The sequence below is a fragment of the Phyllostomus hastatus genome, unplaced genomic scaffold (genome assembly GCF_019186645.2).
Source record: "Phyllostomus hastatus isolate PE091 unplaced genomic scaffold, TTU_PhHast_1.1 phas_contig_41, whole genome shotgun sequence".
NCBI lineage: Eukaryota > Metazoa > Chordata > Mammalia > Chiroptera > Phyllostomidae > Phyllostomus > Phyllostomus hastatus.
The window spans coordinates 224422-1290955 of record NW_025333876.1 but is presented as its reverse complement, the minus strand read 5'-3'; the positions used below and the strand labels follow the sequence as shown (position 1 = coordinate 1290955).

The following is a 1066534-nucleotide window of genomic DNA, read 5'->3' as shown; positions in this document are numbered from 1 at the left end:
CTCATTCAATGCTGGCAGAAATGCAAAATGGTATAGCTACTTTGGGAAACAGTGACAGTCTTTCACAAAGCTAAGCAAAGTCTTACCATATGATCTAGTCATCACACTCCCTGTTATTTACCAAAATGAGGTGAGAACTTATGTCCAAACAAAAACCTGCATCCAAATGTTTATTTATAATCACCAAACACTGGAAGCATCCCTGACTGGTGTGGCTCAGTTGGTTTGCATCCTGCAAAGGTCTCAGGTTTGATTCCCACAGGGGCACATGCCTAGGTTTCAGGTTTGGTGTTCCCCGATTCGTGGTCCCTGGTTGGGGCTCATATGAGAGGCAGCTGATGGATGTTTCTTTCACACATCGATGTTTCTCTCCCTCTCTTTCTCCCTCTCTTACCCTCTCTCTAAAAATAAATAAATAAAATTTTTTAAAAAAATACACTGGAAGCAACCAAAATGTCCTTTAGTAGGTTAATAGATAAACTGTGATATATCCAGACAATGGGATTTCATTCAATGATACAAAGAAATGAGCTAGCAAGCCAGGAAAAGACATGGAAGAACTTGAGATCTGCATCATGCTAAGTGACAGAAGCCAGTCTGAAAAGGTTCCATACTGTGTGTTTCCAAGTATATGACATTCTGAAAAAGACAGAAGTTTGGAGATAGTAAAAAAGACCAGTGGTTGCTAGGGGTTAAGGGAAGGGTGGGGTGAGTAGGCAGAGCACAGAAGGGTTTTTAGGGCAATAAAACTATGCTATAGGACAGTGTAATGGTGGACACATGTCATTACATAGTTGTCAAAATCAATAACACAAAAGTGAACCTTAATGGAAACTGTGGGCTTCAGTTAATAAAATATGTCAGTATTGGTTTATTAACTCTAACCACGGTAATGGAAGATGCTAAGATAGGAGAAACTGTGAGGGGTAGAGGGGTGGCGTGGGGGAGTGTATTATACTCTATGTACTATCTGCTCAATTTTTCTGTAAGTCAAAAACTATATTACAAAATAAAACCTGTTAATCATTAAAAACAGTAGAAACCATAGTTAAGGTAACAAAGTTAACAAAGAGAAAAATATTTGGAGGGGTCGACTTTATGGACCTTTAATGCATTCACGGACAAGTTCTATTCCCTTCCATTATTGCTAAATCTTAAAAAATTCTTCATTACGTGTATATTTGTTTTATTTTGAGGGGAGTTCCTCTAACTTTTATATTGTAAGTTTTCAAATGTGAAGAAAAATGGTACGACGAGCACCTACATGCCTTCTGCCCAGACTGCCCAGTCATCGGTGCACTGCAACATTTGTCTGCCCCCCTCCCCCGCTCTTCATCACAGCCTCCCCACCCCTCAGCACAGAGAACAGGTACCTCTGACTTGTCAAGACTTCAGTATTCATTTTGTTTTTCCCTTTCCTGTAAATATGTGTCCAACCTTGTATATAATGCCCTTGTCCCCATGAACTGCTGTCATGCTGAAGTAGAAAAATTAAATTTGAGAACAAGGGAGGTGGTGATCTGGCATCATGCTAAAGAGAATTTTGATGACACAAGACAATCCATCATTTGTGTTCCATGAAACGATGTGTTTCACGGAAACACAATCATTTGAAGCACAATCAATGAAGCACATGGTCCTAGACCCACCGTCAAGCTGAGTGTGTGCTGTCTGCTGTCATTACTGTATAACTGAAAAAGCTGTCAAGCATATTCCTAATAAGATCTTCCCTTTAAATGTGCCATTTTTATTTCTCTTTACTCTTGCCTGGTCAAAATCTTGGGTAAATTCCCAAAATTAAAATGTAGGCAGTTTTAGTGTCATCTTTACTTTGAGTTGAATAAATATAATAGTGATGACACAGTGACTTTTTCAACACACTTTATAAATTAGATACTTGCTCGATGATTTGCCTAAGTTCTATCATTACTAAGTCATTAGTGGAAAAACAATTGTCATTCTCTTTACTTAATAGCCTGTCATCTTACATAAAAATTACAAACTGTTTTGCATTAGGAAGTGATTCAGTCTCACTTTGGGGAAGCTAAAGAACAAGAGTGTTTGCTAATTAAATGAAGATTTCTTATATATTCTAATATGTAAGAAATCAAATTATAAAGCATAATAATTGTCATCATTTTTGACATATTCCCTTGTACTAGTTCTTACAATGCAGTGAAATAATGACTACAAATACCAATGCTCAAGAATTAATTTAGCTTCATGCATAAATCTTTATAAACAAGCTTTACCAACTAGAGCTTCTTTTGAAGGATAGTATCTATTTTTATCTTGACACTAAAGTGAAATAACACATCGATATACCCAAATCTCACAACAGTTAGATCTTCCCAGAAAAATAAGAAACTTTATCTTAAAATGGAATCTGAACCCAATTGTTTCATGAGATTAGGGCAGCATATTGTTGTTAAGTGAGGACAATGATGGGAAGATGAAAATAACATGTATTGAGAATTCACTATGCAGTATGGTGACTTTATTTAATGTTCATAATATCTATAGATAAACAGTATTATGTCCATTTTACAGATAAGGCACAGAGAAATTACATTATCCACCCAGGGTTCCCCAGACTATGTGATATTTTCATGGGAAAGCTGTATTTCCAACGAACCTGGGTAGTAGTGAAAGCCACACAGCAGCCAGATGTTGACACCATAACCAGTACTTTCTCGAGTCTATTCCTACTCCCTGCCACCACCTTTCCTATCACCTCTCCCCAAGTTGAAGTCACTGTCATCACCTTCTGTGCTGTGACAATATTTTTAGCACATTTCCCTTGGCTTCACTCCCCTTTAACCCATCTTCACACTATTTTATGGGTGACTTTTAAAACATACTTCTGCTTGTACCTCTCTGCTGCTCAAAACCATTTACAGGTACCCCATTGTCTACAAGATAAGTCAAATAAAGCCTTTCGTTATTATCTGTCTCCAGCCATTTTTCCTAAAGCATCCTGCCCCATTCACATTCTCCCTATGTGCCTGAGCATTTTCTGTCTGAATACCCTGCCCTCCTTCACCTGGGAGGTTCCCCTTCCTCAACACTGCCTCTTGAGCCTTCCTGCACAGTTCTTTGCGCCCACCTCTGTGCTCTCATAGCACTTCTTCACCAGCCTTACCTACAACAGTTATGTCATTGTCCCTCACCACATGGGAAATCCTAGAAGGCAGGGACTGTTGTGTATTCATCTGGAATCCCTGACTCCTAACACATCCTAGGCACACAGTTAATATTTTGTGAATGGATTTTCAAGACATTATAGGAATAACTAATACCCAAGTGCTCCAAAAAGCACTTGAAGACAGAGGTCTCCAAGCCATCAGACTTGGAAATTTCCATGGGGATCATGTGGGAAACAGGTTTCCATCCCCACAGAGGCCATGAGGCTGAGGGCAATAGCATCAGGAAGATGGCAGGTGTCCCAGTGGCTGTTACCTGGCACTGTGTGTGTGCTGACTATCCCCACACTGCCCCGGCCCCACAATGCGCTTGTTAGCTCCTGGCTTCACCTCGACACACAGTCCTGACCTTGCTAGTGGGAGAGCACTTGCATCTGAATTTCATTGGCTGATGAATATGTTAAACAAGATAAGCACAGGCCAGAATTAGACACCATCCATCGTCTGCTTACTCTGGGACCCCAGAACCTTGGGAGGTTGATGGGATGGGATGCAGAGAGCACGGGCCCTTGAATTAACCAACTCAGGCTTTGCACTCCACACCCACTGTTTACTTATAAAAATAACATCTCTGAACTCCAATTTCCTTCATATATAATGAGCATAAAAGTAGTTGTACAATTACCAGTATTCAGAATATATTATTCATCCTCCCCTCTCTCCCTCCAGACTGCTCTTGCTGATATATTAGATCCATTCCCTTCACCACCTGAAGGAACTCTGTTTTAAGTCAGTATTTTACAAACAATGCAGAAGTGTTACCTGCAAATGACTGAACCAAAGCTTATGAAGTGAACTAAATTTCACTTACACATTTAAACAAATGATAAATAGGGTACGAGATGGCTCTATGTACAATAAATTTTTTTTCATTTAAAAAAATATCCTCACCTGAGGATATGTTGATTGATGGGAGAGAGAGAGAGAAACACTGATATGAGAAATATTGATCAGGTGTCTCCAGTAGGTGAGCTGACTGGGGAGTGCCCTGACCAAGGATCAAAACTCAGTCCTTTGTCATATGGAATGATGCTCCAACTAACTGAACTGCCCAGCTAGGCAATGAGAATTTTTTTAAAAGTCAAAGCCTGTAGCCTGGTGTTACTGAGAGTGACTACCCCTTGCTGGTCCCATACAGACAGACCCTCCTCTACTTTGTCCATCCCTGTCTGGGGCCAAGGCTGTTTGTAGCCCTGCACATACCCTGTTTTTATATTATTACAAGACGTAAGTGACTGCTCCAAATTTTGTTATTAAACTACAGTGTCTTCATTTTGTTGCTTGAGTTATTATTGTTCCTAATTGGCTCCCAAGACAAATGTGCACGACTTTTGCAATGTGTAGTCAGCAAAGTGACCTGCTACTGTCGCCCACGACAGCTCTTATCTCTGTGCTGTGGTTAGGCAGAGTTATATAAACCACCTGGGATTTGACAGGAGGGAGAAGACTCCAGACTGAGGCAGGGCCTGGGGATTTTGCTAATTAACCATTCCAAACCCATTCGTATGTAGATTATTTGTGCAATGGCTTTTCCTATAAAATCTAAAAATCTTACTGGATTTGGGAGTTTTAAAATTTTCATTTTCCTTAGAAAAGTCCTTGAAGATGGGATATTTGACAGATAAGTCATCTAAGACAAAAAGACATTAAATGACTTGCCTGGAGTCATGGAAGATTTTTATTTAATAAATCCTACAAGATTGCCTGATATCTTAGTTTTTAGTCAGTGTCATTCTTGGTAGAAAGGGTTGTGTTTCATTCATCTTTGTGATCCCACCTCGCATCCACTAGCCCTCACTACCTATAAGAGACGCTCAAGTTTTCTCAGTTACTGCAAAGTTCTTATTATACTCAATAAGCATTTCTGAAAGGAGACATAGGTTATAAGGAGCTCTAGAGGATGTTGAGACAAGTATAACGTTCCTTCCTGCCGTCAAGGAGAACCCCTACAGCATGGGAGGGAAAATTCAAGCACATTTTCAAATGTAAAGATTGTGAGTCAAGAAAAAAAATGTAGTAGTTTTTAGGAGAGAAGTAAATTATAAATTAAAAGTCACTAGGGTATCATGGAGCTGGAAAATATATCCATCCAAATAGAAGGATGGAAGAGGTAACATTTAAGTTGGACCTTGAAGAGCAGATGCCATTTGACAAGCAGAGGTAACTGGAGTAGGTTACTCCAGTGCATGAAATGGCACAGTTGAGGAGAAGCTGGAAGAAAAGATTGAGATTTAGCTATGTAGGGTAAGCAATGTCTTTCTAAAAAAATCCAGATATTATTGCATATAGGAGCCACTGAAGGCAGTCTATCCATTCAACAGTGTATTCTCCCTTAGGCTGTACCCTGCACCGTGGAGAAGTTAGTACCACACATCTGGTGAAAAACACTCTCATTCAGTTGGAGTGGGTTGGAGAAGAGAGAAGGCAGGGAGATGAGTTATAAAGTTCTCGCAATAAGTGAAAGTTAACTGATAAGTGGCAAAGAGAGCAGAAAGAAATAAGCAATGTGGGACATGTTGCAATGGAAAAGATGGGGCAGGGGCGTTAGGAGTGGGCAAGAATAAGTGAGATTAATAGGTGACCTCCTCTGTGCCAGGGGCTTTCACAACAATCCCATGAAGATATTTATTATTTTCATTTTTAAAAAATAGAGAAACTGCAACTAAGAAAAATGCTATGATTACAGTGAAGAAACACTGAAACTAGGGAAGTTGAGGGGAGATTTAAAATGACAAAGCAAGAAGTAGAATGCAAATAAACCCAGGGTGAGGAGGTGTCCTGAGTGCATGGGTTCTCTGCAGAGGATCCACTGAAAGATGAACAGCCATGTTCCCCAAGCTCACCCGTGCTTGTCATGCTCCACTCCCTCCTTTGTCTGCTCCCTGCCCTTCCTTGCCCTGCATCATCTCTCAGGTCAGGTGATGGGAGGCACTGGCAGATGTTAAGAGGGCAGGAAGAAAGGGGGCAACTTATTTGTCCCCACCAACCCCTGTCACTCTATAGCTACTCTTTCTGTTCAACCACCTCTCTTTTACAGCCACAACTATCCAGGGGCTCCAGCAACGCTGTTCCTTTCCCTTGTCCCTCAGGGCCAGGTCTGCTAACAACCTCCCATGGCTGCTAGTCCCTGGGTTTGCACCATCTCTCCTCAGTCCCCACACCTCTGCAACTCGTCCCTTTGTTAAACTCCTCAGCAACACCCTTGGAACGTACCACCTGTTTCCCACAGGACAGTGTCTGAAACTCTTCCTGATCGGTTCCCCTCCAAAATAACTGCCATGAAATTATGTCTTTTTGGTGCTTAGTTATAAACATGTTCAGAAGTGATTTGGCCTCTCTATTAGTTTGCTTGGGCTGCCATAACAAAGTCCCACAGGCTGGGAAGCTTAAGCAATAGAAATTGATTTTCTCACAGGTGAGGAGACTAGAAGTCCAAGATCAAGGTATTGGCAGGATTGGTTTCTCCCGAGGCCCCTCTCCTTGGTTCATAGGTGGGCACCCTCTCGCTGTGTCCTGACATGGCCCACGAGGTCCCATTTTGACTTAATCACATCTTTAAAGACCTTATCTTTGATTATAGAGACATTTTGAGGTACTGGGGTTTGGGACTTGAACATATGATTTTTGGGGGGACACAATTCAACACATAACAGCATCATTAATAATGTCTAACTAAAAACATTGGCTTCAATTTATACTATATTTCTTCGGTGGTTTCTAATCCTGTGTATGTATGCCCCAGTACATATGAAAGATGTATCACAGCCCTGTTTTTCAGGCCCTCCAATGGCAGGTGTTCTTAAGAAGAATGTGACGGAGGAGGCCATCCCAGCCCCAGGGAACAAATCAGAATGGAGGGTGGAGGAAGTGCAAATTCCCACACCCAGATCTAGAAGCATTGTTTTTTAAGAATTTTTTGAGGAACTGGCCTCTTTGTCGATAAGAAGTGCTGGAATCTTAGAGACTGATTCTTGTAGGTTTAAATATAGCTAGAGTTAATGATTTATGGATTAGTGCAGTGAGGCCCCGCTAAAAGCAGTTTCCCACTCGATTGTTAGTGGAAACCAAGAGAAGTAGTCAAGCTCAGCCAGACTGGGAAAACTAACAGTGCCCTACAATCTTTCTATAATTCTGTTTTTTTAAAGATAGAGAACCACCCTGCAGGCACCATAAAATTTATGGTGACAGATATCCAGAAGTGAGAACAGATCTGTTCTCTACATACTGGGGAGGCAGCGAGGGCTCTGGGCACTGGAGTTAGACTTGTTTGGCTCCGCTCCATCTTCCCACCATGAGTCTGCACTTCCTTTCCCTACAACTTAGCCTTTAGAGCTGAAATTTAGGAGAGCGCCAATCTATTATTACTGCCCCTCTTCATCCCCGCTTGCAATAGTAATAGTAATACTTCTCTTTAAATGATTTCAAATGAAGTCATTTTCTCTTTGAAAAATGACCCCTATTATGTTTTTTAAATTATAAAGGAAAGCAAAAGGCTTTCTGAATCAATAAATAATATATTTTTGTTCCCAGTAACTTTTCCCATTTTGACCCCATTATTTTAAAAAATTGTTTTGAACTTGGTAGACATCCATTCATCCATCTATGCTTAACTCCTTCCCACTTCCTTCCCTGGCAGAGGAAATCCAAGAGCCAAGGAGAAAAGTGGGGACGCTTCCAAATAAACAAAGACCCCAAGGTTAAAGTCAGGGCAGACATGGTCCTACTTCCTCCACATCACCCCAATACCCTTCTGCTCTAAAATGCCTTAAAGAAGTAGGACTCAATTTCCCCACACAAAACATGGATAGGACATGCTATCCAGCACTGTGCACTACCCTCCATCATGTTTTCATTTTCTTCACCTACTTGGCATTTCCCCACCTCTTTAACCCAAGGCATAAATGCTTTGTCCCATTAAACTTGGGCTCCTTATATGCAGACACTATTCTTCTTTGCCCCACTATTGCCTCTCAAAGAGTGACATTAAATATATGCCTTAAGACAATCCAATCCAGTAAGCATTTATTGAGCATCTATACTTTATACTCAGAGCAACGATAGCACATATTAAACAATTTTCAGTGGACTTGGGGCAGGAGGTGGTAAGGAGTGTTATCCAACCCAGATAAAATGTGTTAGGTGTGTGACATTGAACTCTCAGTTTCAGATTTAACACTTCAGTATATGTCATTAACATACAACTTTGTGCAAATAGGCGCTCAACATTAACACTTCCCTAGCCACAGGTTTTCATATGGTACTGCAATTAAGATTCTGTGGCTCTCTGGCAAATGTAACAACAAAAACACTTGAAAAGGAAGTATGGTCTAGATGGAGAATAGCAAACAATTCCTAGTTTTTTGCCAAGACGTGTGGGAGGCAAACATAAAACACAACTCTAGCAAGTTTAGCATTTCCTGTCTCCAAATATAATGCTGCTGAATACAGGCCCACAGTACAGCCTTGCACAGTTTCTCACACTAGAACTGGCCAGAACGAGTTGCCATCACTGTTCAGCATGTAGATGCCACCACTCACAATGCAAGTTTGTGGCCAGAATCTGGTTTACTCAAACAACCGGCAATCTTATTTATAACCTACTTTGGAAATAACAAAGATGATAATAGTGGTATTCTTTGACATGTTTAGCTTTTATATGTAACCAAAGGCCATAATCTTGAGTGTGCCAGTAATCTTTCCTAGATGTGTGAAGCAACAGGTTGTGGATAGTTCCCATCAAGCAGTAAACCTCAGCGCTTCCAAGGTGCCTAAGAGGGAGATTTCATGTGGCATTTTCGAGGGCAAAGGATCATCTTCAGACCACACAAGTCAACTCAGATAGTTAATGTACACTTCAGAGTGGAAGGCATGACACAGCTTCCCAGTGTATGGGGCCAAAGAAGGAATAACACAAAGCACAAATAACTGGCAGGAAGTCAGGGTGCATTTAGGGCTGGGTACCTGGTGCAGAATGACAGATGATTGAGGGGAAATGGAGGCCACTCCTGAGTGGAGGCTTAGACTAGACAGGCTTGAATGTAGGGTGTGGCATTTGAGTCAGAGTTTAAAGAATGGGTGGGATTTCCGAGAGATAAAGAGGAAAACCACAAAGGCTGTTAGAGGGCCAGGTAGGTTCTCCACCCAGCCCTGCCTGCCTTGTCTTCCATAATATCTAATATATACTTTTAAAGATTTTATTTATTTTTTTTTAGAAAGAGGGGAATGGAGGGAAGGAAGGAGAGAAACATCAATGTGCTGTTGCCTCTTGCACACCTCTTGGGGACCTGGCATGCAACCCAGGCATGTGCCCTGACTGCAAATCGAACTGGTGACCCTTCAGTTTGCAGGCCAGCACTTAGTCTACTGAACCACACCAGCTAGGGCAGGAATAGCTAATATTGATTGCATACTTACTGTGTACCAGGCACCATTTGAAATAAATGTTGCATAATAGGATCCATTTAATCCTCAAAATATTCCTATGAGACTATCCATATGACAATCTTATCCCATTTTTCATATCAGAAAAAATGCACAGAGAGGTTAAGCAAGTTGCCCAGGGTTGCACAGCTATCAAGTGGTGAGTTGGAATTCAAACCCAGGCAAGCATCTAATAGTTACAGCCATAAGCACTCCTCACACTGTTGCCCTTGGGATCTTGGGCCTCAAACTTTGGGCTCTACTGAAATCTCTAGCTTTTCATTTGACTCTGCTTTGTGGCCAGTGTTGTCAGTTGGACCTCTGCCTTGCTTCTGAGAACAAGTTCCCCGGAGTAACCTTATATGGTTTCTTTATAAAAATAACATCTTTTTATTGTTTTCCTTATTAAAAAGCAATACATATATACTGCAGAGTAATTAGATGATAGAGATTTTTTAAAAAAGAAAATGTAAGACTTCCATAATTTCACACACCTCCTCCACCCCAGAGAGCCATCCTTCATACATTGCTGGTGTCCTTGCAGACCCCCCTGTGTATGTATCACATAGCTGGGTGAACACATGCAAATACAAACTGTCTTGCAATCTGCTTTTTTCAGTCAGCACCCACACAAACATCTGTCCATGTCATTAAGTATTTATCTATAGTCTGATTTTAAATTGTTCTGCCTAAGAGGAAGTTAGACGAGACCAGAGGCAAAGCATGCAGGTGTGGGGAGGGCAGTGGTTCTTTCAGTGTCTGGACCAGGAAGAAGTCCCTGGAATGGACCACATGTGGGAGGAAGTAGGAGCAGAGCCAATAACTTGGAAAGGGACTTACAGTTATAAATCTAGTCCAAATGGGCAAATGCGGCATGGCAGGCCAACCAATGAAAAGCTGGCACAGGTGCCCAAAGGGGCTGTGTCAGGACTTGACACTGATGAGGCCAGGGCAGAAAGAACCAGGTCAGCCAAGGGAGTCAAAACCGTGAGAAAGTGAGGTCCCACAGGGTGGCAGGAAGGCCAGGGCCCCAAATGAGGGCAGGAGAGCAAGCATGGACAGGTAGCCCAGCTCACCCACTGGGCCTGCAGGACTTCGGCCCCAGGATCAGGCAGCCAAGGACTGGGCGAGCTCTGCTGAGAGCACAGGGCCAGGGCTGTGGCAGTACTCCCTGGGCAGAGGCAATCGCCTTAGGAGAAGGGTGCAGACAGCAGATTTCTGGGCCCTTATTATTGAAAATTGGAGGGAGTCAGGCTGGGGCAAGGAGTGACATTCTACCTGGTTCTCATTGCCCAACAAGACTTGATAATCAGTCCATTTAGGGCTCTGGGAACACAAATCCATAGCTGGGAGCCTGCTCCGGTCTATGATCTTTCTGTCTGCTTGTACCTCTGACTGTAACTCTGACTGTAACTACCCTCACCTCATGGGGCTCCTCCAGTCCCTGCTTTGGGCTCCACTCACGCATTGCCTCCTGTCCCTCAGATGCCAAGCTCTGCCTGCCAGGTGGGACTCCTCCTATGCTTGCACCTGGGCCAGTTCCTCCCGGGGCGTCTGTACTGCAGGAATGAGCCAGGCTACACCCTGTCACGCCCAATGACATGGCACTAAAAGCAGCAAGGGAGGCAGGAAGAGGAAAGAGGCAAGCCAGAGGTACCGAGGTTGAGATGGGCTAGGCCATGGCTCCAAGTGTCACGGTCAAATTCAGAAGTAAATATGGAGCCTCTGAAAGGTTCTAAAGAATGAGCCTGAAAGGTTTCTCTGGAGGAAGTATGAGTGGGAACGTCCAGGTGGAGTAGCTGAAACAGTGGTCAGTCCTGGTGACTTTAAAATCATCTGGAAAGTTGTTTTTTTCTTTTAATGCCTAGGTACCTTTGGAGACTCATATTTAACCAGTCTTGGAAAGATTATTTTTAAAATATCATGACAGTCTTACCTGAGAATGGAAAGTCTTACAGAAAGGAAATATTCTCAAAATATAGCGGAGCAATATGTTCCTTCTTTTAAAGCAGTCAGTGAAAAGTTATTTACGGGATTAAATTCCCTTATCCACTTCCTCCTTGGGTCTCTGGTTCCTGCTCTTCCATTTTTGCATTGTTACCTGAATTTGGGTTCACTCTTCCAGCACCCATCCCTCTCCTGTTCCCCCTTCTCCCCTTCTTACCAGTCCCCACCTTCACTCAGTAGTTAGCCATGCGACACTCAGTAGTTAACCCTGACTGGGGTTCCAAATTCTCCTTTTGCCTTCCCGACTTCATTTGCTATGGCCCATTGTTTTTCAGGTTAGCCGACACCCCCAGTCTGTGTAGAGCAGATGAGTGGGGGGATCTGAAGGCAACGCAAAAAGAATCACATAGGTCTCGACAACGGATTGAATGTGACAGACTGTGACTGCAGATGCCAATGACAGACTGCCATTGCCACTGAAGAAAGAAGAGCAAGATTCCATTGAGCAACTGAGAATATGTGCAGCTTATTAGCCTTTTCTGAACATACAAGGCGTATAGTCTGTAGGAAGAAAAATATTTCCTAGGCTGCACATCTTTAGCTGGAGGAGGATTTGTGTTTCAGGCAACAATGTGATCGTGATGGTTAAGTAGAGGAGGAGAATGAATTGACAGGTGTGCAAAGCAGAGCAGGAGCCTGTCATAAGGACAAGATAATAGCGATGAGTAAACCCCAGAGGAAGGGGGGAGGATTAGAGCTATGTGATATGCCAGGGGGAGGGAAAGACTCAATGTGAAGGAATGTTCTGGGGTTTGACTTGAGCCATAATAAAGCAAATGAGCTTTCCCTAGTGTATTATAAGGATTTTCCCTCCCAGTATAAAATTAAATAATTACAAAATGAGTGTACACATAGTTTTTATATTCTCTCCTTCTGTGAGTTTAATGGTTAAAATGGGCTCAATTGGGGACTGGCACATAAGACAAGGAAGTTCTGGCCTAATGGGAACAGACTCCCACTTTCATTGCTAGGGAAGTCCCAGTCAGCTCTGATGTGTCCTGTTAGGCACTCACCCAGGGGCCTCAGCCTGAAACTCCACAATTTGATATGTATTTTCTTATGTTATTTTCCCTTTGGTCCTCTTTCTAAAATTCAGACTGTCATTTAGTAATAACACATTTGCACCAAGGTGTTAATGATTCCTCAGATCTTCTTTCCTGATGACAAAATGCTGAGCAAGGGTGAAAACACAGGAAACTTGGATTATGAAACAGAGAGAATCACTTGCACACCCATGTTTATTAGCAGCATTATTTGCTGTAGCCAAAAGGTAGAAGCAACCTAAGTGTCCGTTGATGAATGAATGGGTAAGCAAAATGTGGTATATACCCACAATTGAGTATTATTTAGGCTTAAAAAGGAAGGAAACTCTGACACATACTGTAGTATGGACGAATCTTGATGCCATGATGCTATGTGAAATGAGCCAGTCATAAAAGACAAATATGATGTGATTCGATTTATGTGAGGCACAGAGAGCAGTCAGTCATAGAGACAGAAAGTACAGTGGTGGTTTCCGGGGACTTGGGGAGGGGGAGGGAGAGGGGGAGGGAAAGTAAGTATTTAATGGATACACAGTTGCAGTTGTGCAAGATGAAAAAGCTCTGGGGACTGGTTGCACAGCAATGTGAATATACTTAACACTACTACTAAATTATGCACTTAAAAATGGTTAACAACCTGGTTGGTGTGGCCCAGTGGTTGAGTGCCAGCCTGCAAACCAAAAGGTTGCTGGTTGAATTCCCAGTCAGGGCACATCCCTGGGTTTTGCGCCAGGTCCCCAGTAGGGAGCGTGCAAGAGGCAACAACACATTGCTGTTTCTCTCCCTCTCTTTCTCCCTCCTTTCCCCTCTCTCTAAAAATAAATAAAATCTTTAAAAATGGTTAATGAGGTAATTTTAATTATATATATTTTATCACAATTAAAAAAAAGAAAAGTTAAGGGTAGCAAAAACCAAAATAAATTTTCCAATTTTGAAATTTTGCACAGAGCAGACCCCAAATAAAATAAAAAAAAAAATGTTTGTATGTGTGTGTTGAGAGACAGAAGGGAGAGACGTGTTGTGGTTATTGCTTTTCTATTCTGGAGTTCTGATCTCTGAATCCTCCTTGGTAGGCATTAGTGTTTCTCTCACTGGCGTCATCATTGAAGGCCTCCCCTAGTGTCAGGCACTCAGGCAATTTCTCTTTTGTGTCCTCACAACAGCCCTAATGAGGTAGGTACTAAGACTCCTATTTTTACAGGTGGAGAAACAGAGGCCTGCTAACTCCTTGAGGACCAAATAGCTGGTAAATAGTGAACTCTTTCTTCAGAAAGTTCTTTTTTTTTGTTTATTTACTAGTATGTATGTATGCATGTATGTACTAATTTATTTTTTGCCCTAAGATTGGTATCTGTGTCCCTACATCTTCATTCACCTTGGAAGACTGCAGAAAATTCGAAAGTTAGAAAATGAGTGTCTTCTTAGGACTTCTTAATAGCAAGTGGGAGAACCGGAGTGAGTAGAAGAGTCCAGCCTAACGCCAGCCCATGGTGTGTGCAGGTCCAGCACAACTTCCTGCGTGCTTAATCTTTATGCATTTAATCTAAATTCAACTCAACGTAAGAAAATACTTCTTATTGTTAAGATGTTTATATGTGAAGTTAACAAACGTATGGAAGATCTTGGGACACGAGCAAAGGCTGGAAAGCAAAAATTTCTGAGCTTGTTTTCTCTCTTTCAATCAGGTAAGGAGTCTACAGGAAATAACTGTGTTTCTATCGTGTTCACACTTCAACGTGCATGGGTAGAGGTGACCTTCCCCCTTGTTCCCTTCTTCATTGTACTGTCCACTGAATGGGATGTCATCCCAGCCCTCACTCCTGTCCCAGTTCAACCTTTCACTGGCTCTCTCTGGACCTAGGTCAGAACTCGCACTCTGATCTACAAGGCTCTTACAAGGTGACACTGTCCCTCCGGCCTCCTCTCTTGGCTGACACACATGTAGCCAGTTCGAGCCTTATTAAGTTACTTGTTCCCTGAACACACCATTTTTTAAAATTTCTTTCACATACTAGTAATTTCCCCTGTTTATCGAGTGGGCCAGGCACAGTGTTAAAGGCTTAATGTATGGAATCTCCTTTCATTTGTAGAGCTATCCTGCAAGGAAGGTATTCTTACATTCCATTTTATAGATGAGGAAACTGAGATTCAGAAAAACTCAGGAATTTTCCCACAGTCACATAGGTAGTAAGTGGAAGTCAGGATCTAAACCAGGCCTACCTGACTCCAAAGCCAGTGCTCTCAACCCAGTTTGTCCACATGACGAAATCATGTGTCTCAAAGCACTACTCATATTCTATCACTATCAATCCTTCTTTAAACCCTCCTTGACTCCTCCACCTCTGCCCTTCACACTCATGCACACTGTTTCTCCTTCCTGCCTCCATCAACCTGGCCATACTTACTACGTGTGTTAACACATCAGATTGAACACCTGCTATGGGCCAGGCCTGTGTGGTGTGCTTCTGACAGCAATGTGAACAGACCATCACCATCTGTTTAGGGCATAACTGTGGCTCCCTCGACGGCAGGGCCTGGGTTGCACTTTCATTGAGGTCCCTCATCCTGTACAGCTACCTGGTTGTTGACAAGAGAGACCTGATCCTCATTCTCAGCCTGGAGGCTTGGTAGTTAGGAGCAGGTTTGAGGGACCTTCTCCCCAGCTTTGTAGGTTTCCCAAGGGGGATTTCCTCATCTCTCTAAATCCTTTATCATGCCCACATGCAACAGGGCAATCCAAAATTGAGGGTCAGGGCAGCAGGCCACAGACCCATTCATTTCTCCTCAAGGTGTGTCCTCATCATAATGCCCAACTAATTGTTACTTTTAACAAATTCTTCCCAAAATAATCAGGCCATGAAAGTTCCATTTACAAGATCACTATTTCAGAGCAGTCAGAGCACCTGACTCATTAAATGGCTCCACCCAAACACTGCAGAAGGAATTAACAAGCAAACAGAGGACTTGACTACTGATTCTGTGCCTCAGGGATCTATCTGCTTTGTGAAACAATTCAAACCAGGGAATTTTATCATACTTTATAGAAATCTTCAAATATCAGTCTCCTGATAAACTGCTAATAGACCACCCAGCATTTTAACTTGTAGTTATCTTAAATCATCAACAGAGAAGACTAAAACAGCTTCTGGAAAAGGTGATCAGACATTAATTAACAGCAGAGGCTTGCCTCATTATGTAGATACAAGCTCAGATGTGATTTTTCTTTCTTTATGCTACTTAGGCCCAAACCTTTCCCTCCATTTCTCTTTCACTGAGAAATGCTCTACTTATGAGGCTGGGCTTACACAGGTAAATGTTCTAAAGATCTCATCTGAAGCTATTTTTTCTGTGTGTGCACCTGTTTTAAATTGCCTATGTTTCAGGTGTTTCTTTTTAAAAAGGCAATATTAAAACTTGTATTTGCATTGTCTTCCTTTCAATAATTTCTCTTCTGGAAAAATGTTCCTTAATATAGCAGGACTAGACTGTGGTTATTCTGCAGAAAGGGAGAGGGAACCAGGTTTGGGGGTGATACAAATGGGAGTTTGGTCTTTCTCTCTTGTTGACTATTTCCTTAAAAAACATATATCCATACATTATGCATGTAATTGAAAATTAAATTTTAAAGAAGTATAAACAGTAATGAGACAAAAATATGTTGCAACTGATTTGGAGGTTGGTATTGTTTTTCCCCAATACAGCTAAATGTATTCATTGCTTGGGTCCATGCCAACTTCTGAGGAATTTATTCAGTCTGTACAAGCTGCTCATTGCTGCTGCTTGGCCAGGCCTATGGGCATCCCTCCTGAGTGCTGGGCACCCACATTTGCTGCCCATCATTTCTGCCACTGCCTCCTGGGGTGATGCTGCACCTGCTTCCAACATTCCCAAAGTTGCAAACTCTCTAGGAGCCCAAATAACCTTCTGTTTCCTTCCGACCTCCCAGCTCTAGAGACTGCCTATTTGTGTATGAACTGGGGGGAATGTTCCTCTCTCCCACAGGTTGATTTCTGTCTTTGGAGTTGGCATGAGCACCAGATACTAGGCTTTCTACTTCTCTTTTCCTTTCCTTGACTTACACATTCACCTCCTTCATTGCTTTCTCCTAGGACCTTCAAAATGTTTCCTTTGAAGACCCTCTTTCCCCTTGCAAATCACTCAGGAAGATCATTTGGAGGGAAAAATGAGTCTTCTGTGGCCTGCATGTATGCAAATAGCTTAGATCCAGTCATACATATTTACTTACATACGCATACGTAAGAATATGTGCACATATACTTGAAAGGATAAAGCCACATCTATGTGTGCATGGACAGACAATTCAAATAGGGACTCAAGCAAATGCTAAGAGCAGTGCTCATTTCATAATTTTACTACTTGTTGCTTTTGAAATTTTACTTTCACTGTAGTCTAGTACATCCTTATTAACAGTTTCAGCTTATAATTAGTTATCAATGTGATACACTATTTCAATATGTTTGGAATGATCTTATGCTTTTAAACATTTCTATTTTTTCAACTTTGTAAAGACCATCACAGAGTAAAAAGATTTCAAAATACCAGAGGTTTATTACTAATGCTATTTTTACAAGTTAAGTTAATGATAAGAAATGATGGTACAAATTTCAGTAACTAGCCATGATCCTCAGAGAAAAGTATGGTGGTTGCTTTTCTTGATATGTTTTCACATCTCTGTATCCACTGCATCTTTTTTAAGTGAAATTGATATCACTGCTTATACAGTTAATATGTGCCTCATGAGTGTGATACATACACATGCATGAGGTATACGTCCCTATGAGTAAATGGAAGAGACAATGAAAATATTCTAAAACAAAGGAATTTATTTGGTTTTCTTAGAGAACTCTTTACATTAACTAGCTGGTTCTTAGCTTTTAAGGTGGCTACGCCTGGAAAACCAGACTCACAAACATCTGTGACCTAGAAAAATAACCTTTAATCCAAGACAAAGGAATAAAAAGAAAGTAAAAATGTACTACTGCTTATCTGGCTGTGACACATGGGCTATTTCAGGTGAGGGAGAAAAAGAGAAGGTGTGCAAGTTTACCTGCATCTTTAATTTACAGTGTCTTGGTTGTGACATAATCCATGCACTCAGCAGCATGAGATAGCTTGCTTAATTACTTAAGAGACCCAGAGAATAACAGCAAGATCTTTATTAATGGAGGCATGTCTGGCCTCTTGTGCTTCTTTCTTTGATAAGCTGGTTATTGCTTTATTGGCGCCAGTCTTGTCAGGACCATGGACAGCTCCACCACCACAGCAGGGAGTGTGTTCCCTGCATCTGCTCTTCTCCTTGTGGATCTGAAAAATTAACTATGTTCACATCTCTACTCTACAGAGGAGGAAATAGGTGCTTATAATTTAAATCATATGTCCAATTCACAGGCTTAACTCCAAAAAGCAGTGTCTCCCCAACTTAGCAGAGTGAGTTAGTTTAAACCCATAGTCTGCCTTTAGTAGCTGTGTGGAATTTAAACTTCAGTCTTCTCATTCTGTAAAAGAGGTGTAAGAATGTCTTATAGACATGGTAGTGAGAATGAAAGATAAAGCAAGTACAATTACAAACTCAGCATGACAAAGTAAGGGCTCCATAAAGCATAGCCAGTGACAGTATCAACACTCAACCCACACACCATACTGAGAAATCACTAAGTGCAAAAGTACACCCTCTAAAGTGCTGTTTGCACCCAAAATGAGTGAGTTTCAATTTCAGAGAACTCTACCTGACACCTCATAAGACATTCTTGTTCTTTAGGGTAAGAAGTTTCAAAAATAACTGGTATCCTCCTTTTCTTTTATCATAAGGTTTAAGAATTAGCAAAACCATGTGTACGTAGTTGGATAGTTTGATCCCAGATTTATCAACCTTAGCAAAATGGAACCTTCTGTTTAATCTCAAAATCTTGTTCTACAGCCTTCTAGACTTTGTGCTGTCTATCAGTCCTTCCTACTCTCTCTCAGATACTATTAATATCACTAATGTCCATTCTCCCTTTCTCTACTCCTACCACCTCCACTTTGCTTATGATGTTCACTGAGTACATTCTGTGTACCAAATACTGAGTGAGAAGGCAGGCATACTTTCTGGCTTTGTGAAGCTACCATACAAGGGAAGAAGACATTAAATAAGCAATTACCATAAAGTAGCTGTTATCACCTGTAGCAGCTACTTTTTTCACTCCCTGTTTTAGAGAAGTGAAAAGTAGCTCTTTCTTCTAAAAAGCATTAGGACTTTCATCTAAACTGAAGAAAAGTAACAGAAGAAATTATTTTCATAATAGCCTAGTTGTTACGTCAACAATGGAGGCAAAGCCCAGCATCTCAAAGCTCGTAAAATGAAATATATGAATTTCCTTAGTGCTGTCAACTTTTTCCTTTTCTAGGAAAAAAACACCTCAGAATGGGGTCTTTTAAGTGTCTCTAACACACATACAAAGGAAATCTTCTAGAAGTACATTAAATAGGCATCCCAAAACTGTACAGTGTGCCAATAATCACACTGGGATGCACACAAAGGATCAGAATTCAGATTATTGATAGTTCAGTCTGGAATGAGCATTTGGGAATTGCTGATTATACAATTCATGTGCATGCTGAACAAGTACATCATTTGTGCTTTTTTTACTTTTGAGCCATGTTACTTGACTTATGGCATAAATTTCACATCTAAGGTTTATTACACAGAACATATCTAGTACTAATAAGAATTTGTGTGAAAATGCTTATCCTCAAAAAACTTTGAGAGCATTAATCAATATGTGCATCCCCATACTGAAGGTGATATGTCTTGCATCCCTATCTTTCAGAGACTTGGGACATCTCAGTGATGAAACTTGGCCATCTAAGCATGTACAATCCTCATCTTCAATTTTTTGGGGTGTGAAGTTTCCTAAGTATGTCCTTCCCCATGATCTTCAACTTCCATCTCTTTTCTTTTTCTTATTTTTTTTCTTACCAATATTAAGGATCAGTAAGTTTGTGAAACAAGTTATACTGGGGACCAATCAGCAGAAGAAAAGAAATGAAATTGATAAGAAAACAGTATTTAGTTTATAAACAATCCATACTAAATTACATGACATCTAACTTTCCTTCCCATGACTTATTATTACTGCTTTGGTAAAATGAAAATACCAGCTATCCTGTGTTTAGTAACATATGCCAGGCATTGTGTCAGACAGCAAGGATAAAGACTTTATTAATTAACTTATTTTAATTATCATTAGATTCTTCACATTTAATACTGTTTTGTCTTAGTTTGAGGTGCACAGCATAGTGGTTAGATAATCATATATTTTACAGTGATCCTCCCAATATTTCCAATACCCATACCCATCTGGCACCATGTATCGTTATTACCACATTATTGACTATACTTCCTATGCTGTACTTTACATCCCCATGACTGTTTTGTAACTACCAATTTGTATTTCCCAAGCCCTTCACCTTTTCCACCCAGTCTCCCAACCCCACACCCCTTTGGCAACCATCAGTCTGTTCTCTGTGTCAATGAGTCTGTTTCCATTTTGTTTGTTCATTTATTTTATTCTTTAGATTCTACACATAAGTGAAATCATATGGTATTTGTCTTTCTCTGACTAACTTATGTCACTTAGGGTGATACCCTCTCGGTCCACCCATGCTGTCACAAATGGTTAGATTTTATTCATTTCTATGACTGAGTAATGTTCCATTGCATATATGTACCACAACTTTTTATCCACTCATCTACTGATGGGCACTTGGGTTTCTTCCATATCTTGGCTACTGTAAATAATGCTAAAATGAACATAGGGGCTCATGCATTCTTTTGAATTTGGAGGGGGTGATTTCTTCATATATATGCCCAGAAGTGGAATTGCTGGGTCATAAAGTAGTTCCACTTTTTAATATTTGAGGACCCTCCATACTGCTTTTCACAGTGGCTGCACCAATCTGTATTCTCACCAACAGTGCAAAAGTGTTCTCCTTTCTCCACATCCTCACCAGCACTGTTGTTTGTTGATTTATTGATGATGGCCATTCTGACAGGGGTGAGATGATATATCAATGTGGTTTTAATTTGCATTTCTTTGATGATTAGTGACATTGACCTTTTTTTCAAATTGGTCATCTGTATATCTTATTTGGAGAAGTGTCTATTCAGGTCCTCTGCTTATTATCTAGTTGGATTTCTTTGGGTTTTGAGTTGTATGAGTTCTTCACAAATTTTTTATATTAACCCCTTATCAGATGTATCACTGTTCTAGTTATTCTGAAGCCCAAAGTTGCCCTATAACCTAAAGCAATCCAAGTCCACTTAGCAGGCGTCCTCCCATCTCCACACTCTTAAGTCCTTCTCTGACTGCCTAACACCCACTTATCTTCCCAAATTCACCTTAGGAAAAAACTCACCCTCTCTTCTTGGAAGCCCTTCCTGATCCTTTCCGACCCCAGTCCTAATTTATTATATACACCCATTCAGTAGGTTGTCAGATAAAGATCTCTTTTTTTAATGGAAAGGACAAGATCGTTGCCTTCAAGAAATTTCTGGTTTATTTGGTAGACAACATTGAAATCAGATAACTTTGATGTACTTAATAGATGATATGAAAGTTTTATACACAGACTGTGTAGTCAGCCTATAGAAGAAGTACTTGATCTAGTTTGAATCAGTTACAGGAGAATTCTTAGAGGAGATGAAACCTGGGCAAAATCCTTTGGGGTAAATAAGATTTATCAGGGTGAAGTGGGGAAATGTATTCCAGGTGGGCAATGTGAGCACCACTGAGGAGGTCTGACACAGCAGGTGTGGTGAGCAAGGGTGGTTGAGGAGAAAGGCATGAAAGGAAGCAGCAAAATTCTCTTCTTTGTTACAGCCAAATGATCAAGGTAAAGAGTAATAGCAGTTAAATTTGGAACATAGATAGAAACAAACCTCATAACTAATGGAAAGCCATAATTTTTCCCTGGTGGCACTGTGTTCTCTACATTGTACACATTGTATGGGATTAAATTTCATTCCTGAATATATTTTTCATAAAATTTCTTTCTCTACTTTGGGCCTGTAACGCAGGAGGTAGAGCTCGGGGTTCTTGACTGCTCATTTCAGATAAGCCCAAAAACCCACAAGGTGGACTGGATGGAGGAGGCATGGCCTCTATTACACCACACAGAGCCTGATGGCAGCAGACCAAACCTCCCTGAGTCTGAGACTCATTTTAAGGAGTCCAGGCAAAGGGAGCATGTGTCTTGCATGTGACTCTAAACTACATTACCTCAGTGTATATGCAGAGGGAAAAGGTCAAGAAGCAGTCACACGAGTTAAGAAGCTGCTCCCAAAAGGACATAAGGAGGGAATTATAATCCATTTCCAAGATAATACACATTCCTTCTGGCCAGGTGCCCTCCAGCCAGCCTTCCCTTATGGGGCTTGGAAGAGCCACATCCAGCCTGACCCCACAGGACCCCCAGAGGCACCAACAGCTACAGTTTCTCAGGATGCCCAATGAGGTAAGAATTTTTCTTCCTAGCCATTCATTCTACAAGTATTGACACCAAGCAGTGCACTAGGTGGCAAGCAGTAAATTCTAACAAGATCACACTGCCCTCGAGGAGCTCATGATCCATTGTGGGGAGGAAGCACAAACCCCAATGATTCTCCAGTGCTAGAGCACAAACAAACACAAGTATACTCCAGTTTCATCAATGCTATTAACTGAATTGTATGCCCTCCCAAAAGGGTATTAGTCAGCTCTACTGCCATAACAAAATACCACAAACAGAGTAACTTAAATAGCATAAATCTATTTTCTCATAGTTCTGGAGTCTGGAAGCCCGAGATCAAGGTGTCAGCAGGGTTGGTTTCTGCTGAGCTCCTCTCCTTGGCTTGTAGATCTTCTTCCTGTGTCCTCACATAGGCTTTCCTCTCTGCACAGCAATGTCTGGTGCCCCTCCTCTTCTCACAGGGATACAAGTCATACTGGATTAGGGCTCATCCTAATGACCTCATTTAAATTTAACCCTTTCTAGAGAGACCCTATCTCCAAATACAGTCCCATTTTGAGGTACTGAGGGTTAGAGCTTCAGCACATGCATTTGTTGGGGACACAATTCAACCCATAAAAAGGGATATTTAACAACTTGGGGCTAGGGTAGAAAAGGAGCAGGACAGCCTTCCCAGAAGAGAGGGTGAGTTTTTTCCTAAGGTGAATTTGGGAAGATGAGTGGGTAGTGGCAGTCAGAGAGGGACTTAAGAGTGTGGAGATGGGAGGACGCCTGCTGAGTGCACTTGGATTGCTTTAGGCTATAGCACACCTTTGTGCTTCAGAATAAGTACAAGAGGCTCATATGGTGGCTCTGCTACATTTTTTTGAGGCTGAATTAGTTGTGTTGATGTACAACACAGCACAAATGAGGAAATAAAATTCTGTTCATGCTATTAACTGAATTTTATCCCTCCCATTCCTATATTGAAACGCTAACCTCCACTATCTCAGAATGTGACTCTATTTGGAGATACGGTCTTTAAAGAAGTGATTAAAGTTAGATGAAATCGTTAGGGTAGATCTCCATTCAATGCGACTGGTGTCTTTGTAAGAAGAGACACCAGAGGTGTCTGAGCACAGGAAAGAAGCCATATGAGGACACTGGGAGGCGGTGGCCACCCACAAGCAAGGCTTCAGGAGAAACCAACCTTGTCGGCGCCTAGATCTTTAACTTCCAGCCTAGTGCTGTGAGAAACAATCTGTAAGCCACCCAACAGTGCTGTGAGAAATAGTGCTGTAAGCCACCCAATCTGCGGTGTTTTGTTATGGCAGCCCTAGAAGACTAAGGTCGTTAGGTAACACATATTTAGATAGCTTAAATCTTCTTTAAATGTAAAAACTTTAATGTCTAATCATGTTTGAAGAGATCTATTTTTAAGCTGTAGCTATAAATTACAACATAATTAGCATATTCTGACCCATTGTTGGTGCCATCAGGCCCCATCTATCCTTAATTTATTTCAGATCATAATGTAGCCCCGCCGTGCCCTCAGGTACTTGAGAATACGGACCTATCTGCCTCCTCTCCAACCATCCCAGGCCACTGTGTTTGTTGAGGGTCTGTTTTTGTTTGGTATTGGTCACCTCCCACCCTGTCAGACTGTGATCTCCACCAGCTTTTCATGTTCTTGTTTCCAAAAGCCTTCTGCATTTTTCCAAAAGGTGGTTCTTAATGGCTGTGGGTTGGATACCAGACAACCAAGTTTTTTAGAATTCTATGTAAAAATCCATGGATTTTTGTGTATAAATTTTGTGATGTCTCTCATAACTCCTCAGAGACACTGTGACTTGCCTCCTCAATTTTTGGCAGCATCAGATAGTTGAGATGACCACCTAAATGACTGCCACATAAGTGAGGCATTGTTTTTTTGGCCAAAATGATGGAGAGTTGTTCATAGGTGTGAACAGTTTCCCAGGCACCAGGAATGTGAGAGTCATTCCCATCTTCCACCTGTGTCCTTTGTGCCCCCTCAGAGGGTCTGTGGTCCTCCAGCACAGGCTGGCCACCCCATGGTGCTGCCCCCGGGAATGCATCCCTTCTCACCCTCCCCACCTGACATTCTGCTGAATTGGTAAGTTTCGTGGAAGACAGATGCAGTTTATCTCCCTACATCTTTGTCAAGATCTAGAAAGACACACTCATTTGTTAGGCTTCATTCAGAGCCATCACACAAATCAGAGCCCACAGACTGGCAAGGCAATTTTTAAAATGTCAAAACAAAAATCTGGAGGGCCAGAATTGAAGGTGAGCAAATGGGCTCTGAGAGAGAAGCCCCCCAGCATGGGTTCTGATTTGGCTCTGTCTCCCACAGGGGCTGGGGACAGGCTGCTATATGAGGGAAAATGTTCAATCCTTCCCTATGCTTTCATGCAAAGGAAGTCAGTCATCTCTCCTGTTCAACTCTGAGCAGAGCTGCGTTAGAGACCCTGTGGACTTGACCTCTGTCCTGTTCACTGCCCAAGCTTGTTTTATGGGTTCCTGAGCACAGCTGAAGTGGACTGGGGGAGGATAAGTGGGAAGGTCATCCTCTCAGCCACCTCCACTGCTACTTCCGGAACCACAAATTCTTTTGCCCTTCATGTCCTTCCCATGGGATTTTACATCAGACATCCTTATTGCCAGCAGGTATAGTATTAAAGAAAAGACATGTTACAAGTTTATTTTATGGATGTGTTTTAAGCCAATGAACCATTCAAGATAGGATATTTACTTAAAAATGCAGGCACCAAATGACAGAAAAAGCCCACAATCCCTCCCTTACCACATCCCCACCATCCTCTACAGCCCACCTTCAGCCCAGATCACCCTGCTTACTGGAACGCTGGTTCACAGGATTGTCATTGGAACTAGCAAGGTGAGGCTTACTGACCTTGAGACTATCAAAGAGCTTTCTTAGAGCTTCAGTGTCCTCAGAAACAATGTGAGGAGGTAGGACTGTTGACGAGTCTGTTTTTAATCCATATTTATTCCGTAAATATTAAGGATCTACTGTATGCAAGCTACTGAGCTGAGTCCCATGGGAAAGATAACTGAGGTGAGTCAATCAGACATGAGCCCTGCCTCCAAAAGCTTGCTGCTTAGGGTTTTTGGAAGGGGACAGACAGCCAATCATACACAAATGCCTAGATCTCAAGGTAGAAAATGGTGAGTGTTGTGGTGGATTCAAGAGGCTGACAGTTCTTTCCCACTAGAGACAGGGTTGCATTCTCCTTTCTGTCCTTAAATCTATCTGGTCCCATGTCTTGTCTAGACCAACAGAAAGTGACAGTGAAGCCCGAAGACTTCTGAGCTGGCTCTAAAGAGATTCGCACCTTCTGCCTTTGCTACTTGGAATGCTACCTCTTAAAGCTATGACAGTAGTTCAACTTGCCTGAGACCACCATGCGAGGAAGCCCAAATTAGCCACACGGAGGAGGGGCCCCATGGACGTGGCCAATCGGGATGTTGGCTCTAGCCTCTTTCAGAGGAAATACACACCGAAGTATTGAGATGTTAAGGGATCGAACATATGTAACTGACTCTCAGATACCTCAGGAAAAGTCTGTCACTCATTTAAAATATTATAATATAATATAATATAAATAGTAATGTACTGTAAAAAGGAGCAAATAATAACAACAGGTGAATCTAAGAGATATATGTGTTCTGTATATTATCCTTGCAACTTTTCTGTATATTTGAAATTACCTATTTTCAAATTTAAAGTCCCTAAAAAATCCTGATGTAGACATATTTATCCTTGTGGATAAATAGCTATATTTACCTCATGTTGACCTATGGATCACAGTAGCTCAGAGAAGCCACCAGCCTTGCTGGTTCTCTGGGTCTTCACTAATAAAAAGGAAGCTGCCACATTTGCTCAAGGCCTCCCGGTAACCCGGTATAAAAGCTGACACTGCAGGGTCCCCATTGGTTAACTCGAGTTAGGAAGCAGCACCAAAGAGACACAGCTATGAGCCTTGTGTTTCATGTGTGTTTGCCATGGCTCCTCTATTAGAAGTTAAGCTCTAACCGGGCAGGGACCAGGCCACTGGTAGTAGGGCACTCATTCATTTAAGCAATCATGCAGTCACATATTCATTTAATGTCATCCAGTATTTAGTGGATGACTCAGGCTTTGTCACTCTGCCTTGTCTTTCTCATATTGACCAGAATAACTTCAGACATAAAGTGCATACTCAAGAGGCTAGATGGCATGGCCCTAACTCTGGCCAGCAGCGTGTCCACTGGGGAGAAGGGGTGAGGGTATGCAGAGGGCCATCAGACTCTGCCTGTCCCCACACACGGAAAAGCACAGCCCAGCTCCCACCCTTTAGGTGGAGGAGCACTAGCCTCAGTTTCCTGTGTACCCTCATATGGCAGAACCATTCCATGCTGCTGGTTTAAGAGAAAAGCCTGCACATTCGTGGATCCCACCCTCATCTTCATGACCCACAGTGCGTCTACATCAAGTGTTTAGCAGACAGAGTTCTGACATTGAGAGGCCACCATTTGCCCTGTGCTGTATCTTAATTCATGGTTTAGCAAGGGGTAGTTTTATTGAATATTTTAATTTTATGACTTCAATAGCTCCATTTCATATAATAGTCACAGGAAGAGGGTTTTTGGGAGCCCCTTGGTCCTGATCTGAGCTATCCTCTGCAACCTTCTCAATTTGAGATTTTCAGCCTGGTTTTCAAAGAGCAGGGACTTGTCGAGTGCAATCAGAGGTGACCTTAATTAGAGTCTAGATATTCTAACATCTCCCTGCTGGTTAGTGCTACTTTCAGAAAAAGACTGCTCTGAGGGAGGCTGCAGGCTACTGTGTGTGTGTGTGTGTGTGTGTGTGTGTGTGCACGCATGCGCGCGTCTGTGTGTGAAGTAGAGTGAGAACAGATGACATTCCTGTGACTGATAGAGGCTTGGATCTGGGATTTCCTTTACTTTCCAGTGTTCCCGGTGTTTAAGCACCTTTGGTCCAGGCAGGAGAGACTTCACTAGTAACCTCCACTCCAGTTGTTTCCCATTTCCCTGCCCCCTCCTCCGCACTCCCACCTCCCACCCTGATAGCTGTGGTCCAGGGAAGAAGGAGAGGCTGCGACACAGAGAAGGAAAAGCAGACTGGGGATAGGATGAATGCAGAAAAGACAAAGCTGATTAGCTCTCCCTCCCCCATTCCACCTCCAAGCTGAAAAACAGCTACTGTTCCTTTAACTTAACCCTAAACTCCCTGGCACTGCTGGGAAAGCGGTCCACTTAGCAAAGCTGCTTTTAGCTTTTGCCCTTTAAAGCAGAGATGGAAAAACAAGGGAATTCTGTAGGACAATCACTCTTTTTAATTTTTTTCCTCCATTCCTGAAAGAGAGAACTCGTGTATATCAACAAGAAATTTTTAAAAATACAAAGAAAACCTTCCCTATACTACTACTGTTACAGAACAAATGGGGGGCCTGGGACGATATACTATTATTGAAAAAAAAGCCCCCAGGTCCGCCATGTCCACCGCCCAAGGAAAGACATCTCTCAATGCCAGAGATTTGTGAAAAGGAAAGGAAATGTTTATTTAATGCTATACAAACTTAAAGTAGTGACCGGATGTCTCTATCAAAAATCCTAAAGTCCCTTTTAAAACACCCACAAACAGACAGTCTGTCCCCCTTTGCCCAGTCCATAGTACCATATCTCAGGAAAGGAAATAGAAGTCCATGGCTCAGGCAGTCCTCTGGTTATTCCCAGTTAGTACTCCATCTCGACTGGGAGACCTCCCTAGGTTCCCGGCACCCTCCGCTGAGTCGCCAGGATCTCTGCTAAAACCAGGTCGTGGTTCCCCCTTCTAAAGCTGTGGGGGTCCCCACTCTGGCAAAGGCACGTGGTCCTCTCTCCCAGGGCCACGGGAGTCCCCACTCTGTCCAGGCCACGTGGTTCTCTCTCTCAGGGCTGCAGGAGTCTCCACTCTGTCAAGGCCGCGTGGTTCTCTCTTCAATGGCTGCCATGTCTGGGTTTAAATCCCCGCACCAATCTTCCTCTACAGGCCCATTTCCAATTCCTCCTACACTCGGGCACACTCGCCCTCAATCTACTGTCTTCTCCAGCTTTTCTGGTCGCCATTGTGGGTCTGGGCAGGTGTGACCCTCATGTCCTGGAGCCAATCTTCTCTGAACTCCCACGCAGGCGCTGTAACTCGGGGGACCTGTCCCCCAGTCCCATCTTCAGGGGGAGGTCCCTTTCCATCCCCCTGGCCTTGAGCATGGCCATAGCTATTTAGCATATCTAAGTAACCAGCCAAAGGCTATAGGTATGTTAAATGACCATGCCATGGATTAGCTGCAAAGCTGCCCTGCATGTTCTTGCTCTTTGTGCCCCTTCCCCCAACTCACACCTGTGGGGGAAGGGGTGGAGACATCTTAAAATCTCCTGGACACCTTGAGTTCTGGACCCCATTTCAAATGCCTATTTGGGGTCCCCCCTCTTGGCTGCACCCTGTAACACTACTAGATTCATGCCCTTAAAAAATTCTGTAAAATAAAGCTGATCTGAAGGAGTATACAACAGGTCAGAAATACTGTCCCAAAAATGGACAGAATAGAATAATGAAAATATTACCTGTTTAAAATCTCTGCTCATGCAGCACGTCACCTACGATATGCCATCTGGTGAGCTACGGAGTCAGTTTTAAGCAAGTACACCTATTATCATTTTAATTATTATATTTTATGTGAGTCTTAAATTTTATTGAGATACACATTTGTTTACCCAAATTTCTCTTTGTTATATGGCTTGATAACTGGGCCTGTCTCATAAGCTTTATGGGGTCAGGATGAAGAATAATGATGCTCCAGCCACAACCCATAGTTGAGGTCCAGCCCAGCCTTGGGAGCTGACCTTGAAGACTTAAAATGTCCTCCACTACTGCTCTCAAATCACGTGTGACATATTTGCATTGGTTGGACAGAACATATCTCAAAATCACGCCTCGTGCCTACAGTGAAAGAGCTATCTCTGAGTTTACCCATTCCTGAAAAAGAAATATTTTGTCATAAAAGTAATTTTTTTAAAGTTAGCTTCTTCTGAAATGGCATATTTCACAATGAGATAGAAGGCTTTTTCTACCCTGCTAGGAAGAGGAAGCTTTTAAGTAAATCTAGTGTTCTGTCTTTCCACTTAGAAATTCTCTCCTGGTGAGCCTCCGAATTAGTCTGAAGACTGGGGTTGGGGGAGGGGGGTCGTAGAAGTTACCAGCCCCAGGGGTTCTCCACTACTTTCTTATTTCATCTGTCCCAATCTGGTCTTGCCTGAGAGTGGAGAACGGAAAAGAGACATTAGCATTTTCACAGGGAAGACAATTGTTTGTTCCCTGTGTTTGATCAGGACTCAAAGCCATGTTCAGAACAAGTGGCAAAGGCCTTCCCCTGACTTCTTCCCAGGAAAAGGCTGGGCCCTTCAGTAAGCCAGGGACCAAGAGCCAAAGTGGGTGGTGGGTTGAACGAGAGCCATCGCTGGCTGAGGGTTAAGGAGTCGGAAGGCAGCAAGGCTCAGCCACGCCAGTTTGAGTTCTGGCTGTGTGGAGGTGGCTCTGCTGTGCAGACCTGGGCAGGACATGTCTGTGCCTCAGGAGCAGCCAGACAGGTGCTACAGGGATGCTCAGGACTGCCTGGCCAGACAGGAATGCCAAGGGTCCACCTGTTGTTCTCTGCCTTTTTTATAGTGCTTCTAGGGGTAGTCATCACAGCGATGGTGATGGTGCTGTGATGACAATGACGACAAAGGCATCTCTGTTATTCTGTCAACTATTCAGTCACTTGGTGCATGTCACCTCATCGTGAGGTAGGCAGGTTGAGTGATTATGCCTATGTCAGAGATAAAGAATCAAAGCTCGGATAGTTTAAATGACTTTTCCCAGTCTTATAGTCAGAATTCAAATTATTCAGAGTATGTAACTCCAAATCCTGTGTTCTTAACAGCACCTAATCTGAGAAAAGAGGGCTGGCCTCTAAGGTGTGTCTAGTCATAACGCTGAATTTTGTGTTTGGCCTGCCTATGGCAAAATTTTTAAGTAAGGTCATGTATCCAGTCTTCTGTTTAAACTTTTTATTTGACAAATTCAAGGTTGCCTGGAAACAGCTACCAGAAGAAATGAAAAACCAACAGCACATTTTTTTCAAACCCAAAAATTTAATTGAATTTAATACTCAGATGAGAATTCTGAATTTTAAAGTCTACTTTTATATAGCCCTTGGAAAGGTGGCTTCCTTTTGCTTTAATTATTTGGAATGACTTTGTCAATTTACAAATGCCTTGGAAATCTCATTTCTCAATGCCAATAAAGCTTCCTATTAACTACACAGTGCTTGGCACTGCGGGGAAGGGAGTATAAAATGTACTCCTTACCCTCACAGTGCTTATTATCTAGTTGGGATTGGTTGTATAATCACCGAAGGAAAGGTGACTGGATGAATGAAGTCCAGAAAGGAAGGGAGGATGTAAATGGGGATAAGCAGGGACACACTGATCAGCACCTGAAGGCTGGTAGGGAACTTTAAAAGTGGAGTTGGTGGGTGGTGGATGGTGGAGAGTGGACCAAGGACTTTGTAGGCAGGGGAAATGCACAAGCACACCAGCAAGGGTGAGTCAGGGGCAGAGGGAGTGTAAAAACAGAGCTTTGGGGTGCAGGGTTCCTGGAGGAAAGCAGAAGACAAACACAGCTGTGTTCAGACGAATATGAAGCATCAAACAAGGCAACTTGGATTTTGAATTATACACAAAGCAGAGCCTTGAAAACTTCTGGGCAGGAACACTGAATGATCTAATGGCTTATATTGGAGTGATGTGGATGCAGAGACCTATCAGGAGGCTGCTGGACCACAAGTCAGAGATTGAGAGCCTGACTAGAGAGACAGGAATGAAAATAACAAGAGAAGGGGAGATTGAAATAAGCATCATGACTATTGTTACTAAATGTTAAAGGCTTCCTCTGCAAGATCCTAGTCAGGGAATCTCTGGGCTTTAGCCAGGTTTGGTGACACCTGAGACAGTCCTCAGGCAGCCAAAGAGATAAGGAACCCAAAACTAACCAGAGCAGAAAGATACAATGGACCTTTTTCAGATATGGCTTCTGCCATTTGTGATGCTCCCCAGCCCTTTCCTCCTTCTGTACCCTGAATTTCAAGGCTACCCTCAACTATCCAGTTAGACTGCCAACAAATAAATACTTACTAAGTGTCTAAAACTGAGCCCGGAGATTTTCAACCTTTTTCATCTCGTGACACACAAAGTAATGACTAAAATTCTGTGGCACACCAACAAATATATTTTTTGCCAATCTGACAAAAATAGGTATAATTTTGATTTATTCACACTGGACAGCTATTGTTGTATCAGCTATTGTCATTTTTTAATTTAATAATCCCAAAGAAAGGAGGTCAGTGCCCCTGACTAAATAGTCAGATATTGCATGTTTTAAATTTTTTTGTGGTACCCCAGTGTGCCACAGTGCACTAGTTGGAAATTGCTGTCCCAGCCTGTTTGAGACCACCTTACTGATTTATGTTTCCTCTGCAGCTCCCCCCACCCCACCTTTCACTTTCATTGGGGCTGGCTCCCAAGGCTCCATTCCCAGGACTTCCCAAATTGATCCTGGCTTCCTTGGTGTGGATGTTTGCATGATTTTTATTACTATCAATCTGAAGGGACTTCCTAGGGTTAGTTCTCAGAGCCACATCATCCAAGTATAAACCAGCTCGGAGGCCTGTGCCACTTCTGTCCATTTGGTCCCCCCCTCAAGTAGTGAGTCCTAGAGTATCTTTGCAGATCCCTAGAGAGTTCACCATTGCTCCTTTTTTAGTAAAAGCTTCTTCAGCAAATTTCCCTCTTATGTATTCTTTTTCTGTATGTGAACCCTGCCTGCTTTAATGAACAGCCAACTTTTAATTTCACTCATAGCTTCCATTTACAAAGTCCCCAACACTATACTAGGTGTTTCATATTAGGTATTGGTGCAGCTAAGGAAATGGCAGGGCAAGAACTTTAATCCATCCTTCTAAGGGTGTTCTGTTCTCAGTTATCTCTAAGGCATCTGTTATACTGGTTTCTAGCCTGGAATACCCCTGGAACTCATGGACTAAATTTTTGTGGCACTGCTCAAATTTTATTTTCTTCCCTGAAGACTTCCTATAAGCATCCAATGTCATCCCATACATCAGAAAATGGCCTAGTATCAGAACTTTTTTTGAACTAGAAAGAATCTTGAAGATAACCTTTTTTAACCCCCTCTTTTTACAGATGAAGAAACTGAAGCCTCTGAGATTTTGATGCTTTTTCCCCAAGCCACTAGCTGTTGGTAACAGCAGTGGCACTGGCACTCCCATGCTACCACTTCTACTCCCAGCACAGAACAGTTGCTCCCTGGGCACCACCAGCAGTCAGGGTCTGAGGCATGCAGCACGAGGGGTCTATGTGTCCTTCTTATCTCCCTAATTGCTTGGCCTTATATACGTCTGATTTCTAAAGAGTGTAGTTGGTTGTGATAATATATTCTAAATAAAATTTTCTGCCCCACTGCAATCTGGCTGACTTTAATGCTATTTGCCTTTGCCAGGTCCTGAGAAATATCTGAAGGCAAATTAACAACTAAGTTGATTTTTTAGAAGGTTATGACTTTGATTTTAGTTTCCAGAACACTGCCATTTTATCTCAACTTTGGAATTTTCTGAGATTTTTCTTATTTGTGAATATGCTACTTTCAAAACTGTACAAGCAACCAGGAGTTGGGTGTTAGAATCAATTTGTATAGGAACTAATTGAAAGATTATGCTCTGCTCACTACAAGATATCCGTGACTTCCAGTCAAGATGTAGGCATAGCTAAATATGATTTGCTTCCTCACACAACCACAGCAAAAATTACAACTAGACCACAAAACAAATATCACCTAGAATTCTTAAAAAATCAACCTGTATGAAAGTCTGACAAGAAAGGAGTTAAAGAATCCACATTCATCCAGGTGAGTAGGAGGAACAGAAGTGCAGAGACACATGGAGAGGCGTGGAGATGCAGAGAGGTATAGAGTAGTCCCACACACATGTGTGGTGGATAAAAATCAGGAGGGATACCTCAGGAGCAAGGGATTCCAGGCCCATACCAGACTACCCAGCTCAGGGTTCCAACACCAGGAAGATAGTCCCCAAAACTTCTGGCTGTAAAAACCAATGGGGATTGAGGCAGCTTAAGCAACTGCAGGATTCTCAGGAGTCTCCTCTTAAAGGGCTCACAACAGACTTAGGACTTAGACAGATGCACTCCCTCTGGGCTTCAGCACCAGGGCAACAGCTGTGAGGACACCAGTGGCATAGGGGGGGAAATTAAAGTGACTGGCATCAGGGTAAGTTCCAGGAGACAGCTTTCTCCTGGACAAAACCTCAGAGGCCAGGCAGCAGCACTGTCCCCTCTCTGAGCCCAACCCCACACAGAGCCACAGTGTGGTGACACAGGTTGCCCCACCCTAGTGACTACCTAAGGCTCCTCCCCACCCAGTTTACTAGTGTGCTTTTCTACAGTAGCCCACACTATTAAGACAGGGAGTCAAAGCAGTTCTACCTAATACTCAGAAACAAATATGGAGGCTGCGAAAATGAGGAGACAAAGAAATATGGCCCAGATGAAAGAACAGAGCAAAACTCCAGAAAAAGAACTAAAGGAAATGGAGATAAGCAACCTATCAGATGCAGAGTCCAAAATACTGGTTATTAGGGTGCTCAAGTAACTCATTGGGTACTTCAACAGCATAAAAAAGACCCAGGAAGAAATGAAGTTTACACTAAGTAAAATAAAGAAATATATACAGGGATCCAACAGTGGAGGGGATGAAGCTGAGAATAAAATCAATGATTTGGAACATAAGGAAGAAAAAAATTCAATCAGAATATCAAGAAAAAAAGGATTAAAAAAAGGATAGTATAAGCAGCCTCTGGAACACCTTCAAATGTACCAATATCAGAGTCATAGGGGTACTGGAAGGAGAAGAGAAAGAGCAAGAAATTGTAAAACTTATTTGAAAAAATAACGAAAGAAAACTTCTCTAATTTGGTAAAGGAAATAGACATACAAGTCCAGGAAGCACAGAGAGTCCCCAAGAAATGAACCCAAAGAGGACCACCCCAAGACACATCCTAATTAAAGTGCCAAAGATAAAGTGAGAATCTTAAAAGCAGCATGAGAAAAGCAGTTAGTTACCTACAAAGGAGTTCCCATATAACTGTCAGCCAATTTCTCAAAAGAAACTTTGCAAGCTAGAAAGGACTGGCAAGAAATATTCAAAATGATGAAAAATAAGGATCTACAACATAGATTACTCTAGCAAAGCAATCATTTAGAATGGAAGATCAGGTAAAGCACTTCCCGGACAAGTAAAGCTAAAGGAGTTCATCATCACCAAGCCACTATTATATGAAGTGTTAAAGGGACTTATTTTTTTTAAAAAGGTCAAAACTATGAACATTAGAATGACAATAAATTCACAACTATCAATAACTGAATCTAAAAAACTAACAAAGCAAACAAGGAGAACAAAAACAGAATCATGGATATGGAGATCATTTGGAGGGTTATCATTTGGGAGGGGTAAGGGAGAGAATAGGGGAAAAGGTGCAGGGATTAAGAAGTACAAACTGGTAAGTACAGAATAGACAGGGAGATGTTAAGAACAGTATAGAAAATGGAAAAGCCAAAGGACTTACACACATGACCCATGGACATGAACTAAGGAAGGGGGGACTTGGTGGAGGGAATGGGGGTACTAGGTGGAGTTGGGCAAAGGGGGGAAATTGGGACAACTGTAATAGCATAACCAATAAAATATATTTTTAAAAAGCTAACTGCAAAGATGAATCCCTATTCCCTGAACAGGGATTTCCCCCTATTTTCTCTGTAATTTAAGGTTGCATGGTTAAATAGTAAACAACTAACAGCTGTAAAAAAGAAACTGAAGACAGACTATAATTTCACACCAAAGAGGAATGTAATTTGTGAGAACAGTATTGTCAGTCTGATTCTTTCCTTATACATTGCCTTCCCTTTAACACAAACTTTATAAAGGATCCCACATTCTGAAGTGTTAACACCTCCAGTGAAAGAACCAAAGAAGAACTTGAAATTTGCCGGCAGGCCTTCAGTCTTGCTGTTTTAGCTGGGGTCTACTTCCACAGAGAGCTGCCATTACCAGAAGCTTCAGGAACAGTCTTAAATTAGTAGAAAAATGTGCTTTATTATCTTTCATTTAAATATGGCATATTAAACATCAACGTAATCACATTATTCTCCCAAACTCTGTTAAGATGACAGCAAAGAAATAAAACATTACATTTAAAATATTAATCATGATTTCAATGATATGACATTCTGAAAAGAGCAAAGCTGCAGACAGTAAAAGGATCAATGGTTGCCGGGGAGTGGGGGAGGGAGAGGTGAATGGCAAGAACAAAGGACTTTTAGGGCAGTGAAAATACCCTGTAGGATACCACAGTGACAGATGTTTGCCCATTCCCATAGAATGTACACCACCAAGAACGAGCCCTGATGTGCATTATGGGCTTTGGGTGATGATGATGGGTGGATGCAGGCTCGCCAATGGCAACAAACGTGCTACTGAGGTGGGGGTGTTGGTGATGGAGGAGGCTGTGCATGTGTGGGGGCAGGGGGCATATGGAAAATTCCTGTGCCTTCTGTTCAGTCTTGCTGTGAATTTAAAACTGCTCTAAAAATAGCTTACCAATTCAAAAAATACGAATTAATCCCAAAGACAAGGAGCATAAAGAGGAGGGACACTGGAAATGCTATGTCGAAGGCTCAAAGCAGATGGAAGAGTGGAAAATGTGACAGACACAGGAAGTCACACCTAAATGCTGGCGGGAAGGGGGCGGAAGGATCCTGACACGAAGTCTGCTTTCCTTGTCCAAACCAGGAATGAGGAGGGTGTCCAGGCCTAGGAGGACAGAAGGAGCTGTAGCTCTCCTGCAGGGCAGCTGTTTCACCTGAGCTGGGACTTTCTGTCCATCTCTAGAGGTCTGTTCTCCTGGACAGAAATCCTTTGATATGCTCTGGGGCTAGGAGCCTGGTTTCCCAGAGTCCTGAGAGCCCAGGTGGAGAAGGAGTCTGAGAAGAAGTCTCATCACTCAGTCAGCTGACACATGGTCCCTCAGCTTGTGTTGCGCGTGGGTCACCGGCCAGCAGTGACCACGGAATGCTGTGGATGGCTCGACGATAAACACGCGAGAAAAAACACCACATGCACAGAGACAGACTAGTTTCTGTGGGGAAGTAGGGACGAAATGGCCACCCCTTCTAGTGAGGAGCGCACTGATTTACCGTCCATACCTGCTTTTATTGGGCTCATTTTGCATAATAATTCAGGTAAAGTACAGTACTCATTAGGGGGAAGTAAGGAACTATAGAAAAACAAAGAACTCTGCCGGTCTATTGAGTCGGGGTCAAAGAGCTGTAAGATTGAGGAACAAAATAACTTCCTCCTAAGACCCTTCTCATTCAACTGAGAGCATTCTAAACAAAGAAGGTTTCACAGTAATTTACATATTCTTTCTTAGGCCTGATCACCCCGGGAATCCGCACTTCTCAGTACAGAGCTGCACCACCCTGTCATTGTTTCAGGCTTAGGTGGAGCAAGGGAACTAAGGCAACCGAGAGATAAGGAGATTTTTTCCCAGACGCTGAGAACTCAGGCTATGTCAAAGCCGAGGAGCGAGGGTCCATCACCCCCTTTTGCTGCAGCCCCCCAAGTCCTTCTTTTGGGGGGGGGGCCTCCCAAAGTGATCGTGCCTGTCTTAGGTTGTTCCCCCCGTGGGGAATCTTACCCGTCTTTGGCTAACCGACCAAGATTTTGGGGGTTCAGTTATGAATAAAGCAGCAGAAGCAGCATTCCTGCCAGGAAGATAAGCTTTTGTCTCCTTGCTGGCTTACAGTTCCAAGGGTGTTCCCTTAGCCTTAGCTAGGCGGGGGTTTCAGCCTCTGATGCCAGTCAGGGCGGTTCCCAACAAGCTTGCAGTCACCTCACTCCACCTTAGGTGACCTCAGGCTCTCCAGAAGGTGAGGAAGGAGGGCAGCTAAGGCCTAACTCTCTTGATCTGACCTTCTTACCAAGCCCTGCTCCGAGTCCCCACCTCAACACACCTCTCCTTCCAGGGACCTGGAGAGGCTCTTCCAATCCTGAACCTTCCTGGCCCATAAGGGAAGCATCTTGCTCCTCCTCCACCTCCTCCTCCCCCCTTGTGGTTCCCCATTTTGTTAATAGATCACCACTGACATATATCACAATCCGAACACTGGAAGAAGGTGTTTCCTTTGAAAAGTCTTATTTTTTACATAGTGGTTATTATCACCTCACATTATAGCATACACTTATTTGTATCCTTTTTTTTTGCCCTTACCTGAGGGTATGCTTTTTTGATTTTTTTAGAGAGAGAGAAACATCAATGTGAGAAAAATTAGTTGGTTGCCTCCTGTACGCATCCTGACCGGGGGTGGAACCTGCAATACTTTGGTGTACGGAACAATGCTCCAACCAACTAAGACACCTGACAAGGGCTGTATTCTTTTCTTGGTCATCTTCCCTACCTGAAAAAAAAAACAAGAAAAAAAAAAAAGAAACTCCATGAGGGGTTTTGACTGCCTTATATATCTCCGATTCCTTGTGCCCAGAACAATACCTGACATACAATCGGCATTCAAGAAATATTAGGTTCATGAAATAACAAGTAAACTTAATTTTAAAAACAAATGAATATATGTAATCTTTAAGGAAAAATCAGCTCTATAGAAATACCCTAAATAGGATACCTTCTCATCTAAGTTGACACCAGAGGCTAAGGAAAAATTTGTTTTCCTCATTAAGAACCCTTTCCAAAATCTTAGACTGTGTATCACAAAACCATAAAAATGCTTGCGGGAAACATAATATTGTATTAACAAGGCATCTAGCATTTCTTATTAGATTGACCTTAGAAACTTAGCAGTTGAACTAGTAAGTTTAATGGTCATCATGAAAGTTACACTGTCACTAAAGAGCCAGCCTGTCGGAACCCTCTTGGTCCCAGAGCACAGCTGTCCTGAGCCCTCAGTCACAACAGGAGGCACTTTTACCATGGTGGTGATTCTCCACTTGTATTTAGCCATTACCCCAATTGGTTAGGACAGTATTTCCCAAAGTGTGGTATACGTAAGAAAATAGTTTACTTGAAAAGAAATCTTTTATTTTGGTGTACTCTAAAAAACGTAACTGATACTATCATGAGATGGCCCAAGGAGTCCGAGGCTGTTACACTGAGTTTCTATGATGATGCAATATAGCAAGTCACCTAGATTTTTCAAGTAGCACTCAGCTTGGAAGTCATTCTTTTTTTTTAATTTATTTTTTATTGAACTTATTGTGGTGACATTGGTTAACAAAATTATATAGGTTTCAGGTGTAAATTCTATAGTACATCATTTGTACATTGTATTGAGTGTTTACCACCTCAAGTCAAGTCTCCTTCCTTCACCATATGCACCCCCTTTACCCTCTTACCTTCTCTACCCAGCCCCCCCGCCCCGGCCCCTCCGCTCTACAGCTGTCAGGCTGTTCTGTCTCTATGTGGAAGTCATTCTTTTCACACCCCAATCCTTCTGACACCTCCCTCCTCACTGCGATTGAGAGAAGTAATTTCTAGATAGCAGACAGTTGCAGCTGAGTCACAGAAGGATGTGTGTGCCACAGAGAAGCAAATCCAGCCCACGGGGAAGAATGAGGACCCTTAGCTCTGTCTCTTTGAATGAGTTGCTTAACATCTTCGTGTTTCCATTTCCTCATCTGTAAAATGGAGATGAGAACAGTACTTATCCAATAGGGTTGGAATAAGTATTAAATAAGTCAATACACACAAATACCCAGTGATCACTAACTCTTCCTGTCTCACTAGAATTTAAGCTTGCTGAGGGCAAAGACTTTGTCTGTTTGAGATACTGTAGTACCCAGTGCTTAGCTCAGGGCTGCCACATGGTGACTGCTCATGAAAATATTTGTGGCATGAACAAAGGACAAATTCGAGTATAGCATGGATCTACCCAGCAGCAAAGTAGGAAGATTTCGAACTATATCCATAGAATTGATAATGAGGAATTCATAGTTAATATCTGAATATAAGCAACTACAATGGAAGAATTCCATCATTGCAAATCAACCCTGACATAAGAGGAGAAGATTCCATCACCAACTGGCACTGGATATGAAACAGTGAGAATCTCACAGAGAATCCAGGGCCAGGCAATGAAGAAAGAAGAGTAACTTTTTCCTTGGTCACTCCTGGATAAAGGCATCGACTTCCTGAGGAGGGATTAGCTGTTAAGACAAAACATGATCTCAGTTTCCCAAATATTTGAGGCCACCAGCAGGCCCTTGCTACATCTCTTTCTCCCAATCCATGTGCCCATCTTGAGACTTCAGCGGCCGCACCAGCAATTCTCAGTCTTCGTTGTCCTGACCTCTCACCCCTAGTACTTTCTGGTCCTCTTAACACACATTTCTGCATGGGGAACTCTGCGTGCTTCCTGGCCAGCACTGAGAACAGCAGGCGTTCTAGGAACCACACTGTTACTACCACCAGCTAGCAAGCAGTAGGTGTCGTGGCAACTGCTACATTCAGTTGACTCAGGGATGACACAGGCCGAGTCACTAAACTACCAAATCCTCTGCACACGGATTTCTTTCAAATCACGCAATTGTCTGCGAGGTCCAGGAGGACTGGATGTCTTACTGGGTCAATGGACTATCTTTACCTTGGAAAGTTATATTTACATTTTTCTGCGATATAAATATAATCATGAAACTAAAAAATTTTTAAATAATGGAAATAATCACCCTTCTGCAATCACTGTTAATATGTCAGGAAATTTTATGGCAGGTTTTTCTACATGACTCTACAGAGGTGCATGATAATCATTTAATTTTATATCCTGATTTTTTTCAGTGAACTTAACAATTTTTTCATCACTTGTAATGGCTGAATAATATTCCTTACAGGGCATTCCCCACAGTTTACTTAACCACTACCCTATCACTAAATATTTAAAGTGTTTATTGTTCTTTTATGTTACTAAGTAGTGCCAAAATAAGCATAGTCATGAATGTGGATTTTCCCTGAATTTAGGATTATTCATTTTGGTAAATTCTCAGAGGCAAACTTACTTACACAGTGGAGTAAGGAAGAGATTGGTCATTTTACCAGGGACCTGGTAGCAGGCTTAGCTATTTGCAAGAAAATCAAATCCAGAAAGATCTAAAATAATTTTTATTTAAAATTTTTTAAAACTGCTTCTTGACTTTTTAGCTAAAATCAAGTGTAAATGTTTTTTTAAAAAGCAAATTCTCTTTGGGAAGCCCATGATGGGGCAAAATTCAGTAAATATGAAAGCCAAGCTTGTTGGCTCCTCATTGGAACACATTAATGTTTCCATTCCTGGCCCGACCAGTAAATGGAATAAGGGAATGAACCATTTTCTCCTTAATGCTCTGGAATCTATCATCTGTATTTCGTGTCAGTTGCAGAGGAAGTAGAATTGATAGATTCTACTTAGCCCTCCCCCACTTTATTATCAAAACCCATTTTAATGACTGTCAGCGTAATTGGCGGAGGACAGAAGTGCTATGGGCACTGGACACAGGAAGCCCTGGGGATCCGACCGTGCGTCACCTGTGGGCACATCCCTCCCAGCTCTGCGGCGAGGCCCAGGAGAGGAAGCTCCGCTGAAGCACCAGGTGGAGAAGCTGGGCGCAGGAGGAGCTCATCCCCCAGATGCACCATGGGATGGTGTGTAATTTCTTGAGAGTCCCTTTGCTAACCAGCCGTGGAAATAAACACAAAGATCGATGCTGGGGATGAGCTGTCACGCATTTGTTCCTCTGAGAATGTCCACCTCTCAATTCTGTTCTTCCTGCCTAGTCTGCCTTTTGTCTTGGGGTGCCTGACACTCCACCAAAAAACCCTCTTAGGCCCTTGACACTGTTCCCTTTGCAGGTATTTATTTTTGGCAAGAGGAAATGGCTGAACTTCCCCGTCAGCATGGGTCCCACTATCTGAAAGAGGGGGTGAGGGGTGGGATGTGGGGGGGGGTGTGGCCTGGAGGGGGAACCACAAGACTTCAAACTTCCTGGTGACTTACAGGCCCATTGCAGTGTGGTTTGGGATCTTGGAGACCTTCCTTTGCTTTTCTGTCTTTGATTCAGGAGAAAAGAAATGCAGCCACAAGGTAGGAAAGAGGCCTGGGAGTCAGTGCAGGAAGAGGCCTAATTGCTCCCTGCAGAGCACCTGTGTGGGCCTAGGTACTTCCTGGACTCGTGTTGTAGACAGTTGTATCCTCCCAAAACTCACAAGCTGAATCCTAATCCCTGAGGTGATGGCATTAGCAGGTGGAGCTCCCATGAAGGGAATCGGTGCTCTTATAAAAGAAGCCCAGGAGCTCCCTTGCTATTTCCATCGTGTGAGGACACAGGGAGAAGAAGTCACGTATAAACCAGGCAGGCGGCCCTCACCCAAAAATGTTGGGACCTTGATCTTGAACTTCCCAGCCTCCAGAACTGTAAGAAATAAATGTTTGTTGTTTAAGTCATTCAAGCTATATTTTTGTTATAGCAGCCCAAGCTGATGAAGACAGGCACTTAAACCCAGTGCTGTTGCCAGAGCCCCAACTGTGCAGGTCTGTGTCCCCAGGGCAGTGTTGGGAGGTGGTGTGGTAAGGAGGGTTACAGGTTGGAGTAGGAAACTTAGCCCCCTCTCTGCTACTAACAGCCCTAGTGACCTCGGGGCCATCACACAGGGCCTCTGGGGTGCTTCAGTGCCTAGTCCTCGACACATGTTTCATAAAGTGGATCACGTGGCCTCAAAGTTCCTTTGAGCTGTGACAGCCTGTGACTGTGTTGTTAATTGCACATGGATTCAATTGTTCAACCCAGCAGCTCATACAATTTTCCACCGAAAGAAAGATAAACATCTCAGCTGCTGCTTCTTGCTCCTGACAATGAGTCACATTTAATCTCATTGTAATAACAGAGCAGTCATTTCTGCACCTCTTTGTGGACTGTCCCATCCTCTTGTCTGGGTGCTGAAGGATTCTGGTGTCACGTAGTTGCTCCAGGGGGCAGGGGCGGGAGGTCCTTCCCCAGAGAACACCCACCAACAAAAACACAGCTTTTTATTGGGCTGCTATTTGCAGCTTGAGGCCTGTTTTCCCTGAATGCTCCATGCTTTTGAGATTCTGCCTGCATTCAACAGCCATTACATGAAATCCCCACAGAGAGGAAATACAAGGTACCCGCTGCACGCATTACAGTGAGACCAAGTTGGGCAAGCAGATGGGTTCTGTCACCTCCTGAGGACCTGCGGTCAGCCCCAAGTGAGCGCCTGAGTTAGCTGCTACACAACCCTCCCCATACCGCAACCCCCCCCACTCCTTCCACCCACCTCAGTCCCATAGCCCCTCTCCCCTGAGTTGCTGAGGTCAGGTCTAGAAATGGCATCTGCCTTCTAGTTGAAGAGAGCAAATGTGTTCTAGCATTTCCCCCTCTCACTTTAGGGTACATATTCAAGTCTTCTGGAAAAATAATATTCCATCTGAGCACAGGGCAAATGAACATGTGCAATTTTGATTCCAAGAGTAGCTCCTTTGGGACATTCATTCCTCACTCAGCCCTTGCCACCAGGAGAGAAAGGCTTAGACTTCAAAGTTCAACAAATTCACTGCCTGTTAAAGTTACTCACAAATTACTGGGCTGTCAAGGGAGGGTTGGGGTTTAAAGCATCTTTTATTGGCTGCCAGCCACAGTCTCACATACTATTGGAATTCAATATTAGCAATGACTTCGTGGAGACAGGAAGTGTCTGAAATTGCTCTGTCTAGAAAAATGAGGGCAGATGGATTTCTTAATAAATATGTAGAATGAGGACTTCTCTGCATCCATGCTGACTAACGCTGAATAGTAATTACATAGAACGTGTTCCTGGTTTTCCAAAGCCAAGCAAGAACAACCAATAAACCAAATGTTTTCTCAGTAGAGGTGGGATTGCTAGGGCTCGCCAGTCAGTTCCTGCTGGGAAGTGAACTAGTGAAGCTTTCAAAGTCATTTGCTTTCTGCCAGGAGCCACTTGATTCATACTGGTTATCTTGGAGATGAAACTAAAGCTGCTGACAGGACTTTGATTTCTTTCAGACTGTTAGAGATTATGGTGTGGCCATGTATTCATCCAATTGTGTTGAGTGGCTTTCATGTATAGGTACTGTGGGCACAAGAGGCAAGGCAGCCCTGGTCCCTGCCCTTTTTGATTTTGTAGAGAGATCATAATAGAGTGTGGTCATTACTAGCCTGGGAATGCCATAGCAGCCAGGGGAGACAGGGCTCCTGGAAGGAAGTGAAGTGATATCTAAGGTAATACCTGATATACCTAAGGTAGGCTGTCCCTAGGCAGGTGAAGGCACTGTTATGTTCCAGGCACAGCACATGCAAAGGCCCAAACATAGGAAAGAGAGTCAAGGGAGTGGGCAACAGAGTGTGGAGTGAGAGTGGGGGTGGGTGGCTGGTGAGGGAGGAGCTGGGTGATGCAAGCAAGAGAAGGCAATGGAGATCTTGTTCACTCCCAAATAAACCCACAAAAATGAACTTTATTCTAGAGCAGTGTTTCTCAGCTTTGGCACTCCTGACATGTGAGATGGGAGAATTCTTCATCATGGGGTGGGGCAGGAGGCTGCCCTGTATATTGTGGGATGGTCAACAGTATCTCTGACTCACGGCCACAAGTAGCCGGTAGCATCTCTCCAGTCACGAAACTACGAATGTCTCTGGATATTTCCAAATACACTCTGGAAAGCAAAAGGTCCTCTGTTTGGCAACCCTTGTTGCGGGGGCAGTAGGGAGTCACTGAGGGATTCTGAGCAGAACCAAGGCCCGGATGGCAGGAAAGTCTGCAATCAGAGTTGCTACAGCCATTGCTATTGCTCCAGTCTTCCTCCCTTCCTTGGGCTGAGCTTCTTATGAGCATAAAAAACTATGGGAGAAGAAGGGGTTGTTGTGGCTTTCCTCTGTGGGTATCTTCTCACAACCAGAACTACAAAAACCTTCTTCTCCTGATGAATTCATAGTTACTTTTATAATGCAAAGACCTCCCCATCTACAGTTTCCCTCATTGATGTGTCAGAAGGCTTAGAATTCATCTTTCTGCAAAGTTGCATAAGCCTCTCTTAGTTGGTATAAATCAGAGTTGCCCACTGGGACCATTAGGTTAGTTGACATCAGTAACTGGGGAGGTTGGGGACCTCTAGAAACTGGAGGCTGCATGTCTCCATCTTTCCTCCAGGGGGCAGCAGCCCCACAGCTCCAGCTGTGGTGCCATTGTGTAAGATCTTTGGATTGTTCAAGAAAAATAGGAAATACAGATTTCTGTGTCAAGCCTTCAAATATTTAAATAATTACAATAAGTTCAGATGTGTGTAAAACATGTACCAGGCACCATCAAATAGTCTCTGGGCTATTTTCTGCTCAAGAACCTCTTTGTGACTTCTCAATGGATATTTTTTTGTTCTGATTTTTAATAAATATCACTTTATTAGTTGACTTTTTTCCTTTTTGCTCTTGTTTCAATTTAATTTTTTGTGGGAGGTGGAGTATAAGACTGTCCTAGGTATGCTCTATTAACTTCACCCAAATAATCCTTTTTATCCTTCTCCACCTTGTTCTGTGTCCTGGGAGTGGTAACAGGCTCTCTTGTCAGTGACTTCTGCTGAGAGGAACTGTAATGGGGTGCAGTCAGGGCTGCCCAAAGGGGGGACCTGTAATGGGGTCCAGGATGTGGGGTGTCCCAGAATATAGGGTGTCCCCACCCCCACGAGTCTGGCTGGGGGATGGGATCCACAGAGCAGGGACATTGAGAGTTATTGTGCATATCAATGGCAGAGGGATAGCTTCATACATGATATGCAAAAACAGTTATTTTGCATATCAACAAGTCTAGCTAGGGAAATGGGTGTGACTTTGACCCACAACGTAACTGGGGGGCAACTCCCCCTGGTTACAGCACCTGCACGAGAGCTTGGATATGGTTTGCCCACGCCACAGGGCCACGCCTGCCTGGACTTACTACGACAACCCAGAAATGCAGAAAAGGTGGGAGTGCTGGCAGAGGTGGTCGATTGTGGGAGGAGCCAGAAATGAGTTTAGGAGGAAAATCCATGCTGGTTTAAACCTGGGTGTGGCAGCCATCTGGGATCTTAAGCACCTGGTGTTGGGCTCCCTTGACTAGGTGGCTTAGGAAGCAGGACAGCAAGATGTAGCAGGCAGTAGAGCTCTCTCTATCTTAGTGGTTTGAAAGAATGCAGGAGAAACAATGCAGGACTGTGGGGGAGGACAATGTGAGACCAGGTGGGAAGGAAAGGGGTGAAAGGACTGTTGCCTGGTGGGCCAAGAGAAGGTGCCCCGTGGTTTTGGATTAAGAACTGGAGACCCTGGCGACGACACAGGTGATGGTGCTGGGAACCTCGGGAGGCCTGCAAGCCGAGCATGGATTACTGGGAAGAACCGGGAGTCTAACCGAGCTACAGACTTCTATTTCTTTTCCTGAGATACAGTACCCCTGACTGGCCTGACTGGGCGAAGTGGGGAAGGGAGGACTGTTTGTGTGTTGATGGGTATTTTAAAGGAACTTTGGAATTTTTAACGGTGACATTCCACTATTACTCTAAATCTGCATAACTTTTGAATAAATAGTTCCTTTTCTTTTCACCAAACTCTAGCATTGAGAGCCACAGTTCCTAACACAGTGGTGGACAAAGAATGCACAATGACAGAAAGACCCCGGGAGAGGGGGTTTGTTTCAGTAACAGCATTTTGGTCTCCGCCCCCACGGGTCTGTTCAGTAACAACTGGCAGGTTCAGGTTGAGAAGGAAGTGAGGTTGGACTCTGTATGCCCCCCAGGCCTCCCCTGCCCAGCCTCCTCTGCAGATCCTTATACAGGCCCCTGCCCAGGTCCCACAGCCTTGCCCGTAGCCACCTCAACCTTCCCCAAATCTTCGTGAATAACCCCTTTATTAAACTCTCCTCAAGCATCTAGTTTGAGAATTCTACTTGCTTCCTGCCAGTGCCTATGACTAATAAAGTATAAGTAATTCAAAGTAGAACATAGAAACATTGGGGGAATGTTTCTGTGAACAGAATATAGATAAGATGTTGGTCTCAGAGGGTGGGTATTGGAAGTACAGGTGGGAAACCATACCTGTGACTCACACAGGGCGACTTTCTAGATCCCGTTTGATCACATCAAGTCCACTTCCTGTGGCAGGATTTTGCACCCTTGGTTTAAAGCAGCTCATGGCATTTTCATGTAGAACATATATCCAATATGAATATTGTTTCCAGCATGGAAAACCCACCCTCGTGGGTGAAGGAAGTAAGGCATTTCACAGAAGCCTCATGGGGCTGTTCTCATGATGCTGTTTTCTCCTGGGTTGATTTTTCTTCAGCCTTTCATTCATTAAAACACAGTCTGGGTTTTTCTGGGCAGTATAGAGCAGTGGTTAAAAGCGATTGCTTTTAAATTAGATACATGGTGTGGGAGTCTCAGCTCTTGTCATTTTCCTTGCATAGCTGTGCACAAGCTCTTTCATCTCTCTAAGCTTCAATTTACTCAGAATGCAAAACTCACAGGGTGGCAGAAAGAATTCAATAAGAAAATGAAAGGCAAGTACTTAGCATTGCTCCTGGCACAAACGATGCCCAATAAATGGAAGAGATTATTAACAAATCAACCCCCGTTGCTCTGGAAGCTGTTAGCAGTTAATATGTTAATGTGAACTTCTGTCTATTACACAGTAAGTTTCAGCTGTGCAATGACCCGGAGTGATGATGCTTCAAAAGCACCCTGAGTCCTGGCCAGTGTGGCTCAGTTGGTTGGAGTATCATCCTGTAAAAAAAAGCTCATAGGTTCGATTCCTGGTGAGGGGACACATGTGAGTTTTGGTCCCCAGTTGGTGGGTTTCTCTCCCACAAAAATGTTTCTCTCCCTCTCTCCCTTGCTTCCCCTCTCTCTAAAATCAATAAGCATATCCTCAGGTGAGGATTAAAATTAATAAATACAAAAAAATAAATAAATCACCCTCTGAGTCATCAAAGAAAAGATCAAGTTATGTTCTGTTTAGTGTTCAATATATTCTTACTGTTTTTACATTTTGAAAACTCTTACATTCTCTATTTGGAGTCCCTCGGTGCTCCTCCCATTTTCTGTTCCTTGAAATGCAGATAGTGGTTCTGAGAGGACATCCCTTTAGCTGTCTGCAGTTACACACCTCTATGCCTAGACACCCCGACTCATGAAAGCAGGTGTGGCTTCCCTCAGCCTTTTCATTGACTCAGGGCTCCAGTTCCTATTTATGAGAAGCACATTCTGCCAACATAGTCTTAACTTGCCTAGATTCCAAATTTCACCTTAAAGTCAGCATGCCACTTGGTGGGACCGTAGGTCAGACATGCTGAGTTGAGAGAAAGGAAGACTAGAAGGCAGTGATGATTCGAACCCAGAAAATCTGAGACACAGTAAAGGAGAAAATGCTGAGCGTACTCACGGTAGCCATTGCTAACTCATGTTGTATTTAACATGAGTCTTCGTTCTCTCTTAAAAAACAGATTATGTACCCTCTCCCCCAAAATAACTCCATCCCTTAGCCTCTCTTTCAGTGGTGAATTGGTACCACTAATGACAACCTGGATTGTAGGCTGCACTGTGCTGTTACATGGCTCTCAGACCATTATCTATAAGTTTGACTAATCAATAATGTCTTAGCTGGCATATGTTGAGTATTTACTATTGTAATGAGGTACAGGCAGGATTGGGGGCAGAGAAGAGTGTAAGGTACAGCATTTAGGCACATTATATAACAAAGGCAAGTTAACAGCCTGTGCCTTCCTGAAGGGAAGATCTCAGAGCTGCAGAATTGTGTAGTGACTTGTGACAGTCAGCGGTGGGGGTTGGGGCGGTGGTGGGTGTTTGCCCAGGCATCAATGGAAACTCTTGTCCTGACTAAAGATGGTAGCCAAAAAAGGGCCAAAGACACTGGGCAGCAGACAGAAACAGTGGGCACTAACGCACCATAGGAAGAGCCAGGTGTTAGATCATGCAGGAAGTTCTGCGCCAAGCATTTCAACTAGAGCGGGCTGCCACGAGGTCGGGCGGTCTGCCTGGAAGTCCGCCTGGGACATCTGCCTGGAGAAGGCGGCAGGAGAGCTGGAGGTGCTGCTGTGGGGCCTGCCTGGCCACCCAGACTCAGGACAGATGCTGGAAGCTGAACTGTGACCAGGAAAGCTGAGCTGCAGACTTCTGCTTTTCTGAAAGATGGTACCTCTGAGTGGCGTATTCTGAAACTGGCCTGGTTTGGCAGAGGAGGGCAAGACTATTTGTTCTGGGGTATTTTTAAAGAAAGCAGGACTGTTATTATAAATCTGTTGTTATTCTAAATCTGTATAACCTTTAAATAAATAACCCTTTTCCTTTTTCACCAAGAAGCTTTGGAAGTCACGCTTCTTGGCAGCGGGCAATGCTGTTCCAGAACAGCATTGGCTGGTTCTGTAACACTGTGTGCTAGCACTTTCACAAGGATTATCACTTTAATGCTTCCAAACAAACCTACAAAATGAAGACGTTTGTTATTGTAGTCACTGATGAAAGACTGGCCCTGAGAGAGCTTGAGTGTGGCCTAGAGTTGGAGCCCAGAAGTCCCATCAGCACTTGGTGAATGAGACCACCTCTTGGTCTTTCCCTTAAACAGACAGAAGGGTTCCCACAGCCAAATCAGCCCCTGATGATGTGCAGATAAGCCGTGTGACTCAAGGGAGGTGGCCCTTGGCAGCAGGTGGACCTGGCAGGATGCCCTAGCACTGGGGGAAGAGAGTGAAGGAGTACAAGACCAGGGAAGTAAGTGCTCCTGTCATGGGTGGATGAGCCTGCACCCTTGGCCCACCTCTTCTCAGTGAGCTGAGGTGCCCGATGATTGGCAGACTGTGAAGGGCTACAGGGAGGAGGGAATGCCTCTCTGCTGGTAGGTTAAGGAGCCCAGAGGCTCGGCTGATTGTGGCCATGCTTTACCATGCAACTGCCCAGCCCAAAGGTGGCAGGAATCCTGGCAGGCACCTTGAGCAGCAGGGTGCTGCCTCCCCCAGTGGGAGCAGTTTTTGGGTCCAGCTGCCGTGGAGTTTGCCCAGAGATGGCCCAGCCACCACAGCCCCTGCAATGTGGCCCCAGGCCTAGAGAGCAGGGAAGCTAGGCAGCACTGGGTTGTGGTGGAGTCGGGGGAGTCTCCCCTACCCAGTGGATGGCAGCAGGAGAGGTTCTGATGCTGAGGAGCTAAGAGCTAGAGGGATGAAAGGGTAGGGCCGGAGTGCATGGAAAACTGGAAAGATGAGTGGATAGGGCCCCAGCATGCCAAAAGCTAGGAAGATAATTGGATAAGGGGGGAAGCCCTTGCCAACACACTTTAAGTACCAAATTGGGGGTAGGACCAGGGCAAGGCAGGCACATCTCCATAGAAGTCAGAATGGTGGCAGGGGGAGGTACTGGACCACAGAGGCCTGTCAGCCTAGCCTGGGGAAAGAAGGGATTGGTTGGGATGTGAACCCACCCATAGCAGGTGAAAGTTTAGGAAGTTCATTGTTCTTTCTGAGAAAACACCTGGCCCATCCCACACCCAAAGTGGACATAGTCCCAGGGGAACAAAAAAACTCTCTCTCACTCTTTGCTCACCACTTGGGACCTGAACTCCTCTTGCTCATCACTCACTGCTTGGAACCTGCACTGGGATGGTGCACTGGCCTGTCCTCTCCATGGGCCATGTGACTGCTAAGGTCACGTGGCCCATGGCCTCCTGGAACGAGTCTCTCTTGTTGATCTGGTGAAGCATTCACCAGTGTGTTTGCACGCTCTCCTGGCAAGGAGCATGTGACCTTGTAGACCTAGCAGCCACATAGCCAGAGACACACTGGCTCTACATGCAGCCTCCAGGAGGGACCCTGAAGCCACAGCAGCTGGGAACAAGCTGAGCTACCTGGATGACCTTTTAGCAGTCATTTCAGCCTCCAAAAGACAGTAATTTAAAATGGAACAGGGACTCTGGGCACAGCCTTTTGTTCTCGTCTTGCTGAAGATGATAGTGTTTTGCCTGGGTTTCGTGGAGGAGATGAGGTGTGAGCAATAGGGAGCGCCCCATTTTTCAAGATGGCAGGACATCCAAATAAACCCCTTTTCCTTTCGCATCAGCACCTGCCTCACAAGCTCACAAGTTTGGCTTTTTGTGGCTACTGGCAGCCACACCCCTGTTTTGTTTTTATTTGTTTGTCTGTCAACAGTCCCAGTAAATGGGCTGCATGGGCAATGGCCCTGAGACAGGAGTGCCCTTGACATATCTGAGAAACTGGAAGAAGGCCAGTTTAGCTGAGGCCAAGTAGCCTAATAGGCACCTTTCATGTGCTCCGTAGCTGGATGTGGCTGGTTGCAACCAAAACGGACAGCACAGTATTAGAAGGTATGGAAATCTCGGGTTGGCAGGACCACTTGAGATGCCCTGGGTACAGATGCTAGCATGAGGATACAGTGCTGGGAAGTCGAGACTGTGCTCCCTGGGGGGAAGCCTGTTTGGAAGGGGAATAGAGGGGAGAAAAGGGTGTGATACAATCTTCCAGAGAGTGCCGAAGCTATCTGACAGGTGAAATAGTTCTGAAACTCAGACACACTTTAGAATTGCCAGGGAGTTTCTCCAATATACCAGCACCTAAGCTCTACCACAGACCAATGGAATCTGATTCTCTAGTTAAGGTGTGAGAATCAGCCTTTAAAATAGCTTGTCAGATGATTCTCACGGCATCCGCACTGGACAGGGAAATGCAGCCGGATGGTGGGCCATGCCATTTAAACATTAACCCTGAGTTAACAAGGGGTTTTGTATTTAAATCAGCATAATCTTGCCCTGGCTGGTGTGGTTCAATTGGTTGGAGCGCTGTCTTGTAACTAAAAAGTCGTGGGTTTGATTCCTACTCAAGGCACATACCTAGATTGCAAGTTTGATCCTTGATCCCGAATCTCTGGACCAGGTGCATATGCGCCCCATGTGATCCCCAGTCCGGGCACATTCGAGAGGCAGACAAGCAAGGCTTCTCTCTCTCATTGATGTTCCTCTCTCTCCCTTTCTCTCTCTCTAGAAAAAGCAATGAAAAATGTTCTCAGATGAGGTTAAATGTAAATAAATAAATAGATAAATGAACATAATCTCTAGAATAGAAAGTTGGGGTCTTGGAGTGCAGGGAGGGCAGTATGGGGAATTCATGATGGTCCTGCAGCCCTCTCAGCATTCGGATTCACAGAGGTCGGAGTCTTCACCTGGGATGATGTAACAGAGCAGGAACTTCGCCACTGTTGCAGCCTCTTCTAAGTGTTACCAGTCACCCTGCTGGGAGGATCCCAATCAGGAGAGGACTGGATGAGCTCAGAGGGAACAATTCAGACATTGTGCTGCGGGCACTCAGCTGAAGATTGTGACTGCAGAGACTGGGCTGCCTATTAGAAGGAACTTGAGACTTGTAGGAGTTTAAGGAGTTTACTCAGTAGATTAGAAAGAGAGGTGGATGCATTCATCTGTTCATTCATTCCCTCAACATTCAGCATGCACTTTATTGAGCATTTACTACGTGCCAGGCTGCAGACCCTTACGAATGCTAAGAGTTTCCAGGGTGTGTCACTGTTTAGTTTTCACCAACAGGAGATGGTCCCTCCAATGAAGTATTAGAAGTAACAGTGGCTGCACACAGCATAGACTGAAGCTGCACCACTTTCACCCAAATCTGAAGTACAACCAAAGCATCCTTTGAGCAAGACCACCCAGGAACCTGACCTTGGCAGCCCTCTGGCTTCTCGGTTCATTCATGGCCCCATGGCTTGCCCTTCCAGGAGCTCACAGCCTAGTGGAGAAGAGAGGAACTGAGCAGAATTGCATCTCAGCAGTCATTAGGTACATTCTCAAGTCAACATCCAGGAGGAAATAAAGCACAATACAACCAAAATTACCCTTGGAAGGAAAGTCCCACAGGGAGGTGGTGCATTGCCATCTGAGAGACAGCATCTCAGTGAATACTGCACAGCCTGTTTCCCTGCAGCTTTGAACAGATGGCTGCTTCGGTGGCTGCACACCAGAGGAAACACTTGGCTTGGCTTGTGTTTTGAGGTCATGTTGTATGAAAAACATGTGTTGCGGTTTTAAACACTGATGTGTGAGATGCTCTCAGTGTGAGAGGATCAGAACTGGATGCAAATGTTCGCATATTCAGACTCCAGGGCAGATACTTATTGTGGGGGTGGCTGTCAGAATCCCACTAGTTATCTACATTGTTTTTTATTTAAAGTTGCCTTCAAGCATCTACAGTTGAATCACTTGTGCTAAATGTACAAGAGACTGGACTCAACTGCAAAAGGACAATGAAGATGCCATGTGGCAACAGGGATGCTCTTTCATAGAGTCCGGAACTTCGTCAGGGGATGCAGCAGAAAGCCCTTCGCACGAGGCTCTAGCATTGCAAAGAGGCCGGTGCCCTCTGTACACCCTCCTGCCATGGACTCCTCTCAGAAGACGTCACCAGGCTTCTTCCTCAAGTCTCAGCGGCACTGCACCCTAGTCCCAGGTGGAGCCTCCCCCATCCTGGTCCCTGCAGAGGGTTGGATCTGCCCATGCAGTTCACTGCTGGCTGCCATTATGGGTGTTTATTGGGTCTTTCTAACCCATTCCCCTGCTTACCTTCTGGCCTCCCCATTGGATCTCTCTGACAAGCCCATTGTGCCCAGCCCTATCACCAGAAGCAAGCAGACTTCATAGGCTCAGCTCCCTAGAGTTCACTTGGTATTTACCTGCAGCCTCTATGCACTGCTGGCTGAGAGTGACTGACAGGCCACCTTTCACTCCAGCTTTGCCAGACACCATTGCCCCGGCCAGTCTTGTTGAACTTTCTTGCCAGAGAAAGAGATGAGGCAGGGTTGCAAAGATTGTTTGCCCCCCTGGGGCCCCTGTCACAACTCTTGGGTGGGTTTGTAGCCCCTAGAATGGATCTGAAGGCAGACTTTAGACACCTCATCCCAGCCCAGTTCAGGTGTCCCGAGATGCATGGTCAGTGAAGATGCCCGAGGTTGCTCACTGTTTATGGAGTTTGCAGAATAATCCTGACACTGCCCTGGTTTGCTCCTCTACCCTGGCCACCCCATGTAAACTAGCCTGGGAAATGAAAGGGCTTTTCCTGCCTCATCACTCCTGTGAACCTCGTATGGACTTGCATCAGCCCGTTTCCACAGGCAGCTCAGCCTGTCCGCCTCATGAGAGGAGAGGGCAGAACGTGCCTGCCCCTCTGCTGGGAGCTTGTCATCCTCGTGGCTTGCCCAAGGCCCATCCATTACGGGTTGCAGAGACCATCCCTTTTGCTTGTTTGTATGTGATTTTAGTTTTTTTTGCACCTTACACAAAGGCGTGGTTAGTGCTCAAATGGTACACCAATACTGTTCAGGCAATTCTTTCTGAATGGAATTTTCCAACAATTTCTGTCTCCAGAAGTCCCAGATACCCCAAACTAATAAACAAACAACAGAGAAAGAGCAAATGGATGGAAATGGTTATGGTAGTCAATCGTACAAGCCCAGAGTGGAGTCCCTGAAAAGGCCTCCCGGCCTCCCGCCTCAGACCTGCCCTGTCTCCCTGCACCCCGTCACAGCCACCTGCCCAGAAAGAGACTCGACCTGGTCCTCAGAAACAAAACGTCGGCAGCAGGGTTCTTCACCTTTTCTGCTAAGTCCTCCAGCCCTCCGTCTCCTCGCTCTGTCAATCTTCAGCCTGTACCTTTCATTGTTTGTTAAATTCTCTCTCTGTTTTGTATTACTCCCGGACACCTGCTGTTGTCTGCCCACCGGCGGAAGCTCCAGGAGGATGGGTGTCCCGTCCGGCTTTCACCAGAGTGGCCCCAGGTAGGACTTATGGCATTTGTTAAATAATGAACTCAGGTTGCTGCCCGCATGGGTAAATCACCATCCTTCTGGGAAGGAATACAGCTTGTGTGCTTCTGACACTGCGAGCTGTGGTCTGCGAACAGGGCGGGGCGGGAGCTGCAAGGAGGCGCAGTCTGCAGCCAGGCCAGGGATGGCCGTGGCCAGGCACCCAGCCCTAGCCCCGCGCTCAGTCTGCACACACACGTCTTGCCCGCCACTGATAAACCAGAGTTCAAAAATAAAACAGACATCACCCAGCACTAAGAAATTAAGAGAAACAACAACAACGAAAGATTAAGATGGACAAAATATAAGAAGGGGACTTAAAAAGATAAATTGTTTTTATAAAAAAATTAAGACAGATAAAAAATGAAAGGGTGTTAGCTTAGAGAAATTAAAATGACTTGCAAGCCACAATAAAAGGAATAAGAATTTTGGAAAGACAAAAGTTAAGACAAAGATAAATAGAAGAGAAAAATTCTGAATGGGTTAAGGAGGAAATTAAGGTCATTGAAAATGCATCAAGATAGAAAACGACCAAAAATCTTAGTGAATTAGATAAGTAAAATAAGCAACAATTTATTTCAAAACATATAGTACAAAACCAAGATAATTGAAAAATAAGATGCCAGTTAGATGAAAGCCAGCATGGAAGCTCCTGGAGCCCCTCTGACTGTGGGGCCTGCGGTGAAGGGGCCCCCAGGCCCTGGCCGGGCCTGTCTGGCCCTGGGGTCCAGGACTCTCCACACGCCTCCAGCAGCCTGTCCCTGTTCTCTCTGCTTCTCCACAGTGCAGTGAGCTCCAGGAGACCCTGCCTTCCAAAAGGGCTGCCCGCCACCAGTCAACCCCGGTCTGGCTCCAGCCCCAGAGCCCAAGAGACGCCACACTGTGGGTAAGAGCCTCTCTCCATGACACCCTCTCCTGCCTCTTCCCCCTGCAATGTGATGCATTACACCTCGTGGATTTCTATGTGCTACTCCTTCCAAGCCACAAAATAAGAAAGCCTGTCTAAACTGAAGAGAAGAACAAGAGACACAAGATGGCACAAAGAGGGGAAGAGAAATCGTGTTGGGTACGTTACTGAACACCAGGCACTGTGCTGTTAACTTAGCCTTCTCTTAGCGACACCTCAGAGCTGACCTGCCAGGTTGGCAGCAGTAGGATGCCCATCGTGCAGATGGAAACCCTGAGCCAAGGATCCTTTTCCACCTTTTCTTTAGCCTTTGCAGTCCCAATGTGCTGTGCTGGCCTCACAGCTTTCCTAAGTGATTCTGGCTCCCATCCCTGCCCCCACCAGTGAGTCCCTGTTAGTTCTCTTTTCTGCCCATGGATTTCTGGTTGCAGTCAATTGCTACAGGTGCTCAGCTTCACTCGCTCTATATTTGTGTCACGCAGACTTTGTGCATCCCAAATACAAAAGATGAAATCTCTGGCATAAGATTTTGAATGCCACCTCCATTTGCGCAGTAAACACTAAGAAAGCCAGGGGTGACCCCATGTAGCTGTGTTCCTCAAGGGTGAAGGCATGCACACTTCCCCAAGACACAGGCCGTCTCTGCAAATGTAACTGAATGATTCTGACATTAATGACAACTCTTTCTAGGAGAGGGAGCAACACAGATAAAGATCCACAGAGAGATTAATTCCTGAATTCACTCATGATGTTCAAAAAGTAAAAGCACATGGAGAGAAGGTGCTCAGTCAACCCATGAACAACACTTATCAAGCCCCAGCACATGGGCAGGTGCATGCAGTCTGTGAGAACACGGTCCGTGAGAGCCTGTCATTGGATTAAGCAGGCTATGCAAGGAGGGTGACAAGGTAGGTGTCATCAGCTGCCAGTGGAGGTAGAGAGGCTGAAAACAATGCATCCAGAAGCAGATGTGGACTCACCTATGGTCTTGCACACAGGGCTCTGAACTCAGGGTCCTCACTTGTACATCAGAATTCATAATGCGTCCACCTCCGAGGGCTTGTCAGTGTTCGCTGAGCTCACGCCTAGGAAGCATTCCTGGTACACGCAGTCATCGGGGGCAGGGGAGCTGTGGTGCTGAGTAGTTGGATATGACAGTGTGAACAGTGTGGACTGGATGGCAAGGGCTGGACAGGGGTGCTGCATGCAGCCAGGACCTGGGCCAGGTGCTGTCTCCGCTTGATGACAGTGTGACCGATTCAATTTTTTCTAGCTCAGCGGTCTTCTACCAGGGGCAATTTTGACCCGTAGGGACCTTTGGTGATATCTGGAGACATTTGTGTTGTTGTCACATCCAAGGAGGCAGGAGATATGATCCTGGCAGCTGATAGCGCCCAGCTCATGCCTTGCACACAGTAACACGTCTGTTGACCGGCTGAGTGAGCAAACAGACAAGTGAATTCAAGTCCTCTGACTGCAGAATTCCCTTTGAGAAATCTTGCATAATAACTCTTTATCTCATAAGGTGTTCAGAACATGAGATGATGAAACTAAAATTATAGGAGTTATAATGAAATGTAATATGAGCAAAGAATTACTTTTTTGAACAACTGATTTTGAAATCAAAACATCCACACCCAGTAGTGGAAAATTATCTTAGTCTATGATTCTGAACTTCCAAAAAAAGGGAAGAATGGGCTGCTGAGATTTGTTGAGACAAATGTTATCTGTTTCTAACTTTTTTTTTTAATTTAAGAGAAACTATTTAGGCTATAAAGGGTTAAAAATAAAGGCTACCATTTTAAAATAAGCATCTTAAAAGTTTGCCCTCTAGTGGAGAGAGGTAAAAAATGCAGATACAATGTCAAGAAAACCGTGATGTGTCCTTCAGCACTTCTCATGCTTGCCTCAGCTTGGTTTCCACTCAGAAAACAGGAGAGTGGCTGCTGCAGGCTGATCTGGGTCCCCCTCAGAGTCATCTGTTCAAGCCTACCCCTAGAACCTCAGAATGTTTGGAGAGAGGGCCTTTAAAGAGGAGATTCAGTTAAAAAGAGTGGTGGTCCCTAAGTGGTCTCTGGGGTGGTCCCTAAGTCAATAAGACTGAGACTGGCATCCCTGTAACGAGAGGAAGTGTGGACACACGGGAGACAGCAGGACCCTGATGCACAGAGGAAGCGTCGTGTGAGGACACAGGAAGAAGCTGTCCATCTGCCAGCCAGGGAGGGAGGCCTCAGGAGAAACCAACCCTGCCCACACCTTGCTCTTGGACTTCCCACCTCCAGGACTGTGAGAAGTAAATGTCTCTCATTTAAGACCCCAGTCTGGGGTATTTGTCATGGTGGCCCTAGCAGACCACTCACTCAGGAACAAGCTTCCCTACCAACGAAAGGAAAATGTTCAGTGTATCACTGAGCATCTCCCCCTTAAACGTGTGCCCGCCCTTTCAAGGGGCCTCTTCAGGGATGACTGCCATCTACCTCAGGTAAAGCCCCCCCAGGCACCTGGGAAGGGGTCAGGCAGGGTCCCCTCATGCTGCCCGGGCCCTCTCTCCTCCTGAGCCTTTGCTTCCCTGTCTGCTTCTCTCTGGTCCTATGTAAGACTGTTTCCATGCATCAAAAATTCAAATGAAAAAATTAAAACTGTCATCATTTCAAAATTATTTGTGGATTTTTAAGAAAATATAGATAAGTAAAATTAAGGAAATAAAACCCAAGCATGATTCTCTAGCATCCAGAGCTGATCCCATTAACATTTGTTATTTCTTATTCACTTTGGGGTTTTTCTTTCTATGACTAGAGGTGAGTAGTTTTGGTTCATTTGCAAAGATGGGATCATCCTCTACATACTGATTTTAACCTTTTTTTTTACCAAAAATATATTATAAACAACTTACCACATCATCAAATATTATATTTATGTGACTTTTTTATTACTCTAGTATAAGAACTCGATTTAATTAAGCCTCTATGGGTGTATTTTAACTTTTCTTCTCATTGTTTTTCTATTCTAGACAATGTTGTGATGGACAACCGGGTAATTTTTGCATATAGTCATGTTCATTTTCTTAGAACACTAAATTTTAATTTTAAAATTTAACTTTCCCCTAACGAGCATGGTTCAGTTGGTTGAGCATGGTTCTGCAAAGCAAAAGGTCAGTTCCCAAGCAAGGCACATGCCTGGGCTGCTGGCTGGTCCTGTTTGTGGCGAGTGTGAGAGGCAACCAATCGATGTTTCTCACATTGATGCTTCTCTCCCTCTTTCTTTTTCTCTTCCCCTTTGTCTAAAAATAAATAAAAATAAAATTGAACTTTAGTTTCTGGTGAATGGGGAAAACATTTCCTACACTCTGAAGTAATGATCTAAACCAGACAAGTAGCAGGAACACAGTGATCACTGGTTTTAGACTGGGTTTCGAGGCCGGCAGTTTCATGCAGGACTGGTGGAAAGGTAACCAGGGGCAAGGAATGAGGGGGAAGAAAGGAGGATGTCCACACCTTCTGACAGCTGGGCTGAAAATGAAACCACTAAAAAACAAGTGAGAAAATTAAAAGGGAGGTAAAGAGAGTTAAGGAATGAAGAGTGTGATTGCTGAAAAAGAGGGGAGGGAGAAGGTCAGTTTTTGGGTCTGATACGACCGGCAGACAAGACGTTCATACTCCCCGTGCCACCAGCTGGCACGTCTACTGCACACCGTGCGCTGCTGAGTGACAAAGCATCGAGCTGGTTTCCCTGCATTGCCCAGAGCCCCTGTCACTGATGTGTGCTCACAAAATGCAAAAAAGGAAAACACGCAACTTGGTAAAACAAAAAAAGAGACAGATCTACTGAGGGTAGAAAATTCACTTAATGCAGTTCAAAGTAATACCTAAATACATGTCAATATGCTGTCATATACCTCTTATACATGCCCACCAGTATGGGAGATCTAAGATTATCTGCAAAAGGCATGTATTCAGGATACCCATTTTAGGCCTCTTCCTCAGTTACCACTTTGTCAAGGAAGAGAGATGTGACTGCGATTTAAGGAACTCTAGCCCTTGGGAGAGTGATGCTTACTGTCAGAAACGGACCAAGATCCTGCTGGGTGAAGACCCACAATTGACACTACAGAGTGTCCTAGACATACAGAGCACATCCTAAGATATTTCTTCAAGCCATGTGTGCAGGGCCTGACTTGATGGTTCCTGGCCCCACCCCTTTCCATGGTTATGTCTTTCATGTCTTCCTTGCTGGCCTTGGTGTCTACCCTTGAACTCTTCTTGGCCACTTGTTGTGAGCTCATGGTTAGCAACAGTTCACACTCCCCCCAAACACAAACATGCTGAACCCACTTGCTCACAGAAGCCCATGTGGGTTCTGCTCACTCTGGGCTTGCTCACACTTCCCTGGCCTGGTGGGCTGGAGAGGCACGTTTAAGTGTGGTAAATATAACTGCAGATTTGAATTTGACACTAATCCAACTTTAAGAGATTGATGTCCATTCTAAAATTCAGTCATGGCATTTGGGATTTTGAACGTCGAGGCAGGGAAAGTAATGAATATTAGTCGACAGCAGATGCAGAAATGTCTCCCTGAAAGGAAGGACTCTTGCCTGAGAAGGAGACCATGTGACCATGTCTGACTCAGGTATTTAGGCCAATGAGTCATCTCGGATGGTGCTGTGGTCCAGTGGGCCTCGAGGACTCGGTCACTGCCATGGTCATCATAGGGTACATTCGTGAATTGAAGCCCAAGTACATAGCCCAAGAGAGAATCATCATGAACTGCAGAGACCTGAGGGGAGGGAGGCTGCCAGCTGGACAGGGTGTGTTTTTGCAGGAGCTGCACGTGCCGCGTGAAGAGCCAGTGGTAAGAGGAGCAGAGGGAGAGGAGCAGGGTAGGAGCAGAGAAGGTGTGGATGGAACACAGACAGTTAAACGGGGACCATGTGTGATGAGAAGAAAGTCCACACGCCGTGGTGGACAGCTCTGGTCACACTGGGGTCAGGTCCTGAATGTGCATCCATCATGCATGAGTTGTAAACTTTTCTGTTTGTAAATTCGGAATAATCTTTCAATAAAAGCTTTTCAGTCAGAGGTTTAAATACATATTCATTGGAATGATCCCCTTACTTCAGTGATGAAATAATGACTTGAATGTATTGGCAGACTTTGAATATAATTGCTTTCAGGCCTTGGGCCTTTTCAGATTTTTAAAAATGGGTTCAGAAAGTAGCAAAAAACATTCAGAATCAAATCTGTTAATATATGAAATCAAAGTGGGTAACACCATTGTTTTGGTTCCCAAAAATGAGATGGGATTTCCTACACGCTTTAAATGGACTCTGAAGGCCACTGCCGAGGGGAGTGAGTCCCAGACGTGCCCTGAGCACAGGGAGATCTTCTGAACAGGGTGACTTCTCAGGGGCTACTTTGAGCAGCGCCTCCCTGCAGCCTGTGATTTCTGGCACAGGTGCTGACAGTTCAGTCATGTTGCTTTTAAAAGCCCACCTGTTTTTGTTTTTTTTTAAAGAGTCTCCATCCAGTCACCTGCTTTCTAGGAAAGTGGTGGTTTTGTCTGACTCAATATTCCTATCTTAACTGTATGCCTCTGTGAGCTCAGAGTGCGCCTCAACCCACCATCATGTTGAATGCAGAGGGGAAATGCCCCCCCCCCGCCGGCCCCAACTGGCTGTGCTTCCTGCAGCTGGGCTGGAGTTAGTGACAAGCCATGAAGGAGGCCAGACGCTGAGAAAATCAAAAGCATTCTGTTTAGATTGTGAAGAAAATATGCAAAAGTAATTCTAATATCTCCCAGCTGGATGCTGGGATGAAGGTGATGGATAAGGTGAGGGATCTGCTAGCCAGGAGCCCCACCGACTCCTGACACGTGGACCTTGGGCCAGGCAGCACTTTCGCATAGAAGACGTTGCCTCAGAGAGGCATAGAAGGACAAGTGGCTCCTTCAACAGCAGTCTTTCTGCAGCAAAGCCCTGGGACATCCTGTCAGCGAAGGTGTATGGGAGTCAAAGGGGATCCACTGGACCTGATACTGCACCCGCTGTGGACGCTGACCTGCTCTTCGGACAGACCCCGCTTCTAAACCCAGACTCCAAACTGGGAAACACAATGACACAGCCAGCCTGGTGCAGGGACCCTCCAAGTGGTGAGGAGCCAACGGAGAATGACTCTGGGTCTGTTTCAGGATTACTTCACCGTCTACGCATGCTGGAATTTTATTGAATATGTAAGTATTTCAGCAATGTGTTTTCCTACTCGCCTTCAAAGGTACACTGAAGAGCCAACTCTCACTTAGCTCGGCATCCAGGTGCTTAGGTAAGGGATCATTTTTGAGATCTCTCTGTCTAGAATTCAGATGCCTTCCCCACCCCCAGTGCCTCCATCTCTACCTAAGCCTCATCCTCTTGCTGGAGCGTTGCAGCAGCCCCCTAGCTGTCCTGGTTTCTACCCTTGCCCCCTTTCATCTCCCCTCAAACAGGGCTGCCGGCTCACGCCCCTTTTAGGCTCCGGCCCTGCAGCTCCTATGTCCCTCTACGTTAACCTTGTCTTTCTGATGCATTCATATCTTGGGGACTTGATGACTCCAGAGAGACTGTCTTTCCTAGGGTGTCTTGTGAGGTGCCTTTCATACCCAAATCAACCAGTCTAGGGTCGGCATCCCCAAACCTCCTCTGTGGACCTCTTACACTCAAGGCCACTACCTGTCTGCCCTAATCAGCCCAAGGCCAGGCCAGACAACCAGAGGCAGCCCAAGGCCCCAGAGTCCACTGATGGTCTCCAGATTACCCCAGCCTGTGTGCCTGCTTGCCCACACTCTGATTCCTTTCCATGGAAACCACAACAAAGTCTCGTGCTCAGTTTCCCCCTTCCCTTCCACCTCCTGACTGACCCTGGCGCGTCCTTGTGTGGCCCTTTTGGTGTGGTGTGCCCTCTTCTCTGGGGACTGTGAATGTGACAACTAGCTTTGCAGTAGCAGTCATCTCCTGATCCGTGGGCCTTGCTGTACTTGAATGATAACAAAACCTGCATTTTAACATACTGCAGAGGAAAAGTCAAGGTCTTCACATGTCCTAGACTCTGCTGCCCATGGCAATGGCCACTAATTACAGGCAGCTACTGAGCACCTAAAATGTGCCTAGTCAAAATTGAGATGTGTAATCAGTGTGAAATGTACAATGGACTTCAGAAACAATACCAAAAAAGTAAAATATCTCATCAATAATTTTTATATATCAACCACATGTGGAAATAATATTTTAGATACATTGGGTTATATAAAATATATAAAAGTTAACAATTTGCCCTGGCTGGGTGGCTCAATTGGGTGGAGCATCATCCCATACACTAAAAGACTGCAGGTTCAATTCCCAGTCAGGGCACACACCTAGGATGCAGGTTTGGTCCTTGGTCTAGGCAAGTACAGGAGGCAACTGATCGAAGTTTCTCTTTCACGTTGATGTTTCTCTCTCTCTTTCTCTTTTGCCCTCTCTCTCTAAAAATTAAATGTATGCTCAGGAGGATTAAAAAATTAATGATTTGACTTTGGGTGGTGGGCATATAATGCAACACAGATCATGTATCATAAAAATGTACACCTGAAACCTGTATGACCCTATTAACCAATGTCACCTCGATACATTTAATTAAAAGTAAAATTAAATTAAATTCACTTGTTTCTTTTTACTTTCTTAGGATTGTTACTAGAAAACTGAAAAGTACACGCATAGCTATAATATTTCCACTGGGCAATACTAGAGCCTCCAGGACCTAACCTGCTACCCTTCTGGCTTCATCTTCTTCCCTCCTCTGCCTCACTCACACTGTCCCCTCACACTGGCCGCCTAGGATGCACTCGGCAGGCTCCTGCCTCAAGACCTTTGTATTTGCTCTTCTCTCCACCCAGAACGAGCCTCTCAGATACCCGAACGGCTGGCTCCCTCACTTCCCTCACATCTTTCTACCCACTGTCACCTCCTAGTGAAGACTGCTCCGGCCTTCCTCCATAAAATGTCAACATCACTCCCTAAATTCCTATCTCTCTCCTCTGCATTATTTGTCATGCTTAATGTGAATCCCTAGCCAATGTTTTGCTTGTTTAGCTTGTTTATTATCTGTGTCTCCAACAGCACAAATGCTAAGGCAGGGATTCAGGTCTTTTTTGTTCTCTGCTGTACCCTCCTCCCCACCTAGAAAGATCAGTGCTTTGCACAGGGTAACACTCAATAAATATTTGTCGAATGAATGAATACAGACTACAGGCTTTTAGCCTCAGGATCCTTGTTCCAATTGAGAGAAGTCAAATACACAGATAAAAACGGGATTTGGTCGTTGAAGCAGGTGAGAAGCCTGCTGGGAGCTGGGCACAGGGCCAGCTGAGGCCTGGCCGTGGCAGAGAGGCACTCAGACCCACTCAGACCTGCTGGGCCCTGTCAGATGGTAGTGATGGGCGGAGGGTGGAACAGACTGGAAAGGGAAGAATGGATAATTTGCATTTTTAAAAAGCTTTCTGTAAAATATGTGGGACCTACTCGCTGAGATCAGCCCTTGGTGCTATGACTTTTCCCAAGAGAATGAAGAATTAATTGGCCTGGCTTGTAGGGCAGGTGGTCCAGAAGCTTGCTGCAGAGTCTTGAATCTCTTTCCAGAAATATTCATTGAATTCTGCGTTTAACCACTTCCCAAGTGAGTGTTGTGCATATTGCTCCTCAAAATGTAGTCAGCTCCATTAACAGAAGGAAGGACAAAATGGGATATATAGGCAGCCGCTGCGGGAGCAGGAGCCAGAGGTGCTGCCAGCCCTCCTCTCCCTCAGCTGCTGTCCTGCACCAAGCAGCCAGGTGCTGGAGCAGCAGAGAGGCCCAGGCCCAGGAGGCCGCACTCGCAGCGGTAGCGCCTCCCGCACCGTCCGCGTTTGCTCTTAGGCCGCGGGAGCCGGAGGCCAGTCCCAGGAGGGGGTGAGGGCGGCGTGCAGGCGCCCGCTGCCTGGAAAGCAGGGTGAGCATCAAGATTTCGGAGGGGCCGGCGGAGCTGCTGCAGGGTTTCCTCGTGGAGGTGCTGAGGCACCAGCCGGAGGACCAGCTGGAGTTCGCGCTGCAGCACTTCACGTGCCTGCAGCAGGAGAACGAGCGCAAAGGCACCCAGTGTTATGGCCCTGAGGGCAGGACCTGGACGCTGGCGCCACCGCTGGGGGAGGCTCCAGCAACAAGGAGGTCAACTTCGCTGGGAAGAAGCCCTTGCACACGGACTCCAAGAACCAGGAGCAGGAAGGGGGGAGGAGGCAGTGGTTACAGGGGTGTTCAACGCTCCAGTAATAAACCGATTCATGAGGCGTGCCTCTGCATGTGCAGAAGTTTATAGTCCTGATGAAGGAAATGGTGCAGAGTCCAGGATTATACATCCAAAATCCGATGATCAAAAAAAAAAAAAAATCAATTGCAAGAGGTTTGCAAAGACATCCTGCTGTTTAAGAACCTGGATCAGGAGCAAATGTCTCAAGTACTAGATGCCAGTTTTGAAAAATGAGTCAAAGAAAGGGATTGAGGTTAGGATGGTCACAGCCTGTATGTAATCAATAGAGGGACGTTTGATGTTTATGTACAATGTGATGGTGTTGGAAGATGTGTTGGTAACTAGGACAGCTGTGGGTGCTGTGGGCCTCAATGTACAGTTACTCCAGAGCAACTGTGGTCACTGCTGCTGTCTTGGTGCTCTGTGGGGGTTTGGAGAGGGTAGCCTTCAGGAGAATAATTGTAAAAAAATAATACCAAAAAGAGAAAAATGTATGAAAGTTTCATTGACTCACTGCCATTCCTTAAATCTTTGGAAGTTTCTGAACACCTAAACGTGGTAGGTGTGATAGGCACCAAAGTACACAGCGATGGAGAACAAGTTATTGCTCAGGAAGACTTGGCTGAGTCTTTTTCACTGTACAATCTGGAGAAGTAAAAATGAGGATGAAAACCAAGCCATGGATGTGCAAGCATCTGAGAGGTTTTAAGGGCCTTCCGTGGAAATTGTGAAAAGGAGCATCACCACCTGTGGAGAACAGTCAGTTTCCCTGTTGGAACAAGTATGTTTACTGTTGAACCCACTGCATGAAGGTATGGAGCAAGAAGACCTCTAGTAACAAAAAACACAGTGCTGACTTGTTTACTGAGAATGTGTTTGTACAGATGCCAAGCATTTTCTGTGATCCTCATATTTTTCCTTTTTTTAACATTTACAATGTATCAGTACACAATAATGGTTTAATAAGCAATAGGCCTTAACATCACTTTCTAAAGAAGAAATCGTAAAAATATTGATATACTGATAAAATAATCTTCTTTTGGAGAGGTTTTAGCTATTTATTTTTTAAGTATATTTAATTGACCATGCTATTACAGTTGTCTCACTTTTCTTCCCTTTTGCTCCCCTCCACCTGGTAACCCCTTCCTTCCAGCAACCGCTACCCCCTCAGTTCATGTCCATAAGTCATGCCTGTAAGTTTTTTGGCTTTTCCATTTCCTATACTATCCTTCACCTTCCCCTGTCTATTTTGTACCTACCAATTATGCTTCTTAATCCTTGTACCATTTTGCCCATGCTCCCCCTTCCCACTCTCACCTGATAAATCTCCAAATGGTCTCCATACCTATGATTTTATTCCTGTTGTTGGTTGTTTGCTTAGTTTTTGTTTGTTTGTTTGTTTTTTACATTCAGTTGTTGATATTTGTGAATTTGTTATTTTTTTTAATGTTCATGATTTTGATCTTCTTTTTCTTAATAAGTTCCTTTAACATACCATGTAATAATGGCTTGATGATGATGAACTCCTTTAACTTTACCTGGTCCAGGAAGCACTTTATCTGCCCTTCTCTTCTGAATGACAGCTTTGCTGGATAGAGTAACCTAGGTTGTAGGTCCTTGATTTTCATGACTTTGAATACTTCTTTCCAATCTGTTCTAGCCTGCAAAGTTTCTTTTGAGAAATCAGCTGATAGTCTCATGGGAACTCCTTTGTAGGTAACTCTGATTTTCTCTTGTTGATTTTAAGATTTTTCTATTTATCTTTAACCTTTGGCATTTTAATTATGCTGTGTCTTGGTGTGGCCCTGTTTAGGGCCAAATTGTTTGGGACTCTGTGTGCTTCCTGGACTTGTATGTCTATTTCCTTTGCCAAAGTAGGGAAGTTTTCTTTCATTATTATTTTCAAATAAGTTTTCAATTTCTTGCTCTTCCTCTTCTCCTGGCAACCCTACGATTCCGATGTTGGGACTTCTGGAGATGTCCCAGAGTCTTCTCATTTTTTTTTGAATTCTTGTTTCTTCATTCAATTCTGGCTGACTGTTTATTTCTTCCCTATATTCCAAATAGTTGATTTGAATCCTAGCTTCCTTTTCTTCACTGTTGGCTCCCTGTGGATTTTTCTTTATCTCACTTAGTGTGACCTTCATTTTTTTTCCTTTAGATTGTAGCCACACTCTGAGTTATCTGAGCATCCTGATCACCAGTGTTTTGAACTCTGCATCTAATAGGTTGGATATCTCTGTTTCATTTAGTTCTTTTTCTTGGATTTTGTTTTATTCTTTTATTTGGCCATATTTCCTTGTCCCTCAATCTGGCAGCATTCCTGTATCTGTTTCTATGTATTAGATAGAGCTTCTTTCACCTCCTGTCTTAGTAGCATGGCCTATGTAGAAAAGGCACCTGTATATTGTATGGGGTAGAGCCTTAAGTGATTGCCAGGATGGGGCGACCCACTTAACCACTTTTTGGCTCTGTGTGGGGGGAGGGCTTAGAGAGGGGACAAGTGCTGGAGGTTTTACCGTCACTTGCCCCATTTCCAGTTACTTTACCCACTTCCTGTATGTGACTGGTACCTTTATAGCTGCTGCCCTGGTAGTGAAACCCAGAGTGTGTGGGTTTGTGTACATTCTAAGTCTGTGCAGGCACTTTAAGTGGCAAAAATCTGGCAGTTTCTTCTGCCACCCCAAACCCCACTGGTTTTTACAGACACAGGTAATGGGATTTATCTTTGTGGTGCTGGAACCCTAGGCTGTGTGGTCTGTCCTGGGGCTGGGATTACTTGCTCCCAAGTTATTCCTCCCGATTTTTATTCTCCGCACGTGAATGTGGGACCATCCATTCCACTGCCACTGCCTTTCAACACCACACCACCTCTCTGCTGGTCTCTGCCACTTGGTCCCTCCTACGCATTTGGATGAATATGTCATCTTTAAATCTTTGGTTGTCAGACTTCCATACAGCTCAATTTTTCTGATGGTCCTGGGTGTTGTTTGTTTTAAGATCTGGTTGTAATTCTTTCTATGGTTGTGTGAGGAGGAAAAGTGTGTCTACCTATGCCTCCATCTTGACCAGAAGTCCTTAATGAAATGATTTTCTACTCCCCAAAATTGACCGAAAGTTTTATTCAAATGCTTATAATATACTGAAAGTATCTGTGCTTACAAAGATAATTAAGGGATGTTATCATAGGCAATTTGTGTTTGTTTTGACTTAGATGGATATGTTAGTGACTATGCCCATGTAAGAGGGAACTTGGCAATGAATCACTTTATACAGCATGATTTTGTTCTTTTTATAGTTCATTTTATATATATAGTAAGTACAATTTTAATCATTTTTGTTTTAAAGTTTTTCTGGCTTGATAAGTTATGTGCTAGCCTTGGTCTATTGGTGAAATGGTATAAAACATCATATACAATTTAAGAACCTTTTATATTTTTGCAATAAAGTGCATTTTGACTTCATTGGCATAATGTCAGTAACCAGTAGTTTTATGAACAGGCAATTTACTCATTGTAATGAGAAGAGTCTTTTTTAGGTGACAGATCATTAACACTTTTTCCTCATAAGGCACAGCGGCAAACATGAGGGCCTCAGACCGAATCCAGCCCTCCACCTTGTTTTATCTGGCCCAGCACCTTGTTTCTACCCGGCAGCAGCGCTGATCTGCTTGCCCCTCATTAAGGAGTCGTTACGTTTGTACAGTCCTAAAATTATTTCGGCTCTTTGAAGGCAACCTTGAGGCTGATGCGGACCCCAGTGAAAATGAGTTGGACGCCCCTGTACAAAGTACATAGGTCTGCTTCCTTTTTCATTTATAATTCTCTGTGTTCTTTATCTTTAAAAATTTGAGTTTCACATTTAATGTCACAAAGTTTTTTAAAAAGCTATTTAAATTTACTTATTGTCTTCTAAAAGTCTAAGATTGTATATACCATACACTACAAAAACTCTTACCAAAAATAATTTGGGGTCCTATCAACATGCCCACAGGATAGTTCTTCGTTCTTCACTTGGCATTTGTAACACAGTTCTCTCAGCCATATGCTCCCGTGGGCTTCCTTCAAGGTGGTAGAAATACATTTTTATAAGCAAAATCATATGCAAAGATAAAAGGAATCTCTTCCATTCCAAATGTACCATTAGGCCTTTCCATTTGCTTTAATGTAGATTCATACAGTGAAGAACAACCTCAACCAGAATAGATTTTCATTGATAACTGATGCACATATTATTGGGTCAATGAGATGAATTATATTCAACCAAAGCAATATAGCCTTATATTTCTAGCCTGCCTGACCTCAAAGTCTAGAACAATGAATTCTAATCAGTTCACTTTTAAATGAGCAATTCCATTTTGGGAAACATTTTAAAGAAATATATACATAGGTAAAATTACTCTGTGGTTAGTGTGGTCTTATTAGAGAATGTTTATGGTCTTACTTGTACAGTGAGAATGTGGTTAAAACACATTAACCAAGTAATGTATATATAAGAAGCTAAAGTATGTAAAGTATAACTTCAGCCACATTTTAGATCACTGTCTAACAATTTTGCAAACTCTCTTGTAGGAAGAGAGCTTACTATATGAGGATGAATTGTTTTCTATTTAATATTATTTTTAAAGCCATGCTAATAAAAACCACACAGAGCCCTAGATTTTTGGTTCATCATTCTGTATTTATTCACTTTTTCAGGTTACCTATTTTGTTGCATAAGCTGATTGTTACTATTTATGGAACAGCAAAAAAAAAATAAAAAGCTTATTTAATAAAGAACTCTGAGGCCGTAAATGCCAGTTACATTAGTTTCAGTGTTGTTGGTTATATTTAAAATTTCCTTATAATAAAGCACACTTTTATAATAAACTAAAAAAGTGATATACACACACACACTCAGTAGAATACTATTTGGCCTTAAAAAGGAAGGAGATCCTGTCACAGGCTACAACATGGATGAAACTTGAAGGCATTATGCTCAATGAAATAAGCCAGACATGAAAGGACAAGTACTGGACGATTCCACTTCCATGAGGTACCAGAGTAGTCAGATTCATAAAGACAGAAATTAGAATGGTGGTTGCAAGGGGCTGGGGGGCAGGGAGAAATGGTGAGATGCTATTTAATAGGTACAGAGTTTCAGTTTGGGATGATGCGAAAGTCCTGTTGTTGTATAACAACATGAATGCACTTAATGCCACTGAATTGTACACCTTAAAACTATTAAAATGGTAAATTTTATGTCTATATATTTACCGGTGCTTCTGAGTCTCCTGGACTGGGGCCTAAGCATCGCTAAAGAGGCTTCTGAGAGACACTGACATCGCCTGTCTGAGGACCAGAGGGGTGGCTGATGCGAGGAAGTACAGCACCATCCAGTCCAGCCCCCGCTTCACAGCGTCTGGATCAGGTGTCCCGCCACGGCCGAACCTGGAGCCTGCTGCCCCTCAGTCTCAGTCCTCTTTGTGAGTGCCATTTTGGACAATAAACACAAGGCCCCCCAAAGTCCACAGGGAGCAACCTCTCTCCTTTAAAGGCCTCCTGGAGGGAGCCTCACCTCACAGCACTTCCACCAGAGAGTTCACGAGTAATTCCTCCCCCCACTAAGGCGAATATTCTGTGTATAACAGTGTAGGTAGAAAGCTGGTGTAAGTCAACAAAGAATGAGAAACACTGTTGTGGGAAAATGGCTAAGAATAGTAATGAAGAAGCATTTAATAAAATAAGAAAAACAGGTGGCCAATAAGTGCAAAGTGATAAATTTCATTTGTGATCACAAGAATGGAAGAAAACATGACAAGAATGCATTTTTCATATATTGGATTGGAAAAATTTTGAAACACTAATAACCAGTGTTGGCAGGAGTGTGAGGAAAATGACCCGCATTCTCAGACTGGAGGGACTGCAAGTACATACATTTGCGAAGGAACTCAGCAATATGCGACAAAGGCCTTCAAAAGATACATACCCTTTGTACCATACTGCTTCCAGGGGTTCAGTCTTAAGAAACAAGTGGATAAATGCACAAAGACACATGTACAAGATTACTTACCACAGTGTTGTTTATAGCAGAAAACCTATCCAAACCTCCCAAATAATGGCAAAACACATTCTATATAAGAGCACTATATAGCTGTTTTAAATGGTGCTGTGGATTATAGTTTTATCTTTAGGTATTTGGAAGGCTGTTCAGCATATACAAGTTGGAAAAGCAATTGAAAGAACAAGGGCCTACACTTACAAGGGAAAAACTTGGAGTCAATGTTACGGCAGTTGTCTCTGGGTGGAAAACTTGGAATATTTTGATTATGATTCTGGTTGTTGCTTATCTGTATTATCTAATTTTTCTACAATGATAATGTATGGCTGGAGTTCATTTTGTATCTCCCATCTTGGCATGTGAAGAGGAGTACACAAGAGAAATCATAGTTAGGAATACTAAAGGTGTTCACAGGCCGCGCCTTTGTGGGAGTGTGGCAGGCGAACTTAAGGCAATAATGAGAAGGGACGTCAAGGCACAAGCTGTTCAGGGGAGCGCAGTCCCTTTGGAAGAAGCAGTCTCCAATGTCTACCAAGCACCCAGCACGGAATGCCATCGAGGACACTGTGAATCTGCAAACGACACCAGGGTATGGGTGGAAAGGTAGGTTACCTTCTGCCCTCACCAGCTGCCATTTAAGAGGCACAGGAGTCAGGTGTCGGGCCCAGCACTTGCCCATATTCTCTCATCCAAGCCCAAAGACAACCATGGCAGGGGTTTGGGGACCATCCCTGTTTGAAAAGGGGTGGCTAGTGGGTGCAGAAGACCTGATGTGAACAGTCTTCTTGATCTCTCCTCCCCCCACGCCCCTTCACTGCTTTCCTAGCTCCCACTAAGTGAGTCTGGTGTGTGAGCACAGCTTCCTTGACGGAGGGACAGGCACTGTCTCCCAGCAACAGGCCTGGGGCTAGTGTCTCTCCCAGCCCTTTCCTGTGAGCTGTGTAAGCTGCAGAAACAGGCACTTGGCCCTGTTGGTCCTGTTTATTTTGCAGCATGTCTGAGGCATCTTGGATTTGACAGTAGAGCCCCCACATGTTTCCACAGCAACCTGGACACATCCCAGCAATGTTGTGAAAGAGCCACAGTCCAGCTGGGGGACAAGGTCATGGGCACACATTGCATACCATGGGAGAGAGCCAGGAGCCTCCCTCCTGCAGGGCACTTGGGACTTTGTAACCCGTGTTTGGTGCTGGGTGGTTTCACAGGACAAGAAGTCTGGGGGGCTCCGTGCCCAGCAGCCCCTTCCCACTACCCTGCCAGCTCCTCTTTAGCCAGAAACAGTGCCAGTGCCAGGAGCTAACAGAGGGTGGCGTTTCTGTGCATTGCCCGAGGGGCAATTCAGAACACCCCTGGGCCCATGGGCAGGGCTGTGCAGGTTGCACCACTGCCTGAGCTCCTAAGGGCACTGTTTGCACAGACTGAGACGAGGGTCCTCCTGCAGTTACACTAGCACAGCCCATTCGGGATCCAAACAACTCACATATCTGGAACTCACTTTCTCAGGGACCTCAACTATACTGAACACAGACAAAACTGGATGGGAAGCAGAAGAATCTTCAGAAGTAGAAATACAGATTTCTAAACCCAGAGTTGTGAAATCACGCACTAGCAAATGAAGCAGACCCCCAGTCAGAGCAATTTGCCTTCGCTGGTGTGTCTCCTGTCTGTTGTAACAAAGTAAGACCCTGGGTGGCCTATAAACAATGCCAACTTATTTCTCCCGGGCCTGGAGACTGGAGGTGCTGGCCTGGTTGGTTTCTGGTGAGTGCCCTCTTCTGGTCACAGTCCCATGTCCCCTCATGGTGGGGGCAGGGAGCTCTTTGCAGTGCCTCTTGTAAGGGGACTCATCCTATTCATGAGGTCTCCACCCTCGTGCCCTAATTACTTCCCAAAGGCCCCACCTCCTAATACCAACACCTTAGGGATCAAAATTTCAACATATAGTTTGCAGGGGACAAAAACATTGAAACCACAACATCCCCCAAGTCAGTCTGGTTACCTGGTTTCCCAGTTAACAGAAGATGGGAAGAGCCTGGGGGTAGAGTGGTTGCCCTGTCATATCCCTTTCATTTGGCCTGTGCACCTGTCCCCCTGTCCCCTAGCACCTGAGAATATTGGCCGGGATGGATTCATAGATGTCCCTTCTTGGGAGAACTGTCTTTGGCATGAGCAGGGGGTGGTTTAGAAGCATCCCCCCATCCCCGCCCTGGACAACCCACAGCCAAGGACAGACTGACATGGGGCACAAAGAGTCACTGCCTTGTCTCAAGGTGTAACCCACCTGGGTGCAGCTCATACTCCAGAGCTTCCCAAGCAGTTGGTCTCCAGCTGAGACCACGCCCTTGCTTAGCTTGCCCCGCCTTGTCCTTCTCCCTTCACCACCCCCTCCCAAAAGCACTCCCCCAGAAATCCAGAGCAGCAAACCCACTGCCCCAAAACCCTGCCTTGAGGAAGACTGAACCAGAACTGAGAGTTCAGGAGAGAGCAGCTGCTGGTGTGTGGCCACCACCACTGTTTTCAAGCCAGACACTTGGGTGTATCCTTTAACTCCTCCCTCTCCCTCACACCAGATAACACATGAACACTGCACCCCACAGGCCTGGTGCCTGAGCTTGAGTCTGTCCACTAGTCTCTGAGCCTGTGACACCACCCAAGCACAGGACACCACCATGTCCTACGGATTGTGTTGCTACCTGTTGAGCTTCTGTCCAATCTATTCACCTTATGTCACCATGTCACCAGAGAGAGCCAACCAGACTGTGTCACTCCCCTGGCCAAACTGCTCAACGACTCCCACTGCATTCAGAATGCAGTCTTGCTGGACGAGACCAGACTGGACCAGGGCTGTGCTGACCACCACTCTCACCTCTTCCACCCCCATCACCCTCAGAAACCCTTCAGCCTCAACCCCTCAGGACACCAGAACTGCCCCAAGTATCCTGGCTGTGTGCAGACACCTGTGGTGCCGTGGGCATGCTGTGCAGATCGCTCTCTCCACCTCTCTGCCCCATCCACTTGCTCCTGTCCATTCTTCAGGATGGGGCTTGGATGTCATTTCCCACCATAAACTGCCCAGATCTCTCTGTGCTCCCCCTTCCTGCTTATGTTCTTTATCGGAACAGTTGCTTGAATTCTTGGCCTCCTCATGCCCATGAGGTCAGGACAGGAAATGTTTTATGTGGCCGTGCAATGGGCCATAACTAAGTAGCTATGTCTGTAATAAATGAATGCAATGATAGTGGTGGCCTGATTTTAAGCATTTGGAAAGCATAGCCATCTGGGGCTACCTCATGTGGGACAAAGAGGCCTTCCCACTTTCGTGGCCCCTAAAGCGTTCCTGCATCAGAGTCCAAGGGTAGTCTACTCTGGCACAGAGAAGGAGAAACCAGCGGGTTCTCTGGGAAACTCTGATGTTAGTAGGACAAGTTCCAGTTCTCGGCTCTTGTCACTCTGACCTTGAACAAGCAAGTACATTGTAGCTCTGACCTGCAGTTCTGTCCACCTGGAACATCACTCCCTGGGCACCTGTGTGGCCTGCTCCCCGCCTCCTGCACATTCGAGGGGACTCACACCTTTCTGCAGCACACTATTTCACACCTCAACTCCCCTGTCCCTCGAGTGCCAGCACCAACTCCCTTCTCCATTTGCTCTCCGCAGCAGGCACCGCCCTCTAGCGTACCAATTATCTTACATGCTTGTCTTGTTTCGTGTCTGTCTCCTGGCAGACTGTGAGCCACGAGGGCCAGGTGGATGGGTGTTCCCTGTTGTGTTGGGTGCTGTAGCCGCAGTTAACCAGTGTCTGGCATGCAGCGGGCCCCAGGAACTCTCTGTTGAATGAATGTGTAAGATCAAAGCATATAGCTGAGAATGGGCACACAGGACAGAGTACCACAAATTCTAAGATGAGATTCCGGAAGCATAAAGCTCAGAAGCTTTGAAGCTTGGCTTGGCAGGTGGCCTGATGGCAAAAGGCAGCTTGGTGAAGACAGAGGTACTGAGTCCTGGATCTTTCCCTTTGTTTTCTCCAGCAGTGAAAATGACTTTTAAACCAGAAGAGAAGAAAGATTATATAACATATTTTAGCTCTAAGATACTCATGAGGGAAGACAAGCCGCTTTCTTCTCTATTACATCAAGCTGCACCCTACTCTGCTTCCAGGGTTAGCAGGAAATCCAGTCCCCATGCTTTTTTGGAGGTCCCTTTCCTGCAGAGTTGTTTGAGAGTCCCTGTGGGTGGAGGCAGTGCTTCAAAGTGCCTGCCTGCCACTTGGCCAGGCCTCCTGGCCTTGACCCAGACCATGCATGAGAGGGCACGAGACCCCAGATGACATTCTCACCCTCTAATCTAGACCTGGCCACTGACCCATGTCGAGGTCTGGTTAACAGCGAAGTGCGGCTCAGCTGGATGAGTGTTGTTCTGGAAAGCGAAAGGTCACTGGTTCAATTCCCAGTCAGAGCACATGCGTAGGTTGTGGGTTCCATCCCAGGTCACAGGGTATGTACAAGAGGCAACCAGTTGATGTTTCTCTCTCACACTGGCATTTCTGTTCCTCACTTTCTCTCTCCCTTCCCCTCTCTCTAAAAGAAAGGAGGGTAGGGAAATGGGCAACTGGCATTGAAGATTTTCCATCTATTCAGATAAGGCAGGTCCAAGCAAGGACCCCCCAGGGAGGTGGGGGAGGTGCACCAGAGGCATAAAGACAGTCAGGAATCTTTGAGAAATCATAGGAAATGATGATGAGAGGGAAAGGGACTATGGATATGCCAAGTTGGGGGGCACATAATAGGGTGGACACCAAAAATTATATACCGATGAATGTGACCTTGAGTCCCAACAAATGTCTAGGTTGGATTACCAGACCTGTGGCATGTTATCAAGCTAATGTTTCATGTGCATTAAGGAGAAGAATAAATGATTCTGGGGAGTTAACTTCTGTCCGGTTAACCTCACCCCTTGGTAAGTTTCTTGATAGATCGAAACGCATGATAAAAGAGAGCTTTCATTTTGGCAAGATGATTTAGGAGCCTCCTTGATACTGGTCCCTGCAGACCAGCTGGGGAAATGTTGGCCAGATGAGTCAGCCCTGCCATGTACAATGTGCACTCACTGTGCTGCGCTAGACCCTGGAATCACAGAAATGAATAAAACATGGCCCTCATCTCTGAGAAACTCTGTCCTGTGAGTGAGACAGCTATGTAAAGAAGTCATTATGATACACTTTGATAAGTGCCGTGATGGAGTCATTTACAAAGTGCTGTGTGCGACAGTACAAGTGTGACTTTGCAGCTGGTTGAAGAACATTCAATGTCATATTCAATGTCATTCAATGTCAGAGTGGAGGGAGGGCTCTCCTACTGCACCACAGAGATTGGTACAAATTCTGTGTTGTCCAAGCTCTTTGTTTAAAACTTACTTGAAGACATCACAGTTATGTTGATTAGATTTGCCAATGACATCAACTTGTGGAGGACAGTTAACGCCTTGGTTGTGGATCAGGCTTCACAACCTAGAAAATGTATGTCAAAACCTAGGAAAGGCATATCAAAATGAAAAGATACAATTGAATAAGGAAACATGTACAGTCTTCACTTGTTTTCTGATCTGATTTTAAGAGAAGTTATTGGAAAAGGTTCCTGAGGGTTTGGATGTCTGCAGGGTCAATAAAAACCAGCCTCAGTAAAGGCCTGCTGCAGGCTGAATGAGCAGTTTCGGGGCTGCAGGAACAGCACTGCAATACCAGAACAACGGTGTCAGTGCCACCCTACACTGCACTGTTTAGACTGGGTCTGGGGAGCTGTACTTTATTAACTGAAGGTGCTCCCCCAGGGGGCAGAGCCCTGGAAACTGAGAGGTGGCTAGAGATCCAAGGATTTGGGCCTGCTGCATCCTGGCAGTCTAGGAGAAGCCCAGTGAGACCCGACTCCCCACCCCCGCTCCTGCCCGCAGAATGAAAGGGTCCATTCTGGGGAGAGCCCTCACTCCATGAATTAATAGGCTCTAGAAATCACTTTATCACTCTGTGCTAAAGGGGTCCTGCTCTATTCTGACACTGTAAGCCAGCCGCTCCTTTTCTTCCCCCTACAATGAGGGATGACTGACTTCCTTTCGCTTGGGTCCTTGGAGGATTCTCTTTACCCATTTCCCTAACTTCAGCTGGTGGCCCCTCTCTTTCAGTCTGCCTTTCTGACAGCCCGACACTGTTCCTCCTCTACCAGTCACATCCCAGACGGCCCCTCCAACAAGCCAGTCTCGTGCTGGCACCCCTCCACATCTGCCCAGATGTCCTTTCCATCCTGCCCCATCTCTGCTTCCTTGGATCTTGATGGCTACTGGACCTGCATGTTCTGATCCTCAAACTATTTTCTAAAAGTTAGCTTTCCTTCTGCCTCATGCCTGCTCCAACCAGTCCCCTGACACACACACAAGCACGCACTCGTGGGCGTGCATGCGAGGGCACGCGCACACACACACACACACACACACACACACTCCTATTCACGACTCTCCAATTCCCCTGTCTGGCTGTTCACCCAACCCCTCAGATCCAGAGGGCTTTGATCTGTTGTGCCAAGGGGTAAACCAGCAGATGCGTGAACATTTCTCTGTGGCAGAGCTCAGCTCAGTAAGAGAAACAATGCAGTGAAGATTCTTTGGCTCAGGAGCATTGTGGAAGGGATTTCTATGCTTGTGGGGACTTATACTGGACCAGTGATCCCAGAGGTGGCAATGCACCAGCTTGTTTAACGGCAGATTCCAGAGCCCACCCCAAACCTACATTAGAAATCAGAGTGGGAAGGAGGGGTCTGTATTCTCAGCAAGTTGACCCCTGGTCCTGAAACTGCCATCTGGATCAATTGACTGCCTCTAAAGTAAAAATCACATTTGTGCTTTTTCATAATAATGAATCTGAGAGGTCAAGAAATTGTTTAAACTGTTAAAGAGTTTAAAAGGTTAAGTTTCAGCCCAGGCTGGTGTCACCGAGTTGGTTGGAGAGTTGTCCTGCAACTGAGAGGTTGTGGGTTCGATTGCTGGTCAGGGCACATGCTTAGGTTGTGGGTTTGTCCACCAGTGCAGGTGGTTATGGGAAGCAACCAGTTGATGCCTTTCTCTCACAGTGATGTTTCTCTCTCTGCCTTCCTCTCTCTAAAGAGCAATTAAAGAAAAAGTACTCAGGTGAGGATTAAAAAAAGGTTAAGTTTCAGAGCTCCTTATTCCTTAACACTGCCTGCAAAGTCAAGATTGCCATTCTTCATGTTCAAGGGTGCTCTTGCTGTTGGGGATTACTTCTCACTTGGGCAATCAGAAGGTCAAATGCACAAACGCCAGAGCTTTCCAAAGGCTGCGCTCCTGGAGTATTTAAGGGGGGATTCCCTGGGGCACTGGCATGGCCTTGCCTGGTGAGCACACCTTTAGCCTTGATCTGTCTCTGCAGACCCTGGGAACAGCCCCAAGCATCTGCTTTGCTACTGAGCTTGGGAGCCCTTTAGGTGAGTCCACAGTGTCAGGGCTGGGAGCCAGCACATGACAAACAACCGTTCCAGTTAAAGGTGCAGGAGCTCAGACCCCTGTGTGCATTGGCAGATCAACCCCTTCTCCTCTGTCTCACAGCCTGGCCTGGGCTTCCCTTCTCCCTAAAGAAAAGGAATTTTGAACTCTTATCATTTAGTAGCTGAGATTAGCATCCCTCTACAATTATATATATTTGTATACATATATAAATATAAAAATATTAAAAATATATATATGTATATTACCTGCCATTTATCTGACCAATTCCTAACCCTTCTATCAGGGCTGTACGCTCTCTCTTTTTACATGTATCATCTTTCCACAGATGAAATTTTTCCCATATCCAAAAAGAGGTAAATGATAACATTATCCATAGTCATAATAGAATGATTTTACTTCTTGATGTTACATTTCTTCCCACCATACACTGAGATTCAGATAAATGTATACAAATAAACTAAAACACATTTCATTAATGTTGGATTAAAAAGGACAACTTTTTTTTTTTTTTTTACTGAATGACCCCAGAACAGTTGCAGAAATAGCCACAATGACCTCCATGTTGGGACAGAGAGCGGACAGGCAGAGGAGGGCGCATGCAAAGGCTTAGATGTCCCGGGAGATCTTCCCAGGAAAGACTGTGCGTCGTTCAAAAGCCAGAAATCCCATGACAGCTGCTCAGAGCCACTGATGCCCATGAAATCCACCCGCCATAAATCCTGGGCCTGGGTGAGATTTATTCATGAATTTGGAGGCAAAACAAGGATTTTCTAGTATCAAAGTAAGACGCCAAGGGAGTCAGAGACATTCTACTGCTTTTGGAAAGGCAAGAGCGCGTGCAGGGTCCTGCTCATCCCACTGTCTGCAGGACAGGGGAGGAGTGGTGCCCTCCCTCTGGTCACTGCCACTCTAAGGTCTCAGTCTCAGTGCGGGAGAGGTGTGCCACACGGGACAAGGTCTATCACATCCTGTCAGAGGCGTCACTGATCTATAAGGTGAGAAAAGCAGAAGAAACATTGTACCCGCTGGTCTCGGAGGTCCCTTGGCTGCCTTTGACCACTGCTCCCTCAGGCAGGAGAGAGAAGCCCTGCGGGGCCGTGCAGCGCTCTCGCCCTTGGGGAACCGCTTTCATGTTTCTCACCAGTGTTAGCAGCCTGGTCTCTGAGTCCTGCGGAATGGCAAAGAGATGGCAAGCAGTGAGGGCAGCCTGGCTCACCATCGCTTTCTGGCTGCAAAGCAAGTCCGTTGCTTTGAGATGGGACCAGGGTGATGGTGTGTGAAGGGGTCATCCATACAGGTAGCTGGTGTGATGGGAAGATCCTTAGGACAGTCTCTTGACGTAAAATATCTTTGTAAAGAGGACATCGTGGTGCCTGAGCTCCCACCATTACAGTTACTTTTTCAACTAAATGACTTCATAAAGCCTCTACTCAAATAGAAGGAGTAAGGAATTGGTGCAGTGATTCCATGTGTACTTGTCTAGTCCCAGTTTATAAGACTAAGTAAGTAGACGTAGCCGAGGCCAAGGGCAGGTGTGCTTTGGTGTGAGGGAGTCAGGACCTTGGGCGTGGCTTCGCACCTGCGCATGCGCAGACACAGGGAGAATGAGGACTGTGGGCGACCAGTGGGGGAGGGGGCAGAGTGGGGGGAGAGAAGGGGTGCAGGTGAGGGTGCGGAAGGAGTAGAATAGGTCACAAGAGCCGAGGGTCTGGAGAATAAATAGTTTTCACAGCGGAGGTGATGTCACAGTGGACTTCACATGCAACTTCTATTAAAACTAGGTGGAGAAAATGCAACCAGAATTGGTCTAAAAAGCAGCACAAAATTACCTTAAAAAACAACTTGTTTTCATCACCAGAAATCATTTGTTGATTGTTACACTCAGGATCTGAACAAAAGAGTGCTGCAGATTCAATCTGTGCCTCCTTCAAAGCTCGCCCATCAAAGAGAGACACATAAGTGGGGCCCGGGGAGCAGGAAAAAAACCATCTGAACACGGTGAGACGTTTATGGCACGTGTAACTCGGGAATGCACAGCTGCGGCGGCAGCACAGCTGGGAACCAGCAGGGGCAGCCGGATCAGCAGCAGTCCGCCCTTCATCCTCAGCATTTAGCGTCCCCGCCCCGTGTCAGGCCTGCCACTGGGAACCTTGAGGTTTATAAAGATGAAAAAAATTCGGTCCTTGCTGTCAGGGAGGTTACCAGTAAACCATACACACGACCCAGCGGGAAAAGCACAGATGTGAAGTCAGACAAGCTGACACCAGAATTCAATTTCATGGTGCCGCGCTGAGCAACAGTTTCCTCTTCTGTAACAAGGGGTGAAAGTATCCCCCCCCAGGGCTGTGGAAATACTGAAGGAGCTAATAAAAAGTCCTAACGCAATGACTAACTTAATAAATGTTAGTTTCCCTCCTTCCTTCCACAAATTACTCTACTGTGAGGCAGAAAGTGATGTGTCACAAGAGAGGAAAAGTGTTGAGAGTTCAGAGAACGGAGGAACAATTATTTACAGCTAGGGGAGCTCAGAAGAGGTGTCATTGCACTTGGCTTTGAAGACTTAAATATGCAGGAACAGGAGGAGGGTACAACATGGGCAAAGTGCAGGGGCAGGTGAATAGCTAGAATTGTAGAGAATGTTGGAGGATAACCAGGGACCGTGTCATGGAGGGCCCGGATGCTGCTGAGATTCAACCTCAGCTATAATCAAAGGTGTTTGAGGAGGAAAGGTGAGATTAGTCGAGCTTTGCATTATAAATATAAATCTTATAGCTGGGCTTATATCAATTGGAGAGGAATTCTTATCAATTCTAGAGACAAAAAGTTATGACAAAAAGTAATGATAGCCCAAACTAGATGGGAGAGTTGGTAAGTAGAGTCCATGGGGGAAAAGCATGGAAGGACCCTTATGTATATTTGTAGCCTCAGTGACAGAAAGGATGGATGCCTCTTTAACAGAAACAGGAGAAATACAGAAGATGTGAATGCCAAACTGCTGAAGTCTGTTTTGAACTATTCAGACTTTCTGGAAGAAAGAAATTTCAGGCAACTTAGACAATGAACTAGAGCTCAGAAGAGAGGTCCCACGTAGAGGATCTGTTTGTGAGTCAGCAACATCAAGAACGTCGGAGATGATGGTGCAGAGAAAAGACGAGGGCTGGGGTCAGAGCTCTGGGACATGGGCATGGGGGAGTGGGGGATAAAGAGGTGGGAAGGGAGGAAGGGGCAGCAGAGGGACTGAAGGACGGACAGTGAGTGCAGCCGCATGGAAGCCCAAGAAGGGAAGATCCTGGCGGAGGGGTTGGTTGCTAGCGACACTAGTGACTGGTGGTGCAGAGAGGCTGAAGAAAACAAGGAGTAAGACTGCAGGCTTATAATTCAAAGCTCATTGACAGTATCTCTTTTTTACCCTTGCTCGTTTTTGTTGATGGAAATTTTTTTTTTGGCTTTTGGATTTCACGAGGATAGTTTTTGTAACAACACCAAAAATTACTAATGATCTTGACGAGGTAAACCCCAGATTGCCAAGGCCAAAGGGAGAGTCCAAAGCAAGGGAGCACAGTGATGACTGCAGATGGATTGATCTTTGAGAAGTTTCACAACGAGAGGAGAGGGATACAGCTCAAGTAAGCACAGAGCCAAGGGGAGGCTGCGGTGACATGCTAGGACTCGCCTCCCTTGGGAGAGCTGGCTATTAAATTCCAAGGAATTCTGTGAGCTTCTTGTTAAATTGGCTTGAAATACTCCCTCAGTGCGAGTGTTTACACAAATGCTACAAACCAGCCACCTCCCCTCACCCCCAGCCAGCTGTAAACACTTCACTGTTAAGGTGGAGGAGGGTGTGTGGCTAGCACAACAGAGGGGGAGAGATTGAAGAGTGGGCTAAGGTAGAGGGATGGGAGGTTGGCAGAAGGGTGGGGACACAGTGCCACGATTTCACAAGGACCAGGGTATTACCACGCCTGGCAGGGGCGCTGAGGTTACGGGGGATGCGGGATCTTGAGGACAAGATGCTGGAAGGGCTGTCATTGCATGGGTTCAGATGAAAGAGCTAATGAACCTTCTATCCTGCTGACTTAACTGAGCTAATAAGCTTCAACTCCATATCTTAGCAACCAAAAGAAATTAAGTCAAACTAATAAAAATACGCAAGGGGAAAAATTAATTTCTTTCTTTTAATCTTCACCCAAAGATATGTTTATTGATTTCTTTTTTTTCCTAGAGAGAGAGAGAGACATTGATTGAGAGAGAAACATCAATAGGTTGCCTCCCATGTATGCCCAACCGGTGATCAAACCCGCAACCTAGCCGTGTGCGCAGGCTGGGAATTAAACCTGCAACCTTTTGGTGTACGGGACAATGCTCCAACCAACTGAGCCACCCAGCCAGGATCGGGGTAAAATAATTTTAAATGAAGCCAGAAAGTTAAGCCTTCCCTTCGTTACAGTATGTCTTTGGGTGCTGTGCTTGATGCCTTAGAAGTTTCATCATTGCCACCATTGAGACTTATGGTGGTAATCCTTGAGTTTTATAAAATCACTCAAACCCATTACCCAGGAGAGTAGCTCAGCCATCCCAAACTAGAAGAACTGGACAAGAAAGCACATGTAGGTCTGAGTGAATGGGACCCTCAAACATAACACTCTGCACTTTCTTGCCTAGGAGAAAATAAACAGTCCAGCTTGACCAGAATGCTAGACTAAAACTTGAAACATGGTTCTGTGGAGACTGTAACCCTAGAGACATATTTGAAGTTTCTTCTTTCAAATGAGATGTGTGAGATCTGCTCTTTTCCGATACTCCTATAATATACTCCTTCACCTTTCAGAATTTTTATTTATTTTTAAAAGGTTTTATAATAAAAAGGACATTTTATCCTAAACACATCTAACCTTCATTATAGGTTTTATTAGTGTTCTGTGCAGGCTCACACACACATGCACACAAGAAAAGAAAGTACAAGGAAGGGTGGGAGAGAGGAAAAAAGATGGAAAGGCAGAGATAAGGACGGGAAAGGATGTCCTGATCAGCCGCAGGGCCAGGAACCAGGTGTGATTTAAGAACATTATACAATACCACTCACATCTCTAAGGTTCCCTTCACGGGCTCCAGAAAACAAAGGAATTTCACAATGTTTCAGGGCCGATTGGAGGAGAGAGCTACCAGCTGTTTCCTTACTTAAGACACCAGTCCCACAGGCTCCCTTGCAAATGCCAGAAATGTCAGGCCCACTCCCAGGCACATATCTCAGGGACGACATTCTCAGGGCAGCTGAGGACACTTGGTTCTGTTCCCTGGCATCAACAGCATCTTTGACTAACCCGCTTGGCCCTCTACCACTGAGATCTCTAGCAGGAAATTCTTTGCAACTCTATAAGATATATCATCTGGCCCATAAATAAAACCCTGCTTTTCTTTCCTTTGAGGATTAACAGTGTCCTCAGTAGACAGAGAGGGATGTCAGTTCTCAAAGTCAGATGGAGTCCAAGATCTCGGACCCAAAGGTCAGGGAAGAGTCAGCCTCTTTGATTGAAAATTTAAATTAAGAAGACTTTCCCTATCATAGCTCAATGGCAATTACTTGAAAAGTGACATGCTATGAAAAGAAGTGAAAATGACATTGCAAAGAGAGGACTAGTAGTCATAACAGAATCTTAAAAAATGGGAAGGGGGGTGGTAATCAGAACTTCTCAGTATGTCCTTGGGACTTGCCCCAGGCAGGAAGGGAGCATGGTGTCTGATCTGTTTGGTCTTCTTATCGTGAACTAATCTCTGGCATCCTGGTTTATAAAGTAGTGTGAATCTGTGTTCAGGATTTCAACAGATCTAGTTGTAAGATAGTTTCTGAATCCTAAAAAAGAAAAAGCACTACCAGTGGTAGGTAATATGTGCTGAGACTTCACCACCTGCCAGGCCCTGTGCGAAGAGCATTGCATGCATGGTCTGGTTTAAATTTCAGAACAACGGGATCACTTACACCACCACCCTGTCATCAGCCCGACTTCATAGATAACAAGATTGAGGCTTTAAGAGGTTGAGTAGCCTGTTCTCTATTTCAGTGTCTTTGGCTATATTTTGCTTGTTTGTTTGTTTTGTTGTTTAGGTTCCTGTTGAAGGTGAGATCATGTGGTATTTGTCTTTCACCGCCTGGCTTACTTCACTTAGCATAATGCTCTCCAGTTCCATCCATGCTGTCGCAAAGGGTAGGAGCTCCTTCTTTCTTTGTGCTGCATAGAATTCCATTGTGTGAGGGGAGGGAATTTCAGGGGAATTTCAGGGGAGAATGGGGAGGGTTTACAGGAACAAATATAAAGGACACATGAACAAAAACTAGGGGGTGTGGAAATGGGAGGGAGGTGGGGAGGGATGGGTGGGTGGGCTGGGATGGGAGTAAAGGACAGAAAACTGTACTTGAACAATGGTAAAAATAATTTTTTTTAAAAAGAAATTGAGTAGCTTGCCTTAAGGTACCTGAGAGGAGAGTAGCTAGTAAATAACAGACCTGGAATTTGAGTCTGGCTCCAAACTCCACCCATTCAGTTACTTACCAAGACCTTGAAACTCAAAAAAGTGGAGTGTAAAGACACAAACCAGACAGAAATCTTTGCAGACCCGAAATCAAAGCCCCTGTTCTGTACGTGAGATTCTGTGTAACCATCACTTATTTTTTTTCTAAACCTTGGTTTCCTTACCTGCATAAGAAACTAGGAATATCTGCATCGGACTTACTATGAGGATTAAGCCAAACACCACCCAGGGAGTGCCTGCCTGCTCATGTGATGTGGGGCACTCATTACCCTGCTGGTACAGAGACCCCAAGTCCCTCTCTCTGCTTCTCATTCTCTTGCTCAATTGTTCATTCATTCACTCTTTCATTCATTGACAAGGGTTTGAGAACCTGTGATGCTCCAGTCACTGTTCTAGGTGCTGGGGAGACAACATGGAAAGACAGTCCTTACCTTCAAAGAGTTTACAGTTAAGTTAAGAGACAGTCAAGCAATGGGGTCCTGGACCTGATTCCAGCACGTATGTGTGGAGGCTTCCACACCACCAGCAATCCCCTAACACCAGCAGGACATCCAGAACTCAACTCAATTCTGACACTATCTACCTGGAGTCAGATTCCACAAGTAAAGGACTCCATTCCAGAAAAATGCTGCCAATTCAGACGCCAATCACAAGCCCAGGTTGTCACCTGTGCTCCAGACCAATGGGCAATAAATTACGGGTTCCCACAACCCCCTTATTGGGTTTGATGAATTTGCTACAACAATTAATTTTATCTTTATGGTTCTGAAGCAACTTCAGGTACTGGAGAATAACCAAATACTATAACAAAAGATGATCCCATAGTTGTTATCACCCAGGAAATTCCAAGGGTCTTGGGAACCAAGAGCCAGGAATCATGGACCAAGAGCAAGCACATATCAGAATATATTCTGGTCATCTGAATGACCAAATATGTATTTTTTATAAATCACAGTATCATAGCAAGAAATTCTACTGTGATGAGACCAGTGCTTTATGGGAAGTACAAGAGAGTATGGGAATGCAGCAGAAGGAGCCCCTAAGTCTGCCTGGGAGAGCCAGACAGAGCTTAACACAGGAGATTTTGGCTTTGCCCTGAGGTCTCAAGAATGAGGAAGAGTGAGCCAGACAAGTGGGAAGATTCCTTCCAAGAAGAGAGAAGCACATGTGTGGGGAGCCCTGAGAGAGCCAGACAAGTCTGAGGCAGCCCCACCATCAGAGGCTGCTGAGGGCGCACCCAGTGTGGTGGAGGCACCAGGCTGGAGCAGGGGACAGGACCAGAGCGCGGAGGTGATGGAAACACATTTGACTCTCTCCTGTGGGACCTTACAGCGCTGAAGGTCTATATTCCACAAGTAGCAGATGAACTCAACTCTTCATTTTGGTTTAAACAAGTACCTACTGAGGCATAATCTTTGCCCTTTAAAGAGTTTACAGGTAAAATCTTTTTCCTACAAGTAACCATACGTAATGTTATTACAAGCAAGTTGTCAGCGTCCTAGAAGCTCTGCCACTTCCTGGGCAGAAATGTTTTTCTGGGCATGATCCTTGCAATCTCCTGTTCTTTCCCCTGCAGAGCATCAGCAAAACTCATCACACTCAGCTTGGATCTGGGACCCCTGAAGGTCTCTGCATTTGGTTGTCCATGCTGCTGAGGCCAACACACCCGGCCTGTGCCTCATCCTGCCATCCTCAGTCACTGGCCATGACGTGGGCCTCCTGGTGTCCTCACTGCCTCCATCACACTGTGTCTTCTTTTCCCTAGTTTCCCAGCGGCTCCCCTCCCTCCTACCCCATGCCCTATCACCTGGAACAGCCATACTATTATCTTCCAACTCTCCCACCTTTTGGACTTATAGAACCCTGTCTAAGCCCCCAAACACCCCCAGACTCTCTCTGAAGCAGAGACCCCATTTTCAATGCCTGAGAGCTTCAGGTGGCAGCAGCACCCTCACTCCTTATTGCTGCTCCCCGACCATTACTCCTCCACTTTTTTGTACAGACTTCTCCTCTGAGGTCCAGGTCACACTCACCATATACATAGCTGATGCCTCCTGACCTTATCCTCCCTTGCCCCATCCATGGAAGCCGTTGACACCTTGACTATGATACTCCTCTGTACTCATGTCATCATGAAACATCGCCGTCTGGGTGCTAGTGGCCTTCCCACTACTTCACTTGGGGCTCCCCAACCCATGACCATAGTTTGGACCTTGGCATCACCCAGAGCTGTCTTCCCTCTGAATCTTATACTTGAGTACCCTACTCTTGACCAGAATCTACTATCACCGTGTTTTATAAATTTATCCATTTGCCTTCCCACCAAGACCCCTAAACTCTGGTCTCTCTGTATTTCTCCTGTCAATTCTACCATGATGGCCCCACTTTTTCTCTACCTAGCTTCATTCCTGGAGTTCATCATTTTCTTCCCTTTGCTAATAAATCTCTAAGTGCCCTGGCTGGTGTGGCTCAGTTGGTTGGAGCATCGTCTAGCAAACCAAAAGTTCATGGGTTTGATTTCTGGTCAGGGCACATGCTTAGGTTGCGGGTTTGGTCCCCAGTTGGGGTGTATAGGAAAGGCACAACCAATCGATGTTTCTCTCTCACATCAATGATTCTCTTCTCTTTCTCCCTCCCTTCCCCTTTCTATACCCTCTTTCCTATCCTCTCTCTCTAAAAACAATGCAAAAAAAAATGTCCTTGGGTGAGTATATAAATAAATTAATTAATCTCTAAGTGTCCCCACCATATTGCCTTTCTACCACCTCCTCCTCGTTACATCTAAATCTTGGATGAACCCAATAATCTGTTTTTCTGATTGCGACAGGTAGTCGGTTCAATGGTTATGCAGAAAAATCAAAACCACTATGGACAGACATAGAGTTCAATCTTCAGTGCCTTTGTCAATTCACAGATCAGCTCCCTCTCCAAAACCTTGTGACAGCCATTCCAGCTTTCACATTTTCCTCAAATCCATTGAGAGATGAGTCTGCAGTCATGCATTTCCTCAACTTGTTGCCCAGAAGCCTTCTAAATTATCTGCATCTGTACCTACCCTCTACTTTCTCCCTGCATTCCCAGAGGAAAAGATGTGTTCTTCCACCCTGGCTGGTGTGGCTCAGTGAATTGAGCGCCAGCCTGTGAACCAAAGGGTCACCAGTTTGATTCCCAGTCAGCACATATGCCTGGGTTGCAGGCCAGGTCCCCGGTAGGGGGCCCGCACAAGAGGCAACTACACATTCACGTTTCTCTCCCTCTCTTGCTCCCTCCCTCCCCCTGTCTCTAAAAGTAAATAAAATCTCAAAAAAAAGTACTCTTCCTATTTCTGTCCTTTCTGTCTCCTTCCTGACTAAGAGCTTTCTTCACTGGGCCACTCTTTTACATTTTCAACTTCTCCACTGGCTTTTCCTCGATAGCCTGTAAAATTTATCAATTCTCTTCAATACTGTAAACAGCCTTTTTTTTCCATATGCACTAATTTTCTCTTCCATTTCATTGCCAAGCTGCCTTCTCACTGTCTCCCTTTCCTTCCACTTTGTGTGTTGCTTAGCCCCCTGCCATCAGGCTCTGCCACCACAACTGCAGAGCAAATACTTTGGAATCTAACAACCACCTCCCATTTGGCCATTTCAATGAACTTGCCTTCGTTATGTCTGACTGTGTGTGCATTTGATGGTGTTGACCACATCTTTCTCTACAAACTGCCTTGTTCCTTCATTTCTCTACTCTCCTGGTTCATCTCCGCCTCTTTGGCCGTTACTTCTCAGCTTCTGGTAAGGCTTCATGTTCTCTGCTCAGCCCTTTTGTAACTATATGCCCTCCTTGTCGCTCTGTGTGGTCACCCTCATCTACTCTTTGGCTTCATCTGCCATCTCTCTGTGGGTGACTTTGAACTACACATCTTGTCTGGAACTCTCTTCTGAAGTTTACTCTCGGGTATTCGATGGCCTTTAGACACTCCACTAGAACGGACAATATAAAACTCAACTTGCCCTAAGTCAGCTCAGCTTTCCCTCCCAAGCTTGCTCTTCTTTGCATTCACAATCTTGACAAATGTCACCATGGGCCATCCAGTCACTCAAGCCAGAATCCAAGAGTCATCTTTGATTCTTTATCATTCTCTTGGGCAGCACCCTTGGACACCTTCTGTTCAGTTTTACTCCCTCAATGCCTGTCATAACTCCTCCCTCTGCATCACTTTACTCCATGGAACACAGCTCATTTCTTACCTTATTTGAATGACTGTAAGTCTTTTCATTGGTTTCTCAGCCTTCAATCCAGCTACTACCACCCTTCAAGCTGTCTTCCTCTCTGCTTCCAGAGTAATATTCACAAGACACAAGACTGAATATGTTTATTACAGTGTACAACTATTCAGTAGTTTCTCTTTGTTTGTAGGATAAAACCCGAGTGCTTTAGTATGTTGTATGAGATCCTTCAAGCTCAGCTACCATTCATCCACATTTTCTTCTCCAGACAGGCTTTTTGCTGGAACCTTATATTTCAGCCAACCACATGCATTTCCTGCAACATGTCTGGCTATTTCCAGCCTGTGAGGTTTTGTTCTGCTCCCGCTGCCTAGAATTGCTTGTCTCTTCTTTAGTACTTGGCAAATAGCTACCTATCTTTCAAGACCTGGTTCAAATACCATCTAGTCTGCTTTCTCTCCTTAGTGTGAATCAATATCTCTCTATTCTGCAGACAGGTCTCTATCATGGCACCTTCAATGCAATGTTGCACCTTGTTTTACTTGCGAGCACGTGCAGACAAGGGCCGTGTCTGATCCATCCTGGTATTGCGGGCACTGTTCCTGGCTGCGAGAAGACACCAGTGATTTTCTTTTCTTTGTCAGCTTTCTTGAAATATAATTTACATACAATGAAAATCACCATTTTTAATTGAACAACTCAGTGAGTTTTGACAAATGTATACAGTTGAGTACCATTGCCACAGTCATAACATAGAATATTTCTATCTCTCCAAAACTTCCCTCAGGACCCTCTGGAATCAGTCCTCTCCTCCCACCCCTGGACCCTGGGCAACCTCGGATTCACTTTCTATCACCATAGATTTGCCTTTTGTAGAATTTCATGTAAGTGAAATCATATAAGTATATAACCTTTGCGTCTGGCTTCTTTCACTTAGTATTACAAGTGGGGGGGGGGCAGAAAACCCCAGAATTTATTTATAAAAATTGTGTACTTATTATTATTACATGTTTAAACTTCAATCACTTTCAAAGTACTCTCCATTTGATGCAATGCACCTATTGAGACTTTTTTCCACTGCTCAAAATGGTTTTTGAACTTGTTTTTGATGCCTGTTAATGCTTCTGCCATTTTTTCTTTCACCTCTCCCACATTAGCAAAATGTTCCCCTTTGAGGACTTTTTTCAGGGAAACAAAGAAACAAATAAAAAAAGTGACTTGGGGTGAGATTGGGTGAATAGGGAGGGTAGGGCATGGGGGTCATGCTGTTTTTGGTCACAAACTGAACACTCAGTGTGGTGAGGGCAGGTGCGCTTGTAAATCCCCCACCATGAAATGGGCAAACGTGTTGAGTTTCCAAAAAAATTCACTGAAGCCAAATGCAGCCTCTCACAACAATGCCAGCTGGTGCACTGATACAGATGAGCTCCTAGAACACTCACCCAGCAGTGGAACCCTGTAGTACAAGGGGCCTGTCCTCCAGAAGATAATTCTGTTTTGGGGGGTCCCCCAATGTATACTATTTTAGTGATTTAGCCATGCTTTTGCATGTCTCTAGTTCAATCCTTTTCTTCCCATGTAGTATTCCATTCTATGACTGTACCACAATTTGTTTATCCGTTCAGAGCTCGATGAGCATTTCCAGCATTTCCAGTTTGGGGCTGTTGTGAATAAAGCTAATAAGAACTTCTGAGTGCAAGTTGTGTGGACATATTGTAAGAGTAGCATTCCTAGATGATACGGCGAGTGTATATTTAACTTTATAAGAAACTGCCAAACTACTTTCCCAAGTGATCACAACATTTTTCACTCTGACCATCCATGCACAGGAGTTCCAGTCATTCTGCATCCTTGCTACAGCCCTTGTAATGTTACCTACTCCAGTGGGAGTGCCATGGTGCCTCATCGATGAATGATGTTAGCATCTTTTCATGTATTCACTTGCCATATATGTATCTTCACTGGTAAAGGTATTAAATCTTTTGCCCAATGTTTTTAGAAGTTGTTTTCTTTTTATTCAATTGCATGTATTGTTCATGTATTGTGGACATAAGTCCTCTGTCATACATATGGTTTGCAAATACTTCCTCCCAGTCTATGGCTTACTAATTTTTTTCAGCATTTTTTTTAAGAGAGCAGGGAAGGGAGGGAGAGAGAGAGAAACATCAATGTGTGGTTGCTTCTCACGTGTTCCCCAACTGGGGATCTGGCCTACAACTCAGGCATGTGCCCTGACTGGGAATTGAACTGGTGGCCCTTTGGTTGGCAGGCTGGCACTCAATCCACTGAGCCACACCAGCAGGGCTACTTTGTAATTCTTTTAGCATTATCTTTGGAAGAGCAGAAGTTTTAAATTTTAATGAAATATGATTTATCAATGTTTTGCTTTTTGTGTCTTATAAATCATTGACTAGCTTAAGATCACTAAGATTTTTCCCTGTGTTTTCATGTAGTTATTTTTTATAGTTTCAACTCTTTTATTTATATCTTATGTTTCATTTCAAGTTAATTTTTGTAAATGGCTTGAGGTAAAATTACATACACATACACATATACCTGTATCTATATCAACTATGGCTACATAGGTGTTCCAGTATCACTTCTTGAAAGATTGTCTTTTCTCCACTAAATTGCCCTGGCAATTTGTTAAATATCAAATGGCCATATAGATGGGGGTCTGTCTACTTGGAGATCGGCTTGCCTATGCTGACGCTGACAGTACGTTATACTGATGACTGTTGCCTCGTGACTGGGGGATATGAGTCCTCCCAGTTTATTTTTTTTAACTTGCATTTATTGATTTTAGAGAGGAAGAAAGGGGGAGAAAGAGAATGAGAAAGAAAGAGAGAGAGAAACATTGAATTGTTCCACTTATTTATGCTTTCATTGTTTGATCCTTGTTTGTGCTCTGACCGGGGATCGAACCCAGAACCTTGGTTATAGGAACAACTCTCCAACCAACAGAGCTAGCCTGCCAGGGCTGTCCTCCAAGTTTGTACATCTTTTTCAGAACTGTTTTGACTATTCAAGGTTCTTTGCATTTCCATGCAAATTGGAGAATCAGCTTTTGATTTCTACAAAAAGCTGGCAAGGATTTTGATTGGGACTGGTATTGCACTGAATGCATATGTTAATCTGGGGACAAACTGACATCGTTTCTCTTGAAAACATGAGCTCTTACATGCAAAGTGCTTACAGCATTCAATCTGTACAGTACTTTATAGTTTACAAAGCCCGTTCACATACGGATCCCATTTGATCCACCTCACTCTACAAATGAGACTGAATCTCAGGAAACATGATTCAGGTCAACCAGTGGGTGTGTGGTGGTGCCTGTTGGCCTGCCTTTTTCATCTCCCTTCTGCTTGGTCTGTGCTTGTTGCTCTGGGGCATCGAAAGTGCTGGCATGTAAGTGCCTCGGCAGGGAAGACCTGGCAACATAGCAGAGTCAATCCTACACTCTGTTCCCTTTGCCTGGGCAAAGAGGTACCTAGAGATTCAGTCACTCCTGTTTTCAGACCAGCTCTGGGGAGCTGGCTCCAACCTTCTTGTGCCTCCCAATCACCCAGGGAGCATTAAAAGTGCAGGCACCTAAGCCTCCTCCAAGATTTCCATTCAATTGTCTGGGGATGGGGTCCGAGTGCCTGTATGTTACAAATGCTTCTGTGTGATCCAGTCAGGTTTCGAAACTGTGATTCTGGGGTGTCCAGGGAAAGGACAGGCAGGAGAGTCAGAGCAGAGATTTCTGGGAGCTGGGCAAAGAGTGAAAGGCCCGCGGGCCAGTGGTTGCTGTCACACAGGTCCCTCTGGTGGGAAGGGAAGGACAACGAGATGAGAGAGCTGGTATGTGTCCACAGATTCCTTAGCAGAATCTGGAAGAGGTGCTAAAACCAGGGCAGCTCCCCTCTGGGGTGTTATCTCCATTCCTTTAGAAATAGCTTTATCCTCACTAAATAATAAGGAATCTCATTCTCACAGATTCAGATAAATTCATAAAAAGAAAGGGTTGGAGGTTACTCGGTCCAAATTTTTATTTCACACACAAGAAGTGCTGGGGTGCTAGGGACTACGTCAGCAGCCCCTGCAGTTGGGGCAGAGCCAGGGCTGGAGTTTGGCACCTGCTTTCCTATGGGGAAGTAAAGCCAACCAAGGGCCTCACTTCCACTTAATGGGCCATTTGGGCCAGGGGGTCCTAAGCCCTGGCGTGTCAGAATTACCAGGGAATTTCAAATCTAGATTTCTAAGGTGCAGCCTGCAATCCAGATCCTTGGGGTGGGGACAAGGAATTAGATTCAAACTATTCCCTTCTCTCCTCTGGAGTCCTCAGCAATTCCCAGGTTTGGCGGTTCCCTGATGCAGCTTCCTTATTGGAAAGTCTACAGCCCGTGCATACATAATTTGGAGTGAACAACACTAGATTTATTAAGTCAGGCAACCAAGATTTTTTCTCACTTCCACAAGCTAAAATACAGACTTGAGCCTTACAACCATTTTAAGGCCACAGAAACGTGGATGCCAAGCCCAGTGTGGTGGCAGCCACAGCCGGCAGGATCTGTTCAGCCAGGCGGGCAGGTAGCTACTTTACAAGATGCTGTGAAGCCTCAACAAGTCAGCACTTGAGGCCCCTGGAGCAGTGCTGGGCGAAGGACTCGTGCTCAGACATATCAGCAGTTACTAGTATTTGGGAGTGCCCAAGACTCCTGGTCTCTACGTGTCCCCAGAAGGTCCAGCTCTCTGCCTCCCTGACCTCTAGGCTGAGCGTCCCTGCTTTCCAGCCCCATTCGGGGGCCTCACTGGAGGCTCTCCTTTCCCTCCTGATTCTCTCCCATGGACCAGCAGTCCTCACCCCTTCTGCACATTTTTAAAATGCACCAAGGCCTGCACCCACCATCACATGGGTCACACGGGTAAAGCCAGGATCCGAGGAGGCAAGGGGTGCCCGGCAGTGGGCTTTAAAATTTGTCTCCTGGGCGATTATAAAGTGCACCTGGGGTGATACTCATTGCTTTAGAACAACAATTTCTGGAAATTAGGGGAGCAGGGGGGACCCATGTGCCCATGGGCCTCTACCTCTGAGCCCTGCTTCCAGGTCCAGAAGTGAAACTCTGCTCTTGCCTTCTTAAACACACACACACACACACACACACACACACACACACACACACGGCACCGGGGGCATGGGAACGCAGAGGGTTGGATTACATCAATGCAGTTACAACCGTAAATATCTTAGTTCTTAACTGGCTCTGCCCTCCCAGTCACAGGGGCCCTTCTAGTTGCTACCTACTCAGTTTCCTATTAGCTGGCCTACTGGCCTGCCTCCCCCTCCTCTCTCTCTTCACCCTTCATTCCACCCCCTTGAAATAAGTCTCCTTCTTGAGACTCTGCCATCTGCTTTGTGGCCTAAGCCATTGCTGGCCCCTCTGCCTCCTTCCACCCAAGGGCCTTAGCTGGCATTTTCCCAAAGGCAACTCCCTCCCTAAGATGCCAGCTCTTAAAAGGAAAGACCCACCTCTGTCCTCTCCTGCACACTCAGGCTCCTCCCCCTGCTGCTCTGGGAGCTCCTGCGGCCCTGGACTGCCCAGCAGGCTGGGAAGCTCCCTCCTTCTGCAGCCATCTCAGTGTCCTTGACTCCTGCCCTTGAGAATGCCTACTGAGGGCCACAGGGTTTTCATGTCCTGGAAGCAACAAATGATACCCTTTCAACACCACACTTGACCCCCACCTCCACCCCAAGAAGGTCTGACTCCCGGGGCACAGCCCACAGTTTGGTGGAGACAGGCAGGTGTGTAACCTAGCGTAGTGGTGTGCGGCTGACAGGCTGCTGGCCTGGAAGCCAGGGCTGGGCATATCGCTTGTGTCAGGGAATAGAAGCCCCTGGAAGTGTCATAAAACTCGACCAGGAGTTTTTAAGGCAAAGAAAAAGGACTGAAGGGTCTGCACGCTCGGCACATGGGCTCTGTGGGAGGACAGGTCCCCGAGTGAGTCTGGTGTCCTGGAGATCGGCAGACCCTGGCTCAGCGGGACTCAGGGCTGCGGTCTGGCCTGGCCACAGCAGTCCTCCATCTGTTGGGCTCCCTTTGAACCACAAGAGCTGCTGAAAGTGGATTACATTCAAGAAAATTTCCATCTCTTATTTTCTTAGAAAACCAGGCAAATAAGGGTTTAATGATGGCCCATCCCACACAGGAAATATTGGGAGGGAGAAGGCTGAGAGCTCAGATTAACCAGGGCTGAGAGCCTGGGACATGAGAACAAATATGACTGTGTTTCATTTTTTCATTTTTGGAATGGGATCTTGCCCCCTGACCCCAACGGTGACATGAAGGGGTTGTCTCCAAGTTAGCCTTCAGAGGAGGCTATCTGGATACCTGAGCAGCAGAGTCCCCAAATTCTTAGCCTAAGGGTGCCCTGCCTCTTTTCCCCACCTCATGTTCAAAAAGAATCACAGTATCACTCACAGAGCATTTTCCACACATCGTTTGTTTGCCCCCCTCAGAAACTCTGGAAGGCAGTACTAGTTACCAATGGGAGCCAGAGGTCAGTAACCTTGGTCCCGGACCCATCCTTCTCCTGTGCTTACCCCGCCCCCACCCCAGGGCCCGGCCCCAGCCCTGCCTCCCAGGCCTCAAAACCACTTCCCTATCCTTGCAGTGACCAGTGACCAAAGGCCTCCCCTTTCCTCTGGCTCCCATTTCAGAGTGGCTTTTGTTAACAAATGGCTTTGGAGGGAGGTGTGGAACGAGAGACTCTGAGCACAAAGGCAGGAAATGGGACACCTGGAGCCCTGGCCTTGGGATTGGTGAGCTCCTCCCTACAGCCCTGACTCCAGAGCCCCGGCACCCGCTAGCGAGGCCTCCTCTGGCTTGAATCGGGTCCACCTGTCCCGTCCTGCCCTCCTTGACCCTGGCAGCTGGCAGTGCACTTCAGAGGCGTGGAGGTGCCCTTAGTGTGGCTTTGCCTCATGGCCTTGTCCCCGAAGGAAGGGCTATGTTGGTCCTTGATCTCACCCCACAAGTGGCCTGGTAGCCCCTGCCCTTCAGCCTTCTCCTCACCCCCTCCCCCTGCCCTTTGTCACCCACAGAGAAGCTCCCGCCGTTTGGGAGCAGTAGGCTTAGCTGTGCCTGGCCTGAAGGCTGGTCCCAAGGGCCGAGGGCTGCCTCCAGCCTCCTTGTTGGGCACTGCCCTCTCCCACCTCCTGAGACCTGAAGCATTTTCTTTTTAAAGATTTCATTTATTTGTTTTTAGAGAGAGAGGGAAGGGAGGGAGAAAGACATGGAGAGAAACATCAGGGTGAGAGAGAAACAAGGTTCAGATGCCTGTTTGTATGTGCTTCCTGACTGGGGACCAAACCTGCAACCCACACATGTGCCCTGACCTGGAATCGAACTGGTGACCTCTCACTTTACAGGACAATACCCAACCCACCTAGCCACACTGATCAGGGTGCACCACGCTCTTGAAGGGGGCTGCACCTACTCGAAGTCTCAGATGGCAGAGGGCATGTGACTGCTCTGGGGCATGGCCTGGCCCCGAGCAGCCCTGACCTAGTGCCCAGAGAGGTGTCACTCTCCCATCACTGTCCCAGGGGCACTTACCACTTTCCTGGGGAGGCGGAACTTCTGCTGGTGGTGAGTCTGCTAGCAGGTGGAGCCTCTGTCTGGGCACTGGCAGTCCACCTTTGGGAGAAGGTAAAGGGTCGTGCTGGACTCCAGATGGACCGAGGTGTGGACAGGGCCCCTGGAGCTTGGCCGAGCAGCAGCAGCCCTCTCTGTCCTGACCCCCACTCATGTGTCCAAGCCATGGAGCCCCATTGATTGTACCTCCTTAATGTTCCTTTTTATTGTGGTAAAATACACGTCACAAAGCTTGCCATCTTAAGCGGTGGCACCGCTGAACTGCACCATTTCCAAGTGTGCAGTTCAGCGGTGCCACCCGCACGTTGCTGTGCCGCCATCGCCACCACCAGCGCCAGGGCTCCTCCACCTTGTAGACCTGAATGTCTGCCCCATCAGCGACAGCTGGATCTCCCCCTCCCCCTTCCCCCGCCTCCCCACCACTAGCCTTCTACTTTCTATCTCTATGAAATGAACTTATAAAACAGACAAAAAATAAATTTCCTTAACATTTATTAGTGACAAATTTTAAATGTGATGGTGATGAGTGAGCACTTTTTTTTCTTTTCGGAAATGAGACGAGGAGTGGCTAAATGTGGGAGCCTAGCGCTCCTTGACTTTCTCCTTCCTCTTGGGAAGCCGGGCTGCAGCTGCAGAGGGGCGGGGCGTGCAGGCCGAGCTGCGCTGATGCAGGGCGCTGGCTCGCCGGGAGCTGGGGGCAGAGCGGAGGGCTGCAGTCACGCCTCGTCGTCCTCCGGCTGGCTCCTCTTCTGCTCCCTGGAGCTGAGCTTGTGGGATTCAGAGTGTGCTTAGAAAACCCCTGGCGGTCCTGTCGGAAGGTCGATCCTGCTTTTTGGACCAGTACCAGGGCATTCAGAGGTGCTGACCCAAGGACCACGCTCAGAAAAGCCAGGCCCCTCCACCCGGGGAGCCCCGAGGTCCAGACGGGGCAGGGCCTCTCTGAGGCTGAAAAAGGCCAGGGCTAAGTCCTTTTTTTTTTTTTTAATCACCCCGGATCCTCGAAAATGAAGAAAAATGCACAGCCCTTACAAAAATATTGCCATGTTTTAAATGTTCACAGTGTAGCAAGTTAACAAATTTATCACACCTTCATGGATACAAAACAGTGTAATTGTTACTGCCACAAAATAATTACTGCATTTAAACAACATGCTCATTTCTAGAGCACCAAAGACAGGTGGTCTGGGAAGGGGCATGACTTTAAGGTTGTGGGATGAGCACCCTGCACTTCCGCCGGTTTTCTCTGGGCCTGAATGTGTGGCTTTAGGCAGGGGTAACGAAGGAGGGAGGGTCTGAAATGAGGGTCCTGGAGCAGGACTCGGAGGTGGTCCTATGGGCTCAGGTTCACAGGCCCGAGTGAGTGGAGCTTGGAGACCAGCCTTGCCAGCAGTGCCCACTGTCCATCCTGGTTTGGGGACTGCCCCTTTCCTGATGATTGTCGCAAGGAATGTTTACTTTCTCCAGGAAGTCCCTACCCTCTTTCACCCAGAGTTGTGGCCTCAACTGGACTTTGCCAGGCGTGTCACAATGAGTAGGAGCGTTTTACAGAACCAATGGGGAGGGCGAGTTAGAGCCGAGGGACACCAAGGTGCGGTCTGCGGCCCCATCCCTCTTCAGGGACTGGGGGTATCTGGTCCCACACCTGTGGAACTCCTTCAGGCATCTTGGAAGTGGAACGGAGCTCCTCTAGGGCTGCCCAGGCCCTCGCAAGGCCCTAATACTTGAATCCCCAGCATTTACACATGGAATGACTTTGAATTATAAAAATTCTAATTTTAGGAAATTATAAAAACATTACTTTGAATAAGAAGCTGGTTTATAAAAATGGAACTGCCTTTTGATCCAGCGATTCCACTGCTGGGATTATACCCTAAGAACCCTGAAACACCAATCCAAAAGAACCTATGCACCCCATTGTTCATAGCAGCACAATTCACATTAGCTAAGTACTGGAAGCAACCTAGGTTCCCATCAGTAAATGAGTGAATCAAAAAACCGTGGTACATTTACACAATGGAATTCTATGCAGCAGAGAGAAAGAAGGAGCTCCTACCCTTTGTGACAGCATGGCTGAATCTGGAGAGCATTATGCTAAGTGAAATAAGCCAGGCAGTGAAAGACAAATACCAAAAAACAAGTGGAACCTGATCAACAAAACAAATAAGCAAGCAAAATACAACCAGAGACATTGAAATAAAGAACAAGCTGACAGTAACGGGGAGCGGGGGCGGTCAGGGGAAAGAAGGGGAAGAGTCAAGGAACATGAATAGAGGACTCATGGGCACGGACAACCGGGTGGGGGTTGACTGTGGGAGTGGGCGGGGGGAGGGGGTAGGAGGGCAGGGGAGAACAGTGAGGAGGGGAATTGAAACAACAGTAACTAAACAATTAAAAGTAATGAAATTAAAAAATGTATATATTTCACACTGTAAATCAAGTCAATGTCATACCATGATTCCAACCCTCTCCTCATTCTTGGGAAAATTATTGTGAATTACTTATGTGCAGGTACATAAAAGTCTCAAGCTGGAGAAAATCTAATAAATTAGACTGAGAATACAAAAAAAGGAAGCTAGTTTAGAATACTTAAAATATTATTAAATTTGTAACACAGGCTGCCTTCCCCAACCACCCAACAAACACACTATTCTTACTAACCCTGGGAGACCAAGGCCGTGGCTGGCGCGGAGTGGGTCTCGGTGAGGAGTGAAGGCAGCTTTCAGCTCAGTCCCATCAGACTCGAACACCATGAATTCCTGGACTTGTCTATGAGCGCACCCGCTGACCTTCAGGGCCTTCCTAAACCCACACAGCAGGGCAGGCCTGTCAAGACTACTTGGGCCAGGGTCACCTCTGCTAGTCACGACTCCATCAGGTGTCCGTTCTCCCCAAAATGCATGGTGCTGTCACTGTTCATTGGCTGTCCCCGTCTGTCAAGCAAGTCATCTAAGCTGCAGGCTCTCCACTTCAAGTGTCAGGGTTGCTGTGAAGGTCTGCACTCACACTGGTCTGTCTTCTCCAAGTCATGTGCACCATGGGCACTGTCCCCTCATGACTGTCCCCGTCTTGGGACAATTGCAGCTAGGTTGTGTCCTCATTCGGGAATGACAGGAGTCCTTTCTTGCCCACCATCTGTATCCCTGGACACAGCCCAGTGCATTCCTTAGTAAACAGGTTTGCCCAATACCAAACCTGGCTTGCATTTTCTCCCAGGCCACAACTCGGTGGCAGCTCACCTGGCCATGTGATTACCCTTTAGACCACTGCTTCCTCCCATCCCTGGGGCTGATAAACACATTGAGGGCTTCCTGGCAGACTGAGAAAGTGGGTTCTGTTTGAGGATAAGACCACCATTTAGACATAATCAAAGATGCCAAAGAGGCTTCGGCATGGACAAACACAGACCATTTCTAAACTCATCACTGCTATGGGAATGTGGGGGCTCTCTCTGCACAAGGCTGGGATTGTGCAGCTCTCAAAGAAATGAATTAGCTTGGAAGGGAGTGTAAAAGGTCTTTGTGAACAGAGAGTATGCTTGCAGTGCATCACCAGGAAATAACTGTTACCTCTTTCTCAACACAGAGCCAGGCAGCTTCATAAACTCAGAGTGGCATGACATAAACACAGAAGTTGAAATATTTTTAATACTCATATTCATGAAAACAAAAGTATAAGAACACATTTTTAATCATCTGTTGACATAGTAAGATTTCCAACTGGTACATGACAAATGTCAATTAAAGTCTCACTAAAGAATCGTTCTTGCGTGGTACATCTGTAAACAATCAGTGAGCAGAAGAGGCAATGTGGATGAAAGATCCCAGACCCAGCTTGCTCCGTGTATTAGTAAGAGTGCTTTCCATTTCAAGTAGCAAAAAATCAACTCAACATGACTTAAAGAGTCAAAATTCTTATTTGTTATGTAACTTGAAAGTCCTGAGGGGGCAGGCTTCCAGGGAGGCAGGCCCACCTCGAGACCCTGGTTTTTGTGGTCTCCCTGCTCCACAATCTGTAGGGTCAGCTTCATCCCAGGATGGCTGCCTTCCCTGCCCCCTCCCGATCTAATAGAACAATGTGACTTCACTAATTCACTGTGGAGGGAAAGATGCAGACTATGTGAACAATGGGCCTAATTTGGGTCCTGGCTCTGCTGAGAGCTGTGTCTCTTGGACAAGATGTGAACCTTTTAAGAGCCAGCTTCCTCATCTGGAAAATGGGAAGAATACAGTGTCTATGTCCCAGGGTCATCGTGAGAATTAAAGGAGATGATGAGATGGTGGCTGACGTACAGCAGGCACTTGTGCATGTAAGAGCGTGCTCTCTGTCTTTACAGAACTTAAAGAATGCTTGCAAAGTGTCAGGCGCCTTGCTAGTTTACAGAGAGAGACAAGGGCAAGTGCCTAGGCTGTTAGGGTGCACTGAGGGAGGTGTCCTACCCTCGATGTCCTTACCTGGAGGGTAAGGACAGGCTGGGCTGGCGCCTGGCAAACAATGCAGAGATCAGCAGGAGAAATGGGGAGGAAGGTGACAGTGACCTCCAGTGCCACTTCAAAATCTTTAGGCTCCTTTATGTAAGCACAGATGTGGTCTCATGTTTAATTTCCATCCAAACCAAGTACACTATTAAAAAAACAGTATTGACTCAATGGCAGCAAAGTACATTTTTTAAAAATAAAAAAATGCAAAGAAACCTGACATTTTCTACAATTAGGAGACCAAAAGGACCACACCCTACTTAAGCGCAGAGAGCCTCAAGGGGACAGGATTGGGGGCATTATGTTCCTAGTTATTTATTTTTGGACGATGTTAGGGTAAGTACTTCACTGTGCTCAGAAATGTTTGCAGCCTGGCCAGTGTGGCTCAAATGGTTGGAGTGTCACCCCATAAACAAAAAGTTGCTGGTTCGATTCCTAGTCAATGCACAGGCAGGCCTAGGTTGCAGGTTTGATCCCTAGTCAGAGCATCTGTGGGAAGCAACTGATCAATATTTCTCACACTGATGTTTCTCTTTCTCTCTCCCTTCCCCACTCTCTCAAATGAGAATAAAATAAACCTTTTTAAAAAAGAGAAATGTTTAATACTTTTAGTGTTAGCAAACAAAAAAGCAGAGGTTTGGCTGCCTGCCACCACAAAAACCAAACTCTTGAGGCAGGTGCTGGTGTAAAAGGAAAGAAGTTTTATTCAGGGGCTGCACCATCTGGGAGAAGAGCAGGTTCCCATCTCAAAGCTCATCTCCTCCACAAAACCAAGACAAAAGGCGGTGTCCAGAGTCCGTGCTCCACTTTAAAGTACAGTCTTCTGAAGCCCGTAGGCAGCTGTTAAGTGGTCATCCGGGTAGCATAGCCTGTTCCTGGCTGCTGTCTCAGGCTCCCTCCTGCAGCCTGAAAGTGCAGCCCAAGTGACCATGGGCCATGTGGCTGCTGGGGCTGCAAGGCTGTGTGCTCTTGGGAGAGGGCATGCAAATGCACCAGCAAAGGCATCACCAGGTGCAAGAGAATGAGAGACACTTCTTCCTGGAGACCATAGGCCATGTAGCCCATGGAGAGAACATGCCAGTGCAGGTCAGAAGCCCGTAAGCCAGAGAGAGCGACCTCTTTGTTCCCCTGGGATTATATTAGCTTGGGTGCTGGACGGGCCACGTGCTTTCTCAAAATGACCTATCAACTTCCCAAACTTTCACTTGCTTCAGGTGAGTCTACCTCCCAACCAATCCCTTCTTTCCCCAGGCAAGACTGACAGGCCGCTTCGGTCCAGGACCTCCCCCTGTGCCATTTTGACTTCTATGGCACAGGTACCTGCCTTCCCTGGGCCCCAATTCAATGCAGTGCAGGAAAGGGGGAGAAGAGCTTTTTCCTCCATCCAATCACCTTTCTAGCCTTTTGGGCACTTGGTGTAAGAACCTCTGCTACCACCATCTTGGCCAACGGGTGGAGACTCCCTGGTCCTCTGGACAGACTGTCTAACAGTGATATTAAGTAAATATCAAAATCTGAAATGGCTGCCCCAACCCACATGGCTCTGCTGGCTGGGTGTCATGCCTCGAAGCAAAAAGTTATTGGTTTGATTCCCAGGCATGTGCCTGGGGGGTGGGTTCAGTCCCTGGTTAGGGTGCGTAGGTGAGACGACGGGTCGATGTTCTTCTCTCACATGGATGTTTCTCTCTCTCTACACTCCCTTTCTTCCCTTCTCTCTAAAAATATATACACAAAATCTCTAAAAAATTTTAAATGGCTAAGCAACTTTTTCGAGAAAAAAAAGCAACCAAAATCTATTTTAAACCATACAAATTAAGACATTTCACTTTTTAGAATTTTTAGTTGCTTTTCTAAAAGCAATTACTCCCTTCTCCCATTGCCTGTCACTCCCCCTCCTGGGTTCTGCTCACTGGAACTGTCACCTTCCCAGATGAATGTGTCACGGATTAGCTGTTGGAGCCCATACTCTTGCCGACCCCCCCACCCCCTGCAACTGCAGAGCCTCAAAGGTAAGGAACTCTCTGGTTCTCACCATCAAATGACCCCTCTCTGCCAGCCCCCAGGGCCGCTGGGGAATGTACGTAAGGTGGAGTGCCTTGTTCCTAGGAAGTTCACAGAGGGTGGCTGGGGAACTGTCAGCAGAAAGGGGGGGCACTGTGAACCCAGGTGAGCCCTGTCCAGACCTTCTAGAAGCCTCTACTGGCCCACAAAGATGGGCACTAGGACTGTGAAGATGCCAGCTAGCCTTAGTGTGGAATTTACCCAGCAGCCCCAAGCCTGCCTGTTCGGATGTTACTTGCCCTCTCCCTACTTCACGAGGGAATGCCTGAGCCACAGACAGCTAGACTGATTAGCTTCAACACTGTCCCAAGAGACCAGCTTGGGTCAGAATCGAGGTTCTCTGAACATACCATTTCCTCAGGCCTGTTTTTAGTATGACTCGAAATCACACATCGCCATTCAGTAGAAAACGCTGTGAAAGAAATAAAGTAATAAGGGAAAGACTGTCCGGCACCTTTTCAAGTTGGCTTGCTATAGACTGGATGAGAGGATGCTATGAATACCACGGCTCCAAAAACACTTGCCCTGAATAATGGAGAAAGAAAAGCCCTAAGGGAATGGTTAAAGTAATGTTTCAAAAACTCTGTAAGAATGCTACACAGGCACATGAACTCTTCTCTGCTGTAAAAATTAGTAACTGGTGTGGGAGAGGCACTGGATTACAGAGCTGCTCAAGTTCTGGTTCATATCAGCTGTCTGGCTGGTAGAGAAAGAACTGTGCTGGAAAGGGAAGTAGGGGTGTTCTTTGGGGATAGGAATGCGCTGGGAGAAATTCCTTTTAAGCCCAGGCCTAAAGAAGCTGCTGGAGCTGGCACTCCGGCCCTCCCCACTGCATCAGCCCCAATGGCAGGGAGCTCTCTCACTTTCCTCCGAACCAAGCAGTGTCATCTGCCGACGAGAGTGGCAGCTGTTTTTCTATGTCAAGAAAAAGAAGCAATCACGTGTCAGCACGTGTGGGCAAGACCTTAACCTACCAACTGCTTAATCTAAGTAAGATTCTCATGCTTCGCAGGGATGTTTTATTGTGATACTTCCAAGTTTTATCAGTTTATTCCCAATTTGTATCCTTAGGAACAGAACAAAAATGATTTTCTGAATCATAGGAAATGATTCCAGTTGGGTACAGTTTGATTCTAACTGAGGATATTCAGGAGTCACGAAGGAACTTAGCACTTTTTCATAGGTTCTATAATGGGATCCAAAGTGGCAAATGTTATCCCCCCCCCCCAATTTAATCAAGTGACAGAACGAGTTAAGTTATTAAAGATATGACACCCCACCAGGATTCTGCAGTACTGGGGTAAACTGAATTACTCTTTCTCAATAATACAGCAGGGGGAAATGAAAACATTCTTGTTACTATGCCTCTGAATAAATGAAGAAAACAAGTTTAGTGTTATAAAGAAATTCAGTCCTCAAGACATCTATTTTTTTTAAATCAACCTGATTAAAGAGATTCTGTGAACCTAGAATCCTCCCTAGATACGATGGTTGCTATTTGAATTGCCTCACAGACCCACGTGCCTCAGGGAATGCCTGCGGCCTGTGCAGTCACAATGGTGGATGAGAAAGATAAAAATTTTCTTTGAAAAGTGTTAATATGACCAAGAATCAGGAAAATAAATCTGAAACTAAAAATGAACGTCCAAACATCTAGTCCAAACCCATGTGAATGAGTATCACAATATTGTAATTAGTAATTTCCTATAATGTGAATACTTGGGGCCTGGGTAAAACTCCCAGTGAGAGCAACGTACACAAAAAGTCAAAAAGTGCTATCAACTTTGATGACTTAAAAATGATGTTTTCGCTAACTCAGAGATTATAGTGATGATAAAATTACTAAAGTCAAAGATATATATAAGAGATTGAATAAAAGTTATTTCATGTTAGGAAGGGTGGAAAAGGCAATATGCTAAACTAACGGAGCATCACAAAGACGAGGACGTGGAGAAAAGGGAGTCCTCGTGCTCGGCTGGTGGGGCTGTAAATTGAGGCGGCCACTGTAGGGAACAGTATGGAGGTTCTTTGAAAAATTAAAAATACAATTACTACATGATTTAGCAATTCCACTTCTGGATACATATCTCGAGGAAATGAAATTACTATTTCAAAGAGATATCCACACCCCCGTGCTCACTGCAGCATTATTCACAATGACCAAGGCACAGAAATACCCTAAGTGTTCCTCAATGAATCAATGAAAAAAGATTAATGTATAATATTTCATTACATGTTCATCCATGAAAAAGAAGAAAATCCTGCTATTTTGACAAGGACAGAACTTGAGGGCAATGCATCAAGTGAAATACGCCAGAGAGAGAAAGACAAATGCTGCCTGCATGGTATTACTTATTTGTGGAAACTTAAAAAAAAAAAAAGGCAAACTCATAGGAATAGAGAGTAGAAAAGGGGTTGCCAGGGGATGGGGAAGATAGGAAGAGGTTGGTAAAAGGATACAAACTTTCAGCTACAAATGAACATGGTTTAAAGATCTAATGTATAACATGGGGACTGCAGTTGACAGTACTGTACTGTATAATTGAAACTGCTAGGAGGGGAGAACTTAAATGTTCTTACCACCCTCCCCACCCTGCAAAGAAGATAAATATTTCAGATGTGGGTGTGGTTATTAACGAGATGAGAGAGATCTTTTCACAATGTGTAGGTATATAAAATCACCACTCTGTACACTTTAAATATCTTACAATTTGATTAGTCAATTATATATCAATAAAGCTGAAAAAAATTACCACTTATACAAGAAGCAGGAAAATATAAGCCATAGTGGGAAAAAATCAACCAACAGACACAGACCTAAAAATGACAGAGATAACGTAGAGGGCGAACAAGAGTGTTAAAACAGCAATTGTAAATATGCTCCCTACCTATATCCAGGAAGGCAGAGATCATAAGAGCATGATGAGAGAGGAGAGAGCCCACATCCCACATGAATTTTTATATTTGATAGACACAACAGCTGAAATGAAAAAACTAGGTTAGATGAGATTAGTAACCAATTAGACAATGCAGAAGATTGACTTCTTACAAATGTTATCTTCCTCTCTATGAACCCGATGTCTTTCCATTTGAATTGGTTATCTTTAATTTCTTTCAGCATTTTTTTTTGTCATTTTCAGTGTACAAGCCTTTTATCTTCCTGGCTAGATTTATTCCTAAGTATTTACTTCTTTTAGGTGATATTATTTGTAACTGTAATAACTTTCCTAATTCTTTTTTTGGATTGTATAAAACAGAACTGATTTTTGTGTTTATCTTGTACTTTGCATCTTGCTGAATTAGCTCTAGTAGCTTTATTGTGGATTCTTCGGGTTTTCTATATATAACTTCAGGTCATGTATGATTACAGATAGCTTTACCTCTTTTCAATTTGGATGCTTTTCTTTTGGATTAATAACGGGCTGGAACTTACAGTGCTGTGCTGAGTAGCAATGGTGAAAGCAGGCATCCTTGTCTTGTTCCTGATCTTAGGAAAGTTTTCACTTTTTCATCACTGATTATGTTAGCTGTGGGTTTTTCATAAATACCCTTTATCATGTTGAAGAATATTCCTTCTATTCCTACTATGCTAAGAATTTGTATCATGAAAGAGCATTGTATTTTGTCAAATGCCTTTTCTGCATCAATTGAAATGATTATTCTTCCCTTTCATAATATTAATATATTATATTGATTGGTTTTCTTCTGTGGAACCAACCACCCCCTGCACTCCTAGAATAAATCCCATTTGGTCATGATAATAGCCCAATATGCTATTAGATTTAGTTTGCTCATGTTTTGCTGAGGATGTCTGCATCTATATCCATAAGGAATACTGGTCTGTAATTGTCTTGTTAAGTCCTTAACTGGAATTGGTATCAGAGTAATATTGGGCTCATGGAATGACTCTGGAAGTGTTCTTTCCTCTTAAGTTTGTTTTGGAAGAGTTTGAGAAAGATGGGTGTTAATTCTTCCTCAAATGTTTGATGGAATTTCCTGGGAAGGCCATCTATCTGGTCCAGGATATTAATTTGTTGGGAGGTTTTGATTATTGATTCAGTCTCTTCCCTTGTAGGTCTGTTAAGACTTAAAAATTTATTTATTTCTAGAGAGAGGGGAAGGTGAAAGAGAGGGAGAGAAACATCGGTGTCAGTCGGTTGCCTCTCATACAGGCCCCGATTGGGACTGAACCTGCAACCCAGGATGTGCCCTGACCAGGAATCCACTGGTGACCTTTTATTTTGTGCCATGATGCCCAACCAACTGAGCCATACCGGTCAAGGCGAGATTTCTTCTTGATTCAGTTTAACTAACTTGTGTGTCAAGAAATTTGTCTATTTCTTTTAGGTTCTCTAATTCATCATTGTACAATTACAGTATTCTCTTGTAATCGTTTTTATCTCTTTCAGGTCAGTAGTAATACCACTTTCAATTCTGATTTCAGTTATTGCATCTTCTCTTTTTTAAGTCTAGCTGAAGTTTGTCAATTTTGTTGATCTTTTCTAAGAACCAACTTTGGCGTTCATCAATTTTACCTATGGTTTTTCCGTTCTCTATTTTGTTTTTCTATGGTCTAATTCTTTATGATTTCCTTTTGCTATCTTTGGGCTATTTTTTCCCTTCTTCTTCTAGCTCTTAAAGGCATACATTTGGTAAGTTTTCAGCTATTTATTTGTCCAAATAATCTCTCTGCTCCATCATCTTCCCTCCTCCTGGATTCCCACAAAGCACGTGCATTTTCCCACCCATCCTTTAGATGCTGCTTACTTTTCTCCATTTTCCCTTTCTGTTCTCCAGACTGGTCATCTTCATTGTCCTGTCTTCAAGGTCACGGATTCCTTCTGCTGCTTGATCAAATCTAATTTTGAACCCTCCTAGTATATTTTAAAATTTCAGTTATTGTACTTTCAGCTTCAGAAGTTTTGGTTTCTCTTTATAATTTCTATCTCTTTGATAGTCTCATTTTGTTTATACATTGTTGTCTGTTTTTTTTTTTTATGTCTTTCTTTAGCTCCTTGAGCATCCTTAAGCAGTTCTTTTAAGGTATTAGTCTTGTAAGTCCAATGTCTGGGCTTCTTCATTTACATTTTTGTTAATTTATCTTGTTTCTCTGACTGGGCCATACTTTCCTGTTTCTTTGTATGCCTTGTGATTTTTTTGTTGTTGCTGAAAATTGGATTTTACACGGAAACTCTGGAAACTCTTGCCCAGGGTTTACGTACTCTTTAAAAATGGTTATAGGGTATCTGTGCCAGGGATTGGCCTGCAGTGAAAGCTTAAGGTCTTCTCAGGCTTCATCTGAGCCAGTGTCTTTCCCTGAGCATGTGTGGTGGCTTTCTAAATTCTCCCATGTACATGGTTGTTTTTTAATGCCCACCCCCCCAACACACAGGCAAAAAAAGCCCAAAACAAAACAAAAAACAGGTACAGCTTCAGCTCCCTTAAACATCCTGGAAGCTGCTTCAGTTGGTAGAGGTTGGTACAAAGGTATCTGGACTCCCTGTCCACCCCTCAGTGATCCAAGCAGCACCCACAGAGAAAACATGGAACCTCAATATTCGAAAGCTCCTTACTGTCCATTTTGGCTCTAGTAAGTTGTGCCAGAAATGTCTGCCACAGAAAGAGAGGTGGGTAGGGACCAACGCACTGACTGCTGAAATAAACTGCAAATTACCAGTCAAGCTGTTCCCCAGAAGCTACAAGTGTCCAAACAAACTCTAGAGTTTCAAAATCGTCACTTCAGGCTGTTTCTGCCAGGATAATTGTTGTCCAGGTGGAGGTGGATTCTGGCAGCTTCCAGCTCCACCATTTTCCCTGACATAACCTTCCTGCAGACTATGTTATCACGAAGAGCGTTACTGTGGCCCCGAGGCAAGAGAAAGATTGTACTACTGTCTTTCTCAGGTAAACATCAAGTGTTTTTGATCTTTATTGATGGGGATTGATAATAATGTGTTTGCCAAATCAAAAGCCACGTGCAAAGCGCCAGAGGCTGCTGCCAGGGGCTATGCTGATCTGTTCTAGTAAAGCAGCTGTCGTTAGGTTAGGGCTGTCACTCGTTCTGTTTTCATCCAGTTTGCATTAGTTCAACGTTCACTCTGATGTCTGACTTCGACAGCTCGTCTCGGATTGCTGATTGGCGACCATGAGCATGTCATTTTATTTTTTTTTAAGCTTTCCAAAGCAGTTCACAATAGTGAGCCAATCCCACAATCTTTTAAATATCATCGTTTCACTACTGTTCAAGTGTACCTGGCTTTTTCAAAATCCAATGATCCACCTTCCACCTGTAATTCATCCCAAAGTACCACAGGGAAAACCTTAGTAATTCTGACGTTACCGCCAAACAGATGTTAGTACCATACACTCGCTACCGGCAATGGGTACCTGACTGCCATCTGATTTTGAAGATCCATTTAAACACAAACTTTTTTAAAGCCTGGATTCCATGTTCCTCCAAAGCAGAAACTGAGACAAAGAATCGTGTACAGGGGATTTACTTGTAAGTAAATCCCCTGTATTTATCTCAGGTAGCAGCAATGCGAGTTAAGGGAGAGAACGAGAAAGGAAGGAAGGAAAACCAATACAAGGACACACTGTCCAGTTGGCTGACACTGGGCAACTAGTACTCAATTCTGTCAAGACCTTCTAAAAAGCCTTATGAAATGCATCTCCAAATGGTTCTGCTTTGGAAATCGAAGGAGGAAGCATCTACTGATTGACTCCTTTAATCCATGGGTCAAGGATAACCCCTATGCCTATGGGCCTTAGCGTCACCTCACACCTGGTTGTGAATTCCTGAATTCAGAGTGGATCCAACGGGCATTCTGCACTGAAGGACCAGAGCTCTGCGTCAGGAAGGGACACGTACTCGCCGAGGGCCCCGGGCGAAGCACCTCCCCGAACATGGTCACAGTCTGTGCGGAACTCATCACTCTAGCAGTGGCTGGAAGAAGAAGGGGCACAGGATATTTTCAGGATACACAAGAAGAGCCTACTATTACTTGGCATAGTAAAGGCTTCTGGTCACATCAGAAAGCACTGCTAGTTGTCTCCTTGTTCCTATGGATAGCCTTTTTCCACCAATGAAGCAACTCAACTGGAGAAGCAATTATACATGTTAATCAAGCTGATTTTAGGGCCTATAAATAAACACCAATTTTTAAAATAATTAGTTCTGTTCAGTATGCTTTCAACAGACATCATCAGTAACTAGCAAAATACAAATTCTTTTTGTAGTTCGTAATATAAATAGGAAAACACACCTAAAAAAAATAACTTCACTTGTAAATAGAACAGCCCTCGCTGGCAGCCCACAAGCTTACCGAGTTTATGTTTGGCCGTTGTTGCCCACAACACGTTTTGTGCCCTGGACAGAGTGGCCACTTCACCACGAATGACTGCTGGAGGCTTCTTTTTCTGGGCCCTGGAAGCCGAGGTAAAACAAATTTGGCTTTATCGCATAGCTGACTGAGCTTGAGCACGGCGTGATCTCTCTGGACTCCATCTCTCTCACTTGTAAAATGGGACAAGTACTACTTAAATCATAAGGGTTTTGTGAGAAATAATAATGTGTAAAATGCTTTACATAGTGCCTGGTACATGCTAGGTATTCAGTGTTACTTTAGGGTCCAGCTGAGATAATAGTTAATTATGCAACTTTGAATAGTTTTTTTTTTAATAGCTTGCTTTACAGTGCCTTTCTGCATTTCTGTGAGTCAGTGAGAGCATCAGAGTTATTACTACAACTATTATTTACAGGGGCCTGAAAGCTGAATGACTTGACCAAGGCCTTACATGAAATAACTGGTGGGGCCATGACTCAGGTGTTCGGACCCAAAGCCCATGTTCTTTCTCATGCTCCATACCAGCCCCCGGCTCCCCGCCCCTTTCCCATCATACTGTTTCCTCTGCTCGGAAGAGAAACAGTTATGGTTCTCAACCTCCCACCTAGTGCCTGACCCAGTAAGGGCCTCCACTGTCTCTGTGTGTGCTTCCTGACTCCTCAACTGAACGCAGCTCCTTTGAGTATCTGAGGAAAGGGACTGTGGTTTGTGTCGGCTCAGTTTGACCACAGGTCTGAAATGACTTTTAACACACACCAAGTGCTTAGTAAATATCTAACACCAAGTGCTTAGTAAACATCTAGTAAGTTCAGTTCTCTTGCTCCTTCAAAGAAGTCTCAGGTTATGACAAACTTCACAGCTGTCCCTAGGTGAGATGAACATTGTGAAAGGTATTAACTGTTCAGTAACATTTTTTGAGAAAAAGGAGCCCCTAACTTTTGTAGAATTTAAAAAGAAAAAAAAAACTTAATAAAAATTACTAAACTTAGAAGCACTTTTAAATATTTTAGCCCTGGAATTATCGGCACTCCAGCACTCCACTGCTGCTCATGTAAACGTCTGAAGTTGAGTCGTGAGACACTAGGAAATATTTGGCCATGAAATGACCTGGAAAGACGAACTTACTGCTAGAACAAGGTCATATTTTAAGTCTTAAGAAAAAATTACATTTCCATATAGAGAGAACACCAATAATAGCTAAGACTGAACAAATGCTTTTATGCTTTAGATGTGCTATGTGCTTTACACCTATCAGATTTTAAACAAATCAACTTTAAGGCATAATTTACATACAATACAAATCACCAATCTAAAGTGTATAGTTTGATGAATTTTGTTATGGTCAGGCTTATCAGCATTGGTATTCCTCAGTTCTTAAATTGTTTTAGAATGCTTTGATATGAATGAATTGAAATTAAAAAAATTGTTTGTGGTTTTATCTTCTGTATTTTGTGCAGAAGGAGGAAGGAAAGATATTATCTGGGATAAAACAGTCAAATTGGTTGCAGCATAACGCAGAATTAGCCATTACTCTAGAAACAGAAGGTTCATCATAACTTCTCTCCATTAGAAAGCTGTCTATTTCATATCTTACAGGAGTAAGTATGTACTACTTACATAGTAGTACAGTGCTAACTGTAACAGAGAGGGATCCACATTGATAGCACTATGGAGGCAGATAGCACAGAAATTAGTGAAAACTGGAGATTGATTTAGAGGGTACTTGTTAAGGCACATTTTAAAATAAAATAAAACACCTTTGTTATATAAAAATACAGCTGATTCTGTCTTTTGATTTATGAAAAATAAATTTATTACATAACACCTTGTTTTTAACAATGTTCAATTTTCTTTTAAATTCAGAATACTTGTGTCATTCAGTAAAATAGTTTGATACAGTACATTGTATGTTATAGGTTTTTTTTCCTCAAAAATTCTAAGGCTCTCCTACTCCTTCTCCTTTGCTGAAGTAAGGGCACCCTAAACAACGTGCGAACAAGTTTTTAAAAAGAAAATTAACTGAACAAAATTTTAATAGCACTACTTCAACCAGCTTTAAAATCAGGACAAAATATCTGAATTGGATGCCGCACCTTTTTAAGGAAGTTACCATTCATGCTTTTTCCATCTTAAAGCATGCTCACAAATCAGCAACACCAACAGGAAAAAAACAAAAAAAACACTGTCTATGACAATCGTCTCAGTTTGTTTCCTGAACCAAACAGGTTTATATCAATGACAATGTATTTAATTATTATCAAATAGCAGCTTTAATACCAGTCAAGTCATAGATTGAAAATAAAACAAACTTATAAGTTGGAAATTAATCTTTGGGAATTTTGAAACCTTTCTGGAAAAACTATGTGGCTTTTTGTACTTTCAAAAAAACCCAAGCAATAGTCTTGGTCAAAAACACTGATTAATGTGGAAAATGAATCAACCCACTGATAAGACACTAAGATGAAAGGTGTACCAAAATAATCTCATTTTGAGTCTTGGTGACTTTGTTAACATATACTGTATGTTTCAAGTACCAGTTAAACTTTTCTTGTGTGTACTATTGGTCAGATGATGTTGGTACACTGAAAGGGTTCACCACGTACAACGACAAATGCTTGCCCCTAGCACACTTCACAGCTTCAACTGCTACAGACTGTCACTGAAAAAATGCATTGGTCAGTCTGAACCATGTCAAGTAAACTATGGAAGTAGCAAATCCACAACACAAACTGTGCTAGCACTTTCTGTTCAAGTCTAACTCCAAAATAGATACAATTTGGAAGCCACTACCCCAATCTGTGAAAAGTGGTGGAACTTGGCTACTGGACATTTTGAATATGTGGTTGCACAGTACATTCTCATGGCCCATACCAGGTTCCCGCAGACAGCTGCAGTCATCCTGCAGCGTTAGCAACAGTGCATTGACAATATTCCAACGCAGCTCAGTACCGGTGTGTCTGATGTGAGTACTGTGGAGGCTGCTGGGAGGTAGCTGAGTAGCCCATGCTGCTCTGTGGCTGTGATGTGCTTGGTCCAGGATTGGGGTAGGCAGCATGTGGATTGGAACGCTAGAAAAGGAGAATGAGGGAGAGATGTGATCCACGTGTTTCTGAGTTGGCTACATCCCAAGCCAGCAGGGCTGATCATGTGTGCTTGAAATGCCACTTATTTCAAGGCATTAAGAATTTAAAAGTCTTGAACTATGTACTAGCTTTACAATTAAAACCCCAGATCTTTAAAGATCAGTTTTACTTTATGAAGGTCAAAAGTACTGCTGGTAAAGAATACTAAGCTGAGCCTCGTCTATGCTGGAGAGTTCTTTTTTTCCTACAACAGTAACACTCTTTCTATGCTGCTTGGAATATACTTGCTATGTAATAACAAATTTGCTTGAGAGGTTTACACATGAATTTGTTGTATACATTAAGTAATCCAAAGGAAACTTACACACTACTCTCTTGGTGAGAGAGAAATTCTTCAACAGAAATCTTCCAACACACACAGCTAAAGAAAAAAATGAGTATGACAAGAAAAGGAACCACAGAATCATTTTCTTTGGCATTAAATATTTTTATGTCCTTTAAATTAATGAATCTTATTTTCTATTACAAGGTATATACAAAAATAAAATTACTGAAATGTAAGACTGGTATTCTCAGTTCTAAAAATAGCACAAAGGGAAAAAACAGGGATAGAGTTCAGACTTCTCTAATTTTGATGTTGTATTATAATTCCTATTCCTGCACCTCTCTCATGCTATAGGTTCCCAAGATACACTGTAAAAGATTAACCATAATTTATTACTTTCCTCTTTTAAAGCCTGTTTAATAAGTCATAACAATCCTCAATTCTGCCAAACCTGGCAAAAATGACATTTTAAGAAGAGTGGACAGAGATACTGTTTTTGAAATCACCCATTGAAATCAACCACAAGAACAACATTAACAGAGGAACACCGCAACACCTTCTTAGTTTCAGTAGCAAAGGTCAAAGCCATCACCTCGGTGTGCAAACATGTTCTGGAGCCAAGAGAGGGGCACTCTTCCCACCCAGACAGAAAGGAAAAGACGGTGGGACGAACACCAACCCCCACAGACATCCGGCCCCGTCTTCCTGGTTTGGCTTACTGGAAGAGCACTACTGCTATTCAGGCAATGATTCCCACGGTCTGGTGGGCCGGACCTCTCTTTTCACCCAAAGCAAAGAGTTGGCATCTAATTCTAGAAGTGTAGTAGTGGGCTCTGGGAAACTTGTAAGTTTAATAAGACCTCTTTTTCTCTTTTAGTAGGTACATAACTCTAATTGGTCAAGTCTTTAGTATCCTTCCCACACTGAAACCCAGGTTAATTGGGAATATGATTAGAATAAGCAGAGAAGTGGTATACAATTTTCAAAACAGGTCTTTTGGCAAAGGAACTGACAATGTCACTTGATAGGATGCACAAGTAGGCAATTCAGGACCTTTGCAGTCAGATCTGAGTTGAGCCTTACATCTACTACCAGGTTGCTGGATGAACACATGAAAGTTATTTAGCCTCTACAAGCCTCAGTTTTCTGAAATGACAGAAAATAATGCATTCTTCATCCTTGTACAGCAGCTGGCACATAGTAAGTACTCAACAAGCTCTTGTAATTATATTCACCAATAGCACCAGCACAACTCTGAAGTGCCGTACTTCCTGGGCACTATAGATGCTACTAAGAATTTTAATGATAATAAAAATGATGTGAATGATTTGTATCATCTTGTAAGTGCTATGTCAGTCTAGCCTTACATGCATCTGGTGCCTCAGTACAGATTCTCTCATTCCATCCTTACTGCAGCCTCACACTTACCACCATCCCTACCACACACACGCGGGCACGGGGAATGTCTGAGTCACTCAAGGTTACCTAGGAGTCCATGGCCGGGCTAGAATATGAGAGCCTATGTTCTTCTTAATCACTATAGTACATTATTGTTCCAAAACAATGGATATCATTTATTGAGCCCCTACTACAAGGTGGTAAGACTGGCCACTTCTCCTCCTACAACGGCAAGTTGGGCTTTGCCTGTCTTGTTTTACAGATGAAAAGCTAAAGCCAGGAAATGGTGTTAACACTTGCCCAAGGTCACACAGCTAACAAATGGCTGAATTTAAATTTGATTATTCTAAGTCTGCTAGCTCAGAAGTCTAAGCTCCCTCCACTGTACCCCTGCCAGCACTCTTCCATGCCGAAAGCACTTCTTGTCGATGTGTTTCACACATTGCAGGCACAGAAAACTCTTTTCTGAATTACATCCCATTTCCCAGTGGTCACAAACCCGTGCAAACACTGACATGCAGATCAGTACAAAATGACCTTGAGATACCTGATAGTCTGAGGTCATGATCAGTCCACCTGAGGTAGTGGTAGGAGGAGCGACTCTCACTTTCTTCAGCGGGGGTCCCTGTGCATGGCTGCTGTCTTGGTTCCCTGGGTGACCAGTGCCGTTAGTGTGGTTATTGCCCTGCTGCTGCTGCTGGTTCTTCTCAATTGGTTGAACAGAAAAATAAAGTTCAACTCAGAAGGAGAACAAAATACACCCAACCTGAAAATATTATGGTAGCAGACTACAGCAAGAAGCTGTCAACTATATTTTAATACTTACTTTGTCTCCTTTGTCATCAGGTTCTTCTTCCGTTAAAAATTCTCGTTTTGGGTAAGGGATTTGACAACCGGCAAAAACACTAATCACAAGAAAAAAAAAGACTTCTGATATACTAATCAATATTTCAAATGCTTCACTTAAATGGTTTTCATTTTAATCTTTTAAGATGGACTTTGTCTCCATATTTATAACATAAAAAGCTTTCATATGACTGGGACAAAATGAATCTTCTTCTCAGTGACATTATAGCAGGTAGTTTAAGGGTTTATCATTGTATAAAATTAATCAATAATCATGTAATATGAGTCAACTTTTTCTTTTATTCCAGCATTAGTCTTTTATTATTACAACCAAAATACAGATTCCAGCCAAAATGTCAATATTCAAACACATCTTTTTTTACTCTCCCTACCATATTTAAAATAAAAAGATGGTATAGGAAACAGATTTATGTGGGAATGGGATTTGTAGCTGGAACATAAACTGTAACTGAAAGCAGAGCAATCTCAGCATGTCTGAACGAGCTACACAGGCACAGCCGCCCTTCGCGAGCGGCCAGACTGCTGCTGAAGTGAACACCAGAATGCCTCGTGAAGTACGCGAGGGACAGGGACAGCTCTCAACTATCAAACCTTTAAGTGACACTTCAACCATCAGAGCTCATTTTTGCTTCCCATAAAGATTTCCTTGGGTCCTCATATAATGACTGGCAACTTGTAGTGGACAACTAAAAGAAAGTAGGTTCCCCCAATTTTATCATGCCGGTGAGTTAATAAATTGATCACTTACTCTGATGTAGGAAGTGGGTCTTCTAAGAAATAGGGATCCTGCATAGCCTGTTCTGAGGTAATTCGCTTTATTGGGTCCATGGTAAGCAACTTCTGAAGCTGAAACCGTAAGTCATAAAAACATTACTGCATTATTTCTCATAGTTACACCCCTTGGCATATAATGTGGGAGGTATGGTGTACATTGTTTGATGAGTAACACAATTTGGATAGCACTTATTCCCTCAACTTAAGAAAAAACTGATTATTAAATTTAATGTAGTAATTCACGTTTTAGTCATTTTAATATTCACTATCTTATATGTTTCTCCTGTAAGAAGTAACACAACTTCTATCTTCTTACTCTAAACCATTGAGCTTTCCCCCATGTTATCTAAATTGCTTTATCCAGTTTAGAAGAGGACTAAAATTCTTCTATTTTTTAAGAGAAAAAGAATGTTATAACACAAATAACATACACTAGCCACATGCAGCTATTTAAAAATCAATTTCTCGGTCATATCAGATACATTTCTTAAGCTCAACAGCTACATGTTGCTTGGGGCCACCCCATTAGACAGCACAGCTCATCAGAGAGAGCTCTGGACAGTGCTGTCCTGGTCTAAACAAATACAGTAACTGACAGAGAGAACTTGGAAAGTACAGAGGTATAGTTAGGTAAGAGGAGATTCTGGAAAAGAGGCTGCTTGGGTTAAAATCCTGACTTGACATTTATTAGTTCAGTGACTTTGGACAAGTTAGTTAACCTCTTTGTAACCTCCTTCATCAACAGGAGACTAAAAATATATCTGTTACCACAGGTTTGTTTTCAGATTAAATGAGTTAATATATAGAAAGCAATTTTAACGGTGCCTGGCATAAAGAGAGCAACTAATTTATGTGTTATTATTATTATTACTACACATAGAAATGTCACATTAATGTGAAAGTTCAGCATTTTTTTGGTTAAAACATAGTTTACCAAAGGCTCTTATTTTAGTACGCGATTTAAGAGATTACCCAGATAGTGGTGTCTTAGCTTACAGTCTCTGATGACGTATGATGCAGTGTTTTTCAGACTTTAGAGTATAACAGAACCACCCTGGGGAGGGCTTCTTAAAATAGACTGCTAGACCTACTCCCAGAGCTCCTGCTGGTCTACCTGTACAGGGCCCCCAATATCTGCATTTCCAACAAGTTCCCAGATTATTTCAATACTGCTTGACTAGGCCTTACTTTGAAAACCAAGGAACTAACAGACACATTGAGCCTTAATGGGAGATAACACAATTAGAAGACAGAAAACAAAACATATTTAAAAAATGCATCTGAAATGCTTGGGATAATAGGATTTAAATTTAATTTTAATGATCTGATATTTTAATGAAAGCACTATTTTATTTTTAGAGTTGAAAGGGAAAGCATGGATTTACTATTTAAAATACTCAACAGTTTTGATGGAGTTATAGTTGAGCTTTCCGATGGGACTACCCAAGATGGGTCATTCCAGTAAAGTCATGCAAACAAGTGGCAAAGGAAGTACTTCCTAGAATTTCAGCAGTGATGGCGCTGAGAGTCACCTCAGGCTACACTGAGCAGCAGTGAATTGAGGGGAAGAGAGTTTCCCCTAAATAGTAACTTCTGACCCATTGCTATTACCATTATTTTGAAGAATAAATAAGTCCATACTTTTGAAGGATCTAACCTTCTAATTTGGGTCCTGGTATGAGTACATTATAATAAACATTATTTGGATAATAATACATCATATGGTAATATAATATGTTAAGCACTGTTTTTAAAATTGCTGATAAGATATGAAATATGCGTGACAATACAAAAATAAGTAGAACATGCAGAAGCAGAAACAGGAGAAGAAAAGCAGAAACAGAACAAATGTTTGCCTAGTGGCCTGGACTATTATAAAGAAAGGTTTAATCCTTTCAAAGTAAAAGAAAAATGCCCATTTAATGAATTCATTTAAAAATACTGGGAATAAAGGAGTAAGAGGATTTTAAGCCAAGCAAAATATAATCTGCTTTTTCAGATTCCCCTTTTATGTAACCTAACTTCTTTGGAAAACATAAAAATGAAAAACATTTTTATTTTTTATGATATAAAAATGGAAATATTACAAATTTAAGTTGGTAATAGTTGAATATGACCTCATCATAAATTACCTTGATAGTACCTGGATTAATTTAGATCCTAGGTTATCATTTTTCCATTATACACTGGTAAACACTGCAACTCTTATACTCTTCCAAAAAAGCAAGTAATACATGCCATCACTGAAGGACTTCCAATACCCAAATGTGTAAGAGGTATGTTGGGAGTTTTGTAAATAGTCTTTCAAACAGCTGAAATACAAAATAATCTGTAGAAAATAGTTCTAAATGGTGTGGTTATTTTCTTCTTGATTCTTCTTGGAAATTGGAAATTTAAAAAAAATAACTGATGAAACTGAGTAACTTAAAAAAATGCTCTCAACAAATTTGGTACACTGACTATCTTTAGAAAATCTAATCTAACAATGTCAAATCATGTTACAGGTTTAGAAAAACAAATATTTTGATGTCTTTACTAGTATTTACCAGCAAGATCTCCATATTTACCATTAAAGTACTCTAAATATGCAGAGTAACCATATAAATTGACCCCAAAAAGCCTCATGATGAACTAATCAGTTGGAGGGGAAATGCATTTCATTAGTATTGTTCTCTAATGCTTACCAAGTGGAATGCTTTACTATCTGGTTTAACTTTATGTTTTTCCATATACTTGATAAGGCTGCAGTTGGTATACCTGAAAGAGAAATACTATGAAATATCTACATTAGATTTGAGGTAAATTTTACATTGGCTTAAGTTTTTCCAAACAGAATTCTTTTTATCATAATCAATATAGAATATATACTAAAAACACTATGATCAGCAAAAAAAGAGTGGCTTTAAATCAATTTTATACTTCACTATTTCCACTAGTCACTTCTGAATGCATACCACTGATTACATGCAAGAGAATTTTATTAACAATACATACTGAATAGCTTTTCTCACATGAATGTTATCTCAAGAATTATCTTAAATAATGTGTGGATCAAAAGTATAACTCAGCCTTAAATAAATAAAAAAGAAAAAAATTTGTCATAGGTCTATAAATTGCCCTCTCCCACTCCTTTGATCTTGCATTGTATCTAAATGAAACATTCCTTCTTTTCTATTAAAACTTGCTAAAAACTGCCTAACCTAGGTGGGTATGCAAATGGCTATTTGCAAGGTTTTTAAAAAAAAATCAGTGTCTTCCTGCCTCAGCTATGACACTTTCCAAAGATGCTTCCAAAAAGTAACAAATATGGAAATAAATAAATTTTTTTCTCATATCCAAATCAGGAACTAGTATTAGATATTTACCTTCCTTATACCATTTAAACATCTTAAAAAATGAAGACTGTCATAATGTAAAATACTTATTAGCATATATATGTAAAATTACTTATAGGAATAATCTTATGTTGCATATTCTATTATGGTGAGTATTCAATCTTCTACTGAGGATTCTGGAAAAGCAAAAATCAACAAAGGGTCTATTTTCTTTCCAACTTACGTATTTCTTCTGAAATCTTTCATTAACGTTGAATGTTCAGGCATCTTTTTTATATCTTCCCAATCTTTATCTGTGAAATACATTGATAAAATTTTATGTTGTCTAGGTTCCTATTCTCAAGAACTTTAACAAAGGTTATCTCAACTTTCATTACTTTTCTCTACTTTTAGGGAAGCAGGGACTTCAAATACATGTCAGCTATCGTGCACATCTTATCCTGAACTGTAAATACACTTCTTCCTTGGGTAGCGTTAGATCTCCATCTTTCTAATGCCTACTTTCTATGTGTTTTATGTTTCTGTATGTTTATGTTACCTCAATTTCTGTAATTAGAGGGTAATAAGTTTTAGATAAACATTTCTATTATTAAATAGTTCTATTTCTATTTGTAAGACCAATTTTTCCCTTTTCCCACAAAATTTCTTGGTTAGATCTGTAACCAATCTTTTTAATAATAAATGTAATGTTTCCCCTCAGTAGCTTTAAGGTACACTTCTTTTTATATGGCCCTCCTTATTTTCACCTTATTAAATACATTGCTTTATATCAGTGATCTATGTACACAGTAAAAATTATCTGAAATAGAATAGAGTAGGATGTAACTCGTATATTAATCTGCCAGCTGTTGCCCTGGCCAGCTTCAGTAATCTTAACAAAAAAAAACCCCAGTACTAATATATTAGTAGAAAACCTTTTCAATTAGTTTTGTTGGCATTTGAGTTGTTCAAACAAAACATGCTGGATAGCTTGTTTTCTCCATCATTCTTGATGGACTTTTACTTGATAAAGTAAAAGAGGGTGCACAGCACTGCGACAGGTCATTTAACAACACCTTTAGCTTTTAAATGGTCTTTAGAGGTTTGACTTTCTTTCAATTTACTTGTAAAAATATTTGCTATCTTCCTCTCCAGGTATCACATATTATAAAGTAAACTAAATATTTACTTTCAGCTCATAAGTGGAATTTTCTCCTTAACTATTTTCTTCATTTTCTCAATTTCTCAAGCTAAAAATCTTAAGATAATCTTTTAACTTTTCCCTCAATTACACACTCCCTATAAAAAAGTATATATTCGTCCTTTATTCTCCATCCTTATTATCATTTTACTCCTGTAGTACTGATATAGGCATGTAGTTGGTTTCCATGACTAAAGTTACTTGTCTTTCCTTGATTTTTATGTACAACTGTCATTCTAATCTTTTAAAAATGTAACATATGTCATGCTACTAGTTCTCAAAAATTTACCAGGGATTCTCATTCTTTAGCATATCAAATCTATATTCTGCTGCCTGCTCTTTAAGTTTCTTGTAAGATGAACCTACCCTAACTGTTGAATCACACATTAAGAATCGTCTCCTAAATAGGCCTCCCCCTCTAAAGCCATGTTCCTTTCTCTGGGACCTTGGAAGTGGCTGACTCATTCAGAAGTGGGAAATAAAGGCTGCTCTTCTCCATCTACTGAAACCATGCCTCTTCTTTAAATGGTCTACTTAGAATACTACAGTGTAAACTCCAAGAGGGCAAGAATCATTTCTAAGTCAATAATATTTTATATTTAATACAGTGTCTGCCACATGGCAGGCACTCAATAAATATTCATTAAATAAATGAAGTTCCCATCACAACAGCACAGTCTTTGCATAATTGTTAACCAATTTTGGAGAAAGGTAATATCTGTGTAGTTATTCTGCATTTACTAATAATTAGCACCCTTATAAGGAAATGTGAAACTATAACTACCAGTTATTTCTCTATTAGTCTTGAGTTATATTGACCTGAGAAAAATTCCTAATAAACAATTTCTAGTAAGTATTTGACTACCCAGAATTATGTAGGTAATTTTAAACAAATTTTCATTATCCTGGACCACTGGGCAGAGTTTCCGGTAACTGATGAACTATAACTCTGTGGTATAACAAAGGAATACGATCTAGGTTGAAAGATCGAACACCTGTGCCGAGACACCTAAATAACGTCCTTCCTGCCACAGATCAGTGCAGGCCAGGCTGTGTGGAATGCTAGACTTTCGCCTACATTCTGAATGTTCTAGCAGAATACTTAAGGAATGTTCTTATTGACAAAGGTTATAGAGCAAACAATGCTATTATTCAATATGAGATCTGTATAGTGCCCTACATAAAAATCATGTTCAAAATTTATATTCGTATTCGAAGTAATGGCAGTATTATATGTGCTGCCAGACAAAAATGCATGCTACTGAATTTTATTTATAGTTCCTATTGGTAAGAACTAAAGGCACCTTTTTAATACAGATATTGCAAATATTTTACCATTTCAAATATTAAACAACAAAACAAAACAGAACAAAAACCAAAATGAAACAAAAATACACCCTCAAATTCAGGAAACCTCTAAATATTTTTATGCTAATATGTAAACTCTACAAATTTTGCTATTTCTATGGATCTTTGATAAAGGCAAGTCATAAACATAAAGAATTGAGTAAGAATAGCTTTTAACAGCTAAAAATATACACCTTTCCGAAGAAGATATCTAAGTTCAAACAACAGTGATTTAAAAACAAAAACAAAAGCATAATGTGTACCTGCAGGAAATCCCATTACATTGAATATTCTGTCCAGCTGGTCATGGTGATAAGGATTACTAGTTTTGATGTCCTCTTGTCGACAGTGAAATATTGGTTCTGACGTTAGTAGTTCTGCAAATATACACCCTATAGCCCAAATATCTTTAAAATAAAAAGACAAAAAGAAAAGAAAAGAAAAAAAACGGAAAGGAAAAAAGAAAAAGAAGGGAGGAAAATAAAGTGGTTCTTTCCAAAACAAAATGCATTTTTATCTTGGTGGGGTGTGTTTTTCTTTCCTTTCTTTCCCTAATAAGTCATAATAATTCCTAAGCAATTATAAATATCACAGAATATGATTTATAAATATAGATTCCCATTCCATCCCCCACCCCCAATTCTTCATGCCCTGCTATACCTCCACCCCACCCAGTGGCTTCATTTCATGTTTAAATCAATTGATTAGCTACATTTTTGGTGAGATTTAAATGCCTCAAACATTACCTTGTCCATGAAATATATACAAAGCTATATATGGAACATGCAAACCACAAACAGAACTAAACAAAAAAAAATAAACAAGCCCAAAACCCAACAGCTTGTTGCCAAAAAATATCAGCACAATTTTTTCTGGTAAAAATATTTTTTCCTTTATCTTGTTTACGTACTTGCTAATTGTAAAGTCTCAATAATTATGGTCCCAGGCTAGCACTATTTGCAAGGTGCCATTATAAGAAAAAGCCAGTGACTGACCTCAAATATCCTAAGGAAACAACATTTCTATTTGAGGTTTTTGTTCAAAGTGTTTCTTTATAGCATACAAAGTGTCAGATGATTTTGCAAAGTGAAGTATTTAATAAGGACCAAAAGGGGGGTAAAACACTACCTTTAAAATGGGTACAAAGGTTATAACTTCATAAAAACTACTTATAAAAGCAAGTGAAATGGATCTCTGTATACAACAAATTCCTTTCATTTGCATTAAGATACAGGTTAACTTAAATTCATATTATGTTTTTACTCAGTAGAAAGATCGATCTACCAATTCAGATTTTAAAGCTGAAAGTATTCCAGTTCTACTTTTAACAATCCCCAAAGTGACAATGTTAACTCCTTTATATTAAATACAACGGTGTGCACAGAGCAGACACTCAATGGTTTTTGACTGATCTAACCAATATGACTGTAGTGGGACCAATAAAAATCACTTTTATTAAAGCTGATTGTTCATCTATGTTATTAGTTGGCACTTAAATAGAACATGAGAAAAAAATGTTAATTTAAAAATAAGAGAATTCTTTAACTCCAAAACTGGAATACAGGTATTTAATTTAAAATAAAATGATCACATTTACATTTCAGAGTAACAAGTTAATCATCTATTTACTTAAAGACTATACACCCTCACTGACAGCAAGTGCTTTTAAAAAATTACACTGATTACATTATCAGTTTTATCCCAGGTAAGAACCAAGTCCAGCCAATACCATAAAATGGAAAAGACTCATTAGGAAATGTAAGCCAAGCTCTTTTGTTTTTAACGTCAAAAAGTAAATGGGGAAATTAGGGAGTTTGTGAGTTTGGGAGTTTATTCTCTTTACATGGGTACCCCATCTGAACCTGACCTTTGATCATCGTAATCCAATGAAAGACAGGTTAGCTAAGCAGGACAACAGAAAGTGACAGCTGTGTGCTTAAAACTCTACTCATTGCACTGAAAAGACACTGTAACAAGTCCTGCTGGTTAGCCAGGCAAAATTCTAAAGAAGAAGATAAAATATCTAAAGAAAGATGAGAAATGAGTGTATGATCAAAAGTCAGGAAGGTAAGAAAAAATAGTTTACTAAAACCTTGCTTAATCTCACCCTAATAATCTCCTTCTTTATATCTTTTCTATTATTTTTCACTTTTGTCAATTTCACCAACCTTTCTTCAGAATCCTGACCCAAACATTAATCATGAATTTGAGTTAGCCAACCAGGCTATTATTTCAGGCAAATTTCTAATCTTTATAAATCATTTTTCCTTCCTATCATGCCTATTTTTGTCAGATTGTACCAAGTTCATGGGAAAGTGCTTTCTCGCTCACCTACCTACTTAACTCTTTTTAGATTTTCCAAGTTAAAAACATGTAAGTTTCACTTACTTCTCAAAATCTGTGATGCTCCTGTGTAACTACTGAACTAACCAGGTAAAGCAGATAGCAATTGGCATGCCACATAAACCCAAACAGGGGAAAAAAGATTTGCTAAATAATGTTTTAATCAACAGGTGTACTAATAGCAAGCTTCTAGCTTAATAAAAAATTCTCATTCTCCCTATTTTATTGTATATTTCCCATTTAATAGAATGCTACATAATCAGTGAGCATTCAGTTATTTGAGGACAAAATCTGAGCTTGAAAGTCCATACTTAAAACTTAAGACTCTTTTACTATTAATTAATTAAAAGTTAACAACTTTCTTTCAGCCTTCTCCACAAAGTCAATCAAACAAATTAAACCCCAAATACTCAAGACTGAATTAAACTTTGTCCCTGGAAGTACAATGTTTACTAACCTATTATTTCCTCTCTTTGGTTTAGTGATTTAGCTTGCAGTTCTGAACAACAGAATAATGACCACAGCACTAAAATCTGTTTGTAATAGAAAGTGGGGCAGTGTTAGCTGGACACATTCAGATTTTCCCGTACACTCTTCTGCTGCTTCTCAGTAGCCTTTGGTTTAACATAATCCACCAAACTCCACTTGCTGATTTAACCCTCCTAAATGATGTCAAAGGTTAATTTAGCAAATTGTGTATAAATTCAACCACATAGGTTCTTCTATCGGCTGCTCCCATTACAACTATATGACAGGGAAGTCGAACTGCTTGGGAAGTTCTCGGTGGACAGCTTTCATTATGGTGTGAGGAATCTGTTGGGCACTTTAATGGACTTGTAGGCTACCTGCATAGGTAATGAGAAGAATGGGTTTTCAGGGAGAGACTGAAATCAAGAAAGAAATTTCATTTTTGACTCCTTTATCTATTTTTTAAAACAAAAATGGTTTATGTATAACTTCTCTCTCTCAAACAAAAATGCTATTTGTAAGATACCAACATAACTTTTTTGGAGCTAATGTTCTGATGGCAGATTGTTCTTGGCCTGCTCAGGTGGACACAGGGTGGGGAGCGCCATTGTAGAGGGACTGTCACTGACCTGAGTTCAATCACTGACACTCAAGTCAGTAACTTCTGTGATCTCTCTGTCTCAGATGGCAGTTGTTTTTACCTAAGGTCAGAGAACTTTCAGAGTTGATGGGAATCTAAGAGAAGAGTTAGGCTAAATTCTCATTTTTAAAAAATGAGGCTAGCCCTGGCTGGGTGGCTCGGCTGGTTAGAGCATTGCCCCTGTACACCAAAAGGCTGCAGGTTCAATTTCTGGTCAGGGCACATGCTCTACACTGTGGGTTCAACCCCCAGTCGAGGTGTGTACGGGAGGCAACTGATGGATGCTTCTCTCTTTCTAAAATTAGCTAAAAACAAAAGCATATATGTGGGTGAGGATTAAAAAAGATGAGGCTAAAGGACTAAATGCCTTGCTTAAACACACACATGCACATGCACCTTGCAGAGTGACAGAGCAAAGGCTACAAGTCAGATTGCTAGTCTTTGTTACTTTCTATTGTTTAAAGATGACAAAATTATTTTATGCATATATTTATACTGTTTTCTCAACTGCACTGGACATACCTTAAACTACATAATTTGCATTTATTTTGGTTTCTCTTAAGTTTTAAAATGTTTACCTAGGAGTTATCCAATAAATTTTAATGTTGATGAGAAGAAGGAAGAGGGGAAAAATATGAAGAAAGGCATGCTCTATCCCAAATTATAAAGTCATTTGAGTATGAGAATCTGCCTCACTGTTGGTAGTTCAGCTTCGTGACAAACAGCCCTGATTAAAACTGTCGGATTATAGAATTAGGGAATGACAGGTTATATAAATCTTAATGTTCACAGTAAAATTCAGAGTCTCAAGTTTTCAATTAATACCAGCTAAGGTTATTTGTATGGTCTATTAATATGTCTTACCAAAAGTAACACTGCTTTTAAATGTTCACTTTCTAGGTGAAAAAAATAGCTGTGTTTCATATTAGTTTATATGTTTTTAAGTGCACTTAGAATGTACTTTTAAAAAAAGATAACAAAATGTGTGTAGATAATAATATGTAACTCAAAAACAGAATTACCTTCAATAATTTTTACTTTTCCCTCTGACTTTTTAAAATATATATTTTTTATTTTGAAATTATTTTAAATTTATAGTAAAGTCACAAAGATACTTGAGAAATCTCTTATCTAACTGACTTAAGTTTACATACCTTTATTTTTCTATAAAATAAAATGTGATCTCAAAGCTGGTATGAAGATTACTTAACATAAAGAGTTTTGAAAAAAAGAAATGTTGGATTCAAGATTGATATGGGGAAGTGACCACAAGTCTTCTCCTTTTGCCTTGTGTATGCACTGAAATGGCAACATAGTAATAAAGGTACAAACCCACAGAAATGACAAGGAGGACCCTCAGGGCCAAGATTCATTCAGTCACTGAAAAGCGCACTAAATTCCCACCATGCACCATGTCGGCACTGGCCTACAATGGGAACAGCTAGGCTGGGCTGATCTGTTTCAGTGGACTTTAGGCACTAGTTGGTGCTATCAAGACAGTAAGTGTGATGGGGAAGACAGACTGGTTACTTTAGATTATGTGATCAAGGAAGTTCTCTGTTAACAGGTAGTATTTTGAAGGTCTGAATGAAGAGAAGAGACTGGCCATGTCGAGACCTGATCTAGGCAGACATATAAAGATATTTCTAGAATACGAAAGGCAGATGTAATAGTTCAGAGAAGGCCCCGGGCCACAGTATTATTGTTAAGTGGAAAGCAGCATTGCCCTGCACAACTCTGGGAATATTTTGTACTTCGAAATATCAACTACAAAGTCTGTATATACTTGCAATTCACAGTTGGGAATCCAAGTGTGAGGAGGCCAACAAGTTATATGCTGATTTTTGACAGTTTGAGTGATTGTTGCCCCAACTGCTGCTTTGTGCAAGGGTCGACTGTATTTGAAGAGTTGATCCTCTTCTCACCAGGCTCCTCCACTGCCCTGGGGCTACAGTATGCATAGATTAGGCCAAAAGTTGGAGAACTGTTCCTTTAAAGAATCTGAATGGTCTCAAAGATTTGCTGTGCACACCGGCCCTTAGGGTTTCCCCAGTGAATGGCAAGTCTCTTCTGGATCACCCTGAAGTGAAGTCCTATGATCTGTGTACACGAAGTTCCCAAGCAGCTTTTTGTAATCAGGTTCTTAAATACAGACAGATAATCAAGGATCAACAAACAGCTGAAGAATACTTGCCATGTGGAAGGAAGTGACCCAGACATATCAATAAAGAAGTGCCTATAGAAAAAACAGATAACTACTTGAGGAACATAGCAAATTACAAACAATTAAAAGGCATGGTTATCACTGCCTAATAGATATTTGAGAAACTTCTCTTTCCATAAAACATTACAAGGTGTGATGAAATATTAATAATCAGAGAATAAGAAGAACTTCTTGGAAATAAAAAAGACAAAGGCAGAAAAACATGAGAAGAAAAGTGGTATAAAGGTTCAATCCAAGAAGTTCAACATCTGTCTACACTCAGTTTAGGAGACAAAGAGATAGGGATATAGGAAATGAACTACAGATTGAATATGTCTACCGAGTGGCCAGCACTTCACTGTGGGATATAAGGATGAGAAACCCTATTTTGTTTTCAGAAAGACAAAACCTCAGGTAACCTACCAGTGAATGAGAATAAGGTTGGTATGAGACATTTCATTAGCAACACTGATGCTAAAAGACTACGGAGTGTCATCAAATTCTGAAGGCAAATTATTTTGTACCTAGAATTTTAAATCCTGCTTAAACTGTCAAGTATGATAAAGGCATTTTTCAGAAATACAAGACCTAGAAAATGTACCTATAAGACATCTTTCCAAAGGTAGTTTCTTGAGAATGTGCTATAGCAAAATAAGGAACAAGATCATGAAATACAGTAGATTCAACCCCCCCCCCAAAAAAAGGAAAAGCCAGGATGAAACCCAATCCAGAATAGAGCAAACATGGACTTTAGAATGGAGTTATCCAAAAAAGAAAGGTGGGTATAATGCCATCCTGGAGAACACAGAACAAGTGAAGTAAGCAATAAAGACATACAATGAAGGCACGAAGAGGGAAAGCATGTTAGAAACCTGTAGTAAAAGGACTGTGGTAGCTGAATATTGGATCTGTTAGCTGAACATTGGACTTGCAAACAAAATAAATGCTGTAATCATCAACAAAGTAGTAATACTAATGATGATAATAATATTACTAATATAGCTTACAAATTAAGAGGTAGGTGGAAGAAAAAGTACAGCTGCACTAATTTCCTAATACTTCATAACAGGGAATCAATCAGTATTATCAACAATTTAAAAGTGAATTAAAATGTGCTCAACTACAACCTTTTCCCCTTAACTTTAACAGGATTTTTTAGGAGCTAATATTTAAAAGAATCATTTGTCTGAAATTCAATGAGTTAAAAATTTTACTGTGCTTATTTCTCCTTTCAAGTAAAATTAAATTTAAGATACTTTTACTTAGAATGCATAGTATAAGCCCATATATTTAAAATATTTTTAATATCTATTTATCTATCAGAGAGACATGTCTAGAATGATAAATCCCTAATGCTAATGATAACATTTCTAGGCAGAATTTTAGGTTAGTGTTCGCTCTTACTTTTATAATTTTCTGTTGCTTGACTTAAAAATATATAGAAATTTACATATTTTACAACAACAAAGCCACTTTTAAAATGTCATGGAATCTTAATTAGTTCTACTCACCGATAGCTTTGGTATAATGCCTTGCTCCAAGAAGCAATTCTGGGGCTCGGTACCAGAACGTTACAACTACTGGATCCAAATCTGCTAAAGGCTTCAAAGGTGAATTAAATAATCGGGCAAAGCCCATATCAGCTGTAAAAAACAAACAAACAAACAACAACATAAAAGACTGTTAACTAGATTTTAACAAGTTTAATTGATTTCTCTATTTTTACCATTGGTTTTTAGTAAGATATTAAAAATGTGCTGAATTCTGGGAGAAAAACCCACAAAACTTAAAGACTGAGATCTTCATTCTCTGCCAACCATTGTCAGTCACTCTTCAGCTGGGTTAGAGACAGGCTGTGCTGCCAGAGGTCAAGGGTGACCCTACTCCTCTGGGCAGATTTCTTTCCATCTGTCATACCACCAAAAGGGCAGGAATGTTAAGCTGCATTTCCAATCTTTTCATTGGTCATAAGCACTGAGAAGTTAGATCAGGGTAAGGCTTTCCATTATTGCATCAATAAGCCTATTCACTGGGGTGATCAAAAATTGACTATACAACCACTCTTTCCCTCCACTTATTTGGGTTGAGTTTTACTAACTTAAGAATTGTAGTACTTTTTTTTAAGCTGGAAAATACTTTACAGGTCATATAATTTAATCAGTTACTTCCTTTTCCAAATGAGGAAACTGAGGTTAGAAGAAATTAAGTGATCTGACAAATGCCATCACTCATATCTCAGAGCTGGAGCTGTGGTGAGATAGAGTTCATGGCGTTTAACATGGCTCGGCATGCAACTGCTTAGACATGGCTGATCGGCCTACTAAACTGTGATCTTGGGCAAAACTTGTTTCTCTTGCATCTCTCTGCCCTTGCGAGTATCGAGTGAGGTGTTATTATGCATAGCTTTTGGCAAATATACGAATGAAAAATCACTACCATGCCACCAATTAAAAAATGTCAGGATTCTTCCACCATTTGTTTATTTTTGCTTTTCTAATATACAGTTTTAATTAAGCAGACTCTAGTATAATGTACTTAATTATGGAGGTTTAGAAGAAAACACAGAAATTTGGTAAAGAATTAAAACCATGAGTCAGATTGCTAAGTACTGGTTATAGAAGACTAATATTTCTTCTTAAATGTGAATGCTTTTTAAGCCATTAGTGCCCCCGTAACCTGCCAACATTATACAGAAATAACAGAAATGTATAATGTATAATGTATCTGTATAATGTATATACAGAAATGTATATACATTATACAGAAATAAAATTCCCAAAGAGATTATCTTAATATATAAGTTTTCCCCAAATTTTGTGGTAAAGTACACATGCATAACTACTGTTTGGTTGGTCTTTGATATTTTGCACGCTTTCAATTTACATTTGAATTTGATGCCACCAAACTGGACGGGACAAAATCCTTTAAAAGCACAGGTAAGGACTTAACAGTCATTTGACGAGAGTACGAACAGGGCCTGGTTCTCCAGGGAAGTCAAGGGCTAGGAGTACTCGGAGGTACATCAGATGTTACCACCACTAAAAAATTTGCAGAGTTTATAGCATAAAAGAGTATTTTGAGTCCAATTAAAAGTGAAAGTGAAATCTGGGGAATTTATAGAAGATAGGGAAGAAGAATTAAGAACTGCTGTGTTTTTCTTTGTTGAAAAGTGGTACAGATCAACTTTAATCCTCATTCATATGAAATCATGCAACCAGAAATTACTATTTACTTTGTTAAATACTCCCATAATCCTGCTGCCTTTAAATTAATACAATTCAATGACAACATTTCTTCTACTCACACACAGAAGAAACTAAATAAATGTGACAAATATAACTTGGAAATGACAATAACCAGTTAGGATAAATTAATTTAGTTCTATTGTTATAGGTTATCAGACCAATAATGGGTAAGATTTTGATATTTAAAAAACAGAGCTATTAAGAAACATGCCAAGGTACATAATACTCATCAATTTTTTTTCCCATCAGGCAAAAGCCTGCTGCAAGCCAGGCCCGTCAGAACCCATGGCTCTACACCCGCCTGGCCTCAGTGTTCTTCCTAGTTTGTCATTCCTATTCTAGATGAGGTCAACAGAGGCATGTGTTCAGATCTGATCTGGCTCAAGTGAACAACACACTGATGGTTTCATTACTTATTTTGCTGTATGCCCTTAGGTGAGCTCGCTAGAAGCCACTCATCTCTACAGGCTATTTTTAATGAAGGTAGACTTTTCTGAAAAACTTGCATGGCTTATTTTATAATTAGAACACTTCAGTATCTAAAGATTGTCTGACACCTTTAAGAGTATGAAACACTTTTCACTTTTAATGTATACTCTTTAAAAATGGCTTTGATCATATGGAGGTACATGAATATATGCATATTATTAAAGCAAAAATTAGAAGTGATAGAGCTGCCTGCAAAAGTCTTAAAAGAGTGCTACACTGTGACTTATCAAAGATGTAACATACCAATTTTTACTCTTCCTCGCTCAGGACCTTCACCCATAACTAAAATATTAGCAGGTTTCTGTGGAAACAAAATAGTGTTTTTTTTCAGTAGACAATACTGGTTTCTTTCAGATAGACAATATGCCAATATAACATAAATCCACCTTTAAAAAAACCTCATTTACTCAAAAATTATAATCAAATACAGAAAGTCACCCAAGAGACTTTATGTGCGTGTGCAAAGCAGTACGCAACCCTCAGGAAGGCCCACATGGCAGTGCCTCTCTCCATGCAAAGCTGAGGCTTCCCTTGGCCCTTTTATCAGCTGTCTCACAAGTGTGGATCATCTGACACAAGTTAGTATGCTGTGGTTCCTTTTAACTCTTCTAATTATATAAAATGTCCTGCAACTTTAAGGAATAATACATTTTCAAAGATGATTTAATACTAAGTAGCAAATTAATTATAGGGAAGGAGCCACTTGATACCCTTTTTTGGAAATAGCAAAGTATGCACCTATGTTTAAACCAAAAAAAATTACAGTGAGATCAATTTAATAAAGTCTTTTCTGAATGAGTTAGTAAAATAATAGAAATTTTCCATGATCTGAATGGTTTTGAGATTTTTATTTTTAAATAAAAAAGGAAGCTAAATTTTCAAGTGAGATTTTACAAAAGTAACATTTCAAAGCTTTAAAATCTCTAAAAATACACGAATTAACTGTCACCTAAAATCTACTCTGATGGTGTCGACTGCACTAACATCGAAGGTGGTGCCTCTCTAAAGCGAGGAGGAAGAGGGGAAGGAGGAAAAATGGAAGGGGGAGAAGGAGGGGGAGGGGAAGAAAGAAGCAATCCTCACACCTCACTCATCCTGCTAACCTAATTCGATCAGTCTGCTAAGTATAAAAGTGAAACTAGATGAGAATGCCTTTTGATTATTGATCAAAGCAACCTTAAAATCAAACTGAAGATTTTAATGAAGGCTCTTTCTAGTGGTATCTAATTCATAGGCATCCTTTACACACTTTAGTGATAGTCCCTATGTTAGACCGACAAAATGTAACTTAGAGTATATTATTCTATCAACTACTAAAGATCAAAATTACTTTTTATACCCAGAAAAAAGAAAAGATATTGCAGAAGTGGTCGCCTATACATTTCAGAAGTTAACAATTCCTACATTTTTTAAGATGAGGAGGCTAGGCACGGGGGAGATTAATGACTTGCCCTAAATATAATCAACAAGACTGAGGGAGCGGCAGAGTCTACCCCATCGATGAGTATCTAGTGGTCCCCTCCTAATACAACTAAGTAACTTTATGCAGTGAGTTTTTAAATTAATATGTATTACTGCAAAAATAATAATGATGATTCAATAAGAAGTTTTCAGAACCTCTGCCATCACCACACTGATGCTGAGGTAACTGGCTAAGTACCAAAAGGGAGTATAACGTGCCCTGTGAGCCCCATGCTTCCAGGCACTGTGTTAACTGACCAGTACTGGGTTAGTGATTGCAGAGACTCTTAGAGCTCAGCCTTCTTTAAAATGAAACCAGATTTCTGAGACAAGTATAACATGTGAAGGCAGAGGGGAGCTTTCCAAGAGGAATAAGGTAGCTTTTCTATTTGGCTGAGGGGAAAGGCTTGCTTTCAACTCACAATGTGGGCTCAGGAGGGTACTTCCATGTCTGTGCTACAAATCTCTTCTCATCCTCTTCCTCAGGGCAGGATTCCCTAAACATCTCTTAAACACATTCCCTCCTCTTTAACCCCATTTTGATTCTCTTCCCATCAAGTCTATATTCCCTACTGCTGCCAGGGTTATCTTTCTACAAGACAAAGCCAATCATGTCACTCCTTTGCCTAAACTTCCATAGTAACAAAAAATTATTATGAGAAGATTAGGGGAAAAGAGCAGAACACAAAATAAAACATAAACTATGATTATAATTAGGTTTTTAAAAAGTGCTCAGTAAGACCAGAACAAAAAAAGAGACAGAGGTATGGATGAAACTTCTCAAAAATGTCTTTGAATGCTTTTGCCATGTTTTGTTATTATTAAAATACTATCTCAACTCCATTGGTCCCTCAACAACTGTGGGCAGAATCCTAAGTCCTTATATGGGATGCAAGGCCCCTCTAAGCTCGTTCCCACCCATCTCTCCAGCCGCGTTTCCCACCACTTCACACTGCTCCTGTCGCACGTATGTTTTCAGTGTTCTGTGACTGGACTTCTCGAAGCTCTATCATTGCTATCCCATTATTTCTGCCCCAAAAGACCTTTCTTTTGTGCTACTTGGAAAAGTCTGATTTTTTCCCTTAGTGACATAAGTAATACATGAATACATTCTGATTATAAACAATTCAAACTATAAAGTTCCATATAGTTAAAAGTTAAAGACCCTTTCACATCCCAAATCCCACTCCCTCCTCCAGAGGTACAAGTTAACTGATTTGCTGTGATGGATTTTTCTAGCACTGGAGTACTCAATCCTAAAAGACTATCTCCATATCTGGCAAAAGCACAAGTATAAACGAGCATCCCTCCTACTTCCAATTGGATGGAATAAAAAAAAATCTCTTTTTTGTTTTCTTATTCAGCAGCTGGGCCCAGATCTGACAAGCCCTGGGATGGTAGTTATCAGTCAGCCTGCTATTGCGTAAAAAAGAAAAAACCCTTCTTGTTCTTCATTCCATTCTAGACTGGTCCAATTCCAAACCTGGATTTGAGTATTGGTGGGGGGTAGTTTCTTGCTTGAGGTCTGGCCTAGTTATTAGGGTTTGGAGTTCCAGTTAATTAAAAATTAATTTGCTGGGCAACTCACTGCCGATGGTATGAAATGAAGCAGGTGTTAGGCAATGCTAAAAGTATTTCTGCCTAGAAATGCAAGTTAAAATCGCAATGAGAAATCACCTCACACATGTCAGAATGGCTGTCATCAATAAATTCACAAACAAGTGCTGGCAATGATGTGGAGAAAAGGGAACTCTGGTGCGCCCTTGGTGGGAGTGCAGATTGGTGCAACCACTATAGAAAACAGTATGAAGGACCCTCGAAATTTTAAAAATGGAACTGCTTTATATGACAGAGCAAATCCACTTCTGTGTATATGTCTTAGGAAACCAAAAGCACTAATTCAAAAGAAGATATGCACTCCTACCTATGTTTACTGCACCATTATTTACTATAGTCAAGATACGGAAGCAACCCAAGTATCCACTGATAAGTGAGGAGACAAAAAAGTTGTGGTACATACATACAATGGAATATGAAATCTTACTGCTTGCAACAGCATGGATGGATCTTGAGGGGTTACACTAAGTGAAATAAGTCAGTCAGAGAAAGATAACTACCATATAATTTCACTTATACATGGAATCTAAAGAACAAAATAAAAGAAGAAACAAAACTGAAACAGACTAGTAAGACACAGATAACAGACTGACAGTTACCAGAGGGGAGGAGAGTTGGGGGACTAGGTGAAAGAGGTGAAGGAATTTAAAAGGTAAATATTGGTAGTTACAAAATAATCATGGGAACCTAAAGTACAGCTTATGGAATAGCATAATCAATAGTATTGTAATTACTATGTATGGTGCTAGGTAGGTACTTGAAATATTGGGGGAAATACTTTGTAAAGTATATGATTGTCTAACCACTATGCTGTATACCTGAAACTAGTACAAAATAATACTGAATGTAAACTGTAACTGAAAAATAAAATTTAAAGTTCTTTCTTTAAAAAATGTACCTCTGCCTGTAAGTGAATTTAAATTTATTTTGGACATACCATATAGTCATAAAGAGAATGGTTTTAAGTGTTTTAATAACTATTTAATAAACAATGGCTCCCTTTCTCTCCTTGTGCTATTTTCCATGGCAGCATTCCATGAGCCCCTGGGTATGCTATTTAGATTAGTAGACACTTCCAAGACTAAATTTCTTTTGTAAATGTAACCTAATGGAAATCTCACTAGAAAAAGGCAAAATGGCCGAAATGAGCATGAATACTCTTATCTGCATTTGTTTCATTGCTTAATCAATAATAAAGAAAGCTTCAAAAGACTTGATGGATAATTTTTGTTTTAGTACTTAATGCCACATTGAAATAATATTCTCCAAAAAGCACATTTCTTTCTTTTTCTCTTTATCTGTCAGTAGGAGAATGTGGTAGCAGTTTTAGCTACAGAGCTAAAACTTCCAAGGAGTCAGTGACAACAGTACCTGAAACAGTGCTATCAAACATAATCACCCTGGAGAACAAACACAACTCTGCTGGTTGATATCTGATGAGGCGTTTACTGCATCCAACTGTGTATGTTGCTGTGGAGAGCAGAAGTTCAACATGGCTTAGAAGTATTGTAATACAATGGCAACACCTTCCAGTATAGCTATGCTAGGCACAAAAACGGCTATAGAATGTCCTTTTTTTGCTGGCTGAATGATGAAATAAATCCATGAGATACTTATTTGAGGTATACTCGTTTCCTTGAAACTATGATATCCTTATCTTATTATTTATTCCAGAAAAAACTATGCTTTTCTTCTTGTTTTCTGTTGTTACATTCCAAAAAAACAAAACCAATGTGTTGGTATTTCTTGAAGCAAGATCTTTGTATTCTAGAGACAGCCAGTCTATTTTTTTTTTTAATCTCACCTGAGAACATATTTATTGATTTTAGAGAGAGAAACAGGGATGTGAGAAAGAAACACTGATTGGTTGCCTCTCACACCCGGAACCGAATCTGCATGTGCCCTGACTGGGAATCAAATCCACAACCCTCCTACAATCAGCTGAGCCACACTGGCCAGGGCGAAACAACAATTCTTACAGAGGCCTTCTGTTCTCTAGAATTTGACATGGTGAGTAATAGTACACTGATTATTTTGGCATACAGCAGGAATAGCAAACCGGTTTCATTTAAGGAGCGAACTCTGATAAAAGTAAGGATTACAAGGAATTCTTTCTTGAGAAAGAACAGAAGTTGGGCTGATCTGGAAACTTGTCAATCAGAGGTATCTGACCTATGTGCGTAAGTAGAGAATGGTGGCTTGTCCATAAGGTTAACTGCACTGACTCTTTATTCTATGGGTGCAAATGGGGTCCTCACATGTTCACTAACGTATTGAGGCAAAATGGAGACATCGAATCAGTAGGAAAACCTGATTTTTGATTTGTCTATAAAAAAGAGATAGCAATCCGTAAGTAACCACAGTGTTTTTATCCAAGATGTGTTCAGAATTAAACTTTCACAAATATCAAACACCTTAAATAACACAACCTGGTGGCAAACTTTCTAGATACTCAAAGATTTTGACTATCGATGTTAATCATTTTGTACTACAACACATACCGCAAAGATTAACTAGCATATATATGAGATTCAAATTCAGGAAGCAAAGGCTTAGATAGACATATATTCAGTAATTTTAAAATTATATTTAATTGATTATGTTTTGAGGACCACTTTGTGTAGTACCAGAGACTGTAGCCCCACATGAGCAAGGCCTTGAAAGAGGCCTGTAAGTCTGGACCAGAACACTGGGAATGTTGGAGACAGGCATGACCTGATGCTAGCACAGAGGGTTCCTGTGGGAGATCAGGCCTAAAGAATGCATTGTATACATTGAGGCTTGCTTTGCTTTGTATAGCCCTGTTGCCATGAATCAGATATATAAGTCCAAAAGCAGAAGAAGTGAACTCCTTATCTCATGAAACATGTCTTAACCATCTGGCATCAGCATGTCTGACAGACCCTGACCTGAGGCCGGTCTCTGTGTTCCTTCAACTGTTACCTACAAACTATGTTTTCTGTAACTATGGCATTTAGACATTGATTGATGAGCTTTGCAGGCATATTGTATACTCCTGTGCATACTGGTCCCAATAAATGCCATTTCAGAGAAGAGCTCCGGGCATTTTCCACTAGAGGGAATCGCCACCCCCTTTCCCACAGGAACAACAGATTGTGTCTAGGACGACTTACTCCCATCTGTGGCAGCTGTGAAAGCTCTGTGGAACAGGTCATACCACAGTTACGCTATTACAGTTGTCCCAATTTTTCCCCTTCTCCACCCAGCAACCACCACTCCCTCAGGCAATCCCAGACATTGTTCACGTCCATGGGGCATATGTATAAATTCTTTGGCAACTCCATTTTCTACGTTGTATTTTACATCTCCACGGCTATTCTGTAACTACCTATTTGTACTTCTTAATCCCCTCAACTCTTCACCAATTTTTTCTCTGCCCCCTCCCAGCTGTCAATCTTCCGGTAACTAACTTATTTTCCCTTGCTTTTAAGAGTCTCTCTTTATATTTAAAGATATGTTTTGGAGTGAGCCTCTTTGCATCCCTCATAATTGGGACTGTATGTACTTCCTGGACTTGCATGTGTATTTCCTTCAACAAATTAGGGAAGTTTTCTTTCATTATTTTTTCCAGATACATTTCCAATTTCTTGCTCTTTCTCTTCTCCTTCTGGCACCCCTTTGAGGTGAATGTCGGACTTCTTAAAGTTGTCCCAGAAGCTGTTTATACTATCCTCACTTTTTTGGAATTCTTTTTTATCTTGTTCTGCATGGTTGTTTCTTATTTCCTTGTGTTTCAAATCATTGATTTGATTCTTGGCTTTATTCATTCTACTGTTGTTTCCCTGTAAATTGTTTTTTATTTCAATTAGTGTATCCTTCATTTCTAATTGGATCTTTTTTATGCTGTTGAGGTCCTCACTAAGTTCCTTGAGCATCCTTAAAAGCAGTATTTTGAACTCTGCATCTGATAGATTGCTTATCTCTATTTTGTTTAGCTCTTTTTCTGGAGTTTTGATCTGTTCTTTCATTTGGGCCATGTTTCCTGGTCTCTTAATTTTGGCAGCCTCCCTGTGTTTGTTTCTATGTATTAGGTAGAGCTGCTTTGACTTGGTGTCTTGGTAGTGTAGCCTAATGTAGTAGGTGTCCCGTAGGGTCCAGTGGCACAACTTCCCTCTATCACCCAAGTTGGGTACTAGAGGTGCGCCTTTTTTGGTGGGCTGAGTACTGCCTCCTCTTGAGCCTTGGTTTCTGTTGCCAGACCAACAGGAGGGATTTATCCAGGCTAGTCAGCTGCAAGGGCTGACTGTGACCATTGACTACCAACTTCCGCACTGCGAGGAGGATCAGCTGTGTAGGGCCACGGTGGTAGTGCTCCAACGTGGTCTGTAGCTGTCCACTGGGTGTGTTGGCCCTGGGGTTACCTGGGTGGTACAGCCCAAGGTCAACTACCACCTGTGTTTTGCCTGGATCACCCTGCCTGAGTTGTAAAGAAATCTGAGATGGTTGCTACTTGTGCTGGGCTTGGAGATTCCCAGGTGAAGCCAAGCTGTGATCTGATCTGGCTGCTGCTAAGGTTCACTGAAGCCAGCTGTTGCTTGTTTAATAGGATTTAGGAGCAAGACACGCCATTCTTATGAAAGAGCAGCTTGGGTGGGCCTGTAAATTGGGTAGGGTAGAGCCTCAGTGGATCTCAAGGGTGGGTCACACAGCATTAGCCAGGTTGATGGAGTCTAAGATATGGTACCAGGCTACTGGCTCTGTGGGGCAGAGGGCTCAGCAAAGGGAAAATAGCCTCTGTTCGTCCTGATGTAAGACACTTCAGTCTCTCCTTGTATACCACTGGTACCCTTTAAGCCATCACTTTGGTGCTGGAGCTCAGAGAGAGTCTGAGTAGGTGATTCTGTGTGTGGGTTTCCCTAGATGAACTACTTAGGGCTCCAGAAGCATCCTCCACGGACTCAATCCCTGCTGGTTATTGCAGCCCGAAGTTGTGGGGACTTATACTGGCAGTAGAATCCTGGGCTGTGGGACCTGGTGTGAATCTAAGAACTCCTTGCTCCTGAGACGTCCCTCTCAATTTTTATCCACATGGGTGTGGAGCCTGCCTGTTCTGCACATGTGCCCCTGCTACCAGTCTTGATGGATGTGATTTCTTCAATTCCGTAGTTGTCAGACTTCTATTCAACTCAATTTCGTAATGGTCACACTTCCATTCTACTCGATTTCTAACATTTCCGAGTGATGGTTGTTCTATATTTTAGTTGTAATTTTGATGTGGTTGTGCAAAGAGGTGAGCCATGCCTGCCTAAGTCGCCATCTTGACCAGAAGCCCCTGGATCTTTTTTATGCTGTTTAGGTCCTAAGTTTCCTGAGCATCCTTAAAAGCAGTATTTTGAACTCTGCATCTGATAGATTGCTTATCTCCATTCAGTTTAGTTATTTTCCTGGAGTTATTTGATCTGTTCTTTCATTTGGGCCATGTTTCCTGGTTTCTTAATTTTGGCAGCCTCCCTGTGTTTGTTTCTATGTATTAGGTAGAGCTGCTATGACCCCGTCTTGGCAGTGTGGCCAAATGTAGTAGGTGTCCTGTTGGGTCCAGTGGCACAGACTGTCCTATCAGCCAAGCTGGGAACTTGAGGTGTGCCCTGTGTGTGGGCTGAGTATACCCTCCTCTTGTAGTTTAGCCTTGGTGCTGTTGGCAGGTCAATGGGAGGGATTTACCCAGGTCAATCAGCTGCAAGGACTGGCTGTGACCACTGACCACCATCCTCCACTTTCCACGGAACATCAGCTGTGCAGGAGCAGGGAGGTGGTGCTCCACAGTGATCTGTACTTGTCCACTGGGTGCACAGGTCCTGACATTCCCTGGGTGGTGTAGGCCAAAAATCAGCCTCCACCTGTGTTTTATCCAGGTCCACCCTGCCTGAGCTATAGAGCAATCTCAGATGGCTGCTCAGATGGTGCTGGGCTTGGGAAGATTCCCTGGCAAAGCAAGCTGTGAATCTAGGCTGGCTGCTGCTAGTGCCACGGCTGGGGCCACTTAGCAAGAGGTGCTGAGCCAGTTGTTGCTTGTCTGAAGGGATTTATGCAGTAGTTAAGCTTGAACCAAGACCATTCATATGGAAAAGCTACTATTAACAGCTGTAAGTTGGGTCTGACAGAGCCTCAGGGGACCTCCAGGGCAGGGCAAACAGTGTTAGCTGGGTTGATGGAGTCTCAGATGTGGCACCAGCCTGATGGCTCTGTGGCTCCCACCTTTCTGTCTGGGAGACACCTGTACCCCAGTTCTTGCCTTGATGCCAGACACTTCAGTTCCTCCCTGTATGCCACTGGTGCCTTACAATCTGCTACTCAGTCCTGGAGCTCAGAGGGAGGGAGTCTGAGTAAGTTTGTGGGTTCTTTAAAAGAAACTGCATGGGACTCCAGAATTTTCTTCCACTGACCCAATCCCCGCTGGTTTTTGCAGCGAGAAGTTATGGGGACTTATGTTCCTGACACTGGTACTCTGTGCTAGAGGGCCTGGTGTGGGGCTGGGATTCCTTGCTCCTGGAATAGCCCTCTTTAATTTTTATCCGCCGCATGTGGATGTGGGACCAGCCTATTCTGAGCCTGCCCCTCCTACCAGTCTGGATGGATGTGGTTTTTAATTCTGTAGTTCCATTCAGCTTGATTTCTGCCAGTTCTGAGTGATGGGTGTTCTATAATTTAATTGTACTTTTGAGGTGGTTGTGCAAGGAGATGAGCTGTGTTTACCAATACTGCCATCTTGAATGGTAGGCTTCAGTAATTTTTTAAAAACTGTTTTAATAAAATATTCTAAGGAGTTAAGTTACAGACAGAAATTTAGAATTCCAGTGAAAGAAGTTTGAAAGGAACCTTTTAATCATTTTCATTTTTTCTTCAGAGCTATGAATTTGTAGTTTTTTAAACCTCTAATACTAAATTTTACTCCAGTATTTCTGCTTAATAAAAACTGTAATTAGAGAAATTATTGCTTAAGTAGTTTCTTCTCTTTTGTATAAATATTAACATACTGTGAAGTACTCACAGAATTTTTATTAATTCTTTTGATACTTTAAAAATATAACACATTTTTTTTAATCTAGAATAGAATACATGGTCTTAGAAAAGTTATTTTTTTTCAAGTATGATTAATACAATTCACTATACAGCTTTGACCACAATTTTCTTGGTATACCTTCATTTGCTGATTTTTTTTTACAGTTTCTTACTTGTACTATTTTGTGTCTGCTTTTTCTCTAACATTATAACATTATTTAAACTTAACAACAGTTTTATGTGACTACACAATAACTTTTTTGCTCAGTTATTTTCTAGTTGTTACATATAATACTTTTTTTTTTCAATTTATCAATATTATCAGTAATGCTGTGATGGCCTTTTCACAATTTTTCATGATATCCTACATGAATTTACTAAAGGTAGGATTGATGGGTTAAAAGGAATGAATACTTTTAAGTTGTTTATAGTTCTTACTTTCCAGGTTGTAGTTTATATCACAGTAGCTAGCCTTCATTCATTCAACATAATGAAGGCACATCATGTACCATCCTTGGTATGTGATATAGTGGGTAAAAAGTAGACATGGCCCCTGTCACACAGAAAAGCCAGACACTAGAAAATAAATACATAAAAAATTATAAAGGATAACAAATACTATAAAAGAGAAACTACAGGGGACCCTACTTTGAATCCCAGGGTGAGGGAAGGAAAAATGACAGCACCACTTTGTATAGAACGGTGAGAGAAGGTCTCTGAGGTGACATTTAAATGAGGACCTGAAGGAGAAGAAAGAACAACCCAGAGGAAAGGATTACTTATATATGTGTTATGTAAGCAGGGGGTTCAGAGTACCTTTCTAGACAGAAGGAAAAAGAAGGCGGCTCTGAAGTGGAAAACAGCTTGATTTATTCAAAAAGGCATTTGTAGGTAGAGCATGGTATGCAGAGGTACACTGGGGGCCAGATAACGCAGTGTCTACTTTGCAAATACAATGTCCTTTTATGTCTAAAATGAAATTTCAGCAAAAACTTCTAAGCAGGGCAGTGACAATTGAAAACAGCAACATGAATGCTAGTTATGTACCAGGTCTACCACATAATTCATTTCATCCTTACAATAACTCTAAATGAGTAAGTATTATTAGCCCAATTTATAGATAAGATGCCCAAAGCCAGAAAGAACTAAGTGAGTTAGTGTACATTAATCCTTCATACTGATTCATCATTATTAAAACTAGGGTGCAAATGCAAGCAGAGTCCACCCTCTTAACTACCGCACTGCACTGCCAGTGCACAATTGAGTGCCATCATTTAACTGGAAGAAATGGCATATCCTCAATATTACTGTATTACTTGGCTAATAAAACTGGAGTTGCAAAAAATGTTTATATACACAATGTATGTCTATTTATATGTATGTTGTGTAAATTTATTGCTTATAGCACTTCTGGTCTTCCTTTTGGATAGCATTAATGTTTCTCTTTCCTTTTTTAAAAAATAAATTAACTAGTGAGGATGTGGAGAAAAGGGAACCCCAGTGCACTGTTGATGGGACTGCAGACTGGTGCAGCCACTGTGGAAAACAGCATGGAGTTTCCTTAGAAAACTAAAGATGGGAACTGCCTTTTGACCAAGCGATTCCACTGCTGGGACCATACCTTAAGAATCCTGAAACACCAATTCAAAAGAACCTATGCACCTCAATGTTCATAGCAGCACAATTTACAATAGCCAAGTGCTGGAGGCAACCTAAGTGCCCATCAGTAAATCAGTGAATCAAAAAACCGTGGTACATTTACACAATGGAATTCTATGCAGCAGAGATAAAGAAGGAGCTCCTACCCTTTGCGACAGCATGGATGGAACTGGAGAGTTTTATGCTAAGTGAAATAAGCCAGGTGGTGAAAGACAAATACCATAAGATTTCCACCTATGAGAGGAACCTAATGAACAAAATAAACAAGTGAGCAAAATAGAACCAGAGGCATGGAAAGAAGGAGCCAACTGACAGTGACCAGAGGGGAGGCAGGAGGGGGATAAGTGTGGAAAGAAGGGGAGGGGACTACTAGTCAAAGAACATGTATGATTGACTCATGGACATGGACAACAGGGTGGGGACTATTTGAGTGGGGGGTGGGCTGGGCAGAAGAGAGCAAAGGGGGAGAAATTGGGACAATAGTAATACAATAAAATATTTAATAATAAAAAAAGTATTGAAACCATAAAAAAAGAAAATAAACTGTTTTTTTTTATTGTTGTTCAAGTACAGCTGTCTCCTTTTCCACTCTACCAAACTCCCCAGCCCCACTCATTCCCCCACTTTCGAACCTACCCCCCTTTGGCTTTGTCCATGTGTCCTTTATACATGTTCCTTAATGGCCCTTCCCCTATTATCCCCCCACCACCCTCCTCTCTGGTTACTGTCAGTTTGTTCTTTATTTCAATGTCTCTGGCTGTATTTTGCTTGCTTGTTTGTTCTGTTGATTAGGTTCCACTGTATCATGCTCCACTGTGGAAAACAGTATGAAATTCCCTCAAAGAACAAAAATGGAATGGCCTTTTGACACAGCAACCCAACTGCTGGGATCATACCCTACGAATCCTGAAACATAAGTTCCAAAGAACCTATGCACCCCCATGTTCATAGAAGCACAATTTACAATAGCCAAGTGCTGGAAGCAACCTAAGTGCCCATCAGCAAATGGGTGGATCAAAAAACTGTGGTACATTTACACAATGGAACACTACGCAGCAGAAAGAAAGATGGAGCTCCTACCCTTCGAGACAGCATGAATGGAACTGGAAAGCAATATACGAAGTGATATAAGCCAGGTGGCGAAAGAGAAAAATCAACTATTTTTATTCAGAGCAGGCATCTATTCATATGTTGTGCATATATTTTACAAATGTGAAAATATACATTGGAGAATCAGTTGACCTAGGATCACAGGTGCATTAAATTTGAAACTCAAAGATAAAGGCTTCCCTGTGAACAGATTTTTTTTTACTTTATTTTTATTATTTACACTATTACAGATGCTCCCATTTCTCCCCTTCTTTTGCCCACCTCCTCACTCCCTGCCCTTGCCCCTCTTCCCTCTGGCCACCACCACACTGTTGGCTGTGTCCATCAGTTGTGCATATATGTTCCTCAGTTAATCCCTTTACCTTTTTTCATCTAGTACCCACCCCTGGCTTTTTATTTCCTTTTTAAAGCTGCAATTTTTGCCCACTGGTATGATTTCAAAAAATTCTACCACTGGGATGTGTCTTGCCATATGCAGTGAATATATACATTTAACTTGAGTATTTTTGTACTTTCAAACTCTGTATCTTAAATGGCAAAATTTCAATTGATGGTGTGTAACAGTCAAGAAGAAAATATAACTGCTTTTATTTCGAATTTAATTTATTGTGTATATGCATTACCTTTACCAGGTTTGTGTCCATGTTATGCTTTCTTCCTACAAAGTTATTAAGGAGACTTTATTTTGCACTAACCATTCTAGAACAGTTTATGTAATGTAGGATTATCTGCTGCTTGAGGGTTGAAGCAACTGTGAAACTGTCTGCATACCTTTATTTTTCAGACAAATGTCTTTATTTCTTCTATAGTTACTGGTCCACTTAGTTTTTCTACCTATTCTAGGGCCAATTATAGTAATCTGTATTTTATTTCTAAATGCTTATTTAATCCAGGATTTTTCAGAACACCAGAATAGTTCCATAACTACTAAAGAAATTTAAATCATCCATCCCCACTTCAATGCACCAGAATCAGGGTTGTACAGATGAGTTTTACCAAGCTTTCAAGAATACTCCTATATCATACAAATTATTCCAGAAACTAAACTCAATTTTCTAAAGCTAATATAATTGTAATGGAGCAGAACAAGGACAGTATACAAACATAAGATTACTGATCAATCTCACTTGTGAATATAGCTGAAATAAAATGGTAGCAAAGGGAATTCAATAGTAACTTAAAAAAACCCCCACCAAAAACAAACCCCAAGACCAAGTAGTGCTGATCCCATTAATGCAAGATGGTTCAACACTAAAAACAAAGTAAGTCCTGGCTAGTGTGGCTCAATGTATTGAGCACTGGCCTGCAAACTAAAGGGTCACTGGCTCAGTTCCCAATCAGGAAACATGCCTGGGTTGCAGGCCAGGTCCCTCCTGGAGGGTGTGGGAGAGGCAACCACACACTGATGTTTCTCTCTCTCTTTCTCCCTCCCTCCCCTCTCTCTAAAAGTAAATAAATAAAATTAAAAAAAAATAAAACCATATACATATAAATTACCACATTAACAGATTAAATAATCATATGACCATCTCAAAAGACATGGAAAAAGCATTCAATAAAGTTCATTCTTGATTTAGAAACAATTATATATAAAAGGAACATCTTTAACCTGATAAAAGGTACCCACCAAACCCCCACAAGAAATATCACATATAATGGTGAAACTTAAGAATTCTCATTATAGACAGAAATGATAGTCTCCTCAATTATTTGCCAATGTACTAGTAAATATGCACTAGCATTTTTCTATTATGAGATGACAAGAAAACTGCATTTCATGGACTCAGATTTTCACTTTCCTTTTAAAATTTAATATTTCCGTAACTGGGTTATGTCTTATAACTTCTGTGATGTGACGGTAGAGTTGGCAGCATATTTTCTTTCTCAGTGATATATAAAACAATGCTGCAGTTTTCAGCTTTCCAATCTTTGCAGTAAAAAGACGTAATATGATACATTTGGGATAGATTTTGAGTGTGTCTCACAGGTGGGAAGTTATTGAGAAATTTTAGGTAGGAGAATAATATGATTGATTTACTTTGTAGAAGAATCATTCTGATAGCTACATAGATCATAAAAATATAAGACTACAAGTCAAGAAGGTCACTTGGGAGTTTCTGCACTAAGCCTGATGGCCTAGATTAAAATAATAGTGATAGAAATGATGAGAAGCAAAGCCTCAAGGTAATAAATGAAGTCCCAAAATTTCAACTGTGTAAATGGGGATGGGGGTCAGGTTATTGTAGGGTAAATAGAAGTTAATGAAATGAACAAGGTGAACCTATACAACTAGCAGTCCTGGAAGTCCATCTGGAAGATCGAAATCCATGTCCTAGCTGCAAGGAATTTTAGAATCTGGTTGTCAATTGGCACCTGATTTATGGGACTGATCCAGGGATACCGAGCTAGAACTGCAGAATCTCTGCAAATTTGCCCCTTCCCTTCCTGGTTTACACTCCTGGAGCTTCTCCTCCCTGAAAACAAGCGCTCCAGTCTACTCTTCTTTTAGAAGAGACACTGGTGAGGTAAATGGGATCAAATGGACAATAGGGCTACATTCAAAATTGAGTTACAGGAGAGTGTTAGTTACTGTAATTTGATCTGAGAGCTGTGTTGAAGGTATACATGACCAGAATCCATTTATTCATTCAATACATTTTATTATACATACAATTTTCTTCTGGGTAGTGATGATATAGCAGTAAATAAAATAAAGTTTCTTCCCTGACAGCACTTACATTCCTATGGAAATTGATGATGGAAGTAAAGTTCACTTAGGGAACACTTATTGGGTGCCAGACATTTACTGCATGTCCTAATACTTCAGATTAATCTCTGATAGAAAGACAACAATATAGGTATGGTCCATCTTGTAAATGAGGAAAGTAACACGGAGAGATAATCCTTCCAAAGGTTACATAATTAACTGGTGAAGCTTAGGTTCAAACAAATCTCAGGCCCATTATAATAGGGGCTTAATTTTTCAGCTTTAACTCCTGATGGTAGAAAATGACTCTTCAGGGATAGAAAACATAAGATCCTTAACTGCTTCCTACTGTATTCAATCCATCTTATTTTTGTTCTTAATTTTTCCTTTTGTTATTCTTTGTTTCTTCCTACCTTTCTTTTTTTAAACTTCAGATTCCCATCTCCCTCTTCAGCATGAAGCCCCAGACAACATTTGATTTTACCACGTTGTGTCAGTCAAAGAAAAGACGATAAAAGAGAAGATCAATCAAAAGAAAGAGGCCAAAGAATGAATGTCATGAACTCCAAATCTGTGCCTCAGCCTTGTAAAGGTTACAGCTGTGTAACAAGTCTATCTTAGCAAGACAGGACAGGACACTAGCTACTGCTGGAAGTGTTGAGCACTAACAGGATGATTATCTGCGGCAGATATTACCAAGAATTGATTACCACATCACGCAAGGGACGAGAATGGTTGCGTCATTTCTAAAATGACTTCCAATTTTATTATCTATTAGCTTATGAAATTAGGAAAAACAAAATATTATCTTCATTTGAAATGGTATAAGATACTTATGTAAACAGACTTTTAGAGTTAAAAAAACTGGCAGCCTATGTTCCCATTTTTTATTTTGTTAAATAGGCATCTTAAACTTTACTAACCTGAATTATAAGCCTGTTATTTGAAAAGACTACAAATTCAGAGAGTTGAAACTGATGTTAGATTCAGACATCTATTCTAAAACGGAGAGGCAGGAATCCTCAGATTATGTACTACTTACATTATTGTATCTATGGCATGACATAAATCTGAAGGCAAAAAAAATTATATATAAATTAAATAGTTAAACATGGACATAGGTAATTATAATAAAGCACAGTATTGCATAAAGGAAAAGTGAAATCCAGCTGTCCTGAGGGTAGAAAGCTTTAATAAATATATTTCTTCAACATTTAATTCAGTAACTATGTAACAGTTCATTGTTCCTGAGAAAACTTAGCTTTACAAAATCTAAATAAAAACTTCTGTGTTGATTAGAAAAACATCGATAAAAATCTAAACAAAATCTTGGACTTTTATGTTTAACTCACTTTAAAATATGGCTAGCTGCTTGTGCTTATTTCTGTAAGAAGATTTACTTTTACCCCCTTATTTCATCATTTCTCATTTGCTGGTATCCAATAAAGTGATACAGTTGCCAAACTGAAAAAGAATCAATGAAAGATACACATGGTCATGGGCACCAGTGACTTAAAACAGGTTTAGATACCAACTTTAGCTGAGATAATAGAAAACCTAACCTAATAATTCTATCTTTAAAGATCAAATTACTTTGGCAAATCTTCAGAAATCTGGAATATTATATAATACTCTCAGGCCTGAGTTTATCACTAAAAAGTTAGATTGAAATACTAATTCTATATGCTTTTTCATAGTATAATTCAGAGAATTCTGGAATCTTTTTTGGAAAAACCAATTTTTTGGTATTCTGACTACAGTGTATGTTTCTTTTGCTAATGTAAAAATTTAAAGTCCCCCCCACAAGTGTTGGGGGTCCACCATTAACATCATATTAAATAAGGTAACAACTTGCATCAGATGCATGCAGAGACTGGTGAATTCTTGTCTCCAATAATATGATTCAAAAGTCCTTTAAACAAAACCACCCCAAGTCTGTCCATTTTTGGAAACATGCTGCTCTGGATGATAGTAAATTTTGTTTACACAAACGGTAGCAGTTACGTAAATTATATAATGAAGTATCACATCAATTATGTTGGAAATACAGAAAAGATATATCTAACTTACAACCACTCAGACAATCATCTACTTCTAGTTAATTTTCAGGATCACCCAAAAATATTATCTTAAACTCTATTTTTCCTGATGAGATTATTTAAACAACCATTCTTGATTGGTGAAATTTGGCTAAAAAGACTCTAGCATTGTGCAGATTGAGTTTGAAAGACTCATTCAGAATCTAAGGAAAAGCAGACTAGAAGCAATATGAAAACCAAATAACATAATATTTTTATTATCTACTTGTAATCTTTCCATATAAACATGTATGGTATTTGCAATTGTGCCAATAAGTAAAATTAAGTGGGTCATTTTCTGTTACATACAAATAACAGAATGCAGTCCCTTGTGTATGCTCAATACACTATCAAAATTTAGCAAATGTATCATTTATCAAGAAACTAAATGGACTGTTTACAATTCAGTACTTTCAAGAAAGGAAAACTACCCTATTGGTCATTTAAGTAAACATACTCTAGAATAAGTACAATTCCATGCTAACAAAATTAATGCAAACCTCATTTAAGTTTGTTTTAATTAGTTGTTATCAATAAAACCTAAAGTCTAAATTTCATGGATGCAATCTTATGTTTTACTAAATACACAATTAAACAAGAAAATTAGACTTAATCCCAGGAGTTCCCAATAAATGAAGCAAATCACATGTAATAAGCAATGATTAAAATTGATAATTAAAAAGTATTTTTCTTACAGGAAGATATGTTTTAAAGAAACATGTTTAGTATATTCCCAACACTCACTTCAAAGAAGCTAAAGCACAGAGAGAAGGGGCAAGACACAGAACAGAGGCTGAGAATGCAGGTTCCTTTCTTTCCAACTGTTGAATTTCTTTGTTGCTTTGTCTCTTGCAGCACACTGATAATCTTAGGTCCTTTCTGCTTCAGGTAACACCCCACCCAAAGAATTTAATGGCCCATTTTTAGGCAGAAATAAAGTGTATGCATGGCCTTTTATTTTTAATAGTAATCGCCCTTTAACATAAAATATACTAAACCACACTGAGTATTATGTGTAAACTTCAATAATAGGCTAAATAGGCATTTTTATCAGTTTTATGGTCCATATGAAACTTTTCTTTTATGCTTATAACAATAACACTCGTATGTTAATGGCAAACTATCCATTTTGAAAAGGTAGTAAAGGAAGAAAATAGAACTTGCCTGAAATTCTCCATTCATATAAAACCTTCTTAGAAAAATATATTCCATAGTTTTATACAAAATGATTTTATAAATGTCAAGAAGTTTGCAAAAAACAATAGCTACTTATAATACTAAGTCTTTTCTAAAGCTACGACTGAGTTTTTTTCCTTGATGTTCTCTTTTCCTAACAATATCAAATACCTTTTGGGAAAGTGTCTAGTGCAGCGGTTTTCAAACCTTTTGGAACACAACCCACATGAAGAAAATCATTTAATATTACATGACCATATCCACACATGAACATATGTAATTAAACAGAAGCTTCATGAAACAATAATTTTCCTTAATGCATACAATAAACTCTGATACTTTCTCTATAAATAAATAAATTAAAAGGTTGGCTGTGTTGTTTGATTTCCTGGCTCACTTATGGCTTACAATCTGCAATTTAAAAATCACTGACCTAGTTGAAAAAAACCCCTAAATTTGGCAGTCCAGCTTTGTTACAGCTATTGAAGTAACTCGAACTGATTCATGAATTAACCTCTGTGTTGCTCAGTTTTTCCACTTACCAGCTGTACCATTCATGCATACAAAAAGGAAATGCACCACAAACAAAAAAACATATAATCATGAGGAAACATTGGTATTAGTAAACAAAACTAATAAACAAATAGGGCAATCTTTAACTCAAACATAAAAACATCAGTTCCAAAATACTGCAGTAATTCATAATGCTACCATCAATACACAGTAACATGCCTTAATAAAATAGGCCCTATGAAATTAAGTTTTAGTCAATGGCTCACTTCTGAGAGTTTGATGTTATTTAATTTAATGGTTGCTAAGACACCAGAATATCCTTCACCAAGGACAGTTAAAGCCCCATCAGGTGATTCCAAGTTACCCACTATAATTAAAATAAACTGCAGGGCAGTAGCACTATCAGATTGTTAAGAAAGTAAGTCAGATTAAAGCTTTGAAATAGCTCCAGCATCTTTTGAAGATGTTTAGCAGTGGCCCCTGGGGTATTTCGTATTTCACATCATGTACTACACACAGCAGCACATCTCCACTGGGATACTCCCAAGGGAAATCTCTGAAGAGATTTATTTTCTAGGAAATTTTACTATGGCATAAAAAACTACTTTGAACTGGTTTAGGGCAAGGGTGACCAACTAGCAAATAGTTGCAACACTACAAAACACTCCAAATTTCATATTCAACCTTGTAATTAATCTTCAATAAAAAAAACCATGATGCAGTGTTATATTATAGTATACCACACTTAATATTAAACTCAACTTAGTGCAATAAGGCAAAAATACAACTCTATGTGCCTGGCAGTTCCAAGTTAACTATCACTATGACAAAATCATTAAAGTAATAATTAAAATGAAATTTTGGGCATCAGGTATTGAAAAAAGTAGAACACATTAATAACCATATGAGGGCTTGATACATATAATAACAAAAATTAATGGCAAACAGGCAGTCACATTAAATACTACTTTATTTTCTATTAAGTTCCTTAGAAAACAGGTCAAAAGCCCCAGTCTCTGATACTTAGAGTCTGATTTAAGTGTAATCCATTTCTACGGTCTGTCTGATATGGTGGCATCACTATTTTCAACAAAAAGCATAAAATTCAGCCAACATTGATTGCACTAATAAGTTAAAAATGAACAACTACTTGCTAGAAATTATTTCCATCTATTATTGTGAAATTATTGTGACTAGAGATGAACTGGTCAGTTGCTATATAAAAGTGAAATATAAGAGTTGAAATTCAGAACAGCTGGTATGTTAAGGAAAAGGTAAGTAATGCCCTCTTATCTACAATTAAAGAATAATTTACACAGGAGAGAGTTTAAGGTGTTTTTGAAAAAAAAAAGTGAGGGCTGTAAATGAACAATGATGGAGATTTTCTAACTTTAAGGTTAAATAGTTGAAAAATTAATGACATGAAGAACATCAGAATAAATAAGCAAAGGGTGAGGAAAGAGGTTTCACTGGGAAGAACAAAAATATTGGGTAGAGGAAGAGTTTGGTAAGAGAATAACAGATCAATAGCATTAGCTGAATGGTCTCTGAACCAATTGGTAACAGCAGTGTCCTTTTTGGTAGAAAGAGGGAGGCTGAAAGGATTAAATTGTAGTATGAAGAGAAGTTTTCTGTACGGTTCCACTATAGTAAACCATGGCAGAGATAAGATAGTAAAAAAAGAGAAATATGCAACAGAGTATATACACATATGAGTCTGCAGATTTGGTGAAGCATCAGGTAATATCAAAAACAACCTATAGACAATAACTGTGGAAGGCACTTTGTTTTGGTTATAAATTAACTAGTTCATTCATTCAACAACATAAGCAATATTGTATATACACATTATGTATATGGCTAGACATTGGAGAGATACAATTATTAAGCCACACTCCTTGCCCTCAACAGCTAATAATCAAATAGAGAACATATTAACAAAACTACTAAGTGCCCGATGGGCAGTTCAAAGGATTTTAGAAGTAAAAAATTCTTATTTCTAGGTATGGTAAGGGGAGGCTCTGCAGGAGTGGAGTTTAAAAGGAAGAAGAGAATTTCAATGCTGGAGATGAAGGTAGGAGGGGTAAGCTCTAAGCTGGCTGAAAACTAAATAGAAGAAGACAGAAGAAAAGAAGATTGGAGCCAGACTCTAATGCCAGTTTTCACTTCAATTCCCAAATATCAGCATGCATATCTATTTGACAGTGTTTACAAATTTTTAATTTATCACAGAATGGAGGACTTCTGGTCAAGAAGGAAGCATAGGAAAACATGGCTCACCTCCTCACACAACCACAGAGAAAATACGACCAGACTACAAAACAATTATCACCCAGAGTCATCAGAAAACTGAGCTGTGCAGAAGTCCAACAACCAAGGAATTAAAGAAGTCACATTCATGGGACCCATAGGAGGGGTGGAGATGAGGAGATGTGAGGAGAGAGGTGTGGAGGAGCAATGAGCAATGGTCCCATACCCACCTGTGGTGGATAAAAGTCAGGAGGGACACCTCAGGAGCGAGAGATCCCAACCTCACACCAGACCACCCAGCCCAGGGTTCCAGCACTAGGAAGACAAGTCCCCACAATTTCTGGCTCTAAGAACCAGCGGGGGTTGGGGAGGTGGAAGAAACTGAAGGATTCTCATGAGTCTCCTCTTAAAGGGCCTGCAACAGAGTTAGGACTTACACAGATTCACTCCCTCTTGGCTCCAGAGCCAAGGCAGCAGCTGAAAGGGCACCAGAAGCATACAGGGAAAAAATGAAATGTCTGGCATGAGGGCGAATGTAGGGAAACAGTTTCCTCCAGGACGAAACTCCAGAAGCCAGGTAGCAGCACTGCCTCCTTTCTGAGACTTTGCCCACACAGAGCCACAGAGTGGCCACACTATATTGGAGACTCCATCAACCTGGTTCACGTGCTTCCGCACCTCGGCAATTACCTAAGGCTTTGCCCCATCCAATTTACTGTGTGCTTGTCAACAATAGGGGGTCACTACTAAGACAGGGGGTCAAAGCAGCTCTAGTTAATAGAAACAAACATGGAGAGGCTGCCAAAATGAGGAGACAAAGAAATATGGCCCAATAGAGAGAACAGATCAAAACTCCAGAAAAAACTAAACAAGATGGAGGTAAGCAATCTATCAGATGCAGAGTTCAAAACACTGGTTATTAGGATGCTCAAGGAACTCACTCACAGAAAAGACACAGGCAGAAATGAAAGTGACACTAAGTGAAACACAGAAATATTTATAGGGAATCGACAGTGGAGTGGATGAAGCTGAGAATCAAATCAATGCTTTGGAACCTAAGGAAGGAAAAAACAATCAGAACAGCAAGAAGAAAAAAAGAGTTAAAAAAATGAGGATAGGCTAAGGAGTCTCTCGGACAACTTCAAATGTACCAACATTCACATCATAGGGATGCCAGAAGGAGAAGAGAAAGAGCGAGATATTGGAAATATATTTGAAAAAATAATGAAAGAAAACTTCCCTAATTTGGCAAAGGAAACAGACATACAAGTCCAGTAAGTACAGAGTCCCAAAGAAGGATGCAAAGAGGACCACACCAAGACACATCATAATTAAAATTCCAAAGGTTAAAGGTACAGAGAGAATCTTAAAAGCAGAAAGAGAAAAGCAGATAGTTACCTACAAAGGTATTTTCATATGAATGTCAGCTGATTTCTCAAAAAAAAAAAACTTTGCAGGCTAGAATGGACTAGAAAGAAGTATTCAAAGTGATAAAAAACAAGGATCTATAACCAAGACTACTGTATCCAGAAAAGCTATCATTTAGAATGGAAGGGTAGATAAAGAGCTTCCCAGACAAGGTGAAGCTAAAGGAGTTCATCATCACCGAACCTTTTATTTTATTAAATGTTAAAGGGATTTATTTAAGAAAAAGATGAAGAAAACGATGAACATTAAAATGGCAATAAATTCACAACTATTAACAATTGAATGTAAAAAACAAACTAAGCAAACAAGCAGAACAGAAACAGAATCATAGATATGGAGATCATTTGGAGAATTATCAGTTGGGAGGGGGAAGGGGTAGATTGGGGGAAAAGGTGCAGAGATTAAGAAGTACAAATTGATACGTACAGAATAGACAGTGGGATGTTAAGAACATATAGGAAATGGAAATAGTAAAAATAAAAACTTATACACATGACCCATGGAGAAGAACTAAGGTGGGGTGACTGCCAGAGCAAATGGGGGTACTGGGTGGAGGGGGCAAAGGGGGAAAATGGGATAACTATAACAGCATAACAAATAAAATACAGTTAAAAAGTTTATCACAGAATGTTTCCTAGTAAAAAAAAATTAACTGACCTTGAATTTATTTTAGAAACTGCACCAGAAATAAAACCCATTACTAAATTTAGAGAGTTTTACAGAAAATAGCCAGTTCTACTGAAAGACGCCACATAAGTAGTGAATTGACTGGATGTCCTCAAAATGGTCACAACAGAGCCACTGGTAGAGCAAACTTTTCATCATGCCCTTACCAAATTGCTTTTTAATTATTTTGATATTGAATTTACTGGGCTGACATTAGTTAATAAAATTATATAGATTTAATGTGTACAGTTGTGTAATACATCATGTGTGTTTACCACCCCAACTCAAGTTTCCTTCCATCACCTTTTATCCCCACTATACCCTTTTCCACCTACCCCTACCACCACCTCCCCACAGTAATCACCAGCTTGCTCTCTACAAGTATGTCTCTATTTTGCTTGTTAGTTTCTTTTACTCATTAAATCCCACATATGAGTGAAATCATATGGTAATTGTTTTTCCTGACTGGCTTATTTCACTTACCATGATGCTCTCCAGGTTCATCCGTGCTCTCACAAAGGGTAAGATTTCCTTTTTTTTTTTTTTTCTTATGGTGAATAGTATGACATTGTGTAAATTACTACAGAATTTTTATTCACTCATCCAGTGATGGGCACGTTGGCTGCTTCCAAATTTTGGCTATAGTAAATAATGACGCAATGAACTTAAGGGTATATATATACTTTTGAATTAGTGTTTTGGGTTTCTTTGGATAATTCCCAGAAATGAAATTGCTGGGTATCAAGGCAGTTCCAGTTTTAATTTTGAGGTAACTCTACTCAGCTTTCTACAATGGCTGCACCACTTTACATTCTCACCAAGAGTGTCTGAGGGTTCCTTTTTTGCCACATCCTTGCGAACACATGCTGTTTATTGATTTATGACAGTCATTCTTACAGGTATGGGGTGATAGCTCACTGTGGTTTCAATTTGCTTTTTTCTGATGATTAGTGACATTGAGCATCTTTTCATATGTCTATTGGACATCTGTATGTCCTCTTTGGAGAAGTGTCTATTCAGGTCATTTGCTCATTAATTGGATTGTTTGCGGGGTTTTGGTTTTGAACTTTATCAGTTCTTTATAAATTTTGAACATTAACCACTTATCAGATGTATCACTGGTGAATATGTACTGCCATTCAGTGGGTTTTCTTTTCACTTTGTTGATGGTTGCTTTTGCTGTGCATAAACATTTTAGTTTAATGTAGTCCCATTTTCTTTTGTTTCCCTTGCCAAAGGAGATGTATCAGGAAAAATATTAATACAAGAAATGTCTGAGATTTAACTGCCTGTGTTTTTTCTAGGGTTTTTATATTTTTCAATGTCTTAACTCCATTTTGAATTTATTCTTGTGTATACTTTAAGAAGGTGGTCTAGTTTCATTTTTTTTCACTTAGCTGTCCAGTTTTCCCAACACCATTTATGGAATAGACAATCTATGCCCCATTGTGTGTTTTGCCTCCTTTGTCAAGTATTTTTTTATCCTCACCTGAGAACATTTTTTAAATTGCTTTTTAGAGAGAGAGGAAGGGAGAGAAACATAGATGTGAGAGAAAAACATTGACTGCTTGTCTCCTGTATGCACCTGGATTGGGGACTGGACCTACAACTGAGGTATGTGCCCTCCTGACTAGGTAACAAACCTGCAACTTTTCAGGTCCACGACAATGCTCTAACCAGCTGAGCCACACCAGCCAGGGCTTCTTTGTCAAATATTTATTGACAAAAACAGTGTGGGAATGTTTTTGTCTTCTCTATTTTGTTCCATGTATCTATAAGTCTGTTTTTATGCCAGTACCATGCTGTTTTGATTACTATAGCTTTGTAGTAGAGTTTGATCAGGTAGCATGATTCCTCCAATTTTGTTCTTCTTTCTGAAGATTTCTGTAGCTATCTGGGGTCTTCTATGGTTCCACATATATTTTTGGAATACTTTTTCTAGTTCTGTGAAATACATCATTGGTGTCTTGATAGAAAGTGGGTTGAAACTATAGATTGCTTTGGGTATGCACATTCTAATGATGTTAATTCTTCCTATCCATGCACATGGTACATACTTCCATTTATTTGTATGTATTCGCTTCATTGTCTTTCTTCAGTGTCTTGTAATTTTCTGAGTACAGGCCTTTTATATCCTTGGTTAGATTTATTCATAGGTACAAGTATTTTATTCTTTTTGAAGCCATTGTGAACAGGGTTACTTTCTTAGTTTCCTTTTCTGATAGTTCATTATTGGTATAAAAATGCAACCAATTTCTGGATATTTATTTTGTATCCTGTTACTTTGCTAAATTCATTTACCAGTTATAGCAGTTTCTTCTGTAAAATCTTTAGGGTTTTCTATATACAGTCTCATGTTTTCTGCAAATGATGAGTTTTATTTCCTCCTTTCCAATTTGGATGCCTTCTAGTTCTTCTTATCTGATTAGTGTGGCTAGGACTTACAGTACTATAGTGAGTAAGAGTTGTGAAAGTGGACTTTCCTGTCTTCTTCCTTATGTTAAGGGAAATATGTATAGTTTTTGCCCAATAATATGATGTTGGCAGTGGGTTTGTCATATATGGCCTTCATTATGTAGAGGTATGTTCCCTCTATATCCACTTCGTTAAGAGTTTTTATAAATGGGTGCCAGATTTTATCAAAAGCTTTTTCTGCATCTATTGATATAATCACATGGTTCTTATTTTTCATTTTCTTTATGTGGTACAACACATTTATTGATTTGCAGATACTGTACCAACCTTGCATCCCTGAAATAAATCACACTGGATCATGGGTTATGATCTTTTTAATGTATTGTTGGATCTGGTTTTCTAATACTTTGTTGAGAATTTTAACATCCATGTTCATCAGGAATATTAGCCTATAACTTTCTTTCAATTTAGTGTCTTTATCAAGTTTTGGAATTAGGATAATGCTGGCCTCATAAAATGGCTTGGGAGTCATCCCTCCTTTTAAACTTTTTTGGAATAGTTTAAGATAAACAGGTGTTAGCTCTTCTTTGAATGTATGATAAAATTGAAGCCATTGGTCCAAGTCTTTTGTTTGTTAGGAGTATTTTGATTACTGCTTCAATTTCACTAGTTGTGACTGGCCCATTCAGGTTCTATGTTTCTTCCTGATTCAGTTTTAGAAGACTGTATCTTTCTAGGAATTTACCCATTTTGTGCATGTTGTCCATTTTGTTGTCATATAGTTGTTCATAGTATTTTCTTACAATCCTTTATATCTCTTTGTTGTCAGTTGTTACTTCTCTTTAATTTCTGATTATATTTATTTGTGTCCCTTTCTTGATGAGTCTGGTTAAAGGTCAATCTGTTCTATCTTTTCAAAGACAACTCTGTTCCACTGATCTTTTGTATTGTTCTCTTAGACTCGATTTCATTTATTTCTGCTCTGATCTTTATTATCTCCTTCATTCTACTCACTTTAGGCTTTTTGGGGAGGGTCTGTTTCAAGTTCCTTTATATATAAAGTTATATTATTTGAGAATTTTCTTGTTTCTTGAGATAGACCTTTAATGCTATGAATTTCCCTCGTAAGTCTGTTTTTCCTTTTGTCCCATGGATTTTGAGTTGTGTTCTCCTTTTCACTTGTTTCAAGGTATTTTATTTTAATGCTCACCCAAGGACATGCTTATTGATTTTAGAGAGAGGTTAAGGAAGGGAGAGGAGAGAAACATTGATGGGAGAGAGAAAAACAGATCGATTGCCTCTCATACATACCCCAACCAGAGACTGAACCCACAATCTACATATGTTCCCTGACCAAGAATCAAACCTGTGATCTTTCACTTTATGGGACAACACTCCAACCAACTGGTCCACACTGGTCAGGGCTCAAGCTATCTTTTGATTTTTTCCTTAACCTTATTGTTTAGTAACATGTCATTTAGCTTCCATGTATTTTTGTTTTTGAGGTTTTTTTTTTCTTGTGATTGATTTCAAATTTCATACCATTATGGTAAGAGAAGTTGCCTGAAATGATTTCAGTCTTCTTAAATTTATTGAGAATTGTTTGTGTCCTAATATGTAGTCTATCCCAGTAAGTGTTTTATGTGCACTTGAAAAGAATGGATATTCTGCTAGTTTGAGTTGAAATATATTTTGAAGATATCCATTAAATCCATCTGATCTACTGTGTCATTTAAGGTCACTGTTTCCTTATAAATTTTCTATCTGGAAGATCTATCCATTGATGTCAATGGGGTGTTAAAATCCCCAGCTATGGCAGTATTAGTGTTAATCTCTCCCTTTTTGTCCACTAAGATTTGGTTTAAATATGTAGGCACTCCTATGATGAGTGTGTAAGTGTTCACAAGTGTCATATCCTCTTGTTGGATTGCTATCATTAAGTAGTGTCCTTCTTTGCATTTTACTATAGCCTTTGTTTTAAAGTCTATTTTGTCAGATGTAATTACTGACACCCTAGCTTTTATTTCCATTTGCATGATGGAAATTTTCATCCCTTTCCATTTTACATCCCTTTACTTTTAGTCTGTGTGTATCTTTAATTCTGAAGTTGGTATCTAGCAGACAGCATATCTGTGGGAGTATTTCCTTATCCATTCAGCTACCCTAAGTCTTCTGACTGGAACATTTAAGACATTTACATTTAGAGTGATTACTGGTAGGTATATATTTATGGCCATTTTATTCCTTTAACTATCTACCTCTGTTTCTTCTTCTCCTTATTCTTCAGGTGGGTCCTTAACCATTTCTTGTAATGCTGGTTAGGTGGCAAAAATAAATAAATAAATAAATAAATAAACAGACCCAACAAAGTCCTTTAGCTTTTTGTGTTTGGGAAGCTCTTTATTTCTCCTTCAATTTTAAACAATAGCCTTGCTGGGTAGTGTTGGTTACAGGTCTTTGCTTTTCATCACTTTAAGTATTTCATGCCAATCCTTTCTGGCCTGAAATGTTTCTGTTAAGAAATCAGCTGACAGTCTTATAGCAGTGCTCTTGTGGGTAACTGCCTTTGTCTTGTGGCTTTTAAGATTCTGTCTTTAACCTTTGCCATTTTAATTATGATGTGTCTTGGTGTGGGCCTCTTTGGGTTCACCTTGTTTGGGCCTCTCTGTACTTCCTGGACTTGTGTGTCTCTTTCCTTCACCAGGTTAGGGAAGTTTTCTGTCATTATTTCTTCAACAGAATCTCAATCCCTTGCTCTCTCATCTCCTTCTGGTACCCACTATGATGTGGATATTGTTATACTTCATGTTGTCCCAAAGGTCCCTTAAAACTATCCTCGTTTAAAAAATTCTTTTCTTTTTGCTGTTCTGATTGGGTGTTTTTTCTATCTTGTATTTCAAATTGCTGATTCAGTCCTCTGCTGCATCCAACCTACTGTTTATTCCTTACAATGCATTCATTCTTCATTTCAAATGTTGTATTCTTCATTTCTGACTAGTCCTTTTTTTAGGGTATCTATGTCCTTTTTCACACTGTTGAGCATCCTTATAACCATTACTTCGAACTCTATATCTGATAAATTGCTTGCCTCCATTTCATTTAGCTCTTTTTCTGAAGATTTCTTGTCCTTCCATTTGGGGCCTGTTTCTTTGTCTTCCCATTTTGCCAGCCTCATTGTGCATGCTTCTAGTATTAGATAGATCTTCTGTGACTCCCAGTCCTCTTTGGGTGGCCTTATGTTGTAGGGGCCAGTAGTGCAATCTTGTTCAACTGAGCTGGTGCTCTGAGAATGTCCTTTGTGTGGGTTATAAGGGCCCTACTGTTATAGTTGAGCCTCAATTGCTATTGGCTGGGTCATGCCTGGGACTGACCGACAGGCTCAATCCTGACCACAGTGTAAGAGCTGCTGTGTAGGTATTGAGCATATGAAGCAGAATCCAAGCAGAATCCACCTCAGCAGGGTTTGGTGCCTCCCAAGATCTCTCATTGGACATGCTGCTTTTGAAGCTTATTGGATCCTGCTTCTGATGTTATCCGAAGCAGGCCACATGTGGTTCTGGGTCTCTTGTAAGGCACTGTGGTGTAGGCAGAAGCTGCTTATGACTGGCCCCAGGCACCCTGTTTTGAGCTATCTCAATGTGGCTTTTCTGTAAATTCTTAGTTATAAGACTTCTCTTCACTAGTCTTCAGTTGGTTATTCAGGATGATTGTTCTATAACTTAGTTGTAATTCCAGTTTGTACCTGGCAGGACGTGAGTGTAACTGCTATCCATGCCACTGCCACGTTGGATCTTGCCAATGTGCTTTTAATTCAATACAGGAAGACTACATTTTTAGACGTGTTCAGACACTACTGTCAAACAAACCTTGGTTTCTTACACCAAAAGTATCAAATATAATTTGGATGCTTCATGTCTTTTTATTTCACTGGACTCAGAAAACCACCAAACTCAATCCAATCAGCCTAACAGACTTCAAACCTTTCCTTATTTTGAGTCACTGAAACATATCTTTATTTGAAGTTTTCATTATGATTTCACACTTAGTTCCTCTTTATAACACCAGGTAAAAATTCTTCATAGTCCTTAACCCAACAATCCTATTTTATATAAGCAAGTAACTTGTAGGGGAAAAAACCTGTAATAACTTGTCCCATATGGCTTTCACTGGTGCCTCTGTTTACTCATTTACATAGGAAGGTAATTTTATGTATCTATTCCTTGTGTCAAGGTGTCCAGATATTTGCTCAAGCATTATTGTGGATGTTTCTGTAAGAGTTTTGGGTAAGATTAACATTTAAATTGGACTTTGAGTAAAGCAGAGTACCTTCCATAATGTGGGTAGGCCTCATCCAATGGTTGGAGAGCTTAACAGAAAAAGACTGACCTACATGAAAAAGAAGGAAGTCTGCCAGCAGACTGCCCTTGAAGTCACCTGCAACTCTTCCCTTGGATCTCCAGCCTATTGGCCCATCTAACTTATACATAGATAGATACTTGTTCTAAAAGTAAAAAGTTCAGTTTGGATTCTTAGCTTACAAATTTTTGTGAGATAATTTTGTTTGTTTCCTCTCCAGCTCATTTTCCTTAAAACATCCATACATATACACTTATTACCACCTTCAGTCCAACAAGGGTTCCAGAATTTAAAATCTGTATTTCCCATCAAGGATGACAGACCCCAATTACTAATCTGTTACTGTGTAATGATCAATAGTGATAAAATCTTCATTTACTAAATACAGTTATAAATTGTTAAAGTTCAAATTCGCATATCAAACAAAAGAACTTCAATAACTCTACCATCTCAAACTAGTATTTTTATACAATAATAAAGTCAATTTTATTAAACAAAGTCTTCATTAACATTTTAGGATATTACTGAAATGGTGTTTTCAGGGAGTCTGTGTCAATGATCCAAATTAGTATGAAGTTTCTTGTGGCAAGCCAGCAACTCAACAACTGGTTAAATTCATAACACTAGAAATATTGGTCAGTATTGCTACATTTCATCTGAAATGTAATTTAAATTACATCTAAAACAGTCTGAAAAGGAGCAAAAATATAATTATTAATTACATTTGTTCTTATAGGGTAAATATTTCATCTGCAAATAACAAATATTTGAGAGGGGTATAAAAAGTCATGTTTTACATCTTCTGAAGAGTATCCTTCAGCATAAATGCTTTATTAATACATAGATTAATAGTTCATGTAGCTATAGCTGAAAAATTGTACAATATCTAAAGACTGAAATTTAATTTTCAGTTGGCAGGAAGATTGGCACATTTTCATAAAAACATGAAAATGAATCTTTCCTTTAGAAACCGAAGAATAATTCACAAGTTAGGCACCTGAACCAGTAAGATGCAGATTAGGGGCAGAGGTTATCACTTAAATGACACAATGTTTCAGTGGGCTTTGTGTGTCTGGGAGGCATAGAAGGGTCAGATGTCTAGGAACAGCACTAAGAAATCACACACAGACAGTACAAGAAATCTCACTTCAAATAGGAAAATCAAAGGAGGTAGCAGTACACAAACAATATGCTGCAGTTTGGAAAATATTTTGGACAAAAAGACTACTAAACAGCAGTGGCATATCAAGAAGGGTAGAGCAGTGGGAGTGGTTTGCCTCAGCTGAATAGAAATATTTTATCACTGATATTGTTCAGAACTTCTGGCATATAGTGACAATAAAAACTACTGTTAGTCTGTTTCATTATTATCTTAAAATTATCTACAGATAGTGCCTTTATCGCTTGCACCCTGGGTATAATATTCCCAGGACCCCCAACTCTTAGTATAGCACTAACAACAGAGGCGACTGAAATGACCTGTTTTACACTATCCCTATGTCAAAGAGTACTTGTTTAAGCCACATCAACAGAAAGTTTTCCCAAAGGAGAGGTAAAAGAAATTAGAGTTTATAATTATTTTTACTACTGTAGTTAATACTACTTACTGTAAGTGGTTCAAGTATATTATACATTAACATAAAAACTTAAATACCGGTTTAAAAATCAGTTTGTATTCATCTTACTCATTTAATAAACATGTATTTTGATGGAAAAAAATAATTTACAATAAAATGTAACATTATCTTAACATAATTAACTGTACATGGAAAATAAAAGTCCTTTAGCCCAGATTTTATTCCTTTGGAGATCATAAGAGAGGTCAGTAGCTCAAAAGTAGTAATAGTTTCCCCTATGTTGATTTTAGTGCCTAAAAGCTGAAATTTTCAGCTATGAAAGCCTAAAAAATTTCTCATTTCTGTTCTGTAAATTCACTATTCGTAAATAAAATACTCTAATTCTAATACAAAATTTGCATAAGGAAAAAAGTTCTTTCAAACAAATTTCTGATGTGCTATCAGTCTTAGTCTAAATGCTTTTGAGGTATGAGAAGTGGAGATGAAATAACTCTCATTAAATGTATTTCAGTCAGATTTACTGAAGATAGATGGAATATGATACTGCAACACCTGATCTGAAGGCCGAAGATTGAATGCATTAAATATAAAGCAGCTTGGAAAGAATATCTGCATGAGGGGCAGATCAGCTTCACCTCAAAGTCTACAGGGTTTTTTCCTATACACATGAGTAGAGACCAAATAATTTCCAGCACTGAGTTTTTAACTGTTTGAAATGAAGGCACTGCTATAAACCTTACTATAGTTACTACCTTGACTACCTATCAAAAGCACAACAATGTAATTATTCAATAAGGAAGGGGAATCTGAGGTTTAAATAATTTAAATTTATTAAGATTTAATGAACAATGCACAATTTAATGAACAATTTCATATTAGATGGGTAAAAGGAAGGCATAGACTCTTCTGCCGTGGAAGATAAAAATAAAAAAGCCAATTTCTGAAGTTTCTAAATTGTTAAAATTTAATGCAATTTAACATGGCAAGGCTTCTCAATGATGTACTCAGTTTTGATTAATAAAGGCTTAGTGGCCATAAGACTGCTACCAATACAGTAAATTTACATCTCCTCCAAAAGTTTTATTTTCAGGTTATTCATAAATATGTCAATTTCTAGGATGTCCCTGGCATCTACTAATTACATAAAGCAAGCCAATACTTTACTTACAGACTTAAGAAAAAACGAAAGCTTAGGAAAAAAAGTGTGCCCTCTCTGACCTCTTCACTTCAGTAGACAATAGCCAGTATGCATCAGAGAAGCAGGACACTTTATATAAAGAGCTAAGACAGGCTATGTTTTCAAACTGCACCACTCCCACTCCCTTTGTAAGGTTTACAAGCCTGTTTAGCATCCATATCTAGACACGACTAGAAAATAATCCAAATAAAATGCATCTTCATAGCTTAAACCTAACTACATATCAACTTACCAAATCCCTGTGCAACACCCAGTTAGCATGCAGGTAGTGAATCCCATCTAGGATCTGATACAGTAACGACTTCACCATTCCTCGAGGTAACTGAACTGGCTTCTTGTTTGCTTTAGAAGCTCTGTGAAACTTGATTATATGCTGAAAAAAAGAAAAATATCACAAGACGCTTAAAAAAGAAAAGATAATTTGATGTACACAGGGTCTGGCAGAAGTAACACCTTTGAGTGTGGTGGGAAGGGTACATGAATGTCTTGCATGAGACTGACAGCAATTTGAACATTTCACCTAAATGTCATATGGTGTGCTTGAGTGTGATATTGTCATGTTACAGAATTACATGCTTGTGATTTTGTAATAAAAGACTTTTATGTAATATAAAAGGGGAGTTATTTGTGCCAGACTTTGTATAATATTTTCCTAACAGAAGAAGAAACGCTTAGGGATGCCCAAAGATATTGAAAATACAATTTCACATTCTGCTGAATAACAGATAACTTACAAACTTCCTAATAACTAGAGTTAAAATTTCATTTCCTAAGCACATGACAGTGCCTCAAAAAAAAAATAAATGATTACCACAGATAAGTCGGAAATAAAGTGATTTTGTTTTTAAAGTATAATTAAAAATTTACCTTTTAGCATACTTAACACTTGTTTATCTGGTAGAAAGTTCTCTAAAACAATCACTGTTTTTCTGTAGTGATTAAATGAAAAGAAAAATACAGGCAAGTTTCAAGAGATACTGCTGGCTGGCTGACATAGTATAGATGCAGTGCCTATTTGTGATATATGGGTTATAATGAAAGCAAATGGGAAAATATTTCAATAAAATCTATGGAAGCACAAAGAAATAACATGTAAATGACCCATTCTCACTGGAAATATTTAGAAATATGAGATTCATATTTTTTTAAAAAACCTGTACCATCCATCAAAGCTTCTGAAGTATAGTGTTAGTGGACATCCAGGAAAATACCACTTTATTAAAAAAAAACAACTCACTTTATAAATAAGTGTACCTTGACAGAGATAAGATCCAATGTTTCAAACTCTCTTGATGGGTTCTTTTCATTTTAATTAAAGCACTCTCAAACTGCAAGAAAATCTGGAAGTCAGGTGCAGTCAACTGTGCTATGTGCACCACTGGGCGTATGCCTGGCATCAAATATGCACAAGAGCAAACTCTTGACCAGTATTGTATTTGTGAATGAAAATTAAGCATGCTCTTGAAATTAGTAAACATAAAATAGGAGTGAGATATTTAATATTATACGTTAAAATGTTTACTTACTATTTTCTTATGACATAGAAAACAGAACATGGATAAAGAATAACTAATGATTAATGACTGAGAGCATTTTACTTTCCAAAGAAAAAATATCCTGCAAAGACTACGTGGTAGGAAGGTCAAGTATACCTGTCAGTACATATGTAGTCTAATGATTAATCTATATTTTATTAGCAACATTGTATTCTTTTAATTTTTTTCTCAGTCACTTTTTTAAAAAGTTTTTAAGAACAGGGAAACAAAATAATAATTACCAAAGAAATGATGTGATCTGGTCTGAGTAGCTCTCAGAGCTTAATACCAATAAATTAAAATATATCATCTTTTAAAACACTGTAAAAATGAAAGAAACACATATAGAAGGGAGGTGAGATAATCAATTGGCATTATATATACTTCTTCAGTTAATGCTTTCATTAGGGTATCACAAATTACTTTTTTTAATTTACAAATATTTATTGAACAACAATGGATTTTAACACTATACAAATGATAAAAGCAAGGACAGAGAAGCTATTTCTTTTCTTTTTTATTCTTGTTTATTCTATTACAGTTGTCCCAAATTTCCCCCTTTGCCCTCCTCTATCCTGCCCCACAGTCCATCCCCACACCGTTGTCCATGACCATGGGTCATTCACACATGTTCCTTGACTAGTCTCTTCCCCTTCTCTCCACCATGCCCCCTTCCCCTCTTTCCTTTGGTAGCTGTCAGTCTGTTCCATTTCCATGTCTCTAGTTCTGTTTTGCTCATTAATTTATTTTGTTCATTAGACTCCTCTTATAAGTGATGCCATATGGTATTTGTCTTTCAGTGACGAGCTTATTTCACTTAGCATAACAGTCTCCAGTTCCATACATGCTGCCACAAAGGGTAGGAATTCCTTCTTCTTTCTGATGCATAGTATTCCATTGTGTAAATGAACCAGTTTTTTAATCCATTCATCTACGGATGGACACTTAGGCTGTTTCCAACATTTAGCTATTGTAAACAGCACAGCAATGAACATCGGGGAGCATAGGCTCTTTTGAATTGGTATTTTGGGATTCTGGGGATATATTCTCAGCTGTGGAACTGCTGGGTCATAAGGTAATTCTATTTTTAATTTTTTGAGGAAGTTACAAGTCACTTTTTTTTTACCAACAATTTATAACTACAAAAAGTTACAGTGGGGACATTTCTTGTATTTTATTTTTATTACAGGGCTATATAACAAATAAGGGATATGCATGTCATGGAATTTCACCAATGCCTAACTAATTTTTTAAAAGACTCTTTTTACTACAACTGTTTTTTGGTTACCCTCTGCTGCCTTATACTCTAGCTCATTCATTTCAATATTCCAATTACATTAAGAAAATAAAGCAGTAGGTTTTCACAAACCCAATTATCATTGGATTTTTACTAAAATGGACATTAAAAGTACTTATTTGCCTTAAATGAGTATTACTAAAATGATGACAAAGCCAGTGTTGTCTATACACATCTGGCAATATTATATGCAGTAAAATTTCAAAAGTATAATTATTATACCTTCATGTAAAATGAAATATTATGTACTAGCATTCCAGTACATCATGTTGAATTCTATTATCTTCTATGCTCAACTATGTTTTACTACAAATTGTGTTTATAAACCAGCCTGGAAATTTCCTCATAAATAGGAATTATATTATTTGATTTCATGTTAGGTCGCATGGGTTAGGTGTTCAATTCAATGTTAGCATCTGATTTAATAAATGTTTACTGAAAGAATCCTCATTGGATTTGATTTTTTAAAAAATATATTTTATTGATTATACTATTAGAGTTGTTCCATTTTTTTCTCCCCTTTATTCTGCTCTGCCCTGTACCCTCTCTCCCACTGTCATTCCCCCACCTTAGTTCATGTCCATGGGTCATACATATGAAGTTCTCTGGCTTCTTCATTTCCCATACTATTCTTAATCTCTCCCATCTATTTTGTACCTACAATTTATGCTTTTTATTCCTTGTATCTTTTTCTGCATTCTTCCCCTTCCCCCTCCCCACTGATAGCCCTCTATGTGAACTCTATTTCTGTGAATCTGTTCCTGTTCTAGTTGGTTGCTTAGTTTATTTTTGTTTGCTTTTTCAGGTTCAGTTGTTGATAGTTCTTGAGTTTGTTGTCATTTTACTGTTCATATTTTTGGTCTTTTTTCTTAGATAAGTCCCTTTAACATTTCATATAATAAGAGCTTGGTGATGATGAACTCCTTTAACTTGACCTTATCTGGGAAGCACTTTATCTGCCCTTCCATTTTATTTATTTTTATTTTTTAAAATATATTTTGATTATGCTATTGCAGTTGTCCCATTTCCCCCCTTCACTCCCCTCCACCCTGTACACCCTCTCCCACCCACTTCCCTCCCTTTAGTTCATGTCCATGTGTCATATTTATAAGTTCTTTAGCTTCTACATTTCTCATACTATTCTTACCCTCTCCCTGTCTATTTCCTACCTAAAATCTATGCTACTTATTCTCTGTACCTTTTCCCCCTCTCTCCTCCTCCTACTCCCCTGTTGTTAACCGTCCATGTGATCTCCATTTCTGAGGTTCTGTTCCTATTCTAGTTGTTTGCTTAGTTTCTTTTGGTTTTGTTTTAGGTGTGGTTGTTAATAATTGTGAGTTTGCTGTCCTTTTACTATACATGTTTTTTATCTTCTTTTTCTTAGATAAATCCCTTTAACATTTCATAAAATAAGGGCTTGGTGATGATGAACTCCTTTAACTTGATCTTATCTGAGAAGCACTTTATCTGTCCTTCCATTCTAAATGAAAGCTTTGCTGGCTAGAGTCATCTTGGATGTAGGTCTTTGCCTTTCGTGACTTGGAATACTTCTTTCCAGCCCCTTCTTGCCTATAAGGTCTCTTTTGAGAAATCAGCTGACAGTCTGATGGGAACTCCTTTGTAGGTTACTGTCTCCTTATCTCTTGCTGCTTCTAGGATTCTCTCCTTATTTTTACTTTGGCTAATGTAATTATGCTGTGCCTTGGTATGTTTTTTCTTGGGTCCAACTTCTTTGGGGCTCTCTGAGCTTCCTGGATTTCCTGGAAGTCTATTTCCTTTGCCAGAATGGGGCAGTTCTCCTTTATTATTTGTTCAAATACGTCAATCTGTTGCTCTACCTCTTCCCCTTCTGGTACCCTTATAATTTGGATGTTGGAACGTTTAAAGATGTCCTGGAGGTTCCTAAGCTTCTCCTCATTTTTTTTGAATTCTTATTTCTCCATTCTTTTCTGTTTGGTTGTTTCTTTCTTTCTTCTATTGTTTTGAGTCCCAGTTTCCTTCCCATCACTATTAGTTCCCTGTGCATTTTCCTTCATTTCTTTTATGGTAACCTGCATTTTTTAATCTAATTTCTGACCAAAATCAACCAATTCTGTAAGCATCCTCATCACCAGTGTTTTGAATTGTGCATCTGATAGGTTAGCTATCTCTTGGTCGCTCAAAAGGATGAGTTCTAGGGCACAGATTTGTTCTTCTATTTGAGCCATCTCTCTCTCTCTCTCTTTTTTTTTTTGGTCTCGTCGCTCCTGTTACAGTGGGTGGGGGGGAGCCTTAGGTGTTTATCAGGAGCATCCCAGTCACTAGATTGTGACGTTGTTTATGAGTGGGCGGGGTCATGGGGGAACAATGGCGGTAGCTCTGTTCTCCGTGGGACCTCAGTCCCTTCTCTGGGATCCTGGGTTGTGCGCTCTGCCCTGCTCCATAATCGCCACCTCACTGGGTCTGCCAGCTGCCGCTTGCGTACTCAGGGTCCACCCACTGCTATCTTGTGCGCCTGCACCCCAGACACCTTACGTGCTCCTGGTTGCTTTATGCACCCAATTCTCCCTGTTCTCCGTGCCGAGACCCGAGCCCAGCTGCTCGTCTCCACCCCTCCTACCGGTCTTGAGGATCGGATCTATTTCAACTTCTTGGCTGTCCGACTTCCATTCAAATAAATTTTCTGTCAGTTTTGGGTGTTATTCTGCCTCTAAATTGTTGTTGTTCCAATCTTGGTTGTGCGTGAAGGTGTGATGTGTCCACCTATGCCTCCATCTTGGCCAAAGGTCCTGCCCTTCCATTTTAAATGAAAGCTTTGCTGGATAGAGTCATCTTGGATGTAGGTCCTTGCCTTTCATGACTTCAAATACTTCTTTCCAGCCCCTTCTTGCCTGTAAAATTTCTTTTGAGAAATCAGCTGACAGTCTTATGGGAACTCCTTTGTAGGTAACTCTCTCCTTTTCTCTTGCTGCTTTTAAGATTCTCTCCTTATCTTTCATCGTGGGTAATGTAATTATGATGTGCCTTGGTGTGTGCTTTCTTGGGTCCAACTCTTTTGGGGATTCTCTGAGCTTCCTGGACTTCCTGGAAGTCTATTTCCTTTGCCAGATTAGGGAAATTCTCCTTCATTATGTTTTCAAATAAGTTTCATATTTTTGCTCTTCCTCTTCTCCTCTTGGCACCCCTATGATTCGGATGTTAGAGCACTTAAAGTTGTCCCATAGGTTCCTGAGCCTCTTCTTGTTTTTTTGAATTCTTGTTTCTTCACTCTGTACTGGTTGAATGTTTATTTCTTCCTTCTGCTTCAAACCACTGATTTGAGTCCTGGTTTCCTTCCCTTCACTGCTGGCTCCTTGTACAATTTCTTTTATGTCACTTTTCACATACTTCACTTTTTCCTCTATTTTGTGACCATACTCAACCATTTCTGTGAGCATCCTGATTACCAGTGTTTTGAACCCTGCATCTGATAGGTTGGCTATCTCTTCATAGCTTAGTTGTATTTTTTTCTGGAGCTTTGGGTCATATTTTTTTTTGTCTCAGCGTGCCTGTTATGTAGTAAGGGGTGGAGCCTTAGGTATTTGCTAGGGTGGGGCAACCCACTTCACTGCTTTGTGATGCTGTATGTTGGGGAGGGGTCCAAGAGGGAACAATGCCGCTTGCTCAGCTCTTGGTAAGCTTTTAGTCACTTCCTCTGCTACCCACAAATTAGGCCCTTCTGGCGCTGATTCCCTGGTGAGTGGTTTTGTGTACGTTCTAGGATCCTGTGGGTCTCTCCAATGAACTCTCCTGTGAGACTGGGAGTTTCTCCTGCCGCCTCAAGCCCCACAGATTTTTTTCAGTCAAAGGTTTTGAGGCTTTATTTCTCTGCACTGGAACCCGGGGTTGCACGGTCTGTGTCGCTCCCCGTTTTTCCTCCCGATTTATCCACATGCAAATGTGGCACTGCCTGCTCCATCAGCCAGATGCCTTGCCTGCTGCAGTCCTCCAGCTGCTGCCTTGCTGCCAGTCGTCTCCACCCTGGCTGCCCATCTCCGCCCCTCCCACGGGTCTGGATGAGTGTTTCTTCTTTAACTTCTTGGTTGTCGGACTTCCATACATTTTGATTTTCTGGCAGTTCTGGTTATCTTTGTTTTTAAATTTGTTTTTGTCCTTCTTTTGTTTGTGAGAGGAAGCAAAGTATATCTACCTATGCCTCTATCTTGCCTGGAAGTCTGATTTGATTTCTTTTAAAAGAAGAAAAGCTAACAATGAAATAAAAAATATTTACAACCAGCATAAACCTTGAATCATAATTTCATAAAACAGAAAATTTCATGTGTGCATTTTGTTTGAAATAATTCTTTCCAAATAACATAAAAACAATTTGGAGTTCTGGCCCAGATAGAGGCGTAGGTAGTAACCCTTCACTTCCTCACAAAACCAAAAGGAGAAAAACAACCAATCTAAAATCAATAAATAACCAAAAGCATCAGGAAATCAAACTGCATGGAACTCCAACAACCAAGGGATTAAAGAAAAAATCAACCAGAACCATACCAGTAAGGCAGTGGACCACAGGGCTGACTCAGTAAATCGCAGCGAAGCGTTGGATCTTGGGGGCAGAGCTGGCTGCTGGAGTCAATGGGCTATGTGGGAGGGGCTGACATAAGGGGAAAACTGAGACTCAGAGCTGACTGTGGACTACAGTGGGGTTGCCATGGTGGGAGTTTCTCCCAGTCTTACATAAGAGTTTGTTGAAAAGTGCGCTAGAGACAAGCAGGCGGGCCACACTGTTCCTTCGCTGGCCCTTCCCCCACAGGCAGTGCTGCAGTGCAGCAAGGAGGGTTGCCCTGTCCTGGTGAACACCCAAGGCCCTGCCCCCTTACAACCTAGCAGCTATGCCAAGACAAAAAGAAATATGGCCCAGATGAAAGAACAGAGCAAAACCTCAGAACTAAGCAATGAGGAGACTGCCAACCTATCTGATGGAGAATTTAAAGCCCTGGTAATCAAAATGCTCACAGATCTGATTGAGCTTGATCAAAAAATGAAGAAACAAATTGAAAGATACCCAAAGTGAAATAAAGCAAAATATTCAAGGAACCAACAGTGACAGGAAGGAAACCAGGACTCAAAGCAACAATTTGGAACAAAAGAAAGAAATAAACATCCATCCAGATGAAAAGGAAGAAACAAAAATTCAAAAAAATGAAGCAAGGCTTAGGAACCTCTGGGACAACTTGAAATGTTCCAATATCCAAACCACAGGGGTGCCAGAAGGCAAAGAACAACAGCAAGAAAGTGAAAACGTATCTGAACAAACAATGAAGGAAAATTTCCCCAATCTCACAAAGGAAATAGACTTCCAGAAGTCCAGGAAGCCCAGAGAGTCCCAAAAAAGTTGGACCCAAGAGGAACATACCAAGGCACATCATCATTAAGGTACCCAAGATAAAGATAAGAAGAGAATCCTAAAAGAAGCCAGAGAAAAGGAGACAGTTACCTATAAAGGAGTTCCCATTAGACTATCAGCTGATTTCTCAAAAGAAATCTTACAGACAAGAAGGGGCTGGTAAGAAGTATTTGAAGTCATGAAAGGCAAGGACCTACATCCAAGATGACTCTATCCAGCAAAGCTTTCATTTAAAATGGAGGGGCAGATAAAGTGCTTCTCAGATAAGGTCAAGTTAAAGGAGTTCATCATCACTAAGCCATTATGATATGAAACATTAAAGGGACTTATCTAAGAAAAAGAAGATCGAAAACCATGAACAGTAAAATGACAACAAATTCACAACTATCAACAAATGAACCTGAAAGAAAAGAAAAAGAATGAAAAGAAAAACTAAGCGAACAACCAGAACAGGAACAGAATCAGAGAAATGGACATCACATGGAGGGATTTCAGCGGCGAGGGGGAAGGGAGGAATAGGGAGGAAAAGGTACAGGGAAGAAGCAGCGTAATTAGTAGGCATAAAATAGATGGGGAGAGAGAAAAAATGGTGTAGGAAACCGATGACTCAAAGAATTTATATGTACAACCCATGGACATGAACTAAGGGGGGGGGGATGTCTGAGGGTTGGGGAGCCAGGGTGGAGTGGGGAGAAACAGGGAAAAATTAGAAAAACTGTAATAGCATAATCAATAACAAATACTTAAAAAAAACAATTTGAATCACATTACATTTAGTCATGGAAAACTGAAATCTACAAATAGAGTGAAAGTATTTCTTACAAATCTGAAAGCATATGAAACCCGGCTATGTTTCAATTTCTAAAATCTACTAAAGTTACAATTACATAAATAAGACTAACTCAGAAAATTAGCAAAAGAGTTTAAAACTATTTTACTATTTTTTTGAAGGTGAATTTACTGTAAACAATTTTACTGGAATGTGTGCTGGTTTTAGTTTAAAGTTTTGTATTTACAATTACAAACTGCATCTGAATAAAAGAGAAACTACTTTGAAGATTTTTGAAACTGAGTCAGGATATTACAATCCCTTACATATCGGTATATATATAGGATAGGGAAAATGCAGGTTTACAGATGTAAGTATGTGTAAAACAGAGTTTATTCTTATATTATTATTTTTTAATTATTGTATTATTTTCCATACAAACAACCGTAAACCTACTTTTACTACATCCTGTATTTTCTTTTGTCTCAATAAATGCACAGGCATAATAAATTTAGCAAATACAGACCAGTATGCAAAACACAGTGCAGTATTTAAAGACCTTATTACTTTTTTTTTTATCCTCATGCAAGGACATTTTTTCATTCCTTTTTAGAGACAGAGGAAGGGAGAAAGAGAAATATCAATGAGAGAGAGAGAAACATTGATCGGTTGCCTCCTGAATGTGCCTGTACTGGTGAGAGCAGGCACCCATAGCAGAATCATAGCAGGTATCACATGCACCTGTACTGGAATCATACCAGAATCAAACCAGGGGTCACATGTGTCCAGACCAGGGATCACACCCACAACCCGGCATGTGCCCTGACAGGGAATCAAAATGCTCCTTTTGGTTACAGGACCATGCTCCAACCAACTGAGCCACACAGGCCAGGGCAAGATTTTATTACTTTTAAATGTCAGAAAACATACAGTTCACAGTATTGAAGTAGTTGTTAATAAATTAATATAGTATTGGGTCTTGTTCACTTGTTTTTTAGATTGTAATCTGTGTTAACCTGTTTTTTACACATAACTGATCAGGATGTAAGTTTTGTGAGTGTTTCAAAATTATTTTGGCTATTCTGTTATAGATTTTTATTATATACATATCAAAGTCTTACTCCAAATATGGCATTATAGATTTTTTTTAAAAATCTAACTGTTATATTTAACAAAGGAGTTAATTTTGAGTTATTCAAGACTTTCATAAATAACAATTTTAAAAACAATCTTCTAGTAAATGCAAAATACTCAGGTGGTTGTTTTTATTCTTAGCTATTTAGACAAAATAGTTAAAATCTTAGTTTATAATGATTTTTATCAACATAGCATCCTTTTTTTTTCATTATATTTGTTAAATTGATAAACTCTAATTACTTGACTTCAAGACCTTCAAATATTTGAGTCTGGATACCTAAAAATATTCTCTTTATAGGTCACACAAACACAAAATAACTCAAAGCCACAAGAGACTCTACTTTTATGACAATCTAATTTTGTAGTAAGTTCTCTGCCAAGAATTCTTCATATACAAGAATATGCCCAATTCAAGTAGTGTAATACTGAATTTCTGCTGATAAAAAAGGAAATACATTAGAATACTGAATATCAATTGTGAATAATATTAAAAAATGATTAATACCTTTCCTACATTTGTATAGTATATTTAGTTTATAAAGCATTTTAGACACAAAATTACTCTTCAGTAAAATACTATTAAAAAGGGCAAGAAAAGCATTACATTTTATAAATGGGGTAACTATAGCTTCACAGAGATTAAGAAATTTGGTTAATGTCACATGACAAATAACAGAACCACTAGATCTCAGTCTAGTCTTCCAAATATAACATATTTGTTTCCCTACAAGGAGACCACCTTCTCATTTTATATTCCTTCACACTACAGAATAAAAGGAAATATGCTGCTTTTAAACTCATAGCAAACATTAACACAGTTAATTTCTTATTTTATCAAAAATGAATAACTAGGCAACAATATTGAGTAGCTGCTTATACTCCTCACTGCTTTCTGTAATGTGTTACTGGTTTGACTAAAAAGTTTGTTGTTTTTTTTCAGTAAGATGGGCCTAGCAATGCTTAGTTGTCTCTACCTTCATTTGAAACAATTTTGTTAGATTGTATTGTGACAGCTGTAATATCAGCATGCATTGAAAAAAACTTATCAAAACTGGTGAATTTTTGTGTAGCCACTTTAATATGATGATGGAAGAAAATATGCAACATTTTTGGCATTCTTATGCTTTATTATTTCAAGGAAGGTAAAAATGCAAATGAAATGAAAAAGAAAAGATTTGTGCAGTGTATAGAGAAGGTGCTGTGACTGATCGAATGTGTCAAAAGGGGTTCCTGAAGTTTTGTATTGGAGATTTCTCACTGGATGATGCTCTATGGTCAGGTAGACCAGTTGATGTTGATAGTGATCAAATCGAGATATTAATTGAGAGTAATCATTATACCATGTGGGAGATAGCCAACATTCTCAAAATATCCAAATCATAAAGTTATTGGTGAAAATGAAAAACGTGTCTTTTAGTTCATGGGAAAAAAAAATATGGATTTTTTGGCCATCCCAATACAAAGGTCCAACTAGTAAGATAAAAAAAATAATACAAAGCAAAATACTTTAGCCTTGGTAATATGTAAACCACATTCTGTCATGTTACTTTTATTTTAGAATATAAATCTCAGAGTAAGATTAGCTCCTAAAATTGTTTTTGGTTACTCTTACTACCCCTGACTAAAACTCATGGTTCCATGTCTACCAGCAATTCACCTTACCCAGAGGTCATGTTCAGCGTAGTCAAACAGAAGCCATACTTTCCTATCAGCATGAGACAGAAACACCTTCTGAAGAGAGATGACATTTGGATGCTTAAGTTCTCGAAGTAACTGCAAAACAAAGGAAATCCATTAAAAATCTTTGCCATAAAAATGTTTGAAAAAACCTACACCATTTGTAATTCAAAGGCAATGTAAAACCAATCCTAAAATCCTAAAATCTAATAATTTTCAATCCTAAAAATCTGGTTTAAGTCCCCACACAATTTTGAGATGTCCACACAGGTGCTTCAGTGATAAATGAGAAAAAAGCCTGGGGGGAAGAAAAAAATACTGAAAAGGTAATAGGGAAATAAATCTATTTTGATTGTTATTGTTTATTGCAGTAAACTATACAAAACACAAAATTCCCATTTTCATAATTTTTAAGTGTACAATTCATTAGTATTGCATACACTTACAATGTTGTACAACCATCCCCACTATCCATTTTAGAATTTTTTCATTATCCTAAGCAGAAACTTGCTACCCATTAAGCAATAACTTCCCATTTTCTTGCCCCTTGGCTATTGGTAATCTCTATTCTACTTTCTATTTCCCTACTTGCCTATTTTAGGTACCTCATATAAGTGGAATTACTAGTATACAATAATCTGTCTTTTTGTGCCTGGAATACTACTCAGCACAATGCTTGAAGGTTTATCTATGTTGTAGCATGAGTCAGAATTTTATTCCTTTTTATTGTCTAATGCATTCCTATATATGTATACACCACATTTTCTTTATCCATTCATCTGCTGATGAACATGCATTGTTTCCATGTTTTGGCTATTATTGGGAATACTGCTGCTATGAACAGGTTGGTGTACAGGTTTCTGAGTCTGCTGTTTTCAATTCTTTAAATATATGAAGGTCTGTCCAGAAGGTATCCACCCATGTAATATGAAAACTAGAGACATTTATTAAAAAAGATACAAGATACAAGAAGTTTGTACACAGGACAATGATGCCTCAGTTCCCTTCAAAAGAGGCACCTTGGGACCTCACACAGTTCTCCAAATCACCATCAGCTGCCCCATTCTATTTTCCTGAATCTCATCAATGGTCTGAAATCTCTTCCCTTTCAAAGGTGATTTTAGTTTTGGGAAAAGCCAGAAGTCACAGGGTGCCCAATCTGGGCAGGGGGACAAGTCACCTGGGTGATTTGATGTTTCACCAAAAATCCCTGCACAAGACGTGATGCATGAGCAGGCACATCGTGGTGATAAAGCTTCCAATCACCAGCAGTCCATAGCTGCAGCCTTCTTAAGCATCCATAAAGTTTCCACAGAGGAATGTTCAAGCATAATGCAAAATCTCTCCCATTCTGCTAGTTGTCATTGCTTTACTCACTCATTTTGAATGTGACGGCCACACTCAACAGCTCTATAGTTCACTCAACAGCTCTACCGCTCCCACTGACTAGTACAGTGTAGTTGTCATTGTTCACACATGTGTGCTCCAGTCCACTCTCCTTGGCTGCCAGTTTACACTGATGTTGTAAAAACTGTTCTTGATATATTAACAATGGCTGGGATTTTTCTGGACAGACCTTGTATACCTAGAAGTGAAATTCCTGCATCATATGATAGTTCTATGTTTAACTTTTGGAGAAACCACCACAATGGTTTTCACAGAGGCTGAACCATTTTATATTCCCATCAGCAATCTATGAGGGTTCCAACTTCTCTACATTCTCACCACACTTCATCTTTTTTAACAGCCAAATCCTAATTGGTATAAAGTAGTGTTTCATTATGGTTTTGATTTGCATTTCTCTAGTAGCTAATGATGTTGAACATCTTTTCATGTGCTTATTGATCATTTGTATGCCTTCTTTGGAGAAATGTTTCTTAAAGTTCTTTTGGTTTTTGTTATTGTTGAGCTGTAATTCTTTATACAGTCTAGGTATTAATCCCTTAGCAGATACACGATTTACAAATACTCTCTCCCATTCTGCTAGTTGTCTATGTTTTGACATCACAAAGCAACTGAACTTCAAACAAATCTTCAGCTTGTTATTCTTTTAAAAACATACTAATTGCAACATTAGAAAACACTACACTTATTAATACCAAATATCACATGAGAATAAGCTCTGTAACTTCGTGAGACATAGTACCTATTTTTTCAGCCATTTCAATTATATAGTAAGTTGATTAAAATTTTGTAACCTTTTCCATATAGTAATACAGAATTTATATAGACAGAAGCATCTAAGGAGAACACATTTTCTTGGCTTTAACCTTTCTTATCTCCTAATAGAAGATAAGAAAGGTTAAATGTCCTAAATAGAAGGACATTCTTCTATTTAAAGTCTTCTATTTCCTTATTTTATCCCCATTTAATAACCAAAGTGGCCCTAATAATCCATCAGGTAAAAAGTACTTCCATCCCACCAGGCAAAAACACAAATAATACCAATAATGACAAGGGAAAAACTTCTCACAAAGCTTGATATATTTTTATGTTAAAACTAACCTACACAGTACCTTCCAAATGTGTTCCAAAACAACCATGTGAGAATAATGTCTTAGAACCTAAGACTTCAGTAACTTCTATAAGAACATTACTACCAGAAAAAGAATATAAATGTGAAGTTAAAATATCAGAAACTCTAAAATAAATTCAGCACAAAAAAGGACTATGAATAGACTGTATATTGTCGCTTACAGTAACAATTATTCTCCAGAAAGTGATAATTATTTTATCCAGAAGCAAGATTAAGTTGAATTTATATATTTCTGCTTTTAAAATATAATTCCAAACTTATGAGACTTTAGAGATTATGTACAAATCCTCAGAAACCTAAAGACCAGTATCTAATAGTAACCATATCCTATTTAATATGCAAGGGAAAGAATCTGATAAGGAAAGCCTAGACTTCAGAGTACCCAGGTCATGCAGCTGGCTGACAGAGCTAAACCTAGTGCTAAATTCATCTCAGTTCTGGGTCAGTGTTTTCTCCATTACCTCACAACTGGAACACATTTCTTGGCTAGGCAGCTGTTTCAAGTCCTTTCTGGAAACTGGCAGGGTAGAAACGAACATAAACAAAACCCAAAGCTTTGGCAAACATTCTCTCCAATTATTAGAAACCTACATATAAAGCTACTCTTTGATGTCTCCTCAATTTCACCTCTAAGATGAATTTTAGCTCTTATATTAGAAAAAATTAAAAAGCGGCAACTATTTTATTAAGCTCTTCCTAGCTGCCACATATAGTGCTAAACATATGACATATATTATCTCAATCATGAATTACCCTATGAAATTTGTATTTATATGTCAGTAGTCCTATCTTATCTGCAGTTTCACTTTCTGTGGTTTAAGTTGCCCATGGTCAACCAAGGTCTGAAAATATTAAATGGAAAAAGCCAGAAATAAACAATTCATACGTTTAAATTGCATGCCATTCTAAGTAGCATGATGAAATTTTGCACTGTCCAGGCTGGGATGTGAATCATACCCCTTGTTCAACATATTCACACTGCATCCACTCCCCACCCATTAGTCACTTAGTAACTGTCAGTTATCAGACCCACTGTCATGGTGTCACCATGCCTATGTTCAGGTAACCTTTATTTCACTAAATAATGGCCCCAAAGCCATTTACACTGCTTTTGTTACAGTATATTATCATAACTGTTCTATTTTGCTATTAGTTGTTGTTAATCTCTTACTGTGCCTAATTTGTAAATTAAATGTTAGCATATGTTATGTATATATAGAAAAAAGCAGTATAAGTGACACTTGAACAACACAAGTTTGAACTACAATGGGTTCACTTACATGTGGATTTTTAAAATAAATGCTGTAAATGTATTCTGTCTTCATTATGATTTTCTTAATAACATTTTGTTTTCTCTAGCTTATTTTATTGTAATTATACAGTATATAATACATATAACACATAAAGTATGCATTAAACGATTATTTATGTTATTGTTAAGGCTTCTGGTCAACAGCAGACTGTTAACTAAGTTTTTAGAGAGTCAAAAGTTATGCTTGAATTTTCAACTGTGCAGGAAGGAGGAAGGATTTTGGTGTCCCAACCTCCATATTGTTCAAGGGTCAACTGCACAGCATGTAGGCCTCAGTACCATCGGTGTTTTCAGGCAGCCAGTGGGGGAACATATCCTCTGTGGATAAAGGGGGATTACTGTACTTCTATTTTACGGATGAGGAAATAGTGGTAAAAGGGGATTAAAAAATTTACCGAAGATCACATTTCTAGGTAATGGTTAGAATCAGGATTTAAATGCTTTAAAAATAAACTTTTTAAAATACAAAACCAGTACTCTATGGCTAATACCAATACCTCCTAAAACCTAATACCCTGGGGGACTAGCTCTCTTTACAATCCACACACAGATGTTTTAAACACATACTAGGCTGTCAACTGAACCACGGCAGGTGCTGTGTCTTGCTTGCCAGTGCCCTGCTAGCTTCTAGTGTACTGCCTGGCACCTGGTAAAGGTGTGTATTAAGTACTTGGCAAATATATGAATGAATGACATCTGATGAAATGTTCTAAGCTTCTTTCTCACCATAACTCTATGAGATATTATAATTATTCTTATTTTCAATGAAGAAACTAAAACACAGAAATTAAGTAACTTGCTTTGGGTCTTTCAAGATAGTTAACAGGTAAAGCCAGAATAAAACCTCAGGTAATCTAGCTTGGGTTTTAACCACAAGCAATACTTGCAGTACTGTGAACTTGGGACTCAAACATTGTTAGGAGTATTCCACAGTTTTCATATTCGATGAATAGAACTTTAGCATTTCATCACCCATACAGAGCCCACAGTATATAAATGCCTATTTCTTAACATTTTGTAAGTTATCTTTTGCCCTTTAGAAGATTTTGTGTTAAAAATACTCAAAGAAAAGGTTTAAATAAATTTATACAATGGTTTCCATCACAGAAACTAAGTTTTTCTAATTCTACTGGGAATAAAATCTGATAATTCTCTGAGTTCTAAGATCACTGCTAAAAGTATAAATATTTTAATACATCATTTATAATAAACTTAATTCATTCTAGTTGTGCCAAAATACCAATCTGAACTTTTAAAGTATTAATAAATATTTAATAATATTTAAAATTATATCTTATCAATAAATACCACTGATAGTAGAGAATTAGAAAATAGTTTAAGAAAACCTGTAAGATTCTCAAAATGGCATTGATTTCTAATATTAAAAATTTTTGAACAAAACAAAAATAATTAATTCTAAATTTATGCTGTAAGTATAATAGTTGAATTAAAATTACTATAAAAGTAGCCCTGGCCAGGTAGCTCAGTTGATTAGGGTATTGTCTCAATATACTAAGTTTGTGGGTTCAATCTCTGGTCAGGGCACACACAAAAAGCAACCAATGAATGCATAAATAAGTGGAACAACAAATCGATGTTTTTATCTCTTTCTCTCCCCTCCCCCTTCTTGTCTCTCAAATCAAGAAATAAAAACTTTTAAATTACTCCAAAAGCTAAAGGAGAATTATTCCAAAATTTATTTCAATTTTGAAAAAAGCTGTGAAAACTTTTCTTCAATAGAATTCTGCCAAATTGATTTTTTAAAATGAGATGCACCCTAGCCGGTGTGGCTCAGTTGTTGGAGCATCATCCCACAGACCAAAAGTAGCTGGTTCAATTCCCAGCCAGGACATCTACCCAGGTTGCAGGTTCCATCCCTGTTTGGGGCGAGTACAAGAAGGCAACCAATTGATATTTCTCTTTCTATCTCTCTCCTTTCCTCTCTCTCTATAAGCAATGGGAAAAAAAGTATCCTGGGCTGAGGATTTAAAACAAAAACAAAATCAAAAACAAAAACCTGAGGTGCTCAGGTTAAAGTAGACCTGAGCTTCAGAAACTAGATCCTGGAACTCTACCTCTGCTCCCACAGGTTCCCTATCTCAACTACAAGGCTGCGTCTTGGAATATGGAGGGTCCACTACAGCACAGTTTTGAAAAGCAGTATGATAAATAATTCCAGTTCACAGGAAATTCTGGAAATACAAAAACAAACCACTTACAATACAGAGAGGATGAAATGCTCTTAACTTTGGTAGACATCCTCGGAGTTCTATTCTTCCTCCCTTCCTTTTACACTTACTTACAAAGACTGCCAATTTAGTTTACACTGGTGAAGAAATGTCACCGTGTAGTGGGGCTAGAACAACAAATAGAAGGTAAACAAATAAATAAGAAGAAACACCTTACAATTTGTAATATGTGCTATGAAAAAAATTAGGTATGGATCCTTAGAGAATAATGGAAGTGAGTGGTGGGAAAAGAGGACTTCTCAGAGGAAGATTTCATAAATAAAAGAGAGAAAGGTCTGATAAGACTTGGCATAGGAGATGATTTTTTTTTCTTTTTATTATGGAAATTGTTTATAAAGTAAAATAATATAGTAAAACAAATCCCCATATACTATAATCCACTCACAGCCTGTATCATTTTATCTATCTTCACACCCTCTCTTCCTGCCTTACCTGTAATTATTTTGAAGTTAATTCCTGATAGCGCATGATTTCATCTATAAATATTTCAGTATGTATCTCTAAAACATAATCAGGGTATCTTTTCTCTGACCACAAAATAAATTAGTGATCAACAACAATAAATTATCTAGAAAGACTCACATATTTAAAAAGTAAACATACATTTCTAAATAACTCATGAGTAAAAGATAAAGCACAAAGAAAATTTGAAATATTTTGTACTAAATAATAATTAAAACACAATAAAATTTTTTTGGAATGTAAGTAAAACATATTCCAAAATTTATAGAAAAATTTACAGTTTTCATTGTTTATATTAGAAAAGAATAGTGTAAAAATAAATGACTGAAGGTTACAGGTTAAGAAAATAAAAAGGAAATGTAAGCCAAAAATAAACAAAAGAAAATAATAAAGGTAAGAGCAGAAATCTGTGATATAGACAGAAAACACAAATTAGCAAATCTGCAATGAAACAGGGATATCACTGAAGAAGCTACAGGTGTGAAAAGACAATAAGTGACTACTATGCACAAGTTTACGCTAATGAATTCAACAACTTAAATAAAATGTAGAAATTATGTAAAAATACAACTTATCAAACACAAGATGAAATGTAAAATCTGAAGAGCTCCATGTCTACTAAGAACATAACACTAGCTGGTGAACAATAATCACATTATTTACCATCATGTAGAAACTCTGTCAGAAAATAAAGAATGGAAAAATGCTCCCTAACTTGTTTCATGAGGACACTATGATCTTCCTACCAAAGACAAAGACATTACAAGAAAGATAATTAGATAATCGCTCAAACTCATAGACTTAGAACTCCTTAACACCACAAAAAAAATCTGATAAAACTCAGTACCATTTATGAAAAAATAGAAGCAACATCCTAAGCCTGATTAACGGCATCTATAAAAAGCCTGTAGTTAGAATTTTATATGATGGTGAAACACTAGAAAACACTTGCCCCCAAAATGGAAACAAGTCACAGCAGTCTATTCTTACTGCTATTCAACATTGTATGAAAGGCCCTAGGCCAGTGCAATAAAAAGAAAAAAATTAAAAGCCTAAAGATGGAAAGAAGTAAAACTATTTTTATTCACAGATAACATAATAACTTATGTAGAAAATCCTAAGATATCACCAAAACCTACCAGTGAATTTAGATTTATAATATACAGAGATGAGCAAAAGTAGGTTATAGCTGTGATTATGCAAAAGTTTATTCTTGTATCATTATTGATTATTGTATTATTTTCCATATAAACTGTATACATACTTCTGCCCACCCTGTATATAAATAAATATCTAGTAATATTAAAAATCAATTCTATTAACTGAACACAGAAACAAACAAATGGAAAATGAAAATTTTAAAATAATTCCACATAATAATGTAGTGTCAAAAAACATGAAGTGCCTAGGAATGAATTTAACAAAACTAAAAAACACTGAGAAAAATTTAAAAAATCTTAAAAAATGGAAAGTGTGTTTTTTTAGATTCGTGACTAGCAAGTTTCAATATTATTAAGATATCAATTCTTTGAACTGATCCAAATCATAATTCTAGCAAGGATATTGTAGAATTAGAAATGGACTGATTAAAAATTTAATGTAATAATGCAAAGGTTGAACAATCATGAAACAAGAGTAAAGCTGTTGCCTTTATATGGCCTTATTTTAAGTCTTGCTATAATACTAGAGCAATACGGTATTGGCATAAGGACAAAGAGATATATGGAACAACACAGAGCCTAGAATTGGTCCCATACTTACAAAGCCATTTAGTTTTCTATAAAGGTACCAAAGGAATTCAACAGGAATAATCTTTTCAAAAAACAATTGTACATTCATATGGAATGACAGAAAGAGAACCTCAAGCCCTACATCATACCACAAACTAAATTTAATCGTAGACTAGAAAATAAAGTTAAAACTATACAAGCTTTTAGAAGAAAACAGAAATACCTTCACAATCAGAGGATCAATAAAGATTTATTCAGCCAGACACACAAAAAATAATAGTTATAAAAGTAAAAATTTGTAAATTAGACTTCACCAAAATTAAAAATTTCTGTTCATCTTAGGTTGAACAACTACAATCAAATACATTAAAATAAGCTTTTGACCCTGGCTGGTGTGGCTCAGCGGACTGAGCAACTGCCCAGGAACCAAAGGGTTACTGGTTCTCTTCCCAGTCAGGGCACATGCCCGGTTTCGGGCCATGTCCCCACTAGGGGGCGCACAAGAGGCTACCACACACTGAGATTTCTCTCCATCTCTTTCTCCCTCCCTCACCCTCTCTTTAAAAACATAAAAATCTTTTTAAAAAGTATTAAAAAATAAGTTTTCGTAGCCCTTTCTGTGCTTAGACTGAATTTACACTTATCAATATAAACATGAAGATAAGAGTGTCTGTTCCTGAAATCAATGGAATTTTGTTTGTTTTTAAAACTTTTGGTTGAAATATAATAAACACAGAGAAAAGCACTGAACCATAGATGCACAGCTCAGTGAGTTTTCACATATTCAACTCACATAACCAAACTCTGAGTAAGATCAAGAAAACATAACATTACCAGCATTCTGAAAACTACCTTGTCTCCACTTCTTGCCACTCCCTGTCACCTCCAAAAGTAATTACTATCATGACTTCTAATATCACTATCATAGTTCAATGAATTTTAGTTCTTTAAAACTGACTAGAATATATAGACTAATAGCTGTTAAAGAAGTGACAATGTACAGATATTTTGCCTCAAGATTCAAAAGTTTAAAAAATTCATCAATTAAGTAAAACACAATTTTCAACCTGGCATACCTTTGGTTAAGAATGCCTTCCATCCCACCTCAGTCTTCCTTCATGTTTGTAATTCTTACATGTCCTCCAAAACTAGAACCTTCCTTGGCTCTGTAATTTAGAGGTATACTCTTCTGCCATTCTTTACATACTTCTGTCATAATTTTTGGCACATTGTTCTTATTATAAGATCAATTAGTCTCTTTCCTCATCAGCATGTAATTACTTATGGCCGGGGACCCTGACTTGTTCTGTTTCTTTACTTCCACATACTCTAGATTCTGTCAACATGATATACAATAAATGACTGCTAAGTAAAACCCCTATGGTAGAGAATCTGTTAAAGGGGCAAAATTATGTGAATTAATATTAAGTCATAAAATTATTTAAATTAAAGCCAGAAAGACAATTTTGGCCCCATAGTTTTACAATACTAAAAGCAGAAGTAAAATCTCATGGGAGTAATACTCAGTGTAATTGTACAAATAATTTGGTAATGGATTAAACATAAAGAATATTTCCCTTGGAAATTAAAATGAGATTGTAATACCATATGGAAAGCTGTGCTTCCAAAGGAAAAAGGCATATATTTTTACATACTCAAATAAATAGACAGATATAGTAAAAATCAAATAACACAACTTCATTTTAAGTTCATATAAGTAGCAATCTCGTAAAAATAGAAATATTAATTTTATATGAATATACCACTTGTATTACATTAGATGAAATAATAAGAACTGAACCCTTAACTATTTAGGGACATTTATTGAGAAAATATATATTTATATAAATTGCTGAGATTGATTTAATCCCAGTAAAATGAAGTTATATAGAAATTTTTATTAGATATTTAGTTCTCTTTTATAAAGTAAGTATATTTTTTATAGATAGTTGATATGAAAATACTGATTTTCAATTAAAGTGCATATGTGAAAAACACAATTCAGAGACCTAAATAACTTACTATGTAAGTCAGTTGGTAATAATGATGATAAAAAGAGCTTCACTTACTGCTATTTCTCTACATGCCGACATAGAGATCCCGGTTCCTTCTATTTGTTTTAAAGCATAGTCTTTATCATCTTTCCTGTAAAAAACAAAGTTATTTTAATATATAGATGAATCTAAAACGTATGTACATTTTTAATAAAATAAAATATAAATAAATATAAACCCCATATTTAATATGTATTTGACACCTCTCACATATATTCAAAATGTCACACAGGAAAAGCTTTTTAGACAGTCTAATCCAACCTCATTATTTGATGAGATTCAAAGGAATAATATTTGTCCAAGGCCCCACAGTTACTTGGGGAAGACAATGGAGTTTCTGACTTTCCAGCAATAGGTTCTTGCCACTCTAGTATGCACAATACACACATATGTAATATAAAACTTGCTTTCTAAAACCCATTCACATATTAGTGGATCAAAAAAAGAAAGAAATTCATCACTAAAGTACAAAATGGTTATAATTTAAACCATGACATGGTCTTCACTTCCCCAGATACCTTCAAATAGATTCACTCAACATGTGTATATTAAGCACTTACTATGTAATCCAGAACTGACTAGATACCAGGATACAATAGAGTTCCTTCTTTTAAGCTTTCTGTATCTACTGGACTAGATAAATAACTAACCCACCAAAATTTTTAAAAAATGGAAAGTATATTCCAATAGGGCAAGCACAAACCACAGAGAGTGTGTGTGTAAGTTAAGAGGGGAAACAGTATGATGGCATATGAGATGAAAGAAAACCATTTGAGGAAAAAAACAGATACAGTGAACAACTGAAGATGAAAGCAGGGGATATAATGAGGAATCAGAACCTAAAAGCCTTTTTACTCTAAGAACAACAGGAAGTACTCCATTAAAGATTTTTTAACAGATGAATATTAATTATATTTTATTTTGGGGAAAATATCTGCAACTGTCTTTTGAATGCTTATGGAGAGTAAATAAGAATAGGAGGCAGAGACACCAGTTAAAGATAAACAGTATTAAGATTTCTCAGGTGAGAGATGGTGGCTACTACAGAATGGTGGTTGCTATACACAGTAGACAGGATAGATGTAAAGTAAAACCAATTGCACTTGGTGATTAAATACTGGAGATAAGGAAGAGTCAAGGAAAATGAAATCTGCCTTGGTTAACAGACAACACTCTGCACTGGAGTAAGAAACACAGCAGGAGGAGACAGGGGATAATTGTTCCATTTTGTGTAGGTTGAGTTTGGGTACCTGTAAGATACCTAAGTGCAGATGGCAACATGAATAAACACATCTAAAGCTCAAGAGAAAGCTGAGGACACCAATTTACTGTAATTAGCATATACATAGTAATCCAAGGCATGAGCGTAGATGAGATGAAACCAAAGAGAAGAACCAGCAAGAAAAAGATTTTCAGAAGGAGCAAAAAGAAGCCCTGGCAAGGTGGCTCAGTTGGTTGGAATGTCATCTTGCACAACAAAAGATTGTGGGTTCAGTCCCCGGTAGGGGTGCATACGGGAGGCAACTGATCAATATTTCTCTCTCTTTGCTCCTACCCCTTTCTTCTTACTCTAAAAAAAATCAATAAACATATCTTCAGGTAAGGATTTAAAAAAGAGGTACAGAAAGAAAGTAGTATCAAAACCTGCAGAGAAGTCTAGTAAAAGGTGGACTAAGAAGAGCCCACTAAATTTAGCAATGAAGTCATGACTGGATAGTGGATTAGGCTAAAATAGTTGCAGTGATATAGTGGCAGAGCCTATAGTGCAGAAGACTAAGGAATGAATGGGGCGTAAGTAAATTGAGACAATAAATGTAGTTAATTCTTTGAAGGGAGAAAATAAGGCAACACATGGAATAATGTAAAAGGTTAAAGAATTACTTTTTTTTTGATGGAAGAAACTTGAATATGTTAAGTGCTGAAAGGAAGGAAACAAAGGGAAAAAAGCTGCTGATGCAGGAGAGAAAAAAATTAAGAAAACAAAGAATGAAACACTGAGGAGAAATTAGATTCAGAGAAACAGAAATACTCCCATTGTAATGGGAAGAAAGATGACAGAGGAAAGGACAGATGCATGTGTACAAAAGTCTGCTCAGAAGCAAAAAACTGGAGGAGTTCTCATTTTAATGGCTTTCATGTTTTTTGATGTTGAAAATGAGGTCACAGACTAAAAGAAGGGCAGAGATAGTAGATCTGAATAGAGCAAATATTTGAGCAAATAAATGACTCCTTATAAAATCAGTTCATTTAAGTTCGTCTTATACTTTATTATTTTAAGAGTCTCATGCTCTACCGACTGACCTAGCTGGGCAGGCCTTTTACTTTATTATTTTAAATGATTATTAAAACCAACACAGCTTTATCTTTGTTTTTACAACATACTGTACTCTCAAACCTTACTTGCGAAAACAAATAACAACTACATTATTTTTCTGGAAAAACATTTTTTTCAGGACAATGACTTTTTAATATACATTCTAATAAAGCACCATGGGCACTCATATTAAAAATACAGTAAGAATATCGGTATTTGATGTTCACTAAGTCTGAATGACTTTTGAAAGACTTAAAGAAGTTAAAGAGAGTGATACAAAAATAAAATGAACTTGGGGTCAAACTAAAAGTCTATTAGACACTTTCACAGATGTGGTATTAATTTTAACCAGATTGTTAACCCAGGGATAAAACAGAATCTTGTTTTATCTGTTTAGAGTCCTCTATAGAGAAAGACAGGGGCAGATAAGGAAATAAATTAAGCCAAAGATTTACTCATTCTCTTCCTTAATAAGGAAGATTCCCCAACTTTCTCTCATTTAAAAATGGCCAAGGTGCTACAAGAAAATTTCTTCTCAATGAACTAAAAAAGTCTAATCTGCAATCAGTCCTCTCCCCATCCCAAGTAATTACATGTTTTATATTTTTTAAAAAGTTACCAGAGAGTTAACAGAATGTTATTTTTTATATTTTATTTTTAATATATTTTATTGATTATGCTATTAGCGTCCCATTTCCCCCCTTCATTCCCCTCCACCCTGCACATCCCACCCCTTTAGTTCATGTCCAGGTGTCATAAGTTCTTTAGCTTCTACATTTCCCATACTATTCTTGCCGTCCCCCTGTCTATTTTCTACCTACCACTTATGCTACTTATTCACTGTACCTTTTCCCCCTCTCTCCTCCTCCCACTCTCCTGTTGCTAACCCTCCATGTGATCTCCATTTCTGTGACTCTCTGTTCCTGTTCTAGTTGTTTGTTTAGTTTGCTTTTGCTTTTGTTCTGGTTTTGGTTGTTAATAACTCTGAGTTTGCTGTCATTTCATTGTTCATATTTTTTATCTTCTTTTTCTTAGATAAGTCCCTTTAACATTTCATATAATAAGGGCTTGAAGATGATGAACTCCTTTAACTTGTCCTTATCTGAGAAGCACTTTATCTGCCCTTCCATTCTAAATGACAGCTTTGCTGGATAGAGCAATCTTGGATGTAGGTGGTTGCCCTTCATGACTTGGAATACTTCTTCCCAGCCCCGTCTTGCCTGTAAGGTTTCTTTTGCAGAATCAGCTGACAGTCTGATGGGAACTCCTTTGTAGGTAACTGTTTCTTTATCTCTTGCTGCTTCTAGGATTCTTTCCTTCATTTTAATCTTGGGTAATGTAATTCTGGTGTGCCTTGGGTCCAACTTCTTTGGGACTCTCTGAGCTTCTTGCACTTCCTGGAAGTCTATTTCCTTTGTCAGATTGGGGAAGTTCTCCTTTATTATTTGTTCAAATAACTTTTCCACTTGTTGCTCTTCCTCTTCCCTTTCTGGTATCCCTATAATTTGGAGGCTGGAATGTTTAAAGATGTCCTGGAGGTTCCTAAGCCTCTCCTCATTTTTTTTGAATTCTTGTTTCTTCCTTTTCTGTGTGGTTGTTTCTTCCTTCTGGTCTACTCCTGTGATTTGAGTCCCAGTTTTCTTCCCATCACTACTGGTTCCCTGTACATTTTCCTTTATTTCACTTAGCATAGCCTTCATTTTTTCATCTAATTTGTGACCAAATTCAACCAATTCTGTGAGCATCCTGATCACCAGTGCTTTGAACTGTGCATCTGATAGGCTGTCTATCTCTTCGTCGCTTAGTTGTATTTTTTTCTGGGGCTTTGATCTGTTCTTCCATTTGGGCCTTTTTTTTTTTTTTGTCTTGTCACACCTGTTATATATGCGGAGGCTTAGGAGGCTTAGGTGAGGGTGGGACAACCCAGTGACTGGGTTTTGACACTGTATGTTGGGGAGGGGTCCGAGAGGGAGCACTTGCTCCACTTTCTGTCGAATTTCAGTCTCTTTGGCTGCTTCCCCCAAGCAAACTGGGCCCTTCTGGTGCTGATTCCCGTGGGGGTGGGCTTGTGTACGTTCTAGGACCCTGTGGGTCTCTCCAACGAAGTCTCCTGTGAGGGTGGGAGTCTCTCCCACTGCCTCAACCCCCACAGGTGTTTTCTATCAGTGTTTTGAGGCTTTAATTCCCCGAGCTGGGCCCCTGGGTTGCACGGTCTGTCTCACTCCCCAGTTTCACCTGGTTTATCTGTGCGTGAATGTGCGACCACCAGGCCATCGAGCCACCTTGCGCGCCTCGCTGGGTCTGCCTGCTGCCATCCCGCATGACCAGGGTCCACAAGTCACTGCTGCTTTTTTTTCTTTTGCCGAGACCCCTCTCTGCCTGGCCGCCTGACTGCGCCCCTCCTACCTGTCTGGATGAATGTGTCTATTTTAATTCCTTGGTTGTCAGACTTTTGTCCAGTTCAATTTTCTGTCAGTTCTGGTTGTTTCTTTTTGTTTGTTTCTAAATTGTTGTTGTCCTTATTTTGGTTGTGCAAGGAGGCACAGTGTATCTACCTACGCCTCCATCTTGGCTGGAAGACCCTAATTTATTTCTAGTTGGCCCCAAACATTTTTTTCTTAAAAGTATATTCACACCGGGAATATGAATATACCTGAATATTCATTAAATGTTCATGTGTTATATACAAGGGTCATCAAAAGTAGAATAATAATAATAAATAATACACTAAATAAAACAGAAATGTTTCACATATTCACAACTGTAAACCTACTTTTGCCCATCCCTTTATACTCCAAGTGTTATTGTGAATAAGTACTAAGGCCGATGTGCTATTAAAATACTGTGAAACTGTCTTTCCCCCTTAATCTACCTCCTAAATTCTCTATCAAGATAGCCAACACAAGCCTGTGTTAGTGTGGCTCAGTGAATGGAGTGCCAGCCTGCAAACTGAAGGGTCACCAGTTCAATCCCTGGTCAGGGCACATGCCTGGGTTGCAGCTCAGGCCCCCACATGGGGCATACAAAAGGCAACCAACCAATGTTTCTCTCACACATCAATGTTTCTCCCTGTCTTCCCTTCTCTCTAAAAATAAATAAAATTTTAAAGAAAAAGAACATTTCTGATTCATGGGAAGATGTCAAGATATCAACATTAGCAGGAGTTTGGAAGAAGTTGATTCCAATACTCAAGAATGACTTTGAGAGTCAAAGACTTCAGTGTAGGAGTAACTGCTAATGTGGTGGAGATAGCAAAAGAAACAGAATTAGAAGCAGAGCCTGAATATGTGATTGAGGTGCTGCTATTTTAAGATAAAACTTGAGCAGAGGAGTAGTTGCTTCTTACACATAAGTAAAGAAAGTGGGTTTCTTGAGATAGCATCTACTCCTGGTGAAGATGCTGTGCAGACTATTGAAATGACAACAAAGGATTTAGGATACTACCTCAACTTAGCTGATAAAGCAGTAGCAGGTTTTGAGAGGACTGATTCCAATTTTGAAAGTTCTACTGTGGGTAAAACAGCATCGCATGCCACAGAGAAATCATTCATGAAGGAAAGATTCTACTGATGCAGCAAACTTCACTGTTGTCTTATTTTAAGAAATTCCCTTTGTAACCACCACCCTGGGCAGTCAGATACCTATTTACAGAAGCAAACATGGAGGGAGATAGAGAGGGAGAGAAACATCAATATGTGGTTGCCACCTGCGTGCCCCCTACCAGGGACCTGGCCTGCAACCCAGGCGTGTGCCCTAGACTGGAAATCGAACCATCAATGTCTTTGGTTCACAGGCCAACACTCAATCCACTGAGCCACGCCAGCCAGGGCGGAATCAGAAATGTTCTTAATGGCATCTAGAATGGTGAATCCTTCCCAGAAGGTTTTTAATTTACTTTGCCCACATCCATCAAAGGAAAACCTATCTATGGCAACAAGAGTATTATGAAATACATTTCTTAAATAATAAGACTTGAAAGTCAAAATTACTCCTTGATCCAGGGGCTGCAGAATGTTATGTTAGCAGGCATGAAAATAACATTACTCTCATACATCTCCATCAGACCTCTTGGGTGACCAGGTGTATTGTCAACGAGCAGTAATATTTTTTAAAGGATTTTTTTTTTTCTGAGCAGCAGGTCTCAACAGTGGACTTAAAATATGCAGTAAACCATGTTGTAAACACATGTTCTCTCATCCAGCCTTTGTTGTTCTACTTCTAGAGCACAGGCAGAGTAGATACAGTAAAATTCTTACAAACCATAGGACTTTTGGAATGGCAAATGAGCATAGGCTTCAACTTGTCACCAGCTGCAACAGCCCCTAATAATAGAGGTAGCCTGTCCTTTGAAACTCTAAAGCCAGGCACTGACTTCTTCTCTCTAGCTATGAAAGTCCTAGATGGCACCTTCTTCCATATAAGGCTATTCTGTCAATACTGAAAATCTAGCTAATTATCTCAGTTGGATCTTCTGGGTCACTTGCTGAAGTTTCTACATCAGCACATGCACTTTTATGTTATAAAGATGACTCCTTTCCTCAAACCTCACAAACCAACTTCTGCTAGTTTCTAACTTTTATTCCGTAGCTTCCTCACCTTTCTCAGCCTTCACAGAATTTAAGACAGTTAGGGCCTTACTCTGGTTTAGGCTTTGCTTTAAGAGAATATTGTGGCTGGCTGGATGTATCCAGACCATTAAAACTTTTTCCATATCAGCAATAAGACTGTTTCACTTTCTTATCATTGGTGTGTTCACTGGAGTAGAACTTTTAATTTCCTTCAAGAACTCTTCCTTTGTGTTCATAGCTTGGCTAACTGCTGCTTTCAGCCCACCTCAGCTTTTGAAATGCTTTCTTCATTAAGCTTAATCATTTCTAGCTTTTGATTTAAAATGAGAGACAAGATACATGATTCTTTCTTTCACTTAAACACTTAAAGGCCATTACAGGGTTGTTAATTAGCCTAATTTTAATATTGCTGTGTCTCAGGGAATAGGATGGCTTTAAGGAGAGGGAGAGAGATGGAACATCCAATCAGTGGAACAGTAAGAACACACACAACATCTATTAAGTGTGTCATCTTCTATCAGAGTGGTTCACGGTGCTCCAAAAGAATTATAATAGTAACATCAAAGATCACTGATTATAGAACAACATAACAAATACAATAATTTTTAAAAGTTCAAAATATTGCAAGAAATACCAAAGCATGTCAGAGACAAAAGAGCAAATACTGTTGAAACAATGGCGTCAATAGACATGCTCAAGTTAGGGTTACCACAAACCTTCAATTTGTAAAAAACAAAAACAAATAGGAAAACTACCCCACAGTCTCTGTGAAAGACAATAAAGCAAAGTGCCATAAAAACAAGCATGCCTGTATTCTAAGAACAAAGAAAGGGGACCAAGAGACCCTAAAACAAAAGACAACCTGAAGTTTTATTTGCAGCATTCAGAGACCTGTAACATTTTAATTATATAAAAATAAAAAAACAGCAAAGTGAAAAAATTTAAATTATGTATAAAATTTATGATTCAAAGCCAACAGAAAAAGCACAATGATTATTTGAACTAGACTACTCCCAAATATGAATATATTGGAAAAATGTCTAAACAGATCACAAATTTAGATTATCTTTAACAAGCCCTTAATATTCCCAACATATTACATAAGCTTTGCTAGCAGTAGTACTAAATTGATCTTTTATACCATTAAATAATTAAATTCTCCTCAATGGAAGTTGTCTTACAAAACAATAGGTTATGTTTAGTAAAACAATCTGTATCATGTAACATGTCAGCTGCTACAATTTTTGTAATTAAATACCTGTACAACTGTTCTTGAAGCAACATTTGAAAAAAAAATTGTGAGAAGCAGTTATAGCGAAAAGTGAATATATTTTTATGACTACAGATCAGGTACTGCAATGCCAAAATTTCCCATAGTACACATCACTTCACTTACAAGAGTAGCTTCATGGCTCTATGTATAACTTCTGTCTTTACTCCTACTATTACAAGGTATCTCAAGATGAAAGCATACATATACCTTATAAATCTGACATCTAAGAACTAGAAAGACTATGTGAAAATCAATTCCGTAGTTCTGAATTGAAAACAGTGATCTAAATATAAAACACGCCTACAAAGAACTACAAAACATGTAAGTTATCACATTCCAGTCACCCAATTCTCTAAAACATATTAGCCACAAGTACAGAGTTAGCTTGTATTCTAGTATTTGGTTTCTTTCAGTTGAATTGAAAGCAATGTACCATATTTTTAGGACTATAAGACGCACAGGATCATAAGATGTGCCTGGGTTTTATAAGAGGAAAACAGGAAAACAAATTTTGAAGCAAAAAATGTGGTAAAATATTTAATAACCTGTGACCCCACTCCACCGCCCCCCACAACAGTGAGCCAGGTAAGCTACATTTGGACTATAAGACGCACCCCATTTCCTCCCAAATTTGGTGGGAGTGCACCTTATAGTTTGAAAATACAGTATTTAAATTGATGTTTAAAGAAACTTGGAAATGGTCTTTGGCTTGTATTTCCTAATCATTAATATTTTTCAGAAAAAAGCTATACTAAAAATATATGTAGGAAGCCTTAGACAAAATTACTTCATAAGAGAGCTCCAAAACGAAATGTGAAAGAAAAAATAAATAAATAGAAAGCCATCTGGTGAATAAGAGGTTAAAATGATGGACACCTGTGATGGATTAGAAAATTAACACCTGCAAAAGCTCTCAGACATCTCTTCCCTAGCCTTCAAACTCTAGACTACCAATGAGATTGAAGTAAAAGAACAGAAGAGTCCAGAGGGATCTACTTCCATGCTTAGATATTCTGAATCTTTGTCCTATACCCACTTGCACCCTTGGCCCAGGTCATCAGACCCTCACAACTTGTGGTTGACCATTTACCAACCTGGAAATTAGTTTATTTTTCTCCTTTATTTCATCTACCTTGTCAGTTATCAAAAACTGTTCTCCAACCTAACTGCACCATCTGTCTATGCATTTATTTTTATGCCAGTACTATATGTTCAGATTACTAGAAATTTGTAGTATTGTTTGAAATCAGAAAGCATGCTTCCAGTTTTGTTATTCTCAGAGGTGTGTTGCTATTTGGGGTCTTCTGAGATTCCATATGAATTTCAGGATTGTTTATTCTATTTATGTGAAAAATGCCATTATATTTTTGATAGAAATTGTATTGAACCTATAAATGGCTTTGGGAAGTAGGAAACTTTAACAATATTCTTCAATTCTTAAGAAATATGTATTTGTGGCCCTGGCTGGCGTAGCTCAGTGGATTGAGCGCGGGCTGGGAACCAAAGTGTCCCAGGTTCAATTCCCAGCCAGGGTACATTCCTGGGTTGCAGGCCATAACCCCCAACAACCGCACATTGATGTTTCTCTCTTTCTCTCTCTCTCTCTCAATCTCTCTCTCTCTCCCCTCTCCCTCCCTCCCTTCCCTCTCTAGAAATAAATAAATAAAAATCTTTAAAAAAAAAAAAGAAATATGTATTTGTGTCTTTAATTTCTTTTTATTAAAGTTTTAGTTTTAAGGGTACAGATCTTTCATCTCTTTGGTTAAATTTATTCCTAAGTATTTTATTGTTTTAGATATCTAGTTTAAATGAAATTGCTTTATATTTTTTCAGATACTTTGTAGTTATTGTATAAAAATGCAATTAATTCCTGTGTGTTGATTTTATATCCTGCAACTTTACTGAATTTGTTGATTAATTCTAAGTTTTTTGTTAGTCTTTAAGACTTTACATGTATATATATAAAGTCATGTCATCTGCAAACAAAAACAATGTTACTTCTTCCTGAACTGGATGCCTTTTATTTATTTTTCTTTCCTAATTGCTATGGCTAGGACTTCCAGTACTGTGTTGAATAGGACTAATGAGAGTGGACACTCTAATCATAAGAGCAAAAGCTTATACCTTTTCACCACTTAGTATGATATTATATAAGGGAGATCTAAAACACCCGGAATTTATTTCTTAAAAAAATGTGTATTTACTCTTCATGTTTAACCTTTAGTCACCTTCAAAGTACTCTCCATTTGATGCACTAAATACTTATCGAGATTTTTTCCCGCTTCTCAAAACAGTTTTTAACTCATCAATTTTGATGCTTTTTAGTGTGTCTGCCTTTTTTGTCTGCTTCACCTCTTCCACATTGGCAAAACATTTCCCTTTGAGGACTTTTTACATCCAGAGAAACAATAATAACAACAAAAAATCACTTGGGGGGAAATCAAATGAGTAGGGTGGGGGTGGGGGTAATGCCGTTTTTGATCAAAAACTGCTCAACACTCAGCATTGTGTGAGCAGGCACACTTGTAAGCCACCATCATGAAATGGCCGAATACGTTAAAGAATCTTCAAAAAAAATTCACTGAGGCTGAACACTGTCTCTCACAACAAGGCCAGCCAGTACAGTAATACAGATGGGTTCCTACAACACTCACCGAGCAGGGGGAAGCCTGTATTACAAAAGGACCACCCTCCAGAAGACAATTCTGTTTTTTCAGGGGTCTCCCCTCATATACAGCCTTTATTATTTTTATGTTCCTCCATATGTGATTTTTAAGTTATCACGAAAGGAAGTTGAATTTTGTCATATGCTTTTTCTGCATCTACTGAGATGATATGATTTTTACATTTCATTCTGTTAATGTGGTATATCACATTTATTGATACCCATATATTGACACATATACTCAATCCCAGGGATAAATCCTACTCTATTATGGTGTACAATCATTTTAATGTCTACTAAATTCAGTTGGCTAATATTTTGGTGAAAATTTTTGTATCTATATTCACCAGGGACACTGGCCTTTTCTTGCAGTGTCCATCTGGCTTAGTATCAGGGTAATGCTGTCCTCGGAAAATGAGTTTAGGAGTGTTACCTCCTCTTTAATTCTTTTGAAAGAACTTGAGGATTGGTGTTAACTCTTTAAATTCACCAGGAAAGCATCTAGTCCTAGGCTTTTCTTTGTTGGGAGGCTTTTGATTACTTAATAAATCTCCATACTTGCTCTGGTCTGTTCAGATTTTCTATTTCTTCATGACTCAAACTTGAAGGATTTTTAGGAATTTATCCATTTCTTCCAAGTTTCCAATTTGTTGGCATGTAACTGTTGATAAGTTTCCTAAGACACTATGTATTTCTCTGGTATCAGTTGTAATGTCTCCTTCTGATAATGGGTCAAGTGTTTCTCATATCATATTACTATAACCTTGCTTCTGATGTCACGCATCCTTCTCTGTCACTTCTAACTCCCTCTTCCACTTTTAAGGATCTTTGTGATTACATTGGGCCCACCCAGACAATCCAGAATAATGATATTTTAAGGCCAACTGATTAGAAACCTTTCATCAGCAACTTCAATTCCCCTTTGCCACGTAACAACATATTCACAGGTTCCAGGTGTTAGGTAGGGCACTGATGTCTTTCAAAGACCATTATTATCTCCCCCACAGGAGGGTACACAAGGAGTTTTAATTTTGTAATGTTTTATTCCTTAAGTGGAGGATAAAAGTATTCATTATGTTTTTTTCATTAAGTCTCTTTACATGCCTTAAATATGTTTAAAAGCACTTGATGGGACATTTTCTTCCAAAGTAAGTTTTTCAAACTTTCATAGAACGCTAAAATTTAATGAGATCACTCCGGAACAGAAAGGAGTAAAGGGAGGGAAGTCTAGAAAAATCAAAGACTTGCTTCAGCCTAAACAGGTCCTCCTTTTAGTGCCTTTTAATATTTGACAAAACATTTCATTGGAAAAGAAAAAAAAAAGATTCCCATTACTCAAACCAAAAAAAAAAAAAAAAAAGGAAAATATCACTGAATGCGACTATAAGAAAAATTATGATAAAATAAAATTAATTTATATGGTACAAACAGTAGATAATTAACAAGTTCATGCAGGATTTAATGCTAGTCAAAGAGTTATGTTTAGTTCTACAAAGAAGCTGAATGATGCCTTTGATAACTTTGAGGGGCTAAGGAGATAAAATTTAATAGTCCAAGGACCACTTAGTCCAGTCAGGGAGGAAGAAAAAAAGGGTGCTAGGAAATACCCATGCACTTTTGGTTGAGACTTTAAAGAAAACTACTCTAAAAATAACATGAATGAGAAGCACACTAATTCTCAGGGATACTAAAATTCAGTTTCAAATATCAAAGCCTAAAAGCAGATTAATGTAATCCCAGACTGGTAGCTCGTTCAGGCACCAATAAAGTGCTAATTGTTGGAAGAGAAAATGTCCTAGGTATAGTTACTTCTAAAGCAAAATCTCAAACACAATGTCCAAAACATAATAAAAAATAACCAGGTACATGAGGAGATAAGAGATAAGGCAATGAACAGAAACTACAAACAACAGAAAATAAACTCATAAAGATTACAGATAGCCTATACAGTCTTTAATATGTAATTTTCAAGATGATAAAAGACTGAAAATTCTGACAGCCTCAAAAGCCCAAGAATAGGATACAACAAATTTTTCAGGAGAAAAATATTCTAAAACTGAAAAGATAGCTGTATTTAATAACACATGGATGGGTTTAGAAGCAGAGGTATACAGCAGAAGTGATTATTAATGAACTAGAAGCAATCAGAGGAATACATTAAAAATAAAGAATGAAACGCCAAAATGATAAAAACCATGAAGGAGAGTACAAGAGGCCTAGATAAGACCGATGAGAAAGACTAATATACATATAACTGAATCCCATAAAAAGGAGAAAAAAGACAGATAAGAAAGATTCAGGAACTACTATAAAGGATACAAGGACAAAACCAAGGGGGAGGGTGGGAGCAAGGGAAGGAGATGGGTTTGGAGGTGGGGAGGGCGAAGGGTGGGGAAAAATACAAACAACTGTAATCGAACAACAATAAAATAATTTAAATTTTTAAAAAAGTCTGAGAACAGAAAATCATAAAATAGAGTATATTTCCCTTCCAAAAAAAAAAAAAAGAGATAAGAGAGCACAACCAATATTTAAAGACACAATGGCTGAGAATTTTCTAAAACTAATGACAGCAAATTACAAATGCAAAAAGCATTATGAATCATAGCTGCATACGGAACAAGGGTGTTTTTTAGGTGGAAAAGAAAATGATCAAAAAAGGTAGCACAATAATGCAGACACATTACCTGCAAAGGAACAGTTAACTGAACTAACAGCTATTAGCAGCTTAACAGAATCAACAGAAAACAGAAGAATAAGGGAGTCTTTTGTCTTTTCTGAATCTTAGTAGTGTTTCAGGGTGGGAGTGGGGGAATATTTATGAGGCTCTTTCACTGCAGTGGCCTGACTGGGATAAGGCAAAGACAATGGCAATTGTCAAGAGTTTCAAATCGAGACTTAAAGAGTAGAGTTTCTGATAAGCTTAAGTTGAGGGGCATACTATCCTGGGAAAGGGGTAGTTTGTTTTTTGGATAAATGTAATTTTTGGCCATTCCTGAAACAAACAAGACCATTTGTTGTTGGGAACTGCCCTGCCTGGTTTCAGAAGCTGCAATTCCCTGTGACTAAGGCTGAGTGAAGGACCTTGGAACCATAAGCCACTTAGGAGACAAAGCTTACCTTCCTTGTAGGGGCACCACCTCTGCCACCTTTCTCTTCACCCTGCTTGTTCCTGGGCAGATGACTGGTTAGCCAATGATGGGTAAGATTCCTCAAAGGAGGGATGACCTAAGACAGGCACGGTCACAAAGGGGCCCTCAGGGAAGGACTTGGGGGGCTATAGAAAAAGGGGGTGATGGACGCTCGTCCCTCAGCTTTGACATAGCTTGAGTCCCCATTCTGTCTGCAAGAAGTGTCCTAGAGGCTGGCTGCCTTACTTCCCCTATCTGAGTTAAGCCCAAAACAATGCTATAGGTGGGTACGGCCCTGTGCTGGCAAGGGCGGGTTCCCTAGGGTGATCAGGCCTAAGAAAGAATGCATAAAGTCCTATGAAACCTGCTTATGTCCTCAATTTAAATGATAAGGGTCTAAGCATGAAATGAGTTTGTTCCCCAAAGTTTTATGGCCCTTTAACTATCTGACCCTGACTCAGAATAAGCCCTCAGAGTTCTTTGAATGTTATCTATTGTTTAATCATTTCTGCCTGACAATGACTGATGAGCTTTAGGTATATACCCTGTATTCCTGTGCAAACTGAACCCAGTAAAAGCCTGTCAAGGCAAGGGTCCAGGTGCTCTCCTCTTGAGAAAGTGGCCAAGGTGCTTCAAGGCTTTTCCCCTCTTGAGAGAGAGGCCACACCGACCCTTTTCCTCCACAGGACTCAGTAGTCCATGTGAATTTGTCTCATCTCATCCATAATGCTGCAGACCCCAGGAGCCGGGATCCATGTTAATTTGTAACTTCATCTTGCTGGGCAAGAATTCCTGGAGTAGTAAAACCATATTAAGTCAAGTCAAATAGTAAACCAATGTTAATGTAGTCAATATGTGGTTTCAGGTGGTTTTGGTTTGGCTCTCAGTCTCTTTCCTGCCCCCGACCCCAGACCCTGCCCCACATTCCCATCTAGGAACATGATTAGTTCAGATCCTTATCACTATATGAGGTTTCATGATGAAATCTAGGGGAGAGTACAAGGGTCATGTCAAACTGTAAGAATCCGAGTTTTCTTACAAAGAAACTGTGCAGCAGCATTTAGTACTCTGGAGTTCACACACCTGAAGCACTACAAAATGAATACTAAGAGAAGGATTATGATTGGAGTCTGCAGTACACTTAAAAAGTTTTAAAATTTTAAAATTATACTTGACATACAATATTATATTGCTCGCAGGTGTACAACACAGTGATTCAACATTTATATACTTTTGAAGCAATAACCATAGCAAATCTAGTAATCATCTGTTATAGTACATAGTTATTATGATATTAATGACTATATTTCCTATGCTGTACATTACATCCCCATGACTTATTCTATAACTGGAAGTTTGTACTGCTTAATCTTCTTCTCTTCTGCCCATCCCCTACATCACTGACCCTGGCAACCATCAGTTTGTTCTCTGTATCTATCTATGAGTTTGTTTCATTTTCTTTGTTCATTTGTTTTGTTGGTTTTTTGTTTTGTTTTTTTACATTCTGCATATAAGTGAACTCATAGTTTTTGGCTTACTTACTCTGTCTGACTTATTTGGCTTAGCATAATATTCTCTAGGTCTATTCTTCTGCCTACATCTAAGCCAGAACCCAGGAGTGCCAAAATTAAGCTAAGTAAATAGATCCCGGTTTATCTAAAGAGCCCACAAAACCAAATGTTGGGCTATTGGCAAAATTATCAATTCTGTTCTTATTTTCTTCGCTTCTCCAGTCTTTTTAGTAATAATAATGATCCCAGGAAGGATTGGCAAGTTGTAAGCATGACATTTCCGCCAGACAGACCAATATTATATCTAAAGTGTCTCTTTTCTGAACTACTACCTGTTCACAAAGCCTCCTGGACAAAGAGTTCTTTCGGTCTTGTTTGCATTGTCTAGTTCCACTGCTATTCTCTGAACCTTAGTATGTAGAATTCTTCTTACTTAATGGGCCTCTTGTAAAGCTGGAAGTGAGGAAGCTTGGTATGAGAGTGAAACAATTCAGAATTCCTTTCAGTGGTTAGGGAGTTAGAGTCTCAGTTCCCAAGTGAGGAAACTGCTGGGCCAAAATGAGTTCTGGGAGACATCAGTTTACCGAGGTTACAAATCCCTGACTAGTTAGCAGGTAGTAGCCAATAGACTTCTATGGCACAAATTTAGTATCAGTCTTTAGGAGCCACCTGATTATCTGTTGGGGTGAAATACCCCTGATGGAGCTGACTACGAGAATTGTAACATTTTGATGAAGAATGATCCAGCGCCAGGTAATGAAATTTGTAATGTCAATATCGTAAGGTAGCTCTAAGGCAGAAGAGCTTGGGGTTGGATTTAAGTAACCTGTCTTCATTGTGAGGTCTGTGAAAGTGAGACAACCTTCACATATATTATCTATTCTCTAGTCCAAGGCCTATTTCTGTGAAAATTAACTTACAAAATCTACCTCCTATAAAAGATCCCTGTGTATTGCTTTGGTAGGGATAGCAATCTTCTTTCTTATGAACTATATGATAGATGGCCTTTTGTGGTACTTGCTATTTAGAAAGTTATTTAACATTTGAGTCCAGTTACCCAGAAAAGAAAATGATTCATTACAAGGAATTGGTACCAAGGAGACAAGTTCTTTCCCGCAGATTCAAGGACTGTCTTTCTCTGTGTCTTTCAAAAGTCCATGTCTCCAGGTTTTAGGTTACACAGGAGTTGTTTATGAAGATGCTGAGGAAAGGTTGTTTATACCTGTTGATGGTAAAACTGAGTATATGGCATGGGTTTCTGGCAGACAGTATAGCCATGTCTGGTTGTAGTAGCTTGGAATATAGTATCAAAGATAATTCCTAAACATATAGGCTAGTTTGTATTAACTAGTAACTGAAGACTAGTTGAGCCCCAAGAGGAGATGATTTCGTTGTCATTAAAGACAATGGCAGTATCTTAGGTCATAGAAATTCTAAGGCCTTTGGTAACATTAGTTTCAGAATTCCCCTTGTTCTTTCTACCTTTCTTGAAGGTTAGAGGTGATATGTACAGTGAAGTTTCTGAGTGAGTGGAAGGGCTTTGGAAAGCTCAGTAATAATTGTTTCAGCAAAATGGATGACTCCTTTCAGAAAGGTTGGCATTCCTCAGGTTGGGAACACAAAAATGAGTAAGTTTTTTGTGTGGCTGTTTGAGCTGTTGATTTCCAACAAGGAAAGGCTTTAAGTCTGCCCCAAGAATAAGCAAACAATGACAAGAACATATTCAAAACCCTTGTATGAAAACCATTTGGAGGTGTTCAAAGGTACTGTGAGGTTGCAACTCTTGTCCATGACCCACTTTTACTGTTTTAACCAAGGATGATGCTGGTGATAGATGAGACATAGATCACAACATGCTCAGGAATTTCAGTAGTTTCCCATTAGCTGAGTTTACCAACTAATTCTCCTTACGAGGGCACATAATTTTATGTGAAAAATCCCCCAGATTCCATTTGAGGACCTCTGATGCCATAAAGAAATTGTCCTGGGAGCACCAGAGGTCCACTTTAGTAGTCTGAACACCTCCCTTTCTCAACTCTAGAGGTACTCAGTCACTGCATTCTGTGATAGCCTATTTGGACCTCTTTCAAGATTTGGTCTTTCCTTATCTTGAGCGCTGCAATCTTAGTGACGGGTGCCTGTCTGCCATAAGGATCAGCCAGGGCATTTTCTTTAACCATCATGTTACCTTTTTTTTTTTTAAAAAAGGGCTTTTATCTTTGTAACAGTTATGTCCTTAGGACACACTGATGTTGAAGTCAATAACCCTCATTGTTTCCAGAGCATTCCAAAATTATGGACCACCCCCAAAGCAGATTTACTGTGTTTGTATACATTAACTCTTTTATCTCTGGCTAACTAGCTAGCTAACTAGCTAGCTATCTAGCAAACTGTGGTGAATTCACCGAGTTCTGTTATCTGGGCATGTCTTGCCGCTAGTAAGGAGTCACATTCAATGGGTAAGTTGAGATCTGTTCCAGTGTATCCTGCTTCATATTTGTTTGTTTTGTTCTTAAGATAGGATCCATTAATAACAGTTAAGTCTGAATTTTCTAGAGTAGTTTATGATAAGTCTATTCAGGCACAACATGCCAGCAAAGACTAGTTTCCCTTTTTAGGGGGGAAATAGAGGAGTAGTAGCAGGGATCGGCAAACTATCTTGTAAAGGGCCAGCTATAAATGTTTTAGGCTTTGTGGGCCATATAACAGTCTGTTGTGCATTTTTTTTTAATGCAATCCTTTAAACATGTAAAAACTATCTGTAGCTAACTGACAGTGATAAAAACATAATGTGGGCTGAATTTGGCCAGAGGCCATTGTTTGCTGACCCTTGGAGTATTATAACAATGAATGGCAATGTGTGAGGGATAAAGTTAATAGGATTTTCTATGAGCTAAGTCTCCTTGCTGAGACACGTTCTGTCTTTTCAGTGAGCAACAAAGACTGTACAGCATGAAGGACCTTGGAGTTCAAAGAAGCTTTTGCTTTATTAATAAGATATCTTGGTCATCTTTTGGGGAATTCCAAAAGAAAAGATCTACAGATACTGAGATCTAGGGAGTCCGCAAAAAAATGGCTTGTTCCCTACCCGATCTCCTTATAAGCAAGGATAGCAGATCCTTCAATGTTTTGGTGCGTCATGCTCAATTATTAATAAATTGCTGAGAATCACCATATTTAAGGAAAGTCTCTAATAAGAAGAGACCAAAATAGCTTAAACAGGGACAATGCACAAAAGAGAAAAGAACACTTAAAACAACCATATCTTCACAAGAGATAAGTTATTGCATCCATAAAATATAGACAAAGTTATAAAAAAGAATATTCAGATAACAAAAAATAGATATGAAAGCAGAAATAAAAAAATCAACTATAAAGGCTGAAAGAAAGGTTAAAAAATACAAGTAAGTAAAAAGATTTTTAAAATGCAAAGAGAGAGTTCTGGCCAAGAAGGAGGCATAGGTAGAAACCCTTTGCTTCTTAACACAACCAAAATGAAGATAACAACCAATCTAAAATCATAAAACAACCACAAGTGCCAGAAAATCAAACTGCATGGAACTTGGCCAACCAAGGAATTAAAGAAACAGTCAACAAGACAAAACAAACCAGTAAGATGGTGGACAGAGAAAACTGGCCGCAAGGCAGTGGACCCTGCAGGTGGGGCTGGCTGAGGAAACAGGGGAGGCCTACGACCATGTAGGTGGGGCTCGCTGAATGGGAAACTTGGACTCAGAGTTGACTGTGGATTATGGCAGGGGTTGCCACAGTGGGAGAAACTCTGAGTCCCACACAAGAGTTCCTTGGAAAGTGCGCTAGAGTAGAGCAGGGGAGGTGCATGGTTTCCTCTCTAGCCCCTCCCCCAAAGGCAGTGCTGCAGTGCAGCAAGGAGGGTTGCCCTGTCCTGGTAAATACCTAAGGCACTGCCCCCTTACAACTTTTCAAGTGTGCCAAGACAAAGAAATATGGCCCAAATGAAAGAACAGAGCAAAACCTCAGAACTAAGTGATGAGGAGATTGCCAGCCTACCTGATGGAGAATTTAAAGCCCTGGTAATCAAAATGCTTACAGAACTGATTGAGTTTGGTTGAAAAATGAAACAACAAATGAAAGATACCAAAAATGAAATCAAGCAAAATATTCAGGGAACTAACAGTGACAGGAAGGAAACCAGGACTCAAATCAAAGGTATGGAACAAAAGGAAGAAAAAAAACATTCAACCAGAAAAGAATGAAGCAACAAGAATTCAAAAAAATGAGGAGAAGCTTAGGAACCTCTGGGACAACTTGACACATTCCAATATCCGAATTACAGGAGTGCCAGAAGGCGAAGAATAGCAGCAAGAAATTGAAAACTTATCTGAACAAATAAGGAAGGAAAACTTCCTCAATCTGGTGAAGGAAATAGACTTTCAGGAAATCCAGGAAGCTCAGAGTCCCAAAGAAATTGGACCCAAAGATGAACACACCAAGGCACATTATCATTAAGTTACCCAAGATTAAAGATAAAGAGAGAATCTTAAAAGCAGCAACAGAAAAGGAGAGAGTTACCTACAAAGGAGTGCCCACAAGGCTATGAGCTGATTTCTCAAAAGAAACCTTCCAGGCAGGAAGGGGCTGGAAAGAAGTATTCGAAGTCATGAAAGGCAAGGACCTACATCTAAGATTACTGTATCCAGCAAAGCTACCATTTAGAATGGAAGGGCAGACAAAGTGCTTCACAGATAAGGTCAAGTTAAAGGAGTTCATCATCACCAACCCCTTATTATATGAAATGTTAAAGGGACTTATCTAAGAAAAAGAAGATCAAAACTATGAACAGTAAAATGACAACTATCAACAGTAAAACTCACAACTGTCAACAAATTAACCTAAAAAAAAGAAAGAAAGAACAGGAACAGAATCAGAGAAATGGATATTACATGGAGTGTTTTCAGTGGGGAGAGGCAAAGGAGGAATAGTGAGGAAAAGGTACAGAGAAGCAGCAGCATAATTGGTAGGCATAAAATAGACAGGGAGAGGTCAAAAATGGTATTGGAAACAGAACTCAAAGAATTTATACGTACAACCCATGGACATGAACTAAGGGGTGGGGGGGGGGGGGGACAACACACTGGAGGGTTGGAGGATGCTGGGCTGAGGAGAAATAACGGGGGAAAAATTGGGAAAACTGTAATAACATAATCAATAAAATATACTTAAAAATGCAAAGAGAGAAAATATCAAATAAGAGCATTTGATAGAACTTAAGGATAAATCTTTTCTATAACTGAAAACCCCCTGCCCTACATCTCAGTACTCAGCACAATAAATTAAATAAGATCCACAAGTGTGCATAATCATGATGGTTATAGGAAATGGAAATGTTAAAAGAAGAAAAGATCTTAAAAGCTTTAGGGAATAAAAACAAGTTATATAGAGAGATCAGGAATCTGAATGGCATTGAAGTTTTCAACAATAGGGAAGTTAGAAAGACAGCGTAATAATATATTCAAAATTCTGGGGTTTTAAACAGGACTTCCAACCTAGAATTCCATATCCAGCCAAAGTCTCGCTGCTAGTTTCCTCCCATATTCATTCTTCTCTTCTTCCTTTTAGTAACAGAGCCTGCCAAGCACACCTCAGCACATATCTACACAGCTAAATGTTTCCTACTTCTCTTTTAACTACTAATAGTTGTAGCTATATGACAAACTTCTGATCAATGAGATCTGATTGAAAGTGATATGGGCAGCTACCAGTTCATGCCCTAAAAATAAATCTGCATACCCATTCTCTTTTTCCCATCTCCCTGGCTGGAGCAAGATGACAGTGTGATAAGCTATTTTTGAGCTGACAGATACAGGTAAACCACCAAGTAGTTTTTAATGTGCACATAAATCACCTTGGAGTCTTGTAAAAATTCAGGTTCTGGTTTCTTAGGTCTGGTTTTGGCCTGAGATTCTGCATTTTTAAGAAGCTCCCACATGATATGGCTGCTGTTTCTGGGAATCATAATTTGAGCTACAAGGTCCAAGAGTAGAGAATGGTGTAACGACAAGAGAGAAGGCACCTGAGTCCCTGGAAAATCCACTCTACCTTCCCTCAACCACTTACCAGCTGACTGGGTGAGGGAGAGGGACAGAGATGCATATTAGTGTCTGATACGTGCACATACATGCGCACAATTTTCCTTCCAAATTAAATTTATTAAAAAATACATGAATAACTGTCTTTCCCTAAAACTTTTCCAAATGCCCAAAATTTGGGAGGCATTTCTATTAATATGAACTGTATGAGCCTAACATAATGATTTTGAAGTGTAAACCTAACTAATACAAAGATGAATGAAGGCATTTTTAGACATGCAACATCCAAAATAAAAATGTATTTCATTCACCTTCTGTCAGAAAGTTCTCAAGAAAGTGCTTCAGCAAATAAGCAAATAAACCCAAAAGATGATGGGGTTCCCGAAATCAGGATCCAACACAGGAGACAGTGTATGGAAGTACGCAGGGTAACAGTATGTTCCATATTCCTAATACATCCTATGAAGATGGGGAGGAAAGTCTATAATTATATATGGGGATAAGGGAAGTGAATAAAAGAACGAAATTCTTCACATTCCATTTTAGGAAACCAAAAGCTAAGTCTAAAATTTAAAAATAAAGAAATAGGAGGAATAATACAACATTATGCTGAAATTATAGAAAAGAGCCAAGACTAGAAAGAATCACAACTTATCAATAGATACGGTGAGAACCAAAGATGCAATTTTTTCTTATATACGCTATAAGAATTTTCTTTTTAAAATATTAACACATATTATTTTGATTTTTAAAATTTTTGAGCAGTTACCATTTCATTGTTGCTATTCTAATCCATTCATATGATTCCCAATTTCAGAATTCTACTAAAAGATCAGATTAATAATTTTTTACATATGTGCATATGAAAATGTTATATATGTATACACCATATTTTATATATATCAAACATTATTGATCATTGTCACTTTTAATAGGGCTTTTAACTTAAGTGTAACTGAATAAAGTATTTTCCCCATCTCTTAGGGCTTCTAAGCACTGAAAATTGGAAAGGGTCTCTTTGTTTTACCATGCATTGTAGAGTTCAGATTTGCAAATTTGGAAGCAGAGAGGAGTTTGAAGAAGGAGGCAAGCACATCAAGAGTGAACTGGAGGTCAGTGATTCTGGATGCTGCATGGAGGCAGAATTGAAAAGAAACGAGATTGGAAAACAGAAGTGTTTATTAGGAACTTCTGAAGCATATGAAACTCTTCTATTTCTTTTACAAACACTTTGGTAAATCTACATTGCTCAGTGTGTGCATGCTGGAACTGAGGGGGAGTAGAGAAGGGAGAGTGCAGAGTGGGGAAGTAGGAGGTTAGACTAGCTGAGTTAAGAATTTAGAATGCCAGGGGTTGAAAACAATGGAAGATAAGATCTGAAGCAGTGGAAGGCAAGAGAACTGCTGGGTGAAGTGACCGCTGCTCATAGCTGAATTACATACTCAATTTAAAGAACATAAAACTATGCTGAAATCTTTAGTAGACCACCAAAGTACAATCATGTACTTACACTAAGCATAAGCATGAAAATTGATACAGATCCTAATTTTTTATCACACATTATTGGACTCTATGATATTCTGTTTAGATATAGCTCTGTATTTTGTAGTCTGGGTTTCATATGTAAAGCAATAACTTTCCTATTTAAATATAATAAACCCTACTGCTTCTCTCTACCTAACACAGGTAAGATGTTTACAAAGGAAACCTAATAAGAATTTTTTTACTTTTATACTTTTTATTTGGGCTTCCAAAAAAGATGACCAAAATATCTCTTTAATAATTAAGCCATAGTACTCAAGAAAATAATTTTCTTGCTATCTATATCACAAATTCAAGAGAAGAATAAATGGAAATGATACCTAAGTGAGATAAAAAATTTACCTAAATTTTATAGCTGCTTTCAGTTCCTATTTCATTAAAAACAAAACAAGATAAAACAAAACCTGATGATGGTATACTTACTTGTCTAATAATATTTCTGCCAAAAAATTACAGTGATTAAAAATTTGCATTAAAATAAACACATGAAATCTTGTCCAAGGAATAATCTTAAATCAAGTCTAAGATTAGATTGTGTCACAATTTAAATATTCTAATACAAGAAATCTGTTAAATACATTAGTTATATCCCTATGACCAAACAGTAGGAAATAATACAGCTTTACTGTATTTATTTTCAGGAATTTTAGAGCATAGGTCATTTATTTATCTACCACTCTAAAAAGAACTACTCAATACCTTATGTTTTCTTCAGTCTGAATTTCTGTTTGTCTTTCTATATTTGAGTTATTTTAACATTTTATATGTGATTTTTTTTTATTTTCCAAAATTTTAACAAACATATATTACATAAAACACAAATGTTTTCTTTAAAAACTCAAATACTTATATGATGAATGTACTGAAATACATACATCTCAATATAATGAGATATCAACTCATGTCAATGTCAACTAATCAGTGAAAATAAAGCAAAAAAGGTAATTTAAAGAACTTCCAAGATACTTGTTTACAGGGACCTGGGAACAGAAAAAAAGGTTTACATAGAGTATATATAAGGTATTCAACAATCATTTGCAATTGCTCTTTTAATATTTAGCATAGGGTCTTCTTCCACTATGGGTTAGATGGCCCTTTTCTCTGCTCCTATAACATCCAGAGCATACTACAATGAGATTAGTATCACACTACTACAATTATTTATCTGCTTCCAAGCCCCTACTCCTACTTTTGTTGAACTCTTAAGCTCTCTGATTCATTAAGTACCGGACACAACAGGCACTTTATAAATGTCTGATGAGCAAATAAAAATGAAAGAAAAACAAGAACTAATTCTGAAAAGTATGAATTAGCACAACTTTCATAAATCAGACTGCAGTTTTTAAAGCTGCTTTAATTCACATATTTTAATACACAGTTATGTTAAAGTTATTTCTAAAAGAAGCTTATGGTAAGAACTACCATCTTCCTGGGTCTGGTTTCTCTAATATATGTGTGTGTATCTATATAATAATATACTATATATATTATAGATACTATATATTATTATAATATGATAGTATATTATAGCATATAGTATACTGTATACTATATTATCTACAATAGAATATATTATATATTATATACATGTGTGTATATTATATATGCATGTGCATATATGTAATATATATACATGAGTGTATATATAATATGCTATATATTATTATATGTTATAATATATAATATACACACAGCTATATACACAAATGTATATATGAAATTATGTTTCATAAAATATTTGAACTACAACTAGTTGATAATAAAGACAATCTTTACAACACATTACTTCTCAAATATTTATGACTTCTGATCTAAATGCAATATAGCATTCAAGAAAAAATTGAATAGGTTTTACAAAAAGTAGTGTTGGTGTATTAGATTGTGGTAGGGCAGTCTTAGGGATAAAACCACTAATTAGAAAAATTTTTAACAAATTATTAACATTTACAAGCAAATTTAAAGGTTGCTGGATACAATGTCCACATAACAAGAACCAACTACATTCCTACATACTAACAGCATGACATAAAATGAAATTAATAATTTACAATAAGAAAAATTAGATACTTATTTATAAACATATCAAAAATGTGTAAGGACTTCACTGATAGCTACGAGGACTGGGAGAAATTAAAGTTCTAAATAAATGGTGAACAGGTTCATAGACTGGAAGGTTCAGTATCATAAAAATGTTAAGTACCCCCCAAATTGATCTATAGATTCAGAGCAATCACAATCAAAACCCCAGTAGGGTTTGTGTGTGAGTGTGCACATATGTGTTTGGTAGAAGTTGATAAGCTAATTCTAAAATGTGTATGGAAATAAAAAGGAGTTAGGTTAGCCATGATCATCTTAAAGAACTAATTGGAAGACATATCTGACCTCTTATACTTATTATACAGCCTTATAATAAAGTTATAGTAATCACAAGTTTATAAAATAAATCTTGACCCTAACACAATATATAAAAACCAACCCCAAGTGGATTGAAATCTAAATATTGAAAAAGAAACCTTGAGGCAACAATTTCTAAAATAGGACACAAGAACTGCTGCTCACAAAATAAAAACGATTAAAATATGCTATAATGAAGAACTTGTTAAAAGACACTGTTACAAAGGTAAATATGCAAGGCACAGAATGAAAGAAAAATTTTGCAACACATATATATTCAATGAAGAATAGGAATTCCTACAAATCAATTTTTTAAAGACAACCCAGTAGAAAAATAAGCAAAAGAATTGAACAATATTTCATAAAAGAAGATATTCAAGTGGCCATTAATCATAAGAAAAGGTGCTCACATTCATTATTTATCAGTGAAGGAAAATTAAAATCACATTGAGGTACCACAACATATCACCAGTGGCTTACTGGCTTCACTTATAGACAGATAACCAAGTTACTATAGTAGTCACCTTTGAGCTACTTACTCTTAGGGAACTATGGGATCTGTATAGTTGCCACTGTCTCTATCTCACTATTCCCATATCCTTATCAATTCAGTCTTCTTGGAGGCTCAAGTGAAATTTTCACAAAATTAGAGTCACTCAAGGTTACATTATAGGTTTAAATGAATATTTGACAGTTTATTTAAAGCCCTAAACCACCACTTATAAAATAATCCCTAAGTAATCTCATTGAAAGATTTACATTTAATTACTTAACAGACTGTCATATACAGCTATAGGAGTATAATAGCCATTAAAAATCATGCTTTGAAAAAAATTACCATTTAAAATTTTTAAAGACAATGAAAAACTGAAGGAATATATAGTAAACACCTATAGACTTAAACATTTTAGGCAAAAATACTTTATAAGTGATTTTTTCCCCACTTCTTGCATTACAACAAAAGGTATATATAGTGATGGGTAGCTCTCCTACTATTCATGATGCTAAGATTGGTAACTTTTTTAAGCTGGTGACTAACAGATGCAATTACTATATAATCTGTTAGGTGATACTTGGAGGAAAAAAAATTTTTATTTCCCAACAAACTTTCATCAAATGGCTTTAGCATCCACAGATGATTCCTGTCTGACTCAACTGTTACACCAGGAATTACAAAAACGTTTTTCTTTTTGATGTACGTATCTTATTGATTATGCTGTTACAATTGTCCTGATTTTTGCCCTTTTGCCCACCTTCACACAGCACCACCCATTCCCTCAGGCAATCCCCACATCATTGTTCATGGCCACGGGTCAGGTGCATAGGTTCTTTGACTACTCCATTTCTTATGCTGTATCCTGTAACTATTTGTACTTCTTAATCCCCTCACCTCTTCACTCATTCCCCTCTACCCCACCCCTCCATTTGGCAACCCTCAATATACTCTCCATATCCATGATTCTGCCTCTGTTCTTCTTACTTGCTTAGTTTGTTTTTAGATTCAATTGTTGACAGGAATGTGCTTATTGCCATTTTATTGTTCATAGTTTTGATATTCTTTTCTTAAATAAGTCCCTTAACATTTCATATAATAATGGTTTGATGATGATGAACTCCTTTAGTTTCTTGTTGTCTGGGAAGCTCTTTATCTGTTCTTCAATTCTAAATGATAGTTTTGCTGGGTTGAGCAATCTTAGCTCTAGGTCCCTGTTTTACATGACTTTGAGTATTTCTTGCCAGTCCCTTCTAGCCTGTAAAGTTTCTTTTGAGGAGTCAGCTTACAGTCTTATGGGGACTCCCTTGCAGGTAATTAACTGCTTTTCTCTTGCTGCTTTTAAGATTCTCTTTTTATCTTTAACCTTTGGCATTTTAATTATGATGTGTCTTGGAATGGGCCTCTTTGCATCCATCTTGTTTGGGACTCTCTGTGCTTCCTGGATTTGCATGTGTATTTCCTTCACCAAATTAGGTAGGTTTTCTTTCATTATTTTTTTCAAATAGATTTCAATTTCTTGCTCTTCCTCTTCTCCTTCTGGCACCCCTATGTTGAGAAGGCTAGAACACCTGAAGTTGTCCTAAAGGCTGCTTATACTAGCCGTGTTTTTTTGGATTCTTTTTTCTCCTTGTTGTTCTGATTGGTTGTTTTTTGCTTCCTTATGTACCAAATCAACGATATGATTCTCAACTTTATTCACTCTACTGTTGTTTCCCTATGAATTTTTCTTTGTTTCAATTAGTGTATCCTTTGTTTCTCACTGGATTTTTTTTCTTATGCTTTTGAGGTCCTCATTAAGTTTCTAGAGCATCCTTATAAGCAGTATGTTGAATTCTCCATCTTATATATCGCTGATCTCCATTTTTAGTTATTTTTCTGCAGTTTTGATCTGTTCTTTCATTTGGGCCATGTTTTTTTGTCTGTTCATTTTGGCACTCTCCCAGTGTTTGTTCCTGTGTAGTAGGTAGAGCTGCCATGACTCCCTGTCTTGGTAGTGTGGCCCAATGCAATATGCGTCCTACAGGGTCCAGTGGCACAGCCTCCTCTATCACCCAAGCTGGGTAAAAGAGGTGTGCCCTTCATGTGGGCTGAGTACAGCCTCCTCTTCTAGTTGATCCTTGGTTGCCGTTGGCAGGTGAATGGGAGGTATTTACCCAGGCCTGTCAGTTGCAAGGACTGGCTGTGACCACTGACCACCAACATCCATCTGTGCAGGATCAGCTAGCTGTGCAGAGACAGGGTGGTAGTGCTCTGATGTGATCTGTAGCTGCCCACTGTATGCAGAGGCCCTGGGGTTTACTGGGTGGTAAAGGCCGAGGTCAGCCGCATTTGTGTTTTGCCTGGGCTACCCTGCCCGAGCTACAGAGCAATCTGAGATGGCTGCTCCTTGTGCTGGGCTTGGAGTTTCCCAGGCAAAGCCAAACTTGAATCTAAACTTCTGCTGCTAGTTCCAGGCCTGGGGCCAGTTGGCAAGAGGTATGGGGGCTGGGGATTCAGTTTAGCTATTGCTTGACAGGATTTAGGAAGTTGTGAAGCTTGAGCCAAGACCAGTAACTCATATGGAAAAGCTACTGTTAACAGCTATAAGTTGGGTGGGACAGAGCCTCAGGGGACCTCCAGGGCAGGGCAAACTGTGTTAGCCAGGTTGATACAGCCTCAGATATGGCACCTGCCTGCTGGCTCTGTGGCTCTGCCCACCTTTCTCTCTGGGAGAACACTGTCCCCCAACTCTAACCTTGATGTTAGCCACTTGGCAGCGTGCGGAAACACTGCTCATCTCCTCGCACAACCGTGTAAAAATTACAACTAAATTATAGAACCACCATCAGTCAGAACCAGCAATGGAAGTCTGACAACTACAGAATTAAAGAAACCACATCCATCCAGAATGGTAAGAGGGGCAGACGTGGAATGGGTTGGTCCTACATACATATGTGTGGATAAAAATTCAAGAGGTATATCTCAAGAGCAAGGAGTCCCAGCCTCACACCAGGCCCCTAACACAGTGTACCAGTGCCAGGAAAACATGTTCCCATAACTTCTGGCTGCAAAACCCAGCAGGGACTGAGTTAGTGAAAGAAACTTCTGGAATCCCAAGCAATTCCTCTTAAAGAACTCTTAAAGAACTCCCACACAGACTTACTCAGACTCACTCCCTCTGAGCTACAGCACCTTGGTAGCAGCTTGAAAGGCACCAGTGGCATACAAAAATGTTTTTCTGATTCTATCATTCCTTCCATATTTATCAACTGGCATTTTTCTGTGAAGAGCTCTCTCTTTCTCCCCCGCCTTTTTAATATTAGTAATTCATGGGTTTTTATATGGGCATATCATAATCTATTATTCTTTTTGATGCTGAAATTACCCTAAATTTGTGCTGTAAAAACCCGTTTAAGTCATCTCCTATTCCTTTTGAAATAATGTGACATTTGAAAACACAAGATGCCACTAGACAGCAAACAGAATTCAAGACCTAAAGAATTAAATCACACAATGAAAGGCAACTCAGTAAGACTGTCCCACACAGCTTCTTGTTCTTCCAGGTCTTACTCAATCTCTCTGGAATGTGGTATCACTACCATCAACTTAATTATTCAAGTCAGAAACCTCAGAATAATTCTCAACCCTCCCTTTCTCTCACTACTAGTTTGAGAAGGGTGGTCAGAGGACTGGAGCACAAAAGGCCCTGCTATGGAGTATGTATTTACTATTTATACTTCTTTTTGTGACCATTTTATTACTTTTAAAACTTTAAAGTATTGTTTAAAATACATAAAAATAAGGAGATTGGATTCATCAACTTTCAAAGGCAAACCAATCATTTATCTCCAGATTTCAACATAACTTACTGTACTTTTTCTAGATTGGCCATTTGTTCTAATGCTGTAACTGATAATGGTTCCTGGTATTTTGTTTTAAAATCTCAGAGCTGGTGGGACCATAAAAGTGACTTAATGCAAACATCCATCCAATATTTGAGTTTCCTCTAGAACTCCATCAACTTTTAATTCAGGATATACTGAAACCATCTGTAGAAAGAAAAAAATTCCCTAACCTACCAGTTTGCATTTATACAACTTTGTTACAAAACTGCTCCTTATGTTATAGTGCCAAAGTGTATCTTGTCTGTGTTCAGTCATTAGTCACAATTCTACATTTTGTGTCACAAAGAAATGATAAATTATGTTCCTCTTCCGTATGTGTAAAATAGGACCCACATGGGAAAGTATGCTTACACCCTACAGTTAAATCTCAGAAAACTGAAGGTTAATCTTAAAATAGCTTAATTCCACTTAGTAACTAATGATAGATCTGTCATTTATGAATACCTAAATTTTCAAAGATATTCATTTTATTTTCAGTAGCAAACTAAAGTATTGTAGAGATTGGGGAAGGAAGAAACAGCTCATCGGCCTCAGATTTAGAAACAAGTCCATATTCAATTTATCTGTATAGTCAGTTTTCTATACTCCAAATCCATTTCTTTTTTTAGTTTGTATACTACAGTATCCTTTCCCCAATCATTTTATTTGCCTTGCTCCAAACCTATTCTACTTCTTCTCTTCCTACAATGTGACATTTGTCAAAAGCAAAGAGGTACTATATAACTTCATACAATAGTAGGATCACATTTTCTACTTTGTTTTAAACACATGGTCTAAATGATACAGAGAATACGTGTTTCATCTGCCCTAGTCCTACCCCTGAACATGTGTTTTTCAAGATATGCCTACAAGTTTCTGGAACCCATTCAAGTTTCTGGAACCCATTCAAATGCTGATAACAAAAACAACCATATTTACACAACCACATCCTATTCAATAAACACAGTTCACGGTACCAAACTTGAAATAATATATGAAATGGGCCACTTGCAATCAACAAGTATTTACAGTACTTAACTATTTATCCTGTACTAGCAAAAATATAGGCAAATCTCTTATAGCATGAGTTTTTAAAACATAATGCGGCTATAACATCATCGACTAATTGGAGGGAAAAATCACCACACAAAGGCATTATTACAATGCAAACTGGAATGAGCATGGGATAAATAAGAAAAATAGTAATTGCATAGAAAGAACAGGCACACAAGATTAAGTGTCTGGGTGTTCTTCTGGAACAGAACTGTTTTGTTTACCTAAGCATACTTTTATGCTTTTGTTCACCACCAGCAGTGGTGACAAACAGTACTGCAAGCAAAATTGCTTGGTCAAGCACAAAGGTGACAGGGGAATCTAAGAACTTTCTGAGTGGACTAAATGGAAAAGAGGGAACATTTGGTTTGTTTCTGTTAATTTTAGTCAATAGATTTATTACTTTTAGATTACAGCTATAAAAATACTTATATCAAGTCCTACAGAAACCTTCTTGCCCCCTTCCCCCAATGAAATAGCTGTTTTTATAAGGGATTTTTTCATAATAGATTTCTCAGAAATACACCAAGACACTATAACAAACAGACATACCTGGTGGGGCAAAAGTAGGTTACAATAGTTGGTATGGAAAAATAATATGATAATTAATAAATAATAATACAAAAATAAACTGTGTTTTATGTACTCACAACTGTAAACCTACCTTTGCCTCACCCTGTATTTAAGAAAAGTATCTGTTAACAATTCAAATTCTTTTTAAAAATGTGAATTAGCACAACTGGGCACTATAGAAATAGGAAATCATTAATGACTGAACAAGTGAGATTAACTTAATAAATATATTAAAGTACATGTAACTTATATGGGCTTGTGAGAACTTGAAAACTTCCTTTACATGTTTTATCTTATAGTATTCAGAAAGAACTGTGTGAAATGAGTTCATTTTACAAATGAGAAATTTGAAGTGTTCAGAGAGATTACATAAATTGCTAAAGCTCATAAGGCTAATATACTGCATATAAGATATCAATCTCATACCTAATAATGTTATTACAATAAAAATTAGTAAGAAAACATAACAGAGAAATGCTAGATGCATTCACATTTAAAATTAAAAGGCAAAAATACCTCAACACTGTCATTATTAAAAAATTAGTTGTAGCCCTGGCTGCGTGGCTCAGTTGGTTGAAGCATTGTCCCACACACCAAAAACGTTGCTGGTTTGATTTCCAGTTAGGGCACATATTGGGTTTCAATCCCACAAAGGGGTACATAGAGAAGGCAGCTGATCAATGTTTCTCATCAAAGTCTGTCTGTCTCACTCTTACAAATCAATAGACATATTCTCGGGTGAGGATTAACCAAAAAAAGAGTTGTAAAGTTATAATCAATTCAGTAACATCATATTTTCTAAAGTTGAAGTATTAGAGAGGAATTAATAATAAAAATATTAGTATTTGCAGATTATATAAATATCTAACTAGAAAATACAAGACAGTGAACTGAAAGTATTTAGAACCAATGAATATAAATGTGAAATTGCATACTAGAAATAAGTATTTAAAAATATATTAAGATTCACAAATGCAATGAAAAATTGTTAACAAGACAGAAACAGTGGAAAGTTTATAGCTATTTGTGCACTACAGTACATTAATCAGGACTCTTTAAACTATCTTTATTTCGGAGTATATTTTTAAAATTCCATAACAAATAGTTAACAAATAATATTTTAGTATAAGTATGTGACAAATATTTCATAAGACCAATTTATATACAAACCTGTGCATATCACTATTAAAATAGATAAAATACCTTGTAATAAATATGTGATCTATATGAAGAAAGCTATAAAACTTTAAAGACTCATAAGATAAAATTCAAAGTGAGAAAAATATAACCATATTGCTGAATATGGAGTATAATTCATCTATATATTTAATATAATTTAAACCCAAGTCAAAAAATATTTTTAGCCCTAACTGGTGTGGCTCAGTTGGTAAGGTGTCATCCCACAAAGCAAAAGGTCACCAGTTGTATTCATGGTCAGGGCACATGCCTGGGTTGCAGGTTTGGTCCCCAGTCAAGGTAACCGATCAATACTTCTCTCTCACATCAATGTTTTTATCCTTCTCTTTTTCCCTCACTTCCCCTCTCTCTAAAATAAATAAATAAAATCTTTTAAAAAATATTTTTTAGACCATGAATTGTTGGTTTTTAAGTTTACCTGTAATAAATGGACAAGAAAAAGTATAATCTATTTAAAAAGAAAAATAATGAAAGGATATGATCTTACCAGGTATTATAAATGTGTCAGACTTCACAGGGGAGTAACATAGGACTATACAACTGATCTATGGACTTGCAAAGAAAGTCCAGGGTTAAACACCAGGTATACATGAGAACTTAGGGTAATGATGATAAAAGTGGTATTTCAACTCAACTGTTAAAGAATTACTCAACAGTATGAAAAAAACTAGAAAAATACAGTTACATAATCCATTGTGTTTCACTGAGTCACCGCTGACTCTGGGTGACCCTGTGAGTGAGGTCCAGCATGTCCTGTCTTCCACAGTCCTATTCAGCTCCTACAGATTCATGCCTATGGCTTCTTCCATGGAGTCAATCCAACTCATATTTGGTCTTCCTCTTTTCTTGCTCCCTTCTACTTTTTCCAGCATGGTTGTGTTTTCCAAAGAACCATGCCTTCTCATGATGTACTTGAGGTAGGGCCTTCAGCTTTGTCATTTTTGCCTCTAGCAATGTTTCATGCTTAACATGCTCTAGGACTTTTTTGTCTTTCTGGTGGTCCAGAGTATCCAGACAGCTGTCCTCCAGCACCAGATTTCAAATGAATAGATTTTTTTTTCTTATCAGCCTTCTTTATTATCCAATTTTCACATCTGTACACAGCAACTGGTAATACAAGGGTGTGTGTGAATGACCTTAGCCTTGGTCTCTATTGCCACATCTTTACTCTTAATGATCATTCTTAATTTTTCCACTGTGGCCCTTCCAAGTCTCAGCCTTCTCTATATTTCTTGGCTCACTTGATACCAAATAAATTTAAGATAAATAAAAATGGAACCACAAAAAAATTTTAAACCTATAAAAATGTTAGAATGTAAGAAATTTATATCATGGAGGAAAGTCAGAAGCAATAAAAGAATAATAGATTTGGTTACCATTAACATATCATAAATGTAAAAACAGACAAATAAAACATGAATAAAAAGTTAATATCCCAATAAACAAAGCACTTTACCAAAAACTTTTTAAAGAGTCTGATAGGAAAATGGGCAAAGTATGATCAGGCAAAACAAAAGAAATTAAATAATGAATAAATGAGAAAATGTAAATTTAAAAGTTAATGAAACAAGTGTAAATAAAACCATGATTCCATCAAATTTCTTATCAAATTTGCAAAGATTAAAGAAAACAATAATAAACATACTGATCAAATAAGTGACAAACTTTACCTCTGTTCATTATGAATGAGATTATAAATTAGTTCAAACTTTCTAGGAAAAAACCTAGCCTTTATATATCAAAAATCTTAAAAACTGATCCAGCAAATCCACTTCTAGAATTTTTTCCTAAGGATGTCATGGGACAAGTTGTAGTAACAAAATTTTAATTGCAATGAAAAACTAGAATGTAAAAGTACAATGCAAGTTATAAAAAAAGATGACACCCCACAATACAATAAATATACACATCAAAACTTAATGCAAAGATTGGAAAGATGGCTAATGACATGGGATATACATAATCTACCATAGAGGGAATGAAGTAGGTTTCAAAACAATAGGTACAATCTAATCTGATTTAAAGCATGCCTATAAAAATAACCTGGTGGCCAAAATAAAGTGAATATTATTTTCTTTTTAGAATTTTTTATGTTTTCTGTAATTGATAATTTACTATTTCTATAACTTAAAAAAGATTGTTTCTTTTTTATTTTTATTTATTGGTTTTTAGAGAAAGGAAGAGAGAGAGAAGATAGAGAGAGGGAGGGGGAGAGAGAGAAACATCAATTTGTTGTTTCACTTATTTATGCATTCATTGGTTGATTCTTGCATGTGCCCTGACCAGGGGTTGAATCCACAACCTTGGCATAGTGGGACAATACTCTATCCAACTGAGCTACCCTGCCACAGCCTTAAGTTTATTTTTTAAGTAACAGTGGACAATAAAGGAAGAGCGAAGGAAAATAACATAGGCAGATAAACTCTAAAAACATACCGTAGCTATTTAGTCCAGGAGCCAATACATACATACATTATATATAAATTAGGTAATATATTTTAGAATGATTTTCACCCATAATAATTAAAATGAAGGTTTGATGGAAAACAGTGAACTAGTTACCTAGAAAACTTAGTAACCTGGAATCATACACATATATTTCAATCACACATATATTTCTAAGACAATCCAATCCATTATAAAAGTGAAAGATAGTATCAGATGCACTCAAGAGTTTAAATTTCATAAACCACAGGACAGTGAAAACAATCTTGAAAAGAATAAAGCTAGAGGATGCACAATTCCTAATTTCAAAACTTACTATAAACCCAGAGTAATCAAAACAGTGTGGTAATGACATGAAAACAGCCATACAGACCAATAAAATAAGATAACAAGTCCAGAGATAAACCTTCACATATATGGTTAAATGATTTTGACAAGGATGCCAAGGCCATCAAATGGAGAAAAACCATCTTTTCAACAAGTGTTTGAAAAGCGAATATCCACATGCAAAAAAATGAAACTGGATCATTACCTAACACCACATACAAAAATTAACTCAAAATGGAGCCATGACCAAAATGTACATAGGACAAAGGCTTCATGATATTGGATTTGGCTATGATTTCTTGAACATAACAAAGGCATAGGAAACAAAAGAAAAGAACAGACAGATTAGAATTCATGAAATTTTTTAAATTTTGTGTATCAAAAGACAGTACCCACAGTATGGGTGAAAATATTTGCAAATCATATGTCTTATAAGGGATTAATATCCAGAATATATAGAGAACTCCAAAAACTCAACAACATAAAACTAAACAACCATTTTCAAAAATGGGCAAAGGACCTCAGTAGACATTTCTCTAAAGAACATATACAACTGGCCAAAATAAGCACATGAAAAGATGCTCAACATCAGAGAAATGAAAATCAAAACTATGAGATACCACCTCACACCAGTTAAGATGGGTAGTTTAAAAGACACACAGAAGACAGTTAATAATATTCTAATAACTATGTAGGTGTCAGAGGGGTACAAGATTTATCATGATGATCACTTAGTAAGTTAGATAACGTCTAATTACTGGGCTGTACATCTGAAACTAATGTAATATTGTATGTCAACTGCAATTGAAAAATAAAAAATGATTTAATTTTTTTTAAAAAGAAAGAAGCCAGACACCAGTTAAAAAAAATAACAAAAAACACAAGGCTTGGCAAATCTTTGTGACCTTAGGTTAAATAATGGTTTTGGATATGACACCAAAAGCACAAGCAACGAAAGCAAAAATAGATACACTAGACTACATCAAAAGTTAAACTTCTGTGATACAAACAATACCAACAAGAAAGTAAAATAACAACCCTAAGGGTCAGAAAAATACTTGCAAATCATCTTTCTGATAAGGGTCTAGTATTCAAAATACATGAAGAGCCCTGGCTGGTGTGGTTCAGTGGATAGAGCGTTGGCCTCGGAACCAAAGGGCTGCCTGTTCAATTCCCAGTCAAGGCACATGCCTGGGTTGCAGGCCAGGTTCCCAGTAGGGGGCACAGAGAGGCAACTATACACTGATCTTTCTCTCCCTCTCTTTTTCCTTCCTTTCCCCTCTTTAAAAATAAATAAAGAAAATCTTTTTTTTCTCTTTTTCTTTTTTTAATTTTAATCATTGTTCAAGTACAGTTTTCTCCCTTTTACTCCCAAATAAATAAAATCTTTTAAAAAAGCCAAAATATGTAGAAGTCCTACGACTCAATACAAAAAGATAAATAACCCAATTTAAAACAAGCAAAAATTTGAATATATTTCTCCAAGTAGATACACAAATGGTCAATAAGCACATGAAAATATGGTCAACATCTTTAACTATTAAGGAAATGCAAATCAAAAGTATAATGAGTTGCCACATATTATTCATAAGAATGGCTATATTTAAAAAGAAAGAAAGAAAGATAAGTGTTAGCAAGGTTGTGGACAAACTAGAACCCTCATGCACTGCTAGTGGGAATGTGAGATGGTTCTGCTGCTATGGAAACAGTTTGGTGGTTAGTCAAAAGTTAAGCAGAGTTACCATATGATCTAGCAATTCCACTACCAGGTATATACCCAAAGAATTAAAAGCAGGGGCTCAGATACTCGCACACCAATGTTCACAGCAGCAGTATTCATAATAACCAAGAAGTGCAAACAACCCAAATATCCCTCAACTGATGAATAAGTAAACAAAATGTGATACATGTTAAATCATGGATGAGACTTGAAAACATACTGAGAAAGAAGCCAGCCCCAAAAGAACCCACATTGTATGGTTTCTTTTTCTTTTTTAATTGATTTTGAGACAGAGAGAGAAATACTGACGTGTTGTCCCACGTATTCATGCATTCAATGACTGCCTCTTGCATGTGTCCTAATCAGAGATAAAACCCACAACCTTGGTGTATCAGAGCAATGCTCTAACGAACTGTGCTACCCGGCCAGGGCCATGATTTCATTTAAATGAAATGTCCAGAGCAGGCGAATCCAGAGGCAGAAAACAGATTAATGGTTGCTTAGGGCTGGAGAGAAAGAAGAATGACTACTAATGGGTGCAGGGTTTCTTTTAGGGGGTGCAAAAATATTCTAAATAAGGTTGTGGTGATGGCTGTACAACTAAAAAAGAGTGAACTGTAAACTTTAGGTGGGTAAATCATTCTTGCAAGATATTACTAATATTTTCTCCATAAAAACAGCAGATCCAATTTCTCTACTTAGTATACCACAACTAAAAATCAGAACTACTTTTTAAACACTTAAAAATAAATAACTAGTGGCAGATGTTATCTTACATTCCAAAACATTTCAGGGATAATTATAGTACAGAATTTCACTATGGAAAAATGTAACTGTACTGTATTCTAACTTGAGAACCAACATCATACTTAAACTCAGTGAGTCCAGTTACATGAAGTATAACAGTAATACAGCCAAGACATTAGATGATCAGAGTCAAAATGAGGTTAGAAAGTAGTATAGTTGATTAGTATTTTTGGCTTACACTGAAAATAAGTACTTAGAGAACATCTGAATCACCTTTTATGTCCTATCTCTCCCCCCAAAAAAATTCAGAAGAAAAATAAAATCCAGAAGTATGTGCTACTTTGACAGATTTCCTTATGTTTTTCACTTATGCACTTCCAAGTCTAGTTCATGTCACAAGCCTAAAGAGGATCTGCAGAGGTCAACTAGTCTTGGCTAAAACAGGAAAATAGTAACTTTCAGCTCCAGGGTATCTAGTTTAAATTCAAAGCAGAGCTAAACTCAGTTGTACTAAAATATATTTTCAGACAAAAATATTTGTGTACTTCTTCAGCTTCCCATCTATAAGGAGTAAATACTTTAAAACTCCTATTGAGCAGAAAGTATGTTCATGAAGAAAAGACTTATGTTTAGCAGTACTTAAAACTTTTTTAAGTCTCTTCAAAATCAGCAAAATACATCAGAATTGTCTTGTAGATAATGATCTGCCTGCTTGCCTACCATGAATGATTACCCTTGTTGAACACACAAAGTTATGCAATTCCACTAGCTGTAGAAGGGGCTCCAGCTAGTCTATGAAGGTAATCCCAAAGATGAATGCAACTGAGAAAGGTGACAAAGAACCACACCAGCCAAAAGCAGTGCAAAATGGAAAAAGCAAGACAAAAGTGGGAAGAAAGGAAAAGACTGAGTGGAAGGCCGTCAGTGCTACACAGGGAATGAGAGGAAGACAAAAGCCAAGTGACAGGAAATGGAAAGTAAAAATAAAGGAGAACTAAGAGAGAGCTAAACCATTGGTTCAAGGCACGATATATTAAGAGCATCAATCATTTGTGATAGGGGTAAAGTGTAGCAGCAGTATTAAATGGGCATAAAGCAATCTGATAAAAGGAGACATAAGGATATAAAATATAAAGACTGTAATTTTAAACATCCACATGGTGCTTAAAATTTTTTATCCCAATCAGGAATCTAAAATAGATAAGACTATATGGGGAATGAAGACCCAAAGCAAAGTCTGTAAAATAATCGAACACTTCCAACTTTACAATGTATTTAACCCCTGTGACTTAAATATGTCATCATTGTATCTATTCCTATTTCTTCCTTACAGATAAGTTTTGTTTTTCAAGTTTCTCTGTGAGTGCAGCATTTTTAGAAGATACAAGATTGGACCTCAGAAGACCTGACACCCAGGCCTGTTAAGAGATATTTCTGGGAAACTGACCTGCACTTTACCAGTCTTGAAATGATACACTGGGATTTTTACCAGTAACTTCTGCATGGACATGATAATCAATCTCTAGAAAGAAGCAAGAAGGAATACAAATCCCTGCTGATATAGCAAGGGAGGTTCCCTTACTTCATGAAGACTTTGTTCCTTGCCAGTGGTATCATCCACATCAAATATCCTGTGAGGAACTTTGGGGACCTGGGAAGTTCTACCTGTATCTCAGAAGTTGTGTGCACACACAGATGTAAAGAACACTTATTGCAGTACTTTTTAATAATGTAAAAAAGAAAAACCTTAGTGTTCTTCAGTTAGATCAGTATATTACACTATACTATTAAACAGAAGATGAACTGATGAAATGAATTACATTATATGTGTTGACACTGATCTCCAAAGCATAGAAACTGAAAAAAGCAAAGTACAGAATAATATATATATATAATGCAATTTGTGTTTAAAGATGATGACATATAGACCTTTCTTTTTTTAAATATATTTTATTGATTATGCTATTACAGTTGTCCCATTTTTCCCCCTTTATTCCCCTCCACCCTGCACACCCCCTCCCACCTGCATCCCCCCCCCCTCACCTTCAGTTCATGTCCATGGGTCACACATATAAGTTCTTTGGCTTCTACATTTCCTATACTATTCTTAACCTCCCCCTGTCTATTTTCTACCTACCATTTATGCTTCTTATTCTCTGTACCTTTTCCTCCATTCTCCCCCACCCATTCCTCTACTGATAACCTTCCAGGTGATCTCCATTTCTGTGATTGTTCCTGTTCTAGTTATTTGCTTAGTTTGTGTATTTTTTTTAGGTTTGGTTGTTAATAGCTGTGAGTTTGTTGTCATTTACTGTTCATATTTTTTATCTTCTTTTTCTTAGATAAGTCCCTTTAATGTTTCATATAATAAGAACTTGGTGATGATGAACTCCTTTAACTTGACCTTATCTGGGAAGCACTTTATCTGCCCTTCCATTCTAAATGATAGCTTTGCTGGATAGAGTAATCTGGGATGTAGGTCCTTGCCTTTCATGACTTGGAATACTTCTTTCCATCCCCTTCTTGCCTGCAGGGTTTCTTTTGAGAAACCAGCTGATAGTTTAATGGGAACCCCTTTGTAGGTAACTCTCTCCTTTCCTCTTGCTGCTTTTGAGATTCTCTCCTTATCTTTAATTTTGGACAATGTAATCTTGGTGTGTTCCTCCTTGGGTCCAACATCTTTGGGACTCTGAGCTTTCTGGACTGCCTGAAAGTCTATTTCCTTTGCCAGATTGGGGAAGTTCTCCTTCATGATTTTTTCAAGTAAGTTTTCAATTTCTTGGTGGTCGTCTTCTCCTTCTGGCACCCCTATGATTCAGATGTTGGAATGTTTAAAGATGTCCCGGAGGTTCCTAAGCCTCTCCTCATTTTTTTGAATTCTTGTTTCTTCATTCTGTTCTGGTTCAATGTTTCTTTCCTCCTTTTGCTCCAAACCATTGGTTTGAGTTCCGATTTCCTTCCCATCACTCTTGGTTCCCTGCAGATTTTCCTTTACTTCACATAATGCAATTTTCATTGCTGCCTGGGTCTTTTTTATGCTGTTGAAGTACACAGTGAGTTCCTGGAGCATCCTGATAACCAGTGTTTTAAACTGTGCATGTGATAGGCTGGCTATCTCTTTGTAGCTTAGTTGTATATTTCCTGGAGGTTTGAACTGTTCTTTCATTTGGACCATTGTTTTTGGTCTGGGCCTGCCTGTTATGCAGTAAGGGGTGGAGCCTTAGGTGTTCACCAGGGCGGGGTAACCCACATCGCTGCATTGTGACACTGTATGTGCAGGAGGGGTCTGAGAGGGAATAGTGCTGCTCGTTCCACTGTCTGCCGGCTTTCAGTCACTTCCCCTGCCACCCACAAGCAAAGTGGGCCCTTCTGGTGCTGATTCTCTGGTGGGTGGGCTTGTGTACATTTTAGAACCCAGTGGGTCTCTCCAATGAACTCTCCTGTGAGGCTGGGAGTTTCTCCTGCCTCCTCACCCCCCACAGGTGTTTTCAGTCAGAGGCTTGAGGCTTTATTTACCCGAGCTGGAACCCTGGGTTGCTCAGTCTGTCTCACTCCCCAGTTGTTCCTCCTGGTTTATCTGCACACAAATGTGGGACTGCCTGGTCCACAATCTGCCACCTTGCTGGGTCCTCCAGCCACCCTACCTCCTTGCTGCGAGTCTTCTCTGCCCAGCTGCCCATCTCCGCCCCTCCTACCGATCTGGATGAATGTTTCTTTAACTCCTTGATTGTCGGACTTCCGTACAGTTCAATTTTCTGTCAGTTCTGATTGTTTTTTGTTTTTAAATTTGTTGTTGTCCTTCTTTTGGTTATGTGAGAAGGCACAGTGTGTCTGTCTACATCTCCATCTTGGCCAAAGTCCTGACTCTTCCATATAGACCTTTCAAACGAATTATGACATATTACCCAGCAGCCATTAAAGAAATGATTGCTAAATGTGACTTCATAAAAATCAGAGTTGCACATGAAAAATAATACCATAATATCATGTTAATCATTATAAAAATTGATTTTTAAAAAGAAAATAATACCATAAACAAAGCCAAAAGAATGATTGTTTGCACAAACTAGAAAACATACACACACACAAAAATTGGTGGACAGACAGAAGAAGAAATAAAGACAGGAGTGATGAGACCTAGGTTTTCACTTCCTCAGCATATTTACATTTTTTCCATATGCATGTATTATCTGCTCAAAATGAATGAAATATTAAAATAAATTTTAAAATCTACCCATACATATATATGTTTTTATATACATATATATAATTATCTAACAAATGATTATCCCTAAAGAGGGAGACATATTTTCCTGGGTATCCTTATATACTGTTTGAATTTTTTATCATGAGAATATATTAACCTTATAACTCAATCTTATTTTATAATAAAAATATACTTGCTGAAATATACAACTTTTGACTCTAAAATTCCACTTCAAGGACTTGATACTACATTGGAAAACTACAGAAATATTTCTAGGAGGTCCTTTGCTAACTGTAATAGTTAAAATGTGGAGACTACTTAAGTGCTTTCTGTCACTGAAGAACTGGTTCATTAGATATCTACTTACATGCATGTATAATGTGATTTCTACAATAATTAAAACTGACACTCTGAGCTACATATAATGACACAGAAATATGCATAATATCCTTGAATAAAAAAATGTAAGATCATTGTAGATTTCATTAATTTATACTTATATCCACAGATTTATCTGGAAAGACAATGAAGAAAATAACTGTGGCCTAGGAGTACAGTTAGGGCTTCTTGTTTCTGTATACCTTTCTGGACTATGAATTTTCTACAATGAACATGGATCATCATTTTCATAATCAGAAAAAAAAAGTTTTTTCTTTAAAAAAATTAGAAGTGTCTTGAATAGCACTGAATCAAGAAATAAATAAATGGCATCTACAGATTAAGCTTCAGTAATAGAACCAATGTGGAACGAAAGATGGAAGTGAAGTTTTTCATTACTTGGCTCTGAATGCTAAGACTAACCATGAAAGTACTAAAACATTTTGGATAAAATCTACAAAATGTGTTATAATATAAGCTCTGGTGTCAAAAACATCTTTAGCTGAATTTTTCTTTTGTTTAAATGCTTAACTCAAATACCTCACCATCTCCCTTGCCCTCTGTGTGGCATCTGGTACTGTGTATCACTCTTTATGGAAATACTCTCTCCATGGTGGTTAGGATTGTATCTACAAGGTTCTAGTTTTTCTCCATGCTGCTAGGTACAGCCAGTGAGCTGCACACTGCACAATTCCTGATGCACAGTATGGTGACGGTGGGTTTCTCCTCCTCAGGACTCAATTTCTGGGCCTCAGGGATAGACATCTCTTTCTCTACATTTACCCTAGGCCCTCTTCTCACTCTACACATTATCCTTTAGGCAATTTCAAAACCACTTGAAGCCACTACTTCATGTACTTAATAACACCCAAGTCTATGTCTATGCAGCTCTTTCTCTCTTTAACAGTAGATTCAATTCATATATTTGCCTAATAATGGACATTTCTTCTTAGATGTTTAACAGGCACCTAAAATTCAGTATATCAAAACTCAATTTATCATCTTCCACCTCAAATTTGTTCCTCTTCCTGTTTTGGCTATTGATGTGAAGGACAATAAATATCCTGCTTCTGAAGCCAGAAACCTGGGCATTATTCTTGGTTCTTTTCACTTCTTCCTCTCTCACATCCAATAATTCAACAAGTCCTATATCATTCTCTCTGTCACTTCCCTAATTCCAGCCACCAGCATCTCTCACCTGAATTAACTATTACACTCTTCTAACCCCAGTTCCCTACAGCCATTCTAATTGTACTGCCAAGTAATGTTTTTAAGTGATAAATCAACTTGTTACTACCTATTTAAAATCCTACAAATAGCACCCACTGTCTTCAGAATAAAGTACAAAGTCCAAAGAGCATGATTTACAAGACCCCACTTACTTTTCCAACTTTAATTTTTACACTGTTCACACCACCCACCCATTACTCCTCTCTAAGATCTGGCACTGAAATTCTTTCAATTCCCTTACCATATTAACTTTTCTTCACATCTTTTACAATGCTACTCAGTGGTGGTTCCAAAGGGTACTGGAGAGAAATTTAACTTCCCCTATACCAACCAAAATAACCTCAAATAAACAGTTTAAGTTGACATTTGTTTATTACCCATCATCCAACCCCCTTACATACTCCCTTTTCAACCAGACTGTACCCCTTCCTATACTATATGAAGAAATTCTGAAACCAGATGCTACCCTTCCAGCCTGTACTGTAACTCCTGCACTATAACCTCACTCACTCTTATTTACTGCCCATTCATTTGGGTAGCTTCTAATTACCTTTCAAGTCATAACTGAAATATCATCCTTGAGCCCACAAGAGTAGATTAGGTACCCACAGCAACCCATCATTTTCCCTATAACAGCTCTATCGCACTATATTATAACTTGTTTACTTGCCTGTGCTCCTCAAAAGTCCTAAGTTCCCTAAGGACTCAGACTATGGGCTATTCACTGCTGAATTGCTCATATCTGGCATAAAACCTGGCATATTACAGACATTTGGTAAACAGCTACCATATGAATTACGAATATACAAATTTACTCCCCAAAAGTAAAAACTACAGCTGAAAAGAAACTATAATGAAATGTAAATATTCAAATGATTTAATTTTATTTTTAAAAGTATCTTCAATGTTAAGGCAGTATTAGGAAACAAATTACATATATGCCTTACTTTGTGCTTGACATTTTCTTGGAAATTATGTATAAACAGAATTTTTTGCAAAGTCACATGACAAATACACCAGGAAAAATCATGAACTTCAAGAGATTTTTTCATAGAGCAAAAAAACTGGAAACAAATGTATGAATTCTATATGAATTTAAAGTTTCACATGATATATTGGCCTTTCTTAAAGCAAAAGCCTTATCAAAATAATTTTTAATGCCTACCTCTTCATTCTCCCAAAATATGACTTGATTAATATAAGCCATAATACCAATGATGGACAAGTTTGGGGGTTTTTGGTGCCTTTAATTCTCTAGACAATGTATAACTCGGGTACACAGAAGTATCCAGAGTAGGCTCTGCATTGTGATATAAAGAATTCCTCCCTTAGGATGATTATTTGTTTGAATTCATGGACTATAATAAAGTTACAGATTTTAAAGAGCCTGCCTAGAGAGATGAGTAACTGAGTTACCGTGAGTAATAGTTAACCTAAGTAATTTTTTATTCACATTAAGAAAGTAAACTTTAAATATGAAATAATCATGGATTTAAAGAAAATTAAATGCCAACTCTGGTTAAGAAACTAATTATATTTTATTTAAGTTTAGAAATACAGGTTTGATTTCCATTTAAACTGATTAATTTACACAAAATACTTCAAAAATATTTTGTAGTGGCTCATTTTTTCAAATACGCAATTCTTTTTTTAAAAATATATATATTTTTAAAGATTGTATTTATTTACTTTTAGAGAGGGGAAGGGAAGGAGAAAGAGAGAGAAATATCAATGTGTGGTTGCCTTTCACATGGCCCCCACTGGGGATCTGGCCCACAACCCACACATGTGCCCTGACTGGGAATCGAACTGGTGACCATTTGGTTTGCAGCCTACGCTCAATCCACTGAGCAACGCCAGCCAGGGCCACAATTCTTTTTTAAAAAATATTATTGATCATGCTATTATAGTTGTCTCAATATTTCCCCATTTGCTGCCTTCAGCCAGCACCCCCAACTCCCTCAGGCAATCCCCACATCATTGTTCATGGCCATGGGTCATGTTTATAAGTTCTTTGGCTTCTCCATTTCCTATGCTGTACTTTACATCCTCTATCCTGTAACTATCTATTTGTACTTCTTAATCACCTCACTTCTTTACCTGTTACCCTATATCACCCTCCCATGTAGCAACCATCAAAATGCTCTCCATATCCATGATCTGTTTCTGTTCTTCTTGTTTGCTTAGTTTGTTTTTATATTCAATTGTTGAGAAATATGTATTTATTGTCATTTTATTGTTCATAGTTTTGATCTTCTTTTCCTTAAATAAGTCCCTGTAACATTTCATATAATAAATAGTTCGGTGATGATGAACTCCCTTAGTTTTTTTCTTGTCTGGGAAGCTCTTTATCTGCCCTTCAATTGTAAATGATAGCTTTGCTGGGTAGAGCAATCTTGGCTGTAAGTCCCTGCTTTTTACAACTTTGAATATTTCTTGCCAGTCCTTCTGGCCTGCAAAGTTTCTTTGGAGAAATCAGCTGACAGTCTTATGGGGACAACCATGCAGGTAACTAGCTGCTTTTCTCTTGCTGCTTTTAAGATTCCCCCTTTATCTTTAAACTTTGGCATTTTAATTATGATGTGTCTCGGAGTGGGCCTCTTTGTATCCATCTTGTCTAGGACTCTCTTTGCTTCCTAGATTTGCATGTGTATTTCCTTCACCAACTTAGGGAAATTTCCTTCATTATTTTTTCAGATAGTTTTCCAATTTCTTGCTCTTTCTCTTCTCCTTTTGATACCCCTAAGATGCCAATGTTTGAATGCTTGAAGTTATCCCACAGGCTGCTTATACTATCCTTGTTTTTTTGGATTCTTTTTTCTTTTTGTTCTAATTGGTTGTTTTTTGCTTCCTTGTGTTCCAAATCAGTGATTTGATTCGCTGCTTCATCCACTCTCCTATAGTTTCCCTGTAAACTGTCCTTTATTTCAATTAGTGTATCCTTCACTTTTGACTGGATCTTTTTAATGCCACTGAGGTCCTCACTAAGTTCTATGAGCATCCTTATAATCAGTGTTTTGAACTCAGCATCTAGTAGATTGACTCTCTGCCTTGGTAGCTTGGCCTAATGTAGTAGGTGTCCTATAGGGTCACCTACTACAGAGGCACAGCCTCCTCTATCCCCCATGCTGGGTACTCAAGGTGTTCCCATTGTGTAGGCTGAGAACACCCTCCTCTTATAGTTGAGCCTTGATTGCTGCTGGCAGGTCAATGGGAGGGATTTACCTAGGTCAGTCAGCTGCAAGGACTGGCTGTGACCACTGACTACAGTCTCCACCCACCATGGAGGATCAGCTCAGCTACGCAAGGACAGGGTGATGGTGCTCCAAAGTGGTCTATAGCTGTCCACAAGGTATACAGGCTCTGGGTTTTCCCAGGTGGTGCAGGCCAAAGCCTGCCCACCTTTGTGTTTTGCTCCAGCTACTCTAAGCTATAAACCAATCTGTGATGACTGCTACTTGTGCCAGGCTTGGCGATTCCCAGGTGAAGCCAAGCTGTGTATATAAACTGTCTGCTGCTAGTACCAGGCCTGGGGCTACTTAGCAAGAGGTACAGGGGCTGAGAACTCACTAAGGCTGGCTGTTGCTTGTTGGAGAGGATTTAAGAAGTTGTGAAGCATGAGCCAACACTGGCCATTCATATGGAAAAGCAGCCTGGTTGGGCCTGTAAGTTGGGTGGGACATAGTCTCTGGGGATCTCCAGTGTAGGGCAAACAGTGTTGGTCAGGTTGATGGAGTCTCAGATATAGTAAAAGCCTGCAGACTCTGTGGCTCTTTGTGAGGAGAGTTCACAATAGGGACATTGGCCTTTGAACACCTTTCTGTCTGAGAGGAAGCTGTTCCCTTGCTCTTGCCTTGATACCAGACACTTCAATCCCTACTTGTATGCCACTGGTGCCTTTCAAGCTGCTACCCTAGTGCTGGAGCTTAGAGGGAAAGAGTCTGAGTAAGGCTATATAAGGTTCCTTAAGAGGAACTGTGTGGGGCTTCAGAATTTTCTTCCACCTACTCAATCCTTGCTTGTTTTTTGAAGTCAGAAGTTATGGTGACTTGTCTTCCTGGAAGACAAGACCTTCCTGGTTAAGGGGCCTGGTGTGGGACTGGGACTCCTCATTCCCAAGATATCCCTCCTGAATTTTTATCCACCATACATGGATGTGGAACCAGCCCATTCAGTGTCTCCAACCCTCCCACCTTTCTGGACAGACGTGGTTTCTTTAATTCCATAGCTCTCAGACTTCCAATCAACTTGATTTCTGATGGTTCTAAGTGATGATTGTTCTATATTTTAGTTGTAATTTTGCTGTAGTTATATGAGGAGGTGAGCCATTTTTACCTATGCTACCATCTTGACCAGAAGTTCTCCCAGGTCTTCTTTTGTTCAGCCAATTAACAAAGTTTGCCTCTGCCTTTGGCTTTGGTTTTGTTCAGTTCTGATCCTGGTATCAATACAGCTAGCCAATCAAACTTTGCTTTTTTTTGGTATTTTCACAAGGTACTACTTTTCTATTCTACTATTATATGTTTAAGTTTTTAATTTTAGCAAGTTTAAATGGAAGACTTTCAAATATGAACTTCAGGTACACCTCAAATAAAAAAGTATTAAAAACCTGTCAACATTTGGCAATGTGCCAGGAACTCAGGGGCATGCAATTACTGCTCTAAAGGAAATCTACAATATCTAACTCATAAACATTCACCAGAAACACCCAAAGGACATATAAACATTACCGCATATATACTGAAGTAGTTATATAATACATCTATGAAGGACTATGTTTTGTGGGGTGATGAGTGAAGACAGAATTATCCAAGTTGTATGTTAATATAATGTAGTTAGGATTTCTAAGGCTAAATGTTAGAACCTATTTCAGGTGAGGGGAAACATTTTCTAGCACAAGATGCTGCCTGAGAAAAAGTTTAGAATGGTGGTCTGACTCGATGGAGGAAGAGTTGTATTATTCTATATTTCAGAATAGGATAAAACAGAGTGGGAACATTGTCCTAGGAATAAAAAAGGCCAGTTAGGTCTTGTACACAAAGGACAAAGAACTTGGTACTTAACCAAAGTCAAGGTAAAGGCACTCAAAAGTGGTTCTCAGATGCCTTGAAAAAGTTTGATAATTTCTCAAAAATCTAAACATAGAATGAACATATGACCCAGTAATTCCATACCTGTGTATATGCCCAAGAGAAATGAAAACATATATCCACATAACAACTAGCACATGAAGGTTCACAGCAGCATTATTCATAATGGCCAAAAACTGGAAAACAGCTCCTCTTGTGCTCTCATTAATGGCAGGCTGCAGCTGCTAAGTGGGAAGCAGATAACCATTGCCACACTGAGACAATCTGCCTGCCTCTCCCTCTACCTGCTCCCCGCCAGTACTCCACAGCATGCCCAGCGTGCCCATGGTGCCGCCCAATAGCTCGCAGACCACAGATCACCAGCTGGCCCCAAGGACCCAACACATCTGGAAGCAAGAAGTATATCCAGCACACCAAGCCCCTTCCTCAGCTTCGAGTGTCCGATCACCCTGTGCCCTCTTACCAATTACACCGTTAGTACAAAAGAGCCCCTCTGTGAACAAGAGAACTCTGCTGCAGCCAGATTTCAACACGAGGGAGGAATTTGATAAAACTGGAATGAGGAGAACTACAGAAGGGGTTGTGATTGGACATGAGCACCAGCTACCTCATGTGTTACTGCTACAGCTGGGACCAACTTTTTTCAAACTACCTGGTGGTGAACTTAACCCAGAGAAATGAAGCTGAAGGACTAAAACCCTTAATGACAGAGATACTAGGTCATCAAGATGCAGCCCTGCAAGACTGGGTCATGATGACTGCCTTAGTAACTAGCAGAGGCAAATTCTAAACCTCCTCAGTACCCATGTATTCCTGCACATACTACAAAACTGAAGGAACATTAAGAAGTTGTTTTTGTTCAACTTCAAGAGAAAACCTTGCTTGCAGTCGCTAACAATTAAAACCTGGGCCGCACCATTGTTTGAATCCTGTGGCAACATACCAGGATATGGACCCATCGTTTCCAGCCTCCCTCAGCTTTTTGAGCAGGTTCAATTGTATATAATGTACAAGTGAATTCCTACACATTGGAGAAGTGAAGGAAGCCATCTACACAGTATAGAATGAACATGACAGAAAAGGGTTTTTTTGTTTTGTTTTGTTTTATCTCTCTCCCATCCCCTAAGTTTCCACCTGCTTTCTATTGCTTGAATAGTAAAGTTGATATGAAGAACTAGATAGTGGTGTACTCAAATAATGTTTAATTTGTTTTTGTTTCTACTCATACATTTTTGCACATTAAAGAAAGTGCAAAAAATATATAGCAGAAAAAATAAAGTAGAAACAACTCAAATGCCTATCAACTGATGATGGATTTAAAAAATGAGGTATATTCATACATGACATTATTCAACCATAAAAAAGAATGAAATACTGATACATGCACAACACAGATGAACCCTGAAAACATTATGCTAAGTAAAGGACACAAAAGGCCACACACATAGTATATGATTCCATTTATATGAAATGTCCAGATAGACAAATCCACTGACAGAAAATAGATTAATAGTTGCCAGGAGCTGGGAAGAGGAGGATTCAGAGTAACTGCTAATGAGCATAAAGTTTCTTTGGGGGGTGGAGGGGATAAAAATGTTCTAGAATTAGATAGCGCTGATCACTGCACAGCCTTGTGAATATATGAAAAACCGGTGGTATACACGCTTTAAAAAGGTGAACTGCCCTGACCAGTATAGCTAAGTTGGCTGGGCATTGTTCTGCAAAGAGAAATGATGCAGGTTCGATTCTCAGTCAAGGCACATGCCTGAGGTTGCGGGTTCGGTCCCAGGGTGGGGCACGTGTGAGAGGCAACCAGTTCACGTTTCTCTCTCACAGCAATATTTTTCTCTCTCCCTTTCTCCTTCCCTCCCTCTCTCTAAAAATAAATAAATAAAATCTTTCAAAGAGTAAATTTTATGGTATGTAACATATCTCAGTTTTAAAAGGGGAGTTTGCAGCATTCTCTCTGCCATACCACATCTGAAAGACGTAACATAATTCCACTAGTAAAGGCAGCTTGCTACAGCAGGGACTGGGTTTGTGACTTTGATAATAACCATACTAAAGAATCTTAAGAATCGGCCTGGCTGGCGTAGCTCAGTGGATTGAGCGCAGGCTGTGAACCAAAGCATTGCAGGTTCGATTCCCAGTCAGGGCACATGCCTGGGTTGCAGGCCATGGCCCCCAGCAACCGCACATTGATGTTTCTCTCTCTCTTTCTCCCTCCCTTCCCTCTCTAAAAATAACTAAATAAAATCTTGAACAAATAAATAAATAAAACCCACTTAAAAAAAGAATCTTAAGAATCATTGCCCTAAAGGGCCTTCAAGTCTCAAGATCAAAGTAACAGGTGAAAGTCACCTTTTAGTGACAACATCAAGAACTACCTTGAGGTAACAAGAGATATCTAAAGATAAAAAAAAAATCACAGCAGTTTCTAGGTAACAAAGAGATGACCAAGGCCTATCTAAGGTGGTAGGAGGGTAAGGGTTTACAAACGGTTCTGAAGGAGGAAAAGACAATAGGATTTTCATTCCCTACCAGAAGCTAAGCACAGAAAAAGAATAAGAAAAGAATAAAGAGACAATGAGGACTGGATTCAACAATAAAAGGCACTCTCAAAAAGATGACACCAGCCACAGGGCATAATATATAGTTATCAACACTGACTGGAATATACAGTTCCCAGCTTACATATGGATAACATTTCAAATGTCTCTAAATCATAATTCTGAACACATTTTCCCAGAGAATTTGTGAAAAAGTAGTTAAGTTTGCAAAGGGCCTAAAATAATTTATAATAATGTTATTATTTCTATTTTTCTAGTTGAAATTCAGTATGCCAGAAGCCATTTCCCAACCTCCCATCTCTTCACACATCCGAGTCCCACCAAGAGACATTACCCCTCCAATCTGCTGCTACCATCATCCCAGCAACACAGAAGATACAGGCTCCCCAAGCCTCATGTAGGTGAGGCCAAAGAAGAACTGTCTACATTCCAGAGCTGAAATCAAACTGGAGTTCTGTAATGGCAGTTTTACACATTAGCATCTTAAGTCAGACTGTTGATGGAAAACTGCCACACAAGAATCAAAGGTGTTCAATGCATGCTGATAAATTTATCCACGTTATTACATAACAGAGACATCATTGTGTCCAGTGGGCACAATGGAACACCTGCAGTGCGTATGCTACACGTACAACAGGAGCTCAACAATGCTGGCGAGGAAAAAGGAGTGGGGAGGAAAGGCATGAGATGAAAAAAATTCAATCACAAAATTTGCTGGGGGACAATCAAAAGCACCACTCTTTGTCCCATTTCTGTAAGGGTGCAATAGAAACCACCTACTTTGCCCAATTCCTCTTAAAATACCCTTTCCAATGAGATCCTCCCATCTGCTAAGATTCAAACAAAATGTTGTCATCTTTGAAAAGCTCTTCCTAAAAACCTTAAGCAGTTGGGAGCTTCCATCTCTGTGTTCCAACAGCAACTTGTATTTAATTATTATAGTGCTTATCGAATTGCTACACTTTGTTTATGTTTGTTTCCCTAGTAGATATCCCCTCAAATAATGGAATAGAATATTTCAATAATGGAATTATTCATCTTTGCAGTTCCAGTTCCAATACCTTGGACAGTGCTTGACACATAGAAGAGTCCAATAAACACTGAGTTGGCCAAAAAGTCCATTTAGTTTCTTCCATAAAATGAAAGACATATTTTTCATTTTCACGAATAACTTTACTGACTTGGATATTCTGAGTATGTCAGCTACTTCCTGCTATGGCTTCTAGTGGGTAGAGGCCAGGGGTGCTGCTAAACATTTTCCAATGCATAAGACAACCCCACAGCAAAGAATTATTTGGCCAGAATGTCAACAGTACCAAGAAACTTTGCAAACCACTTCTGACATGTTTGATCAGTCACAACACCTTCTCCAAACACTGCACAAATCTTCTCTTGTGTTTCAATTGTGTTTTAACCTTTCTTGAAATAATAAAGCACAATACACCAAAAATGTTGCATATATTCTTCCATTTTCAATATTAAAATGGTTTTACAAAAACTCAAGTTTCAATAACTATTTTTTAAATACATATTGACATGACAGCGGTCACAACACAATCTAACAAAATTGTTTCAAATGAAGTTAAAGACAACTAAGAACTGCTAGAGCCATCGTACGAAAAAAACTAAATGAACTTTTTGGCCAACCCAATATTTGTTGGATGGATTTCTTCAAATGTTGAAAGAAACAGTAAAAGTAATAATCAAATAAATCCCAACCGAATTCATTTAATTTTCCAGTCTTGCAAGAAAATGGGATCTAAGCAAGTGGCCTCCACAGTGGACCTGAATGCACTGATATCTAAGGCAGATAAATTCAACTGGCAGTTGGTAAGAAGTACAAGGTAAATGCTCTGCTTTTCCCTTTCATCATATTTCTTAAAGGTTGTAAGGAATATTCCTTGTTGGGCATACAAAATCCACAGTGATGGGGACTATTACATGTTTTTTTGACATTGTGACATTTAAAGAAATATTTCAACCAAACTGAACCTATCTACAGGGTTGTATAATATTCAAAAGAAAAACTATTAGATTCCTTTGGGGGAATTATAGAGTTCCAACCAAGTTCTGGTAACAGTTATGGACCTAAAACTGAATGAAAGCTCCAAGATACATTGAGCCCTGGCCAGGTAGCTCAGTTGGTTGGAACATCATCCCACACACCAAAAGGCTGTGGGTTTGATTCCCGGTCAGGGCACATACCTAGGTAGGGGGTTCGATTTCTAGCTGGGGCATGTACAGGAGGCAACCAATCAATGTCTCTCTCACGTCAATGTTTCTCTCTCTCTCTCTCCCTTCCTTTCTCTCTAAAAGCAATGAACACATCCTCAGGTAACAATTAAAAAATAAAAATAATAAAAAATAAAAGCTGAATGAAAACTCCAATGCAGATTGGTTCAGAAGAGTTCCTTGTGCTAGCCACCAAATGAATGGTTTGCAAAAGGAGGAACAGGCACTATCCCATAACTCCAACATTTTAAAAGGTAAATATGAAGAAATGTTAAAGCAGTAGAAGACAAGTTAGGTAAAGTAGCTGATATGTCTTTGTGAGTTACCTAACCTCTTTCAGGCAGTTGATGAGAATCCATACTAAAGCACAGGCTAAGAAATATAAAAGTGTAGCATGGTCTGAAGTGAAGTTTTTGTTTTAGTCATCTTTACATAGTCATGCAAAAGTATTATAATTTATAGTCATATTTTTATTTCATTAAATAATATTAGAAAAGACCCTAAAAATTATCAACTCAAACCCCCTATTCTTACAAATGAGGAAAGCATGGTCTACAAAAGCAAATGACTTGCCTAAGGTCATACTGGTAACCAGAGGCAGAGTATGAACTTAAACTCAGGTCTCCAGTCTTTCCAATTTAGAGTTCTTTTCACTAGATGAAGAACTTTCATATCTTAACATGCCTTATAGGAGTTCGGTCGTAAACACATACATCTGCAGACATACACATATATGGGTGTGTATGTATCCACACTCCCATATCTACCTACATACATACTTTTGTAGCACAGGAAAAACCATGCTTTTCAGAAATATACTAAAACAAGTATACCAGTTAATTGAAAAGACTAGACCTTTGAGAAGGCATTCATGTTTTCTAAATGACCCACTAAAAACCAAATCTTGATGTCTGTGTTTGTATTTATTTATATGTATTAATTATATGAAGGGTAATGTTTAATGTCCTGGGCTCTACAGTAATAGACTGGCTTGTAATCCTGTAATTCCAGCTCTGACATTTAAGTAGTCAGGTAACTCTGAACAAATTTACTTATCCTTTCTAAGGATAAGTAAACTGTTAGGGAAAAAGAGAACTGATTTGTGAACTGATTTGATCACTGATTTGTGATCAAATAGAAGATGAATGTAAAGGACTTTGCCCAGGACCCAGTACTTACACAATAATTTAGCTATTATTATCATTATCACTACCTACTAATCTCTTGGTTTTCTACAAAAGTGCCCCAACCATAGTTTCCTATATATTTAGAACACACATGAACACAATCCCAATTATATATTATATGCTCTTTTGAATGTAGAGTATAGCAGTCTAAGCACCCTTTTTAAGAAAACTTTTGCTTTTCTTTTTTGGAAATCAAAGTCTTATTCCAAATTGATTTTTAAACTCTAAAAATGTCCAGTGCCTAATGAGAGTTCAAAATTAAAAACACAAATTGTTTTCTGCCTTCTCACAGTTTGGTTGCCTAAACTCTGCAAAGAGGAAATACAACTGATTCAGAAAGAAAATGAATCCCCCTGCTTCTCACTGAAGTGCCCTTTCGGTGTTCAGACACTAACACCACCTTCCATCTCATGATGGCAGTGAGAGCAAATCGTTTCCAGGATTTATTGTGCATTTATTTTTTAACTCTGTTAGAATCCAAAATTAACACAATTTTAAAAAGCCCTTTTTCCACGTATGTAATCATGCCTCAATTAAAGTATTCCCCCCCTCTACCACATTTCTAAAATGCTGTTTATTGCAAGTACAGTATGCTAGCAGGATAGTACTATCAACTCTTTAACTCAAAAAATGACCCTTTGAGATGTTTATTTCTTAACATTTAATAATTTAAGAAGCTAACTCCTCTGGTCTAATTTTTTTAGTAATCACTCATGTTCTGTAATGCTCGCTGGATGACCAAAAGGGTACATTTACATACATTCATTTCAATAGTCAAATTTGTCTAAACAAAACTTATTTTACTGTAAATCTCAAGACTCTTTCTGCATATTCTATAGTTTGAGTTCCTAGATTACTCTGAAATTTCAGTTACAGAATATATAATTTAATTTGAAAGTAAATCAATACTAAAAAATTATATGATCATCTTTTTATAAAAAATTAAACAGCTACAAATTATAGTTTACCAGGACTAAAATGCATTAAATTACATTTCACTGACATAAGATCAAAAGAACCTCATAAATACAATGCAGTATTTTTTTTTTACCAGAATGAGGTTATAAAAAAGAAGCTAAACCAAAAAGTATTCCCTCTAGAAAACAAACATTGTTTCAAGAATGTTTAAAACTCTCTTGACATTTGATCCATTATTTTTAAAGTTCATTTTATAAACAAAATCATTAAAGGTTGCTGGAAAACAACCCCAAAGAATTACAAATAAAAAGTTATTTTTTCCCAAAATGCAATGCTAACTTTTCAGCTATCACAAATGACTAAGAAATGTTCATACAGTACATATTTAGCTATTTTTAAGTATATAATTCTTCTAAAATTATTCTTAGCCTAAATTAAAACCTAACCTTCAGATATAAAATGTGGTTATATTATAAACATTATGGTTTTTAAATATAAAATCAAAGTTAATAAAATCTGCAGATTTTATTAACTTAACTTAAATCGGTAATTTATAAAAACAGAACTGGCTTCTCTCAGAGAGATTAAAATAATTTAAAGTCACCAGAAATGTATAAAACAAATGGCAGGGTGGTGAAATGTACAACAATGTCTAATCTCATGGGGTTGGGGATTTTGTGAATATGCTCAAAATCACAAAATATTGGGGGATGGAAAGAAAAACGGTTTCATGCTTTTGAAAAATATTGTATGGGAAGTTAACAAGGATAGTTTTTTTAAATATATGTATTATTACAGAGTAATACTTCAAAGAGAAATATAATTAAACAACAGTCTACATATTTCCTGACACTAATTTTTCAAATGTCACCAAACTATCTATTCCGCTAAAAAGTACTTTTTAATACATGCAGCACCCAGGGTCTCAAGTTTTCAAATCCCCACTTTTTGCAGATATCTGTACTGCTTTACTGCTGCATATAAGAACTGAAATGCACACTCTAAATTAACTAGAATTGCTATATTACCCTTAAGGTACATTTTAAGTTTTTTAGAAAGATATCTCAGTAAATCGAAGAAAACATGTTGAATAAATATATACTTCCTTTTTCAACATCCAGAATACTGAAGTAGTTACAAATATGGCTTCCCTCTCACACACCCCCAGATAACTTCAGCATTATGAATGACTTCATTTTTTAGTGCTAATGTAGTTCTGAATATACCTTACCTAATTTGAAAACACACACACACACACACACTTATATTAACTGTTAAACAGTTGCTAACCAAACTAACAGATGGTCAGAAAAGCTACTTTGTTTATAATAAAATCAAAAGATTATATAATAAGCTTTGATATTACCTTTCCAGCAATTTTCTATAATGTCAAGGGCAACAGAGACAATATCCAGCTTTACATTTGGAAAACCAGGAGTTAATTACATACATTTTCTCCTCAACTGAGAATTGTCTTCTCTTTTGTCAATATTACAAGACATTCTTCTAGTGACAAAGAAAATATGAACACTTGCCTGTTTAAGAAACTAAACTGGGAGCATTACCATAGACTTAATTCTTTCTAGGAAAGAATATTTAAAGCAAAGAGACTATTTAAAGTTCATTGCTGGCTGCTAATTTGAGGGGGAATGTTTGAACAAGGTAATCCCTATTTGTCACTGGCCTCTTCCCCCACCACACACCCCACACCAAACCCCCATTGTTCTATGTGTAATTCACAGCTGACACTATCTAAATAGCAATTGCTACATTTATGTTGCAGATGATCACTACGAAGAATTCTTCAGACTAGACTTACCTGCTGCTATCTTTCCCCCAAATAAAATCCAAATTTGATAAATCAATCACAGACTGGTGGAGAAAAGGATTACAGCTTCCCTTCCAGGCTGGTGGATGTCACTCCAGACGCAGGTGTGGAAATCCCCAGAAGTTTAGCATAATAAATCTACCCCCCCAAAAAATGACTGAAACTGACGTTTCATACGAATTTCTTTTTAAAAATCTGGAAAGTGTACAGCCTATGGGGTAGAGACTCCTTTTCCCTATGAGCCACCAAAGTAGAACACAGAGGCGGCAGCACGCACCACTTAATGTGGGTTTGGATCCTTCGTACACCACTTCCTCCCCAAACCTGGCTGGCAGCGACGGATGCGGGTGTCGAGGAAGTGGGAGATCGGCACTCCAGCGCCCCGCTCTCCCTCCCGGCTACCTGTCTGGGCCCGCGGGAGCGCCGCCCAGCGCGGACACCCGCACTGACACACTCACCCATCTTTCCTCTTGGCTTTGTAGACGTGACCATAAGTGCCTCGGCCAACTTTGCAGCCCTCGTATTCAAACAGGTCCTCGACCCGCTCCCGCTCGCTGCTCAGCTTCACTTTAAAGTCATAGTCCATTGTCACAGCCTCCAAGGCCGGAGAGCTGGGGTCGGGGGACCAAGGGACAGGGTTGGGGACCGGGTAAGCACCGGCAGCCGCAGCTCCCGGGAACCTGCCCGCTCTACAAGCAGCGGCCGCAGCACCAGCCCGACTGATGCGGCAGTAGCAGCAGGAGGCCCCGCGAGATCGCTGGGGACATCCAGGGAGGCAGCAGGGCAGAGTCCGGACGAGGGGTAGGGTGGGACGGAGAGGTTCCCCTGGACGAAGGAGAGCAGACGGACGAGGGCTGGGGGTGGGGAGCGGGTGTCTCTGCCCTTGTCCCCGCTGGCTCCCGGGGCGCCGGTTCTGTCTCTGGCCGCGCGTTCTGCTCCCACTGCGGGGAGCGGCAGGGTGGCCACGGCGGGTTCTCCACCTCTCAAACGCGCACTCACGCCTCACCCTCTCTCACACGCACGCTCACACTCACTCATTCACTCACTCATTCTCCCATACACTCAAACAGAAAGGGAGCTCCGCACAACAGCCGGTACCTCCTCAGAGAGAGGAGGAGGGAGGGGACTCGTGGAACACGGCCGTGGCTGTCGCAAAAACGTCGCGACGGCTTGAGCCGCCACCGACCCTTCTTCCAGCCGGCTCCGCGGTGGCTGTCTGCTCCTGCCGCAGCTGGCACCCAGAGGACCATGTGGAGGGAGCAGGGTGGCCACTGCCCACAGCTGCCGCCAAAGGCACCACGTGGACTGTCCCGCCGGTGGCCAGAGCCCCAGACTACAATGCCCAGAATCCAGGAGCGGCCGCTGTTCTCACCCCTCCTACTACTCCACCCCACACGGTGAGAATATGGGGAGCATTGCATGATGGGATTAGTAGTCCAAGGTTAGATAAGTTTCAATCACTTGGGGAATTTTTTTTTTCTTTTTAACGTTGATATCCTTAGTGCCTATTTTGGGCCATAAACTCAACCAAAGAAAGTCACGTGTGAGGCAGGCTAGTTTGTATTAGAGTCACATTTTATGCCACTTCTTTTTTTTTCAACTTCCAGTATCATTTACTTTTCTTAGAATCTAGATACAGTTAACTGTAGCAAGACAGTGCTCGATACTATTTAAGCCTCATTTTAAGTTCTTTAAACTAGCTCATCATTTGTAAACGGGAATTCACATTTCAGTAAAAATGGAAACTATATTTGACATTAACAAAATTTACTCAATATTGATGTTAACTACAAAATTTTTATATGAAACACGAGTACTTAATATACCAGAATTTGGCCTTTATAAACTAGCTTACACATGAACAGTTACTGCATAAGTAACTGTTTATGCCACTTCTGAACTCCAGATTTTAAGGGGCATTATCATTATAAAAAAAAAGTCTATATATTTGTGAACATCCCGTGGACTTTCACTGGGTGTATTCTTGAGTTTCACTGATAAGAGCTGCACAATGATATCAACATTCTGATAGATGTTACAAACATCAATAAAGGTGAATCAATGACCAGTGTCCATGCTAACCCTAAATAGTGTAACTTATGATAGATGACCTTCCAAATGCTTCCTATTCATTCCGAGAGTACATTATTTTATGATCTTCTGCACCTCTTCCTGTAAGAACAGCAATTTTTAGAAGTGATTATGGGAGTGGATCTAAATCCATGGAAGCTAATGTATTAATTATTTTATGGTAGGGAAAGTGTCACCTGGAGGAGTCCCAATATCTTGACATTAATCCCTCATTTTGTCTTAGCTGTTAATTAGATGTCTATTTTATATTTTTCAACTTTACATTAATTTTGTTTGTATTTATTTTACAGCTACTATGTTTCAATAGATCTCCCCACTCCCGAAGCACATATAATCTCTCCCATTTTTAAACCCCATAACACTTTTTTTACCTTTCTTGTGGTATTCATCAAAATCTGTTTGTCTTTTATTTCCTCTTTATTAGTAGATTATAAATCCATACAGGAAGTCATATTTGCATCTTCCATAATACCTAATATAATGCCTGGATTGTGGTGCACAGGAAATATTGATGAATAAATAAGTACCCATGTTTATTTCAAAAATATCCGTGTACAGATGATGAAAATGATACCCTTTTATGAAAAATCTTTATAAGTGTTATTCTGTTATATAAATTTCCTGGAAGATAGTGAGTTCACCACTGGTTAAAATGAAGTTGTTTTTAACTAGTGTGTTAAATCTTACTTAGTATTTAAGTACACTGACTTGTTAGGTGGGCCATGCTGTGAATCCTGCTTTGCCAATTATAAGTAATGTGTCTCTGGACCCTCAGCTCCTTTCTTTGCAAAATGGAAATATAAAATCCCCTAGCTTATAGTAAGTGCACAACAAAGTTAAGCTTTCATTAATAAGTTTTTATACTTTCTATTCAGTGATATAAATTAGGTAATTCTCTAGCAGGACTGTTCCCTTAGCATTAAGAATCACACTACAGGGTCCAGCACAAATAACACTTTTTAATTACAAAATCATAAGCATGTAATTCTGTGACATAACAACATCACACTCAAGCACACCATATGACATTTTAAGTGAAACGTTCAAATTAAAACTATAAATGATCACACCCATATCATTATCCTCCCAACCACACTGCCGGCCCCAGTATTTCCTAAACACGAACTTAGAATAGACCCTTCCTGAAAAATACATTTTGTGTTTGTTGAGGGATGTGTCCTTTTGTCCAGGTATTTACTCATAGGTTGTGAGAAATCAAACCACCACACTGGAGGAAACGCTGTGAAGAAGCATGGAACGGGGCTTGGCCCAGCACTTCGCACCCCCAACCTGTCACCCACCTTCGGCACCACCTGCATGGAATGTTCCTGGGCATCCCAGACTTCTTCAAATATACTTTTGACTACTGTTTTGACTCAGTGCACTCTGTGCATTTAAGTAAGAGTTCTCCCTGAGGAAAATCAATTTTTTAAAAAGATAAAAATTGTATAAATTTAAGATGTACAACATGATGTTTTGATATACATGTACACAGAGAAATTCCTATAGTCAAACTAACTAACAGCATTCTTACTGTCAGTAATGCTGGGGCAGGAAAGGGAGCTGGCCTTGGATCAGGGAAGAGAAAAGCCTGTCTTCCTCTCTGAAGCTAGGTGAGAGTTAGAGGTTTGGACTCTAGGTTGGGGAAATATGGTATTATGATATCTGGCTCCTTAATACAGCATTAGGATGGAGAGCTAAAGAAGACGTAGTCACTAGGGCCCCTTAGAGGGGAGTTTGGCTAATGTTAGGATCAGTAGTATCTAATATCCAGTTTTAGGTTTTTCTTTTCTGTGGTAATTCCTCCTGTTATCCCCAAACTATTACCCTAATCTCACCTGTGGATCCTGTAGCCATGCTTCCATGAGAAAAGAGCAGCAGCCAGAGATTTAATTATGAAAGGTGAGAAGTGGCCTGTGGAGCCAAAGCAATGTGCTAGGAAGGACTCATTAGATAGGTTAGTATTCCAAAAACTTGAGGAATGGAAACTGTTTTTAGAATAGACTTCTCTTAAATCAAAAAATGGTGGTTGAGACTTGTTATTTGAATGAACTGAATATATCAGGGACATGGACCTATTATTTCCATTTCATTTTCAACCTCAGATCATAATGATAACACATATCTCTTTGCTCCATGATGACCACCAGTGACATTATAGAGTCTATGACCTTCATGGTCCATGTTCTAAATAATGCACAGTGTTCATGTGTCTTTTCATAAAATGTGCTTTTATTTGCATTCTAAATAAGATCTCCAATCTTAACATGCTCCCAAACACCAGCCCCACATTCAACTGCCACCTCGTCGGACTAAGGGGATAGTCTACTGTCATGTCAAACTGAAAATTCTGAAACTGAGTATACCACACTGTGCAATTCCTGTGAATAGCAAAGCCAGTAGACAGTCATTCTGTTGTTTCACTGCTAACCCCACAAGTTCAGGCCTTCACTAGCTGCTCACTGTCTTTCATACTCATAGCCAAATATGCCTTTGGCCTATTCTTAAGGGCTGGATGTTTCTTCATACCATCTCTGACCTTTACATTCCCACCCATCATCTAAGGTACAGCTCAAATGCCTAACTTAGCCATGAAGCCTTTCCTGGTTCTTAAAACTAAATATGACCTTTCTTTACTATGAACTCTACCTCATTCCTGGCACCCTTGCACTTTATTTGTAACTTACATAAAAACATCACAACTACCTCATATTTTAGTGATTTATTTTATGTACTTTAAAAAAATCTGTCCTTTAATAAATGCTTTAATGACTGAGTCTCTGCTTACTCATCTCTGTGTCTCCTAGAGTGCCCAACACAGAGTTTGCATAATTATATTTAATTAGAATGTGTTTAACCAGGTTAAGTTTTGTAAAGGTTGAACTGGACCTTAATAATAATAATGGGGGAGGTGGTCATTTTAGAACATTTAACATCTTGCCTCTGAATGTGGACTTTTTGTAGCATGCAGGAAGATTTAGTGCTGATATATTAATGCAAAAGTCCAAGTGTGTCTTCTCAGAGTTGATCACATCCTGTCTCTACAACTTTTAATTCTATGATCTCAGAATCCTTAAAGTGCGCTTTGAATGGGAATTATCTAACCTCCCGTTCTGAAGGTGGAATGTTCATTATCTTTATCATTAAAAGCGTATATTAAACATCTACATATGAGTGCAGTGTTAGACACAGCAAAGAACAAATTAGACCAATCAACACCCTAGCCTTTTTTAATTTTTCAAGGAAAAACTTTCTCAACTAACTCTATAAGCATATAGAATATAATTTAGACCTTAGAAACAACCAAAATGAAAAAATGCTTCCAAAACTACCTTTTTTCCTCCCCTAATCATGTGAGTGTCGTTTGTTCTTAGAGATTCATTTCCTCCACATGACTGGAAACACAGCCACTAGCAGTTGCTGTTTTTGATATCAGTCAACGCCTGTCATTAGAGAAGAATGGACTCTGTTTCTCAATTCCAGTTCTAAAAATTCTAGGAAGAGCTTTGATCCAGCCAGGTCAGGGGCCCATCCTGGGCCAGTGCAATATAGTCATGGAAACAGTCAGATGAGAGAGCACCTGCATTCACAGGGATGACAAAGATGGGAGCAGGGAGCTCACAGAAGAAGGCAGAGTACTGTGAAAGAAGGAAAACAGGTCAATGTTATAGAAGGTGGGACAGGGAAAAGATTACTTTAGATCGGGTAGATGGCCAAAGACTGTCTGAGGTGATGATGCTTAAACTGAGACCTGAATGATGAGCAAAACCTGCCAAGATCAGGGAGCCAGAGTAATCCAGATGGATCAGATGGACTGTAAGTGCAAAGGCCTTAAGCTGGGAACAAAGGAACGAAAAAAAGGCAAATGTGATAGGAGAGTCATGAGTAAGAGAGGAAGTTGTGAGTCATGAAAACAAAGAGGTCATGAGGAAGCAGATTATATAGGGCCTTTTAGTTCATAGTAAGGAGTGTGGATTTTATTTTTAGGACAATAAAATGCCATTGAAAGATTGTGAGGAGGAGAGGAGTGGCCAGATATGATTTATACTTTAAAAACATCAAGGCAGCAATGTTAAGAATGGACTGTAGAAAGCAACATTGAAAGTACATACATCTTACATGCATACATACAAACATACATACGGGACTTGCTGATAGTCAGATGGGAAGTAAAGAAAAGGAAGGAGTCAAAAGGACTTTTGAGGATGTTGCCGCTTCTTGAGATGGGGACGACTTTGAGAGGACCAAGTTTAGGAGAAAAAAAGAAAGAGCTCCGCTTTGTACATGTCAAGCATCGGATGTCTCAGACATCTAAGTCAGCATGACTAGCAGGCAGGTGGATATGGGAGTCCAAAGCTGAAAATCAAGATCATGGCTGGAGATAAAAATTTGGAAATCGCCAGCCATGAGACTTGATTATATCACCTGCCAAGTGTGTTAGAGTGGGGAAAAGAACAGATTCCTGAGCACCTCTAACAATAACAGGCTGAGTAAAAGAGGAACCAGAAAGAGAGCCTGAGAGGAGGTGGTCAGAGTTTATTTGGGAAATTAGGGAGTGTGATATCACAAAGCCATTTTGCAAAAGCGCGGAATGGTCAATAGTATTGAGTGCTGCCAAGAAGTCAAGCAAGATAAAGATTGAGGTGTTTTACTTACCACAGTGTTTCTCAACCTCTTTAAAACTATTACCCACCCACCCCCAACCAAGATCTAAAGATCTTTGGCCCTAACTGTCCACCCCTATAAAATGTAATACCACAGGTATACTGTATATTTATTTATGTACTGTGGCACTTTGGAGGGGCAAAAGCCTCAGTAATACCTAAGTATTTTTGACCCCTTAAGAAACAGCTTTTGAACTCTTGTGGGTGATATCACTCCATTGAGAATGCATGATTTATCAATATACAGGTCATTTTTGACACTAAAAGTAGTTTTACTGGTGAGGTAGGGGTTGAAATCAGTCTGCATTAGCTTTAAAGGTAAGTTTGAATTAAGGAAATGGAACAATGAGTGTTAGATAAATTTATAGCAGAAGGGGGCTTCTGGTCAAGATGGAGGCATAGGTAGACACACTTTGCCTCATTGCACAACCATAAGAAGGAACACAACTAACTTAAAAATGAAAAACACCCAGAACTGCCAGAAAATTATCCAGAAAAATACCCAAAACTGTATGGAAGTTCAACAACCAAGGTTTTAAAGAAGCTATATTCATCCAGATGGGTAGGAGGGGTGGAGATGAGGAATCGGGTTAGAGAGGTCACAACATGGTGGCAGCCAGCAAGGGGTGACCAGTCAGCAAGGCTGCAGCAGCCAGCAGAATGGGGGTGCCACATTCACATGTGGTGGATAAAAATCAGGGGGACACCTTGTGAGCGAGCAATCCCAGCCCCAGGCCAGACCACGCAGCCCAGGGTTCCAGCACTTGGAAAAATAAAGCCCCATAACTTCTAGCTATAAACCCAGCGGGGGCTGTGGTGGTGGAAGAAACTGACAGTTTCTCAGGAGATTCCAGAACATATGCAAACCCACCCACTCTGGGAACCACAACTAGGACAGCTGCTGGAGGGCTGCCAGTCACATATGAGAAGTGGGTGAAGTGATTGGAAATGAAGTGAGTTCCAGGCAAGCCCTCAGAAGCCAGCCAGCAGCAGTATTGTACCCTTTTTGATCCCTAACCCACACATGGAGCCACAAAGCTGCAATGCACGTTGTCCCACACTAGCAAATACCCAAGGCTCTGCCCCATAAAACTTAACAGGTGCAGTAAGATAGGGAATCAAAGCAGCTCTACCTAGTACACAGACACAGGGAGCCTGCCAAAATGAGGAGACAGGAAAAGAAATATGGCCCAAATGAAGGAACAGAATGGAACCCCAGAAAAAGAACTAAGTGATGCTGATATAGCCAACCTATCAGACATAGGTTTCAAAACACTGGTGGTCAGAATGCTCAAAGATCTCATTGAATGTGGAAAAAGCATAAGAGAAGAAATAAAGTCTATACTAAGGGAAGTAGATAAAAGGAAACCAATAATGACGGGAAGAAAGACACGATTCAAATCAACAATTTGGAACATAAGGAAGAAATAAACATTCAATTACAACAAAATGAAGAAACAAAAAATGAGGAGAATTTAAGAACACTCTGGGACATCTCCAGAAGGGCCAAGATCCGAATCATAGGGATGCCAGAAGGAGAAGAGGAAGAGCAAGAAATTAAAAACTTATTTGAAAAAATAATAGAGAACTTCCCTAATATGGTGAAGGAAATAGACATGCAAGTCCAGGAAGCCCAGAAAGTCTCAAACAAGTTGGACCCAAAGAGGTCCACACCAAGATACATCATAATTAAAATGCCAAAGGTTAAAGACAAAGAGAATTCAAAAGTTGCAAGAGAAAGGCAGAGAGTTACCTACAAGAAAGTTCTCATAAGATTATCAGCTGATTTCCCAAAAGGAACTTTGCAGCCAAGAAGAGACTAGAAAGAAGTATTCAAATTGATGAAAAGCTAGGACCTATAACCGAGATTACTGTATCCAGCAAAGCTACCATTTAGAATTCAAGGACAGATAAAGTGTTTCCCACACAAGGTAAAGCTAAAGGAGTTCATCATCACCAAGCCCTTATTATAAGAAATGTTAAAGAAATGTGGTATTTAAGAAAAAGGAGATCAAAACCATGAACATTAAAATGACAACAAACTCACAACTATCAACAACTGAATCTAAAAGACAAAAACAAACTAAGTAAACAGTTAAAACAGGAAGAGAATCATAGATATGGAGAACATTTGGAGGGTTCTCAGCTGGGAGCGGGAAGGGGAGAATGGGGAAAAAGGTATAGAGATTTAGAAGCATAATTGGTAGCTCCAAAATAGACAGGGGGTGTTAAGAACAGTACAGGCAATGGAGAAGCCAAATAACTTATATGCTCAACCCATGGACATGAACTGAGGGAGGGGATCACTGGATGGAAAGTGGTACCAGGTGGAGCAGGGCAAAGGGGAAAAATAGGGACAACAGTAATAGCATAATAAATAAAATATACTTACAAATTATATAGCAGAATGTTTAAAAGAACTGATGCTGTAGCCATGCAATGTGGCTTCTGTACCCAAACCTGCAATGGGATCAGCTGCTTTACTTTCTTGTGCCTCAGTTTTCTCATCTGTAAAATTGAGATAGTAGGAATAACTATCTCATAGGGTGGTTGTGATGGTTAAGGGCATTAATGATATATTAAAGTATTTAGAATGGTGTCTAGCATATAATAAGTATCCTGTACATGTTAGCTATTATTCTCATTCATGATGTTAGTTGTGAAGGAGAGATGAAGAATAGGGCCTTCAGGATCAGGGCTATCGCTGACGGAAGCTTTATGAGTCAGAGGAGACTGGAGATATTTCATTACTGATTAGATGGAACCAGTAGAAAGGAGATATTGATGATAATATGTAGTTCTGTATCCCTAAAACAGCAAGAGAGAATGGGCCAGAGCATAGATGGAAGGCTTGTGCTTGAGCATCTCTTTTGTGGTTAACAGGGGGGAAGGAGAAAAGGGTAAGTATTGTTATCACATATATCTATTGCTGCCTTACAATCAACTCCAAAACATAGGGCATAAAACAATGATTTACTATTTATCACAATTTCATGGGTTGTCTGGACTCAAATGAATAGTTCTCACCTGAAGTAACTCATGTGGCTGCAGGCAGTTGCAAGACTGGAGTTGGGGGCAGGGGGGGCGGTGGTCTATGAATGACCTTATTTCCATGTCCATCGCCTTGGTGCTGGTTCTTGGCTGGGCCTTTCCACATGGTCTTTCCCACTCAGCAGTAAAGCTCAAACTTCCTTACATCATGTGGATGTACTCTAAAAGGGAAAAGGGAAAACTTGAAGTCTCTTGAGGCCTGGACTCTAGACCTCACACAATATCACTTCCACCATATTCTATTGGTTAAAGCAAGACAGAAGAGCAGCCTAAATTTAAAGAGGGCAAACAGACTCCACCTCTTGATAATAGGAAGTGTAAAATATTGTGGTCATTTTTTTTCTTTTTAAATCCTCACCCAAGTATATGTTCACTGATTTTTGAGAGAGGTATGGTAGGGCAGAGAGGAGAGGGAGAGAGAGAAAGTATCCATGTGAGAGAGAAATGTTGATCATCTTCCTCTCTTATGTACCCTGACTGACCAGGGATCAAAACTGCAACCTTTTGTTACAAGGGATGACACTTCAACCAACTGAACCATCTGGCCAGGGCTTGTGTCCAATGTATTTTAATCTACCCAAATATGGATACATATGAATCTGTAGATTTGGTAAAAGTTGAAGAGCTTTGGTTTTCTCTGTAAGGTAAAGAAAAAATACACCTGCTGTGATGAGGAGGCTGAGGTGAAGAGAAAAAGCAATGACTGCATATCTGAGAGACTGCAGGCTGTAACAGTCTCAGCGGAATGAGAATGAGAGCTGGCAGGATATCATGGTAGGACTTCTAGCGAATGTCCAGGGCCCATTTGCAGGTGCGCTCATGCATTTACATCAATATTCATCTGCCCTATTGTGAGATTTTCATCACCAACACTCAACAGCCCAGGTGGAGGCCAAGGCAAAGACAGATGTTGGATTTATCCAAGGTTAGGGCCTCGTCAGGCGTGTATGATGAAAAGAAGATGAGGTGGGGGCAGGGGCAGGATTACTGGAAGTAAAGTAGTTAAAATGACAGAGAGTATAACATGTAAGCTGGGTAAGGAAGGAAAGGAGGACAGTTTTTCTCCTTTTATGTCGTAACACTAGCTTCAATTTTTAAAATATAATTTTGTGAGGTAATTTAAAAAAAATAAATACCTACCTTCATTCCTTGCTTTCTTAATATCTGCATATGGAAGCAAGACCTTTCCATCAAGTATATACAAAGTGAAACAAACAGATGAAAATTTCTATAAGTAGCAGGTTAAAAATGATCTCTCCCTTTCTTAGCTAGTAGATTTCCATTACTGTGACTGATAAGATCATCCCCAACTGAAAACCTCTCACATTAGTTGCTGATGAATTCTGCTCTCATGTTCTAAAGGATTAAGAATTTACCTCTTTAAATTAATACATAGTGCTATATAATCTTGTCCTTTTTCTCTTTCATTGGACATCTTTTTTCTTGCATAAGCATCTTACTTTCTATTTTTCAGTTCAAATGTTTTGCTACACAAGAGTGTAGCAAGTAATCTATATGAACAGAGTTTAGTTTCATGTTTACTTTTTCAAGGCTTCATATATTACTCTGACTTCTTGTTATATTTCCCCTTCCAGCTAGCTGGACTCTGTTGCTCAGGCCCAATCACCAGTCTTTGCTGGCTGGTTCCTGTACAAACATGGATCTCCTATGAGCCACATAGCTCTCTATTGCACATAAACATGGTTAGGTCACCTGTGTTGCAGCCTTTCAAGGCTGGACAGGTTCACATGGGATTTGGTCAGACAGAAGAAAGTTCACAAAGCCTTGAGTATGTCTGGCATACCGTTATTCAAGGGTGGGGTGATCCCCACTGTGCAAGCCACATGTTGCACCATGGGAAGTCCCAAGTCCCTTATATGCTAAATGCTCACAAAGCCTTCAGGGTGCCAAGATATTATATAACAAAGCATAATTCTGCACATGCGAGCCCACTCTCAAGGCTATGGGATTGCTGCTTATCTCAGTTGCCCAGACATCTGGGTGAGGGAGCCTGGCTGACTCCATTTACGCATCACTTCTACAACTACCTAATACTTGATACCCAAGGCTATTTTTTCCATGCAGCTCCGTGCCCATAACCTCTGGAATTTTTTCTCCCTTAGTAGCCCTTCTCTCCTACTGGCCAAGGTCAAGTTCCAGAAGATATTGCTCTTTCTACTCTGAAACCCTACATCCTGTTTAAATTTTAAAATGTTTTATTTACATCATTCATCTGCTCAAAAGTCCTCAAGGACCCTATGTGACCTTTCATTGATGACAGCATACAGTTCAAACTACTTCATCTAATATTCCAAGCTCTGTATTTACTTTAGACTGACTTATGAAAATATGTTAAGGCAGCTTGCAATAGGAACATTAGAATTAAATTAAAATAATTAGCTTCACCAAGCTAAGTTTCCTACAATCTGAACTCTTTTGTGTCTCTAATATTCTAACCAATTTCTCATAAACTGCTTCCTCGCTGGCAAAGTGGTGGTCCTCAACCTTGGGTGTCCATTGTAAATATCTGGGGCTCACCCTAGCAATTCCGATGTAATTGATCTGGACTACAGTCAGGCATTGGGATTTTTAAAGCTCCCTGGTGATTCTAATGAACATTTAAGGTTGAAAACCACTACATTAGAACAGGTTTATTGATTCACCCTAAAACATTCATCATTTCACTCCTTTTCCCATCAACACTCCCTTTTCTTCTTTACTTATCTAAATCCTACCCACTCTGAGATCCAACTCAGGTACTTCTGGGGTCTTCCCTCATCACCCAGCGCAGATACAATCCCGTAGCAATGTTTTGTTTACACTTATTTGACCATTAGCATATACTTCTTTTACCTTTGTGTGTCTTTTCTGTCTCGTCAACAGGATTCTAAGATGTAGAAGGACAGGGACTGTTTTTTATAGCTTAAACATTTTTTTGGATGTTTTATTTTGAAAAGTTAATTATCCCTAAGCTAGTGTTCTGAAAAATTTGACCAGTGCATTAAGTTCACCCCAATGGTGTCCTATAATCCCTGTTTGTTGAACTGTATTCTGGCTGGGTTTTTTTTGAAATGATTTTTTTCGATTATTTACATTCAGCATTATTTTTTACAGCTCTTTTAATCCTCAGAAGCTAACACAAAGCCTTTCATACTCTGAAATATTATGTGTTTTATGGGAGGAGGTGATGGTGACGGTGATGATGTAGACAAAAGATGCCAAGTCAATGCACCAACTGTCCCTTCAGGGTTCTTTACCTCTTTGCAGGACTACCACTCTCAGGATCCTGGAACTGCTTTTTATGTAGAAAGCCGAAGTACTTGAGAATTAGGCTGCCCCCATCTTAACTTAATGACTATGGTTACAAGCATCAATACTCCTGCTCTTATGGACTCTGACTGGTCCAGCACTGGGGTGACCTACACTGTCTCCTGTGTCCCTTCTGAATTTTGGTCAAAGTGGATATTGTGCCCTTACTTGGGATTCTTTCCTTCCCTCACACCTCCTTACTGCCTTTTCCTGGGAGCACTTCCTAAAGAAATCATTGTCACATGTCTCCTTGTGTAAGACTCTGCCTTTGAGTGGGTGGGGAAGAGCCAATGTAAGACACATAATAATAATGTGATAATAGGAATAACAATAATCCACATCATTTATTGAATGTTTTCTATGTGCAAGATATTAACTCATTTAATCCTCAAAATTAGGTAGGCATTATGGTTACATCCTAATTTTACAGATTAGGAAACTGAGGTATGTAGAGATTTAAGTGATTTGCTAAAGGTCCCACAGACAAAGAAGAAACTGAAAAAAGAAAAGGATAAGCCTACAGGGCAAAGACAGTAGGGAATCAAATTAAATAAAAATAAATTAATTTCAACCAAATTATTAGCTCTGGAGACTAGTTAGAAACTAAACCAACATGTATAAGTTTTGATGAAATGAGTTCTGGTAAGCACTTTACAAACTTTTAAACACAATCAATTTGTAGATTAGAAACTTCATTTCTAAGTGACTCAGAAAAGCTCTTCTTCTGCTCCCCCCACCTCCTCATTCCTCCCCACAACCTTTCTAGTAGGACACGAGATCCCAGAAAGTAAAACCCCTAGTTGGACCTAATAATTTAGATCCACTACAGATACATGTGTGTGTTCGGACTAGCCAGGGAACTACCATGCATGCTTCCTCCCCCAAAATATACATGCTAAATTATAAACAATGCTTATTGAAATTAGTTTCTAGCACTTCCATTATGATGTTCCTGTCTCCTATCCTACCCACTCCCAGCCCAGTCTATTGCAGTCTCTTCCAGGTATAACACCTTCCATATTTTAAAAAAGACAGCTTTCAGCAGGACATTTCTTTCGTGGGAGTTGCTCCCCCTCTCACCTGCCCTCTGCTTCATTCCTGCTTTGTTATTCATACAATAACACTTACTGAGCCCCTACTGGATGCTGTGCCCTCTGGTTGCTAGGAAAACAGCTGGTATGGTATCTGGAACATGGTGAGTATTCATTAATATTTGCTTCTTTTTCCACCGATATTGACCTTCATATGGACCTGTCCTTCCCTGTTCTGATGGTTCTTCTAGGAAAACAGCAAAGAAGAGGTGGGGCTGCTATGTAATAGAAGCAGAGAGGTATATGCTTGGCACGTGAAAGGTCCACCATAGGCATTTCTTGGTATTTCCATGACTGATTGTAGCTATAAATTAGCAAATACAGCAACTATGGCCTGATAAGAGTGTGATAACTAGGGTCTCAAACCCCTCGGTGATGAGTTCCTGGGTTGATCCATCAGTCAAGCCATCTACAGCAGCAGTAGTGATAGCTCAAGTGAAGGGCAATCCAGAAGGGGTGGTGGAAGAGGGAGATAATGAGTATCAGTCATGGCCCCAGGACCAGCTGTAGTGGTAGGGACTGCAATTTATCTCATGACCCTACTCTTATGAAATTTCTCAGAAATCTTGACTAGTACTAATTCTGGAGAAAGTGCTTGGATGGAGTAACTTAAGGTAAAAAGTAAGTGATCTAAGCAAAGGGTGTAGACTAGAGTGAATTCTGTTTGTGTCCTGACCAAATCCACTTTCTAAGCTAGTGCATCTATGTCCAGCTTCTGTGAGTGTTAAATAACAATTACAGATGCTGCCTTCTCTAGAGAATTACCCTTGGCCAAAACAGGAGCCATCTCACTGATGAGGCTCTGCTGCCCTTCTACCCCTTAGACCTCATCCAATGGCATACGAGTACAAAAAACTGCCTTTTTGGTTAACACTTGCTGGTGCATTTTATGGCATCCGCTGAGGCTCATTCTTGTTTCTTTGTCTTCCTAGCCCATCCTACTTCCTTCACTCCCTCTCTTCAGAGAACACTCCCCTACTAAATCAAGAACCCTTGCCTCAGACTCTGTTTTTGTAGAATCTGACCCAATACAATCTCTGCCTAATTGGATATGTGAGAATAATGTTGGGTACTTTGGATTTTCTTGCTCAACCTCCATTCTTCCCTTCTTCTACTGTGCTATCTTGTACAAAGTCTGGAAAACTAAAAGTGATGTTAACCAGATGTTCTAGCAACCAGAGTTCTGGATGCACATTGTATTCTGCCAGTTAAATGTATTCCCAAATGTGGAAAACTGAACCAAAACAGAAGCCACATTTCTACCCACTTAGGGCTACTGTTCTGATGGTTTGGGGAAAGTGAGTATTTTCTGCAGTAGTGCTTCAGCTCCAGATTACTATCTCTGATGGCGTTGAGGTAATTAATGGTTTTGGTGCAGAGGTTTTCTGATGTTGGCTTCCAGGATCACTGTATTGCAGAGCTGAGGCAGCACTTGCTTGAAATCCTGCTTTCAGGACTTCTGGTGGCAACCTCAGAGATGGTACCTCTCCTCTTAGGTTGGTCCCATAAGGCTGTGGGAGTCAGTTTGAAGCTCAGCTTAGAGCCCACTACTCTATCCACTACCAAGATTTTGTAGGTGCCCAATTCCCTGTAATAAATACCTTTCCGTTCTAAAAAGGTAGAGTGATTTTTGTATCCTGCCTTGAACCCTGGCTGATCAAAGGAAGATTCTTTAGGTGCAAGAACCTCAGGAAAAGAACCCAATTAAAGAGAGAGAATGATGTAAAGTCGCAGGAGAATCAGCCCTGACCAGTGTGGCTCAGTTGGTTGGGCATAGCACTGCAAAGCAAAATGTCACTGATTTGATTCCTGGTCAGGGCACATGCCTGAGTTGCAGGGTCTGTCCCCAGTCAGGGTATGTCAAGAGGCAATCAATAAGTGTTTCTCTCTCTTTCTCTATCCCTTCCTCTAAAAATAAATAATAAAATCTTTAAAAGAAACACAGGAGAATCTCACAAACTCATTTGTTGGCAAAATTACTTAGCCCCTTGGGAACTAGAATGCTCTTCATTTCTTTTCTAATTATTTATCTACTTGCCTATAGCTTCTATCTGAAAAATCTTAGCCTTTCAGTCTGTATGACCCTTCAGTTCTTTTATTCACAGCTAAACAAAACTCTTGATGACATAATTCCAAATTGACAGAAATCTTGGGCATGGTTTTGTTTTATTATATTTTATTGTTCATGCTATTACAGTTGTCCTAAATTTCCCCTCTTTGTTCCGCTCCACTCAACACCCTGCCCCCGAACTCCCTTAGGCAATCCACATGTTATTTTCTATTTCCAAGCATCATGCATGTAGGTTCTTTGATTACTATATTCTCTATGCTATACTTTACATCCCCATCACTATTCTCTAACTACCCATTCATACTTCTTAATCCCTTCACATTTTTTACCCATCTCCCTAACCCCCTGCCCATCTGACAATCATCAAAATGTTCTTTGTATCTATGATTCCATTTCTGTTCTGCTTGTGTGTTCTTTTGTTTTGTAGATTCAGTTGCTGATATGTATTTATTGCCATTTTTATTGTTCATATTTTTTATCTTCCTTCTTCCTTCTTCTCCTTCTCCTTCTTCTGGAAGACCCTATAACATTTCCTATAATAGTGGCTAGGTGATAATGAACTCCTTTAGCTTTTTCTTGTTTGGGGAGCTCTTTATCTGTTCTTCAATTCTAAATGATATCTTTGCTGGGTAGGGCAATCTTGGCTGTAGGTCCTTGTTTTCTATCACTTTGAATGTTTCTTGCCAATCCCTTTTAGCCTGCAAAGTTTCTTTTGAGAAATCAGCCAACAGTCTTACCTGGGTTCACTTGTAGGTAATTAACTGCTTTTCTCTTGCTGCTTTTAAGATTCTCTCTTTGTATTTAACCTTTGGCATTTTAATTATGATGTGTCTTGGAGTGGGCCTCTTTGCATCCATCTTGTTTGGGACTCTCTGTGCTTCCTGGATTTGCATGTGTATTTCCTTCACCAAATTAGGTAGGTTTTCTTTCATTATTTTTTTCAAATAGATTTCAATTTCTTGCTCTTCCTCTTCTCCTTCTGGCACCCCTATGATGAGAATGTTGGAACACCTGAAGTTGTCCCAAAGGCTGCTTATACTAGCCTTGTTTTTTTGGATTCTTTTTTCTCCTTGTTGTTCTGATTAGTTGATGTTGTTGTTGTTGTTGTTTTTTGCTTCCTTATGTTCCAAATAACTAATTTGATTGTCTGCTTTCATCCACTCTACTGTTGTTTCCCTGTAAATTGTTCTTTATTTTAATTAGTGCATTCTTCTTTTCTGACTACATATTTATTATGCAACTGAGGTCCTCACTAAGTTCATTTAGCATCCAGTATTTTGAACTCTGCATCTAGTAGATCACTTGTCTCCATTTTATTTATTTTTTTTTCTGGAGTTTTGTTATGTTCTTTCATTTGGGCCATGTTTCTTTGTCTCCTCATTTTGGCAGCCTTCTTGTATTTGATTTATGTATTAGGTAGAGCCACTATGTCTCCCAGGTTTTGTAAAATGGCCTAATGTGGTAGGTGTCCTGTACAGTTCAGTGGCACAGCCTCCCCTATTACCCAACCTGGGTACTCAAGGTGCACCCACTGTGTGAGCTGTGTACACCCTCCTCTTGCAGTGGATTGCTGTTGGCACATCCAAGGTCAACCACTGCTTGTGTTTTGTCTGGGGTCACGTGGGATTAGCTACAAAACAACCTGCAGGTGGCTGCTACTTGTGCTGGGTTTGGAGGTGCCAGTGGAGACCAAACTGTGAACCATGGCCCGATGCTGCTAGTGCCAGGCCTGGGGCAATTTAGCAAGAGGTACAGGGCTTGCTGAAGCCAGATGCTGTTGTTCGAGAGGATTTAGGAAAATCTGAAACATGGGCCAACACAAGCCATTCATATGGAAAAGCCACTGGAACAGCCTGCGTGGGCCTGAAAGTTGGGTTGGGCAGGGCCTCAGGGAATCACCAGGATGGGGTAAATAGTGTGAGGCAGGTTGATGGAGTCACAGATATGGCAGCCACCGGCTGGCTCTATGAGGGGAGAGCTCAGAAAAGGAACAACCTCAGCTAGCACTTCTGTCTGGGAGAAAGGTGCCCACAACTCTCAGCCTAATGCTGGACAATTCAGTTCCTCCCTCCCCTTCTTTCTCTGATGCCATTCAATCTGCTGCCCTTCTGCTGGAGCTCAGAGGGAGTGAGTCCAAGTACATCTGTGCATGGGCCCTTTAAGAGTAACTGCCAGGGAGTCCAGCAGTCACTATCTTCCACAGCCTCAATCCCCTTTTTAAAGCCAGAAGTTATGGAGACTTATCTTCCTGGCACTGGAACCCTGTGCTGGCAGGCCTGGTGTAGGACTGGGACCCCTTGCTCTTGAGATATTCCTCCTGACTTTAACTGCCACACATGGTTGTGGAACTAGCCCATTCCATGTCTTAGCGCATCCTACCAGACTCGATGTGGTTTCTTCTTTAGTTCATAGTTGTAGGACTTGCATTCAGCTCAGTTTCCAAGAGTTCCAAATGATGGTTTGTTCAATAGTTCAGTTGTAATTGTGATGTGGTTGTGCAAGGAGGCAAGCCATGTTTACCTATGCTGCCATCTTGAGTGGAAGTCTGCAGATCTTAATTTAAATAGCTGTAGCCAGAGAGGTAGGGTCACATGGTTAGAACTACTCCTTCAAAGAAGTGGGAAGTTCTCTGAAAGAAAATGATGGACATCTCTAGAACACAGATTTAGAAGGTTGAGTCCTCCATTTCTAGGCTCATGCTTCTATCTGGAGGAGTTTCCGGTAAAGTAAAACTCTTGAACTCTTGACAAAGGGGCATGTTAGTTTCTAGGGCTGCCATAACAAAATATCACAGATTGGGTGGCTTAAACAACAAAAATTTATTTCTCACAGTACTGAAGGCTGGAAGTCCAAGATCAAGGTGCTGGTAGGTTTGGTTTCTTCTGAAGCCTCTCTCCTTGGCATACAGATAGCTGCCTTCCCTTCTTGCTACTCTCTTACATAGCCTAGTGTCTATGTGTACAAATTTCCTCTTCTTATAAGGACACAGGACAGATTGGATTAGGACTCACCCTAATACCCTCATTTTAACTTAACCCACTAAAAACTCTATATTGAAATCAAGTCACATTCTGAGATACTAGGTGTTAGGGTTTCAAAACATGAGTTTTCTGGGTGGGGGGGAACATTTTAGCCATCAGGGGGTGTCTTTGAGTGTGGTTTCTATATGCCAGGAAAAAAGCTATTCAGAAGTTTCTCTTTAAGAATGAAGTACTGACACATGGTACAACATGGATGACCCTTGTAAACAGTGTGCAAAATGAAAGAAGCCCAACACAAAAGACAAGCATTGTATGATTCCATTTATATGACATATCCAGAATAGGCAAATCATAAAGAAAGTAGACCAGTGATTACCTGGGGGTGGGATGGGAAGGAATCAGTGAGTGTTTCTGAATGTGGGGTTTCTTTTCAGGGAGATGAAAGTGTTCCTAAATTATTGTGGTGATGGCTGTACATCTCTGTGAAAATACTAAAACTCACTCAATTGTATATTTTAAATAGAGAAACTTTATGGTATGTGAATTGCAGCTCAATAAAGCTGTTTAAAAAGATATTTTAAGAGGAAATAAAGAAAACATTCATTTTTAGAAACATTTTTACTTTAAACAATTAATATGCAACTTATCAGGTTCCAAATTCAATGTCTTAGTTAAACCTTAGGCTTTTAATTGAGATTACAGCTCTTATTAATCTAGCGGTAAGTATAGTAAACTAATAATCATTTGGAACTAGCTTTTGACTAACTTTAGATCTCATTCACATAGTTATTTAATTAATCATCTTTAAATATCTAAAACTATATTTACAAATTATACTTATAAATTTAATATTTTATTTCATTTGTAAGTAATTTAAATGTTGGATTTAATGTCTTCCTAAATCCTCAAATAATAATTTTTAAGTTAATCATAAAACATATTATGATGAGCCTAAATTTCTTTTAGCTGTTCTGATGGTGTCCATGAACTAGTAAGAATTTAACTTCAACTTAGCAGTCTAAATCATGAAGGGATGAAGCAACACCCGCTCCCCAAATACAAACCTCATTCACACAGACAACAACCTAGTGATTACCCTAGTGGGGTGGGGAGAGGTAGAAGAGGATATAGACAGGATATATGGGGATGAAAACAAGGCCTGACTTTGGGTGGTGAACATACAATACAATATGTAAATGATTATATTATAGAATTGTATGCCTGAAACCTCTATAATTTTATTAACCAATTCACCTCAATAAATTCAATTAAAAAAGAAGTCTAAATCAATTATTCAGTTTTGCATTTAAAATTTTAATTGAGGTTGTCATTCTAAGATACCAAAAATTAATTAAACATTATAAGTACACAAAATACCAATTACACACAGAATCCATTTAATGTTATAGTTTTAATTCTTTTACATTTTTAAATTCTTAAATGTAAAAAGTCCTGTAGTTAAAAGATGCACACACACTAAAAAAGGCCAGGCACCATTTCAGTAAACAGAGATCAGTTAAAGCAGAGATTTGGGCAGGTCCTGAGACCTGGAAAGATAGATATCTGGAATAATTCAACTCTTTGTCTCAATTATCACATCTAGTCTTATTTTCTAGTCACTTTTTGGGGGGCTACAAAAACTGAAGTGAGGTGTTGGATTCAAGTTACATATATTACCTATCTACTCACAAAAGCCTGTGGCTTCTTCTGGTAAAATCAATTAATTGGATTTTTCATTTTTTGACTCTTAGGATATATATTTTTTGCAGTTTAATATTTAAAACATACTTGCACTTGGTGGAATATTATACTCTTTAAAACATGTATAGATATATAAAATGATTTCTCCTTGGATACCCTACATGTGGTTTTCTCTGACTTGTACTCACAATTCCTATGGTCATTTTACGAATATGCATTTATCTTGTTTGCAAAAACTTTGCATTTTTCTCTACTCAACCATGCAGTAGGCTGAGGAGGATGTTGTGCCAGGTGCTTTGCTAAGTTCTTGAACTATAAGAATGAATAAAATTATTTGTTCAAACTAAAGGAGTTAGTTCTTAGATGGGGAGATATAAATTAAGAAAAAATCACTGTAAGTACTTTCTCAGTGGCTGTTTCCATTGAAAAGGAGGGCAAAGAACTTTATTGTCTTATTCTCTGCTGTTATCACTAGCACCTAATACATAAGGACACTCAGTACATAAGTAAGTGAATGTGCTAAAATAGAGTTATATGGAAGGAGCTATAGGAGCCCCCAAAGGGACATCTTCCTAATTTTATGTGTGGAGTTTTGACTGGCAGGTAGAGTGAGGGTGTCACTTCAGAAGTGTCATAAAAAAATCTTTGAAAATGAGATATGGGCTGACTCCTGGGTGAAAATTAGGTACAACCGGACATGGGCATTGCTTAGGAATTCTGGTAGTTCCTGATGCCAAGAAGAGATCAGTCTGTAGAAATATGCAACAAAAATACTTGAAGGGCCTTGTAGACTGCAGTATTTATTTTCATTTTAGTATCTATAAGAATATGCTGATTTTTTCAGTTGTCCATCTACAGCTACTACACTGGTAGTTCATGGGTGCTAAAGACATCTGTTATCCAGGCACTTAGGATAATAGTGGGAATAGAGTGCCTCTTCATTCCATGCAAAGAAAAGAAAAGAAAGAGAGAAGGAAGAAAGGAAGGAAGGAAGGAAGGAAGGAAGGAAGGAAGGAAGGGAGGGAGGGAAGGAGGGAGGGAGGGAGGGAGGGAGGAGGAGAAAGAAAAAGAAAGGGGGAGGGGAGGGAGGGGAGGGGAGGGGAGGGGAGGGGGGAGGGAGGGGGAGGGGAGGGGGGTAGAATAACAGCAGGGCAATGATTAATTCTGATGAAGTCTTCTGGATGGTAGGATGTCAGGAATGTAGTCAATCTATATAACCAGGCTGGTCAAAGTCCTAGTCAAGGGCTTAACTAATGGTGAGTTTGATAACGGTTTCAACTCAGAAGTAACACCAGAGGTGTGAATGTGGGGGGTTTCCAAGTGCCTTCCTAGCGGGAAAGTGAAGAAACAAATATAAGCGGGCGGCTGTCCTTTCCAGATTTGTAATTTCCAGGTCCCAATGAGCAAGAAGAGAAAGAGCCTGGCTGGTTAACTTCGGGATACTTGGGCATTGAGATAGGTAGGTACAAGACTGTCGGGTCTCAAACAAGCGGCACCAAAAAGCAGAGTCGGTGTCGATACTCGAGAGTGGAAAGCAGGCTGTGTCCCTGGGACTAGCGGCTGCTGCGAGTGCTGCACCACGGGGTACACAGCACTCCTGGAGGTCCAGTGATTCCCAGCCCTGGGCTCGAGTGCGGAGACCACTGCGCGGAGGGCGGAAAGCGGTAGGCGGGACTCACGGGTTCCACCCGACGCAGTTCTCAGTAGCACCCGCGAGCACAGGGCCAGCGGTGGAGCCTCTCCTCTCCACCGAGCGCGTCGACCTACCGGTGGCGAAGAAGGAATGGGGTTTGCCATTCCCCCTTCATAACCTCCCTCCCGCTGAACGATCCCAAGGCGCAGCCTCTTTCTTCAGTAGAGATTAGAGGTCGCAGCGGGCCTCCGGCGGAAGCCTCTCTCGCCTCCTTGTCACAGCCTCCGAGACCTGAAAGGACAGCCACCTGCCACAGACTTTTCTCTGGCCTGCAGGAGGATAACCCAGGTCCACGGAAGGTGAGCTTCGGAGATCCCTCTGGGCTCCACCTCTAGAGGACGTTGAAAAATGGGCGGTCCTTGAGGGCCATCTCTTCTCCGATTGGTCTACTTCTCTGAGGGAGCTTTCTTCATTGGTGATTGGTTCAGAGGCACCGCCTGTCACCTGCTTCTCTGCGGGAATCTAGGTCGCTAAGGGAAGCGTTGGGAAGAGGTTGGCTGGCCGTTCCAGCCCAGTTTGTTTATTGTAGTGGGGACCGTAACCCGCGCGAGCCTCGGTCGCAACGGCCAGAAAAGGAACCAGTAGCTGGAGGAGGGCTGGGGTGGCAAGAAAGTACAGATTTAGAAGTAAACAGGAGACACTTAACCCTGGCCACATCCGAATGGGAACGCCGTAGGAAGGAAGGCCTTTCAGAGAGGAGGTATAATCCCGGGAGCCGTCCTGTGTAGGAGGCAAGGGTTAGTTTCTGTGGTGAGAGAAATGGCCTTGAGGGAGCTGTTCATAATCTGTTTTGAAGTCTAATTTTCTAGGTGACCATCTTAACAAAATTCACTGGGCATTTTGCTTTGACTTTAGCATAGTTGGGGGACTACCGGCCTTCTAGCGTAGTCCCCCAACTACTCAATAAATTGAGTAATTTATTCAGTAATTGAGTAATTTATTGAGTAATTTAACTTCCTTTTATTGCTTCAGATGGGCAGCTCTCAAAAAAAGCACAAAAGCCATTGAAGAATGGATACCATTGCATATATTAAAAAGCATGTTAAAAGGCAAATAAGGTATCCACTTTGATTTAATTGTGGTTAATTATACAAAAAAATACCTTCGAGAAGAAGCTCTTAAGTTTTTAATACTATTAGGGTAGCCTGACTTTATTATAGGATTCAATTTCTTTAATTGTCTGATAAAAAAATCATATTACTGCTTTACCTACCAAATATGCTCTTTACTAATGGTTATCTAGTCCTATCATTCTGAAAATAGAAATGTGTTGAGGCTTTAGTACTATGTTAATTTCCATTTGATTGAATAGTACTACTAGATCTTTCCTTTAAAAATGACATGATAATCACTGTAAAAAATCCTTGAATTTATAATTGAATGTTAAAATATGTATGAAATTGGATTGTTGCTTACTCATACAATAGTTTAGACTTGCAGGCTCATTTCACTTTATATTTAAAATAGTTTGCACTGAGTCAGAGTTGCAACAGTTGCTTCACTGACAAACTAGTCATTTGATTGTCCAGTTTCTATTAAGTCATGTGCTATATTACTTACTGGAAATGTTTAAGGAATAGTTTATATCATCCACAGAAACACCCAATTTAGCTGGTAAAGACTGACTTGGCCTTACTCTGGAAAATTCTGACCAAGGACTGGGAATGAGATCTGGGCACCTGTATTTCTCAAATTTTTTTTCTAGTGAGTTTGATGTGCACTCCCAGCCGAGAACAGTTGCTTTAATGGCCTTTTAAATAGATGTGTTTAAGAAGCCCTGGTAGGGCAACTCAGTTGGTTAGCGTTGTCCCAATATGCCAAGGTTGCCAAGTTCCATCCCTGGTCAGGGCACAGACAAGAATCAAGCAATGAATGCATAAATAAGGGGAACAACAAATTGATCTCTCTCTCTCTCTCTCTCTCTCTCTCTCTCTCTCTCTCTCTCACTCATCAATAAAGGAAAATTAAAAAAAGAAATTCTAAAATATTTATGAAACATAATTTCCTTCCTTGATTTCCTTATAGGTTAAAAGTAAGCTTCTCAGGGATGACATTTAAGTATAATCCCAAACAGTGTTTGCTTAGACAATGTCAGGACATTGCACTGGCACTGAGAGACCTTTGAAACTGACAATTCCAGGTTTAGGGATGAGGTTTCAGATGTTGAGATGCCAAGTACTCTGATGAACTCTAACAAACCTCAGAGCCATGCATGAGGTATTTTTTTCCTGTTAGATTTAAGGAGACATCAATGTCAAGTCTATTCAGTAAGTGAAATTATTTTTACCTTGACAAAGTACATTTGGGTTGGGGGGACATAATATTACATTTATGAGCTTTATTTTGGGAAGAATATCCTTGCTGAAAATAAATGTAAACAATAACCTCCCAATAGCCATTTTTTATTAAATAAAGACAGTGTGTGATTCAAGCTTAGAATTTGTACGCTAACATGAAGTACCCGTATATTTGAAACATTAACGAGGGCTTTCAGACCAACTGTACTGGACAGTCAAAGAGTACAAAACGAGATAATCACTTTGCCATTCAGGTATGAGAAATGTGTGGTGAAACCAAATCCAGTTTGACTTAAATGAAGGCTTTAGGCAAAGAAGTAGGTCCAATGTATTCTACCTCCCAGAAGCTATTTTACATTTTATATAAAAGTTCTCATTGTAAGATTTGGCGCATGATTGGGAACAAAATTTTATAAATAAAAATATTGCCCTGACTGGTGTCCCTCAGTCAAAATTTACAAATAAAAATATTGCCCTCAGTGGGTTGGGTGGCATCCTGCAAACCAAAAGGTCATAGGTTAGATTCCTAGTCAGGGCACATACCTGGGTTGTAGGATGGGTCTCCAATGGGGGGCATGTGACAGGCAACTGATCAGGGTTTCTCACATCAGTGTTTCTCTCCCTCTCTTTCTCCTTCCCTTCTCCCTCACTAAAAAGTAAATTAAAAATCTTAAAAATATAAACATTAAAATATATATAAAAGTTAATTACACGAAGCCATGTATATATAGTCCATGACTAACACCTTGCATTATATGTATATATGTTGTTTTTTTTAATCATTGTTCAAGTACAGTTTTCTCCCTTTTACTCCCAATATATATGTTGTTTAAACAGAAAGCCAGGAATCTCAGTATGAATCAGTCTAACTCTAGATCAGATGATGATGGGGAAGAAACCTCATTTCAAGACCATGATCATCATGAAAATGAGAGAAGATGGCAGCAAGAGCGTCTCCACAGAGAAGAAGCTTATTATCAGTTTATTAATGAACTCAGTGATGAAGATTACCGGCTAATGAGAGACCATAGTCTTTTAGGCACCCCTGGTAAGAGATGGGTAAAAGAGGAGACAAAATAAGGATAGTTTTTTTTTCCTTCTCTTCTATCTCTCAATATATGGTGTACTGTTTCTGTGAATTTAAGAACTTTTTAATATAACAAAATAGAAAAATGCTGCATTTTGTATTTTATAGCTAGGTTAAGAATATTATACATGGAGCACTGTTATACAAATGCCAAACTAACAGACAGGTTAATGTATGTAATAGTGTCAAATATTTACATAGATGGCCCTATTTCTCTTAAGTAATATTTCTACAAATAAAATTATGATAATTGTGTGTTTGCTCTCCCCCCACCACCTCCCTGCTTATCTTATCCATGGTTTCTCTTTCTGAGGTTTCAGTTACCCAAGGCATTAATAAACATCATGCAATTCTGAATACCATGATGAAATCTTGTGCTGTCCTGCCCTGAACTTGAATGATCCCTTTTCTCCATCCTATCACATTACTTACACTACATACCCATTAGTCACGCAATAGCAGTTTCAGTTATCAGATTAACTGTGGTGGTATGTGGTAGTGTTTGTCTTTAAGTAACCCTTATTTTACTTAATAATGGCCCCAAAGTCATGTACATACATTTAATTACAGTATATTATTATAATTGTTTTGTGTTATTGTCATCGTTAATCTTTTACTGTGCCTAATTTAAAAATTAAGCTTTATCATAGCTGTATATGTATAGGAAAAAACAGTATATATGGTTTGATACTATTCACAGTTTCGGGCATCCACTGGGGTTCTTGGAGTATGTCTCCCACAGATAAGAGGGGACTATTGTATTTAAAACTCAGTTGTTACATTTGAGGTAATGTAATTAATTTAGCTGAATTAATAGCTGCCAAAAAGTCCAATGTGCTGTATGTTACAAATTTATTTTATAGACGAACTCATTGAAACTTGTATGTTTGTGTATTATATACTTCTATAGTGCATACTTACATATTATATATTGATGACCCATACCAATGAACTGTTGAGGTAAAATTCAAGTAAATAAAGATTTGAAGTTTTCTCTAGAAATACTCCCTTCTTAATTTCTTCTTAACTCTGACAAAAATCAATGGAGTTATAGCTTATGGGTTCCTGAGTGTATTGACTGAGAGCACTTTATCAATTATTCAAATTAAATCTTAATTTAAATAAAATGTTAATAAATGAAGCAACCAAAATGATGTATATTTGCATCATTTAAATATTTTAACTGTCTTTAATTTACAGAATGAACACAACAAAATTTCTTCTACAGCTGAAGATTAGTCTTATCCTTCATGAGTTATAATAAAACTTAAAGTCCTTAATTTCAGTGAGCAATTTTTCATTGTTTTAGGAGAAATAACATCAGAAGAACTACAACAGCGGTTACATGGAGTCAAGGAACAATTAGCATCTCAGCCTGACTTGAGAAATGGGACAAATACCAGAGGTATTGTGGACTCCTTTCCATAAGGAACAAGTTTTATTAGAGCCATTGCAGAAATGAATTTACTGGCTCTTGTACAATATGTTTGCTTTTAGTGTTTTCCAGTTTTGGTGTGCTACTCAGTATTTATGTATTATATGCAAAGCAGTATAATTCGGCAATATGGGACAGGGTCTGAATACAGAGATGGCTAACACAATTGCCTTCAGGGAGCTCATGCATATGAAAAAGTGTACAGTTAGGTTATTTACTACCATAGTTCCTTTTCATCTTAGAATGTATACAATATCTTTTTTAAAGTAATATAACTAAACCTCACTTCTAAAAATTTATGCAGAACAATACAGGAAGACTGAGTCAGGAAACCTGTTTTGCTTGTTTTGCTTTTGTGTTTGCTTTGTCATTTTATTGAAAAAACACTAAGTTGTAATACAAGAAGTTCTGATAAAAAAACAAAGTGTTTGTAAAAAGAATTCAAACTGAATAAAAAGCATATAAAGTTAAAAGTGAAGCCACCTTAATGTTCCTTTTCCTAGTTCCACTTCCATCCCCAGAGGTATTTATTACTAGTAGTTTCACATACAATATTAAGAACATTATACTAGTTATGGCAAAGACTATTAATAACCAAATAATACAATGGCTCAATAAGATAGAACTTCTATGTTAAATAAACTTCTAAACTTCTATCTTCCCTTCATGTTAACAGGCCAGGGGAGACAGGCAAATTTTGCTCCATAAAGCCTCCTGGGACCCATCTAGCTGGCAGAGTTTCTACAACTGTGCCATTCACATGTGACTATTTAAATTCAAGTGAAATAAAATAAAAAAATACAGTGCCTCAGTCATGTTAGCCATATTCAAATGCTTAACAGTCACATGGCTAGTGGCTTCTGCATTGGACAGGGTAGATATAGGACATCTCCACTGTGCCACAAAGTTTTATTCGACCCAACTGTGCTAGGGTATATTTGTCTGATGGAGCTAAGTCACAAACATATTTAGGTTCCAGCTGGCATGAAGGATACAGGCACAAGCCTGAAAGTGAGGTATATCACTTCCACTCCCATTCCATTGATGAGGACTTAGTGACAGGGCCACACCTAACTGCCAGCCTGTCCACATGACCATTTCTCTGCATTCACAATGAAGAAGGGTAGGAAAGATTTTGTTAGATAAATAGTGAACTCTTGGACACACACTGTTATCACTACATTCTTGTAATTAAAGAAGGAAGTTGCATTTAGAATGATTAATGTTTACCTGGCTCAGGTCTTTTTCCAAATTAAAATGGAAATTGGGTATTAATCCTTTTTTTACTTTATGTTTAGATATGTAAATTGTACTAACATATTGAAAATATACTTACCACATGTAAAATAGCTTATATCTTTAGAATATGGCTAAAGCTGTTATTTATTTTATGACACCAGAGGCTGATTAACAGCTTTGAGTCAACGCTTTAAAAAGTTTTTTATGAGAGATTGTGCTAATGAAATAAAACGAAAGCAACCTCATTTAATAGTTGTTTTTGAGTAGAACAAACTTTAAGGTTAAAGTCTGTATAGTTAATGTTAATTAGAATGCTTTTTATTCAGTTTTTGTTAATTTTTAAAATATTTTTGTTGTATTTTTTCATTACCATTTAGTTCTCTTATATCCTCCTCTCCCCCTGCAATCACCACACTGTTGTCCATATCAGTCCTTTTCCTTTTTGCTCAGTTTTTTGCTTTGTATAATCCACTGGCAAAATTGGAAAACTTAAGCTTACCATAACAGCAAAGTCAGAGTCAAAGTGTTTCAGGGACACATTTATATCTATCTGAACTGATTCATTAAGCAATATTAATTAATAGTCTGGTTTGTACCAGATACTGTTGTAGAGGCTGGGGATTTAATGCAAATAAACCTTAGTCTTCATGGAGCATATGTTCTAAAGGAAAAGAAAATGTATTTTATTACATTATGTATAATAGCTACCATTGAGTTTTTCCTGTGTGCCAAGTATTGTACTATTCATTTTATATACAATAGCTTATTTTATCCTCATAACTCTATGAATTTATACTACTATCTCCAATTTACAGACAAGGATACAGCTATAGAGAACTTAAATTACCTGCCTAAAGTTTCTGAGTTTTACATAAATACAGATAATGTAGTTCTAACAATGTTTCAGAAAGCCACATTTCTTTAGCTGTAAATTTTTGGCAGTTCCCAAGAAATAGAATAAAATTCCCAAGGTTACAAAAATACCTATTTGCAAAAATGTTGAGTGAGTTACCTTTACTAGAAGGATTCCATAAATTTGAGATGAATTATATATAAATTTTGCCACTGTATTTTATTGACATTGCCATATGAATAAAGCAATCTAAATGTATAATTCTGGTATGGGAAATATTTCTTATTTGCCTTAATATTTTGCCAGTAATAGGCATATAGAAAGCAGGTGTGTGGATTTTTTTCACAGTTTTGCATAAATAGTAAATTTGTATAATACATAGGTATGTATTATAATATGCTTATAATATACACCTTTCTTTGAAAAAGTTGGGTTTTTTTTTTGCCATTTGCACTTATTAAAGTGCACAGATGTTCTTAAATGTAATTTAATTTAATAAAAACTTTTTCATGCAAGCTTTCAATAAAAATCTAAGGACAGATTTTGAAAATTGGTCTTAAGTTGATTTGGTTTGCTTCCCAGACTCAGAAGTCCCTAGAGAAAGTTCAAATGAAGATGCTCTGCTAGAATGGCTGAATACCTTTCGTCGTACAGGCCATGCAATTCGAAGTGGACAAAATGGGAACCAAACTTGGAGAGTTGTGAGTCGAACAAACCCTAATAGTGGAGACTTTCGGTTTAGTATGGAAATCCACATCAATCATGAGAACAGAGGATTTGAAACTCATGATGAAGATTATGCAGGCATTCCCCTTTCAGATATTAGCAGTGATCATACCACAAATAGACAGCAAAGATCAATGAGTCCTGTGGCTAGGCGAACAAGAAGCCAAACCTCAGTGAATTTCAGTGGTGGTAGTTCCAACATTCTAGGAGCTAGACTTGGCTCCAGGGGGCAGAATTCAGTAGAAGGATCTTTCTCAACATCAGGAAGATTAAGAAATGGAACCAGGGGAGCAGTTGGCATTCCTAGAACTAGGGTTCCACATGCTAATTTCAGTAGTCATACAAACCAGTCAGGTGGTAGTGAACTCAGGCAAAGGGAGGGCCAACGATTTGGAGCAGCACATGTGTGGGAAAATGGAGCTAGAGGTAATGTTACAGCGAGGAATACAAACCAAGGATTAGAGCCAATAAGATTACAGTCTACTTTGAATAGTCGAAGCCGTTCACCAATTCAAAGACAAAGGGGCACTGTTTATCACAACTCACAGAGGGAAGATAGACCTGTACAGCAAACCATTAGAAGTGCTGTTAGGAGGAGAGGTATAACTCGTGTCTTTTTAGAACAAGATAGAGCACGAAGAGGTAGAGGATATACCCCATTCTCTAACTCAAGGCTTGTGTCAAGAATAACAGTAGAAGAAGGAGAAGAGTCTAGCAGATCCTCAACTGCTGCACGGCATCCAACAATCACACTGGACCTTCAAGTGAGAAGGATTCATCCTGGAGAGAACAGAGATCAGGATAGTATTGCAAACAGAACTCGATCTAGAGTAGGGCTCACAGAAAATACAGTCACCGTCGAAAACAATAGCAGAGGCTTTCAACGAACTATTTCTCGTTTAGAGCAGTCAGGTATTCGAACCTATGTTAGTACCATAACAGTTCCTGTTCGGAGAATATCTGAGAATGAACTTGTTGAACCATCCTCAGTGGCTCTTCAGTCAATTTTAAGACAGATCATGACTGGATTTGGAGAACTGAGTTCTGTAATGGAGGCCGAATCTGAGTCAGAGATTCAGAGAAATGGTCAGCATTTACCAGAGATACACTCAGAACTAAGTAACCCGGGTCCAGTGAATGACAGCAGCCAGCACCATGAAGGTTCGTCTCAGGCCAGGCAGGCCCAAGAAGACAACACTGGAATGAGTGATGAGAATGAGACCACCCAGCCCCATGCCCAAAACAGTGACAGAAGCGGTAGGCAGTTAGGAAATTCAAATAACTTGGTGGAAACTGGAGCACTACCTATTCTTCGCCTTGCTCACTTCTTTTTACTACATGAAGGTGATGGTGACGATCACATATGTGGTTTAACCAAAGAGCAGATCGATAATCTTTCTACCCGGAATTATGAGCCTAAAAGTATTGACGATGAACTAGGTAAAATCTGCAGTGTGTGTATCAGTGACTATGTAACTGGAAACAAGCTCAGGCAGTTACCTTGCATGCACGAATTTCACATCCATTGTATTGACCGATGGCTCTCAGAGAATTGCACTTGTCCTGTCTGCCGGCAGCCTGTCTTAGGGTCTAGTGTACCACACAATGGATGATGTAATGGATCTATTCAAATGCTGAATTTTAGTAGAGCTGAGTATTCAAACATTCTTTTGTTGAGTTATTTGTGATGAGCTAACCAGGATGAAAAATAACAGATTATTATAGTTTAAAGTATTTTTGTGTGCTTTTTAAACTTGTTTAAAAAACATGTATATAAAATTTAAAAGGCAAATGCTAAATTATTCAAAAGTACAGAATACTTAATATTTCTAGAACCAAATAACCTTTAAAATGTTTTTATTTTGGTAAATTTTGTCATGCTAAGCACTTCTGTATGTGCTGCACAGTTCAGTAGGCTAAAAACCAATCTTGTTTTTCTTACTAGTACAACAGACTTTACTTGGAATTTCAAATTCCATAGGCCTAGTACTATGTCCAGACATTGGTGTCTAAATAAGCTTTTCATGACCTTTTTATTCTAAGGTCAATATCTTTTCATGAAAAGAGTATTTGGCCAAATGTTTGCTAAATGCATTTAAGTTACTTGAAATGTTAAATTTATATAGAGTATACCGTATGTGTATATATAGCTCTATAATTTTAAGGTTAAAATATTCACTCTACAAACTATCCATTTGGTTTTTATTTATGCTTTTCAGCTAATACTGCATATGGCACAATGTTTAATATTTACAAGATCATCTCTAGGAGGGAGTGGATTAAGATATTTAAAAATAGATAATTTAATGAAGCATCTCTGACAATCTGACTTATTAGACAGCAAGCAATATATAATGCTGAAGAAGTATTTCTTTATTCAGAAATGGGGCATGAACATTTTAGAACATATAGGTTATTTAACTTGAATTCAGCCTTTTTGTGACTTTTTTTGAAAGTGCAGACAATTCTTTGAATTAAAGTCAGTAAGGTACACAATGTGCATGGATTCTCAGATTTCATTTTGGAGTCTAAGAAACATCTGTAAAGAATCAAATGCATAGATAATATGTTAAATTCATTTGGAGGCCCCCAAACTCCAAATAAAACAAAACAAAACACCCTTAAAAGAATGTAGAATTTATATATACACAAAGTATGCATTAAAGATCTATTTCTACCAATAAATTTTAAAACAAAGCTGTGTGTGATCTGTTCTGTTGTTCCACTGTGGTTCATTCACTTAAAAAACATTCATTTTGTATGTACTAGGTGCCAGGGAATGTGGCAGGTGTTGAGAATTCAGCAGAGGCCTAAAAGACAAAGTCTGTATCATCATGGGAAGGACATATTTGCTTTTAGGAATCAAAAATCAATTGACAAGATGGATTACTGTTCTGACTTTTATGACATTGTGTTCCAGTAGTGATCCTGCTTGGGTAAAATCATGAGAATATGTACCTGAAGGCCAGATTCTGTGAGATTTTGATACATCTCAAGATTTAGTTTCTTGTTATTATTAGTGAGTATACAGGTGGGCAAAAATAGGTCTACAGTTGTGAATACATGAAACGGTTTATTCTTATATTACTTATTTATTATTTTATTATTTATTTTTAATAACTGTAAACCTACTTTTGCTCACCATGTATTAAATTCAAAAGGTAATGTGTCTGCATAGGAATTATTGGGGAGTACATTTAATACCTGGAGTGAAAGGCTTTAATAAAGGTCACGACTTTCTTTGGAGTAAATGATTTATGTAGGTAAGTTATGGGATGTAGGACTGGGGAGTTTGATTTGAAAGCTTTGAATACCAGACTAAGGAATTTTTCCTTTACCTTACAGAATTTAGATGTCTCGATGAATTTTTGTGGTGAATGGTAAGATTATTTTTCATGTTTCAGGAAGATGAGTGTGTTCAGAACACGATGAACTAGAGAGAGATGGGAAGCCAAAAAAAACAATAAAAGAACTATTGTGATAATTATTATCAGATAATCATTATTGTCATCATCAATTGCTAATTAACCTAAAGCGATGGCAATAAAACTGCAAAGTGAAAAGCGTGTAAAAATGTTGGACAAGAAAAGACATTTGGTTTCTAGTTCAATATGAAGAGGTGGGAGAGCCATTTATTCACAGATGGAGAATCACCTGAGTGAAGGAGGGTCAAAGTTATGTCAGTTTAGATATGTATTTTAAACATAACCTTATTCATATATCTCACTCATTTCAGTGTTACCATTTGCCAAGAGACTTGCATTTATTGCTCATATGGAATATTCCTCAGGAAGTTCGACCTCCCCTGACTTGATCAGTTAGGACAACAAAGAAAGGGGGAGATGAAAAAAGTAGGGATAGAAAAAAAAATAAAAGCATATTGATTCTTTATTTGACTCAGTTCTTTGTAAAACATAGTAGGACAAGCATGTGACAAGATCTCAAATAGACATTTGAAATAGAAGTAGACATGGACTATATGGAAAATTTCCTGAAAGCAGCAGGATAGCTTAATAGATTTTGTAAATTGGTACCCTAGTTGGGAACAAAGAAGTGTTTTCTTTAATATTTTGATTTCTCAGTAAACATGGCTGATGACAATACAAAGGCTCATCATTATCTATTTATAGCTTCTATTGAGGATGATTATACCATTTGTGGTTCCAACATGGAAAGGAACAAATACTGCAGTTTAATATTTTTCGTTTGAATATTATGTTCCATGTCATGGGCTTATAACTTTCCTTTATATTGTGGCTGTTTTACAAATGTCTACTTCTAAACTGTCATCTTTCTAATTGTTTTCCCGTGTATTTTACCCTTTCACCCTGTTTCCTAGATTTTATAGTTTCAACTAGCATTCTTATGACCCATACTTGATTAACTTTTATTTATTCTTAGGAGGTTATTTTCAATGTTTAATATGAATTCATAATTTAAACTTCCCCAAGATCTCCTTGAAGTATTATTGCTACTCAACACAGTCAGTGGCAGAGTTTAGAGTCAGTCACAGGACCATTTGCTTCCCACGCCTGTGCTCCTCCCACTGTGCTGCATTCTGGAGAAGCAGGGTGCCTTGGGAAGTTTTCAGTCTAATTTACTCCTTCCTAAAGTTATTTTTTTTAATTTTATAACTCTATTACATCATGTCTTTGTGATTGCCCTAATTTCCAAATGCAAATACACTCTCTCTGTATCATGAAGAGAGGAGGACTGTTCCTAAAAGATGTAGAACAAACTGTTTTATAAGGAGGAATCCAGAAAAGAGATGAGTGAGGGATCTGATGATGCTGTCTTAAGGACCAGGGTTAATAAGCTGACTCCGGGGCATTTTCATGAATCCTATTCCCAGACAAGAAATTATAATGAACTTCTAATCTTCTGTACCTCTCCATTTGAATAATCTCTGGCCAGAGGAAGAATTGTGTAGAAATAGCATTCTATGTAAATGGGGTAGTTACTGTTCCCTTGGCATTGGGAGCAGGCTCATTTGGGATCTCTCCGTCACTCTGTGTAACATTGGAAATGAGAGAGCTGGGATATTTGTTAACATAGATAAAGGAGATGATATCCTAGGAAGCCAGACCCATCTACTCATAGAGGAGGCCAATGTTCTATGTTCCAAAGCACATGAGTGTCAGTGGTGATCATCTCTTCAATCTTCAGAGACAGATTGTGAGATCTTTTCAGGGGTGATGAGTGTATTAGGTCCTGGATATATTTGCACTATGATAACTGGGGATCCATAATTACTTTCAGCAAGTTTTTTGTTTGTTTGTTTTATTTCAAGCATTAAATCTCTGAAGACTCTGAGTTGGCCCCCATATTTTTTCTTTGTTTTCTAAACACATTTTTTTTCCTGGAAAATAAAACACTTTTAGATGTATTTTTCCTCTACTGTATTAGTGTCTTGTTTTTTCAAAGATTTTATTTATTTATTTTTTTAGAGAGGGAAGGGAGGGAGAGAGAGAGAGAGAAACATCAATGTGAGGTTGCTGGGGGCCGTGGCCTGCAACCCCGGCATGTGCTATGACTGGGAATCGAACCTGCGATGCTTTGGTTCACAGTCCATGCTCAATCCACTGTGCTACTCCAGCCAGGGCTTAGTGTCTTGTTTGAAGATGGAGTTACCACCTGGTGTCCTAGTACACACGCACCCCTCCTCACACCTTTAATTGCAAAAATGCTCCTGTTTAATCATGATCCAACTGTCTTTGGAACAATTCCAAACATTTTCATGTTCTCCCCATGGGAGATGATCTAAATTTACTTATAGTTTCTGTATTGTGAAGTGAAATGATAAAGTCACTCTTTTGAGTTTAGGTTTTCTGGATAGTGTCTATTCCTTCATTAGCTTGGATTTCATCAGATTGAATCGTGACTCCTCACCATCCTGTTTATAGGATAAATGATAAATGTAGCTTCTATCTACCAGATAAGGTAAAGTAGGATAAAGATCAAACTAAAAAGGGGGAAAGAAGTGTCATCAATGACATTGATTACTGGTACAAAATATATATATCACATCTTGCTGAGTAAGCTTAGTAGGATGAATGATAGGAATAGTGAGTCTCATAAGCATCTCTTTGTTGACTCACTTATCTGGATGTAGAGTAAGTTGTTTGGCCAAACAATTTTTCTGGTCCAGATCCTAAGTTAGGGCCACCTTCAGAAAGGCACTGAGGGAAGATTCCCCAGTTGGTGGTGGTGGTGGTGGGTAAGGACAGGGGTGGAAGTGGGAAGGTCTGAGGGGATACTTGTGACCTTAGCACTTCGATGTGAATGCTTGGTTCAGGGATAGTCATAGGTCTCTGTATAGCAGGTTAGTGGGCTTTTTTTGACAATACAACTTCTGAAAACTTAGCCTCTTAATTTCATTTGGGGTCTTGTATCCATTTTCAGAGATATTGTAAAGTATTATTCTTGATTTGATATAAAGAATAATCATGTCCCTTACAATACCTTTAGGTTTGTTTTTTTTAGCACTTTGTTAGAAGGATTTTTCCATTGTTCTCATTCTTAGCTAAATAGATTTTGCTTCTGGCATAGCCGAGAATCTTTGGGGTCATCCCTTGAGTGTCACCCTTGTCCCTTTGCTACATTTCAGACAAGTGTGCCTTACAATAGGAAAGAGGCATCCTCATGTGTGTCTGCAGGATGAAGCAGAATGACCAATCAGGGTCAGGTCACATGACCAGTCCACTGCAACCATTTAGATTGGGACGGGTTCTTTTACATTTTTATTCCCAGCACCGAACTACCAGGTGTTCCAGGTAGCTCCTGGTGTCACAGTTCCCCAAAATCATCCTCAGGGTAGTGGATTGGCTAAGACTCACAGGACTCAGCATATAGTTGTGCCCAAGCTAAGATTTATCACAGGGAAAGGAGGCAAAGCACAATCTATGAGAGAAAAGGCACAGCAGATGAAGTCTGGGGGAAGCCAGGCAAGCTTCTAAGAGTTCTGTCCCAGGAGAGTCACAGGGTACACGCTTAATTCTTCCAGCATCAAGTGTGATGGAATGAGACCAATGTTGTCTACTGGGGAAGCTCATTACAGACTTAGTGCCTAGTCACATAGGCACCTTCTGCCTAGCACATACCTAGGTTCCAGACTCCCAGAGGAAAGCAGGTATTCAGCATTAACCATATTATTTACACAACTATTCTAGGCACAGCAGGCCACCCTTATCACTTAGGGAATGGTGGAAACACTCCTCAATCAAGTTCCTAGATGCCAGCCAACAGTCAACCTGACTGACATGCAGGTCTTTCTGAGGATAGTCTGAGGTCTGTTATGTTAGTTCTTTTTTGCACATACATTTCCAGCTCCAGTTCAGAACATTATCCCAAATGCTAGGACCACAGTTGAGATTGCCTTGGTTGAGGTCTACTAGCCCGTCCCTTTGGAACCTCAGAGTTGAATATATCCAGAGCTGAAGTATTCAGTTTCCCCCAATCTGTTCTTCACTCTCTTCTCCTGAGCTCAGTCGATATCTCTGCCATTCACCAGTTCTACCAAGGCAGAAAATTCTGATCCCCTTCCCCTATGTGGAGGTCAGGTGGAATAGACTTGGCTAGGATGGGTCAGTCCAAGGGGTCAGAAGGAACAGCAGAAGTACAAAGAGTCAAAGGTCAAGTATAAAATGACCAATACACTGATCCGCCTCAGAGGTAGAGAACTGGGTTTAAATAGAGTGTCAAAACAGCAGGGATTTGAATGAGTCCAGATTAGTCCAATCAGACCAACAGCAGAATGATCAGGAAAAATACTACAGACAGTGACCATTTCTGATAGCTGAGTTGGTTGATTGGTTCGATTTGGTCTGTTTGATTGATAGTCAAGCAGTACTTAAAGGGCTTAGAGGGGAACAAATTAGGATCCAGACTTCTGCCTCTTTCCTCATATCCTTTTAACCAACCTGTGTCCTTGGGAATCCTCATCATTTTTATTCTTCTAGGGCAGGTTATCATCCTTTCTCACAGAGATGCTTAGGGTTGTCTTTCAGGTGGTCTCACATCCTCCTTCCAATCACTCCACTGCAATCTTTCCACAAAGCACATTTGGACATCTAATTCCCAAGCTGCCCCCATTACTTTCTCGCTGTTTTTAGAATAACATGAAAGATTCTTCATATTTTGGCCCACCTTTTCCAACCTCATTTCCTACAATTTAGGGTTCCTCTTGGGGATCTATCACGTTGCCTTCACACTTCTAAGGTTTTGCCACACTGTTCTTTTTTCCCATGATGTCCTTTCTCCTCTTGACTTTCTGGTTAATTCCATTTTATCCTAGTTAATCCTGTCTCACCTCAAATGTCATTTCTGCAAATCCTCACCTTGTCCTCATCTCCAGGGCTGACTTCTCCATTAATCATGGCAGACATGATGCCTAGGACCTGTGATAAATTTCATTTGTTTTAAAGTCAGCAATAGCAGAGAGAAAGTGAGAGACAGACATGTGTGTGTGTGTGTGTGTGTGTGTGTGTGTGTGTATATATATACACACGTGGGTGTGTGAGAATATATATATTCTCTCTCTCTCTCTCTCTCTCTCTCTCTATATATATATATATATAAAGGGTCTGGCACAAATAACGCCTTTTTTATTATGAACTCTTTTTAAAAGTATCTTTTAAAGATTTTATTTATTTATTTTTAGAGAGGGAATGGAGGAAGAAAGAGAGAGAGAGAGAAACATCAATGTGTGGTTGCTGGGGGCCGTGGCCTGCAACCCAGGCATGTGCCCTGACTGGGAATTGAACCTGCGATGCTTTAGTTCACATCCTGCTCTCAATCCACTGAGCTATGCCAGCCAGGGCCTATTATGAACTCTTTTTATTACAAAATCATAAGCATGACATTCTGTAACATAACAATATCACACTCAAGCACACCATGTAACATTTAGGTGAAATGTTCAAATTAAAATGATAAATTATTACATGTGCATTATTACACTACCAACCACATTCAAATAGGCCTTACTTCTGCCAGACCCTGTATAATCTACATAATCCACCTATATTATGTTTCTATTTATACCACCAACATGATTGTAGAAGATAATCTATATATAGTTATGGAGAAAGGGGCCTAGCAAGACAAAAGTGCCAAGAACCCATGAAGGTCAAATGTGGCCCTGCTCATCTCTCCATTTATGCACTTCAGCTGTACACTGTGTTCTCCACAGAACTGTGAGCTTCTTAAAGTTATCCTCAGCACCTAGCATGATGCCTGGTATGTAGTAGGTCATTCTATATATCTAATAAGCAAATTCATAGAAGTTCAGTATATATGTAGACACTGGCTTACAAATAGCTTATACATTAAAAGCTTGTTTGTAAGATTTTTTAAAAGATCAGAATACATTTACCATAGAAAGAATACCATAATTATTGTGGTTTGTGATTGTGGTTTGAGGTGAGCAGGAAAAGGCTCCCAGGCCAACACAGAAAAATTTACATTACACACAATGTTTCTGAACACTATTTAAGTGCAATGAAAAGCAAAAAAACTCCCAATACCCCTGAAAGTTACCGCCCCCCCGCAAAAAAAAAAAAAAAGAAATGAAATTGGAAAAATATTCTTAAAAACTTGTCTCTTCTGAAGACTGGCTTTCTCAAATTTCAAGTTGCCCTTCCTCCCGGCCTGTCGCAGACATTGTGAGTACTTACTGCAGTGTCCACACCCACCAAACCTCTGCCTCAGGCTGCCCCCCATGGCACATGGTGGCAAATGTTGTGTGTGCTGTGCTTTTCTTGCCTCTCATTGCTTCCATCTATTCTCTCTGACTCCCACCCAACCACCAGTGAGGGGAAAGGGGTTCTCCAGCCCAAGAGCAGGCTGACAGGCTGGCTGTTCTGACTGGGAGAACCACACAGCCAAGTGACAGAGGACCTTAGTGGTTTCTGCTGGTCTTAGAAGAGCAGGTCAACCCTATCATAGCTTAATTCTGAGTATGTTTCACCATTAATTGTATTCAACTTTTTTTGCAAAGAAAAAAACTTAGGTTTAGTCTTAAAAAGTGTTTATTCCGTGTGATTGTTTGATAGTAGAGTTGTTTGCATCTTGGGATCTGATGTTAAACAGCTTATTTAATATAACATCACCATGACATTCTTTAAACAAGTTGTTCAGGTGAGAAAGAGGCTTTAACTATTCTGACTGAGTATACAAAAGGGGACAATTACCACATCCACCTGGGAAAATTGTATGATATCCCTATGAAAAGGCATTTTCTGAAACAGTCTAGTACTCATAAGAAACAAAGAATAGCCTTTATTCATTAATACAAGGTAAGAATTACAACTTCAATGATTTTATTTTACATATATATTTTTTTCTCCACTAGATATTTTTATTGATATATAATTGACATATAAAATTATATTAGTTTTAGGTGTACAACATAATGACTCAGTATTTGTGTATACTGAGAACTGACCACCACAATAAATCTAGTTAACATCCACCATCATACATAGTTACAATTTTTTTTGTGATGAGAAATTTTAAGATCTACTCATTTAGCAACTTTCAAATATACAAAACAGTATTATTAACTAGAGTCACCACACTGTGCCTTACATTCCCAGGGCTTATTTATTTTATAACTGGAAGTTTGTACCTTTAAAACTGTTTTTAAATTACAGTTTACTTTGAGCATTATTTTGTATTGGTTTAAGGTATACAGCATAGTGACAAGACCAGATTCACCCAGAAATTTTTGGTGATCTGGAGAGCTTAAATAATTTACCCAAGATCACATGGCTTATTAGAAGCAAGGAAAAACAGCCTTGTAATTTTTAAAATACCTTACTTTAATAATTATAAAGAACTTTTAAGGCTCTGACCCTCTGTGTTCTTGTTAAAAGACATCTAAATATTAGTCTTATGAAGCTAATGTGAGTCAAGCTCTGCATAGGGAAAGACCTCTTTTAACATATTCAGCTCGAATGTCTGAGCCATGGACTACTTGATTCTTTAGGACTTTGGGAAATTTTGAGTTGATTCGTCATGTTGCTTCAGGGACTCCATACAGTTCCAAAAGTGGTTTGGGGGATGGTGCAGGCCTTGATCTGCAGCTTTCTCTTACTAATGAATATTGGTCTATATTCACTTTTGCAATACTTTTAATAGCATCAATGCAGGGTTCAGATCAGAGAGGATAACAGTAACAATGAAGATGGCATTTCAGGCATTTATCATTATCTTTCATATAGATATCTATGCTTATGATTTTTACTCCCATATTATAGTGAGCACCTTAAAAAAATAAACCAAAAACATTAAATCTGTTATATTTAAATCCCAAATATAGACTCATAGAACTTCAGGCCTAGAAGATGGATGATCTTCTAAGCACTTTCTCTTTGGGTCCCCAAGAGCCCGCACGTAAAATTCTTATTCAGTTCATTAATAAGCTTGGTATTAAAGACAAAATTATTATTTCACTTTTACTACACACTCAGTATTGTGGCAGTTTGGGTCTCTGAGAAGTGAACATCAAGACAGGATTATACATGCAAGAGATTTATTGGGGAAATGTGTGTGAAGGAGAAAGGGGGAAGAACCTCCAGTCTGTGACATAGGTCTGATACCTAGGAGAAGAGGGGAGAAAGGAGGAGGCTGCAGTAGGAGAAACTTCGGACAGCAGTGTAGTTCTGAGAGAATTTCAGGTGGGGAGTCCCGCAATGGATAGGAATGGCCCAGCTCTTTTACCTCCTCAGCTGTCACTGACTAGGGCCAGCTAGGGGCAGCCAGGGGCAGCATGGCCTGGGCCTGAGTGTGGAGGCTGTCTCTCCATTATGTCGCACAGCAAGTATCTTGGAGTGGTGCACCTCCATGACCATCACAAAGTTTTAGCATCCTTCACTTCTAGAAACAGTCACAATTTGATCCCAGCTTATGCTGAATCCTCCATTGCTCTCCAAAACCACCTGCATCTTGATTCCAGTTGCCATCAGATATGTTAACATTGCCATGAATCATATCTCAGCTTTTATTCCTCTAGTGTAAATAATCTTATTCCTTTCACTGCTATCCTTTGAATCCTCTTAAGGTTGGCCAAGCCCCTTTGCCAAAGCTCAGAACTGCATCCTGTGTTCTACATGAATGGGACGCTCTCAGAGTCAATATACAATGGTGACAGATATCAGCTCTAGTCCCAAATTTGCCCCATAATGGGTAGGAGGACTATAACTTTCTGTTTATTGTTTTTCTTACTTGTGAAATATGAGTAACAACCCAATCTACCTAGTAGGATTAAATGAGATAATGCAAGTGTACATTAAAAGTAAGTGCTTCATAACCTGCATAAAATTGTATTAATGAGGTATCCAGTCCTAAATTTAATGAACAAGAGGAGAGGACTCTTGTTGCTGACTCATATCCAATTTGTGATCCATTTGGATGAGTATCACTGAGGTCCTTTTGCTCATTATTTGTTCTCAGTAAGTATCTGCCAGTGTGATACTGATGTCTCTATTCTTTCTTCTTGAATATATCATACTATTTTCATTCTTGCTCATTGACCCTTTCTCTCTGCCAGCTTTCCTGCAAAAATATGTGCTTCTAGGAAGTTAAAGCTCGCTCTCTCTCCTCTCTCCCCTCCTTTTCCTCCCTCCCTCCATTTCTTTTTGTGCTGTGAGGCAAGAGATAAGAAGCTGCCTTGTATCATTGTAAAATATTAAATATTCCATCTCTGACAAAACAGCTAATGCCTCTTCTGGATTCATAATGATTCCTAGGTTCTCAGGAAGCTGGCATAGCCACGGAAGTCTTTGATGTTTCATGAATAGCAATATATTAAAATGTAATTACTCCAAACCTGATTATGGTCCTAATTTGATCCTCTCCCATTACCAATAATCTGGAAGGGAAGGGGAGGGTTCAGGCCCTGCTCTGGAATGTTAATAAGAAAAACCAGCACATCATCTTAATTTTTTATGATATTTCATTTGCCCAAAGAGAATTCATGTTTATTGTCTTATTTGATATTCAAACCAACTCTACAGTAGGTTGAGTAAGAATTACTTATGCTTTTTTTTTTGGAAAAAATGAAAGTACAGAGAAGTGAATAATTTGCCCAAGTCAACCAAAAGGCCAGTGGCATTGCTAAAAACAGACTTTGGTTCTCCATATTTACAATGAGAGACTCTTTAGTTGGCCAGATTACAAACACGGAAAGACAAGGCTACACTATCAGTGTAGGGGTAGAATGGCACTCTTTCTCCTGCAATCCTGAGGTCTAGGGCCGCATATCTACATAGGCAGCATCTCTTTGTGTTCCCAGTAGTGAATAAGCAGTCAGTCCCTGAAGCTTCCAGATAGGTCCACAGCTGAAACACTTAGTGGCAGCCTTTTGGCTTTCAAGTGATCAAGCCAAACTTTTGGGTAGGAACATAAAATCTCCAGCACTTTATGGATCTCATATTAATTATGAATTATTATTTTAGGAATCCGAGCCCAAGTCTGCCTTTTAGTTATGCCAGTCTTAAGCAACATCATGAATAACTCTGTTACTCCTAGGGAAAAGAGACTCATATATGGTTGAATATGTTTAACTCATATTTAGTTGCCTCTCATATAATTTACAAGCAATTCTTTGCAGAAACAAGCCATTTTTCTAGATAGGGTCTTAATGTAAACTAAGGTTGACAGGAGTCTTAATTCTCAGTTCTGCCATCTGCAACAGAATTCTCTCATCTTTCTTATTTCCCTCCCCCTCTCTTCATTCATCTCCTGCTTTGGTTATTTTGGCATGCTCAGCAACCCATTCTCCATTCATATGAAGAATCATTCTTCTTTCATTCCATGTGGTCCTGGTGGGGCTGCCAATCATACAGTATGATCTCTTTAACTTTCTTCAGTAAGGTGTAAATGTGACCAAGTTAGCGCACACAGGCTGTGTGGTAAGTACATGGATGACTTTACAAGAAATCACCAAATTGTTTTCCAAATGGTCATACCCTAAACAGATGGCCAATTATTCCAATACCTTGTATTTAATAATCTATCCAACACCCCCCCACACACACACAACTTGAAATACAGTCTAAATACAGGGCTGGTTTCATAGGACATTATATGTGAGGTCTGTTCAGAAATTATCCAGCCATGTTATATGAAAAATAGAGACATCTATTGAAGAAGATATGAAATACAAGAAACAAGAAACATTGTACACAGGACAATGACATTTCAGTCCCCTTCAAAGTAGTCAGGCATCTTGGGACCTCACTCAGTTCTCCCATTCTCCATCAACTGCTGTATCATATTTTCCTGAATTTCATCCATGGTCTAAAATCTCTTCCCTTTCAAAGATGACTTTACTTTTGGGAAAAGCCAGAAGTCACACAGCACCAAATCTGACCTGTAGGGAGTGCTGAGTCACCTGGGTGATTTGATGTTTCACCAAAAACTGCACAAGATGTGATGCATGAGCAGGCCTGTTGTTGTGATGAAGCTGCCAGTCACCAGTTGCCCATAGCTGTAGCCTTCTGAATCACCCAGACAGTTTCTGCCAAGTAATGTTCAAGCTTAATACAAAGTTTGATGCAGATTTGTTGCTTGACTCATTCAGTCATTTTGAATGTGACAACCACACAGTACACATGCTCACTCAACATTTACAGCCCTCACTGACTAGTACAGTGAAGTCATCTTTGTTCACATATGTGCATTCCAGTCCACTCTCCTTGGCTGCCAGGTTACACTGATGTTGTGCAAGCCATTCTCATTGTATTAACAGTGGCTGGATTTTTTCTGGACAAACCTCATTTTTTTTTTTTTAAATTTTAATCATTGTTCAAGTACTTTTTTCTGTCGTTTACTCCAATTCCAGCGCACCCATCCCTCCCTCCCCACCTCTCTCCATTTCCACCCCCCCTAGTTTTTGTTCATGTGTCCTTTATACTTGTTCCTGTAAACCCTTCCCATTCTCCCCTGAAATTCCCTCTTCTCTCCCCTCTGGTCACTGTCAGCCTGTCCTCTATTTCAGTGTCATTGGTTGTATTTTGCTTGTTTCTTTGTTTTGTTGTTTAGGTTCCTGTTAAAGGTGAGATCATATGGTATTTGTCTTTCCCTGCCTGGCTTATTTCACTTAGTACAATGCTTTCCAGCTGCATCTATGCTGTTGCAAAGGGTAGGAGCTCCTTCTTTCTTTCTGCTGCATAGAATTCCATTGTGGAAATGTACCATAGTTTTTTGATCCATTCATTTACTGGTGGACACCTAGGTTGCTTCCAGCACTTAGCTATTGTAAATTGTGCTGCTATGAACATTGGGATGCATAGGTTCTTTTGGATTGGTGTTTCAGGGTTCTTAGGATATAGTCCCAGAAGTGGAATTACTGGGTCAAAAGGCAGATCCATTTTTAGTTTTCTGAGGAAGTTCCATACTGTTTTCCATAGTGGTTGTACCAGTCTGCAGCCTCACCAACAGTGCACTAGGGTCCCCTTTTGTCCACAACCTCTCCAACACTTGTTGTTTGTTGCTTTGTTTATGATGGCCATTCTGACTGGTGTGAAGTGGTATCTCATTGTGGTTTTAATTTGCATCTCTGATAGCTAGCGATATTAAACATCTTTTCATGTGTCTCTGGATCCTCTGTATGTCCTCCTTGGAAGTGTTTGTTTGAGTCCTTTGCCCATTTTTTAATTGGGTTGCTTGTCTTCTTAGAGTGGAGTCATGTAAGTTCTTCATATATTTTGGAGATTAAACCCTTGTCTGAGGTATCATTGGCAAATATGTTTTCCCATAGAGTTGGTTCTCTTTTTATTTTAATACTGTTTTCTTTAGCCGTAAAGAAGCTTTTCATTTTGATGAGATCCCATTTGTTTATTCTTTCCTTTATGTCCCTTGCTCTAGGGGACATGTAAGTGAAAATGTTTCTGTGTGAAATATCTGAGATTTTTCTGCCTATGTTCTCCTCTAGGACTTTAATGGTGTCACGGTTTAAATTTAAGTCTTTTATCCACCTTGAATTTATTTTTGTGTAAAGTGTAAGTTGGTGCTCAAGTTTCATTTTTTTTGCACGTAGCTGTCCAGTTCTCCCAACACCATTTGTTGAAGAGGCTATTTTTACTCCATTGTATGTTGCTGCCCCCTTTGTCAAATATTAATTGACCAGAGAGGCTTGGGTTTATTTCTGGGTTCTCTGTTTTGTTCCATTGGTCCATGTGCCTATTTTATGCCAGGTTGTTTTGATTACAGTGGCTTTGTAATATAGCTTAGTATCAGATATTGTGATCCCTCCTACTTTACTTTTCTTTCTCAAAATTGCAGCAGCTTTTTGGGTCTTTTATGGTTCCATATAAATTTTTGAAGTGTTTGTTCTATGTCTGTGAAATATGCCATTGGTAATTTAATAGGTATTGCATTGAATCTGTAAATTGCTTTGGGTAGTATGGACATTTTGATGATGTTAATTCTTCCAATCCTTGAACACAGTATATGTTTCCATTTTTGTGTGTCTTCCTTGATTTCTTTCTTCAGTGTTATGTAGTTTTCTGAATACAGGTCTTTTACTGCTTTGGTTAGGTTTATTCCTAAAACTTCATATTTTTATCAGTTTTTTAATATTTTAGCTTTATGGAATCATTTAATGAGGAATGTCTTCATGAGTACTGAAGTGGATATAGTGATTCTCTATTCTAAGAAGGAATCTGTAGAATTTCACCCTAGTTCTCTGTCATTTCATATGACTCCTTCCCCCTCTGGACTTCTGAAAGTTTTTTTTCCATGTTAAATGAACAAAAGAATCAGAATGTTGATGATGATGAGGAGGAACCCATTAATCTACTAACCTTATCCTTTGGAAAGAGAGGTGGTTAACAAGTCAGGTAAAATTAACAGCAGACAGTCATTTTTATGGCCCTTTCAGCAGCTAATGCATGATCCCCAGCTCCTCTCAAAGTCTTCCTGCTTCTTTCTGTCAGTCTCCTGGGAGTGTCTCACATGCTTGCAAACAAGTACTGTCAGCTCCCACTCACACTCTTAAGTCCTCAATGTCTGCAAGGATCTGATAATGTAGTGGTCGTATCTTAAATCTGTCAACACTTGAGTTGTCCCCCAAAACAAATTTCTTGTATGAGTAGACTTTAGGGACTGAATCATTGTCCACAGTATTTGTGGACATTAAATGAGTAGGGTTTGGTTTGCTCAAATTGCCGCAGTCATGTTATATCTTTAAACATCTAAACCTAGGTACAAGTAAGGAAAGAAACCAAGTGGTAGTTACCTGCCCCAGCAAGATTATATATTTCCCTGAGGGAATGGGAACTACTGATCTCTGCTACTAACTGTGCCCAAGTTCCCTGAATTGATACAGATAGTAAAAGAAGAGGGTAGTAGAGTTCTCCAGAAACTTGTAAATAACTAAAAAAGGAAAAGATATCAATGACATGCCTCTGTTTACTAGACATGCCAACATTATAATAACCTCTTGTTCTTATCTTGGACCCTGCCCACTTATATTAGAGTTTCAAGTTTCAATTCCACATACCCCATTAGTGACTCAACACAATTTAAAAATAAGAATCACTGACAATGAGATTATCATCACAGGCTACAAATTGGTTCCCAACTAAAACAATGTCAGAAACACTTCCAGCAATCATTAAGACAGCCTTTGGAAATATGAGTAAAGTTTATGTGATGCTAAATACAAGTTAGAAATCTAAGTGTCAAAGGCAAACATGCCTAAAATAAACATGCAACCTGAAACCATAATTTTGCAGCAAAACATTCTATTAAAAAAAGGTGAATCAAAGGAGGGACCTCAAATTTTAATCACGAAATGCATCACTTGTCCAACAGTGGAGAGGTTGTGTCATCGGATCCTTCAGTCCACCAATGAACTTTTAACATTATAGTATAAGCAGCAGAACCTTTAGGTTTGCAGGCAGGCACTCAGTCCACTGAGCCACACCAGCCAGAGCACAACAGAACCTTTAGGAAATCTGAAATGGGTGAAAAAACTTTTTTTTTCCATTTTCTATGTCAGAAAATTGAAATGAAAATTGGTTAGGTTTATTCACAGTATTTCAGTTATATCTACATTTTGGAAACAGCAGCACAGAATGTGAATGGAAATTACACTTTCCTACTAGCAGCTCCCAAAATGCATACGGAGAGGCTGAATTTAGACCAAGAGAACAAGCAATGGTGAACACTGCATGAAGTGCCTCCTATGTGTCAAACACCTTCACATTATTTCTGAAGGGACCATCTTTTATTTTATTTTATTTTTAATCCTCACTGGAGGACATGCTTATTGATTTTTAGAGAGAGGGGAAATGAAGAAGGAGAGATGGAGAGAAACATTGATGTGAGTGAGAAACATCATCTGATGCCTCTCGCAGGTACCTGGAGACTAAATCACAAGCCAGGCATGTTCCCTGACCAGGAACCAAACCCACAACCTTTCAGTTTATAGGAGGATGCTCCAACCAACTGAGCCCATGAGCCAGGGCATGAAGAAGCCATTTTTTTGAACATTGCAGGATCAGATTTCTCTGTTCCTAGTTACTCTATTGTTCATGTGAGGAACTAGTCTTGGACTGGGGAGTTAAAGTTTCTGGTGCCTTCCTCATCCTCATATGTCTGCCTTTTGGTTCTTTTGGCTTCTCAGGACCTTTGCAGACAGTGTGGGGAGATACTGGAGCTGTGCTACCCAATTGACACTGAGTTTCTAGTCATCTCTGACTTGGAGAAAACTCCTAACAACTGGAATGAAACACTCAGATTACTCTCTACTCACAGCCAAACACCCAAACTAAAAGGCTTACGGGCCCAGTTCTCACTCTCATACAGCTGCCATGATGTCAGTAGAAATCTATAGAATGTTCCCCCTCTAGCCTTCATTTATCTAATCTAAACTACTAATCTTGGAAGTCTCTACTTTTTTCAGGAAGCTATTTTTGCTTATTCCAAAAGAAACTGTTGTCTCTCACAATTCCATCTCCATCAGGGCTACAATAAGATCTTCAGAGGACTGTGGCTTTGAAAGGTTTTGGTCCTCCTCCATTATAATTCAAAATAAAAACAATTCTAAAATATAAAATATGTGTACAGGGGATCTAACCAATTCTCCTCCACCCCAAATAATTGCTATTTAGATTTTTTAAAGTATCAAATTCTTTCAAAAACTATTTTGGTGCCCCTGATGTGATGGTACTCCACACAATGCTGAGGCTCTATGTTGGATTACCCACCTGTGTCCTTCACTAGAAGAAATGAATTGAAATTAGAGACTTTGGCTGATTAATCACTTATATCTCTGAAGCCTAGAATAACATCCACATATAATAGGTGCTGAATTTGTTTACTTAATGAATAAAAGTGAAATCTTGTAGCTCTTTTCAAGTATTTTAAGAACTTCATGTGGTGGGGACACCAGGCTGGATTTTTTCCTGTGCTTAAGAACTTATGTATGAGAATTATTGGAACTAAACATAAGAGTTTTCTCACATTTAGAGTTGGTCAACATTGCCTTTGGCAGCCTTATGCCAAATGACTTCTCCATCAGTACAAGTACTCAGAGTTAGAGGAACATGTCAGGAGTTTCCTTTTTATAGAAAGGAGTTGGAAGAGATGACTGTGGTAAAACAAAATAATCCCCACCCCCTCCTGCCCCATCCAAATATATCTATGTCTTAATCCCTAGAATTTGTGAATACTATCTTACATAGCAAAGGGACCTTGCAGATGTGATTGAGAACCTTAAAATGGGGAGATTATCCTGGATTGATTGGGTTGGGTGGGCAGGCAGTCTAATCAGGTGTCCTTTAAATCAGAGGACCTTTCCCAGCCGGTCAGAGTCAGATGCTGTTGTGAAGAGTCAGAGATGCAACTATGCTGACTTTGAAGGGGAAGGGGCCCACAAACTGAGGAATAAGATTAGCCTATAAAAGAAAAAGCAAGAAAAGATCCTCCCCATTGCCTCCAGAAAGGAAAGCACTTTAACCATCACTTTCTTGTGTGTTAAAATTTTGACTTGTTTTGGAATTTTAATGCACAAAACTGTAAGATAATTAATTTATTTTAACCCATCAAATTTGTTTTTTTGATATATTTTATTGATTATGCTATTACAGTTGTCCCATTTTCCCCCTTCACTCCCCTCCACCCTGCACACCCCCTCCCAGCCACATTCCCCTCCTTTAGTTCATGTCCATGTGTCATGCTTATAAGTTCTTTGGCTTCTATGTTTCCCTTACTATTCTTACCCTCCCCCTGTCTATTTTCTACCTATCATCTGTGCTACTTATAGTCCGTACCTTTTCCCCCTTCCTCCCTGTCCCACTCCCCTGTTGACATCAAATTTGCTTAAAAAACTAATACAATAGCCTTTAACTTTATTTGCCATATCTAAGATTACATAGTATTAAATTGTTGGAGGGATCGGATCAGGAAAACAATCCCAGTGGTGAGGGTTATTAAACATGGGAATGGTTTATCAAGCAGATTGTGAAGTCCCTATCTCCAAGGAGCTTAAATATGGGAATGGATGTGGCTTGTCTAAATGAAGTCTGACTCCTTGGAATCTATAAAAGGAGCCCAGAAGCAAAAGAGTCAGGGTTTCATAAGAACTGGGCACTACATTTATTTGTTTGTTCATTCATTCATTCAAATGACCTTTAAATGAAAACAATTTTTCCTTCTGCATTTGTCTATTTTTTTATTTATTCAAATTACTTTCAGTGGAAATAATTTCCCTTCTGAATGCTTTGAGGTTTTAGGTGAAAATGTCTAAATTGAAGCAATTTAAAACCTCTGTTTCCTATTTGGCATTAAATATGAAATTTCACAGAACATATATGTAAACAACATAGTCATTGATATATAAACAATGTAGTCAGCCCACACTAACCCTGTCATGTACATCCATCCTTGGATCTATTACAATAAAAACCATTTGATTATGTATTAAAGAAAACTCCCTTACCTCAACAATGCAGGCCTTTGAGTCTGCTAGTCAGCTTTCACACAACCAGAACCCTCTTTTAGAACCTATTCTGCTTGCACAACTAAGGCCTCCACCAAGAGGGAGAGAAGAGCTGCAAATTTCACTTAAAACATGCACCCCAGTCTGCCATCTGTGTCACCTCTGGTTACAAGGAAGTCAGCAAGCATGCCTTAAGCAGTGATTGGAAGGTTCTGCTCTTTTGGGGGGGTTACATTTGTTTTGAAAAGTAAAATGTAAATTCACAGCTGGACTCTTGATAATTCCAAGAGTAGCTCCTCAGCCATATGTGATGTGAGAGGTCTCTCTGAAACTGATCAGTAGCATTTTGACTACAGACTCCCACATCTCAAGAGTCAGCTTCCTGAGGAAGTCATGGAGGGGTGACCTGAGGGGAGAGGAGGGTGGAGGGGGGAAAAAAAGAGTCAGCTTTCCTGCCCCAGTGAACAGACAGTTAAGTTCCTTTCTGTGTCTGTTCGAAAGGAGGTGGAGAGGGAGTGAATGTAAGGGTAGATAATGTCATCGGTGCCTCTCTCACACCATCAGCCTTTTTCATCTGTCATTTCATCTGTGCACCAACCAATGTACATTTGTAAAGCCTAGTTGCAGATGGTGATGATGAGGGAACGTCTCCTTGGAGTGGCTGCCCTGTGCATGAAAGTCTCCGCCACCCAGGAGGCACCAATATGATAGGCTGGATGGTGGCCTGCAACTGACCAGTTACAGTCCCTAGAACTCCTAGACCTTGGACATTGACCCCCTTTCATCTGGAGGAGACTTAAGTTCAAAGACTGAGAGAGTCATGTTTTAGGTCACCTCTTGACTTCTAGTCCTGCTTTTTGACTCCTAGTCCAGGGTGCTTCATACTTCAGGGCACCGTGGGGTACAAACAGGGCTGAAGCCAAACATTTCAGAGACCAAGATCTAGCATCTTGGTCAACAGCCTTCGGAGTCCAAGAATTCTGGGTTTAAAGCCTGACTGCCTTGTATTTGGCAATGTGACCTTGGGTAAATTACTTAACCATGAATCCACCCACTGAGTCACTAAATTTCCAGAATCTGGTCTAGCCCAAGGAGGTCTGGGCTAATTTTTATTTTTTAAGCAGTGCATCAGTGGTGGAAGGGAAGGGTGGGTTGTAAGCGGCTTAGAGAATCAGAAATTAACTGAGATCTACCAAAGTAAAAGGTGTGCTGTTTTTTTGCACACCAGAGCTCACGGGAAGACATTTTTACCAGGAACGCCAGCCACTCCAAGAACTTTAGTACTTCGAGACCCTGCCTGAGGCTACAAGCCCTGACTGACCCCCAAACATCCCCCCCCCCGCCCCCTTCTTGGTTCTGTTTAAGTTTCCAGGCCGTTTCCCTTCCTATTCGTTTCCTGGCAGGTTCCCAGTTCGAAGGCCGGTATCCCTCACGTTGCAGCCAGGGCCAGAGGCGCCCACGGTGGCGGGACAAGCAGTCCTCATGTCTGTGGCTCGGTGGACCACTCAGACAAAGGGCGCAGGGACGGCCCTGGCCCCTAACCTCAGACCAGGCAAGGATCTCGGAGAAGTCTCTGTGCGAATGTCGCAGTTGTGCCCACGGGTGGGTGAGAGCCTGACGCTACATCCCCGTGGTGGGCACGCTACCGACTGTCAGCATCGCAAAGACACGGCCTAAGTCTGAGGAATGAGGTGCCGATACCCACGCGAGAGACGAGCGTGCCACACCAGGGAGGAGGCCCACACAGACTGCTGTGCGCGTGGGCGAGTCTGTGCAGATGCATGCAACTCCATGCGTTTAGGGATGCGTTCCCTGAAAGACTTGGATCAAAATCCCCAGAGCAGTCCGCAGGGAGGTGGCCCAGGTGGTGAGAATATGTGAGGAGTCAGGGGTAGGGTGCAGTGCAGTACAATGCCGGGCTGCGGGTCCGAGGTCGCTTCAGCACACTTGGCTCTCTAGCCTTGCACCCCAAGTGGCGTTCCTCAGCCAGCTCAGCCTTCCTACAGAAAAATGCGGAGGCATGCAAAGCCGCTCACAGTCTGGATTAGTAATTGTTCAAAGCTGCACATGCTCTGTGTTTCAAACCGAGCACTCCAGACGTGTCAGATTTCCATAAATGTCTTCTTTCTTTCCTTTTTTTTTTGTTCTGTTTTGAAGTGGTCCAATACAGGATGGATGTCATGACTCTGACACATTTCAGGCCACCCAGAGCAAAGAAACAGTGAAATGTGAAGCTAAGACTTTTGCACTGTCTCCTCTGACTGAAAGATACCTCCTCTTCTCTCTGCCTACTTCATTTTCATCTTTTAGATTTCAACTTAAATGTGGAATGTCAACCAATGGTCATTGGCACCACTTCAATGCCAATAGGAATCACAACTTGTGGTATAAGAAAATATACCCCATGAATAAAAAACTTTATTCAGTGTAAACCAGCTCAATGGTGACATAGCACAGCTCTGAAAACAGCAAGACTATGAGGTGCCCCAAAAGGAGCCAGCCAAGCTCCTCTTCAGCTAAGCACCTTAGCTTCAGTCTGCTCCAGTGTGTTTCAGTCTGCTCTTGCAAGCCATCTTTTGGTATTTCAGCTCTAGCCAAGAAAGGCAGCCTTCAGTGGAAAACAAAAGCCTACTTGAGGGACGCTGGCTTATATAGGCAGAAGTCCTTGCCCCTGGTCCATGATTGGTCCATCTTTATACAAATGAGGACTCCAAATTGTCTTAGTTTGATTGGTTCATAAGGACTGTTCCGACAGTTTAAAACAGAGCCACTCTGGATCTGTACAATGCCATTTGATAGGGAAAGCTTCAGTCCTATATAAGTTGAAATAAAAGTCCAAGAACTCCTTTGTAAGGGCTGGCTTAAATGGCAGAAACACAATATGCGCAGAGGCAGGAAGAGCATTCCCTATACTACAGTGAAAGCTTTTCTCTGTAGTGCAATTTGCATGATAGGCCACTGTGTAGCAATGGTTGCTAAGTTCTATTTTTTTTTTAAGAGTTTGTGCCCAGTTAACTACTGAGAACCCTTCTTAGTAGGCATCTGCTTTCTCAGAGTCCACAAAGATCCCTTCCCGGGAAGGGCCTTCACTGATCTCTTAGAACTTTATTCAATGGCATGTCCTCACTGGGTGGCTCATTTGGGTGGAGCATCATCCCGCATACCAAAATGCTGTGGTTCTGATCCCGGGCACATACTTGGTTGCAGGTTCGATCTCCAGTCAGTGCACATAAGGGAGGTGACTGATCAATGTTTTCTTCTCACACTGATGTTTCTCTTTTGGTCTCTAAAAATCAATAAAAAAAAATCCTTGGGCCAGGATTTAAAAAATCTTTATTCCTTGGAACTTAGCATGATTTTTCATTTTAAAAAGTGTCTTGTGTTTATTCGGTCTATGCCTATGTTTACTAGACTAAATTTCACACTAGCAGGATTGTTACCATGTTGGGGTTCTTGGATTCCCCAAGACAGAAGTTGAGAGAGGAAACCTGAGAAAAATTTCTGGACAGATGTTTTTAAAGTCATGAGCACAAGGGAGTTTTTTAAACTTCCTTGAGCACAAGGGAGGCAGCACAAAAGAAAGGAATGTCTTCTGAACTGGCTTGGGGACTGGCTATGCTTGGCTACTTTTACAAGCTGGGGACAGCGTGGGCTTGTGTGAAAGGCAGGCTCTTTGAAACCTTATTTTTTTTCCATGGTCTCATAACCATGTCACTTCTGCCTATTACTGAATTTTCTGAACCTAGCAGAACCTGGGACATAGTGGGTATCCCCTACATATGTATTGAACGTAGGAAGAACTTTCCAAAGATGTGATATCAGACCTTGGATTTCAGGAAGGCTCAAGTTTCAAAGTTTGTTGTAGAGGAGACAAGTTTAGAATCATGGTCTCTGTGGTGGATCCTGGCCTGCAGGATCCGTGTATGTTGTGGCTGCTAGAGAACAAATACACACGGACTACGGAAGTCCTGTGGAGAAAAAGGGATGGCATGGCCACTCTTTAAGAGAGAGAGGGGGCGAAAGGGCCACAGCGCGCCCAGTCCCTGCCTGGACAGGTTTTTATTGTTTCTCTGGGTACATTACATGGAGGGTAGTCCTCATTTACTATGCAGAGGTTCACTGCAGGGGACTACCTTTTACAGATAACAAGGGAAAGAATGCTGCTAATTACTTCAAAGAGAAGGACGTTGCGGATCAGGGGGGAAAGTGGTTGAACTGGTCACACTCCATACTTGGGATGTTTAGCTCAGACTTTAGGAAGCTGCAGTAAGCCCTTACTGCCTCAATTCAGGGTGAGGGAGTTTTAGCAAAAGCAAGTCTCATAGCAGGCTAGGTACAATGCAGGCCTGATTCCCCACAGGAGAACCTCTCTGTGGGTGTGGTCCTGTGTGTCACTCACTCACCACTGGTTTTCCACGTGGAGGCTGAGCTACAATTCCATGTGAAGCACTTCCCTACAGGTCTCTAAACATTCTGAGGGTATATTACTTTCAGCAACAACTCTATGTGTGCATTCCAAATGCATGTATTTTTTCTACAAATTATAAAAATGTAACATGCGCTCATGTAAATTTATATATTATTATAGAGCACATATCAAATAGAAGCTTTAAATAGCTAACATAAAAATAATTCCTTTATATAAATGAAAGTTCTAAAAACAGCCCCCCCCCACACACACACTTTGGAGCCCACTGTGTAGATCATTTGTGAGAAGAGAGCTGCCCTCTCCTGGTAAAGAGTGGCTGAAGACATTGGCAGAGATACATTGTGCAGTTGTAATGAATCAGGAAACATCGAAACATCCACATCTACAAATGTTTCAAAATTCAGTGTCCATCTTCTTAACAGCGTGGTCAGAACTCGATAAACCAAAAATAGTTCATTTGTTTTCATATTTCAAGTCTTACAAGTTTCAGCCTGTTATGCATATAAGAGAGACAAATGATCATAAGTAAGTGAGAGTCCTGACCTCTCATACTGTCTCCCAAAGAACACACTCAAAGACACACAGATGTCCAAAAATGCCTAGGCAGTGTGGGGAAAGGAAGAGAGAAAGGCAAAGTAGAACTGCTTTTCTTGTTTGTTTGTTTGTTTTCCTTTATTTTATATTTTATTTTATTTTATTTTATTTTATTTTATTTTATTTTATTTTATTTTATTTTATTTTATTTTATTTTTATTGTATGTTTTTTCCATTACCAGTTAGTTTCCTAATTCCCCCGCCCCCCCAGCAATCACCACAGTGTTGTCCATTCCCATGAGTCCTTTTTCCTTTTTTCTCAATTCCTCCACCCTCTAACCTCTCCCCACCCTGCCTTACCTGTCATCCTGCTCTCTATGAGTCTGTCTCTATTTTCCTTGTTAGTTCAGTTTGTTCATTGGATTCCACATGTGAGTTAAATCATATGGTATTTGTCTTTCTCTAACTGGCTTATTTCACTTGGCATAATGTTCTCCAGGTCCATCCATGCTCTCACAAAATGTAAAATTTTCTTCTTTTTTACGCCGACTAGTATTCCATTGTGTAAATGTCCCATAGTTGTTATCCACTCATCTACTGATGGACACTTGGGCTGCTTCCATATCCTGGCAATTAAATAGCACTGCAATAAATATAGGCGTGCTTATGTTCTTTCAAATTAGTGTTTTAGAGTTCTTTGAAATAGTTCCCAGAAATAGGATTGCTGGGTCAAAAGGCAGATCCACTTTTAATTTTTTGAGGTGTCTCCATATTGCTTTCCACAGAGGTTGCACTAGTCTGCCTTCCTACCTACAGTGCAACAGGATTCCCCTTTCTCCACATCCTCACCAGCACTTGTTATTTTATTGATGATGGCCATCCTGACAGGTGTGAGATGATATCTAATTGTGGTTTTAATTTTCATTTTTCTGAGGATTAGTGACATTGAGTATCTCTTCATATGTCTATTCGCCACCTGTATGTCCTCTTTGAAGAAGTGTCTATATAGGTCCTTTGCACCATTTTAAAATTTGGTTGCTTGTTTTTTTGGCGTTGAATTTGTAAGTTCTTCATAAATTTTGGATATTAACCCCTTATCAGATGTATCAGTGAATATGTTCTCCCATTGTGTGGATTGTCTTTCTATTTTGTTGATATTATCTTTTTCTGTACAAAATCATTTTAGTTTGATGTAGTCCCATTTGCTTATTTTTTCTTTTATTTCCCTGGCCTAGGGAGATATACTCAATAACATATTGCTCTGAGTAATGCCCGAGATTTTGCTGCCTGTTTTCTTCTACCATTTTTATGGTTTCGGTCTAACATGTATGTCTTTAATCCATTTTGAATTTATTCTTGTGTGTGGTGTAAGAAGGTGATCTAGTTTCATTTTTTTTTCACGTATCTGTCCAATTATCCCAACACCATTCATTGAATAAGCTGTCTTTAGCACATTGTATATACTTGCTTCCTCTGTCAAATGTTAATTGACTACAAAGGTGTGGGTTTATTTCTGGGCTCTTTATTTTGTTCCATTGATCTATGTGCCCATTTTTATGCCAGTTCCATGCTGTTTTGATTACTATGGCCTCATAGTACAGTTTGATATTAGATAGTGAGATTCTTCCAACTTTGTTCTTTCTTGGATTGCTGTTACTACGCAGGGCTTTTTGCGGTTTCATATAAATTTTTGAAATATTTGTTCTAGTTCTGTGAAATATGTCACTGGAATCTTGATAGGAATTGCATTGCATCTATAGGTTGCTTTGGGTACTATGGGCATTTTAATAATGTTAATTCTTCTTACCTGTGAACATAGTATGTGCTTCTACTTATTTGTACCTTTTTTAATTTCTTTCTTCAGTGTCTTATAATTTTCTGAGTACAGGTATTTTACATCCTTGGTTAGGTTCATTTAGGTATTTTATTCTTTTTTTTTGCTTTTATCACTTCTTTAAAAAAATTTTTTTTAATTGTTGTTCAAGTACAGTTTTCTGCCTTTTACCCCACCCCAGCCCACCCTCCCCCATCCCTGCCCACCTCCCTCCTGTTTCCACCCCCCACCTTGTTTTTGTCCATGTGTCCTTTATACTTGTTCCTGTAACCCCTTTCCCCTCTTCCCTGAAATTCCCTCCCCTCTCCCCTCTGGTCATTGTCAGCCTGTTGTCTATTTCAGTGTCTTTGGTTATATTTTGCTTGTTTCTTTGTTTTGTTGTTAGGTATTTTATTCTTTTTGAAACACTTATGAATGGGATTTCTTTTTAAATTTCCCTTTCTGTTAGTTTGTTATTGGCATATAAAAACACAAATGATTTCTGGATATTAGTTTTGTGTCTTGCTACTTTGCTGAATTCATTCATCAGTTCTAGTATTTACTTGGAAGAATCTTTGGAGTTCTCTACCTACAGTATCGTATCACCTGCAATAAAGACAGTTTTACTTGTTCCTTTCCAATTTGGATGCCTTTTATTTCTTCTTCTTGTCTGATTGCTGGGGCTAGGACTTCCAGTACTATGTTGAATAAGAGAGGTGAAAGTAGAAATCCCTGTCTTGTTCCTAATCTTAAAAGAAACACTTTTAATTTTTGCCCATTGAATATGATGCTGGCAGTGAGTTTGTCATATATGGCCTTTATTATGTTTAGGTATGTTCCCTCTATTTCCACTTTGTGAGAGGTTTTTTTTTTTTTCATCATAAATGGGTGTTGGATTTATTCAAATGTTTTTCTTCATCTATTGATATGATCATGTGATTTTTATCTTTCATTTTGTTTATGTGGTGAATCACATTTATTGATTTGTGAATGTTGTACCAACCTTGTATTCCTGGAGTAAATCCCACTTGATCATGGTGTATGATCTTTTCAATGCATTGCTATATTCAATTTGCTAATATTTTGTTGAGAATTTTAGCATCTATGTTCACCAAAGATTTTGGACTATAATTTTTTTCTGTGTAGTTTCTTTATCTGGTTTTGGAATTAGGACAATGTTGACCTTGTAAAATGAGTTTGGGAGGCTTTCCTCTTGAAACTTTTGAAATATTTTGAGGAGAGGTGTTAGTTCTTCTCAGAATGTTTGGTAAAATTCACCTGTGGATCTGTCTGGTCCAAGACTTTTGTTTGTTGGGAGTTTGTTAATTACTGCTTCAATTTCATGAGGTGTAAAATGTCTACTCAGATTCTCTGATTCTTTCTGATTTAGTTTGGGAAGATTGTATGTTTCTAGGAATCTGTCCATTTTGTCCAGATTGTCCAGTTTGTTGGCATGGAATTGTTCATAATATTTTCTTATAGTCCTTTGCATTTTTTTGGTATCAGGTGTTATTTGTGCTCTTTCATTTCTCATTTTATTTTTTGAGATCCTTTCTCCTTTTTTCTTGATGACTCTGGTTAAAGGTCTGTCAATCTTGTTTATTTTGTTTATTCTTTCTAGAACCAGCTCTGTGATTCATTGATATTTTGTATCATTTTTTAGACTCTATTTCATTTATTCCTTCTCCAATATTTATTATTTCCTTCCTTCTACTCTCTTTGGGCTTTGTTTGTTGTTCTTTTTCAAGTTCTTTTAAGTGTAAAGTCAGATTGCTTATTTGAGCTTTTACTTTTTTTTTTTTGAGATAGGCCTATAGCGCTATGAGTTTCCTTTTTAGGATTACTTTCCCAGTGTCACAAAGATTTTGGATTGTTGTATATTCATTTTCACTTGTTTCAAGGTATCTTTTGAGTTCCTCCTTGATCTCATTGTTGACCCATTTTTTTGTTTAATAGCATGTTATTTAGCTTCCCTGTCTTTGTGTGTTTTTCAGTGTTGTTCTTGTGACTGATTTCTAGTTTCATAGCATTGGGGTTAGAGAAGATGTTTGATATGATTTCAATCTTTTTAAATTTATTGAGACTTGTTTTGTGTCCTAACATGTGGTCTAACCTAGAAAACATTCCATGTGCACTTGAAAAGTATGTGTATTCTGCTGCTTTGTGGTGAAATGCTCTGAAGGTATTAATTAAGTCCACTTATCTAGTGTGTTATTTAAGGTCACTGTCTCCTTGTTGATTTTCTGTCTGGGCAATCTATCCATCCCCTAATGTGACTGTATTTCTGTCAGTCTCTCCCTTTATGTCTGTCAAGATTTGCTTTACATATTTAAATACTCGGTTGGGCATGTACATTTTACTAGGGTTATAACCTCTTTTCGGATGTTCCCTTTATCATTATGTTGTGTCCTTCTTTGTCTCTTACACAGGTTTTACAAAAACCAAGGTTTTGCCTTGGTTTTAAAGTCCATTTTGTTAGATATAAGTACTACTACTCCAGCTTTTTCTCCTTTGCATTTGCAAGAAATATCTTTTTCCATCCCTTTACTTTTAGTCTATGTGTATCTTTCGATCTGAGATGGGTCTGATGGAGACAACATGTACATGGGTCTTGTTTTCTTATTCATTCAGCCACCCCATGTCTCTTGGTTGGAGCATTTAAGCCAACAACATTTTAAGGTGATTATTGATAGATACATATTTAGTGCCATTTTATTGTTAGATGACTTTTCTCTGTGATTTTTTTCTTTTTATTTTTCTTCTTAAAGCAAGCCCTTTAACATTTGTTGCAGTACTGGTTTGATGTTAACAAACTCCTTCCTTGTCTGGGAAGCTCCTATTTCTCCTTTGATTTTGAATGATATCCTTGCTGGGTAAGATGGCCTTGGTTGTAGGTCCTTGCTTTTCATCACCTTGAATATTTCACACCACTCCCTTCTGGCCTAAGATGTTTCTGTTGAGAAATCAGATGACAGTCTAATTGTTGCTCCCTTGCATGTGATTACCTTCTTTTCTCTTGAGGCTTTTAGGATTGTCTCATTGTCTTTAAGCCTTGCCATTTTAATTATAATGTGTCTGTGTGTGCCTCTTTGGGTCCAACTTGTTGTTGGGGACTCTCTGAGCTTCCTGGACTTGTCTGCCTTTTTCCTTCACCAGATTAGGGAAACTTTTGGTCATTATTTCTTCAAATAGGTTCTCAGTCCCTTGCTTACTCTCTTCTCTTTCTGATATTCCCATGATGCGGATGTTTTTATGCTTCATGTTGTCCAGAATGTTTCTTAAATTCTCCTCATTTTAAAAAAATTCTCTTTCCTTTTTGGTGCCCTGCCTGGGTGTTTTATTCTACCTTGTTTTCCAAATCACTGATTAGATCCTCTGGTTTATCTAACCTACAGTTTATTCCTTCCAGTGTATTATTTACTTCAGATATTGCATTATTTATTTCTAACTGGTCCTTTTATATAGTTTCTATGTATTTTTATATGATTGAATACCCTTATAATCATTACTCTAAACTCTCTATCTGATAAACTGTTTGCCTCCATTTTATCTAGTTCTTCTCCTGGAAAATTTTCCAGTTCTTTCATTTGGGGTCTGTTTCTGTGTCTTTCCATTTTGGCTGCTTCTTTTTTATTTGTTTCTATGTATTAGGTACATCTGCAAAGACTCTGGTGCAGACCTTTGCCAGATACTGCTTGTGACTGGCCCTGGAACACCTGTTTGGAGCTATCAGCAATGCACAGAGTGTGGCACCCTCTGCTGGACCTGGGTATGTGCAGAAAGAATCAGGCTGAGCACCAAGGCCAGCTTTTATTAGCACCAGGCCTGGGGGAGGGTCTGCTGAAGTCTCAGACCTCTGAGAGATCTGCCTTAGTTGTTATACTAATCAATGATATATCCTCCAACTGAATAAGTAGACTGACCTCAGCTCCACAGGGCAAGGAAGAGTAATTCCTGTGGGCAGGGCTATTACTTCCCCTCAGGCTAATGCCACTTGGAGGGAGTGCTCTGCCTGAGAGAGATGGCTTCCGAAGTATGGGGAATGACTCAGCACAAGGATCCTGTTGACTGTTCCTTCATTTCTTTCCCCAGAGCCATCATCTCCAGACTTTTCTCAAGCATCTCTAGTCCACTCTGCCCTCCCTCTGCCAGAGCCCAGGATAAGTGGCTGCAAGTGAAATTTTATGTATTGGCCCTTTAAGAGGCTCTGGTGGACAGAAGTCCTGCCACTTTTCACAGCTGGATGTTATCTGGGTTCCTTTTTAAGCTCCATTGCTATAGGCTGGGGAGCCCAACTTGGGATTTAGACCCTATACTTCTCAGGGGAAACACCCAAGCCACTGAAATATCCCACTGGCACTTGAATTGCAGCCCATGGGAGCCAGCCCTCTCACACCTCCTCCACACTCCTTCCCAGCCACATTGTGGTGACCTGGCTTCTTCTGTCTGTCCTTGGTGATAAGGCCAAAGTGAAACTGCTTTAGATGTACCACTGATTTTGAGCTTTTTACATCTGACAGAAGATTCCTTCATAATTCGTTGTATTTCTCTACTTTATTTCCATGACAAATGTCAGGTAAGAATTTGATGCCTGCAGCACACAATTCAACCACAGTACCCAAAGGTACAGATCTCCAAGAGTTCAAAAGCTCACACCCTAATCCACCACTCCCATACCCTTTTCTAGTCAAAGTCACCAAAGGAATTCTTTCTTTGATCTGTACTTTGGTTCTGTGGGATACCAAATTGTATATGCCAATCGAAGTTTCTGAGAAAAACAGATTATTTACTAATTATAAATAGAAAAATGTGCCATTGCAATGGAGAAATCTGGAAGACACTACTTTAATTAGATAATCAATTTATCATTGTCAACAATAGGATACACTGATATTTTATGCCCTGATGTTATGCAAGGAAGACACAATCCATCCTATATAGTATTTTTGCCAAAAATGTTTAATTTGAATTTAATTTGAGGAACCAAAAAGACAAAACCAAATTAAGGGACACTTTTCAAAACAAAGGTTCTAAACTCTTAAAAAATGTCAATGGTTCTAAACTCTTAAAAAATAAATGGTGGAGGAACTGCTGTAGATTAAAGGAGACTAAGTCACTGTTTGGTGTTTGATTGGATGCTGGGTCGGGGATAGAAAAACCCAACAGCTACAAGAGACATTATTGAGACAATTTGGAAATTTGGATATGAACTGCATATCATATCAAATTATTCTATCACACTGAATAATTTGAGAGTGGTAATGGAATTGTGCTTATGTTAAAGAGTGTCCCTGTTCTCCAGGGACACATGCTGAAATATTTATGAGTGAAGTGTTATGTCTATAACTTCAAGTGGTTTAGCATTTGCCCCTTCTCTTTTTAACTATATGTAGATACAGATATAGCAAATTGGGCAAATATTTAACAATTGATGAATCTGAGTGAAAGGAAGATAGGTATTTGTTGTACTATTCTCTCAACTTTTCTGTAGATTTAAAAATTTTTTAAATAAAATGTTCAGGAAAAAATAAACGCAGAATTTCACCATTTATCTCCTCCTCCATAAGCTATCAATCTAACCACTATCACCTCTCATCTGGGTAACTGCAATAGAACAGCTTCCTAACTGGTATCCTTCCTTCTACCCTGTGCCTTGCACTCTGTTCTGAACCCAGAGGCTGGAGTGATGTTATAAAGTGTAAATCATCTGTCCTCTGCTCAAAACCTCACAGCAGCATCTATATTTGCTGAGAGTACAAACCAAAGTCCTTCCATGTGCTGCCTTGCTCTCTGTCTCCATTTCTTCTCTGCCTTTCTTCCCACTGTGCCTGGCTTCCTGCCTCAGCCTCTTGTTCCTGGGTTCCCCATGCTCTTACCACAGGTCTTTGCTTTTGCTCTTCCTTGCATCTGGAAAGTCCCCCCCCCCCCACAGATTTCTTCATGGCTTTCTTACCCCTCCAACTTGTATCTAATTATATCTTCTAAGAGGGAGTGTTCCTTGACCATTCCTTACCTCTGCACTTTCCTCCATAGCACTGATCTCTTTCTAACATACCATTTTTCTCTTTTGACTTGTATTTTCTGAATGCACCCTTTCCCCCACCAACAGAATGTAAGCTCCACTAGGTCAAGGACATTTGTCTGTTTTGTTTAAAGCATTTTGAATTATGCCTACAACCACACTTAGTAGTTATATAAAAACATGTGCTGGAATAAATTAATGCAAATAGCTTTTATCTTCTGGTTATAGAGCCTCTCTTACTAAAGAAGCTAAGCCAATCAAATGAGCTGGTAGTTCTGACCCTTTCCCTTTACTCTCCATCTGTCAAAACATACAGATAAATAAAGCTCTCCACCAGCCCTCGTTCTTCTAACAAAAAAAGCTCCTTCCCCGGCAATCATATCAAATCATATAAATCAATTTATGTTTGGGAAATAGATTATCCACCTTTTGATTCTTCTGGTAATAATATTCTGACTTCAAGCTGGATTTAATGGGTTATGCCAATTCTCCTGCTTGCAGAGACTTGGATAAGATCTACCATGACAGTAAAACCTGTGTTCACAATATTTCAGGAACTTTTCACTTGCACATTGTCATTCAGACATTCTCTTTAAATGTTCATCTCTCTTAATAGAAATGTCATTATTATTTTTTCTCCCTTTAAAGTAAAAATCCAGGTCTTTAATAGAAGGTTAGAGTTCCTATTTCCTAATGCAGTATTTAAATATCACTGTATTCTCATATATTTAAATATCACTGTATTCTCATCGCTCAGGAGTATTTATGTATACACAGGTCTACAGGCCTCACCACAGATCACACTGGTTATAGAGTGAGTTTGTTCACCTGAAGATTATCAGCTTCTGTAAGCAACTCAGCCAAAGGGTGAATCTCCTTTTATCCTGTAAGTACTTGAAAGTCATCTGATCTAATGGCTTCTCTTGATTAATTATAGATTGATTTTGCATTAATGATGCGTGTTTTATCTAAAACCATCTTCTGGAGGTAATGGAAGTGAAAATTATTTTTTAACATGCTTCCAATTACTGAAAGATAAAGGTATGGAGCCTTCAAAGCTGGGTTTTTCCCATCGCTTCTTTGATTTTTATGCTTACTAAAAATAAGCCTTGGTAATTACCACAATAGATACAAGTTACTATTTACATCCATTTGGGATAGTACAAAGCTCAAAAGAATGAATGCTAACCAACACTAACAAGGTTAGAATAAGTGTTCCCACTACCTGAGAGGTTTTTTTTTCAAAACCATGAAACATATCAAACAGAAACAGGACAAAAGCCACAAAATATACAGGAGTGGCCACTTGCCAGATGACAGCCAAACCTGAAAAGGGTTCTTTCAAATCTAGGTGGTCTCCTATGTCCAGAGAGAGCAAAGAGGGGATTTATTTCCCCCTGAAATAAACACTAATGTCTAAATCCAGGCACTTGAAGAGCAGAAATCTGGTCTCTTCTGGAGCTACCCTGCACAGATGGTTTCTCCACGGGTCTGAGCCAGCGGCAGACCACTGCTGTTGCTGCCCAACACCCCTTCCCCACCAGCCCAGGGTGCCTGCCAGGTGGGCTCAGTACTGCTTAGCCTAGGGCTCCCAGAGCACAGGCACACCCCATAGGCCTATCACAGCTTGAACACAGGTCAGCCTGAGGGACAGGTAGTGGCACAGTGGCCATGTTACCCAGCTCAAGGAGTTCCTGGCTTGGGATGTTCTATTTCAGACTCAGAGTGGTTGTCACAAGGTAGTTTTATGTACTTGCAGCAAGTAAAGGAGAGGGATTCATAGCCAAAGCTCTGCCTCCCCAAGGAAGGCTTAGCTAGTACACTATTTGATCAATTACACATTGATTTGTTCTGAACAGTTGGTTACATTTGTCCCAGTGCATTCCTGCCAAGCTCACCCTGTTTATAGCTGGCCTGAAAAATATGGTGCTACGTTTTAACACTTAGGAAGAATAGCATTTCATAAGAATGGCTCAGACCTCGAGACCCTTGTTCTATCTAACAGCCAGGCCCTTTGGGGACAGAGCGGCAGGCTTGGAGCCCTGGCTACACCACTTCAGGACTTACGACTGGCTAGAGGCTTGGCGTGTCTGAGCCTCACTTCCACTGTAAGTGGGACACGGTGACAGCGCTTCGCCCACGGCTCTGACCAAGGCAGAATTAAGCAACCACTAAAGTGCCTACTTAGGATACCGCCTGGCCTATAGTCATGAGTGCATAGCTATTGTGGCTGTAATCGGATCGGTGGGCACCCTTGTCCTCCCTGAAAGCTCCCTGACAGCCTGGAAGTTCCAGTCTTTGCAGAGCAGCCAGACACCAGCACCACTAGAGGGTGCTACGGAGGCGGCTCAGTGCGGACCACGTGGATGCTGGCTAGGGACTAAGCGCCGCCTCTTACGGAGCTGTGGATGACTGCTCCGGGTCCACTGCAGAGCCTGGGAAGCCGACTAGAGCCGGTACAGAAGAACCGGGAGGAGAAAAGCAGAACAGGAGACGGGGGCGGGAGGCAGCACGAACCCGCTCAGACTTGGGAAAAAGCAGTGCTGGGTTCTAGTATGTCTCTGCCCGTGCTGTCACCGTCGGGTAGCCTGACCCAGAGCCCCGCCTTCACCTCGATTTCGTGTCCTCCTTTGCTGAGGCCTTCGTCTTAGGGATGAGGAGGAAATGGTGTCTGGCACAGGGCAAGTGCGTCTGAAACAACCAGCTCAATGAAAAAGGAGAGACGGATGGTGCCTTTCTGCATCACCTGCCCCCGGGGAAAGTTGTCCTGTATTCGTGTGGCAGCACGTGTCGTAGTGCCTGTGCTCCCGCTTTATCTCCCCTGTTGGAGGGTCAGCCTTGCAGGCTGTGTTGGGGACAGTTTCGCTTTCTGTCAGGAGAGCTCTGGGGGCAGATTTTGCATAGACATTTGACAACAGTCTTCAGAAGTCAACGTAGGAATTGATTTCAAGATGCTCTAGTCCAAATAGCCATGGAATGAATACTCAAAAACTGTAAAAAGTGTAAGTACTTAGGAGCCCCTGGCATGCAGTGTTACATTTCTGAATCACTACCCTAACTTCTCACAGCCTTACCCTCCTTATCTAAAAAGGTGCTATTGGAAAGGAGGCATTCTGCCTCCAGACTCTGTGCTAAGTCACTACACTGCTAGTAACAACCAAGAAGCACATTTTTAGATGCTTTCTCCAGGTTCTTTTTGTGCTCCTTTGTTCTTCTGTTATATTAGGAAATAAACCACCAAGATACCATCTAAGATACACCAGTCCTTCATGAATCTTAAAAGTGCAGTGGCATTTTGGGATTCCTGTGCATGTTTTCCAAGTAGACCTGCAGCAGAATCCATTTGCCTGAACTTTGTACATATTAAAATATCAGCAGTCAAAATATACATGGGGTAGCAGAAGGCAGCTACACAACTCATGCTTTTTCTATGACTGACTGGGTCACCGCTAGTAGGAAGGAGAGTGTTCCTGGTGAAATTGAGGAGCCCAGATATTATCTTCATTACAAAACTGGCTGGGTATCTCATAGGGGCTTTACTTTCCCAGAGGCCAGTCATTTATGACATTGCTTTATTCTTTCAGGCTATGTGTTTCAAACTACCTGTTTTAAGGCTGTCTACTCCCTACAATGACTTATTTTCACTAATTGCTGTGCTAGAGGAGGTGAAGGTAATCAGTGCAGGGAAATGTTAAATGGTCGACCAGAGGGCAACTCACCAAACAACTGGCATTGCTGCTTGAAGAACCGTGGGTGCAAACATTAGGCTCTTAGAGGTAATGGTTTCCATGCGTTAGTTTACATATTAGAAACAAGACAGATGGAGGACCAACTTTTTATGCTTTAGGAAATGTGAATTCATAGTGATAGACTGAAAGGTGACCCCCTCCCCTTTCTAAGATATCTATACCCTAATGCCTGGAACCTGTGAATGCTACCTTCTTTTAAAATATTTTTTTATTATTGACACTATTACAGGAGTCCCCCACTTCCCCAACTCTTTTCACCCTTCTACTAAGCCCCCACCTTACCCCATGGCCTTCACCACATCGTCTGTATCCATGGGCTATGCCTATTTGCATATATGTTCTTTGGTTAATCTCTTCCAGTCCCCCCGCCCCTCTCCCCTCTGAGATCTGTCAGTCTGTTCCATGTATGCCTGCCCCTGGTTGTATTTGTCAGTTTATTTTGTGCATTAGATTCCACATATGATCATGTGGTAATTGTCTTTCTTTGATTGTCTAATTTTGCTTAGCATGATATCCTCCAGGACCATCCATGCTATTGCAAAGTATAAGAGTTCCTTCTTTTTTACAGAAGCATAGTATTGCATTGTGTAAATGTGCCACAGCTTTTTTATCCATTCATCTACTATGGGCATTTGGGCTGTTTCCAGACCTTGGCTATTGTAAATGATGCTGCTGTGAACATAGGGGTGCATATATTAGGTCTGTCCAGGAGGTATCCAGCCATGTAATATGAAAAATTAGAGACATTTATTGAAGAAGATACAAAATAGAAGAAAACTTATACATAGGACACTGGCACCTTGGTCCCTTTAAAGTAAGCACTTTGGGACCTCACACATTTCTCCCAATTGCCAAATACAATTGCCCACCTGTATTTTCCTGAATCTTATCGATGGTCTGAAATTTCTTCCCTTTTAAAGGTGATCTTAGCTTTGGGAAAGGCCAGAAGTCACAAGACACCAAATCTGGGCTGTATGGGGGCTAAGGCACCTGGGCAATTTGATGTTTTGCCAAAAAACTCTGCACAAGACATGCTGCATGAGTTGGCACATAGTTGTGACGAATCTGCCAGTCACCAGTTGCCCATCACTGTGGCCTTCTGAAACATCTGAATAGTTTCCACAGAGGAATGTTCAAGCTTAATGCAAAATTGGATGCAGATTTGTTGTTCTTCTCCCTCAGTCAATTTGAATGTGATGGTCATACAGTACACATGCTCACTCAATGGCATCTACCCCACTCCCCCACTGACTAGGACAGTGAAGTTGTCATTGTTCACACATTCCAGTCCACTCTTCTTGGCTGCCAGGTTACATTGATGTCATGCAAACTATTCTTGTTATATTAACAATGGCTAGACTTATTCTGGACAGACCTCATATTCTTTCTGATTAGTGTTTCAGAATTCTTAGGATATATTCCAAGAAATGGGATTGCAGGGTTGAAGGTCAGTTCCATTTTTAATTTTTTGAGGAAACTCCATACTCTTTTTGACAGTGGCTTCACAAGTCTGCATTCCCACCAACAGTGCTCTAGGGTGCCCTTTTCTCCACAACCTGACCAGTACTTGCTGTTTGTTGATTTATTGATGATACCTATCTGACAGGTGGGAAGTTATATCTCACTATAGTCTTAATTTGCATCTTTCTGATGATCAGTAACAATGAGCATTTTTTCATATGTCTATTGGCCATCTATATGTCCTTTTTGGAGAAGTGTCTATTCAGGTCTTTCTCCATTTTTTAATTGGATTGTTTGTTTTCCTGGTGTTGAATTGTATCAGTTCTTTATGTAACTTGGAAATTAACCCCTTATTAGACATTTTATAGACAAATATGTTCACCCATACAATAGGTTCCCTTTTTATTTTGTTGATGGTTTCTTTAGCTGTGCAGAAGCTTTTTAGTTTGATACAGTCCCATTTGTTTACTTTCTCCTTTGTTTCTCTTGCCCTGGGAGACATATTAGCAAAGATACTGGTGGTGTAAGAGATGCCTGAGATTTTACTGCCTATGTTTTTTCTAGGATTTTTATGGTTTTGCAACTTATATTTATGTCTTTTATCCATTTTGAGTTCTTTGTGTATGGTGTAAATTGATTGTCTAGTTTCACATTTTTGCATATGTTCAATTTTCTGGACACCATTTATTGAAAAGACTGTCTTTACTCCATTGCATGCTCTTGCCTCCTTTGTCAGATATTAATCGACCATAAAGATGTGGGTTGATTTCTGTGCTCTCTATTCTGTCGCATTGCTCTATATGTCTGTCCTTATCCCAGTACCAGGCTGTTTTGATTATAGTAGCCTTACAGTATACTTCAATATCAAGTATTGTGATACCTCAAAGTTTGTTCTTCTCTCTCAAGATTGCTGATGCTATTTGGGGTCCTTTTGGTTCCATATAAATTTTGGGAATATTTTTCTAGATGTATGAAATATGTCATTGGTATTTGAATAGGATTTACATTGACTCTACAGATGGCTTAGAGTAGTATGAACATTTTAATGATGTTAATTCTTGCAATCCATGAACATGGTATATGCTTATACTTATTAGTATCATTCTCAGTTTTTTTCTTCAGTGTATTATAGTTTTCCTAGTACAGGTCTTCTACCTCCTTAGGTACCTTATTTTTGTTGTTGTTGCAATAGCAAATGGGATTGTTTTCTTAGTGTCTCTTTCTGATAGATCATTATTGGTGTATTAAAATGCCACTGATTTCTGAGTATTAATTTTGTATCCTCATAGTTTGCTGAATTGATTGATTAAATCTATAAGTTTTTTTGGTGGAGTTTTTAGGGTTCTCTATGTACACTATTAGGTCATCGGCAAATAATGACAGTTTTACTTCTTCTTTTCCAATTTGGATGCCTTTATTTTTTATTCTCTGATCTCTGAGGCTAGGACTTCCTGTACTATGTTGAATAAGAGTGGTGAAAGTGGACATCCCTGTCTTGTACCTGATCTTATGGGAAATGCTTTACTTTTTTACCCATTGAATATGATGTTGACTGTGGGTTTTTCATATATGGCCTTTATTATGTTGAGATATAATCTCTCTTTTCCCATTTTGCTGAGAGTTTTTAATCATAAATGGGTGTTAGATTTTATTGAATGCTTTTTCTGCATCTATTGATATGATCATGTGATTTTTAGCTTTCACCTTGTTTATGTGACATAGCACATTTCAAACACATGGAGGCTAAATAGCATGTTATTAAACAGTGAATGGGTTAACAGTGGGATCAAAGAAAAAATCATAAATTACCTGGAAACAAATGAATATGAACACATGATAACACAAAATTTATGGGACATAATGAAAGCAGTTCTGAGAGGGAACACAATAGTATTATAGGCCTACCTCAAGAAGCCAGAACAATCTCAAATAAACAATCTAGCTGTACACCTAAAAGAACTAGAAAAAGAATAAACAAAGCCCACAGTAAGTAGAAGGAAGGGAATAATAAAGATCAGAGCAGAAATAAATGACACAGAGACTACAAAAATACAAAAGATCAATGAAGCTAACAGTTGGTTCTTTGAAAAGATAAACAAGATTGATGCACATTTAACTAGACTCATCAAGAAAAAAGAGAGAAAAACTTCTGGCCAAGATGGTGGCATAGATAGATAGACTGTGCCTCCTTGCACAACCAAAAGAAGACAACAACACATTTAAAAACAAAAAATCACCCAGAACTGCCAGAAAATTGAACTGTATAGAAGTCCAACAACCAAGGAGTTAAAGAAGAAATATTCACCCAGGCTGGTAGGAGGTGCGGAGATGGGTAGCCGGGGTAGAGAGAACTTGTGGCAAGGTGGCAGCTGACAGACCAGGTGAGGCGGTGGCTGGCGGAGCAGGCAGTCCCACATTTGGATGCAGGTAAACCATGAGAAAAAACTGGGGAGCAAGACAGACTGAGCAACCCAGGGTTCTAGTGCAGGGAAATAAAGCCTCAAAACCTATGCAAAAACCTGTGGGGTTTGAGGTGGCAGGAGAAGCCCCAGCTTCATGGGAGGGTTCATCTGAGAGACCTGCAGGGTCCTAGAATTTACACAAAACCATCCACCAGAGAATCAGCACCAAAAGAGCCCAATTTGCTTGTGGGTAGCAGAGAAAGTGATTGAAATCTGGCTAAGAGCCGAGCAAGCATCATTGTTCCCTCTTAGACACTTCCCCCACATACACCGTCACAACACAGCGATGTGGGTTGCCCCCCCCCCCCACGGCTGGCAAATACCTAAGGCTCTTCCCCTTACTATGAAACAGGCATGCCAACACACACACACACACACACACACACACACACACACACACACACACACAAAGGCCCAAATGAAAGAACAGATCAAAGCTCCACAGAAAAATACAACTAAGTGTTGAAGAGATAGCCAGCCTATCAGATGCACAGTTCAAGACACTGGTAACAGGATGCTCACAGAAATGGTTGAATATGGTCACAAAATTGAGGGAAAAGTGAAGGCTATGCAAAGTGAAATAAAAGAAAAGGTACAGGGAACCAACAGTGAAGGGAACAAAACTGGGACTCAAATCAATGGTTTGGAACAGAAGGAAGAAATAAACATTCAACCAGAACAGAATGAAGAAACAAGAATTCAAAAAAGTGAGGAGAGGCTGAGGAACCTCTGGAACAACTTTAAACATTCCAACATCTGAATCGTAGGGATGCCAGAAGGAGAAGAGGAACAGCAAGAAATTGAGAATTTATTTGAAAAAATAATGAAGGAGAGCTTTCCTAATCTGGCAAAGGAAATAGACTTTCAGGAAGTTCAGGAAGCTCAGAGAGTCCCAAAGAAGTTGGACTCAAGGAAGCACACACCAACGCACATCATAATTACATTATCCAAGATTAAAGATAAGGAGAGAATCTTAAAAGCAGCAAGAGAAAAGGAGACAGTTACCTACCAAGAGTTCTCATAAGATCATCAGCTGATTTCTCAAAAGAAACCTTCCAGGTGAGAAGGGGCTAGAGAGAAGTATTCAAAGTCATGAAAAGTAAGGGCATACATACATCCAAGATTACTCTATCCAGAAAAGTTCTCATTTAGAATGGAAGGGCACATAAAGTGCTTCCCAGATAAGGTCAAGTTAAAGGAGTTCATCATCATCAAGCCCTTATTATATAAAATGTTAAAGGGACTTATCTAAGAAAAAGAAGATGATTAAACATGTACAGTAAAATGACAGCAAACTTACAACTATCAACAACTCAGCCTAAAAAAACAAACTAAGCAAACAACTAGAGGAGAACAGAATCACAGAAATGGAGATCACATGGAGGGTTATCAGCAGGGAAGGGAATGGGGAAGAATGGGGGAAAAGGTACAGAGAATAAGAAGCATAAATTATAGGTAGAAAATAGAGAGGGGAAGGTTAAGACTAGTATAGGAAATGTAGAAGCCAAAGAACTTATATGTATGACCCATGGACATGAACTAAGTGGGTGGAATGCTGGTGGGAGGGTAGATGCAGGGCAGAGAGGAATAAAGGGGGGAAATGGGGCAACTGTAATAGCATAATTAATAAAGTATATTTTAAAAAAGAAAAGAGATAACCCAAATAAATAAAATCAGAAATGAAAGAGAAGAAACAAACATCACAGAAATACAAAGGATTGTAAGAAAACTATGAGCAATTACATGCCAAGAAATTGAAAAACCTGAGTGATATGGATAAAGTCCCAGAAACATATTGTACAATCTTCCAAAACTGAAGCAGGAAGAATCAGAAAACCTGAATAGACCAATTACAAGTAATGAAACTGAAGTAGTAATCAAAAAACTCCCAGCAAACAAAAGTCCTGGACTGGATGGTTTCACAGGTGAATTTTACCAAACATCCAAAGAAGAACACACTTATCCTTCTCAAACTATTCCCAACAATTCAAGAGGAGAGAATACTTCTAAGCTTTTTTTTTTTTAACAAGGCCATAATTATCCTAATTCTAAAACCAGATAAAGACATTACAAAGAAAGAAAACTATAGGTCAATATTTCTGATGAAGATAGATGTTAAAATCTTCAACTAAATATTAGCACAGCAGATACAGCAATACATGAGAAAGATCTTACACCATGATCAAGTGGGATTTATTCTGGGGATGTAAAGTTGGTACTATATTTAAACTATAAATCTTTAAGTGTGGATTTAACAACAACTCATGATTATGTATCCTAACCTGTATTGGATACATAGCATGATAAAGAAATAAACATTTATTAAGTAACTTAACTTTTGTTTGTTGTTACCGCAGTAGAACCTTGACTCAGAATTTTGAGTGATTCTTTATGTTTTTGTATCTTCTTGTATGTTTCAAGTTCACTTGAGTGTAGTTTGATTTTTAAAGGCTACTCTACATTCTATACTTTGAGTAAATACCTTTATGTTATTTCAGAAATTGTAGGCTTTCATTTCTTCCTCTGAGGTAGGTAGATCATGTAAATTAGTTGAGCAGGCCAGTGTCAGACACCAGGGAGTAGCAGGGAAAATGGAAAGTTGAAGAGTTTATCTCCATGTAAAGTGAGCAACGAATATTATGTGTTTGAAGGGTGTTAAAGAAGCTGTTGTGTGGGGGTTTCCTTGTCTTTGTTTTCAGTGGGAATGGATAGAATTTTTTATGTACGTAAAAAGCTTAATAAGCTGGGAAATTTACTAGCAACTGCCATTTAAATGTAGCTATGTGTAGATTATTGGTGACTCCTTTATATTGGCTTTTAGAACAGTGTGAAGTAAAATGAACCAACCAAAACACTATAATGTGGTCATTTCTCTCTTGTTTTTCAGGTTATCTCCCCTGCAGAAGGCCGATGTAGTGGATTTGGTTAAAAGACACACAGGGGCCATCACTCTTGCCATCATGGATGGTGCCAGTGATGTTGGGATGATCGAGATGGTCCATGTGGGTGTGGGAATCAGTGGGAATGAGGGCGTGCTGGCCACCAACAACTCGGTTTATGCCATTGCACAGGTCAGCTACATGGTGATCAGCAGGGCATGGAAGGTGCTGAAGACCTTTAGTGCCCTACCTTTTAAGTTGCTTTCCATGTGAAACCGCAGCACAACTGGGGCTCTTTAGTTTTGTCTTATTGCACTTTGCAGCAGTAAAGTCTTCCCTTGACCAGCTATGAAGTTGGTTGAACTCATGCCACCAAGAATCTGTAACTCTGCTGTTACAATCTCCAAATCCCAAACCTCTCCAAACTGTGTTTGCTTGGCTTTGTGGTGTCTCTTGAGGGAGATTTGCTAAAGACTTATAATCTCCCTATTTTTTTAAAGGAGGCACTGCCTTTTGGCAGGCATTTAAAAAAATAAACTTAATTTTTTTAGAGCAGTTGTAGTTTCACAGCAAAATTGAGCAGAAAATACGAGTTCCCATATCCTCCCTCTCCTCACATATGTACAGCCTCCCCCACTGTCAACATTCCCACCAGAGGGTACATCTGTCATAATTTAACCTATGTTGACATGTCTTTAATCACTCGAAGTCCATAGTTTACTCTGAGATTCACTCTTGGAGTTGTACATCCTGTGGTTTGGACAAATGCATAATGACATGTATCCACGTTATACAGAGTAGTCTACTCCACCCTAAAAGTCCTCTGTGCTCCACCTATTTATAACCCAAACCCATGGCAACCACTAATCTTTTTACTATCTCCATAGTTTTGCCTTTTCCAGAGTGTTACATGGTTGGAATCATACAGTCTGTGATCTTTTCAATTGGCTTCTTTCACTTAGTAAGGTGCATTTAAGTTCCTCCATGCCTCTTATGGCTCAATAGCTCACTTCTTTTTAGTGCTGAATAATATTTCATTATCTGGATATACCACAGTTTATTTACCTGTTCACCAAACTTAAAGACACCTTGGTAATATCCAAGTTCTGGCAATAATGTATCAAGTTGCTATGAACATCTACATTTTTGTGTGGATATTGTTTTCAAACCCTTTGGGTAAATACCAGGAGTGTAATTGCTGAATCACATGATAAAAATAGGCTTCGTTGTGTAAGAAACCACCACAATGTCTTCCACAGTGGCCACTGCCATTCTTGGGAAGGCCTTGAAGAAGAATGTGTGGTCTTATAACTGGGTGGCCCAGGGTCTGGCCGCTTGTCTCTGCTGTGTACAAACAGTACACAAAAATTTGTGGGGAAATAGGTTTATGTTAACAGGGTACCTGTTTTGAGGGGGCTGGGAGTATTCTTGCTCTAAACTGACCTCATCTGCAGAGCACAGAAAACCAGCCACCCTCAGGAAGATTAAAGTCCAAATCCATCCTCAGAAGTTCCCCAATATTGCTTTTCTGTAGCTCTCTCTCTCTCTCTCTCTCTCTCTCTCTCTCTCTCTCTCTCTCTCTCTCTCTCTCTCTCTCGTTTTGCATGCCACTCCTTGCTTCAGGGTGCTGGAGTAACTAAAACTCAGGCTGCCCAGCCCCCCTCACCCACGCCCACCCCCTACACTTGTTCCGCACCTCCCCAAACATCCCATGTAGAGGTGGTACTAGTCTTCAGGGTTCGAGGCCTCTCTGCCTCTCAAGCCCGTTGAGCCCTGGCTGGAAGCAGGAACAGCAGTAGTGGCAACAGCTCCTGAAGGAGCACACATGGGCAGCGAGCGTAGCTTCCGGAGTGGGCAGGGCGTGGGGCTTGCCTCCTGGATGCAAAGCACTCAGGGTTCACAACCAGGTCTCCTCCCTTTTTCGGTTCCAGCTGGGCTCCACTCTGCTCCAGGCAGACCGTGGAGCACTGGGAAAGGGACACAGGGAACCTCCCCAGACCACTCAGTCTCCCGCTGGATTGTGAACCTGAACCTCTGCACGCCCACCCAACAGCGAGGGGTAGGGCGCTGCAAAGTGTTTCTGTGCTCTGCTTTAAGACCGCCCCTAGAATCCCCTGTGTGGCATACCTTACAGTCCTGTAATTACAATCCCTGGATGTTTAATAGTATTTGCTGCTTATCAAGAACACCTCCTATTTCTACATTTTTAATATTTTAACTTTTGAAGGATATAATATCTTAATGATTTAATACTGGCTTTTAAAGGATATAATGTTTTCATCACATTTAAGCAATTAAAATAACACTTTTCATTCTTGCTGAACTCAGGAGCCACATATAGCTCCTGGGGAGCAACTGCAGGGTCCTGGGTCGGTCACCCCTGTTGGGGACGTTCTTACAGTGGCTGTCTCTAAGAGGCTAGGTGATTCAACAATGTGTCCACGGGAAGTGGATGCCTAAAACTATGGTGGTAACAACATGGAGTTTTAGGGTTTTGCAGCAGAAATGAGAAACTATTGCCCCAGTCTTTGATTCAAATCTGTCCCGAGAGTCTCTGTACTCATGGATTAAGTGTCCTGGTTTTATAGAAGGGAAAACGGGGGCTGCTGTGTACTAAGAGTCCGAGTTAAGGACAGTGTTGGTAGATTATGATCAAGGCACCCATGGTGAACTCATGTGTGTCCTTTCCTTAACTGCTGTTGGGATACGTGCTTGCTATGGTCTCAGCAAGGCTCAGGTGACATGAGCCTTGAACTACTAAATGCCTTTGTAGGGTAAGTGGAGGCAGTCTGGCTTCCTCACCCAGATGTGTGGGTAACTAAGGGGAGCAGTGTTCCCATAGGCTGGGAGGGGCCTGATAACTAGTGCTCTCATAGCCTTGAGACTGGGTCCGATAAACTGTGCCCATAGCATGAAGTGGGCTGGCATGCACAGAATTGTGTTATTTATATAATTTCTGGCATCTTGCCGGCTTTGTTCCTCTCTAGCACTTAAATAGGTAGGAACTCTCTGCTGGGGGTGATGATGATGAGAGACATGCAAGAGGACAGGTGCCACGATGGGTGCCACGCTGGGGAGCAGGGGCCATGACAGGAGACAGGCAGACAGACACACAGCTTGCAGTGTGCGTGGCTGGCCCACCTGTGAATAAAGACATGCCAGACATCCCAACGGCTCCACGAATATTTTTCTGTCTGCACAAATACCATGGACCTGCCTGGTCTTGAAGGGTCCTGACACAGCTATAGACACAGAAATGGCAGAAATCAGATGTCTTCAGGTCCCAGGGAAATGTTCACCATCTTCTCAAGTATGTCTAGGAAAGGTGATTCCAGTCTTTTCTTTTAAAACCGACTATTAAAGGGGTTTAGAATCCTTAGGTTGTTTCTTTCAAAGTTAAAGTTTGAGAGAAATAGACAGAGGCAGGGTTTTCTGAGTCTGCCCTGAGCCCCACACCGCCATCTGTCCACGTCAGCAGAACACAGCGCACTGCTGCCTTCGTGTCTGAATCTTCCTTGACCTTGGTTATTGGCTCTCTTCTCATTGCTACATTTGTGACTGGGCAGACAGCCTTTGATTTCTGGCTTTCTTTTTTTTCTTTTCTCCCACCCCTGTAGTAACACTTTAAGCCACATCAATTTTATTCCATCTTTCAGCTGAGAGCCGCTTTGACTAGAGGTAGGGAGAGGGTATTCAGCCACGGTGTGGGGATTTTATTATTTTCCCACAATAAGTCTCATCCTCAGTACCATAGCCGACATTTTCCCATTTCTGCCCCGTCTGCTTCCCAGCCTTGGGTCGCAGGCCAAAGCGGCGGCCCGGCCGCCCATCTTTTACTTTGCTGCCTCTCGAACACATACCTTTCACTCCCTCAGAGCATATCAGTGTAATGCACTGCTGATAACCTGGATTACTTATTTTCTGAAAAGGGTAAATTATTCCCTTCTCCCTTCCAAACTTCTGAATGTTTTAAAAATATTCCAAGAAATAGAACAGTGACTTAAAATTTCTCCCCCGCCCCCCGCAAATAAATTATTGCAAAGCTAAAAATTGTGGCAATAGGAATGATTGTACAAACTTGTGGCAAGTTTTAGGTAAAAACAAAGAAATACCTTCCTTCTTTAATTCACATATGTTCAGTTGAGCTGTTTATTTCATGGTTCAGCATCTCCCTCCACCTGCCCCCTCATGTTCCAAACTCTTAGTCTTTTCTGAAAGGTTAATTTTTTCCCACGTGCACCATCTACCACTTCGAAATCATCATCTAATTTTTGTAGTCACTAAATTACTGAATTACCTCATTTTATGGAATAACTTCTGAATATTCATTCACTCAAAAACAATGTTTATTGAGTGCCTGCCACATTTTAGGCATGCTTCTGGGTGCTCAGGACTCATCAGTGAACAAAGCAGACAATGAAGTCTGCTCTACAGAGCTTCCATGCTAGGAGAGACATGAAAATAAACAGTAATTAGAATGAACGAAGTGGTAAGTGCCATGGAAAAGGAAAAGGCAGATGAGAGTAAGACAGTTCAGGAGTGCTACAGAAGTTACATTAACCTGCCTTTTTCATTTAAATTTTTATTTAGTATAGGAAATGGAGAACTGATTCCTATAAACCTTTGTAGCTGTACATTATTCCCAAGGTTTAGAAGTAGGGGGAACCTTAAAGCTGACTAAAGCATGTAACCCATGAACCCCAATAGCCAGGGCACCCAGATTAGCTGAGCACCCACTGTGGCCTTGGCTCAGGTGTATAGGACACACTTACTAACAAACTTACTAACAACTTTGTTTCCTGCATACGTGGGACATTCAGCCCAGCAAGGTACCTGCTTGCAGCTCTGTGCTCCTGTGTGTTTCATGAATAAACCTGCCATCACATTTCCACTATACGTGTTTGTCTCTTGCTTGAATTTGTGTCTTGTGAGAGTGGCATGAACTGAGAAATAAGCTTGGGGATGGGGGTGGGCTCTGATGTAGGTCTTTCCCTGAGAACCCATGTACCTGATCAGACAAAAAAAAATGGGGACTGAGCCTAAGGTTCTTGTTTCCAATATGATATCCTTTCATTAAATAAATCTCACCCCTTCTTATGATTAAGATCCTAGATGTTTCTCAGATTAACTTCAAAACTTCGTACATGGCAAGTGAAAATCCAGAAAGCATTTGCTGTGCAAAAAAGTAATATATAACTTTTCTAATGACAAAAAAGTTCATTTTACAAAGCTTAAATAATGCCTTCATAACAAACTGCCAGGTCAGATCATGGAATTTCATTCTCCTTACCTTCTGTGTTGCATTCCCTACAGCAGAACTGCTGAGCTGTGACTCACTGGGGAAGTGACATTTTGTGGGTCTTATCTCTAAATGGTAGGTTTGCTTGAAGCTGTCTTTTCATTTAGCTACTTGGAGAAGCTTCTGTTGGTGCATGGAGCTTGGAATCATTTTCGAGTGACCAAAGGTATACTGTGCTGTTTCTAGAAGAATGTTGTGTTATACGTTACTGAGCTAAAAATGAGACATTTTTTTTTTAAAAGTATTTATTGTTAGAGAGCAAAGAAGGGAGGGAGAAAGAGAGGGAGAGAAACATTAATATGTGGTTGCCTCTCGTGTGCCCCCTACTGGGGGCCTGGCCCCACAACCCAGGAATGTGCCCTGACTAGGAATGGAACCAGCGACCCTTTGGTTTGCAGGGTGTCACTCAGTCCACTGAGCCACACAAGCCAGGGCTAGATACATTTTTTAATTGAGGAGTTATGTCTTTTCTTTGACATACTTGATAGTTATTGTTACATAATCCTGCTTTAAGATTTTGCTCACATAAAATTCATTAGTACAAAATGTTACGTCAAGCAAAGTATGTTAAGACATCATGATGACTTATTGACATAATCTGCGATTAAAAAATAACCTATTTGGAACCATTGTGCATCTCTGCTAGCTCTAGATCCTTCCAGTGATTAAAGGCACAAGAAATATCTGGGTTTTTTGTTGTTCTCCTGACATGGCAAGTCTTTGTCACAAAGCCACTGTTGCCTTCCCAGCACCCTTCCATAGGATAGGGGAGGGCCTTGTTTTTTCCAGATGTCCTCTCTTTCCTTTTGTGTTACTGCTACAATTTAGCATTGGTGTTTTTAAAAAAGTGGGAAAAGATGAACTTGCATTGTTTCCACACCAAACATAAACAAGTAAATAAACCTGTGCCTGTCCACCTTTTCTGTCTGGGCAGCTGGGCTGTGGCTTCCAACACTGCAGCCAACAACGCTCTGCTCACACCTGCCTCTGGTCCCTGCTGTGCACACTGATGGAACCCTAGGCAGCGAGTTTTTCTCTTTTTTCCTGAAAATGAATGACATAAGTATTCTGTAACTGGAGTCTGAGTGTTTTCCATGTGTTTGTTGCTTCTGAAAAGCATGTTTTTTATAGTGTGTAGCGTATATGGATGATGGTACACAGTGAATCCTCTAACCACCATGCTGACTTAAAAATTATCTGTATAAGCCTCAAATTTTGCTGTGGAAATATATTTTTAAATATTTTATTTTGAAATAATAATAGATTCGCAGGAAGTTACAAAACATATTTACAGGAGGTCCTGCGAGCCCTTCACCCACGTGCCTTCAAACTTAGTGTGCAGCTGCTGGACAATGTGAAAACCAGGAAACTGGTATGGTTCAACCCACAGAGCTTATTCAGATTTCACCAGTTGTATGTACACTAGTGTGTGTGCATGTCTCTGTGAGTGTCACTCTACACACTTTCACCCCCGCGTTGATTTGCGTAACCACCACAGTGATTAGTACAGACTCGTTGCATTACCACAAGGGTGTCCTTCATGCTACACCTTTATATTCACACACAGCCCTAATCCCTGGCAGGGATTAATCTGTTCTCTGTCCTTATAATTTTGTTCTTTCAAGAATGTTGTAAAGGTGGAATCATATAGTAGGTAACCTTTTGAGATTGGATTTTCTTTTGCTCGGTATAATTCCCTTTGGATCCACTCCAGTTGCTGTGCGTGTCAGTCGTTTGCTCTTATTATTGCTGTGCAGTGCTCCATGGCATGACAGGCCACGACTTGCCACCCACTTGTCGAAGGACGCGTGTGTTGGTTCCAGTCTGGAGGTGTTACGAATGCAGTTACTACGGGCGTTGTGTGTAGGTTTGTGTGTAAATACAAATTTTTACTTATTTAGGATAAATATCCATGAGTACAATTCCTGGGTCATATGGTGAGTACATCTTTAGTTTCAAAAGAACCTGTCAAATTATTTTCCAGAGTGACTTCACCATTTTTATTTTCTACCAGCAAAGTATGTGTTATCTTGTTTCTCTGGATCTTTGCCAGCATTTGGTGTTACCACTGTTTATTATTTTAACCATTCTGATAGGTAGGCACTGGTATCTCATTGTGGGTTTTAAGTACATTGCCCTAGTGGCTCATGATATTGAACATCTTTTTATGTACTTATTTGCTAAATGCATATCTTCTTCAGGGAAATGTCTCTTCATATCTTTTGTCCATTTTCTAACTGGATTGTTAGTTTTTTTCACTGTTAAGTTTTGAGAGCTTTTCACATATGCTACATATTAATCCTTTGTCAGAAATGGAGCTTGCAAATATTTTCTCCCAGTCTGTATCTTATCCTTTCATTGTTCTAATGGAGTCTTTCAGAGAACAAAAGGTTTTTATTTTGATGTGATCCAAACTACAAATTTTTCATTTTATAAATCATGCTTTTGGTGCCATGCCAAAAAACTTTTTGCTTAGCTCTAGATTCCAAATATCTCCCTATATGTATTTTTTAAAGTCTTATGTTTTACATTTAATTTCATTATCCATTTTTAGTTAATTCTTGTGTACAGTGGAAGGTTTATATTGTCTTTAACTACAGGGTGGTGCAAAAGTAGGTTTATACCACCCTATAGTTAAAAGTTGTACATATAGAAAGTAATACAATACTTAATAAAAATAAATGCTGCGTTTTGTGTGCTCACAACTGTAAACCTACTTTTGCTCCACCCTGTATTTTGCCTTTGGATATCCAATTACTTCAGTACAATTTGATAAAAAGGCTACCTTTCTTCCATTGAATTGCTTTTGTACCTTTGTAAAAATATCAGTTGGACAAGTAATAAAGAGAAAATACAAACTGACTTATAACGAGGAAAGAGATTTGATCAGTAATCAAAAACTTTCCAATAAAGAAAAGCTCAGGACTAGAAGGCTTCACTAGTAAATTCTGCCAATAATTTAAAGAAAAATTAACACCAGTCCTTTTCAGTCTCTACCAAAAAAAAATTGAAGAGAAGCAAATACTCCCCAAGTCATCTTATGAAACCAGCATTATCCTTAAACCAAAGTCACCACAATAGAAGAAAACACCTGACCAACATCCCTGATAAATGTTGATACAAAAATCTTAAAAAAATGCTAGCAACTTGAATGCAACAGCACATTAAAGGGAATATACACTATGGCCAAGTACAAATAATTCCTGGAATACAAACATGGTTCAATACATTTAAATCAGTAAGTGATGGAAAATAAAACATGCAATCCTCTCAACTGATGCATAAAAAGCATTTGACAAAATTTAACACTCTTATGTGATAAAAGCAGTAAACAAACAAGGAAGAGAGGAAACTACCTCAAAATAATAAAGGTCATATGTGAAAAGCCAAAAGCTATCATCATACCCAATGATGAAAGACTGGATGCCTTTCCTTTAAGATCAGGAACAAGACAAGGATGCATGCCTCACCAACTCCTATTCAACCTAGTACTGAAAGTTCTCACCAAAGCAATTAAGCAAGACAAAGAAGTAAAAGGCATTCAAAATCAGAAAGGAATAAATACAATTATCTCTATTCAGAGATGACATCTGCTAGGTAGAAGACCCAAAAGACTCCACAAAAAACCTCTCAGAACTAATAAATGAGTTCAATAAATCTGCAGTATACAAAATCAACATATAAAAATCTATACATTGAGAATGAACTATCTGAAAAAGAAATTAAGAAAAAAATCCCAGAGACAAGACCATACAACAGAGTAAAAATAGCCTTTACAAGGAATGGTGTTGGGAAAACTGGACTGATACAGGAAAAAAATGAAACTAGGCCACCAACTTACAACACACAAGAATAAAGTAAAAATAAATAAAATATTTAAATATAAGTCACAGAATCATAAAAGTCCTAGAAGAAAACATATTTTCACAGATACATCTCCCAGGGCAAGGGAAACAAAGGAAAAAATAAACAAATGGGACTACCTCAAACTAAAAAGCTTCTGCACAGCAAAAGAGCCATCAAAAACATAAAAAGGGAGTCCACTGTATGGAAGAGCATATTTGCCAGTGAAACATCTGGATAAGGGTTTAATTTCTAAAATATATAAACAACTTATACAATTCAACACCAGGAAGACAAACAATCCAATTTAAAAGTGAGCAAAAGACCTGAATAGACACTTCTCTAAAGAGGACATACAGATGGCCATTAGACATATGAAAAAATACTCAACATCACTAATCATCAAAGAAATGCAAATTAAAACTACAGTGAGGTATCACCTCATACCCGCCAGAATGGCTACCATAAAAAAATCAACAAACAGCAAGTGCTGGTGAGGATGAAGAGGGAACCCTCTCGCACTGTTGGTGGGAATGCAGACTTGTGCAGCCACTGTGGAAAACAGTATGGAGTTTCCTCAAAATATTACAAATAGAACTGTCTTTTGACCACCCAGTGACTCTACTTCTGGGAATATACCTTAAGAATACCAAAACACTGATCAGAAAGAATAAAGCACCTCTATGTTAATAGCAGGTTATTTACAGTAGCAAGATCTGGAAACAGCCTAAGCTCATCAGTAGGTGAGTAAATAAAAAAGATGTAATATATTTACACAGTGGAATACTATGTGGCCATGAAAAAGAAGGAAATCTTACTTTTTGTGACAGCACAGATGGACCTGGAGATTATTATGCTAAGTGAAACAGGCCAGTCAAGGAAAGACAAGTACTGGCCCTGACTGGTGCGGCTCAGTGGACTGGGTGTACTTCTGTGAACCGGAAGGTCACTGTTTCCATTCCCAGTAGGGGCACATGCCTGGGTTTCAGGCCAGGTCCCCAGTTGGGGGTGTGTGAGAGGCAACTGATGGATGTTTCTCTTCCTCTCTTTCTCCTTCCCCTTCCCTCTCTCTAGAAATTAATAAATAAAAATCTTTCAAAAAAGAAAGACAAGTACCATATGATGTTGCTTGTACATGGAATCTAATGAACAAAATAAACTGACAAAACAGGAACAGAGGCATGAGACGTGGGAGAGACGGACAGCTGTCAGATGGAGGAAAAGCGGGGACTAGGTGAAAGAAGGTGAAGGGATCAGCCAAAGAACAGAGATGCACAACCCGTAGACACAGATGACAGTGTGGTGACGGCCAGAGGGAAGGGGGCCGGGGCTGGGTGGAGGTGGGCAAAGTGGAGGGGAATGGGCACACCTGTAATAGTGTCAACAATAAAAATAGAGTTAAAAGAAGAAACAATGGGAGAGGTGCAACAACACTGGTTGCTTACTTCTTCGTTTGCACCCTCTATGACCAGATACAGCAGAGTGAGCTGAGATCCCCAATATATTGGGAACTGGGTCCTTTTGCCTGCCCTGCTCCCACACGCTGTGTGCACACTGCTCCAGGAACACAGGCACAGCCTTCTGTGACATGACTGGGGGTGGTGGATGAGCAGCTGCTGCTGTGATAAGAGCTGCAATTGTTCAAAATTTACTTCAATTTACTATCCAAGTTACCCCCTGGAAGTTGCAAGCCTTCAACAGACTCCAAAGTTGCCAAATAGTTATATCTGACAGATTTGGCCAATGCAGTGGTTTTCTAGGTGGGGACACAGATTCCTGGTGCTTCCTACTCTGCCGTCTTCCCAGAATCCTCTCTGTTGATTTTATGTATTTCTGATCAAATCTTTATTATTTTCCTTCCTTCTGCTAACTGTGGGCTAAGTTGTTCACTTTCTAATTTCTTGCAATGTAAAGGTAGGTTGTTTCTCTGTGATTTTTCTTTTTCTAATGTGAGCATTTAGTGTTATAAACTTTTGTCTGAGAGCTGCTTTTGCTGCACCCCATAAATTTTTATGTGTTGTGTTTTCATTCCTGTTTGCCGAATTTCTGATTTTCCTTTTGATTTCTTCTTTTGCCTGTTGTGTTTATTCAAGAGTATTGTTTAATTTCCACATATTTGTGATATTGCCAGTTTTCCTTCTATTACTGATTTTGAATTTGATACCACTATGGTCAGAAAATATATTTTATATGATTTCAATGTTCTGAAATTTATCAAGGCTTTCTTAGTGGCCCAACTTATGATCTATCCTGGAGAATGTTCCATGTGGGCTTGAGAAGAATATGTACTCTGGTGCTGTTGGATATCATGTTCTTCGTACATCTGTAAGGTTCCATTGGTCTATAGTGTTATTCACCTCAGCTGTTTCCTTACTGATTTTCTGTCAGGATGATCCATCCATTGTTGAAAGGGGAATATTGAAGTCCCCTATTATTACTGTATTGCTGTGAATTTCAACGTTCGGTTTTGTTAATATTTGGTTTAAACATTTAGATGCTCCAATGTTGGGTGCAAATAAATTTATAGTTCTTATATTCTCTTAATGAATTGACCCCCTCTAATAGTAACCTTCTTTGTCTTTTATGACCAATACTGACTTACTGTCTATTTTACCTGATGTAAGGATAGCCATTCCTGCTCTCCCTTGGTTACCATTTGCATGTAATATCTTCTGTCATCCCTTTACTTTGAGTCTGTGTGTGTCATTAAAGCTACAGTGAGTCTCTTACAGGCCCCATACTGTTGGATCTTGTTTTTCTATTCATTCGGTCAGGTTGTGTCATTTGACTGGAAAAATTGATCCATTTATATTTAAAGTAATAAGTGATAGGTAAAGACTTACTATGGCCTATTAAACAAAATTTGTAATACTCACAGGTCCTAGAGATTGGGGACACAGTGTGTCACACAGGGCCACATGGGAAAGATAGCAGGGTGGTGAGGAGACAGAAGACAGGAGCAGGGGCAGCATTTCATCCGTGGGAAAGCAAGCCTGGGCAGGGCAAACAGCCTAGGATTGGCTAATTCAAATACTTTGTGGCATGCTTTGGGCTATAGGGGTGGTTTCCAGTTGGTTGGTGCCTTGCTGTGGGGTGATTAAGCCAGAGGAATAGTGCCTGCTGGGGTGTATGGGCCAGAGAGAAGAGATATGGGTGTGGATTGGTTAGTTTGCATAGCAAAGCACTATCCCAGCAGAGATCTTGCTACCTCTAAGAATTGGCTAGCCCTGTGAAGGGCAGAGGGAAAGTTTTTTTTAACAGGCCAAAGTATCATCATATACATAAAATCAAAAATATATACAATAGAGAGCTTTACCCAGTCTCAAATTAATACAGTCCTTGTTGAATTAAAGTGATTAAACAACCAGCACTTTAATCTGCTAAGCAGAGAGAAGAGTGAATTCTCCCAGGAGAGTATAATGACGTGATGCCTTACACACAATACCTGGCAGTAAAACAGCTGCATTGCCAGGCCATGTGATGTTGAACCATCTATATGTTCCTGGGATAAAACCTATTTGATCAAAATTTTTATTTTGTTGTTTGTGGACTATACTATTAAAATCAGTTAGCGAACACTATATTTAGGTTTCATGTACTATGTTGATTTTGTAGTTCTGGATTCATAGGACTACATTCATAGTTCTGGCATCTCCAGATCTTTGTGGAAGAGAAAACTAAAAGCTCCATTTGGTACCCAATATTGACAAACTAAAGGATTCCTATTTAAATACTCTCAATTTCTGTTTATTTTCAGGTCAATGTGGTCCTGGTTTGCCCACACCAGGATTTGGGTGGGTTTTCTCCTAGTCCCAACTGTATGCCTGATTGAAAGCATAATTTGGAAATTGTAAGTTGAAAAAAGGGCATGGTAACCAAAAATATATTGTAGTAGTTAATTACCCTTTCCCCAAGATACGGCTTTCAAATTAAACTAAGTGCCACTTTAAGAATATTAAATGTCATGGAGCTTTTAAAGGAGGTAAATGCCCTCTGCATTTTGCCAGAGGAGACTTACTAGCAATATATTTAGAAAAAAAAGATGGAATCAAATGCATGAGAGGGAAATTTGGTAGTGATATTATCTAGTTCATATGTTTTTCTGAAAAGAGTTTCATTCTTTACTCTTTGCAAGTGTGGTGTGACATATAAAACTTTTATTTATATTACAGGAGCCAAAACCTGAAACCAGAGGGTTACAAATTAAAAAACTCTAATAAAACAAAAAATAGGAGGAGGATGTTTAAATTAGCCAGGGATTGTTCACTTTAAAAAATTTTGAAGTAATAATCTTTCAAATATAGTTCTCCCAGCATATTTAAATGTTAGATTAAGGATCCTGGTGTGTGTGTGTGTGTGTGTGTGTGTGTGTGTGTTGTGTGTGCGCGTGTGTGCGCGTTTTAATCAAGTCTAACAAAAAGAGAAAAAAAAGCTTTAAGCTGTTAGAAAGTCCTGAAATCTATAGTGTTAAAAGTATTGTTAAAGGTAAAGAAACGACTTCTGGCAAGATGGAGGCATAGGTGGACGCACCGTACCTCCACGCACAACCAAGATTGGAACAACAACAATTTAGAGGCAGAATAACACTCAGAACTGACAGAAAATTTATCTGAATGGAAGTTGGACAGCCAAGAAGTTGAAATAGCCCCCTTTATCCAGACCTGTAGGAGGGGCAGAGACAAGCAGCCGGGTGGGGTTCGTGGCGTGGAGCAGAGGGAGAATTGGGCGCACAAGATAACCGGGAGCGCGTAAGGCATCTGGGGTGCGCAAGATCACAGCGGGTGGATCCTGAGTACGCAAGCAGCAGCTGGCAGACCCAGTGAGGCAGCAATTGTGGAGCAGGGCAGAGCGTGCAACCAAGGATCCCAGGGAAGGGACTGAGGTCCCACAGAGAACGGAGCTACTGCCATTGTTCCCTTTGGACCCCACCCTCATATACAACATCACAATCTAGTGACTGGGGTGCCCAGCCCTGATGAACACCTAAGGCTCTGCCCCTCACCGTAACAGGAGCGACCAGACCCGCCCCCCCCCCCAAAAAGAGAGAGAGATGGCTCCAACAGAAGAACAAATCAGTGCCCCAGAACTCATCCTTTTGAGTGACTAAGAGATAGCTAACCTATCAGATGCACAGTTCAAAACGCTGGTGATCAGGAAGCTCACAGAACTGGTTGATTTTGGTCACAAATTAGATGAACAAATGCAGGTTACCATAAAATAAATGAAGGAAAATGCACAGGGAATCAATAGTGATGGGAAGAAAACTGGGACTCAAAACAATAGAGTGGACCAGAAGGAAGAAAGAGACAACCAAACAGGAAAGAATGGAGAAATAAGAATTCAAAAAAATGAGGAGAAGCTTAGGAACCTCCAGGACATCTTTAAACGTTCCAACATCTGAATTATAGGAGTGCCAGAAGGGGAAGAGGTAGAGCAACAGATTGAAAACATATGTGAACAAATAATAAAGGAGAACTTCCCCATTCTGGCAAAGGAAATAGACTTCCAGGAAGTCCAGGAAGCTCAGAGAGCCTCAAAGAAGTTGGACCCAAGAAGAAACACACCAAGGCACATCATAATTACACTAGCCAATGTAAAAATGAAGGAGAGAATCCTAGAAGCAGCAAGAGATAAGGGGTCAGTAACCTACAAAGGAGTTCCCATCAGACTGTCAGCTGATTTCTCAACAGAGACCTTACAGGCAAGAAGGGGCTGGAAAGAAGTATTCCAAGTCATGAAAGACAAGGACCTATATCCCAGATTACTCTATCCAGCAAAGCTTTCATTTAGAATGGAAGGGCAGATAAAGTGCTTCTCAGATAAGGTCAAGTTAAAGGAGTTCATCATCACCAAGCCCTTATTTTATGAAATGTTAAAGGGACTTATCTGAGAAAAGAAGATTAAAAAAAAAACATGTATAGTAAAAGGATAGCAAACTCACAATTATTAACAACCACACCTAAAGCAAAACCAAAAGAAACTAAGCAAACAACTAGAACAGGAACAGAACCACAGAAATGGAGATCACATGGAAGGTTAGCAACAGGGGAGTGGGAGGAGGAAAGAGGGGGAAAAGGTACAGAGAATAAGTAGCATAGATTGTAGGTAGGGAATAGACAGGGAGAGGGTAAGCATAGTATGAGGAATGTAGAAGCTGAAGAACTTATAAGTATGACACATGGACATGAACTAAAGCGGGGGGAAGTGGGTGGGAGAGGGTGTACAGGGTGGAGGGGAGTGAAGAAGGGAAATGGGACAACTGTTAATAGCATAATCAAAAAAATATATTTAAAAAACAGATTGGACATTCAAAAGCCTTATGCTAAGTGAAATAAGCCAGACAGTGAAAGACAAAAACCATATGATCTCACCTATAAGTGGAACCCAATGAATAAAACAAACAAGCAAGCAAAATATAACCAGAGACATTGAAACAAAGAGCAAACTGATAGTAACCAGAGGACAATGGGGAGGGGATAATGGGAAAAAGGGGAAGGTTTGTCAAGGAATATGTATAAAGGACCCATGGACAAAGACAAAGGGGAGGAGGATCAAGGGTGGGAGGTGGGAATGGATGGGAGAGAGGGGAGTATGTGTGAGGGAAATGGAAACAACTGGACTAGAACAATAAAAAAATATATTTAAAAAAAAGGTAAAGAATCCACCAAGTATAAAGTTTCAAAATTAGAAAGAATGTATATATAGTATTAGTTATTGCACATAATCTGTAACATAAAAAGCAGAGCTCTAAAACATTGTACATTTGAAACTAATTGCTAAACCATAAAAGGCATATTCTAAAAGGTATATTATTAATTTTGCTTTTCAATGTCCAGTTTTTCTTTGACTCCTCTATGTGTTAGGGTAAACATAATTATTTGTAGATCCCAAAGTAGAAGATTGAATCTTTCTTAAAAACTTCCCAAAACATACCAAGTTTTTTTCTCTCTCTGTCTGGGTGTGTTGTGTGTGTGTGTCTTTCTTTTCATTCATTTTGCTTCAACAAGAATGGTCTTGCCCGAGAGTTTAAGAAAACTTTTGAAGAGCCATTCTAATCTGTATTAATTCATCAACCAAAGTTAGCAATAGGAAGTGGAGAGAAAGTACTGATAAGTTTGTAATGTCTATATTTATTCATATTGTCTTAAAAGTAGAGATTTCAGAGGAGAGAAAGGCTGTTATTACTTCCCTAATGCAGGAGCCACACTGTTCCCCTTGCTCCAATTGTTCTCCTTTCTGGAATCAAGCAATGTGAGCCAGATAGACAGACCTGCAAGTATGACATTTGGACATAGAAGGGGATCTCCAAAAATTTGAACCTGGGATTTATGTAGGAAAGCAGCAGTTATTAGCTCTTCTTTCATGAGAGAGGAGAGAGTTTTTGATTCCTAATGTAAACAAATTTCCGTGAGAGGAGAGGGATCTTGGGTTCTTACCCTTTGAAGGGTAAATAAAATTCTCCAGGCAAAACATTAAACAGATATCTTATTTTTTAACTCCAAGGATTTTTATTTTATTTTTAAGTATATTTTATTGATTATGCTATTACAGTTGTCCCACTTTTTCCTCCCTTTATTCCCCTCCACCCAGTACCTCCTTTACACTGGCATTTCCCCACCCCTTAGTTCATGTCCATGGATCGAACATGTAAGTTCTTTGGCTTCTACATTTCCCATACTATTCTTAACCTCTCCCTGTCTATTTTGTGCTTACCATTTATACTTCTTATTCCCTGTATCTTATCCCCCATTCTCCCCTACCCCCTCCAATAACCCTCCATGTGATCTCCATTTCTGTGATTCTGTTCCAGTTCTAGTTGTTTGCTTAGCTGTGTTTTTTTTTTTGTTCAGTTGTTGATAGTTGTGAGTTTGTTGTCATTTTACTGTTCATAGTTTTTGATCATCTCTTTTTCTTGGACAAGGCCCTTTAACATTTCCAATAATAAGTGCTTGGTGATGATGAACCTCTTTAACTTGACCTTATCTGAAGAGCATTTTATCTAAATGATAACTTTGCTGGATAGAGTGACCTCGGATGTAGGTCCTTGCCTTTCAGGACTTGGAATACTTCTTTCCAGCCCCTTCTCCCCTGTAAGGTTTCTTTTGAGAAGTCAGCTGATAGTCTATGGGAACTCCTTTGTAAGTAACTCTCTCCTTTTCGATTGATGCTTTTAGGATTATCTTCTATTTTTAATCTTGGATAACTTAATTGTGAATGCCTTGGTGTGTTTCTTCTTGAATCCAATTTCTTTGGGACTCTCTGAGCTTCCTGCACTTCCTGGAAGTCTATTTCCTTTCCCAGACTGAGGACGTTCTCCTTTATTATTTGTTCAGATAAGTTTTCAATTTCTTGCTCTTCCTCTTCTCCTTCTGCATTGCTATGATTCAGATGTTGAAACAGTTAAGGTTGTCCTGGAGGTTTCTCAGCCTCTCCTCATTTTTTGCATTCTTGTTTCTTCATTCTGTTCTGGTTGAATGTTTATTTCTTCCTTCTGCTCCAAATTGTTGATGTGAATCCCAGTTTCCTTCCTGTCACTGTTGGTTCCCTGTTCATTTTCCTTTATTTTACTTTTCATAGCCTTCACTTTTTCCTCTATTTTGCAACCTCAACTATTTCTGTGAGCATCCTGATTACCAGTGTTTTGAACTGTGCATCTGATAGGTTGGCTGTCTCTTCATTGCTTAGTTGTATTTTCTGTGGAGCTTTGACCTGTTCTTTCATTTGGACCATGTATTTTTTTTTGTCTCTGGGTGCCTGTTATGTTGTAAGGGACAGAGTCTTAGGTATTCACCAGGGAGGGGCTACACAGTTCCCTGTGTTGTGGCTCTGTATGTGGGAGTGGGGTCTGAGAGAGAACAAAGCCACTTGCTCCGCTCTCAGGACTGGCTTTCTGTAACTTCCTCTGCTACCCACAAGCAAATTGGGCCCTTCTGGTGCTGCTTCCTGAGTGGGTGGGTTTTTGTATGTTCTAAGACCCTGTGTGTCTCTCCAATGAACTGTCCTGTGAGGCTGAGAGTTTCTCCTCCTGCCACAACCCCCACAGGTCTTTATAGCTAAAGGTTTTGAAGTTTTCTTTTTTTGCACTGGAACCCTGGGTTGTGTGGTCTGTCTCTCTCCCCAGTTGTTCCCCCCGGTTTATCTGCATGCAAATGTGAGATTGCCTGGTCTGCCAGCCACCACCTTGCCTGCCTAGGTCCACCAGCCGCCTCTTCCTCAGCCCAGTCCTTCAGCCGCAGTGTTGCTGTGTGTCCTCTACACCCCTCCTGCCTGTCTGAATGAAGATTTCTTCTTTAACTCCTTGATTGTCAGACTTCCATACAGTTCAATATTCTGGCAGTTCTGGTTATTTTTTGTTTTTAAATTTGTTGTTGTCCTTCTTTTGGTTGTGCGAGGAGGCACAGTGTATCTACCTATGCCTCCATCTTCAAAACAGATGTCTTCTGAGTTTATGTCATAAAATGTTTTCTCTATAGTCCCACAAGTACACTCTATCTTCCATCTGATGACTTTTGCCATTTGGGAAAGAAGTCACTCTAATTTAATGAAGGGTTACAGAGCCAGCTTTGTGTTACACTTGTAATTTTGTTCATTATAAACAATCACAACAAAAGATATGTTGGGCATATTTTCCATTTTGGAGGTATCTTGGATCTGAGTGCTAAAGAATGTTCTGCCCCAAAGTCATTAACTTTGCACCAAGGTGTTCCTAGTAGCAGAGCTAGAGCTTTTATAAGAAGCAGAAACTTGAATTGAATGTGGATACATAGAAAACTCCCAATTTAAAATAAGCATTTCATATCTAAACCAGAGCATAGATTTCCCTGATAAGATATGTACTGGTTCTGTTTCAATCTATATTTTCTTTTGCTTACAGAATGCAATATTCATCATATTGCTTATATTCCATCTGAGTATAAAATATTTCTATTATTAGATGAAACTGAAGTGTCTTCTTCTGGGAAGAGACAGCTTTCTATTAAGTACATAGCCCAGGGGAATTTTAATTATTACATTTTAACTTTGGGAAACATGCAGTATTTTCCTCCTAAGTATTCCTGACTGTATATTAATCTGCATCCTATCCACAAGCTTTTCCATTTAATTTCTGAAATAATTATTGAAAAAACAAAGTATTGATTAAGCACCAGATTTTGTCACTTAGAAGACAAACAAGGATGAATCAAATGTTGATAATCTACAAGTGTGAGTCCATGTACTTTTAAATATTGTATCACTGATGATCTTAAAACTTAAATTTTTGAATCCTGGCACAGTTTGACATCATGTTTAACTTTTTTAAAGCTACTAAACTCTAGCATTTATGAATGTAACCATTAAAAAGATATTACCACGAGCTCTTAAGAAAGTTAACTGCTATTTTTTCCCCGCTCTTTCTCCATCCACTTTTTATTTCTCCATCTCAAAATTGAAACAGTTAGGAGTAAAAAGAGTTAGAATGGAGTAGTTGAGTCATTTTGTTTCTGTGGTATTTGAAAACTTCTTGGCTAATCATCTACTATTAGGCAATAAGGGATATATTTGGATCCTTAAACTCTCACTGCGTTTTTATCCTCTTAACCACCAGAACTTTCACCTGGTATCAAACTTTGCTTGAAATATTTGGTTGGATACATGTGATATCTGGATAATATGCCCTTCTTAAAAAGCATAAATCTTGATTTTTTTATGGAAGAATAATTAGTTTGTTCTTCCAAATTATTGATTTGAGATGACATTTTTAAATAAGCTGCCATATACTTATTCACAGCACAACAAAGTTCACTTATTAAAGTTGCTATAAAATGCTGATCGCAAAGCCACTGAGGTTTTAGGGGCTGTGCTTTTTGTTCTGTTTTGTTTTTAACTTCAGTGTATCTATTTCCTTACTAACCTACTTATTTTTTTCCTGCTTACAAAGTATTGCATAATTCAGAATGATGTAATTTATTAGTTTTTTTTCTGAGAGAGAGAGACATCAACTTGTTGTTCCACTTATGGTATTTATGCATCCATTGGTTGATTCTTGTATGTGCCCTGACCTGGGATCAAACCCACAACCTTGGAATAGTGGGACGATGGTCTAACCAATTGAGCTGCCCAGCAAGGGCCCAGAATGATTTGAAATCTTTGATAAATCTCAGGAAACACTTAAATAAAAATTAAGTAGCAATTAATTAATGCAAAAAAATTACAATATACAAGTGACTTGGATTTCAAAAATTGTAGTACTAGACCAATTTCTTTTGCTACCTAGTACTTACACTAAAACGAAACTTTTAAAGATTTCACCTTCCCCTTTGAATTGCGAATTCTAATACCTGTATTCATCATATCACAAAACAAAACAAAAATGAAAAATTTGGCATGCTAAATTTTCATTACAGGGAAAAGAGGGCCTCAAGTAATAACAAGACAATGAAAAGTTTAGGAGTACTAATATCTGCCTTTGAAACGCAGTTGGAAGCCTGTGGAAACCTTAGCCATACTTAGTTATATAGAAGATGCTAACATGCTCATATAATGATTCTGATTTGATCCTCTCAGCACCCAAGTGCACCCTTAGCTCTTTTTGGAAATCTAGAATCTGGGGAATTATTTCACAGGAGCCACAAGTTTTAAAAGAGACCAAGCTATGACCTAAATTTAATGCCACTGATCACATCCAGAATAATTTTAAGAGCTATTAGTATTAAATTTCAGTCATCTCACAGTTATACAATATCAAGGAAAAAATTGGTGTTCTTTACATTACTATGGAATTTACTAGTTCAGGTTTCCTGGGAAACACTAGTGGCAGATACATCACTACCCCTACTTCCAGAAAATTCCATTTAAATGCATGTAGGTTGTTTCCAACTTCCAAACAAATTATGTTCCAAATACCCACTGGCTCCGGAGATCCTTCCTTGCAAGACACTGACAACTTCTCTTGCCCATGTTGCTGTCTCCCGGACCTGTCGACTGAGACTCTGGGACTCCACGCCTTCAGCCTTGCCCCTCCTCACCAATCCAACTGGCACCTCATCATCTCCCAATTGACTGAAGTGTGTGTATGCTCTATTCCTCTTAGATTGTTAGAGTGTGAGTAGGATGGTAATGTATGTTGATGCTCTACTTTGAGTGAACCTGCATTCAATAAAAGCTGAGTTAATAGCATAGTGACTGTGTGTGAGTCCTGTCTTTTCCTTGGTGCTGGCAGGCAACTAGCCCAGCAGTTGCCCTGCTGACTTATAGGAAACACTACACCACGAACAGATGCTCCTGACAAAAGGAACTTATTAAAAACAAAGGCATCTGCAGTCTAGCACCAGCCTGCATTTCTGAAGGCTGGTTGCTCAGACATGGTTGTTATTTGTCGGTTGGTGGGTTCTTTAAGAAATAGAACACTAGATGGAACCCGTGGTCTGTCCATTTCCTCTCAGTGCAGGCCAGCCACAGCCACAAGCAGCTTTGAGTGTTACCATCCATCTGCTGACGTAAACACCTAGCTAGAATGAAATACAATTTCCAGAGGAATATCCCCCTGGAAATATATACAATCACGTACAAACTAGAAGACCAGGTTTTACTTGAATTCGGTTTTTTTTTTTTAACCCAAGTCGGCATTTTGTCCAGTTCTCTTAAAGTCCTTACATTTATGGAACTGTACCCACAGAAACCAGCAACATTTAATGCATTGAAAGCTAAAAACAAAATTAATTAACATACCCTTAGACAAGTCATATCTCTAGAATTTTACCCCCTGCGGAACAAGGAGGCTGTCCCAAGGGTTTTCTGGAGTCTTGGCATCTAGAACCCTCATTTCTATGCAGGTAGGTGGGTAATCTGGAGAGACCTGGGACTACTGAACCCCAGACTACAGGAAACTCCGGGAATACAGGCTGCAACCGAGAGCCGGTGCAGCTCCTAGGAGGGTGTGTGCGGAGGGTTGGGCCGAGGGAGGAGGAAGGTGGGTACCAGCGTAGTGTTGGGCTTGAGCTGTTTCCTTTGTGCCAAAGCTTCCTTTCACGCTCACCCGAAAGCCTCCACTTGGCCAAATGTCCAACAGCCAGAGAAGCTGAATACCGCATCCAGAGGGAGGGAAGCCCAAAACTGCGCCCAGCCGTACCTTGCCCCAGCCCCTGCCAGGCCGCCCATATTCGAGGTCCCCAGTCCACGTTTTACTAAATTCTCGTTTAACTCCCCTACCGGGAGTGCTACAGCGTGTAGCCGATGTGCCCCAGGGGGTTCCCGCGAGGCGTTCAAGGGGTGGGGCGCAGCAGCGGTGGGGACCCGCGGGGGGGGCGGGGACGGGACGCGGGAGCGGTGGGGACCCGCGGGGCTGCGACCTAGAGAGGAACGGAGGGGAGGGGCAGCGCGCGGCAGGAGAAGCCTTTTGGGCACCGTTCGTGCCCGGCGGACTGGGGAGAATGGGTCAATCCTGTGCGCGCGTTCGCTGCCGAGCTCGAAGGAAGAGGAAGCACCCGGGCACTGTCCTCCACGCCTTCAGCCTTGCCCCTTCCCACCAATCCAACCGGCGCCTGGAAGGCTGCACCCTCCGACCGCTGCGGGTCTCAGTGTGGGCTAGCCGCCGGCGTTTCCGGGGAACCAATTAGGAACACGAGTTTTCGGATCTACCTCCCAACCACAGAATCAAAACTGGCGGTTTTGTGCTGCCCCTTCCGATCTGTGCTTATTAATGCGTTACTTCCCCAGGTGATTCCGACGCACACTCGGAGTGCGTACCTGAGCCCGTAGGAGGAACTCTGCCTGAGCACGCGTACACCCACCTGTCAGTATTAATCGCTGTGAGCTGAGAGCACACGCGGGGGTTTCAAACACAGATGCACAAACTCACACCTTCGTGTGTTCCGCTTGTTAAACTTTACCTGCTATTCAGAAGTCAAGGTCTTGTTAAGCTGTGTGTGGAGACAGCCATGACCTGGAAGCCCGTTTCCGGAAGCTTGGCTAATAAAAAACTCGAAAAGAGCTTTCTTTATGTTTCGAATTACACAGCCTAGGGTTGCCCTGCAGTCTGGGCCAGGAGTTAGCGCTTGATTTCGCGAAGCCACTGGGTAAGGCTTCAGGAACTTTCTTCAGGAAACTCAAATGGAAACGAGCTTATGGATGCAGTGAGGGGGGTGCATGCTGCCCTCCACTGACGCTACGATAGAAACAACGAGTTACCTCCAGTTCCTACAACTATATTCCTTCGTTCGTTTCATGTGCATAGCTGAAGATTCTACGAGGCATTACTGTTCACCTTTGAATTCTTGGTAAAAAGTAAGGCGTGGCTATTGTTTTCACCTCATGTCAAGGGGGCAGTTTGGGTCGTGAACATATTCCCAGCGACCAAGAAAACATCAAACACAAGTCGTGGACTTCTAGTTTCAGTGGAAACAAATCCTCCCAATTCTTTGGATTTACCTAAGTCAAACCAGGGCATTATTCAGTAAAGGGAAACTGTTACTATTCTTCTTCCTTTCAATAGATTCCTTTTGAAGACAACTTTTGTTAGCTGTTAAACCTTATGAAGTTTTTGAGCAGCTACACAAATTGTGTGACTGCAAAGCAGTGAGTGGCCTTGGTGACTAACAATTGGGTGTATGAAAGAGTGAACAGGTGACCTGGAAATGTCTTAGACTGTGGGGAGGAGGGAGCACGTGGAGACGGACAACAAGGGACTCTTGTAGATATATGATGGGGGAAGGTAAATATCAGCAGAATCTACTCCAGCACTGGAGAAGTAGTGGGCTTCTCAAAAATATCCAACCTGCTGTTAAGTGACTTGTTGATTATTCAGTGATAACTGAGTGATCATTATTTGTGTCTATGAGAACCCTTTGACACCTGAATCATTTGGCTTTGGTCAACCCACATTGTGCCAAAACAAACCTTTCCTGGGATCTGGTGTGCACCGGGGGCAGTGCTGGGGGCTCAGGCCTCTTGCTTAAGATGATGGTGATTTGGCTCTCCAGGCAACAGGTGAGTAAACAGAGTCTTTGAGCCATGTGTGTTTCCTCCTCCCACCACAAATCACACGCATGAAAAATACTTTCCTAAAGTTCATCGTCTGGTTTTTAATTTCATCATGTTCTTCAGATATTTAAATATCAAATTTCTGTAACTTCTAGTACAACTGGTAAGAACAAATATATATACAGGCCACTCTTTTCACTTCTTTACATAGTTTTGTATATTTGTCTGATATGGGATTTCTTTTCTTATTTGCCTGTTTGTTGGTTTTGATAGATGCTTATTTCATTGTCTATCTTAGATCTAAACCAGAGTGACATTCAAAATTCCCAAGCCATTCAGTTTTTCTTCTTCCCATGGTCTAGTCTGAATTTGTGCTTCTCATAATATTCCTACCTCTAATTCTCCTCTTGTGCTCTTTTGTTTTGTTTTTTTAAGAGGGAGAGAGAAAGGGAGAGGAATACTGATTTGTTTTTTCCACATTTTTATGCATTTGTTGATTGATTCTTGTTCGTGCCCTGACCAGGGATCTGAACCTGCAACCTTGATATATTGGTACGACACTCTAACCAAGTGAGCTACTCAGCTGGGGTTCCTCCTGTGCTCTTGATTTTCTCCTTGCCAGTGGTCTCTTCGCTAACAAACTCGACTGCTTTCCACAGCATTCAGTCCCTCTCCCTGTCTCTCCTAGTAATTACTTGGGACGTTCTCCTCACAAGTGCATTCACTGATGGCTGCCTTCTGGTCATGATTTCAAGCTCTTCTTAGCATCATTGATTAACCCCATTTTACAGCTGGAATAAACTCAGCGACCCAGCGATCAGCAAAGATCAGGCCTCCTTGTCTCTCATATGTAGATAGGTATTTAAATTATTATTATAATACTGAAGTATCTCATAAGTAAAGATGGGGAATTAAAATTTATTTGAATTGCTCTGAGGGGAAAATCTACAGGAATCTTTTCTCCTGAAATAATGATTTAAAAAATTAGAATAGTGCAATTCAGATCAAAAGATACCAGGGTGCATGAAAGGCATTTCCCCTATGATCTGCCCTATTGCCAAGTTTATGAGGAAAGAACGCACTTCCAATATTATGTTTGTAGCTTTCCCCCATGCAACCTGTATTTATCTTCCATAGTTAATATATCTTCCTATTATGAATCTTGCTTTCCACCTGCACTGTGTAAGAATCTGATTCGCTGTGTATTAACTGAAAAGAAAACATTGGGGCCAGCAGATCAGTATTTGTCTATTTCACACAACCTGCTCCCAGGTCAGGAGCCGGGGCCTGCGTGTGCGTTGCCTCCTGCACCAGGCAGCAGCCTTCCGCTTCAGAACCTTAGGATGTGTTTAAAAGGTGCCTTAGAAAAAATACGTGGCACACTGTGCACACAGTTGGATTTTCTAGAAAACACTAACAGGGACAACAATCCCACTGGTAAACCAAAACAGAGTAAAAGCAATAGTCATATTGTGCTCAATACATGTTAGTTATCTGGATGAATTTATAAAAGGTGCTTTAGGAACTGTAGTATTAAACATTTTTAATCCCCTATACCCAGTGATTAAAAGTCTTTTTTTCTGTCCTTTCTTGAATGATGTTGGGAAATTTCAAAAGAAGTGAATCGTTTGCTTCATTTACTAATAGTCAGCGATCTTATAACAATGAATTTTATGCTGGCCCCCTCCAGAGACTCTGACGTGTCTGCTTGCTGTGGTTGGGAATGTCTCAGCTTTGGTTGTGGAAGCAACTGGGACATGCCATGTAACTAAGAGGAGACAAGTGACAAATATTCAGTTTGCTTCTCTTGTCGTCTCAGATCAAACTCCCTGTCCTCTTTATCTCACCCGTACAGGCCATCTCCAGACTCCTGGAAGAGCCATCTAGCTACGTGACCTTGGCAAGCCTGGCTACAGACAGCTGAACAACCCTGCCCTTCACTTGCCAGCACCTCTCCACATGCTCCTGCATTGGAGGACTTCTCATAGTCCATTTTTGGGCTGCCTTCCCTTCAGAGGTTCCTCCTGCTGCCTGCAATGCCTTCTCCCCCTCTTCACTGGGCAAAGGAGTCTCCTTCCCAGGCTCTTCATCAGTTCTGTGCTCTGGTTGAACTAGATTTGTTTTAGCACTCACTATATCTTGTTTCCCTCCTATAGACCAAGCGCCTTTTACTCATATTTCCAGTGCTGAGCGCATGCTCCATGTAGTAGATGCTCAATAAATGCTTGCTGGGTAAAGTTATGGCTAGATTAGAATAGAATAACTTAGATCTGGCTGCATTTTTCTGTAGGTTTAGTGTCCTCACATCTTCTGGCAACGAATAACTCATAGGTTTTGACTGGACCATAGGTTCTGAGTTATAAATAACTCATTCGTATAGAAAGCAATGAACTTAAAGGGGGAAAAATTCAGGCCTGAGTAATCCCTTGAACTTCTCATGTTGGAGGCACTTTTGATTTCTGTCCTGTATTTCAGACAGTGTTCCTGGATGCATGCGTGCAGTTCGTCCCGGCCAGGCATTTCACTAGAAGCACACCTTCTCCAGAAGTGGCAATGGCTTGTTTTCAGCTTCATTCCACAATCAATCTTAAGTCCCTACAAGCTAAATTTCTTGATACTGATTTCAGAAATAGCTTTGTAACCATTAACTAAAAGTTAGGCTATTCCAACAACAACCAAAAAAAGCTCTAACAGAAGAAGTAAAAGCTTGTCACATTTCTTCTTCTGGCTGTGCCATTACCTAACATTGAAAAAGAAAAAAATTAAACTTTCCCTGTTACGTAATATACCATGCCTTCGCCTCTCACACTCTTCATTGCTGCAGCTCTAAAATAGCAACTACAGCTGGCAGCAGAGTCTCTTTGGGGACTTTAAGACCACTAATCAATTTCACAGCTGGAGGCCAAGTACTTGGCTAGGAAATACTTTTTCCATGACATACAAGGTGCTGTGACCTTGTCAGGGAAGCCAGAGGGTTCAGCTGAAGGAGTAGGGAGAACTGGAGCAAAGTGAGGGGCCACAGGCAGGCTGAGCAACTTCTTGAGTTAGCTGTGCCCTGCCTGCTTCCATGGTTCACCCACTGAGCCAGGGAACAAGGTGACTCCAACTCTCCAGGAGCCTCTGGGAGCAGAGATGCCCGGTTCCACCTCTCTGAGCCTAACCTAAGGCCCGAACTTAGGTGTATAAAGAGGAGAAGTCCTCCTATGAACAATACCCTTCCCTGAGCCTGTGGCTCCTCACCTTCAACGGCCACTGAGGTCACATGATGGGATTATTGAAACCCACCCCCGAGTCCTGATTCTGTGTGTATGGGGTAAGGCCTGAGGCTCTGCATTTCTAACACGTTCCTGAAACTGCCTTAAGACCCACTGCTCTTCTCTGTCCAGTTACTGTACCTTTTTTGCTGGAATATTTACTTATAACATAATTTATTTCCTTTGCATTTCTCTGAAACGTGGTGATTCATTCACTTACCAGCACCTTCCCTTCAAATGTCAATTTAGTCTAATTTGAGGACGGTGCTAGGCTAAGAAGCATCTGGTCAAATAATTGCTCTTGTTTAATTTTAGGGTAAACGTGTCAGGAGAGTCACAGAAAGGACTGTATTATAGAACCATAATTTTAACAGATCTCCTTTCGTTAAGCTGCTAAACATATTTCAGTGACATGTAAGTTTCATTAACTCAGTACACCGTTGCTGAGCATCTGGGCCAGCATGTGATGGGATTATAACTCTGCCTGCTATCCAGGCCGTTTTCTTCCCAGAAAACCAAGTTAGTTTTAATACATAGATATCAGGTTTCACATGGAAGCAGCCTTCTTCATTTCCTCCCCAGAATAAATCGTCCATCAAGCTATAGGGTTACTTCTTGTAAAGTGAAACTCTGGTCTTGCTGGAGCTCAGACCTGAGACTGTGGGAGAAAGAGAATGTAGCTCAGCAGTTAAAACACAGTCTGGAGTCACAGGAAGCTGATTTGGACCTGAGAAACATCCAGACCCTCAGGGGCCTCTGCTGTGTGTTTGTGTTTTAAATTATAAGTTACAGATAATACTTCTTACCTCATAGATATGCTATGGATTTCAGGAATAATACAAATCTGATATTGTAAAGAAGTTATCATGGACTCCATCGGTTATCTATTGCCACAATAATGCTGTGCAACCACAAACTTGAATGGCATGCAATAACTGCAAGACTTTAGTAGCAGGGTTAGGGCTAGGGTAGAAAAAAATAACTTTAGTGGCAAGTGGTGTACTAATCTGGGTCAGACCCAGAGGATCTCAGCTGAGTTCATATGTGCTCACTCACATGGCTACAGACACCCGATGGGTCAGTGGGTGGTGGTGGTGGGGTGTGTGGCCAATCTAGGATGTCCTCAGCCTGGATGGCTGTTCTCTGCTCCAGGTGGTGTCTTATCCTCCAGCTTGTTCTCAGAGCATGACAGCATGAGGGGGTGTGAGCAGAAGCTTGGAGGCATGCAAGGCTTCTGGAGATCGGGCTCAGAACTGGCACAGCAGGCACTTTGGCTGCATTCTGTTGATGACAGTAAATCACAAAGCTGTGCAGATATACAGTTGGAGAATGGATCCCGCCTCTATAAGGGATGGGCTTCCAAGTCACATTGTAAAGGCCATACAGCAGTAGAGAATTAGAGTCGTTTGTTTTGGTCAACCTATTACTTTAACGTGTTTTTATTATTAATTTTTTTAGTCAGTCAATTGTTATAAATTTGACATGATGGAGAACAAATAATAATTTCTTTTTTAAAAGATTTTATTTATTTATTTTTAGAGAGGGAATGGAGGGAGAAAGAAAGAGAGAGAGACAAACATCAATGTGCCGTTGCTGGGGGCCATGGGCTGCAACCCAGGCATGTAACCTGACTGGGAATCGAACCTGCGACACTTTGGTCCGCAGCCCGCGCTCAACCCACTGAGCTACACCAGCCAGGGCACAAACAATAATTTCTTCACTGTCAGCAGCTAGATTTCCCCACTGCTCACCCCTGCATGCTTATGGTACTGAGAAGAAGGCACTTTCACCAGTGACTGGGGGAGAAGCAGGTATTTGAGTAGTTCATTTTAAAATAAATATATTGCTTGTGTTCCTGCAATCTTTATCATGTCTGGGTCAGAGATGGTTTATCAAGGGTGCTATTGTGGAGTAATTTGGGAGGCTTTCCTTGTGAAATTCTTAGTATCAAGGTTAACATGCTGATTTTAAAGCCTCCACTCCAAACTGAAAAATTTCCAAACGGTATTTTCCCTTAAAAGGATCATGGTTTACATAGTATTAAAGAAAAAAACATAAAATGCAGTTCTTAAATGTCACTTTTTGTAATAATAAAGATACTAGCTTACCAAAACAACCCTTACAAAGTTTAGAATTATGGTATAATCTGTTAATCCATATTATCCTGCCACATATTATTTAAATTTGCATAAATATTTATTGATTCAAAAAGGGATGTCTCCTGAAGCTAACATGCATTACTTTTTAATAATCTTTACAGCTTTCACACTCATCATAGTCTTTTTTCTTTACAAAAGATCATTTAATGAAGTTTATTCATTGTAAGATAGATAAGAAGGAAAACCAAAATTATCTTTCTGAAACCAGATGACCCAAAATTGGCTGAGCCAGCCCTGCATACCCTGGCCTTCGGCCTGTGATTCTGTGAAACGGTGTTAACAGGTATTTTCTAGCCTTGTAGGAAATGCTTGCTATTTCCTGGTGGCATCTCACTTGAAGGCAAGATAAAGGGAGGTCGCTGCTGCTGGGACAGGGGAAAGAGGTGGTGAAGACCGCAGGTACTCTGGGCTGAGTTCTACCAGCTCTGAAAAGCATGACATTGTCTGGGACCCTCAGCAGCAGGCCAGGGCAGGGCTCCGAAGAGGCTCTGGCCCAGTACCAGCCGCCCTCCCTCCACGGCCCTGGGGCAGCCAGAAGCTCTCCCAGACATCCTATGATCTTGCCTCTTATTCTTTTCCGTCTGAAAACTGAACCATGTCCTTCTGGGTGGGAAGAAATAAAGCCTCTGCGTACAGTCATGTGTTTACGGGAACCTGGACTCCAGCTGCATTTCTTCCAGGTCTGGGTCACCCAGCCCCATGTCTGTAGGAGGGCCTGGTCTTTCTGAAGAGCTCTTTAAATGTTGCCCCCAGGTAGTCCTGGGAAAGGAAAGTCAGCTATGACATGGCTCTCACCTCCCCAACTGTGGGTCAGATGCATCTCTTAAGAGGGCAAGTTGGCAAGATGGAGAGCAAGGGCACTGGCCAACCGTGAACCCTTCCCACAAGCTTCTTCCCCAGATCTCTCCATTGCCTCGCAGCCCTTGGGCCTGGGCTGAGCCTCTGAGAACCCAGTCTTGGCTTTGCCCCAGGAGCAGGCGGGAAGGGAACCTAGGAACTCTAGGGGGACTGAGCTCCCCTCGGCTGCAAATGCAATGCATCTTGGAGAAGGAGCACCAGCCACAGTGTGTGTCTTCAATGCTGGATTTCACCCGCAGGAAGGAGGTTATCAAGGCTGAGAAGGCTTCCGAAGGGGAGGTGCTGCCGATTTTCAGCCATCCAATCTCGAGCTGTCTGGCCCAGCTGAGCAGACACAAGAGTTTAAATGTGGGTTTCTCCATTTCTGGCCAGTCAGGCCTTTCCTTGCTTCTGTCAAGGTCGGGAACCAGGAATGGTCAGGGTTGCCCTGGGGCCTGCAGAGAAGGAAGGGAAGTAGAGCGTGGAGGCCCAGAGATCTCAGCAAAGCCCCTCCAGACAGCCTTCACCTCCAGCTGCAACTTCCTCCCACACCCCAGAAGCCTACGGCTGCCTCCAGGGAGGCTGTAGCAACGTGGTCCTGACCCAGCTGGACAGTGATGTCAGCCACAACCTCCGAGCTCAGCAACTGTCCTTTGAGTGGCCAGGACTGCAGTGAACATGGACTGCTTTGCCCCAGGAGTGTCCCTGACCTCCCCAGATTCCAGGCGCCAGCACCTTACTGCGGGGCTTCATCTCTCCTCCCACTTCCCCTGTCTGCTGTGCAGACAGTCTCCGCTTTGCCAGACGGAACCCAGTCACTGTCTCCTAGGGAGGCTGGTTTGGGGAGTGGGGTATGTATCAGGTACAGGCCACAGTCACTGCTTCTGAATGAGGGGACTGTACCTGGCTCTGTGGAGAGGAAGTGGCAGCAGGGAACAATGCTGAGTCCACCAAGCCCAGCCACCCCCTTCTGACAGCAGCTCAGAGAGGTCCCTGGAGGGGTCCCAGTGTGGACACAGAGGAGCATGTTATATTTTTATTTGGCGGGTGGACCAGCCCCTAGGAGGGACATCCACACAGGGACATGACCCTGACCCCCAGATGGCTGAGACCTCACTGTGGAGAAGGGGGTTTCCTGGAGCACGAGAGGGCCCACCAGGACTACCTGTAGCTGCTGTCTGCCATGGTCTGCTTCCAGCAGGCGCCTGACTCAAGAAGCCTTGAAAGGTCTGGGTCCCCTCTGGCAGGGACTCCAGGTCCCAGGGACAGTTTACAGAATGGTCCAAGAGAGGGCAGATGGTGACTGAGCAGGAGGGCAGTAGTGGCAAGTCAGCCATCTTCCCAGGTAGCCGGAGGCCAGAGAAGGGCCAGAAGGGGCCACAGGGCAAAGGAAGAGTTGAGATCAGAGAGGGAGGCCAGGCAGGGTGGAGGGAAAGTTGGGAAGGGGTCTGGCAGGGCAGGGGGAATTGGGGTCCCCAGGAGACATGTGGAGGCTGTAAGCCTTGGGGACTTCCCAGTGAGGATGGGGCCTGCTGGCGAGAGATGGGAACTTGGTTTGGCAAGTTTTGGAGCAGGAGGAGGGCCAGGCCAAGGACCCAGAGTGGGGGCCTGCCAAAGGCAGTGGGGAAACCAGGTGAGAAGGAGGAGGCAGGGGAATTGGGAGGGGGAGAGGGTGGCCTGGGGACAGCAGAAAAACAGGACTTTTTCCTCATTGCTGCCAAAGCACAGGCTGAGAGCTGGCTCTAGTCTTGGGGTTCTGATACTGCCTGCGTCCTTGTGGCCTCCTAAGTGGAGAATTCTGGGCAGAGACCGGGAAGCCCTACCTCAGGCACCGCTGTGTGCACTGTGGGGATGAGCAAACCAAGGTCCTTCTTTTTCAAAACAGTTTATATTCAATATTATTTTGTGTTAGTTTCAGGTATACAGCAGTTGTTAGACAATTATATATACTCCTTGCAAAGCATTCCCCAGATATTTCCAGTACACACCGAGCTACATGCATAGTTATTACAATATTATTGACTATTCCCTATGCTGTATTTTACATCCCTGTGACTATTTTGTAACAACCAATCTGTAATTCTGAATCCCTTCACTTTTATACCCAGTTCCCCAAACCTCTTGCCCTCTGGTAACCATCAGTCTATTCTCTGTATCCATGAGTCTGATTCTGTTTTGTTTGTTTGTTTATATTGTTCTTTAGATTCCACATATAAATGAATTCATGTGGTATAGCAGATTTCTTTCTCTGCCTGACTTATTTCACTTCACATAAAACCCCCAATGTATATCCAATCTGTCACAAACAGTAAGATTTCATCATTTTCATGGCCAAGTAATATTCCATTGCATATATGGACCACTCCTGTTTTATCCACTCATATATTGATGGGCACTTGGGTTGCTTCCATATCTTGGCCTTTGTAAATATGTCTGAAATGTACACAGTGGTGCATATATTGTTTCGGATTAGTGTTTTCAGTTTCTTCAGATATATACTCAGAAGTAGAATCACTGAGTCATAAGGCCGTTTCGTTTTTATTTTTATTTTTTGAGAACCTATCATGCTGTTCTCCACAGTGGCTGCACCAGTCTGCATTCCCACCAACAGTGCACTAGGGTGCCCTTTTCTCCACACCCCCCTACACTTGTTGTCTGTTGATTTATTGATAATAGCCGTTCTGAGGTTGAAGTGATATCTCATTGTGGTTTTAATTTGCATTTTCCTGATGATTAATGACATTAAGCATCTTCCAAATGTCTGTTGGCCATCTGTATGTCCTCTTTAGAAAAGTGTCTATTCAAGTCCTTGGTCCATTTTTAAATAGGATTGTTCTTTACACATTTTGGATATTACTTCCTTATCAAAAGTATCATTGGCAAATATTTCCTCCCATTCAGTGGGTTGTTTCCTCATTCTGTTGATGATTTTCTTTGTTGTCCAAAAACTTTTTAGTTTGCTGTAGTCCCATTTGTTTACTTTTTTATTTTTGTCTGAAGTGATGTATCAGAAAAAAATATTACTAAGGGAAATGTCCAAGGATTGCTTACCTTTTCTTCTAAGAGTTTTAAGGTTTCAAGTCTTACATTTAAGTTTTTAATTCATTTTGAGTTTATTTTTGTGTATGTTGTGACAAAGTAGTGCAGTTTTAATTTTTTTTGCATGTATCTATCCTATTTTCTCAAAACCATTTACTGAAAAGACTGTTTACCCCATTGTTTTTCTTGCCTCTTTTGTCAAATATTAGTGGACCATAAAGGCATGGGTTTATTTCTGTTCCCATTGTTCGGTATGTCTGTTTTTATTTCAATAGCATGCTGTTTTGATGACTGTAGTCAAGTAGTCTAGTTTGATATCAGGTAGTGTGATATCTCCAACTTTGTTCTTATTTTTTTCCTTTTATAAAATTTTATTGTATTTTGTCCATTACCATTTATCCTTTCTATACCCTTTTCCACCTCCACCCACACCCCTCGCCTCTGAAATCACCACACTGTTGTCCACGTCCATGAGTTCTTTCTCTTTTCTCTTTTTTTGCTCAGTCTCTCCGCTGCTCCAACTTCCCACCCCCAGGGCTGTCAGCCTGCTCTCTGTCTATGAGTCTGTCTCTATTTTGCTTATTAGTTCAATTTGTTCATTAGATTCCACATATGAGTGAAATCATATGGTACTTGTCTTTCTCTGACTGGCTTATTTCACTTAACATAATGTTCTCCAGGTCCGTCCATGATGTCATAAATGGTAAAATTTTCTTCTTTTTTCACAGTGAGTAATATTTCAATGTGTAAATGTACCATAGCTGTTATATCCACTCATCTGCTGAGGGGCACTTGGGCTGCTTCCAAAACTCGGCTATTGTAAATTATGCTGCTATGAACATAAGGGTGCGTATATTCTTTCAAATTGTGTTTTGGGTTTCTTTGGATAAATTTCCAGAAGTGGAATCACTGGAACATAAGGCAGTTCCACTTTTGATTTTTTTGGCATAACTCCACAGCGGCTGCACCAGTCTGCATTCCAGCCAAGCGTGCACGAGGCTTCCCTATCCTCCACATTCTCACCAACACTTGTTTTTGATGTAATGTTGATAGCCGTTCTGAGGGTGAGGTGATATCTCATTGTGGTTTTAACTTGCATTTCTCTGTTGATTAGTGACGTTGAACATCTTTTCATATGTTTATTTGCCATTGTATGACCTCTTTGGAGAAGTGTTTATTCAGGTCTTTTGTCCATTTTTTAATTGGATTGGGTTTTTTTTTTTGGTGTTGAGTTTTATAAGTTCTTTATAAATTTTAAATATTAACTCCTTATTGGATGTATTAGTGAGTATGTTTCCCCACTCAATGGGTTGTCTTTTCATTTAGTTGATGGTTTCCTTTGCTGTGCAAAAACTTCTTAGTTTGCTGTTTATTTTTTCTTTTGTTTTTGTTGCCTGAGGATATATATCAGAAAAAAATTGCTATGAGAAATGCCTGAGATTTTACGGCCTATGTTTTCTTCTAGGACTTTTATGGTTTGAATCTAACATTTAAGTGTTTAATCCATTTTGAGTTTATTCTTGTGCATGGCATAAGAAAGTGGTCTAGTTTAATTTCTTTTACACATAAGTGTCCAATTTCCCAACATTGTTTATCAAATAGATTGTCTTTACTCCATTGTGTTTTCTTGTGTCTCCTTTGTCAACTATTAATTGACCCTATACATGTGGGTTTACTTCTGGTTTCTCTATTCCATTCTATTGAGCTACATGACTGTTTTTATGCCAGTACCATACTGTTTTCATTACTATGGCCTTGTAGTATAATTTAATATTAGGTAGCTTGATTCCTCCAACTTGTCCTTCTTTCTTAAGATCACTGTTGCTATTTGGGGTCTTTTGTGATTCTGCATAAATTTTTGGCTTATTTGTTCTAGTTCTGTGAAATATGCCATTGGTATCTTGATAGAAGTTTTGCTGAATCTGCAGATGACTTTGGGTAATGTGGACATTTTAATGATGTTAATTTTTCCTATCCATGATCAAGGTATGCTTCCACTTATTTATAAGTTCTTCAGTTTTTTCTTCAGTGTCCTATAATTTTCTGAGTATAGGTCTTTTACATTCTTGGTTAAATTCATTCCTAGGTACAGGTATTTTATTCTTTTTAAGCAATTGTGAATGGTATTGTTTTCTTAGGTCTCCTTTCTGGTGTATAAAAAGGTCACTGATTCTGGGTATTAATTTTGTATCCTGCTACTTTGCTGAATTCATTTATTAGTTCTAGTAGTTACTTGGTGGAATCTTTAGGGTGCTCTATATACAGCATTATGTCATCTGAAAATAATGATAGATTTACTTCTTCCTTTCTAATTTGTATGTTTTTATTTCTTCTTCCTGTCTGATTGCTGTGGCTAGGACTTCCAGTACTGTGTAGAATGGTGAAAGTGAACATCCCTATCTTGTTCCTGATCTTAAGGGAACTCCTGTAGTTTTTACCTAGTGAGTATGATGTTTGTTGTGGGTTTGTCATATATGGCTTTTGTTATATTAAGGTATGTTCCCTCTATTCCCATTTAGCTGAGAGTTTTTATCACAAATGGTTGCTGGATTTTATTATCTGCTTTCTCTGTGTCTATTGATATGATCATGTGGTTTTTATCCTTTATTTTATTTATGTGGTGTATCACGTTTATTGATGTGTGGATATCATACCAAACTTGCATCCCCAGGATAAATCCCACTTGATCATGATGTATGATCTTTTTTTGAGTACTTCAGCATCTATGTTCATCAGGGTTATTGTACTATATTTTCTTCTTTTTTAGAGTATCTAGTTTTTAAATTAAGATAATACTGGCCTCATAAAATGAGCTTGAGAGTTTTCCCTCCTCTTGAATTTTTTGAACAATTTGAGAAGGAGAAGTGTTAGTTCTTTAATGAATGTTTGGTAAAATTCACCTGTGAAGTTATCTGGTCCAGGGCTTTTGCTTTTGGGGAGTTTTTTGATTACTGCTTCATTTTCACTAGTTGAAATCTATCTATTCAGACTCTCTGATTCTTTTTTCTTTAGTTTTGGAAAATTGGATCTTTCTAAGAATTGATCCATTCATCCAAGTTGTCCAATTTGTTGGCATATAGGTATTTGTAATATTTTTGTACAATCCTTTGTATTTCTTTGTGTCAGTTGTTACCTCTCCTCTTCCATTTCTAATTTTATTCATTTGGGTTCTCTCTCTTTTTTACTTCATGAGTCTGGTTAAAGGTGTGTAAATCTTGTTTATCTTTTCAGAGAACTAGCTGTTGAGTTTATTGATCTTATGTATTGTTTTTTAAAGACTCTATTTTTTTTGTTTCTGCCCTGAACTTTATTATTTCCTCCTGTCTACTCACATTGGACTTTTCGATTGTTCTTTTCTAAGTTTTTTTGAGTGTAAAGTTAGGTTGTTTATTAGATCCTTTTCTTCTTTCTTGATAGTCCTATAATGCTCCCCTCCCCCTCCGCAGATGAGCGATCCCTCAGAACTTACGCCGCCACCAGTGGAGCCCAGCCAGCCACATAGCTCCAGCACCTCCACACATCTTACAGTCTCAATGTGCCTTCTTCAGTAAGTCCTTGGTTACAAGGCTTCTATCCAGTTTGTCTTCAGTTGGTTTTTTGGAATATTTTTCTATAATTTAGTTGTAATTCCAGTTTGGTCCGAGGAGAATGTCTAATTCACTGCCTTTTTGAGCCTCATCATAGTCTTGCTGTAATAAGATTGATACTTCAACCACCTGATAGAATGCCACTCAAGATTTTCATTCCAAGTTTCATGTAGAATTTCTTACCTATACTGGAAAATAAACACTGTATTTCAATATTAAAACAAATCCTGGTGCCACACCATGTCTGTATTTCTGATGTTGGTAAATGACTAGGTATGATGGTAACCGATGTAAACAGGTGACCACAGATCACACAATTTCAGGGATGCCAGAACTGTCATCGACACAGGCTTCCGAAGCTCATGACCCATTTCAGTCGAACACAGAGGCTGAAGCTGAGCTCTGGTGTGATTATGCTCCCAAAGAGGTCTTAGAAAATTAAATGAGGTGATGTATGTAGACAAGCTATGGCACATGGTAGGTCTTCACTAAGTGACAGATAATATTTTTCACTATATTTGCTTTTGGTCAGAATCTGTTATATTATTGCATTGTATTTTGACTCCTAGTGAAACTTATCAGCAAAGCTCTTGAGTCAAAACAAACCCAAAGTCAAGAATGAGCAACGTCTGTGCAAAAAGGATCTGGTCCTTGGAGATCTGAATTTAATGTACAGAAGGCTTTCTGCACACCTTCTTGCCTCAGTTAACCAAAGTCTCCATGCTTCCCGCTGTTGTGACTCTCAGCACCATTATTTCATGACAGCTGTTTGGCCCATTAAAGGACATGTTGTAAATGTGATTACACCCAGAACAGGTTCCCAAAGTGTATGGAATTTATAGATGGAGTCTGCAGAATCATTTATGGTAATATTTCAAATTTAAATGGATAACTATTGATTGTGGGTATAAAGTGTGTACTTATTGTAGCCGATTCTAAGTCTAGAATCTTAGGTTTCTAAGTGGATAGTTTGTTTCATAAACATGTTGGATTTCATCACCAAATTGAAAATGTGACTCTATAAAGAGACGTGCTCAATTCTTACTACTGAAAAGGTATTTAGTTCTTGGATATTTTGCTATTGTTTACTATAATAATTTATTGCTTTAATATTTGCATTTCAGGTTAAATCCTTACCAGAATGTCTGTACATGTTAAGCAGGTGTAAATAAATAAGTTTGTTATTCTTACTTCATTCATTCAACAAGAAACTTTATGATTCATAGACCTAGACTTGGTGACTTGGAGAAAGGTTACTCATGATTCAAAGCAAAGTAAAATCACGGTGACCAGCTGACTGCTTCCATGCCTGCCTCCCACCCCTCCCCAACCATCATCCCCACCTCACTCTCCTCTCTCTTCAACACCCAACCGGGCAATGAAATCTGTTGAAGCGGGCTTCTCAGACTGACATTCCAGGTAAACAGAGAGTGGCATTTTAGCTTTGCAGTTATCTTCTTTCTGATCTTGTAGATTGCTCTTTTCTTGTGAACTTAATCCATTTTCACTGATATAATGTCCACGCCTCTCTTGTTTAAATCTAGGGCCTGGAGGCTCTCCGTTGTAAATTGATTATAACAGTGGGTGTGTTCAACTTAACCGTCTCACTGACAACTTTTAGCCAGAAGATGGAGTGCAAGAGCCAAAGACAGGAAATCTTGGGCCATTTATGGCTTTCATATATTTTTCTTTGTATTGAAAAGCCTAGAATTATATCTTTAATTTGGCATTTAGAGCCCAAAGTTCAGCATCATAATATATGTAAGGTTAGGAGTGAGCTACTTAAATAATATTTTTAACAAGAGTAAGAATTAAAGTTAATAATTTGCTGATAACAGGTGAAAAGCATAAATCAACAATCAGCATAATAGAATAGGTTCTGGTCCTGTTCTAACAAACAGTGTATGATTAGTTATGTTGAGCTTTTTTTCTACATGTCCACATGATAGATAGTCCCAGATCAGAAGGAGCAGGGTCAATCCATTTTTATGAGTCATTGTTTGGACATAAAACAGATTGCCCAAATGTTAATGGTTGGTGATTATGGTGAAGCATATACAGGAGTTCTTTGTACTATTCTTGTTCTTGCCTCTCTTTCTCCAAGTTTGAAATTATTTGCAAGTAAAAAGTAAAAACAAAGAGGAAACCCCCAGATTTTCTAGTTTATTTAGTCAATCAGACATGGCATGTTTTTATCATTTGATTAAAAATAAGAACACGTATTGTCCTTAACCCACTTCTTAGGAAAAAAATAGTTGATTGCTGTAGTTTGGTGAAATCTATAGCCAACTGTGAAATTAAACACCATGAGAGTCATTTAAGGGAGTTTAAAGATATGACACATGCCAATTATCAGAATTCCGAGTTTTCATTATCCTAAGAATCCTGGAGTCTATGGTGAGTTAGAGGCACAGCAAAGAGTGTCTGCTCACCTCCACAGAGAGGCAGTGTTCACTTTCTATGACGCATGCAAAGAGAACACTGTTCTTGGACTTCTCTGTTTGTCTTTTGGAAAGAATCTGGTTTAGTGAGCTTGCTGCCTGTTTATGACTCAGACACTGTAATGCCAGCCTGCGTCAGAGCACTCTGCTCCTGGCACCAGAGCCCAACAAGTGGAGGGCTGTGCTTCCTATATTTGGGAAGCTCAATCTATTCCAACCCTCAGACTTTAACGTAAACCAAGGCCTGGTCTTCCGCTTCCCCTCTAAGACGACCAGAACAGGGCCTGCCGTAATGAAGAAAACAGCAATGAGTGCTGTGCCTTGCAGTCCGTCATCCATTTTTTCTCATTTACTATTATTATAACTTGGAGTCTGACTTAATCCTTTTCTTCCTATCAAGCAACTTATGGATTATATTTTTTCAAAAACTAGGCTGTTTGGCAGCCCCATACAGATTCTAGAAATGTATGAATGAGTTCAAATGAACGTGAAGTTTTTTTGCGAGTTTGGTTGGTTTTGTTTCTGTTTTGTTTTGTGTCTTAGCACCTATTACCCATTCTCTAACAGGAGGAGATGAAACATTCTGGTGCATGTGAAATAGTACTACAGAAGTTGCAAGTTCAGTGGAAAGAGCTGAGCTGGCCTCTCCTGTGGTTTCAGCACTCAGTAGCACGACCACTGCGTTCAATGCAGCTGGCAAGGTTCCTTCAAGTGGAGCGAGAGATATGGGTTTTACTGCACTCTATAAATATGACCATTTATTGAGCCCAACATATTTATGTTCCCATTCATTCAGTGTTCACTTAAGCTGTCCAATTTGCTTGACCCAGTCCATAAATGTAAATTGCCTACATCTGAAACTTACACTGATGGCTTCCGAGTGAGCGGGAGTGGGAACCTCACGCAGACCAGAACGGCCTCCGGGCCACCTCCAGGCCGAGAGCCACTCTCACTCCCCCTTTCCTCCCACTCTCAAAAGTACTGGAATGCACCTTATTCCAAAACTTTAATTAAAGTACTGGAAGGAGATAACAGATACACTAATAGAGGCAATTTCATCTTGTTTTAAAATAGTTTATTTGCTTGAGAAAGTCAGGAAATTTGATCAATGTCGAAGAACAAATACAAACTGGGTTTGCTGTGTTCTTCATTATAAGCCTAAAAACTTTACATCACAAAGTAAGAGTCAAGGAATACTAGTAAGGAATCTCAAGAATTTAACTAATCCTGGCCCTATTGGCACAATTACCTTAACATTCCCCTCCTTCAAAGGTTGGAGTTTATTTAACAAGTTCTTAAGGAGCATGGGGGGTAGGAGGTTTCCTTGCTTCTTCAGTCAGCTTCTGTGTTTCTGCTTCTTCATCTCCGCTTGTTAGAGAGTGCTCTTTCAATACGACTGTCTGTGGTTTAACCCCACTTCTGGCTCGCCTTGTCCATGTTGGGGGACTAGGAGAGCTCGTGAAATAATCCCTCACATGGGTAAAGGTAGTTTTGCAGCAACCTCCCTCACCTTATTTTCTTTAGGCATGCTACCTCATCACCTTAAAGCTTCCTAGGCTTTTCTGCTTTCCACTTTTCTAATATTTTCTTCTGAACTTCGTATCTCCAAAGTAAATTGACTCACTCTTAGAAACTGAAAAACTAAAAATATGTGTACCTTCTAAAATCAAATGACTGTGCATCAAAAGGAAATTGGTAATAGGCCTTAAGAATGCCAGTGATTTGTGAATTTTCATTAAGACATCTCATCTCATTTTTGTAACATTAGAAATCAGTCACTGAAAATAGAGTTGAGAAAGGAATACCAACAATGCTTGTATTAAAATTAATTGGATGACATTCTGCATGGGCTAGAAATTTCTTTTTAACTTATTCTGAAATTTTAGAAAAGTGGATGAATTTAAATCTTTTTTAGCATATTTAATAACATACTTATTAGAGGAGACACTATAATGATATTAAGGAATTCAGTCCAATGCCTGGAACATGCCAGGTGCTCAGTAAATGGTAATGAGCTGATTGAACTTCAGTCATACAGCTATTCAAGTACATTTGCTAATATAATTTTTTTTAAAAAACTTTCCTTTAATTAGGTAATGAAGGCTAGTAAGTTGGAGACTCTCCAGGTAACTGTTGAAGTGTCCTGAATGCTGTTAAAGGTGGGGAATGGTTTGAAATGCTTAAGTCTAAGGTGTTGGGGGGACACTAACATTGTTAGGATATTGGACTTCTTCAAGCGTCTCCTGCTCGTTTGAATACTACACAATGCAGAACACTCCGATTATTCTTGCAATAGAGACATTTTGAGGAAATGCAGATGTGAGGTACTATCCAAGGACTTTTAAACAAATATGAAGTTTAATTCAATTGTTTCCTGAGAGATTGACTTCTTGCAAAAGCCAAGGAAAATCTGTTACTAACCCAAAATGTAGCCCTCCCCCAAAGAAAATGTGAAACCATAAAGTCGAGGAGGGCTTGGTTTAGGAAAGTTGAAGTATTTGGACAGGGATAATTGCGAGAACTCAAGGCTGCACTGCGGATTCCATCATTCTGCGTCTGCTAAAATGAGCAGCACAATGGTTCTTTCATCTTTTTATGTTTTTACCAGGAGACTCGTGAGGCAGCTTTGATGAAGGAAATTCCTATTTATATCAAGTCTAAACACTCAGGATAAATGGAGTTTTTTTATATGACCTGGTCATAGAAAAGCAATGATCTTAATGAGACATCCCAAGGAGCCTATGATCCAAGAGTGCCTTCGGAATTATTTTAATAAAAAATGTGAAATCAAACTCAAGAAACCTAGTGTCTTAGTCTGGATATAAAACAATGTAATTCCACGCTACATGATATTAGACATTTCTCCACCTTCTATTGTTCTGCGGAGACCAGCCCATCCCCCCAGAGAGTTCCGGTCAGTGGTGGAGCTCCCCACAGAGTGTATGTCCCATGTGATTCTCAGGCCCATCCTCTGGTGCCACCGGGCTGGCACAGTCTCCTCGCACAGCTCTAGCTCTGAGCGGTGCTGCCTCATATGCTGAGATCATGGCAGAAGTTACTGGCGATGGCTTTGCCTGACCAACCTCACATCCTGTGGTAAAGTCAAGACCAGTAGTGGCATTGATAGTGTCGGTAGTTAGCTAGATATTAATAAAAGAGAAAGGTGCAAAACTGGCTAAGCTTAATTAGATTGGAAACTACAGCTTCACGTACTACAGGGAATAACAGCACTGCCCCGCCCAGGGAATGAACACCCCTCCATTCTTCCCCTCCCTGCCCTGCCCTGCCCTGCCCTCCTTCCCCACCCCAGGGAGGGAGGAAGGAGCTACTCGAGGAACAGCCAGGCCTCTGTTAAGGGGGAGGGTTCTTTGCTGAGCATGTGTGCAAAAGAAGCCAAGATGGCACAGGGGGAGTTCCTTCTACTTTGAGGCACCTACAGTAGGAGCTAAGGTAGCTATCATAAGGGGAAGTGTTTAGTCTTGGAAAAGGATTGAATTGGGTAAGGGACACAGAAGCCTGGAAGATTTAGAAAATGAATTGGTTAGAGGGAGGGCCCAGCACAAGCCTGCAAAGGATTAGGAAAGAGATTAGCCAATTTGAAAGCCCAAGGTGATATAATTAAAGCTTAACAAAGGCATCTCTCTGGGTAACATGTGTTCATTCACCTGTTCTCTCTCCATAGCAACCATGCTGGCCTAGCAGCCGCGTGGACCCCAGCACAGGCCCCAAGCACGGGCGTGGGTACAACAACACAGTGCCAGCTGAAGCACAACCAGGAACAGGGCCTAAGCTAGCCAGATGGGGGCAGAGACTGAACTAGAGTAAGCTTTGGAATGGACTGAGCTGATGGCAAAGAATTTCTGGGCCCTGGCCCTTGTACTGGGTTTCCTTCACAGTGGAGCAGATGCAGATGAAACATTGGGAACGTGGAGGCAGTCTTTTATTTCTACCCCAATAAATCTTACCACTATACCTCATCTTGCCATGAGTGGGTCCCCAGAAGTGCTTTTCTTGTGACTCCATGGAAGCACCCCACTTCCACTGGCAACAGCACCACAAAGAACTTCTCCTGCCCCAATTTAAAAATGGTGACACAAATTCTGTGGATGGCTTACATTTCAATTCCATGTGGCGACATCTAGGAAACAGCTTATTCTTTTCTCACATTATCTTTCATTCAAACCTCTCTCAACTTAAGCTTCAAATATAGGTCTATGGGGGTCGAGCTGAGGAAGGCTCTGATTAAAAATTTCCTTTCTCTAAGCCCACTGTCCAAAGATTTCTTTCCAGGTGCCAGGTGTGTGTGTGTGTGTGTGTGTGTGTGTGTGTGTGTTTCCCCCAGTCTTTACCAGATATTTTATATATAAGCTGTTACACTCAGAACAGCTTTCATGTTTATTTAAGTTTTATTGATTTCAGATTCCTTGAAATTAACACATGATTCAATATTGAGTGTTTTTGTGCCTGGCATATACTACATGAACAGTTCATGTTTATTGACTGGGTGAACTGAGCCTGCTCCAACTTAGACTTTGAGTGGGGACTCTAAGATAAGTAAGATTGGGTTTCTACCTTCAAGGAGTCATCCCCTAGAAGGGAAGACAAAAGGAATCATAATCCCAGTTATATCGATAGAGACATAAATAAAATGTTCTGGGGAAAATTGAACCTGGGTATGTGTGATACTCATCTCTTAGCAGTTCTACTCCCTTCTCCAATTGTTTTTTTAGTCAGCACATTTACTATATCTTATTGTAGATGGACATCTAATTTTCTCAAACTGTTTCTAGAACATGCTTCTGCCATTGAAGTCACCCCTCTAGGTTCCATAGGTAGAGCTATGACCCAAGTTGCCTCAGATTTTAAGAAGACCTCACAGCTGCCTCACGCCATCATTCCTGATGTCGGTGCACGAGAGGGACTAGACAGGGGGGCAGCTCACATAGCTCAGGCCACCACGACAAACCGTCACAGACTTGGAGTCTTACACAACAGAAATTTATTTGTCACAGTTCTGGAGGCTGGGAGCTTAAACTGAGGCACTAACAGGTTTTCTTTCTCCTGAGACCTCTCCCCCTGGATCGCTGAGGCCCATTTCTCGTGGCATCCGCACATGGGCTTACCTCTGTGCACACACCCCTGCTCTCCCTTCCTCTGCTTATAAGGGCACTGGTCCTATTGGTTCAGGGCCCCACTCCAGGACCTCATTTAATTTTAATGATCTCCATAAAAGCTTTATCTCCATGTACAGTGACGTTGGGGGTCAGGACTTCAACCTATGGATTTTGGGGGCCCAATTAAGTTCATTAACTGATTATCTTTCAGTACCACTTATGATTAAGGGAACAGAGCTTTGAAAGTGATGAGTCTTCTTGAGAACCTTCATGTGACAAATGGGCAGATGACGAGTTTCATAGCTGCAGCCTTTTCATTTCTGAGTTTTTATTTTTTAGCTCTTGATTTTTTTGCATTGTGGTAGAATACACTTAATGTAAAATTTACTGTGTGACATTCACAATGTTATCTAGTTCCAGAACAGTTTCCTTCCTTTCCTCTTTTTTTTTCCAGAACATTTTCAGCCCAAAAGAAAATCTGCACCCATTAAGCAGTCACTTTCCCTTCTTCCCCCTCCAGTCCCAGGCAATTTGCTAATCTACTTTCTGTCTCTGTGGATTTGCCTATTCTGCATAGCCCATACAAATGGAATCATACAGTGCATACCTTTGTGTTGGACTTCTTTCACTTAGCACAGTGTTGTCAGGGTTCATCCGTGTTGTAGCCCCTATCAGTACTTCCTTCCTTTTTATGGCCAAATAATATTCTATTGTATGACTAAGCCACATTGTGTTTATCTGTTCATTGGTTGACAAACACTGAGTTGTTTCCACTTTTTTGGCTTTCATGAATAGTGCAGCTGTGGACATCTGAGTACAAGACATGTACTCAGATGTATGGACATCTTTGTATAGACATGCTTTCAACTTGTTGGGGTATATGTACCTAGGACTGGGATCGCAGGGTCATACAGTAATTCTATGTCTAATTTTTAAAGGAACTGTCAAATTGTTTTGCATGCTCTTTGCATCATTTTATATTCCCATTAGCAGTGTGCAAGGGTTCCAGTTTCTTCCCTCATTCACCAACACTCACTAATTTCTTCTTCTTGTTATTGTTGCCATCCAAGTAAGTGTGAAGTGGTATCTCACTGTGATTTTGATTTGCATTTCCCTAATGACTAATGATGTTGAGTATCTTTTCATGTGCTTGTTGGTTGTTGCATCTTCTTTGGAGAAATATCTATTCCAGTCCTCTGCCTGGTTTTTAATGGGGCTGTTTTGTCTTTTTGTTGTAAAGCTGCATACATCCTCTGGATACAAGGCTCATCAAATACACAATTTGTAAGTATTTACTGTAGACTCTTTGATGTCATGTTGATTTTGTTTATGCCACTCTTTTAGATATTCTGGCATTATTGAAAGAAGTCCCGGATGGGTTTTAACCCCATATCTCCAAAAAGAAAATATAACAATAGTAAACATCAAAGTCAACATAAAAATGGTTCAGTAAACTCTGGGGTTCAAAGTGAGGGAGGGGGAGGGAGAGAAGTATGTGTAATGTTTAAAGTTAATGGTAGATGAGAAGGAAGAATTTAAAATATGGAAATTACTTTTCTGAAAGTTGGTATATTAATTACAAAGAAAAATAAAAGGATGAAAGAGGAAACATTTAAAAGCAACAAGAAAGATTTTTTCCCAAAATTTTACGACCCTTTTTATTTTCAGATGAGGTTAGGTAACCACAAGACAAAATGGAAAGAAATGTAAATTAACATATTTGTTGGGCTTGAGGTCTTATTTGTTAATACAAATGCTTTAACTTAAAAGAACTTCTGGTAAACCAAATGTGAATTTTCAATACTACTCATATTTATAAAAGAGGAAGAAAAAACTGAATGAACCCAGTGAAAGCCATTCTTCCCCGCCAGGCTGCTGACTGGTGAGCAGATGGTAAGAACCTTCTGCTCTTGCTAAACTCGCAGAAAAACACTGTAGATCTTGCAGCTTTTAGAACTGCCAGCCAAAATGACATGATTACCTCCATATGATTTGTATCAACTTCAGTTAGCAAAGTTATAAGTAATCATTTCTTTACTTCTATGACTTTCTACTTGTACTATTGAAGACATGTCAGAAGTTTGTTTTTAAGTGGATTGTATTTTGCTCATATATAGGCACCAACTGAAAGGCTAAATAACCTGAAAATATACTTCTATATTTAATATCCCCAGAATTTAACTTCTAAAATATAAATTTTGTAGAGAATTCTTTCATATGTGTTTAAATGTATTTTGGCAGACTGTCTGACATTTAGTTTTGAGTATAATAAATTATTACTACTACCTACATGTTATGATTACTAGATACAATTTCTCACAAAAGATTAGTAAAATAGTTTATGCTATCTGTTAAGGAGAGTGAGGGAGTTTCTTTTTATTTCTTAAGGAAGGAACAAGACCATCTTAACATCTGCCCTTAGCACCTCCCACAAAGAAGCTCAATAAGTATTCAACAAGTTATTTTATAAAATTTCAATACAACATACTAGATACACAAAGAAAAAGTACAAACACAAAGAAAAAGTCAGAAGGAAGGACAGAGTGATATGAAAGGTCTCCAGCACTGAGGACGATCCCCACCACCTAAAGTAACTATGAAACAGGCCTCTTGTTAACCTTTAAGGAAGAAAGGAACTTAGCAATTAAAAAGAGGATGAATTTGCCCAAAGCCCCACACTTCAAGTTTACCAGTTGTGGACTAAGTCATGAACTATTTGGGAAGAACTCTTTGTGTATAAACTGTGGCACTACCAGTCACTAAATCAATTCCAATATGAAAAATTCAACATTTCTTTCTTCATAAATAAACTCTGACAAATTGTGGGTATTTTGGAGAACATACTAAATGAATAGTGGAAGGAAGGTATGGTATAGGTCTTGCCTGAAGAAATGTACAAGTCTCTTGCATTAATTTTTCTCCTAAAGAAAAAAGGTAATGTATTAACCCTCTGAATACCATCCAAATCGATTTATGGTGCCATAGGAAAGTAATGCTACCTAACCATCTGGTGATGGGTGTAGAATTCACAGTTAATCCTTGGCTTACTGTAGTGGAGACAGTGGCGATGAACAGTGTGGTGGGCTGGCTTTAAAGCTGGTGAGAACAGGGTGCAGTTCCGGCACACTGACACTTTTTATGAACATCTATTAGGCACATTATGGAAGACAGCAATGATGTCTTCTTTTCAGGGTTGTTAGGATTAAATGAGACTTGGTGTGGAAGACTCAGCTCAGTGCTTGGCAGAGAGCAACCTCCAATGAACATTAGCTACTAGTATCTTCTAAGAAAAAAATCTGAAAAACTGAGTCTTTCCTCAGCTTCTTGTTGTCTAGTTTTAAGTGCCATTCCTCTGATCACTTTTCTGACTTCCCTCCCTGCCACCCCCAGGTTATGTGCTTAAATTGACCTTGCATATCACCAGTCGTAGCTGTGTATCATGTTTGTACTGTATGTGCTCATTCAGTTCTTTGTCATTCTTTCCAATATCTGTTTTACTCCAGACACTTTAAGCTCTGTTTGCAGGAAATAGCCACGATGTCTAGCTTTTTGGTGACCCTCAGTACCCAAGACAGAGTATACTGTAAGCACTTAGTATGCATTTGTTGAATGGTAATAATTATTAATAATCATTTCATATTGAACTTTTTACTTATTAGGTTAAGGAAAGGAAAGCTGTGGTTGGTGCATTTAAAATAACAAAAATAACCCACAAAGAAAGTGGAAGGCCTGGAGAGAGGTTTGGTGAGAAGAATAAGGGGTTTGAGGAGTGGGGTAGGGAGTAGAGTAGTTTCTTCCTCAAGATTTCATTTGATTTGGGATGTGTGGAAGGATGTCAACCATGTGTGAGTCTGCACTTTTACCAGGCACACACAAGCGTTCAATGGTTGTTTGAACAGCAGTGTCTTCGCTGTGAATACAATTGTCGTGTGTTCTATAGTCGCGGACTTGGAAGGGACCATAGTGGTCATCACATCCTATGTTCCACTTCAAAGATGAAACTGAGAGCAGCAAAACGCAATGATTCTTTACCGGTAGAGCTGAGCCCAGACTTCAAGTTAGTGGATTTCCAGACCGCATCTGAAGGGTCACCAGTGCCTTTAAAAATAATCACTGCTGCTTTAATAGCATCAGCACCTGTTGTTTCAGCTTCCGAAAGAGAGAAGCTATTAATTTCTCTTCCATCAAAGCTGAATTTCTGGTCTGTCTGAACCTTGTTTTCTTCTAACTGCAGCTGTCCGCACCACTGAGAGTCGGACAGGCCTCTCTGCTTGAATCCAATAAATCGCCACGCCCAAATAAAGAGAGGAAAAAAAGTGATACAAATCATGCAGACAGTGGCCGATCTGCGACATCTTTCTCCAACTGTCTTCATACCGCCTTGGAGAAGCCTGGGGCCCAACAGAGGAAGCCCTAGGCATGTGAACCCTGCCGTCAACATCGCAGCTCTATTGTGATCTGGACATCAGCTTCTGGAAACGGAGAGAGACAGTTAATCTGAGTGGCAACCCCACTGTCTGCAAAATGTAAAATAATTATAGTCCATCTTGGGGAAGTTTGGAGAATCAAACCGAATATCCAACGCCAGAGATCTTCAGTAAGCAAGTTTAGTTTGCTTTTGTTATCATTATTGTTGTTATTGTGGTAGCAAGGCCTAGGTTGCGTAAGTTATGTTTGCTCTCGCGCCTCTCTAGCCCGCAGCCCACTGCGGCATCCACAGGGTTCTCTTCCACCCCAGTCCGAAGGCGAAGGGCTCGGGAGTCCCGGGACGTCCAGGGGTGGGAGGGAAGCCCGCGCAGCACGCATGCGCTCCCGAGCCGCCGCCGGCCCCTCTTAAGAGCGCAGCGCAGCGGCTCGGCCGGCGGACTCGGAGCTGGCTTGGTGCCGGGCGTGGCGCGAGTGTGCGGGCGGCTACCGTGCCCCGCTTCTTCCACGTCCCGGAGGACGGAAACTTCTGGGGGAGGCGCCCATCGGTGCGCACCTCCCGAGGGCGCTGCGGCCAAGGAGAGAGAGAGAGAGAGAGAATCGGACAGGCCCGGCGCCCGTGGGAGCGAGCGGCAGCGGGAGAGGAGGAGGAGGGGGAAGCCGACTCCAGCCGCTCGCTCGGACCGCGCGCGGCCGCAGCCAGCGGGACGGCCCCTCGGGACTGCGGCGGCGGAGCGCCGGCCCCTCGCCCGAGTCCTGGACGGCTGCGTGAGCTGGGAGGATTGGCCGCCGGTCCCGCGTCGGGGAGTGTTGAGGCTGCACCCCGCTGGGCTGCCGGGGCGACGCGGCCGGAGCCATGCGGACCGAGTTCGGAGCTAAGCACGCTGAGCGCAGCCCGCTGCTGCACTTGCTGCCGGGAGTCCGGTGCGCTCTGCCTGCCTGCTTGGCCCCTTCTCGCCACCCAAGAGAGGAATAAAGGGAGAGATTCCCTGACTGGTGCGGGGGATCCCGAGACTCAACCTAGGGGCAGCGCCCTGGCTCCGCGTCCACAGGGGCGTTCTCAGCGGTAATCCGACGGGAGGGACAGTCCCCCTCGGGGATGCGCGGGGAGGGTCCTCTCACAGGTGTAGCCTCCGGGAGATTCAGGAAGGCAGCTCCGCAGGCCCTCTGAGTGTGCACCCGAAGAGTTCCATCAGTGCGGGCACACTCTCAAAGTCTGCCCCTTCCGGACCTGGCCATCTCCTGGCAGAGTGAGAGGGGATGGCTTAGGAGCCTCCTGGCCCGGCAGCCCGTCGTCGTCGTCGGCTCCCGGACATCGCGGCAGAGGGCAGTGGCCTGCGCAGAAAGCGCCGTGGAGGAAACAGTAAAGAGGTCCTGGCCTGAGCACCACTGGGACCTGGGTCTCTGAGGCCACGATTTACCTGGAGCCTGCACTGCGCCCTCGGGAGAAGCGCTGCCCGCGCCCCAGGGTGCCATGTGGGGCGGACGCCGCCCGTCCGCCTCCTCCTGGATCGCCACTTCACTCCTGCAGCTGCTGCTGGCCGCACTGCTGGCTGCGGGGGCGCTGGCCAGCGGCGAGTACTGCCACGGCTGGCTGGACGCACAGGGCGTCTGGCGCATCGGCTTCCAGTGCCCCGAGCGCTTCGACGGTGGCGACGCCACCATCTGCTGCGGCAGCTGCACGTTGCGCTACTGCTGCTCCAGCGCCGAGGCTCGCCTGGACCAGGGCGGTTGCGACAACGACCGCCAGCAGGGCGCCAGCGAGCCGGGCCGGGCGGACAAAGACGGCTCGGACGGCTCCGCAGGTAAGAGGGCAGACCCAGAGCGAGCGGGGAGGAAGGTTGGCTTCGCCTGGATGGTACCGACCTGGGGAAAGGAGTTAGGAGCCCTGTAGTTTCAGAAGAGTGTCTTGGTCCAGGAGGTGGTGCCTGCATTCTGCCCCAGCCATTATTGTGTGTGAATTGGGGCATCGGCTCACGGTCCCGGGCCTCAGTTTCCCCACCTGTCAGCTAAAGAATGGTTTGTCTTGGATTTCCCCCCAAAAACCACATGTCTAAGACAGGGTGGGCCACAGACAGCTCTTCAGTCTTCCAGCTCAAGGAAGGGCCTTTTGGCCTCCTCCAATGTGTTCTGTCTCCAGAGGCCTGACTTCTACGAAGGGTTAATGTCTCGGGGTAGCCGAGGGAAATCGTGGGCGTTGGCAGGGTCACTTCTGTGAAGGCTCCTTAGAAGGAAGGCAGCTCCTCGGGGCTTCCAGTGGGTGACGCAGTTTACTAGACCCTCGGACTCTAATCCCCTCTAAAGCTGCTTGCTCCACCTCTCCCCTTCCAGGCTTGGGCCTCTCTGATTTCTGGACAGTTGTTACCATGTTGGACTTGCTGGGTATGACATCCGAGCTATGCCCAATGGAGTTCTTTGTGGCTTTGGTTTTTTAATTATATTTTCGAATTGCCAAAGCTAGAGTTGGAAAAATAAACAAGTCCGTGCAAGAATGTGATAGGTTCCACTCCCTCCACTCTTTGCTAACCTCCCAGATGGCCTTCCTCCAGGGTCCACAACAATATATGTGTGTTTGGGAGGGAGGATTTAGGTCAGTGTAGGGGTAGAGGTCAGATGGCAAGCATGTCACAGAGAGGGCATCTCCTCTTTTTTCTGCAACTCGTTAGGTTAAGGACAGGACTGTTTACCTCAGGCTCTGAGTGAGCTACCTGAGCTTGGCACTGTGTTTATAGAGCTGGCTCCTCCTGGTAAGAGGCAGCTCTTTTCAGAGCTAGTGCCTTTGTAGTCAAGTGTTTTATTAGCAGGCTACTCCTGTTGTTCCATTGCCTTGAATCTGAAGAGAGGAGAACAGGGTTAATTCCAGAAAAGGGGCCATCTTAAAATGCAAGCTCAGCATTGCAGGGTGCGTGGCGGTGGGATAAAGCCTTGAGAAATGAGCCAGAGACAGAACTGCTGCTTCTGTGTGTCAGCTAAGTTGGGCTCACTAGTGGCCTCTAAAAAGTCAGGCTGGCTGTGCACTGATCAGTAGGCAGCAGACTTCTGCAGAATTCTCATGACACAGTGTGATGAGCATGGGTGCCTTCTTCACCCTACCTTTAAGTCCTCTTTTTCCTGAAAATTCTGTTTCTCTCACTTCTCTTCTGCAGTCAACAAGGACAAGATACCTAATTAAGCAGTGCCAAGGGCTTAGAGAAGCACTACATTCTTTACCCCGTGTAGTTATTTATGCTTCCAATTAAAAATGCTGGAAAGAGACAGTTATTTCTCCCCAGAATTCATTAGGTGGACTTAGGCTGCTTTCAGGTAGTTTTTGCTATAATGTTTGGGAAGTTTTAAACTATTATTTACTTACCTCTTAACGGCATATTTAGGACTGGCATCCTAATTCAGAGAGTGGAAAAGCCTCCGTGCACGGCTCTGGTTGCTGTGGCGAGCCTGAAGTTACCGTGTAATGAGAGCAGTCCTAGTCAGAGAGCCAGTTGTGCTGTCAACTGTGGCAAGTGTTTCTACCTGCTGAAGGGACCCTGTGTATAAGTAATAGTATCCACTCTGTCCAGCACTGATGATTAAGGAAACCTTTCAATGTCAGCTTTGGTTAAATACTTACAAAGTGTGTTTTACTTATAAGGCATTACTTCTGCATGAATTCATGTGCTACTATATTCTAAAAACACGGACTCCAGGGCCCAGTCCAGGGTTCCTCATAACTGTGGAAGAAGGGCTGGGCTCCCTGCTGAGGCTCCGCCCTGTACTGCGGAGCAGGCACTGCTATGCCAAGACCAGCAAGACCTAGTCCCTGTCCTCATGTGTTTTCCACCAGGTAGTTAAGGACATGCTCAGGAAGACATCAAAAAGTAGGTTCTTGGTAACCTCTGGGGGAATTCTGCAGGAGTGCTCCCGGGCATTCCGCAGGCTCCTTCTTCCCGATTCTCTGCCTCCCTCCGCTGGTGTGTCGCATTTGGCTTCTGGAAGCCCCGTGCCTCTATCCCTGTGGCTCCCACAGAGTTTTTAAAGTAAAATAATATAAAATTGGAGTTTGCCACCAACTTTAGTAAAGTTGTTATTTTTATCTTTTATGGGTTTATTTTTCAGAATAAACCTTTACTTGTTAAGTGCGGTGCCCATTGCTTGATGCTCTGTGGGCTTTCCCTGTAGTTCCTCACACGGGATCCCGTGTCTGAACTCCAGAGTGACTGTTCCTCCTCAGCTCTGCTGGGCCCGCCCACTGCGGGCCTCTCCCCTTCCTGGAACAAATGACTTGTTGCTCCCAACATGCGTTCTCCTCGGAACCGTGTTCCATGCTGACCCGCTGCCTGGAATAACTTCCCTGCACGCAACTCACTTCCTTGTTCCTCATTCACTCCCTGGATAGGCCCATACCCCCAGCCCTCACCAGGCTCAGCGAGGCCAGTGTGTGGAGTTTTTCTTACCCTTCTGTGACCTCTGTGGCTTACAGACTCCTATTGGAAACGGTCACGGCTAGAGTCTGACCTAAGTTTTTGATTTATTTGCCTCTGGCCATAAAAACTTGCTACAACAAAATATGGTAAAAGGAGTTTGCAAGGAATATAAGTAACCTGCTGTAGGGAAAAAAGCCTTTTAAGTAATTTCAACTCGTTTCTGTACAGATCCCACAACTATCTGACTTAAGTTTGGACAGTTCAGTAATTGTAGGGATTTTAGAAAAGTCTTAGAACATAAAACACACGTTTTTGCGAAATTGTGTATTTGCCTCAATCTGTATAGTTGGTGAGTCTAGCTGTAAATATGGACAGTTTTGCTCTGGGGAGAGGGCTGCCCCACCATGCCTGTTGGCCTGCCCTCCTTTCCTGAGCACTGAGTGAGGACAGTGCACAGTATGGGCTGCTAGTGAGCATACAAAGTGGCCAAGCCTGGCCAATGCTCAGCGTTGTTGCTGCTCATTTATGAACTCCACTGCCAAGCACTGCTTTTTACTGCATATTTTCAGTGAATCATAATGTTATGCTTTTGTCCTCCAGTCCCCATCTACGTGCCATTTCTCATCGTTGGATCTGTGTTTGTCGCCTTCATCATCTTGGGGTCACTCGTGGCTGCCTGTTGCTGCAGATGTCTCCGGCCTAAGCAGGAGCCCCAGCAGAGCCGGGCCCCCGGGGGGAACCGCTTGATGGAGACCATCCCCATGATCCCCAGTGCCAGCACTTCCCGGGGGTCATCCTCCCGCCAGTCCAGCACAGCTGCCAGCTCCAGCTCCAGTGCCAACTCTGGAGCCCGGGCGCCCCCAACGAGGTCACAGACCAACTGTTGCTTGCCCGAGGGGACCATGAACAATGTGTATGTCAACATGCCTACGAATTTCTCTGTGCTGAACTGTCAGCAAGCCACCCAAATTGTGCCCCATCAAGGGCAGTACCTGCATCCCCCATATGTGGGGTACACGGTGCAGCACGACTCGGTGCCCATGACTCCTGTGCCGCCATTCATGGATGGCCTGCAGACGGGCTACAGGCAGATTCAGGCCCCCTTCCCTCACACTAACAGTGAACAGAAGATGTACCCAGCTGTGACTGTGTGACTCCAGGTGCCAGCCGGGTTCCGTGATGAGGCCCAGGACAACAGGGAAGCTGTGGACTGGCAAGGATTCTCAGAGTGGAGGTCCGTGCACGGCGGTGGTGTTTGCGGCACAGTCCTTTCGGAGTTTCACTTGGCCCAAACTGTGTGAAAGCATCTCCCTCTGAATTAGCTTTTCTGGACATGATTCATCCCAGTGCATGATTGAGTTACGGTGGCAAGGGGGAGATGCCTGTGTTGTTCCCGATGGTCGTATGACAAATGCTTGAGCCCTTAAGTGCCCTTGAGGTGTGTATGGCTGTCAAAAGAATTTTGTAAACAGATAGATTAAGGGTTTTTATTATGTTATTGTTATTATTATTTCTTTTCTGTTTTTTACTGTACCAGGTCAGAATACCTGTCCCTTCCCTTTTCCCAGGGTAAGTTTTATATAAGCACCCAAGGTTTAGGGGAAGGTGTTGAGAACACTATTATAAAGGGAAATCCGATTTGAACTCTGTGAGATTAGTCATTGATCTCAGTATGTCACAGGCGTTCTAATTTCATTGTAAAAAGATATATATATTGTCTATTTTTGTGTTTTTTGTCTACTTTGTGCTTTTTTTTAACCTCGTGTAGAGATCTTATTACAAAGTGATTTTCTACATTAAAAAGGTCCTGAAAGAAATTGTATAGTTACTTAACTAGTGACATTTCAGAACTCTGGGGTTTTAATCTTGAAGTAAGTGGGTGGCTCAGTAACAAAGCCATTCATCCCTTTCTTGATTGTATCATCCAATTTTCCAACTTTACGGTGACATCTGAGAAATAATTAGATGTTTTTAATATTGAAGTCATAAACTGTCAACCTGCCACTTCTCCAAATTACGTGTGGCTTGGCATTTCTTTCCGTCTGGTTTTCAGATCCCCATGGCGGCATCGGACTGCGTGCATGCCATTGCTGTCCTTATAAATGGAGATTGGCATTTCTGCCTGGGTCTGATAGAACATTTTCTTGTTTTCCCTATAAATATCAAAGAAATGCTTTACAAAGTTTGAGGAGAGCTTCTCAGCCATAATCCGAGACTTAGGATGAAATTTAAACCACAAATACAATTTACTTTGCAAATCATAAGGCTTTTTATACTCTCGTTATCAAAATGGCTTATTTTTCAGGCAATAGGGACTATTAAATGAAGAGAAAAGCTCTTCAAAGAGATATTGCCTTTCTCCCTCCACAAAATCAGTTCTTGTTTTTTTTCTTTTAGTCCTCAGCAAGCACTGTATTCATTTACCAGTGTTCTGAATTATGAAATTTAAGTGAATTTGTGTATTGTTTACTTGTAAGAAATAAGTTTAAGTGTGTGCAAGTAAATTTCTAATGGCTAGCAAAGCCAAGATTTGTATTTAAACCATTATAAGGTTGGTGTTTTACATATTTATGTCGATATCTGTATCTCTCTTATCTACTCCACCTGTCATCCATCTATCCACCCATCTATCTATTTATCATCTGTCTCATAACTGAATGATGTAAAATCATTGTTGGCAATTGGTATCAACAAAGATAATCAAACTTTTTTAATAACCAAAGGCAGGAGAAAATCATTTTACTTAATAAATATTTTATAGTATGAATTCCTAGGGGAGTTGGTTGTTTTTTTTTTAAATTTTCATTCTACTTGGTAATTTTAGATGGTCTGTCAATAAACCTGTTCCTACAGTAAGATTGCTCAACATTATAATTATTGCTTTCTAGAACTAAGAGCCTACCTTTAAAAGTAATTAATATCTGGGAAGTTTATGTGTATACTTCATGAGTCAGCGACACTATTTTATGTGTTCCATGAAAATGCTGACAACACAAAAGAGACTTCTTTTGGGATCATACTGTCAGGCTACATTGTCTTTGATGGTGGGATTCTGGCTTATCTAAGGAAGTAGAATTCCTAGAAGATTGGAGGTGGAAGGCACCTTAGAGATCACCAGCGCAGACATACGTTTTCAGTAAGGAGCCAGAGAGTAAACATTTTAGGCTTTGTGGGCCTTCCAGTCTCTAGTGGCTACTCAGTTCAGGTGCTGCATGCAGAAGCTGCTATGATCCAGTAAGCAGGGCTGGGGTCCTGTAAAACCTGATCGATGGACACTGAAATTTGACTTCCATACAGTTTTCACATGTCACAAAGTATTCTATTTTTATTTTTCATTTCAAAATGTAAAACTCATTCTAAACTCCAGGGCTGTAAAAACAGGCAGTAGGCCTGATTTGCCATCAGGCCATACTTAGCCAATCCCTGATCCGGTTCCTCCTTCCCCCATTCAAGTGTCCCTCTGCAACATTCTGGACCGCTCTTTTAAAATTACATGAATGGGGGTGCTTATGTAAGAGAGTGCTTGCTTCTCTCATACAAGATTGTCCAACTTTTCCTCTTTTTCTATGTGGCAATTAAATACCACGACGAAAGCAAAAATGCACTTTAATAAATGACATGTGTTTTTCACTTAGTCCTACTTGGTCTTTCCAAAACTATAACATCATTGGGTGCACCCTCAGACCTTTTCAATTTTGGTAAAAACTGGAGTGATTTAGCGGCCAAAGTAGAACATTTCAAATAACCTGGTTTATTTACATCTTCCCTACTGTCATGGAATCAGAACATATGAGGTGTAATGCACACTCAGTAGAAATACTTTAAAATCTTTTGCAAATGAAAAGGAGCAGTTACAGGTGGGAAGACAGTTTCCTGCTGCACATTTTCCTCTGTATCTGAATGTCCTGTGCCGGTGCATGAGGGCTCCAGGGGCGTCCTGTATCACTGTGTGCAGGAAATAAAAATGTGCTGTTTTGAGGAAGAAGAAATTAACCAGCTTTTTATATCCATGTAAGAGCCCGGAAACACATATCTTCTATCATTTCCTATGCAGCTGGAAAAGTTAAAATTGAATGATAATATCAACATCCAAAGTGGTGAGAAGACCCACTAAGACACAAGCATTTGAATTTAGCATATTTACTTTGCAAAACTCACTTTCCACTTCTGAATACATTCCTAGATGATTGCCAAATGAAATATTTCATCTATGAAATTTACTTTGAGCTCATTTTTTAAAAAAGAATCACAAATTTATTTTTGAATTCCATGGCTGATATTTTCTTGTTTTGTCACCCATTAAGATTTAAGCTTCCTTTGGAAACATTTCCTGAGGGAACCATGAAAGTTAGAATGAAGTTGGCAAGAACAGGCAAGGCAGATGTTCGCCAATGAACTGGACACAAGAGAAAAGAGTTTGAATGGTGCTGAAGTTGGGGTCGGAAAGGGTTTGGAATTAAAGTTCTTTTTTTTTCAGTTTGGGTCCTACCTGTGTCAGCGCTCACACGTTGTCCCTTTTCTCTCAGAGGCTTTGTCTCTGTTTCCTACAAATTTGCAGTGGTCTTTTGCTCATAGTTTCCGTCTCCTCACACATATCCTCAGTGGTTCATTAAAGTGGTTTAAATTATAAACACACTTGTTTTTAGTTGCTTAAGCTTCCTAAATGCTTAAAAAGAATATGCTTGCTCCTTTTTCACGGACTTTAGAATGGAAACGTCTCATTCAAGTAGCCTGATCTTCCTCTAGTCAGCCAGACCGGCATCACTAAATTGTATAATGTGTATTTTACTACCCTGTCCGACGCAGACCTCTGCTCAGGGGATGCTCATGGGGGAGCTGGTCAGCACCCGGGATGGGCAGACAGAAATCAGACCGACCCTGTCAGTCATTAAGATGGAAAGCCAGCAGCTCAGGCACCTGCCAGCCTGAATGGATTTGCTAAGTTCCTGCTAAGTAAATAATGTGTCAGCACTAATGGCTGAGTGAACTTTTTAGGACTTAAAAAAAATGTGATTACTTCCCCAATTTTGCTTATTTCCCCTGCCTCTTAAGTAGGAGAAAAATCAAAGTGTCCGAGGAAGCTGTGAAATCTTGAGTGGAGGAATCTCAACACAGAGTGGGTGGTGGCAGTGGCTTTAAAAACTCAGGGGAGTTCCTGAGAGCCAGAAGCAGGTCTGGACCTCGCCCCCAGGGAAGGCTCACCCTTAGTGCTCCACTTACAGAGTCCTGCTCCTTTTTAATAGGGGAAGCCTAAATATTACAAGGAGGACTAAATCATGCATATAAATGAGAATACCATTTCTTACCACTCAACTTTAATCCTCCTTTTCCTCTTCTTGCTTAGATGGTAGTCTCAGGGACACTTCCATCCTGCACCATCTCTCTCTCTTTTAAGAGCCAGAAATCACCATTTGCATCTGGCCCATTCATTCTAAAAGTCTCACATAAAAAATCTCCTTGCCTTCTAAATTTTTTGTAAACTTAAGCCATGAATTGTGATTGATCCAAGTGCCTTTAAGGGGTTGAGTAAATGAAAGATGACAAAACATTGTTAGAAATTATTAAATTGTTACCCAAAATTATAGCAATACTCTAGGTAAACGTGTTTTAGTGCGTTGATTTGCATTTGTTTTTCTTTACCTTCTGTTCTTCCGGATGGACTGACTTGTTAGTGACAAATGGAAAAATAAAACCCTGGACAGTTACTCCTGTCCAAGATGTTAGGTATTTTTTAATATTAATTATAATTTCGCAGCACCATGACAGAATCACTGTGAGACACAATTCAAAGCTTTATGTAGAGAGTTGGCTGGGAGGGTCATTTTGCTTTTCACACTTAACTTTTCAGAATGCTTTCAACATACTTAAAATGGGAGGACCTTGACTTAAATCAAGAACAGGAAACTTAAAATTAATGCTTTTAAAACAACTTTTTAAATAAGAGACAATTAAAGGGGTAAAAAGTTTATGATGGCAGACTTAAGATTGATTTCAAACATAAAACTTGTATCTTTAAAAACATTTTTTAAATTGTTGTTCAATTACAGCTGTCTCCATTTTCCCCTTTCATCCCCCACCCCCCGCCCCACCCGTCTGTGCCTCCCGCCCTTGAACCTGCCCCCACTGGCTTTGTCCACGTGTCCTTTATTCAGGCTCCTTGATGACCTTTCCCTTATTTTCCCCTGTTATCCCCTCCCTGCTGCCCTCTGGTTACTGTCAGTTTGTTCTTCATTTCCACATCTCTGGTTTTATTTTGCTTGCTTGTTAGTTTTGTTAATTAGGCTTTGCTTATAGGTGAGATCATAAAATTTGTATCTTAATTTTGACTGTCTTGAAGTGTAGGTCTTTCCATTTAGAAAAATCATACATTACATGAGACATTATTTACTCAGCAGATGTAACAGCTGTAGAAGACGGATCGCCATCTACAATGTGTATATAAATCGCGACATGCGTGTAGACATATGTGTGCCTGATGATCACAGAAGAATTAGAAGCAGAAATAACTTATTACACGAGGCTATCTCACCCAAGACCCTCTTTTCCATTGCTGACTGATTTTTCAAAAAACTGGAGTTTGTTTGCAGGGCTTAGCTTTCCTTGTCTCATTGTAGTTGGTTCTATTGGAGATCCTCTGAAGCTGAACCGACTCAGGATGGAACGCATTTTCACCACTGAAGGCATGGCCTTCATCCTGCTTCCATGTCTCTGAGCCTCAGCCTGTTTCCTGTCAAAGGGTTAGCATGGGGACAAAGGATATGACACAGCACAGATCTAGGGGTATCCAATAGGTTTTTATAATACACATATAATTTAACTTCTCAGATACTTTTAACCTGTCCAATATAGAAAAGTGCATAATTTATATTGACAAAATATGTCAAACATACATATCTCCTTATGTCAGAACTAGCTTAGGAGAGTTTCCTTGTTTTTGTTTCAGTAACTACCATATTTTGCCGTGTACAATGTGCATCCACATTTTTGGCCCAAAATTTCAGGAAAAAAATCTTTTCATTTTAATTTTTTAAATCAAATTTTTTTATTTATATGTAAAACCAATTATTGTATTCCAGGGTATTACTTTGCATATGGATATTGTTATTGCTTTCTAGAGTTACATTTATAATTCATAAGCATAAATAAAAGAATTTAAAACATATAGATATGGAATTAATACTATGATGTATAATGTGCATCCTTATTTTTCTCTCAAAAATTTGGGGGGAAAGTGTGCATTATACATGGTCAAATATTATAATCAGTTTTACCTGGGTTGGCTTAAATCTCTTGTGTTTTAGGTTTGCTCAAGAGACATGTATAGAAATGTTTTTTTCTGACCCTCGAATCAATACCACTCTTTGTAAAGCCCTAAGTAGCCTGTCTTGTTTCTCTGTACTGTTGCTTTGTAAAGTCACAGGGTTCTCTCCTCCCTGTATCTCTCCTAGGTTTGGCTATTCCTACTGAACCTTCCTAGTCTGCCACTTGGCATGTCTATGAATGATTTGGGTTCCAGTAAGGATCATAGACTGGGTTACTTTGTTTTAATTTTCTACTGACTTATAACCTACACACAGTAAAGCACACAAATCTTAAATGAAAAGCTTGATAAACCATTACCCAGATGAAGAGAAAGAATCCTATTGATAACTCCCTTCAAAGATAAGTGCTTTTCTGATATCTGTCATCATAGATTAGCTTTGCCTGGTTTTGAACTTCATATCAATGGGATCACACAGTATATACTCTTTTGTATCTGGCTTCTTTCATTCAATGTTATGACTAATGTTGAATGAAGCAGGAGTTTGCTCCTTTTCATTGCTGTGTAGCATTCCACCACATGAATGTATCATAATTATTTATCCATTCTGCTGTTGATAGACATTTGGGTTAGCTTCATTTTGGGGCTGCGAGGAATAGTGCAGTTAGGAATATTTATAAACATGCATTTGGTGAACATAAACACTCCGTTCTCTTGGGAAGAATTCCAGGAGTGGAGTTGCTATGTCAGGGTAGATGTGTATTTGCCTCAGTAGATATGGCCACTATCACACCAGTTATTTTTAACAGAGAGAATTGGTAGAAGAAATTGGTTGAACAGGTGTTAGGGAACCACAACAGCAAAGGGACACGCTGAGGGGTACAGAGTGAGTAACTGCCTGAAGCAGTTATCACCCCCAGGGCCAAAGGAACAAAGGGAAGAAACGTGTGTGTGGGGGCGGGGCTGTTGGAGGGTAATATTAAAACCTAGAATATTGAAGAAAAGGCCCTGCCATGTCCACCAAAGGGGCACCTGCTAACTGGTTTCCTCCTGGGAAATGCAATGAAGCTGATTCTGAAAATGCCAAACATTTTTTAAGAGCTGGAAACTGGTACAAACTGATGCTGAGGTGAAGCCTGTGACTTTGGAAGTCAATAGCTGGCATCCTGCAGGCCAAGACTCTGCCTAGTGCCATGTGTGGCCCTGATGATTCTTTTTATCTCTGTGAAGTGTGTGCTGCAAACACATTAGTCTACTTCACTGCAGTTGTGCATTAAGTCAGCAACAGACCCTAATGTAGCTCCCACACCCCACTGCAGTGCAAAACTAAAAACTCAATGTTCCATCAGAGTTGAGTCTGCCATTATTCCTTGGGCAGTCGAGTTGGTGGGGACTTTGCAGGAATCTTTCAGAAGTCACTTTAGGACATTCCTTGAGAAAGGCACAGACTGTGGACAATGAAGTGATGGAACTCGACAGTGCCTGCCACCACAGCCTGCTCCTCACAGGGTGTTGCTTCCCTTAGTTAACTTGCTTGGGGTTCTGGTTTATGTAAGTGGGAAGATTTTGGGTTAAATTTTAAACCATCTTTATATTTTTTCCAGAAATACTAAAAATTTTGGCATAAATAAAATTAAGCTAATGTTATCAAAATAATCTCAAAAGCTTAGCTGAGTAAACCAGGCAAATGCTATTTAAGAAAAGTGATTCCTATAAGCCAGGCAGTGAAAGACAAATACCATATGGTCTCACCTTTAACAGGAACCTAAACAACAAAACAAGCAAACAGGCAAAATATAACCAAAGACACTGAAATAGAGAACAGGCTGACAGTGACCAGAGGGAAGAGGGGAGGGAATTTCAAGGGGAAAAGGGAAAGGGTTAACAGGAGCAAGTATAAAGGACACATGGCCAAAAACTAGAGGTGGGGGTGGAAATGGGAAGGAGGTGGGGAGGGCTGGGGGTAGGCTGAGATGGGAGTAAAAGGCAGAAAACTGTACTTGAACAACCATTAAAATAAAATAAAATTTTTAAAAAAGAAAGAAAAGTGATTCATAAAAAACATTGAAGAAATGAATACACAATTATCTGGGGGAAATTTTTATGCCTTGAAATTAAACAGTATATCTTATTTTGCAAAAATGTTTTTCAGCCTGCATATTTGCTTTTTATGCCATATTTTTTCTGAATTAGAAAATCTGTTTATTGACATTTTCTTTCCTAAACTGAACTCCAAACTCCCTGAAAGCAGAAATTGTTCTTCATCATAGTTGCACAGTAAAGTTGACTCAAACTGGCTTGATTATTAGTAGGAAGCCATAAATAATTTCCACTTTAAAACAATGCTTTCCTAGAAAGTGAGCTGACAGTTAAATGTGCAAAAGCCAAACAATTGACTCACACAAGGTAAATGGGATTCCCTTTTTCAGTGTAATCATTTGGACACAGGCTTTGACAATATATTTTACATTTGTTTAAAAATTTTTTTTCTTTATAGTTGAACACATAGTTCACAGGCTTAACTTAATCTTCTGATTAAAGCTTAATAGTAGCACCTGACAATTCCTTTCTTTGTTTTATTTTTTAAATCAAATAAATATTTGACATATAATATTGTGTAAATTTAAGGTGTACAACATGTTACTTTGGTAAATGTATATATTCAGCTATGGGAGGAGGATTTCCTGCCATTTGTAACAACATGCATGGACCTTGTACACATTTGTCTGCATTTGTTTATTTTTTTAAATTTTAAATCATTTTATTTTTAATTTTTCACTTACAGTTAACATACATTATTATAGTAGTTTCAGGTATACAGCCCAGTGATTATACATTATATAAGCGATCATCCTGATAAATCTTGCACACAAGATTGGTGCAACATACATAGTTATTGGAACACACTATTATTGACTATATTCCCTATGCTGTACTTTACATTCCCATGACTATTTCTGTTCTGCTTGTCTGTTTATTTTGTTTTTATATTAAATTATTGAGATATATATTTTTGCCATTTTATTGTTTATGTATATATTAAATATTTTATTAATTTAGTTTCAGAGAGAGGGGAAGGGAGGGAGAAAGAGAGGAACATTGATGTGAGAGAGAAGCATTGATTGGTTGCCTCTCACATGCACCTCAACTGGGAAGCAAACTTGCAAACCAGCCACGTGTCCTGTCTGGGAATCAAACTGATGATCTTTTGCTTTGCAGGATGCTGTCCAACCAACTGAGCTATACCAATCAGTCCTTTTCTTTCTTTCTTTTTTTAAATATTTTATTTATATATTTTTAGAAAGAGGGGAAGGGAGGGAAAAAGAGGAGAGAAACATTGATGTAATTAAAAAATTTTTTTCTTTTTTTTAAAGAAAACCCTTTAACATTTCCTATAATGCTGGTTTGGTGGTGAGCTCCTTTAGCTTTTTATTGTCTGACAAATTCTTTATATGTTCTTCCATTCTAAATGATAGCTTTGTTGGGGAGAGTAATCTTGATTGAATATTTCTTGCCAATCCCTTCGGCTTGCAAAATTTCTGTTGAGAAATCAGTGGACAGATGTATGGGGTGTTTTCTTGTAGGTGACTGTTTTTCCCTTGTGTTTTCAAGGTTTTCTCTTTGTATTTAACCTTTGGCATTTTAATTATGACATGTCTTGGAGTGGGCCTCTTTGGGTTTATTTTGATTGGGACTCTCTGCCTGAATTTGTATGTCTATTTCCTTCACCAAGTTAGGGAAATGATTTTTTGTTATTATTTTTCAAATAGGTTTTCAGTTTTTTGCTCTCTTCTCCTTTTGGCACCTCCATGATGTGCATGTTGCTATCCTTAAAAGGTATCCCAAGGGCTCTTTACACTATCCTCATTTTTATGGATTCCTTTTTTTTTTCTTTTTGCTGTTGTGATTGAGTGGTTTGTTGTTTTTTTTTTAATTCCAAATTGCTGATTTGATTCTAGACCGTATCTATTTACTCTACTGTTGGTTCCCTGTGAATTATTCTTCATTTCAGTTAGCAGATTCTTCATTTCTGACTGTTGATGTTCTCACTAAGTTCCTTGAGCATCCTAATAACCATTGTTTTAAACTTTGCATCTAGTAGATGGCTTGTCTACATCCTGTTTAGTTCTTTTTCTGGAGTTTTGGTCTGTCTTTTTATTTGGGCCATGTTTCTTTCTCTACTCATTTTGGCAACCTCCCTGTGTCTATTTCTGTGTATTAGGTAGAGCTGCTTTGTCTCTCAGACTTGACAGAGTGGCTTGATGCAGTAGGTATTACATTTTAAACAATCTTTAAAACCTTACCTGGTCACATTCTCCTGGGATCCTTTTTCTGTCCTCCTGTTTTTGTTACCCAAAGAATCCTTAGAAATCAGAGTAGAGGAACTAGAAGCAATAGAAATTGGGCAGGGGTGGGGGTGGGGTGGGGACAGCGGTGCTCTCTGTTCCTTTTGCAATCACTTTGTATGATTTCTCTTTGTTTTCCATTCCAATAGCACTTGCTTGTAACATTATGTCACACTGCCTGGTCTTATATTTAACTATGTACATGTGCCTTATATGGTGAGTTCCTGGAGGATAGATACTGAGACTTCTTCATTGCTAAATGACTCTTCAGCACCTAGTATAAAGCCTGCATACCCTACATAGGTGGTTAATATTTGTGGAGGGAAAAATATTTAGAAATTAAGATTTTCAGTTTTTCAAAATGAATTAAAGAGCAGTATCCTTAGGCCAAGGCTATACTGTAAGTATTTAAATGTAGGATCAAATATAACTAGGTTTATGGAGACACACAGATTTTTCTTTGATTATAGAAGTTTCCAGATAGCGATTCAGTTAACAATGCCTGAGACAGAACAGAAACTTTAGTCTTGTTTGCTTTGTTCCTGGACCATTCTTAGGGTGACCTTTATGAGAATGATATTTGCTGCTTCTGTCTAGATTTCAATCACAGATTGATTCCAAATATTTAGTCCCACTGCACTAACAGATGATGGCAAAAGTCTGAAATCACCAGACCCATCTTAAAACAATTTTTCTTAATAATAAATTGGAAAGCTAAGAGTGATCTACAGTAGATTTTTTCTAGCTTTTATTATTAATGTTTTCATTTTCTTTTTTAAATCAATACAACATTTTTATATTAGTTTTAATACTAACAAATTTTTAATGTAGAGAAGGAGGGACTTCTAGTCAAGATGGCAGCATAGGTAAACACGATTTGCCTCCTTGTACATTTACATCAAAATTACAACTAAGCTATAGAACAATCATCATTCAGAACCATCAGAAATTGAGCTGAATGGAAGTCCTACAACTACAGAATTAAAGAAGAAACCATATCATGACTGGTATGGGGTTCAGAGATGCAAAATGATCTGGTCCCATACCCATGATAAAAATCAGGAGGGATATCTAAGGAATGAAGGGTTCCAGCCCTACACCAGTCCCCCAAGCCCAGGGTTCCAGTACTAGGAAGAGAAGTTGCCATAACTTCTGGCTGTAAACACCAGCAAGGATTGAGGCTGTGGAAGACAGAAACTTCTGGACTCCCTGGCATTTCCTCTTAAAGGGCCCATGCACAGACTTGCTCAGACTTACTACCTCTGAGCTTCAGCATGGGGGCAGTAAATTGAAAGACACAAGAGACACATGGGGAAGAAGTGAATTGTTTGTCATCAAGGAGAGAGCTGTGGGGCAGCTTTCTCCCAGACAGAAGTATTGGCAGAGGCCACTGTTCCTTTTCTGAGCCCTCCCCCAACAGAGATATAGCTAGCAAGCAGTAGCCGTAACTGAGACTCTATCAACCTGACTCACACTATTGCCTTACGCTGGTGACTCTCAACTTTTGGGCCCACCCAAGCTGTTTCCAGTGGCTTTTCCATACAAATGGCTTGTCTTGGTTCATGCTTCAGATTTTCCTAAATTATTTCAAACAAGCAGCATCTGGCTTTTGCAAGCCGTTAAGCCATTATCTCTCACTAAGTTGTCCAGGGCTTGGAACAAGCAGTGGTAAGGTTTGGTTCACAGTTTGGCCTTGCCTGAGTACCTCCAAGCTCAACACAAGTAGTAGCCATCTGCAGATCTCTTTGTAGCTTTGTGATCCCAGACAGAACACAGGTGGTGGCTGACCTTGGATGTGCCACAGCAATCAAGGTTCAACTACACCAAAGAGTGTACATAGCCCACAGAGTGGGTACACCTTGAGTACCCAGCTTGAGTAATAGGGGAGGCTGTGCCATTGGACCCTACAGAATACCTACTACATTAGGCCACTCTATCAAGCCTGGAAGACAAAGAAGCTCTACTTAATACATAAAAACAAACACAGGGAGGCTGCCAAAGTTAAAAGAGAAAGAAACATGGCCTAAATGAAAGGATGGAACAGAACTCCAGAAAAAGAACTAAACAAAATGGAGGCAAGCCATCTACTAGATATAAAGTTTAAAACACTGATTATAATGATGCTCAGTGAACTTAGTGGGAACTTCAACAGTGTGAAAAAGGGCATGGAAACTATAAAAAGGAACCATTCAGAAATGAGGGATACATTAATTAAAATAAAGAACTGTTTACAGGGGATCAACAGTGAAGTGGATGAAACTGAGAATCAAATCAGTGCTTTGGAATGTAAGAAAGAAAAATACACCCAACCAGAAAAGCAAGAAGAAAAAATAATCCAAAAAGATGAGGATAGTGTAAGGAGCCTCTGGGACAACTTCAATTGTACCAACACCTGTATCATGGTGGTGGCAAAAGGAGAAGAGAGAGAGGAAGAAATTAGAAACCTATTTGAAAAAACAATACAGAAAACTTCCTTATCTTGGTGAAGGAAATAGACATACAAGTCCGGGAAGTGCAGGGAGTGCCAAACAAGATGAACCCAAAGAGGTCCACCCTAAGATACATTATAATTAAAGTGCCAAAAGTTAAAGACAAAAAGAGAATCTTAAAAGCAACAAGAGAAAAGCAGCTAATTACCTACAAGGGAGCCCCTGTAAGACTGTCATCTCATTTCTCAAAAGAAACTTTGCAGGATAGAGGCGATTGGCAAAAAATACTGAAAGTCATGAAAAGCAGGGACTTACCGTCAAGGCTATTCAGCAAAGCTATCATTTAGAATCAAAGGACAGATAAAGAGCTTCCCAAACAAGAAAAAACTAAAGGAGTTCGAACCAGCATTATGTGAAATGTTAAAGGGCCTTCTTTAAGAAGAAGAAGAAATAAAAAATATGAACAATAAAATGGCAATACATGTCTATCAACAACTTAATCTGAAAAGCAAAATAAACAAGAGAATGGAAGCTGAATTGTAGATACAAAGAACATTTTGTTGGTGGGGGATTTGGAAAGGATTCTGGGGAAATGGACAAAAAGGTGAAGGGATTAAGATGCAGATTGGTAGTTACAGTATAGACGTGTGGATGTAAAGTACAGCATAGGAAATATAGTAGCCAAAGAACATATATGCATCACCTATGGAGGTGGACAAAGGTGTGGAGATTGCCTGAGGAATTGGGAGGGGTGGTTCAGTGGAGGGGGGCAAAATGGAAAATTGGGACAACTGTAATAACATATTCAATAAAATATAATTAAAAAAGAAAATATAAATCTAATGAAAAGTATATTGGAACAGAAAAGAGTCCTTGCTCTTGTTGAACATCTAAGGATTCATATTCATTCAGCAATCATTTATTAAGAAGTATCAGAACTTTATTTGATTCAGTGACTCCTCTATTTCACAATGTGGTTATAAGAAAAAATTGTGCTTGACAAATGGTATTTTCCCCCACATTCATCTCTATGGTTAGTGGAAAATGAATTGGCTATGTTAGAACCTCATGACTACCATCCACCTTGGACTAGATGGCATATGCTGGTGCTCAATGCACGTTGGTGGCATTGACTTGTTGTAGAGTTCAGTACAGAGTGAGGCACTCCATGTGGACATCTTCCACAAGCTGATTAGTTCCTGGAATGCATGCACATCTTTTTACATAGTGTGCCTGCTATGTGCATTCTCAGGTTACTAGCTCAGAGCCCCTTAAAAATTTAATAGGGTGAGAATCAAGTTTATGTTTGATTGCATCTTATCAATTGGGAAGCAGCTGCAAAACCTTTTCTTAATTTAATATTTACCATCACCATCATAGATAATGCACTGGTAAAACATTTTACAGTTTAACCCTATAAGATGTTTTCACATCAATTACCTCATCCAGGATGAGACATTTTCTTCCCCGCTGAGAGTCTTCCTGAATCCCCAGAGAGTCATCTCATCTCCACACTACCCTAGTAGCTTGTACACACTTCACTTGCCACATTGTGGTAGAATAAAAATGGCTGCAAATTCTCTGAAACTCCTTCTGTGGAGAAGTGGGTTATCATTCACCTTGGATCTGAGTGTGCTCTGGGGCTTCTGCCTTAGAGTCTGGTGGCTTCTACTTCCGGTCTCTTGGAACACTCACTCAGGGAACCCTGAGCTGCCACATAAGAAGTGTGACCACCCTGAGGGCACTACGATGGAGAGACCGTATGGAGAGACCCAGAGACAACGCAGAAATGGATCATTTCTGCTGAACCCTGGCCAAATTGTACATTTATGAGCACAAGAAGTGACTGTAATTCTTTATTTTTACTATGGTAAAATATACATAGCATAAAACTTACCATTTTAACTATTTTTAAGTGTACAGTTCATTGGCATTAAGTACATTCACATTGTTGTAAACCGTCACCATCTCCAGAATTTTTCATCTTCCAAATCCTAGTTCTATATCCATTAAATACTAACTCCCTGTAACCCCTTCTCATAGTCCTGACAACCACTTTTTTACTTTTTGTTTCTTAGAATTTACCTATTCTAGGAGTATCATACAAGTAGAATCATGTAATGTTTGTCCTTTTGTGTCTAGCTTATTTCATTTAGCATAATGTCTTCAAGTTTCATCCATATTACATATTATACCATGTGTCAGAATTCCCTTCCTTTTTTAAAGCTGAATAATATTCCGTTGTGTCTACAGACCACATTTTGTTCATCCATTCATCTGTTGATGCACCTTTCTGTTGTTTCCACATTTTGGTTACTGTGAACAATGCTGCCATGAACATCAGTGTGTAAATATCAGTGGGAGTTCCAGCTTTCAAATCTTTATACCCAAAAGTGAAGTTGCTGGATCATATTGTATGTCTATGTTTATTACTATTTTTGAGGAACCTGTTGTTTTAAGCCATTAAATGTTGAGGTGGTTTGTTAATGACAGGTAACATTTTGTTTGTTTACATGTCTATCTCCCCTCCTGGGTTGAGTTCTTTGGAAGCTTCGTTTTCTGTTGTTTTTTTGTTTGTTTGTTTGTTTGTTTTTTAGCACATAGCAGCATGCCTGGAACATAGTTCTGAAATGAGTGAATGGAAAGTCTCACAACCAGATGTGATCTTAAAAGTATTTATCAGTCTGCCTGGCAGGTATCACCACTTATAGTTGCTGGATTATGGAGAGTTTCATCTGCCCCTTTACTGATAAGGAAAGTGACTATTTATCAACTGATATGGAAAATTTCAATATTTTTTTAAATACCTTTTTTTAAATATTTTATTTATTTATTTTTAGAGAGGGAAGGGAGGGAGATAGAGAGAGAGAAACATCAATGTGCGGTTGCTGGGGGTTATGGCCTGCAACCCAGGAATGTACCCTGGCTGGGAATCGAACCTGGGACACTTTGGTTCCCAGCCTGTGCTCAATCCACTGAGCTACGCCAGCCAGGGTGAAAATTTCAATATTTTAACAAGCGGTGGAGTTGTGCCAGAATGGGTGCTGCACGTCAGCCCTGGCATCACCATTGCTCATGAGGAGGGAGGGCAGGTTTGTTCCCAGTCCTGTAGGTGAAAAAATTGAGAGGTGCAGAGGAGTTAAATAATATCTGCAAGGTCATGAGGCTAATGACTGGCCAAATTTCTGAAAACAAGTGCTTTGATTCTAAGTCCATGTTCATCCTATCATAGAAGTTGCACTGTACACATGTGGTAACATGAGCCTGATTGTGGGGAAGTTTATAATCTTGGAGAGGTAGGCTTCTGTGTGTAAAATGCACACTGCTAGAAAGGTACAGGCCCGCAGTGCTCAGGTGCTGTGTGGTGTAGAGAAGGGAGCACCATTGTCCGTGAAGCATTCCTAGAGGAGGCTGACTAGAATAAAGCCTCGAAGGACAAGAAGCCATCAGGGAGAAGAAGGGAGAGTAAGCAGAGAGATTGTGGGGAGGTAAGACTGGGTGTTGAAAGACGCGGGTCTGGCTGAGGAAGATGTTCTCTTTGGTGAGCAGAAAGGTGCCATTGCGGGGAAAGAAAAGACATCGTTCTCTTCCTTTCCCAGTCACTTACTTGTATGACCAACAGGGAGGTGTCTAAACAGTGTCTAAACACAGAGCAGTTTTAAGAGGTTGTTTGACAAGAGAAAGACAATGGCATTTGTGGAGTAAGACTTAACTGTCCACTGGGGAGGCTCTGTGTCAGCCACAGAGCCTGGATGGAAGGGCCGTTGCCATCTGCTATTAACTGCATGTTTGTGTCCCCCGAGATGTGATGGTCTTAGCAGGTGGGCGTTTTGGGAGGTCATTAGGTCAAAAGGATGGAGACCTCTTGGATGGTATTAGTGCCCTTATAAAAGGCCCCAGAGAGATGCCCAAGGCCCTTCTGCCCAGTGAAGCACAGTGAGATGACCACTGTCTCTGAACCAAGAAGCAGGCCCTCACCAGGAAAAGAACTTGTATCTTGGACTTCCAAACTCCAACACTAGGAGAAATAAATGTTGTTATTGGCCACTTAGTCCATGGTATTTTTGTTACAGTACTCCAAGCTAAGATACCATGTATGCTGCATGACATGGTATCTGATTATACGCCCCGCTGTTTATTGTCTGTCTCTTCTCTAAATTTACGTTCCAGGGGGATGGGGACCTGGTTTGGGTTCCAAAGAGCAGTGAGAAGGGTGTGTTTGGAGCAATACTCCTGGCCGAAGCTCCCTGGGATGGGTAGAGTTGAGATCATGAGAAGGTCTTGCCTGGCATCTGCATGGAGGCACACCTGAACTGCTCAACCCAGTGCTCTCAGCCTCTGCCTGCCACTTGAGGCCTGTCCTTAGGAGCAGGAGGCTCAGTAGCTTTAGCAGAAAGGCAGGTCCTCAGACAAACATCTGGCTGTCTGGTCAGACAGCAATGGAGGACCCTGGGGCATTTTCCCTTTAGCCTACTCAGTTGTCAGAAGTGAGTTTTCTCCTATCCCCAAATATAAGAAACAGATTAAGCCCTTATATACCTTTTATGGCATTGTCAGAGCTGCTTTGCCAAATTCTCAGGGTTAAGAAGAATTTTCTTTTTCTGTATTTTTGTACATTTGTGTCTACATTATTCTTCCCCACAGAACCATTATATGTGTATATGTGTGTGCTTATGAACACAATTGCAAAAGCTTTCTGAATGTCTGAATTGTCCCCCCTTCACACGGGGACAGCTGGTTTCAAGGGGCTCCCCTCGTCTCCCTGCTCTGCAGTGTCTCCCATCAGCAGCAAGCTGAGTGGAACTTGTCACCAAAGAAATTGGAGAGTGGGGTTCCACTGAAGCTGTTTCCAGCCAAAATGTTAAATAAGTTTGCTCAAAGGTAGTTTCTGTTACAAATGAATAAGGGTCACCCTGTCCCTTCTTCCCCATCCTCACCCAATATTAAATATAATATTGAAACAATTTCAAAGACTTTGTCTTGGGCCATCTTTGTAAGTAATTGGCAGGCAGCTCCTCGAAAGGACACTGAGAAGGGACAAAAGTGATCTTAACAGCTCTGTTCATAGCTGAAGGACTGTTCTGTTCCAGGTCACAGCAGCTGCTCATACTCTCCGGGCAGGTCCCTTTGGAAAGCAAGGAGGACAACTGCCCATTCCCCAGCCATGGCAAGATGTGTTAGGTCAGCAGAACTTTAAATCAAACAAATCTCAGTGTATGCACAACTACCATTTGGAAAGTTGAAGGGGAAATCAGGAAGTGTTTCTTGGCAATTAATTTAAAATATGTCAAATGAAAACATGTTCTTCAGAGTAGGGGCGAGAGTCCATGTAGCACTGAACTGTGTAAACAACTCCCGTAACAATGATACAGAAACTCCTGGGACAGACTCTTCCAATTGAAGGCTCAGGCCAAGGTTGTTTCTCCTGTGCACCCTTTCTTTAGGCATTCATCCCTCTGGAGTCCAAAGTCAAAGACAGTTTATTATAAACAAAGGAAAACAGCTAAAGATGGAGCTTTGAAGCCAACCCTCAGGAATTTGAAATCATTTTATTTATGTGTGTGGCCGACTTTAAATAAATGAAAGCTTAATATTTGGAAGCTGGACTCTGTGTGTATGGTACTTCTAGCTTTTGGTAGATGATTTTATTTTGTATTCCTTTAGACCAGAGCTCCACATATAGTCCCAGTTACAGCACTGCTTGGCTTTCAACGATAGTTGGGAAGTTCCCTTGAAAGATCACCACGTGGAAGAGAGTGCAGGCAGAAGCCGTTGGGGGCTGGTGCAGTCTCCTGTCACACACCCTGGGGCTCTGATATGCGTTTTAACCCCTCCTGTCATATCTGTGTCTCACATAAACTATTTGAAAATAAATAGCAGACTCTGAATGATTTTTCAAAGTACCCTGAGTTTTTTTCAGAGAGAGAACTATTCTAAAGAACATTGCTTTAGGCAGAAGCATAGGGTTTGCAAACCATCTTCAGTTGCTAGGACCTCTCCAAGGCTCAGGTTTACTCTGGTGGTCAGAAGTGAAGGATGGCATTTCAAAACATTACCATAGCAGCCAAGGCAGATTTTGGAGATACAACCAAGAAATGGTGAAGGTTGGAATGGAACACTTCACCATGGAGGGTAGTAAATCATTTTGTTTTATATGGTTAAAAGAAAGTCCAGAATTATGTAGAGCAGAAGAAAGTCACTTCCTGCTCTATTTTGAGCTATAGAATTCTGCCAGAAAGTAAGGCCTGGCCTCCTGGTCTGGCCTGTGCCTGGGCTACCAAGGCTGCACCTGCTGGCCAAATCCAGTTCTAGGAAGACACAGACTATGGAATCAGTCAGCCATGGGAGACTGTAGTAAATTTGAAGTGGGCAATTAAGAGGTTTTCTTGGGTTCCAGACTTAAGCCTCTGCAGGGAACTGTCTCTAGCACACTTTCTTCCCTGTCCTCTACACTCAGGTTCTGTCCTCACTGCGTGCTGGGGTAATGCAGAGCTGCCCGTACAAGCCAGGTGAGCAGGCTGTGATCCAGAGCCTGAGCTGGTTTCTAGTGAGGGGCCCCCCACCCCCATGTTCTCGAGGCTGACACTGACAACGATCCCAACACTGGGGCCTCCAGCTCCCACCTCATCCAGGTGTGACATGCCTCTGCAGAGTAGGCAGTGCACACCAAAAGGTGGACACCAACCTGAATGCCATGTTCTGTTCCTACAGGAATGAATGGGCACAGATCCAGTATACTTTTTTAAAAAATAATGTCAAGGAGGAAAACTTATGTCTGCCCTCTTAGGTTCTGTGGCTAGTGTAAGAATTAACTGACATAAGGCAGATTAATAGAAAAGTGTACAAATTTATTATTATTACCTATACATGGGAGTCTCAGCAGGAAAATGAAGACTCCCAAGAAGCTGTTAGACTCCAACGGGTATGTGACGGGACAAAGGCGCTTGGGCTAGTGGGAATAAATTGTGGGACAGTGACTAGAGAATATATGGAGAAAACTATTGTAGGGCCAGGACTATTTTAGTAGGTTCGTTTGTACAGGTCCATTCCAGCTTTGCCCCCGGTTTTTGGTGATAAGGACGTTCTTCCTGGTGCTGGGAGGGCACCTTTCTCAGGGGAAATGCACAGACTTGCTTTAAGGTACAAGCAGGAGGGCAGAGAACTCTCCTTGCATCTATTTGGTGATTCTCAAGTGCCTTCAGCTCAAAATAGTCAATGTGCCAAAGCAGCATATTTGGGGGGCACGTTCTGAACCCCTTCAACAACAGTGTCATGATTTCATGACTGATGATAAAATTTGACCTCCCCATATTTCAGTTTGCAGGGAAACTGAGATGACCTAAAAGCAGTAAAGTGGTTACGGGAAGAAAACCTTCTAGACACAATTTTTTCCTTTGTGTGATCAGTCCAGACTCAGCATGACCCCTCGGACCCTCTTCTCATAAAGGCAGCAGTCCCCTCGGAGCACACCGAGCTCAGGTTAATCTGCAATTCAGATTCCCCTCCACTCTCGCCGTTTACCAGCAGTCACTGGCTGGCAGCCTCCAGAGCATACACACTGTCTGTACCTGCTGAAAAACCCCTGTGTTAGAGTCCGGTGTCCCTATGGCACCAACCGCTTATTAGTGGGGGAAAATTCCAAAGTAAAACATGGCCCAATCATTTACCTTAACAAAAGATTTATTTGAAACAGGTTTGTGCAGACATACACCAGACAACAGGATTGATCAAAGCCACAAATCACTACATTTTCCAAAACCTCTAAAAATACAAGGAAATGCCCTTCATTTGTATTCACTCCAGGAGGGAACTCAGCGCCACTATAATGTGCTGCTGTAATTTAACAACCAGAGGACATTAATAAGACGTGAAAATGGTAACTCTTTGAGAGGGAGGGAACACAAACCCTACACTCTGCAGAAGTGCTCACCGCTCTGCCGGGAGCCAATTAAACGTGCCCCCACAGCCCGGCTCCTCTCTGCATAACCAGATTAAAACCTCCACGTCACAAATAATATTTAAGTAATCTGAGTGCAGATGTGACAGCAGACAGGAGAGCATGTGGCTTTGCTTGCATGAGAGAGACACCACAAAAATGTTGCATTCAAACAGCGATCCAGTGACCTGCAGCGAGGGCGATCCACTGAGGCCGCATACCCTGCTGCTTCTGGCTGGCCCTGTGGGTGCCACCCGTGCTGCTGGCCCTGCCGCAGCTGTCGCACAGCACTTCAGAGGGAAGCCAGGAGGCAGGCGGCACTGTGTGCTCAGCCATCACTGGCAACATGGGAGAAGGAAGACGGGTGCGAGTGTCAGCCTTGGCATTGATTTTATTAACGAAAACTCTGAAGCATTTTTCCTTGCTCAGCGATCTTGTTGGAAGGAGTAACACTCTATGACAGGGCAGACTGTCGCTTGCAGTTTTTGTATTGGTGTTTACTTATCCACCTGCACCAAGCTGCCTTAAGGAACGTGACTAAATCCAATCCCAGTGGATGTGGGTTCACATCCTGATCTTTGGGCTCTCTCCCTCATTCTGACCCTTTTTCTTCCACACTGAAGAGCTTGCCTATAAAAGGCTCTTGATAAGCTCTCTTGACCCCTGAGTTTCCTGGGCAGCGTTATTTGGATAGTGCTATTACTTCAACTTTCTTCTTCCGATTTCTGTCATAAATCAAAGCCACCTGACACTTTGTTCCTGACTTTTAAAATGAACAGGTCTCCTTTCTTTCTTTAGCCAGGTCAGAAGAAATGCCAGTGCACTAATCTGGTGTGTTTTTCTTGGTCTGGTGCCTGGGAGAAATGGCAAAGTAGGTATCTCTAAGGCAACCAGGGTAAGAGATTGTCATTGGAAAGTGAGTCGGCCTGGGTGTAAAAAGAATCATTCTTTTGTGTCCCCTCAGTCAGGGGAGCAGAGGTGTTTGTCAGACTCAGCAGCTGTGCATTAGGTGGGGGTAAGTAAGTTAATGGGTGGACTTGTCCCTCTTTTCTCCTTCCATTTCCTTTGTAGCTTCTGGCCACTTCAGTTTGTGTTGGGTTAGCAGCCCTTCCTTCCCATTGAAGACTGCACCCTGATTCACAACTCACTCACACCCCCAAAATGAAGAGAGCTTCAAACACAGCCCCAGTAGGAGCTTTGGCATCAAACGAAGCAGGTGTGACAGGGAATGGAAATGTGCACTGTGGGACAATTCAGGAAGCTGAGAAAAAAGATACATGAAGAGTACAAGCATCAAGTCAACTATTTCAGATCCATTCCTTTTGGGAATACTTGTTAATATTTCATTATGGGGTATCCACGACCCATGGAAACTCTGCTAGCTGTTCTTCTTGCCCTTCAAGATAGACCAGTGGCTAGAATGAGAGTCTCAGTACTCTTCCCTGAGATGAGATGCCTGAGATGAACAACTGTCCTCAGTCAATGAAGAGCCAGAAACAAAGCCAACAATGTATGCTTCTCCCTTTTATTGGGTGGGAGGGGGGACTTTGTTTTCAATCTCTCCATCACTGTCGTATTTGCCAATTTAAGCACTTGCATAAAGAAAGTATTTAATGGACATGATGGGGAATGCCGCCTTTTGACTTAACCCGATAAACACCTTTATTTGCTAAGTTATTATTTCAGGCTCTGCTTAACTATAACCACAGTTTCCCTGTTCACAATTTTTATGGATCCCGGGAGATGAAGGCTACATTTCAAATGCTGAGGCTAAATCACTCCTTGAATTACGTTGGGACAATGACCCTGGGCAATAATTCAAACCCTGGCTGAAATGTGTGCAGTTTTTTTCACATGTTCAAAACTAAAGACAACCTTATTAACCTAGAGCACAGTTTTGCAAACAGTCTATTCAACTTACGGTCTAAGACACAAATCCCTAGGAAGAAGAATATAATAGAAAGTTCTCTTCCTTATGGTTCAAAAACTAAGATAAAGGGTCATTGTTGTAACAAATGGAGATTATAGGCTATAGCTTTATTTTAAAAACATTCCACCTGAAAGCCTGTAATATATATGTCCACATGCATTTTCAGATGTTGGTTACCTACACTCACTTTTTTTTCATTATTCACTGCTTCTTGACAAGTTATTACTGATTTTCACTGCCAGCTCCCTACAGCAAGACCTGAAGCCTTGTCAAGGAAAAGAAAATGTCAACACAGTTCTCAGTCTTGCTCTGCTGAAACCCAGGCTCACGTTTTAGGATATTAATCTGTGAGTGTCAAAGAAACAGTATCTCCTTTCTCCAAAGCACAGGCCCTATATGCTGTACTGATCCGGAAAATGTTGTCACACATATGCATGTGTGTGGGAGACGGGAGAAGGTATTGCTGGTCAAGAAGCCGGGAATATTCTGCCTAGAGACAAGAGAGACGCTTCCAGCGACATCCCCCTGTTGTTACAAAGCCCATTCTGATCAGCAACGTAGTGCTAATCCAGGCAGCCAAGCAGAAATGGTCGGTATGTTCTGCTCTCTTCTCCTCCCTTTTCACTGTGCACTTTCCAGAGCCACCCTTGCTTGCCTATGCCGACGTGGAGCTGAACTCAGGACCAAGTGCTCCGAGTGGTTGGTCTCCTTCTGCAGAGTCAGCAGAGCGGGACATAGACTCAAACAAGAGTCGGCAGTCTGCCCATGTGCAACACTAGACCAGGGCTGAGCCTGGCAGATGCTGCTGCTGGAGCCCAATCCAGAGGCAGGCGCTGTAGTGCTGACTATGACCTGCCAGGCTGTGTGTCACTTACCATGTGGCAGAGTGACAAGTCCCATGTGGCATTTCCACTGAGCTGACAGCCAGGGTATGTAACTTTGTCCGGTCCACCCTGCTCCCTGGGGAGGGGTTGTGTACGACACTGACCTCAATTTAAAGACAGGACAAATGTCACAGCCCCTGAGTCAGCCCTGTCTAAATATTCTACATCATACATAGTGACAGCTGCTCCTCCTAGAAACCCGATTTAGTCATTTGGCTACAAGATAGCTTAATTGCATGGGAGAATAAATAGGAAGGCATCATATGTATTATTTTCTTGCGTGTGCGTATTTCATTACTCCAAAAACTATTTAGAATACTTCTCAAGAAAATTGGAAAATATAATTAAATGCCAAAAATTTGAACTGTATTTTAACGTAAAAAATAAAATAAAAAACAGAAAGCCCAAAACAAACACACATACACACTAAAATTCACAAATCTGATGCAGAAGGCTTCAAGTTCAAGAAAGAGCTAAATGTTTGACAAACAACTGAGTTTGAATTCTCTTTTTCCAAATAGGTTTAGTTCCAAATGAAACCAAGTAGTCAAGATGTCTAATGCACATTCAATTCTCATTTTCAATCCTCCTCTGTATTTAGACCATCATCTTTCTAGGTGTTCAATGAAGACACACCTTGGTTTGTGTTAGTTATTAGATATTTTTTCCTGTAATTTCAGCATGATAGTCCTTCAGTGATTCATCTTGCTGGGTGCTATAGCATTTAAATGTTTCATCACCTTGGAGAAGAAAACGTGGCAATTTTCTGAGCCATACCTGTTAACTGCTTTGTCCTGCTCCCCCACAAGCCCTGAATCCTACTCACCTCTTAAGTGAGTGATTAGTTTTCTTTTCTTTTTTAAATTATATTCTATTGAGTATGTGATTACAGTTGTCCTGATTTTTCTCCCTTTACTCCCCCTTCCACTCTGTACTCCTCACTCCCTCAGGCCATGCCCCACCATTGTTCATGTCCATGGGCCATGCATATAAATTCTTTGGCTACTCCATTTCCTATACTGTACTTTACATCCCCAAGGCTATTCTGTAACTACCTATTTGTACTTCTCAATCCCCTCACCTCTTCACCCATTTCCCTACACCTCCCTCCTATCTGGCAACCATCAAAATGCTCTCCGTATACATGATTCTGTCTCTGTTCTTGTTTCCTTCTTTTTTTTTAGATTCAATTGTTGCTAGATTTATAATTTTTTTGCCATTTTATTTTCATAGTTTTGATCTTCTTTTTCTTACATAAGTCCCTTTAACATTGCATATAATAATGGTTGGGTGATGATGAACCTTTTATTTTTTTCTTGTCTAGGAAGGTCTTTATATGCCCTTTGATTCTAAATGATAGCTTTGCTGGGTAGAGCAATCTTGGCTGTATGTCCCTGCTTTTCATGACTTTTGAATATTCTTGCCAGTCCTTCTAGCCTGCAATGATTCTTTTGAGAAATCAGCTGACAGTTTTATGGGAACTCCCCTGCAGGTAGCTAGCTGCTTTTCTTTTGCTGCTTTTAAGATTCTTTCTTTATCTTCAACCTTTGGCATTTTAATTATGATATGTCTTGAAGTGGTCCTCTTTGCATCCATCTTGTTTGGGACTCTGTGTTTCCTAGATTTGCATGTGTATTTCCTTCACCAAGTTAGGGAAGTTTTCTTTCATTATTTTTTCAGATAGATTTTCAATTTTTTGCTCTTTATTTTCTCCTTCTGGCACCCCTATGATGCAAATGTTGGAATGCTTGAAGTTATCCCAGAGGCTGTTTATACTATCCTTGTTTTTTTGGATTCTTTTGTATTCCTTTTGTTCTGATTGGTCATTTCTTGCTTCCTTATGTTCCAAATCAGTGATTTGATTCTAGGTTTCATCCATTCTACTGTTGTTTCCCTGTAAATTGTTCTTTATTTTAATTAGTCAATCCTTTGTTTCTGAGTGGATCTTTTCTAAGCTGTTGAGGTCCTCATTAAGTTCCTTGAGCATCCTTATAAGCAATGTTTTGAACTCTGCATCTGATAGATTGCTTATTTCCATTTCATGGAGCTCTTTTTCTGGAGTTTTGATCTGTTCTTTCATATGGGCCACGATTCTTTGTCTCCTCATTTTGGCAGCCTTTTTGTGTTTGTTTCTATATATTAGGTAGAGCTGCTATGACTCCCTGTGTTGGTTGAGTGGCCTAATGTAGTAAGTGTCCTACAGGGTCCAGTGTCACAGCCTCCCCTCTCACCAAGCTGAGTATTCAATGTGCACCCCACATGTGAGCTGAGTACATCCTCCTCTTGTAATTGAGCCTTGGTTGCTGTTGGCAGGTCAATGGGAGGGGTTAACCCAGGCCAATCAGCTGCAAGGATTAGCTGTGACCACTGACCACCAACCTCTGCCCTCAGTGGAGGATCAGCTGTGCAGGGGCAGGATGGTGGTGCTCTGATGTTGTCTGTAGCTGTCCACTGGGTGCACTGGCCCTGGGGTTTCCTGGGTGGTGCAGGCTAAGGTCAGCTCCCATCTATGTTTTGCCTGGGGCCACCCTTCCTGAGATACAAAGCAATCTGTGATAGCTGCTACTTGTGCTGAACTTGGAGATTCCCAGGTAAAGCCAAGCTGTAAATCTAGGTTGACTGCTGCTAATGCTGGACCTAGGGCTCACTGAAGCCAGCTGTTGCTTGTTTGAGAGGACTCAGGAAGTTGTTAAGCATGAGCCAAGACCAGCCATTCATATGGAAAAGCAGCTTGGGTAGGCCTGTAAGTTGGGTGGGGCCATAAGTTGGGTGTGGCAGAGTCTCTGGGGATCTCCAAGGTGGGTCAAGTAGTATTAGCCAGGTTGATGAAGTCTCAAATATGATACCAGCTTACTGGCTCAGTCTGGATGGATGTGGTTTGTTTAATTCCATAGTTGTCAGAATTCCATTCAACTCAATTTCTGATGGTTCTGAGTGATGGTTGTTCTATATTTTAGTTGTAATTTTGATGTGGTTGTGTGAAGAAGTGAGCCATGTCTGTCTACACTGCCATCTTGAACGGAAGTCAGGGATTAGTTTTCTTAGTCAATGCAAATCATACTCTAAATTATTTCAATGCCTGTTAAGCTGCAGATGTTCTAAAAATAAAGGGCTAGGAGGCAAAGTGCACTATTGTTCTGTTTCCTAATTTAGCACAGCCATTCCCAGAGGAGCTGTGCCACTGTAACCAGCAACAGCTGCCCAGAAGTATTTATGTTAAGCCATCCAAAAATCTGGTTTGGCAACCAAAGCGGAGAGGAGAGAACGTGCCTCCAGGCTGGTCGTTTATTAAGGGCTCCAGGTGCTCACATTGCTGCCCGAAGGCATTGAGGTTCTGTCCAAATTTAGAACAAGGGGCTCTGCAGTTCGGAAAGTCAATTATGTCCCTTCCTCATTTTACACTCAGGATAGTTCCTACTGTGAGCAGTGCCTGTACCTAACACTGATTGAATAAGGAAGGAAACCTGTTGATATAAAAAAAGGGTGTTCAAATATTTTGAATTTGTTGCAATTAAAACTGCCTGTCAACATCCTGATTAACCTTCTGGACACATTAGGCTGATCAGGACAATTGTCTGGGCTTCAGGGCTTGATTTCAGAGTTTCCACTCAGATTCAGTGGGAAATGTCTCCTAAGTCCTCCTCCCTGTGTCTGTGTCCTTGGTTTGCGCTTCCTCCTTCTGCAGTCATCCTCCTTCCCCACACCCGGAGGCCCTCACTCTCTCATCTGGGTTTGCACATCCTTTCTGGTTCTAGAACTACAGAGTAACAGGTGTGTTCCTTTGCTGGGGAGACGTGCTCTAAATTCATTCATTTTCCAATGGCGAAAATCCAAAATGTGTCCTCAATTCCCAAGAAGACAAGTGTGGGTTCAAAGTTATGTGCATGCCAGGGGTCCAGTGGTCTAGAAGCTGGGAAGTGATACTGAGAGCTGGACCAGAGCAGGTCTCCCCCACCACCCTGACCCACAGCCTTCCTTCACCACAAAGAGGCAGATAAACATTTAGAATATGTGCAGGAAAGGGTGGTGGGAGAAGGGATTTCTTGCATATGTATCTGGATCTGTGGTAGAAAGAGTGTGGACTTGGACTGGTGCCCACCAGCGGCCATGCACTGAGTGGGTGGCCAGCCATGCATGTCTGGGATGAGGAACTTGGGTGAATGGGAGGGCTGGGCTGGAAGGCACCTAGGAAGGTACAGGAGATGCTGTTGGACATTGATGGTTTGCCTCACTGGGAGTGTGGCGAAGGGATTCAACTCGACATTCTCAGGTTTCCCCCCCAGATACACATATTTGTGATTTCATTGCAATCAAGAAGTTTATGCCAATTTCATACAAACAAAAGAGAAAACAAAGCAAGACAGCAACTTGCCTAAAGTGAAGTTTACATGCTGCCCCGTGGACTTCAATCTGTGAGGTAACGAAACAGGAAACAAGGGTGTCCTGGCTCCCTGTCACAAGGTGGGTTTCTCACGCAACATGAAACTCTTTTATCTTTGCTCCCAGAACAACTTGTACTGATGTTTAAATATCAGTGTAACATAATGTTTTTAATTTCACACTTCACAGAGCACAGTTGAACGCTTCATAACAAGGTAAACAAAGGTTAGGCCAAGCACTGCAGACAAATTGGGAGGGAGAAATGGCTTCCTCCGTGGTACATACCCCAGGTTTGTGCGGGAATAGATAACTAACAAACTGGTTGGCTAAGGCCACAGAAATGTGTTTCCCCGTGTTTTGGCTGCTGACACCAGTCTCTTCTGACAAAGACACACGTTCACAATGGGCGCAATAAATCGCATCTCCTTCCTAGCATCAATCAGGATAATGCAACTCTTATTTTTCACTCGATTTCTTTTTAGTGGTGTCATAAGCACGAACAATTTCTTCCTGAGTGACAGCTCCATGCTCTTCTTGAGAGAAGGCGTACCCATCTGAAAGAAGCACAGAGGAGGACGTGGTTAAGAACAGAATTAGGGGAGTGCACTAGGTTTGGAAGAAGCTGTTTTGGGGGAGCCTGTGTCTGAACTTCCACACATCAGCCTCATCAGCACTGGGCCGGTGGAGGCCTGAGATGGGAAGCCTGTGACCCAGCCAGGGAGCATGGACAGGGTGGGTGTGATGGCAGGACATAGCTCGGTGGGTCCCAGGGGTTCTGGCTGCTGATGCTGGGATGGGAATGGCTCTGAGGGGTGGCCTCTCACTTAGGGGGCTGTAGCTGACTTCAGCCTGGGAAGCATAAACAGTGGGTCACTGGTCCATGTCTGCACTTTCCCACCACCAATCAAGTTGTTCTGCTCCGGAAATGTCCCAATGTGCCTGAAGCTGCAGGCCAGCTGGGTAATTTATGAAGCTGTAAACATGCTGGGAAAAACATGCACATGCTAGTAGTGAAAGATGGCAAAGGGCACGTGACGCTTGGAGAGTTCCTGTTTTCAAACTGGGCTGATTTGGGCTGGTAGTAAGAAATTACTGTGGGTTAATTTTTGTGTAAACAAAGAAGATCACAACATAAAATCAAGAGGAATTCAGTGGTTGGCCCTGTGGCCACAAGAAAACTGGTTCTTACAACCAGTTGCAGTAGTAGTAGTAGTAATAGTAACAGCCAATGATTATTAAATGCTGTGTGTATCAGGTACTGTCCTATGTACTGTGCACAAATGCCTCATTTATTCCCCTCAACAGCCCTATGAGATAGGTGCTAGTATATTGCCCATTTAACAGATGGGAAAACTGAGGCACGGGGTGATTTCATGATCTGCCCAAGGTCCCAGACCTAGTGAGTGGCATAATTTGGAGCCAGACCCAGGCAGTGTTTCTGTAAGGCCCACATTATCCTGCATCACCAGTTCTGGAAAAGGTTTTGCTTCAGGGAGCTCAAAGTGGGGCTTTCCTTCCTAACTGGTTCTTCCCACAGAAGGGACACTCACCTGACTCCCTCTCTATTGGCTAAGCCCCCTGGATGAGGCATTCTGACCAAAGACAACACAGTGAAAAGGCTGGGAGTGGTGACTCTGCCTGTGCATACTTGTGACTAATTGAGAGCTGCTAGTTAACAGTCATAGTCTTTAAAGGAGAAAAATAAATCAGAAATTCTGCCCATGTATCATCTCCTGGACTGTTAATTATTTGACTCAGACCTCTGACTTAAAAAGAAGAGTCTCTGGAGGATAAAGACATACAATAACAGTGTGTAAGAGTCTTTGAGGGGATGGAGGAGAAAATTCAGAAGAGTGTCAGGTCACTTCTCACTCTGTGGATGCCTGTAAACTCAGAGCTCCCGTCCCTGGGCTGGCTTCCCAGTCCTTCTGGAGAACATGCCTTTCAGCCTCCTGAGAAAACCCACGGGCTCCGAAGGGCCACCCAGGAGGCCAGAGCTGGTCTCCAGAGGTGGGCTGGGGCCAACTGAGGACATGGCTGAGCAGTGGGGGGTGCGAGGTGGAGGGGCGTTGTATGAAGGCAGAATGAGCCAGCCAGCCTGACCCAGAACCAAGAGTAATCTTCCACAAGGGGCTCTTGTCTGCTCAATAACTACATTGCTATAGGAATCAAACCCACAAACCCCAAAATCCCACCCTGCATGGTAGCCAGGGAAGGCAGCCACCCCCAGACCATTGTGAGCCCCACCTAGCTGGGCACTGAGCAGGCATGTCTGGAGCAGAAAGGCAGAAGCAAGCCTGGAGAGGGGGCTGCAGGCTCATCTGGGCCCTGGGCCCAGCACACTTGAACTTCCTCATGATGGATTTCCACGCAAGGAAGCTTTGCTTTCAGTCTCATTGCCTTAGAGGCCACACAGAATCTGAAGAAGAAACACTCCTCCGATCCTGTTTCCCTGATAGCTGTAGATTCTTCAGAGTTGTTTGATCCAAGATGAACAGGTCCAAGGAATCCTCCATGATGCCTGGCTCGGAGGGGTGGCTCCTCTCCTGCCCCCTCCCTTCCCCTTGCTGACCCCTCCCTCCGGGTGCCGGGCTGCCAGCCTGTCCCAGCACAAGTGCGCTAATATAAAAAAGACTCAGTCACAAACTAAGAGAGAGCCTTTCTTATTTTGTTTCAAGAAAATTAGGCAAATAATCATCAAATCTGGCAAGACAGACTTGAACTGGGACATCTTAAATGTCTGCCTAAACAAACAGACAGGCATTTGAAATTTCATGAATGCTTCCAACTCTTAGCTTAGAGAGACACCAAGAACCACAAACTATAAGATGATGTTACGCTTGAGAGAAACCAAGCTTGTTCAGATAAAGGAATAGATAATGGGTGGTTTAGACGAAATGCTTTTCCTTGGGTAATATCTTATCTCCATCTGGGGTTCAAGCCCAACCTGTCCCTTCCACCTCTCCTCCTCCTGTCAACACACGGTCTTCACACCGATCCGGTGTCATGTGAGGCAAACAACACGCCACAATGCCCAGCCCATCCCCACATAACGCGCTGCAAGATTTCATGTTTGGAAGTCTTCTAGTAACTTGAAACTTTTCAGCAATAAAACAACAAAAAACAAAGCCTGGACTGTAAAAAGAAAACATTCATTTTTCAGTTTGTCTTCCAGCTCCTGAAACCCCAACAATTTGAAAGCACAGTAGTATTTTGCTTGTGCCTGTAAAGGTCAAGAATCTTACATTAGCGGCCACAGCAGCGAGTCTTTCGCCTATGCCATGAAAGCGCAAAAAGGCAACCTGTCTCGGGCCAAATGTCCGGTAATAGAACACTGTTTGCTCTTTTCGATGGTTTTACAGCGGGCAGTGAGTGGTGGTGAAAGAGTGGCAATGTTTTCTCCAAATATTCAATAAAGCATTGTTTCAGTGTCCTTTTGGGAAAGGCATTTTAGCATTTGGAGTTGTCCATTCCCTTTTATTTATTCTGTCTTTCATTCCTATCTGCCTGTGCCTATCAGGAAACCAGCTACAGTGGTTTCTTCTGCTTATAGCGGGATGGCACCCTCAGCTTCTATCTGCCTCGCCGGCACGGGGCCTTCTGGTGGGACCACTCAGCCACTCACTCTCCAGCAGCAGAGACGGCAGAGAGAGGCTCCTGGTCCAACAGTGAATCTCTTGCCTCAGGGCAAGCAGAGCACCTAAAGGTCACTGCCAAGTTGATTCTCTGCCAGTTCCCATGTGTTGTATCTGCCATTATGTTTCCAAAATGTTATATACTGGGACTTTCTGAACCTCAACTGAGAATGAAAGCGGACTTTGTAATTCAAGAATAAAAGGATGGCCCGATAGCATTACCCTAGGGGTGCAGGTACGTCCCTGGCCCACATAAAATATCCTGGTGGGGGTTAGAGTGGTAACGGAAGATGTTTCAGTGGCACAATAGCATTTGTGAGCCCCGAGTGGGGCCTGCACCCTCCAGCCAGTCAAAGACACAGCATCAGTTCACCAGCTTCTGCCTGATGAATGTTTAACTGCCACTGCTATCCAAACAGGGGGCTCACAGAGGAAACTTCTGGCTCTTAGCATTTCCCACTTCCACTCATCTTTCAGGAAGTCCTGACGGCCACAAAGTACTGATGGGGCCTGGAGAAAGCACTCAGCTTGAATTCTCCCTGGCTGGCCTTCTAACGAGCCTGCCTCCTAAGTCCTCAGCCACAGCCAGAATCTGGGGACAAAATGGGGTAGGCGAAAGGAGATGAAGGGGTAGGTGCATTTCTTAGTTATTTTGACTAGTCCTGGTAGAACATTTGGTGATGTCTATAGAATCATGTCATTCTCCCCCCACCCCGCCCAATTATTATGGAATAAAACTCCCTTTAAGTAGTATTCTTTTGAATCTGAGCTCTCTAAACATCTTAATGAAAGTGGCCATTTCCTGTCTGGAAAAATATTCCTAACAGAGAAGAAATGGGAATACCACGGGATGACCAGGGCATTAGACTATGTAGGGCACTCTGACCTCCCTTACACGTACCATGTTGGTGTTCATAAGAAACTAAAAGCACTTCCAAGACTGGAGTATTTTTCCAGTTTTCTGGGAAGGCTGAGGCCCACAACAGCTGAAGGACAGGCCCAGCAGGACGTCGGGGCCCAGAGCCTCCTTGAGGGACTTCTCCCACACCAGGAGCAGTTCGAGCTGCTCGATGAGCTGTCTTCTCTAGTTGCTCATGACGGGGACAGTCTGTTATCAGCTGCGTTTCTACTACCCATTTCTGGGTGTTTTTAAAATGTAGTATGATTTTAGAAGCTTTTTGGTTTCTTGTACTTGTTCATTAGAATTTTTTTGTCCTTCAAAATGTTGTGATTTAAGCAAAATGTTTAGTCGTCATTTTAGGACTTTGTACATCTCTCCCACTTGGTCTTTGATCTACACCGTCGACTCTTGAATGACATAGGTTCGAACCATGTGGGTCCATTTATGTGTAAGTTTTTCAATAAGTACTGTAAATGCATTTTCTCTTCTTTATGACTTTGTTAATACTATTTTCTTTTCTCTAGTTTACTTTGTCTAAGACTACAGCATCTAATACATAGAACATATAAAATATGTGCTAATCAACTGTTTATGCTACCACTAAGGCTTCTGGTCAACAATAGGCTATAAGTTTTGGGGGAGCCAAAAGATACACATGGATTTTCAACTGGGGTCAGCGCCCCTAATGCCTTCCTTGGTCAAGGTCAACTGCACACACAACGCCTTGCGCATGTTCCTCCTGCGGTGACTCTGAGACACGCATTGGAGGAGAGGTATGGCTCCCCAGCATGAAGGGGTAGTTTAGAAACCAGTGTGCGTTTTCTTAGAGTCTGGTATGTACATCATCGTGAAGCCTCGCCTGGACTAAGGGAGCTTATTATTATTATAATTCCCCTTTGCCCCCAGAGGATAAAATAAAAATTTAGAGAAATATGTAAGTTATCCAAAGTGACTCAACAATTGGCAGAAAAAATATATAGTTAATACCTAACATTTATTGGACTCTGCATTGTCAGGCATTATTCTAGGCTCTTTACGATCTCACTTAATCCTCCCAACAACTCCAAGTGAGTTCTGATATCATCTCCATTGTACAAACGTGGGAACAGAGAGGTTAACTTGCCTAAGATCACAAAAAGGTGGCAGGCCAGGGCAGGGGGCCGGGCAGCTCAGCCCCAGAGGCTGGCCTCCCACCCCTCACTCCTCGGTCTTCCCCAGCAGGCCTCCTGACTTGACCTGTCTCTCAGATCAGAAACACCGCAACTGTGATCCTGATTGCTGGGCCACGCTGGGCCAGTTACCGTACTGACCTGAGCCTCTGCCAGGTGCTCTTGAGGCTGACACCACCCACCTCCAGGGGCCATGGAGCGTTAAAGGACAAACCCAGCAGGTGAGGCCCCACGTGCAGGTGGCCTCAGTCCCCTTTCTCTCCTGTTGCTGTTCCAGTGGGTAAGGGAGGAGAGGAAGTGGATTACTGAGAGGGATACTATCCCACCCCTTTCCCTTTCTCTCCATTCAGAAAGTCTGCAAAGATCTGCTGATAGGTGGAGCTCAATTAAACTTGAGATAGGTCCTTGAATACCCTATGTCCTATGGTACAATGATTATTTTCTCTAAACTGTTCTTGGTCTACCAGTTGTTTCTTTCTCACCTCCTCGGGGATAGAAAGGGAAGCAGGAATGGGGGCAAGGGCTGAAGAGATGACGTGTGCATGTGTAAGAGAGGGAGGGTGGGCTGGAGAGGGAGGTGGGGTTCAGGGAGGCAGGGGCCGATGGGCCTACAGGCCCTGGCATGAATTGAACTTGCCCTTCTAATGACACCCCTCAGCTGGGAGCTGAATGGGTGGATTGCTCAAGTAAGCCCCCGGCATCCTCCATGAGTGCCAGCACCCCATCTGCCTTTCATGGCCTCCCTTCCCTGCTCCTCTGGGTTCTGGTGCATCCCCAGACCCCCTGCTCAGGTCAGGCGCCCTCAGCAGAAACCAGGCTGGGGCTTTAGCGTTCAGAGTGGGGACACTGGTGCTAGACACTCGGCAGCCTTCCTGAGAAAAGTACAGAGATTTTTTTTTAACCAGTGATTGGCATTGTTTTAATTAATATACTAATATTAAATAAAACCCTGCATGTTGCTCTCTTTGGGGAAACAATTTAAAAGCAATATCACTTCAACCTTAGGAAAAATGCTATTGGGAGGCTGACAGAGGATCTTAACCACATCAGGATTTTAAGTTTAAGGATTTTGTCATTCAGGCATTTGATTGGGTCCCAAGGAACTACCCTTAGTTGAGCTGTACTTGCCTCAGGCCAAACACACGCATTTCCCTTCCAAACGTGGGGCTCCAGCTTGGCAGCTGTCTCCATCCCCATTAACAACATCCAGGCCTTCATTAAGCTGCCTGTGCCCCTGCGTGGGCCGGGTCTCGCAGCCTGAGTGGGCTGGCGTGACTACTTACGTGGAACACACTGCTGGAGGGAACTCCCGCGGAAGAGAGTGGGGGGCGTCTTCCTGCTGAGCCTCTTTAACAAGCGGTCCCGCTCATTCATCCTGCAGGTAAATCAAATGAGGTCAGTCTCTAACTCACAAGGACACGTCTCAAAGGTACTTGCTGCATGATTTCAGGTTGTAAAATAAAACAGACAGGGAGAAAAAGCTTCCTTCCCCACGTCAAGAAAAATCTCCAGTTTCGCAAGCCGGCCCACTGTTGACTGTAGATGCTATCTTGACACTTGGAGGGCATGGCTCTCGCTTCTAAAAGGCGCTCTGTGTTCAGCCCGTCCTGTACACAACGCCTCTGAACTCTGCCTTCCTCTTAATGGAAGTGCACTACAAGTGCCCTTTCATACCAGGCAAATCCTTGGCTTCCCAGAACACTTTTGAAGGAGTGATCTGTTTCTGTGGTAAATGTCTTAAAAGCCTCAACCCCACCTGCAGCCGCCTTTCCTCAAGCCAGTAACCAGTACTAGGGCCGGAGCCTCGCCCAGGTGCCTCAGGACCCCAGCGAGAGCCAGGCTTCTCTCCACAGAACCCGATGTTTGTTCTGAACCACAATAAAAATCAAGGTGAGTTTTCTTTGAAAACACGAGGATTAGGAGCTCTTCCTGCCTCTCCTGAAATTATTTCCTCCCAGGTTGCCACAGCTGTGAACAGATATGGAGCTACCCTGGAGGACAGCTGTCTTCATTCCTATACACTGCAGTGCGTGCTTGAAAATTGTCCGGGTGGACAAAGCGCTTTGATTTCTTGCCATCAGGATGCCCCTCTGCTTGCTCCCAGACAGACTTCTGGTGTACAGGAGTCTGCCAGTGCCCTCCGTCACAGAGTGAGCTGTGTCCCTCCCATCCACATTCATGTATTCAAGTCCCAACTCCCATACCACAGAATGTGACTGTGTATCAAAAGACAGGATCTTTAAAGAGGCGATTGCATTAAAATGAGGTCATTAGGATAGGCCCGAATCCAGTATGACTGGTGTCCTCACGAGGAAAGGGGACCGGGATGCAGACACACGCAGAGAATGAGCATGTGAAGACAATGAAAAAGACGGACATCTACAAGCTAAGGAGAAAGGTCTCAGGAGGAACCAGCCCTGACGACACCTTGATCTTGGGCTTATAGTCTCCAGAACCATGAGACAATAACTTTCTTTTCTGTAAGCAACCCCAGTCTGTGGTATGTTAATGGCAGCAAATACACCCCACAATCTGCCGTTTGTGGGCACTTGAGGGTTGTTTAAGGAGCTGCAGTTGCTTGGGATCCAAAGCACCTCCCCCCACTCCCTGGCCACAGTCTATTTCACGACTCCCCCAAGGTCCTTTGAAAGAGGAGCAGGACCCTGGGTATTCTCAACAGTTCCATGAGCTAAAGCTCATTTCATGCTTGGGTTTCCAGAAGACAGCACTTTCTGGTTCTCCTGGTTGAAAGGACAATGTTTGCTGTATCACCAATTAAGGCGGAGCCTGAGCTGGCTGAGCTGGGCGAAGCTCTGATGGCTTATGAGATAAACCACTTTTGCTGTCCCTCATGCTGTCTTCCCTTCCCTCTCATGTCTTCCCCCCAACCCCCTTCCCAGGCAAATCGATCTCACCAGGCCCTGCTGAGCAACTGCCCTGGACTGCGGGGCTGAGCAGATGAATGGGGGTGGGGTGGGCTGTGAGTATGAAGTCCCTCTGTGTGGCCGCTGTTGCCTGACCACCAGCAACATCCTATGATGGCTGGCATCAGGACTTCGGGAACACCCCAATGGGCCAGCCTTCCTGTCTGACCCTGGAAGGCACTGTGTACAGAACTGCTCTCCAAGGGCCGGACTGCAGGTTTCTGGGGCACCCTTCCCAGCCTTCCTGGTTGACACAGCACTGTCTTCCCAGAAACCTAGGGGACAGATGTGGGGCTAGGCTCTGCCACCAGGCCCTTCCTCTGCCCTGGCCATCCCTGGTCCCCCCAACATTTCAGGCCCAGGGGCTCCTCCTAGTGATGGGGCTTCTGAGACTTCACAGAACCACGTTAGTGGGAGGTGCCTTTGAAATCCCACGTCTCGCGCTCTCACTGGGCAGGTGAGGAAACAGACAGTCATTTTGAAGCAAAAGGTCAGAGAGCACTTTGCTGGCAATGCTCTTGCCCCTGCCTCTACGCTAGACAAACATTCCTAATTCCCTCATGGAATGGTGTATGCTTTTCTGTCTCCTTTTATTTTTTTAATAAGAAAATATTCCAAACACACAGAAACAGTCAGAAACCAGTACAGTGAATGTGCACTACCCACTTGGCTTTAGCAAATGACATCACAACCCTTAGGCCCCATGCTTCAGAGGGACCCTCTCTATCTATCCTGCAGCCCAACTCCCTTGTGGTGAGGGGTCCATGGGGCCAAGTGGACTGGTCTACCCAGAGCCCATGCCTGTCTCCCAACCCCAGGTATTTAGGACCCTGGAAGTCCCTGCTCAATGACCTCCAAACTGGCATCCACGGCTAACCTGACCTCTGCTAGCTCCATTCTCCTAAAAGTAGGTCTTATAGCCAGTGTGCACACTCCTAGGCCTATGTAAGGGGCCCCGGGAGTGGTTTCCTGCATTAGATGTATGGACTGAGATGTCCCCATGTGTGTGCACACGCCCCTGCCCAGTGCAGGACAGAGCTGGGATTGATGAGGGAGGGTGAAATGCACAAGACAGCTAGCTCTTCCTCGTGTCACCACTTTCTGGCTCAGACCTTCAAAGAATCTGGGACTCAGCAAGCACTGCCATCTTTATGAGGATATATTCATCAAGGTGCACAGGTACCTGTGGTTAATTTATAACTTGCACATACTTAGATGTGGTGTTTGCTCTCCGTTGGCACACCAAGCCCTGCAAATGGCAGGGGTGGGCCTGGCTGGGAGAGCTACTTCGGATTATTATTATTTTTTATTGATTGATTTGAGAGATAAAAGGAGAGGGAGAGGGGGGAAGAGAGAGAGAGAAAGAGAGAGAGAGAGACATTGATTTGTTGTTGTTCCACTTACTTGTACATTCATTGGGTGATTCTTGGATGTGTTCTGACCAGGGATTGCACTTGCAACCCTGGCATATCAGAACAATGTTCTAACCAACTGAGCTACCAGGGCAGAATTACTTCAGATTTTAACAAAATAATGAAATATCAAATATAAAGTCCCCTTAAACTCCCTTCTGATTGCATTCTTCTCTCTTCTGCTATAATAAAGTTAGGAATCATCATTTGTTCATATTTCACACTTTTGTTCTATATAAATGTATATGAATTCACATTAGTAAATAATTATGTTTTAAAATATATCTAAGTGGAATCACTTAGTTTATGCTCCCAGTTTATCATACTTTTGCTTTGCTCCTTCCTTTCTCCTCCCTTGTTTACTTTGTATTGTCTACGCTGGTAGAGGACATGTTAATCTGTCTTCTGGACACTTTTATAATTCTCTTTGGCTTTAGTATTGTACAGTTTCATTACAACACTTAGCATGACTACGTGCAGGTTTGTTTTTATATTTTGCTCGTCAGTCATTCAGAAAATGCAAATCAAAGAGATAGCATTTAACATCTACTAGGATGGCTATAATAAAAAAGAAACAAAAGCAGAACATAACAAATATTGGGTGGGTATAGAGTAATTGGAATCCTAGCACATTACTGGAGGGGCTGTAAAGGGGTGCAGCCACTGTTCTTCAGTAAGGTCTGCATGGAGTTACTGTGTCAGCCAGAAATTCCATGCCCAGGCATACACCCAAAAGAATTATAAACAGACCCAAAGTGATACTAGCACACTGACATCTGAAGCAGCATTCAGATAGCCAAAAGAGGGACACAACCTAAATGTCTATCAGTAGAAAACAAAATGCGCAGCCATGAGAAGGAGTGAAGTACTGATGTGTGCTACACATGGGTGAGCCTTGAAAACACTGCGCTACATGAGAGAAGCCAAAGCAAACGGGCCATGTGTTGCATGATGCCATTCATATGAGATGTCCAAACTAGGACATCTCATATAAATGTCCTATTAATGTGTATATAAATGTCCATATAAATGCGGAGACAGGAAGAAGAATAGAGGTTGTCAGGGGCTGCCAAGTGGGGTGTGGGGAGGGGAAGGGGAGAGACTGCTTCAAGCACACGCGGTTTCCTGTCGGGGAGATGAGCTGTGTTCTAGGACTAGACAGTGGTGATGGTTCCACAGCACTGTGAGTGTGCTAAATGCCACTGAATCATGCACTACAATAGTAAATTTTATGTATGTGAATGTGAATTTACCACTGTTTTTAAAAAAGAAAGTTCGATTAAAAAATGAAAAGGAGGGGGACAGCATCCTGAATTAAGGTCCACTCCCTCCCCTCACCTGACCTGTGGGCTGGTCTCTCCCGTGGGGGAGGGATGTTAGAGTTGAAGGGCTCTCTTTGAGTTTTTCCCTCTCCTAGCTTCGCAGGTATGCTGACTGGCACCTGCAGACATGAAAGGTGCATGTAAACAAAAATTCCCCAGAGGGTCATGTACAATTGGTGCCTCCCCAGTAGTGATGATGAAACTCAGTCTCACATAAGTCCCCACGCCAGGCTGTGCTTGGGAGCTGATGTGAGGAGGTGGTGTGCCCCCACCCCAAATACTGAGCGGTGTTAAGAAGGAGCAGAGAGTCAAGAAGCCTGTGTTGGGAAATAATAAGCTCTTATGTCCACAGTTTTTTAGGAGGCTGTTCCTGCAAAAACAGCACACGTTTAACGGCCAAAGCGTGGGAGCGTGGAGAATATGGCAGATGACTGCCAATCTGTTTTAAAATCTCGTCAGTAATTACAGCTGGTAAGAATCACAGCTGACACTTCAACAAATCCAAAAACAAACAGGTATTTTTCAAAAATTATTTTAAAATTAATGCTGGACTACCTTTACATTTTAAATGTAAAATGTAAACTTTACATTTGATCCTGGCACTGTCTTTGCATCTCTCCACAATGCTGGGCACTGAGCTTAGACAGACTGACTTCCCCAATAGCAGCCAAGTTAAATTCCTCTGTATTATTTTTTTAAAGCCTCCAGCTTTAAAATGTAAAGGTAGTCCAGCATTAATTTTAAAATAATTTTTGAGTTCCTCAAAAATTTCTGAGGAATGTGGCAAGTTCCTCAGAAAAGCTCGTCCAACCTTCCCTGTCCTTCAGGTAAGGTCAAACATCTACCAACCTGTCAGAGTGTGGAAATTCTAGTCTATTTTTAAAGATCCCCAGAAAATGAGATGTCACAGCCTCAATTGGTAACTTACCATGCTAATCATAATCTGAACATCAGAAAGTGAGAACCTTTTGGGCTCATGTATATTCCAGAACTACCTAGGCCTGTGTAGGATCAAAATCTTTACCTTAGTGATAGACACATATACAGTGAGGGGCAAAAGTAGGTCTACAGTTGTGAGTATGCAAAACACAGAGTTTGTTCTTGTTATTAATTATTGTATTATTTTTCTATACAAACTTACTTTTATTTTCAATACAAACATACTTTTGCCCCACCCTGTAATGAGAGGGACAATAACAAGAATAAAACAAAACAAAATAGGTTTTCCACCCAAACATTCCAGTAGATAAGAGTTGTACCCTGGGCCGAGGAGCCTGTCACTAATTCTCTTCTATTAGATGGCAGCAAATTATTCTCCTTTTTCTTTAATGGCCAGTTCACATGCAACCCACTTTTACAAACCTGACTTCTCATTCAGTGTTCATGCTCACCTATGGGTATGTGAGATCCAGTGCTTGAGACAAAGGCGCCTAAGACACAGTCTCCGCCCTTAGGAAGCCCTCAGTCTCCAAGCTGACTTGCCGCACAGACACATATCACAACATCACAGGGCACTTGCTGAATGCATAGTGGAGCGTGTAAGAGGTTCCAGAGTGGTACAATGGAGGAGTGAAGAACTGAGAGAAAGCTCAGGGAGACTTGAAGAAGAGTTTACATCGAATCTGCATCCTGAGCCACAACTCCCTGCTGATCATCCAGATGGAAACATAGGAGGAATAATGGGTGTAATGGGAAAGACAATGCCAGTCCTGTTTTGAACGTGGGACTTGGGTTGCCTCTGAGGCATTCAGGGGGCTATGGGACCCTGGGTCTAGACTGGTCCGAGCCCGAGATGCCACTTTGGATTCCTTGGCCTGTGGAAACCCCTGCAGAGAAGGCAGGGTGAGGAGGCTTGGTGAGTGGTGATTCCTAGAAATAGCGACTTGCTGTCTGTGTGTTCAACCACAGGGTTCATGCTCTTACACCTTCTCTGCATTTTCCACAGTACCTACCCTGGACTGAGGACAGAGGAAATGGGTACTTATATTGTAAAACTGCACTTGTACTTCATATGTACTGATTGAGGCTGCGACTCACTGTCCCATTCCTATGTGCCTCCAAAGCTGATCCTGGCACTGTCTTTGCATCTGTCCACAATGCTGGGCACTGAGCTTAGACGGAATGACTTCCCCAATAGCAGCCAAGATAAATTCCTCTGTATTATTTTTTGAAAGATTATGGAATCCCAAGTCTCTTCCAGAGCAGGAAAGCCTATTCCAAATTTTAGAATAAATTGTGAGAGAAAAAAAACAGCACCTCGCTGGCATTTACAAAGATAGGATATTGTATTTTGTTAAGCAAAGAATTCAGATTATGTAGAATAGTTGAGGACAAACTGGCAGAGGACAAGATAGAGTTAAAGGTTACCTAATGTAATACAAACTCCATTCCAAAAATGAAATGATAGATTCCCCTACTTCTTTCTGGTCTCAAGTCTCCTCCAACCATTAAAACTAATAATTGGAGGGAAAGAAGATTTGGACTAGCATGGAACTCTCATTCTCACCCAGTGGGCATCAGTGCAGGTCAGCCAGGGAATCTGAACTAACCTCCTGCTGGCAGGGGGAGGATGGCCACAAAATCCAGCGTCACATAACATAATACTGCAAGTGTCCAGGTTTTATTTGAAAATGACTTGTTATACCACGAATGAGAAAGATCTCAAAATGAATGTTAAAAAACAAATAAACAATCAATAGGTGCCAACACCAAGTTGACAGAGGTAGAATAATCTGACAAAAATTTTAAACAGCCCTGATAAAAATGCTTCAATGAGAAGTTATGACACGCTTCAAATAAAAAAATACAAAGCCTCAGCAATGATATAAAAAATAAACAATTGTATATTTTAGAACTCAAAAATACAATAACTGAAATGAAAAGCTTAGATGATGGGCTCAATAGCATAATGGAGGGGACAGAGAAAATGGTCAGTGAATTGGAGATACTGGGTTGGCCAAAAAGTTTGTTTGTTTGTTTGTTTGTTTGTTTGTAAGATGACTCTAGTAGTGCTTGCTTAGTTGTCTTTAACTTCATTCAGAACAATTTTGTTAGACTGCACTGTGACAGCTGTCGTATCAGAGTGTATTAAAAAAACTTATCAAAATTGGTGAATTTGTGTGTGGTCATTTTAATAATAATAATTATGTCTTATTATTTCAAGAAAGGTAAAAATGCAGCTGAGACACACACACAAAAGACCTGTGCAGTGTATGGAGAAGGTGCTGGGACTGATTGAACACGTCCAAAGTGGTTTGTGAAGTTTTGTGCTAGAAATTTCTCCCTGGACGATGCTTCATGGTCAGGTAGACCAGTGGAAGTTGACAGAGATCAAACTGAGACATTAATTGAGAACAGTCAACATCACACCATGTGGGAGATGGCCGACACACTCAAAATATCCAAATCAATAAAGTTATCGGTGATAATGAAAAATGTGTATTTTATTTTATGGAAAAAACTAAATGACCATTTTTGGCCAACCCAATAGAACAGTAGCAACATCCAATCTGAATAGCGGAGATAAAACAGACCAAAGAAGAAGTTAACAGAGCCCCTGGGACCTGTGGGAACAGAACAGAAGATAGAACATCATGTCATATCAGGAGGAGAAGAGAACTGGGATAGGCCTGAAAAAGCACTCACAGAAATAAAGGCTGAAAACTTTCCAAATTTTGTGAGAGACATAAACCTACAGATTCAAGAAGCTAAACAAATCCTAAACATGAAAAAAAAAAAACAAAGAAATCCAGGCTAAAACAGATTATAATTAAACTTCTGAAAACCAAAGGCAAAGAAAAGATTTTAATATTAGCCAAAGAGAAATGACACTCTACCCGTAGAAGAAAACCAACTCAAATGACAATGGATTTCTCTTCAGAAACCACTGGGCCAGAAGTAGCATAATATTTTTCAAGTGCTGAGAGAAAAGAACTGTCTACTGAGTAAAATATGTCAGGAATGAAGAAGAAATCAAGACATTATCAAATACAAGAAGAGCTAAAAGAATTTGTCACTATCAGAATAGCTAGAGGAAGTTGCATGAGTAAAGAAGAAATGATAAAAGAAAAACTCTTAGAACATCAGGAAGGAATGAAGGACATGGTAAACAAAAACATGAGCCAATACAATGGACTTTCCCTTTCCTCTTGAATTCTCCAAATTATGTTTGACAAGTTAAAACAAAAATGATACACTGTCTGATGTGGTTCTAAATGCACTTAGAGAAAATATTTAAGACAATTAAATTATACTATAAATGGGGGTAATTAAAGGGATGTAAAGGAGGTTAGTTTTTCATACTTCACTTAAACTGGGAACAATGACAACATCAGCTGACTGTGATTAGTAATACATACGAGGGGGATCCCCCAAAACTGGAATTATCTTCTGGAGGGGAAGCCCCTTGTAGTACAGGCTTCCCCTGCTAGGTGAGTGTTGTAGGAACCCATCTGTATCAGTGTACCAGCTGGCGTTGTTGTGAGAGCTGTGTTCAGCCTCAGTGAATTGTTTATAAAGACTCTTTAATGTGTCTGCCCATTTCATGATGGGTGATTTATGAGCACACTTGTCTACACTGTGCTGAGTGTCCAGAGTTTTTGACCAAAAGCAGCATGACCCCCATGCCCCACCCTCCTTATTCACCCAACCTTGTCCTGAGTGACTTTTTTTTGTTTCTCTGGATAAAAAAGTCCTCAAAGGGAAATGTTTTGTTAATGTGGAAGAGGTGAAACAAAAAATGGCAGAAGCACTAAAAAACATCCAAATTGATGAGTTCAAAAACTTTTGAGCAGTGGAAAAAATGTCTCAATAATGTGTACTGCATCAAATGGAGAAAACTTGGAAGATGACTGAAGTTTAAACATGTAAGAATAAATACACAATTTTTTTAATAAAAAAATTTTGGCATTTTTGGGGTCTCCCTCTTACAGAATGTAATACCTAGAACAACTCATAAAGAGTTATACAAAGAGACACAGTAAAAAATACAGTAGATAAAATAAAATTCTAAAAAATGTTCACAAAACCCATAAGAAGAAAGAAAAAGAAAATACAAAAGTGAATGACAAAAAACAAAAGAAACAGACAAAAAATCAAAAAGATAAAAAGGGTAGACTGAAGCTCTGAGATATCGATATTAAATGTAAATGGCCTAGCCCTAGCCAGTGTGGCTCAGTTGGTTGGAGCGTTATCCCGTAGCTAGAAAGGTTGTGGGTTCAATTCTTGGTCAGGGCACATAATAGGCACGAGTATTATTCCCTCACCTAGGTGCTTGCAATCTCCTCTCCAGGTGTTTATGGGAGGTGACCTGTTGATGCTTTTCTTTTCCATTGATGTTCCTCTCACTCCCTTCCTCTCTCTTTATAAGCAATGGGAAAAAAATGTCCTCAGGTGAAGATTAAAAAATGTACATGATTTAAATATACCAGCTAAAAGCCATAGACCTGCAGAATGGAATAAAAAACATGACCCAATTATATGCTGTCTGAAAGAAACAGACTTCAAATATGACTAAATCTATGACAGAAAATAAAAAGATGGGAAAAGAGATATCATGAGAACATTAGTCAAAAGAAAGCAGGAGTAACTTAATTAACATCAGATAATATAGACTTCAGAGCAAAGAAAATGACCAGAAACAGTAAAGGACATTATATAATGACAAAAGAGTCAATCTACCCAGAACACATAACAACCCTAAGTGTCTATGTACCGAGCAATATATCTGCCAAATATGTGAGGCAACAACTGATAGAACTGAAAGAGAAATAGACAGAATCACGATTATTGTGGGATCCTTCAACATTCCTCTCTCAATAACTGATAGTACAAACAAACAGAAAATTAGTAAGGAAATTAAAAAACTCCTAAACACCATTAATCAAAAGGATTGAATCAATATTTTGAATACTCTATTCAATGACAGCAGGACATACATTCTTTCCAAGTGCACAAGAAACACATACCTTGAAAGACCCTGGGCCATAAAACAAACCTCAACAAATTTAAAAGCACTAGGATTATTGAGAATGCATTTTCCTAACATAACAGAGTCTGAATAGAAATCAATAACAGATAACAGGAAAATCTTCAAACACATGGGAACTAAACAACATACCTAAACAACATACCTCTATATAATCCATAGGTCAAAGGGAAAGTCTCAAGAGAAATTTTTTAAAAACTGAACTAAGTGAAAATAAAAATACATCAAAATTTGTACAGTACAGTTAAATTATTACTGAAAGGGAAATTCATAGCAGTAAGTACATACATTAGAAAAGATGAAAAGTCTCAAATCAATAATCTAAGTTTCCACTTGAAGAAACTGAAAAAGAATAATTAAAGAAACCCAAAGCAAGCAGAAAGAAATAAAAGAGATAAGGGCAGAAATCAGTGGGTTGAAAATAGAAAAACAATAGAGAAAATCAATGAAAAAGCAGTTTGCCATTTGAAAAGAATAATACACTTAACAAAACTCTAGCAAGACTTACAAAAAAAGGGGAAATATATAAATTACTATAAACATTAGGAATAAAATGAAATATCACTACAGACTCCACAGACATCAAAAGAATAATTGAGGATCAGTGCAAATAATTCTATATGGTATAAGTTTGATTACTTAGTTGAAATGGACCAATTTTTTTAAAAAATAAAAACTATAAAAACTCACACAATTCAAAATAATTTGAATATCCCTAGAACTATTAAATAAATTTAATTCATAATTTAAAAATCTTCCAAAAAGAAATGTCTAGGTCAAGATGGCTTCACCAGAGAATTCCACCAAATACATTTAAAGAAGACTTAACATTAATTCTATACAATCTCTCCCATACAAATATATTACAAAAAAATCAAAGAAAAACATAGTCCAGTGTTGCTCATGAATATAGACGCAAAATTTTTAAACAAAATATCAGTAAATATAATTCAGCAATATATAACAAAAATTATACAAGTGGCCAAGTGAAATTTATTCCATGGTTACAAGGCTGGTTCAATATCCAAAAACCAGTCAATGTAATCCACAACATTAAGACATTAAAGAGGCAGGGAAACCACACAACCATATCAGCTGACACAAATAAAGTAGCATTTTACAAGATTCAGTATCCATTCATGATTTAAAAAACAAGACCTTGTAGTAAATTGGGACTAGAGGGGAACTTCCTCAATTTGCCAAAGAATATCCACAGAAACATTCAACCAACACAGTATTTTATGATGAAAGATGAAATGCTTTCCCCCTAATATTAGAAACAAGGCAAAAATGTCCATTCTCACCTCTCTGATTGAACAGTGCTGGAAGTTCTAGCCAGTGGAATAGTCAATAAAATAAAATAAAACACAAATGGATCGGAAAAAGGAATAAAAGCACTCCTATTTTCAGGTAAAATGATTGTCTACAAAATTCCAAGAAATATACACATGTAAATATGGAAAAAACATGAATATACATATAAAACTCCCAGAATGAATAAGTGAGTTCAGCAAGCTTGCATAATGTAAGACCAACATATATAAATCAATTGTATTTCTATATATTAGCAATGAACCCATGGATCCTGAAATTATAAATATTTTAATGCAGTTTATGCTTGCTCAAAAAATGAAATACTTAGGTGTAAATCTAGTATAACATGTACAATATTTGTATGTTAAAAACTATGCTGATGAACAAAAACAAAAAAGATCTATATAAGTAGAGAAACATGCCGTTTTCATTAATTGGAAGACTCAGTAGTTAAGGTATTAATTCTCTCCTAAATTGATACACAGGTTTAATGAAATTTCTGTACAAATATGAACAAAAATTTTTTGTGCATACAGACAACATTATTCTAAAAACTATATGGAAAGGCAAAGGAACTAGACCAGTTAAAACACTTTTGAAAAATAATGAAATGGAAGGAATCATGAAAGTTGATTTTAAGACTCATGATACACTAATCAAGACAGTGTGTGCAGCACTGGCTGAAGGACACACAGATATATGAACACAATAGAATAGAGAGCCCAGAAATAAACTCACCGAAACATCCCCATCTCATTTTTGATAGAGGCATGAAAACAATTCAATGGAGAAAAGGTACTCTTGTCAACAGACAGCACTGGGGGAACTCCACATGCATGGGCATACAACACCAAACCACACAAGACCTCTGCCCAAGCGTCACACCTCATACAAATACTAATTCAACATGAACCACAGACTTAAAAGTAAAATATAAAACTACAAAGCCACCAGGAACAAATAGAATGATATCTTAGGGATGTAGGGCTATGTAGAGAGTTCTTAGACTTAACACAAAATGCATAATCCATAGAGAAAATAGATAAATTTGTGCTTCCTCAAATTTTAAACTTTTTTTCTGAGAAAGATTCTATTAAAGAATCTTTCTTTAGAAATGGTTATTTTAAAAAGGAAAAAAACAACACCACCTAAAGAATCTGAAAGAACAAGCTACAGAGTGAGAGAAAATATTTGTCAACCACATATCTGGAAAAGGACATCTAGAATATATAAAGAACTCTTGAAACTCAACAGAAGAAAACAGAATCCAATTAAAAGTGGGCAAAAGATAGGAAGAAATGTTTTATTAGAAAGGATATATGGATGGCCATAAGCACAGGAAAAAAATAATGTCCAACATTATTAGCAACTAGGGAAATGTGAATTAAAACCAAGGTGAGCTATTACTACATATCTAACACAAACGCTAACAGAAAAACATAGTGATGACACCAAATGCTGGCAAAGGAACAGAAGAACTGGCTCACTTACACCGGCAGGAATGTAAAATGGCATGGCCACTCTACAGACAGGATAGCAATTCCTTAAAAAAACAAACACACAATGACCTTGTGACTGTATTAACAATGGAGTTATACACTTTGAAAAGATGAAGATTGTTTGAATTATATCTCAAAAAAAATCAGATAAACCTGGGCTAATGTGTAGCTCAACTGCCAACCCACAGAACCATGAGCTAAATAAATGGTTATTTTAAAAAGGAAAAAAACAACACCACCTAAATATGCAACTACCAAAAATCCAGCAGTTATACTCCTAGATATCTATCCCAGGGAAATGAAAATGTGTTCACATAAAAACCTATACACAAATGTTTATAGGAGCCTTATTCATAATAGCCCCAAATCAGGAACCCAGGTTTCCTTCCACAGGTGAATGAATGGTATAACAGAGTGTGGTCTGTCCTTACCATGAAATACTATTCAGCAACAAAGAGGAAGAAACAATTGTGACATACAACAACCTAGAAGGATCTCCAGAGAATTTTGCTGAGTGAAAAAAGGTCACTCCTAAAAGGTTCCATATTGTAGGATTCATTCATATAACTTTCTTGAAATGACAAAAATCATAGAAATAGAGAACAGATTAATGGTTGCCAGGCACTGAGGAGCGGGCAGAAAGTTGATGTGGCTCTAAGAAGACAACACGAGGGACCCTTGAGGCTGGACATGCTCTGTGTTTTGACTGCCTTAACGTCGACTTAAGGTCTTAAGGCAGTCAACCTCGACTTAAGGTGTCGAGGTTGAGATGCTGTACTGTAGTTTTGCAAGATGTTACTATTGGGGGAAACTGAGTAAAGGGTACGTGGAATCTCTCTGTATTATTTCTTGCAACAGTCTGTGAACTCACAATGATCTCAAAATAAATATTTTAAATTAAAAAAGCCCCTCTCAGCTTTTATGCATTTCCTTCCATTTTGTGTTCTCCTGCAGTCGTCCTTTTTAAGCAGTGTGAAGAAATGCTACATTGCTGAGCGGTGTTTAACAGGGGGCGGGAGACCTCATCCATCTCCAGCGGGCGCCCTACCCAAGGGAGAGGCTGTCCACCACAGGCAGAGCCGTCTGACCTCATTAGCCAAGCAGGCAAAGTCAGATTTGAATGACAGCCCCGGCACATATGGAAACCATTACCTCATTCCACAACTTGCAATGAGGTGGTGAGGTTCTTCTTAAACAAGGCTGAGCTCCCTGGTCCAGTGGGTGAGCCCATGGAAGGTCAGGTCAGAGTCATGGGGCTGTTAGGAACAGATAAATTAGCAGGGCACCTGGCTGACCCAGAGAGGCCTCCGTACAGTGCCGTGTGGGGCTGATCGGCCCCAGGTGTGATGTAGGACTAGTCAAGGATCTGTATTGCCTGATGGGGCATTTGTGAAAGGACAAGACGAGGCAATACTACAGTGGCGAAGCACCACGCTAGTCAGGGAGATGCAGCTTCACCAGCAGAGAGGTCTGTTAAAATTCTATTTCCTCCCATTGAACTGTGCTCAACATCATATACTAACTGCAAGATCCTGGCTTCCTCTTAAACCCACGTTCCCCAGATGTGCCAACCTTCCTCCCCCTGCCCCAGCCCCATGGTCTTCATTGCCATTCGGAGAACACTCTACCAGTTTCCCACCTTTGCACTTGCTCCTTCTCTGCCTGAGGTGTTCTTCCCACGGGGTTCTTTCCCTTAGCACACTCAAAGTAGCCTCTTCTGTCTGCCACTAGAAAACCTCCTCTCCTCCTCACTCGGCCCCTGTACCCTGCCTTGTTTTAATTTATCCCACTTTTCACTACCATTGCTTGTGTTTACTGTCTGTGGTCCCCACTACAATGTACAATAAGTTCTCTGAGGGCCAGAATTTTGTTTTTTGTTCATAGCTATATGCCTAGCACCCAAAATGGTGCCCAGTACATGCTAGATACTCAAGAACTATTTGTTGAAGGATTGAAGAACTAAAGAGATGACTAATAAATGCAGGGGTGGGGGCAAAGTTCAAAAATCAAGACGTAGATGGAAATGATGAGGCCACAGGGCTCTTTGTCTTTCTTTCTCCAAAGGCCTCTAAGGGCACACCCTCTGCCAGAGGCAGCGGAGGAGTGGCCTGACCTCCCAAGACCTTATCAAAAGGAGCTTCTTTTTAAAAAGCAGAGTTTCCAGAGCCATAGGACTTATAAGTCTACATTCTCATTTTGTCAAAAAAGGGTCGACACTGGTCAGACAGATGCAGACAATGTGACTAACAGTGACTTCCTCACACCAGGCATGGAAAGAATGCACTGCAACCCAGGCCCAAAGCTAACCCTCATGGGGAGCTTGAGTGCAACGGCCTTGATTACAGGTGTTAAATTAATGAAGCAAGAAGGCCCTTAGGCCAACGTGGCTCAGACGGCCGGGCAGCTTGCATAAGCACACCAAAATGTAAGCCTGTAAAATGCCCCAACATTACCAATTCAAAACCCATGGACAACGAGTCACAGACAACCAATCACAAACTGCCAACTGGACTTTAAGATAAACACAATCAGTAATTTCCTTGCCGACTTCCACCTTTTCTCTGTACAAGTCGCTCCTGGAGCTCTGGTCCGCAGAGCACCCTGACCACTTCGGTTTGGTGCTGCCTGATTCGAACTGATTTTTGCTCACATGAGCTATAAAAATGTCAATATGCCTGTTTATCTTTTAACAAGAGACAAGTACGTGAATATAATGAAGAAGGGATGAAGAGAATTTAGGAGGGTGGAAAGGTTACTTATAAACAGGCAATGATGATATTTAAATTTTTTTATCTGCACCTGAGGACATTATTTTTCATTGCTTTTAGAGAGAGAGGGGGAGAGAGAAAGAGAAACATGAGTGTGAGGGAGAAACATCTAGTGGAAATATCCTGTATGCTCCCTGACAAAGAATCGAGCTGGCCCCCTAGATATGATCCCTGACTGGGAGTCGAGCCTGAGGCTGGGAATTGAACCTGCAACCTCTTGGTCTACGAGACGATGCTCTGGTCAACAACTGACCTGCCTGGTCAGGGTGGCAGTGATGGTGTTCAAAGTATCCGATGGTCACAGATAATAGGAGAAGAGAAATAGCACAGGATGCTCAAAAGAAGCAATGGGAAATTTCAGCCAGGTATTAAGGACAGTATTTAAACATTTTTTTATTGTTCTTCCATTACAGTCGTCCCTCCTTTTCCCCCATAGGTCTCTCCTGCCCTGTCTGCCCCCCACCCCCACTCACTCCAGTTTTTGAACAGCGAAGCATATTGGACTGGAATATAATTTCCCAAGGATAGCTGGCAGCTTTATTACATAAAATATTGAAAATTATATGTGACTTGGAAAAGCATGTAGATAATGACTGAATTATATTTTTTAATCAATTAAATTCCTTGAATGTGAAATTGCCTTTATATATGAAAAATGAAACAAATTTACCTATTAGAGCTTAAGAATATTTGGATAAGTTTGAAACTGTTGATATTTCTCAGGACTGTTATTTTCTTTTAAAATAGCGAACTTTCTAGTAGGCCCATTAATCTGCAAATTAAGTACAATAAAGTACCTTTCCTGGTACCATTGCTCCTCTTTTCCTAGCAGCCCCTCTAATACATATGGGGTCTGGGTAATAAACATCTGACTTTACAAATTCAAATAAGCATCCAAACAAGCAGAGTAAGTCAAAGCTGGCCACAAGGCTCCCCTGCTCAATTGTAGAAGTAATTAAAGAAAGATGAACTTCACTGCTGATTAACCTCCTAAACACTAATGAAAGATAATGAGAGATCAAGGCGCCTGGCACAGCCTGACCTCTGTGTTCTCCCTGAGTTCACAAGCGGGCTGGTGGCCATGTAAGACTCGCAGAGGAAAGGAGTAAAGTGGATGCAGGTGCCTGCTTCATGCAGTCTCCCTGGGAAAGTGCACGGCCCAGTCGGCGGGGGTGCAGCACATTCTCTGGATAACGACACAGAGGGAATCTTGTAGGTCTCCGCCTTGTACATTTGTTTATAGGACTTCACACCGTGAGTGTGTCACTCAAAGTCCAGCCCAACTCATGGAGGGAGCTAGAGGACTTCAAGAAATCGTTGTATTTTATTTGTTTATTTAATAATTTTTTATCATTCTATTTTTTCATTACCATTTAGTCCCCTTATATTCCACCCCCCATCACCCCACTGTTGTCCATGTCCAAGAAATTATTTTTAAACTACAGACTTCAGTCATGTTTTTGAGTTGCTTAAAGTTCATACTGAAATGAGATGGGTGTGTGTAAATAGGACATTATAAAGGGATGAGTGAACTCACGACACTGAGGACTCTGGAGTCTAGCCATGCCACCACCTGCATTTGGAAGTATTTTCCTCTCATCCTTCTTCCACCTCTTGCCAAGTGGAGGGATGTAATTCTTGCAATGAAGTCTGAGGCAGGCTCAGAAAAAGCCATAGGAACAAGTAATTTGTGTACACTTGAACTTCCCTCCCTTTTCCGATGAGTGTGTTGTGAGTAGGATGTGGCATGGGGCCGAGACATTCCTCCACGTCATAACTACACTAACTGTAGATTGTTGGCTGAGCTGAATAAGAAAAACTGTGTGGCTGCCACTCTCATCACGCTTGAGTCAAGGCCTCTTGACTCAAGGCCCAGCTTCACACGCAGGTGCTGGGGCCCAGCGCCTTCATTCTCAGAGCAGAGAAGGCATCTGAGTGTGTGACACTATGGGGCAGGTGGGCAAACACAACCAGCTGAGGCTGACACCCACATGTAGGTGTTTGAGCTGGACCCTCCTCAGTCACTAGCCTGTGACAGGTCTCCATTAACTAGCTAGCTGAGTTGCTTTGCAATTGGAGCTAAAATTTTATTTTCCATCCATAATCCTGTATAGATGCTTACAACTTTGTTTCCTGTGATGAAGCAGCTAGGCTAGATATCTGAAAATGCCCTTTGAAAAGTGCATCATCCAAAAAATAACCTGTATTGTTTAGCAGAAGATGACTGTAAACAGTGGTTTTCAAAACAGCATTGTGAGGAGAGCAAGTGTGGAGTAATTTTTCTATTGAGGCCACACCTGCGGAAAAGGTCAACCTGGAACGAGCAAGAACCGTACCACAGATGACTTTTTTATGTTGATTGTTGAGAGTCAAGGTAAGTGAAATGGGAAAATCAACATTCTGGTGCCATCTGAGGGCAGATGAATGGAGATGCAGTCCTATAGACCCCAGGGAGCTAAGAAACATGACCTCACCCCACTTGGCTGATGGCCATGGTGCTCTCGGTAACACCTCAAATCCTCTCTGGGCCTCATCATTTAAAAAGCGTCATGTGGGTGGAGATGGGGAGTGAGGGGATGCCACAGAGGCTTCGCAAGGTCTTCTCTCAATCCTGCTAAAGCAGGGTTTCCTAAAAACTGATCAGCCCGTGGACAGGCAAGAGCTAAGGGGCTCTTCAGAGGTCAGGCCCTTGCCTTTGTCCAGGTAGACCAGCTGTTAAACCTGCTCAGTATTTCTGGCAAACCATTTATTTTAAAATTGCAATATAAGATGATCGTCCACATCATTGCTTGCTCACGTTTTCTAGTTTGAAGGAAAGCTCTATTGAAAATACTGACCTGGATTCTACCGTGTGAGGCTGTCCCGACAGGCCTGGCTCAATTACTTCACTCTTGGTACCTAGCAGTCTGTGGAAAGATTCATTGCAACTGATGTGAAGGGTAGCATTGTGAAAGACATAGTGAAAAAGCAAAAATACATGGGGTACAGGAGAGGGAAAACACATTTCCCTTTCCTCTCCCAGTGGGGGAGAAAATTTTTGAATTACAATAAAAAAATGAATTGCATGTTTGAAGTTATTTATCTATTATTACTTGGCCTCTGTCTGGATCATCCTTAAAAATTATGAAATAGCAATTTAAAGCCACAACTTACCCCCAGTGTCCGACCACCGTACTGCCCGGATGGATACACGATACAGGACGGTGCTATTATCTAAGAGCAAGACGCATCTCTGCTCTGGGAAAAAGGTTCTTTTTCTAAGACTAAGAATGACAGTCATCAGGGATTGGTGAATCCTTTAAAAATCTCATGCCACATTGACATGGGAGGAGATGGGGCACAGCATCCATCAGATCATCAGAGGCATGAAGCAGGCATTTCTTCCCTTCCCTGCTGAGCAGCATCAGAGTGACACCCCAAATTTCCAAAAGAGACGGATCCTGGTGAGCCAGGCCTCAGCCAGGCCACCATGGCATTTCCCTTCCTGTGTTGCTCGGCTCAGAATGGCCCCACCAAGGAAAACAGGAACTTGCTAACTGCTTGTCACAGCAAACTCACCCCCTCCTAAGGGCAACTTCCCTGTAACCATGATGGGGTGGGGAAAAGAATGAGTATAAAGTGTTGGAGCAAAATGAACAGATGGGGAAAAAACTGGCTCCTTGACACGCCTGGCTAGGGACCCACAGCCATGACTGCTCTGCGGCAGGATGAGCCAGGACTTCCGGCGCCCCAAAGGGCAGTTTGACTTGGGGCTTCTTTTACTTGCAACTGAAAGTATCCTACGTGGATACTAGTTCTTTTTCCAAAATGATGAAGAACCATTGACCCAAGGACAGACTCTAAAGAAACGAGAGTGTATGCTGAGAACAGAGAGCAGGAGAGTGAATTGAAAGGATATGGAGTGGAAGAGAAACAGAATGTGACCTTGGCCTTGTGATCTTGAGGTATGCCTAGTGGTTATTTTTTAAAGTTCGCTTTTTGGGTAGAATTCATAATAGTAATATAGGTTTTATCAGCTTTCCCATTCTTGTAATGAACACATATTACTTCCACTGAATGAACAGGTCCTCTGTGAGGACCTGCACCCCACATACTAGCAGCTCTGTGAACTCCCCAGCTAGGGGGTAGTTCACGGTTATCCCAAGGGCATCATTCTAAATGTGCACATTTGGTTGCTTAGTGCTTATCTGCCAGGCTGTAACTAACCTACAATTTTCTGGTCTCCTCAGAAAGAGTGTGCGACCACTATAAGAAAACCTTTCTATAACGTTAAGTGGTTCTACAGTGGGGTAGGAGGTGACTTTCAAACACTTTCCAATGAAATATGTACATCCCAACGTAACCCTGCCTGGGACAGGAGTCCTGGGGACATACGAGCTTTGTAGTCGCATGGTCAAACTCTAGAGATCCTGGTGAAGACAGGCCAAGTGGCTCTTTTTTATGTTTTCAATTCAAAGATCTCATTGTATAGCTGTTTCTCACAATGAGGATTTTGATGGCTCCATGTGGCTTTTAGGATAAAGCTCCAACCTCATCACAGGTCATCTGATTTGACCCTTACCTACCTATCCCATCTAATTTCTCATCACCATCCTGGACTCTTGGCCTATCAGACTGAATTTTTCATTGTGCCCAGAAAACTCTTTACATCTGCCCAGTCATGCCCTTGCCCTTCCCCTTCCCCTGCTTGACCCACTGATAACAAATTCTGTTTCACACTGGCCTCTCCTGGCTGTCTCTCCATCACTCAATCAAAACACTTCCATACTGTATATCCATCTCTACCTATGCATCTGCCATCATTACGTTACCCTTTCTGTATTTTTTTCTAATTGCCTCACATGATCTCTAGCAAAACGCAAGAGTTCAATACATGCTCTTGCCCGGATTAAAGTCACCATGAAGGATGACAATACTGCATCTCTAAGTGAGCAAATACATATGAGCAACTGTGTGTAGGAAATTCCCAAAAGCTTTCTTTTTATCCAAGCTGACCCCTAAACATTTGGAGAAGAGTGCACCAAGATTTTGTCTGAGAAATCTATTTTTAAAACATGATCTTCAACAACAGGATATTACCTACTCACAGTCATTAAGAAAAACCATGATCCTACTAGCTCAGTGGGTGTTTTGTAAAAAAATCTGCAAGAGTTTAGACCTAAATGGGTACTGGTTTATAGAAGAAAATAAAATTTAAAAGCACACTGTGTCCTGTACTGCTCACAGATGGGTGGACAAAGTTTTGGGAGAACAGATTCTAAACGTCACTATAAATTCTATGAGTAGGTTTTTCTTTTGCTATTACTTCATTTTCTTGTGTTCTCATCAATGGTAGAAGTAGACAGAAAATGCTGCTCTCTCTCTCTCTCTCTCACACACACACACACACACGTCTCAGTTGTTAAAAATGTAGAAATAGTTACTACTGCCACTAACATGAACAGCAGCGCAGAAGATCAGGATGAATAAACAGAAGGTGCATCTGAGCCTCTACATTTCTAATGAGGTCATAAGTTGGACATGCTCCAACAGGGCTATAAAAGAACAAAAGTCAGAAAACATGAGACTTTAGCACGGTATAAGCTGCTGTGTTCAAGAAAGGAATTAATGCAAGGAATACAGCAGTGACCCAAAAATGAGGTAAACTTGATGGAATGATGTGGTTATGTCCTTTGAGAATAGCACATGAAAGGCAAGAAGAAAAAGTCACCTATAAGAAACATTGAGAACATAGGATGCAAAGTACATAAATGAGGATGGCTGCTGGGCCTAATGGAAGCATCTCCTGAAGGTCCTCAAAAAATTCTTTAGCTGGGATCAGACAGTATGTTTTGCCTGCAGACATTCCTTGCAAAACAGCACAGATACAAATCACTTGTTTTTGAAGATAAAAGTATATTTTCATTTCAAATACTGAATAAACTAAAAAACTTGGAGAGGCAGCAAAAATGTGGGCTTCAGGAGCTGAGCTGGGGCAGCATGGTTATGGCTATGAGAAGAAGCTAGAGGAGCAGAACCGTGTACCTGCTGCAAAGAAAAAGCTCACTTAGATTTTACTTTGAAAAGGCGTTGTGTCTCAAATGCTGCATATACAAAATATCTTAGATGTTTGGTCCAAGAACCTGACCGATTTGTCCAGCAATACAGCAGCAACAAGGCTGGCACACAACCCATGACACCTCTTGGCCTTTGAGAGCTGTGGTGTCTTTCATCTCTCAGCATGTGAAAGATACCACATGAATTGGGAGCATGCAAAGGGCTTTGTCTCCTGTGGGAACTTGGGCCGTTCTTCACTTTTCAACAGATTTGTAAGGACGGAGAAAAGATGATGGCTTGAACAATGGGCCAATGAGCCTGAGTTGCACATGACAAAAGTACTTGCAGCAAGGTTCTGTCCTCCCTTCTTTGAAAAAAGCAAGTGCTTTCTGAATAGGTAGAATACAGCCAGGAGGACAAGAGATCTGGGTGTTATACCAGTGCTTTAATAAACAAAACAACTATCCTTCTAGAAATAGACTGAATATTTAAAATTTCTTCCATCTGAAATCTTCACTATTTCTGATGAACTAGCAAAAAGAAATATGTGAAAGTTTAAATGATTTTTTCATTCTATTAGTAATTAAAAGTTATACTTATTAGTAAATTCAATGAGTACATATAAAACTCCTGTTTAAATGCTTTTCAATTTAAACACCAAAATTATTCACTTTATAGTCCTCTACTAGATGTATAAATAATATTAAAATAATTGTGTTATTTCCTCTCTCTAAAGAGTATGCTCTTACCAAAGACTTCAAAGTTTTTGAAGAAGGTGTGTGCCTGGACTTTGCAACTAAATTGAAATAAAGGGTAACATATGCTTTTAAGGTTACAGCACTATTTACTATTCTTTCGGATACTAGTTTTTAATTTACATTCTACACACATTAAATATTTTAAAATAGTTAAGTAAAATGATATATAAATAATTCATGTAAACTATATTAAACCTTTATATATTAAAAACCACAAACGTTTTCAAGTTAACTTATTTCTGCAAAGATCTCAGATTAATGGTTATTATATTTGATCTTATGAGTAGGTTGCTTATTAGAGAAATTGTAATTATATATTTTTTTTGAAAAGCATTCTTACGTGTCCATTCATATAAGATAATACTGATGATTAGCCTATTCCGCTCCAATTGCAGCACGTGGCTGACGCTCCCATTTGCATGGCAGCTGTGTAACCAGGGAATGGTTGGTTTCTCACGTGATGCCACTGCAGAGGCTCAGTGCTCTCACAAACTGTTGGTCACGTCTTTAGATGACTTGTGCATTTATGATAAGAAATTTAAGCAAATTTGTATTATTTATATAAATTATTTATATATTACTTATATTTATATATTACATATATTACTTAATAGTTATCATAAGATCATGATATAATTATTTAATTGTATTTACATCTTCTTTATAATATTTTACATGTTAATTTAAGCAAATACATTATTATATGAAATATAATCAAGAAAAAAAGAGAAATTTTTTGAGATTAAAAGGTGAACTGTGAAACACTGTTAAAATTGGCAACTAATCTTGGTACATCAGGGTTTTTCTCAATATAACCCAAAAGAAAATGGATACAGATGATATAAGATATCCGTCCTCCATAACACAGATTTCAAATTTTTGACATTTTGAAAATTATCTGTTATTACTAGCTTTAAAACAAATGTGTTAATTTAAAATTTTCTAATAAATTTATACTAATAAATACTTTCTGTTTTATATATTGGGATCTTACTTAGCTTTTTAACTTGAGAATAGCACTCTACAGCTTTAAAACGGCATGAGAATTACATATTCTAGAAAACAAGGGACATGCCTTTCCCTTGCTTAAGCCCTTTTCCTGGCTCTGGATCCCCATTTCTGCCTATAAATCCCTAGTGACTGGCCCCTGCTGCCTCTTCAACGACTTTGCCCAATGCTTTGAAAGCACTGGCCAAACCAAGTGTGTTCTCCCTTGGCACTTCCTACCAGCAGTTCCTGCTGCCTGCAATGCTCCTTCCCGGGATCTCTGTTGAGTGGGCTATGCCTTTTATTCAGGGCTTGGTGTGAGTGTCATCTCAAGAAGCTTTTCTGACCACTAAACATAGTCACCCATCCCCTGTTACAAGCCTGTTTCATTTGCCTCCATAGTCTTCACTGACTCTCTCGTTTAGTTGCTTGTTTGTTCATTGTCTGTCACTCCCACTAGAATGTGAGCTCTAAAAAGGGGGAGACTATGTGTCTCATTTTATGCCACACCTGCACCTGGCACATCCTCAGTTTTCAATAAGTGAGTTGTCTCGCATTAAGCCAGTCACTGATTCTATTTGCTATGAAGCCAACGTGTTTACTCATCAGCAGGTGTGAATTCCCAATTACCACCACCTAAGATGCCTCCAGCGGATCCTAATTGCTAGAGAAAGAGAAAACACACTGAGTAACCAAACTATCACAGCCTCGTTAGACAGGGCAGACCTAACTGGGACTCACTGAATGACTAAAGAACAAGGCTCTGTGATAAGAATTCCTGAGTTCTGTGTTCTGGCCTTCAGAAGGATTTACTCCTGGGTCTATTACCACGGGGCACGCCCATGTTTTCTGCTTCTGCTGATTGAAAAATCTCTTCAAAAGGCCAAAAAAATCTACTATTGCTAAGTGCAGTGATTCACACTACAATTACCATCTCCTAACTACAACCTTTATGTTCTCCACTTCTTTTCAGCCACAATGTCACAGATGTCATATTCACCTGTGACCAAATGGGCCTTAGTTAGCTTTCCCAGTGCTAGCCACAGAGATGGGGACCTCTGCTCCTTTCAACAGTGCCCATGGGACTGAGGTGGACATGTTCAGAACAGTGTCAGTGCAAAAGCAGACATTGACTGTAAGTGAAAAACGGCCAGCCCTTTACCTTTGAGTTCCTTTTTCTTCTGAGTCTAATGCATCCAGAGACTCAGTAATCCTTTTAAATGTACTACAAAAACAACTTCGCACCTGCACTTTCAGGGTGCCAGAAAGTCTACATTTCTCTTTGCAGCCCCCTCAAAGATTTAGGAGTGACCCCATGAGACATGCACACTAGATTCTGGTTATTCCTGGATTATGTCTAAACTGTAACTCAATTTCAGAATGGCTGTTCCCGGTCCCCCACTGTCAGCTGGCTGGAACGGTTTACTCTCCATGATCCATCACAGTGGGAGGCAGGGAAAAAAGGGGAGTCAAACTGAAAAGCAAACAACTCACTGATACTGAATTAGAACAGTGATTAGGCAAGATCCTCTAAGAATTTTTTTGAAGAACTAATCCCTGCTTGGAATGTGGAATATCAGTATTCAAATTATAGGACTTCTATGAGGAAAAAAATGTTTTAATCTACCTTTGAATATTTCTACTGTTGTTCATATGGGTTAAATAAAACCAACTTTCAAAAAAAGGATTAAAGTGTTTCATATTACTTTCAAAGGGACACAATGAGCCATCAGTAGTAGTTAGTTACTGACATTAACTTCATGAATAAAAATGATTTTCGAAAAGGGGTCTTACTGGCAAATAGAGAAAGTAAGCATTAACTTAGGTCTTAATCCAAAAATAAATTTCTTCAAGTCATCCTAAAATACAGTGAGGATGTGTCCTCAGCAAAGCGTTGACTAACGTGACCCCACCTCCACAGTTGTCAGCTCACCTCCCTGTCTCTCCCTGTCTTTCTTCCTGTCCCTCTCCAGACAGTAGATGGAGATGCTATGATCCACTGGTTACAGCAGTGGGCGGAGGCTAAGCTCCTGAGCAGATTTCTAGCACAGCTAAATCACCACCACTTAAAGGTGAACAGGTTCTTCTCTTGCTTCACAACAAATAACACATGGTTTTTATAAAAGTTTAAATTATTAAACATCAGCCCATTACAACAACAAGAAAGGCACTTGGGATTTACCATCGATAAAATAAGAGAGAATCAATTATTTTTGGTTGACACAGGCAGTTTAGGAGTTAACTAAATGCTAATTCTGTGTTTTTGCTTCCTTGAGAGTGAATTTTCCTTACCCTCTTCTTTCTGTGCCCAGGACGCAGTCACCTGAAACCACCCTTTGGGTAATCAGCCTTTCTGTAATTTCTTGGATCATTCACTCCCTTTGTCCACCAATGCATTTCCTCATCTGTTCTGAGTATTTGTCAGCAGGCTAGAGGTTTACCTTGGAAGTGTTGTTGATTCTTCAATTGTTTTATTAAGGACCCTCCCTGTTGTCTAAAAGAAAATATTTGCTAGCATTCAGCCTTGCCCAAGGTTCTTCCTGACATAAGATTAAACACATTCGATTAATGTCTTTTCTAGACCACATCAGTCTCCATGAAGGTGATTCTGGCTGGAAATCATCTTTCTCAACTAGGATTCTCCTTCTGAACTGTATGGAAGCAGTTAACAGCATTCACCAACCCCTTTGTTTTTATTTGCTCTGAAGTTGTCAGATTGTTTGGTGTCTGTCTTCCTTAGGGGAGGGCCTGGGTGCTCTGTCTGCTCCGTGCTTGTTGCACATACAGGATCTGAAAGGCAGCCGTGTTCGGCTATCATTCTCTAGCTTCCTTGAAGTTCTGCACAATGTTAAATGTCCTGCAGCCTCTGATGGGACTCCTGCCCCCAAGCTCCCAGGCAGGCGTCCCCCTAGGGCTCCACTGCTTTCCAGGCACACTGATAAAGATGAAACTGAAAATGGAGGCACCTGGGTGACTCTCAATATCCTGGCTTCCTGGAAAGAGGGAGGCCTGGAGTTGGAAGGCCCAGGTTCAGCCTCTGCCTTCAGCAGGGCGACACTGGAGGGTGACCCTGCCTCTCTGAGCTGTGCTCCCTCTTCTGCATAGGAGGAGCGCATCACAGCACACGCTAATAATCAGGATGTGAACAATAAAATGGGGCATACCATCATTTCAGATAAGCCCATGGCATTGCAAACAAGGACAGGAAACCAAATTTGGATCTTTTCTAGATCCTAACACAAACCTAATAAAACCCTAAAAGGAAATGGTTGAGATAACTCAGGAAACCTGTTTATAAACTAGTATCAGTTGATACCAAGAAATTACTGTTAATACTTCATATTACATTAGGCATTGGAATTACAGTATTTACACGTAGTAACATAGACAAGTATAATGTGCATTAGTCATAATACATATTCAAATTCTTAGTGAGATATTTAGAGCTATATCCTGAAGTGTGTAAGAGTGAAATGTTGTGATGTCTAGGATTTGCTTTTTATATGCTTCAGCAAAGAAAAATATAGGGGCAAAAATGGGGTAGATGAAGCAACTATGGCAAAGTCTTGGTAGCTGTTGAATCTGGGCAATGAGTGTATGGGCGTTCATTGTGCTAATCTCTCTATTATTGTGTATATTGAATATTTGAATAATTTAAAAACACTTTTCAGATGAATGTATTAAGGGAAGTCCAGGCTGACACTAGTATAGTGTGAAAAGTCACATACAACAGACTGACATCAGAGAGTGGGTCTGGAGGTTGAAACATCTGCTCTAGGACAAGGTCTGTCTCCTTTGTTCCCAAGGACCCAGGGGTCGACCCAGTACCCACACGGTGTATAAGAGCAGTCCGCAGAGGAGGACCAAGGGCAGCATCAGCCACAGAGGAGCATAGTCAAGCCTGGTGTGGGGAAGCTGGGAGGGCAGGGGAGAGGGCAGGGGAGAGGGCAGGGGAGACAGCAGGCTAAGAAGCATACAGGCAAAAGAGGGAGAGGAGGTTGCAACCATCCTGCAGCCCTGGTGTGTCTTTGGTTCAACAGAGAATGATCACAGGTTTCAGACTGGAGAGTGGCATGGCTAGGGCTGTCCTTGGGAAACAGCATGAGGGAAAGGTGCCCCAGTGGGCAGAGCACTTAATCAATAACTGACCTCCAAAGCAGGGCTCTGGACCAGTGGGTGGAAAGCAGCCCATTTACATGAAGGTAAATGAGACCAGTGCCCCTCTCGGTGCAAAGACAAAGAGGAAACAAGATGAGGCTGAGAGGGAGTCTGAGGCACTGAAACAACTTGTCATTGCAGGGGCTGAGAACCCTCGAGGAAGGGCTGGTTCTCATGTGAGAAGGGGAGCTTTGGCACAAATGCCCTGCGTTTCAGATGAACGTTCTGAGAGCTGTTCAGCTGGCAAGTCTGGAGTTGGGGAGGTGGCCTGGCTGGCAAACCGTCCTCTTTGCAAATAGGATGACCTGGGAAATGGCCAGGATTTTGAACTCTGTCCAATACCCCCATCTGAAAGCTCACTGCTCACTGGCTTGTCCACACTGCTCTAATATGCCTGGGGCTCAGCCAGATCTCTGCCTGGTCTGTAGCCTGGGGGCATGTCCTGAAGAGGTACACCAGAGACTCTGCTGTACTTACTCTCTCTGAGTGCTCTGAGAAAACCCATCTGTATTAAACTGGCCAGTGAAATTTAATTATTATTCAGCTTCTAAGTCAGGAGACAGACATATGAGTATTAACACTTCCTGAATGTCTCCATATGCTCTAAATTTAATACGTGGTATTTCATTTAAACCTCAAATCAAATATATAATGAGAAAACTAAAATTCAGAGCAGTTAATAACCTAGCCAAGCTCACACAGCTAAATGAGTGGCGGGGCTTGGGGCTCAGTTCAGTCCGTCTGTCTCTACGGTCTGTGCTCCTTCCTCTACGTCATGACCCAGCCATGGAAAAATGCCACTGGAGTGAAATAAATCTTAACCAGGTGTTGGAAGCAAACATTTGCCACCTGGCCTGGAGAGATTTGCCAAAGTGATGCCATCATTTCCTACCCTGTTGGCTAAAAAAACCCAAAACAAACAAACAAGCAAACAAAAAAACGAATGGATATGTTAGGGGTAACAAGAGTGGGAAGTAGTGATAGGAAAACAAAGGGAAGACAGAAACTTGCATTGCCAATGAGAAAAAAAATATTCCTGAAAAGTATAAAGTCTATATTTTTCATGATAATAATACATGATAAAGCAGGTAAACCTCCAATTTTGGGGTGTGCTTATATTTATCTTTGACTCAGCAGTTGTACCAGTTTTGACTTGGAGGTATGACAATGTCTTTTTTTTTAGATTTTATTTATTTATTTTTTAGAGTAGGAAGAGAGGGAGATAGAGAGAGAGAGAGAAAAATATCAATGTGCGGTTGCTGGGGGTCATGGCCTGCAACCCAGGCATGTACCCTGACTAGGAATCGAACCTGTGACACTGGTTTGCAGCCTGCACTCAATACACTGAGCTACGCCAGCCAGGGCTAACAATGCCTTTAAACATTAGTTTAGCCCTAGCTGGATAGCTCAATTCGTTAGAGCATTGTCCCCATATGCCAAGGTTGTTGGTTTGATCCCCATCAGGGCACAAAGAAGAATCAATGAATAAATGCATAAATAAGTGGAATAACAAATTGATGTGTTTTTCTCTCTCAAATCTATAAATAAAAATTAAAAGAAAAATAAAATAAAATTTAAACATTAGTTTAAAAGGCAAAGGGTTTCTGCTTAAACATCAAAGCACATAGATTTTTTTGTGTGTTTTTAAAGATTTTATTTATTTATTTTTAGAGAGAGAAAGGAGAGAGAAAGAGAGAGAAACATCAATGTGCGGTTGCTGGGGGCCATGGCCTGCAACCCAGGCATGTGTCCTGACTGGGAATTGAACCTGCGATGCCTGGTTCGCAGCCCGTGCTCAATCCACTGAGCTATGCCAGCCAGGGCTAGAACTTTTTATAAAATCTCACCCAAGGATATGCTTATTGATTTTAGAGAGAGGGGACAGGAGGGAGAAAGGGAGGGAAGAAAGGAGGGAGAGAGACAGAGAAATGTGGATGTGAAAGGGAAACCTGCATCCGTGGCCTTCCACATGTGTCCTGACAGGAATCAAACCTGCAACCTTTTTGGCATATGGAATAGCACTCCAATCACCTGAGCCATCTGGCTAAGGCTGTAGATATTTTTTAGTTGAGTACTCACTCAAAATGTTTTGGGGTGTTTTGTTTTCTAAAATAATTGGTTTTAGGAAGAGCATCAGGAGAGTGCTGCCTGGAGGGGGGGTAATGTCTCACTTGTTTGGAGATCTTGCTGGTGTGTGTCAGGCTCTGTCCTGTATTGGGATCCCCAGGCCACCAGCTAGGACCAGCACCCTGCCTAAGTAGCAGGAGCCTTGATAAAATGGAAGCTGGGAGAGCATAGGTGTCCAGACAGAGGAGTGAATCAGATTTCTTACCTGAATTTCCAAGAGTCAGATGGACTGGGGCTGTAGAGCCAATGCATTAGCATTCAGAGAGAATATAAAACCAAAGGGGAGATTCAGTGATTGTTCACTGTAAGGTAATGACCCTGACCAAAGGCACAGAGTAAGCTATACTCAGTGGGGAAAGCACTTAAGGAAAGAGAATCCTACCACCTTGTTGGCAAAAGGCAGGGGCAGCAACCAGAATTCCTTACCCTTGAAATTGGAGAAAATCAGCTTAAGGTCTACCCACTCTCCCCTCAACTATGATGAACAGAAAGAAGGTCTGAAACAAAACAAGGGTCTCCTTGTTGTTTATTCAGACTATGTATAAGTGGAAAACTAGAGGTTTTCATCAAATGTATTCATCTTCCTTCTTACTTTCCAAAATACCTAAAACATAGGACATCCCCAGCCCCACAACAAGAAAGAAAAACAATTCAAGGAGGGGGGGATAAGTTTGTCCTCTTAATCTGACATTTTAGGCATTTGTTTAAGGTATATTTGTAAAGGTAAGTGGCCACAAATGGGTTTTCTTTCACCAGAAAAAAATTGCATGTGTTATACTTTAGGAATACAGAGGGAAAAATACTAGTTAAACATTGAAAAAAGGAATTCTTTCACTTAGCTCCTCATTTTTTTAGATACATGCAAAGTAAGGATATGCATGATAGACTCTGTTCTACACAGAGGACAGTGGGTGATCTCTGGGGGAAGATGGTTGGGGGAAATTTCTTCTGAACAATCTAAATATGAAAACATGTCTGGTGTCTGTAAGGTGCACAAACAATATGTCAAGAAAAAGGCTCCAATGAAAAAAGGCAAATTAAAATCAAGAAAAACATTTTTGACCAGTGGGGGTTAATGGTCAATGTTAGAGGCAATGTCAAGGCAACGGAAGAAACTGAGAGATTCTCAAGAGACTCCTCTTACAGGGCCCACAGTGGACTTAGGACTCATGCAGACCCACCCCCTCTGGGCTTCAGCACTGGGACAACAGCTGGAAGGGCACCAGTGGCATACAGGGAGAAAGCGAAGTGACTGGCAATAGGGTGGACACCAGAAGACAGCTTCCTCCTGGGAAAAACTTCAGAGGCTGGGCAGCAGCACTGTCCCCTCTCCGAGCCCTCCCCCACACAGAGCCACAAAACAGTGACATGGGTTGCCCTGCCCTGGCAATTACCTAAGGCTCTGACTCACACAACTTAACAGGTGCATTTTTTTTACAGTAGGCCACACTACTAAGACAGGGAGTCAAAGCAGCTCTACCTAATACATAGACACAAATATAGGGAGGCAGCCAAAATGAGGAGACAAAAAACTATGGCCCAAATGAAAGAACAGATCAAAACTCCAGAAAAAGAACTAAATGAAATGGAGATAAGCAACTAAATGAAATGGAGATGCAGAGTTCAAAGTACTGGTAATCAGGATGTTCCAGGAACTCATTGGGTACTTCTATAGCATAAAAAAGACCCAGGCAGAAATGAAGGTTACATTAGGTGAAATAAAGAAAAATCTGTAGGGAACCAACAGTGGAGGGGATGTTGCCAAGAATCAAATCAATGATTTGGAACACAAGGAAGGAAAAATCAAAACAGCAGGAAGGAAAAAGAATTTTAAAAAATGAGAATAGACTTGGGAATCTCTGGGATATATTTAAACGTATCAACAAATGAATCATAGGGGTGCCAGAAGGAGAAGAGGAAGAGTATAAAATTTGAAATCTATTTGTAAAAGTAATGAAAAATAATTCCCTAATTTGATGAAGGAAGTAGACATACAAATCCAGGAAGCACAGTGAGTCCCAAACAAGAGGGACCCAAAGAGGACCACACTAAGACACATCATAATTAAAATGCCAAAGGTTAAAGAAAAAGAGAGAATGTTAAAAGCAGCAAGAGAAAAGCAGTTAGTTACCTACAAAGTTCCCATCAAACTGTGAGCTGATTTCTCTAAAGAAACTTTTCAGGCTAGAAGGGAGTGGCAAGAAGTATTCAAAGTGATGAAAAGCAAGAATCTATAACCTAGATTACTCTATCCAGCAAAGCTATCATTTAGAATTGAAAGGCAGGTAAAGAGCTTCCTGGACAAGTTAAACCTAAAGGAATTCATCATCACCAAGCCATAATTATATGAAATACTAAAGGAAATTATATAAGAAAAAGAAGAATATCAAAACAATGAACATTAAAAAGGCAATAGATTCATGACTATCAATAATTGAATCCAAATAACAAACTAAGCAAACAAATAGAACAGGAACAGAATCATGGATAGGGAGACCATTTGCTGTGTTATCAGTTGGGAGGGGAAGGGGGAATGTGAAGGGAAGGGTACAGGGATTAGGAAGTGCAAATTGGTTGGTGCAGGGTAGACAGGGGGTTGCTGAGAGCAGTTTGGGTAGTGGGGTAGCCAAAGAACTTACATGTACAGCCATGGACATGAACTGGGGGTGATTGCTGGAGGGAAGAGGGGTGCTAGGTGGAAGCAGGCAATGAGGGAAAGATTGGGACAACTGTAATAGCATAATCAAGAAAATATATTTTTTAAAAATAAAAGCATTTTTGTTCATTATCTTTATCATTTTCTTACTTCACTGTACTTTCCAGTATAGAAAACACTTTCTAGTTTTATCTAAGTCATAAGAACAGGCTTATTTATGCATAAACTGCCCAGGTTAATTTTTGAAGACAACATTTTTCAATGCAAACATACAGAAGCATTTAATAAAATTTTAATGCTTACCAAAATAGTGTAAAAGTTTGGAGCTTAGACAAGATCAATAAAATATTCAAGTATTTTACTGAATAAATACAGGGCTTAGAGGGATCTTTAGACTCCTCTACCATTTCAAATCGTAATTGTAAATTTGGCACAAAAGGGTTTTTAAAAAGATTTTATTCTATTTTCTATGAGTACATTCCTGAGAAAAAGTGCTAGAATATTTGCCAGTGACTTGGACCTGGGTTTTATGACTTGGCAGAAGGTCCTAGAGGATTTCAGCACTGAGCTGAGTAGCCCTGGAATGCTTGGGGATGCCGAGCACACCTGGGTGGGGAGGCTCTGCCAGCACCAGAAGGCAGGACGAGCTGTGCCCTGTTGGAAGGACCAGCTACAGGACTGTCTGACTTTGTAAGGGTAGGGTGAAATGTTAGCTCTGTTCTTAAGCCATGAGACAGATGGCTCTCTCACTGGAGCCGAGTGACCACCTTCACATCTCTTGGCATCTCTCAGTGGCCACTTTCAACATGAGCTAACACATACGGCACCAGCAGGTCTGCACAGATAATGTGGGTTCACCTCCCTTTCCTCAGAGCCACCTGACCAGACTTTTACATTTCCAGTCAGTCAGTTAACAAACGTATATGGTGCTTTTACCATGTGCGAGACTGACAGCTAGAGAGATGCAAAGTAAATGGAAAGATCAGAGAGGGGTGGGGAATAGGTAACCAGGAGTATGGGAAGAGACCAAAATACTCAAGAGCTCTCAACGATGGAGTCTATAAATCTTTAGAAGGAAGAGCAGAGCTGAAGAAATCTAGACCCCTCCCGCTATCCCAGGGCTTACCCTACCCCATTCCCACCCTCACCAGAGTACATGAGACTCCAAAAAGGGGTGAAAGAAGCAAACAAAGGTAATAAAGGAGCAATTGTGGGGCAGCTCTGGGGAGGCCAAGCAGAACAAAATCATCTGTGGCAGAAAGTGGCAGCATGCTGCCATTATCTAGTTTGCAGATGGACTGCCCATAGAATCTGGGAGTAATTAAGATGGAGAGAAACAAATGGGGGGCTGCTGAGGATGATGGGAGGGATGGAGTCCCCAAACCATCTTTCACTAGGAACTCAAAAGTGAGACAAGACCCTGGAACCAGAGGAAAAGGAAACCGTCATAACCAAGTGGGGATGTGCACACTCACATTCACACCCACACTCACTTCAGCAAGGGAGCGATGAAATTTACAAAGTGCCCGGGAAACAGATGTTAAAATCAACATAGAAGGTAGGACACCACATTTAAACTCCACTTATTGGCCCTGGCCCAGTAGCTCCGTTGGTTAGAGCACTGGCCAGATATACCAGTGTTGCGGGTTTGATCTCTGGTCAGGGCTCATACATACAAGAATCAACCAATAGATATATAAACAAGTAGAACAACAAATCAGTGTTTCTTTCCCTGTCCCTCTCAAAAATTAATCAATAAAAAATACAAACTCCAATTATCTTCTAATATCTATTTGAACATTTAAAAATGAATTCTGAACAGGAGAAGTGAATTTTACAAATTGTGTTTTTTTTTTTAATCAACAACAAGATGGGCTCACACTCTTTTTCAAGGCGTCAGTCCACCACTCCCGTCAAAAAACATGACTTTTCTGCCAGCCTGAAGGCTAGTCTTCGTTCCAGCCATGGGTCAGGCAATATGCTGTCTTGTCCGTAGTGTTCATGAACCCTAAACCTCTCCCCTCAAAAGGTTAGTCATCTTCTTTAACTGATAACTATAATAGCTATTCATGTATTATATGAATATCTTGCTCAAGGTCATGTGGCCAGTCAGTGGCTGAGCCAGAATTCAAACACAGACTCCAGAGCTCTGTGAGATGCCCGTGAGCCTCCAAACTGAGTGGGGTTTGCTCCCTGCACACAATCTGACTTGTGCCCTCTGCTGGAAACACACTTTCATCATTTTTGTCTTTTCACGTTCTTCCTATTCTCAAAGCTCTGTTTTCCATCCTGTCTCCCACAAGAAATCTTTCTTGATTTCTTAGGCCAGATGACCTCCCGGATTGCTGCCCATTCTGAAGGCCTGCGTGCTACCGACCTCACGTCCAGGCTGCCCCACGTCAGACCAGCCATGTCAAAGTGCATTTTCATACCACACTCTGTGTGATGTTTTCCTGTCCAATGCTGAGAAGGAGTTTTAGAATTTTGCTTTAAAACTCTCATTTTACTTAGAATTACTTATGGCCTCTCAACAACCCTGTGCATACCTGAGAATCCTTGAGATAAGAAAGCTTGTAAGTTTTTTTCAAATAATGACAAAACTTACCGTGATTATTAAGCTTAACAGTAATTAAGACTGATAAGTATCTTTTTAAGTTTTAAACATTTGTTCATTTCAATTTTCACAGGCCTTCCCTTATATTTAGAGCCTACAAATATGTTTCTTTTCATATCTCAAAGAATTACGTAGGTCCTCGAAAATCTAGCAGGTGCTAAGCACCGTGCCTAAAGTATTGAAGGGGCAGAGCAGCCCTGCTCATGCCTGAGCCACGTGCCGTCTTGCGTGGTGGTTGCCGAGAAAACTGCTTGAAGTGTGGCTCTGCCTGGCTGTCAAGGTCATAAGCTTACTGAAGACAGTGACATTTCTGTGTCATTGACAGTGACTTTTTTGGAGTCACTGGCACAGTTGCCATACAATGAATACTATGGACTCACTTATTAAAAAACACCAGTCCTAGATAAACACAAAAACTACAACTTTGACTGACTATATATTCTATAATACCATTCCTAAAATAGTGACAGTTATTGGAAATTATGCTCCTTATACTTTTCAAAATGGGTTCTCTTTCCTTTGAAAAAATGTTTTGTCTTCATTGCTTTGAAAGATGGTACAAATAAATGGACTGTAAATAAAATGTATAGTGGAAATCTCTAGAAGCATGGGTTTTTTTCCCCACTGGCAGTTAATTACACATTTCCTTCTAAACATTTATTTGCACAAGCGGTGCACTCATGATTTTCCAGACATTACATGTCTCTAATACAGTTGTGCCTCGTTATTACACTGCAAATTGTTCTCGAGTCCAGGTAAATTTCCTTTAGCAGTATTTGGATTTTAACTAAATTCAATCTAATAACATTTAACATGAAATTAAATAGAAACTACTCACATGCTCAACTGTTAGGTGTGGGGAAGAGAAGGCTGATGTACTACGAGAAGTAAGGACAGGGACCAATAGCATCTGTCTCCATGAACCAGCCAGTAAGACAACATAACACTTTCTCAACACCAGTAGAAAATAATAATTCATTAAAAACAAAACAAAACCCCAGGCATGCATGAAGTGAAGTGTAAGAAGATTTGTATGGATCATATGCATTTACATGAACAGCATGCAAAGTTTCATGGTAGATGCTCATCCTTTAGTATAACAATTGGGCCGATATCCAAAGGCCTAGCTATTAAATACTCTTTGGTAGTGCTGCTAACACTGAATATTTTCCATCTTAAGATAATATTGCTACTACTTGTAGTATTTTCTGCAGCTGGGTTGTTTTGCTCATGTCCAGACCTAGTGAGAACCCCAGTTTAGCCTGAGGTCAGACCTAGTGAGCCAGAACATCAGATTCCATGTTGCTGCCGAGAGAATGTGACTTAAATCTGAGTGTGACTACACTCTAAGAGAATAACCAAAATGCTGGAAACTGAGCACCCACGCTCACATTGAAAACTGAGAGGAGAGAAGGAAACACGGGAAGGAGCAGCAGGGAAAAGGGCTGGGAGAACGTGTGTTCCTCAGACGGCTGGAGGGAGGAGCCCACCTCTTCCCGTTACTGTCCCGAAGCACCGTTTTCCCCATCTTCGTTTCCAGCTCCTGCACCTCCTCCAGCAGTGTCTTCTTGCAGGTGTGCTTGGCCCTGTGCCACAAGGAGAAGACAGTAAGAACATCACACGCGGAATTTACACAGCTGTGAAGACTGGGTGTCCTCCTCCTGGGCCACATCCGGATGCCCTTTGACTGACTGATGCTGAGGCTTAGGGCATCATGGGGCACTCGCAGCCCCCATGCATGGCCAGGGCTCCACCTGGGGAGCACCCCAAATCCTGTAGAACATCAGGAGTCATCCACCTAAGACTACTGTTTTGTGTTTTTTTTTGCTGAAAGCCTAAAGATCAGTCTGAGGACCCCGACCATTCAGAGAAAACACTGGGTTTCCTGGACACTCATGGGTCTATCTCTAAAGCTTTTCTAACAACTCAGAAGATGCTCTAAATCCCTACCCTAGTGGATGTGTGCCAGTCCCGTGGCCCTGTCCTCTACTGTGATCAGAAAGGTTGGGGTGAGCAGCTTCTTCTCTCTCTCTTTAGAGTGAAAAGAGCCACTGCTGCAACAGGAATGGCATTTATAATGCTGGCATTCATGCTTTTCATGCCAAACCCTTGACCTGAAGCTTGGGGTCAACACAAGTCCCCAGGCACAGCTTCTCTCGTGCAGCCTTGCCAGGACAACCCAGGCTGTATGCCTTGATGGCAACGGCACCTGGTGGCAAGCTGGCCTCTCCAACCTCAGCCTCGACACATCACTCTTGAACTGTGCCTGTACGGGAAGAACTGCCTGTACCCTCTTTCTGATTAAACTGATGTTTAAGTAAGTGGCTCATTTCAGGATCTTCCTAAGATCGAGACTAAACAGAAAGCTACTGGTTGGAAACAAAGGTGAAGAAAAGGCATTTAACTAGAGGCATATAAGTTAGAAATGGCGAGGGGAGAAGCCGTAGAAAGAAAAATACTCATGACTTAGCAATATAGCAATATAGGGAGGGCTTAATACAGGGTGGGGCAAAAGTAGGTTTACAGATGATCATATGGAAAATAGTATAATAATAAATAAAAATATAAGAATCAACTCTGTGTTTTGCATACTCACAACTGTAAACCTACTTTTGCAACACCCTGTATTATGAAAAGGTTTTCATTAGTTTCAGTATAAATGAGTATGAGGATCCTACTGCACACCAGTGCTTAAAGACAGAATAAGGACAAAGACAGAGCCCCTATCTGTGAGGACGTGAAAACAGTGTAATGGGGACTTTCTGAAGACATGAGCTGTTTCAGTGGAATCACATAGTCCCGCCCACCCTCCACCCTCAAGGAAAGTCTGTTAAGATAATGCCCAGTCATCTGCTAACACTCCGACTTAATCTCTAATGGAGTATCAGTACTAAGACACTGTATATGTGCCTGTCACTCCTTTTCCCCAAAGTAAACAAGAGAACTAAACCACACAGGTTTTAACACATAATACCTTAATAACATCAAGTAGTATCCTGAGACTCAGTAGTGATAAAATACTACAGTTTAAAGCAGAGACTGAGGAATTTTAATCTAAACTATAAGTGAGAAAATGTTTAGCATTTTGCTGGGAAGAAGGCAGTCAAAAAGAACATTAAAATTTGCACCGTTCAATATTATTGAATATGCTGTGCCTCAAACTTTCTCTTTTATCTCATGGGCTTCTGAGGCTGTAATGATAACAGCCTCCACCGCACTTGGATTCACCCGACACGCAGGCCCCATGAGAACGTGTCTGGTCTACGCTGAAGGATGTGCATGCTCTCTCACTGTTTCACCATCCTCCCTTCCTCCCTCCCTTGTGCCCCACACAGAGCAAGCAGGGTTCACAACCTCTAGACCAGCCCTCAACCCCCATCTTCTGGGTGGGGAGAGAAGGGCATCTCTAAGAAGCAGGCTTGGAATGGGAAGGCTGGGCCACTAGGCCTAGGACACTGGATAGCAGTAGCTTAGGCCAAGAACAAAAGGAATCTGTTCTATGGCATTGAAGCCGCCACTTTTCACATTCACAAAATCACCTCACAGGGCAATGACCTAAATATATCTGGATGCTGCCAGGCACCGCGCAGGTTCTCGGTGGAGGTAGCTGCATCCATGTCAAAGAGTCACTCTGTAATTCCCAGCACATCCAGCACTGACCCCTGAGAGCCAGCCTGGGAACCCAGCCAGTGAGTTCGATCTGCTACTGGGGACGATCTTCTACTCTCCACATGCAGCACTGGAGAAGCGGTGCTAGCAATTTAAAACTGTTCTCTCAAGAACGTCTACTTCATAAGGCCTTCATTAGGTAAATGATTCTAAAATCTCCCCTGTCAAAGTCTACATGTGAATTGACTAAAACCTAGTAAGTGAAGGTTTAAAAAGCCAGTCTTTAAGTATCAGCCACTGGTGTATAATTTAGGTCTCATCAGGAGCTGGAGTTTGGCTTTTTGTGAGTCACAGCCTGGACAAAGTGAACTCCATTATCTTTGAAGGGCTTATCCCCAGTGGTCCAGGACTTGCTTCATCTAACCCCACATCAAGAGACCAGATGATCACAAAAGGGGCGGGGTGGGGTGCTCAGCCGCTGTCAGAGGGTGTGACATTCATTCGCCTGCCTGTGAGCCTTCAAATAGCGCTAATGGTATCTCCAGGTTATTAGGGGATTTTAAAATAAATAGATTGGCTTAGAATCTTGACCTTTTCATTTCTTTGTTTCTGAAACTTTTTCCTGGACTCTTTCTTTTACATGGAAGGATGTAGAAAGCTAAAAGGAAATGTTAAATTCCAAATGTGGATGAAAATGTGCACACAATGTGCTTCAAAAGAAATTAGTGTAGCTAGAAAGTTTTTTTAAAAAAATCAAGGCCCATTTGTATACAGAAATTTCTTATTACCTTTTATTTCCACTTAACTGCCTACTGGGATTATAATAAGGAAATGAGGTCATTCTGGAATTGCTGAATGTATTGTGTGCTGATTGGTAGACTACAGGAGATACAATCTAGATAAAAGGGACTCATTCCCAAGTTCAGTGGCCTTGAGCTTTATATTATTTTTCTAAAGCAATACTGACAAATTTCTCCTAGATGAGAATAAGTACATGGCAGTTCACTAAGAATGCTGTCATAGGTAAACATTTTGGAAGAGTGTAAGCTAAAGGATATTAAAATAGTTCTGGGCAATTTAACTTCATGCTTCTAATAAAAATACTCATTAGCCAGGTATCACATATAATCAATCAATTATTTTAATAAAAGATATATTAGTTTGGTCCCTCATGAAAATTCTGGTTAGTGGGATAACAGAGTAGGTATTTTATGGCATAAATCCGACTTAAGATAGTCTAGTAATGGGTCTTCATCCAGCAAGTTGACAGACTTCATGGAAAAAATGACCAAATAACCTCATGCTGCTTTTTTCTTACTCTGAACACTCCAAGTCCCAAAATGGAAGAGAGCCTGGGGCAAAAGAGGGGGAAATGCAGGAAGATAGAACCCACTTTCTTAAGCATTCATGAAAGTATGGGAACAAGCAGGGCGGCCTTGTGCTGGAATTCAAAAGCTCTTTAGAAATAGCTGACCACCAAAATTCAAAGCAAAACAAGAAACACGAGATTGGTCCGAGGCAAGACGGAAGAACTGTAACAAAACTGCTGGGCTCCCACTGGCCGTCCGCTGCTGGCACAGCACGTGCTCTGTGACTGCACCTTCATTCTCATCCACTTAGTGCTGAATTCTCCCTCAAATTCAAGGTGTATCCCAGCACGTCATGTTTCAGTAAATATCTGACAATTTGAACCAAACGATGGGTGGACCTGGACATGCAGGATTAACACTTGAGGTCAGTGGGCAGAAAGGAAAAACAGGGTATGTTTTATAAAGCTGAGGTTCAGAAAGACAGCACAGAGGTTGGAGCTGTGGCCTCATCAGAGGCATGCAGCACATACTACTCTTTCTCTTCCTGGGAGAAGCCTCTGAATTTACTTGACTCAACAATAAATATCTCAGTCTGGGAATATAGTATGAACTAAAACCTAGGCCTTGTGGTCAGAGGAAAATGCTCAAATAAACTTGCAAAATGACTTTTTGAGGAGAGAGGTAGTTTCGACATTAAACATATATTAAAAACTTGGCATATACTTTGGGTCACTACTCCAGGGGGGAACCAAAACATGCTGTCCTCCCCATTTCCCCAACGGAGGAAAATTGAGACACAATGCATTTCAGGGAATGCCTCTGGAAGTCAGTAGGGGCCTCCAAACTCAGCCCAAAGCACAGGTGCTGTGGCTCCTGGTTAGAGCTGCTTCCGGCCTGTGGTGCCCTGGGGCAGGTAGGACTCCCCTCTTGGTCAGTCTCTGATCATCCTTCCCAGTCCCTCACCCTGTCCCAACCACAGCCTTCTTTACAGAGTTCCTATCCTGCTGGCAAGTTTCTGGGAAAGAAAGTGACTTTTTTTTACTATGTCCATATGGTGGAGCTGGATGCAGACTCATTTAATTTATCCTCTTTAACATGTAAATGATGCTAATTTGACAGTGCCAGGAGTCAGGAATAGGTAATATTTCTGCTTGAAGGAATAGATAATTTGCTTCCCCGTGAGGAGGAACTTTTACTTGGAATGTATTGGAAGAGATCCAGAAAATAGACAAAGAGGCAGAGACACTGTAATTTGAAAACATTCTCTTTGAAATGGTAGAAAGAGACTTCTGCTAAAGTCTCACTTGGCAAATATACTATCTCAATTAAAAATTTTAATTTCATGACATTCATTTAAGGTAGTTGAATAAACTAGCCTGAGATTAATTTATAGTCAAATCACTGTTGTCAATCACTATAGATTGAAAAGTCATCTGATGTAGCCAGGCCCTAAAACTACCTTGATTATCTTGCAAAACTGATGAAATTCGGCAAGGTAATGTATTGTTCCACAACTGAGCTATGTGCTACAGTAGACTTTACGTTTTCTTTTGTGCACTGGTTAGATTAAGAAAACATCTTTTCTGACTGTAATTCATTTCCAAAGATTCTGATTCTGCTATTTATAGAACATACTTTCAGCAGATAAAATAAATGAGTACAGTGTGGTAAATCAGAGCATTTAAGAAATTTGGAATTATTTAATTTTTACTAACAGTTGTAAAACTTCATGAACAGAAGAAAAAACCATTAAAATCTGTGCTATAAAATGGCCTCTCCCCCTCTCCATGTCTGCATTAGGTGCCGTCTGTTGTCAGGACCATGCTGAAATGAAGGCTCTTTGAAAACACATCCTTAACTGTCAGGCAAGAACATTCTCATTGAGTGTGGGAGGAAGGGAGAGACAGAAATGAAATCTGATGTCTTTTCCTAGAAGGTTTGGATTAAAATCTCGATTCTCTATCTCAGGGCCCCCAAATAAGTATGCTTTGCCCAAAGTAAATGCAATGCAAGGGTCTCAATTTTCAAGGAGATTGGCAACTATTTGTAGGAGGGACCAGGCCTACCAACACAAAAATCAATGTGATCTCATTTGCAGCATTCCATCGTTTGCTTATGGATGAAGTAAAAATTTATATACCTTGTTGCTTCTTTCACATTTTATACAAGAAATAATTTCAGAAATATTTCAGAAATAATATATATTAAAACATAGAAACAAAATTTAAGTATGAATTATTTCCTACTTAACCTAAATTATAATTTCATCTTTGTGGTTAATTTTCTGATAGACCTGTAAATGGACATTTCACAAGAATTATATTTGAAGGATTCCTATGGTGAATTATTTGGAAAAATGAAGAATACTTCATTCCAAGTATTTTGCAGTTTGAAATGGGTTTCACAGACACAATTTTCCTTAAAGCCAGATTATATTTGTGATCACTTAGCATTGATTTTAGATATAAGGAAGAATTAATTTTGAGTCATATTTCCTAAGCCTGATGGAATGGGTCTATATTTAGAAATATTCCCTTAGAAAGACGTACAAGGAGATGTACTGTGTTGCCTTCACACAGTCTCTGTTGGGACTCCACCTTTTTTTGTCTATGTTCTCATATCAAGGTGAAGCACAGGTTAAAAGGAAAAAAAACAAACACAATATTCTTCATATCCTTCACTGGCAGGTGGCAGGAGACCAGAAGTCACATAGCATTTCATATCCTGTGACAGGACTCGTGAAGGACAATTGCGGGGACAGATGAGCAAGACTTAGTGCTACTACTTCGCTTTTCACTTACGCTCTCCAAGCCACATCTTCGATCAGACATGCAGTAGGTACCAGAAATAATCCCAACCAGAAGTGTGCAGAGCTCAGGACCATCGCTGCCTGCAAGAAGCAAAAGGGACGGGGATATTAATACTTTGTCTTTCCAAAACAGCAGGAAATAATTTAATCAAGGTAAAACATTCCATGACACAAAAACAGAAAGTACTACATTCAGGGAAAGGTAAACATCCATGTAGGAAGAATGTCAGAGAGCCTGACAGGCTGAGTTCTTTCCTATGATCATCGGCCTTGTCTCCCTTCTTTTATTTTGACAAGTGTTGTCTCTCTCTTTTATGAAGTGCTCAAAGCCCTCTTCCAATTGGAACACTGTCCTAAATCCCTCCTAGGAGAAATGGGGCTACCATACTCCTATGGAATAAACTTAAAAAAAAATCCTCACCCAAGGATATGTTTATTGATTTTAGGGAGAGAGGAATGGGGAAGGAGGGAGAAGGGAGAGAGGAACGGAGAAAGGGAGGGGAACAAAGAGAGGGGAGGGGGAAGGCAGGAGGAGGAGGGGAGAGAGAGAGAGAGAGAGAGAATAACAGACATCCACTTGAGAGAACATTATTAGTTGCCTTCTGTATGCACCCCAGTTGGGGATTGAACCTACAATATTTTGGTGTATGGGATAATGCTCTAACCAAGTGAGCCACCCAGCCAGGGCTAAAGTAAACTTTTATCCAGCATTTTCCTTTCATCTATTTCACTTATCCATCAGATCATGTTCCTTCAGTGTTCGTTTGTTCATTCATGGAATCGGTATCTCAGAATAAAGCACAATGATTCTCAACATTCAGAAGAGGAGGATGAACAGATCATAAGTTTTGCCTTCAATGAATTTAAAGTCATGTGGTACAAATACACACACAATTATGTGGTGCCATTTACATCACACAGTGGGATGTATGCATCATGATCATCATGGGGCTTCAGAGGAAGGCCAGAAGGCTAGAAGGGGGAGAAGACTTCTTAAAGAAGACAGAATATGGGATGTGCCCGGAAAGATACAGGATTGGACCAGATAGAGAAGGACAGAGGGAGAGGAAGTCCGAGAGGAAGGGTGGACGATGGGAGAACAGCCAGGCCTGCTGCCTTTGATGACATTGTTCCTGGCATGCTGAGTTAGAAATTGTTTGGGAGCGAACAGAGCGGGTTGGAGGGAAAAGAGTTGCAGGGCTGAATCCTCTGTCAGTGAAGTGAGGAGCTAAAAACAGCACTTAGAGCAAATGGGGACTGGGAGTAGAGTCCTTAGATTTTGGTTTTCAAGTGAGCCAGGTCAGGCCATTGACAATCCGGCTTCAAAGGATGGGCTGCTTGGAAAAGGGACCCAGGACAGACCCTTCCTATTCATCGGTTCTTCTTGTCTGGAGTTCTCACCACTTGATTCTAGAATCAATAGATATTTTGCTGTAACTCATTGCAAAGTGGACTGAGGCTTTACAAGTGAGAGAAAGTGGGGGAGCTACGACACAATTCATGTCAGGGACTCTAGCAGGGAAAGTGTGTGGGGCTGAGAATCAAGAAGGCCCCTACTTCATGCTGCACAGAGGGTGGGGTTCCCCCTGGCCCTAGCGTGGCACCCAAACTTCAACTCACTCTTTAATTTCAATGTTCTACTCCAGCCTGGTGGCCACACTCACACCCAGACCCTCGTGACTCCATCCAACTCCGTCTGAGAAAGCTTCTGTCTCAGTGCCTGCCCTCACAGGTTATCCGTCTGTGCACCCTAATCCTGAGCAGTCTCAGCAAAGCCCACTCCTGACCATGCCTGCCTGGCTCCCGAACTCCACACAAAGCCCTGTCCGTGCTGCTGGGAAGTTATGACAACAAAACAGAAGCAGTGAGGCAGGGGTAATGCTGCACTCCAGCCCCGCCTGGAGGACTCGCTTTCCTTTCTAAATACAAGAGCGTTCCCTTTTTGAAAGAACAATTCAAAAACCTACAAATAGGCAGGTGTATTTTGCCCCATCAATCATAGCTCTCAACATTCATCCTAAGGAAATAAGTAAGGAAATATGTAAAGAAGCAAGTACAAGAATATTCACATGGTGCTGGACTATGAAGAAAGTGAGAGATAAATGTCCAAGAGAAGGATTTAATATGCTGTGGCCCATCCAATGGACTGCTCTACAGCGGTGAGAGTAATACAGAGTTACATTTGATGGCACTGATGTCATGCTACATGGCTAATGAAAATCTGGATTCTGAGACAACCTCTCATAGGAGCCCTACCATGGAAATGGGTGCGTGGTAAAGAAGATGATGGGCCCCAGCCTCAAAAATACACTTAAGATGCTATCTTCCAAAGCAGCTACCCCCAAGTCATGGCCTCTTTGCATGATATATATATATATCATGTGTGTGTGTGTTAATACACATTGATATACTACATAGTTTTTGTAGTCCTGTTTTGGTGTTTCCTCAACTTTAAAAAGCACATTTCAGGATGTCAAAAACAGTGGGCGGCCCAGGCTTCAGTGGGCCTGAGACTACCAACTGCTCTGGGTGTGCCTGCGTGCTCGGGAGAAAGGGCACTGGGTAGCAGAAGGACAATTGCCAGTTTTTATTTTCAGGGGTCTGTGGCTAGCTCTGCTTCTTCTTTGTTTGTGTTTTTCCTATAGAAAACATATATTACTTACATAAAAGAAAGTTAACCACCCTGCCTCCCTCCAAGCAACTTCAGGAAGGAGTTAGGTCAGCAGGCTCTAGCCTTCCGAGCGCACTCCTCTGGCCCCCCAGCCAGCAGGGCCCCCAGGGGCCTGCTGAGCAGACCCCTCGGGTTTTGCTCTCACCACAGATGCTTCCCTCGGGTGGTGCTTGGCCCATGGAAGACAGACTTGTTCAAGCCATGTTTATCAAAGAGTATGATCATCTAAAAATAATATTTTACTACCATAATGTAATATTTTAAATGTATTCTGAAACTTAGTAAGAACTTCTCACTGCTGAGGGAAATAAGGATATCAAACTTTGAACTGCCCTCCTAAATATAAATATGAAGTCCCTCCTAAATTAACAAGGGCAACTTAGAGCTATTAAAGCACTGCTGTTGTGTCGTTGGTTTGTAAAACCTGGAGCTGTGAAGACAGCGTGTGTATAACTAATTTTAAAGGTGTGTCTCCAGAAAGGTTTCTACCACCCTGATTTTCACAGATTGACTAAAATCCACATTGCTGAAGTCTTTGCTAAAGCCACAGCTTTAGTCATTCAAGTTCAGTTAAATTGTTCTTGTTTCTTAGCATAACAAAAAATGTTTATTGAGCTGAGCTAGGTGACAAATGGTTCTTAATTACTCTCCCCTCCCCCGCACATATACTATGGAGTGAGATTTTATAAACATCCTTTTGATGTACTAACAGTCCCATGGGGAAGAATGCACCCTTCAGTGAACAGTCTTCAGCTAGCAATGACTGTTAACCACTTAGGTACCAAATGCACAGGAACCCACTGGGTCATAGTGATCCTCAGTGTGCTGCTAATTCTCTCTCTCTCTCTCTCTCTCTCTCTCACACACACACACACACACACACACACACACACACACACACACAGTGCCTAGGCCCAGCCATCCATGAACGTGGAAAAGATTTTCCAAAGGAGGCTAGAGTAACCCAAGCTAGGGAAGGCCACTGTGTTCCAGGTGTGGGCAATTTTGAAAAGATATGACAGAGATGGAGAAGGCAATGGCTCATGTGTGAGGGGAAGGAAACAAAGATTCCTTTATACATCACTATGTGCCAAACTTCCCATAGAGTGTTTCATTTACTCTTTCATAGTGCTTGTTTTACAAAAGAAAAATGAACTCTGCAACTTCCCCCAAGGACCTGCAGGCAGAGAGTAGGGTTATCAGGATTCAAACCGAAGTTCAAACCCAAGCCCTCCTCCCTTCCATAAGCCTGAGGTGAGCGCTCCTTCCCCACCTGCCTCTCCAGGATGGAAGAGAAATCTCTAAGTTGAGACACAGCACAACACTCAAGGCACACATCTAACTTCAACTTAATACCAGAAAAACCAGGCACCAAATTCAAATTTTAAGTAGAAGAAAATTTGGAGAACTTGTAAAGTTACAAAAACAAAAAGAACCACAGGAAGAAAAATTTCCCTAATTCTTCCACTCCCACTGAGCAACAATAACAATAAAATAAAACTCAAACATAAAGATGGCTTCCTAAGAATACTTGTAACCCCTTTCCCTGAAGCAGGAAAGAAAATACCACAGCTCCATAAAGTCCTTAGTGAGACCACATTCACTTGCCATAGGAGGGAGGACGCAAGTTCAAGGTTGAAATCTGTTTCTTTATTTCCTGTGGCAATTCTCCTCTTCATCCCTCTCCCCTCCCATCCCCTCCAGACACAAAATGCCCATAGCCTGGTGCCAATTTTAATTTTTGATTTACTAAAACGGGGGAAAACATCTCAGTGCAATGCTTTGCAGCATCCTCTGAGGCACTCAGGTCAGAAGCCCTGTGTGAATGTGAATGAATTTGTAAACAAACAATCAAGTGACCCCAGAAACACCAGGCAAGCTTCTGACAACTCAAAAAACTAGCCAGCACACTAGATCCCAATGCTTTAACCACCAACCTAGTGGCACCTTAGGTCCACCGCACAAAGGAGGATTTGAACCTACAGCCTCCAACACAAAAATCTGCCTCCTCAGCCTCCCCCTGTTGTCTCCATCTGATGGTGGGAGAAATGAAGCAACCATCTAAAAACTCCTACAAATGCATTGCTATTAAAAACAAAAGATACAGCTAACACATTCTGTTTGACACGAATGTTTTTGTCAACAAAGCAGAGGTAGCTTTATCAGTGGACGTCACTATTTTGAACCCCTCGAATGTTAGTGCTGGTTTACTAACATAGTCGTGTGATAAAGGTTTCTTAAACCAGCCCTATGCTCTTAACAAGCATAGTTCCTCCCGCCAGCAAGAGGATAAGCCATGATCTTGGTGGTTATAATTTAAAGATAAGAGGTCCTTCGACGTCATTTCATTATAAAGTTGACCAGATGCAACAGGAGCTTCACTCTTGTTTATAACAATCAGCCTGTGGTCAAGCTGGTTTCATTATATGCCATTTCACATAAAGTCATATCACATAAGGACTTTATATACCACAATGCACAGATCTTAGGTACTTAGAAGAGTTTTGACAACTGCCCACATCTGTGTAACTGCCCCTCAGAACAAGATGTAAGACATTTCCATCATCCCAAAGAGCCCTCTTGTGCCCTTTCACATCAATATCCACGTCCAACACGCAATCACTGTCCTGATTTCTGCCACTGCAGCTAAATTTTGCCTATTTTAGAAGATCATAAAACTAGAAAAACAGAATACTCATTGTTTTCAATCTGGTTTCTCTCACCTGACGCAATGTCTCTGAGAGTCTTCATGTTGACCCATGTGTCTATAACTTGCTCTTTTTATTTTTTTGAACAGTATTTCGTTGTACGAATATATTATAATTCATTTATCCTGTGGATAAATGTTTGCACTATTTCTAGTTTGGGCCTATTACAAAAACAAGGCTGGTATGCACGTGCCTATACAATCCTTTTTGATCCATATGTTTTCCCTCTTTTGGGTAGACACAGAGCCCAGGGCCCTGCCGGGACAGATAGGTGCCACTGCTTTCATGTCATTCACCCCTGGCTGCCGTGGGACCTGGATGCAGTCCTGTGGCACTGACTGTGGGTCACCCATACTTCCTAAGGTGGAGTAAGGAGGTGCTCTGCTCACTCATCTTCCCACAGACGTGGATAAACTGAGGTCTCCAGTCAAGAGCCTGGGGGAGGCACCGCTGGGAAAGGGCATCTGAAAGGCCCAAAGAGAGAATTACTGACAAGTGTTTCTTGAAAGGTGGGGGTGGGGGTGCTGTGAGGACTTTTGTGAGAGGCTGGATTACCCAGCCTTTGAACAGAGCACTGTCTTAGTCAGCCCAGGCTGCCTTGACAGAATACCAGAGACTGTGGGACTTAGCAGGCATTTGTCCTCACAGTTCTGGACTGGGGTGCCAGTGTGGCTGGTTTCTCACGAGGGCTCCCTTCCTGGCTTGTAGACAGCCTCCTTCTCACTGTGTGCTCATGTGACCTGTGTGTGCCGTGCCTGCATGCACATGCATGTGTACACATGGGGGATGGAGGGAAGGAGGGAGAGCACTCTCTCTGGTGTCTCTTTAAGGACACTAATCCCATGATGAGGGCCCCACTCTTATGACCTCGTCTTAAACCTAATTACTACCCAAGAGTCCCATCTCCAAATACCATCCCAGTGAGGACTCAGGCTTCAACACGGGAGCTGGGAAGTGGGCACGAACACCCAGTCCGTGACAAGCATGGACTACTTGCCCAGGCTCCAATCCCAGCTTTGCCACTTACTCTAACTTGATCACTGTGCTCACTTTCTTCCTCGGTAAAATGGGAAAACTAATGCTTACCTCATGGGGTTACCATGAGGCTCTAGTGATTTAATAAATGTAAAGCATTATTTTAAAAGTGCCTGGCACATGGTAAGTGTCATACCAGTTACCTATAATTGATTTTTTCATACTATTGACATAACCAAAAATCTTATTTACACCTCCTAGAAGTTGTGGACAGAGATGTAGAGTGGCTCCTGAGCGGGTTTTGAGGGGATGTGGGTCTGGAAGATTACGTTCCGCTCCAGCCCTCAGGAGGAGGTTTTATACCTGCCACTGCTCTCAGCTAGGTGGCAGGTTGAGCTGCAAGCTGAAAAATTCCCTGATTATACTGCAAATAATTTTACTTGCTGGTGCTAGGCAGCAAGTATTAATAGCGATGGAGATAGGAAGGTAGGATCTATTTTCTATGCTCCAGTGTAAGCACTGCTAACTTGTGCTTACTGCCGATAGGCCGTCTTCTATTTTTAATTGATTAAGGTGGACTTCCCATCATCACACCAGACTGAGCAGTGCTGCTTATCTCTAATCTCCATGGAACAGCACTCAGAGGCCAGACTCAGCTGTTGCTGTCTGATGATGAAAGAAGTGCACCAATAACTCTGTGCCTGAGTAGAAAAGAAAAAAGAGTAGGTGCTAATCTTCTCCATGGAGCTGCATGCCAAAAGGCTAAATATGGCGCCTGCCTGAGTCACAGCCCCAGGAAGAGGGGGAATTCTTAACTCAAATTGTGTTCCAGTGCTTAGCTGCTTCCATTGAACTGAGGGGTGCATGAGGTCTCCCCAGTCATACAGAATGGAGCAGCTATAAATTAACCAGACCTTGGCCATTTGCTTATCTTTAGCAAATAATGAAAAGGAAATCAGACCTGGAAGATCCTGGAGATCTTCTTGGCCTTCAGGTTTTTCTGTAGACTCCTAGGTGTTGGGACCACAAACTGAAGACAAAAATCACTGTTTCTAATGATAAAGACTTCCCACCCTGGGAGCTGGCCTTACAGGTGGGTACATAAGCAAGCAGCAACCCACATAACCTGAGAGGGGTGACCCTGGGAAGGTCCATCTCCCCAGCTTTTCTGCTTGACACGAATGAAGACAAAGACAATGGGAATTATGTAATTAATAGAAGATACACACATGCACAGATCTGCAATGAGATATTTAGTTTTTCTCTGGAAAGTCCTCATCAATCATTCTTTGGGTACTTAGAATACCTTTAAAAGTGCTAATATGGCCTAGAAGATTTATGTATTCTAAATTATGAGTACCAATGTGCTGGGGGTGGAGGTGGATGATGGGCAGGAAATGGAGACAACTGTACTTGAGCAACAATGAAGAAGAAAGAAGGAAGAAGGAAGAAAGAAGGGAGAAGGAAGAAGGAAGAAGAAGAAGAGTAGTAGTACCGATGTGCTGGTATTTACATAAAACCATATGGTACATAAGAAACTTCTTAGATCTTCAATATCACCCAAAGATTTGGAAAACACATCCTTACATATTAAAACTAAGAATATTTTCATAATAATTTGATTGACTTTTCCCCTAAAACTAGAGTCTTCAAATAAATATCATTTTTGAGAGGCATCTCCAGGCCTCTGGAGGCATGCGTGTCTTCTCTCTCTCCACTGCTATGAGTGTTTCATGGGCAAGTTTGAGGAAAGTGAAATTACAGTCATGAACACACATCTGGGTCCAAAAATAATATATGCATTGGATGGCCTGTCAGCAGGCACAGGACATTCACAGGCATTGTCAGCAGGAGCTAGGGTAGACGTGGAAAGCCTCTGGATCACCAGCCTTTAAACTGCAACATGATTTTGCTCAGATCCAGGCTTTGCTGGGCTCTTGCTGTGGCTCAAGATCTTTCTGTTTGCCACCCTCTTGGATTTCCTAGGGTGGTTCCCAATCTATATCCTAGGATGAAGGTCTAGAGAAGGGTTCTCAGGAGAAGAGAGACATTCATCCCCCTGGGGACATGGCCAATGCACCTCTCTGCCTCACTAGTGAACACAATGAACATCTACAGAGGGAGCGGAGTTCTAGAACCCAATGCAGCAGCCTTGGGCTGGCTAACTCATTGTTCTGGTGGTTGAGAGGAAGGAGGGTTGGAGGGTTGAATTTCCTTAGCAGTAGATTTTGAAGGTGAAGGATGCAATAGAATGGGGTGAAATTGTGCCTCTGGGCCTTAGACTATGTCACTTTGATTAATTAACCTCTCCATGCCTCAGTTTCCTCTTCTGTAAAACTGAGGAGGCAGTAACATTCTGCTTCACAGAGCTGTGTGGCCTTGACAGAGTTAGCAGTGTTCATAACACATTCGATTTCACCGAAGCCCCAAAAAACCCTGGGATAAACCTTCAAAAGTAAGCACATACTTCTTCCTTCCTTAAATTCTACCTTGCTCCCCCACTCTCGAACATCTGCATGGTGCCTTGTGCTGATCTTGAAACAACTTTGACTGTAAAATGACTCAGATGGAGCAAATGAGCTCAGTGGCTGGCGCGTGGTACCCGGGCGCCTGAGCCCCAGCCAGCTGGCTGCCATCCACCCCTCAGCTGGCCTTCCCGGAGCAGAACAATCCGGGGACCCCTCGATGAGACATTTTCTCCAATGTTTTCTTTAACTCTGACAACTGCAACTGAAATTTAGCAGCAGCTTGTGGCCCCTCGGGATTCCTTCAGCATATTTCTCTCCCTCACTGTTGCTGTTACTTTTTACTGCTCCTCCACACTTAAGTTCAGATTTCTTTTTTAATAGAAAAAGGTTCTTGGGGAGAAAAGACTTGACATAGTAAAGAGTTTATGATGACCAAATGATATTGCAAAATTTCCATTCCAAGTAGCAAATTAAGAAATTAAAATGATGGTTTCTATTTTTTAAGTTGACTCCTTTCCTGCATGAAACTGAACACTTCATAGTCATAACCAAACTGCCTGCCTTCCTCCAGCAGTTCTGAGAACTCATCATCTATCAGCCTCTCAGTTGCTTACAGGAGACCCACAGATGAAGAAAGCCCCTCCTCCTCCTCACCTACAGGCATCTGCGCACTGACAGCAGGTAGTGCCTATGGTTAAACTACTTACTCTCCTCTCTGTGTGCACTGCTGGGTGCACACAGGGATATGTCAGCAGACCCTGCAGTAACTCCAAACTCCCAAGAAAGGTATCCAAAATAACATACATGTCTATTATTCATCTAAAGCCAACCCTCACATCTTCCAACCCCTTCTCCAGCATTCCCTGCTTTCATTAACACCACCACTGGCCTCAGGCACAAGTGGGAGGTAGGTAGGTCTTAGTTTCAGCATCTACTCTCTTCTATCGAACCTCCCTCTGCAGGTACTCCCACATATATTATTTCTGAGCTCCACAAAACTCCCTGAAATTCTTCAAAGCATCCACCAGGGCATTGACAGATTAGAAAAGAATCATTTTTATAAAAGGGAAGTAAGTTGAGTGAGCAGAGGAGGTTTCCAGTTGATACCCAGCAGTTTTCCCGAGAGACCAAGTCTTCTCTGCAGGGATCACCTCAGACGCTCTCTAGGTTCAAAACCTGGAGGCAAATGCTCACATTCTCTAAACACAGCTCACACAGTATCACCAGGCCCCTCTCTGCTCTGCTTCTGCCCCTGCACCTGAAACACAACACCAGAGACTCGGGGCCTGGCCCCGAGGAGACCCACATGTCACTACTTGAACCAGCAGTCCGGCAGACTGCACGTGGATGTGGACAGGAGGGCTCGTCAGCCCCTGGTGCTGCTAATCCAATCAGAAAATACCCTGTTACACCCAGCTTCACCCCACAAGCACACACCCCTTTCCAGGTGGACCAGGGACCTCAAGGTGAACGACAAAACTTTACAACTTTGAGAAGAAGACATAGGAGAATATCTTTATGACCTTGATTAGCTTTTAGAAGCTATACAAACCAGCAGAAACCATGAAGGAAAGGAGGTGAGTCTGACTGCATGGACGTGGAACAGTTCTGTACTAAATGACAAAGTTTAAGGAAAAGAAAAGCCACAGACCGAGCACCTCCCAGTGTGTGTTCCATTCGTGGTCCCACCCACTGGGGGAACTTGTACATGTCCACAGATAGGTTTGTACAGGGATGTGTGCTGTGGCATGTTTGGTCATTTCAAAAAAATGATAACGTAAATGTTTATCAATAGGAGAATAAATACATTTTGGAATATTTATATAACTGAAAAGTGTATTCAGATGAATGTACTGCAACTATATCACTGTGGATAAATATCAGAAACAGTGGAGAAAAAACCTCCAAACAACCCAGTGTTGAGGGGAAAGGTGTATATGATATAATATATATAAAGTTTCAAAACTCTGCAAAAATCAATGCTGTGTATTGTTTATATTTTGGCAGGTTTATACAAACATAATACATGCATGAAAATAATAAACATTAAAGTAATGAGAGTATTTCTATTTTGAGGGGAATGAGAAGGGAAGGCAACTAGGGGGACTCAATAGTATGGTTAACATTTTACTTCTTTTCAAAAAGACATGAGGCAAGTAGTATATTAATATTTGAATAGGCTTGGTATTTGATTCCATGTCCTTTGTCTCTATGTATGAAATTAGTTACAGTGCTGAGGCCATAGCATATGGAATAGCTGTGTGAGACCCCGTACCAAGTGCTGGTTTAAAGGATGGGTCCATAGATGTGAATTCACAAAGATATGAAGTTCAGTGTGTGATGCTGTGAGGACCACATGGGGAACAAGAGGGCCAGTCCTTGGTTTCTAGCAGCTTTGGTCACCATAGGAGATATAGACAGGGAGTTCTACAGCAAAGTGGAATAATACCAGTTCTATGAGAGAGGTGTTATATGGGGTCATTGAGATTCCACCCAGTTGCAGGTCAAGAGATGCCCTCTGGCTAGAAGAGCAGGAGGGAGTATATTCTGCTATAGAAAAATATTCTTGGGTTTGGGGCAAGCACAAGGAAGTAAACCTGAAAAGGAAGGAAGGAATGTTGGGCTGAGGGGTTTCGATTTCACTCGGGAGATGACAAAAAGCTACAGCAGGCATGTGGAACAGGGAACATCAATCAAGGCATCAGCTTGTGGGAGCTCTCAAAGTAAGGGCAGATTCTGGAAGGCCAAGGAAGGAGGCCTCCGACGTGACCATGGGGAGAAAGGAGAGCCTCGACCAGTCAGAGGGGTGCCAGAGGAGGGGCAAGCACAGGGCCCGAGCAAAAGCAGGAGCAGGCAGTGAAGGGTAAGGTGGAACCAAAGGTTCTGAGGTCAGGAAGTTGTGGTTTTGGAAAGAGGCTTAGGAATGTGGGTGCGGGGGTCACAATAAACATGAACAGGCGGAGACACATGAGGACGGCCACAGGAGAACAGGGGTTGCTGTGAGCCCGGTGGACTCAGATGCTAGGATAATGTAGAAGACAGAGATTTCAGTGACCAGGTAATGAAGGTGTAGCCTTGTGAAGGAACGGGGAGGTGGCTGTGGGGGAGGACCTCAAAGGTGCTGAGGAAATCAGAGGGTTAGGAAGACATGATAAACAGAGGGACTGTCTGCATAGGTAGAAAAATCCCCAGTGATGTAACAAAAGTCAGGACTGAAAAATCTGTGTATCTGGCAAAGGCAGAAGATGCTATAAGCAGACACATGAACTAGAAGAGATATGGCCCAGAGGATGCTTCAGGAAGAAGTATGGGGACTCCTGCACCCTGGTCCTACGTCTGAAGTGAGAGCTGTATTGGAATATATACTGTGTAAGTTGACTGAAAATGGTTATTTTTTTAAAGCAAACAACCCACCAGATCAGTAGATTGGATGCTTTCAAAGGGAAACACTGTATTTTAACTCCTGTAATGAGCCTAGTATGAGGAATACAGAAAGGAAAAATGGATGGTAACCGGACAAAAAACAGGGTGAAAGGAGCATGGTAGAGATCTGAGGCAAGCAGAGGAAAAGAGAAACTAGAGTGGGGAGGGACTTCAATCCAATGTATTGTCTCATGAATGTGCTATAGCCTTCCTTCCGCATACCCAGGACACTCACGACTTCTTTACAATGGTTAAGAAATGCTGGCATCTTCCTAGCTCTTTTGGTGAGCAACTGGGCTTTGAATCAAAACTTGTCTCTCCCTCTGCTCCATTCTGAAGTGTATGAGCAGCTTGGGCTCGAAAGCTCCTGGGTGACTTGTGAAAAGAGCAGGCGATCCATTACGTGTCCTGTTTGCACCTTTGTTCCCATTACAACCGTAATTCAGCCGAAACACACACACACACACACACACACACACACACATTTAGGTGTGAAAGTTAACACCATCTACAGTAATGTGAAATACTACATATGTGCAATGGGGTTAATTTACAGTTACTGCGGGATACATAACTGTGTAATTTCCTGGCTTTGCTCTGTATAGTTTTTCAGACTCAACATTTTATTAACTTTTTCTTTAACCCAGCTATCTGTCTTCTGGCTAGTTTTCCCCATCGTATTAGCTTGCATATTTCCAAGCTGAATATCATATTGTAAAAATCTGTCCATTTCCTCTCATCTCTCTCAGTCCATCTGTATTTTTTACATCTAACCTCCTGGGTCCTCACCTTCTTTGGGTCTGTAAATTTAATTAATGTACTTTTGACTCTCTTTACCAAGTCACTTGAAAATTTACATAAAACAGATCCAATTTTTTCATACCCTACTAGAAACACTTCAACTCCATTTCCCTTTGCTATATATTTCAATTTATCTTTTCAATACAGCTTCTATCATTTAAAAAGTCTCAGATATAACCAAACATGAATACTTTTAATGGATCCTTCTATAGAAAGCCTTCTACATTTGCGATGTTCTCCCATGCTGATATGTAAGTAACATTTTATGTCATGTACTCTTCATAAAATCACCCAGACCTCCTTTTCTTATGTCTTTGTTCTCCTTAATATTGTTGAAAGTTCTGAGGGATTTATTTTGCTTTTGTAGAACTGTCTCCCTATATTTCTATTACTTTTGGAGAAAAGATGTTTTCAGAGGAGGAATAAAATACAAAATTATCCTTTTTTCACATAAAAAAAACAATGAGGTTACTTTGAGTAACTCATTGCTATTTTTTTTTCCTTTTTAAAAGAGAGAACTCCTAGGTGATTAGATGAATGAATTCCCCTAATGCATTTGAGATTTTGAATCGTAGAATATTTATTGCAAGGATCCACTTTGTTTTTCCTCATATTCTTACTTTCTTGCTCACTGTGTTGTTTAATGCCCATGATATTCCATTTTATGCCTCCTTCACTGGGTTTTTTCCTTAAAAACATCTATTAGTAAGCTATTGTCAATTCCTTTGTTCTCCACATTAACTACTTGCTTTTCCCCAGTAGAAACATTTATATATTTACCTCCCCAAAAGCAACATAAAACTATATTTTGAGAAAAAAAGCAAAACCAAAACATTCAAATCAACTCTAAGGCAGTAACGGTTGTGCTTACATCTTCACCTATAGTTCTTCCTACTGAAACCCTGAACAGGCTGTAACTGTGCTGGCAATAGAAACAGTGGAGGAGAAAAACCTGAAAAACATATTTTAAGAATTTGATCCATCTTCGAGTCCCTATTTAAATAATTTGCCTTATTTCTAAAGTTTTCTTAGTTGACCCTTACTGGTCAAGACAATTCTCATTACATCACCCCATTCTTTGCAGCTCTTTAGGCAATCTACTTTTAAAATCAGTAACACTTACTGAAATGTGCCAATGAATACATTTGGGTTATTATCAGAAGTATCAAGCTGAAGTTCACTAAATCTATGGAGAGCTACCCAAAAACACTTAAGAAAGAAGGAAGTTATCTCCGGTTAGCTTTCCAGAGAGCAGTGCCACAGTCAGAGTTCAGGATCACAGGCAATCCACTGAGCAGACACTAAAATTTTCATAACCGACTGTGTTCTAGGCTTTGGACCTGCGAATCATAGCGCCTTGGATAATGAGCTGAGTGGAGGGTGAGATGATACCATTGGTGGAGCAGCTAGACAAAGAAATTCCAGGACAGCCAGAGATGGCCAAGAGGAAATAGTTCCATGTTACATTGGGATGAAGTGAGCCTAGCCTTCAAGGAATTTTCCCCAGGGGGGCTGGCGTAGGACAGCCCGCCTTTCACTCATCTGCAAACTGCCTTCCCATGGTTCATTCACCACGGACCCAGTTAGACGTTCTGCTCTGACACTTCAATGTTAGGATCCCACTAATTAATTCATAGATTTGTGGGATCAGGATTTCTTCTCTTCCCCATACAGCTTGACTTAAAGATGATGATTTAATATTTTTCTTTCAATTAAAGGAAACCAGGAAAACATTTGTTTTGAGTCCCGATGCTCAGGCCCACTGAGGCTTGTTCCATCGAACTTCTCACTGAAGGTTCAGCGGGGCCTGTCTGCGTCTCCACAATAAATTACTTCCGCAGGCACATGGGCTCACAGCCTCCCTGAATCCTTCCTTATAATCCCCAACATCTGTTCTATGTCCAGTGCTGACCAATGTGGGAATCAGCAAGTATTGGCTGTCAGCATCAGCACAGATGAGCAAACACGCTCACAGAGCATCACCTGGCCCTGTGATTTCAGCTGAACACACCGGACATAAGCAAGGCTCTAGTTTAAACCATTTGCAACATAGAGGAAACACCTGTTTAGAACGCGTCCAAAATAAATGCACGTTGAGTATTTCGAGGGGTTGAAGCTGATAGCAGCAGTTCAAGTTACAGAGCCCTGTGTACTTGGGTGCATTAAATACCCCCAATTCCTAGAGTTGATGCTAACCTATTTCCCCAGTGTTTTTGAGGATGGTCTATCTGAAGTTGGTTTGAATCTTATTTATTCCTTTTTGGGTGACATGCAAAATTTCAGGAAATTCATAGCTTCAACCTCAATCAAATATCCCATATTACCTTATTTTGGACTCGAGCCTAATACCTATCATAAAAGATGAAAATATAGTGTGCTGTTTTTAATATGATGCTTGATTTATTTGGGAGAACAATATGACCCAAAGTACAAATGGGTCTTTGTGTCAGTGAATTACATCATAATAGCGAGCCACTTGTCCACCTCCACCTAATCAATGGCCCAGCTGGGGAAGGGGAACAAATTTATTCAAGTTGGATCATCAGTGGGGACAGTATTGCTTTGTTCCAAGTGTATCCAAGGTAGAATAATGAGTTAAATGAAACAATAACAATAACAAAAAGCAACAAAATTTAACATAAAATACCAAATGATACAACATGTCCTTCAGGCAGGCAGGTTGCCTAACTCACCATAAGTTCATATGGTGAGTTTAATGATTAGTAACATTCTCCTCCACCCTTAGTTTATACATCCATAAAATGGTGCTATCTTATCCTTGCAGGATGGTTGTTGGGCATGCAATAACATATGTAAATAACTTAGTGTAGTACTTGGCAAAGGAATTTTTAGCACATTGTGAAATTTGTCAAAATCTAACTCTCTAGAATGGTATTTGAAGGCATTCATTGTCTGGCTCCTGTCCATAGTTCGAGGCCCTGTTCTTGGCCTTCCATCACCAGCACCTTGTACTCTGGGCCACGGTGTACTGTCTGCATTTCTCCAAGTCCTCAAAGTTCTTATTTTTCCCATCTTGTTCTCATCTCAGCTGATGGTGCCCCACTTTGCTATTGTTCTAAGAATTCCTCTTCCTCCTTTTAAGATCAGTTCAAATATCACCTCCTCTATATCTCTAGGCAGAATTATATGCTTTGTCCCCTGTGTTCCTCTTTAATGAGATCAACTCTATTGTTACCATTTTTTTTGCATGACTACCACTGTACTAGTCACTGACCTTGCCCTAGTTTAACACACACAGATAACCCTAAAACAAGAACATTTTCCTCCAATACACACATGTAGCAAGTTTGATTCAGAGAGGTCATGTGATCTTAAGCTCATACCACTGGCCAGAGGTAACTGCCATCTGATCTAGGCCCATGGAGTCTAGATGGCATGCTCTTTACACGGTGCCTGTGGGTTGCATTATGGGTCACTGTTATACTTACCTGTTTACTCATCTTTATTAGCCTGAAAGCATCCTAATGGTCGGGATGTGTTTTCTATTTCCCCATATCCACAGCAGCTGGTATGTCACAGACACTTATTAACACATTCACTAGAGACAATGAAAGGGGAAGTCCTTTCTGCACAGGCTGTCCATAGCTACTATAAATTCCATTGTGCCTACTTTGTTGAGATGTAAACATCTGGAAAGGAAGTTAAGGCCCAGCATGTGCGTAGCATCCAGGTAACACCTGTTTGTAAATCTTCAGCAACTGGCACTGAGGATTTTTGTCTGGATTCTTCAATCAGCACCAGGAACACCTTATCTCACCGGTGGCTTTCCAGCAGTTTGCTGTTAGGTTAGGCCCTCAGCACATGGGTTCATTTTGAGCTGATTGGCTACAAGTATGCAGTCTGGGAGAAGCCTGCAGAGTGCTCCCGATCAGTTAGGATTGCCTCAGCCATGGGATATTTGGCTGCTTGCCTGTAGGTATTGTGTACCTGCAATCCTGACTCTGAATTCTGTCTTCATAAAGAAAGTCCCATAACGTAATGACAAACTCGCTGCAGCTGAACTTAATGCAGTAGTCATTGCCATTAACATGCATGCTGAGAAAATCCAGTCACGTAGACAGATACTCCATTGACCTCAACTGTCTGTGTAGAGTCTCTCATGTGACGTTCAAGGCCTTCTTAATTGGGATGCACACCCTTTCTAGTCTTCCCTGATCTGTTGGCTGCAGCTAATAGGAATGTATCTACCAATGTCCTGGGATAATTGTGATAATTATCGCCATTTGCTGCACACTCCTCCTCAGCCAGGCATTGTACTAAGTACTTTAACACAAATTCTTCTATTGAATTAACACAGTAAAGGTTATGATGTTGGCAGTTTCCACCACCCTGATTTCCATCTTGCATATGATATAGCAAGGCAGAAGAGATTAGGGGACTTGCCTAAGGCTAAACACACAAGAAGTGGGAGATCCTGTGCTCCGAACCGCCATGCTATCCTGCCTGTCAGGCAACCCTGTGTCTTAAGGAAGCAAAGAACATCCTTGGAAAGTGGAAAGGAATCCAAGAACCAGGCAGGAAAGTCAAGCTGGTCCTGTCATGTAATCCTGTGTCAGTGGAAGGAGAAGCTGAGTAAACAGAACTCGGAGCAGAAGCTCACGCATTGATCACAATAACGCACTGGTAATGGGAAATCTCAGTAAGGAGATGAAAAGTGAAATATGGTTCCTTTCAGGTCTAAACCCCATGACTGACTTCCCCAGCAGCCTTTGAGCAGTCAAAACACCCAGGACAAATCCCGTAAGCATACCTAATTGAATAATCCAGATTCTGTTTGCTTGGGTTTTTGAAGCATCAAAACAGTTCCTTTAAATGCTTGCTTTGGCTCCCCTGAAGTTTTAATTAAGCCTCCCAAGGCTTGCAGCATATTAAAATTAGGTGGAAAGGAAACCTGTGGCCTTTGATGCCAATGACCACAAGGTGCAAGTCTTCTGATTTGATCTCTGCTCGAGCAACTACTGTTGATGCTCAGTCAACCCAAAGGGAGAATTTTCTGTTTATTTTCCTTTGCGGGGAGGGGGCAGTGATTACTCAGTGATGAAAAGTTTTCTTTCTTGTGGGGAATTGCCACTAACCAGGCACCAGGGAATCCCCAAGAAGACTGGTGTTTCTTCTTTGACCAGTCCCAAGAGACTGGGGGAGGCGCCCCTTACCAATGACCACACTGGGCCTTTTTTCTCTTTTAGTTCCTCTTCCAGATGGAGACTACATACAGCACCACCTCCCCTCAGCCAGCTGTGCCAGGATATGTGAGTGCTGACCCTTTTTTTTTACTTTATGGGAATGAAGTCATGTCATACTGGCACCTCTTAGGGAACTTTATTAAAAAAACCTAAACTCTGGCTCTACTGTTTCTTGGAAGCAACTCAGCATTTCTCATCAAGTAACTTCTCCTGCAGGGTTGGCCAAGAACTTCAAGATTCTTCCCCCAGATGACTTCTGTTGGGCTCAGGTGGTTCAGATTGCTCACCCTTTTCCCTGCCTCAATAATCTGTGAGCACCAGCTGCCTAAGCCACCTGCTTCTCCAGCATGTCCACCACTGAGGTCCTGTGCTCAGCAGCATGCTGGGCACCAAAGCCAGTGGACACAATACTTCTCCAGCATCTTACACTCACATTCAGGAGAGGAAAGGCATATACAATTTCTGTGTAACAAAGGATAAGAGCCAAAATGAAGGTATAGCAATGTACCAAGAGAGAGCAGGTGAGGCAGAAATGACTTCTGGTTGGGGACAAATCCAAAACTCACCATGAAGTGACATGAACGGGATTTGTAAATAATGTGGAGGGTTTCAATATAAAAAATAGAAATGGGAGGGAATGCCCCATGGAGGCTCAGCAGCAACAAAGGTGTGCAGGTGGCAGTGAAGAGTTCCATTTGCTCAATCACACGTCACGTGTGTGGGAATTGGGAGGGAAGAAGTGGGAAAGGTTGGCTGAAGTCAGAGCAGAGGCCCTTGAATAAGAAGCCAAGGAGCTGAGATTATATTTGGCAGGAAGTGAGCCTCCATTTGTTATTCAACTGAAAAGTACTTTTGAGCCCATATTATATGTAAGACACTGAGCTAGATGCTGGGCATGCAAAGACAAAATGGTCTAAGGTTCCTCATCTCAAGGTGACTGGGGGTGGGGGTGGAACATTAAATAAACAACACAATTAACATTCTTGTCATCCAAGGCAATGAGAGGAAGATGTTCTGATGCCATTACAGAGAATAATGAGGGGGCCTAGGGCTTCTCTTAAGAAGTATACTTTGTGCAGAGCCCAAAAGGGATAGAAATTAGCAAGAGTGAGGCAATGGGTATAGGGTTTTGCAAACAGGAAAACAGTACATGCAAAGTCCCTGGGGTGAGAAAGATCTAAGTGAATGTGAGGAACTAAAAGATGAGCAGATGTCCAGACAGTGCTTTGTAATGAAGCTGATAAGACAGATGGGGCTAGATCGGCCTGGGCCTTGTTTGCCATGTAAAGGATTTGGGTTCTAAATAAAATTCTAAATCATGAAAAAGTTTGAGGTCTGGCCAAGATGGAGGCATAGGTAGAAACCCTTTGCTTCCTCACCCAACCAAAAGGAGGATAACAAACTGATTTAAAAGCAATAAACAACCAGAAGTGCCAGATAATCAAACTGCATGGAACTCCAACAACCAAGGAATTAAAGAAAAAGTCAACTGGAACAACCAGACTGGTGTGCCATGACAAAGAAATATGGCCCAAATGAAAGAACAGAGCAAAACATCAGAAAGAGGGCTACATAACGAGAAAATAGCCAACCTATCTGATGGAGAATTTAAGGCCCTGGTAATCAAAATGCTTACAGAACTGATTGAGCTTGGTCAAAGAAATGAAAAAAAAAAAAAAAGAATGAAAGATACCCAAACTGAAGTAAAGCAAAATATTCAAAGAACTAACAGTGACACGAAGAAAACCAGGACACAAAGCAATGATTTGGAACAAAAGGGAAAAATAAACATCTAAATAGAACAGAAGGAAGAAACAAGAATTTAAAACAGTGAAGAGAGACTTATGAATTTCTGGGACAACCTGAAACATTCCAACACCTAAATTATAGGGGTGCCAGAAGGAGAAAAACAACAGCAAGATATTGAAAACTTATTTGAACAAATAATGAACAAAAACTTCCCTAATCTGGGGAAGTAAATAGGTTTCCAGGAAGCCCAGAGAGTCCCAAAGAAGTTGGACTCAAGGAAGCACACACCAAGGCACATCAACATTAAGTTACCCAAGATGAAAGATAAGGAGAGAATCTTAAAAGAAGCAAGAGAAAAGAAGACAGTTACCTACAAAGGAGTGCCCATAAGGTTATCTGCTGATTTCTTAAAAGAAACCTTGCAGGCAAGAAGGGGCTGGAAAGAAGTATTCGAAGTCATGAAAGGCAAGGACCTACATCCAAGAATACTCTATCCAGCAAAGCTATCATTTAGAATGGAAGGAGAGATAAAGCACTTCCCAGAGAAGATTAAGTTAAAGGAATTCATCATCAACAAACCCTTATTATATGAAATGTTAAGGGGACTTACCTAAGAAAAAGAAGATCAAAAACTATGAACAGTAAGACGACAACAAACTCACAACTATCAACAAATGAACCTAAAAGAAAAGAAAAGCAATGAAAACAAAAACTAAACAAACAACTAGAACAGGAACAGAATCAGAGAAATAGACATCACATGGAGGGATTTCAGTGGGGAGCAGGAAAGGAGGAAGGGGGGGAAGGTACAGGGAGGAAGGTGCATAATTAGTAGGCCTAAAATAGACAGGAAGAAATAAAAACGGTATAGGAAACAGAGGACTCAAAGAACTTATATGTACAACCCATGGACATAACTAAGGGGGGATGCTGGAGGGCTGGGGGGACAGGGCAGAGGGGGAGTAAAGGGGAAAAAATTGGGAAAACTGTAATAGTATAATCAACAAAAAATACTTTAACAAAAGAAAAGAAAAAGTTTGAAAGAGAGAGGGGCCTAACTTGATTTACATTGCTTAAAGAACATTCCAGATGCAGTACCAAAAATAAAAAGAGGGGAACAAGATTAGGAGTAGAAAGCCACATTAGGGGTAACAATGCAGTGATGGTGGAAGCTCATGCTGGGTGACAGTGTGGAGAAGAGGGTAGGTAGAGAGACTGGGAAGACCTTCTGGAGGAATAATGAACAGGACTTTGGATGAATTGCATGTAGGGGTTAGAGAGAGGGTGGTCCAGGGAGATGATCTTTACTAGGATAGACTGAAAGAGAAAAACTAATTAGGATAGTTCTACACATAAGGGATAATGCAGGAAATAGAAATTGCATTAAAGGTGTGAAAACATTTTGGTGAGAGAAAATTGACAAGATTTGATGCTTGAAATTAGAGTTTCAGAGAAAAGGATATGGAAGAGTCAAGGATGACTTGAAATAAAGATCTACAAACTAGCCCCTGGAAACAGACTAATTTCAACATTGGGCCAAAGTGGAAGAAGTTTGGGAATTATTCACGTAGAAGTAATATTTGAAGTTGGGCATAGAGTAGATGAGATTTGCAAAGGAGAAAGTAGAGCAGAAAAATATGACAGGATCTCGAGGAAACCTTACATTTTAGGGGAGAAAGAAGGAAAGGAAACAGTAAGGCTGGAGGGTTGGGGAGAACGAGGAGCACAGGAGAACTTCTGCATGGCGGGAGAAGATACCTAATGCTGCAGAGAGGCTGAGGAGGAGAAAGACGAAGGCCGACAGGTTCCAGAGACTAGAAAGACATTTGCAACCTGAGAGAGAAATGTTAAGTGGTGAGGGGGTCAGTGCAGGAGGAACAGCGAATGTGGTGGGAGGAGAGCGAGGGGAGGTTCCTCTTTCCACAAGCTTGACAGTGAGGTGGAGCTCAGAGGAATGTCAGGGAGGAAAGCAAGGACCAGAAAGGTGTGTGTGTGTTGGTGGGGAGGTGCTCACACTAGGGAAAAAGGCAGTGAGGATAGACATTAAAAAGGTACAAGTGCCAGAATTAGGCAAGGTTTTTATATTTGTTTTGTTTTCTTTTGGGTAGAGGGTAAGTCATTTAGGATGTTCGCATGTAACTAAAAATTCAGCTAAGAAACAGTGGCTACCAAAATATTTCTGGAAGCTGGTATTTGTTGCTCAGTGCTATCAAGTCCCCTGGCTTTTACAGTCCTGCAATGGTGCCACCCTAGTGTTGACTTTCTTTCCTCTGCTTCTGGCCTCATAGTTCTCTCAGCTATAGGCATGATATTTGCTGTTAAGGAAGGAAGAGAAGGCAGCCCCACCAGCTCCACCCTCTTGCAGGAAGTCCCTGGGTGACTTTCCCTAATTGCTACAAGAAAGGGTGGAGGCCCAAATATTTTTACTTTCAGCATTCTTAGTGGAAAGTTGTAGGAATGAAAGAGGTTGTGGACAGTATTTAAGTCAGCCAGAGAGGCGCAGAGTATCATCTAGGGAAGAGGAAGTTAGCATTAAGCATATGGAGGAATGACAGAGTTTCCAAGAAAGAGACCATAGATGGCACAGAGGAGTTCTGAGACATGAAGCAAAAGGTGCATGAGACAGCTTGTCCATCAGGGCAGGACATGGGACAATCCTCTGATAAAGCATGAGTGAGGGAGGTAAGCAAGAAGGAGCTACAGTCAGGAAAGAATCAGTGAATTGGGGAAGGTCGCGTTGGGCAACATGTGGAGCCAACAGAACGAGTAGTCCATAGGGGTCGACTGTAGCTCAGGAAATCCAGAACAATGTTCTACTATTGAAACACCACTTTTGATGATCAGTTTTCCTTTAATTACTTGGAATAATCATTTTATTTTTCTTAAAAGGCTGGCTTTCAAATTTGTGGCAAGTTCTTGCTCTACATTATATTGAACTAATTTTAGAGAGGTAACTACCAATAAAGACTTCATGTAAAATAAGCAGAGAGGACTGAGAAATATTGTCAACAGTTTCCATTTGAACACAGTAAATTGAGTAATTCTTCTATCTTCTTCTATGACAGGAATGGTATAATTTTGAATCAATTGAAAGGATGCTGGTATCAATTATTCCAAAGGGAGTCTTTAAACATGTATGTCTGCTGACTTTTTGCCTCTTCCTTAAAACAGGCTCCCCGCCATCTGCTCTGGGAAATCCAAAAGTGTCACGGAGGTTGTTACTTCTGCCAAGCTGGAGCTATTTTCCATCTGACAGGGAGAAAATGTGAGCTTGTAGAACTTACCAATTGTTTTCTCTGGGGTCTGAAACCATAACATTTCCATTGAGAGGAAATAGTCTAGGATGTTTATTTTTTCAAACTTCATGAATATTAAAAACACCGTAATTGAAGCCAAAACATAAGAAAAATGAATGCACTGACACCAAATGTGGGTGTTCTGCTTTCAAAGCAGTCTTCATCAGCGCAAAGTGTTTGAAGCAAAAGAAGATAAATGGTATAAACATAAAACTAGATCAAATGCAGTTTTGGAGATGAAGTGATCACCACTTTATCTGGGCTTTTGCCACACGCTGTGTTGGAAGGCAGTAGGAGAAAGAGAGCGTTGTCAGATGAGCGGGCCACAGAGAAGAATGAACAGACATCTACAGAGAATACAACATCCCAGTTCTTTCTTAAAGGTTCAGATTTACTCAGCCTGGACATACTATGAACTTCTGAGGATTTACATATCTTTAACTTAATACGAAGAACTAAAAACCAGTGAGTGGCTTAGATAAGACTTCATGAATATTCAAACTGTTTAAATCTTCCAGTGCAGGGACACACTTCTCCTGATGGACTCAACCACGACAGCACACGTCCTACAGTTCCTTCTCCTCCTCTGTGGGCCCAGCAGCAGCTGCGCAGTTGGAGAAACACTAAGTGGCATTAGGAAAAAATGTTCAGGATGCTGCCACTGATGGCGACTGGTCCATTTTAGGACATTTTAGGACTGATCATGATTTAAGGTTGCCCCCAAAATCAAACCTGATTTACTTTTTAAGAGAAAAACAAACATTAAACTCACTTCTGAAATGAAGAAGCCATTAAATTTTATTCAGTGAAGGTGACAAAATACTGAATCTTAACCTTTTTAGTAGATGCTTTTTCCAATGCATTGAGTAGTGTCGGAGGTGTAAATGGGATGGCGGCGGGTTCCTGAGCAGAAACACCAGCCATGTGGGAGGGCGGGGCAGGCAGAACAATATTGAAGCATTTATACACTTGGATTAGAACAAATTGATTATGTGAGATACCGAAAAGGGAAGAAGGTGGAAGAATGGAAAGTGGGCAGGCGACAAAGGAAATACAAAATAAGCAAAAGACAGAGGGGCAAGGAGGAAAGGGAGGCCCAGGGAAATTCAGGGAAAGTGCATTGTCCACTGTTCCTGTGGCCCTCCACAGCTTTCAGCATCCAGGTGAATTACTACCAACTCTTTCTTCAGTTCATTAGTTCCTTCTTTCAAACATTCCTGACTAATATATAAGCTATATTAGCTCTGCAGTAATTTAAAATTTAACTTTTTTTGTGATTGGTAGTAATTTATTTTTATGTTCAAACTTTATGCTTATTTTTTGAGACATAATCGATCAATGATGTGATTCTCATTCATCCATTTAGCAATACAGACATTGAACACCTACCCTATGCCTGACACAGCATCACTTGTGGGAAATACAGTGGAGTATATGAGAGACACAGTTCATACCCTGTAGAACTTCCTGTCCATTGGGAAGAAAAGAAATGAAGGGAATGATAGTGCCATGAGAGTGCCAATGTGGATGGCAGGGTGCTGTGGGTGTTGATGAGAGGGGAGGTCAGGTGTGGGGAGCAGTCAAGAAAGATCCTTTTGAATAAGGTGCTTTTCACCAGAAGCTTAATCAGGTGACAGGGGAGGAGGAGACTGGAAGAAAAGGAAGACCCGTGTTCCAGGCCTGGACAATGCTCCGGAAGCTGGAAAGAGCCTGGAATATTCTAGGAACTAATATGGCAGAGCCGAGAGAGCAAGAGAGAGTTGACATGAAGAGGAGTTAGAGCGTGGAGGGTCTGTACATCTTCTTAAGAATCCTGGACTGTTATCAAATTGTCAAGTTGAAGCTATTATAGGGTTTTAAGCAGCAGAATGACACACAGATTTACATTTAAGAAAGATTGAATTAACCATGGAAATTTCCTGTAATAACGAGAACTTCAGCCTGAAATCCTCAACTCTTAAACCACTTTTTTAATACTTATACATGTGCCTACAATCACACCCATATTAATTATTTTCACTTTAACCTTAGATGATAAGGTCTTTCTCTCTGGTCCAAGGACCTGTTTTCCTTGAACACTTGATTCCACTTCTTTCCCTTCTACGTCCGTTCCTTACTCTTGCTGTGAGCCGCCCACTCCTCCGCCTACCTCCCATCTCTCTGGTCCTAGAACATGATCTTTCCCAATGAAATGCTGTTCTGACCCTTAAATACTGGGAAAACCTTTATTAGCCTTTAGGATGTTGCTGAGACGAGTCACTGTTATCCTTAAGAAGTCCCCACAGTTTCCTTGAGCTTACCCCAAAGTGGACCATGCTCTTTTGTACAATAATTTGAGATATTTGTTCCATGTACATAACTTCATTCATTATGTAGACTATATTTTATTATGTTTGTTTCCTTCACTAAATCTTCAAGGGCAAGGACCAAACATTACATTTTACATTACACTCTCTCAGCACCTAGTTCAATGCCTGACAAAAAGGAAACCCACTAAATGATTGCTTTATCTGAATTCAGTAAAAACAGCAAGCATTTGAAATTCCTTGTGATTCCCCAAACCTAGCTAAGAAATGACTTTTCTGTGAAACAGAAGTACTGCATCATTTGGGGCGGGGTGGGGAGCACAATCTAATCTTTCATCTGGTTAGTGTTGGGAACTGCCCTGCCTGGTTTCAGAAGCTATAACCCCTCTGCTCCCCACCCCCCATGGCTAAGGCTGACTACATGACCTTCAGACCATAGGCCCTAGGGAGACAAAGCTTATCTCCTTGGCAGGAGCACCGCTTCTGCTCCTTTTTCTTCACCCTGCCTGACCCCCAATGCTTGGTCGGTTAGCCAATGATGGGTAAGATTCCCCAAGGGGGGAATGATCTAAGACAGGCACAATCACGGGGAGGCCCCAGGGAAGGATTTGGGGGGCTATAGCAAAAGGGGGTGATGGACCCTCGCCCCTCGGCTTTGAGAAAGCCTGAGTCCTCATTCTGTCTGCAAGAAGTCTCCTAATCTCTTGGCTGCCCTACTTCCCCTGCCTGACTTAAGCCTGAAACAATGACAGAGGGCGATGTAGCTCTGTGCTGGAAAGAGTGGGTTCTCTGGGTGGTCAGGCCTGAGAAAGAATACTAAAATCCTGTGAAACCTGCTTTGTTTGGAATTCTCTCAATTAAATGATAAGAGTCTGAGCAGGAAAGGAGTTTGTTTTCCAAAGTTTTATAGCCCTTTAGCTAACAGACCCTGACTCAGAATAAGCCCTTGTAGTTCTTTGTATGTTATCTATTGTTTGATCCTTACTGCCCAACAATGACTGATGAGCTTTATCTGTATTCCTGTGCAAATTGAAAGCCAATAAAAACCTGTCAAGGCAAGGGTTGGGGCGCTCTCCCTTGAGAGAGTAGCCATGCCATCCCTTTTCCTCCACAGGACTTGGTAGTCCATGTGAATTTATCTCGTATCTCATTCATAACACTGTGGACACTGCAGACCAGTGTCCGCGTCAGTTAGTTCTCAGTGAGAATTATAGGAAACAAAAACACCTCAGTGAAAATTCAATTTGAGATATTGTTATAGGTTGAATTGTGTTCCTTCCAAATTTTTATGTTGAAACCCTAATACCCTCAAAGTGCAACCTTGTTTGGAAATAGGTCATTGATGATGTAATTAGTTAGGCTAAAATCTTAATCCAATATGACTGCTGTCCTTAAAAGGGGGGAAATTTGGATATAGACATGCAGACAGGGCGAACACCTTGTGAACATGAAGACAGAGATTGGGATGATGCTTCTATAAGCCAAGGAATACTCAAGATTACCAGCATACCACCAGGAGCCGGGAGAGAGGCATGGAACACATTCTCCCTTACGGCCCTCAGAAGGAGCCAACCTTGCCGACACCTTGTTCTCAGTTGTCTCAGACTCATGGCCTCCAGAACTGAGAGATAATACCTCCTGCTTTTCAGGCTGCCCAGTATGTGGTACTTTCTCAGAGCAGTCCTAGGAAATGGATAGATATGAGTAGGTGGTCTACTGTTCATTATGCAATTACTCTTACCAAGCCTTCCACTACTCTGCTCTGAGTGGAGAGGCATGAGAGATGACTGAGAAGGAGTAAGAGCTGTTTTATGGGATGTACACCACGGGACACTGTCAACCCACCTGACGCGTGCAAAGACAGGGGAAATTATGTGGAAGGGGAGCTTACCGGCTAGTATTTCCCCCCCTGCCCATGTAAGCTATTTGGAAAGGAATCACTCCTTGATAATGACATGAATCTATCGAGTAAAAAACCAGACATGTCACTATGCTATCATTTTCTGTAATACCTTATATAGCCAGAGAATAAGTTCCCAGAAAATGCTAGAATTACATAAGCCAATCAAATGATATTCTTAGAAAAACAAAGCCAAAAGGACTTAAATTATTGAACTCTGTGTACAGAAAGAGGAAGATCAGAGCCATCCTAAAATACTCTCACCCTGGACGTGGGCAGCATCGTTTATGAGAATCATGCAGAGGACCACCATTGTCTATTACTTTGATAACTTCTAGGTACAAGGGGAATTAACCTCATCCCAATGTTCAGAGTAAAAATGCAGGCTAGAGCTTGAGCTATCCCAAGGCTACAATGTGAGTAGACAGTAGGATGGAATCTACACTTGATCATTGTGATTTTAGTCTCGATCATTTTTCTAAAATAAATGTTATCTAGATAACATCAACATTAAGAGAATAAGTTTTCTTATCTTGGAAAAGGTAACAGTAAGAGTGGAAAAAGCTTCTGCCCATGTGCACTCCGTGCTCTACAGTGCTGAGCCCCATCCTGGTCCGTGGAGCCGCGGACCTCGCGGTCCCAGTTGCCGGACCTCGCGGAGCGCTGGTCTGCAGCAGGTGAGCAATAAACGTTCACTGAAAGTGGAATGAAAGACTTTCATAAAATACTATTTTAGAAGACTTCGAGAACTGGCAAGGATACTGCTGCTCTTGGCAGGGCTATGCTGGTGGACTTGGTTATGGGAAAACTTGACTGCATTATTCAGCCAAATAGGATAATTGCAGACCTTTTCTGATGTGAGGAGGGGCAGTTTTTGACTCTGTGTTCCTACCGAGACATGTGGTTTTAGGTTGTTCCTTCACTCTCTAAAGTAAACAGGGGAGCCAAGTCTGGATCTGCTTAACCCCACCTGTCCTTTCCCCTTCAAGTCGACAATAAAAAGGAGAAATTCCATGTCAGACCTGGACCAGCAAAGCGCAGGGTCTAAGACCGGGTCCCTGTAAAAAAAGGTGTTCCCTGGGCTTTCTCACAGGAGAGGCTCTGGGTATGGCTGTGGGAATGAGGCTACACGGATTAAAATCAGGGCATGCTGCAGTCTGAAAGTGTGGCTGGCTGGCGGTTGCCTGAGTTGCGAACAGATGAGCAACAAATGTGTGTAGCGGCCCAGACCTTTTTGGGAAACCACACCCCTGTGCAGGATGTGTGGACACAGGCAGGCGAATTCGATGTGCCACACTAATTCTAATGGCAGCCCAAAAAAAGACTGCAAGGAGTCAGTAACCCTTCTGCTTAATGCTCTCTGAAGGGGTTCCAGTAATTGCTTATTTATAACCTCTGAGCACTTGGTGGCCTTCCACCGGAGAAGCAAGAACTGCCTACAGGAAACCCACTGCCCTGCCCACTGACTGGAAACACATGTTCCTTTCTGTCATCTTTGGGAATAGTTGCAATTCCACAGTGCGATAGTTGTCAACTTATTTCCTTCAGTGTGGTTCACTGAAACCTCGGGTTCTAAAGAGCTCATCGTCCTGTCGCCAGCTGCTGTTAATACCTAAAACAATGTTGCAAATAATAAGACTAATCATACTCATTCTTGTGGAGTCATACTTTTGTTCTACACTCCTACAGATTCCCATGGGGCCTCTGCTCAGGATCATTCAAGTATCCAAATTCTGAATACCAGGAATCATGCATGTTTGGAATAAAATCTCTTAATGAGCATAATGAACTGACCACAGAGATTTTTTTAAAATTGCATGTTATTGATTAGGATGATGGACCCGCACACAGAATTTTGGTGTTGAAGAACTCTTATTGATCAGATGGGAGAACTTCCCACCCTGTTTTATGTTTAGGATACAGGCAATCACCATGCCAGGATTTTCCTGTTCTCTTCTAAAACTGAAGCTAATTCTTACTCTCCGCAATTAAATGCAGGTAATTCTGATTCTTCAAACTTCACAAAACAAGGGTATCACCAGTTTTACATTTCAAAAGTCTAAGAAATACACCATAGAAGAAAAATATTCACTACTGTCATAAATTATTTAACTTATTTCTAGTTTAGAACTATATTTCAATATACTTTTTATATTTACACACATTTGATCAAATAAACACCAAGAACTACTTCAAACTATAAATATTGTACTATTCTACAATATGTCACATAATCGATCAAAACAGCATATTTTTACTTTTAGGCTTAAGTCTTTCACGCCAGCACTGGATTTTACAGGTAAACAGATTAAAAATGACACATAAATGTGTCTCTACATTCAGTCCAGTTTTTCTAATATCTGATCATTTTTTCATATATTTTAAAAGGGAAAAAGATTCAACAATAACTCCTCCTACAATAACTCCTCCTTGATACCCACTGAAGCTTATACTGTGGTAGGCAAAGTCTTTAGCCTAGCTGCTGATTTTGTTACATGGTGTTCATTAGTCATTGTTTTTACAGTGTATGTGGGAGTGGGGGAAAGATGTGTAGTCCTTACTTCTTGGGATACAAGGAAGGAACGCAGAGTTTCTGCCCTCTGGATTCTCAGTTTTTGTCAGAGCACCAATAAGTGAAAGGAAAATTAGAAAATGTTAGGAATGTTCTGGAAAAGGAGTCTGTTAGAGGCAGAAGAAGGGTGTGGGAGCTCAGGAGCACTGGGGTGAGCTGCCAAGCTGCCGGACGCGGGCTTCTGTGGCCACATTGGACAGAAACGGAGCACCCTTAGTGAGGCCATTTGGGGTAGAAGGCTGGAAGGCTTGGCAAAATTTCAGAGGTAGAATTACCAGGCTTGCTGACTGATCGGACTGGTGAGAGGGAGGAGTCCAGCTCCAGGCTATGTGAGCTGGTAGATGGTGGAGGCATTTGCCATTTTCTGAGGCAGAAATGCAGATGAGTTAGGGGGATGCAGGGATGCATCTCTCACACATGCTGCACTCGGGGGGGTGTGCATGCGAGCATGTGTGAGATCCATGTTGGAAAGTCTGGCACTTAGATGAGAGATCTAACCCTTCAGACATTTAGACTCGGAAGTCATTAGCACACAGGTAGGTAGTAGCGGAAGCCGGAAGAGTAAACAAGAGCTAAGGTCAGAACCATGGCGAGCATCAGCATGGTTATTAAGGAGAAAGGAACAGAGCTAGAATGGGGAGGACTGCTTGAAGGACAGCAAGAATCCCAGGAGAAGATGGTTAAAGAAGAAAAGGAAGGGGCGAGTTTAAAAACAAACAATACCCCCAACCCACCCCCCAAAACAAAACACCTACAGAGAGATCTATAAGAAAGCGATGGAAAATATTCTTTGGAAGTGGAGTTAACAGCTGGTTGCAGACCTGGGTGAGACTAGTTTCAGACGAAGGATGAGGGCAGCAGTTGGCTCTGACAGGGTAAGGGCTGGGTTGTAAGTGAGAAGGTGGGTTTACTAAGGGTGAACTTCCCTTCTGAATGTGACTGTAGAGTCTCTTAGGACTGGAGCTGGGGTGGGGGTTGGTAGAGAATCCAGAAGCTACCCTCCACCCACTCCCCACACACACCTCACTACACTTCCTACTAATTTAGCACTTAGTGCACCCTCTCTACTGGACCTTGCTCCTCCACACACAAATACATTAAATTCTCTTATGTACAAAACACAAAATCCAAATCCAGATACCCCAAATCCTGTGTGTATGGTGATCTGAGTGCAGTTAAAAAGGTGATGGCACACTGAGCTAAGAATCACACCAACGCTAAAATCAAACCAATTCTAAATGTTAAAAGTTGTTATCCCTGGTCGATCACTTTGGTGTAATTTTTGCTATACGTAATAGCTATGTAATATACATAGAACAAATATACTTAACTATTTGAAAGAAAAACATTTTAAAACTATAATTCAAAATATAGTAAAAAGGTTGTAATCAAGATACTAATCATAATAATAACCTCCAAAGTGGTCTATTTAAAAACCAGCCCCTGGACAATGAACCAGAAGTATGAACAACCAGCACAAAGCACAGAGCCTTGTGGAAGGCAAGCATGTGTACCTAGAGGTGTTTGCTGGGGCCCCACTGTGGTTGTGGCCACAGCTCTGAGCCCTTGAGCTGTTTCTAGTATCCTAACAGCAGGCCAAGGAGCAGATTTCCTGGGGGTACAGGAAGCCAATCTCAGCTTACTCTTGAGAAGTATTCAAAGCTCTTCTCCCCCCTTGGCTCACAGATAAAACGTAAGGAGTCAAGGAACAGAGAAGGATGAGTCATTTGCCCTAATGCTGAATGCCTTAGCCAAGACCTTTTTGGTGTTTCTGCACACTGCACACCCCCAGATGAGCATGTGTTTTTTTTTCCCTCTTACATCTAAGTCTTGACTATGAGCTCACATGAACATCTCCAGTTAAAGGAACAATGTATCAATGTATCATTTTGGAAGAAAATATATTAAAACATGCATGGCTTCATCTCTAGAAACATACATTCCTTTAAATGTGAATTTCATTACTTTCTAGGCAGCACTTAGTTCAGGTTGAAAAAGCAAATTCATTATCTACAATCTGGACTGGCTCTGTCCTCCAATTCATTATCTACCTGTACAAGGTCTCAAGCAACACAGGTGCTCAGAACAACTTTCAGAAATCACAGCGTTTTGATACCCCTGCTTAAGAAAACAGTATTTTAAACCCTTTTCCCTACTGCCTAACCTCCACTTCAGTACCAAACCCCAGGTAACAATTTGCTTCCTTCAATAAGCTTTTTGTGAAGAATACATGGGAAGTTAATTTAAAATAATCACAGTAACGAACACAGTAATCCCCTAACATTGTGTCACAGGTGGTATTCAAAATAAAATAAAACATCCAGAGACAGGCTGCTGTGATGGGTGGGGACAAGTGCCAACTGTGACAGAGGAAATCCTGGTACCCTTGGTTTCGCAGCTTCCAAGCCTTCCATACACTGATGCATTGATTTTAGGAGGACTAAAACTTTCACAAATTAGAGCAAATCTCCCTTAGAATAAGCCATTGTAACATTTTATCATGTAAGCTCCTTCTCATTCCTTTCTGATTCACACGTCACCTTTTGGTGCTGCGGTTGCAGACATGGTTTTTACATGGTTGAACATCCCACACCACGTGGTCCTTTTTCTGGCTTTCAACCAGGAATCTGACTCCTCCTGCCACAACGCAGTCTCCAGCAAAATGCAGCCTCGTCACTGGAGTATCACAGAGCTGGGAACACACGCAGTCCAATCCACGAATACAGGGTAACACTTTGACTTCTCTCTTCCTGTTACAAGTTTCCCTCCCTCCGATTTTAGTAAGTGATGTTCTCCCCAAGAAAGCGCCCTATCTATGCTATGTCTCATGTACCTCTAGCATCTTGAAGTACTTTATTTTTATCGGAATTCTTGGGGAAGCCAATCCTTCAGGCCGCACCACTGCCCTTTCATTTCTACGACGCTCCTTATCTGGCAGCCCGTTCAAGCCCATTTATGTGGTTTGGCCAGGGCTTCTCCACAGAGATGGATTCACGGAATCTGAAAACATATGTCCCTCTACAGATAATTATTCTCTTTAAACATCCGCCTTCTCTTATTTTTCTCATCTTCTTTTTTCCTGGCCAACAATTTTGGGGGCTTTTAATATTCAAGGAATAAAAATGTGTTCTCTGATATTTCAAAAAATTTAGGATTAAATAAAGTATCTTATTCTATTATAGTCCATTGCTATGATACATCAAGTAACATTTTAAGATGATACATCCCATTATGAAGGACTTATTTTTATACTTACTGGGAGGAAAAAAGGCATGACTTTCTTAAATATTTATTAGCACAGTGACAGACAATGCTATTTTTAAACTTCACTAAGACAGAGTTTTCTAGTAAGTTATTTATGTCAACATTAATTGGTAACTATTCCTGAAATTATAGCTATTTATATGAATTGTGATTGGGATAGTCACCAGTTGATTCTATCTGTCTTGTAACGTTGGACAGTGGGCAGGTCTGAAGTCGGGCCTGGCACTGAGTCCCGTCACTGCGCCACACTAGCTCTGTGACACGAGGTGAAGGACAGTCTCTCTCCGCTTCTCTGTTTGCTCAGAAAGTGTGGACAGTAACGTTGCTGCTTCAGGGTCACTGTGAGAAGCGGACGTGAGCAATGTGAAGTGACTGGTATAGAACTTGGCTTGGATTAGACACCTACTCATCGACCCTGCAGATTTAGAAAGTTTATAAATGGGGGAAAAGGAAGGAAAGGCAAGGGAAGGAAGAAAATGAAAATAGGATGTCATTACACTTAACGTTTGGGGTCAGCTTTGATGCGCTGTATCCACACTGACGTCTGGAAGAGAGGAGACCCCTGCCCTGGCCAGGAGCTAAATGAGACATTGCTCTCAAAGACACTAAAATTTCTTCTACCCGTGGAGGCCACCAGGCATGGGTAGCTAGATTCAATATTTTTGACATGACTATAATCTGTTTATGCACTAAGGAGTCAAAACAAGTGTGATATTGAAGGACTTAGGAGTGAGAGCAGTTTGGCTGACGGAAAAAAGGAAAGGGAGCTAGAAAAACAGGGAACCGGGACCTGAACACTGTCTGGATCTCAGCAAGGGCTCAATAATCTCAGAGTCCAAACCTAAAGGAAACTAACAAAAGACGTATATAGAAAAAGTGAATGCAAATGAATTAGAAATAAGAGGACACACGTAGAGGAAAAGCAAATCAATTTTCTAATAGGGACAATGACAACACTGTGATGTGCTGTTCAAAGTTAAGGTTGAAACCACTTCTGAAACTTGTGCAGCAGAATCCAGACAGTGATGGACTGGGATTGACATGGACTGGGTTCTGGGCCAGTGGTGCTGCCGCCAGGGGCCCGGGCAGCGCCGTCCCCTTCCTCAGGCCTCAGTTTCCTCGTGAGAAAACAAAGGACTTGGGAAGTTCTTTGCGACTTCCTCAAACTTTGGTCAGTCGCATGCTTCAAACAGTAGATCGTGTGGCACATTTTAAGTTGCAACCCTGTGTCTGACCGATCCCGTCTACGGGACTTGGCAGCAGCCGGGCAGCATCAGAAAGGAAGGCTGAAAGTTGGTTCATAAACAGGATCTTGATCTCTGGAAATGCATGCAGCTGAATGCCAGGGCCACGGGCACTGCCGTGGTGACGGCCTGTCTTTCCTCCTCGGAATGTGTTCTTTGTGGGAAAGTGAGACACCTGGAAAAGGGAGGCAGGGACCGGGACCCAGCCTTCCGGCTCAGACCTGTGGCGCTCTGCCCACGGGCAGCCTTTCCACTCCTGCGGGTCTGCTCTGCGTGGCCCAGGGGAGCCTGGCCACAGACCAGAGAGGAGCCTGTTCAAAGGCATATTCGGGATGAGATATGTGAAAATTGCCCACAACATCATTTTTTTCTTTTTCTCTCACATTGTTAGCATTTATCAAATCAACGTCTCCATTTCCCTTCCTGTATTTTAATCTGACTCACAGTTGGTGGAGAATGTTTTCAGAACCAACCCAGAGCTGATAAATAGCAGCGGCTAAATGTTAATAAAGGAATAGAGTCAAGATCGAACTGAAGCATGGGTTTAAGTAAATAATTACACAAAATCTATGATTTTATAAAGAATAATTTCATGGAAATGTTCTATGTTTTTGTTTCAATGTGATGATAAATGGAGGGAATGCACTGGTAGAGAAAGCATAATTTTAGACTTGGAAGGAAACTTCAGAGTTCATTTCATTCACTAAATATTTATTAAAATTTTCTTGGTGCTAGGCACTGCAGTCACAAAAGCAAGTACCATGTGGTCCCTGCTTCTAAGCAGCTGGAAGTATACATTAGGGGGACAGATAGGACATGTGCCCGAACTTGGTCTCTTATGCACTCAAGTTCCTTCTGTAGCCCTTGCTCTGTCCTGTCCTGTGTCACCGGGCCCGGTCCCTGCAGGCCATGTGCTCTGGGAGTTCCACCTGGGTTCTGCTAGTGGGTTCTGCTAGAGGTTCTGGCAAGAGATTAGAGGGTGGGAAGAAGGCTGATGCTAGGATTTGTCCCCTTGGCCTGGAGGTCTCCAGAAGTGGCCATGTTTTCTGGCCTCCTGCTCCTGCTGGACAGCCCCACAGGATCCCTGCTCTGCAGAGTGACCCAGCCATTAGACTTGGCTACCACTGCCCCTGCCATTCGGCCTTCTCGCCTAGGGGGTGGGCACTTTCTGTTTGGTTCACCTCTAGGTTTCTTATCAGCCCTATATTACCTTTGCAACTAGTTCTTCTAATTAAAATATACTATTTAAATGTATTCCTGGTTAGATCTAACTGATACAGAACCGAATAATGATAATATAGCTTAATGGCTCTTCTTCTGGCAGGTTAACAAAAACACTTAAGAGTTATGTGTGGGCACAGAGAGAAAGATTAATTTTGCTAGGCAGTCTAGAAGAGATCCCATACAGGTAGTAGCACCTATTATGGTGACAACTTGACAAATGATGAGGGTTTGGTTCTTTGGAAGGTGAGCCAAACCTTAACAGTTGAGGAAAGAGGAAGAAGGGCCTTCCACAGGGAGAAGGGTGGAACCAGGAGTTTGGAAGTGTGCGGCATGTCCCCGCCAGGCAGCAGTGAGAGAGAAGTGGTTAGGGGATGCAGAAAGGATCTGTTGCGGGGCTCTGGGAAACCCTTCCAGGGAGTTTGGGGTTTGCTCTTTAGGCAGCTGTGACCCTTACCAAGTTTCTAAGCAGTAAAAAGGTTGTACTGTAGGGCAGTGTGTGCAGTGAAGGAGATTATGACATGAGGATCATGCAGAGTAACTACCACCGCTGAGCAAAAGGTGATGATGATGGCCACAACCAGCACGGTGGCAGTTGAGAATGTGGAGGGGGTGGATTTGCAAGGCATGCTGATGGAGAAATGGACTGGATTGAAAAAAGATGGATATGTAGGTCAGGGAGTGGTAAGAATATAAGGAAAATTCCTGTTCCGTGTTTGGATGGGGAGATGAGTAAGGATGCTCACATGGTCACATGCACACAGGCTGTAGGCAATGAGTTGATTCTTAAGTGCCCATGTGACCACATAGCTGGAAAGTGTGACAGGTTCTGAGAAATGCCAGCCTGGTACTCATGAAAGAGGGAAGGACTAGAGATTTTATTTGTGATGGAAATATTTACAGTTAGTGGAAGCATGGGAATGGCAGAGATGACCGTAGGGAGAGAGAAGAAATCCATAAAGGACTGAATGGAACTCTAAGGGACACTATGCTTAATGGCCAGAAAGGACAAGAAGGACCAGCAAACGAGATGGAAAGAGACAGGAGGAAATTAGGCAACAGAAATAATTTAGCTGTCAACAGAAAAGAGTTTTAAGAAGCAGAAGGTAGCCATGAATATTTCATAGCACAAACATCCAATGAGACGATGGCTGGAATGTCTCTTGCCCTGGTGTTGTGATGATTAATTTTACATGCCAACTTGCTGAGGAGTTATAGGAGGTCCTCTGGTTCTACCCCTCATTTCACAGTTGAGGGAATAGATCCAGGGGTGATTGACTGCACTGCCCAAGGACTCAGACCTGCTTCATAGTAAAGCTGGACTAGTTCTCTAGCTTTTGATGGTTGACCAGAATGTTTCCTACTAAAGAGTCCACTCTCCATGATCAGGACCAAGGTTTTTCTTGGAGAAGCCCAGAAAGACTTGGTATGCTACATGAGTTCCCCAACAAAAATCACTTCAAGAAATATGTGTGTGTGTGGGGGGGAGGGGTGCCAGTCCTTTGTTATACAATATTTTATCCACACAACCTATGAGAACTTAATTCTTAAACCTCTGATCACTAACCAGATCAAAAGTCCACACAAATACAAAACAGAGTTCTGACTGAGATGTTCTAAGTCTAAAAGCTTCTTTACACGAAAGTTCACGTGTTAGCATGTACCCGTCTACAAACTATATCTTTTCTTTGTGGGAGACAAATAGTTATCTTGAGAACTAACACCAATATCCTGTTAAATGTTCTCCTTTCTGTAAAAAGCTGGCCAAAGTGAAATAAATGCTAGTTTGATAAAAGGAAGATAATTTCTTGACCAAGAGGATACAATGGTACTTATGAGTCATCAGTAATACTAATTGACATTTTTTCTCATCTGCTGTTTGAAAAGATGAAAGTAAGCATTATTCTATTTTTTTTTACCATTTTTGAATGTAGTCATGTTTTCTCTTAACCTGTAGGGATGAGCGGACTGACGGTGGGGCATCCCGGGAAAGCATGGGCTTGCAGCCCAGCAGTGGTCCGGGAATTACACCGCGGTCACTTCCTGGCCACGCCATCTCAGGGCGATAATTATAACAGGATAACACAGCAAGTGGTGCTATTTACCTGGTGCTGTATTGAATAAAATACTAGATGAGCTCATTTATCTCTGTAATTACTTTATGAAGCAGACATTTTTATCCCCAACCCCCCTTTTAAAGGTAGAAACTTAAGCTTTGGCATTTTGGCAACTTGCTTAGAGTCACATAGGTTGAATGTAGCCAAGTTGGGAGGGGGACCCAGAGCTGTCTGACTTCAGAGGCCACACGGTCACACAGTGAAGCCAAGTGTCCGAGGTCCCACAACACGTGCTGCTCAGACTGGGCTGTTACAGTCACTAAACACGTGCTCCAGTAGAAATGCGAAGCAGGGAGTAGGGCCCCATCTGTACTATGCTGGGGGCGGGGACAAAGAATGCTAATTTAAAATGCTAACCTTGATTAGAATTAGAAGGAAGCTGCAAAGTAGACTTTTACGATGTAAAGTATCCCATCCCATCCCTTCTTCATTTAATTTCAAAAACAAATTCTCCAAGAATCTTAATGCTGTACAAAATTATGTGTAAGATAGCTACGATTTGTGATAATAAAGAGTGCGAAGATATTAGGCTTTGGGGCTCATAGGTCCTAACATCAGAAATAAAAATGCCACTTTTTAAAAAGGCAGGAAATGAAGTACAGGCTGGAAATGAACCTTCGCTCTCGTGTGTGGAAGCAAATGCTGTGGACCGTTCCTACCTGTGCTGGAGCTGGCTGACCATGCTTCCTATGCTGCCAAGCTGCCAACTCGCTTCTTTCAAACCACTAACTCATTCCTTTATGACTCCGAGGATAAATTTAAGGGCTCGGCACAGCACATTTCCTCCCAGGGAAGCCCAAATTAGTCCCCTCTCCTGGACTCCCACTGGGCTGCCTCCATACATCACAGGACACTGGCCGCGAAGACCTCTTTCTGGCCCCCACACATCACCCTCGTACCTGCTACTCTGACTAGGCCTGGGCCATTATTTATTACAGAATAAGCACTAGCTGTCGAGGGTCAATTATTCCCTTGACCAGGCATTACAATAATTCCTGGTAATTAAAAGAGGTACTTATGTGAATCTGGGTGCATATTGAAAGAAACATTAGTCCTTTTGTCAACTTGGCAAGTCCATTGTTCTGAGCCAGGCCCAACCAATTAACATCCTTTGCCAATCCCTGTCAGCTGGGGCTTGAAAAAAGGAGAGAAAGGGGGTCAGTCAGATGCTAATTTAGATACAATTGTGTCAGGGCTGTTTGGAAGGGGCTGGCTCTAAAGAAGCCACCAGGGTTTAATGAAGCAAACAGCTTGGGTCCCAGTGACCCTGCAGGGGTAATTTTTAAAAGACCCCTCTGTGTTCCTGTGCCAAATAGCACGGGGGCATCACAAGAGGCCCTTCCTTTAAAAAAAAATGGAGAGGGATAATCATCCCTTTAATCTGCTCATTAAACAAATCTCTCAGGCGGACTTAACGTGAATTAGCACTTCTCTAAAAAGGTAAAATGTGACATACAGGAGACAGTTCAGATAATTTGAAAGGTCACAATTCCTTATTATAGGCTCAATTGTTGCTAATGTATTAATATTCGATGACATGGAGCAAAGACCGCCACCTTCGTTCAACCTTGGGAGCAAAACAGTATGTTTTCCTAACTGGAAAACAAAAGCAACAAAAACACATTCATTAGGTCCCATACAGATCTAAGCACAAACGAAATATAGTTTCATGTTTTTCAAACATAGAAATTATGAAGAAAAAAAACCCAAATCAGTCGACTCTCTACTTGATACTACCAGGCTCACACCTGGGGGCCAGTGATGCAACAGCCACGCCTCACTGGGACTGCAGTGCTCCAGGGAGCCTCAGCCGCAGCCTCACACACACATCCCCGGGCGTTTGGTTGGGACACCGAAACCTGGGCACCACGATTCAAGGGGCGCGGGCCCCAGGAAGATTCATGACTGACAGGGCCTGGGAGGCAGCCTTCCTGGAAAACAATGAAATCTTTTGTTCATCTGCAAAAAGTCGCACTGACAAAGACACCCCTCTCACAATCTCTCAGACCTTTTCTACGGGGCAGATAATTAGCTCTCGCTTCATATGTACTTAACCATCTTTAGATGCTGCGAAAGGGCCATTAAGATGATGTTTGGATTTACATAACTCTCCAGCTAGTCAACCCAGACCTGCCAATAAGAAGGTTATACCCATTAAAGTATTATCCCATTTGAAAAGAGCAAAAGAGCCAATCCTGGACCCCTCTGGGGAGAAATATTTAATATTAACTATCATAAAAAAGAGAATGTGGCACATTTCTCAACAAACCAACACTGACACAGAAATTGTGCACCCATGTTTGCTGAGACATTGTACGCAGCAGCCAAAGGTGGAAATGAAGCGAGTGTCCAGCAGCAGGTGAGTGGGTAAACTAAATGCGGTGTATATCGACGGGGTTCAGGGCATGTCACCCCAATATTTTAAGCTAAAGGGGTTTCAGAAAGTGGGAGAAGAGGTGTTCTCTCTGACTTTCTCCCCTGTACCTAGAGCAAAGGAGCATGGACCCCAAGAAGACAAAAAACACCCCTCACCAAGTCTTCCCCAGCTGACCACACGTAGCTCGTACTCTTCGCCCTATCACATCTCTCCACGATTTCTTACTCTTCACCAAAGCCAGCATAACAACATTTAGGTTTACCCACCAACCATTTCTTTGGGTCTTTATTTCCTTAGGAAGGTTCCTGTCATTTGGGTCTTTATATATGAAACATACATAAATAAATTTGTATGCTTTTCTACTAACTTGTCAGTTGAATTTACAGAACCAGCCAGAGACCCTAAGAGAGTCAAGGAGAATTTTTTATCTCCTCTATAAACACTGAATGGAATAATATTATTTGGTCTTAAGATGAAACAAAATTCTGACACACGCTACAACATGGATAAGCCTTGAAAACATTATGCTAAGTGAAATAAGATAGACAAAAAGAATGGATATTATATAATTTCACTTATATGAGGTCCCTAGACTAGGTAAAATTATAGGGGAAAAAAAGTATAATAAGGGCTGGGGGGATGAAGAGTTAGTTCAATTATAACAGGGTGCAGCCAGGGCTCCCTCCAAAGAGGGGTTTGTAATGGGGTCCAGAACTCAGGGTGTCCAGGAAATATTAAAAAAATATATATAGGATGTACTCAGCCCCACAAGTCTGAACTGGGGGATGGGACAAATGGAGCAGGGCCATTGAGAGTTGTTCTTTATAGCAACAGTTTTGCAACTAACCTCAGACATGGTCATTAACATATCTATAACTTTTAACTGGTTTCATGGATATGTTAAACAGCTGTGGCCATGCTTTCAGTCAGGGAGAGGGGCGTGACTTCCACCCAGGATATAACTGGGAGGCAGCTCTCCCTGGTTACAGCACCTGCATGGGAGCTTGGAGTAAGAAGGGGGACCACACGGCTTTGGTGAGAGAAAGAGGGGGGGACCACGTGGCTTTGGCAAGAGAAAGAGGGGACTATGTGGCTGTGGGGCTCCTTTTGCCACGCAGCTTAGGAAGCCAGAAAGCAAGATGTAGCAGCGATGCAGAGCTCTCTCTCAGCAGTTCTGAAGAATGCAGGAGAGATGCTGCGGGAAGGAAAGGGGTGAAAGGACTCTTGCTGGTGGGCCAGGAGAAGGTGCTGCATGGGTTTGGATTAATTGGAGATCTCCGTGGCAGCACAGCTGTTGGTACCGGGAACCACAGAAGGCCTGCCAGCCAAGCACCACATACTGGAAAGCACCAGGGACTACCTGAGCCCTGGCAGACGGACTTCTATATCTTTTCCTGAGATATGGTACCTTGGAGTGGCCAGAGAGGGGAAGGAAGAACTGTGTGTGTTTGTGGGTATTCTAAGGGACTTTGGGATTTTACTGAAGACATGAAGTCATTACTCTTAAGTCTGTATAACCTTTGAATAAATAATTCCTTTGTTTTTCACCAATCTCTGGCATTGAGAGATGTAATTTCCTGGCAGCAGGCAAGGAGAACCTAGTACAGAGGGTCCCTGGGAGAAGGGGGGTGCCCATTTGGTAATAGTATATCATTTCTCCACCCCCACCCAGGTCCATTCGGTAACATAATGGGTACAGATCTCCTGCTTGGGATGATGAAAAAGTTCTGAAAATGGACAGTGGCAATGGGTGAATGACATGAATATACTCAATGTCACTGAACTGTACATTTAAGATGGTAAAAAGAATTAAAAGTATTATAAAATAAAGTATGGCATCAATAGTCAGTCATAGTTATAATTTTTACCAGATACTTTATTCTGGGAACTTATGTTATTAAGCTTGTGAAATTTACTTTAGGGTAATTTCATTATCACTATAGGAATGTAAACATGCACTAAGGATTTCCTTTTTAAGAAAGTAATAATTATAAATAAATCAATCAACCATTCCAATGTTGCAAAACTCATACTCTGCTAAAATATATGAGGTTTAAATAAAATTTAATATATAGATATTACTGGTAAATAAGTATACTCAAAGTTCAAGGTATATTTTACACTATTTAAAAATGTAATAGCATAATTCACTTTACAGCCACATATAACATACATAATTTTAAAATACTCCTAAAAACTGTTTGCTCCTCTTATTCTCCAAATATTTTCTACTTAAAAGTTAAGCACCACACACCAAAATCATTCAAAATCATTGTGTCAACCGTCCCCACAATGAAAGGGACAGGAAAGCAGATGCTGTCGAGGTAAACGGAGCGGGAATCAAGATCGCCTGGAAGAGCTGCTCCTCTAAAGTCAATTTCCCCAGAAGTAAGCAGCACTTACTTGGTATTTGGAATGTTTTCTCTCTCTTTGGAACTTGTTGCCTGAACAGTAAGTCATGTCAGCTTTGGCTCAGCCCCCTTGAGGCCAAAACCAAGGGAAGCCTGAAGTCACCATTTAGCAACTGCAGCAGCCAAGGGGCGCCTGGAATTTGTTGAGTGTACTGAGTCTTAAAACGGAACAGCTGTTGGAGAATGCTGTTACAAGACACCTCCCAGGGACTGGAGGCCTCCCGAACACCCTTGTCTATGCTGAATAAGAAGGCCTATCACAGCTTCCTTACTTTCTTAGAAGATAAGAATGTGCAAAGACGAAAGTATCTAAGAAAAGTGTAAGGGACATTCTCAGTTCCTCCATAGTCCCACCTGGACAAGACAACTAGATGGGTAAAACACACCTAAGTCACTCTTACCACAGACCCCAAGGGCTTAAAATAGAGTCTCCCATGCTTTGAGCACACAGTGATTGGTGACTGGCACATATTACTGAAACTGTTACAGTCAAAAATCTGTTATGATAGATGTGGGAGCAAAAAAAGTGTATCTCAACAGGAAACCATGAGGCATTGAAGGGCTATGAAATTTCTAAAGTTTATCCGAAATCCTGGTATTTATGTAAATTACTTCAATTTTGATAGTCTGGGAGGGGTGATAGTCTGGTAGGAGTTGATTTATTATCACAGAAACTTTATCTGAAAAAAAATCTGTCAGGGATATAGAGATAAGTCAAAATCTTAAGATAAAAAGCAAAGCTATAGGACAGTTTAACTCATAAAAGAACTTGAAATGAAGAGCTAGCTCTATCATTTCATGATTTGGTCCATCATAGAGAAAATCTTTTTACTCTATATTCTTCTGGGTTTAACTAGAAGTGTAGTGAGTCTGAAGCATAGATACTTACTCTTAGGTTAGAAATAAAGTTCGTACACACAAAAAGGAAGGGGTATAAAGAAAGCCTGTAACGGCAAAAAGAAATGGAAAAATAAATCTCTGAGCGGCCTATTGATGGAATAAAGTCTTTGTCTTCAGAAAATGTCATTGCTATTGTACAAATGAGAGGGGCCTTAGAAATGAACAGGTCCCCATCGTAGGTATTCATAAAATGATTGCTGATGGCTGTATCAATAAACACTTTTACTTTGAAAATGAGAAAAGCAAGAGATAAAGAAATCTAGGACTCTGCCGTGGAGGAATCCACTGAGGAGGCCAAGATTCTAAATGATTGTTAGTATAAATAGTTATCAAACTGGAAGTTTAATTTTAATTTAGCTACTTTTCAAAGTTATCTGTTGTTGGAATGCAATGATATTCCAGTTCCTTGAGTGTACCCTATTTTGACTGCTCATCAACAAGGCACATTTATTAGGGATCTCTTCCAAGCACCAATATAATCACCAGGGAGAAACAGATGAAGACACAAGGCCTGGTCGGGGCAGAGCACAGGACTGCATGTCCCAGACACCAGGACATTCTATCTTTAGGCTCTCATTTTGTCCTCTTGATAATTAGGTAGAAAAAGCAACAAAAAAGCAAAGACCTGGGTAGGATGTGCTCATAAGGGAGAGAAAAGGAAGGAAGGACAGATGTGGCTAGGTGGAGAGAAAAAGGGGAGCATTTTACACAGGAAGAACAAGAGCATTCATAAACAGGCAGAGGAGAAGGGAGGGAGGAGGGGCCGCTGTCCAGGGAACCCGTAAGGTGGGACAGACTGTGGAATGCCTGGCCAGCTGGGTAGAGTTACGTGAAAGAAAAATAGGGGAACCGTCCCAGATTCTGAGCAGCGTGACATAATGAAAGTGGGGTTTGAGAAAAGTCAAGGTTATAGTTGCGTGTATCAAAAGGGGAGACCGAAGGCAGGAAGGTAGAAAGCAATAAAGGATCAGAAGGCTTACACAAGGGCAGCAAAGAAAAAGTCAACAGGACACAAAGTCTGATTGGCTGTGAAGGGCAAATCAAGGGGGACAAACAGTGAGATGACCAGAGGTTTGGGACATGAGTCAGAAGGTGAATGACAAAGAGAAATTAGGAAAGATCTGTTATAAAGGGGGTGAGGAAGAGAAAAGGTATGTTTAAACCTGTGAAGTTTAAGGTCAGGACAGAACACACTAGGCACAGGAAGTATAGATTGGTGCTGGCATAAAGACTACAGGGAGAGTTGGGATAACTGTCACCTTCTGAGAGCTTTTCTTGAGGAGTATCGGTGGAGAGCACAGAAGAAATGGCCTAGACTTGAGTAGGAGACACAAGAGTGTGTTGGACACCTACATGTTCGAAGGTGCTCTCATTTATCATACGATGGCCTGGCAAGGGGGTGAGGACAGGAAGAGAAAAGATCATCAAGAGGCAGGAGAGGGACAGAGGGGAGCACAGCTCACAGGGGCCCACACAGCGTTCTTCAGGGAGGCTGACCGCAAAAGGCTGATGATGTGTGTCAGCAGGTAGTGGAGAACCGTGATGGACATGGGCGCCGAGCCTGGAGTTTAGATGGCAACTGCTGACCTCTGCAGTGAGAACGGTGAGGAAACAGGCAGCCGGCACCAACTCACCACTCACCAACTGCCGACAGTGCCCTGGTGGAGAGGAGATAGCAAAGAGAGCTCAGCACAGGGCATCAGGCACATGTTTTTCACAGTTCTTATTTTTAAGTCATAGGAAAGACCAGAATATTAAGAGAGAAAAGGTGTATGTGGGGAGAAAGAGAGAGACAGAGGGCGATATGGAGAAAGGGAGGAAGGGAGGGAAAGAGAAAGAGGGAAGGAGGAATGGAGGGAGGGGGAGAGAGAGAGAATAAACAGGGGTGAGCACAGAATCAAGGCCTGTTAAGAAGTAACAGAAAATAGGATCAGAGAATAGGAAGAAGTTAAATCTGGAGAGGAAGAGAAAATCTTATCTGTTTAGAAATGTGTACATTAAAGATGTCACTTTAAAGTCTCCCTTGAAAAAAAAACAAACAAAAAAACAATGAACTTAAGGGGGTCATCTGCCAAGGGAAAAAGCTGCAGAGATTAACTTTAGGGAAAGAGGAGAGGGTGGGTAATTGACAGTAAGAGAACAATGGGTAACTTGGGCTCTCCCTTTGGAACTAGGACTGGAAACAAACACTTCTCCAGAGATTATGTATGTGTCTCTGTGCATCTGTGCAGGAGTCTAGCTACTCTACTGAACACTCAAGATCAGGTGAGATAGCTCATGTCATTAAGATAGTATTTGTTTTGGCCCTGGCTGGTGCAGCTCAGTGGATTGAGCATAGGCCTGCAAACCAAAAGCTGCTGGTTTGATTCCCAGTCAGGGCACATGCCTGGGTTGTCAGCCAGCTCCCCAGTAGAGGGTGCTCGAGAGGCAACTACACATTGATGTTTCTCTACATCTCTTTCTCCATTACCCTCTCTCTGAAAGTAAATAAAATCTTAAAAAAGAGAGATGGTATTTGTTTTGAACTAGTTAAAGAACTATATTTAATAATTTGCTAGATGTTGATGATATCCCTATAATTTTTTAGTTTAGAGTCTAATTATAATGGCATATGATATGAATCGGATGATATGAATCGGATATATGATGTGCTACAAAAGTATTAATTACTGGGGTGATTGTGAAGAAACCAGGGTGTAAGGGAAAATTATATTTAACTACTGATATTTGATTCAGAACTTTCACTATGGATAAGTCACCTGACAGAGAGTGGAAAGAAAGCACTTTCAGCATAGAAAAGGCATGTGCACAGGAAGACCTGCCAGGGAAGACACAGGTGCTTCCATCAGGCAGCAAGCAGGAGGAAGGCAGGTGGGTGAGGGGACCCAAGGCTGAAAGTTCCCCAGAGACCTGATCTGCAGAGCTGCCTTAAGGCGTGTGGGCATGAACCCACAGGAAAATAGAGAGATGTTGAAGGGTTTTAAGCTGGGGACAGTCATGGTTTAAGAAAACTCTGGTAGCAATGGCTCTCAAGCCAGGGACCTTGTAAAAACATCAGCTTCTGGACCCTATAGCCCAAGGTTCTCATTCAATAGGTCTGAGGCAGAATTTATACCACAATGTTTTTTAAGTGCTCCCCAGATGATTGCCATTCATTTATTTTAAAATTATCTACTCAATTCCTGTTATTTTAAGCAGAGGACTCAACAATGAATAAAACAGACAAAATTGCAGCCTCCTAGAACTCACGTGTGTGGGAAGACAAATTGAAGAGCTCAGTAAATCCTATGGTATATCAGAAGGGAGCAGCATGCTGGATAAAAATGAAACATGGAAAGAAGCACAGGCAGCGAGTGTGTTCAGGGCGTCACACACCATGTGCACTGTGGTTGGTGAGACAGGCCTTGCTGAGAACTTGAGTGATGACTTGGATGGGTGGCAGCAGCTGACGGAAAAGGAATCAGCAAGTTCACAACCCTGACGCAGGGCTACACCTCGGACAGTTGAATGACAGGCCAGTGTGGTAGACAAAAATGTGCGAGGGGGGCAGTAGCAGAGGATGGTCATGAATGGTCTTCTAGACCAGGAGCAAGCAATAGAATATGGATGAATTTAGTGTGGAGGGCTGAAATGAAGGGAAGGAATAGAGAAATGGCATCCAGACAGATTAAGAGGCTGTGGCTGTGGCTGAGGAGGAAAGTGACGAGGGTAGTCCAGAGGAGAGAAGCTTGAAAGTGACATTAGGGTAAGAACAGCCGTGCTTGGGACTGTGTGCAAGACAGTGTGGGAGAAGGAGAAGTTCAAGGATGAGTCTCAGGTTCCTGGTTTGAGATGCTTGAAACCAAGACAGGATTAATAACAGGATAAACAAATTTTGGCTCCTTGTCCACTCACTTCTGTTGCATGCACACATGTGTGTTTGTGTGTGTGTGCCAAAGGTGTGTCTAAAGTTGGTTAATATTTTGACATTTTGACCTTGAGAGGCCTGGAGATCACAAGACATTTAGGAAAAAATGACCAGTCCAAACGCTGGAAATTCAATCAATCAGTGTGGGTCTGAGACTCAGAAGAGGTTCGGGCTGGACATGGAATTGGGGTCACTGACTGTCTAAGAGCAGTGGTTGATGCTGTAGCTAAGCATCTCCAATGAATGGATATAAGTGATTGTTTCAAATACTCAGGATCCAAAATAGAAATGTCAGATACATAGCATTTACACTCTATTCTTTGCCCACCAGATGTGGCAATTCCTATGGATAGAAGCTGGATGTCTTATTTCAAAAACGCCAGTCATTTGACAAATAACCCAACCTGCTTGTATAGTGAAATGTCCAGTGTCCCCCAGGGCTTTGGAGAAGGGAATACAGAGAAACTGTAACCGAGTGAACCAGGGCTTATGCATATGGAAGCTTGATGCAGGACCCAACAATTAGTGTTGAGGAAAACAAGTTTTTATTTACAGGATTCCAACCTTGGTGGGGGTGCTGGGAGCACTCCTGCTTGGAGTTTTGTGCTCCCATGAGACCCAGAACTTCTCTGGGTCCCCACCAGGTTATAAGCCAAAACCATGCCCAGTAGTTCCCCATATCCTTATGTTTTTAAGCTGGCTAAGCAAACAGTTCTCCATCTCCTCTGGAAATTCGTGGATTTCAAAGTTGCCATCCTCTCGCAGCAGCTGTCTTCTTCAGGATCTAGCTATGTGGTCCTCAGCCTCCAGGTACCGTGTGTGCTGTGTTGCACTGGATCATGGTGAAGTCCAGGAAAACACACGTCCCAAGAGAGTAGCTTCCTTGTAGTCTTTAGAGAAGCAGAAGTCTCTAGTCTCAGCATCCCTAGCCACAGTTCAGCATTCCAGGTATCTCCCTCTAATCCGTGCTTGGTTCAATAGGTTCTTGTAATTCCCAGTTCCATCAGCTTTGCCTCCATGTTCTCCAGGCAGGTTTCCCAGTGAGTCTCCTCTTTCCTACTCCAGCTCCTTCCTCACTACAGACCGGCACGGCTGCTTCCTGAACTACAGCCTGCATAGTGGCATCTCCTCGTGGCTACCTCTCTTTCAAACCACACGGCTGTGTCTTTCTCTCTCCCATGGCGGACCAGCTTAGCTCTCTCTCTTCCTATCCTTATTTTAAATGGTGGCCTGGAACTTCCTAAGTGACCTCATATCCTGCCCCTCCTATAATGGGTTACTTCTGCCAGCTGCCCTGCATTTTCACCTTTATTTGGCTGCCATCTTTAGTCAGGGTGAGAGTGACTCAGTGATACAGGGGCCTCTGCCTCCCCTGGCTATGTCACCAGTCAGGACACACTCTGAAAGTCACATGCATGTACACCTTTTGCCCAGGGTAGTAGCCCAGCTATTATCTTGCCTTTTGCTATACAAAGTATCTAAACACTGTATCATCTCCTTCTCCCACCCCCCCAACTGTGGGCTTTGGGGACTTTGGGGAACCCTTGCTCTGAACTGTTACAATATTATGGAAGCTTCACTATGTGAGTAAAAACAAAAACAAAACAGGTAGACTATCAGCATATCCCTCTACACTCAGATAGTGTTCTCTGGCTGGAGTTGAATTTGTCGCTTGAAATGCAGAGTTGAAATGCAGAAATGGTTTCCTGCAGATTTGTGGTGCACTCTTCCTTTCCAGCTCAGTGAACTTTTCACTGTCCTTTAAAAAACCCCATGTCCTTGTTTCATTTGATTGCCAAGAATTTCTATTTTGATATTCTCCTTTATAAATACTAGGCAAGTTACTTAATGGATCCCAAATCTAGGCTAATATAACTATATTATTTTGAATTAACTTTATTTAGGCATCCCCCAATTTGGCGGATCAACTAGTATTTATGTGGTCGTACATATGATATTTTCATTCAAATCATCTTTATATGTATGTTTAAAAGGAGCGGTTCCCCTGAGCACCCAGTGATGAGCTATCGCCAGAATGAGCTATGATCATTTATAAATAATCATCGTATCCTGTTTGGAGATAGTTTCCCAGCCAACAGGCTAGAGGAGGCCTCCACAGAGTGACTACACTTTAGCAAATAAACTCTAGAGTGAAATCGAAGCTAAGGGCAATTTAGAGCGCGCATATTTACCCCCTCAGAAACTGACTTCTGAAATGACTGCTCCTGTTTCAAAGATTTGTGTATGAAAATAGTGGAAAATGATTAAAATATTTATTTTGTCCTATCTAGTTGACTTAGTTTCTTCTAAAACTGCCACTGTAAATTATGCATCTCTAACACAGACATGAATTTGTATTTGTAGCTATGATAATTTTTTACATTAAAATGTACAATTCCTTTAAAGGTATTGTGTATTGGTTTGATTGGATTTCAAATGCACTTGTTTGTGATTTAAGTGAAGTTGTTTTAGTCCACTTATTTATTACAAAGATAAAAAATGTTGTTTTTAGAAGTAAAGTTGTTTTGATATAAGAATGAAGTGAGTTGTATTAGGGTGTCATCATCTCCTCTGTTGCCATTGAGAAGGGCTCATTAGGTCAGCTGCTGGGGGCTCCACTGGGGCTTCTTGATAAAAACACGCGGCGAAGCGACTATAGCAAGGCGACATTTAGGCTAGAAACACCGAAAGTTTGTGAGGAATACCCATGAATTTCATTTTGGGCAAGGTGACACTTGCTGACCTAAACATTCTTTTGCAGATCTTGAGATACTTCCAGGTGACTCTGATGAGCAATGGTGCCGAACCTTGCAAGCGTCTCAGAAAGAGTAGAGGCATCTGCTCCTGCCTCAGCCAGGCACGCTTGGAGGGCCCTGCAGTGTTCACCCCCAGGCAGCCAGCCATCCCCCAACACTAGTATCTTTTCCCTCGCAGCATGCCCTAGCAACAAGGGACTTTCCTGTTGTGTTGGTGGCTGGAAGTCAGCCTGTGGTTGGTTAAAGCCATCTCTCTGAGAGCCTACTTGCAAAAAATATCCATCTCATCTAAATGTGGCTTTTCTTCCTTTAATTTTCTCTTGCCTGGAATGATAGTGTAAATCTATGATAGCTTTGGGCTATGTTATTTCTTTACTGGCTTATTAAGAGACATTATCCTCCATGCTATTGGTTTATGAAAACTGCCAGTGACCCTTTGTTAAATAAATTACCGGCAAAACCAAACTCAGTCTCTGAACATAATCTGCTGCCCAAAACAAAACAAAAAGCACATACATGCACCTCAAACTTTGCAACTTCAAGTGCTACCTGTGATTTTTTTCTTTTACATGAACACAGAAGCCACTGGAGCTCCTTTCTTAAGAAAAGTTCCTCAATCCCACAAAACTCCCAAAGTTTCAGTTCCATCCGCTGTTCTTTTTACTCCTCTTCACACTAATTCTCAGCTTCCCTCACACCAATTCTACTTCAGAACCTCTTCTGTTCCAAACTATTCATCAGTCACTTTTAGTGCCACCCAAGTTGGCAGAAGCCTCCAGAAGGGTGTCTTCTTTCAGGTCCGGTGTTTTCAGCAAATCTCATCAGCCCATTTGGCCACCCACTGTAGCCAGTTTCTCTGCAATCGCAGCATTGTCTTTCTTCACCCGCTTCTCCTCCCTTCCTAGACCAGTGGAGAGTTACTCCCTGGGCCCCACCCTCTAATGCAACACTGATTATACTGCTAACTTGATTCTGAGACTTAGATACTGTCATATTGAATGAGGATTTTCTCTCACCTCGATCCAAACTCCATAAAGGTACTTACAGATTCTTCTGCTTCATCTGTGCATCTCCTATATTAACAACTATTGTAACAGGGAAGGTAGGGTCAAATCGTTGGAGAGCAGGGGAGACCCTAATCTGGGAGAAGTCCTGATCCGCCAGAGCCAGAATCTGCCCCTGGAAGGGTGGGGAGAATTGCCGAGGGGTGGATTGAAACTGCTGCAGTAGGAGAAGGCTTCCCCAGGCAACCATAAACAGCTTGCATGGCCCTGGGAGCCATGCAGCTTGTGACCTGGGTGGAGGGAGCTTGTACTGAGGCTGTGCAGGGCTGTAAAGGTCAAAACGTACCTGGATGGTGGAGGTCAGCAAGCTGCAGCATGACCTGTGACACCCTGCCCTGGGCTGAGACCTAGTGCTCCTACGCAAGACTGGAGACTTTCTCCCCTTGCAGAGCATGGCGGCCAGAAGAGGGGCAAAGACAAACATGGCCCACATTGACCCACATTGGTTGAAAAGTGAGACACTTCTGCTGCACAGGGCATTTTTGGGCATTGGCTTTAAAAACAGAATGCACGCAGAAGCTCACTTTCTGGGTCTTTTGGCTTTCCCCTTGCCCCAGCTGGAGTGGGGTGTGGGAGTGTCCACAGGACTGGCAGATGCCCATCCCACTCAGAGCCCTTTCTTTGCCTCACGCTGGTGGGACTGGCAAATACTGGGCCTGTTTGGGGCTGCTTAGGCCTTGCCTGGCTGGAAGCCAGCTGGCAGAGGCAGAGTCCCGCACTGGGATGTGCGCCTTGCTGGGTGCCAGCCCTTGGGATATTGTGACCCTGTGTAGCATGGTGCACGGGGCCTGGACTGCCTCCATTCTCTTGCCCTGAGAGCAGCACACAGAGGCACAGGCTGGGGATGAGCACCGGCCCTGGGGGCAACGGCAGCCTGATCGCTGGGCCCAGTGGACTTGGGGGACCAGCTGCAGTGATCTGGCAGTGGGCCCTGACCTTGGGCGAGAGAAAGCTGCGTGAGGCGATGGTGACCCTAAGACACACATGTGTGCATGTGAGAGAGAGAGAGAGCTTGAGGATGGAGACCCATTTGTTGAGCTGTCTTGAGCTCCAAAAGGTCAGATAAACAATGATGTAGAGCTTCTGGGTGTGGATTTGCATTCAGTCTTTTCGGGAACATGGGAATTTCTGCGGAAGAGGAGGGCTTGGAGCAGAGACGCTCCTAGCCCTCACAAATTGGGTACTCTTCCCCACAAATCTTCATGTTAGGCTTGTACACAGTGGCAAGCGACTGGACCCCAGGCTGTCTGGCTGCACCGCTGTGGCTGGGACAGAGGTGCTGGTTTCCCCCACAGACACCCTCGGTTGCCCATGTTTTCCATCTTGCCAGACAGCAGGGCACTGTCTCCCCTGCTCAGACAACATGTCTAGAGAGATCCTGGATTCTTCTCTTTCCCAAGCCTCTAGTCCAAGCCCTGTATAAGCTTTATGTACTCGGAGTACATTTCTCTCACCTCCACCTACCACTCCACCCAGGGCACCATTATCCAACCGGAACTGCGGTGTGGTTTCCCTGCCTCCACTCTTCCCACTGCGCCATATGTTCCTCACACAGTTGCAAGTTGATCTTTAAAAATGTACATTGGATCATGTAATTTTCCTGTTTAAAACTCTTCAAAGACTTTCCCTGCCATGTAGAGTAAAATGGAAGATTCTCGTTTAGTCCTTTACAAAGGCCTCCGTGATAAGGCCACTGTTCACCCCTCTCCTCTCCTTTCTCGCAACCCTTCCCCCCACCCTCGCCAGCCAAACCCAACCCTGCCCTGCACTTAGCAGGCACCACGCTCTGCAGCCTCTGCCCCGCTCCTGCACCCTGCTCAGGTGCTGTGGGCTCCCCTGCCTCTCAGTCAGATCTCAGCCAGCAATCTGAAGGCAGCACACAGCCATTTCCCGCTGTAATTCTCTGCGTAATGGTGATACCATTGTTTTTCCTGTTGTAATATTATTCATTTTTATCTGTCTGACTTTAGTAGAATGGAAGCTCCACGGCAAAAGAGGCAATTTTTATCCTGGCTGTCTCACTAGGTCCTATAACAGTCCCTAGTACATGACAGGCATGAATTAATTTGTGTTGAATGACTATATACAGAGTTTTTGACAAAAATGCTCCCAAACTACTTCTGACAGGGTGATACTATGAGGTGAAAAGAATCCTATAGGAACTGCTATTTACCAAGTGACTACCATAGGAATTTACCAGACACATCCAAGTGTTACCTCTCGGAACCCTTAATAAAATGGACCCTAAATCCTCCATTTGTCAGACATGATCATAAAGTTAAGTAGCTGTGGCATGTCACACAGCAAGGGGTGGGAAGGGCCAGCAGCCTCCTGCACACAGCCGAAATGTGGACCCCTTACACAGGTTTGCAGGGGCGCACTGCTGGGCCACCCGAGGCACCCTGGCTCTGCAGAGTCCCCGTGTTCACACTGGAACCCAGGCAAGCTTGCATCCATGCCAGTCAGCAATGCCTTCCCCTGACCCACACTAAGAGAGCATCTCATTCACATGTCCAGAACATTTGCTGGAAGCAGTCCAAAACCTGGGCTGATCAAATGCTCTCAGTGCTGGATAGTGTTTGAAGACCATTCTCAGTCAGGGGTCCCTTAATGATCCAGTCTTCATTTTCAGGTCCAAAACAACCAAACACTTCTGTGTCTTCACACAAAGGCAACCAGGCCATAATGCTAGGGGCGAGGAGATGGGGAACCATGAGAAGCTTCCAGCCATAAATGGGAGAGCTCCACACTCTGTATGCACAGAACTTTCCAGAATATCTCAGCAACAATAAGATTTGGAAGACAGGAGAAAAGTCACCAAGGGGTGTGTGTGTGAAAAGAGTTTTCATTTGTCGTTTCCATTGTCTTTAACTTATTTTCCATAAGCACCAAGAAAATCCCACCCTGAATGCCAAAATAACTATCTCATAACCAGAGAGGTTACCACCTCTCTGAGATACCACCCCATGCCAAGACAGGCTCTACGTGGTAAGCACCCAAGCTGATACCACCTACTAATTAAAAGAAGAAAAAGGCTTCAAAGGCCACACACCTCCATTTCTAAAGGATACAAAACATCAGAATCAATAAAACAAAAGTGACAAAAATAACCTCCAGCAGTCCAATCAGTTAGACATGTCACCTTGGGAATTTCTTTTTTAATGTACCAGACAGAAGAAAACCACGGTTGGTCATTCAGCTTGTCCCTTCCCCAGCATGGGACACAATGGCCTTACCTGGAGAAACACTCATATACTTAAGTGCACTGGCAGACACTGCATCCTGTCCCCTCCAAAGCCAGTCAGAACGCCCTAATAAATGTGTGTGTGTGTATGTGTGTGTGTATATGTATGTGTGTGTGTGTGTGTGTGTGTGTGTGTGCGTGAAATCCACTGGGATGAAGGTGGGTAGTGTCAGGGATCAAATGGTTTGGATCCCAATTTCTACCCCATTCTGAATTTTATAGGCTTTCACCACGATCATCTTTGCGTGGCATCACTCCGCCCTAAAGAAAGAGCAAATGCACACTGAGGAAGATCATGGGCTTCCTTGTGCGAGAGCACTGCACGGCATTTACTAAGACACAGTTTTCATTAAGCGAAGGTAAACCTCAAAGACAAAATAGTTTGCATTTTCCCCTCTACTTTCTGGCTTGACGAAGTCGACCCAGGAAGAGAAGCAGGGTACCTGTCGGGCAACCTGAGGCTCCTTCTCTGCCCGCAGTGCCTGCGGCCAACACACAACATGAGCGTTCTTTATCTTCCTCGCTGCAGACCCTCGGCTGCTGAGCTCTGCTGAACTGTCAGAATCTGTTCCAGGCTGTAACTTGGCAAACATGACTTAACCTGAGAGAAATGCTTTAAAACAAATTTTCGCAACATCTGCCATGTCATTTTAAGCAATACCTTCTGTTTCTACAAAACTTAAACACAGCTTTGTTTTTAAAAGCTAAACTCCATAGGTCTTTCTTCATCTCTATGGGATATTCACTTCTGGCACTAAAGGGCTCCCACTAGGAGAAAAAGTTCCCAAATGTCTTCGCATTTCTGCTCCATGGACTTACGGTCAAAGTCAGTCTGTTCCACAGTGGAAAGAAAAAGTGTTCTGCAAAATGTCATCCCAGTCTCCAAAGTATCAGACATCCACGTGAAGCCTGATAAACGGAGCCCTTAGGTGAGAGCGCGCCGGCTGTGTCGGCGGCCTGCTGGTCGTCACGACGGGAGTGTGACTGTGTGTTGGGGACAGGAAACGTCTGTGTTGGCTCTTACACCATTGTTTGGGGGATATTTCATTAGGATAAAATTTAAAATTGAATATAGAAATTAAGATATTTTACCAATGAGCATGTCTTTTATTCATTTAACATGTACTTACATGAGTATTATGTACTAGGTATTCTGTTAGGTATTTAAAGATATACAAAAGATGAAAAAGATTTGTCTCCGTTTTCAAAGTCAACCCAATTGTAGGCAACTAGAAACTGTTGGCCTAAAGATACACTTGGGAGTTGTTAGGTTTTAGCTGGAAATTGAAGCCTCTGGCATATATGATGTAACCTAGGGGGAAAGTTAAAAAATAAAAATGGGTGAGGAAAGAACCCTTCAGACCAATTATATTTAAGGGATAGATCACAGAATGGGATAAACCAATAAATAGTAGTAAAGTAACAGTCAAGAGAGATTGAAGTGTTTCAGGAGCAAAAGACAATTTCTAGGGGCAATGAGCGCTGACTGCTGCCAGGCCATCAGCCGCCGTGAAGGTTAAGAAGAGGTTACTGCATTAGGGAGGGAGGATGTGGAAATGGTATTGATAATATCCAACAGGAAAAGAGCTGAGGTTTGCATAAAAACCCATACTGAGCCTAAAATAACAGTCTTTCTTAAAGAATACTTTATTAATCCACCATTGAGCCTCAAGCAAGTGTGAATAGCATTAAGATCAGACTGCATCTCAAAGACTTTCTTAAGAGAAATGAAATCATTTTTTAAGAGTTCTCTAGCCAAAAAGTAGAGGGGAAAAAGTGATTTAAACAAAATGTATTCATGCAACCCTCTGCCCATGGGGATTTTCCACTTCCTGAAAATCATAGAAACTTGTATTATTTTTAATAAATCATTTAAATTATATACGATAAATGATGATAAGGCAAATTGAATAGAAATGAGTAGACAATGGTCTTTCCTGGGAAATGGGAGGAGTATCAGAACTGAAGCAATAACAGAAGCAACAAAAAATAGAATGAACAAGTTACTGCCTGAAAATGGTGTACAAATAGAAGTTAATTATTCTTTTAATTCAAAAAACTCTCTTAAGTTGTGGAACTTAAAGTGTTTGCTTTCTGACATAGTCATAAAAAACCCCCACCATATTAAGGTGGAGAAAAGAAGCATCAGAAGTAGTATTTTCACATGATATCAAACGAACAGAAAGAAATACACCTACTCCAATAAAACTTGCATCTATAAGAATGACCCCATGCACCTTGCACACTCCTCTACACCACCTGGTCGAATAATCCAGCTCCAACACCTGAATTCACTGGACAGCCCTAAGCACGTCGGCTCTCTTGCTTACTTAGTGCATTCAGTATCCACAGTTGCTTGTTTTCCTTTTGTTTTTAGCTTTTTCTAAACTTGATAATGAAAAATAAGGAAAGAAACTCTTCTTATCAGCCAGTTTCAAAAATGTTATATAAGATGTTTACAGGCATCTTTCAAAGTTCTTTAAGTGAGGAGATCTGGTGCCAGAGTAGGTAGGTGCTCTGAAGCCAGAGTAGGTTTCGGTCCTAACCTAAGATTTCAGACAAGAGATTTCGCAGCAGTTCAAAGCCGTTTCACTTTTCCAAAGAGAAAACAAGATGGAATCATTCAACCAACCTGTATAGAATGATCTCAGTGCTCTGTCTAGCTAACCTGTGCTACCTTTGGTAAGCAGGGGGCCATCAACCTGCCCAAGGAATACCAGCATTTCCTGGGGGCTCTGTACTCTGTTCTTTTTTTTAATCTTTTCACTCCTTTACCGCTCACAGGGCCATCTACTCCTGTGATTCTAATACTATCCAAATGGTGGTAGTTTCCTAGTCAGTACACTGAAATGAATTTTTCAGGTCATTCTTTATATAAGCAACAACTGAAACATTTATTCAAAAACATTCTATTGAAACAAACTAAAACTTAATGAGAAGACTTATTAAAAAGTAAACAGCTCATAGGACAGACGTGAAGAAAGTTCTTATGCCAGGGTGCTGCACACAGAAATACCTACCTATTTAAATCTGCCACCTTCTCTCTCCTTTTGTCTAAATTTATTACTGAGAGCTGGATTGAGGAAAGAAGTTTTTCCTTATTTTCACATATTTTTATATGTAGACTTTTTATCAAAGTAAAGCATATATAACAAGAAAGCACATGTATATTTGTACCTCTCAAGTGATTTTTCATTTTAAGAGAATGAATACCTGTGCAGAGCATACTCAGAAAAAAAAAAAACTAAACAAAACATAACAAAACAAAAAATGCCTGGGAACTTAGCCAAAAGCTTCTCATGCCTCTTCCGTTTCTTAATCATCCTCCCTCTACCCAAGCACAGGCACTATCACCGTAACACCATAAATTAGTTTTGCAAGTTTTTGAACTTCCTACAAATGTAATCACACAGCATGCATGTTTATAGAGACCACTTGGACATTATGAATCGTTGACAAGTAAACGGAAAAGTGTCCTGTGTCTCCTAGTTGACTAGGTGTTGCCATCATGCCTAAGTTGACCCCCCTTTCTTTGCAAATTCAAGCCTATAATGAACAGGCAGCAATCCCACAGACAGAAAGCCCATGGAGCACCCAGGCACTGGGACTGGAAGCTTCCTTGTGTTTTTCTCATAGATTTCCACTCTCATGGCGGTTAATCTCTGACGATCCCTCTGGAAAAGGCCCCTAATCTCATAACATTCTTCCCCTAAGCCATGCAACAGCAACCACATGGCACAGAGAGCTGCCATCTGGCTGCACTGGGCTGCCGCTTGGCATAGATTTCCAGGGAGCGGCCCAGGGAGATGCTCTGCCCCTTGGGGGTGAGCCCTCAGGGCCTCCCCTCTCCTACTGTCCGCCTCCAGCACCTGTGGAGTGTGTAAGGCCATGCCTGGCACCAGCTGTATCTCATTCTGCTAGTCTGGATTTAGTGACCTGTCCACAGAAGGCACACGGCACCTGCTGATGTGACAAAAAAATAGGGAGGCCAAGAGGGTGGGCAACATACAACAGGCATTGTCTATAAAGCAGAGGCACAGAATCCTCTTCTAACTCCAAAAAACACAGAACATACGCAGTCAGACCCAGCTGGAGCCAAATGCCATCATTTCCACATTGAAGATCTTCTAGAACAAGAGCTATCTCAGATTAATGATGTAATCCTAGCAACAAATACTTTACTCCACCGTCCTGACACCCACATCCCAACTTATTTTGTTGGGGGATGGGGATGGGTGTCATATTAGGTGCTTTGGAAAATACAATTTTATTGATTATATCAGATGTAGAAAAACATGCACCTTGTCTGAAAGACGATATAACATTGCCTGCCAATTTCCTAACTAGCTACTGAATATCCGTGGAGAAGAAACTTCCTTCAAAACAAATACAACTTTAAAACGACGCGCATCAGCAGAGAGAGCTGGCAATGTGCTACCCCGGGAGACTGCTCTCTTAATTCAGTTGTCTTCCCACATCCTCTTCGGTAGCCTGTTGTTCAGAGTTTCTCTTGGGAATTTTGAACCTGCGGTTCCCTTTGCTTTTCTTTGAAAAATCCCTTTTTTCAATAGGAATGCTGGCTATTACAAGTGTTTATTGGATTACCCTGGGCAAGAGAGATGTGTGTGAGTCTTTGTAAATAAGCATACTGTTAAGGAGTAATGCATAAAAACAATCCCTGTGGCTGAATAAATGGACAATTTTAAAAGAGAAAAAATGCCTTGCTCTGATCGAACTGCCCTCCTATCAGGTTATGACTTGAATTCTAAGAGAAAAATGGCTATAGAATGAATAGGAGGAAAACAGCTTCCTCTAGGTTATGACTGACCTGTGTGGGCTCGTGTCACCCTCTCTCCTGTAAAAGAGCCAGAAAGGAACCTGACTGGTATTCCTCAGATGACTAGCCTGACCTAATATGTGGCTGTTAAATTGCCTTCCTTAAGTAACAGGCCTCTCACCCCCCATGGATGGATGGAAGGAGAGAAGAGTAGGGCCAGGGAAAGAGACACAGGAGGAAAGAGGCAAAAGAAAGGAGACTGGGCCCTGGATTGGAGGAACGGAGTGAGTCCTGGGCAAGGCAGGAAGGGGAAGCCAGAGCGGCAGAGTGAGGCCTGCCTGCCTGTCCTTGCTATGAAGGCAATGGCCACAGAGGTTAGGGCCACACTGCAAGTTCCTCTTCTTTTTTTTAAATTTTATTTTAATAGTTCAAGTACAGTTTTCTGTCCTTAACTCCCATCCTAGTTTTTTTCTCTCTGTGGAGAGTTCCTTGGTCCAGCAGAGTGGGGAGAGGGGTGGAAGCTGACAGGGAGGTGTGAAGAAGGGCCCTGGGAATTGAAGGGGCTCAGGGGGCACAGTGCCCGTGCCTGAGGTCGGCAAGTGAGAGCAGCCAGAGCAGGAGGGAGATCAAATTCTGTTCGCCCTGGTGCTCTGATTCAGACCCTCTTCCTAAAGTATGTTACTTTTCAAAGCATGTTTAGGACATCCATGCCAATGCAGAGAGGAAGAACCTGGGAGTGAAAGCAGCCGTCTCCTGAGGAAAGGTCTATGGAGAGAGCAAGGACTTATCACTGACCCAGCTCAAGTGACCAGGGTGCAGAATTCCTCTGGAGCCAACTTGAAGCAACCAAAGCAGACGCTGATTTGAGAATGGTGTCCTCGCTTCCTCCCACAGCCGACTCTCTGATAGCTGTTGCTGAGCCGAAAAAGCTGGAGGAGACAAGCAATGAACGGGAGTGGGAGCAGAGCGGAGAAGCTACATTATCCACAAATAAATCAGTTCCTGCCTATCTGGGAGTTGGGCGTGTGGGTGATGAGTGACAGAGAATGAAACCCTGAAATGATTTTCTTTCTCCAACACTGCTTTCCTGCAGTCCTAAATCCCAAAGGCCCGCAGAGCCCCTCTGCAACGCTGCTGGGAAGCAGAAGGGAGCAGAGACCCCTTCAACTGGACCCGTTTGCTAGAGCCAGTCAAGGCTGCTCACCCTCCCAGAGGTGGGTCTTCACAGAGGGAGGGGGAAATGCCCATTAAGCAATCTCTCTGGACACTGGTGAAAGGTAAAATATGGGGTGGGGGTAGCTAGAAGGGATGAGCCTGAAGAGCTGAATTTCTCATCTTCTTGTGCCTCCTCACCCCCCAGCTAAGCTCCCTTTCCCCTTGAGGAGAGAGGGTGTGTGTGTGTGCAAAAGGAGTAAAATCACTAGAAACGAAACTCGTTGCTTTGGTTCCTATCATCCTCAGCCTGCAGCTTAAATCCCTCCTAAGCTACATGTGGTGTGTCCACCAAAACTGTCCATCAAGGCCTCAGTGACTTGCAAGATGTCCCTGAGCCACCTCTGGACTCACACAGGCAGGCTGCCTCACCTCACGGGTACTGGGAGCTCTGTGAGGTGGCTGCCCGCCACGAGGTGCTGCTTCCCTGAGTGGCCTATAGGGGACTGTTCTCTGGCCTTTCGATGAAGCAGGGACAAAGCCGAGAGACAAGGGCTCTCCACTCTTCTCCAGATTCTGCTTCATGCTGAGAAGGTCTGCTTACTTTGCATGTCCTCCTATAGGACCAGAGCAAGGCACAGGGACAGAGATACTCACTGGACAGTCAGAATGTGGGGAATTACTCAGAGTTCACCAAGGGCCTATTCTATGCCAGCCCCTTCCCTAAAATTCCTAACAACTCAGTGGGTGTGACACTGTGTACACATTAGTCTTTGGTAGTGATTAAAATATTTTTTCATAATAAAATTATGCAGAGGGCTCTAAGGGCACAGACAAGGCATGTGGCACACAGGGAGGGAGGGTATGTGGGGCAGGGGTAGGCTGACTCAGAGAGAGGGTGTATTGCGGGTGAGTGGCTGCTGCCAGGGGCCTTCCAGGCAGCCTGAGGTCAGCCCCTCCTGACTATGTGACCATCAGCACCTTCACCAGGCCTTGGTTTCCTGTGTGTAAAAAGGAACTGTAGTGAGGGCTAAATATGTAAAGCATTCAATAAAGTGCCAGCACTAGGTTGGCTGTTCTTCGCAGCAGCAGCAGCAGCCCAGGCACAGTGGCAGTAAGGAAAAGACTCCCAGACAAAATTAAAGAAGAACATGGCTCTTCTCACTGATAGCCATTTCATTAACAAACAGGGACAAGGGACTTGAGGCTAATATTTAAGCGGGAAAATAGTTGTCTCTTTGGAATAAATAACATTCAATGTGCTCCTAAAAATGACAACGGGAAGCAAGCGTCTCTGCCCAGCGCGCCACACAGGGAGTGATAGAGCGTAACAGTGGTAACAGCTCGGCCCCCAAACCGGTAAGGGACATGAGGTGCCAAGAATCAAACCCATTTTCAGCTTTATGGTAAAAACGAGTTGCTCTTAACCTGCAGAACTCAATTTTATCTTCCCTGTTTCTCATAGACTCAGTTTTGTAAGGGAAACTGTGGCACAGTTCTGCCCATTTTAAACCCTGAAATCTGATCTGTATTGATTTAAAAAAAAAGGAGGGAGCAGTTGAGTTAGCTTAAGCTTTTTAAATAATTAAGATTTTATCTATGCGAGAGCAGCCTCTCCAGTTGCACTGGGTTTGGCGCTTAACTTTGCATTGAAAGCCTCCCTAATTCAATAACGATAATACCATCTTTTCTGTCATTATCTCGAGGTTGCAGGGCTATCGGAGGGATTCCCGGTCAGGTTTTTACGGCCACTGGCCCCTGCATTCCTGCCTGAGCCCTGCAGGAAACAGAGCCTCTGCAGCTGCCAGCGTTTATTTACATACATTCCTGCCTCAAATTGAATTAATGAGCATAATTTAACTCAGGCAATGTCCTCCTGCTCTCCTTCCTCTGTGCCCCACTGGTCGCCCGCTTCCTTGCTCCCACCCTCCTGTGGAGATCTTGCTGGAATGGACTCTGGCATTCTGGGAGCGTGGATGGGATTCTCCACCGTTACTGTCCAAAGAACCACCTGGGGCTCTGGTTAAAATGCAGATTCTAGTCCAGTAGCTCTGGGTTGGGGTCTGAGATTCAGCATTTCTAACAAGCACTGTCTCCAGGAGGCTGAGGCTGCCCATCTGGGAGCTGTGCTGAGTGGCAGGGTTACTGAAGGACTCACCTGCGATGAGTACAACAAGCAACATCCTGATCAAGTAACTAAATGGTGAATGTTAACTTCTGACCTTTCTGATCAATCTGACCTAACATTAAGCTTATCTGAAGCACATGCAGTCTGTTTACCTGTCTACCTTTTCCATGGGTGCATAATGAACACAGAAAAAGCCAAACCACAAGGTTTATTCACCCCAAACACAGTCCTACACAAATTCCAAGCCTGGGAGCTACAGAAAGTGTAGAATAGCAAGGCTGGGACCCTTGACTTTCACACAAAAAGCAAAAGTAACCCCACAGAAAAAATGTCAGCGTGGCTGTGGTTAGGTGCAGGAGGTCTGTTTATTGCATTGGGCAGACCAACAAGGAATTTCCTGCATGTGATGCCAAAGTCAGAGAGCAAGAAACTCTCTCTGAAGTGTGCACAGGAAAACCAGCAGATCTGCGTGTATTCGCACACTGCGCACCTCTGCCTCTCAGCCTTGGCAAGAATCCCTCCAAATTCGACCCAGTGTGGGAGAGGATTAGAAAGGGGAGCAGGGAGAAAAACATTCCCCCAAACAAAAGCAAGCAAAAGAGCATATTTGAAAACCAGTGTCAATGTGCTGGCTTTTGCTCTTCCTGGATACAAATACATGTAATATCTCCCGCAATAAATATCCTTAACCTTGGACCCAAAACTGTTTGCCTAGGTCCACACAAATTCAATATTTGGCTGCTTCAACAGAGAATGGCTTTCATGTCAAATTTTGCACAGAAAAGTAGATTTGGGGAATTTTTTTCTGAGGAAAGATTGAATTTATCATGAAACATATTTCATTGAGAAACCAGTAAAATGAACTACCTTTTTACCCAAACCACAAAAACGGCAAATTCCTTAGCTAGAAAAGTTGGCTGCTTCTGTTGAAAAGATTAACTCATGCCGAATAGCTTTTGGGGGCGTGCAGGGGTAGATGAGATTGGGGCACATAACAATGTGTGATGATGAAGAGGAGTCAGCACTCTTTCCTTTGCAAAAGTTCTCCCAGTACATTTACACGTGTTCTAGAAAGACCCTCACTATGTTCAAATCCTGCTTCATAAAAAAATTCACCTCAAACTTTTCATTACCACTTAAGGCCTCATGTAAGAATTATGGCTGGGGGAGCAGCTTCCCTTAGTTTTGGTAATTGATTCGCTCAAGCTGAAACTACCACAGTGTTTTCAATAATACAGTGAAATAATGCTAATCACATTTACCCTCTTCTCTTTTTCAGTTGCTGCTGACTTACCAGTATCTGGAGAAAACAAGGGAATTGCACTTTTTAATCAGATGGAATGTTTAGCTACGAAGCAAATCTGCCAAGAGGCAACTTTCCATGGGCTAGCTACTGAATATTCTGGAAGCATGAGTAAAGAAAAATTGTTACTTCAAGTTCATTAGACACTGACAAATTATGCATAATTATATGTCATTAAGTTCTGGCATTAGGATTATTTGACATCACAGTCCCTTCACCCCTAAGAGGCCATCCCATGGACAGGCCCTTTCCGCTGCCACTTCGGTCCAGGACGCTACCTCCTCCCTTCCACCTGCCTTCATTCAGTGGACCAAGCTCAAGCTGCCTTCCGTCAAGCTGTCATCCTCTGTAAGTTTTCTTATAAGGATGACTCTTGCTTGGTCTGTGCTCATTATTGAATATATTTTTTAAACTATACTTCTTGAACTTATTCCAATTATCTGTAAACTAGCCAAATTTGCCTTCTTATTGAGAGAGGCTGTTCAAGAAAAGGTCTAGAATGCTCCTTCTAACTCCTGTGTTTTTCTTCTGTTATGGCAGGAGAATGTGGGCAGTTGTCAGGATCTTTCTAAAAACACATTCAAGTCAGTTCATAATAAATCTGCTAGAAGAACCATTGCATACAGGAAACTGCTGGGCCTGGCAGGGGACCTGGGCTTGTCTATCAGAGGCCCGCACTCGGGCAACTCAAGGAGATTTCCCAGTGGTGTGGTCCAAACCCACGGCTGGCAGAGGCACACAGCCAATGGCAACAGTGCCGGGTCGTGTCCTGACCACACAGTCCTGGGGTAGCCTCTGTGGGTCCTACCACCTTTCTGAGCCTGGTTTTCACACCTTTCCATGCACTCTGTGGGCTGCATCGTTACCTCTTCTTATTGCTTTTCTGTTTATCAAGTCAAGCCAGTTTGTTTGTTTTCACTGCAACCAAGACACTCACTGGTATAATTAATAAGGGAAAGTTTAGCATGTTTCGGCTATAGCCCCAAACTGGCAAAGCCAAGGACAAAGGCCACTAGAGCAGCCTGCTCTCCCTCAGAAGCCTTCCTTTAGTGCCACCACTAGAGATATTTTCCTGGGTGCCTGGTAAAGAATTCCTAAAACAGAGACACTAAGTAAGAAACAAGAGTTTAAGTTTTAAGATACATTTTTTTCATGAACATAAGCCACAACAAAAGACAATATTCAGAGTCCTGACTCAACTGAGCCTGCTGGAAGCCTTGTCCTCAATGCCAAAGGCTCTCTCCTCTCCTGCCATTCAACATGTCTTACAGACCACGTATGCATGCAGATTATCTGTGCCTTCTTGGAGTCAGTGACATTAAATAGTCAGTGACAATGCCACAAGTGCTGTAACATGCACACAAACGACACAGCTGCATAACGCGAACATGAAGGATGTTGGGTCGATACCTGGGTGTGTTGGGTGGGGCTCTGGTGGTGAGGGAGAGACGGGGGAAGGCAGTGTGCAGGCTTAATTAAGCATGTGTGATGACAGGAGGGTGGCGGTGCGGCTGGCGGCTGGATGGGGAGGGAACATGAGGGAATGTGTTCGGGTGAGACGACAACAACAAAGAGGTGTGCTTTAGGTATTTCAGAGTGCAAGGTGCTGGGAGGACCAGCATGTGAATGACACAGAATTAGTCCAAATTGTTCAGATTCACCATATGGTCACTATTCTGTAACAGTATTCATGGGCCTTGATACAAACTACATAACAAATATCAAGTACCCCAGCACGTCTGAGGGGCCCGACTGGTGATGCCTGAGGAGGGGCAGCTCATTTCGTGCACCCAGCCCTCCCCTTTCACCTCAGTCGTGGCGTCCTCACACACTGACCTGTCTTCCACATGCAGCGGGGTGTGCGTCCTGAAGCAGTTGTTTTCCATCTAAAGGGAATAGCTGGAAACCCATTTTTCTCTAGTGCTGAGCAAAAGCGAGTGGTTCAACTATAAAACTTTTGCTTACAATGTAATCTACCAAAGTATTTTCTAGTGTAATCTGCTAAATTGGCATATGTATTTCTAGTCTTAAGGGCTCTCTTTCCATGCACATTGCAGCTCTGTTAGGAAGTCACTAGAAAAGGAGAATTTTCCCCTTATTGGCAATTACACATAATAAGGAATGTCTCGAATGGGTTGTTAATGAGTGAAGTGACATTCTAAGCCATGGCTGAAGGGTTGGGGGCTCATAAGATGGCTTCAGAATTCATGATGATGCTACTTTTGGTACTGAACCTAAGAGGTGTTGGTTCAGAGAAGGTTCTCTTGGTAAAATTGTGATCCATAAACTAAAACTTAAACTCAAGCCACCAGAGCAGTGAATAAAAGTTCAGAAAGACACTCACTCTAAGAAACATGAGAAGAGATGTCCTAGAAACTACTAGTGAACAAGAACTAGAGTTAAGTGAAGAGCAGGGGCAGAAATAATAGGGGCCATCAAATAGGAAAAACAATCAAGAACAAGCTTTAAAGAAGCAACTGTAAATAAAACTAATGAATATAAACAACTCTCCATGAAACTGAAGGCAAAATGAAATGGAGAATTCACAAACAGTACAACTCTAAATACATCGCATTATTCATCAGCTCTTCACGCTTCAGAGTTTCAACATTCAGAAGCTCAGTTCACCCTGTCAGAAGTTTGGAGGATGAAGAGGTGGGCTCTGCAGAGCTCTGGGTCCAAACTGCAGCTTTCTAGAATGTAACCTAATCTTGGTAGTTACAGAAATGATACTGAGGAATACAGAAAAGGACCCTGAAATTTTCTTAACACACACACACACACACACACACACATACACACACACATATTTGGGGAGAAAGTGGCCCTAAAAGGGCATCTACTAGGTGGCAACCCATCACTGAGATGATTTGTGTCAGGGGATCTCATGAAGGGCTTGAAAAGAACTCACATTTGTGCTGGGTTATGAGAAGTCTACCTCCATGAACCTTATTTCCCTAAATTTGAACCACTGAGAACACTGTGAAAAAGGAATTAGTTTTTCTTTTAACAAAATGAACAAGTCCCCACATAGAGAACTTCTTAATTATCTAAAGTTGCTCCTCCCCTCCCCCTCCCCCATTTTCTTGAGATGTAATTTGCGCACGACACTGTGTTAGTTTCAGGTGTGCAACGGGATGATTTGATGTGCATCTGTGATGATTGCCACCACCTCACGTAGTTACACGCTTTTTCCTTGTGATGAGAACTGTAATAATCTATTCTCTTAGCAACTTCGAATTATAAGTCACCAGTACATTATTAGAAACTACAGTATTATAAACTATCGTATAGAATTATATAGTCACTATGGTATACATTACATTCCCACAACTTATTTATCTTATGACTGGAAGTTGGTACCTAAAATTGCTTCTTGATTTTATATCACTTGTGCCAAACAAACTATTCTGGCCTAATGAGCTATTTTCAAAAATTGTGATCATCTTAGATTTTTAAAGAAATCTCTAAACATTTATATTATAGAAAACTATTATAATGTCTTAATGTAATATTTAATTCTCTTTTAATGCTGGAAGGCTTAAAAAATTTTTTACAGCCCAGACAAGGGTGATGTTTTAAAATATTAATTTTGAATCAATTTAGCAATCAGAAAGATTAATGCAAAATAGCACTCATATGCCCTCTATTTCCTTTTGTTTCTAAGAATTACTTTTCCCACAATATCATAAAAAGGCAAAATTCTGACTCATTATGTTACAGGACCTTTATTCGTGGTCAATCTTATTCTTTCTTGATGTCACACTGAGGGAAGTTTCTCAAGGACCCTGAAATTCTCTTCAGTGCAAGTTGGAAGGCCCCTCCTCCCCGGCTCCCCTGCTCCCCCGCCCCCCGGGCCCCCCTCCCCCGCTCCCCCGGCCCTCTCTGCCACGTCACAACTCCTTCTCACCCTTCCCATGCCAGTCACTTGCCTTCCCTCTTTCCTTTTCCCATGCCTGCTTCTTCCGGTCTTCCTGGACGTGGACTTTTCTTTCCTTTAATTAAGATGCTGTGTTTTGGGGACAGACTTATCAAATCTTGAATCTTTTCTTTTCCTGTAATGTCACTTTACTTGACACTAACATTTTATGGCCCGGCTTGGGTCTTGGAACCAGATCCTCCCCATGCTTTAAACCTCTTTGGAGGCAATCCGCAGGCCCAGAAGGCTCTGCCATGTGACCAAGGAACAACCCTGCCACAGAAGGTCCATTTCTTCCATGAAATCAGCCAAGATTTATCAGAGGCCAGCTGCTAACTAAACTCTACCTAAGTTTGCCATTTTCTTGACCCAAACCTTCTCTCCAATTTTGTGCTTGTATCTGTTACTCCAAAAATACCAATCCCTTCAACATAATAATGAAATGCTACTGCCCAATGATATGCCAGTTTAGGGAACATACATTTCTGCTAGAACTATCTGGGATCCACTACGTTCATCAGTTTTCTCTCCATAGAAAAACCACTGCACAATGATGAGCTCAGTACTTTTTTGAATTAGATATTAAAAAAACCCATTTTCAATCCATTTTTGCCTTTTCTCTAATACCAGTTCCAAAACAAACATTTTCCAGGAAGGAACTAAACTTTATTATTAACCCTTTACAGACATCAATATCAAAGAATACTACATCAGAGAAACCACCCATGTAGCTGAAATAGCTGACTGAAATTTTAGCTGAAAAGGGTCTAAAAGCTTTGTAACTAGAAATCATTCTCTTTGTGGGGAAAGAGCACGGTGTGTGCTACTCTTTTGTTTTTATTTAGCATATTTCTTTTTAGAAAATGTTAATTCATTCATCTACCAATCACTTACCATGTGAAGACCCTGTACGAGACTATCTGTAAATACTCAGGCACCTGTCACCTGCTTGTGTTGTCAAACCATCAAATAAATATGAAGCACCTACTGCACAAAGCTAATGACACTCCCCAATTCTATAGGAGAGGTGCTTAATTTAATTTGATCAATTCATTCATTTAAATATTCACTGGATGCCAGAAGAAAATGGGAGGTAGGTGGCAAGGATATATTGAAGAGCATGTCTCATAGAGCTTACTGTCTAAAGCACAGGTGGCAAACACGAGGCCCATGGGCCGAATCCGGCCCTCCTTGTTTTATCCGGCCTGGCACCTTGTTTCTACCCAGAGGCAGCGCCGGGCTCCTTGCTCCTAGCTAAGGAGTAGTTATATTCACACAGTCCTAAAATTACATTCGGCCCTTTGAAGGCCACAACAAGGCTGATATGGCTCCCGGTGAAAATGAGTTTGACACCCCTGGTTTAGAGGAAGAAACTCATATTAAGCATGAAATTACATAAATGTAAATTTTAAAAAATTGTGGTAAAAACACATAAAATTTACCATCTTAATAATTTTTAAATATATTGTTCAGTAGTGTTAACTATATTCACATTATTATGCAACAGATCTCTAAAACATTTTCATCTTGCAGAACTGAAGCTCTGCACCCATTAAACGTGGAGCTCATGCTCCTCCCTCCAGCCCTGGCAACCACCCTTCTGTTTTCTGTCTCTAGGAATCTGACTACTCTAGGGTCCTCAAATCAGTGAAATCACACAGGCTTCTCTTTCTGTGACTGGCTTATTTCACTTAGCACAATTTCCTCAAGATTCATCCCTGTTGCCATATGTGACAGAATTCCCTTTTAAAGGCTGCATAATATTCCACTATATGTACACATCACATTTTATACATTTATTCATGGGTCCATGAACACTTGGGGTGCTTCTACCTTGTGGCTACTATGAATACTACTGTTATAAACAAGGGCAAGGAAATATCTCTTTGAGGTCCTGCTTTCAATTCTTTTGAATATATACTCAGGGCAGAGTCACTGAACCATATGGTGGTTCTACGTTTAAATTTTCAAGGAGCCTCCATACTGTTTTCCACAATGGTGCATTTACATTGCTACTGAGAGTGCATAAAAACTCCATTTTTCCACATTTTCGCCATGACTTGTTCTCTTCTTTTTAAAATAGTGGCTCTCCTGGTAGGCGTGAGGTGTTATTACATGCACAAGTGTAAATTTGTAATTGTGATATGTGAAACAGAGGAAAGGTAAATTGTTTTAAGAGAATGAGTACTGGGAGGATTTAACCTGGTCAGGGAAGCAAGGAAAGACACCCTTGGGAAGTAATGACTCATCGGAGGTCCGAGAACTGTGTAATCAGGCATTAGCTAGGGAGGAAAATGGGGCATGCAGAGGTGAGACGAGGAGGTGCAAAGGCACTGTGAGAGCACAAGCAGGGCTCGCCAGTGCCAGCACAGTGACCAGTGTGGGTGAGGTGAGATCAAGGGGACTAATGACAGCAGCAGGGCTCGGGGCTTAGCAGGGTCTACAGGGCCAGGTAAATGACCTGCAACTTTATCTGAGGGCTATGGGAAGCCAGGGACATAAACATATCAGATTTGTGTTTTCAAACACTATTTTGGCTACAATAGAACAATAGATCCAGACAGACAGGAGCTAAGAAAACCAGTCATGAGGCTACTGCAATGGTCCAGACAAGAAATGCTGCAGTACCAATTAACTGGATGGGACCAGACCTAGGTGGAAGGAGACACAAGTAAGAGATATTTAGGAGGCAAAAATGATACTGCTTGAATTCAGCATAATGATGGGGGAAGGATAAACTCTAAAGGATAAAAGGACAAAGGGCTTACACAATCTTAGGAGTTAATAAGCAGGACAATAATTGTACTCATAAGTTGCCACTTATCGAACAAATGAACCATTAGCTAGAAACAGGCCATTCATTCTCAGTGGCTTTGGTGTTTACTGCTCAGCTGGTTGCAGTGTGTCATAAACGGGGCTGACATCTCAGATCCTGACCTCTTCCCTTCCCACATTCAGGAGGAAATGGTTGGGTATTAGCCAACACTTTGGAAAAACTTTTAGAAGTCAGATCCATGCTTTATAAATCTTAGTTTATAAACTCCGCATAAAGCAATTAATAAGCATCAGTTAACAGCTCAGTTGTCCCACACTTTATTTTTCAGTGAAAGCCTTGTGTATGAGCCAAGACCCTTTTATTGCAAGCAGTGGAAATCCAAGACAGGTGGTCACACCTGGGTGCAGGGGAGGGACCTGGAGCTCCTGGCAGGTGGGTTTCTGACCTCTCGATCTCACTTGCACTGCCTTAAGCTTTGGAGAGGGACTCTGTGTTTTCAGATCTCTCTTGCTGAAAAGCTGTGCCACCCAGTACAGTTGCCACTGTCTAGATGTGGCTATTGAGTACCTGAAATAGGTCTGGTTTGATGTGAGATGTACTGTAAGTCTAACACACGCACGGAATTTCAAAGACTTAGTAGAAAAAGAATGTAAGTTACCTCAGTAATAATTTCTTTTAATGTCAATTACATGTTGAAGTGATCATATTTTGGCAACATTGGGCTAAACATATTCATAAAACTAATTTAACCTGTTTCACTTTACCTATTTCTTGGGGCCATTAGAACATTTAAAATTGCATGTGTCTCCCTCCCATTATATTTCCGCTGAACAGCACTTGCTACTCAGGAGCACTTGACTCTAAGCCATTTTGAATGGTTGGTGCTGAGAAAGAGGCCTCCCTTTGAAAGGCTTCCATTTCCTTCCATCTCGGTTTCCAATGCTGAGTTCTGCTCAAGCCTGTCTTCCGTTTCTGGAGTGGGGTGGAGGGTGAGGAAGGCCACAATATGGAGGCACAGCCCCTTGGCGCTCCAAGTTGGGAGAGTCGCAGTAGGGAACATTCACCAGCTGCTTTTCTGCAGTATAACAATGATGGCCAATTTTACCATTTGTGTTTGTAACTTATTAATTTCTTCATTAATTAGGACTGTTTTCAGAAGTCACAGAAATCTAACTTGAAGCATCTCATGCAAAAATGAGACTACATCGATGTATGTATAACTAGCCGTTGAGAGGCGGCTCTGGCTCCAGGCCGAGCGGGAGCCAGGAGCGCCCACAATGCCGTCTCCTCTCAGCTCGGCTTCCCTTGGGCTCGATTCAGCCAACCAGGCCAGGCGTCCTCTCTGTAGTGGTCACTGGCAGCTCCAGGCAGATAGCATCCCTACTTCACAAACCCAGCAGCAGGAGAGCTTTCTCCTTCCTCCAACTGTTTCTATTACAAAATCCTTCATGGTGTCTCAGTGGTCTGACGTGGGTCGCCAAGCCTGTTCCTGAATCAGCTGCCGGGGTCTGTGAGAGGAAGAGTCTGGCTGAGTGGCCCTGGGTCGCCACCTGGGTCCAGACCCAGACCCAGACCCAGAGCAGGAGCAGAGGGAGACCAGCACTGCTTGGATGCACATTCCAAAAGAGGAAAAGGGACTTAGGGCCTATGACCAGAAAAAGGAGAAAGGGATGTAGGGCAGGTGAGAGACAACAGGATGCCACTGCACCCAGGATGCACAAGGTGTCTCTGCTCCTGCTGACAGAGTGGGTGGGGCTGACCCTCGAAGCATCTGAGCATTTAAATATGCCCTCCTTGTGCATTCTATCCTTTATCGAAATCAGGTTGCAAGAGTCACTGTCCCACCCCCACCCATGAATGAAAGTGCACTAGCAGCACAGACCCAGGTAACCTAGGGTTCCGTTTCCTGTCTTTAGCCAAAGGGATGCCAAATCCTTATGACAGCTGGTTAATCCAGGTTCAAAAAGCACACGATCTCCTCAATGGATGTGTTGATGTTTTATAACGCCGATGGCAACAACGGTAACTGAAAATCTCACACTTTAAATGCTTTCAGTATGTCGGTCTTCTTGGATACTGTCAACAATAACTTCACATCATCATTTAGACAGAACAGGAAAACCTTGGCACATGCTTAATAGTGTGCTGTTATTCTATTTCCCCCCTTTTTAGTCTAACCAACCCGAGTTGTCTTTTCTTGCACAAACCCTTTATCTGGTGGCCTCTCCCAGGCACCTCTACCGCTGCGACAGAACAAAGCTAAAGAACACGATGCCTCCGGGTGGGAGAGCTACAGCCACGCTCAGCAGACAAGGCAGATGTCGGCCAAGTAAACCCCCACACAGACTCTCAACTTCAGGGCCTCACATGCTCATTTCCACATGTTTGGAGAAAGGAAAAGCTCAAAACCACATCAAACATACTCTGTGACCACTGCATATAAATATTACAAACAAACAAAATCAGCATGTAATGTGTACTTTAATTTGCTGACAGATATTTAAAAAATTAACATCAGAATGAATGACAAATGCCAACACCACAACAAAACCTTTAACCCAAGAGAAAAATAACTCACAATCAAAGCCTCCTGGCCTCTAATTAGCACACAGCATCCCTGAAACAAGAGGCCAAAATAAAATAAACTGCCAGTGTGGAGAGCACTGTGCAGGGAGAGGACTGAAGCTTTCCATAACGCACTGAAAATGACGACCCTGTGAAACCTGCTTTACTGGGGCAGGGGCGGGGGCGGGGGCGGGGGCGGGAGACTGCTGCTCCAGAACGAAGTAAGTCCATGCCTTCTAACTCCACATTTCTGTTTTAAAAATTCTTTTACTGTGTAGGGTAAGTCACTTCAGAAACAATTTAATAAAAATACTATTTTAAGGAGGGTTGACAGACATTTATTCAACACCTGGTTTGTATGGAGAATCACTTTGGGTGCTTGCCATGGTGACAAAGTGTTGGGGTTCACACCCTGGCATCCAGCAGACTTAGGAGTCCCAGCTACTCGCCCCTGGCGTGACCAACTGAGGTACTTGTTCTCTCTTTCTAACCCTCTTTCCCTCATACAGTTGTAGATTCTCACATGAGCTAATGCGTAATTCATTATGCATGCAGCAATTGCATATTGCGGCATATTTATAAGAATGTATATTTTGCCTGAGGTATAGTAATTTCTCAATAAACATTACCTATTATTTTCCATGCTTTATTTCTTTAAATGTCCCTAGTGATTCCAAACATAGATATCATCCACTTCACAGACCTGATGAACCAGAGGCTCAGAAATGGCACAATTATGGATATTATGAGCAACAGATTTAATTTTACACATTTCTTAGGTATTAAGTTAGTTTAGTTCAAACACCACTTTTGCCCCAGCCAGTGTGGCTCAGCTGGTTGGAGTGTTGTCCCATATACCATAAGGCTGTGGGTACAATTCCTGGTCAGGGCACACACCTAGGTTGCAGGTTCGATCCCTGCTTGTGGTGCATACAGGAGGCAACTATAGATGTCTCTGTCTCACACTGATGTTTCCCTCTCCCTCTCTCCCTCTCTCTCTCTCTCTCTCTCTCTCTCTCTCTCTCTCTCTCTCTCTCCCCTTTTCTCTCCCTAAAATCAATGAAAACATATCCTCAGGTGAGGATTTTTTTTTTAAACCCTACTTTCACTGTTAGGATTTGTGCTGAACAGGAAAGAAGTTTGATGAGGACCATGCCAATCCAGACTAATTCTGTTGATCCCCCACGGGCCCTGCACTGACACTGAAGCAACTAGGAAATGTGGGTGCTGGTCCCATTCCTGACTATAGAAAGAATCTGACATCACTTTTCATTATCAGTGAAGAAGCTTTTGTTCTAGTTTTGATTATTTTCAGTTTTTTGACTGCCTCTATTAGGAAATAGTGTGGGGAGCCTTTAAGGAAGGGGAACACATATGGATGGGGGACCTGCGGACTCGGGTGATGAGTTACAGGAACATGTGGAGCCAGAAAGTACGTACCCCCTTCCTTTTGCACATGTTGTTATTTATTTAGGTAATAATGTCATTCACAAACACAGTGTGTTCATATGTTCTTCTTTGTATGTCAGTCTTTTAAAAAAAATTTTTATTGATTTTTAGAGTGAGAAAGGGAAAGCTACAGAGACAGCTGAACAGACAGAGAGAGAGATCGGTTTGTTGTTCCACTCATTTATCATTCATCGGTTGCTTCTCATATGTGCCCTGACCAGGGATCAAACCCACACCCTTGGTGAATTGGGAAAATGCTCTAACCAATTGAGCTACTTGGCTGGGGCTAAATCAGTCTTACTGTTCCAAAAAATATACAGTTTTAAAAGTCAAAATATAAGTTGACTTCAACAAATAATTTATCCAAGCTCAATATACAAGAAAACTACAAAGAAGATGACAGAAAGCTATTTCAAAACAACAGGAAAGTCTGTACTGATGGGACTTCCTACCTCCTAAGGCTGAGCATTTATTAGGCTAGCCAGACCACAGGCTTCTGAAATACATTATTTGAGGTAAAAAGGACCTACTCCATTCAATACTGTTGCTGTATTTCAATATTGCTATATTAAAGGTAATTACAATAAGGTTACAATATTCACATTAGGTGTCACTGGGATGTCATTACCTAAAACCCTAATAATTGCAACAATAAAGTAATTCTTTATTAAATCTTGAAAAAAAATCTACAAGCACCCAACTTCAAGCATAATATATAATATGTGATGTTAAAGCCTGATTTAAAAAAATCACCTGTTTCCTTGGTTGACTGTAAACTTGTGCATAAAGAAGAAACATCCCAACAGTCACATGTGCTGGAGAGCGTTTCCTGCGTACCTGCTGTTCAGAAAGTGCCGGCAGCACATGCAGAGGATGCTGCCCAGTGAGCCTGCCTGGGAGGTGGCTTCAAGGCTGGTTTCGTGAGAGCCTTTTTTTTTTGTCTTTCTCTTCCATGTTTCACAGCAGAAGGAGGCTTCTGGGTTCCCTCTTTGTGGCTGAACAATCCCAGGCACCACATAGCACCTATGTCATGCAAAAGAGAAGGCCGCCTTTTTGTGGATTTCTTTCAGGAGCAAACAGGCTTCTTTCTCAGAACATGCCAGTGAATGCCACCTTGCATATCCTCCAGGGTTTCTGAGCCACTCCATAAGGTACAGGGCCGAGATCACGCTCTCCCTGGAGTCAGGGGTGGAGATGACTTCCCTACAGTGCTGGGCTTCTTGCACGAGGCATGTTGTGTTAATGTAAACTGGGTCCCCTTAGGAAACAGTGAAGGAGGATGGCAGGTGGGGACAAACAACCATGTCCCCACATCACAAAAAGTTAACCCGAAGACAAGTCCAACCCCTCTTAGACTGGCGTCTATCCTAGAGAGACATTGTGGAACCATAGCTGAGCAAAGACAGCGATCCACATGACCTTTACCATTGTGCCTCCATTTACCTTCTGAGCACAGGCAACTTGGAAACAAAACTCCTCTTTTGGGGTTTCATATGGAAGCTACCTGGGCCTTCCAGGGGAAGTTAACAACTTAGGGAAGATTCAAGAATGGCAAATGGCAACAATTCCTCTCTGTGTTTGCTTTTAGTTCATTGGGATTTGCATTGTGTATACACATGCACGTATATAAAACTCCAAAGTAAACCCATTCCTGTATTTAGGATTAAAAAAAAAAAGCCTGTCATACACCAGAAACTGGCTGGAGCCTGGCGCTTGGCATTGCAGACGGAGTTAGCAGTTTGTAGGCTTTGATGTGAAAGTTTTTTCCTCCTGTTTTACTAGCAATGAAGAGAATTTTAAAGAAAAAGCACCAGTCGGTGAGAAGTGTTTTTCCATAGTGAACGATGTAATGTCTTTTGGTATAATCCTCTATTTAGAAAGCTAGATGCCTTAAAGCGGTCACTGGCACCAAGGCTGCGTCTTACATAACCACCATACACGAGAAGCACAGTTGTGTGCAACTAATATTTTACAGTTGTGAATATTTTAAATGTACCATTTTCTCCTATAACACCCAGCACTGGCTTACACATTCTCACAGAATAATATTTTAGGTGTTTTAGAGCACTAGTTCGCAAATTTTAAGAGAAGCATAGCCTGGAGATGTATTAACATTTGAAGGTTGGGGCCCCACACCCAGAGACTCTGATTCAGTGTGCGCGAGTGTGTGTGTGTGTGTGTGTGTGTGTGTGTGTGCGCGCTCCAAGTACGCATTTTGGGTTGTTGCTGTTGGAGGGAACTTGTCCTTTTCACAAGCAACCCAGATGATTCAGATGCAGGTGATCGATGGACCTTAAAGAGAAACATCACATCTAGAATCTATAAAATATTGAAGTTCTATGGTCAAAAGAATTGAGAGTTCAAATCACAACATTTCTATTTATAAAAGTTAAACAGTAATTGGTCACTCCAGGGAAAATAAGTCTGCATTTCCCACAGGTTATCTTATTATATCTTCACCACACTCCTCTGAGGTGATGGGGGTGGGTGATATTATTTTGACTTTGCTGATAAGGAGCTTAATGCAGGTTAAATGATTTGCCAAAGGCTACAAAGCCAGTTGGAGCAGGTTGCTTGACCTTTAAACAAAGGTCAAATAGGATGGCATCTCCTTTGACAGTCCTAAAATGAAAAGCTCTGAGATGTAACATGAAGAAAATATAAGCATATTTCCTGATCCAGCTTTAGGTCAAGTTCTCCTCATCTCTAATTCAAAGCTCCACTTCAGCAGACGACTTTGGGCTAAAGGAAGTTTGTCATTCACCTTTAAGCAGTAGCTTTGAGGACCCATTATAGAAAAGCCCATTACCCACTATTACAGGGAAACATCACCGCACACGTTCCTCAGCTGAGGACTTTGTTGTTATCTGCAAGATAGATATAAGCTGAGTTTTTAATTCGCTTTAGACTTAATTTGAATCTAGAAAAATGGAAAAATAGGGCATCCCTTAAAAATCCCACAAATGTTGCACATTCTCAGGAGAGGAAGTATACAGTTGACTTTTTTGATTTCAGAAACTTTCCCTGGGACTTCTTGGCTTGCAGTCTGGTTGAGTTTGGGGCACCATACCATGAAGTGCCATAGGGGAGAAAGAGACTCTTTGACAGTGGAAAATCACTCTCATTCTACAGCCTTCCTTCCTTTTGCCCTCAAGGGAAAACCTGCCTTCCCCCTCGTGAGAAAAACCAAATATAATGAACAAGACAAAGAAATATTTAATCAAATTAGTTTAGGAAACCCTAGCAGAAACAATGCATCTTTTCAACAGTTTACAACGTTATGAATAGACACTGTTCCGTGTGTGGAGTCTGTCTCCGGCTCCTGAGCGAGAAACACCGTTTGCCACTAGACAACAGTTTCACTCTAGAGCTCAAAGGAACCATGCTCACTTGCCAAAAACCTGCTGCTTCATAACCATTTTACAAAAAATGGTTTATAAAAATAACTACAATCTGATGACGATGATGACGATGAAGACAATGATGACGATGACAACGATAATGATGATGATAAAGCAGTCTTTGTCCAGAGTACCCCTCCCTCCTAAGCACTCACCTATGTTAGCTTGGCTACTATAACAAAATACCACAGCCTGGGTGATGTATCAGTACATGAATTTATTTCTCACAGTACTGGAGGCTGGAAGTCTGACATTAGGGTCTGGTGAGGGCCCTCTTTCAGGCTGCAGATGTCTAGCTTCCGGTTTCTTTGTATGGTAGAAAACAAGTGAGCAAGTTCCCTGACCTCTTCTTGTCCTAATTACCCCATTCCTGACCTAATTACCTCCCAAAGGCCCTACCTTCAAATACCATCACCTTGGGGGTAGGACCGCAACATATGAATTTGAGAGGGACACACACATTCAGTTCATAACATCAACCTAGAACAAAAGGGGTGGGCGTGGCTCAGGCATCTTTTCAACAGCCCCGAAAGAAGTCAGTTCCTGTTACTGACTATATCTGGGCCCAGGTCCCATCCTCCTTTGGAGGCATCAGGAAACTGGACTTGAGGCAAGTTTTAGTCACTCTCCACTCAGGTGATTTCTTTAAAGTGTTAAAAAGTGTTTTTTGTGTGTGTTTTTTTAATGCTTCTCCACCACTTCTCAAAGAGTGAACAAACCACTGGGTGGCAGAGACCAAATAAAGAATATTCAAGTTGGCTCTGAGGTTATTTTCTGACAGGCCTTCCCCACACAGAGCTCTTCCCAGAGAAGGGCTGCAGATGATAAATGGTTCTTTAAACACAGAGGGTGGAAATTCAGGGACACAAAGAATACATTAATCATCGCATTCAACGTCCAACGAAAGCCTCAGTCTCAGCCAGCCATGTTCAATTTCAAAACATCATCTGCCTCACAGAAACAAACCAACCAACAAAAAGTTAAAATGACATGGTTTATGTAAAGTATACGAAGTTTTTTATACTAAAGTGACCTGTGATTTAATATTACGATTTCGTTGCTTTTAGATGGCAGGAATGGCTCATTAAATTTCTTCCAAAAGTCCCCAACTGTGGAAATTTCACCATTAAGCTGAACCTCCGAACCACACAGGCCAGCATGTGACTTGGACGGTGAACACGGAGCATGTCAGTGACGACATGGACTGTGTGGTCCCCCGCACTTTGAATGTCTCTTGCTGAGAGTGAGAGTCAGCAACCAGTCTACGAGTGTCTCTCTGTTGAGGGCCCTGGGAGTGGCTTTCAAAGGAACTGGCTTTGTTGGCCTGTTGGTCACATGTCAGCTAAGCCCATCCTGTCAGCTGTCACTTTCCTCTAACTTAGCAAACTGTCCACAGCAATAGCTGCAGTCCCTTTTATTGTCCTGCACAATGACATTCCTGAACAAAATATTCATCAGACCTTACCCATCTGTAACCAGAAGGACGGTAACCCAACGCCGACATTTAGACACCGACACCTTACCCAGTGATCATCATTGTTGTAAATACTTTCCTTGACTTGCTTTTTGGAGACAAACCACATTGCTTGAAAATGTAACCAATTTCTTTAAATGTACAAAGTCTCTTTGCTAGTGAATGCTCATTTTGCTGCAGAACAATCTCCTGGATCCATTCACTGCTCTGTAATTTCCTCTGTCACGTGGATTTAAACAAGGACTCAGAAGTGTGTATGTGTTTGTCCTTGTTCCTTACAGAAAGTAAAGATGCATCAGGGGGCATAGCAGCCCGCTCCAGTGGGCCATGTCCATCCTTCTCAGTGCTCATACCCTGAGGAGGCCCCGGGCACCCTGGGGTACATCAGCTGGTTGATTTACCAAGTGAAAGAGGTAAGCAGTGCCACCTCTGGGTTATCTCACATGAAACAGCTCCTGGACATGTACCTGGACTGGAGCAGACCCAGGAGTTTTGGCTCATTTCTGTGGAGTAAATAAGGCAAAGATGATAGTAGCCAGGTGTGCCTTGCACAGGCCTGCGCCCAAAATATGTATTCTTGGGCTGGGAACACCAGTGGATACAGAGGAAGCCCCAACACACAGTTCTTTTCTTCCCATCTTGGTCCTGTCCCATAGCACAGTATCCACATGCAAATGTTGGACTACACCAGTGCAAGCATCCAATGGACCCAATGCACATCCTTTGCAAATAATAGCAGCCCTTTGGGCCCAGGGGTGTTCACACTGGCATAGATCTGAGGATAGAAGCAGGAAGGCTCGAGAAGTGGGATTTTGGCTGTTTGGGAAGGAAACTCAGGATCTAAGGGACTCGGGAGATGGACTAGAAGTGGGAGTGCTGGCTCTGCTATGGGAGCGCCTGGACCCGTGGAGCTTCATTTGTAAACTGAGGAGGTTTAGAACCCGGAGCTCTCAAGCTTCTCTCCAGACCTGATACCCTGGGCCTCTAAGATTCAGTCTGTCATTTCTCCGTTGATGGCTTAATCTCAAACACTAGACAATCAAAATATAAAGAGAAGGAAACATGAAGAAAATTCAAAGTAGTATAAAAGTCTCCAATCTCAGCCTCTCTAGTTTAAGAGATGAATAATGAGCTATTGTGACTGATTTATGATCTGGTTAATAGTTATGAAATTTATCTGTCACAGGTGACTATCAACCAATCAGAGTATAAATATACACTTAACATCAAAACTATAATCAACATATTCATTGCATTATGAGGGACTCAAAACACCTCCAGTTTTCCAAGAGCCATAAAATGTACACATCAGAACTGTGTGTATTTAACACATACTTCACTACAGAAATGTGGACATGCTGGGCAGATCAGAGGACTTACGTGGACAATTTTCACAATAGTTAAAATTTCAAATGCTATTTCCGTGGACTGGACAACCTCTTCCAGGTTTGTTTTGTTTACCTCCTGATACATTGTCATGGCAGCAGGCAACACCAACCTCTCCTGAAGTTCATCGTCATCATGAGACAAAGAAAGACCAGACACAGCAAAGCATCATTGTCATGAGACACGGCAAGTCCATTCACAGTTAGTAGCACTGACCTGCCCTTTCATATCTGGAGCAATAGGAATGGTGGGCCAGATGGTTGAGTAGACACCAAAAAACAGCAGCCAGATCAGCATGCTTCCCCAGACAGCCAGGTGACTGAACTGCAGAAGAAAACACACACTCAGGCAGTGTGGATGTTGGCACAGAGGGCCCCCCCACCCCCCCCGATCTACAATCCCTGGGTCCAAGCGAGCTTTCTTGATGGAAGGATTCTGATAACTCTCCAGACATTGGAGAATTTGATCTCCCTGATTTCCTTGTCTCCAAGTGTTTAACAATGAGTTCAGGTGATGAGTGGCCGTGAACCACCCTGAAGATGAAGGTGCTTTGGCCACCACAGCTGACCTTCCTCTAGATCCATATTGTGGTGTTAGCTGGCCTGTCTCATTCCTCACCAGCCATTCCAATCATGACACAGTGACATAATCCCCAAACACTGGAAATACGCCAACTGTGTAAATCCGGGGTCCGATTAAGTAAGTGATGGAATGGTTGTAGGATTTAATACTTTGTAATCATGAAAAAATGATTTTGTGGAAGTATAGTTTAAGGGACAGAAAAAGTTTATGATGTATTTTTAAGTGAAAACAGGTAAAAAAGTTCTACATTCTGTAATGCATTATCTTTTTAAAAAATACACAGAAGAAAGTCTGTAAGGTCATATAGCAAACTCTCAATAGTCACTTTCTCTTGGTGCTAAAATTATGGAAATTAAAACTTCTCTTTTTGTCCTGTATTTTGCATGTACTTTTTTTACAATGTGCACACACATTTGAAACAAGGTGACTGTTAATAACTTAGAGCTGTATTACGTGCCACACACATGAATCTTCAGGAAAATTTGGGTTGCAAATTTGCCCTGATAAAAATCAAACCATGATTTTTACATGCAAAATTTAAAATAAGGTAGCTGGATATTGCTTATTGTTTTTCCAAGCCTTAAAAAGGTATCATACCAGGAAATATATCTACAGTGAAGAGAGAAATAATTCTAGAGAAAACTTACTTTAGTCCAAGCTGTAGTCTCCAAACCAGCTTTCAGACAAACAGTGACAACAACATACTGTGAAGAGAAAGAGGCACAGGGAAACCCTGTTATGCTCAGTGAGTTGTTTTCACTTCGTGGGAGACATCCCAGGAGTCCCCTCCAGAGGCAGCTCCTCCCAGGCAGCTGTACTTGGAAAGTGCCATCTAGGTAGCTAATTCCCTAGGGGCTAGTTTAGGGACTACAGGTAGGTTTACTTCAAGAAAAGCCCTCACTTTAGTGAGTTTTCTCACAATAGTTCCTTTTGCTCTTTACTTAACCTGGAAGAATTGGGGGAAATCACCTTCTTTAGTGTTCTCCCGCACACCCTCCCCTACCAGGTAGACGTACAATGGTTATTTGAAGAATGGGGAAATCTGTTAATCATTTGTCCAGAAATCCTGACTCTGCCTAATCTTCACCAAAAATGAGGTGGATATTTCACAACCATTCTGAACTTTAAGAAGTCTAGAATATATAGTTTAAAGATCTGAAATAAAGGGTTCTGAGAGGCAGACTCCACGCTTATGCTATTTAAGAATGGCTCAGTGCACAGAGAAATAAACTTACTGTGTAAACAATGTTTCCAACAAATAAATAGTCTGTGGCATGACCGTTGGCCAACACGGTATCTGAAAAACAAAGAAATCACCACTAACCCCCGGAGCACAGCACTCTACTTCATTCAGAATGCAAAAGCAAAACTTTAGAAACATTTATCAAAGTGTAAAGGAACTTCAAAAATTATGGCTGTGATTCTGAATTATTTTCATCATGTATTTCTCCAGATGAAGCAAACAAAATCAGTTTCCAACAAACCAGACAACCACACAATAGATCTGCACTGAAATTTAGAGTTTTATAAAAGTTAAAATCTCCCTTTTTGGGTTAAAAATAGGAATAGAATAAGGAGATGTTAATCTGTCTTTATTAATGGCAGTATTAACATCTTTTCCAAGGGTTCATTTTCTAATCATCTTTAATTTCTGCTAAATTGGAATTATAGGCCAATAAAAGAAAATAACTGCATGAATACAAAATCATTTTATAATTGGAGAGCTCAAAGAATTTTGGAGGATACTGTCTTCATGTTCACATGTGCAGCTACATGACCTTCTGGAGTCTACAAATGCAGGGATGTAAACAATATGACAAGAGACGTCTAGAAAATACAATTAGGATGTTGAAGCTTTAATTTTCATATCTTTTCCAATTGTTGCTTTTTGATGTATTTACATATACTATAATGTATATAATACTCATGAAGGCAGAATTCTAATAGAGTTGTCTAATTCATGTCAGCTGACCTGCTTTGAAAATACTGGTTTTTATCCTGAGGGGTCAAAGTGTATTTTAAGATCAGGAATGGTTTCTTTGGATGACATTGCCAATCTCCTTGTATTCTCTGTTATGCTCAAATTCAGACCTGTGGCCTACAGGCCAAGCATATAGGGAGTTTTGTGTACAAAGTTCCAACACAGTAGTTGGTTGCTATACGCACATATAACTGGGCTCACGGATTTACCCATCTGCGTGTTAAAGAATCCTATTAATGAATCAAAATCTGCTAGTTTTTTAGAACACTGTAACAACCAAGTCTCATCATAGGCAGAATCTGGTGACCCTGGGGCCCTGTATCTAGCTTCAGGGCATGCCTCTCCTCCTGATTCTAGACAGGTCAATCAACCACAAAATGGCATCGTGACTGTGGCACAGGCCTTAGGTTTTAGCACTAAACCAAGGGACTGTGTGTGGCAGGAACAGAAGGGTTCTCCTAGGAAGAGGTGGTGGGGGGTGGGGAGAGAGAAAAAGAGAGAGAGAGAGGGAGGTGTGGCCACTGACTTAAAGAAGAATGATCTCAAAGCTTAGGGAGAGGAGGTGGTGAAGACAGAAAGGAAGGGAAAAGTTCAAAAAGTAAGGGAGAAGCTAAATTGACCTCAAAAAGGTAACAAGTCACTGTATTAGCTCATAGTTATTCAAAACTGTGGGAGTTCACTTTGCAGTAACTGGCTCTGAGATTGTTTTAACAACAAAAATGACATTTTTAAAGGCATTCCTCAATAAAGAAATGCTTGAGATTAGACCGGAGACCATTTATTTGATTCTAACATAGATTATAGCCTTGAAAGGGGTAACATTATTCTTTCTTTATATAACAAATATTTATTTGAAGTCTACTTTCTGCATGTACTGTTATGGGAACTAGGGAGACAAGGTCCATCTCTTCATGTAGCTCACATTATAGTGAGGGAGTCAGAACAGAAACACACATAGATGCACAATAAGCTGGCAGGTGTAATAAGTACTATAAAGAAATATGCCCTGACTACTGTTGCTCAGTGGATTGAGCATAGGCTGAGAACCAAAGGGTCTCCAGTTCGATTCCCAGTCAGGGCCCATGCCTGGGTTACAGACCAGGTCCGCAGTGGGGGCCACATGAGAAGCAACCATACATTGATGTTTCTCTCCCTCCCTTCCTCCCTCCCTTCCCTTCTGTCTAAACATAAATAAATAAATAAATAAATAAATAAATAAATAAAATCTTAAAAAAGAAATACCAGGTAGGGTAATGGAACAGAGAGTGACAGAGGCACTTTTAGATGGGGAATTCAGGAAAAATCTTTTTGAGAAGGTAACAATGGAGCAGATCTGAAGAGTATGAAGGGGTGATTAAAAGAATATCTAAGGGGATATCATTCTGGGCAGAGAGAAATTGCCAGCATTCTGGACATAGAACATGGATGACCTCAAAGACCATCACAAAGAGCAGTTTGGCTGCACTAGGAAATGCTCAGGCAGAAGGGGCAAATTAGCATAGGCCACAGTAAGGAGGTGGGTTTTCACTGTCAATTGAGATAGTAAACTGCTGGAGGATTCTGAGCAGAGGGTGACATGGCGTGAGTGATTCTCTTAAAATACAGCTTTCGTGGGAGAACAAACCTTGCCCTATCAAAACCAGAGAAACAATAAATGCAATGCCAGTGTGGAAGTGATTGTAGCAACCCGTCCAGGAGGGTGAAACTGGTAGTGTGTAGATCTGTGTCCAATAAGGTAGCCACTGGCTGCTGCAGTTGTTTACATTTAAATTAATTAAAATGAAATAAAATAAAAAACTTAGTTCTGCCAGGGGCGGGGGAGGAGGGAGAGGGGAAATGAGTTATTGCTTAATGTTTACAAAGTTTCAGTTCAGGGTGATGAAAAAAGTCTGGAATAGATAATGGTGACAGAGGCACAATATTTTGAATGTAATTAATGCTTCTGAACTGTCCACCTCAAATGGGTCATAGAACTAAAAGTACAAAACTCACTCTTGGAATAAAACATAGGAGTAATATGGCCTTAGATTTGGCAATGGTTTCTTAGCTATGACACCAACATTGCAGTGACTATAGAAGAAAATAAGTAGGGCTGCATCAAAATTAGAAACTTTTATACTTTAAAGGATGCCACCAAGAAAGTGAAAAGACAACCAGCAGAATGGAGAAAATATTTTCAAATATTTATCTGGTAAGGAACTTGTATAATTGTTATCCAGAATGTGTATATAATGAACTCTTAAAACTCAACAATAAAAAGACAAATAACTCAATTTTAAAATGGGCTAAGGATCTGAATAGACATTTTCCCAAAGATATACAAAATGGTTAATAAGTACACGAAGAGATGCTCAACATCATTAGCCATCAAGGAAATACAAAATTAAATCCACAGTGAGATAACATTTAACACCCACTAAGGTAGCTATAATAAAAAAGATAATAACAAGAGGTGGCAAGAATATGGTGAAATTATAACCCTCATACACTGCTGGTGGGAAAATAAAATGTTGCAGCCACTTGGGAAAACTGTCAGCAGCTCTTCAAAACTTTATGCATCATTGCCACAAAACCCAGCAATTCCACTTCCCACGTAGGGAAGTAAAAGCACAGGAATGAAATACAAAAACTTGCACATGAGTGTCCACAGCAGCATTATTGGCAATAGCCAAATGCCATCAACTAGTGAATAGATAAGATGTGGTACATCCATGTGACAGAATATTACTGAACACTAAGGAGAAATAAAGTGCTAATACATGCTATGATATGAATGAACTTTGGAAATCTTATGCTAGGTGAAAGAAGTCAGTCATAAAAGGCCATATATTGTATGATTTTACTTGTATGAACTGGTCAGAACAGGCAAATCTATAGAAGAAAGTAGATTAGTGGTTATCAGAAGCTTGGGGTTATTAGGGGGAAATGAGGAGTAACTGCTAACAGGTATGGGTTTCTTTTGGGGGCGGTGAAGGTGCTCGAACATTGATTAAGGTCACAGCTGCACAACTCTGAATATATTAAAACCATAGAGTGTACTCTTTAAAGTGGGAATTGTATTGTAGGTAAATTATATATCAATAAAGCTGTTATTAAAAAATCGGTTTCTCAGTCATACTTAGTCACCTTTCAAATGCGCAGTAGCCACATGGCTAATAACTACTTAGACAGCATGGTTATAGACATCTCCATCATCACAGAAAACTCTATTGGACATTGCAGGTCAAAGCGGCTATGTTGGAGGTAGAAAGAAGTGATAAAAATTCACATGTATTTTGAAGGTAGATGATAGGCTTTGTTTAAGATTTGGAGGTGGGGTAGAAAAGAATATAAGGAATCCAGGATGATTTTAAGGTTTTTGGCCTGGTAACTAGGTGAATAGTTTATTAGTTACTTGAGCTGGAGAATACTTGATCTGGTCTTATTAATACAGGAATACTAATTAAAATTGTAGCACATGAAAAGTTGGTCCCAACAGATCACCATTGTAAATTCACAATATAAGAAAAGATAACAACAAAGCATGATACTATTAACACAAGGAAATTTAGAAAAATGAAGTGGAGAGAAGTTGGGTTAGTAGGGAAAATGCCAGTAGTCAGAATGGAAGAGCTTGTTCTATTTCTGCTTTCTTTTTATTTATTTATTTATTTATTTATTTATTTATCTTTTTATCTTCATCCGAGGACATTTTTTTTTCATTGCTTTTAGAGAGAGGAACTGAGAGGAAAGGGAGAGGGAAACATCAATGTGAGAGAGAAGCCCTGACTGGTTGTCTCTCATAAGTGCCCTGACCAGGGACTGAAGAGGTGATCTAGATATGTGCCCTGACTGGGAATAGAACCTTCAATCTTTCAGTTATGGGATGACGCTCCAACCAACTGAGCCATGCTGGCTGAGGCTCCATCTCTGCTCTCTTGCTCCAGATATGCCATTATTTCGTTTTAAAAATTTTAGGTTCTGAGTCTACTTTCATATCTATAAAATGGGGGGTTTCTATCGGATATAGATGATGATGACTGAATTACCTCATCTAGGTGCCTGAGAGGACAGAGAATTTGAAGATTCTCATGTCTTTGTTCTTGGCTGCTAAAGAGCTCCACATATTTAATGGTAGAGACCTTCAGACCTTCCTCCTTTTCAGTTTAGCTTAGGCTCTCTCTCCTAGTCTCAGTCTCATCCTAGTGTTTGTGAATGGAGGACAACAGGCATTTTAATTGAGAAGAGCAATAACCCGAGTGCCCCCAGTTCTACCTACACTAAGCTCTACTGGAGCCCAGAGGAAACTCAGATCAGATGGAAGGGTTAGAAGGGGTGGGGGAAGCAGTTAAACTCAAAGTTTATAATTGTGGTGTGACAGCTTTTTGAATTTCGTTTTAATACTAATATTTCAAATGTTAGTTGATTTGTGTACTGCAAGAGATTAAATATACAAAGCATTTGTCTAACATGAAGGGCTTAGAGTATGTTTCATATTTTATGAATATACACACAATAAACAGAAAATTGCTAGACATCATAAGAAATTCCACATTCAAAAGAGATAACATAGTCACTCATTATATGACAGATACTGTTCTAAGCACTTTACATATAGTAGTATATTTACTAATGTATGTAATACTCTAATATATCACATTACCAATATTTAACACTAATATATAATACTCTAGTATACAACATTAACATATGTAATACTCCTTTAATAAACTAACTATATGAGATAGTATTATTATCTGCATATTTTAGATGTGGAAACTGGGGTAGTGAAGAGAAGTTAAATAACATGCAAAAGATCACACAGTAAGAAACTATAAAACTGGTAAACAAGTGTTTTCATTAACTTAGCTAGAAAAATGGGCCCCCCAAAATTAAACAAGACAACTCCAAGGGGAAAAATAATTAGAACAGAAAGTACTCCTTTGAAATACCAACCCCAATGGGCGGGAACTTTCTAGGAGAGCATTCAGGTGGACAGAAAATCAGGTGCACATGATACAAATCCTGAACGACATGAGGAAATACACACAGCACACAAGTTTGGGGAGCAGCGGTAACTCCTTGAGACCAGGACTTTTACCCTGAATTATGGGGCGCTTCATTAGTCTAGAGTTTCTCAACCTCCTCGGCAATACTGACATTTTTCTAGAAAATTCTTTGTTGCAGGGACACTGTCCTATGCGTTGTAGGGTGTTTGGCAGCATCCCTAACCTCAACCCATCAGATGCCAGTAGTACCCACCCCTTAGCTATGAACACCAAAAATATCTCCAGGCATCGTCACCTTTCCCAGGGGCAAAATCCCAGACTGGGAACCATAGCATTAGAAGAGAAAGAAAAGAGCATCCACAGTGAGAACAGAGAATGCACTCTGAAGTAAGAGTGTCCAACCTGCGAAGGGAGCCCCCTTCTCTCTACTCAGAGAGTGGAGAGTGTCCTCCAAGGAGGACAGAATGTCCTGGGGCCTAACTGCTCACATGACCCACAGAGACAGTGTGAGGCTTCAGTACAAAGTGATGCCGCTCACAATGCTTGGTGGCCTTTGAAAGGTGGCAAACTCTCTGATTACCTCCAGGATTGAGAGCTCACTTAGGAGGTGAGCACCTACAGGGAGACCCCTAAGACCACTGAACACTGCAGCAGTTTGGCACAGACAGAAGAGACAGGTGTGGAAATCAAGGGCATTTTCCAACTGCAGATCCTAGGGTTCTTTAATGTATTCATTTCTAAACTTGTCATCATAGTAAAATGCTACTGGAATTAAATAAAATGTTCACACATGAGGTTATTTGAATACACTTAAGGTAACTGTTAGTGAAGATTGGATTAATCTAACATTTTAGTTCATCATCTCAGAAGGATAACTCACCATTACATTTTAGTTTTCTGCTTAGGAAAGAGTATCTCCTGCCCCAGTCAAAACTAATACCATCTGGAAATAATTTATTCCTTGGAGGAGAAACTCCCAAATCAACTTGAGACTCTAGGACATGCCAAGTGCCTCTGAAAAGACAGTGTCTTCCATACAAGTCACAAGTTATCGCTCTGCACACCCTGTCGGGGAAATTCCCATGGAATGGATTGTTCTCTTACAGGTTATATTTCAACTGTTTTAGAGGCGAATTCCCGTGGGCATCACTCCTTGTTAAAACTTGCCAATAACATACCCCTGAAGGAGAGATCGGAAGTCCTATGAAATCATTTGTGGGTGAATGCATTAATAAGCTGCAGCTTGCTGGTAACCCCTGGCTGGAAAACCATACTTCCATTGTCCAGGTTTATTTCTAAAACTTGTTCCTGCCAAATTATTTCTTCCCACTTTGCTTACTCTTAACAGTACTGTGGTGATTCCAACACTCCAGTGAGCAAGACATCTTTTCTGTCATTTAGCTGTTTTAATTTTAGTCAGATATTCAAAATCTCAAGTGATTTTTCTTTGATAGGGGAACAGTAACCCTCAAACCAAGGTGAGTAGTCGGGCTCCCCAAGCCAGCCTTCAGAACATTATCCAGTCACACCTGTGTAAATGTAGTAGAGAACATTACTTCACACAGAGCCCCGTGGGGTGGGATAGAAGGCTTTCTAGGAGGAAGTGAGAGATTAAAGGACAATTCAGGCAAAAAAGGAAAACAGCCTGCACAGAGGCCTGGAGGGGACTCTGGCCCTGCCTCCTCTGGCCCTGCCCCAACTGGACAGTGAGCACCCAGGTGGGGGTGGGGCTGAGGTAGCAAGTGACCTGTGAGGTCAGCAGGGGCCAGGCCCTGCAAGGCTCTAAAAATGTCCCTACAAAAGAGATCCATTAAAGGGAATGTGGGGGGCTGTGACCTTACCAAACCTTTGTTTTCTTACCTTAACCAGCCTGACCCAAACCCATTATTAGCACGCAAAGGCCAACAGCCAAGGGAGAGGTAAGAAGTAACCCCCCTGTTGCATCAGAGCAGTTTGCATTTAACTGAACAAACTGAGACCAGTCAGCCTTTTGCAAATCCAGGACCAGATTCACCCAGATGAAGGCTGCAGTGAGAGAGGAGGGCGTTACCTATAGCCAGTGCATTCACTTAAGAGGTCCATATAATGCAACGATTTCAGGATCCACGGACCCATAGCAGTGGTTAAACCGCTCCTATAGACTTACATGATTTGCAAAACCTGGTTGGATCCAGGGACAAACATAATGTAGGATTAGCCAAACGAGGTTTGGAAACAGTCACCAAAACAGACTTTCGTGGACAACTGGGGCAAAACCATGTGGGTCCTCCACATCAGCAGTGATGGCCTCAAAAACTGTCTGCAAAGACTTCTTTAAAAATAATTGTGGAAAAGCCCACGGTTTGTAAAAAAAAGTATGGCTCATTTTCCTAACAGATGGAATGATCAAGGGCTAGGTTGATGACATTTTATAAAGATGCCATTTCAATTAAATGTTCATTAAAAACATTACATCATTACCCAGCGAAACCACAAAAATCCACTCAGAAATGGCTCTTGACAAAAAGCAAAATTTGAAGACAACGTTATAGCATAGCACAGTACAGTCAGAGAAGACAGGATTTAATAATCAAGAAAACAGATGGGGTGAATTCGGAGGTGTGTTTTGAGTGTAGTAAGAATTCATGGGACATATGTACTAAAAATCACAGGCATCTCGCTCCCACGTGACTCAGTGGGGAGAATTAAGGTGGAGGTGGCACCATTCCCTTGACATCAAGGGTCCGCCAAGAATTTGGGTTGGAGAGCAGAGGCCGAGTTTCTCCTGCCCTTTTGCTTCAAGGACTTTATGAAGCACTTATTCCGAGAGCCCCAATTTCAAAATATCATCAAGGTCACAGGTTCAGAGGAGGTACAATGCCAACCAGCTACTCTTAGATTAATCTCAAGAGTGAAAATATATTCCAAGTTTCGTATAACAAATTTACAAACTCTTAGAACTCATTCTGTTCAAATGCCTGCATCGCCTGAACTATAATTGAAACTAGGTTTTCGGCTCCCAACACTATGTTTTCATGAGAGAAAATTTATTTTTTCCTTTCTCAGTAAAAAGTAGTAAAAAAAGATTGGAAAGAGTATATAAAAGGTAGAGTTTATTCAAGTGTTAGTGATTATAATTACATTCATAACCAATGTTGGGTTAAGTTCCTGGTTATATAAGCCTTTTGCTAGATTTCCTCCTCTCTATGGCCATTTCCGATGAATATGAAACTCAAATTTCAATCTTTTACTTTTTCACTTTTGTTTACTAAAAATAGACTTTTAAAAGGATGGAAACAGCCACCTTGTGAGGCCTCCTGAGGCCACAGACTCCACTTTTTCTCAGTTGCCTAGCTAAATAACATCCCCCAGTCCCTGGTACCGAGTCGAGGCCCTGAGACAACTTGTTGCGATGGATCACTTCCTGCCAGAGACGGTTAAGAACAAGCTCTTCTGCTCCTGATGCTCTCCCCTCACAGTGTTAAGGCTGAGGGTAAACTCTGGGGCCATGCACTAAATGGAGCCCCATTGTATTGAAATGGACCCAGGCATTGTTTTACTGAGACACAGTAAGACACACACATACGGAAATGATTGTCACAAAGGAAGAAGTTTATACTTACAGACCCCCAGAAATAGGAGGCACAGGATGTCATGGGGGCCACGTGGGGAAGCACCAGGGCTGGTCAAGGAGGCAGAGGGGAGAGCATGGCCCAGAGGCTTTATTGGGGTCTTCATGGGCGGGAATGGACAAGGCAGGGTAGGTGTGCTGTGTTAGCTTAGCGCTGAGTAGTTTAAGTGATTTCAGCAGGCTCCGGGTGATAGGGCTGTCCCTAGCTGTCAGGGTTTAGGTCAGGGGGATACTGGTGTGGTATGTGGGGATTTGATAAAGGAGCTGGTGGGGATGTGGGCTCTGGGTTGGCTGCTCTGTATTTTACAAGGCAGTCATTTGCTCTCTCTAGGAACTGGCTAGCCTAGGGGCATGGCCTCTTCAGGATCAAGGCCCCAAATGTCAGAGTATCAAAAATACAGGAAATGAGAAAATATGGTCACCACATATGAACAATGCGGTCCTTCATTGGATGGTGAAGACATAAGCCTTGACTTGACTAAGCCCCTGAGATCTGGTATTGTTTGTTGTAGCAGCTACTCCCACCCAGGCTAATACACCTAGATTCAACATCCTGATAAAGTTATAAGGGTGGACTCTGGGAACTCTGGATCACACTTCTTACAACCTCACACCAAATCTAACTCTTTAAAATACGTGTAAGGTACAGTTTATTAAAAGAGACACTGAAACATAAGAAATATTTAACCAAATGGAAACAATGGCCCTTCCAGCCAATTTGTGTTTCCAAACAGCAGGATGTCACTAGAGCTGTATCTACCAGTCCCTGTGTTTAAGACAAACCAAAACAGAAATTTTTTTTGAAATTTGGAAACCTGGTCTTATTTTAAGCATACTATATTAGTTACTCAGATTTATAAGCTGTAGTCTCATTTGTATAAATCTGAAAGGTCCTAGAGTACTCTGCCTTTCTAGTTTTTAGTGAGCAAGTTCCACCCACTTCCTTTATGTGCAGCAGGATTTGGGGGATGTCCTCCACTCCACCTGGGCTCTCAGCAGGTTGTCCACATGGCAGAGGCCCCGTGGACTTACTGTTCCCCCTTTCAGTCCCAGTTAGCACTTGATGTTCATCTCTGGGTCTTCTTTTATTTTAAATCTTTTAAGCTCTGTATATAGTGACTTTTAAAAGGGAACACAACATCAACTTATTGTTTCATGTACCTGACTTGAAAATATAGTATTTTTGTTAGTAAACTTTGTGACTATAATAGCCCTTTTTTTGAAGGGTTTAGGATATAGTGTAATCAGATACGTTAGGGAAGTATTAGTGAATGCAATATTGAATTCTTCCAGCTCTCCCTCCAAAGCAGCCCTTTAATCTGCCTGTTGCCCTCCACTGCCATTGTTAACATACTAGACTAGGCAAGAGCCAACCACCTGGACTCCCACGGTCATCCTCCTCACCATTGTGGTTACATTAAAATGAATCAGATATGTGGCTCTCTGCTTATAATCTCTCAATGGCTCCTGTTAAACTTATACTATAAAGACTCACATGTCTCCAAAAGGGTGGTGAGGTCTGATCTCCTTGTCTTCACCCTTGACGTCTTGAGGCAATCTGAGTGTCACCACTGTGTTTCCCATCCTCCACCCACATGTGCCCTCTGCACTTGGAGTCACAGACTCAGCCCTTTTCTCTCTACTCTTTCCCCAGCTCACTCCCACTCACCCTCCAATTCTGTTGTCACATCCTCCGGGAAGAAAGCCTTAAAACCAAAACAGGACTAGGTTAGCTTTCCTTGGAATACATCCATTAACCTTGACCTTCCTCTTTTGTACTATTTAATCCTCCTCGTTCAATCTTGCCTTCCCTAGGTGTAAATTCTGTGAGGGCAGGGAACATGCCTGTTATGTACGCTACTGTGTATGCAGAAACCTGGCACAAAGAACAGTCATTCTCTTTTCTTTTTAATGAATGAATAATTGAGTCGAAGGTGTAATTTCAGGGAGCAATGGTGGCCTTGCTCAAATTGTGCTTGATGTGAAACAATGCAAACCACCAGATTTACATGATATAAAATAGCCAAATTTACAGTAACTGGTATAGGTCATAAATAGCTCAAGCTGAAATGACCCAACAATGCCACAGAAACAAGTACACTGTGTTTCATTTTACACATGTACATTATTATTTCAGTTTATAAAACATGCCTAATCTTATAGTAGCACATTTATTAAAAAGTATAAGAAAGCTTTCTCCCAAAATGTTGAAAGACCTTGTTGCTTAATTAGTGCCAGTACAATAAGTATTCATATGGTGTTTTTTGTTCTGTAAGTGGGTGGGGATGTTTCCCAGGGTGTGGAAGTGAGCAAGTGAGAAGAGTTTTTGGTTTTTTTTTCTGCTGGTAACTATTCAGTAGTCTCTTTCCCATCACCTACCTCTTAAATTTCATCAGGAAAAATCTGAATTTTTTAAAAAATGAAAACTAATTTTACATTCTTTTGCCAATAACCACATTCCACTTCAAGGAGGGCTGCTCAACTATGCAGACTGAACATACTCGTGGAAAACCTAAGTGTGGCCTAAAACCAAGGCTCCTGATGGATTTCGGTGCCGGCGAAGGTGACATCTCTGGTTTTAAACTAGACCGACTTTCAGATCAAAGGGTGGGAGCTGCAGGCGGGCCATGGGAGTAGGCATGAAGTTGTGATGGTTGGAAGAAATCTGATTTACTGAATTGCTTGAGTGGAAAAATTTATTTTGAAACTTGAAATGAATCATCACAAACTCCATCAGGGAAGAAGTGCTTTGTAAAGCCTATCCAAAACCATGCAAAAATAAGCAAAGCAAAATTCTTGGAAGCTTTCTAAGGAATGAGCAACGCACTCACACCTTCTCAAAAATACTTCCCAACAATTATGTGGCCAAGTGGACGGCACTGATAGGTACCTAATACTCTCCCCATGGAAGTGAAGAGAGAATTTCTGGTAAAATTCACCATCTTTGTGACATATTCCACATAGTATGAAACATTAAAAGGAAGCTACTCAAGAGACCTTAGCCCCTAGTCAAGCAAAACTCCTTCGGGCTCCCAGTCTAGTGTCTGAAGGACAGGGGACTTGCGGGGAGAGTGAGGACGAACAGATGATGGGTTAGCTCAGGGTCCCCCATGTTTTCAAAGTGCCCCAGATTGCCTCAAATCGGTGCCAAGTTCCTATGCTTCTTTCGGGGTGGGGTGAATACATTCTTTGAGATGGCAATTCTAAGTGTAACAAGAACTCACTTACAGTTAGGACAGTAAATCAGCACACATAAACAAGAAATCCAATCAGCTGCCATATCCCAGTCTTCTTAAACTTCTAATCTTTCCTAATTTCCACCACTGACTTCTCCCCTCTCCTCAATAACCCCATGCTCTCTTGCCAAACTATGTGTTTGTCTCCATAACAGTCTTATCTATTTTATAGGCAAATTCCACCACGTAACTCTGACCTCAAAGCCTTCGCTGAAAAAAGGTCTCCATCTGGGATCTTACCATCCTCTACCTTCTTTGCCCCCTTTTCCTGACGCTCTTCTCCCCACTGCACCGCACCCCACTTCATGCTGTAGCTCTCTGACAACGGGTGCTGTTGCTGACCCAGGAGGAGATGGTAGAACTGTGTGGAGACATGTTTTGAGTTATAGTTGCTCCAGGAGACAGAGAGAGGAAGGGGAGGGTCCCCACGGCATTTCCTGCCCGGGCCAGGGGAGCTCGATGTCCTGCAAGGCTTATGAGAGGCTGAATGAAGTCTAGAGTCCAGGCCCCCCACTGGAAATACAGGTCACCCTTGAACAGCAAGGGTTTGAACTGGGTGGGTCTAGTTATATGTGGATTTTTTTCTTTTTTACTGTGTGTTGACCACCTCCAGGCAAGTCTCCGTCCATTACCATTTATTCCCTCAATTTTTTTTTCAATAAATACTGTAAATGCATTTTCTCTTCCTTATGCTTTTCTTAATTACATTCTTTTCTCTAGTTTACTGTATAATACAGTACATAACACATATAATATATAAAATAGGTGTTAATTGACTGTTTGTTACCAGTAAGGCTTCCAGTCAACAGTAGGTTATCAGTACATAAGTTTTGGGGGAATCAAAAGTGATATGTGGTTTTCTGACTGCACGAGGGGTCAGTGTACCCAACCCCTGTGTTGTTCAAGGGCTACCTGTGCTGCAGATGGCCTTCGTGGGTTCCTCAGCAGCACAGGTCCTGTCCCTGGCCAGGAATGCTTTCTCCCCACCTTTCCCCCCACCTCCCCTGGCCCACTTGATCAGGCCCTCCTCATCTTTCAAGGACTTAAATATCACTTCCTTGGAGAAGACTTTCCTGTGACCCAGTAGACTCTGTTGTGTCCCTGTATGATAAACTCTACCCACAGTTTGTAGACACAGCATGCCAGTCATAAAACAATTTTTCACATAATTCCTGATCATCAACTCTGACCTTATATGAGCCCCAAGAGGGCAAGACATGCTATGTTTATACCCATTGCACTCTCAGTGTCTGGCACATGATATATATGCCATATTTTGCTGAATAAATCAGTTCTTCTCAAAACATGTTTCCTCCTCAATGCACACATTGCCAACTCCTGGATTTAACCCTCCTTAAGCTCACCCCTGGAGTACCCAGCAATACAACTATTATCACCCACATTCACATGATAGATTCATTTTCCCAAATTGCTCTGATAATACTCTCCTCATTTAAATTCCCTATGGACTCTTTAATTCTTTAAATTAAGTGCCAATTTCTTACCCTCATATCCAAAGCCCTCTGCAATCTAGCTGTGCCTACTTCCTCAGACTTTTCATTATCTTCCACGCTTGAAGGGATGAGCTCCTTACAGTTATCCACAGCTGCCCTAACTCCTCCCTCCCCACTTTGACTCCTCCTTCCCTTCCTACAAGTCTCAATCCTACTTGCACTTCCCGGATAAGCCTAAATGTCATCTCTTCTAAGAAGCCATGAATAATTCCAAATGAAAGGTTATCTCTCTCTCAACCCTTTGAATCTGATAGCACTTTATCTGTATTTTACTTGAGACAGTTCTTTTCTATATTGTGCTGGGATTATCCACGTGAGAATCTATCTCCCTCATCAGACTACAAACACTTTGAAGGTCAGACCCACATCAGTCTGTATTCCTAACACCCTTAGAGTCTATCACAATGTCTTGGACATAAATATTACATGAATCAATAAGGTTAATGAGCAATGATGTAATCATTTTGAAATGCACTAATAGTGAGAATTTAGCAATTAATTCTAATATATTCAATTTGTTAGAGGAAGTCAACTAATGAACAAGAACACCAATGGCCTTCTTTTGTTCTATGCCAAATGAACATTATTTGCAATTTATTTCACCTTAAACTGTTTCACTCAATAGGTTATTATTTACAACACAACTGGAAAAAACCTCTAGCTGAAGCTTTAATAAATATAATCATCAGTGATGTTGAAGATGATAATAATAGAGACAAGAAAAAAAAATCACCCTATTGGCTGACTGCCAGACAAATTGCCAAATCTGAGGGATGCGAATAAAGGTGGCAGAAGGTAACTTGAAATTCACTCGATGACACATTAGGTAAATTAGTAACGGTCAGGACTCTATCCTGTTTTAAACATAGATCACGAGGCAAATGCATGGATTTATGTAATGAAATCTAGTGAACTATAGCATTTCCACCATGAACTACAAGCCACAATCTCATAGTACATAATCATAGCTCCAGGACTAGAAAACCATTGTCTCTCCTGCAGAGTGGGGACATATTAGTTCCTTCTGAAGCAGGTAAGTGAATGACCATCTTGTTACACTTCTCAGAATCCCAAGATAAGCTCTTTGGACTGAGGAACAGAGTATACTGTCTATATAATAAGGGTGGGGGTCTGGATATAGTACTTGTGGTCAAGCCACACTCTTTGCTGTCCTTTCCTAAGTACAAAAGGCTGGGCTTAGGGGTAAAAAAACAATGGCAAAAATTGTTCTTATGCTCATAGACATATCGCTCCCCATCGCCAGTCGGCCCTGACAAAATGATGGCTGCTTCTGCCACCACATCACCAGTGCTACTAAAACAAACCACATTCTACACTCTTACATTTGTAAGCCCTTACAAAACCATTTCAAGACAAATTAAATTCATTATGAGTAAAGATGAATCACAGGAAAGTTTTAGAGTTAAACAAAAATGATTCCACTAGAAAAGCCCTTTGGAGAGTGGGGCTAGACGCAGAAAATTTTATTTTCTGATCTAGAGAAGTAGGGACACTCAAAAGACAAGGAAGTCTGAGGAAATGGAAAGGATAGGTCACCGGGTACAATAAACTGGCAGTGCATGCATTTTGTCTGTCAGGATTTAATAGGTTAATATCAGTGAAGATGAATCATTTCTGTTTGAAGCACAAAACACATTGACACAGAAACAAAGGAGCTTGGAAACTTTATATTCTTTGGGTCTCTGAACAATCAAAGGCCTTGTCTAGTCACCATTTGGAGTAATTTTTCCCAGGGGAATTATTACAATTTGAGAGGGATGAAAGAGTAGCATTCTCATGATACATTTTTGTTTTCTGAGACTAAACGCTTTGTGTCTGTGAGAGGCGACATTTTGGATGTCTGAGAAGTGTGCCCAAGCACGGCCACGGTGACTTTTCTCAAACATCTAGCTGTAGGGAAGACTACAAGCTGTCAAGAGAGTCCTTAAACAAACTTTAAAAGTTTGTTTGAAAAGCATAGGTCAAAGAGAGGAGACTTTTTCAGAAAACTAGGTTAAGATTAAACTCTTACACAATTTGAATTATTCTGCTTGAGGTATGCGTAGCTTACAAAATGAAAGCTCAAGTGATTAACAGAAAATTTCAAACTCATGGACAAGAGGCATGGATGTTTCATTGCAGTACAGTGCTTTCCTTCAAGATCCTCGACTCCAACAGTTATTAAAAATCAGGCTTAGGATTCTTAGTCTTTAAACTCTCCAGGCAACTGGAAAGAAAATGGGTTTTCAGAGCCAGAGTGGATGAAACCTACAAGCTATAAACCTGTGACTAGCTCTCATTAGATTTTAGGTATGTTTTTCTTCTCAGATTTGTTCTTGTGATCTCTAGGTCTGCAGAACCGGGGAAAAATTGTGAACAACTGGCACCAGAGGGACTGCAAAAGCTACTTGCTGACAGTTGAAATCATGAAGCTGTTACCATGCTCCAGCGCTTTCATGGGAAACCAGAAGAGGATGAGGGAGTGGACCAAGGCGTTGATGCAGTGACCCCAGAAAACCTAAGGGAAAACAAAACGAGGGAGTCAGGAACTGCCCACACTCTCGACCTCCATGTAACTCAACAAACGCCTCATTGTGCAGGACGCCGGCAGTGTGCTGCACAGCCCCAGAAGGAGCATATTCTTCTTGAAACTAAAGCAAACAAACAAACAAAAAGAACCAAAACGATTTCCTTGTTTTTTATGCACAAATATGACTGGATGATCTCCAGATACCACTATTTAATACAAAGACCTAAATATATATTCACATGTTCATAGACCAATATACAATCTATCCACATCTGAAAAATGAATCATGAGCTGTTTTCTTTAGAATCCTAAGAAAGACACCAAAATTTTACAAAGGCATCAGAATCATTCAGAAAAAGGTTATTTGGTCAAATTTGTTAATAAGAGACTGAAACTGTGTGCTTTCTGAAAGCAGTAAAAACATTTAATATGTAAGTTCTTACCCACCATTCTCACTCTTTTGTTTTATTCCTTAAAATCCATCACATTCAACTTTTTAATTTTTAGAATTTTGGTTAATATCATGCACATTTAAAAATTCTCTTTATCTTAACATTTGAAAGGTCAAACAAAAGAATGCAAAGTTTAGTTTCTCCTAAATTATGGTTTCATAAATACATTTCAATCATGTTTTTAAACACTGAGATGATAGAACTACTAAATCCAGACTGAACTTACTTAAAAATCTACAAATTGATCTGGGAATTGTCATATGTTTGATCTTAGCTAGTGGAGGGACAACAGAAAATAATGAAAAATTATAAGACAACGGGATTTTCACATTTTAAATGTTGACTTCCCCCCTGACTTCTGTACTCCCCTTGCCTCCCCACCCGACCCCCTGATCTTCAAACACATCTCTGGTTGTTCTTAGCTCTACTGCCTTTGATGGATCTATTCTCTACTTATTTTGTACCCTACATAGACTTTGAATTCAAACTCTGTAAAAACAAATTCAATTTATGTAAATAATGCAGAATACATAGGCCATTGATAGATATTTCCAATTGATAGAATCACAGTCAACAAGGACCGATATAATTAATCATCCAAGCCTCCTGCGTACGGAACATACCGGAACCAAAAGAATCCCTTTCACTTTTTTTCTATTCTCGGACATACCTCCAAATGAGGTAGCTCTGAAGGAATGCTATCAGTAACACCTGGCTTAAAATGAAGTCTCCAGGCCTTGTTCTTTGACTGAGGACTTGACACTTCTCCCTCACTAAGCCCCAGTGGTGGCCTAAGCAAATCATGTATAGATACAACTAGCATCCAGAATTGCAACTGACCTGGGCAGTGGACCTCTGCGTAAACTCCCCAGTTTCCTCCTGCACAAAAACCTGTCAGGAACATGGCAATGCAGGCGAGTTCACTTCTGTGCCTCTCCCGCCAGGCACGGCACATTCTTCCCTTCTGGCCAGCGGCAGCTTCTGCTCTGCCGCTCTTAGCTGTGACTGGCAGGTGGGGCGAGGCCCCCTTTGCCGTCAGGACTGCCAGCCTCTCTAACACCTAACCCAGCGTCTGCTTGACTCTCGTCCAGATCGCCTATACCTTTTTTGTCTAGATGCATTTTCTTTTCTGATTTCCAGACTGAAAAATAATACCCATGACAGACTTAATTTCTGTGTTCACACCTGGCCAATTTTATTCACTAGCTAAAGTAACATTTTCCTTTACATGAAAAAGCAAGCAATGGCGGCAGGAGGGTCAGTCGTTAGGCATCTCCCGCCAGCCTCAGTGCAGGGCTTCATGGACGGCTAAGGGGTGTGTCTGATGGCTGATCCTAAAGGCCCTGGTGCCAGGGGTGCTGCTGGCCACACCAGGGTCAGGAGCACATATGGAGAAGGAAGGAATCAACACAGAAGAACTGAAAGAAGGACCACATGTAACATGGCAACTTCCTTTCTGATGTGGCACCTCAAATTCATTGGATTTGCTCTATTGGGAGAAAGCCCCTGGCCGTACCCCATTTAAATACATTCTCTAAAGCTTCAACCATCTCACAGGCAGATAACAAGAGCGGGTAGACAAAAAGTCATCACCTTTTTCAGGTGACAACTCTGTCATAACATTCTGTTTACCTTTGTGTTGAAGCCTTCAGCATTCTGGGTGATTTTGTAGAGCTGCGGGAACCTGAGCATGCTCTCCTGAGTGCAAGACCTCTCGAAGATTCCCAGAGTGAAGGGTGGCAGTGCAGTGAAAATCTGTGTGGAGAACAGTGAGCCATTAATGGAGGCCTTTCCGACTCACATGGCTCAAGGGGTTCAGTTCTATAGAATGATGACTTAACTCTCAGTCAAGCCCAAACCTGAGCGCCAGTGATTCACGACTCCCCAGACACCCTCCAAACAAGGATAATAAACGATAGACCATTTTTAACTGTTACTTCATCAGTATAAAATGAATACATGGGATACTCAATCAACAATACATTTGATTAGTCAAGAAATATTGTTAATGAACAGCTACCTTTCTTGGTGAAATGAGTGGTGACTGAGAATCGCACCCTCCTGAGCTTTGTGAAGTGCTGCTGTGTTTGCTGCTTGTGCCGGCAGAAGCACAGTTTTACAACTTCCCATCCTGACTTTATGCTCCAATTTCAGGAAGCACAATGCACTTCATTTATTCATGTGACAGACGTTTATTGGGGATGAATTATGGGCCAGATAGGGTGATAAGCCCCAGGAATACAGAGATGTAAAAACAGAAGGAAAAAGAAGGAAAAGAAGCAGGTTCCTGACCTCCAGGAGCTCCGTCTACTGTAGAGGTGGAGACAGGGCAGCTGGCAACAGGCAAATAAATAAACATATAAAACACAGTGCTCTGCAAAATTACTCATGGGGAAGGCTGGGGACAGAGAAGGGAAAGTCAAGAAAGAATTGTTGGCCCAAAGAGCATCTGAACTGTGAGGCACTGTACCTGTGGGACTTGGCAGGATGTGGGTAAGAGGGGGGCAGAAGGAAGCCTTCTCATAAAACGATACCCCCACAAAGCTTCGAGGCATGAATGCACATGGCACATTTGGGGGAGACGTCTAGGACACCCAGGATGGTGGCTGGCTGCGGACTCAGTGCAAGACAAGGCTTGGATGGTGACAGAACAACCTCCTGTGCCCGCAAGTTCTTGGGCAGGCAGTGCTTTCTAAGACTTTCGCCTGTGTGCTCTAGAGAGGAGTGAAGTGCTCATGTATGTGTTTCAGAGGGAGGAAGCCAGATGCTGAAGAAGAAGCTTGGAATAAACACATCATTTCAGGCCAGGAGGTGCGGCAGCCCTGTGGGTCATTCTCCTCTTGGTTCTGGGCAAATGGGTCACAGAGACTGGCTGGGTCACTCACTTCTTAGTGTCAGCATCAAGCAAATCCATACCCACAAACCCAGCAAATTCTCCAGCCCATGGGAACTGGGTGCTGTCTCTAAGGGAACTCTGAATGCATGCCAGCTACGGGGAGCCTGGGAAATAAGCTTCTCCCCGGTCTGTTGGGAGAAAGCCACGGGCAATGTGGTGGAGGAAGACCGACACAACCCGCAGGCTCCCTCCCTCTCCCGGGAGCAGAAAGAGAAGCAGCCCTGGGATTTCAGTGCTCTGCAGATTTCCAGAAGAAAAAGATCAAGAGTGGTTGCCCTCATTCCCCTCACAATAACAGAGTTATCTGTTTAATGACTAGATGCAGGCGCTGGGAACAAACATCTCAGAAGCCCTGCACACTCTGAGTACATAAACTCGCCCTTACTGTGGCGCGTACTTGTCTGCTGTTAACACTGCCATCTTATATTTTCTTTTCCCTTTTCACTTGCCTGTCTCCTTCTGCCCACTTCAAATCCTCCCCCACACTTCACCACAAGGCTACCAGCCTAGGGGGCCTTCTGGCATTTTTCACCCTGCTTACTGCATACTTCACACACATATATACTGTTGAGGAGTCATTATTTGTTTTACAGAAATAAGACATTACGCACATTTTTCTTTATAACATTTTTCTCACTAAATAATACATCACGGGAAGCCCTCTGAGTCCCCTGGGTCTGACGCTAATGCAGCGTTTCCCTGCTCACGTAATAATTCATAGCATGGATGCGCCATAATTTTTCAGCCCTGCATTCATTTTTGTTTCCAGGTCTTTGTTCTCACAAGCATTATGTAACAAACATCTATAATATAGAATACCATTTATGCTTTGCCTTTTATTTCTATGGAGTGGATTCCCAAAAGCGGGGGTTGCTTGGTAAGAAGATATGAGTATGTTTAATTTTACAAGATTCTGTTCAGTTGCCTTTTAAAAAGGTTCCAATCAGTTACATGTTTTTCCTTCCCAAAGGACAATGGTATTCTTTTCCCTGCTTCCTATCAGCAATGGGTGTTATGTTATATTTCATATTCTCTAGTTTAGAAAACTAAAGATATTAACTCTTTCTTTAAAAAATTTACATTTCCCCAACTACCAGTAATTTTGAGAATGTTTCCATATATTTGTGGACCATTTAGATTTGGAGTCCTGTGAAATGTCTAGTCAAGTCTTTTGTACATTTTTACATTCATATTTTATCACCTTTTTTAAGAGTTCTTTGAATATAACAGATATCAACTCTGTCTTTATGTTATAGAAAATTTTAACTAAATATATTCGTTGCCTACTTGCTTTCTTTATGGCTTCTTTTGCCATATCAAAGCTTTTAGTTTTTATATGGTCAAGAATAGCTTCAGAGTGTCTGACTGTGTTATGGAAGTTTTCAGAAATTTTTTCAGAATTCTTACAGTTATATTTTTCACATTTAAGTCTTAATATATCTGGAATTTATTTACTACATGGTTTAAGATTGAAGCCCAATTTTCTTTTACTTTTCCAAATAAAGAACTAGTTGCGAGAACACAATTAATCCAAACTTTCCCACTGAACTGAAATACCAACTTATATACATTTATGAAATTCTCACATTTTATTATAGACCTAGGATCTAGAACTGGGATCTTGTTCTAGATTCTCTGGCTTATTTGTTTAGTTCTGTGTTAAAATCACATTGATTTGTTTACAGTGGCTTTGTAGTATAGTCTAATCTTAGTATAGTATCTTAGCAAAGATAAGTCTACCTTTATGATTTCCATTTTTGGATATGCTTTGCATATTTATTCTCAGGTAGTTGTTAATTCCACTTATACTTTAATATCATTTTATGTAACTCCCCCTCTTTCACCCTCAAACAGCCACCTATTGTGAATTTATTTGGAATCACATAAAAATTTATATATTAATTTTAGAGGAGCTGATTCTTTTATGATACTAAGTCTTCTCATATAAGGATATATTTCCATTTATTCAAATCTTGTTTCGTACACTTCAAAAAATTTTTGGTTTTTTCCATATAAGTACTATCAATATTGTTCCTAGGCAAAGTATAATTTTAATTGCTATTTTGAAAGAATTATTACTTCCTTTGCATTTCTAAGTGCTCACTGCTGGAGTGAAAAAAAAAGCTATTGATTTTTATACATTTGTAATGGATCTGGTCACCCTAATGAGTTCTCTAATAATTCCACTATTTCTTTACTAGCTATTTTTGGGATTTCTATACATACAATCATATATGAACATATTGGCATGGCCATTTTTTGTGTATGCCTATTTGCATAAGCACAGAAATAGTTCATCTTTTTTTCTAGTATTTTCAATAGTTATTTAATTTTCTCATCAGTTGATGAAAATCTCAAAACAGTGCTGAATTATATAGTGAAGGCAGGAATCTCTGACTAATTTCTTATTTTAAATAAAACAGTTTTAGAATTTTACCATTTATGACAAATGGTATTTTATAAAGAATCTGTATTGTTATTTGGCTTCTTTCTTTCTTAATTTACTTAGAGTTCTTATCTTGGAAATGACAGCTGAACTGCCTCAAATGCTTTTGCAGCATCTAACTGATGGGATCACATTTTTCTTCTTTATTTTGTTGTTATAGTGATACTTATAAATTAAAAAAAAATTTTTGAACCTCTTGTAAAATTTATTTCAATCTCAGTTGGTCAAATATTTCATTTGGTTGATACACTCTTGAACTCTAATTGCTGATGTTTTATTTAGAATTTTTATATTCATGTTTTTAAGTGAGGCTGGCTAACAGTTTGTTATGTTGGCTTGATAAAATTAAATAGTATAAATTTTCTGAAACAGTTTAAAAACACAGTTATCTCTTCATTAAAAAATAGATAAAATTTAGCTGAAATCTATCTGATAATTGTAGCTTTTGTCACTGGTGGCCTCTTTACTCTCATTCCACCCATAAAATAAAATGATGTAGAAGTCTGAGATGATAATAGAGTATAATGAGAATCTAATGAGATAGCACTCATTCATGACTTGTGTTTTGAAAGATGTGTTTTAAGTCAGTTTTAATGCTGTCTTATCTGCTAGCAGAGTTGAACTGAGAAGCAGTGATGTGCTATTTGGCTTCAGGAATCAAACAAAGGATATTTAGAAGAAGAAGAAGCAGGAGAAATACTGCTTGAAGAAAATGAGAGGGAGAACCCAGTACAGAAGATGTGTCACTAGCAAATAGTATACATGTCACAAACTGTCTCTTGCACTGGGTTTTTGTGGAGTAGAAAAAGGTTGCTGAATAGTACATTATTGGAAAAGTAAAATTGAAATATGGGCTAAGGTGGATTAGATAAGAATACTGTATGCACGTTAAATTTTCAGATTTTGGTCATTACACTGTGGTTATGTAAGAGAATGAGCTTAGTAACTATGCAGTAAGGTATTAAGCAGTAAGATGAATCATGTCTTAAGTTATTGGGTTGGCCAAAAAGTTCATTTTTTTTGTAAGATGGAGCTTTAACTTTATTCAAAACAGTTTTCTTGGACTATATTGTGACAGCTGTCATATTAGTGTCCATTTAAAAAAACTTATGAAAATTGGTGAATTTTGTGTAGCCATTTTAATATTGAAGATGGAAGAAAATCCGCAACATTTTCAGCATATCGTGCTTTATTATTTCATGAAAGATAAAAATGCAACTGAAATGCAAGAAAGGATTTGTGCAGTGTATGGAGAAGGTGCTGTGACTGATTCAACATGTCAAAAGTGGTGTGTGGAGTTTCGTGCTGGAGATTTCTCATTGGACAATGCTCCACAATCTGGTAGACCAGGTGAAGTTGATAGCGATCAAACTGAGACATTAATTGAGAACAATCAATGTTCTACTACTCAGAGATAGCCAACATACTCAAAATATCCAAATCAATACAGTGGTCGGTGAAAATGAAAACTGTATCTTTTATTTTACAGAAAAAACTAAAAGGACTTTTTGGGCCAACATGATAGCTTCAACTGCTTTAGAAAGAAATGTGTTTGCACGGGGGGTTGGGGGTGGCGGCGGTGCACGCATACCTATGGGCAAACCTCTGTGTTCTCAAAGGGTTTGGTCTCCCAGCATGATTGAGCCTGGAGGTCAGTGACCCTCCTTTCTGATCCCACTTCACAGATTCGAGACATCCCATGTCGCTCCCCATTTTCTGATGCCACTCCCTGGCAGAACATTCCAACAACTGTGCTGTGGGCTCCATAGTAGTTTAGGGCCGTTTCACCTTGACATTCACTTCTCTGCTGCAATATTCTCTTCTCTATAGTATGGAGACCCAAAGTAGATAAAAAATATTCCCAGCCCCAGGGATCAGAGGACTTTATGAGTCTTAAACTTTCATGTGCATGACATCACTAGGAAATTGCCTTTACAGTGCAGTATGTCTGAGAAACTGTTAAGTCAGGGAGGAGATCAGGAATCTGCATCTTGAACCACACCCTGGTTATCCTCATGCAAGTGGTCTGTGGACCATATTTTGGCCAATGCCATCCTATAGCCTATCAGCCTCTTATGAATAGTAGGCACACAATTAAGTTTGTTGAATTAATTTGAATCGCCCAGGATTGTATGGAACTAAAAAAAGAATCTAGTTCTCATGCCCTGACTGTGAAAATAGGGCCAAAATCCATTTGTCATGTAATCAGGTGACATGCATTATAGTTCTGGTTTTAGCTCTAAATCATAGTCTCCTAGGTCTCAGTCTCCTATTTCTAAATACATATGTAGGCATGGGTTTGGCCCTTTCTAGCACTAAATCACTATGGAGCTGTCAGCATATTTCCCAATAAATGGTCACATAATTTTAACCTGCTCAAAACAGTTTTAAGTTTTACAAAGTTAACAATCTGTCCAAAGGGAGGTCGTTGAGCCCCTATCCATGTGATAGGTGGCTGGAGCAGCTTTTCTAGCACAGGTGATAAATGAACATCAATTCAGCCCTGTTCTCACCACCTGTCACCTTTGTCTTTGAGGGTCTAAGTATTAGCAACAAAGGTGTTCATGCACTTTGTAGTCAGTAACAGTTACTGACCAATGCTCTTTCACTCAAGAACTGAACTCAGTCTCGGTGATATCTTAGTCTACACATCTGACTCTCTTAACCTGTAAGCTATACAGAACTGGGAAGCCTGCAGTATACAGTATTTTATATCCAGTGTCTAGTATAGTGGCCACTCAAAAAAAAAAAAAGAAAAAGAAAAAAGAAAACAGGGTTGAGTGCATGGGTGACTTGACTCTCTGGCCACAAATGTATATTCAAGCTGTAAATATTTATAGCACCACAATTTATGTTATTGTACGCCTGGTAACTTCCATCTACAGCTATCTATGATGACTGCTTCCGACTGGAAACTCCCACGAAGCAGAGAATGTCAGAGTTAGTCTCCAAAGCAAGTGTGAAAGTGCAACCCAAAACAGCTGCCATGTTGGCGTGTCTGAAGCACTTAGCACAAGCCCTTCAGTTCTCCTTGCCAGTGGAACACAAAGCTAGGTAGCTACTTCATCATTTTATCTTATAGTTTATATTTATTTCCAGCTTTTGCATTCACTGCAGTCAAGTAATTTAAAAACAACTTCAAACTCATTTAAAAAAGCCAAATAAACTGATTACCATTTACCACAGGAGCTGGAAGTCAGAATTCATTATTTTAGCTCTAACTGTGAAAGTAAACATTCTTCCTCAAGGACAGATATTCTTTTAAGAGGGACAAAAAGAACACCAGATCACATACTGTATGTTTGTATATCTACGTTTGAGAATTCAGAAATAAAATTACAAAGTAGAATGAGTTTAGATGTAGTTCAGAAATTTTACTTGAGCTAAAAACATGAAAATTTTGCACAGGCATTTAGTAAGGAGGTAACAAGGGTCTATTATCAAGATATATGGGTTAATAATTTCATGGGGTTATTCAAGAATGATCTGCTATGATTGAAACCATGTGTGGAGAGTTTGGGCTTCTGCAGGATGTGTCGCAGCAACAAAGGCCCTAAAGATGTATTTGTGCTGCCTGCTATGTATACAGATGATGGACTTAGATACACTTCCCAGACATAAACAGTGCAGGAATGTCACTGAAGTTCTGTGTGCTATCAGACAGAGATGGAGAATGCTTACCACATTGTACAAGCCGATGCACCAACGTTCAAATAAAATCTGCCCAGAAAATCCATTTACAAAGGCGAACCAAAGCTGAAAGAGAAGAAAGTTCATGAAGTTTTATATCAATATTGACCTAAATGTTTCCATTTGCTGAAGAAGTAGCAGGAATGAGGACCACCAGCTGGACACAGCTGTTAGGGATAAAAAGCCACAGGACCATAGCAGTTCTTCCATAAAATATAAATTCCCACTATAACATATACCAATATTTTAAGAAAATTTATTTTTAAGGCATACAATGATTTTAAGTGGTAATATGTACATATTAGTAGAAAAGCAATTCATATTTAACGCATAACTACTATGTTTTGTGTCTACACTTTTTCATTGGCTGCAACAGTCTCAACTTCATGTTCTTTTCCCCCATACAGCTGATTTGATAAATATAATTTACCTTTGTAGGGCTTCCAAATAGATAAAAAATAAACTAAAAAAAAACAAGAACTCTTCTACTGGTCACATGTGCTCTCAGTTCATAAAAAGGCAACCCCTCCGTAATGGAGTGTCCGCCACCACAGCAGAGGTGGCAGCACATGCATGAAAGAACCACGCTGCAATCATCTTTTGCAGTAACACGGCTGTATAAATAAATAGGATGTAGGTGATTATTCATACCTTCAAGTAGTCTATAATTCTAATTGATTAGGCAAGACTGACATAAAAAACTACTACAGAGCAAAGTGTGTCTGGGACATGCACGACAAGTGAATAAAACTATTTAAGAAAGGAACGATCACCCAGCTATAATTTGGAGAACACGTGGAGGTGGTGAGAGTGGGGTAGACCAAGGGTGAGCCCTCATGTTGAGGGATGGGAACCTGCCTCAGAAGGGAGTGAAAACAGAAATACGAAATGTTGCTATTTAATTCAGCTAAATTGATATGATACAACAGGATTCCAGGGATTTGGGGCAGACTTCAACATATTCCATGCTAATCACAAAATCAGATTTTAGGGTGTACAACTGTGACAGACTGAATCTGTTACCATGGCAGGACAATGGTCACACAGATCAGCTGCCCACTACCTGCCCCCACGCAGTAATTTGAGTTGAGATCAACTCTGCTACTAAAATTTTACTGAATAAGATTTTTAAAGATCAGTTTCTAGACTCCACCAGACTATGTTCCTTGAGACAGGAACTGTTCCTTACCCTGTGCAATGTACCCAGGCTGACACTTTGTACAAACAGGGACCCACTGCGTTCCAGTGGGATCAAATGGACAATCTCAATCTGATTGACAGATGAAGTTTTCTTAAGAACAGTTTTCATCATCTCATTTTCTAGTTCAAAAAACTACTAGGGATCTCTTCTAAACCTAAAATAAGCTTGCTGCCCTCTAAAAATCCTTCCACATTCCTATTCACTCTTAGTTTCAACTATCTCCCACGAGGTCATTGTAAGGCCTGGCTACTCTCTGTGAATAATACTGGTAGAGAACTAAGAATCAGAAGTTTGTGCTGTGCTCTCTACTCCACATATTTTTACAACACCTATTCTAATATTAGCCATTTCTAAAGTGACAGTTTCAATCACACTGTATCCCTACCACTCAAGGCCTAGCAAACAACACTTCAACCAAAATTTTAGTACAGTGAGAGCCTGGATCCACACCAGATTCAAACATATTTTTACATTGTTTCAAAGGTTTTAACCTAATTCCTAATTTCCAAATATTGTGGCATACGAGGTCTGTCTGAAGGTATCCAACCATGTAATATGAAAAATAGAGAAATTTATTGAAGAAGATACAATTGTTCATAGGTCAATGACACCCTAGTCGCCTTCAATGTAGGCACCTTGGGACTTCATTCAGTTCTCCCAGTTACTATCAGTTGTCCCATTGTACTTTCCTGAATCTCAGTGATGGTCTGAAATCTCTTCCCTTTCAAAGGTGATTTTAGTTTTGGGAAAAGCCAGGAGTCACAGGGCACCAAATCTGGGAAGCAGAGAAACTGAGTCCCCTGGGTAATTTGATGTGTCACCAAAAAACTCTGCATGAGATGTGATGCATGAGCAGGCGCACTGTTGTGACGAAGCTGCCAACCACCAAGCTGCCCATAGCTGTGGCCTTTGGAATCACCTGAAAAATTTCTGAACAGGAATGTTCAAGCTTAATGCAAAGTTGGATACAGATTCGTTGCTCTACTCAGTCATTTTGAATGCAACAGCCACACAGTATGCATTCTCACTCAAGGGCATCTCCTGCCCCCACTGACTAGTACAATGAAGTTGTCATTGTTCACACATGCTCATTCCAGTCCACTCTCCTTGGCTGCCAGGTTCCATCAATATCGTGCAAACCATTTTCATTATATTAACAATGGTTGGACTTTTTGCAGACAGACCTCGCACATCTAATATTTTATTCAAACACCTGAGCAAACATTGGCAAATACTTAATAAACACTATTTTATTGCTTAATTCAGTTAATTTATTGTGTTTTGTTGAAGGTAACCTGGGGAAATAGCTATTGCCATCCCCAGTCATTGTCTACACATATGTTTAATGTATTTTTCCTTCGATCCAGTGATTCAAGATTTAGGGACATACTCTAAATTATATCTTATAGTTATAATCACATAGTATTCAACATGAAAATACAAGGGAGTTTACCGTAGCATTATTTGAAAGATAAAACATTAGGGCCTGTATTTACACTGATAGCTGGTTAAATGAATTATGGTTCACCCATAACAATAAAACACTACACAGACATCATAGAGTAGTATAAATCTGTAAGCACTGTAATATAAAAATATCACAGATATATTGTTAAAATGAAAAATGTCAAGGTATATGTTGAATAGTCATAATTGCACAGAATGAATGATGCACTTCCAACTTTTTAGAAGACATAAGATATTGTTAATATTAGTTATCTTTAGGTAGTAGAAATGTTCTCTAGGTGCTATAATGGAGACTAACTTAGACCTCTTCCATTGTTCTGATCTTTATTGTATGATAAAAACAATCAGCAAAGTGGGAGTAGAGGGAGCATACCTCAACATAATAAAGGCCATATATGAGAAAACTATAGCCAACATCATACTCAATAGGTAAAATATAAAAGCTTTCCCATGAAAATCAGGAACAAGAAAAGGGTGGTCCACTTTCACCACTTTTACTTAACATAGTATTGGAAGTTCTAGCCACAGCAATTAGACAAGAAAAATAAATAAAAGGCATCCAAACTGGAAAGGAGGAAGTAAAACTGTCGTTGTTTGGAGACAACATCATAGCATACGTAGAAAACCCTATAGATTCCACCAAAAAACTACTCAACCTAATATGTGAGTTTGGCAAAACAGTGGGGTACAAAGTCAATATTCAGAAATTGAAAGCATTTTAGTGCACCAACAATGAAATATCAGAAACAGAAATCAGGAAAAAATCTCATTTACTATAGCAACAAGAAAAATAAACTACCTTGGAATAAACCTAACCAAGAAGGTAAAAGACCTGTACTCAGAAGACTATATAACACTGAAGAAATAAATTAAGAAAGATACAAATAAATGGAATCATATACTGTGTTCATGGATTGGAAGAATTAACATCATCAAAGTGTCCATACCACCCAAAGCAATTGATAGATTCAATGCAAATCCCTATTAAAATGCAGTGATATATTTCACAGATATAGAACAAGTATTTCAAAAATTTATATGGAACCACAAATAACCCCTAATAGCCTCAGTAATATCCAGAAAGAAGAACAAAGTAGGAGGGATCACAGTACCTGATATCAAACTATATTACAAGGCCACTGTAATTAAAACAGTATGGTGCTGGCATAAGAACAGACACATAGATCAATGGAGTGGAGAAGAGAGCCCAGGAATAAACCCATGTCTCTATGGTCAATTAATATTTGACCAGTGGGGAAGGAGGATAAAATAGAGCAAAAATAGCCTGTTCAACAAATGGTGTTGGGAGATGTAGACAGCCACATGCAAAAAAAAAAAAAAAAATTCACCACCAACTTACACCATACACAAAAATAAACTCAAGATGGATAACAGACTTAAATATAAGTTGCTACACCATAAAAATTGAGAGGAGATCAAAGGCAGGAAAATCTTAGATATTCTATGCAGCAATATTTTCACCAGTACATCCCCTACAGGAAGGGGCATAAAGGAAAGAATAAACAAATGAGATTACATAAAATTGAAAAGCTTCTGCATGGCTAAAGAGAACATCAACAAAATGAGAAAGGAACCAACCTTATGGGAAAATATATTTGCCAATGCTACCTCAGACAAGGGTTGGATCTCCAAAATATATAAAGAACTCACATGACTCCACACCAGGAAGACAAACAATCCAATTAAAAAATGGCAAAGGACCTGAACAGACACTTCTCCAAGGAGGACATACAGAGGGCTCAGAGACATATAAAAGGATGCCCAACATCACAAGCCATCAGAGAGATGCAAATTAAAACCACAATGAGATACCACTCCACACTGGTCAGAATGGCCATCATAAACAAACAATAAGTGCTGGCAAGATTGTGGAGAAAAAGGAACCCTAGTGCACTGTTGGTGGGATTGCAGACAGATGCAGCCACTGTGGAAAACAGTATGGAAGTTCCTCAAAAAACTAAGACTGGTACTGCCTTTTGAGCCAGCAATTCCACTGCTGGGATTACATCCTAAAAATCCTGAAACACAAGTTCAAAAGAACCTATGCACCCCAGTGTTCAAGGAGGCACAATTTACAACAGCCAAGTGCTGGAAACAACCTATATGCCCATCAGTAGATGAGTGGATCAAAAAATGGTGGTATATTTACACAATGGAATACTATGCAGCAGAAGGAAAGAAAGAACTCCTATCCTTCACAGCAGCATGGATGGAACTGGAGAGCATTATGCTAAATGAAATAAGTCAGGCAGTGAAAGACAAGTACCATATGATCTCACCTATAAGTGGAATCTAATCAACAAAACAAACAAGCAAGTAAAATATAACCAGAGACATTTAAATAAATATCAAACTGATAGTAACCAGAGGGGAGGACAGAGAGGGATAATGGGGGAAAGAAGGGGAAGGGTCATCAAGGAACATGTATAAAGGAGCCATGGACAAAGCCTAAGGGGAGGGGAAGGATTGAGGGTGGGAGGTGGGAGTGGGTGGAAAATGGTGACAACTGTAGTTGAAGAACAATAAAAAAATTAATGTTTTTTACTGGTATAACTATTTCAAGCAGTAATTCTCAACTAGGATTCATTTTGTCTCCAGGAGACATTTGACAGTTTCTGGAGACCTTTCTGAGGGTGTTATTGGCATTTAGTAGGTAGAAGCCAAATACTCTGCTAATTATCCTACAATGTCTAGGACAGCCTTCTACAACAAAGAATTATGCAGTCCAAAATGTGAACTCTGGAGAAACTGGGTGAAAAAAAATAAATTTATTTATTTTAAAAATTAACTTCAATTTTTTTCTTTTTAAAAAAGATTTTGTTGATTTACTTTTAGAGAGAGGGAAAGAAGGCAGAAAGAGAGGGAGAGAAACATCAATGTAAGAGAGAAACATTGATCAGTTGCTTCTCATACTCACCCCAACCAAAGCCAGACTCACAACCCAGGCATGTGCCCTGACCAGGAATTGAACTGGAGAACTTTCGCTTTGTGGGACAACGCCCAACTAACTGAGCCATACTGGTCAGGGCAGAAAATAAATTTATTAGATCAACTAGATAGAAGTCAGAAATCTTGTTGTAACAGATGTTCATTATAAGCAAAATAATGGCATGTGAGAAGTTGCATGAAGCCACAGTTATGTATGGGTTCTCGAAGTTCTATTTCTTTTTGAGTACATAATTCCCCTCTAGCCTGATCTCATACACAGAACCAAAGGCCCCATTCTTTAGCGGCCATAGGAGCCCTGGGTGTGTATCCAAAAGTTCACATACTTAGATTCCTAAAACAGAAATATACCTTGATATATTAGTAATGAGAAATCACTCAAAAGATAGTAAATTTTTTATACGTAAAACACACAAGTTGTTGAAAATGTATAACGGGGGAGAAATATCCTAAGAAACCAAGCATCCCTTTTTCAACATTAACCTTTGCTCCAAGCCATCCTGAACCATGAAAAAATCTTTAATCCTCATTCTTGATTAGCTGAATGTTAGGATATTTCCCACAAGCAGCCAATGTTCTGATTCTGTCCAAGTTGGCACTGCCTTGACCACATGTTTCTTCAAACATTTTTGATATGTTTGTACTAATTTTTATCAGTTGCAGGTGCCACAGCTTTTTGAAAAGTATAAACAAGCTCATTCTCAACATTTCCAGTTGAATTTCAATCTTCATTCAAATAATCTATCATTAGATGACCAGACCAGTTTATTTCACTGGAAATATTTATTTGGTAAAGAAAAAAAAGTAAAACCAAAATAGACAAAACAAACAAAAATTCTATACCCTAATTTCAAAATCCATGAGCTGGTTTTCTCTTACATGGTAAACTAAACAATCAAACTTGATTTCATTTTGGCAAGACTTCCATAGGTGAAATGGAAAAAGTATGAGAACACACTGTATTTTTAAATATTTATATGAATGTACTTAGTTTTTATTTTATTTATTCATGAGACAGGTACACAATGGTCCCCTGACACACTATAAAATCAGACTTTCACACTGGTTAGTTATATACAAACGTTAATTCATACACAAAAAAGAAAGCACTGCCCAATTCCTAAACATTAATGTCATTTCTGGTGGACCACAATTTCCACGTTACACCAGACACAGCCCTCAATGCAAACAGACGGCCTGTCCCTCTTCTGATGTGCCTTCAGTTTGCTGATAGGCCCTAAATTTTACTTCTCTGGATTAATCGGGAAAAAGATTCCTCTGCCTTTACTTTCTTGTTAACTAGGAATGCTCTTAAATGAATACAGTAGAAGCTGAGAGAGCCAGGTTCTGCCTGGACAGCCTCAGACTTGGTGAGTTGGTGGGAAGGCCTGCCAAGTACTGACGGCTTGCCAAGCTCCTGGGGTTTTTGGTCCTCAAATGTAGTGCTGTTATGAGCAAACTGACCCAAACTTATTAAATAGCTTTTCCTTCTTGGAAAAAAATCCATCTTTGCTTAAACTGCTGCCTCAAGCCAAAAATGCAGTAACCATCTTGGCTAATTGCGCAGACTCCTGTCTAGAAGTCCCAGCACCATTGTACAACCTCAGGGACTACAGACCTTCACTGCTCAGCTTCTCAGCTAAAGCTGACATACTTAGATGGTTTCTTCATTTGGGAATGGGAGGACCTGTTCCTCCATTCACTCTGTTCTTCCAAGACCCATGGTAGAGGACTGAAGTGGAAAAGTACAGAGAATAATCAAATAAATTAGCCATATCGTTTCTCATTAAAGTGGCAATAGCATCATGATCCCCTGATTTGCACATCAGGTCTAAGCTGATTAACTGGCATTAACTATGTTTAAAAGGCAAAATGATACAGTCTTGTTCGATGTTTGATCTGGCAATATGATTAGGTTAAAAATAAGCATCTACTTCATCTAGAAACTGTGTTTTCAGAAATTCACTTTTCATCAATGAGAGTACCTTTATGTAAAAACATACTTTGTTTTGCAGCATTGTTAATAGCAGAAAACAAAGTAAACAAAACAAAACAAAACAAAAAGCACAGGGGAAAAAACCCTAAAGTTCTTTATTAGGGAATGAATGTAACAAGTCTATGAAATTTTAAGCACTTATCTTTGACAATGTTAAATCTACATGTAGGTAAATGAAGAAATGCATGCCAAAGAAATAGCATTGGATTGACAAAAGAAAAGGCAAAATAAATAGGTAAGTAACTAGGTAGGTGGGAAATCAAGGAGAAAAATCAGGATGCTATTATAAAATGGGAGTTATCAGAATTGATGATGATGATGAGAATAATTAATAATAACAATAACAACAACAACAACAACAGTAGGAATATACCCTAAAAACTTCCCCCTTAACTATTTTTTGTCCAATAAATTATGGGACTCTGTGGCCAGAATTAAATGGAATGGGCAGAGCTTCATCTCTAAAATCTGTGGGGATGTAATAAAGGCTGTATATGACAAACCCTCAACCAACCTCATAATGAATGAGCAAAAACTATAAGCATTTCACTTAAGATCAGGAACAAGACAGGGATGTCTGCTTTCACACTCTTATTCAATACAGTACTAGAAGTCCTAGCCACAGAAGTCAGACAAGAAGAAAAAATAAAAGGCATCCAAACTGGAAAAGAAGAAGTAAAACTATCATTATTTGCAGATGACATGATATTATATATAAAGAACCCTAAAGATTCCATCAAAAACAACTAGAACTAATGAATTAATTCAATGAAGTAGCAGGATACAAAATAAATTTCTATACACCAGAAATGAACTATCAGAAAGGGAAACTAAGAAAACAATCTAATTTTCAGTTGCTTCAAAAAAACCTGGAAATACATTTAACAAAGGAGGTAAAAGACCGGTACTTGGAAAATTATAAGACACTGAAGAAAGAAACTGAAGAAGATACAAATAAGTAGAAATACATGCTGGGTTCATGGATAGGAAGAATTAACATGCATATTACCCAAAGCAATCTAAAGATTCAACATAATTCCTATCAAGATACCAACAGCATATTTCACAGAACTGGAACAAATACTATGAAAATTTATATGAAACCACAAGAGACCCTCAATAGCCACAGCAATCTTGAGAAAGAAGAAATAAGTTGGAGGAATCACGTTACCTAATATCGAACTCTACTGCAAACCCATAGTAATCAAAACAGCAGGGGATTGGCATGAAACAAACACACAGACCAGTGGAACTGAGAGAGAGCCCAGGAAAAAACCCATGCCTTTATGTTTAATTAATATTAGACAAAGGGAGCAAGAATGTACAATGAAGGAAAGATAGTCTATTCAATAAATGGTGGTGAGAAAATTGGACATGTGCAGAAAAAATGACACTGGGCCACCTTCTTACACCACACATGTGAGTAAACTCAAAATGGATTAAAGATGTAAATTTTAGACTTGAAATCATAGAAATCCTAGAAGAAAATATAGGCAGTAAAATCTCAGACATTTCTCATAGCAATATTTTAACTGATGTATATCCTTGGTTAAGGGAAACAGAAAAAATAAACAAGTGGGATTACATCAAACTCAAAAGTTTTTGCACAGCAAAGGAAATAATCAACCAAATGAAATGACAGTCTGCTGAATGGGAGAACATATTTGCTGATACATTTCATAAGGGGTTAACGTCCAAAATTTATAAAGAACTTATAAAACTCAAAACCAAAAAAAAAACCCCAAAAACAAACAATCCAATTAAAAAATGGGTAGAGGACCTGAATAGACACTTCTCCAAAGAGGACATACAGATGGTCTGTAGATATATGAAAAGAAGCTCAATGTCACTAATCACCAGAGAAATGCAAATTAAAACCACGGTGAGATATCACCTCACACCTGTCAGAATGGCTATCATCAGTAAATCAACAAACAAGTGTTGGCAAGGATGTGGAGAAAAGAGAATCGTCATGCACTGTTGGTGGAAATGCAGATTGGTGTAGCCACTATTACCTCAAAAAATTAAAAATGGCACTGTCTTATGGCCCAAGGATTCCACTTCTGGTAATTTATCCAAAGAAACCTGAAACTAATTCAAAAGAACATATGAGCCCCTATGTTCATTGCAGCATTATTTACAATAGCCTAGATTTGGAAGCAGCCCAAGTGTCCATCACTAGATGAGTGGATAAAAAACTGTGGTACATTTACACAACGAAATACTACTCAGCCATAAAAATAGGATCTTGCCCTTTGCAATGGCACAGATCGACCTGGAGAGTATTATGTGAAATGAAAGGAGCCAGTCAGAGAAAGACAAGTACCATATGATTTCACTCATATGTGGAATCTAATGAACAAAGTGGATTAACAAGCAAAATAGAGACCAACTCATAGATAGGGAGCAGGCTGACAGCTGTGGGATGGGAGGAGGGCTGGGGAGCTGGGTGAAAACATGAAAGGATTAAGCAAAATACATACATACATACATACATACATAAAACAAACTCATAGATACAGGTAACACTGTGATGATTGCTGGGGAGAAGGGTAGTGGGAGAGGTGCAAGAGGGCAGGGGGGATAAATGGCAGTGGAAGGAGACCTGACTTGGGTAGTACACACACAATACAATATGCAGATGATGTAGTATAGAATTGTACATCTGAAGCCTATATAATTTTATTAACCAGTGTCATCCCAATAAATGCATAAAAAAATAAAGACTTTAAGCAAAAAAATAAAATCTGTGGAGAATTTCCTCTTTCTGAGTCACTTAGATAACTACATTGCTAGCAGCGAACACCACATACTCATAAAACTTCTAGGGACTTTTCAAGGCAAACCGCCAAAAATGAAAGTTACAGAAAATGTGTACTAGAATCATTTATTGTAAAATCATGACAAAAAATGTCTACACATCTTTACACAAGTGTAAAGGTATGGAAGGGTAGGTAAACTGTTTCCATTGATTACCTGAGCAGAAATGGAAGCAGATGAAGAGAAATTATTTTCCTTTACACATCTCTATTGTTACAACAAATAAGCATACTTTAAAGAATTATGTAGAAAAAAGACCTTGTTATTCTCTATCACTGCACCATGCTCAGTTCTCTCTTACCTTGTCACATCCTATACTTTTTGTTGCTTTACCTATATAATTTGTTGCACCATTTGTAAGATGCTTGCAAGCAGAGGTTGTATTGATTTTACTCACTATTGCATGCTCAGGATCTAGTGCAGTGCTTGGCACGTAGTAGGTACTGAATAAATGAGTATATGACGACAAGTACTGACACTTAACCATTGAAGAGGAAAGAGCACATGCATGTGAGCACAGGATAGACCATGGAATTGGCCAAATAAGTTTCATCCTAGCTTGAGCACATAATTGCTATTTAAGCATGGGAATCTTCCTTAATCCCTCCAAACTTCACTTTTTTAAATGAAGAAATGTAAGGAAAATCACATATTGCAGAATTATCATTTTTGCTCTTATTGATGATGGACACTAACCTGCTTTTAATCTTTGCTATGGGCCAAGAATCTCACACCCTTTAAATGTATTATCTCATTTAAACCTCATAGCAATCCTGACAAGTAGGCATTTTCTCCATTTCACAAATGAGGAAACCAGGGCACAGAGAAGATTACAGATATTATGACTGGTACCAAATACGTGTTTTAATAAACTATAGTTATTAACAGTAGACCCTATATGACAAATAAGTGATTTTTAAAAATATGAATGTTAAGGCAAATCAGAATCGAATCAATATTTATAGCTACTAATTTACAATGCCACTGCAATCTTAAAATTGTAATATCAACAAAATACTTCAAAACTGTGAGTGCATAAACAGATCAAAAACTTATGAAGAAAATGACCTCTTAAGCCTCTAATGCCATATAAGGACAGGAAAGTATTCTTTTAAAATTAGAGTATAAACTGTTTTTAAACACAGGATGCAAACATCTTTCTCCTTTTTGCAGAACAAAATGCAGTCACTCTGGTTTGAAGCATTTGCCTATAAGACTTTAAGCTAAAATACTGTAGAGTTTTTTGTTTTTTTTTGTTTTTGCTAATATGGTTGAAACCAACCCAGTAGACAATCAAAAGTAACTATCTTGTCTTCCATTCTTCGAATAAAATTCTTTGAATAAAAAGCCAAAATAAATTAATACTAATGTGACAATCTAAGTTGAAATGGATTAGAATCTTAAAAGTATAAAACAGAAATTCAACATGCAAATAAATGTAGCATATGATGTGCACATACAAATTGCTTATTTTAGCATTTTCTTTTCCATTAAAATCCCAAGTGTTACAAGCAGTTGAATCTTCTAGCTCAAAAGTCACAAAAGTTAGTAAAAGGAAGTCTGGTAAACATTTTCAAAGTTTCCTTAATTACTGATTTTTCAGTGCTACAAAATGCCTCTGCTTCTGCAAAATTACATGCTCACACTGTGGAACATCAGGTAAATGCAAAACTGTGTTTCCCTCACATAAAAGGCCATAATACCGACCAGATGGTGTATGCACAATTAAATTGATTTTTAATAAGGAATTCCTGGCACAATAGAATGTAATCGCTCCAAATTGTGTCAAGGACTACTTACATTTTTTATAGTTCAAGGCTTAGACTCTTCAGCCCAAATCCCATGCTACAGTGTTAGGGGACCAAATAGCTCTGGAGACCAGTAATGAAATAATGAGTCTTTCATCTGGAGGTCACTGGTTAGGATCTGCTATCGTTCATTAAGGACACAGTTGTTTCCAGCCTCCTGGTGTTGGAACAGTGGTGGAGGGTTTATTATGGAAAGGGTAGCAGAAATATGTGTAAGATCACTTCATTTATGAACAGGACCTGTGGCAAATATTTGAGAACGTGTTTTATAACCAATAAAGCAATGCTCTTAACATACTGACAGCAAGATTTAATGCCTGGTTCCACAGCACAAGGTTGGAAGGTAGGCAGCAGAATGCTGATGCTGTCTCTCTGCCTCCATCAGCCACACAGTGCCTGCAGCCTGGGCAAGGTGTGACATTTCTTCTTATTTTTAAAAAAGAATAAGTATTATTTTAAAATTCAAGTGTTGAACAATTTACTAGGACTGTGCTTGAAATTATGCTCTGCACTATGGGTAGGAGTCATGAAGGTGAAGCAGATACCATCTTTGCCCTTAATAAGGAAGTCCATCTGGCTTGGGACAGGGTTGGAATAAATCAGAGGGGTGGAAAAGTTCTTTGGGAACATGACACAGAGATACATGGGCTCTGTCTCTAGGAGTCACTGCAGCTTTTCCAAAGGTGGTAGGCACTTGGGCTGGATCTTGAAGTATCAGATTCCACTCATCAATTTGGAGCCGGGAGAAGAGGCATTAAAGGCATTGGGAACAATCTGTACATAATTGAAGCAGATGTGAACTTCCAGGTGGCTAGAATAAGAGAAATGAAGTGAGAGGAGAGAACTGTGTTCAGGCTGTGAAGGACATTAGACAGGTGTTCTTCAAATACATGAACAGCTATGCATGTGTGCCTAAGAGAAATTTGAAAAGCTTCATATCTAAAAATTCAAAAAGCTGTCTCAATATTCTTTTATTTATTTCACTGTGGTAACCTATACATAACAGAAAATTTGCCACTTTAATCATTAAATTGTACAATTCAGTGGCATTAAGTCAATTCATATTGCTGTAAAACCATTGCCACTATTCATCTCCAGAACTTTTTCATCATCCCAACCTGAAACTATTCCCATAAACAGTAACTCTCCATTCCCTCTCTCTCCATCCCTAGTCACCACTCTTCTACTTTCAGTCTCTGTGAATTTATCTATTCTAGTTACTTCATATAACTGGAATAATGCAATGTTTGCTTTTTTTGTGTCTGTCTGCCTTGTATCACTTAGCATGTTTTTAAGGTTCATCCATGTTGTAGCAATTATCAGAATTTCATTTCTTAAGGCTGGATGATATTTCATTATATGTATATATCACATTTTGCTTATTCACTCATCCACTGATGCACACTTGGGTTGTTTCTACCTTTGGCTGCTGTGAACATTTGTGTCCAAATACCTGTTTGAGTCCTTGCTTTCAATTCTTTTGGGTATATATCCAGAAATGGAACTGCTGGACTATATATAATTCTATGTTTAACTTTCTGAGAAACCTCCATACTATCTTCCACAATAACCACACCATTTTACTTTCTCACCAGCAAAGCACCAATGTTCCAATTTCTCCATATTGTCACAAACACTTATTTTTTATTTAAAAAATGGTAGTGATTTTAGTGGGTGTGAATTGGTATCTTTCACTTTGTGGTTCTGATTTGCATTTGCCTAATAGTTAGAAATCTTGAGAAACTTTTCATGTGCTTATTGGCCATTTGTATATCTTCTCTGGAGAAATGTCTTTTCAAGTTTATTTTTTAATTGATTTTTATTTTCGGTTTTCTTGTTGTTGAGTTGTAGGAGTTCTTTATATATTATAAATATTGATCCCTTATCCATTATGATTTGCAAATATTTTTCCCATTCTGTGAGTTGCCCTTTTACTCTGTTGAGAGTATCTTTTGACACACAAAATTTTTTATTTTGAAGAAGTGAAATTTATCTATATTACCTGTGCTTTCAGTGTCATATCCAAGAAACCATTGCCAAATCCATATGTCATGTTTTCTCCTTATGCTTTCTTCTAAGAGTTTTATAGTTTTAGCTATCATATTTAGGACTTCAATCTATTTTGAGTTAATGTTTCTATATGCTATGGGTTTGATTTTCTTTTGAATGTAGATACCAAGTTTTCTCTACATCATCTGTTGAAAAGACAGTCCTTTACCATGAAGGGTTTTAGCACCCTTGCTGAAAATCATTGCCTGTACATACAATGGCTTATTTCTGGGCTCTCTATTCTGTTCCATTGGTTTATATGCCTGTCTTTTTGCCAGTATCATACTGTTTTAATTACTGTAGCTTTGTAGCAAGTTTTGAAATCAGGAAGTGTGTTTCTTCCAATTTTGTTCTTTTTCAAACTTGTTTTGGCTATTTGAAGTCCCTTAAGATTCCATGAAAATTTTAGGATTAGTTTTTCTACTTCTGCAAGAAATGTTGTTGGGATTGCATTGAATTTGTATATTGCTTTGGTTTCAATATATTGTTAAGGCAATGTAAGTTTTTAAGTAATAAAGTTAAGTAATTGTCAAGGATATAATTTCTGGCATGTTGTAAATGTTGACATTTTAAAATAAGATTTGCATCATTCTTTTTAATGTAAGCAATGAATTCTAAGTACCACAAGTGGATACCCATCAGAACCCACTTTAAAAAATATATGAACAAATATTTCTCTAACAGTCAGAAATTTTGTCATTATTTTTGTCTCAAATTTGTTTTCCATTGCACTTGACCCATGCATGTATAACTCAATCCCAGCTTAATCTATTTTAGTTTAAAAGTCTTTTTGATCATCCTATCATGCTTTACAAAAATAATGACTAAAAATTAAAATTAATTTTCTGTGGCTATGGCTCTAAGTGTTAAAAGTCATTCTAGATTGAGTTTTCATTACAATTACTAGTGGTATACAATGGATAAAAATATACATTTTGAAAATTATTAAATAATGAATAAAATTTTATTAGAAATATATCTTTTAATGAGCAGTATGGGGGCTGAGTCCTCTGCTGGCCCATTGGTTCATACTACTGTGGAAGAATATTACCTATTGCTAGGTTGAGACAAGGTTCAGCTTTATTTCTATAGCTCTAAATCCTGAAATATCTAGTTCACAGAATAAACAAGAATATAAAGTTTTGTTAGAGTAATATTCATCAATACTTTGGACCTCTGATCCATGCCAAAAAGTAATACAGTGGTCTAGTAGTAAAGTTATTTGAAATTATGTATCTGTTGACATCTAGGATCTGAAAGCAAAGGAAAAAAAATCCTGACTTCCAAAGAATTTGTTAACCATTCATTAGAATAATTCACTTTTCTTACTTCTAGGAAGTATACATAAAAGCTATAACCAAGAAGTTTCAAATAACTTTTAATTATCCAGCTATACTTTCATTTAGACATGTCTTTTCCTCCTAATACACTGAGAAGTGATTGAAAAAATTAAAATATTTTTCATTTTTAATACACTATTGCTATTACATTATTGTTTAATAAAATAGTGCCCTCTTATCACAAAGGACTACCTTGCTCACATCATATTCTATGGGCATGAGTTTCCCCGGGTGCATCACATAGTCACCCTGTATCACATGCTTTAAGCATCTTTCCCAACCTTAGCTCATTCAAATTTAGGAAGATGCCTGCCATAAAACTAACTGGCAACACCTATCTTTACTTTTAACTAATCAGTTAAATCAGTAAAAAAGTTCTGACTTCAAATTTCAACTAAAATATCCACATTAGTATATATCCCCAAGATGACCATTTCACTGCTGAGCTTCCATTCACAGATGAAGATCAACCAGATCAACAGAGCTTTTGCATGAATACTGTGTCTACCAGAAATGAGGGACAGTTACCTTCCATGTGTCTCCCTGAGCATCTCTCTGGGAAGTTCTTCAGCAGCAATGTCTCACTGACCATTTTGAGGGGCTTTATTGTTTTATTTTTCAGCAAATGTTGTCTTCTTGGTTTGTGTCCTTGAAATTTTTTTGTGCCATGGATCATGCCCCACAGTGAGATTCCGAGATGTGTACCTTTGTTTTGTAAAGTAGATGTGGACTCTTTCAATCTCTTTCTGAGAGATATAATGATATAATTATACATATATATGTGCATATATAAATAAATTCATTGATTCCATTCTTAGCTATACAACAAGGGAATTGAAAACATGTCTACACAAAAAGTTGTATGTAAATGTTCAGGATAGTATTATTCATAATAGAAAAAAGTAGAAACATCATAAATGCCTATCAACTGACAAGTGGATAAACAAAATGTGGTAGATTCATTTAATGGAGCATTATTCTGCCACGAAAAGAAATGAAGTATTAATAATATGTTACAACATGACCAAACCCTTAAAAACTTTATGCTAAGTGAAAGAAGCCAGACACAAAATGCCACATACTGTATAATTTCACTTATATGAAATTTCCAGAATAGGCAAATCCCTAGAGACAGAAAATAGATTAGAGGTTGCCAGATGCTTTGGTGGTGGTGGTGGTGGTGGTGAGATGATGTGAAGTGACTGCTAATGGGTATGGGTTTTCTTCATGGAGTGATGAAAGTATTGTGGAATTATATAGTAGTGACAGTTGCACAGGTCTGTGAATGTACTAAAATCCTTCAATTGTATACTTTTAAGAGGCAAATTTTATGGTATGTGAATTATATTTCAATAAAAAAAGAACTTTGCTTTTAGCTCTTAGCTCTTACCTCTCACTCCAATACCAGCTATCTACCACAAACTGCCTACCACCATTGGATCATCTCAAACTCCCCACACCTGTGGTAGTGTAGAAGAAGAAATACAAGCTTGCTTCAGATAAGACTTCCATTATTTTGACTGAACACTTAAATAGTCATGTGACTTTAAGCAATCTATATAACCTTTTATGCCACTATCCTTTGAAAGAAGAGTGGGCATGATAATTTCTAGGGGATCTTTTGAATTAAAAATGATGTCTCTATTAGTATATTCAAAGCACTTTACTGTGGAGGGCTTCAAATGAAAATGTCTCAAAATTTCATTTTATACACAATCCACTTGGTTCAGTACCTCAAACACCAAATAATTATCAGATAAGTTGACCTCTCATTTTATCAGAGATATAAGATGATATAATTTTAATCTCTCTATGTATTTTCTCTGAAACCCCCAATCTCCGATGCTAGGCATAGGAAAACCACCATATATGTATTTTTCTGTTCACCTATCTTCCAATTCTTTCTGGTTTTATGGCTTCTTCTTAATCAGGGCTTTGGCTCCGTTCCCACCTTTTTCTATTATGTCTCCCAAAGATCCACCTTCTATCACAATTTTGGCTCTTTAGCCTCTTCCTATAAACAGACTGTCTTCCATAGTTAAAAAATAAATAAACAAATACCATTCTTCAACTTCCTAAGAGGTAAGCTGTTTACTTCTTAAAATAAATCTACACTTTTAAAAAGCTTCTGTTTCCAGATCAACTGAATCTTAACCTCTACAACCCAGCTCCAATCAGGACAGCATTGAAGCTACTCTCTCTGACAGATTTCTCCCACCCAATCATCAGATTTAATGACCATTATAAGCCCTCATTATTCTTCACCTTTTTGGAGCATTAGTAATGACCTTTCAAATTCATCTCTCTTTTGGCTGCTGTGATGTGATGTGACACTTGCACTCCTCCAATTTTTAGTGTCACTCCTTTTCGTCCTCGCCATTTCCTTGTCATGAGCCCGATCCTTATATGGGAATACCAGGAGTCTCAGCGCTGGGCCTTCATGTCTTCTTTCATCACCCCCTACTAGGAGCTCATCTACCCCTGAAAGTCTCTTTACACAGATGACTTTCAAACTGCATTTATAATGTCAACCCTTCTTTTATTCACTGGCTCCTGACCATCTTTATCTTTATGTATCACTGCAATATTTTAAAATAATTAACAGACTTTATTTTTTAGAACAGGTTTAAGTCCACAGAAAAATGAGCAGAAAGCACAGAGTCCCCATTACCACCTGTACGAACCCATAAGTATCTATTAACATCTTATATTAGTGTGGTACATTTGTTACAATTGATTTAGCCATATTGGTACATTATTATTAACTAAACTCCATCGTTTACACTAGGGTTCACTCTTCATATTACATAGTTCTATGAATTTGACAATGTAAGACATCAGGTATCCATCATCCCAGTATTATGCAAAATCCTGTCACTGCCCTAGAAATTCCTGAGCTTTACCTATTCATCCCTTCCTAATCCCTGTCCACCTAATCACTGCAGTTTTAACATCTCTAAAACCAACTTGTCAGTTCTGGTTCAAGATGGCAATGTAGGCGTAGGAGGATCCTGAACTTATCTCACCTCACAGATACACCAAATCTACAGTTACATATGGAACAAGTTCTACTGGGGAAAAAAAGCCAAACTAGCTGAGCAACTCCTAGACATCAGACCAATGAGCAAAAACCCACACTGACATGGGTATGACAAGCAAGACACAATCTCATTATAAACTCCCCCCCCCCGCCTATAGCAATCCACAATTGTAAAGGAACTCATAAACCCGAGCTTTTCCCTGAGGAGTGAAGGGTTCTTACCCCACATCCAGCACCCCACATTTTAAAACCTGCCCCTGAGAAATAAGATCCAAAACATCTATGTGAAGGCCAATGGGGCTTGCATCCAGGGGCCCCACAAGGCTATAGTGAACTGAGAAACTATCCTTAAAGGGCTCACATATGAACTCATCTATCCCTGATCCCAGGACAGAGGCAGCTGATTGAAAAGTGCCCAGACTTTCTGTGAAAGAAGCTTGTTTGCTTATCTTAAAGTGTCAACCTGAGAGCCAAGAGTCTACTTTAACAAAGGTTGAGGGACCTCCTTAAATAGCCTCCAGGGATGGAGTCTGGGGGCACCATCTTTTCACTTTTCCTCTGCCATGTTCCAGAGCATGGGGATCTCCTGGCATGGAGCTTGTCCACAGGTCTGTTGTCCTAGTTTTTATGTATGATGCCTTGGTTTTGTGTCTGCTGCCTCGGGAACATCCCTTGATCACCTAGCTCTGGTGGCCAGGGGCTTGTGTTCTGAAGTTTGTTGGGGTGATAGCAAAGAAAGAAACTGTTCTTAAGTAGTGATCACCCCAGGGATCAGTGAACGGGAAGCAGACAGAAGCACCTATCTCCTAGTCTCCCCCTAAAAGAGATATATTTGCATACTCTAAAAGTTGTCGCCTAAAGATCTAGCTTCCAATCAATCTGAATCTAGGTGCTGAGACCCTCCCCTTTGGAACACTGACAAGTCGTGGCATACCCTCAACTACTGGTAAGCACTAAAAATAAAGTAGGCTGCTTGGATAATTACAAAGGTCTGAGAGATAACCAAAAGCTAGAATAGGGTGAACATTATGGGTCATTTTCTACATGAGACCACTCCTTCCAGACTAGGAGAGATGGCTGGTTTATTCAATGCTTCAAAACCAACACAGAGAGCCAGGGAAAGTAAAGAAACAGTAATATGTTCCAAAGGAGGGAAAAAGATAAAAACTCAGAAAAAGACTTTAACAAAACAGATAAAGAGTTCAAAATAATGGTCATGATGATGTTCATTGAGCTCTGGAGAAGAATGAATGAACGCAGTGAAAACTTCAACACAAAGACAGAAAATACTTAAAATGTACAAAAAAGAAGTCACAGAGCTGAAGAATACAATAACTGCACTAAAAAAAATATACAATAGAAAGGTTCTACAGCAGACTAGATAAAGCACAAGAAAGGATGGTGAATTTGACGACAAGGCAGTGGATCACACCCAGTCAGAGAAGTAAAATCATGTCACTTTTCAATCTATCAGATTTCTCACTCTGTGTCCCCTGTGCAGTCTTAAAATCTTGAGTTCAAGATCTCTTTTCTCTTTCACGCTCTTCTTATTCATTCCCTTTGTGGTATCTTTTGTTTTCTCTGACTTCACTTTTCTTTGTTGTTATATTCTTCTGTAAACTGTGAGATCCAGGTCTACAGTGTTTCTAGAACAAGTATCTCCAGAGTCTGAAATAAATTCAGTCTTTAAACAAGTGGACAATGACTTCCCATCCTTATACCAGAGCTTGATCTTGGGATCCGCCTCTGAAGTAGCAAATGCTGTATTATAGTAAGTGCATGTTATTCCAGTCTTTGAGTCTTTAAAGTCTTTGCCATTTTTATTTTTTTATAAATATTAAAATATAACTACTGTGAATTAAACAGTTCAGAAAAAACAAATAGCTATAATAGTAATCATCAAATACCTATGAATGCCTTCAAAGCAATGGAAGAACTTAATATTGTAGAGCTGCAGCTTCACCAAGACAGTAACTTAAATATTTCCAGTTTCAATGTTAAACGCCATGTGCCATTTTATAAATACTCTTTGTACTTAATTTCTGAAATGTCAGTATGGTGTTCAGGATGGAATATGTGTGGAGACTATATCTATATGCATGGCTTCAGATTTCAAGCATGTGGAAAGTTCCAAAGCAACCTTAACTTTTGAATAAATTATACATATTATAATGTTTTTCTGATCAAATGAAATACATACACGTACTACCTCATTAGCCTTAAATAAGGGTAAATAAGAAAAAGTAAGATAACTCTTAAAATCTATTTCCAAAGCAAAGTCAGAATTTGCAGGAAATAAGAAAAATATTTCAACAAAAGCCTTATCCAAACATCTAAAATACATGAACTGAAAATCTACAAGATAATAAAAGCTGGCAATTAAATGTTTAATGTCAGTGAGTTGGGTAACTGTTAAATTCTGGACCTAAGAGTTATTAATCAATGCTAAACTCTGATGGCAGTTTCTAACTATTTAACACCTCATATTTCTCCCAAAGAAACATCTTAAACCTTAGCTAGCTTCTGCCTTTTCTTTCTGCTACAAGTCCCCCTGGACAAGGGCTATGGTTTTAGGTTCACAGAATCCCTTTCTCTGCAGGCTAAGGGAAGAAGTCATTCAGTAGGGCCGTCCAGCCCAGACTGTGGCAGCTAGGTAGCGAGGCCGCAAGAGGCTCGGGGTATCCTCCCAAAGGAGTCTTTTTAGAGTAAAGCAAAATGCCAGCCCAACTGAAACCATCTTAAAAGAAAAGGAGAAAATGTTCATTTTTTATGACATCTTTAGGTTTGGAATGTGTTTACGCAAAGCTCTTCACAATTTTTGTGACCCAATAATAATGAAAGAAGTAGCTTCTAGTCTTATAAATAGAGACACAATAATTTCCCCCTATTTAATTGTTAGGCCAGCAGAATTATAAAGCTACAAAACTCATATAAAATTGGTTAACATCATAGAAATAAACTCTGAAACACATGGAGATTATATTTCAGAGTTAAAATTAGCTTCCCCATCCCTTGTCAGAGTAGGTAGACTTCTAAATTTTATAGCTTTTCAAGCAGGCACCACTTATTTCTACTTTCACACTTTTAATATAACTTGTAATGTTTGCTTCTTCTCAACCAAGAATCCTCTTTATGTTAGTGTCATTAAAGAAACCATTCCTCATACCCCCAGAGAATGATTACAAATTAAGACAAGCATTTTTAAGCATCCTGGCAAAATTAAAAGGTTCTCTAAGCTCAAACACAGTGCTTTCCTAGAGAATACAGTGCACTAGAGTACCAGCAGCCACTTCATCAGCAGAATATTATTAATGTGCTCTTTTCTCAAAAAATGGATGTTTGTGCTTGCTGTGGACCATCATTTGTTATCTCTCCCAACACATGAGTGGGAGTCTTAGTGGCTACTCACATTATTTTAGCATGTGCTCTCTTAAATAAGTCAGGCAAAAATCATAGTACCTGAGCCAACTCTAAGGCCAAGAGAACGTAATAATCTAATGTATTATCATCAAATCATTTTGTGAATCCACCACAGTTTCACTTTCAGATAAAGGTAATATTGAAGCGGGTTTTTCAAGGATGCGCAGAATTTCAATACTAAGACATGGGGAAGAGGCAAGTGGCATTTTGGACTCGGATGCTGATATTAAATAAGAGAGCATGGCAGTATATATCGTCTGTGCAATAATTATTTATTAAATGACTGGAGTCAAATAAAATTATAGTATCTGTTAAATTCACATCACGAACCACTATTAAATGACTGTGTTATCCCAAACACTGAATTATAATTTCAATGTTCAGTTTCAGTTACATCATTAAACTCATTTTAGCAACCAGTTAGAATCCTGCCATCTAATTTAGTTGACACCTGCAATAACTCAGTTAATTGAAAAGCAGTCAAACCTGATCCATAAATATTTTATTTAACTTAGCATATGTAAATGTAAATTTATTCACAAAACTTGATTTCACAGTTAAGAACTGCTCTCCTGGCTAAAGTTCCATTTCTCTGTCATATACAGATAGCGTAATATATCAATACCATTAAGTTATAAACATCCAGTTTCAAGGTTTTTTCTTAAAGTGAGACAAATTGAGTGTAAGTCCTTCATGAAGTTTTTTTTTAATTCACCAGTTTTCAGTAGTCTTACTCATATCTAATTAGCTTAAAAAAAACTTCACCTTTGAGTCTTTCCAAAACATACAAATTAGTTTTCATTAAAGCAACACACTCCTTTACTTTCTGCACACGTATTTCATCACTCCATATAATAGTTTACACTATATGGTTATAGTAACTTGCACTGCTACTAAGAAAGGAACCCCTGAATGGGCACCTGGAATGAAAGGGAAATCAAGCTTTATTTTTCTTCCTCTCAACTAGTGAACACAAAATTTCAGTGTGGAAGGTTAGAGGCTTACTTTTATGATGAAGTTTTTAAAAAGACAGTTTCAGATTGATCTATTACTAAAGCAATGTTTAGCATCCAAGCCTTCAGTTTTACAAATAAAGTCGGAACTGGCACACCCCGCAGTGACTGAGTTCCAGTGGCTGCAATTCCCATGGCTTCCCAGGGCGCCATGTTCAGTGTCGCCTCCCTGTGCTTTGTGTAGGAAAAGAGGCTCGCTTGGGCTTATTGTTTTCCTAATTAAAATACCCAGTTCACATCTCATAATACTAAGATCAGTTTGCTTATTTTTTAAAAGGGGACAAGCATTTCCCAGGTGTTAGTAATTCTATGTTTCACTACTTTCGCCTCCTCCCAGAAAATGTACTGAGCACAGAGGCTGGTTTTCAAGGTCTCTGTGAAGTTGCCACTATAAAAACTGTGCCTTAATTATTGACCCTTGATCAATTGTGTCATTGCAGTTATTCATTGTATGTATCTGTAAAGACAAGTTCTAAAATGGCACGCTTATTTTTAAAATAATAGGAAGTGTCTCTAATGCAAGGCAAAATTTTTAAAGTTCTGTCATTCCCATAATGAACCTCTACTTAATGTAGGTTACCACGTAGATCACACTTTTAATATTTAAATCATCAAATAACATTTGTTTACATCCAATCACTTCAAGTTTCAAAGCATATTTGAAAACCTCCCAATAGCTAATGCAAGCACTCCAGCAAGGGAAAGAGAGAAAGTCCAGAACTGCTTTCCGATCACGCAGAGAGGCCTCACCCTCTTCCTGAGCATACCACCCACAGACAGGGATGTGGGTGGCAGATCTGTAAAGCAGCACTGGTTAGCGTTTACCCGTAAGAGTTTCCAAAAGAGTTATGTGTTTGGCCAGTGGATTGGAGTGATGGAGCAATACAGAAGCCTTGGAGAATTTGGCTTGAAGCTGAGAAACAAGGGGATTTTTATTTGGGTCAGAACACTAACCCATTCCAAGTGAGCATGTCTGGACAGCCAACCAGTCATGGAGAACACCTTAGAGAGAAGCCCTCGACTCCAAAGCCATCCCAGAAGAGAGAGCACAGATTCCGCATGAACCTAGAAATGTAGGCATTGTACAGAAGTGGAACTCCCAGAGAGGCATAAACCCCACCCAATAAATTTTAATTCTCTTTTCACTAGGCAGATCTCTTTTCTGGTTGCAACTATGTATCTTATTCAGACAATAGCCCAATGTGCTCCTATGTACAGACCTCAGAAAACCAAGCAAGATTAGGGCTCAGATTGCAGGAACCATGCCTGAATGGAAGTATGCATATATAGTTTTGCTGAGGGTCAAGATCTCAGTAATCCCTGATGCTGAAAGATACTTTCTGCTGCTTCTGCCTGAGATTAATACAGAGTTGCACAACTGACAGATTTTAAGGAAGCTCTTAGAATCACATACTCCTTCTGGCTGCTGAAACAATGTCCTAATAACACCCTATGGTTATTCTTGCTGCTGCTTACTGAGAATTGTATAAAGGTTATACACTTGCCAAGCAGGCCGAGGCAGGGCCTGAAGGTGGAAAAGCTCACTGCAGCTGTGATAGCTAGAGTCCTATTTCTTAGTGTTGAGACACATTCTTTGTGATAGGCTTACTTCCTCAGCTCAGCAATCTCTTCCCCAGAGAACATGTTTGTTTGTTTGTTTGCTTATTAGTTTAAGGAAAAAATTCATATAGTGCCCCCAGGAGTTCAGGAACCTACCACAAATAACTCCTGAGTGATAATTTTCAGTGTGAGCATCTTTTGCTTGACTTCCTAGGATCGACCTGTCATCCCATGTGAGATTTAAGAATCTGGCATCTGTGTTTAACAGTGCTTATTACTCCCCGCCTTCAGGAAACGAATAACAGGAGCTTTGCTCTGACCAGAGCACTGCAGATGCTGGTGCTCACTCCCACTGTTCTCAGAGGTGTTTGGCATGGGGACAGGACAGGCCTCCTGTGCTCCAGCAGCAAAGCATCTAGTTTAAAATGGTGGCTTGGCCACTGTTTGACCATGAGACGTGAGCTGTACGTGCCTTCATTTCCTCACGTAAATGCAAGTAATGATAGTGAATACCTAATGGGGGTTGGTGGGTATTAAATAAGTCAGGATGTGAAAAGCACATACAACAGTGGATGGTACATAAAAAGGCTCAGGAAGTGTTAGCTACTACTGATTTTAATTGTTGTAGATATGTTGAATCATCAGAAAATATTTCGCTTTTTTAATTTCCTTTAGAAAATGTGTTACATGTTCCTGGAGATCTGGATGCTCTATTGGAAATGCCCACATTTTGTTTTCATAAAGAAGAGTCACTGTGTTCTCTCCCAGGGCAAAGGAGAAGAGTGGTAATTTGTTCCCTAAGAACATTCCTGGGTCATAAAATGGCTTCGTCTGCCATCAGCAAGAGCAGCTGAAATCCTTGAATCCAGGAGCTGCATCAAGAGAAGCCCTTAAAAATACATAGAGAAAAAGTTCATTATTCATTTGAATATAGTTGTTGGGAGCAAGTCTCCCATGGACTCCTCTCTCCAGGCTCCTGTTCAGTTCACGTTTGCGCTCCGGTGAAGAAGCTGGTTTATTTCCAAGTGATCGATTTCTGTTTTGCCCAATCATCCACCAAATGACTGTGTTTAGGAAGGAAGTGTATTCAGGGTTTAGACTCTGGCCAGAGCTCATATGTTAATATCATTTAGCTGCCACCACTACCCATGAGGTTAGTCAAGTCCCTACTTATAATTAAGACACTGTAGAATGATCATGTGACTCAAGCTTGGATCAATAGTCATGCCTCCCAGCCTCTTCCTTCTCAAGATCAGCCTTCCCTTTAAGTACTGTCTTAATGCACAGAAATTTCATATTATTTTCTTACTAAGAATTTAAAACTGTTTGAAATAGTCTTTCCCAATCAAGGATTGGGTACCCAGTTATTTTAAAAAGCTATCCATAAAAAACAAAATCTTTATCTTCAATAGGCCAGGTGGACAAAAGAATTCCACGACTGCTTGATGGTAATGCGCACCAAATTCCCGAGTGCAGACACCTCTCGACGCGTTCCTGTGCCTCACCCCGAAACACACGGAGAAAGCCAAGGGAGTTCTCAGAGCACCCAGTGACATTTCCACAAATAACAGATGCTTCCCCGAGGGAGTTTCAAGTTAGGCGGATCACTGGTCATTTTGCGATTAGCGTCTTTGCCGTAGAATCACTACTATTTCTTCTGGTAACAAACATGGTTTGACAGTAGTCTGGAAGCTCATTCTGTGACACATGGTGGCTATCAGTAAGGACACCAGCTGGACATTCTCAGGGGCAAAAGAGCTTTGCACCAAAGGCATCATAGCCTTGGCAAAAGTGAACAGGGAAAATAACATAGGCGTTAAAGAATTCTTGAAATAAAATTGGCTGTGGAACCAAAAAGGGACTTGTTGTTCTACAGAGATCCAACTGCACAAGGTATGTAAGCACCTGTGACATCTACCTCCCAACAGGCCCCATTACCCAGGTCCCCTTCCCTTGGATAGCTGTTCACACTTTAACAGCACCCATCCACAAATACTGCACTGTTTCTTCCTTTTGATTATAATTAAGTATCTGGGCCTTACATTTTCTATGAATTCAGCATGGAATGTTTAACAAAACTTGAACAATCCAAATGTGCCATCGGGAGTGGCACTGAAACCGCTCCCAGGCTTTCGGAGGTTCCACAGGCAAACAGTCATGCCCTCAGTAAAACCAGGTTCGGCCAGGTTTCCTCCCAAAATTAAAGGGACAGTAGAAAATAAAATCTAAATGGAATAAAACCTATACTAATAAGACAAACTATACATCAAATTCCTAAATAAATGTTCATACATGCTTGACAGAATCATAGTCTATACAGTGGCAGATAAAATGGGTTTCCTTCAAATTAGTGAACGCAAAGCTTTATTTGCATTAAAGCTTCTCTTATGCACCAATTACTACGGTCAATTACCACGTACGTATAAACTTTTAAATACACAAACACATTGCGAAACCAAAAAGGAACAGACTAATATAGAAGAAGTCAACAAAGCACAAATCCATCTGACTCCAGTGGAGACTAAATTGTTCTTGGGTACAATGTTCATATTTAATGAGCACCGTACCTCAAATCCACAAAGTGGAATAAAATTAATGACTGAAATAGATTTTACAACAGAGCTGTTTTGTTTACTCTGTGTCATAGTAAGTCTATTATTACTTTGGTGTGTTTAGAATTCAAGTCACGTAAAGTTATAAACTACTTAATGTCCACTAGAGACTCTTTAAAAGAGAGTTTGTGAAACCTTGCTAAGGAGAGTAAACTGCTTAATAGTATTTATCTTTCAGGGGAAACCACTTGTAAATAAATATGTGAGTATTACTGACAGCAAAAGGTATTGTAATAATGTAAGCTTCCCTAAGTGATAGTTTTCCCATAAAATCCTAGTATTTGTTTCAATGGCCTACTTTTGCTTCTCAGTTTTTTGGGTGATTTTGTTTTTAAAATGCGCATCAGCTATATGTTCTGGTTGTCTTTCTCCAAATTCCCTTCATTAGAGCATCAATTCAAACATGTATAAATTCAAATGATTTTTTTCTGCATATTAAATAGACATACCATTTTAAAACATTTAAAATTGTCTATAAAATACAGAGAAAAAATCCCCCATACATTTACTAACTCAAATATAAGAATATATTGGTTTTTATCCCTTTAGTCTTTTTATATATGCACATATATTTGCATAGCTGAGTTCATATGCTATAAAAATTGTCATTATTTATCTTAACAAGGCTTTCTCTTGGTCATTAAAAATGTTCAGCAATATTTTTAAATACAGATTTATAGTGGTCCTGGTAACTGCAAATAAAGTTTCAAAGTGATTCCCATCCATATTATTTTTTACCCTAAAAAAGAAAAAAAAAAGTAAAAGATTTTCACACAGACTAAGACCGAGAGCACAACTTGGCCAAGTAGTGAGGTTTTGGGGTCAGAAGTGAAGCTGTGACACTTGCACCTCTACGTTTTAGCGGTTACACTCATTGTACTCTTTTCGGGTTATTATTATTATCGCCATATTTTCTATGACCACTCAAGGCCTCTTTTATTCCTGGGACTGGTGTGGTAAGAATGCCCAGGGGCGTCCCTTCCTCAAGGAGCAGGAAAAAGCCTCCTCTTTTGACAGCCAGGTGAGGGTCGGGATGACGTGGGACAGATAAACGGAGCCCCGAAATCTCTCGCATGCAGACCAGCCACCCGGGGCTCTAGAGGGTTAGATTCTCATTCCCACAGGACGTTTGCGGACTGACCCGAACAAGCCCGCTAATGACCACCCCGGGGTGGGGGGAACGTAGGCAGTAGTTGAAGGCCTCATGGTCCCTGGCAGCAATTAATTATTTTCTAGAGAAAAATTAAAGCTGCTCTCTCCTTTACATAAAAATTCAACTTCATAGTGTTTTCTCCTCCCTGGGTTCATGTCCTTAAAGATCTCTCTTTGAAAACCTTACCAGTTTAAAAGGAATCAAGCTGAGACTGGCAAGTTGTTACACAGCACGGAGCCATTTCCGATGAGTGTGAAGAAACACAGCACTGCCAGCCAACGCTGGAGATTCAGGACGGTCCCTTAGGGAGCGGGCTGGTTTTCTCCAGTTTGGGAATAGTTCCTGCCCGTTAGGTCCTTGCCAGATTTTATCCTCTGGGAACCGGCTTGAGCATTCCTTACATTAAAAAGATTTAACGTACCCTGGTATATCTCACGCTCTTTCACACACAGTGCGGAGATAGTCCCCAAATTCAGGGGCAGAAAACAAAACACAACCTTCTTATGAAATGATTTCCAGTACCTCCAAGTAGTAAGTAGCTCACAGCCATACCATTCGGCCTTTGATCCTAATTAGGTACCCTTCCTAAGAAACCGGGGTCTCATGAAGGGATCATGGTTCTGAAAATAGATGTTAGGGAAATACTGTCCTGAGAACTCTAGATTTGGGTTCAATTTCACAAATAAATGTAAAGGATTGCCCTCTCTATCTACCACATTTTGATCAGTCCTCCTTTCAAAACATTTTAATCTCAGTGATAAAGTACAATAAAAGACCAGAAATAATTCTAAAGTATTTAAATCATTTTTTCTCTATCTTGAGCCAATAAGATAGTTTTCTTTACTATTTATCCACAGGTCTATTCTAGTGAATGTTAGAATGTTTTTCATCAAACTCTAAATTTCCCTTTTCTTTTGTAAAATAGTTAAGTTACTAATGAGGTTGACCATTACTCAAAAGAGGAAAAAAATTCTGTAAGTTTGACACATGGGATAACAATTCTTCTCCCTCTTATTGTATTTCTGAAAAAAGCTCACTTAAAATCATTCATTGACACTAAAAATATACATCTAAAATAATCTATGTCAATGTGCTGACAATCTGTCATTGTAAAGAAACTCTTTCAGCTGTTATTGAGAAGATTTGGGAAAGAGACTGACTAAATATGCTAAATATGGCCGAAGAAGGTGTTTTCCCTTTTGAATTGTGGTTTATGACTTACTGTAACATTCATACTTGAAGGTTAATGAAATGTATAGAAACATCAACATTTTAACTATTTTCTTACAATTCAAAAATAATTAGGAATAAGAAGTTTTGACTTCTTACTCCTAATAAGAAGTGAAGCCCAGTGGTATGGAAGTAAATTCACACCCCAGCCCCTGTGAGCCATCTGAACTCCCAGGAATGAGACAATAGAACGGAAGACAATTCCTTGCTACTACTCACATGTGTATACAACACAGTGCATGTATGACTTTTCCTGGCTTAAGCCATCTTAAGGGCACTAAGTTCAGGCTTGTGAAATGCTTCCCAGTTTTACTAGGTATAGGAGCAATATTTTTATCAATCTTATTGTTGAATCTAAACATGGGCATGGATGTATGAATCACCCTTATCAGGCGTAACCATAAAAAAAGATTTTGTGTGTGTGTATTTGTGTGTGTGTGTGTCTGAGACAGAGAGAGAGAGGGAGGAGGGAGGGGTGAGGAGGGGAAAGGAGAGGAGGGAGGGGAGAAGGAGAAGAGAAGGGAAGGAAGTTCAATATTAATGAAAGACCTTTCTGACAGATGGGGCACCTGGCCAGACTCAAACATCAAGAAGCAATTACTAGACTATCTTCTTATTTTCATTTATTTTAAGTATTCTTTTCATATAATAAAATTCACTGTTTTCAGTGTAGCTCTGTAAGTTTTGACAACTGCATAAACTTATGTAGCAACAGGAAAATCTGGTACTTTTCTGTCATCAGGAAACGGATAGTTTCAGTGTCATGGTCAGATCCAGGTAAATGGGCACCTGTGTAGGGAGACCAGACTGCACTGAAGGGCAGTTTTCCTGGTGCCTGATCACTAAACCTCATGGTGATAAGGTCCTTGTAACTAGGTTTCTTTCCAATGAATTTATTATTTGAACAAAACGACCTTCTGCATCCCCCTAAGTGACCAGCTCAAAGGAACATGAACCAATAGATACAATTGTTAGCACAATGGGACATTAGTTAATTGCTTAAAATCAGAATCAGCATTGCTATTTGTCCTGGTGATTGTGGTTACTTAACAAGTTACCCCCAAAACTTAGGCTCCAAACAAGGACAACATAAATTTTGCTCACAGATCTGTAACTGGGCAGTGCTCAGTACAGATCACAAACCTCCACTCCACTGGCCACAGCTGGAAGGCAGGGGGTGGAGGTGGGGCGGGGGGGGGCGGTGCTGGAGTTCTCTGAAGTGCACTCACTGGCATGGCTGGTGGTTGAGACCTAAAAGAAACTGTTGATCTTCCTACAACAGGACAGTTGGGTTCCAAGATTGTGTGTCCCTTTACGCCCTATTCTTGGAAGTCACCTGGTGGATGTTGCTTGAGGCTGTTACAAAGTTCTATCCAGATACAGCCTATTATTCAGGAGAAGAAGCACTTTTATGAAGAGCATGGGACTTAAAAGACATATTGGTGTAGCCAACTTTGGAAAACGTAACTGTTGCTCTGTTATGAGCTGTCACTCTAAAGAGCTACCAGAACCATCTTTCAGGGGTGCAGATCTCATCGCATCACTACTGCTGTGCCCAAAATGCCATGACTCACACATATCCAAGGCAAATGGGTGTCACCCCAGTTTTCTCTCCCCCTGCATATCTAGACCCTTCTCTCAAACCTAGCCTTCAACCATTCAGAGCTACTTGTAATTTCCCAGAGTCACTTGTATGCCCTTCCTAGGGCAACCTTCCTTCCTTGGTTTTGTCTGTATATTCCCACTCATTTCCTTAGGAATCACTTCTCCTGAGCCGTAGCCTCCTCTAGGATGCTCTCCCTGAAGGAAGTAGCTGAGCTATTCCAAGAGCAGGAACCTGTGTTCTCAGCCCGGCTTTGGCCCCTGGCCATCTCTCTGACCTAGGGTTTCATCCATGCCCTGAGCCACAGTTTCTTCGTGCTTCCCTTCCCTCCCAGGGGCATGTGTCGATCTTCAGGGCACTCTAACAAACATTCCTCATGCGAAACTCCATCTCAGAGTCTCCTTCCCAGGGAACCCAGCCTGCCGTGAACAGTTTGGGGTGATTCCATTTTTTTTTGCTACAATGAAAAAATGAAATGCTTGCAATTCATGCCACTGACAATGGGCTAATCTTCCCCAATATATAGAGAACTCCTAGAAATGAAAAAAGGGGGAAGGAAATGGCTGTATTTATTACAATTATTAATGCATTTACCCTTTGACATGGAAATCTCACTTCTAGGAATTTATCCAACACTGCAGCATAATTTGTTGAAGGAAAATGTTGAAGTTGGAAAAAACCCAAGTGTCCATCAATAGGGGACTAGTTAAGTAAACTATTTACCTACCAAACACTCTGCAATTGGAAAAGAATGAGGAGGACCTCTAATGTTGATGTGGAAAGATTCCTGACACACTGTCATGTCACAAATGCCAAGTGCAAAACGGGTCGGTAGAATGCAACCTTTTTGTGTAAAAACAAAGGCACAATGATGAACCATCGTGACTGAGTCCAGGTCTGCATAAACAAACACTGAAAGGGCATATTAGGGACACCTCTAAAGGGCAGGGGCCAGTGAAGTGGAGAGACCGGAGGGGATTTTAGTATGTTTAACTCTGGATGGGGTTTTAACATTTAGAACTATGTGACTGCATTACCTTTTCACAACATGAAAAGGTAATGCAGTCACAATTTAACAAATATCAATTCCTTTTGGAATTAATTTTGGTGAAAAAAGTAAAGTATGGATTATGAATTTGGCATATTTTCTCCACATGGCCCTCTGTTGCCTGCCACGATTTCTGTGAGCGATCTCTTCCCCACTCATTTCAGTGCCACTTTATGACAAACTGAAGATCCAGCTGCACACGGATCTGCTTGTGCATTCTCAGTGCAGTCTGCGGGGCTGGACCTGCACAGCCCCGCATGGCTTCTAGCACTCTGCCTCTCTACCGCGCTTAACGTCTGGTGGGACAGGTCCCTCTCAGCACTTTTAGTTTCAAAATTTCCTGGCTTTTTCTCATATTTACATTTTATATGATCTTCAGCATCTTCTTGTTCCAATACTTGCCTTGATTCTTTAAGTGTGTGTGTGTGTGTGTGTGTGTGTATCTCCATGTGTATGTCAGTGTGTGTGTGCTTATTCCCTCCTGTCCAAGAGTGGGGTAGGCCTTTCCATTTATTCACATCGACTCTAATGTGGCACTTTTCTTACCATAGCTTTAGTACAATTAAGTTAATTTTAAATATTATATCTTTTTGATTAATGTTTAAATTAAGTTTTCTTTCTAACTCATTGATTATAAAATTTGATTGTAAAGTTATTCTAATATTAATCTTTAGAATTCATTCTACCAACTTAATTAGTAATAATAAAGACTTAAATGCTTTAAGTAGAATCTAGGGCTTATTTCCTACGTATGCTTATTGTTCAGAAAACATATATTAGCATTGCTTGATAAGGGCAGATATTACTTGTGGGACTAATGCTGTGATAGATGCTGTTGAAGCAGGCAAACAAGGAGAAGCAACAGAATTATCACTCATGACGCCCGCCTGCAGAGACTCCAGCTAGAGGCAGGGGAGCTGGTTCCGAAGGAGCCACACAGGAAGGGGCCTCCCATGAGAGTTCCTGTGGGCGGCATCCCCAGGGATGTCTATCCCAGACAGATCTCTATGGAACTACACAAACAGAAAGAGGGAAGAAAAACCAAACTCCAAGAGCATGTGTATTATACATGGTTCTTTAAGTGTATGGCAGTGCCTATTCCAAAGACTACAAGAAGTATGGGCCTGGGACACCATGGTAAAGACAATGGCCATCTGCTTGGTGTCATTTGTCTGGGAAGAAAACCAAGTTTCTATGTAAATTCCCTACATTGAAATTCTATCAACCTTTTCAGATACATCTGGGGTTAAACTAACAAAATATTGGGAATGCATAATATGAACTTTTAACATCTCCAGTAAGAATAATTCAAATGCATATTTTGCATCAGTCAATGATACTAGGAACAGATCAAAAATGAGAGATACCAGTGATCTATTAAATAGCCAAGGCATTTTTCACAGCCTGTGTACTGCCTTTTTTGGGTAAATTTCTCTTGTAAGTCCCCTCTCACCCACCCCATCACCCCCTAAAAAGTCAGCATATACAAAATGCACTCAACTTTTATATATTTAAAATATATTCAACAACAAGAATAGCAAGCCCATTTTCATATTGATGCATACTAATAGCAGGATATATCTCACTGGTGTTTGTTCTTATGGTGGAGTGTGCCAAAGCAGGTAAATTTCAAAGCACCCCGAAGGCCAGTGTAACTGATAGAACTTCCGGATACTTCAAGGCTATAGTTCCTCCAGGTGGAAAATACCCAAGATCAACATTGCAACATTACCCACCTGCAAGCATTGATTTTATCTTTGCTGACAGCACATTCCTACCCATCTGTCTGTACACAGGAGGAGAAGAAGTTGTGTTTTCAGTAGGCACCAAGGGGTAGTGCTCTTTCTGGCCTCTGAAGCAGGCAGACATCTTGATCCAGTGCAGCCCAGAAAATGAGTTTCAGTCAACATGAGATGGCTTGGCTTTGAAAGAAACCAGCCCAGCTCATGTTCTGGGAGCAGAAGAACCACTCTCACTTGGATTCCTTCCAGCAAATTCCAGCAAAGTGGACTAATCAGGGACTAGAGTTTTAAGGAAGAAGTACATTATTAGGTTTAATGCTTCATTGAAATGCTCTTGATGTAACTCAGGCAAAGTGTTAGAGCACCAAGGCTTCTGGGCTAATTAACAAAATCTGTAAATGCCACTCTGGGCCAGGAAAGGAGATCAGGCTACAGATGATGTTAGAAGAATTATTTCTCAGTTATGGACAGGTGGCCACATTACTGTAATACAATTATTTACCAGCACCTCAATTATTAGCACAGATGGAACCAAGCAAATTTCAAGTTACTCTAACAGATTTAATCACGATCACTTTGTCTGTGATGATCACATGTGCTGTAGTGTACACTAGGAGCCATGTCTGAGGTAGAGCTGTCTGAAGATGTAGTAGGGGAAGCTTCTCCTCCTCCCCGGAAGGTTTCCAGCAGAAGGCAGACTAGACAGCTGCCATGCTGTTGTGGGCAGATTTCTGTTCCAGGAGGAGGCAGAGACTAGAAGAACCTCAAGCCCAGACAATGCTATAGTTGTAAGGTTCATCAAATATTATGTATGTATATAAAATAATGCTAAAGACTAATGTGCAAGCTGACTGAGCAGTTGGCACAATTCTAAAAGATTTTCCTACATAATTTCTCTTAATCTTCACAAACTTTTCCATGTGTGTACTTGATTATTCTCATTTTACAGAGAAGGTCACTGAGGCTGGCAGTGGCCAGGGGCATGCCCAGATTTTCATGGCTTGACCTGGAAGCAAAGCCCCCAGGTGGTCTGACTGTGCCCTTATCATGCTGTTCCCCACTAATGACAGTTACCAGTGGGCCGGCAGATGGAAGAGTAGTCCTAGGAAGACAATGCTGTGGGCTCCTGGCCTTTCTTGTCCTCAGGAAGCGTTAGCATGAGGTGTTCACCTAGCCCACTCGGCCCTCCCCCACCATCATTTTGTTTTATTATGGCCAGTTTTATTCTAGTCAAATTTTACTCAAGTCCTTTCTTAAATTTTGATATTACCTAGAATCCAGTGACATCCTGGTCCGTGGTTCACAAGCCCCTGGGATTGGGCACCCAGAACTCCCCAGCCATGGGAAACCCCGTTCCTATGATGGAATACTGCTGAGTGGTCAAAGAGAAGAAACTACTGATGCACCAACATGGCTGAACCTCACTTGCATTATGCTGAGTGAAAGGAGTCAGAAAGAAGTCAGAAAGAAGACCATAAACCGTATAGTTCCACTCATAACACTCATGACAGTCGGAGAAGGCAAAATTACACAGTCGGAAAATAGACCTGCATTGCTAGGGACTGGATGTGGCTGACTCCTCACGGGGCTGGGAGATTTCTGCAGAAATCTACACCTGAGTGTCATGGCGATGACACTGCTGTGTGCATTCAGGACTCATGGGACTGGATGCTACAATAGGGACATTTTACTGCCTATATACATTATACCCTATTAAAAGAGAAAGAAAGTGGTATACCATAGTAATAAACACCTTTGAAGGAATAAAATAAACTAATAAGGTGAAGCTAACAAGAAGGCAAAAGCTTCTAGTTAATAGCTGATGTTATAAAAAAGCAACTTTCACGCTGATTGTGACCAACAAAGAGATTATCAAAATAACATGCAGCTTAGTTAAAGGAGCAATAACAAACTTCATCCAATAATCCTCGGACAAAAGAGGCCAATATTTTAATTAATGTTCTTTTACTAGCATGCTCTGGAGGTGCAAGCAGTATTATTAGCACTGATCTACTTTGCATTCCCTCAGTTTCAAAGACCAGGCATGAAAGCATATATATCACTCCTATTCTTGAGGGCTTCTTTAAATAGTCCACTCGACCTGCCAGGACACTGGGACTAAGAACCCTGAGCTCTCAGGACATCTGTTGGAAAACCAATATAGTGGCTAAAGTGAGTTGTCAAAAGGCAGTGAATGTTATTTACTACTTAAAAGTACAGGTATTTACTGGAGGAGAGATGCGCTTTCTTATGTAACACTTATTAACAGAAGTTACTTGAACTAAATGTCAAAGCCGAAACACTTATAAGTCCAGGAAAACAAGGTGAATTTAATTAACATAATAATTCCTTTTTACCTGACTATAAAAAGGTATTTTAAAACTATGGGGCCAAAAATCTCAGTCTCTTTCCTTGGCCAGGCTGACCAGTTTAGAGAAAGGGTGCGGGGGGCAGAAGGCACCCTGCTCCTGATCCTCTGCAAGCAAAGGCAAGACTGTCGAAAACAGGCAACTAAGGCATCACTGGAGGGAGACGATGCAATTCCCTGTGTCTCTTCCTGCTATAATATATGCTCCATCTTCTCTACAGCCTGTAACTGAGGTCTCCATTCCTGATCTGGGCCTTTCAACCACTTTAATCAAATGTCACTGTAGTTCACTTGTGCAGAATGGTGCTATTTGGGTGCAAAGGTAAAAAATGAATTAATAGGCATGATCAGTGGATTTGAGCTTGGACACTATCCCAAGCTTAATTTGAAAAATTAAAGGAAATCTGATTTCAAAAGTTTCAGGAAATCTGGTCTCTACTGGCAGGAAAAAAAAGGACAGAAGAACAATATGAACAGAGTAAAATGGCAAAAATCTAATTTATAAAATCAGCTTCACAAGAGTGAAAATATATTTGAGAGTTTCAACTAAAGTAAAAGGTAGTCTGAGGTAGGAAAGTGTTTAAAAAATGTGATCAAAATTATCCTTTAAGTTTACCAAAGATGAGGTTAAACAAATGGTAAAATGAGTTCATCCTCTAATACTAGGAGGGTAGGTACACTTCTCTGTATGAAAATTTCATCTGGAAAAAATTTAAGTTAGACACACAAAAGATGGATAATGTAACATGCTACTTAAGTAGTCTTGTTTTACATTCTTTAAAAACCCAAACAACAATAACAACAACACCCACAAAGCCTAATAGATTCTTACAGGCCAGCTTCTACTGAAATGTGTTTGATGGACAGATGATCTGTTTACAAGCACTGTATACTTAGTCCTGTCTGGGGGCAAAGTCAGAAGGCAGCAGTCCCTGCCTTAGGGAAGCCAGAACCAGTTTGGTAAATAGAAATAACATCCAGCCTGACAAGCTTCTAGCACTAAATGACGCAGGTGATGTCTCTGATTGCAATGGGACTTGAAGGAAGGACAGTAAGTTGGAACAGGGGAGCATTAACCCAAGAGGTGGCGAGCTGGGCCTCTGCTGGGGGTTGGCCCACTGTACCAGGTGGGCAGGGAGAATGGGTCCTCCGGAGCAAAGTCTGGCCCCATGTATGGCAGACCTATCAGTGTTCGCATCAGCCCTGTGAGTCCTTTGCATTGATTTTATTTTTGGACTTGAGCTTTTTTTATTCCAGAGAAGTTTAAATATCTTATGACATTAATGAACAAACTGAACTAACAAGAAAATCAGAGACAGACTCAGAGGGCAGGATGATAGCTGAGGAGGCAGGGAGAACGGGAGATGGAGGGACTGAGCAAAAAAGGAAAAAGGACTCACGGACACAGACAACAGTGTGGTGATTGCAGGAACTATAAGAAGACCAAATGGTAATGCAAAACACAGAATAAAAATAATTAATTTTTTAAAATGACGATGAGCTGGAAATATTGGGAGGAGTACTTTGTGAAGTGTATGACTATCTGCCCACTATGCTGTACCTCTGAAACTAATACTAAATAATATTTAATGTAAACTGTAAAAAAAACCTATTTACTCATATATATATCACACTAAAAACATTCAACCTTAAAAAAAAGAAACTCAATTTTTAAAACATCAATGTGTAGATTTAGTTTTTTTGTTTAGAATGTTGGATCTTTGTAATGATCCTCTTAGGTAAAGCAGCTGCAAAAACACTAGAGCATATACTGTCACAGGTGAAAGGCAGGAAGAGTCTATCTTTATAAAGTTCAAAGTGATTGTGTATCTTGTAGGGGAATCCTTCCAGACTGCTAGTATTTCTCTGGCTTTGTAACTGCCTCCCTCCCTCTTATGCTAATAAACTCCCAGCTCTATAAACTGCAGCAACAAACTAGGCTTGGAGGGGGCATTCTTAGGCACACACCTAACTAGTTCTGCAGCCACCTTCCTTCTGAAACATGAGGCCCCAGAAAGGTGTACATCTCCCCTGCTGTTTACTAAGGGCCGGGCTGACTGCTGACATTCATCACGGAGCTGCAATAAACAGAGAGGGCGGAATGGGAAAGACAGGTGAGGCCCCGTTTTGGTATCCTTACCTAATCCTCTCCTCCAACCCCTTCACCTGATCAGCTCTTACTCATCCTTCAGGCCTTCACTCATTTTATCCTGGAAACCTGAGGCCACCCAGGTTTCCTGGAAACCAGGCCTGAGGCCACCCAGGTATCCTGGAAACCTGAGGCCACTCAGAACACTTCTGAGTTCTCACTGCAGACTGCCTTCCTCTAAGCCAGCACCCAAGGGCTCTGTTGTAATTGCAGGACCTCCTATCTGCATCCCCTACTCGATTCCAAGAGCAAGGGCTCTGTCTTGTTCATCCCCATCCCACAGCCCATGAGAGCCTGACTTAGAGAATGAGAATGCCTGAGGCAAGGAAAGTACTACTAAGAATGTGTCTATTTCTAGTCAACTCCCATTTCTAATTGCCCAATGGCAATTAGGAGTCTTTCTCAAAATAGTTTTCCTTCCAACATATTAAAATTGTAATTACTGTTCAACAACTATCAGCACAAAATAGGCACCATGCAGGCAATTGTGGACCCTGAAAACTGGGATGTTTTGGAATGGGTGCTCCTGGAATGGCTGTGCATGCAACCATATAGCCATTGGAGCACTTCCCATGCCCTACACACCATCACCGCCCACCATTAAATGGGGAAGCTTGTGGAGCTGGTCCCAGGGCCCCTGGTCTTGGCATTCCACCTGCCACAGACTAGGTGAATGGATGGTTTCATATTTGATAAAGCCATAGACTTCATAAAAAGGTGCATATGTTGACTGAGCTTTTCAATTCACCTTTACCTATTAACATTATCAGTAAGCTCATGACTGCAAATCTAGCCCTTCAAATACTGAATCTATATCAGAAAGCATAAAGTCCCCTCTGACAAAGCTGTTGCACAGGCCAGTGCAGGAAAGTTTAGCTATCAGGAATTCTGCCTTTTGCCACAGAGAGATTTCTCATGTGTCAAGAATGAAATACATTTTTTCAAGGTATATTTAAATCTTAAATTATAGCCAAAAGAGGGAAAAGTTACCAGATAAAATTTTAATCATGGTTTAAGATATCTAGTCTCTATCGATGTTAACAATTAAAGCAAAATCTGCCCAAATCAGTACCTTCTTTCACTATTTCCAATGCAATCCAGGTTACTTTCAGGAAATAGACACTGGATTGGAATATTCTGATCAAACCCACAGTGTGCCTGCACATTAACATGTTTAATTAAGGCTCCCCAAACAGGAAGCCAGTCAGACAGTAAGTGAAAGAAGGGGCCACCTACAAGCAATTCAGACACACTATTTTCAAGTAATGATGGCCTGAAAATGGAGGGAAAAAGACAAAATCTTGTAGAGGTCCAACAGAAAAAAAAAGTTGTAAAACAGCTAAAGAGAATATGTATATGTCTTCAGAAAAAAATAAATTTAGAGTACTCTACTAAGACATTTTTTATTAGAATGTCAGTTTATATACACGAGCCGTAATTCATTTCACTGTTTAGTTTGAAGATACAGGAAACAAAATGCTGGAAAGGCTTTCCTAACTTCCTGTAGAATTCCAGAGGTCAGGATTTCTGTTTGCTTGGTGGTTTTAAGCTTGTCAGCTAATGACAAGTCTTAACTAGCTTTCAGCTAAATTTAGTCGTTAGGTTTCATTTGGCCTCAAAATGCCTATGGTTTAAATCTCTATTTCTCACTCAGTGATATTTCCAGGCAGATCTCCCTGCTAAATATGCAACCCATTTTCTGGCTTATGTCTACACCAGTTTAATGACCTCAAAAAAACATTAAAATTCCTTATATACATTGCCAAAATAAGCAGCCTTCTAAATAGCATAAAATTCCTATTTTCCACATCAGTATCTATATATTATGGTTTTTCTCAGTATTAGGAACCACCCACTAACCACTGGCACAATTTCAAAGTCTCATCTCTATTTCAAACATAACTGGGTACACATTTTCTTTATCTAATTTTTGGAAGTACAGGTTAAATTTAAGTAACTTTCCTATTACTTTTCTATTTGAATTTTATTATCACTAAAAAATGTTATCCATTCTAAATAACATGTTTTCCTAAGATTCAGAAAGACCATGGGCAAATGCTTACCTCATAAATGCTTAAGGTGCTGAAGCTGCTATGCTTTGAAAACATATTCTGGGAATTTCTGAATAACCAACCCCTAGTTGTTAAATAGTGTAGGAACTTTAAAGAATTTATTCTCTTAAAGACCGTTCTCTTTAGGAATTACTAAGTGGTCACATCCAGACCAGTAATTCAAAAATTTATAAGAACCCTTCCCTAACCTCCCTCCCTCCAATCTTTGTGTTTAAGGTTAAATCCTCCCATTGTTAAAATCAAAGAGTTTTTAAAAATCATTCTTTCAGCTTATAAATTATATTGGGAAATAGTTACATAATGGCTGTGATTTATGACCCAGGTTTCAGCTTACTGTCTGCCCTATTTATTGACAAATTTTCTGAAATCACTTTTACTATGTAACTTGCCTAACAATAGAATGAAAAAAGAAACCCAGCTGCCAGTAATGGCCTGGTTATTCAGATCCCCTTCCCTGGCCATCCTTCTCTCCCATCTACACCATCTCCTTGCCTTCTCTAATTTTATTCCTTTTCCTGCCCCCCTAACCCAGATAGACACACCAGGAATGCACCCCTTCGAGCTGGCTGATGGGAAGCCTACCTGCTTGGGCAAGGCTCTGAGGTTCTGCTCAGTCTAGGCCACAGCAGGATTCTGCCTTCTGAGAAGTATGGTCCATCTGCTCACAGCCACAAATTTAGCACTTAATTGGTTTTAATACAAAGCCAAACTACACGTGAAGTTTGTTTTTCAGATTTTCGAATGAGTTCCCCAAAGCATACGGTCTGTCTCTACATTTTCATTTCCCTCAAGGTGGTTAGGGCAACAAAGAACTTGTGACATTCCTTTGAAATATTTTTAGCATTTTTTTTATTGTGGTAAGATACACATAATATAAAGTTTACCATCTTAATTAGTTTTAAGTGCAAAATTTGCTGGCATTAAGCACATTCACACTGTCCTGCAACCAGCACTACTGCCTAGCTCCAGAGGTCTTGAGGACACCACTCTCTCAGTATACAGGAGACAGGAACTTGCCATTTAGTTTCTACTGATAAAAATCCAGTCTTAATTCACAGAACTGTACACCTAAAAGAGGTGCATATTACCGTATATTAGTTATACTTCAATATCACTGATTAAAACCAAACTAAGCGGGGATGCGGTGGGAGTGGACTCGGGATAATTGGGAGCTAGACCGCAGGGGCAAGGGCATAGAGGGGATGAGAGAATTTCATTAGGGTACACAGGAGAACTGGAAGAGGATGAAGAGAGTAGTGGCATTCACCACACACTCGTTGCCACCACTTTTGAGTGCCTGTGTTCTAGACACTGTGCCAGCCACTGGAACTGGGCAGGCCTTTGGCTCTCCAAGTTCATCCTGATGGCAGTACAGATAACCGAGGCGGCAAAGCTAGTGGTTTTTGCCATCGCCCAGGTAACAAGTGCTCAATTAAGACAGTAGCAAGGGCGATGGAAAACAAAGGCTATATGTACTTTTAGTTGTACCTAGTAGGCCACCAAGAAATCACTGATCCCATCATTCTGTTCCAATTTTTAATCACTCCAACCAATGGAGCACCTATTTTAGCCTGTAATGTGGCACACCAATCAGGCATTGTGTGAGGCCTGTCAGCAAAACAGAACTCGGGGCACAGACAGTAACACATAAACCGAGTGTGTGTTATGTTCGAGGTGCTGTGGTGAAAATAGTCTAATTAGATCAATATCATTTTGGTGGAATATTTATGGGGTGCTGATTTTCTGCAAGGCTTTTTGTTGATTAAATTGGACATGACTTGAATGTTTATCAATGCAGAAATGGTTGAATAGATTGTAGGAAACTATGCTGTGAAATACCATGCAGCGCATCTACATGTGCCAACCCAGAATGAACTCAAAATGCACTGTTAAGTAAAACACAGGCATTGTAGACTGTATTACAAAGCACAATCACATTTGTGGAAAAAACAACAACAGCATTGATTTGTTTGTATGGAGGGATATCTGTAAATCGGAGAAAAAGGTCAGAAAAGAATATACATATCAGGGTGGGGAACCTCAGTTGTGTTCCATATTGCTATGAGAATATAGCCATGCATCCCTTCTGTAGAGAAACCAAGTTTTATAGGTTGGTACACCAAGTGAGTAGATTGTATTACACCATGGGCTCATACTTCTTCCATGCAACCTTTATTGGCAATTCGAATCATAGACTATCCTCATAATAATGGCTAAGACTATATAAGTGAGTGTGTGCATGGATGTCTATATCTTTTTAATTTGCCAAATGATTTTTAGACTGTTAAAAAATAAGAGTTATGTATATCAGAGGACATTTGAAAGGAAAACATAGCAGCTATCACAAAGGGTTTCTCCTTGAGTTACAAGAAAACCATTTAAGACAAATAAGTGACATATTTAATTTATTCTCACTTAATTATAAAATCCTCAGAACCCAAAACTATTCATTGCAAAGGAGCTAATCAAATTATGACAATCTTTTATTTTTTAGGTCAAAACACAGTAGGATAGCATGTGAGAGGTACTTCCCTAGTTTTAAACTGCTGTTTGCTGTGCGTGTTGATGCCACAGAGGCCACTTGGAAATGACAGACACTGCAGAGCCAGCACCTGCACTGCCCAGGCGCAGGAGAGCATCTCCTTGTCTTCATTTTCAAATTAACATGTCTGAGGAATAGCAACTAAAACGTTGGGCAGAGAGTGGTAGAGACTTACTTTCTTTTCTTTCTTTTTCTTTCTTTCTTTCTTTCTTTCTTTCTCTCTCTCTCTCTCTCTCTCCTTCCTTCCTTCCTTCCTTCCTTCCTTCCTTCCTTCCTTCCTTCCTTCTTTCCTTCCTTCCTTCTTTCTTTCTTTCCTTCCTTCTTATTTATTTATTTAGAACTTTGTAAAGAATGCTTTCAAAGGCTGTTAATACAAGGCCAGTTAGCAACTGTTGCCCACTACAACTGAAAAATTAACTTAAAGAACTCACATAGCATTTTCAGGACCTTGTTCCAAATAGAACTTCTCAGACAGACTAAAGTTGTACTCTTCTCATCTTTGGCCCACTTGAAGATTTTTTTTAAAAGGCAAGATAGTAGGTGTAAATGACTCAGACAGGCCCCAGAGGATGCTCTGGACAGCTGAAGGGCTAGGAGCTTCGTGAAGAATGTCTTGATAAGAAGTCTAGACTATCTGTAATTTGCTGATTGTGAGGAAAACCAGATTAGTAAAAAACCTTGTGAAGCCAACAGTTACAGGAGCTTAGAATGCATGTGAAACTTCAATGGCATGTGGGAACAGGGTTCTAATACTTTATGACCCCAAGTGACATTTAGGAGTGACTCCTATCACAAATGTGAGAAATGCCACAGGAAGAGGGGACAAACATCTTTAAAAGGCTAAAAGGGAATTGTAAAAATGTGAATAGGAAGAACATAGAAACTACAAAATCCATTATACATAACATCTGAAAGTTCTCACTTGGAGTGGACTGAGTTGAATATTACAGCACAAGACAAGCAGAGAAGGCAAGTAGGCTGTCCTTTGTACAAATTAGGAAAATGCATCTCCTTTTCCAGGTTCTCCTTTGTTTCAGCCCCACTTATCCCTTTTGGCTGGGCAGCCTTGTGCAGTGAACAATCTGCACAGCTCGTTAGTAGTTTAGTTACAGAGTGGGTGATGTGAACCTATATGTTTGACCTGAATATTTAAGAAAAAAAAAGAGTAGGAAACTTGGTAAAGAAATAGTTACTCATAGCAAATTACTTGTTAAATTATCTGAGCTGAGTATTTTCATGGACCATATCTGAAAAAGTTAATCTATGCCTTGGTTATTATTTCTGTCAAGAGTTGAGAAATCACACAAAATAGCCCAAGAGTTGAGAAATCAGACACAAAATAATCCATAACAGGATGAGATATTAACACCATATACAAGGAACATTGCTTTTCTATCTCTCCATAGAGGGACTGCCTGCTTCCTCTTCTCTGGACACATTCAGAAATCTGTTCATCACGACGGTCTCAATGTCACCCCTCTGGCAGCAGAGCTGTCCTTACAGGAGAAATGAGGTGGCTGCCACTCCCACTAAGAGCAAAGTGCCTTTTCCACTTGTTCCTGGGCTCCCCCTTCTTCCTACCTGGCTCCTCTAGCAAGCACATTTATTTTACTTATAACCGGATCTGCACCACGGAACACAGAGTGACAGCTCCATGAATTCACTGAGATATTTTAAATTACCTAAATTATCGGTTTACTCTCCATTTACCTCCACACCTGCCCCCTATTCCACTACAGGGCACTCAGCAGTAGTGCCCAGATAGCCCCAAAACAATGAATAAATGCTCAGGAAACTTGAGAATTCCATGAGAACTATAGCAAAAAATCAGGCCCTTTCATTCCAGTAAAGAAAAAACTGACCGGGTTGCCCAGAAGTCTCAGAGCCCACTCACAAACGTGCGAACACTGCTGCCAGGTTCTGATCACCCTGTGAGTGACAGCAGTATCTACTTGGGCGGAGAGGAGCACTGGAAGGAGAGGGCCTTCCTCCACGGGACAGGGACGGCTGCAGTGGGGAGCCAGAGGCGAGGGCATGGGGCATGGTAGCAGAGAAGGGCTGCTAACTCCTGGCTTTGGTTATGCAGTGTGAGGACCCACATCTGGAAGGTGTCCCCAGCTTCAAAGAGGTTATGGGGGACACAGGCTTCAGTACATTGCAGCAGTACCTGTTCTTTAATTTTACGTTTTTAAAATCATCTCTGAAGTTATCTGAAACACCAAAGATGCCCCGTGGAAAAGGCTTTCCTTATGAAGGAACAGGCAGTGTGGCTCACCTCAATAATGTAGAGAACCACGTTCTTGTAGAAGCAGTACAAGATGCACTTGGTCACCCGGTTGTAGCTCCAGGCACCGTGGACCAGCAAGAGCTTCTCTAGGTAGGAAAACTGAAAACAGAAAATAAAGTTCAGAGGAGTCCACCATTTAGGAATAAAAGTCATACAATGTCCTTTGAAGGAAAAAAAAACATTCACTTACAAAAATAAAAGGCCAAGCTTTCAGGCCCGATAAGAAGAGCTAAAATCTCTCAAATCTACATAACTGTAATTTCCCCCAAATATGCAGCTGGCCTTCTAATTATCATTCTCATAAAATTCTACTTCTATAAATGCTTTCAAAGGGTCTTAATATTAGAAGAAGGTGAATAACGCAGTGGAAGGAAAGTACAGCCTGAACCAGATACCTCAAGCACAGATCCCATGGTGACCACAGAAGCGAGGGATAATGTCGCCCGTGCAACAGCACCCTTTTGAAAAAGGGATACACGTATATACACGGCCCGTTTCCACTGTCAGCCTGCAGGTTAGAAGTAGTTACGGACACACAGAGATGCACAGACACACACAGACACAAAGACAACACGTGCTCTGTCTCCACTTCTGTACCCATTTTGTTCTCCTCTTCTGCCAACTAGTACAGAGCACCTCCTGCTACAGTGCTGTGCAGTCAGGAAAAACAAAAACCAGTAAGTAAGCAGACACCATACTAAGTTGAGAGTAATGTAATGGCTGTCACAGCCATTGCATTTTGAAATATGCAACAATATCCTAATATTCCAATAAAATAACGGAACCCTCTCTGGGCACAGGGTCTTTGAGCACCACCCAATCGGGTCTCCAGCCTCCCCTTGGCCTGGCCTGGCCTTCGGTGTCCTATTTCACAAAGGTCCCAAAAAGTGTGAACACTGAGCTGGAGGGAAGGAAATGAAGTGGTTTTGTTGCTTGTTTGTTCATTTTTGGTTTTGTGGATCATACTGAGCGCTGGAGTGAATGCACTGTTAGGAATGACTCTGTTTAAATGTACAGTTTCTGCACATTCAGTGAGCCTCATACCCACACTGAACCCCCCGGCTGCCTTGAACTAAAACCTAATTCCCTGCTCAGAGTCGCAGGGCAGTCCGGGGCCCAAACCCCACGGCTCTCCTGAAGAGATCATCAGGTTGTATGGAGCATATCCACAAACATTAGAAATTCTTTTGCTATTACAGACTTCCTGTTGATTTCATATTACTTTTGAAATTAAATTTAATTATCTGTAGAAAAGACTAACAAGATACAATATTTTTAAAAACTACATTATTTCCAAGAAGGAACCACATGATACTTTCCATTAGCACTAAAGAAGAGGACTCAATCTGATGTGGCATCACCTTTCAATGAGTTCTTTCAAAAGATCAGGGTGAGGCAGGTCCCTCACCTGCCTGCGTATTCCAAAAGCTAAATGGCGCTTCAAAATGGCAGGAGTTGGTGCACATGGAAAAATAAAACTGCCCATAAAGGCTCATTAAGTTTTCCCAAGGGGAATGGGGAATCATAAAATAACTAGCTAGACATATAAAAAGGAAGTCTGTATTCGACCCGGACCCCCGATGTTACACTTCAATGGGCACGGAGAACATCTGCTGTACTCATCCCAAACACCTCGACGTTAGTGCTACAATGATTTGTTTTCAGAAAAAAAACCCATCCTAAATCAAAATGCTGTTTTCATGAGGTCGTTCAGGAAACATTAGGAAGGTAGGGGCGGGAGCGATTCTCTCCTGAGAACAGGCTGCTGAGGGCTCCCGCAGCCGGCACAGGCTGCCCACGGGCAAGGCAGCCGATGAGGGGACGGTGTCCGCCTCGGGAGCTGCCCCGTGGACAAAAGCACAGGCTCCTGGAAAGAAGTAGATCCTGAACTTTGCCTACTTCATAATTTTTCCCAGGACAACTCTTTAAGCTATATCTTCTTCTTCAGTATATAGTCCTTCAGGGTACTTTCTCAAAAACCCAATCAAAATGGAAACAGCCACATTAAAATAAACAGATACAGACAAGCTGTTAACTTCAACCAAAGACATTTATCATTTCACTAGGGCAAAGAAATTCATCAAACTGTGGCCTTTCCCTCTCAGTGACTATAGAGGGAGCATACTGTTGGGTGGAGAGGCTGTAAGGCGGGGAGGAACGCTGCCCTAATGTAACGAGGCCTCTGGCTTATTATGAACAGGACCATGGAGAGGAGAAATGAAGAACCACAGACATGGGGGCCATTCATCAGTTGGGTGACTGTTATGCTAGAGGGGCGAGAAAACCCCTAAACAGAGACAGAAAAGCCCTGCTCCCCTCTCTGTCTTTCTTTGATGCTTTTAATTTGAAGATACCAGTTGGTCCAGACTCCACATCCTATTAGTATGCAGTTTCAATAAAGCAGGTCATGGAATCACCCTTCCCTAGACATTTTCAAGAAAAAGACAGACAAATATTTGCCTAGAACTCCTAGGAAACCTCTAAAGATCCCTCCCAGCCATATGATGCTATAACTCAAGTATTTAATAATGCTGGGGTGTATAACATCCACACTTGCTGACAGACTACAGGAAGTGTGAGTCCCCCAGGCCTTGGTGTAGTTGACTCAGGAAAGCAAACGGGCAGGTGTGCGGGGCTGGTCCCCAAGGTCACATGCAGATCTGGTGTTCTCTGGCCCTGGATGCTTGGACCTGAGGCAGGTCACCTGAAAGAGCCCCAGTTTTCCCACCTGTAAAATCAGAATTCCTTCTACCTACTTTGAGCAATTATCTTGAGGATTTATTTGAAATCAACAAAAGAACAAGATTGATTTCATGCACTTTTCAGAGTCATGAGGATTTGTAATTCCTCTCTGGGTTTGCAGAAGCATGAGCTGGGAGGGAATCCGAGAGGTGATCTAGTGCAGAGCCCTCCTTTGGGGAGGTGGAGCCCCAAAGCTGCAGAGGACCAGCCTGTAACCCTGGGGTGACTGGAAGCTCTTTCTTGTTTTATATGTAGCCCCTGACTTGAGCATGAAGAGAGAAAAAGCCATTATTACTAGTTTTGTTCATATGATTAAGATTAACACATTCTCCAAAAGACTAAACACTGGAGAAAGGAACTCTAGTAAATCTGCAAACAAGCAGCGTTTAATCAAAACATACCACAATCAGGAGACAGGAAGAAACGTTCTGTGTTCATTTCCATGTATCAATTTTCTGTACAATCATTCAGGTCAGATGGCCTAGATATGTGCCCTAGAGGTCAGGAGGTTGGCTGACTCTTCACTTTTTGGCTATCGTTAAGGAGTAGACATTTCTTTCATCCTTAGGCCACCTGTGCAGTAACTACTTTCATCAGGGGCCTCTGCTGGGGACGTTTCATCCAGAGAGGGATAGGACGAACTTGGCCTAAGTGTGGGAGGCTCTTCACTACTTACCCTGGGGTACTTAGGGCCCCAAACTAGCTCATGCTCTCAGCAATTCACCTCACAGCAGTGGTCCTGGGCAGTGCCCTGGTCACAGCTACAGGGAGAATGACAGCTGTGAGTTACTGCTTCCCCTCATCTTAAACTCCCAGTGACAGAATGTTCTAGCACCTCTGAAAGAAGGGAAATGCCCCCATGGGAACTACAGAGTGGGTGTCATGAGTACAGTGTTCTTTGGCACAAGGCAGTGGAAGGAAAAGCACACGTGGCAGATGCATGAGTTGCAGGTTGTAGAGATTATTATTAGGAGGAGCAGAAACCTATCTGTCAGGAAAGATATCTTGCCTGGATGACAGAAAGCTTGGACAACCCACAACTAGCCAGAAGAAACCTGACTGGCAGGACAGGGCCTACAAACTGTACAAGACCAAGACTACAAAGACATTCAAACACACTAGTGGTTTCACCTAGGTGTCAACCTCAAAGCGGGTGGCAGACTTCTTAGGGCTGGACTGACGGGCCAGCTGACACCTCTGTGCACGGGATGGAGCAGCTGGTCAACCGCGCCTCTGACCTGTGCGATGGCATAATCCGAGTTGTTTGTCGCCTGCATGCCTTCATTCCCACTGATTCCCACACCCACGTGGGCCGTCTGGATCATCCCGACGTCATTGGCACCGTCCCCGATGGCGAGGGTGATGGCCTTTACCCGCTTCTTAACCACGTCCACTATCTCAGACTTCTGCAGAGGAGACACTCTGTAAGAGAAGAAGGAGAAACTATGACTATATTGATCTTTCCAAAGGAAACAGCTGTAATCTACATTTAGCTGCATGAAAAGGGCAGTCACTGGACAATGTCCAAATTCAATACATACATTTTATATTCGTGTGCAAAGAAGGTTTCAAAAAACAGTAGCTTATGGCTTTCAAGTATTTGCCAACTTCACAGATGAAATACATAGCTCAAAACAAATTTAAAACACAGCCCATTTATGCTCAGTGGGAGTCACACGTGCAAACTCCCCAAGGACACATGTGCCCTCCTGGAAGATACAGGCAGTTAAACTGGCTACAGTGGCCTTAGGAGGTGCCTTCCTAGCAAATCAGAAAACTCACACAGACCCTGTTTCTGTTTTGGTGTGCATCATTCACAACCTGGGGCTGGCGAGGGGGTTTCCCATAAAATCTGCCTTCACAAAAGGGAAAGTAAGTTGGCAGAGCTTGCGAATGCAGAAAGAGGACTACAGTAAGAGGAAAGAAGAAAGACTTCTCCAACTCCACCCCAGAGATAGAGACAGAGTTTGAAGGGCAGCCAAGGCAGAGGATTTAAGAAGGGGACTCACAGGGGCCGACAGTCTACTAAAGGCTGAACTGCAGCAGCAGAGCCCAAAGGGGAAGACACAGCAGCCTCTGCCTAAGAGCGGTTGTTCTCACAAGGACCTGAGAAGGTGGGCTAATGCTCACAAGCCCTCACATCATCTGGGAAGAAGACCCCATATAAATCTGTCCTGTCTGAAGCACAGCAACATTGATTACATGAAGTATTTGTTCCGAGTATAAGTTCAGATAGCACAATAATGTGATAAAACTACAAGTACTTCAGGACTAACTTGTTTTTATTTTAAATTCTGAATTGGTAAGCTGATTTGGGAAATTTACTGAATCACTATAACACACACACACACACACACACACACACACACACACAGGGTAAAAGACCGCTTTGGGTTTCCCAGAGGTACCGGCCGCAACCACACGTGGACTGGGCTTAGAAGCCAGAATAGACACTCGAAGACCTTCCCAGGAGAAATATGAGCTCTCATATGGCCAACCCACAAAAATGCTTGTTTCCAAAAGAAAACTTAAATTTTAGCAACTCTGGAAAGAAAAGTGTTTGGCGAAACAGCAAACTAAATTTAAAATACAGGTACTCTGAAAGCTGTTGCTTAGTTACAAAGAAATAAAAATTAGCAAGTTAAAAAAAAACAGAATCTAAGTATTGAAAGGGCTTTAGCAGCCATATTGTGTGATGTAATACCTCTTTTCTCATTTTCACAGGGGTTTTCAATAACGAGACTTTACAGCCTCCTGGGGTAGTTGTAACCACAAAAAATTATTATTATTACTTTTTTATTGTTAATACATATACTTAAGAAGTACGAATTCTGCCCTCTGGGCCACACTTTCAACTATTAAGAAGGTGGGAATATAAAGACACCTATCACATCTCTCCTCCCAAAGCTCAGTTTCTGCTGGCTAAACAGTCTTAGGTCCTCCAACCACGATTTAAGAGGCATGCTTCAGAATTTAAAAATAGCTCCCAAGTATGAGCTTCTAGACAGCTGAGAGCAGAACAGAACAGAATCACCAGCTCCCTGGTAGCAGATGCTATACTGACCCTGATGTACCCTAAAATGAAATTACTGGAAGCTTTACTATTGCTTATTATTGAGCTTCCTGTCAACTAAACATAAGCAACTTTAACACACAGGGACATAAGCTGTATTTATTCCTTCTAGGTCTGAGCCACTGCCCCTCAGAGCCAAGAGCTGATCTTTACATTCCTCTCTCTCTCTCATTACATTTCTGATTAGCAGATAGGCAGACACAGCCCACAATTCTAATTTTCTATGCAAATGTGGTTTCTCATTTTATTATTGAGCTCCAAAGAAGCAGAGATCAAATACTGTATGGAGAAAATGACCTAGGATTTGAAGTTGCAGAACTGAGCATGACTTTTATATGTGTCCATATAAACTATGTCAACAGGGAGAACAATTTTATCAGTCCTTGTCTTTTCATCAATGAAATGGGGAAAATGAGAACCACCTACTTCATGAGATGGTTGTGGCATATTTATATTTATGTGAAACCATTCTGCTTACTAGCAAACATGAAACAAATGTTATCTCCTACCCGACCTGCAAAATCTCGGCTGTTGGGAATAAAAAATGGACACACCTGAGAACTGCATGTTGTCTGACCCATGGTTCCCAAAGTGTGTGTAGGTAGGTATTCTGGGGAACTATAGGGGGAAATTACACATTTTCAAGTTAATACAGCAACATCTCTCAGGTAATGGTACATAGTAGTGGCTCTAAGTAGCCCCTAGTCTCAACAGCAGATCACGCTGCATTCCTTTGCATGATAAATCTCTGTGGACCTGAACATCCACGTCTGCTGTGACAAAAAGCACATGCACTGTGAATGAATCAGTGCAGCCCAGGAAATGAGGGAGGCACTGTCCACTCTTACTCCAAGCTTGAAAAGTTGCACAGTGCTCAGCAGGTGCACCCTACCATGTGATCAGTAAGTGATTATGATCATTTGAGAATAAAAGAAAATAAGTATTATTTCTTTCATTTAAGTGTATTAGTGTTTCAAATGTCTGCTAAGTTGTTAGGGCATAAATACTCCCAAAATTGTTTGATCTTGCCCACTTAATAGTTAGAAACTGTTCTGTTTCACTTTTGTTCTGGGGGTTTTGCAAAAGAATTACAGACACACTGCAGTACTAGGAATCCAGAAAATCTGGAAACCTCTGCGTTAATCACTTCTCTCTGTGGTTAATCACTCTTTAAGTACAATTATTCATCCACTAAAGTGGAACTTCACCTCATGGTACCATCATTGAATCTCCAACTCTTCTTCTGCATCCATGAAGCTATCACAAGAGAACATGGGGCAGCAATGAGCCGGCCTGAGGCTGTGACTCCTTGAGATTCTTCTACCTGCCACCCAAGTAATCAAGCAGTCTGGCTTCTTCACCAGCACACCCGGAGCGGCCTGGAGGGAAAGGGAACCTCGGGAGCAGGAGAGCCTGTGTGCAGGAAGCTCGGCCACATGGACACCATGCCATGGGAAGTTCAGAGGGCTGTGGTGGTGGAAGAGGGAAGTTGCCAAATAAATTCAAGGTTTTCTTTGAAGTTAAAGTTTTTGCTTTTATGTTAGGGGGTTAGCAATAAGCCAGCCGATGCGTGAGACAAGCGGCAAGTCAAATACACTCACTACGTTTGCCACTCTGGGATTTGGATCTCAGGAAAGTCAAGTGATCAATCTGATGACTTAAGGAAAAATCTTTGAAAGTCCAACAGCTGCCTTCTCCCAAAGAGCAAAAATAAAGAGAAGGCCTGGCCGGGAGTATAAAGTAAGTCATATATCCCTGTGTTTTGGAAGCATGAAATTCTCATCAAGAATTTCTTACGCCCTCAACTATGATGCCTTGAGAACACAGGATTCGAGCACACGCTAGAGGTTCACAACTGAGGTTGAACAGCTAACTCCACAGAAATGAAGAGGCACCTCACACACTATTTCAGGATGCCAAGTTACCACAAACACGAACCAGCTCTTTCAAAATCTTAATTTGTGACCTGAATCCCATGCTACATGTAACAAGTATTCCCAGCACATAATATACATTCAAATCATAAAATAGGATTTCCGTCCACATCTGAGCCAAGTGCTTTGGACATTTCTATACCAGATTTTGGTGAATTACAACTAGAAATATAAATTCAAAGATCTTTAATCAGTTGGAAAGGTATTCTACCCACTTTTCTTTTGGCTAACACAACAGAGCCTAAAATAAGTTTTCCATCTGAGAAAAATAAGTTTTCCATCTGAGACTTTCAAACAAAAATCCAGTATTCTGGAGTACCTCATTTATAAGATATGTGTCCCCAAATTTTAAAGGTCACTTTCTTTTTTAAAAAGATTTTATTTATTTTTAGAGTGAGGGTAAGGGAAGGAGAACGAGTGGGACAGAAACGTCGACCGTTTGCCTCTTGCACGCCCTGGGGACCTGGCCCGCATGCAACACAGGCATGTGCCCTGACCAGGAATCAAACCTGAGAAATTTTGGTTTGCAGGATGACATCCAGCCCACTAAGCCACGCCAATCAGGGCTAAACGTCACTTTCTAAAGGTATCTCAAGTATAACACCAAAGGATAACCACTGGTAACAACTGCTTTCACAGGATTAATGATCATGCATTAATTTATCTGATTTACAAAAGCCCTGGCCTCAAGATGAGTTTTTAAATTCTGACCTTGCAATATCACTTGAATACACTTAAGTCCATTCCCCTTTCAGGGCTCAGCTGCCGCATTTGTCAGAGAGGGGCTGGGCCTCCAATACTGACGAGTAAACTGAGTTCAGCCATGCCACGGGGGTTAAAGGAACTCTGCTCAGGCAGCAGCACCCAAGAAAATTTCAACCAGAACCACAGCTCTTTCTAATTAACCAGAGTCACCAGATACTTTCACTAATTGGACTTCAAAACTTCTTTATTCCAAATAGACAGTCCTCATAACTAATGAAGAGATTTGAAGACCAATGACCTAGATCACTGAGTCGAAAATTTTCAATGAGCATCTGAATCATCTAGAGAGATTGTAAAGCTACAGATTCTGATTCAGGAAGTCTGGGAGGGGCCAGAAAATGCACATTTTTTAAAACTATTTTTATTGTTGTCACTCTTAATAGACGTCCCCAATTTTGCCCCTTTGCTCACCTCTACCCAGCCCTGCTCTCCCTTCCTTCTGGCCATCGCCACACCATTGCCTGTGCCTTAACAAGCTCTGGGCGGTGCCGTGCGGCTTGTCCATGGGCCCTCGGGTAGCCAGCAATGGCCTAGACAAGATCGCAAGTTCTCTCTGGTTGAAACGTTTTGATCAGCTAAGCTTACATTTCCATAACACAAAACCTTTCACAGAGTGACATTCAATAACTACTTAGCAGAAGCGCTGAATTTTGTCCCTTTCTTTTAAGCTTTGCACAAGCTTAGGTTCTTCTTTGCTTTTAAATCCAAACTATGAAGTACAAATTTAGGTTGGGCTTTCATTTAAGACAGTCCTCCAGCTTGTGTATCTTCCATAAGAGGGTGAGAAGAGAAAGTACTAACCAGAACAAGATACCCAGTATTCCATAAGTTTTTTTTTTAGATGATGCAGAAATACACGATTTCATTTGTGAAAGTTTCAATCTTCCTGTTAACCAAAAGCTAATAGCCTCCTGAAAGATTGCCTTTGATTAAAAGACTTTGATATAACATAGTACACCTTATTTCTTATAGCAGTCATTGATCCAAAATGCTCAAAGAATTCTAGCACCTTAAAAATTCTCATGGAGAGTCTGTAGATATACAGACCCGTAATACATGAGTCTAAAACCCAGAAACAAATTATCCCATGTATCTGTCTCATGAGGGCACCATTGGCCAACAATGGCCGTTCTGACTCTCGTGCTCTTTCTTCAGGCGCAGGCAATGCGGTGGCGCAGGGCCCGAGGTCCGGGCCTTCTGTACAGCCATCCCTTCTGAAAGTCCTGGGTCTGTGCTCTGACCCTCAGTAAATGCGTGATTCTCTCAAATTTAATCTCATGTCCCAGTTTTGGGGGCCTCTCACTGGAGGCCCAAGCTCCAAAGGCAGATAACTTTGGCAGCTTGGGATGGTCCCTGGAGCACAGGGGCAGACATGAGGCTGCAGGGCAGGGGCGGCAGGAGATATGAGAGTGAGTCCAGGTGAGCCCAGCAGGTGGCTGAGACTAGCTTCCGTGTAGGCACAAAGAAGTGAAATTTAAACTCGATCACTCAACAGGTCTAAAGCAGACTTTGGTGCTCCATCATTACAAAAACTTACACACAGAGGAGCTATATTATACACGAGGAGGCCACCCAGGTTATGCCTCAGAAAGATGCAACAACGGCAGAAGCTGTTCTGGTTTTATTGCAAGGGAGACAGGGCCTGACGAGAGGCAGTCTCGTAAGGGTGGGGGCACCAGTAGGACGGACACATTCTGAAAAGCAGGCCGAGTGCTGCAGAGAAAGTGCAGCCTGCCAGCTAAGAGGTCTGAGAGCGCAGCCGCACATCCCTCATCCTGTAAGAAACACACTCAGGGATGAGTGTTTTTGGCTTTGCCTGCTTTGGCCATGAAGGTCCTATCCCATCCCAGCTTTTCCTCTAGAGATTCAAGTGTTATGAAGATCATCCTGTGGAAGCATTTCTTTCCATATAAAAAATTGGGTTTTCTGCAAAGTCACTTTTCTTTTCCTAATCTCATCAGCGGCCTCATAATAGAGCAGACAGGATGACGAACCACAAGAGAGACAACATGGACTACCGACATTTCAAAAACTGATCCAAAGTTATTTAATAGATTTATTTATTTCTACAAACTCTATTTTTTCAATGTGATCAATTATATCCCTATGTAGGATATGTTTGTTTCTCTTCCTTCTCCTTCCATGCCGTTCCTATCCATCCCCTTCTTCACCAGACCCTAAATGCTAACCCAGTGGTTGTTCAATACGTGGTGACTAACCACCAAAACGGTGATACTAAGACTAAATTATGTCTCTAAGCCTAATTATAAATAATGGGGAAAATGTAATTCCACTTAAACAAAAATACATTTCCTTCCATATCAACAACAGACCTAGATGCACGCTGCTGGTGTGTAACTGTGAAAGCCTGCTTCTACTCACAGATGGAGAGAAGGAGAGCGACACAAAAATGACTGGACACCTCTATGAGCTCTAAATTTATCATCTGTGCAAAACAGTAAAAAGGGCCCCACTTTTCCTATGAGCTAGAGATGGACACTGCAAATTTCCAGACCAAATGTGCCAGTGGTCTTGACCCTTTTCTAGTAATATCCTTAAAAACATTATAGGGTTTTTGTGACAGTTCTTAGCGATGCAGAGCTGGCAGCTATCTTTGGCCTCACATAGGGCTCTCCTGGAAAGAGCTAACATGTAAGCCTGGTCTTTTTATTTCCCATGGCTCTTTGATCATAATACTTTGACTATTACAAGCCTAGAACTAGCCTTTGTGTATCATCTTGCATAAGCACTTTGAGGGGTTAACAGACACTGGCTTACCAGGTCTTTACAAATGGTCTCAGGGATGTCAGGTGATGCAAATCTTCCAACCAAGTCTTTATATTAAAGCACCTCATCATGTACTTGCTCTTTGCACAATGGCTTAAGTCTAAAAATCACATTCTTTCATAATCTCAAATACCTCAGTACCTTTGAACTATTAATGACTATTCAACACAGTGCCTAGTAGAATCGCATTTAACTTGCTGATTAAATACAATAATGGACCTATATCTCATTATCAGTGGTAAAAATGTGCATGAAATGATCATGAACCCTCATATGACCCTGTGAAATACAAGCCCATATGCCACAGGATTTCTTGGGCAACTAATCTAAGTGCCCAGATGTACCAATGGCATTCCTTATTTTGGTAAAATGAAACATACATGCTTTGATAACATTCCCTGTATTTTACCAGTATCAGCCATAAGGTCGTCTCCCTTTGATGACATGGAAGGTCAGACAAGGTCAGACGTGGGCTGCTGACATGGGAGGTGAAGCCGGTGCTGGGTGAGGCAGGAGGCAGGCAGCTGTGCTATGATCTGGCTGCACACCTTGGTGGTGTAATTCTAGGATCACTGTATGTGTATATATTTGGGCCTATATTAAGTTCAAGTCACAGAAAGCTTAAATTTTTCATGGCATCTTATTAGTACAAAGATATTATTGTACTATTTTTTGCCAGTCGTTTTAAAGATTTTATTATCCTTTTGTAGTCAAAAAGCCATACAGAAAATAATCTCTGTGATATCTCTCACACCTACCTCTGAGTAGTAAATTATTAACCAAGACTTTCATAGGCCAACAAAGATTCTTTCTCTTGGGACTAAATTATACTTATTTTTTTCCTTTTTATCCAATTTTATTCTTCTTCCGAACAATGTGAAAACTATCCAGATGAGTGGTGCCATGCCAGCACTGAGAAAAACACAACCCATCAGTGTGCCATGGCGGCGTCTGCCCTCTCTTCTGAAGCCCTGCTTCTGTCTTCCTGTCATCTCCCATCATACGGTCGTCAGTACCCGTCCATTTGAAAAAGAAAGGATACTGGGATGGCTCCATAGGTGTTTAACTGTTGAAGTCACAAGGGGACCCAGAATAAGGGCCTCACACTTGGGATTCAGTGCTCTGTAGTTGCTGTTTTGGAATTCATAGTAATTGTATATTTGAACTCATGTTTGTAATTGAATTTATAGGGGTGACATTGTTTAATACAATTATATAGGTTTCAGGTGTACAATTCTATAATACATCATCTATATATTGTATTGTGTGTTCACCACCCCAAGTCAAGTCTCCCTCCTTCACCGTTTATCCCCCTCTACCCTCTTCTACCTCACCCACCCCCTTTCCCCCTGGTGATCACCATACTGTGCTCATTCTATGATGGGTTATTTCTTAATGCTTTCACTTTTTTCACCCATGGTATAGGTATTCATTTTTTCAAAAATACTAGGGTTAAATGTGTCCACATTCCATAATACACTCTTTAGGTGTGACTCAACTTTCAAAAACAGCAGCTGAGTTCCCCTTCACACCTACCACAGGGGGGAGGGGGAGCAGAAGGGGGAGGAAGGGAGAGAGAAGATAAGGGAGAGGGAGACAGAGAGGGAGGGAGAGGGAGAGAGAGAGGGAGAGGAAAAGAGACAGGAAGGAAGGGATGGCAGGCTATAATCAAGAGAGAACATGAGAACTTCTGAAAAGTGCTATTTATATAAATTTGCCACTATAACAATTTACTACAATTACTACTAATAATTTTCTTCATGTTTAAAAGGTTCATTTAACTCATTCAATATCTACTAATAATATAAATCTTGAAGAGGCCACTAATTGTTACATTGATAGTGTCACACACACACAGCACAAAAATTGGGCTTGATTCTCTTTTTAGTATTAACCTTGAAAAATAATCTTGTCCATGTCTTAATTAAAGTATTCTGTACTTTCTTTCACCTTGAATATACAACCCAGAGCTTAAATGTAAATAATTCTAAGACAGATATGCTTATAATCGAAGTAGCTCTTATATGGCCTCTAAATCTTGATTTTAAACTCTAAACATTTCCTCAACAAATGAAAATTTTAAAGGGAAGGAACCTTAACAAGTAATTTGGGGATGAGATAGTATATTTATTACCGATCTTAATTACACATGACTGGTGGCCGCCTTTGCCATCCTGTGAGTGTTCTCTTCTCTCCAGTCTAGGAGGCAGAGATCAACCATTGTGCAGTTGTGAGTCGAGAGGGAACTTGATATTCTTTATTAGCTGAACAACAACCTTATAACCTGATCCTGTGCTGTGGCTATAAATGCTGCCTGTGCAGCTGAGGCTTTGAGAGTCGCTTTCAGAAAAAGGGAGGACACTCTGTCTGCTCCAGATCAGTTTACTCCGCAGCCAAGAAAGGGCCCACTTTGAAATGAGTATACCCTGCTTGGAGCTTCAGAATTTATGCATCTGTACTTGTGTCCATGACAATTTTATCACATGTCCAGGAAACAGAGCAATCAAAGTAGCACTCAAACAGGAGCACAGCTTCTGAAAACCTAACATCTCCACTAAATGATGTAGAATATATTAAGATCTGGGCCACTGCATGTTATGTCAAAATTTAATAGGTTGTATGTTGTGAATTACATGCAGTTTTATATTCACTAAAATCAAGTGGTTATAGTCTGTTTCTTTCTGTACTAGGCTGAAAAGAATGGAGCAATCCAGGAAGGCTGGGATTTAAATAAAAGATATTAGATCCTTCTGTTCCCAGACTGAAACAGGGATTAGAGTAACACATTTAAATACCTTAATGTTTTTAGCACAAAAAGCATTAATTTGATACTCTGTTTCCTTCAAATGCTTTATTAAGGTCACCAAGACCCTCTCAGGAGTGTCTGCCTTCCTTGAAGTTAACATACATTTATTGTTCTCCACTGCAAATTTCACTAGTATTTCAAAACAGCGTGCCTGGCCTCTGCTGTGGGGAAGGTGGGAATAGGAAACAGAACCAAGAGGAAAGCTGAGAAGCGCTGGAGTTTCGACATTTCAGAGCAAGCTTATGGCTCCTTCAGGACCAGGCATCAAGAGCTCATGCACTACTGAAAATTGATGACTACCAAGGTGCTTTTAATTAGACCTGCCCTTTACCTGTCACCTGTGCCTGGAACAAAAGGTCATCTGATAGCCAATCCAATAAGTAAGCCAACCATAACTACTTGTTCTCTGGAAAACCTAGGGCAGCCTGTACCCTGCCACCTCCAGCCCAGTCCCCATCTTCCCACACAAGAGTCCCGAGAGCCATAGGGGCGGCAGCCATGCCTGCACTGCGAGGGCACACCAGGAGCTGGTTCAGAGAGTAATGCAGCTCCTTTCCCTTCCCTTCCCTTCCCTTCCCTTCCCTTCCCTTCCCTTCCCTTCCCTTCCCTTCCCTTCCCTTCCCTTCCCCTTCCCCTTCCCCTTCCGTTTCCCTTTCCTTTTCCCCTTCCGTTTCCCTTTCCCCTTCCAGTTCCGTTTCCCCTTCCGTTTCCCTTTCCCTCTCCTCTTCCGTTTCCCTTTCCCCTTCCCTTTCCCCTTCCCTTTCCCCATTTCTGTTTCCCCTTCCCTTCCCCCTCCCCTCCCCTTCCCTTTCCCCTTCTGTTTCCCTTTCCCCTTCCCTTTCCCCTTCCCTTCCATTTCCCCTTCCCTTTCCCCTTCTGTTTCCCTTTCCCCTTCCCTTTCCCCTTCTGTTCCCGTTTCCACTTCCCCTTCCCTTCTCTTTCCCTTTCCCCTTCCCCTTCCCCCTTCCATTTCCCTTTCCCCTTCCATTTCCCCTTCAGTTTCCCTTTCCCCTTCCCTTTCCCCTTCCCCTTCCCTTTCCCCTTTCTCCCTTCCCTTTCCCTTTCCCCTTCCCTTTCCCCCTTCCCCTTTCTCCTTCCCTTTCCCCTTCCCTTTCCCTTCCCTTTCCCCTTTCCCTTTCTCTTTCCCTTTCCCCTTCCGTTTCTCCTTCCCTTTCCCCTTCCCCTTCCCGTTCCCCTTCCCCTCCCTTTCTCTTTCCCTTTCCTCTTCCCCTTCCCCTTCCCTTTCCTCTTCCCTTTCCCCTTCCCCTTCCGTTTCCCCGTCCCCTTCCGTTTCCCCTTCTGTTTCAGTTTCCCCCTCCCCTTCCCTTCCCCCTCCCCTTCTCCTTCCCTTTCCCCTTCCCCTTCCGTTTCCGTTTCCCCTTCCCTTTCCCTTCCCCTTCCCTTTCCCTTTCCCCTTCCCTTCCCTTTTCCTTTCCTTTCCTTTCCTTTCCTTTCCTTTCCTTTCCTTTCCTTTCCTTTCCTTTCCTTTCCTTTCCTTTCCTTTCTTTCTTAATTTGAGAGTGGAATTTGTTGGGTGGGAATGGAGTTAAGTTAGACAAAGCTCTTTCTTCCAAGTAGTACACACCTTTTCTCAAACCCAGAGCTTGTGTTTAATGAGCCGTACATCTTGATCTCAGTAGCAGGAAGTGATAATGCTGTTTTAATTACCAAATTTGTAAAACTGTTTAGACAAAGAGATACATCTGTACAAACCCACAGAATGTACAACTCTGAGAACCAGCCCTATGTAAACTGTGGACTCCAGGCGATGATGAGCCAGCTCAGGTTCCCCAGCCGCAGCAAATGTGCCCCTCTGGTGGGGACGCTGATGATGGGTGGTGGTGGGGGGGCTCTGAACGTGTGTGGACAACTCAGGTGAGGGTATGTGGGAAATCTCTATACCATCCCCTCAGCTTTGCTGTGAACCTAAAAACTGTTTTAAAAATTAGTCTATTTTGGGGGAAAAAAAGAAGCAGCCACATTCTAGCATCCTCAAAATAGAACATGAAAATGACACCTAATGATTTTATATGTCTGCTGAAGTCCTAGAGAGTGACGGAGGAAGGTTGCCAGACATCAGGCGAAAGGGATAGGAGGTTCCCGTGGTGGGGGGACAGTCCAGGCACAGTGGTCAACCACATGATGGTCTGCATACAGAGGCCACACGAGCCCCATGACACTGTGCACCTGCAGTGCACAATGTCAGTGATAAACTGTAGCCGCCAGTCCAACGGTAGTCAAGATAATCTACCGAAAAGCAGAATTTGTAACTTGCTCCTCTGATTAAGACCATCATTGAACAACTCTGCTCTGAAAAGAAATTAGCTGTGTACTTCTGTCTCCATAGCTAGGCTATGAGCTGTCTGGTCTTAGGGATTCGTTTTACTCATCTTTACATCCCACAGCACCAAACACAGTAAGTAACAAACATGTTACTTAAGAAACAGAGGGAAGGTGCTCAGGAGCACGCACAGCAGGGACTCCTAGCTTTATGCAGAGGCTTTTATTTCTCATTCTGTAACAATGGAGAAAGTGAGAAAGGCCTAGTAAGTAGATCCAGCCTGTGGCTAAAAATGGGAGTCATCCACCAAATTCAGGGTCAACTGACGGAATGTGACAGGGACAGCTAAAGCAGTGTCACAGCAAGCAAAGTTTCAGTGGACATGGTCTCTCTCTCTCTCTCTCTCTCTCACACACACACACACACACACACACACACAATAGTATCTCATTAAATTGAATTGTTATACACTAAAGATAGAATCTGAAGAAGTGATATCTTTGGTGTTATAATTTTTTTCAAGCAATGTAACAAAAATACCCTATCACTCACTTATATCAGAGTGACCCAGTTTCCAGGTAAAGTGACAAGTGCATGCCAGACCTTCGTCCGGGTTCCAGTGGTATGAAGGTGAGAAAAGCATGCACTGTGTGTGTGCAGTGAAACCACAGAAATGGTTTTTCTTTGTCTTTTTTTTAATTACTTTATTGTTGTTCAATTACAGTTGTCTGCATTTTTCCCCACCCCTCCCCCCACCCCCCTAAACCCACCTCCCTCCCTTGCTTCCACCCTCCCCCTTGGTTTTGTCTGTGTGTCCTTTATAGTCGTTCCTGAAAACCCTTCTCCCCACTGTCCCCCCACCCGCCCACTACTGTTAGATTGTTCTTAATTTCAATGTCTCTGATTATATTTTGTTTGCTTTTTTCTTTTGTTGATTATGTTCCAGTTAAGAGTGAGATCATACAGTATTCTAACATGCCCGATCTCGTCTGATCTTGGAAGCTAAGCAGGGTCGGGCTTGGTTAGTACTTGGATGGGAGATTTTTCTCTTTTTATCAAATGACCAACGCCCAGAGTTTACAAGATAGAACCAGATGCTGTGACACGGGGTCCAAGGTGATAATAACTGATGTGGGGAAGCCTTTAGGGTTCTATGGGTTGCTAAGAAAATTTTACTCTTCCTCCAACAGTTTCCCTCTGCCATCTCTTTGAGAGTCCATTTGTTTCCCTCTAAGTTTTTGGTGTGCTCACTGTTAAAGCTGTAGATAAGGGAGAAAATAACTCAGATGATGACCATGTGTGAACATGAACAAGAACGAACTGTGGGGAATGCTTCCAGGGTGAGGAATCAAGGGATGCTTCAAGGCAGGTGGGGCATAACTGGGTCCCTGCCTTTATTTACCCAGATGTAGTACTTTCCTGGCTATGTTTTTTTCCTTCTCTGTGACCAACAATGACAATTCCAATGTTCCTTAAACTCTAAAATTATCCTGCTTTTTCAAAAAAGAAAAATATGGAATGCTTCACACATTTGCAGGTCATCCTTGGGCAGGTGCCACGCTGACCTTCTCTGCGTTGTTCCAATTTTAGTACACGCCCAAGGGACTATTAAAACTATACTTTTTAAGTTGAATGAAAAAAATGTGAGACATTATATAATAATAATAATCTTGGAGCAGCAGCAAGTGCTGCTTTAGCCCATGCTATTTCTTCATCAGTACCTGGGCAAAGTGCTTCCCATGCACTGGCTAATTTAATCCTCACTGCAACTCTGAGAAATCCATGTCATTCTGACCACCTCAGAAAGGTCGACACTATGTGCCAAAGGCCATGAAAACCTAACATGCGGCCGAGACACCTAAACGCACGTGTCTCGGTCTGGTGTCTGCATGCTCACCCAGATGGTACACTCTTGGCAACTGTGAAAGCAGCCATTTGGACGCTGTGCTCAGCAACAGGGCCAGGCCAAGCTGGGGACAGCACACGTGCTAGAGAACTTCTACTCAACACAGTCAGAACCCAACAAGGTTGTGTTATCCCCCATTCTCAGCTTTCTGCTTGGAATTTGGGGATGTCACCACTGCCCTCTGCCTCACAAGAGAGCCATGAAGACCAAATATATTGCACAGGTGGACAAGCATTTTGAAAGACAGGATAGAAAAAAATCATATCTCAGTTTCCACCTGACTCTTGGACCAAGCGCCCAGCAACATGTATCACGTGTCCACGGAGGTTCCATCTAGGCTCTGAGCTAGTCCTGGCAGAAATATTCTTCCCCCATAAATCGCTGGCCTTAGGATCTTTAGCATGAAGATGGGATGAAAACCAGCAAAGAGGAAAATTTTGGCTGGTGTGTCCCTGTTTGCATTCATCATCTCTTAGAGTCCTGTACTGAATTGTTTCCATGTGTAATTTTATATAGAAATTTTCCATGTGTATTTCTTTATATGCTAACCCATTAAATTATATAATATATTCACAATAATATTTAAGTACATTGAATATGAATACATATAAACACAGACATGGTTGCAAGTTCTTTCAGGGTAAAGATTATGTCTTCAGTTTCTAATTGTCCATATGTCTGATACGGCACTTGGTACACAATGGTATTGCTAATCGTGCCTATGTGAGACACAGTACAGAAACAACGGTAGCAGTTCTGATATGTACTACGAGGGAAATGGCATGCGTGGAAGTTGGAAGCAGGGAGCAAATGAGGAACAAAGAAAGAACTTTGGAATGATTAAAATTGTACAATTAACTCAATGTATCCTCACACCCTAAAATGATGTCCGCTGTTCCCTGGAATAAATTACAAACACACGAAACACATACAACCATTGCGAGCATGGTCCTCACCTCAGGCAATGTCAGACATGGAGGACTGATACTTGTCAGTCATACGCTGCAAATGGGTTTTCTTCTTACTCTCGTCTCCAAAAGTAAAACAGAATAGCCAATGCCCCAGTTGGGGTCCCATCAATACAAGTGAAAATCTATCATTAGTTTCACTCTTTCTAAAGCAAATGGAGAGAAACTAATATAAAAAAATTTCAAGCCTGCCTAACTATGTAAAATGACACCAGAGAAGCCAAAAATAGAATTACCCACTGCAAGAGTTAACCATTTTCAGTGAATGTAAAATAGTCCTAATGAAATCTGTAATTATTTTCTTAAATCATAGATAACCTATTGCTATTGCAAATGAAAAAAAAAAGAATCTAACAAGTACTTCATCTCTGAGATGATGACAAAAAATACAAAGAGAAATTAAATTACAAGTTGAATTTGTTCTTTATATTTGATCTAAACAATTTTAAGAGCTAAGACCTGTCTGCCTCCTTCTGACATCGGACAATTCTCCAGGACGTTTACTTCCATGGGGCTTTATTTGAATACAAACCTCAAGGTAGAGTTCTTCTAAAATTGAAGGCATTAATTTTTATTCAAAGGACAAGGTTTTCCAACATTATTGAAAAGACGGTTCTGATTGCTTTCCAAGAAGCTAGCTGAAGCCCATTAAGTCATAGTATTAAAAACTCAGAAAAAAAAATCAGTTAGGTTTTTTTCCATTCAAAACGTCAAAAAGTCGAAGTTTTCCTAAGAAGCAAACAGAAGGCCATTGCTCCCAGGAAAGATAAAGGTGATGGGCCTGGGCAGCCAGCATGGTAATGAGCCCCTTCTGTCTGACTTGCCCACTGACATTCCTGCACCGCAGCAAAGCAGCTGCCAGGGCCTGGGAGTTTAATAGGCACATATAGTCGTTGTCAGTTTTTATTGCACATTTTGGGACTCTTTATCAGCATATTATGTAGTTTAGGTCATTAGTAGAACAAAGAAACTATACTAAGCAATCCAACTCTGCAGATTGCAGCAAACTCGTCAACCAATATAAATGTGTGGGGCAATTAAATTAGATGTGGAGAGATAGCCTAATGCCTCTGAGGTGCTACAGCGATAAGACGGGGCTATCAATCCTGACTGAGTCAAGTGGTATCTGCAGTGTGCCTAACAGCTCTTGGAATAAGTCACACAGACATGGTGCTAAGTGAAAGGGGAGGAGACCAACTTCTTTTCAAGTCCTTGAGTGAATGAAGGAGAGAAAAATATACACGAGTGTTGGCTTAATGTACTTCAAGGGTAATTAGGAAATAGCCATTTTCTATTTCTTCCAGATGCTATATGAACTAAGGACAGACTTCTCCTTAACTCTAGGGGCTAAGTTTTGACACAGGTGGCATTTCTCTTTTGCATGCACACCCACTCACTAAGCACCAGGGAAAAGGAGCTCTTCATGCAGGCAAAGAGATGCTTCATCCCAGAACACTGCCTCCCGACCTTCTTGGGGCTGCCAGTTCTCATGAGCACAGGTCTCCAAGAGAGAGGCTGGGAGATGGCATCACAGGCATGAAGAGGTCATCCCTCTCTGTCACCCCATGAAAACCACCGAGTTACTGTTTCATGTAACCCCAGTGCTTACCTCCATGCCCAGCACATAGTTGGCTCTGAGCTAATATTTGTGGACTGACCTACTGCACTAGAATGAGCCTCCAAACCTACAGCTGCACATTGCTCTAGTCTGGAAAGAAGGCAGAGTAATGTATTCATTAAAGGGAAGGGGAAGTGAATAACCACACAACCCAGAGTGTCTGGCCAACATTCATGTGAACCAGCACTGAGCTGGGCGCTGATAATCCAGCAATGGTTTTGTAAATGTATGGAGGTCAAGACTAAGGGGCTGCTGTGGGACCACACACCGTGACTGCTATCACTCAGTCTGTGGGCTCCCAGTGTGCATCAGCCAGGTCTGTCTGTGGTTCCCTATCCCAGGTTTACCTGCTGTTTTAGCTGATACAGTGTTCTTGTATGTGTAGTCGGGCTAGTATTTCTCTGAATAGTGGAGTCCCAAGTTCACTACATTATCTGATCTGGTCTGTCCCTTCTCTTAAGGCCCAGCGTGGTAAAGACTACCATGGGAGAGTCCAGAGACCCCATAGTGACCCAGACCCTGTCCCTGTCCCCAGTTATCCACTCTCCAGTGAGTCAGACCTGAGTGGTTTACACACACCTCCAGCCAGGTGGGAGGTGAAGACTGCCAGAACCTAATAGTTCAGCCAGAGATGCAGTGGAGAGTGTTGAGTAAAGAGAAGAAGACTTAGAGGGAAAAATCACAGAAGCCTTTCTCTTAGTTAGTTCTGACAGAATGGACAGAGAAAGTGGGCTACACAGACAGAAGAACAATTCAGGTAAAGGAATCAGTTTGAACGGATTTGGCAAAGACTAAAAGGGACTAAAAATACATAATCCCAGCGTATGAGTAAGCAGGCACCCTAATATACTGCCGATGGATATATACAACTACACATAACTTCTGAACAGTCACTTCACTCCAGGAATTTGGGCTACAAAAGTAAATGGATAAGCAGACAAGGTCACAGGCATCACACAGTTCTCAGAGGACTGTTCATAGTCTCACACCACTGAGAGTGCTGTAGACCTAAAATGTGCCCGCCGGAATATGGACAGGCAAGACGACACACAGAGAGAACGCTTGGGAAGAAACACTTTAGAAAGTGGTTATCTCTGAAGAGAATGGAGTTAGGTATATTATTCCTTCAGTTTGCTCTCTCAGTCTCACATCATGAGTGTGTATAACTTTTGTAATGAAAGAGCAAATAAGTTCTTAAGAACAAAAGCTCGATTAAATATCCTTCGAGGCCTTGCTCAATTCCATACTCCTTTTTAAAAGCTTTTATGGCTACCTTTGCTGTACATTGTAGCCATCTAAATCATACTACATTATACGATATTTATACTCTCATATATTGGATTGGCCCAAAAGTTCATTTGTTTTTTCCGTAAGACAGCTCTAGTAGCACTTAGTTGTTTTTAACATCATTTGAAAAAAAATTTGTTAGATTGCATTGTGACAGCTGTCATATCACTGTGCATTTAAAAAATATCAAAATTGGTGAATTTTTGTGTAGCCATTTTAATATTGAAGATGGAAGAAAATATGCATTTCTGGCATATCATGCTTTATTATTTCAAGAAAGGTAAAAATGCAAAAAAAGGATTTGTGTAGTGTATGGAGAAGGGACTGTGACCCTTGAAGACAACAGTGTGGCTGCAAGCTCGCTGTCACCCTGGTGGTTAAGCTACGACATCTGGCAGGTCTGGTGTATCTGGATGTGACCCAACAGTAAGTGGAGGAGTGTCTGTATAGTGTGTTGCAGTAGTGAAAACAAACAAACAAAGAAACAAAAAACTCACTTCGATTTTAAACCTTGGACAAATGAAACAAGAAATTATCATGCTTTAAAATGGAAAATGTAGTAGTAACTACATCACTTTACTGAACTATCAACATAATCCCAAAAAAGATTTCTATTTTTTCCCAAGCAACTCTTCCAAAATAGAAATTTTACATATACAAATAGAAGGAGCTCTTTATATAACATAAATGTAGACATCAATGATTAGAAACTACAGGGACAATGTTATAGTTATCTTAAATAATTTATTCTTCTCAACAGTAACCAGAAAATATTGTTTTAATTTCCTCTTCACTTTTAAAGAAAATGTGAATAAACACAATGGGTTTGCTGCCTTCCACTCCTCTGACTCACTGCAGGCTTGCTCTGCTCATAGGCCAACATGCCCACTGCCCTCTTTCCTAAATTCCTCAGTGTCCCCTGCAGAAATAAGCCTAAGGTTAGGAGATCACCATTCAAGAGGCTTCCTGGTCAAGCTTTTAGATGTGACGGGTATGTCTGCTACCCTGATTGTGCTAATGGTTTCAGTGTTTGCATATGTCCAAACTCATCGAATTGTACATACTAATAATTATGTGCAGGTTTTGTGTATCAATTATACCTTAAAATATATAATAGTCTATTGTTTGTTCATTTATTTTGTTTCTTAGGTTCCACATATAAGTGAAATCATATGGTATTTGTCTTTCTCCAGTTGACTGACTTTATTTAGCTTAATACTCTCTAAGTCCATCCATGCTGTCACATATGATAAATTTCATTCTTTTTCACAGCTGAGTAATAGTCCACTGTAAAAGATGCACTACATCTTCTTTATCCACTCATCTATCAATGAACACTGAGGTTGCCTCCATGTCTTGGCTGTTGTAAATAATGCTGCAATAATACTATCTGTGGTGTCAGATGGGCACTAAAACTTACCAGATGATCACTCCGTAAATCTCTGATCACTACATTGTACACTGGAAACTAATATAATGTTACATGTCAGCTGCAATGGAAATAATTAGTTTTTTAAAAAATATACGAGTCTGGTTTATTCCACACACATTCCTGCTGTCCTACTTTTTTTTCCTGACAAAATCTTCTCTTCCAAACCCCCAGCTTCCTGTCTCCCCTCAGCTGCTTTCTAGTCCATTCTGAAAACCAAATATCACCTCTTCCTTAGAGGGTCTCCTCTCGTGCTTCTCCCCACCCCAGGCCCTCCTTCCAAACCTTCCTTCCATGCCACCGGCCTAACATGGTCCTCCTCTCCCTCTCTACTCCCACCATCCCTGGTAAACCTCCCTCAGAATACTGAAATGACCAGTTATGTGTCTGTGTTCTTTGTGGGACCTACTCCTGGAAGGCAAGGACTATTTTCTGTTGCATCCTCAGTGCCTAGCACAATGTTTGGCACAAACAGTGCCCAAGATAATAAGCATCAACTTCTATCTAATGGAAGAAAAATGAACAAACCTAAGGACCCACAATTTCATGTTAATAAAAACTATTCTTATAACTTATATCCCAATTTGAGTTATAACTTCATTGTCCCTTAAGGACAAACTCTGGTTACTATACATATTTCAGCTTTCAGACTCTATAAAAATGTTCGCATAGAACCAAACTGGGCTCCCTTCTTTTGATCTCCATGTCCTACTATTGAAATCCTATGGGATGTATATATGCAGAGATGGGGGTAGGGGTGGTACTTCGCAAACACTGAAAACATTAAAATCAAGAGGAGAAAAAGAATTTGAAAAGGCTATAACCCAAACCAGAATAACTGCTAACACAAACAGGCCCCTTCCCGAACGTAAGCGGCCACAAGTAATGGCTCACCTCAAAGTGGCCGCAGTGATACTGTTTACCCTCCATTTGGGGTTTAAAAGCATTTTAGCTGATGAACAGGCCCTGGAGCAGAAACATCTCAACTCCCGCTAGCGCCCAGCAGAGCAGTAACTTCTTTTGATTAATTTCCCAGCACTGAAAGCACAGAAGGAGATCAAACCAGGCTCTGTCCTGAACGATTAAACAAGCCGGTGGTGCCTCCGGGACGGTGTGTCGGCATGAAAGCTGGATGGGGTCGAATGCAAAAGCAACAAATATCTTAGATTGATTAATGCTTATAGGATTTTTTCCCCTTAAATGTCATAACACTTCATTCAATGGTCAAACCAAAGAGTTCATGTAACATTTAAAACAGAAAAAAGTTCCAAAAGCTTAAGAAAATTCAGATGTGTAGGGAGGAGAAAAATCAGGTCATTTCTAAAGCACCTTCAAAACAGTCTGCCAGCACTGACTGGTTTGCCGAAAGATCTTCAACCTGGAATAGCACAAGGAAAAGCTTATCACCTCCTTTCATTGAAAAATAATTTGTCTGTTTCTTTATTTTTCTTCATTGAAATTATTTAGCCCACTCACAATGTTCAATACTAACCGTATACACTACCTTGGAAACATGGAGCTAAACAAATACATCTCTACTTAGTTTTTTTTAAAATTGAAGTTTAAATCAAACCGATTCCCAAATCTGAATGAACTACATGTAAATATTAGTAAATAACAGATTTTCTGAATGATTAGCTCAATCTATTTTTTAAAACCCAGTGAATCTCTTTGTAAAAAAAAAAAAACACTAATTTATATACTTCTAAAAAAGATCTGAACAAAGGCAGCTAAAATTACCAGCTTAATGAAAAGTCAGATTTTGCTTATTTTATAACCCAAGGAACATTTCTTAGGTAATTCAATAGTATTCTCACAAATGTACTGGTGTGTTCTTGGGCTGCTCACTACTACTCTTTCCTAATCTGTAAAATAGGGATGATGAAGCCTTGGAGGATTTTAAGATTAAATGAAACAGTGTACATAAAACATAAACTTAAAACTCTGCCATATTCCATCCCTCCCCAGACACTCTACAGGTCTAAATTAGACTACTACCGAACACTCCCTTTGCTAACATGCACCCCCCTCATGGGGGGGCTTCACCTCCTCTGTTTCTGCACAGATCTCACTGTGTCTTAGGAGGTCCCTCGCATGCAGCCCTAAGGGCAGAGACTGTTCTGCAAGGTTGTCTGGTATGGGGAAGACATTATGATACCCTCGACTACTTCTGCCAAAAAAATGAAAATGGAATCCTTTTATATTTTTAAACTATCATGTGGAAAGACCACAAAAATTTGGGAATGCAAAACTGAAAATCAACTCTTCCACTGACCTTCCCACATTCTGTCCTCTGATAAAGATATATGAGCCCAAAGAGCATGGGCATACAGGCATGTTTTCTTGCTCCAGCACTCCGGGTTAGTCAAGCTCTGATCCCCTATTACCACTAATGGATAAAACCAAGGGGTTGTAGATGAGCTGGCTATAAGTTTCTACTAACCCCTTTTCTGATTTCTTATGTGTGTGCAGAGAGATAGAAATGTGCTATGCTAAAACTTTCAAAGACGGTGACGTCTGTCCTTCCTCATTAAAAAACAATTTAAGAACTCTTGGGTGAGGTCAGGAAATGCAAGGAGGAAGGGTCTCATTTTACAGAGGAAGCAGGGGAGCTGAGCAGAGTGAACAGGATCCTCACTGGGCTCCAGGGCTCTCCCAAATGGACCTAAATGCATCTTATCTGAGAGGCCCCGGTCACAGGCGTATTTTGAAAGAACAGGCAGATAAGTTGATGATACCACAAAGTCTCGAGTATAATAAAATTTAAAAATACCTATGAATTATTCCACCCTGGGTTTGAGTTTGGTTGTAAGACTACAGCTCTCACTCTGATCTGTTCATACACAGTATAGTCTTTAAAATGTACTTCTCCTTAAATAGTCCTCAGTTAGAATTGTTAGATCTTGAACTGTTGAGGGAATGCTTTGCTGTCTTCTTCTTGTTGAGCAAACACATGTCTGTCTGTCCAGGGGAGGAACTGTGCTAGTAAACTTTCCTGTCAATACCGATCACCACACCTCCAATGAGTAATCAGGGAACATAACAGATTCGACCTGGGTTCATTTTTTTCTAACTATAATGCAGCTTCACAAATATTTGAGCACCTATAATATACATAGTGACCTCAAATATTTTTCTACAAAAAGAGACCATTTCATGTACAAAAAAAGGCCATTTAAAGTCCTTCCAATTTCCAATTCAAATTCTTTTAACAGCTTCACTCAAAGGAACTTTATTTGCTTGTGTGTTAAAGTCACCCTTCTCACTTCCCCAAGTTAAAGAACCAATGAGATATCCGTGCTATGCCAGCCATCCTGCTTTGAGTTCATGTCGGCGTACAAATTCCTACAGACAGCCAGAACACTCTGCACATGCCTTTCTTGTCCTCATTGGAGTTTTTATTTGTTTTTAAGTGTTTGGTGTTGACTTGGCTTTATCATTAGTTCATTGAGAATGCCATTGAGAATGCCATTGAGAATGTCATTGAGAATGCCAATTTCATTCAGCTTGAAAAATGACTAATATGAATTACATTATCTAGATTTTTAACTCTTTTCTGAAAAGCGTTATTTGCAGTGGGGATCTCTTTGGTATTGAATAGCATTTTGGAAAAGGCTCACTGCAGAAAAATAAGGTATCTGGAGTATGGTGACAACAGCAGAGGCACAAACACAGAGACCGGGTTTAGTCAGCCTCACGCTCAGCATTCTGTCAGAGCTGGGGGACCTATTCCCGCACCACTTCTCTTTTACTAAATATCCTTTTGGGCACCAAAAACTACTGCATTTCTAGGAAACTTGAATAGTGGATGAAACTGAGGTGTATTTGTTAGTTGCTTACCAATACTCTTCTTTTTTATTTAAATTTTTTTATTGTTGTTCAATTTCAGTTTTCTGTATTTTCTCCCTACCCCTCCAAACAGTAATACTCTTTTTTAAAGCAATAAAAGTTCTACTTGCATTAAAGATTAATAGTGGCACTTATTTCATTCATGAAATATTACTGTCATTTCTTCAATACTGTCCTATCTTTGTATCAATAGTGTCCTAGCTAAATGCATATTTACTCTCCATGTAAACACTCAAGCGTGTCCCCAATCACCAGGAAAATTCCGTGGTCAGCCAGAGCACAGATGGACTCCAAACAAGCCAAAGAAACATTTTCAGTCCTCATGAGATAATCCTGAAAATGATATCAGATCCAATGCAAGCATCTCATGTCCACTTTTTGGAACCAAAACAAGATATAAATAAAGTTAATTGTACAGCTGACTTTAAATTTTAGGCTGGGTCCCCTGTCACCAAGTATGCCTCTTCCCATTGACAGCAACTGGCTTGCAGCACAATGCACATGGCTTGTCATATTACCTCCAGGAAACAAGTGGGAGGGTGAATCATACACCATCAGCACTCCCACCTGATCCCTAAAACTCCAAAGCCAAGTCAGAAGAGGTGGGTCCACTCTAGTGTCAATCATAACACATCCAAAATCACTGAAATTTTCTCAAAAGGTGTTCATTTCCCCCTCCCCTCTGGATTTTTTGAGATATAATTGACACCCAACAATATGTAAGTGTAAGGTATGCACTGTGTTGATTTGAAACACATATTTTGCAAAATAACCACCATAGTGTTAGCTAACACCTGCATCACATCAAATAATTAGCAATTCCTTTTCTGTGGAAAAGAACATTTAAGATCTCTTTTAGCAACTTCAAGGGTATAATACAATATTATTCACTATGATCGCTACATTGTACTTCCAGAACCTTTTCACCTTTCACCTGCATGTTAGTGCTCTCTGACCCGTCTCCCAGCCCCTGGTAACCACCATTCTAGTCTTTGTTGCTATGAGTTTGGGTTTTTTTTAGATTCCACATATAAGATGTATCATACAGTGTTTGTCCTTCTCTGACTTACACTTTTGCTTTTATTTATATGTAGGCCATGAGACCACATCCTCTGATAATATATCTAAGGTCCTATCCTCTGAAAATGCAACCTGTGTCAAATTAGCAATGTTAAGAAAACCCCAGTATTTCTCTCTGGATGAAATCACTTTAATTTCACAGCATGCCTTGTAACAAGCTATTTTTTGCTTGTTTGTTTGTTTGTTTACAAACACTATCTGAAACAGGTTACTCTCACCACTGCAGCTTCGAGATTTCTAACCAATGTTACATAATAAGGACATAGCTGAACTAGGATCCATAGTGCCTTCTTGACTCTCAAACTAATTACCAGCCCATATTAACTCCTAATTATTAATATCACTGGTGTAACTGAAATGAAACACACAATCTCAAAATATAGAACCATGTGGATAAAAAATAACTACTCCCCTTCCCCACCTTAGTCCTTTTGAAAAATGTAGGGCAAGCGCATTCTAAGTGAAACATGCAAACACGCCTGCGCAAACCCCCGTGGCCCAGCAGCGCGTCCGACCCCGTGAACGCGCACATTGGGGCAGCAGGAGCCTCACGGAGAGGGGCACGCAAATGTACGAGAGGACGGAAAGAGCAAGCGAGAGAGTGAGTGCAAGTAGCACAGTGACACAACAGAAGAAAACAGAAAAATATTCATAGTTTCAAGTTTAAATAAAATCTACTACATTCATATTGGTTTATAAAGGCTGAGGAACAAAAGAGAATTGGGTGTCTAAGAAAATTCACACATGGTAAATAACTTTCAGTCTCTTCCCTCTTATAAGATTAAGGCCCATATTAGATGTTAGTTTGTAAAAATTACTAAACCAGATACACAAGAAAAGATAATTAATTAATGGCTTTAAATATTTCCAGCATACTAAAAGACAGTATATATTTTTTCTTTCATAAGTAATGGATGTAGTCACAGGATTAACTTACATCCTAAAACATTTCAAAATACTTTCCTTATAACCTGAAATACTCTTTCCAAGGACATTCCATCAATGAATAAATCAACTGCTAATGGATAGTATGCATGTTCCTCAGAGGACCTTCACCTCATTCATCAATATAGGTTTTCATAACTAATTAGTATCCTTGCTAAGGTTAAGGAAAACTCAGCAACAGGTGAAGTAGATGAAATTGACCAACTTGTTGAAAGCTTTAGAACAAATCACTGCAGAACTCTTTCAATGGTGCTGCTTGACACCTCAAGACACATTTGCCTAATATTTCTTTAAGCTATTTCAGTCCGACATATGCCAGAACCTGACGCAACATCTCCCATTACAAATGAAAAACGTGACTGGTAAATTCCATATGTAAAAATGAAGCTATGTTCCCAGATTTTGTGACCACCCACTGCAGGAGCAATTCCTACCATCTCCTCCATGCCCTCAAGCTTATTATCCTTTGTGCTTCCTTCCCTGTGGCTGGACCACCCTCCTCTCTGCTAAAATTCTGCAAGAATCTCTCTATGATACTGTCACCCTTGTATTAGTCATTTCCTAGGTCTGCCAGGACCTAGTGACACAAACTGGGGTTGGGGAAAGGGCTTACACAACAGAACTTCATTGTTTCATGATTCTAGAAATCCAAGATCAAGGGGTTGGTGGGTCCCTTCTCAGGGCTGTCAGGGAGAATGGATTTCAGGCCATTGTTTCCTAGCTCCTTGTGGCTTGCTGACAACCTTTGGTGTTCCTTGTGTTGTAGAAACATCAGCCTGATGTCTGCCTTCATCTTCCTGGGGTGTTCTCCCTGTGTGCCTATTCGGGTCCATATTTCCTCTTCATGTCAGGACCCTAGTCATATTGGGTTAGGACCCACCCTAATGACATCACCCTAATTTAACTAATTATATCAGAAACAACCAGATTTCCAATCAGGGCCACATTCTCAGGCACTGGGGGTTAGGACCTCAACATGAATGGGGGGACACAATTCAGCCTATAAAACCCACATCTTTCGCTTCTTCAAAAATCCTCCCCAACAGGCTCCCCAGGAAGGCCCATGTGACAAGAGCCCCGCCCCACCTGTGGGCACTGCACATTGTCCCATATCCCATATCCTTCAGATGGAAAGGGACAGAATGGGGGCCTTCTTCAAACCTCCCAAGGCCCTTTCCAAACCACGGCTTTCTTCACTTGCCCTAAATTCCCTGGTTATTAATTAGTTCCCAATGCCTATCCTTCAGAACAGGTGACTCAAAAAGTTCACTACCAATAAAGTACAAGTGGGGAGGAGAGATTCAAATAAGTCAAATAAGTTTGGGAAGCACAGTGTTCTCTATCTCACCCATCTGAAAATTTAAAGTAAATATGCCAACAAGTGGTGGTGAGGAGGAAAAGATTTTGAGAAAAACAGAGCCTTCATTTTTCATTAGCCCCTGTCATACTTTCTTATGATGACATATATGTGGGTCCCTATTTGTTGCCGGCTTTAGGCATATGGTCTTCATTGACATTAACAATACACTTTACATATGTACCTCATCTTATATACCTCACGTGCACATCGAGGAATTAGACTCTTACACATACGTGTAAGGAGGGTTGCTCAGATTTCCATCAGTAAACACCTACACCTTCTGGAAGTCTGTAAGATACACGGATAAGATAGGCACCTGCCCTTGGGCATTGTGGACTCAGGCCCAGATATCCCAGAGCCTTCTCAAAGCATCCTAAGATCCAGTCTCAGAACATAATTCTTCCAGTTTCTGGCTTCAGTGCCATCCCCACAAATGCCATGATACTAAGCCCACATTTTGTAAAGGTAGAATTTTAGTTAAAGATCAATAATCTAAATAAAGCTGCAATGAACACCGGGTACTTATGTTCTTTCAAGTTAGTGTTTTGAGTTTCTTTGGATATATTCACAGAAGTAGGATCACTAGGTCAAAAGGCAGTTCCATTTTTCATTTTTTGAGGTAACTCCATACTGTTTTCCACAGTGGCTGCACAAGTCTGCATTCCCACCACAGTGCAAAAGGGTTCCCCTTTCTATACAACCTTGCCAACACTTGTTGTTTGTTGATTTATTGATGGTAGCCATTCTGAGTGGTGTGAAGTGGTATCTCAGTGTGGTTTTACTTTGCATTTCTCTGGTTAGTGATGTTGAGCATCTTTTCATATATCTATTGGCCATCTATAGGTCCTCTTTGAAGACATGCCTATTCAGGTCTTTTGCTCATTTTTAATTGGATTTTTTTTTTTGGTGTTGAGTTTTATAAGTTCTCTGTACATTTTGGGTATTAACCCCTTATCAGATGTATTGGAAAATATGTTCTCCCATTCTGTGGGTTGTCTTTTTATTTTGTTGACAGTTTCCTTTGCTATGCAAAAACTTTTTAGTTTGATGTACTCCCATTTGTTTACTTTTTCTTTTGTTTCCCTTGCCTGAGGTGATATATCACAAGTGTCTATCAGAAGATGAGTGGATAAAACAACTATGGGGCATTCACACAAAGGAATGCTACTTGGCCATAAAAAATAAGAAAAATTTATCCTTGGTGACAGTATGGATGCACCTGGAGACAATTATGCTAAGTGTAATAAGCCTGTCAGAGAAAGACAAATACCACAATTTCACTGACATGTAGAATCTAATGAACAAACTGAACTAACAAGGAAAATGGAGACAGACTCATAGATGGAGAGCAAGATGACAGCCTTTGGGAGGGTTGGAGGTGGAGGAATGGAACAAAAAAAGAAAAGGACTCATGGACATGGACAACAGTGTGGTGACTGCGGGAGGGAAGAGAACATAAGAGGGATGAATGGTAATGGAAAAATGCAATAAAAAATGCTTAAAAGATCAATAATTCAACTCTCCTAAGCTTTTAGATTTAAGAACTAAAATTCTTTTACAGTGAAAAAGTTTTATATTTAAAACTAGCCAACTGGACTTAGTACAGATGATCCCAATTTTGTTGGCAATATACAAAGCTTCAGTCAGGAGCCGGTCGAACATCAGCCTTCTCTCCATCAAGGCTGATCAAGGTGTTGACCTGGGCCACGTTAAGGTCACAGAGCTCTTCACAGCCAGTTTGATCTGGTGCCTTTTGGCCTTGACACCCACAACAATAAACGCAGGTGTGTCGTTGTCTTCTATCTTCTTCATGGCTGACTCAGTAGTCAGGAGGAATTGAAGATGGTACAGTGGTCAAACTTCTTTCTCCTGGGGGCACTCTGTGGAGGATATATGGGCAGCCTCTGGAGCCAGAGCTTTGGGGTCTCAGGCTGTCAAGGTGGGTGACAATCAGGTCTTTTGGTGTGTGTGTGACTGTTGGCGCCTTTCAGCACTGCTTTCTTTGCCTTCAAAGCCCTTGCTGTCTTCAGCTTCAGGATGGGCAGGGGCTTCCTTCTTTGATTTTTGATGCCATCTTTTTGAAAAAAGCAAGAGCTAAAATTTTGCTTGAGCTTATGTTTCAGCTTTCCAAGAGAAGCATGTATTCTGGATACTCTGCTCATTAACTTCTGATTATCATCAAGGGAGACAATCAGTTTCAATGTTTTAAGAAACTAAGCAGCAATCTGCTTCCCACCTTGAACGTCATCAGCATCCTCAGATGTTAGATTTACACACACATCTAAGTTTCCATGATTTTTTAGAATTGGTTGATTTTTATGTGAATTTTTCAGAGAAATGTCTTTCCTATAAAAATATGAGAACCTATAACTGTCCTTAAACATAGTTATTTTCTTATGCAGTTCTTAAAGCCATACATGTTTTTAAAAGTCTGCTTATTAAAATAGCACTATTTACTATAGCTATATTTAATACAGGTGAATAAGCACAGTCTTATGAAAATAAAGGAATGCTTAAATGATTGGCTTCCATTGTTTTGGCCAAGGTGTTCTAGATCCTCACATTTTTCAGTCTTCTGAGATAAAATGCTACAGGCCTATACAACATAATTACTTGTCATTTCATATCAATCACTAACACATTCAGTTTAGCTTATAGGCCAGCCCAGCTGGACCTAAAAATGTATTTGCACACTGGAAACTTCTACAGCTGAATATTCCTTTAGCCTCTGCAATTCAACAAATGTGGAATTCATTATCTTTCCTGCCAATTCTGACTTTCTTGTTATAATCCCTCCCATGAGTAGTGACAATTACTACCCACCCCACCAAGCCCCAATAGTGGAGCCATCTTCGACTTCTCCTTCCTTCTTGGGTCTTCACCCTGTTGATTTGCCTCCTAAATTTCACTTAGGTCCATCTGTTTCAACCCGCCCACTATCCTGGTCTCCATTCAGACCTGCCTCATCTCTACTGTTATATTCCCTCTTTTGCCCATGTTATGTCCATGTCTTCCAATGACTGCCTTCCAATCTCATCTCATAAACAGTGAAATTCTGGAAATAAAAAGAAACACTTCTGGTTGCCCTTCTGCAAAATAAGTCATCTCTTTCTTGAGGATGAGCCATACAGGTGGCTCCTACTGGTCAGTCCATTGAAGCGCGTTGCAGGGTCCAGTGGATGCTTCCAAACACTGCTCTTCTTTGGCGTTTTAGCGCACATTTCTTCGGTTCACTTGGATCCTGCCTGCATTTCACATTATTTTCCCCCAGTTGTATTAGTGTACATTTTCCAAGCTGTAGCTCATTTTGTTATTTCCTGCCTATATTTTTAATCTCCTTAAGGTATAATTATAATATTTCTGTTCTTTCAGATTTTGAAATCTCCTGATTCAGGATCATCTGCCAACTTCATTAACATGAAGTTTCTTCCTTCTTAAATAAAATAGGATCCATCATACTAATCCCCATAACATCAAGCTACAAGGTTTGAGCCTAACTTTTGTTACATTCTATTTACTGTCTTCCCACTATTTTCCATCTGTGTGGCTCCTCTCCAAGCCAAGCTGAACTTAGTTTGCAGTGGAACAGGGTCAAAAAATAATGTAAAAGAAATAAAAAGAAAAATAATACCTCCATCACATTGTATCAAGGTTACTCTTGCCTCTCAGTTGACCTAGTTATAGAGTAAGCAAGTTAAAGTCCACAGGTTTCACCCTTTAAACCTTTCTGCTCCTGTTCTGTTTCTGTTTCAATAGCATGACTGAGGGAGAGAATTTATCCTGCAAACAAGAGTATAAGGTCAACACACTGCACTGAGGATAAAGAACGGGCTGGGTGGGATACACAGAATACCTTTGATGCCGAAGCAGCAGCTGCTCCTGAATGGCATCGCCAAGATGCCTTGGGACCTGTGTTAGCAAGTGCCACAGAGGGCTGGCGCTACAGCATTCTTTCTGACCAGAGTGGGAGCATGCAGACATCTGACAGAAACGCCAGACAGTTTCCTTCCTCCTGAAAAGCATGACACAATTCTCCTGCTCCCGAAGCTCGAAAGAAAAGGAAGAGCTTGTACTCACAGTTGCACATGCCAATCTATCTTTCCATCACGGCTCCCTCCTGCATTCACCAAGGCAAATTGACTCGAGATGAGTCCAATTACCAGCTCAATAATTGACACTATTTTTAAACCTTGAAGGTTTGATGTTTTTGTGTTTCTTTAAAAAAAGGAAACAAATGTTCTGATATCCTGTGACAGTTGCAGCCGTATCTTGCCACCTCATTAGAAGAAACAAACAACTACAAATCTTGTATTACGTCCAAAAAGTTGTCAGCTTTAAATAAAAACTGGCAGGAATCCAAGTGGCATGCGCCTTGATTCCAGTCATTTTGCCTGCAGTTCTTACATACGTAAATTGAGAAACTGTTAGCAGAAGCAAGCCAGCTGAAAACAGATGTTTTTAAGGTCCACAGACACATTGGAGGGGCCCTCCAGGCCCGGCCCCCTTCCCACCCTTCACCACAAATCCCTTTCTACTTCCTACTCCTGCCTTCCCTGCTTGCCTTCCCCTCTCCCTCCAGTAAGCACACATTTTTATCATTTACTACTGGCTAAGTTCACATGCCCAGCCAGGGTGGTAGACCTCAGAATGAGAATACAGGATATAACAAAATTCCATAGCCCTCGAAGCTTCTTAGAGATTAAACCAGAACAACTACCAGAGAAAGAGGTAGGGGAGGAGGAGGCAGAGACAAGAGGATCAAACAAGGCAAGAGGGAGCCACAGCTGTGTGCCAGAATCAGTGGTCAGTGCCACTCTGCTGGCAATAAAAGTCTGTGGGAGTAGGGTGTTCAAACCCCAGTCCACCACTTCTTGGAAGGGCAGAAGGGCAGAAGGGCATCTTGGATCCTACTCGGAGTTTCTCATGGATAAATGGAAATAACACTTCTGAAATCATGAGGCTGCTATAAAGATGACGTGAGCTAGCATACCTAAATGCTCTCTCCTTGCCCAGGATAGGAGACAGTCTTCAGACTCAACAAGTGGTATTGTATTTATAAAAAGTATCTTCTGATCTCTGTCCATGAAGTGATCATTTATAAAAACAGGAATGAGTCTGTTGTGCATTACTTTTAGAAAGGAGGCTTTTACCTGTATACCACTAGACCAATATATAACAAATTCCTCTTGGTCAAACCATAAAGGAGCCTCGTAACTTGAGATTTTACATAATAACCAAGAAAATTATCTAGGACCCAAGTAGGTACAGTAAAAAAAAACAAAAACAAACAAGCAAAAAAAACTACACACAAACCTGAGATGCAAATACCCAAGTTTGAGTTTTAGCTCAGGCTTGAGTAATTTACTGACCTTTGTAAGAGTCTGTTTCTTCATATTTAAGCTTAGTGTGAAAACCCCTCCCCTCACTTGCTCCCCTTCTGCCCCATCACACTGCAACAACTTCCCTCCTGCCTCCTGGACACCGTGAAGTCTCTAGCTCAGCACTCAAGTCATCTCTGCAACAGCTGCCTTCAACACACCCCCCGAACACTGAAAACCTCTCCCCACTTTGTCTTGATGGCTTTCTCATTTTTACTTGGTTGGCCAAAAAGTTCATTTAGCTTTTTCTGTAAAATAAAGACAAAGTTTTCATTTTCACCATCACTTTATTGATTTGGATATTTTGAGTATGTTGGCTATTTCCCACATGGTAGAATGTTGATTGTTCTCAGTTAATGTCTCAGTTTGATCGCTGTCAACTTCACTTGGTCTGTCCGCCTGCGAAGCATCGTCCAGTGAGAAATCGCCAGCACAACACTTCACAGACCACTTTTGACACATTTGATCAGTCACAGCACCTTCTCCATTCACTGCACAAATCCTTTTTGCGTTTCAGTTGCATTTTTACCTTTCTTGAAATAATAAAGCATACTATGCCAATATGTTATGCATTTTCTTCCATCTTTAATACTAAAATGGCTACACAAAAATTCACCAATTTTGATTTTTTTTTAATTCATGGATATGACAGCTGTCACAATGCAATCCAACAAAATTATTTTGAATGAAGTTAAAGACAACTAAGTGCTACTACAGTCATCTTACAAAAAAAGAAAAAAGAAAAAAGGAAACAAGCTTTTTGGCCAAGCCAGTATTTGCTGGTTGTTATTCCACAGAGCTCTGTCAGACGTATCCACACAGTATACACTCTCATCCATTCCCACGATCAACTGCACCCTCATGATATTCAATATGTAGACCAGGCATCACAAAACTACAGCCGTTGGTCAAATCCAGACCACTGTCATTCTTTTAAATAAAGTCGGTTTGGAACAGAGCCACCTTTATTGGCTCACATATTATCCATGGCTGCTGCTGTGCAACAGTGGCAGAGTTGAGTTGCAAAGAGACCTCAAAGCCTAGGATATTTACTACCTGGCCCTTCACAGAAAATGTTTGGCAACCCTTGATGAAGATTTTGTCCCAAGTCGCACTTGTGTTTGTCTCTGATCTCTGGATGTCTGTGAGCGACCACTTCCCCCATTATCATCTCACCCTTGTGCCATACTCAGGATTAATGGAAACATGATCCACATGTGGAGTTCATCCCCAAAAGAACCTTCCTTTACCACATCCAGGGACCAGGTGAGGTCAATCTTGCCTTCTGCTCTCTAAATCTCTCCGCTGGCTCTGACCCCGGCGCCCCTGCAGCCCTTTCCCTGGCACCACCCATCCTCCCTTGGAATGCTGCAAAAGCCTCCTGCTTTCCTTTACCTCCTAACTCACCTTCTGCTCATTCTCCCTTACCTTCCTGTCAGCTATTTTTCTAACATAAACACCTCTAATTCTATTTCTCACTTGGTGTCCTCTAAGAGGTAGCCCCTAACTCTCATCTGCAATTGTCTGTCCCCTCACATTCAGCACTTGAGCAGCCAGCAACCTGTGCTAGGATTTCCAAGATGGAAGATGCAGTACCCACCATCTAGTAGGGGGAATGGAAACACGTAACTAAATGAATGAAATTATATTTTAGATGTTGTGTTAGAACCTAAGTCAACCACTTTTTCTTGAGTGCCCCTTGAACATCAGATAGAACTAATCACTTGTTCTTTCACCACTGCACCTTGATCTTACTACCTCTGTTAGGAAGCTTAATGCAATGAGTCCTGATTATTTGTTACTTTATGTCCCCTCTACTGGGCTGTAAGATCCCTGAGGGTTAGACCTACTTTAAGCAAACTTGAAGCTCCACCACTTTACCCACTGGGCAGCACACTGTAGGCACTCAATAAATACTTGCTAAGACACTAAATGCTTTGTAAACTGCAAAGTACTACACAAAATATCAGTTGAAGAGAAATGAATCTGTGCTACCTAATGTTTTACATTCAGTTTACTACCCACTCCCTTGGCTCCAAAGCATAAACTGGAGATGGGAAAAGCCCTTAGATGAGAATTTGATTAAGTCCTTTCACAACTGAGTCCTTGCAGTTCTTTCCAAGTGTTGTCTTAGTAATGGGCCTAGTTCCTATCCCCAGCTAGACACAGACCTTTCCAAGTAGTGCTGATGCTGACTAGGAGGACAGGAATGGGATAGGGATGAGAAGGTAATCAGGAAAAATGGTGATGCTTTATGGGCATGGCAATTCACAACCATCATTAAGCTTATCCAACCAAACTTAGTTATTGAAACATTTCACAGGCTGGTCGCTTTGTGGTATTCCTAGCAAGTTTTTCGTGGTAAAAGAGAAGAAGTAAAAGAAGAAATTTAACATGAATAGAAAGTTAAAGGGTAACTTGATCTTGTTTGTGTGTCGGGAAAAGCTAATGTTACAGAAGAGGTGACCAGCTGTTCCCCATCTCCAATAAAGAGAAATCAAAAGGAAATGGGGTTAAGCTGTGCCATACGGTACTGAAATTAGGTAGAAGAAATCATTCTCTGACATCAAAGGGTGTTAAACACTATTTGTGATTTACAATTTTATTTCCAGGAGTTCCTTAGTAGTTCGAGAGGATCTAGGGAGTTCTATTTGAAGAAGGGAGATGGGACTGATAAATTCTCAAGCTGCCACTTGGACCACGACTGATTTTTTTAAGTGGGTCCATACATTAGTGATTAAGTGATTCAATATTTGCAACTACTGTGTTACCATATTTGGGGGGGAAACTATTGAAATCCAGTACGTGAGAGGGTTGGTAAGGTAAGAAGAATAGAATGAGTGATTACTGAATTAGCAAGAATTAAAAGGCTAAGGTTCCTAGTGGAAGAATATAACTTTGGAGTCCTGTGGACCTAGGTTTTCAGTCTCCTCTCACCATGTATGACCTATCTGATCTTGTGAAAAATGTGCAGAGTACACCGTACAAATGGAAACAAGTGGGCATGTACTTACAGACACATGCAAACAAAAGTGTTATAAGGCAACAACAGCAGTTGTCTTGAAATGGTGACACCATTAGCAATTTCTATTTCCTTCATTTTTTTTCAAATTCTACAATAAATACCTGTTACTTTTATAGATAGGGGAGAGAGAAATTGCTCCCCTCACCCCCTAAAAAGTCTTTCTTATTTTGGGGGACAATATAACCCTTCATGTTATTCTTTATTTCGCTGTAAACTAACTCCTCTGTTAAACAAAACACCTGCTATCAGTTGTTTCCTTATTAGGCATTGAAGACTTCCATGACACACATCTCCCATTGTTCTATTTCATCATAAAGGCATGTAAAGTTGCTCTTTAATAGCTTGTTATTCTTAGATCCTACCCAATTTTCTCACATGTGGGGAAATCACACCACTGAGATACAAGGAAAACCCCAGCCAACTCAAATGGTTCTACATTTTGGATGAGAATAAGGGAAGGGTGGGAATTTTGTAGTATATTTTCAATAAATTTTCAATAACTTCCAAATGTTTATGCTTTCCAGATTTATTCATACCTGTGGGACAAATCAGCCATAATACAGGGTACAATATATACTTTTTTCAACTATAGGCTAGTTCTTTTACTGGACTAAATTATGGGATTTTTTTTCATAATTTTCATCCCTTTGAGACCTGATTGATTGATTCATGACACAGTATCTATTCTGTTATCATTCAGTTTGTTAGACCAGCTCAGCTCATAGGCTGAAATCCATCAAAAGGACACAAGGAAAATAAAACATTTCAAGTAAAATATAACCCCATAGAAAATTTTAAAAGGTACCCCTTTAAATAATTCTTTTACATCAGTAAATATTCTTGGCTATGAACTACATATTAAAAATAAATTCAGGAGACATTTTATTTAGTTCTTTTAGGTACTAAAATTTAAATATGTGTAGAATGTTAAACAATAACAATCAATGCCTTGGAGATCACGCAGCCTCTCCCTCTTCTTTCATAAACAGGAAATGGAGACCTGAAGAGTGATGAGGTTGCCCAAGGGACTGTTGCTGATCAGTGACAGAACCACCATCCAACTCCAACCCACATCTTCCGAGTTCTGGTACAGATGCTCTCCCATCATGCAATGCTGCACCTCTCAGAAGTGATGTTGTAAATAACAGCCTGCAGGGGACCATCAGTACTTCCAACTTCCAAACACTTTTTTAGGTGGGAAGGAAGTGGCCTCTTTTTTCTAAACCCAATGATATAAGTGGGGGCACTTCCTTCTTTCCTCCTGGAAAAGCCCAGCTCTCTGTGCTCAGTTGAAGGAAGTTTGGTTTTATCTTGACATGACAGAGAGAGAGCAGTATGTTTAATGCACATAAGCACAGGCAGGAGGGGAAAGAGGCGGGGAACAGAACACTATAATGCAGAGACACCTGAGTCCAGCTCTGGGGAACTCTCAAAACACACCAGAGCTCTGAGAGAGAATACACTGCCCACCTAGGAAAACTGTCCAGTTTTCCCATTTTTTTATTGCTACCTTCAAACCAACCACTTACATTTTCAGAATCTATGCTTTTCACAAGCTTTAATATTATTCAGGGGTGTCCAACATTTTGTCGTCCCTAGCCACACTGGAAGAAGAAGAGTTGTCTTGGGCCACACATTAAACACATTATGACACGGAATCACAAAAAAATCTCATAATGTTTTAAGTAAACTTACAATTTTGTGTTTGGCCACATGAATAGCCATCCTGGGCCACAGGTGGCCTGTGGGCTGTGGGCTGGACACCCCTGATTCAAGTTCCAGATGGAACTGTCTGCAAGTTTTGTGGCGTCTCCTACTCTCCTTTGAGGAAAAAGAACGAGTTGGGTGCTGTGCACTGCTACCAGCTTGCTTTCCTGGGTCTAAGTGATGATGCCTTTTATTAGTCATTGAATACAACCCATTTCTCTTGTGTGTGTGTTAAATTTGCCATAGATCCCTGTATTTTTTTGTTAAACTGAAGAAAACATTATATTCTACTTTCTACTTTCCATTTTATAGCAGCTCATAGGGACTCAGTAACTTTACCCAGAAAACTGAAAGTGCAAGACATGTAGGGCTTCCTCCAAGTAAAAGGCATTCTGTGGCCAAAAATGTTTGGGAAGAAGATGGGAGAAACCACAGACACAAGAATTCAGTTGGTCAATATTTTAGTGATTGTGGCTTTAATACTTATCTCTATTGCCTCCTTTTAACAAAACAATAGAAATCCATGAACTCCTCATATACCATCTGAATAAATAAATTGGGCAGAGATTCTGAATTTGGGCTTCTTTATGGCATTCATGTTAGGTCTATTAAACAGTAAAGTAAGAATATAGAAGAAAATCAAGAAGCCCAACCCATAAAAAGAAGTCACATTGAGTACTACTTGCATGACAGATTTTAGGCCAGTTGAGGCTATAAACTCTAAGGGTGGCACGAGCTTCCATAGGAGCCCTCCTTTGCATGTTTATTGCATTTTAGACACCGGCAGCAAAAGCAGGAAAAGTATAATAGCAGGTAGTCCTGACACATAATTGAAGCTTTCAAACCACTATTTTCTTTGCTTTTCAAAACTGGAATCATGGGTTAGGGGTGGAGTGGTAAAGTGAGTATAAGGGGCATAAAAGGTAATGGGAAAATATATAATAAAAATAAGCTATTAAATATATTACAAAAATAAAACAATTATATAAATGTAAAAATAAATAAATTATTAAAAATTAAAATCCATTTGATGGATTTGAAGACAAATCTGTCTTAATCTGATTTTGCTTTCTAATAGATTAAGTTACACATGAGCAAACTGAACTTTGGGAGGTGCCATATACTACATTCATTTCTGTCATAATGCACAGCAGCATATTAAGTAGTTGGGGGAAAAAAACACCAAATCTAACAAATGTACTTATCTGTGCACAGAAATACTTTCTTTCACATTGCAATTAGCCTCTTGAACAATTTCCCCTTAATTGCAATTTATGAGGTGCTAAATTGGATGAGTACCTAAGTCTCTTGTAAATCTTATATCTTAGCACCATTTCTAGCTTTTTCAGTTTAACAAAGTCAGCTAAAAGAAAACAAAAACAAGAAATCAGACAAAACAAGCCAAACAGCTATAGGACAAGGCTGATTCCATTCAAGTCTGGCTAATGGAATAACAATGATGATGATGATGATGATGATTTTACCAAATCAAGAGAAAGATCCAAGTGTTAGAAGAGAATCCAAATAAGTAATGGAATAGTTGAACTTAGACCTCAATTCTGATCATAAACTATCTACTTGTGACACACTGGACAAAGTGCTTAAACTCCAGTTAGAGACATGCCAAATCCTGCCCAGAAAGGCATGGCCATATTTTTCAGACCATAAGATACATCTAGGTTTTAGAGGAGGAAAATAGGAAAAAAAATTTAAAGCAAAAAATGTGGTAAAATATTTAATAACATAAATAATATAATATTTCACCAATGTAAATGTAAACAGAACTCAACAGCAGCATTAACAACCACTCTTCCTCCCAAGTTTTGGTGGACAGGGAGAAAGTGTGTCTTATAGTCCAAAAATACGGTAGTTAGGGTTAAATGAGATGACATAAAAAAGCACCAACTATTGGGTCTGGTCTGGCCACACTGCAGGCATGTGATACATTTGGTTACTTTTTCGTCCTCCCCAGTCTTCTGTGAGACAGAGGACTAAGAGGACAGGGAGGGTAAGAGAGTGGAACAGAAATCAGAGCAAAGTCTCCTTGATTCTGTGTTTCAAGATAATAAGTGAATACACTTAGCTTATAGTCCTAACACAGAAAGAAGAAATGAAGAAGAGCACCCAGGGAACCAACAGATGCAATTCAAGGGCATAGTCACGAGTCATGTAAGGTAACTCAATGAACCGACTGAAATCCTGTGCAAGAAACCATAGAAAGGAAAAAATCTTCTCTGAGGTTAGCACCGAGGGTATTTCAGTGCAACAGAAGGTGCATCAGATGGTAGACCTGAAATGAAGCTCCATTTGCACCCTAAAAAACAATTTTCAGAGTTTGAGTTAACAGTTGTCACTCTCCAGGGAACACAATGGGATCAAACTCCATAACAGTTCCAGGCTCATGCTTTCAAACTCACATGGATGTGCTAATCACAAATCTTCCCAACACTCACTGAAGTGTGTGCAGTGAGGATGTCTACTCAAGACCCCACAGCTATGGAAACAGCATGAGACAGAAGACACGCCAGGGGTGGTATGTTCACAGCACGGCCGTGTGACCCGGGACACAGCTGTCCCCTTCTCAGAGACTCAGATGTTCCGCCCTCACAGTTTTCAGGCCATCGTCTCAAATGTCTGCCAGAAAGAGTGTGATGCCATCCTGGCCACGTAAAACATCCCATTCTCTCTCTAAGGTGGAGAGACACATTTTGTCTGTTCACTTCATGGCTCAAATATCCTAAGTTATCTCAAAAAGTAATAAGATCTTTAACTATTGATGGCTTCAACTCAAGATGTGAGGCTCGGTGTACAGAGAATAGTGGATGAGACATTGCTAATGCTTTTACCTCCATTATGAAACAGGTAATATTATTAGCTAGGTATTGTAGTATGCACCTTTCATTTGAAAAAACATGTCCACGAAGCAGACACCCCCACTTCATATAGGGGAAATGCAGGGTCCAAGCCAATTCTTGGGTCAAGGCCACACAGCTAGTAAGTGATGGAGGCAAGGTTCAAAGCAAGGGAGCGTCTCCCCTCAAAATCTGTTCCCTACATTGCTATAGCTTCTCAGTTTGTTCACACCAGAAATTTAGATGCTGTTAAATTCTAAACAATAACACTGAATTACTAATAGCTCTTAGTTTTTAATAATAAAGAAATGAAAAATAAACACATTATTAAGAGACAATAAATATTATTCCAAATTTTGACATTTGACAAAGACGTTTTTTATAAAAACAGGTTTCAGTTCTAACTGAATCTGACACAGCATATGGTCTTTCCAGAAGAGCCACATGCAAGCTGAAAGCAGGAAAGGACCTGGCAGGTGACCTCGCCCCACCACATCCTGGAGACCTGCAAGGTGCAGGGAGCCACGCATGGCAAGTCAGGCCACGTACCAAGTACTACGGGTGGGCTGTGATGCTGGGACCAGAACGTAGAGGCCTCAACTCCAGATTCAGGGTCTGGTCAATTTAAGGTTTCCGTCTGTGGTGGTTTCTGATATGCATGCAGAGTTTGCAGAATTAATGTTCTGCCCATAACTGGGGCAAATGGGTAGGAAATTACAAAGGGGAGCATATTCCCACTGCTTTGTCATACTTGAGGAAATGAAAGGATTTAAGCATATCTGGCTTGAATAAATATTTTTTCTGTAAAAGTTAATCTACAATTACACTTAATGTGAAATATTATATAGAAAAACATCCCATGTGTTTTTGTTGCTGAGGATACTTTATAGTTTGTGTTTTATTACTGGTTCCCCTGTGTAAGTCTGAAAAATTCCCTCTGGGGTGTTTATTCTGGATAATGGCTGACTGTAGCCATAAGCATTTCCAGTCACTGAGGACACAGGCCCGCAGGGCGTCCAGCACACTCAGTGTTTGCTTTCCAACCTCACAAACATGGGGCTTCCTCGGGGTGGCTCCTTTGGCCCTGACGAGAGAACACAAATTACAACCACAGCAAAGTCCCTTCCCTGATTGTCCACAGCATTGTGGGGGGACTCTTTTTGTGAAACCAAACAGAACCAAAAAAGCTCTAAACTTCTTCCTGTAAAGTTCCAATACAGTAAACAATGTTTCTCAGACTATCAGTGTTTGTCAAATAAGGGTTAAGTTTGACTATTTTTCAAGTTTCATTGTTTATTTTGAAAATTCAGGTGACTGTTCCATTCTTGAAGTACAGTTAGGTTCATTTACATATAAACGCTTCTCTCCGTGATCTGAGGGCAAACACGCACCTCTTGGTGCACCAGGTTTTCTCTGTGGCTGTGCTCACCCCACTTCCACAGGACAGGAGCGCACACGCACACACACACACACACACACACACACACACAGTACCCCAGTTGGAGAGGGATGGGAACAGGATGTTAAAGAGACCGGGCACCACACTGAAAATCAAGACAAAGAGAAAAGAAAGGGGTCGAAGTGCACACATCCACGTGTCCACCCCTCGTCCTAAGGGCCAGCCTTACCCACTGCTCCCCAAAGAGCCACCCAGCATTCCTGCCTTGTGGCTGGGAATTTCCTTCAGACCCTTGGCATTCCAGGCTTCTCATGAAAAGGACTCCTTGGAACAAATAAAATAACTCCTGTGTCCTCTCATGCCAACCATGGTCAACAGAATAACAGCTTCCCGAATACATCCACATCCTAATCCCTGGGACCTGTACATATGGCCTTGTAGGGCAAAAAAGGAACTCTGCAGATACCAGTAAGCTAAGGATCCTGAGGTGGAGAGATTAGCTGGGGCTAATGGCATCACACAGGTCCTCAGAGGACGATTTTACTACAGGAGAGGAAAAGGCAACATGATGAAAGAGGCAGAGGTGAAGTGATGCATTTTGATGATGGAAGAAAGGGCCAGAAGCAAAGGGTTTATTATTTAAAGAAATACTTCAGAATTCAGCATCCACCAGAAACTGGAAAAGGCAAGGGAACAGATTCTCCCCTGGACCCAAGCTCCAGTCATCCACCCTAAGATACCATAGGACGTGGTCCCGTTTTCATCCTCGTTTCTATTCTTAAATAAGACATTCCCACCAAAAGGGAAATGAGTAACAGCCACGTGCTTCTCTTCCCTGCTCCCAGGAAATAACCAGAGGACTAGACAGCAGCCTGTATATAACATGGGACCATCATGCACCGATGCGAATTTTCAGTATGGAAAAAAACTTTGTTTTTGAAAGCAGTTAGTACAGAAGACAAGCTCAGCTCGCAGGAGAGTCATAACTCATCAAGCAGACAACACAGCTTTTAAAACTGAGCTGTGACTTCTTGCCCCTCCACAGCCCCTCACCCACAATTCCACACTGGGAAATCTGAGCCCCACCCAACATTCTCAGGTCAGCCTCTCTCTCTGCCTGTTCACTCTTTCTCTGACTGACCGCATCCACACGTCACATTTTACAGCCCACACCAGTCATGTAACCATCATACATCTATCCCCGGGCTAGATAGTTCTCCCAAATGCTAGGTATTTACTCCCAATTACCTTCTGGAAATGCCTCCATAGTGCCTCAAAGCTCTCTCAAATGCAACATGACTATTAGTTTCTGTTGCTGCATTGCAAACTAAGCAGCTTAAAATATAGCACCCGTGGGTTAGCTCACAATTGTGTAGGGCAGAAGTCCAAGTACAGCATGGCTGGGTTCCTTGCTCAGGGCCCTCTAAGGCTAAAATCAAGGTGTCAGCCAGGCTGGGTTTTCATCTGGAGTCTGGGGCCCTCTTCCAAATTCATGAGGCTGTGGCAAATTCCATTCCTTGCAGTTGTAGGAATCGTCCCCATTTCTGCACTGGCTGCATTTGGGGGTCACTCCCAGCTCGTAGAGGCCATCTACATTCTTTTTCAGGTAGTCCCCTGAACCTTCAGACCAGCAACAGCCCCATAAAGTCCTGCTCATATTTTAAATCTGACTCCCTCACCTGAACTTAAAAGGCTCACTCACATAAGTCAGGCCTGCTCTGCTCTAATCTCTCTTTCTTAGAGTCAACTATGCCATAAAACAAAACTGAACCATGAAAGTAAATGTGTCTTATTCCCTGTCTTGTAGAGTATGCAGGGGGTATCCAACACAGGGTGGGGAATCCTGGGGCCCATCTTGGAATGCTGCCCAGCACAAAGGCTACACCCAAACTCATTTCCACCATCCTTCAGTAACCCAATGACATCACCACAGTTTCTGTGGAAATTGGTAAAATTCTCCAGCTATGCAGACCCTCAAACTAGAGTTAGAGACAAAAACTAACAAAATTCAGCTAGCTGCTATTTAAAAGTAATACAGAAAAGCCAAATGTAAAAAGATGGAAAGTGATGTGCCAGGCAGATACTAACTTCTTATAGCCAAATTAATAGAAGGATTGTAAGGCCAAAAGAAAGCATTGCCAAAAATAAAGTCATCTAATTAGTAAGTGGAGAAATATAAAACTGGAACAAGGAGATGAGCCATTTCACACTTGCAAGGTTGGTAAAATTAAAGCACCTTAGAAAATACACGTCTTGGCAAGGATGTAGATCTGGGGAAACTTATAAACTGCTGGCAATTCACTTAAGAATATAATTTTACATTGTTTAGTGAAGTTTAAAATGCACCATTGCCCGCCACCAAGCAATTCTACTTCCAAGTATTATACCCTAGAAAAATATTTGCACATGTGCACAAGGAGACATTTACTGTTTTCTCAGTGCCGTTTTGTGCAATACTAAAAATCTGACAACAAGCCAAATGTCTATTGACAGGAGAATAATAAAATAAGTTGTTGCAATCTTCATACAATGGAACTTTATGTAGAGGTGAGAATGAACACACTATAGCCATGTGAATTAACATGGATTAAACTCAAACAAACTTGAACAACGAAGCCATGCTGTTGTTCAATTCCATTTACTCTGTATTCAAACATATGCATGGGAAAGCAATGTGAGTCACAGACAGGGAGAAACTATGAAGGAAAGCCAGCAAAGGATAAAACAAAATTAACAGGAGTAGTTACCTCTGAGAGACAGAAAGAGAGGGTGTGATCTTAGGTTCAGGAGGGTTTTGAATTAGCATTGGTAAGGTTTGGTTTCCTGGCTCGGGAGTTAGAGAAGTATCTATTTTATTGTGGCTGTTACACATTACATGCATTTTTGGTATGTACAGACAAAAGTCAAAATAGATAAATGCAAAGCAATACGTGAGTGCCACATGTGTATTGCTAATAAGATATGCTGGAAGAATGAGAAAAAGTCCATTCCATGTGGCATGGGCAGAGAGGGCCTCATGGAAAAGAGGAATTGCAGGAACAAAGGTTCAGAAGTCTAACAGTACACAGCTTGTGCAGGTTACAAAAATATATTGGAATCACTGGTCAGAAAATCTGTCTGAAAGAAGAGCTGAACACAAAGCTGAGACCAATAACAGAAATTTTACTACCTCAGTGGAACTCAAACACCACCATGTAGGATATGGGAAACCCCTGAGGACTTTGTCAGGAAGCTCTTGGACCAAACTGTACTTTAGTGAGGCTCTTGGGTGGCAACCTCAGCGGAGGCCAAAGAAGCAAAAGGGACTAACCACTGCCACCGAGAAAGAAGGGGAAAATTCCCTGAGGTGATCCCTCAGAAATGGAAGAGAGCACCCAGGATGGTTCAGACCCCATGGCTCCCACAGTGAGACACCATGTCACACCCACTGGGGTGTCTATAATGATGTCATATAACACAGCATGTCACATAACCACAAGTGTTGGCTTAGATGTGGAGAAATACACTGCTGGTGAGAATGTAAAATGGTGCGGCTGCTGCAGAAAACACTCTGATCATTCCTCAAAAAGTTAAGCATACAATTTCCATTGACCCAGCAATTCTACTGCTAGATATACACCCAAGAGAAATAAATGAAAATGTGTCCACACAAAAGCTCAGATGTGGATGTTGATAACAGCATCATTTATCATAGCCAAAAGATAGAAACAGCCCAGACATCCATCATCTGATGAATAGATAAACAAAATGAGGTATGGCTGTGTCCCAATGGAATATTACTCTGCCAGACAAAGGAATGAAGTACGAATGATACATGATGACATGGGTAAACCTTGAAAACATTATACTAAGTGAAAAAAGCCAATCACAAAAGACCACATGCTCTATGATTTGATTTACATGAAATGACTAAAATAGGCACCCCCCCCTCCACCCCTGGCTGGTTAGCTCAGTGGGTTATCACATTATCCTGATAGGCCAAGGTTGCAGGTTTGATCCCTGGGCAGCGCACATGTAAGAATTAACCAGTGCATGCATAAATAAGTAGAACAACAAATCAATGTTTCTCTCCCTCTCTCTCCCTGCCCTCTCTCTCTCTAAAAATCAATAAATTGGAAAATAAATAAATAAAACAGCCAAACCCATAGAGACAAAAAGTAGATCAGTGGCCACTTAGGGGTGGGAGCTGGCGCTGGTCAAGTATACATTCTCAGGGAATAAATATGTTTTAAAATGGACTCTGATGGCAGTTGTACATATCTGTGCCTATACTAAAAACCACTGAATGGCACACCTAAATGGCTGAATTGTTTGGTATATGAATTGTATATTTTTTTTATTTTTTTATTTTTTAAAATATTTTATTTATTTATTCTTTAGAGAGGGAAGGGAGGGAGATAGAGAGAGAGAGAGAAACATCAATGTGCGGTTGCTGGGGGTTATGGCCTGCAACCCAGGAATGTACCCTGGCTGGGAATCGAACCTGGGACACTTTGGTTCCCAGCCCGCGCTCAATCCACTGAGCTACACCAGCCAGAGGGGATTGTATCTTAATTAAGTTTTCATTTAAAACAAATTTTAAATGCCCATGGTTTGGGTCAGTCAGAGCTGGGGTTTCTACTCCCAGTTCCAGCCCAAGGTCTAGTCCTGGGACGGCGTTTAACTTGCCTCCATCAGGTTGTGATGAGGATTTAATAAGAGCAGGTACATAAAGTTCTTAGCTGAAGCCCATAGCCTAGTTTGCAGAAGGCTGAATGGATGAAATAAAAAAGTTAGCCTTAAAAGAAAGAACCAACACGAATATAAAACCGCTAATGGGGAATGATAATGAGGAGCGAGAAAGAGGAGACAGAATGTTCTGAGGATTCGCGTGGAGCAACTGTCATCAGTGACATCTCAATACAGTGGCTAAAATGCAGTAGGGCACCGAATGCTCTTGCCTGGCATTAATGTAGCTGTCTCTCTCTCTACCTACCTTCCTATTGGTTTTTCCAATTTAAGAGATGATGGTCACCTCAGCTTCAGAGCTGCAAGGTCAGCTCTTCTCACTACTGGTCTACACAGACCCAGGAAGTCCGCATCACCTAGAAAATCCCATGCCCTAGTTTGGAGAAGGTTCATCATCCCAGAGCAACAGCTCATCTGATCCTCCTTCTCTTTGTGAATCAGCTAATAAAAATAGGCAGCCCCTGAAAGAGAGTGAACAGCCGTCCAACCAGCACAGGGGCCTTGATGCTACAGAAGTTTTGTTTTGTAAGAAATGAAACAGGAAGACATTTAAACTTAAGCCTGGGGCTGATCATGATATCTTTCTCAGGCATTGACTTGGAGTCGGAATCTAAATGCTTAGCTGAGGAAAACAGAGTAAAAACCAGTATTGACACTGACCTATGAGCTTTGCATACAAGTTTTAATTCAAAGAGGCAGAAAAGGGCAAAAGTCTTCCAAAACTCTGAAACACACAGAAAATGTCACTGGGTGCCTACATGCAGACATAGATGTTTTCGCATGAGAACAGAGGCCCCGTCTCTCCCCACCCCCACCACTTCCATTTGTACCAACTTGGTTTGTTCTTTCATTTGCTCATTCGTTAATTCATTTGGCTTAATCCATTCAGTTCTAATCAATGCCAAAAGCCAGTTACCACAGAAGAAACACTCTCAAACCTCATTTGTCACTAAATAGCACATTTCTAAAACGTTACTTTTAACTAACTTAAAAAAATCAATTTAAAACAATTTATTGGTGTTCTAATCTTTCATTATTATTCTTGGCTAAAACCCCCTGTTTTGTTTTCCTGATTCACATTCTGTCTCAGGGGGCTGAGCCTTTGTATTGGTGTTCTTGGAGAATGTTTTCTAGATTGTTGCTGGTTCTTTAGCATTCTCCTTATTTTTTTTAGTAAATATTGATCTTTGTAGATCATTGGGCAAAAAATAAAAATCCATGTTTCTCCAGACACAACAGAAAGACAGTAAAATGACAGCAAAGTAATAGCAAATAGGCGCTGATCTTTGCATGGTGGCTGGCTTCCACGACCACAAAAGCCATAAACGGGTAAGAAAGAACCAAGGGATTCAGAACAAGAGGTCTCAATGAAAAGAAACTGTCAAAAAATAAGTAGTAATAGAAAAACTACTTATTTATATACCTAGTGATTTAACTTCTTCTGACCCCAACTCTGAGACATTAAAATGTTCAGTAATAAATTTTCTAAATCAATACTTGCTCCAAATCTAGGAATGACACAGATGCTCACTTTTGAAATGGTTGCTGATTTCATCATATGACAAGGAAGTGGTCTCAATCCACCTTTCCCAACATCACTCTCCTGCTCTAAAAAATAACAAAACACACAAAGTAAAAACCAATGACTGAATCAGTTCCAGCATTGAAGAAATAAAGTGCTGGGATACCTACCACATAATTTAGGAGCAGCCCACACACACCATACACAGGAGCCCTCCTGGAGTCTGCTCCATCTAGCGCCCCCCTCCCGGTACTTGGATTCAACATTGTTTCCCTTTCCTTGTGAGCCCGGACTTTTAAGCACTATCATTTTATATATTTAAAATTTGGTGTTCTGATTAGGATTTATCTCTGAAAAAACAGGCATATCCACCAAAAGACAGTCATACATTATACGATGTCAGTGAGATTATAGGAAATTTACATTTTTGGTCAGTTTTCCCTTGGAATTTTGTTCATTAAACATTTCTTTAAAATTAAGGTATATTCTTTCATTCAATCATCGGGTACTTTTTAAAAAGAAGAGCTCAGCAACATAAAAGCAGTTCATTTAAGTCTGAAAAAGGTGGCATTATTTATCAGATTTCATAGTTTTGTGACCTAGGGCAAGTAACTTTTTCTCCCTAAGCCTTGGCTTTGTCGGGCAGTGGTGGTGGCAGCACCTGACTTGGGAGGGTTTTTAGGCGGCACGGGCAATAATGCCTGAACAGGCCCGGCAGCAGGCTGAGGCTCCGGGCTCAGAGTCATTACCACCAGAGCACCGATTCCTTGATCCAGTTCTTAACAGTTCCATCTTCTTCACTTTCATATTTGATTTCAGAGTCTTCTCCATTGTGTGTCTAGACCTCCTTCAGATTTGTTCATTCCTCTTCACTTTCTTAATCCAAGCTATTGTGATCTGATTTACTATAGATGTATGAATTAATGAGATGAATGAATAAAAAAGTGGTCTCTCTTTCAGTCTGCCAGTCTCTGGAAAGGCTACCAGCAGTTGGAGACACACATTAAGCGAAAGCTCACAGGTGACAAAAGCATGTAGGAGGCAATGACAACTAAAGACATCTTTCTTTTCAGAGAAGATTGCTGACCCAACTCCATTCTACCAAGCTGGTGTGTGACTCAGCATGTTCAACCCAAGTGTGGAAACACACTTGAAATTAAAGGAAAAAACAAATGAACAAATAAGCAATTCATGTTTTACATATTCCACATCCACATAATTTACAATGTGCAGCATCAGTCTGTTTCTTCTTTCACAATTTGTAATCATCTTGCTTTTTCTTTTTCTTAATCCTGTTTGATTTGCATCCTCATCCTCAGTACCTACATGAGGCCAGAGCTATGTCTGACCGTATGATGCCAGTGCCCAGTATAATGTTTAGCACAAGATGAGAGCTAAATAAATATTTGTCAAATTGACCTTCTCTCTTTTAAACCATTCTCCATACCACCAGGTATGGTGATCTTTTAAAAAATAAATCTGGCCAAGACCATTTAATGAGGAATAAACAGTCTCTCAGCAAATGGTGCTGAGACAATCGGACAGCCATGTGCAAAAAAATGAAACAGGGCCCTTACCTCACACTGTACCCAAAAACTACCTCAGAACAGACCAAAGACATCAGTGTAACAGCTAAACTATAAAACTCTCAGAGGGGAACAGAGGACTAAATCTTCATGACCCTGGATCAGACAGTGGCTTCTTAGTCAAGAAACCAAAAGCATAAATAAGAAAAAAAAGTGGACAAATAGTGCTTCATCAAATTTAGAAGTGTTTGTACTTCAAACAATGCCATCGAGAAAGTAAAAGGACAACCTATAGAATGGAAGAAAATATTTTCAAATCATATATTTGATAAGGTACTTATATCCAGAGGATATAAAGAACTCCTACAACTCTATAATAAAAAGACAATTCAACTAAAAAATGAGCAAAGAATTTGAATAGAAACTTCTCAAGAAAGACGTACAATGATACACATGGAAAGATCTTCAACATCATTAGTCATCAGGGAAATACAAATCAGAACCACTTCATTCCTATTTGGATGCCTATAACAAAAACCAGAAAATAACAAGTACTGTGGTGATATTAAAACCCTCATACATGGTTAGTGGAAATGTAAATAATGTCACCACTTTAGAAAAGAGTCTGGAAATGCCTCAAATGGTTAAACACAGAGTAACCATACGACCCAACAATTCCACTCAAAACTACTTAAGTACACACTCAAAACTACTGAAAGCATACACCCTTACAGAAATTTGTACATTAACATTCAAAGAAGTGCTATTTATAATAGTCAAAAGTTGTAAATAACCCAAATTCCACCAACTAAGGAATGAATAAACAACACGTGGTATACCCATACTATGGAACATTATTCGGCAATGTACAAATGTGAAAGGTCACAGCATGAATGACCCTTGAAAATACAAGTGAAAGGAGCCAATCACAAAGGACCACATATTGTATAATTTCCATTTACATGGATGCCCAGAACAGGCAAATCCATAGCGACAGAAAGAAGATTAGAGATGGGGGGTACAGGGAGTGAACTAATGAGTGCAGGGCTTTCTCAGGGGTGGGCAGGTGATGAAAATGTTCTAAAACTAACTATGATGACAGATGTACTATTTGTGAACAGTATCTGTCAATATGCTAAAAGCAATCCAATTGTGCACTTCGAAACTGTAAATTATATATCTGTAAATCATATCTCAATAAAGTGGTTATTAAAAATGCATATCTGTTAAAGGTGAGATCATAGGGTATTTGTCCCTCACCACCTGGCTTATTTCACTTAGCATAATGCTCTCCAGTTCCATCCATGCTGTTGCAAAGTGTATAAGCTCCTTCTTTCTCTCTGATACATAGTGTTCCACTGTGTAAATGTATCATAGTTTTTTGATCCACTTATTTGTTGATGGGCACTTAGGTTGCTTCCAGCACTTGGCTACTGTAAATATAACAAGAGTCATTGAAATTAAGAACAATCTAACAATAGCCAGAGGTGACAGTAGAGGGGACAGTGGGGAGAAGGGTTTTCAGGAACTACTATAAAAGACACATGGGTAAAACCAAGGGGGAGGATGGAAGCAAGTGAGGGAGGTGGGTTTGAAGGGGGTGGGGGGGGGGATGGAGAGGAAATACAGACAACTGTAATTGAACAACGATAAAATAATTTTTTAAAAAATTAAAAAACACATATCTGATCACATCATTCCTTAGTTAAAAAATTTCAAAGGTTTAACACTGTGTGGAAGATCAAGTCCAAATTCCAACATGTGTTACAGAGCTATGTGATCTGTCCTTAGCTTTCTTCTCCAGTCTCCAGATTGCATTAGTTTCCTCAAAACAGTACACACAAAGTAGTTGCTCAATAAACATTAAACAAGTACTGATGTACTGGTTTTATGATAACATTCAATAGTATTAGCTGTCAATGAAGCTAATTACCCTTAGAAAGGGTCTCGAGAATGAGAAAGAAACAAATAAGGTATATAACTTTCAAAGGAAGCATTTACCTAATAAATTTCCAGTCAACACTTTTTTTTTCTATTTCTAGTGTTCAAATGGGGATCTCATGAGCACTCTGCCCTCAGAATTACATGCTAAGTCAGAGACAAAGTCTTTCTGATTTCTCCAAGGGCTTTTATTTTTCTTACATGTGTATCAATTTCCTACATGTAAGTAGCCCAGAATACACTGAAAACAGCAGCAAAGCAGGCGTCCCTGAATTGGACAAATAATGAAAGGAGATACTTTCGACCTCTGATACCATAAACATTTTCATTTCCATTGTTCCATTCATCTCAGCATAACTTCAGCAGCTGTCATGAGAAGGGACTCAGCTGTGTCTGAGAAAATAAAGGGTTAAGGAAGGTATTACAAGATCTATTCATTCATAAACAATTATTGAGCACCCACTATGTGCTGACACCATTTTGAGTGCTGAGGAGGGAGCAGAAGACAAAAGAGACAAAATACCTGCTTTCATGGAACTTACATTCTGTTGAGTGAAGATAGATGAGTAATAATGAAAAAAATAGTATAGTATGTGAGGTAGTGATAAGTGCTGCCAAGCAAAATAAAGCAAAGGAAAGAGCACTATTTCAGCTGTGTATTCGAGGACAGCCTCTATGAAAAGATACTATTTTGAGTGGAGACCTGACTCAAGTGAGCATTTGCCAGGTGGCATCTGGGGTAAGGGTTTTATAGGAAAGGGAGAGATCCATCCCATAATGGTCCTGAGCTCACAAGGCTCAGAGAGCCTGAGGAACAGAAAAGAGTCCAATGTGGCTGGCACAGTGAGCAAGGGGGAACTGTACCGACTAAGGCCTTTTCATTTTACTCTCAGAGATGAGAAGCACTAGATTTTTAGCAGAGGACAGAGCTCAGCTTTTAACCACACTCCAGGCTAATTAAAGCTGATCAGTTAGGACAGCCACGGAAACCTACACCTGCCTACAGCATAAGAGAGCCCAGTATAGTTAAGAATTCAATTACCTAAGATCAAAAGCATCTATACACTGAAGTGCAAGAGACTAAATAGTAAATCCATAATTGTACAAGCCACACAGTTTTCACTGGCCAGCTCATCCCCTAGACCACGAGCCCATAGAGACAGGGCGGTGATGGCCTGTCCCCCACGGTACCACATGTCCCCAGCACAGACCAGGAGCCCCAGGGAGGGGTTGGGCAGGAAACATTTTGTCACACCTTCAACTTCAACATACATGCAGATAAATTTCTTTTGGATTTTCATCTCAAGAAACATGATATGACTCACATTTGAAACAATCCTTAGGAGACCTTTAAATTTGCTGGAAGAGCCACAGAAAAAAGTACTAAGGTATAAACAGAAAAAATTTATGAATCACTAACAACTACTAGATGCACTTTAGAGTTTTCTAGAATCTTGACAAGAATCTCAGTTCAGGGCAATGAGGTGTTTTTTTATTTTTCCATAGAATGTCTCATGAAAGCTAAAGCCCTCAAAATAATAGCTTACCATCAGAATTTTTGAAAAGTGGGATGATATAAATTTGTTCTAAGTCAATATCCTTCCATACATAGATAGATATGCTTGAACAGTATAAAGCATATAAACTGGTGAAATTTCTAAGGCAATAAAACATGCCTCTTAGTCCTATCAAAAACAGCACACTTAGTGAGAATGATGAAATTTGTTCAGAGTTAGAAAAATGCCTTTCAAATTGTAAACAGCAGAAGCAACTCCTACTTTTTAAACTTACTTCAAAACTGAAATATGGAATGAACTAACAAGCCTGGGAATTTAGTAAAAGAAAAACAGACATCATTTTGGGCAAGGAGGGAATTCTGTACAATGATCACATCTATATTTTGGGGGATTAAGTTGCTAAATTTACCTTAAGACATAATATATCAAGTTAATCTTAGGATAATTTTAAGGGAAGACTGGTATGGAAAACTCAATACAGTACTAAAATTTTAGTTTCATAAAGATAGTTCTTACTTTTGGTTTTATCAGATGAAATAACTTATCCATTGTCAGAAAGACATAATTTTAAATACAAAGCATTCCCAGGTTTACTTTGCAAGGAAATATTTTTAAAGCTATCATCTCCTACTCATGCAATTCTCCCCACCCATCATTCACCCCTTCTTTCAAATCCCTTTATATAGACAATTCAGAACTTATTAAGGCAACTCTAGCTGATTAAAATAGCTGCAGTGATTATTCTATGAGTTAGCTTGGGCAGTATGGAAACCTAAGCTTAGCTGAGACTGGCATAGAAAGTACTACAGATGAGTGGCTTAAACAACAGAAATTCCTTTTCTCATAGTTCTGGAGGCTGCAAGTCCAACCTGGTTTCAAGTGAGAGCCTCCTTCCGACCTTGCAAATGGTGGCCGCCCTCTTACTCTGTGCTCACAAGGCAGAGAGCTCTCTGGTGTCGCCTTGTTATAAGAACACTAGTCCTCTGGATCATGCCCCACCTTTATGACCTCACTTTACCTTAATTACCTACGGGCTATATTTCTGAATATGGGCTATATTTCCATCACATTAGGGGATAGGGCTTCAACATGGGAATTTCAGCAGGACACAAGTCTGCAACAGTCTCAGGCTTCCTTTCACTATGTGTTCTGCCTTGAGCAATGCACTAGGGGAGTCACTGAGGTCCTTTTCATGTATCATCTAGTTCCTTTGAGTAGTTTCATTGAACCCATGGGATTGGTCTTGCTACAGGTAGCATATGGACCCTAGTTTGAACAGGTTTTTTGCTTAGCAAGGAAGTCTGGCCTCAAATCCCTGCTTCTCAGTCACCTTAACAGAGGGACTGAAGTATGGGGAAAGCTTTCCTCAGCATTCTCCCTAGCCTGAGTGTGCACCTAGGAACAGGGCTGCCTTACAAGGCTAGTGCTCTGGCCCCAGCGTCCCAGAGGCTGCAGCAATAACCCATGCAGATCATCTCAACACCTTAAGGTGAGGGCCCTCATGGTCCTGTACAAACTGAGAGGAGTCCAGGAGTCTTTTCTACTGGGGGAACTGCTCCAACAACCCTGGCTCACAAACCGAAGTCCAACAGCCGCCAGGAAAATACATCTGGTTGGAGCAAAATAAAGTGGTCCAGGACAGCAGACATTTGGAATGGCTGCTTATAGATACTACTTTATACATCGAGAAAATTGATGCAGAAAAGGGAATACCTCCTCAAAACCAACTACAAAGCATTTACATTTCATCCAGCAGTAAAAAAGGGTTACAGATTTGTCCTATGAATGAAGATGACAAGGACACTTCATCTAGTGTCCTAGATCTCTTCAACTGTGATGAACATTACTTCTGACATCCTGCCCTTCTCAGAACCAGCTGATTCATGCGACAGCAAGGCATCTGCCTCTCCCGTTTAAAAATATCCATCCCCTTCTCAAGATGCAAAGGGAACTCACATGTTTTAGAAAACTTCTGATTAGATCAACTCCAAAAATAAAAACTGGCACTTGCAGTTTTGTGAGGTTTAATTTTCAATAACTCCCATCTTCTTCATGTGTTGTTTTGTATATTTTCTACCATCATATTATATTTAGGTTTTTTCTCACTAGAATGTAAGCTAAGAGAGTCTTGTATGTATCCTTGAGTCTTTCTCTTTTTCACCCTGCAGCAGCACAAACTATGGTCACAGATCAAAAGTGAGCATTCCATAAAAGCTAGTTATAAACTAAACAGGAAGGCATTTCTATAGCTTCAGACAGATTGACGAACTGTCACTGGGGGCGTCTGGACTCAGGGGACACCCATCTGCACCAGGCATGGAGATTATGCTGCACCTCAATTCTGGAAATTAATCCCCCCTGCAGTGTCCCCTCTGACATGGCCTGTCTGATAGGCAGTCTCCCCATCCTACCAACCCCAACCACATTCAGTCACTTAACTCCTTAAACACTATGAATCTGGATCAGGGTCCATCACAGAGAATCTGAAATTCTGTTTAACAGCTCTTTTGAATCCCTGCTGTTACAGGGTGCAGCCAAGAGGGGGTCCCCAAATGGGCATTTGAAATGGGGTCCAGAACTCAAGGTGTCCAGGAGATTTTAAGATGTCTTCACCCCTTCCCCCACAGGCGTGAGCTGGGGAAAGGGACACATGAAGCAATAACATGCAGGGCTGTTTTGTACAGCAACAGCTTTGCAGCTAATCCATGACATGGTCATTTAACATATCTATAGCCTTTGGCTGGTCGCTTAGATATGCTAAATAGCTGTGGCCATGCTCTGAGCCAGGGGGATGGAAAGGGACTCCCCCCACTCCACCCAAGATGTGACTGGGGGGCAGGTCCCCCGAGTTACAGCACCTGCGTGGGAGCTCAGAGAAGATTGGATCCATGACATGGGGCCACACCTGCCCAGACCCACAATGGCAGCCCAGTAAAGCTGGAAAGGATGGGAGGTTGAGGGCAAGTGTGGCTGAGTGTGGGAGAAGTTGGAAATGGGGCTGCAGAGGAAGATTGGCATGGCGATTTAAACCCAGACACGGCAGCCATTGGGGAGAGAAACACACAGTTTTGGCTGAGTGGGAACTCCCATGGCCCTGGGAGAGAGGACCATGCAGCTAGAGCAGTGGAGAGAGAACCTCGTGCCTTTGTCAGAGTGGGGACCCCCGCAGCATTAGTAGGAGGAACCACCACCCAGCTTTAGCAGAGATCCCAGTGACACAGCTGAGGGTGCCAGGAACCCAGGGAGGTTTCTCAGCCAAGATGGATTACTGGGAAGAACCAGGGGCTGCCTGAGCCACAGACTTCTATTTCTTTTCCTGAGATACAGTACTCTGGACTGGGCAAAGGGGGAAGGAAGGACTGTGTATGTTTGTGGGTGTTTTAAGGGACTTTGTGGTTTTGATGAAGACATTAGGTCACTACTTTAAGTTTGTATAGCATTAAATAAATATTTCCTTTCCTTTTCACGAATCTCTGGCATTGAGAGACATCTTTCCTATAGACAGCGGACATAACGGACCTGGGGGTTCCTTTCGGTAATAGTATATCGTCCCAGGCCCCCCTTGTTGTTCTGTAATACTACTATGTATCAATCTCAAACTGCTACCACCCTGGTAGAGGTCCTCATGGCAGCTTAAGGGAAATACTGTAAGGGCCTCAGGCCTTGCATACATATTCTGATCTGACCTAATCAGGTTGTGACCTTCCCCTAAACACTTGCAAACTCTCTTAATCTGCTCAGAACACTTCAGTTCCTCACAATGATCTTTAAAGTCTTTCTTCACAAACTCTGGAAGTTAGACTGCAGAGTTCAAACCCTGGATCTGCCGGTAAACCCCCAGGCCGTTCGTTGGGAATGTCTTTGGCCCTCTGTGCCTCAGCTCTCTGGGATCACTTTAAGAACTCTCAGAGGCAGTGGACCTTAAGTGCTTACAGAGGGTCTGGACTTTGTGATAATCTGAGTGTTGGTGTCATTATCACCAATATTTACACCACCAGACAACCTCCACTTGGAGCTCACTGTGCTTCTTCATCTTCCTCAACTTGACTTTAAGGCACCTCTCAGTGTCACCTGTGCTACCATGCGTCATATCCGGGCCCTCCCGCCACACTGAGCACCCTGGCAGGCAGACGGTGGACCACTTCTGTGTGCTCACCTACCTTAGTCGTCAGACACTTGCTCAGACAGGCCACCGTGAAGAGCTGGGCAGCCTTCTTGCAAGCTGACCTGAGGTGAAGCACTTCTCTGCTCAGTCACACCGACACCAGTTTATTCCACAGAAGTAACAGCAGACAAAACAGATCTTAAGTAGGCCTAGAAGATGTTTAAAAGTCCCCTTTTTCTCCACACCATTATCTAAATACACGTGACACTTAATCCAAAGAAATCTTCAGCTCAAGACAGTCTTAAGTAGAAACACAGAATTGTCCGACACCAGACGATGGAATCATACTGAAACTCTTGACAGCGATTTTCAAATAAAGGAAACGTGAACGGCACCACAGCCAACTCCTTCTTATTTCTTTAACCTCTCTGATTATAAATATTTTAAAGCTTCATGAAATGCTGGTACCAGCCCCAGTACATTCATTATTTATCATTCTTAAGTAGCTGTGTTTACACTTACATGGGTTAATATACAATTGTGGCTATATGAGACTACAAATTCAGATCCCAAGTATCATTAAAGTAAATTAACACCATTCAACATTTATATTTTCCATTTTTACAAAAAATTCACTGCCTTCTACATTGATCTTGTATTTGTTCACAGATTTAGGAATTCAAAATTCATATTTTATGTGAAGCACCAGGGTTTGAAAAAATGTTAAACATAGATGTTTACTGATATGTGAAATTATCTACAAGTAAGCATATATTCCCTTACTGTTGTTATTTTCTGTTGCAGGAAAATATTTCATTATATAGTCATCATGATTTCACAAAGAGAAAATAACTTAAGATTCAATTATCTGTAAATAGACCAAATATTGTGATACCATAGGAGTGCTAATTTTTCAACCTCTAATATTTTCAAACAACACCTTCCCATTAAAACAAATAAGAGTAAGAAAAAATGCACAAACAATTGACAGATGGCTTTAACTTGGCACTTGTATATTTGTTTGAGGATTATCTTCAAGCCAGTATATTTACTTTGGTCTTTAATGACGGGCATGTCCAAGTGGGGAAAGGACGTCACGATGAATAATCGCTTAGTAAGAGAAAAATGCTTGCTCTGTTTTTCTCAGATGACCCAGGTGTCAAGATTTTGATGGGCTGGCGGGGGAGTGGCTGTCTGTCTCTCTGTCTGCCCCTTTGTCATTCACTGGCCTGTCAGGAACTAAGCCACTGGAGACAATTCAGCCCTGGAACTCTGACAGAGCTCAGTTAGCTGATTAACCAGAAACAACAGAAACCAAATCTTTCAGCAGAAGCTCTTAGTCTCTGCTGACCCAGCAAAGCACTGTAGATGACAATGGAAATAAAGCTTAGACATCGCCAATCATAAAACTCAAACCAACCCCAGCCTTTCAAGATTTGGCAACTTAAGTTAGTGCCATCAATCTGTCATATCTCCCATTGACAATTTACTTGTGGCCCTAAGTGGGACTAAAGGTAAATATAATATCAAGAACTCTGAGAAACAAAACACTGGAATGCTCCTCACTTGTCATTGGTCTCCTCTCTAAAGTCAAGTGAGTAAGAAACTGAATCCAAGAGGCTTACAGCAGAGAAGCCTTCCTACTGCTGCACACTGATAGGACAAGAAGACAGCACGCTAAATAGAATAAGCCAGTTACGGAAGGACCAACGACACATGATTGTTTTTATATGAGGCATCTAAAATACTCAAAGGCACAGAATTATATGATAGAAAGGTAGTTATCATGGGATAGGGGAAGGAGGAAATGGGGGGCTGTTATTAAATGGGTATGAAGTTATGATTTTAATAAGAGATGTGAGTAGCAGCAAGAGGCTGTACAACACAGGGTATATAATTGGCAATGAGGTGCTGTGCACCTGAAAATTTGTTAAGAGGGTAAATCTCAGGTTAAGCTTTCTTACTATACTAAAAAAAAAGGTGGGGGGGGACCTCAAAGGGACACAAGGAAACTTTTGGAAGTGATGGTTATGTTTATCACCTGGGTCATGTTGATGGTAACATGAGTCTACACATATGTCCAAAACCACCAAATTATGTATGTTAATTGCACTTTTTGACTACCTCAATAACTTTGGAATAAACAAAACAAAATGAAGAAAGCTGCAGCCCACATGTTGTTACTAATTGTGACACCCCCTGCCCCGTGTTCAAAGGAGGGGGCAGTGAAGCTTCCAGAGTAGAGCAGTCCTTGTGGCTTTCAGAGTCACAGGAGACTGTTGGCTGTCAAAACCAGGACAGGGGAAGCATCAATAATTCAGGAGGTGATAAATGAGGCGAAGCGTAAGATGTATAGACAGGAGAATGGTAAACATAATTTTCTTTGAGACCAATTAATGTAAGAGCTACTTTGCATAGCCTCAATCAGGTAAGTGTCAATGTTGTTGGGGGAAGTGGAATTCTCTCCTAATCAAAGTCAGCAAGACACTCTCTTGTATTAATGAAATACATTTTGAACTACTTCACAGGCAAAAGAAATAAAAGCGCTTTGAATACAAATAGTATCACAAGGCAAGACTTGGGCTATAAATATTCATGACATGTTCCACGTATTTAATTGGACTCTGTTCCTGACTCTTTCTGGTTTGTTTTACTAGCAGGAAAAATGCCAAATACTACGAGCCTCCACTTCAGAATTTTGGACCACAATTTGACCTAACATCACCCTGTTTTACCTGGTAAGCAGGCTTGTCAAAAATGACATGCATCGATGAATTCATCATTCACGAGAGGGAAAGGGAAAAACACAGGAAAAATACTTAAGTGGCACGTCCATGAGCTCTCCTGGCATCTCATACAGGTCCCAACGTGTTGAAAGGAGAAGAGTGGATGGATGGACGATCACACAGACCCTGTTGCCCTAATTCTTAGATTGCTGCCAAAAGAGGAAAGGGTCTCGCCACCTCATGGTCAAGTCCGAGTCTGAGCTTTCGCACAGACACACTGGTGTGGGGATCACCAACTGAAGGGGACTGCTGCCATGTGAACCACTTTTGAGAACTGTTCAGAAGACAGTCCTGCTAAAGAAAAAAGTGATATAACCAAATGTTATAACCAAAAACCAAAATTTCCTAAGAGACTTGTTCCCAATTACACAGCATGTTATTATAGAACAAACCCTACAATTAAATGCCATCTAGTGGACTTTTCCATCATATTATTGTGCCACAAATGCCATCTGCTAATTTTGATTACCTATAGCAGATCTTCTTTTAAAAATTATTTTATAATTACAGTTGACATGCTATATTATATTAGTTCTATATTGGTGTACAACATAGTAGTTAGACATTCATATACCTTACAAAGTGATCCCTCCAATAAGGCAAGCACCCATCTGACACCATACACAGTTAGTACAATAGTATTGGCTATATTCCCTTTATATGGCAGGTTTTTCTTAAAGAAGAGCTTCTTGTATTCTCAATCTTATACTAGAATATCTGCCTACATCTTATCACAGGTACCGTATCTCCCTACCAAGTTATTTTGCTAGCTCGGGACACAAACAACATAGTTGACAGGTTAATTTATTTTTCCATTTCTCACTTGAAGGAGTTTTACACATAAGCAGTGATAATATGTAACTTTCAGCTGGTGGGGAAACAGAAACCCCTAATAATTAAAAAGTTGATCTTGTAGAGTGATTGCTATACATTATTTCCTACAAAAATCACCTAAGATGAAAATAGTCCTACCTAGAAAGGGATTCCTTTTTCTACTTCAGATTAATACTCCAAAGTCTCCAATATGCCAGTCTGTACAGTGGTTAACGTAAAGCTATTTTTTATATTCTATAAAATCTACATCAGTCTAATTTTCATCCTAGAGAAATACTGGTAAAACCTGTGGGTGACAGAACATTCTTATAACTTTGGGCTTTTGGAATATGCTTTTATTCAACATGGTGCTGAAGAACTTTTACATTTAAATACATTCATGTTTAGCAGAGTAACAATAAGGTCAGTTAGGACCAAATAAAATTGCTGTAATCATTCAAATAATAGCATTCATTTTAGAACTAAACAAACAAAAAATTACCCGTCTAAAAACGAATTCTACCTTAATTGCATTTAATCAACAAATGGGCAAACACATGCTAAGCCATAGTACAAACAACCCGAGGATAAGTTTACACCTTGACAAGTTAATAATACTCTCTGGAATAAAATGTCAAAGGAGGAAGCTGACTTATAACTAAACATGTATGATGCTGAGAAATCACATCATGAAAGGAACTAAAGAAAAGTTTTATTTTTGCAAGTGTATGATTGGATCCCTACCAATATGGAGGCCAACTAAAACACAATCCACAGTGCAATTCTAATTAGTGTGTCGGAACTCTGTTTTGATATAATTTTTGCACGTGGTTCACAGGCTGAAAGATACCACACACAAAATAAATAATGTTTGAGACTTCCTATTATTATTCATTATCCCTCATTAACGTAAAGAGCTAAGCCAGTTCTTTTCTATACTAGGCACTCTAAAGGTAGGACAGGTATACAGGTTTTGAGATATGGTCTGAGTCATAGCTTAACAGAGTCCAGAAAATGGGTATGAGATTACATCTGCTATGGGAAGGATATACTGTCAGTGTGTTAAAATGTTGGGCAGTTTTGTTCAGTAGGGCAATCTGTGCTGATTTCCGTTTACATTTTGGTCGTATAAGTATTTTGCCACAAATTAATCTCTCAGCTGCTCCCCTTTCTTGGTAAGGCTATGATTACAAACCACAGGGGAACATAAAAATCATCAAGTGTCTTTGCAAAAAATTTAGCTATAAAAACCTTACAGTGATACTTAACTAGTAAAGTAAACACACAAACCAAACAAAGCCTGTTAACCCGAATATCCAACAACTAGGAATAAGTTAAACTAATTATGTTTTTACATAGCAGAACACTATTAAGCTTTTTAAAACATATTTTATATTACTATTTGACATAGCAACTCTTTATAATCTTTTCACGTCACATAATGTGAACAATCTAACCCTCTTCCAATAATATATATTTGAACTGAAACACATCTAGATTTAAACACCAGTTGCTAACAGTGAGCAATGAACTCCAGCTAGTGGGGTTGTGGATGCTGTTTTCTTTCTTCTTGCTTATCTGCATTTTCTAATTTTTTCTACAATAAATATAAATCACTCTTTGAGTTAGAAAAATAAACACAAAATGTTTTTTGAAAAATTCCTTGTGCCCTCTCTGCCTTCTTCATTTGACTCTCTTTATTTCTATGGCACCACAGTGCGTTTATACAGTTTATCTTTGAATCTATCCTGAAAGACAGAAGTCTAAACACATCCGAGAAAATAAATGATGTCTTCTGGAGCCCTTCATGTGCATATCCAGTGGAAATCCCTGCTGTGGTGTTTTCCTTTCACTCCAGCTCCTGCCCAGTGATATAACGCCATAAATCACGCCTGCTAATGTGGTGGTGCTCAGCCCACGAGCATCACCTGTGTCTGCAGGGAGGCATGGAGGGGCCACCACCGCATTCCTCACAGGAAGGAGGAGCCTGATGATTCTTTCATGACTCTTCCTGACAATATACACTAACTTTTCAAATTTTGGGATGTCCTGAAGAGGTCAACATCCCTCCCACCCCAAAGTCTGAACCTACAAAATTTATGTCTATTATCACAAAAAATAGCTTCAAAGAAAAAATAAAAATAAGACAACATGAAAAGAGATAGTTCTTTTTAAATATTTTATTTACTTATTTTTAGAGAGGGGAAGGGAGGGAGAAAGGGAGGGAAAGGAACATCACTGTGTGGTTGCCTCTAGCATGTCCCCTACTGGGGACCTGGGTTGTGGGCCAGGTCCCCAGCTGGGAGTGTGCAAGAGACAACCAGTCAATGTTTCTCTTTCTCCCTCCCTTCCCCTCTCTAAAAAGAAATAAATAAAACAAAGTATTTTTTAAAATTAAAATAAATAAACAGTTGCTCCCCATTCCTTTTCCCCATAACTCCTGGCAACCACTAATCTGCTTTCTATCTATATGTATTTGCTTATTCTACATATTTCATATGAACATAATCATATTATATGTGGTCTTATTTATAAATATATCGCATTTGTTTGTCCACTCATCTACCAGTGGGCATTTGGACTGTTTCCTCCTTTTGACTATTGTGGTTTGTGCTGCTATGAACACACACATACAAATATTTACTTGATTACTTGTCTTTAACGCTTGAGTATATACCTATGAGTGGAATGTCTAGGTCATAAGGTAATTCTATATTTAACTTTTTGTGAGTAAAAAACCATATGAAGTTCTCCAGATGATTCAGTGTGAATCTGGTGTTTAGAGTCACTATTGTCAAAGATGGACGAGGTCACGAGAATAAATGAAATGTGTTATGAAGAAGATAGGGAGTGGGAATATTGTAGGGTCAAAGGCAAAACCTTAAAAAAAAACATTTAAAAGCTGCCAGAAAAAGAACCCATGAGGGAGACGCACGACTAGGGAGAGGTGTCGCAGGAATAGAGGAGAATCCAAAAAGGAGCCACTGATACCAATGCCGAGGCAGAATCAAGAAGGAAATTGGGAGTCTGCTGCATATGGTAGGATGGAAGCTCTTGGAGACTTGGGGTCCTCCAGCTTCACTGAGGGCCTGCTTCTAGGAGTGGGGCTTACATGAGATGGAAGGAAGTGGAGAAGAGGCAAGTACTGTACTATGCCCTTATTCGTCATTTGCTCTTAAAATGCAAAGACCATGTCTTGTCTCTCTATTCTCCCATGATGCCTAAGGAACATACAAGGCAAGTATCAAGCCCACAGTAAAAATCTTATTGGACCTACCCATTTATACCTCATCAAATACTGTGTCAGTGCCATTGCCGGACAGAGCAATAAAGTGCAGGCAAGTGCTGGCTGGTAACTGTTCTGTTGACCGCATTATGATCTTCTAGGATTTTAACTACATGGAAAATATTTGGTATAACAATGTATAATTAGCAAAATTATACCATTCTAATCTCAGGAAAAATAGTTAACAAATTCTTACATTTTTCCTGTTTTTGCTGCCTAAAGTATTGTTTTAATTTAAAAGTAGTTATCCATTCTTACACATTTACCAGTCTCTGAATCAATACTGATTGGAGACAATGTGTCATGATTTCACTAAAAAATTATTTTCTGAAATAAATAATTTCTTTTATGATTGAAGAGTAACTTGTACAACTATTACATTTTAAAGATGAAAAGTGAGAGTTATGGTCAGCTTTATGTTTGAAGTCACATATTAACTTTAACTTAAATTTAAATTCTCAGTGAATAGTAAGCACATCTGAAGTGTACGCATGCTTTTTTTTTTAAGTGTGTGTTGATTTTTTTTTCAGTCTTAAGTGTGAGACCAGCCAAGAAATGGCTCCTGGAGCGGCAAAGTGCGCCATCCTAGATTCCTTTTCTCAATTAGTGCTTCTATTTTGTAGACAGTAACAGTATTTAATTTGAAATTTCCTCTTTCTGTGCCAACTCCAGTTGGAAGCCCTTCCTGTGAAGGCTTTAAGTGTACAGCTCTGTGTGACACACACAACACTCAGAGCAGCCAAAGGAAGAAGGGAAAGATGTTTTTCTTTAGTATCAAGCACCTGGCAAGAAAAGCAAATGCAGAGCCTGGAAGGCATTCCTGCCTCTCCCCTGGGAGTCCAGGCGGACTCGTTTTGATTTCCCTTTGAAAAACCTTGAAGTTAGAGCACATTTGCTCTGATTTACAGTTTACCAGACTTTTCTGTGTTGTTTCTTGTTGTTTCTGCTGCTGCTGCTGCTGCTGCTTGTTTCTGCTCACTGACAAGTCAGGGTGAGGCCCCTTTACCGACGTGGCGGTTGGCAGGGAGAGTGACTCCTGGTTCTGGGAGGGACACAACTCCTAGCTCTGGGTGGGACAGTGACATCCTCGAGTGCTGAGGACTTCTCATAAGTCAGGTACCACCTATGCAGCAACTTCACAATGTACACACAAAGAGGAAATGATGAGGAAAAAGTACCTCCCCTCCACTCTTTCTGCTCTTCCTGCCATTTGCTTGTTCCTGGATCTAACCTGCCCCGAAGGAATTATGGGAAGAAAGCACGGTGTCAGTTGCTCATACAAGAGAGCTTGTTAGACATGACACAGGGACAAAAGACAAACTGATCAAATGGATTTCAAAATTAAAGTATTTTCTGCTTCAAATATTACCATCAATAAAGTAAAAACACAACCTACAGAATGGGAGAAAATATTTGTAAATTGTATTATCTGATTAGATACTTGGATCCACATTATATAAGGGACTCTTACAACTCAATCATTAAAAAATAAACTGATTTTTGAAATGTATGAAGGTTGTGAATTTCTCCAGAGAAGGAAAATGGCTAATAAGCATAGGAAAAGATGTTCAACATCATTAACCATCAGGGAAATAAAAATCAAAACCACAGTGAACTTCCACTTCTCACCCACTGGGCTAGTCAATTAAAGAGATGGATTTTAACCAGTGTTAGCGTGGATAGAGATAAACTGGAACACACAGATGGTGGGAACACATACAGAAGTATGGCCACTTTGGGAACCAATATAACAGTTCCTCAAATGGTTAAACAGAAGGTTACAACCTGACCCAGCACTTCCTCTCCAAGGCATCTACCCAAGAGAAATGAAAACATATGTCCACACAAAAACCTTTAATGAATCTTCATAGCAACATATAATAGTCAAAAGTATAAACAATCCAAGGGTTAATCAAAATGGATAAATAACATGTGGTATATCCATGCAATGGAGTATTATTGAGTATAAAAATGAATGAAGTACTGGCACATCCCACAACCTGAATGAACCTTGAAAACATTACACAAAGTTAAAAGAAATCAATCAGAAAAGACCACATCTTATGTGGTTGCACTTATACAAAGTCATAAATAGGCAAATCTATAGAGATAAGAAAGCAGATTAGTGGTTGTTTAGTTGTTGGGGCACCAGGGTTGGAGGGTGGAGGAGTATGAGGATTGACTGATAATGGATAAGAGGGTTTTTCTTGGGGTGATTAAAATATTCCAAAACTGGTTGCAGTGATGGTTACAAAACTCTGTGAATATACTAAATGCTGTTGAACTATACACTTTGGGCAAATTGTATAGTATGTGAATTGTATCTCAACGAGCTGTTTAAAAAGAGGAAGGGAAGCCATCATAAAACCAGGAGTGTGGCATTTCATTTCCACATGCTCTGGTCAGTCCCTACTGTCCTGGGTCCCTCATAGCTGCACACATTCCTGACTTAAAGGGAACACAGAGTTCTCGTTCGTTATCTCAAAAACATCTGAATTTGTTCCTCGCCCCTGCACATCCTACAGCCACGGGCACAAAAGCGACATGCCTTTCTACCCTGGAGGCTCCCAGAGTCAACCACTCCAGCTCTCCTGGGCCTTTGGGGGGCATGTTCCAAATTAAGAAAAGGGACGAGGACAGCAGAATAAACTGACAGAGAACTATCATTACGGGAACAGAAAGTTCAGGGTTCTGGGTGGAGGGAGTATTTGTGAGGAAATGAGAACAGATTCTTTGGTCTCACATAGGAACCAGTGGTGGGCGGGGGTCAGTGAGGAGACCTAGCAGAGACAACTCCTGAACCCAGCAGTGGGCTTTCCCTCTGACTGCTGGGATCCCAAACAGGCAGTGTCATGAGAAGCATGGGCAGAGAAAAAAGGAGGCACAGCAGGTGATGCCTTTGGGGCCTTCTAAGGCAGAAACAGCGAGGCCATCTTGTCAGTGTGACCACTGGTTGTTCTGAAGTGACCTTGCCTAAACCCACACAATGCGTTCTTAAAGCGTTAATGCAGTAAGGAAGTTAAAAGCATTCTGATAACCAGCTTCTGAGAAAATATCATAGAAAACAATGTTTAATGGAGTATAAAAAGTATATAAACATAACATATAAGAGCACGCACAAATGAGATTATTAATCCAATAATTTTCAGAGAGCATTTAACCCCATACCAAGTACTGTTTAAGCACAGTGCTTTCAGAAATCAAAAGCTTTCCTCTCACCTTTCAAGTTGTTTACTGAAACTTTGGGGTGGTGCCATTCAGGTCTCCAGTAGTTTCTTTATCATTCTGCCTGACTTTCAGATATCTACCAGAACTGTACCTTATACAGCTGGGAGTCAATAGGATGTGACAGGACCTACCCTAAATACCTTCCTGATTTCATGAAAAGCCAACAAAACCTTCTGGTTGGATTGGAACACAAAAATTGCCATAGTGGGGACCCAACCAATGCTTCTTGTTGACTAAAAAGAAATACCCACTGTACATCAGAAAGAAAAGCACCAAAATCCCACAGGACTTGGAAGTGGAGCGCAGCCATCCAGAACCAAGGAACCCAGCAGATTGTAGGACCCTTCTACCTTCCCATACCAGCTTGAGACAGTTTTCCCAGTTTATCCCCCAGTGTGTCTATGACTTGAGGCTCTGGTTCTTCTTTCACCTTCTCAAAAGACAACAAACAAAACAGAAACATAAACACCACCAACTGCCTTCCATAAAATCTGTGAATAGACAGTTAAATTCTTATTTTTGTTTTGCCTTCCTTATGCATTTGTACCTGTAGAATTCCCATGCATCAATCTCTTCTATAAACACAGGACACAGACACGTCAGAATATGAGTCTCACACAGCTAGCGCAGGCCTACCTGCAGCATATGACCGCTTTGCATGAGAGCGCCAAGTCTAGGAAGCTCCTTCTCACTTCAAATGACAGCGCATACTTGAGGGTGTGGCCATCGATGATGAGGGCCATGTCGTTTTCCTTGCCCAACAAATTTCCAAGGTCTGTGCAGTGCTGAGTGATGGCTGCCCTCGTTGCCTGAAACAAAGTTGGGGGAGTAGTCACATTTTTGTGTGTTTGGTTTTAATATATCAAAACCAAAACAGAAATCAAAAGCAAGTTCCTGGAACTGAGAACATGCCCATTCTAATGTAAAATATATGTAATGTAATATATGTAATATATTTAATGTAAACAGACCTCAGCTTCATATATTTATATATTAAAATGTCATTGGACTGCTTGTTAGGTCTGTTTCATTAAAGAAAACCTCCTCAAAGTGACAGTTGCGTTTGACATTTATAATAACCATCCTGGCTACAGCTGCAGCTGATCTAGAGCATCCAAATTCCATTCTATTGGAACTTGAATTGCTAAGGTCTTTACAACTATCTTTCTCTTCCCTCCTTTATACTATTGTAATACATAGATATTCTTCTTGGTGCCCCTAGAAACTCCATATAAAATATGTGCTTTTTGGGAAAATAAACATTGCTGGTTTCAATGGCAAATGTTTCTCAGTTTGCACAAGGTAATCTTTAAACCATCCAAGAGATATTAGTGTATATAAAAATAATATGAAAGATTAATTTATAAAATCTGCTGAGATCTTCAGACTAAACCATTTCTTTCTTTGGATCATCAGAGTAAGAGAAAAACTGATTATTTTTTCACATTACAGAAAGTATCTAATCAAATTAAACTACCAATAACTCTTAACAAATTTCTACCAGCCTAAATAAGTGCCTTGGTGCAACATCTATTATCAGATGAAATTAAAGCATAGAATCATTCTTAAGATTTTTTTTAAACGATCTTCTGATCTTCCCAGTGAATCTACGACTATGAATAGGATATCTGGTTCAAATATAAGAATGCAATTTTTGGCTTATAATAAAAAATCTGGTTTAAGTTAATCAGGGAAGCACTACAGTCTGCTGAAATTATTTTGTCTGGACAACTATCCTTTGACTACTAAGTTACATATACATGTAATTTATCATATAATGACATAAATTACAGTCAAAGAAATAAGCTGAATGAACAGAAATCCTCCTACCCCTTATTAAACTGAGGATCAGCTACCATCATGAAGTAAGAAACAGACTGTATTGTCTTTCTGCTCAGTTTTCATGCTCAGCAAGAGACACTTGGCAACATCAGAAAGGTGTACATAAGGCATGACTGCATCTAGAGCCATTGTTCTATAGTCAGATAGCCTGGGGTCTAGTCCCAACTCTCCACTTATTACCTCTGTGACCTTGGGCAACATATATAACCTCTTTAAATTATAATTTTCTCATACAAAAAATGGAGCTAAGAAAATTTATTCAACAGCCCTTTTCTTGTTAACAGATGAGCTCTACCATGCAATCTACATAACACTGGGCTTAGTACACAGTGTGCACTCAATGTTCATTCTTCCTCCACTGCTACTTATTCATTACAGATTTCCTGTATCAAGGGTACATCATTGACAAAGCCTCATTTGTCAATGTAATAATGGAATAACTGATAGAATAGTGTTCTGAGAATACAAGTTAAATTGACTTTTACTAAAAATAAAAATACAGGAAACTTTATACTTCATATTTTTAATTGAGTAATTCTGAATCTCAAACAAACGATCTATGTTAACCTTACCTGTGCCAACAGCCTGACCTTTATAATTTGCATAGAGAGAAGAAACTCCACCCACTTGGGGAAATCCCAGCTCAGCAGCCGGGCTGTGTCCACCAGGGAACTCAGACAGGTCTGGGCAATTCTGGAGGGTGTGCCTGCCAGGGGTCAATGTGTGGCAGAGAGAAGATCCTCCTGGGAAATCGAGATGAATTGAGGTATACAGTTTCGGTCATCGGAAGTGTCAATGCTGTCTTGGGGGCAGAGGCTACCAGTGGCTTTATTCCTACCGGCCTCCCCACCTACTTTTGAAGGAAAAGGCTGAAGAATACAAATCTGAGATGTGGTGGTCACTGCCTGTGGCTTTGTTTAAAAGGGGGCATAGTACCCATGGAGCTTTGTAGAGACAGTAATATTATGAAGGGTACTTTCTCTACTCGGGTTATTTCTGGGGCATGCGTGAGGACACACTGGACACCGAAGGCACATCTCCCTCAGTTGGAGGAGTTTGGGCAACTGAGCACCCATCGGTGCTCAAGACCTGGGGCATGAGCAAGGAGGGTGCCACTGAAATGAGCCTGAACACTGGGAACACAAACAGCAGAAATGTGGCAACAGAAAATGATGTTCCTGTGACATTTGCCATCTCCCCCTCCCCTCAAAATAATTGTATGGGAAGGGTCTGAAAGGCAGGAGTTTTAACAGTGGCAGGTGGGGACAGAGAAGGTGTGTGTCCAGCACACATTGGTGTCTGGCAGGCATACCCTCCAGAGAGGTTCTCTTCCTGAGGATCTCTTCCTATGCCACAGCCCGCCATGACCTGGGAAACAGGTGACACTGAGTTGAAGTGCTTTCAAGGTGAACCATGAAAAATGCTATGGATTGCATATTTGTATCCCTTCCAAAGTTCATACTGAAAGCCCAAACCCCAGTGTGAGAATATGTGGAGGTGGGCGTCTCTGGGAGGTGATTGCTTCATGAGAGTGGAGCCCACACAATGCGACTATTGCCCTTTAAGAAAGATAGGAGATCTTCTCCCCTCTCTTCCTTTCCCCACTCTACTTTTTTAAAAAAAATTTTAGTGTAAGAGCTTTTACTATTTTTTAAGAGTTTATTTATTTATATTTAGAGAGAGGGGAAGGGAAGGAGAGAGAGGGAGAGAAATATCAATGTGTGGTTGCCTCTCACATGTCCCCTGCTGGGGACCTGGCCCGAAACCCAGGCATGTGCCCTGACTGGGAATCGAACCGCCCACCCTTTGGTTCACAGGCTGGTACTCAATCCACTGAGCTACACAGGCCAGGGCCCCACTCTACTTTTATCTCCCCCTCCAGACACATGAGGGCGTGAGTCAAACCCATTATTGTCAGCCAACCAAGATACAGTTATCAGTTATCAGAGTACCTCCTGTGCTCCCATGGCAATAAAAATAAGTAAATAAGTAAATAAATAAATAAATATTCCAATACCAAGAACACATGTTCTATGTTATCTGCCCCCATAAATATTACAATACACACAATTAAAAATAAAATAAAGAAAACCTAACATTCTGCTTATGGGTGGATCCTAGATATCACCACCATCATGTCCTAGCCTCTTTTGGCTCATTTTAGTGGTTGGCTATTACACTAAATTGTAAATTCCATGAAGGCAGAAACTCCCTTGGCCTCTAATCATGCTAATGCATGGTAGGTGCACAATTAATAAGCTAACTTCATAATGAAGTGACGTATCTAAGTTATTATTTTGAACATACATTGTATTATTTCTAAGACATCATTTATGGGTCTTGGAGGTGGGTCTTGGAGGCAGGTATTCGACCTCCTGGTACACTTTGCATTACAATTTCATTAAAGATATTTGGCTCTTGGTCTTTCTTACTCCTTGTCTCCTGGGTTGGGTTTTTTTTTTTTTTTAACTTTTCCTGCTCCTAATCTCCCCTCTCACCTATTTTCCATTTGTTCTCCCCTCTCTTTAGCTGCTCAGAATTACACCTTTGTCTTTGAAATTGAAAACCTTTCCTACTGCTAAAACTTCTCCAGACCCATCCTTCTAATGCCTTGTCTCCAGTCTCTACTTTGGTTTTAATTCCCATGCTTTCAATGCCCACTCAGCAATAATCTTTGATCAAACCCAGACTAGCTGGGTTCACCACACACGTGTGGCAGAATATAGGTCCCTTCTGTGTAGTTCTCAAGCAGGCCAATTGAAGGTATTACTATCACAAACAGTTCCTTATTCTCAAATGGACTATGATTCAAAAGTCTATTTGTAAGTTAGTTATTGGGCACTTAGAATCCATTTTCCCAAAGGGACGATGTTACAAATTGCGGTTGGATCCCAGAGCTTGTTAATGCCTATTTAGCTTAGTCGCTAAAATTATACTGCAGTCTCTTATTTTAATAAAAACCCAATTACTACAAGTTACAATGGACTTAGCTGTTATGAGGGGCACAGGGAGTTGGGGCTGGGGGTTTCATTCCCAGAAGATATGAAACAGTCCAAAATCTTTCATTACAATTTGCCTTTTAGGCATAATATTAAAATATATATTTCCAGCTTTGCATGCATGCTCAACAATTTTACTTTCCTTCACAATTAAAAACACACACAATTTAGTACGAAAAGTGAGTGCCTGTAGGCTGATCCCTTGGCCATGCCAACGGTGCACCTTTTTCCCACTTGCACTATATGTATTGTGAACCCACACTTCTTATCATTAAGGTTAGCACTTGCTTTTCCATTTTCCACTTTTAAAACATAGTGATCTAAGCATCATATACAGTGCTATCCTGTGATCTCAGGAGACAGTTGTCCATCTGCTGACTAAGATGAGGTTCATAGGTTGGGCCCCCAAGTGAAGGTGAAGTGCAGCCTACCCAACTCATGAGCAGATGGGATCTGAAAAGCGATTGGTTCTGTTCACCACTTTTTGGGTTTAACAAACAAACCAGGAAAAATGAGTTTCTGGAACATGGATGCATTTCTATCAATATGCAAACAGCAGGAATCTTTCCTCAAAATTAAATAGTTGCAGCACCACTGAAATTTGCTCAGGCAGGTAACCCTCTCCCTCTCTGTGAGCTTGGCAGTGTCTTGAGGAATTTCTTAGACGCCATGGTAGCAGCAGCTGCCTGGGCCCTCACTTTGATGTTCTACAAATTCCAATGGGCTCAGAGCTGATGATGCTGAAAACCGGATGGTTCAAGTTTCAGGAGCAGCAATTGAACCAAATTGTGCTTAGCCTTCAAGTTGAAGAGTAAACTCCCTTCTCCTGAATTAACCTTGGGCTATGAGTATCTAGTGGTAATGCTCATCCCCAAGACCCCAGGTTCAGAATAGTTTTGTTTTTCCCATTCCATTTGTGGTTGGATCCTTCCTTACCACCACACTCTCCCATCCTTCGGATCATCCCTACTGCCCAGCATCTCACACCAGGTACGGCTGCATTCACCACATTCCCGCCTCTTTCATTTTTCCCCCCTATCATTTTCATTTCCAGTATAATCACATTTCTTTTTTGATGACATTAAGACTCTCAAAACTTTTGCATTTATGAACCTTAATGGGTATAACTGTTTGTGAAACTTAAGACAAAGAACAAATCAGCAAAACCACTACAGGCTAATAATAAACGTCAAGGCTAAAATCAAGATACGTAATTATATATGGTCTCTACTGCCAGCTGCTGGTGCCAGCAGAGCCAATGGCCTTTTGCTCTGGATGCTGATGCTGATTTAGAGATATCTATAGATATTTAGAGTTCATTAGTAGACCAGAGAAATCTCTGTAAAATATGCAACATTTCAAGGATTTCCTATAATACTAATCATTTCCAGGCAGATGACTTGATATCTCGCAGGCATTAAGCAAACATTCTCAGGAGACAACATGGCCTCTTGCTTACAAGCATGCAGGCACCTGCCTGACCCCCTCAGGTCACCTCTCACCTCCACCTCCACCACGCATTTCTCTGACCTGGCTATCTCTACTTCCCTCAAAATATTTCAGTTTCCAATAAAAAAAATCTCATCTTCTCACAATAAAACAACTCCTAGTTTACTGAATTCACACCAGCATGTAAGCTTCTACAGAAGTTTTCTTTGTTTCTTTTGGTTTCGGTTAATCAGCTTCTGAATTATAATTCACATAAAGTTGAGTCATTTTAAGTGTACAATTCAATGAGTTTTGCCAAAGGTATACAGTCATGTAATCTCTTCCACATTCAAGATACAAAACATTTCCATCGCCCAAAAGCGTTCCCTCCTGCCGTGCTGTAGGCAATCCCCACCCCCTCACAATTATCATCTACTTCTATCACTATAGCTTTGTCCTTTCTAGAATGCCATATAAACATAAGCACATTTATAGTCCTTTATGTCTGGCCTATTCATTCAGACTAACACTTGGAGATTTTTCCAGTGCTGCTTCATGCATCAATGGTTTATTCCTTTTTGTTTCTGAGTAGTATTCCAATCCATGAACATACCACAATTTGTTTATCCTGTTAGTACACATTCACCTGTTAGTACACATTTGTCTTGTTTCCAGTTTTAGGATACTGTGAATAATTCTACTGTAAATATTTGTACCTTAGTCTTTATGTGGATATATGTTTTTATTTCTCTTGGGTAGATACATAAAATTAAAACTACTCCATCATATCATCTACTCAGATACATAGAGAACAAGTATATGCTTGACTGCATAGAAACGATAAGACTGTTTTCCAAAGTAGTTGCATCACGCCTTATTCTCACCAGTCCTGTCTGAGAGTTCTAGCTACTCCTGTCCTTGCCAACACTTGTATCATCAGTATTTTATATTTTAGCCATTCTAATGGATCTGTAGTGTTAGATTTAGTAGTTCTATTTTGCATTTCCAAATGACTAATATCTTTTAATGCTTAATAAAGTAAATTTGAATTTGTTTGTTGGGATTTTAAGACATACAACTAAGTGAAGTGGAATAATTCCAGTGGTACACAGGGGACATTTCAGTGTCGGGTAGTCACACCTGCTGACAGAGGCTAGCCCCCAGAACCTCTCTTCAGGGAGGCTGGGATACCTTATTTTTCAGTTTCTTCTTTTTATATCTCACACCTCTAGAAGATCTACATTTTCCTGAAAAGGAGTCTCAGGTAATGCCAGAAAAGAGTTTCAGGAAGTGGATGAATGAAAGATACCAGGCAGCTGCTGCTAATAAATAAGTATCATTTATAAAAAAGAAACTATTTTTGTTCACTTAGGCTTCAGAGCCTACAAAGTTTGAAAACGATAAATCACCATTACTTATTGAAAAAAAATTGACTAACAGTTGTGACAGAGCTGAAATCATTGATGCTAAAAATTTCCTTGAAAATATGTACATTTTTTACTTCTCAAAGAATATCAAGTGTAAACCTAATGTGCTTGATTTATTTTCTTTCAAAAGACTAGATTTTGATTTTAGTACTAGGAATCATTTTACATGCTAAACAAATATATTCTTGAACAGCTGTGAAGAATAAGATCTCAAAAAGTTAATATGCCTAAAGAAGTATTTGCTATTTGAACCTTGACTATGAATCCTTTTTGCAACTTTTTAGACTGTGGAATTCTTCTTACAGTAGATAACCCTTTAGTATAAGAGATGATTTCAAAGTTCGACGCTCCTTCAGGAAGAATGTGAAATCAGCATTTGTAAGCGACCATTCAGCTGTATGTAAAACAACCCTCTATAATCCCACGGAGCAGTTGCTTGTCACACATTCGTCCAAACTGAGTCCCTGAAAGTCACTGTATACTTTGGGGACCCAACAAATCACTGACACATTTAATATCATCACATTAACTAGTAATAATTTTACTATGAACATGACAACCTTAGCTTAATTAACTTCCTGATTTTCGGAGATTTAAATTTTAAACTTTTATTAACATATCAAAGATTTAGGCATTGCATTTACTATTTTTAAAGTCTTCTTGATTCTTGAAGGAATTATAAAGTGTCCAAACCAAACACAATGGTAAATTTAGAAAGAAACTACAGTGGGAAATAATTTCTAGACAAAGTTTGCAGAGTTTTTAATGAGCTATGTATGTGATTAAGTCATATGTCAGGTAAGCGTTAGTGAAGAAACACAGGGTGCTATGAATCTCACACAAAAAGATAAAATAGGAATTGTAAACTAAAGATCTACATTTGCTTCACAGTGATAAATGTTAGTAGCTGTTATGTCATCATGGGAAGCCACCATAAGAAGCACAAAATCATTTCAACTTAAGCTACTTATTTGCTATATGACTAAACCAGTTTCTCAAAAAACATATGCTAACTTTTTAAGTAAACCTTACAGATGTCATGTAAGAAAATTACCATAATCTTAAGTAGTTAATTTTCTGACCTTGAGGATTTAAACTTTTCATTTTAACACTTTGATAATACAGCCACTGCATTTACTACTTCTAAAGTCTTCTTGACTCTGAGTGGAATTTCAGTGCACCCAGATCGTGTGTAGACTTGTGCAAACAAGAAAAATGGTAAGAAATTTCTGAAAGAGAAATAGTGAAGACAGATCTTAAACAAAAAATTCCAAATGCATGTGTGGCAGCTGCAGGCTGTGCAAACAGGCAGTGAGGGCTGGAGCCACATGAAGAAAACAGGATCGTGGGTTCACATCAAGCACCTACTAAAGCAAAAGCTTGGACACAAAGGGCTGGGACTGGCTGTCACTCGTAGGCTCCCAGGCTGCAGCTGAGCGACCACAGGTCCGGTTCTAAAAAGAGCTGATCAGTGGATCTTTTTAATATTCCTTGAATGAGTAGAGTTGGGGGCTAGGGGGTACATAGAGAATTATGTAAGAGGAAAGAACAGCTGTACACAAATTCTCTGCTTTTTAAGGAAAATGCCTCTTGTTTCCATGGGACACTGTTCATACTTAAAACTAGGAATACTTTCCAAATGTAGTCTCCAGTTGGTGAAGTCAGTGGCATACTCTATTTTACATAATTTTGAAAATAAGTAAAATCAAATAAGTAAGTAAAAATATAGAAAAAGACTCATTTCTACTGGAAACCTTCACAATGATGATGGAGGGGGAAACCTTATTACATGCACCTGGCCAGAGGCTCCCCCAGCTGTACAGAACCTATAACCAACCAGTGGTAGGTGAGGGTGGGCTCTGGGGAAGAGAGAGGCTCTCCTCACCATTCTCTTCTCTACACAGACTGGCCAGGGGTCAAAGTAGTAGAGAACAGAAATGGGAATGAAAAGCAAAAAAACAAAAACCTTTAATTAACCTTTAGCCATTAGGGGCCTATTACATGCATAAGCTTCCAGAGTCAGAGAGGCCTGGAGAGAAAGGAAGAGCAGTAGCTTCAATGGCACAGAACAGCCAAAGATTACCTCATGTCTGGCACGTTCAGACAGTGAATAATGGAGGCCTGGGAGGCCTGGTGAACCCCACACACAAATTAGAAAAATGCTGGGGTGGGGAGTCCTGCAGGCCATGAGGAATTTTTTGCAGGTCCTCCCAGGGCCTACCAGAAGCCAGCAAAGCCAGCTTCTGTGTATAAAAATACCACACTCAGATGTTCATCTGTGCAAGATCACCCATCAATAGCATGGAAGATAGAGGAGAATAAGGACACAGGTAGCCAGGGTGGCCTCAGATGGTGAGAGTCTAACCTGTGGCTGAGATAAAAGAGACAAAACCAAAAAACACATTTAAGAAAAAGAACACACAGTGCTTGGTGAATGGTCAGGGGCTGGGAGAGGAATGAGAATAAGTTGTGAGCTTCCAGCCAGGTAGAAAAGCCAGGCCAACCACTGGGAAAGGGTACAGGAGGACTGGGGGAGGGGTGGGTAACATGTGACTGGGGGTCAGAAGACACTGAATTTTGACTTTGTGGAGCGAGAGTTGGCTCTTTGATTTAAGAGCAACCTACTGTTCCCTGCATGACTGTGGAGGGAAGGCCTGCTGGGATGGTGGGCATTAGGGAGCCTCTCCAACGTGGGACCACCCAGTGCTGCTGTCTAGGGAACCTGCTACTCAGAAGTCACTCCGACCACTGTGCCCCCGGAAGGTCTGCAGAGCTCCGCCTGAACATCCGGCAGCCATCACTTGTTCTCTGTGGGTCACATAACCTTTCAATCAGTGTTGGTGGAAGAATGGAGAAAGAAACCACTTGGGGAGTTTCCTCACCACTCCTTCTGGGTGAAAAAAGCAAACAAACAAATCACTCAGCATACAGCAGGTGCTGAGAAAATGCCTGCCATCCCTTGTCTGGGGAATATTTGCTGCTTCCTGAACTTCTGACCTGGCCAGAACAATTGCTCACTGTGCACTGTGAATCCCCTCTTCTCTGCTTCTGCTAGTCCCTTCTACAGATCCCTGCATTTGCACTGTGACAATGGCCTTTTATTAAAAAAGTTTAAAACTATTTGAGACATTAACTTGGTGGATCTTTCACACATCCAGTAAGTAACTGAAGAACATGGACTGTGAGGACATATTCATGCACAAAAATTCGAAGGCCCACTCCCAAGGAGCACACATTAGTGAGGGGACAAGTATTAAACAAACAGGTACCAGACGCATGTCATGAGTGCTCTGCAGGAAAATCAAGTAGGATGTACGAAGCAGAAGTCCACCAGAAACTGGACACGAGGGGCCTCAGTCCGAAAGACTGAGCCTAATTTATGGGCAGAAGTCTAACAGTTTATGCTTCACTAGACCAGTTTCCAACAGCAGATTTGAGTGGCCAGGAAATATCAGTCGGTTGATTTTAGGTTATTTATTCCACACTTAAAAAACAGGTTTTTTAGCCAAAATTAAAAACAAGGTAAATTCACATGAAAACTCTGATACCTAGTTTCTCTTGAAAACTCACACTGTCTGAGAATCCTGGGCCCGTGCTCCCACATGGCCACAGCCAGCCCCACTGACAAGCACACGCAGCGCTCTGCAGCCGGCCCAGCGCCTTGGTTCCCAGACTGGGAGACCACGCGTCGCTGGTTACCGGACACGTGTGCTTTGTTTCTCTGACCTACCTCTCCGTTAACAGTGCGAATAAAAATCACTAGGGCAGGACACATCTCCCTGGTCTGGGGACAGAGACCTGCTTGAAGCATTGCTGCCATGTTCCTGGCTCTGCAGACCTGTGCCGTAACCCTCATCTTGGTGAGCACTGGTTCCTTCATTTCTGACGGGACACAGCTCGTACAGAAACGGGCTCCCACGAGGGCTCAGGGTTGTCGCGGGCTGTTTCTAACACAGGGTTGTGCCAGGTGCTTTTTTCCACCTAGTTGACGAAGGTTCAGCCCCTAAAATTAAACTAGTCATTTTGAGAGAACCTACACATTCCTAGATTTAAAACCCGAAATGTATCCAGAGGAATGAGGATTTCCTGAAGTTTCTTAAATTGCTTTCTGCAGAGATTTAACCTTTAATCTAATGCACACACACACAATTTTCCAGATGGCTAGCATTTCTATAGGGAAATACAAAGTGTCAGCTTCACTGTTTAAAATGTTGAATAAGATAACATATTGGATGGAGTTAGTAACTTCTAATGTGCCTATGAGGACTTCCTTCTTCATACATACATTTTTGGGCTCCCAAGTCCCAGTACTAAATGCCTGAGAGAATAGACGAAAAGTTACTCTGAGGGAAAAAGTATGTGTGTGTGTGTGTGTGTGTATGATTTAAAAATGAAAAATATATAAAATATTTATTTATACACTATATAAATATAATTTTATATAATATATAACAAGCCACTTTTATAAACCTTAAGAAATTAAACTCAACCCAACAGACACTGTGCTGTAACATGTAGGTGACATTCAAGGCACTGGGGCTATAAAGACAAAAACCCCACTCCTCCTGCCTTTGAGGAGGTAACTTTCCAAGCAGGGACACAGGAATTAAAAACAAAACAGATTAAGTGCTATTGCAGAGGGCTGTGAAACAAAAAATTATAATGTAAATTAAAGAGAAGTAGATTCTATCAGAGGAGAGGTAAGGAGCAGGAGAAAACTACTAAAAACAATAGAGATTAGTTTATAATTGTCAGCCTCTAAAGGGAAGTAACAGAGGAAAATTGGAGATGGGCACCTCAGCAGCAGCGATTAGGGATGAGCACTCCAGCACAGCAAACAGCTCTGCAAAGGAACTGCAGCTTGACACTTGTCCTCACCTGCAGGGGCACCTGTGGGAAGAACAACTAGAAATCTGAGGCAAAGCTAGGCTTGGGGCAAGGGGGAAAGATCCTTGGTTAAGGAAGCTGAGTTTCTGAATCCTATAAGAAAAATTATTCAGGTCTCAGTCCAAGGGTCTTTCCTATGCGTATCCTTGGGGATTTCAGCTGGTCTTATGACAGACTCTCAAATTTATATCTGCAGCTAGGACCTCTGCCCCCAGATCCAGACCCACATATCCAACAGCCTAACTTGGTGTCTGCACTTGGTCGTCCAGTGAGGCAGCCAAACACAGCACGTCCACACTGAGCTCCGATTCCTCCTGCCCAAGCCCACACTTCCTGCATTAAATTGTTATTTACATACTACACAAATATAATCTATATGTGCAATATATAACAGAAGAATATACAACATAACAACATACGAAACGCCAACAGCCAGGACACCAAAGTGAATGCTTTCCTCCCTTTACTTCATTACACCTCTCTTCTTCCAGGTCTCAAGCCAAAAATACTGGGGTCACTTTTATCCCTTTTTGGCACATCCCACATAATCAATCCATCAGCAAACCATGTCACTTGTGCCTTTGACATCCTCAAGAACCTGGCTACATCGCACCATGTGCCTCCCCTGAACCTCCTCCTCTATTCTCAACATGACAGAGACCTAGTAACACATAAGGCAACTCCTGTCACTCTGTTTCATCCTCCAAAGCTTTTGTCCTTTGTCCAAGAAAGAGCCAAGAGCCATCCCAGGGCCAGTAGTAGGGCCCGCACCCTCTGACCTCGGCTCCTGCCATGGCACTCGTTGACACGGTGGTGTTCCTCCAACTCTAGTCCTCTCCCAGATCTCCAGGGGCTCAACCCCTCTTCTTGAAGTCACCTTCTCCTTCTGAGCGACCCCTATTTAAAATCACACTCACCCATGCTCCTTATTTCCCTTTCCTGCTTTATTTCCCTCAGGGCACTTATCAGCTTCAACCTTCTCTATCTTTCACATCTACATTTGGCGTACTGTCTGCCCTCCCTACTGGATTATAAACTCCTGGGGACCAGGCATTTTGTGACTGACTTTTTCACTATTGTCTCTTTAGGCTCAAGACAGGACCTGGCCCACAGAATATATTCAAATCTTTACTGAATGCAAGAATGGCTTACAAGCAGTAGCAGTGGGAAGCTGGGAGACAAGTTCAGAGACTCTGCCAATAGCCACCTATGTGAAGCCAGTACTGAAGACTTCCAGGAGTAGAATGTACAGGGTTTGCTAACAATGTGAGGGCCACGGGAGGGGGCTGTTAACTTAACAACAGCTTAACAACCTTCACAGAAATGGAAAAGTCCAGAGGGATGAGGGAGTGGGGGGAGGAGGAGAAAGGGTGCCTGTGAGGAGTTCAGTTTTTGAGCCTGTTAATTAAATGAGGTACATTAATATATGTATTAATATATCTTTCTTAGGTACAGTTCAAAGCCTAATAAACTCCTCCAGGACAATTTTTAAAGGTTTCAGTTATTTCGAAATGTAGTCAGCCCAAGGACTCACAGGGCTCAGATTCACTAGGTATATAGGCTACGGGTTAGAGTCCACCCTCCAGAACAAAAGAAAAATTACAAACACCAGAAATTTGTGGGAAATGATGATTTGCAGAAGACCAGAGAGTCCCTAGTGCTTGAAACTATGTGGAGAATAAAACAGAGAAGAGGCTCTGTTCTCCAGACTTTCAGTTAATAGGCTCTAAATCCAGCACAGATTTGACCTTTGCTTTAAATAGATTTTCTTGGAGAGAAGGGAAGAAAACATTGATTCATCCGAGACTCCTGAACGACCTACTGTTCACATTACTTGAAATAAAGTCTGCTTTAAATCAGAATTCTTGAGACACAGAAATAAATATACCAAGAAGTTTCTAATTCTATGCTTTCACCAACTGATTATTTTCATTCACAACAGTGGACGAACTCGATATGGCCTTTCCAGAAGGCCCATGACCACAGAGCAGAGCACACGGAGGAATCAATCACATCAATGCCATCCCGGCTCAGACTTCAGCTTGTCTCACGATCAACACTGTCGATGAAACAAATAAGAGAAGTATGTGAAATAGAGATGACTTTTCAGGGGTTTCCAAGTGTTAATTTAGCAACATTGGAGGAATTAAGGAAAAGCTAGGAGCAGAAATGTTTCCAGTAGGATCGAAAAAGGTTAAACCAGAATCGTTCAATACCAGGATTGTTCACTTGGTAAATGGAAACACACAGGCTTCCCACTCTGCTAAACTCAGTCATGAAGATCAATGTCACACGGAGGGAGATTTGACCTTGGGTGATAAACACACAATGCCATCTACAGGTGATGCATTATATAATTGTACACTTGAAACCTATATAATTTTATCAACTAATGTCACCACAATAAATAAAACTAGATCAATGTCACAAATATAAGATTAACAAGGCAGTTTATATATTCTTATTTTATTCTTTAACAGTTTTGATGCCTCTCAAGAATTTTGAGTGTCTCGTTGTTCATTTAATACTGTTGTCAGAAGACAGTTAAAGAGACAGAGACCTGAATCAAACAGAAATCTGCCTTACTATTTGCTTCTGTTTGGGAAAGAATTTGAAAATGTGCTTTTGGTACCATGTAGATAAATGACCTCAGGGCACCAGGCAGGTACTGAAGGTACGACTGCAACATTAAGGAGTGGGGGTGTCTGCGGCCAGCTGGGAAGTGCCTGCCCCAACCTACCAGTATCTATAGTGCCATCCAAACAAAGCACCACCGCAGGCTGAACTTGGCCCACTGACCATCAATCTGCCACAATTTTTGAGCATAATCAGAGACTCATAATAAAAAAAAGGAAATGATGATTCATATAGTGTTTTTCCAGCGCTGTGAGCAACAAACACTCCACCATGCTTTCACAGAAGCTGCCATTTACAACTGCACACCACCCCCTAGCTGGTTAGGGGAAAGCAATGGTATCTGAGCAATTCTTTGAGATGAGGACTTGTACCTGCTAACAAACATTTCAGAGCTCCAACGACAAGAATGAAATACAAATCTGCAGACTAAAACAATGAGTAAACCCAAAGATGTGCTAATACACACACAAATAATGTACTAAATCCAGAGTAATAAGAAGTATATTACTCCTCTGTCAAAGCAAGTTTTGAGAATCTTATGTGTCTAAAAGACTTATCAACTGAAAAGACCAGCTGCAGCATACAGAGACAGGGATGATGCCCAGAGCCAGAAGAAATCGCTCACTTATACTTTCCACTGGAACCTCATCTTTAATGTTGCAGCTGCCACAAGCTCATGCCTAAGGGCAATGTGTCCACATGGAGCCTGCCCCCTATTTTGTTTCCTCTTCTATTTCATTGCACCCACCATTACTGCAATCACCTGAAATTGTGACATCAGCAACTCATTTTTCTGCTAATGGTATTTTGTTCTCTACTAATGTCCTATCAAATAAGATATGTGGAGATCAATTTAATGTTGACTCTTTTTGCTTGTTTGACTATTTTATATTATTAGAGTTTTCTACTTTTTATGGCAAATGACCACATCATCTCTCTCTAGTTGCTTTAAGAATTTTTTCTTTAACATCTAAAGCAAGACAATTAGGTACAAAAGTAACTCATAAATACATGTGAAACCAGCCAGAAGGGAACTGGCCTGCCCAACAAGCCAGCGCTGAGCTCCTGGCCCTGTGAGAGCACACCTCATATTCCTTAAGTAACTTACCCGTCTACTGTGGGGAGAAAGCTTTAATGTTGCTGTAAACCAATACACTCATGTGAATCCTCAGAGCAGGCCTTGCAGCACAGGAACTTTTGGGAAAGACATCCTGCAGCTGAGCACCAGGTTCGACATTCCTCGGGGTGTAACTCAATCGGGTCAGCCTGCAGAAACTCGGCAATGACTGCTCTCTGAAGAAAGTGAGCAGACGAGCCTACCAGCATGCTCGGGCCCAATCACCAGCAGTGTGCCCCGTGGAGAGAAAATAACCCACCATAAAGAAGGTGGGGAAAATTACTCTCGTATGAGTTTTAAGAGTTTTCATGACAGATGAAGAGAACTGTAGCCAATTAAAGCAGCAATACAACTAAGAAAAACAACCATCGGGGAATGTGCCAGGCTGCTTGGCTCTCGGTCTGGAAGGTGACTGGGGTCCCTGAGCCAGACTATGAGAAAGGACTTTATTCCTGATTACCATCTCTCAAAACAATAAGGTGTTTGGGGGGGAGTGTGGAAGCAGATCCAATCAACAACAAAAACCCGTAAGTAAGAGTGGAGGACTGAAAACAAAGACTGGGAGATGGAGTATGGCTAACTGATACCAGGTCTTCACGAAAGTTACAGGGCACTTTTCATTTGATAGAGTCTAAATTACCAAGAACTGCAATCACAACTCTTTTCAAATTTAGCGTTCCTTCAGCTATAGTTACACACAGAAACTGATACACAGTAATTCTGCATGGATTTGACATGTTTTTATTCTGTGCACCCACTCAAGGACTAAAGTGTTCTTTTTTGGGGCCTGGATTATATTCAAGCGCAGTCACTTGGTGCAGGCTCCCCCTACTATTAGAGAGTGAACCTGACCACATCCTAAGCAGTCAGTCCAAAATTTTCCTCTGTTCCCCCCCAATTTTAAAAGGTACATACACAAGAATGGAACAAACCACTGAGGATTCTCTTTGTTTCACATCTTAGATCACTATGTCCACACAACTTCAGCAAATAAATGATTTTAAGGTGCTCTCAATGACTTGTTTGCTTTGTTTTGGTAAGGCATAGGAGGGAGGTAAAAAAAGAAAATATTAAACACTCATATCTAAATGGGAAAAACAAACCTGTCTACAAGTTCATGTTGGCACTATTTCTTTTCCCACTGGGAGCCAACTGTCACTCCAGTGGCAACACTGGAAGCTACACCAATGGCTCCCAGCTACTTACTTCCTCTGCCGTGGATGGGACAGGTAGGACAGCTGCTCTGGACCCCAGGGCAAGCAGGCCATGCTGCCACCCAAACGTATATACCTACCAATCTCTGGAGGAATTATGAATGTGGAAATAGTAAATGCTAAGTGAGGGGTATACAAACATTTCTGCATCCCAGATGAGAGATACCTTCTAAAACATAAGCACTAATCCCAAGTTCATTTTCAAATGCAGGAGCTCTAGGATTAAAGACATTCATTTTCATCATGCCCAAGCTGTCTGGAGTCATGGGAGCCAAAAGCAATGAACCCTGCAGGACCTTTTGCTACCCCCCATGTCCTCAATATAGGTAAGTTCAGCTTCTTGGGCACATTTTTTCCCAATTTTCCAACCTTCAGAGACTTTTTTTCTCTAGTAAACCAGTCTGGAATTACCAGTTTTCCTGAAAGGTCCTTGCGAAAGGAATCAGTCATTTCAATATCAACTGTTTCCTTCTCTTCCAAAAAAATGAACTGAGGTGTACTGTTTGATTGTGTTTTCTGCAGTGAGAGTTTAGGTGGTGGTTGGCACATTGAACCCATTCCACCTAAAGACCTCAGTTGTGTTTAAATGCACTGAGCCCCTTTTACAATAGCCGAAAGAAACCAAGTGTCCATACCAAGCACAACCTAAACTGAAGGCCAGGAACTAACAGGTCTAGACTGCAGAGAGGAATAAAACCATGAACACAGAAGGCGCCTGCATGATTATGGTGGAAGTCCCTCATTTTACTTATGAAGAAATGACCACTTAGCTGTGGAGGCTACAGAACACTCCCCTTTCTAGAGGCTTTCAGTGCTTGACACTGTTTTCTTCACCCTGTCTCTGCACACTGCTCTTCAAACCCTGAGCACTGCATCCACGACTCTGACCATCTTGGTCTCTGTGCTCTCCATTCTCACCTGAACCACTATCAGCTTCCAGGGATGCCATAACTGACCACAAACCGGGTCGCTTAAAAAACAGAAACTTATTCTCTCACAGCTCTTGGAGCTAGAAGTCCGAATTCAAGGTGTCAGCAGAACCAGGCTGCCTCTAAACGTGTGGAGGAGAGGACTTCCCAGCACCTCCCCGCCTTTGGTGGGTTGGCAGCAATTCCTTGGTGAGCCGCTGCTGCTGACTTCAGTCCCCACCACTGCAATGTCCCTGTGTCTATGAACCTTTTCTTTTCTTATAAGGATGCCAGTCATCTCACAGGGCCCACCCTATTCCAGCATGACCTCATCTTCACCAACTACACCTGCTATGACCCTGTTTACAAATAAGGTCACATTCTGAGGCCCTGGGGGTTAGGAGATATGTATATATTCTCAACCCTCTTTCATCCCACTGCCTTCTCCTCATTGCTTAACTCATTTCCAAATGTAATTTGTAAAATCCTTACCAAAAATTTTTAATCTAATGTCTTTTTCCATGAACAGAGGCTTTATCATGTTCTCATTAATTCACTGTGATTATTGTACAGACATCATTACCAGGTTACCTCTCCTCAAATCTCTACCGACTGCATCCCAACTTACAAATTACTCGCATTTTTATAGCATCTTACAGCTTATAAAATGCTTTCACACAAATCACGTTTTCATCCCCACATCAGCTGCAGTGACTGATGGAGTAAGAATTACTGCCCTCATTTTATGAAGAGGAAATGGCCTGAGAGGTTAAGTGATGTATGTGCCCAAGGTCACAGAACAAGCAGTGACAAAGGAGCCATTCAAGGCCAGGTCTGATTTCAAATGCAGAGCTCCACAGCTACCCTGCAGCCGAAGTCATCTTCCCAAAGGACATTTCTGATTCCAGGTCTCTGCATAAAGCACATACTCAAAAGCCAGCCACCTCGTCTTTCAGAGTGGCCAAAGTGACTCTCACCTCTGCTGCGTTCCATCAGTCCCGTCCTCCCGCCTCAGAAGAACCCCACCCACCGGCTCTCAAGCCAGAGCCAGTACTGGGAGGGCAGCACCAGAAACTGAGCCAGCAGCGTTTATTTTGGCACCTTGGCTGTAGGTATTCAATAAATGAGCAGTTCCCCCGTGGGGCATTTTTTTCTCCATAAACTCATCAATACTCCCAGCCACATCCTCCATCTACTGGCAGCCCAGGGACCAAGTACCTCTACCTTTCTCCCCAACCTCCTTCATTCATTGCTGAAATGACCATCATAGGTACATAAATGAGTTTAGCAACATACTCATTTGTATGGTGAGCCTCACCTTCCCATACAGGCAACAAATGTTTTATAGCAATCTACTAACCAAGTGCTTCACAGATACCAGGGACACAAAGGTGAAGGTCTGCATCTCCATTACCCTATCCACTGCATCATGGAAACTGAGCTGTTGTGAGTAATCTTCCATTCATCTTAAACTTCTTAAATTTCTGCATTATAGCCACCATTCAAATTTAGACATTCTCTAAAGATATGCCTTGCCTCATAACCCTCTGTAATATTTTATGTATGTTTCCAGCTCTTCCTCTCTCATTTGCACCAAATTATCCAAGCGCTCCTTCCAGAATCTTTGGACTAATAATTCTTCCACCACCATCTCTTCCTTTGAAGTACACATTATCCACTAATGGCCCTGTCCCCATTTTCTTTGTAATTATTGAATCAATTCTTTCATGTTCTCTCTTTGAGGACAGAGGAGACTGAAGATGGTTGAATTTGAACATAGACTGAAGATGATAAGAAGACACTTTCCTATATAAAATCCTAACAGGGAATATAGGTTATCTGTCTCTCTCCTGTTGCTGTTTATACTTCACCAAAACCAAGCTCTTCTATGCTGGGTATCAAACGGATCTTTATATTCACATATTTTCCCAGAACCATCTTCTACTACCTCCTGCTTATTGGAGCACCATTCATTCTTTTAAAAAAAAATGAAATGAATGCCTCTCCTCTTCCACCAAGTCCCTCATGAGCTATAGCACATGGATTTTTCTGAATAACTGCTAATAAATTATATTTACTCTGTATAGACAGTAAGATTTTGAGAGGCTTAGGAGCCAGCCAAAGGAGTTTACATTTAAAGTCTTAAAATACATGAGACTGTTATGTGTCAGATAAGCATTGCCCACTAGAATATTCTGTGATTACAAAAACGTTATGTACTGTCCATATGAGGCTACTAAGCACTTGAAATGTGGTGGGCAGCATATTTCCAAACTAACTGATGCCACAATAGAAGAGTTTTTAAAAAGATAAGTCTGACTCAGTAGAATGGAAGATAGTGTGCTGGGGCACAGCAGGGAAACTTAGCCAGTTAGGACCCTGGGAGTGATTTCAGGGAGGAGATTTCTCTGTCTGTAGAAAGGAGATGACTCTGCCCTGTCACCAAAGCACTAGGGATAGAATAACAAAAACAACAACAAAAAAGTTTGAGGTTTTCTAAATCCCTTCCAAAAATAAGACTACAGAAGACAAGATATCTTTTTGTTTGGGAGTCCTTTGTCATACTGAGTTTCCTATTGAATAACTCTACCAATAAATTTTGATTCCCTACAAAGGAGTATAGTTTCATCAAGTCAAATATAAAAAATAATTTTCTAGAAAAAATATATAAAATATAAAATAACCACTTAATAGGCTATCCATCTGTTTTTCAATTTCATTTTGGTGCACATGAAGCAATACACTTCTGGTGAAGCACAGTGAGGTGGGAGATAGTAGCATCTTATGGTATGCTCGCAGAAAACAAACTGTGTTGCTAGGGAAATGATAGATTATCCTAAGGTAGAATTCAAGTGTGATCTCTGAAGCAGATCAGATCTTGTGCTTCTGAACAGAGCCCTGGAATGACTTCCCTACCATCCTCAAACAGACATCTGTACCTTCCCAATACAACTCACCTCTGGGAAGGAGATCCTGACTACAGCAAAGGTAGAAATATCTAGGCCAGACAGGAGAAAAAAACCATCTAGCTCATCCTTCCCCAGATATATGTGAACATTACAGACATTTTAGTAAATCTGTGCTTAAGTTCTTGAATTAAAAACATGTTCCTTAATTTGAAATTTCAATCCTCTGTAATGTATCACCAGTGAGATCATTTACTTATAACCATGTCTACATGCCAGAATACTTACCATCCAAAGCACTACTGATATTCAAAGTTAATAACATACAGACAGACAGACATAAACAAATAAATAAATAATATTAATTTAATTTATGTAAGATTAAGCAAAGAGAGAAAGCACCAACTGGGGAATTTCCATTCAAGGTGTTCTTTTTTGAGTCCAGCCAAGATGGAGGCATAGATAAATATACTTTACCTTATTGTACAACCAAAAGAAAGACAACAACAAATTTAAAAACAAAAAATAACCAGAACTGACAGAAAATTGAACTATATGGAAGTCCAAAACCCAAGGAGTTAAAGAAGAAACATTCACCCAGACCCGTAGGAAGGGCAGAGATGGGATGCCAGGGAGGAGAGCACTTACAGCAAGGCTGTAGCTGGAGGACAAGGGTGGGCAAGGTGGCAATGGCGGGCCAGGTCAGGTGGTGGCTGGCAGACCAGGATGTCCCACATTTGCATGCAGATAAACTGGGAGGAACAACTGGAGAGTGAGACAGACTGCACAACCTTGGATTCCAGCCTGGAGAAATAAAGCCTCGAACCTCTGACTGAAAAAACCTGTGGGTGCTACGGCAGCAGGATAGACTCCCAACCTCACAGGAGAGTTCATTGGAGATACACACAGGGTCCTAGAATGTACACAAACCCACCTACCCAGGAATCAGCACCACAAGGGCCCAGTTTGCTTGAGGGTAGCAGAGGAGGTGACGAGAAGCCAGAAGAGAGCTGAGCAGGAAGCTCTGTTCCCTCTCAGACACACAGCACCGCAAAGAAGCTGTGTGGGTTGCTCCGCCATGGGGAATACCTAAGGCTCTGCCCCTTACAACACAACAGGCTCACTGAGACAAAAAAAAAATAGGGCCCAAATGAAAGAACAGATCAAAGCCCCAGAAAACATACAACTAGGCGATGACCTATCAGATGCACAGTTCAAAACACTGGTAATCAGGATGCTCATAGAAATAGTTGAGTATGGTCACAAAACAGAGGAAAAAGTGAAGGCTATGAAAAGTGAAATAAAGGAAAATGCACAGAGAACCAACAGTGACAGGAAGGAAACTGGGACTCAAATCAATAATTTGGACCAGAAGGAAGAAATAAACATTCAACTAGAACAGAATGTAAGAAACAAGAATTCAAAATAATGAGGAGAGGCTTAGGAACTTCTAGAATAACTTTAAACATTTCAATACTTGAATAATAGGAATGGTGCCAGAGGAGAAGAATAGCAAGAAATGTAAAACTTATTTGAAAAAATTATGGAGAACTTCCCCAATCTGGCAAAGGAAATAGACTTCCAGGAAGTCCAGGAAGCTCAGAGAGTCCCAAAGAAGTTGGACCCAAGGAAATACACACCAAGGCACATCAGAATTATATTACCTAAGATGAAAGATAAGGAGAGAATCTTAAAAGCAGCAAGAGAAAATGAAACAGTTACCTACAAAGGAGTACCCATAAAACCATCAGCTGTTTTCTCAAAAGAAATCTTGCAGGCAAGAAGGGGATGGAAAGAAGTATTTGAAGTCATGAAAGGCAAGGGTCTACATCCAAGATGACTCTACCCAGCAAAGCTATCATTTAGAATGGAAGGGCAGATAAAGTGCTTCCCAGATAAGGTCAAGTTAAAGGAGTTCATCATCACCAAGCCCTTATTATATGAAATGTTAAAGGGACTTATCTAAGAAAAAGAAGAATATCAAAAATATGAATAGCAAAATGACAACAAACTTAAAACTATCAACAAATAAACCTAAGAAAACAAAACAAACAACTAGAATAGGAACAGAATCACAGAATGGAGATCACATGAAGAATTATCAGCAGGGAGGAGGAGTGGGGAGAATGGGGAAAAAGGTACAGGGAATAGGAAGCATAAATGGTCTACAAAATAGGCAGAGGGAGGTTAAGAATAGTATAGGAAATGGAGAAGCCAAAGAACTTATATATATGACCCATGGACATGAACTAAAGGTAGGGAGGATTGCTGGTGGCAAGGGCAATTACAGGGGGGAGGGGAATAAAGGGGGGAAACAGGGACAACTGTAACAGTATAATCAATAAAATATATTTTTTAAAAAAGAGATATTCTTTTTTGAGCCCTCTATATCACTCCACTGGGCCATTTGGACCTGTATATTGCAGGTAAGCTTATCCCACCCATCATCCACTTGGTAGAACCCAGGACAGTACTTTCAATACTCTTCCAAATGCCTTCACTCTCTTAAATATACTCATCTGAACAAAGGTAATAGCCACATCTTCTAAAATTTATGTTTATGATCTTCTTTCAGAATCCACTTCTACTTATGCTGGAATGATTTCACATTCTATCAAAAGCACACAAGAGCCTGGGCTGGTGTGTCTCAGCTGATTGGGCATAATCCTATAAAGCAAAAGGTTGCTGGTTCAATTCCCAGTCAGGGCACATACCTAGGTAGTGGGTTTGATCCCCAGTGGGGGTAAAAGGCAACTGATCAATATTTCTTTCTCACACCCAATGTTTCTCTCCCTCTCTTTCTCCCTCCCTTACCCTTCCTCTCTAATAAAAAAAAAAATCACACAAGAAATGTTAATGAGAAAAGGTTGTGTCATCCCATTTTCCAAAATATTAAAATGAAAAACTATTTAATAAAATGTGTAACTTCCACATGGTCACCAGCATCTCAAAAGCAGCTACAGGCATTTCCAAGGTGCTGCCCTGCCACTGATCTGATGAAATTCCACCTATCCTATTCTGTGCTCATCTATTGACAAGGCTTGATTTCCATGCCGTAAGTGTGTAAACAAGGGAAGGATGATCTCTGGAAAGGAACAATATTAGACATTTTTAAGCATTTCAATACTGACGACTACAGGGCAGTGACCTCAGACTAATTCAACTTTGTTCCTGCCTAGCCACCTGGCATTGCAAGTCACAGGATGCAAATTCTAAGGACAAAGCCAACACAACAGACATGCACATTGCTACCATTCCAAAAATTCTCCTCCTGCTCTGGCCTCTTCACCACCTCATGGGACCATGTCTACTACATATGTACAACATCTTCATAAAACCTTAATGCCAATACATGGCAGATACACTACGGGGAACTATCTGAATTTAGAAACAAAGGATTGAGAAAAGCAAGATCATCCTCCTTTGATTCCACAATAATCTTATGAAAACAGACAAGAGCAAAGAGAAAGAATAAAGGGTCCTGTGACTGCCTTATATATATTTGATGACTGCAGTTTGCTTTTAAACTATTCAGAAGAATGACCAGTGCATCTGATATGTTCAAAAGTTCACCAGGGAAATTATCTTCTGAAGGCAAATGGGAAATAAGCTACAGATCATGGAGGCCTAGAAGCTACTGCTCCCTTCACCACTACTCCCAATTCGATTCCCTTCGAGGTTATAGTCACATTGTAATTTTAAAAAATTATTCAAGTTTCACTTTCTTGATAGCCAAGAAATGGAAAGAAATGTACTAGTGAGAGGACTTGGGAGGAACGTGCCAAAGAACACGCTTTCTCTGGAAGTTTCTGTCTCATTTTGCTCTCCACATCTGACAGGAATTTTATATGCTTTAGAGAAAAAAGAAGTAAGAAACTCAACTCTGTGGCCAGGACTGTAAAAGAACCAATATGCCACATACTCGAAGAGACAGAAGGTCATTGCTGGCAAGGAACCCATTGTAATAACCTCTTCATACTGAAAAATATGGGCCAACAGCCATCACAGACTTTAAAAACCAACTTGTTTCAACCAGCTCGAGACCTAATGACTTGATCTGGAGGCCTAAAACTGACTTGAACAAAAACAACATAATATTGGAGGAAATATAATTTATTTTAAAAATACTTAATTTGCATGCTTAATCCCCTGCATGGCCAAAAGGAGCTGTTGGGAGCAGTTTAGAAAAATCTGACCCAGGTCCTTATAGACAGATATAGTTTCTTGGGGGCACACATCTCTACCCTCAAAAGGAGCCCTGGAAAGACGTCATGGACAGGATGAATTTGTTCACGTTAACCTAAAAAGGCACACAGATCTGGTGGCTTCTCTGAGTGCAGAAGCATTGCTTTGGGCACACAATGCAGACCCTTGCATGGCTAGGTTCTAATGTAAGATGTCAACACTGTGAAAATTTCTAAACAATTCCCAAGACTCATTCTTATGGTAGGAAATGGCCATGGTGGGGCATGACCAAGTGAGATCTCATAATTGCAGTCAAGCTCCTGCATTTCTTCTGCTGAAGCACAAAAAAGTAGTTTGTTTAAAACATAAGAGTAATGATGTCAAAGCAGCATATAGGCTATATAATTTTTCTTCAAATATTTTGTACCATCTTTCACTTTTTTAGCCCTAAAATTGTTTTTGATTTTCCTCTGGCCCTTTATGGAACCAAGTATAATTGTGCCTACACAAGCAAGTATATACACCTTTTGGGTTACAGGGGGGAGGTTTTGTTTCTTTTTAAATATAAGTTAGTTCAATAGCTATTTTTCTTTCTTTCTTTTTAAAAACTCCATTGTTGTGAATCATCCTTTATCAGCCTAAACCATTTTCCCTACTCACTAATAGTTGTTTTGGTGGGGCAGATGGGAAATTATGATTAAATTTGTGTCTAGGGTAAAAAAACAACCTTACTGGAGAAACAAAGCATAGTAGATAGGGAGTAATAAATGACAATTTGTAAAATACCATGACATTAAGGTAAATTAGTCAATAAGGTTGCATGACTTTCAGCATTGCATTTGTTGAAGTATTTTTTTTTACTTCTACTCCTATAATTACATTGGTATTATCCATGACAGGATTAGAGTAATGATACTCAATTTCCAGTGTGGTATATAGAAGTCAGTCATCGCTTTATCATCATAGAAATTGGTCTCATTTGCCACATCACGGGTACTCTTGTAACCCATCCAGAATCTCTGTGAAGCTAAACAAGAATTACCAAAGAGAATCCCATATACACTTATGAAAGGTGATAGTGATCACTGGTAATAATTTTTATAGAACTTTGCTAAGAGTGCAATCTGAAAGCCACGGAAACAGCTAGAGGTAGAGAAGAAAGCATCCTGCCTCCCTCCCTCTCCTTTTTCCTCTTCTATCCTGGTAGAAAAGAGGCAGGAATTGAATAGAAAGATGATCTTAACATGGGAATTCTGTGATCTTGCAATCTAAAACACTATTCATATTTTCATTCTGAAGAAGGAAGCTGGAGAGATGATTTTCAGGAAATACTACCAGATGCACAGGTTTTGTCTCTGTCCAGCTCCTTTTGTCCTTTTCACCAATGTCTGACATTATTCAAGTCTCCCAAAGTCTCCCAAACCACTCAAGCTATCTACTCCCACTCTGTAATTGCCTCCTTCTTCCTCTGTGACTCAGGCTTTTCCGGTCTTAAACAAGCATGTTTCCAGTCTTGAAATGTTTTAATAGCTATCATATGCACGGGAAATTAGATTGAACCTATAAGTTCAAAAAGGCAGAAATGAGACACACAGGTATAGAGTTTGACCTGTCCTAGGGTCAAATTCATCTTTCCTCAAAGATAAGCCAAGCCAGTGCCTGGTGAATAGTAGACACAGCACCAAAAATGCTGCTAACTTCATGAATTTGGAGAATGATGAAAATAGATAGGTGTCAGAGTGAGAAGTTTGGAAGTGTGGAAAAATTAGTGCCTTGATTTTGTGAAAAGAAGGCACTTTAAAAATGAATTCCTCATAGTTTTGGATTTAACCTGTCCTACCAGCTGTCTTCCTACCTTCAACTCCTAAGAGAATGGAAAGACTCAGCTAGCACAGCAACACACTGAGGTGATGTTATGAGAGGCATCTAGTACTTCAGAAAAAAGTTTATGATGCTACAGTCTAAACAAATGAAGGACTTAATTTATCTTCTCTAGGGGGCTTGTAAGGACAAGCTGAAATAGAATGAGAATATCCTTGGGCATCTTATATTACCCCTCTAGGAAAAAAGCTACAATCTTCAAACAAAAGCACACAAGAGGTAGGCAAAGAGTAAAACTTTCTTCTTTTTATAGCTGAGTAGTATTCCACTGTGTAGAATGTCTAGTATTTGTTTTATCCACTCATCTACTGATGGACACTTGGGCAGCTTCCATATCTTAGCGATTATAAATAATGCTGCAATAAACATAGGGGTGCTTTTGTTCTTTCAAATTAGTGTTTTGGGTTGCTGCATTGGTAGGCAAACAAGACTAGGCTGAATTGTTGGAGCATCTTGAATGTGAGTCACAGAAGTTAGTAAAATGTTTTGTTTTTAAATTAACAGATCAAAGAAGTGCTTTAAAAATATTGGACAGGCAAAAACACTGACCAGCAGAGCAAACAATGAAGGAGCAAGGGGCAGGAAGCTATAGCGACAACACAGGTGAAAGGTGAAAGGCCCAGGGAGAGTCAGCTAGGAAACCAGCAGCCAGGGGAAGGGAAGGATCACCTCTGACTCCAGCCCACTGCGGGGCCCTGAGTGGGGGGGCATGAGGCTGCTGCATCACTGATGTAATAACCGCCAGGCAGGAAAACTGCCAGGTTCTGAAAGGTTGCTCAAATAACAGCATGTTTAATTTAAAATATTACTATTCAGATTTATATGAAGTGAACATATCTTCCTTCAAAAAACAGTTACTCATCCCTATTAGAATGCCCCCAATCCAGAATACTAACGACATTAAATATGGGTGAGGATTTTATGCAACAGAAGCTCTCTTTCATTGCTGGTGGGAATGCAAAATGGTGCAGCCAATTTGTAAGACAGTTTGGCAGTTTCTTAGAAAACTAAACACAGTCTTACATATGACCCAGCAATCACACCCCTTGGTATTCACCCAAAGAAGCTGAAAGCTGATATCAACACAAAAACCTGCCTATGGATGTTTATAGCAGCTGTATGTATAACTGCCCAAACTTGGAAGCAACCAAGGTGTCCTTCAGTAAGTGAAAGGATAAATAAACTGTGGTATATCTAGACAATGGAATATTATTCTGAGATGAAAATAAATGAGTTATCAGCCATGAAAAGACACAAATGAACCTTAAATGCATATTACTGAGTGAAAGAAGTTAATCTGAAAAGGCTACAGAATGTGTGATTCCAAATATATGACTCTGGAAAAGGCAAAACTATAAAGACAGTGAAAACATCAGTTTTCCAGGGGTTTGAGGGAGGGAGGACAGAGATGAACAGGAGGAGCACAGAGGATTTTTAGGGCAAGGAAACAATTCTTTACGATACTGTGATGGTGGACACCTGCTAGTACACTTTTGTCCAAACCAGCAGAATGTACAACTCCAAGAGTGAATCCTAATGTAAACTATAGATTTTGTGTGATTATGATGTGTCAATGGAGGTTCATCAATTGTAACAAATGTAACAATTGACACTCTAATGGGGGATGTAAATAATGGGGGAGGGTATGCATGTGTGGAAGTAGGGGATTTATGGAAAATCTCTGTATCTTCCCCTCAATTTTGCTGTGAACCATAAACTGCTCTAAAAAAAAGTCTTAATAAAAACACAGACCAAAAAAGAAATTACCAAGTGACATCCCAGAAATGGTGGAATACAGTCCTCAAAGAAAGAGTTCCTCCATGAACCAATGATAAAGCTCATCAACACTGATGCGATCAGTATTTCAGAACTCTGGTATTTAATAAAGAACCTACAATAACTAAAGGAGTGCTTCATGAAAATCAAGGCAGCTGAATTTCATTTAAAAAGCACTGGGGCCATTTCACTTAACTTGTCTGCCATTCCCCCGCACCACAGTGTGGCTATGAGAATGGTGGTTCCCATTGTTAGTGTAACTTACTGGTGCCAAAGGGCTAATACGGACTTTTTTCTTAAAGTGCTGGACTTGTGCATTTTGACCTGCCTAGTGGTTCCCTGAGGAACTGGTAAACAGGATAACCGTTGTTTTGTCCCTGCTCTCTTGGGCTGGAGTGTCTTTCCATGTGACGGTGGCATCTGTTGGACGACTTTCCCCATACCCACATACATTCCCCATACCCACCTGGGGAAAGTGACAGTGGATGGAACAAGCAGTAGAAAGACCCAAAAGCATGTGAAGCAAGAAGCTAAGAAGGAGTTTTCTTAAAGAAATGGAGCATGGAATGACCACCATATGTACTGTGAAAGCTAGAGTGCAATGCGTGTGTCCAGAACTGAGCCATGTTCAGAAAAGACCTGAGACAGCCCTAGGCTTGTATCTGCTAGTTCTGTCAACTCTGCACCAACAGGAGGTAAAAGCTAAAGCAGAGTTGTGGGTGACCTAGCTTTACATCAAAGGACTGCTCCAATCCACAGCTAAGCTGTGAAAATAGGGAAAGTATTTTTTTTCTCAAAATTTAAGAAAATATCTATCAGATCACTGGATGACCACTGAGAAAACAGAACAGAGACCTCAGTAATAACACATGACAAGGAATATAGAGTTCACAAAAGTAGATGGAAAAAGTTACTAAACAAATGGCAGCCCTCAACAGTCAACAACTATAAACCTGGTTAAGGAGAGAATCTGATGTCCAGAGTTGCCATATAATCATATTTAAAATAACCAATTTTCAGCAACAAAAAAATTACAAAGCATACAAAGCATCAAGGAAGTATGTCCCATTCACTAGGAAAAAAATAAATGGAAAGGAAGCATCCCTGAGGAATCTCAAACACTGAACTTCTAGATAAAGATTTTAAAACAATTGACTTAAATATGCACAAAGAGCTAAAGGAAACACAGACAAAGAAGTAGAAGAAATTAGGTATATGATGAATGACAAAATGGAGAACATCAGTACAGAGATAAAAATTATAAAAAGGAACCAACTGGAAAATCTGGGAGCTGAAAAGTATAATAGCTGAAAATTAAAAATTAACTAAAAGAATTTAACAGTATATTTCAACAAGAAGGAAAAAGTTTTAGCAAATTGAAAATAAGACAATTGAAATTATACAGACTGAGGAGCAGAAAGAAAAAAGAAAATAAAAATAAACAGAGTCAGAGGGACCTGTAGGACACCATCAAGCATACCAAAATATGTGCATGGGACTTTCAGTGGGAAAAGAAAGGGAGAAAGTGTCAGAAAGAATACTTGAAGAAATAATGGCCCCAAAATCTCAAGTTTGATAAAATACATAGATCTACATATCCATACATAAAGTTCAACAAACTCAAAGCACAATAAACTCAAAGATGTCTACACTAACTATAATCAAACTGTCAAAGGCACAGAGATAATCTTGAAAGTAGCAAGACAGAACAAATCATCATGTACAAGGGATCTTCAATCAAATTAACTGCCAATTTTTCACTGAAAATCATGAATGCCAGAAGGCAGTACAATTAAATATTCAAAGTACTGAAAAGAAAAAAAAGAACCTGACAAGCAAAAATCTTATATTCAGCAAAACTCCAATTAAAAATGAAGACATTCCCAGATAAACAAAATATGAATTCATCACTAAACCTGCCTTACCTACAGTAAATACCAAAGAGAAATGCTTCAAGCTGAAATGAAAGAATACCAGACAGTAATTTGAAGCCATATGAATAAATAAAGAACTCCCATAAAGGTACTACATATGTAAATATTAAATCCAGTATTACTACATTTTTGGTTTGCAACTCTTCTTTGTTTCTTATATGATTTAAAAGACAAATGCATAAAACAATAATTATAAATCTATGTTAATGAACACACAATGCCTAAAGATGAAATTTGTAAAAATAACAAAATAAAGGGGTGCAGAGTCATATAGGAGCAGAGTTTTATATGCTATTAAAGCTAAACTCATATACATTCAAACAAGATTGTTACAAATTTATATTAGTTGTAATCCCCAGGGTAACCACTAAGTAAATAAAAAATATACAGAAAAAGAAATAAGGAGTGTTTCAGTCTGTTCAGGCTACTGTAACAAAATGCCACACACTGAGGAGCTTATAAACAACAGAAAGTTATTTCTCATAATTTTAGAGACCTGAAGTCTAAGATTTTGGGTTGCAGTCTTCTCGTTGTATCCTCACATGGCAGAAGGGGCTAGGGAGCTTTGTGGGGCTTCTTTGATAAAGGCACTGATCCCATCATGAGGGTTCTACCCTCATGACCTAATCACCACCCAAAGGCTCCACCTCCTAATATCATCACCTTGGGGATTAGAATTTCAACAAATGAATTGAGGGGTCAGGGGACAGACTACAACAAGGCAGGGGTCAAAAAAGTATACTGGGAAAATACTGAACACAAAAGAAGGCTGCACTGGATGCTAAGTGAAAGAAGCCAGACATAAAAGATCACGCATAACTCCACTGATATTAGATAACCATAATGAATAAGCCCATAGGTACAGAAAGCAGACTGGTATTTGCCAGGGGCTGGGGTAAGGGGAGAAGAAAATGGGGCAAAAGTGATGAATGAGCATGGGATTTTATTTTGGAGTGGTAAAAATATTTTGGAACTAGACAGAGGTGGTGGTTCCACAACATTGTGAATTATAGTGAATACGGTAATTTGTTCACTTTAAAATGGTTAATTTTGTGTTATATGAATTTTACTTCAATGAAAAAAAGTAAGCTAGAAAAAAGGAACTACTTCTAATTTTCATTCTGCTAGCAATAAAAAGAAAATAGCCAAAGTTTATTCCTTATAAAAACAGACTGAACAAATTGTTCTTCTAAAGAAAGACATATCAGAAGTAGTTTTAGGATCATCTCAACCTTGCCTCTATCCAGAAAACCTTAATCTAGTTGCCAATCCACCTCAAAGATTTAATCCTTTGTCATAGTTTTCCTAAAAGTAGAGTTAAAATTACTGTTTATTTGTCATATTGCAGCTTGGTGTCATCAAAAGGCTGAGAGCTTAATATATGGAATAATGAAAAAAGGGAAAATACCAAAAATACCCACTTTTAAACCAAAAATTCAAGTAATTATTACAATAAATCCCAATATTTCAGATGGTGAAGTTTAACCTGAAGTCATCAATTTAAAAACTAATGTTTTAAGATTAGACAATTAAAATCTTCCAAGGAAGAGCTTCCCATGAAGTTTAAAACCTCTGTCATATCATGTTAATACTGAAAACAGGAAGCAAACCAGCTTTGGCCTGGGTGAGCTTTTATAAGTTTGGTTTACAATCCCTTGATGTCCTCCCACTGGCCAATACAAAACAAAGGAAGGAAACACCAGTCTTAACCTTAAAATTTCCACCACACATTTTATGACTATCTAAGACTTAAAAACCTAGCTCTGGATTAAAGAACCTAGTCAACATGGTAACTGTATGTAACTTTAGAATCCATGATTTCTGCATTCAGGATTGGAGAATGGAGATACAGACTGGCTCAGAGGAAGCCCTCACCTGGCACAGGCTCACTGTGTGAACACATATTAGTGTTGCTCCCCACAAGTCCCACAACCTTGTCCACATTTCGTACACATTGCTGAGATCAGAATGGAAGTCATACACCACAAAATGAAAGTTTGCACAAAGCATCTCTACACTTGACAAAAATAAGACAGCATCCCAATTCTGACCTATGTATTCTAAAATACTCAAAAGAGTTCAATGATCTGTCATGACTTCTAGGTATGCTGATATAATTCTGAACAGCTGGATAGTAACTTGAACAGCAATGCTTCTCAGGAAATACCTACCCTGCCCTGCAAGGAAAATTGACATATTCACTATGTGGCCACACCTTGCTGTGCATGGAGACTTCTGCCACCCAGGACTCTGTTGGACATGGCCTTTGCTGTTGCTACTGTCTTGTGTGCCTGCGCTCTGGAAGAAGTCATGGCCATGCCACTCCTGGTCTCGCAGGCTTTGGTTATATGTGATGTCACGTTCTTCATTCTCCAACATTCTAGACCAAATTGTGGATCACCTTCTTGAGTATATGCAACAAATGCCTTTTTAGGTGTCACTCCCCCTAGCAGTTAAGACTCTCTACCATCCAAATAGGTTAGTTCTGTCACATGTTCCCTCAAGGTAAAGGGTGTGAAGTCAATAGATACACCAGAGAAAACAGAAGCCAGGCCTCAGGTAGCCAGAAACAGTGGCAGCAATAGGCAAGTGGACAAACCTTCCACATCTTTTAGGGGGCATCTCTAGTTCTCTCTGGAGGTCTTTCTAGATCTTCTCCATCAACTGGTTCCCTCTGCCTACACAGTTTTGTCTTCATGTGACTCATACTTGCCCTGCTGATCCAAACTTCATCTGGTGTTCCAGCTTCAGCAATCACTGCCCCAGCACTGCTCTCTGTCTTGAACAGTTTCTGGGGCATTCTTTTTTCCCCAAACTTTATTGAGAAATAGTTGACAAATATAACTATACATATTTAAAGTGTACAACATTATGAGTTGACCTACATATAACTATAGAATGATTACCAAGATCAAGGTAGTTAATACATCCATCACCTCAGGGAGTTAACTCTGTTTTTCTTTTTTGTGGTCAGAGTGCTTACGTCAGTACTATAGGCAGGCCTAGAGACAGAGGCCTCCTAACAGTAATGTGTGTGACCCCCACCCCACCCACACTGCAGGAGGTATGGGTGGGGAAGGCAATAATAAAAATCTCAAATATCACTACCATTCTAATTTCATAGTCTTTCCTAAACCTAATCAATACTTAAGGTATATGTATTTCACTCAGCATGCAAGAAAGTGAATTATTACTTTAATCATTCATATTCTAACATCTATAGTTTCTAGTTAAACTATAGAAGTTTTCCCTCTCATCCTGCTCCATTAACTCCTCAAAGTTAAAGTTTTAACACAGGTTTTAAGGCATCAATGATTAATAAATATTCCTATTAAGGAGACCCTCAAAAATGTCTTTGTTCTCAGAAAATGGCTAGAATAAAGGCAACCTTCGTATTAGCTCTGAACATAATGGGCTGTAATAAAGTCCTGTTGTCTATCACTTTATATCACCAAATAATGGGTCTAAGAAAAAGAGAATTCTGGTCCTGAAAAACAAGCTGGTCTGTGATCTGAGAATTTGAGATGCAACCCTGGAGATTAAGGGATAAAAGCCCGTAGCTAGATTCGTCTTCAGTGAAACATGAAAGAAGATGGATTATGAGACAATTTGAATATTACAGCTGGTAATGAGGTTAAATTGAGACATTCCTACTCTAGTTTTTCAATTTCAATTGCAAAGCTGACTTGAAGAATACCCCTCTCATCCACACACCTAAGTGAGACTTGCTCAGTAGTAAAATTAAGTTTAATTGAAATTCTATGAATACAATGAATTTGAAATATCTCACAAGAAAAAAAAATGAATTAATATTGAGGCAAAAGTCACATTTGCACCAAATCAACTTTTAGAGGCATCAGGTGAATCTTATTAAACCTACATATTTAGGAACGTCATCAACTTTGGAACTGAATTTGAATCTCAGCTCTGCCATTTACTATGTGCGTGATCTTATCTCCCAAGATACTTATCTCCTCTGGAGATTTGATTTTCTCAACAGTCCAGATGGAGCCACCACATCTTATGTGGATACCTGTGTATGTTCCCCAGGATGGCAGCCTAATGGTAATCAGCACAAAAGGCAAGGCAGATAGTTAAAAGTCCATCTGTGCCTGCCTTCCTGCTAAAGTTCTAGATGATTCCTTTTCCTTTGTATTTGTATGTTGCCATCTGTTCACTGATAGGGAGCTTGGAAATGAGCTAGTACCAGCCCTGGCTGGTGTGGCTCAGTGGATTGAGCGCAGGCTGGGAACCAAACTGTCCCAGGTTCGATTCCCAGCCAGGGTACATGCCTGGGTTGCAGGCCATAACCCCCAGCAACCGCACATTAATGTTTCTCTCTCTCTCTGTCTATCTCCCTCCCTTCCCCTCTAAAAATAAACAAATAAAATCTTTAAAAAAAAAGAGAAAGAAATGAGCTAGTACCTTCATATAAGGATTTTCTTCTGTATACAGATTTTTCTTCTGTGTAAAAGAATGTTGTATCCAAATATTACAGAATACTATAAGCCACCTTTAACACAGACCTAGGTTTCTCTCAGCTTTTCAGGTGCCCTGTCTTAGATCCACCAGCTCAGTTTTAAGCAGCATTTGCAGCTTAAAGGTAACTGCCCATCGCTACCCTCGTGTGTAAGGTTTATTCCTTTCCAAGCTCTCATTTTTTTTCCAGATTAGATTGATGGCTAATTCACTCTAGGCCCGTGATTATGATCACATGCTCCCCAGAATGACTGTTTCAGAGGACAGAGACTCACTATTAATTTACAATCAGATTTTTGTCAGTTATGCAGAACATTTCACGAACAGTCTTGTTTACATACTAAAGAATCTAAATAAAAATTAGCAAGAGATCCAAGATGGCTGCAGAGTTGCTGGACGCTCCATCCACTTGCTCCCAGATCTGGACCAGTCTTGCAGCTAACCCCCGGAGCAGTCAACTCGAAAATCCAGCTGAGAGTGAGAGCAAGCACGTGTGAGTGTGTGTACACAGGGACAAGTGTACGGGGCATGTGTGTGAGTGGGCAAGAGGCTGTCCACCTGCAGGACACCAGGGGAGTGGGCAGCCCAGGCTCTCCCAGCAAAGCAGCTGCCGCTGCCGCTGCCCAGCCCAGCACTTCCACCTGCGCAGATTTGGGGCAGGAGCCATTTTGAAGAGTTTAAAGTATCTTCTTTGGGAAGAAACCTCCAGAGTGTCCACACCTCAGCACCCAGATGTGACTCTCTGCCCTCCACCCTGGCAGGGACATGCACCACGCCATCACCAGGAGCCAGGGATGGTTGTACTTACCGGGGAAGGGGCAACAGCTATTGCCTCCCTGAGCCCGGGTGCCATGGGAACCGTGAATGGGACAGAATCTGATGGAGGAGGCTGCAGATGGGCTCAGTAGCTGTGAGCTGTAGTGGGCAGAGGGAGACGGCCAGGGTGGTGCTGGCTGCAGAAACAGCAAGGTGGGAGCAGGTCCGGCCAAGGCTGAAACTCACTGGTGGGAGCAGCAAGAGCACCTTGCCACCACCCCGTGTTATAGTGTCATTGCGGGACTCTTCCCAGCACCAACCAAGAAAGACCCAGAGAGAAACTTTATCTGAAACTGTTGGAGGCTCTGGCAGGCTGTTGTCATCCCTGACCAAGAGAGACTTTGTGCTTTTTGGAGAGGGGGAGCGCACGGAGAACAGGCCCCTCAGGGCTCAGTGCTGCAGTCTGCGGGCCACATAGAAACTCTTTTGAAAGAGGAGCTGAGACAATGCTGGAGACTTGGCAGGGACCCTGTACTTGCGCGTGTGTGCACACACAATGGCTCTGCCAACAAAGAACCCAGAGTAATAGTGAAGTGACTGTGGGACCGAGCAGAGGACTGTGTCGAGTGGAGAGTTAGGGCCTTAGCCTCCAGTGAGAGTGGCAGGCTGGGGCCTGGATGGTCAGGAAATGAATGCCTGAGATTCACTGCAGCCAAGCAGGTCCCCTCACAGGTGTGCCCAGCCCCCACCTGTGAGATTACAGGCTCTGCAGATCAGTGAAGCCAGGCTCAGGAGCCCCCTGCTGGGCGCATATCAGCAAGGAAAAGAAGAAAAAGCTCTGAAAGGGCCCTTTCTACCAGACTATGGGCTTCACTGTTCCTCCAGCTCTGGTACACTGAAACCAGCAGAGGAGAGATTAGAGACAGTTGCAACAAGGGGTGTTCAGGGCCCTGCCCAGACTAGGTACCTAAAGAGAGCTGGTATTTGGGCCAAGCTGGAAAGAGATGCCTCTTTTACACAGATTGGTCCCTCACATAAATAGACACCTAATTCACTAGAAACCATAAATTATTGGAAAGAATCTTGGGCAGACCAAGATGGGGAAGGGAAACACCCCCACCATCTTCCTAGAAGATTGAACAGCACCCCCAGGGGTAACCTAGGGTTCCCACCCTCCCTATCACACCAGAGGCCCCTCTAGAGGCAAGTGAAGAAGATACTGTCAGTCCTCTAGGGTCATTAAATGAACCACTACTGAGCCCTGTGTTGATGGAAAGCTGGCAGGGCAGAACACTGGGGACCAGCCAAATCTGAAGAAGACAGATACAGACCATGGATTGACTGTAGGCTCAAACAGGCTGTCTACAGCCAGATTAGGAAACCATCTGACATTACCAAAGGCAAATTTAGAAAAAGAAGACAGTGGTAAACACTGGACAAATTCCACCATGATCTTCATTATTTGCATTATTTTCTCTCCTGCATAGCTTTTCAACATTCATTTCTGTTCCTTTGAATTTGTTCCTATTATTTCAGTAGTTTTCTATTTTAGTTTATTTCAAATTTCATATTGTGTTCCTCCCTTCTCTTACTCCATTTTGCCTTCTTCCTTTCTCTTCTTATTTTTGTCTTAAATTTTACTTTTTCTCTTGCTGTGACTTGTTTCTGTTCTTCACACTTACTATTTTTACCCCCTCCAGCCTCTCAGAACCATTTTTCTTGTCATTAGTCATCTCTCATTCCTTTTCCCATTCTTAAAATATCCTTATTCTCTCTCCACCTTTATTACTCTTTGCTCATTGGTTGTGGATATGATAATTGTTGTCGCATTTCTTCAATTTTATTCCTAGATCTTCACTATTTTTGTACTTCAAATCTCAAATTTTACTGTTCTCCTCTCCCACTCCATTTTGCCTTGCTCCTGCCCTTTATTTTTCTCATTTTAAATTTGCTTTTTCCCTTTCTTAACCTTGTTTTCACCCCTCACTCTTAGTATTTCTTCCTCTATCCTCTCAAAATGACTTTCCTTTCCTCTAGACATCTCATAAGCTTTTATTTATTTCTTTCTTTTTTCCTTTTTATTCCTATTCCACCTGTATTAATATTTGCTCATTTGTCATTGATATTGCTATGGTAGATCTTTTTAGCCATTTTGGTTCCTATGTTTTTCACCACTTAAAAAAAATTTTTTTAAACCTCATACTATACTCTTTCTATTTCTTACTCCATTTTGGCTTCTTCCTCCACCCTTTTTTATTTACAATGTAAATTCTACTTTCTTTCTTTCTTGCCTTGTTTCTATTCCCTACTCTTATTATTTCTCCCCCCTCTACCCTCTCAAAATCATTTTTATTTAAGTTAGTCATCTCATATTCATTTTTCCTTTCTTATAATAGTCTTAATTTCTTAACACTTTTTAATATTTGCTCATTTGCTGTTGAGAGGGTAGTTGTGGGTGGGGGTTATTATTGCAAGTGTGGGTTTTGTTTCCTGGGTGGTTTTGTTTGTTATGGCAGCACTTGTACAATAGTATTCAAGATGTGGTGGATGGTGTGACTCTCAGCCAGCCAGCTAGAGGGAAGAACCCACCAAAGAACGATCCAACAATAAAAAACCAATTACAATCAGAGAGCCCACACAAATGGTATAAAGGGTGTCCCAAGAGCATCAAGTTCAGTAGATCAAGGAGACTGCACCCCTGAGTCCCACAGGTCTCCTACCACAGATCAAATGAAGACAGGGAGTCAAAGCAGATCAATCTAATATGCAGAAACAAATAAGAAAGTCACATAAAATGAGGAGACAAGGAAATAACCCCCAATCGAAAAGACAGGAGGAATCCCCAGAAAGAGTGCTAAATGAAAGTGAGGCAAGTAATCTATCAGACATAGAGTTCAAAATAATGGTTATAAGGATGCTCAAGGAGCTCAGTGAGAACTACAGGGAACTCTGTGGAAGCTGCAAGGAACTTACTGCGAACTATATCAGCATCATAAAGGACACAGAAACCATTGATAAGAGCCAGGAGGAAATGAAGAATATCTGAGATGTATAATACACTAGAATGAATTAAAAGCAGGCTAGATGAAGCAGAGGACTGAATCAGCAAGCTGAAGGACAAGGTAGAAAAAAAGCTAGACAGCAACAAAACAAAAAAAAAGACTCAAAAAGAACAATGATACTTTATGGGAGCAGCAGGACAACGTGAAATGTGATAATAGCCATATCATAGGAATACCATAAGGAGAAGAGGAGCAAGGGATAGAAAACCTGTTTGAAAAAGTAATGACAGAAAATTTCCCTAACTTGGTGAATGAAAAAGTCACGCAAGTCCAGAAAGCACAGAGGTTCCCAATCAAGTTGAACCCAAAGAGGTTCACTACAAGAAACATCATAATTAAAATAGCTAAATTTAAAGACAGAGAATCTAAAAGGCAGCAAGGGAGAAACAGCTAGTAACACACAAGGGAACTCAAATAAAGCAATCGACTGATTTCTTAACAAAAACACTACAAGTCAGAAGAAAATGGCAAGAAGTGTTCCAAGTTATGAAAAGCAAAGGCCTGCAACCAAGATTACTCTACCCAGCAAGGTTCTCATTAAAATGTAAGTTGAAATAATGAGTTTCCCAGACCAAAAAAAAAAAAGGCTAAAAAGAATACATCTCCACCAAACCAGCATTGCAAAAAATGCTAAAAAAGACCACTTTAAGAAGATGAAGAAAGAGTGAAGGGTCGGGGGAGGACACAGGTACAAAGGGGAAAGATGGCAATGAACTAGTACCTATCGATACAATGTTAAATGTACATGGATTAAATGCTCCAATCAAAAGACACAAGGTAGCTGAATGGATAATAAAATATGACTTGCAATATGCTGTCTACAAGAGACCCACTCAGAACAAAAGATCTACGCAGACTGAAAGTGAAGACACAGAAAATAATATTCCAGGCAAATGGACATGAACAAAAAGCTGGTGTAGCAATATTTATATCTGACAAAACAGACTTCAAAACAAAGGCCCTATAAAGGGACAAAGTCACTTCATAACACTTGAGGGAGTAGTCCAGGAAAAGGATATAACCCTTGTAAACATATATGCACCCAACACAGGAGCACCCAAATGTATAAGAAAAGTCTTGCAGGACATCAAGAAAGATATCTACAACAATATAGTCAATGTAGAGGTTTTCAACACCCCACTGTCACAATGGATAGATCTTCCAAACAAAGAATCAACAAGAAAATTTAGGCACTGATAGATCACATGGATTTAGATCACATGGATTTAATTTACATATACAGAACTTTTCACCCCATAGAAGCAAAATAGACATTCTTTTCAAATGTACATGTAACATTTTCAAAGATAGACCTCATATAGGACAAAACAAGCCTCAAAAAATTCAAACATTTGAAATAATATCAAGCATCTTCTTGGATCACAATGGCTTGAAACTAGAAACCAACCTCAAGGAAAAAACTCAAACGCATTCAAATACATGGAGATTGAATAACACGGTAATTAAATAATGAAGGGGTTGATAATGAGATCAAGTCAGAAATCAAAAAGTATCTGGAAACAAATGAAAATGAACACACAACAACCCAAAATCTATGGTACACAACAAAGGCAGTCCTGAGAAGGAAGTTCATAGCAATGCAGGCTTACGTAAAAAAGAGAAAAATCTCAAATAAGCAACCTAACCTGATATCTACAAGAACTAGAGGAACATCAACAAACAAAGCCTACAGTAAGTAGAAGGAAGGAAATAATCAAGATCAGAGCAGAATTAAATGACATAGTGTCTAAAAAACAATTCTAAAGGTCAATGAATCCAGGAGCTGGTACTTCAAAAAGATAAACAAAATTGACAAACCTTTAACCAGACTCATCAAGAAAAAAAGAGAGAGGACCCAGGTTAATAAAATCAGAAACAAAAGAGAAGTTACATCTGATACCACAGAAATACAAAGGGTTGTAAGAAATTACAGTGAACAACTATATGCCAAGAAATTGGATAAACTGGGAAAAATGAGCAATTTTCTAGAAACATACAATCTTCCAAAACTGAATCAAGAACAAGCAGAAAGCCTGACTATACCAATAACAACTAGTGAAACTGAAGAACTAATCAAAAAACTTTCAGCACACAAAAACCCTGGACCAGATGGCTTCTCAGGTGAATTTCACCAAACATTTAGGGAAGCGCTAACTCCTATCCTTCTCTAATTATTCCAAAAAATTCAGGAATGGGGGAGACTCTCAAACTTTTTTTATGAGGCCAGTATTATCTTAATTCCAAAACCAGGTAAAGACACAACAAAGAAAGAAAACTACAGGCCAACCTAACTGATGAACACAGATGCTAAAATCCTCAACAAAATAATGGCAGACCGGATCCAGCAATACATTAAAAGGAACATACACCATGATCAAGTGGGATTCATCCCAGGGATGCAAGGATGGTATAATATTCACAAATCAATAAATGTAATATACCACATAAATAAAATGAAAGACAATAATAATCACTTGGTCATATCAATAGATGCAGAAAAAGCACCTAATAAAATCCAGCACTGACTTATGATAAAAACACTCAGCAAAGTGGGAATAGAGGGAGCATACCTCAATGTAATAAAGGCTATGTATGAGAAACCTACAGCCAACATCGTGCTCAATGAGAAAAAATTAAAAGCTTTCCCCTTTAAGCTCAGGAACAAAACAAGAATATCTGCTTTTACCACTCTTATTCAACAAAGTACTAGAAGTTCTAACCACAGTGATCAGACAAGAAAAAGAAAGAAAAGGCATCCAAATTGAAAAGGATAAAGTAAAACTGCCCTAATTTGCAGATGACATGATAGTATACATACAAAACCCTATAGGCTCCACCAAAAACTGCTTGATCTAATAAATGAATTTGAGACAATAGTGGGACACAAAATCAATATTCAGAAATCAAGGGCATTTCTCTACAGCAACAATGAAATAACAGAAACAGAAACTAGGATAAAAATCCCACTTGCTATAGCAACAACAAAAATAAAGTACCTAGAATAACTTAACTAAGGAGGTAAAAGATCTGTACATGGAAAACTACAGAACACTGGCCCTGGCTGGCGTAGCTCAGTGGATTGAGCATGGGCTGGGAACCAAAGTGTCCCAGGTTCGATTCCCAGCCAGGGTACATTCCTGGGTTGCAGGCCATGACCCCCAGCAACCGCACATTGATGTGTTTCTCTCTCTCTCTCTCTCTCTCTCTCTCTCTCTCTCTCTCTCTCTCCCTCCCTCCCTCCCTCCCTCCCTCCCCTCTCTAAAAATAAATAAATAAAATCTTAAAAAAAAAAGAAAACTACAAAACACTGAAGAAAGAAATTAAGGAAGATACAAATAAATAGAAGCATATACCATGTTCATGGACTGGAATAATTAACATCATTAAAATGTCCATATTACCCAAAGCAATGTATGGATTCAATGCAATCCCTATTAAAATACATGTCATATTTCACAGATCTAGAACAAATATTTCAAATATTTATATGGAAAAAAGAAAGACCCTGAGCAATCTTAAGAAAGAAGAACAAAGTAGGAGGGATCGCAATACCACTGTAATCAAAAGTCTGGTACTGGCATAAGAACAGACACATAGATCAATGGAACAGAATAGAGAGACCAAAAATAAACCCAGGTCTCTATGGTCAATTAATATTTGACCAATGGGGCAGGTGAATAAAATTGAGCAAAAATAGCCTCTTCAACAAATTGTGTTGGGAAAACTAGACTGGTACAGGTAAAATTTCAGCTATCCCATGCAGCAGTGTTTTTACCAATATAGTTCCTAGGGCAAGGGAAATAAAGGAAAAAAATTAACAAATAGGACTACATCAAATTAAAAAGCTTCTGCCTGGCTAAAGAAACCATCATCAAAATGAAAAGGCAACTGACTATATGGGAGAACATATTTGCCTATGACACCTGGGACAAGGTTTTGATCTCCAAAACATATAAAGAACTCATATGACTCAGCACCAGGAAGTCAAACAATACAATTAAAAAATGGGCAAAGGACCTGAATAGACACTTCTCCAAGGAGGACATACAGAGGGCCCACAGGCATATGAAATGCTCAACATCACTAGCCATCAGAGAGATGCAAATTAAAACCACAGTGAGATGCCACATCACACAGGTCACAATGGCCATCATAAACAAATCAACAAACAAGTGGTGGCAAGGTTGAAGAGAAAAGGGAACCCTAGTGCACTGTTGGTGGGAAGTATATTGCTGCAGCCTCTGTGGAAAACACAATGGAATTTCCTCAAAAAACTAAACATGGAACTGCCTTTTGTCCCAGCAATTCCACTCCTGGGATTATACCCTAAGAATCCTGAAACACCAATTCAAAACAACTTATGCACCTCAATGTTCATAGCAGTGCTATTTACAATAGCTAAGATCTGGAAACAGCTTAAGTGTCCAATGGTAAATGAGTGGATCAAAAAACTGTGGTACATTTACGCAATGGAATAGTACGCAGCAGAAAAAAGGAACTCCTACCTTTTGAGACAGCATGGATTGAACTGGAGAGTATTATGCTAAGTGAAATAAACCAGGCAGTGAAAGACAAATACCATATGATCTCACCTGTAAGAGGAACCTAATGAAAAAAGATTAACTAGTGAGCAAAATAGAACCAGAGGCATGGAAACAAGGAACAGGCTGACAGTGACCAGAGGGGAGGGGGAAGGGGAATAAGGGTGGAAAGAAGGGGAAGGGACTAGGCAAGGAACATGTATGAAGGACCCACCAACATGGACAACAGGGTGGGGAATGACTGTGGGAGTGGGAAGTGGGCTCGGTAAAGGAAGGCAAAGGGTGAAAAATTGGGACTACTGTAACAGAGTAACAATAAAATATTTTTTAAAAGTAGTAAGACATCTCTCTTGTTCAATAAAATTAACAAAAAAATATTCAACAGGTAAAACTAGAGAAGGAAGTAAGTCAGGGAACCAGAATCACATACGGAGGCAGTCAGCATTTAGGTTTAATCAATCATATACTAAGGCTACAAATTCTTTCCTTTAAAAACTGGGGAACATTGTTGGGGCAACTACTAAACTTGACCAAGAATGAAGCCCCCATAGTAATTTCATCTCTGATGCTGTGAGCTTCCTTTGTGTCCTAGTAAACCTCTGCCCATTGATCATAGCAAGTAATGATAATCAATATATACAGTGCTTACAATATTCTATACGTTCTTTTAAAGAATATGCATATTTTAACTCACTTTAACCCTCACCATAATCCTAGGAGGTAGGTGTCAGTCATGATACCACTTCACAATTGGGAGAGCCTAGGCCACAGGTGGCAAACACAAGGCCCATGGGCTGAATCTGCCCTCCACCTTGTTTTACCCAGACGGCACCTTGTTTCTACTCTGCAGCAGTGCCAAGCTCTCACTTAACTGTTAAGGAGTAGTTACATTTATACAGTCCTAAAATTACATTTGGTCCTTTGAAGGCAACTGTGAGGCTGATGTGGCCCCAGTGAAAATGAGTTTGATACCCCTGGCCTATGCAAAGAGTGTTTGAGTAATTTGCTCCGGGTCACAGAGCTACAGAGTAGTACAAACAGGGTTCAAATTCAGACGGTCTGACTTCAGAATTCTTGAATTAATCACTGTTCTGTGCAGCCTCAAGCGTCCTGCACAGAGTATCAAAGTCTCAGTCAAATGAGTGATTTCACATGAATAAATCCTAGTTTCACACAATCACTCAATTAACATCTGAGCTTTTTTTCTCACTTTAAAATTTGATACCTTATTTTTTCAATATCTTTATACAAACAACAAATTTACCCATCACTTCCAAAGAATGTGCTTAATCAAATTTTAATGGTCACTGGATGTTAGAAATAGGTACGGTAGATCTCACATCTTTTAAATTTTGCTTTACGCCAGTGATAGAAGGAAAGACAGTTTCTCCAGAGTGATGCATACTGATTTAATCCTGCTTAAGTTCCTAATTGCTTTTTCATTCTTTTCTTAAAGCAATTTTCACTTTATTTAGGACATGATTTAGATATCATAAGCTAATAAGTGAGAAAGAAAAGATAAATATTAGGCTCCACACAGGCCAGTACATACACTGGCACTTTCAGTAGTAGCAGTGAGTAACCTTCCTTAGCAAACATGTGGGCTTTCCTCAATAGGTGTGTTAGGTGCCAGAAACCAAAGGACTACCTGACGGGTTCTGCTCTCAAGGAGGTCTTGGTAGTAATAAAGGAATATTTCGAGATTTATGAGTTGGTTTATTATTTCATACTTTCATACCTGAGTATAATATCTTTTTATTTTCTACTGTTTTTTCTAAGGTTTGATAATTAGTCGTCTTTAGTTGACCTGGAGTGCCCTTTTATTTTGTTTTAGGTTGATAGTATGGGATCTAAATATTTAGTTTCAAATTGTCATTTCTCTATGCCAACATCATTCATGAGAAGTTCTTATGTCTTATTTAGGAGTATTATTTGATATTGGAGTAGATCCAACTTGCTAGCTAATGATTTTTCAACTGCCCTCTGGGTTTCCATTATTATATGTCAGCCCAGCACCACAGTGCCTGATGAACTGGCTTTTGGGTGATGGCAGCCAGGCTGAGGTGCTGGGGCAGAGGCTGCCCCACGGGCAAACATGACTTGCTATAGTGCTTCCTGCTGGTAGAGGGGGCCACTGACGAGGACATGATGGAAGCTGACATCTCAGCTGTTTAAATTAATTACTCTGGAGATCTTCTTGCAACATGAGACAAGGGTGGCAGAGTTGTTATTTTTCAGTAGAGACAATAGCATAAAAGCTGCCATCATTCTAGGGGAGAATATAATCTTTACAGTGCCTTTCAAAGTCATGAATCAGAGTTCGGCTGTTTGAAAAGTCCAGAAATTGAGAACAAATTAATAAAATTAGGTGGTTATCACAACAGAATGCTGCTCATTTTTTACTCTCTACAAGTGATAGAACTGGTAAATGATGGAAAATAAGTGAATGGCATAAAATAGCAGGTTATAACTTGAAAGATGAAGATGGACTTCAAGACCCACTTAGAACTACAGCATTGCGGGCCCCCATATTGAAGCCCATGAACTGCATGGAAGAGCAAGTCCATGATGAATTTTTGCAAATGATTGCACATAACCATATAAATTCCACTTCTGCAAACAGTGATCATGAAGCATACCTTTCTGCAGATGACCTGAGGATGAATCTGTGGCCTTTAGAGATCACAAATACAAGCTTTAACATAGAGGACATTAAACCCATGAACGTGAAGTAGCTGGCGGGGTGATCAACCGGACAAGTTCCACCTGTGCAGGCGCACTGTGTTTGTGTACAGCAGCAGCAAGGGGACCATGCAGCTGTGTAGCCGTGATCTTGGGCTCTGTGTGATCCCAGCGAGACTGCCTGTCGTGAAGGTCTGGAATCTCAACATAGAGAGCCAGACCTTCAAGACCCACCAGGTCCACGAGTACCTTCAAAGCAAGCTGTGTGCTCTGTACAAAAATGACTGCATCTTTGACAGGTTTGAGTGGTGCCAGAACGATCCAGACAGTGAGGTCATGACGGGATCCTACAACAACTTCAGAATGTTTGACAGAAACACTCAGAGGGATGTGACCCTTGGAAGCTCCCACAGAGAACAGCAAGCCTGGAGCCAGTCCGAAGCCTGGGAGAGCACATCTGGGAGGTGGGAAAAGGAAGAAAGACGAGATCTGTGTGGACAGTCTGGGCTTCAATAAGAGGATTCTGTACAGGGCCTGGCACCCCACTGATAACATTACTGTCCAAGCTGCCACCAGCAATCTATACATATTCCAGGACAAAGTCAACCAGGAAGCATGCGGATCAAGTCCTTGCATGGCTTGGCCTGGCAGTTTCTGCCAGGGAAGGGGTGTCCCTCCTCTCTGCAGAGCACAGGGGTGCACACCCTGTTCCCTCCCTAGACTGGAGCCCACACACTATGCAGCCAGGGGCCGTGGGGGTCACTGCCAAGTGAAGAGCCCATTCCGGGCAGACTGAGGGACAGAGCTCACTCACACCAAATGCATTGAATATTTATTGAAATCTGAGCCATCCTTTCTAGTATACAGACCAAATAAAGAACACCCAACAGGCCCTGGCTGGCGTAGCTCAGTGGATTGAGCGCAGACTGGGAACGAAAGTGTCCCAGGTTCGATTCCCAGCCAGCGTGCATGCCTGGGTTGCAGGCCATAACCCCCAGCAACCGCACATTGATGTTTCTCTCTCTTTCTGTCTATCTCCCTCCCTTCCCCTCTAAAAATAAACAAATAAAATCTTAAAAAAAAAAAAAAAAGAACACCCAACAGCAAACTTGCCCTGTATCACTCTCACCCCTCTGCCACCTGACTGGGGCTCTTGCTTGTGATGGCACCCGCCGTCCAGGGCCACTGGCTGAGCAGACTCAGGCAGCTTGACCCATACGTACCTGTGTCTACCTTCACGCTCTCTGGTATAATCACCTAACAAAAGCAATACACTATACAAAGTGGTTTTAACACACAAAAAGAAAAAAGAACTGATGTTTTAAGTTGAGCTCTAATATCCAATGGCTTAAATCCTCTCTCCAGATCTCTTACAGGATGCACTATTGGACTTTCTGGCCCATTTATTTTCCATGTGAACTTTAGAATCACAACAAGATTCCAATGAAGAGGATGTGTTTTACTTCAGGCAAGAAAACTGAAGCTTGAGAAGGCATCCAAATACAAAAGTGGGCAAAGTAGTATGTGTTGTCCTGTTCCACTTCAATTAAGGAAAGAAGAAATGGACACTTTGTAGATGACTTTCAAAATTCTAACATTTGGAAGAGTTAAACTTGTCTAAAATAAGTGTCTGACAGTAAAAGGTTCTGAGTTCCTTTCCGACTGCATACTGGTAGAAGCTGGCTTCTCCTTGTTCTAGTTCATTAAAAATAAAAGGGAAAAATGGCTAATAGCAAATTCAAGGGGATAGCTTGGCTCTCAGGAATTTAATTCTAAATGTAATAACATGCTTATTAAGAATGGAAGGTCACTCTCCCAAAAATTTCCCTAAAGGCACAGCTGCCAAATTGACTTCTGATCTAGTCTTTACATTATTAATTCAACGACATAATAAAACTGGCAAGGAAAAGCTTCATGTTTGCCTTACAAAGGGAGACAGCAATGCCTGAAGATCTTGCATGTTTCCTAAAAAATGACCTGAAAAAATAAAAGTCAGCTTAATTTCTATTTAAACTGTCTAGATAAAGGACTGAAACTGCTTTATTCTGACTTTTGCGAAATGCCTTCCAAACTAGACTCCCGACTTCTACCCCTTCCAAGCTTTGCCTTCACTTATTGGCAGCGAAGCACTATATCCAGGAGCACAGACACAGTGTAGGCCAGGACCAGCTAGTCTGAGAAAAGGCAAAGCCTCCTCGCCAGGTCCCCACGGCTCAGGTAGGCAACTGTGGAAAGGTACCAGGAGTGGAAGTTGGCCTCCTCACCATGTCTTGGCAGCAAACTCTAATTAATGAAACTTGACCACAAAAAGCTTGTTGATCTTAACTTGTCTCACGTTCCAGACCTGGATAGCAGGTTGAAACCTGCTAAGATCATAATCAGCACAATCTATAGCTTTTGGAAAGAACTTTTTCTAACTAGGTTTCAAAGGGTCACCTCCTCCTCCTATCTGCAACGTGAATCACTCCATGTCTGCAACCCTGCCATGGAGACACTAGCTTTCCCAGACACCAAATCGACAGCAGGTATGCAACCTTGAGAGGGAAACAATTTGGGAAGTGGTTTTTATTGAAATGAATTGTTCATTCAGTTTTTACCATTAACTTTCCTTAATAAGCTCTCCTCCCACAATATGTACTTCTGCTTTAATTTTTCACAAGGACCAAAAAGTAAATAACTATGTAATAATATCATGAATATCAGCACCTTTCATCCACAGGCAACCAGGACAGACTGTAGTAGGACCATGTTGGATTTACTGACTCACTGAAATCGGGGAACCAGCAGGCTATGGGAAACTCTGAGGGGCCTCTGAAAGAGGTATAGGATGGGCTTGTTATCGACTTGGGTTCTGTTAAGTGATTTGGGGAAAGGTCCACAGAAGCATGATTTTGATCTGGATTGGGAGCTGTCAGAAAGCAGAGGTGTCTTGATAATTTTTTTTCCTAGAAGATAGGATAACCAAAATAAGGCTATATCTTTAATGAGCAAAGCAGCAGCAATCACTCATTTTAGCCAGGAAAGGAGAAAGCCTGGTCATTTTTTGTTGTTTGGACATATGGTACACTTGCAAATTCTTAGACTTTTTTGAGCAATATGACAGAGAATCTTAACAAAAGCCAATGACTGACTGCTGACGTCATCATTCTGTAGTCCCACCAACTCTCACTTACTGAGAAGACTGTATGTACACGACACCAGTGGCCTGTGTGGCTAGTGGTCCAAAATATTCAGATGTCTCTTTTAGTTCCTAAAGCTTCCCTGATTTCAAAACTCCAAGCCCATAACACTGAAATTCTTCAGATGATACTATCCATTGTATGTGAAACAACAGAAGAACCAAAAATCGCTGTCCTCTTCAGAAAAAGAAAATGATGTGCCATTGAGGACAGTCCCTACCTTGCCCACTACAGTTATTTAGGTTGCCTGTCTCACCCTGTAGGTATCTGAGCACATAACACAGCTTTACAAAATGGGACACTGAGGCACAATGTTGGCTCCTAGGGAAGGAGGGAAGGGTTTCTCCAGTATGTTTCTGTGTGCTCACGAACCTGTACTGCTGCTGGGGCTGAGCCGTACTCAGCACCCACACATCTCCAGCTGGAAGAGACAAACATTTGCTCTTCTTTTTTGAAAATTAAATGTATTGGACAAGAATATTATGATAAGTTTGTATGGTGGCAATAGTGAGGTACTATAATGTACACAAGTATTGAGTCACTCTATTGTACTCCTGAAACTAATATAATATTTTTCACCAACTATTTTTACATTTTAAAAGAAAATGAATAAATTAATAGGGGTAACAATGGTTAATAACATTCTACAATTTTCAGGTATACAACATTATAATTTGGTATCGATATACTCTGTTGCGTGCTCACCTCCGAAAGTCTAGTTTCCCTCCTTCACCATGTGTTTGACCCCCTTTACCCTCCTCATCCTCCACCCACACCCCTTGCCCTCTGGTAACCACCACTCTGTTTGTTTTCCTTTGTTAGTCCATTTGCTAATTTTTGTTTTATATTCCACATGTGAGTGAAATAAGCATTTCTTCCTTTTATGTTCTTCCTTTGGTTTCCTGAACTCGATACCAGAGATTGATCTTCAATTACTTGTATGTGCCTTTCGGGGTTAAAAAGCAAGTGTAGCTCCTATGTCTAAGCTTTTTATCAACCTTCTTGAACATTTTACATCCTGAATTAATGAATAAAACATTTTAATAATGTATTATGAATTTCAGTGATCTGCATCCTTTGGGACTTCTAATGAAAAAATAATCCAAATGTAAGTAATAGTACAATTCATTAAGAATCACTTAGTTTAAGTTGCCTTTCTAGTCATAAGTGAAAGCTACGTTTTGGGCACTACTTCAAAATAGATGAGTGAGTATTTATGTTTGGTCAAGCACTGTTCTCCTTGCTTCTACACACATGAGCCTATGTCATCCTCACCATTTTCCCAGAGCACCACTGCCATCCCCATTTTACAAATAAGGAAACTGAGGCATGGAATGTTTAAGTAAAGGGCCTCAGGTTACACAGGATAGAGTCAGGATTTCAACCCAGGCACTGATTCTGTCTGTGATTATCTACCTTCTATTTCCTGTTCCATTAGTTAAAAGGCTCCTGAAAATGACAAATGCTGTTTGTTGTACCTGGAAAGAAGAGCTTGTTTATCAGCATACACTGAAATCAAGTAAGCAAAACACTGACATCTGACTAGCTGGCAAAATGGCTGGCCTCTCAATTCAATGTGCCCGTATGTACACAAATATTTCTAAATGTAAGAATGTAAGTTTCATGGGGTATATACCACATTGACTAGGGTAAAGTTTAGTGATAATTCATTTAAACTACAGAAAAGGATAATCAAATAATTATGTTCCAAGATCTGACAGTACATTATTTCCTTTAGTGATTTCCTTGGGGCCATGAACTTGGGCAACATGTTCATGTGTCAGCTCCACATAATCCAAGGGATCTGTTTCCTGTTTGGAGCATTTGATAGTGGCCTGGCCTCTCCCCAAGTATGTCTTGCCTCTCTATTATGAGGGGTAATCTCAGCAGGGGGGAGCACTTCATTTCAGCAACTGCAGAATGTCACCATCTCCCACCATTCCAGTTCACCCCTGATGGAGTTCAGCTGCAACAATAATAATATTGTGAATGACGTTAGAACGCTAATGAGGAAGTAAGGAAATCAGGCTCCCTGTCATGGGTGATAGCCCATTTCATCAATGCAGAATGTGAAAGTCTTCCAATTCTCCCACCCCTCAGACACTGCTTGCGAAACAGTTTGCTGAGAGGTTCATACCAGCCTTCTTCAACCCATCGGCATTAGTTAATTAATGAAACCCTGAACTGGTGCCAGTTCTGAAGGCTTCTCTTGACACAGTGCAGTGCCAAAAGTTACGCCAAACAGAGCGCATACCTGCTGAAAACTTCTCAGGATCACAGCATCATCCAAACATTATTCAAGGAAGAAATGATTCCAGCTTTACACAAAGTCAGAGTAGAGAACACAGGGAACACAGCCCTAACTCACTGTGTGAGCTACATAACTCTGAGATTGTAACCCAATAAGGGCAAGAGAAAAATTACAAATTACACTCAAATATAAAGTTATAAATAAATATTTCTAATAAAAGTCAATAATAAACAGAAAAAAGTATTCATCATGACCAAGTTGGATGTTTCCAGAAATGCCAGATTGGTTTAATGTTGGAAAATTAGTGAATGTAGTTCAAAAGTTTAAAAATGAAAGAAGAAAAATGAAAGATAATTTTAACAGATACAGAAAAAAGTACCTGATACAAATTCAGCATCCATTAATGTTAATATGATAAAGGGTATCTACAAAAAATCCATAATAAGCATCATTCTTAAAAGTTAAACATAAGAATTCAGATCATGAAAAGACAAAGTAGCCCTGTGACTACTTCCATTTGGCAACATGCCTGGTCAGCAAGGTAAGTTGAGCAAAGGAAATTAACCATTAGGACTAGAAAGACATGCCAAAAACTCTCACTCAAAGATTGTATTATTGCTCATGTCAAAGTTCCAAAAGAATCTACATGTAAGAATTAATAATACAGGTTAGCAAGGTTCTTAGATTACAAAAACAATATATTAAAATAAATTCCATTTAGAATCACTAGCAACATATAAGTAGAAAATAAAAAATTTTTAAAGTTATTATCTATCATAGCATAGAAAACCATAAAGTATCCAGAAAGAAATCAAAGATACATAGTTGCCTTTTAAGGAAAAATTATAAAATTTTGCTTAAAAGATATTAAGGAAATACGAAACATATCGTGTCACCGATGATTTGACTTAATGTCATAAAGATATCATCTCTTCAGAAAATAACTTGTAGATTAAATGGCAATTATACTCAAAATCTCAACAGAATATTTATAGAAAAAGTAAAGAGACAAATATCTCCAGAAAAAGAGGTGAGGGGGACTAGTCGCAGAGCACCTCAGCACTTACTGCAAAGCTGTGAGGAGAGATCACATGCAACTGCCAGAGAGACAAACAAACTGAGCAATGAAAAGGGCAGAAATGCCAGAATGGTCCCCTCACATATGGGCACTTGACTGATAAAAGGGCTGGCACTGAGGGTAATCAGGGAAAAGAGAGCTAACCATTCTGTTAATGGCACTGGTACAATTTTGTATGCCCATAGGAAATAATAAAATTAGACTGCTACTTGACATCCTATCAAAAAAAAATCAATTCAATATGACAAAACCACCAATAAAAATTTACAAAACAATATGGGAAACTACCTTTGTGGTTTCAAGGAAAAGGTTTCTAGAAACAGAAAACCTGACTGAGCCATAGATGGGAATCTATGGCTTAATCCTTAACTGATTAATCTGATGTGAAACAACAAACCTTCCTTCATTGAAATAAACCATAGGGAGATTGAAAAAGCAAGCAAAGAAGTGGGAGAAGACATTTGTCACACATGTAAATTAATAAAATTTTAATACTCAGAATATACAAAAGAATTCCTATGTATCAGTCAAAAAATTACAAATGGCCCGATAGAAAAACCAGCAAAGGACATTAACAGGCACTTCGCAAGGTGGAACCCAAATTCATATAGGTAAAAGCTAGGAAGTCTGACAATACTAAGTAAGGGCTGGAGAGGAGAAAGAGCAACAAAAACTCTTATGATGTCGAAAAACGGGTAAATTGCTACAACCACTCTGAAAAGCAGTCGGCATCATTACCTATGGTTGAAAATGCTCAAACACCTGGCAATAGTCGACTTACCTAATAATTTCACTCCTGGGTACATTGCTCCGAGAAACCTTTACACAGCAGGGGCCATGTACACGACTGTTTAGGATCACACTGTCCACAAAAGCAAAAAACTGCAAGCAGCCCAAGTGTCCCTCACAGGGAAAAGCATGGCACATTATCCTGCAGCGTCATAATGCGCCATAATATTAAAACATGGATACATTTTTTGACACAATGTTGAGTGAAAATAAGGAAAACCCAGGAGATCACATAAAACTTATTTTTTTTGAAACTAAACAAGGCTGTTATTTAGGAAAATTATTTTTAAAAGCCAGAGAATAATAAACACTAAGTTCAGGACAGAGGTGGGAGTGAGAAGAGAAGAAGGCATAGGGGACTATCACCTGGGAGGATTCAGAGGGAGCCCATACGTTGGGTGTCACAATCATTGCTGTTCATAGCCTGCCATGTCTACTTTGTGTCTATTGATATATGTGCATATGTGTATATATATATATATATATATTCTATATAATGTATATATGTATATATAATATTTAACATATTGTATATATGTGTGAAATATATTAAATATATAATATGTATATATATATAATAGGATAGTGCTATAGAGAAATCTCATCAGATCACTGAGGAGAAGTAGGGAGGGGCCACAGGAGGAGTTTGCCAAGGCAACAGTAAATAGTCTAGGACAGCATTGGCTGAGAAACTGAATGCCTCCAGAGTGCATGGAATTACGGGCAAGAAGATTTGAAATAAAAGGGCTCTCAGACGGGCAGGAGTTAGCTCTCTCTGGCTTTCCCGCTCTTCTTCCTCGAGGATGCTTAGATGATGGTGCTGCAGCTGCCTGTATTTCCCAACCCATGGTATGTTGGATGGGCAGGAAATCCAGGCACAGCCTAGGATTGGGATGGCCTGGCAGAAAGTGGCTCAGTTATTCTTCTTTGGGTGTTCTAGAGGGGACAATCTCTGAGGCAGAAGTCTGCTATTCTTCCAAAATTGTGTAGCTTTTGTATCTTATGTTGTTATAGTTTGTAAGCTAACTCCATAGAAGATAATTAAAATTAACAAGGTGAATGATAGGAGAACTCAGGTGTTAAAGAGTTTAGCCTTAATTGCCTAAGGCCTAAGTGACTAATGAATGTGGAAAGCTGTTATTCCAAAATTGTGAAGCTTTTTTTAAAATCTATTTTTGATTCTGCTATTATAGTTGTCCTTTCCGCCCCCCCTTTATTCCCCTTTGCCCTGCACACCCCCTCCCACCCTCATCCCCCGCGTTTTGGCTCACGTCCATGGGGCGTACATATAAGTTTCTTGTCTTCTCCATTTCCCATACTATCCTTAACCTCCCCCTGTCTATTTTCTATCCACCATTCATGCTACTTACTCCCTATACCTTTTCCCCCTCTCCCTCCCTCACACTCCCCCACTGATAACCCTCCATGTGGTCTCCATTTCTGTGATTCTGTTCCTGTTCTAGTTGTTTAATTCATTTTTGTTTTTGTTATTTTTAGGTTCAGTTGTTAATAGTTGTGAGTTTGTTGTCATTTTACTATTCATAGTTTTAATCTTCTTTTTCTTAGACAAGTCCCTTTAACATTTCATATAATAAGAGCTTGGTGTTGATGAACTCCTTTAACTTGACGTTATCTGGGAAGCACTTTGCTGGACAGAGTAATCTTGGATGTAGGTGCCTGCCTCTCATGACTTTGAATACTTTTTCCATCCCCTTCTTGCCTGGAAGGTTTCTTTTGAGAAATCAGCTGATAGTCTGATGGAATATCCTTTGTAGGTAACTGTCTCCTTTAAAAAGCAGCAAGAGCACTGCTTTTAAGATTCTCTCCTGCCCTGGCTGGCATAGCTCAGTGGATTGAGCGCGGGCTGTGAACCAAAGCATTGCAGGTTTGATTCCCAGTCAGGGCACGTGCCTGGGTTGCAGGCCACAGCCCCAAACAACTGCACATTGATGTTTCTCTCTCTCTCTCTCTTTCTCCCTCCCTTCCCTCTCTAAAAATAAATAAATAAAATCTTAAAAAAAAGATTCTCTCCTTATCTTTCATCTTGGGTAATGTAATTATGATGTGCCTTGGTGTGTGCTTCCTTGGGTCCAACTTCTTTGGGACTCTGAGCTTCCTGAACTTCCTGAAAGTCTATTTCCTTTACCAGATTGGGGAAGTTTTCCTTTATTATGTTTTCAAATAAGTCTTCTATTTCTTGCTCTTCCTCTCCTTCTGGTACTCCTATGATTCAGATGTTGGAATATTTAAAGTTGTCCCAGAGGTTCCTCAGCGTCTCCTCATTTTTGAATTCTTGTTTCTTCATCCTGTTCCAGTGGAATGGTTCTTCCTTCTGCTCCAAACCATTGATTTGAGTCCCAGTTGCCTTCTCATCACTGTTGGCTCCCTATACATTTTCCTTTATTTCACTTTTCATAGCCTTCATTTTTCCCTCTACCTTGCAACGGTACTCAACCAATTCTGTGAGCTTCTTGATTACCAGTGTTTTGAACTGTGCATCTGATAGACTGGCTATCTCTTTGTTGTTTAGTTGTATTTTTTCTGGAACTTTGATCTATTCTTTCATTTGGGCCATTTTTTTTCTTGGTGAACCCATTATGTATTAAGGGGCAGAGCCTTAGGTGTTCACCAGGGTGGGGCAACCCACATTGCTGTGTTGTGATGCTGTCAGTGGGGGAGGGTCTCTAGAGGGAACAGTGCCACTTGCTCAGCTCTCGGTTGGTTTTTGGTCACTCTCCCTGCTACCCACAATAATCAAATCGGGCCCTTCTGGTGCTGATTCCCAGGTGGGTAGTTTTGTGTACTTTCTAGGACTCTATGGGTCTCTCCAACAAACTCTCCTGTGAAATTAGGAGTTTCTGCCAATGCCACAACCCTCTCAGGTTTTTTCAGTCAGAGGTTTTGAGGCTTTATTTCCCTGCTCTGGGACCCTGGGTTGCACAGTCTGTCTTGCTCCCCAGTTGTTCCCCCCAGTTTATCTGCATGCTGGCAGTGGGCTTCACCAGCCACCACCTTGCTGTAAGTCTTCTCCACCCTGACTGCCCATCTCTGCCCCTCCTACCCATCTGGATGAATGTTTCTTCTTTAACTCCTCAGTTGTGGGACTTCCATACAGTTCAATTTTCTGGCAGTTCTAGTTGCTTTTTGCTTTTAAATTTGTTGTTGTCCTTCTTTTGGTTGTGCAAGGAGGCACAGTGTGTCTACCTATACCTCCATCTTGGCCAGAAGTCTGTCCAAAATTGTGAAGCTTTTGAATAAAACTCCTTTCCTTTATCACCAAAACTTTGCCTCTGGAATTTTGCCTAGAAAGTCATGGCAGGCAGCAGAACCCCAAATGCTATTAGATAAGAATAGTATCTTCTGGAAAACTAAGAACATTGAGTAAATTCAAGATAGAAAACACCTAGAAGTAAGAATTTACAAACCTTGAATGAGACCTGGTGGTATAGAAAACAATACTCATCATGGGACTCTTTGGAGGTTTGCACACACACATAGTGAAAGACTGTAACATTATTCATGGAAATTAAAGCAGTCATTAATACTATGTGGAATAGAAATGCACATTATAAAATATAATTTGATCAATCCACTCATTCCTCTAAAAAAATTTTATTTAATCCTCACCGAGGACAGGGGTTTTTTTTTTATTGCTTTCAGAAAAAGAAGAAGGGAGAGAGGAAGAAAGAGAGAGAGAGACATCAATGCAAGAGAGAGAGAAACATCAATTGGTTGCCTCCTGTACATGGGGATCACACGTGCCCAGACTGGAGATCAAACCAGCATCCCAGGCTTGAGTCCTGATGGGGAACTGAACCCGCCACCTTCCAGTTATGGGATGATGTTCCAACTAATGGAGCCACATTGGCAAGGGGTCTACTCATTTTTTGATGTCTACTCTGCACCAGGCAAGAGTCTAGGTGGAGACATAACCAGTAACAGTATTTGATATTAAGTTGCCCAGAATAACAGCTTTCAGAATTCTAAGATACTCCTTCCCTATCCATTCCCTACATCCTGCCAAATCCACCTTCTGCACCTTTCCTGACAATCCCCAAGGTTTTAACCTGGACCTATATCACTCCATGATCCTGGCAGCCCTCATCCAGCATTCCTCATCCAACCTCCAGGCATGTAAATCTGGATGAAGCAGCACCTCTTCATTGAATCCCCATAGAATATTAGGGAGCATTCTCCTTGAGCATTCTGCAAAAGCCCTGTTGAAAAAAAATTATCTTACTGTCAAGATAGCTTGTATTTCTGTCTCTGTATTTAGCATTTAGCTGTGAGTCCCCTGAGGATTAGAAGCCAGCTACTTCCTTTTATCCCTCTCCAAAGCAAAGGGGCTCAGTGTAATTACAGCAGTTCTATTTCAGATAGGGGACATTAAGACACTCAAATTTTTACAGAAAGTAGAATTCAAAATTGGAGCATAGCCTATAAAGCTTCCTAGAGCCTCCTGGGCCAAGCGTTCCAGCCCCTCTTAGCCTCCAGCGGATAGTATTCCCTGAACCACTGAACAAAAATCATTCTACAGAATATTATAAGGATCCTATGCTCCACTGAGTTTGGAAAGACCCTGGATTAAACCAACTGAAGTGGTATTCTTGGCAGGGGACATCTCAGAGACTTCAAACTGGTTAGGCAGTTTGAGACTCTCCAAAATGGGAATCTGAGATGCTGCACACTCAAATTCAGCCACAACTGCCCCTTCACATGGAATGCCTATTTACAGCCTGCAGCAGGAATATTTAGCAGAATTTTTCCCAAACTACAGCAATTTCCTTTAAGGAATGGTTTCACATTCCTCATTTTCCCATGTGCTTTCTCTCCAATTCATTTTGTGAGGCTTAACTTTCCCCAATTTTAGCATGCTCCTGTCCTACATTTCTGCTCATTTCTAGAGTGTTCCATATATCTGTTGATGAGTTTCACTTTTAAAATGTTATGTGGAAAAACTATACTTTCAGGGATCATTTCTATAGTTCATTAAAATGTTATGTGGGTCCTCATCCCTTACACAGAACTCCGTGCGCATGGTGATTTTGGTGTTGTATCCCCAGCAAAGTTCCTGGGACATACAGGGTCCGGCAGAAGTAACGCCTGCCTGAGTGAGGTTGGGAGGGTAATAATATGAGTGTAATAATTTATAGTTTTCATTTAAAAATTTCACCTAAAATATCATATGATGTGCTTAAGTGTGATGTTATTATGCTACAGAATTACGTGCTTATGATTTTATAATAAAAGGTTTTGTAATAAAAAAAGACACTACTTGTGCCAGACCCTGCAGTATGAGCTGACACATGCTAGAGGAACAGAAAAAGCACCCACATATGCAAATTCATTTTTTCCCTAGTTTTGCTCCTATACTTTTTGTATTAGAAGGAACTTTTCTCAGAGAAATTTCAAGAGATATTTTACAGCTTCTCTGAAAAAATAAAAGTGCTTGCTAATGATCTGGTCACTGTTTTTATGTTTTTCACATCAACTGCTAATCACTGTGGTAAGTGTTGAGGAGGTTAGTCTTTTTAGTCCTAATGTTACCAGACAGAGGCCTGGCCCTGAGCGGGTCTGTGTAGGGCCAGCTGTAGTGTAGGAAAGATTTCACAACATGAGTTCAGGTGACTATGAGGATACATTTATTAAAGCTGGGGACAACGAAGCAAGGAAGGGTTTAGCATAGAAGAAGCAACAGAGGAGACAAGGGTAGGCTGCCTTAGATCACTGGGAAGTCAGAGAAAAGGATCCTTGGGGACCAGTTCAGGGGGTCAGCCTGGGACAAGTTGCCAGCTGTCAATTGCCCTAGAGTGTAGGAGACATGTGCCTGTGAAGAAGTGGGGATGTGCGAGAAGGTAAAGGAAGATGGCTCTGGCTGCTCCCCACTGTGCCGGATCCTTTGTCTTGAGGCTTTTCTCTTTCTCTTGCAGGTGAGAATCACAGGGGAGGTCTCAGGGGAGGGTTTCAGTAGAATATTCATCAGTTCTCTGGGTGTGCCCTTTCAGGGTCATGGTCTCCACTGACTGGTCAGTGGCAGGGTAGGGCTCTTTAGTCATTGCGGTTGGTTCTGGCATGGCCCACCTGGCTTTGCTTCTTCTCTGGGCCTGAAGTTGAAATACAACTGAGGCCCAGATGTTATCTCCAGGGAGGAAAGGCCAGGGAAGAGGTTGCCCTGGCGGTGAGGTCCTTGTTTTCCGGTTTTGCCCCTGCCAGGCCTTCTGCCCTGGTGACCCTCTGCACCTGGCTGTGAATTGCTCAGCATGTGTTCAGCTACCTGTCTCAGTTTCCCTATTCTGCCTGCCAAGGAATTCCCCTAGCTTCTCATTATCCTGTCCCACTAATTTCCTCTAGGAGGCTAGAAGAGATAAAATTTCAATTTGACTCAACTTCCACAGAGTTGGAGGAGGCAAATGGAAGGTACATGTCTTCTTTCAAAAGCTTATTCATTGAAAAACAAAGATACTATATATACATGGACTTATTTTCAATGCCACTATTTGGTACAGGAGAATTTAAATGAAAACTTCACTAGTTCAAACTTCCTAGGAGAGTCTAATGAGATCATTTAAGTCATAATTTAAAAGTCCTAAGAGAAACTATTACTTGTTAGATTTTGAACTTTTATATAGCTTAGTTTTAGGTTGAGTTTATGGCTTGCTAGAACTTCACTCCTACATGATCACGTTACAGCATGGAGGACACCTGTACCTAATGGCACTCACTGCAGTTTGAGCACAATGTCGCCGTTTCTGTGGGCTAGTGATTTAGAGTCACCATGCATTTACTTTTAAGGAATTATTAATATTCATGGGTCCAATTTATTTGATGCCTGCTCCATCAGGAGCACAGTTCCAACCGTGGCAAGTCCCCTGAGAAAATCTGATGGCATTTCCAACAACTCAGTTTGAGATGCTGTCTCCCGGAACGACGGTAACTAGAGGGGAGACAGTTCCTGTCTACGTCAAGCTTGACTGAGTTAATCCACTTTAAATTCTTACATTTTCTGGTGAAGTTTTCAGTAGGTTTTTAGATGCAGCATTAAAGTTCATTTTTTTTCTCTACCACTTTTAATACTCAGGTGGTTTTTCCATTAACAAAAAATATTTGCAAGGTACTCTTTATTTCACTAGAATCTTGATTCAATTGCAGTTGCATTATATCCAACCTATTTGACACCTGAATTCCTGGATGCTGAATTTTCCCACAGACAAACTTACAGAAAATGTTTACTGGTCATCATCATTACTGTCATAGTTGTTATTATATTGGTATTATTGAGAGGGCTTGGTAAGAAATTAATTTTGATGCCTGCAGATAAGATTTCTAAGAAGACAAAAAGCTGATCTTCTCAGGTACACTCTCTGGAGCTTTTTCTCTCCCTCTTTTTGGAAAGGAGGGCAGGGCTAGAATTCATATAAGCTACTCCAAAGACTGATGGTGTATATGACCTAGCTGTGTATTCTCAGAAATCATACTATACAATGAATCCCCCTTGAAAAGAGACTCACAAGCAGTGAACTTGTGAATAAAGCAGGAGACCACCCAAGTACTCTTTTCACAGATAAGCAGCACACACTTTCTTTTGAAGTCAATATGATCATGAACCAGTATTGACAATATGCTGCTGCATAAATATAAACTTTGGATCACTTCAAAAACATAAGCCTCTTTTCAACTCACCTTAAGACCAAAAAATATATAAATTTATCTTGGAGTCGACCTAAGTCCATCAAATTTATTCTGAACCATCAGATAGAACTGTTTTCAGTCTTTAAAAAATATCTTAAATCATCATGTCCAGTATGGTAGCTACCAGCCACATGTTGCTAGTTACATTTAAATTTAAATTAAATGAAATAAAGAATTCGGTTCTGCAGTTGCACTAGCCACCTGCAACTCGAGGTTGCCGTATTAGACAGATTGCACAAATGAACATTTCCAATACAGTCACATGTCCCATTGAAGAGTGCTGTTGTAAGTTCTGAAGACTATTTTTCCCTAAGCAATGGTTTTCTCTTATTTAACAATTACTTGAGAAAATTATTCACTTGCTAGGTCAGAAACTGAAAAGCAAATTATACTAAGCACTCTCAAAGTCTCAGAAAACCAACAGTTGACAACTGAAGATGCAAATACTGTAATTAAGCTGTGACAATGGAGGCACCTGGCCCAGGTGAAGCCTGTGGCCTCCTGCACAGCCAAAGGCCTTTGAACCAGACTTAATCCTCTGAAAATACTCCAAGTCAGTCCCAGAAGCCTTCACTGCTCTTGTAAATTAAAATGAGGCTGAGAAATAGGACTCTTAAGATTTTTTTCAATAGATAAGGCGGTTGCTTTTGGTATGCCCAGTGTATTAATAGAGAATAAATAATCTATTCATTAGCCAATCAAATTGTTCAAGTTATGAGTCAACACTCCATTTATCTGATTATCATCAACATGTATTATTAAGAAGCATATTTTGCATGTACCAACACAAGGTCTGTCTCAATATTTCCTGTAGAGCCATTCCCTTCAGGAAATACTTGGAAGATCTCTTTCTATTCAGAAGAATACAGAAGCAGCAGCTAGACGCATTTAGCAAACCACAGCTGCATCACTTAAAATTGTTAGCCTGAAGCCAAGCTTCATCAGTGAGGGGGTGGGGGTGAACCCTGATGCATGTAAAATGAGGATTAGGGTGAGGGCATATTAGCAAGGAAAATTGACACTGTGAAATAAGTGTCACAGCAAATAAATGTTGTCATATGGAAAGGGGAAAGGGCTTAGTCTCATTGATTAGTCACCTCCATGGCGATCTGCCACTTATCTTGGACACATGACAGTACCTGGAGTGGGCTTTTTCTCCAGTGGGTCTGTGTGACTTATAAATTGTTCTCTGAACACCTTATTTCCCACTAATTGCAAGCAAAACTAGAAATATCTCAAGGCCACACAATTAAATCTCTGAACCACCTAGCATTGGGTTTATGTGACCATATGGTCTCAATTCACTTAGAAATAAAACAGTAGAAGCAGGCACCAAAAAACTCGAGGCCTGATGTTCCCACCCAGTCCCCTGCTCAGAAAAGAAAAAAAAAGTGTCTTTAACAGCATGAGGGTGGTGTGCACGTCTCTGCTAGAATAATAAGAATCACTTTCTTTAAAAGAAATTGCCAACACAAAGCTTTCAGTGCTATAAATACGTCATCATTTCTAAAGTCATTGGTTTTGCCATAAAATTAAACTGTGGCTGCCATATGAACTAAAATCTCATATTATCCCTTTCTCCCCACATCTTAAGTTCTCTCTCAAACACCAAAATAATAAAAATATTAGTATAAAGTTGTCATAGAGAGCAGACCAATTTGCAGCACATGTTGAAGCAGCATTTCTTCCTTTGAGGTCAGGAGTTTTATACTGAAGCACAGAAGCCACACTGGCTAAATGCATGACAGAGCTGAGGAGAAGTCAGTGGGTGGGAGGCGGTGTGTGACCACTGCGAGAAAAGAAAGGGAAGGAATGCCAGAGAACACTCTGACGGGCCTGAAAGTAAGTTTATACTTTCTCCTTCACACAAGAACATAGCTGTATAGCACAAGAGCAGAGCTAACATTTTAAACACCTTTGACAATCCAACATGGAGTCACTGTCAGCCATGACAGTTACGTCAAGCGCTATGTCAAGGCTAAGGTAATGGAATGTAACAGGCACACCCTTAGGAGGGGCCCAGAACACCCAAAATCACAAGTCCAGACACTTGGATGAGGACTCCACTGGAGGCCAATATGAGTGAGAAGGCTACAAGAACTCAAAGACCTGACCACCCACTACTCAAGCTTGTCTGTACCATGGGTCATGGTCAAAACCTCATGGGAATTCCATTGCACCAGACACATGCCACCACTGTAGCCAAATGGTTTGAGACAGATGCCTGCCTCGCCACCTACAGATGACGGCAGTGACTGGCACGTCACACTGAACGCTCACTTTGCTCGCTTCTGTTGTGTAAGCTCCCACTCTCTGTGTGTAACCTGCACATGACTCTAGTGGCTTATCGGTGAGGTCTCCTCTAATAAAACCAGGACTGTGCCTGGCTGGCGTAGCTCAGTGGATTGAGCTCGAGCTGTGAACCAAAGTGTCGCAGGTTCAATTCCCAGTCAGGGTACATGCCTGGGTTGCAGGCCATGACTCCCAGCAACCGCACATTGATGTTTCTCTCTCTCTCTCTTTCCCCCTCCCTTCCCTCTCTAAAAATAAATAAACAATAAAAAAAAGAATTGTAACTTTCTTTAAAAAAAAAACTAGCACTGTGGAAAAGACACAAGTGTGTGTGATTGACTCCTTTCAGCAGTGCTCCCTTGCTCACAACAATAGTCTTACTAAAAATTATAGCAAATTTCAATATATATGTATCATCTAGATTAATACAAATTATTTAGAAGTTCTTCAAATAGCCAATAAAATAGAATAAAATAGCTATAGTTTGAGCTATTGTTTCAAAATGAAAGAATATTTCTAAAAATTTAATGAAAGGAATTTATGAAGACTACTAGACCAGGGGTGTCAAACTCATTTTCACCATGGGCCACATCAGCCTCACAGTTGCCTTAAAAGGGCCAAAATAACTTTAGAACTGTATAAATGTAACTACTCTTTAACTGTTAAGGAGTTGAAATTACATTCGGCCCTTTGAAGGCAACTGCGAGGCTGATGTGGCACCTGGTGAAAATGAGTTTGACACCTCTGTACTAGATTAAATGACTGATTAAAAATAATCTAGCAAGAAAGAAAATAGAAGGCATCCAAATTAAAAAGAAAGAAGTAAAACTGTCACTATTTGTAAGTGACATATATAGAACACTCTAAAGACTCCACCAAAAAACTATTAGAACTAATAAATGAATTCAGTAAAGATGCAGGGTACAAAATCAATATACAAAACCTGTAGCACTTCCATATACCAATAACAAACTATCAGAAAGAGAAATTAAGATAACAATCCCATTTACAATTCAATAAAAAAAGAATAAAATACTTAGGAATAAATTTATCCAAGAAAGTGAAAGACCTGTACACTGAAAACTACAAGATGTTAATGAAAAAATTAAAGACACAAATAAATGGAAAGAATTTCCATGCTCATGGATAGGAAGAATTAATATTGTTATAATGCCCATACTGTCCAAAGCAATCTGGACATTCAATGTAATCCTAAAATTTGTAGAGAACTACAAAAGACCTTGAATAGCAAAAGCAATCTTGAGGAGAAGAAACAGAACAAAGCAAGAGGCATTACTCTAATTTAAAACTACATTATAAAGCTATAGTAATCAAAACAGTATGGTACTGGCATAAAAACAGGCAAATGAATCAATGGAACAGAATGGAGATCCCAGAACAAACCCATACATATATGGTCAATTAATATATGACAAATGAGCCACTAACATACAATGGGGAAAGGATAGTCTCTTCTATAACTGGTGTTGGGAAAACTGGACAGTGACATGCAAAAAAAAAAAAATGAAACCAAACCACCATCATACACTATAAACAAAAACTAACTAAAAATGGATTAAAAACTGGAAAGTAAGATCTGAAACCATAAAACTCCTAGAAGAAAACTTAGATGGCAAGCTCCTTGGTATCAGTCTTAGGATTGACACAAAAAGTAAAGGCAACAAAAGTAAAAGTAAACAAGTGAGACTACATTGAACTAAAAACCTTCTGCACAGCTAAGGAATCCATCAACAAAATTAAAAGGCAACCCACTGAATGGGAGAACATATTTACAAATCACATTTCTGATAAGGGTTTAATATCCAAAATATATAAAGAACTCATATGACTCGATAGCAAAAAACAAATATTCTGATTTTAAAATGGGCAGAGAAATTTTCCCAAAGAAAACATACAGACGGCCAGGGGGTACATTAAAAGGTAGTCAAATCACTAAACATCAAGAAAATGCAAATCAAAACCATAATGACCTATTGCCTCACATCTATTAGAATGGCTGCTTGAAAAAAGACAAAAAAAAATAAGTGTTAGGGAGGATGTGGAAGAAAGGGAATCCTCATACGCTATTGGTATAAATATAAACTGATGCAGCCACTATGGAGTTTCCTCAAAAAATTTAAAAGAGAACTAACATTCAGTCCAGCAGTTCCACTTCTGGATATCAACAGAAGAAAACAAAATCAATAAACATAACTTTACCCCATGTTCATCTCGGTATTTATAATAGCCAAGACATAGAAACAACCAAAGTATTCATCAATGGATGAGTGGGCAAAGAAAATGTGATACACATACATATGCACACATAAAAAATTAAATGTTTAGCCAAAGAGAAGAATAAAATGTTGCCATCTGCAACAACACAGATGGACCTTGAGTACATTACACTAGATGAATAAGTCAGACAGAGAAAGATGAATACTCTATCATCCAACATATATGTGGAAACAAAAAAAATCCAACTCACAGAAACAGAAAACAGCTCAGTGGTTCTAAAAAGTGGGGGTGGGAGAAATGGGAGAAGCTGGTAAAAAGGCACAAACTTCCAATTACAAAATAAGTAAGTGATAGGAATGTAATGTACAGCAAGGTAATTATACTCGTAGTTAATACTGTTTTGTATATTTGAAATCTACTAAAAGAGGAGATCTTAAAAGTTCTCATCATAAAAACATTTTGTAACCATGTATTGTGACAGATGTTAACTAGACTTATTGTAGTGATCATTTTGCAAGAAAAAAATTAATTTTCATCTTTTCTACCAAGAAAAGAGACTTGATGTAATCTATGACTTCACTGTAATGTTTTAACTAGCCCTAATGAAAATAATTTAAACCTCTATTCTTTTCAATTATATGATAAGCTATTTTAACAAATAAGTATTGAGTTGAATTGTGCCCCGCCTGGAGGTCATAAGTGAACATACCATAGGTTCACTTGATACTACCAGCCATTCACTCCTTGCACACTGTTGAAGTGCCCAGGGAGAGGCTAGAAAGCTAATGTCGGTCTCTGTTCTCAAGAAGACTATGGGCTAGTGAGAGTAGAGGCAAGTCAGAAGATAAATACAGGAGAGTTACAGGGATGGTGACCACTAGGCTACAGCAAGATCATGCTGTTCTGCAGGAGTCATCCCCAAGTATCAAACAAGGTTTTGGATGTTTGCAATGCAACATTTGCACAAGATAGGGGAAAAGAGACAGTATTAAGGACTGAATCACGTCCCACAGTAATAAATATATCAGATCCCTAACTCCCAGCACCTCAGAAGATGAACTTATTTGGACATGGAGTTTTTGCAGAGGTGATCAAAAAGAGGCTCAAATTCAATATGACCAGTGTCCATAAAGAAATGGGAAATTCAGACATAGGCACTTAGAGAGGAAAAACAATGTGAAGACACAGGGAGGTGATAACCATCTCCAAGCCAAGGGGAGCCTGAGGCCACCTGAAGCTAAGAGAAAGGCTTGGAACAGATTCTCCCTAACATCCCTCCATGAGTCAACTCTGATGGCACCTTGATCTTGGACTGCTAGCCTCTGGACCTGTGAGACAATCAATTTCTGACGCTTAAGCTCCCCAGTTTGCAGCACTTCTTTACAGCGGCCCAAGCAGACTACTACAGGTGTGTTGCCCAAGGTGAATCAGGAAAGGAAGAAAGGCTAGTCAGACACAGGGATCAGGGTAAATAAACAAAGGCAGAAAGAATTAAAATAATGTGGTATTCTTGCCAGCATGGGCTACAGAAACAAAGCCTTGTGGTGACTAGGAGGTTGGGGAAACATTCTAGAAGCTGAAAATGCATTACTATTAATTAACATAAAGGACCAAAGCAAAGTTGTGTGACATTATCTTAAAGAGAATGAATAGCTCCTAGCACAGTGGGCCTCAACTATAACATGCCTGAAGAAATTAACATTCATGAACAAAAACAGTTGATCTAAAAAAGGTTAGTTTAAAATGAAAGACCTAAAAAGAGACCAATAGTATGGATTGTCTAAATTAACAAAGGAGTGTACTCTAGAAGACTCCAGGCTTTTAGGAGTCTATCACATCAACAGAGCCATAGCACCTGATTCCATTAAATATTTAAATTATAGAACAAAACATTCTTCTATCCTGAGTCCAAGTTCATGAAGCAACCTCCTAATAGATAACATGGCTTATCAGATAAACTGCTCAGCCCAAACCATACATTTACAAGATGAAATTTTTATTGTCGAAGATGCACTTGTACCCTGACTCAGAGAACTTGTGAGCTATGATGGCTTCATCAGCTGTGGTCATGTCTGAACCCAACAGGACAAAGTGGACATCAGAACACTAAGGTGAAGACATTCAGCCAGAGTGAGTGGTCTTGCCAAGATATATAATGCACTTTTCCCAAGCTTCCCCATCTCAATCAATGGAGTCACACTGCATCTAAAATGGTCCTGCCTCTTTCCATGTCCTACAGGCCCCGCATGACCTGCTCTTTCCCCACCTGCTCCTTGACATCATTCAGCACATCTTGGTCACCAGGCTCTGCCTTGTAACCACCTCTGTATTCCACCAGTGCATAACCTCAGGGGCAGCAGGTGGGGGGGAGCACTGAATTGACCATTTCCTCTGTGCTGCATGCTCTCCTCTGGCCCTATCTCATCATTATTGGGTCTCAGTCCAAAGGTGACCCCCTCACTCTCTTGACCACGCTATCGAAAGGTGCCCTCCTTTATCCCCCAAACCACTCCATAATGCCCAGGCTGCTACTTGTCCTTCAAGGCACATAGGCTATCTTGTTGATTCATTTAGTTTTTGGACCTCCCTGTGACTAAATAGTGAGCTCCACTCAAGGGGCCTTCTATGTCCCTTTTAATAACTTATTCCAGTGCCTAAACTTGCACTCGACACCCAGCAGATCCTCAATAAATTTTTTGAGCTAAAGAACAAAACCTCTTGTTTAATAAGCATCCAGTTTTCATTCCTTGGACTTGGAATGGCAAATAAAAATCACTTCAGATTCTACTTTGACTAGGAAACATCTGAAGCATCAGAACAACTAAGATACAGTTTAAAAAAAACTGGAGCCATGACAGCCAGTCTCAGCAGTTCTACTTACTTACCTGACCTTTGATAACTCACTTCTGAGTCCCATATACCTGTGTGTGGAATGGAGACACAGCCCATCACATCATAAGCTGTTGTGAGAGTTGAACAGAAATAATGGAGTTATGTACCAGTGCATGCCTTTTGGTGCATAAGTAATTTTCTTTTATTTCTAGTTATTCAAAGATCAACACAAAATGCAAAATAACAGTCAAAGTGATGCAAGGGACTGAGTTTTCAACATGCCATGGAATGAAGTGTTAGCAAAAATCTCCCTTCTGGGAAAGGAGCAGCAACCACCAGAGCTCCATAGCAACAAAGGCTGTAACGAGACACCCAGCACCCCCATGTCCCCAGGACCTTCACTACTCACTGCTCCAATGCATTAATGTTGGTTCCCACAAGAAGGTGTAATTTAATAATCTTTGAATTGCTGAGGCCTGTGTATTTTTAAACCTGAAGGCTCAATGAGCAGCTGAAGTTCAATCACTATAGTAGCCCTTGTAATTTTAGACAATTACTTCACATGGTGTAGAAAATGCTGGATGTAAAGGCATATATTTTTAAGTTACATTTGCACTCCTACATTTATACACCCGTTTTTAAATACTTAATGTTTTCAAAGACTGCATTTGTTCTTCTTCAAAAAGGGATCTGATAGAGAAAAAGTTTTTCTCTTATTAAATAACACTTCTCATATTTCTTGATTACTAGACTCTAACTTGTGTGTCCCTCATGATGAAGAGTGTCTCCAATTCTCTGCTTACTGAGGCACCAGCTCTGGGTCTACAACCAAGTTCTGTTTCCTCCACCACTAAATGTGTGTTTTCTCAGTGCCCACTCCTGCTTACTTAAAGTTCTCTCCCCACCAAAATGTCACTACATACAACTGGTCATGCACAATCCACTGTTGCTGTAAAGTTTCCTTACACCATTAACATCACCTTTGGTATTTCAAGACAATTCAAACGCAAAAACCTTACAGATATCAGGTGATTCAAGTATGCCACAAGCAACACACTACTGCAGATGGAATGAACTTCTTTTAAAATTATATAGTTGTAAAATTTATGGGAGCTATAATAGAAGTGAAAAGCTTAGAAGGGTGTTCATCAGGAAAATTGTACTAATCACTTTATTTTTGGTAAATTGACTATTTCTGAAAAGCAGCTGACATATAGACAAGACCACCCCTGGGCAAGTGTAATTCACATAATTTGTACTTATCCAACTATTAACAGCAAATCACCAACTTGATAAACACATAATTGCAAACATATCTCAAATGCCTTTAGTGCATATAATTTTGGGAAATACTGTAATTTGTGCCTGGGAAGGACACTCATTGTTCAACCTTCATGCAATACTTCCAAACATGGATGCCATCAAAAATATATGGAAAGATGAACATTAAGTATCTTCCAGTTACATGGGTCTTCCAACAACTTATAAAATATAAATTGAGATGAAATCTAAAAAGGTAAAGCACTTGCCTACAGTTATAAAAATTAGATATTTAAGGTTATAACTCAACCAGCCTGATGCAGTTTCTATCATTTAATTTCCTCCAAATTTCTTTCTTTTTCTTCTTTTAAATTCATAAACCACAAACTATAAAAAGGTGATAAAGGAATTCTAGTCCCTAGGCTTAACCAATGGCCTCCTTCAAAGCCATAAATGGCATTCATCTGGGGCTCATACAGACCAGGAATGGAAAGAAAAGACAGGAATATGTCAGCTAGTCAAGTAGAAAAGCAACACACAAATGAAAAAGCAAGACAGAAAATACACCTCTTAGGGATTTTAATTCAGTGAGTGTCTTAAGCAACACCCACATGCAAAATGTTTTAAATATCTCTAACATCAAGAAATAATGTCTTAACAAACAAACTTCCAGCGCAGTAAGAAGAATAAGGCAAGTGCTCTACTGTATCATAAAGGGCAGTATACACTCCTGACACAGATACATGGAGATCTAAATTGGTTGGGGAGACGGGAGCAAATCAAGAAAAGTCAGGAAGAAATGACATTTCACGTGAGAAGGTTAGAGTTAGGGTTTTAGAAGTGGGAATCGGAACGGAACTAACAAAGTAAGAAATTCATTCAATTTACTGAGTTCCATCATAATGTTAGGGAACATGCTAAATGAAGCTGGAGGGGGTAGTTCAGTAAACAGCAGAACTGTAGAGAAAAAGCAAGGAAAGAGAGATATGATCCATTGTTTTGGGGGGCTTTCTACAACATGTAAAGGTTAGAGCAATTTTATTGCTTTCAAGTTAAAAATATCCAATGTCCAAAAGTCCATGAAGGTGATAAATCCAAAACAAAGAAAAAAATTGGACAAGATAAAATAAAAAATATGAGACTAATTAATTAGAAAAACTACTACATAGCAAAATATATATTTAGTGAATTTATCGAATTTTCTAGCCACATCTTGAAAGCCTTCCTTAACAAAAATAGGAAAAAATACCCTTTTAATCACTTCTGAGAATAACCTTTAAAAAACTAGTCATGGTTCTCGTTTTTTTGTTCAAGTTTTATTTTTGTTTATTTTGGGAGGGAGAGAGAGTTGCATCTGAGAATATATTATTTAAAATTCAGTTGCTCATAATTTATAACAAAATATTAAATACATTTAATTTGGAAAATTCCTAATTTCCATTTTTTTACTGTTGTTCACTTACAATTGTCCCCATTCCCCCTCCATTACTCTCCCCCGCCCTACTCACCCCCACCTCCCACATTCAATCTTTCCCCCCTCCCCACTGTCTTTGTCCATGGGTCCTTTATACATGTTCCTTGATGGCCCTTCCCCTTCTTTCCCCCATTATCCTCCCCACCCTCCCTTCAAATTAAAAAAAACTGACAGCAACTAGATTTCTAATTTTTATTTTTAAGTGAACAAATCTTTGCAAATCAAATTTCTCTTAAACTAATATGATGACTTAGGTCTGTAAATGACTCTATGCTACAATGAGTCCAATAAAACATTTGTTTCATATTATTTCATCCTTTCCCTACATAAGGGAGAGAGGCACCGGGAGGGCAGAACAGCATTCATTACTTTTCTAGATTTCAAAGTATACTAACTTTATATCTCAACATCCCACCTTCTTGTGCTACCCTTTCTCCTTGCTTTTTGCCCATCATCACTCCTCAAGCCATTGCTGATCTCATTTTGACTATCCCGTTTCTTTTTTTCTCTACAAGGAAGTAAACTTTCCAGTTACCAAAAATCTGCTTAGCTCTACCTATGTACCTCCCTATTGGCATATAAATTCCCTGAAGTAAAGTCTTAATTTATAAAAATAACATAGGGTTCAGGTGTGATTGAATCACATCCACAGGACAAAATTCAAGGCCCACTTTGGATTGTAATGACACTGAAATCTGCTCTAAATTCAATGCAAATTTCTTTTCTACCATTTCTGATTTTGATGACAACCTTTCAATACTTCACACACACACAATCTCCAAGTTCCATATATATGTGTGGGTATGTGTATATATATATATACACACGCACACACACACATATATAAAATTTATTGGGGTGCCATTGGTTAATAAAATTATATAGGTTTCAGGTGTACAATTCTGTAATACATCATCTGTATATTGTATTGTACGTTCACCAGCCTAAGTGAAGTCTCCTTCCATCACCATTCCCCTCCACACCCTTTACTCTGTTCTACCTCCCCCAACCCCCTTTCCCTCTGGTAATCACCATACTGTGGTCTGTGTCTGTGAGTCTTTTTCTTTGCTTAATCCCTTCACTTTTTTTCACCCCTCCCCTCTGACAGCTGTCAGTCTATTCTCTGTATGTATGAGTCTGTTTCTATTTTGTTAGTTTGTTCTGCCCATTAGATTCCACATACAAGTGAAATCACATGGTACTGGTCTTTCTCTGACTGGCTTATTTCACCTAGTATACTACTCTCCAGGTCTGTGATGGAACTGTTCTTATGTATCAGGACTAGATTTGGTACATAACCAACATTGGCTAACATGAAAAAAAAAATGGGCTCACTCTAGAAAGGTAGGATTGTTTTTTGGTCTGGCAAAAAAAAATCTATGAAAATCTCCGTAAACAACACCTCTGGTTGGAAAGAACACAGATTATAGAATACAAATACATCTTTATTTCTAGAATGCAGTCTTATTTGAATACATTAGATTATTTACTCGTCATTATGTATACTCTGATAAAAACTCTTAATTAGAAGTGACCTAGTGGAGTTCCTGTAAAAAGCGGCATACTAGAAGATATATTTTGCCCCATGAAATGAATTGATAATTAATGAGTATTTGCCACATGCATTTGATAAAAAACAAAACCTACAAGGTTACTTTGAGAAAGAAGTAATTTTTCTCAAATTTCCTCTTTAATTTTCTCAAAACTTTTAAATGTAGATATAAAACTCTTTATGCATATGTTTTGTAATATAAGAACAAGAATGCATTATGGTGAATTTACTGTATGTAAATTATATTTCAATAAAAATATTGTATTAAATAAAACGCAAGGAAATTGTACTTAAAAGAAAGGAGCTGATCTCTCAGCCCTGCAAAGTACCTCAAGAATTTCCAAGATCAACATTTACAAGCATTATCAGCCTTACATGATACTTTAAAATAAGTACATTTAACTCCACAAACCCCAAGATAATGGCAAGAAAGCACCAGGTAACAGAAAAGATTGAGCAAAATAAGAAGGCAAAAGTGAAAATACTTAGACAAAAATAGGCCACATCTCATGGTTAAATGGTCACCCAGTGTTTTCACCAATACGAGCAATGAGAAATCTAACATTTTACACACATAAGTGGATTGCATATTTATCGATGCACAAAATGCATTATAATAAGTTCATCTCTTCTAATTATTAAATAAACATTTTTTGACACATTTAAAGGTAAGGTACCTTCTTGTGTCCTGGAGAAGAAGACAGACACAAAAATAACTAAGGTAAGATGACTGCCGTGGGAATGCAGTGTCTGGCGGGGAGGATGCTTGGCAGAATTCCAGCACAAAACAGGAAGGGGTCCCACAGAGGCTGAACAACAGCCTCACTAACCCTTCATTTCATCTACAGGGACACTGTCAGTCTCAGCTTAACCTCCCTCAAAACAGCATCCTGTCGTAGTGACCACAGATGACTTGAGGGTTCTCATATTAGTTTAGGTCTCTTTTCTCTCTTTGACTTTACACAATTTTACTAAAAATAAAGTTAAATGTCACCATTGGCTCACTGGTTTCCATTTGTTCTACTTAGTTATAGGAATCAAGCAATATGATTCAGAGTGCCTATTTCTAATATTTTGTTCCATTCTATTAAAAATGGAGTAAAAAGTCTTTAGGTTGTTTGTTTGTTTTTAATCTTCACCAAGGACATGCTTATTGATTTTAGAGAGGGGAAGGGAGGGAGAAAGAGGAAGAGAGACATCAATAGATTGTCTCTCACACATGCCCCAGCCTGGGACCTAATAGACCCCACATCCTAGGTATATGCCCCTACTTGAAATAGAAACTGCACCCTTTCAGTTTACTGGGTGATGCTCCAACCAAATTTGACCCACATTGGCCAGGGAGGTTTTTAGTTTTAAGATTTCTATCAATTGAAAGCTGTGCTTGAAAACTATTTCCAAACAATATGAGGATTTTCAACACTTTATATTCATTTCACTCTTTTCAACTTGTAGGCTATGTTGTATTGTGTTTCAAATTGGTATTTTTACCCCCCCTTCATATTGCTGAATACATTCAATATTAATATAGAATTTGTCATATATTTAACACTTTTCTTTCTTTTTAGTCTTTTGTGAAACTCAGATCTTCCACCCAAGTTCATTTTCTTTTCGTGTAACATTTCCTTTAGTGAGGTCCTCTAGGGGCATACTCAGCTTTTATTTCTGCATTTTGGTTCTAAACTCAGTCATTTTTATATAAGATTATACTAGTTTCACATATACAACAAAGTGATTCAATATTCGTATATATTGAAAAATGATCACCACCAGTCTAGTTAACATACATCCCCTCACATACTTTTTTCCCTTGTGATGAGAACTTCTCAGAGGTACCACCACTTAGCAACTTCCACATACGCAGTGCAGGGTTGCTGACTGTGGTCACCATGCTGTGCGCTGCATCCTCAGGGCTTATTCACCTTGTAACTGGAAGTCTGTACATCTGACCCCCTTCCCCTGTCTCATCCAGCCTGCACCCACCTCCTCCAGTATTCTCTGTTCTCTGCATCTTCAAGTTCCTTTTATGTCTGTCTGTTTGTTTGTTTTAGATTCCAAGTATCAGTGGGATCACAAAGTATTTGTCTTCCTCTTTTTTCCTTTGCATAGTGCCTTCAAGGTCCATCCATATTGTCACAAATGGCAAGATTTCCTTCTTTTCATGGCTGAATAATACTTATATTCATATATGATAAATATGAATGTTGACTGTAGTTCAGAAGTATGCTATTCAACATGCTTCTAAAGAGTCTTAAGGCACCAACTAACAACTATTAGCATCACCTTTCTACCAGCAGTATGAAAATCTCCCCGCCCCTTGTGGGGATTCTGCTGCAAAAGGAAATTTTAACTATTAATAGAACCGTACATACTATTATTTCTAACAAAGGGCACAGTTTCCTTTTTAATTCATTTTTACTTCCATTAATGTAATTCTTTATTGCTATAGAGCTTAAAATAAATCAATTTCCCATGAAGGTTGTTTTCAAGCATCCCAAACAAGGATTCTCACTCAGGTAAAAGCATATGACTAACTAGCCAGCACTCGACACACAAGGAGGGCTGACGGCCTGCCTCCTCCCTCTCCTGATACCCATTCCAGCACATGCTCCCCCACCACCTGCAAGACAACAAGTATTTCCTGAAGGCATTGAGCTCATCTTGGGGCCGTAAGACCCCACAGAAGAACCATTTATAGTATCTTTTCCACTTCTTCCCTTCCCATGCATATCCCTCTGTTCCTTACTACCCAGAGGTCAGCTCACATGATCATCCCTCACACATACAGGTGTTGCTCCTAAGTGACCACAATAAGTCTCTCCAAACCTGCCTGTTCACTCACCACATTAAAAATTCACTAATGTCCCAGAAATGGTAGAACAATGCCAGTTATACACATGCATTGAGAGACTATAATATCAGAAATCTATGTAAAATTAAACACAGGGACTTATACCATCAACATCATAAGTTATTGAATATATTAAGAAAGCTTCTTTTTCAAAGGCTGACCTAAATATCCATCCATGCTTACATGGTCTTTCAGTCCCTGAACAGGTTTTTATAGGACAGGGACCTTAGCCACAAGTTCTAACACCACTTTCATGAACATAGCATGCTTATATGCTGGGAAGTTGCACATAACTTACAGACCAATATAAATTTCTATGTTGCTTAAAGTCATAATACAAAACATAGGAACGCACAAGTTAGCGAGTGTGAACACTGCGTCATGAGGCAGCAGGGGTTGGTAGACTGAATGGACTGAAAAAGTTCAGCCTGTTACAAACATATACGTCACATCACCAATTGCTATCTTGGAAAATACTAAGGAGCAGTCTCCTTTCTTTCCCTGTTTCTAATAATTCTTATCTATTGTGTATATTTTAAACATAGTATTAAGATTGATGAGGGAAAGCTCAGAGGGAACAATGAAGAAGGAGGCGTGTTTCTTAAAATATTCTCCCCAGGACTACACTAATTTTTCCAATTCTGCAGTGATGAAGAAAAACTATGGAAAAATATAAACACAACTAATTCAGCAAATTTCATGATGAATTCTAACAAAAAGTAAGAAACTCAAGAAATTCATAAATTGAACCATGAGAAACAGCAAAGTCGAGGTAACAGCAGGTAAGAATCGGGTCAGCAGGGCGATTCTCTGGCCCTTTTCTCTGTACCTAACTTGAGTTTCTAGTCAGGAAAACCAGTATGCAGTTTTATTCAACCACACTCTTCAAGTCATTTCCTATTCACAAAAATATCCTGTCAATTCTCAATGAAGGGAACTGATATAACAAAAACTGATTATAACCCATGAATTCAATGGAATAGAAAAATCCCATAATTTAAATAAATGAAAATCTAATACTTAACTTCTGTAAACTTCACATGAAGAACAAGGTAAAGACCTTCGAGTATATCTATCAGACAATGACAAATTGTATGTGCCCATGAAATAATAACTCTCCATATAATTATAGTCAAAAAAATTAATTTTAAAGAAATTAAACTGTTTTTCCATTCAGTTTGGCATTACAGCTTTTGTTATTTCCATAAAAATGCAGCAGGATTTTCAGTGCTACTTGAATCTCCAAGTGGAGATTTATCAATTGAGTCTTGTCTACTACTAAAACTATAATTAAACTGTACAGTAAGCTATTTATATGTCTGCAATAATTTCCTTTTCCAGATACACCAGACTTCAGTTTTATTCTGCAAAATCATTTTCAATTACATATTTAATCTCTATGTTATTGCTTAAATTACACATGCACCACCCTCCCGCCCAGATCCTGGCTGGAGACTCTGGCAGCAGCTGCCACGCATGTCAGAGGGTTATTACTGGTTCAATAGGAGCCACATGTGCCAGGCGGCCACAACAATTTGTACCCTATGACCTAATTCAACCTATCAGATTTTACTAATGTTTTTTTAAAGGAACAAAGAATGATTCCTAGCGCTCACAATTCAGAAACAGAAAATAAATATTCCAGAAGTCAGGCACAGAAGTATCATTTTCTCTCTAGACCCCAAAACATTTAGGGACTTGGAGAATCTGCCAAGATAAGCTGTACCGCATACTGATCTGAAAAATGTAGATTTCATTCGTGGTCACTAAAGAAAGGGAACAAGGAAGGGTTCACATTCATGCATCTTGAACAAAAGGGTTGCTATAGACGCCATTTTACCCACCAAGAAAAAAAAAGGGAAAGACCACCAAAAAGCTATATAGGGCATATTGAATTCAAAATCCTTAAACTTTTCTTTTTAATGTTTCAGTGTTTCAAATATTCATAACATAATTCTTCACACAGTTCCCAGAAGACCTGTGATAAATCAGGGTAAAAAAACCTGCTGCTAACCTTTCTTCCATAGCCAGGAAGCAGTATGAGTAAGTTTCACTAAAAGGTGAGCCTCAGCCTTTGGCAAATATAGCAAAGAAAACTGACAGATTTTTGTTCTGTTGTCTAAGGACTGGGCATCTGTATGGATGGTCAGGATATGGAGCAATGGAAACTTGCACACATGCCTCGAGAAAGGGAGATAGGTAGAACTGTTCAGGAGAGAAATCAGGCATTCCTAGTAGCACTGAAGATAAACATCTCAAATAGCATAACTTCTGTGTCTGGGCACATACCTGAGAGATTCCTACATGTGAACATAGAAATGTGTATATCCAGTGTTCTCAGCAGTGCTTGTGATAATGTAAAAACTGAAAAACAATTCAAAATGTCCACCACTAAGTTTTAAATACTGTATAGAAATTAACTAGAAGTAGATTTATCAACACGAATGTCAAAAACACAAGTGAAAAAAGTAAACTGTACCAAGATACATAAAATGCAACATTTACATAAAATGAAAAATCCCAGACAAGTTTATATATAGCTTATGGATACATACACATAGATAGCAAAGGTATAAAAATATTCCATGACAGTAGATTTCTCTCAGACAATGGGATAAAGGAGAACTAAGGTGCTTCCATTATCTGTAATGTTTTGTCTCTTAAAAAAATTCTAGCAATCTGTTTTAATTCCTACCTATGCTTAATCTGGTGATTCACTTGTATCTTCTATATAAACAATCACGTTATCATACTATTAGTAAAAGTTGTCTGTTTTAATCCTTAGTGACTTTGACCTGGCTTCTCCATCTTGCCACACTGGAGCTAAAACTGTCAGTACAATGTTGAAAAGGACAACTGGGACTTCTGGCCAAGATGGAGGCATAGGTAGACAGACTGTGCCCCCTTGCACAACCAAAAGAAGGACAACAATTTAGAAACAAAAAACAACCAGTACTGGCAGAAAATTGAACTGTATGGAAGTCCGACAACCAAGGAGTTAAAGTAGACACATTCATTCAGACTACTAGGAGGGGCAGAGTCAGGCAGCTGGGTGGAGAGGGCTCAAGGCAAAGTGGTAGCTGGCAGACCTCAGGCATGCAAGGCGGCAGCGGGTGAACTCAGCAAGTTGGCGGATTGTGGAAGGGTCCATGGTGCACAAGACAGCTGGCAGACCTGGTAATCCCACATTCACGTGCAGATAAACCAGGCAAAACTGGAGAGTGAGACAGACCATGCAATCCAGGGTCCCAGCACTGAGAAATAAAGCTTCAAAACACCAATTAAAAACACCTGTGGGGGTTGAGGTGCTGGGAGAAACTCCCAGCCTCACAGGAGAATTTTTTGGAGAGACCCACAGGATCCTAGAATGTACACAAACCCACCCACACAGGAATCAGCACCAGAAGGGCCCAGTTTGCTTGGGTGAAGTAGGGGAAGTGACTGAAATCCGGCAGAGAGCGGAGCAAGTGCCATTGTTCCCTCTAAGACCCCTGCCCCACATACAGTGTCACAACCAAGCAACTGGGTTGCCGAGCCCTGGTAAACACCTAAGGCTCTGCCCCTCATATGTAACAGGCACAACAAGACAAAAAAAAATGGCCAAAACAAAAAGAGCAGATCAAAGCTTCAGAGCAAATACAACTAAACAATGAAGAGATAGTCAACCTATCAGACGAAGAGTTCAAAACACTGGTAATCAGGATGCTCAGAGAATTGGTTGAATTTGGTCACAAATTAGATGAAAAAATGAAGGCTACACTAAATGAAATCAAGAAAAATGCACAGGGAACCAGTAATAATGGGAAGGAAAGTGGGACTCAAATCAATGAAGTGGACCAGAAGGAAGAAAGAAACATCCAATCAGAAAAGAATGAAGAAACAAGAATTCAAAAAAATGAGGAGAGGCTTGGGAACCTCCAGGGCATCTTTAAACATTCCAACATCCAAATTATAGGGGTACCAGAAGGAGAAGAGGAAGAGCAACAAGTAGAAAAGTAATTTAAATAAATAATAAAGGAGAACTTCCCCATCCTGGCAAAGGAAATAGGCTTCCAGGAAGTCTAGGAAGCTCAGAGAGTCCCAAAGAAGTTGGACCAAGGCACATCATAATTACCTTAGCCAAGGCTGAAAATAAGGAGAGAATCTTAAAAGCAGCAAGACAAAAAGAGAGAGATACCTACAAAGGAGTGCCCGTAAGACTGTCACCTGATTTCTCAAAAGAAACCTTGCAGGCAAGAAAGGGCTGGAAAGAAATATTCCAAGTCATGAAAGGCAAGGACCTACATCCAAGATTGCTCTATCCAACAAAGCTTTCATTTAGAATGGAAGGGCAGATAAAGTGCTTCTCAAATAAGTTCAAATTAAAGGAGTTCATCATCACCCTGCCCTTATTATATGAAATGTTAAAGTAACTTATCTAACAAAAAGAAGATAAAAAACATGTATAGTAAAATGACAGCAAACTCACAACTATGAACAACCACACCTAAAACAAACAAAAACAAACTAAGCAAATAACTAGAACAGGAACAGAATCACAGAAATAGAGATCATGTGGAGGGTTATCAACAGGGGAGTGGGTGGAGGAGAGAGGGGGGAAAGGTATGGAGAATAAATAGCATAAATGGTAGGTAGAAAATAGACAGGGGGATGGTGAGAATAGTATGGGAAATGTAGAAGCTGAAGAACTTATAAGTATGACACATGGACATGAACTAAAGGGGGGAATGTGGGTGGGAGGGGGTGTGCAGGGTAGAGGGGAGTGAAGGGAGGAAAATGGGACAACTGTAATAGCATAATCAATAAAATATATTTTAATAAAAAATAAAAAATTACTTGTAAAAAAAAAGGACAACTGGCAGGTAAATTGCCTGTCCCATCTGTACTTCAAACGGAATGATTCCACCACTTGACCATGAAGTATGATGTCTGACACAAGTTTCAGTAGGTGGCCCCTATCAGGCTAAAGAAGTCCACTCTTAACTCAGGACTAAAAGTCTGGCTGTGTTGGTTAACTGTAAATAAGTGCTAAATTTTTGGATTTTTTTCTGCATTTAAATTAGATGATTACATTTTTTTGTATCCATTAATGAGGAAAAATATATTAACAACACATTTTTCTAAAGAAAGCATGGTTCCTTACATTCCTGGAAGTAAACTAAGCTAGATTACAATGTATGAATGTTTTTTACATTATTAGATTTAGTTTGTCAGTTTTTACTAAAGAATTTTACCTCTCAGTTCACAGCTGAGATTGTCCTCCAATTTTTCTTTTCCATTGTATGGTTTTGATTTGAAGGTTACATTAGTATCAACTACACTACACATAGTATTGTAATATACTTTTCTTATCTTCTGAAAGATTTTATATAAAATTGGAAATGTATAAAATTGTTCCTTTAATGCTTGATAAAACCATACTGTAAACATCACAAGGGCATCTGGTGTTCTTTATGTAGGAAAAATTAGAAGTAGTGATACCACTTTAATGGTTGTAGGTCATTCAAGCTTTCTATATCTTGAGTCAGATTCTGAAAGTTGTGTTTTCCCTAGGTAATTACCCATTTTGTCAAAGCTTCAAATTTATTTATATAAAGTGATTTATGGTGTTTTCATATTATTCTAGTGACTGCTGTCTCCACCTGTAGTCTTTTCTCTTTTCCCATGCCTACTATGCTTTGCTTGTGTTTATCTAAGTTTTTTTAAAGATTTTCCCTGTGGTTTTGTTGATCTTCTCTTGTCCTTTGACTAATATCTTAAATTATATGTATAGGTCATAAATTTTAAGGCTTTCTTCCTTTATAAGAAAATCAACAGTGATACAAATTTCTCTCTCTGGGGTATTCATACCCCATGATTTTTGATGCAAAGTATTTTTTAATAATTCAGTCCTAAATGTTTTCTAATTTGATTTCCTCTTGACTCATGAATTATTTATAAGTATAGTTGTAAAATTTCCAAGAGCACAAATTTTTATAATGGTCTTTTTTTCTATAATCACTGGTTTGTTGGTCCAGTGCACTGTCTTCGCAGAACATAAGCTGAAAAAGAACTAAGTCTCTGAAATTTTGTTGGGACTTCCTTTATAAGTTTATGACTTGAACAGTCATTTCTGGAAAACAAGAAGAATTTGTGTGCAAGAAGACACATACATATATATTTGTGTGTGGCACACTCATCTACACATAACACATGTATGATGTGTGTGTGTGATCTACAGCTGCTTTCTTAACACAATAGAGAACTGGATAGTTGTGACCTAGACAGAGCATATGGCACACAAAGCCTAAACTATTTACTATCTGGTCCTTTGCAAAAAAAAGCCAACCCTTGCCCTAGCCACGTAGCACTATATAACTTAGAGCACCTTATACTTTGCCTTTGTGGCAATTACCACAAAAAAACTTTAACCATAAAAGTCAAGATATGGTGGCTATTTGCTCAGCTAAAATAAAAACCTGAGGGTAGTAGAGAATATACTGTCATTTATTGCTATGTCTATAATCCTAGCAATCTGCCTGGCCTAAGAAAAGTACTTAACTACCTGTTAACTTAATATAAATTCAGAAATTAAGCATAATTTTCTCAGGCTAAGCATTCTCTTTCATATGTTTTTATTTTACCATCACCTGTCAAGAAGAAAAACTATTGATTTTAAAAGCAGCATTCCTAAATCTGTGTTGCTTATCATGAGAGTTACTCATAAAAAAAATTCAGTAGTCAATAAGTTTGGTTAACAGAATACTCTGTACCATCCTCTTTGAGATTCACCAGCAAAAGTGTTTAAAGGCTGCATGAAACCTGTAGCAGACAACCTATTTATTTCAAAGTCTACCTCCACGAATTAGCCATAGGTTCCATTTCTCTCATAATGCTAGTTATTAAATGTCAAAAAACCTTGTTTTAGAAGATGCAGCATGAACAGACAATAGAACTAGAACTGGGTCAGTTTCCCCTTGATCAGACAGGGCAGGAGTCAAAAGACATTGTGTGAAGAACCAGGTAGTAAATAGTTTAACATCGATGGGCCATTGTTCTGTGTTACAACTCCCCAACTCTGCCATTGCAGCACTAAAGCAGCCATCGACAATGGATGAATGAATGTACCTGGCTGAGTTCCAATAAAACTTTATTTACACAAACAGGTGGGAAGCTGGGTTTGTCCCAGTTGGTCAGAGTTTGCTGACCCTTGCTTAGGGACTGAAAAAGATCTACTCTGTGCTACCTGGTACGGTAGCCACTACCCACATTGTGGCTCTTCAAGTTACTTGAAATTGATAGTTTCTATATCTATTTTTGGTATTTATGGATATAAAGTACATGCTTCTGCTTGTCCCACAAAAAAAAGGTCATAGGCCATTAGCCAAATGTTAAAGTAGTTATTTGGGTACTAAAATTCCAAGTACTTTATATGTTTTATTCTAATTTATATCTATTTTTTTACATTAATGGGTTGAGTCATTTTTACAAGAGGGTAAATGATGTTTAAAACTTAGATTGCCAGAAAATCTAAGTTATCCCCAGGACAAAGCTTAATGATTATGCTCCCATTAACCAACTGAACTACATCAAATGTTCTGCCTTAGATACATCTTGGAAGTCATTCCAAACAATACATGCCCAATTCTACGTGTTACTTTATACAGGGACAACAGTACTTAGAAACTTGACCACAGAATAAACTTCATTGATAAAGGAACTTGGTGGACTTAAACCTCCAATGTAATAATTTTTCTCTTATTGTACATTGCCTGCTTTGTCACAGCAAAGTAAGTTGTTTTCTCGGCCTTAGAACTTCCCTCACTGTTGATATTAAGCATTTTTCATGAGATATCTTTATGATACACTATGCAATTACTGATTTTCTTCACTTCAGAAGCCAGTAGTGGTAAGAATCATCAGGCTTCTGGACAGGTTGTGCCTGTCTGTCACTCTATGCTTTTGATGATTTAAGGATTCCATTAGCATGAGAGGTGGACAAAGAGTTCTGCATTGACCGTCCTTCCCAAAGCTGGAATACATAGACATGGACCATCTATCATAAATAAACACATCAGACAGGAATGATTTTTTAAGTAGCTACAGTAGAACAAAAAAGTACTACCAGTTCTGTTTTGTGAAATATATAAACAAAAATATAATTGTTAGATTATAAACAGTTTAGTTCTGTTCATAGAGTAAAAATTAAGTTTAAAGTTCTGATAGAATCAATTGATTATTTCAAGACCATTAGTAACAAATATCCACCTCTTTCACTTAAGCAGAGAGAGTGTTAATAAAAGTATATTCTTTTTATTGGTAGAATCTATTTTTTAAAATGATGATTTATGGTACACATATAGAAGAATAAAGTTACTCATTAATTTGCCATCAGAATAAGGAAATAGGTGACCACACTAACCAAAGATCTTTTAAAAGTTTCAGCAAAACTCACAGAAGTCTCCATACATACTTGCTTTCTCCAATTCTTCTCCACCTAATTCTTTGAACCCACTCCAATCTGGCATCCAACCCCACAAGATCTTTCAAACAGCTCCTGAAAGGTCACCAATAAGCTCCACATTGCTAAATCAATAATTAATACTCAGACTTCATCACTGTAGCTATAGAGCAGCTGTTCCTTCCCTCATTCTTAGAAGACTTTATTCTATTTGGTTTCCAAGATACCAACATCTTGTTTTTCCATCTACCTCAATGGCCACACCCTCTTCATCTCCTTTCCTGGCTTTCATCTCCCAAATTTTTAAATAAGAAAGTATCTCTGGAGGTGCCAGAAGGAGAAAAGGAAAAGCAAGAAATTGAAAACATAATGAAGGAGAATGTCACTAATCTGGCAAAGAATATAGACTTCCAGGAAGTCCAAGAAAGCTCAGAGAGTCCCCTCAAAAAAAGTTGGACCCAAGGAAGCACATACCAAGGCACATCAGAATTATATTACTCAATATTAAAGATAAGGAAAGAATCTTAAAAGCAGCAAGAGAAAAGGAGACAGTGACCTACAAAGGAGTTCCCATAAGACTGTCAGCTGATTTCTCCAAAGAAACCTTGCAGGCAAAAAGGGGCTGGAAAGAAGTATTCCAAGTCATGAAAGGCAAGTACCTACATCCAAGATTGCTCTATACAGCAAAGCTTTCATTTAGAATGGAAGGGCAGATAAAGTGCTTCCCAGATAAGGTCAAGTTAAAGGAGTTCATCATCACCAAGTCCTTATTTTATGAAATGTTAAAGGGATTTATCTAAGAAAAAGAAGAAGATAAAAAATATGAACAGTAAAATGACAAGAAACTAACAATTTTCAACAACCAAACCTAAACAATGAAAAAAAAGCAAAAATAAAGTAAGAAAAAACTAGAACAGGAACAGATTCATAGGAATAGAGATTACATGGAGGGTTATCAGTGTGGAGGGGAAGGGGAGAAATGGGGGAAAAGGTACAGGGAATAAGAAACATAAATGGTAGTAGGCACAAAATAGACAGGGGAAGGTTATGAATAGCATGGGAAATGGAGAAGCCAAAGAACTTACATGTATGACCCATGGACATGAACTAAGGTGGGGGAATGATGATGGAGGAGGGTACAGGTAGGAGGGGAATAAAGTAGAGGAAAAAATGGGACAACTATAATAGCATAATTAATAAAATGTATTTTTAAAAATTAAATACTTGAGTAAAAAAAAAAAAGAAAGTATCCCTGGAGCTCAATTCTCAACCTCTTTGCTATCTCCATTCAATCCTGGGAGTCTGATCAAGTATCACAGTTTTTAAAACTATACACTGACTACTCCCAAGAATCTGTCTCCATGCTACACTTCTCTCCTGAACTGCCAGACTTACATATTCAACAACAGCCAGGCATTGTCTAACAGCCTTCTCAATCCTAACACATCCAAAAAGATTCCTGATTCCCCCCCACACACACACCACCACCACCACCCACAGTCTTCATCTCAGAAGCAGCAACTCAATCCTTCCAGTTGCTAAGATCCAAACCCTTGAAATCTTAACTTCTTATATTCCACATTTAATATGTCAGCAAATCCTGCCAGCTTTATTATGAAAATATGATATACCCAGAATCTCACCACTTTCCATCACCAGTACTGATGACACCCTGATCGAACCCTCACCAGCATCTCCTACCTGGATTAGTGCAATGGCCTACTAACTGGGCTCTCTGTTTCTGCCCTCGCCTCCTTCTAGTCTACATCTACCCCAGCAGCTAGATACCTTTTAAAAGGTGTATCACATCATATCACTCTTCTGCTCAGATTCTACCAATGACTACCAATTTCGCCCAGAATAAAGTCAAGTCATAACAATGGCTTACTAGATGACAAGGTAAAGCCCCTACTATTTCTCTGACTCCCTCTGCCCCCTCTTCCTTACCCACTTCATTCCACATGCACTCCACTCAACTCCATACTCCCCATCACCCACTCTACTCCATTCCACTCCACTCCACACATACTCTGCCCTCTCCCTTCCTCACTATGCTACAGCCACAGGCTGCTCAAATAGAGAAATGCATCAGTCTTGGGTCTTTGTACTTTGTGAACACCTTCCCGGGACACTATCTCCCAGATATAGGCTGCTGACATTTTTAGCCATCCAAACCAGGATACTTCAGAGAGTCATAAGGAGCACTTTAAAATTATGCCAGGACAATTGGCATAAACAAACTATCCCAGACTAAGGCAGGATACCAAGCTAGGAAAATTCCTTGGCAAGTGGAATGAAACTGAGACAAGATAGTTAAACAAGGCCAAGCAATTAATAGCCTGCTAATAAATCACAAGATCTTACCTTCCCTAACTAAGCCGAGTAGGAGCAGATGGTTTACACCTCTCCTTTCCAACCAGAGAATGAGTAGCTTAAATCACCCTAGTCAGAGAGAGAGATAACAGAGACCCAGTTGGTGCCATTAGTGCCAGCCAAACCCCAGAAAAGATGAAATCAGAGGATAAACTATAAAAAGAAAATTAGAGCCAGACAAATCCAAGGTAAAAGTAAAACAGTGAAGTTGCGGGGAAAATGATCCCCAACTCCCCTATATGCTCATTTTGATGCATCAGCATATTACAGAGCACATCTGGAAAGCAGTTGAATATTCTGTTTAGACCATCCCCTGAGACCTCCCTTAAAACTCCCGCCTTCAGGAAAACAATGAGAACCCTCAAGACAAAGGACCTAGTGTAAGCTCCCTCTTGAGCATGCCCACACACCCCTCTTCTCAGGTATGTACTTTTGCTTTCTTTCTCCTGAGCTCTAAAGGTCCCCATGAGACTTGCAACCAGGGGAGCAGTGGGCAGCAGCAGCTTGTCCCAGGCTACCGCCCTGAACCTGTCTTCAAGGGCCCTCCTCTTGCCTCTATAACTTCCTTTACTGAGTCCACACAGCCTAGTGTGTCTCATTTCTGTTACTACTGACTTCACTTCCAGCCTCTAGGCTCACTCCTGTTGCTATGATCTTGCCCCTTCTGTCTTAAGCCTTTCCTTTGTTTCACTGTCCTCAACTTTAGTAAATGTACTCTCAAAATTACCTGGACTTGTGCCACAAAATTTTTGCTGCTCCAAGTCAAGAACCCATACATCCCAGTCTGTGCTGGAACAGACCTACCTTACTCATGGTCCCTCTCTGGTGACAACACAAATTGAAATGTGCAGCCTCCTATCCAGACAGCCCCGTGCATGGCTCCCTTCCTCCGAGTCTGCTCAAATTCCATTTTATTAGGGAGAATTGTCCTAACCATTATACATGACATAGTAACCTCTGCTCTCCCTGCTATTCATGCCTCCCACATTTTGCTATATATTCCTCAATAATACTTATTACTAATATATGACAACAGAAAAGTTTTCTGAATAGTCTTTCTGACCTTTAAATGTAAGTACCTTCAAAATATTAAAAGAATTATTAATTAAACATTCCTAAAGTTAAATCAGGAAGAAAATTGCTCAAGTAACATTTCTAGTATACTATAATCTTACTACCTGCATGAAAGATGTTGAATAAAAAATACAGTTACAAAGTGACCTTACCAAGTAGGTATATATTAGGAATTTATCATCAGGATGGTAGGAAAAATGGAAATTTTCAAACAAATAATTTAGCACCAGCTTGAAAAAAGAAAAGTTCACTACCTTGAAGAGTTGCTAGGAAGATTAAGAGAGAGAACTCAGGGAAAGTGTCAGGTGCTCACGAATTAAGCACCCAACAGACATGAGCTTTTGCTACTTGAGAGGTTGCTCAGTCCACTGCCGAAGATACATGACCCACATTTTCTGTAATAAAAATACAAGTATTTCTAAAAATAGGTATTCTTTTTTATTGAGTTTATTGGGAGTAACATTGGTTAGTAAAACCATACAGGTTTCAAGCATACAACTCAATAAAACTTCATTTGCACACTGTATCATGCACCCACTGCCCCAAGCAAAGTCTCTTTCCACCCCCTTTATCTCCCCTTTGCCCACCTCCATCTTTTCAAAGTGTTTTCTCTATACAAAAAAAGGCTTCTCTATATTACATTATCCCCTTTATCTTGAAACAACAAATGACAACAGTATGTCTGTGGGCATATATATGCACATGCCTTTACATGTTTTAAACATATTTGAAGTAATCATGGAGTCACCTGTTATCAGAGAAAAGATTCAATTAGAAAACTGGACTTTTGTAAGAGAAAAATAGAAAGTAAATAGTAACTGTGACTTACTATGAGAATTTATTGTGGGTCAAAGGCTTTTCTCAGCACAAAGAGCAGGATTTGAGCCCAGCCAGGAATTCTAGAGTCTGCTCCCTAAACCATTAGGCCAGCTGTCATCACCATTAAGTCTAACAAATGTTAAGTGTTTTGCCATGAGAACAAACAGCAATGGAAAGAAGAGGGTAAACTTATGAATGGTCCACAAGATGTTTATGGTCACTGTGCATGTCATTACAAAATTCTGTAAAGAATCTGCTGTATGTTAAAGTCTAAATTTTATAAATCAATCACATCAATGAGCTTCTATAGCATTTGTGCTCTCCTGGTTCCTACTTCATGCCTATAAATGAGCCCATGCTAGATAATGTTTACTGATTTCATAGGTTTAGGGAAACTGGAGCATCAGCAGTGACTTCCTGAAGTCTCCTGGGCAGCAGCAAGAGTGTCCTAACCTTGGGGATAAAGTGGCAGGGGCATGAACTTGAAGCCTACCTAGGACACACGGACTTCTGCTTCTTCAGCTTTTCCAACAATCTGACAAGCATCTAATTTCCTGTTTTAATTTCTTTTATGTTTGTAATTAGCTTCTGGGGCAGTTATTGGGTTAACACCTATCAGCCTGAACCCAACTTCTATATTCAGCTTGTTATACTAGAGCAGGAACTCCACAAACCATATTCCTGATTTGGCCTCAGGCTCCCTGTTAGGTTCCACCAGTAGGAGAGGCAAGAGAGGCTGCCAATCTGGAGGTGGAAGAAAGACTTGCTCCTCCTGTTTGCCTTCTGTGGGCTCTCTGCTTGCAGCTTCCTTGAGAGTCACCCCTTCACCCTGGCAACATAGTTCCTTTCTATAGCAGAAGATTAATCCAGTTTTCAGATTTTCCAACACTTGCAAAACTATCTTCACTGTCTTCCACCCCAAATACAGAGACACTAGAGCAGCCAAGCATCTTGTTTTCATCGAGATCTGAGTATCAGCTTTGATTGACTCCTCCTTGAAGCCTGCATGTCTTAATAATTCTAATCTCTTCCCTCTGTTCCCTTAGCCCTAGCCAGTGGAAGCTGCTTCCCCCAGTTGCTACCACAGAATACCTTAGAGCAGGGCAAACTATTTCCAAAAAGGACAAGACAGTAAATGTTTTAGGGTTCGTGGGCACAAAGTGTCTGTCTCAACTACTCAAGTCCACCATTGTAGTACAAAAGCAGCCATGGGCAATGTGTATGGGGAAGGCTGTGTTCAAAATAAAACTTTGTTTGCAAAAACTGGTGCTGGTTCAGATTTCCCTTGAGGGTTGTTATTTGCCCACCCCTGGCTAGTATTTTCTTTTTACATTATCATTTGCCTAATTAACAATTCTATACTTAATTCACAACTCTGTACATTTAACCACTCTGTTCAAATAACAGGTGTGGTATTTATGTCCTGATCATACAAGACTGTCACAATTTCCTGCACTGAACGCTGACTGTTCCTATATCTGGTATCAAAAGTGGTTCTAAGAAACAGTTTGAAGATGGGAAATGATGATGAACTCTTTTCCTGCTTGGTTTTAAAGGCAGTGATGATGGTCTTATCACCAGTGGGAAAAAAGGTGCTGGCGGTCCAAGGCAAGCAGTCCCAGAATAGTTCCTTAAATGATCATCCATGATGTTCTTTCTTTGCCCTTCCAGTCCTCCTCCTGCTTCTTCCTTGGAACCCAGAGGTGATACTGACACTCTACTCTAGTATTCTTTTCCTGACTCAGCTGTTTCCCTAAAGTTCTCAAACCCAGAAACAACTGGTCAAGCTCTAAGAGCAGCAAATCATTACCAAAAAAAAAAAAATCCAAGTAGTGCAGACCTATGAACATGAAATTAGTATTTATCAAAGATCACCTGATAGAAGCAGAAGTGGATTACTCAAATTCCACTTCTAGGCATAATAAAAACTGGTATACCAGACTTGTAAACAACTAGAAAAGTGGGAGGGAGGAATGCCTGAAACACCTGTTTTTCAGATACTGGACAATAGGTAATGCAGCACTACGCGATCCTTTGAAAAAGAGAAGTTAGTGAGGTGAGCCTTATGATAGCTGAGGCTTTCTATTGGAGCTATTTTTCAAATTGTGATTCAGGGAACAGAGACACCAGCAGAGTATGGTATTATAACTGATGAGAAGACAGAAATTGGAGCTAGAGAATCCTAGGTGGTTGGAATTTGCAGAGCAGCATACTGGAGAGGAACCACACACAGAAAGAACTTGAAGAAATCACCTTGTATCTTTGAGTAAACACTAAATTATGCATGTGTAGGACAAGACACCATAAAATTTGGGGGTGGGGAGGTGAATATATATATATATATATATATATATATATATATATATATATATGAATGAATGAATGAATGAACAACTATCAGGCCTGTAAGGTAAACATTCCCAGAGATTGCACAAAATTGGGAAATATTTAAGTTCCAACCAGCCACAGTGTAAAAACTACAGTGAATATACAGGATCTTAGGGGGCAGCTCCAAAGAGTTTCATCTTGGTAGTAAAGTTAAAGTAGTTCTAGAGTAAAAGCTACTATAAACCCACAAATAACTATCTACCAAACTCAATACTCTTTAAAGGAAAATAACAGAATCCAGATACTTAAAACATTAATAATAACTAGCATACAATAAAAAATTACTAGATACAAAAAATGACAGGAAAACATGACCTACAGCCAAGAGAAAAATTAGAAGATGGAAACAAACCTGGGGAGGATACAGAAATGGAATTGCCACAGGGAAAAACTTAAAAGATTTATCATAAATACACTGAAGTATCTAAAGGGAAACATGAATATAATAAAAAGAAATGAAAGAACCAAAGGGTTCATACATTATAATTAGGAAAGAATAACACAATTTTGACAGGTGCAAATCCTATATGCTGAAAACTATAAAATATTGTAAGAGAAGTTAAAAAAGACCTAAGTAAATAAAAGATATAGCATGTCCATGGACTGGAAATATCAATACCATTAAAATGTTAAAATGATCCACAATTACCTATAGATCTAATGTAATCTCCATAAATATTCTAGTAGGCTTTTTGGAGAAATCAATAACCTTATTCTAAAATGTATCAAAAATGTGAAGATCCTAGAACAACCAAAACAATGTTGGGGAAATAAGCAGAGTTGGAGGATTTCATCACTTGCTATAAAGCTATTACAATTAAGAAAATATGGAATTGGGCATAAAGACAGATATACAAATAAATAGAATAAACTAGAATCTAGGAATACAATCACATATATGTGTGATCAGTCAATTTATAATAAAAGTGTCAAGGTAATTCTATGTGGAACAAATACTGTTTTTCACAAATAGTGCTAGAAAAACTAGGTACCCATATGGAAAATAACCTGGACTTCAATCTTTACTTCATTCCATGCACAAAAAAAATGGATCAAAGACTTAAATGCATAGGTTATAACTATAAAAATCCTAAAAAATAACAAAACATAAGAAATTGTCCCAATCTTGGAGTAAGTGCATATTTCTTAGAGCACCAAAGCTCTAATTATACAAGAAAAATATTTGATTTCAACAAAATTAAAATCTTCTGCTCTTCAAAAGATACTGGTATTAGTTTTCTATTGCTATGTAACATATTACCACAAATCTATCATTTTAGAACAATGCCTCTCCTAGGCATTTATCCAAGAGAAATAAAAACATACATCCACCCAAAAAATTGTATTAAAAAAATCTCATTGAAAATCACTGAAATGTCCCTCAACAGATGAATAAATAAACAAACTGTGGTACATCCATACAATTTAATACTACTCAGCAAGAAGAATGAACTAATGAAACATGCAGCAACAAAGATGACATCACTATAACTATGTTGAATGAATAAAAAACAGACAAAAAAAGTCTATTGCTTCGTTCTGTTCACATAAAATTTTAGGACAAGCACAATTACTCCATGTGATAGAAAGCAGATCTATGGTTGCCTAGGGATGAGGAGGTTTGATTGCCAAGGGACACAAGGGAACTATAGGGGATAATGGAAATACATTGTAAAATTCCATGAATATTGTAGTCACAGACTCACCAGGTCTCTTCCCGTGGGAGCTAGGACAGTGATTGAAAAAGAGTGGGCCCTTAAGAACTTGAATGAGGGCACCTGTATTAATTTGAATGGATCCAAACCCCTTGACCCTCAAATCCCATTCTCTCTTCCCTGCCAGCAAAAGTAGACCTGCCTCATCTCTCTCTGAGGACAGCCCTACACCATGCTGGGAGACCCTGTAATGATATTACTTTTAGTTTCAGATTCTGTTTTATGAAGCTAAACAAAGATAACTGCCCCCCATGCAATATTTCAAACTATAGAACTTTTTCACACACACACACACACACACACACACACACACACACAGAGGAAATTTGTGGATTCTGGTCTTCAAGGTCACACAGAGACTAATGTAGTGAAGCAGCTCTGCTGTCCTCATATGGAGCTCCCTCAACTCCATAACTTCCACAGTGGCTCCAGCTGTGCCATATGCAGTCAAAAATATGGGAAGAGCTGAGAAACCAGGGCAAGAAATTTCCTCTCCAATGGGTAATGCAGAAATTTCCCACCTCACTCTTATTCACATTCCAACAGTGATGATTAAATCTCACCGCCACATCCTGCCAGAGAGAAGCTGAGAAATGTAGTCTCCACCACAGACGTTGGTAATAAACATTACAAGATTTTGTTTTCATTCCTAAGAAGTCTTTCCATCAGTGATCACACATACTTATTTCATGAAACATTTTCTGTTAAAGAATTAACATTTTGCTTAGAAGAATACATTGTTACCAATACATCTTCCTTTTGATGACTCAGAAAAAAAATACTAGTGTGTGTCTCGGTGATTTTCAACCTTTTTCATCTCATGGTGCACATAAACTGTTTACTAAAATTCTGTGGCACACCAAAAATATATTGTTTGCCGATCTGACCCAAAAAACAGATATAATTTTGATTCATTCACACCAGATGGCTATTGTTGTATTAGCTGTTGTCATTTCTTTAAATATTTTTACAATTTATTTTCAGAGAGATGAGGAGGGAAAAAGAAAGAGAGGGAGAGAAACACTGATGTGCAAGAGAAACATCAGTCGGTTGCCTCTTGAACAAGCCCCCAACTGGGGACTGAATCCGCAGCCCAGGCATGTGCTCTGACTGGGAATTGAATGGGCAAACTTTTGCTTTGCAGGACAATGCCCAACCAACTGAGCCACACTGGTCAAGGTGGCTGTAGTCACTTTTTTATTTGACAATCTAAAGTAAAATGTCAGTACTTCTGACTACTCAGGTACTGCATGTTGTAAAAATTCTTGCGGCATACCAATTGAAAATCACTGGTGTGGTCCATAAGTTAGCACATGTTAGAAATAGATACTCTTCCATCCAAATATGTAACAAGTCCCCTATTTTTCCTAATTTGCTTAACCAATTGTTTCTTAGAAAATCCCAGCAAGGTTGTCTACAGGTCTCATCCATATACATGTATGTATATTTTCATTGTTGCTATGTTATTTTCTCGATATTATTGCAGCAGGAAAACAAACGCTCCCCAAATGGCTTGGCACTTTTTGTCTTTTACTAACAAATACCAAAAGACAATTATTATTATTTGATAGCTAACAGTAGGTTCTGCGAAAGTTCAAACAGTAGCTGATTTGAATATTACATGTTTTTGAATTGCTAATAAAACTGTTGATTTTTATTCTCATACTTAGGATTCTTAGTTTTTAAAGTCTCACTATTCCAAAATTGTTTCATATTGCCATAGCTCCTATTTGAAGATACCACATACATCTAGGGCAAGATTCATGATTAATGATAATAGCCTGTGGGTAATTTTGAAATTTGTTTAACTTGTCAGATGTGATCCTTGTTTTAACTCATCAAGTAGCCAAAGGAAAACTTTGACTAGCACACAGACCAAGCAATGCCATATTGTTGTGGCTTCTGTGTACACTATTGTTATTATTTCAGTTCCTTTTTTTTTAAATAGGAACCCCTTTAAGCCATCACCTTATGAGAGTTGGTTTAATCAAAACTAAGTATAATCCATAAGTCCATTTAACAAGTACGTGTAAATGGCAACGTTTTATAATGAGCTAAAAGCAAACAAAAGAGTCAGAGACCCAGCATTAGCTCTTCTGACATGTGGAACTCCATGCCTCCCTCCTCCTGCACCCATTCCTTCTAGCCCCGTCTCTGGTCAGTATGCCAGAAATAAGGGCTGAGGGTGCCAATGGCAAGCCACATATTATTATCAATAAAGCTGATTTGTTAGTACCTTTTTTTAACCTAAAAAAAAGAAAATCACATTTTCTTCAGACATATAACCATCTAGTGCCGCCCTAGGGTGTGTACCACCACACACCCAATCCTTATTTCAAAGGCCACTGATCTCATCTGTATCTCAGAGCATGGACCTTATTTTGGCGGCAGCTGAAACACTAAAAACAGAGAGATGAATCCGAATTATTTATAAGTATTTGGAGTCCTAGCCTAGACATACTCACTGGTCAAGTAAAGGTGACAAGGGCCAGCTCTGAGTCTTGAGGTGAGCCCTTCATTCCCCTCGTATTTATATGAGCAATAAAGTCAGGGAAGCCAGGCCCAATGCTTCTGGGTCTTGGACCATTTCCTCTGTCTCTGTCTTCTCTGCTTCACCATCAGAGCCCAGTAACATTAAAAACTCAAGTGGGAGCTTTGCTAAAACTTACGACATATCTAATTATTGCCCTAGCACTTTGCTTTTACTACACACCCACCAAGTGAAAAAAAAATTTTTTTTAAGATTTTATTTATTTACTTTTAGACAGAGGGGAATGGAGGAGGAGAGGCAGAGAAACAGCAATGTGTGGTTGCCTCTCACACACCCCCCACTAAGGACCTGGCCCACAACCCAGGCCTGTGCCCTGACTGGGAATCAAACCAGCAGCCCCTTGGTTAGCAGCCCAGCACTCAATCCACTAAGCCACACCAGCCAGGGCCCACCAAGTGAAATTTTAATAAGAATAGGAAAGCCTTTAACCCAATTAAAGAATAAGGGGGAAGAAGGAGAGAAGGTAGGATGGGAAAAGGACTTTAGTCAGAAATATGGAGTGCCCCCTTTGAGTAAAGAACAGAAAAAGTACATAGAAATTGCACCTCTGCTCAATCGATGCTGAGTACATTAAAGTCATTATACTAAAAGATGTTCAATACTGGATAAGGAAGAAGCATTCTTAATGGGTTACCATGGGAAATCAGGCACACACCCATAAAACACTCTGTTTGGCTTCACAAATCACCGCTTGGTCAAGGTAAACCAAATGTCTCAGTCAGGGCTGTGCATGCTGTACTGCTACGCAGAATCAAAGTCCATCCCTTGGATTCCAGAGAACGCCTGGTATAAAAGGAAAATACAGGCTCATTTCTGAGTCACCTCCAGAAAAAGAGGTTTATTTTAAGACTGTGGATGCCTTAGAACTGGAAATCATCAGGAAATAAGGGGGCTCCTGGTACAGACACCCTAGGTGGACTCATCCAAGGGCTCTGTGCACTTCTCTGCACTTCACTCCACTCTGCTGTCTGCCAACGTGCTATCTGCATTCCCTCCCGATGTCGGCTTGCCCTTGGCCTAGCATAGCAACTGGAGCCACTGACTCGTCAGCATGGCCTTTTATATAGAAGTTCTAATTGGTAACTGGGAAATTACCTTAAGTTTGTCCATTTACTCCCTTCAAACATTTACTGAGTACCTAATTTGTGCAAAACACTGTCCCAAAGGTAAAAATGCCCGGTGAAAGAAAATAAATCAGACTTTTTCTCCACGCACCTTATGTTCTAAGAAACTAGAGAGTTAAAAGCAAAATATAAAGTATTTCACAAGAAAAAAAAAACAAACAACCTGGTTTAAAAACTGGGATTGAATTTTTTTTCTCTTAGATGATATACAAAGGACCGATAAGTACCTGAAAAGATGCTCAACATCACTAATTATTAAGGAAATGTAAATCAAAGCATAATGAGGCATCACCTCCCACGCATCAGAATGCTACCATCAAAAATATTTTTAAAAAAAATTTTTTTAAACATTTTTTAAAGATTTTATTTATTTATGTTTAGAGAGGGAAGGAAGGGAGAGAGAGAGAGAAACATCAATGTGTAGTTGCTGGGGGGTCATGGCCTGCAACCCAGGCATGTACCCTGACTAGGAATCGAACCTGCAACACTGGTTTGCAGCCCGCGCTCAATCCACTGAACTACGCCAGCCAGGGCTTAAAATTTTTAATAAAAGCAAAGAACAGTGTTGGTGAGGATATGGAGAAGTTGAAACATTGGTGCACTGCTGGTGGGAATGTAAAATAATGTGGCAGTGCCTCAAAGAGTTAAACATAAAACCACCATATGATCCAGCAATTCTACTTCTGGGTATAATATAGCCAAAAAAATTGAAGGGTCTCAAAAAGACATTTGTCACCCATCTTCAGAGCAACATTATTCACAATAGCCAAAGGCAGAAGCAACCCAAGTGTCCACAGACAAATAAATGGATTAAAAAATGTGGCACATACATACAGTGGATGATTATTCAGCCTTAAAAAAAAAAAAAAGCAAATTCTGACACATTCTTCAACATGGATGAACCTTGAGGACATTTTGCCAAGTGAATGAAGCCAGTCACAGAAAGACAAATGCTAGATGATTTCACTTATATGATATACCAGAACAGTCAGACTCATCGAGACAGAAAGTACAGTGATGGTTACCAGGAATCTGGGGGTAGGAAGTGGGGAGGTTGTTTCAGGGGTGCAGAGTTTTGTAAGATGCAAAGAGTTCTGGAGATGGATGGCAGTGATGGCTGTGCAATATGAACATATTTAAAACCACTGAACTATACACTTAAAAATGGGTAAGAGGGTAAATCTTATGGTACCTTTTTATAATCCTCTATTACATTATAATATATAATATTATTACAATTATTATATATTTGATATATAATTATATGTTAATAATACACATTAGTTCCAAAGATGAAAAGTTCTGTAGAGAAAAATGAAGGCACGGGGGGTAGGGAGTGCTGGGGCGATGGGAACACTGGGAAGAGGAAGTTTCTGCAGGAGCCCAGAGCACAGGAGCATCAGAATCCAGGAGAGGAGGGATGACCTGAGAGTTCTGGGCTTCCTGCTGGCAGAGACTCAAAAGGAAAAGCCGCACATTGAGATAAATCCTGAAGCCTCAAGCCAGAGTGGGGATATCTAGCCAGTGGTGCCCTGAAGGCACACAGACTCTCCCTGACTCCTGCCTTTGCATTCCTGGCAGATCCATGGCCTCCCCGATATGCAGCTTCAGAAATCTCCATATTATACTCCTGCATTTAAAATGGTAACTAACCCTGTCTTCTCATCTGTGCCTAGCACTGCCATTTAAACATTCTAACTAGAATTGTGTGGTGGGTGCCTGCCAGTAACAAGCCCTTGTTAAAAGTCCTGACAAATAACTTTCATTGTTTAGCTCAAATCTTCATATTAAACTACTCCCCAGATCACTGGTCACCCCCTAAACGGCTCCTCCCCCTGGTCTCATCAGTGGCTCTAGGCCTTGCTGGGATGGGTACAGGTCTAAATTTCTCAGAGAACCATGCCATGCAAGTCTGTATGAGCTGGTGGCAATGGATGTCAGGGAATAATTATTGCAAATGTGCCTATTGCTATATAAATTTAAGCAACTCCTGGCACTTGAATATTATCTTTACTTTCAAGATCATTCATCAATACAGAAACACATAGTTTTACAACAGTTTAGTAAAAAAATAAACCCTGATAATCAGTCATAGTGGGAAAAAACAAAGACTTTCATTACATCAAATGCAACTTTTAAAAAACTACTTACATCCAAAGAATCTTCCTTCAATAGGATAAGGGCCATATTCTGTGATACCAACCGGCAGGAATATCCTAAGTAAAAGAAGAGACAACACCCATGAATTTATCATTCCTTCCATGACTTAAACATCTTTCAGTGGTTGTTTGAATTCAGTCTCCCCTGTTTTATCTTTCTTATTACCACTTTAAAGCCATTGGCTCATATGAAAGAACTGAGCAAAAAGTGCAGGGTAGAAAAGTTACATTTAAATTAATTTTGGTTCTTGCAGACAGCTTGAACAGAACAGGCTAGGAAGGTCTTCATAACCAGTGTCTAAAATAAATACTTGTCAGTTTTCTGTGGATCTGTCTTTATCCTTATATGCCATTAGGAGAAGCCTTGGGTTATCTGAAATAACTGCAAACACTTTAGGAAGACAAATGAAATCTCACGGTGCTCCTGTATCCACATGAACTTGCCTATCATATTGAGATCCTAATTTGCTTTTTTTAAAAACAGGTATTTCTCACAACAGATTTCAAAGGAATACTATTACATATCGAGGGAGTTGCTTTACCTACCAAAAGTTTAAAGCAATGTCTATGTCAAGAATTAAACTTGGGTTTTTTAAAAAAGTTTGTTTTGAAACAAAATTCCTCCAATACTAATTCTTATCAACAATTTCCATCACGTTTTTAAATAAAGTTCTCTCTATAAATGATGCAAGATATTGTTTTCTACCTTCCTCCCAGGAGCTGCACATACTTTCTGTGAGTCTCTTTCCTACTCAGGCTTTGCAGCCCACCACCCCAAGACAGCTGCCGGCACCCACAGCTCCACAGACCAGGGTGAGCATTGCGGACTCTTCCCTGTCAAATCCATTAGCCCGGGGAGAAGGCTCTCTGGCAAATCCCAGGACCAGGGTGTCTGTCGGAGCTCTAGTCTTTGTTTGTTTGTTTGTTTTTAGGTTTGTTTATTATTATTCTATTACAGCTGTCCCAATTTTCCCCCTTCACCCTCCTCTGCCCAGCCTGCCCCTCCTCCCCCACAGTCTATCCCCACACCGTTGTCCATGTCTGTGGGTCATTCGCCCATGTTCTTTGACTAGTCCCTTCCCCTTAGTCTCTCTTTCAAATCACCCTCCATCCTCTCAGTGCCCTGGAGAGGGAGCTGGCATCAACCCCTATCTCAATTTATCTTGTTGAGAAAAAACAAGAAAATATGTCTTCCACTTAGAAAGTTGGACCTTACAACCAGTTTTTTCTCAGCACCTTAAGATAACAGACCAATGATTACAGAAAGTGAAACAAATCACCAGCACACAGAATTTCAACCTTGGAGCAAGTACATATGTGATAATCTCAAGAAAGGGCCTTGCCCTGACTGGTGTGGCTCAGTGGGTTGAATGCTGCCCAGCAAACCAAAAGGTCGCTGGTTCAATTCCCGGTCAGGGCACATGCCTGGGTTATGAACCAGATCCCTGGAGGCAATATCTCTTGCACATCGAATTTTCCCCCTCTCTTTCTCCCTTCCTAAAAACAAATAAAATCTTCTTTAAAAAAGAAAGGGCCTTAGCCAATGCTGCTCCTAAAGCCAGGAGGAGCCAGGACCCCCCTTCACAGAGCAGCTGGCACATCCATAACCACAGGTGCGACATTAAACTGGAAAAGGAGACAGGCACTGAAGAATGGACAATCACAGAACTGCTGCATTTACATGCTCAATTCCCCTCAGCAGGTCCTTTTTCTATCTGGAGGAAACCCTACCAGAAGGCACATAATCATATGCAAGACAAACAAAAATTAAGAAAAATAAAAACTTAGATTTGTTTGGGGTTTTTTTTTTTTTGTTAGGGAGAGACAATACATTTTTTTATTTATTTGGGAACATATGAAATATATCCTTCACTCTCATTTGAGGGGAATATTTTATAAATCACATCAGAACACAAATTTTAAAGCACAAAATTATGGCCTTTACCCCAAATGTTATTTTTTAAAGCAATAGCATAAAACTATAGCCCAGGCTGCTAACCAAAGTTATCTTAAGGGAATGAGGCTATTTCACTTGTTAAAACCACCATGTATTATTTTAATAATTAAAATAAGCTGAATAATTTAAAATCGTCATACCACATGGGCAAATACCTGCTAAACCTCTAAAACAAAACAAAAAAAGGAGGGGGGAAGAAACATGAAACAACTTTCTATGCATCTTCAAACTCATTCAAGTGTGGATTTTAACAATAGTGATGAGTAAAAATAAGAATTTCCCAGAATGCCAGTAAAATTTCTGCATGGTAAAACTAAAATAATTGAACCCTTTGTTTCCCATTAAATTTGCACAATTGTATTCCTCCTTCCTATAAAGTCTTAGATTAGGTCCAGAAGGGATGTCTATATTTTCTTTTCATTCATAAAAGGGGATATTGCAACTTTAATCACTTCCCTCTATGTTAGGCTTACTCTTTCTTTATCCCCAGAGACTTCCAACAGCTCCGTGCAATACAGACTGTTACAAATTTAGTATAACTGATGGGAAAGGATTTGCTGGTAGTTTTTGATTTAAACAACAGCTGCAGAAGCAAGTTGTAATTTTTAAACCCTAGCTTGCTGTTTTGTTCTATATTTTTCAATTTCAGCAAAATGCCACTTGACAACTGAAGCTGCACACAGATATTGTGGGAAAACTAAGTATTTTTTTAGCCATTACAGGGAGACAGAAATAAATAAAACCACTGACATTGTCATGAATTTAAATATACAAAACTAAAGCTTTCTGAGAAGAAACAGGTTGGTTTTCTTTTTTAAAAAAATTAGAAATTGAAGTGAGATTTTGCTTAGAGAATTATCACACAGAACACTTGCACTAGACAGACCATGGAAGTTTAACACAGTTAATTGCGACTTAGCTAATGTGGCAAATCAAATTATGTCAACCCAGTTTTGGTGTGCTTGATTTCTAATGTTTAGGGATAAAATGAGATCAACTTTTGGAGAAGAGCCAGGTATGAAATGTCAATCCACACTTGTAAATTGAGATCAAGTTCTTTAATCTCGCAGTCTAACAAGACGACTGTAAAAAGCCTGAGACGAGAACCTCTGGGATTTCACTTCTCACTGCAGCTGAAACGAATGGCACACTGCACAGGTCTTGGTCTTTCAACTACCTTACTACGATCAACATTTAGAGAAATCAAAATAGTACAGAGCCCATGGTGCTTAGAGCACAACTTGATTTTAAGACAATAAAATAACAATTCATACTAGAAAATATTACCAAGCCAAATCTCTCAGATCTTGCAATCACTGTCTCCTCTTCTGAGGTAAGCTCATATTGGCAAAAATATCCAAATCCACTCTTTTTGGTGACAGTTTTGGAAGGATTAGGAACAATTTATCCTTCCTAATCATACATCCTAAAATCAGATTAATTAAGCTACCCCTCTTTGGAACTCAATGAAGTTCTAAATCCTCTGTAAGTGTGTCGCTGTTTCTAACTATTTTCACAGAGGAAGTGATCAATCAGTATTTGAGTGTGGGTGTGTAAAGCATACTGTCACACATCAGGAATGGACAGGGTGGGCCCACACAGGCTCAGTGCGGAGTCCTTCAGTCACCTGGAGAACCAGGAAGCTGAGGACTCACCCACAGAGCAACACCTGGCACCATTCCCTCCAGACCCTTCGGACCCGTCCCAGGAACGTTCCATCACATGTAAGAACACACTCAGCCTTCCCTTGTGACCTTCCCCGCAAATTGGGCTATCACGGCCCATTCTGTGTTTAGTTTTTTTTTTCTCTCTCTTAAACAATTTCTTGAACGATCAAGTTTTAATCCTTTCTCATCTTTGAAGCCTTGTCGGGTCTTTTCCGGCTCGTATATTTTGCCTTTTGGTAAGTGAATTTCAAGTGTGGTAGTCACTTACTCAGATTTTCAGCATTCTCACACCTACGTGACCTAGGCTAAGTTGTTTGATATTTCCATGCCTCAGTTCTATCTTTGAAAAGGGGATGATGCCTATCTCAAAGGGAATTAAACATAAAAATTACATAACGGACTTAGCACAGTATTTGGCACATTATAGCTAACATTTACTGAGTAACTATTATTAACTCCAGTCATGCTTAATACCTATATTGCATAAAAAATTACAACTTTCTCATCTACTTCACTCTCTAATTTGTCTCATAGTTACCCCATTCCCTGTTAGAGAACGTAAGTTCCAAGACCAGCAGAGAACATCAGGCAACAATGCTAGTTGTAGGTGATCAAAGAAATAACACCTCTGACTTCTGGGAAAAACAACACTGAGACTGCAAATGCCACCAAACAGTGCCAGGCTTCACCTGAGAAGGGGATTTGTCTTCCTTTTATGGGAAAGGCAATCTATAGGCAATAATAGGATGGGCAAGTGCCAAATTCACTCACTTTTAAAAAAATTAAGTTTCTAAGACTTTAAGAAGTTATTTCAAAGTATCAAATGATGACTAGCAAAATGCAGGGGGAAGGGCAGCAATTCCAACTCAAACATGGATGACAATGAAAGCTATTGGTAACTTCCTGACTTTAAAATAGAACACACAGCTTCCAGCCAAGATGGCAGTATAGGTAGATATTCTTTGCTTCCTCGCACAACCAAGAGAAAGATAACAACCAACTTAAAAACAAAAACAACCAGAACTACCAGAAAATCAAACTGTATAAAAGTCTGAGAACCAAAGAGTTAAAGAAACATACATCCAGACTGGTAGGAGGGGTGGAGATGGGCAGTGGGGGTGGAGAGGAACAACAGCAAGGCGGCAGCTGAAGAACTAGGCAGGTGAGGTGGTGGCTGGTGGACAGGATGGTCTCACATTTATGCAGATAAACCAGAAGGAACAACTGGGAAAGGATACAGACCACACAACCCAGGGTTCCAGCACAGGAAAATAAAGCCTCAAAACCTCTGGCTGTAAAAACCTGTGGGAATTGCAGTAGTGGGAGAAACTGCCAGTCTCACAGGAGAGTTCATTGAAGAGACTCACAGGGTCCTAGAACATACACAAACCCACCCACCTGGGAATCAGCACCAGGGGGGCCCCAATTTGCTTTTGGGTAGCAGTAGAAGTGGCTGAAAGCTGGATGAGAGTCCAGCAAGTGGTATTGTTCCCTCTCAGACCCCTCGCCCACATACAGACCACAACAAAGCAATGTGGGTTGCCCTGCCCTGGCAAATACCAAAAGCTCCACCCCTTACAAAGTTACAGGTGTGTCAAGACAAAGAAATGTGGTTCAAATGAAAGGACAGATCAAAACTCCAGAAAAAGAACTAAGCAATGAAGAGATAGCCAACCTATCAGATAAAGAGTTCGAAACACTGGTAATCAGGATGCTCACAGAAATGGTTGAGTACAGCTGCAAAAGAAAAGAAGAGAAGGCTACACAAAGTGAAATAAAAAAAATATATAGGTAACCAACAGTGAAGGGAAGAAAACCAGGATTCAAATCAATGATTTGGAGCAGAAGGAAGAAAGAAATATTCAACCAGAACAGAATGAAGAAGCAGGAATGAAAAAGAATGAGAAGCTTAGGAGCCTCCAGGACAATTTTAAATGTTCCAACATCTGAATCATAGGGGTGCCAGAAGAAGAGGAAGAGCAAGAAATTGAAAACTTTTTGAACAAATAATGAAGGAGAACTTCCCTAATCTGGCAAATGAAATAGACTTCCAGGAAGTCCAGGAAGCTCAGAGAGTCCCAAAGAAGTTGGAGCCAAGGAAGCACACACCAAGGCACATCATAATTACATTACCCGAGATGAAAGATAAGGAGAAAATCTTAAAAGCAGCAAGACAAAAGGAGACAGTTACCTACAAAGGAATGCCCATAAGACTGTCAGCTGATTTCTCCAAAGAAACCTTGCAGGCAAGAAGGGGCTGGAAAGAAGTATTCCAAGTTGTGAAAGGCAAGGACCTACATCCAAGATTACTGTATCCAGCAAAGCTTTCACTTAGAATGGAAGGGCAGATGAAGTGCTTCCCAGATAAGGTCAAGTAAAAGGAGTTCATCGTCACCAAGCCCTCATTATATGAAATGTTAAAGGGATTTATCTAAGAAAAAGAAGATTAGAACTATGAACAGTAAAATGTCAACAAACTCACAACTCTCAGCAACTGAACATAAGATAAAAACAAAAACAGATACAAAACAAACTAAGCAAACAACTAGAATAGAAACAGAATCACAGAAATGGAGATCACACAGAGGGATATCAGCAGGAAGGGGGATAGGGGAGAATGGGGAAAAAGGTACAGGGAATAAGAAGCATAATTGGTAGGTAGAAAATCAACAAGGGGAGGTTAAGAATAGTATAAAAACATGGAGAAGCCCAAGAACTTATATGTACGACCCATGGACATGAACAAAGGGAGCAAGGGTAATGCTGGAAGGAAGTGAGGTGCAGGGCAGAGGGGGATAAGGGGGAGAAAAAATGGGACAACTGTAATAGCATAATCTATAAAATATACTTATAAATATAAAAAATAAAATGGAACCCACACTAGGATGTTGTTCTCATTCATCCTACATGCATTAGAAACAAATTATAGGTTCTGAAAACTCAACATCCATTGTCTAACAATTTAATAGATGTTTTATTCAGTGGTGATAGGAAGTGACCACACAATCCACAAAGGCTGCATCTGAGATTTCACTGTAGACTAGCTGATGCCAAATTATTTAGCTAAAAAAGAAAACTGCCAACTGCTTGAAACACAGCTAGTTAGCATAAATGCAAGTATGGCACAGCAGGAGTCTGGCATCACGCCAGCTCTAAACTACCTGAAACCCATAGGCAAGATGACTGTCTGTCTGCATAAGGCTCCCTGGCTCATAAAAAACACAAATATCCTAGAACTTAATTTGACTAAGTATATGTATTTTCAAGGCATGAACTAAAAGTTACACTTTCAAAATAAATTCTCAAACAATGACCAATAGACAGATCAAACACTAAAGAGAGCCAAGAACCCAGACACACCACATGTCACCTCTAGTGTGAACACGCACTAAATGCACCACTAATGATATATGGTACTCTTAAAATTGTCAGAATCAACAATCATAAGACAATTCAATTTCAGAAATGGTAAAATATAAAATAATGTACATCTTCAAATAGATGAACTATAGTACCATTCTTCTGGTCTGCTAACTCAAATTTCAGGGAACAGATGTTGCAAAAGCTATGTGAATTTGTTTAAAATGAGCCCTGCATTGGAAGTGAAGAGCCCTAAGACCCAGTAGTTGTTTGGTCATTAAGCAGAGTGCAACCTTTGTAAACTCTGAATTTCCCCCCTGAGCTTAAGGCTACTCGTGTGTAAAGACTGAAGAGTGTGTCCAGAAAGCACACCTAGCACATAACCTGGCACTCAGCAGACACACTATTCATTTGTCCTCTTTCCCTTATTTCATCTAGGAGCAGAAGTATCAGACACTTGATCTTCTTCCCAAATATCTTCTGGGTACCCTAAAGGGCACATACACTGCAACGTACAGAATATCCAGTCAGTATGATGGGAGGCAGATCAATCATGGTTCATATTACCAAGGATGTGAGGAATGCATGGTTATAACACAGGTTCACAACCCAGACAATCTGGAGCATGACCTCGCGCCGCATGGAGATGTTGCCTGTGGTCTGACACCAATAAGCCTAATGAAATATCTGGATGTCTATACCTCCTGTGTCATGTGTAGGCTCAACAGATATCCTGAGTCAGAAAATGATATTTAACCACCCAGGGTTACCAACTTGAGTTCTGAATGCAATGTGAAAAAATAATTCAGATACAGTTTTTCCAAAGAACATCAGTGTCCAAGCTGTTGAAAGCCTACTCTATGACACCCAAGAGATGTCTGAATTCTACTGACACACTAGCACAAATGAAAGCAGAGAAAATCTCCAAGATTTGGCCAAGTCATCATCTTATAAGTAGGAGGCATCACTTTCTAGTGGTCTTGAGCATTCGCTAAAGAAGATCAATTTTAAAATATCTAATGAATGTGAGTGCTTCTGGAACCAAAGTAGCAAGTGTCATTATACATTCTTTGAAAAAAAAGCACAAAATAATACTATTGTTATTTGTATACTGGACAGGTATCAATTATCTCATAAGACTCAGAGAAACCTCTCTGTGTGCAAGTGGAATCTTCTTTGGGGAATAAGAAGCCATTTCTGTTTCCCAGGTTAATTTGCAGCCCTTTGCTTTTACTTGTTTTATTCTAAACTTGGCTAGACTCTGATAAGATCAGATAAACACAAGGAGCAAGCAGAAAAGGACACATGTGTGTTCCCAAGGGCAGGGTGATCTGGCTAAGGGGCAGTGAGGCAGCCACTCCCTTTCCTGCATGCTCACTTCTCATGCAAACACTAGAAAGCACTCATGGAAGTTAAGTCTGGGGCTAGGGATGTAGAAAGGCTGTTAGACCCTGGCTGATGTGGCTCAGTGGATGGAGTGGCAGCCTGCAAACCAAAGGGCCACTGGTTTGATTCCCAGTCAGGGCACATGCCTAGGGTGTGGGCCAGGTCCCCATTAGGGAATGCTCGAGAGACAACCACATATCAATGTTTCTCTCCCTCCCTTTCTCCCTCCCTCCCTTTATTTATTTATTAAAAATAAATAAACAAAATCTTTTTAAAAAGACAAGAAAGGCTGTTAGTCCAACTGGTACACTCAAGATCTAGAAAATTTAAAAAGCTTATCACTGCAGTTCAGTTTTAACTGGTGTGAGTGACCTACTCCTTTCATATTGCTCTAGAACAGCAGAACACACACACACACACACACACACACACACACACACACACACCTAATTAAGTGTTTCAAGGAAGCAGTCAACTTTATGAGCTCTATAAGAGCCCTAGGAACCACAGATCAATAGCCAAGTTTATGTGGGAAGTTATATCTGAATGGCTAATATATATACATAGACAGAGAGAGACATAACAAAAGCAAATGTATTATCTTTCATTTACAAAAATGTTGCCTACATCACCAAAGGGCTATAAAAAATAGGGTTTTATTTTTTAGTAGTAGTGATGGGTCCTCACAGAAACTTCATTACACTTTTCTCTAAAAACTTGCATTTAAGAGACATCTAGCACAGATTAATGGACAAAGCCTCTAACTGATGCTTCAGAGGCTGCTCACGTGACTTTAGTGTCAGGAGGTTGGGAGTCCAAATTGCATTTCATTAGCTATAGCCTTAAGAAGAAATGAGTAATGGTTGTTGTCTATTTTTTTTAAAGATTAAATTCACTCCACATGGTAGGTATTGTCTGCAATCAAGGTTATCAGTTGAGCTGATTCAAAAGAGAAGGTTTAAGGAAAGGGGCACCAGGGATTCCAGGGCGGTAATATTTCAGGGCGACTACTCCGAACAGGACAACAACTACTTAAAACCAGACGTTCTAGTATGTTTCTTTCTGAAGTGATCTGTGATGAAGAGTCTATTTCCATAAATACATTGTAAGTCATGCGATCCTTATATATTCATTTTATCACATATGTACCATAACTTGTTACTCCATAATGGTGACAGAAGTACCAGACAATTTTTAAATAACTCAAGTAATCAAAATTAGATTCTATTTCATGTTTTAAATGTACCTCTTTAAGACTGATGAAGTTACTTGGACTTAAATTCCTTTTCTCCAATTTTCATATCTGTAATACTTAGCAAGCAAAGAGGCTGCCAATCCAGATGGGGAAGGGGAAAACACAAGACTCTTAGAAAAATCTACTTATTGGTAAAATCATTAAAGTGGTCACAATTATATAAAATAACTGCAGATTTGAACTTAGTGAAAACATGCTTTTAGTCTCTTAAGACATGCTTTATTCTCTTAAGACTAAATTTTTTTCTTCTTTTAACTGTTTATATTTATTTATTTTTTTTATATTTTTTATTTAAAATGTTGTAAAGAAAGAAATAAAAAAATCAAAGTCATCAACTCCTAAATTTATATCCCATATAAGTGTGTTTAATACTTTTCAGGATGATGTAATAGTTTTGTTACTATTGGTGTTTAGCTAGACATTGAGAAGGGGAGCAAAAGAGACTAGACATTGAGCTTACTACATTGGGAAGCAGAGCCTGTTTGCTTCACCAGTAAGCTACAGCTTTTTCACACTCCAGGAGACCACAGCATTGCTCCACCAAGGGCATTCACACTCCTCCCTTCTCCGCTCTGGTACCAGATTGTTGGGGGATGCAGGAGAGGTGCCAGACCATAGAGGCCTGTCAGTCTAACATGTGAAAAGACCCTATCCAAAGCCTACAAAAATCTTGGGAAGTAGATTAGTCATTTTGAGAAAGCACCTGGTCCATCCCAAACCCAAGCTTCTGGATGCAACCCCAGGGGAACAAGGAAGTGCTTTCTCTTGCTTGTGATGCACACTGACACAATGCATGCACCTGTTCTCTCCATGGCCTCTAGGAGGCAGCCTGAATCCCAAACCATAGCAATACACCACAGCTGGAAACACATGCTAAGCTACACTGATGCTGGACTGGATTGTACTTTTTTCCTACCTCTTTTTTAAAATTATTGTTCAATTAAAGTTGTCTTCATCCCCGCCCCCACCATTACTCTCCCCTGCCCTACCCATCCCCACCCCCACATTCAATCCTCCCCTCCACTGCTGTCTTTGTCCATGGGCCCTTTATACATGTTCCTTGCTAGAGGAATGGATATAAAGGAAAGAATAAACAAATGGGACTACATCAAATTAAAAAGTTTCTGCACAGCCAAAGAAAACATCAGCAAAATGAAAAGGGAACCAACTGTATGGGAAAATGTACTTGCCAATGATACCTCGGACGAGGGTTTGATCTCCAAAATACATAAAGAACTCACCGGACTCCACTCCAGGAAGACAAGCAATCCAATTAAAAAATGGGCAAAGGACATGAACAGGCACTTCTCCAAGGAGAACATACAGAGGGCCCAGAGACATGTGAAAGGATGCTCAGCATCACTAGCCATTAGAGCAATGCAAATTAAAATCACAATGAGATACCACTTCACACCTGTCAGAATGGCCATCATTAACAAATCAATAAACAACAAGTATTGGTGAGGTTGTGGAGAAAAGGGAACCCTAGTGCACTGTTGGTGGGAATGCAGACTGGTGCAGCCACTGTGGAAAACAGTACAGAGTTTCCTCCAAAAACTAAAAATGGAACTGCCTTTTGACCCAGCAATTCCACTGCTGGGTTTATACCCTAAGAACCCTGAAACACCAATTCAGAAGAACCTATGCACCCCAATGTTAATAGCAGTGATTTTTTTTATTTTTAAATATTTTATTGTTTATGCCATGCAGTTGTCCCAATTCTCCTGTGGCCCCCTCCGCCCAGCCTATGCCCACTCACATAGTCAATCTCCACACATAGATATACAGTCAATGTCCATGTCCATGGGCCATGCATACATATACTTTTACTAATCCCTTCATCTTCTTTCAGCCAGTGGACTGTATTTTAATATGGAGCAGAAGCTCTGGGCAGTGGCCTTCATTCTAGCCCTATTGAAGACAAGATTGGACTTCTTACATGGCAAGATGGACAGAGATGGGAAGTCAGGAGGGGAACCCCCCTTAATTGTACATCATCAATAAACCAAACCATAGAGCCACAGCCTCCTATGCAGGCCTCAGGAAACCTTTTCCTTTAGACCAGGAGTGTCAAACTCATTTTCACTCAGGGCCACATCAGCCTCACGGTTGCCTTCAAAGGGCCAAATGTAATTTTAGGACTGTGTAAATGTAACTACTCCTTAACTAGGGACAAGGAACTGGGCGCTGCCGATGGGTAGAAACAAGGTGCCAGGATGGATAAACAAGCTGGAGGGCTGGATTCGGCCCACGGGCCTCATGTTTGCCACCTGTGCTTTAGACAGTGCAAGAACCCCACTTCCACCAATACAAGTTTTAATGTTTTTAAAGGGCAGATAATGCTCATAAGACCATCTTCATTTGATTTCAGTAAAATTTTCATGACCTTAGAATGAAGAGTTTTATAAAATATAATCTTCAGTGCATTTGAGGGACCCTTAGGCACTCTACAAGATACTTTAAAACAACACAAAAACCAACATTGGAGTATTATTATAAAATTAATTACCTATATTAATTGCAGTTTCTTGTTTGTCTCCTGTCAACACCCATATTTTAATTTCTGCCTTCAACAGAGTGGCTATGGTTTCTGGAACACCTGCTTGAAGGCGATCTTCTATGGCTGTGGCTCCAAGTAACAGTAAGTTCTAGATTGAAAAATATCTTCAATTAAAGATTGGTACATACTTGAGAGCAGAATTTATGACAAAACTCTGACAAAAGAAAGGCAGTCAAAATGTTCTAAGACAATCATCATATTTCCTCTACACAAAACCTTTGTTTGCAGATAGTTAATGATGTGTAGATATGTGTGATATCTGAGATATCTCATTAATAATATCTAGGGTAACTATTCAAAGCTATTCCCCATATTAGAACCTCTCCACACACACAGGCAGCCCACTACTCATTCTTGGTACATTCATTTCTTGGTACATGGGCACCTTGGAACAGAAATAACCTGGAAGGAGAATACATGGGCCACTTATCCCGAGGATAGTAATAGTACGTGAGCCTCCCCTATCACTCCACAAATGACTCAAGTATTATGTTATATTTAAAACATGAGAAAAACGAATTCATTGATTTAAAAAAAAAAACTGAGCTTACCTGGAACTGATTCAACTGATTAAAAAATCCAAGTATCTCATGAGCAACCACCATGTATGTCTGACTCTGAATGTTCAAGTCACCTATTTAATCACTTTTTTCTGACTCTAAAAGGAACCTGGGATATTTCCAGTAAAGCAGGGCAAATGAACATTTGAGTTCAAGTCTACTCTCACTCAAATTCCATGAGCATGACAAGTGAATACAAAACTCAAAAACTGAGTATAAAAATGCAAAGGGGAAATAAATAAACAAACAAAGACAACCCCCCCACACACACACACATAAAAAGGAATGAAAAAAGCAATCAAGTAATAATTTCAGTCACAAGAAACTGAAAACTGGACAGATGGTTGCTGATATGAAACAGAAAAAGCTGAAATGTACTCCCAGATTTGAGATATTAAAATAAAGAGAAAAGAAAAAAACACTATAGGCCAAAATGGAGTCACTATCACTAAGCCATGTCACTAAACCAAAACTTAATAACTAACTTAATTGCAGTTTCAGCCTCTCCTAGGAATGAAATTTTAAACCAATCAGTCTGGAATTTCCTGAGAAATACTAGTGAGGTAATCTGCCTAATAACCCCCCTGCCAATCCCTTCCCAACAAAAGATGACCTAGCCTAAAAATAATCCCTTCTTTTCTTTTGTTAATAGCTCCCCTGACACATCCTTCTGCCTATAAAAACCTATTTGTATAACCCTTCAGAGAGCCCTTCTAGTTACTAGATGGGATGCTACCTCATTTATGACTTGCTTAGTAAAGCCAATCAGATCTTCAAATTTACTCAGTTGTATTTTATCCTTTAACAGAGGGACTCCAATATGTGGAATGCTACCTAATGTCTTGAGATAAAAAGACAACAACAAAAAAATGAAAATAGGCAATATGGACTAGCAATGGCAAAGTGTAAAATTAATAGAACACTAATAAATAGGTGTGAAAATTCTTAGCATGTACAATGTCCAATCAGCCTATGAATTCTGATTGCTGACATAACTCAATAGGGGCAAGCTCATCTTGTTAAGCCTAATCTTAGGCAAACCCAGAAAATCCCTCATGTTGTTTTGACCTAAAACTTCTTAAGATATCACTAATGTTTAGCTGAGGGTAGCTAGACCACAGATAGTCCATAAAAACTATGTGTTTCTTTAAACAAAGTAAGAAAGGATTAAAAGTTAATGGCTAAGAAACTTACCAGAAAAGAGAACATTGCTCTATAGCAAAAGGATGCCAGTTCAAAGACTTTGTTCACTAGGTGAGTAAGCCCCTTGTGGGCATTAAGGACATGATCACATGCAATTACCTTCTCAATGATTTCATAACACTCCTCTAGCCGCTGAGCTCTGTCTTTCAATATGGTGCTGGCTTCTTGGTAGACTTTCAGCCACTCCTCATACTCACTCTCAGAGAGGTCAGCGTAAGCCACACAGAGAGTCCGCAAGCCTGAAACACAGCCACAGTGTATCCCAATGATGCCACTAGTGACAGGGACAAGCAGGATGCTGTATCTCCTAGCTAACACCATGTGGCTCCATTTTATACCAGCATGCTCGAAATTTTGTAAGAAACCAGCTGTTTTCAGTCACTCTAATTCAACTCTAATTCTAATTTCCTTCTACAAATCTAAAAAGAAAATTTAAAAACAACTCTACTGTATTTTAACTTTTTTAAATCCTCACCAGATGATTTTTTTTCATTGCATGTTTAGAGAGAGAGAAACATTGATGTCAGAGAGAAGCATCAGTTGGTTGTGTCCTGCACATGCCCTCACCAGTAATTGCACATGCCTAGACCAAGGATCAAACCCACAACCAAGGTATGTGCACTTGTAACAGGGAGAAGCCAAGGTAATTGCATGTGATCATGGCCCATTGGGATTTGTAATGGGGTCCAGAACTCAGGGTGTCCAGGAAATGTTAGGGAAAAAAATGTATATATGTAGAATGCCCTCACCCCCAGAAGTCTGAGCTGGGGGATGGGACACATGGAGCAGAGCCATGGAGAGTTGTTTTGAATAGCAATGGTTTTGCAGATAACCTCTAGAACAGTCATTTAACATATCTACAACCGTTAACTGGTTTCATGGATATGTTAAATCGCTGTAGCCATGCTTTGAGCCAAGGGGATGGGAGTGGCATCAACCCATGATGCAACTGGGAGGCAACTCCCTCTGGATTCAGTGCCTGCGTGAGAACTTGGAGATGATTGGCTCCATGACATGGAGCCACGCCTGCCCAGACTTACTATGGCAGCCCAGTAAAGCTGAATGAATACAGGAATGCTGGCAGTTGTAACCGATTGTGGGAGTAGTCAAAAATGGGGCTGCAGAGAAAGATTGGTGATGGGATGTAAAGCCAGGCATGGCAGCCATGCTGGGGCTTTTTGGGACCACTTGGCTTTGGTGAGAGTCAGGACTACATGGCTTTGGGGTGCTCCCTTTTTGCCACATGACTTAGGAAGCAGGAGAGACTTTTCCTGGAAGAAAAGGGGTGAAAGGATTCTTTCTGGTGGGCCATGCAAAGGTGCCACATGGTTTTGGATTAACTGGAAATCACAGTGGCAACACTGCTGATGGTGCCAGAACCGAGGGGCTGCCTGAACCATGGACCTCTACTTCTTTTCCTGAGATACGGTACCCCAGACTGGGCAGAGGGAGAAGGAAGGACTGTGAGTTTGTGGGTATTCTAAAGGACTTCAGTATTTTTAATGAAGACATTACATCATTGCTCTAAGTCTGTATAACTTTTTAAATAAATAATTCCTTTCCTTTTCACCAATCTCTGGCATTGAGAGATGTCTTCCTCTGGAGGTAGGCAAGGAGAACCTAGTATGGGGGGGGTACCCCTGCAGCACAAGGGTGGATCCATTCAGTAATAGTATATCATTCACACTCCAGCCCCGGGTCTATTCTGTAACACATTGATCATGAATCAAACCCTCAATGTTTGGTTATGGGACAACACTCCAACCAACTAAGCCACACCAGCCAGGGCTCTACAGTATTTTAATATAAACCACCTTTCCTATAAGTTTGAGAGTACATGAGAAGCCATGAGAGTTAGCCCCACAGTGGAGAAGTACAGGAGCTGCACAGGATCCATCTTTATATGCACAGCAGCAGGTGTCAGCAAGTGGAAGTGGCAGGAGGTACACTTCGAGACAGCAATAATAGCCCAGTGTGCAACCCTGTGAAAGATCTGGACTTTCGAGCTCTTGTGTGTACTGTGTGTGTGTGTGCCTGAGGGTGCACCTACGTGCCTGCGTGCAGCCTTAGGAACACATGAAGAGAAAGCAGCAGTCAACACTTAAGCACTTAAACAAGGCTCCAGCTTTCATCACATTGACTCACAGGAAAACCTGGCATTATTACAGGGTGAAGCCAAGAGGGGGAACCCCAAATGGGCATTTGAAATGGGGTCCAGAACTCAAGGTATCCAGGAGATTCTAAGATGTCTTCACCCCTTCCCCCACAGGTGTGAGTTCGGGGAAGGGGCACACAGGGCAAGAACATGCAGGGCAGCTTTGCAGCTCATCCACGGCATAGTCATTTAACACACCTATAGCCTTCAGCTGGTCACTTAGATATGCTAAATAGCTATGGCCATGCTCTGGGCCAGGGGGATGGAAAGGGACTCTCACACCCAAGATGTGACTGGGGGGCAGGTCCCCCGAGTTACAGCACCTGCACGGGAGCTCAGAGAAGATTGGATCCATGACATGGAATCACACCTGCCCAGGCCCACAATGGCAACCAGAAAAGCTGGAAAGGACAGCAGATTGAGGGCAAGTGTGGCCGAGTGTGGGAGGAGTTGGAAATGGGGCTGCGGAGGAAGATTGGCGTGGGGATTTAAACCCAGACACGGCAGCCACTGAGGAGAAAAGCACCTGGCTTTGGCTGAGTGGGGACTCCAGTGGTCCTGGGAAAGAGGACCACTCGGCTGGAGCGGTGGAGAGAGGACCACGTGCCTTTGCCAGAGTGGGGACCCCCACAGCTTTAGAAGGGGGAACCACCACCCAGCTTTAGCAGAGATCCCAGCGATACAGCTGAAGGTGCCGGGAACCCAGGGAGGTCTCCCAGTCAAGACGGATTACTGGGAAGAACTGAGGGCTGCCTGAGCCAAGGACTTCTATTTCCTTTCCTGAGATATGGTACTCTGGACTGGGCAAAGGGGGAAGGAAGGACTGTGTCTGTTTGTGGGTGTTTTAAGGGACTTTAGGATTTTGATGAAGACATTAGGTCACTACTTTAAGTTTGTATAGCATTAAATAAACATTTCCTTTCCTTTTCACAAATCTCTGGCATTGAGAGACATCTTTCCTATAGACAGTGGACATAACAGACCTGGGGGTTCCTTTCGGTAATAGTATATCGTCCCAGGCCCCCCTTGTTTGTTCTGTAACAGCATCAGTGTTCTTTAAAGCCTTCCAGAGGACTCCTTTCCTGTTCCACTACAGTTCAGGGAGCTATTACCTACAGTCATTGGCCTCCTCTGCACCCCTCCCAATGGGCAAGCCAGTGTCATAGGACAACCAGAGAGGAACAAGAAAAGAACAACACGAGTTTTCCAAGAAAGGGAACCACCGCTACAAGCTGATGCAGCACAGTGCGAGCTGGCCTGCCCTTTCCCTCCGTCCTGCTGGTTCCAAGCCAGCAGAGTCATGTGTAGGTGACTGAGTGCAGGACTTGCCACGTATCTTGTCACTGCCACGGGCACAGAGTGTGGAGGATGGGCCCAGGAGTTCGAGTGAGAGAAGTACGCTCCTGTGATGCCAGCCAAGCACAACATGACATGTCTGCTCGGAACATGACTGCTAACCCAGGCACCGGTCATAGACCCTTGAAAGTACAACTTCGGTGGTTAAAAATAATATTTCCAAATGTCACTTACCTTCCGTGGCAAAATATTCCAGATGGCATAATGTTTCCTCCATGTATTTGGAGTCTTTTGAAAGTCTCTTAAAAATTACATTGTCCTGTAAAATAAGGGGACACTGTGACTGGCAAACCCATAGGTAAACCCAGTCAGCACTGTAAACACAGCTTTGTTTTCAATGGTGTTTATTTTCTGTGCACTTGAGTATTGAATGGGCAAGTAGAAAAATAGCTCTTAGCTGCTGGATTCAGCCATGAGCCCTGGAGCACAAATTGGGTGTGAATGTGTCAGAATAAAAATGGTAGCAGGGGTGTGAAGTGCTGCAGAGGGAATACGGTCAGTAGTGTCATGACCACGGAAGGTGCCAGTGGGTGCTAGAATTATCAGCGGATCACTTTGTAAATCACACAATTGTCTAACCACTATTCTGTATACCAGAACTAATATAAAATAAAATGCAACTGCAATTGAATGTCAACTGCAATTGAAAACTAAAATTTAAAAAATTAATATGAAAAACAACATGTTGGGGAAGGACCATCAGTGTCAGGAGAATAATCCAGGACACAATGGTGTTACACTCTCCCAAATTTTCATGGTTCATTCCAACGTTTAAAATACCTTTATGCAGAAGTGGGAGGGGTAAAACACAGGTCCTAGTTGCTCAAGTTCACTCTGCTTCTTGGCCCGGCAGAAGCTCCGAACCAGGGAGGACACAGCCCATCAGGCATTGAACTGGTTCGGCTGAGAAACTCGGGGGCGTGAAGCAGCTCACCGCTCTCTGACCATGGCCATGATTGACAAGCAGAGCCACGGGACTGGATGACACAGATGATCCATCAAAAGTGTTTTAAACTGTACAGTTTTAGGACATAATTTTATTTTGAAGAAATCTAATTTGGTTTGGGAGCAGGTTGAAGAGGATTAAATCCTGTAGGAATAAAAGCCACCACTGCAGCATTTCCACAGTCACACTATTTGTAGTTACAGCCTCCTCTGTGTCACCCTCGCTGCCTGTTTGAGTCTGCTGTGGTGTTTAGAACGCAAATAAACAAACAAAAAGTGTAAAAAGCACATCACATGAGAACATAATCTAGGTGTCCTTGATTTCAGTTGTTACTGTAAACACAGAATTCTTTAATAGGTCCAGATAAAATGCCTTTGGTATTCACATGCATTACTTATTTTTTAAAAAGCTCTAGTGGCAGTGTCCTCAAATAAGGTAGAGCTTCTCCCCACAACTGGTGAAGATTAAGATTTTCAACTTCATGTTCTTGATACAGGCTCATAAAATGAGCTTAATAATTCTTTCCCTCAATACACAGGATCATAATTTAACAGGATATAGTTTCACAATCAGGCTTAAACACAATAACATCTTTCCTTAAAGATAATACATTTAGATTTTTTTAATCCTCATCAGAGGATATGTTTTTGTTCATTTTAGAGGTAGGAGGGGAGAGAGAGAAAGTGTGAGAGAGGGAGAGACGTCGACGAGAGAGAGAAACATCAATCATATATATAAACGTATATACACACACCCGATTTTCATATATATAATCATACAGGGTGGGGCAGAAAGTTTATCGTTGTGAGCACACAAAACAGAATTAATAAAGCTGTTGTAATAAGCATAACCTGAGTGTCTTTTTCTATATGAACAATTGTAAACTTACCTACTTTGGCCCCACCCTGTGTACATATAAAGATTATCACAAATTACTTTATCTTCCCAAAGTCACCACAAAATAGTGGTAACACTGGAATCAGGATTCACACTCCCAGAATTTTCCATCACACAGCAAGTTGCTGTTTCTGAAACCAGCTGTTGTCTCTAAGGAAGCTCTTCACTGACCACCTCTGCCACCCTGAGTCACCCCCCATTACCTTCAGGGGGCTTTCACTGCTAAGTTAACGTGATGGCTGACCTGCAAGATTTTGGTCCTGGGCAAACCACCAGGGAGTGACTGGGAGAGCAGTCAGGAAAAGCAGCAGATTAACAAAGCAGCTGCCAGGAACTCCCTGCTATGTAGAATTTAGTACTTACAGCCCCTTTACAATAGAGTCGGAGTTGTCCTGAAGGAGTTCGAACAATTACAGACATTCTTTTTCTGTCACTGTAGGAGTGAAAAAAAGAAAAGGAAAGAAAAGCTCTCATTGGTCTGCTTTAGAGCACCCAGGTACTGTGATTAAACACCAAACAAATTAAAAGGTGTCCCCAAAATGACCAACCTCCATTGATCGCTACTTTTTCCCTCAAAGTTGGACTTTAATTGTATATCTCCTACTCTTTTTATTTACATGTAAGGGACGAAAATCTGTTCCTTTCCCTGCCATAAAAACTCACTAGTATAGCTATTTATAGTAGAAGGCACCACAACAGAGAATTTGAGCACTTCTGCCAATACTCTATAAAACTATTTCTTTTTATTTTGCAGCTCAGAAATATTAAGTACCCTGCCCAGTAAGAATAAAGTGAAGAAGGTTCACTACAAATCCTCCTAACTCAAAAGTTCCTCATTGTGTCTTCTTTTAACAGGAGTAAAAAAAAAATACCAACTCACAGAACACCCCTAACTGAACACTGAGGTGCACTCTCTCACTCCTCCCCCTACTCTACGTGGACACGTCCTCATCCACCTTTCACCCTGACCCACCCTCACTCACTCGCCTTCAGTGGCTCCCCACTCTTCTTTGTTGATCCACAGCCAGCTCTGCAGCCTCCCCTCATCCCCACACTAACCCGTCACAGGACACACCAGGCTTCGAGCTCACCCAGAGACTCACTGTTCTTCTTCCCTAGACCTCCAGCTCCAAGCTTTTGCAGACAACATTTCATCCTCCTGAAACACATCCCACTTACAGAGGGCTCCGACTCCCATCTCTTTGGACTTTCAATAAGGTGACTTCTAATGGACTGTAAGCTCCTAAGACCAGAGGGCACTATCTCTGTAGCTTGGTAGAAATTCCCACATCCTATCCCATAGCACTCTCTCTGATCGGGATTTGATTTCTCTCTCAGCTACCTTGTGGCCAGGTGCTCTGGAGCAAAGTTATTCACCCCACACTTCCATTTCTGTGTAAAGCCAGGTTGCCACCAACTATTTCAAAGACGTGATTAAGTGGCATCTGGAAAAAGATTAGTCAACTAAAATGAAATAGAGCCACAGCTATAACTATAATAGGGTGCTGAGCTAGAGGTCCCCCAAAACAGGGAAACCCCCCCACTAACCTGGCTTAGGGGAAGGAGAAGAGCAGCCCATTGAGAGTTACTTTGCACATCTAAAGAACTTGGCCGGAGTTTTAGTGATGCTAATAGTCTGTGCCCGCCTCTCTGAGCCAGAGAGATGGGGGAAACTCCAAGCCAAGATGCAGCCTGGAGGCAGTCCCCCAGGTGCTACCCCTACAGGAGAAACAGGAAGGCGGTTCCTACATCATGGGGAGAAGCCTGCCTGGACAAACAATGGCTGCTGAGAAAGGCAGAAGAAACCAGAGTACTAGTAGGTGTAAGCCTTTGTGAGAGAAGTCGGAAATGGGGTTACGGAGGAAGATCCACGCGGGGATTTAAACCCAAGTGTGGGGCAGCCATGCTCTCTCTTGACCATGTGGCTGGGGAGCGGAGAAGGATGTCTTGGTCACGTGGTTTGAGAGGACACAGAAGGACCCCCACCAGCCCATCATGAGGAGGGACCCTGCGGTTCTGGGTAAAGAGCGGGAGCCTAGCTGAGCACAGGTTACTGGGAGAAGCCAGGAATGCTGAACTGACACCAGGGGAATGCCAAGCTACAGACTACCGTTTCTTTTCCTGAGAGACGGTACCTCTGACTGGCCTGGTTTGGCAAGGGGAGGCAGGCCTGTGTGATTATGGGTGTTTTTTGTGTATGTGTGTTTGTTTCTGAAGGAAGAGGGATGTAACAGCAGAATTCTGCCATTACTCTGAATCTGCCCAGTTTCTAAACAAACAGTTCCTTTCCTTTCCATAAACTCTGGCATTGGGAGTCACGGTTTTTCAGCAGCAGGCAATGGAACCTAAAGGAATCGAACCCAGAGTGGTTCTGTTTCACAACCATAAATGATTTTCTGCTCCCTCTTATTCTCCCATAAGTTTTTTTTTTATATCTTCATGTCTCCATCCATATTCACCTGTGTTTACCTAACTCCTCTTTCTCCTCTTCAGCCTTCCAGTAACTGCTGGCCCCAGTTAATGCGGCCACACAGCAGCAGTTTCCAGGACGCCAACAAGAGAGGGGACACAAAAAGCCTGGAGAGAGATTTAGTATGTGCCTCGCCTCCACAAACTCGTCCCCTGCGTGAACTACTACTGTTACCAACCATCCCTCTCTCCCACTGAATGCTCAACCCTAAGTCCTCCTGATCCAAAGTTCTATTATGTGGTCCTAAAACTAAAGAGTAGGGCTAGAAAGCATTTCCTTAAAAAAGGGCAAAAAAGTGATCTTTTTCAAACAGCTTATAAAGCAGACAGAGTAAACAGTTTGGGAATGATTTAACAAAGGTCATTGAAAAACCCACCTAATCTTAATGATAAGAAAAGATACTTTGGAGGCAGAAACAGAACTTTGCTCTAGTATGGACAGTTCAATGTTAAGGAGGAGTGAAAAATAAAAAATTAAGGTGTATTTACAACAAATCATGAATAAGCTAGGGAAACAAGCAATCCAACAAGATGTTCCAGGTCTTAAGGTAAATGACAGGGCGAAGACTGAGCCCAAACACACGCAGGAGCACTGCCCTGCGCGCACCAAGCCTGCAGAGGGATGCTTCCCAGATCCCCACGGGAGTGCTGCGGCCGGCCTGGGAAAGCCAGAAGAAGCAATGCCCTCATTCCACACTCTGAACTATGCAGACGTGTCTGCCGTTACTGACAAGAATACCAGGTTCTGGAAATCTAAAGAAAAAGAAGGATGTGGAAGTATAACATTTCATCTGGGAAAAACAATGGAAAGAAAGAAAATATACCTACTTTGCTTTCTCTAATGAAAGTCACAAATTCCAGGGAGAAGAAAGCTTGTAGAAATACATTTACTATGTTTAACACTTAAGTACTATATTTAATCAAACACACTGATCAAGTCATTTTATACATATAAAATATATAAAATATAAATATATATACTTTATATATTTATGTATTATATTATATATTATATATTTTATTTCAAGTGCATGAAATACAAACATACCTAGAAAATTCCAGGACATTAAGGATTCCAAATGTCTGTTCCTGTCCCATCTAAAGAAAGAAAAACAGGCTCTTACCTGAGATGCAAAGTAATAAATTCTCAAAACAACTGTCTCCCCAATACTAAACCTCTCCCCTTCCTTCCCTCTCCCTCCCCCTTCCTCTCATTCACTTTTCATTCCTCTATCTCTCTGCAAAAGCTTTGTCAACTGGTACTTTTTTCCTACAAGTCAGTTTAGTAGGGTCATAGCTCCCCCTTCTGGTAGGAGCTTCTCATTTTTCTCCAGTTCGTTTGGCTGCATAGCCACTTCCAAGACAGGAAAATAAAAGACACAAGCTAGACAGGCTCATCTGAAACCCTGGGGCCAGTTACACTTGCGAATTCAGAATTTAACACATTTTATAGAAATATATGTATACATCATAACATTCCCAGGGTAACGTCCTGTAACACCACACATCAATTTTGTTCAGTAAAACATAACTATTCACACTGAGATTCATAAAGAACATAAGTAGCCTCACGTCAGCTCTGGTTAGGGTTAGTTGCCACGTGCTCATGTCCTAAATTTAGGAAAAAAATTTGGAATTTAAAGCTCCTTGGATTTTAGATTCAGAAATAAGGAATTATGAATTAGCATCAGATTTTAGGGCAATTAATCAGATGTCCTTTGCTTCAGGTTCTTCAAAGTTAGAACTTCAATACTGTCATTTTTTTCCCAGAATATTCCAGATGACCATTTTCAAACTTTTTAATTAAATTTTGTCTCTATTTCCCCAATACATCACAGTGAAAATAATATGGGCTTTGGAGTTCAACAGATTGGAGTTGGAGATCAATTTCTCCATCAAATGTGTGACTTTCTTATAAGTGGTGATAGCACTTGTCCCCTAGCTTGAAGAGGAAAAAAATGAAGTAACATGCAAATTACAAGTACCTGACTGACACAGGGGAGCTCAGCCCATCCCAACTTCATCCGACCCCTGCGCCCATGGTTAGCCCCTGGCACTAGCACTGTGACTGGCGGGAGCCCTCTTTGCACTGCTGTTACACCAACCACTCCCGTGGGTTGCTAAGATGGTCAGTGAGGCCATATCATGTAAATAGCCATTAACCAACTCGAGAATTTGTGGTTTGATAATATCTTGATATTAATGGTTAAATAGGATTTTAAAACTTACTATTACTTATAAATCTTAATCAGGTAGTCACTTTTACTCTCAGAAATATGACCTTAATAGTTTAATAAAATGATCAAGGAGTATCAGTAGGCTTTTCATCAGCATCTAACACAGTGATGACAATGGTGTCATCTGGCTCTCTCGCCCCCCTTATTCACGTCTGGCGGTGTGAGCAGAGCAGGGGCAGCCGTCCTCTCCCTGTCTCCCAGACAGAGCCCGGAGGGTCCACACGCCTCACAATCCCACTGCTACAGGGCAAACACCCACACAACAGAGCATACAACCAAACAAACACCCTGTCCGAAGTCCTAAATAAAAGTCTCCTCAGAAATGAAGGGGAAGAAGACTACATCTATGAAACACTTTTATGAAAAAAACTCTACATTCACTAAGGACCTGGTTTCACTTCAATGGCTTCACACTTCCCTAAACTTAAGTCCTTCTGTTTGTATGAAATAAATAAAATAAAAACAAGAATGAGCTGATATCTGTACTCTGTAGGAAACTGAAAATGTCAAGAAATGGGCACTCTGTATAAGGTATAATATTTTATAGGTTTTGCATATAAACTAAAGAAAAAATGTACTACTGCTAACTCAGGAACATTATCAAGTTATTATATAAGTTATAAGCAAATTTCAAATGCATTAAACAGGTCTAGGGACTTAATGATAAATAATGCCCCAAACCATAATAATCCATGAGTCGTCGCCAAATTGAGGGCAGAGAAAGGCAGAGGAGAGAGAAGGCAGTGACTACCCCCAGGCCCTCATCAACCCAGGCTGCAGTAAAATGCACCTTGCAGGTCCTGACTATCAGCTGCCCCTGCTGCCCGTCTCAATGGTCACTGTGTGATCTTATTCTTGATTTAAATTTGTTCCTATCACCAGATTTCTCCCTCAGGATTCCTGTGAGGGAAACTAAATAAACCCCTTTACTCTAGCAAAAATAAAAACTCATGTATATAAAAAAGATTCTAAGAGCCAATTCTCCTCTCTCCCAGCTAAGGAGACTAAAGCCAGTGGAGCAAGGGCCTTGCTGTGCAAGCACAGCTGGCACCGAGGCAGCAGACAGGAGCTGCAGAAGCTGCCCCCGCAGCAGGTGGGCCCACAGCTGTTTTCCCAAGTAGTACAGAACAAAGAGGAGGCCTCCTAACTTCTTTACTACAGATAATTTCACATCCGGGTTTTGACTTGTGGGGAAGCACTGTTAAAACAGAAAAATTATTGCAATTGCAAAAACAATGTTAATGAGCTAATATAGTCACATAACATCCTCAGTTTTTCAACAGGCCTAGTTTCTCACAGAAAAAAAAATAGACAATTAACTATCATGCTTATAATAGACATGCTATTTCAAACACACAGACTTCCAAAAAGCAAGTGATCTGCAAGGTGGCAAGGTGCCCAGGCATGTCACTCACGGCTTCTATGATGACTGAGTAGGGCGTCCTGGCTGTGAACACGAAGCCCAGCTTTTTAGCTCCTTTAACCAAAGCAGCTTCATCTGTCAATCAAGAGTTAATGAAACATTGACTAAGCACTGGTAATGCCAGAATTCTGCTTAGCAAGTATTATTTTTCAAATTAACAAAACCTACACCAGTTAGTTAAAGAGGCTTGGCCTCCTGTGTACTCGGGGTGCAGAAGGTACCCACTCACTCTTCCTCCCACCAGGGGCTGGATAGAATCACTTCTCTTAGACAGGAAGACTTGGAACTAGAAGGAATTCGTGGGGACAACAGGGATTATATACCTACTACTCTCAATTGGAGTCAAGTTCTCTGAAGAACTGCAGTGTTCCTCCCACGACTTCTCTGAGAGAGGCAGTGTGTTTGCTCAGCACTGTGGGTTCGCAGAGCACCAAGAGTGGGCAGCATTAGTGCTCCAGGACACAGCTTCACCAGCAGTTAGAAAGTCCACGAGGGGTGGGGGGCAGGAAGGAAGCCAACCTCACTCCCTCCTGACAGCTCTGCCTAGCATGTGATTTCTGCTAGGAAATGCATGATGGCCTGGGGCCTCCTCCTGTTCTCTAAGTGTTACTGGAGTCCGTAGAAACCAGCTCTAGCTTTCTATCGTTTTAATCCTTACAGCCTTAGCTTGTAAACTGTCTGAGGCCAGAGGCAAATAGTGGGGTCTCTGTAGGGCAGGCTACACCACCACATCTCCCACAAGGAACTGCAAACATCCAAGTCTCCAGAGAAGGGGACAGCAGAGCACATGGGCCAAGAGGCCTCACCTGGGGAGGAAGCCTGGTAGATGATGTTATCTCCATCCTTCTCGGGAACAACGGTGTGGCACACGGCCAGAAGAGTGAGGAACTCCTGTATGCAAGGAGCTGTGGGCTGAAGCAGGACACTGAGTTAATTCGTCTGTTCTAAAACCACTGACAGACATCAGAATTAGAGTCAGCTCATCTCCTGCCTACCCCCCTGTGCTGGCTTCCTACTCCCTTGAGAACAGAGGTTGGGAGCTGTCATGTGGAATTCCTGCCATTCACCCTCTTGCATTCTCTACCTGCCACTTGGGTCTGCAGGGCTTCCAGCAAGGTTCCTCCTTCCTACTGTTCCACCGCTGCTCCTCACGGGGGTTCAGCCAATTCTTCTACCTACTCATCCTCTGGATTTCAGTTCAATAGTCAGTGTATCAGAGGAGGCTGTCATCACCCCTCTCCTGCAACATTGTTCTTAACGTGCTGGTCCATATAGTAGGTCAGGTGGGAACAGAGAAGAAGCCCATGCCCCCTCCGTGGATGCCCCCTCCATGGATGCCCCCAGCATCTGACCCCACACTTCTGTGACAGCCAGGAGGGTGGGCAGGTTGTCTGCCTTGCTCCGGAATATATGGCCAGGTCGAGCAAACAGAAGGCACTCAAATCTACATCGGATCACTGTGGCAATGACTGACGCAGGACCCACTGAGCCCCTGGGCCCTCTACATCAGGTCTGCTCTCTAACTTCATAGTCTCTTACCACCTGTAATGCAGTGCCCCCTGGTCTATTATGCTTTTTAAGAAACAAAACCAGAATTGTCAGAGATATGTATTCAATACATTTCTTTGTTCTCCCCACCCCACACACAAAATCCTTACATTTTTTCATTGGGATTAGACAATATTTATATAATAATTAGTGGAGAAATGATATCTTAATGCTGCTTACCCATCTAAAAATACTGTATGTATTTCTATTACTAAATGCTTCTAAAGCTTCTAAATATGATCTTGGCGTATTTTATCCATTAATTTATTATTAATTTATTACTATTAATTTTATTTATTTAAAAATCTACTATATGTGAGGCACTACACTATTGCTTTTCATATTATTAAGGAAATTTTTAAATATATTTTATTGATTATGCTATTACAGTTGTCACATTTTCCCCACTTTATTCCCCTCCACCCTGCACACCCTCTCCCACCCACATTCCCCCCCTTTAGTTCATGTCCATGGGCCGTACATATAAGTTCCTTGGCTTCTACATTTCCCATACTATTCTTAACCTCCTCTTGTCTATTTTCTACCTACCATTTATGCTATTTATTCTCTGTACCTTTTTCCCTCTCTTCCCCTCTCACTCCCCCACTGATAACCCTTCATGTGATCTCCATTTCTGGGATTCTGTTCCTGTTCTAGTTGTTTGCTTAGTTTGTCTTTGTTTTTGTTTAGGTTTGGTTGTTAATAACTGTGAGTTTGTTGTCATTTTACTGTTCATATTTATCTTCTTTTTCTTAGATAAGTACCTTTAACATTTCATATAATAAGGGCTTGGTGATGATGAACTCATTTGACTTGACCTTATCTGGGAAGCACTTCATCTACCTTTCCATTCTAAATGATAGCTTTGCTGGATAGAATCATCTTGGATATAAGTCCTTGCCTTTCACAACTTGGAATACTTCTTTCCAGCCCCTTCTTGCCTGGAAGGTTTCTTTGGAGAAATCAGCTGACAGTCGTATGGGCACTCCTTTGTAGGTCACTGTCTCCTTTTCTCTTGCTGCTTTTAAGATTCTCTCCTTATCTGTGCTCTTGGACAATATAATTATGATGTGCCTTGGTGTGTGCTTCCTTGGGTTCAACTTCTTTGGGACTCTCTGAGCTTCCTGGACTTCCTGGAAGTCTATTTCCTTTGCCAGATTGGGGAAGTTCTCCTTCGCTATTTTTTAAAGTAAGTTTTCCATTTCTTGTTCCTCCTCTTCACCCCTATGATTCAGATGTTGGAACATTTAAAGATGTCTGAGAAGTTTCTAAGCTTCTCCTCATTTTTTTGAATTCTTATTTCTTAATTCTATTATGGTTGAATGTTTCTTTCTTCCTTCTGGTCCACATGGCTGATTTGAGTCCTGATTTCCTTCCCATCATGGTTGGTTCCTGTACATTTTCCTTTATTTCACTTAGCATAGCCTTTATTTTTTTTGTCTAATTTGTGACCAAATTCAACCAATTCTGTGAGCATCCTGAACACTGAAACCAGTGTTTTGAATTCTGCATCTGACAGATTGGCTATCTCTTCATCACTTAGTTGTATTTTTTCTAGAGTTTTGATATGTTCTTTCATTTGGGCCCTTTTTTTTTGTCTCGGCACATCTGTTACACAGTAAGAGGGGGAGCCTTAAGTGTTCACCAGGGTGGGGCAACCCACGTCACTGCGTTGTGATGCTGTCTGTGGAGGAGGGGCCTGAGAGGGAACAATGTTGCCTACTCAGCCCTCTGCCAGTTTCCAGTCACTTCCCCTGCTACCCCCACAAGCAAACTGGGCCCTTCTGGTGCTGATTCATGGTGCGTGGGTTTGTGTACATTCTAGGGCCCTGTGGGTCTCTCCAACAAACTCTCCTGTGAGGCTAGGAGTTTCTCCTGCCACCTCAACCCCCACAGGTGTTTTCAGTCAGAGGCTTTGGGGCTTTATTTCCCCATGCTGGGGCCCTGGGTTGTATGGTCTGTCTCACTCCCCAGTTGTTCCTCGCAGTTTGTGTGCATGCAAATATAGGACCACCCAGTCTGCAAGCCACCACCTCTCAGTGTCCACCAGCCTCCACCTCCTTTCACGAGTCCTCTTTGCCCAGCTGCCTGTCTCCGCCCCTCCTACCAGTCTGGATGAATATTTCTCCTTTAACTTCTTGGTTGTTGGACTTCCACACAGTTCAATTTTCTGGCAGTTCTGATTATTTTTTGTTTTTAAATTTGTTGTTGTCCTTCTTTTGGTTGTGTAAGGAGGCACAGTATGTCTACCTAGGCCTCCATCTTGGCCAGAAGTCTATTAATGTAATCCTATTTCCATTGTGTTTTACAAGTTTATTGTTCACATGTAAGTAAAAACATGCAATTTTATAAATGAATTTAATATCCAATAGTAACTAAACTCTTACTTGCTCTCCAAGGTGGTTGACTCTCCTAGGTTTTCAAGGCAGACAATAATATCATCCACAAATAATTACCTTTTCCTTTTCTTTTCCAATATACACATCTGTTTAGAGCTCATCTGTCTGCATAGCCTAGCACTTTCAGAATGGTGTTCAAAAACAGGGGTGACACCAGGTTTCCTTGTCCTGAGGTTATTTTAAAATCACTATCTTTAATTCTTTCATGTGTCATTTTTAAATAGGAAGCTGACTATAAATTTGAGATAGATTTGTATTTTCATATTCAGAGAACAATTTTGTTTGCTATTTTCTATGAAGTTTTCTTCTTCTCCTTCCTCCTCCTCCTCCCCCCTCCTGCTCCTCCTCCTTTCCTCCTCCTCCTCCTTCTCTTCCTCCCCCTCCTCCTTATCCTTCTTCTTCTCCATCTTCCTCTTCCCCTTCCCCTCTCCTGCTCCTCTTCCTCCTTCTTTTTATTTGTTTAGTCACCAACAAATAGTGATGAACACTTTTAACATTTTTAGTTTCCCTCTGACCCGAATATCATTTGAGAGCAATTATACGGAAACAGATCACACTGCTCACCCAGCTACTACTTATCAGCCCTCATAAGGAGAGCGTGAACATTAAATTATAGTTCAATTAAATCTTTCAATTAGAGAATTAACCAATTCCCCAAGGCCTACAGCACAAAAGTAGCTTTTATCCAAAAGCACTTTAATTTCAGAATTTCACTTCAAAATTACCTTCTGCATCAGAGAACTAGCTATCTAGTCCCACATGTCACCTTTCCCATGATGAAACAACACAAAAAGAGTCTTTGATTTAACAGCAAATACATAAACCTACTAGCAAAACATTTCCTGAGCATTATAAAGAAAAGTTGCACACATACTCAAATTAAGTTTCCACCTTGAGTGGAAGGCCAGACAAAATTCTTAAAGATAAAAAAAATCCCCATGACAAAATCAATTTACCTTTAGTTCTCTACTTAAACCGACATTCTATAATAAATTAGGAAAGGGGGATCATCTTCATTTGAAGCCTATAGATAAGGTATTTGTAATATATTTAGACAAGTGCTCCATGTTTGAAAATAAACTTTTTTCACTAACTCCCATGAAGAAGAAAAAGGGTTGATAACTACAAGTAACTGATGTTGGGAAATGTATGCAGGCACATGCACGTATGTGTGTGCATATCGTTCCACAGGTCGAAAGAAACTGTGGGAAACACACATATGATATTTAGCACTGTAGCCATCTCTAAATGGACAGTTCAGTGGCATTGAATGCATCCACACGGCTGTGTATCCATCACCATCACCTATTTCCAAAACATTTTCATCTTCCCAACAAACACTGTCCCTATCAAACAATGACTCCCATTCTCCCTGCTCCCTGACTGCTAGTAATCTCTAGTCTGCTCTGTCTCTCTTCTAGGTACCCCATATAATTATAATCATATAATACCTGTCCTTCAGTGAACAGATTTTAGCCTGCACAAAATGCTCTATTTATCCAGAAATAAGTATGATCAATTTATTTGATGACTGTGAAAAACAGAAGAAAACTATACATGTCTAAAATTGTCTTGAATTCCAATTTGCAGCTATAAAGTATACAAATAATATACATATACAAATAATTTCTTCTTGGAAACCCAAGCCCAAGGCATAAAGATTTAAAATCTGTTGGAAAATTATATCACAAATTGAAAGTCACTGGTTAGCAATATAATTAAGGGAGCATGTGAATTGTTCCTAGAGATGATCCACTAAGAGGCAAATTCCATCCTGGCTATCAGCCCACACAAAGTTTAAAAAACAGTCCTGAGGGACCCAGAAAATCAGAAATGATGACTCACAAAAAACAAATTCTGCAGCAGATGGAAGTACTCCCTTGGGAGGAAAGTAAGGGTTTCTTGGTTCAACTGCTATAATTTTAGTCACTGGTCCCTAGGCAATTTAGATAAGAATGTGGGATGTCCATAGGCTAAAAACTCCTAAAATGCATCTTCCCTCACCTCAACCATATTTTGGCAAAATAACTAAGTGATCTAATGGATTCTACTATACACTTGAAACTAATGCAAAATAATATGGAATACAAATTACAATTAAAAATAATTTTTTAAATGCTTAAAAACATCCATTGGGTACATTCAATGTGATCCCACACCTTTCCAAATAAAAATATTGGAGCATATATTCTTCATCATTATGGTAGAGCTGGATGTTAAAGGTCAAAGGGCTTAATTAATGCAGTAGCCAAGATGAATGCCTCAGAAGCTTTTAAAGATGTTAAATATAGGAAAGTAAGATTTTACTAAAAAGTAGAAGATAAATTCCTCAATTTGAAGTCTAATTAAGCACTTAATGAACTCCAAGTATCCAGATTATTAAAATATCCTTAAAAGTCCCCATGTTTTCATCAATGCTTATGATAATCTCCCTAGGTCAGGGCTTCCTTTCACAAGGGCTGCAGCTGCCCCTATGCTCACGGGCCTTCCCTCTAGAAAGAAAAAGTTGGCTCTGGAGAGTTGAAGGCAAGGGCACAGCAAGAAAGAAAAAAGAAGCTGTTAAGAGTGGGGGTTCCTCCTAAAATGCATGCCATTGACCACGGGACAAGAAATGCTCACTAGAAGACTCTTACCCGTGCTCAGTCTCCGCTCAAACATCAAGAGAGGAGAGGATAAAGAACATGTGATGGATAATCGGAAACCCCTAGAAACTCAGGACACACAAATATGGGTTCAGCTTCAGGGAAAACATCAGTATGTGTACATAAATTAACCGAGCTAAGTAATTCCAAGTCCACTTTCAGGAAGGAATTCCCCACAGTGCACCTACTTCTTTCAAATCCTTGGATTAAAATTATGCTCCCCCCAAGGAAGAGTCTTCTAAAAATGTCATTTTTCTGCGTGCAGAACCTCTAGCCTAGAAGCTGGATACACCTCTAAAATTAAAATCCAAGAAAGGACCACATCAATGACTGTGACCTGGAGCAGGAACTTCAACAGCGTCCTCTCTGCATCTCAGCTAATGGACCAGGACGCCTCACACACTCGCATTTGCAAACCACTGCTGGGAAGGTTTTAGCATTAACAAATGGACACTAACTGCAATAGAACAGAAGAAATTTTCTTGCTGAAAATTCAGAGAAAGTTTTAAATATAGCTGTATCTTATCAAAATTTTGGAAAGATGAAGTTTTAGGTTTGCTCGTGTTTACCTAATTTTAAAACTAAAATTTTATTCAGAAATAAATTAATAATATTAGATCTGATTTATACTGACTAAATTGGTTGTAAAATCCTTTGATCATTGAACAGTTTTCTAAGTAGGTATTTTTGAAAGTATCTTTTAAAAGTAAATAAAATGTATGTGATGCTGCAGTTAATTCTGATTTGTTACAACAGTTGAAATAATGTGATGTCGTAGTTAAGATTTCCAATACTTAAGCTATGAGTCTCATTTCTACATTTGTTTGCTGAGTAACTCTCAGCCAAGTTAATCTTTCTATGCAGCTTTCTATTAACTCTCTGGGGTGACTCGGGTGCTCAAGGAAACACATGTCAAATGTTTGGTACAGAGTAGGATGCTATTACTGCTACAGGTTATCATAGCTTACTTTTGTTTCCTAAATTGTCCTAGTCAAAGGACATTATAATTACTTTTCAAAACACAAGAGCTTGTAGACTCACAACTGTGAAGAAACAGTGCTGTAGAAGACTTATTTACAAAGCAATAGCAATATGAAATGTTAGAGAATACTATAGTAAGGCTGGTCTTAACCTTGATGTGCTACTTTATAACTTCACCACATATTTAATTCAGCTTTACATTAACTTATAAAAAGTGTTAACCACAAAGTACTGCCCATGTACATAGAAGTACACCATAAGCTGTTTAAAGTCCTAGAGGCAAAATGTTGGCCTTACATGTCGATCCTCCATGTTCTTCAAGAGCCTGGGATCATCAAAGTCACATGAATCACTAGGGGGACAAGGCATCCGGCTGTAAAGAGAAAAGAAAACATTTATTCAGTTCAAACTTCCTTAAAGATAATTCAAATCCAGTAAGAATCTGTCTCCAAGAAGAACCACACTTGAACTCTTAAAGATTTGGAATACTATATATTATTTCAAACCTCAAGACAGGAAATAGTTTACCTTACTATATTCTGTAAGTTTTTATAAACAACAACATAGCTACAAGGAGAGGAAACAGAGGCAAGGATCAACACCTGATTTTGTCATTTTAGTTGGTCTCTGTAAAACTTCTACCAGGGAAAACTTGCAAGAGTGCCTGCTCAGTGCAGGAAAAATATGAGGAATTATTGCATTGTGTCTATGCAGCTATTTATGGCCAGGGCTCAGATATGGAAGAAAAAAGGAGGCAAGTAATTATGAGAAGGGAAACTTGATATTACAGCTGTGTCCTACCCCATTGAAGAAAATGTCATGTTGGCCCTGGCTGGCATAGCTCAGTGGATTGAGCACGGGCTGTGAACCAGGAATCGCAGGTTCGATTCCCAGTCAGGGCACATGCCTAGGTTGCAGGCCATGGCCCCCAGCAACCACACATTGATGTTTCTCTCTCTCTCTCTCTCCCTCTCTCTCTCTCTCTCTCTCTCTCTCTCTATCTCTCCCCCATCCCTCTCTAAAAATAAATAAATAAATAAATAAATAAATAAATAAATAAATAAATAAATAAATAAAAGAAAATGTCATGTCTTAATGGCATGCATGTACCTCCACTCCTTCCTGAACCCTTTCTTCAAGACCAAGACGATGGAAGAAGAGAGGACAGCACAGTTGATGTCAATCTGAACTCTGAATAGATATCAGAGTTTAGTGCAGCCAAGGAAACAGAAACCAGTAGCTTGGAAAGAGAAGCACCTAAAATGCCAGCTGATGCCCCCAAATGGGGAAACAGCAGCACAAGGTAGGTAGCTGTGAGATAAAGGGAAGGTGGCAATCAGGACAGGTTCCAAATCCACCTGAGGAAGCGTCAGCCTTCAAGAGCCCTTCCTTGCCCCATGCAGCCAGTCAACTGAATCTTCTGCATCCAGAAAGAAATGGAAGTTTTATCCTTTAGAGAGGTTAAACCAGACCAGCCCTGGACCCAGGAACACTGGCCACACAAGCAAGTCAAGTAGGCCATCCTTCCAAGACAGGAATTTTAAGAGAAATCCTATAACATGACAAGGTCTTTCTAGAAGGTATCCAGCCATGTAATATAAAAAATAGAGACATTTATTGAAGAAGACACTAGATACATTGTACATAGGACAATGACATCTCAATCCCCTTCAAAGTAGGCACCTTGGGACCTCACACAATTCTCCTAGTCGCCAACAATTACCCTGTCATATTTTCCTGAATCTCATCAATGATCTGAAATCTCTTCCCTTTCTAAGGTGATTTTAGTTTTGGGAAAAGCTGGAAGTTACAGGCTCCAAATCTGGGCTTTAGAGGCCCTGAGTCACCTCAGGAACTTGATATTTTGCCAAAAAACTCTGCACAAGATGCATGGTGGGGGTGGGGAGGGGTTGTCATGATGAAGCTGTCAGTCATCAGTTGCCCACAGCTGAATAGTTTCCACAGAGGAGTTTTCAAGCTTTCCGCAAAATTTGATGCAGATTCATTACTCTACTCATTCAGTCATTTTAAATGTGATGGCCACATGGTACACATGCTTACTAATGACATCTACTGCCCCCACTGACTAGTACAGTGAAGTCATCATTGTTCACACATGCACATTCCAGTCCACTCTCCTTGGCTATCAGGTTACATCAGTGGCACACAAATCATTCTCATTATATTAATAATGGCTAGACTTTTTCCAGACAGACCTCACATACTGAAAGGTATGATCACCAACCCTCTGCCTCCACTCAGCTTCCGTAACAATTGCAGCCACATATATAGCCCCTAGCATAAAATGGAAGAGTTCTTCTAATGAGAATACTGAGTAGTTCATAAGAAAGACCCACAGACATGACGCCCAGAGGTTCTCTAATAAATAGTAGGTCCTGGCTAATCATCCCACAGGGAAGCCAGTTAGTCATCCACCACACTGCGCTGCTGCCACACAGAGCCCTACTAATCAGTTTTGTTAGTATATAAATCTTAAAACATGAGCAGATAATATCACTAGTCCTAAGAGAAATATAAATCAATACCATAATGAGATACCACTTGATACCCATTGAGATGGTTATTATTTTTTTTAATTATTTCATTAATTAACAAGTGGTTCAAGGATCTGGAAAAATTGTGCATTCCTGGCAGAAATGTAAAATGGTACAGCTAGTTGAAAACATTTGGTGGTTCCTCAAAAAGCTAAACATAGAATAAACACATGACCTAGCAATCCTACTTTTATACACATACCCCAAAAAATTGAAAGCAGAGACTCACTATGCACCAATATTCATATCAGCATCATTCACAATAGCCAACAGGTGAAATTACCCCAAATGCCCCTCAACAGATAAATGGATAAACAAAATGTACTATATACATGCAAAGAAACATTAGTCAGCCTTTAAAAGGGATGAAATTCTGGTATGTGCTACATAACATCTATACTACATCCTTGAAGACATTACCCTACCTAAGAAGTGGCAAGTAAGTGGGAAGTAATGGACCAAGGGCTCATTACTTTTTGTTAAAGCTTGTAGCATCAATGAATTTTAAAAATCATATTCATGTTTAAATTTTATTCTAGTTCTCTCTTAAAATAACATATATGCAACTTTTAATTACAAAATATTCAGGTGAGACCTGACAATATAAAATTGTTCAATAGCCTTTCCCACTGAAGCATCAAGACATGCTAGAATCTACTTACGAGAAGTCATCTGAGGATGGCTCTCTTGTCAATTCAGGGAAATGACTGCCAGAAAGAAAGGAAGACAAAGTAGTCACAAAACTGTGAACCAATGATAGACATTCACACAAGGAACATTCTCTGAAAGAAATCACACATTAGGCCACAGAACAAGTCAACAAATTTAAGAAGACTGAAATCATATCAAGCATCTTTTTTGACCATAGTGGTATGAAACTAAAAATCATTACAAGAAGAAAATTGTAAAAATCAGAAATATGTGAAGATTAAACAACATACTAGTGAATAACCAATGTCTCAAAATAATAATAATAAAATAAATGCCTTGAGACAAAAGAACATAGAAACATATCAAAACTTATGGTATGAAATGAAAGTAGTTGTAAAAGGGAAGTTTATAGTATAAATGCCCACACATCAAGAAACAAAAAAATCTTAACCTAATTTTACTCATCAAATAACTAGAGAAAAAAACAAATAAAGCCCAATGTTTCTAAAAGGAAAGAAATAACAAAGACCAGAGAAGAAATAAATAGAAGAAACTAAAAAGACAATAGAAAATATCAATAAAACTAAGATCTGGTTCTATAAAAAGAATGGACAAACCTTTTTCTACACTCACCAAGAAAAAAAAAGGAGGTCTCAAAATCAGAAATGAATGAGAAGAGGAGATATTACAATCGACAAAACACAAAGGATCATAAGAGACTACTATGATCAGCTATACCCCAACAAACTGGACAACCTAGAAAAAAAATGGATAGAACAACTTACCAAGACTGAATCATGAAGAAATAGAAAACCTGAGCAGCCCCATTACTGGTAAGGAGACTAAATCAGTAATCAAAAACACCTCCCAACAAACAAATACTACAGACCAGACAGCTTCACTAGTGAATTCTCCAAAACATTCAAAGAAAAATTAATACCAATCACTCTCAAACTCTTCCATAAATATAAAAGGAGGGAATGATTCCAAACTCATGTTATAATGCCAGCATTACCCAGATACTGAAGCCAGAAAAGGACACCACAAGAAAAAGAAAATTATGGCCCATGTCTCTAATGAACATGGATCCTCAACAAAAATCCTTAACAAAATATTCACAAACCAAATTGCAATAACACATTAAAAGGATCATACACCATGATCAAGTAAACTTTATTCCAGGGATGCAAGATGGTTCAAAATCTTCAAATCAATCAATGGGATAAACCACAGTAAAGAATGAAGGATAAAAATCATATGACCAATAAATGCAGAAAAAGCATCTGACAAAATTCAACATTAATTTATGATTAAAAACTCTCAACAAAATGGGCCCAAAGGGAACATACCTCAATACAATGAAGGCCATATGTGATAGGCCCATGTCTATCCTCACACTCAGTGGTAAAAAATGAAAGCATTTTACTTAAGATCAGGAACAAGCCAGGATGCCCACTCTTGCCACTTTTATTCAACATAGTAGTGGAAGTCCTAGCCAGAGCAATTAGGCAAGAAAGAGAAAGAAAAGGCATGCAGATCTGTAAAGAAGTAGTAAAGCTCTATTTGCAGATGATATAATAAATACTGAATAACCTAAAGACTCCACCCAAAACACTGTTAGAACTAATAACCAAATTCAGTAAAGTCGCAGGGTACAAAATCAAATACAAAAGTCTGTTGCATTTCTATACATTAATAATGAACTATCAGAAAGAGATATTAAGTAAACATCACACTGACAATTGTATTCAAAAAAATAAAATACCTAAAAGTAAATTTAACCAAGCTGGTGAAAGACCTGTACACTGAAAACTATAAGATTTTAATGAAGGAAATTGAAGAAGGCACAAATAAATGGAAAGATAGTCCACGCTTATAGATAAAAATAATTTATATTATTAAAATGTACATATTACCTGAGGGAGTCTACAGATTCAATGCAATCCTTATCAAAATATCAAGGGCATTTTCACAGGTATAGAATAAACAAGCCCAATATGTATGGAACCATGGAACCGCAAAAGAACCAAACTGCCAAAGCAATCTTGAGAAAGAAGAACAAAGCTGAAAGCATCATGCTGTCTAATTTCAAACTATATCACAAAGGTATAGTAATCAAAACAGTTTGTTGTTGCCATAAAAGCAAACACAGATCAATGGATCAGAACAGACAGCCCAGAAATACACACACACATATATGGTCAATTAATTTATGACAAAAGAGCCAAAAATAAACACCAGGGAAAGGATAATCTCTTCAATAAATGATGTTGGCAAATTTAAGAGCCACATGCAAAATAACACTGGACCGCTACCCTACACCATACATAAAAATTAACTTACAATGAGTTAAGACCTGAACATAAGACCTGAAACCATAAAACTCCCAGAAAAAAACATAGGTGGTAAGCTCCTCGGCATTGGTCTTCACAATGATTTTTTGGATTTGTCACCAGAAACTTGTAAGTATCCCTTCAAAATATCAGAAAGTCAAGGTATTTTAGTAAGCAAAAAAATAAAATAAAATAAACTTGATTTGTTTGGAAGAATACAAATCAAATTTTCAATAACTGATACACATACTTACCCATAGGTTACTCCAGCAATGCTGCACTTCTTGAAGTTCATGATATTGCATGTAAGAGTTCCAGTTTTGTCAGAAAACAGGTATTTAACCTAAAATCAAAGAATCAGAAAAAAATACATACATCAAGGATGTAATACAATGCAAAAACCAATAAAGTCTTTATTCTATGTTTTTCAAAATCTGTATAAATTTTAAAAGGTAAATTTCCTTCAACCACACAAAATATATTTAGAATTGCATGTATAACATATATAATTGTTATTATATTATAAATAAATAAATATATGTTAATGCTTAGACCAGTTAAAAACCTTTTCAATAACCAATTCTAGAGTCCGATTGTGTGGAAATGTGCAACAAAGATTCAGTCACAGCCTGGAACCATTTTAGATCTACAAGCATTAAGCACCAAGTCCATCCAGAAGGCATCTCAAAGACACATAGCATTCTTCAAGATAGTCCCATGATATCTCTTCTAATGCCCAATGTGTCAAGACAACAAGCTCACACACTGGCAACTTCAAAATATTTTTTAAGACTCTACATTCTGGCTGGATTAAGAAGGCATATCCTGAAAACAGCACGGAACAAACATCACACTTCTGAATCACTTTCACCATTAAGATTACACAAAGGCAGCACGGAACTGCTGTAGATTATATAACTTTCCATATTCAAAGTTTGGCAACTTAATACAATAAACTCTCAATATACAAAGGTAAAAAGAAATTTCTGTAAGAGGCCAACAAGCCAACCACTTTGACATAAGCACATGCAACAGGGACAAGCTCCCAATGCACGTGTGCTGTGAGGCCTGTGTCCTCCCAGGTGCCCCTCAGAAGAGGGGAAGGAGCTCAGGAGGGGATAGTTGGGCCCGGGCTCTGGATACCAACTAGTCATGTGGACCCTGGGAAAGCCACCTCGTCCTTCTTGGCCTCAGTTTCCACATCTATGAAAAAATGCTTTGCCTAGAAGATATATAACATTCTGGGAAATTATATTATGGATTGGTAAGAGGGTAGTGATTAACAGAATTACTTCCAGTAAAAATTCCTGTTTCTCTGTCGTTTTCTAAAGAGGGATCATAACAGTTGTTGGATGCAGATGGACTCCAAGGGCCCCAAAGGAAAGCCACCTTTACTGTTGTATAAAAGAGGGATTAATAACATGAATTATATTCTGTACTTTTTCTTCATTATTTTTAAAGCAATCAGAGGGTATTTCAGAAAGATTTTTTCCCTAAAGAAATATTTTTTCCCTAAAGAAAGGTTTTTTTCCTAAAGAAAGATGATTAACACTCCCAAAAAGTCAAATATTACACAAAAATATAAAGTTAGTACACCATGGGTAATTAATACTTTAACTACAAATAAAGTCTCTATGTAAGTTTTATATGCAGTAAATCTAGAGGTATAAAATGTTCAGCAGAATCAGCCTTCTAATGAAGTGTTTCTGAATTGTTTTTATTTTTATATTTGTTTTATTTTTTTATTCTTCACCCAAGGATATGTTTATCAATCTTCGAGAGAAAGGGGGAGAGAAAGAGAGAAAGAAACATTGATATGAGCAATATTGATTGATTGCCTTCTGTATGCGCTCCAACAGGAGATGAACCTGCAACCTAGGTATGTGCCCTGAGAGGGACTCAACCCCCAACATTTTGTTGTGTAGGATGATGCTCCAACCAAGTCAGCCACCCAGCCAGGGCTTGCCTTGCTGTGAAAAATTAAAAATTTAAATCAAAATATTAAAAAATTTAAAAATTATAAGAAAATTGAAGATTTGCCATCTCTCTGTCTTCTGAATTTTAACTTACCCTTTAAGGTTCAATTCAAAACTATTCTCATGCAATTCCACTTCTGGATGTTTATCTGAAGAAATCCAAAACTAACCTGAAGACACATATGGACCCCAATGTTCATGCAACATTATTTACAATAGCAAAGATATGGAAGCAACCTAAGTGTCCATCAACAGAAATGGAGAAAGAAGATGTGGTACATATATACAAAGAAATATTACTCAGCCATAAAAAAGGAAATTTTGCCATTTGTGACAACATGGATGGACCTAAAAGCTATTATGCTAAGTGAAATTAGACAGAGAAAGACATATACCATATGATTTCATTAATATATTGAATCTAAAAAATAAAATAAAGGAATAAACAAAACAAAAAAACTTATAAATAAAGATAACAAATTGATGGTCACCAGATGGGAGGTTGGTGGGGTGGATGGGTGAAAAGGTGAAGGAATTAAGAAGTACAGATTGACTGTTACAGAAGAGTCACAGGGATGTGAAGTACAGCATGGGGTATCTCATCAGTAATACTGTAATAACTATGCACGACTTGATAGGGTGATGACTTTGTAAATTATATAAATGTCTAATCACTAAGTTGTACACCAAAAACTATTATTAAATGTCAAATGTAACTGAAAAAAATTTTAAATTACTTCCCTATGCAAATGTCCCCATATACCCAGTAAGGATGAGTAATGTCATTCTGGTGCTTCCTGAGCACTTTCAATCCCTCAGCTATTCAGGTCCAGTTCAGCACCCTAAGAACAACGACATCCTGAGCACTGTGCAAAACAACCAAAGACTGTGTCTCGGGTACACCCATACCCCTAACTGGCTTGAAAGAGGTAAACAGATAGTGATATATTTATCATTATAACATCTCTTACTTTTTTGTGTTTGTGTTTGGAAAGACTGTTATGGGAAGATAGAAAGGAGATAAATTAACTTTACCTGGAAAACTGGGAAAGAATTCAAGGAATAGACAAATTTAGTCTGATGTATATAGCACCCACCTCTCAGGGTGGTTGGGAAGTTTAAATAAGATGCTTAAAATGAAATTATAATCCTTAATTGCAGTGTATTCAACAGAGGTTATTCCTTTTGGTAATTTCAACGTAAGAGGAAAACATAATGCAGAGTACAACTCAGTAAAGTAATTGGGGTTCATGGGTGATGGTGAAAAAGACAGTGGTTCCTGAAATATTTCAGAAACAAAATCTGGAACATGTAAGACCTGTGATGAATACATGTCTTTCATATTAGCTCCCATATGTTTTGTGGGGTTAGACAATATCTGAGTATCTTCACCATTGTTTTTCCTACCATTTGCTCCTGACAAACAATTCGAGGAGTCCAAAAAATATTATACTGTATCTTTGTACTAAGTTTTTTGCAGATACCTCCAAAGTGATAAGATATATCCATGTCTCAAAATGCAATCCAAAACTAATTCACATTAATGTTCAATAATGCTCTCAAATACTATACAGCTACTCAGACATTAAAACCACGTTCATAGAGAAGTCTTTTTGGAAAAATCTCTCCATGATTCTTCTAACGCCAGTCTCCCCGCATGTTCATGGCACTGTCACTGAAGTTCCCAGAGAGGCTCTCACCTGGCCGAGCTCTTCATTCAGGTTTGAAGTCCTGGCCATTGCAGGGGTGTCATTTTCAGGATAATACATATCTGTGTCCTGAGAATGAGAAGAAGGGGCACTTCATAAAGTATGTATCATTAAACCTTCATTTAGATTAAAAACAAGTATGTAAGTGCTCATTTTAAATTTGGGGGTGAAAATACAGTGGCAATTAGCATATGGAAACACTGCGATACAAGGAGAAAACGTGGTATTTATTGATATATGCAGAAGATTTGGTTTCAAGATGAGTATTTCATGCCCTAGATGAACTCATGTTCCTGATCTCAGCCAATATATCCCTCACAGGATTATTATGAAGATTAAATAAAAGTGCACATGACCCCTTTACCCTTTTCAAATATCTGGTGACAAAAGTAGACCTGACTGCAGGTGGTGAACACACAATGTAATACACAGATGATGTGCTATAGAATCATATACTTGAAACCTACATAATTTTATTAACCAATGTCATTTTATTACTATGAAAAGTAATAAAAAGTACATGAAGGCACCTAGTCTACATATACAGGATGCTGAAGTCAAGTGCTTAATGACAATGGTAGTTCCTTAAAAGTTCCACATCCACTCTTAACAATGGAATCCACGGTACTGTCACCATGAATTTTGATATACAATAAACACTGATAAAGACACACCTAAGAGGCCTTTCTTCATCACTATTTAGACTTCAAAAGCATCACCAGCAGTTGCAGCTACTTCATCCCTGCTCACTAGAAGACAAGCATCTGTTAAGCATTCTGCCTCCATTTTCTCACTTTATCCTCACAAGAACCCCTTGAATATGTACGACTGTCTCCCCAGCCCCCATTTCATATACCAGGAGGCTGAGATGTTAGGTAACCAGTACCTGCTATCACTGGCGCAGGGGCACCTTTGCCAGAAATCCCTGGCCACTTCTCTGGCCCTTTACCTTCCAGACAAAATCATAAATTAATTATATTATTCCTTTTCTGGGAGCTCAATTAAATGGCTAAGGCTCTGAGAGAGTATTAGAAAATTGTGGTTGACATTTCTGCAGCAGCTCAACTTTTAAACTCTGCTGTGATACTCACCCAGTTTATAAAAAGGGCTTGAGTGTATTTCACAACCTCAAGAGTCACCAGTAAACTGATGGGAATAAGGTTATTGTACAAGATGATGAACGTCAACAAGTTATATCCAAAATTATCCGAGGTCGTGTCTGTGGAAGAAAACCAGAACATCTGTATTGCTTCAGTTAGTCTTCATTGTTTCCTTTTATTTTATTGTTTCAAAATTTTTTCAACAGATGCTCACAAAAAATGTATTGTCTTATGTATACATTTAGAGATTCAAGTTAAAATAGTTATTGAGCTTCTGCTACATGGAACCAACTGTGAATACAAAAACTATTAATACGCAATGCTTTCCAATAAAGAGCTGGCTTCTAATAGGAGATTGTGGGGCAGGAGAGTAGACAGAGGCAAACATGCCCCTCAATGTGGACAGGCATCAGATATATCTGTTAAAGAGATGTTCACAGGGCATTGCAGAAACAGGACAGATTTTTTTAAAGGAAAAGCACGGTCAACTGAAGACCATCCAGAAAAATAGAGACATCAGTCAAGTTTTGGAGGACAGAGAGAAAACAGCTAACTAAAAAGGATGTAAAAAATAGGAAGGCATTTGAAATTGTTGTAAGGAATATCCACAACTCATTAAGGTATAGGTATCTTTGAAACATTCCAAAGAATTGGTAAAATGGAAAAAAAAGTGTGAATAAGGAAAACAGGTGAAAAGAGGGAGGCAGGCAAGGACCCTTGAGTCCATTTATTGAAGATAAGAGAAGGAATGTCTTGTTGAAACAAGGCCTCTAAGAGATGAAGCCCAAAGCAGTGTCAGGATCAGCTTGGAAAGGAGGAGGGTCCAGGAGAGGGATAGGAGGTAACAGTTCTGTGCCTATCAAAAAGGGAAAGTTCTTTGAACTGAGTGAAAACTCCAACAGTGACAGTGCAAATGTGAAGCTTGATGGCGCTTACCTGAGCTATTCAGACTTTATATGAATAATGAAGTAGAAAGCATATGGGTGTGACAAAAAGACCATTCTTCCACTGTACATCCTGCAGCTAGTACTGAAGTTTGACATTATCTGAACAATTCAATACTATTTTCCACAAAACCTCTATACCAAGACAGTGTCAATGTTGTTTATTTACCCAAACCATACTTCATGAACTAACTATGAAAAGAATCTTCACATTTGAAGCTAGATACATAACATGGTTCAACTCCAAATTTTAAAAGCCAAAATCAAGGGATTTGAATCTAAGCTACAACTGAAGTCCTAGTCACATTTCCTACTTTTGTAAAGTGGAAACAAGAGTTTCCTCAGGCAGTTCAAAGTGTATGAGTTCTGTATGAGATAATAAAAGGAAAAAAATGTTTTCATCAGTTGAACTAAAGTGTATTGAAAAACAGAAATAACAGTAAGGTGAAAAGACAATATCCCAAAACTTTAAAATTAAAATTTATTATTCAAAAAAATTTTACCATTAAATTTTGTTTATTTTCTGCAATTGCTGTGTAAGGAGACTGACAAATCTTCTCCAAAAAAATGAAGCAATAAAACTCAACAAAATTGTCCAAACATTTAAAGTGCTTGGAAACTGATGATAGAGTATATAAAGAATTTGAAAGCATGCATTAAAGAAAATTTACTCAATCTTGGTAAGTGGAGGCCTTTGACATTTAATTCAAAGGCAGCTTCTCCTTCTTTCCCCAACATCCAGGTTACTTAAGTTCTGTTCTGGGAGGGTGGTTGGGGCAGGCCTTGAGGACCGGCATCTCTCATCTTCTCCCTCCCTGGCTCATGTCACATAAATCTACCTCAGGGCAGCTGCTACCAAAGAGCCATGGCAGGTGGTCAGGACAGGGACAGCCTGAGGGAGCTGACATTATTTGGAGCACAGCATAAAAAACAATAGAATTTCTAGTGGCTAATAATCAGGGAAGACAAATATCTCACAATATCAGTAGGGATAAACAAAACAGTAGATCAGCCAGAAATGAAGCAGGAAGATCCATGGAAAACATGCCAAAGAAACCTTGCTAAGATCACACTCAACCCTGGTGGTCTAGAAGTTCATGTCCACACACAAGGCTGCATATGCTCAGGAGAAACCAGAGAGGGTACTTGTGAATTAGTAGTCCCTGACTGAAGGTGGGTCAGACTTCAGATTCCCCAAACATTAAAAGGATTCTCCAAGTCACACATAGATCAAAGAACAAAAGGGTTTAAGCACAACCTCTCACCAATCACTGGCTGACCACTAAGGTATGTGGACCCCTAGGAATCCAGGCTTAAAAATAAAAACAAGGAGAGGACTGTCTATTAATGAGGATAGAGTTTCTTTCTGAGGTATCAAAAATGTTGTAAATTTAGGTTGGGGTGAGGGCAGCCCAATTCTGTGAATGTACAGTTGACCCTTGAACAACACGAGTTTGAACTGTGTGGATCCACTTATATGCAGACTTTTTTCAACAAATACCTACACTATTTTACTACACTGTTTTCCATCTGCAGCTGGGAATTGGCAAATACGAAGGATCGACTGTATGTGTTGATCCATGCCATTTTACACAGGGGACTCAGCATCCACAGATTTTGATATCTATGGGGGGTCCTGGAACCAATTCTGGGTGGATATGAGAGCCAACTAAGTTGTAGGGGAATCAAAAATTATACACAGATTTTTTTTACTGTAAGGGGGGTCAGCACCCCTAATTCCTATATTGTTCAAGGGTCGGATGTACTAAAAATAACTATATACCTTAAACTATATCTTTTAGAAGAATTAAAAGGTAAAATAGTGGAAATAAAACTGAACAGTAATATCAGAAGATATACACTGCAGGGTAAAACAACTCTGTAGAATGAATTCAGGCAAGTTATTAAGCAAATAAATAAAAAACAGCAACAACAAGCTCCAGGAGGAAGAGGAAAACAGAAACCAGAGTTTCTGCAATAGAATATCTAAGATACTCAGTTTTCAACAACAACAAAACAGGGAAAAGACAAGAGTAGAAACTGCTTTTGAGGGTAGTAGCTCAAATGATAGACCAAAGGCTTCAAAGCAGTTGTTATAAATATATCAAAGAGCTAACAGAAACTAAAAGAAAGTATGGTGACAATGACTGGTTAATTAGAGAATATAAATAAATAGATGTAAGTTTTAAAAGAATGTAACAAATGGAAATTCTGGAATTGAAAGATAGTTAAATTTTTTTTTAAATCACTACTGGAGCTCAACAGTGGATTTGAGCTGGCAGAAAACAGAGTGATGAACTTGAATACAGATCAATAAAGATTATCCTATCTAAAAAATAAAAAAATAATAAAGTAAAATTAACAGGGCCTCAGAAACCTGTTAGGATACATCAGTAAACTAACATATAAATAATGGAAGTACCAGAAGGAAAGGCAAGTAAGAGTATGGCAGAAACAACAAATAATAGCTGAAAATGTACCAAATTTGATGAAAAATATGACTATACATATCAAAAAAATCTCAACAAATTCCAAAGAGAATAAACTCAAAACTATTGAAAACCAAAGACAATTTTGAAAATGGCAATAGAACAATGACTCCCATACAATAGAAAACACAATAAGATAAGAACTGGCTCCCCAGTACAATGGAGGCCAGAAGACAGTGGGATAGCATATTCAAACTACTGAAAAAACAACACTGTCAACCAAGAATTCTACACAAATTCTATGTCTTTTTTTAATTTAGATGTTGTCTATTTTGTTTTATTTTAATCTTTATTGTATTTTTTCCATTACCATTTATAACTCCCTTCCTCAGCAATCACCACACTGCTGTCCATGCCCATGAGTCCTTTTTCCTTTTTCCTCAATTCCTCTACCTCCTCACCTGCCCACCACTAGCTGTCATCTGCTCTCCATCTATGAGTCTGTCCCCATTTTCCTTGTTAGTTCAGTTTGTTCATTAGATTCCACATATGAGTGAAATCATATGGCACTTGTCTTTCTCTGGCTGGCTTATTTTACTTAATTTAATGTTCTCTAGGTATCAGCAAAACTACCCTCAAAGACAAAAATGAAATTAAGACATTCCAATATAAAAATTGAGAGTATTGGTTGCTACCTAAACTGATTTATGTTAAATGCTAAAGGAAGTTCTCCAAGACAAAAGGGAATCACACAGGTGGTAATTAAATCCACAAAAAGAAATGGGGCAGCAGTACAGGTGGTCACATAGGTACTTAGACAATATGAGGACAGATTTTTATCCTTTCTTTTGGATTTAAAATAAACAATGGCAAAAATTATTATCAAATGATATTATTAGACTTATGTACAGATGTAATATATATGAGAACACAAAGGAGTGAGGAAAGAATGAAGTCACATGAAGCAAAGAAATGAAATAAGCTGGTAACTCAAATCTGCAGGAAGAAATGAAGTAAGTAGGTTAATGTAAAAAAAACTCTATAAGCTCCTTTTATGCCTTTTGTTTCTTTAAAAGGCATGACATTGTATAAATCACTAATTACAAAACTATTCTAGATAGATGCAATATATGATAAAAAGTATCATAAAGCAAGGGACAAGATGGATCTATATTAGAGGAAATTGTCTGTATTGTACCAAAACTAAATTCTTATTAATCTGAAGGAGATACTCACAATTAAGGCATACATTGTAATCCCTAGAGCAACCACTAAGAAAATAACTTTTAAAATAGAATTAAAAATAATCATTTGAATATAAAACAGTCCTCAAATATGTCTATCTTTAATTCATCCCATAACTCCTAATCTTTCAATTCCCCTTGAAAGGCTGGCATCACACAGAGTAGCCAAAGGGCAGTGAAATATGGGATGGCCACCACACATAAACCATGCATGGAAGGATTTTCCAAAAATGTTTTGTCTTACTTCAATAAGCAACCCACCCAGACACTTACCCATCTTCTTGATGTACCAGTTCTTTCCATCCTGAGACCCATTCCAGTACAGGGCCCCTGCTGAGCTCACCAAGGCCATGACCAAAAGGATGCCAAACAACACCAGGATCTGCACATTGGTCACTTTCTCAACATTCGATCTTTTAAGAGGAGCTTTGGTGGAATTCTGTACAAAAGCATTTAAAATCAGTAAGGGTGACACAGACTCAGGGGCAAGGAGTGGGGAGAAAAAAAAGTAAGTTACCTAAATTCAACAAATAAAAATAAAAGGCTATTGTAGCCAAATAACCAGTGAAATTAAAAAGTGTACTATACTCCTGAATCAGCAGCTAGTTTTAAATAAAAATGACTGAAGACACATTCCACCTTGTTAAAAACCACATTTCAACTTTACTGGATTCAACCTATACTTCTTTTCATTACAATTTAGCATAAAATTAGCTACTTGCATTATCTTTGAACACAACAGGTTCCAAATCATTTAAGTCCAGTGTGAAATAAATCAGAATGTTTCTAACTCAAGAAAAACTGAAATATTCTATATCCTAAAAATCTAGAGAGGACCTTCAAAGTAATAATTAGGTCTACAACTAATATACAAAGATAGATTTGAAAGTACACATTTATTGAGAAAAAAGACATATCAACACATACACATCAATAATGCAAAATAGAACATCAATAGGTGTCAAAATAAATGGGTGGACAAATAATTCATTTGGAAAACTGAACAAGGAACAAGCAGGAAAAGTCAGGAAAGCTCTAGTGGCCAGAGGAGATTTGAATGGAGTCCCAAATCATAAACAGAATGCAAACAGGAAGGTAAACAAAAGCAGAAAGACAACCTAACATCTATAAGTGTGCATGGCCGGATCTCTCACCACTGGTGGGGACACCAGTCCAGTGAGAACAGAGGCTAGTGTTGGGAAGTGAGTCTAGAAATACTCATTAAAGCCAAATTCAAGGCCCACTTCACAATAGGTGGGAAACTTGGGACTATATCCTCTCAGCAGTGGAACAGTCAGTAAAACTGTTTGTACTAGACCATTAGGCACTTAAAGTCATTTTATTAAAAGTTTCCCAAAGGTGATTGTGGTGGGCAGAATAATGACTTTCCCCCAATGACAGCTGTATCCCTAATGCCTGGATGCTATGAACATGTTACTTTATATGGTAGAAAGGACTTTGTAGGTGTGATTGAATTAAGATCCTTGACTGGGGAGAGTATATTGTATTATCCAAGTGGACCCAATTTAATGACTAATGACATGGGTCCTTGACCAGGCTGTGTAACTACAGAAGCATGGTCACAGAGATGCAACACTTGGCTTTGAAGACGAAAGAAGGCTGTCCTGAGCCAAGGAATTAGGGCAGCCTTTAGAAAGACTGGAGAAGGCCAGAAAGATTCTTCTCCAGAGCCTTCCTGAGTGTTCTGTAGAAAGGAATGCTGCCCTGCGGACACTTGATAGGAGACTTCCAACCTACAGAACTGTAACATCGCAACTCTGTGTTGTTTACGGGGGAGATGAGCATAGGAGCTTCAGTCTGCAAGCCTCTTACCATGAGTCATGAGCCCGTCTCTTTAGAGGCAACACTGATTTGCAAAGATCAAGTGATTTGAAAGCTTATGGGGCATTAACGAGCCATGAAAATGGTGCCTCGTCGTTACATAAGTCAGCGCTCTGTCCTGTTCTCAAATTATCCGAACATTAACGCAACTATGATGAAAATGTCTCTGACAAGAAGAATGCAAATAAAGTCACAATTTGAAAATAAAATTAAGATGAAAATAGAAGGCAATTCCTCAGTTCCATAGAAAAACTCATGCCACAACATCTCTGAAAGTATCTGAATTCTACCGCCAAGCCCAGCAACGCTACTCTCATGGCCAAGGCTTTCTGTGGAGTGGGAGCCAGGAAATGTCAGACTGGCGATTTTGAAAAGTAAGTCCAGTAACTATCTTAACAGCACAACAGCATCTTCCTTAATATACTCTTTGCTCCCTTTTACTCTAGCTCTCTAAATTATTTGCCCTTGACAGACTTTTTTAAAAATCCTCTAAAATCTAAATGAAAATCCATTAGTAAAAGCTGACCTACCGTCAATCAAATGCCATTTAAAGGTTGACAAGGATGACACATCACCTCTGGCCTCAGGTCAAGAACCAAGAGACCAGTTCCAAGACTGCCCATCCCAGTCTTTCAAAACTAAAGATGACCTTATCATTTTAAGTAAACATTCGTTGGAGGCACATGCAGAAAAAAAAAGTTACAATAAACATCATTTCTGTGATTTTATTCATTTGTGAACTTCTGATCTTTTCCAGCAGTTAAATCCTGGCCAGTTAACAGAGGTGGGAAAAGTTGTCTTTCATGCAACACAAGAGCCCAAAACTTCAGGCTTCAACACATACGCTTAGTGGAAAGCCGAGCTGTCCCTACTCATTCCCACCTGCTGACATGTCGACTTTCGAGGATGAGCTTGTCGTGTGAAATTCTGACTAGCATCATAATTTCTGTAAAATTCTTAGGAAGCGCTGAGTAACAGAGCTCTTAATAGAAACAGGCCAAAATGTCATCTTCTGTAAAAGTTTATATCTGACCTGAATTTTACATATCTCACTTCCTCCTAAGAAAGCAGTCAGAAGAATATGAGTTAGAATGTGGGCTCAGGCACCAGACTGCCAAGTTTTGAAACAAAGCTCTCTCTCTGCCTGGGTGTGTGACTTTGGCAACACGCTTAGACACTCGGATTCTCGATGTCTTCATCTAAAAGATGGAAATAACAGTATCTTCCTCACAGAGTCATTGTGAGGGAGAAATGAGTTAATACAAGCAGACTACTTAGTACATGGGGCACTAAGTATTTGCTGTGATTCCTGTGATAGTATCTCTCCCATTAAATCAACCAACAGAAGCAGTAGACACTGAAATATTTCTACATGTAACTACACTCAACATGAACAAGGGGAATCTGAAGAACGGAAGGCATTGAGGGGAGAGTTTGAAAGACAAAGTAGAAGGGCCCTAAAGCAACTGCATTTCCTCTCTGCAGTCCAGCAGCACAAGCACAGAGGAAACATGTTGTTTCCCAACCGGGATGGCTTCCAGCTATTCGTGTTATATTCTATTCCCCATGAAAGCTCATCATTTTTCTGTTGTTTCAGCTCTGAAGGCACAGAGACTCTAGCACGGACACTTCTGGGGCTTTCCATTATTCTGCACTCAGTCAACATGTCATGGGCCTTGCAAAGAGATTTATCACATCTGGGTGCAAGGAAAGGTGCCCACCACACTCACGGCATGCAGATTCATAAGGTGATTTAGCACACACCTTGCTGACTGAAGAGATGATGGGTTCATTTTAAGTGTAACGACCTCACACGCCTTTGCTTCAAAGCTATATTGCCAATAGATGATCTAGATAAACAGCGACAGCTTGAGAAAACAACCAGTGTATCGGGAATCTTGAAGAATGCCTACATTTGTAACATGCATAGTCTAAAAACTAGACTCGGGGCCTTGCGCAAATTTGAATTCCTTGTGATCTTTTTGTTACTTCATAGAAAAACAGAAGTGACCTGTAATTAGTGGAGCTGCAAAAGTGTCAGACAGTAGATGCTGGCACTGACTCAGAAAGTTAGAAAATACGCAGTAGGTAGCAGAGCACTACTTATCAAGATAGTCTTCACATACAGGAGGCTCAGAACAACCAAACCTAGAACTAGTGAGTGCCTGTGAGTGGGCGAGGACCTAGCAGGGAGGATGGACTGGGCACATGTCAGACATACTGAATAAGAGTCATCCAAGAGCTGCCTCTCAGCATTCACTAACCACTCACTTTTGAGCTGCATGGACCCCTCCACGTCCCGCCCCACACACACACACACTCCCTGCGACCATTCCCCACACCATGCCCTACCATTCCAGGACCAAATTTCCCTACATCTTTGCCCCCTTTCCGAAGCAGTTCTGCCCCTGCCTTACCCAGTGGAGGACACCCTTTCTTGAAGGTCCTGCAAGCAGAGGGTGCTCCAGTGAAGACTCACACCCCTCAGAATCTCAAGAGAACATTACTGAATGTACACGTGGGACCCAATAATACTGCTGACATTTTACTCCTCTAATGCCATGTTAAAAACCCACTTGTAAAATTCATGCCATTCAACAACACTACCTTCTGCCTCTTCCCTCAGCAAGTCCACCCATCCCTTTACTCCTTGAAGACTGGAGCAATTGACTTACAGCATCCATCTCTACCCCAGTTTTGCCACAATGCGATCTTCAAAGTCACAGCACTGACCCATTAAATGGTGTAGTCTCTCAGTTCTTTACTCCTCAACATCAAATGCCCTCCAACAGCTCTACCTTTAGCCTCCTACTCCCGTGGTTCACTCCCAGCCTTACCCATTCTACACACCCTCCACCCTAGAAACTCAAAGACAAGCACCCTACACACTGATCAGCTGTCACTCAGCAACTCTAACAATCTTCTTCAACTTCAGTGAGTCTCTCAACCCTTCTAATCCTCCCCATTTCCTGCCTCTGTCTCAGCTCCATTACCCAGCTGGTGTGGACACTGGGGTCTATCGCTTCCTCTGTTCTAACAAGTATTTAACTCATTTGACCTCTAAGAGTGGACCAACACAATAGCCTCCTTCTCCAACTCTACACCTCAAATGTGCTTCTTAGTATCATTCTTAGTAGCTAGTCAACTGACACCCCCAAACCTGGGTTGGTTGACCCTTCTGTATACACCAGACCACTCTGTAATGATACCATTACAACAATGATCTCTCCACTTCCTAACTCCCTGCTACTCCTAAGTGCATGTGGTTACCCGGGGTAAGGCTGGGCCTTTCACTATTGTATCCATTCAGCTTGGCACAAGACACAGTGCACAGTGGTCACTGGACATTTTTAAGTTAATAATATAGTTAAATATGTGCTGTAGAAATGATACAAAAAAGGCAGACAAGATAAAAAGCCAATCCTCATTAATAGCTACCATTAGTAAAATAAGATAGCTAAGAGATACCAATGAAATATAAGAAGTGACACACAGGGACACTAATTGATGTTGAATTTCAATGCAGTCTAGCAAAATGTGTCCAAATATATTTGTGGTCTGCAATTCACAACTAATAATATTAAAAATATTAACAGGGAGAAGGAGCAACATCATTTTCATTAATTTTTGGGTATATAAAGAATAAACATTAGTTCAACGTAACTGACTTTAAATTGTCTAAAATTCAGTTAACTAAGACAATTCACTGTAAAATCCTAATTAATGGAATGAGGAGCATAAGCAGTGAGAGAAATAAAGAAGGAAGAAGTCATCGCTGAAGCCCAGCAAATAAAATGTGTAGGAACTGATTGTCCCCCTAAATATGGAAAGCAAGACCATTGATATTTCAAGCAGGAGGTAACATCTGACATAATAACAGAAATCTATGAGAAACTATCTAAAGAACCAAAATAAAGGCACTTCCTTCCCAAAAATAGGTTCATAGACAAACTCAAGCTTCCTAAATGCAACATCGACAGTTCTACACTCTATGCCATAAAAACAGAACAAAATTTTTAAAGACTAAAATCAGCATTGTTTTTCAGCATAGAAATGTTTTACCTGCATGAGTTTGGTGTCGTGTCCAGTGTAAACAACTATGCCAAAGACCCACTGAGTATTTCTAAGCTGTGTACCTCTTAATAAGATCTGGTCAGGCCCAAGGGCAACAGGGCTAAAAACAAGAAATAATATTTATATTCAATGATAGTCTGACAAATGAGCATGAGCTTTCCCCTTAAACATAAACCCACATAATCAAATGTTTCCTTTACTCAAATTTGAATTATTTCACTGAGGAACAGGGTCAAGGAAGGTTATCATTAACTTAATCTCAAAAAAAAGGGACCCACCAGAAAGGTTTCTCTTATCCATTCATCACTACAAAAAAATTTTTTTGTTTTCCTATAAAATGTTAGAGGAATTTGTGTCTCTTATGATCCAATTATAAAACCAAAGAAAGAAATTGCTCAAATAATCAGATGTTTATTCATTTAGGAAACCCAGTTTATTTTAGAGTTCATTATAAGAAAAAATAGCAATAAAGCTATAATATCAGATTTGTCAAGAATGACAGTGACCAAATAAAAGGCTGAGTGATAATTTAGAAACTTGAAATGGGAACCGGTGGAATGGCTCTGCACACGAACTGAGACATGAGGAGAGAGCAGTCACGTGTAGTTGTCATGGTCATTGTGGGTTGGTTCCCATCATCAGGTCCCTCTCTGTGGGTCTGTTCAAAAACTACAGTGGAGAGCATTGATCAGCATGCGGATTACAGATAAGCAGAGGTCAAAACTGCACCCCAACGTAATGACAAAAATGACTCTCCAACAATAAAACAATGCCAAGAGACAAAGACGACAGAATATAGACAACAGGGCAGTGGATATTTCCAAGGAAGACTGATTGTTGTTCCTTTCATTTAACTTTCTAAAAACAAACCCTACTTAAGGGCCTCTCTAATGACACCATTAGCTCTTATACACCTCAGAAACCTCCCTTCCGCCTCTCTGGATAACAGCGTGCAGTCAAAGCCATCTCTCCTTTCTGGCAGGTAATACACACAGAAAGAACAGGACAGTGCTGTGAGGCTCACTTCAGACCCTCTGGCTGTTCTTCCTTAACAAAAATCAGTTCTTTCTTTAAATTTCAGGGATGGTTTAAATTGATTGAAACAGTGGTTCCTAAAAAGCTTACATCTAAGCTAAACATGACAAAATCTCACTCTTTTTGAAATATGAAACCAGAAGACAAACTAATATTTTCTAAAGCTCCAGTAATGCTGAGTCCCATTTAAAAAATAAAAAACACTAAGAAACAGGAAAGTGATACCTCTTCCCATCTAAGTTCAAGTTTCCAGTGAAGTCATAGAGGTGGCGGTTGGGCCCTTCACATTCCACAGTTCCAGACAACTTCATCAATACCTCCCTCGTTTGCATATCGGCCGTGTGACTCAAACCCTAAAATGGTAAATCAAAAGGAGAAATTTATTACAATCTTCCACGTTGAGGGACAACATTCCACATCCCCACTGTTAATCTAAATGATGAATCCTCTAAAATGAAACAGGAAATAACTTGGGAAGGCTAAGGGATCAAACTATCAACCCGCAAGAACAACGTTAGGGCAGCTTTGTTCACAGGCAGCAACCTAATGCAAAAGTTTCAAATGAATTCAATGAAGCAGAAAGTTAAGATTCCACCATTGTGCTGGAAACACCCATGTTTAATAACAATTCACGCACTCAAACACCTTACGGAAAAGCATCTTCATTAGCCATATTCTAACACTGGTGATAAATATAAAGTACCCCTTTAACACAGTGTGATATCTAGCACGCAGTAACTCTTCCTTAAACAGAAAAAAAATGTCTAAATCAAATATTTGAGGTAGAAAAGAAAGATATGTGAACATAATTATCAAACTCGACTTTATGCAGTATACAATTTAAGTGGCAAATTCTTCAGATGTTTACTACATTAAAGACTATTCTTCATTCTAGAATTTTAAAATATGGTAAGAATAGATTTATTTAGAGGATGGAAATTTTGTATCTATTATACCATTCTCTAGAATTAGAATCTCAGTTAAAACAATGGAAAGGGAGGTACCCATTGTCTGTCTAACTTTATCTCTCCCTGTAGGTGCTGCACTTTCCACCATGCAGCTCAGCCCCCAGAGCCTCTCTCCACAGGCACCAACAGGCAGAGTGCACAGTGAGACCTAAGTTAAGGCATGACCCGCTTCCTGACCCATTCTTTCTTGGATGAAACCCACTTGTGTAGGTCCTCCATCACTCTTAAGCAGTTCCCCTCATAATAGAAGACACGTTCTCCCCATAGCTTCCATTAGGGTTAAGGCATAGCCCTCTGTGCAGAAACGTTTTTTCCTCCTGATAAAGCACTGACTGGTACATGTGGGGACCAGGTTTGGGCCTCCTTGACAATACAAGTCACAAAAAATAACTTTACCTGGCGTATTTTAAGGTTCGTCTCCCCGTCTAGATTAGCTGTTTCAACATAACACATTGCCTGAGGTTCACTAAGGAGAAAAGGGGGAAAAACTAAGTTTAGTAAGGTCCCTCCACAAACACGCAGCTCATAAAGACTCTACTAAGGAAACTATTTCTGCAGACCAGCCCTTCAAAATAGTGCTACAGTTGACCCTCGAATGACCCAAGGAGTTAGGGGCGCCTACACCAACCCCCACTGAGTAGTCAAAAATCCAAGCTTAACTTTTAAGTCCCCGCAAATTTAACTGCCCCCAGTTGTCCCTCAGTATCCATAGGCAGTTGGCTCCCGGACCTCCCATACCAACTCTGCATCCTCCCAACCACGGACAGAAAATGGTATTTACTGAAAAAGACCCACATGTATGTGGGCACATATACTTCAAACCTGTGTAATTCAAGGGCCATCTGCATAAAGGATGACTTTAGTAGCAGTAACTGGTAGAAAGACAAACACTCGTGTTTGGGGCTCAACACCAATACAAATGATCTGCCCTGATGGGCCCCACATAATAGCTGCTTGACCTTGAGTAACAGAATAACTGAGGGTAAACGAGAAGGGGAGGGACAGGTGAGGGCAAACACATGATGTCCTAGCCAACGGGTATAGGAGACCCCTAAAGCCTGAGCCCTGGCCCACTCCTCCTGACCGAAAGAGCCTCCCCAGGCAGCACAAACCTGTCTTCTGAAGAGTTACAGCCATGGGGGATCAGGAATCAAGGCACAGGCTTGGCAAGCCTCTGCGGCCCTGCTCCTTGTGCTCTGTCTAAGGGCAAATTTTCCATCAGAACACCTGATTTTAAGGGCAGAAAACTCAAAAACTAAAATCAAGCAGAGCAGATACTACTACCTGCAGTCTTTGGGTTTAGGCAGCATTGTCAGTGGCTAAGAGAAGGGGCTGCGCCACCCACCAGCTAAGTTAAGATCTGGCGCTACCTCTACTGGCTACGTGGCTTCAGCAAGTTGTTCAGTGTCTCTGCTTCTCTGCTTTCTCCGTGTAAAGTAAGGACACCCAGGGTTGTTGGGAAGATTCATGGAACAGAGTAGTCAGCAGGCTGCTTGACAACAGAGTGCAGACAGATGACCACCCTGAAGGCCAGATGTGAGTCTCATATTGCAACCAGGTTTTCTGAGGGCCACAGCCAGAAGTCTGACCCCAAACCAGCCAGTGGTCCACATTTTACTAAGATTTTCTTCGTAATGGAACATGAATGCTGCCCCACATAGACAGTGCTTTAACCACTACCTTGAGTAGTGGGTAAAAATAACCACTGAGATATCTTAAGATAAAAATTACCTTAAGAGAAAATTCATGTTAAGGCTTAAAATCTCATGTGTGATCAAATCCAATAAAAGAAACATTGTCTTCCACCCAAAGAATATGCATAGAATGTGAGCATCTACGATTCCCAACAGGAATACAGGAAGTTTTAGTCTTGACCTCATGTCATTTAATCTTGAACTCAAGAGTATCCTTACTCTAATTTTGTCACCCATTCTTTAATATATAATCTTGTGTATCAAGCCAAAGAAAAGTCAAGGACTGCATTGTGTACTTAAGCCACTTAGTGATGATACCTTTCTGGTAAAAACTACCCAGAAAATGTGGCAATAATCCTTGGGCAGAAAGGGAGCAAAACGTGGATGAATGAAGAGGAATCACCATCTGCAGGTCATGGCTATGCTAAGAAAATGCCTGCAGTTCTCTCAACAGCTAGTAAAGGGTTCTGCAGGAGAGACTGTTGGCAGGACCCCTTCGGACACTGGATGTGAAGTCTCAGACATGCTGCCACCTGGAGGTTACTGGAGTAATCACTCCACTGCTCTTGAATGTTTTTGCATGTTTCCTATAATAAGGAATAGCCCAAAATAGCCATGAGACTAAAATGAATAGATACATGTGAAAAAGCTCCCCCCAAAAGGACAAAGGAATAAGTAGGAGAAAGAAAATTTAAGATTAAGGCAGGAAAGAGCAAGTGATAGGTAATGGAAGAACAGGCCAGAGAGAGAATGCTAGTGATTCAGGGTGGAAGGGAAAGGGTGGCTCAAGATGTCAGCAGTCACCATTTAAAATTTTATTGTTTCTTAACATTATTTCAAAAACTGTGCCCACTCTAGCACACCTGACCTGGAGGATAGCAGGACCATGTCTGCTGGGAGATACTGCCCATTGACGACCTTCACAATGTCTCCCACTGTTACCTAGAAAACCAGGGGCAAGGACAGAGAAGCGTGAAAAAAAAGAAAGCACAAATGGTGATAAATGTGGTTAAGTATTTGATGAAAAATTACTATAGTACTATGTCATGAAGTTTAAGGTAGAGAGGCCCAAATTATTTTCCTTGATAAGAACAAAAGTATAATCTTTCAGTACAGATGAATGTACTATTACCTCTTTGCAATGACACTGAATGAAATGAAAAAAAAAAAAAAAGAAAAGAAAGGGGAGGGGGAGAAAGATGAGTCAGAACTATCAAGGTTGCTTTTTCTTATAATCATTCATCCACTTACAAATTCCACAGCTTGACATATGGGACAGTGCCGCAGCGGTATGCAGCTGGGTGGACTGGTTAAGTGCACAGCTCTGAATTCAAATCCCCCAGTCCTGTCCCAGCTCCTTAGGAGGTATGAGTGACCTTGAACTAGTCCCATTGTAACAGGGTACAGCCAGGCAGGGGGGGTCCCAAACTGGGATTTGTTAATGGGGTCCAGAACTCAGTGTCCAGGAAATATTACAAAAATATATATATAAGCAGTCCTCATCCCCACAAGTCTGAGCTGGGGGATGGGACACATGGAGCAGGGCCATTCAGAGTTGTTTTGAATAGCTACAGTTTTGCAGATAACCTCTAGAATGGTTATTTAACATATCTATAACCTTTAACTGGTTTCATGGATATGTTAAATAGCTGTGGCTGTGCTTTGAGTCAGGGGTATGGCAGTGACTTCAACCCATGATATAACTGGGAGGCAACTCCCCCTGGTTACAGAGCCTGTGTAAGAGCTTGGAGATGATTGGCTCCACACCACAGGGCCACACCTGCCTGGACTTACTATGGCAGCCCAGAAAAGCTGGAAGAATACAAGAATGCTGGCAGCTGTGGCCAATTGTGGGAGGAGTCAGAAATGGTGCGGCAGAAGAAGATTGGCGCTGGGATTTAAACCCAGGTGCGGCAGCCAAGCGGAGTCTTTTTGGAACCGAGTGGCTTGGGCAGAGAAGAACCAAGGACTTCTATTTCTTTTTCTGAGAGACAGAACCCTGGACTGGGCAGAGGGGGAAGGAAGAACTGTGCATTTTGTGGATGTTCTAAAGGACTTTGGGATCTCAATGAAGACATTAAGTTATTACTCTTAAGTTTGCATAACTCTTTAAACAAATAATCCCTTTCCTTTTAACCAATCTCTGGCATTGAGAGATTTCTTTCCCTGGCAGTGGGCAAGGTGAACCTAGTACAGGGTGGGGGACCTCCGAAGCATAAGGGTGGGGCCATTCGGTAATAGTGTATCGCTCACCGCCCTCCCCAGTTCGGTTCTGTAACACCATAAAGTCCTTGTGTCTCAGTTTTTCTCATCTATCTGATGAAACCAACAGAACTCATTTCATGGGATTACATTGAGTTAAAACATGTAAATTGCCCCATTTTACAAATGGGAAAACTGAGGCTCAACGTGAAATAATTTAATCAAGATTACACAACCCAGATTTAAAACTGAGCAATCTGACTAGTGGTCTGATGAGAACAGTCCACCTAAAAGGTCCCCCAGAAATACACCACATAAAACAGAGAAGATTCATATAGCCTCAAGAAATTGCCAGAAAAAATAATCATAGCCTAAGTCAGAGACCACCATGAGAAACACTCCACTGGACAGAAGACCCCAAGCCAAGGAAACAGGTGTCTGAAGAAAATTAGCACCATGGCCAAGCGGCTATAAGTCCTTTAAGTAAGGTCATGTAAGCACCTGGCCGAATGGAATGCAGGCTTTCACGCCAGGCGGGCCTGGGCTCACTTCCAGCTTCACAAGGAACTCAGCTCTGGGATCTCGACAAGCTCTTCGCCTCTCTGAACTCCCACGTCCTCACTCATAAAATAGGGACAAGCCACCACTGACTTTCTGGGGCTGACGCAGTGATTAAGGAAGTAAACACACACACCTAGCGTGACATGGGCACATGTTAAATGTTAGTCTCCACCGGTGGGAGTGTTCAGTGAATGGGCTCTAGAGAGAGTGTGAAGGTACAGGGTGGCAGATTCTCTGACAGCATAAGGAGGGCTGTTCCCAGTACACTAGCAATTCAAAACGCAAAGTGGGCAGTATCTTTTCTGTTTCTTATTCTAACCCATGTTACTATTCTCTTAGAAATCAAGAATTTCACATAACATGATATTTGTAAAACACCCTGGATTTTGCAACCTGGGAGAATGACCCGAGCCATTTAATTTTCAATAAAAAAAGGAAGGCTTACTAAAGGTTGTCCTACGAGTGCTGTGAATCGCTTATCAAAGTGTGTGGGAAGTCGAAGGAATCAGGCTCAACACAGGGAAGGGTGGTCAAAGTTAAATTCCAGAGCCACTGTACATCTGAAGTTAGTACTGGCTTTTAAGGCAAAAAGAAGACATATAGTTAAAGTATCTTCCATAGCGAAGAGAAGTCAAAGAATAAATGCTACAGAGCTATTTTAAAAGAATCAGTACAAAAGCAAGAAATTCCTATGAAAATTGAAAATGCTTTTTAAGTATAAAAATATTTTATGTGAATGGTTTAATTACATAGAACAAAATCAGAAGAAGCAATTAGTTTTAAAAACTAGAAAGGAAAATTATCCATGTTTTCGAAAGAAAAGAAAAGCAGTAGATTTTTTTTTAATTCAAAATGGGAGGACAAGGGAAATTAGGACTTTCTCCCATCTTTATTATTGAAATAAAGAAACAATTATTCCTCAGTAACAAAGTACTAAGAAGTTGCATGTACATGAGAAACTATTTGGAATTTTGTTTGAAAATGGCTATCTGCTGTTCTTATGCCTAGTTGTCCCTTCAGTGGGTGAAACTATCTAGAGCAAGAAATTTTAAGGTGAAAAGACCACCCTCCCAGATCCTTGCATTCACTCCAGCCTCAGAGGATTTCTCAAGTCTCTAAATTTTGAAGAATAAGCCCAAAAGTCTTCTCAGAGTCAACCAAAGTTGTCAAGGTTCACCGCAGAGCTGCCGCTCAGCACTTACCAACAGTTCAGCTACATCCTGGGGGTCGCTGACTTGTGTGTTGGCAGTTCAGATTAGTGGTTGTCGCTTTGGGAAGCTGGAAGCCAGTGTATTCCACCGTGCCTGCCATCTCTGGCACTTGTCACCACTGCCCTCTTGTCACCTGTCCTTTCCCACATTCTCATCCTATTCTGAGCAGTTCTGCAGATGTGCCTGGCTTTCCCAGGCATCTTGGAGTTCCACCCAGTTTCCTCTGTCTTAAACTGGTTGCCTCCTGTTCATCCTTCCAGAGGACACTAGAGCATCTCAAAATGGGAGCCTTTCCTGACCTGCCCAGATGTCCCCAGAGTTCCTGAAGCACCCCCCACCCAGAGTTCAGGGCCTGCACTGCACACTGTTTAGCTGCCTATCTCTTCCACCACACTGCTGCTTGTCCCCTGTGGTCTCCAGACCAGCAGCATCAGCCTCACCTAGGGACTTCTTAAAAATGCAGATTCTACAGCCCTCCCTGGAACGACCGAATCGGTGCTTCCAGGAGTGAGGCCCAGCCCTCGTGCTGTGCCAGCCCTCCAGGTGCCTAGGATGCCCGCTGAAGTCTGACAGTCGCCAGAAAAACAGCTCCTGAAGAGCAGGGCCAAGCTACTTATTTGTGTCCCCAATGCGTAACACAGTCTGGTACACACCTAAAGCTCCATTAAAACAAACTAACAATACATTTTTTCATTGAAATAAAATATGTAGCGAATCATATTAACAACTTGTTTTTCCTCCAAATGTGTATGAGTTCGAGAGACCGTCAGCCCCTGGGCCCAGAATTCACAGATCATCACTCCCCTTTTTGCTGTTTCAAGCTGTGTCATCATCCCAAATCCACGCTGTTCTCTGCTCCAGCCAGCATCAGTGCCTTTCGGGGGAGGAGGCTGGCAGCAGGAACCTTAGAGAAACAGGCCATTCCGAAACACCGTGAGAGTCCTTGCATTCTACAGCATTTCTACCCTCTGTGAGGTCAAGTCTCCAACCCCTTGACAAAGAACCATCCCACTTCCAAGTGAGAGTGAGGTCAATTAATACTGGTAGTACAGGACTTCTGGGTTGCTACTAAAGTTGAGGTGTTATCACAAAACACTACAAAGTGACTCCTATAACAATGTAAAAACGAAACAAAAACTAAAATGAAGACTATAGTTACCATATCACTGGCATTTTGCAGATTCAAAGATCATAGCAGCAATTTTAAACATTGCTTACTAAACATTTAGTAAGAGAAATTATTCTAAGTTACACTTCTAAAGAGTAATTTTCTTTTGAAATCATGTAAACTGGCTTTGAACAGCGGGGAAATGAGAGTCATCCCCCAAAACCATCTGTGACTTTTAAGAAGGTCCAGCTAAAACAGAGACTCACTTAAAAAGCTAATTTTATCAGATCTGAGAAATGCAGATGGCACAGAATATTTCTTCTAAATTATCTATTCATCAATATAAGCAACCAAAAAAAACACACACAATTCCCAAATGCTGCAGACTTCATGCCTCCGGGAAGTGGAGGCCAGCCCTTCTGGATGCTGCAGAGTTACAGGCAGCAACCACCGGTTACCCCCAGTCCGCCCTGCCTCAGAATCAAAGTGGGATGGTTTCCAACCCCTACATCCCACACCTTACTGAATCCAAAAAGTTAAAAAAACTTTAAAAATTGAATTGAGGTAAAGAGAATAGAAGACCAGGGAAAGTGTTTCTTTTTATCTTTCTTATCCTCACCCAAGGACATACTTATTGATTTTAGAGAAAGGGGAAAGGGAGGAAGAAAGGGAGAGAGAAACATCGATGAGAGAGAGAAACATTGATTGGTTGCCTCTCGTACAAACCCTGAGTGGGAACTCAACCCGCAACCTAGGCATGTGCCCTAGTTGAACCCGCAACCTTCCAGTTTACAGGACAACACTCCAACCAACTAAACCACACCGGCCAGGACAAAATGTTTCTTAAATTGAATTTAGAAACTAGAAAATGCTTCGAGATTTCAGAAATATCCATCAGGGACAGTGAATTTCACAACTCTATTGACACAGTGAGCGTGGTCTAGAAGGTCCAGGGAATGAAAACATGCATCAGTTCTAAGTAAACCTCATGGGAAAACTCCACAACATAAAACTTACATTAAATAGGAATGACCTGTGTCTTAACATAAACTTTATACTGTAATCAGTACCAGCAATTAATTGCAAGTCATCAATACTTTCTGGTATATCTTTAAAAATAGTTTTTACCTCTTTCCACATAATGGTATGCCACATACCATTTCTTAACACTGAAAAAGAAAAAAAAATTGTACCGATTAATACTGAAGATAATCAAAATAAGCTTTCCCAAAACCAAAAGGCCCCTTCCAAAATTTCACTTTTAATTCCAGCACATTCAAACACACCATGTCCTCAGGCACACAGGAGTGACACCACCACTGCCTACAACAGAACCCCAGTCTACATGCCAATGTGCCGTGTGTGCTTTCACGCATGTGCACACATACAGATGTATGTGTATAAGTTAGATCTATTCATGTTTAGCCCATAAGAAGAAAAATTACCCTGCTGTCACAATATTTACCAAAAACAAAACAAACACCCCACACGAACATAGCTAATGTTCTAGAAACCAATACAGGAAAAGCTAGACAGAGAGAGGGAGGGAGCAATTACAAACCAAGGATATGAATGCTAGGACTTTTTTTGATATAAAATACATGTAGGTCCTGAAAATTATAACCTTTTCTAAAATTCTACAATACACCAGTCCTATTCAAATCTTCATTGCCAGGACTCACATTTTATTGCATTTGTTTATCATTTTGCTGTTTCTTTAAGGTATTTATAGATCATGTCCCCAACTGATCTCAACACCATTAACTACTTGTTTAAAATTCCTTAAACACAGGTCTTGTTCTCAGGTTTTCTAGTGGAAAAAGTGACCAGCCTGGTATCTTACCTATGGTTTTCTTTTTGTTAACTGCATTGTCTGCCTTATGTCGCTTCTGTTACAGAAAGAAAAAAAGTTCTTAGATTCAAAAGTTCCAAATGAATAATTGAAACTGCAGACAGTAGGGATCAATGGGAGTGGTGGGGCTGGAGGGGGAGTGGGCAGGAAACCAATTCCCTGCCACACTAACACTCTCCAATTCAGTTCAGTGGTCTGCAACCAGCACAGCTCACTACTTTAGTGGACAAGTGCAGCAACGGTAAGACGTGTCATCTGCTCTGGTTCAAATTACTGTATACAGGTTCTAACAACGAACAAACACCTTGAAGTATGAAACTTCTCACTCCTCTTTTGTTTTACATCAGACTGAAGGAATGACTCAGTATGGTAAACACAACAACAACAATTGAATTCACTTTATTGATAAAAATAATTTCCGGGGCAAAGTACCTTTGCTTTGATTTATTTTACATTTATTCATTTACCTATTCCCAGAAAAAAAATGCACATATGATAAGTGCTAGATACTGCAAGTATGGGGGGTGAGTGGGGGAGAAAGAGCCCAGACTTAGAAAAGAGGATGGAGTGCGAATATGGTCGTAGCCAATGAACTAGGAGACACACTGAAATCAGTACGAGGAGGGAGAAGATTCTTGTAAAATTACCTCAGGCACAGCCAGCACAATGCTGGCATGCTGGACAGCAATACAGTCCTTCATTTGCCACCAAATCAGCAAACTCTACAGGAGAACATCAGTGATAAAAACCAAAGGGGGTCCAGGAACTCGCATTGGAAAGCACAGTCTGAACTACTTCTGTGTCTTTGTAGGGTATTAAGGACACTGCATGTACATGTCCCCTCCCCGCCCCCCAAAAAACACCATCATGAACTTTGAGAGGCTAGTTTAAGTTATAGACCAATGTCCTTTCTTAAACAGAAAGCACAAAGCAACAAATGAGTTATGTTATATCCAATAAAAGGTTTTATTATCTGAAAGCAAAAACTTACAAAATCTTCTACAATCTCTTTGATGCCTGCAATTGTTAAAATAATGATCAACGGCACCAGGGTGGTATATCTTCCTGTTGGAGATACATCTGGGATTTGCTGCAAGACAAGAGACCAAAGGAGGGAAGTTGACCAATTCAAGTCCTCCACAAAAAAAAAAAAACGACACTCATCACTCACTCTTTTGTGGTTCTTCTCCATGTCTGTTACATCAAAATAATTATCTTATTTTAAAAACAAGCTAAGTGTGTTACATATTTTTAAAATTTTATCCAGCATGGCTATATGTAGAACAGAAAAAGAGTTTAAAAGTAAGACCCTTGGGCCATTTTCCAGTGACTCTTTTAGTAATTGCAACTGAAGGCATACTTAAAGGAGTCTGCCTTTGTGCAAAATCATGCATTTGTTCACACAAACAAAGAAAGGAAAAGAAAGGATAAAGAAAGGCAATTACATTCAAGTATTATGACACGTTTTCAGGTAAGTGACCTTTCAGCAAAATCTCATTCTGCATGTAATCAAGGTTCTGAATTTCAAATAAACTTTAAGAGGAAGTGTTACCTGTAATAAGGCAATGAAGAGGAAGAAGGCGTTAGCAGCTCTTCTGATCTGCTCATACAAGAATCGAGGTAGAAATGTCAACACGCTGTACTTGGCCGTACTATAAACACAAAGAAAAATACTACTATCAGTTATTGATGTAAATTCTAAAAAAATAAAAAAACACAAAGTTTCAAATATTTTACAAGGTGTTTTAAAAAAACATTTCAAAATTCAGAACAAGTAAATGCTGTGCTGGTCCTTGCATGCAAAGCTTCTTTTTATAAAAGGACAAACCTATTAAGAAAAAATTCTATGTGATCTTTGTTTTCAAAGTTTAATATATAAGTGTTCACTAAGTTTTCACACAGTGAATTTACCCACCTTCTAGGAGCTATGTGCTACAAACACAGTGAGCATATACAGAATGTTTCAAAGATCCCGAAACAGAAAAGAGGCCCACATTCCAAACACAGTAAGATATGAACACTGAGATGCAGAGGAAGGTGGAAGCATCTATTGGGCAACTCACACAAGCAAGGCAGCATTATCATTCCAGGATCTGTGATGCTCTACAATTCTTACTACAAAGCCACTGATTCAGTGTAGAAGGTCGACTCTGTAAAACAAGCCTGGGTAACAGGCCTAGGAACAACAGTCCAGTGTTCCCCTGAATGCCCACCAAAGACATTTACCCAGCCACACCTGAGCAAACTCCACTCCTTCCACATACCCTTTATTTGGCCACCTCTGTCCATGCTTTGCTTCCACCTGGGACGGCCTCTCCACAGCTAAGCTATCCTTCCCATTGTACACTCCATCCTTATATCTTCCTTCAAGCATGGTCAAATCCACAAAAACTCTTCTTCCTCCAAGCCCACAGTATGATGTTTATACTGCATTATATAGTATCTGCTTGGCTTTAAATTGTATATATGTAGGTATCCCCAGAATAGATTCTGAGAACAGTAAAAATGTTTACTTCACCTTTGGATGTTCCTAGCTCATAGCACATAGCCAATAATCAATGAATGATGAAATAATCCAAAAGCATAAACTGAGAACCTGAAGGAGGAAAATGAACCTCACCTCTTCCAGCTGCTCAAAGGCATACCTATAAAAGTGCCTTCCTGACTCTGAGCTCCCCTTCTGAAGGCATGCTCCTGAACCAACTCCTCACTGACATGTATTCTGGCAAGGTTATCTAGCAGGTTTCAAATACACCACCAATTAGAAGCACCAACATAGAAGAGCTCAGGAGACAGAATACTAGAGGCACTCGTACTGCTGCAAGCCCTAATAGCAACCAGTCCTGGAATGACAACACAAAAACCCAAAGCTGACAACCCCAAAACTACAGCAGCTTGCGGTCACTGGCTGGAGCAGGAAATTGCCCCATGTGCCATTTATTGCCACTTCCCTCGGAGAGGATCATCCCCATGGTACAACAGCCTGGGGTTTCTGAATATGCAATGATTTCGAGTCATCCTTACAGGCTGACCTATTTTTAGCCACCTTCTGCTTGCAGTATTAAATATACATAACAAATTATATGACAACCACTTTTTAAAACAGTTCAAACTTAAAGAATATGATACTTGAAGAAATATCACTGAAATAGCAAGAAAATTTGTTTACATGGAGTCCCAGCTCTTCTACATAACCCACGGATAATGAGATGTCGTGGTAAAATTCGTCCAGGCAGCCTGAACTAGCTGGCACTAAGTTCATTAAAGAGTAGGGAAAGCATGTGCATGATAGCCCATGGCACCAAGTTTTCCTGACTTCAGTTTGCAGGACAGAGTCAGACAGAATGCCATGCCTCCCTTCACCGCAGCCCTGACCAGTGAAATAAAGCAACCAGCACTGGACAGTGCAGGAAGCATGAAAATCCACATACTTGAAGACTTGAGAAAGCATCTTATAAGACAGTTTGACTATAACATTTGAACCCAAAATTCCAACTGTATGAAAGAGACACACACAAGCACAGTTGGCATATGGCCCCACCTGTGTGTGAGCATTTCCCTCTAGAGTTAAATACTAAGTGTGCTTAAGGGGACCTGATGTGTCTGGAGGCCATGAAGATAAAAGTTTGGGGAAGAAGGAGATCCTGTTTTATGGGGAACTGATCAGCATGGCAATGGCAAATGTAGCCCAGCACCGAACGGGAAAACAGATCTGGCAGAAGGCGGCACGCAGACCCACTTTCCCATGGGGAACCAGGCCAGCATTGTGCCTAGACTGCTTTAAGGCTTGCTTGGCTCAAATTCCCTCACCCTGAGTTAAGACTGTGGATGTTTAATGTATATCTCTGAAGCAACTCCCTAAAGTCTGGGCTAAGCCATGCCAAGGACGAAATGTAACCAAATCAATTGTTTTTATCGTTCCCTTGCATTTGCAACACTTTTTTTCTTTGTTATCTGTAAGAAGTAATCACTTAAAGTAAACCTAAGTATAATGAATGAGAACCTTCTTTGATGTAGTGCAACTGGAAAGCAATAAAAGCCTGTCCAGGCAAGGGTCAAAGCACTCTCTCTGCCAGAGAGTGGCCGTGCCATCCCTTTTCTCCACAGGACTTCTGCAGTCCATGTGAATTTGTTTGTCGCATCCACAACACACAGACCCCACTGGCCAGAGTCTGCATCACTGTTTATGTCAGAAAACCAAGACAAAAAGGTAAGGTGGGGGAGGGAAAGCATACTAACTTTTATTCTTAGTTAAACTAGAAAAATGAGTCTAAAATATTTGCATCCTAAAATAGAATCAACATAATGAATAATTCAGAGAAAATGGCATTCATCTGGGAGATGGCTGCTGTACAGCATTAAAATTGTGGCCTTAATATACAGCCCTTATGTGTCCTGTTATAGAATTAAACACATAAAACTACAGCTGAAGGCAGCTCCCATCAAAATCACTGTACCAGAAGAGTTTATTTACAGCAGTGTTTCTCAAACTTAAAGATGCATATGAATCTCCTAGGGTTCTTGTTAAAATGTATTGTATTCATCAGGGTTCTCCCAAGAAACAGAACAAACAGGAGATTGTGTGTATGTGTGTGTGTGAATGTGAGCATATATATATACACTCATACACACACACACATACATATACACAGGGAGAGAGGTTTAAGGAACTGGCTCACAAAATGGTGGAGAAGTCCAAAATGCGTAGGGTTGGCTGGCAGGCTGGAGACCCAAGGGAAAATCTGATGTCTTTCGAGTCCGAGGCCATCTGCTGGCAGAATTCTTCCTTGACCAGGGAGGTCAGACTTTGTCTTACCCAGGCCGTCAGCTGACTGGACAAGGCCCACCCACAACATGGAGGGTAATCTGCTTTACGCAAAGTCCATGAATTTTAATGTTAATATCACCACCACCCCCCCCACACACACACACACAAAAAAACACTTTCACAGGAACATCTGGAATTACATTAGATCAAATATCTGGGCACCAAGACCCAGCCAAGTTGACACAAAATTAACCATTTCATGTATATTCTGATCCCATGGGTCTGGAGTGGTCCTGAGATTCTGTATTTCTAATGATTTCCCAAATGAGGCCAATGCTGGTACAAGTACTACACTTTGAGTGGCAATTACCCTTGGGGAGATAAATTTGTTCGAATCTATTTGAAGTCGATCCAGCTAAAAACTATAAGATATCAAAGGCAGGGACACATTTACCATCCACTGTACCAGAAAAAAGAACGTCTATAGGTGAAATGACCAAATGAAGGTGCTTCCCAGCAGAAAAATTTGTTTCCCCAGGTGAATTAGTCACCCCCAAAAGATTCCCACTCACACTGCACACGTCAGCATCCCTGCCAGGTGCTGCTCACAGCAAGGACAGGCAGGGGCTACATGCAAATCCAGGCATTTAGCAAGTCTTAGAACCCAGAGAAGGGGGAGAAATGACCAGAAAAAAATAAACGTTTCCTGCGGTTCACTCAATTTCCCCTACACAACTGCTAGCCCGATGTTTCCTGAAACTGGGTAACATGAAGAACGACCAGGGACTAGTCCAAAAATCCACCCATCCATTCATCCATTAACAAATATTTACTGAGCCCACTCTATATACCAGGCATGGTGTTAGGCACTACAGGGGACCAACGGGCCAAAAACACACACCCTTCAGTGAATTACATTCTATAGCAGAATTAATATTTTAAAAGTACATAGCAGGAAAGATGGTGGTGAATACTGTGTAGGAAAAGAGATCAGGGAAGGAGGTGCAGGGGCCCACCGGTGGGGTCTGGGGGAAGGGGTGTTACTTCAATGGCATGATCTGGGAAGAGTTGGCTAAGAAGGTGCTGGGTGAGCAAAGCCTTGGAGGAGGTGAAGCAGCAGGAACGTGCTGCATGAATACACAGGGGAAGACCTTTGGAGAGAGGGAAGAGCAAGGGCAAAAACACTGAGGGGGGAGCTCCTGTTGTTCCTCCTGCTGGAGGAGCACTGTGGGGGCCAGTGTGGGAGGAACCGCGTGGAGAAGTATGAAGAGAGACCACAGGGACCAACGTGAGCCTTGCAGCTCATGTTCACACACTGGCTTTTTTCTCTTCGAGAGATGGGAAGCCTCAGAAAGATTCCAAGAAAACAAGATCTGGCAACAATAGCATTGTGTGCAAAGCGTCCCTTGGGGAACCTGACTCAGGACAGGGGAGGTAATTTGGTTCTGTGTATGTGGATGGGTTCCTCTTGCTAACTGTTAGAGACTGGCAAGTGTGGGAAATCATCCATTAGAAAGAAGGGCCTGGGGCTACCTGCCTGTCGCAGGTCACAATGCACGACAGAAGTCTGGTCCCCACAGTAAAGCACAAAGCAAGAGCCCAGAGGCCAGGCTTGTGTTTCCCCAGCTGTGAGAAAACTGAAGTTGACAGCCATTCTCCAAAGACAACTCTAAAAGGCAATAGCTGCTCAGAGTGTCGTTTCCCCTTAAAACAAACCGCTTAACATTCACTTAATATTAAGCTATAACCTATATTAAGCTATAAACTAGCTTAATATTCACCTTCAAAATGTGAAAAGTAAATCCACACCGAGGTGTAGACAGCCAAAAGCAATCATTACTGTTTTTATTGTCCTGCCTTTACATGGATAGTATGTTTCTCGTATCTGTCTAATGGACAGTAGGTATTCGACACTGACTGAAAGAGTGGAAGTCCCTTTTAAAACTCTAAACAAGAGCTGACTGTGTGAGCTGAACCAGTGCTCCGTGACCACGTTCTGGAAACCTTCCATTCTACCAGGTCCCATAAAATGCCTTTCACCTTCCTCCTCAAACTATTCCCTCAGCAGGAAGTCCTGGATTACTGGAGGGAGAAGATAAGGAGATCACACTCTGTCCTAAGAAGGTTTTGCATGTCTTCATAAAAATTCACTTATCCATGAAAAGTGCACTAAACTAACTCACAGAAAGAACAAGAGCAAGCGAGATGACTGAATGCGAAGGCCTCCCCCAGTGGGCCCTCCCATTGAAAACAATGTCCCATGCCACCACCGTACACACAGGAGTCACCCACCAGGACGTGCCAATGGACAGCAAAGCCTGTGCCCCCCAACCTGGCGTAGACTCCTGATGCTGTGCCAGCCATCCATCCCAAATTACATTCTGGAAATCCCTCAAATACAAAAATTCCTGCTGACAAACAGGGCCTGTCAATATTAAAACATGACTACCTCACTAGAAACGTTCACTTCATTTTACTAAGCTATTGAAATTTCACCAGTTACAATTAAAGGTTTAGTAAGCTCACACTGACACTTTTATTTTCAACACTTTTTCTATTTCTTAGTTTACAGCTGCAAAAAAAAAAAACCTGTTGGACACTGACTCATCTCATAGCCTGTTCCCAGAATGAAGTAATAGGACCCAGACTGGGTACTATTAGCACTGTAATTCTTTATAGTATCATATTATGGCTCACATAGTCTTTTCAGCCAATTCTTTTTTTTTCTATAGGGGTAAGAAGCCTTTTTTTTAATATATTTTATTGATTATGCTGTTACAGCTGTCCCCTTTTTTCTCCCCTTCACTTCCCTCTGCCCTGCACTCCCCTTCCATCAGCATTTCCCCTCCTTAGTTCATGTCCATGGGTCATACATGTAAGTTCTTTGACTTTCCATTTCCTATACTGTTCTTAACCTCCTCATGTCTATTTTGTATCTACCAATTATGCTTCTTATTCCCTGTACCTTCTCTCCCATTCTCCCCCTCCCCCTCCCCATTGATAGTCCTCCATGTGATCTCCATTTTTGTGATTCTGTTCCTGTTCTAATTGTTCATTTTGTTTGTTTTTGTTTTTATTTTTTTAGGTTCGGTTGTTGATAGTTGTGAGTTTGTTGTCATTTTACTGTTCATAGCTTTGATCATCTTCTTTTTCTTAGATAAATTCCTTTAACATTTCATATAACATGGTCATGTGGCTTGGTGATGATGAACTCCTTTAACTTGACCTTATCTGGGAAGCATTTTATCTGCCCTTCTATTCTTTTTTTTTAATATTTTACTTATTTATTTTTTAGAGAGGGAAGGGAGGGAGATAGAGAGGGAGAGAGAAACATCATTGTGCGGTTGCTGGGGGTTATGGCCTGCAACCCAGGAATGCACCCTGGCTGGGAATCGAACCTGGGACACTTTGGTTCCCAGCCCACGCTCAATCCACTGAGCTACGCCAGCCAGGGCTTGCCCTTCTATTCTAAATGATAGTTTTGCTGGATAGAGTAATCTTGGATGTAGGTCCTTGCCTTTCATGACTTGGAATACTTCTTTCCAGTCCCTTCTTGCCTGTAAGGTTTCTTTGGAGAAATCAGCTGATAGTCTTATGGGCGCTCCTTTGTAGGTAACTGTCTCCTTTTCTCTTGCTACTTTTAAGATTCTCTCCTTCTCTTTCATCTTGGGTAATGTAATTATGATGTGGCTTGGTGTGTGCTTCCTTGGGTCCAACTTCTTTGGGACTCTCTGAGCTTCCTGGACTGCTGGAAGTCCATTTCCTTTGCCAAATTGGGGAAGTTCTCCTTCATGACTTTTTCAAACAAGTTTTCCATTTCTTGCTCTTCCTCTTCTCCTTCTGGCACCCCTATGATTTGGATGTTGGAACATTTAAAGTTGTACAGGAGGTTTCTCAGCCTCACCTCATTTTTTGTATTCTTGTTTCTTCATTCTGTTCTGGTTGAATGTTTATTTCTTCCTTCTGGTCCAAATTGTTGATTTGAGTCCCAGTTTCCTTCCCTTCACTGTTGGTTCCCTGTATATATTTTTTTTATTTCACTTTGCATAGCCTTTACTTCTTCCTCTTTTTTTGCAACCATACCCAACCATTTCTGTGAGCACCCTGATTACCAGTGTTTTGCACTCTGCATCTGATATGCTGGCTATCTCTTCATCACTTAGTTCTATTTTTGGACCTTTGATCTGTTCTTTTATTTGGGCCATATTTTTTTTGTCTTGGCACACCTATTACATAGTAAGGGGCGAAGCCTTAGGTATTCACCAGGGTGGGGCAAATGTTGTGGCACTGTATGTAGGGGAGGGGTCAAAGAGGGAACAATGGTGCTTGCTTGGCTCTCAGATGGCTTTCAGTCACTTCCCACACTACCCACAAGCAAATTGGGCCCCTCTGGTGCTGATTCCCAGGTGGGTGTGTTTGTGTATGTTCTGGGACCCTGTGGGTCTCTCCAACAAACTCTCCTGCATGGCTAGGAGTTTCTTTTGCCACTGCAACCTCCACAGGTTTTTACAGCCAAAGGTTTTAAGGCTTTATTTCCCCATGCTAGAACCCTGGGTTGCACCACCTGCCTTGCTCTCCAGTTGTTCCTCCAAGTTTATCCACACGCAAATGTGGGATCACCAAGTCTGCCAGCCACTGACTCACCACTCATCCTCTCCACCCCAGCTGCCCTCCTCTGCCCCTCCTACCAGTCTAAATGAATGTTTTGTCCTTAACTCCTTGGTTGTCGTACTTTCATACAATCCAATTTTCTGGCAGTTCTGGTAATTTTTTGCTTTTAAATTTGTTTTCATCCTTCTTTTGGTTGTGTAAGGAGGCAAAGTACTCACACCTCCAGCTTGGCCAGAAGTCTTCACCTTATTCTTTATAATACACATACAATGTGAAAAGTGCACTGAATTTTAATCAACTTGTAAATATAGCTTTGAAAGTAAATCCATAAATTAGACTCCCTGTAATTCCTATTAAGTAGTGTCAGCGTTCTATCATATTTCTAAATCTTTTTTTTCAACTTAGTGAGTCAGCTCTAGACATGAAGCAGTTTATTTTACATAGAAATGTGGGCTGAGAAAAAGAAAACAGAGAGCAGATAACATTTTGAGCACCGAGCATGCTGCCAGGCAAATCTCTCACTGTGCACAACTCTTAGATAAGTAGTTCCAAATGCGAGACAGTGGATGCTTACGGCTAATACCTTTAAAGGTGGCATCACTGAAAAGTATGTTTTTAGTCTATTGCTTTCCAAAAACCCTTGTGAACTTTATGATAAAAATCAAGTGAAAAAGAGTTGTGAGACTCAGTTTTGCACTGCAAAGCTCAATGGATCATTTTCAATGAGACTCTCTATCTGGCTTTATGGCAAATGAGTACAGAAGGGGTCAGAATTCAGGCCTGAGTCTACCACAGCCCCCAAAGAAAAGGAAAACAGGTCAAAGTCTATTGTATTAATTATAATGTCTCTGGTCCTTCACTCAGAATTCAATATATTCTTTCCAAACACAGGAAATGAACTCTATCAAAAGTTAAGTTTGAAGGTTGTCCCAGGCGCCGACATGCTGCAAGTCTAGAAAGGTGTGACAGGACTCTCTGAAATCACGTACCAAAATAGAAGTGCCTAAATCCATCCTGCTCATACTCAGTAAGCCTCTGCTCTCAGTCAAGGAGACAGTTGTATCACTGGTTGCAAGAGGAAGTCACTGTAACTAGCCTAAAAGGTCACCTCCCACGCAGGCAGAGTCCAGGAACTGTAACAGTGAGTGAGATCTATATGGGGTGCTAGACTGAAGCAGACAAAGTGGGAGACTAGCAGGAGGCACAGAGAGGCATAGACCAAGTTCACTAGTGTAAGATACACAAAAAATATAAAGCAAGGCTGTCAGTTCTTTGTGTTGCAAAGAGTCAAAACCCAAGGCAAGCTGTATCATTTTACTTTTGTGAATTCCTCACATAATTGCCAGACTTTATATTCAAATGTTTAATTTTAATCAAAATCGTTTTTAGGCTTTGTGTACTTTCCAATATGCATTTTTATAAAGTGAACACACCCATGTAGTTGTCTACTTGAAATTTAACACAAGGAACATAACCTTTGTGGCTACGGTTCTAAAGGGCACCTAGCTTCTGGCTTCCAGGTATAAAATGCACACACATTTATCACTTCTGCCTACTCAGGCACCACTTCAACAGTGGAAAGAAATGTAAAAATATACAGCCACTTTTTAAAAATTGGAATAGAATCATCAGCCAAGAAGAATTTTCCCTTGAAATAGGCTCCTTTGTCCTTTTTTGTCTACATGCCTCCAAGATACCTTCTGATTATGACCCACTGCAAGAGAGGAGCCTACAGGGGATCTGTAGCCTGAGGAAGGGCCCCTGGCCATGTTCGAGGCAAGACCAATGGGTTCCACTTTAAGAGCTGTTTTCTGGGAACACAGGTCAATCCCTTTTTGAGAAAGTAACTCAGTTCTAATAAGGGGATCCCTGCATTAGCCAGGGTTCTCCAGAGAAACAGAACCAATAGCAGATATATGTAGAGACAGAACAAGGTGTATCAGAAATGTACTCACACTATTATACAGTCTGGCAAGTCCCAAAATCTGCAGTCAGCAAGATGGAGACCCAGGAGAGCCCAATGGGGTAATTCCAGTCCAAAGGCAAGAAGAAGACAATGTCCCAGCTTTAAGGCTATCAGACAAGAGAAGTTCCCTCTTACTCAGTCTTTTTGTTCAATTAGTTAGATGAGGCCCACCCACACTGGAGAGCTCAATCTGCCTTAGTCCATGTATAATTCAAATGTTAATCTCATCCCAAATCACCCTCATGAAAACACCCAGACTAGTGTTTGACCAAATATCTGGGCAGCCCATGGCCCAGTTGGGTTCATGCATAAAATTAACCATCGTCATCACTTATTAGACACAACCGTAGGTGTCAGAGGGGACTGTGAATAGAAAGGGAGAGGCTTCACCCTGCAAAGCAGAGGAGCTCAGGAGGTGAACACACCAGCAATGGGAGACAGATGAGGCAAAGGTGGAAAACAAAGGGAAGCATTAGATGTCTCCACACAAAGGAGCTGACCCAGGAATCAGGGCTAAGAACGTGGAGAAACTTCACAAGATAAACAACAAAGGGCTAAAATTAGGCAAAGGCTTTTAAAAAGCAGCATGGTTCTTTCCTCATAAGCCCCCTTTTTCTGGCTACACAGAACCCTTACATGGCCAGATTGCTGTTCCCACGGCCAGAGATCCAAACATTATTCCCTAAGCAACCTCACGGGGAGACAGGAAAAACAATCCTCTACACACGCATGGTGGAAAGTCCTTCACCTGAAAGTAAATTTTGTTGTCTGACCCATATTCAGAGCACCCCACTGCTGAGTCTTCTATTCCCCCACTTTCTCTCCCCCACCCCAGGAAAATGATCAGAAATGTACAGAAAATTCCCACTATGAAAGAGAGATTCAAAAATAAAAACAAAAAAGGAGACTTAAGGAAACAGTGCAGCAAACCTTAAAATATTTTTTAAATGTTAACATCCTCAGAGCTATAAGGTGGTAATGAATTCATACAAAGCAAAAATAAGTTCTGGAAAAAATAGTTTTCAACTTTTCAAGATAAAAATAAGATTCTGTTTTTAAGAGTAACACAACAAAAGAGCTAGTACTAGGAATTAGAAGAACCATAGCCTAAGATAATGCAATAGCAGGAGTGAAAAATAAAAGTAAGGAAGCTCCAAAAAGGCAAAACAGAACAACTAAGATGAAAAAGTAAAAGAAAGGAGATCCCAGAGTACCAATATGAGAGTCAATATCCAACTCTTAATAGAGTTCTACAAAAACCAGAGAAAGCGAACATTTAAAAAGTATATTTAAAAATTTTCTCAGAAGTCTAAGAAATAGGGCTTCTGGTTGAAAGGTTTCACTAAGTACCCAAAACAAGAGACCTATAGCAAATATTTAAAATTATAGAATACCATAATTTAAAAAACACATGCTTGTAAACATAGCTGATTTATAAAGGGAGAAATCAACATGATATTTAATAGCAACATAAACAACTAGAGTTAAGACCATAGATGGTAGGTAGAAGATAGACAGGGGGAGGGCAAGAATAGTATGGGAAATATAGAAGCTAAAGAACTTATGACACATGGACATGAACTAAAGGGGGGAATGTGGGTGGGAGAGGGTGTGCAGGGTGGTGGGGAGTGAAGGGGGGAAATGGGACAACTGTAATAGCATAATCAATAAAATCTATTTTTTAAAAAAGACTTCAGATTTCTATACCTAGCCAAACTATCAGACCCTTACATTTACTTTTAATGTAAACTTTCCAAAGCAAATACTTAGTGCAAGATGTGTATCAATAACACTAGAGATTAATCAATAAAGAGAATGCATACACATCCAAAAACAGAGAATCCAATTCAAAAAGGCAGGAAGAAAGTTCTAGGATGTTTGCTTTATACTGTATCTACAAAATAACAGTCTTCCTAGAAAGGAAGTCTCTATGGGAGAAAGTAGTACTGTAGAACTGAGTGATTATTCTGAAACATTACTTTTATAATATACATAGAGATATTGTATAGTATAAGTATATGTAATCTAATGGGAAAAATAAGGATTGATGTATAAAAAAAACTGTTCCAATAAAAAATTAAGCAGTAAGAGCAAGTTATACTAGGAAAGAGACAAATATACTACACTTCACTACTTGGCCCTGATATAAATAAGTTAAATTTTCATCTACAAGAGAAATAAGAGAGAGAATTCTAAAACTAATTTAGAAATGTGGTGGAAAACACCAAAATGATTAGAAACTAAGAGTTCAAAGTGGTTGCCTTTGGTGGAACAGAACCAGAATGGAAGAGATGAAGCTGGAGACTACTGATCTTCATAAGCTTCCATGCCATTTACACTTTTCACTACCTACAGGTATTATTTTAATATTTATGTGATACTTTAAACAAAAAGTAATAGTATCTAGATATAACTGTCAGGCAACCATCAGTTCTTTTATTTTTAGCTAATTTCGGGAATGGTCATAAATGAGAAGCTGTTTATTGGAACATCAAATCAGGCTAAAGACCTAATTTATTCTTATATGTACTACTTCCCACCACAAACAGAACTAGTAATCACTCATATCTGATAGAATCCCTATGGTCACTACCTTCTACCAGCAACAACCAGGCTGTAAGTCAAGAATAAGAAAGGAAAATTCCAGTCTACCCTATGTGAGTCTAACAAGAAGCAAACATTAGCACAGCAGTCGGAGCACAAAACTTTTACACAGTCCTTCCTTTGAGAAGAGCAGCAGGGCTTTCAACACAGGAGTCCCTACCCTATCCCTTAGTCCACAGGAAAAACGAGAATAAACTTCTTCCCACCCAACTGCAAATCACTTTATCTTGAGTATTATTAGCTCTTAAGTTCTCTTGCTTCCTTTAATCCTCTGACAAATTTCTAGAACATCTTTGTTTTCTTTTTATCACGGCACATCCTTTCTCTTCTTCCCAGCCAACAGCCCAAAGGGTCATCTTACTTTTCCCTATTCATGTCTACCCAGCACACAATCCGTAACCCATCCATTCATCTCACCGCTGTGTGTGTGCAAATGTGTGTGTGAGACGGAGAGAGAGAACACATGGGTGGGCGAGTGGCTGGAAACGAACTTCTCTACTCTTAATCGTGGAGCTCTAAATTGGCCACATCAAATACTTATTCTCTTAACCACCTCGATCAGCCTTGGAGGCAGAGCTCACGGCACACCTCAGACTGACAGCACAGTGCCCTCTGCTGGCCAGCCATCATAGCAGGGTTTCCTGCAACGTAAGTCTGACTGGAGTAGCAGGTCTGAGCCAGGTGAAGATCAAGTTCCTCAATAATTTTCTAACACAGATCCTCAGAGAAGCAATGTTTAAGGAAAACCTTTAAAGCTTTATTTCATTTTAATAATTGGTCCTTGCATATTCATTCATGATAGTCTAATATAAAAACACAAAGCACTGTAGTTCATTCCTAAGTAATCCTAAATGTCTTCTCATCTTTTTGTTTAATTTACTCATTCTATACCCAGTTAGATGATTTTTTAAAAATTCTAAATCCAGACTTCGTGGGGCCTGGATAAAATTTGTATACAATACCCATACAATTTGGGGGTCTCACTTAAGAAAATTACAAAATTATAAAAACAAGAGACCACAAAAGTGAACACATTTAAAAATGGGCGGATCTAACATAATACAATTAATGAAAGCTGAAATATACTACATTGAAACTTGGAAAAAGCATAGTATTTTTACTATCTGGCATTCTATACTTCTTCCCCCCACCTCCATATTTTTTATTTCATTTGCTTACATCACTTCTTACACAAAAATTTTGCAATCGTTTTTATCATTCTATTATCATTCTATTTCTACAGCTGTGGTTGGTAAGTTATTTTTCATTGACCTCTTGGTAATGTTTCAGCTTTAAAATTCATGAACAGTAATGTAATGTAAATTTTTATGATTATTGTCACATTCAGAGAAAGTCCTGTCAAATTTCTTCTATAAATAAAACTTAAAATCTGGAAGGCTGGTTTTTGGCCCCACACATTTTGAGCACTGTTTCTCCAGCATGACTCACATAGTTCAAGTGTAGTAAGTCACCCTCATATTTCAATACTACTCTACACTCTCATATCACAACCCCAGCTGAGGTGACAGTAGGAGCATTTCTGACACTTGCTCTTATTCTGGGGCAGTTAATAATTTATCTCCTTACAAAAAATGACTGCTCACCCAAACAAAATGTTATTTCCAAATTTTCCTTATCCAGATTCCTAAGACACCACTACAATGTCATCTAACAGGAGAGAAAGTGTGATAATGGTGGAAGTTTGACTGAAAAGAGAGAGTGGCCTTAGCCAATCAGGGTTCAGATCTACTTTCTAAGTTATATAAAATCATTAACCAGGTAAACATATTGTAGATGCCCTCCAGGGTCTTGGGATGGGCAGATGTCCTGGAACTTAAGCTCCATCAGCTTTAAGTCAAGCTGGCTCTGTGGCTATATGCATAATCTAATACTCATACAGATAGAGTTATTGTGATGACCTATATACCCTCCCATAATTTTCTCTAAGCTCACATAATCCTACACAGGCATGCACACATATTCATACATATAAATAAAGTTGCTCATGTTCCACACAAATGAGACATTGTGCCATTTTCTGAATTTTGCTTTCATCGCTCAACAACTACAAATCTCTGTAAGTCTATGGTATGGCTCTAATTCATTATTTTAATAGCTATATAATATTCCACAATTTATTCAATCATGGTCTTATGAGAAGCAATTACTTTATGTCCAGACTTTTAGAAAACATGCCAGAGTGAAGGTCTACTTTCATACGTAATGCTGGTGAGTTTAGTTGTATTAGATTTCACTTCAAAAAGTGGTCCTATTCCAAGCACCTCTAAAGATTAAAGTACCTTTAAAGATTTCCTGTTTCTACTGATGTCCTGTCTCTGTTCCAAGAGGATCATAAATTTTTAATTTTAATAGATAGAAAATTACTCCCCAAAAGCATTTTAGTAGTTCACATTTCTACCAGCCATATATGGGAATATTTTTATATCTATATCCCTGCCAGTAGTAAGTATTAACCATCTTTTTACAGTACTCAGCCCTAAGTCAAATAATATATTGTGTTATTTTCATTTCTTTGATTATAACACAATTGAATGTATTTTCATGGATCCATAGGCTTTGCTCCCTTATCAACCCCTTAAATACGTGGCTCATTTTCCTCTCAGTGTGTTGGTCTTTTTCAGTGTCCCATTTATAAGCATTCTTGTCAGTGTTTAACTACTAACCATAATTTATATTAGAAAGTTTTCTGGCCATTCATTTGTATATTGAGTGTTTAAAATGATGCTTTAACATGCAAAAAGGTACTGAACAATGTGAATATTCCAACAAAATTTGTAGTGCTGTGGTTTAGAATTAAGAAATTCTTCTCCATCCTTCCATCACACACACACACACACACACACACACACACACACACACACGGTTTCTAAGATTCTCTTCATAGATTTTAACAACATCAGTCTATAATTTTTGCAATAAGAATTCATTTTACATTTGATATAGGATGGAGTTTAATTTTATCTTTCTCCTGACAGATAGCCATATTGTCTAATAAGTGGTACCAGCCAATTGTCCATTCCACTTAACCAAAATATCACTGTGTAATACATTAGCATGTATTCAGTTCCAATTCACAGTAGCTTTTATATGTTCTGATTCTTGGTAAGGTAATGGTTTCCTCAATATTCTTCTTTTCCAAAATTTCAACAATACATACCTTTTTAACCCAAATTCTCAAGGAAAAATATAACACCACACACACACACACACACAAACACGCATGCATGCACAAAGAATGTTGAATGAGGGCATTAGCTCCCATGTCTGTTCTGAAATGGTTACTGAAGAGCTGGACATGGCCACTCAATGAAATAGCAGAGGAAATAGCAGAGGCTTCACCCGAGTGCCTCTGCAGAGCGTTCGAGTGGTGTGCACGGGCGCTTTGGGGCAGAACACACATTTCCGATGAAGAACTGGTTTCTTGAACTGCTTACGTCATCACTTTAGGAAAATACACCTGTAGTTTTCCTAGAACTTTCAGTACGACAATTAATAACTCCAATTAGTAATAATGCTTTGATAAGTAGAATATATTTGGGGAAATGGCCATTATTATGAGCTAGTGGCACAACAGTTGTAGGACTGTAGTAACATATTAAAATAAAAAGTCATTAATCTAAGACTGATCCACAATATTTATATAATATATAAGCCAATTCCTCAATCTTGTACACTTTCCATGAAAAGCACACTATATGTCATGTTAAGACAATCCTTTTGTATTGACAGTGAGAATGGAATGACAACTGGAAAAAAATTGAAAGATGACATCAACACACATAAATACCTATAAAACAAGCCAATACTGTGGTTAGGTTTTTCTTTTTTAATGCTCTTAATGAGAAACCAAGTTCTGCTTCTTGTAACAGAAGCTCATCTAAAGTCACTTATGGCACTGGGGCATTATTTTCCTCTCAGAACAGAAATTCCAGAGGTAGGTGATCCAGTACTGATGACACAGCTCCACAACTGTCACTATCCTGGGCATCTTCACTCCATCGACTTGCCACATTGTGTCACAAAACAGCTGCTCCCTTCAGATTCTCGGCTGTACTCACACAGGAGGAACTGGAACTCCCCGGAAGTGGAGTGTCTCCAGATACTCCCAGCTCACATCGTCCTGGACAGAACTGCCCCTCACTACCATTTCCAGTTCCAGGCAGTTTTAACTGGGCACAACAGCAACAGAATTTGTGGGTAGTCTCTGTCTTAATGCCTTTTGCTGACAAAAATCAAATTTCTGAGATATTTCGTGGCTTCCTGGTTTTAAACATGGTAGGTTGCCCAGGTGGCACTTGTCCCCAGTGCAAGCCGATATGGGAGTCAGCACAAATTGAGGGTCAGAGTGGTAATGAGACTGTCTTATTCACTGATTAGATTAAAATGAGTGAAATTATTTGGGGCATGACAAAAATCATGTGCCCATTATAACAACCATACAAGCAAAGAACCTAAAATCAGAGGTGAAAAGACCTGTCAGGTCTCCTCCAATGAGCACTGAACTAAAAATATCCAACCTTCAACAATGAAAACAGGAAAGGCTCTGGACATCATAATTAGATATTATCTATGATAAGTACAAAGTTAGAGTTTAGACAACACTAAAAGTAATTGTCTTCTTTATTGGGCAATAAACAAAATTTTGTTAATCTATTTTCCTCTGAATAATAAAAGAGAAAAAGGCCCAGTCAGAGACTATGGAATGCTGGTTTCTGACCTCAGCGCCAGCTTGTAGAAGCCACTGGGCCTTTCAATGTCTCAACTTTTACACTCATAAGTGAAGACCACTTTCTTTCCTTTCTGTGTCCACAAGTCTTGAAAAGTTATGGCTAATTATAATTCTAAGGCAAGAAAGAACACTTATACAGGAGAATATAAAGAAAAACAACATTTAATAATATTTTAATAGTTATATAATATTATATAGTGTATATATATATATATATATGTACAGAATATAAAATAATAATATTAAGACATATAGAGCCAGACAGTGGAAGCAGGCTGGCAATGGTTTTAAAAGGGAAATAAATGGACAGACAGTCATCATAAATAAGATTCACCAGACCCCTAGGAGCCAAGAATCAAGAAATCTTAAGTTGCAAATAAAGTGTGCCTAGGTAAAATATACTGGAAGTAAATACAAGTTGGAAATCAACTAAAAAGTTAAGGTATTTGTATCAGGTTGTGCTTTAGGAAGTCTCTGAGGTTCATGTAAAATTGTGTATGAAAGTGCCTTTAGTGTATGTAACCAGTTACACAAATGCAAAATGATTTCACTGTTCAGACTTTATAACTAATACTAGACATTAAGGTTACGTGATGGACACCAAGGAGGAAAACACAGTCTTACGAGAAAAAATAAATCAAGGGAGTCTATATGGTTTTGAAGGGGTGAAAAAAACTGGAAAAGGAAAAGATAACGGGTAGGATGGGGATGGCTGTGGGCACCATTACCTGTGATGAGAATATAGTCGTAAAAAACAAATCCTGGCTAATGAACCTAAAGAAAATAAAAGTTTTATCATCTGCAACTTGAGATCAGGAGCTGAGGCAGACAATCTCAGATCCAGTCAATTCAATCATTCTAAAACATACACCCTGTTCTCAGTGAGTGACAACCATCAGTATAGTACCCTGCACAGGAGATGGTGCAGAACAGTAGGTTCCTCCATAACCAAACAGTAACTGTCAATCCTCATTTAAAAAGGGGTTCTGAGAATACAAAACGAAGTTGGCAGCCTGAGATGGCCTTACGGCTGCTGACCCAGGCCAGAAGTTTAGAAGTAATGAGAACAATAGTTTTGTGTATAGGCATGTACATACTAACAAGAGAACCATGATTATTTCATGTGACCTTTCCCATCACATTGTGGAGGGACTCAGTTTGCTATGAATGAATAATCCTCTATAAGTACAGCTTCATATGAACAGATGTCATAAGAAGAAGAATTTTAGAAGCACAGAGTACCAATCAGTTCTACTTTTTCATAATCCTAATCCCTGAAAAATTCTACCAGTATAACATTGATGAGCTTCTTTGCTGTGAAAAAACTTTTTAGTTTGATGTAGTTCCATTTGTTTATTTTTTGTTTCCCTTGCCTGGGGCAATACATCCAATAAAAATTGGTAAGAGCAATGTCCAAGATTTTGCTGCCTATGTTTTCTTCTAAGATTTTTATGGTTTTGGGTCTAACATTTAAGCTTTTGATCCATTTTGAATTTATTCTTGTGTGTGGTATAAAAAGGTGGTCTAGTTTCATTTTTCTACATGTATCTGCCCAATTTTCCCAACACCATTCATTGAATAAACTATCTTTAGCTCATTGTATGTGCTTACTTCCTCTGTCAAATATTGACTATAAAGTTGTGGGTTATCTGTAGGCTCTCTATTTTGTTCCATTGATCTATGTGTCTGTTTTTATGCCAGTACCATGCTGTTTTTATTATTATGGCCTTATAGTATAGTTTGACATTAGGTAGCATGATTCCTCCAACTTTGTTCTTCTTTCCCAGGATTGCTAGGATTGCTCTTGTTTTGCAGGGCCTTTTGTGGTTCCATGTAAATTTTTGAAATATTTGTTCTAGTTCTATGAAATATGTAACTGGAATATTGATAGGAATTGTGTTGAATCTATAGATTGCTTTGGGTAGTATAGACATTTTAATGATGTTAATTCTTCCCATCCATGAATATGGTATGTCCTTCCACTTATTTATATCTTCTCCAATTTCTTTCTTCAATATCTTAAAATTTTCCATGCTGGCAAGGATGTGAAGACAGGGGAACCCCTTTGCACTGATGGTGGGAAGCAGATTGGTGCAGCCACTGTGGAAAGCAATATGGAAATAACTCAAAAAATTAAAAATGGATCTGCCTTTGACCCAGCAATCCCACTTCTGGGAATATATCTTAAGGAACCCAAAACACTAATTCAAAAGAACATAAGCATCTCTGTGTTCATTGCAGCATTATTTACAATCACCAAGATATTAAAACAGTTCAAATGTCCATCAGTAGATGAGTGGATAAAACAACTAAGGGACATTTACACAATGGAATTCTACTTAGTGATAAAAAGGGGAAATTTTTTACTCTTTGCAACACCATGGATGGACCTAGAGAACATTATGCTAAGTGAAATAAGTCAGTCAGAGAAAGACAAACACCATATGATTTCACTCATTTGTTGTTGGGAACTGCCCTGACTTGTATCAGAGGCTGAAACCCCCGCCAAGCTAAGGCTAAGGGAACGCCCTTGGAACCGTAAGCCAGCAAGGAGACAAAAGCTTATCTCCCTGGCAGGAATGCTGCTTCTGCTGCTGAACCCCAAAAAGCTTGGTCGGTTAGCCAAAGACGGGTAAGATTCCCCACGGGGGAAACGACCTAAGCCAGGCACGATCACTTTGGGAGGCCCCCCAAAAGAAGGACTTGGGGGGCTGCAGCAAAAGGGGGTGATGGACCCTCACTCCTCGTCTTTGACAAAGTCTGAGTTCTCAGCGTCTGGAAGAAAATCTCCTTATCTCTTGGTTACCTAGTTCCCTTGCTCCACCTAAGCCTAAAACAATGACAGGGTGGTGCAGCTCGGTACTGAGAAGTGCGGATTTCCCGGGGTGATCAGGCCTAAGAAAGAACATGTAAATTACTGTGAAACCTTCTTTGTTTAGAATGCTCTCAGTTGAATGAGAAGGGTCTTAGGAGGAAGTTAGTTTGTTCCTCAATCTTACAGCTCTTTGACCCCAACTCAATAGACTGGCAGAGTTCTTTGTTTTCTATAGTTCCTTACTTCCCCTAATGAGTGCTGTACTTTACCTGAATTATTATGCAAAATGAGCCCAATAAAAGCAGGTATGGACGGTAAATCAGCGCGCTCCCCACTAGGGGGGGGTGGCCATTCTGTCCCTACTTCCCCACAGAAACTAGTCTGTCTCTGTGCATGTGTTGTTTTTTCTCTCATGTTTATCGTCGAGCCATCCTTTGCGTTCCGTGGTCACTGCTGGCTGGTGACCCACGCGCAACAATTTGTGGAATCTAATGAACAAACTGAACGAACAAGGAAAATGGGAATAGACTCAGAGATGAAGAGCAGAAGACAGCTAGGGGAGGAGTGAGGTAAGGGAGTGGAGGGATTAAACAAAAAGGAAAAAGGACTCATGGACATGGACAACAGTGTGGTGGTTGCTGTGGGGAGAGTGTATAAGAGAACTAAATGGTAATGTAAAAAAATACAATAAAGATTAAATTTTTAAAAAACCATCGAATCCTAATCCCTAGTATATGCACAACACTGACTACTGACAGCAATCAACCCAAAACTAGACTGGGATGGGGAAGTGGTTAGAGACGCAAAACCACCAACCAATAACATTCCACTGGAATGAGGGAGATGAAAGTGACCACAAGTCCTGTCAGATGCCTTCTAACACAGCATGCCCTACAGTCATCTTCTCTTAGAGCTCCAGTGTGTCAGACACAGAACAGCACTTCATGGCACTTTCAACATTTTGATAATCATTAGTATGAGATGATCTCAATAGCCTTTTGGAGAAGACTTTTAAAGACCTATATACCTTGAACTATTATACTGTGTCCAGTACGCACATGCTTGCACATCTTCATGTCAATGTTTACTGAAAATTGGCAATAGAACCATAGCTCCATTGTAATTAAGCATTTAGACATCATCCTTGTGGCTTGTTTTATTAACACAAAGACTTTAATTTTCTTTTCTTTTAATATACTTTATTAATTATGCTATCACAGTTGTCTCAATTTTCCCTTTTTGTCCCCCTCCATCGGGTATCCCCATTCCCTCCAACAATCCCCTCTCTTAGTTTATGTCCATGGGTCGTGCATACAAGTTCTTTGGCTTCTCCATTTCCTGTACTATTCTTAACTTCCCCCTGTCTATTTTGTACTTACCAATTTATGCTTCTTAATCCCTGCACATTTTCCCCTGCTCTCCCCCTTCTTCCTCACAGCTGATAATCTCCATATCTATGATTCTGTTCCTGTTCTGGTTGTTTGCATAGTTTGCTTTTTTGTTGATAGTTGTGAATTTGTTGCCATTTTAGTGTTCATAGTTTTGATCTTCTTTTTCTTAGAAAAGTCCCTTTAACACTTCATATAATAAGGGCTTGGTGATGATGAACTCCTTTAACTTGGCCTTATCTGAGAAGCACTTTATCTGCCCTTCCATTCTAAATGACAGCTTTGCTGGATAGAGCAATCTTGGATGTAGGTCCTTGCCTTTCATGACTTGGAATACTTCTTTCCAGCCCCTTCTTGCCTGCAAGATTTCTTTGGAGAAATCAGCTGATAGTCTTATAGGAACCCCTTTGCAGTTAACTGTCTCCTTTGCAGGTAATGTAATTATGATGTGGCTTGGTGTGTGCTTCCTTGGGTCCAACTTCTTTGTGACTCTCTGAACTTCCTGGATTTCCTGGAAGTCTATTTCCTTTGCCAAATAGGGGAGTTTGCCTTCATTATTTTTTCAAATAAATTTTCCAGCTCTTGCTCTTCCTCTTCTCTTTCTTATGATAGTCTTTCTTATGACTTATGATAGTCACTTCGCTTACTCCCTATATGCCACACGTGCCCTTCCAGCTATTGCCATGGTGCTGAGTCCCAGAGGGTGTGGGTCTGCATAAGTCCTAAGTATTTGCGGCCTTTTAAGAGGAGTCTCCTGAGAGTCTGGTAGTTTCTTCTGCCACCCCAAGCCTACTAGTTTTTACAGCCAGAAGTTATGGGGATTTATCTTCCTGGCACTGGAACCCTGTGCTGGGTGATCTGGTTTGGGGCTCACATCCCTTGCTCCCAAGGTATCTGTCCTGATTTTTATCCACCACACGTGAATGTGAGACTGCCCATTCTGCCACCTCTCCACACCACTCCATGTGTCCGTGCCTCTCCTGCTCTCCGTGCCTCTCCCCGCTTCTCTGTGTCTCCCCCCTTCTCTGTATCTCCACCCATCCTACCCATCTAGGTGAATGTGGCTTCTTTAAATCCTTGGTTGTCAGACTTCCAAACAGCTTGATTTTCTGATGGTTTTGAGTGATATATTTTTTTTATAATCTAGTTGTAATTTTTTCTGTAGTTGTGCAAGAAGACAAAGCATGTTTACCTATGCCTCCATCTTGACTGGAAGTCTCAGAACTTTAATTTTCTTCACAATTAGTTGTATTACTATCCTTTTCAGCATCTTCGGGTGAGTAGCAAATATTCAAATTCTGCAAGATCCATCATAAGAGAAAATATGCAGATTATTTTCAATTACTTTTCCAACAGCTTACTACTTCCAAGAGGACATTATTTCTTTCTACTGAGCAAATGAGGCTTTCCTTGGCCCTATATGGAAGCAGAATTTAGTTCTTATGGATTCAAGTCCAAATGTCCAAGGGTAAATCGATGCTGGGTGCCTTATCCAAAAGGAAATTTCCACCTCAGCACAACTGTTAAAATTGGAAAGCTTCTATATGAACACTGTTTCACAGCCCTTTTATCATCACCATGATAAACTCCCCTCTCCAACCTTACATCTGGTAAGATTATTCCCCTTTTTATTCAGCTTCCTAGAGGGCTATTTCACTTAAATGTATCACCAGTTTGACCTCAACCAGTACCGAGTTCTGTAGAAGCAACACAGAGCAACCAGCTATGTCACTATCATATCTCTTCGGTTAAGTCTCTCAATTACTCAATCTGTTTCAACTACACAATGAGAGGTGTGTGTAGAGGGGGGAAGCTGGGTGGCATCTTAGGTCTCTTCTAGTCCGAATATCAGAGAGGCACTTCCACTAAGACAGAACACAGACCCACTCATCTCGTCCTTGATATTGTGGCCTTGCTCGGACACCTCTATGACAGTATGCTCACCTGCCAGAGCAGCCAGCCCAACTTGGACAGCTCTTAGCCTCTAAAAGCTCATCTAAGTCTTCCCTGAGTGGTCTCTTCTCCAAACTCATAAACAAAAGCCTCACCACTCATGTTCTTCAACAATGTCTCTTTAATTGGAATGGCAAAGAACCCATGAAACACCTGCTAGGTCTACACACTATTGCACTAGACACCAAGAACACACATGACACTGAGCTGAGGGAGTTGCAGACAAGCAACTACAGGGTACAACAATAAGCACAGCAGCCACAACAAGCACAGGACACAACACAAACACAGAGAAGGTGGTATTTGAGCCCAAAGGACAAGTGGGAATGGATTAGTCAATATTCTAGGCAGAGGAAGGAGCACATCACCCCATTATTCTAATCCCTCTTTTCTGAATATTATAACAATGGCTTCTATTGGCAACAACTATTGGCAGCCTAAAGGGTAAGCTTGTCTTATATTAACCCCCTCAGAAAAATGACAGCAGCATGATTCAAACCCAGACCCATCCAACTCCAAACTCTGAGTTACTTTTGTTGGGTCCTAGTCCCCTGTGGAAATCAGATGACATTAATAGACCCTTGCCACAGAAAATGAGCATACAGCCCTGGCTGGTGTGGCTCAGTGGTTGAGTGCCGGACTAAGAAACAAAGGGTCCCTGGTTCAATTCCCAGTCCAGGGCACACGCCTTGTTGAGGGCCAGGTTCCTAGTAGGAGGCACACACAAGGCAACCACACATTGATGTTTCTCTCCCTCTCTGACTCTCTCCCTTCCCCCTCTCTAAAAAATAAATAAATAAAATAATTTTAAAAAGAAAGAAAAGTGAATTTGCATACATCTGCAGCATTCTAGGCTTCAATACTTAACAACAAATTCATTTTTCCAGTAACATTATGATGGTATTATAATAAGACTCCAAGCCTAAGGTCTTCTCTAGATAAATTATATAACCAAATATCTCCATTTATTTCTTCTTTTTCACTCCCAATGCCATCATAGCTTTTTGGAAGCCCTTACCACCTCATACCTCCTAATCAATACCCCTTAATTGACTACAATGACACCTGACTGTTTTCTGACACACTGCATATCATAACCAAACCCCCTTCACAATCCAAGTTATAGGTAGTCTTTAAGAACTTATTACTTAACTAATTTGTTTTTGAGCAACAAAGTCAAGAAGGAAAGCCAGGGGCATGGTATCTGAACTTGCATTTCTTTTTTTTTTTAAGATTTTATTTATTTATTTTTAGAGATGGGGAAGGGAGGGAAAAAGTGGAAGAGAAACAATGTGTGGTTGTCTCTCACACGCCCTACTGGGGACCTGGCCCACAACCCAGCCATGTGCCCTGACTGGGAATCAAACCAGTGACCCTTTGCTTCAAAGTCCAGTGCTCAATCCACTGAGCCACACCACCCAGGATTGAACCTGAATTTCTAATAAACATATCACACTTCTCTTTGAGCTCCTCAATCTGTAATTAAAAGGGGAAACATGTCTTTCTAACCACTGATCTCCCTCCAATACAAGCCCCTGCTTTGGACATACTTGTCCCTGTTCCCTGAACTCACCATGCTCATTTCTCTTCTCCTTTCCTACAATCCTACTGCCTTCTGAACATGCCCTTTCTACCTATCCTTTGGGACCTCTCCTCAGAGCCCAAGGGGACAAATGACCCTTTCCCTAAAGTCTGAGAAAATTTACTTTACCCTTCAGCATTGATCTCATGCCACCCCCCCATTACAAGTTATCCATGTATATATGTCTTGTCTCAATTTGATTCTAGATCACTAAATGCTTCCTAGTCTGTATTAACTATTTTCTTATTTTCTATATTTTCCAGCTTTTTAAATTAAAGTATAGTTGACCTACAATAGTATATTAATTTCAGGTGTATAACATAGTGATTTGACATTTATATAGCTTACTGTGTGGATACTACACTAAGTGTAGTAACCATCTGTCATCATGAACTATTATTGACTATCTTCCCCCTCACTTTTTTCACCCACCTCTCTACTCTTCTCCCCTCTGGTAATCTTCAGTTCCTTGTTTCTATGCATCTGTTTTTGTTTTGTTCATTTGTTTTGATTTTTTTAATCCCACACATAAATGAAATCATGTAGTATTTGTATATGCATCCTTGTGTTCATTGCAGCATTATTTACAATAGCCAAAATATGAAAGCAACCTAAGTGTTGATTGATAGATAAGTGGATAAAAAGATGTGGTATATATAAATGGAATATTATTTGGAAATAAGACAGAATGAAATCCTGCCATTTACAACAGCATGAAGAGACCTAGAAATTCTTTTCTGAAGTGAAAGAAGTCAGACAGAGACAAATACTGCAAGATTTCACTTCCATTTTCTGTATTCTTGACACACTAGCACCTGGGGCATCACTAACCAAGGAGAAACTACCCATTCCAGGCGTAGCTGATTCCTAGAGATAGCACACAACTTCCAGAGAGCATACTTTTCATAGGCAAATCAACCATTTGAAAGTTCCTGCCACTCAGCCACCTCCTTTACTGAGCTCTCCACACCTTAAGTCTGCCCTAAAGTCACACCTGGGAGAGATCCCAGGCAACCAGGGGCAGCCCCTGGGTCCCAGAGCCTACTGAGATGGTTCAAACCATCCAATCCTAAATCTGCTTACTCTGCCTTGCTTTTCCTGCAGAAACCACAGTAAGAGCTGTCGCCCACTTTTCCGTCTCTCCCTCTGCCTCCTCACTGACTCAGGTGCTTCCCCAAGTGGCCCTGCAAAGCAGACATGACCACTGCATCCAGGGAACTGTGAGCACAAATTTCTCCCTTTGTGGCATTATTTCTGAGTTCTGAGTCCTAAGTCCTCCCTCCCTGATTAAAACAAATCAGAATGCATTTTCCTGGGTGCATTTTTAAACACACTAGGGTTACATCTTACTTATGACTCCCCCTTTCTGCCCAATCATACTACTACAACTGTGTCACATACACACAGTAGGAGTAAACTATATCAAAGAAAACCACCACTGACTAAAGAAAACAGACACTAAGGTTTAATTTTTCAGATGTGAGCAAATACATAAAGCATACAAATAAGATGCATATGCAATATATTTATATGCCTCAAAAAATGAAGACATACAGGCTTTAATTCAATATTTTTATTTGGCTTCAAATTATCATGGTATTACTCTCATAGTCTCTATATTCCACTTTAATTTCACTTTAGTTCATTTCTCTAGAATTGCACAAACCCTCCACAGAAATGATCTTATGGAACTGATCTATGCCCACAGTATAACACTAATTTTCAAAAATTTAACTAAGCCACTCAAACCATTTAAAACCCTTCTGTGAGTTTAAAATTATTTTTAATGAGATAAAGTTCACATGCATATCCTGTGATATGACACCTGAATATTTCAACTACACCTTCCGAAAAGCTATCATAACACAACTGAGTTCACTGGATCCTGTAGGATGAATAGGGCATTGAATACTTTCCCTAGTAATTTGTAACAACTGTGTGCCATCTAGTTCACCATACTGTGCCTTCTTTCAAGTTCAGGGAAGCAAGAATCTAATTTTTACCACACTGCCAGGTAATACAGAATCAAACAGTGCATTTTGGTGGCCACTTTGATATCTTTTAAAGGAAGCACGTGTGCAGAAATAATTTAGCATTCCCCCCTCTGACACACACCTTGGTGAACCATGGGGTTGTCGTGTTTGGGGAGTTCTGGTTATCCTGTCCCCAGATTGTGGGACGACAGTACATTGCTGTGAAGAGCTATGATGGCCCCTGAGGTGATTCCTGACAGACATTACTCTGAGGGACAGGCCCTCAAAAATAAGAAGGCAGGCTCCAGGTGAGACCCTGGCAGCTCTGGCCTTAGACTCCCTATAAACAGCCCCCTGTTTCACCCGTCTCCACCACTCTTCTCTGTTCACATCCTCGGCCTTACTGCTTTCTCTGCTGCCTGGTGTGCCCCACCCCCACCCTTCTCTAAATGGCGGGCTCCTTTTCTTCCCCACATCTTAACACAAATGTGACTTCCCAGGGAGACACTCCCTGATTTCTCCCACCCTACCTGGACTTTTCCTTACATTCCCTTGTATATTTTCTGATAGCCCTCATTATAATCTGAAATTATCAGTTGTTTTGCTTATTGTTTATCTTCCTAACTAAATCAGAAGCTTGAGCAAGTACTCAATAAACATTATATTAAAGGATCACTGGAGAGGAGAATCAGTACCTTTCCTGACAGAGTTTGAGATAATAGCTACATGATTCCTAAATGATCAGACAGAAGGCAGTGGTCACATGAAGAATTATTGCCATACAATTTAGGAATTAATATATACCAGGCAATTAACATGTGAAACAACTCTATTCAGTGGGCACTAACTTAGCAAAGGTGGAAACACTCAGAGAAGGTACCAGACTTGCCCAGGGTCACATGGCTAGGCAACAGCTAAGCCAAGATTCAAATCAAAGTATATCTGTCTCCAAACCTCATATTCTGAAACATTACATGGGCACAGACTAAGAGCTAAGAACTGTTCCTCTCCTTTGCAAGCCACATTCAAGACCCACATTCCTTTGATTTTTTTCTGAGTTGTTATACACTAGCTTTTGCCATGACTCCCTGAAAGGTTACAGACTCAATTCAGTGAGGGTTACTGTCTTAGTCCCTCCAGGCTCCTGTAACAAAAATATCATAGACTGGGTGGCTTATACACAGAAGAAATGTATCTCTCAGTTTGAGAGGCTGGGAAGTCCAAGATCAATGTGCTGGCAGATTTGGAATCTGGTGAGAGCCAACCACCTGGCTCAGGAACCACCATCTTTTTACTGAGCCCCCCACATGACAGAGGGATGGGGGAGGGCACTGGGGTTTCTTTTTATAAGAAAACTAATCTTAAACACAAAAGTTTTGCCCTCATGCAAGCAGATTATGAAATTTAGTTTATAATACCCTCCTGATATGCTAATAAAAGATAAATATTTTATTACAAAAGCACAGAAATCCATTAATCCAAAATATGACTTGCACACAAGGTCAACTTTGCCAGTACCTGTCTAAAAGAACAAATTGTTCCTCTAAGTCAATAGACTTTTTAAAAGCCCCGTCTCTCATTTATTTTAAGGACAGAAACGTATTTCTCAAAAATGGAATTTTGTTTAAAGGGCTGTTAGTGATCACAACACCTGGCGATCGCCAAGCCCTGTGACCTTCCATTTTACTGATAATAAGGGAGACAATATGGAATGAAAATCCAAAGTGTTTCAGGCTCACGTCTCTGTGTGTATGTGTGTGTGTTTTCTTTTTTGCATCATTTTCTTAGTTTTCAAAACTCCCTTCACAGTAAGTATCAACTTCCTGATTTTCTCTAGTGAGTAGGTTGAGGCCCATTTAGTCTGTTATCTTTTAGTGTTTTCAAATTTCCGTATCTAAAAACTTCTTGTCAGGAGCTAAAAAAATATATTTTCTTCTTTTTATGTAGATGTCATGCAGGGCTTCAAATAAGCCAGAAGCAATAGAAAACCTATCCAGCTGTCTAACACTGAAGTGGGAGCTGGCAAAGGATTGGCAGGTCCTGGGAAACTGAGGGCAATCGGGTAAGATAAGACCCAGAACTGCAGTCATTCTGCAAGATGCTTTCACTCCTTTTTCCCCGACCCGGTCTCCTCTTCAACAACTATACATTTTCATTACACAAAACCATTAATTGTAGAATTTGCCCATTAGAAGTAAAACTTAATGACCTAGTTTTAAAAATCTACATTCTCACTCCCTCCATAAGATAGGAGTTTCCCGAGAAATCAGACTATATAACCAGGTTAATCTCAGATGACTCACAGGAAACATCGGTGTTGGGAGCAATCAGTTCTAGTGGGTAAACTGCTCAGTTATTACCACCTATGTGAAAATGAACAAGAATCCTGTCCTCTGTGTTCACAGGGTGTGAATTCAGATGAGGAGACAAAACATACTTGAACCAAGAAGCTGAGTTGTGCAGCTCAGATCAGAGTAAACACAACATGAAACTATATTAGAACTTGGCTACAGAAAGTAAAAAGTGTTTTCAAGAAATAAATACATTTCTTGGAGTGGGGAGGGGAGAAGAGATGAGGAAAGGGTCTCCCCAGGCCCCATCTGTGCTTCCAGCTCTCCCACACACAAACTCGGGGTCCCACGATGGGTAACACAGTCTTCTTCCAAAAACCAATCCTACAGCTTCTTAAAACCAACATAAATCCCTTCTCAGCATCTTAAACTTTGGCTATTTCTGAGACAACATACTATGGGCTTTATGAGGTGGGTGAAGTTGGATGAACTCCATGCTCAAGGGTGAAAGAAGTAGGATGACTGGAACATTCTCACCTCCCCGTTCCTGTTTTGTTGGCCCAACTCTGTTTCCTCAGAGTCCTTAGGAACAATACCAAAGATGGAACACAGATGTTAGCTAAAGATAAAGCTGAGGAGACGCCTAGCACGGGCAGTTCACGAAGGGGAACATTAAGTGGATGCGAGAGGCGAAAGCTGTGACAAGAAAGAAGACAGTGATCCAGAGGGCACCAGCAGGCAGAGAACCACTGGGGACTGAGAAGAACAAGGCAGAGTTTACAGGCCACACCTGCAGGTTTGTGTGAGTGTGCTGATGCCACAGTGACAAAAGAAACCATGACAGTGTCATACCCCCTCACTGCTAGGATTCAAACAGAAGATTCCTGGAAGAATAAATAGGAAGATAGAGTTCATTGTGCCTGAAAACAATTACAAAAATGTCAGAAGCTGAAAAACAAAATAAATGAACAAGCAGACCTAAAACAGACTTATAGATACAGAAAACATTCTGAAGGTTGCCAGATGGAAAGTCGGGTAGGGGGCTGCGTTAGAAAGGTGAGGGGATGAAGAAGTCCAGATAGGCAGTTGCAGAGCAGTCCCAGGGATGTCAAGTGCAGCCTAGGGAACATAGTCAATATTACTGTAATATCTATATGGTGTCAGATGGGTACTAGACTTAGAGTGATCATTTCATAAGTTATGCAAACGTCTAATCACAGGATTGTACATCTGAAACTAATATTTACATCAACTGTAACTAAAAATAAAAAAAATAAAGAGAAAAAAATGTCAGAGGCCTCAGCTCTTGCTCTTATCCTTATGTTTGCAGTTTTTAAGCACACATGCAGCTCCTGTGATATCAGAACAACAAAGTTCTCCTAAAGACCAGCAGAGACCAAGGACCCCTGCCCCGCAGAACAAAACATGGAGCAGGCTATGTTCCTGACAGTCTCCCCTCTTAGCACATAATCCTTCCTACACTCACCTCTGCCAAGCAAGCTCTCACACCCTTTGCAGCATGCTTTTGCTCCCAGGAAACCTAGTAAGATATTCATTAATGTTTCAATACTGGCAGCAAGAATCCTCTGCAGTGGCAAAAAGGTCAACATCCCCACTCCCCTCACTGCCTGCCCCCCACCCCCACCACACACACACACAAAGCCGCCACTTGGAGATTTATCTGCTATATACAAAAGTAAATGCAGCAGACTCAAACTGATCTTTTCATTTTGTTTGTTTTTTTTTAGCAAAGGATAAAAAACTAAAGTATATTATTCAACAAAGCAAAACCAAGTGGGCCCCTGAAAATACAGTAGCCCACGTGCATTTTCTGACATCACCTGCATTCTCTGCATCAGGAAGCCTGGGCGGCTCTCTCCAGGTCAGGACAGTCTCTGCCCCACCCTTCCCACTCTGGGCTTTGAGTCTGTGCCCCTCCCCGTGCCATGGGATAAACTGTAGCTTTTGGCTGGACTTAACCCACCTTTGTAACCACAACACGAATTTCCTGCTCAGTCCACGTCCACACTCTGCACCTGAGCTCAGGAACCCTCTCCGGGGTCTGGTCCTGTCTGTAAACCCCACCCAATACCCATGACCCCTTCTCTGTACCCCGCTGCTTACCCCTCAGCCTGTAAACATGCTCGGAACTCTTTTTACCAAGATGTTTTCAAAATAAAGCCCCTCACTAATCTTTCTCTCCTTTTACCAGCCTCTCTCCATCTCCCTTCACTGTCAACTTTGTTCAAGAAGACAGTTCTAGCCCTGGCTGGGTGGCTTTATTGGGTGGGTGTCATCCTACACACCAAAAGGTCGCTGGTTGGATTCCTGGTCAGGGCACATACCTACATTGCTAGTTTGATACCCAGTCGTGGTGCCCACAGGAGGCAACCAATCAATGTCTCTCACATTTACATCTTTCTCCCCCTCCCCCCTCCCCTCCCTCCCTTCCTCCACCTTCCTCTCTCTAAAATCAATAAACATATCCTCTGGTGAGTTTTTAAAATGTTTCTTCAAAAAAAGAAGACAGTTCTACTCTGCCTTCTTCCTCATTCTCATTTAGCCTACAACTCAGCACTACCTGTCATCTGGCACTCTCGTCAACTGTCACAGTGGAAGGGTTCTTACTCACATCAGATGCTATTTGCCACTTCCCTCCTTGAAGAGCCACCCTTGCCTTCAGCAGCCCTCCTTTTCTGGTGACTGCCTTCACTGTGGATGGCTCTTTTCCTTTGCTGATGGATCCTTAGACAGGGATCTTTCCTGAGGCCCTGCCCTTGGCCTTTATTCAACATCCTGAGCCATCTTTGCCACTCCCAAGACTCAATTGACCACCAGAGTGCACAAGGTACCAAGTGTCCCTCCAGCCTTGACCTCTGCCACCAATATATTTAAACTCTGGGTGTACCTCCCAGTCTACCCCACAGACTCTGCACAGTCAATATGGCTGAAATTGCAGGCTCTGCCTCCAGTTCCTCCATCGGTTCAGTATACCCACGATGACTTCCATTGGCCAAGCCCAGACTTGGGAAAGGAGAAAGGAAGCAAAAGTGAGAAACGTAAAACAAAATGAATATACTCTCAAAAAGTTATGACTACAAAGAGATCAAGTGCCCCTACGGAATGGAGAAAGGATCTCTATGGCAATTTTTTCTTTAACTTAGAAAAATTAAAAACAAACTTACGGGTGAAGTCACACAACCCAATCATGAACAAAAAAAAAGTAAATGTTGATTTTAACATCAAAATCGTTTAAAACAAAAAACAAAAAAAAAAACAACTTGTAAGCACAAGGCCAAAATACTAATTACAGGTTTCCCCCATCCCAAAGCAGAGCATTCCTATGAAACCATCCGTAAGTCAAAATGGCATAAAGCAGAGAAGCAAATACCTTAGGACACATCTTGCTAACAGATGCATAGAATAAACCAAAATAAAAACACAGACGCTCAAAGATACAACTCGAAGCTCCAGCAGCCTGATCTGAGACGCTGAGTGCAGGAAGGAGCTTGGGTGTGTGCCGTCTCTGTAATGACTGACTTCAAAAAAAAAATAAAATAAAAAAAAACACTGAATGCTCTTTTCTTTCACTGTCACCTTTTTTTCTTAAAAGCAAAACACCTCTCCAGATTCCTTTTGGTTACCAGAAACAGGAACTAATGTAAGTCTTCTGTAACTGAAGTGGCATTAAAGCTAACTTTTGAAAAATGGGGGATACCTATATAGCCATGTTACCACCAATGTGGTAAATTCTATGTATTAAATGACAGAGCATGGAAACATGTATAACAAAAAATCACAAGCAAACTGACCGAAATATTTGTAGTAGAAGACTAATGCTGTTATCAGGCTAATTGAATAGGCTAAGAACATGGATTTGAAAAATGTAATTAAAAAGTCCAAACAGATGATCTTTGAAACCTGTAGGAAATATATCTTCCTTCCAAGCACAAAGGGAAACCTGGAGTGAGCCCTCACTCGTGGCCTCATTGTCCCACATGCCTCCGGCATGAGGATGGGTGGGAGCAGGTATCACAGCAATAACTGGCCAACAGGCCAGCTGAAACACTGTTCCACCAGTGCCAGGCCACGGGCTTAGGACTCATTCATCCATGGGACTTCAGGACTGGAAGAGAACTTGAAAAACCTAATTGGAAGCCCTTGTTTTGCACTGGTGGAAACAGAGGCCTGGAAGGTAGAATTCTACCTATATATATCCTCACCGGGGCAGGAGGGGTGGCAGCTCAGTCGTCAGGGACACCGTGCCACCGTCTGGACCGGGTCTGACTCCACTCTGCTGGGACGCTGGCTGAGGACGGAGACCCTGTGTCACCCTGCCTGACACCCAGTGGTTTCTTAACAGTCCCTCCTCTATGCTACAAAGCTGTTTTCAGTAGCAATCATGAAATAAAAACATACAAAAAAAAAAAAGAAGAGAAACAGACAGAAAACACTGTCTTTGTTAAATTGTATCTAAATATGTCAATAAATAATCATTTTACTGCAGTACAAGAAAGAAAAAGACACAACTGTTTATTCCCTTGTTTTTGCATCTACATAACAGTGTGAACTTCCATGCTTTGGTTACAGGCTGCTATAATATTTATGTCATAATTGTAGAATAACAAATAAGTGAAATGTAACAAAACCAAAATACTGGCAAAACGTGATTTAGATGACTACAAAACCATACCACTAATATTATGTTTTATTTTCTTTATTTGGTCTTCAATTTTAAACTAATGAGTAATTATGAAAAATTCCAGTTTTAAGGGTGTTATTAATCCTTGTCTGTGTGTGCTGGGGCCTGGGAGGTTACCTGCGAATGCTCCTAGTGGATTTCCATGTGGAATACAAAACTTATTTTAAAAAAATAATTAAAATGTGTCAATGTGAAGCATATATGTGTATATATGTTACATATACAAATAATCTTTAAAATTACATAGTAATCATAGCAGTTGTTTACAACGTAGTTCAAATGAAGACTTTTCAGGGAAGAGTATGCTTTTCTAAATTTATTTTTAATTATAGTTGACATATCAAATTATATTAGTTTCAGATGTACAATATAGAGATTCAACATTTATGCACCTTATAAATGATAACCACAGTAAGTCTATGACCACCTGTCACCATATATAGTCATCATGATATTACTGAATCTACTCCCAATGCTGTCCCTCACATTTCCATTACATATTTTACAACTGGTCATTTGTACTTCTTAATCGTCTTCCCCTTTCCTGCCCACCCTCACACCCCAGCCCCTCTGGCAACTATCAGTTTGTTTCTGGTTTAGGTTTTTTTTTTCAATTTCACATGTAAGTGAAATAATGTACTATGTATTTCCCTGTCCAACTTATTCCATTTAGCATGATACTCTCCAGGTCCATCCTTGTTGTTGTAAATGGCAAGACAGCATTCTTTTTTACAGCTGAGAAGTATTCTGGGTATGTGTGTATACATACATTGCATCTTCTGTATCCATTCGTCTATCGATGGACACCTAAGATACTTCCATATCTTGGCTATTATAAATAAAGGTGCAGTGAACATAGGGGGCATATATCTTTTCAATTACTGTTATTCAAAATTGCTAATTTTTTTCTTCAGATAAATACCCAGAAGAGATATTGCTGGGTCAGTCGTGCAGTAGTTCTTTTTTAAAAATATATTTTATTGATTATGCTATTATAGTTGTCCCTTTTTTCTCTCCCTTTTATTTCCCTCTGCCCTGCACCTCCCTCCCACCAGCATTCTACCCCCTTAGTTTATGTCCATGGGCCATACATATAAGTTCTTTGCCTACTCTAATTCCAATACTATTCTTAACTTCCCCTGTCTATTTTGTACCTACCAACTATGCTTCTTATTCCCTTTACATTTTCCCCATTCTCCATTCTCCCCTCCTTGATGATAACCCTCTACATGTTCTCTATTTCTGTGATTCTGTTCCTGGTTGTTTGCTTAGTTTGTTTTTGTTTTGTTTTTATGTTTGGTTGTTAATAGCTATGAGTTTGTTGTCATTTTACTGTTTATATTTTTAATATTTTTCTTACATAAGACCCTTTAACATTTCATATAACAAGGGCTGGGTGATGATGAATCCTTAACTTGGCCTTATCTGGGAAGCACTTTATCTGCCCTCCTACTCTAAATGATAGCTTTGCTGGATAGAGAGTAATCTTGGATGTAGGCCCTTGCCTTTCATGACTTGTAATACTTCTTTCCAAGTCCTTCTTGCCTGTAAGGTTTCTTTGGACAAATCAGCTGATAGTTTTACAGGAACTCCTTTGTAGGTAACTGTCTCCTTTCCTCTTGCTGCTTTTAAGATTATCTCCTTATCTTTCATCTTGGGTAATATAATTACGATATGCCTTGGTGTGTGCTTCCTTGGGTCCAACTTCCTTGGGACTCTCTGAACTTCCTGGAAGTCCATTTCCCTTACCATATTACAGAAGTTCTCCTTCATTATTTTTTCAAATAAGTTTTCCATTTCCTGCTCTTCCTCTTCTCCTTCTGGCACCCCTATGATTTGGATGTTGGAACATTTAAAGTTGCCCTGGAGGTTCCGTAGCCTCTCATTTTTTTTTTTTTTTTGCATTCCTGTTTCTTCATTCTGTTCTGGTTGAACATTTATTTCTTCCTTCTGTTCTAAATCACTGATCTGAGTCCTGGTTTCCTTTCTGTCACTGTTAGTTCTCTGTATATTTTCCTTTATTTCATTTTGCATAGCCTTCACTTTTTTCTCCATTTTGTGACCATATTCAACCATTTCTGTGAGCATCCTGATCACCAGTATGTTGAACTCTGCATCTGATAAGTTGGCTATCTCTTCATCTCTTAGTCCTATTTTTGGACCTTTGATCTGTTCTTTCATTTAGGCCATATTTTGTCATCTCAGCACACCTGTTATGTTGTAAGGGGCAGAGCCGTAGATATTCACCAGGGTGGGGCAACCTGGGTCACTGCGTTGTGACGCTATATGTGAGGCAGGTGTCAGAGAGGGAACAATGCTGCCTCCTTGGCTCTCAGCCAGCTTTCAGTTACTTCCCCTGCTACCACAAGGAAATTGGGCTCTTTTTGTACTGATTTCCAGGTGGGTGGGTTTGTGTGCCTTCTATGACCATGTGAGTCTCTCCAGAAAACTCTCCTGTGAGGCTGGGAGTTCCTCCTGCTGCCACAACCCCCACAGTTTTTTACAGCCAGAGGTTCTGAGGCTTTATTTCCCTGCACTGGGACCCTGGGTTGTGTGGTCTGTCTCACTCCCCAGTTTTTCCTCCTGGTTTATCCACACACAAATGTGGGACCATCCAGTCTGCCAGCTGCTGCCTCACCATATGTCCTCTCCACCCCAGCTTCCCTTTTCCATCCCTCCTACCAGTCTGGATGAATGTTCCATCTTTAATTCCTTGCTTGTCAGACTTCCATACAGTTCAATTTTCTGGTAGTTCTGGCTATATTTGTTTTTAAATTAGTTGTTTTTGCCCTTCTTTTGGTTGTGTGAGGAGGCAGTGTTTATACCTATGCCTCCATCTTGGCTGGGACACTTTTTTGTTTTTTAGGAATCTTCATACTGCTTGCCCTAGTGGCTACACTAATTAACAATATCATCAACAGTGTACAAGGGTTCCCTTCCCTCCAAATTCATGTCAACACTTATTTGTTGTCTTTTTGCAACAACCATTCTGACAGGTGTGAGATGATACCTCATTGTGGTTTTAATCTGCATTTCCCTGATAATCAGTGATGTTGAGCATCTTTTTATGTGCCTGTTGTCCATTTGTGTGTCCTCTTTGGAGAAATGTCTATTCAGGGCCTTTGCTCAATTTTTAACTGGATTGTTTATTTTTTTAATGTTGTAGGAGGTTTTTGTATATTTTTGACATTAACCTCTTACTGAATATACCATTTGTAAATATCTTCTCTTACTCCGTAGGTTGATTTTTCATCTTGTGGTTTCCTTTACATTCAAAAGCTTTTTATTTTATGTAGTACCATTTGTTCATTTTTTTTCTTTTGCTGCCTTTGCCCAAGGAGATATGTCTGAAAAAAGTGTTCCTAAGACTGTTGTCAAAGAGTTTACTGCCTATTTACTGCCTATGTTTTCTTCTAGGAGTTTTCAAGGAGATTATGGTTTCAAGTCTTACATTTAAGTCTTTAATCCATTTGAGTTTATTCTTGTATATGGTGTAACAAAGTGATCCAGTTTCATTTTTTGCATCTATCTGTCCAGTTTTCCCAACACCATTTGTATTTCCCAATACCAAAGTCATTGTATATTCTTGCCTCCTTTGTCATAGATTAACTGACTATGTGGGCATGGGTTTATTTCTGGGTTTGTTTCTCTATTCTGTTCCATTGACCTATGTGTCTGTTTTTGTGCCACTACCATACTGTTTGATTATTATAGCTATGCAGTATAGTTTGAAATCAGGGAGTATGTTACCTCCAACTTTGTTATTCTTTTCAAGATTGCTTTTGCTATTCCAGGTCTTTTCTGGTTCCATATAGATTTTAGGATTATTTGTTCCAGTTCTATGAAAAAAATTCTGTTGATATTTTGATAGGGATTGCATTGAATCTGTAGACTGCTTTGGGTAGTATAAACATTTTAATAACATTAATTCTTCCAACCCATGATCACAATATGCCCTTCCATTTATCTATGTTCTCTTCCAATTTTTCACTGATGTCTAACACTTTTCTTTTTAAAAAAATATTTTTTTTATTTATTTTTAGAGAGAGGGGAAAGGAAGGTGAAAGAGAAGGAGAGAAACATCAATGTGTGGTCGCCTCTCACATGGCCCCCACTGGGGACATGGCCCACAACCCAGGCATGTGCCCTGACTGGGAATTGAACCAGCGACCCTTTGGTTCACAGCCTATGCTCAACCCACTGAGCTACACCAGCCAGAGCTAACACTTTTCTAAGTAAAGGTTTTTTACCTCCTTGGTTAAATTTATTCCTAAGTGTTTTATTCTTTTTTGATGCAATTATGAATGGATTATTTTCACAATTTCTCTTCCTGATAGGTTGGTACTTATGTATAGAAATAAAACAGATTTATAACCATTAATTTTGTATTATTTTCATTGATCTATGTATCTGTGAAATGGGGACACCAGCTGGGACTAGCTTGACTTCACCCATACCTCACTTCTGACCTCTCCTAAGCAGTACAGGTTCAAGTGTGGGAGCACTGCTCTCTGATCTATGTGGGGTTTGTATCCAAAGAGAGCCTAAAAAAAAAGTACCACAGAAATGACAGTTACAAGGTGAGCAACCCTTTAGGAATGCCATGCCCTACCTGGAGCCCAAGAAAAAGAATAAGCCAGAAGGCTGCTCTGAATCCTTCCCTGCTATGACTCCTCTTTTAAGAGGCTGAGGACCTGAGCCAAAAAAGCAGAGGAAACAAAGGGGCAACTAACATGTGTGTTCTCTAAGTCATCTTCTGTACTCAAACTTAACCAAAAAGCTAAAGGTAAGTATAGGGAAAGAGGAGAAAAAGAGTAAAAAGATTATCAGAATCACATATACAGAGCTCTTGCTTTCCCACCATCATACTCCCAAATGGCAAGTCATTGACTGGTGTGTACTTGACACCAAAAATAAATTTGTTAAGTAAACAAAATTTAAAATTCAACTGACATAAATGACTAAGGTTGCCAGCTATCACATTAATCCCAAAGGCATCTCATTTGAGGGCAGAATATCAATTTGATATATCTGAAGAATTGACATTAAAAGCATTTAACTCAGTAACCCCTTTTCAAGAGTAATTTCTGTATAAAAGCACAACATCAAAACCACACAATACATTAATTCCCAAGGCATAAGTAACTGCTTTGGGGTTTCTACTTTGTTCAATAAGCAATTAAGTATGGAGGAAATTTTAGAACAATGTGTTAAGCCAATTCCTATTTTCTATATAATTCTGACCTTCACCAGTAAAGCAAAGTCATTCAGCAAAGATTTTGTGCATCTTATTGGCTAGGAACTGTGCTCAGCACTGAGGATAATGCAACATAAAACAGACAGACTTTGCAATTAAGGATGATGCAGCAGAGCTGGAGAGTCAGAGACATAAAAATAGATGAGATGCAACGTGCTAAGTTCCACAATAGAAAAGTCTGTGGGATGCAGTGGTCCAAGCAGGGGATGGTTAGACGTGCAAAGAGTGAGATGCAGAGCAAGGAAGAAAATGCTTCTTATGGGATATGAGACCTAAGCCTTAAAAGGTAGGGGTCACTAGGAGGAGAAGACAGAGGTCACCAGGGTGGGAAAAAGAACATTCTAGGGAAAAGACTGTGATTAAAGGCCCAGTGAGTAACTCACTGCAGTCAGAACACAGGAAGACACGGGGGAGTTGGAACAGTAAGCCTGGGATAGTGTACGAATGGCCATGTGTATCTTCCTGAAGACGAAATAAAAGTAGCAATGGTCACTGAACAGGGATAATCACACCACCTTCACCATTTTAGAATGAAACCACCTGGAAGGAAAACAGGCACAGAAAAGAGCATCATTTCAGAAGTGGAGAAATTAGAGCCTGAGCCAGGGCAATAGAAACCATCTCATTGACAAAGCAGATCTGGTGTAAAACCCCAAGCTCATCCCACCAAGCTTCTTCCTCACCCTCTGATTCTCCCTACTGCTCCTGGAGTAGCCCAAATCTACCCCAGGATCATCAGAGAAAATAGGTATAGTAAGTTTGACCACACTGCAGAAATGGGGAGGAATAATGTAATTTGAACATCCTTTAAAATTTTATAACTATTTTTTATTGTTGTTCAATAACAGTTGTCCCAATTTTTCCCCTGTTGCCCTACACCCCCCACCACCACTCCCACAGTCAGTCTCCGGCCAGTTGTCCACATCCCTGGGTCCTTTATACAGGTTCCTTGACGTGAACCTTCCCCTTCATTTCCTCGTTGTTTTTTTTTTTAAATGGAGCTTGCCATGGTGCACAGGAAGATATAAGACAAAGCATAGAAGATAGAGACACCATAAAAATTACAATTTGATAAAGTACCAAAATTCCCTATAATGATGAAGATTTAGTATTTCAAAGAGCAGTAAGATGTTAAATGAGGGCCTTAGAGGAGAGTGATTCACAGAGACAGAAAGCAGAGTGGTGGCTGCCAGGGGCTGGTGGGACGTGGGGCATGGGGAGTTGCTAAATGGGTGTAAAGTCTCAGTTTAGGAAGGTGAAAAAGTTCTGGAGATGGACGGTGGCCATGGCCACACAACAATGTGAACATACTTAACTACTGAACGGTGCACTTAAATGGTTACAACAGTAAACTTTATGTTACGTGTATTTATCATGATTAAAAAGAAAAGCAAAAGAAAAAACCAGTAGGCCTATCAGACCCGTTATGGAAGACAGGACATACAATATCCACAGTACATTACTCTCTAGACATTTTCTCATTTGTAACCTCATTGAGCACCACAATAAGCCTTTAAGAGAAGTGTGCTTCCCGTCTGACCAATGAGGAAACACTCATCCAGCTGCCCCCTGGAAGAGCCAAGACTTACCAACCAGGTTTGCTTTGCCCCTCTTACTTTACCTAATCGTCTTCCCTCTGTGGCTATTTGGATAGTTTTTCCATTACCATTTTTCCAATGAACACTTAATTTAAATTTAATTTAAATTCTCCATGCTATCCTCAGGCAAATACTAAAATTAATCTTAAAAATCAGGTTGCTGCAAAAAGAAAATGTTCTTTAGAAGATACTCATCCTATTCAATTTGCACATTACCTTCTCATCTCTAAGGCAATTCAAAACCTGCTTGTTTTTTAATTCAAGTGATATTGTACCCTGTTTGGTGGAAAAGTTATTGCCAAACATACCAACCAAAATGCAAATAACAGCCTTGGCTGGTATAGCTCAGTGGATTAAGTGTGGGCCTGTGAACCAAGGGGTCACAGGTTTGATTCCCAGCCAGGGCACATGCCTGATATATGGACCAGGCCCCCAGTAGGAGGCGTTCGAGAGGCTACCACACATTGATGTTTCTCTCCCTCTCTTTCTCCCTCCCTTACCTTTCCTCTAAAAATAAATAAATAAAATCTTCTAAAAAATGCAAATAACATCAAAATATATAAAGCACTCAGCCAGGCACTCTTTAATGTGCTTCACACATACAAGGTCCGGCAGAAGTAAGGCCTGCTTCACTGTGGTTGGCAGGGTAATGATATGGGTGTAACAACAATGTACAGTTTTCATTTGAACATTTTACCTAAAATGTCATATGGTGTGCTTGAGTGTGATGTTGTTCTGTTACAGAATTACATGTTTATGATTTTGTAATAAAACAGGGAAGTTATTGTGCCAGACCCTGTATTAACTCACCTAATCCTCACAATGATCCTATGAAATATGCACTGCAAGTTGGGGGTGACAATAAAGGAGGACCACCTTCAACAAATTCACCTGGAATGCTACTTTCAAAAGGAAATCAAGCCTGCCTAGATCAAAAAACCTAGATTTTTCTTATGTGATGTAAGGATTTTCTAAAAAAGAAAAATCTATATATCATGGTCTTATCAGCCAACAGACAAGTTGGTTGCACCCCACTTGCTAACCAGAAACGAGTGGGTGCAAGGGCCCTTGGGGCACAAGCACCACCAGAACACGAACCTGAGGCAACAGCAAGCATCAGCAGTGCTATCTTTCGAGAATTCCACAAAAAAAATGTATTTGATCATTTTATGGGATGCATGAACCTTGGCAAAAGTTTTTGGAGATAATTCATTTTTCAGTTAGACTATCTTTAAGGTCTTACTAAGAAGAAGCTACATCTTAGAAACTACTACGTAGTTCCAGCACTCCTGCAGAACCCGGTCGTAGCTTCATTCACCACAGTATAAACATCGTTATTCCATGGATAGATGTGGGCTCATTTTTATGCTGTTCTAATTTTCAAAATACTAAATGTATTTCCAAAGGTAAACAGCATGTAAGTTTCTTAAAAGGCTATATATTCTTACTGTATGCCCATTTTCTAAGGGTAGTATCTCAAAATATCAAAATTTATGAGGTTCCTTAGCATGACAATTAAAATAAAAACAGGATTCATAATCAATTTATCTTCAACTGTTATGTGAGAAAAGATATTTCACTATGAATAATGTTAAATCAATGTTTTCAAGCTACTTATGTAAAAAGTATTGTGATTTAAAATCAAAGTCAGCTAACTTTCTTATAAAGCGATCCACTATTCCAAAATCCTTAAGTGTCGTGGGTTGGTTTCCATAAAACACTTATTTTAACTCTACAGCTAAGGCCAGCATTGTATTAAAAATAGTTTCTTGTCTAGTTAAATGTATGACATGTGATTTAAAAATGTTTTGGAACACTGTACTCTGTACCCCAAAGAAAATACTAGCAAGTTGGACCACAAAACCTAGAAAATGTATGTGGTCCTCAGAAGCTGGAAAAGAAACATGAAAACATTGTCAGTCTGCTGACAGCCCCCCGGCTTCTTCAGCATTTCCTCAAAATTCATGCATATTAACATGTAGTTTTAGAGTTTGAGGTACAATTTTAAGGGCAAAAATATACCCACGTTCTCATTTTTGTTGAACATAGGAACAATATAAATCAGAGCAATCATCAATTAACTTCATTAAATAAGAAAACTCCTGTTCTCCCAAGGATATAGTAGAAAGCCAGCACAAGAGGGACCACATGTCCTCCCTGGGACAATATTACAGAGCTTTTCTCTGCAAATGAGACTATGACTATCACACTAAACATTAAGAGCACTATTAAATGCATGACAGTCCATGAATACTAACTCAAATTGATATTAGAATTAATGTTTTGTTATAGTGACTAAAAATATTTGCTACTGCTTATGGATCAATTGCTGTTGTCTTTACGTGTGGAAATCACAGGAAGCCTTGGTGTAAGGCAGGAACTTTCCACATCGGGTAAGCATGGATTATAATAGTTCACCAGGTGGATTAGCAAGTTCCCAATGGAGACAGATGTTCATCTGTAAGCCAAATGAAGTATAAGGACTAAGTATGAGCTTTGTACACATTCACACATTCCACCACACATGGTGGAAGGAGATCAGTAAAGGTATCAGTAGGGATGTCCCATTATGTTATTTTTGCTTTCAAGTTCCCCAACTTTATAATACCTATAACGTTTGGCTTACAAATATGGCTAACCCATATCAAGACCTCCACTTAGGGAATAACTAAATAATGTGGTATGTATATACACACACGCTCCCTCCAGTACTTAAAATGACTTTTCCTGTAATGTCTAAGTACATACAGTGAATAAAACTATTGAAATATGAATGGCAAAGAAACCCTGTGACAGCTGACAAGCAAAACAGGAATACTGAGAAGTCAATGGTTCTGTCTGCCCTTGGCATAGCCATTGTATGAAATAATTCAATTTATTCAATATATCAATGCTAGAATGATTAATAAACTATAATTTGTAAAGGTAACATTAAAAAATTAATATGAGGCAATTTTAACAAAGATGGAATACTGGGGAAGTAATTATGATACTACTCAGCAAACAGACTTACTGTTTTAAAATAAAGAGCAGCTCTATTTTTAAATTGTCAGGGCTTGGTTAACACACTTCAGATGCTATACAATAATACTTTCAAAACCTTCAACTTTTACTGCAATAGAAATAAAGGAGTCATATTTTTATTGGATAATTTGAAGAATATTCCTTTATATAACTGAATCTACAATTAAGTATTCAGATTAAATATTATACATGGTACTAAATTCCTTAGAAAGATACAAAGTAAAATCCAAATGGCTGAAAAAAAGCTGACAGCCCAAAACAAGGGGAAAAGGTGGGGGAAGAGTGGGAGAGAAAGACCCAGACCCTATATGCACAATTCAGTAACATCCTGGTTATTCATTTAGACCAAGTTTAAGGTTTTACCATTCTGTAGTAAAGAAACTTAGTTGGCATTGGTCTGCAGTGGGGAGCCATGGTGAGTTCAATGTGAATTTAACCCAACTTTGTTCACACAAAACTACAAAAGGAAAAGCCAATTTCTTGATTTAACAACATACACACACCCTCAATACATTTTAGCCCTGTCTCAATGCTCTCAGTACAGCATGCTTGCTTATAGAAGGTGCAGGCTAGAAAAATACATGCAAAAGCCCCTGACACCCGAAGTCTACCCTGTTATTCTTCAGTCTGCACATTTACTCTCCAGCAGTCTGTGTCCCCTGCACAGGGTGATACTCAAGTACACCTCCCTTTCCCCAAGTGAGAGCTTATCGACAGAATGTTTTAGTTATAAAATACCTGGGTAGAGAGCAACACGAGTTGCATAAAACAGCAGTATTAGTAATCACTAATATAGATTGTCGGCATCTCTCTGGATACAGTACATCTAATACTGCACCTTGGGTTGTATATATATTCTCCTCTAATTCTTACCACTTTATGAGGGATGACATTATTATAGTTCCTGCTTACAAAGTTGAATATTTTGGAATCAAACCTATCTAGAGGTAGGGAGAGATCTATCAAAAATGGGGGTGTCTCTCCAGTAGGACTAGTGCCACTCCCCGCTTTCTGGAGAACTGACAGATGCCTTCACGACACAGTGAACAGAGGATACCCAAGTACCCCTCCCTGATCCCCCCAGGGCAAGTCTAATACTGAGGTAGAAGGGAGTGTGTGCTATTTTGAAGTCAATGATCTTGCCCCAAACCAACTATTCAAAGTTGATTTTTTTAATCCCTAGAAATACAAGTGAGAGTGTCACCACCTTCCCTGTCCCCAAAGTTGAAACCCTGAGAACCACACTTGTCAGGGTCCTTCACAGCCCTTAGTGACTTTTTTCTCCTATAACCTTACAGCCCAACACCCCTTCCTGGGCAATTACCACAGCCTAATGCACTTGTAAGCGCAGAGCATGTGGGCACACACACAACACAGCCAGAATGATCTCAAATTCAAATATAATGTCACTTGCCCCTTTAAAAGGTTTCCTGGCTACAGCTGACCCATCTCCAGGAGCTTGGCCTTTCACAGCACATCATCCATCATCCCTGACTTTCACAACTCTCCTGGAAAGGCACTCAGCTGTTATACTCGCCTGCTCCTTTGCCTGTGCTGTTCACCTACCTAGATGTCCTCCCTACAGGAACTGCACCTTACCTCTCGGGCTGACCTCTACCCATCTTCCCACTCACTAGTAGATTCCCCCCAGCCTGGCCCTGCAGAGCCGCAGCTGACCACCCAGCCCCAGCTCTTCAGTCCTGATAGAAAGGGACTGAAATACCTTCCTAGTATATTCCAAATGTAGGGTTAGAATTTATATGTACATGCCAAAAAATCAAATTTCAATAACATTTATTGACCGGATTGACACTGGCCCCCCCCACATGGTCCTACATAACATGGTTGGAGGGGAAGATCTAGAATGGGGGTGCTATGGCCATGGCCTGACCTGTGTCTCCAGAAAATTCATCTTTGAATTTTGCAGGGCCTTTGGAGGTGATTAAGTTGATGTAAGGTAGTGAGAGTGCCCCCACCCCCACTTGCTGGGATTAGTGAGTGCCCTTGAAAGAAGACACAAGGAGAGCTTGGTTTCTCTTTACCATGTCAGGACATGCCAGAAGGCAGCTGTTTGCAAACCAGAAAGAAGGGTCTCACTGTGCTGGCACCCTGATCTTGGAATTCCAGCTTCCAGAACTGTGAGAAAATAGTTCTCTTGGTCAAGCCCCCCAGGCTGTGGTATTTTGTGTCACTTTGAGATGACTGAAATGGAAACAAAGGTGACCTCCAGTCTGTTCTCCCTGCTTAGTACTACGTATTTCAGTTTCTGTGTCTAGCTAGGTGAATTGATGAATTAATTTATCTAATTTCAACTAAACTAACCCTCCCCCAAAAAATGACTGGCTTAAGAATCATGCAGTGAAACAAATCACAGATTGAAAATGTCAAGCGAGTAAATGACAAGTAAATTTTTAAAAAGTAGAATTGACACTTTTTTAAAAAAAATCATCACCTGAGGACATTTTTTCATTACTATTTTAAAGAGAAAAGAAGGGGGACACAGAAATAGAGAAACATTGATTGGTTGCCTTTCCATGTGCCCCAACCAGGGATCGAACCCTCAGCCTGGGTTGTGCCCTGACTGCGAATCAAACCTGCAACCCTTCAGTCTATGGAGAACACTCCAACCAACTGAGCCACACTGGCTAGGGTGACACTTCTCTTCTTAGTAAAAGCTCTTCAAAATAAGTTTTCTAGGTTAAACATTAGGATAATTATTTTTAAAGATTGCATTTGTTTGTAGAGAGAGGGGAAGGGAGGGAGAAAGAGAGGGAGAGAAGCATTGATGTGAGAGGAAAACATAGATCAGTTGCCTCTCATACACACCCTGACCGATAAGACAATACCCAACCAAAGAGCCACACCGATCTGGGCAAACATTAGGATAATCTCATCAAATCTGCTAGGTCAGCCAAATACATTCAAAATAATCAAGAATATTAACAATAAGGATTTATATCCATGATTTTTAACTAAGAATCTTGGCACATACATTTGGGCCTTGAGATAGTAAGTAATGATAGTGATGTAACTATAAATATTTGAATATAAATGCTAAATGTTCATGCTAAAAAGTCTTATGGATGGGATATTTGATCAAAAAAGTTTGGAGACCACTGATGAAAAATGCAGAACTTATGTGACAGAGCTAGACCCACTCTGCAGCTGATGTCGTGTCTCAGGCAGGCCTGAAAGCTGACCCTGCTGGCTCTCCAGGACCCTCTGGAGTGAGGGACAGCACATGTAACAACTACTGAGATATACAGAGTAATCCCTCAGAATGGCCAGCAACACCCCAAACTCAAACCCAAATTCCTTTATAACTATAATAAAAAATAGTAAGGATAGTAGAAACCTATTATTTAAGTTTTGAAGAGCTGGCTTTCATTTCAGAGAAAAGATCAGCATTTAAATGATCAAACCCAACCTCATGGATTTCAGGAAATTTCTTTGTAGAAAGTCCCTGCATCACAACAAAGGTCATACCTCTGTTTTTGTTCTCTCTCAGCATTGTCCCTCCTGAAAGGGTTGCTGAGCAGCATTTCTGAATAAGCTTTTACTGTCCGTTGAGTGGCTCAGCTGTAAGTAGAACACACACTTAGATGCTACTTTCTAGAAAGCTACACAAAACTCACATGACTAAACTCTGACCAGACTATTTTCTGCAGTCCATGCAGCTGCCTACTTTCTGAACTTCTACACAGCTAGATTAAACATTAAGCAAACAAATGTTTCCTGTTGCCATCTAAGGGAATGTTGTTTGACACCCAAGGAGTACTTTTCCACCTACCTAGTATTTACACATTCAGTTCATGATAAATAAATAAAAATCCATCACAGATTAATGGAAAGTTATCATGCTTGGATTAAGCTGTAGATTAGCATTCAATTGCAGACCACCAGTTATAATGATCTTCAATAGATGAGGAATGTATATAACCTGCTTCCACTCACCCTATCAAAGAATCAGCTGCAAACTTCCACAGTCTAACAAAGCTCAGTAATAATATCTTGATGTACAATGTACTTCACAAGACATCAGAAAGGATGCACTCCTCAAAACATAATTTTACCAAACACTCCGCAGCAGTGTTATGAATTGCTCTCACTGACTACATTATCTCCACGTGAGAACTGGAAAACACACACATATTCTGTAATCAGCTTTTCCTCACTTAAACATATTTCAACATCTAAATTTTCTTTTTAGCTGAATAGACTAAAGTAATCTGAATGGACAATAAATGATGAAGTCCCAGCATTTATGATTCAATGAAAAGCTTATTTATAGTATCCACTGAAAAGTAAAAGCTTTACTTTTAGCATCATAACCAGGTGAAGATAATGGTGCCATCTCCACTGACTATCATCCCTGAAAAAACGTGTCTGTCTCCAGACCTGGCCAGTGCAGCTCAGTTAGTTGGGCACTGCTCTGCAAAGTGAAAGGGTGCAGTTTTGATTCCCGGTCAAAGCACATGCCTGAGTTGCAGGTTTGGTCCCCTAGACCGGACCAGGTGCATGCAAGAGGCAACCAATCAGTGCTTCTCACATCGATATTTGTCTCCCTCCCTTCCCCTCTCTCTCCAAAAATAAATAAATAAAATATTTTTTGAAAATGTGTGTCTCCAGTATAAGACCCAAACATTTCTCAAAGCACCCAAGAGAAGGATAAACGAGTTTAGCATTTAGTTCCTGGGCTCCCAGATACTTTCAGGTAATTTTGCAAATATTTTTATTTTGAGGTAAGTTCATTCTTACAGAAGAGTTGCAAAAATGGCACAGAGTTGCCATAACCCTTCACCCAGCTTCCCCACAATGTCAATATCTCATATCACCTGGTGCGATGCTGGAAACTGACTGCACAGCACTGGCGCAGTACTATTCCAAATACAAAGTGTGTTCACAATTCACCATTTTCTCCACCAATGTACATTTTCTGTCCTAAGATCTGATTCAGTGGAGGAGACACTGTCCTATCTCTTTATTCTCCTCCAATTTCGGGTAAATTTTAACTTGTGTTTTTCACAAATCCTAATGCTTAATCCTTTTTATCTGTAAGATTCAGAAGTGCTCACAAATTCAGAGAAGACAATAGGAGTTCATAGAATTTGGGAACAGGAACAAGGGGAACAAGTTACTGACTAGGACTCTCAAACCAAATGCCTTTACCAATTTTCATAAATGCGAATGGATTGATATTTCTTTGGTAAATTCAAAATATGCTCCACAACCACCCACACAGGGGTGTCTAAGCTTTTGGCATCTCTGAGCCACACTGGAAGAAGAAGAGTTGTCTTGGGCCACACATTAAATACACTGTGACACGTAATCACAAAAAGATCTCATAATGTTTGGAATATATTTACAATTTTGTGTTGGGCCACATTCACAGCTGTCCTGGGCCGCATGTGGCCCGCTGGCAGAGGTCACCACACTAGTCCATTCTAGACAGCTGCTGTTTCCTCAGAAACATCACACACAAAACTGGCCCGAGGCTGACACTTATGTTCCTGAAAATACATTTCAAGAAAGCTCATTCATTTAACGGTTACCTGAAGCACTCAGTGATAAAGGTCCCCCAATTTAAATATTTTTTTCTGCAGAATGTCTCAAAAGCCTTGATCAGTGGTATAAACCTAATAAAAGTTCTAATTACAAGAATTTCCTATGGCATTAATTGCTGCTGGTATGTATAAATTACAGACTCTCTATATGCTGTGACATCCGTGGTCTGAAAATATAGGATGACTGGAGTGGGTGGTTTGGATATTAATCAAGTAGATCTGCCTCTGATTTAAAAACAGTGAATGGTAACTGTTGACAGATTATGTGTTAATTAGCTTGACTGTGGTATTTCACTGTCTATATAAATATCAAATCATCACATTATATACTTTAAATATATATAATTTTATTACAATATATAAATAAACAGGTAAATTACAACAGTGTACACAGAAGAAAACTTGAGACTGTTTTAAAATTGAATGCTTTCAGCATAATCCATTGCTCATGATACAAACTTTTATACACATTTACCTTTGCCAACCTTGACTTGGGCAGTTGTCTACAACAAGTTACATAAACCTTAGTTTTTAAAACACTGATCTTTACATGAATCAAAAGGAAATTACAGCCCTGGCTGGTGTAGCTCAGTGGATTGAGCGCGGGCTGGGAACCAAAGTGTCCCAGGTTCGATTCCCAGCCAGGGTACATTCCTGGGTTGCAGGCCATAACCCCCAGCAACCGCACATTGATGTTTCTCTCTCTCTCTCTATCTCCCTCCCTTCCCTCTCTAAAAAATAAATAAATAAATAAATATTAAAAAAAAAAGCTTTAAAAATATTTGAAAGAAGATGTTGTATGCTTCAGGGAAAAGGCATATTGTTAGGCAGACATATACTCGTACAGTGCTAGTGGTGTCCAACTCAAGGCCCACAGTCCGCATGCAGCCCAGCATGGCTGTGAATGTGGCCCAACACAAAACTGTAAATATAAAACATGATGAGATTATTTTGTGATTACAGATCACAGTGTATTTAATGTGTGGCCCAAGACAACTCTTCTTCCAGTCTGACCCAGAGATGCCAAAAGGTTGGACATCCCTGTTAAATCCTAGACACATACATACTTTGCAATAGTCTATTAATTACCATTTCTACAGGATAAAGGAGGTCACTGTTGTCCTCATGGTAAAGGTCCTAGAAAATCAATGTCTAGAAGAAAAAGACCATGTCTTACTTCTCCATAATTACGATAATCCAAAAGTTTTGGCTTCAGTAATGGAAAACTTCAACTGCCACAGCTTCAGATCACACATATATTGTTTTCAGTGTCAAGAACAAGGTTTGGAGAAGACACCCATGTCCAATGAACAGCACAGACACCCCCAGTCTTTCAAAGAATTGCTTGGAATTTGTAGTTACCAGGTTACACATTCTCCTGGGGGTGACAAAGCCACACTCAACCTCCAGGGTGACCTTCTCCCTCCTATCTACCAGGCCCAGCCTCTTTCTTGGACACACTAGCCCAGATATTAAACCTAGACCTTCGTTCCCTGTCCTGACCTTACCATACCACCCCTCACTGGCCTCTCCCAGCACCCAGCAGCCACCTCTATCTTCAGCAAACATTGATCTTTTCCCTGAATTTCAAGTGTCAGCTGCTCAGGAAGGTTGACATGAGCAACTGCCATGATCCTGAATGGTCCCAAGCCAGAAAGGGCCTGAAGTGGGGAAGGTAAGTGAGAAAACCCCTCCAGAAAGGGCCAGCCTCCTGAGGTGTACAGCCTCTGAATAATTCCATGGATTAGCGGGAGCCTCATCTGTCCCAGGTGGTCTGTTCTCCTCAAAAATCTCAATTTAGGAGCAATCAATCTAGGATAAACACTCCATGCCAAGCCTCAAAAAAAAATTATCCTTTCTCAAGAAAAACTGTATTAAGAAAAAGAAATCCTTTATGAACTTACTTTTATGAAAACACTCCTTTGAACAGCTTTATCAACATTTAGCAAGCATTCATGGCCAAGATAAAAAAAATCTTATTTTTAAAAATCAGTATTTTTATATAACTTGAGTTCAGCAATATTAAAGTGCTAAAACAGCGTGGCTCAACATTTTGTAAAGTCCTTAAACTATAATGCCAAGATGCTTTATAATAAATCTCTTAATAAACTGTGAGTCACAAAACCATTAGCAATTCCTATTTAAATATACAGTCAAGGTGAAACAAACACTCAAAGGCCATTCTCTAGGACAGCAAGGGGCACATTTTAATTTCTTGGACTCAATTCAGTGCATTCTAAAATTTATACTTATAGTATAAGCCATGAACTCAGAAATTCTATAAATTTTAATATTTACTATGTTAATATTCAGCTAAGTTGATTATATACTTACATAAGGCTTTAAATAGAGTATTTTGTTTCTACCTACTTTATTCCTAGCCAACCTTCACTGCACATTCCCATATTAATTTCTGTCTGCCCCCCAAAAAGTACAAATCAAACCATAAAACAGGTAGTACTGGGAATCTCTCCGACTAATAATAAAGTCAGTCTCAAAAGTCAGCTTTGAGTCTTGATTACAAACAGATTGTGAGGTCCCTTTTCCAAAGCTTTCAAAAATCATTTTCCATGGAAACTGGAGAATTTAGGGAAAAAAAGACCGTTAGTCATTCTCCCAGTTTTAAGCATGTACAAATGGATACCAAAATTAAATAGAAACTAAGAAAAATATTGCTATTTTATGAAAATATCCTAAAGTTTAAAAAGTGACTCTTCAATACATATTCTTATACAGTAGACATCTTTTTTAAAAGAAATTTTATCTTTTTAAGTCATTAACTCAAAACACATAAGAGAAGGTCTGAGAAAATGGAACTACATTGCTGGTGCAGGATTCTAAAGGAGTCCAAGTATCTACACAGAGTTGTGTGAACAGCACCCCAAATGAAACCCCATGCACACCAGCCATCACTCCTCCTTCCCTGGCCTCAGGAACCACTAAACTACCTAGGTCTCGATAGACTGGCCTCTTCTGGGCATTGCATATGAGCAGAATCACATACAGGCACGCTTCGTTTGGTTGCACTTCTCTTCACTGCACTTCACAGATGGTACGCTCTTTACTGATCGAAGGCAAGAACCTCCACCAAAAAAAGATTAGGACTCACTTTAGCACGATACTTACTTTAGGGTGGTGGCTCAAACTGAACCCAGAAAATCTCAGGGGTATACCTATGATATGAGGCTTTTTGGTTACTGGCTTCTTTCATTTAGCATGTTTTCAAGGTTCATCCATGTTGTAGTATGTGTCAGTACTTCATTCCTTTTATGGCTGAATAATATTCCATTGCAGGCCTTTTATTCATTCATTCATCAGCTGATAGACATTTGGATTATTTCCACTTTTTGGCTTTTAGGAATATTGCTGCTATAAATATTTGTGTACAGTTTTTATGTGGACATGTTTCCATTTCCCTTGGTTATTTATAGCTAGAAGTAGAATTACTAGATCATATGGTAACTTTACATTCAATCTTTTGAGGAACTGCCAATGTTATCCAAAGTAGCTACACCATTTTTCATTCCCATCAGCAATGCACAAGGATTCCAATTTCTCCACATCCTCTTCAACACTTGTTATTGCCTTTTTGGTTAAAGCCATCCTAGTATGTGAAGTGGTAACTAACTGTGCTTGATGCTCTGTATCTTAAGCCAAGCCCACTCACTATTTGAATTTGGCCTCAGCTATTCTAAGCTACACTTTTAAGTATAAAATACGTCCCAATGATCATTCTTAAAACCCAAAATAAAGCCAGGATAATCTAACACCCCTTTAATAAATAAAGGTATCACCTTCAGATAATTGCACAATTATTCTACTACAAATTCTATCAAGCTACAACAATGCCCAACAGCCAGGTGTTTCTAAATAAGGGTGTCAGGCTAAGCAGCCTGTGCACATGCTGTCACTATAGTGGAATATTTAAACATGTAACAACAGCAAAGTTTTAGCCAGAGCTTTCTAGAAAGAACACTGAATTGGAATTCAGGTTATCAGTTCCCTAGACCTGAACTTGGTGTTCTGAGCCACTCACAGAACTACATCCTCTGAAGTCACTCCCAGAGATAAAGTTATCTAAGCCTGAAATTTTAATGAAATTTGAAAGTGTATTAACACCTGTGCCTAATGATCTAGCTGTGAACAGCAAAGAGAATTTGAGCCTCAGTAGTCGGACAGGCTGGGTTCTATTTCCAGCTCTGCCATTCAGTAGCTGTATGACCATAGGTACATTATTTAACATCTTGCTATCTCAGATTCCTAATCTCATTGTAATAATGCCTTCTTCAGGAGGTCATGAGGATTTATGAAGCTAGTATAGCTAAAGCATCTGACACAGTGGGCAGCAAAGAATACACACAGGTTAGCTTCTATCCATCTTTCTGCTAACTCTGGGCAAAGTTTCCCAGCAAATGAAAACCTCTTAACAAAGTCTTGCACCTTTTGGAGCTGAATGTGAGTCCTTACAACTTGTGGTATTCTTTTATAAAGCAGTTCCCCACATTAAGGTCTGTAAATTGCTAGGTAAATCTCTCAACTAGATTAAAACAGAACGAGGAAGAATTCTTGGAAGGGAACTCAGAGATGAAAAATGTAAGACCTCATTTTGTAGAAAAACTTCCTCGGGGCTCACACAGCCTCAGCAAGCAATAGATGCAAAGGAGAAAAAGATAGATGCTAAACACATATGACTCCATTGGAAGCTCGGGTGTAGACTGCCAGGCTTGAGGGGGAGGGGGAGGGGAGTGGAAGGGGCTGGAGTAAGTGGACACGGGTGAGGACTGGCTAGGTGCATGGAAAAGCTAACAAGAGGAAAATGAGCCCCGTTCCAGCTGTGAATTCACAGCTTCTAGCATATCTCAGCCGCCTTCTCCTACCTGATCTGGTTGTCACGGAATTTATTGAGATGCGGTTGGTTGAGGTAAATGGTGCGGGCTGGTGCCTCCAGCTGGTCTCCAACAGACGTGGCCCGGGACATCTCATCATCTGCCTTCTTATAGCCCGAAGAAGGACGAACAGGTCCTGCAGAGAGGAGGCACGGGCAGAAAACACAGCACAAAGAAGTCACGCCAGGCAAGAGCAGCAGCAGCAGCAGCAGGAGCGAGCGTGCTTGCGGGCGGGCGGGGTCCAGCGGGGAAAGGATGCTCTGGGCGATGCAGGGCCCGCCTTTGTACCTTGGCTCCCCCTGGAGACCCGCCGCGCAGCTGCTCCCGACTTCTCCCCGCCCCCTCCCTGCGCCCCACCCACGCTGCTGCTCGGGGCCAGGAGAGAGCTTCTCCTTGGGTGACAGCTGTGCTGTGCGCACAGCCCGGCCTAGCCCGCCGCTTCCTCGCTCTTTCCCCTCCGGCTGGCTGCAGAGTGCGGCTGGAGCAGGTGACGCGTTCTGTGTAGGCTGCTGAGGGCAGGAAGGGGAGGGCGGAGGTCAGAGCCTCCTGCCCTGCTGAGGTGCCCCTCTATGCCCAGGGATTGAGCTCTGGCTCTAGGTTTTCTCGGCTTCTTGGACTGTGTTGAGGAACAAAATGACAGCAAAGGGGATGTGCCTTGAATTCAGTCACCACAGAAAGGGATGGCAAAAGGACACATTAGCTTTACCAACCCCAATTTACCGGCAGATGCGTGATCTTTCATTTCATTGCTCAAGCTACTGTTTCTGGGGTTAAGATGATGCAAGACTATCTCCTTAAGATTTAATATTGTCCTAGAGTCAAGCCTTTCTCCCTGAGCTCAACCTCCCCATACCCTTCACTTACAGAGTTGTGGGCATGGAGAATAATACTATACTCATTATAAAACTGCTCCATACAGGTGCACACAGGTCTTAACCGCATCTCCAACTGCAAGATAGTATCCCTCAGTAGATGGGGACACCGACCTCAAGAACTGACCTTCAGGGAAGGGTGCCTGAGAAAAATGTACATTAAATATACATTTGTTCTAATACCTGCCATGCTTTCCACCTATCAAAGAAATGCATGTTGCAAATTATTAAACAAACTGGCATATCATTTCAATAAACATCCACTTCACAGCTACACAGAATGTTCACTGGACATAGAGAAACATTTTGAAACACAAAGTTTGGGCTATTTAAGTGTATCATCTTTTTAAAGTGATGAGGATTGTATTGTGACCCTTACCATAAGAGGGGGATCACCACAAAGTAAAACTGGTTCCTGGGAGCTGCAATACTGTCTGATGGGGCTCATGGCCAGATCCCTGTTCCCAGCCCAGGTGTGCATCCACAGCACCCTGGCTGTTCCTTACACCCCACCCTCACATCCCCCCCACCTCCCCTCCAGCCCCCCACTCTCTGAGACCCCTCTGGCTCCACTGCTCAGCCCTTTGCTTATAGATAAGGGACAGCAGAGAGCAAGAGTTCCTACTTCAACACTGGCTGGCCCGCCAGCTCTGGCTCTGAGACTTGTATCGGAGGGGGGTGGATTTCAACGCATTGGCTGATTTAAGGCAGACAGGAAATATCTTTAAAACTAGCCTATATGAAAGTATTGCTTTTTTCTCTGCCCACTTATCCTGCTTCATTTTTCTTTACAGCATTTATCATCATTACCTGATATTAATTTGTGATCTGCCTTTGCATGGCCAAGAGCAGAGGCTCCAGGACAGCAGAGACATGTTTTGTTCACTTCAGTGACCTCAGCACCGAGACTAGTGCCTGGCACATAATGAGTACTCATATTTCCTTGTTGAGTAAGTCATTTTTACTCCAGACTTATAAAGGGTCGCTTTGAATCCTTCTGGCAGAGATGCAATGATATATTGACATACTCATATGCACAGAGGGCTCAAACTCCACGTTCTCCTGATGTGGGTCAAAAGAGTTTACTGCAAGATTGTGTTCACATACTGACTCTCAGCTTTGGCTCTATATTTTCATCACCGAGACAGCTCTCACAAGTTACTGGTCCCTGGGCCCAGCCCACCAGATGCTGTTTTGTTTTGTTTTGTTTTGCTTTTAAAGCTCCATAAATGATACTAATGGACAGCCACAACTGAGAGTCACTTGTTCAACACTGCTGGGAACACAAAGCAAAAGATCTGGCTTCAGCTCTCCAAATCATGAACCAGTATAACCATGGTTGCTAATGGCCTCAGTTTATGATTAAGTTACTAAGAATGGGTTTGAAGGTGCTGAGGAGGGTCTGAGGTCAGCAAACTTTTCGTGTTTGGGGTAGGGTCAGAACAGACTCTAAGGACAACTAAGCCTTAAAGTAGGGGGATGGTTTATATTAGGAGATGGGAGGCCATTCTAGGGAAGGTCCAGAAGAGCATAAGCAAAGGCTCAATAGACAAAAATGCATCAGGGGCCAATTAAAAAACAAAACAAAACAGCACTAAGGGTCCAAATTGGACAGAAGTTGAAAGGAAGCTTAGGAAAAAATAGCCCATAGCCAGACTGCGGATGACTTAAATACCTGGGGAAAAAGCTTGAACTTCTTCCTGAAGGTCCTATAAAGCCACAGAATGTTTCTATGCAGAAGAGAAATGCCCCTGATGGTGATGTGCATGTAGGAGCAGAAAGAGGGGAGACTTTATAGATAAGAAGATTAGGTTAAAAAAATTAATTCTACAATCTAGAAGCAAGACGATAAAAACATGAATTAAATGGAAAACGGGGAAATATACATGAACATGAGAAACACTTCAAAAGAAAATGCTGTAAGATTTTTGTTCAGATTGAATGTGTGGGCCAGAGAAAAGAAGAAACATTGGATATGCTGGGACTTGAAGAGGAGAAGAATGGCACACAAAAAAAAAAAAGAAATGAAAACACATCACTGAAAGAAATAAGAATGGAAATCACAGTTTTTCCAAACAAGAATTTAAATATTGGATAATAAATGTTCTGTTACAAATGTATTGCCTAATGAAGACACTATTCCATATAGAGCAAAACACATTAAACTAAGTCTTCAAATTCAGAATCATAAGACAAACCACTGAGCTAATGCATTTTGAAAATACCACGACACAAAATGAAAGTATATGCTTACAACTCCCCCATGTAAATAAGCACAGTGTCAGCAAATAGTGGGAGTTCAATAAATATCTATTGAGAAAGAAACCAAAGTGAAAAGAAAGAATAAAGAAAAACAAGAGTTGGCAAACAGATAGCACTAAGTTTGTTGCAAAGTGGAAATGAAGAAAAAACAGCTGACAGCTAAGGCCATGAGGACTGGAATTTTGTCTTGCTTGTGGCTTGACCCCTGTCTTCCTGAATAATGCCTAGTACACACTAGGTGGTCCATAAGTATATTCTGAATAAATAAGTGAAGGGCTGAGGACTTCCAGCCAAGATGAAAGCATAGGTAGACACACTGTGCCTCCTCGCACAACCAAAATAAGGACAACAAAAATTTAGAAACAAAAAACAACCAGAACTGATAGAAAATTGAACTGCATGAAAGTCCAACAACCAAGGAGTTAAAGTAGACACATTCATCTAGACCAATAGGAGTGTCGGAGTCAAACAGCCAGGCAGAGAGGGGTCGCGGCAAAAAAAAGTGGTGGCTGGCAGACCCCAGGCACTCGGGATAGCAGCAGGTAGACCCAGCATGGTGGCAGATCATGGATGGGCACAGCGTGCAAGGCAGCTGGCAGACCAGGTGGTCCCACCTTCGTGCACAGATAAACCAGGTGAAACTGTACAACCCAGGGTCCCAGTGCTGGGAAATAAAGCCTCAAAACACTGATTGAAAACACCTGTGGGAGATGAGGTGCAGGGAGAGACTCCCAGCCTCACAGGAGAGTTCGTTGGAGAGACCCACAGGGTCCTAGAACGTACACAAGCCCACCCACATGGGAATCAGCACCAGAAAGGTCCAGTTTGCTTGGAGGAAGCAGCAGAAGGGGCTGAAGTCCCACAGAGAGCAGAGCAAGCACCATTGTTCCCTCTCAGACCCCTGCCCCATATATAGCATCACAACCCAGCAACTGGGTTGCCCTACCCTAGTGAATACCTAAGACTCTGCCCCTCACCCGCCTAACAGGTGCATCAAGACAAAAAAAAATGGGCCAGACAAAAGAACAGATCAAAGCACCAGAACAAATACAACTAAGTGACAAAGACATAGCCAACCTATCAGATGCACAGTTCAAAGCTCTGGTGATCAGGATGCTCATAGAATTGGTTGAATTTGGTCACAAATAAGATGAAAAAATGAAGGCTACAATAAGTGAAATAAAGGCAATGTACAGGGAACCAATAGAGATGGAAAGGACACTGGGACTCATATCAATAAAATGGGCCAGAAGGAAGAAAGAAACAACCAAACAGAAAAGAATGCAGAAATAAGAATTCAAAAAAATGAGGAGAGGCTTAGGAACCTCCAGGACATCTTTAAATGATCCAACATCAGAATTATAGGGGTACCAGAAGGGGAAGAGGAAGAGCAACAAGTGGAAAAGTTATTTGAACAAATAATAAAAGAGAACTTCCCCAATCTGGCAAAGGACATAGACTTCCAGAAAGTCCAGGAAGCTCAGAGAGTCCCAAAGAAGTTGGACCCAAGGAGGAGCACACCAAGGCCCCCTCTCCATCAAACCTCAGTCCCTTCTGCCACTTCCCCCGAGCAAACTGGGCCTTTCTTGTGCCAATTCCCATGTGGGTGGGCTTTTGCACATTCTAAGACCCTGTGGTCTCTCCAACAAACTCTCCTGTGAGGCTGGGAATCTCTCCCTGTGCCTTAACCCCCACAGGTGTTTTCAATCAGTGTCCCAAGGCTCTATTTCCCAACACTGTGACCCTGGGTTCTGCACAGTGCCTTGCTTCACAATCACTGTCTCGCTGGGTCTGCCGGTTGCCACCCCTCAGCCAGAGTCTGCCAGCTGCTGCTTGCACACCCAGGGTCCACCCACTGCAGTCTTGCATACCCCAGTTACCTTACCCACCAGGTCTCAATGCTCTCTGCACCGTGACCTGCGCCCTGCTGCCCAACTCTGCCCCTCCTACCAGTCTGAATGAACATGTCTATTTTAACACCTCGGGTGTCCAACTTCCATACAGTTCAATTTTCTGTTAGTTCTGGTTGTTATTCTATTTCTGAATTGTTGCTGTTGTCCCTATCTTGGTTATGCAAAGAGGCACAGTGTGTCTACCTATGCCTCCATCTTGGCCGAAAGTCCAGAATACAATTTCTGAACTGAAGAACACAGTAGAAGGAATTCAAAGCAGGAACAATGAGGCAGAAGATTGGATCAGTGAGCTGAAGGACAAAGTAGAAAAAGACACACAAAACAAGCAAGAAAAGGAAAAGAGGCTCACAAAGAATGAACAGGAATTAAGAGAAAATGCAAGACAATATGAAATGTAATAATACCTGTATAAAAGGGATACCAGAAGGAGATGAAGAGCAAGGGATAGAAAACTTGTTTGAAAAAGTAATGATGGAAAACTTCCCTAATTTGATGAGAGAAAAAGTCACACAAACCCAGGAAACACGGAGAGTCCCAATCAAGAGGAACCCAAAGAGGCCCACTTCAAGACACACCATAATTAAAATGGAAAAATTGCAAGACAAAGAGAGAATCTTAAAGGCAGCAAGGGAGAAACAGGAAGTAACATACAAGGGAGCCCCAATAAGGGTAACAGCTGACTTCTCAATGGAAACACTCCAAGCCAGAAAAGAATGGCAAGAAATATTCCAAGTAATGAGAACCAGAGGCCTTGCAACCAAGGCTACTTTACCCAGCCAGGCTCTCAATCAAGATAGAAGGCCAAATAAGGAGCTTCCCAGACAAAAGAAGTCTGAAAGAATACACTTCCACCAAACCAGCTCTGCACGAAATGCTAAACGGACTGCTTTAAGGAAAGGAAGGAAAAGAGACAGAGGAAAACAGGTATGAGAATGGCAATGAATAAGTACCTATCAATAATAACCTTAAATGTAAATGAATTTAATGCTCCAATCAAAAGATACAGATTAGCTGAATGGATAAGAAAGCATGACCCACACATATGCTTCCTACAAGAGACCCACCTCAGGACAAAAGACCTACACAGACTGAAAGTGAAGGGCTGGAAACAAATTTTCCAAGCAAACAAACAGGAAAAAAAAAGCCAAGGTAGCAATACTCATATCAGACAAAATAGACTTCAAAAAAGGGACCATAAAAAGAGACCCAAGAGGTCACTTCATAATCCTCAGGAGAAGAATCCACCAAGAAGACATAAACATTGTAAATATATATGCACTCAACATATGAGCACCCAAATACATAAAGGAAATCTTAGAGGACTTCAAGAAAGATATGGACAGCAACACAATTCACCCCACTGTCAAAAATAGATAGATGTTCCTAACAAAATATCAACAAAGATATTGTGGCATTGAACAATATCCTAGAGGAAATGGACTTAACTGATATATATAAAGCCCTTCATCCCAAAGAAGCAAAATACACATTCTTTTCAAACGCACATGGAACATTTTCAAAGATAGACCACATGATAGGACACAAAACAAGCCTCAACAAATTCAAGAAAATTGAAATCATATCAAGCATTTTCTCTGACCACAAGGGACTGAAACTAGAAATCAACCCCAAGGGAAGAAACCTAAAACACTCAAAATCATGCAGATTAAATAGCATATTATTAAACCATGAAAAGGTCAAGAATGAAATAAGGGAAGAAATTAAAAAGTTTCTGGAAACAAACAAAAATAAACTCACAACAAACCAAAAAATATGGGACACAGCCAAGGCAGTCCTAAGAGGAAAGTTCATACCGATACAGGCCTACCTAAAAAAGATAGAAACATTTCAAACAAACAACCTAACCCTATGTCTACAAGAACTCAAGGAAAAACAACAAAGACAGCCCAGAGCAAGCAGAAGGAAGGAAATAACCAAGATCAGAGCAGAATTAAATGACACAGAGACTAAAAGCACAATTCTAAGGATCAATGAATCCCGGTGCTGGTTCTTTGAAAAGATAAACAAAATTAACAAGCCTTTAAGCAGACTGATCAAGGAAAAAGAGAGAGGACCCAAATAAACACAATCAGAAATGAAAGAGGAGAGATTACAACTGACACCACAGAAATACAAAGGATTGTAAGAAATTACTATGAAGAACTGTATGCCAAGAAATTTGAAAACCTAGGTGAAATGGACAAATTTCTAGAAAAATCTAATCTTCCAAAACTGAATGAAGAAGCAGAAAGCCTGAACAGACCAATAACAGCAAAAGAAATTGAAACAGTGATCAAAAAACTCCCAACACACAAAAGCCCTGGACCAGATGGTTTCACAGGAGAATTCGACAAAGCATTTAAGGAAGAGCTAACCCCTATCCTTCACAGACTATTCCAAAAAATCCAGAATGATGGAAGACTCCCAAACTCTTTTTATGTGACCAGCATCATCCTAATTCCAAAACCAGATAAAGACACAACAAAGAAAGAAAACTTCAGGCCAATATCACTGATGAACATAGACATTAAAATCCTCAACAAAATATTGGCAAACCGCATTCAACAACACATTAAAAAGATCACACACCATGACCAAGTGGGATTCATCCTAGGGATGCAAGGATGGTTCAATATTAGCAAATCAGTAAATGTAATACATCACATAAACAAAAGCAAAGACAAAAATCACATGATCATAACAGTAGATGTGGAAAAAGCATTTGATAAGGTACAGCACCCATTTATGATAAAAACACTCAGCAAAGTGGGAATAGAGGGAGCATTCCTCAACATAATAAATGCCATCTATCAGAGACCAACAGCCAACATCATACTCAATAGGCAAAAACTAAAAACTTTCCCACTAAAATCAGGAACAAGACAAGGTTGTCCACCTTCACACTTCTATTCAATATAGTATTGGAAGTTTTAGCCACAGCAATCAGACAAGAAAAGGAAATAAAAGGCATCCAAATCGGAAAGGAGGAAACAAAACTGTCATTGTTTGCAGATGACATGATAGTGTACATAGAAAATCCTATAGACTCCACCAAAAAACTGCTCAACCTAACAAATGAATTTGGCAAAACAGCAGGATACAACGTCAATATCCAGAAATCAAAGGCATTTTTGTATACCAACAATGAAACAGCAGAAGCAGAAATCAAGAAAAACATGCCATTCGATATAACAAAAAGAAAAATAAAATACCTAGGAATAAACCTAACCAAGGAGGTAAAAGACCTATATGCAGGAAACTACACAACACTGAAGAAAGAAATCAAGGAAGACATAAACAAATGGAAACATATACCGTGTTCATGGATCAGAAGAATTAACATCATCAAAATGTCCATACTACCCAAAGCAATTTACACACTCAATGCAATATCTATTAAAGTACCAATGGCATATTTCACAGACATAGAACAAACACTTTGAAAATTTACATGGAACCATAAATGACCCCAAATAGCTGCTGCAATTTTGAGAAAGAAGAGCAAAGTAGGAGGGATCACAATACCTGATACCAAACTGTATTATAAGGCCACTCCAATCAAAACAGCCCGGTACTGGCATAAAAACAGGCACATGGACCAGTGGAACAGAATGGAGAGTCCCAGAAATTAACCCAAGTCTCTATGGTCAATTAATATTTGACAAAGGGGGCAGCAACATAAAATGGAGTAAAAATAGCCTCTTCAACAAATGGTGTTGGGAGAACTGGACAGCTATGTGCAAAAAAATGAAACCTGAGCACCAGCTTACACCATACACAAAAATAAATTCAAGGTGGATAAAATATTTAATATAAGTCATTACACCATTAAAGTCCTAGAGAAGAACATAGGCAGGAAAATCTCAGATATTTTACACAGTAACATTTTTACTGATATGTCCCCTAGAGCAAGGGGCAGAAAGGACAAAATAAACAAATGAGATCTCATTAAAATAAAAAGCTTCTGCACAACTAAAGAAAACAATATTAAAATAAAAAGAGAACCAACTGTATAGGAAAACATATTTGCCAATGATACCTCAGACAGGGGTTTAATCTCCAAAATATATAAAGAGCTTACACGACTTCGTTCTAAGAAGACAAGGAACCCAATTAAAAAATGGGCAAAGGACTTGAACAGACACTTCTCCAAGGAGGACATACAGAGGATCTAGAGACACATGAAAAGTTGATCAGTATTGCTAGCTATCAGAGAGATGCAAAATAAAGCCACAATGAGATACCACTTCACACCAGTCAGAATGGCCATCATAAACAAAGCAACAAACAACAAGTGTTGGAGAGGTTGTGGAGAAAAGGGGACCCTGGTGCACTGTTGGTGGGATTGCAAACTGGTACAACCACTATTGAAAAGAGTATGGAATTTTCTCAGAAAACTAAAAATGGATTTCCCTTTTGACCCAGCAATTCCACTGCTAGGATTATATCCTAAGAACCCTGAAACACTAATCTAAAAGAACCTATGCAACCCCAATGTTCATAGCAGCACAATTTATAATAGCCAAGTGTTGGAAGCATCCTAGGTGCCCATCAGTAAATGAATGGATCAAAAAACTATAGTACATTTACACAATGGAATTCTATGCAGCAGAAATAAAGAAGGAGCTCCTAACCTTTGCAACAGCATGGATGGAACTGGAAAGCATTATGCTAAGCGAAATAAGCCAGGCAGTGAAAGACAAATACCATATGATCTCACCTTTAACAGGAACCTAAACAACAAAACAAAGAAACAAGCAAAATATAACCACTGAAATAGAGAACAGGCTGACAGTGACCAGAGGGGAGATGAGAGGGAATGTCAGGGGAAAAGGGAAAGGGTTTACAGAAACAAGTATAAAGGACACATGGACAAAAACTAGGGGGGATGGAAATGGGAGGGAGGTGGGGAGGGCTGGGTGTGTAGGCTGGGATGGGAGTAAAAGACAGAAAACTGTACTTGAACAACAATTAAAATTTTTAAAAATGAATAAAATAAAATCAGTAAACAACCAGAAGTGCCAGAAAATCAAACTGCATGGAACTCCAACAACCACGGAATTAAAGAAATAGTCAAACAGAACAGACAGACCAGTAAGGCAGTGGATGGAGAGAAACCAAGGTGAAGTAGTGGACCCATGCAGGCAGGGCTGGCTACGAGGAGGCAGCAGGCTGTGTGGGAGGGGCTGACTTAAGGGTTTCCCCTTAAGGGGTGAGACTCAGAGCTGGCTGTGGACTATGTCTCTGCAGTGGGAGAAACTCCAAGTCTCACAGGAGTTAGTTGAAAAGTGGGCTAGAGCCGAGCAGGGGAGCTGCATTGTTCCCTCTCTGGCCCCTCCCCCTACAGGCAGCACCACAGCACAGCAAAGAGGGTTGCCCTGCGCTGGTGAATTCCTAAGGACCTGCCCCTTACAACTTAGCAGGTGCCCGAACAAAGAAATATGGCCCCAATGAAAGAACAGAGCAAAACCTCAGAAAGAGAGCTAAGCAATGAAGAGATAGCCAACCTACCTGATGCCCTGGTAATCAAAATGCTCACAGAACTGATTGAGCTTCGTCAAAAAATGAAGGATACCCAAAATGAAATAAAGCAAAATATTCAGGGAACCAACAGTGACAGGAAGGGAACCAGGACTCAAAGCAATGATTTGGAACAAAAGGAATAAATAAACATCCAACTGGAACAGAATGAAGAAATAAGAACTCAAAAAACTGAAGGGAGAATTTTGAACCTCGGGGACAACTGGAAACATTCCAATATCCAAATTATAGTGCTGCCAGAAGGAGAAGAGGAAGACCAAGAAATTGAAAACTTATTTGAACAAATAATGAAGGAAAACTTCCACAATCGGGTGAAGGAAATAGACTTCCAGGAGGTCCAGAAAGCCCAGAGAGTCCCAAAGAAGTTGGGCCCAAGCAAGCACACACCGAGGCACATCATAATTACATTACCCAAGATTAAAGACAAAGAGAATCTTAAAAGCAGCAAGAAAAAAGGAAAGAGTAACCTACAGAGGAGTGCTCATGAGGCTATCAGCTGATTTCTCAAAAGAAACCTTGCAGGCAAGAAGGGGCTGGAAAGAAATATTTGAAGTCATGAAAGGCAAGGACCTACATCCAAAACTACTCTATCCAACTAAGCTTTCATTTAGAATGGAAGGGCAGATAAAGTGCTTCTCAGATAAGGTCAAGTTAAAGGAGTTCATCATCACCAAGCCATTATTATATGAATTGTTAAAGGGACTTATCTAAGAAAAGGAAGACCAAAACTATGAACAGTAAAATGACAACAAACTCACAACTATCAACAAATGAACCTAAAAAAATAAAAGAAACGAAAACAAAAACTAAGCAAACAACTAGAACAGGAACAAAATCAGAGAAATGGACATCACATGGAGGGTTTTCAGTGGGGAGGGGGAAGGGAGGAATGAGGGGGAAGGTACAGGGAAGAAGAGGCATAACTGGTAAGCATTGAATAGATGGGGAGAGGTCAAAAATGGTATAGGAAACAGAGAAGTCAAAGAACTTATATGTACAACCCATGGACATGAACTAAGGGCGGCAGGGGGAGAATGCTGGAGGGTTGGGGGGTGAAGGGTGGAGGGGGAATAAAGGGGGAAAAATTGGACAACTGTAATAGCATAATCAATAAAATATACTTTAAAAAAAGAATGAGTATGACTTGGTTGTGAGGAGAAAGAGCAGGGTGTTCCAGGAATAAGAGTGAGCAGAGACACGTGCCAGTAGCACTTTATTTGGAGCCTCACTGGCTCCAGCATGGTGGGTTAAAGTCAAGCCAGAGGCATTTGAAGCCTTGTTTCCAACAAGTATAGCGATACAGATTGGGTTTCCGTTCCTCAAAACTCATCTTAGATATGTTAAAATTCATCCTTTTAAAGAAATATATTTAACATATAAAACCAAAATGAAGAAAAAAAAAGGAAAGCAACAGTTCAGACATTCAATTCAAAGGATTTTTCTGTGTGGACTGGATCTGCTGAGACTTAGACATAATCCCAATGACTTCCTATTGCAACTCCCTCTGCGTCAAGCATGGATATTCTTCATCTCTGAGGCCTCAAACTGGGGATGCCAACTTTAAAATCCCATTGCCAATTCAAAATGTATAAATGCAGTCTTTGAACAGTTAATCCTAGGAAAGGTGCACTTTCCTCTGAAGATGTGGTTTGCCTGTTCCAAGTATTTTAGGTTCATTTTTAGGTTCTTTTGAAGTCCCACAACTCCCCAGCCAAAGGCATATAGATTCACTGCATCTGATCTCACAGCCAGCTCACCTCTCCTGTGTCAATCAACTTAGCAATCAATCTCCCTTGCTCTTGAATACAACCACCCATAGTGGTCTTCTCTCCATCCTCAAAGACAGCAACTCTATTCCCTCTCTAGGGACATGGTACCTGCCTTTCCTTTTACCTAGGATTTTGTCCCCCTAGTCTTTGCTTTACCATCTCCTTTCTATCACTCAGGCCTCAGGCTAAATATCACTTCTACACAGAAGCACTCCTTGACCACCATATCTACAGTATTCCCCTTGTTAGTTATTCCCTGACACCATGCTTTTTCTTTCATCCCATTTACCATTCCATGAAATTTGTCTACCCTTTTCCTGTTTTCCAACATTAGATATAAACTCCAAGAGGAGTGGGTGTCTGTTCATCTCAATCACCTTGTCATCCCCAGTGCATGGGACATAGAAGGCATTTAATGTGTCCAACAAATGAATCAAGTGAACATGGCCACACTTTCACAGGTCTTAAATGGGCAGAGAAAATGTAACTCCTTAAATTTAATCTACAATAAATCTGACCTAACCATGGAATTGGGGAAAAAACTGGAAATGTCCAGTTCTGTTTGGCACTGTCTTTCCTATGTAAGTGAAGGATTCAAGGGCATGGAAAATCAAATGTCATGGACAAGAGAAAGGCATATCCATTGCTTCAACCATCAGCCCAGTTTCACATGCAAATTAGCCTGCTATTTTTTTTATCCCCACTGGTCACATGACCCTAATACTCTTTACTTGCATCAATAATCTTAATGAACCTTCAAAATTATGTGCAGATTTAAACATGTCAACATGGAGACCAACTCATTCACCTTCATTTCCAACTCCACTGTCATAAAACATACTTTTCCAGTGTGATGGCTTTTCCTGACTCTCTTGTTGATTTGACATTTTGTGTATCACATTTCTCCTCAGAGAAGTGAGAAAGTTCCAAATGTAAAAAACATCTTTAAAGAGGAAAAACGATGCCAAAGAAGTGCAGATGGAGAAGTTTGAATCCCCAGCATCCTCCACCAGTTCATTGCTACCACAGCAATTCATTTTCTTTGTCATGTCCCTAAGAACTCGTAAATAATTATAATATAAAGCGTAACTCTTTTTTTGCTGAGCCTCAACTAAGCACTCTATGTGTATTAACCCATAATCCTTATAACAATCACATGACACGCATGCTCATCTTGGAGATAATAAAAATGGGGCAAAGAGTAATTAAACAAGTAGCTCAATATTTCTACAAGTTAAATTTTTTGTTTGTTACTATACGAGTCATTTATATGACCTACACTATAAATAATTTGGGGAAGGGATTTCAAGGCAAAAACTTTCCTAAGATAGACAATTAAATATTTGTTGATTAGCTGAATCTTTTATCTTTATTTGGTTTGTTTTTTTTCTCATTAAATGAAGGTGTACTCTCAGAGTCTACCCATGAAAAAAAGAGAACCCCACTGAAGTTGGGATCCCAGGCCGGATCCTCCCAACTCCTGACTCTATCTCAGTGTCCAGTCTCACCGCAGTCTAGCCTCCTCCAGTTCCAGCTTGCATTTCCACACTCACAGAAAGAACAGTTTCTAGTTTTATTGACTTTATTGAGTTTCATTATTTGAATAATGACAACAATGCTTGAACAACTGTTATATAGTGGGTTGACAAATATACTGAATGGTGAAGAAAATATGATACACGTAACATTTGCAAAGATAGCCAAGCAACAAAAGATGGAGCACCAGAACTAAAAGGTCATGGGACAGTAGTGCCCCAAGGGATACGTTCCAAGACCCTCAAGTGAATGACTGAAACTGCCGATAGTACCAAACCCTATTTACAATATTATGTTTTTTCCTGCACACACACCCCAACAATTAAGTGTGTGTTGAGAACTTTTCACTTAAAGGAAGCACTTGACAGGTTCTCTTTGACATATTCAGATTGTCAACATCACTTTTCTTGTGCTTTGGGCTATTACTAAGTAACATAAGGGTTATGTGAACACAAGCTCTGCGATACCATGACAACCAAGACAGCTACTAAGTGACACACATAGGACTGTGCACAGCATGGAGATGCTGAACAAAGGGATGACTCACATCCAGGTAGGACAGAGCATACCCGGGGGGCCAGGGAGCTGAGCAGAGGACTGGAAACACCACCCCGACCACAGCGTATAATTCTGGTATGGCTGCGAATGCCTTTCCCCCTGTGACTACCTATCTTGGGGTGTTTGTGCCTATGTATTGTAGTTCAGAGTAGACACTGAAATAGTGTCCACTCATCTACTGAATAAAAAACAGACACCTGATCATTTATTCCTGATTAGATTTTATCATTCTCTGCTGAGACAATGTAATTCAAAATCTAAGGGGGAAAGCCTGGTTTATTTTAAATACTCCAATGTAGAACTCCAATGATGTAGAAAATATTTTTAACTTTAATTTTATGAAGTATAAATTATTTATATAAATTCCTCTTTGCATTTTTCATAGGACATGCCATCTTTAAGCTTTATCATTGTCATTATGGATAAAAAGAGAATAAATGTAAGTCTATGATATAAAAAATAATATCATATTTAAAGATACAATTCAAATGAGTGATGATAATGATGAAGAAGAAAAAGTAACTTCATTCTTCACTGCACAGACAATAGGCAAACAAATTCATAAAAGCCAACAGCACCTACTGCACATCCCATTTCCCTCCATTCTCAAAGCCTACCTCCTCTCTAGATACTTTCTCTGCCAGCACTTCTCCTCTATAGGTGTTAATTTTCTCTTCCTCTTAATCATGGAGACTGACTTTCTTTCAAAAATTCCTTCTTTGAGGTCCTTGAAGTCAAATACTATCTCATTTCCCTACAATCTCTGGCACTTAACTTGTACTCAGATTGAATAAGTGGATTGTCATCTTTATAAGGTGTGGGGTAAAAAAATCATTGCCCTGAATTAAAAACAGTTCAGCATTGTCCCTCACAATGACTTCCCAACTATTTGACTGGTCTTTCAATCCCATGTCCCATCTGTCAGGAAACCCCATCAGTTCTACATCCCCAACCCCAAATAGATCTGGAATCTGACCATCTCTCTCCCCCTCAAATGCTACTACCCTAGGTCATCCCATCATCATTCCTCACATGGATATTGAAGTAACTTCCTAACTCCTCCTCCTCCTACTTTTACCCTTCAAGAGCCTACTTTCCACATGGAGCCAGAGTCATATTTTTTGATGTAAAACTAGATCTGATCAATTGCCTCTTTGAAACTGATCAACTTTCCATTACACTTCACGTAGAGGGCAAATTCCCCATCATAGGCAACAAGGCTCTATTCCAGATACACTGGCCTTTTCTTCTGCGCCTTATAATTGTCTAGTTCATTCCTACCTTGGGTCCTTAGCTCTTACTGTTACTATTCCTCATGCTTAGGATAACCTCAGCTGGAGCTCCCTTATTCTACAACTTCACAGCTCTGGTTTTTTGTTGTTTGGGTCTCAGCTCAAATGTCACAGTTTCAAAGAGTTCTTCTTTAACCAGACTACCTACAGTATTTCTTTCCTTTGGTCATTCTCTACCTGCATTATTTTCTGGTTTTAAAGATTTTATTTATTTATTTTCAGAGATAGGGGAAGGGAGGGAGAAAGAGGGGAAGAGAAACATTGATGTGTTATTGCCTCTCATACACCACACTGGGGACCTGGCCTGTGCAATCCAGGCATGTGCCCTGACTGTGAATTGAACCAGCAACCCTTTGGTTCACAGGCCAGAACTCAATCCACTGAGCCATATCAGCTAGTGCATCTTTACCTGCTTTATTTTCTATAGAGAAGTAATAACTCTTGTCAATATCATTTGCTCATGTGTTATCTGTCTACCTCACTAGAATGTAAGCTGAATGAGCTGAGTTTTCCTTGTTCTCTGCTCCCCCTCTAGGGCCCAGCACATGTTCAGTACTTGCCTTTGGAATTACTCAGTGAATTAAATTTTGGCAAAAAATCTACTCAACTTTGTTGCTAAGGTTTATTAATCACCTGGTATATATCAAACATATTAGACATACTATCTCTTCTTCTCATTATAAACATACATGGACATTTTTGTCCTTTTTTAAGTAGAGCTATGATTTCAGCCTAATTTTTCTCATCTCCTCAAACATCTGATGTTTTAATCATAAATTAAAGCTTAATCTATGAGATTTAACTTCTTTATCTGAGAAATAAAGAAATTACCTATTTTGCCTAATAACAATTTTATAATGGTAAAATGAGACCCTGGGTGTGGAAAAAGTAATTTTTCAAAAGATGTACCTAGGTTTTAGAGGAGGAAAATAGGAAAAAGAATTTTGAAGCAAAAAATGTGCTAAAATATTTAGTAACATAAATAACATAATATTTCATCAATGTAAATGTAAACAGAACTCAACAGCAGCATTAACAACCATTATTCCTCCCAGATGGTGGGGGGGAGGGGGGGAGGTGTGTGTCTTATAGTCTGAAAAGTGCGGTTAAGTAAACTGCAAAGTTCTATAATAAAATAATATAAAATAGCAGGATAAACACATTAGTTAATGAGTATGCTAATAATTAAACTTCCATTTCCTAAGACCCACCACTTGCCAGATGTTTTCCATATGAAATCACATTTAATTGACAACCACCTGTAACAGAATACATCCCCCTTTTACAGATTAGAAAATTGAGACTCCATGACATTAAACAACTTGCCCTAAGTCACCTAGTTCACAGGTGAGCTATCCAAGGTTCAGACTTGGGTCTGTCTGGTTCCACTGATCATGCATTGAATTTAGAAACTAATATTATTTTATAAAGATATTTCATAATAATAGTAAAACGTGGCATAGGAACCTACTTATATAACAAGATAGGTATGACTAAACAAAATAAATTTTTTATCCTTACCTGAGGACATGCTTACTGACTTTTAAGGGGGAGGAAGGGGGAGAGAAACATCAAAAGTTTGCCTCCCACTGGCTGGGAATGGAACCCGCAACCCTCTGGTTTATGGGACAAAGCTCCAGCCAATCAATCCACACCTGCCACAGTGAAACAAAAGAATTTTTTAATATAGACACAATGACCTTGTCAGAGGGTTTCTGAATCACACAAGAAGGCCAAGGGGGTTCTTCTGATGCTCTGAAAAGTAACTGATACACACCTGTACTGCCAGAATAGACAGAAGGCCATGGGAAAATAAAAAAGTACCAGTGTCCAGAATGTGGCCAAAATCCAAAAAAAGGAACAATAGGAAGTTCTAGCAATGTGAAACAAAATGCTGAATAAGAAGACAAAGTAGGAAAGCATTTGCAAAAGCAGTCACATCAAAATAAAGCTGCACATGTTTCAAATTACCTAGCCACCTAGGTCAAACAACTTACAATAAGAAGAAATTTTAAAACTACAATATCTGAAAATAATTGTGCTAGAACAGTGCATGTTGGCATCTTAGTTGGCATCAGTAACTGTGGCAATGAAAACTCTTTTATTTGAATTTTACTATTACCTTCTAAGGATAACTTACAATCAGATTTTTGAAAAAATTATACTGTGCTGAAGTTTGAAAGTCAAAAACCAATGCTCCAAACAACTTAATCTGTTTTATAGGAATATAAAAATTACTAAAGCCAATCCTCCAAAATGTACAAAATATACAGCAACTCATCGTGAAGTTAGATGACTGTTAACAGGGCCTTGCTCTAGAGCTGCTGCACTGGCCCAGTTCAGCACTCTCACCATCCCCATTGTTAAGAGTGCACATGCCCATCGCACAGCTGATGCCTTAGGTTAAAAACTGAGACTTACAATAAATGCAAAGCTACTGAACTCTATGGAGCCCTCACACACCTGATGTTGACATTGTTAATACAATGATGTCATCACAGCTACTCCACTAGATGTGACCATGAAGTCAAGTCTAATCCAAAGCCATAACCCTGCACCCAACTTCATGAAATGTAAGAACAAATCTCTTAATATCCCCGACCTGAAGCACTAATATACTTCCCTGAGATATATTAGACATAGCTATCAAAGATACTATAATTTTGAAGATTTTTATTAAAGATTCTATTAACTCATGTGGCTGTAATTGTCAAGTGAAAGAGTTACAGTATAAAAGAGCACTTGTCAAATATCTAAACAGTAGCTACTACAATGCCTCAAAGCTGACACAACCCTCTGTTACCCAAGAGTCGTTTTCCCCAAGAGTGTCTCTGTATTCACTGGCATTATACTCCAGCCAGGGAGGATTCTAAGTTAGCTTCCGTGCTGTGTTTCAGGTCACAAGGGTGATCCCCCTGTCTGCCATTCCCTTCTAACCATGTCACTCCTATAATTTATACTCCCAAGTGAAATCCCATGTTTTCCTTGCACACACACAAAAATTACTTGCATACTGCATTAACGAACCCAAAGAACTCTTCTTTTCCCACTGTCTAGTCACAGTTAATGTTGTAAAGAATTTACTGTGTTTAAGGAGACCTTCAAGTTTTTATCACTGAGAGAAGCTGCACAGCAAGGACTCTGTGAATCACCCAAACAGGTAGACACAGCCAGACTGGATGCCTGGTAAGCACAGCAATGAAAAACTGAAGTTCATTATTTCCTTATAGCTATGTAGGGTGCATTAAAATGGATATTTGTGAACCATCAACACTGTACTTGTACATCAACTTGTGTGCATGTTTAAATTTGTAAGGGGAAGAACAATGTGGATTAGAGAACCACCACCAGAAATGAACACTGTGCTGCCCAATACAGTAGCCACTAGCCACGTGTGACTGCTGAGTACTTAAGATGTGGCTAGTCAGAACGGATGACACTGGGAGTGTAAAATATACACTAGATGTTGAAGATTAGGAATTTAAAAAGTATAAAGTGTGTTAACTCGTATATTTATTACATGTCGAAATAACATTTGGGATATACTGAGTTAAATAAAATATACTATTAAAGTAAAAATATGCTCACATATTACTATATGACAGCACTGGTTTCATAGTTATAACTTCATTATTAGTGATGACCTTACCCCTCGTCTGCTTCTTGCCTTTTGACATCGCCCACAGCCCTCCCACCCTTCATTAAACCTACAGCTTGTATCTAAACAAGAAAAGTAATTTCAACACCAGTTTAAGGAAAACTTAACAGGGAAGACAGATCTGTACCCCAAATCATTACACCCTAAGACTGTTCTAGCACTTTGCCTAGATATAACTTCACCCTCTCACACCCTCTCCATCCAGCTGTGATTTAGAAATTCAAAAGATCTGCAGAGAAATCCAAGTTAGTATGTGAAAGTTTTTCCCTAAAAGCAAAAGTTTTCTTACAAGAGAACTTTAGTCTTGCCTTAGAGTTAAGCATGTAATTAGTCTATCCTTGTTTCTAATAAGATTAACAAACTAGATACATCCCTACCTCAGATTAGACACAAACAGAAGAAATTGCTAGTCAGTGACACTAGTCACAATCAGAAGAGACAGATCACAGCAAGGAAGGGCACGCACAGGTTCACCAAATGTAGCAACCCCTCAGGTCATACATTAGAGAGAACACCCAGCCCTCAAACTCCAGCTACACAGAGCCCCACATAAACACAAAATAATCACTTATGTTCGCATTACCACTTTGAGTCATTAAAAGTTTGTATAGCACTTTCCAAGGGGTCCCAATGCTTTGCCCAAAGTTATTTTTTTAAAGATTTTATCTATTTATTTTTTGAGAGGGGAAAGGAGGGAGAACGAGAGGGAGAGAAAATCAATGTGTGGTTGCCTCTTGTGCACCCCGTACTGGGGACCTGGCCCACAATCCATGCATGTGCCTTGACTGGGAATTGAATTGGTGACCCTTTGGACTACAGGCCAGCACTCAATCCACGGAGCCACACCAGCCAAGGCTGCCCAAATTTATTTTTAATTCAAAAGTTTCCTATTATGTTTCAGTAAATTAACATTTAACTTATCAAAACTGCATTTTTAAGCATCAACTTTAAATATGAATTTAGTATCCATTGGTCAAGCTAAAGAAGATATTTGCTTTTTTAAATATTTGGGATCTTCCTGTAAATATAAAATGTCTAAAACAATACACAGTAGTGTATCTTAAAGACATCTGTGCCCATAAATGCTTTTGTAGCTGGTGAATTGCTATTACATACTGAATACACCTTAAATAGGTATCAATTTTCCAAGCACACGATATTGATATTTGATTTACATAAAAATATCATAGCCACAAAAACCAGTCATAAGTTTATAAAGAAACAGAAGCACCTAAATAGAATTAAACTATTTTAATAAAGAAAAAACCAAGATGATACTTCATAGCACCTAAAGAACAAAGTATAACATCATCTCACTGTACTTTCAGCCCTTGGCGGTAGGCAGATGCCAGATAGGCACCTGGCATGCACAGCAGTCACCTGCTTTTCCGTTCCCTGGGTCACAGTGGTCTCTTGTGTGACTAACATTTGCGCCAGCTTGTAAACTTCCACTGTCTAAATTCTCCAGCTAAAACCCATTGACTTCCTTACATTCATGAAGATATATTTGCTTTTAGAATGGGATATCTCTTCCCCTTAAACTACATTAGAATTTTGAAGACAGAACCCAGCATGATACCTGTGTTTTTGGTGTGGGGTGACTTTCCGCTACTGTAATAACAACCCAAGTTAGGTGATATCCAAGCAACTGTCTCCTCAAACCTTACCATGGTAAGCTAGAAAGTCTAAGCTAGTTCAGAAGGCAAAAATCACACAACAATAACCAAGGACACATAAATTGAAATGAGATTACCTCACCTTGCAAATCAACCGTTTAAAATACACTAATTGGGATTTCTGTTCCACACCATGAGGGGGTATAAGGAGGTCCAAACTAGCATGCTTCCACTATAACAATTAGAAATCTTGACAAAATAGTCAACAATTTTTTATATGAAACAACAGACAGTGTAGGAAAGTAACCTTGGAGAGAAGAAAAACAAACAAGATGAGCCCTATGATCATATTATCTTTCTACCTGAAAACAATTTCTGGGCAAAACTGCAAAGAGGAAGGAACCTACCCACTACCCCCCCCCCCCCAAGAAAAACCCTGTCAGTCTCACCAAATTCAGGACACAGATATCTCAGTATGAGGAGCCCAAAATGCTGAGAATTGACAGGGCAGAGAACTGAGGAGGGAGGAGCTATGCAAACCATAAGCTCCAAAAATTTGCAAAGAGGCCACCCTGGACCTTTGGCTAAATTCCAGTCATTACATATAAATGGCAAAATTCCTCAAGGCTAGAGAAAGAATGACTACCAAGGAAGAGTAAGAGCAATAATTTCCAGATTCACACAAAGGCAGGAAATTGTTAGAGTTCCTATGACCCAGAGAGACACGTTAAGTACGTTAGGGACCATGCCTAAGCTGAGGGGGCAAGGATAGAAATAATGTATTTCCAGATTTCATGAAAACATAAACTCAAAGGTCCAGAAGCTCAATACCAAGCAAAATAAAAAAGAAAAACGCATCAAGGCACATCCCATTCAAATGTCAAAACCAGCAGTAAAGAAAAATATCTAACCAGTAGCCAGGGAACAGATATTACAATATTATTGAGGAACAAAGAGAAGTATCTCAGACTTCTCATCAGAAACTCTGCAAATCTGAAGAAAATGGAACAATACAACTTAAAGATCTTTAAAAAAAAACGTTTTAATTTAGAATTCTATATCAAGCAATACTACCTTCCAAAAATGAAGATGAAATAAAGATTTTTCAGGAAAAAGAATGATGGAATTTGAGAATTATAAAAAAATTAAAAGTTCTCTAGGCTGAAGGAAAAGAATATCAAATAGAAACTTAGATCACACATCAAAAACTAGGAATGCCTAAAATTGGAACCATGTAGGTAAATGAAACACTGCCTTTACACATCCTGGAATTTTTTTTAATGAGATATAATTGACATATCATATTGTATTAGTTTTAGATGTAGGACATAGTGATTTGATATATGTGTATATTGGAAAATGATTACCATAACAAGTTTAGTTAACATCCAACACCACAAAGTTACAATTTTTTCCTTGTGATAAGAACTTTTAAAGTCTACAGTCTTAGGAACATTTAAATATACAATACAGTGTTATTAACTATGGTCACCATGCTGTACATTGTATCTTCAGGATTTTTTTATCTTGCAACTGGAAGTTTGTACCTTTTGAACCCCTTTACCCAGTCTGCCCACCCCTCTCCTCTTGCAACCAGGAATAAACTCTCAGTATCTATGAGCTTAGTTTATTTTCCTCCTTTGGATAAATACCCAAAAGTGGAATTGCTGGATAATATAGTAGTTCTTTTTACATTCCTATCAAAGGTGCAAGAGGGTTCCCTTTTCTCCATTTCCTGGCCAACACTTGTTATTTCTTGTCTTTCTGATAAAAGCAATTCTAACAAGTGTGAGGCAGTGTCTCATGGTGGTTTTGATTTGCATTTCCCTGATGATTAGTAATATGGAGCCTCTTTTTTTTTTATTTAAACACATGCATCTGTTTACTGATGCAAAGTGAGATAAAATTCAACTGGCCTGACAACTTCAAGTATGATTTCAAGAATAACCAATAAATACATGACAAGAGTATCATTCCTATTAGACATCATGAATGCAAACTAAAGCTCTAATGTGACCCTATTACATACTCAACACAATGGCAAAAATGGAAAAAGACAAAAATATACTGAGGATTAGTCAGGACAAGGAACAACGAGAACATTCAAGCACTGCTGCTGAGAGTACAAACTGGCACCATCACTTTGAAAAATTGTTAAAATTTAGCAAATGCTACCATGTATCTGTACCATGCATACCCAAGACATACCAATTACAATTTTAAGTAGGTGCCCAAGGTAAATGTATATATATATGTGTGACAAAACACACATATAAGATATTCATAACAAACAAAACCAAGGGTGATGGTGAAAGCAAGGGAGGGAGGTTTGGAGGGGGTGGGCAGAAAAAACGGACAACTGTAATTGAACAATAAAATAATTTAAATTTAAAAAAAAGAATATTCATATCAGCACTATTAAAACAGTCCCAGATTGTAAGCTCTCCAGCTATCCATTCACAGTAAAGTGGACCATGAAATTATGATATATTCACACTGCTGTAAACAAAAATCTATCTATTGAGAATGAGTCAAGTTTAACCACAAACAATCATGTGATGAATCTCACAAACCGAAGGTCAAATGAAAGAGGCTAGACACAAACAAGTGCACACTGTCTGAATCCACTTCAAGTACCTCTCGGTCATCTTTATGTCCCTTTTTCAAAAAATGTATCTTCAGGCAAATGGATAAAATAGTTTTGGCACATACATACAATAGAATATTACTCAGCATAGAAAAGAATGAAATATTGCCATTTGCAATAGCATGGATGGACCTAGGTGGTATTATGTTAAGTAAAATAAGTTAAAGACAAATGCCAGGTGGTTTCATCTATATGTGGAATCTAAAGAGCAAAATAAATGGAAAAACAAAATAGAATCTTACTTATAGATACAGAGATCAGACTGACAGTTGCCAGAGGGAAGGGGGTTTGGGGGCTGGATAGAAAAAGTGAAAAGATTAAGAAGTACAAATCAGCAGTCACAAAATAGTCACAGGGATGTAAAGTGCAGCAGAGGGAATACAGTCAATAATATTGCAATAACTATGTACGGTGTCAGGTGGGTACTTAAAATACTGGGGACCGCTTTGTAAAATACATGACTGTCTACCCACTACACTGTATATCTGAAACTAATATAATATCATATGTAAACTATAATTAAAAATAAAAAACTTTAAAAATGTGTATTCATATACTTTGCCCACTTTTTAATGTCTGTTTGGGGGTTTTTTGCTATTGGGTTTTTTAAGTTATTTATATATTTTAAATATTAGTCCCTTATCAGATTTTATGATTTGCAAATATTTTCTTCCATTCAGTAGGTTACTATTTCATTTTGTTAATGGTTTCTGTTACTGTACAGAAGCTTTTTAGTTTTCTGTAGTTCTATTTGTTTATTTTTGCTTTTGTTGCCTTTACTTTTGGTATCAAATCCAAAATATTATTGACAAGACCAATGTCTAGGAGCTTTACCTCCCTATGTTTTCTTCTAGGAGTTTTATAGTGGCAAGTCTTACATTTGAGCCATTAATCCATTTTGAGCTGATTTTTATGTATGGTATAAGGCCGTGGTCCAGTTTTGTTCTTTCACATGAAGCTGTCCAGTTTTCCCAACACCATTTTTGGAAGTGACTATCCTTTTCCCATTGTGTTTTCTTGGCTACTTTGTTGTAAATTAGTTGGCCCTATATATGTGGGTTTATTTCTGGGTTCTTTATTATGTTCCACTGATCTATGTGTCTCTTTTTATGCCATTCTACCATTTTGATTACTATAACTTTATTGTATAGTTAAAACCCAGGTACCGTGATGCCTCCAGCTTTGTTGTTCTTTCTCAAGATTACTTTGGCTATCCGCCCTGACTGGTGTGGTTCAGTGAATTAAGCACCAGCCTGAGAACCAAAGGGTAGCCAGTTTGATTCCCAGTCAGGGCACATGACCAGATTGTGGGCCAGATCAGGTCCCCAGTAGAGGGTGTGTGAGAGGCAACCACACATTGATGTTTCTCTCCCTCTCTTTCTCCCTCCCTTCCCCTCTGTCTAAAATAAATAAATAAAATCTTTAAAACAAAAAAGAGATTACTTTGGCTATTCAGAGTCTTTTGTGGTTTAAAAAATTTTTAATTGGCCCTGGCTGGCGTAGCTCAGTGGATTGAGTGCAGGCTGTGAACCAAAACATCACAGGTTCGATTCCCGGTCAGGGCACATGCCTGGGTTGCAGGCCACATCCCCAGTGGGGACCACATGAGAGGCAACCACACTCTGATGTTTCTCTCTCTTTCTTTCTCCTTCCCTTCCCCTCTCTAAAAGTAAATAAATAAAAATCTTTAAAAAATGTTAATTGTTTAACAGATAAGTAAATATAATACAGTTGATCCTTAAAAACCAAAAGGGTTAGATGTGCCAGCCTCCTGCATAGTCAAAAATCCACACATAGCTTCTGACCCCTGCAAAACTTAACTACTAATAGCATTGTGATCAAAAGCCTCATCAATAATATAAACAGTCAATTAATACATATTTTGTATGTTTAATGTGTTACATACTGCATTTTTATAATAAAATATGCTAAAGAAAAGAAAATATTAAGGAAGTCATAAGAAAAATACATTTATAGTATTTATTTTCAAAACTATGTATAAGTGGGCCCACACAGTTCAAACCTATGTTGTTCAAAGGTCAACTATAGTGTAGTGTGGGACTTATACTTAGAAGTAGAATCATGCAGAAGATAGAAGTGGAAAGAATGAAAGTATACTGTAATAAGGTTTTTATGTTGGACACAAAATACTATATTGTTATTTAATTGTAGAAAGTGACAAATGAAAGGATATATATGGAAAATACTGGAACAACCACTAAATATATAAAACAAAGAGCTGTAGTTAATAAGCCCAGAGTAAAGATAAAAATAGAACAACTAAAATACACCGTTAATAGTAAAAAAATAAAAAGGCAATAAAAGAGAAAAGCAAGGAACAAAGAAGGGATTAAACACGTAGAAAACAAGTAGGAAGATGACAGATTTAAATACAACCATATTGGTAACTATATTAACTGTAAAAACAATTTCCAACTATTACCTGTCCATAAGAAATCCATCTGAAATAGAAAATACGGATGAAATGTGAAATGGAAAAGGATATCATGCACACCATCAAAAGAAAGCTGGAGTGTAACAACCACAGACAAAATATATTTGAAAACAAGAATATCACCAGGATAAAAAGGCACATTTCATAATGATAAAGGGGTCAATTTACCAAGAGTACATAATCCTAAATATTTGCATGTCTAATAACAGATATAGAAAGCAAGACTAACAGTTATGCAAGCAGTAATAGACAAAACTACAATTATACCTGGAGACTTCAATATTTCTTTCCCAGTAGTTGATACAACAAGAAGGAAGAAAATCAATAGTGATACAGAAGATACGACAACTCTAGAGCAACCTGACACCACTGACAGTTATAGAACACTCTGCCCAATAACTGAAGAGCACACACAGGCCATTCAACAAAACAAAGCACCAATGACATGGTACAAGAATTCTCAACACATCGAAAAAGATTCAAGGTATACAGAATATGTTTTCTGAACATAATTAGAAATTAAAACACTCATATGTTTGCAAATTAAACAACACACTTCTAAACTGTAGGGTATAAAAGGAAATCAGGAAATATTTTGAATATTTGAATATTTGTATAAGGTAATGTTCTAGTTTGGGGCTGGGGTACAGGCTAGCAGTCCGAGAAGTAGATACATAAGAAATACTTAAAACACAATGCTGCCCTCCGTTTTTCTTGGAGTTATGTACATGAAAGGTGAGTGATATACACACGAAGCAGGAGAAATATAGGCTGGAGGAAGGGCACTGACACAGCAGCAAGTGGGCTTCCCTGCAAGGCCGCATTTTAAGGCAGAAATCCGACACCAGAAAGTTTGGGGACAGTTTTAATGGAACAGAAATCCAGTGTGCAGCCACCTCCAGTTTTACCAGCCATTGGAGCCGCATGGCATGTCATGATGCGCTGCGACACCCGAGACCACAGAGACCACAGCTGCGACTGCCTTCAGCTGGGTTGTGTGTTAGGAAATCCTATAATAAAGGGTAATAATAGAAAGCTCACAAAGGAAAGCTGAGGGGCAAATGGGGGAATTTATACCCAACAATTTGTTCAGGAGAGTGAGGTTCTAAGCCCAAGTTAAATAATCTATTCACTCTCAAAGCATTTCATTATTCCCTTACTCTGGCCAATAGATTAGAGTCTTTCTAAACACCGAGCAAGAAAAAAAGTTGAATTTAAAAAGCTGTGTGTGCCTGACTGCCGTCAGGATGCTGTCAAAAGGGAGCACTTGTGTCTCTATCTTTTCCTTTAATAAAAGAAGCATGTTTGAATTTTGCAGTTTTTTGAACTTAAAACTTTTCCCTTTCAGATGAGAATGTCTAATTTGAGTTTATTTTATTGTGCTAACCGCATTAATGGCTTTAAAAATCATCCAAAATAGGCAAAGTTTCCTTAAACAGGACTCAAAAAATATAGATTTTAAATTAAATTTGATCAATTTGATCTCATGACAATTAAGAACTTCCATTCATTAAAAGTATTAGGAAAAGGAACAGGCAAGTCACAGATGGGAAAAGGTATCTGTAACCCACAGATCTCACCAAAGACGCATCCAAAAGAAAAAATTAATGTAAAACAATGACAAAATATAAAAACAAAATGAGGAAAAAACTTAAACAGGTATTTCACAGGATACCCAAATCACCAATGAGCACATGAAAAGATGCTCAACTCATTCAAGATGCAATTTTCCTCTTTTTTAAAAATTTTTTTATTTAACCATTATTATATTTTTTCCATTACCATTGAGTCCCCTTAGACTCCCCTTGCCCCAAAATCACCACACTATTGTCCATGCCCATGAGTCCTTTTTTCTTTTTGCTCAATCCCTTCACCCCTTAACCCCCCTCCACAAGCTGCCATCCTGCCCTCCATCTGTGAGTCTGTCCTCATTTTCTCAGGCAGCAATTTTCAACTGGTGTGCCGCAAGAATTTTTTAAAACACACAATACCTGACTATTTAAGTCAGGGGCACTGACCTATCTCTCCCTTAGTTTCTCAAATTAAAAAATGACAACAGCCAACAGAAAATAGCTGTCCCATGTGAATGAATCAAAATTATACCTATTTTTGTCAGATCAACAAAAAATATAATATATTTTTGGTGTGCCACAAGATTTTAGTAATTAGTTTATGTGTGCCACGAGATGAAAAAGGTTGCAAATTGCTGCATTAGAGAAATGCAAATTCAAACCACAAGGAGAAACCACTACTTCAAAAAAGAGAGGGACACTCCTTATGTTCACCAGAATGTAAGACAGTTGCTGGTAAAAATGTAAATTATTTCAACCACTTTTTAAAAAACCATTTGGCAGATGTAAAAGTTTAGAAATATATATATATTATTTATATATATAGAATATATATATATTCTAAGATTGAGTTAATTCTACTCCTACATACTTTTTTCCAAGATAGGAGTTATGTCCTCAAAAGGTATATGTACAAGAATTTTATTCATAACAAAACAAACAAAAAAATAGAAACAACCCAGACTTCCATCAGCAATGGAGCAGATAAACAAATGGGGGTCTATCATACAATGGATCAGTGACATGGCTACATCTCACAGCCTCGGTGGCTGAAAGACAGACAAAAAAGTACATCCTGTAAAATTCCAATTATGTGATGTTCACAAGTAAATGCATCATGGGTAATGGGAGCCAGAACCATGAGGGCACCTGGCAGGGCAGGGACTGGCTGGGGAGAGATACGAGCTATCTTCTAGGGTGATGAAAATAATCCATGTTTTTATTTGGCTCTTGGTCATAGGCACACAGATATATAAAAATTCATGGAACTATCAACTGTAGGTTTATATGCTTTATTTTATATACCATATATAAAAATAAAGTAAATCTCAAAAGTAAAGGATATTTAAGAAATAAACTATTCCAAATGCATCTGTCATTTAAATGACTTGACTTTACTTATGATATTCTGCCATTTAACAGATAATTGCTGATCACCTAGTATGTGCCAGGCACCCTTCTAGACACTAGAGCTACAGCAATGAACAATTAAGTAATGCAGTATTTCATAAGGAGAAAGGTGAAATAGCAAGAAATTTTAAAAGGAAATGAGAATAGGAAATTGGGTGGAAGGACTGAATTACCACCTCAGCATTAACTCCATAAGCTACTATTTAAATAGAATCATGATGTATAGGCACATACAATAAATTCTATTATTTTTTAAATTGTAAAACACATAAAGTATTTCCTAACCATTTAAGTGTACAGTTCAGTAGTGTTAAGTACACTCACAATGTTGTGCAACCAAGCTCCAAAATGCTCTTTTCATCCTGAAAACCTGAAATGCTGTCCCTATTACACAATAATTCCCTATCCCCTTCTCCCAGTCTCTAGCAGCCACCATTCTATTTCCTGTCTCTATGAATTTACCCTGAGTACCTCATATAAGTGGAACCACACAGCATTTGTTCTTTTGAATCTGGCTTATTTCACTCAGCATAATGTCCTCAAGGTTCATCCATGTGGTAGCATGTGTCAGAATTTCCTTTTTTTTTGAGGTTCAATAATATTCCATTGTGTGTATATATCACACTTATTTATCCATCGATGGACACCTTGGCTGCTTTCACCTTTTGGCTATTGTGAATGTGTATACAATTCTTTTGGGTATATACCTATAAGAGGACTTGCTGGGTCATACGGTAAATTTATCTATAATTTGTGGAGGAAGTATCAGATTGTTTTCCACAACAGCAGCACCATTTTACAATCCCACTAACAGTGCAAAAGAGTTCCAATTTCTCCACATCCTTGCCAACACTTACTTTCTGTTTTTTAATGTTATTTTATAGTAGCCCTCTTAACATGTATAAGGTAGTTTTGATTTTTTAATTGCATTTCCATGTGCTCATTGTAAAGTATGAGTCATTCACATTACAGTGGACCCTTGAACAATGTGGGTCTGAATTGCACAGATCAACTCACGTGGGGTTTGCTCTGCAGCTGGGAATCTGCAGATTCGGAGGCCAACTGGCATTATCAGCAGACTTTCAACTGTGCAGGGTCAGTCACCCTAATTCCCGTATTGTTCAAGGGTCAACTTGAACAAGTACTGTTCCAAGTACTTGAACTGTACTTGGAACAGTCGCCATCTCTCCTTCCAAATTACCTTTACCTGACATTAACTTACTGTCCCTTCTTTCTTTTGTAAGAAAGAGTTTCTATTGTTTGCAAAGTCTTCAGAGTGGGAAAGATCCAATAAAGCTCATGTTTGCCCTTCAATGTATCTAAAGAAAATGGCAGTACTTTTCTGCTTAGGAGACTTTTAATGTTATATTATTCTATCTGAGTGAGGTAAAGGTTAATCATGATCTTTACAGCTTAAAACTCTAAATCTCCGTAGGTTTCATTTGTTACACAGAGCTGTACAAGAAAAATAATCTATCTCACAATTAAAAGGATGAAATTAAACCTTGAAGAAAAAAAAACCTAGTCTAATTGTTGGGAAAAAATTATATACACAAAGCAGGACATTTTAGTGTTGAGTATTTGTTCACTAAGGCCATTTTCCTGGTCACCCAATAATACTTACATAAAGTATGTCTGTAAGAGTCAGAATTTGTATCGAGCCTGAAAAAACTTAAGTCCCAAGTTGTGGCAAGGTTGAAACAAATGAATGAGTAGACAGCCCACGAGAAGACTAGACAGGTGAAGGAGGAGAACTCCCAGAATAGCCACAGGACAGGCGGCACCGACTTCCTCCTCTGTGGATTTGGCGTCAGCCACTGCTGATTCTGTGCTCAAGTCCCCGTTCCAGTTGTGAGATAACAGCAAAAACATTCAGTCACCAAAAGCAATCCATCTTGACAAACGGTGCCTCAGCTTTATCCCCAACTACAGTTTTCAGCAGTTGTAACTTTTACCAAATAAAAAGGTTGCCAAAAATGCAGAATTCATGTTCTTTGGGCTTTTATTCTTTCACAGCCATTGTTCTAAGTTGCAAGAGCAAATTAAACACCCAACATAATCCAGCATGCTAGTTAAACTAAAAGAAATAGTCAGAAAACAAATTTGGGGAAAGAAAATGTATTTCCAAAATGATGTGATTAATATGATTCCCAATAAGAAGCTTATTGCTTTGAGCTAGTTTTTGTTCTAGAGCCCACTGAGGTAAACAACCTATTCTAAAGCCACAAGATACTATTAGATCATTTTCACATGTAACTTCTGGGTTTCTTGCTAGACACAATCTAATTCTCTTCAAGGTTTCATCTAAATATTTTTATTGCAAAAAGCTATTTCAAGGCTCTCGACATTTAAAACATATCTCGCTAACATTTAGGCTGTTTTGCTTCATTTTAGGCTATGGAACCTATCATCCCTACCTAGAAGGCACAGAATTGAAGAATTGCTGACTCCAGGCTAACAATTTCCTCAGAAAACTGCTTTTCTTCTGACCCTCCCCCATCACCCACGCCCTGTGGATAGTGCTGTTACCTATGGAGCAGCATCTCCTCCAGCCGGGGGTCAAAGGCATGGTGCTCAGTCCCTCACATGCACACATGCAGACAGAAGCAGCAGTATTAGTTCATAGGTGTCTAGGTATTAAGACAGCTCAAGTCTGATCCCCTTGATAATCTGGAAGAATCCTGAAACAGTCCTGCTCTAATTCACCTAGCATAAAACATAGTTCCTAAGTAGGAGAAATTTGTGAAGGATGGTAGAGAGTTATATAGGATGAGGGGGGAGGAATTTTTAATGAAAACAATAACAACAAAAACAACCCTACACCAATCAAATTGGCAAAGGAAAAAGAGGGAAGGGAGAATAATACTCAGCAGTATACCCTGCTATATACTACTGTAGAATTTCTAAATGAATGGGAAGCTCCTTGGCTCACCTTATTTCCCAGTCCCATATGGGGATGCATCTCAGCGCCTTTGGGCAAGTTGGAGGGAGGACCATGACCAAGACCCAGGCTGCCCGGCACCACACTGGAGCTCTATCCATGCAGAATTCATGGCACCAAGACAGGCATCATCTCCATGCCATTTAAGAAGAAGGGGCAAGTGGATGACACCTGCACACCACACAACTTCTCACTTAAAATGGCTCTTGGATTTTAAATCTCAAAGTCCACAGATTGCAATTATCTCTCAGCAAGTTGACTTTTGGTTCAAGTTTATTTTTATGAAAGTCCCAAAATTCAGTATGTTTAACAAAACCATGTGTGGGAAACATCTCTAATGAAAACCCAAAAACAAGTGGGGGGAAAAGGTTAGAATAATGTGACATTTTAAAAGCCTGTCAAATTGCAAGGGATATGCACGGGCAATGGTGAACGTTAGCCTTGAATGTGATGGCAAAGAAATAAAGACTCTTTCTAACAGAAACCGGCCTGACAGGTTCTATACCCCACACACAGACATGCATGGAGATGAACGGGAGGGTGAGCAAAGCTCCACTTCGTAGGTTTCCACGCTGAAGCACCTTGTGCTCGCCTTGTGAGGGAGACCCCACAGCAGCACCCAGGCCCTGTCTAATGGTGCCCAAGCTGAACTGTGGGCCAGAATTGCTCCTGCCCTGTCCTGGCATACAGGAGGCACCGGAAGGGCCTGCCGAGTGACAACTGCCAAACAACACGTCATTGTGTTTTCTTCGGGGAGGTCGTGGGCGTTGTGATGCTGTATTGCAGCACCTTTTGGGACTTCCTAAGGGAGAAATTCACTTCTGACTCAGTATCAGAAATAGCTCAGTGCTGCCAGAGCAGACTTTTTCTCCTCTAATGAACACTAACTCTGATGATGGATCATGCTTTCTTTTTGCTTTGGTTGCTTAAAGTCTCTGAGACAACTGCATTTTCCTTGACCTCTGATTATGTCTTACTTTTTTTAACTCTTATCTTCTCCTACCCCCTTTTTTTCTCACTTATTTTCAACTGTGACATACCATTCCTTACTAATATGTGGATAAATAAGTCTTCCATGAAAAGACTATAGTGAAACTAAACAATTAACAGAAATAAAAACCCAGCATACACAAGGCTACATTTGCTAACACACTTGGTTCTAAGCTGGGAGAAACTGCATTTTCTGATCCATTCCTCATTGTCTTGGATTATTACTTGTAGAAAGTGTATGTCCTATAGAAGCCATCTGTGAAAGTTGGTAACAGCCTAAATCCAAAAAGTTGATAACACACTAATAGATCTTTTGAAAATCAGTGAAGATTTTTAGAAGTGGACTTCTTTCTTAAATATTTACTGGACTTTTCTAGGTTATAAATCTTATACCCAGAACTTGCCTCATTTCTCATCTGCCCTCAAGGTTTAATTGTCCCACAGAGAAAAATCCACAAAGAATCACAAGATGCCTTAGCCATTGGTTGAAACTTTTAAAACAAAATTTTGACTCTGAAAAGTAACAAATATAGAAAATCAATGGAAACAAAGGATTAAAATTCATCATATTTTTTAAGAAACTATACACCAAAATGTTAACAGTAGTTCTCTTCCTTGGGCTTTAAGAATATAGATGATTAGTCTTTGTTCCTGTTCATGTTCTCCTATTTTCTAAAATGAACACATTTTATTATGAGAAAAAGATTAAAATAGGAAGGGTTCTTTTCTTTACTATTATATCTTATTTTTAAATTTCTTAACATTGTATTAACAAATGAAGGCTGCATATCTAATCATCGACATGTAGTATTTTGATGCTACACTGGAGGTTGCCCAATGGTGAAAAATCTTTTCAGGAATTAGGAAGATTTCAGCATGTCCACTTGTTTATAACTGGTCTCACTTTCTCTCCAAAGGAGAGTTCACACTCCTGCAACTTCTACCCCTACCTGCTCTTTGGAATTCAGATAAAGCAGGGCCTCCCTTAATGTACTTTCTTTAAAACTCATTTGTGATCCTGGCTTTAAAAGACACAGGGCTCTCTAATCCTGTTTATTGGTGAGGTTTCCACTATCAGGAATCTTTCGGAAACGCTAAATGCAAAAGTTTCATTTTAAAACAGTCCAATTGATTTTATTTACACTGATTTCCTGAAAGTACCACAGCTTCAAAAGCCCTATAAAAACTGATTGTATAGGGCTTTATCTGTCAAAAAACCATCAGATTCCTTAGTATAAGTATAGCTCTGAGAGGACAAAAGTGTATATGTAAATAGCTTAGGTTTTTATTAAAGTTAAAGCAGTTATAAGCAGCAATGTGAACAAGGTCAAAACATTGTTCTGAATCCACTAAATGCCTAATTCTGATCCTCATTGGAAGGCTATGGGCACAACTATCAAGTCAAGTTATTACCCTTTGTCTTAAGGCAAATTTGAAATCTCTAGTGCTCAGATCAAATGTCAGGCCACAAACCAATAAAAAGGTAGCTAATTATTTAAATTTAGTCATAAGGGTCCCTTACTACATAACAGGTGTGCTGAGACAAAAAAAATAAAAATGGCCCAAATGAAGGAACAGATCAAAGCTCCAGAAAAAATACAACTAAGTGACAAAGAGAGAGCCAACCTACCAGATGCACAGTTCAAAACACTGGTGGTCAGGATGCTCACAGAATTGGTTGAGTATGGTCACAAAATAGAGGAAAAAGTGAAGGCTATGAAAAGCAAAATAAAGCAAAATGTACAGGGAACCAACAGTAATGGGAAGAAAAGAGGGACTCAAATCAATGATTTGGAGCAGAAGGAAGAAATAAGCCAGAACAGAATGAAGAAACAAGAATTCAAAAAAATGAGGAGAGGCTTAGGAACCTCTGGGACATCTTTAAACATTCCAACATCCAAATCATAGGGGTGCCATAAGGAGAAGAGGAAAAGCAAGAAACTGGAAGTTTATTTGAAAACATAATGAAGGCGAACTTCCCTAATCTGACAAAGGAAATAGACTTCCAGGAAGTCCAGGAAGCTCAGAGAGTCACAAAGAAGTTGGACCCAAAGAAGCACACACCAAGGCACATCATAATTACATTACCCAAGATTAAAGACAAGGAAAGAATCTTAAAAGCAACAAGAGAAAAGGAGACAGTTACCTACAAATGAGTTCCCATAAGACTGTCAGCTGATTTCTGCAAAGAAACCTTGCAAGCAAGAAGGGGCTGGAAAGGAGTATCTGAAGTCATGGAAAGCAGGGACCTACATCCAAGAATACTTTATCCAGCAAAGCTATCATTTAGAATGGAAGGGCAGATACAGTGCTTCTCAGATAAGGTCAAGTTAAAGGAGTTCATCATCACCAAGCCCTTATTGTATGAAATATTAAATGGACTTATCTAAGAAAAAGAAGATGATAAAAAAACAAACAGTAAAATAACAACAAACTCACAACTATGAACAACCAAACCTAAAACAAAAACAAAAACAAAAACAAAAACGAACTAAGCAAACAACTAGAACAGGAACAAAATCACAGAAATGGAAATCACATGGAGGGTTACCAGTGGGGAAGGGGAGGGGAGGGGAGGAATGGGGGAAAAGGTACAGGGAATAAGTAGCATAAATGGTGGGTAGAAAATAGACAGGGGGAGGTTAAGAATAGTATAGGAAATGGAGAAGCCAAAGAACTTATATGTATAACCCATTGACATGACCTAAGGTGGGGGAATGTGGGTGGGAGGGGTGTGCAGTGTGGAGGGGAATAAGGGGGGGGACTGGGACAACTGTAATAGCATAATCAATAAAATATATAAAAAATAAAAATAAATAAATTTAGTTAAAAGAAGTATACATGATTTTTTTAACTGTGCAAACTTTTCATGAGCTCAGTTTAGCCTATAATTTTAAGTAAAATTCTGTTCTGATGATAGTTTCAAAAATTAATATAGTCTACATTACATTTCCTTTATGCAGAGCTCTTGAAGAGACACAACACAATTCAGCACAATGAAAAAGTATACATTTTCAGTGGGAGAAAACCCACAAGATCCATTAGCTGTGCAAATGAAGCTCAAAAGGAACAGAATGTCCAAACCAACAAAAAACAAGCGGTACTCTAGACCATCAATGCTGGTGACATTCTTATCAAAGAAGGACTACACCAAGCTTGAGGTTAGATGCTTTCAAAATAAAAACCCTAATACAAAACTGATGTTGATGAAAACAAAACATAAACTTGACTGGTTTTCTCCCCAAGCAGTTGCAGCACACATCACTTAACTGACTGTATGAAGATTTCCTATAGCCAGAGACTCCTGCAGTTCAGATGGCTTCTGCTGCTGTCACTTCCTGGTCATAACAAGTTTCTACCAGGCATTAACATACAGAAACTCCAAGGTGCCCCAAATGTGTGTCCCAAGAAGAGTATTTGGAATTCAAAAGGGGTCCTGCAGCTACTTTACCCCCAGACTCCCAACCTCACCCGGGGATGAGACAAGATGAGAAGTAAAATGCTACACAAGCCACACTTCGGTCACCGATGCAGGGACATGTCCGTACCAGTGGGGCACCTGCATGCTGAAAAAGGCCGCACATGGGAGCAGGAGGCGCATGAGCGCTCTTGCCTTCTCTATGATTGCATTAGTAAAAACGAAGACTCAGGTAAGTCCTCAACAAGACAAATGCAGCCAGGGGCTTTGTTATTTTGGAGAAAATAACAAAGGGTAGTTATTTTAACTCTGATGAGGCAACTGATGTAGATAAAGTATCCATTAGAAAAAGAAGCTCATGTTTCTCATCCCTCCCTGGGTGGCAAGCCCAGGTGTGGGCCTACTAACTGACATGCTGTGGGTTAGTATCCTGAGCGCAACTCAGGCCCAAAGACCCCCAATCTTAACCAGCTCTGATGAGATCCTTCTCAGCCTGACATAAGAAAACCTGACATGAAGCAGGGGTTAAGCACACTTCCGCTTCCACTACTACTAAACAGATGACTTCTAATATGTGATATAGTTCTGTGTAGAACTAAGCATTTCATCCAAGACACAAGAATCAAGTATATATGCAAGTAACACTTTTAAAACAGACCAGAAACAATGTGAACTGTAGGATGCTCCCGAGATTTTCAGAGCAAGTCCATACCACTCCGTCCCCCTCTCCCTCCCCCCACATACCCAAGTCAAGGAACAGCATATGGGAAAATGCCTTTTCCATGCATTCACAGAAAGACATGGGGTCAAGCCTTAAGAATTCAGATCTTGCAACAATTCAACTCCTACAGGTAAGATCAAAAGGAAAAGGGAATTAAAAGTCATTCTCCACACAAATTTTGATTCCTCCAAAACTGAAAGAGTGCACAAGGAGCCTCACCAGAGCTCACCATGCTCCACTCCACAAAGAGCCAAGGAAACCCAGGGTTTGGGTGTATGTAGATCACATGACTAGGGAGACCTCTGATCACAAACTGTCCGTGTCATTTACTCTGTCTGAGAAGAAACAAATGTATTTAGAAAACAAGAAAAATCAGGGTATTAGGATCCATGAAAGAACATTTACCACTTCCGAATATGGAAATCCCCAGAAGTCCACTTAGTTCTGCATCCTGAGGAAATTGTTCTGGGAGAGCTTCCTTTGGAGAAATGTGAAGGGGTCATGGCACCACAGAAAAGGGGGACAGGAAGGAGGTGAGCAGGCTCCAGCACTTGCCACAGTTCACAGGGACATCCCCTTGTTCCCAGAAGCCCTGCTCCCTGCTGGGATGAACCTGCCCAGGCGTTCCATTCAGACCTCTGAGAGCCCGATCAGCTCTCAAATACAAGACCAGATGCAGCTGTAGGATTTTGCTAGGAACCAGTAAAGCCCCCCAACTAAAGTAATAATAATGGAATATTATTCAGCCATAAATACACAGTGGTTGTCTAATTCAAGCTGCAACATGAAGGAACCTTGAAAGCATTATGCTAAACTAAAAGGAGCCAGACACAAGAGGCCACATATTATATGATTTCACTTATCAGCAATGTCCAGTATAGGTGAATCCATAGACCCCGAAAGTAGGTTAGTGACTGCTATGGGGTTGGAGAAGGCCAAAATGGGGAATGACTACTAACAGGGATGGGGTTGCCTTGGGGGATGAAGAAAACGTTCTGGACTTAGAACGTGGGGATGGTTGCATGACGATGAGAATATGTTAAAACCTGAACTACACACTTTAAAGGGGTAGACTTCATGTATATAATTTGTAGCTCAGTAAAATAATAAAGTAACCATGAACTTTTCTGTGAGTAGGTTGTATTTCAATCAAGAGTTAAAATTTTTTAAATGCTACCAGCTCATGCTTTACTAAGAAACGCCTCATGTCAAGGCAAGATTATTACTTAATTAGAAGAAATAAGGATAGTACTAATACTGGAGCTCAAATAACCTCAGGTTGTTTTGTAGATCCTGGGGGCTGAAGTGGGGTATCAATTCCTGTTCCATTGTGACTGCATGAGACTTCTTTTTCAAAGTTAAAATTCACCACTAGAACTCATCAATTGAAATCTATTTAGAGAAAGCATATAAAATTAACAGTGGTAAGTTTTTCTGGTCCATGTAAAGATTTTATTATTAAAATAGGAGACAAGATATATATAAATAGCTATAACTATAGATATAGATATAGATATAATTAATATATGTGTGGATATGTATATACATACACACAATGAACACCTACTTTGTAAAATACATTTTGGGGAAGAATATGCACTCAAGCAAGGAGAGACAGTTTAAGCCTCTAGCATAAGCTCCTACCTTATTTGTGTCTCAGACCATCCTAAACAATCCTCATGTCTAAACACCTTTCATCCCACAACCCACTACAGAGGCCTCCTGCTGCCATCTTCAAATATGTATGCTCTCCTGATTAATCATAAACACAGAACCTGCTTTGATATGACCCTGTGCCACGAGCAACTGATAAAAGAACAAATGAAATAACAGCTGGGTAGCTGTAAGAATACAAAAATAGAGAATATGTAAAAAGTAACCAAGGGCAATTCTCCAGGAACAAAACGTACATTAGGTAATTAACCACAAATCAGGCAATGAAATTCAGCATCTTCTGTAGTTGTGAGGTTTTCCAGCATGGAACTGAAATTATGATTAGGGTTATTAATATGCAGGAAGCTTCAATAGATAGATGGAAGCAATCAATTTATGGGAAGTGGCATACATGAGATGATTCCAGAGCAGTCACTAGGGTTCCCCCAGTTCTGACCATTGGTGGCTTTGCTCTCTGAACATGACCATCCCACATGGCCACACGGGCCAGTCCTGCTCACACTGCTGCACCCACTGAGGCGAGAAACCTACTTTGGAAAGATTTCCAATCAACCTGTGGGAAAATGACAAACCTCATTAGTAAATGAAGAAATACAAATTAAAACAAAAGTAATTGATGAATAAAAATAGAGCAGCCTTCAAGTAAAGGAAGAACCCTTATTCCGAAATGGTGACCAGTTCTCCTGTGGGTGATACAGAAGAAAGCCCTCTCCAGGTGAAAAGTTCTTTGCTCTAGGATGTGCTCAGTTTTTAAATCACTGGTGACTTCGGGCAAGCCAGAAAATATCTCTGGACTCTATTTTCTTTGAGAGAGAGAGAGAGAGAGAGAGAGGGAGAGAGAGAGAGATATGAATTCCACACTACATTTTAGCTTAAATCAGAATCAGAAGCAGTAAAGTGACTCACTTAATTTTTAACATAGATTATCACATCACCAAATAAGGTTGTAAATCTTTTGTAATGTAAGTCTGACTGCAAGACTGCAAGTATGAAAGATACTCTCACCACAATGACTTGATAGATTTATTAGAGTGCTTTACATAAAATCAAGCACAACAATTAGATTTTTGGTTTGGTCTAGCAAGTTAATGAATTGGTCTATTTGGCATTATGAGAGTACAGCTATGCATGCCCTGCCTGGATGCTATGGGGTCCACGAGAGGACAGGCTGGTGGGTGACCAGTTGGCTTTGGGGCTTTCCTGTGAGCCTACCACTCTACAATTTTCCATTCCTAGGGCTCTACCTCCTTCTTGCCATTGTAACTAGAGGCACTCTCCCTGAGGTGGCTCATCTCTGCCTTTTGCTGGAGATCTGAAGGGCTCAAGAAGCCTGAAGGTGACTCTCATAAGCCCTCCAGACTTCACCTGGCTAGCAGTTATGTGAGTTCTAAGAAGATTTGAACTTCGTTCTTCTTAAATGGATTGATTACTTTGACATCTAATACATGTTGAGCAAGCCTATGGCTAAGGAAGGCAGATGATCTCTAAACAGGCAAATCATGTTTCCTTAAGAAATAAAATTATTGCTTAAAAGATTAATCCCTCTACCCACCAGTCCCCAATATTGTGACTTAAGCTATAGTTTTTGTAGAGTGAACAATCTCTTACTTTTGAATATTGCTTCGTGCACGCTAACCATCCTGGAGGAGTTGTCAGGTGAGCTGCTGTCCGTCCTTGAATGAATTCCTGGCACTCTGCCCCAGCAGTGCCCCTGTACAGAGGGCCCATTCACATCTTCCAAGCAGCTTGTCCCAACCCACCCTCTACCTCCTGCAGGGGTGAGCCTCTGTCTCTGTAGGTGCACCCCACCCGGAGCCCACTAAAGTGAATTTTCACTTTATAAAGTAGCCTAGATTTTAAGTACGACCCCTCCCAGCATTCCTTGCAAATGTAGCTAAAAAGAAATCTGTACAATTATTTGGGAAATGATTCAAGAAGAGACAGAATTATAGACAGACAAAAACTCAATTTTATTTGTACAGCACAAGGAGAAGAATTTTGGCAGGAAAATTTAGAGTTCTTTTTATTAATTTTCTTTGAATGCTGCAAAAGAGAGGATAAAATTCACCTAGAATCCCACCACTTAAAGAAATGTAGATCTCAGAAATGAAGCACAGTGGTGGCCACTCTCTGTTCTCACTGCATTCAGTTGTATGTACCTCCTCCCAGGACCTGCCCCCTTTACATACACATAGGTACAAAAAGACTATATATGTACACACACGCATACACACGCATCATGGTTCCTGATGCAGTGTTTTGTCTCTTTTTGAAGGTCATGATTAATGGCCTTCAGGTTCTTAACAAGAACCTGAAATAAAACATTATCATTCTCTTGAATCACTTTTTCCATTGACTGTTCCAGGTTGTCTATTTTACCATCTCCTTCTTATTTCAGCTTAGCTCTTTGCTGTGGTATTTGGAATTTTTAATCTTGGACCTTGAGTCCTGGATGTCTGAGATCTTGTTTCTTTGTTTTATATTTTGTATGCTTCATAGCGATTTGCGTATCATGCTCAGAGTAATATACCAATGCCCTTAACCCTCTCCTTCCTCTCCACAAAGAAAATGAGGCCCAGGCAAATTCTGTTTCTGTAAATAGACCCAGTAGACATTATAGCTAAGCCTGCAGACTTTATGTCAATATTCAGTAGACAGAGTGCATCCTGACAAAGAAAAGATGAAAGCCAGCCTGCTGCTCTAGCCAGCAGTGTTATTTACAGAAATTGTTGTTTGCAGAAAAAGAGAGGAAGATCAAAATAGAAAAGGCCATACACCAACACAGGCAGGGAACAGAAAAATAAAGAAGGTTTTCAAATAATTTTATGAGACATATATGAATTGGCAAAATGTAATTGGAGGTAAAATCAAGCATGACAACAATGCTTTATTTCTCAACGTATTATATATTATAATTCTTTGCATGTTTGCAGAACACCCATTATTCTTATACTTAAGCTGTTCCTTTTGCAACACTCCACAAGAATCAGTACTTTCCTGCATCTATAATCAGAAATTTAAACTATTAGACATAAAATTATTTTCCTTGAACTATCAAAGAACTGTGAGAGCTGTTGCACAGCATTACTAGATATGAGGGTTCCCTAATTAAACAGTCTTGTAAGATGATGCAAACATTATTTTAGAAGACAGAAGTGTTTAAGGTAATGGCTCAGTGTAGATAATCCATAAATAGAAATCATTCATAGACACTAACACAATACTTCAAGAATTTTTACTTTGCTACACTACAGACCTAGTCCCCAGGTAAATATGCACTAACTGAAGGCTGGAAGAAAATGTCTTTCAACAAGATTCACACATCAATGTGAGTGACCCTGCCACATGAACAGGATCCTCACTGCAGGTGTCTTCTTTGTGCTGCATCCTGTCCCACCAGAACCAGGGACAGTGACCTTCATTCAAAAGCAGAAAACTGCAATGGTTACAGCAAGGCTAAACCCACAACAGTCTGACCACTGCAACCAGAGGGAAACCACTCATTCTCGCCTATTTAAGAAATGTTGGCCATGGGCCTGCTGTGTCCTAGACCCTGTACAGGCACGGGCAGCACCAAGGCTTACAAATTATCCTTTGCAAAAATGGCTTTCCCCTCTCCCTGAAACCAACTTTTCTGAAATACAGTCTATAAATAAAACCTTATACCACAATACAAAGATACTCTTGCTGTTATCAGAACAAGGCCTCTCAGAAAGAATGGCTAAGTTTTGCTTCCCCTTTAATCACTCTTTAAGTCATCCCACCTACATTCAGAATTACGGAGCAAACATCTTCTAAAGCCATCAATTTTTACAATTTAATTGGATTTAATGATAGAAACTTTTCTATGGTGAAACTCTGTATTGATACTGAGAATATCAGCATGACACTCGAGGCCTACTCAGTCTCTCCTGAATTTCTCAACTTAACCTAACCACGTGTCTTTCTCTGGTCCTTGCAGACCACCACTACCAGGCAAATGCCCCTTCTCAAGACACCACTGCTGTGCCCAGAATCTAGGAACAGTAGTAACAGCTGAAACCACTCGAGAACATAACTGTCTGAGAGCACGACTATCTGACCACCTGAACCAACCCCCATGTTAGAGGCACTGTTCTGGTTGAGGTATTAACCAAACAATGGCATTGTTGAAATAAAAATATCTTACCTGGAAGGGATATTTTCTGGAAAGGGTGAAAAAGCTGGTCATCAACTGGTTAACCCAGAACCTGGCCCTCCACGAATGAGATGGGTGCGGAGCAGAGAGATGGGCACAAGAGAGGCAGAGGGGATTCCAAGCACGGTTTCAGTTTCAACCACCTCAAGAAATCCATCTCCTCTCTCCATGCTGGACTCAAATGTCACCTCCTCTGTGAGGCCATCCTGACCTTTCTACACACCTCAGCCTTCTATAGAGCTCCCACTGCAGTGTGTTCATGGTCCTGAGAGGACATTTGTCATGCAGCCCCCACAGGGCAGAAATCCCATTTTATTCATCTTGGAGTCCCAGTGCCAATCACATCCTGGCACATAGGTGCTCAAAATATTCTTGTTGAATGAGTGAGTGAATGAATGAGTGAGTCATGAGTCAACAGTCAGGTCAAGAGAAGCCAGGGCTATGCAGTAAAAGAGTGGCTAAAGGGGGACAGGGAAGGCTGTGTACTTGTAGATAAGTCCCCTTGTCCAGCTTCCCCAGGACCTTCACTGACCAGAACATGCACACTGAAATACAAGTAACTATCCTGCCAAAAAGAACCCAACAAATTATTGTGGGTGATACTATGAACTGACTTTGTTTGTATCACATGATGTTTAGGATTCTGTCCATTCATTCAGAACCCAGAAGGTTCAGCCCTGAATCGGCCTTATCAGTTGTGTGTCAGGCTCTCCAGGAGAGAGCAGGAAGGAGACGAGCCTGGGCAATGCCTCCAAGCACAGGGAGCCTGGGCCCACTTAGATCTACAGGTGCCAAAGGAGCAGCCCCAAAGTCCAGGGAGCAGAGGAGGACACAGCCTGCTGGAGATTTGAGACATGTAGGATGAAAGGAAGAAAAACCAGAAAATGGGATGGGTGGAGGATGGTGATCAGAGAAATGAATGAGGAGACATAGGTTTTACTTGGTAAATAAATGTCTGTGTATTCTCAGTTCAGCTTAATATATAAGGGCATGTCTTTGTATGGTAAATATCATTCTTCTTCAGGACTCCATTTTCTGTACTTTTACTCATTTTTAACAACTTCTTCCCATCCCTTCCCTTGAAGCTAAGCTTTCTGTAAGTGTGGTCTGTTTGCCCGCTGGGTTCTCCCCTCTCTTTGTCTTCTTAGAAACTGCAATTGGTCCCTTTCCCTAGCCGTCTGCTGAGCTGCTCTCCTCAAGGTCTCAAGGTCTCCAACAATCACTTGCTGCTAAATCAAACCCTTACAGCCTTCATCTTCCTCAAGCCCTGGCAGCATCTGATCCTGCTGGCTAACTTCTACACAAACCACGCCATCCCAGTACTGCCGGGAGACCACACTCTCTTATTTCCTCCAAATTCACTGGCCACTTCTCAATGGCATTCACAGCTTTCTCTTCCCCTGCCTGTTCCTTAAATGCTGATGTTTAGAAGAGATCTCTTCAGGACACTTTCTTCTTACCTTTCCTCATCCTTCACAAAAGCATCGGTTCCCATGAGTACCCGTCAATGACTCTACATCTCTCACCCTCAGCACCACATCTTACATCCAACTACCTACTAGACACCTGTTCCTCATCCTCTCACTTCAAACAAACGTGACCAAGAAAATAAGTCATTATCTCCCTCTAAAACCTTCCTCCTCCACCTTGTTGCTCAAACCAAAAATCTGAGCAGCACGCTTGCCTTCCTTTCTCCCTCATCCCCACATTTGATCATTTCTTGTGTGTGCATCCACTTCCCTTCACCCTCATTGCCACCCCAGGGGAGTCCTGCATTTGCCTCCTCCACCATTCCTCTACTGTTAGTGCTCCCCTTGATGTAATCACTCTCATCTCCAAGCCGTTCTCTACAATGAAATGCGAGTCAAAGTTCTCTCGTGCAAATCTTATTGTGGCACTTCCAAATCCTCCCAAGGATTCTCAGAATGATTCTCAGGATGAACTGCAGATGAAGTTCAAATGGCTTAACAAGGCTGAGCTTCCAGCCAGTTCTGTCTCCCTTCACAAGAGCCAGCCAGACTGGAATACTCCCAGCTCCCTCACAGGCTCTCACTCCTCTCCAGGTTTCTGTTCATGCTATTTCCTTTGCTCTAAACAGTCTTGCCACCCCAGCTCCCTTCTCTGCATGATCCAAACTTCATTCTGTCTTAGACAATGCTTCCTCCCGGAAGCCTTGTCCAGCCACCATGTCTGGTGCTTTTCCCATGTACTGCCTCTCTTTTCCCCGCTGTAGCATTTACCTGGTATCTGTAAAGCCTGTCTACTTGCCTATGTCTTCCACCGGGACAGAAAGTTCATATCCTACTCATCAGCATACTCTCACCATTTAACACAGTGCCAGGCACATACCCAGTAAGCATCCGAGTGAATGGAGGAGTAAATGAATGGATTCCTCTCAGCAGATCCCCTCTATCCCTCCTGCTTTTAGGATTTATCTTACCTGTGATAAACAAGTCAAACCGATAACTTTCATAAGGATCTAGCAATCATACATGTAGATTTTCCTGGACATTCCTAACTTCAAGTTCCCTACTCTTCTGAACCCTCGGACATCGAGTGTCATGGCCACAAATGAATTGAGTCAGTAGGCAATGTTCCATTAAAATAAATATATGTTTAAAAATCTGGGGAGAGTGGTAATGGGAGGGAAGTGGGGAGGGTTGGGTGGGTGGGCTGGAATGGGAGTAAAGGGAGAAAACTACTTGAACAAAGATTAAAATTAAAAAAAAAATTTTTTTAATTTTCCAGGCCATGTGTTCCTGTTGAATTCTGGGAAACACGGCTGCCACACCTCTGAAGGTAACCCCCTAATTTTCCTATGTGGACAGCTGACCCAGAATGACAACTCTGGATGCCGGGAGTTGAAAAATTTACACAATCCTCTAGTGAGTTCCTGGCAAAAGTGAAGACAGATTTTACAACTCAACCCGAATTGTATTTAGAGCATTTTGTCCATATTTTCTCCAATACAATATGATGCTGTACCTTCACAGCCTGGTTCAACCAGTATCTTCTAACTCAATGTTGCTAGCCAAAATGGACTGGTCCACAGAACAAGAGCCATTTTACCAAGGAAGCCCCTCTAAACGAGTTTGGTGAAGTTAAAATTCATAGGACCATATTTCCACTAGAGTATTTTTAACAGGGGCCCAGCCTGACTCAGTGGCTCCCTACCGAACAACAGAGGAACGGTAAGATGAAACCGAGAAGTTTTGATGCAGATCCAGGAGCCAGCACCATGGCAAACCAGCACAGAAGAAAGGAAGCTATTTTTGAAGGACAACTTTAAATCACTCCTGTCCTTCCACCCTCACACACAGGGGCCAGGGGCCAGGAAGTCTGCTGGTGGCTGATACCTGGCTCTCATATGCATGTTTGCTGCTTTGTTCCCCCTGAACCAGAGAGCATTTATCATTGTCACTCACAATCTGGCCTCAATTGTATTCATTGCTAAAGGAAGAACAGCTTGAAGCAGGAGAATAGCAATGAAAAAAATGGTTATTTTGGGAGAAAAAGCTTTTGGCTGCCACTTAAAAGGACACAAGAGCCTCTTTATTGCAGCCTGAGGAAGCGTTTACCAGTGTTGCTGCTAGCCTCTTTTTCCTGACTCAATTTATAACTTGATAGACATAAGCATTTGCTATAGCAGGCCAGGCTGAAAATTTTTTGAGAAAATGTCACTTGTATTACAGCATCGTGCCACTCATCTGCAGATCCCATTTTTTAACACTTCTAGTAAAAAGAAAACTAATCTCTTTCATTTGTGTAATACGTAACCATTTTGAAGGACTTTTGCATATTTTTCCATTTTTTCCCCACTACTCTGCAATATTGAAAGGCAAGAATGTATTCAGATTTTACTAAGAGAAGATAAGGACCTGCGTAATTTCCCAGCAGGGCAGCACACTCACTGTATGCCTGATTCACCTTTGGATAAACCCAGAGTGCTTGGGGACTTGATAATAAGGAGAAAGAAACATTAAACAATAAAAACTATCCATTATTGAACTGGGCAGTCACAGAACTGACATGTATTCAGGGTTGACATGCATTGTGTGTCCTTGCTGTTGTTGAAATACTGAAATACTTCTGTACCAATTGGTAAAACACCACTGTCCCAAGCCCCTAAGTGGCCCTTCCATGGACTGGCCTCCTCAGACCCCCTTCCAGGACCCCCAGGGCCTTCCCATGACCTAGTGACTGCAAGGTCAGTGCCTGCCAAAGCACAGGAGGCCCCAGCCACCTCGTGCATCTTCAGGACAGGAATCTGTGCCAGCTGCTGTCTGGGGCTGGCTGTCTGGGGCTGGCCAGCATAGTTATCAGCCCTCTACGGGACACTGAACAGAACCGTGATGGATGTTCATTATGATAATCCCCTGTTATCAAGGGAGGGTTTGATGGTATTCAGAATTCTCTGTTTCAAAAAGTAAAGAAATACAGAATTCATTTTAGAAAGTGTTTTCTTAACATGATTTAAAGAAACAGAGGTCTGGCATTTGGAGAGATAAGCTTGAGTTATCTGGATAAGTCATTTATGTGGAACACTCTGTTCCTCAGAAATGCCAAGAAATCAGTGGCCATCTTATACACCAGTGAGTCTCCAACTGTGCTCAAAGACCAACAGCAGCAGCATCACCTGGGAAGTTGTTAGAAATACAAAACCTTAGCCCCACCCCAGACCTACTGAATCTGACACTCTGAGGGTGGGGCCCAGCCATGCCCATTGTAACAAACCTCCCAGGGCCTCTGGCGCTTGCCTCAGTCTGAGAACCTCTGCTCCACACCAGGGGCCCCAGGGTGAGGGGAAGGAGGTTGGTTAAATATGCAGATCCGATAGCCCTATCCTGTCTCCCTGATTGTGCCTTAGCCAGTCTACAGATTGGCATGTGGTGATGGCTGATGTAAATTGCAGCAAAGTTTTCCAGCAGAGGTAAAGATTAATAATATAATAATATTTTATTATATAAATCTACACAAATGGGCAATCCTGGGGCTTATAATATCTGTCCTCTGTCTTATTTCTTTTCACATTCATTACTTCAGTTAAATAAAGACTCTTTATAATAGCATTACTTTCTCTCACGAGCTTTCTTGATCATTCCCGCCCCAGTCAGAATGACACTCTTGTCTTGATCACATCTCAACCTCACCCATATCTTTTAATAAAATGTATCACATTGTATGAAAATAACCCTAAAGATCTTTCTTTTCTCCTGAGTTCTTCAAGAACAGGAACCAAGTTACATTCAAACTTGTACTTCCAGGACTTTTAGCTCACAGCCTTCGGTCAACAATGTTTATTGAGTAGCTACTGAATGCCAAGCATGAGGGACACAACAATGAAGCACAGGAGACTAGGCTTTCCTTGTGGACCTATGGCCTACAGTGGTGACAATCAGATAATCCATACATGGAAGAATAATACTAGTTATACAGGAAAATTCCAAGAGGTTATAAAAAAGATTCCCAATTGTTATCCACTAACTGTTTTGTGTCCCTGCTCCAATATTCATATCTGGAAGCTTTACTTGGCCCCCCATGTGATGGTGTTTGGGAGCCTTTGGGAGGTGATTCAGTTTAGATGAGGCCATGAGGGTGGGACCCCGGTGATGGCATTAGTGTCCTTACAAGAAAAACACCAGAGCTCTCTCTCTCCCCCTCGTGAGGACACAGAGAGAAGACCACTCTCTGCAAGCCAGAAGGTGGGCTCTCCCTGGGTAACCAAATCAATCAGTATCTTTTTTTTATCCTCGCCCAAGGACATGTTTTTTAAACATTGATTTTAGAGAAAGAGGGAGAGAGACATCGATGTGAGACACATCAATCAGTTGCCTCCTGTACACATCCCAACTGGGGACCAAACCCTCAACCTTTCAGTGCATGGGATGATGCTCCAGCCAACTGAGCCACCTAGCGAGTGCCAAGTCAATCAGTATCTTGATCTTGGACTTCACAGCCTCCAGAACTATGAGAAATAAATGTTTCATCTACATAGTCTATGGAATTTTGTCACAGCAACCCAAGCTGAATGATGAACACCAGTAAAGACAGAAACTGGTTCCCAGAAGTGGGACACTGAAAGTTGTCAGTCCTAAGATGGGGACTGTGAGCTGAGCTGAGGTGGATGAGGAGCTTTGGGGACCCCCACACATGCCCAATTAGGAAATTGCAATCATCACTCCATGACAGCAAAGCAAGCAGGTTGAAGAGTGCCTGTGCATCCCAGGATCTCAAGAACATATTTATAGAGGCTGTTGCTTTAGGAGTTGATTAAAAAAAAAAAGACCAGGATGTTCTTTGGCAGTAGAGTCTTCTAGTAGACTACAGTAAGGTCCTGTAAGAAATACATACTCTTTCCCTGGCTGGTGTAGCTCAGTGGATTGAGAGCCAGCCTGTGAACCAAAGGGTTGCCGGTTCCATTCCCAGTCAGGGCACATGCCTGGGTTGCAGGCCAGATCACCAGTAGGGGACACATGAGAGGCAACCACACATCGATGTTTCTCTCCCTCTCTTTCTCCCTCCCTTCCCCCTCTCTCTAAAAATAAATAAATAAAATCTTTAAAAACAAAAAAGAAATACATACTCTTTTTGTGTCATGTGCCTGCTCTGAAAGCAGAAAGCAAAGGAAATGCAGACTTGTATGAGGCAAGCTTTCCAACTATGGCTCAGAGTCAGTGTCAAAAAAGCCAGATTTGTAGCCCCAAGATAATGAAGTCAGTAAAAACAAAGATAGGGAACATGAAGATAATAATGTGTCCAAGAGCACACTCATGGTTACAAGGTGCCTGGGGTCAAGGGTAAATCGGCCCCAAGGTAGTAGACAGATGCCCATGCTAGACAGAAGCCACAGAGCCAAAAGTGAGGGTAGTAAGCAGAGCACCGTGGCATTTTTCTACAAGACTGGCTCCCTCTGGCTAGAGACAAGGTCTCAGGGAACAAGCTCTGGAGTGAAAAGATCATGTCCATGGACACCAGCAGCCCACTGAGGGGTGGCCAAAAGAAATGTCAGACCTTGAAAGTCTAGATCTGACCTATGTCACCCACCTAGTCAGCAATCGATTTCTGCAACCTCCTGCTTTCTGTCCTCTGTCAGCTGTCAGTGGGCTTCCCGTCAGGCTCAGGGGCCACAGCTCAGACCCAAACTAAGCCTGCTGCATCCTGGTCAGACTTGGAATTTTCTTTTTCCTTGCTTTTTAGTTTGCTTTTTTTTCTTTTTCTAATATTATATTAGTTTCATATGTACAACATAGTGACTTAACACTTATATACTTTACAAATTGACCACTACACACACCTAGCAACCAAAAGTCACTGTATGTAGTTATCATGATTTCATTGACTCCACACCCTATGCTGTATATTATTACATCTCTATGACTTACTGTACTTTATAATTGAAAGTTTGCTTCTTAATCCCTTCCCCTTGTATACCCATCCCCCCACCCCTCTGGCAGCCATCAGTTTATATCTATGAGTTTGTTTCTGTTTTGTTTGTTTGTTCATTTGTTTGGGTTTTTAGATTTCACATGTGAGTCAAGGCATATGTCTTCCTCTGCCTGACTTATTTCACTTAACATAATATTCTCTAGGTCCATCTATGTTGCCACAAATGGCTAGACTTCATTTTTTCATGGCTCTGTCATATTCCATTGAATGTGTGTGCCACTTCTTCTTTATCCATTCATCTATTGGTGGACACCTACATTGTTTCCATATTGTTTCTTTTTTTCTTTCTTTCTTTATTGGTGCAGGCATTTTTTTTTCTATTGCAAAATAAAACAGATACTAAAAACCACACAAAGCAAATAGATGGCTTAATGAATTATCCTAATGCAAACCCCTATTGATGCCTCCCTGAGCCCCACCTCCCTTATCACCAGTAATCTCTAAGAAGCTGCCCTCTGCCTGGACTGGCCCCTCGCTCTCTCAGCCCACCTGTGGCCAGACAGGCATGTCTAATTGTGCTGCAGAGGATAAGCCCACCCAGGTGTTGTCTCTAAAGAGACCCAGAAAATACAAACCATGTATTAAAATCCTTCCAAACTATTTTTAAGGTGCTCTTATAAGGTGATGGCATTTATACTGACCATTCACTTAATTATTTGACAACAAAAACAATAATTGTAGTTATAAAATAACTATCAAAAGTCAGGCACTGCATATTTCCTAATTCCTCTCAATACTTGTGAGATAGCATTCATCTTTTTTAAGTTGGTGGACTGAATCTGAAAAGTTTTGTTGTTTTTCCCAAGATCCCATGACCAGTGTTGGGATCTCAATCTCAGTCTGCCTGATGTAGGAGCCTAGATTCTTCCCCATTATTACACCCCTGCGTGTGTCAGCGAAAGGTGGCAGAATATGCCACCCCAAAATATGCCTCTTTGGCATAAGGATTATTTTCAGCTGATTATTTTGAGAAACTACAGATATAGGACAAGCTCCGAAAGCTGAGTAGAAATTACTCTTTTATCTTAGATTTACATTGGAAAGAGAGCCTGTACCAGGAAAAGAGCTACTGGCAGAGATCATTTCTTCATCTAGGAGACTTAGCGACACGGCAGAGCAACTTTCTTCCTCTCACCTTCCCGAGAATAGCCACCCCCCCCCACCTTGGAAGCTCCCGCTCCCCCTGCCCTTGGATCAGTCTCTCACTCAGCGCCTGCCTTTCGAGTCTCCTATCTTTGCGGGGCTCCCGTATGTACGTAATAGGTACATAATTACATTTTTTCTCTTGTAAATCTGTCTTTTATTAAAAAAGGGAGAGATTTTCAGCCAGGAACCTAGGAAAGTATAAAATTTTGTAGATGAGACTTTCAATGGATTAGATTTAAGTAGATGTTCAGTTAACATGCACTGAGCATGTATTACAACCAAGGCACATACAAAATGAAACGAATCAGCGATTCTTCCTGCAAGACAATGAAAACCAAATAGAGCCCTCAAAAAATATATAAATAATTCTGAGAAAGATACACACACACACACACACACACACACACCCAACTAAAATGTGACCCAGGTAAAGTGCCACAGGGGCCCAGAGAAAGAAAAGCTCACCCATCTTGATAACCATGAAGGGCTCCATGAGGAAGGGCACATTTGGGCCTGGGTGGACATGTACAGATGTGCAAAGGAAAGACGCAATGTGTAAGAGCAACAGAATTTCTTCTGACTTGAGTATCAAACACTTGCCAGCGTGGGACTCCCTGTAGGTCACTAGCACACGCCACTGACTCCACCAGTGCTCTAGGACGTCAGGCAGCGAGTGTCCCTGCCCACCAGGCGGGGCCTGCGGCTGACTGTCCCGCACATGACTCAGGAACATCTGGCTGCCTTTGCCTATCCACCTCCATGCACTGGAATTACATAACTTTATTTTTTCATTAAATCACACATTATAAAACACAGTTACTTATTGGCATTTTTCAAAACATTTCCTCAATCACAAATAGGCATTGAGAAAAATGTAACTGTTTTACACTATGATTTTCTCCTGAGCCCTATACCCACTTAAGGCAGCCTGTTCTGGGTCCCTACCCAAATTTCTTCTATATGGCACCCTGCATGTGCAAAAACAGAATCAACCATAAAGTAGGTTTCTTTTCTTTCCCAAAGACCAAAACTAATCTAAAGGATTTCAACTTAAATTATCCTTTGTACTTATTGAACTCTTAAGATACTCAAAGAACTGACATAGAGGGCAAGGTGAGTGAGCTTACTACCTTCAAGGACCCACATGGAAAGTTATATAATAATTTAAATCATTATATGATCATTTTTTTCTGTCAATTGTTGACTTTCCTGCTATGTTCTCCACTAGACTGAGAATTTCTAGGGATCATGATAGTCAATATGTTTAACTTGATCGTAAGCTCACTGTCTGGCATTTTGAAGGCCTTCAGCTAATGCTGCTAAATGATGAATAAATAGAATAAGTAAATAGTAAATAGATGATGAAAGGCTGGATGAATAAGTAATAAAGGAATGGAGAAATGGATAGATGGACGAAGAATGGACAGAATAATAGGAGTCCAGGGTAGGGAGAAATTGTGCTATTGGAGTATAAAGTAGGGACAAAGGCTGGAGTTGGATTTATCAATAGTAAAAATGTAGATAAATCCTCACACTCAGGAATCTTTCTCTCTGATTTACTTCTTTCCAAAGTCAGACTATATCTGAGAAACTCATTCTCTTCATCTCTTTACCTCCAAATTGCCCAGTCCTCTCCCTACCATCACCGCCTCCATCTAAAGCTACACATCCTTCAAAACCTAACTCAAGGCACAGTACATGGATTAAAAAAATGTGGCCCATCTATAAAATAAAATACTTATTAGCAGTACAAAGAAATGAAACTATAGACATGAATGACCCTCAAAAGCAGGAAGGGAAAGAAGCCAGACACAAAAGACGACCCGTATGATTCCATTTGTTTGGCATTCTGGGAAAGGCAAAACTTTCCGGTCAGAAATCACATCCGTGGTTGTCAGGAGCTGAGAGAGGTGGGGAGAGAATCAGCTACCAAACGACACAGAGAACTTTTGGAGTCATGAATAATCCTCTGGCTTGATTATATGAAACTGCACACATTTGTTAAAATCATCAAGCAATATTCTACATCTAAAAAGGGTGAATTTCACTGTATGTAAATTATACCTTAATAACCCTGACTTTTTAAATAGCCTATAGAGGAGAAATTTTTTTTCTTCCACCTTTCTAGGTTCTTTGGCTGGTCAAAGGCAATGAGGCCCAAGGACTAGACAGGCATTTGAGGCTCATACACCATCCTGAGCTAAGGAATGGGATCGGGGCCTGGGGCTTACTTTGAAGAGGAGAAGGTCAATTCACAGGACATTAAGCAGAGCAGATGTTTGATAATTAGATGTTTGTTCTGCTGTACAGATAGACCATTCAGATAAAAGGTTACCAACTTAAATTCTCCTCTTAAAAACCTACCATGACCAGTCTCTGCTTCATCATCCTTCTAACTCATTCACCAATTAACTATGCCTTGCGGGCACCCCTTCTATTATTGTCTTAAAATATTAGGAGTTTTATTTCCTTTTTACGTATCTAGGTCTTATGTCCCCAACCAGGTAATAAATCCTTGGAAACAGAAACTGTGTACCATTAAGCATCCTTTATCCACAACTCAGGTCATTTACTGGCTCATCAAACATGAGAAATGTCTAATAAACATCTACAGATCTGAGTAAAAACCAGCCAAGTGCAGGTATGTTGGGCACTGCTTCAATTCAAAGCTGAGTGTGCTAAACAGGCAGACAAATGCCTTTCTCCATTGATCACCAAATGCACCTTTTCTTTCCACCTCTCTGACTGTGTGCATCAGCCATTCACACATTTCACCCTCAGGCAGCTCTCTAGTGGGTTCACCACTGACAAAACATAAGACACAAGAGTTCTTAGTAAACCCAGGACAAATTAAAGACCCTCAACAGGAAGCGCCTACACCCTATGCTGATACCTCCTTTCCCAGTCTATAGTTCTATTTCCTTTGCTGATGACTACGGACCTCATTATGCCAAGTGTTTTAGTATTTTAGAGAAAAAAATGTGACATAGGTAATTTATCAGACTCAATAAAATCACTTTCCTATTTTAACTCTACAAAATCCAACCATTTTTATTTCATTCTCCTTACATCTAAAGTGCTGGAATTTCTGATTTCCAAACTTGCCTATTTTCTTTTTCATTTTGCAATGTAAAGTTTTTTTAATAAAAGTAAAGCTGACACACAATATTATATTAGTGTTAGGTGTACAACACAGTGATCTGACCTTTATAGGCCTTACAAAGTGATCACCACAAGAAGTCTAGTAACCACCTGTCATTGTACAGTTACTGTGACGTCATTGACTGTATTCCCTATTCTGTACTTTATAACCCTGTGAGTTATTTATGTTTATAACTATAAGTTTGTACCTCTTAATCCCCTTCACCCCTTTACCCACCACCCAACCCTCTGGCAACTATCAGTTTGTTTCTTATGAGCCTTTTGTTTTGTTTATTCATTTGTTTAGTTTTTTAGATTCCATAGATAAGTAAAATAATATAGTATTTGTCTTTCTTTGACTTGTTTCACTTAGCATAACACCCTCTAGCTTTATCCATGTTGTCACAAAGAGAAAGACTTCATTCTTTTTCATGGCTGAGTAATATTCCATTGTGTGTGTATGTGTGCGTGTGTGTGTATCCACTCCTTCATCCACTCATCTACTGATGGACACCTAGTTTGCTTCCATATCTTGACTATTGTAGATCATGCTGTGGTAAACATAAGGATGCATGTATCTTTTTGAATTAGTGTTCTGTTGTCTTCAGATAAGCATCCACAGGTGGAATTACTGGGTCCTTCTTTGTCTCTTACTATAGCCTTTGCTTTAAGTGAAAAAGAACAGTCCAAAACTAGAAATTGAAAAATATATGAAAGAAAAAGAATCTCACTAGTAAAGGCAAACATGTAGTAAAGGTAGTAAACCAACCACTTATAAAGCTACTATGAAAACAATTAAAATGGCAATAAGTACATACCTATCAATAATTGCTTAATTTTTTAATGCAAACCATGAAGAATCTTTTACTTTTTATTGTTGTTCCAGTACAGTTGTCAGCATTTTCCCCCACACCACTCCCCTCCACCCCAGCCATCCCCACCTCTCTCCTCTGATTCCACCCTCCCCCATCAATAATTACTTTAAATGTAAATGGACTAAGTGCTCCATTCAAAAGACCTAGGGTGGCAGAATGGATTTAAAAAAAGAAAAACAAGACCCTTATATCTGCTGCCTACATAAGACTCACTTCACATCAAAAGAAACACAAAGACCAAGAGTAAAGGGGTAGAAAAGATGTTTCATGAAAGTGGAAACAAACAAAGGAGCTAGGATAACAATACTTACACCAGACAAAACAGACTTTAAAACAAACACCCATTTTAATTTCTGAAAATAAAACAATGGCCATTTCCCTCCCAAGATTTCCTCAAATATCAGTATGTGCCACTATCTTAAATTACTTGTCTCATCAAATACTTTTAAAAGAAAATATAACCTTTGTTAGTCTCTGGCAGGGGCAGGCCGTGTGTCCCATGCTGACTGAACCCCTGCAGCCACAGAAGTTGTTCTCACACTGTGGGAGTTTGCCCCTACCCTTTCATCGGTTTCCTCTTGGACTTCTCTTAGCTTCCTTGGAGAGCCCATTTTCCATCACACTGGTGGAGACATCACGCTCTATAGGCACACTTTCACACACACTTTCCCTTCCACCCTCACCACCCTGTAGGTGCGCCTGTGCCCAGGCCACTTCTCCCCAGAGGAGTCCCCCTGACCAGGGGTACCAGAGTGACCTTGACTTGCCCTCCAAGTTTCCCACCTTCTCACTGGGGCAGGACACTTCCTGCCTGCCTGCCTTCCTCCCTTGCTTCCTTCCTTTCCTAATTCTGACATTAAACAAGAAAATTAAGACAACAATGTCTCCACTAGAACAACCTTGACTCCAAAAATATTTGAAAATATTAATAGAGAAAAAGTTTAATTAATATATAGAAATCTTTACATTACATTTAATATATAGAAATATTTTCAGGTTAAAGAAAAGGAACACTTAACTTAAATTTTTCTCATTTATAGAAACTCTTGTAATTACAAAATTATCATTAGAATTTTAGGAAGTTAGAACTCTGAGTAATGTTTTAGTTACTTCAATATTTTTCCTGTTCCTCTTGTGGTGCCCCAGAGAAAGTTGGTGAAAGGGTTTGTTATTTGTACTCATTTTATTTTATTTTTTAATATTTTATCCTCATCTGAAGACATGCCTATTGACTTTAGAGAGAGGGAAAGGGAGGGAGAGAGAAAGAAACATCGATCAGTTGTCTCCCATACACACCCCAACCAGGGACTGAACCCACAACCTGAGTGCTTCAGGAATCAAACCCGCCGACCTTTTGGTTGGGATGATGTTCCAACCAACTGAGCCACACTGGCGAGGGTATTTTAGAGAGTAGAGAAGGACTCAAAACCGCAAGGCTGTGCATGCCCACCAATGCGAAACACAGGCCCTAGGCGGTGAACACCAGGGCACCGCCCAACACCCCTCTCTCCACCTGCTCAGGGCTTCACTCTCCCAAAGTGGAAAGGTGCTAAAGCTCACCTGGGTCATGACTAAGACTTGTAGAAGCAAGTGCTTAGAAATGAATATGTATAAACAAAAAAGGAAAAATAAAAGTTTAAGTATGGAAACATGTCTATTGAGACCCTGCTACTTAGGCCTGTTTGCACTATTCTTTTTTTTTTTTTCAAAGCAAATCAACACTTTAATGCCTTATTAATGACAGCTGCAGAAAACTATGAACTTGGGTCAAAACTGGGCCATGTACTTGTTGAGTGCCTACGCTGAGCAAGCATGGTAATCAGAGTGGGAATCAAATAAACACCGTTTCTGTGCGCACGGGTTAGGCAAGTGCTTCCTAAGTGCTGGCTCTTGCACTATTCTTATTCCTGTTAAAACACAGTTTGAGGCTCATGACCACTCACCACTGCCCTAAGAAATCCTCAACGGCTTTCTAAGCAGAACAGCCTCAGCAAGGTTTTCTCCGTTTATTTCCTGTCTTTAGCGTCCAACCATGGAACGAGCTGCTTTCTTTACTTTCAATGCTAATGGAATAGGAGAATTTTCCCCTAAGGGTGCAGAGAGGGAGTGACTGAATCCTGTATTCACAGGATCAGCTGAGGAGTCAGGAGGTACTGAAAGATGTGCTGTGTAGGGGAAATCAAGGTAGAAAAAGAAGAAACACAATTAAATTGTTTCAGAATCTGATGTTTACTATGTGGTTCCATCTTTCATGCTAGTATGAGAGAAAATGACAGTTTTTATTATAATTTAAATATTTTATTGTTATTCTATTACAGTTATCCCAATTTTTCCCTGTTTTTCCCCTGCACCCAGCCCTTCCCCCACTCCCACAGGCAATCCCCACACTGTTGTCCATGTCCAAGGGTCATTCATGTATGTTCTTTGACCCTTTCACCTTCTTTCAACCAGTCCCCACCCTCCATTTGGATTCCAACAGGAAAACATTGTCCCTATTAATGGTCAAACTACCTCTTGGCTTAGCATATTTTGGTTAAAAAGTGCAAGTCTGCCTGCCCCGTAGCCCCTCCAATGAGCAGGGTCGGGCAGGAAGGCTGGGTAACCGTGCTCTGTATAATCACTGTATTCCTCCAAGTTTCCCAAAGCACCGTAACTAGGCAGAAAATGGTTTTGGTTCACAGGAAGAGGAAAATTCTCTCATGCATTTGCTGATGTGTGCAGAATTTTGTAACTCTCTTTAAAAATTAAGCCTACTACAATTGTCATTTGACTTTTCCAAGACATTTATATGCATATAGTTAGAATTCATACTACATGGAGAGAATTTAACAAGCTAGCTATAGACAAAATAAAATGGAGGAGGGTCAGGTCCTTGTATATTGTTCTTGAAATAATTATAATATATTAATGTCACTGTTTTAATTATTAATTTTACAACAATTCTTTAGTAACCCTAAGTTTCAGGTAGTATTAAGTGTCTCATATAGTATGTTATCTGTTTTAGGACTCTCAGTAATCAGTCAGGTAGGTAGTATTACCACCCACATTTTACAGATGAGGAGAGCGGAGCTGAGAGATTCTCCCAGGACAGCCAGCTAGGAGGTGCCAGGGTCAAAACTCAAACACAGGCCTGACTGCAGTCATCTGGGCTATGCCCTGACTGAACACAGCACTGCAGTCGGCCTCAACTACAGCACAAATCAAATGATAACAGAGTACGGACTCTGGCTGGCTTCCCCTCCTCAACCAGCCTGGATGTATGCAAGGCAAGGAAGGAAAGAGTAGGACAAACAACTCACGTGGCTAACATGGTCCACCACAATGCCTCAGGAGGGTTACGCCACAAGAGCTGTTTGCATGGAAGGAATGAAGAGCAGTCCAGCTCCAAAGACCAGCCATCGAATGGGCACCTGTCAGCCTCCACCCTCCCTGCACTCCCCGAAGACGGTATGCACACTCCCTGAAGCTTTGCTTGGCCCCCTCCAGGGACTCTCAACTGAAAAAAAAATGAGTTTTAGAGTAACAAAGTACCAGGAATGAGAAAGCAAACAGAGCTCACACTCAAACAAAAAAGACCAGAAAAAGATTTTGAAATAAGTGTCCTTCAGGAAATGAGTTAGTATTCAATACATGAAGCAATGCTAGACTATAATGAAAAAAAAATCAGCTAGAGACCTTGGAAATAGAACATGTAATTGTTGAATAAAGAGTCAATAGATACTAAAAACTAAGAAGAAGAAAAAACAAAAGAAGAGAAAACCAAAGCTGAAGAGTTAATTACTGAACTGGAAGATGACACCAAGCAATTCTCCTAAACTGGAACATAAGGAGATGAAAGTATAGATAGAATTCAGACACCCAAGGGCAGAGACAGAGGGGCCAACAGCAGACTAATTGCAGGTGTGGACAAGAAGAGGAAGAGAATAGGGAGGCAATACTTGGCAATGTAAGATATGAGAATATCCCCAGAGAAAGACACAGTTGTCAGATCAAAAGGGACTTCCAGTGCTGAGCTTTTAACTAATGGGGGAAAAATATTTTGACTATCATATTGAAATTTGAGAACGTCATTTAAAACGAATCAAAAAGAAAAACAGCTTAGCTGCAAAGGAATCAGAGTGACAGTGATTCTTATTGGCAAATCTATGTACAGGAAAATAATGAAGTAGAACCCTTAAAGTGCTGAAGAAAAAGAATTTGGAGTCTAAAACTCCGTATTCAGCAAAACTATTGTTTAATTGTGAGGGTGACATAAAAGCATTTTAGGGGACACAGAGAATCAGTTTACCACTCACAGATGGCCACTGAGAGATCCTAGGGGATCTAAGTCAACAACAAATTAGTAATTGCCTGTTAACTATTTTCTGGAACCAAATCAGGTGATGTCAAAGAAGGGCGTGGAGGAGGGAAAAAAACTGTGCCAAGGTTTTTGTCTTCTTGGGAGGAGGAGCTCACTATGGAAAGGAAAAGGATACATATACAGAATAATTCTAGCCATTGTTAGGGGGAAAATAAGTAAATATGGGTATTTATAACTTACAGTACTCTCTAGAAGAAAAGGTTTGCATGTACAAATTTCAAAAAGCTAAGGAAAAATACTATCAAAGAAAACTTGAAACACCTAAAGCATAATCCAATTTGGATTTTGTTAAATTAAAAACTTATGCTCTTCAAAAGACAATTAGAAAACAAAAAGCCTCAGACTGGGAGAAAATATTGGCAAAACAGTTACCTGACAAAGGACTTGTACCTAAAACATACAAAGAACTCTTAGAACTCAACAATAAGAAACAAACAACTTGATTTACAAATGGGCAAAAGATCTGGATAGATGTTTTACAAAAGAAGTTATACAGATGTCAAATAAACACATGAGAAAATGCTCCACATCATGTAATTAGGTAATTGCAAATTAAAACAACAATGAAATACCACTGCACACTTAACAGAAAGGATGAAATCCAAAACACTGACAACACAAAATGCTGGCGAGGATGGGGAACAACGAGAACTCTCATTCACTATTGGGAAATCAGAATGGTACAGCCACTTTGGAAGACAGTTTGGCAGTTTCTTATGAAATTAAATATGCTCTCAATATATAATCCAGAAATCATGCTCTCTGGTATTTACCCAAAGGAGTTGAAAACTAATGTCCATAATGTCCACACAAAAACCTACACATGTCCCTGGCTGGTGTAGCTCAGTGGATTGAGCTCGGACTGCGAACCAAGGGGTCACTGGTTCTATTCCCAGTCAGGGCACGTGCCTGGGTTGCAGGCCAGGAACCCAGTGGGGGCATGTGAGAGGCAACCACACACTGATGTTTCTCTCCCTTTCTTTCTCCCTCCCTTACACTCTCTCTAAATAAATAAATAAAATCTTTTTTTAAAAAAACCTACACATGGATTTTTATAGAGGCTTTGTTCATCATTCTCAAAATTTGGACTCAACCAAGATTTCCTTCAGCAGGTTAATGAATAAATAAACTGTGGTATAACCAGACAATAGAACATTATTCAGGGATTTTTTTAATGAGCTATCAATCCATAAAAAGATATGGAGGAATCTTAAGTGCATATCACTAAGCCAAAAAAGCCAGTCTAAAAAGGCTATGTTTTGTATGATTCTAACCAAATGATATACTGGAAAAGGAAAAACTATGCAGACAGTAAAAAGATCAGGGGCTGGGGTGAGAGGCAATGAACAGACAGAACACACAGGGTTTTTAGGGCAGTAAAAATACTCTGTATGATACTGTAATGGTAGATGCACGTCATTATCCATTTGTCACAGTGCAACACTCTACTGCTGACCTTACAGTGTGACACTACAGCACTGAATTCAGAGTTAACATAGACACCTTCACATCTAAAGCATCACTTTGGCATAATATTGCTGGCATTGCCCTGGTATATCTTGTCAACATATCATCACACATAAAACAGTCCAGATAATAGACTTAGAATTACAGAATATGTCTCCTAACCTGGGCATTTTAGTCACACTCTACAGCCGTGCTCATAACGCCAAGCCCTCCCCTGAAATACACCACAGACTACGGATGACACAGCTCTGCATTACATGACTCACAGACTGAGAGTCAAATCATATCCCTAAGCACAGTAACCACACAAGGTATCAGACCACTAGTCACAACACAAGTATCATCTTGGTTACCAACATCGTATTTATCATCACAGCCCACAATTTCGTCAGTGTACTTTAAGAGAAATTCCTAAAAACTCAGTGTCATGAACAATCTAAAAAGTCTAGCTTCACTCCCTGGTAATCAAACCTACTATATTTTTCAGACCATAAGATGTACCTAGGTTTTAGAGAAGGAAAATAGGAAAAAAAATTTTGAAGCAAAAAATGTGGCAAAATATTTACTAACATAAATAACATAATATTTCACCAATGTAAACGTAAAGCTACATTCGGACTATAAGACACACACCCCCAAATTTAGGGGGAAAGGTTCATCTTATAGTCTGAAAAATACAGTACTTTGTCTTCTCACCAAGACTCAGCAGCACTAGCAGCCTGATGGGATAGAAACACTGCCTCCTTGGATTGTTTTCTTTTGCATTTACTTCCTCTGTTTTTCTGGGACACATATTTGAAAAAGTGATGCACTGTAGAGAAAATATACAGTAAGAGAGGACCATTTTTAAAATGTGTTACTTTAAAAATTCTCAACTCCAATTATTGACTGGCCTCCCAGGAGAGGACAGTGCTGCTGAGATGCCCACTGGCTGTAAAGGAGGCGGTTCTATGGGCCGTCGGGTTTGCCAGCTGCTCCCCCAGACTGTGCAGCACATGGTTAAAACTTCATATAATCATAAATTGCAAGAGCATCATATTTGAAGATCTTGCTTGCAAATACTGACCGACAATATCTGGAAACAGCCAAAAAAACTCAAGCAACTAGATTTTATTAGAGAGTAAGTTCAAAGAAATCTAAGTGCCAAGTACCAAGACCCTGTTCATTTTCAAAAATCATTTTAGGTGGATAGGTTAGATTGTGCCCAAGGGAGATTTTCACCCAGTGTAAGAGGAAGACAAGATAACCCTGAAAGAACACAGGCAGAGTCTACAGACCTGGCTCTCCTCTCTGTCTCTGGACACCGGGCCAGTCCTGGAACTGACCTTTCCCACCCTTGGTTTCCTCACCTAGAAATGAGGGTGTCGGACTGCCAGATAATTTGTTTCTGAAAGTCTGTAATTCCATGAAGAGTCAATCAAAAATGTTTGCACACGATGATCTATAATAGTGTTATCCAATACAAATAGAATGCAAGCCACATACACAGCTTTTCTGGTAGCCACACTAAAAAAGTAAAAAAAAAAAGCCCACAGAAAATAATTTTTAAATGTAGTTTATTTAACCTGATATAGCCAAGACATTATTTCAGTATGTACCAAGCACAAAACAGTATAACAGTATGAGATGCTTTACATTCCTTTTTGCAATAAGTCTTCAAAATCCAGTGTGCATGTGACACACAGCGCAGCTCCATTCTCATTCACACATCACACAGGCCGCTAGTGGCCACCAAACTGGTCGGCATCAGTCCAGAAAGTCACCTTCAACTTCGATAATGTCAGACTCCAGAAAGGCATGCCTACTCTGTGCAAAGTGTCGTGGGCTCTCTGAAGGACAGACACCAGACAAGTGAGATGGAAACAGCACCTTTACACTTGCCCCTCACCGGGCGGAGCTTCTACCTCATTCCCCTCATCCCTGGTTTGTATGTCTAGAGCTTGTTGATTCCAACTCAGCCGGTCTCTCCGCCCTCCTTATGTCTCAGCGAGAATACTGTAACAGCCCCAACTGTGCACTCATTTGCAATCTTCACTGGTCTTCACTGTTGACATGCGGAACAATTTATTCTCAGTTGCAGTGACTTCTCAATCAAGTACTTACACCGGGGTCTTCCCTTCCAGAAAATTTGCGTGAACCCTAACACCGGAAAAATCAGAGAGTAGAAGAATGAGATAGAGCTAAATAAATGTATTTCCAAGCATCTGGAAGAGTCAACCTGAACATGAACTTCGAGTGGACCCAGAAAGTCCATTTCCATTATCCTTGTCAGCACCAGTGAACAGCACTGGTAATTGGGGAAAGGGATGTGGTGGAGGGAGGGCAAGGAATACAACAGAAACAGCACTCAGGTTACACTCTGAGTGACCCAGGTAGGGTAGAGGCAGCTGCTCAGTGAGTCCTGAGGTTCCAGGGGACAGACAGAACACTTAGTCTGCCAGCCACTGTAACTCTATGGGAGCTCAAAAAGAAAAACTCTGTAGTTTTAAAACCAAAGCTGTGTTTCCTCAGTGCATTAGAATAAAGAAAAGAAAATAGAAAAGTGTCTTAAATATGGATAATCTTCATGTGGCTAAAAATGGTTGATAAGAGGCCTGATCCTGTGGCACACTGACCTGAACATATCATCAGCCAGTACACTGTTTCTCCCTCTGAACGTGAATGAACTTCTCCATGATAAGATGCCACTGAAGGCCTGGGCGTAAAGCAGCCATCTTTGAACTTAGTGTCCAGACTGAGATTCCAAACGTCAGAACAGAGAAGTACTTACTCCATAGTAGTTTGCTTACCCTAGTTTCCCAGAGGATTAGTCTCAGTAATGTGCTTAAAATATTGACAGTAATCCTGGGATCTCAGCGCTGCTTTCGGCTAACACAGCATCTCCAGAGATAGGAAAGGGAAAAGGAGCGCCGAACACCTCACTGAAAAGTGTGAAATGTGGCATTTGCTTTAATTTGGCATAAGATTACAAAAGAGTGGACAACTTCCTTGCAAATGTAAAATCTCTAAATCAAAATTAACTAGGATTAGATTACGTTTTAGAACGAAATCTGAGAATACCTCAGATTCTGGAATTTATAGAGAGGCAGCGAGCCAGGTAAGATCGAACCTTCGGAGCAAGAAACTTATACCCATAAACAATATGCAGGTGTGTGTGGGCATAACACACATGCGCACACATCTATGGTAACGTGTCGGCCCAGTGAGCCTTCTGTGATCACTGCTGCTGAATAAAGTGTCATTCGTGCACGCTCATGCACACATCCGTGCAGGCAGACCCAGGTAGCCGTGCAGGTGTGACTGTGTCCTTTAGTGCGGTCAGGGTATGCTGCCCGTGCTACAGGCCGTCCCCACTTCAGCACGGCTCTGTCTGGACAAGGGCCCTGTCCAAGGTCCTGTTTCCGTGTTTGCCCTTGATGATGATAAGGACAAACTCGCCAGGCATGGCTATGAGATCACTTTTATTTTTAGCTTTTCTTAATGGTTGTTAACATTTGCTCTGGGCACTTTAACAGGCCTAAATGGATGTAAATAACCTCCTGTATCCAGGGCAGTATTGAGCAGAGGTGTTATATTTAGTACATGTAAAGATCCAAGGAGGAAAGGTAGACAGCCATCTTCAAAGAAGCTCTATAGACATCCTCCCATTAATGTTTAAGAACTTTTCAGACAATAATTTTAATGTATTTGTCTAACTGGCACCTTTCTATGGTCAGGGTTTGAGATAACACATCCGCTGGAAAAGTAAAATCAATTATTAAATAACTGAAGCCACCAACTGAGGTGTTTATTGGCCACTGTCGGGTAGAAAATGGCCTTCAAGCCAAGACTGCTTTTAACAGAAGGTGATAACCTTCAGAGATATTAGAGGATGAACACTCTCTCTATAACCAGAGTGCCTGCTGGACAATCACATACCTAGATAATGACGCTAAAAGAACACTTATATTTGCAGTAATGACTGTATGTAGTCATCTCCTAGGTCGGCCTCCACTGTGAGATTTAGAGGGAGAAATGATGACAAATGAAGTTTTTGCCAATTCTTCTCTTATGCAGAATAATTATCTAGGTGGAGGAGCTGACTTTGGTTGATGACAGGCAGCATGAGAAATATCTGTCATGTTGACAGTTGAAACTTGATTACATCATTAACTTCTATTGATGTATTAAATAATTAATGCATGCACTTTTATATATATTATTACTACTCACTAATCACAACCTCACAAAGTACAAAATTCATTTTCAACCTCATCTGTAACAGAAGGAAACTTTTCAATGTCATACAGGTAGTAAATGACAGTGTCAAAATTTGAATCCAATTCTCTCTAACCCTAAAGCCTAGTGTTTCTATCCCTATATGTACAACTACCTCAAAGAAACTTCCAAACTTAACCTAGACCATTAGACCAAGTCCAAGAATAACCCAGGACAGAACTCAGGCAAATCTTTATTTATTGAGTACCCAGAGGATAGACAGTACAGAAAATGGAAGAAAGAGAAATTAGGCCCAGTTCTTCTACTTCTTCTTTTTTTAATTCTTGGAGGTTGGGGAAGAGAAGGAGAAAGAGAGGGAGAGAAACATCAATGTGTGAAAGAAACTTCGATCCATTTCCCACTGTACATGCCCCAACCAGGAACCAGACCCACAACCCAGGCATGTGCCCTGACCAGAATCAAACCCATGACCTTTCATTGTGCAGGAAAATGCTCAACCAACTGAGCCACACTGGTCAGGGCGACTCAGTTCTTTATTTATTTCCTTTGAGGAACAGAAAAAAAAAGAAAGAATGAACTGTTCTGTTCAACTTAAGTCTCATTATTGAGTTAGGTCAACTGGAAATGGCAGAAAGCACAGTGGCTTTGGGAATTAGCTGATCCTGCCGGAAGTTAACCAGCAAGCCAGGGACGTTTCTAAATCATTTTTCTCACCTGTGAAATGAGAGGATTCAACCATCTCTGAGGTCCATCCAGCCCTCACATTCTGACATTACAGCTCTTCATACTTTCAGCTGCCTCAGTTCTCCTCATTCTCCCCTGGAAACATGGGACAGGTTGCTACTGAAAACTAAGTCCAAGCAGGAACCTTATGTAAACAAAATAAAACAAAAAATACCTATGATGACCAGAAGAGGGCAGAAGAAATGGAACGATGAGTGGGGGTTTGGAGGAGGACTCTAGGAAAGTTCCTGGTTTGGTCTGTGCCATCACTGCCTGCCTGCTTGTCATTGCTAATCTTTCATCCTTTAGCCAAACCCATAAATTCAATAAGATAGGAACTGGAAGCTTCCGCCTAAGATACTACTGATGCCATAGTCCATAGAAAACAGCTCCCCCTTCCTCTCTGTCATCACCACTCACCCGCACGCCACACACTGGCATGCATACTCATTGACCTCACTTTCCAACTCATGTGCATGCACCGTCCATGAGTGTCAACACAGGGCAGGATAAGAGAGTTGACAGAACCCTTCCCACCTGCTGGAACCAACCACAAGACCATTGACGTCTCACCTGCCCCGCCCTCTATCTCTAGCACCAGGAGCAGTGCCTGGCACAGAGCAGGCACTCAATATGTATTTGTTAAAATCTACAACCCTATTTCTACCCTGTCTCCCTTACTACTAAAAGACTCCGCCTTGATCAGACTAGAAGCTCCATAAAGGCAAGAGGGACCCCCCCGCCGCCGCAACACACACATTAGTCTTTGAATTCTCATCCCCTGGTAAAATATCTGAGACACACTGGCACAAAATATAGCTTTTGTTAGAACTCACAAAAGTACAACTGAATATCCAGGTTAAGAGAGGACTCAAATGTATCTCTCAGGCAAAAAATAATAATCCCAGAATTATTTTAACTAAGTAGTATGCAGCTCAGCATATAAGCTTGAAGCAGATTGTGATCATTGATCCTTCCATTACTAGTCTATAAAAAATTAGAAGCATCATTTTAAGGGAGTAAACCACTGTCCAAGTTCACCTGCCCTAGACTCTACCAAGATATATCAAGCAGGAGGTGATGCGCCAAGCACTAAGCTTCTTAAACAGAGAGGCTCTGCTGTGCTGTAAAAATAGCTGGTGTACAATGAAATTGTAATACTGTAACTCAAATGTCTTCAGTGGGAGTATATTGCATGGGAATTATTTTCTTTTGATAAAAAATCACTATGGTTTATGATTTTACTCATCTTTTTGAGATCATTTTAGATTCACATGAATTATAATAAATAATATTTTTTTATCTTTTCCCCAGTTTCCCACAATGGTAACATCTTGCAAAACTGGTGTTGGGTAAGTTGAGATGTGGCACATTTCTGTAGCCACAAGGGTCCCTTTTACCAGGTTGCCCTTTTATCCATCCTACCTCCACACCCACCTTCACCCTTGGCAGCCACTGATCCGTTCTCCACTTCTATAATTTTGTCATTGAATGAATGATATAGAAATGGGATCAGACATCATGTCACCTTCTGTGACTGGGTGTTTTCACTCTGAGCAGTTAATTCCCTGGAGATCTATGCAAGCTGTTGGGTATCCCAGCAGTCGGCTCCTTTGCCTTGCTGAGCAGTGTGGAAGTGCCACTGTTTGTTCAGTCATCTCGCCATTGAAGGACATCTGGGTTTTGATTATTACAATGAGAACTACCATGAATGTTGATGTACACGTTTTTGTGTGAATGTTTCCATTTCTTGGGAACAAATGCCCAAGAGCACAATTGCTGTGGTGATATTGCCACTTTGTGGCAGTATTCTAAATAGCCCCCATCTCTCAAAACCACCCTTTTCATCTTCTAGAACTTGCAGTTTGTCATCAGCAAGGTCCCTTATATCCTCCACCTCTGAACTTCTGGCCTTCATTTCTGTGCCCTAATACTCTAGTAGTTGCATATTTAGATGTATAAGAAATTGCCAAACATTATTCCTGGGTGGCTGTACATTTTACATCCCCAGCAACAATGTGTAAGTGATCCAGCTTCTCCGTACCCCTGCCTGTGTTTGGTGATATCACCATTTTGTATTACAGCGGATAGCTATGCCATGATTCACTTTTAATGAACACAATGATCCAAAGATGAAAGGGAAAGACCCCCGAAAATAGCCAGGAACTTTAAAGTGTTTTCCTAGCCCCTTGTGGCTATTTCAAGGTACACAGTAAATGGGCCTCTGCCCTAACTGAAGTACTGGGTAGAAATGGAAGAGTACTTTGTCACTGTAGTAGAGAACAGCTACCACACTCCAAGAGTAAACAGCATGCTCCGTGAAATTCCAGAAGCATTAGCTTCAGTATTCTAAGCGCAAAGCAGGCACAGCACTTCTGGTCAAACTTTTATTGACAGTACTAGCAAATATAATCAAATAAGAAAAAAGGCAAGAGTTATAACAATGATAAAGGAAGAAAAGGATATTTGCAGAAAAGATAATGAGATTGTCTACTACACTCTCAAAATTAGGAGAATCCATAAACTGTAAAGATTTATAAGTTAGTGCACCAGGTTGTTGGACCCAATCATCAGAAAACCAGTAACTTTCCTAGACACCAACAACAAACAATGAAAATGTAAATTCTGAATAATCCCGTTCCTTATAGGAACATAAGTATCTTGGAATCAACCTTTTCAAATGCACAGAAAAACATGGAAAAAATGACACTTAACCAAAAAACATAAGAGATATTAAATGATGAGAAATACCACATTTACAGTTAAGAAGACACAACATTTTTAAAATGTCTCCTTTCCCCAGATTAATCTATAAACCTGAAGCAGATTTAACCAAAATCCTAACAAGATGTTTTAGGTTTTGTTCTTTATTTTCAGAAAAGGCTCTTTTAAAAATGCATGTGAAAAGCAGCTCGTCCCAGCTGGCTTTGGGGCCCATGGCCTCCAGGACAAATGGTGGGCCCTGCAGTCAGGACAGCCTCAGTGCTGGCCCCTCCTTAGTGATGCAGGAAGTTCTACTTCCTGTCAAAAAAAATACATATACAAGAGTAAGGGACCAAAAACAGCCAAGACACCTTTGCATGCTGGATGAAGAAGCTGCCCGAAGCTTTGAGCAATCATTCTGTGGATGGCAAAGTCCCATTCCCGGCTCCTCTAGCAACTGAAAAGCAGAGGTTCCCAAGTTCAAGGCACTCCAGGGCCAGCCCTGCAGCATCCGACCCACCCTCTCCTCGCAACACTGACATCCTCACCACCTCTGTCTGCCTGTCTGCCTGTCTGCCGGGGTGGCCATCCAAACCGACCATACGAGGCCCTACACCCAGACTCACTGAGTCACCCCAGGGAGCCCACACTACCCAGGTCCTCCCTCTTCTTCATACAGATGTAAATATTCTAAATAGCCCCATCCCTTAAAACTGTCCTTTTTGTCTTCTGGAACTTGCAGCTTGTCATCAGGAAGATCCCCTATGTCCCCCACCTCCAGACTTCTGGCCTTCATTTCTCTGCCCTTATGGCTCTGTTTCTCATTGATCTCAGATCACTGTCCCTCCCGACCCCCTAAAACCTCTTGCTTTCACCTGCATGCCATCAACTGTACGACTGCAATGTTAGTCTTAAAACAAAACATCTCTGGAATTCATATCCTCCTCCAGAGACCACACGATTTGCTCTCCCCCTTTTCTACAAAATTTACTCAAAAGAATTTTTTGGACATGCTGTTCCTGTTACCTGTCCTCTTTGTCTGTCTGGAAACTGCTCTATAGACATTCATCCCAATGACGGTACAAAACAGCCCTTTTCAAGGTCACCGATGATGTCCACATTGCTAAGTCAAACAGTCGGTTCTCAGGCCTGGTCTTTCTTGAGCTCTCAGCAGCACTGGGCACAGCTGGACACTCCCCACTCCCTGCACATCTGCCCCCACACTGAGATACTGAGCATCTCTCTCGGGGTCTCCTCTGACCTTGCTGACCATCCTGTCAGCCCCATTACTGCTTCTCTAATCTCCCTGACCTTGAAATATTGGAGTGCCCAGGACCCAGTCCAAGGACCCCTCTCTTTTCGGGCTGTCTACATAATTTGTAAAACCCAGTGCAGAATGAAAACGCTGGTCCCTTGTCTAAAATGTATCACGGCTTCCAATATAGTAGCAGCAGAGCATTAAAGCAAATGTAGGCATTTTACATGAGCCAGGACCAGTGCATGGTCACTAACCCATGGAGCCTTCTGCTGTGGACTTTTGAGTTTATTTTGTCTAGAACACTCCCTGAACTCTCCACCAGTGATTTTCAACCTTCTTCATCTCGTGGCACATATAAACTAATTACTAAAATTCTGCACCACACCGAAAAATATTTATTTTGGCCAATCTGACAAAAATAAATAGGTGTAATTTTAATTCAGGTGGCTATTGTCGTTTTTTATTTAACAATCTTAAGGAAAAGAGGTCAGTGCCCCTGACTAAAAAGTCAGGTACTGCACATTTTTAAAATTCTTGCAGTACCCTAGTTGAAAATCGCTGCTCTAGGCTCATAAATCCAATTGTCTACTATCTCAACCTGGCCCTTGAGTGTATGCACTCCATGTGTTCAAAACCAAACATCTGACCTGCACCTTCCTCCCTCCGCAAAAAGGGAACACTGCTCTTTCTGCGTCTTTCCCAACCCAGCAAACGGCACATTCTCCCAGTTTCTCAGCCCAAAACCCTCCATGCCGTCTTACATTCTCATCTTTTACTTAAGTCCCTCATCCAAGTCATGAGCGAATGCTGTTGGCTCTACCTTCAGACATATGGAGGACGTGCACACTCCCCCTCCCTCCCCCTGAGCATCGCCACGGGAACCATCTGGCACCCAGATCACTGCCGTCCCCTCCCACTGGGCTCAGCCCTTGCTCCCCACAGTTTAGTCTCAACCCATTGGCACCCCTTCCCCGCCCCCCCGTGATCCTTCTACACTGGGGGTCCCCTCAAAATGAATTTGAAGGTGACCTTACATTACTAAAATTTAAGAAACACTGCTCTAAATTACCTGACAAGGTGTTTCCCTCTTAGCTTACCCAACTATACAGAAAGGCAAGTCACTGGTTTTTATACACCTGTTTTCTCAAACCAAGAAACGCAAAAATTTACAAGTGACGTCAGCTCCAAATCACAAATTCTGTACCTTGCTCACGTCAAACATCTACCTACAAACTTGCCGAGAGTCCTGAAATGGTAAGAAAGCTTATTGTTTTTGAAGCTCCCCTTTGGTTTTTCTTTATCTAATGGTCTGGGGAACGCATCCTGTATCATAATCACAGAACATCCAACTCAATCAGCAAGACTACAGTTTCTAAATATGTAAAAAATAAATAAGTTAACAAACAAACAAAATCCAGGCGTGAGTGGTGGGGGGATGCCGTCTGTAGCACCGGGTGGATCGGGCAGCCACGGAACGTGTGCGGGGCCGGAGGTGGCCGCGCGGTGCCAGAGCGCGAGGCCCTGGGCCCCGGGAGCGACAAACACTCGTGTGACCCTCCGGGCTCCGTTCGAGCTCTGCGGCACACACCGCACACCGCACACCGCACACCGCACACCGCAGCGGGAAAGGCGAAAGCGTCTCCGCGCCCGCCGACTGTGCCCACCACCCTCGGGGAACGGCGGGCGCCGCGGCCGCCGCGCGCAGCTGGGAAGGTCGCCCCGCCCCCCGCGCGCAGCGCCGCCTCTCCGCCGGGAGCGGGGCGGGGGGCGGGGGTAGGCGCGCGTTCGCGCACCCGCACTGGGCGCGGACCCAGGTCTCCCAGGCGCTCTCCCCGCCCCCTTGGCGGCCGTCGGGCGGTCCGACGTCCGGCTGTAGTGGCGCCCAGCCCCCCAGGCGAGGGCGCGCCGAGCTCTGGCGGGTCCGGGGGCCGCAGGACCCGGGGGACGGCGAGGCCGGAGGAGGGCGGGGCGGTGTCCCCAAACCGCGCCCGCGCCCGCCCCCCCGACCCTTCCCCGCCCCGCGCGCGTCCTCTCTCACCCACGGACGAGCGGATCCTGGACCTTCGCGGCAAGGACATCTTAAGAGCTCTGTCCGGGCGGGAGCCGTTCAGCATCTCGCCCCACTCGGGGGTCGACGCAGCCCCCGGCGAGTGGCGGCGGAGGCAGCGTGCAGGCTCGGGCGCAGGGCCGGCGGGCCGAGGGCCATGGGCGGACGCCGGCCGGGGTCCGACTGCGGGCGCGGCCGGGCTGCGGAGGCGGCTGGGAGCGCGGGCGCCGGAGGCTGCGTGTCGGTGCGGCAGCGGCCGGCCAATGCGGCGGCGCCCGCGATCGCCTCGCTGCGGCCCCGGCGGCCCGGGATGCGGCGGTGGGGGAGGGGTCGGGTCTCGAGCGGGGAGCCGGCGGGCGGTGGCCAGGGGCTGGGAGGAACCTGGGATGTCGTGCAGTGCTAAGGGCTTTGGTGGCGGAGAAAGGTGACCGGGTGGGATTGTTGGGATGGGGGGAGGGTTGTATGAACAGGCGTCAGGGGCACTTGCAGGAGAAGAGACGGGCGTCCCTCGGGCTACCTTTTTCTGTCTGTGCCTCTCTGGTACCTGTTTTACCAACCTGTCAGTTGTCAATGGAGTGCAAGTGTCTCCTAGGAATAATAGTTCAGAACTCATAACTCTCCTTTTTCCAGTATCTGTTCTTCCATGTCATTTTGGTGGGATCGGTGTATGTTCTTCACAGGGACATTATTTCTCAAATGTCTGAGGTATAGCCTGGAAAAGTGCCTGGGTCTCCAGACTCCTCCCCCACAGCCTGCCTGGAAGCCTAACTAATGGCATGTTAAAGCTGTAAAAAACCCTAGGGAGCACTTACCACACACACACCACACACACACGTAGGTACGCACCCCAGCACACTCACACCTTCTTCCATAAACAAAATCACTGAAAGGTGAGGTGACTTGTCCAAGGTCACTTGATCTGTTTTTGTTTTTACTTTTTAGTTAATGTTCTAACTGCGATTCATTCTTCTGATCACAGTTCCATAAAGAAAAAAAAACCTGTATGTTTTTAATATCTGAAGAAATTATGACTTCGGAGTGAAAGATTGAGTCAGACTGCATTTGCTGCTGTGATCAATACGCTGCATGTAACATGCACTTCCGGGACTGACAAGGAGGAGAGCAGAGATGAGCAGGAAGAATCAGGGCAAGGAAGACAAAGCACTACAGCCTCCAAACTCCTCCCTGCCAGCCTCTCTGTGGAGGATTTTTTAGGAAAACAGGCAGGAGGGAGGGCCATCTTGCTTTGTGAGCTGTAGGCTGGCAATTTTAGCTTCAAGTGAGATTCCTTGCCTGTCTATTCTGGGTCCACAAAATAAATATTTCTGATAAGAAATGAGTCTTGAGCAGGCAGTTGGGCCTTCATAGCTGCCAAGAGCGATCTCTCAGCTAGTTGATCTTAGCAATGAGTTTGCAAAAACTTTGTCACTAATGAATCAGTAAACTTTTGTATTGATAATAACCCCTTGAGGACCTAAGCAGAACGGAAGGAGACTTGAGTGAAACTCCAACTTTAAGGTAAATAGAAAAAACTTTTCCATAACTAGATGGGAACAGAAAAAGTAGATAGATGTCATTTTTAATTTTTACAAACAAGGCTGATTATGTTAAATACAGGACATTTGCCACCCACCACAAATTGATGCAGTAATACTACCCTGATTCATTGTAATCCCAACCACATCGTGAAATGGGGTTGTTGCTCCTGCTTTCATATGTATCTTCCAATAATCAAAACTGCCCTGACAACTTCATAGGGTGTTAAGATATTTCAGTTGTACACCTTGAAGATAAGAGAATAGATGTCAGAAGTGGCAGGTGGATGTCTCACTTGAACTTGTATCTCACTGATTGTCATGGTTAATTATCCTGATCTTAAGAAGTTAGATTATTACTAGCATGGTATTTGACCACCAAATCCAGACCTAAATCCTACCTTTGAGGTCTTTGAGGGATATATCTGCCCAAAGGACAAAAGGTAGCAAATGATCAGTATTTATTATTAGCCTGAAAATCCAAATGTCAGGCTGGATCATTCAAGAACATATGCCTGACCTCTCAAATCCTTTCCCCTTGTTAGAGACTACCTAGGCTAACATGGAGGGAGACAAAGTAAAGCAAATGCATAATGCAGAGCAACAGGGATGGCCAAAGAAATGTACTTTGTCTCTACCGTCATGGATGCAAAAACTTCTCAAGAAAGAGAGTCTGCTTCAGTTTCCTAGAGCTACCACTCTGGGCATTCATAGAAGCAGCCTGCAGAAGAAAGAATTCCTGAAGAGACAGCCAAGAAGGGTACACACCAAATCTGTAGTACTGTGGGTTGGTACATAGTGAGCTAAGGCAGAGCAGCCCTTTTCTTCCTTAGAAATGAAGTGGAGGGAAAAGAAGGATTAGAGTTGTCTTTCCCTGAACACTAACACACTAACTGTCTCTATCCTCTCACTAACCTGTGCGCCCCTTTCTCTCAGCAATAAGATCAGCCAAGACACATCCAGTGTCCCAGAGAGAGGACCCATGCCCTCCGTGCTGTGACTGCAGAAAGACTGACTCTACTGGTCTCCAAGCTTTCCAAGGAAATCTGCACAACTTCTCTTGAGAGCACACTCCAGTGTTCAAGAAGTAGGGTTTCCAAGCAGTTCTTCCTATGACCATCTTAAGTTTCTTCTATTTTTTCTATAATATTTTTTATTTTTAGAGTGAGAAGAGAGGAAGACAAACATTGATGTAAGAGAAACATCAATTGGCCGCCTCATGTACGTACCCCAAGCAGGGATCAAACCCTCAACCTTTCAGTGTTCGGGAGGATGCTCCAACCAACCGAGCCACACCAGCCAGGGCAGATTTCTTCTATTTTGATTTAAGCCCATTTTTCCTTGCTTAATCATCATGGTTCTAGAAACAGCCAGCTTACACCCTTCTCATGAAGTTCTTTCATACAAACGAAGACTTTAAGTCATTTTAAGCCCTCTTTTCCTCAGACTAAAACCCCATTTCCTTTTTAAAATGTTTGTACATACATACCTTTTATATATGGATACATAATGTCTATACATAAATAAACATTGTTTAAAAAGGAAGTGACATATATAGTGCATATAAAATGGTGTAGATAAGCATGTAGCTGTCATCTGTGTACCCATTCCAGCTTAGGACACAAAACAATATGGACACATTGGAGGCCACTAACCCTCCATCCCTTTTTTTTTACCTCATACCACAGACCAGTTTTCTTTCAGGCTTTCTTCATAGGGCTTCTTTCCTCTTGTTCTTATTTACAAACAAACAAACTAAAAAGCAACCCTGACAGTAGCAGGCAAAGGATCCAGGGAGGAAGATCAGTTAATGGAAATTTTTATTCTTCTGCAGTGGTCTTATTCAGCATTCTGTAAATGCATTTCGGTAACCCTTTTAATGCTCCTCCAAATTCTTCTATTCTTACACATTGTTTTTAGAAAGCATCATCCCAAACTGAACATAAAAGAAATATTCAGTATAACTCAATATCTATATTCCTAATGACAAAAGGGACAGCCATCCCAGACCTAGTCCCCATCAATTATTCATTCATTTGCTAATATTTTGCCTGGCATGTGATGCTGGCTGCAACTGGAATTTTAGCTGGTGCTATCCTCTGGAATACCTTCACATGGACTCTCCAGGTAGCCTGGGCTTCCTCGCAACCTGTATGCTGGATTCAAAGGGTCCCAGGAGACAGAGCCAGGTGGAAGCTATGTCACCTAACCTAATCTTGGAAATCACAGTGTCACTTCCACCACATCCTGATTGTTCAGGCAGCCTCAAAGGCCCAATGAGTCAAATAGATTCCACCACTTGATGGTAAAGTGGCAAAATTCTGGAAGAACATTGGAAACACTGTTGCAGCCGTTTTTGCAAATACAATCTCCCAGAACTAGCAAAAATAATTTTGATTTTAATAAACTTATAATTGCACCAAAATCATAACAATATGTATAGAAAATTAATGAAAGCTGTGCAAGACCTTCATGCTAAAAGCAAAGCATTTGGGCTCTCACAGAACAAAACTGAAGTAGTTGCTCTACCAGATCTCGAGTTTTATAGCAGTACTATTACTAATCAAGACACGGTGACATAGATATGTGAACAGATCATTGAAACAGAATAGAGTCCAAAAAAGATCCATGCACATATGGTTAAATAATTTCAATAAAGGCAATAAACTAATTCAACAGGGAAAATAGAGCCTTTTCTTTTACTATTACTGATTTATTACAAAGTTTATGGTAAAGGATGCAAATGAAAGCCAGATGAAGAAATACGTGGGCAAAGTCCAGAATGGTTCCAACCACAGGACCTTCCCTCCCCATGGAGGCATGTGCATCACCTTCCCAGCATGTGCTTGAGTTCACTGACTCGCTGACTCGGGAGCTCTCTGAACTCCTTTCATGTGGGTTTCTATGGAGCCTTCATTACACAGGCATCGTTGATTTCACCATTGGCAAATAGTGACCAACTCAAGCTCCAGCCCTTCTCTCCCTCTCTGAGTCTAAGTGTAGGGGGCTGAAATGTCCAACCCTCTAACCACCTGGTTGATTCCCCTAACAACCGGTTCCCTCTCTATAGGGGCTTTCCAAAATTCACCTTATTAATGTAATCTCAGACGTTTAAAGGAGCCTGTTATGAGTAACAAAACATACTCCCTATATGCTCCAGAAATCACAAGGGTTTTAGCAGGTTTGTGCCAGAGACTAAGGATGGAAGATCAAATGTCTATTTCATATCATCTCACCATATCATTGGTGTTGCGTGGGCAGCCGTGGCCCTGCTCTGCCACCCTCTCTTAGAAGGAACCCCCATGTTGTCACTGCCCACAGGGAAAGGTGAGGACCAACATAGCTGCAGTCACCTTCTTAAGGTTTCCTGAAAGTCAGCAAATGGTGCGGCCGTGAATAAAGCTGGTTTTGATTTAAACTACTTAACCGTTAATGGCACCAGCAGCAATTTATCAAAGGTGAAACTGCTTCACTTTGATCCAGCTCTGTAGACCATAGTTTAGCACCATAAAGGGGAAGAGATCATAAAATGTATTCTGTTCCTCTTTTCTCCTATGAAAGTATACCTAGCAGTTTCAAATCAAAGGCTGAACCTTAGACTGTCCCCACCAGCTCCACATTCTTAAGACTTGCTCTTCTGTTTAATCTAGAACCCACACAAATTCCAGTCACAGCCTTTCTGCCTTGCTCAGTGCAATATTCCCTTGATTTTTTTTCCATTTCCTACATGTATTATGGTCCCATTCCTTAAGTGATCACCTCTAGTAGGAGATGGAGTTGATTTACAATGTCAAGAGAAAGAAAAGAACCAAGACAGACAAGTCTAAGGTGCCCAAGGGGGAGAGAAAAGGAAAGAGGCTGCCGTCAGTGTGCCCACCAGGAACGACCCAGAAGACAACTAATGGGAGCTGGGAGGTGTCACTGAGAATCAGTGTGGATCCCAGGGGACAAACTCTCTGTTTTGAGCCTCCTCAACCACCACAGCTAAGATAGTGTTGCAGCCTTACTGCGTGTCAATATCTTAGGAAACAGGCAGAGAGGAAACTGATGTGCTTAAGAGACTTTTGGAATGCGATTATCAGCAATTCTCCGACCTTCAAAGAAGAACCTAAGTGAATTCATTGGAACTCCCTGTCCTTGACAGGGCTAGTCTTTGAGTTTCTTGAGATGTGTTGTCATTTTCACTTTGAACTGAATCTCACCACTGTCCGGTCCGTTGACTTTGACTTTAATGTGTCTCCTTCCTCCTTATCCCACACATCCTCGGTTAAAGGTTTTGCCTCCTTTTCCACCTGAGTTCTTTGGTTCCTGTCTCCTTCTTCTGTCGTCAGGTCCTGCTGGATCTTTAACATCTCCCTTCCTTCTTTCCTCCCCTTCCTCCTCTACCTCCCTTTCCTCTTTCTCCTGTCCCCTTGTCCTCTCCTCCTCCTCAGCTACTGTGGGTTACCTCTTTTCTGAAAATATAGCCTTTTTAATAAATAGTGCTGTAACAACTTGATGTTCCTATAAAAAAAATAAGCCTTGACCCCTTAACCATATACAATAATTAACTGAAAGTGGACCATAGACTTAAATGTAAAAAAGCAAGCTTATAAATCTTGTAGAAAACAGGTGAAAATACTTCTTATACAGAGCATAGAAAGCACTCATCATAAAAGGAAAAAGTTATAAATTGAACATTATCAAAAATAAAACTTCTGCTCATCAAAAAACACCACCAAGAAATGAACAGGCAAACCAGGGTGAAGACATTTACAACACATACATCTGACAAAGGACTTGTATCTAGGATACATAAATAACTCCTATGACTCAATACTACAAACACAAATCTAATTTATTAATTATCAGGAAAATACAAATTAAAACACAATGACATTCCACTATACACTCATCAGGGTGTCAAAATAAAGAATAACAATGCCAAATATTGTAGAGGAAGCTGAACAACCAGAATGCATACCTTGCTGGTGGGAGTGTAAAATGTTATAACCGCATTGGAAAACAGGTAATTTCTCATGAAGTTAAATGTACACATTCCCTGTACTACCTCAGAAACTCCAATTCTAGGTATTTACCCAAGAAAACTGAACACATATTTACAAAAAGACATTTAAAATAGTAAGAGTAGCTTTATTCACAATAGTCTCAAGCTGAAAATAATCCAAATATTCATCAATAGGAAATGGATAAAAAAATTACAGTATATGCATATAATGGAATATGCGTCAGCAATAAAAAGGAATACCAATGTATACAACAGTGTAGATGAATCAAAAACATTATGTTGAGTGAAAGCAGGATAGAAGAGGGTAGCTACAGAATGATTCTGTTAAAGTAACCAGTTGGCCCAAGATGGAGTCCCTCATGCTAAGACCCACATTAACAAACCGAAAACTTATCTAAGTTTCTATGCTCTGTGCTCTTGGCTCTCTCAGAAAAGGCAGGCCTAGGTCAACCAATCAGTACTTGTATGGCTAACCTGTCTCCAAATCTTTCCTTTTCTCAATATAAGGAAAGTAACCCTGGCTGGTATAGCTCAGTGGATTGAGCATCGGCCTGCAAAACAAATGGTCACCAGTTTGATTCCCAGTCAGGGCACATGCCTGGATTGTGGATCAGGTCAGGTCCCCAGTGGGGGGTGTGTGAGAGGCAACCATACACTAATGTTTCTCTCCCTCTCTTTCTCCCTCCTTTCCCCCCTAAAATAAATAAAATCTTTATTTTAAGTAATGCTGCTTTAACCAATCAGCAAATGCCCAGTACCACTTCCTTATTCCTGATCACTTAGGCCTATAAAAATTTCTTGCAAGGTGCTAAACATCACTAATTATCAGAGAAATGTAAATCAAAACTGCAATGATTTATATCAAACATGTTATAATTGCTATTATCAAAAATATAGGAAATAAGTGTTGGTGAGGATGTGGAGATGAAAGACTGCTTATGCACTGTTAGTAGGAATGTAAATTTGTGCAGGCACTATGGAAAATGGTATGGAGGTTCCTCAAAAAATTTAAAATAAGACTACCGTATAATCCAGCAATTCCACTAGCTGTCTGAAGAAAATGAAAACACTAACTTGAAAAGATATCTGTATCCCAATGTTCATTGCAGCATTATTTACAATAGTCAAGACATGGAAAAACCTAAGTGTCCATCAGGAGATGAATAAAGAAAATGCATTATACACATATAGTGGAATATTATTCAGATATAAAAAGACTGAAATCTTGCCATTTAGGACAATGCGGATGGACTTTGATGGCATTACGCTAACTGAAATAAGAGAAAGACTATGCTCTCACTTGTGGAATAAAAAAAATAAATAAATAAATAAAAAAAAACCAAACCTCACTCACAAATACAGAGAACAAATTGGTAATTGCCAAAGACTTGAGGAGCATGGAGGTAGTGAAATGGGTGAAGGTGGTCAAAAGGTACAAACTTCTAGTTATAAAATAAATAAGCCCTGGGGATGTAATATACAGCATGATGACTATAGTTAATAATACTATATTGCATATTTGAAAGCTGCTAAGAGAGCACATCTTAAAAGTTTTCATCGGAAGAAAAGAATTGTAATTGTATGTGGTGATGGATGGTAAATAGACTTATTGTGTTGATCATTTCTCAATATATACAAATGTCAAATCATTATTTGTACACCTGAAACTAATGTTATGTCAATTATATCCCAATTTTTAAAAATCTGTTGCCTTGAATAGCTCTTTGGAGCCCCTTTCTATCTTCTAGGTTGGATGCTGTCCAATTCATGAATTGCTCAATAAAAGCCTACTTGATCTAGTAAACTGATCTATAAATTGTCTGCAGGAAGTTTTCTTTTAACAATTCCATTTAAATGAATTTTAAGAAAAGATTAAACAAACTCTTAAGGATCAGATTATAGAGATTTGTAAAGAAGAGACTCAAGGAAATTTCCTGAGGTGATAAAAAGATCCTATTTGTTAAAAAAAAAATAGTGGATATTGGGTGTATGCATTTTTCAAAACTTATCAAACTATACAATTAAGATCTATACCTTAACTTTTAAAATACTAATAATTGAGAGTGAATTTTTTAAATCCTTGCACTACAATGCTCATAGTAATGTCATTTATTAGAGCAAAAACCTGAAAAACAAGCCCAATGACAAGAAAATGAACAAATAAGTTAAAATCTTTCTTAAAAAATGATTATTTATTATTTAAACTTTTTTCTATTATGTATACAAATTAAATTGGTTGGGCATTTGTTCTTTACTCCTATTTCCAAAGATGTTCTTTCAAGGAGATACAGCCCTCTTTTAATACCTTAACTCTAAATTAATTTTATCCATAAAACTATGAAGTCTTCTCTAGGTCCACTGATGGGAGTTTTACTAATTCTATTCTAGACGAATTAAGGAAGTCCTCCCTGATACGGTGGCACTTGAGTTAAAGATTCACCAAAAGGGAGAAGGGAGTAGGCAACACACACTCCCACTGTGCGTTAAGGAAGTAAAGCTAAAGTGTGTGCTGTGATTTAGAAAGCCCTTCATGACTCCCCCACATCTTCCCTTTATTTCTCACGTCTCCTCTCCAACTACTCTTCCCTTCTGAGCCTTTGCTTCAGTCACTGTGGCCTCAGGGTCTTTGGACTTTCCCTCTGTCTGGAAACCTCTTTCTTCAGGTAATCAGACAGCTCACCCTCTCATCTCTTTCAGGTGTTTGCTCAGCTGTCTCTCTCAGTGAAGCCTTTCCTGTCACCCTATTTACCACCTCAGCTCCCCTCTTCCTTCCCCTCCTACCATCCCCCTTCCTACTTTATTTTTGTCTCTGTATTTCCTCTACATTTATCACTATCTGACTTTTGTATGATTATATGTGTGTGTATGTACGTATATACATATAATCTTTTCCTTAATGCAAGATTTATGAAGACAGGAGCTCCATCCCAGTTCCTCAGCAGTACGTGGCTGATAGGAGGCCTCTTTAAATAATTTGTTGAATGAATAGATTTCATCAGCATTTATTCAGCACTGAACTCATTGTTGTAGGTCCCACAGATAAGAATTTTTTAATGTGTTATTATTTATTTACTATCATTTTATTTTCAATTACAGTTGCTATATATTATTATATTAGTTTCAGGTGTACACCCCAGTGATTAGACATTACATAACTTATTAAGTGATCATCCCAATGAATCTCGTGCCCATTTGACAACATAACTACTTTTAAAAAATGATACTCTTTAAAAATTAACTTTTTAAAGACTATTTAATGGCTTGAGAAATTATTTAAAATATAATGTTAACTGAACAAAGAAGAAACACAAAACTATACATATTGATGTATTTTAATGTGCATATGCATGTATATAAATTATATATCTATATCTAGAGAGAGAAGTATTAAAATGTTAACTGTGATTAACTGTGGTTGGTGATTTTTATTTTCTTCTTATACTTTTTAGTATTTTCAAATTTTTTTTACAATACAGTAAAAAAAGAGTCTCCTTAAATGAGTTGTAGGAATATAGTGAGTCCATCAGACCACAGTTGTTGCTGTAATTCCACTTGGCTCAACATATGCAAAGGATGAATGTCAGAAAGTGATCAAAGCAAGTGTTGGCTGTCAGGCTGAACAAGGGGAACAGACAGCATGTCATAATAGCTGAGTAAAGGTCCTCTTCAGAAAATGCAACTCAGCTGCAGAGTATTGGGAAATTCAGCAGCTAAAACAGCAAGTTGGTGACAAGTGAACACGCCTAAAAGCAGATGTACTAGTTTTATAATAATAATAATAATGATAATTAGCATTTATAGGTGGCTTACTGTGTCAGTCAATAAGCTAAATGCAACTTCCAGCCAAGATGGAGGCATAGGTAGATACACTTTGCTTCCTTTCACAACCAAAAGAAGGACAACAAAAAATTTTAAGTCAAAAAATAACCAGAAATGCCAGAAAATTGAACTGTCAGGAAGTCTAACAACCAAGGAGTTAAAGAAGAAACATTCATTCAGACCAATAGGAGGAGCAGAGACAGGCAGCCAAGGCAGAGAGGATGAGCAGCAAGGAGGCGGCCGCAGGACCCAGTGGGCAAGGTGGCGGCTGGTGGACTGGGTGGTCCCACATTTGCATGAGAATAACTGGGAAGAATAACTGGGGAGCGAGACAGGCTGCACAACCCAGGGTTCCAGAGCAGGGATATAAAGCCTCAAAACCTCTGGCAGTAAAAATCTGTGGGGGTTGAGGTGGCAGGAGAAACTCCCAGGCTCACAGGAAAGTTTGTTGGAGAGACCCACCGGGTCCTAGAACATACACAAACCCTCCCACTCAGGAATCAGCACCAGAAGGACCCAATTTGCTTGTGAGTAGAGGGGGAAGTCACTGAAAGCTGGCAGAGAGCTGAGGAAGTGGCATTGTTCCCTCTCAGAACACTCCCCCACATACAGCACCACAATCTGGCAATGTGGGTTGCCCTGCCCTGACAAATACCTAAGGTTTTACCCCTTACAACATAACAGCCATGCTGAGACAAAAAAAATATGGCTCTAGTGAAAGACTAGATCAAAGCCCCCAAAATAGAACTAAGCAATGAACAGATAGCCAACCTATCAGATGCAGACTTCAAAACACTGGTAATCAGGATGCTCATAGAAATGGTTGAGTATGGTGGCAAAATAGAGGAAAGAGTGAAGGCTATGAAAAGTGAAATAAGGAAAATGTACAAGGAACCAATAGTGAAGGGAAGGAAACTGAGACTAAAATCAATGATTTGGAGCAGAAAAAAAAATAAACATTTAACCAGAACAGAATGAAGAAATAAGAATTCAAAAAAATGAGGAGAGGCTTGGGAACCTCCAGGACAACTTTAAATGTTCCAACAACTGAATTATAAGGCTGCCAGCAGGAGAAAAGGAAGAGCAAGAAATGGAAAACTTATTTGAACAAATAATGAAGGAGAGCTTCCTAATCTAGCAAAGAAAATAGACTTCCAGGAAGTCCAGAAAGCTCAGAGAGTCCCAAAAAAGTTGGACCCAAGGAAGCACACACCAAGGCACATCATAATTACATTACCCAATATTAAAGAGAAGAAATCTTAAAAGCAACAAGAGAAAAGGAGACAATTACCTACAAAAGAATTCCCATAAGACTATCAGCTGATTTCTTAAAATAAACCTTGCAGGCAAGGGGCTGGAAAGAAGTATTCAAAGTCATGAACAGCAAAGACCTACATCCAAGATGACTCTATCCAGTAAAGCTTTCATTTAGAATGGAAGGGCAGATAAAGTGCTTCCCAGATAAAGTCAAGTTAAAGGAGTTCATCATCACCAAGCCCTTGTATGATATGTTAAAGGAACTTCACTAAAAAAAAAGATGATAAAAAAGATGAACAGTAAAATGATAACAAACTCAAACCAATCAACAACTGAACCTAAAAAAAGAAAAAAAACAGAAACAAACTAAGCAAACAACTAGAACAGGAATAGAGTCACAGAAATGGAGATCACATGGAGGGTTATCAGCATGGAGGAGGAAGGGAGAGAATGGAGGAAAGGGTACAGGGAATAAGAAGCATAAATGGTAGGTTCAAAATGCATCATAAGCCCCCCAAAAATATATGTGGAGCTTAAGATTAGTATAGGAAATGGAGAAGCCAAAAAACTTATATGTACGACCCATGGACATGAACTAAGGTGGGGGAATACTGATGGAAGGGAGGGAGTGGAGGGCAGAGGGGAATAAAGGAGGGGGGAAATGGAACAACTGTAATAGAATGATCAGTAAAATATATTTTAAAAATAAGCTAAATGCTTTGCTTGCTTATTCTAATTTAATTTTCCAAACAATGCAAAGAGATGAGCACAGTATTATCTCTGTTGTGTGAATGGGAAAACTCAGGGTTGGAGGAGTTCAGTGATTTGCCCAAGGTCACACAAGTAGGTCATAGGTCGGGCCCAATTGTGAGCTTTTGTCAGTCTGTCTAGTGGCCACACTCATAATTATTGGACTTGCCCACATCTTCAAAGAGTTTTTTCAACAGAGAAGTAGAAGAAAAAAAGAAAGTATTTCTACACAGTCATAATAGTGCAAACCAAAAAACATACTTTTACCTAAAGAGAATGAAAGGCTTTAATCAAACATCTGCATTTTCTTTTACATCTGCCAACCAAAGACTAACAAAGGTAATGACAGCTTTGAACAGGTGCAGTCATATGTAATACGAGTACAGACTCACAGTTCACTAAATTCTGAACTCCCACAGCCCTATAGTGTCTAGACAGTCATCTGTGGCTTTGTCATCTTTTATGAACTGCTCTTTCCACTGCAAGTGATCTTGAGGGAGGGAGAGATCAATATCATAGCCCCACCTCCCCTACTACTGAAGTGGCCATGCAATAAAACCATGCTGACCATTTAGACTGAGTCTCCCTGGAGACCAGACTTCATCTCCAGGTGTAAAGGAAAAATCATACCTGAGCAGAAAAAAGCAGAGAGTTTTACAAAGAGATATATTTGAGGACAGCGGCCTCCTGGAAGCTAACACTATTTAGGTTTGTATCACTTGCAACCAAAATATTACTGATTGATAAAAATCCCTTCATCCTTTCTGCAACTCTTCCCGTCTCTGTCATCAAATTTACCTGGAACCTGTTATTATAAAGAATACCCTGTGGAGATGAATGGTGTCAACATAAAAATGAAGCAACAACAAAATTTCTCAAAGTGTCTCTCAACTCATTTTGACTTCAAAAACACAATGTGTCCATGGACATCAGCTGGCATATTGGCCATGGTGTTATGTCCTATCCCAAAAAAGAAAATCCCTAATTTTGTACCCTACTTGTGTTTGGACCTTCTGATACTTGTTATATAATGTTTTCTGGAAAGTAATTAAGAACATGGACATAAAGAATGCCTACCCACCAAAAATTGCCCATGAGTGACTTCCTTTCATAATTAACCATAATTACCCATAGATAAAATGACTACTTCCTAATGTCAGTAATGATACAGCTCCTCAAACATTTCTCAAATACTTTCTTTTCTCAGAGAAAGTTTGTTCTCAGAGTCTAAGTATCCAAAGAGTAGCCTTCTATCTACAAGATAAATTTTAAAGTTTCAATTTCAAAGAATTATAAAAGCTCTTAAATTCTTAAATGATTTCTATTAAGGTCAAATTGCACAATATAAGCTTAGTTACAATCCTTTGTAAAACAAGTCTCACAGACTCACTTTTATGTCAGCACTTTTTATTTATCTTACAATATTCTATATCACCAGAGGAAGGTACTCTTCAGTGTTTAAATGAATTTGAAAGATAATTAATATATAACTCTTTTCCCCCTATTTTCCTACAGCTTTTTTTTCTGAACTACATTCTATCTTTGGGTGAAAGGTTTATTGTCCCATTTGGGCAGCTTGTGTGAAAAGCCATTAATGATACACAGTGGAATAAAGAAATAATAAAGAAATATGGATTCCTTGACCAAGTCACCACATGACTACAAGCCTTATATTTCCCATATATAGATGAATAAGTAGGTCCCTTTAAATTCTGCAAATCGATGGTTATAAGTGGTATCAAGTATCTGGTGCCACACTGGCACTCACAACAGCAGTTGACTGGGAACAATTCCATGTGTCCTTCCTTGACATCCTTGGAGCAGTAGATGTCAAGCTTTAGTATATAAGATAAACACTTATTAAATGGGATCACACTGATCTGCAGATCCCTGCTTGCCACCCCCACCTGCTTCAGTAAGTGATACATGGGCTCAAGGATATCTGCCTTTTCACAAGCATTCTGGGTGATTCTAATATGCGTCATTTGGAGAATACTGTCTTAGATCAATCTAACTTTTTGTGTTGCATAAGCAGAGAGCCGAGCGACCAGAGCCTTCTTTTGTTTGGTTCATCCCACCAGGGTAGGCTTCCGAGTGCTTGGGTTGCCAGTTATGGCCACTGTTCTGCCACCTTGTGGCCTGAGAGTCAGAATTGCTCCACATGAGCTTGAAGAGAAAAATCTGGAGACCCACAAATGGATTTAGGTTGTGTGGAGACCTTTAGAAAGGTGAGAATTCAGATGAGGAAACATGAGTATGTGTGATGTGTGAGCATATAGAAGCACACACACACATGCACAAGATTGGGAAACATCTTTAACATGGGTCAGCATCCAGCATGTTCCTCTAGTGATGGAAGAGATAGAGCAGAGAAGGCAACCTGTGCGCCAGAGCACTCCTTCAGTGGAACAATGCTCCAACCAACTGAGTTAGTTGTGGGTTAGATCCCATCCAGGGCACATACCCAAGCTACAGGTTGGATCCCAGGGCAGGACATGTAGGCTTGTAGGAGAAAGCAACTAATCCATGTTTCTCTCTCATTATCTCTCCCTCCCTCCCTCCCTCCCTTCCTCTCTCCCTCCATATCTCTATCTCTATCTCTGTCTCTCCTTTCCCCTCTTTCAAAATGCAATGAAAAAATGTCCTTGGGTAAGGATAGAAACGGCCTTATTTAAAGTTTACCTAGAAACAAGGGAGATGATGACACAAGTCCTGCTTTACAAACCATTGAGTCCTGCACTGACTTATCCATTGTCAAGTGCTGAGTGTACAAAAAGTAAAGGTCCAGAAATGTGGAACTGCTTTCCTTACATGAGTAAAAGTGGTAAAAAGACCTACTTCCTCTTTATAACGAATTATCTTATCTTAGTACACTATTATAGAAACTCCAATAATCACCCTATTCTAAATCAGGGAGAGACTGAGAGGATCTAAGTTGCGCCTCTGGGGTGTTCCCTGGGTGTGGTGCTTTATGCAGCAGTAGCATGGCAGACTACTCACAAAGCAGGGACTTTTCCCCAGCTTGAAAAAGGTGGTGGAGCATTATTGGTGCACACACAATTTCACCTCTGCTCATGTTTTGAGAATTGTGTGTACATTTCTCTCTTCATATCACCTAGAGCTGAGAAAATCAGATTCCTTCTACACAAGAGAGACTATGGTGTCTACAGTGTGACACTGGATGGGACCCACAGGTCCCCAGAGGAGGAACAGCTCCTCTGCTCCTGTTGCTCTCTGCGATCCCTGGCCACACTGGAAGTTCCTCCAGCTCAGACTTGAGGGGCATGGAAGCAGACAGACAGTGGGATCTCACCCTGCAGGAGGTCCAGGTTCAATGGCATGGGTGACTCATGTTCTTGTGTGTGAGCATCCTTTGTAAAATTGTCTTCTTTATTATAAATGGCAGGCTTTATGTCTTACGATTTCTTGATCACATCTTTTCCTAAATCACTGGAAACCCTCCTTAAATGCTTATTTCTGTGTTCAGAGGTGCGGGAACTGCCCATTCTGTTATTCACATTGCTGAGAGAAACAGCACTGCCGAAATCTACAGTATTCAAAAAAATCAAATTTTACTTGGGGGAAAAAAGAAACTTCCTACCATCCTTCCATAATCAAGTGACCTTCATGAAAACAATATGTGGTATGAAAATATAAATACAAAAATAAAGATATAAAGGCTTGCTACATACTCTCTTCGTTCCTCATTGGGTCCCCCAAAGGGAATGGAATAAGATCAGAGCCAAAAAAGAAAGATACCCACTTAGTCAACTGACTGGTGAATCCTGGAGAATTACTGCATAGGCATAAGTTCATGCGGTATTTTGAAAAGTTAGCATTTAATATTTAGTTTGTTAACTGCTTCATCACTCCTATGGGATAAAGATACCATGTTTTCAGGACTGTAAGACACACCAGACCATAAGATACACCTAGGTTTCAGAGGAGGAAAATAGGAAAAAAAAATTTGAAGCAAAAAATGTGGTAAAATATTTAATAACTGGGACTGTGCTCCACTGATGCTCCCTCCCCCTGCCACAGCAAGCCAGGTAAGCTACATTTGGAGTATAAGACGCACCCCCATCTTCCTCCCAAATCTGGGGGGGAAGTGCGTCTTACAGTCTGAAAAATACGGTGCTTAAGAAATGTGAATACTTGTATCACATTAATTTTCAATATTTTCCCTTAGTCCTCTCTACTTTCTACTTGCTCTGAATTTGAAAAGGAGCAGCAAAGATAGGTGAACGTTTGCACTAAGGTTATTCCTGAATTATTGAACCACCAAAATGTTTTAGGTTGCATTTTTGACAGAGGATCCACTGTGCATTCAGGCCACTGCAAGCACACCAATGTCAAAACGGAGACGCGCCTGAACTCTGCAGACCCGCTCTTCGAAGGAAAACAGGAAGGGACGCGGAACCGGAGCTCCTGGCTGGAGAATGGTCTCCAGAGAGCGCCCTGGCCAGGGATGTTGAAGCCGCACATTTATCCAACAGATGGAGCATTAGTTAGTGTGCATCCATTCGTGTCTTCCTAAAGGACAGTGGCAAGGTACACCATCTTCTGTATGCCTGAACTTTGACAAACGAGTGGATAAATATGCCTAATAAATATCTCCTTAGATAATGGAGAAGGAGGCGCATGCTTTATGAAGTGTTGAATCTGCCTGCTAAGTCTAAAGTAACCAGGTGAGCAGAGAATCCTGTCCCCGACAGGTGGCGATTGTCTCCACAGGGAGCTGTTTCAGAAGCAGCCCACCTGTGCAAGGTGACCAGGCCTGGGTCCCCGCTCAGGTACATACTGACCCCAGAGTCTTCCTTGCAGTAATCTAACTGCCTAGGAAATGAACAGGAAATGAAGAAAGAAGATAAATAAAGAAGAAAAGAATAGGCGAGAAAGAACGGTACAGAGAAACGGCCTCCCATCCACCCTGCCCTGCACCTGTGACCCGCCCTCGACCCTGGAGCTGCGGACCTCCCTGAAGCGCCCTTCCTCCCTCTGGGCTCTCACTCCCACATTGGATGTGGAGGATGCCCAGGCCCACTCCCGGAGCTCCTTGGGACACCCCAGCAAACTACACACCTCCGTGCCCTCCTCCTTGCGCATGTAAACACGTACGTGGCGGAGTACACACACTCACCTGCACAGGTAAGCCTTGCTTCCACTCTCCAGACGTTTGCCTGCCCCTACCACCTAATAGCTGTGCTGCCCTGTGGCTCTCTTTCCATCCCTTTTCCTGGTGCCCATGCCCTTTCCTCCTTTTCTTCCTTCCAGTCCCAGGCTAGCGTCTCCATCACACACAGCTCCCGCTGTTCTCCTTCTGACACCCCTACCATTCGGATGTTGGGATGTTTACAGTTGTCCCAGAGGTTCCTAAGCCTCTCCTCATTTTTTGAATTCTTGTTTCTTCATTCTGTTCTGGTTGAATGATTCTTTCTTCCTTTTGTTCCAAACCATTCATTTGAGTCCCAGTTTCCTTCTCTTCACTGTTGGTTCCTTGTACATTTTCCTTATTTCACTTTTCATAGTCTTCACTTTTTTCTCTATTTTGCAACCATATTCAACCATTTCTGTGAGCATCCTGATTACCAGTGTTTTGAACTGTGCATCTGATAGGTTGGCTATCTTTTCATTGCTTAGTTGTATTTTTTTTGTGGAGCTTTGATCTGTTCTTTCATTTGGGCCATATATTTTTTTTACCGAAAGTCCTTGCAGCTTCCACTATTACCCTCTTAGAGCACCACCTTTAGAATAAAAGACTGTTGTTTCTCTACTAAGAACTCTTTTTAAATGTGGTTTGTTATTGTAGCACTTTTTACAATGAAACTATACTTGAACAGTCCAAAACTGCACATACTGTGTGAAGCTTCTCCTCTTTTTAAAATTTCTATGTAGAATTTCACATCTTGCAGTGTTTTGTAAATAAAAATTAAATTCCACCAAAAAAAAAAGGACTACATGAACAAAGACCAAGCTGTCCATCCCAACTGACTCTAGTCCCCAGACAGTTTATCAGCTGAGTGTGGCTGCATAAATGAACTCAGCTGAGACAACTGAAGAACCAGTATTTACACAATTACACAATTGTGTAAGTCAATACACAATTATAAATCATTACAGTTTTTTATTTTAAGCCAGTAAGTTTTATTGTTTGTTGTACAGTGAAAGATAACCAATACACATCATACACAAACAACCTTGGCCCTGAAATGCATAGACATAAGCAATCTTAACCTACACAAACCTACTATAAGGGAAAAAGAAAACAGAAAATAAGAATCAAAGCATTCAACTGGTAAAATTGATGAACTGCCCCTCTGTGACAAAATTAAACAGAAGAAAACTTTAGCATAATACTCCCAACATAATTAAATATTCTTAAAAATGTATTTGGAAACATTGAAAAATCACCTTTAGCCCTGGCTGGTGTGGCTCAGTGCATTGAGTGCTTGCTTGTGAAGCAAAGGGTCACTGGTTTGATTCCGAGTCAGGGCACATGCCTGGGTTGTGGGCCAGGTCCCCAGTAGGGAGCATGCAAGAGGCAACAACACATTGATGTTTCCCTCTCTCCCTCCCCTTCCCCTCTAAAAATAAATAATTTTTTAAAAATTCACCTTTAATGAGAAATTTTTATTTAAAAAATAAAAGAAATGGACCTCAAATAGGAAGAATTAACATGAAACTTTATTTAAAAGAGGAAATAAATTAAAGTGAAAGACAGAAATCATATTAGAAATGATGACTAAATTATAAAGTGTCTAAGAGAGAAAAGGCTTAAGTAAAAGTTCAATAAGGGGCATTAAAAATGTAGTAAGACAAAAAATGGGATTAAAAACAAAAAAAGAAATGGTTGAAATAGAAGATAGGAAAAAATTCCACATATTATAAATAGAACCCCTTAAGGACAAAGAGTCGGGGAAATAAACATGAGGGAGGAACGGAAGGAAGAAGAAGAAAAGGAAGAGAAGTAAAAGAAAAAAAGAAGGAGGAGTAAGAAAGAAGGATGAGGAAGAACAGGAAAAGAACACTGTAAACACACTAATATATAAACTATAATCCAAGAAAAGTATCATAAAATAAAAGAAAACCTGAAAATACATACTGAAAGGATTAAACAGATAACCAGGAAAAATTAACATAGGTTAGTAAAACCATTAAACTTTAAAGATAAAGGGAAAAAGTCCTCTGGGACTTCAGGCAAAAAGATCGAACAATTTAGAAGGCCAAGAACACTATCTGAAAAGGAATACACAAAGCAAGACAACAAGAGAGTAGCATTTCAAAGAAATATAAGGAAAAACACAGTGAGCCAAAATATACAAAGAATGCAAACATGAACCAAGCATGATCTGGCCAGCCCTCTGAAGAGAAAGGCTTGCAGAAAAGCCATTTCAAACATGTAAGAGCCACAAGAACACTGTACCCCCAAGCCCTTCTTTAGGAGAATCCTAGAGGATGAATATTTTCTAACCAAGAGGTGGCTGGAGATATTATAGCAAAAAAGCCAATGGCTCTTAACATTTAATATGTTTAAATATAAATCTAAGACTAGAAGATGGGGAGAGGGGAATGAATAAAATATAAATGTTTTATGTTTTGATAAAGTAGAAATAGATGCCATGAAAAAATAAAAGGGGAAAAGGAAAGTAGAGTGAGCTCATTAATTAGTATATAGGCAATAGGTAGAAATTAAAGGTATTATAAGAAACCAACAGACTAGGCAGTAAAAGGTTAAATAAGAAAATAGGGGACCAAAAACAATAAAAAAGGTTTGAGCACAAAGGTAATCCACCTTAATAAACACCACAGTCTTTTTTAATACCAAAAGAAATTTTAAAATGAAAGCCCAATGGAAAATATGTAGACAACAAAACAGTTAATACAAAGAAAATATTCATAGTAATTATACTATGGCTGGATTGCAATAAAATATATTAATCACATCAACAATGTGAATGGGGCTAATTCACATATGAAAACAATTTTCAATTTGTCTTACAAAGCAGACTCAGCTATATGCTGTGTGTAACAGAAACATCTAAAACGTGATGATTCAGAAAAGTCAGACATATAGGGAGGGGCAAATGAAGATAATAAGAAAGCAAAAGTTACGATTCTAATATTAAAGTAGAATTTCAACCAAAAGCTTTATATGTGACAAGAAAGGACACTGTAATTCTAAAAGCCAACAATGGAGATACAGCAGTTATGAACATCTACATTCCAAAGCATATGCCAGTCACCTTCATAAGCAGGAAATTGTAGGAAATTTCAGGAGAAATCTATGGAAACATATAAATAATAGGAAATTTTAAGATACCACTCTTACTACAACTTAGGTCAAAAATAAGGATAGGCAATAAATACAGATAATGAAGACCTAAACAATATAATCAATAAAGTAGGACTTAGGGGATATATATAGAACTTCATACACTAATAATAAAGAATATACCTTCTTTTTAACTGCACATGGAACATTCACAAAAATTGATCTTAGATAATAAAGCAACAATAAGTTCCATAAAATAGGAATAATATAAACAATGCTTTGATCATAGTGTAATAAAACTCTTAATTAGTAACAAACTGTTTTTTAGAAACACCACCATTTAATTGTGATACTAAATATAGCTATGAAAATAGCTAAAATGCACAAATAGAATCTTTTTAAAAAGATTTTCAAAATTTATTTATTTTTAGAGAGAGAGGAGGGGAGGGAGAAAGGGAAAAGAGAGAAACATTAATGTGTGGTTGCCTTTCATGTACCCCCTACTCAGGACCTGGCCCACAACCCAGGCATGTGCCCTGACTGAGAATCGAACCTGTGACCCTTTGGTTTACAGGCTGGCACTCAACCCACTGAGCCACACTAGCCAGGGCCACAGATGGAATCTTTTTATTATTCATGATGTCAAATGCACAGAGGTCTTAACCCCTGCCCAGGCTCTGCCACGTAACTTCCTGATGAGCTTAAACAATTGCTCAACCACTGAACCCTTCCTTTCCCATATCTGTAACACAGAATTAAAATGAATAGGGTTGATCTAGGTAAAACATGGAGCTTACTGCCTGCCTACTGTGATCAATCATCATTAATTGTAAGCTCTGGCCATTAAGAGGGGATGACAGTGGTCTGTGGATCTCGGTAACTGAAACTTAAAAATCTAATAGGATCAGAAGTTAGAAAGTTTTTAAAGCACAGAGCAATTGTATTCTGAAAAAAATAGAACTCAATTTAAAGTCTAGGAAGTTTAGAATTCACACAGGGACTAACAGAGATTTAAAATACAAGGTTTTAAATTCTCAGTTGAAGGGACTTTTAAGCAATATTTGTTCTGCCAGGGCTCTTTAAAGGGAAAGAAACGCACAGGCACACTCACACTCAAGCCCACTATAGGACTTCAATTTATCAGGCATGCTGTGTTTGGTTGAGTTTCATCAAATTCCCCCCCAAAAAAAAATCTTTCAGAGGAAAAAGAATTATACACTGATCCCACCAGGGCTTAGCTTAGAGTGTCACCTCAACATTTTCATTAGAAAATCATAATTAAACCTCCAGCTTCATTTGTAGGCTAGCCAAAAATAACACAAAAATTCTTTTAGGGGTGAATGCAATTTAGCACGATAACAGATTAAAGGAGAAAAGAATATCAGTCAATGGATGCAGAAAAGCAAGAAATTCAATACCTATCATGATATTTTTTAAAAATGTACAAAACAAACGTCCTTAACTAGATAAAGGGAATCTTTAAAAAACAATTAATGGTGAAATTTTGACAGCTTTCCTTTAAGATTAAGAAAAACTCAAGGACCCTATTATTTCTACTTCTAATCAACACTGTATCAGCAATCCCAACCAGGAGATTAATGAAACAAAATTAAGTAAAAGATCAAAGGTTTGACAAGGAATAAGAAAAACTGATTATTTGTAGATGTTATGATTGTCAAAGTAGAAACCTCTAAAACATATACAGATAAATGATTAGAATAGAAGCGTTTAGCAAGATTGCTGAATACAAATTCATTACATGAAATTTAATTGCCACAATTAGAAATTATTGTTTTCTTTAAAAAGTTGATACCATCTGCAAGCGCAATAAGAACTTGTGAATAAATCTAACAAATAGTATACAAGGATTATTATGGTAAAAAGTTATAAAATGTTTTTACTAAAAGACCCAACTAAATGGAACTGTACCCCATGCTCTTCTCCTGGCCGTCATGGTCTGCAAGAAGCAGGGTCTCCAGTCACACATGCACTGCCAAAATCCTCCCCCATTTCTGGGGGTTGAGTTCCCCATTACAGATGGAAAAGACAAGCCACAAACCATAATTAAATACTTGCAACATATATAACCAACAAAGGGTGAGCAGCCTGAATTCATGAATTAATAAGAAAAAGATAAATAATCCAATAGAGTAAATAGGCAAAAAGATACCACAGTTCAGTAATTAACTGAAAAGAAAACATGAATGGGCTATAGACATATAAAAATATTTTCCATCTCATTACTCATTTAGTAACTAAAAATTAAAACCACCAGGAGATAACATTTAATACCAGTTGGACTGACAAAAAATTAAGGAATCTCTCATTACTAATGCCAGAGAGGACGGAGAACAGGGCTCACAAACACTGCTAGTGGGAAGGTGACTTTACAGAACCCCCACGCAAAACAATTTGAACATTTCCATACTTAAATACTCTACCGTGGCGTGGCTTTAAACCTTTTAACTATCACCCACAATAATACATTGTATATCCCAAATCAGTACAGCAACACACAAGTGAAATTACTTTAAGAAAACAATATTACATACCCTGCTCTTCTCCACTTTTGTATACAAAATCCTTTACTTCTTTTATACCAATCCTGCCATGAATTTCCATAGGGTCATTCTCAGCAGCATAGACTGCTTGCCTTGGACCTTCATACATGAAGTTTCTTTAGGTAGAGCAGGCTGGTGTTCAGTTAAACCCAGGTATCTTTATTCCATTTTGGTCTGATTTTTTCCCCTCATTTTTCTTCAGTGTTATTTTGTTGGAGAAAGTATCTCAGTATATTAGCATGCCCAATATGTATAAATCACACATTAATTCTCTTGGTAAATAAATAACTTCTTTGAGCCAACAGTTTCTGAAGCATGGTGTTTCACATTCAAGACTCTTCCCAGCATTGCCATGGTAACGTTTGTGAGGCCTTCCTTATAGAACATATATATTGTATTAATGTTTACAATATCTTTTGGATTCCTATGTACGCAAACAAAGGAAAAATACCATGTTTTCAGCCAGGCCTAGGGACCATGTACAATGTCCCTCCTCTTTTTCTCTTTCCGTTCACTATTCTGGTGATTTCTGATATATCAGTTCTGGTTGAAATCTATAGATGCTGGCTGCATTTTGAAGTGGAACAAACCTTCCTTTGCCCTCAAAGCTCTTCTGGCTGATCCAATAATCAAACAGACATGAGGCAGATAAGGATGGAAAATAACCAAATTTGACACATATGTATGTATGGGAATCCTGCATACATGAGAGAGTCAGAGACCCCACATTCAGGAGAGGTTCAGAGGTAGAAAGGGGGATTGAGACATGTTGAGCAAGGGATGAGGTAATGCACTTTGGGGACTTCATCGGGTCATTTCAGGGTGGTAAAATGAGCATATGTTTAGTAAATAGAAGTTTGTTCTGCCCTATAGATAAGTCAAAAAAAGTCATCTCTGACAACAGTTTAAGACCCACACCCCTGATTCAGGCTTTTCTAGGTCAGTGATTGCCAACCAGTGTGCTACAAGAACTTGTAAAACATGCAATACCTGACTATCTAGTCAGGGGCACTGACCTCTTTGTGTTTAGATCATCAAATAAAAAAAAAACAACAGCTAATGCAACAATAACCAATCTGGTGAGAATGAATCAAAATTATACTATGTTTTTGGTCAGACTGGCAAAAATATATTTTTTGGCATGGCAGAGAATTTTAGTCATTATCTTGTATGCCAGGAGGTTTAAAAAAAAAGAGGTTGAAAATCACTGTTGTAGGTAGTTAAAGGGAAAAGTTTCTCTTGAGCCTGCAGCTAAAGTTGCATTTAGCTCACAGTATAAACCGCATACCGTGGTGGCTCTTTCTGAACCCCTACATATCCTACTAAATTTGTTCTTGTGACTTACTAATGGATCATGACCCACAGTTTGTAAAGCAGTGCTCCAGACAACCTCTCACATGGTATGTCAGGAAATATACAGAAAAGTTCATCACAACCATTTGTTCATAATAGGAGACAATGTACAATCTGCAAAGTGCTCCCTCTCAGGTAAGGGATGGTTAACTTCACACAATGAATATTTACGTAGTCATGAAAATTCATGAACCTAGATACCTCTAAATACAACATGGATAAATCTTGAAAATGTAACACTAAGTTAAAGAAACAGTTTGCAGACTACATATATTAATCACTTTTATAAACAAGCAAAATGAAATGTTTAGGGAAATATGCATATGTGATAAGAACTATTTTTTAAAAAAACATCAGAGAAAAAGAAGAGAACAGAATTTAGAATAATGGGATGTTACCAAACAAAATGGGATTTGGCATCCTGCTGCCACACCCAAGCATAACACAATAATTGATGGGGAAGGGAAAAGATTGTTATTAAATGTTGCCCAATTTGGGGAACCTGAGGCCTCTTCACCTTCAAGCCATCCTCTTTTGCAAAACACAGAAATCACCTTGTTACCAAAAAGACTGAAATCTAAATCTGTGCCCAGGGACTCCCCTCCATTCTTGTCTGTTCCCAACGTTGTTACACAAATGGAGCTCCATCTCTCCAGCTCCAGACTCTGTCTCTCTCCTGAGTGTGCGCTTGTGGGGCTGGTATCTCCGCTGCCCCCGCCCCCCACAGCTTCTGCCCCACCCTGGGCTGGGGTGTGCTGCCAGATTACTGAGCCAGTCCTGTGAGGGACTCGGTCTGTGGCCCCCTACATGCAAGGCTGCTCATGCCCAAGGACCAGTGTACCTTCCCAGCCGCTATGTGCAGCTCTGAGAGCAAGAGAATGGAAGCGATCCAGGACCCGTGCCGTTCAGTGCAGGATCACAGCATCCCAGGTGAGCCTGCTCCTGACTGTATGAGCAGAGCAAGGCAAGAGCAGGAGTGGGACCCAGCATCCTCCAGTCCCATGAATGCCTGGTCCCCCTCGCCCAGGTGGGGTAAGAGGAATGCTAAAAAGAGAGCCCAGTTTTTCTGTCTTCTGTTTTAAATCTTCCCCCCAAATCCTACACACTGTGGGAGAGTCTCAGTTCCTAGTCAGTCTTGGTTGGCGTCTGCCACATGCTTCTCCTCTGGCCGCCATGTTGAGAAGTGGGTGTCTCTGCCCAGGGTGGAGTGTGGCCATGCTCATCTTCACAATGTATTCTGACCCTTCAGCCCCTGGAGACTCTGTGCATTCTGTGTCATGAGCCCTGTGAGTTGTCTGCCCTTCCCTGGGGGGTATGGATGTGGTTTTGGTTGTGATTTTAATCTGAAACCAGAAAAGACACCAGCATTCATGCTGCCTGTCATACACTGAGCCCAATAAGCAGAGGCAGGGATTGAATTTTCATGGGCGCTTTATTCAGATGGCCGGCGATCTGAGAAGACAGTGGGTTTGTACCCTAATGAACCATCTTTGGGACGGAAGATGGCGGCTTTACTCTAGGCAGCGTTTTTCTCGGCTTCTGTGAAGAGGGGGGAAACTCGCGGATCAGTGGAGAAACAGAGCAAGTGGGCTAGGTTACCGAATCACTTTTGAAAGCAGGACATCAAAAATTATTGCACTCACTGGAAAACCAGACGGTAAGGAGACTGCTACAGGACAAAAGGGGCCCAGGGATCAGCGCGGGGTCTAGGGGTGTGCAAACCCCAGGCCCGCCTGGTGCTCCGGGGTCTGCCCCAGGGCTCCCAGGAGAGGGAAGTCGCTGCTCCCTCCCCCGAATACAGGGGGTGAGCAACTCCAGGGGAGAACGTGTTGCTAGAAGGAACAGATTGGCCAGTTGGACTGGGAAAAAATCACCCAGGGAATATGAACACCTGCCCAGAGACCTGGGAGAAGTGAGAGCCTCTAGCCAACAGGACCAGGGGCAGCCTGGAAGAGCGCCCGCACCCCTAACCTGGTGGGAGTGCAGATTGGTGGAGAGCACAGAGCCGCGCCTTGCTCGGCTCGCACCCCATAGGGAGGCCTGAATCGCACGCTGCGATCCTGGGAGGGACGTGGCGTTTGGTGCGTTCCTATAGTAGTGGCTCAGAAATTTCCAGCCACCCCAACTGGGGGAGCTAGGAAAGGCGCCAACATCTGGTTGGAGTGCGGTTCAGTGGGGAACACGGAGCTGGAAACGGCTTCGCTCGCGCACTATCGGGAAGACTGACTCTCGCGCGCTTTGAACCCGGAAGGGTCGCAGTGAGGCGCTTAGGGCAATCCTAGAGCCCGAATCTCAAAAGTTTGGGGGAGGGGTGCGCCCTTTTACAATCCCCAGGGAGGGTGCAGTAAATCCCAAAACATCGCGGGTGCCTCCTGAGATCATAGAGCTGGAACCCTGCAGGACCCCGGAGTCCAGAAGAACGCGGCAGTGAGCTCTAGAGAGCGAGTATGCTTGGGAGTGCCCAGGGTACCTGACAGTCTTGCTGAGATCTGACTGGGAAGAGAGAGAGGCATTTCAAAGGTCCCTCAGCCAGCTGAAGCCAGCAAGATCAGAAAAACTGGTCTGGCCAGTTAGAAACCAACAAGAGGGTTTTTTTGGTTTTTTTTTGTTTTTTTGTGTGTTTTCTTTTTTTTTTCTTTTTTTTTGGTTTTGTTTGGTTTTCTTTGGTTTCTCTGGCTGTTGTTGGTTGATTGATTTTATCTTGTGTTTTATGTGACATTTTATTTTTCAATTCTTATTATTTTTATCTCGCAATCCCTTATGTTTCTCTTCCATTCATCCTAATATTATTCTTTCCACTTCAAATTTATCTCTCCTGCACCACATCTTCTGCTTTTCTTTCCTTTTTTTAATCTTGCAAGTTACTGTAAATTTGTATTATCTTTTTCTCACTTTTCCGACATTTTTTATTTTAATAATATTTTGGTATTCTTTTTCTTTCTGTATAATCTTCTTTGCTTGGCTGGTTATACTGTCATTTGACAGGTTCCCCCTGGTATCTCAGTCACAGTGTGTTGATAAGTTACTATCCTTCATCTGTGTTCCATTAATACACCTCTCAAAGTTCTATACTCTTTATTCTTGTTATCCAGACCTCATCGATTCTGCCACAAGACTGTCACTTTACTATTACTGCTAGTAAGACCTAGTCTATACAATTGTAAATGCTTCTCAATACCCCTACCTGATCTCAGCCCACTTTGCAATTTTCTGAACTATACTATTGTGGGGGTTGTCTCTATTCTTTTACTCACTACTCCTATATACTAATCTTTAGTCCAACCCTACCTTAGAAGCTGACCTCCCACAGCCTCACAGCTTTCTAGATCCAACTAACAATCCTCTCGTCCCCAATAAGAGTCTTACCTTCTTTCCATCCTTTCTAAAACGTGGATAGTGGGGTGGAGGATCACGGCTACACTATAAGGAGCCAAAGGATAACCCATCTCTTCTCTACTGGCTGCTAAAGTAAATATCATAGTATACTATCTTTCTGGTTTAAACCATTTTGCCTTACTCCTCCAACTGATCCCAAAAAAGAGTAGGGGGAAGCTGTGACCACCAGGATACATGAAGGAGATTGCACCACTGAAACACACAAATATTCTACCACAGAAGTTCACACCATAAATACAGGGAATCAGAACAGATCCAATTAACAAACAAGAAGAAAAAAGAAGAAACCCACGAACAATGAGAAAACAAAGAAACAAACCCCAATTGAAGGGAAATGAGGAAGCCTCAGGAAAAATGCTAAATGAAATAGAGGCAACTCAACTATCAGATAGTGAGTTCAAAACAATGATTACCAGGAAGTTCAATGAACTCACAATGAGCTTTCAGAAATTAGAGGGAAACTACATCAATCTCACTGCAAACTATATAAACATGAAAAAGGAAATAGAAACTCTCAACAAAGGTCAAGAGGAAATGAAGAATACAATTTCTGAATTGAAGAACACAGTAGAAGGAATGAAAAGCAGGATTGATGAAGCAGAAGATCGGATTAGCGAGCTGCAGGACAAAGCAGAAAACAGCATCCAGAAAGAGCAAGAAAAGGAAAAGAGGCTCAGAAAGAATGAAGAGGGATTAAGAGAAATGCAAGACAATATGAAACATAATAATATACGTATAATAGGGATACCAGAAGGAGAAGAAGAAGAGCAAGGGATCGAAAACCTAGTTGAACAAGTAATGAAGGAGAACTTCCCTAATTTGATGAGAGAAAAAGTCACACAAATCCAAGAAACACAGAGTCCCAATCAAGAGGAACCCAAAGAGACCCACCCAAAGGCACATCATAATTAAAATGACAAAATTTCAAGACAAAGAGAGAATCTTAAAGGTAGCAAGGGAGAAAAAGGAAGTAACATACAAGGGAGCCCCAATAAGGCTAACAGCTGACTTCTCAATGGAAACACTTCAAGACAGAAGAGAATGGCAAGAAATACTCCAGGTAATGAGAACCAGAGGTCTGCAACCAAGGCTACTATATCCAGCAAGGCTCTCGATAAAGATAGAAGGCCAAATAAGAAGCTTCCCAGACAAAAGAAGTCTAAAAGAATACACCTCAACCAAACCAGCTCTGCAAGAGATTCTAAAAGGACTGTTTTAAGGAAGGGAGGGAAAAGAGAGAGAGAGAGAGAGAGAGAGAGAGGAACACACGTACATAAAAGACAATGAATAAGTACCTATCAATAATAACCTTAAATTAAATGGATTAGATGCTCCAACCAAAAGACATAGAATAGCTGATTGGATAAGAAAAAATGACCCACATATCTGCTGTCTACAAGAGACCCACCTCAGGATAAAAGACCTACACAGGCTGAAAGTGAAGGGCTGGAAATAAATCTTCCAAGCAAATGGACAAGAAAAAAAACCCAGGGTAGCAATACTCATATCAGACAAAATAGACTTCCAAAAAAGGTCCATAAAGAGAGACCCAGAAGGTCACTTCATAATACTCAAGGGAAGAATCCATCAAGAAGACATAAATATTGTAAATATATATGCACCCAACATAGGAGCACCCGAAATACATAAAGAAAATCTTAGAGGACTTCAAGAAAGATATGGACAGCAACACAATTATAGTGGGACATTTTAACACCCCACTATCAAAAATGGACAGATCTTCTAAACAAAATATCAACAAAGATATTGTGGCATTGAACAATACCCTTGATGAAATGGACTTTACTGATATATACAGAGCCCTCCATCCAAAAGAAGCTAAATATATATTCTTTTCAAATGTACACGGAACATTCTCAAAGATAGACCACATGATAGGACACAAAACAAGCCTCAAGAATTTCAAGAAAATTGAAATCATACCAAGCATTTTCTCAGACCACAAGGGACTGAAGCTAGAAACCAACCCGAAGGAAAAAAAAACAAAAAACACTCAAAATCATGGAGATTAAATAGCATGCTATTAAACAATGAATGAGTCAAGAATGATATTAGGGAAGAAATCAAAAGGTTTCTGGAAACAAATGAAAACGAACTCACAACAACCCAAAACTTATGGGACACAGCCAAGGCAGTCCTGAGAGGGAAGTTCATAGTGATACAGGCCCACCTAAAAAGGTTAGAAACATTCCAAACAAACAACCTAACCCTATGTCTACAAGAACTCGAGGAACAACAACAAAGGTAGCCCAGAGCAAGCAGAAGGAAGGAAATAACCAAGATCAGAGCAGAATTAAATGACATAGAGACTAAAAGCACAATTCTAAGGATCAATGAATCCAAGAGCTGGTTCTTTGAAAAGATAAACAAAAACAACAAGCCTTTAAGCAGACTCATCAAGAAAAAAAGAGAGAAGACCCAAATAAACACAATCAGAAATGAAAGAGGAGAGATTACAACAGATATCACAGAAATACAAAGGATTGTAAGAAATTATTACAAAGAGCTGTATGCCAAGAAATTTGAAAACCTAGGTGAAATGGACAACTTTCTAGAAAAATATAATCTTCCAAAACTCAATGAAAAAGAAGCAGAAAGCCTGAACAGACTAATAACAACAAAAGAAATTGAAGCAGTAATCAAAAAACTCCCAACACACAAAAGCCCGGGACCATATGGTTTCACAGAATTCTACAAAGCATTTAAGGAAGAGCTAACCCCTATCCTTCACAGACTATTCCAAAAAATCCAAAAAGATGGGAGTCTCTCAAACTCTTTTTATGAGGTCAACATCATCCTAATTCCAAAACCAAATAAAGACACAACAAAGAAAGAAAACTTCAGGCCAATATCACTGATGAACATTGACGCTAAAATCCTCAACAAAATACTGGCAAACCGCATCCAACAATACATTAAAAAGATCATACACCATGACCAAGTGGGATTCATTCCAGGGATGCAAGGATGGTTCAATATTCGCAAGTCAGTAAATGTAATACATCACATAAACAAAAGCAAAGACAAAAAACCACATGATCATATCAATTGATGCAGAAAAAAGCATTTGATAAGGTACAGCACCCATTTCATGATAAAAACACTCAGCAAAGTGGGAATAGAGGGAGCATTCCTCAACATAATAAAGGCCATATATGAGAGACCTTCAGCCAACATCATACTCCCTGGCCAAAAATTAAAATCATTTCCACTAAGATCAGGAACAAGACAAGGCTGTCCACTTTCACCACTTCTATTCCATATAGTACTGGAAGTTTTAGCCACAGCAATCAGACAAGAAAAAGAAATAAAAGGCATTCAAATTGGAAAGGAGGAAATGAAACTGTCACTGTTTGCAGATGACATGATAGTATACATAGAAAATCCTATAGACTCTACCAAAAAACTGCTTGACCTAATAAATGAATTTGGCAAAACAGCGGGATACAAAGTCAATATCCAGAAATCAAAGGCATTTCTGTACACCAACAATGAAACAGCAGAAACAGAGATCAAGGAAAAAGTCCCATTTGAAATGGCAAAAAGAAAAATAAAATATCTTGGAATAAACCTAACCAAAGAGGTAAAAGACCTGTATTCAGAAAACTACACAACACTGAAGAAAGAAATCAAGGAAGACACAAACAAATGGAAACATATACCGTGTTCATGGATTGGAAGAATTAATATCATCAAAATGTCCATACTACCCAAAGCAATTTACACATTCAATGCAATTCCTATTAAAGTACCAATGGCATATTTCACAGACATAGAAGAAACACTTCAAAAAATTTATATGGAATTATAAACGACCCCGAATAGCTGCTGCAATTTTTGAGAAAGAAGAGTAAAGTAGGAGGGATCACAATACCCGACACTAAACTATACTACAAGGCCACTGTAATCAAAACAGCCTGGTACTGGCATAAAAACAGGCACATAGACCAATGGAACAGAACAGAGAGCCCAGAAATAAGCCCAAGTCTCTATGGTCAATTAATATTTGACAAAGGAGGCAGCAACATAAAGTGGAATAAATATAGCCTCTTCAACAAATGGTGTTGGGAGAACTGGACAGCCACGTGCAAAAAAATGAAACTTGAGCACCAACTTACACCATATACAAAAATAAATTCAAGGTGGATAAAAGACTTAAATATAAAACGTGACACCATTAAAGTCCTAGAGGAGAACGTAGGTAGGAAAATCTCAGATATTTCATGAAGAAACTTTTTTACTGACGTGTCCCCTAGAGCAAGGGACATAAAGGAAAGAATAAACAAATGGACCTCATCAAAATTAAAAGCTTCTGCACAGATAAAGAAAACAGTATCAAAATTAAAAGAGAACCAACTGTATGGGAAAACATATTTGCCAATGATACCTCAGACAAGGGTTTAATCTCCAAAATATATAAAGAACTTACAAGACTGCACTCTAAGAAGACAAGGAATCCAATTAAAAAAGTGGGCAAAGGACTTGAACAGACACTTCTCCAAGGAGGACATAGAGAAAATCCAAAGACACATGAAACGATGTTCAATATCGCTAGCTATCAGAGAGATGCAAATTAAAACCACAATGAGATACCACTTCACACCAGACAGAATGGCCATCATAAACAAAGCAACAAACAACAAGAGTTGGAGAGGTTGTGGAGAAAAGGGGACCCTAGTGCACTGCTGGTGGGACTGCAGACTGGTACAACCACTATGGAAAGCAGTATGGAACTTCCTCAGAAAACCAAAAATGGATCTGCCTTTTGACCCTGCCATTCCACTGCTGGGACTCTATCCTAAGAATACTAAAACACCAATTCAAAAGAACCTATGCATCCCAATGTTCATAGCAGCACAATTTACAATAGCTAGATGCTGGAAGCAACCAAGATGCCCATCAGTAAATGAATGGATCAAAAAACTATGGTACATTTACACAATGGAATTCTATGCTGCAGAAAGAAAGAAGGAGCTCCTACCCTTTGCAACAGCGTGGATGGAGCTGGAAAACATTATGCTTAGCGAAACAAGCCAGTCAGTGAAAGACAAATACCATATGATCTCACCTTTAACAGGAACCTAAATAACAAAACAAAGAAACAAGCAAAATATAACCAAAGACACTGAAATAGAGGACAGGCTGACGGTGACCGGAGGGGAGAGAAGAGGGAATTTAAGGGGACAGTGGGAAGGGTTCACAGGAACAAACTTAAAGGACACAGGGTCATAAACTAAGGGGAGGGTGCTAATGGGAGGGAAGTGGGGAGGATGGGAGGGGGGACTGGATGGGGAGTAAAAAGGAGAAAACTGTATTTGGACAATGATTAAAATAAAAAAAGTGATAACCTGAGATTTAAAAAATAATTGTACATATTTATTTTGCACTCACCCAAAATATTAGTAATAGTAAAAGTAAAGAGGATTTTTGTACCATTAATAAAATAAAATAATTTTTAAATTTAAAAAAAAAGAACCATCTTACATTTTCTTTCCGAGCCAGCCTTTTTATAACAGAGAACAAAGTGTGATGAGAGGTTTTAAAATTCAAAGAAAATTAGATTAAAAAACTGCAGTATTCTTGCCCTGAGCAGTTAACTCTTCCCAGGGGTGGGTGGTCGTCTGTCTCTCTGGAACACAATGGCCCAGATGTCTCCACTTGTTCCCCGGGTGGTTATCTTTAGTGGGGCCCCAGGATGTCTGCTTTCTCTCCCAGAAGGCAGGATGGGCCTTAGCTGTAGTTTCTGAAACAACAGCTTTAACATATGCATTACTTACTATGCTTATAACTATTTTACCTTAAATTAAAAATTTCCAACTCTTGATTCTCCTGTCAAATCCACTGCCTTCAGCACTTCCTGACCTCTCTCAAGCATCCTTCCCCCTCTGCCCAGCAATCTGGCCAGACCTCTCTGTTACAGTGACTTTGGGAGGGAACCAGGGAGATGAGCTTGTGTAAGAATGCACAGGTAGATTTAACAATATTGATCATGTTCTGGTTTCTACATTAAATGGTGATTTTATGAATGTTTCTTGGGAACCCCGCTGCCTGGTTTCAGAAGCTGTAACCCCTGCATGGCTAAAGCTGAGTGAGAGACCTTGGGACCACAAGCCACTAAGGAGACAAAGCTTATCTCCCTGGCAAGGGCGCCGCCTCTGCCCCCTTTACTTCACCCTCCTTGGCACCAAGCCTGACTGGTTAGCCAAAGACAGGTAAGATTCCTCAAGGGAGGGATGACTTAAGACAGGCACAGTCATGAAGGGGCCCTCAGGGAAGGACTTGGGGGGCTACAGAGAAAGGGGATGATGGACCCTCTCCCTTCAGCTTGACATAGCCTGAGTCCTCATTCTGTCTGTGAAAAGTCTCCTAATCTCTTGGCTACCTTACTTCCCCTGCCTGACTTAAGCCTGAAACAATGCCAGAGGGCAGTGCAGCCCTGGGCAGGAGTAGGTGGTTGCCAGGGGCAATCAGGCCTAAGAAAGAACACATAAAATCCTGTGAAACTTGCTTTGCTAAGAATGCCTTCAATTTTCTGATAACAGTCCAAGCAGGAAATAAGTTTGTTTCCCAAAGTTTTATAGCCCTTTAGCTAACTGACCCTGACTCAGAATAAGCCCTCATAGTTCTTTGTATGTTATCTATTGTTTGATCTTTACTGCCTGACAATGACATGAGCTTTACCTGTATTCCTGTGCAAAGTGAACCCAATAAAAGCTCATTAGGAAAAAGGCTCTTGGTCCTTCTTCTTTGAGAGATTGGCCACCTTTCCTCCCCAAGCAGATCACATCTTGGTAGACTTATTCTCATCCGCACTGGGGTTGTGGGGCGGGGGGGTGCTCTGCAGGCAAAGCTCCCCCACAGGTGTTTATTATTATGACATAATATATGTTTATTTTATTTCTTATATATACTTATTATGCTTATTTTGTGGTTTATATATATGTTTATTATTGTAGACATTTTATTATACCTGTACTTATTATTGTACCACATAACCCATACTTTTTTAAAATGTTACTGATTATGCTATTATAGTTGTTCCAATTTTCCCTCTTTGCCCTCCTTTACCTGGTACCTCCATTCCCTCCAGGAATCCCCCTCTTAGTTCATGTCCATGGGTCATACATATAAGTTCTTTGCCTTCTCCATTTCCCATACTATTCTTTTTATCTTTATTTTTTTATTTTTGTACTATTTTATTTTTTAGTATCTTGTATTGATTATGCAATTACATTTGTCCCATTTTCCCCTCTTTATTCCCCTCTGCCCTGCACACCTCCTCCCACTCTCATTCCCACCTTCAATTCATGTCCATGGGTTGTACATACATATAAGTTCTTTGGCTTCTATATTTCCCATACTATTCTTAACCTTCCTATTTTCTACCTACCATTTATACTACTTATTCTCTGTACATTTTCCTCCCTCCCCTTCCCACTAATGACCCTACATCTCCATTTCTGTCATGTTCCTATTCTAGTTGTTTGCTTAGTGTTTAGTTTAGTTTAGTTTAGTTTAGTTTAGTTTAGTGTAGTTTTGCTTTGTTTTGTTCTTAGGTTCAGTTGTTAATGATCCCCAGTCATTGTGGCAACCAATTCCCCATCACCCACAAGTGGGCATACACATGCACTTCCAAATATCCTATTAGATGGCCAGATCACGCAACTCCTTTATATGAATTATCCAGAGACTTAGCATCCCATTCATAGTGAAAGCCAACACCCTTCTGACAGCCTGTAATGCCCTAAACAATCTGATCTCATTGCAACTCTATGAGAGTCTCATCTCCGCCTACTTTCCTTCTTCTCTTCATTCCAGCCACACTGATACTCTTTGAATGAGCTAATGAATCCTCCTACCTTGAGACTTGTGCTATTCTCTCCACCTGCTTTGTCAATGTCTCTGCATGGCTCCCTCCATTATCCCTACCTTCTCTCTTTAATAAAATGTCATCTTGGTGAGGCTTTCTCTAGCTACTTTATTGACAATGGAAAGTCTCGCCCCACCCCCCATCCCACCCCAGCTGTCTCTATCCCTTTTCTGTTTTCTTTCCACAGCACCTATCACCACTTAACATTTCTATATGTTTAACTTTTCTTTATTGTCTGTGTCCCCCAACTAGAATATGTTCCACGATAGCTGAAATTTTTGTTTCCTGTGTTCTCTTACCTATTCCAACATTTAGAAAGGTGTCTGACTCATAATAGTTGCTCAGCAAATATTTGTTAATAGAATAAACATAGGGATAGTGTATTCATCATAAGAATAAAATGCATAATATACAAATGGCCAATAAGCATATGAAAAGATGTTCAACATTATTAGTCATTAGAGAGATGCAAATCAAAGCCGCAGTGAGTGGCCCTGGCTGGCGTAGCTCAGTGGAGTGAGCGCGGGCTGCGAACCAAAGTGTCACCGGTTCAATTCCCAGCCAGGGTACATGCCTGGGTTGCAGGCCATGACCCCCAGCAACCGCACATTGATGTTTCTCTCTCTCTCTCTATCTCCCTTCCTTGCCTCTCTAAAAGTAAATAAATAAAATCTAAAAAAAAAAAGCCGCAGTGAGCTACCACTTCAAACCCATTAGGATGGCTATAATAAAAAAGACAGACAGCCCTGGCTGGTGTGGCTCAGTGGATTGAGCGCCAGCCTGCAAACCAAAGGGTTGCTAGTTTGACTCCAGTCAGGGAACGTGCCTGGGTTGCAGGACAGGTCCCCAGTAGGGGGCACATGAGAGGTAACCACACATCGATGTTTCTCTACCTTTCTTTCTCTCTTCCTTGCCCTCTCTCTAAAAATAAATAAATAAAATCTTTAAAAAAATAAAAAGACAGGATATGAGGGTGTTGGAAACTTCATACTTTGCTGGAGAAATGTAAAATGAGGCAGCTAGAAAAGTCTGGCAGTTCCTCAAAATGATAAATACAGCATTACTATGTGAACAGCAATTCTTATCCTAGGTGTATACTCAAGAGAATTGAAAGCATATGTCCACATAAACACATGTACATGAATATTCATGGCATAATCGCTAAAAAGTGGAAACCTGAATGTCCACCAACTTATGAAAGGATAAGATGTGTTATAACGACAAAATGAATATCATTCAGTGATAAGAAGGAATGAAGTACTGATATATCCTATCACATGATGACCCCTGAAAACATTATGCTGATTTATGAAAGAAGCCAGTCATTTATATGAAGCATCCAGAACAGATAAATATATAGAAGCAGAGTAGATTAGTGGCTACCTAGGACTTGAGGTGGTGGTGGCGAATGGGGAATGACTGCTAATGTGTGTGGGACTTCTTTTGGGGTGACAAAAATGCTCTAAAGTTAGATTGTGATATTGCACAACTTTGTGAATACAGTAAAACTATTAAATGTACTTTCCAAATGGGTGAACTGTATGGTATATAAGTTATATCTCAATAAAGCTTTTTTTCAAAAAGAATGAGTTGCATAATTCAAGTTAAATATTTAATTCACTATACTTGGTCAGTTGTATTTTTTATCAGCTTTTTCTATTCCACATGTGAATTTTCCACAATTCCTCATACACATTGAATTAATGGCCTACTTTCCAATTATTTTAAACACTCTTGGTATATAGTATATGACCCATTAGATTATCCTTAAACATCAAGGCCATGTTGTCTTTCCTGAATTCTAAAAACGATGACCACTCTCACTCTAATACTTATAGTTCTGTTCTTAACTAATGAGATTCACAAAATGATCATCAGAAGTTCCTTGTCAAGTAAATATTGGATGATTCAGTGATTGTTCAGAACAGGATTTTTCTTCCTATTTCATTGGTTTCTGTAACACTGGGTTTTCGAAATCCTGTTAAAACCTGTGACTTCTCACCTAAGGAAGAAAGGAAAAATAATTGGAACCATATTTTGACAATTATAAGTTAATATTTATTGCATGCTTAGCTTGCACCAAGCAGATACTTAAGTATCTTACATGTTAACTCATTTTAATCTTCACAATCACCCTGTGAGATAGGTGTTATTATTCCTCTTTTATTAACAACACACAAAGATGTTAAACAACTTGGCCAAGATCATACACCTAATATGTGATGCAGCAGAGATTCTAATCCTAGCAGCCCATTCTAATACCCATATGGAAAAGGTTAACAATGAATCACTGAATTAGCCCCTTTCCTACTGCATTAATTATTTAATTCTTAGCTATTTATGGAGTCAAATTAGATGCTAAGTATTGAGGATAAACAAAACAAAACAAAAAACAAGACAGGGCTCCTATCCTGGTATTATGCAATCTAATGTAGGAGATGAATATACTGTCTAGTGGCAAAAATACAGTGTGGCAAACCTGGATTCTCAAGTCCAAAGACTAACCAGACAGAAGACATGGAGAATATCCAGCTGATGATTTGCTGGAGAAGATGGGGAAGAGGGAGGAAAGAGGGTGCTGAAAGGCTAACATTTCTCCCAGACAAGACATGGTGTGTGTAAAAGCAAAGTGGGAGAAAAGAACACAGCATTCTGGAATGGCCTTAGTGTGTGAGGGTTTCAGAAGAGCAAGCTGGTGAAAGTAGAGACTAGGCCATGAGAGGACTTTTATATTATGCTAAGGAGTTGGGAATAAAAAACACCAAAGAATATGGGCTTCCCATAATCCTGTCTGCATCTTGAGATGGTAAGTGTAAGAATTCCAATTATGGTCAAGGGTGGGAAGGATGAAAACAGGGATACCAGCGAGGCAGCTGTTAGAACAATTGACAGAGATTTAATAAGGAAGTGAGTTAAATGTCTGTAATTTATTTCTCTTTTAGGTGTATGACAAGCCACATGTGGACTCAGGACCACATCGGTAGTACCATCTGAAGCAACAGCATCCCACAAATGTAAAGCAATATATATTTTAAATTTTATCCTGGCCACATTAAAACAAATAACATGTAAAATTAACACTGGTAACATGTTTTATTTAACCAAATATCTAATCATTTCAACATGCAATAAATATAAAAATATTAATGAAATATTTTACATTGTTTTTCTTATACCAAGTCTTCAAAATCTGGAGTGAATTTTGTACCTAAATGCTTCTCAATTTGGATAATAAATTTGCCTTGGAACGGCTTGACCTGAATTTAAATTTCATAAAATTTACAGTTGAAAAAGCAAACACATGTATCCAAATTGTTCCAAACACACTTAAATATTGTCTAATATTTGGCCCTGGCTGGTGTGGCTTGGTGGATTGAGTGTGTTTCCCTCCCTCTTGTTCTCCCTCCTTTCCACTCTCTAAAATAAATAAATAAAATCTTTTGAAAATGTTGCCAAATACTTGAATCAAATGTCAGTTTTAAAATTAAATTTTAAATCAATTCAAAGGAAATGTGAAAGTTTAGTTTCTCAGCCACACTAGCCATATGGCAAGTCCTCGAATATAGCAAGGGCCCACCGTCATGGACAGCACAAATCAATGCACTGATTCTGGAACACGGCAGGATGGTTTAGCAAACACTCCTGCGTGGCTTCAAACAGGTGCTTACTAAATACATTTGCTATTATCAGAGAGCACAGGATTTTAAAAGCAGAGAATCACTAATTCTAAACCAATGGCACATAAAACGGTGTGTAGGAGCAGAAGGAATTCTTTCTGAGATGAAAAAGAATAAATGGTTAGTCGGCACATTGCTATTTTTGGCTAAGTTATGTAAAAGAACATTGTTCTTTAGACCAATCTTTTTCCCCCCAGCTAATACATTAATAAGATATAAACACTAATCAGAATCATTCTTTGTTATAAATGTGCCTAAAAAAGAGTAAGACATACACAAAAACAAGACCCCTAATAGAACTTCAAGCCATAAAATTGCAGGTCAGAAAACATAGTTGAATAACAATGCAAGAAATTGTTAACTAGCCCTCAGGAAGGAGGAAAATCATCTCTCCTGCCCCCTGCTGGTAGCTGTCCGGCACTGCAGAGCTCCAATCTGGTAATGACTGATCGCAGAGGCTTTCTGCAGCATTGAGGAACTACCCACGTTTTCTTTCCTAAATTTGTGAGCAGAATAACCATTGTAACATCTGTGTGAACAGGGAAGGCCAGAAGCCTGGCTCTGTGAGTTGGTTTTCCCGACTGGAAAACGAAGAAAATATCTCCCCCACCTCACTAGAGTAGTCTTAACCCTAGAGAAGGAAGGTGTACACAGGAGTCCTGTGATAGTTAAAGAGGGGGAGGGGAATTGACAAGCCAGTGTGAAGTGCAGCGAATGATGAAATTGGTGTGGCAGGTTATTCAACAAGCAAAATTATGCGTGTGGAAGAGACAGTACAGAATGGTGGGAAATGGGATAGACTGGAGGGTAAAGGACACCTCTGAAAGGGGCAGCTCAGAGGAGGTGGGGGAAGCTGATGTCCTGCCACCAGGTCTACCCACTGACTTTTCAGAAGTAAAATATTTGGGGTGTTATGTAAAATCTGATTTTCAAAAAGCAGCAAACTTCCTGTAGGCTAAACAGATCAAGTTGCAGCCCTCCAGTTACAACCTCTGAACATAAAGTTAGAAAGGAACACCAGAAACAGAGCTAAAGTGAAAGCTAAAGTAAAGTTAAAGCTAAGTGAGTATAGTGATTCTAAAGAAAGGATGATATAACCTGGGTCATGGTAAAAGAACAAAACAATCACTGCTGGGATCAGATGCAAACTAGATCAGTTTACATCACATCAGGACTAAGATAAATGCAATAGAATCATACCCATACAAATTAAGTAAAGTCTTTCTATTTAAAACTATATTTGGATTAGTTCTTCTAAAATGCACTCCCATGATAAAACACCTGAAAAATGATGGATACAATTGGTGTTTCAAAACACCTGTTAAACTCATAGATGCGCTAGCAAGGCAGGTAGGTAAATTCCTAGAAGCCAAAAATGCAATGAAAGCTTGAGGAAGGGGGAGCACTGAGGCTGGGAACTGCCAGTGATCCAGGTTTAGCAGCTGATTAGGAGGCAAAGCGCAAGGGCCAGGAGCTGATGGCCGTCTCCTGGAAGACCCCCAGTGAACATTCCCCCCTTCTTCACCAATAGGAGTTTTAGCTAAGTTTATGACCACCTCCTAAAAGACCTTTCCTGGCCTCACGTGCAGCTCTGTGACTAGGTTTTGGCCAATGTGATGGTAGCAGAAGTAACATATGTAACTTAACAGGAAAAGAGGTGTTCTTCCCTCCACTCTCACCTTTTTCTCATGGGCTGGAATGCAAATACAGGGCAGGGCAAAAGTAGGTTTACAGGTGCTCATATGGAAAATAGCACATAAATACTAATAAAGAATAAACTCCATTCTGTGTACTCATAACTGTAACCCTACTTTTGCCCCACCCTGTACATTGCATCATGTAGACAAGGACATTACTCCCAGAAGGACAGAGCACTGTAAGGAGCCCGGGCCTCTGAGCGCACTGAACTACTTGGACCATTATGTGAAAGAGAAATAAGCTACCTTGCTTAACCCACTGTATTTTGAGGTCTTTTAATAAAGGAGCAGCTTTGCCCTGTATCTTAAGTAATACAAGCCATGCAAGGTAAGGAGATCACAGAATCCCTTAGAGAACAGGGATACCAAAGGACTATACTAGAACTCAGCAAACTTTTTCTCTAAGGGGCCACAAGGCTGGGATTGTTTTAGGTTTTACAGGCCATGTGGTCTCTGTCCCAACTACTTAACTCTTTTATTGTAGAGAAGGAGTAGATAGACACTAGGTAAAAATATGGGTATGGCTGTGTTCCCACAAACCTTTATTTACAAAAATAGGAAATAGGCTGGATTTGGCCCACAGGCCATAGTTTGCCACCCCTTTGTCAACATAATTACCATAAAGAAGCAAGGGAGGGAAGGAAGGGGGGTAAGGAGGGAAGGAGGGAAGGAAAGGAAGAGTCTGACAAAGAAAACTTACCCGTTGTAGACTTGGCTCTCTGAAGGGAAAGAAAATTCTGCTCTGAGAATTCATTATGTAGAGCTGTCTCTCAGAAGGGACTATGGTTTCAGTTTACACTACATATGTGGTCTGAAAATTCCTCAGAGTGCAATGTTATCTTACAGTGGACCTGGGTCGCCAGTACTCTCAGGTGCCTGACAGAAGCAGCAAATGTAAACCCTCTCTGAAGGAATACATCTTCGGCCACAAAGAATTCCCAAAGATAAAGTCCTATCCAAGAAGAGCTCACAAATAAGGGTCACAAAATACACAAAGAGAAAGACAAGCCACAATGAGCAAGTGAACAGAAAAATAAAATAGCAAAATCAGACCCTACTGACTTTAGCTGTTGGATTTATAAATGACAAATATAAAATATGTTAAATAAGGCTTAGAGAAGTATAAATAAGGATTAGGAGATTATCAAAAAGTTACCAGGTATAATTTTTAAAGAACCAATTAGAACTTCTAAAAGAGAAAAAAAAATGAAAAGAATTTCCAACAAAATTACCATAAAAAGATTTTAAAACTTAAAAGATGGCCTAAAACCACAAAGACAATGAGGATATGAAAAGAGGTAATGACAATGCAATTTTAGAAATTGGAATGAAAAAGTAACTGACTTGGCCTATCAAGAAAGCTTAATTTTAAACTTATAGTGGAGAAAACTGAGAAGGAAACTATTTGCATTTCTGCAACTAGGAGTCAAAGTGGGACTGAGAACAGAATTGATCAAAAGCATTGATTAATGATAGGTGACAACTGTCGATCTGAAATGGAGAAAAAAAGAAAGACTGCTGCTTTTGTGACAAACCTTATAGAAACATATTACTCTTTTAACTCTTATTTTTTATAAAAAGAATTAAAAAATGAAAACAATTCTGCTATTTTCAAGAGTAATAAATTCACTGGACTAAATTAAGTCAATTAGGGGCAAAGCATCAATAGACAAACATAAAATGGATCTTTAAATATTTATATGTCATTAAAAAAAGGGATAGCTCTTAACGCTATATTGTCAGTTTCATTTGTATATAAATGCAATTTTAATTATATCTGTACACACACACACAACACATCATACAGACTCAATCTATATCAGGAATCTAAAAATGGTAGTTTTTTAGGAAGTTCTCTAAAGGTTATTTTAAAAGAAAATCATTACATCTAACAAGAGCTTGGTCTAGTATGTCCAGTTAAAAGAGTTTATTTCAGTTTTCAAAGTGGTACTATAGACATATAGTTCAATAACAGAACTAATTGTTTGTGTTATTTAAGAGCTGTCCTTGAATCAAGTCCTCACATCTACTTACGAGAAACATATTTTTAAAGAAATGAAAAAAAAACCCTCATTGGTCATAGTAATTTAACTTTTCTTCTGCCTTCTCCATTTTTAACAACACAGAAGGCACCAGAATTAAATTTGAAAATGACACTGAGCTGAAAGTGAAGGTTTCTCTAGATGACACCTCAGATATTAGAATCGAGTCTTTGCATCATCACTTAGCACTTGTATAACTCTGGATAAATTATTCACTTGTAAAAGAAAAAGGTCACATCACCTACCTTAATGTTACTGCAACGTTCAAGAGCTCTACAACTCTCAAAGTGTTCTAGGTCCAAAGTCTGTGTGCCTGATGCTACAAGAAGTGAAAATTCAACATGTCTGAGTTTGGAGTAAGGAGGGTTTACTGACTTGAGAAAGCATCAACTGAGAAGAGATGTAACCTTCAGCTCTACCTCAAAAATGTATGGAATTCAGGCTTCTTTTATGTTAAGGAAAGAGGAAAAGGGAGGGGCTGTTTCTGTAAAACTCAAGATGCAAGCAGAATTCTTCTAATGACTAGCACATCTACGTGCAGGACTAAGCAGGAGTGTGGAAAGCAGGAACAGTAAATGGCATTGGTCCAGCCGAGACAGTATAAAGTATATAAAACAAAATGGAGTCACTCATGTCAACCAAGAGACTGGCAGTCAGCCATGACACTTTGGTTCAAGAGGGAAACTACCTAAGTCATGCTGGACACATCTGGCAAGGAGACACACCTAGGATATCTGCACACGTGACCGGAACAGCCATGTCCATAGAGCAGGACCACCCACAGACAAGCTCCTGAGCAAATTCCCCACTTGTCATCAGGGGTGCCAAGACACTTATCAAGAAACCCAGAAGGGTGGAGTGCACCACTTTCGAGGTATAACTGAGGCAGGCTCCAGACCACTGCTGAGACAGCTGAGCCACACACACCAAGATGCTGCCCTACGCCATGCTGATCTCCCTTGGCATCAGTCACTGGAAGCTCTGTCCTGCTGGACTGAGGACTTCACCTTCCCTGCTCCCCCCTGGCTCCGGAGATCCTTCCTTGCAAGACACTGACGACTCCCTTGCCCACCGTGCTGTGTCCCAGACCTGCAGACTGAGACTCTGGGACTGGAATTCCTTATCCCCCAGTTCTCTCATGTAATGTTATTACTGACCGTTTCTGAGTGATTAGTATTGTTATTGGGTTAGTATAGATTTGGATTAAATCTGCAGTAACAAAAGCCAAGTGAACCTGCATTAGTAAGATCCTAGTGAATAGCAGTCACCTGTATTAGCTCCATTATTTCTGGGTGCCGGTGTCACCTGTAGGACTGGTGGTCATACAGGCCACTCGGCACTTTCGGTTCTTAAGGCCTGGACCAGCCAATCCAAGTGGGGACCAAAAGCTGACTTATAGGAAAGACTACCATATTTTGCCAGGTATAATGAGTGCTTTTTTGCTCAAATTTTTGAGGGGGAAATAAGGATGCACATTATCCATGGGTATAATGATGACATACCATGGGTATAATAGCCTAACAATCCCATGTATAATGCACACAAAAAAGTGGGTGTGCATTATACACAGCAAAATATGGTGTATCATGAACATACACACTCATGACCAGGAGCTGTTAGCCTGAAGGCCCTGGGAACAGGCAGGCTTGAACAAGATGGAGTCAGAGAGAGAGATCAAGCAATCCCCCCATTTCTGTTTCTCATTCCTCAATCTGCAGGTTCAGCTAAAAGGGAGGATTAACTTTTAAGATGGAGTCAGAGTTGTGTGTCCAGTGTGCCCCTCTTATCCGGCTCTTACAGTGTCACGCCCACCTCTTCCACAATGTTTCCCAAACTTTAGAGGGGGCATTCTGAGTGTTAAATTCATAAGCAGAGACCACGGCAATGGTAGAAGTAGCAGCAGACCAGGATACCTGTACCCTAATACGAAACAAAGAATAAAGAGTAACTTTTGTCATTGTCCCCCAGGACCCAAAGCATGATGAGATGGCCACTGTACAAACACTTCCTACTTCAGCTAACAAGTCACCTAAAGCATTTCTATTGTCTAAGGGCCCACACGCCAAGGGCTCTATGGTGGCTGTTGAAGTCTTACAGAGACTAGGCAGTCAAATGAGCCAAACTGTACACTATACAGGTTAACTAACACCAGCATTTGATAACAAAAAAGTAAAGGTTAATGATCAGAGAAAATTGTAAACCAGTTTCTGAGTTTGTAAGCCAGAAACATCTTCTGTAGTTTGAAATGTCTCTGATGACGTCATCAGGTACTCAGGTAAACTTTCTGTGTGGCTTACACAGCATCAGTCCCTGAGGTGGTTTAAGCATGAGCTGTTGTGGCTATCTCTGAAATTTATGCCACGTCATCCATCTGCAGTTTCTAATTGTGAGGCTCAAGGAAAGGGCGGTTTTAGTTCTCAGTGATTCCAAGTCACTAGAAGATTTCGGGATCCAGTCCAGTTTACAAGTAGAAAACAAAACTCAAAAAAGACAATGGATAGCACTAGTTTCTACTATACACAAAGGTGTATTATAGTTCCTATTGAAACAATTTTCTCTCTAAAATCACCCCCATTTTTACCAAAGATAGCCAAATTAAGACTAATTTCCTGCAAAATATGTCTAGTTTCAATAAACTTGGCCTGATTATATGTGTAAGTGTAGCAAGAATAAGTAACTAACCATGTCGCTACCTTTAAATCTGCTTTGCGGGAACCCTCCTAAGGAACCTTCAGATTAAACTTTAAAGGACCGAAAGAGCCTATCAGTGCTCCTGGAGTTGTTCCTGTCCACAGAGCCTGGACTTCAACAGGATCAACAGGGATCACTTTAGCTGGCTGGAACACGTTTCACTCTCTGGAAAGATGCATCCTGTCCAACTTGGGAGAAGTTACCAGTCCAACCCCCATTCAACTGTACCCTCCCCTGGTTCAATATCTCAAGAAGCACTGAACAGTACTCGACACTATCAGCTCTGGTGCTAAGGCACCAGGCCATGCCATTGCCTTACCTGACACAGCCAGGGGAACTTCCTTTGCAGCAGTTCCTAAGCCTCAGTAAGAAGCCTCATACTGTTATCAGCCTAATTCACTTTCTACCTGCCTTGGCAATAACCATCATCCACCCATACAAGGTAGAGAACTGTTAAAGAGCCCAAAGATGCTGATTAGGGGTGTAAACCTAGGGTTTAAGGAATGGAACTGTCTCGTATCTAATTGCAAATATTTACATGTGCCTGGTTGGGTATTGTCATCCTGCAGTACTAGTATTTTGATGTCCTGGTCTACAGCTCCTGAGCAACACATGACCAGTGTACAGATATTACCTATTCAGCTAGAACATAATCCAAAGCAATTCAATTATCAAATACAACTTAAGCCAGAGAGACTAAGGCCTACTTTTGACAAACTATGGCTTGAGTGGTCTCATTGGCTATTTATTGTTCTTAAAGTTATTTAAGGATTTCTAATCATGTGTTTATGGGTTCCCACTCCCCATGAGGAAGATTGGCTCAAAACCATCTTTCTGATAGCCAGGCACATAGTCACAATATTGGGGAGCTTCCCTTTTGAGTCAGTTGAATAAATTTAAAGAAAGCTAATGAATTTTATGTCTAAAGGAGATGGTTTAAGGCAGGTAGAATGTTAGAAATAAAAGTAAGTAAAGACAAAGATGCACAGAAGTGAGTTGTGCTTTACTGATTTTTGTTAATTGTCTTCCAGTCAGTAACTTGGGATCTGTTTGTGTGTGTGTTCTGACTTTGGGGATATACCTTTGGCCAGTACAGGAGAACATCTCCTTTTGATTTCATAAGACATTCTGACTGAATTTTCATTGGCAGTGGGGTTGTCCTGGGTGTTCTTAAGAGAACTTGGATTGATACAACAGAGAAAGGGGTTATTAAAAGAACCTGGCAGAACAGAAGTGTTATTTAACACTGATGATCCTAAAGATATGTCTATTTAACCAAAACAAACTCAAAACCAACTTTAAGAGCAAACATTTCCTAGATCATGCGATTCTGAAAAGCGTTTGGGTTAGTTTCTGTTATATTTTTGAGAATTCTCATAAAGTACTTGTTTGTTTAAGACATTTTAATATTACAAGTTAGCAATACCATTCAGTGGTACAAATATGTTATATACATACCAACACACACAAACATACAAATAAACACACATATAACATAGCTTTTATTTTAAAATGCTAGCTTTTATGTTCTGACTACAATGCAAAACTCAGAGAGGTATTTTGTTTAGATGACCAAAGCTTTGCATGCTGTAGGAATTCCTTTAAAGCTGTTTTAAAATTAATTTATAATCAGTCAAAGAATGGATTCCGTTTTCTGTGAAAGGCCTGAGATCCTCTCCTTCAAGGGTGCCCCTTAAGGTGGATTTGTCAATAAACAACAGAAGCTAGTATGCACAATAAAGTCAGAAACTCAGAGAGTAAAAAGAGCAGCTTCAAAGTGCCTAAATTTAAAGTGGCAAATCTGAAGGAAGAGGGGCACTGTGATGTGGCCAAAGCACAAGATGGCACCCTGCCACACACCTGCATCAGAACATGTGGGGGGAAGGGGTGAGGGGAGGGAGAAGCCTCAGGTCAACACACAAATGATACACATGAAAGACAATAAATTGTGTATTCTCCTAACCAAACTTCAGATTACAAATTTCAAATTCAAATGAATAATGAATGCAAATGAACCCAATCACAAATTGGGTACAAGTCCTATAATTATTCATTCCCCTCTCCAACATGGTACTCCAAACAAATGCAAAACAAATTGGCTTACCGCAAGGGAAAAGCCCAAATGGAGGGAACAGAGTTCCTGATTATACACGCAGGGGTGACTTACCCTACTTTCAAATCGAGTTGATTTGCAGACACAAGAATGGGTAGAGTCCAATAATCTTGCTGTCAGAAGACCTCCAAAATGCAGATGGCTTTGTCCCAAGGAAGAGAAAGCCCAGACAGAAAGGATGGATTCCAATAATCTTGGTCCTATTCTCAAATGGAAGGTCCTAAAATGCAAATGGCTTTGTTCTGAGAGGAAGCTCAGCTAGAGGAGAAGGATTCCTGGCTGCACACATGGGAGCAACTTATCCCCCCAACAACAAAAAAATAAAAAGTGATAGACAAAAGTCCAAAGACGTTTCCTTATACCAAACAAGCTGTGGCCCAAGGCAATCCTCCCACACACTCAGGGCAAGAGGCCTTGGCAGCTGCTCAGAACTGATGGAGGCAAACCCCAGCTGGGGCTGGCCTGCCCAAGGACACCATCTCCTGGCTGGCTCACCAAATTTTTACTGGTCCAAAGTCTACGTGCCCAACACTTCAAAAGGCCAAAACTCAAAATGTTAGTTTGGACTAAGGAAAGGTTCATTGACTGAGAAAGCATCAAAGAAGATGCTTTCTCAAATCTATTTCAAAAAAGTACAAAGTTCTGGCTTCTTTTATGTCAAGAAAAGGGAAAATGGGCAGGGCTGTTTCTGTAAAACTCAAGAAGCAAGCAGCATTCCTCTAATGATTAACACATCTGTAGACGGGACTAACCAGAAGCTACTAACCAGAAGGCCATGGGAATAAGGTTTGAACAAGATGGAGTCAGACCCAGTGGATTTTACTCCATTACAAAAGCACTTGGTAAAGTGGTATGTGTAATAGTTTCAGTTCTAATTGTAATTACTACTAATTACAATCAGACTCTAGCCACCCAGCTGAATCTTTTACAGACATCTTCAAACAATCATAAAGTTTCACTTTTTTTTTTACTGATTTTTAGAGAGAGAGGGAGAGAGAGAGACATCAAATTGTTGTTCAACTTATTTATGTATTCATTGGTTGATTATTCTATGTGCCCTGACCAGAGATTGAACCCATAGCCTTGGCATATCAGGACAAACTTCTAACCAACTGAGCTACCCAGGCCAGGGCATGAAATTTTAATGATTTAATAAATAAAAAAGACTTCATAAACTGTAAAATATAAAATATCTTACTCTCTTTTTCACTCCCATTGAGTTCCCACTCATTCCCAGCTCATTAAAAAAGACTAATATATAAAAAAATTAAATTTCTGTACAACAAAAACAAAAGATCAGAAACAGAGGTGTAAGATTAACTGTTAGAAAAAGATGGCCAATACTTATATGAAAATGTTCAAACACTCTAAGCAGAGACATGTCAAAACTGTATACCATTTTCACCTATCCTACTAAATTTCCAATAGCAAAAAAATAAAAAGTAAATATTTACCACAAGGGACTAGTTAAATAGAATGTGGGCCTATATACTATACAGCTATGAAAACTAACGAAGGAAAAATAGTATGAATCAAGATAAAGAAACCTAAGAACTTTCCTTTGGAGAGTGGGTGTAGTCATTACTTTTAATTTTATCCCTTCATGTTGCTCAAACTCAGGATTATTGTTCATCAAATAGGTGATTCTGTAAATTCAAATTGTAAATACTTTATAAAAACAAATCCTATTCATACTCATTGCTCAAAGCCACCTATTCCTCTACATTCTCAAGGATTTTCTTTATATTTTTATGCTATCACTCAATAAGAAATCCCACCTTATATCACTGGGTTGGCCAAAAGTGCTTTCAGTTTTTTCCATATGATGGCTCTAGTAGTGCTTAGTTATCTCAAATTTCATTCGAAATTATTTTGTTGGATTATATTGTAACAGCTGTCATATCACCATGCCTTTAAAAATATTACCAAATAGGTGAATTTTTGTGTAGCCATTTTAATACTGAAGATGGAATAAGATATGCAACATTTTTGGGTTTTGTGCTTTATTTTAAGAAAGGTAAAAAATGCAAATGGAACACACAAAAAATTGTGTAGTGTATGGAGAAGGTGCTGTGACCGATGGAACACATCAAAAGTGGTTTGCAAATTTTCTTGGTACTATTGATATTTTGGCCAAATAATTCCTTACTGTGGGGCTGTCTTATGCATTGGGAGATGTTTAGCAGCACCCCTGGCCTATATCCACTAGAAGCCAATAGTGGGAAATAGCTGTCATACTCAAAATATCCGAATCAATAAAGTTATTGCAGAAAATGAAAAAAAAATGTCTTTAGTAAAAAGAAACTGAATGGAGATTTTGGCCAACCCAATAATTTGCATGCAGTCAGAGTTAAAAGCCTAGGCTTTAGGAAGATTGCCTGGGTTTGAATTTTTGCCCATCCACTTGGTAATTTAGTGACCAGATAGCCAACATATCAGATGCGGAGTTCAAAATATTGGTAATCAGGATGCTCCCAGAAGTGACTGAGTATGGACACAAAATAAAGGAAGAAGTGAAGGCTACACAAAGTGAAATAAAGAAAAATATATAGGGAACAAACAGTGAAGGGAAGGAACCAGCACTCAAATCAATGATTTGGATCAGAAAGTAGGCATAAACATTCAACCAGAAAGAATGAAGAAACAAGAATTAAAAAAAAAATGAGCAGAGGCTTAGGAACCTCTGGGGCAACTTTAAACATACCCACATCTGAATCATAAGGGTACCAGGAGGTGAGGAGGAAGAGCAAGAAATTGAAGCTTATTTGAACAACTTCCCCAATCTGGTAAAGGAAATAGACATGCAGGTCCAGGAAGCTCAGAAAGTCCCAAAGAAGTTGCACCTCAGTAGTAACACACCAAGACACATCATAATTAATTGCCAAAGATTAAAGGAAAGAATGTTAAAAGCATCAAGAGGAAAGGAGACAGTTACCTACAAAGGAGTGTCCATAAGACCATCAGCTGATTTCTCAAAAAAGACCTTGCAGGCAACGGCCTGTAAAGAAGTATTCCAAGTCATGAAAGGCAAGGACCTACATCCAAGATGACTCTATCCAGCAAAGCTATCATTTAGAATGGAAGGGCAAATACTGTGCTTCCCAGATAAGGTCAAGTTAAAGGAGTTCATCTTCACCAAGCCATTATTATATGAAATGTTAAAGGGACTTATCTAAGAAAAAGATCAAAACTATAAACAGTAAAATGACAACAAACTCACAACTATCAACTGAACCTAAAAACAAACCACCACCACCGCAACAAAAAACCTAAGCAAACAAGTAGAATAGGAACAGAATCATAGTAATGGAGATCACATGGAGTGTTATCAGTAGGGAAGGGTGGGGGGAGAATGGGGGAAAGGTACAAGGAATAAGCATAAATGGCAGGTACAAAACAGACAGATGGAGGTTAAGAATAGTATTGGAAATGGAAAAGCTGAAGAACTTGTATGTACAACCCATGGACATGAACTAAGGGAGGAGGGGAAGCAGGGAATGCTGCTAGTATGGGGAGTGCAAAGTGGAGGGGGATAAAGAGGAGAAAACAAATGGGACTATAATCACTATAGTCCTATTTTAGTGATTATAGTCCCAATATTTTAGTGATTATAGCATAATCACCAAAATATCTTGGAAAAACTTCCCAACAAATAAAAGCTCAGAACCAAAAAAAAAAAAGTTATTTAACTTCTCCATGCCTCTTTTTTCTCATTTGTATAAAAGGAATTAGTACCAAAGGCCCTGGCCTCTCCTTAGTTCTGTTAACTACCCACATTTATATCCTCCTGTGCTCCCATGAGTGACTTGCACACAGCAAATATTAGCAAATGTTCACCGAATTAAACTAGCTTGCTACTTTGGGATTCAAAGAGGGTGGGGTGGGGATGACAAAAGTTCTCTGCCAGTTAAATCTATAGTTCACTTTTCAGTACTGTAACCTTGTGGGGTTTTTTTCTTTATTATTATTAAGAGATGGCGTAGAAGAGAAAAAGTGAATTAGATTTGAGGAGGAAAAACAAAAACAATCCGGGCCATGACCAGTTTTTCCAGTAATCCCTATTCTTCTATCTGCAGCCTTTCAGTAACAGCTTAAGCTTCTTGCCTCCATTTCCATGGTTTACTTGGGCCAGTTGAGATTCATCTGTCTGTACAGCAAAAGGTCAATCTAATCTCATTTACTTTAAGAACAGGGTGCTCTTTTGAGTTACAGGAGTCAGGTAAGCTATCCTGAAAAGGCTTTCTCATTAAACTTCTTACAGTTTCTAAGATTCAATTAGCCAGAATTGCTCCCCCTACCCTTTCCAAGGTGGGCAGACCACCCTCCATGCTGGGATGACTAGCTTTTCTCTATGAACCTCCTTCACAGGGATAGTGGGAAAAGGTCTGGCCCTTGCTTCTTCATTCTTTACATCCTAGGTATTATTCTCCCTTAAGTCCCACAGCCCTTTGTTACTTACCTTACCTTGCCTTGATCTACAGTCTATTATATACTCATAATCTCCCCATTTTAATATAGTCACATTATCTTTAGTGTCTTTACGAATTATACATGAAAATCAACGTGCAATCCTCAACTCCATGGCTTAACAGCCATGTGACATCAAATAAATTGCTTTACCCATCTGCTTTAGAGGGTAATATTGAGATTAAACAAGGTCAAGTTTATGAAGTTCTGAGGGTGGTGCCCAGAACAGACTACACACTCTGTAAATGGGTGATACACTGATAGGCAAAGATGACTTTGTGAATGAGATTTAAGTTAGGCCCTCATCTTAGCTTTTCTAGGATACTGGCCCAGTGTTAGCGAGTCCCAGGGTTGTGTCTCCTTAGCAACAACCTTGTGATGTGTGATCCAAACAGTGCAGAGCAGCCAGGCTTATTCACAGTGAGAGAGTGGGGCACGGCATGGAGGAAGGGGGTGTCAAAGTAACATCCTGTGACAGACCTTTCAAATAGAGTATTTCACACACAAATCCCATTACAGTACTTCTAAAGGAACTATTCAAATTTCCTTGTTTCAAAAAATAGTATTTGAGATAGGTAGGACATTACTTGGGCTTACTATATTATGGAAAAAAGAACAGTTAACCTGCATTTGTAATACTATGAATAAAACTGTACCAACCACTCAGAAATAAAACAAGATGCCGGTTAGGAAAAACAATCAAGAACCTAAAAAACACTGTTAAACCTTGCTAAAAGAATAAAAGACCCAATAAATGCATATATCATGCTGTATATATTAGATGTCAATTCTTCCCAGATGAAACATATTTGTATAAACCTAACCAAAATCCCAATAGGATTTTAAGGGAAAAAAACAAACACCCACAAACCTGACAAGGAAGGTATTAAAGTTCATCTTAAAGGATAAGTGTCCTAGAATAGCCATCTTCTCCTCCCTGTCCCAACCCCACACACGCAGAATAAAATAATAAGGTAGGCTGGCTTTCCCTACAGCATCCAGCCTCCATAACTAAAGGAGTAGGTTATCAGAGCAGGAACAGTAACTGCTTGTAAAGCGTCAGGGGCTTACGCTACCCAATCGTCCACCATCTTTATTATCCCCTTTTCAGATGATAAAGCTGAGGTCTAGGAAAGTTGAGTAAATAGCCCAAGATCTTACAGGGTCAAGACAGGGTTCTGAAACTAGCAGATTCGAGTCCATCCTATCTCACAAGAAAAAATATTAACATCCATTATCTACAGAGATCTATAAATCATTTTCTTTAAAACCTTCTCAAATAACCTGGTATAAAAATGGACAAAGGATATTAACATGGAAGTGGAGAATGTTTATATATTAGAGAGCTCACCTCACAAGTACTTATTAAGATTGATAATATCAACATTTAGAGATTGCTGGGAAATGGGTACTCATACAAACTGCATAAGTGTATATTTTGATAGCATTTTTGGAAGGCAATCTGACATTAAAACATAGAATTTGTGTGCCCCCCTTCAGCAACTCCTCTTCTAGAATCAATCCCAAAGCAACATTAAACATAAGCACAAAGAACCATGCAAAAGGTTATTCATTGCAGCTTTTTCTATAATACTGAAATACTGGCAAGAACCTAACTGCCCACCAACAAGTATTAGTTGGAACAAATCACTGTTCATCCATGCTACTGAACAGCACGTAAAGAGTAAATCTGCAGGGAATGCCATAAAAAGATGTCGAGGATATATCATTAAAGGGGAAAAAAAGTAAGTCACAGAATACATAGATTTTTAACCCATTTGTTAAAAAGAAAAAAGATCTAAGAGAACATGAGAAAATATGAGAAAATTAGAGAAAAGAAACATTGGAATAAACATTCATATTCATATGTTGGAAAAAAAAACCCATGTTTTTAAAAAGGTTCTAAAAAGATATACACCAAACCATTAAGAGTGAATACTCTGGGGAAGCAAGTGGGATTAGGGCCTAGGAGTTGAGGGGGAATTTTACTTTTTACTCAAACTTACTGTCTTGTGTTCAGTCTTTAGTTTATTTTTTTAAGCAAGATGTATAAACCAGTGAAAACACTGAAAACCAACCAAAGGAATAAAAGAGCAATAATTAGAAAATTACATATTAAGAACTACTAACATCTATAAAGATTCAAAGCAACTGACACAATAAATTTTATTGTTTACTTAATAATAGGCTCTGGACAAAGTGAAGACAATGAAGACAATGACAACACATTTAAAGTTCTATCACAAATTGATCTGTTACAAATTTCCAGTGGTTCAACATTTTAAAATGTAAAATATATAAAGAAAAAACAAGAAATATAAATATTCAGATTTTTGCAATACAATGCAATGTCTTTAAAAAAAAGCTTGTTGTAATTGTGTATTTAATTCTGACAGTAATTCAAAACACAAAATCACAGGTTTTACTACCCTTCCCCAAAATCTAGTTCTGGGAACTGTAGTATTAGAGAAGTGTGCAAAAATAAAAACAGCTTTAGAGCTCAGAACAAAGCATTTTCTGTATTTTAATGCATCAAGGTGCGAAAAATTCAATTCCAAAAAGCCAATCATTGCTATAAGCAGATAAATAAAATGGATTCAACAATACCTTTATAACCAAACCTAACACACTGATGGTGCATGTGTGTGCACGCACACATGTATTATGCAATACCTATTTTAGGGAAAAGGTGCCTCGGTGAAGCGCTTCTGAAAACATTCACTTGATGCACATTATGTACAAAAGCTTCTATATAAAAAAATTAAACTATTTTCAATGAAATTTCATGTTCACATCCCATCTGAAAACTGTACTTGAAAGATACATACATCTACCTAATGGTTTCTGTTTGAAATCATGGCTAAGGCAGTTCTCTTTCCAAGGGCTCTCTTTTTCACCCACTTCACGTCACTGGTACTAATACAAGTATTACACAGGTGCAACCTGACACGCCTATGTGTTATTACTGGAACTCTGTTAAAACAGTGGATAGTTTATAGTTGCTACAAATACTTTGTCTTAAAATATATTGTCTCTCTATTCCAAATTAAGCACTTAAGACATTAAGAGGCTGATGAGCCACTCCATTTGGTGTATCAATAGCCCTATAAGAAAGAACTCTGTATTGGAATAGCTAGAAAAGTTTCCACCAAAGTCATAGTGCATCCTTCACCTGCATAGAATCAATTTGGCTTAAAGCTCTTTGCCCCCAGAACACCAGTATGGAGTTCAAACACGTTCTTGAAGGTTCATCTCAGATATGAAAAAACATCTCATACAGGCAATATGAGGACATGAAGGATAGTAACCTTTGTTAAAACCTGGTCAACGAGTTTTACAGTATTCCTCACTTACAGCAGCTGTTGAAGGTGAAGGTGAAAAACAAAAATGAAGACAACTAGGGGCAACACAGTTGAGTAGGTCAAATATTTACAACAGGAACCATTTCACTAAGTCTTCAAGCACATAACTGCAATAACCTGGTACCTCTAGCTCATCATTCTACAAGCACTGAGGACTTGAAGCTGCAAGGGTGAAAAAGGGAATACCCTTAGAAAAGGGAAACAGTCTGAGGCAAAAGTTGTAGGTCTGTAAATATATATTTTATATGCACACACAATTGTGTGTATTATTCCGTATATATTTATATACATATTCACAAGATGCCCTGCAGTGTAGTTCAAAAGACCTTTATCAAGAAACCAACTGATTCTAATACAGGCCCTAGAGTTCATATCATCTGTATAAGAAACACATGTGCATATATTCAAATAATGTAAACTGTATCAACAAAAACGTTGCTGTTAACACTAGGTTAAATAGTAGGTTTTACCAACCAGTGATGTAATCAGAGCATTTCTTACATTGAGAATCAAAATAAAGAAAAATATACAACTGGGGTTCAAATTCACAAGAAAAAAGATGTTTAGCATGGCAAATTAGAACAAAGTTCAAATCCCCGAGCAGGGAAAAATATCAAAACTTTAGAAATCTCCTGGGATGCAATTTAATTACTGCATCAATTTTAGAAAAATAGACTCAGAATAAACAATGCTGCAATGGATTATCTCAACACATCAACCTATATGTTTATCTTTTTCCTCTTTTGTTTCCAGCTGGAGGTTTCTTCAACTGAAGGAGCTGTCCTCCTGTTCCAAAACCTGCAGAGGCAGGATTGGACACCCCAAATGTCAAACCAGCTGATGCCGTGATGCCAGGATTGCTGAAGTTAAACCCAGATGTACTTGAGCTGCCAAAGCCTTATGTTTAAGGAAAAGAATATTCATATCAGAAGTCACAAAAACGAATATAAAAAAATGGGGATGAGAGGTAAATTTCTAGCTACAAGAATATGTAATCTATAAAAACAGTTAAGTATCTTCTGGTCCTAAATTCCTCACATGCAATTTTATAGGAAAATAATTTAGCAAACAACTTAGTGGCACCATCAGAGATAAGTTTAGTGATCGAGGCCAAAACAGAGACTTTAGCACAAATAACTGAAACTTCTCGAAGACTTCAGTTGCCAGGCACTTTGCTGAGAATTCAGCATGCCAAGGTGCCTTCCTCCTCTCCCATCCAGAAACATTTTATCAACAGGTTGAAGATACTTTCACAACTTTGCAATTTTAAGTTCTCCAAGAAAACCACAACCCACAATTTGAGAACAAGGTATACACTGAAGAATAGTACCTACTGTTTTAATTTTATAGTAAGAGCCCTGGTGTAACTAAGATTAAGTAATATTACTGCCTAGTTAATATTAACATTTTATATTATAATTCTGATACCACTGAAATTCTACTATCTTACTCTACTGGAACTGTTGATTTTAAATACTATTTAATATTAAACAGAATTTCCTTCAAATCCCCTCAATTAACACAATTTAATTGGTACTACATCATTATTTTAGACATACTTTTTTTAAATTTTAATCACTGTTCAAGTACAGTTTTCTATCCTTCACTCCCATCCCAGCTCATTAGACATACTTCTTATCCCTAAGCTTTGCACATTTAAAAAAGTCATTATTTACAACTACAGCAAAAATGCAAAAGTAATGGAATTTGGAATTTTCTACTGGAAGAGTCAAAAGATTATACCTATTTCAAAAACTAAAAAAGAACTCAATTGTAACATGGGACGTGATAACTAAAGAACATCTCTTTGGAAAAGAAATCATTCTCCTGAATGAATGATAAAAACTGGGTTAAAACTTAAGCACAATGGGTTCATTTTTATATTAATGAAGAAAATTATTTAACGTTGAAGCTAGTTTTGGGATTCAAAGGAATCTGCTTAGTTAATAGGGGATATAATTATTTATTTTATCAAACTACTAAGTGTTGTTAGAAATAATTTATAAATCTGACATTTAGTCTATGAGATAATGCTACTACGTGCTTCATCCAGGGGTTAAAAACTAAATCAGGGATTTTCTCTGGATATGGAAATAACAATACTTATACTTTTAAATTAAATACTTTGCACCTTTAAGTTTGTCTGAAATTCAGGCTGAAACACACAAACCTGCACTAAGACTTCCTGAGGGTTTATTTGTTGTTCCAAATCCAAATGTGGAGGCCCCTGTGGTGCTGCATCCAAAACCAGAGCTAGTTCCAAATCCTAGTGGAAGGGCAATAGAGAAATATACAATGGCATGTAAAACACAGGTTAAAGGATACTGACAAGCAAAACCCAAAATTACCAAAGATCTAAAAAATAGTGTTGAAAAACATGGCCTTATAAAGGAAATCTGTTATTTATTCCTTTGCATAAGACTTCTGAAAGAACAAGATAAAATTCTGAAATGAAACATTTATATGTATTTAAACTAAGTTTATGACTCATCAGTAACTTTTAAAGAACAAGGCCATAAAAAATAGGATCATTTAGTATTTTCTCTTACACAGGAACTAAAAATGTTAGCGGCCATTCAAAGTATAATTTCAGTCAGATATAAACATATCTACCTTGGGATACTTCATTTTGAAAAAAAGAAGTCTAAATTCATAATAAGCATGACATGCACAATAATTTAAATACAGAGAACTGCATTTCTCCACATTTTAGGTGCTTTTACTCTTTTTACCCCAACATTTTCACTTAAGAACCTTTACCAATGAAAATCTGCAAAACTATGTAATAGTCAATCTACTCAGTAATACAGAGTGGGCAAAAGCAGGTTTACAGTTGTTTCTATGGAAAATAATACTATCATTAATAAATACAAATGCAAGAACAAACTATGTTTTGCATACTAAAAACTATAAAGCCTACTTTTGCCCTACCCTATAGTTTACTGTTGCCATAGCATCATCCAACAGAACAATGAGAAATTGGAAGTAGGAGCATTATGTTTTCTCTCTTAACACAAAATTTAAATAAAAAATATTTTTCATCATATAAAGTTCAAGAGGAGACTTTGCGAAGTACTTTAAGACTTGTTTTCACTCTCCTAAAAGTATTTAAAAATAACATTCAAGTTCCTCTTAGGTTACTTCACAACTCTATCTAAAATATTTAATCTGACAGTTTTTGCCTCTAATATGACAGCAAATCGAATTATAGATCACAAGAATTATGCTGTCATAATTCTAGTAATTCCTAATAGGGCCTACTATTTAAGTAACCATAAAAGCTTATAAACTTCCCCTCCTTTGATGATATATTTTAGTGGAAATAATGAAACCTTATTCATTATGACAATGTGCTCCATAAAACATAATTAATTTTTAATCACCCACATCAGACAATTATGAATGCATTTGTATTTAGCATGTTTTTGCAGACTTACCTTACTAATTAGAGTTAACTTATGAAACTATTAAAATAAATTTAATTGCTTACATATACAAATATGCATAGGCAAATATGCCAAAAGTACTTAGGAATAAATAGAAGTTGAGTTGTTCAACTTATAATAAAGTTATTTTCCCATTTAAAGTGTTCATTTTCAGAAAAAGAAATGATTAGGAGACTGTATATCCAGAAGTAGTCTGGACTCCAAATTGATATTAAGACTACTAATTTTTCTAAAGTTAGTTAAATTTATTAAAACTAAGTAATTTTCAAGTTCATATTTTAACATATTGAATACAGAACATCCCTACCACTTAATTTTATACTTTTTAATATTTACTGTTTACAGATGAAATGGCTTTTTTTAGGTTCTAAATCTAATACTATAAAGCACTGATTATGTTCGGAGAATTGATTTTGCCAGATGGAAACTTTACTTCCAAAACAGTAGATCCTCTTAGAAAATTTTTACAGGCTACTATCAATTCAAATGTATAATAGTCCAATGAAATTATTAGAAAAGTTAAAGTGTACCTCCAAGGTTTGAAGAACCTAAGCCACTTGATTGCAAGCCAGTGCCAATACCTGAGCCGAATGGCGTTCCAAAACTAACTCCCAGAGATGGCTGTGGCCCTGGTATAAAAAAAAAATGGGAGGGGGGAAAAACAAATTTGCCTTACTCTTTCAAGATTAACGTTTAAAAAATTGTTTTTAAAATGAACAGTAATTACTTTAAACAAATTCTTTTTGCTAAAACTAGTTTTCAGGATGTCTCCCCAGCCTAATTTATATGTCCCAGCTGATTTACCTACCCTCCCCAATTTTTTAACTTGTTCACACTAGACAATTCAAAAAGGCCCACTGCATTGAAAGATGAATGTTAGCTTAACCTGCTAAATAATTTGAAATCTTTAATGTATTGTAAATTATAGTTCTTTTAGTTTTACTTCCAGAATGCTTTTAAATCTCCCCACTTGTTTTCTGGTAAAAATTAGTTGGTGTAATCAGTAAAGGTTTTTACTTTTTTTCTTTTTAAAACAAGCTCCTTACCATTAGAGTCAAGTCTCAATTGAGCAAGAAGAGACTGACACTAACATGGCAAAACTATCATGTTACTTCATAAGAATACCCAAAAAACTTGGCATGATTTCTTATATGAAGTATAAATGATATATATACAATAAATAGATAAAAAACAAGACAATGTTTTATTTTATTAAATTTATTGTTCATTTTAAAGCAAATCAATTACACAGTAACATGACAATTCCAACTTGTTCACAAAAAGTGATAACTGAGTTCTATTGTTAAGCTCTGCTACATTACACCACTTATCACCTGATTAAATAAGATAGATCATGAACATTTACAAAGGCACCGCTGTGTACCTTGACAGATTCAATACATTCAAGATTTCAATTCAGAAATTTCTTTCCAACATTTTGGAAAATTTACTCAGAACAATTAGTCATCCCTTTCCCATTTGTTACTTGAAAGATTTTGGCTGAGTTTTTTGGGCAAGAATAACATCAAACTTGCCTCTCATTTTAAGTACATTTTTTCTCAACTAAGCAGACTACAAAAATCTAAAAATCTCTCTTTTGATAAATAATTCATGAAAACTATCCAATAAATTTCATAGTACAATCTTCAGTCTTGTCTTTCAAGCACAGTCATCAGTGCATCTCAAAGTTGAGTGATCTGCCAAAGTAATATACAGACTGAAATTTAAACTTTTCAAAGAATTCAAAGCCTTCAAGTTGTTCAATGAATGAGGTTTGTATATTCCAAAGGTAGTGTAAATTTATAAAGCATTAAAAAAAATACCCAAAACTGAAAAACTACATTTTTCTACACTGGGACAAAAACTGGACTTTTCAAATAGCTTCCACCCAGAAAATAAAGAATAATAACTAATAGCAGCCAGAATTCTTATACTATTATTAAAAATAAATTAAAAAAGGATTTAAAATTTTACATCCAGTTTGAGATAAATTTGAGAATAAAATATCTGCCAAGCAGCTCTTTTGTAAAATGTTACTATAAGAAAAAGAAACTAAGTATATTACTTTCTTATTTCTAACAAAAATAATATGTAGAAAACACATATCCAGTTTCTTTAACACTGAGAGACTTAAGTGTCACATGTTACCAGGAGGCACTGCTGGTGGAAGACCCTAAAAGAACAATGCACACCACAGCCCTCAGCCCTACAAGTCATAAGAGTTACTCAAATAACATGCTTTTTGTTGAGCGTGGCTCTACTTTTAAGAGCAACTCTAATCATCAATATTCAGGATATAGGTAATAAGGAACTCAAACGCTGACAAGACTTTCTATTGCACAACAGGTACATATTTTGAGTTTTGTACCTTCACGCAAATTCTGAAGGCAACATCATTTATAAAACTAGTAGGTAAATGTATAACATTTTTAATAGTAAAGACTCATGATAAATATCTCCCATGCCAAAGTATTAGCATATATATATTATACACTCTGGCCACCACATAAATTAGTTCCACTATTAGAAAGCAGAATCTAAATCCTTCAGGTAAAGTTACGTAAACAATTCAAGAAGTCTATTTCAAAATCTTAAGTCATTCAATGAGAGGCTCTTAGTTCCATAAATAAAACCAAGTTAGTAATAATATATCCCAATGACTGCCCAAAGTGAAATCTTCATGTAGAGTAACATTTTACAAAAGTTACCATATAATATATTAACACACCACAAAATCAAGTTTAATACTGTTAATTCATATTTCCAGAATAAATTCTACCTTTTTAAAAGTAAAATTGCATTCACAGGGAAAGGACTAAAGTGCTAAAATATATTATAATTTTCAATGACCACTCAAAATGCCTATTATAATTAGTCTGGTTAGTCCTAAATCATATTTTAAAATCATAATATTAAAAAAAAAAAGCCTTTACCCCAATTTTAAACATTGTACTTACTGATTTAGTGGGGAATGTTCCTTTGGTTATTAAATACAACAAAATCACAAAACCAGAAGAAACTGAAGAGAAATACTTAAAGTTTCCTATTTAACACTACACCTTCAATGTCCAAACCTGCACTAAACGCTGGAAAGCAGGAATTCCTAACAAAATTTCTCAGCTCTCCTTAAAACAGCAGCTAAGTCACATGAGAAAAGTCTTATTATGTAAACATCAAGAACTTTTAAAAGTGTCAAAACACAACAGCAAAACTTAATTCCAGTACCTCAGCTTAAAACAATCTACCCTAAATTAAAATTACACTGAAAAAAGCCTACTGTATTTCTTAGGCTTTTTAAGAGGCTTCTGAAGCACTGGTATGTGGAAAAGTGTACTCAAGTTGTATCAGAGTGTAATTTATCCATGTATTGATGCTTATTTTCATACATAAATAGCCTGCTGGTTTTTTACCAATTCTCTTCAGCCTTCAGAAGCAATACTCATAAATCACACAGGCCTAAGTTCTATTATATATCTTCATTAAAAAACAGAGAAGAATGATTAAGAAGTCATTTAAGTGCATACCTGCACCTCCAAGAAAGACCACACAGAAACCAACTTCAGAAGGTAGTGTAGCCTAAGAAGCTATCTCCATTTTTGTATTAGTGAAGTCAAGAATCCATATGCAAATAAAAGCAAAATGCCTGATGACTCAAATTTTGCACAGATCAACAGTGATATATAAAAATAGCACACAAGCTTTACCTAGCTTCATCTTGATGGTCTTTAAAATCTGTTACTGGTATTTAAAAAGATTTCATCAAATCCACAGGACATAAGGAATAAGTCATTGCACGATGCAATCAACAGAGACATTTCTAAACAGGGTGTTAACTCATAAAATCAATATATTATCAAGCAGACCTCATAAATCTTGCTATAGTAGTGACATGACTAAAATAACTAATATCTTAATGGGGACAGGCATAAAAGAATGGACTGTGGAGCCTGGGAAACCTTCAAAAAAATGGAAAAAAGAGAAGGCATAATGCAAAACTGTTATTATGACTCTTTAGCTTCTCAGTTCTAAAAATTCATACAACTCAAAATTAAAACACTGTAAGACTGTTTAGGTTGATAAATTACAATTCCTGCCACCCCATTAGAAAAATCCTTATGTGGGTTTCAAAACTGCAAAGAACAGAGAAAGCAGTCAGTTTCCCCCAAACCTGACAAGAGTCACAGACAAAATTAAAGTATATGAGCAAAAGGCTCCTCAACTTGATTACTCTAAATTAAGCTATATTATTCTCCATCACCATACAAAGACCATAACTTTGCATCCTCAGGACCTAGCACACAATAGGCACTCATATTTCTAGAATGAACATGTACCTTCACATGTCCATAAGTCCAAAATGCATGAGTGAAAACCTATAAACCTCTCTTAGAATGAAAATCTCTTATGTGGGAGGAACACTTAACCAAACCCATGCTTATATGACTTATTTTATGATTGATATTGGCCCTAAAAAGTAAAATGGTACTATGGTTAGTCTGATTAATTGGTTAATTAATCATGAGAACTGAGGACCATAATTATGGGACTGATAGGGATTCAACCTCAAAATGACTTTCTTTTCTCTATAACTTGAGAACAAAATCCTATACTCCAGCCAGCCAGAGGACTACTGTACAGTGCTTATGTGAGCCACTATTCACATGGGCCCAGCCATGGAACGTGGAGGATTTGGCATACATCCATTGGCAGCCACTTACTGATGGGAAGTCAATTCTGTCATCTCCAAACGTGAGGAACAATTTTTTACACTACCAAGAGAGAGAAACAGAATGCTTCCTTGTGCAGGCAGCCTGAATGCAATCTAAATATGTCTCTCTCTCTCTCTTTTTTTTTTGGATTTTTTATGCTATAATTTACTGCTGGACTATATGGAACTCTCAAAAGGATGCATGTGGTAAACAGTAAGCATTATTCAAAATGTATGAATGAATAAAATAAAACCAATATCCATTAAGATCTATTTTTCTATGTCAAACTTTAAACCTGACAAAACAGGAACTGCAGGAATAAAAGACAAGTAGTAAGCTCTGAAAGACACAGGACCAAACTAAACAATGCAGAACTCACCACAAATACGTTTCTCTCATGAGAAGTGGAATTAAACCAAGGACTAAAATTATCTGCTTTCCAGTATCTCACCAATGACTTTCATCTGCTCAACTTTCCACGTCATACTTCTTAATGTTCAATGCAGAGAATCTTGAAACAATCTTTTTCCTGTTCTTGTTACTGCTCTACTTTGAAAAGGTATAAATAAGTCTACCATGTATTTTCTTCCAAATTTGCTTTAGAGGGTCTGTACTCTTTCTTGTCATTACATATATATATATATATATATATATATATATAAAACTACTGCTCTTCAACACACCTTGAATCTATAAAAATGTATTTCATCCTGAATGTTGGTGTTCTGTAATTACTATGTATGAGGAAATAATGTTCTGTAATTACTATGTATGAGGAAATAATGCACCATCTATCAGTATCATACATAAAAAATGCAACGTATGGCTGGATTATCTGACTTTAAAACAACAAATGATACAATCACAATTTTAGAATCTGTTACTTTTAAATGTAATTCAGTAGTGAAACACCATATTCTAAAGGGCATTTATAGCAATACAGCAAGTAACATTAAGTAAATTCACAATATTCAATATCTCGTTGATATATAATTATTGCTAAGACTACCCTGCGTTTTTTATCAGGTATGTTTATAATTGTGTCCATCACAATTTTTAGATTGTATTGGAATAGCTATTCATAGAAATTTCTTCAGTGCTAACAACACGAGGAAGACATAAAAATGCACATAAATGTTCTGCATTTTCACAGTAAGAAGCTATAACTTGAATGCATTCAGACCTGTAGCAGGCTGTTGCTGCTGTGTAAGAGTTGCAGCCATGGCAACGGCTGCTGCGTTTGGAATGTTGCTAAAAGGGGTGGGTCCAGTAGTAACTCTGGGGGCATTCTGCCATTTCTTGGCTTCTGCTCGCCTGGCTTCAAACACATCTACAGCATCTCCCAAGAACATTTTTCTGTAACCAAGGTACTGTTCCTTGAGCACCTTAAAAAAATAAAATAAAATAAAATAAAATAAAATAAAATAAAATAAAATAAAATAAAATAAAATAAAATAAAATAAAATAAAATAAAAAAGGTTAATCAAATTCCATGTTGAGTATGTGAATGAGTATATGAAGTCAGCAAAGACAGATCAAATACACTGCCAATATTATGCATTCCAACTAAAGTACAATTTAGAATGCTAGTATTACATGGTATGGGGAGTGATGAGCTGAGAGTTCTATCACTCCTTTGAACATTTTCTTTCCCATTTTTGTCATGTCTTTATAATAAACTGCTTAATATTCTGGTTTTCTGAAGCCCTCTTTAAAATGATTTGACTGAGCTTTAATTCTTTTCTTTTAATCCTCTCCTGATAATATGTTTATTGATTTTAGAGGGAGATGGCAGGGGGGAGGTGAGACAGCAACATCCATTTCTTACCTCCTGTACGCTCCCCAACTGGGGATTGAATCTGCAACCTAGGCTTGTGCCTTGACCAGAAATCAAACCCACAATCAGGATGATGCTCCAACCAACAGAGCTACCAGATCAGGGCTAACTTGCTTTAAGATAAGCAGAGCAATTTCTAAAATTCCGTATTAAATATTCCAGTTTTCCATGAAATTCTCTGCTTCAATGTCTAATCTTTTGATAAGTTTTAGACCCAATAAGCACTAAATATATTTTTAAATACATTTTTTGAAACGCCTGGGTGATACATGTTAAAATAAGATGTTCCTCAGCAGAGAGAGCAGAGAATTGTATATATTGATAGATTGTATATATCCATTGGATTGATATTGGAATGTATCAATCCAATGGATATATTCCTATATCAATACTATTTGACTACTTTGCAGTAAGAATGACTGGGTTAGTTTCCAAAGGCAAAATCTGTCTTGATTAAAGACCACTAACAGAAATGATTATTTTCATATCAGGATTATTAATACTTTCATTGAGGTCTAATTTAGACAAGTTTTAAAGCCCTTTTTTCTCACTGCTTTTAGAGAAAGAGGAAGGAGTGAGGAGAAGAGGAGAGAAACATCGACCAGCTGCCTCCTGTACATTGCTCTAACCAGGGACCAAATCCACCTTTTGGTGCGCTAAACAACGCCCCAAGGACACACAACACATACTGGCCAGGGCAATTTTAAACCACTTTTTGAAGAGATGTAAAATTTTCGTATTTCCCTTCTGAGCAGAAATTAATAAATTTTAGGCTTTTTGATTGTGACAAGTAGAACACTAACAAATCTTACTGCTATAGTGTTTAAAAGCTATCATCCCCTTTTGTATGAATGTCAATATTTGATGTTCCAGTTCCAAACTTTCCTACCTCTATAATGTACTGAAGTGAGCCTGCGAAGAACTGAAAATTGGAAAAATGCAGTCGGAAAGAAGATAGGCTGTATCGGAAAAACGAATGTTTTTAGAACCTATCTCTTCCAAGTCCATCATCAATAGCCCATAAACTTCAGTTCTACTTCAAATACTCAGAAATAATGACCTGCCTTAGAAACTTGAAAAGGGTAATTAGTTTTAAAAAACCCTGACATTAGCCCTGGCTGGTGCAGCTCAGTGGATTGAGCGCGGGCTGCGAACTAAAGGGTCCCCAGTGGGGGCCATGTAGGAGGCAACCACACATTCATGTTTCTCTCCGTATCTTTCTCCCTCCCTTCCCCTCTCTAAAAATAAATAAATCAAATCTTAAAAAAGTAATTTACCTTAAAAAAAGAAAAACCCTGATATTAATCATGATTTATGTAATTCATAATTAATGTCCACTTCTGTTAATATCATTGAGCCTGGCTGGATCAGGTAGTTTAAGGCTGTTTCAACAGATTACCTCATGAAAATGTTACAAAAAGAAAACAAAAACAAATCTTGTGAGATTTCTATACAAAGTGAACCAGTCTGCAAATCTAAATGCACCTGAAAATACATGACAACATAGTAAATCTGATCATAGAAAATCCTTTGGTTCCTGGGAATGTGTATTTTAAAAAAAAAGGGGTCAATGTTTCACATAAAGTTTATCTAGTATGATCTGGGGCTGTTCTGTCTGAATCTTTGTCTCATTGTCTCATGGTCATAAAAGAGGAGTTTTCAATCCAGAGAGAAGAACCTGCCATTGAAAAAGCATATGTATATATTTACAAATGACAAATCTGGGATTTGGTTTAAAATAGTCCAGGGGAAAATGTATCTCTGTGCGGAGAATTGATAAAACAAGATCTGCTGAAATTGGCTGGTACATACTTGGACATTCATATAAAAGCACTCTATTTTTATGAATATTTGAAAAGTTTCAAATATAAATTAAGGAAAAAGAACGCTTGAACACCACAGCTTTCAAAGTGACAACAGAGAAGGAATTCCAGCCAAGATGGAGGCACAGGTAGATACACTTTGCCTCCTCACACAACCAAAACAAGGACAACAACAAATTTAAAAACAAAAATACCCAGAACTGCCAGAAAATCAAACTGTATGGAAGTCCAACAATCAAGGAGTTAACGAAGAAACATTCATCCAGACCTGTGGGGAGTGTGGAGACGGGCAGCCAGGGTGAAGACATGCGCTAAGGTGAAGGCTGGAGGACCCAGGCTAGCGAGGGGGTAGCTGGCGGATCAGGCAATCCACATCTGTGCACTGATAAACCAGTAGGAACTACTGGGGAGAGATAAAGACTGGGCAACCCAGGGTTCCAGCAGGGGAAAAGAAAGCCTCCAAACCTCTGACTGAAAAAACCTTTGGGGGTTGTGGCTGTGGGAGAAATTCCCAGCCTCACAGCAGAGTTTGTTGCAGACACACAGTGTCCTAGAACATACACAAACCCACCCACCTGGAATCATCACCAGGAGGGCCCAATTTGCTTGCAGGTAGTGGGGGAAGTAACTGAATGCCAGCCAAGAGCCTAGCAAGGGGCATTGTTCCCTCTTGGACTCCTCCCCCACATACAGCACAACCCAGCTACACAGGCTGCCCTGCCCTGGAGAACACCCGAGGCTCTACCCCACACTACGTAACAGGCATGCCGAGACAAAAAGATATGGCCCAAATGGAAGAACAGATCAAAGCTCCAGAAAAAATACAACTAAGCGAGGAAGAGGCAGAGTTCAAAGCACTGGTGATCAGGATGCTCACAGAAATGGTTGAGAATGGTCACAAAATAGAGGAAAAAAGTGAAGGCTATGAAAAGTGAAATAAAGAAAAATGTATAGGGAAATGACATTGAAGGGAAGGAAACCACGACTTAAGGCAATGGTTTGGAGCAGAAGGAAGAAAGAAACATTCAGCTGGAGCAGAATGAAGAAACAAGAATTCAAAAAAATGAAGACAGGCTTAGGAACCTCCAGGACAACTTTAAACGTTCCAACATCTGAATCATAGGGGTGCCAGAAGGAGAAGAGAAGCAACAAGTGGAAAACTTACTTGAACAAATAATAAAGGAGAACTTCCCCAATCTGGCAAAGGAAATAGACTTCCAGGAAGTCCAGGAAGCTCAGAGAGTCCCAAAAAAAGTTGGACCCAAGGAACCACACACCAAGGCACATCATAATTACATTACCCAAGATTAAAGATGAGGAGGGAATCTTAAAAGCAAAGAGAAAAGGAGACAGTTACCTACAAAGGAGTGCCCATAAGACTGTCAGCTGATTTCTCAAAAGAAACCTTGCAGGCAAGAAGGGGCTGGAAAGAAGTATTCCAAGTCATAAAAGACAAGGACCTACATCCAAGATTGCTCTAACCAGCAAAGCTATCATTTAGAATGGAAGGGCAGATAAAGTGCTTCCCAGATAAGGTCAAGTCAAAGGAGTTCATCATCACCAAGCCCTTTATTGTATGAAACGTTAAAGGGACTTATCTAAGAAAAAAGAAGATAAAAAATATGAACAGTAAAATGATAGCAAACTCACAACTATCAACAACTGAACCTAAAAAGAAAAATAAAACTAAGCAAACAACTAGAAGAGGAACAGATTCACAGAAACAGAGATCACATGGAGGGTTATCAGCAGAGAGGGGAAGGTGGGAGAGTGGAGGAAAAAGCAGAGGGAATAACAAGCAAAATTGGTAGGTACAAAATAGACAGGGGAAGGTTAAGAATAGTAGAAGAGACGGAGAAGTCAAAGAACTTACATGTATGACCCATGGACATGAACTAAGGACAGGACATGCTGTTGGGGGATGTGCAGTTTGGAGGGGAATAAAGAGGAGAAAAAATGGAACAAATGTAATAGTCTAATCAATAAAATATATTAAAATTAGCAAAGACACAAAGTGACAACAGATACTCATTTTTAGCACTTTAAAAACCTTAAGTAATATTTATTATAGACATAAATTTTTTTTCCACTGCTTTTAGAGAGGAAGGGAGAGAGGAAGGGAAAGAGACAAACATTGATTGGTTGCTTCCTGTTCGTGCTCGGACCTGGGATGAACGCACAGCATAAATATGTGTCCCAACTGGGGACTGAACCTGCAACCTTTTGGATATGGGCTGATGCTCCAACCGAGCCACACTGGCCAAGGCAAGACATAAAACTTTTAAGAATAGTTGATAAAAACCCCTCCTTTAAAACTAAATTATTTTGAAGATTTGGTTTAGAATTTTATTTATTTAAGATTTTATTTATTTATATTTAGAGACAGGAAAGGAGGGAGAGAGGAAGAGAAACATCAATGTGTGGTTGCCTCTTGTGCACCCCCTACTAGGGACCTGGCTCACAACCGAGGCATGTGCCCCGACTGGGAATCAAACTGGTGACCTGTTGATTTGTAGGCTGGCACTCAATCCACTGAGCCACACCAGCCATGGCTAGCATTTTAAATCTATTAAAGCAAAAGGTCTAAAGTGTGCTATCATTTCAAAAATGATATGATTTAAATGGTTAACTTAAAATTGTTACTATGCAATGATTAAAAATGCAAATATTGATAATCTCCTTTACAGTTAATTATTTAGACTCAGATTTGGGTGCTTTAAATTGTAAAGATTTTTTTTAAAATCATATATAACTCCAAGAAATAATTTAATTATATTTGCTTGATTACTTGGTAAAAGTATACTTATATTTAATATTTCACTTAAATTTTAAAAACTAACATTACGCAAAATTCAACATATGCAGTGACAGGTTACTTTATTTATAATTTTTCATAAACACAAACAGTTGCCTATATTTAGGAGGAACATATGTAATCAAGTTTTTTTAATGCAGAGGCTTATAAACCTTTAAAATATAGATAAAACTAAAGTAGTACAAAATAATTTTGCTACTAAAAATGTTTCTATTCTGTTGTGCTGTTTATAGTAGTAAAGAGATGGAAACAAACTAAATGTGTAACAAAAGAGGATGGGTTAAACAGACTATGCACATGTACATAATGAAATCCTACATAACTATTAACGGATTTTGAATAAATGTATATGATTACAGAAAGTTGTTCACAATGTACTGTTACTTGGATCTTTTTAAAAAGAATAAATATTATCCATAATTGTGTCTGGGCATGATTATAGATTAATTTGTTTTTTTGTGACTTTTATGTAATTTCAGCTCTTTCTGAAATAAACACGAATTCTTTTGTACCACAAATGAACAAATACTTCACTTGGGTCTAGATATCCAGAGAGATGATTTTACAATAAAAACTTACCTTTACATTTTCATGAATAGACTGAAGCTGTGCAGCTAAAGCTACAAATGTTTGATAAATTTTCTGCATAGCCATTGACAAATCTACAAGAGAAAATTATATTATTACACAAGCATATATATTAACACAATCAACACTGTTTTCTATTGTTTGAGTCCAATTTCTGGTACAGTTCATGTGTAGGAGGAAAAAACTATAGCAGTATTGCCACAGATAAGCGAAGACACCAGAGTAACCACATTGAGAGAAGAAGGATGTCCACATCAGGAATCTGGGGGCAGGAGGAGTTCCTAAGATTTCTGCCTTTGTTAGCACAGCAACAATTCATAATAAAACATTTAAAATTCACAGGCAATAAAGATCTAAACAAAGACTTTTAAGGAAATTTTCTTATGGCAGCTAAGACAATTACTAGTAGTTATTTAGAATATCTACTGTATAACAATGGCTTACCCTCTCCTACCAAAAAGAATACACAGCACTATCAAAAAAAATTACCATAGAATGTGTGTTACCTTGAGGAGCTATATGTGAATTATTTGCTTGAGTAGCAAGGTGATTTTCTAGTTCTTCAATCTGCTGTCTGTACTGCTGAAGCTGTACCTCAAACTGTTGAACCAAAATTCTGAAATAGCTACATAGAAACATAAAGTCAGATGAAAGTTTTAAGATATTATTTTCTTTATATTCAAAATCCAAAATAAACAAACAAACAAACAAACAAATACAGGACTCCATTTAAGTAGGGCCTTTGAGTTAGTCTGATGACCCAATGTTATCTTTCAGTGGTGAAGGCATTATTGAAACAAAAACTCGTAAGTTATCAAGGTATCAAAAATAGATGTATATCCTTACTCCAATCATGATAATATCCCAATTAAGAGATAATCTGGAAAGCAACTTAAAACTCTTCAAAGGAATCATGATCATCAAAGACAAAGAAAGACTGAGTAACTGCTACAGGCCAGAAGAGATTGAGCAGCAGTAACAACTAAATGCAATGTGAAAAGGATCCAAGAGTAGAAAAAGTACACTAGTGAAAAATAGATTCCTGGAACCAAAAAAATCACATTAATGAAAAAAGTAAAATTCAAGTAAGTTATGTAGTTTGGTTAATTATTTGTGCCAATGTTAATTTCCTACTCTTGATAATTATGATTATTCAGTATGTTAACATTAAGGGGAACTGAGTAAGAAAAAAAAGAAAATTCTTTTTATTACCATTTTTGCCAGTTTTGTGCTAAGTCTAAAATAACTTTAAAATAAGTTTTTAAAAAGTTCAATTGTTAACCAGAATTTATAACCAAATACAGTTCTTATATTTATAATCTGAAATACCATTTATAACCTGAAAACACTATAGTGTGCTATAGAAAGATCATGTAATTACTACTGTTCTGATAAATTTAATAGGGAATGCTAGAAAGATAAAAAGGGACCTTGAATAGCATGCAAAGCAGCCTAAACATTATTGTATGTGAAATGGGGAACTCTGAAAGCTTTTTGCAATGTAATATATGATTTAACCCATTTCAAAACTACCTCTGATGGCAGAACAATAAAAAGACACAAGAATAAAACACTAGAAAAAGTCCAGCAAGAAAGTATGTTCTATGCTAATCTAAATAATAGGAATATCATTGCCATTGTTAATTTCTTGATTTTGATAATATCCTTATGTTTTAAGAAATACATATTGAAGTACTTAAAAATGTGTCATGTCTGCAAAAACCTCAAGCTGTTTATGGAAAAAATGCATATATAGAGAGCAAGGAACAAAAATAGTAAAACAGTTAACATGTAGAATATCTAGATAAAAGACATGTGCAAATTCTTTTGTTTTATTCTTGAAATTTTTCTGTTAAGTCTGAAATTGTATCATAATAAAAAGTTAAAAGAAAAATAAAGCCTGACCAGGAGCCAAACAGACCTGTACCACTCAGAAGCACAGGACTTTATCTCTTCAGGCCCCAGGCCCCTCATCTCTAAGATGGGAACAGCACCAGCTGTAGAGGTTTTGTGGGAAATGAGATAAGGTATGTAAAGTGCTAAGTACACTGCCTAGATATAGTAAGCATTTGATAAATATTAGCTACTATTGGCTCTAGTAACACAAAAGATAAAAGAAGTAAGATATACATCACATGTGTGGTTACTGTATGAATATAAGAAGCTGAGTAATGAGATTATAGTTGGATTTTTTTAAATTTTAAGTTTACTTATCTACATTTTATAATTTTTCTTCCTAAATATTTATTACCTATGTAAATAAAAGCTATGCAAATAAGTAAAAGAGTTGAACAGCATTTAGTATGCACTGTTTCAAAAAAATTATTTTTAATAATTTTCTACCATAAAATTATTTTTAAATGAGAAGTACTAATGGGTAAAACAAATTTCTACTAAAAAAATAGAATAGACCCCACAGGTAGCATGTAAATGAAGAGTAATGGCATAATAGTTAAAAGCTCAGTTCTTAGCCTTAACTTACCCTTCAATAAAATGGGGATAATAAACTACCCTCTTCAGGTTATCATAAAAATTAAATGGAAAAATCCATGTAAAGTGCCTATTAACCCAGGCTTGCTACTAGAAAACTAAAATTCTTGGCCTGTATGTTGTTTTTACTGTTCTGCTTTTGTAAAGTGAGAAACATTTATTTTAAAAATTCTAGTAACTTACTCAGCAGGAGCTGCATTTTCATGTTGGAGTCCAGGTGGTGTTTTCTGGGTTCTTAAAGCTATTTCAGCATTCTTCAACTCCTAATATACCACAGGTTTAAAAAAAGAAACACAAGGCCAGTTAAAAGTCAGACTAAAAATGCCAAGTTTCTGGTTTGAAATTTCAAACAATGTCATTCTTGAAGGTTCATGCTGTGAGAACACAGTACGAATAAAGCTGATTCACAAGTGCTAAAACCTTTTTCCAAAGACAAACTCCACTCTTAACAAATCTTATGGTAAATGTATAATGAACTGCTAATCTATTTTAAATACTATGAATTTCTGTAGGTCTCATGAAGTTAACTTATCCACAGTAAAAGCCTACACTACTATGTAAAAACCTTTAATATAAACATAGAAAACATTATTGTACAAAAGCAAGGTAGCAGTAACAATGTTGAAGCTGATGACAGCAGCAGTTAACATTCTGGGTACTTATTTTATAGCACTATATTGAAGGCTTTACTTTATATTATCATGGTTAATCTTCAATAATAACCCTATAATGTACATAATGTTTCCCTACTTACAAATGAAAGAAATGGAGTTAGGGACATTAAGTAACTTGCCCAAAGCCACATACCTCAAAGACCTGAGAATTGAACCTAGGCAGCACAATCTTTTTAAAGCTTATAGACTCAGCCATTCTGAAATCACCTTTGACTGTTCCTTAATGCCATTTCTATTTTCTAGTCAATTGTTTTCCAAGGCTGATATTCTGTTTTAAGCCCTTATGTTTCACATTCCTATCATTTCACTGATTTTTCAACTTCTAAAGTTTCCCTGACTTAAAAAAAAAAAAAGTACCATAACTTAACCTTTATGTTCCCTGTGGCAACCTCTTGCCTTCGTTTTATTGCCAAACTGTTAGGTCTCTGTTTTTTTCCGTCTCCTTTTCATTCTTCAGTTCAAATTTCTACCCTATCTTACTCCAGTACAAATGTCCTGGAGAGATCTGGGATGTTTGAACTTTGACCCCTGCCTATTTCTCCAAGCACCAACTCTTACCAAGCCCAGATTTATACTCAGTGCTCTTAATAGTGAACTGTTCATAGATCCTCAAACATGTCTATTTCATGCCCCCATGCCTTCCTTCCTGACAGACTGGGGAAGACCTAAGTATGTTTCAAGAACAACCACAAAGATATCCTACTTTGGACAGATGATAAAAGTGCCCACCTGAGCCCTTTGTACTCATCACACTTTGTACTATCACATTCTACCTAACAAATTCAACTCATGCTCCCTAGAATATTGTATTTTGATCCCAAATGCCTGTTGAAGTGCTCTGTATAACAGACACTTAAAAATACTCACTGAATGGCCCTGGCTGGTGTGCCCCAGTAGAATGAATGCCAGACTGCAAAACGAAAGGTCGCCAGTTCAATTCCCAGTCAGGGCACATGCCTGGGTTGCGGGCCAGGTCCCCAGTTGGGGATGTGCAAGAGGCAACCAATCGATATATCTCGCACACGTTGATGTTTCTCTTTCTCCCTCTCTTCCCTTCTCACTAAAACTAAACAAAATCTTTAAAAAAAAAAAAGTTCTTGAATGCATGAACTCAGTAATGACTTCAACAAACCACCTGCCACCTGCCCTATACTCCCAAAAACTTTAATCACCCTACTTAAAGTCTTGAGTTTTATACTCCCCAAAATGATGTATATAAAAGATTTTGCTGCCATAAAGTTCTGGTCTACACAACCAAAACACTGCTCCTCACCTCAGGATTGTTTATATTTCCCAGAAAAGTTTGCTCTAAAAAAAAATAGTAATAATAATGTTTTGGTTTAAATAAGATTGATAACTACTTCATTAATGGAGCCAGACCACTTTTTTCTTTCAAATGGTAATTCACTAGGCTGCATGTAGAACACCAATTCCTATATATTGGAAATAAAAGTAATCTTAGATCAAAATTTCTTTGCTATCTCATATATAAAATTTTCTAAGCTCAACTCAAATGATTTTTTTCCTTAAGTAAACTTTGACTCATATTTTCTTCATTTGCTACCTTTATGCTCTACCCAATCTTTTATTATTTCATTCTCTTCACTAGACTTTTAGTACCTTTGGAGTTGTCTTAGAACAAGTATGGTACGTAACAGGTATCATAAACTGTTAAAAGTTACAATGGATCCCATTATGGCATTCAATTCTCCTCCTCCTTTATTGTTTTTTGTTTTATGTATATTTTATTGATGCTATTACAGTTGTCACATGTTTTTCTCCTTTTTATTCCACTCCACCTTGCACTCCCCTCTCTCACCAACATCCCCACCCTTAGTTCATTTCCATGGTCATAAGTATGAGTTCTTTGGCTTCTCCATCTCTTCTACTATTCTTAACCTCCCCCTGTCTATTTTGTACCTACCAATTTTGCTTGTTATTCCCTCTGCTTTTTCCTCCACTCTCCCACCTTCCCCTCTCTGCTGATAACCCTCCATGTGATCTCTGTTTCTGTGAATCTGTTCCTCTTCTAGTTGTTTGCTTAGTTTTATTTTTCTTTTTAGGTTCAGTTGTTGATAGTTGTGAGTTTGCTATCATTTTACTGTTCATATTTTTTATCTTCTTTTTCTTAGATAAGTCCCTTTAACGTTTCATACAATAAAGGGCTTGGTGATGATGAACTCCTTTGACTTGACCTTATCTGGGAAGCACTTTATCTGCCCTTCCATTCTAAATGATAGCTTTGCTGGTTAGAGCAATCTTGGATGTAGGTCCTTGTCTTTTATGACTTGGAATACTTCTTTCCAGCCCCTTCTTGCCTGCAAGGTTTCTTTTGAGAAATCAGCTGACAGTCTTATGGGCACTCCTTTGTAGGTAACTGTCTCCTTTTCTCTTTGCTTTTAAGATTCCCTCCTCATCTTTAATCTTGGGTAATGTAATTATGATGTGCCTTGGTGTGTGGTTCCTTGGGTCCAACTTTTTTGGGACTCTCTGAGCTTCCTGGACTTCCTGGAAGTCTATTTCCTTTGCCAGATTGGGGAAGTTCTCCTTTATTATTTGTTCAAGTAAGTTTTCCACTTGTTGCTTCTCTTCTCCTTCTGGCACCCCTATGATTCAGATGTTGGAACGTTTAAAGTTGTCCTGGAGGTTCCTAAGCCTGTCTTCATTTTTTTGAATTCTTGTTTCTTCATTCTGCTCCAGCTGAATGTTTCTTTCTTCCTTCTGCTCCAAACCATTGCCTTAAGTCGTGGTTTCCTTCCCTTCAATGTCATTTCCCTATACATTTTTCTTTATTTCACTTTTCATAGCCTTCACTTTTTCCTCTATTTTGTGACCATTCTCAACCATTTCTGTGAGCATCCTGATTACCAGTGCTTTGAACTCTGCCTCTTCCTCGCTTAGTTGTATTTTTTCTGGAGCTTTGATCTGTTCTTCCATTTGGGCCGTATCTTTTTGTCTCGGCATGCCTGTTACGTAGTGTGGGGTAGAGCCTCGGGTGTTCTCCAGGGCAGGGCAGCCTGTGTAGCTGGGTTGTGCTGTATGTGGGGGAGGAGTCCAAGAGGGAACAATGCCCCTTGCTAGGCTCTTGGCTGGCATTCAGTTACTTCCCCCACTACCTGCAAGCAAATTGGGCCCTCCTGGTGATGATTCCAGGTGGGTGGGTTTGTGTATGTTCTAGGACACTGTGTGTCTGCAATAAACTCTGCTGTGAGGCTGGGAATTTCTCCCACAGCCACAACCCCCAAAGGTTTTTTCAGTCAGAGGTTTGGAGGCTTTCTTTTCCCCTGCTGGAACCCTGGGTTGCCCAGTCTTTATCTCTCCCCAGTAGTTCCTACAGGTTTATCCTAATGCAAATGTGGGGCCACCCAGTTGCCACCTTGCCTGCCTGGTCCTCTAGTCACCACCTTGCCATGTGTCTCCTCCGCCCTTCCTACCAGTCTGAATGTTTCTTCTTTGACTCCTTGGTTGTCGGACTTCCATACAGTTTGATTTTCTGACAGTTCTGGTTATTTTTTGTTTTCAAATTTGTTGTTGTTCTTTTGGTTTGCAAGGAGGCAAAGTGTATCTACCTACTCCTCTTTCTTGGCTGAAAGTCCCATATCTCTTCTTATGTTTGCCTTCTCTCTTACTTTGCTAATGACCTTTTCCATAGAATTTCATTATTTTACATATGAAATTTATAATTTCATATAATGTTTAATCAGTCTCAACATTCCCCAGTCTAAAATCATAACTAACATTTTCCTCTAGAATGTACATATTTGATGATACAAAAAGAAAGAATAAGTGGGAATACTTTTCATAGTTAACCAAAGAATTTGTAGTAGGAAATCTAAATGCAGAATATAAACCCTTTGAATACTCTTTAAACATCATAGTTTAGAATATCTATTTGAGTAACACATTTTTATTAAGAACATCAAGTATTTTCCAATAGTTGACTTAAAGTTACATAAGCTGATACAAACTTCCAGTTATAAAATAAGTCCTGGAAATGTACTGTACAGCACAGTGACTATAGTTGATAATATTATACTGTCTACCTGAAAGTTGCTAAGAAAATAGATTTTAAAAGTTTTCATTACAAGGTGAAAAAAACATTTTTAACTACTTGTGATGACGGATGTTAACCGCAATATACACAAATATTGAATCATTATATCGTACACCTCAAAAAAGTTTTATGCCAATTATATTTGAATTTAAAAAGACACGCACTTTAAAATTTTTTCTTAAAATACAGGGTTCGACAGAAATAACACCTGCTTGAGTATGGTTGGTAAGATAATAATGTGGTTATAATTATTTATAGTTTTAATTTGAACATTTCGCCTAAAATGTCATATTGTATGCCAAAGTGTCATATTATATTACAGAATTACATGCTTATGAGTTTGTAATAAAAGATTTTTTTTTCAAGTAGTGTTATTTGTGCTGGACCCTGTATTATCACTTCATTTATGAAGAACATAGCTCTCTTATAAGCCCACATTAAAAAAGATCTACATTATTATATCTTTTACAGGTGTGGTCAAAACTAGGTGTACTTATAATACAAATAAATAATACAATTATTAATAAATAATAATATAAGAATAAACTCTGTGTTTCATTTACTCACAACTGAAAGCCTACTTTTCCCCACCCCTGTATATTATGTATGTTATACCATAGGGACAAAAAGCAAGTAGACGTGAGTGACAGAAGATACTAGCATCAATACTATTTGCATGACCAGTAACTAAGACCTAAGACTAGCAAGTCATCAGTAGAATTTAATATCTATAAAGCACATAATTTTTATTTAATAACTGACAGGTTAAAAAGACATCTTTTTCTGTCTAGCTGCTTTCTTCCTGTATAACAATTATGCCAGCAGGCATTTTTATGAAACAAAGTAGTTAGTAGAATAAACTCTAGAGTTAGATTACCAGGGTCTGAATCCAAGCTCTCCCACTTATCAACAAAGCGCTCTACCTGTTTTCTTATTTATAAAATGGATTTAGTAATAGTAGCTACCACACAGGGCTGTAGTGAAGACTCCACTTTAGGGTCAATATATGTAAACTGATTAGAACAGTGCCTCATCCGCAGTAAGCACTAGATAAACACCTGGAATTATTACTACCATACCAATTTAAAAGTATATGAGCTATATGGTTTTCCTATAGTATGTCTATATCAATTTTGTAATATAAAAAGACACATTTCCATTTGAAAAACACACACACGCGTGCACACCCTTTGATAAAATGACTTTAAATTAATTTACCTGAGCAGTTTCTATTTTCAATTTGTCAATATTGAAAGTATTTCTTTGTAATCCACTGGCAGCCAATGACAGAAGCTGCTTTAGAGCTTTAATATCTTCTTGTACTTTAAGCATTGCTTTTGAAGACATTCTACTAATTTCTTCTTGGACCTGTTTTTGTTCCTTCACAAATTTCCTTAAAAAAATAAAACTGAGTTAAAAAAAAATAACAGTTTTGGTTTCTTACAAGAAAAAAAGTACAATAGTTTGTACTTTTTACAACAGGTCGGTCAGAGTTCAAGTGTTTTAAGAAGCAAAAACTAAAAACTCACCTACAGTTCACATGCTTCTTTACAATATGGCAGTTACAGAATTTTAATTCCTGTTGTATTGCTTTCACTCTAATTTCTAAAATCATTACATTTTAATCCAAGTTAAAATGTTTAGGAAGAAGAGATGTTCCCCCTAAAATATATTCTTGCATTCAAGTATGATTTATCTAATTACACTTGACACACTTACTGGAGATTTTCAACATCCTGGCAGATGACAGGAGGTAGATTTTCATCCTTCAGTGCTTTACTATCCCTAAGAAAAATGCCACAGATGTATTAAAACCATTAAGATTATAAAAACGTGACAGCTGAATTTTATTAGAATATGTTATGATACAAAAAATTAAAGCAAATATTCCCCATTTATAGCTTTCTTGGATGATTTCAAAGTTCTTTATAAAGAATAATAAATTTCCTGACTTATGAAATAACTAACAATTTGATATGGAGATTCCTTTTCTAAGATGACTGGCATGTACGTAAATGCGTTTGACTAAAAGTTTACAGGGAAAAAAAAGAAAATACTACAGGTTGCATGAGATATTGAACTAAGTAGCTTCTGAATCAAAATCTATGATTTACACTTTATTCAGTTCAAAAACATGAAAGCATTCATTAAAGAAAGTCTACAAAACTTCTCATGAGATGCTCACAGTATTTTTTACTTTATTATTTTATAACTTCACTACGTTCTTCAACAAACTACTTTGTGATTTCTAGGGAATCACAAATATTTAATGAATAAGTGGAATAAGTGAATAAGTTAAGGCAGGAATAAGTCAAATTTGGCAAGCTGTAATGGAATTATGAGTTAGACTTGAGTTGCAGACCCACTACACACTTCCTGGACAATAACCCCAGGCAAACCTCAGTCTCTCTCGGCTTCCTCATTTATGTAACAGGACTAAAATATACACAAGATATTTGGGAAGAATGAACTTGATCACTTACTTACAGATGCTTTAACATAGTACAAATTATGTGAAAAAATATAATAATAATCTTTAAACATATATAGAATATATATGGAGGTATTACTCCTCTTCATTCTCAAAAAATAAAATAGTCCTGTCAGAGTAATTTATATATATAAAAAAGGTACACACACACATTATTTTCATTTATATATATAAAAGGTGTGTTTGATTCCCAGCCAGGGTACATGCCTGGGTTGCAGGCCATGACCCACAGCAACTGCACATTGATGTTTCTCTCTATCTCCCTCCCTTCCCTCTCTAAAAATAAATAAATCTTTAAAAAAAAGAAAAGGTGCTCCAAGAGTAAAGTTCCATGAATTGTTCAATATTTAATAAGTTAAAAAATACATACATATATTTGTATTTATTTGTATTACATGGGGAAAAGCCAATCACTTCCTAGAAAGGATTTGCTATAAATTTTCTTAATGATTAAAAATTAAAGATTTGACCTTTTATAATCTCTGTATAGCATGTTTATTACTTTATTTTTACAAAGAGGTGGTTAAAATTCTTTTTCTTCTAAATGCCTACATGGTTCCATGTACTTCCAACCACATCATTTGCCTACAATTTAATAAATTAAACTCACTAATTAGAGTATTTTAAAAGTTAAATTGTAAACTTACTCTGGTCTTGTTCCTGCTTTATCACCTAGAAAATTCAAGAAGTCTTGTGTAAAATTAGGTAATTTAACAACATACTGCAAATACAAGTTTTAACTTAATGCAAACTAAGGTATAAATAGAAACTTAAGCATTTCTTAGACTGCCCCTTAAACATGACTTTCCACAAACTCCAAACATAGCTAGTTATGGAGACATATTTATGTATATATAAACAGTTACGTAGCTGATTTGCAACTATTTCTTTCAAGGGCAAGAATCTTCCTTAAGAAGTCAGAGAGAGCAAAACAAAGACCATATGATTTCACTTACATGTGGAAGCTAAAGAATAAAATAAACAAAGTAGAAACAGACTCATAAATACAGAAAATACACTGATAGTAGTCAGAGGGGTAGGAAAAGGGCAGCTGGGAGAAAAAGGGCAGCTGGGTGAGAAAGGTGAAGGGATTAAGCAGTACAATTTGGTAGTTACAGAACAGTCACAGACACGTAAATGACAGCATAGAGAACATAGTCAATAATATTGTGATAACTATTGATAACTGTGTATGAGGCCAGGAGGTTACTTGAAGCATCAGGGGGAATACTTTGTAAAGTTTATTAATTTTCTAACCACTCTGTGGTACACCTGAAACTAATACAGAATAATACTGAACACAAACTGTAACTGAAAAACTTTTAAAATAAATTTTGAAAACATTTTTTAACTATGTTCCATGAAAAATATTCCTACTTGGCAGTTTAACTCCTAAGAGCTTTGCTTAATTCTTTTTGAGGCTCAATCAGTATGGAATACTAAAATATATCAGATTATCTGAACTTCTCTAAATGTTTACAAAAGCAGCAAATTTTTTTAAATGAAGAATTTTTTTTGTTTGCAGATCAATCAAAAGCTGTTAGTAATAACACCTATTTCATTACATCTAATAGTGTGTCTAAAAACAGAAAAAAGGTAATAAAATGCTCCTTCAGCAAAATGTTGCAGTGACCTGTTTAAGAAAGTATAGAAAAAAATAGGGAAACGACAAAACTTCATCCCAGAGAATCTCAGTGGTTCTATCCAGCCTTTTTCCGCACTTACACATACATTTTTTTAAAGCAATCAGGATCACTATGCTATTTTTAACGTGTTTTCTCAGCATGTTGTGAATATTTTCCATGTCAATTGAAAGGACTTTAAATGACCACACAGTGCATAGATAATGTAGCGGTATTATAACCTTTATTTATGCCCAACCCTTTTCATAGACATCAGCATTTACTATAGAAAGAATACTGCTTCAACAAATGTCTGTATCTACAAATACAATACTTCTGCACTACTTGATTTGTATTCCAAGAGGGATTTGTAGGTCAAAGAGTATGCGAGTGAAGGCCTTTGACATAATACCAAACTGATCCCTGAGAACAATGGTCCCAACTTACCTTCCCATCTACTAGGAATTAGAGTACACTTTCTACCACACTCTCAACAACAATGAACACACTAAAGCTAGTATGTAGGTGAAAATGCCACTTCATTATAATCTTAATTCATAATCCTGATAGTACTAAGTAAAACATTTATTTCAAATGTTAATTAGACAAGTACATTTCTCCTTTTGTGAACTACCTGTTTATGCTATTTGTACCTTGTTGAGGTATTTCTCTTACTGACTTCTAAGAGCTATTTCAACATTAAGCAAATTAATTGTTTCATATGTATTATATTTCCTGTGTCTGTTTCTAAAACTAGGTCCTTATAATTTTAAGATATATCTTGGCTTAACAGATGTTAAAACGTGAAACAAGCAACATCTAGAAATCAAGTATTTCACTTTAAATTCATCATTTACCTTTATCTTTGTACATGGAGTTTCTTTTTGTTTACCTCTTTAACTTTATTTTTCCATATTTTATACTTCATTGATTCTAAGTTTTTTTTTTCTTTCTTGGTTGGACATTTCTGAAATTGGCACCCATGTTCTGTAAACAGTGTCTTAGATTTGATGAGACACAGTAAGATAAGCTAGGGATTTAATTTTATTTTGTTCTAAAAAGTTCAACTTTTTTCTTGACCATTATTTTGCTATTTCTTTGATATTCCGTTTTATTATACTTTATAAAAATTAATACATGTACAAACATGCATATAATAAAATTTGAGCCTGTTTCTAGATGACTGTGGACTCTGGATCAGCCTACTTAGCTTGCCTCAGTCATTCCTGGGGACTACCATAAAGGCTTCCTAACAGTTCTACACATTTACTCTTGGCTTCCTGCACATTATTCTCCACAGTCAGAATGGTCTTAAAATACAAATCTCATCATGTCACATTATCCTGATCAAAACCCTTTAGTAGATCTTAACTGTCCTCAGTATAATTACAAAACTCTTTAATGTGGTATACAAAGCCCTTCTCAATCTCTGGAATTTAAATCTTTCTGTTCTGCAGCTACACTGGCCTTCCAGCAGCTCTTGAAAAGGGCTAATATCACTCTCATCTCTAGGCCTTGCTCTGCTGCCCTCTCTCATGGAATGCTGTTCCCTGTAGGGATTTAATCAGTTCTTCATCTGATTAAATCCCATTGACACTACAGGTACACACTAGTATAGCTACTAAAAAAAATCTTTTAGATAAAAAAAAAAACAAAAAAAACCCTGACTCCCTTAACACATACAGCAGATTAGAGGGAACTGGAATGTGGTACATGCAGTCATATGCATTTATTCTATGTGTTCCTCTTGCTCAGTTCTAGCAAAGGTACAATATACATGAGAACAGGAGTGGGGCAGGACAGGAAGGATTAACTCCTTACATTTTTCTCATTCCTTTGCTTCAATCTGCTCCTTCACATGGAGCCTAAAAGCAATTACAATGGAGAGACAAGTGGTCTCATGCTTACAATAAAAGTAGTTGGAGGGTATCAGGCTGCTCCAACTGAGAAAAAAAAAAAAGCTGCTAAAACAGCTAAGGCTATTTTTCTAACAATGGAATTGCCATAAAGAATACCACATAAAGCCCTGGCTGGTGTGGCTCGGTGGATTGAGCACCAGTCTGAGAACCAAATGGTCACTGGTTTGATTCCTAGTCAGGGCACATGCCTGGGTTGCAGGCCAGGTCCCTAGTTGGGGGCGCACTAGAGAGGCAACCACACACTGATGGGTTTCTCTCCCTCTCTTTCTCCTTCCCTTCCTCTCTCTAAAAATAAATAAACAAAATCTTTAAAAACATACATAAAAACAAGAGATAGGACTCTATGTTTAGAAATTAGTACATTTTCATTCAGAGAAATAAACTCAACCTGTGTTGTTTAAAAGAATTTTACCAACTTTTAGGATAGCAAGTTGCCCTAGAACTAATTATCTCCTTATAATAAAACCCATGTCCAATTTTAAAATTTCTTATACAGATACATGGACACTGACTATTTTATACCACTCCTTCATTCTCAAGTTCTTCTGAGAGACTCAATGTAATATGTATGTGTGTGTCCTCCAGTAAGACACATTTCCATCAAAAGCAGAAAAGATGTTATAAAACAGAACAAAATAATCATACAGAGAACCAACAACAATAAAAAACTTTTCAAAATGAATTTGGCAAATTTTTAAAGAGAATATTTCACATGGCAAAAGCACAGTAAAAAGGGCATTTTCATACTCAGTAGGTAATTTGGTAAAACCTTTCCAGAAAGCAATTTCACAATGTATACAAAAATCTCCAAAATGTCCCTGTCTTTAAGCCAGTGATTCAATTTCTAGATATTCACCCTAAAGAGATCATCAAAAATGCCCTTGTGCTGGTGTGGCTCAGTGGATTAAGTGCTAACTTGAGAATCAATGGGTCACTAGTTTGACTCCCAGTAAGAGCACAAGCTTGAGTTGCAGGCCAGGTCCCCCACACTGGGTGGTGCATGAGAGGCAACGACACATCGACATTTCTCTCCCTCGCACTCTCTCTCCCTCCCCTACTCTCTAAAAATAAATATATAAAATCTAAAATAAAAAAGAAAGAAAAAATATGAATAAAATTTACAATAAAAGCAAACAGTGTTTACTGTGTGTCTGGCTCTGCTGAAGTTTTGCAAATATAGTAATCCTCAAACTAACCCTACAAAGTAGATAGTCTGTATTCCCCACTTACAGATAAAAAATACTAAAGCACAGGGAGGATTAATAACTTGAATAAGGTCACAGAGCTTGTGAACAGTCGAGCCAGGATTTCAACCCAGGCAATTCAGCTTCAAAGTTGACACTCTTTAAACTACAATACTACCCAGACTCATTCTTTAAAGAGGCCCAATACAGTGATACTTCCCAGAGTAAAAGAGCTGGAAACAAACACTAACAACTGGATGATGGCTGACTAAATTGCTATAGTCATTCATTAAATTAATAGTGAGCAGCATTAAAATATTATTAAAGAATTACTGACATTGATAAATACTTCTGAAATTCTACATGAGAAAGAACAAGTTTCAAACAATGTATGTATCATGATCCCAAACAAAAAACATATATTAATACACACATTGAGAGAGCTACATAAGACGTAAGTACACACAAATCTCAATTTTCTACAAAAATAAAATCTTAAATGCCAAACACAAAATTTATAAAATATAATGCATACAAACTGAAAAGTAAAAACTTCACTACTGAATATATAACTAATGATCTTCCAGACACAGGAATTTACATATCATAGGACTGTTAGAACACGAAATTATAACAACACTACTTACTCTTTTTATCTGATGAGCTACTAAAATCTACACCACCAAGACCTTCACTGCCTGCTGCTGAAGTAGCTGCTGTGGTTCCCAAAGTCAAACTTAAAGGATTCTGTCCAAGACCTACAAACAAACCAAACATCTATTTATAAAGTTCACTGGAAGTATTTATAGTGATTTCGTCTTCAGACTACAGCATTCAAATGCTTTCAAGTTGAATCCCAAATTTTCTGAACATTTAATTTAGGAAAATAACAAGAAACGGGCCTAGAGCACACTCTGGACCGAGACTCATAGTCTTGCTTGCGATCAACAGTACTTGTACTTTGGAGGATATGAGTTTTCTTTATTAAAAGGATCAGAATATATGTTAATTTGATACCAAATTAACAAATGTGGACAATCTTATTTCTTGCTTATAAACCTCTACAAAAGCAGTTTTAGTTTGTATGTTTTCAGGTGAATACATCTTGTCTTCAATCATGATTTGGAATTATATACTTTTAAAATAGTTTAGTAATGAATGTATTAGTTAATTCAAAAGGTGAAGTTAATTAATGTATAATTTTACAATGTATACATCTATCAAATCTTGTACATTTAAAAAGCTTATAATTTTGTCAATTACACCTCAATAAAGCTGAGGGAAAATAAATATCTAGTATGAATTTATAAGAATTTAGTATAATATAAAGCAAATGGTTTTACTATTAATAAATTTAAAGAACTGATAATTGGAAGTCTCACCAATGAAACATCAAAATTTCATACTTCCAAGTTCTTTTCATAAAACTTTTTTAAAAAAGTAGACTTCATTTATTTAAATCCTACTTCACTGACAAAAGGAACTTTAGCTAGACTACAGCTAATTTTAAGTCATTAATATATACTTGTGAATCAAGTAGCAAAATTTCAAAGATCTTGGGCTGATAAATCATGTAAGTCCATACATTTCCAAACTGATACAACTCTGGGTTTTTTTTTAAGACAAGATGCTATTTACTTTAAAAACAGAGAAAACAATGGGATGTACTGATAAGAACATGGGATAACTGAAAACTGAATTTAAATCCTGGCAATGTACAAAAACATATAGCTAAATAAATAACTTATTAAGTTTTAAAAAATCATTGGTACCCTTAGGTTAATATAACTAACCTCACAGTCAAATTGACAATATATTGTGTCATGAGCCTAAGAAGAATCAAAATAAACCTAAAAATGAAATAATAAAACACAAAAACAACATTCTACCTCCCCTATTTATTATTTTTGTGTCTTACACTCAGGAATCTTTGGGAAAAATGTTTAAATATCTATGCTGCAAAGAAATATATATTAGAGTCATCTAGTGATTTGGTTATTGGAAGACATTTGGAATACTACAAAGTAATACAATAATGACAAAGTATTTGAAAGATCAACAAAATTTGAATATTATAAATTTCTACAGGTTACCTTGACCTTTTTTCCCCTTCTACCAACTTGGTACTATTCCATTAAATTTAGTATTAGAGGACACAAACAAAAAAAACTTTTACAGAGATCATCAAGTCATATTCCTTCATCTCTCCCATACAACCAAGAATTAGACACATATTACTCTGAAATAGCAACTAAATTATTTATCAAAAATTCTATGATTTCAACATGTATCAACCATTCCCAATATGCAAACTGTTAAACAGAAATTCCTGATGTTACACTGCTATGCGAGGTAATTATACAACGTCCTCAAATAAAAGGGAAGCTTTTCTCATTCCCACAAAGCTCCAGTGGCTTTCCCATATTGGCATTAATTAGCTATAGCCAATATTCAAAACATCTGTAGAATTGAATAAGCATGAAATGAGAAATCAACCCAAAATATAAAATATTAATTCAGTAGTCTTTGCCAGGTGAACTGATACTTTAGTATTGCCTGACTATAATAAAATTATATAACCTTGCTTTCCAAGCATGCTAATACCCTTTCCTGAAGTCTATAATAGAAGGCTATCCCTCGGCACAGGCCTTAAAATGTCAATGTCTTACAATGACTGTAGACACTAAATGATCCAAGACTATTCAACTGCTACTTATTACAAAGACAAGTTTCTCTAGAAACTTCACTGACTCCTCAAACAGGCTCCTCTTCATTGCTTTATCTAAAACATGGCTAAGATGTCCAATTATGCATGAAAAATGTTATAATTATTTTCATACTGAAAGGAAAACACACAGGTTAATGAGACAAAGCAATCTGGTGAAAATGCCAAAATAAGCTGAAAAATAAATATTTACTATTTCTGGAGAGTAAATATCATCAATTACCTGATGTTGCTGTGTTTGTACTCTGGAAAAGTGAGCCTCCCAAACCAGCTAAGGCTCCGCCTAAAGAAAGGCCTGTTGATGCAGTCGTAGTTGTGGCTGATGTTCCACCCAGATTATTTAGACTAAATCCTGTGGATGCTATAATAAGTGAGATTGTAAGCCTCAAAAGGAAACACTGTTTCTAGAACACCACAGAAAATATAAAACACTTTATTAAAAAAACTGATGGCCATTATTAAATTGGCTCTTGGGAAAAACTACTCAATAAAGATAAAATTATACATACTTATGAATAAAGAGAAAGTCAGTGACAGAAAAAAGGACTTTGGGTAATAAAATTGGGTTGGCCAAAAAGTTTGTTTAGTTTTTTTCTGTACAATGGCTCTAGTAGTGCTTAGTTGTCTTTAACTTCATTCGAAACAATTTCGTTAAATTGTATTGTGACAGCTGTCATATCAAAGTATATTTAAAAAAATCAAAATTGGTGAATTTTCATGTAGCCATCTTAATATTGAAGATGGAAAAAATATGTAGCATTTTTGGCATATTATGCTTTATTATTTCAAGAAAGGTAAAAATGCAAAAAACAAAAGAGTTGTGCAGTGTGTGGAGAAGGTGCTATGACTGATCCAATGTGTGAAAAGTGGTTTGCGAAGTTTCTTGGTACTACTGACATTTTGGCCATATAATTTTTTGCTGAAGGGCTCTCTTATGCACTGGAAGATGTTTAGCAGCACCCCTGGCCTCTACCCACTAGAAGCCAATAGTGGGAGAGACCCAACCTACTCAAAATATCCAAATCAATACAGTTACTGGTGAAAATGAAAACTGTGTCTTTTATTTTATGGAAAATACCACGTAGACTTTTTGGCCTACCCAATAGAATGGCTTCTGGTAACTGATTTCACACGGTAATGAAGGGTTTTCAGCCCAGGCCACCAACTCCACCTTCAAATCTGAATGAGTTTAAGCCAGGCAAGGTTTATGCAAACTCTTTATCCTTCCCTGTCACCAAATGTCCCTTAAAAACAAAGTAAATATTAATGCTTTTACATTTTATTTCTTTCATCCTCTCCTGTGCTTTGCTCTCTGTAGAGACCAACTTCCAAGATGACCTCTGATGCTTTAATGCCCAATGTTTATCTTTTTTACAAATCAATAACTTAATAGGTCAAAACTGCTGAATGATTTAAATTAAAAATTTCCCAAATTGAAATTATCTTTAATAAAGGTGGATACCTATATATACTAACCAAATTAAATTAAATTCTAACCATAAAATGTGATTTTTTTTTCATTCTGCCTCACCTGCTGGAGTTGATGTCAGAGCAGACGAAAGAGTAAGACCACTAGCTGAGGTAGAAGTAATAGGCAGAGCAAATGGTGTGGCAGATGCTGCAGGTTTACTGAATCCTAAACTGAAACCTGTTGTAGATGCAGATGTAGTGGTTGGTGTTCCTGTTTTAAAAAGAAAAAAAAATTCCTTAGTTTACCATAACTGTATATATATTATACTGGTCAATCAGGATTCCTAAAAGTTAGTGACCCCACCTTTTGTAGATAGAACGAGGATGTACTTGTGTATGTATGAGAGAAAAATATAAAAGTTGGGATCAAATCGTGGTAAATACTGAAAAGATTACCATGTGAGTTAAGAAAAGCAAAAGAAAATTCAATCAATGTGATAATACTGAAATTCTATTTTAATTCTATTGCTAGGTTAACCTTCAACAGCATTTATCCTTCCTTTCCTTTATACTCAGAAGAAAAATGGCCCCTTTCCTCCAAGACTACTTAAATGACCATTCTCTCTTTTTAATTAAAATTTTGTATTTAATTGTTGTTCAAGTAGTTTTCTGCCTTTTCCCCCCATCCCAGCCCACCCCTCCAGCCCTCCCCAACTCCCTCCCATTTCCATGTCCTTTACACTTGTTCCTGCAAACCCTTCACTCCTTTCCCCTGAAATTCCCTCCCCTCTCCCCCCGGGTCACTGTCAGTCTGTTCTCAATTTCAGTGTCTTTGGTTATATTTTGCTTGTTTGCCATTAGCTCTCCACTTTGGTTATATTTTGCTTGTTGCCATTAGCTCTCCACTGTCTCTAAATTACAATCTAAAGAGTTGGCATTCAATCATCTTTCCCATCTGGTCCCACTGCTCCTCAAATCTCTCCCTATTAACTCCTACCTCTGCATCCTCAACTCCAAGAACAAAGTATTTTTCCTAGTTCCCTGGATCTTTTTATGATTGGGCCTTTGTACCTTCCATTCCTCTATCTAGAATGTTTCCTGCCCCCAAAATGAACTCCTATTCTCTTCTTCCTCTGCTTTCCTTGGTGCCTTTCACACATCTGATAGAGCATTTATCAGATTACACAGGAACATAGTATTATATCTGCCTATTCCCTTCACCTCAAAACAGACTGAATGTCTTGCTCATGAACTCAGCAGTTCCTGGTATCAACAGCTAATACTAAATGTTCAAGGTATTATGTATACCCAAGGCCATAGAGTTAAGAAGTAGTAGCTGCTCAAAAATTTAAATGAAGGAAAGCATGAATGGCTTATAGTTTGGCTTCTCCTAAAAGCACCAAGGGAATAAAAGCCACAAATTATCCTTCTGGACTGACCTTACCACAAATGGAAGTTCCAGCCAGAGTACAGTTCTTGGAAATCATGAATTAGTTCTACAATGTCAGAAAATAAGAGGATTCAGTTGCTTACCCTTGTAGCCAATTCTGTCCAAAATTTTGGTGGTAAACATGTGTTTTCTATTGACAATAAGTAAGTAGCAGACAAGTAAAGATTTATTTTATTTTACTTTATTTTAATTTTTAACTTAATTTTAATTGAGATTTCTCAATGTCCTTTGATTTTCTTTCACATTATTTATTTCCATCCAGATTCAAGGCAGGCTATAACCCTAGTTATTCACATTCCCTTTGGCATATCACCATAGAAAACTAAGACGTTTTTGAGCTGGAAGGTAACCCCAAAACTTGTTATAGTCCAATGCCCTCATTTTATAAATAATTAAAAGTTGCCAGATGTTTCAATGACTGTCTAAGGCCTCAGAACTAATTAGAAGTGCAACCAGGGCTTAATTCCAAGACATCTGGCCTACACTTTGGTGTTTTTTCCATTAAAAGGACTCAAATGACTGAAAAATGTATTGTCAAATACATTTCCACAGAAAAACCATATCTGAATTAAAAATTTTTCTGAATTAAAAAAGGACTATAGAGTCAGTTTGTTAAAAAAAATATTCAAATACTGAAAGGTTCTTTGATAAGTTAGCATCAGTGATCTACATTCAGCTCCTTACATGCTTTCCTCTAAAGCCCAGCTCTGGAGAATATTAGGAAAGGAAAAGGCAGAAAACCATAGATCTGGGATCTTTTCTCTAAAGTTCTTACTAAGAATTAATCCTGTAGTTATAATTGTTGCTATTCCTAGGTACAAAAAATGAAATAAAATGTAATCGTTATTGGAAGGTGGCATCCTTTTGGTTTGTCACAAGGGCAAGACTTGAAATCTCAGAATCACCCTCAGGGTGAAAGAACACTGCCAATAAGACCAATACACATTACAATTTCTTCTTCTACCATAACCACTAACTGATGTAAACATTCTTCCTATAGCACTGGTTTTCATATGACAAGCTATATATAGTTTAATTAATTGGGAAATAAGATTTATAAAATGAAAACAATTATTGCTTATAACAAAATTAGACAAGGAAGAAAAAAAGCTACTCCAAGGCAAACCCTGGCACACAGCTGAAGCGCACTGACTCCCTGGTCTCACATTTCCTCCTGCAGTTCTTTCATTTCCTATGTGTGGTTGTGAAAAGTGTTGCAATCAATACTGAAAGGTCATCACAAAAGGTGCTAATAGACTCTGATGGTAGAGAATAAAGGGTAAGTTAGGAAGTAACTCCAGTGAAACATACTTTTAGCCTGTAATGACAAAGTACTTATAGTATTAAAAAAACACATTACTAAAATGTACACCAGAATACTTTGTACTCTTGCCCTTTTCCCAGTGAAACAACTGTCTTAATACAACAATTTAAAACATCTCATAAGAATGTAAATTACACTGTTATAGCAAAATAGGATACTATCCCATATATGCTAAATCAATTAATGGCCAAATTGGTAAACTTAACATTATCTTCACTGAAGTAAAACACTGCATTATATAATCTATTATAAAAATTTAAAGAGATATCACTCCTTTAATTCTTTAATAAATGTGTGTTTTCCTTCCTTATGCTAATCACAGCTAACAACTGAGCTTGTCATATATTTCTTTTCATCTTATATTTTTATCATTTTTTTAAGACTACCACCAATGACAATATTTGTAAAGGAGATACAGTACAGAACTTGACTTACCCCCCTGAAAATGTGACAATCCTTATTACCTGTACTTGTTCCTCCTAGAGGGAACCCAGTGGCAGGTTTAGATCCAAAGAGCCCAGTTCCAAAACCACCTGAAGGAGCAGATGTAGTTGCTGGAGTCACGGTGCTTCCAAGAGTTCCAAAATTGAGGCCCACAGAAGGGTTGCTTGTTTATAAAAAACACAAAATGAAATCTACTAGAGCCAATATTTACTTAAGAAAAATTAAAATTAACTCTTCAAGGTTAATTTTTTTTCATTTAACATATATAATATGTTAAATAAGAAAACATATTAGGATACAAAAGGAACTAATAATTTGAACCAAGTTTAAATATTTTTCAGTTATCTTTAAAAATAAATCCACACATAAAACTAGTCTTTTAGTTTTAAATACCAACCTTCAAGTAAAGGATAATCTACAGCAATTAAGACTTCATATCCCAAGTCATCACAAATAGGACCATACACATTCTGGTTTCACCAGTTTTTGTTTGAAAGCAAGCATATATTATAATGGCCATAAGGAAATGCTTGAATGTGGTTCATTTTCCTTTTGAACTACTCATGTACAGTTCACATTGCCAAACTCATTTGTTCTTCTTCAATTACTACTATAAAGGAAAGTATGGCACACCCAGATGTGGAAAAGGTATTCTAAATTATCTTTACTGTCTCTCTATTGCTGCATTACCATATTCATGTGGTGGGGGTTGGAGGGAGGTACTAGACACGAAAAAAGCAATAGAAATTTGGGGTGGGGAGAGTAGGGCAACAGAAAAGGAAAATATCCTGGCAAGAGTAAAATGCAAAGCAAAATTACCCTCTATCAAGACTGTGTTCGCACCCTGGCTGGCGTAGCTCAGTGGATTGAGCACGGTCTGCGAACCAAAGCATCGCAGGTTCAATTCCCAGTCAGGGCACATGCCTGGGTTGCAGGCCATGGCCCCCAGCAACCGCACATTGATGTTTTTCTCTCTCTCTCTTTTTCTCCCTCCCTTCCCTCTCTAAAAAATAAAATCTTAAATAAAACCCACTTTAAAAAAAAAAAAAGACTGTGTTCACCAGCAGAAATCCTCTCCCAAGAGTTTTTGAAAGTGAAGCTAATAGCAAGTGATATGAACAAAGCTCACAACTTTTCAATTATTCTTAAGAAGCCTCAGAGGCTCCAATTTGCTATCTATTGGTAGGAGAACAAATTATAAAAATAGGCAAAAAAAACACAACAAAAACCCTTGGCCACTTGATACTTCAAAAATTACAGAGGAGTTAAGAGATTATGTTTAACATAATGGGAAATCCCATTCATCCTATATATGTATTACTTGTCTGCCTGCCCTTCCAAACAGACATAATCCCCCTAACTCAAGTCAGTTTTAAAATGCTTAAAATCCTGGGAGTTTCAAATTAAGGGGAAGGCAGTAGTGTTGTGGCTGGGTTCCAGTACTAGCTCCCCATTGTGCTGATACAGATGTGACATTACTCAACCTTTTTGAACTTTTATGTCCTCATCTGCAAAATGAGAATAATGGTATTCACTTAACAAGTTTTTTGTAAAGATTAAGAGAACATGCAGGACAAATGAACTTCACTCAATACACGTTACTACTGTTATCATTAGGAACATGTATAAATTTTACTAAACACATTATACACATGGTATTACACCAGCAAATCACTGTGAGGGCAATGGAGAAGGAGAAGCTTACCGTATTTTTTTGGCTACAGGACTCATCGCCCCGCCCAATTTGGGAGGAATAATGGTTGTTAATGCCGCTGTTGAGTTCTGTTTACATTTACATTGGCGAAATATTACATTATCTATATTATTAATTATTTTACCACATTTTTTTGCTTCAAAAATCTTTTCCCTATTTTCTTCCTCTAAAACCTAGGGGCTTCTTATGGGCTGAAAAATACAGGTAATTAAAAAGGCAAAACTTGAAATCAGTCATTAACTCAGGGTAGGAAAAAGGAGAGGGCATACACTAATTGTGTCTTTGTTTACCACCGATTTTAAAAATGGTACTTAGAAGCACAAGTGTGTGCCCTGGGTGTATGAAGTAGTACCAGGGGTTGTCAGGGTAAGGTTGTAAGGCCACACTGACAAAGCACAGATCCTTAAACACTTAAAAAGCTGAGTTTAAAAGAAACATTTATTGGCACATTTTGATGATATCAAATTAAAAACATGATTATTATGCTTCCCTTCCTCCAAAATTAGTGATCCCATTTTTAAAAAAGATTTTATTTAGAGATATGGGAAAGGAGGGAGATGCCTCTCACATACCCCGAAATGGGGTCCCAGCTCACAACCCAGGCATGAGCCCTGCCTGGGAATTGAACTGGTGACCTTTCGGTTGGCAGGCCAGCACTCAGTCCACTGAGCCACACCAGCCAGGGCTAGTGATTCCATTTTTTACTGCTATCTTATAAATATGCAAAAGATGTACAGTGTGTAATTTTACACCAGTAAAACGTTTAATATTTCTTGACTGAAGACACAATGAAGTGCTTCATAACTAAAGTTAGCATTCACCAAAGAAATACATCAAAGTGAAGTCGTATCACTCTATCAGAGAAGAGAAATGCCTCTGAGGCAGAGAAATTTACTTTCTTTAAGAAAAACAAGAAGCTGCCCCAGACCTGACCTCAACCCAGTATTACCTGCCACTGACTCAACAGGATGTGTGGTAGAAAAGCCAAGTTGACTCCAGCAGATCAGGAATGTTATTTTAACTTCCTTAGGTGGACTTAATTAGCAAATGCCAGATATGATGGTAAATTCTCTATATGCTTTATCTCATTCAACTACTCTCTGAGGTAAAGATTTTATAACCCTTTTGCAAATGCAGAAATTGAGGCTTGGAAAGCGAAATCACCAAATGGCAGCAGAGGCAGTCAGGCCTCTAACTCAGTATTCCAACGGACAGATGTTAGACTCTGTCTCCCTTTGTTAATTTATCCAAGCCTTTAAAGGCAGTGAAAGATTAATCACTCATTCATTCAACAAATATATATTTAGCTCCACTGTGTCTACTGGAAAAACAGCATGAAAAGGTCTCCACCCTCATGGAACATACATTCTACTGCTTAGAACAGACAATAAACAAGCCAACAAAAACATATAATGAACTGTTACAACTGTAATACATGCTATGTGGTACAGGGTACTATGAGGATGCACACCTCTTCTAAACTGATAGGTCAGAAAAGGCCTCTCTGGGGAAATAACCTTTTGAGTCCCCAAAGCATTAACTTGGCACAAAGGGTAGGAGGTAGTAAGGGAATTCCAAGCAGAGGGAACTGCCCTAATGGGGGAAGGGCTTTGGCCAAGCCCACCGGGGGAACTGAGAAAAGACCCAAGTTGCTAGAACTGTGTTTTTCAAACTAAGATCAGGACCCATTTGAAGGTTTGAAATCAATTTAATAGATCACCACATGCATTTTTTAAAAATGAAATGCAACAGAAGAGAAAATATCAAAGTGTATCAAATAAAGTAAGGGTATTTTTCTTGCAAACTTGCAGTTACTTGTTTGTGTTCCTGAAACTGGATGACAATATAAATGGTTTTTTAGGGTTCTTTTTTTTTTGAGGTTTGGATCACCGCGTTGGAGCAAACTAAAATGAGGAAAAGATGGGCTCAGAATGACCTGTTTAAGAGGTTCCTGATTATTTGCATCTTGCGGACCACAGCAAGATTCATTTTTACCTCAGTCCAATGATAGTGGAAAAATCATTGAAAGACTACAGTTTAGTAAAAAAGATTGACATAGAAGTAGATTTTTAAGACAGCATTTTGGATTTCATTGAACTAGTCAGGAGATGACAGGAGCAGTTCTCATTTAACAGGACAAAGGTCACCGGTTGAAAACCTGGCAGGAATCTTAAGTATTTTCATAAGATGTCTTCAGGAGAGCAAGACTCTTATTTATCTTACCACCTAAAACAGAGCCTACTACATAGGAGTATGTCCAATAAATATTTGTTCCCCAAATGACAAGAGCTTGCAACAGGGTGGTGGCACTTAAAATGAAGCAAATAGAAAATAATTAAAATTATCAGGTCTTGCTAATTAAGTGTGTAGAGTGAGAGAAAAGGAGGTATTAAGGAAAACTCCCAGATTTCTGACTTGACTGTGGAGACTGGTCCTCCCCCCTTTTCTGAATACAGACAATGCTGAAGATATTTTTGCAATAAATGCTGTAAAAGGAAAAAAAAAAGGACGGCTTGAGTCGCAGACTTGAAAGCTGGTTAACCACAACTCGTTAAAGCTCTGTGATCTCTAAAATCGCGTATCTGTAATGAAATTTGCATTATCGGGGAGAAATTTTTATTTGTCCCTAAATTTTTATATTTTCTTTTTCCAAAACCCCACAATAAGCTGTATTTCATTCATTAGTTCAAAATTCATTCTGTGCCTAAGACTGGCAAATGCTAGGGCTCGGGTGTCAAATCCCAAGCCCTTTCCCTCAGCCAGGCCTCAATCCGTAGGAACAAAGTCCGAAAGATTAAGATTCTGGGGCCCTGACATGTAGGGACCATCCACCCTCCTCTGAAGTAGGCCACCTGCAAAGCCCGGGAAAGGCAGCGAGCGGGAAGTCTACGAAACTGGCGGGGGGCAATTATTTTTCTCCAAGCCGACCAGGAAAAAAGCCAGCTGGAATAAAGATGGGCAGGAATACCCCATGGGAGCCTCACGGGGAGGACCGGGGCCGGGAAGGCGAGGAAGTACGGTTACCTAGACGCCCCTGTCCCAAAGGAGAAACCGCCGCCCGTGCCGGTCCCGCCGGCGGCCACGGTGGTAGAGCCCAGCGTTCCGGTCCCGAAGAACCCGGTAGACATGGTTGCCCGGGGTCAGCGCCGTAAGCAAGAGGAAAAGGGTCTGGGACGCTCCTCTCGCCTCAAAGCCGCGGTGGGCCGGGAAGCATCACTCCCGCTCGGCGGGACCTGGGAAGAACCTCAAACCCCAGAGGCCGCGAAAAGAAGGCCAAAGTGGGCGGAACCACCACGCAGAAGCACGTTCCAGTGTTCGTTGCGCGCACGTAGCCCACCGAGAGCGAGCCCGCCGCGCAGAGGACCCTGGGATGGGGGTGGGGTCGGGTTTCACGCAAAGCCCCCTGGGACTAGGTGGTGTTAGAGCCCCGCCTACTCTCTAAGGATATCCTTCCAAAGCTCAAACAAAGCCCAACTTTTATATGTTTTAGCTCTATTTGGACAACTACGCTGACGTAATCTGTATTCCTTGGCTGTTGTATCTCAATTCATGCATAATCCTTGTCT

General features: G+C 40.3%; 5 protein-coding genes and 4 pseudogenes across 12 annotated transcripts; 5 read left to right on the top strand and 4 right to left on the bottom strand.

The window, feature by feature from the left end:
* The first annotated feature begins 53903 nt into the window (after positions 1-53903).
* On the top strand, positions 53904-65296 carry LOC123822672 (annotated as a pseudogene).
* Positions 65297-112078: 46782 nt separating this feature from the next.
* Positions 112079-245983, bottom strand: CDK8 (cyclin dependent kinase 8). Of its 5 annotated transcripts, none has more exons than XM_045844915.1 (13): positions 245335-245983; positions 187365-187440; positions 176992-177102; positions 165450-165590; positions 132230-132287; positions 129764-129895; positions 122862-122990; positions 120295-120364; positions 119421-119493; positions 116711-116808; positions 115922-116000; positions 115643-115801; positions 112079-113357 (listed from the first exon to the last, which is right to left on the bottom strand). In XM_045844915.1, exons 1-13 carry the CDS (start codon positions 245460-245462, stop codon positions 113232-113234), a joined length of 1380 nt encoding a protein of 459 aa, XP_045700871.1. In that variant the 5' UTR covers positions 245463-245983; the 3' UTR covers positions 112079-113231. The 5 variants fall into 5 exon arrangements, with proteins under 5 accessions (XP_045700871.1, XP_045700872.1, XP_045700870.1 ...); XM_045844916.1 differs by having other exon boundaries at positions 122862-122975; XM_045844914.1 differs by having other exon boundaries at positions 115643-115798; positions 122862-123005; positions 245335-245982.
* On the top strand, positions 236451-237158 carry LOC123822664 (annotated as a pseudogene).
* Positions 245984-267451: 21468 nt separating the features above from the next.
* On the top strand, positions 267452-276928 carry RNF6 (ring finger protein 6). Of its 3 annotated transcripts, none has more exons than XM_045844851.1 (4): positions 267452-267827; positions 270663-270873; positions 272222-272317; positions 275022-276928. In XM_045844851.1, exons 2-4 carry the CDS (start codon positions 270681-270683, stop codon positions 276776-276778), a joined length of 2046 nt encoding a protein of 681 aa, XP_045700807.1. In that variant the 5' UTR covers positions 267452-267827; positions 270663-270680; the 3' UTR covers positions 276779-276928. The 3 variants fall into 3 exon arrangements, with proteins under 3 accessions (XP_045700807.1, XP_045700806.1, XP_045700808.1); XM_045844850.1 differs by lacking the exon at positions 267452-267827 and adding an exon at positions 268094-268265; XM_045844852.1 differs by lacking the exon at positions 267452-267827 and adding an exon at positions 268134-268228.
* A 92949-nt stretch (positions 276929-369877) lies between these two features.
* SHISA2 (shisa family member 2) lies at positions 369878-375587 on the top strand. Its single transcript, XM_045844956.1, has 2 exons — positions 369878-370225; positions 373421-375587. The coding sequence occupies exons 1-2, from the start codon at positions 369895-369897 to the stop codon at positions 373972-373974; spliced, it is 885 nt and encodes a 294-aa protein (XP_045700912.1). The 5' UTR covers positions 369878-369894; the 3' UTR covers positions 373975-375587.
* A 24577-nt stretch (positions 375588-400164) lies between these two features.
* Positions 400165-968476, bottom strand: ATP8A2 (ATPase phospholipid transporting 8A2). Its single transcript, XM_045844948.1, has 37 exons — positions 968350-968476; positions 895945-896089; positions 841774-841873; positions 841213-841311; positions 840213-840258; positions 839498-839538; positions 834156-834229; positions 831990-832059; positions 830851-830978; positions 829579-829690; positions 823948-824113; positions 819049-819176; positions 817949-818026; positions 814527-814615; positions 811951-811995; positions 809031-809106; positions 801970-802075; positions 801156-801238; positions 798552-798601; positions 795398-795467; positions 793366-793450; positions 789780-789919; positions 787867-788005; positions 775725-775789; positions 677580-677752; positions 610281-610464; positions 606289-606399; positions 560805-560879; positions 553414-553536; positions 551239-551317; positions 534706-534767; positions 534118-534174; positions 533105-533212; positions 451973-452061; positions 445743-445838; positions 408975-409066; positions 400165-402540 (listed from the first exon to the last, which is right to left on the bottom strand). Exons 1-37 carry the CDS (start codon positions 968423-968425, stop codon positions 402443-402445), a joined length of 3558 nt encoding a protein of 1185 aa, XP_045700904.1. The 5' UTR covers positions 968426-968476; the 3' UTR covers positions 400165-402442.
* LOC123822796 lies at positions 624196-624294 on the bottom strand (annotated as a pseudogene).
* On the top strand, positions 723005-724400 carry LOC123822791 (annotated as a pseudogene).
* Positions 968477-1005817: 37341 nt separating the features above from the next.
* NUP58 (nucleoporin 58) lies at positions 1005818-1066301 on the bottom strand. 2 transcript variants are annotated; one of them, XM_045844817.1, is made up of 15 exons: positions 1065993-1066301; positions 1061275-1061417; positions 1058158-1058307; positions 1056850-1056987; positions 1054549-1054659; positions 1049824-1049848; positions 1048405-1048470; positions 1047904-1048078; positions 1042141-1042220; positions 1039974-1040092; positions 1039459-1039541; positions 1033588-1033789; positions 1028226-1028324; positions 1026420-1026515; positions 1005818-1006202 (listed from the first exon to the last, which is right to left on the bottom strand). In XM_045844817.1, exons 1-15 carry the CDS (start codon positions 1066094-1066096, stop codon positions 1006120-1006122), a joined length of 1674 nt encoding a protein of 557 aa, XP_045700773.1. In that variant the 5' UTR covers positions 1066097-1066301; the 3' UTR covers positions 1005818-1006119. The 2 variants fall into 2 exon arrangements, with proteins under 2 accessions (XP_045700773.1, XP_045700772.1); XM_045844816.1 differs by lacking the exon at positions 1005818-1006202 and adding an exon at positions 1023029-1025146.
* Between the last annotated feature and the right edge of the window lie 233 nt (positions 1066302-1066534).

Excerpts from the sequence above, each read along its gene's own strand:
- ATP8A2 (XM_045844948.1), bottom strand. The coding sequence starts at position 968,425 with ATGCTGAACGGCTCCCGCCCGGACAGAGCTCTTAAGATGTCCTTGCCG. Across the intron at positions 834,230-839,497 it reads ATACCATTATGTGGAAAGAG|GTAACAGTGGGAGACATTGT; the intron begins GTAAAAACTATT and ends CTGGTTTTCTAG. Across the intron at positions 818,027-819,048 it reads AAGCCCTTTTTATAAACTGG|GACACAGATATGTATTATCC; the intron begins GTGAGTATCACA and ends TCTCATTCTCAG.
- CDK8 (XM_045844912.1), bottom strand. The coding sequence starts at position 245,462 with ATGGACTATGACTTTAAAGTGAAGCTGAGCAGCGAGCGGGAGCGGGTC. Across the intron at positions 129,896-132,229 it reads GCGAGGAAGAGTAAAAATTG|CTGATATGGGCTTTGCCCGA; the intron begins GTATGTTACATC and ends TGTTTTTTACAG. Across the intron at positions 116,809-119,420 it reads ATAGTAAAGCATTCCACTTG|CTTCAGAAGTTGCTTACCAT; the intron begins GTAAGCATTAGA and ends TTACGGTTTCAG.
- NUP58 (XM_045844816.1), bottom strand. The coding sequence starts at position 1,066,096 with ATGTCTACCGGGTTCTTCGGGACCGGAACGCTGGGCTCTACCACCGTG. Across the intron at positions 1,049,849-1,054,548 it reads TAGCTCATCAGATAAAAAGA|GTGATAAAGCAGGAACAAGA; the intron begins GTAAGTAGTGTT and ends TGAATTTTCTAG. Across the intron at positions 1,033,790-1,039,458 it reads CTATTCATGAAAATGTAAAG|GTGCTCAAGGAACAGTACCT; the intron begins GTAAGTTTTTAT and ends TATTTTTTTAAG.
- RNF6 (XM_045844851.1), top strand. The coding sequence starts at position 270,681 with ATGAATCAGTCTAACTCTAGATCAGATGATGATGGGGAAGAAACCTCA. Across the intron at positions 270,874-272,221 it reads TAGTCTTTTAGGCACCCCTG|GAGAAATAACATCAGAAGAA; the intron begins GTAAGAGATGGG and ends TCATTGTTTTAG. Across the intron at positions 272,318-275,021 it reads AAATGGGACAAATACCAGAG|ACTCAGAAGTCCCTAGAGAA; the intron begins GTATTGTGGACT and ends TTTGCTTCCCAG.
- SHISA2 (XM_045844956.1), top strand. The coding sequence starts at position 369,895 with ATGTGGGGCGGACGCCGCCCGTCCGCCTCCTCCTGGATCGCCACTTCA. Across the intron at positions 370,226-373,420 it reads CGGCTCGGACGGCTCCGCAG|TCCCCATCTACGTGCCATTT; the intron begins GTAAGAGGGCAG and ends TTTGTCCTCCAG.